General features: G+C 42.8%; 4 protein-coding genes and 3 non-coding genes across 7 annotated transcripts; 4 read left to right on the top strand and 3 right to left on the bottom strand.

Moving 5' to 3' along the window:
• The first annotated feature begins 71,674 nt into the window (after nucleotides 1–71,674).
• Nucleotides 71,675–71,758, top strand: Trnav-gac (transfer RNA valine (anticodon GAC)). Its single transcript is given in 2 exon segments — nucleotides 71,675–71,714; nucleotides 71,724–71,758. It is a non-coding gene; the product is annotated as a tRNA-Val (tRNA).
• Nucleotides 71,759–142,207: 70,449 nt separating this feature from the next.
• Nucleotides 142,208–341,476, bottom strand: LOC126190778 (tyrosine-protein kinase Src42A). The gene is made up of 8 exons (XM_049931319.1): nucleotides 340,620–341,476; nucleotides 161,767–161,888; nucleotides 158,440–158,603; nucleotides 153,422–153,590; nucleotides 153,058–153,216; nucleotides 151,764–151,942; nucleotides 145,883–146,039; nucleotides 142,208–143,808 (listed from the first exon to the last, which is right to left on the bottom strand). The coding sequence occupies exons 1-8, from the start codon at nucleotides 340,997–340,999 to the stop codon at nucleotides 143,600–143,602; spliced, it is 1,539 nt and encodes a 512-aa protein (XP_049787276.1). The 5' UTR covers nucleotides 341,000–341,476; the 3' UTR covers nucleotides 142,208–143,599.
• Nucleotides 341,477–354,346: 12,870 nt separating this feature from the next.
• On the bottom strand, nucleotides 354,347–479,510 carry LOC126088427 (ubiquitin carboxyl-terminal hydrolase 14). Its single transcript, XM_049906571.1, is given in 12 exon segments — nucleotides 354,347–354,959; nucleotides 364,415–364,597; nucleotides 366,651–366,756; nucleotides 368,930–368,992; nucleotides 368,994–369,155; nucleotides 393,595–393,660; nucleotides 400,159–400,315; nucleotides 414,672–414,936; nucleotides 448,540–448,654; nucleotides 472,584–472,691; nucleotides 472,885–473,063; nucleotides 479,323–479,510. Coding segments are annotated over 12 exon segments (1,542 nt in total). The 5' UTR covers nucleotides 479,339–479,510; the 3' UTR covers nucleotides 354,347–354,837.
• Nucleotides 479,511–479,627: 117 nt separating this feature from the next.
• On the top strand, nucleotides 479,628–996,196 carry LOC126190844 (ras-related protein Rab-23). The gene is made up of 7 exons (XM_049931429.1): nucleotides 479,628–479,866; nucleotides 551,917–551,987; nucleotides 716,415–716,536; nucleotides 978,045–978,207; nucleotides 988,048–988,127; nucleotides 988,267–988,448; nucleotides 995,338–996,196. Exons 2-7 carry the CDS (start codon nucleotides 551,955–551,957, stop codon nucleotides 995,463–995,465), a joined length of 708 nt encoding a protein of 235 aa, XP_049787386.1. The 5' UTR covers nucleotides 479,628–479,866; nucleotides 551,917–551,954; the 3' UTR covers nucleotides 995,466–996,196.
• On the top strand, nucleotides 574,016–574,089 carry Trnat-ugu (transfer RNA threonine (anticodon UGU)). Its single transcript has one exon. It is a non-coding gene; the product is annotated as a tRNA-Thr (tRNA).
• On the bottom strand, nucleotides 961,160–961,232 carry Trnaa-agc (transfer RNA alanine (anticodon AGC)). The gene has a single exon. It is a non-coding gene; the product is annotated as a tRNA-Ala (tRNA).
• A 105,779-nt stretch (nucleotides 996,197–1,101,975) lies between the features above and the next one.
• Nucleotides 1,101,976–1,110,561, top strand: LOC126191230 (BAG family molecular chaperone regulator 2). Its single transcript, XM_049932035.1, has 2 exons — nucleotides 1,101,976–1,102,455; nucleotides 1,108,306–1,110,561. The coding sequence occupies exons 1-2, from the start codon at nucleotides 1,102,158–1,102,160 to the stop codon at nucleotides 1,108,641–1,108,643; spliced, it is 636 nt and encodes a 211-aa protein (XP_049787992.1). The 5' UTR covers nucleotides 1,101,976–1,102,157; the 3' UTR covers nucleotides 1,108,644–1,110,561.
• Nucleotides 1,110,562–1,153,433: the final 42,872 nt, after the last annotated feature.

Below are 1,153,433 nucleotides of genomic sequence, written 5' to 3'. Positions count from 1 at the left end.
AGAGAAGAGAACCACTTGTATGAATATCAAGAGCTCAGATGGCAACCCAGTTTTAAGCAAAGAAGGGAAGGCAGAAAGGTGGAAGGAGTATATAGAGGGTTTGTACAAGGGCGATGTACTTGAGGACAATATTATGGAAATGGAAGAGGATGTAGATGAAGACGAAATGGGAGATAAGATACTGCGTGAAGAGTTTGACAGAGCTCTGAAAGACCTGAGTCGAAACAAGGCCCCGGGAGTAGACAACATTCCATTTGAACTACTGATGGCCTCGGGAGAGCCAGTCATGACAAAACTCTACCATCTGGTGAGCACGATGTATGAGACAGGCGAAATACCCTCTGACTTCAAGAAGAATATAATAATTCCAATCCCAAAGAAAGCAGGTGTTGACACATGTGAAAATTACCGAACTATCAGTTTAATAAGTCACAGCTGCAAAATACTAACGCGAATTCTTTACAGACGAATGGAAAAAATGGTAGAAGCTGACCTCGGGGAAGATCAGTTTGGATTCCGTAGAAATGTTGGAACACGTGAGGCAATACTGACCTTACGACTTATCTTAGAAGAAAGATTAAGAAAAGGCAAACCTACGTTTCTAGCATTTGTAGACTTAGAGAAAGCTTTTGACAATGTTAACTGGAATACTCTCTTTCAAATTCTGAAGGTGGCAGGGGTAAAATACAGGGAGCGAAAGGCTATTTACAATTTGTACAGAAACCAGATGGCAGTTATAAGAGTCGAGGGACATGAAAGGGAAGCAGTGGTTGGGAAAGGAGTAAGACAGGGTTGTAGCCTCTCCCCGATGTTATTCAATCTGTATATTGAGCAAGCAGTAAAGGAAACAAAAGAAAAATTCGGAGTAGGTATTAAAATTCATGGAGAAGTAGTAAAAACTTTGAGGTTCGCCGATGACATTGTAATTCTGTCAGAGACAGCAAAGGACTTGGAAGAGCAGTTGAACGGAATGGACAGTGTCTTGAAAGGAGGATATAAGATGAACATCAACAAAAGCAAAACGAGGATAATGGAATGTAGTCAAATTAAGTCGGGTGATGCTGAGGGAATTAGATTAGGAAATGAGACACGTAAAGTAGTAAAGGAGTTTTGCTATTTAGGGAGTAAAATAACCGATGATGGTCGAAGTAGAGAGGATATAAAATGTAGACTGGCAATGGCAAGGAAAGCGTTTCTCAAGAAGAGAAATTTGTTAACATCGAGTATAAATTTAAATGTCAGGAAGTCGTTTCTGAAAGTATTTGTATGGAGTGTAGCCATGTATGGAAGTGAAACATGGACGATAACTAGTTTGGACAAGAAGAGAATAGAAGCTTTCGAAATGTGGTGCTACAGAAGAATGCTGAAGATAAGGTGGGTAGATCACATAACTAATGAGGAGGTATTGAATAGGATTGGGGTGAAGAGAAGTTTGTGGCACAACTTGACTAGAAGAAGGGATCGGTTGGTAGGACATGTTTTGAGGCATCAAGGGATCACAAATTTAGCATTGGAGGGCAGTGTGGAGGGTAAAAATCGTAGAGGGAGACCAAGAGATGAATACACTAAGCAGATTCAGAAGGATGTAGGTTGCAGTAGATACTGGGAGATGAAGAAGCTTGCACAGGATAGAGTAGCGTGGAGAGCTGCATCAAACCAGTCTCAGGACTGAAGACCACAACAACAACAACATGACGGTAGTAAAGGAGTTTTGCTATTTGGGGAGCAAAATAACTGATGATGGTCGAAGTAGAGAGGATATAAAATGTAGACTGGCAATGGCAAGGAAAGCGTTTCTGAAGAAGAGAAATTTGTTAACATCGAGTATAGATTTAAGTGTCAGGAAGTCATTTCTGAAAGTATTTGTATGGAGTGTAGCCATGTATGGAAGTGAAACATGGACGGTAAATAGTTTGGACAAGAAGAGAATAGAAGCTTTCGAAATGTGGTGCTACAGAAGAATGCTGAAGATTAGATGGGTAGATCACATAACTAATGAGGAAGTATTGAATAGGATTGGGGAGAAGAGAAGTTTGTGGCACAACTTGACCAGAAGAAGGGATCGGTTGGTAGGACATGTTCTGAGGCATCAAAGGATCACCAATTTAGTATTGGAGGGCAGTGTGGAGGGTAAATATGGTAGGGGGAGACCAAGAGATGAATACACTAAGCAGATTCAGAAGGATGTAGGTTGCAGTAGGTACTGGGAGATGAAGAAGCTTGCACAGGATAGAGTAGCATGGAGAGCTGCATCAAACCAGTCTCAGGACTGATGACCACAACAACAACAACATGATGGTACTCCAGCCCACTTCGCCGTTAACGTCCGGACGCATCTCAATCGTGTCTTCCCTAGTCGATGAATCGGTCGAGAGGGTCCAATTTCATGGCCTGCTCGTTCACGGGATCTGAACCCGTGCGATTTCTGGTTCTGGGTCCATCTCAAAAGTATCGTGCGTGCAGAGCCCATTCCAGATGTTGAGACACTGGAGCAGCGTATTCATGCTGACTTTGACACTATTCGAATGCAGTCTGGCACATGTGAAGGTGTGAGACATGACATGCTATGGCGCGTACACGCATACGTTAAGGCACACTCAAGCCATTCCCAACACAACTGTAACTGTGGCTGCACGGGACAGCGGCGCGTATTAGACCACAGTCTCTGTAACGATGCATGACTGAATAAATGGTCTCCAGCGTGGAAAGCGTGCATTTCCGGACATGAGTTCATTAGACTTTTTTTTTCAGTATCCTCTCATCGATCAATCCCTAGAATTTGTATACGGTGGAAGAAGTCTCCCTGTATAGTATACTGGAGCACTTACAAATAAAAATTATGTATCCATAAAATCTGTATGTACACCATCGTGCCTTGTACAGAGATCTAAGTGTCTCAATAACTTCCTGACATCTTGTTGAGTATTTCAGGAGTTATGTTTCGAAAACCTTCCTCGACAGTTCTTGCGCAATTTTTCTTTCGTTTTGCACCGACTTTGAGCCAGATAAAACTCGAGTATCTATAAAAAGTTATCCAACGTGGCAGGATTTGGGCTCCTAGTGGTCATTTCATTGCTGCTGGAAATTTTGCTGAACTACACCCAATCGAGTGACCTCGAAACTGTCCACCAAGGAATTCACGTACACGATTAGCGAAGTGTGCTGGAGTTCCATCCCCCTGTAACGACACATGAATGGTGATTCCCTTGTCTTCTAAAGTATTAATCGTATGTTCGAACACCTACACAAAAATTTCCATTCACATACATTTGGTTCCAACGGTTATCGTCTTGACATCCTGTCCGCCGCTCGTGGTCTCGCGGTAGCGTTCTCGCTTCCCGAGCACGGGGTCCCGGGTTCGATACCCGGCGGGGTCAGGGATTTTCACCTGCCTCGAGATGACTGGGTGTTTGTGTTGTCCTCATCATTTCATCATCATCCAGGAAAGTGGCGAAATTGGACTGAGCAAAGATTGGGAAATTGTACGGGCGCTGATAACCACGCAGTTGAGCGCCCCACAAACCAAACATCATCACGTCTTGACATCCTACTCCATATCATAACATGAGGTGAGTCACTTCCCAACTCTTGCCTGTAGTCGGAATTTTCCTTAGACCAGAACTACGATAACTGTAAGCGAAAAAATTCACGGGTGGATAATTGGCTCTAAGAGTGTACGTGTATCTGTCTGCGATGAAGAGCTTTCGTGTGGGCCATCCGCTTCGGAAATCGACAAGAACGTCGAGACTGGTGAGCGAATGATTCGCGATGGTCGTCGTGCCAAAACCGACGATATTAAGCTAGAGCTGAACGTTAGCTACGGTTCATCATTTGCTATCGTCTGTGTATCTCTAAACTATCGCAAACCTTGCGCTCGTTGAGTACAATGTTATATGGCAAATACAAGCAGGGACGTCTGAAACTGATGAATTCACACTTGAAGCGTTTTAAAGAGGAGGGAGATGACTTTCTCAACCACATATAAACGGTTGATGAAACGTAAGAATATCACTACGAGTCACAGAGTAAGTGGCAGAACAGGATGTGGAACGTCCATCTTCACCTGAAACAAAAAGGAAAACCAGTAAGTTTCCTTTAATTTATGTCTATGGTCACAAACTCTTTGTTAACAGATTACCGGTTTCGATCTATAATGACCATCATCAGATCTGCAGCAAAAAAGGGAAAAAACATAAACACACTCGCAGATTGTCTGCAGCTTAAAAACAATAAATAGACCATTTTTAATATTATTCCGTGCACAATCAAAGGTGCTTATTACTTATGTCAATATCTGGAATATTGGCACTTGAGCATATGCCACCTATCTCTTAACTCTTCCTCTTTTTGACAATCTGTCCTTTGTCGTGTTCTATTTCATCGCTTTTGCCACTTATAAGCTCGTTACAGACTTCAACTACTGTATCCCCCTTTACTTTACGCTGTTCAATTAATCATTGAAAACTAGTGTACGCCTACATTAGCGACATCTGGTGAACTTACAAAACTAAGATCTTATGGCTACTGTACGGCAGCTTATTTTGAACAGTAGTGCTACTGGCAACATGACTCATGCATATGATGTTATTTATATATATTCGACGATGCTGGTGCTGATTTTGCATTTGCTATTTGACGATGCCACTATGGTTGCAGTACATTAGGACTTTGTTTTTATAAGACAGGTATGCCTCTTCATACTTAAAGTGCACAAACGCTTACATATGTCAGTAATACTTTTCATTATGGTCTATTTATTGTTCTTAAGCTGTAGACAATCTGCGACTGTATTTATCTTATTTCCCATTTTCTGATGCAGATCCAATGATGGTCATTATAGATCGAAATCGATAATCTGTTAACAAAAAGTGACTATAGTCGTAAATTAAAGGAAATTTATTCTATATACGGGTCACTGTTTTATTCGCGACAATGTCGCAGCTTGTGAAGGAAAACCAAGCTTCTGCAACAAAGTTGATGATGCAGTCTTTTGGAATATGAAGAGAAGGGGGAAGCTGTCAAAGGTGTGATTTCGCTTCAGAAAAATGCCCACCTTCATACAGCTGAGAAAATAATCCAATGCACTCAGAATCGTGATTTTGAGCTGCTGGAGTAGCCACCTTACAGTAATGGCCAAGCTCCAAGTAAATTTCACCTTTTTCGTCTGTTGAAGGAGAACCGCAAGAATCCAAGTTTTCGTCAGATGACGAGGTTTTCGAGGCAGTGCAAGAATAGTTGTGGATGGTGCCACAAAGCATCTTCCAATACGGAAGTAGGGAGCTTATCAAGGGATGGACCAAGAATATGGAGGTTGAAAGAGCCTATGTATAGAAATGACGTTACTTACAACGTTATTTTCCCACAAATAATTTCATTTTACATAACTGCCTTTACTTCTTGATTTGCCTTCCTATAGGTCTTAATTTTACATAGATATTTCGTAATTTTGATAATTCTTCACAGAATTTACATTCATTTAAAACCCGAGTGTGGTAACTGGCTAAAATAACAATAATAACAATAATAAAGGAGACTAGGGCAGTAGGTTTGTTCACGTCAAGTAAATTTCAGACTTCTAAAAAGTAATAACAGAAATATGAAAAGTAAAATTAATTTCAATTCTAAACAATATTAAATAATTAAAATCATGTAGGCGACTGTTAAAGCCCGGCAGTAACGAAATAATTTACGACAGTTGAGAAAACGAAGAAAGCGGTGCAATAATTTCATAATTCCGTAATATTAATGCTGTTTTGTCAAGAAAAAACATTGACTGCTAAGAAAAAAACAAAAAGCTTAATATCCTAAGATATAGTAAATAATAGAAAGTTCTTATAAACTAGCAATACCAATTTAAGTAACTTAAATAACAATATGTCACGCTGGTAATAAACTGATGGCTAGATTTTCGTAAATAAATAGATGGTGAAGGCTGTTGTTACTGTAGTCGATATGTGAGTCGGAGTCGGTTCAGAAGCACGAACAAAAAGTAATTTTGAAGTATAATGAGTTTGGAATTGAAAAGAAGAGGTATTTCAGGCGTCTGCAGGATCGAATGTTCGTGGGAACTAATTTTGTGAAGCAGAAGTGTGTAAAATGACGGATTTTGAGCAGTTTGAAGATCACAGAACGATGTTTGCATGGCAGCTATTAGTAGAGCAAGGCAAACTAATTCCTTACTAGCATGTCAAACTAATGCCACTGGTGGCGGCGCGGCTATGTAAGCACGGCAGCAGCATTCGCACGACGTTCAACTACTGGACACTGGTAGAGGAGATCTCTGCCGAAAGCTCGTGGGCAGTTAACCACTTGATTTGGCTTGAAACCTGAGAATATTTTATTAATGGATATCGCTTCTAGAGTATGCATTCTTACGTCTTAGGAGACTGTTATAGAAGTTTAATGTCGGAAAACGCCTTGAACAATTTTGGGTAAAGCAAATAATTAACTGAAATATTCGTGCCACTAAATAGCTGAAACTGCATTATGTGGCTAAGTAGAATGAGTGATGATGAATTGAGAGACACTGATGAGGGCTATAAACTTGCTACAAGTGAACAACAAAACTGTGGTTAATTTGAGTGACTTTTTATCATTTTAGAACAATCGTCAATTACAGTTGGCTATACACTTCACATGTAGTGCACAGATTGGTTTAGGCGCACAGTTCAGTTTGACAGCCACCTTCGTATCTGACGTAATGAATCCCTTCCAGTCGACTCAGTGCCATCAATTTGAATGCTTTAATTACTCAAATCAGAAGGTATCTTGGAGGGGGAGGGGGGTTACGCAGGGAGGCAGGAGTAATGGTGCTCAGGAGGTTGGGAGGGGTATTAGAAGATTGATCTATTTGTTACTGTTTCGTATTTATGTGTTATTTAACCCCCCTCCCAGTAGCAGATGGTACTGACAGCGACCATGTGGCTACACTCTGGCCCCTGAATTAACAGTTAAACGTTGGCACAACATTTGCTCGAGAAATTACTACACGTAGCTTGAAAGACCGACCCTATTATTATGGATTATGCACATTTTTGGAAATGTTTCAAGTGATAACAGTTGGTGTGTTTCGACATAAAACCATCATTTCCGAATGTTTCTACACCGGAAGTTCTAGACCTACTAGAAGAGAAGCTATCACCAGAATCAGCAGAGTTGGTGAGAAAACATCGTCTGCAGTCCAACTATTTCAAATGTCAAGGAGAATTTTTAGACAGACAGAGCAGCAGTGGGCGTCTCCTTTATCACCTTTAGCTGCAGATGTCTGCATGGACGTTTTCGGGGGAACGTCTATAAAACTACCACATTCGCCCCATTGCATGGATGAAACTTTCGTGGAGGGCCTGCATGACTTTCACAGGTATCCAAAACTCAAATTCACCGTGGAAAGACATTCTTCTGTTCCTCGATATCTTAGTCTACAGATAATCCAATGAAAAAATAGGACGCAAACTACACAGGAAACCTACAGTACCGCGAGATATTTTCATGCAGGTTTTCACCATCTACCCTGCACAAAAACAGGCAATTTTCAGCACATTGGCAGTATCAGTGACGAAGCTAAGAGTTAATCATCTAAGAAAAACATTCATATTCAGTCGTTACGATGCTAAGACGAGAGATCTCTGAAGCATAAAAGAGTACCAGAGGAAGATGATGAGTCGACCATACATAAGAAAAGTAACTGATCGCATTGTAAAGGCCCTGTGGAGTAAAGCTACAGTCCGACTGCAGTTCCTGAATATGAAACTGGCACAGAAAGACTTCTGTGAATTACTGAAATAAAATTGTTTGTTTTATCCTGGTGTCAAAAGCCAAGCATAAACCAACCGCACTGCTATTAAATAACAAGTATGTAGTATAAAACTATCTATTTTACTGTTTATAGGCATGTAATTGACATTTAACATCTTATTGTGCAATGATTTGTTAGAATCCAGCTGTGTAATATTAGTTAAAGAATCAGCGACATTCAATATTTATTCTCGAATACTGAATCCCATTGTTATGATGTTGAAAGCGTGTCATGATCTGTTCAAAGTGATAGTTTCCACATGTAATGGTACTTGAATTACGTAACCACTACGGCACCTCACCTCAACCTCTCGATACCAGCAATATTCTACTGTGTTTCTGTAAAATAGTTAACATATTTCTGTGACAACATTCAGATTTGATTTCATTAATGTAGAGGTACTTCGATACGTCGATTGATATATATTGCAATGATATTATTCTTTTGTGTGTTCTTTCTTTTGTCGCTATGATCTTTAAAATACTTGTAACTCTGAATTTTGGGCGCGTAAGGGGTTATTAGAGAGTCAAGCTTTGGTCGTCACGTTAAAAAGACGCAAATTGTAGTCAGTTTATGAAATGTGAACTTTAACAGTGAGGAAGATATTTTCAAGTATGTTTCATATTGTGAAGTGATGTTTTGGAACGAGTTACGTGATATTGCAACAAAATTAATAAAAAAGAAGTGTAACTTAAATTCGGAGTGCTGATTGCTTTTTTACGTCGCCGTTGTCCTAACTTGCAAAAGTTTAATCTTCAAGAATGGTTTATGAAACACATCACTAAAACTTTTGAATATCGCAGCATAACACCTAGGCCTCTTTGCATCTGAGCTTGGAATCATCACTATCTAGATTTTCGACGATTGAGCCATGAGTTCACAACGAGACCAGCATGGGAAACATGAAAAGATGAGTGCCTAGTTTATCCATTATTTCAAGAAAGCCGGCCGTTGTGGCTGAGCGGTTCTTGGCGCTTCAGTCTGGAACCGCGCTGCTGCTACGGTCGCAGGTTCGAATCCTGCCTCTGGCATGGATGTGTGTTATGTCCTTAGGTTAGTTAGGTTTAAGTAGTTCTAAGTCTAGGGGACTGATGTCCTCAGGTGTTAAGTCCCATAGTGCTCAGAGCCATTTGAACCATTGCAAGAAATGACTTTATTAACTTTGCTCTAATCATACCTGCCACATAATATAACTTTGTTGTTGCCCGAAAATGCAATATTTAGCAGCGTGAGCAACAGTACAATCATAATTAACTTTTGACCTTTGTTGTGGTAGGGTTCTTAGAGACAGCATCTCAATAATAGCGGCGAACACTGGCTAAGTGCACCACTCTCATCATGGTGTCGTCACTGTTACTTGTTGACGCGATATTCAAGGGAAATGACTATGTTAAATGAGAAGGCCACAATCGCATTCCTTTTTGTGTTGAGAGTTACTATTAATCACCCAGATCCTCAGCATCAGCTGTTGACGTACAGAGATAATATCGATTACACTATATTTGTCAGTCACATTAGACAAGCATTGTACTTTGTCTATTATTCACTTGTGATATTACATTCGCTAGTTTCTGTCAGTTCTATGCACACACTCCCGACAGTGACAGCACGCCCCTCACTGTTGGCCCTCTGGCGTCTCTCTCTTCTCCATCCCTCTGTGACACTCGCCACCCTCCGACTCCCCCACTGCTGCCCGGTTAGCACGGTGTCTCCTCCTGCCTGTCACGCTTTGAGCACGTGAACACCACGCAAGGCTTCACAGGAGCAACATGCATTTCTCACATGCTAATCTGACGACCACAATACTTTTCTGAACGATTCTTTTTTGTGGTACTTTTGTAAACAAGGAATTAACTCAAAGAGCACTTCGTACCAGGCCAAATTCATTAATTTACATGTTAAAAAATCGACAACATTTCAGTAATATGGCTGTGCCGATTCGAAGCCAAGCTCATGGTCACAATTTAACCTGACATATTGTCCATATCTGTAACGTAAATTGTGTGTAGTAAATTCAAGGCCACCCATCGTATGTCAAGGTCAAATAACGCGACAGTGTCAAGGCACCACTCAAGCCTCTAGGCCAATTGTATGACTTAAAAACGGTTGGAAAATCAAGGTTACCCAGCATGATACATGTCAAGTTTACATCTCCCCTCCCTTTCCCCCCCCCTCCCCCCCACATTTCTAGATAATTTTATGGCTTAAAAATCGCGGGAAATTCTTACTATTGTCTGAGGGGATGAGGACAGCCAGGTTTATCCTCCCTTCTCCCACATCTCTATGACAATTGTGTAACTTTACATGGATAAAATTCTTCCTATTGGCTGTGGAAATAAGGACAAGTAGATTTATTCTCACCCTCCCCTTCCCCTTTCTCTCCCTAGGTCAGTTGTGTGAGTCTCATCTCTCTGTTACTTTCACCACAGTGGAAGGTTCGGCACCAGGAAGTGTCATCGGAGTGTAGCCACCACCCCGAGATGGAATAAAAAGAACAAGAAGACTGTCATATTTGAATGAAAGTATTAAGCCACTCCTCCCACTCACTGTGTAATTTCACAAATACTATACAACTTTTCTGTTTCCAACAGGACATCAGCCCTGTGATGCAGCAATATCTGACATACTGAAACATGACCTTGACATATTTTGTGATGGGTGGCCTTCAATTTACTACACACAATTACTTTAAAGATATGGACAATGTGTTAGGTTAATTTATGACCAGGAGCTTGGCTTCGAATCGGCAAAGCCATACCACTGCTCATCGAGCCATAACAGAACACAAATGGGTTACCAGATTTATCGAATCAGCCACTCGACTTTCAGGTACCTGCAATACTGCAGCACCACCCCACAATAGACTAACTGGAATATTGGATCAGGAGACGCAACAGTTTGACTTTCCACTATCTCCTAAACCTGTCGAGATGCAGCTAAGTGGTCCAAGTGTACTACTGTTTGCTTTACTTATTATTTGACTGCCAGTGGATCCAAACCTGTAAATACAGGTACAGGAATTGCCAGGTAGTAATGGAAATCTAGAATGTTAGACAAGGTGTTCAAGTGAAATTTACAGACATGGAATGGGATGAGCTATGATATGTGATACCGTACATCAACGTTCATATGACAATGGAGTATTATCCACCTTGTTCTTCCCCAGATATTTCCTTCTTTGGTATGAAATGGTTCAAATGGCTCTGAGCGCTATGGGACTCAACTGCTCTGGTCATCAGTCCCCTAGAACTTAGAACTACTTAAACCTACCTAACCTAAGGACATCACACACATCCATGCCCGAGGCAGGATTCGAACCTGTGACCATAGCAGCAGCGCGGCTCTGGACTGGAGCGCCTAGAACTGCACGGCCACTGCGGCCGGCCTTCTTTGGTATGAAGCTGCCCACCATAGATATGTACAGGTATGCAGCACTCAAGGCAACATCTGGGGACTCCTGCATTCATCTACGTCATACAAGTGTTATGAACTTACGCGGTGAGAAAGTGCATTATGGACTTAGTGGCGGGCATATGTTAAAGCTGTTTTCAGCGGCTTTGTAAGCTATCTGTGGGAGTTTAGTGTGCATGTAAATGACTTAGAACAGTATATAAATTCATGTGTCCACACATTGCTCAAGTCAGCTACTATCACTCCCACAAGTAATAAATCCGTAAAATCTGAAGGTATGGTGGAATACCTAGGTAAATCATTGTCCCCATAGCTTTGAATTTTATGCAGACCAAATATAAGGCACACTAAAAACAGTTATTTGATAAATACTGCATAGCTGTTGATGTAGTAAAATAGAGTCCTCAGTATAGTGACACAAAAGTCATATTATCCCTAGATGATTTGATTCGCCTATGTGATACTTCAACGGAAATTGCTTCCGTGTTCCACGGAATTCTCGATCTCCATCAGTGATACCATGTGATCATATGATCTCCACTGGAACGAAAAATAATGCACTCATCTACAAGACCATAAATTTAAAAATCTAATGTATGTCAGTTACGTGAGCCAGCATGCCCTAGACAAGTGGCTAGGCTGGCGACCATATGTACACAGATTCTATAAGAAAGTGTAGACTATTCTTCATCCATCAGAACAAATTATCACTCACCCTTACAATTCATGTTGCGCATCAGTACATGAAAATCTGTAAGAACCAAATGTGCCACATATAGACTTATAATTACATTGTTATTTAAGTATATCCATATACAGTATGCAGCGATATGTAAGAGCTCATAAATAAACAAAAAGTGTAATAGCTATAGGTGTTTTTATTTCTCTATACATCCCCTATATGAAAAACTAAATACATGTTCATCACCATGACTGAGTGGATGAAACACCCCCATCATAAGGGTTTCATAGTAACTTATTGATCCTGCAATTCTACATTTCCAAAAAGATTATTTCAACGCAAATACCAGTTACTACAGGAGATATTGCATGCCACTGATAGTTTTATATAAACTACAGTCAATGAAAGTGGTTACATCCCACCACCTATAAGAGAAAAACCTAAGAGTGTACTCACATTCAGTGATGTAGCTGTAGAAAACCAAGATCAAATATAGAAATATTTCTGTTTCAGCTGTCACACAACATGTCCCAGGATTCTGAAGCAGTCGCTGAGGGAATATGCAAAACTGGTTACCACTTTCCAACAGGAAAATATGAATTTATGACATAACATTCAATGACTCTATAGCAGTACGTGGGGACTCCTAGAATCACACAGAGCACCGGTTTCTGGTTGTCGATAAAAAAAAATCGAATGGTGGGCAATATAGATGAAACTTCCTGGAGTTTCTATTTAAAAGATAGTTTACTAATATGTAACTGTGTCAGTATATTGTACACTATTGATGGGTTTGCACGCCTCTCATGCACTAATTCTGAGTGGGTGATGCACAGGTCAGACATCCGTTTATACACTGGTACAAATATTGAAGCAGTGAACGGAAGTGTTACAAACTGTACTCCAAGATTCAAAAATATCAACAAAAATTTTAAATGTCATACCACAGATATGCCAACACTGGGAAATGTTACGAAATCGGTAACTGTAAAGATCCATGAATTCAAAAAAGGTTAGAGGATACAGAGGATAGATTAAGGAAAGAAACGCTTGGGAAAATCCATGCTGTAGATGCGAAGGCTGATGAGACTGACAAAATTTTAGACATACGAAAACAAAACTCCTTTCAGTGACATGCATGAGTTTGTGAGATTATACTTGCTCGAAGTCAGTTTAGTACGCAACGGCAAGCCGACAAAACGCAAAGCCATCAAGGTGCAGAAGACTATTTGTTGGAAACAACAACTGCTAAAATTATGACTGTTAGAACGATAGCATTCTCTCTCAGAAACGTTTAAGCCAGTAACTGTAAGTCTTAAATGACTGTGCACATGACAGATGAAGGCAGAAGAGGAGGAGGAGAAGAAGAAGAAGAAGAAGAAGAAGAAGAAGAAGATGGGTATGCTATTACCGACTGCGTTAAACATCGCAGTGTTAGCGCAATGATCTGTAACAAGGGGTCAGCAGCGATTAACCATATACGCTGGATAAACATCCTACACGTTTCACCAAACATGCAATGCAGCTTGGGGATAGAGAATTTGAAAGAACACCCCGTTTGGTGGATCTAATATTCTTAAAAAGCTTTGAACCCTGAAAAGTATTTGCCATAAGAGATACACACGTTCCTGAAATATCATGTATGACCAACACACGCTGGTGAAACAACACCCCAGATGGAAAAATAAGAAGCCCAAACCGTTAGTGAAATAAGAATATTATTATACCTGCTTCAGCTTGTATACATAGTGCCAGCGAAGGTGTTGACATTTAGTATAAAAGAATGACCAATAGACAGTTCCAGTACCTGACTTTTTTTAAATAGAAAATTGTGCTTGCCAAGTAATGATACTAGCTCCTGTCGAAGTACTCCCCTTGGTTATCTATACACTGTTGCCATTGTTTCTGGAGGTCTTGGAAGCAAACTGGAAAATTTTCAAGCGTGATGCTTGTAAGCTCAGTTACCGCAGCCCGTTGGATGTCTGCGATATCCTAACAAAGTTTTCCTTTCAGTCACCTTTCCGCTCACGGAAACGAGAAAAAATCGCTAGGTGAGTGGTCGGGCGAATATGGAGGATGTTGGACGGCAATAACAGGATGTCTGACCAGGTACTCAGCAACATATAAGGCAGTATGGAGTCTTGTATTGTCATGACGTAAGAATAAGTCCTGAAAATGCCACAAATCAGGGTGACGATTTCGTATTGCTTGTCTCAAACGTTTCAAGACTTCGATGCAAAGAGTTTGGTTCACTATTTGACCCGGAAAAAAATACTAATGGTTAACTAATCCTTTACTATCCAAGAATGCTATCAACATTATCTTTTTTCTCGAATGTCGTCGTTTGACTTTTTTCGAGGCTGGTGATCCAGAAATCCGCCATGTAGCACGTCGCCGCTTCGTGTAAGGGTCATAATGGTAGCACCAACTTTCATCCCTAGCAAAAATCTTCGACAAAAATGTGGGATCACATCTAGCACTCTGCAGTAGTTCAGGAGAAATTCCCACGGAAATGCCTGGAAGTTTCCTTTGAAAGGGCATGGCCAATTTCCTTCCCCACTCTTCCCTAATCCGAGCTTGTGCTAAGTCTCTAATAACCTCGTTGTCGACGGGAGATTAAACACTAACCTCCTCCTCCTCCTCGTCAGGAGAAATTCTTCGTATGTCCTCATTTTGTTCGTCTCTTAGTGTGTGCTGGACTAGTTTGGCATTAAGTTTGCGCTTCCCCAAAACTTCACGTAAAATCTTGTGACACATTTCATGTTCCAAATTAAGTTCTTCTGATATCGCAAGTATAGTTACATGATGGTCTTCTTGCAATAAGTTCCTTACACTCCGGATTGGGGGGGGGGGGGGGGGGGGGGAGCGCCTGGTCCCCGGCATGAATCCACCTGGCGGACTTGTGTCGAGATCCGGTGAGCCGGCCAGTCTGTGGATGGGTTTTAGGCGGTTTTCCATCTGCCTCGGTGAATGTTGGCTGCTTCCCCTTATTCCGCCTCAGCTGCACTATGTTGGTGATTGCTGGGCAAACAAGTTCTCCAAGTTCGCAAACACCACCATTACTCTACCACGCAAACTTAGGGGTTACAATCGTCTGGTGTGAGATGTTCCCTGGGGAGGGGGGAGGGGGTGGGTTCACCGGGGGCCGAACCGCACAGTAATCGTGAAAGAGTGGTTCAGTGTGGGGCGACGGAGGGGTGAAGTGGACTGCGGTAGTCTTCGTGGAGTTGTGGACCACTGCGGCTGCGGCTGGAATGGAGCCTCTCCGTCGGTTCTAGGCCCCTAGTTAACATACAATACAACTGCCTTACTCGCTCGACACCGGCATCAGTATGTGCTGCAGACCGGTGATCAGCCCTGAGATCGTCTTCTACTGATCCTCTGCCTTCACAGTATCTCTTGTGCCACTCGAAAACACGACTTATTGAAAGTGCCTTGTCTGCCAATGCTTGTTTAATCATTGAACAAGTTTTAGTAGAAATTTTCCCGAGCTTAACGCGGAACCTAATGATCATTCTTTGCTCACAATCAGCATCCATTGTGTCACCATAAATAATGCACCAATAACGCAAAGGTTGTGTTGCTAGGCACAGCCCTGCCACCTACCGAGTTTGGCAGAAACATGGCCAAGGTCATTTAGACGGTGCACACATTCCAGGTAGCACAAAAACAACATTTGTTCCTTTTTAGTACTGCAAACTCAGAAACAAAAAAACCTGTCCAGGAACTTTTCTGACAAAGGGAGCATTATAATGACTCCAGTGATATATACACTGAAGAGCCAGAGAAACTGGTACACCTGTCTAACATCGTGTAGGTCTCCCGCAAACACGCAGAAGGGCCACAGCACGACGTGGCATGGACTCGACTAATGTCTGAAGTAGTGCTGAAGGGAACTGACACCATGAATCCTGCAGGGCTGTCCATAAATGCATAATATTACGAGGGCTGGAGGTCTCTTCTGAACAGCACGTCGCAAGGCGTCCAAGATACGCTCAATAACGTTTAAATCTGGGCTGTTTGGTAGCCAGCGGAAGTGTTTAAACTCAGAAGAGTGTTCCTGGAGCCACTCTGTAGCAATTCTGGACGTGTAGGGCGTCGCATTGTCCTGTTGGAATTGCCCAATGCACAGACGACATTAGTGGATGCAGGTGATCGGACAGAATGCTTACGTATATGTTATCTGTCAGAGTCGTCTCTAGCCATATCAGGGGTCCCATATCACATCAACTGCCCACGCTCCACACCATTACAGAGCCTCCAACAGCTTGAACAGTCTGTTGCTGACATGCAGGGTGCTTGGATTCATGAGGTTGCCTCCATACCCGTACACGTCCATCCGCTCGATACAATTCGGAATGAAACCCGTCCGACCAGCAACATGTTTCCAGTCATCGACAGTCTACTGTCGCGCTCAAGCGAGGTATAAAGCTTTGTGTCGTGCAGTCATCAAGGCTACACGAGTGAGCCGAAATCCCATATCGATGATTTTCGTTGAATGTTTCGCACGCTGACACTTGTTGATGGCCCAGCATTGAAATCTGCAGCAGTTTGCGGAAGGGTTGCACTTCTGCCACGTTGAACGATTCTCTTCAGTCTTCGTTGGTCCCGTTCTTGCAGGACTTTTTTTTCTGACCCCAGCGATGTCGGAGATTTGATGTTTTACCGGATTTCTGATATTCGCGGCACACTCGTGAAATGGTCTTACGGGAAAAGCCCCACTTCGTTGCTACCTTGGAGATGCTCCGCCCCATCGCTCGTGCACCGACTATAACACCACTTTCAAACTCACTTAAATCTTGATAACGTGCCATTGTAACAGCAGTAACCAATCTAACAACTGCGCCAGGCACTTTCTTTCTTATATAGGCGTTGCCGACCATCTTATATAGACGTTGCCGACCGCAGCGCCGTATTCTCTCTGTTCACATATCTCAGTATTCTAATATATATATATATATATATATATGGTTATTGATCAACATTCCAAATTTGTCTCAGCCCCTAGCTCTAACAGCAAAGTCTGGGAAGATCGTTGCACGTATGTTTAAACAATAGCTGCAGGTCGGGACAAACTGATGTCACGAAACCTTCAACCAACGACAGAGGCGAATTTTACAATAGGTATTTGATTAGTACAGAACACTCCACTACTCGACATTCTCCCACATAAAAGCGAGTATTGTGGAACATGGGAACACAACAATAAAAAAACATTTGTGAATGCCTTTTCATTCATACAAACTGCTAGATGTTCTCCCACAAATAAATGAACTATAGAACGTAATTAAACATTATACAATAAAAAGAGACTGACAGATGTAAATGATACAGAGCTTATACATACAGTATGCAGTTGTATTAAAATGGTGGCTTCACACAATAGAAAGTTAATGTAGATGTATTATGTTCTATTTCGGAGTACAAGACTGTTATTGAGGAATGCTACCTACCGAACTGGTCACTGCAGATATTTAGTTTCCAAAGTGCAGTGAAAAAATTCCAAAAACTTACATCTTAAAGGATGGTGAAGGTGAAATAATTGCTGAGAGTTCTTACACAGAAGAATTACAGTGAAGCTCTGAAGCAGACGCGTTTCTCATAGACGATTTCATAAGATGTCGACGGAACAAGGGCTTGGCTTCCTATCATCACACAACAGTTATGTGAACGCTCATGATCTGGTATATAAAAGGGCACAAAACCTGATGCACTGCAATAGTGTCACATGAATGGTAGAGAGCACATCAGAGATGTTGGTTTATTTATTTATTTACACGTTCTGTAGGACCAAATTGAAGAGCAAATCCCCAAGGTCATGACATAAACGAATGAAAATAAGCAAAGTAGACTAATTTTCGTGTCGAACGATCACTCACTTCACATACCGTTCAAATAGTAAAATGGCAGCATTAAGAATTTGAACAAGATCCTGAAAGTGGGCTTTCCACGACAATTTACTATCTATCTGAACACCTACAAATTTGAACTGCTCAGTTTCACTAATCATATGCCCATTCTGTGAAATTAAAACGTCAGTTTTTGTTGAATTGTGTGTTAGAAACTGCAAAAACTGAGTCTTAGTATATTTTCTACAAGCTGTGAACTTAGGTCATGAGCTGCACTATCTGAAACCGAGCCAATGTTGCACACAACATCCTTTACTACCAAGCTAGTGTCACCAGCAAACAGAAATATTTTAGAGTTACCCGTAATACAGGAGGGTATATCATTTATATAAATAAGGATCAGCAATGGCCCTAACACTGATCCATGGGACACCCCCCACTTGACCGTACCCCACTCAGTCCCCATATCACAGCCATTCTCAACTTTGTGAATAATGGCCTTTTGTTGTCTGTTGCTAAAGTAAGAGGTGAACCAATTGTGAGCTACTCCACGTATTCCGTAATGGTCCAACTTTTGGAGCAATATTTTGTGATCAACAGAATCAAACGGCTTAGTAAAATAAAAAAATATGCCTATTGTTTGATACCTTTTGCTTAACCCATTCAGTACCTCACAGAGAAAAGATAATATAACATTTTCAGTGTTAAACGATTTCTAAAGCCGAACTGTACATTTGATAGCACATCGTGTGATATAAAATGATCAATTATCCTTACATACACAGCGTTTTTCAATAACTTTAGCAGACACTGATGACATAGAAATAGGTCTAAAATTGTCTACATTATCCCTTTCTCCCTTTTTATAAAGCGGCTTTACTGCTAAGTACTTTAATCATTCAAAAACCTGACTATTCCTAAAGGAAAAATCACAGATATGGCTAAATAGAGGGCTAACATTTGCAGCACAGTACTTTAATATTCTGCTGGGCTCTCCATCATAACAATGAGAGTCCTTAGTCTTCAGCGATTTAATTATTGACTCAATCTCCCATTTGTCTGTATCACAGAGGAGTATTTCAGACATCAATCTCGGAAAGGCATTTGCCAAGAAAGTTATATGATTCCCTGTAGGAACCAAAATTTTATTTAATTCGCCAGCAATGCTCAGAAAATGATTATTAAATACTGTACATACATCTGATTTATCAGTAACAGAAATATTTTACTACGAACTAACTTTGGGTCGTCGACCTTGTGCTGCTGACCAGACACTTCCTTCACAACTGACCATATGGTTTTAATTTTATTCTGTGAATTAGCTATTCTATTTGCATAACAAATACTCTTTGCCTTCCTAATAACATTTTTAAGCACCTTACAGTAATGTTTGTAATGGGCTAAGTTGCACGAAATGCACATTAGTGCCACCACTTTGAGTACCTATCTTTACAAGGTCATCACCTACATCATATTCCGCGACCCTATCAAGACTGTTCCCTGCTCTACCCACTATCACTAACTGATCCTACTTCGTCAAATTACTAAATAACTCCCCTATGCTGTCAGTGACTTGAGTCAATCCTGCACCAGGATTCACAATGCTGGTGGCCTGGACTCTCTCCCCTCAACAGTTCCTGGAACTGTTGACCCACACCTCTACTGTGCGAACTACCTAGCAGCAGAACTTCCTTCTTTCTCTTTGATTTTGCAATTAACCTAGGCCTCCTAACTGGTGAGGACTACTGCATGTTCCCTACATGTACAGCTACAAGGGGATCCACTCCATTCAACTCTGACAATTGGTCAAATCTATTGCATATATGCAAAGTGTAACTGTCTGAATACCTCCTCCTCCTAGCTGCCTTCTTGCCAACTTCCAGTTCCCATTCGCCACCACCCTTCACTCTCCTCAACCTATCTAGTTCTCCTTTGCGCGTTGTAACTGCAGCTGAAGGGCACAGATCTTACGCTCCTGTCCCTCCATCGACTTATTTCTACTACAGATTGTGCATTCCCAGCAGAGGATCTCGCTAGAATACTCACTGGCTTTCCCACTGCATTCCCCCCAATGAAAATACTTTGAACAAATCCCACACTATAATCTACTACTCACAAACCTACGACAGAGCCCACACTTCTCACTCATGTTAAAATTTTACAGTTGCTGAAAAAACTATTGAAACACGTATATTGTGTGGCGGCGATGGTGAGGCATTGCACAATCTCTGACCAGAGAGCATAGAGTTCAGTACAGTTGCGAGAGAGTAATAGCGCGCGAGAGTTCAGTTTGTTGCGAGATGCAGTAATAGTGAGTAGCGAGCCGCGAGAGGAGGCAGTCGGTTGAGAGTTTGCAGTGCAGCTGCATGTAGGCAGTCTGTCGGTAATAGCAGCCCAGTGCAGTTGTGTGTGAGGAGTCGGCGGGCGTCGTCTGGCATTCTGGTCAAGATTCAGGACAAGGTATATTTTTAAATAACACAATAAGCAGCTTTGCGCTCAGCTAATAATGTATTGTAATGGATCTTAAATGTGTTTAATTTGTTCACAAAAATCGCCCCAATAATAATTTGATTTCAAACCAAGCATTTTTAACAAACAATCCTTTTTTGCAATAATATTTCCCTTGCATTTCCTTAAAGAAAAGTTTCCCTTAAATTCAAAAAAAAATAATACTTACGATGCATTTCCTCCAAGCCGTGGCCAACAGTAAGAGCAGAACTTTGACATGCAGTTTCGAATGAGGTAAGAAATTAATTATGATTTTTTTTTTACGCAGGGCCAAAGACCGATATTTCGGTTTAATTGAAATTTCATTATCACTGAGATTTTCTTATCACTGAATTGACTTTGATTTTTTTTGTTTGTGAGGAACTTATACTTGGGTCAGATTGCTAATTTTTGTCTAATGGTCATTGTCATTGAATTTATTTGCTGGGAGGTTACGTTAGGTTGTATTCTTGTTAACATTCAAATTATTGTTCGGTCAACATTTTTGTGGGAAGGTTACACTATACGTCTACGTTAACTAACTTCAGTTACACGAGTAGAACTGTTTATGGAACTAACAATAGCGGTCTCGAAATTCTCTGTCTACTAAGAAAGCAACTACTTGTATTAATATTACTACACGACAGCTAATACCAGTACCAACAAAACTTCACAAAATTATTAGCTAAAACCAAAAATTCAAGCGACTACTGGAGCACTCAATGAAATTAAAACACTGGATGAAAATTTTACTGAAATATTTCACTAGAAATAATAAGAAACGTCAGCTGAAAACTAATGCACAAAATTTACGAAACGACTTCAACGCACAGAAGACTCTAAAAGGCACAGCGAGTAATCATTTCAGAAGTTTATTAAATCGTTATTTCGCCACAAGCGGCACGAAACACCACTGGAAACTATTGAATTTGCGAACGTTTACAAAGTTTATTAAATCGTTATTTCGCCGCAAACTGCACGAATCCCCGCTGCAAACTACTAAATTTAATAGCTGTATAACAGTGCACAAATAACTTTGTCAGTACTTAGCTTTATAACCGCTGCAGCTGCAACTGGTGATGTTACCATAAGCCACCAGTGAATTGCACATCCCCAGATGCAACGACTGCTGACATCTAATGAATCTTCAGAAAAGCCTAGCACATGCTAATGACGGGATTAACCTGCTCTACAAGACGTGCAAGAAGCACAATTTAGCGTACCACGCATATAAAGGTTTGGCAGAACGCTATGCTGCTTATCGGGTTTTTGGCTACTAAAGTGATAGGAAAAGGGTGATATGACTATAGTACTCATCGCATCCAAAGTTCGACCATAAATTGATAAAGCCAGTACCATGACAGATAGCCAAGTAAATACTTAGAACAAGGGGCATAGGTACAGGGCAACAGATTGTAGCTTTCGCAGTTGATAGAGCAATGTGTGTCAAATTTAAATTGGATGCTAGGATAACTTTCTGACAATTTATGAACGCAGCTCCACATACACTAAGGAAGCAGAAGAAAAGACATTTCAAAAATTGCAACCAATCATCGTTTTTGGAAGCTAAAAGTGTATTTAAACGGAAAGTAATGAGAAGAAGATCATTAAAACACCTTTTGTTACCAACACCTGGGACACCCTGAATATTCTAGACATAGATTGGTCATTCTTTTTAGCTGAATGTTAATATCTTCCCCCAGAACTACGTATAAAAGCTAAAACAGGTACAACAATAATCTTACTTCACCTAAGGTTTGGGCTTTTTATTTTTCCATCTGCAGTGCTGTTACACCTGTGTGAGTTGGTCATACACAGTATTTTAGGACACGTTTATATCTCTTTTGGCAAATACTTATCAGGGTTCAAAGTTTTTAAGAATATTAGATCCACTAAACTGGGTGCTCTTTCAAGTTCTCCATCCCCAACCTGCACTGTACGCTCGGTAAAATGTGTAAGATACTTGCCCAACATGCACAGTTTATCGCTGCTGACCCCTTATTACAGATCATTGCACTAACACTGTGATATTTAATGTAATCGGTAACAGTATATCCATCTCATTCTTCTTCTTCTTCTTCTTCTTCTTCTTCCTCTTCTGCCTTCATCTTTCGTGTGTCACAGCCATTTAAGACAATTACTGGCTTAAACGTTCCTCAGAGAGAATTATCACACTCCATTTTCCAGCAAACAGTCTTCTGCACCTTGATGACTTTGCGTTTTGTCGACTTGTTATTGTGTACTAAACTGACTTCGAGATAATACACAGCTGGTATGATCACAAAACTTGTACATGTTAATGAATGAAGTTTTCCTTTTCATATGTCTAAAACACATTCAGTCTCATCAATCTTTGCGTCTACAGCACGGATTATCCTCAGAAGGGTTATAGCGTTTTCCTCCCAAGCGTTTTTTTTTTTTTTTTGCCTAATATGGCCTCTATATCCTCTAATATTTCTTTCAACTCATGAACCTTTACAGTTAGCGGTTTCATAGCGTTTCCCAATGTTTGCATTTTCATAGTGGGACATTTAAAAGTTTTGTTGATATTTTTAATTCTTTTAGTGCAGGTTTTTAGACTTCCGTTTACTACTTCGATTTTTGTACCAATATATAAATGAATATCTGACCTCTGCATCATCCTGTAAAAATTAGACTTATCCATAGTATGAAATATACTATATACTGACACAGTTACATATTAGCAAACTGTCTTTTAAACGGAAACTGCTGGAAGTTTCATTTATGTCGCCCGACATTCGATTTTCTTTTTTTATCAACAACTAGAAATCCGCGCTGTGGGTGATTCCAGCAATTTCCACATATGGTTATAGATTTATTGAATGTTGTGTCAGATCCTACATCCACATTATAAATGTCTTTTTAAATTCATATTGTCCTGTTTGAAAGCGATAGTAAGGTTTGCATTTTCCTTTACCAATTGCTCAGGAATCGAGGGAAATGTTTGGCTCGAATAAAAGATATCATCTATCATATGACAGCCGAAATAGTTCCACAGCTACTTCCTAAAATATGAATACACTGTTAGGCTTCCCTCTTTCACTGAATGTTGTCTTTGTTACATCATCAACACCATACGATATCTCCTGTAATGGCTGGTATTTGGGTTGAAGCAGTGTTTTTGAAAGTCTGAAGCGCCAAAGAAACTGGTATAGGCATGCGTATTCAAATACAGAGATATGAAGACACGCAGAATACGGAGCTGCGGTCGGCGACGTCTGTATAAGATCACACGTGTCTGGCGCAGTTGTTAGATTGGTTACCCTACAAGAACGGGACCAATGACGACTGAAGAGAATCGTTCAACGTGACAAAAATGCAATCCTTCCGCAAATTGCTGCAGATTTCGATGCTGGGCCATCAACAAGTGTCAGCGCGCGAACCATTTAACGATACATCATCGATATGGGCTTTCGGAGGTGAAGGCCCACTCGTGTACCCTTGATGACTGCACGACACAAAGCTTTACGTCTTGCCTGGGCCCGTCAACACCGACATTTGGACAATTCGAAATGAAACTCGTCCGACCAGCAACATTGTATCGAGCGGATGGACGTGTAGGGGTATTTGAGACAACAGTATGAAGCCGGCCGGAGTGGCCGTGCGGTTTCTCGGCGCTACAGTCTGGAACCGAGCGACCGCTACGATCGCAGGTTCGAATCCTGTCTCGGGCATGAATGTGTGTGATGTCCTTAGGTTAGTTAGGTTTAATTAGTTTCTGAGTTCTAGGTGACTGATGACCTCAGAAGTTAAGTCGCATAGTGCTCAGAGCTATTTGAACCATTTGAACCAACAGTATGAATCCATGAAACCTGCATGTCAGCATGGGGTTGTTCAAGCTCGTGGAGGCTCTGTAAGGGTGCGGAGCGTGTGCAGTTGGAGTGATATGGGACGCCTGATAACGTCTAGATACGACTCTGACAGGTGACACGTACATAAGCATCTTGTCTGATTACCGCAACCATTCACGTCCATTGTGCATTCCGACGGACTTGGGCAATTCCAGCAGGCCAGTGCGACACCCCACACGTCCATTTTACTACAGAGCGACTCCAGGAACACTCTTCCGAGCTTAAACACTCCCGGTGGCCACCAGACTCCCAAGACATGAACATTATTGAGCTTATCTGGAATGCCTTGCAACGTGGTGTTCAGAAGAGGTCTCCACCCCCTCGAATGATTTTATGGAGAGCACTGCAGGATTCATGGTTCCCTCCAGCACGTCGTGTTGGTGCAGGTGTATCAGTTTTCTTTGTCTCTTCAATGTCTATACGCATGCTCGAAGCAGTTCCCATCAAGATGTGTTAGCAAAGACATAACAACATTCTTCTTGCCAATATCTGATGGATCAATAATTGTAGTTAGTATATTATCAGGGGAGGCAACCCGTGGTCTAGGAGTAGCGTCTTTGATTCGTGATCAAAACGGCTTCAGTCCCGGGTTCGATCCCCGCCACTGCCTAAATTCTGATAAATAATCAGCATTGGCGGCCGAAGACTTCCGGCATAAGAAGTCACCCACATTCTGCCAACGGCCTTGTCAAAGAGGGCGGAGGAGTGGATAGAGGTTCAGGGCACTCTCTTGTCCTAGGGGTGGGAAATTGCCCCTAAAGGCGGAAGAATCAGCAATGATCAACGACATGAGGATGCAGAAGGCAATGGAAACCACTGCATTAAAGACACGCAACGTGTATCCACAGAACATGTGGCCTGTGATTGAAGAAGTGTCATGATGATCTCTCCATTGGCAAAAGATTCCGGAATAGTCCCCCATTCGGATATCCGGGAGGGGACTGCCAAGGGGGCGGTTACCATGAGAAAAAGATTGAATAATCTACGAAAGGATAACGTTCTACGAGTCGGGGCGTGGAATGTCAGAAGCTTGAACGTGGTAGGGAAGCTAGAAAATCCGAAAAGGGAAATGCAAAGGCTCAATCTAGATATACTAGGGGTCAGTGAAGTGAAGTGGAAGGAAGACAGGGATTTCTGGTCAGATGAGTATCGGGTAATATCAACAGCAGCAGAAAATGGTATTACATGATGTAGGATTCGTTATGAATAGGAAGGTAGGGCAGAGGGTGTATTACTGTGAACAATTCAGTGACCGGGTTGTTCTAATCACAATCGACAGCAGACCAACACCGGCAACGATAGTTCAGGTATACATGCCGACGTCGCAAGCTGAAGATGAACAGATACAGAAAGTGTATGAGGATATTGAAAGGGTAGTGCAGTATGTAAAGGGGGACTGGAATGCAGTTGTAGGGGAAGGAGTAGAAGAAAAGGTTACAGGAGAATATGGGCTTGGGACAAGGAATGAAAGAGGAGAAAGACTAATTGAGTTCTGTAACAAGTTTCAGCTAGTAATAGCGAATACCCTGTTCAAGAATCACAAGAGGAAGAGGTATACTTGGAAAAGGCCGGGAGATACGGGAAGATTTCAATTAGATTACATCATGGTCAGACAGAGATTCCGAAATCAGATACTGGATTGTAAGGCGTACCCAGGAGCAGATATAGACTCAGATCACAATATAGTAGTGATGAAGAGTAGGCTGAAGTTCAAGACATTAGCCAGGAAGAATCAACACGCAAAGAAGTGGGATATGGAAGTACTAATGAATGACGAGATACCTTTGAAGTTCTCTAACGCTATAGATACAGCAATAAGGAATAGCGCAGTAGGCAGTACAGTTGAAGAGGAATGGACATCTCTAAAAAGGGCCATCACAGAAGTTGGGAAGGAAAACATAGGTACAAAGAAGGTAGCTGCGAAGAAACCATGGGTAACAGAAGAAATACTTCAGTTGATTGATGAAAGGAGGAAGTACAAACATGTTCCGGGAAAATCAGGAATACAGAAATACAACTTCATTTAATTATTATTTTTTGTGGGGAGGTTACACTTGGCGACATCCGGCCAGGATCGTATTTCTTTGTGAATCTTCTGAGAAGTAGTCATATATCTGCTCTTATTTACTTAAATGTAGTTTGCATCTGGCGCAACGTATTTTACTAATTTGTCACTCTTTCTTTCACAGATCATCGGCAATTTGTTGCTCTTTGTTGTATTTGTGTTTGTTGCATTTTGCATTGTCTTTGTTTCATTTGTGAATAATTTTGATTTGTGAAAAACGTCGCGAAAAACTGTTAACAGTACATCGCGATGTGCAATGAGCGAAACAGCCGACTCTAATAATTTGACCGATAGTACTTGCAACACTCAGTGTAATAGTGACAGTCCTCCATTTACAGACAATCAGTGCGTACCGACCACTAATATTGACTTTGATCCTAATGATGAACAAATAAATTCAATTGTGTCCTCTGTTAATTTAACGACAATTGATGACGCGGGACGTTCTGTTACAATGAACGCTGCCCAGTTCGACACGCCCTATTTGCAAAATGTACGTAGCGAACAGATAATTGTTTCCAACGAAAATGAACAGTATACTCAAAGTAGGACAGATTTATTTGATTCCGAGGTAGTGACTAACAGTGCACATCCGATTAGCAAACATTTTCAAGAATCACAGAATATCCAAATGGATACACAAAACGTGACAATTGCAGATACACCATCACACAGCACAGAGAATAGATTTGCTAATTTTAGCTTGGATAAAATTATGGCATTGTTGCTACAAATGAATGAACATAATAAAAAACAAGACGAAAATTACAAACAACAGAATGAAAGACAAGACTACAATCACAACAACTTATTCATGAAATTAATGAAAAACTAGACGACAATTCCAAACAGATGAAGAAAGAACAAGACAACAATCATAAACAACTTAGTGAAAGTCTCAAACAACAACTTAATGAAAATAATGAAAATCTCAAACAACTCAATGAAAAATTAGACAACAATTCCAGACAGCTTAGTGAACAGATTACAGCCGTTGTCGCGCAATGTCATGATACTAAAGAACAATTACGTGAGGAAATTAAGGCTTGTGCTAGGAAAAGTAGTGAAGAAATTAGATCTGTTGCTCAAGAATTAAATAATAGACATGCAGCTATAACAGAATCACTTAGAACCGAAATTAGTGCAGTCGGTAAACAATGCTCTGAAAACGCAACACAGTTACGCGACGAGTTTAAATTAATGTCAGCAGAACTTTCGCGCACACTGGATGCAAAAGTAGACGCGAAATTCGACCAACAGTACAGTCAAACTGACGAACGTTTTAATCATCACCTGCAAAACAGTGAAACGCGTTTCCGTAAATTTATACAGGAACAGAATAAAGTAAAGCGACAAGTCATGGAAACTATTACCGCACAGAGACAGGAAGATAAACGTAAATTGTTTACGAAAGCAAAAACATACGTAGACAACAATATTGCTACAGTATCAGATGAAATTAATACTATCAAACAGTTGAACACCGAATTGCGTGATGAAATTTCCGATCTTAAAACAAAAACAGACACACACACAGTAGACTTTCAGACAGTGACCGACAGACTTGAACAATTAGAACTAATTCAGGATCCCGAAGTCATCAAAGCTGACGTTAAAAATTGAACGGAACCACACGTAAAATACAAAAACAAATTAATGCTTGTGACACTAAAAACGATGACCAGGTAAAAATACTGACTGAAAAATATGATGAATTGGCCAGTCGTATTGACGTTATTGAAAGTAATAATGACAGCAAATCAGACGATACTTCATCGATTTCGTTTAATGAAACACCTGAATTCCAAAATCTACAGCAGACAATCAGTGAGATAGATTCGTCTAATAATACATTACGTAGAAAATTGTCAACTTTACAGCAAGAGGTAACAGAGATGAAAAATGTTTCAGCGTTTAACACATCACAGCAGACGCCACTTTGCGAACATTTGTCAGACTCACACAGCGTGTATAATTTAGGTAATTTACAGAGAGTACGTGAGTTAGATTCCGAACAGTCACAGACAAATAGATTCTCATACAATCGTGAACCTGTTCAGACATACAGAGACGATAATTTTGATTACAAACATTTTCTATCAGTGAGAAAATTTAAAGTATTTAAAAATGACAGAACACAGATTCATCCCTTGGATTGGATACAACAATTTAGCTTTGCTTTTCCACCGACTTGGCCTGTAACGCACAAACTTGAATTTATTTGCACATTTTTGGAAGGCGAACCGGCAACTCGTATGAGACCGATCGCGAAACAATGCTACTCGGTAGAAGAATTTCAGAATGCTTTTCTGTCAGCGTATTGGTCGAAGACGACACAGCGCGAAATTAAGGATCAACTAATTAGTTTACCAAATTATGAGAACTCAAATTTTCCCAGTGTCACGTAATTTTTGAGCACATGGCCCAACAAAACCAGTACTTAAGTGAACCATACAGTGAATCTGCACTTATTCAATTATGTATTTCTAAATTACCACGATCATTAAGAGTGTCACTTTTAACGGGTCAGCAGAAAGAAAGTATTTCGGCATTCAGAGATCTGTTGCAGCTTTTGGAAGTGCAGCAATCGGATTATTCGTTTATAAACAAAAAATTTTCATATAGTAACCAAGGTCAACAAACATATAGCAATTACGATCAGCCACGCAATTTCAATAGCAAAGCTAATAGACGCTTCAGGAACGATAACCACCAGAACTTTAATAACAGACAAAATTTTGATTATCAGTATCGACAAAATTGTCAGCAACAGGAAACACATTTTGGTAACAATAGACGTTTTCCACCGCAACAGCATGAAAGCCAGCCGGTTAGCAAGGTCAACCAAGCTTTAATGTTTCGCCGCGTACGCGTATAGCGTCGGCCCCAACAAATAGTAACGCACAGCAACAAGGGAATCAGTACGTTCAGAAAACACACTATTTCAATTCCTATCGCAATGCACCGTATAGAAATGACTATCATGGCAGACGTAAAAATCATGAGCACAATTTTCAACGTACATTTAATAACAGTCGATCTTATCAGCAGCAAGAACATCAGCAACAACATATTATCATGAATGAACCAGACAGTAGATATCATGCCGAACGTAATACGTCAGGACGAAATAACAGATCAGTTCAAATAGTGGAAGTGCCACAGCATCCTTCCGAAAATAATAGCACGTCAGATAGAATTTGACTAAATACAGTACAGGTTGCATCTTCCAGTAATGCAAGTAATACTTTGGGCACAGAGAATCTTGTTCATGAAAATTTTATTACTTTTGACGACATCAGAGACACTCTTTTGCAGGAAAGACCAGTTATTCAAAAAACCATTTCACACCCTGTCATCTAAGTACAAATTGGATCATCGAAATTTTCAGTGGTAATCGATTCTGGATCTCCTATGTCAGTCATAAATGAGGAAACTTTTAACGAATGTAACAAAGAGAATACCTATCCTACGCTACCATTAGGCAAAACTAAAGTAAAAGGAGCAGTATCTAGTAAAGGAGTAGATGTCAAATTACAGACACATTTATCATTTTGTATTGCAGGTCATACATTTCACTCAAATTTTTGGATTGTTCCCTTATTGACAACAGACGTTATTTTAGGTACGAATTTTCTGGTACAACACGACGCAATTATTGACTTTCAAAATTCCTATTTAATGTTAAAGGATGAAAATGTACAACTGGCTTTAGAATTTCAGCACTCGTTATCTGCAGAAGAACAAACAATTAATCGTACAGAGGTCATTTCCGCATCACGTAACATAGACTGTAATTCCACATTGTTCACAGATACGTACGTACACAACTATAATACTCCAGACGAAGCCGACTATGACATTATACAGATGATTTCTGATAAAGTTAAACAAAGCAGTGCAAATACAGACGACGAACGTACGCAACTACACAAAATTCTTTTACAGCAAGCTCCAGTTTTTGACAACGTTCCTGGTACTATGTCCGGTTTTATGTATGAATTTCAAGTTAAACAGCACGACACATTTAAAGCCAAGCATTATCCCATTCCGTATATTCACAGAGAACAAGTTAAGAAAGAATTGCAAGCTATGCTTGACCAAGGAATTATTGAACCGGCAGTTAGTCCGTACATAAACCCGCTCCATATTGTTAAGAAAAAAGATGGTTCACTTCGCCTCGTACTTGATTCGCGTCACATCAATGACATTATTATTAATGAAACAGATCGCCCACAGACACTAGAAGAACTTCTACAGAAATTTCATGGTACTGCTATTTATTCCACATTAGATTTGAAATCGGGATTTTGGCAAATTCAGCTCCATCCGAACTGCAGAAAGTACACAGCATTTCTCTGTTTTGGTGACTGTTATCAATTTTGTAAATTACCGTTCGGTTTAACAATTTCTTCAGCAGCTTTTATTCGCGGTTTGAATACAATACTTCCGACAGAACTTAAAGACAGAATCACAACGTACGTAGACGACATTCTTATTGCAGAAGCTAACTGGTCTAAACACAATTTGATTTTTGAACAACTGTTGCAAACTTTTCGTGCACAAGGACTCACAGTTAATCTCAGTAAATCGCACTTTGGTAAAACTTCTATAAAATATCTTGGACAAGTAATTGCAGCAGAAGGCATTACGCCTGACCCGGAAAAACTTCAAGCTTTACGTGACATTACTGTTCCTACGACGAAGAAACAACTACGCAGTTTTTTGGGTTTAATTAACTTTTTTCGTAAATTTATTCATTACTCTGCTTTAGATACCCCTAGACTATGTCAATTGACAGGTAAAAACACTATTTGGTCCTGGGATAGGCAAGCACATTCTGAATTTGTGAACCTGAAAGAAGCTTTGTTGAATGCACCACTTTTATCGCACCCAGATCTTACCACAAATTTTTCCATTGCCACCGACAGTTCTAACACCGCTTTAGGCGTACACATTTTTCAGGAAATTGAAGATGGTTGTACAGTAATTAAAAACATCACTTTTGCAAGTCGCATTCTGTCACCTGCTGAACGAAATTATTCTGTTACAGAACTTGAAACATTATGTGTTGTATGGGCTTTTACCAGATTTAGGCATTTTCTTTATGGAAGACACACTACTGTTTACACAGATCATAGACCGATACAATTTTTACTTTCGGCTAAATTTACACACGACAGATTAAGTAGATGGAAACTTTATTTGCAGGAATTTAATTTTACAATTGTTCACATTTCCGGTACACAAAATATTGTAGCAGACGCACTATCCCGTTCTCTTAACAACAATCAGCAAGACATCGCAACCAACTTCTGCAAAGCAAATTTCAGCGTCATTTACATTCAACAAGCTGCATTTGAAAATCTCATTTCGTCGTCATTACAAGACATAGCACAAGAGCAGAGTAAAGACAACGTATGGAAAGAAATTAAACACCTTTGGCAAGATAGGAATAATGTTACCATTAGAAACCATTACACTGTACGCAATGACATTCTGTTTCGCCGCTCTCATCCTGACAGCAACAATTGGTTATTATGCATTCCTGACGAACTTGTTAACAAATTAATCTGGTATACTCATTTAAGTTACGTACATTACGGAGCCAGAAAATGTTTTCTTATACTGAGACAGAACTGTTATTTTACCAACATGGAGAAACGTATACGACGAGTTTTAGCGTCATGCAAAATCTGCCAGAAAGCTAAGTCAGATACGACTTCACATATTCCTCCATTACATCCCATTGTACCTGTTAAATTGAGACACATGGCCGCTGTAGACATTTTTGGTCCGCTTCCCAGAACTAATAGAGGTTTTTGCTACATCTTTGTCGCTGTTGAACTCACTTCAAAATTTGTTACCTTCACTCCGTTACGCAAAGCTACTGCTAAAACTGTTTCGAAAGCATTTGTAAAACATTTTCTATTTCATGTAGGGCATGTGTTGAAAGTAGTTTCCGACAATGGATCACAGTTTCGATCTGCTATATGGACACGTATGTTACGAGCTAGAAACATTTCTCCGATCTATATATCCAGGTACCATGCTTCTTCGAACCCTTGTGAACGATTAATGAAAGAAATTGGTAAACTGTGTAGAATATACTGCCATAAAAAACATATTGATTGGGACACACACATACTCTCATTCCAGGATGTAATTAATTCCATACCAAATGAATCTACTATGCTATCTCCGTCTGTTATACTGAAAAATGTTGAACCACCTAACAAAATTAAAGAATTAGTAACCTTTCCTACATCTCGTCCACTACGACACCATGAAATAATTGACATTGCGCTGAACAACATCAAACGTGCCGCAGAGCGCCGGAGAAGACAGCAAAAACAGGTTTGTACACGCCGTGCCTTTCACATTGGACAGAAGATATTAGTACGTACACACTATTTATCCAACAGAGGAAAGAGTAGATGCAGTAAATTTGAGCTTCTATACGCAGGTCCATATCGGATTCGCAGCATTCCTCACCCCAATGTAGTACACGTCGAAACTATGAGAACCAGAAAAACCAAAGGGAACCACCACGTCTGCAACATCAAACCTTTTATTGAATGAACATACTTTATGATTTATCACACTATAATGCCATTTCCTAATTTTTTATGACCACTTATGCAATTATATTCACATGAACACTTACTGATGATTGTCGTATTTTTTCTTGGCAAGTGCCCGGCAAGGTAAGGTTAGCAGGTCGCTCTTCTTGTCGTTACACATCAGACCGTGCATATTTTTCCAGATGAACTTACACATTTTATGACCACTTATGCAATTATATTTATGTGACTACTTACTGATGATTGTCGTATTTTTTCTTGGCAAGTGCCCGGCAAGGTAAGGTTAGCAGTTCGCTCTTCTTGTCGTTACACCAGACCGTGCATATTTTCCATTTTTCATGTATGTATGATTGTTTTCCTGTTTTGTTTGTATGCACTATGAAATATTTAAGATATAACAAACACCAGTTGACTTTAACATTTTGCCTTATGATATCTCAACATCGTGACTATTTTACATTTTTTTTTTTTTTTTTTTTTGCTGCTACATTGTGATACACTGTGTACATTTTTGCCTCTGAACACTGTCTATGTTTTTGACATATTACGTTTTCTGTCATGCTATGCTGTATGCTCAATTATGTTACTATCAACCAGTTTTTATTTAATGGGTATATGATTTAAATGCAAGACATTAATCTTTGTTCATCATTTTCAGAAAGAAATAACGGGTAAAAGAAATAAATTAAACAGAAATGGGAATTTCACCTTCGGAATGAACGAAAGAAGATACAATACCTCGTCACGAAGAGTAAATGGATCAGAATTAACAAGCATTAACAAGAATATACTATACACATCGTATGATAGCAGTCTTAACTAATTTTTTCTTTCAGAATACGAGGCGTTTGATGCAGGCTGTCTGACAGAACTACACATCTTAGTTTTAGTGATGAAATATGCTAGAAATAAGGAATAGTTGTATAATGAATAATGAAGTGACTTTTTTGCAGATGATAATGAATGGTGATGAATAATGATGAAGAATATGCTACTATGGATAATGAAGTTTTTCTTTATAGGTGATGATAATAATGGAGTTATGATGATATGGATAATGAAGTTTTTTCTTTGCAGATGAGGATAATGTTGAAGTTTATGTATTTATGCCATGTAGTTATTTAAGTATTTGTTGCAGTTAGTTTTGACAGTATTTCTTATATTGCGTGGTATGATGACTGAAGGTTTTGGAAAGGACAGCTAGAGAATATATATATTTTATACACATTTCACTACCTGTTAATTCGAAATTCACTACTTTTCAGCGTAATATGCGTTTCTTCTTTCAGTTTAATAATCCATTTTTGTATATTTTGCAGGAGAAATTATTCATGAAATTAATGTGCTATAAGCAGTTGTTCATTAAACCTATGTCATTTATGAAAGTGATCACATATACTCTACTGGTTTCATGACCTTGCTACAGCTGACTCATGATGAATGACGTTACACATCTTGATTTGCAGCAATAGCTCAAAAGCAAATATTGTTATGCCCCAGTAATTAATTATCGATCCCAACGCAATGCATTGCTAGCACAAAAAAAAAAGTATTACCAGTCCCAAATAATGCTGCCAGTTTAAGAGAGTTCTGAGTAATACTGATCAGCTCTGAATAGTATGTTTTGAATAATGACTTCTGAATAATAATGAATGATGTTTTGTAATTATGTATAAATGCTATGCCAATAATTAACTCTTGCTTTGAATGATCACTTCTGAATAATGCAAAAAATGCTTTGTAACTGGCCAATGAATGCCACTGATTACTGTAATGAGATGACCTATGATGCCAATGATTACTATAATTAGATGAATTATGTATAAATGCTATGCCAATAATTAACTCATTTTGAATGATGACTTCTGAATATTGCATAAAACAATGCTTTGTATCTGGCCAATGAGTGCCAATAATTACTATATTCAGATAATTTATGAACATTATTCTGTAATACTACATACATGGTACAGAAATGTTCAGTAACTGGGCGATGAGTGCCACCAATTACTTAAATCAGTTGTTAACCTAGTGTAATTCTCAATGAAGACTAGTATGTGACTTAATGTCCTTCACCTTCTGACCTAATTACCAGGAATTACTGCAATATCCGTTTTTCCTGTGTATCCTCATGATCATGGAGCACTATATTGATTTTTGCACTAATTCTACGTTGGTGTACCTTACAAGAACGTGGTGTTGACACGACATGCTGTCCACCACCTTGAGCGATGGAGATGTTATTATGGTCCCACTGTTTGGTGTACCTAATGTACTACCAAAATGATAACATGGAATATTACTACGACATTTCAGTGTCTTGGCTACACTGATTAATACTTCAAGGAAAAGAACTTCAGATTGTCTCACTTAGTGTTGTGCTTCTGTAGAAAGATATGGACTTTCAGTGCAGCTGCGTGCAACCTAAAGTGCTGCAACCATGATGCAATCCTTCCCTTTCCTATCCTAGTTCTTGTAAAATAGTAAAAAAAGTACTACAGTGTGTGTGCACTTTTGTCATTTTTTTAACATGATTTGTGCTCATTGCCTATACATTTTGTGATTTCTTGATATGTTCTGTACTACAGTGCGTGTGCACTTTATGTCATTTTTGTTAACATGATTTGTATTCATTGCATATACATTTTGTGATTTGGTGATTTGTTCTGAACTACAGTGCGTGTGCACTTTTTGTCATTTGCTAATATGATTTGTACTCATTGTCTATACATTTTGTGATTTCTTGATATGTTCTGTACTACAGTGCGTGTGCACTTTTGTCATTTTGTTAACATGATTTGTATTCATTGCGTATAATTTTTGTGATTTGCTGATACATTCAGTACTACAGTGCGTGTGCACTTTGTGTCATTTGTTAATATGATTTGTACTCATTGCCTATAAATTTGTGATTTCCTGATATGTTCTATACTCAGTGCATGTGCACTATATTTTATTTCATGTTCTGCACTTATATATATGTATATATTCTGTGATTGTAAACTTAGTTAATAAAGAAAAATTTGCTGCTCATGGCAAGTTCAATTGACTTACCATCGTTGCCAAATTTTAGCCCCCCAGTGGAGGGTTATGTAAGACATATACATTGCCGGCGATGGGCGAGGCATGACAGAATCTCTGACCAGAGAGTAGTATGTAGTTAGTTGTTGCTTGTCGCTTGTCTGCGCGGGTCGACAGTAGTCAGTCCGAAGTAGTAGTCGTCAGTCCGTGCTAGTAAGCTGTAGTCTGCTCGCGATTCTCGTCAGGACTCTGGAGGATGAGTATTGTTGTAGAAGGTAAAGAAGCAGCCTTGCACATATTTAATAATGTATGTTAATTGTAATTTAATCTGTTCCAAAAAATGCCCCAATAATAATTTTTATAATATAAAGTAACTCTTTTAAAGAAAAGCATTCATTTCAATTTAAAGAATATTTCCAATGCATGATCATTCCTTCCAAGAATAAAAAAAAAAAAAATACGCCAGCATTGCACAAAGCTGTGTCGAAAAACATCTAATTAAGAGCAAATATATTTGCAGTTTTTATTGAGGTAAGAATTTTTGCTTTTTTTTATTCAGAATACAGGGCCGAAGGGCAGCGCTGCTGTCCTCATAAAATTTATCAGGTTACTAAACTTTTTTATTATTTTGGTGTTTAGGAATTTTTCTGTTTCGAACTTGACATTAAATGAGAAAAGAATTTTGTGGTAACATTAAATGTGAATGCATTTCTGCATACAGGCAATAAATGGGAGCTAATTTTGTTCAGAGGTTACAATATTAGAAAAATTCATTTAATTATTATTTTTTGTGGGGAGGTTACAGACATCTGCAAAGAAGTGAGGGAATGACTTCCATGGTACTAGAGGGAGCTGTAGAGGGCAAAAACTGTAGAGGAAGACAGAGATTGGAATACGTTAAGCAAATAACAAATAATTGAGGACGTAGGTTGCAAGTGCTACTCTAAGATGAAGAGGTTAGCACAGGAAAGGAATTCGTGGCGGGCCGCATCAAACCAGTCAGTAGACTGATAAGAAAAAAAAAATATTATCAGGAAGGAGTGATCTAGCCTCTTCATAAAAGGTAGTTGCACTTATTGTGTAAGTAGGCTGTTTAGATTTTTATATGGGTAATGCCACGTAGCGCTCTGTATGAAAATCACTGGCTGTGCTGTGTGCAGTCTGTGGCTAGTTTGCATTGTTGCCTGCCATTGTTGTCATGAACTGCTATAGCTGGATGTGAACAGCGCGTAGCGTTGCGCAGTTGGAGGTGAGCCGCCAGCAGTGGTGGATGTGGGGAGAGAGATGGCGGAGTTTTGAAAAATGTCATGAACTGCTGTATATATTATGAATATTGAGGTAAATACAGTGTTTGTTCTCTATTAATATCTTTCATTTGCTAACTATCCCTATCAGTAGTTAGTGCCTTCAGTAGTTTGAATCTTTTATTTAGCTGGCAGTAGTGGCGCTCGCTGTATTGCAGTAGTTCCAATAACGAAGATTTTTGTGAGGTAAGTGATTTGTGAAAGGTATAGGTTAAAGTTAGTCAGGGCCATTGTTTTGTAGGGATTATTGAAAGTCAGATTGCGTTGCGCTAAAAACATTGTGTGTCAGGTTAAGCACAGTCGTGTATAAGTTGTTCTAAGGGGACGTTTCATATGTCGACCCTTAGCCTAGGATACCTCACTGGAATCTTCTGATTTTTTCTTGTAGTTTGTGTATTTAGTGTAGCTTTTGTTTATTGCTAGCGCGTAATTGTAGAGAGAATCTCCTTTGTAGTTGCAGTCTTTCACTGTTGTACTGTAAAACAGTTGTGGCATGCATGTAGATTTGCACCAAGTATTTCGCAGCTGCAATTAACTAGATATTATTTTCAGTGCTATATTAATGTGTTCTCTTATTTTTGCTATTCAAATTGTGCTTTTCTGTGTTATCGTGTGAAATATTGTGACAATAATGGCGTGTGAAAAACGTAACACTCGGCTCCAAAGTAAACTAAGAAATGACAGTGAAGACGAAAGCAGTGTGTTGGCCCCACCATGTAATGAGTTAACTAATGTTCAAAGTAGTAATTTGGTAACTGTGCATAGGGAAATGGAGCGGGCGTCAAACAATGGTGTAGACAGTCAAACAGGTAGTGAACAGGGAAGCATTATCGATCGATCGGTCGGCAACAGCTCGCCTCAGGAATTCGAAATGATAGGACACAATTTTGGAAATAATGTAGATTCAGGTTTTGCGTCCTCACCGTTTTCTCAAATAAGTCAAGACACATTCTCAGCTTGTCAAAATGTGAATGTTGCCGGTGCAAATGCACTGCCGAAAAGAGTAGATGGTGGTGGTTGTTGGGATGTTTAAGGGGGACTAAACAGCGAAGGTCATCAGTCCCCCAGAAAAGAGTAGAGGAACAGATTCCAGACACTAATGCATTGTTATTACAACTAATGCAACAAATGGAACAAAATCAGAGACAAACACAGCAACAGTTAGACACAATGGGACAAAATCTTCAAAAGTTAGACACAATGGAACAAAATCAGAGACAAACACAGCAAAAGCTTCAAAAGTTAGTAGTTCATTATCAGAGAAAGTAGCCGAACTTTCGGATCAGGTCACTAACTTATCTACAAAGGTAGATGATAATCTGAATGACACAAGACCCGTAGCCTTCACTGACACAGAAGAGTATGAACAAATAAGAAAATTCAAACAAAATCAGAATCAAATTAATACGCAATACAAAAGAGAAATGCGGGAAGTACAAGATCAGCTGACACAGGTAATACAAGAATTACGTATTTCAGAGGACACTCGCGCCCCAATAAGGGAAGAGGGACATAGAAATACGGAACAGCCACAAAATAATAACACAGGGCATTTCGGTAATTATGAAAGAAATTGGCAAGGTACACCGAATTTTGAGATGGAACCGCCGACACGACGTAACAATGACCGATATGCTACTCGCCGACACGATGATTTTGACTATAAGCTGTTCATTACTACACGTAAATTCAAAACGTTTAAGAATTCTGCCAACGACATTCATCCACAAGCGTGGCTCCATCAATTCTCTCATTGTTTCCCTCCCAACTGGTCATTGGAGCACAGGTTAGAATTTATGTGTGGCTACTTAGAGAATGAACCAGCTGTAAGAATGCGATCGGTCATTCACGATTGCCACAGTGAAGGAGAATTTTACCATGCCTTCCTCTCAGCATATTGGTCTCAAGCCACACAAGACCGCGTAAAACATAGCATCATAATGATGAAACACTTCGAACAATCTGAATTTTCCAGTCGTGTGAAATATTTTGAAGACATGTTGCACAAGAATCAATACCTGTCAAACCCATACAGCCCGTCAGAACTCATCTGCATTTGCTTAATCAAACTGCCCGAACATTTGAGACATATTATTTTAGCAGGACGTTGCAAAGACGACATTGAAGCTTTTCAGGGACTGTTACAAGAATTAGAAATTGACACAGACAGTCGCGGGATGCGAAAACAGGAAAACAATCACTACAGGTCACATCCGTCACAATTCCGTGACGACAGAAACGATAACCGGACGCGACAAGGCTATTCTCACCACATAAATCGTGACCAAAATAGACACCACCCGTATGACAACCATTGGCAGAGTAGTAATAATTACAGGGAAAGATCACCTCTCCGCAATAATGACTATCACAGAGACAATCATAGAAACAGACAACATGGGAACCAAAATAATTATTATGAAGGGAGACAGAATAACTTTAGACGCAATGGTCCAGCGCGCAGTTACGATTCAGGGAGAAATTCTCCACCACATGACCGACAAGAAAGAAACTATCGAATCTACCGACATGACGACAGACGATATGATCGTAACGACAGACCTGAATTGCATCAGAACTGGCGAAATTTAAACAGAGCAGAGCACTCTCGTCACGATGAATTTATAGAAGTTAGGTCTCCAAATCCCAATACCGACGTGCGCCAACAAAGAGAAAATAGGCAATGACTCACTCCACTGGCAGCCACAATACGTACTTATGAAACTGACGACGCAGCTGCCGTAGCTAGTAATTACGTAAAAATGGAAGACATTAGGGACATCTTACTCCAGGAACATGACGTAAAACATAACAACATTGCATATCCTGTGATTCACATTACTGTAAATGACGTAAAATTTACGGCAGTACTTGACTCTGGCAGTCCCATTTCAGTAATTAGTGAAACAGCTTTTAGCAAATGCAACAAATCGAATGATTGCCCCACACTTCCGTTACGTAAGATTAAATTACAAGGTGCAATCTTTGGAAAAAGTGTAGATGTACGCCAACAAACCAATTTAGAATTCTTTTGCCAAAGCCACAGCTTCTCTATGAACTTTCTTATTGTTCCATTATTGTCGACGGAAATTATACTGGGAGTAGACTTTTTGAATGAATACAACGCAATTTTAAGCTTTCACGATGCTGAAATAAGTTTAGAGAAAGAAGGTAGGTCAATAGCTTTGAAATTTGAAGACTGGCTCTCAAACCATGATGAGGAAATTAATCGGCTTTACCTTCTGTTAGATAACAGTTTGGAATTTTCTACGGAACTAGACACTAACAATCACTCGGTAAGTACTGACAGGGATGACATCGACGGCATATTTGAAATTAGTGAGTTAATTCAGAATAAAATTCAAACAATTGAGAATTGTAATGACACTGATAGGCAGGACCTTTTTGAGATTTTACAATCACATTCCACAGTTTTTACTCACAAAACAGGAACAATCAAGGGATTTCAATACCAATTTCGTGTTCGTGAGCGTACTAAATTTTGTGTTAGACCATACGTAATTCCGGCGCATTACAGGGACCGTGTTAGAACAGAAATACAATCTATGCTTGACGAGGGCATTATTGAGCCTGCAGTAAGCTCATACAACAATCCGTTACATGTTGTTGAGAAGAAAAATGGATCGATCAGACTTGTCTTAGATTCGAGACAAATCAATACTATCATCATTCCTGAAACAGACAGGCCGCAGACGATGGAAGAACTTCTTCAAAATTTTAATGGTGTAAAAGTGTTGTCTTCCATTGATCTCAGATCCAGCTTTTATCAGATCGAACTTCATCCAGAATGCAGAAAATACACATCTTTCCTTTGTTTCGGCGTTTGTTATCAGTTTCGGAAACTTCCTTTTGGTTTGAACATTTCTTCGGCAGCATTCATTCGCGGGTTAAATTCCATATTACCTGAGTTCTTAAAACGTCACATGACCTTATATGTGGACGATATCCTAATAGCAGAAGCTTCATGGGAACAACATAACCGCATCCTCGACAGTTTGTTACGTATTTTTGCAGAATCTGGAATTACAGTTAACTTGGAAAAGTCTGAATTCGGTAGGACAAAGGTGAAGTTTTTGGGACATATTATTTCTTCTGAAGGCATTCAGCCGGATCCTGAAAAGTTAGAAGCAATCAGAGCCATTCCAGTTCCATCCACAAAAAAACAAGTCCGCAGTTTTCTAGGTCTCGTAAATTTTTACCGTCGTTTTCTGAATATGCAAATTCTAGTTACACCAAAACTTTGTTCTCTCACTGGAAAAAATACTATTTGGAACTGGGACGAACAAGCGCAGTTGGAATTCAATTCTTTGAAAGAAGCGTTACTTCACGCGCCAATACTAGCTCATCCAGATCTGTCACAAGATTTCTGCCTTAGCACGGATTCTTCTAAAGTCGGTCTTGGTGCCCATTTATTTCAAGAAGCCATAGAAAATGACACTACCATTCAGAAAACCATTGCTTTTGCTAGCCGAGTGCTAACAAAATCTGAAAAAAATTATTCCGTTACTGAATTAGAAGCTTTAGCTATCGTTTGGGCATTTAACAAATTCCGTTTCTTTCTTTCTGGTAAGCACGTAAAAGTATACAGTGATCATCGTGCATTACAATTTCTTATGTCTTCAAAATTAAATCATGACAGGCTAAAACGTTGGGCATTGTTTCTGCAAGAATTCCGCTTCACAATAGTCTACATTCCCGGCAAGGAGAACATTGTTGCGGACGCGCTGTCACGCGCACCGGCTGGGCTTGAGAAAAGTAACACAGAAGGCAACCTCGAGAAAAATTTCAGTATTCTTTACATTCAGAAAGTCGCCTTTGAAAACTTCATCACCACATCTTTAAAGGACATTGCTCATGAACAAGATAAAGATCCGATTTGGAAAGACATCAAAAGTAAATGGCATGAAAAGACACACACTCAGATTCGGCATTATTACCTGGTTAGAAACAACATACTGTTCAAACGCTGCACTGTTGATGACAAGCTATGGGTACTTTGCATTCCAGACGATTTTGTTAATAAGCTCATTTGGTACATTCATTTCAGCTACGCACATTTTGGTCCACGAAAATGTTATCATATTCTTCGAACGACTTGTTATTTTAACAATATGGAAAAGAGAATTCGAAGAGTCTTGTCTATTTGTAAACTTTGTCAAAAGGCGAAACCATCTACTGTCTCCCATCGTGCTCCGCTGTTTCCTATCATTCCTTCTAAATTAAAAGAATTTGCTGCTGTTGATCTCTTGGGACCGCTTGTCAGAACATCTAATGGATTTGCGTATGTTCTAGTCGCTGTTGAACTTACTTCAAAATTTGTTTCTTTCACTCCGTTACGTAAAGCCACTGGACGGTCTGTATCCAACGCCTTTGTTAAAAATTTCTTACGTGAAGTTGGACACGTTAGTAAAGTCATTTCAGATAACGGACCGCAATTCAGATCTGCTGTTTGGTCACGCATGCTTCGGAATCATAAAATCAAACCTGTTTTTATTTCATTGTATTCACCACATTGTAACCCGTCTGAACGGATTATGAAAGAAATCAATAAGCTTTGCAGACTTTATTGTCACAGAAAGCATCAGCATTGGGACAGATATTTACACTTATTTCAAAATGTGCTGAATGAAATGCCTCATGATTCCACTGCTTTACCACCTACTCTTGTACTGAAGAATGTAGAACCTCCGAACAGAATCAGAGAGCTTGTACCTTTCCCGAATACACGTAAACTTCGACACAAAGACATAATTGATTTGGCTCTTAAAAATATAAAATCTGCAGCAGACAAAAGGAGAAAACTAAACGGTAAAGCAAATGCAAAGAAATTATGTATTGGTCAGAAAGTTCTCATTAAAGCTCATTCATTGTCACATTAGAAGAAACACTTGAGTCACAAATTATTTCTAGTTTACAATGGACCTTACAGAATCCGACGTATACCACATGATAACTGCGTTGAAGTTGAAACTCTGCGTACTAGGAAGAGTAAAGGTTTACACCACATTTCTCATGTAAAACCATTTATTGACAGATAATCTGCTTTTTAACTTAGTCTTTGCAATTTTCACTTCACACTACTTGTACAATTTGTCACACTGAGAAACTGTTAACATGCAACTATGTTTTAAAGCTAACTAACCATCCAGTCAAGAACATAGGTAACTTAGACAAGTAATTGCGAATGCATTGTTATTGCGAACAGACGACACAGTGTTGTTATTTATACATTCCTCCTTGTTAGTTGCACGATTACGTAACGAATATACGGCTTACATACTTAGAACATATACCAGCACTGCTAATGAAATTTTCATGCAACATTTTGGTTTGCTTGAGAGTGGATTCTGGATTTGAGGTGCTTTCTGTGAAATGCCAGATGACACAGTGGTTAGTTTATGTGACAGCTACACGATTTTATCACGACGCTGCTAATACGTGACAATTTACAATGTTGCTTTTGCGGTGTCTCTGTTTTATATCTGCACAGTTTTTTCTGAATTCTTCTATAAAGTGAGACATGTTTTAGTGGTGACTTTTGTGCTATTGCTACAAGGAGACAGCCTTTTCCGTAGGACAACAATACGTTACAGCACAGTAATTGCCTCATCACGGCAATAAGCGTAATAACTAAGTTATCTATGCGCAAAGCATTTCACTTTTGTGTATCATGAGGTAAGTACATTGACTTCTGCAGAACTTAGCTTTCGGAGGACAATAACTACGACACTTCCCAGAGATTATCTTACAGCAAGACGCACATTTAGCGCTACAGGACATGTATTTGAGTGATTAATTTTGTACTTAAAACATTTATTTTTAGATATTTTTGAATTACAAAGAAAGTTTTTCGTGATACATTTCATTCCATTGCTGTAAGCTATAATACCTGAGGATACAATTACAATAATCCTCAGGGGGGTACACATTTACTTTGTGTACCATGTGTCTGGCAAGCACAAGGAGCCCTAGCTAATATGGTATTTGCTTATACAATTTAACACATCGGTACCATATTTCTCTAACACATAAATTACACAGCTATCTGATCATTTAACAGAGAAACAAACATCTTTTTTACTACGTCAGTGACACATGTTTACGCAATTACAGAGTTGGATTACTTCACACTTAAGAAATTGTATTTTGTCTGTACTTTTTGCACTGTTCATATTTTTTTGGAACCATTGTGATACTATGAGAGCTTTGAATGATGTATTTGGTATGGGATCATGATTTTTAAAGAACGTTTGAGGTAGATGACACTTTTGACATGAGCAGAGAATTTTTTTGGATTCTGAAATTATTGCAGAAAGCTACGACGTTTTTGAGATTTGACTGAGGTGTTATGATGTTACTATTACGACGACGATGTGTATTATGCTTCTGAGGTATGTTTATGATCAATAAGCTAATGCTATATGAGTTATTTGATTATGCTACGTATGTTATGATGAAATATTGAAGAAGTGTTGACGAATAAGGTAAGGAATAATGAATAGAAGTTAGGGACTCTTGACTTGTGAAAAAGGATGTTGGAAACCGATAATCGTACTTTAAGAGTTATGAAATTTGTGTAAATGCGTGAATGTATCACAATGCCGGCGAAAATTTTTTGGACACTGCTATATTCATAAGATTTTGTTTCTACAGATTTGTAACGCAAATTCTTGACCTGTGAAGACTGTCACTGTAGCGGAAACTGCTGTCGTAAATATTTCCGTAAGAAAGTTAATTGACCACCTGCACGTGCGTCGTCGGGACACAGCTGTGTCAAACACCTGGAGAACAAGCCATTAGGGTGTGCCTTTCATCGCTAATGCGACACCCTCGTTACTTGAAAACATATGATTTTTGTAATGCGTTGTGGGCACACAGCTGTGTCAAACACCTGGAGAACAAGCCATTAGGGTGTGCCTTTCATCGCTAATGCGACACCCTCGTTACTTAAAAACATATGATTACTCGCACTTTGTGCTAATTATTGAAATGCTTATGAATTGATGGGAAATATTCATACATCTGTACACCTGATTATGACAAGTGTCTTTCTCCGAGAGTTGAGTGCTACTGACTTACGAAATGCCACATGACTATTGAATGATATTTTTATGCTTTGCTTTTCATAGTTGCTTATTTCATTTAATATCAGGTTTCCAGCTGTGTTGCAGCATTAGTTTTATAAAATAAACTTAGATGCATTTGCTAATGTGAACTCTTTCTGTCAACAGATCTATTAAATAATTATTTTATGATCCACATTCTTTAAAAAAGGAGCACTTGGAAAGGAAAGAACAATAAGAAGGAACTAGTAACAGTAACACATAATTTTCTTTTCAAGTACATGGTAATATTTTTTTTACAATAAGTTGTTATGGTGCACCACTTTAATTACATAGACATTAAGATGTGAATAGACATTTCCCTTGTCTGCATTGTTGTTTTTACTGTAATATTTTTTCTGCTTGAGCTATGTCATGTCTAGGTATAAGTTGCTGCTGTTTGCCAGGCATAGTGTTATTGAATTTGACTTTTGCTAATTTCTTAATGCTGCTTGCTTCGCAAATCTGCGTTTTTTTATTGCTGTTTATATTAACTGTGTTATGTGATGCTGCATTGCCTCGTCCCTTGGTATATATATCTGAGCTCAGTAGATTTAAGTTAGCTTAAGAGGGGGTAGACTATATAAAAAACTGACTATGGAGAATAGGTAAAGAATGCATTGCGAAGTTATATGAAAAAGATTTGGGCCCCAATGAGTATTGTACAATCAGAAATAATTAGTTTGAAAGAAATATGAATAAAATACAGGAAGGAGGTATAAATAGGACTTTTGGGAATAATGATGAACGAAGGGAGATCTCCATGCAAAATACTGCAGTAAAACAAACCCTGTCCTTTCCTTTTGTGTCATCCCTCTATATGTTTGTGTACCCTTGTGTATTTGTGTTTTCCTGTCTTTATGTGTTGATATGTTTATGTGCTGATGAGAGCTATGTTGTAGAATTTTTCTAATACTCTGTTATTTTCTTTGTAAAGATGCTTAGACATTATTTATTCTGTGTTGTTTTAATGCTCATGTGTGAAGTTGACGTTTCAAAAGTGATTCTGATCTTTTATTTTTGTACTCATGTCATCATTCCTGTAACACTGATGTATATGTTTATTTCTATTCTTTTGTAAAGCCTGTACTACAAATGTTATCTGTATTGTTATGTTTTTAATTATGTATTTTGTACCTTTGTCATTGTATTCTTATGTTATAAAATTGTAATTGACAGCAGTTGATCAAATTAAGTAACTTTTAAGTTCTATCTCACCGCACACATTTCTGTTGGTCATAGTATATGGACAATATGTGAGAAGTAGGGACTGATAGTGTTTGCACGTGTGTTAATAATTCAGCAAGGGTCTGGATAACAGCATTGCTGGTTCTAAGGACAATTCCAAAAACTTTGTGAGTGCACAAGTGGTGGTTATGGACTTGTTATATTAACTGCAAGACTCTTCACTGGTGATTGTGCACCCGCACAGTCGCAACAGATGGCTGCTGGCCGTCTCTACAAGGCCCACCAATACCACAATCTCTACCAGGACTACAGTGGGCCTGTCCACACTTTCTACAAGGACTGCAGTGGGTCTGCACCTCTGGTGGCCCACCAATACCACAATCTCTACCAGGACTACAGTAGGTCTACTCTGTGATGACCTATCTACCAATCTTCTTCAAAACGTCGAATGACTCTGCTGTGGGTTTGCTCTGTTGTGGCCCATTACCTGTCTGCATGTCAAGAGTCAGCACTGTCTTTCCGTTGGAAGGACCACACTACTTCTTCAAGACTGCATGGAAATCCACTACTTCTGTGTGCAATTTTTTTTACTAATGAGACAATCTGAAAAAAAACTGTAATTACTATTGTGATGAACGATCAGGACTGTCTTTATGGACTGTGAGAAAATTTTAGCTTTTGACCAACATTGAATCAATAAGTGTGTGCATTGGATATCTTTGTTAGTGTAATTATAAAAAAATTTTCTCAAATCATTATTGGCCACTGGCCAAAAAAATTTGTAAAATTTTTTGTGGGGAGCATGGGGGCTATGTAAGTAGGCTGTTTAGATTTTTATATGGGTAATGCCACGTAGCGCTCTGTATGAAAATCACTGGCTGTGCTGTGTGCAGTCTGTGGCTAGTTTGCATTGTTGCCTGCCATTGTTGTCATGAACTGCTATAGCTGGATGTGAACAGCGCGTAGCGTTGCGCAGTTGGAGGTGAGCCGCCAGCAGTGGTGGATGTGGGGAGAGAGATGGCGGAGTTTTGAAAAATGTCATGAACTGCTGTATATATTATGAATATTGAGGTAAATACAGTGTTTGTTCTCTATTAATATCTTTCATTTGCTAACTATCCCTATCAGTAGTTAGTGCCTTCAGTAGTTTGAATCTTTTATTTAGCTGGCAGTAGTGGCGCTCGCTGTATTGCAGTAGTTCCAGTAACGAAGATTTTTGTGAGGTAAGTGATTTGTGAAAGGTATAGGTTAAAGTTAGTCAGGGCCATTGTTTTGTAGGGATTATTGAAAGTCAGATTGCGTTGCGCTAAAAACATTGTGTGTCAGGTTAAGCACAGTCGTGTATAAGTTGTTCTAAGGGGACGTTTCAATTGATACACAATACGAATCATAAAGCTGAGCGATGATTTTTCCCAACACATTGTCTTCTTGTCACTTGTTATCATGGGTGACCTTGATTTTTTTGCCATTTTTTAGTCTTACAATTGGCTTATATTCGTAGGCAGTGATCATGAGATGTGTCATGATGGGTGACCTTGATACGTAACATGAAGGATGACCTCGAATTTACCTCATGCAATTGCTCTAGAGGTATGAGCGGGGTATCAGATTAAATTGTGACCCTGACCTTATCTTCGATTGGCACAGCCACACTACCTAGAGATATTACTAAAGTGCGACGTGCTAAAAGTCTAAACCAAATGTTTCCCATCAGCCATAAAATAGGAGCTATGATGAGATCGGCTAAAGATAAATCAGATGCCCTACATATGTCTCAGTGTACAAAATTAGGTACAACCATAATTAAGTATACATAAGAGAACCAGACAATGTAGTTAAAGAACAACTAAGAGAATGTGAATGATACGTGCTCCTTATGCAACACAACAAGTTAGCGATAGCTGATCACTGAAGAATGCGGTCAGGATATCGGCTATGCTAATATTTTCGTTTTAACAAAAGCACCAAATCAATGCAAACAAAAATTCAGAGGTGCATCAAGCTAGCTAAATTTCCGAACAATTCTTATCATGAGGATGGCTATAAACTTCCAGTTTCTTGGTCGCTTGCTGTAACTGCTACGAGGACGCCAGAGCCGTGTGCAGACATAAACATAAACACACAGAAAACGCCAATTACGCCCCGCCCCTCCAGCCAGTGTGCACCACCATGTGCAACCAGTTCCCTGACCAAGCCCTCAGCAAGAAGGCTGAAACTTCATATCCAGAGATTGAGGGAGAATGATACAGAACAAATCCCAATAACTTTTTAACTTCGCCAAAACCACCACGAAACCTTACGTTTCTCTGGTAATAAATAAAATTACGCTGATTATCTGGCGGAGCTATGGGCACTTGATAACATTTTCTACATCTACAACTACATCTCTACTCCATAAGCCACCGTTCGGTGTATGGTGGAGGTTACTTCTAATACCACTATCTGTCTCCCGCTTCCTGTTGCACTCATGAATGGCGTATGGTGAACATGTTTATGAGTAAACATTAGTTGCCCGCCGGTATGACCGAGCGATTCTAGGCGCTTACGTCTGGAACCGCGTGACCGCTACGGTCGCAAGTTCGAATCCTGCCTTGGGCATGGATATGTGTGCGTTGTCTTTATGTTAGTTAGGTTTAAGTAGTTCTAAGTTCTAGGGGACTGATGACATCAGATGTTAAGTCTCATAGTGCACAGAGCCATTTGAACCATTTGAAACATTAATTCTAGTTTCTCACATTTTCTCGTCGTGGCCATTTCGCGAGACGTATGTGCGAAGAAGTAACACGTTGCCCTCCTCTTCCCAAAAGTACCCTCCCGGAATTTCAAGAGTAATCCTCAACGTGATGCACAATTCCTCTCTTGTATCCTCTGCCGCTGGAGTTTGTTGAACTTCTCCATAAAACACTAGCGCCGTCTAAACGACACCTTGACGAAAATCATCGGTCTTCGTTGGATTTTCTCTTTCTCTCTCACACTCTCTGTATTCCATTAACACAATGTGATAAGTGTCTCAGAATGATGAGCGATACTCAAGAATAGTCCGAACAAGTGTTTTGTAAGCCACTTCCTTCACGGATGAATTCCATTTCTGTAAGATTCTTTAAGAATCTCACTCGGGAATCCGTTTTTCCTACGGCTTGTTTTATGTGGTCATTTTACAGATGGTTACTCCTAGGTATATTGCGAAGTCGCTGTTTCCATTAATGTGTCACCAATAGTGGATTTCTTCGCCTTTTTATGAGCACTTCGTCACATGTGTTTTATGTCAGGCTCAACTGGCAGTCCCTGCATCATGGATCTAAGCAGATTTTCCTACAAATCGCTACAGCTTTCTGGCGTTGCTATCTTCTTCCACACAACTGCATCATTTGCAAATAGCCTCATGGAGCTTCCGACGTTATCTGCTAAATCATGTATGTATACTGTAATTAGTGACGGTCCTACCACACTTTCTTTATGTACTCTTGAGATTACGTTTACATCTGTCGATTTTGTTCCTTTAATAGTGATGTGTTGAGTTTCATGTAGCAGTAGGGTAGTAGTAGTAGTTTTATCCATGCAGAGAACACTTTTACAAGGATATTGGACTTGTCATGATGTTACCTCTTAAGGACAACAAAAGTAACATACATCATACATACAGGCATTTACATTCTTACAGATATAGTTTGACAAGGATGGGACTGGTAGTCCACCGTAGCCTCATAGTAGGAAGCGTCCCAGCATATGCCTTAAGTAGCTTAGGGAAACCATGAAAAACCCGAATCACGATGACCAGATGAAGTCCGGAGCCTCCACCCTCCAGAATAAAAGGCAAGTCTGTTTGAAATAATAATACCTCATTCGGTTTGTCCCACAGTATGATACTGTTATGTGAAGAAATTACAGGGTTATTACAAATGATTGAAGCGATTTCACAGCTCTACAATAACTTTATTATTTGAGATATTTTCACAATGCTTTGCACACACATACAAAAACTCAAAAAGTTTTTTTAGGCATTCACAAATGTTCGATATGTGCCCCTTTAGTGATTCGACAGACATCAAGCCAATAATCAAGTTCCTCCCACACTCGGCGCAGCATGTCCCCATCAATGAGTTCGAAAGCATCGTTGATGCTTTAAACTGCGCATATCATCGCCAAATGGCTTTAGCAGTTGGCGGATCTTTGTTGAACTTCGTCCTGAAGTGTCGTTGCACTGCTATGACTGACTGATGTGAGTGCATTTCAAGCACGACATACGCTTTCTCGGCTCCTGTCGCCATTTTGTCTCACTACGCTCTCGAGCGCTCTGGCGGCAGAAACCTGAAGTGCGGCTTCAGCCTAACAAAACTTTATGAGTTTTTCTACGTATCTGTAGTGTGTCATGACCATATGTCAATGAATGGAGCTACAGTGAATTTATGAAATCGCTTCAATCATTTGTAATAGCCCTGTATTTAATGGTGTAAAAGGCCAGTGGTCCAACGTGCACTGATCTCTTACTTCCACTCACTGCACAGGCTATACACACATAGTTTCATGATGTAACGTTACACACAATACCAGTTGATATCAGGACCATAGCGACGATTTTTGGTTTCTATTCTGTGGGCCGCAACTTTCGATTTGCTTTCCTGAAAAACTGAGTCTTCATCCCTCTATAACGAGTGAAATGTTTAGCTTAGAAAGATGATAGGGTGTAGTATAGCTCTGGGAGTAAGTTTTCCCAAAACGAAAAAAGAAGGAAAAAAATGTGTAAGTGTAATATAAAATGATAAATGTTGTATTATTGTTATTAATATTTATTTATGTTACGCTTTTACCATATTCCCACTCTGTGTTATCTGAATAATCCTTCACTGTATATAACGTATAGGTTAACAAGGTCTTTTTAACTACCTTTTTAAATAAGTTCGTTTTAGTAATCTCTTTAATCTTCGGGCATGTATCGTACAGTTTTATTCCTTAGCAGAAAATGCTGTTCTCAATTTTATGTTCATTCTCTCCTGGTAAGGGTAAGTTCAGTTTAGATCTTGTTCCATCCTCACTGACAGAGCTGTTTGTGCAATAATAATGAATGTTATTTTTTGAGTGTGCAGCTGATTGGTAACGTGAAGTAAAACCGTGTGGCAGTATTTGCATTAACGCTCTTTTCTAATGAGACCTGTGCCAGTCTCCACATCGACAATACTGATATTCGTGTGTGGAGCAACGAGGACAACGCTTACAGCCTAACTGTATCGTAGATCATCGCCCTTGTAATGCAGTTCAGTCATGTTTTGGAATGGAACCAAGTATGGCCATAGGACACCCCTTGAGCCAATACACGGCAGGATGACTGGTGTGCCGGACGCTGTGGCCGAGCGGTTCTAGGCGTTTCAGTCCGGAACCACGCTGCTGCTACGGTCGCAGTTTTGAATCCTGTCTCGGGCATGGATGTGTGTGATGTCCTTATGTTAGTTAGGTTAAAGTAGTTCTAAGTCTAGTGGACTGATGAAGTCAGATGTTAAGTCCCATAGTGCTCAGAGCCATTTGAACCATTTTGATGAGTGGTGTGCAGTATCGGACGAAGTCGTTGCGCATATTGTGGTTCCATTTGGTGAATATATTGGATGATGATCTACGTCTACATCTACATACATACTCCGCAATCCACCATACGGTGCGTGGCGGAGGGTACCTCGTATCACAACTAGCATCTTCTCTCCCTGTTCCACTCCCAAACAGAACGAGGGAAAAATGACTGCCTATATGCCTCTGTACGAGCCCTAATCTCTCTTATCTTATCTTTGTGGTCTTTCCGCGAAATGTAAGTTGGCGGCTGTAAAATTGTACTGCAGTCAGCCTCAAATGCCGATTCTCTAAATTTCCTCAGTAGCGATTCACGAAAGAACGTCTCCTTTCCTCTAGAGACTTCCACCCGAGTTCCTGAAGCATTTTCGGAACACTCACGTGATGGTCAAACCTACCAGTAGCAAATCTAGCAAAAAAATGGTTCAAATGGCTCTGAGCACTATGGGACTTAGCTTCTAAGGTCATCAGTCCCCCATAACTTAGAACTAATTAAACCTAACTAACCTAAGGACATTACACACATCCATGCCCAAGGCAGGATTCGAACCTGCGACCGTAGCGGTCGCGCGGTTGCAGACTGTAGCTCCTAGAACCGCTCGGCCACCCTGGCCGGCGCAAATCTAGTAGCCCGCCTCTGAATTGCTTCTATGTCCTCCCTCAATCCGACCTGACAGGGGTCCCAAATGCTGGAGCAGTACTCAAGAATAGGTCGTATTAGTGTTTTATAAGCGGTCTCCTTTACAGATGAACCACATCTTCCCAAAATTCTACCAATGAACCGAAGACGACTATCCGCCTTCCCCACAACTGTCATTACATGCTTGTCTCACTTCATGTCACTCTGGAATGTTACGCCCAAATATTGAATCGATATGACTGTGTCAAGCGCTACACTACTAATGGAGTATTCAAACGTTACAGGATTCTTTTACCTATAAATCTGCATTAATTTACATTTATCTATATTTAGAGTTAGCTGCCTTTCTTTACACCAATCACAAATCCTGTCCAAGTCATGTTGTATCCTCCTACAGTCACTCAACGACGACACCTTCCCGTACACCACAGCATCATCAGCAAACAGCCGCACATTGCTATCCACTCTATGCAAGATCATTTATGTATATAGAAAACAATAGTGGACCTACCACACTTCCCTAGAGCACTGCAAATGATAACCTCACCTCTGATGAACACTCACCATCTAGGACAGAACGGTAATGATGTTTGGGTTGTGGGGTGCTCAACTGTGTAGTTATCAGCGCCCGTACAAATTCCCAACCTTCGCTCAGTTGAATCTCGTCACTTTCATAAATGATGAGGACAACACAAACACCCAGTCATCTCGAAACAGGTGAAAATCCCTGTCCCCGCCGAGAATCGAACCCGGGACCCCGTGCTCGGTAAACGAGAACGCGACCGCGAGACCACGAGCTGCGGACGAATACACTCCTGGAAATGGAAAAAAGAACACATTGACACCGGTGTGTCAGACCCACCATACTTGCTCCGGACACTGCGAGAGGGCTGTACAAGCAATGATCACACGCACGGCACAGCGGACACACCAGGAACCGCGGTGTTGGCCGTCGAATGGCGCTAGCTGCGCAGCATTTGTGCACCGCCGCCGTCAGTGTCAGCCAGTTTGCCGTGGCATACGGAGCTCCATCGCAGTCTTTAACACTGGTAGCATGCCGCGACAGCGTGGACGTGAACCGTATGTGCAGTTGACGGACTTTGAGCGAGGGCGTATAGTGGGCATGCGGGAGGCCGGGTGAACGTACCGCCGAATTGCTCAACACGTGGGGCGTGAGGTCTCCACAGTACATCGATGTTGTCGCCAGTGGTCGGCGGAAGGTGCACGTGCCCGTCGACCTGGGACCGGACCGCAGCGACGCACGGATGCAGGCCAAGACCGTAGGATCCTACGCAGTGCCGTAGGGGACCACACCGCCACTTCCCAGCAAATTAGGGACACTGTTGCTCCTGGGGTATCGGCGAGGACCATTCGCAACCGTCTCCATGAAGCTGGGCTACGGTCCCGCACACCGTTAGGCCGTCTTCCGCTCACGCCCCAACATCGTGCAGCCCGCCTCCAGTGGTGTCGCGACAGGCGTGAATGGAGGGACGAATGAAGACGTGTCGTCTTCAGCGATGAGAGTCGCTTCTGCCTTGGTGCCAATGATGGTCGTATGCGTGTTTGGCGCCGTGCAGGTGAGCGCCACAATCAGGACTGCATACGACCGAGGCACACAGGGCCAACACCCGGCATCATGGTGTGGGGAGCGATCTCCTACACTGGCCGTACACCACTGGTGATCGTCGAGGGGACACTGAATAGTGCACGGTACATCCAAACCGTCATCGAACCCATCGTTCTACCATTCCTAGACTGGCCAGGGAACTTGCTGTTCCAACAGGACAATGCACGTCCGCATGTATCCCGTGCCTCCCAACGTGCTCTAGAAGGTGTAAGTCAACTACCCTGGCCAGCAAGATCTCCGGATCTGTCCCCCATTGAGCATGTTTGGGACTGGATGAAGCGTCGTCTCACGCGGTCTGCACGTCCAGCACGAACGCTGGTCCAACTGAGGCGCCAGGTGGAAATGGCATGGCAAGCCGTTCCACAGGACTACATCCAGCATCTCTACGATCGTCTCCATGGGAGAATAGCAGCCTGCATTGCTGCGAAAGGTGGATATACACTGTACTAGTGCCGACATTGTGCATGCTCTGTTGCCTGTGTCTATGTGCCTGTGCTTCTGTCAGTGTGATCATGTGATGTATCTGACCCCAGGAATGTGTCAATAAAGTTTCCCCTTCCTGGGACAATGAATTCACGGTGTTCTTATTTCAATTTCCAGGAGTGTATATTGGAGCGGGATTCATGCTAATGGATGACAATACACGACCCCATCGTGAGAATCTTGTGAACATCTTCCTAGTGGAGCATTGACTCAGATGGAATGGCCTCCATATTCTCCAGATCTCAGCTGCATTAAGAATGCTAAAACGAGAAGTTTGCAATCGCCTCGACCTACCAGCGACCTTACAGGGCTTCGTGGAGGCCGGTGTGGAGGTAGGGGTGTTGGGGTTCGATCTTGTGGGGGCCCTAGGATGGCTATTCCAGGAGATGCGTGGGGGACGTGTTACTTCTAAACAATTGTACAGGAAAATGTGTGGCAGAATTGGGCTGACCTGGGACCGCGGGCCAGAATGGTGAGTGCCTGCCCGAGCCTGGAGCGGCAGCAGGCGAACACGGCGATCTTGGTGGTGTTGGAGAGCAGCACGGTGCAGTAGTAGGTGTGCAAGGCGAGCGCGCTGCCCCCGGCCTGCCCCTCCGCCCCCGCCAGCCGGGCCACGTGGTCCGCGCTGAGCAGCACGCCGGTCACCAGCAGGGGGCCCACGGCCGCCACCACGGCCTGGTACAGCCGGTACCACCTCCCGGCGCCCGCAGCTCGCCACAGCCCGCCCCACCGGAGCGCCGCCACCACCAGCCGCAGCAGCTCGTCACCCTGCCGCGACACTCACTGTCACGTATGCAGCCTCTACACTGATTGGACAAAAAAAATATGGAAGCACAACAAACGAAACACGTTACCCGTGCCTAATGCTGCGTAGGAAACCCGCTGGCACTCAAAACAGCTTCCAGTCATCTCGGAATGGATAAATACCAGGTGATCAAAAAGTCAATATAAATTTGAAAACTTAATAAACCACGCAATAGTGTACATAGAGAAGTAAAAATTGACACACATGCTTGGAATGACATGGGGTTCCATTTGAACCAAAAAAAAACACCCCATATTGCTAGACGCGTGAAAGATCTCTTGCGTGCGTCGTTTGGTGATGATCGTGTGCTCAGCCGCCACTTTCGTCATGCTTGGCCTCCCAGGCTCCCAGGTCCCCAGACCTCAGTCCGTGCGACTAATGGCTTTGGGGTTACCTGAAGTCGCAAGTGTATCGTGATCGATCAACATCTCTAGGGGTGCTGAAAGACAACATCCGACGCTAATGCCTCACCATAACTCCGGACGTGCTTTACAGTGCTCTTCACAACATTATTCCTCGACTACAGCTGTTGTTGAGGAATGATGGTGAACATGTTGAGCATTTCCTGTAAAGAACATCATCTTTACTTTGTCTTACTTTGTTATGCTAATTATTGCTATTCTGATCAGATGCAGCGCCATCTGTCTGACATTTTTTGAACGTTTGTATTTTTTTGGTTCTAATAAAACCACATGTCATTCCAAGCATGTGTGTCAATTTGTTCCTCTCTATCTACATTATCCCGTGATTTATTCAGTTTTAAAATGTATACTGACTTTTTGATCACCCAGTACAGGGCCTGCATGGTTTTCAAGGGTATGTTATAACACCCGCATCTGCATCTACATGATTACTCTGCAATTCACAATTAAGTCCCTGGCAGAGGGAACCATCGAACCACCTTTAACCTACTTCTCTACAGTTCCACTTTCGAACAGCACATGGGAATAACGTACACTTAAATCTATCCGTAAGAGCTCTGATGTCTCTTATTTTATGACGATGATCATTTTTTCTATATATATATATATATATATATATATATATATATATATATATATATATACTAAGATGGTATCTGTTCTTTCGGACACTTTTTTTTTCACTAGCTGCTTATATTTTATGACCCACCGTCTAATTTCTTATGGTGGGTCGTATGTTGCCACTTAGCCGTCCCCACTCACACCGTTGCCCGTGTCCCGCCACGTGGATGCGGGCTCTATTTGTTTACATCCATTTGATATCTTTTTTTTGTGCAGCATTAGAAAAACTTACAACTAATACAAAATCAAGTAAGATATTAATAAACAAAACGAAATTAAATATTTAGAAAGAAGGAAGGGAGAGAACTGAAAAGAGAAGGGATAGGTATAACAATGACCTGAACGGTGGTTTTCCCCGATCTACCATAGGTATCCGTCGGGTTGGGCTCAAAAGAGAGGAACCACAATTAAGATCCTTCCATCCACTACGTGCGCCGCCTCTTACCAGGGGCGTAGGTCCCTTGAAGAGGTGCCTAACTTTAAGCTTCATATCAGAAGTTATTAGTGTAGTGGAGGTTGAGGTATAGGCTGTGTAGGTTGGTTGTACAAACAGTTCACGCTGAGCCAATGAGACTTACAATGATACATGGTGTGGCAGTTAGCACCTTCCTGCCCCGCCAGCAACACAGCCTGAACGGTGGTTTTGCCCGATCTACCATAGGTATCCGTCGGGTTGGGCTCAAAAGAGAGGGACCACAATTAAAATCCTTCCATGCAGACTGTGCGCTGCCTCTTAACGGAAGGCGTAGGTCCCTTGAAGAGGTACCCAGCTTTAAGCTCTTATTAGACATGGAGGTGGTGTTAACTATTTACATATAAGGTGCAATCTGTTTTTAGGATTGTGTGTGACTTGTGCACCTCTTGTCGGTTGTTCCACTCTGTTCTTTGAATTTGACTTGGTTGACACTATGGATCATCCACGCTGGACGCTTCAATATCTGTGTTGGTGCCCTGGTCTGTACCTGTTTCTTCTTCATCACTCGTGGTGCTAATCATATCTGTGTCCCCCTGGGCATCGTGACGTCTGTTTGGACCGACTTGCCTTCGGTAGGGTCTGTTGCTCAAGTATTCTATTTGTTGGATCTTCGTGATTTCGTCCGTTAGTTTGTTGAGTTCAGTCCACCTTTCCGGGTCGCGTATTATGGCATATAGTTCGTTCTGTGTGTTCAGGCGATTTTCGTGTACTGTGTGTCTTCTGTTCGTGCGTTCTCCGCAGAAGAAGACAGTATGTTCAGGGGAACCTTCTTCCCCGCATGTGCATCTATTAGTCTGCTGCAGACTCACGCGGTACAGGTGCGTGGGATAAGGGCCATGTCCTGAGATGAAATGTACCATACCGCGGCTGGGATCAATATGTTTTAGTTTTAGTCTCTCGCGGATGTCAGGGAAGAAGTTGTATACACGACGGCCCTTATCGCTGTTGGCCCACTCGCTCTGCCAGGTATCCACTCGCCATGCTCTGAGTTGGTGTGTTGTCTCAATCGGTACACCAGTGATCTGCCGAACCTGGTCTGTTCTCCCCATCCTAAGCCAGTACATTGCTGCGCGGTACCTGATGGTGATATCTTTGGGGAAGATTCCCATGACGACACATAGTGCGTCATTTGATGTTGTGTTGAATGCCCCTGTTAGTCGAAGTAGAACACTTCTTAGGCCTCGACGTACAATGGTTCTGTTGGTTGAGAGATTTAATCTGTGGGCCCACGTACTGGCAGCAAAGCATAGTACTGACTCGAAGAGAGCGCAATGGTATGCTCGTGTCACTGACAGGGGTAGTCTGAATTGTTCCGAATTTAGCCTAGCCAGTTTGTGTAGTATCTTTTCTGCTTTGTTTGTGCATATTCGCATGTGTTCGTGGAAGTTCAATCGTTCATCAATGTATACTCCTAGATAGCGTGTGACTGCTAGTCTTTTTATGTTTGTGTCCCCGATTTTGACTATTGGGTTCCTGCGCAGGATACCCTTTAGCAATGTATAAGTTGTTTTGTTTCCTGCTATCTTTAATTTATTATCTGTGCACCATTGGGTTATTGTCCTAAGTGTTCCATTGGCTCTTTCTTCTAGCTGGGCACGGTTGTTTGCTGAAACTACGACGGGTAGATCATCAGCATAAGCAACAACTCCATCTGACAGGATGTGCTCCTCTAGTAACTGTAGAGCTGTAGAACTATGTCCCAGAAGATGGGGCCGCAGATCGACCCTTGTGGACAGCCTTTTGTGATTCGTTTAATCACTTTCTGGTTGTCCATTTGCCAAACGACTGTTCTGTCTCTGCAGTATTCCATGAAACTATTATACAGAGACTCCGGTACCTGCAGGTGTCTGAGCCTCTTGAGCAAGGCCGGCCACCAGAGGTTGTCGAAGGCACCTGAGATGTCTATCATAATTGCAAGTGTGTATTTGGAGGGTGTGTCGTGTACTATTTGGATTGCTCTGTTAATTGCGTCGTCTATAGATTTCCCTTCCCTGAAGCCGTATTGGTGTGGTGTCAGTCCCCGTAGTGTTCGGTGTGCTTGTAGTCTTTTGCAGAGTAGTTTTTCTTGTACTTTACCGAGTGTATTGATAAGGCAAATTGGTCTGTATGACTTGGGGTCTGATGGGTCTTTGTCTGGAGCCTTTTTGATGATAACCGCCTTCGAGGTCTTCCACACTGCAGGCACACGGCCCAGCCTTAATGCATCGTTTAACAACGTTGTGAGGAACGGGGTGATCTGCGGTGCAATTTTGTTTCAGTACCTCAGAGTGGATACCATCCGGTCCAGGCGCCTTTTTGTTTTTGAGTTCTGAGATCGCTGTCGCCACTTCTTCCTGCGCAAATGGACAGGTGACGGTTGGTGTGGTGTATACTGTGTCTACTTCGCGTCTCAGTGCTGCATGTTGTGGTGTGTCTGTGTCTGCGATGTCGTCGGGCAGGAGTTTGCTCAGCAGGAACTCCGCTGTGCGTCTCCAGCCCTTAGTCATCTCACCATCCTCATGTCGCAGCGTTCCCAGAACCAGTGGGCTCTTAATTTTCTCCGTCACGATTTTGTATGGTTCCCCCCAAATGTTTAGTTGTGTTTGTGCTGCTACATGGCTATTCCAATGGTCTTTCCTGGTCTTATTCAACTCAAGTTTATATTTGTCCTTGGCAAGCCGGTAGTCGTGTAGTCGTAATTGTCTTCCTCTATCTGAAATTGCTCGTTGGTAAGGCTTACGTTTACGTTTTGAGTCTTGTTTGAGTCGTGTTAGTTGCGTCGCCCAGGGAATGTTTTGGTGTTTTGTCATTCTTTGTGTGGGTATTCAGGTGTTCTGTGTGTGTGTGTGTGTGTGTGTGTGTGTGTGTGTGTGTGGTGATATCTGTCAGCATGTGTGCTCTGTAATCAACACTGCCGGTGTGTGCTCATGTATTTTTAGTCTGACCCTGTCCCAGTCTGTTTTGTCAAATAATAGTCTTTTTGGTAGTGTTTCTGTGTTGACATTTGGTGTACCACTTAAGGTTAGTGTGATGATGTTGTGGTCGCTAGCAGTTATCTGGTCATGCACGGTCCAGTCTCGTACGTGGTTGATGGCGGCATTATTAACGAGGCTGATGTCTATGTTTGATGAATGACCGTTGTGTCCGATGTGAGTCGGGTGATGACCTTCCTTGTTGAGTACGTGAAGTCTGTTTTCTTGGATGATGTCATTTATTATTCTACCTCTGTCGTCAGTTCTGTCTGAATGCCACAGGGTTGATCTGGCATTTATGTCTGCACAGATGAGAAGTTTTTTGTTGCCAGCGTATTGCGCAACATCTCTGATGAGGTCTGCGTATGGTTTGATGCAATGACAGAATTGGGCGTACAGCGACGCGATGATCCAAGTATCCCCCTTGTGTGTGACTTCAACTGCAACTAGGTGCTCGGAACAGAGTTCTGTAATTTTGACTGGATGTATTTCTTTGTTTAGGATTATGACAGATGCCATGCAGCCTGTCCCCTCCGCAACTGTCACCGCACTTGGAGGAAAGTTGGGGGATATGCCCTTGTCTAGTGTAGGGCTCCTGTATGCACAGAACGTCACTTTTTAGTTCACGTAGGACCCGTGGGAGCTCCGAATTTACAAGTATACTCCGCATAGCATTAAGCTGTGCTATTAGCAGTTTGGGTGTTTAACGGTGGCGTAGCACTTGCTGCCAGTTTGACTGTAATCGAAGTATGTTCTCCCATGAGCCCTTACGTGATCCTTGTAAAGCTTGTCCATATCGAATGGTTCCTCCCTGCGGGCGCACACCTGCATGAGCAGATCTAGTAGGCTGTCTGGATCTGTTGGAATATTCTCCGTTTTGAGAATCAGTCTACCGGTTTGCTCTGATGTACGGAAACAAACAGATTGGCCGTACGGGTGTAGGGTGCGGATGAGCATCCGCTGTGCCGTCTCTAAGATGTCTCTTTTTTCTAGCCTACTTAATTTTACATTTATGTCTAGCTTGTCGTAACTAAAACTATCGGTGTCGATGGCGTGTGTTGGCATCTCTGCAGCCGTGGCGTGTCGCGATGCAGTGCGCCTCTGCGGGGTGCGCTGGATTGGCGTCCTCGTTGATTGTTGTGGGGGTTTCCTTGGGCGTCGTCATTGAGGTTGTTGGTTGGGGGGCTGCGAAGGTGTTGGTATCATCAGGGGTATGCACTTTTGTATCACTAGGTTTTAAGGCAGCCTGCGATTGCCGCGATTGGTCGTCACACGCTTTCACTTTCTTGACTCTCTTAGGCTGTTTGGGTTTTCTATGCGGTTTTAGTTTCCTAAAGGCTGTGATGATTCGTTTGTTTTTTGTGTGTGTTTCGTTTGTGCAGTCTTGATGTGTATCAGATGTGTTGGTTGTTTGTGCCTCCATTCTACATTGATTTGACGTGATTAGGTTCCCACTTGACTGCTCGTCTACGCTATCTGTGTCAGACATAACAGCTTTTGTTATGTTATGCGCACTGTCGCCTCTATTGCCAGACCCTCCGCAGACTTATGTTGCGCTTTTTGCTGCGGCTTTTTGTGTGACATTCGTGGTGTCTGCCGGCGCTGTGGCCTGTTCAAGGTCGGTATTACGGTTTCGAATATCGTTGTTATGAACACTACAATATCTGGCGTAAGGGCAATAATAGACGTCGTCTTCTTCCTCTGTCAGTGAGTCAGAGAGAGTTATTTTGCGTTTGATTTGATTACAGTCAGAGGTGTTTGATTTGTCCATGTTTTCCGTTTCGGCTCCAATTGTGCTGGCTTGCGTTACGGTTGTGTTTAGCACCGTTGGGTTCAAGGCCTCACCTTGTATGAATTTGATTGGTTTGATGCATCCTTCGCATTTTGTAGTGTCGTATGTCCGTCGTTGTGCTGGAGTGGATGGGTGATCTTGAGTCGTTAGCAACGCTGTTTTGTGCAGTTGCTTTGGTTGGTCATGTGTGGTATGGTTTTCTGGTCTGTCGGTATCAGGATTTGGGGTTATCATGTCTATTCTCAGTAGTTCGTCTTCGAGTTCGTCTATCCTGTTCATAAGGGTCGTCTGGAATGTCATCCAGTACATTATTTGTCTTTTGATTAGTTTGGCGGCTTCTGGTGACATTTGTCCTGTGAGTGTTAGGTCGTCTATGTATTCAGTGATTGCATGATGGCTGTCCTCCAGGTTTGTATTGTGTATCAAGCCTGGAATGTGACCATTGTTGGGGTAGTTGTCAGGTAATAGTTTTTGCCTCTTACGCCAGAGTATTGCACGTAGATGGTTCCTGTACCTGGTGGATAGTGACTTGTATGATCTTGTTTTTTCAGGGGTTGATTTATGGAGCATGTTGGTTGACTCAGAGGAATGTTCAGTTGCCATAGTCTTTCGGTCATGTCAGAAAGAACAGATACCATCGGTGACCATGCAGCTCATTAGAATGAAATTACAGTGAAATGGACACCCTTAGTTGCTTACAGGCGTTGACATAAGTCAACGGGGACAGATGAAAATGTGTGCCCCGACCGGGACTCGAAGACGGGATCTCCTGCTTACATGGCAGACGCTCCATCCATCTCAGCCACCGAGGACACAGAGGATAGCGCGACTGCAGGGATTTATTTCTGGCACGCCTCCCGCGAAACCCACATTCTCAACGTATTGTCCCGCGTGACGGAGACAAATCCCTGCAGTCGCGCTATCCTCTGTGTGCTCGGTGGCTCAGACCTTTCAGACCAAGAACATCATAGAACAAAAATACGTCGGTCACTCTTGGCATGATATCTGGAGGAATATACACCACCCGCATTTACCAACAAAAGTGTGGTCATTGTGGTACTATTTTTTGAATAGGAAATTTCCAACGAACTCCAGACTACATTCCATTCATCTGGCTGATTCTGCAGAATGAGATTTTCACTCTGCAGCGGAGTGTGCGCTGATATGAAACTTCCTGGCAGATTAAAACTGTGCGTCCGACCGAGACTCGAACTCGGGACCTTTGCCTTTCGTGGGCAAGTGCTCTACCAACTGAGCTACCGAAGTACGACTGACGCGCGGTACTCACAGCTCTACTTCTGCCAGTACCTCGTCTCCTACCTTCCAAATTTTACAGAAGCTCTCCTGCGAAACTTGCAGAACTAGCACTCCTGAAAGAAAGGATATTGCGGAGACTCATTCTCGAAACATCCCCCAGGCTGTGGCTAAGCCATGTCTCCGCAATGTCCTTTCTTTCAGGAGTGCTAGTTCTGCAAGGTTCGCAGGAGAGCTTCTGTAAAATTTGGAAGGTAGGAGACGAGGTACTGGCAGAAGTAGAGCTGTGAGTGCCGCGCGTGAGTCGTGCTTCGGTAGCTCAGTTGGTAGAGCACTTGCCCGCGAAAGGCAAAGGTCCCGAGTTCGAGTCTCGGTCGAGCACACACTTTTAATCTGCCAGGAAGTTTCATGGCTGATTCTCCTTTGTGTACCACTTGCAACCTGATTGACACAGATGAACATCAATTTGTCTGTGGAAATGCAAATAATATATGGTTGTCAATCAGGAAAAAATTAGCAACTATGCAGAGAAAACCGCCGTATTTGATAACGCCATCGTGCCTTTTATACCCGGAAGAAGAACTATACCCCACCTGGAAGAAAAATGCCGTCAACTGGTTGAAGGGACACGCGGTATTTTACCTGCTGTCCAGTAAAGAAGGGAGCGAAGGAGATTTTTGGACGTACATCTCGGACCAGCATCACAAGCTACTACGCATGAATAATTATTATGATACATACGCCAACTTCCTCAGAAGAACAGTCATGTGAACTCCATTTTCGAGGATGCGATTCAGAACATGAAGAAACGAGAGACAATTTGATCTTTGAAAAACAAATACGATCAAGTGACGAACATCACTATCTGATTTAGAGTTGGATTTTTTCTAAAATGTCAAGGAACCTGTAATTAATTTTAGTTTGTTTTATTACTTTTAAATGTCAGTTGAAAATTATATACTACTGTGGAATGTTATGATCAATAAATTGGAGGAAAAAAAAAGATGGATAGAGCGTCTGCCATGTAAGCAGGAGATTCCGGGTTCGAGTCCCAGTCGAGACACACATTTTCATCTGTCGCCGTTGACGCATGTCAACGCCTGAAGCAGCTAAGGGTGTTCATTTCATTGTAATTTCATCATTTTTCTCCCTACAACGTGGGAACCAATAAAATATTTTCACACTTTGACGGGAAAGTTGGTGATCGAAATTTTATCAGAAGGTCCTGCCACAGTGAAAAACACCCATGTTTTAATGACTGCCACCCCAATTCATGTATCATATTCGTGACATTATCTCGCCTGTTCGCGATATTACAAAACGAGGTGCTCTTCTTTGAGCTTTTTCGATGTTCTCCGTCAGTCCTGTCCCACATCGCACAACAATACCCCAGAAGAGGGCGGACAAGTATAGCGAAAGCAGTTTCTTCAGTATGCCTGTTGCATTTTCTAAGTGTTCTGCCAATAAATCACCGTCTTTGATTTGCTTTCGTCACAATATTATCTATGTGATCGTTCCAATTTAAGTTATTCATAATAGAAATCCCTAAGTATTTAGCTGGGTTTACAGTCTTAAGATACGTGCAATTTATTTTGTAACTGAAATTTAGCGGATTCTTTTTAGAGCTCGTGTGGATGACTGCACACTTTTCATGATTTACAGTCAGCTGCCACTTTTTGCACCATACACATATCATGTCTAGATCATGCTACAATTCGGTTTAATCATCTGATGACTTTACACGACGGTAAATGACAGCATCATCTCCAAACAATCTAACAGGGCTGCCTAGATTGTCTCCTAAATCGTTTCTGTAGATTAGGAACAACAGAGAACCTACACTCCTGGAAATGGAAAAAAGAACACATTGACACCGGTGTGTCAGACCCACCATACTTGCTCCGGACACTGCGAGAGGGCTGTACAAGCAATGATCACACGCACGGCACAGCGGACACACCAGGAACCGCGGTGTTGGCCGTCGAATGGCGCTAGCTGCGCAGCATTTGTGCACCGCCGCCGTCAGTGTCAGCCAGTTTGCCGTGGCATACGGAGCTCCATCGCAGTCTTTAACACTGGTAGCATGCCGCGACAGCGTGGACGAGAACCGTATGTGCAGTTGACGGACTTTGAGCGAGGGCGTATAGTGGGCATGCGGGAGGCCGGGTGGACGTACCGCCGAATTGCTCAACACGTGGGGCGTGAGGTCTCCACAGTACATCGATGTTGTCGCCAGTGGTCGGCGGAAGGTGCACGTGCCCGTCGACCTGGGACCGGACCGCAGCGACGCACGGATGCACGCCAAGACCGTAGGATCCTACGCAGTGCCGTAGGGGACCGCACCGCCACTTCCCAGCAAATTAGGGACACTGTTGCTCCTGGGGTATCGGCGAGGACCATTCGCAACCGTCTCCATGAAGCTGGGCTACGGTCCCGCACACCGTTAGGCCGTCTTCCGCTCACGCCCCAACATCGTGCAGCCCGCCTCCAGTGGTGTCGCGACAGGCGTGAATGGAGGGACGAATGGAGACGTGTCGTCTTCAGCGATGAGAGTCGCTTCTGCCTTGGTGCCAATGATGGTCGTATGCGTGTTTGGCGCCGTGCAAGTGAGCGCCACAATCAGGACTGCATACGACCGGGGCACACAGGGCCAACACCCGGCATCATGGTGTGGGGAGCGATCTCCTACACTGGCCGTACACCACTGGTGATCGTCGAGGGGACACTGAATAGTGCACGGTACATCCAAACCGTCATCGAACCCATCGTTCTACGATTCCTAGACCGGCAAGGGAACTTGCTGTTCCAACAGGACAATGCACGTACGCATGTATCCCGTGCCACCCAACGTGCTCTAGAAGGTTTAAGTCAACTACTCTGGCCAGCAAGATCTCCGGATCTGTCCCACATTGAGCATGTTTGGGACTGGATGAAGCGTCGTCTCACGCGGTCTGCACGTCCAGCACGAACGCTGGTCCAACTGAGGCGCCAGGTGGAAATGGCATGGCAAGCCGTTCCACAGGACTACATCCAGCATCTCTACGATCGTCTCCATGGGAGAATAGCAGCCTGCATTGCTGCGAAAGGTGGATATACACTGTACTAGTGCCGACATTGTGCATGCTCTGTTGCCTGTGTCTATGTGCCTGTGGTTCTGTCAGTGTGATCATTTGATGCATCTGACCCCAGGAATGTGTCAATAAATTTTCCCCTTCCTGGGACAATGAATTCACGGTGTTCTTATTTCAATTTCCAGGAGTGTATAACAATTCCTTGGTAAACACCAGGATTGCTTCTTTTTTACTCCACGACTTTCGCTCAGCTATTACAGACTGTGATCTTTCGGACAGGAAATCACGAATCTAGTCTAACTGTGACGATACTCCAGACACATAATTAATTAGAAGTCGGTTGTGAGGAACGGTTTCAAAAGCCTTCAGGAAATCTAAAAATGTGGAAACAATTTGACGTCCCCTGTCGATAGCACTGATTACTTCGTGACAATAATGATCTAGTTGTGTTTCACAGCAATGATATTTTCTGAATCCGTGTTGGCTCTTTGTCAATAAATCGTTTTCTTCGAGATGATTCATAATGTTTGAGCACAGTATATGTTTCAGAAGCCTACTGCAAATTGACGCTAGTCATAAGGGTCTTTAATTCAGCGGATTACCCCTATTTCCTTACTCGAATATTGGTGTGACATGTACAACTTTCCAGTGTTTGAGTATGGATCTTTCTAAGAGCGACCGGTTGTGTACTACTGCTACGTAAAGAGCAGTTGTATCAGCGTACTGTGAAAAGAACTTGACTGATATACAATCTCGACATGACTGGGGTGGATAGCGATCACGCACGCTTCTCTCCAAAATAGACCGCAAAGGCTGAATAATATTGAGGTCTGGTCGCTGTGGTGACCAGGGCAGATAGTCCTAGTCATAGCCTATGGGATTAAAATCGGATGATTTAATCGGCCTATCGAAATGTGACAGTGTTCCTCAGTGTCCGTCGTACCAGGGAAGTGAGCGTGCAGCGCTGTGAAGACGGCTATCTTAGGTGTGAGTGAGCACAGGATACTGAAGAAAAGGCAACACTTGGTCACTGAGGACTTTGGAATAAACGTCCTGGTTCGTGTTGACTGTGGGACTTGAATGAATGGGTTCGCGTCGTTGTACGAAAAACAAAACTCAGAACACTTTCGGATTGCCTCATTGGGCTGTCGGTACACACGACGTCTGGAATCTTTTGGAAAGAGGTAAAATCGCGACCCGTCGGACCACTTCAGACGCCAGATACCGTCCAGTTTCTCTGTCGTTTGCTCCACTGATGGCGTTCAGCTTAATGTGCCGCTGTGAAGAATGGCCTTTTGTGAAACACCCAATTCCGAACGTCCATTACATGCAGTTCACTTCGCATCTTTCCTTCGGATACTGGATGAGGCATAATTTCATGACCTGATGGCATCAATTCTCACCAGATTTGAAACCAATTGTCACTGCCACGGTGCGACACTAGGCTCTGGTCCCCGTCGGTTAGGCCATTTGCATCACCACTTCTTTAGGGCGTGCGACGTGGTTGCGAGTGGTGCAACACTCCATGCAGAAACGTTAGACTGTCTTCACAGATACATCAACAAATCTGAAAACTTCAATCACCATATCCACAATGGCTCGCCGAAATACGATAGCTCATTTCTGCCATTCTTTCCCGTCTCCCCGTCGACCCAGCCTTCTGCGCAGATTCCTTTCAACTTAACTGGTACATGCGGTGGACGGTCCCATCACCCCCTGGTAGCAGTTCAACAACTTACTACCCTTCTAGGCGAACAGTGCGCCCGTTTTATACCGTGTCTGACATTTTATCCGCGGAATTATAAATCACTCATAATCACGAGCGTCACCAATATTAAATTATTTGGGGTGGGGTGCGGGCTCAAGAGATAGGATGTAGATCATAAGGGGCTCTAAACGGGAGACCCCCTGAAAAAAGCTGAACGAAATTAGGACCAAAAAACCCTTTTTGAAGCATTATGGATGACTAAGCTGTCACATTTCAAAGGCCCTTAAGACACCTAAGGCATGCCAATTTCAGCCAGGATTAAAAAGTATTTTGCTATTAGCGGGTATAAAAGAGTTGTATAATATTAATATTTAAATTTCCCGACAGTGTGTGTGTAATTATTATGCGTTGTGTCCTAAACAACTGAGGATACTATTTCAAACTGAAAGTTTTCAAACTAAATTCTGCTTGATTTTTATTGAAAATATAAATAAATAGTCTATCACATATAAAGTTTTATTCAGTTTCTTTTTCAAACATTAAAAATACATTTAAAAACACAAATGGAAAAATATAAAGACTATGAATAAAAACAAGCAGTTAAAAAGTCAGAAACGATAATTAAATACGGTATCAACAGCATACGGTAAAATAATCGTGTAAAGTTCATCCTAAAGTGATCCAAATACATTTCTCCTGTTGCCAAAATTGAATATAAACTTTTCACCAACATTTCTTAAGTCTATTTGATACAACAGCAACTTGTGCATACTGCAAACTGCTACGTGATTGAGCCTCTGTTCTGTCACTGTTGAACATTTTGCATCGTGACTTGGAGCTGGCGCAGAAGCATAAGTGATATCAGTGCTTCAACATTAGCAAATAAAATGTATAGAACATAATAAACTATATCCCACATTTTGATCAGTTTAGAAGATAATTTATCAATTCCTATAAACCAGGTCTTCTACTACATTGTATGGGTAAAACTGAATAAAATGGAAAACATTCTGTAATAAATATTTACTTAATGTTATGCTTTGCCTTCTAAAACTCTACAGCAGTGATGAATTGTCTTGAACTCTGTTCATAGCAGTTCCTCTTGACACATGCACTGATTATAACTTCATTATTAAAACAACACCGGATTGTATGTGACTGTAGAGAGGCGTTCGATAGCTGGTCATCTGCCTCATGGCTACTCCTCCTGTAAACCTGCAGCAAAACCAAGCAGATTCGCGCTTATCCATCCCGCTCCTTCATCACTCTTAGTCGCAACAACACAGTTCATTAAAACTTAGAAGGAATTTTGTCTTTTTTTTAATAATATAGTAGATTTGATCTACTGGCACGTTAGTAAACCCTGCGAAAAACATTAACGTTATTAGTTGGAGAAAGGCAATGAAAACAAATGAAGAATGGAAATGTAAAACATGCCTTCATTTTCTTCAAAACCATGTTTTCAGTGCTGCTGTGTTCTCGTCCCCATGCTTATTCTAAGTGTCAAATGATAGAGAAAATGTTTCAAATATTCATTCCTTTTTGCCAAGCAGTACTTCCCTCAGATATTCCAAGTGCCACGAGTCAGAGTCTTCATTCCGAAAGATTTAGGCCCGATTATTGAGTCAGTTAAAGCTATGCACCGATTCTATGGAATTCCAATGTATAGAACCGACGTCTTTGATTTCAGAAATGTTGCTGAACATTGTTGCCAATGCAAGTGCGTAAGATCTCCAGATACAGTATGATCAAAGTGTCTCATACTCATCTGTGTCAAACAGGTATTAAAAATTCTTACTCTGATACAGAACACTGAAAAAATGACAGTCTATTCGGAAGAACAAAGACCATTTGCAGATGAATACCATGTCATACTTCATCTGTAAGACCAGTAATGTTTATTAGTTACAAAACAGAAACACCTGTAGACGATGTTGCCATTTCTTCCTCAACAGTACAGGGAACTTTACAGTAATCTTTGTAACATCTAATCCCAAGAATGGAGTTGTATAAGAAACAAGAACAAATTCTGAGTGATTTTTTCATGAATTTAATTTTGTTATTCTCTTGTAACAATGTAAAAGAAACGAGACATGATTTTTGTTGACTATTGTTCTATTAGTTAAAATGTTATTGCTGTATTTCTGCCTTGTACTATCACCTCTATGTTAATGTCACTTGGAATAAAAACTCCTTATTCGCCTTAAAACAAATCACTTTCCTGATCTGACTTCGTAACATCAAAATATTTGAGGACTAAGAAGTAAAATGATCGAAGTAATTATCTGCATTGATGAATCAGAGTTATTAAATCCAACTGCCATAATATGTTTCTCTGAACATAATGTGAGTACTGGTATGGATATCTAAAGTGTTAAAGGATTTGGGTTAGCATCTCACTTTCGTAGAGCAGAAATGGAGAAAGGAGAAGTTCCACACTCATCAGGAATTGTCATAAATTTAAGAACATAGACATTCATAAATTTTGTCTAGACAGCACGTGGAAGCATGCGCAACAGAAGTAGAATTTCAAAATAGATATTCCACAATAGCAAGTGTATATCAAGCATCTGTAGCCTTTAATCCGTTTGTAAACCACCTTGAAGCTATAAAAGCCTATTTAACAATAAACAACAAAGAAATAGTTGTTGGTGGTGTTAATTTAGATTTTCCTAAAAATTTTCCCAATAAGAATTTATGAATAACACTAGCATTCAGCTTCATTCCTACTGTAAACTTCCCACCTATGGGTCTAATGTACAAAACTATATTACAGAAACAATTGCCTCTCAAACTATGGCATACAGTTCCTTTTGTTCAAAATTAGTACCGAACAGGATATACGATCTGCCAAATCTGAATTCAAGAGGGTTGTCAGTAAGACAAAATTTGATTATTTTAGGGCAATCCTCACAGGCACGAACTGGAGTGAGGTATACAGCGCTCATGACATGAATGAAAAATACAACACTTTCAATAATAAAGAACTTATCTCGTTTGCATACTGTTTTCCCCAAAAACTAACCCAGATTAGACGAAACTTTACAAAGAAACCATGGATTACTTGACAAATAAAGGTATCCTGTTAAACAAAAAGGAAACTGTATCTGTTAGTCATGCATAGCTCTGATGTTTTCATAATTGTTACTGAAAAGATGAAATTGTCACGTTCAGAAGATGTTGCCATGGAGTACCTCAAACCATATGCTTGTGACGGTACGTCACATAAATGGACATTTGGAGAAAGGAAAAAGAAGTTTTTGTTATGAGACATGTGAATTATAAATTATTTCAAGACTGTGTACGTGTCCGCGATGTATAACAAATAGTAAAGAACGTAAGTTATTATTATCAGAACACAAATATCGATGTAATTAACAAAACACATTTTTTGGTATAATCTCTGTGCAACATAGGCCATGAAGATCAGAGACAATGATTTGATTGAACTAGCTCTCCTGTTTTGTTTCGTCTAGCGGTAGGCCGCCATTGTAGCGCTGGATAATAATTAATGTAAGTTTTTCTGTACTTTTTGCAAAATATAATAGAAATTGTTATTAGAAAGTGTGTATTATTGACTTAGTTGTCACCTCTCATGGTGGCAACCATTAATTTTCATTAACCAAGGTTTTTACAGAACTTCGTAGTGCAGGGAATTCATCTCCCCTAGCAGAATTTAGTCGGCCATTACGCTGGCTGTATTATTTAATTAAAATTTCATATCATAATATTAAATGTAACGGCGATAGACTTCTCCATTTTGATCATTCATTAATTTCAAAGTTAAAGACAGCAGTGATAAATTTCATTTATTAAAATCCACATCACTGAATGAGTTCATTATGTTTCATTTTGGCCGCCTAACGGCAGATGAGATTCTCTCCGCCGGCCTGAGTGGCCGAGTGGTTAAAGGCGCTACAGTCTGACACCGCACGACCGCTGCGGTCGCAGGTTCGAATCCTGCCTCGGGCATGGATGTGTGTAATGTCCTTAGGTTAGTTAGGTTTAAGTAGTTCTAAGTTCTAGGGGACTTATGACCACAGCAGTTGAGTCCCATAGTGCTCAGAGCCATTTGAACCATTTTTTTGAGATTCTCTCCAGTTTTGCCTTGCAAATAATGAACAAGAAATATTGAAAATCATTACATTCCGCAATATCTCAGTTAATCTTTATGTAATTTGGTAGATAAATAACCAGTAGCCCCTGAGACCCATATTAATAATTACAGTTTGCGTAAGAATACACATATTTCCTTCTCTAAATAGCAGCGCTCACGCAAACTACTTATCAGAAGGCGGTGAGTCGCGCTCGGTGTTTAAAAAATATTATATCGTACGTACTTCGAGGCAGCCGATGTCCGTACGAGTGTTATCGCGGTATAAGTTAATTTAAAGTCTCATGCTAGCCCAAAGTATTTAAAGCCACCTCAACCAAAATCATAAAATATATAATTATAAAAACAAAAATATATAATTATTATATAATTATACCGTGATATGCTACACTAACTCCCCTGACATAAATATGACTCTCACTACAGCAGTAGAAATAATGTCCACCATAAAATCCGCTGGTGGTTATGATAAAATATCAAAAAGTTAATTAAATAGTGTGCTTCTAAGTTTACTAACATACTAAGCTACCTGCATAACCCGTCGTTTATCAGTGGGACATTTCCTGAATGGTTCAAATATGCAGTAGATATGCTTTTGTTTAAGAAAAGAGATAAATAGATACCATCCATTTTTCGTCCAGTTTCACTTTTTCCAGCATTCTCGATAAAGGTAATAAGCTATTGGTCTCTTAAACAACTGACAACTAATAGTATACTGTCAGTGTAACAGATTGGATTTCTAAAGGGTTCTGGTATTGAGAAGGCTCTCTACACGTGCAGTGAAAATTTATTTAATTCATTAGACAGTAAATTACAGGCTACTGCTATATTCTGTGATCTGCCAAAGGCATATGACTGGGTGGCACTAAAATTCCACAATGTACCGGGTCATTTTGCAAAATAGTTCAAATCCTGTACTTCTTGTAGGAAACGAAGGCTTTTATTAGGAAAGAGAGTTGTATTAAACTATCAGTCATCATCCAACTTGGGACTAATTAGTTGTGGTGTCCCACAAGATCAATCTTAGGGCGCTTACTTTTTCTTGTGTATATCAATGATCTTTCATCAGTAGCATTACTAGATACCAGGTCTGTTTTGTTTTCAGATGATACAAACATTGCAATAAATAACAAACCAAGTACAGCCTTAGAAAGCTCGGTTAATGAAATTTTCAGAGACATTAGTAAATGGCTCCTAGCCAATCCTTTCTCACTGAACTTTGAAAAGACACACTTCATGTAGTTCAAAACTTGTAAGATGTTTCCCCCACCGTATACGCCGAAAATACGATGACAGACAGAGAAAAGAAGTGGACGGTGTTAAATTCTTGGGATTATAGTTCGCTAATAAACTCACCTGGGAGAAGCACATCACACAACTGCTGAAGCCCCTAAACAAATGTCTATTTGCAATCCGAATGTTGTCAGACATAGAGATTATAAAAATGAAAACGCTGGCGTACCATGCTTATTTTAATTCCATAATGTCATTTGAGTATTTAGATGGGTAATTCACCAAGCCAAACTATTTTTCCATGTCCCAAAACGTTTAATAAGAATTATTTGGGGTGTGAACTGAAGAACATCCTTCAGAGGCCTGTTTAGGGATCTAGGAATATTAACTGCTGCTTCCCAATATACTAATTCCTTAACGAAATTTGTCATTAAAAATGTATCTCTTTCAGACCAACAACTCACTTCATGGAGTCGATGCTAGAAGTAAGAATAATTTCCACAAACATTTAAAGTCACTTATTTTCGTCCAAACAGGTGTCCATAACTCAGAAACACATATTTTCGTTAACTTACCAGCAGCCATAAAAAGTTTGCCTAGCAGTAAATTCCAGTTTAAGAGGAGCATAAAAGATTTATTGATGACCAGTTCCTACTCCGTTGATGCATTTCTTATTAGAAACAACTGATGTGCGTGTATTACTAATAATATCAAATAACGCTAGTACAAATTCAGTGGAGCAATGCGACCATTGTAAATAGGTGTTGTAAAATAATTATCCTACTCAATATTTATTACCTCATAAATGAACATATTTTTCCAAATTTTTATTACTCATTTCACATCCACGACGATCATTCCACTTGGAATCTGTGTAAACTACATTAGCATATCTGTTTTTCATTGTAAAAGCTTATTGTGTTTTCTTGTTTTTACGACATGTTATACATCCTGGAGAATCTCCTCATTATGGATCAGTTGGAACGAAAAGTATATCTAATCTAATTTAAACTAATCTGAAGGAATTATTCATTTTCTAATTTGTCTCTTTTTTTTGTAGTACTAGTAAGGCGGTTAGCATAGTTCTGTGGTATCAGAACACCTCAAGTTTTTGGATACAAATAAGTTACATACAAAAAGAGATACTTGAAGGAAGTCATTGTCCTGCTTTTTTTAGATAAAGACTATTTCATGCTTTTGCGCTATTAGCTAGTTCCTCCCCATTGGGCATAAACAAGCTATCTCTGTCACAGAGAAAAACTGGTCACCTACCTTCCTTGGTAAAGGTTATTTATGAACGTGGTGGTTACGGGCACAACTTTCACAGGTGTGAATTCCTTATGTAAAATGATGAAATGCAGCGGATATTTGTCGCTGTGACAGCGTGAACCACAGTAAAATCCGTTTTTAGATGTTGACGATGTCATGTTTTTTCTTTTCTTTTTTTTAATGTGAACTAAGGAATGTAACATATACAGTCCCGACACTCACTGCTGCAAAAATTGTTAGCCTCAGGCAGTTGGTGCGACACTAGCGCCTCAAACGGCGAGAAAGCACCCGTAAATTTAAATTTTGTTTTTAATTATTTTTTTAGTTGACTAGCGAAATAGTTATTACATTTTTTGCGTTCACAGCACTAGTAAATCATCAAGAGATATGAAGATCTTGCAATACATGCAAAAACAGCCGAATCTCCCTGATTCAGTGACATAAGCTAGAAATTAATGATGAAGAAATACCTTCGAAAATGTGAATACAAACACATATTTCATGGATGAGAAGAACATGTTTCTTTTGTTGTTTGTTCTTATTATGACAGGCACTTTCCTTGACACTTAACTACGCTGTAGGGAGCCTAATGTTTCGTACAGTCATACACTTCACTCAACTTTCTAATACAGGTACATAAATACTTTTGTAAATGTAGTTACTTTTGCATCAAACGCGAATGTGTTGAAGATTATTTCAGTTTGTGGTTCAGATGCGCAACAATTGTGGAATTGTGGCTATTGCTTTACTTCTTTTATAATCACGTCTGCGTGGTTTTCTCCTCAAAAACAGTTGTGGTAGCTTATCTGCAACGTTAAATAATGTAGCTATTGCATTCCATACACGTTTCCTATGTTCTACATTCACTGATTTGACTGGAAATGTTGTGAAGAAAACTACACGCTTTTTAGTACACATACGACGCCTTTCTGCAAAAGATCAAGTCTTCTGCTGTTTACTAGCAATTTTTTTGTTCTTATAGAACACGATATTCTCCAGTAAACATAGTAGGTTACAAGAAAATCGTAAGCATACTGTTCTGTAATGCAGCGGTTCACACTTGTTACTGTTGCTACTGTCAGAAAACCTGCATAAAGGGGAAAGTTGTAGTCTTCCTATTGTTGTTGCTGCAGTTTATTGCGCTACAGACGCTCCCGTTTGAAAAACATTTCTACAGATCAATAGAATCAATTTAGTTTCGCTTTCGCTTTTACAAGAACTTGGCGAACTTAACAGTGCAACTTCCTGACCGCTTGGCTCGCTGCAATCGCAGTGGGTAACAAAAGATAGACGTGTGTCGCGACTCTTATATTAGACTGTGGTATCCCGGTAAGAGTTCGGACATCGATTTTTACCCTAGTATTGGAATGCACAACCTGGCTGCTACCAAATCCGCTCAAATCGCGCGTCTTGGCCGCCTGTAGTGGGACGAAATTGAAGCGTCACCCATCCACCAGTGTCAGCCCAGTTTGCAGGTGAATATAAGTTTAATTTAGTTTTGTTTATGTATTTTTGTAATATTTTGTAATGGTTGTGAATTGTCTAAAGTTTTTGTATTTTTTTTATGTTTCATGTACGGAGAGGGCTGCGCAACGAACGGAGACAGCATCTTCGCTGCCGGAACCAGAGAGAAAATTGCTGGCCACTATACGTCGCGGGTCGTCAGTCAAAGAGCAACAGAAGATCCTGGAACCGAGTTGTTGCGTCGTGCTTCTAAAAAATAAAATAAATGAAAATTTATAATGTTTTGTACAACAATGATATCATAGGAAATTTAATCTTATTAGTTTTGTCTCGTCAAGGCTCAGGTTCAAGTCTGTATGTAGGAAGATAATAAACTAGTGGATGCTACTAAAGTTGAAATACGTGTCCTGAGGATTTATTTATGAAGAATTATGTGAATGAATTAATAATATATTTGACAAGATTATTGAATTTTGACAGAGTTCATCGCAACTTTGAATCTCAAAAGTTTATTCATTGTGTGGTTCTACAGTAATATCGATTAAATCAGATAACGTGTATCAATATAATTTCTGAGGAGAAACAAACGACATCTAAAATTGAAAAAGTTTACGCAAACCAATTGACCCGAGTGACCTAATTCTGCGCATACGACTCAAATGATGTTTTACAATTTCGTCCAAGAACCATTCTGAGACAATTTAAGAAGAATATAAATAATTTTGAAGTGGGTTGTAACTGACGTAGATGACGAAGTCTACACATGGTCATATGTCGAAAGAAAATCATTTATAAAGAACTTACGTCGTTACACTACACGCCCTGCACTTCAGCATCACCCCGACGTGTCAATACAGCGCTTGAAAGCATGCTAGCCGCTTGACACGCAGAATTACTCCATCCTTCGTAGCGACAGGACAATAGCTGTTTCTGATTCAGTAGGATAGCGGATGGGTTAAGACACTAACTCGCATTATGGATGACGTCGGCTCCAATCATCATCCGATATTCCCTATTTAGGTTTCTCGACCTTCCCCTGAAATATTCAAGGCAAATGCTGCATGATTTCTTTGAAAAGAACCAACTGATATTTCCCTCTCTATCCATCCCCATTCCGAGCCTGTGTTTAGTCTGTAGAAATGTCACTGTCGACGGCACTTTAAACACTTGTATTCCTTCCTTCTCTATTTTGGTAACTCCTGACAATATTCTTTCAAGCAAAACCCAGACGTGTGTCTTCGTATTCACATCAGGTCAGTAGGTTAGACAGGGACTGAGATTGGACAAGCTTTCGATTGATACCCTCACCTTCTGGACTCCCATGCACGAAGAGATATTACTCGCGAAAGACATCAGCACGAGGCAGATCTGATGCTCAAATGACAAAGTAATCGATTTTAGCTGTCAAAAGGGCTATGCGTCAAACCTTGAAGGTTAGTGTGGTAGAATCTTATCGGAAGACCTATCGCAAAACCGAAAGAAGTTCTGGTCATATGTAAAGGCTGTGAGTGACGGAAAAGTTTACGTCCAGACACTCGTGGATGACACAGGAGCTGGAACGCTAAACTCTGTTTTAAATGTTCCTTTAGAAAGGAAATTCCAGAAGTACTGCCCCAGTTTAAATGTCGAACCACTGCAAAGTGAATGATATACTTAACAACTTTGAGATGTCTTGACCACAATTTTATTACGCCAATACGCATTACGCGATTCGACATCACATGTATATCAAAGGCTATAAAATACAAAGACAAAGCTGGTATCGGTAGAAATACAAGAAATTTTGCATTTTCACCAATTAAAAGGAGCCATAGTATAGAAAGTACAAAAATGGTTTAAAGCTTACCAAGTGCTTAATGTCATCACTATGAGTCAGTAGAAACTTGTCTCCAAATGCTTGCATAGTATGTCGTGAACATTCTTTCGCAACAGGAAAATACAAACTGACTTCAAGGGTCAAGGTTGATACCTAGCATTTTATTCCACTTTGTATCAGCATTGATCCTGAAGTCAATTTGCACTTTCTTGTGAAGAAATGTATCCATTTAGACACGTTTCTACTGGCTCATAGCAATGACATTAAGCATTTGGTAAGCTTCAAGCCACGTTTGTACTTTTCACATTGCAGTTACACTTAACTGGTGAAAATGTAACACGTCTTGTATTTCGGCTGATACCAGTATTTTATAGTCTTTGATAATGACGCAATGTCGAAATGCGTAAGGCTTAGTGGAATAAGGCATCTCAAAGTGGTTAAGTGCATCCAATAGCCGCTTTGTTCACAGGGCTTTTATGCAAATGTTGTGAATGATATAGGTACTAGCGTCAATAGGAGGGAGGAAGAACTATGTCTGCTAAAATCAAACAGGGCTGCAGGGCCCAATGGAATCTTTGGGAGACTATATACAGAATTTGCGTCTGAGTTAAGCGTTTATTCAACGGGATGTGCCACAGATCGATCGAGCAAACTGGGTGTAGTAATTTGTAGAGACATGAAATGGAATGATCACAAAGGCTCAGACGTAGATAAAGCTGGTGCCGACTTCGGTTCATTGGTAGAGTACTGGGAACATGTAATCAATCTGCAAAGAAGTACAAAACACTCGTTGGACCCATCGAGCGATTTTACTCTAGTGTGTGAGACCTGTAGCAAAGCCGGCCGTTGTGGCTGAGCGATTCTAGGCGCTTCAGTCCGAAACCGCGCTGCTGCTACGGTCGCAGGTTCGAATCCTGCCTCGGGCATGGACGTGTGTGATGTCCATAGCTTAGTTAGGTTTACGTAGTTATAAGTCTAGGGGACTGATGACTTCAGTGCTTAGAGCCATTTGAGCCATTTGAACCTGTACCAAATGCGACTATCAGGGAATATTGGAGGTATACTCGAATGTAAATATTTTCAACATTTCGCGGCCCTGTCAGCAGCTGTATAAATATTAATTTTAATTTTACCAACAGCCTCAGTTGCAACTGAGGCTGTAGGTAAAATTAAAATTAATATACTCGAATGGTCACAGGCTTGTTTGACACACGCGAGAGCATCACAGAGATGCTGGGAGATTTGAGCTGGCAGATGTTTGAAGGTAGGCACCCACTACACCGTGAAAGAAGTATTAAGTGAGGAATCTAGAAATGCACTAACTACAGCTCCCTCCGTATCGCTCATATGAGGACCGCGTAGAGGTCTAAGTATCATTTCAATGATTTAAATGATCGTTTGTACATAAAAGCACATTGCTGTCCACAGCTATAGTGTACAGTTACCGCACAGGATTGTTTCGCATACATACCTGAAACTGAATCGCATATCATGATTAATTCAGTTCACACATAAGAAACATCCCCGATTTAGAGCAGGTAAAAAAACACACATCATTTGTGTTGAAAGAAACAGCCCAAATTCAACAATGAAAGAAGAGAGGCAGGGATGCAGTTTATCTCCCTCGCTTTTTGATCTCCACGTCGACGATGCTATTTGCGGACGCAGTTTTAAATCAAAAAAACAAATGGCTCTGAGCACTATGGGACTCAACTGCTGAGGTCATTAGTCCCCTACAACTTAGAACTAGTTAAACCTAACTAACCTAAGGACATCACACACATCCATGCCCGAGGCAGGATTCGAACCTGCGACCGTAGCGGTCTCGCGGTTCCAGACTGCAGCGCCAGAACCGCGCGGCCACTTCGGCTGGCTTTTAAATCAAACACTGGAGTGCAGCTGAATGGCGTGTCTGTATTAAAAGAACTTATTTATGATGACGGTTTTACACCGACGTCTAGAAAAGAAAATTACCTTCAGATGTTTGTTAGTGAACTGTGTAAAGATTTTTTTAAGAATACGTTCTGGATATTTCGATGCAAAAAACTAAAACTGTGGTTATTTAGGCAAACAGCAAACTCTCTCTAATATTATCAAATGGTTCAAATGGCTCTGAGCACTACGGGACTTAACATCTGAGGTCATCAGTCCCCTAGAACTTAGAAATACTTAAACCTAACTAAGGACATCACACACATCCATGCCCGAGGCAGGATTCGAACCTGCGACTGTAGCAGCAGCGCGGTTCCGGACTGAAGCGCCTAGAACAGCTAGGCCAAAATGGCCGGAACTAATATTATCGTTGATAATAAAATAACAGCACGTATCAAATTCCTGTGAAATATTGAACACGATATAACGTATGATTATGATAAAGATATACAAAATAACGTGAATACGTGTAGTCATATTTGCAAAAAAGTCACCAGATCTCTAGAAAATAAAACTATGAAACAAGTGAGATTAAAGTTTTTATAAGTCGAAAGCTCTATCAACATTATTATATGGAATTGAGTAGCGGGTTTTAAACAGAAAGCGAGAATGTGTGGATAAAGTTTCTAAGAAGTGTCAATGGATGTAAAAATAGCAGACAGAATCAGACATACCGATATCAGAAATGAACTAATCATCTGATACATAAAAGAAAAATTAGGAGAAAATAATGGGAAAGGAATGAACATCTGCGAAGAGTGGTGTCTGAAAGATTAGCAGTAAAAACAAAATAACAACAAAGGAAAATTGAAACGAGACCCCGTGAAGAACCAAGAAAAAATGGGAAACGTAGTATTTAATAAATGGCCTAAAAAAGAAAGTGAAGAAACAAAAAGAATATAAGAATCAGTACTTTTTATTGCATTTTTGCACACATTCCGAAGAGTTCGCACCCCTGTCTGCTGAAATAATGGCGTTTTGTATAAACAGCAGAAAACTAAGAAAACTTGCCGGTTGTTCCTCGACGACGTTCATCTCCGCGAAAGGAAACTGACTGAGTTAACATACGCTGTGCCGGGACTGGAAAATACATGTCCAGGTAGTTATATAGAACCGGACACTAAAGCGAACGTGTCCCATATTGAAAATAAGTGAAAACTGCATGATTTATCGCCCTTTTGAAGGCGTATTACAAGGTGAATTTCGGACTGCGCACTTATATCTGTCCATCTCCTGTGGTCAATAACGTTTAATTTAGTGACTATACATGTGATATACTGCTACATTCCTAAGTACTGCCACGACACAAGGATGCATTAGAGTCAGGAACCCTGGACTAAGAGTCATTAACGTTTCAAGTCACAGCCAATTACTTAGTTTTAAGGCCTCGACACTAAAATCACGAGAACTGCTGTCCTACATTCGTAATGAAACATTCGACAGCCTGAGTACACATTTGTTATTCCCTTTTGTTCTAGTTAAGACGGTGGTCGTTAGGCGCCAGTTTAGGTCGTTTGACACTTATCGACTGTGAATGCAGTACAACGGCGTCAGTTGTTACTGGCAACGCTGCAGCTGCGGCATAAAATACGTAACGGCCGATCAGTCGTCAAGAAAGTAAAGTAGCGAAAGGAAAGTTTGGAAATTAGGAAGGAGTCACTGACAGAATTCAAGTTTTAAGCAGATGAAGAGGGGGGGGGGGGGATAGGGGAAGGGAGAGCGTTGGCCTGGTCTCGATAGCAAAGCTGGTAAGAGCATTTCCCGCAACAGGGAAGTTTCTGAATTTAATCACGACCCGACACACAGTTGTAATCGGGCAGGAAGTTTCACAGTGACGTACATACTGCTGCGGAGTGGAAGAGTCACTCTTGATTGTCGTAATCTTCAGCACAACCATTGGTTTGGTGTAGCTAGTCTACCGCGCGCAAGCATCCTCATCTCTGCATAACTACCATATATGAATGCATCTGAACCATCTTACTGTACTCAAGTCTTGGTCTGCCTCCATAACTTTTAGCCTTTCCGCACATTAAAAGATGCCTGAGGATGTGTCACAACTCCTTTTTCCCCCCCTTCACTACAAACCTCATCATAAGTTGTTCGCCCTGTCCATCTCATCTTCAACATTCTTCTGTAGCGATACATTTCATAAGTTTCTGTTTTCTTGTCTATACTGCTTATCTTCCACGTTTCACTTTCGTATGAAGCTACACGTCAAACAAATACTTTCAGAAAAGACTTCTTGCCGGCCGGAGTGGCCGTGCGGTTCTAGGCGCTACTGTCTGAAGCCGAGCAAGCGCTCCGGTCGCAGGTTCGAATCCTGCCTCGGGCATGGATGTCTGTGATGTCCTTAGGTTAGTTAGGTTTAATTAGTTCTTCTAGGCGACTGATGACCCCAGAAGTTAAGTCGCATAGTGCTGAGAGCCATTTGAACCATTTGAACCAAAAGACTTCTTAACACTTAAATTTTTTATTCCATGTTAAAATATTTCTCTCCTTCAGAAACGTTTTTCCCCTGCCATTATCAGTTATCTCGCTGCCAAAATAGCAAAACTCGTCTACTACTGTAGCGTCTCATTTGCTAACCTAATTACTCTCCATAACTTTTTTTTTTACTTTTGTTGACGTTCATCTTACAACTGTCCATTCCGTCCTACTGATCGTCGAAGTCTTTCTCATTCTCTGAGAAAATTACAACATCATGGGCAAATCTTCGAGTTTTTATTTTTTATCCTTGAAACTTGATTGTCATTCCGATTTTTTTTTTTTGTTGAAATCTTATGGGACTTAACTGCTAAGGTCATCAGTCCGCCGGCCGGTGTGGTCGAGCGGTTTAGGCGCTTCAGTCTGGAACCGCGCGACCACTACGGTCGCAGGTTCGAATCCTGCCTCGGGCATGGTTGTGTGTGATGTCCTTAGGTTAGTTAGGTTTAAGTAGTTGTAAGTTCTAGGGGACTGATGACCTCAGATGTTAAGTCCCATAGTGCTCAGAGCCATTTGGACCATTTTGGTCATCAGTCCCTAAGCGTACACACTACTTAACCTAAATTATCCTAAGGACAAACACACACAACCATGCCCGCGGGAGGACTTGAACCTCCGCCGGGCGCTACAGTCCGGAACCGCGCTGCTGCTACGATCGCAGGTTCGAATCCTGCCTCGGGAATGGATGTGTGTGATGTCCTTAGGTTAGTTAGGTTTAAGTAGTTCTAAGTTCTAGGGGATTGATGACTTCAGAAGCTAAGTCCCATAGTGCTCAGAGCCATTTGAACCTCCGCTGGAACCAGCCGCACAGTCCATGACTGCAGCGCCTTTGACCGCTCGGCTAATCCCGCGCGGCAGGTCTCTTTTCGGTTCTCTTTACTTCTTGCTCAGTGTACAGATTTAATAACGTGGGCGATAGGCTACAACCTTGCCTCAGCTACTGCTTCCCTTGTACCTCCTTCGACAGTGATAACTGCAATCTTGTCTCTTATGTTATGGATTAAGATTCATTATATCGAAATAAAGCTTGGTGATAACTACGGTAAGAGGCAAGCTATCAGCTAAGTAAAAGTGCTTTATACTCCTTAAATGCAGCGATCTTCCCTCCATGCGTACAGACTCGATGTAGCGTTAACGCCAGGTGAAAAGGCATACCAGCAATGTAAAAGGTCTGACAGAAACCAAATGCGACTGATTGCATTACTAAGCAACTAATTGCTGTCAAGAATTAGCGCGCAGCTGTTTCTCAATCTCGAAATATCCCTTCAAAAATGGCTCTGAGCACTATGTGACTTAACTTCTGAGGCCATCAGTCCCCTAGAACTTAGAACTACTTAAAGCTAACTAACCTAAGGACATCACACACACACCCATGCCTGAGGCAGGATTCGAACCTGCGACTGTAGCGGTCGCGTGGTTCCAGACTGTAGCGCCTAGAACCGCTCGGCCAACCCGGCCGGCTATCCCCTTACAATTGTAACATTAGCTTTCATTTGGGATATTTAAATCATATCCCTCTAATGTTTCAAGTGGCAACACAGGTCTACAATTTGATATCTTGCAAATTTTTTAAATCATTTTAGGTGATACCAATAGTTCAGAAATAATAAGGGTCTTCCTCTATCACATAAGGGCTTTTTTTGGGGGGGGGGGAGATAATTATAAAGAACCATAAAATTATAGAAAACCGTACATTCCAAAAACTTTATTAAAAACGCGACAAAATCAATAAAATGAGGCACTCCTAACATTATAATACACACTGTAGAGCCAAAGAAACTGGTACACTTGGCTAATACAGTGTAGGGTCCCCGCGAGCGCGCAGAAATGCCGCAACACGGCGTGGCATGGACTCGACTAATGAATGAAGTAGTGCTAGAGGGAACTGACGCCATGAATTTTGCAGGGCTGTCCATAAATCCGTAAGAGTATGAGGGGGTAGATATCTCTTCTGAACAGCATGTTGAAAGCCATCCCAGATATGCTCAATAATGTTCATGTCTGGGGAGTTTGGTGACCAGAGGAAGTTTCCTGGAGCCACTCTGTAGCAATTCTGGTCGTTTGAGGTGTCGCATTGTCCTACTGGAATTGCCCAAGTCCGTCGGAATGCACAATGGGCATGAATGGATGCAGGTGATCAGAAAGGATGGTGACGTACGTGTCACCTGTCAGAGTCGTATCTGTCTTTGTACCCCTGTTCCATGTACTTAATGTTTTGATGGAATCTTTTCCCTGTTCCTCACGCACAGCGCGAGAGGGCCTGAAATGCAGCTTCAAGCCTACTGAGGCATTCAATACATTGATTTTATCCAGTACGTTTCTTACTAATTGTCGTAATCAAGGTTTCTGCAATTGCCAAGAAACGTGTTGATAATTTGTTTAAAGGATATCCAAGATGGTTTTCCATTTCATCCAGTTTGTCTTCAAATGTTTCATCTTTCATTAGTTTCCAAATGTCAGAGCTGATAAAAATCACGTTCTTTCATTTTAGCTTTTGGTAACCATCGTAGCTTTCTTGCCACATACTTGAAAGTGACACGTAATTTTGGCTGGACTTTCATAAATTGCTTCATAATACCAATTGTTATATGTAGTCGAGTCAGACGTTATTTGGGGGGGGGGGGGGGGGGGGTCCACCTTTGAATCGGATACTACATTACCCACCCAACTTTTGACGTTCTAATTGGCCATGTTTTTCTTTTTGTTTTTTTTAGTTTTATTGTTTGTCTTTTGCACGAATGTTCCGTTAGCGTAGGAAGTAGAGATGGGTCGTTCCCAAACTAACGGGTCCAAAGGAACGGTTCACCAAGATGAACGGAACGAGCGAGGAACGAATTCTAAGGAACGGTCTTTCATAACTCACTTCAGTCGCTGCCTTCCAATTATAGTTTCCGGGAATGGGAAACGGTCGGTCTCGTTCCAGCAGCCTCGGTCCCGTTCCCATCTGCCTCGGTCTCGGTCTCCCTCGGCCGGACTCGTCTCCTTCGCGTGGCCACTCGTCGCAGTTCCACTGCCGACTGCTCACAGTTCAGTATCAGGTTGTTGTTCGTTTCGTTCGCTTCGCACGCCCATTCTAGATCTGTTTCAAAACTTTTTGGAACTCTGAACTTCTGGTTCTTTTCGTATTGTATTCAGCGTCCACGACCGGTAATTAAAATGTATTTTACAACTACGAAAACCACATAAAAATTACGTGGTATGTAATTCATACATCTTTTCAGGTAACAAAACGGCGTATCAGCTTACTTTACTATTTCGATAAACAAAGACTTTTTGTTATTACATATGCAAAGGACGTCGGCACGGCACACACGAGTGACCATTTTCCGTCTTTTTTTGATCAAAGGTAAAACAGCATGTACATTGTTATGGAAGGCAGACCGACTTACAACCAAATGAAGCCCGCGCTTTGTAATCGAGTGTATGGTGCCACATTTTGTAAAGAGAATATGATAACTCCTACAATATTATTTCAGTGGTAAAGGGTGGCGCACGAAAAATCGGCCCCGAGTACTAGACTGTTCATTGTCGCTTACTAATCGTCATCTATCGTTTCGAAGTTGTTTGCATTAGCTTATTTGTTATTTCTTCACTGCCTAATTATTACATTTTTATCTATTCTGCTCGTAGCGATCAGCAAATGGTGCGCAATTGGCGAGCAGTCTGTACTCGGGACCGGTTTCTCATGCGCCACCTTATATTATTTCACTGCGATCAGCCACATAACGCTACAGTTGGCTAAACGAGATGTTTTGCAGAATCACGAAATTTACAAGTGTATGAGAATTCTGTTATGAATAAAAAGTCTGTACTCCAGGGGGAAGGCAAGTCCCCCTCTTGGGGCCTTCCATCTTCGATCACCTATGCTACTAATTTTCAATTTTTCATAAGAACCATATACCAAGCACACTGAACGGTGAACGAGTAAAAATGAACGAACGGTTCCCAAAAAAGAGCGATTACCAGTGAACTAGTTCCCAAGTATGAACGACTTTGCCCATCTCTAGTAGGAAGCAGGGGTCCTGTGTTACAACTTGAATATAGTCGATGTGGAAGAATGATTTGTCCTGATCCCCAGTCTTGCGCCAAAGTACGCAAAATATGCTCCTTTGTGTAAGACTGAGGCTGTCCCACCTCCTTTTTCACTGCTAGTTTGTCACAAATGTATCTGAAGTGGTTAGGATATTAAATAATCTCGTGAAGCCAAGAAATACGCAAAATCGGACACCAGTCGGTTTATCACTCGTTGTTGAAGTTTAAGTGAAAAACGATACCTAAAGCAAACATTTAGGTCTTAACTTTATAATATCACCGAAATATTATAGATTATAAAACAACATGTTTTTGTAGCAGGGCACATTCGCGGAACAATACAGGCGTTATTATAACGATTAAATACACTACTGGCCGTTAAAATTGCTACACCAAGAAGAAATGCAGATGATAAACGGGTATTAATTGGACAAACATATTATACTAGAACTAACATGTGATTATATTTTCACACAATATGGGTGCATAGATCCTGAGAAATCAGTACCCAGAACAACCACCTCTGGCCGTAATAACCGCCTTGATACGCCTGAGCATTGAGTCAAACAGAGCCAGTTGCTCGGCCACCATTGGCCAGACGTTTTCAATTGGTGAGAGATCTGGAGAATGTGCTGGACAGGGCAGCAGTCGAACATTTTCTGTATCCAGAAAGGCCCGTACAGGACCTGCAACATGCGGTCGTGCATTATCCTGCTGAAATGTAGGGTTTCGCAGGGATCGAATGAAGGGTAGAGCCACGGGCCTTAACACATCTGAAATGAAACGTCCACTGTTCAAAATGCCGTCATTGCGAACGAGAGGTGACCGAGACGTGTAACCAATGGACCCCATACCATCACGCCGGGTGATACGCCAGTATGGCACCGCGATGTCGCCTAACACGGATGCGACCATCATGATGCTGTAAACAGAACCTGGATCCATTAGAAAAAATGACGTTTTGCCATTCGTGCACCCAGGTTCGTCGTTGAGTACACAATCGCAGGCGCTCCTGTCTGTGATGCAGCGTCAAGGGTAACCGCAGCCACGGTCTCCGAGCTGATAGTTCACGCTGCTGCAAACGTCGTCGAACTGTTTGGGCAGATGGTTGTTGTCTTGAAAACGTCCCCATCTGTTGACTCAGGGATCGAGACGTGGCTGCAGGATCCGTTACTGCCATGCGGATAAGATTCCTGTCATCTCGACTGGCCGGTGGGATCCAGCACGGCGTTCCGTACTACCCTCCTGAACCCACCGCTTCCATATTCTGCTAACAGTCATTGGATCTCGACCAACGCGAGCAGCAATGTCGCGATACGATAAAAGGCAATCGCGATACGCTAACAATACGACCTCTATCAAAGTCGGAAACGTGATGGTACGCATTTCTCCTCCTTAGACGAGGTATCACAACAACGTTCCACCAGGCAACGCCGGTATACTGCTGTTTGTGTATGAGAAATCGGTTGGAAACTTCCCTCATATCAGCATGTTGTAGGTGTCGCCACCGGCGCCAACCTTGTGTGAATGCTCTGAAAAGCTAATCATTTGAATATCGCAGCATCTTCTTCTTGTCGGTTAAATTTCGCGTCTATAGCACGTCATCTTCATGGTGTAGCAATTTTAATGGCCAGTAGTGTATACTAAATCTTTGCGTGGTTCACATAGGTAAAAAAGAAATACGGGATATTGTCTGCATCTAAAATAAATCATCACACCGTTATTAAGTCGTAACTCTTTTAGTATAAGAATTTACGTAATATAAAAAAAATATCTATAGATCTTATACTTAATTCTTCCTTGAGATGTTAAAGTCTAATCATTATGTACAATAATGATGGAATCTGAAGAAATGGATTAAAATTTGTGCTGTAGCCAGGTCTCTTTGCTTACTAGACAGAAATGCTAACCATTGCACCACCACAGCACTATAGTTTACATTGCTGCATGGACTACCCATATCCAATGCCAGCCCCAACAAAAACGTCGTACCTTCAGCTTATTTTCCACTTCTAGCGTTCCTACCTAGTAAGCAAGGGGATCTGCGTTCAGGTCCTGGCTGTAGCACAAGTTATAATTCATTTCTTCAGATTCCATCGTTATTGTAGATAAAGATAAGACTTGAATATCTCAAGGAAAATTTAATTATAAGATCTACAAATCTATGGGGTGCTATTCCAATGCTGAGAACCTCGGCACTAGTAACAATCTAAGAAGGGGAAAATAAGCTGAAGATATGAAGTTTGTGTTGGAGGGGACAATGGACCTTGGGTAGTCCGTGTAGCAATGTTTACTATAGTGGTTACATTTCTACGTCGTAAGCAAGGAGATGCGGGTTCAGGTGTAGCATGTAGCACACATTTTAATTCATTTCTTCAGATTCCATCATAAAAAAGATATTTGAGTTTGAATTTGCCTCTAAGGTTTTTTACCAACGGCAAGCTTTGTAATGCATACGTGCATTCCCTTCACTTGTTTATGCTAATTATTACGCACATTTATGAACCTTTGCGAGTTCTAAACGCTCGGGGATGCTCTGTAGCAGCCAGGATACGTGTCCATCTGACAATTATTCGTCAGCAAGGAGCATTAACGATAACATCATAAGAGGCAATGTTGTGCAACCTTAGTAGGGACAAGATCCGACTATTCGGGAGTAGGATCTTACAATATGAGAAAGTGTTCCGAGACAAATTTCCGTCACACTGTCCACAAACGGGACGTCAGATCCGCCTGGCAACAGCGATCTGAACGCCCATTGGCTGAGAGTTTTGAAATCTATATGCGTAAGAGACGAGTGGAGTATCCCTATTGGCTGAGGGAGAAAGCTGGGGTCTCTCTTGTGCGTCGGGAAGACGGTGCGAACTTAGTAACAAGACGCCACTCAAAACGCACGGTCGAGTAATCGGAGGCGGCTCCAAAGGGACGGTCGCGATTAGGCAGTGGCAGTAGCAGATTGCACCACTGACCACAAAGATAGAAGTGATAAACAAGATATAAAGTTAAAGTGAACGATATTAATTATCACTGAACGCCACGTGTCGTGGGCAGTATCTATACTTCGCCACACGCGAGTGCACCGAACTCTGACACCTGCATATGTTAACGTTAAGGTTGGAACTAACAGCTAGAGCAGAACAAACTATTTACATAAAAATAACACCTAGCAAAACACACTATTACCTTGAGGACTTAGTCAAACTGAATGGTCTCAATAATGTTATTATTAATCTTCATTGCAGGATCGTAAATTGGGCATAAGTTCAATATTACTTTTCAAACATTTTCCTATCTGACAAAAAATTGTAAATGTATTTCACTGCAAAATTATGGACTGGTTACAGGTTAAGTCACTGTCAGCTAAATACTTTCTATTTAGAATGAAAGTTAAACGGAATTCACTAACAGGTTACTTCTCATTGTCTTTTCAATAAAGAAATTATGGTTTTCATAAATAGTGGTCTATCTATTAATCGTTATCTAGCATGAGCACAATAGACAAACTGTTGGTCCTGTTACGCCATTAATATGCACTTTTAATACACAAGAGGAGCCCAATATTGTACAGAAGTTGACTTGAATAGCAAGAGTAATTAAAACTTTTTATAATTAAGTAACTTTGTGCATTTGAACTACTTTCAATGGAGGGGGCCCTTAATCTTGACCACTGTAGCAGAGCAAACTAAACACACTTTCAGTACACTAGAGAAACAAGTACTTAGCAAGCATGAACATATAACTCTCAACAGTTGCAGGTTGAGAACTTTTACTGCAGTAGAGCACAACTTGATGTGGTTATAAGACAATAGCTCACCTTTGGTTGATTTTCAACAGACTGCGATGTGATCACTTACTAAGCAAAACTTTGTAAGCCTGAGTTTTGAGAACTTTCACTTTGGAAGTTGGCAACAAAATTTTAATAAGCAGTTTTAATAGAAAAAATATTTTCAGCAAGCATTATTCACTATACAACTCAGTTCTGCTAAAACACTGAGCTTTAATGTTCTTTCAATAAGGACACTCGGTAATCACTTAGCATGGGAAAGACCCTAAGTGGTTGTGTGACTAGGGATAAAAAAATCAAGGTAGGTATAAGTTTTCGAGTATAGGTTACCTTATATTTGTGCACACTGAAACATGCAATGAGCTGATCCTTCACCGTACATTACTACAGTGTTCCATTACAGTGATTGCGCAATGTGGTGGCGATTGCATGTTGGTAGGTAGATTTGCAGGTAGAATTGCTGGACTCTGTCATTTCTTGGTGGCGATGATAGATACCAATTCCAGAATAGTTCCAGCTCTTATTCCATCCATCCGAGGCATTGGAAAGTGTCAGGAAAAGCCTTTCTCGGAACCAGTACAATACACAACTTTTACTCGAGCAGTTGATAGTTTGGTAGCTCATCCCCGACTGACTCTTTGTTCCATCTTTTCTACCTAGGCCAACCACAATTTGCGCCCACTACACAGTTCCGTTCCCGAGGGGAACCACAACACCTTTTACATACAAAATAACTAAGAACCCTAAGTGTGGATCAGCATTTACATAACAACAACCAAACATATTAATTGAAACAGAACATTTGCACATATTGGTATTTCTACAAAAAAAAAATATTCACACAGAAGTTACAATTATATACAGTAAGTTTTGTCTCCCTCCAATTGAGACAAAGAATTTAAACGACAGATATACTACATTGCATAGAATCAAATCATGACATCAAAGTTTTCACAAAGAAAGGAGTATACAATTTTGTGTTATCGATTCAATCAAGCACATTTACAGAAGCTCAACGATGTAACATTAAATAAAACAAAAGGCAAAATAAATCAGTAGAGCATTAGAGCTATGGTGTTACAAGCTGTCATACTGGAAAGTCTGTGATGCGTGTTTTAAAGTCTTCTTCATTAAAACGATTATATTACAAAACGTTGTTAACCTATAACAACTGACAGCAAGACACCAGCTTAGTAATAAAGAAACCAGAGAAGGAAGGCAGAGTCGCTTCCTCCTCGCTACAGTACCACACATAAGAAGGAGGACATTGTAGCTCCTTGTCTGATGTTAATGGTGCCTGCCACACTACTTGTCTGTGTGTAGCGTGAGAGACTCAGAGATGCCCTTCAACAGCATTGCGCCGTACCTCATAATTCTTGTAAAAAATTCAGTGCCTGTCAATAGAAATGAAACGCGTAGAAGAGAAAGGGAAATCGAAATGTGATGTTATTTCAGTGATTACAATATCGAGTTATATTTATATACAACTTTGCAATATGGGCCCACTTATCAGTATGACGCTGGACATCCTCTGGCCTGGATGTACGCTCTAATTATGTTGGGAAGGATGTCAGAAAGCCGTTGTATCATATTCTGAAGCAAACTGGTTCTCAACTGTTGTACCTGGACATCGATATCCCGGGTACTGGCACCAGGAGGGAGTTCACTCTGAGCTGATCCGGGACAGATCTGGGGAGTACCTCAGCATTACACAGTCAGTTAACAGAGGCACGTACCACGTGTGGACGAGCACTGTCACGTTCAAAACTTCCTGCGAATCGTTGAAGAAGCAGACGCAGTCGTGACAAGAGGACGTAGCCAAGTTCGAAGTGGACACACGCGAATTTTAAGCACTTTAATCATAACAAAAATGCCTTAAATGATTTTCTAATCAGCTTGCATTTCATATCGACAGATAAACTATTGCAGATGTAATTGTTACACAAGTGACTAGCAGAGGGAAGAAAATCAGGCAGTGTATTACATTACAATACAGATGACTCCCACCATTCAGGGCTTCACCATATTGACATTAAATATTTTATAACAATTCCTGTAACACATTTCCTGTGATAACTTTTGAGTAATGTATATTTTACCAACAATGAAACAGTTCCTTGTTTATTCCCTGTAGTCGTCACAAAAATGTGAAGTATCTATTGCGTGACGTAGCCAAACATTTTCCTTACACCAGGGACACCCGATAAAAGAAAAATTAATGCGTTCTGGCACTTCACAGTAATTACTAGTTTTATTCATACAGAAGTGGAGTGGAGTATGAAATGGCCGTTGCCGTTGTTCTGCATATTGCGCTGCATGCCAGGCATACTTGATCGAATTCGTAAAATATGGTGATGCAAACTGACAATGCAGGAAGGAATGAAGTTTAACAGTACTGATCGCCTGATAAGGCAGAAATGAGAAGAGACGTATGGGAAATTATATTTTCGACAGTTTTATGGAGAATGCTGTATACTGATGGAAAATTTCTTATATACAGGCTGAATCACAATATTAGTTCCGGCTGTAATCCGAATTATATTAACAATATTTTCATCGTCGTCCTAAAGACAGAAATGTCTTTATGTCCATGCCAAAAGTACGACAAAGGCAATGAAATATTTCCTACAAATGGTAAGAAGACGTTTCAGATGCAACATTGAACATTATTCTCTCCCACTTTCTCAGATTTTGCTACGTCGACTATACGACTTTTGCAAGTAAACAGTCCTACTTTTTTATTTTTGTTCGTAATTTGCCTTGATGTTCCCGAAGACAGAAATAAAGCTGCAGAAACAGTAATCCACTGATATACGAAGGCTGTCCAGAAAGTAAGTTCCGATCCGTCGCGAAATGGGAACCACTGTAAAAATCCGATGAAGCTTTGCACAGATGTGTTGGGAAGTGTCTGTAGAGCGCCCGTCGATCTCGTCACATCGCTCTTTTCAGTTCTGAGCGTACAGTGAGCACGTAAATGTACGTAGAAAATAGTGTCTCCCGTCAAATACGAGGGCCTGGTAAAAAATTTCCCCTGAAGCTATGCAGCCCACGTAAGACAACTGTCACGCCGTTCCTTCTTTATGACAATTCTCAGCTGCACTCTGCAGGGGCAATGAACATCCTGCTACAGCGTTTTCAGTGGGAAGTGTTTGATCACCCACAATACAGACTGCAATTGACCCCATGAGTTTCATCTCTGCTCGCACGAACCGCTGACTATGAAGACAACATTTTGGCCCAGACAACGAGCTGCAGACCTCTGTAGAGAATCAGCGGAAAGCACTGGCGGCTGCCTTCTATGACAAGGGTATTGAAAATTGGTACAACGCCGTGACAAATGTCTAACTCGGAGCGGTGATTATTTAGATAATTAGCTGGGAGTTGTGTCTAACTGTTGCAAATAAAACATTTTTGATTTTTACAGTAGTGCTCATTTCACGGACGATCGGAACTTACTTTCTGGATAACCCTCGCATATCATTGTCATTGTTGAATACGGATGTGTCGTAGCGTTCATCGACGGCACAAGCAGCTCTGTTCTTTATCGTTCGAAATGATATAAAGTGCGGTTTGCACTAAATCTGACTGATGGGCTTTATATGCCGCTTTTAGAGGATAACAGATAGCTTCGTCTTCATGTCAGCTACGAATTTCCCTGTAGTACTATCTATGAATAATATCTCATCTACACGTTTCCTTTATGTAAACTTCGTAACTTTGCGACTTCCTTTACCGTACACTGTCCTGAATCTGTTTAAACAGATCGAAGAAGCCTGGAAATCAATAACGGTTATCTCACTTGCAATTCAGAGCACCCAGTCTCTTAAACCTCCCTCGTTAACAGTGCAGACTCCCATGAGCTGTTCTAAATCGTTCGAACGGTTTTTCTTTCATACTTTTGTGACTTTCATTTTGGTGCATATTTCATGCTTTGTTTACGTCTTTCTTCCGTTTATGCAATTCATCTTCAGATTTTACAAAACGAAGCACACTGCTTAAGTTTAAGCATTTTCTCCCTCCTTCCTTGAACCAAAAAATTTAAGGCCTTTTCTTTCCCACTGAAAGTTGTTATTACACACGTTTTCTTTGGGCTTGGAAGGTACTCTGTTTTTTGTTCCGAACTTTTTACCGCAACAATCATCGTTTGAACCGCAATTCACAAAATTGTCGGAATTATTCTTGTTTCTCTAAATGTATCCACATTACTAACGAAATATTTACGTCATTGGAATGAATATCCAAGAAATTAACTAATAAATAACACACATGTATGTGCTCAGGAGAAGAGGTGATTACGATTGCACACCACATCCTAAACGTTTCATCTTAGCAACGTTGAAATCATTAACTGTATTCCACTTACTGTGAAGCTCTGGAACCTGTATAAAGACAGATGCTATTAGCAAACATATACCAAGAAATCACAAAGGAAATTAGTTCACTTTTTTCCCTGTCGTGAACACTTAGCGTTACCACAAAAGCAACTGCTAATTATCATGAATATTAAATGAGTTGCAAACTCGAATGAATAGCTGTGTCACAGAAACTATCGATGGAAACTGAAATTCGCTTTACAAATTACGATCGCATTGTGCCGTTGTCTCTGTTTACCTCGTCCGCAGCTCGTGGTCTAGTGACAGCCGGCACGGTAGCTCAGCGTGTTCGGTCAGAGAGCCGGGTGGCCTCTGTAATTAAAAAAACTGAGTGGAACGATCAACAAACGAACTAGAACGGATGTCATTGTGACGTCCACAACGACCAAACACAACGATCTACAACGTACAAAATGAAAAAAAAGTGGCTAGCGTTGCTGCCTCTAGATCACGGGGTCGGGTTCCCGGGTTCGATACCCGGCCAGGTCACCGATTTTCTCCACCCGAGGACTGGGTGTTTGTGTTGTCCTCATCATTCCATCGTCATTTGTGACAGTGATTAGATTGGATTGTGAAAACAAATTGACTGTGTAAATATTGGGGCTTTGTACGGGCGCTGGTGACCGCGCAGTAGGCGGCCCCACGAAACAAACATCGTCAACATCATCTGTTCGCCTATGTGTCGCCGCCGGCCAGTGTGGCCGAGCGGTTCTAGGCGCTTCAATCTGGAACCGCGCAACCGCTACGGTCGCAGGTTCGAATCCTGCCTCGGACATGGATGTGTGTGATGTCATTAGGTTAGTTAGGTTTAAGTAGTTCTAAGTTCTAGGGGACTGATGACCTCAGATGTTAAGTCCCATAGTGCTCAGAGCCATTTGAACCATTTTGAACCTGTGTGTCGCCAATCAAGGACATGCGGCGGCCAGGTTGCGCATGCGCTGTCCGCTACAGTTACGACAAGGTTATGCATTTCTCCAGCTGCCGGGCGAGCTACGAATTTGGCAAATTTCAACAGTTTTAAAAAAATGCTTGCAGTGCGTTTTAGTAGCTAAAATTTTGACTGTGTGTTTCTTCTGGTACAGTCTTCCTGCATAAAACATTTCAGGGTAGGTTTCAACAGATCGGGTTGGACAGCTCCGTAGCAGTTTAGCTAGTAAAAACAAGGCATCAAAAAACAGTTTGGCTGGCAAAATTAAATTATGAACAATGGGAATGTGAGAAAAGAGATAGCGGACCTCAATACGTAAAAATTTGATCGCGGCACTAAGAAAGAAACTTACATTAGAGACAGAACACAAAGGAACCGAAACACGATTAGCTCCTGCAGAAAATAATGTTGTAGAACTAGAATAAGATCCGATAAATAACAATGAAAATACTTGCATTGTAGAAAACTGATTCTGATGTAGACAGGTTGGCAGTAGTGAATGAATGTTTGTGAACAAACATGCTGTTAGGCAACATGTCGTGAACAAAACTGCAAATTGTACCGATGCTGCACCCAAAAATTACACAAACAACAAAATCAGAAGTGAAAGCACTGAAATAAATTTAAAGTATCTAAAAACTAAAGCAAAAGGAAAATTTATGAGTCAACGCGAAGAAGTTGTATATAAAACAATTTTCGACGGAAGACATGGTGGAACTTGGTGGTAAGTTGCAATGAAAGTGATTACTTGCTTATGAGAGATATAGAGCTAGTAATGATACCAAAGAAATGCAAAAGTGTTGTAGGTTTACGTAACTCAAAAATGAATAGTAACCATGTAGTGTATAGTGGCAATTTCCAAGAATGTTTGCCTATCGGAGCCGCGGGCTCCAAACGAAAGATATCGAACGTGCGATTCTAAATCGATCACGCAACTATGGTGGCGCGAGTTATGATAAATTATTTATGAGATGCTAGGAAAACCCAAACGATTTATGACGGTAGTGGGTAGGATGTCTGGTATTGAAGACGCTTCTTCGGCCAATTCCCTCACGTGGAATAATTTAATTCCATGCTTATGCAATGTAGAACATTGTTTGAATTTTTGTCGGAAATGTGACACTCTACCCATATTTTTGCGTGACACTTGCAAAGTCTAACCAAATTACGGCAAAAAGGGAATTCTCCCCGTAGCATACACATCAAATGGACTTTCTCATGACGACAACGTCGACGACGAGTGAGGTATGTCGTTTCCTTCGTAATTACTACTATAGTAATACTATACGAGTGCAGATAGAATTGGAGCTGTACTACCTTTGATGGAGTGTATTTATTAAGCCGAGAGACAGTACTTGGAATATCATTCTCGCGATCCGTGAAAAGTAGGAACTTTATTTAACAGAATAAACACGCTCAACACACAATAGTTCCGAGCAACAAATAGGCTGAGAGACGTTGTACTTGGAAGCAGAGCTGTTTCTAAATGATAAGCATTAGCTCGTAACGGGGGAAAACTTCGTAACTACGCACATATTACAAATAATGAAATACGGAACGCAAAAGTCAAAGAATAAGCTGTCTCTGCTGCTGATTCATATAGCGTATCTGGCTGGTGCGTAACTAAATCTGACAGCCGCGACAACACACGGAGCTGATGACGGCTATCAGTTTATTTCAGCCGTCTCGCGGGAAGCGGAACGACGTTGAGAACACGTACGGAAAGTGCATACGACGTCCGGATTGAATGTGCGTACCGGGTAAGGTTCTGCGTCGGGCGATTGTTGCACCTGCGGTTGTTGTTGTGGTGCTGGTAGTGAGAGGTTAGGTTATCTTCATGGTGCTTCAGCTGGTAATGCATCCTGGAAGATGTATGAGGGCTTAACGCGATCGAGAGAAACGGTTGTGTTCTTGCCATTCAATGCAATGTCCAGTGTCCGCGCATCTCTTTTTAAAACTCCGCGCGGAACAGTATAAAGAGGTTGTACTGAAGATTTCACTATGTGTAGCAATGCGTGAGAGCAAATGTCCGAACTGTGATGAACGTAACCAGGTGGCGTGCCATGTCTGGAAGCTTTGCGAGGACGAATGCGAGCAATCTGGTCGCTTAGACGATGTATAAAGTGTGATTGGTCTTGAGTGGATGACTCCAGAGAATTGGCATCAAACGTTTAGGTCTCAACTTTATAATATCACCGAAATATTATAGATTATAAAACAACATGTTTTTGTAGCAGGGCACATTCGCGGAACAATACAGGCGTTATTATAACGATTAAATACACTACTGGCCATTAAAATTGCTACACCAAGAAGAAATGCAGATGATAAACGGGTATTAATTGGACAAACATATTATACTAGAACTAACATGTGATTACATTTTCACACAATATGGGTGCATAGATCCTGAGAAATCAGTACCCAGAACAACCACCTCTGGCCGTAATAACCGCCTTGATACGCCTGGGCATTGAGTGTACAGGTACAGCTGCCCATGCAGCTTCAACTCGATACCACAGTTCATCAAGAGTAGTGACTGGCGTATTGCGATGAGCCAGTTGCTCGGCCACCATTGGCCAGACGTTTTCAATTGGTGAGAGATCTGGAGAATGTGCTGGACAGGGCAGCAGTCGAACATTTTCTGTATCCAGAAAGGCCCGCACAGGACCTGTAACATGCGGTCGTGCATTATCCTGCTGAAATGTAGTGTTTCGCAGGGATCGAATGAAGGGTAGAGCCACGGGCCGTAACACGTCTGAAATGAAACGTCCAGTGTTCAAAATGCCGTCACTGCGAACGAGAGGTGACCGAGACGTGTAACCAATGGACCCCATACCATCACGCCGGGTGATACGCCAGTATGGCACCGCGATGTCGCCTAACACGGATGCGACCATCATGATGCTGTAAACAGAACCTGGATTCATCCGAAAAAATGGCGTTTTGCCATTCGTGCACCCAGGTTCGTCGTTGAGTACACAATCGCAGGCGCTCCTTTCTGTGATGCAGCGTCAAGGGTAACCGCAGCCATGGTCTCCGAGCTGATAGTCCATGCTGCTGCAAACGTCGTCGAACTGTTTGAGCAGATGGTTGTTGTCTTGCAAACGTCCCCATCTGTTGACTCAGGGATCGAGACGCGGCTGCAGGATCCGTTACTGCCATGCGGATAAGATTCCTGTCATCTCGACTGGCCGTTGGGATCCAGCACGGCGTTCCGTACTACCCTCCTGAACCCACCGATTCCATATTCTGCTAACAGTCATTGGATCTCGACCAACGCGAGCAGCAATGTCGCGATACGATAAAAGGCAATCGCGATACGCTAACAATCCGACCTCTATCAAAGTCGGAAACGTGATGGTACGCATTTCTCCTCCTTAGACGAGGTATCACAACAACGTTTCACCAGGCAACGCCGGTATACTGCTGTTTGTGTATGAGAAATCGGTTGGAAACTTCCCTCATATCAGCATGTTGTAGGTGTCGCCACCGGCACCAACCTTGTGTGAATGCTCTGAAAAGCTAATCATTTGAATATCGCAGCATCTTCTTCTTGTCGGTTAAATTTCGCGTCTATAGCACGTCATCTTCATGGTGTAGCAATTTTAATGGCCAGTAGTGTATACTAAATCTTTGCGTGGTTCACATAGGTAAAAAAGAAATACGGGATATTGTCTGCATCTAAAATAAATCATCACACTGTTATTTAGTCGTAACTCTTTTAAAATAAGAATTTACGTAATATAAAAAAAATATCTATAGATCTTATACTTAATTCTTCCTTGAGATGTTAAAGTCTAATCATTATCTACAATAATGATGGAATCTGAAGAAATGGATTAAAATTTGTGCTGTAGCCATGTCTCCTTGCTTACTAGACAGAAACGCTAACCATTGCACCACCACATCACTATAGTTTACATTGCTGCATGGACTACCCATATCCAATGCCAGCCCCAACAAAAACGTCGTACCTTCAGCTTATTTTCCCCTTCTAGCGTTCCTACCTAGTAAGCAAGGGGATCTGGGTTCAGGTCCTGGCTGTAGCACAAGTTATAATTCATTTCTTCAGAGTCCATCGTTATTGTAGATAAAGATTAGACTTGAATATCTCAAGGAAAATGTAATTATAAGATCTACAAATCTATGGGGTGCTATTCCAATGCTGAGAACCTTGGCACTAGTAACAATCTAAGAAGGGGAAAATAAGCTGAAGATATGAAGTTTGTGTTGGAGGGGACAATGCGTGAGAGCAAATGTCCGAACTGTGATGAACGCAACCAGGTGGCGTGCCATGTCTGGAAGCTTTGCGAGGACGAATGCGAGCAATCTGGTCGCTTAGACGATGTATAAAGTGTGATTGGTCTTGAGTGGATGACTCCAGAGAATTGGCATCAACAAATTCTCCTGGGAGAACTAGTGTTTCACCATAAACAAATTCCGCTCATGAGGACTCTATGTCTGCATTCTACGCATTCTGCCGGCCGTTGGTGACCGAGCGGTTCTAGGCGCTTCAGTCTGGAACCGCGCGACCGCTACGGTCGCAGGTTCGACTCCTGCCCCGGGCATGGATGTGTGTGATGTCCTTAGGTTAGTTAGGTTTAAGTAGTTCTAAGTTCTAGGGGACTGATGACCTCAGATGTTAAGTCCCGTAGTGCTCAGAGCCATTTGAACCATTAGTACGCATTCTGCAAACCAAGGAGAACTAATGGGATAGCGGTTGCCCAATTAGTGTCGTGACACGTAAGTGCAGCTTTGAGGCAAAGATTCAATCCTAAGGGCCCAGTTTCGATTCCCGGCTGGGTCGGAGATTTTCTCCGCTCAGGGACTGGGTGTTGTGTTGTTCTAATCATCATTTCATCCCCATCGACGCGCAAGTCGCCGAAGTGGCGTCAAATCGAAAGACTTGCACCCGGCGAACGGTCTACCCGACGGGAGGCCCTAGTTACACGACATTAAAATTTCTTTTTAAGGCAAAGATACCATCCCTCGATCATTCGATCATGCCATTAATAGCTAGATTACAGCTGGTGGTCTTACGGTGCACACATTCACAGAACTTTTCGAGCTGGGCTAATACGTCAGGCTCAAATTGCTGAGTCTAACCTACACTCTAGCTCATAAATTAAGGATAAGGCTGATACATGGTGAAACGACGCTCTGGTGGGTGTTTTGTGGGTTTAAATCACCTCGGTGTATGACCATGCGGTGCATTTGACCTGTGGTCGTCGCACGGTAGCGCTGGCAGCAGTCCACATACACAGAGCTGTGTTGGTGCATGTCAGAGTACGGTGCAGCGAGTAAGTGTGCAGACTTTTTCATACGTGCTTATGATGATTGTGTGTTGAATATGGCTCACAGAACACATATTGATGACGTTATGAGGGGTAGAATACTAGGGCAGATGGAGACTGGTCGAACACAGCAGGTCGTAGCACAGGCCCTCCGTGTGCCACAAAGCGTGATCTCAAGATTATGGCAACTATTCCAGTAGACAGAAAATGTGTCCAGGCCCTACAGTGCGGGACGTCCACAGTGTACAACAGTACAAGAAGACCGATATCTCACCGTGAGTGCCCGCAGACGGCCACGTAGTACTGCAGGTAGCCTTGCTCGGGACCTTACTGCAGTCACTGGAACAGTTGTCTCCAAACACACAGTCTACAGACGACTGAACAGACATGGTTTATTCGCCCGGAGACCTGCAAGGTGCATTCCACTGACCCCTGGTCACAGGAGAGCCGGTGAAGCCTGTTGTGAAGAACACAGTCATTGGAACAGTGGTCCCAGGTTATGTTCACGGACGAGTACAGGTCTAGCCTGAACAGTGATTCTCGCCGAGTTTTCATCTGGTGTGAACCAGGAAGCAGATACCAACCCCTTAATGTCGTTGAAAGGGACCTGTATGGAGGTCGTGGTTTGATTGTTTGGGGTGGGATTATGATTGGTTCACGTACACCCCTTTATGTTTCTGACAGAGGAATTGTAACAGGTCAGTGTATTGGGACGTTATTTTGCACCAGTATCTCCGCTTTTTGAGGGGTACAGTGGGTCCCACCTTCCTTCTGATGGGTGATAACGCACTGCCCCACCGAGCTGCCATCGTGGAGGAGTATTTTGAAACAGACGATATTAGGCGAATGGAGTAGCCTGCCTGCTCTCCAGGCCTAAACCCCATCGAGCACATCTGGGATGCTCTCGGTCGCTGCACGTCTTCAAACCCCTACGACACTTTAGGAGCTCCGACAGGCACTGGTGCAAGAATGGGAGGCCATACCCCAGCAGCTGCTCGACCACCTGATCCAGAGTATGCCAACCTGCTGTGCGGCCTGTGTAAGTGTGCATGGTAATCATATACCATATTGATGTCGGGGTACATGCGCAGGAATCAGTGGCGTTTTGTAGCACATGTGTTTCGGGACGGTTTTCTCAACTTATCACCAACACCGTGGACTTACAGATCTGTGTCGTGTGTGTTGCCCATGTGCCTATGCTATTAGCCCCAGTTTTGTGTAGTGCCACATTGTGTGGCACCACATTCTGCAATTATCCTTAATTTATGAGCATGAGTCTAGATAACCAAGCCGATACAAATCGGAGGCTAACGTTTCTGCGGAAATACCGGGTGGTTATAATTAAATTTTCCCTATTTAACACGTTATAACATGGAAACTAATCACCGTACGAGGACCAAATTAGGCAGCATTAATGTCAAGGACATGGCGAAGAGAAATGCAGAATCAATTCAGTTGTAACGCTTTTAATGTGCTGCTACAGTACATCATACCATTACATACCGGTACCATTACTGCTACAAAAGGGGCTCAATATGGCGCCTATCAATCTCCAGAAGGGTTTGAAAGCGCAGGATTGCATTCTGCACAGCAGAACGAAGCATGTCCATAGGTATGCTGGCTACATCTCTTGATATGCTGCGCTTCAGATCAGCACGTGTGTGAATTTTCCCCTGGTAAACCCTGTCATTCAGGTGAGCCACAGCCAAAAATCACAGGAAGTGAGATCAGGTGATCGCGCCGGCGAAGCATTTGGAAATGATCGGCTGATAATTCGATCGTTTCCAAATTTGTTTGGGAGAAGTAAGTGAACTTCAGGAGCGGTGTGCGGTGGGGGCTCATCTTGCCTGGAAACTTGAGTTCAATGCGTCTCTCTCCTGTAGGGCAGGTATGACATGCTGGCAAAGCATATCGCAATAACGCTGGCCAGTCATCGTGCACGTCTTTGGTGCTCGAGTTTCAAAATCTTCAAAAAAGAATGAGTTAATGATCAACGTAGCCATGAAGACACACCATGCGGTGACACGTTCACCATACAGAGGACCTGGAGGTGGAGATCCCCAGACTCGACAATTCTGTGTGTTCGCCACACCCGCCAGAGAAAAATGAGGTCTGTCCATAGGATGGTCCAGGACCAGCCCTCGTCAACTTCAGTCCCTGCGAGAAAGTGGAGAGCGAAGTCAACACGTCGTTGAGCTTCCTGTGGTGCAAGATGCTGTACGATGGATGTTGTTCGGATACCATTTGAGCACCATCCGTACAGTGGACCACGAGATGTTCAACTGTCGTGACACAGCACGCGCACTGCCTTACGATCGGGAATTGCGCGCAGCGTTGTCCGCCGTAGCAACAGCGATTTCATCAACCACCTCTGGTGCAACCGGTCGTTGACCTCTTCCCGGAGCGTCACCCAATTTTCCGGTTGATTCGAACTTCTTCATCATGCTCAGCTGGCGTTATTCTCGAAGTGCAGCTGCAGCATACTGTTCACCAATAATGCCCTGCTCCTTTTGTGCAAGCCCATGTTAACACGTCAACAAGTGCAGTGCGACAAGTCGGGTGTGTGAGACTCTGAATGACGATGTCTGATCACGGCACCTGGTGACCACAGTGAGATCTGGACGGTGGCGCTGTGACGCATGGGAATCGTGCACCCTGTACTACGGACATTAATACTACCAAGTTTGGTACTCGTACAGTAATTAGTTTCCGTGTTACAACGTGTTATAACCACCCAGTATTGTCTTCCCACTCTGCTTTCAGGTAGCGCGTAAACTGTTCAGTCATAGTGAGCAAAAACCGTTGGCCATTCGATGCAGGTAATGGTCCTATAACATCAACATGCACGTGCACAAAACCTAAGGGTCAACAGAAACATCCGATCTCACGCGTCGGCTTTGACCCGTGACGTAAGGGTGTTGTGGTGTGTAACGTCATTACGGCGCGGAGTTTGGCTTGTGAGTGTGGCGTGTTTGTAGATGTTGCCTCGTTGACGTTACCTTAGTAGGAGTTTTAGGGCCTGTAATATATAGTTTACCTTTTTACTGTACTTTTTGTTTTAACGTCGTCTATGAGGCTTTTATCAGTTTGCCATTAGATTGCTCAATCTTTATGGTCTATATGTTTTGTCGCTACTCGTTATGTCTAATGAATGAATATTGTTTTTTTCTTTTTTTTTATTTGTTTCTTTTTTTTATCTTTTGATTGACCTACACATTGATCTGTAGCGTAGCCCTGAATACGAGGTTAGGTTGGGAGTTTTTTTTTTTGGCAGGGGGGGTCAGGGGGGGGCGCAGCCCCCCCCCCCCTGCCTGGCCTTGAGTACCACTTGTTTATTATTATCTTTGTTTACTATCAATGTTAGCAGATTGTTCTTGTGAAACCTTTGTGTGTGTTGTTTTTCTATGAGTTTTCGTCTTTGCGATACGTATCCAACGTTTTTATATCAGCCATATTGGAATTGTCGTTTATGGTCGTTTCCGCCATATTTGTGACGTCATGGGTCAAAGCCGACGTGTTGGATCGGACGCTTCCGTATTTCCAAACCTAAAGTTGTATTTGGGAAATTACAGACTGGTGCATGCACGTGGCGACACACTTTGCTACGCTGACACTGCAAACATGTACGTGTCCACTCAAAGCAGTCTTTTTCCAACCCAGCACAGACAAATCGCTTCGATACCAGGTGAAATATTGCACAGACACCAGAGTGGCACAAGCTGTGTAAGCTATCGAGGCATTGACTAAGCTGGTAGGAAATGACGAGAGACACTGCAATACAGCTTGACATCTTCACCAGGGACGTTGATGAGCTGCATCGTTTAGGTAACTCTGGAGCTCCTGGTCACGTTCTTGTGCCTGCACGAATTCTGTAGAATCAATAGGACTTGACACACTGTTGGCACATGAGAGGCAATCAGAAACAATATTGTCTATTCCAGAAATGAGTTTTTATGTCAGTGCTAAGCTACACGGACCAGGTGAGCAGTTGCTGCCATTCTGCTTGAAGGCGTAAGTCAGTGGCTTATGATTCGTGTAGATGGTAAATTTCCTTGCGCCTATCTGTGACCGAAAGTATCTGACTGCTTTTCACATGCAAGTTCGCTATCATAGGCGCTCCACTTCAGCTGTGACAGTGACAGTTCGTGAGAACAGTAAGCAAGCAGTTGCCATGAGCATTCTGACTACTGTTGCAACACCGCACCGATAGCTGTCTAATTTGCGTCCATCACCAATGCTAAGGTTGTATCAAGCCTGGGATACGCAAGAAGTGCAGCGTTCGCCATACTCTGTTCTGTGGCGGCGATAGTGGAGCATGGCGCATTAGTCCACCGAACTGGAGTACTGCCTCTTACCTTTGGGCCAGCAAGTATTGCAGTCAGTGGTTCCTGTAGTTTTGCTGAATGCGGTAGATGGTGGTGATAGAAATTCAACATTCCTGGGAACTGGCTAATTCTTTAACAGTGTTCGGCTTCAGTATCTGCAGAATGGCTTCAACCTTTTCTGATAATAGTAGGGAGCCTGCAGAAGATATCTGATGGCCTTACTTACTTACTTACTTACTCACTGGTCATACCGGACTCGAGAGTCCATTACCGCAGCAACGTATTTCCGCCATCTGTCCCTGTCTTGAGCTATTTCCTTCCATTCACCTTCAATACCTAGGCTCCTCAAATCAGCCTTCACATTGTCCTCCCATCTACGCCTCGGTCTCCCCACAGGACGTTTTCCTTCTAGGTGCCCTACCAGTACTCTGCGCGCTGCCCTGCCCTCATCCATTCGAGCTACGTGACCCGCCCATCGCAGCCTACGTGATTTAATAATACTGATTATGTCAGGGCTTGAATAGAGTTCGTGAACCTCTTCGTTATGCAGTTTTCTCCATTCTCCGCTGATGTCATCCCTTTTTGCTCCGAAAGTTTTCCTCAAAATTTTGTTTTCAAATACTCGAAACGGCTTTTTATTTTGCACATTGAGAGACCAAGTCTCACACCCATACAGCATAACTGGTAGAATAATAGTTTTGTATATTCTAATCTTTCAATTCCTAGACAATATCCGTGACGAAGTAATCCATTCAGTGAGAAGTAGCACGCATTTCCCGCCCGTAATCTCTTCTTCAGTTCGAATTCAATCTCATTTCTCGAAGTGATGTCCACGCCTAGATACTTAAATGTGTTCACTTTTTCAAACTGCATGTCTCCAACTTAATGATGTTTAGATCATCTGCATACCCTAATATCTTAATATTTGCATTTAACTCCACACCCTCTGAATTATCTGCTGCCATTCGTACAATATATTCTAGGACTAAGTTAAAAAGTAGCGGAGACAGGGCATCTCCCTGCTTAAGTCCGTTCTTTATTACAAATTCTTCTGATTCCAATTTCCCCACACGTACTCTACCTTTTGTGTTTTTCAAACTCGCTTCTATAAGGCTAACATACTTCTTTGGTATTCCAAGTTCCAAAAGAATTCTGTACAATTTTGACTGCAATACTGAATCATGTGCTTCTGTAAAATCTATGTAAAGATTATGAACTGGTTTATTGTATTCCGATTTCTTTCCCAAAATTTGACGCAGGGTGAATATTTGGTCTGTAGTTGATCTGTTCCTCAGAAAGCCGGCTTGGTAATCCCCCACAATTTCACCTGCATATCGTGTAAGCCTGCTAGCAGAATATTCGAGAAAATTTTGGAACATACTGGTAATAGCGATATCCCTCTATAATTACTACAATCCATTTTGTCACCTTTCTTAAAAATTGGGATCAGAATCGACTCCTGCCACTCTTCAGGTATCATCTCTGAGTTCCATACTTTAGTTATAACTTTGTGAACTACTTCCACCAATTTCTGTCCCCCATTTTTAACTAATTCTGCAGTTATGCAATCTGATCCTGGTGCCTTATGGTTTTTCAATTTGTTGATTGCATCTCTTACTTCCTTTAATGTTGGCTCAGGTATCTGGGGTTCTGCTGTATGTATTTCGTACGCCTGCTCATTTCCTGCTTCCTGGTGTACATTTAATAGATGCTCAAAATACGCCCTCCATTTACTTAATATAGCACTGGGGTCTGTCAGTATTCCCCCAGCATTCCCTCGAAGTGCATTTGTCCTAGCCTTGAAGCCTCCTATACCCATTTATGTCTAGGTAAAGTTCCCTAACGTTTTTTGTTTTACTGTTTGTTTCCATTTTTGTAATTTGATTGTTCAAATAATCTGATGGCCAAGGAAAGTAATCTCAGATTGCCCGAATACACATTTATCCACGATCAAGACAACATCATACTGCTCTAAGCGCTTTAGCATTTCAGCTAATTGTTGTAGGTGTTGCTCCTCAGTGGTTGAAAAGATAAGAATATCATCGAGGTACACAAAAGAAATTGGCAGGCCTTGCAGAACTTAATCAATAAATTGCTGTCATGTTCGAGCAACATTTTGTAAGCCAAAAACCCAAATGGAGTGATAATCGCTGTTTTGTGAATGACCTCCTCTGCGAGAGGGATCTAGCACAACCAAGTGCACTGAATATAACCGCAGCATGCAAGGCATAATTATAGTCACACAATAATAGTACCATGTATCAGCCTAACACAATTCTGGCTTTAAGCACGCAATAATCTCCACATGAATGCCACACTCCACACTTCTTTGTTACTGGTTATAGGGGGGACACCCCTGGGCGGCTTGTCTGTCAGATAATGCCTTCTTTGAGTATGTTGTTGAACTCGGCTTTAGTGATAGCCAGGCAACTGGGTGCCAAACACCTTGGTCTGCATGGTACCAGTGGGCCATCAGTGATTTTTATATGGTGCATCATATTATGTAGCACCTGTTTAGGAGCGCCTGGAAGTCTAGTCAAAGCTGGGAATTGTTGTAACAGAAAGGTGTACTTACCATCACACACTTGTGTTAGCTTTGCGCTGTCCACTGCTGTGCTGCGACGAAATCCTGTAGTAGTCAGGCCGGTAACAATGTCAGCGAACTGGTCGTTCCCCATGTCTGACAGGAGAGGGTTACAAGCCAGAAGATCAGCACCTGCTATTGTTTCCAACACACCAATAATGATGAAGGGGCAATGCAGTCCTAAATCCAGTTCCCTTCGTTGGGCTCCATATGTCGATGTGGAGCAGTTGTTTGTTGCTGACAAACAGAATGCTCTATGAGATTTTGGGATTGCAGCTGGATCATGTTGACTTCTTGCCACAATATTTTGGCTGGCAACCGTCCAGGCATCTTCAGGTCGGTGTCCGCCACTGGAGACTGTTAGGTTTTTTTTCTTTATTGTTATTTCCTTCCCTGGCCCCATATGGGCAGGAGAGGGCTGTCAGCGGCACAGTCCACCGCTCTTCAGCTGCGTGACAGTACAAATAAAAATATGAAATGATAAACATAAAAGGTGATAAAAAGGTGGACATAAGAACAGAAATAAGGTTGGTTGGTTGGTTATTGGGGAAGGAGACCAGACAGCGAGGTCATCGGTCTCATCGGATTAGGGAAGGATGGGGAAGGAAGTCGGCCGTGCCCTTTGAAAGGAACCACCCGGCATTTGCCTGGAGCGATTTAGGGAAATCACGGAAAACCTAAATCAGGATGGCCGGACGCGGGATTGAACCGTCGTCCTCCCGAATGCGAGTCCAGTGGCAAACGACTGCGCCACCTCGCTCGGTGAACAGAAATAAGGGGAGACAATGGGGGTTAAAATATGCGCTTACTCGGAGATGTTCATTGTAGGACAGGTAAAACAAAAGGTCCACATAAAGATAAAAAACACAGTTGGTGGTGTGTGCAGAACATAGAAATACACTGAAGCCACATGCACAAGTTAAAAGTTGGCCACAGTTAAAACACACCAGAATGACGACACTTTAAAAACCACTGCATGAGACGGAGCACACACGATGAAGAGTAAAAACTGCCAGGAGTGACCTGCCAAGGCAGGGAAGGCCTGAGAGGAGAGAAAAGAGGGGAGAGGAGGGGGTAGCTGGTGAGAGGGGCTGAAGTGTGTGGTATGAAAAGGAAGGGGGGGCTGGGATAGACCAAGGGGCAAGAGATGGGTGGGGTGAGAGATAAAGGCAATTCAGGAAGGAGCGCAGAGATGCAGGAGGGGTGCACTGGAAGAGGAGGGGATGGAGGATGGAGGAAAAAACCACTCAGGGGAAGGGGAGTGGAGAGGGAGCCCCGAGGATGGGGGAGGGGGAAGGAGGGGTTAGAGTTGGTAGGATGGGTAGATATCAGGGTGAAGCTCATCATGCGGGAGGTGTAGCCATTGGAAATTGCTTTGTGAAAGGAGGTGGAGGGTGTGGAGATGGAGAGAGGGGAGTAGAAGATCTGTGTGTGGTATGGGAGGCAGACATGGAAGGCGAGGTGGAGTGCATGACATTCGAGAATTTGGAGAGCTTTATAGAATTTGGGGGCGGGGGGAATGATGATGATGTTTGGTTTGTGGGGCGCTCAACTGCGTGGTTATCAGCGCCCGTACAATTACCCAATCTTTGCTCAGTCCAATTTCGCCACTTTCCTGGATGATGATGAAATGATGAGGACAACACAAACACCCAGTCATCTCGAGGCAGGTGAAAATCCCTGACCCCGCCGGGATAGGGCGGGGGGGAGGGGCGGAAATCCAGGCAAAGCTGGCATAACAAGGATGGACGAATCAAGGATTTGTAGGTGTGAAGGATGGTGGATGAAGTCCCCATGTCTGGTCAGACAAGAGTTTCAGGAGGCGCGTGCCACTGTCATTACCTCCCTTTCCTGTTCCAGTTGCGTATGGTTCGCGGGAAGAACGACTGTCTGAAAGCCTCCGTGCGCGCTCTAATCTCTCTAATTTTACATTCGTGATCTGTTCGGGAGGTATAAGTAGGGGGAAGCAATATATTCGATACCTCATCCAGAAACGCACCCTCTCGAAACCTGGCGAGCAAGCTACACCGCGATGCAGAGCGCCTCTCTTGCAGAGTCTGCCACTTGAGTTTGTTAAACATCTCCGTGACGCTATCACGGTTACCAAATAGCCCTGTGACGAAACGCGCCGCTCTCCTTTGGATCTTCTCTATCTCCTCCGTCAACCCGATCTGGTACGGATCCCACACTGACGAACAATACTGAAGTATAGGTCGAACGAGTGTTTTGTAAGCCAACTCCTTTATTGATGGACTACATTTTCTAAGGACTCTCCCAATGAATCTCAACCTGGTACCCGCCTTACCAACAATTAATTTTATATGATCATTCCACTGCAAATCGTCCCGCACCCATACTCCCAGATATTTTACAGAAGTAACTGCTACCAGTGTTTGTTCCGCTATCATATAATCATACAATAAAGGATCCTTCTTTCTGTGTATTCGCAATACATTACATTTGTCTACGTTAAGGGTCAGTTGCCACTCCCTGCACCAAGTGCCTATCCGCTGCAGATCTTCCTGCATTTCGCTACAATTTTCTAATGCTGCAACTTCTCTGTATACTACAGCATCATCCGCGAAAAGCCGCATGGAACTTCCGACACTATCTACTAGGTCATTTATATATATCGTGAAAAGCAATGGTCCAATAACACTCCCCTGCGGCACGCCAGAGGTTACTTTAACGTCTGTAGACGTCTCTCCGTTGATAACAACATGCTGTGCTCTGTTTGCTAAAAACTCTTCAATCCAGCCACACAGCTGGTCTGATATTCCGTAGGCTCTTACTTTGTTTATCAGGCGACAGTGCGGAACTGTATCGAACGCCTTCCGGAAGTCAAGAAAAATAGCATCTACCTGGGAGCCTGTATCTAATATTTTCTGGGTCTCATGAACAAATAAGGCGAGTTGGGTCTCACACGATCGCTGTTTCCGGAATCCATGTTGATTCCTACATAGTAGACTCTGAGTTTCCCAAAAACGACACGATACTCGAGCAAAAAACATGTTCTAAAATTCTACGGTGTTCCCACACCGCAGCGAGTATGTCTTTGAGTTACAGCTTCCACAGCTCCTGTTATGCGATGTCTCAGTTCATTCATTGTTGTTGGTAATGGAGGCACATAAACAGAGTGTTTTATAAACCCCCACAAGAAATAACCACACACAGTCAGGCCCCGTGACCTTGGTGGCCTTTGATTTAAAAATTCCCACACTTCCAGATGCCAGTGTGGCGGCGCTCCACCAGTTGGTAAATGAAGTTGTTCGAATCAGTCTTCAACTGTGAGAAAAGAAAGTTCTCACGCATATCGAGATATGTGCGTCTTGTAAAGGGTTCTCGGCAAAGAAAAATGGTTGTACACATTTCCCTATGAAACTGCACGAAACACCTTAAATTTTGGAGGGTCCCTATCATGTGGTTGTTCCATATCCCATACTTTCACATTGTGACGGTTCACCTTTCCATTTAAATGGAATGTTGCCTCGTCACTAAAGACTAAGCGTAGAAGAAAAGTGTCATCCTCCATCTTGCCAACAACGAAATTACAAAACACCACGCGTTGTTGTTTGTCACCTTCACGAAGAGCTTGCAGTAGTTGAATTTTGTTTGATTTCATGAGTAAACGTCGACGCAACGCACGCCAGATGGACATCGGGGGCATGTGGATTTGTCGAGCTGCACGGCGAACGGATTTCTGCGGACTCCTTGTGAAACTATGGCGGATACGTTCGAAGTCTTTGTCAAGACACTCGGGAATGGCCCGGCGATTTGCGTTTACACAAACAACCTGTTTCTCAGATTTATTCATGCCATCGTCTAATCCTCTGTGTTGTAGACACCATACCTACTACGATAGTCACTCTGAACAGTTATTACTGACCCGCACTGCGGAAAAGATAGAATACAAAACGCTTTCTGTTGTCCCAACACCATTTTTTACTAGAACTGAAGTGGGCGTACGCTGCTGCTGCCTAGCGGAAACTATGTAAAACTCGAGAGTTTGCTCTTTCCAAGTGTAAGTTGTTCACGCACATGTCTCAAATAACATAATAGTTATGATCTTTTTAAATCGGATGATTCTTTTTGATACACCCTGTATTGTGTCAAGAAGTCAATATGATCAGGCTACAGTCTCGAAACCTCATACAATATTCAGTGCACCGGGAAAACTTTAAAAATCACAAAGAGATAGCTGTCAGTGGTCTGCAGCAATGAGCTGAAGTTCGTGGCAGTAGACTTAAATCAGGACCAGTGTCCACCAAATATTTTTGGCCCGATTTCCTATCGCTCATAAACAGGTGCTACGATGTTGACAGGTAGCTAGCTGCGCCTACAAACCGACTGACTGCCTCTGGCATTTGGGAAGGAACGCGGTGCAGTACACTTTCACGCTCGCTCACCGAACTTGTCATGACACCACTGTACGGATGCCCTGCATTAAAAGGCGCGGCGTTAGTCGATGAATGGCTCCTTGATCTTCTACGGTATCACCCTCTATCTTTGGCGGTAACGCTCTGAGACAACAGCTTGCTAACTTGTGCACTCAATAACCCAACCTTTGGCGCTAGGGAGTCGCAATCGGCGTGTACAACTGCTGCTGTCGTTGTTGTACTGCTGCACGGCTCTTTTACTGGGCTAACCTGAGCAGGAGCAATGACTTCTTGTATTCTGCCTGCAGCCTGCAAGATCTGTAGCGCCATCCAGTACCATCTCTTTGGAGCATTACAATCATCATGACGTATGATGATAGGCAGTTGCTCCTGATGGCGTGGAGCTAATTATCTGGAAGAATACCAGTATATGCCTTGCTCGTTAGGTGCCGAAGGTAAAGTGACGGTTTTCAGTCTCCGGTATCCTCCTGCATCAGCACTCGACGAATTCTGTCTTACAGTGAGACTGCGACTCTTCTAATTAACACTGTGTTGAGCTTATTGTAAGCATTTGCCTCCGTGGCACATCAGCAGCCAGAGACAGTGGTCATATCTGTGTGAGTTGTGCTTGTGGAATGTGTGTGTGTTTTCTACTTTTGAAGAAGGGCTTTTGGCCGAAACCTTAAATATATAGCAATATTTTTATTGTGCCTTTCTGTGACACCTTCTCCTCAGTGTGATGAGTGGCAATCATGTTTAAATTATTCTTTACTTAATTATTTTTGTTATATGCTTAGTGAGATTTCTCACTACCAATTAGCAATACAAATAGATACAGACATCAAAATTACTGTATAACACACTCCTGTTCTGGTGCATGCATACCACGTCAGATGATGGTGATGATGATGATGATGATGATGATGATATTTGGTTCATGGGGCGCTCAACTGAGTGGTTGTCAGCACCCATACAAATTCCCAATTTTTCATAGTCCAGTCTCGTCCCTTTCCCGTATGATGATGAAACGATAAGAACAACACAAACACCCAGTCACCGCCCGGAAAAAAATCCCCAACCCCGCTGGGAATCGAACCCGGGACCCCATGGCAGCAACGCTAACCACCAGATCACAAGCCGCGGTCACTAGGTCAGCGACTCGTCCGTAAATCTTATGTGCGATATTTTAGGGGAAGGGGTGTAAGGTAACAGAATGGGATGACACTTAACGAAGAAACAATACACATCATATCGTATGATCGTAGATACTGTTAGTATCGAGGGAACCCATTTTTATTAATTAAGTCAACTGATATCGTTACAAATGTGTGCCCATTAAGTAATGTAACTTCTTGCACCCATTGGGAGATACTAACAGTCTCCTCCTGTTAGGTCTTCCCTTGCTCTGCTTTCGGCAGGGCCCTGCCTGACGCCACGCACTCCTGGTCACCAACCTTAGCCGTTCTTGCTCACAGTTCCCTCTGGTGGTCTTGTGGATTTCCCTGTGCCTCCTGTACATTCCTCCTAGAAGTTCTACTGCAAGACTTGGCCGTACCTCGTTTTGCCACTTCCTGTGACCTGCATCCACTTCTTGTTGGCTTCTCTGTCAGTCTTTTGTTTTCCAGACCACATCCCAGATAACCTTCAGCTGCTCATTGCTGCATACCTTTAGTCCTGTGCCAAGCGCTTCCCAATGCCTGCTCCAGTGCTGCCAGCCCATTCGCTGCTGGCACTGGTGCAGCTCTTTCTGTCCGTCACTGTCCCATACACACTCTCTGCATCCGCCACTGGTCCAGCATGTACTACATACCAGCTGCTTGCCTGCCTGTGCCTTCACACATGCACAAAGCTCACTTACCACCCTCCTACCTGCCTGTTTCCCATGTTCTACCGACATCCTCGGCTCTCTGCTTCCACCCTCAGATATCTGCTTTCTCTCATGCACTGGGTTTTATTCCAGCATTCACGTTTGCGGGGCACCATACGCCCTCATCCCAATGCTGCTCTGCACCATTCTGCCCTGCTCATCACCCCGGCTGTCTCCCTCATCCTCCAGGGTCATAACTTTCTGCAAGAGTACCAGCTTCTTATCTTCCCTGGCTTTTTCCAACCAGCTGCACCCACTCCTCCATGGAGAAGGAGAATGCCACGTCCTTTGCTGTTGCCTCTGCCGCAACAACTGTTCATGCATTAAGATGACTTCACCATCTCCCTCCAGAGGGAAGAGGAGTGCAGCATATAGCTAGAGCCAGATGACCCAGCACACAGGCCACACAATTTTGGCCTGCCAGATTTCTGCAGCTGATGCATTTCCAATGCACCGCAACATCCACTACATTAACAAGGGTGCTACAATCACCAGACACACCTTGTAGTATCTCACATCTGCAGAGTCATGCTATGCTGGCCACTTCTTGGTATCCCTACTCTGAGAGGCCTTTATAGGAACTTGAGCTCTCTGACAGTCTGAATCTGAGTGTGACACTGAGTCCCAAGTAAAATGACTAGTTTACAGTACAGTACAACAGGACCAAGCCAATGCCAATACAACCACTGATTGTGACTGCAACCAATTCTGACCATGTCTACAGCAGTTTAACCTATGCTGATAGACTGTGTGCCTTCTCTCACACTTTCCTGGAACTCTACTGATAAACTGACAATTCTTCTCATAGATCAGGATGATCTCGTACATTCCTTTCATGGAAAATCTGTTTTCTGTTGTTCTTGATTCATTTTTTTTTTGTTTTCATATAGAAATAAATTTCTATTGTTCATTGCTACCTGGGCACCTCCTTGTTTGCTGCATGCACCATCCTACAATGGAATACTTTACCTATCTTTGAGTAAGGTCTGGATAAGAAGCAGCTGACATCCACATAGTCCCCATTCATGAAGTTGGTTAAGGGTGATGATGTGTTGGCAAATGTGCCAACACCTTGTAGATAGAGGAGGCCGAAATGCACGCTATAATCTAACGCAGACGGGCGTGAGGTCTGGAACAGGATACGTAATGAATGCTACAAAGAAAAGTACGTAGCTGCTGGAATACTTAACTTTTAATCCATCATTTGTATACAGCATTCTTGATGATACAAGTGAGACTCTCTCTAGATATGTTTAATGGCGCCTTGCTAGGTCGTAGCTATGGACTTAGCTGAAGGCTATTCTAACTATCTCTCGGCAAATGAGAGAAAGGCTTCGTCAGTGTAGTCGCTAGCAAAGTCGTTGTACAACTGGGACGAGTCCTAGTACGTCTCTCTAGACCTGCCGTGTGGTGGCGCTCGGTCTGCAATTATTGACAGTGGCGACACGCGGGTCCGACATGTACTAATGGACCGCGGCCGATTTAAAGCTACCACCTAGCAAGTGTGGTGTCGGGCGGTGACACCATAGGTGATGTACCATGAAGTGATGTTTTACACTTTTTTAAGGTAAAAACACACTGACCAAATGTTTATGGCTAAGAAGGCCTACTGTATCACTGTCTACAGTAGACTTAAGTTGTCAAGGGTGAAACAGTAGCAAATGGAAAGTTGTTTATTAACAACATAATCTATTTAGAAAATAAATACACTCCTGGAAATTGAAATAAGAACACCGTGAAATCATTGTCCCAGGAAGGGGAAACTTTATTGACACATTCCTCGGGTCAGATACATCACCTGATCACACTGACAGAACCACACGCACATAGACACAGGCAACAGAGCATGAACAATGTCGGCACTAGTACAGTGTATATCCACCTTTCGCAGCAATGCAGGCTGCTATTCTCCCATGGAGACGATCGTAGAGATGCTGGATGTAGTCCTGTGGAACGGCTTGCCATGCCATTTCCACCTGGCACCTCAGTTGGACCAGCGTTCGTGCTGGACGTGCAGACCGCGTGAGACGACGCTTCATCCAGTCCCAAACATGCTCAATGGGGGACAGATCCGGAGATCTTGCTGGCCAAGGTAGTTGACTTACACCTTCTAGAGCACGTTGGGTGGCACGGGATACATGCGGACGTGCATTGTCCTGTTGGAACAGCAAGTTCCCTTGCCGGTCTAGGAATGGTAGAACGATGGGTTCGATGACGGTTTGGATGTACCGTGCACTATTCAGTGTCCCCTCGACGATCACCAGTGGTGTACGGCCAGTGTAGGAGATCGCTCCCCACACCATGATGCCGGGTGTTGGCCCTGTGTGCCTCGGTCGTATGCAGTCCTGATTGTGGCGCTCACCTGCACGGCGCCAAACACGCATACGACCATCACTGGCACCAAGGCAGAAGCGACTCTCATCGCTGAAGACGACACGTCTCCATTCGTCCCTCCATTCACGCCTGTCGCAACACCACTGGAGGCGGGCTGCACGATGTTGGGGCGTGAGCGGAAGACGGCCTAACGGTGTGCGGGACCGTGGCCCAGCTTCATGGAGACGGTTGCGAATGGTCCTCGCCGCTACTCCAGGAGCAACAGCGTCCCTAATTTGCTGGGAAGTGGCGGTGCGGTCCCCTACGGCACTGCGTAGGATCCTACGGTCTTGGCGTGCATCCGTGCGTCGCTGCGGTCCGGTCCCAGGTCGACGGGCACGTGCACCTTCCGCCGACCACTGGCGACGACATCGATGTACTGTGGAGACCTCACGCCCCACGTGTTGAGCAATTCGGCGGTACGTCCACCCGGCCTCCCGCATGCCCACTATACGCCCTCGCTCAAAGTCCGTCAACTGCACATACGGTTCACGTCCACGCTGTCGCGGCATGCTACCAGTGTTAAAGACTGCGATGGAGCTCCGTATGCCACGGCAAACTGGCTGACACTGACGGCGGCGGTGCACAAATGCTGCGCAGCTAGCGCCATTCGACGGCCGACACCGCTGTTCCTGGTGTGTCCGCTGTGCCGTGCGTGTGATCATTGCTTGTAGAGCCCTCTCGCAGTGTCCGGAGCAAGTATGGTGGGTCTGACACACCGGTGTCAATGTGTTCTTTTTTCCATTTCCAGGAGTGTATATTCCCAGTTTGCTTATACATATTGATGTCAGGGAATAATAAGAGAATTGTATGAAGGTTTCACACAGATATCGTGCAATGCAATATGCAACACGGCACAATTAACACAAGAAAATTAAGATAAAAAAGAGTAAAAAAACACTGTAGCAATTTAGATATTAGGTCATGGATTAACATTTGTGATACAACATAATCACAAAGCTCTGGAAGAGAACATCTCATACATAACAACAGAGCATGACAAAGAAACCTTGTGCATCAGATATACAGGGAAATGAATGGAAAATGGCTGAAAATGATATTTCAGTAGCAAAATTTTAGAATTAAAAACTTAATAATAGAATGTAGCAGGCGATGTGCTATGGGAGTCATAGCATGTAGGGAACCATTGCCATATTCTCTTCAAGTCAGTGCGATGCATTTGGTTGAATTTACCACTCATTAATCCAGTCACAAATCTAGCATATGACACCTAGTATTATTGTCTCTATAGAGGCGTTAGTGCAATACTGAATCTGATTTCTTTTTAATTGATGAATACACAACCCACCCATGACCTTGATCTGTGAATAACAGCAGCTTCATGGTGAAGGGGAATGTAAGAAAGCGTAGCTGACATTAAAGGAAATTTGACTGAATAATCTGTCATTTTAAACCAGTTTTATGACTCTGCCTTCTTTTAGAAACCCCTCTTGAATGTATTAACCTTCCACAGTGGTTACCTCTACATCAGTTCAACAGCCACATGGGTTCCAGTTTCCCTTTTCCATAACTGATTGAATATTGGAGAAATGTTAATGTTTTCAAAACCCATGTGCAAAACAAGTTATGCAGCACCTGTTTCATTCCATCAATAGTCTTGGTATGGGATCTCTTAGCTAGTTTGACTGTTTATTGACAAGACTGTCATGGAAAAAGTCTCCAAATTTGTAGGTTGGAGTATTCACCCTTTAGAAAAATGAGTGGGTTTCAGAAAAGAAGACAGTAAATACGAACAATACTTGCTGTGAAAGAAAATTATCAGTATGCATGCAACAGCATGTACAACCAATGTTTTCCAAAATGCCACGTATGGAGTTTTTCAAGGGCTTATACCTCAGGTTCCATTGGTGATAGAATGTTAGCATCAAGTTTTTTGGATAGCCCTTGATCTGGCCCTATTAGTATACCCAGCAGAAGGATCGGAAAAAACTGGCTGGTTCTTATTTGCATTATATGTGGTCTACAGTGCACTTTATGGGGTGTTTCCTGAGACAAACTGAAAAAAGCATTTTTCACCACCAGCAGTGGGCATTTAAATAACTAACTGCAGGAAACAGCACAAATTGTAATGGTATATTCTCTAGGCATTTATCTAGAAGTGCCACTTTCCCATTTTCAGAAATCTTGATTGGTTATCGAGGAATATCCCCCAGAACATGGTTTATGTTTACCAAAACTGAGATGCAGAGTCCAAGACAGCTATGCAAAGCAAATGACTGAATTTTTTTCAGTATATTCCGAAGATCCCAATCTTAAATAACCTTGAAAATTTTCTTGATATTTCATCCATTCCCAAGATAAAAAGTTTGGACGTTACCCTGTTTGAACTTGTAAAATATGCACATAAAAACAAACGTGAGGCAAAAAAGTAGTTTATAGAGTGATGTATCATGGAGAAATATGCTGTGGAGTGTTATCATCAGCAGGATTCTAGGAACCTCATGCAAAATTCTTGTGCTTGTAAAATCCAGTAAGAAGTGTGGAATTAGTTTTGCGTTATTTCAATTTCACTTGTTGGTTTAGCGTGGTGAGTAGTGTCGTTGATCCCTAAAATGCAAACCTCGGGCGGTGGTTTCGAATTTTTTGATCTCTCAAAGGCTTTCGAATTTTTTGATCTCTCAAAGGCTTTTGATTGTGTAAATCATGAAATTCTGCTAGACAAGCTCAAGTATTGTGGCATGAGTGGGACAGTGCACAAATGGCTTAATTCGTACCTAACTGGAAGAGTGCAGAAAGTTGAAATAAGTAGTTCTCATAATATGCAAAGATCAGCACATTCCTCAAACTGGGGAACTATCAAGAATGGAGTTCCACAAGGGTCAGTCTTGGGTCCTTTGTTGTTCTTAAAATATATTAATGACTTGCCATTCTATATTCATGAAGAGGCAAAGTTAGTTCTCTTTGCTGATGATACAAGTATAGTAATCACACCTGACAAACAAGAATTAACTGATGAAATTGTCAATACTGTCTTTCAGAAAATTACTAAGTGGTTCCTTGTAAACGGACTCTCACTGAATTTTGATAAGACACAGTACATACAGTTCCGTACAGTGAATGGTATGACGCCATTAATAAATATAGACCTTAATCAGAAGCATATAGCTAAGGTAGAATATTCCAAATTTTTAGGTGTGTCCATTGACGAGAGATTAAATTGGAACAAACACATTGATGATCTGCTGAAACATTTGAGTTCAGCTACTTATGCAATAAGGGTCATTGCAAATTTTGGTGATAAACATCTTAGTAAATTAGCTTACTATGCCTATTTTCACTCGTTGCTTTCATATGGCATCATATTTTGGGTAATTCATCACTGAGGAATAAAGTATTTATTGCACAAAAGCGTGTAATCAGAATAATAGCTGGAGTCCACTCAAGATCATCCTGCAGACATTTATTTAAGGATCTAGGGATATTCACAGTAGCTTCTCAGTATATATACTCTCTTATGAAATTTGTTATTAACAACCAAACCCAATTCAAAAGTAATAGCAGTGTGCATAACTACAATACTAGGAGAAAGGATGATCTTCACTATTCAAGATTAAATCTAACTTTGGCACAGAAAGGGGTGAATTATACTGGCACTAAAGTCTTTGGTCACTTACCAAATAGTATCGAAAGTCTGACAGATAACCAACAAGTATTTAAGAAGAAATTAAAAGAATTTCTGAATGACAACTCCTTCTACTCCATAGAGGAATTTTTAGCTATAAATTAAAAAAATAAATAAAATAAAAAAATAAAAATAAAAAAACACAAAAACTGAAAAAGTTGTTATATTAACTTAAGTATGTTGTTAAATTAACTTAATTATGTCATGTATTGGAAAATTTGACTCGTTCCACATCATTACGAAATATCGTATACATGATCCATGGAACTAGTATTAATCTAATCTAGTCTCTAATCTAATCTACTTGAATAAAATTATCAAAACTTTACCAACCCATAAAGTTCTTTTCATATGAGTACTATGCCCTGCTGTATATAACGGATCTTTTACGTTGGGATTAATTTATTTTATCTTTTGTTAGATGTTTTCGTTAAATAGCTGAATAAATTGTAATTAGGAATAATTTAAAAAAGCAGAGTAGAAAAGATAAAGTCAAAGAGATGTTCATTGGGCAGACATTGTCGTAATGTAACGTCATTGCGTTGTTCGGTTGTTAAAACAAGTCGTTTGTGCTCCGTTCTGCTGTTCGGTCGTGCGCGTATCTGAAAGGAATTAATTCGGGGATTATAATAAACTTTCACATAATAGTTACGATTCGATGTTCCGACAAAAGGGGTTAACGTTAGTGTTAATTTGAATTGTGGGTGACAGGATTAGTTTTGACAGATATGTGAAAACGGACGTAACGAAAGTTGTTCGCATATCATCCTTGAACTTGATTTTCTTTTTAATTAATGATTGCGGCTCATTAAAAGCTATTATCTCATGATTAAGATCAATCCCTCTTTCCTCCTAGATAGTGATCATTCATTAACATTTACGTCATAAGAAAAAGGATTATTAATAAAAGTGATGTTAAATGACAATTATGTATTATTCCGTTAGTGTGGAACCGACGTAATATCTCCCAAATGACATTGATATATAATTTGTGTTAAATACTGAACTGAGATAGGAAGTAAATTGAAATTAGTGAACATTTGACACTGAGACTATAGAAGCAGAAGCGCTTAAGGTTTCTCTTCTCTAAAATGGCAAAATAGGTACGAACTTTAACTCAATAGTCGACATTATGTATTGGAAAGACATTAGCATTTCATACTTATTTTGACGATGCACTGTTAAACGACTAATAAAATTAAATCTAAAAACATAATTAATAACGGCGAACTCCGCTTTAACCAACTGTATTGTGTGTCGTCATCAGGCAATAACTGCTCAACCCTGGAGACTTCTGTGGTGAAATTAGAAGTCGGGCATATAAAACAAACTTAAAAATCCATTCAAACTACAGTGGAGTCGGCACAACACGACGTGGGCAGTTCTATGTAGCAGGGAAAGGAAGGGAACCAGTGGAAAAATGCTGCTATTGGACCACAAAACTGGCAAATATGTTCCTGTTTAAAATAAAAGACTTTGAGTGAAAAGTGGAGTACCAGTTGCTTGATTCTACATTTGTCGACACCTTTAAAAATTTTCTCTCAAATTTTGGCATGTGAACATATTTGTACTTTCTCATGCTGAGATAGGAGGAGACAGTGACAGTGGGAAAGAGGCAGAAAAATCATAAATAAGAGTGAAGGAGACAACTGCAGTGTGAGAGAAAGGCACAAAGAATGAAGGAGACAGTGCTAGTGGGAGAGAAATAAAGAGAAGGAGAGCCAGTGAGAATGAGAGACAGAGTCTATGGCAGCAGCAATGAGGGAGAGATAGTGAGTGGGAGAAGAGACAGTAGCAGTGGGAAGGCATGAATGAGATGGCAGCATTAACAGTGGACAAAAGAGAGAGAGTGACAGTGAGAGGAGACAGCAGTATTACAACACAGCGAAGGACTGTAGCCTTGAGTCAGGATACAGTGACAGATAGAGAGACACAAAGAGATAATTGCAATGAGGTGGGATGAATAAGCGAGTGAGAATGGGCAAGTGGGAGTGCAGGGGTATGAGCTACTTGCAGCATGTGTTGTGTGTGGGTCACTGTTAGGAGAGATCATGGGAATAAGGGGTGAGTTGCATGTTAAAAAGAGTGTGAATGTTTGTATGCTTAAAATTTTGGGAAAATTTTTAAAGGTGCTTTGGGAGGTAAACTGAGGCAGCTGACACCTCACTTTTCATTCTGAGTCTTTTAAACAGGAGCATATTCGTCTTTTTTTTTTTGTGCTCTGATAGTATTTTTCCATTGGTCAGAAAATACACTCAATATCTGAGAATTGTTTGTTTCAGTTTTCAATAACAGAGACTAAGAGAACACCAAACGCAACAACATGAAATTGAATCAACAGGTTGTACACTGCCAAAATCTTGTGTAATATCATCTCTTGTTGCTAACATTGTAATAATGAAAATTGTTTCATTGCATCTGTACTATATCGTGCCAATAGTTATTCCAGCAATAAAACATTTATTTCAGAGCTCTTTCAGTCCAAACTAATATGGAAGTAATCTTCATCTCATGATACTTGCACCAAACATACAAACAAAGTTTACTTACCTCAGCTCAGTACAGCCGATAGATACACACAAAACAAAACCGAAAATTTATGTTCCTAGCTTTCGGAACAAATGTTCCTTCATCAGGGAGGAGAGAGGGGAAAGAAAGGGAAGAAGGGAAAGGAGATTCAGTTACTCACAACCCAGGTTATGAAGCAACAGGGAAAGGAAAATAGGGAGGGTAGCAAGGATGGAGGCATGGTTGTCAGAGGGACAAAGATATTCTACTGTAAGTACTGTGCCAGCTTCAAGCCAAAGAGGATGCATACAGAAGTAAAGAGGTATATAGTATAAAGATAAACACAACTATGCAGGATGAAAAGATGCGTGAATGGCTAAGAGGAAAGGGAAAGAGGAAAGGGAAAGAGGAGAAGACTGAAGAGTAAATGGGAGTGAGGTTGTTTAACGTAGGTTCAGTCCAGGGGGATGGCGGGATGAAAGGATGTGTTGGAGTGCAAGTTCCCATCTCCGCAGTTCAGAGGGACTGGTGTTGGGTGGGAGAAGCCAAATGGCACATACGGTGTAGCAGGTTCCTAGGTCCCTAGAATTATGCTGCAGGGCATGCTCCGCTACTGGGTATTGGGCATCTCCTAGGCGGACAGTTCGTCTGTGTCCGTTCATGCGCTCAGCCAGTTTAGTTGTTGTCATGCCAATGTAAAAGGCTGTGCAGTGCAGGCATGTCAGTTGATAAATGACATGTGTAGTTTCACATGTGGCCCTGCCTTGAATTGTGTACGTTTTACCAGTAGCGGGGCTGGAGTAAGTGGTTGTGGGGGGATGCATGGGGCAGGTTTTGCAGCGGGGTCGGTTACAGGGGTAGGAACCGCTGGGTAGAGAAGGTAGTCTGGGAATATTGTAGGGTTTAACAAGGATGTTACGGAGGTTAGGGGGTCGACGAAAGGAAATTCTGGGTGGTGTGGGGAGAATTTTGTCAAGGGATGACCTCATTTCAGGGGTTGACTTGAGAAAATCATATCCCTGGCGGAGTAATTTGTTGATGTTTTCGAGGCCAGGATAATATTGGGTGACAAGGGGGATGCTTCTGTGTGGTCTGGGGGTAGGAACATTGTTGTTGGATGGGGAGGAATGTATTGCTCGAGAGATCTGTTTGTGGACAAGGTCTGCAGGATAGTTGCGGGAGAGGAAAGCACTGGTCAGGTTATTGGTGTAATTGTTGAGGGATTCGTCACTGGAGCAGATACGTTTGCCACGAATACCTAGGCTGTAGGGAAGGGAGCGTTTGATGTGGAATGGATGGCAGCTATCAAAGTGAAGGTACTGTTGTTTGTTTGTGGGTTTGATATGGACAGAGGTGTGGATGTGAGCTTCAACAAGATGAAGGTCAACATCCAGGAAGGTGGCTTGGGTTTTGGAGAAGGACCAGGTGAAATTCAGATTCGAAAAGGAGTTGAGGTTATGGAGGAAATTAAGAAGTGTTTCTTCACCATGAGTCCAGACCACAAAGATGTCATCTATAAACCTATACCAGGCCAGGGGAAGCAGCTGTTGGGTCTTCAGGAAAGCCTCCTCCATGCGGCCCATGAAGAGGTTGGCATAGGACGGAGCCATCCTGGTTCCCATGGCCGTTCCCCTGATTTGTTTGTAGGTCTGGCCTTCAAAAGTGAAGTAATTATGGGTGAGGATGAAGTTGGTAAGTGTGATGAGGAACGAGGTTTTTGGAAGATCTTCGGGTGGGCGTTGGGAGAGGTAGTGCTCAAGGGCAGAGAGACCATGGGTATGTGGGATGTTTGTGTAAAGGGATGTAGCATCTATGGTGACAAGAAAGGTTTCAGGTGGGAGAGGAGTGGGAATGGATTTGAGGCGTTCTAGGAAATGGTTTGTGTCTTTGATGTAGGATGGGAGTCTGCGGGTGATAGGTTGGAGGTGCTGGTCTACCAGAGCTGAGATACGTTCGGTTGGGGCTTTGAAGCCTGCTACAATGGGACGGCCAGGATGGTTCTCTTTGTGGATTTTGGGTAATAGGTAGAAGGTAGGGGTACGTGGCTCAGGTGGAGTGAGTAATTCTAGGGAAGCCGTTGTGAGGCCTTGTGAGGGACCTTGGATTCTTAGGATTTTTTGCAGCTCAGTCTGGATGGAGGGAATGGGATCCTGGGTAACAGCTTTGTAGGTTGAGGTGTCGGAGAGTTGACTTTTGAAGGCCAGACCTACAAACAAATCAGGGGAACGGCCATGGGAACCAGGATGGCTCCGTCCTATGCCAACCTCTTCATGGGCCGCATGGAGGAGGCTTTCCTGAAGACCCAACAGCTGCTTCCCCTGGCCTGGTATAGGTTTATAGATGACATCTTTGTGGTCTGGACTCATGGTGAAGAAACACTTCTTAATTTCCTCCATAACCTCAACTCCTTTTCGAATCTGAATTTCACCTGGTCCTTCTCCAAAACCCAAGCCACCTTCCTGGATGTTGACCTTCATCTTGTTGAAGCTCACATCCACACCTCTGTCCATATCAAACCCACAAACAAACAACAGTACCTTCACTTTGATAGCTGCCATCCATTCCACATCAAACGCTCCCTTCCCTACAGCCTAGGTATTCGTGGCAAACGTATCTGCTCCAGTGACGAATCCCTCAACAATTACACCAATAACCTGACCAGTGCTTTCCTCTCCCGCAACTATCCTGCAGACCTTGTCCACAAACAGATCTCTCGAGCAATACATTCCTCCCCATCCAACAACAATGTTCCTACCCCCAGACCACACAGAAGCATCCCCCTTGTCACCCAATATTATCCTGGCCTCGAAAACATCAACAAATTACTCCGCCAGGGATATGATTTTCTCAAGTCAACCCCTGAAATGAGGTCATCCCTTGACAAAATTCTCCCCACACCACCCAGAGTTTCCTTTCGTCGACCCCCTAACCTCCGTAACATCCTTGTTAAACCCTACAATATTCCCAGACTACCTTCTCTACCCAGCGGTTCCTACCCCTGTAACCGACCCCGCTGCAAAACCTGCCCCATGCATCCCCCCACAACCACTTACTCCAGCCCCGCTACTGGTAAAACGTACACAATTCAAGGCAGGGCCACATGTGAAACTACACATGTCATTTATCAACTGACATGCCTGCACTGCACAGCCTTTTACATTGGCATGACAACAACTAAACTGGCTGAGCGCATGAACGGACACAGACGAACTGTCCGCCTAGGAGATGCCCAATACCCAGTAGCGGAGCATGCCCTGCAGCATAATTCTAGGGACCTAGGAACCTGCTACACCGTATGTGCCATTTGGCTTCTCCCACCCAACACCAGTCCCTCTGAACTGCGGAGATGGGAACTTGCACTCCAACACATCCTTTCATCCCGCCATCCCCCTGGACTGAACCTACGTTAAACAACCTCACTCCCATTTACTCTTCAGTCTTCTCCTCTTTCCCTTTCCTCTTTCCCTTTCCTCTTAGCCATTCACGCATCTTTTCATCCTGCATAGTTGTGTTTATCTTTATACTATATACCTCTTTACTTCTGTATGCATCCTCTTTGGCTTGAAGCTGGCACAGTACTTACAGTAGAATATCTTTGGCTTCCCTCTGACAACCATGCCTCCATCCTTGCTACCCTCCCTATTTTCCTTTCCCTGTTGCTTCATAACCTGGGTTGTGAGTAACTGAATCTCCTTTCCCTTCTTCCCTTTCTTTCCCCTCTCTCCTCCCTGATGAAGGAACATTTGTTCCGAAAGCTAGGAACATAAATTTTCGGTTTTGTTTTGTGTGTATCTATCGGCTGTACTGAGCTGAGGTAAGTACTGGCCAGCCCCTCTATCTCTTTGTTAGTATTTGTTTCACATCTCTATATGAGATTTTCCATTAATCATTTAAACAAAGTTTACTACAACTCAACACAGAAGATTAGGTGGTTCCTGAGAAGTTTGCTAATAAGAACTTTTAGTGGTTTGCCAATATATTTGAGTTGGACATAAAACAATCCCCCACCTCTTTTGTGAGAAGTGATTTTTTTGCACTGTGTGATAAGATGCTGCAAAAAACCTCGTACTAATTCTTGATTTGTTACTTGTGAGTAGCAGTTACACAATGCCTAATACACAAAAAACATTTTATTATGATAATATAAATACGTCTCAACAGTACGAAAGAAAGAAACAAAGCCAAAGACCTGGGTAGACAGTGATGTGGTTGCTATTTTATCCATTGATCGACCAGGTCTTGGTTCTTCATTTATGAACATAAATCGTTTTCCCCTAATCACAAGCTTTGACCAAATTTAACCAGGTGTTTATAACAATGCACAGAACTAGAGATGTGACATTCAGGCAGTAAATTAGTTTTAAATAAACAAAACATGACAAGAGTAGACATTACTTCTCAAATCTGTTATATAGAAATGAGACAATGAATGAATAACCTGTGTGTAAGTAGAAGATACATCGAATCCAGAACTTAAAAATGTTCATGATGTCAAGTGAAGTGAGTGTAGAAAATAAAATTATGCCTGTCTTTTATTTTAGGCAGAATCACAGAAGGTGATCACTATCAGCTCTGGTCCCAGCCCTAAGCGGGATATTTCCAGAATTCTGAAGATGAGCACTGTATGGCTGCAACCGGTAGTAACTGTAATCATATTCTAAAATAAAAGAAGTATACAATAAGTCAATCACTTTTCTCCATAAGCAGAATGTTAATTTTTCCGGCAAGTAAAATTTGTGGAAGGAAACAAACATTTTACAGTGACACCAAAGACACCTGTAAAGATCATCACAAGCAAAAAATTTCAGCAAAGAGGGTATTCAATAACTGGTACCACATTACAAAAAATATTTAATAATAGAGGCAATGTTTCACACTGAAACATACATTCCAGATGACCTTTAAATTTCATATGAAATCTTAGAGTACAACATACTAGTACTGCTACACAGAGCATGTTGTAACGCAGGTAAATGAAAAATATTCTGAAAATTTATGTCATGCTATCTACACCACATTTCATTTTGTTAGCTTCAGAAAGTCATTGTTGCTTTGATGGAGTTGCTGTTATTCTCAATCTTCTTCATAGTTCCTTTTTATATTGTGCTCTGTACTATGACAGTTTGAAGAAAGTGGCTGAGAATGCAAGGAACATGATGTTTTTATTCATTAATTCAGTCATTGTGTTCAGTACATAAACTCAAAAAGGAGATCTTTCATTCAAGTCAAAACAGTCAAGACACACATTAACTAAAAAAAATGTTGTCTGTATACTATATTACACATAAACTATCACTATACTGCTTAATACTCTTTGAGAGTACATCAGCTAAGTTGTAACCTAATAAACTAAAAGTAAAACATATACATTTTATCAAAGTTAGCGCTTCCTCTGTTTTGTTAAGCAGATGGATCAAAGAATTTGCCCTAAATTTTGCTTGAAGAATGGAATACAGCACAAGAACGGAATGCAGCACAGCACCGCATTTGAAATATCAACTGGGGCTTTTGCGAATCTACTATGAGTAAGATAAGAGTTTACGAGTGGTATCAATGTTCCAAAGAGGGTGCAAAGATGTTGAACACAACTACTGTCCTGAATGACCTCACACATCACTTACTGGCAAAAATGTGGAAAAAGGAAAGAAAGTGAAAAACAGTTGAATCACCATCAGAAGAGATGCTGATAATGTCAGCATATCCTTAGCTCATGCCAAGCAATTTTTTTTTATATAAATATATGTTTTGGACATGAAACATATAGCAGCAAAAGATGTTCTGAAATTGTCGAATTTCAGACCAAAAACAACGTCACATAGACATTGATCAGCAATTGCTGAATAAAATTGACAATGATCTAGAACATCTGAAGAGGGTTATAACAAGCGACAAAACCTGGGTATATGGGTATCACATCAAAACCAAGGCCCAGTCGTCCCAATGGAAACTGCCTGATGATCCAGGACCAGAAAAAAATTGACAAGTTTGATCACATGTGAAGGTTCTTTTCACTGTTTTCTTCAGTTACAATGGTATAGTGCATCATGAGTTCCCACCTTATGGTCGTACAGACAACAAGGACTAGTACCTGGAAGTTATGGACCACTTGCATGGAGCAATCCGAAGAAAATGAGCAAAATTGTGGCAAAACCACTCGTAGAAATTGCATCACCATAATGTTCCTGCTTACACCTCAATGCTTGCTCAAGACTTTTTGGTATGTTTTCTACTGGTAGACTACACATATCAAGGTTAATATTATTTCTCTTGTTATAACTGAAACCATTTTAATCAAAAATTTTATGATATGACCATCAGCTACTGTGAAAAACCTTTATTATTGCCATTAGTTTCAGTTATCACAGATCATCATCAGGCACTGGTAGCTACAATAAAGATTTTGCATAGCAGCTAATGGTTGTACTACAGTTACGTTTTTGATAAATATCTGCAATCTAAAAGTATCTGCCACCCACCGAAAATACAAGGCATGTGCAGAAAGTAAGTGTATTAGGTTTTTATAATTTTTTATAAAACATTTATTTGAAAAAAATTGCAAGATATTGTTGTTACACTTGTTGACTGTTTTTCCACATAATTGGGAGATGGCAATTAATTCAGTGGACATGGTGAGCTGTGGCACAAGCTTCTTTAAACCTTCCTCAAACAACTCTCCCACCAGTTCCTTTCCCCACTTCAGAACCTCTTTCTGCATCTGCTCATCGCTTTAAAATTTCATTCCACTCATCTGTGCCTTAAGAGAGATGAAAAGATGATAATCTAAATGCGCCAAGTCAGGAAAATATGGGGGGCAGGGGTTTCAAAGCATCCAACCAGATGAACCCAAGAGTGCCTTAGTGGATAATGCTGTGTGAGGATGCATGTTACCACACAACAAGCACACTCCTCTCATCAGCATTCCCCACCTTTTGTTTTGAATGCTCATTTTCAGTTTTTTTTAAGACTCACAATATCATTGTGCATTGATGGTCTCCCCCAGAGGGAGAAATTTGAACAAAATGATTCCTTTTTGGTCCCAAAACACTGAAGCCATGTTTTTTTTATTTTTTTTTTATTTATTTATTTTTTTTTTTTTTTTTGCCTGATATTGTGATTCTGAAGGTTTTGGAAGATGGGAATTGGTATGATGCCACTGTGACAATTGTCTGTCTGTCTGAGGCATATAATGGGCCATCACATTTCATCTCCAGTTGCAACCGAGCACAGAAAATCCTCACTGTCCAATCCAAGTTGATCAAGAAACTTGTGGGCACTACTGACCAGATTTTTCTTGTGCTGCTTTATTAGCTGTTTTGGAATCCATCTTGCAGCCAGTCCTTGATACCCCAGTATTTCTGTGAATGCCTCATATAAGATAATTTTGGAAACAATGCAGAAATTTCATCCACTATCAGTCAGCAGTCTTCATGAACAGTTTCTTCAATATTTTACACCAACTCATTATTCAAAATGGAAGGTTCATCACGAACATTTGTTCTGACTACCCAAAACCCTCAGCATCACTTAAACACACTCATTCTGTTTGAAACACCTTCACCACAAACTTTTTTGATTCATATAAAAAATTTGGTACATGCTATTACTTCTGCGAGTAGGAAGCTCATGGCACATACTTGACAGGATTTCTTACTGACATCTTTCACCCAGCCGGACACTTAAGCACACGTTTAGGTACTACCATGTTCCTGTGATGCTCGCTCTGGTCAGGGGATCGCCCTCTATCTAACAGCCCTTAAAAAATATAAAACAACAGTCTGTTATGGCCACAGTACACTTCCATTCTCAACATGCCTCATACTTCAAGAATGCATTTCTTTAATGACTGTCTTATGTTTCTATTAAATTTGCTCACATTACCTTTTACATTTCTGCATACACAACATAACAACAGTGCAGAGACAGAAGCGTATTGGGTCCACATTTTCAACAAAGAAAATTTATGGAAAAGGAAAAAAGGCAGATCATACTCATTTCATTATATTTGTGCCCAATGAATAATATTACAAAACTACATACTTCAATAACACATAAAGACAGAAATATAAAGAAAGCCATCAGACCAGCCAGTGTTGCAGCTTGAATAGGTTTATCATCAGATTTCAGCAGATTGTCCACAGCATATGGCCTGCACACCTGTATTACACAAAAAAGGGGCTTTGAGTGTTGCAGTTCACCATGTTCACAGTTAGCCTCTTTAGTGATGCATCCCACTGCTCCAGGTTCTTCATGCACCACATGACTCCATGTTCCAGCTTCTTCTAAATTTTCACTACAAGACACATGATACACCCATGAGGTATTATATTATAATGACTGGAGTTAGTTATGGGAAGTTACTACAATTACACCTCATTCAGATTGGTGTCAGTCTGGTATGAGGAAAACTCCTCCAGATGGTTGCTGTAAATTCTGATACAGAGAAACACAAAGTAAGGTCCAAATTACCAAATTATGAAAGCTTCATATTCCATACAGTTATGAGAATCTGGATAAATTCCTTATTATTGTATCTCCTTAATTTCCATCCTTTTTTTTTCAGTTTCTTCGATTTTAGTACGCAGTTCGAACCAATAAATTAAAGTCCAAGTGATGTCAGCCTCTGGAAACATCTTACAGTATAAAATGTGGTTTTGAAATCTCTGTCTTGCCATTACACAATTTTAAGTTTCCAGTGTCCTCATTTCTCTTTCATGCAAGCAACTTTCTTTCATGATTCTTAAAATGGGTGGTGGTGGTGATTAAATTATGCTCTGTGCAAAATTCTACAAAGGAGGGTGGAGAGGTGGGGGCTGCCTGGCTCAAAAATTTCTCTGGGCACTATGGGACTTAACTTCTGAGGTCATCAGTCCCGTAGAACTTAGAACTACTTAAACCTAACTAACCTAAGGACATCACAGACATCCATGCCCGAGACAGGATTCGAACCTGCGACCATAGCGCTCGCGTGGTTCATGACTGTAGTGCCTAGAACCGCTCGCCCACTCCGGCCGGCGGGGGCTGCCTCTTCCATTCCTTTCCCTCAGTCCACGTTCTCCTACTATTTTTCCTTCTCTTCCTTTTCCTACTACTGAAATCCAGTTATCCATCACAATTAAATTTTCACCTCCTTTAACCATCTGAGTAACTTCCTGTATCTCATCATACGTTCATTCAATCTCTTCATCTGCTGAGCTAGTTGACATATATACTTGTGCTACTATGGTAGGTGTTGGCGTCATGTCTATGATGGCTGCAATAATGTGTTCACTATGCTGTTCAGCAACAGCTTACCCACAATCTTATTTTCTTACTCATTATCACACCTGCAACATGCCAGGATCTGAACAACTGAAAGAGAAAAGAAGAGTATCATTTTGTGTATTATGTGCACTGTTATGCACACCAGCTGCACTTTATTCTTGCCCAAGCTAGATGTCAAAATAAACATGTAAAATTGCTTTCCAGTACTATTGCACAGCTACCACTATTTTTCTCTCATTCACCTCGAAGAGTGGCTGTTCAAGATAAATAGTGAAACAGAGTGTCCCTCATAGATCAGCCAAAAGATGGAACTTTAAATTGAGAGCAATACTTACAGTTAACAAGAAAAAAAAGAGATCATTCAAGAATGTCTTCAATATACTAAAGGTACTAGCAAGCAGATAACAACTGTGAATCAAGCATATGGTCTAAGGTTGAAATAGCAACAGCCAAATCTTCCTTTTGGTTAGAGGTGTTTTATAAACATAATGCCCCACACAGATATCTCATACAGCCAATTACAAAAGTGCACCACTGAGCCCGTCTCAATAAAGCTTGCAACAGCATCATTCAAAAATGAAATTTTGAAAATTAGGGACAACACTGATAATATCATTATCGAGGAAGGCCCAAATACATGAAAAAGAAGATGCGAGGACATGTATAAAACAAGGAACACAGCAGCAATAGAAGTACGTGACATAATAATTTAGCAGAGCAAACAGGTTTGAATTCTCCAGCCACTTATTGGCCTCTGCTTTACTTGACCAGCACTTCCTACCTTCACTGAAAAATAAATCTTTCTGTTGTTGTGCAGTCCTATCCATTCTTAAATACAGCTAAGTAGAAACAGAACGACGAATCATTTATTTTCTAAATGATTTTCAAGAAATGGTAGGTGCAGTAGCCCTTCTGAAGCTTTTAATTGAAAATTACCTGCAAGAACTATTTGGTGATATCATAAAATTGTAGAAATTAGTAGCTACTATCCCAGTGATGACGTGTGAAGCAGAGAGGTGTTTCTCCACTTTGTTGTGGATCAAAATGTTTCTTAGAATGACCATGGATGAAGACAGACTGTCTGCTCTTGCCGCACTACCTACTGAAAAGGAAATGATACACAAGCTTCCAGATTTCAGCGAGTCACGGACAGATTCACAATAGAAATGAAAAGGAGGAAAAACTTCCTCTATAAACATACTTCTATAGGAGATTCAACCCCATGAATGTCATCAGCCTCTTTTAAAATAATTTTAGATCTGCAGAAATATTTTGAGTAATTAAGGAAATTAAATTCTTTGGCAGCATAAATTGTATGACACAATAAAAATAGCGAACCCTCATTCATTCTGGGCACAAGCCGTCACTTCTGATATATACATTTACCTGGGATAAGAAGGGGAAAATTTAAAACTTGATTTACAACAATCAAATTAAATTTCTTACAGAGATTCAGCACACAGTGATCAAAATTTATGTTGTTATGTATTTCAGCCTCCCAGTGAGTGCCGCTCCAGGAATGTTTAGTTAAACAGTTACTGTGTAACGTAGTCGTATCAACTAATGACAACTTGGTAGTAAGTCGAAACTAGTAATAATACTGCATGTGTGATCAAAGGCTGAAATATATAATAATAATAATAATAATAATAATAATAACAACAACAACTTACATTTCCTTATGTTTTGGTACATTACCCATAACTCGTATTATGTAAAACCTAGGCATAATTTCAAACGCAGCTGTAGTATGTAAACAAGGAATACTGTCAGTACACAGAAATCAAATGTGTTGAAAGTACATATTATTGTTTCTATGCTCCTAAACTTATATAATTCTGTAAAAAGTATTAGTTCTCAGCTATAATACTGTAACACATTTGACAGTACCATCATTTATCTCAGTTTGGAGTATTAAAGGAGGAAGGTACACTTCCTGACAAAAAAGTGATGCACCCAGAAGAGACATATAGATGTCAATGTAACCTCGTACATGTACAAATCATCAATGGGTACATATTAGAACTGCAATTCTCTGTGAATGGTAGAACAGCCATCAAAATGCAGTAGCATTATTCATGTTTAGTGTCGTCATTAGGCCTGTTAGAGCATACAAGGGGCATGCACAGCATCAGATCTTAAGTGATCACTGTGAAGGAGCTGCAGCCACCAGCTGAGCACCAGCAGCAACAGGGAAGTAACTGATTTTGTGCCATTTTACAAGCTTCTAACCAGGAGTGTATTATTTAGTGTCTGTGTGTGTGCTTTGGTAGTTTAGGTTTTGAATCTCTGTATGTTAACCTAATTTACTAGTCACAGCTTTTCAGTTTTCATAACTGTCTACAGTAGAGTTCCACAGCATGTGTCAATAGTCATTTGTTTGGCTGTGTAGTGTAGTTTTCTTTAGTATGGATAAGGACTGTAACTGCTGCGTGCAATGTGAGATGAGTTGGTGACAGTTCGCTCTCAGCTCCAGGCTGTGTTAGCTTTGGTTACATAGCTCGAGGCTGCAGTAGATATGCTTCGCTATTGTGAACTGGCGGTGGGGATCCAATGAATGTCCAGCACAACTCATTAGTCCACAGATCAGTCAATCGGATAGCCAGCCTGGTTGTTACCTGCATTGAGGTTGACCCCTCACCTGTGGTTGAGTGGGTGGTTGCCTCACGGTGTGGCGGGCTGTGAAAGACTTTCTATTCTGTATTATCGAGAAATAGGGGAAAGTGTGTCATGGACATGATACAGGATTTGGGGTGGAAATCATTAATACAAAGGCTTTTTCATTGCGCCTTGAACTTCTCATGAAATTTCAATCACCACCTTTCTCCTCCATATGAGAAAATATTTTGTTTATGCCAGCCTACATAGGAAGAAATGATCATAATAAAATAAGGGAAATCAGTGCTTGCACAGAAAGATATATTGTTTTTTCCATGCACTGTTCGAGAGTGGACTAATAGAGAAATAGCATGAAAGTGATTCGATGATGCAGAGCAGCCATGTAAATGTCCAGAAGTTGGACCATGACAGAATATGGGAAGTAGCTCACAATTGGTTCACCTGTTACTTTAACATCAGACAGCAAAAGGTCATTATTCACAGTGTTGAGAATGGCTGTGATGTGGGGCCTGAGTGAGGTATGGACAAATTGGAGGGAGGGGGAGGGGGGGGGCAGGGATCAGTGTTGGGGGCACTCCTATTCCTTATTTATATAAATGATATGTCCTCTAGTATGGCAGATAATTCTAGAATATTTCTGTTTGCTGATGACATTAGCTTGGTAGTACTTGGTGTTGTGTGCAACATTGGCTCTGTTTCAAATAGTGCAGTTCATGAAATTTCATGGCTTGTAGAAAATAAACTATCGCTAAATCACAGTAAGACTCAGTTTTTACAGTTTCTAACACACAATTCAACAAAACCAGACGTTTTAATTTCACAAAATGGGCATATGATTAGTGAAACTGTACAGTTCAAATTTCTAGGTGTTCAGATAGATAGTAAACTGTCGTAGAAAGTCCACATTCAGGATCTTATTCAAAGACTTAATGCTGCCATTTTTAGTATTCGAATGGTATCTGAGGTAAGTGTTCGTTTGACATGAAAATTAGTCTACTTTGCTCAGTTTCATTCTCTTATGTCATATGGTATTACATTTTGGTAACTCTTCCCATCCTAAAAGAATATTTTTGATGCAGAAACAGGCAGTTCGGGCAATAAGTGGTGTAGGTTTGCAAACCTCTTGTCAACCCCTGTTCACTAGTCACTTCTTGTTAACAATATCAGCTTATTTCCAAGAATAGGCAGCTTTCACTCAATTAATACCTGACAGAAATCCAGTCTGTATTTGGATCGCAATTCCTTAACTCTTGGCAGAAAGGTGTGCAGTATACTGCTGCATCCATTTTCAGCACACTATCACAAGAATTCAAAAATCTTAGCAGTAATCCACGTACTTTCAAATTGAAACTGAAGAGTTTCTTCATGGGTCACTCCTATTCTGTTGAGGAGTTTCTTGAAAAATTAAGCTGATTCTTACATTATATTGTTGACTACATTCACATAAACCTATAGCTTGACATTTTTAGACTTCATAATCATTTTAATTTATCTGTTGTTAATTTTATGTTGTAATTTCTTGTACTGACATGTTCCATGACCTTCGAGATATGCTCCTCAATTTGGTCCTACAGAACTAGACATGTAAATGAATATATAAAATACGGATGTAGATATTGATGTAGATGCAACGTACTCATACGAGACAGCATTATAAGCATCTGACAAAAACTGAAATGGTTATCACTGTGGATCTCGATTTGGCATATGGCAGAATCAGGCAATGTCCAGATTTGAGGGACATTCCGATGTGACAGCGACCCGTTAATGGACGGCATGGAAAGGTGTAGGCAGACATACCTGTCCATGTTCCGATCAACCACATCTGATCACCACAAGGGAGAATCCCCATATTGTGAACCAAGCACATCATAATCCTTTCACATTCGTAAATGCCAGTCGAGGAAAAGTAATGGAGTCCCTGAAACATTCTGCGGCATCTTGCATTACTGGTGGGAGACTAGCAGCAGATGGACTAGAGAACTACCATCCCATGAATAGGCTACCATTACCACAACAACACAAATGGCTCCATTTGGAGTGGTGCTGTGACCGGGAAGCATGGACTGCTGAAGAATGGCATCACGTAGTTTTTAGCGATGAACTGTGGTTCTACACCATCCCAAATGACTTTTGTTAGTGAGTATGGTTGCAAATTAGGTAGGTTCCATTCTTCCATTGTTTTGGAGAGGTACAGTGGTCTTACTCCCTGGGAGCCACAGGTATGACTTGATATCACAGCTGGTAGTGATTGAGAGAATGATAGCGCAACACTACATCACATACATCCAGCATCCTCATGTGTTACATCTCACACTACAGTATGCTTGTTCAACAATGCTCATTTACATATGGCACATCTCTACAAACTGTATGCATGATGATGAGTTAATGCCATGGCTAGCTAGAGCCACATATCTGTCCTTAACAGAAGATTTGGGGTGGTGGTGGTGGTGGTGGTGGGGGGGGGGGGGGGGGGGGTGAGTTCAGACTTCACGTCCATACCACTGGCAGTATGTTAGGGACCAGTTACAACAGTTGTGAGCTAGCTTGAATTTGATGAAGGTATGAATGCTGTGTGTTTCATTTGCTTTCCTCTTCCTCTTTGGATGCTTCAATTTTTTTCTCAGACAGTGCAAATGGTACTTGCTGTCCAGCACTTCCAGAAATAGGAAGTGAGAAGTTTAAAACTTCATTGTGCTTATTTCACAATTTCTTTATGTCAGTTGTTTAATTCCTCACCCATGCATACCACAGGGTGTATACGGGGACAAGGAAAAAAAATTCCCGGATTATTCCCGGATTTCTCCCGGATATCCCGGTTAAAAAATATGCTTTTTCCCGGGCGAATATACACTTTTTCCGTGTTAAGTGACAGTAGACTTTCCCTCGGAACTGCAAAACTTATCAATCCTTTGAATGGTTATATACAATCGCGTAGAACTTCCGGGAAAAAAAGAAATGACGGGGGAGAGAAGTATGGAGAGACTTTTAATTAAAAAAATGAGAGTAGTTTTGGAAGGACCTTTGATTTGCAGCAACATATACGCTGCATATTTTCGCATTACGAAAGTATAAATTCGAATTGCACCAAACACAGCGCGTTAGTTTCCAGAGCGTTGAAACCGAGGTTGCGGTGTCCTTTTGTAAGCGAGTCGTATCTCAAGCCACGAGGTCTCGCCAGCCGATGACAGCAGCTATTCAGAGCATAGGACACATGTTATAGTCAGCCAATAGCAAGATCACTGGTTACATAGCGCGGACACACAAGAGGAAAGGTTAACGGTTTACATTAATGTACACAGTACCGTATATCTACAAGAGAAGCTAAGCTTTGACATATTATATTGGTCTCTAAGATTAACACGCTACAACAGAAGTTAAGCTTTCACATGTAATATTGATCTCTTTTGCGTGTGTTATACTTTAAGATACATCACACAACTGTGCCAGTAAATTTAAAATTATGACATAAATGTCTCGGCTCGAAATTCTTGTAAGTGGCTGGTTCTCAAACTGTTCAGTTTCTAACGCTCTATGATTTAGATATCCATCCCACTTTCTCACACGTAACTTATTTCATCTTGCGTAAAAAGAAATTTACTTTGAAAGTAACGCTTTTCTAACCACCGTTCGCAGTAATATCCGGAGACTGTTAGAAATAGGTTCAATATACCCGTTGCCAGAGAGCGCCAGAAAACAGGCATTATTGTGCGTGTGCAACTGCAGTGGTGTAGGAAGCCCGCATGTTCGTGTGTATAGAGCACTAAGAGAGCTTACATTACACCATAAAAGAAACAGGGCATCAGAGGATACTCCAAAGAGCATTGGAATTTCGTGAACCATACTAAAATGCATAGTTCGGCTTGAAGTCCAAATTGGCTTTTTCCAGATTCACAATGAAGTAGGTCCCATCTGATATTAAGTTTTTCAGTGTGGTTTTTGGGATGTAAATTTTCTTGGAGTACCAGTACTCTACGATCTCATTTTTGGTTCTTTATTGTGGCATAATGCCATACATGGCAGAAGATGATAATGTGCACTTGAAACTGCACTTGAAATTCAGCGAACAGTTGGAACTAGCCAATACTGTAGAAAGAAAACTTCGTTTCAAATAAAATGATTTCTTCAGCGGAAAGATTAATAAAGCCAAATTTCTTTAATAAACTTGCAAAAATAACTTCATTGTTCTGCAAGGCGATTAATGCTTGACTGCTCCTAACTTGGAAATAAAATCAGAAAATTGAAATTAATAATATATTTTTGCCCTCCGTAATTATGTGAATGTATTTTAATTCAGTTGATAGCTCCCGGCCACAGAAATCCGTTTTGTTTTCATTTGACGTGAGAGCTGCACACGAAGATAAGCAGCGAAAACACTTAACGTAAACACGGGTCACGTGGAGACTAACCCCTTCACCACTACAACTCTGTGAAAGCGCGAATCTGGCAGCTATGGCACGCGAGAAAAATTTTTCTCGTTTGCATCTGGCTGCTTGCTGCTACTACCGATACAGGTAACAGCCAAACTTCAAGTAGCGGGAGACGGGAGAAGGTACTGCTTATACGCGATCAAATGCGCATGCGCAACAGATCGCTAGCAACTGGTCAAACGAACCTAATGTGAACAGTTGTGACGTCATGCTCATAGCAAGCAGTTTATTGTTACGAAGAATTACAGTCTGCGCTCTACGGCCTTTGACATATTTTTGCTATTTGCACACGCTTGTGCGTGCACGGTGTTTTGTTGTTGTAAATTGCACTTTTCCTTTGCCACTAAAGATTTATTTTTTTCCTTCTCGTTCATACTATATTGCTGCAGTATCGTTCTCCAGTAGCAGGAAACAACAACATTCTTTGCTAGAGAATCAATTCTGCAGTCAAAATTACAAAAATTTAACTGAAAACTAAAGCAATGAAAAATTCCCGGAATTCCGAAAAATTCCCGGGTTTTTCCCGGTTTTCTCCCGGATGAAAAAATTCCCGGGTTTCTCCCGGATTTCCCGGTTGTCCCGGGTCGTATACACCCTGATACCAGCTACAATTAATGTCCTCGGTAACCTACAGTCCCTTTGCATTCAGTTTTCATTTCCTTACATAAAATCGTATTTAAGAGTTCTGCTGATGCTTCTAGACAAAATGTTTCTTTGTTCTTGAATCTGCTGTGCAGTGTTATGGTCTCAATATATAATTTCAGAAACTTCTAATCTACTTCCAAGTAAATTTTTGATAGCATTTTCCTTAAGCAACTAAGGAAAGCTTCTCATTGTTGATAAAAAAAATTTTTTTGCCACTTTGCTTTCACTGTTTTGAATTGGTTTATGTTCTCAACAGCGAAACACTACAATCCCTTTATTTCTCCTTTTTTACTATTATGAGAACTAATTTGCAGATGACAATCCATTAGTTCTAAATGAAAGTCTTTAACACTCTGTATAGGTCTCTAATACAATAACCTGCTTCACTTAATTATCACAGAGTAAACTTTGCCTGCTGTTTGCTGTTGCTGGTCATTGGCATTGGCATTGCAGCATGGCAATTCCTGTATCGTATACACTACTGCCAAAAGCTACCTTCCTTTTGGGATTCCACTATCAGTGAATCAGTGGAAATTTAAAGGCCTGATTAATCAGGATGGCAGTTTTCAAACAGATATAAAATGGTATCTTGTCACTGTGAAACTCTGGGTACTTGAAGCCAGTACCTTTTTGAGTTTTTACCCAATAAAGATGATCAGTTTGATATTGGTAACATGAACTTTCAGTGTAGAGGGCCGCTATGTAATGCACTAACGCATCACACATGTGGCAGCAGAGTAATGAATTGATGAGCTCATTTGCTCGGTAAATACCTGCAGGAGGCCACATGGCTCTGCTCCTCAATGTCAAGGCAGCAAGTTTGTAACATTTGACAGCTGTCCCAGAATGTAAATACTGGTTCTGTGTTTACGCTATTTCTCACTGTTAATACTTCATTTATAAGGTGAAAGGCTGGTCTTTGTTCACCTCTTTTTATATTCTGCAAAGGTTTTCCCATAATTATATTAATTGAGCAAGAGGAAAGCAATATTTGAAATTCCAAATGTGAAGTTACGTGAGAAACTAGTGAATATATGTTAAGTCATTTGTTCCTTTGTTTGTGGGGTTAAACTGGCAACTGTGAGATAAAAGTTGTATTTCAGAGATATGTTTTGTGGATTTTACAATCATTACGACCCTTCAACATTTTTTTTCTGTTCAACTATCTTGTACATCCAAAGATAGATAACAAGAGAATGAAAAGTACAGGGTCAGCAAAAAGACCTCCTGTATTTCTAAAGGTAGTTAGAAACAAACAAAGATGAATACAGATAAAATACTTTTCTTTGTGAACAACAAATACAAAAATTATGTCCAGCAAATGGTATCCTCCACATTTACAGAGCTTTTCCTGGAAGCTGCCACAGTTTGTGTCATTTCTGGCGGTGTTGCAGCCACTTCCTGCATGATTGCTTCCTGTACTACTTGCAGGGTTGTGGGGCAATGTTACTACAATTGAGCCTTTAAGTGTCCCCAAAGCAAAAATATCAAAAAGCGATAAACTGGGTAACTTTTAGGGCCAGACAATGTATCCTCATACAGAGAGAAGACTTCCAGGAAACAACTTCCTCAAAATTTTTAGACAATGCTGTGAAGTGAGAGCTGTAGCTCCATATTGTTGGAACGAGACTTCTCCTTCTTCATAGTCCCCAACATACTGGTTTAACTTAGGACGGAAGAAGATCTCCATCAACTGACAGTAGCAATTCAAATTATCCATTACCATTACTCCATTGCCTATGAAAAAATACCGAACCCCACACATCAAGTTCAGAAATGGCATGCCGAACTGTTACATGATGGCTGTGAAGTGGTGTTTGGCAAAGTTCCTGAGAGTCTTCAGCTGCCCAGCATCAGAAATTTCATTTATTTATGTACCTAACAGGTGGGAATGAGGCTCAACAGAAGAAATCAAAACAGCATCAGGTGGAATGTTCTGAAGAATTTCCTCACACACAGCTCTACGAATTTCAAAACCTCTCTTAGTTAATTCTTGGAGAATAATTTTGTACGGGTGCCTATGAAGATCTCTGTGCAGGATCCCAATTACATAATTCCAGGACAACTGTGTGTTTAAGTCGTGAACATTTTGAAGTCTGCTGGATGGATGCTCTCTAACACAACAAATTTTTCAGAGTTGTTACAGTCTGAGGTCAGCCAGTAGATTTTCTTTTCAGTGTAGAACCTGATGATTTAAAATCTGATAGCCAAGCTCTAATAGATTTTCTATCAGGAACAGAATCATGCCGATCAAGTTCAAAGCAAATGCTGCACGGTCGCTGAGTAGTAACTACAGAACCACCATTACATATATACTCCTCCACAGCAAACACATGATGTTTACCTAGCCAAGCCATTGCTCCTACTGAAACTGGCATGTACACCACTATCGATCGCTACTCCATCAGCATCAGTATCCCCAACAAAACTCACACAGTGGACTCTCCAAATACAGGAAGTCTTTTTACGGGAGTCTGTATTGGGATTTACAGCCACTTGATCCAAGTTCAGTGCTATTAAATTGTATATCAATTTCAATTATTCTTTTCTGAGAAAAGATTTCTTACTAACAACATATAATTACTGGTGGTGAGTAATGAATAAGAAAAGAAACAACATTTGTAATAGATTTATGTTTCTTCATACAATTACACTGTCATACAGCTAATATATAACAAGCACTTTTGAATCGATAATTTTATTTTTAGGAAACATCCACATAAATTTTGTACAAAAAAGATACTTGAATTAAATGCAAGTAAAATAAATCAAATAGGCTAATCTGAGATTTTAAAAGTTGTAAAACACTGCATAAATTTTTGCAAGCTTATACAGGGTTACTTTATAAAATGGAAAACATTTCTACTAATACATCTTCACTGCCGAACACACACACACACACAATAATTTCACAACAGGGACCAAGTCAATCAATGTTCAATGAATAATCCAAAATGTAAACTTTCCAGAAAACTCTTTGTGCGAAAGTGTGCATTAAGTCTTTGTACCCACTGAGGCTAATGAACATGATACTGACACAAAACAAGCACAGAGGGTTAGCAGGGAGAGAGAGAGAGAGAGAGAGAGAGAGAGAGAGAGAGAGAGAGAGAGAGAGGTAAGGTACCTACCAATCATTACTTTGGTTTGTTCCAGAAAAATAGAATCTGCTCAACAGTCAGTGTCTGCTATTAAACAAATATTTCTCAACAGTGAACTTTGTTCTTTGTAACATGCATACTTATGCATGCATTGTAGAAAAGGAAACCAGAAGATTTGCTTGTTAAAATGAAACAAGAATCGAATTGTACAGCTAGCAAATCACACAAATATTTTACAACTGAATAAAAAACAAATCATAAAATTTGAATACAGTGACGTAATTCATCTCTGCTGTAAACTATATAATAAACGCAACTATTACTGTGATTAGGCTTCCACAAGTAAGTTCTGTGGCTTATAAAAAATTAAAGAAATAATGTCTCAGTTCTATAAGCCCTAAAGATGGGCAACTAGTTTATAAAAATAATATTTACATTGCATAATTACACATCCTTAACAATACAGGAGTATGAGCATTTCAAACATATGTACTATCTAAATATGACATGATATTTTTTTACATTTTATCGATTCACAATTCCAAGTAACATCTAAAATAATGAGTGAGGGAATGCTTGTTAATGGAACTGTTTTCATTTTTCACTTCAGCACTATTTAATCAAGCAACATTCCCACCGTAGAATCAAGTCACAATGTTTAAATCAAAACATGAGAACTTGGTAATTTTCCAAAGGAAGCGACACAAAACAAGGCTGTTGCAGACACGAGAAAAATACATAAAAGCTATATATTAGACAGTCTTTCATGAAGTGTGTGTGCTTAAGTAAATAAATACTCCACTATTCAATATGTTTGGCTGTGAACAAATAACTTTTTTTGCTCCTGAATACTCTGACACTTCAGCTGGTACTGCCTGACTGTACTGCACTCACTTTTGTAGGTTTAATACTGCAAGTCAGCTGAGGAGCCTACATTTACTTTTTGCAGCTGATAACTGTTTACACCGTAAAGTTCTATGCTCCACATTTCATGCCAATTGAAAGGTACTTTTAACGAAATATATTTCACATTTAGTGATGACCAAAATACTAAGTTTAAGAGATTTCAAAAGCCTCGATGAGCACGGATTTTATGGAGCTTTACTTTTGAAGTAACCAGCAATATATTCTCATTCCTAAACCAACAAATCAAGTCTCTCATTCTCTAATTTACAACTGACAGAGGTACAACCGACCTCTGGCAGAGCCCAACATTAGATGGAAGCATTTCTATTCTTTAACCACCAAACCCGAAACGTTTTCCACAGCATTCAGACAGGGGGAGACAAAAAGTGCATGTGCGGAACCCTCCGTGGCAGAGTGTGCAGTGGCCATTCCGGGAGGTGGGCGCATTCTCAGTATGCCGAAGCTTCCTTGTACTCTGAACCTTCCATTGTAAAGAAGTCTTCCAGTTTCCACTGCAACGTTTCAAACGTAGGGCGTTTCATTGGATCCTTATGCCAGCATTCCAACATTATCTCATACAGGCTATTTGGGCAACCAGGAGGACATGGCATTCGATACCCATGTTCTACTTGATGAAGAACTTCTGCATTTGTCATACCTGAAAACACACACAATATATAATTATACATTGTAATGTTCTTTTTTCAATAAAAATGGAAGTGAGACTCATTGCTAGACAAAACTAGATACATTAAGCGCAATTATTGAGGAGGCATTGACTCACAGACAGGCATAATGGAAAGATTGCCCAGCATTTAAGCTTGCGGACAGAAAGTCCTTCTTTGGAAATTAGAAAACACTTGTGTTCACACAAGCACAATTCACACACACACACACACACACACACACACACACACACACACACACACACACACGGCCACTGTCTCCCGCCACTGTGGCCCGACTGTGAGTCGGGATCAGGCCACAGCAACTTGTGTGTGTGTGTGTGTGTGTGTGTGTGTGTGTGTGTGTGTGTCTGTGTGTGTGTGCGGGCGCGCGCGCGTTTGCGCGCACGTTCACGCATGCTAAGTTTGTGTTTTATTTCCAAAGGAGGACATTTTGTCCAAAAGCTTAAATGTTTAGCAGTCTTTTCACTGGCCTGTCTGCAACTCAACAACGCCTCGTCTACATGGTGAGCAGTAATCTATTCACATTCAATCATGAATTTTCCATTCTAATACAGAAATACTTCACGACACCACTTAAGATGTTGGCAGCAATCATAAACAGAATACAATTGACACAAAATGTTCAAACTTGTGCCGATGTTATACAATAAGTATTGTGGGACAGTCTGACTTCTTTCCACGATTAAGTTATATACAACGAGTCAACACTCAACAACATGACACCAATACAAAGTATTATATGTCCACCAGTTTCTTCATTAATTTAACAAATTTCAAATTAGGCAATTCTTATTATACCATTGACTGCCAATACTAGATTATATCAAAAAGTCTTTAATGATCAAATTAAACTTGGGTATCAGACTAGAAGACAAATCTAGGGATGGGCATTTATAATTAAAAGTCCATTAATTAGCTTTTTCAAATGATTAAATGGATAAATTAATCAAACTGATTACCTGTGTCTTAGTAATTGATTATTCGATTAACTGTTATGTACTGTTTATTTTTATTTCCTCCTAAAATTATTTTTTAAGATGAACTGTTTGTTCTACAAAAATTAAAGTAACGATATTACAACAACAGGGCTTGATTATGGATGGAAGTCCAACTGGCCTACAGGCAGGCGGGGAGCAGAGAAAGACTGACATTACTGAAGAGATGAAAGGGAGAATGTTTACTTATTTCCCTCCAGCGGTGAAAACTCTTAGGTTTGTGTGCCTCACACCAATCAGCAACTATGACATAGGCAAACCAGTCAGCTACTATGTCATAAGTTACACAAGTTTCAAGGATTGGTGAAAGCACATCACAGAGACAGATGGTTTCACACACACTTGTTATGTTATTTATTTCTGAACTGACACACACAAAAGACTTCATCACACTACTTAAGATGTTGGCAGCAATCATAAACAGAGTGCAGTCGGCACAACATGTTCAAATTTGTGAGAAGATTACACGATTAGCAATATGGGACAGTCACACTTCTTTTCCTAGTCAAGTTATAGGCATTAAGTCAACACTCAATAAGCTTTAAAACAAAAAAGGCAAATATAAATAATTAATTGTAATGACAATCAATTATGTAAAATTAATTCATGTGAAAGAAATAGTGGTATATTATAATGACCACAAGAATAATTATGATTAATTGATTAATAGCAATTAATAATCCATCCCTTGTCAAAATCTAGTTCTAAGTTAGGGAAAAAACAGTCCTGTTAATTTGTGAACCACCATGTATAAATGTTGTACTGCTTCCATGCTCTTTACTGTTCCTTAAAATTAACACTGTTCCATTCATAAATTTCTGTAGTTCTTGCATTTCTTCTCATTAAACTTCACTGGCAAGCATTTTTAAATGCTTACACACTGAATGCAGTTAGCAACAATGTGTTCACACACAACCACGTGAAAGATGAAAACTGATCTTCATGTCGAACACCACAAAAAGTGAAAGGTGAATAAAAACTGAAGAAGATAAAATATAAAGTTAGTCTTACGATTCTGTGTACATGTGTAACTACTTTATGCACATACCTGGATATGGGATACGACCATAGGTGACTAACTCAGTGAGAAGTATACCAAATGACCAGACATCAGACTTTATAGAAAACTTGCTGTAATTGGCAGCTTCTGGAGCAGTCCACTTAATTGGAAACCTGGCACCAACACGAGCTTCATACTCATCCTCCTGAAACACGAAGAGGTTTTCAGAACATTAGCCATATAAGTAAAGGTATATCACTAAAAGCAAATATGTTGAACAGAAAAAATTAATTCATGTTTTGCATAAAAATATGTCTCTTAGTAAAGACACTGAATATTGCTACTTGTATTAGCACAATCAAGGGCAACTCAAAACACCTGCAGATTAACCTCAAGTTTTCAGAGACAAAGATCATTTCTTTGCAAATAATGCCACAAGATTAATGAGGAAAAGTAGTATGACAGATATTTTAACTGAGAGTCTAGTTACTCAGGATTTTAAGTCATAAGAAAACAGTGTCATAATAAAGAAGAATAAAATACACAAATGTACAATACATAATGTATTTAGTCCAATTTTCACACCTCTCTTATCACAATATTTTGAGCAACTTCTATTAGCCTCCTCTTACAATTACCTATCTCTCTTTCTGGATTCCTTGGAAACAAGTTCCCCAGCCCTGAATTCTCTCTCTCATGAGGACAATGCTTCATCCTAGTTTTTTCAAGCAGAAAATAAAGTGCTGTGAATACTTCTGATCTGTAAAAATGGTGTTCATAATCAGCCCAGCATGACAACTCCTGCAACACAAAACTCCCCACTTTGATTACCTTCCATCACCACACAAAATTTCTCGACTGCCGGTCTTTCAAGTTCTCCTGGACGGTATCTTTGAACAAGCTACTAAAAGAATACATAAAATTACCAAACATCATCTAACAAAATAGAATTTACTCCTTCCTTAAAGTTAGGTTATGTCATATCCCTGTTAAAACTTCTTCAATGCTCGATGATTCAATACCTCAGTTGGGTTCTTCTTCAGGATTCTTCTGGTGTTCCTGAAAAGCCAAATACAGTCGAAGAACACTTTTGTTCACTTATAAAGTGCTGTTTCCCAGCCGTTTTCCAAAGAAGTGGAGTAACCATGTAAAAATCTTCAGGCTGCTATTGTTGGGCCATCATCATTGGATTAAATGAATTCAAAATATTATTGCTATTGTGCCACTTCAGTTTTTTTCCCCTTCCTGGTAGCTGTTTCTATTGCTCACTCACTATTGCCAAGTGGTTTTCTGTGTTAGCGGGTAGATAAAAAGACAGAAGTCTGTAGCCATAATCTCTGTTGAAACTGTACTCTTGCTTCAATATTGCAACTGCTTTGTTGACTTTCCTTCTGTATATGTTATATTCTCTGGCTAGCATTTACGTTCTTAAAGTTCAAACTGGTTCACATTCTCCTCGGAGCTCCGCTATCACTGATTTTATATTTTGTCTGAAAAATGTGTGGTGTTCACGCTCTTTAATGTATTTTGTTACTGCACTTCCAGGTGTTCAGGTAAACTTGTTGTAGATCGATGAAGTCTTATCATGTGTTGACTGAAAAGTATAGCCCTTATGCAATTCCTTCAAAATATTCTGCATATGCTGCTCTTGTTTGCAATGTTGTTGTTACCACTTCATTTTACGGGCCTATTTATATAAAGGTCATGATATTCATTGGCCATCAACATTTCCCTAAGGAAATCTGGTGCCAGTCACAAGCTGTATCTGTCACTGATGCGGACTACACGTAAAGACAGTGTTCAGAATGGCTTGCTTCTGGGCTGGATGGTGTAGCTTTTCTATAAATCTGTGTCCTAGAATATTGTGTCTTATATTGATCAAAAAAATTAAGAAATGGAGGCTGACATCACTCTCTGACTCAATGATAAAGCTGATTTTTAGAAGAATGTTGTATAGAAACTCCTGGAATTTAAATAGCTTGTCACTGTTGTGTGGTCGTGCAGCAAATCTGTCATCTATATAGAGGAGCCAGCAAGATAGTTTTGGTTCTGCTTAGCTTAATGCCTTCTGTTTGAAATGCTCTGCAAAAATGATAATTGCTAGAGGCAACAAAGGTTATGGTTTGGAAGTGGGTGACGTATTCCCCACAACGACCCCGTTAAGTTTTATTTACACCCCCTCCGCAAACATGCCTTCACCCTAGCCAGTATACGCTCGCATATTTTATTTTCTCAGGCTTGTCTGACATTTGGCATTACCCCCAAAGGCCTCACACTTAAAGTTCCCATCTCTGGCTGCAACCCTTCTTTCCATCAGTCCCTATACCAGTTCCAAACTGAACAATCCATTGCCCTCACCCACCTAATCCTTCACCTACACATCAACTCAGCCAATGAACACACCCGTCAACTCCTATCCTTAATAAAAGTCCTCAATCTTTCCTCTCCCACATCCACACCAGCTGTTCAGAGCATCCTCCTACAGGCCAACCGCAAATTAGAACAGCATGGCACCCTTCCACCTCAAAAAGCTATCCAATCTCCTGGTTTCCCACCTCTGGAAAGGCAACTCACTCACCCTTCACAACCTTTCCAGCAAACCTCAACCTCCTCTCATTGCACACAAACCCAGTCTCTCCCATCTACTCAATCTCCCACTTCCAGCTCCACTCCCTCCAAAACCTCAAAATTCCAATCAACACAATCTGGTATCACAACACCGTAATTCAGTAGTTAACCTTTCCTCCAAATCTCTCTCCCAATCCGAAACCTCTGTCCTATCCAAAGGCCTCACCTTCAGCCCCACTCCCAGATTCAACCAAACAGCCCTCGTCAAAGATTTACTGTCCTACACTCGTACTCTCTGCTGGAAATATCACTTTGCCACAAAGAAAAATTATCCTAATCCTACCCCTAATGATCCAACTCCCCAAGACACTATCCAAATTGAACCCTGCCTGGAACAGTTCCGTCCTCCGTCACAGCGGGACCCACCTCCTCTTCCTCAAAATCACCCTCTCCAAACCTTCCAGGAATTTCTGACTTCCAGCCTTGCCTCTCAATCCCTCTTAAAAAAACCTTAATCCTACTCCCAATATCACCACTGCTGAAGCCCAGGCTATCCGTGATCTGAAGGCTGACCGGTCCATCGTCATTCTTCCGGCGGACAAGGGTTCCACGACCGTGGTACTTGATCGTCGGGAGTATGTGGCTGAGGGCCTGCGTCAGCTTTCAGACAACACCACATACAAAGTTTGCCAAGGTAATCCCATTCCTGATGTCCAGGCAGAGCTTCAAGGAATCCTCAGAACCTTAGGCCCCCTACAAAACCTTTCACCTGACTCCATCAACCTCCTGACCCCACCGACATCCCGCACCCCTACCTTCTACCTTCTTCCTAAAATTCACAAACCCAATCATCCCGGCCGCCCCATTGTAGCTGGTTACCAAGCCCCCACAGAACGTATCTCTGCCTACGTAGATCAGCACCTTCAACCCATTACATGCAGTCTCCCATCCTTCATCAAAGACACCAACCACTTTCTCGAACGCCTGGAATCCTTACCCAATCCGTTACCCCCGGAAACCATCCCTGTAACCATTGATGCCACTTCCTTATACACAAATATCCCGCACGTCCAGGGCCTCACTGCGATGGAGCACTTCCTTTCACGCCGATCACCTGCCACCCTACCTAAAACCTATTTCCTCATTACCTTAGCCAGCTTCATCCTGACCCACAACTTCTTCACTTTTGAAGACCAGACATACCAACAATTAAAGGGAACAGCCATGGGTACCAGGATGGCCCCCTCGTACACCAACCTATTCATGGGTCGCTTAGAGGAAGCCTTCTTTGTTACCCAGGCCTGCCAGCCCAAAGTTTGGTACAGATTTATTGATGACCTCTACATGATCTGGACTCACAGTGAAGAAGAACTTCAGAATTTCCTCTCCAACCTCAACTCCTTTGGTTGCATCAAATTCACCTGGTCCTACTCCAAATCCCATGCCACTTTCCTTGATGTTGACCTCCACCTGTCCAATGGCCAGCTTCACACGTCCGTCCACATCAAACCCACCAACAAGCAACAGTACCTCCATTATGACAGCTGCCACCCATTCCACATCAAACGGTCCCTTCCCTACAGCATAGGTCTTCATGGCAAACGAATCTGCTCCTGTCCGGAGTCCCTGAACCATTACACCAACAACCTGACAACAGCTTTCGCATCCCGCAACTACCCTCCCGACCTGGTACAGAAGCAAATAACTAGAGCCACTTCCTCATCCCCTCAAACCCAGAACCTCCCACAGAAGAACCACAAAAGTGCCCCACTTGTGACAGGATACTTTCCGGGACTGGATCAGACTCTGAATGTGGCTCTCCAGCAGGGATACGACTTCCTCAAATCCTGCCCTGAAATGAGATCCATCCTTCATGAAATCCTCCCCACTCCACCAAGAGTGTCTTTCCGCCGTCCACCTAACCTTCATAACCTCTTAGTTCATCCCTATGAAATCCCCAAACCATCTTCCCTACCCTCTGGCTCCTACCCTTGTAACCGCCCCCGGTGTAAAACCTGTCCCATGCACCCTCCTACCACCACCTACTCCAGTCCTGTAACCCGGAGGGTGTACACGATCAAAGGCAGAGCCACATGTGAAAGCACCCACGTGATCTATCAACTGACCTGCCTACACTGTGACGCATTCTATGTGGGAATGACCAGCAACAAACTGTCCATTCACATGAATGGACACAGGCAGACAGTGTTTGTTGGTAATGAGGATCACCCTGTGGCTGAACATGCCTTGGTGCACGGCCAACACATCTTGGCACAGTGTTACACCGTCCGGGTTATCTGGATACTTCCCACTAACACCAACCTATCCGAACTCCGGAGATGGGAACTTGCTCTTCAATATATCCTCTCTTCCTGTTATCCACCAGGCCTCAATCTCCACTAATTTCAAGTTGCCGCCACTCATACCTCACCTGTCATTCAACAACATCTTTGCCTCTGCACTTCCGCCTCGACTGACATCTCTGCCCAAACTCTTTGCCTCTGTATATGTCTGTTTGTGTCTGTATATGTGTGGATGGATATGTGTGTGTGGGCGAGTGTATACCCGTCCTTTTTTCCCCCTAAGGTAAGTCATTCCACTCCCGGGATTGGAATGACTCCTTACCCTCTCCCTTAAAACCCAAATCCTTTCGTCTTTCCCTCTCCTTCCCTCTTTCCTGACGAGGCAACCGTTGGTTGCGAAAGCTAGAATTTTGTGTGTATGTTTGTGTTTGTTTGTGTGTCTATCGACGTGCCAGCGCTTTCGTTTGGTAAGTCACATCATCTTTGTTTTTAGATATATTTTTCCAACGTGGAATGTTTCCCTCTATTATATTCATATCATTTATTTGTACATTTATTTAAGAGGAACATTGAAGCATATACGAGTCTGTTCTTTCTCACTGCACAGTCAACACATTCAACACCACTTGAAATAAACATCAGCTTTTCCTCTTGTGTTGAGCAATCAATACGGAAGGTTTCTACATGAGTGGAAAAATTTTACAACAATTTCAATGTGCAATTGTGTTGTTAAATCAGGGTACAGAACAGCCAAACACAATGTTACTGACGAAAATTTCTGAGAGAAACCCAGAGAAATCTACATTTCAGTCCTGTAAGTAGACTACATAAAACTCAACTCTAGAGCCAGTTGGAAACATTTTTTTCTGTGTAGCTGGGTGTTATGTGGTTAGGGTACACATTGACATTACACACAGACAAATCTTAATCCAATACATCTGCACAAGCACAAGTAATATTTTATGAGAGAGCATATAGCAATTCTGTTATCTGCATTTACTGTAAATTACAAACCAATTTAGAGGAAACCTTCCATTTAAAATGTAAAACATCATTACCTTTATAAGTCTCGCCAAACCAAAATCAGCTATTTTAACGATGTTTCCATCACCAACCAGAACATTTCGCGCCGCCAAATCCCTATGGATGTAGTTCTGCGATTCCAAGTATGCCATTCCTGCTGCTATTTGTGCAGCCATATCTATCAGCTGTGGCAACTTCAGAGAGCGTCCCTTCCCTGGAAGTAGGATACCGTCTTGCAATAACTTTTCTTTGTTGTCACTTCACAAGACATTATCTTTAAAAATTAGATGCAGTGAAAAACACTGTTGATGAAATGTTATCATTTCATAGTAAGGATGTTATGGCTACAGTATTTCACAGTTTCACCTGACTGTGCAACGAGGTTGGTGTGAAGGTAAGTGGATTTCTCACATGCAAACATGAATCTCTTCACAGAATACTTTTATCCTACTCTCCAGTAACCAATTACTTCCACTTTTTGTGCAGAGTACTGCAATGTCAAATACGTAACATAACATTACATTACAACTGTTACCATCCTTCACAGTGACTAGATGGTGATGAGAGTTCAAAACATGTGTTATATCAACTCTCATCTGACAGTAAGTTAACTGATTACCATTGTGATGTCAGGTTTCCTAACTTCATTGATAACTGGTGAAAAGATGATTGTTAACAAGTTACAATCCTGTTGAATGCAAATTTGTCCACAGGTTAATACTTGGAGCACTTAATGATACTCCTTCAAAAGTGGCAAGAAATGAAATGTGACAACTACACAGCTCACACACTAATCCTCCACATCCATCATATTCATATTCACAAAATTTCTCTCGTATCATTTCCAGAGGAAAACATTAAATGTTACAAAAAATTGTGATACTGAACTAATATTGCAAAGGAATATATAAACTTCAGTAACTGAAAATTAGGAGGTATCAGTGAAGATCCATGACGTAAGATTACAATTGTCTGAAGCATTGCATGCAACATCTCACGTGCAACAATTTGAATATATGATTAATTTGTTTGTACTTTTTGTTTGTATGATCTCATTAATTGTTACTCTGTACAAAAAATACAAATTTCTTAGACTTTAATATATCTGAGTACTTCTTGTACCACAAAATGACAATAAGGAAATAGAAAGTCCTTGGTATAATATAAATGTTTTTCAAACACAAATTCAGGTACTACCATTGTAGCCCACATGTTGACTTCTGTTTCAAAAAATATTTTAAATTTATCACATCCCATTCCTTTATAAAACAGTGCAGCCAGGTAAATGTACAGATTGCACTACAAAGTATTGATAGCACACATATTTACCTTGCAAATATTCTAGCAAACTTCCATTCTTCATAAGTTCAGTGACAATATATATGGGTTCCTCTAATGTGCACACTGCATAGAGCTGAATTAATTTATTGTGTCTTAGCTTCTTCATAATATGAGCTTCTGCCATAAAATCTTGCCCATCCATGGTTCCTGTAACACCATTACTGTAATCAGTTGTCACGATATGAATAGAGAAAAGTGTGACTTACGTGAGCTACATATAGAGCATTAGTGACCCTTCAGTTGAATCTTTTTTTTATTTTATTTAGTTCTTACACAGCAACTTAAGATAAAAATAGATAACTGAAAGTTACGTAATTTATCAAATGTACTCTTCAAAATTCATTCTGTGTACCTGGCTTAAGGGTTTTTATGGCTACAGGGGTAGTGTTGTTCCACAAGCCCTCCCAGACCTCACCAAACTGGCCGTGACCTAACTTGCGGACGAACTTGAGGGACGAGCGGTCTATCTCCCACTGGTCTCGCGTGCTGTGGGACAGACCACCAGTAACTGGCTTCTCCACCTGTTACAATAATACATCAGTGCAAAATTAGTCCAGAACACTTATGAGAGTCAAATATTAACAAATGGGCACTACCACATTTTTATCACTCAGAAGTCATTCAAGTTCTCTACACTTTCTAAAAACAGAACTTTATCAACAAGACACACTTGACTCCTTCATATGGCAATTCAAATCATGAAACTACAGCATTTAGAAAAAAGCTCACATTTTTGAAGTAGTTCACAGTATTTACTACAGCAATTAAGTAATCTTGCAGTCTTTTCTAATCCACGAAATGACAATTTATCTCAATTTTTACATTAACTGAAGGAAGTATAGTAATATGAGATGAATTACAAAATTATGGTTAAGTTACTAATGTATAAAAAACTCATCTTGCTAGAAACACAATATAATTTTTTGAAGTTAAACCACAATTTACTTTCTAATAATCATAATTATAAAAGCTGACACTTATTTGGTCCTTTTCAACTAGATACTTAAATGTGCACAGATCTCAAATTTCCCTCAAAAATTTTGCACTTGAATAACTTTTTTTAAACAATCTAACATGGCTATTGGTTGCAGTAGTCTTATCTAGTGATTTAAATCCACTGAAAGCTGTTTTTCAAGAAAAATGGGACAAACACATTTTGAAGTCGAGGTAACATGACATCAAGATGTTTAAGTTCAGTAGCACAAAAATTTGAGGCAGAAGCCAGTTGTCACCAATGTTGCATCAGATGATTATCGGCTTTACTAAAATGCGACCCCATGGACAAAGTTGTTTTGTGCCTCACTTGATAACAAAGATATTTCACGCCTGAAGGAAAGTGAAACCCAGAATTTTTTTTTTTTTCTATTATGACTAAAGTTTAAATTATATGTACATAAGTGTGGCAGTGAAAGTGTTCAAATGTTGTGACAGCAAAAACACAAAGGAACGAGTCCTTTCATTAAAATCAGCTTAAAAAATTGAAATTTTATCAACAAAAAAGAAAATTCCATAACACTGATCACAAAGCGCTGAAGAAAGTAGACCAATTTAAATATTTCAATTCTTCTATATTCTGTAAATAAAAATGGTTTAGATGTTTATGACTGAAAAGATAAATTTAATATGAACAAAATCAACCTAGTTACAATTCTACATTTTGACATTTAAGTGATTTAAACATACTGCCATATAAATAAATAAAAATATCTTTGTTCAACTAATTTTTTTTTAAAGTATGTTACGACATGATGTACAATTAGAAAGATCCCACTTTCGAGTCCAGTCGTCCAGCACACAGTTATAAGCTATCAGGAAGTTTCATGAGATGTAATTCACTGACACATTTCACATCACTGAATGCATATAGCACAACGAATCTGTTAGTGGATTAATCACATCTGATGATGGCAGTAAATCAACAAAACTGGTACCAGTAAAGTGAACATTGTAATTGTAAGGTGATCTTCACATACTAAATGATCATCATATAAACAACTGAATTATGACTGTGGTAATGCTAGTGAATACAAATAATCACCACAGATGAAATCAGATTATCATCGCCCATAAATGCTGGCTAAGAGTACGATGATGGAAGTTCAAAGTACAAAACATATTAACCGAAAAAATATAATGTATGTGACAAGTAACAGCAGTATTCTAGTGTTTCCAATTATGTCATCATATTTCACATAAAACTGATAACACTAGCATACAGATTTATGTTGTTCCAGCATATTAATTATTTGGCATTTTCCCAACTGAGTTACTGGAATGAGCGCAGTTCAGTTTACATTCAAGATGTTCTGAAATCTTATATGGTTCTATGAGATAGTTAATTCCAAACACAGAATCAAAAAACTAAATCTCTTTTACTTCCCTTTTTGTCTCTTTATTTTCTCAATGGTTTTCAGTTCCCTCTAACTCATGAAGTCTAAGAACTATGATCTGTCGATCTAGCAGCAAATTCTGTTTTAATTCGTGACAAAGCATCACAATAAGTCACAGGTCATGAAGTACTGAAATACAGTGTGTGAATGTGTTTTGTTGTGTGTGTGTGTGTGTGTGTGTGTGTGTGTGTGTGTGTGTGTGTGTTTCTTGTTGAACACCACAGAACAAGCAAATATTCAAATACATACGAAAGTGTGCCTTACACATTAAGTTAGATGTTAATCAAATTTAATTCTAAAGTGATGTTGAGTCAAAAATCAAAATACACTAGTCTAAATGTTTTACAGCACCAGCTGTCTAAAATAACTTCCTTGAAAAGCTGAACACACATCCAGATGTTGGTGAACTAATAGCTTTGGATTTATCACTCTGAATTTGATATTCATTAAGAAAAATGAATAACACAAATTAACTATTGTTATGAAATTTGATTTGTTGACTTGTTATATTGTAACAGTACAGCATACACACACACACACATTTTCAAGCAGAATTTAATAAGGCACAACAAAAATACTTGCTCTCACATTGAGATGAATTGAAAGAGGGTCTACATTAATCTTGAGAAACATTTTTACTTTGCACATAACTGAGCTTGGAAATTTATAACAAAAAGGAAATTGGGAAGATAACCATACTGACTGGAAAGGCAATTCAAACATAAACAACAACAAATACCAAGCAAGCAAAAGGTTTTTATAACTTGAATACTTTGGTCTCAGTTGAGTACTTTATAACAAAGATTCTTTGCAGTCTTCACCATAGCGAAAAAGATGTTGAGACTGCTGTAAGTATTGACACAGACATTAATGAAGATTATTTTAAATCCATAATTACAGACTGTATTTGTTTCTGTACATTGTTGATGCATTGAAGATATTTCTGACACAGTGATTAACCATCAACACACAAATTGAAAGTGCAAAGGAATGCAATCAGGCACAACATATGAAATAATGCAGTTAAGGTAACAAATACCTACATTAAACAGAACTAATATGGACTGAGAAGTAGTTTGCATAAGCCGCAAAACAACTTTTTATGAAAAAAGTAACTTTTTCAAGCAATGTGTGTCTGATGCCACACATTAATACACAACATTCAAAATGTAACCACTAAATTTCTGCAATGTCACTACAAGGAAGGTACTTTATATTATCTCCACTTCTATACAGAATGAAGCAGCAAAAAGCATATCATCAAGGAATTCAACTACAACAGCAATGTAACTGAGGGATAACAGTAACAAAAGAATCTGATGCAGCTGAGGAATGATTTACATTCATAGTATAATGGTTCTATGTGCATGTAAATAATCCAACAAATGTGGAACAAGTTCACTAAATTAACGAACACAAAGAATAGTGCAAAAAATAGTGGATAACCCCTATATGCTTAGGCACATAATTATTCTATAGTATGGAAATACACAAAAACAATGCTTTTCTAGAAAGTGCTAAAGCAGCAATGTGATATATACAGTGCTTATTTCTCTACGCAAGTGATTTATTGACACCCTAGGCATCCATACATTTCCATTCTGCATTCTGGTTCAAAATGGGCTATAAATATATGCAAGAAGAAGCACATGCAAGTAATTATACACGCAATAACTCCTAACATTCTGTTGAGTGTAACAATGCTACAATAAATAGCCATGATTTACCAAAATATCCAGCAGGGGAAGCAGTAAAGAAAACAAAAGAGTAAATTGGTCCATTGGCACCAAATTATCATATAACACAAAATATTAGATCAGTTTAACAACAGATCCTGTAACTCAACAACTACATAAAATGAAAAAAAAAGAAACAAATATTAAGACTGTTAGTGAAAACTAAGCTTTACACATGTGACAAATATTTTTACCACAGTCTTTCCATGATGCCTGCTCAGTTCCACTAATTTTCCAGCAGATTGAGCTAAGAGTGTCTAGAATTAAAATATAGACACTGAATAAATATGTGCACTCAAAATCTGTTAACAATTGATCTTTAACTATTTTTTTTACAAATAAATGTCTACAGAGCTTTATCACATCTTGTACAGAAGCCATGCTTTCTGTAAACAAAATTATTTGCATTTTTGTGACAAACAGAATGCAGAAATAAAGGTATGGATGAAGCACTGATGATTCGACAATATACTGTTTCATTATTTCCAAAATACATGTGACTAAGGTAGTTCTTACATTAATAAATATTGCAATATAGAAACAGTTTACATTTTAGAAAAACACATGCAATGCCAATGAACTGCTGCTCCTAGGTGACTTCATTCAACAACAGCAATAAAGATATCACAGAGGAGCAAATGGTATTTATGGCAAAACGAGGTAGAAAATGAAGCAGCTGAAGCAAATTATCTGAGAAATTATTGCAAAGTTTATTTCAGCTTTCATCCACAAAATCAAGTTATAAACGGTATTCCATTTGAATACAGTATTAATGAAGATATCTGAAGCAAAAGAATACACACGAAAACAAGACAATCTCAGTCCATACAAATACCTTACCAAAATATGCGAACATGCTTTAATAATTTTATTTCTCAGAAGTGCAATGTAAATTTTTCTACTTTTAGATACACATGCACTAGTAGCCCGCACACGTAGAACGAAAAATATTAAGTTCTTAGTCATTACTAACATAATCCTTAGTGCATTGAAAACTTAGTAATTCTGAAAATACTGGTCGATCCATTTGAAGCAACATTTTAAGATGAAAAGCAAGATAAACAAAAATGTCTGCAGAAAGAGCTTCCCTGTTATATTACTTTTTTCTGTTGCAATGATTGTTATAACAAAAAGGAAAACAACAGCCAGCAATCTTCTAAAGAATTATTACTGAAATTCACATAAATTTTTTATGCACCACACAATGCTAAGCAGCAGGAAAAGGTTTTGAAAACATTACTTACCTGAATGCATGGTTTCCTAAGGTTCACACACAGTCCATCTGCATCCTTGCTGTAGTGTTCTACAAGCTCTTGCAGAGTACGGAATGCTGTGCGACGAGCAATGAAGAAGCCTCCCTCATCAAGTTGCCTTATTCGATAGTGCTTAACAGTATCCCCATCCCTTACTGTGAATGGAGTAAAACAAACAAAATATATATCACATTATGTATTACAAATTCATGTAAGCAGAATTCACATTACAACACTTACAGTTACAGTACATGAGAAGCAACTTCTGACTGCCTAACCATACTTTGTTTCTAATATTATGGATTAATAACTATTTCTAAAGGTATTTACAACAACCAGTTACTATACACACTTTTTGGCACACTCCACAGTCGATAACCAAATTTGCATGTTTTTACAGACCGTAACATGAGAGTCACATTAATTACACAAAACAGAACATTTATATTTCATTATACGGAAATATTTCATAGTAGGACTCTTGTAATACACTACGAAGGGAGAATATGTTAACAGATTCAAAATAAGATGGAGAAAAGCATTCTATTAATATAGTATGATTTAGGACATCTTTCTAACAACTCTAAAAGCATCAGCCCTGAAAGTGGTGAGAGAGAGAGAGAGTGTGTGTGTGTGTGTGTGTGTGTGTGTGTGTGTGTGTGTGTGTGTGTGTGTGTGTGTGTGTGCGCGCGCGCGCGCGCGCGCGCGCGCGCGCAGACGAATGACTCACATCTGCGAGCAATGCAGTTCAAATTCCATTCCTATTTGACCATTTTTCTGTGGTTTCTTAAATTGCTTAGGGTGGAGGATGGGGGACGAGGGGACTTCAAAAACTAAGCTACACATGTCTTCACAACCTGAGGGCATTGTACAATATAAGTGGTGCATTGTAAGAGGAGAGTACATGTTTCTGAGTATCTTGCAGACACAGTTCTGGACAACAGGTGCATCATATTTTGCAAATGAAATGGTGCGACAACTAGAAACATACTCCAGAGTTGAAGTACATGGGCAGTACAATTCTTGTGGGCAAACAACCTAAATTATGCACAGATTCACCATAAAATTCTGGCTGCATATGGTTAAAATGCAATGTCATGTCCAACCATTGTGAAATTGGGCCAATGATATGCCCAAAGCCACGCATACTCGAATGAGTGGTGGTGATCGAGAAGGAAGACTGTCGACATCAACCACAGATGACACTGTTTGGTCAATTGAGGAACTGATTCTCAATAAGATTTCATTGTTGATGACGTTCACATAGCAATTCTCAAGTGGCTCCATGACCAATGAGACGATTTCTATCATCGAAGACCTTAATGACTGGTAGAATGTTCCTTCCATTGTTATCAGGTACTTGGTGACTATGCTGAAAAACAGTGTTATGTATTTGTGTGCAGCATTCAATAAAAGGTACTTGGTCTGCTGTAATAATGTGGATTTATTTTTTGAAGTCCCCTCACATAGAGCCTTCGAAGAATACATGGTATCTTCCTTCCCCTATCTATTCTTGTGCTCCATCTTTAATGACCTTGTCAACTGCTGCTGCTGTAGTCTTCAGTCCAAAGACATGTCTGATGCAGCTCTCCACAACAGTCCATCCCATGCAAGCCTCATCACTTCTGAGTAATTACTACAACCCACATCCATTTGAACTTGCTTGCTGCATTCATCTCTTTGTTTACCTTTACAGTTTTTACATCCCACACTTCCCATTGTTACCAAACTGACAATTCCTTGATGCCTCAGGATGAGCCCTATGACCGATTGCTACTTTTCATCTTCTTTTGCTATAATTTTCCTATTCCCCCAATTCAATTTAGAACAACCTCATTAATTATGCTGTCTACCCATCTAATCATCAGCATTCTTCTATAGCTCCACATTAGAGGAGCTTGTATTCTCTTCTTGTTTGAATAGTGTATCACTCATGTTTCAATTCCCTACAAGGCTACACTACAGACATGTACTTTCAGAACAGACTTCCTGACAATTAAATCTATATCCAATGGTAACAAATTCGTTATTTTCAGCAATGCTTTTCTTGCTTTTTCATTATGCATTTTATATCCTCTGTGCTTCAGTCATCACCAGTCATTTTACTGCCCACATAGTAAAACTCGTATGTTAATTTGTCTCTTTCCCTAATCTAATTTCTCAATATCACCTGATTTTAATTCAGCTACATTCCATCACCCATGTTTTACCATTATTCACATCTTACAACCTCTTATGGAGATATTATTCTGTCCATTCAACTGCTCTTTCAAGTCCTTTGCTGTCTCTGACAGAATTACAATGTCATCCTCACCATCTGTAATACCCTATCCTTTACATTCGTTCCCTTCTCACCCTCTCACTTCTATGCTAGAGTGTACATTGAACCATGTAAGTTATATATGAGAGAGATGTCACTGGGATATGGAAAGCAGTCATTTTAGTGAAATACTGTGCATTAGAAAATCAATATTTTACCTCAAAGGTGATATTCAGTGATGAAGCTGTCTTCCATTAACTAGAAAGGTTAACTGCTACAATGTGAGACTGTGGGGCACTGAAATTCTCACAAAAGTGTGTGCACAAAGGAGATTCACCGAAGGTTAATGTTTTCTGTGCGATGTCACAGACGTAGCTCTGTGGGCCATTTATCTTCTGTGTAAATTGATTGTTTCCACAGCTGACTGTCCATTTCCTGAATTTCATCTTCCAACAAGAAGGGGCACCCCTTCATTGGGGCATCAGTGTTCATCGCTGCCTAAAAGACAAATTTCCTCACACCGCCTAGATTGGGCTTCATGGTGTAGATGATGTGGTTTTATTCCCTTGGCCGCCCCAGATTGCCTGACCTAAAACCTTTCTATTTTTTCCTTTGGGGGTACATAAAGGATTATATTAATGTACCCCCCCCCCCCCCCCCAGCCAAAAACATTGGAAGAGCTCGAGTATGCTGAAGTGATAGAGACCAGAAGGACACTTGCAGAACATTTGTACAGCACAAAATGCGAACTTGATGAGCTTATTGTTCTATAATGCTTCAGTCATATTTCTGCAAGTAACACTTTGGAAAATACAGAGCTTTGAATACGAATGAATCACTTGTAGTAGCCTTGTATGTCTATATAACAAACATTTTGTTTTTGAAAACTGGTTAAAATCCAATTAAACCACTGATCTTTCATGATGTCAATCAGTGGTTAAAAACTTCAGTAATGTGTGAGATAAGGAAGTCACGTGCCAAATGCAATGATGAACGTTAAATGTACACAAGTACAGACACGCAAGCAAGTTAGAAAACTGAAGTAGATTTATACACACCAGACAAAGAATAATCATTGCGACGACTCTCAGAATCTCTTATCAGAAAAGCACCGTGGTCGTTCTCTGGTAGCAGTAATTTCTTCTCAGCTTCGATTCGTTTTATTTTTCCAAAATACCACCTGCAAAAAAATTCACAAAATTAACACCAGATCAAGATTAAATATTATTAAATCATATGTCACATACAAATAGTGTTGATCTCTATCCCTTCTACATATGATCACCCACTTAAGATTACAATGATAGTTATAGCTTTCTAGGAAAAAAAAAAAAAGTGAAACATGAAACTTTATGTACTGTATCTTTTAACTAGATGGAAAGTTTAACTTCTTATATTTCATAACAGAGGCATTATTAGAATTACACTCAATAATTGAACTTGCCAGAGTCACATACTACTGAAAGAAAGCTGCAGAAACTTATTTGACATACACCACACCAAGACTAGAATTCCTACTCTTTCAAATGTAATTTTCTGATATTCATCCGTCAACTATCCTATGGAAAAATACCTTCAAGACCTGCAACTATGTACAATTAATAAAACACCAGTAAATCCCAAATTATTTAAAGAATCAAACCTCCCTGTATTACAAATGAGTCCACGTGTTAAATGTTTGACATTAAGCATGTGAGCAAGTCAAAGTTTAGAAAAGGTTTAAAATTGTACTTAAAGTTTGCTGGACGTCACTAAGTGCTCTCATTATGAAACACTGGATAAATATAGTGTCTGGGTAACTTGCACTTCATTTCAAGCAAAAGCAAGTTTTCCACACATCTCAGGATGTGTATTCAATGAGACATGCAGATACAACTGGCAAAGTGTGTTCAGAACAGAATTAACAATAAAGAAGTAATACATCAAAACTCATGGCAGCTCACGCAAAATTTTACCAATGTGGTACAATGTGGTGGCATATGAAAAAACTGTTTGAACACATTTACATTTTATAACTAATGAGGAGGTATTGAATAGAATTGGGGAGAAGAGGAGTTTGTGGCACAACTTGACAAGAAGAAGGGACCAGTTGGTAGGACATGTTCTGAGGCATCAAGGGACCACAAATTTAGCATTGGAGGGCAGTGTGGAGGGTAAAATTCATAGAGGGTGACCAAGAGATGAATACATTAAGCAAATTCAGAAGGACGTAGGTTGCAGCAAGTACTGGGAGATGAAGAAGCTTGCACAGGATAGAGTAGCATGGAGAGCTGCATCAAACCAGTCTCAGGACTGAAGACCACAACAACAACAACAACAACTAATAGTTCAACACTGCAAGGAATGGAAGGAAAAAAGAAAGAAAGATGATGATGATGATGAAGACGAAATCATAGCAGCAGGAACTGAAACTGAGCCGATGAACTACCAGTCAGTGCACTTGACCATTCGAACAATATGCCTTTACATCAACTGCTTCTCAAAAATCTCCCGTACTCTTCACTTGCACATTATGTTACATGCACTCTAAAAGAAAGTAGTGAGCTAGTGCCACGAGCAACGTAGCACTCATGGTGGGAATGAGTGACATCATATCAGAGCACGTGCAGTCGAAAACAGACAGCTGCATCCCCTCTCCGAGTTGCTCGTAGCGTCACTGACTTTCATGTCAGCACTCGAGACCAGTTTCTAGTTATCGTAGAGAGTGTAATAAAACCTGTTTTCGTCCATTTTATTGGCATGTCATCACGCATTTGAAGAGAATTTTAGTGTGATATCTATAGTGTGCTGTAACACATCAGCAGCTGATGGCAGGCCGCCACTCGCCGTGTCTGATACTGAAGTTGTACTGCATGAAGAGTGAGAAAAAGTTTCTTTTAAAGTTTGTAATTACGTGTAAAGTTTGTTGGAACTCACTAAGGGCTCTCAATCTCAAATACTGGACGAATAAAGGTATTTGCTAGACATCAGTTCACTGCCTTAAGACAAACATACAGCCTCTAATTTTAATAGCTCATTTCCCATGGTAAACTTTTAACATATGATTATACCTCTTAATGGCTAGATTAGGATGGCATTTTAAATTTGTAATTCAGTCACTAAATTTTATTGCCCCTGAAAGCCATTAGATGGGCATCCTGCAACTGGTACCGAGTTCTGGGATAGTCGCTTCGTAATAAAGATATCGAGACAATTTTACCACAAAAGGAGTAAATCATTTGGTAAAAACAATTTTATTTTCAGTCACAATCGCAAATAATTTTTTTTCAATTATGACAGATTTTTATGTTTAAGTCACCTTCAGGTAGCCAGTTCTGTTGTGACTTGTGATACATTTGGAACACTGACTTCAGTAATTTTCTACTGCTAACATGGCTCTATTAAAAGTTGATAAGCAGGTCTTAATAAGAGAATGGATTACCATTCTGTCAGTATAGTTGATGCGAATAAAAGCAATTTAATTCTACTCCACATTTTCAAAACCTTCTCCAAATCTACAAATGCTGTAGGAAACCTCCTTATTTTCTTCAAAATCTGCCCTGCACTATTAGTCCCAGCGCTAAAATTTCTTCTTGAGTGCCCAGATTCTCCTGAAACCAAACTGGTCCTCTCCTAATTGACTATCAATTTTCAAGTCCATTTTAATTGATGTTGTCATGTTGGCATAATTGTTTTTATTCCATTCAGATCTGAAGATGGTCATCACAGACTGAAATCCACAATAAATTGCAATGAAGTGACATATTCATGGGACGCCTCCTAATATCGTGCTGGACCTCCTTTTGCATGGCACAGTGCAGAACGTGACGTGGCTTGGACTCAACAAATCACTGTAAGTTTCCTGCAGAAATATTGAGCCATGCTGCCTCTACAGCCATCCATTATTGCGGAAGTGTTGCCAATGCAAGATTTTTTGCACAAAATGAATTATCAATTATGTCCCATAAATGTTCAATGGGATTCAGGTAGGATGATATGGGTGGCCAAATCATTCACCTAAATTGTCCAGAATGTTCCTCAAACCAACTGCAAACAACTGTGGCCCAGTGACATAGCACGTAGTCAGCCATAAAAATTCCATCGTTGTTTGGGGACATGAAGTCCATGAATGGCTGCAGGTCTCCTAGTTGCCAAAGTAACCACTTCCAGTCAATGATCGGTTGGGTTGGACCACAGCCCACACCATTATGGAACCACCACCAGCTCACACGGTGATTTGTTGACAACTTGGGTCCATGGCATGTGAAATCTGCGCCACACTAACTCCACCATCAGCTCCACCAACTGAAATTGGGACTCATCTGACCAGGCCACGGTTTCCCAGTCATCTAGGGTCCAACCGATGTGGTCACGTCTCTAGAGAGGCGCTGCAGGCGATGTTTTGCTGTTAGCAGAGGCACTCGCTTCGGTTGTCTGCTGCCATAGCCCATTAATGCCAAATTTGACCGAACTGTCGTAACACACACGTTCGTGATATGTCCCACATTGATTTCTGTGGTTATTTCACGCAGCGTTGCTTGTTTGTTAGCACTGACGACACTAGGCAAATGACACTGTGCACTCTATCGTTCAGTGAAGGCAGTCGGTCACTGCGTTGTCCGTGGTGAGAGGTAATGCCTGAAATTTGGTATTCTCGGCACACTCCTGACACTCTGCCATCTCGGAACACTGAATACCTTAACGATTTCCGAAATGGAATGTCCCGTGCGTCTAGCTCTAATTACCATTCAGCGTTCAAAGCCTATTAATTCCCATCGTGCGGCCATGATCACGTAGGACAGCCATTCACGTGAATCATCTGAGTGCAAATGACAGCTGCGCCAATGCACTGCCGTTTTATACCTTGTGAACGCAATATTACCGGCATCTGTATTTGTGCGTATCGACTTTCGTCACCTCCGGTTATCTACCGTTTCGATCAAGCACTGTGATTAAATAGAATTATCAACATTGTTTAGATCGCTGTTTTGTTTCCCTGAGGCGCTGTCGTAACTTATGAACAATTTTCGCATCTATTGGCTGTTTCTGTTGAAGTGTATTAATTATTGCCTAATAGAAAGTCTGTTGGAACTTTCTCAGTTAAATAAATTTCGTTCACGAGTTTGTACAGCTCTAGTCCTGCCCTTTGGCTTGATGCTCGTAAAAATCTGATAGTATTTCATGAATACATGAAAATAAATCGCGTGAAACCTATCATCTACAGATCGTGTGGGACATCTAATGTGCATACAGAAGGAAAGCGGGAATAAACTTAGGTCTGTTCGCTTTTAGGAAAGTATTTGGGTATACGCATTCAATTTGCAATTTCACCACATGGCATGTGACCGAGGATACCTATCTTTCCGGTGTCAAATCCTGCCCTCTTCCACCTATGCCATTCACATACGATATCGGGGAAGAACGAATGTCCATATTGATACCATTAAACAAATTTCTTCAGTTCAAGATCGTGTCCACTACGGGAGATATATAGAAGGGGGCGTCTTAGCACATACGCTCTCATGGTTTACGTTGTCTTTCAAGTGGTGGCACCGAGGAACTTGAAATGGGAGACGTGAAAAGGAAGATAGCGATTACCTCATGAAATTATATTTACAGATTTCCACAAACAGGCTTTCTAAGGACTGTCATCGTTTGAACTCTTGTCATGCGTCCCACTTCAGTTAAAAAGATGGGTCGAAGGTCGTGAACAAAATGTGAGGGTAGTTTGATAACTCTGATAAATTTCCATGAAGCCACGGAACATTTCTTTTGCGCCTTCATGATTCAGTAGCTTGATTAGTCAAAGTGTGGCATAAAGATATTCAACAATGCACGGCGTACAGATCATTGTTGACAGCCGTCTGAGCTGATCAGTGTGACGAGAGCGATTGAAAATGGAGAAAACCGAGTTTGGTGGTTTTATTAAACATTTTGATTTGAAGGCTTGGACTTCTGCAACTTGATAAGTTCACGCGGACCGCTGAAAACCATTTACCTTTGTACTAACGAATTTAAGATGGTCGGACTAGCATAGAAGAAGACGCGCGCTACGGCCATGCAACAGAGTTCACCACAAAGGAAACCATTAACAAAACCCGTGATATGGTAACGCAAAACATCCGAATACAAATTCGGGAGATTTCTGGAACTATGGACATTTCAACCGAGCGAGAGCACAATATCCTGCACGGAGAATTGGCTATGAAGGAACTGTGAGCGAGGTGTGTGCCGACTGCTCACAGCTGACCAAAAGCACATACAGCACAACATTACAACACTGTCTGGTGATGTTTAATTGCAATCCGCAAGACTTTTTGCACAGATTTTGTGACTGCTGACGAAACCTGGATCCACCGCTACGCACCAGAGTCAAAACTATGGACAAAGACAGTTGAAAGTTCACCGAAAAAGGTAAAGACAATTTTGTGAACTGATTAGGCGATGGCCATCGTTTTTGGGGATTCTCAAGGAATAATCATTACGAATTACTTGGGAAAAGGCAGAAAGACGTGACTGGATCCTATAACGCTTCATTGTTGCATCGCTTGACACTTGCGTTACCAGAATAAAAAACTAGCGTCGGCATGCAAACAGTGCTCTTTCACCAAAACAACGCACCATATCACACATCAGCGATAATAATGGCGAAATTGCATGAACTGAGCTTTCAATTGGTTTCTCACTCACTATTTTCACTGGACTTCGCCCCCATGTGACTTCTTTCTGTTCCCTAATCTGAAATTTTGGCTTGTTGGCAAGAACTTTTCAGCAAATGCGGACGCGATGGCTGCAGTTAACGAGTATTTTGCAGAGTTTGACAAAACCTATTTTTCCGATGGTATGAAAAAGCTGGAGGATCGCTGGACTACATGTATCTCTCTCAAAGGAGGCTGTGTCGATAAGTAAGTTGTTTCCCAAACAACATTTTCTTCTTTCTTTTTTTACCATACTTATCAAACGACACTCGTATTCATATAAAAAAAAATTTCATCAAGTCAGTGTCACAGACAAATGTAGTATGAATATTCCACAAAAAGGTTTCTCTTTTGCACTGGGCGAAACTAATGTGAATTTTCATGGCGCATCTGTAGATGGCAGTTACTTGTCAAAAGTAGCAATGTTAGCATCTTCAAGTAATGGTCATGATTTTTTTAAATTTTTTTTACTATATGAGTTTTCAGTAAATTGGGTGCAGCTAGTTTCTTGAATGTTCCACATTCTGCGTTCACTGCATAATATTTGCGCAGCGAAAATAAATTTGATTAAAAGACAATTCAAAGAGGCGCAAATAAGCAATCATTCTTCCGCCTACGAATGCAGCTATTATCGTGGTTAGCTTTTATCACACTATAAAGTGTAGCTTGCCAATCACTCTGTGATTTGCTAAGTGTGTATCTAAGCGTCACAGCTGTAAAACGAGCTTCGTGCGGCAGAAACTTGGTATCTGAAACGGAGCGGCCGTTTTTCGGCTGGATATGCGGTGGCACCTCGCCTGCATGGCCGGTGGAATTCCGCTTCTAATGCACTCCTGCGCCACGGCTAACTTGAGTGAAACCAGTGAAAGTGAGTGCCCCTAGCTGGCAACGCCGCTGTTCACCTTGAGCCGCTAACACCTGACAAGCGCGGTTCCATTCCCGGTGGCGGCTCGTTTCACAAGCGACAGCGAATCAAAGAGATACAAGAATCAGCACACGGCTGTAAGCAACGTCACACGTTTGCTGCAGCTGCGGGGCGTAATGCAACGACAGTTTTGCTTCCAATACGTGGAATCCAAATACAGACTATCTCCATCAGGACTACGTCTAATTTCCTCTGTGTCATTTTCAAAAGTACCTTGGCAACAATGAGTGACCTTTTCTCCTATTTCTAAAGACACTGTAATCTTCGGAAGAAATGCTGCAATTTTAACAGTCGAGACCTCGGAGGTAGATCGTTGAAACTAAGTATTGTTAATCTGCGGAGTCTTTGGGCGCTGTGCAAATTTAAGTGCTATCGTTACGTCAATGGAATTTACATTTTAAATACGTAGCAATTTCTGAAAAGGCAGCCCTGCAAGTTTGAACTGGCTGTATTGATCTATCCAGAGGCTAGTGAAATAACTAATCCACTTACGTGCAGGGATCCCTACCCCTAACAATGACGGCTGTTATAAACTCTTAATAAAAACTGCATGTAATAAGCAAATGCCGCTATGATGACGAGTACAATAACTACTTCAACACAATTTCTTGCCAAAGCTGTATCATAGCAATTGCATGAAAATCCCTTTATGTGACTGTCACAGTTCTTAGTTGGAGGGAGGAGGGGAGGGGAATGTCTGAATTATGGCTGTACAACAACTTGAGCAACTACTTATTGCGTGAGGGGGAACACAAAATGCGCCCAGGAACATTGTCGAATGCTCGTTCTGATGGTCCAGGTGCTACAGTATTGTGAGTCTTGATACTGTCTGGGCGTACTTACCGCAAAATCTTCACAATTGGTACACTCACCCGTGAACGTTATTGTAACAGTATACTCCTTTCCTAGGTGCGTCTTTTCAGTTGTGCATTCGGCCCTGGCTTTATTTTTATGGATGACTGCGCGAACCACATCGAATCGTGCTGGTGGAGGAGCTATTAGAACGCGAGGATATTCGGCGAATGGAATGACCTGCCCGTTCCCACATCTAAATCCCACCGAGCACGTGTGGAATGCGTTGTGGAGACGCATTGCATCACGTCCACGTGTACCAACGATCATCTACCAGTTGTCAAGAGCGTTAGTGGAGGAATGGAACGTCCTACAAAAAGAAACCCTTACCAACCTTGAGCCATGTCCTGCCTTTTGTAATCATAAATCGCGGTGACTTCGATGTCACTACAGTCTTTGAACAAAAGTGTTACTTCTGTTCCCCTCATTGCGTATTTCTCTCCGTTACCTTCTGTACTATCTGTAGCTGTTCTTTCTATGTAAGGTGCAAGTTTCATCGCGCTCTGTTACCTGGCAGTGGTACATTATGCGAAAGTTACTTTCGTCCTTAAATTTTGCACACCAGTGAATACGTAACGCTTATGCGTGATCCAACGGAGATTAGGGCTGGTTCGGAAGCATACAAGCAATTGTTTTCCTTGGCTCTATTTGCGAATGAAACAGGTAAGGGGCGACTATAAAACTGAACAAAGAGCACCTACCGTCCGGACGCACTGTACAGTGGCTCTAGGAGAATGTAAGCAGGACAGAATCATACATCGTGGTATTTGCTGTACAGCTGCTTGAGATTAATTATGCTGTTTAATAGCGAAACTTCGGCTAATTTGTGCGTCTCTCACTGGCTCCAAGGTCGAAGATAAATTCTTAGTTACCGTAATTTCACGTTTTATTTTTCTGCATCATGTCTTTTTGCTTGTGTAAGTTTCCGTCGAATTGGGCTCGCAAAGTACATAGCTGCCTTTATATTTTATTCCTGCTCCCTGACTCACCGACATCAGTTAAGCAGTCGCAGTTACAGTAGACACAGCGTCGCGTGAGAAGAGAATCGCTGGTTATTCGCTGGGAAATCCAAACTTCGATCTTCGCCTACATTAGGTATTTTCCGTTGCGGAGTCGACAGCTCACAGCAACATCAAACCACAGCCCAAGTTAGCAAGTATTCCTCCACATCAAAGGGTACTGAAGAGTGTTATGAACTTGTTTGTCATTCACAAACTGTGATGTGTTTCAAGTTTTATTACCCTCACTTAACCGTCTAACAAGTCATTGGGATCTTTGTCTGAGCGGCGACGTGTTCCTTTACTTCATCACAGTTTCGCTTTTATTCTCAAAAATATTATTAGTGGCTTGAAAATACCCCGGAGCTCATATGGTAAAATGTGCAAGAAACATGATTATGCAAGTAAAAATCTATTTTAAAGCATGTTGCATAACAAAAAATGTAGCTTCTTCCGACTGAACACATTATGAGATTAGAATACAAAATAGTAGTGTCTAGGATCCAAATCCATGCGCGCCTTGATGACACTAAAATAATTTCTCGCCAACAACACTTTAGTTAGCGCCAACGATCATGTTCTTGTTTCATACGAATCGTGTGTGACGCATCACATTTTTTGAAATAGCTTATTTAAGAAGAACTGCGCAGTTCGCTTCTGTCTACCACGGATGAACAGACATGTTATTACAGTACTTCAATACACATCACAATACACAATGTCTGTCTTTCTTATTTTTGTCACAGGTTCTCTTTCAGTGCTGAAAACAATGGCAGATATCTTTTCAAAGATTCTCGTCGCGGAGTGGAACAATAAGCAAGAGTATAAAGCGGTTGCTATTGCGAATTATGAAGAAAGTACGCGTCGAAACATGTCTTCAACCTAGATCGTCACTATAAAGTTACCATTTCGATAGCGCCAACTGTAATGGCGGAATGTAGCAGAGATGTCAATACTTCTATTCAAAAATCAAGGAAGGAAAATATAGGTATCGCTGCATAAACTGCTATCTGTCAGATGAATTTGAAAAGGGAGTAAAGCTGGTCACAACCGAAGGTTGTGTGATCGGATTGAGGAGTTCCTAGATAACAGGACGCAGCATGTTATTCTCAATGGAGAGAAGTCTTCCGAAATAAGAGTAATTTCAGGTGTGCCGCAGGGGAGTGTCATAGGACCGTTGCTATTCACAATATACATAAATGACCTGGTGGATGACATCGGAAGTTCACTGAGGCTTTTTGCAGATGATGCTGTGGTGTATCGAGAGGTTGTAACAATGGAAAATTGTACTGAAATGCAGGAGGATCTGCAGCGAATTGACGCATGGTGCAGGGAATGGCAACTGAATCTCAATGTAGACAAGTGTAATGTGCTGCGAATACACAGAAAGATAGATCCTTTATCATTTAGCTACAAAATAGCAGGTCAGCAACTGGAAGCAGTTAATACCATAAATTATCTGGGAGTAGGCATTAGGAGTGATTTAAAATGGAATGATCATATAATGTTGATTGTCGGTAAAGCAGATGCCAGACTGAGATTCATTGGAAGAATCCTAAGGAAATGCAATCCGAAAACAAAGGAAGTAGGTTACAGTACGCTTGTTCGCCCACTGCTTGAATACTGCTCAGCAGTGTGGGATCCGTACCAGATAGGGTTGATACAAGACATAGAGAAGATCCAACGGAGAGCAGCGCGCTTCGTTACAGGATCATTTAGTAATCGCGAAAGCGTTACGGAGATGATAGATAAACTCCAGTGGAAGACTCTGCAGGAGAGACGCTCAGTAGCTCGGTACGGGCTTTTGTCAAAGTTTCGAGAACATACCTTCACCGAAGAGTCAAGCAGTATATTGCTCCCTCCTACGTATATCTCGCGAAGAGACCATGAGGATAAAATCAGAGAGATTAGAGCCCACACAGAGGCATACCGACAATCCTTCTTTCCACGAACAATACGAGACTGGAATAGAAGGGAGAACCGATAGAGGTACTGAAGGTACCCTCCACCACACACCGTCAGGTGGCTTGCGGAGTATAGATGTAGATGTTACTTCGAAAACGGCGTTGCTTTAATGTCAAGACATCCTGATAGTTAATCTGTAAACCAAAACGAATGGAAACACATTTTATCCATACAACACCTTTTCCGAAATAAACACTCGACAATGACTTAAGCAGCCGAAATTTCGTTGTGAAACGGAGAAAAAGTATAAATAAATGACTGTCCAAGATGAAAAAATGCCACATTCATTTAATTCAGTTCTGATCTTAGCAAGTTGATTACGTTATCACACATCACTGTTAGGTCCATTTACAATAATAACAGTCATTTATTTTTCGCCGCAAACAGTGAACTTCACATGTAAGAATACATCGTAATGTAATTTTAAATGTGAACAGCCATCTGTGAATGAAAAAGGCAGTTCGAAACTGGAAACCGCGCTATTTAATATTAACAACACTGGCTGGTTGCTGAGCTACTTAATTATAAGAATCTACCTGCATTTTCGAATAGCCACGGTCTCGCCTTTTCAGTTTTCAACAAAATAAGTCACACAAATTAACTCAAGTTCTTGATACTGCATTTACGAAAACCCTTACTCTGTACAAAAAAGAATGGCACTAGTAAAGATTTGCTCTTCGAGGTTCCGCGTGGAAAAGTTACCATACGCTTCCGTTCGTGTTTGGAATAGTCCACATATCACTACTACAAATAACTTGCATTCCTACAATCAGTTCTGCGTAGAGACTGATTAGTTAGCATCACACCGAGCTGTCGCAATGGGAAAGTATTGGGGCAAGCAGTTTTGTCCTTCAGTTTTCCCGTGGATTGGTCCGATCAGTTGCTTGGAGATGACGTTTCCAATGCTTGTACAAGAATGTGCACAACGTACAGACTTCTGAAAATTTCGTACGTATTACCTCAACAAAGACTGAATGGACGGGAAAATAAAAATGCTTCTGCTACGAGAGATCGATTATCAGCATGTACTGCCAGATTCGACTATACTTTTTCAATGCAGAAAGCAATCATAAACGACGAGTTGCTGAGTCAGCAATGGACAGTTGTTTGTTGGAAACTACTTGGACAAACAAATGGTTCAAATGGCTCTGAGCACTATGGGACTTAACATCTATGGTCATCAGTCCCCTAAAACTTTGAACTACTTAAACCTAACTAACCTAAGGACATCACACAACACCCAGTCATCACGAGGCAGAGAAAATCCCTGACCCCGCCGGGAATCGAACCCGGGAACCCGGGCGCGGGAAGCGAGAACGCTACCGCACGACCACGAGCTGCGGACTCTTGGAGAAACATAAAAACTAACGAATGGGGAGCAGAGTGGAGTAGAAGACGTAACTGTGACCGTAATGAAAATGTAGGTGGGAACAACAACTGTGTGTAAAACTGAAGATGATAATGTGTGCCAAAATTTTGTAGGGCCATGTATCCGTGTCGATGAAATGCCTACTTCAGCTTCGGGAATCATCTCAGTTCAGACGTCCCCCACCGGTCGTTGAATGGAATGCTGCTGCAGTACTGAAACCAGCGGACGCAAACTGGTGCGTACATTAAGGGGAGTTAGAACGGAGATTTTTCATATTTTCGGATTTTTGTCTCATTACAAAATTTGCAATTATATGACACTTATGAACTCACATGGGAAGTATTTTATTTTTTGAAATATAATCTACACCGGTTGAAAATGTAAAAATTTTTACGTGGATTTCTTCAAGATCTAATAAAATCGGTAATTTTTTTTTTAAATAGAAGGCTGTGGATTGCTGTGTTATAAAGGTTTAACAGTGTTGGTCATGCCCTTAAGAGGATGGGCACCAAGTTGAGGAGGTTGAAACAAAGTTTGAGAGACAAGAAACTTTCTGATGGTAAAACCGTAAGAGGCAGGGTGACAGACAAAATGATTGATGAACTACAGTAGTATTATGGGATGGTCATTAGAAATAATACTGAAGATTTGTTGAAAATGAAGCAGGCAGTGTGGGATACCTTCTTCCACAGACTGTCAACTGATGAAACAGCAGTGCACCACATTTACCCTGCTGCACCTGATTCATGGTGCAATTACCGCAATGCCCAGTACTCAAATAGTTCACACAGCCACAAACATTCCAACCCAGCAGCAGTCATGGATATCATAAAACTTATTTACAGAGACCTGGCAAATCCTGAATTACTGAAGAAGTGTCTGCATGGTCAGACTCAAAATCCCAATGAGTCGTTCAATAATCTTATATGGACTGTCTTTCAAAAAATGTTTTTGTTGGAATGAAGACACTAAAGTGGGAGGTCAGTGATGCTGTTATTGCTTTTAATGGTGGCAACATTGGTAGGGTGAAAGTGCTACAGCATATGGGAATTAATCCAGGAGCAAACTGCATCAGAGTGCTTGAACGGATCGACAAGGTTCGCACTGATAAAGCAGAGTACGCAGCACAGTTGGCCACTAAGGAGTCCAGAAAGAAGAAAAATGTTGGAAAAAGATCAAAAGGATAACATATAGTATTGTGCAGGGTGCTTTTGAGTGACTAAAAATAAAAAATTAAGCATATATTAAGCGAGTTACAGTCTTTTGAAACTTTAGAAGTCGTTCCACAAAATTTACATTTTCTGTTGCATTTTCCCCTAAATCTCAGAAACCACTTCGAGTAGAGTATTAAAATTTTCAAGGAGTAATAACATACATATCCTGAGTCTACTGAACTAAAAGAAGAACATAATGTTATGTATAATTAAAATTATTTAGGACAATGTACAAGAAAGTACACAATTTTAACCGTGTAATTAAAAAATTGTATCTCCGAAAACAGTGGCTGAAATACAATTCTAGTTCAGTAGACTCGGAACATACAGTATAATGTCCTGCAAAAGTTTCATGTCAATGGCTACAGTGGTTCCTGAAATACAGGGAAGCCAAGTAACTAAATTTAAAATTGTCAGGATAGGGCGTTCCAAATGAAAAATGATACTCAGGAATGCTTTGGTCTGTCTCGTCATGCAATGCACACCATCCTACAAGTACACAATAAAATGCGGTATCTATCTTTTTTTGTGAGTGTGACACCCATTGACAGAGTAACAAGTTTCACATTTCATCTCGTGCGTGAAGAACCGTCCGTAAAATTTAAAGGGCGCACCTTGGTAAACAATTACACGAAACAACAAAACCTTGCCTCATACTCCTCCGCAAATACGACCTACTGCCATTCTGCATGCCATTGTCTTCAAATGCGAGTGGCATAGCGGTTACAGCTTCATGTCCCAGTCGTTTTACGTCCTACAGCAGTTTGATGCTACGCCATGAAACACAAGGTTCAGATTTAGGGACTAAAAACGGCACCTGGGAAAGGTCAAACAGAAACCCGCCACTAGATGCAACTGCATTCTTACTTTCCTACGTGCCAAGTTCTTGGAATAGCGCACTAATAAAGTATAGTTGCAATAACGAGAGTTACCTGAGGCGTTTGTTAACAGTACCGGTACTTTATGCAGCTCTTACGACCGAGCACTACGTAAGATGTTGGACTTTTACTACCTGACGCTTTATTTATTCCTCTACGCTTGCGTCTACAGCGAACTGAGACGACATCCCCACTACAGTTATAATGGCATTCCACTGTAAGTAACTTGCGTCTGCACTATCAAAAGGAAATTAATTAAACACCACTCCGACGTAAGAAGAAATCGATGTACAGTTTTACCAAGACTAGCATAAAAAATTAACTCCCACGTGCGTTAGTATTCACACTAGTACGTATATCATCATCGTCATTAAAGCTTGCCTTTTGGCATCCGAAGCTGGATGAGTGTCTCCACTGGACTTTTCCATGAACTACAGTGTCCATCTATACGTATCAGCCGCGCGGTTTGAGGTGCCATGCCACGGTATGCGCGGCCGCTCCCGCCGGGGTTAGAGTCCTCTCTCGGGCATAGGTGTGTGTGTGTGTGTGTGTGTGTGTGTGTGTGTGTGTGTGTGTGTGTGTGTGTGTTTTGTCCTTAGCATTAGTTAGTCTAAGTAATGCGTAAGTCTAGGGACCGATGACAGCAGTTTGGCCCCCTGTGAATTCACACACATTTGAACATTTTATTTGCATCAGTGTTATTCCTGCATGTTTTCAAACCCACTAACCAATCTTCGATCACTTAAAAGCCACAGTCTCTTTGATTTCAGCAAGGAACTCCCTCGATCCTTCTACCATCCATCTGCCTTGCTGGATGCCGCTTCCTTTATTTCATCTTCACTGCGGTCATTATAAAGGTAACTGATGACCTGAAATATGCCATGCACAACCGCGAGGCAACAATATCGACATTATTAGTCTTCAGCAAAGTATTGGTACAGTCAAATTTTGACATACTGACCAGAAAAAAGAGACAGCTAAAATTTTCATATATTTGGTTGGGTGGCTCCTGTGACACTCTTCAGGGCCTATTGCTGTCTGTTTTGCGGTAAAATCCCAAGAGATCTTTGTTACCCGTCAGATACTATCAATTTCTGAATGTTGCGGGTAGTTGCTTCCTGTCCTTCTCGGAAGTATTCCAATACCTTAGCAGAGAACAGTGGTGAACCTGGGTGTAACTTTGGATTAGCATCACAAGTGGACACAAAATACTATCGCCACATACAGGGAAACTTCAGCTTGCCTCCATGCCCTCGAAAAGTTCCGGAAGATGTTTCCACAGAACGTGTAACGTAATCATGTGCAGTCATTCGTTCAACCATCTGAAACACCCGTCGATTTTACCAGTTCACTGCTTCATAAGTCCAGTTAGTACGTTGCGGCCAGACAAGTTGGGTGACTACCATACACTACGTCAACTTCAATAGGTTCCCCAGTAGTATGCAGGCGCACCAGTTCCTCACATCAGAGATTAAATACCCGTCAGCTTATCATTATCTAAACTCACGATCTCACTTATCTAATATCCTACCGGTGACAATCCATAAAAGAAAAATATTCTCAAACTCCTTCCCTGTTGCTGCAATCTAGCTCTGGAACAAGTAACTATGCATTATGCGCATAATTCAATTGCGTTTTGTATTTATGAAGAAACTGAAGCGCTTCCTTCAGTCGCACACACAACTTCTCCGTCCAAAAATTAAACTTACATTGTCAGTTTTCCCTCTGTCAAACCGTAAAGCGAATGCTCCAAGATTTCCCAAGTTACGCTTCCTTATGTTTACAGGTTTCAACCATCACGACACTTCTTTTCGACTATCTTCATTAACAGAATTTCGTCACGTTCCTCTTTCCCCCCCTCTTCCACCATTTCTGTTATGTCCATCGCTGCTACCGCTCATAGCAAACTTCAACCTTCGAACAGTTTGTCTTTGCGGCATTACTTTTAATTAAAGAATGGATACCGTTTTTTTTTCCTGCACTGTAGGTAATTCGAAATGTCGAATTTTATGTAAGACGTAACTTACACGGTTCAGTCACATTAACGTGACCACAGCGCACGTTCGACGTCAACGTGCAATAACCACTCTCAGTCGGCAGGTGGCAGCACTAGCAGTGGAGGGTGTACAAAAAAGTAGGGCGGGGGGGGGGGCTGTTTGACGCGGAAAACATGGCAGTCGTTGTCGTTAAGCGGAAACGGACTGATTTATCTGATGTCCGAAAGGCCATGATCACTTGCTTCCGAGCCAAGAGTGGAAGCATTTCCAAACCTGCTAAGTCTGTAAACAGTTCGCCGATCTCTGTGTAAACCGTGCATGGCAAAACACCACTACCAAAACCGGCGCCGGAGCAACCTCGGTGCACCACAGGCCATAGATGACAGGTGTGAACGACGGCTGCGTCGATGTGTACGGCGAATAGACTTGCAACTGTTGAGCAACGAACGCCCATATAAACTAAGGCTGGTATTACACTATCAAATTTCTTTGTACAATAGCTTTGTCAAAGAAATTTGATGGTGTAATAGGGAACTTTGTCAAATGTCGTCAAATATTTGATCAAATCTAGGGCCTCGCTGTAGATTTGATCAAAGAAGTCGCTTGTCTTCTGTTCACTGCAATGTGACATGTTACCACGTGGAGCGCTAGCATCGCTGCAGCGTTCTGTCATCTGTAGTGTTTTTATAAACATTGCCGGTAAATACAATTGGTGTGTACCGACAACTACAAAATAAGTAGAGATGTATGAAGCTGATCAGGCGCTTTACAACGTGAGGCACGCTGAATACAAAAATAGATTAAGAAGCTTGGAGACCTAAACTAACCTAACACTCTCCTGTAGCAAGGAAACGGAGTGTTACAGTGAGCCTGTGTTCTGCAGATATAGCAGTCCTTACGTGAGTATTATGCTTTGTGATATGAGGATACAGTTCACTGAGCACATATAGAAATGTATGCTCATCCATTCTTAAGTAATTGATGTACGATTTGACGTCCTCCACTATAAGCTCACGTAACAAGTTTTGTTGAATGCTTTTATCGTGTCGTCGTAAAACCCACGGCTTCACCCAGGTACGTTTCCTTTTTTCCCCCCGCTTCTCTTCCGCATGTGCACACGGTGCAATTGTGGTACATGCAACTGCTGCGGTTAATAACAAGCTGTTGTTGTCAGCCATCTTGAACTTTGACGAAAAATATGATGACGGTGTAATACCCCTTTTTAGCGCCACATCAAAGATCTTTGTCAAATATATTTGACGAATATTTGATGACATCTTTGATCAAATATTTGACAAAGAAATTTGATAGTGTAATACCGGCCTAAAGAGCAATAACAGTGTCTTTCCAGCGAACGTCGCTGCGTATGGGCTTCTCCTACAGGTACCTGGTTCATTCAAACTTGCTGATTGCTATTCATTCGCGACAAAGGCTGGAATTGGCAGGCCAATACCGGGATTGGACGTCCTCTGGGTGGCGACAGGAGCCTTTTCAGATGAATCAGGTTTTATGCTCCAGCGGACAGATGGCCGTTGGCGTGTACGGCATTGAACCTCTGAAAGCAAACACGCTGCAACCACGAGGGAGCGTTGTGGCCTGAGGAATGTTTTCGTGGTATTCCCAGGGTGACCTCGGCATTCTGGAAGGTACAGTGGATCAACCCAAGTGGGCATCTATCCTCGGGGGCTATGTTCAACTCTACATGCAGTCTGTCTTTGCTCGACGCGATGGCATCTACAAACACGACAACTCAACGTGCCACACAGCTTCCAGTGTACGTGCGTGTTTCGAAGAGGACCAGGGTGAGTTTACGTTTCTGGTCTGGCCACTAAATTTCCCGGATTTAAATACAGGCGAGAATCTTTGAGACCACCTCGACCGGGCTGCTGGTGCCATGAATCGTCAATGAGAAACCTAGTACAAACGGCCACGTAACTGGAGTCGGCAGGGCTCCACATCCCTTTCGGTACCTTCCACGCCTTAAGACACCTCCTGCAGATCTCGCAGCGGTCCACGATGCAAAAGTGGTTATCAGGCATTTAACAAGTGGTCTCAATGTGACTTGACAGTGTACAACTTGCTTATCGTAATGAAACTGCTGAGGTAATCTGTCCCTAGACGTACATACTACTTTAAACTAACTTGTGCCAAGAACAACACACACATGCCCGAGAGAGAACTCGAACCCCCGGTGGGAGCGACCGAGCATTCTGTGACATGGCGCGGCTGATGCGAACAGATGAACACTGTAGTTCATGGAAACGTCCAGGGGAGACACTCTTCCAGCAGTGGATACCAAAAGGCAAACTATAATGATGATGATATACGCACTTATGTGAATACCAACGCACCTACGAGTTCATTTTTTATGTTAGCCTTGGTAAAACTCTACATCGATTCCTTCTTACGTTGGAGTGGTGTTAAACTAATTTCCTTTTGATAGTGCAGACGCAAATTACTTACAGTGGAATGCCATTATAACGGTTGTGAACTGTAGTGGGGATATGCAGAATGCTTAGACGAAACTTCGGTTCCCGCTCTAGTCTGCTCCCCGATCCACTTGCTTTTCTTTCTGTCCCAGCAAATTTCCAACACATATCTCTCAATTCTCGTTGGGCAAACTTTAGTGATTAAACAGTTTTCGCAGTGTAAGTCCAAGTCTCAGTGTCAAAGACAAAACTGGTAACACACATTGTTTAACATCGCTTTCCAGACACATCAAAAGCTTAGAGAAACACGCACAGCGTGGTCAGAAACAGTCTGAAAAGCTTTTAATAGTGTTGCAGGGTAGGTAATGCTGAGAATTGTTGAGAAAAGAATTCGATACATTGCGCCGTTTCCAAGTTAACTGGGATTGAAGCTATCCAACCAGGCCGCTGCGCGTGCAAATTCAAGCAACCCGCCAGAAACGGTGTCGCCAAATGTGTTCTTCGTCTGGTTTCCAAAAACCGAAAAATAACGCGATACAGAAACTGGGCACGGGACGGTATTAAGGGTCTAACTTGAGCCAAAGCGTGAGCAGTCTCGTGCGCTATCATCTGCGCTATGAAAACTGATACTATTGTATCTGGCAGGGAGGTTGAATTTGCACCGCGCAATGGCCTGATGGGCTAACTCCAATGCTAATTAACGGAGCAAAGTGTCATTTTTTTCTGAACAGCTGTTTCTCAGCACAATCTACGCTGCAACAACCTTACAAGCTTTTCAGACTGCTACTGACCACTCTGTACATGTTGTGCTGTAAGTAGACGAGAAAAGTCATAATCATAAGCATGCCGGAACTTAAGTTTGAAACACGTTACATCCGCTTTCTGCGTCAAGACATAACGTAATACTTTCTTCAGTGGCAAACAGCGTGGAAGTAGTGCATGGTCCTACGTGTCGGTCTAATAAGACCCATAAATAGCAGAAATGTCGGTGCGAACGTCAACAGGTAAAGGAAGGTAAAACATTAGTATATCAATAACATTATTTCACATTCCTGCCAGTATGCTGCATCGATGAGGACAATAGCGCTGTGAAAATATACAGTTGCATTTATTAATAGTGATCAACTTTTTAAGCGATCTGACATATAAAGGAAGTTTGTTCGGCAGTATCACATAATGTAGGTGACAGATTGCGTAAGCGTTCCCTAAATTGGACACGGTTCGATTTTCATCACTGCAAATGATTTCGAAGACGATGGGTCGAAATCTTGAATTTCAGTTACTTTGTCGTAAGAAGTAGACTCGTTTAACTGTGCCAGTGTTCATTTACAGAATTATCATTACATACTTCAACAACGGAACTGTGAGGACCTTGAGTGTTGACAAACTGAGCGAAACGAGTTAGATAGGATTGTTGATCACCACATTCGATGATTAATGGCGTTGGTATTATGCATGAATTGTTATTTTTCCACCGCCGAACCCGTTACTTAAAAAAATCAAAATCGTTTGCTCAGCGCAGATACTACTGTAACATAACAACGACAGCTAAAAATTAAAAAAAAAAATGGGAAATCATATTAGCGAAAACATGGGCCAAAAATGGGGAAACCCACTGACATAAGGGACCTTCAGAAAGGACAGACTGAGATGGCCCGAAGAATGAGCATCTCACAACGGCGAAGCTGGTCAACTCTTCGCGTTTTCTGTCGCGATCATCTGTGGATAGCGGCTGAACGACCGTGAAATCAGGAGTACGCTGCAAAATGTAGGACCGTCCACTCCTCATCGCAGAACATGGGGAGGCCGGAGGCTTTGAGTAGGATGGGCCTCGATCAATGGCAGGTCTGACAACAGAGTGTAACGCTGCTGCAGGCACATGCGTTCAGCGCACATGCTAAGCAGGAGGGAGTGGGAAAGGGGAGGGGGAGTGGGAAAGGGGGCGGGAGGGGGGGGCAGAGGGCACAGATGCATTAGACTAGTCAGTCGTCTGCTACCTCCCCCCTCTCCCCGATGCACCTCCTCGCCACTACTCCTTCATTTTACTTACAATTTAAATACATTTTGTACATCAAGAAAAATCACAACTAGCGGTTAAGTTGGCAACACTACACACACAAAAGCCCAGAGGCACGTTCAGCCAGAAGTATGCAAACAAACGGTAGACGTGCTACAGTGTGTCGCGTTTCACATCAAGAAATAAGCAATGTGGGATTAGGAGGGAAAAAACGGCCGTGCCAAACGAGTATCTCAAAACAGTGCAAGCAGACGGCACTTCACGATGCGCAAGAGTACTAGACATAAATATCCCAAAGTGAAATCATCTTTTCTAACGAATCAGGTCTAGAAAGTAAGCCGAATTGTAATTACCTTCATTATAGATGTTTTCTACCAATGAAACGAATTGCGTTTGGCGACGAAAATACGCATTTTTTTGCAGTTGCACTGATCGATTTAAAATATCTTCAGTAATTATAATGCAGCTACAGAAAATGGCCAAGCGAAATAAGAATTTTAAATTTCACAATTCTCTCAAATGCCGTCTACTTTTGGTATCAACTATCCTGCCCGTAGTTCACACGAGCAGCGTGAACTCTCATAGCTATTTTATGCGTGATTCTATATGAAAGTGAGGATATCAAATCAACGTTCGAGCCACTTAGCACCAGCAAAGACGCGAGAAGCTGGTGAAATTAACGGGACACAACTAACAGCGGCGATACACAAACTGCTGTTGTAAACCAATGATAGTTCTGAAACTGGAAACTAGTTGGAAGCACAATGCAACGGCCCATCCTCGTGCAATCTACACTGTTGTTCTAAAGTATTGTACGCCTTTGATTGCAATGATGTTCTTTTGTTACGTTACATATTTCCACGCAGAAATGTACCTTTTTTAGGGGGCGGTGCCTTGCGACAATCCCTAGCAACAATGTGATCTCATATTGAGATCTTCACCTCAGAAAGGGCTCTGTATTAACAGACGCCTGCACTGAAAGGATTGCTGGAGTTTTTTTTAATTTTCTGCCTACTGTGCGTATGTGCATATACCGTCATGGTGAAAATTCTTGAATTGTCGCCCAGAAAGAAAAAGTGCATCGAGTTTCTACACAAAGAAGGCCTACAAAACACTCAAATTGTGAAGAGATTAAACTGTTCGAGGTCAGCTGCAGAAGCTAATGATCAAAGGAAACACGGAAACTTTACCACGAAGCTGGCGCCCACACATTTCTTCGCACTGACAAAAGCATGGCACGAAACGACAGGAGTGAGTTGACTCCAGATCATCAGTTGCTAGGAAAAGACTCTGTGCAATTGGAATAAAGGCTGCACCGAGGGAAAGAGAGGCTAGCCTGAGCCAAACTTCACGTAAACTGGACGAAAGAGCAGCGAAGAACTGTGGTATTTTCGGATGAAAGCCAATTGTCCATGACGAGTGACACACCACAGCTCGTCAGGTGTGAACCCAACGAAAGGATAGATCCTGACTGCCCTGTGCGAACGATGAAACATTCTCCATCGTTAATGGTGTGGAAAGCAATGACATACCAAGATGTTGGAAGGCTGTATTTTGTTCTGGTGACAATGAACGGTTATCAATACGAAGTTGTATTTCGGCTCCCTCTGATGTTCACTGTGATGCTTTCCCGGAGGCGCAGTGGATTTTGCAATAGGATTTGGTTCCATGCCACACGTCAACAACGGTGAGTGTCTTTTTTTTTTTTTTTTTTATTATTAAAATCTTCGCAATACAATTTCCAAGGTTACATATCGTCCAAATCTGTAATTTCAGATTCGTTCCTTCATGAATGATTCGGGTATCAGAGAGCTTTCCTGGTCGGCAAATTCACCCGACTTTAATGCAACTGCGAATTTGTGGCGACTGGTTGGGAAAGGAGTTCACAAGAAGCATCTTTCAACAAAAAAGGTGCTGTTGGAAGTGACGGCGAAAGAGTGGCACCATGAAACTGACATCAGTACCATTACAAAATTGATCGACACCATGTCCAACAGAGTGAAGGATGTCGTAGGGGTCATCAGTGAGGGAGGGGTATATATAATTTGAAATATGACTAGTGAATAGCTGATTATTGCGCTTGTGATACACAATACTTTTACACTGTTACCGAATTAAATGGAAATTTCATCAAAATATTTAACTTCGATATCATCAGAGACATGGCAAGTCACTGTACAGATAGGTAAGTTCTGTTGCCATACACTGATGAGCCAAAACATTACCACCATTTGTTTAACAGCGTGTTGCTCCACTTTTCACAGATTCTTCATGGCAAGTATTCTACAAGTCCTCGACAGGATTTCAGAACTATGTGGCACCACATGTCTTTGCACAGGTCAAGCAATTCCTGAAAATTACGAGATGGTGGTTTACGTGCACGCAGCTGGCGCCCGATGTGTGCGTTCCGATGTGTGCCAGATCAGGCACATTTGCTGGCCAAGACATCAATGTGAGTTCGATGTAATGCCTCTCAAACCACTTAGCACGATTCTGACCTTGTAACACGGACAGTGCTGGAAGATGTCACAGCCGTAGGGGGGAGACTTTAAGAATGAAGCGATGCAGGTGGTCCGCAATAAGGCAGTTCACTGCTGCCATCATGCCTTCGATGACCCCCGCAGGTCCCATGGAAGCCCAACTCAATGCACCTCGTAGCATAATTCTGCCGTCACCGGCATGCACCTGTTCATGTTCCGTGCGGCCATTCGCCTCGCTGACGACGTGTAAGGCTCCAACCATCGATCTGATGTAGCAAGAAATGCGATTCATTCGACAGGTGACATGTTTCTATTGATCCACGGTGAAAACTCAGTTTTTCTGTGCCCACTGCAATCGCAACTGACGATTTTGTTGGGTCACATATGAATACGTTGGGGTCATATGATGTGGAGCTTCGTGTTCAACAATGGCCTTTTAATAGTGTGATCCCAAACATTTGTACCTGCACCAGCATCGGTGCTCTGTCGCCAGATCTGTCACAGATAGCTGCCTATCCTCTACGTTTTGTGGTGAGACGCGGTCATCCAATACCATACGGCCTACTCGTTATTTCACCATCCTTCCACTACTTTTCACAGGAGCTCACGACAGTAATATGCTAACAGGCGACCAACTTCGGCGTTTCAGATATTCCCGTTTCCAGCGCAGAGCCACAACAATGTGCCCTTTTGTCAAAAAGTAAAAGCATATGGACTATCAGACCAATTGTGTGATTGGATTGAAGAGTTCCTAGACAACAGAACGCAGCATGTCATTCGCAGTGGAGAGAAGTCTTCCGAAGTAAGAGTGATTTCAGGTGTGCCGCAGGGGAGTGTCGTAGGACAGTTGCTATTCACAGTATACATAAATGACCTTGTGGATAACAGCGGGAGTTCACTGAGGCTTTTTACGGATGATGCTGTGGTATATCGAGAGGTTGTAACAATGAAAAATTGTACTGAAATGCAGGAGGATCTGCAACGAATTGACGCAGGGTGCAGGGAATGGTAATTGAATCTCAATGTAGACAAATGTAATGTGCTGCGAATACACAGAAAGAAAGATCCTTTATCATTTAGCTACAATATAGCAGGTCAGCAACTGGAAGCAGTTCACAATGGCTCTGAGCACTATGGGACTTAACATCTGAGGTCATCAGTCCCCTAGACCTTTGAACTACTTAAACCTATCTAACTTAAGGACATCACACACATCCATGCCCGAGGCAGGATTCGAACCTGCGACCGTAGCGGTCGCGCGGTTACAGACTGAAGAACCTAGAACCGCTCGGCCACTTCGGCCGGCTGGAAGCAGTTAATTCCATAAATTATCTGGGAGTAGGCATTAGGAGTGATTTAAAATGGAATGATCATATAACGTTGATCGTTGGTAAAGCAGATGTAAGACTGAGATTCATTGGAAGAATTCTAAGGAAATGTAATCCGAAAACAAAGGAAGTAGGTTGCAGTACACTTGTTCGCCCACTGCTGAATATTGCTCACCAGTGTGGGATCCGTACCAGACAGGGTTGATAGAAGAGATAGAGAAGATGCAACGGAGAGCAGCGCGCTTCGTTACAGGATCATTTAGTAATCGCGAAAGTGTTACGGAGATGATAGATAAACTCCAGTGGAAGACTTTGCACGAGAGACGCTCAGTAGCCTTGTACGGGCTTTTGTCGAAGTTTCTAGAACATACCTTCACCGAGGAGTCAAGCAGTATATTGCTCCCTCCTACGTATATCTCGCGAAGAGACCATGAGGATAAAATAAGAGAGATTTGATTCCACACAGAGGCATACCGACAATCCTCCTTTCCACGAACAATACGAGACTGGAATAGAAGGGAGAACCGATAGAGGTACTCAAAGTACCCTCCGTCACACACCGTAGATGGCTTGCGGAGTACGGATGTAGATGTATCAGTGGATTTCCGCATTTGCGGCACGTATCATCGCTATAATGACTGCACGTTCGTCCCTCTTCCGCTTACAATCTTCCGTTACTGCGTCACGTGCCCGCATCACCACCAGTGGTCGTAATGTTTTGGCTCGTCAGTGTATTTCCTTGAATTAAAATTTTAGAAACGATCTTGTCCTTCCTCGTAGACAATCTCTCTCTAATAAATATTTGAAATTTCAAAGACGAATGGCTTCTTAGCAGTTCTGTACCAAAATTCTATAGGGACTCGCAATACTTAGAACAGTAGTGTACATCGTTTCCAGCAGAAGGCGTTAAGCACAATAGCAGTTCAAAATTTTTACGCGTAGTGTGAGATAGACTCGTGCTCCCTCTGCGACGTGTATCAGGAAGTTGCACAGCAGGAGACTGTGGGTGGACTGCTGCCTCCGGCCGCGTCCTCTGTCCAGGGCCCCTGCAGGGCGCGGCGCTCTGCCGCCAGCCAGTCGCCCACGGCCCGTGCGAAGGGCGCCGCCCGCGCGTATCGCACGCCACGCCGCGCCACCTTCGTTTCTGCGTCCCCCCATTGTCCGCACCTCTGCGCATGCGCCGCGGGATTCCACCACAGCCGTGACCCGCCGCCTGCATTCTCACGCACAAGCACCCGCCGTGAATGGCGATGCGTCTGCACAGAGGGCGGTGGCGCCAACTTTCCGCCAAGGCATCATCGGCAAACTAGCTTCCCTTCTCATCACAGACTGAGGAGAAAAAAAAAAAAAGAAACGGAAAAGCCACACCAGCGCACTGATACAGGAAAAGTAGTGTAACATGATGAATGTTTATCATCCCTGAGGACGTCCTCACGATAGGTGGGGTGACAGGAACAGGCATTTCAAATATATCACCCCTACTTTCACTTTAAATAATTCATGGAGACACGAAAAACTGAAAATCTTTGTTCAAGTACAGGGTGGCGCACGAAATGTGTTACCATTTTGTTTTTGAATATTAACTTTATTGTCAGTACAATCTGAAAGGAACATATACTACAATGAAGAGCCGTCCATGGAGATTTGTTCTAACTCAGCACATGCTCAGTATGTCCACCATTTCGTTTCCTAACTTCCTTCAAACGAACATTGAAGTTAGTGATTACCCTACGACACATGTCTTCCGTAATTTCACTGCAAGCTTGAAGAATAAGTCTTCTGAGCTCCATTAAATCATGTGGACGTTTCGGGAAAATTTTTTCCTTTAGGTACCCCCAAAGAAAAAAGTCAAATGGACTGAGGTCTGGACTATTGGGGGGGCCAATTTTGTCCGTCATTGAAGCGACCTGGAAACCTGAGTGAAATGATCCGCATGTCGAAATGCTCGTGTAAAAACTCCAACACAATGTTTGCGTATGTGGCCTTCCTCCATCTTGCATGAACCACCGTGTGTTGAAGGGCAAGGCAGTAGCAAGAAGCTGTGGAATGAAGCTATTCCGAAGCATGCTCAAATAATGCTCGCTGTTAACAGTTTCTTCAAAGAAAAAGGGTCCAATAAGTCTGTAACTGGAAATTGCTGCCCACGCTGTAATCCTCGGAGCATAATTTTGTCGTCCATGAAGCACTTGTGGGTTTTCAGAGGCCCAAAAGCGTACATTTTGTTTGTTAATCACACCGTCTAAATGAAAATGCGCCTCGTCTGAAAACCAAACGTTGTTGAAAGTTTCTTCCCTATCCTCCGCCCACTGAGCAAACAGTAGTCTCTGCTGCTTGTGTTCTTCAGTGAGCTTCTGTGCACAGGTCATCTTGTATGGGTACATACGGAGGTCACTTTTAAGAACGCGTTGAACGGAGCGTCTGGATATTCCCAGTTGCACTGCTGCCTTTCTACACGATTTCCCGGGACTTCTCCGTACAGCAACTCGTACCGCTTCAATATTTTCCGGCGAACAAACAGGCTTAGGCCGAGGTCGCTTCGCTTCCAATACTGTTCCTTCCTATACAAATTTATCGTACAACCTGTTGATGGTCTCCTTGCAAGGGACCCATCGTGTGTTGAAGTGTTGTCGAAAACGCCTCTGAGTCACAACAAGGCTTTTGGTTTCATGAAAAAGTAACACAATTGCCGCTTACTAGTCTCCTAGCGGCAGCATCGTGAATTACACGTCATTTCCTAACTCATTTGTTTTTCCAAGCTATGCTGGTACTGCTGTAGAGATCCCAGCGGGATATCTAATGTGCGTTGTAAATTGTGAAAGAAACAATTGATAACACATTTCGTGCGCCACCTTTATATAGGGTGTTTGGCTATTACATGTACAAAGGAAAGAGGAAATCAAAGGACGATGAAAAAATCTAGTACATATAGCTACAGAACCAACGGTTCCCTCCATACGACGTATACACAACTGCACTCATACCAGTGCACTGTTAATGTCCAAGAGTTTGTTTATACCGATCAGTCAGTCAGAACATTATGACCACCAACCTAATAGCCGGTATGTCCACCTTTGGCACAGATAAGAGTTGCAACGTGTCGTGACGTGAAAGCAATGACGCCTTGGTAGATCGTTGGAGTGAGATGGCATCACATCTGCACAACCAAGTCACATAATCCCCGTAAATTCCGGGGAGGGCGGCGATGAACTCTGACGCCACGTTCAATCACATCCCAGACGTGTTCGATCGGGTTCAGATCTGGCGAGTTGGTGGGCCGGGACATCAACTGGAACTCACTGCTGGGTTTCTCGAATCACTATCACACTCCTGACTATGTGATACGGCGCATTATCTTGTTGGAAAATGCCACTGCCGTCGGGAAACATGATCGTCATGAAGGGATGTACGCGGTCTGCAAACAGTGTACGATACTCCTTGGCCGCCATGGTGCCTTGCACGAGCCCCACTGGACCCACGGATGCCCACGTAAATGTTGCACTGAGCATAATGGAGCCACCGCCAGCCTGTCACCGTCCTGCAGTACAGGTGTCAAGGAGCTGTTGCCGTGGAAGACGACGGATTCGCGCCCTCCCATCGGCATGATGAAGAAAGTATCGGGCTTCATCAGACCATGCAAAGCTCTGCCACTGTGCCAACGTCCAGTGCCGATGGTTACGTGCCCACTTCAGTAGTAGTTGCCGATTTCGTGATGCTAACATTAGCACTAGGATGGGTCGTCGGCTGTGGAGGCGCGTCGTTAGGAGTGCTCGGTGCACTGCATGTTGATACACACTTGTACTCCGCCCAGCATTACAGTCTGATGTTAGATCCGTCCCCATGCTACACACAGACGCCACTCTGACATACTACATGCACTGTGCGTGTGTCTGACTAGCAGTCATTCCTCGCCAGGTAACACTGCTATCGCCTGGACGGATCTGTATTCATAATGGGTTGGTAGCCATGATGTTCTGGCTGATTAGTTTATTTCGGAAAGTCGTAAATAAGGCTCACAATACAAATCGGAAAACTGCCCTCGTTTGATTTTATCAGCATTCTAGATGCCTAAGTACTGGTAACTAACATTTCGATAAGAAGTGTATCGGTCGAGGATCACGAATACAAGGCCTGCCAGGTCCCCCCCCCCCCCTCGGATTTTTCTATGGAGTGATATTTAATAGCTTTGCTGCATTCCAGTCCTGTTGATAGTGTCGAGGAACCCTGGGGAATTGTGGGTGGCTGTTAATGCATTCGTAACACTTTTTTTTTTAATGTGTACGGAAATCAACGAGGAGACTACGGTAAAGGCCGTCTTCACATCAACGGTCGCGACATGTAACCCTTGTTGTAATCTGTTTCTCATTAAGTGCATACTCAGTCGGAAACCACTGGTTTCCAGACCTACGTCTATTACGAGTATTTGCTTGTTTGATTGTCCTTTACTCACCCATTTTGTTTGTACCTACAATAATCGCCATTGTTGATGTCCAGAATCTCCTCCCAAAACCCCGGTATCGATCTCAACCAAATCTGCCACACAAACAGCACACTTCATGAGTATTAGCACTGTAGAGGTTACAACCTCCCCACAGCAGTGGGGATACGGCCGAAAACGTGTTTGTTCGGCCCCTGATATGTAGGCAGCTGTGCAAGACAGTATGGGAGCAGTATGGACAGTATTCAGGACAGGACACACACACACACACACACACACACACACACACACACACACACACAGAGAGAGAGAGAGAGAGAGAGAGAGAGAGAGAGAGAGAGAATGGACTAAGAGAGTGTGGACAGAGAGAAGATTCACATACGGTAGGAAAGAGGACGTGGGGGAGATGGGGGGAGGGCGAGGTGCACAAAGGGGGAGGAAATGGACCAATAGAGGGGAGAGGAAAAGAGGTGTGCGCATTTTTCCACATACACGAATTATTATTTGCACCCCCCTCCTCCCCATTCCTCAGACATTAGTTGCCATCCTTGAGCATTTACTAATTTTACTGTGATAAATATTCTTATATACTGACACGCTGTAGATGATATGGAATCATACGAAGATATGTGCACCAATCTGTGAGCGACACAACATTTATAATTTATTTAACTATACACGTTAAAATAGAACTTTTGTTGTTATTTATAGGGTAAATCACGATTAATAGCGAAAACTGACTCACGTGAAAGTGTACAGTAAGAGAAGCAAAAACGTTCCAGTAAACATGGTTCCACGAAGGAACTGCTTGAGAGAGAACTGCGAACGTGTGATTACCATTCGCCACTAACTTCACTGTCCTAGTTATTACGAATGGTTCAAATGTGTCTGAGCACTATGGGACTGGAAAGCTTAGAATGAAAATCTTCCTGTTTATTGCAAAGGTTCAAATGGCTCTAAGCACTAAGGGACTTAACATCTGAGGTCATCAGTCCCCTAGAACTTAGAACTACTTAAACCTAACTAACCTAAGGACATCACACACATCAATGACCGAGGCAGGATTCGAACCTGGGACCGTAGCGGTCGTGCGGTTCCAGACTGAAGCACTTAGAACCGCTCGGCCACACGGGCCGGCCCGCAGCTCCAGAGTGTAGCGCCTAGAACCGCTCGGTCACTCCGGTCGGCTATTACGAATGTATTTCAAACGTAAACTTTTCAATTACCCATCTAATTGTGCATAAATTTCAACCGCGCACTACATTACCTCGCGGGATGTCACCTGACCTCAGTCCTGTACATTTTTAGGTCTGGAGTCACCTCGATAGTGAAGTGTACATCACGTCTGCTAATATGGCAGTAGTGAACTGTACAGTTTTGGCAAGCTTGACGACGTGATCCGGGTGGATCTGGAAGAATTCGCTACTCACTGCTGGAACTAGCGCAGTACTGCATCGAGACCCAAAGCCAAGTGGAACACCCTCCTTAACATGTACGAGTCAATAGTAAACTGTGACATGGAACGTGCTGCAGCAGGTTTGTCTTGGGTGAAATTTAAACCGAATTAGATGCTGACTTGATAGGAAAGTTTACATTTCGAATACATTTATACTAACCAGGACAATACTTCATACAGGAGCCACTATCTGCTCTTAGACGTACATTCGCGATTACTTCTCAAACGGCTTGTTTGCTTCCACTCGTGTCAGTTTTCTCTCCTAATTATGATACAGCCTATATAAAAAAATTTCCCATCCTATGACTCGCGGGCCTATTTTGCTTCGCTAACCAGTCATCGGAATGAAGATCACAATGCCGTACCACGCAGTAGCTCTCTAGAAGGGGAACGGACAAGCCCGGTGTGATGTCGATATTCGGTGACTGGATAATCAAAGGACGTCTGATCACTGTCGTTCTGAGGTGAACTGTCGTTCCGTTGACGTCCAATGTGAGACAACGTCTTCAGCCGACCGACACGTGGCCGCCGCACAGCGGTGGCGCGCAGCAGCCGCAGGCGGCTACGTGGGCAGGCGGACGGCGGAGCCCGGTTCGCCTGGCCTCTGTTCTCCGCCGACCTTGGAATGCCGCTGGCTGCCACCTGCACCGTTCCCCCGCCTATCTGCCAGCCGCTGCAGCCGACACGCCAAACTGGCTGCTACACTAGCATAACCTCAGCAACCCGCATCCGACTTTTCCCACAAAATTTTACTCACAAGGGGAGGCCACGATGTTTGGAACGCGGATTTACTGCAAACTTCGTAGACTCGTAGCACCCCATTAGGACAACAAAATGTGTAAGCAATAGCGGGCACTTCTCAAGCGTTATTGAGAAAATCGCAAGATAATTTCGGTCGTCAAATATACACTACTAGGCATTAAAATTGCTACACCAAGAAGAAACGCAGATGATAAACGGGTATTCATTGGACAAATACACTCCTGGAAATTGAAATAAGAACACCGTGAATTCATTGTCCCAGGAAGGGGAAACTTTATTGACACATTCCTGGGGTCAGATACATCACATGATCACACTGACAGAACCACAGGCACATAGACACAGGCAACAGACCATGCACAATGTCGGCACTAGTACAGTGTATATCCACCTTTCGCAGCAATGCAGGCTGCTATTCTCCCATGGAGACGATCGTAGAGATGCTGGATGTAGTCCTGTGGAACGGCTTGCCATGCCATTTCCACCTGGCGCCTCAGTTGGACCAGCGTTCGTGCTGGACGTGCAGACCGCGTGAGACGACGCTTCATCCAGTCCCAAACATGCTCAATGGGGGACAGATCCGGAGATCTTGCTGGCCAGGGTAGTTGACTTACACCTTCTAGAGCACGTTGGGTGGCACGGGATACATGCGGACGTGCATTGTCCTGTTGGAACAGCAAGTTCCCTTGCCGGTCTAGGAATGGTAGAACGATGGGTTCGATGACGGTTTGGATGTACCGTGCACTATTCAGTGTCCCCTCGACGATCACCAGTGGTGTACGGCCAGTGTAGGAGATCGCTCCCCACACCATGATGCCGGGTGTTGGCCCTGTGTGCCTCGGTCGTATGCAGTCCTGATTGTGACGCTCACCTGCACGGCGCCAAACACGCATACGACCATCATTGGCACCAAGGCAGAAGCGACTCTCATCGCTGAAGACGACACGTCTCCATTCGTCCCCCCATTCACGCCTGTCGCGACACCACTGGAGGCAGGCTGCACGATGTTGGGGCGTGAGCGGAAGACGGCCTAACGGTGTGCGGGACCGTAGCCCAGCTTCATGGAGACGGTTGCGAATGGTCCTCGCCGATACCCCAGGAGCAACAGTGTCCCTAATTTGCTGGGAAGTGGCGGTGCGGTCCCCTACGGCACTGCGTAGGATCCTACGGTCTTGGCGTGCATCCGTGCGTCGCTGCGGTCCGGTCCCAGGTCGACGGGCACGTGCACCTTCCGCCGGCCACTGGCGACAACATCGATGTACTGTGGAGACCTCACGCCCCACGTGTTGAGCAATTCGGTGGTACGTCCACCCGGCCTCCCACATGCCCACTATACGCCCTCGCTCAAAGTCCGTCAACTGCACATACGGTTCACGTCCACGCTGTCGCGGCATGCTACCAGTGTTAAAGACTGCGATGGAGCTCCGTATGCCACGGCAAACTGGCTGACACTGACGGCGGCGGTGCACAAATGCTGCGCAGCTAGCGCCATTCGACGGCCAACACCGCGGTTCCTGGTGTGTCCGCTGTGCCGTGCGTGTGATCATTGCTTGTACAGCCCTCTCGCAGTGTCCGGAGCAAGTATGGTGGGTCTGACACACCGGTGTCAATGTGTTCTTTTTTCCATTTCCAGGAGTGTATATTATACTACAACTGACATGTGATCACATTTTCACGCAATTTGGGTGCATAGATCCTGAGAAATCAGTACCCAGAACAACCACCTCTGGCCGTAATAACGGCCTTGATACGCCTGGGCATTGAGTCAAACAGAGCTTGGATGGCGTGTACAGGTACAGCTGCCCACGCAGCTTCAACACGATACCACAGTTCATCAAGAGTAGTGACTGGCGTATTGTGACGAGCCAGTTGCTCGGCCATCATTGACCAGACGTTTTCAATTGGTGAGAGATCTGGAGAATGTGCTGGCCAGGGCAGCACTCGAACATTTTCTGTATACAGAAAGGCCCGTACAGGACCTGCAAATGCGTTCGTGCATATTCCTGCTGAAATGGAGGGTTTCGCAGGGATCGAATAAGGGTAGAGCCACGGGTCGTAACACATATGAAATGTAACGTCCACTGTTCAAAGTGCCGTCAATGCGAAGATGAGGTGACCGAGACGTGTAACCAATGGACCCCATACCATCTCGCCGGGTGATACGCCAGTATGGCGATGACGAATACACGCTTCCAATGTGCGTTCACCGCGATGTCCCCAAATACGGATTCGACCATCATGATGCTGTAAACAGAACCTGGATTCATCCGAAAAATGACGTTTTGCCATTCGTGCACCCAGGTTCGTCGCTGAGTACACCATCGAAGGCGCTCCTGTCTCTGATGCAGCGTCAAGGGTAACCGCAGCCGTGGTCTCCGAGCTGATAGTCCATGCTGATTCAAAAGTCGTCGAACTGTTGGTGTAGATGGTCGTTGTCTTGCAAACGTCCCCATCTGTTGACTCAGGGATCTAGACGTGGCCGCACGATCCGTTACAGCCATGCGGATAAGATGCCTACCATCTCGACTGCTAGTGATACGAGGCCGTTGGGATCCAGCACGGCGTTCCGTATTACCCTCTTGAACCCACCGATTCCATATTCTGCTAACAGTCATTGGATCTCGACCAACGCGAGCAGCAATGTCGCGATATGATAAACCGCAATCGCGATAGGCTACAATCCGACCTTTATCAAAGTCGGAAACGTGATGGTAGGCATTTCTCCTCCTTACACGAGGCATCGCAACGTTTCACCAGGCAACAGCGGTCAACTGCTGTTTGTGTATGAGAAATCGGTTGGAAACTTTCCTCATGTCAGCACGTTGTAGGTGTCGCTACATGCGCCAGCCTTGTGTGAATGGTCTGAAAAACTAATCATTTGCATATCATAGCATCTTCTTCCTGTCGGTTAAATTTCTCGTCTGTAGCACCTCATCTTCGTGGTGTAGCAATTTTAATGGCCAGTAGTGTATATACCTGTGCGTGGCCTTTTTTAGCATGAAGCTGCGGCAGCCTGGTGATTAGCGTTCACGCCCCGTAATCGTTGGGTCGCTAGATCGAGTCCTGTTCGTCAGTTTTATTTTTAATTTCTAACACACTCATTTTCTTTGCTATTTATATTACAATTGATGCAATGGGAAAAATACGTGTAATCGGATGAACTTTTATTAAATTTACAATGTTATTTGGCAGTCTACTAATTTTTATTATCACATATAATATTCGTAACTACCGACTATTAAACGGCCAAAGGCATAAAGTGATACTGAAAATGTATGCTTGGCCGTGATTTGAGAAATCCCTTATACCTGTTAGGATCCCGAAACGACTTGTTTCCTCCACGTTTTGATCGGCACAGACGGCTTTCGAAAGATGTACAATTAATCGTCGCTTTCGACGTTACGAGTACAAGTTGTGGAATGGTATTTTTCGTAAAAACATGAAAAATCAACGGCACCAGCTGCATTGAATAAATGCTATGCTTCCGCACACGCAAGGTCTTTTGAGCTTTTCCGTGGAAAAACAAACCTCGTTAACCTTTTCAGAAACCTCTCTTTCAGCCGATAATTTGGAAGCAAACCATGCACAACGCAGCATTTCCTTAAATATCGGCGCTGATCATTGATCATGCAGTATCGAGTGTAATTTAATAGCGTCTTCACGAGAAAGAATTTCTCGTTCTCTTTCGATTAAATACGAACAATTTTGAAGACACGGACAAGCTTTTTTTTGTAGACTGTGAAATAACATTGTAAATTTAATAAAAGTTCATCCGATTACACGTATTTTTCCGATTACATCAATTGTAATATAAATAGCACAGAAAATGACTGTGTTAGAAATAAAAAAAAAACTGACGAGCGGGACTCGATCCAGCGACCCAGCGATTACGGGGCTAACCACATTTTTTTTAAAAATTGTTTTATGACGCTGTCGTATTTTATTCACACTGTTAAAACGCTTGCACACTTCGGACATACATTTTGTCAACAGCTATATTTTCGGTAGTTTCCAATAGAGTTATTTAGAAACTAATCATAAGGCGAAAGAAGTGCATATACATAATAGGTGTATCAATTAAAAACGGAATCTTAAAGGATAAAAATATTCAGGACTCGAACCACTCGGCTGCCGACGCTTCGTGGTAAAAATGGCCACGCACAGGTGTATATTTGACGACCGAAATTATCTTGCGATTTTCTCAATAACGCTTAAGAAGTACGCGCTACTGCTTACACATTTTGTTGTCCTAATGGAGTACTACGAGTGTAGGAAGTTTACAGTAAATCCGCGTTCCAAACGTCGTGGCCTCCCCTTGTCAGTAACTGCACCAGGTGCTATTTCAAGTCTTGGAAACTAAATATTGTCGTAATTTCATCATCGTCGTCGTCGTCAACTTTTTATTAAATCCCGTCGTCGTTGACTTTTAATTACTGACGGATAAAGGCCTTCTCTACAACTTCCCAGGCATTATAGTCTTGAGCTAAGAGCATCCATGTTGCTTCAGTGTGTTTGCGAACGTTACCTAACGGCCTTCCAACAGATCGTAAACTTGGTGTTTACGTCATCTGTTGCAATCCAGCAAGGAATTCCCGTTGTACACCCGTCATCTACTCACCTGGCTACATCTCTCGCCAGCCTCCAGTCCATTTCCATTATGGTCATTATTAAGTCTTCCACTCCAGTCTGTTCCCTGGTCAGTTCATCTGTTTCCCTGTTTCTCTTGTCTGCTGAGCAACTTCAGCTTTTCAACGGTTTTTAGCATTGAAAGCCTGTGTCCAACAGCCATATACCCAAAACACTAAAGGATACTACTATTCTTTTGCTTTCTTCTAAAAAAATGGTTCAAATGGCTCTGAGCACTATGGGACTTAACATCTGAGGTCATCAGTCCCTAGAACTTAGAACTACTTAAACCTAACTAACCTAAGGACATCACACACATCCATGCCCGAGGCAGGATTCGAACCTGCGACCGTAGCGGTCGCGCGGTTCCAGACTGTAGCGCCTAGAACCGCTTGGCCACTCCGGCCGGCTGCTTCCTTCTCTCTAGGCCTATTCTGTCATTGTCTTCAATTGCTCTGCGGATAGAAGTACTTAGAATTGATTAAATAGTCTCATTAATAATTTGTACTGTTTTCTTTTTGATTTTCTGCTTACAGACTTTTTGTTATTATACTGGCGTACCACCTTCAACAGGACTATGCCTTGAAAGCAGTATGGTGTTAAAAACAATCTTAGGATTGATGACTGCTTTTACTTTTACTAACCTAATTTTTAGGCCTACTTTGAAATTTGCTCTATTAAGTTTTTCCATTCGTTGTTGAAGATTATCTGCAGAAGAGAAAAATGTAGTCGAACTAAGTCAAGCGATGTTCTGGGGAAACTGGATAAGGAGATGAGACGCTGATAGTAGTACGCAACTTCAAAATAAAATTCAGACGGGCAACAGCAAGGAAAGCTTTCAGGAAAGAATAAGTATGTTAACACTGAATGTTAATTTAAGTGTATGAATCGCTTTTTTTTAAAAAAATTTTGTAGTGTAATCTTATACGGTGGAGGTGAGACATGGACGACAAACAGACAAGGAGAGAATAAAAGATGTGTTACAGAAGAATGCTGAAAATTAAATGGGCAGATACAGGAACTACTTAAGAGGTATTGCATCAAATCGAGGAAAAAAGATCTTTGAGGCACACTATATGCAGGGATACGTTAATGGGACCCATCCTAAGTATCTGAAGCAATTAATTTAATAATGGATGAGTGTCGGGGGTGGGGGGGAGGGGGGGAGAGGCGGGGGGGAGACGGTAAAGATGAAAAAAGGTCTTTTCAACATTAGCACGCACAATTAAATGGATATAGATTGAAGTAGTTATGTACAGATCAAGGGACTTCTACGTGACATACCACCACATAAGTCGTAAACTTAGCCTTTACGTTGTCTTTTGCAATCCAGCAAGGAATTCCCGTTGTCCACCTAGCATCAATTCCCCAGGCCATTTCCAACTGAAGATTACGACAACAATGCCAAAGAGTACAATGCAACCGTCTCTAGTAAGGTCGTCCGAAATATTTAATTGACGCGCATGTATTCCTTCTACGTTTTTCTTGTTTAGGGTTTTGGAAAGTTCCTAAAAGGTCGCTAAAGGTAATTAAATCAAATCAGTTTTCAAGATTCCTCTTATTCGACTTATGCTGGAAAGAGACGGAGCTATTAGAGCGTTCACGGCAAAAGAAAATTGAAAGATAATGTACAACTTCTACACTATGTCTCATGTTCTTCCGGTAATCAATGGCGGAGATTAAGGAAAAAAAAAGACACTCTGAGCAAACCTTCAGCTCTACCGGTTGAAAACCGACCTGCATTCGTATAATCCATAAACGTTGCTTACAAAGGTTGCAGGCAGTGTTTGGATTCTGGTCAGTTCGATTGCAACGATTAGATATAAAGTTTGCGAAAAGCAGCTACAGAGCCGCATGTAGTGTAGGAAAAAATGTTCGGAACAGAAACCACGAGCACAAGAAGTGTTTACCGACAGTCCATAAGCTTTCTGGAAGAACAGGAACCGCTTATGTTACGCCATGTTTTGTTCGACTGCCGACGATAATATCGTCAGACATTACAGAAAACTGTGACTGTTGCTGCAACAAAAGCGGCCACTGTCTCAGATATGGTCGAATTTAGGATCAACATCAGTAATGCTGCAGCTGTATTTGACGAAAATTAGGGTTAGGAGAGTATATGCTCACTATTCGTGCTGCTCGAAGAGCTGTAACTTCGCCAGGCTTACACACGACAGACAGTCGTCGCGAACTGCTTCATCAAACAAGTACGCGAACTGAAGATGAACATGACAACAACGAAACAACAATAACACCAACAAAGAAATACAGCGTGAGAGATCACGCGCTTACTTAATTGGTGGCAACCTGTAACGCGAATGCTTCAAAGCGTTGCAATCATTTGTTTCGACGTTTCAGCAGGTACTTATAACTTTTGTTCCGCGCTGATGAGAACAACTCCAACAAATAACGCTCAAAAGGTGTTTCGTACGAAGCCCAGTGTCACCGCGAAACTTCCGTTTGTTTGAAGTAACAAATAAAATGTTATTTAGTAGAGTTGTTTTGGCCGACTCACGGTCCTATATGAGTCTAGTGCGATATTCTGTTTAACGATATGTCCACAGACACACGTGTAAACATGACGGCGCTTCGTCAGACTGGTATGCCGCCCCGCGCCGTTCTGTCTACCGCCACCATGCAGCCATCCCATTCGGTACTGGTTATCTTCGAGTTTTGTTCTCCTTGATAATACATATTCGTTAATTGGGCTATCGAACTAGACTAAATTGTGGCCCTTGTATTGAATGAACACAAAAAATTCCTTAAAAAAATTTATAATGTTGTTACGAGCTACTTTTTGTCCATAAGGGATTGGTATCGATACGAAGTATTCGGTAATTTCACAGCATCGTATGAAATATTAAACTACTGGTTTAGGAAGCTTGAAATGATGTTGGAAAAATGGTATCGTAATACTAATAACTTACACGCAGGTAACGTAAGTCCAGTAGTAAAAATGCGCATACCCTGTGTAGCATTTAAGAAACGTATCGCATTTCAGTAATAAACATCAGTAATGTTGATGAGCAATCATTACCTTGGGATGCTGCTGGAGCATTGATTTTATAGTCGAGTTGGCAAAAAACATAGCGTACGTTCCACAATTTGTCTTGTATTCAAAATGGGTATTTTTGTCTTAAAAATATCTTGAAATGATGAACCGTAATATCAGTATGTGGGTATGGCATAACATTTATGACCAGATCTGTATTTTGTTTGGGATTGGAGCGTTTGTCGTTTACATCTGACGTTCCCATTTCATCTTATGCTCAATCTGGTTCATGAAAACAGCAGCAAAATTTGAATTGTGTTCTAAACTAATATTTTCGTGATCAGGAGAAGCTTAAAGACCCGTAAGCAATCTATAGCTTCCACTACAGTCGATACTGTTTCTTTCGTTCTGATATTATCGAGTAATCGATACAATTTTAGATACTTATTGGAAGACAGAAACACAATGAAATTGTGAGGGTAGCGTAGCAGTCATAAAATGCAACTTGAGGCAGGTTATACACGAGCTATGTATAACACGACTTCAGTTAAAGGACACAGTCAAAGGACACGATAGTGAAGCAGTAGCTGAGAACGGAGTGAGACAGGGTTGCAGCCAGTACCCCCGGTTATTCACTGAGTAAGCAGTAAAGTTAACCAAGAAGAAATTTGGTAAGGCCACTAATGTTTAGGGAGAAGAAATAAAAGCTTTGCGGATTGCTGATGACGTTTGATTCTGTCAGAGACGTAAAGGATTTGGAAACATCAGTTGAACGGAGAGGATGGTGTCTTTAAAAAAATATTATTAGATGAATATCGACAAAAGTAACACAAAGGTAATGGAACGCAGTTGTTTTACATCAGGCGATGAAGGGGGAATTAGATCACAAAATGAAGCAGTAATAGTAGCTGGTAAGTTTCTGTACTTGGACATCAAAATAACTGACGACAGGGAAGTAGCGAGGACACACAATGCAGGCTAGCAAAAGCAAGAACAGCGTTTCTGACACAGAGAAATTTGTTAAAATCTAATATAAATTTTAACCGGTTTGAAGGATTTTCAGTAGATATTTGTATGGCATGTTGCAATATACGGAAGTGAAACGTGAGCGATAAACAGTTCAGACAAGAAGACATCAGAAGCTTTTGAAGTGAGATGCTGCAACATAGTGCTACATAAGAAGTAGAGAACAGGATGTCACGGCACACGCGATTAGAGGAGGAGGAGGAGGAGTACGGTTGATATGACACAACCAAAGGCATCGACGAATGATTAATCTGGTAATGAAGGGAAATGTGGAGTAGTAAAGTTGCAGAGGGTCACGAAAGCTCCATTACAGTAATTTGGTTCAAAAGGATGTGTGAGGCAGTAGTTTCGCAGAGATGAATATGCTGCATCAAATCAGTATGCGAATTGATGACGGCAACGGCAACAACAACAATATGGAATCTGATGTTGAAACGTCCTTGGCTGCAACGAACAATTCCGAGAACTGGCACTGAGGTGTAAGAGTTCCAACCGTCATGGAGCTGTTACGTAACGTCCACTGAGCAGACTTTGCGCCTGTCATAGGCTGGACGTGCCCTGCCTAGAAGTGAAACGCCGCGACAGCTATTTGTGACGCGATCATCACAACAATTAATTATCGCCTGTGGGCGAAATTGCCGTTGCCACCCGGGCTGACTTTAGGTGGCAGCGCCTACGACAGCGCGAGGCGTCTAGCTAGTAGCTTTCTCCGTGCAGGTTCGCGGCGGCCGAACAGTTAGCTACGCAAATGTCACCGGTCACGTTCCAGAAGCGCGCGCGCGCGCGTTCGCACACGGAATCCGGAGTTAACGCGGCAGCCGTGCAGCTTCTGAAGGTGGGTAAACACCTAACTACAAGCTTGACAGACGTTCGTGTTCAAGCGTTTTGTCCAAGACCAAGCATACTTTTACAATCACAAATTTTTACTTCAAATACCTGAACATTAGCCTCCGACGATTTCTTCGTTTTGGTCGCCTTGCAGAATGCAATCATGAGAAAAATTTCAACTTCCACAAAAGAAGAACAGCAATACTGCGATTTTTCGCGAGCTAAAGTCTATGAAGACCTCGAACGTGCACTACACACATATATTCAGTCACTGTTAACTAAGTACCTCATTTCCTCCTGCCCAAGAATACTTTTTTTTTCTTTCTTCTCCTTTTCCCGGTTGTATCTTTTTCATGATGACACGTTCTTCTGAAGAAATCCACTGGTTTGTATTTTGTTAAAAATGAGTATAATGTATGTAACATCCTTCGTTGCCCAGTTGTGACAGATTTTCAAATTCATACCACTGAAACAATGTTTGCTTTAATTTATTGACAAAGTTTCCCAGCAATTTGTGTTCGATTTGCTTCAACTCGTGTGGCGTAGTAGCAGTACGAAGTCTGCCTCGAAAAGTTTCTACAAGCCTGCACACTGTCGAGGTATACGGCGAATCACGTGTAAGCCAGTATCCGAGCAGACGCTTGCATGACTGAAAATCTATCAAACCTCAACCGTTGGAACAGTCCGAATGGTTGCGAAATCCCCAACAGACGGGCAAGCAAGCTTAAACAAAGTTCTGGACCACTCATATCTGTCAAGAGAGTGTAGTCTACCTTAAATCCCTATACCTGCAGCCAGCGAAACAACGTGTGTCCGATGCGCCAATTCAATTACCTGTTTCATCCACAGATCGTAGTACAATTTACGACAAGACTTTCGAAACAAACCGTCACTGTAGGAAGTAACTAACAACATGAAGGCAGATTATTTGTATTTCTTCCTCGTGTACGGTTGCATCTAAGGCAAAGCTACGACACAGACAATGGGTCCCTACATACGTAACACACACAATACAACTGAATGGAGCAGCGTGGGCAGTTGACATGTTGAAACATTTTGTGTATCCACACTGCAGCAGATCAATATCAAGAGCCACAGCGATCACATTACCTAGATCTCGCCAAAAGAGCTTAAATTTCGTTGTGTTTTGATCGGCTTAATAGAAACTCCACGTTTGCGCTTCGAGGAACCCAAATACCACACCAACTTCCATTTCGGTTAAAAAAAATGGCTAAGTACTACGTATGTTGGTCCGCAGCTCGTGGTTTTCAGGTGGCCTTCTTGCTTCCCGCGCACGGGGTCCCGGGTTCGATTCCCGGCGTGGTCAGGGATTTTCCCTACCTCGAGATGAGTGGGTGTTGTTGTGTCGTCTTCATCATCATCATTCATCCGAATTACGGTCCGAGGTAGGCAATGGCAAACCACCTCCGCTAGGACCTTGCCTAGGTGCGGGTCTCCCGCATCGTCCCCTACGCTCCTCGGAGTATGATACATCATCATCACTGCGTACGTTAAAACATTTCATTTCAAGCAAAAGTGTATCTTCTTTACCAAATGATACCTCGCTTCTGACACTCGTGCATCTGCTGGTCATCTACACTGTGGCAAACGTCACTGGATAGCAATATATGGACATATACAGAAGACGGTAGTATTGCGTACACAAGGTGTAAAAGAGCAGTGCATTTGTACTCAGTTGATTCACGTGAAAAGGTTTCCGACGTGATTATGGCCGTAAGGCGGAAATTAACACACTCTGAACACGGAATTGTACTTGGAGCTAGACGCATTCGGAAATTGTCAAAGAATTTAATATTCCGAGAAACAAGGATATGCCGAGAATATCACATTCCAGGCATTACCTCTCGCCACGCACAACTGAGTGGCCGACGGCTTTCACTTAACGATCGAGAGCAGTGGCATTGGCGTAGTGTTGTCAGTGCCACCAGACTAGCAACAGTGCGTAAGACGAACGTATCCGTTAAGACAGAGCGGCGAAATTTGGCGTTAATTGGGTATGGCAGCAGACGGCCGACGCAAAAGCCTTTGCTAACAGCACGACATCGCCTGCAGCGCACCTCCAGGGCTCGTGACCATATCGGTTGATTCCTAGACGACTAGCAAACCGTGGCCTGGTCAGATGAGTCCCGATTTCAGTTGGTAAGAGCTATGGGTAGCGTTCGAGTGCGGCGCTGATCCCACGAAGCAGCGGACCAAGCTGTCAACAAGGCGCTGTGCAAGCTGTTGGTGGTTCCATAATCGTGTAGGCTCTGATTACATGGAATGGGCTGAGTCCTCTGGTACGATCTATCATTGACTGGAAATGGTTATGCTCGGCTACTTGGGAGTCCATATGCAGCCATTAATGGACGCCATGTTCCCAAAAAGAGTTGGAATTTTTATGGATGACAATGCGCCATTTCAGGTAGCCACAATTTTTCGCGATTGGTTTGAGGAACATTCTGGATTTGAGCGAGTTATTTTGCCAGCCAGATCGCCCGACATGAATCCTAGCGAACATTTATGGGACATAATCGAGAGTTCAGTTCGCGAAGAAAATCCTGCACCGGCAACGCTTTGTCAAATATAGACCGCTATAGAGGCAGCGCGGCTCGATGTTTCTGCAGGGGTCTTCCAACGATTTGTCGAGTCCATGGCACGCCGAGTTGCTGCACTACGCCAGGAAAAAAAGAGATCGGACACGATATTACGTGGTGTCCCATGACCTTTGTCAACTCAGAGTAGATATCCAAATGGCTAACCCAGTACAGGGTCCCAGCTGCAGGTTGCTAATCTAACTGCTTCTACGGGGAACAAAAATTCCATTTTCAATATTTCGTATCATTACTGACCTATTTTTAAAATTTAAAATGCTGTCATAAATTGCTAATTATGAGCTATAATGTTACAGGTGTAACACAATAATACAAGTACTATACTTAGAAACGGTGTATATGTCATTGGGCGGCGAAACTCACGGCGCGAAGTTTAACCAGACTATGTTGTTGTTGTGGTCTTCAGTCCAGAGACTGGTTTGATGCAGCTCTCCATGCTACCCTATACTGTGCAGGTTTCTTCATCTCTAAGTACCTACTGCAACCTACATCCTTCTGAGTCTGCTTAGTGTATTCATCTCTTGGTCTCCCTCTGCGATTTTTACCCTCCACGCTACCCTCCTATATTGGTGCTTCCTTGATGCCTCAGAGCATGTCCTACTAATTGATACCTTCCTCTAGTCAAGTTGTGCCACAAATTCCTCTTCTCCCCAATTCTATTCAGTACCACCTCAATGGTTATGTGATCTATCCATCTCATCTTCACTATTCTTCTGCAGCACCACATTTCAAAATCCTCTATTCTCTTCCTGTCTAAACTATTTGTCGTCTATGTTTCACTTCCATACACGGCTACACTCCACCATAAAAATACTTCCAGAAACGACTTCCTGACACTTAAATCCATACTCGATGTTCACAAGTATCTCTTCTTCAGAAACGCTTTCCTTTCCATTCCCAGTCTACATTTTGCATCCTCTCTACTTCGACCATCATTAGTTATTCTGCTCCCCAAATAGCAAAACTCATCTACTACTTTAAGTGACTCATTTCCTAATCTAATACCCTCAGCATCATCTCATTTAATTCGACTACATTCCATTATCCTCGTTCTGCTTTTGTTGATTTTCATTTCATATCCCCCTTTCAAGACACTGTCCATTCCGTTCTACTGCTCTTTCAGATCCTTTGCTGTCTGTGAGAGAATAAAATGTCATCGGCAAACCGCAAAGTTTTAATTTCTTCTCCATGGATTTTAATTCCTACTCCAAATTTTTCTTTTGTTTCCTTTACTGCTTGCTCAATATACTGATTGAATAACATCGGGGACAGGTTACAACCCTGTCTCGCTCCCTTCCCAACCACTGCTTCCTTTCATGCCTCTCGACTCTTATAATTGCCATCTGGTTTCTGTAAAAATTGTAAATAGCGTTTTGTTCCCTGTATTTGATCCCTGCCACCTTCAGAATTTGAAAGAGAATATTCCAGTCAACATTGTCAAAAGCTTTCTCTAGGTCTACAAATGCTGGAAACGTAGGTTTGCCTTTCCTTAATCTACGTTCTAAGATAAGTCGTAGGGTCTGTTGTGCCTTACGTGTTCCAACATTACTACGGAATCGAACTGAACTTCCCCGAGGTCGGCTTCTATCAGCTTTTCCATTCATCTGTAAAGAATTCGTGTTAGTATTTTGCAGCCGTACTTAGTATTTTGCAGCCGTACTTATTAAACTAATAGTTCGATAATTTTCACACCTGCCAACACCTTTCTTTGGGATTGGAATTATATTCATCCAGTATTTGATAATGAAAGCTCTTAGTGCCTTCCAAAATAGTTAGCACATAATTGCAAACCTTTACGCAACAATTTTTCACCGGTAACCACCATAAAAATATGAAAGGAAAATGTTTATTGTGTACTACAGTTTCGCTGTTCAATCAGTAAAACATCAGCAACAGACATGAAGTTCAGCTTATTGCTTCCTTAGTGCTAACGCTATTTTCAATACATTTAGCAGACAGTATCCACATGTACCACTGAATGATGTTAACGTCAAATATTTAACACACTGACTCATTTGTAATGTAATCAACCGCTTGAAGCTGTGTTTTGTAGGTGGAAGTCTGATCTTTCCAAGAACAGGGGTAACTGTCTGTTACACGGTACTGCTTGTTACAGCGACCTGCGGTCTTACGATTCGTTAACCTTCAAACGTTGAATGTGCACAATTTCAGAGTTTTACAGGCAACTTGCCTTGTTGAGTGCTAAAACATATACAGTGCCGCATTTCAATATACAGTGTGCATCAAAAGGTGCGCTACAATTCCGGTGCGTTATAAGCACAATTTCAGAGTTTTACAGGCAACTTGCCTTGTTGAGTGCTAAAACATATACAGTGCCGCATTTCAATATACAGTGTGCATCAAAAGGTGACCTACAATTCCGGTGCGTTATAAGCACACCAACTAGTTACGATATTCACACCGTGTTTCGCTTATGTGATCGACAAACTCAAAAAGTTTTATTTGTGTGTGTGTGTGTGTGTGTGTGTGTGTGTGTGTTGCTGGTTGTCGTGAGTGAAGCATAATGACAACGGTTCGAGAAAAAGCTCAGAGTGTGGAATGCTTTATTCAGACCAATTCGGACACGCAGGTTCCAAGGAACTTCCGAACACGGTATAAGAAGCCGATGGTACAGGTATTTTAGGCAGACAATGGGCTCTAGACTCTGCGAGATGATATAGACCAGGTGTTTCAACATCGCTGGACTGGCAGAGGAGGTTAAATTCCTTGGCCTCCTAGGTCGCCTGACACTACACCAACACATTTCTTTCTGAACAGTTATGTCAAGGATAGAGTTTACAAGATGCCTGTCAACCACATAAATGATTTAAAGAACTGAATCGTTACCTCCATTGCCACAGTTGATGCGAATATGTTGTCCCGAGTGCAGATAGAACTTGAATGCACACTGGATGATGTACATGACACCAAAGGCTCACATGTTGAAACTCACTTAATGGCATAAGTAGTTTGTCACAGACTGTGTCACGTAAGCCAAATATAGCGTGAATATCTTAATTAGTTTGGATGCTGTAACACATTAAAGCTGTACAGTACCCTTTGAGACACCCTATAATTTTCACCCGGTTCTAGCCTTACGGGCTGGGGTATTTCGCTTGTGAGTAGGTAATGTCTATGATTTGATGATGATGATGTTTGGTTTGTGGGGCGCTCAACTGCGTGGTTATCAGCGCCCGTACAATTATCCAATCTTTGCTCAGTCCAATTTCGCCACTTTCCTGGATGATGATGAAATGATGAGGACAACACAAACACCCAGTCATCTCGAGGCAGGTGAAAATCCCTGACCCCGCCGGGAATCGAACCCGGGACCCCGTGCTCGGGAAGCGAGAACGCTACCGCGAGACCACGAGCGGCGGACAATGTCTATGATTTGCTGACCATGTTTAAAGTTGTTAATGACTACGCGTGACTGTGAGCTTTTGTTAAAAATTATCATCCCATATCACGGCCGACCAGTTTTGCCTTTAGCGGCCAATTTCAACCGAAGCCAAGGAGCTGGTCGAAATCTGGAGAATAGCACACAGCACGGTTCTCAAACAGGGACGGTCCACGAAGAGCTGTATCTGGAAGTTCCTTAGTTACCACTCGAGAATAGCCTCCAATGGTTTCAGCTAACAAGTTCACAGGGAGTGGGGCATGAAACAGAGTAAAGAAGTTGATCAGCAACATCACATCTCTGTCTGGTTTGCATATGCTCATTTTTTCTGAGTTTCTAGAAAATGAGATACTAGACATACCGTAAGTAAAAATTACTTATGTATTTTCCCAACAACGAATTATTTTCGAGATTTTTGTTTCAACTGAGTTTCTAAAACCACGCAACACCCAACAGACAGCAATCATGTCATTTAAGGCCCCATAACATAACATAAAAAAAATTAACTAGATAATTTTCTGGAACGCGTCATATGCAAAATTTGATAAAAATCCTAACTGGCAGATGCGTATTTACATCACATGATTTTCACAAACAAAAATAGAAAAATAATTTCAATAATTACATTTATAAATCGTATAGAGGTGTAAAGGGTGCCGTGTAAAAGAGGATCTGTTTATTACGCCATGCCCAGCGAAGAGTAGTTTGCAGGCTTCATGAATAAGAATTTAAAATAGTGTGCCCCCCATTCGTCTAGACTGAAGACTGATAGGAATGATTGTTAATCTGGTAACGATCGCATTAGTTAATTGGCTACACACGGGCAATTAGTCGAACCACAGTAAATTACTATCGCTCTTAAAACTATGAAAATGCATGTTCTTTTACCAAGGAAATGCACATGAGTTAGTTTTCAAACCATCATCTGTAATGTGCTTTACTGCAGATTTTTGAATTAATAAAATAAATGTTTTACTTGAAGTAGCTTACGACAATCTAATGCTTTTAGCGTGGTTGCATTTAACAGTATGACATACCAAAGCTTCGCAAACAAAGCTGTAAAACACTGAATTCTCATCTGAGGCATTGCTTCACTGTGGAGGTCAGGGAAGTTTCGAGTAACGACCAAGAACAAAAGAAAACCTGGGCCAAAAAAACTAATTGTACAACAGCTGAAAATCGTCAGTTCGTCCGAAAAAAGCTTCGCCTGTGGCATGCTAATGCTGCTGCCTGAGGTTTTACTAAGAAGCGTGCCGTGTTACCGCTCTGTAATCAGCGATAAATATGCCCTCCACTATCCGAGAATCAGTTTCGTCCCGAGAAGATGTAAGGAAGTAGTTATTAACAAAGCACATGACACATCAACCTGGAAGACACACTACACCGACAGTGAGATTCTCAGGAGATTATTCTTAGAGACCACCTCACCTGACGGTGTCTTGACTACTTTCCTTCTCTTCTGGACGGAGGTTACACTGAAAACTGTACGGCTCTTAACACATCTCAGTTCGCTCAGCGTTCTTCTATTTCACGACTACGATGACGCAGTTTCCACCATTAAATGTGAATATAAACGTAGTGACTGTTATATTCACCGTATGCAAATATCATTAATTCGAAATAAATGTAATATTTGTGTGCTCTAAAGAGCCATAGTGAGAATTGTCTTCTCGAAATTTCAAAGCTTCCGAGCCAGTACGTTTCTGACAACACATCTGTAATTATAAACGTTGTACGCCGACTAGGTAGTATGATAAACCGTAATGTTGCCTCACATTACTCACTCCCCAACTGTTACGAAAAAGGCTCTCACATACACATCCTGCGAGTTTGAGCTGATTCGGGCACTCTGAATGTTGCCATTTTCACAATAGTTAATATATACATATAACCACTGCTCATGGTCGTATCTATGTGTTACTTGCGTTCGTGTTAATCATTTCAGTGCTTTTGTCGAACGCGTTCGTGAATGTGTGAGTTCCTAAATAAGATCACACTTGGATATTTCCCATTTAGGTGTCAAACAGACATTGTTAATGCAAATATTCCGTATTTTCTGTTACAGCAGGAAAACGGATATCATACATTCCAAAGGCGACTAACAATAACTTTAAAAAAACCTTGAAATTCTGAAAGTAGCGTATAGTGCAGAATGTATGTTATGGTTCTCTACGGTCTCTGAGCAAGTCAAAATCTGTTGTTAATTAAGATTGGATTTATGTTTCTTCTTGAAATCGGCGAAATTTTCACTTGCGTAACAGTTTCCTACTCGCGACTTGGCACAATGCTTTGCGCAGGGGAAAGCGACAAAACAATGGGAGCCAACAATGCACAGACCACCACTGGTAGGACTATAAACGGTCTTGAGGATGGACATACACATGTAAAGTAGCTGCGAGCAACAACTTGTAAATTGCATACAAACCTTAACAGAAAAAAAGGCATTAATGGCCGGAGGATCCCTTATGGTGTAGTTAGGCCTCGAGACTTTTACACTTCAAAAATCTACTCAAAATGGTACGATAAAGCGGAAAGTCATGTAAAATGGAGATACTGAATGCATTAACTTTTCTCTGATTGATGACGTCACAACAGATGGGAGGGAGAGAAGTTTGCTGCTTTGTCTTCCTTAGCAACGGTTTAATACAGTTTCTAAAAATACCGGTGGCCTTCCAGCAATGCACGTCGCACAGTAGTTCTCTGTCCGAAGCAGTTTTCTTTTTCCTGTTAACAGTGCATTTCTACAGTTCGTTCCGTCGACTTTCGTATAACTCATGTCAATGAGGGTTTCTAATTCATATTTTCGTTGTTTCACTTATAAGGTAATAATTTGCTTTTTTCTCGCCTGTACTGTGAATGTAGTGAACATTTCATGCCCTAATATTAAGGCAAAATATCCGATATAAGCACAAGAAGGCCGCCATATAAGGACTAGTTGAACCGGCGTTATCTTGTGTTCATATTGTTATGTTTCATGAGACTTTAATAAGCACTGAGACATTATACATGAGAACATTGTGCTATACTAACCTCACGTTAAAATCATAGTGACAAGTGACTAAAAACGATCTACAACAGTGTTAAAAACTTACAGAACGACGGTAAATTCTCGATGGCGGCAGCAGCCAGCGGACGTACATGCAATATGTCATCAGCATAATAGTGCTGATGAATACTTAGCCAGCAGCATCACTCTTAGGCAAGTAATATTTCATTTTTTCCATTCGTATATACGATGTGGACCTAGCGAACGCGGTGCCAACTAAACAAACTAGCGACAGTCTAATTAACAATCTTAGTAACGGCACCAGTTTCAAGTGGCGTTGGGCTTAGTAACGTAAATATATTTGACATGTACGCCTTCATGATTGCTGATGATGCGAGACACACATTCATCGGGGTCCTACTTCCTTCGTATATACAAATGCATGATGAACATGAAATTTCAGAAAATAAGCTCTTCTGGACATATAAAATCCTCAGTTAGATAAACAAACTGGAAAATATTAAGCTGGATTTAGTCTTAACAGATCCTGTCCAGAGTGAATTCTAAACCTCAAGTGAGTAGCTAGGTACATGAAAGTATCAAATAAAAAGATAATGCAAATATTTGGCAATATTTAAAATGCTTCGATGAGGTTCTCTCCTCAAAATCTTGAAATTTGTAGTAGATAAATTTCTTCCCTTCCAAACTGTACGAAGGGTCAGACATGAAGACTGCCGCCACTATTATTCAACTGTGTGCTGTGAAGAGGAGAATGGAAAATAACGGAACAAAAACAAATTAGTTAAGTACATAAAGTTTACTAGGTCGAAGGAAGCAATTAACTTGTTTGATCTTTGCACACAATCTTGTAATAAATAATGGGCCCTCAGAGGATGCAAACATTCTGAAGTAGACAGCTGAAAAGGCAGATCTACAAATATCTTTAGATGAGACAGAATACACGACCACTGAAAGTAAATCACCAAGGATGTTGAAAAACAAGTATGGCAATAAAAAAAGGCAACATTCAACTATCTGGATGAAAATTACAAAAAGTGAAAAACAAGCAATTAAAATAAGAAGAAAATGCAAAGGGCGTACATGACAGCGAGAAATCTACACAATACAAAATCTTTATTTAAAGATGTTAAATTAAGGCATTATAATACATTCGTAAAACAAGTCCTCTGTGGGTCGGAAATACAACATTTATCTGGGTGCGAAACAGGGAATGAGTCCTTAGCTCCTCTCTCCCGTAGTGCAACGATCACATGTTGGCGATGCAGATTACAGTAACACGTGCCGTTCACGATGAATGTCCTAGGTCCCTGTGGTACGAGTTTCTCAAAGAAAAATGGACCAACCATTATCTGTGTCGTGAAGCCACACCACAGAGTGACGCGTTCACTATGCACGAGAACTTCATGAACGTTCGTTGACGACGTCAATCCACAAATGCGACAATTGTGTTCTCTGGTCCAGTGAGTGTGAAGTGTGCTTCATCTCTCCACAAAATGTTACAATGCAACATGTCGTCAGCTTCAAGACTTGCGAGAAATGTATTAGCATACTAGAATATCTGCGTCACGTGGCAGAAGTTGGTGAGTAATGTGAAGTTTGTACGGATAACTATTGGCAGCATTTTTCGAACGGCGGACAGTGAAATGTTCAGCTTTCGTGACACAGCTTGTGCACTGCTTGAAAGTCGCATATTGCATCCAGCATTCTCAGCAATCACAACAGTAAATTCTTCAACAATTAGTAGCGCAATTGGCTGTCGGCGTATCTAAACCAAATCATCGGCCGGTCGTTCCAAACTGCATAACCAACAAGATTACCAGATTTTGTGTGTTTCTTTCAACGGTTTATTCGTTATTTCTCTTCCGCATATCCTTACAAAGGTTTCCACAAAGTTTCATTGTCCTACGAGACACTCGGTTTTCTCATATAGAGAGAGTTTAATTAAAATCACCCTGTACTCATTCTGCCTCTTAAATAACAAAAATGGTTCAAATGGCTCTGAGCACTATGGGACATACCATCTGAGGTCATCAGTCCCCTAGAACTTAGAACTACTTAAACCTAACTAACCTAAGGACATCACACAGCTCCATGCCCGAGGCAGGATTCGAACCTGCGCCGTAGCGGTCGCGCAGTTCCAGACTGAAATGCCTAGAACCGCTCGACCACTCCGGCCGGCACTTAAACAATGGGATCGGAAAATACGTCATATGCTTTACGGATATCTAGGGGCAGGTCTTCCCAACTTTTCCTCTGACGGAACAATTTGCGAATTCTGGTACTTCGGTGGAACACATTGTTTATTTTGAACGTTGATAAAATTTTAAATAATGAAAAAAATCTTGTTTTATTACGTGATTACTCCGATTTTAAATCATACCTAATAACACAGAAATCAAAACACAATTAAAGAATTAGTATTTTGAAAATGACGGAAAATAAAAACACCATGTTACTTATAGTTCTTCGCGGAACTCTTATTCGCTTCCCGCGGAACAAAATTTGGGAAATCCTGATCTACAGAGAATGAACGAAGGCAGATTAACAAAGAAGATTCACACATTCTTCCAAAACAATGTATGTTGAACAGCAGGCCTTACTCAGAGAATATTGAGACTAGAAGTCAAGAAACTGAAAGGTTTTCAGACAGGAAAAAAGAACAAAGAAACTGGAGTCAAATGTTCGGGTGAGAAGGAAAGAGCTCATTCTGAGAAAATAGTTTTGGAGAGTGATGAAGGAAAAAGAGAAAGTTGTCTTGACGTGGTCCTTAGTTGGGCCTACTACCAAATAAGAAACAAGGATACTGCGAAAGCAAATACAGCGACCACATTGGCTACGACGTCTAGTTAGTATTTGGGAGCGCCCATCAATGTTCATTTATAGGACTGCGCTGCGTCTAGAGCTTCTAAAGTTAACGGCAAGACAGCGTACATCGTTAATGAGAATACTTCAATACGCCATACACCGGCGCACAAAAACTGAATTTGCTTACAAGCGTAATGCAAGACATTAAAGAGGATTGTTACCTCCAGTGAAATGGAAACTGCGAAAGTAAATACCGCGAACACATTGGCTACGACACCTAGTTAGCATCACATCTCTACCGGTTCACGATTTTCATCGTCCTCATCAAGTACGCTGTCGACGGGACGGCGAACAGCAAGTGAAGTCGAAATCGGGATCATTAGGGGACGGATCAAAATGCGGGAGCGACGCCTCTGAAAAACATGCCTCCGCTAGGTCTCATCAGCTGTCGTGCAGGACGCCCACTTCCTGCCGCTGTGTGCGCCACGGCGGCGGCGCGTAATCTGATAAAGCACAGTACGCGCGTCACACACGCCGTCATGCGCAGAGCGAGATGAGCGTATCGAGCGGCACCTGCTCTGCGTCGCGCCGACGGCCTAACCCGGCCAATTACGCGGTTCGTCACTGCGCCTTAAACGTTAATCACGACCCGAGGCGACACACGGCTGGAGCCCCGTGTGGCGCCACACAACCGCGGTGCCGTCTAGAGGGGGGCGTGGCGCGTGTCCCGTAACTGGGTCGCCAGCCTCGCTCGCCTCAATCTCGACTACCTGCGCCTCACACTTCCTGTTTTCGTTCCGCGTTATGGGGCTGACCGAAATTACATGACCGCATTGGTGCGGACTCTAACAGAGTTTGTGTTCCGAAGTGTCTGTAACAGACTGGCGTGTTTTCAAGTTTCTCTCCCGAATAGCATGTTCGTAACTCCTCTGAGTTAGCAACACGGTACGCATCTGACAGTTCTAGCGTTGAGTTGGCGTCCTGCCATGCTGAACCTTACAGACTTCCTACAAGGGGAAATTTTCTGTGGGCGCTTAGTTCCTACACTAGCGACAGCATTCCTGAATTTAACATCATGACAGCGTGCATTGTTAATGACAAAACTTCAATACGCCGTATACCGGCGCACAAAAACTGAATCTGCGTATAAACGTAATGCAAAACATTAAAGAGGATTGTTACCTCCAGTGAAACAGAAACTGCGAAAGCAAATACAGCGAACACATTGGCTACGACATCTAGTTAGTATTTGGGACGACCCACCAATGTTCGATTACAGGATTGACTATAAATCAGCCGGTCGGTGTGGCCGTGCGGTTCTGGCGCTTCAGTCTGGAACCGCACGACTGCTACAGTCGCAGGTTCGAATCCTGCCTCGGGCATGGATGTGTGTGATGTCCTTAGGTTAGTTAGGTTTAAGTACTTCTAAGTTCTAGGGGACTGATGACCACAGATGTTAAGTCCCATAGTGCTCAGAGCCATTTGAACCATTTTTTTGACTATAAATCATTGGCTACAGTAACAATCGTAATATGTCTAGGACTCTTCCTCCAGAGTGAAATGACGACATAAAACTAGCAGTAGGGAAACGAGACGCCTCGCTCAGATTCAATGAAATTGGAGTAGCTTGTGAAGCGCTTGCATGTTTCTTTTCTATGTTCGTCAGTCTGTGGTCCCTACAAAGTTGGATTAATAAGACGTAGATAAGATAAAAAGTCGTGCGGCGCGTCTCTTCATGAGACCGTGAGATGATGCAGTAAGCGCAACGGCGATGCGGAGATGTTCAGTAAACGCCAGAGAATCTTATTTGCATCACGGACATATTTATTGTTAAAAACCCTAGCGCGGGCTTTCCAAGAACGTCAGGCAGCCTGTTAATCCTCGCATATATATCTCGCTAAATGACCATCATGGAAATCACAAGAATTTGAGCTCATACGGAGACAGTCGATCTTTCCGCGTGCCACTCGTGAACTGATGAGGTTAGGGAGGAAATAGTAGATACACACAGCCTATGTCACACACTGGACAGTGGGTTGGAGGACAAAGCTGTAGATGATTATTAGTCCCAGTAAGAAGGGTCCTGCAAATCCAATTGTTACGTCACTGGGTTGGTACTGAGGAAATGTGCAGGCCCAATCACTGACCGTTCACTCAGATACAGTTATCTTCGCGGTTAAACGTTAAAACACGAGTAATGGAAACATCAATAATTAAAAAGTAGCTGATACATTATTACTGACCAGTTCCTGTATTAAACCACATTTCCTAGTGATACGTGTACGCTGAATAGGATGTGCGTTAATAGTATTCTGTCTGTGGGCAGTCTTTAAATTTCCCAAACATGTAATCATACAGTAAGGAACGAGTTGATGCACCGAGAAGCTGCCAAATGCTTCAGTTGTCTCACAGAGAGAAACAGGGCTAGGCAATAACTCGTTACACCGAGTGTGCCGCAATAATAGCTGAAGCCACGCGCTTCGTACACTTTCATGCTACACACATCAGCCGATATATGTCAGCTTCTTGGCTTCCTAGCAAGATCTTTGGAAGAGGTGGGTAACCAACGCTTAACCAGTTGTATAAAGACCAAGAACACCTCCGAGAGTGAAGGTCACTCTACTTTTACGTAATCTTTACGCATTGCTTACGCACACTTGCTGAGTTCCTAATACAAATCTTCAATAAAAACTAGGATGATCAAAGTACCCCAGTACACCGCCAAAGACTTTCCAAAACTACTTTTATGAAAGATATTTGACAAAGATCTTTTACAGTGTAATACAGGCCTTGTGAATGTATGAGGAGCGAATGTGTAAATTATTTTAAAACATCCATGTACACAATGTCGGCGAGAACAATGGCTAAATATATTCACTATATTATGCCACACAATCGCCAAATAAATTAGCACGTCGACGTATATCTGAAGATTTATCACTCATACCTGACATTTTATTAATAACTGATCGTCTTGTTCGCACTTTATTACATAATACACAATACTATCGGTTTCACCTCGTTCATATACACTGTCCTTTCGTATTAATGGGGCCAACTGTCAAAAGTTTGAATAGCCACCTACTGCTGGGCGAACCGCTGCGAGACGCGCAGGCAAAGTGATGTTCTGAGAGGTACCGAGTGGGATGTGGAACCACGCTGACTCCATTGCCGTGGCCAGCTGCGCTAGGTTTGTCAGTCGTTGAGGATCCATTGCGCATACAGCCCGATTCTCGACTGGATTTAAAATCCGGGGAGTTTGGTGGCTACAAGCGGGCGGTAAACTTACTTCGTCTCTTCGAACCATGCACGTAAACCGCAAGCTGTGTGACAGCTGGTAAGATGCTATCGTGCTGCAGAAAAGAAACTGCTTGTAGCGGTGGATACTGTCCCCAAGGATAGATGCATCTTGTGCTGCTCCATTACGCCTTCCAGAATGACGAGATCACCCAGGGAACGCCACGAAAACATTCCCCAGACCACAACGCTCCGTCCTCCGGCTTGGACCCTTACGACGATTGTGACAGGGTGTTTGCTTTCACGCTGGTCTACGCCAACGGCCATCAGTCCAATGAAGCATAAAACATTATGCATATGAAATGATCACCTGTCGCTACTCAATCAACGCCCAGTTTCGTTCGTCGCCGATTAGCAGCAGTCAACATGGGTGCAGAAAGCAGTCGCTTGCTGCGGAGGCCCATACGCAGCAACGTTTGCTGAACGGTCGTTTAGGAGAGACTGTTGGCAACCCTTTGGTTCATCCTGGCGCACAGTTGCTCAACAGTTACACGCCTATTCGCTCGTAAAACACACCTCCGCAGCCGTCGTTCACGGCTGTCATGTATGGCCGTGGTGCACCACAGTTACCTCAACGCCGGTTTTTGGAGGCGCTATTTTGTCCTGCACGGCGGCAAGCAAACGATTACAAACTTAAGCCGTCGGCACACAGACCGTGCTGTCGAACGTCAACGTTGAGCGTGCTAAGTTCAACGTGCTGCTGAACGCTCACAAGCGAACATCCCCATCGCACCCCCCTCAGATTTAGTTATAAGTTGGCACAGTGGATAGGCCTTGAAAAACTGAACACAGATCGATCGAGAAAACAGGAAGAAGTTGTGTGGAACTATGAAAAAATAAGCAAAATATACAAACTGGGGCGTCCATGCGTAAGATAGGCAATACGAAGGGCAATGTGAGGCGAGGAGCTCCGTGGTCCCGTGGTTAGCGTGAACAGCTGCGGAACGAGAGGTCCTTGGTTCAAATCTTCCCTCGACCGAAAGTTTTAACTTTTTATTTTCAGTTTATGTGAAAAACTCTTATGTTTTCATCACTTTTTTTGGAGTGATTATTACATCCACAAGAAAACCTAAATCGGGCAAGGTAGAAGAAACTTTTCACCCATTCGCCAAGTGTACTAGTTAGATGGGTCGACAACATATTCCTGTCATGTGACGCACATGCTCTCACCAGTGTCGTATACAAAATATCAGACGTGTTTTCCTGTGGAGGAATCGGTTGACCTATGACCTTGTGATCAAATGTTTTCGGTTCCCATTGGAGAGCCACGTCCTTTCGTCAACTAATCACACGGTTTTGCGGTGCGGTCGCAAAACACAGACACTAAACTTATTACAGTGAACAGAGACGTCAATGAACGAACGGACAGATCATAACTTTGCGAAAATAAAGAAAGCAAAATTTTCAGTGGAGGGCAGATTTGAACCAAGGACCTCTCGTTCCGCAGCTGTTCACGCTAACCACGGGACCACGGAGCTCCTCGCCTCACATTGCCCTTCATATTGCCTATCTTACGCATGGACGACCCAGTTTGTATATTTTGCTTATTTTTTCATAGTTCCACACAACTTCTTCCTGTTTTCTCGATCGATCTGTGTTCAGTTTTTCAAGGCCTATCCATTGTGCCAACTTATAACTAAATCTGAGGGGGGTGCGATGGGGATGTTCCCTTGTCAGAAATGATGCGACTTGTGCATACGGTACGTAGGGCCCAACGTGGTATACGCGATCACAACGCACTCCAAAGGCAGTTGCGGGATGTTTCTAGTTCGTAAATCACACTGTTTACTAAACGGGCGCGCGTAAAATTCCCACGTTAGCCCTATTAAAACGCACATTTCCTCCATTTCCTCTATCGTCCACGAAAAGGAAAGCACCATGTCCAATCAATAGGGACACAGGCTTATAAAAGTTCTATTACAAACAGTGAGATACAAATTTGCAATACTTCATCACATAAGACAAACATTATTTCATCATTCCCACATTTTAGTAAAACCCCAAGGTAAGTATTACTTGATCACTGTTCCTAACCAGTGGCAGAATCTTTGCAACATGTGAATTACGAAGCGTAAAAGAAAAAGGAGCAAAATATCTTTATAAAAGTAGCGCAAGCTGTCTATTTACTTAACATCCAAATATTGTAGTATATACTTATATTAAGAAAGTATCAGAACCATATAAAAACGCAAAAAGAAAGTATCAGAACCATATAAAAACGCAAATGTTAGGAAAAAAAAATCGAAAGTTCCGGGGCGCGAAACACCGCCCTAGGTTTCAACCTTTCTACAACTTGGTGACGCTACTCACTACGCTAAACCTACAATACTTTGTGTGTAGCCAATCTTACATTTTACCAATGGCCGAAAATCGTAGATATTTTGTTGATTGAAATTTAATTATAACAAATTGTACCAATGGGCTTTTGAGGGATCTTCAGTGTGTCGCTGCCTTTACCATACCCTCACAATACTCAAGTTACAGTAATTCTTTTGCCACGAGTACGATGTTTCTCATTATTTTAATTGGAACGAATCACACAGTTAACAACGGGTTTTCCAGTGATTCTCAATTTGCTGGTGCTCAGAAACGGGATATATACATATAGGCTTGAAATGAATGTCAATATGGCGCCTCACAACTCTGTGCTGAAGGGAAACGGCGTGCATGTGACGTAGGTGGCGTTGTGCCATCTCATTGGTCAACGCTCAGACGCACGCTCAGAATATCTGACACGTTAGATATTGCTCTGCACGTTCGGAAAGACTCTTGAACGTGCTATTCCACGCTATGACGTCAAAAACTCGGTACCTTCAACGCTCAACGTTCTGATGCACGGTCCGTGTGCCGACGGCTTTAGCCCTTTCGGAAACGCTTCCACCCTTTGCTCGAAACCCAAAGTTATGCCCTTTTTTACTCGAAGGCCAAAGGTATGCCCTTTTGGGTATCAGATAAATCTCTCCGTTTCCGCATTACGGCAGACTGCACTGTTGCGCACCCCTCCTCCCCCTACCCCCATACACGACATGGTTTATATACGCTCCACAGCTGCCGTCCTTGTGTGTAAAGCATCTGATGATGATACTCGTATAAGAATACTGCAAATGATGTTATAATTGCAAAAATCCGAAACTGGTAATATTGTGGACTACCGGTATGTAGAACAGTGTGATCAGTGCGGACTATTAATAATTCAAAAAAGTATAATTCTTGGCAACAAGTTAACAGCGCGAGAGGAACGAGGCAACAAAGGTTTTAACTCGTCTGGGCAGAGAGTCGAAGTGAGCTTCGTCATTCCGTGATTTTTTAAAAGTACTTCAAAGCAGCTACTTGTACACTTCTCCCATCTGCAAAGCGTCTGCACGTAAAGGTAGAATTACAGGGTCGTACACTAGAAACTGTCTTTTTACAACTGTGAAACACAGTGGAGGTTAAGCAATCCTCTGGGCTTTCAGGTGGTTCTATGGTCATACTGGAAAGAAAGGATCACATAAACATGTGACGCTTACCACATACAACGACGCAGGTAATGTTTCCTGAGGGATTCCATCTTCCAAACGAAAATATTCTCACTTGCACAGCTAAAAATTCTCGTGATACGTCTGACTGGCAAATGGATGTAACAAACATATCTTCCCCGACCGGAGTTGAAAACATTGTACTCATTATGATCTTTATTGGAAAAGAATTAGGAATTGTTATCCTAAAGCAGCAACTCTGAGCGGATTCGAACAAATGTGTATTTTTTATTCATCGATCGGCCGTTTCGGACCAAATGAGGTGCTGTTTCATATTGTTTACTTCAACCGATGTTTCTAACAAGACAAAACAGCGTGTGTATCTGGTAACGAAGCTATCTAGAGTATAGCTTCTATTTCTGTAAACTGTGATTCAACGTACAGTGGACATGAATCACAGCAACTGCCCCCCTCCCCCACCAATGGCTAAAAGTAATAAAAACAAATGTCTATTACTCAACTTCTAATGGTTGGGATTCACAGTCATATAATACTTCTTAAAAGACATCATAGTCGCCGTTGACTGTATAAAATATTTATTATTACGATTGCAATTTCGGCCTTCGGACCATTTTCACGTAACACTTCAAAAGTTAGATTCTGTCAGAATATAAGACTATCTGACATGAATACAAGTCAGATAATCTTATATTCTTACAGAATGTAACTTTTGCAGTGTTACTTGAAAATGGCCCTAAGACCGAAATTGCAATCGTAATAATAAATATTTTATACAGTCAACGGCGACTATGATGTATTTTAAGTCTATTACTCAGTTCAATTAAAACTTCACCGTCCCCTCCAATTCCTTGGACAACTTTGTACCGCTTTAAAACGTCATCATGACTTCACTCGCACATTATATAACGTTTCCTTGAACTGCCGGGCGACCTTCGTACAGGTAGTCTCGCTTTACTGTCGTTAATCACATTTCTTAAAGGCTTATAAAAAATAGTGACGACAAAGTTCGGATTCACCGCAGCGATGTATCCTGTTACAATGCTGGCCGTAAGCGCAGATCGTCGTCATCGTCTACATGTCGTCATGATCTTACCCTTTGGCTTTAACACCTCATCGACAGCGAGGTAATTCCAGACGGGTCACTCTACTAAATCAACAAAGGTGGGGAGAGTGGTCCGCGTGGTCTTATCAAAGAAATCGTCACAGCTTTCAACTGACTTTTTTTGGAGCAAGTATACAGAACCTAGAGCAAGATACCCAGCCAGCTATATCTACAACCATCATCACAGCCGGCCGCTGTGGCCGTGCGGTTCTAGGCGCTACAAACTGGAACCGCGCGACCGCTACGGTCGCAGGTTCGAATTATGCCTCGGACATGGATGTGTGTGATGTCCTTAGGTTAGTTAGGTTTAAGTAGTTCTCAGTTCTAGGCGACTGATGACCTCAGAAGTTAAGTCGCATAGTGCTCAGAGCCATTTTGAACCATCATCACATCAATATTATCACGGACCACAGTCTTGATGATGATGTTTGGTTTGTGGGGTGCTCAACAGCGCGGTTATCAGCGCCCGTACAATTTCCCAACCTTCGCTCAGTCCAATTTTCGCCACTTTCCTGGATGATGATGAAATGATGAGGACAACACAAACACCCAGTCATCTCGAGGCAGGTGAAAATCCCTGACCCCGCCGGGAATCGAACCCGGGACCCCGTGCTCGGGAAGCGAGAACGCTACCGCGAGACCACGAGCGGCGGACACCACAGTCTTACATGTGCTCTGAATGTGAGCTCCCAACTTCTGTCCATTTTGGAACGCATCTTCACATACGAAACGTTGTCCATTTTGGTGATCTTCCTTAGAAGTGTTACTTAATCCGGTAAATCGACTTCTTCGAGGGGCAATCTTTGGATTTATTAAACTCCAGTTTTTGTCAAATCACATTCTAGCCCTCCTCGTTAACTAAATTATTTTAATGTGATCGAACGACTGTGGTTTCAACACAGATCTCATACATTAATATGATCGAACGGCCATGGTTTCAACACTGATCTCACTGAATGACGGCAGTGCCGAACGACAGCTGGAGCACATGTGCGAGCAATCTTTATCACAAAGATAACAGGATACAAGGGAGACGTTTCCATCACCATTATTAGTTGATTATTAGATGTAAAATGGCTTCTAGCCAAACATGCGCTTAGCTACACACGGCTGGTGTTTGCAACACTTGAGGTGACTCGAATGCCAAGAACATTTTAAGGTCTGTAAAGTCGTCTTCAGTACGCTTAGGTGGCAGTGCCAGCCGAGCCACATTTAGCAAACTTCTCCATGTGTACATTTGGAGTATAGCCGCAAGGAAGTACCAACTACTGTAAATGTTTTGCTCGTTTGTTCACTACTTTCGTCCATCGTGTCGAAAGAGAAACTAAAAACGGTATGATCATCCAGCATTATCTCAACCATATTCAGGTCGCTTTCTTTGATAGTCACTTTTACTACTAATCTGCTGGTCCGCCCCCGGTAGCTGAGTGGTCAGCGTGACAGAATGTCAATCCTAAGGGCCCGGGTTCGATTCCCGGCTGGGTCGGAGATTTTCTCCGCTCAGGGACTGGGTGTTGGTTGTCCTAATCATCATCATTTCATCCCTATCGACGCGCAGGTCGCCGAAGTGGCGTCAACTCGAAAGACCTGCATCAGCGAATGGTCTACCCGACGGGAGGCCCTAGCCACACGACATTTCATTTCACTACTAATCTGCTAATTATGCAAGCCAAACCAGAGCTGTACACTGAAGATTCTACACCATTATTTACAAAATTTTAGGTTCTGCCCTGTTTTGCAATCTTCCAACTCGTGGTATGCACGGCATTTGTCAAGTATTTAGTTACTGTGCTGAAATTGGTGGTACGGTAACGGTTACAAGCTGTTGTACTTGAAATTTCCTCAACTCAGTATATTTTGCACATTTCAAATTTTTAACTGAAATAATTGTGCTAAGGGGATATATGTAAACTACACGTTGAGCTAGAGGTCCGAAATGGCAATCATTCTATAAGCAGCCACGAGCTGTTGTTAATTTTTCCAACACTGAACGCTATTTCCAGCACTGAAACTACAAAATAGGATTTTGTAGAGAGTAATACGGCTTCTTAAAGCCTAATAGTCTGAATAACTGCGTCTACCTTTCTTCAGATTTCAGTGTAATCCTCCTTAAGTTTACATGCTGTCCTAGCCCCTTTGTCTACGAATGATAAATACTAGCACTGGCTTCTACCCGCAACATGCAATAACTGATTGATCATGCAGTGCCAATAATACTGAAGAAATACGATTCAGTCACACTGCAATACGAGAAAATATTCAAAACTTAAAAATAGGATTTAGTCATAGGCCCGGACTGTATCACAGACACAAACTTTCTAGAACTAGTAACTTATTAATAATATCTACTTGCCAGTTCCTGACGAAGAATTACAAACGACATTCATACCCTTTCTGGAAATGACGTTTGCATTAGCACCACTCACCGGAAAGTTCCAAGGATTTAGATGAAAGTGAAAGTTTGAACGTCTTTTTGCATACGACAGGTTCACTTATTTTCAAGAAGAAATTTCACGAACTACAACTGCGCACACTCACGCAAGAGTTCGCTTATGCGGAACCGGATCTGCTGGCGTTTACGTCAGCTTTGGCGTTTCGCTGGACGCAGCAACAGTTTCCAGTAAAAGTCTTGTGAAACGACTAACGGAACTTTTTTTTTTTTACATAATAACGGTGTGTTTACGATTAAGGCATTACGTCCTACGCACGGGCTCAAAATTATTTTGATGGACACGTTAAGATACCATTTAATGATTTCACCTGGAATACATAGAGATGTTCCGCACCTAATGTTCCAGTATTTTTAACAAAAATTGCGCGAGCGACTTTTTCGGCATGCAATGGGTACTGTGCAAATGTTTAATGCTAGAACTGGATGGAGAACCTCAAAATGATACGACATCAACTAAAAGCTGGACACGAAGTCAATTTCAGAATTTGAAATGCAAAGGAAGGAAGAATGGAAGATTAGTGCTTAAAGTTCGACGCGACGTTGACGCCGACTTCATTACAGTACAACCTCTGAGATGTGTTACCTCTCTAAGTCATTGTGTTATTCACACACAACCATTATTCTTCACAATATCTGTTTCTTTCCTTAATCGTAGAAACATTTCCCCAAAACACACACACACACACACACACACACACACACACACACACACACACACAGACTTAGTTAATGTTAGATATAACTGCCTGTAGTAACAATGAATATATACAAACCTCTTTGTTTCCCAAATTTGTAAATATTATCCCAAAAACTCAAATTTATATATGTACAAATAATAAAGAGCATTTTTCCTTTTTATAGAAAAAAAGAAAAACCCATTGATGATTTTAAAACTTCGGCGAATCATGTCTGGGAAATAAAACAAAAGACCAAAAATTGTGTTTTGCTCAAGGCGGACTCTCTCCAAAAACAAATATGAAGATACGTCTGGAAGACCCTGTGTATGCATTTACACCATGTTCAATTCGCAACTTACGATAATTGCCTTAATTTTCAACAAACATCGTGCTAAAGGTAGTGACAAAGAGGTTAAAACACAGCAGAAGCTGGTTAAAATCTCCGTCCGACATCCTAATTTAAGCTTTCCTCGTTCCCACAAATTACTAGGATCGAATGTTTGGATAATAGCTTCAGCAATTTAATTCGTGTCCATCTGTGCTCAATCTCCGCCTCTAAAAAAATAGATGTCAAATACTCTTTTCCATTACTCGTATTCAACACACACTATTTTTTCGGGCCGTTGTCGCCCATTAAATACTTAGAGCGGCCAGTAATTAATTATCTTAGATTTTCGTAATTCGCGAGTGAATTATCTCTCAGTTCATCACGGCGATTCTGAAGTACCAACACGAATCTGGCAATTCTAAACTTTGGCCTAGATATCCACACTCCCTTTTACGGACGAGGACATAACGTTTTCGATGGAAGTGTGTCGAAGCCCGGTGTGACTCGTAGCATTTCACAGACCGGAAATATCAAAGTGCAGACAGCCCGCGCACGTCACGAAGCCTCGTTCTACAACATTCCCAGTTCCGCACATGCTGCAACACACAGCTACATTCTGCGTAGTTCTGGAGGGGGGAAACACGCAGTACTTAAGAATCAATTACTCGATTTCTGTAAATTAATTTCGCACTTTTCCTAATGTGACTGCGCCAGAATCACGATTGGATTATTTACTATAAATTACGCTTCCTCTGTATAGTTTCATCCGCAGTAACGTTGTCATATGAGAGCAATGCTACGGCGAGGGAACTACATTAGGAAATGTGACACTGAAAGTAGCAGGTGAGTTCTGCTATTTGGGCAGCAAAATAACTGACGGTGGCTGAAATAAAGATATCGGAAATAGCAAGAAATGCTCTTTTGAAGAGAATTTATTATCATCAAACGGAAATATAAGTACTAGGAACTCTTTTCTTGCGTTATTTGTTTGCGCGTAATCTTAAACGGAGGTGAAACGTGGGCGACACTGAGACAAGAGGAGAAAACACATTTTTGAAATGCGGTACAAGAGAACAGTGCTGAAGGTCATATGTATGAGTCGAATTAGTACTTAACTTCCTAAGGAACAGATGGATAGGGCACATCCTGAGGCATCAAAGAACTGTTAATTTGATATGGAGGAAGGATGTGGGGTAATAGTTGTAGAAGAAAAACAATGCTTGACTACAGCAACAGGTCCCTTCACCGTGGAAGAACACTGAAGTGGTATTAATCAGTAAAGGGCAAGATAAGAATCCAATGACACCCTAATCCCACAGACCAATTTGTCTTTTGAACGTACTCAGTAAGATAAACGAAAAATTTTTTGCAAAAGATTACAAGATCACAGACTGTTACACGAGATCAGACTTCACCACTGTGAGTTTAGAAGAGGTAAGTCACCTGAAGACCCAATTAATAAGACAATTTTGCTAGCGACAGATACTATTCTACGTACGCTCTAGCGATGATCGATACTGCTGGCGCTTTCCTTAACCTATGGTGGCCGTCATTCTTTAGTCGCCTTACGTATTTGATGTGTTCAGATGTGCCCTACAACTGCCTGAGAGATTATTACTACACGCGACATGCTTCTTTAACATGCCCAGGAAAGAAAATAATGAAGACAACAATAGAAGGCTCTCCGCAGGCATCAGTGTGTGATCCAGAGTATCCGATAAGTCCACGGAAGACTTCATGAGGGTTTCAACCGTAAGTCAGCATGCTGCCATTTAGCCTAGATGACTTACTCTGCAGATCGAAAGAAGGTAACTCTGGTCGGCGACCACCGAAATAGTTTTCCAAGAATCTACACTGCGTTGGTGCAAGTGATCATGGAAGTGTGGACTTTAACATGTAGGAGTGATGGGTGGAAATGCTTTCTGTAGTGGAAACGCTGTTGACGTACTGCCCGATGCCCATGGAATCCATCCGGCAATGGCTGTTGACCGATGTAGTAGGAGAACGGATTCAGTAACGGAAATGACCATCTACAAGTTAAATGCACCACAGCAAAGAACAAACAGAGCAGATTCTGTAGGATTTACAGCTGTATTAGTAGCTGGGCAACTGATTAACGCTTTTGTCCTGGTTTTGTATCAGTAAAATTAAAAAAAAATATGTCAGAAATAACAAGTTAACATATACATTAATTACCTTCCAAGGAAATGTGACTTGTGTAGCCTATTTTAGCTTTTCAGATAACAGGCTGCAGTTATGATGAGTGAATAAAATAAAGTATAATGACAGGTTCGGACGTATGCAGTATGTAGTAATTCTGCAGAGTCGAATGGGTTAACTAACAAAGAGTGTCCCATCGAGAGCTGCATCAAAAATCAATTTTCAGACTGAAAACAACAACAACAACAAGGGGTGCTGGATCCCTGTACAGCGAGCACTCACTCAGTGAGATATTATCTTACTCTGAGAGGCACGGTAACAAATTGATTTCACGAAGACAACGTAAGTTCATCGTACGCGAGAATACGAATCCTTGAACGCTAACAAATATACATTACAAGTCGTTCGAAGTAGTTACTGTAACAGTAATAACTTGCAGAGATGGTAAAGAATACTTCCAGAAGAAAAAAAAATGCGTAGCCGCACATGAGAGTATGAAATCCCAACGATATATGGTTAAGATACAAACGAAAGAGCCACTAGTGAAATTTTCGGTCTGTCGCACATCTGAAGGGTAGCAGAGCGATCTGTTAGCTCCAAGCTGCAGAATCACTGAAAAATCTCTTCCACTGCTTTCAGAAAGTGTAAATAAATTACCTTGAGTTCAGAATACATCACTTTACGATTATGCATAGGATTCGCTACTGAATTGCTGTAATTTATCAAAATGGGCCAGGTGAAATGCATCCATGTGTTATATGAGAATGCAGGCTTTCTCGGCGAATCTCGATGATGAAATCATCTGGGGTTGACAGCCGAGTCAATGCGTTGTTCTCTAGCAACGTTTCAGCAAGTTTCTTACTTGTCATCTTCAGGTGAAGATGGTAAGCACGATCTTTGCCTGAAGATGGAAAGTAAGAAACTTGCTGAAACGTTGCTGGAGAACAACGCATTAACTCGGCTGTCAACCCGAGATTTCTGCATCCATGTGGTCTCCAAAACGATGTGAGAAAGTTTCTGCTGGCCTAGCCAACATCACTACCATGGCAAGAATGAATAAAACAGAGCAGGGGTTTCCAAACTACGTCGCGGCTCCCGGCGACCTTGCGGTAAGGATGTCGCGATGCTTTCATAAAAATAATTTGGCTTACTTTCTTTTTTAGTAACGGAACGACATGCGTGCAAGTGGTAATAGTCGACAAGTGAGTGTTGTTACTATGGCAGCGTGGTAGATGGTAGTCGAATCGTATTACGTGACTGATCCGCTTTTTTTGCTTAGTTTTGTCGAATGCAGATCGTTTTTGATTGTTGTTTGTCTTCTGTGATTTTGACTCTTTGTTAGCAAGAACATATTTTTGAATTTAAGTAAAAAACGTGAGTTTTCAAATGTACAATACAGCTCTAAAGACACAAATAGACGAAAATAGAGGAAGTATGAAGATAGTTACTCGAACTCACGTTTTAGGTGTACTACTGTTGGAAATGAAGACGGTAATTTAGTAAACAAACCATGACAATACTTTCCCACAAGTTACAAGAAATGATAAAAAAAAGAATTTTCACTGAGAAAACTACGATTCCTACACAGGCTCTTCTTTCACCTTACAAAGTTGCCTGGAGCAAGAAACACCACTCCTTAGCCGGAGACAAAATTTCAGCCTACAGAAAGAAAGTGCTATCGTGAATAAGAAGTTGGGTGTTCTAGATGTGCTTTACGTGTTCCGTGCTCTTCACGTGGTTTTAAAAAAACAACGACTTACAACTGAACGAAGAACGGAAGTATATGATTGGGAATCATTTAACTGAACTCAGTGATTACTTTCTGAAGTACTTTCCAGATAAAGTTGATCAGCACAACGAGATGGAAGATAATGTCACGTATATAACTTCCATTAACAATTACCTCCGACGAACAAGAGCCATTTACTGATATTTCTTCATACTGTACATTGAAATCTAATTTCTCGTGCGCCTCCGAGTGTGTGTGTTATCCTTAGAGTTAGTTAGTTTAAGTTAGGTTAAGTAGTGTGTAGGCTTAGGGACCGATGACCTCAATAGTTTGGTCCCGTAAGACCCTACCAACAATTTCCAATTTTTCTAATTTCTTTTTCTCATCACTGTTTGAGTTTTGGAGCTCGACGAAGTAGGAGTATCCGGAAGTCTGTAACAAAGCACTACGAGATTTGATATCTTTTGCAACATGCCACTTACGTGAGGTTGGTGTCCCATTATTGGCAGACATCAACACGAAATATACATCGCGAATGAATCTCTGCCTGAGATTTGAATAACTGTTGCTGAAGACTCAATTTCCTCCTTCATTTCGGTGCAAGAATGTGATCTGACAACATTAAAAATTATTTACAATATCTTACGTCGACAGTTAATAAAGGAGAAACTACTGTTATACATTTTTTGAATCTAAAGTTTATTTACCCCACAGCTTTGAGACGTTTGAAAACCCCTGTAATAGAGGAAAGTCTCCAGGAATTTACGAATTATTGATTTTTCGTGACAATAACGTCTTTAACCTATCAGCCACCACCACTTTGCAAAGCTATAACCCACGCTGCAAACTTCTCTGGTTATCGTTCAAAACGCACGACAGTCAGTCAGTCCGTCCTCAGTCCCTGAGCTGCCTTCATTCCAGCTTAAGCAGCTCTGCGTGCTGTATTTGCTGTATTATTCACTCTGCCAAATCAGACAAGACAAGATTAATCACCATGCTCTTGACGAACAGAAACAATGTTATCTTAAGCTCACATACGATGGTCGTTCAACAAATAATGCGTCAATTTTGCTTTTATCCGTGAAAATAAAGCCGCTTACTGAAAATTACTTCGAGCAATTAGTTCATGAGCCCACGCGAATAGTAAACGGTTGTGAAAACAGATTTGACCTCTTAACAACAAATAACACAGAGTTAATAACGAGCATCAAAACGGGTACAGGGATTACAGAACAAAGGGTTGTCGTAGCGAGATCGAATACTGTTACCCACAAATCCTCCAAAAATAAACGAAAAATATAACTATTCAAAAAAAAGATAAAAATTAACTTTACGCCTTCCTGAGAGAGAATCTCCACTCCATCCAAAAGTGTAGACCAGATGTGGCTTGAATTCAGAGAAATAGTATTAGCAGCAATTGAGAGATTGATACCAAATAAATTAACAAATGACGGAGCTGATCCTCCTTGGTATACAAAACGGGATAGAACACACTTGCAGAAACAACGAAACAAACATGCCAAATTTAAACAGACGCAAAATCCCTAAGATTGGCGATCTGTTACAGAAGCTCGAAATTTAGCGCGGACTTCAATGCGAGATGTTTATAACAGTTTCCACAACAAAAGTTTGTCTCGAAACATGGCAGAAAATTCTAAGAGATTCTGGTCGTATGTGAAGTGTCAGCGGCAAGAATCAATGCCTTCGCTGCGCGATAGCGATGGAGATACTATCGAAGACAGTACTGTCAAAGCAGAGTTACTAAACACAGCCTTCCGAAATGCCTTCACAAACGAAGGTGAAGTAAATATTCCAAAATTCGAATCGAGAACAGCTGCCAACATGAGTAACGTAGCAGTAAATATCCTGGGAGCAGTGAAGCAACTTAAATCACTTAATAAAAGCGTCTTCTGGTCCAGACTGTATACCAATTAGGTTCCTTTCGGAGTATGCTGATGCATTAGCTCCATACTTAACAACCATATACAACAGTTCACTCGACGAAAGATTCGTACCCAAAGAGTGGAAAGTTGCACAGGTCACACCAATATTCAAGAAAGGTAGTAGGAGTAATCTACTAAATTACAGGCCCATATCGTTAACGTCCATATGCTGCAGGATTTTAGAACATATATTGTGTTCGAACATTTTGAATTACCTCTAACAAAACGGTATATTGACACACAGTCAACTTAAGTTTAGAAAATATCGTTCCTGTGAAATACAACTATCTCTTTATTCACATGAAGTGCTGAGTGCTATTGACAAGGGATTTCAGATCGATTCCGGATTTCCGGAAGGCCTTTGACACTGTACTACACAAGCGTCTCGTAGTGAAATTGTGTGCTTATGGTTCTAATGGCACTGAGCACTATGGGACTTAACTTCTGAGGTCATCAGTCCCCTAGAACTTAGAACTACTTAAACCTAAGTAACCTAAGGACATCACACACATCCATGCCCGAGGCAGGATTCGAACCTGCGACCGTAGCGGTCGTGCGGTTCCAGACTGCAGCGCCTAGAACCGCACGGCCACTTCGGCCGGCTACATAGGGAGAAAGTATCACCACGATAAAATAATGGAAATCAGAGCTCGTTCAGAAAGATATAGGTGTTCGTTCTTCCCGTGCGCTATACCACATTGGAATAACAGAGAATTGTGAAGGTGGTTCGATGAACCCTCTGCCAGGCACTTAAATGTGATTTGCAGAGTGAAGCACTCAGAAGATATGGTCGGTTGCCAATGTAGCTTCGTACATATGAATACGATCGGCAGGTATGTAAATGATTGGAGCTGTAATTCTCTAAGGAAGGTAGAACGGTCACCAGATTGCATTAGTGTTGTTTGTGTTTAGTGTTGTTAACGTATCTCGAAAGTTATGTAAAAGGCGTGAGCAGCGTCGCATTTTGAATGGTCAGTGTGGAGGAGGAGCTGGGTGGTCGTGTGAGTCAGCGCCGTCAGCACCTGACAGTTTGAAAAGTGCCTCACTGTGACACATTATTTAACCGGCTGGTAAAATTGTGCAATATCCAGATTTGTTGGCTATTCGGATGTGGCAGTGGCCAGATGTTGGACTGCACGGGAGTGTCGGAGCAGGCATACTCGTCGCCAAGGCTCCGGCCGACCAGATCACACCACAGTGATGATTGCTGTATTGTACGCCCAGCACACCGTAACCCCTTCCCTTCCGCGCCTGCCGTCCGAGAACAAGTAACGGACACTCTGCCGCATTCTGTGTCATTCCGCTCCACTGATCGCAGACTACCAGCAGCCAGGCTAGAGAATTACCGCCTCATGCCGTTAACACCACAAGACAAACGGATGCGTTTGGAGTAGTGTCGTCACTGGGAAGCGACGAAGCGCTGTCAATTATTGCGATATTTTGGGAGAAGCACGTCGATGTTAATCCTGGCATCATAGCGTGGGTAGCCATCGCATGTGACCTGTGGTCATGGCTTGTAGTGATTCAGGGGACTCTGAGAGCACAACGTCTTACATCTTCATTTGTTACTTCTCATGTGACATCATCGTTGTGCCACTTAACAGGAAAATGCTTGTCCACACATGTGACACGTATGTCTACGTGCCTGTCTGTGTGATGTTTAGGTACGCCCGTGGCCAATATGAGTCCCAGATCTGTCCCCGGTAGAACATGTGTAGGACCAGCTAGAACGTCAACTCCGTTACAGCGCCACTACCGATGACATCAATGGCCAGTTACAACGTTTATGGGCCGGCTTGCCTCGGGATGGGAGGGGTGGTGGAATACAACGGCTTTATGACACACTTCCCAACCGAATCAGTGCCTGCATCCAAGCCAAATGGGAGTTCTCTCATAGACGGGCTCTTGCTACAAAGCTCTACAGTAAATTGGACTCGATTTTGTTATCAAACAACATCACATACCCCCTCTCAACCAGGTAAGTTTCATGTTGTTTCCTCCTCCCTTTCTGGGTGCCTCACTTTTACTGTCAGGAAGTGAGTACAGAAAAAAGTACTTTTTACGTGTTTCAACTTCCATATTTCTTTCGGACGCGTGGAAAGTTTCCGACAATCCAACAGAGTGCACTGCCACAGTAAATCATCAAAATGGCGTCTACGCACGACACTCGTTACAAACAACGAGCTGTAATTGTACTCTTGGCCGAGGAAAAAGAAGCCGTCGCGGAAACCTATAATTGTCTGTGTGTAGTGTACGGTAATGACGCAGCTGAAAGGAGTACTGCTGGGCGATAAGTATAGAGAAGTGTCAGCAAGTGCAAAAAATGAGCTCCATAATTGTTAATGTCCGAGATACCATTATTTGTGGAGGCTGGCGCATCACAAATGGACAACTGGCTCAAAGTTATTGGTGAGGATAAGAAGCATGTGTGCGATGACAGACTTCTGGATATTCAAAGGGCGTGCTCAAGAGTGTTTCCACAAATCCTCACTACAGGCTACACGTTTCAAAGAAACCCCACTTCACATGAACCGTTAGAGCAGTCTGAAGCCAATGGAGAGGACTTTGTAATGGGACACCCTTTTCTAACACATCCTTTTTTTTTTTTATAGAAGTATAGGATTAATCTCGAATCTGGTATAGGTGAAAATCCCTGGCTGTTTCCCTGAAAGAATTTCATTAGATTTTGTATACGATGAATTATATTTCAGGGTAAAATGTATAAGACGAAATAAAGTTTTTACAATCGATACAGCTAAAATTATTCTTCTTGTAGAAATATTTGAAATTACGAAATATATGGCATACTTAAAATTCATGTTAATAATTGCACAATCTAACGCTAATTATTAAATTTATTTCTGGACTAATTTACAAAATAACGATATATTTTAGCGAAGATTCTTCTTTTGTCAGGGAAGTTCGTAAACTCTCGTGCTTCGTAAACTCTCGTGCTTCGTAAACTCTCGTGCTTCGTAAACTCTCGTGCTTCGTAAACTCTCGTGCTTCGTAAACTCTCGTGCTTCGTAAACTCTCGTGCTTCGTAAACTCTCGTGCTTCGTAAACTCTCGTGCTTCGTAAACTCTCGTGCTTCGTAAACTCTCGTGCTTCGTAAACTCTCGTACTTCGTAAACTCTCGTACTTCGTAAACTCTCGTACTTCGTAAACTCTCGTACTTCGTAAACTCTCGTGCTTCGTAAACTCTCGTGCTTCGTAAACTCTCGTGCTTCGTAAACTCTCGTGCTTCGTAAACTCTTTGGAATACTGTGAGTTCCAGAGAATGTTAGGAGTAGTGGGCATGCCTCTGGTGGAGACAGACGGATGATCGACACAAACAATGTAATAATGTAATTTGGAATTTTACGTGGAAATTGTAAAAGCAGTGTGATATTTAATAATGCGAAAAAGAATAACATTCAAGAAATATACACGCAAATCTTCATTAGTTCTTTAGTCATCAGGAACCCACAACGTTAAATCAAAATTTCAGCCGCATGAATGTACCACTAGACGCAATAACTGGAGCCAACAACAAAGAGATAATGAAGATAAGTAAAAAGTTTTCTTTTGTATATCTTACGCCTCTCGAAGCTTTCAAAACTTGTGCAGACACACAGAATTTTAATAGTGATGTGTCGGAGAGTAAGATTACAACTTTCTGTCACGAACTGCTACATGTGGCGACACCTGGGTGCATCAATTTGAGCCAAAAACGAAAAGGCAATCACTGAAGCAGCACCATCCGCAGTCACAAAAAAGAAGAAATTCAAGGCAGCTTCACCTGCTGGCAATGTCATCACGACAGTCTTTTGGGACAGTGATGATGTCATTCGCGTGGAGTGTTTCCTAAAGCATCAACCACTAATTCAGAGGCACATTTGAGGACTGAACAAACTTAGAACGGTTTCCGACGCTTTCGGTCCGACAAGAATCCAGAAGAAATACTGCTTCAGCACGACAATGCTCGACAGGCCCAGACCTGGTGCCCCCGTACTTCCATCACAGCGTGATGTAGACTACCTGTAACAGAAATGTTGACTAATATTCTCCTATTTCTAGCCCTTAAGAATAAATACACTAAGGTGACAGAAGTCACGGGACACCACCTAATGTCTTGTCGGGTTTGCCCGGCGCAGTGCAGCGCCTCGACGTGGCATGAACTCAACAAGTAGATGGAAGTCCCCTGCAGAAACACTGAGCAATGCTGTCTCTATAGCCGTCCATAACTGCGATAGTGTTGCCCGTACAGGCTTTAGTGCACGAATTGACCTTTAGACGGTCCCGTTAACGCTCGATGAGAGACATGCCGGGCGATCTGGGTTGCCAAACCATTCACTCGAACTGTCCAGCGTGTTCTTCAAACCAATCGCAAACAATTGTGGCCTGGTGACACGGCGTATTGACATCCAGAAATATTTCGTCGTCTTCTCAAGAACATGGCGTCCATGAATGACAGCAAGTGATGTCCAAGAAGTCGAACATCCAGAGAACCAGTCAATTCCATGTAAACTCAGCCCACACTATTATGGAGCTACCACCACCTTGTACAGTGCGGTATGACAACTTGGGTCCATAGCTTTCTGGGGTCTGCGCCACACTCCAACCCTACCGTCGGGTCTTACCAACTGAAATCGGGACTCGTATGACCAGGCCACGATTTTCCAGCCATCTAGGGTTCAACCGATAGGGTCAGGAGCCTAAAAGAGGTGCTGCAGGCGGTGTCGTGCAGTTAACATAGTCACTCGCCTCGGTCGTCTGCTGCCATGGCGCATCAACGTCACAAAAAAAAAAAAAGGTTCAAATGGCTCTGAGCACTATGGGACTTAACATCTGAGGTCATCAGTCCCCTAGAACTTAGAACTACTTAAACCTAACTAACCTAAGGACATCACTCACATCCATGCCCGAGACAGGATTCGAACCTGCGACCGTAGCGGTCGCGCGGTTCCAGACTGAAGCGCCTAGAACCGCCCGGCCACATCGGCCGGCTCAACGTCACATTTCGCCGCACTGGTTATTTCATGCGCTGTTGCTTGTCTGTTAGCACTTAGAGCTCTATGCAAACACCGCTGCTCTCGGCCGTTAAGTGGAGGCCGTGGGCCACTGAGTTGTCTGTGGTGAGAGGTAATGCCTGAAATGCTATGTTCTCGGCATACTCTTAACGCTGTGGACCGCGAAATACTGAATTCCGTAACGATTATCGAAATTCAGTGTCCCATGCTTCTAGCCCTACCACTGCGCGTTCGAATTCTGTTAACACCCGTCGTGCGGCCATAATCATGCTGGGCACATTTTCACATGAATCACTTGAGTACAAATGACAGCTCCGCCAATGCACTGTCCTTTTATAGCTTGTGTACGCGATACTACGGCCATATGTATATGTGCAACCGCTATCCCAGACTTTTGTCACCTCACTGTATGTTCCGAGAAAAAAAAATTATACCGTAATACACTTGCACATACTATCGCATGCCGCGCTAACTAGCCATTGTACAGTTTACTTCGTACCAAAATTGGACGTTTCTATCTTGTTCCTATCACATATTGCGTGAGGAAACACTCACTGCCTATATGCCCTTGTATACCCTCTCAAATCTTATTTTCCATGATCCCAACGAGAAATATACGATGATGACAGCAGAGCGGTATAGCAGTCTTCCTCGAATATAGGTTATCTCAATGCACACAGCTGGGAATCGCGAGAATTACGTCGTCTGTGTTCCAAGAATTCGCACTGAAATTCCCGAAGCATCTTGGTCACACATCTGCACGAGCTGTATTTAACATGTTGCACGCTAGCAGCGCCTCTGAGTTCTTTATATGACTGCTGTAATGCCTACATGTTAAGGCCTACTAACGACGGAACGATATCCTGGAATTGGTAGCTCTAGCATTTTCTATGCGATTTCGTTCACATATTCACTGCACTTCACCACAAACATAACCGACGAACCTAATTCTTCAATCTGTGTTCCCCACTAATAATTTTACGAGCCCGTCCTGTTTCATATCGTTTCTTAGTGTTACCGCTGAAGACTTACACGGTGTGGTGTGCTCAAGTTGTTTAACAATATTACAACCGGAAACTATCGCATTCTCTCTCCTCGTCAAGGGCCTCATCATTATTTAAAGAGAGCGGTCTTTCATTATCCTAAATGAAAATTTTATACAAATCTTTCTGCATTTTCTCACAATAACATCATATCGCATAGGAACCAGCATGTGGACTTGGCGAGCGTGCGTAATCGTTACACGAGAACAGTGCACAGCTGTATAGCGATACAGACAACGTAGCAAGGAAGGGACTTCACAAACTTCCTCCCAGTTATCTGGAGCAGCGATTAGCCACTTCCGCGGTTGGCGCAAACTGGAATGCCAGGAAGAGAAGACACAGGGTGCAGGACAGCTCCGCGACGGGTCTGTAACACCCTTTTCACATGAGCGACGTTTTGTCTTAATCGGCTGCTCGTCGCAAGATAGTCTACTGTAGGGCTTCCGACGTATTACTACTTTTACGAGTCTCACCTGTCACGACTGATAGTTTCTGTTGACACGTCTGCGACAAAACTGCTTGTGTAAGACCTGTCTGCTATGCAGTTAAGTACTCGAATGGCGATGATTATGTTACGAAGGGTAGTCCTTACACAAAGTCGTAGTAACAGAACTGGGAAAGTAGGAATGACAAAGCAAAATTCAAAGGGGATATTCTTTACGAAGGTAGAACGGCAAATTCCCCACACTACTGATAAAATGAAAGAATAGGGGAAGTGTCGCTCAAAAAAATATAGACATAAACATTAGTCCCCTAGAACTTAGAACTACTTAAACCTAACTAACCTAAGGACATCACAAACATCCATGCCCGAGGCAGGATTCGAGCCTGCGACCGTAGCGGTCTTGCGGTTCCAGGCTGCAGCGCCTTTAACCGCACGGCCACTTCGGCCGGCCGTATCTAACAATACTGGCCATTGGCAAGAATGAAGACAAGCAGTCGAAACTCTCGCCGTGTGCGGGCGGTAATTATCTTTAATGAGATTTTCACTCTGCAGCAGAGTGTGCGCTGATATGAAACTTCCTGGCAGAATAAAACTGTGTGCCGGACCGAGACTCGAACTCGGGACCTTTACCTTTCGCGGGCAAGTGCTCTACCAACTGAGCTATCCAAGCACGACTCACGCCCCGTCCTCACAGCTTTACTTCTGCCAGTATCTCGTCTCCTACCTTCCAAACTCTACAGAAGCTCTCCTGCTAGCAGGCGTGAGTCGTGCTTGGGTAGCTCAGTTGGTAGAGCACTTGCCCGCGAAAGGCAAAAGTCCTGAGTTCGAGTCTCGGTCCGGCACACAGTTTTAATCTGCCGGGAAGTTTCAGTTATTATCTTGCTGAAATGTAACCCTAGGATGGCTTGCGATGAGGGGTAACAAAACGGGGCATAGAATATCATCGACATACTACTACGCTGTCCGGATGCCTCAGATGACAATGAAGTCCTGCTATGAAATGAAAGGCCACCCTACCATCACTCCCGGTCGTCGGGCCGTAAAGCGGGCGACACTCACGTTGGTGTCCCACCGCTCTCCAAGCACCGCCAGACAAGTCTCCACTGGTCATCGGGACTCAATTCAAAGCGGAACCCGTGAATGAAGACAATTCTACTCCAGTCCCAATGTGTGCGGCACCACAGCAAACGGACTTTGTGTAAAGAGGTCAATGGCAGTCGGCGTAACGGGCACCGTGAACTCAGCCGCCTATTCATGGTCCTCGTGATCACTGAAGCAGCAGTTGCACGTCCGACTGACGATGATGATGATGAATCAGGGGCAGTGAGTATTCGGCCAGGGTTTATCTATTCCTGCCAACATTGTCGAATAGTGGCAACGCTCCTATTTAAATGTTGAGCGACTCGACGATTACTCCAACAGGCTACACGTCCACTTCAAATGCTAACATCTGCGTACACTGTTGACACGCCTGCCTGCGAGACACAGAGTACACCGAATGAAATTCGCAAAGACTTTATGCCCTGGTATCGACATGTACCCTGTTTACTGTCCCTGCCAGCTGCGATATTGAATTTCGCTGCAGAGTGACACATGCATCCATCGGTCGCCATAGTTTACAACTTTGCATTTTTCGTCGATATCAATATGAATATCAATTTGTTACCAATATGCTGAACTCCTTTAGGGTGCGGCGGTTTTTCTGTCTTAAGAGTGTATATAGGAATTTTTTAAAATTCTGTCTATTTCGCGAACAAGGAAAAAGGCAGAGGGACAACAGGGGGTGTATTCGGAACACATGGTCGCGTGTTGGGGAATGATGTTTAATGCCTACTTTTTGCTACAAGATGTGTGCGTGAGGCCTTTTAAGCTCAAACTCGGCGAACTAGACACAGAAACTGTCTCAAGCCTGGCGCGAAATCGAACATGCCAAGAAACTTAAACTGTTCTGTCGCTCATATGGGAGCAGTTTAGCTACGGCAGGTATTGTGTTGCCAATCTCGGAGGAGCCAGTGCGACATATTTTCTGAAGCCAACTGCGTGTTACATGGGCCCATTTGTAGACGGGCGGCGTCAGGGAGCAGACGTGTCGTGCGGTAGACTCCATGAAGAAAGAGCCTCCGCTTCTGACGCCTGCTCAATGGGGAAATGCTGGAAAACCCTGGCGCGATTGTTCCTCTTAATTGTCCCACGCTCATCGCATCTGTGTGCGTTTTTTAAATCGTTATAGCTCATGCAATGAAATGCATTAAGAGTAGGTGTAGCTTTTACCAGGGATCTTGTGTTTGTGAGTTCTTTGACACGACCAGCCAAAATAATAGAAAGTGTGTCGGTACCCGAATCCATCTTGCAGCTCTGGAATCAACCGGCGACCGATATATTGCTGTCCAGCCTGGTAAGTAGGATCCAATCGATGCCCTCTGATCGCGAGCATTTGTACACTACTGGCCATTAAAATTGCTACACCACGAAGATGACGTGCTACAGACGCGAAATTTAACCGACAGGAAGAAGATGCTGTGATATGCAAATGATTAGCTTTTCAGAGCATCCACACAAGGTTGGCGCCGGTGGCGACACCTACAACGTGCTGACATGAGGAAAGTTTCCAACCGATTTCTCATACACAAACAGCAGTTCACCGGCGTTGCCTGGTGAAACGTTGTTGTGATGCCTCGTGTAAGGAGGAGAAATGCCTACCATCACGTTTCCGACTTTATCAGATCGGATTGCAGCCTATCGCGATTGCGGTTTATCGTAACGCGACACTGCTGCTCGCGTTGGTCGAGATCCAATGACTGTTAGCAGAATATGGAATCGGTGGGTTCAGGAGGGTAATACGGAACGCTGTGATGGATCCCAACCGCCTCGTATCACTAGCAGTCGAGATGACGGGCATCTTATTCGCATGCCTGTAACGGATCGTGCAGCCACGTCTCGATCCCTGAGTCAACAGATGGGGACGTTTGCAAGACAACAACCATCTGCACGAACAGTTCGACGACGTTTGCAGCAGCATGGACTATCAGCTCGGAGACCACGGCTGCGGTTACCCTTGACGCTGTATCACACACAGGAGCGCCTGCGATGGTGTATTCGAACCTGGGTGCACGAATGGCAAAACGTCATTTTTTCGGATGAATCCAGGTTCTGTTTACAACATCATGATGGTCGCATCCGTGTTTGGTGACATCGCGATGAACGCACATTGGAAGCGTGTATTCGTCATCGCCATACTGGCGTATCACCCGGCGTGATGGTATGGGGTGCCATTGGTTACACGTCTCGGTCACCACTTTTTCTCATTGACGGCACTTTGAACAGTGGACGTTACATTTCATTCGATCCCTAAGAAACCCTACAGTTCAGCACGATAATGCACGACCGCATGTGGCAGGTCCTGTACGGGCCTTTCTGGATACAGAAAATGTTCGACTGCTGCCCTGGCCAGCACATTCTCCAGATCTCTCGCCAATTGAAAACATCTGGTCAATGGTGGCCGAGCAACTGGCTCGTCACAATACGCCAGTCACTACTCTTGATGAACTGTGGTATCGCGTTGAAGCTGCATGGGCAGCTGTACCTGTAGACGCCATCCAAGCTCTGTTTGACCCAGTGCCCACGCGTATCAAGGCCGTTATTACGGCCAGAGGTGGTTGTTCTGGGTACTGATTTCTCAGGATCTATGCACCCAACTTGCGTGAAAATGTATTCAAATGTCAGTTCTAGTATAATATATTTGTCCAATGAATATCTGTTTATCATCTGCATTTCTTCTTGGTGTAGCAACTTTAATGGCCAGTAGTGTATTTCGATTAATGTGGATGTTTGTTCTTTCAGAGAAAACGGAGAGTAGGGTTCATTTGTCGACCGTGCTTCCATCACTTCAGCCAGTAATACAGGCCCAGTCGGTGATGTAATCAGTAAGCAATGGACAATTAATCTTAGGAGGAGTACAACAGAGGGTTACAAGCGCAAGTTCTTTGTCGAGGTTATATACCAACTCCCTATGCAGGCTCTGCAATGCGTCACGAAAAGGTCAACAATAGAATAAAGATTAAGGCGGCACAAACAGCGCAATCCATTACTGTTACATGAATGGGCGTGGCGAGAATTCGTTAGTTTTCGATATCGGCAGACGCCACCGCACGCCCCTGTTCTTGCGTGAGCGCAGTGTTCAGCATATTCTAGATTTTACAGCTCCACTTCTCGGACCAGCGGACCAGATAATTGATCGTTGACGTCACTGCTCCAACTTGTGACGCGACTGGCTGCTAACTTACAAGTAAGCAGGTGACGCGCGTCCACCGCTAGTAGGGGGATTTCTTGATTTTGAGCAGAAAGTCGCTCGTGTAAAACGGTGGAAGGAGGGGTGCACGTTTGGCGGCAGAAGATCCCGGTCGAGAAAGAAAGCGTGCTCACAAAGGAAGAGAGAACAAAGAGGAAGACTGGGACGCTGCTGGTAACGTTTGCAGCAGCAGCAGCAGCAGTAACAAAAAGCGTCGGTCGGTCCCACGGGCCGCCGCGGATACTGCCATGCAGCCGCGCGCGGGGCTTCGCCCGCTGCGCGCAGCCCTAGCAGTTCACTTGCCCAGCAAACACGCGAGCCGGGCCAACCACTCGGCTGAGTGCTACTTTAGGACAGAAGCTAGTGGCTGCCCACGCGAGGTTTCTCCTCGCTCCGCGAGCCGTATCTGCCGTGGATGGTCTCAAGTGAGCAATCCGACGTCGGGTGGCTCCGCGCCGTCTCTAAAGCCGTCGGCACACGGTCCGTGCATCCGAACGTTGAACGTGCGGAGTTTCTGACGTAACAGCATGGAACAGCACGTTCGACAGCCTTTCCGAACGTGCAGAGGAATATCTGGCATGTCAGATGTTCTGAGCGTGCGTCTGAGCGTTGACCAATGAGATGGCACAACGCCGCCTACGCCACACGCACGCCGTCTCCCTTCCGTACAGAGTTGTGAGGCGCCCTATTGGCATTCATTTCAAGCCTGTACGTATATTTGCCGTTTCTGAGCACCAGCAAACAGAGAATTACTGGAAAACCCGTTGTTAACTGTGTGATTCGTTCCAATAAAATAATGAGAAACATCATATTCGTGGCAAAAGAGTTATTGTAACTTGCGTATTACGAGAATATGCTATTTCAAGGCAGCGACACACTGAAGATCCACCAAAGATCCGTTGTTCGTGGTACAATTTGTTATAATTAAATTTCAATCAGTAACATATCTACGATTTAAGTTTACAGCAAGTGGTGAGATGCTATGATTTGTTATCAGAAGCTTGTTGTTGGTTTAGCATAGTGAGTAGTGTCACTGATCCCCTAACCTCGGGCGGTGGTTCGCGTCCTGACTCTTTCGAATTTTTTTTCCCCCTCACATTTGCGTTTTTATTAGGTTCTGATACTTTCTTATTTGTTTAATACAAGTATATACTGTAATATTTGATGGTATGTAAATATAAGTTCACCTTTTTTCTCGAGGGGTGAGTTTGTTCGATTGACTTAACCTACAAGACAGCTCGTGCTACTTGTATAAAGGTATTTTGCTCCTTTTCCTTTTACGGTTCGTGATTCACATGTTGCAAAGATTCTGCCACTGGGTAGGAACAGTGATCAAGTAAGACTGATCTTGGGGTTTTACTAAAATGTGGGAATGATAAAATAATATTTATCTTACGTGGAGGAGTATTGTGAATTTGTATCGTACTGTTTGTAATGGAACTTTTATAAGCCTGTATCTTTATTGATTGGACATGGTACTTTCCTTTTAGTGGACGATAGAGGAAATGTGCCTTTTAATGGAGCTAACGTGGGAATTTTACGCGCGCCCGTTTAGTAAACAGTGAGATTTACGAACTAGAAACATCCCGCAACTGCCGCTAGAGAGCGGTGTGATCGCGTATACTACGCTGGGGCCACGTGCCGTGTGCACAAGTCGCATCATTTCTGAGCGTTTAGCAGCACGTTGAACTAAGCAAGCTCAGCACGTTGAACTAAGCAAGCTCAACGTTTACGTTCGACAGCACGGTCCGTGTGCCGACGGCTTTATACTACAAAAACGTGGAGAACAAATACGAAAAGCTGCCAGGACATAAACAACTGACGCAGCATTCCCAACGCACGTAAATTCAACGAATACTTGTCCGTCCTCTTAAATCTACAGTGACTCCAGAAAGTATTCGTCCGACCGTGACGCACAGGCTATAACACGCACAGTCATACAAATATAGCTGCGAAATGAATAATAACTATTTCCTTACATTGATTTCTACACTTGAAAATAAAACGCTCTTTATGGTTCATACTTCGCTTAATTTGTGATCAAATATACGCTATGTAAAATCACGCTGCAATGGACGCCAAACAACTATTCGTCTACTAAACAATATCTGTCGTATTGGGCCGCACCGACACACGTTCGTTATGCAGTTGCGTTCCATCCAGGGCAATGAAGAGTTGTTTCACGGTCTAAAAGCCGTTGGGAGATATTTATGTAATACGGTCGAAAACGTTGCGAAATTACAAAGGAAGCGAGTGAAATCTGCGCTAGGTTGTTTCGACAAGGAAAATGTTTTCAAGAAATCGGAGAAATTGTTTGTAGACCAACCAGTACAGAAGAGTATTATATACAGCTTTAATCAGAGCAAAAAGTACGAAAACAAATCACGAAACGGTGTCCTGCAGTTCTGTCCAAGACGAAGAAACGACAGCTACTTCGAAAAGTCATCAAAAATCAGAAACTGGGCGCTCCACTCTTTGCTACTGCTTTTCATATGCGTACAGGAAAGTCTGTTTCAGCACAGACTAAGAAATATGCTTCATGAAGCTAGGGTATGGAGGCCGAAAAGCCCACAGAAAACCGTACATCAGTAAAAGCAACGAAAGATGCGACTTGCATTTGCAAGCAAACATAAATCAGATGGGTCTGATTTCTGGAGGAAGGTTGTATTTACTGAGGATAGTCGATCTGAGCTGTTTAAGTCCAAAGGGCGCGTAACAGTGTACGAAAGACGGAATTGTGAACTTGAAGAGAGAAGTATAACAGCCTCAGATAAATATGGAGAAACTTCAGTACATATGTGGGCGTCCATGAATGCAAATAGTGTGGGGAGATTTGTGTTTTACTGATGGCATTATGGACCACAAGACCTACATAAATGTCCTAGAAACACATCTGTCCAGTACTGCGAATCATATGGGTCTTAATGGGGATTATATTTTCACACAAAATTATGATCCAAAACATACGGCTCTAGATACAAAGCTGTGGCTGTTGTATAACAATCCCCAAACATTAATCCTATGGAGAATTTGTGGCATTTACTCGACAAAAAACATCAGGAATTGTCAGATATTCATCAGAAATGATTTCCAGACCGCTCTACAAGAGGAATGGCGTAAAGTTACAGTGCAAAGAACAGAATCTCTGGTGAAACCCATGCCAGGAAGAATGCAAGCGATTATGAAGAGTTAAGGAGGCCCTACTAGGTACTAACAACAACATTCTATGTCCGAAGTGTGATTTTCAGTAGTGTGGACGAATACTTATTTTGTGTCTTACATTGCCTATCTGTAATTCTTAATGTTTAACCACGTTTATTTACATAGCAATCTGCGTTCCTTTATTCTATTCTCATTTTCACTATTCAATAAAGACGTCCTTGTCCCTGCTTCAGTTTAATCCTCCAGGTTTCAACCCTTTATACACCCTTACACATACAATCATGTATATTATTATTGTTATTATTATTCTACCAATTGTCTAGCTTTTTGCCAAATACTGTCATCTGTGACTCTTGTGAGCCTGATGGACATGCTTACCAACTACTCAGTCTCTTCAGGAAATTGTGTTTCCTTCGTTTCAGACTCTTAAATCTTCATAGATCGTTCACATAGAGAGTTGCAGACAATCTTGATGGGTGATAAAACAGATACCTCTTTGTACTTTGTAATCATTTTTATTCGGCTTTACCCATTCGCGCTGGAGTACCTCCCTTATTATAGGCTCATTCAAATTCGTCTTACCGGGAAAAGTTCAGACAAGCACAGTATGAACAGAAATATAACGTAACCTTGTCTTGCTACGGATGATGCAAAGTCTTGTTCGATTTCGTGGAGCCAGACGTACAAACAACATGGTGTGTAATGTCAGACACAATCAAAAAATTAGACATGTCAAAATTAGACCCAACGAGAAGAAAAGCTGAAATATAGAACTGTCGGGATTTACGAGAACGCTCGTTATACACTACGCCCTAAAGATTCAGATCATTGAGAACTTTTGTGCGTAATCCTTCCGCTGATTTCACCTATTCCTGGCCATCGCTCTGAAGTTACACCCACTGCTTATTACCTCTTCCAATCACCTCAAGTCATGGCTCACTAACCAATGTCAGAAAAAGACCGGGGCACCGAAAACATGATGAGTTCTGGATTGGCTAAGATCAAATTTTGTTATACGTAGATGATTGTTCCGTAGCCGTTCTTAGGAATTAATGATGGATATGTCGAAAAATGTGCGGAAAATGTATGTAGATCTAGCACCAAATTTTAATCGGTTCTCGTCAATGTGGAACTGTAAAACCATGCTGAAAGCTCATTTCATCTGCATCGTGAATAATACTTTAGTTTCACGGGTAAACAACTAAGGCAGTAGTAATACTGTCAAACCGCGTTCTTTTTTATGTTCAGAAGGCATGAGACAGTGGACAAGTGTCGTACAGAAGCAATACGCTAACATCATGGTGGTATTTTGCTTGTTATCTCGCTGCTGGACGGAGGAACTTCCTTTCGTGCGGTTTTAAACTATCACTCCTCAACCAGCAAACAGAAGCCGATACTTCCCCGCAGCGCACTCTTGTAGTCATTGAAGAGCGCAATATTGAAACGCTGGAGTCTAACTAAGCTAAGGTCAAGAGGAGTTTAGTTTCTATATTACATTTCTGGTGGAAGAGAGAATCCGATCGGCAACTCATCAATATTTCTACGAAAAGATGTAAATAAAGTAACAGCATCTAGGCTGCAAGTATGTGCACTGTCCCCTCTCCCTCACACCAGACCCACGCAACGACGAGGACACACTTCTGCACGTTTCTGAGAAAGCGTTTTACACGAAGTTCAGAATGCAGCAGTTTCCATGTCGTAAGTCCCACGACCACAAGAATGATGGAAAGTTCCCTCTTTATTTGATGCAAGGAGTACTTGGAAAGTTTCACAATGTAAGTCTACAGGTATAAAAACCGTGAATGTCATCAAAGACTTTTACGCCAGCTCGATACGTATCACAGCCAGCTACAACTTGAACTGCTCTTCCCACTTTTCCCGAGATTCTGATCATTTAGTGTAAAACTAAATAAATAAACACCCCAATGGAAGGAAGGAGTGTACTGAGCAATTATGCGGTATAATTTTTCACGATGGCTGATGGTGGTTCAGCGTTTTGAGGAAACTTCTTCAGTGTTTAAAATGACTCTTTCCACGTCGCTACAACACCTTCGCACGGGATTACCTGCTTTTACTCTTTACCCGCCTATACAATGCGACACCCATGTTATGGGAAGTCGGCGTGTTTGCCCCACATAGCACAAATGCTTATGCATAACTGAGCAAGTGATTTACATGGCTCAAAGACTCCTTACGACCGGAAGAGACAGATTTATCTCTAACTCGTGATGGAAAGACTTTGTGATATAATGTGGAACATTAAGTGCACAATGGTCTGACTAATTCGGACTGAGAATTGCGGAGAGTAGGATCGCAGTGGAACTGTAATTTGCGGCTTTGTTGTAAGCTACTATTTTGAATAAGGAATGAAATTTCATTAATTGTGATACCATTTCATCTCATACAAGAGGATGATGTATAATGCAATGTAGCTAGGAAAATCGTTTATGGGAAATTATAATTTAATGAATGGAAAAGATCAATACAATTCTTTCGTTATTTTAATTTCTCCCTTGTTTGTGACTCAGAACATTATTTGGTCTCTCTTAACTTTCGGGGAACTTAGTATAGAGGGAAATCAGTAGAGCCTGCACCATGGTCGTTTCTTCTCTATTTTAAGAGATTACATTCTGGACTTTATCGAAACTGACAACTTGGGCACTGATTCCCATGCTGCAGAGTGAGTACGTCATAGCACCCAAGACGCGTTCCCCACGGAGTACAACTGTGCCTCTGATTATTTTAAGAATTTTCAGACGTGACGATCGCCGAACTTCTGCAGAGTCGCGGAGATTTTATTCTAGGTGCCAACGCCGATGACGAGAGTCAGACGAAGTATGATTATGAAATATAATTTCTAATCATTTTGTTTTATAAACTCAAGCATTCAAAATAATAACAAAATTTCTAGCTAGAAATGTGGGAGATAGTTGTGTAAAAATAATTGGGAAGCGACTTCTTTCGCCCAAAAGTTACCATTCAAGTAACTACATATTATCCAGTCATAATAAGTTTGGATTCCGTAGAAATACTGGAACACGTGAGGCAATACTGACCTTACGACTTATCTTAGAAGAAAGATTAAGGAAAGGCAAACCTACGTTCCTAGCATTTGTAGACTTAGAGAAAGCTTTTGACAATGTTGACTGGAATACTCTCTTTCAAATTCTAAAGGTGGCAAGGGTAAAATACAGGGAGCGAAAGGCTATTTACAACTTGTACAGAAACCAGATGGCAGTTATAAGAGTCGAGGAGCATGAAAGGGAAGCAGTGGTTGGGAAGGGAGTAAGACAGGGTTGTAGCCTCTCCCCGATGTTACTCAATCTCTATATTGAGCAAGCAGTAAAGGAAACAAAAGAAAAATTTGGAGTAGGTATTAAAATCCATGGAGAAGAAATAAAAACTTTGAGGTTCGCCGATGACATTGTATTTCTGTCAGAGACAGCAAAGGACTTGGAAGAGCAGTTGAACGGAATGGACAGTGTCTTGAAAGGTGGATATAAGAGCAAAACGAGGATAATGGAATGTAATCGAAGTAAGTCGGGTGATGCTGAGGGAATTAGATGAGGAAATGAGACACTTAAAGTAGTAAAGGAGTTTTGCTATTTGGAGAGCAAAATAACTGATGATGGTCGAAGTAGAGAGGATATAAAATGTAGACTGGCAATGGCAAGGAAAGCGTTTCTGAAGAAGAGAAATTTGTTAACATAGAGTATAGATTTAAGTGTCAGGAAGTCGTTTCTGAAAGTATTTGTATGGAGTGTAGCCATGTATGGAAGTGAAACATGGACGATAAATAGTTTGGACAAGAAGAGAATAGAAGCTTTCGAAATGTGGCGCTACAGAAGAATGCTGAAGATTAGATGGGTAGATCACATAACTAATGAGGAGGCATTGAACAGAATTTGGGAGAAGAGGAGTTTGTGGCACAACTCGACAAGAAGAAGGGACCGGTTGGTAGGACATGTTCTGAGGCATCAAGGAATCACCAAGTTAGTATTGGAGGGCAGCGTGGAGGGTAAAAATCATAGGGGGAGACCAAGAGATGAATACACTAAGCAGATTCAGAAGGATGTAGGTTGCAGTAGGTACTGGGAGATGAAGAAGCTTGCACAGGATAGAGTAGCATGGAGAGCTGCATCAAACCAGTCTCAGGACTGAAGACCACAACAACAATAATTAACTTCAATTTCATGAGGAGAGAAGTTAAACCGACTGGGATTAGAAGCCGGATTCGAGCCTTCCGCTGCCAATCGTGCCATTCAGGTATGCCTATTGGACTAACTCAAAGCTCAAACCCGCCTCTAGGTTGTTTTTCTTCCTTCCAAATTTCATAAGGTTCAAAGGGTTTCAGCACAGTTAACTTCTGTGTTGACGTTACTAACTATTCTTAGGCCCTAAGAAGGCTTTAAAAAACGTCGTAGTTCACCGCCAGGAGCTGATGGTAAATACTCCTTTACTACAACAGATTTCAAGTCTCAGACTATAACGTGATACATGAAACAGCGCACGTGGCGATTTAAATCTATGGCGTTAAGTAAAATCCATTGTAAGTCACTGTTTCCAAGGACTGAAACCGATTGTAACAGATTTAATATATTTATTCCCAGCTCTTGGCGGTAATCTATTACCTTTTTTAAATATTTATTTTCTGTGGGACAATTCCTTCACAAGATGTTCTAAGAAAATTCTCGGCGATGTGGATGATGGGATACGCTGAGTCGATAGACTCGACTGAAACAACTTCCCTGCCTCGACCAACGTTAGATAGCAGACAACACTATGTTAAATGCGCCTAACATTATATAGTGATATCGCATCCAATTATTTATAACATACCTGCTACCGTAAACTGTGTGTTACTTCCGTTTTCGTAGAAGCAGCTGCACAAAACAAATTAGTTCTGCTAGTCAGCTGTGGCGGTGACAAGCAAAACCGATCGACGTCATTAGAATTCTTTCTACATCGTAAACCTTGTCAACATCACCATCGAGTATTTCTTTTCTCTCTCTGTTTTTTTTTTTACAGTATTTGAATCGACTTTCTTCGCAGAAAATGTTGGTCGTTACAGATACAAATATGTAGTTGCACATTTCAACAATTTACGGCTACTCTGAGGATCTACACTATCGTATTCAGGAGTGCCAATAGTTTCGGAGATTACGAACAGGCCAGCCAAAAATTAGTCACACCCCGCCAATGTAGTGTACCACATACGCCAACGCTTATATTCTACTAAGGTTCCACGATTGCAATTCGGTACTGAAGACAGTCCAGAATCTCCTTCAGGTGTGCCGTATCAATCTGAAGCACTCACTGACGATTACATCCCGTAGACCTGCACAACTGCGATGATGATTGTGACGTTTCACCGTCTGTTCCAAATAGTCTCAAACATTTTCTGTGGCAAGACGACGGGGTCGGCCAACAGAGGTGGGACAAGAGTGCCAGAGTTAGGAACGTACGAGGTATGATCAGACAGTAACGGAGATCTCTGTTTTTCTTCAAGAATCTTTATTTATTGATCAATATCAACTGAGTTCCCTACAAAGTAATCCTCCTCAGATATACGAGTAACACACTAGTGCTAGCGCTTTTACCAGTCTTGGAAACTCTTGGAAACACTTCTGGAACACACTTTTCGTTATGATGTTCAGCTCCTTCAGCGATCCTGTATTTTATCTCATCCTTTCATGGTTCTCTTCAGCCTAGGGAATAGAAAGAAGTAGCATCGGGGGGCACGTCCGGAGAATACCGTGGCTGAGGCAACATAACGATTTGGATTTTTGCCAAAAAATCACGAACAAGCATTGGTGTATGAGCGGGAGCATTATCGTATTGCAATTTCCACGAGTGGTTTTACCACAATTCTGGAAGTTTTCTTCGGATTGCTTCACGCAAACAGCACACAGCTTCCAGAAAGTTTTCTTATTGACCGTGCGACCATAAGGCAGGAACTAATGATGCACTGTCCCACTGTCCCACTGTAATCGAAGAAAGCAGTGAGAAGAACCTTCACTTGTGTTCGAAATTGCCGATTTTTTTTTTTTTTTCGGTCTTGGCTCTTCAGGCTGTTTCCATTCGGACGAATGGGGCTTGGTTTCGCCGTCACACACACAAATATACGCACGTTTCGTCACCTGTTATAACCTTCTTCAGAAGTTCTGGATCGTTGTCGATTTCACTCAGCAATCGCCGGCCGGAGTGGCCGAGCGGTTCTAGGCGCTGCAGTCTGGATCGCACAACCGCTACGGTCGCAGGTTCGAATCCTGCCTCGGGCATGGCTGCGTGTGATGTACTTAGGTTAGTTAGGTTTAAGTAGTGCTAAGTTCTAGGGGACTGATGACCAAAGAAGTTCAGTCCCATAGTGCTCAGAGCCATTTGAACCACACAGCAATTCCTTAGCGGAGTCCACGACGTCGTTTTTGGTAGAAATTTAACAATTTCGGTATAAACTTCGCTGCTACACATTTCATGCTAAAAAAATATCCGAGAAAATCACTTGGCATGAGCCAAAGGACATACCGACATTATCAGTAACCTCCCTAATGGTGATTCGACGATTTACCAGAACCATTTTCTTTACTTCTTCCACAACGTCGTCAGTAAATGATGTGCCAGGGCGTCTAGCGCTGCCATCGTCTTCAATGTCTCCTAAACCCTCTATGAAACGTTTAGACCTCTCGTAAGCTCTTGTCTTACTCGTAGTAAACTCGTCAAAAGCCACCATCAACAATTCGAATGAAGTGCTGCACTTTATTCCATATATCAAGCCAAATTTCATGAAAATTCTTTGATCCATCTTTTGCAAAAGCAAAAAGTCGTCTAGTACCCGAAAATACTTAGGACCATTACGACTGAGAACAATAAACTAAGTATTCAAAACAAATGAAAATGCAAACGTACATCACGAATGTTATGTGCCAACTAGCCAAATAATTGAAAATCGGATGCTTTACGTACGCGAAATTAAAAAAAATTTCGTTACTTTTTTACCATACCTCGTATGTGTGCAGCCCTGTGAATACCGCTGTTGCCTTGGAAGATGGGAGTGTCCACACACACACACACACACACACACACACACACACACACACACACACACACACACACACACACAAAGTGTTATCACTTGTCACCATCAGTGCCGAAATAAACGTTGTGGTTTACCGTCGCGTTAATCTGAATGAATGGGTCCAAACCATAGTACCTCCAAAACATAACAACCACCTTCGGCTTGAACTCTGACAACATCACAGGCCTCCACATAGCTACTGTCCTGTTTCTATTGTTCAGCCAACTGAAGACATGCAGCTCAATGTGCGCTGGGAGCAATGGGCTTTTACGAAGTACCCCACCCCAAATATCCACTGCATGCAATTTCCTTCGTACCTTACCACTCAGAAACTGGTCGAGTTGCACTTACATTCACTGACAGCAGCAATTCCCGTCAGATTTGAAACCCACGGTCACTGACAAGGCGGGACACTCGACCCCGGACCCTGCTGGTTAGGATCTTTCTACGACCATCGTTCTCGCACCGTGCTATATGACGATAGGTACGGCATTCCTTGTACTCATATTGGGCAGCCTGCGTTGATAAACCGACAAATCAACCGACTGGCACATAAGCACCACTTCACTGCCACATCTTACGTTAGCAGTGGAGCGTCCCATGGCCGCCTGGTACCGGTTCTGTACACCATGTGCAGCTCTCCAAGGCGACCAATGAGCTCTTTCGAAAAAAAGACGGGGAGGGGATGACTAATACTTCGGCCGGTCCGCTTAATTTGAGTAGCGTGCACCACACACACATTTTTTTTTTTAATTTGAGTCGTTTATGAATGGTTTTAGTGTTTCACCACCACCACCACCACCACCACCACCACCACCACCATCATCATCATAATCAACAACAACAAAAACATTTCCATTATATGCTCTTATCTCCAGTTTTATCCTTCAGTAGGTTGAACTTCGTAGCTCCAGTGCAAGCCAAGCAGCAAAATTGCTAGCAGACTCCGAGAATAGAGCTGAACTATGAATGCAGCTGCGACAAGATATGTAGGATTATATCCTTTGGCACGAACCCAATGGAGGCAGCAACTGTGGACCCACACACAGAGTAAAGTTTGAAAGCGCCAGAACGCTTCCGACCGCCAGGCTAAGAAGCTCTAAGACAGTGATCGTCCAACGTTTCTGCTCAGGAGCCAATAGTGACATCGCGGAGCGGCAGCTCGGGCCGCATATGTACCGACTTTTTATTGATTCGTAACTCACATAATTAGCATGTTACAAGTCCCCAATAGGCTAGTTATAGTAAGGACACGACAAGGTAGCCAATGGCTCCCTAGTACTGCTGATCGTTTAAACAGTCGGCACCATTCGCCACACCACGTGTTGACTGTTCTGTCAAATTGCTGCCACCCTCAGAGACCCCATGGTTATGACATTGTAATTGCCCGATAAAGTGTTGTTAGGCTGTCTGTGGGAGCGGATGATTAACTGAATAGCAACAGTAATTTATACTTAAATGCATAATGCAATACAAGAGACGATCGTAAAAGTTTACCCAATGTTCTGAGTATCGTCTTCCTTCTACTCACCGTGTAGTATTAAAACAGACTTAATTTGATTTCATATTCCTTATTACAAGCAGGTAGCGCATTTGAAGACGGCTGCCACTGTACTGTGCATTTAGAATCCATGTTACTTCCGCATCGAACTTTATACTGTAGCAGCTGACCGTTACGAGTTGTACAAGACTATTAGTTGTCAGTACTGGAAGACAAGCAAAACATTCCTCCTGTCACATCCTCTAACCATGCAGTGGCCCTCCGCCTCTGAGGTAAGAACCGAGCTTTACTTCCCTCACGGCCAAATTCACCAAAGACAACTAAAAATGGTTGTTGTTGTTGTTATTGTTGTTGCTGTTGTGGTCTTCAGTCCTGAGACTGGTTTGATTCAGCTCTCCATGCTACTCTATCCTGTGCAAGATTTTTCATCTCCCAGTACTTACTGCAACCTACATCCTTCTGAATCTGCTTAGTGTATTCATGTCTTGGTCTCCCTCTACGATTTTTACCCTCCACGCTGCCCTCCAATGCTAAATTTGTGATCCCTTGATGCCTCAGAACATGTCCTACCAACCGGCCACTCTTCTTGTCAAGTTGTGCCACAAACTCCTCTCTACCCAATTCTGTTCAATACCTCCTCATTAGTTATGTGATCTACCCATCTAATCTTCAGCATTCTTCTGTAGCACCACATTTCGAAAGCTTCTATTCTCTTCTTGTCCAAACTATTTATCGTCCATGTTTCACTTCCACACATGGCTACACTCCATACATATACTTTCAGAAACGACTTCCTGACACTTAAATCTATACTCGATGTTAACAAATTTCTCTTCTTCAGAAACGCTTTCCTTACCATTGGCAGTCTACATTTTATATCCTCTCTACTTCGACCATCGTCAGTTATTTTGCTCCCCAAATAGCAAAACTCCTTTACTACTTTAACTGTCTCATTTCCTAATATAATTCCCTCAGCATCACCCGACTTAATTCGACTACATTCCATTATCCTCATTTTGCTTTTGTTGATGTTCATCTTATATCTTCCTTTCAAGACACTGTCCATTCCGTTCAACTGCTCTTCCAAGTCCTTTTCTGTCTCTGACAGAATTACGTCATCGGCGAACCTTAAAGTTTTAATTTCTTCTCCCTGGATTTTAAGACCTACTCCGAATTTTACTTTTGTTTCCTTTACTGCTTGCTCAATATACAGATTGAATAACAACGGGGAGAGGCTACAACCCTGTCTTACTCCCTTCCCAACCACTGCTTCCCTTTCGTGCCCCTCGACTCTTATAACTGCCATCTAGTTTCTGTACAAATTGTAAATAGCCTTTCGCTCCCTGTTTTTTATCCCTGCCACCTTCAGAATTTGAAAGAGATTATTCCAGTTAACATTGTCAAAAGCTATCTCTAAGTCTACAAATGCTAGGAACGTAGGTTTGCCTTTCCTTAATCTTTCTTCTAAGATAAGTCGTAAGGTCATTATTCCCTCACGTGTTCCAACATTTCTAGTGAATCCAAACTGATCTTCCCCGAGGTCGGCCTCTACTAGTTTTTCCATTCGTCTGTAAAGAATTCGTGTTAGTATTTTACAGCTGTGACTTATTAAACTGATATTTCGGTAATTTTCACATCTGACAACACCTGCTTTCTTTGGGATTGGAATTATTATATTCTTCTTAAAGTCTGAGGGTATTTCGCCTGTCTCGTACATCTTGGTCACCAGATGGTAGAGTTTTGTCTGGACTGGCTCTCCCAAGGCCGTCAGTAGTTCTAATGGAATGTTGTCTACTCCGGGGGCCTTGTTTCGACTCAGGTCTTTCAATGCTCTGTCAAATTCTTCAAGCAGTATCGTATATCCAATTTCGTCTTCATCTACATTCTCTTCCATTTCCATAATATTGTCCTCAAGTACATCGCCCTTGTATAGACCACTATATACTCCTTCCACCTTTCTGCTTTCCCTTCTTTGCTTATAACTGGGTTTCCATCTGAGCTCTTGATATTCATACAAGTGATTCTCTTTTTCTAAAACTGGACAAATCATAAAATATTTCTGTCTCTGTAAGTGTTTTTGTTTCTTACTGAGCAGTACAACTACATTCGTAGGAAGCTATTAATGTTAGTTGTCGTTTTTGGGTTTGGCTGGTAGTTGATAGAAAAATACGAGGGTTGGAACTTAAATAGCGGCAACTATTTATTCACAACCGATACAAAGGAGTCACATGTTTGGTCCTGTTACTGACCATTAAAGCAGTCGCCCGCGTTGTGTAGAACCCGTTGCCAGCGATGTGGAAAGCGTTGTATACTGTTAGCAAGCCTGTTGTTGATGGTGCGAATGGAACGGTCTAACGTTATTGTGATTCTAGTGTACAACTGTGATGGTGTTATCCTAACGCATAACGTTCATCCATGGCAGACCGTCAATGGACAGGATTACTGGTTGTTTTTGGAGCATCACCTGCAACCAGCTTTGCGAAAGAAGCGGCGACACTTTCTGTGCAACCCACCCATCATTTTGCACGACAATGCGCGGGCGTATACAGCGCAAGCTGTGGCTGCTCTGTTCGGTCGATGGGACTAGGAAGTACTGTACCATCCACCGTACTCCCCGGACTTAAGTCCTTGTAACTTTGATTTGATTCTGAAGATGAACGAACCACTTCGTGGCATTCGCTTCAGAACTGCTCCAGACATTCGACAGGCAGTGGACCGTGGCATTCGCTTCAGAACTGTTCTAGAAATTCGACAGGCAGTAGACCGCTCCATTCGCACCATCAACAGGACTAGCTCTGCTAACGGTATACTAAGCCTTCCACATCGCTGGCAACGGGCTCTACACAACGCTGGTGACTACTTTGAAGGACTAGTAACAGGGGCAAACATGTAACTCTTTTGTATCAGTTGTGAATAAATACACTCCTGGAAATGGAAAAAAGAACGCATTGACACCGGTGTGTCAGACCCGCCATACTTGCTCCGGACACTGCGAGAGAGCTGTACAAGCAATGATCACACGCACGGCACAGCGGACACACTAGGAACCGCGGTGTTGGCCGTCGAATGGCGCTAGCTGCGCAGCATTTGTGCACCGCCGCCGTCAGTGTCAGCCAGTTTGCCGTGGCATACGGAGCTCCATCGCAGTCTTTAACACTGGTAGCATGCCGCGACAGCGTGGACGTGAACCGTATGTGCAGTTGACGGACTTTGAGCGAGGGCGTATAGTGGGCATGCGGGAGGCCGGGTGGACGTACCGCCGAATTGCTCAACACGTGGGGCGTGAGGTCTCCACAGTACATCGATGTTGTCGCCAGTGGTCGGCGGAAGGTGCACGTGCCCGTCGACCTGGGACCGGACCGCAGCGACGCACGGATGCACGCCAAGACCGTAGGATCCTACGCAGTGCCGTAGGGGACCGCACCGCCACTTCCCAGCAAATTAGGGACACTGTTGCTCCTGGGGTATCGGCGAGGACCATTCGCAACCGTCTCCATGAAGCTGGGCTACGGTCCCGCACACCGTTAGGCCGTCTTCCGCTCACGCCCCAACATCGTGCAGCCCGCCTCCAGTGGTGTCGCAACAGGCGTGAATGGAGGGACGAATGGAGACGTGTCGTCTTCAGCGATGAGAGTCGCTTCTGCCTTGGTGCCAATGATGGTCGTATGCGTGTTTGGCGCCGTGCAGGTGAGCGCCACAATCAGGACTGCATACGACCGAGGCACACAGGGCCAACACCCGGCATCATGGTGTGGGGAGCGATCTCCTACACTGGCCGTACACCACTGGTGATCGTCGAGGGGACACTGAATAGTGCACGGTACATCCAAACCGTCATCGAACCCATCGTTCTACCATTCCTAGACCGGCAAGGGAACTTGCTGTTCCAACAGGACAATGCACGTCCGCATGTATCCTGTGCCACCCAACGTGCTCTAGAAGGTGTAAGTCAACTACCCTGGCCAGCAAGATCTCCGGATCTGTCCCCCATTGAGCATGTTTGGGACTGGATGAAGCGTCGTCTCACGCGGTCTGCACGTCCAGCACGAACGCTGGTCCAACTGAGGCACCAGGTGGAAATGGCATGGCAGGCCGTTCCACAGGACTACATCCAGCATCTCTACGATCGTCTCCATGGGAGAATAGCAGCCTGCATTGCTGCGAAAGGTGGATATACACTGTACTAGTGCCGACATTGTGCATGCTCTGTTGCCTGTGCCTATGTGCCTGTGGGTCTGTCAGTGTGATCATGTGATGTATCTGACCCCAGGAATGTGTCAATAAAGTTTCCCCTTCCTGGGACAATGAATTCACGGTGTTCTTATTTCAATTTCCAGGAGTGTAGTTGCCACTATTTAAGTTCCAACCCTCGTACATCTGAGAACAGCGGCCGTACGAATAGTTGATTTGGGCTGCAGTTCGACGATCACTGTGCAAAGGGAACCCGCAACAGTGGAACGAGACGTCACCGAGATACAGTAGCTGCACGTCCCTCCTGCCTGAAAGAGGTCGGCCGGTAGAGCAGCAAACGTCGCATCTCACTGATAACTCTACCCGTAGATTGACTGAGCCAGTGACCTACAAACGTCTGTCTGAATATTACAAACACTCAAGACGAAAGGAAAGTCAATCCGGAGCATCTGCTCTAGTATCTTCAAACCGATCTCCAATGGAGTTGCACAAGCTGTGTTGGCAAAGGAGGGCGCGTATCACATGAGAACTTGTTTCTGCGACACAGTTTCGGCGACAGTATCAAGTTGAGTGCACCGGCGCGCAGCCTGCTTCGACGATATTACAGTGGCGGGATGACACAGGTATCAACGCTAAATTGGAAAAAAAAAGTGGGACACAACTGACCTCGACTGTGCACCTAATGGTGAATTTCGTGTGTTCGGCACAACTATGAATACGAAAGATAATGACATGCAATTCATTTCATGGTTCTGAAAGGCCAGATAGAAAACGGTGCGTCATATACATCTGGATGTTCCGTGTGTCTTCTTTATTACCGTTGTGGTTTTCAGTTCAAACATGACAACAAATATAGTCTTCACTCTCTTCTATCGTGTGCAGCCCTCTTCGTCTCTGCGCAGCTACTGCAACCTGCATCAGTCTGAACCTGCTTACTGCATTTAGGCCATAGCCCCTCTAGAAATTTTACCACCACTCCCCCCCCCCCCCCCACACACACACAAACGCTTTCCTCCATTACCGAACTGACAATTCCTCCATGCCCCACCCCAGCATATGTCTTATTAACCCATCCCTTATTTTAGTTTCTCTAATTCGTTTCAATACCTCTTCATTAGTTACCCGATCAATCCATTTAATCTTCAGAATTCTTTTCTAACAGCGCATTTCAAAAACTCGGTGCTCTTCTTGTCTAAATAGTTTATCGTTCAGGTTTCACTTCCATGCAAGGTTACACTCCAGACAATTACCTTCAGAAAAGATTTCCTAACACATTTAAGTTCATCGTTAAATTTCTCTTTTTCAGAAGCGCTTTTCTTGCTATTGCCAATCCACCATTTTACATCTCTCCCCTCGCTCCCGTTCGGTTGTAGTCAGTTATTTTCTGACTAAACAGCAAAACTCGTCTCCTAATTTTTGTGTATCATTTCCTAATATAATTCCTTCACCATCACCATAATTATTTCGACTACATTCCATTACCCTTTTTACTTTTGTTGTTGTTAATCTTGTAATCTCTCTTCAATACCACTATCGATTCTGTTCAACTGATATTCCAAGTCAGTTGTCGTCTCTGGCAAAATTACAATGTCACATTGTTTTTCATTCAGTTTCTCTCGTGGATGATGGTGGGGTCTGTAGATGAAGCGGCCTGTACCCAATAAGATTGATTTGGGAGGGATGCGGTATACGCTTCCGGAGAGCAGTGAATCTCCAGACTTCAGTCTCCTAGACTGCAATAGTATGTTTACGGGGGTGTTACAAAATTTTGATTATAAAACTTCACCGTTGACAGACGTAAAAAAAAATGTGGTGACTTTTTCTCGGCTAATTTCGTTGACGAAATCTTCTCTGGTTAAGTTCCAAGATTTCATTTTTTTGCAAAAATCTGGCAGGGGCCGTTTTTCCTGGAAATATAATTCGCTTCCCATTCTGTAGGTCTCTACCTACTGTAGTTTCGAAAACTTATAACGGATCAGGTGTAGACTTAAGGATACACAAATATTACATCTACATACACACTCTGCAAGCCAACTTATGGTGCATGTCGGAGGATTCCTTGTATTACCATTATTCACTGCCTTTACAATTTCATTCGCAAACGGAGAGAGGGAAAAACGTACTAGTCCTAATTTATCTTACCTTCGTGGTCCTTACGCCAAATGCGCGGTGGCAGCAGCAGAATCGTTCTGAAGTCAGCCGCAAATGACGGTTCTCTGAATTTTCTCAACAGTGTTCCTCTAAAAGAACGCTGTCTTCTCTCTATGGACTCCCATCTGTATTCCCATCTCCGTAAACTTGTGTGTTGCTCAGACCTACCGATAACTAATCTAGCAGCCACCTCTGAACTGCTTCGATACCTTCCTTTAATCCTATCTGGTGCGTATTCGCAACACTTGATCGGTAGTCAAGAATGGGTCGCATTAGTGTTCTATCATGATCTCTTTTACAGACGAATCACACTTTCTTCCTTAACAGCTCGTTCCATTTCATATCGTTTTGTAATGTTAGACTTAATAATCGTCTTTCGCTGAGCGAGATGGCGCAGTGATTTGCTCACAGGATGCATTCAGGACGAACAACGTCCTAATCCTCAAATGGGCTATGTCTTTCACTGTGCCCTTAAATCACTTCAGGCGAGTGCTGGCCTGTTTTCTTCATAAATGCCTCGACTGGTTTCTCCTCCGCTCGATGTGTAACGTGAGCTAGTGAAAGTCCCAAATGATTTCGATGGCAACTGCCATTAAACTCTAATGTTCTTTCTTTCTTTTTAATCTTCGTCGCCGAAAGCCACGGAAAAGAAACTACGATTAAGAGGACGTTGACGCTCTCAGTTTTCGCTCGCACACTCTGTTTAACCTGCAGCTAATATTTGAAGCGGGAGAACGTTCGCAATAGTTGATATACGTGATGTTTCAAAAAGATTCAGCCGATTTCAGAAGACCACATGAATTAAAGTAGAAACCAGGGGTAAATTTTAACTTATGCAACGAATCTGGAAGTTTCCTTGGAGCCAGTGGCAAGATGTCGGGTATGGGTATCCCTTCGTGCCGCTAGCCAGCTGACTAGCCAGTGTGCGCCGAGATGATCACAACACAGCAATAAAAGGCGTTTAGTGTTCTGAAAAGGTGCAATTCAATTACAAATGTGGTATTGATTTTCGTCGTTAAGACGGAACTGCATCTTCTCCGGCGTGTGACTTCCCTTCCAACAACTTTGGACAAACCGTAACGCCGCACAGCAACTGCAGTGAAAGCAAAAGCTCCAGACACTGAACATTTGTGAAAGGCAATTGAAAACTTTGCTCCTACACACAACTGTAACCCGTACCCCAATGCTGGATATATATGCATGTCAAAGATATACCCTTGTAAAATCAGTTTAGTTAGCCGGGTTTTCTGTCTTGATTCACGTAGAAGAAACCATCTTGTGAAATCGGAAAAAATTTTTGGAACACACTGTAGTTTTCTCATGGTCACTCTATTTGATAATGAATGGTGCAGACATACATCTATCCCACATCCTCGTATCAGAATATGGAGTCCTGTGCCTTGGAAAACAATAAATACAGCTGAGTGTGTAAAGAAAATTAAATACAAAATGTGGTACCTCACTTCCTCACTGAAAATACTTTCGGCCACGTCTCAACATGTGTAGGCGAGCCAAAGACAATGAATGACGTAGGCCATATGGAGAGGCTCGAGGACGGCGACTCGGCTGCAGCCGAATAGTCCATAGAATTATCTGACAGATATTCTTGAGAGCACTGTTCAGATGGAAGTGTTACCCTTGCTACGCGATCCGATCTCGAGGTGACAATTTGTTGCAGTTTCTGGGATTCGTGTCAACCAAAGTTCCACATACAAGATCCCAGTGACTGCGATCTGTGTCGTTCCAACATTCTCCTTGCGGTGAGGCAACGCTTTGCGACAGACAGATTTTCGGACTTCGACAAGGCAACGCTTACCTTCAAAGATTAGTCTCTTATTTCGCGATACTCTTGACTTTCGTGACATCAACAGAGATGATCCCAAAGCCAAGTGTGCCACGCTCTAAAATTTTATTTTACACAGAGAAACATTAAACATCCTGCTCAGTGAAAGACGAGAAAGGTTGACCAGGGCCTGGAGCTTACTGGAGAATAAATATGGCTCTCACAACCAACATAACATGATTGGACATTGAAGATCTACCACTAATTTTATCTCATGCGGTATCTTTTGCAGCTAACTGATCACCAGAACCACGGTGCAAGACACGGAACTCGAGACGTAGGCTACAACGAACAAATAAACTGGAAAAGCAGAGTGCTACGGGGTGATCCCTTGCAATCTCACGCCAATACAATTCCCTTGATGTCTTTTGAATCAAAAGACACCTTGAGAAGTTAGATGCCGATAGCCTGAAACTTTTTACAAATATGCTGTAATAAAGGTGGTACAAACATGGTAATAGGTCACGGAACGCAATTTGTATCATGCTGCTGAGTTACTAACTAAAATTTATGAAATTCAATAAATATAACCACTTTTAATGTGTAAGTCACATATATTTAGCAGTTCAGGGCTTTGGAAGGAATTAACCGGAAGCAATATCGACTGTACGAAATCAACGAAATAATGTTTCATTTTGTCATATTTAGATAGAGAGCAAAATGAAATAAAATACACCGTTAAAGGGGCACGAGGATTTAACTACACAACGAGGTGCTTTTTTGCCCGTACTCGCTTATCAGCGTTATCTGTTACGGCAGCACAGTGGTGTAAGACACACTCAGCTGTACGCCGATAGGTTTATCTGAAAATTATGCTTGCCCGTAGGGCAAGCAAGATCTTCCCAACATTTCCGTATTATTATCCCAAAATAACACAACGAATGCTATGCAGCCGTGGAAACACCTGTATATGTGCACATTTTTCTTATATTCACTCTAGGTCGTCCACTAGTGTTCGAAGAACTCAGTGAGTGGAACACTACCGTATTTTGTTGTTTCTTCTTGTTTAAAATCGGAACTGTTCAGTGTTACTGTGCCACCGTTAATGCGTATTCTGAAAATTATTTGTTTATATGAAATTTAAGCTTCGGTAGGAACGAGTATATTCATCTCTTCCTTATGTACGCTATTCTTATAAAACCATATCGTATCAATGTTATGGATGAAGCTCTGTTCTGCCTTTGCTTACATTGTGAAGTTAAAGAAGTGAACCTATTGGGAAAAAAATGTAACATAACTATACATTAAGACACATATACATTAACTGCATGCAATACGATAAAGTTCTAATAGACTTACTTCCCCCCCCCCCCCCCACTAACAGATCTCAGTAAGGAAAATAAACTTAACCACAGTTTCTGTAATCTATAATCTGCATCCATACTCAGGAACTACATCATCGACTGACGTAAGACGCTGCCGATTCGCCAACCACGGCAAACAACGCAGCAATACCAAAATTAGCTAGTATTGCAGTTAATATACGTTCCTCTTTCTCGTCTCTCAGCCGTTAGCACATAATAATTCATCTGAACCCATGTCTTAACCAGTATGCCGAGATACTGAAGTAACTATCGCTTCTTTTTTCCAATCCTTAATTATTTACTTCTTTTGCGGTGTTCGACAATTCGCGAAAAGAACAAAAGTACTCTGTAAGACAAAGTTTATACTATAATTTTATGTAGACGGTATCCCGCAGTTTCTAAACTCAGATGCTTCAATAAAAACTTTTATTAACCCTAGCATTAACAGGTCCCTGTATAACAATGGAAAATCATGACATCACTCTGAGTAAGTTTTTTATCAAAATAAGTTATGCGTGAAGCACATCTAGTCCGAAATATGAAAACATAAAAATAGATGCTTAAAACAAGTAAAACTTTGACGTAAATAACAACATGTAATCTGAGTGATTTTTTTAATCATATCCATTGCTGTAAAGCAAGAAACCCAAGGTGTAACACAATATGGTACAAACTTGTACAACATAAACAGTTCAAATTATTGTAAATATTCTCAAGATATGTATAAGCAGAAAAAAATCATCGAGGCGACAGGATATATGTATGGTCGACCACAGAAAGAATTAAAAATGAAACACAAGTAACCAACTATTAACATTAAGCTGCCTGATGTGTGTTGTATGATTATGGGCAAATTAAATTTTAAGTGATGTAATCATTATATACCTCACGACTCCTCGGAATTTAAGAGTAACAGCAATTAAATGTATTTTAACATTCACAAAAAAGCCATACAGCTGTAATAGCGAAAAGTCGTTGGTTACAAATGTCAAATGTTTAAATATGGGTGAATTCCTAAGGGACCAAACTGCTGAGGTCATCGGTCCCTAGACTTTCACACTACTTAAACTAACTTACGCTAAGAACAACACACACACCCATGCCCGAGGTGACTCGAACCTCCGGCAGGAGGAGCCGCGCAATTCGTGACATGGCGCCTCTAACGGCCCGGCCACACCGAGCGGCTTACAAATGTCACACGATGATGCTCGTAAAACATACCCCCTTACTTATCTGAATAAAAAAGAGCATACTTTAATATTACGCATTACAAGATTAGCAACAGCTTATCCTGTTGGTCACGCCATTTCGGAAATTATTTACAGTACTGCTTCCGGCAAATACAGCTGTCAGTTTTCCTACGTATACGGCCGTAGTTCGTCGGTATAGTACGTTATCTAACGTATACGCTGTAGCGAAAGTGAAATTTTGAAGTACCAGAAGAGTTACCGAAGAAAAAATTATTTCCCTTTCACAGTGAAAAACCTGAAACTGAAAACAAGCAAAAGTAAACAAACTTTCGCGTTTCACTGCCAGCTACAATGCATATTCCAATAAGAATTACAGTGGATACTTTATGGGTAAGATACTGAATGTGTCATCTAAATATATTTAAATACAATGCTGTTTGGTGACAATCAGATTATCATTCAACAAACTGAGGATAGTGTTCAGAGATCTGCGTATTACCTTCGACAGATCTGCTAAGGACATAACTCAAAATCTCTGCAGAAAAGTCCAAGACTGGGTTTTAGAGGCAGATATCCAGTCCGCAAAAAATAAACCCTAGATAACAGACCTACTGAATGAGTGTCTAATTTCGAATACCTTGCCTGTGACATAACATTGATTTTAACACCGATCACAAGTACCCAGCCATACGTGGAACAATTCGGTAACTCGGTAAAAGAGAAAATGGAAATGGAAATGTCGTGTGGCTAGGGCCTCCCGTCGGGTAGACCGTTCGCCTGGTGCAGGTCTTTCGATTTGACGCCACTTCGGCGACCTGCGCGTCGATGGGGATGAAATGATGATGATTAGGACAACACAACACCCAGTCCCTGAGCAGAGAAAATTTCCGACCCAGCCGGGAATCGAACCCGGGCCCTTAGGATTGACAGTGTCACGCTGACCACTCAGCTACCGGGGCGGACGGTAAAAGAGAAAAGAAACAAGAAGGAAATCTCTTAAAATGAGGTCTATGACTGTCCGGCTCTAAGACTAAGAAACGTTGCTGAGGAGCGCTGAACATCTTAATAAGATACAGAGATCAGAAGTGAGATTACTGATTTCCGTGGAAGGCTGCAGGAGACTACATGGATTTAAAACTTATGATTTACAGAGACAACTGAAAAATGTAAAAACAAAAGAAACTTCCTGGCACATTACAACTGTGTGCCGAGGCGGGATCCGAAGCCGGCGTCGTGCCTGGTTAGATCACTTTTCAGGGCATTTGCCTGTTAAAGGCAAATATTCTGGGTTCGAATCTAGGATCCGGCACTCAATTTTAACATGCCATCAAGATCTGAACCAGCGCAAACTCAGCAGCAGGGTGAAATTTCATTCTGCAAGATGGCTCTACACCTGAACAGAATGCAAGAGATGAACAGAATGCAAGAAAGAATAATACCACAAGAAGTTTTATTATATACAGGGTGTCCGAAAAGTCTTTCCCTGATTACGTAAATTGATAACGCAGGCTAGAAGTAAAATAAAAATATGAAACTTGTGTCGAATTGTTTACAACTATCAAAGTTTGTTTTCTGTTTTAGGTTCGCAGTACGTAAGTAGTGGATGAGGTGCAGTGCCGAAGAAGCCATGTTAACCAATCAGGAGAAGGCACAGTGTGTCCTGTGGTACCATGAGACACGATCACCAACCACAGTGCAGAGACACTTCCAGACAACATTTGGAAGAAATCCACCTGATGTCAAGAGCATTAAAGCCTGGTATGAGAGGTTCAAGAACACAGGATCGGTTGCTGACCTTCCGAGGTCTGGTCGACCAAGAACCTCAGCACACAGGGTGGAAGCTGTAAGGCAGTCTTTCCTGCGAAGTCCGAAGAAATTGGTGCGCAGGGCCTCGCGTGAATTACAGATGCCAAAAAGCCTTCTGCATGACATTTTACACAAACGTTTATTGTTTCGTGCATACAAAGTGCAAATCGTTCAGGCCTTATTTAATGACGGTACACATCGATATGACTTTGCGGTCGAAATGCTATCACGTATTGAGGACGATGGTGGTTATCTCAGACGAATTGCCCTTTCCAACGAAGCAACCTTTTTTGTCAGTGGAGTAATGTTTGGTGCGCGCTATTGCACGATCGAATTATCGGGCCATTCTTCTTCGCTGAGGCTACCATCACATCTGCAGTGTATCTGGACATGTTGCAACTGTATGCTGTTCCTCAGCTGCTTCAGTATCACCCCGATGTCTTGTTTCAGCAACACGGTGCACCGCCTCATTGGGGTTTAGACGTCCGTGCCTATCTCGATATGACCTTTCCCTGGGCGATGGATTGGTCGTAATGGGCCAACGGTTTGGCCTCCACGCTCTCCTGACATAACCCCATGAGACTTCTTTTTATGGGGTTATGTCAAGGACGAAGTCTACCGAACACGTGTACCAGATCTTGAAACCCTGCGGCAACGGATAACCACAGTTGTTGAATCGATCCCTCCAGTGATGTTGGCTAATGTGTGGACGGAAATTGAATATCGCCTAGATGTGCTACGTGTTACCAAGGGTGCTCATGTGGAAGTTTACTGATGTGTGAAAAAAACTTTGATAGTTTGTAAACAATTAGACACGAGTTTCATATTTGTATCTTACTTCTAGCCTGAGTTATCAATTTATGTAATCAGGGAAAGACTTTTCGGACACCCTGTATATCAAATCTCAGTGACCGAACAGGCGAATCGCCTAATCCTTGAAGGAGGAGGAGGAGGGGGAGGAGGAGGATAGTTTGTCGCCATACTGGGAAATTTCGTAGCAACAGTTGTACTGTGACATAAAAACGAAAATACCATTTCGTAAAGGCAAGGTAAATCTTGTGACGACGAATGGCGTCGACTTCTTCACAAACACGTTGAGGGGGGACAGTTCATCCGTGACGTCGCGGGGAACTGCCACGAATGCAGACAGACACCCGGCAGCCATTACTTTGGTGACTGGCAGCATGATACCGTGGCTCACTGCCCAACATCAAAGCTCGCCTGCTCCCCGGCGTACGACTGCGCTCAACGCCTGCAGCAAACCTAAATATTTTACGGAGCTCGCACGGCTGGGCGGCGGCTGCTGGTGCTGGCGCTTCCGGTGCAAGCAGCATTAACCCCTCCCTTCCCGTCACAACAGCTCGCTCACTCGGTAAATTCTCTGATTTGCTGGCACAGGAAGGGGGGACCGGAGCGATGAGTCGAGGGAGGGGGCAGGGGAGAGGGGGGATGAGGATTCGCTAACACAGTCTGCTTTTAGCGATGATGCGAAACGGTATTTTTAGAGTTATTACCTTTGGGACAATGGACGCACCTCTAATAGAATACACCTCGACGATACTTATAGAGCTGCGCTGTTTATGTATACGTATAGATGTGTTCCAGGAGGAAAGATCAATATCCAGGGATACAACAAGAACGATCATTCGAATCACAAACATCTAGTAAATATTAGCTCTAAAATGCATAACTTAAGAGCTATTAACACTACTACTTCTTCGCCACTGTGAAACACATATCTCCTACTGAACAAGTGCTCACAGCCGATGTTAACAGTTTCTTTTTTAATTTACTTTTCTGCTTCGAATGGTCGTTCGTATTATATCCGTAAATACTGACTATTCTTCCTGAGACACCTTGTGAATCATCTGAAACTTGGTCCCTTCTTATTCCGTGAACGATTCGTGATATATATATATATATATATATATATATATATATATATATAAAGATAAAATAAACGGCTCTGAGCACTATGGGACTCAACTTCTCAGGTCATTAGTCCCCTAGAACTTAGAACTACTTAAACCTAACTAACCTAAGGACATCACACACATCCATGCCCGAGGCAGGATTCGAACCTGCGACCGTAGCGGTCTCGCGGTTCCAGACTGCAGCGCCTAGAACCGCACGGCCACTTCGGCCGGCGATTCGTGATATTAAAACGATCACTTCGGCAAATGACTGTAGGGGGAGAGACACGTAATTTTGTTACATCAATTGAGAGTTTGAAACAATTATGTATTTTTTAATGTAACGGTGTACCGTTTCAACGGCATTGTAAAGCTCTTGAAAACATTAATACAGTGATACAACACTTATGTTGGCCTTGAAACTTTTCGCCACAATATCACAGAAATGTGGTAAAACTGAAAAGGTAAGGCGGCCGGAATGTAACGTTCGGTTACACACCGCCAAAGTTTCGCTCTCATGGCACACTCCGCCGTTGAGTAAAGTCTTTCGATGTTTACTGGTTTCACTGAAGCCGATTACGTGAACAAGAGTATGTACATATATTGGAAATAAGTTTTTTTAAACACTACTGACACGCTGGAATTTGGTATTTACAACAATCACAGCTGACCCTGCAACTACGCCGTTTGAAGTGGGTCCAAAAGAACACACGCTTTATCTTTGTAGCGTGTGTACCCCGCAGTAGCCCTGCCTTTCAATTTAAGCACATACCTCGGATATTTTCGCAAAAAAACACGAGTTAAAAGAATTGAACTTACCACAAAATTACGCATACGTGTGCCTACCATCATTTGTCGTAAGCTTCGTTTCGATATCTCTAAGCATTCACGAAATAATAAGCACATTGCAAATTTTCGCTTATTGACAACGTACATCCCGCAAGTCAGCGTACAACGGACGACAGCAGGCTACCATATTGCCCAGTGTTGTATGTATTCCACCTGCAGAAGGATCGGGGGAAAAATTAACCTGTATGCTTCTGACTGCGCCACAATATCCTATCTCCCCAAGCGATATGCAGTGTGTATCACAATTAACAGTGAAAACTGACAGGGACAAAAACATATGACAATACAAGAACACGCGTTAGAGTGAACGTAGGTCCGCAAACGAGATAACAGCGAAATGTGTTTTTCTAACAACCACTGACTTCAGAATCAAATATTACCGTAGTTAGCACAAATGTGTCTGAAATATGAACTTTCACCCTCGACACACCGTAACAAGAAATAGAACACTGCTCGGCACGTTACACGTTACAATGTACTGTACACACTTTAAAGGTGTTCCACGTGTCGTCCTCGCATTTCGATGCAATACGCTACGTGTCTCTGCACTGAGTTACGTATTATTTCAAACACCCACAGATATCTTGAAAAGACTGTACAATTCACCGTTCCAGTTCCTCAACCTTATCAACGTGAATGCTGTACACTTCACTTTTGAGATGACCCCAGACAGAAAATCCAGAGATTGAAATCCGGTAACCTTGGAGATCAAGGTAACCTTGGAGATCAAGACAGAGGCTTTGCTCGATCTATTCCTTTTGTACCATATTGGAACTTTAGATACTGTCTTACATTATCAGCAAAATGTGCTGTTGTCCCACCACGCCTCTGTCACAAACTCCAAACCATGGGTCATGGGTAAAGTTTGAGCCCTACTTAGAAGCGAAAAGTTTGTAAGTCAAAAACATTTGTACTAACTAAGACAAGATTTAACACTTGTGTCAAAGGCTATTCATTACCATAAATTCGCAATTGTCTAGTTAACAGTTCGTTTTCTTAACCCTGTTTTGATTCTACTGTCATACACCTTTACTTGGGTCACTTTTCTCTATTATGATACCCACTGTATATGGCGATGGCGGTAGAATTGTCTTTCTTGGATATCATCATCATCATCATCATCATCATCTAAGTTGACACAACAGGGGCTCTCAATAACAATCACTCTTTTTTTTAACGTTCTCATTTCAGTTCCCTGAGAATCTGTGACATCCAAGTCTGCTAAATCTCGTCGCTGTTGCCAAAAACAGGCCAAGCACTTTTCAACGTAACGTTTCCGTCCCAATGCTGAAGCATTACCATAACTTCTTCAATAATCTGAATAGCACGTCTGTTTATCTACGTTATATGTACTTTTATACAGGCTATGGCCACCTGTTAACGATCCTTGCACTGATTCTATTCGCACAAAACTGTTCTAATCTTTACAGAACATGTAAGTGCTGTCCGTACTTCATATCGCTTCGTGGCATACCGGTAAGTATCGAAACGAGGTGGTAGGCTGCAGGCGTTTCTCGCTACTGCTGGAATGTGATAGTACGATGCTTCCACGATGACGAATAACCACGTTATGACTTACTGGACATCTCGCTTACTTCAGCTTACATTCGCCGTTGGAATCGGAACACATTACCTTAGTCGAGTCACATCTTCTTTAACGCCCATGCTCTCGCACTTCCAAGACTGCAGTACCTCAGACACTAACGAAAGTTCTCAGCTCATTTCGCCTCAACAGATAACACACTATCACAAAACGTTATCAGCACCAATCCCACTCCTATCGCAAAACAATATCATAACATCTTCAGAAGTACATTTAATTTCTCTTGTGTGCGAAATACTGGAAATAAACATGCTGTAATAACAACAACAATCTTGATGTTGTTACTTAACCGAAAATAATACAACATTGCAGCGAATACTATAACGTGATACCACACTGTACCACCATATGAAATATAACTCACAAGTTGTATGTGAAGAAAATTTAAACCCACAGCTCACAGCTGATAAAAGTACTGTTAATGCACTTACCAGCAATTGTCTTTATCTCTTGTTAGAGTAATATACCTGGTGTGCATGCACATACAACTAAATGTACGTCATCGCTTTCTATGAAGTCGCTAATTAAGATATATTTCGCAGAAAATAAGGGTGCACCTGTCTCTTCCTGTCACAACCCAGTCCTTGATGTGAGTCATCACACCGCATCATCACTGTTCATGTGTGTTATTTTCTCAATTTATACATTGATTGTTCAAAAACAATAATGAATAATTCGATATAGATTTCCCAACAACATTTACGTTTTTAAATTCAATGAATACAAATTACTGTCACGTTAAGTAAATTTACATGACCGACTTGTGTCAGTGACATATGTAATAACTGAATACAGTAACAGCTGTGTGACAGTTCACATTATTTTACACTTAAACCGACCACCAAATATGATGCAGCAGACAATGAGAGACCTCTAGGATTGTTGCAGCGTAACCTGACGGGGACAAGAGTAACTATACTGGTAACATTTTTTCATAACGGACCACTCCCCTTAATACAGCGTCATAATTATGTGATACTTTTTCAGTTATTCATATTTTGTCTTAAATTTATAACAACTGTTCATTCACTAATAATATACTCCCAAATTATAAGAAACAAAGTTACACTGACAAACAACCATTGGCTATATGTAAACCACAAGCAGAGATCCACGATCCACGCTAAGCGTGACTGAAACACTTGTCTCAACGTAGCACTTGGCTTACAAGTTTCGCAACCTGATTCTGTGGCATAGGCAGCACTGAACTGGCAGCTTCGCTTTTAAAGTTCATTGATATCAACATTCGTTTTTCTGGTTATAATACGGAAAGAAACTTGTAAATGCGAAGTCCCCGAAAGTCAAGTAATAAAATACTGTGAGATTTCTGGCACGTTCTGTCAAAAATTCAAGCGTTCACATCCTTTGGAAACCAGCAAACAGAAACTGACTACTTGCGTTAATGACATACAAGTAATGCGGAGTATCAAATCAATAGCTGTAACTCCAGGTGGGCAGTGTTGTGACGTCAGGTCAACGCCAATCTGAAAAACACCAACAGACTTAGATAAACAGCAACCGACGATTTGCATTCTTCACCATCGCAGTAAATGGAAACTTTCAGTGGTAAAAAATTTCCTGGAACTCAAAATTATTTTTAACGTGTGTCTTGGAGCACTAGCGTGTGTCGTCCCAAAGTTACACAGCCTCGTAGCTTCGATAATGGCCTCTATTTGGCGAGGATGTTTCTTCACATATATCATACCCAACTGAAGCCATTGCTCCATTTCTTGATGACAAGACCCCTTAAAGGTTTTGTGAGGATGTTGGTTTTTACGTTTCACCTGGTGCTCCAAATAGTCCAAAGACTTTTCTACATGATTAAGATTTGAGTGATTAAGGTGGCTCAGTCTAGGTGCGACAGGCGTGTCTGGGTGTTCAACGAACAGGGAGCGCAGGTGTACAGCCCTGTGGACAAGACCGTTGTCATTTTGGAAGACGGGAGAGCCCACAGGATAATTCTGAAGATGTAGAGCAAGGGCAACGCTTGGGCTGAAATGAACATCCCGATTCGTGCTCTGTGTTCCGCCCACTGACGACGTACAGCTTTATGTGGCACCGACAGCACTGGGCTTTTACCGATGTAGCCGACTCTAAACGTCCATTGAATGCAATTCTCTCCGCAATTCGATTCGTGCGGAAACTGGTTGACAAAGACCTATATTCTACGACAGCAGCAAATTCTGCTGAGTTTGAAACAGAGTCACTGAGACGACGTGCTACTCTTCTCCGGCTCCCGTCCATTAGAGTCTTTTTACGACCTATGTTTTTACGCCTTGTTACTTGGAGCGAGTAGTACACCGTTCTTTCTAGACACTTTGGACAACAGGCCACATTTAAACACCAACGAATCGGGCAATCTCATTCACAGGGTTGCTACGGGCACGACTAGACCCAACAATTCGCTTCTGGCATTCTGTCAGTAGGTCTCCGCGTCGAGCCGTCTTACTGCGCTGATTACATACAACCGACTGACACATACACATCACTTCATTGCCACGACTTAGTCAGCAGTGGAGGGTCCAGGGTCCACATCTGTAGGTGGCCATGTGTGGAGTGTCATACAACCGCCTACTTCCACATCATCTACAGCGCTCAGCGCTCCAAAGCGAGTTGTGATATATATTGTGTGTGGTGTGTGTGCGAGAGAGAGAGAGAGAGAGAGAGAGAGAGAGAGAGAGAGAGAGAGAGAGAAGGTATGCGCTTTTCAACGCTCACTTGTTTACTTTCTCCTTCGATACTTAACGTGCAACTGGTGGTGCTGCCACTTCCTTTCCAGTAACGCACTCGCCTACTGTTAACTGCAATCACTACCGACCCAACGAGGTGGCGCAGTGGTTAGCACAATGGATTCACATTACAAAGACGGCAGTTCAATCCCAGTAAGGCCATCCACATTTCGAATTTCCGATTTTCCTAAATCGCTTAAGGCGAATGCCGAGATGGTTCCTACGAAAAGGGACAGTGTCTGTTTCAGCAACCTCACCCCAAGCCGAGCCTGAGCTCCGTCTGTCGATAGGATTCGATATCGACACCATCTTTCACAGATATCCACGGCTCTGACGTCACAAGAATGAGCTACTTTAGCTAGATATAAATAAAGCTAGAAGACTGGCGTACACCATAAAGGTAGTTCATCACTACCATTTGGCCAGAGAGGAAAAAAGAGTGATGGTTATGCACAATTCCGTATGACCTGGATGAAGTTCGGAACCATTCCGTATCTTCTATTTTACGCAAGGGTTCGAGTTCCACTCACGATACTTGTATTAATAATCATACTGGATGTAGTAGCTGTAAAACATGCAAGTTCACGAAATACGTTTTAGTTTTCGTAAAATAATTTTCTCTGAAGTAGACACGTTTTGGATCCAATATGGCGCCTTCTCTGGGTTTCATTTTTATTGTTAATAACTGTCACTTATGTCTTGTATGTGTAGACTGTCACTCTTCGATAAATAATGGATTCACAGCATGTCATGTTTCACTGTGCTAACATTTTTTTTTCTGTTTGTTGTGTATATACAGTATGCAGAGACTTGTGGTATATCTTCCTTACGCATCGAAACTAGAAATTTAATTTGACGCCAGTTGGAGGTTGCCGCTTTATGAGGCTGTCAGTGTGGACTTCCCGGAGTAGTTTGTTGATTCGCTCGCTTCTTTATTCTTTATTACCCCCTGTTTCCGAATCGAGATGGCAGTAACACAGCAGTGAAAGGCATTGTCCATTTCAAAAGCTGCAGTTCAGTTACTAGATTGCGGAGTGATTTTCGTAGACAGTACGGCACTGCAGGCCCTATACCACAACGGGCATACGTTTTTCGCATTGCACAATTGGCCTCCTTGGTCGCCTGATCTCATGGCGGGGGGAGGGAGGTATTATTATTATTAAGTTGTGGCAGACACTTCGTTACTCCCATGTAAGGTGAACTGCAACACCGCATACCAACAGAACTGATGCAGGAACTCCAGATACACTAGTGAAAGTATGGGACGAATTTAAACGTAGTACCGACTTACGCTGGAAAACAATTTAGTTCCATTTATGGCCACCAGGTGCAAATCTGGAGCTAGACACCGTCTGTATGACGGCATGACATCCACGCTGTCAACTGACAAGCCATAACGTGAGTGAACAGTATGGCTATCGAAGAGAGACCGTGCGCTGTTACTGAAACTGTTTTATATGAACGGCAGCAATTACAGTGCTGCATTGAGAGAGTATCGCCTGGAAGGTCTGAGGAGAGGTCCGTTGTCATTAAGTTTAAAGAAGATGATAATGAAATTCAAAAACACGGGTAAGTTTGGTGTGACACCTGGAAAAGGAATGCTAGTGGTGGCGCAGTGTCACGAGAACTGTCCATGTCAAGGGCCAACATTACGGAATGTTTTGTGGTGGGGTATTTTACACTGGAACTCGTACAAGATCCAGACAGTGCAATAACTGAAACAGCATGATCCGCAGTAACGTTCTGTATTTGCTCGAGGTTTCTAGCACGGATCGAAGTTGGTGACATACGGCGAGGCAAATTTTACACTATAGGGCCCAGTGAATACCTAGGACTGTCAAATTTGGGGCACTGATAAACAGCGTGTTCTGCACGAGGAGCCGCTGAACTACCGTATGTGACTGTGTGGTGTGGAACCACAATCATCTTTATTCTCGGTCCGTTCTCCTTTGAAGAGAATACACCCAGAGGGCCTGTAGGTGTACCGTGACGTCTGTGCCTTATCGAGACCACCTTGTACAGCATGCTATTCCTGCTTTGATGATGATAATTAGTTTGTGGGGCGCTCAACTGCGCGGTCATCAGCGCCCGTACAAAGTCGCAATTTTTTCACAGTCCAATTTTTACACGATCCAATCTAGCCACTGTCAAGAATGATGATGAAATGATAGGGCAACCCAGCCGGCAATCGAACCCGGGACCCCGAGGCAGCAACGCTAGCCACTAGACCACGAGCTGCGGACGTTCCTGCTTTGTACGAGCGCAACTGTGTGGGGAAAGCGCTGTTTTCACGCAAGACGGGCACCTCCTAACGTCGCTCGCCCAGTGAAAGATCTGGTCAATGCAACCTTCCACGAACGTGTAATCTACAGAGATTTTCCAGATGCATGGCCTGCAAGATCACGTGATCTGAATCCATATCAATGTGACTTTTGGTTCTGCGGATATCTAAAGGAATGCATTTATCAGGGAGATGTACGGTCTCCACCTGAAGACCAGTAAACAAGAGCATGTTGCTCGGATTCCACCGGAACTGCTGAGAGCAGCGGTTGAGCACGTCGTCTTACGGATGCAGCATCTCGTCGACGCCTCTGGTATTCATATTTAACATACTGTGTAAGCAGTGGGTAGTACTAAAAATCAGCATCACGCTCCTCTCGCTTGTTTCACCTTTTCTGTCAACATCCCGTTCCTAATTCATCACATATGGAAACATAAATCGGTTCCGCATTAGAATATCTACCAAGTTTCGCTGCCTTGCGGTAATTACGACCCACGCTGGGCCTTGTGGCGTAAGAAATAAAAAAAATTAATTTTATTGACTTTTTGAAAAGAGAAAAAAAGTATGGATATGGAACTTTAATTTTAGAATTTTTGAAAAGCTTTTTTACGGACTGTATTGACCAGCTTGAATGCGGACAAATTCAGTGCTGCGTGAAATTGGCCTGCAATATAATTTACAATTCCAATTAATGACATTTTTGAATTCTACGTCATTGCTGATTTAGTCAGAGTTATCTCCTTAGACGTAGAATTAGTCCTTCTGCCACAATATTAATTCATTCATGTTTTTCTCTTTGTTGTGTGTTTCTTCCTAAGTCGGCATCGGTTTACTTCACGAAGACGGTGGAAACAAAGGAATACCATGCTACGTCGCTTTAAATAATTCTCGTAAAACTTAGATACTTTTCATTATTTTTTATTCACAAGACATTAAGACTTGCTCTGCTCGTCGCACAAACCATTAATACTAACAAGATGGCTGTCTTTCAGCTTACACCAAAAATTACGTCCATCCCCTACAGGGTAACAATCGAAAGTGTATCTTAACTCATTCTTCATTCTTAGAGTATGAAACAAAATAGAATCAAATATGAACATTACAGAGATTATATTCTACATTCCTCTCAATTTAATCTTTGGCGCAGACTTTAAAGTATTGAATCTCTCTGCGTCGGAGTGTCGTTACAACCTCTGCTAGCTAATGACAAGTTGCAGTGTCACTTTATTACAAGCAAGCATGGTCTCCTAACCGTTCCTCAACTATAAGCAGTACGCAATACTGTAAAATCTGTTCATATTCTTCCGCATTTAATATTTTCTTAAGCGCTATAAGGGGACCACACCCTCATCAGGAAAACACCCCCACAACGTACATCACCAGCCGCGCACTTCACTGTTTGCACTACATCATGGCAGGTAACTTTCTCCAAGCATTCGCCAAACTCGAATTCTTCCATCAGATTGCCGTAGGTTATAACGCGATTTATCATTCCAAATCACTAGTTTCCAGTCATCCACTGTCCAATGGCGTCCCTCCTTACACCACCTTCAGTATCGCTTAGTACTTGCAACAGAAATGGGCAGTGCTGCTCGAGCACCTCAACTGCCTACGCAGTCGCTGTGATAGCTGTACTGCTGGGAGCACTTTGGAAATTACGAGTGATCCTTTCAGCTGATTTCATGCGAATTTTTATAACCACCATGTGCAGTTCTGGACAGTCCCTCTGTGAGTACCGGGTGACCAAAAAGTCAGTATAAACTTGAAAACTTAATAACCCACGGAATAATGTAGATAGAGAGGTAAAAATCGACACAGACGCTTGGAATGACATGGGGTTTTATTAGAACAAAAAAAAAAAAATTACAAAATGTCCGACAGATGGCGCTGGACAGCAAAACGTCAGTGACTGCGCATGACAATCGTGTATAAAATGAGCTGTAATGAGAGAGAGAGAATCAGATGCGCCAGCAGTCGCAGCATCATCCCCAGCCTGCTGGAACGCACGATGTTTATGCAGGATGGCGCTCCACCCGATATTGCTAGACGCATGGACGATCTCTTGCGCTCGTCATTTGGTGATGATCATGTTCTCAGCCGCCACTTTCGTCATGCTTGGCCTCCCAGGTCCCCAGACCTCAGTCCGTGCGATTAATGGCTTTGGGGTTACCTGAAGTCGCAAGCGTATCGTGATCGACCGACATCTCTAGGGATGCTGAAGACGACAACATCCGACGCCAATGCCTCACCATAACTCTGGACATGTTTTACAGTGCTGTTCACAACATTATTCCTCGACTACAGCTATTGTTGAGGAATGATGGTTGACATATTGAGCATTTCCTGTAAAGAACACCATCTTTGCTTTGTCTTACTTTGTTATGCTAATTATTGCTATTCTGATCAGATGAAGCGCCATCTGTCGGACATTTTTTGAACGCTTGCATTTTTGTTTTGTTTTAATAAAACCCCATGTCATTCCAAGCATGTGTGTCAATTTGTACCTCTCTATCTACATTATTCCGTGATTTATTCAGTTTTCAAATTTATACTGACTTTTTCATCACCCGGTACATACACTGTGCATGGTCTTGATTTTGCAGTGGTTGTTTCTTCGCGTTTCCACTTTTCAATCACATCACCAATAGTCGACTTGGGCAGCTTTAGGAGGATTGAAACGTCCGCGATGGATTTGTTACTCAGGTGACATCCGATGACTATTCCACATACGAAGTCACTGAGCTCTCCAGGTCGACCCATTGTCCCGTTACTGCTCTCTGTCGAGGACACAATACTTCCTGCCTCCTTTTACTCCTGTACTGAGAGGTCCGTCTCGTGAGAGATCTAGTGGTCTATTCCGCATTACGTTGGTGTATCCGGACACTTTTGATCAGGTAGTGTAAATAGTGCTCTACCGGGAAAGGGCACTTCCCGTATGGAAAGCGTCACTCGTTCGTAAGTTTACACACTACGGCGCTATCAAACTACTCAGAAGCGCTGGAGCATGCGCCGTAGATCCAATTTCAAACTCTCGGAGGCCGCTGCCGGAACAAAGCCTTCGTGTTTGTTACAGTACGCGGCTGTGACCGTGAGAGTGTTGCGCTTTAGACGGGGAGTACATAGGAAGTTGGCCGGAAGCGCGGTGGCGACCCCTGGCGAGCCGGAGCGCGGCGGAAACTGCGCAGGTCGTCGGCAGGTACCGCTACTGAGCCGGGCCGGGCCAGACGGTGGAAGGCCGCGGCCGGTCTGCATTCCTTGCCCATACGGGCTGCGCGGAGGCAGCGCCCGCTCGGTATGCGTAGCGCGCCGCCTGCCCAGTGTCCGCGCGGCCAATCAGGCTGAGGTTCCGCACGGACGCGCACGCCTTCCTTCCGGTGGCGCTGCGTTCCCGCCGCGAATCCCAGTCAAGGGCGGGCGCGCCGCTCTGCGCACGCCACCTGGTGCGGCACTACCATCTGGGGCTGCTGATAAAGCATCGATATATTTAAAAAAGTATCTAAATAAATCGGCGATATTTTTTCCCCAACATGTGGATATCCAAACGGCATTTTCGAGTGCCGATATTTTCATTTCATATTTTACTTTTTCGCAATTTTCGGTTAATATCTGAAATTATACTTCACCATAATTTTGTTTCACTGTATGAAGGAGTCTTACTAGTTTCTTAGCTTCCATCATACCCAATCTTTCTCTTTGTGTGAAGCAAATACAAGTGATCCAAAGAAGAAGTCAGATTGCAAAGGGAGGAAGGGGGAGAGGAAGGAGGTGACTGTCGGTGTGAGTGAAAATAAGAAGATACCTGCGGTGTGCGTACTGTAAGACCTTCGGTACACACACCATCAGATTATTTGGCTTGTCGCTCTAACGAAGTAGGCGAGTGTCAGCAATATGTCTCGTGGTCTTAACGTGGCGTGTTTATCTTTTGCCGTTAGGTCAGACGATAGAAATGCCACTTGCACGCTTAGAGTAGCAGATTGACGGTGACCAACTTTAAACAGAACTTGATTAATTTTCACACACATTTATTAAAATAATAAAAAGCATAGACACTACGTAACTTGATTCTGGATGCTGTTTACAATTGACAATCTGAAGTTCCTTTGGTCTTGGAACGTTAATCGTATTCTCACATATCTCTGATACTTGACAAAGTGTCTATAATATTTCTCTTCATGGCTATGTACAGGAATATGATGATCTTATTAGGCGCAGACTGAAACTTGACTATAGACTAATGCAGACTGACTAATCGGGTCCGCCGCTCGTGGTCTCGCGGTAGCGTTCTCGCTTCCCGAGCACGGAGTCCCGGGTTCGATTCCCGGCGGGGTCAGGGATTTTCACCTGCCTCGAGATGACTGGGTGTTTGTGTTGTCCTCATCATCATCCAGGAAAGTGCCGAAATTGGACTGAGCAAAGATTGGATAATTGTACGGGCGCTGATAACCACGCAGTTGAGTGCCCCACACACCAAACATCATCATCATCACACTAATCGGAGGTCTGTACACTCGTTATAATACCTCGCGCGTTCAGGTATCACTGCGCGAGTGTGATCCGCGAGGAGAAAAGGTTCTACGTTAGCAGCAATCTCATTGGCTGCGTTACATATTAATACGCGGATCGGCGGAAGCAGAATTTGGTCCGTCTCAAAGACAGCGCCATCTCGTAGTTCGGAGATAGGACGAGCGCTGCGTCTGCGCTGTTGTACTTAGCGGGGCGCGCTCTAGTGGGAAAGTTGTGTACGCGCTGACTACGCGGAACTATGTACACAACAATATCCGATATGAAGAAATAGCACACCAGTTGCGCTGTGCTATTTCTTCGCGTTAGCATTATTCAAAAACATTTTCTGAAACTGATGAACAAAAGAGCTAAATGACAAGCTTGTCTTTGCGGTGGGCGGAGGCACGTGAGGAGCAACGCTGACGTACTCGGCGCTACGAACAGAAAGTGCTACGTTTAACTTCACCACGCAATTTTGACAATACAATTGCTACGTCGCTGGCGTTTGCAGAACTGACAAAACAGGATAGTCGGTATGGAGTGGTTCAAATGGCTCTGAGCACTATGGGACTTAACATCTGAGGTCATCAGTCCCCTAGAACTTAGAACTACTTAAACCTAACTAACCTAAGGACATCCATGCCTCGTAGCGGTCGCGCGGCTCCAGACTGTAGCGCCTAGAACCGCTACGCCACTCCGGCCGGCCGACAAGGAGTGCTCAGGACAAATCCGATATGATGAAACCGAACGAGGGACCCATCGGCCACATTTTATGTTGCCACTTTCATGCAGTTAGCATTGTCAGCAAAGTGGTTATCGCGAAGCATAAACATGCATCGTGTCTCTTTCAATTCTTGCTCTACGGGAATAAGCAGGCTGCTAGCTTGTTGATGTACAGAATTTCTAATAATAAATCAATACTTAAATATACAGCTCTAAAACCGGCAGCGTATTTAAAATGCGCAGCTGATATTTTTATAGGCAGGTACGTCGATATATCGATACAATTTTTCAGTTTTTTCAGATGTCTGATGCCGATGATAATTTTTTAAACATTGTCTTGGAAAGAGCTTTCACCACCACCGACACCATCATGATCGCCTACGTTGTACAGTGATGAAACTGTCCCACGTGTGCAGAGCAGCACATTCTCTACTCTACACATTTACATCTAATGGACAGGTGCATAACTAGAAATAGGCTATAGAGAATAATTGGGGCTGCTCGAAAGGAGCGCGAAATTATACTACAGGGATGCTACGGTGGTTGCGGACACCACCGTGTTCGCAGGACTGCACCCATACGATCCTACGGAATCTAATTCAGATGGATATAACCTACCTGAACGAACTTAAGGACTCTCTTCCTTGCCAAACTCAAGCCATTATCAAGCCTCGTGTTGTGGTCCGGTGTGATTATCTAGGCGTTGATACTGGGAAACGTTTTCATCTTCTGTGATGCACTGTACTGTGGCTTCCAAAGTATACATGTAATCGTATTCTTGCCTGAAATAATCACTTATCTTACAAATGATGGCTGAGCGCTGTTATTCCGCGCCGACCGGAATGTCCGAGCGGTTCTAGGCACTACAGTCTGGAACCGTACGACCGCTACGGTCGCAGGTTCGAATCATGCCTCGGGCATGGATGTGTGTGATATCCTTAGGTTAGTTAGGTTTAAGTAGTTCTAAGTTCTAGGGAACTGATGACCTCAGAAGTTAAGTTGCATAGTGCTCAGAGGCATTTTTTTGTTCTTCCGCCTGGCCCTTGCGCTAAAAAGGCACTACAGATAGCAAGCTCATACTCTGGTGCCAGCTCATATTTCTTGTCTTTCTGCTGTATACGGCTAGGAAGTGTGATTTACTTTGTCGTGCCTCCAGCCCATAGGTGTCCGCAAGGGAGGGCAAGAGGGGGGCACCTGGACACAGACTTTTCATTCATCTGCTATCTGCAGAATTCTCTGACGTATAGCAACGAATGACTGCGACTTCAATAAACTGCAGATTTAACAATGCCAACTGAAACGACAAATACTGTAGATTTAACCATCACTATACACCGTGGGGTTTCTTGGTTGTGATCGCCCACAGGAAATCATGTCGATTCCTTGGTGCTGCTGTAATTCCGGCGCTGACCTGCAGTCAAGCACAGTGCCGGAATGGTCTCTTCAATCTTTGTTCTGTCGCTTCCTCGTTCGGTCCATACCCATCTGCAGATAGGAGCTGGTCCAGCACCTGGCACACGGATTTTGTCGCCAATTCGCGACACGTCATAAACATGGCCATGCCCCTCATTCTTCCCCAGTTCTCTACGGACGCCCAATCCTTACTCCACAAAAGAATCAAGACGGCAGTTTACAATTTGCCTGTGGTCAAGGAAAACCCTTAGGGCTTGCAGATTCTACGTTCAGTTTTACACGAAAGAGCTCCTAAATAGAGCCATGCTGTATATAGGATGATCCACATAAACCTGAACTACTTCAATGGGTAATAATTTCCCTTCGAAAGCTCGTAGAAATGGGAAAGTTGTTTTAATGATCTCAGCAATTCTGGGAGAATCAGAAGTACCCCCCGACGTTGCAAGTTCATTGTTGTTCCTGCGAATGAGGTCCTCTGCCCGGTGTAACGCCGCGCTTGTTCGGCTCGTGTTCATTCGTAGTCTCGTCAGTCGCGGTTTGTGAAGTCTTGAGTGTGTAGTTCGTGCCGTGTGACTATAACGAGCACATTAGTGATTCTTTCCCAGTCTAGCTGACAGAAACACGCAGTAGACACTTCGAGGGCGGATTTTTATTGCGAAAACATATTGGTAGACAGACTCTCTGGTTACACACAATGGGCACTCAAGATAATTCAATGCGCGCGATGTTCCAACAAAGGCACAGATTTTATCGATTGTGAGGAAGCTGGAGACAACTGGTGTTCTAAACCGTGACAGCAATAAACACTGACGACCACTAAACGGAACAGTTATTGATTCTGTTAGAAGACGTTTGGAGATGTCTCCAAGGACGTTGCGTCGATTGAGCCACGAGACACGTATTTCATATGGCACAAGTCGGACAGCTGCGAAGATATCAGAATTCCGACCGTACAGAGTGCAAATGGCACTGTAAGAGACAGACCATGAGAGAAGAATTCTTGCTGTCGACTGTTTCTCTGGTTTCTGATTCAACGTCCAGATATTCTGTCGTTAGCTTTCTATACAGATGATGCATGGTTCCACCTGTTAGGGTACATCAACACACGAAACAGCAGATAGTGGGCTGCTGTTAAACCCCCACATCATCCACGAAACACCACTGCATAATGAAAAGGTTGAAGTGTGTTGCGCAGTTTCAGTCTCCCTATTGGAGGTGTTTAATTTTTCATTATGGAAGTACGAATAAATTATTTTTTTCGATATTTGCTAGCTTTTTTTTTCCTAACTCGTTGGATACCCTGGATTAATTGTATGAGTATGCAATTTCAGCTCACTGATTCTAAAATTGGCACCCATATTCATATTTGGAAATGTGTACTTTCATGTACTACTGAAATATTCTTAAGTATTTAGGTAGCAAAATAATCTATCTTCAAAGTATTAATAATAGAAAAGTAACAATGTTTCAAGATACAACAGTTTTTCTGTACTGCTTGTCAAATTCACTTCTTGGGATAACTACAGCTGAATTTGAAGTCGGACGAACACAGGTTGGGGGCGGTTCACAATTACATAAGATATTGAGTGCGATGGCATGGAGCTTGCTTTTGTTTTCGAAGAAGTGTATCATTCCGAGCGTACTGAATTCCATATGGCAACAAACGACGCCTCTACCTCCGCAGTGCGTCCGTAAGTGGGTTCATCTGTGCCTTGGGCCGGTGTGCGGAACAGTAACTGTGCTATCTAGGCATGTATGAAATACGTCACTTAGGAGCCACTGGTCTGTAGCCTGTTCCAGAGGCGAACCACAGCTGCCACGTGTTCTGGTGGAAGCAACCAACGCGAGGGATCGCTCGCCTGTCCGCATCGGCACGAAACAGTTCGTCCGCGCCCCTCCCGGAACTCGCCTATTTAAGCGCTATCTGTTTGCCCAACACAAACACGGAATGCTGCTCTTCCACTTGAGATAGCTCGCCTTCCTGCCTGCTACAGGCCCCGGGCATCACGCCTGCTACCGCTGGGCTCGTCGTATCCAAGGTGTGCGCTCAGCTGCTTCCTCCGTCGGATTTGCTCGCTGACGGAAAGCCCTCACTGAACTTAAAAACCTTGTGAAACGGTGTAAAACAAGACGAGCTTTTGGAAACGAAGACATACAATTCAAAAAAGACGAAATCTTTTATCTCGAATATTATCAAATGCGAATACTGGAACATTATACGCCAACAAGTTCAAATAAATATGATATTGCAGTGCCTGTGTTGATCAAAAGTACGATTCAATGTTCCTTCGGACATGCATGACTGTCCGAAGGGACAGGTACTACGGCGACTACAATCGCTATGAAGTACCGGGTGATCAAAAAGTTAGTATAAATTTGTAAACTTAATAAACCACGGAATAATGTAGACAGAGAGGTAAAAATTGACACACATGCTTGGAATGACATGGGAGTTTTATTAGAAGAAAAAAAAAAAAAATTTGATAGACGCGTGAAAGATCTCTTGCGCGCGTCGTTTGGTGATGATCGTGTGCTCAGCCGCCACTTTCTTCATGCTTGGCCTCCCAGGTCCCCAGACCTCAGCCCGTGCGATTATTGGCTTTGGGATTACGCAAGTGTATCGTGATCGACCGACATCTCTAGGTATGCTGAAAGACAACATCCGACGCCAATGCCTGCTTTACAGTGCTGTTCACAACATTATTCCTCGACTACAGCTATTGTTGAGGAATGATGGTGGACAAATTTCCTGTAAAGAACATCTTTGCTTTGCCTTACTTTGTTATACTAATTATTGCTATTCTGATCAGATGAAGCGCCATCTGTCGGAAAGTTTTTGAAAGTTTGTATGTTTTTGGTTCTAATAAAACCCCATGTCATTCCAAGCATGTGTGTCAATTTCTACCTCTCTATCTACATTATTCCGTGATTTATTCAGTTTTCACATTTAAACTGACGTTTTGATCACCCGGTACATCAAATATATTCGCAGTTGCGAATAAAGACAAACATCGGCCGTATAAGGGAACGACGACAATGAAAATTTGGCCAGATCGGGACTCGAACCGGGATTTCCCGCTCATCGCGAGCGGTCGCCTTATCATTAAGCCTATCCCAGCAAGCGTCACGGCCAGACCGAAATTTCCAGATGTCGTCAGTCGTGTGTCTGACAGTGAGCGGTGCTCGGACAGCTTAATGGAAGAGCGACCGCAGGCGATAAATGGGAGATGAGGGTTCGAGTACTGGTTCGGCACATTATCATTGTCATTCCATTATAAAGCTGATGGTTCTCATATTCGCAACTGCGAATACATTTCACGTATTCCACAACGGGTTGTAGTCGCCGCAGTGCCTTTTGCGCCGCACAACTGAATAACACAGGCACTGCAACAACATATTTATCCAGCGATACCGGGCAAGCGACTTTGAACTAAAGTATCTCCCTTTACAGAAATATACATAATTAATGTATGAGTAGAAGTTGTAGACACATGGTTGACGACAAATGGAAATTTTGGTCTCGCCGTGAAGCGTGCTCGAATAGCATAATGGCAAGGCGTCCTCTCGCGATAAGTGCCAAATCTGGGTTCGAGTCCCAGTCAGACACAAATTTCCACTCTCGTCATTGCTTTATACAGCTGATAGTTGTCCATATTCGCAACTGCGAATGCCTTTCATGTATGTCAAATAGTTATGTTTTGAACGGATAATGCCTTCAGCCATACAAGCTGCTCCTCTTTTCACGTACACATGTTTCAGTGTTTCACTATCATGAGTGTATTTTCTCTTTTTTCCCCTAATACAACATACTCTCGCTCATATAGCTGCCTGTCAGCTGATATTTCGGCACTGCTTGTTATCTGCGATAACCGTGGTTTTCCACATTGTCAAATATTTACGGAACTGTACTCGGAGTTTAGTGCAGAGAGAGAGAGAGAGAGAGAGAGAGAGAGAGAGTTTCACAGAACCTTGGTAACGCAGATATCACAAAAACTGCAAATGACAGGCGGATACTCGACCAATAGTATGGAGCCCGGAACATCATTGGAACATGTGCGGCTGAAAAAATAGAAGTACACTGTCTCTGCTCAAACCTCCAGAGATATTTATTCGCTGAAGCGCACAGAAAAGTGACATTTCACCTCAAGGTGCATATTTAAAAGCTTAATTGCTCTCGCTATATTTTTGAACTATTTCCACAAACCTGTGTGTTCCTCTAGTCCAGACTGGGCGCGAAATGCAGATATTCCAAATTATGTGACCAACTTCAGATAAGCATTAGAAACCACAATAACGTCAACGCGCAATTTCCGGGATTCTGGGAGATGCGCGGACCCGGGCGAGTCCGTACGGTGGATAGACAACAAGGGCTGGAGTGCCGACCGTGTGTGTATGCGGTTTTTGGAAGACATTCACATGAAATAAAACTAGACGCAGAGAGGGCACACAACGACCGTCCCGTGGGGGAAAGAGTGGCGACAGGAAGGGTTCCGGCCACCCTATACTACTAACATTGCCAAATCCGAAAATTAAAATGCCGATCCTTGAAGATAGGGGTAGAGACCAGCGTAACGAAGAAAGATACGTGACTGGTTTCCCACACAAATGTTATAACGGAATATGTATTCCGATCGATCATGCAAATTGTACGATAACAAACATCAATTAAAAGCAGCCCGATGAATTCAGCAGTCTTACACATAATTAAAAACAATAACTTCAAATGCCTATCCCTTTCAGAAATATAACTCATATCCTGAAATTTAAGCAGAACGAAATACAATCACGATTCAAAATTCGATGGATATCGACGTCAGCAGTGACCTTACAAGAGATTAAAGAGTGGACAGGAATGGAGAAGTAAATCTGCATGAAGTTGTCCAGGCCTCCTCCTCAAGTATCCACCAAAAATACACTACTGGCCATTAAAACAGCTACACCAAGAAGAAATGCAGATGATAAACGGGTATTCATTGGACAAATATATTATACTGGAACTGACATGTCATTACATTTACACGCAATTTGGGTGCATACATCCTGAGAAATCAGTACCCAGAACAACCACCTTTGGCCATAATAGCGGTCTTGGCACGCTTGGGCATTGAGTCAAACACAGCTTGGATGGCGTGTACAGGTACAGCTGCCCATGCAGCTTCAACACGATACCACAGTTCATCAAGAGTAGTGACTGGCGTATTGTGACGAGCCAGTTGCTCGGCCACCATTGACCAGACGTTTTCAATTGGTGAGAGATCTGGGGAATGTGCTGGCCAGGGCAGCAGTCGAACATTTTCTGTATCCAGAAAGGCCCGTACAGGACCTGGAACATGCGGTGGTGCATTATCCTGCTGAAATGTAGGGTTTCTCAGGGTTCGAGTGAAGGGTAGAGCCACTGGTCGTAACACAGCTGAAATGTAACGTCCACTGTTCAAAGTGTATGGGAACAAGAGGTGACCGATACGTGTAACCAATGGCACCCCATACCATCTCGCCGGGTGATGCGCCAGTATGGAGATGACGAATACACGCTTCCAATGTGCGTTCACCGCGATGTCACTTAACACGGATACGACCATCATGATGCTGTAAACAGAACCTGGATTCATCCGAAAAAATGACGTTTTGCCATTCGTGCACCCAAGTTCGTCGTTGAGTACACCATCGCAGGCGCTCCTGTCTGTGATGCAGCGTCAAGGGTAACCGCAGCCATGGTCTCCGAGCTGACAGTCCATGCCGCTGCAAACGTCGTCGAACTGTTCGTGCAGACGGTTGTTGTCTTGCAAATGGCCCCATCTGTTGACTCAGGGATCGAGACGTGGCTGCACGAACCGTTACCGTCATGCGGATAAGATGCCTGTCATCCCGACTGCTAGTGATACGAGGCCGTTGTGATCCAGCACGGCGTTCCGTATTACCCTCCTGAACGCACCGATTCCATATTCTGCTAACAGTCATTGCATCTCGACCAACGCGAGCAGCAATGTCGCGATACGATAAACCGCAATCGCGATAGGCTACAATCCGACCTTTATCAAAGTCGGAAACGTGATGGTACGCATTTCTCCTCCTTACACGAGGCATCACAACAACGTTTCACCAGGCAACGCGGGTCAACTGCTATTTGGGTATGAGAAATCGGTTGGAAACTTTCCTCATGTCAGCACGTTGTAGGTGTCGCCACCGGCGCCAACCTTGTGTGAATGCTCTGAAAAGCTAATCATTTGCATATCACAGCATCTTCTTCCTGTCGGTTAAATTTCGCGTCTGCAGCACGTCATCTTCGTGGTGTAGCAATTTTAATGGACAGTAGTGTAATTTCGCGACGCCACGAAAAACCGAAGTACGAGGGGCGTTCAATAAGCACTGCAACACATTTTTTCTCCGCCAATTTCGCTTGGAAAAAAAGTGCAGAATTTGTTGTGGAACGTCGTGGAATAGTCCTTACAGTTCCATGATGTTCCGACAGTTGGCGGCGCTATACGTAGCTTTCAACGCGGCGTTTGTAACGGAGGTGCGTTCCAGAGAGCTGTCGCTGGGTTTCCTTTGGCGGTAAACAAGAACATCGCAGATATTCATAGGCGCTTGCAGAATGTCTACGGCCACGGGCAGTCGTCGGGTGAGGCGTCGGTCATCACCGGAACACGGTCCCACAAACCTGCACCATCTCCTGCGTGCCAGCCTGCCGCAGTCAGCTGTGAGGCCTGCAATGTTGGAACGTGCGCACACACTCACTCGACGTGATCGACGAATCACGAACACCTCGCTGCTCGACTGGACGTTCCTGCTCGTAGTGCTGACGCACTCGTCCTCCAGCTGGGGTGCTTCAAAGTGTATCCCCGTTGGGTTCCTCGCCGCCTGGCTGAAGACCATAAAGAGCAACGAAGGTCCATCTGTGCAAAAATGCTTCGCATTAAGAGGATGATGGTGACAATTTTATCTCGAGCATCGTCATAGGCGATGAAACATGGGTTCATCACTTTGAACCGTAAACAAAACGGCAATCCCTGGAGTGGCGCCAGACCATCTCTCCCCCGAAGTAAAAAGTTCAAAGCCCCATCCTAAGCCGGTAAAGTCATGGCGACGGTCTTACGGACTCTGAAGAGATTATTCTGGTTTGTGTCATTCCTCGAGGTGCAACGATCGACTCTGAAGTGTATTGTGCTACACCCAGGAAACTGAAGGAACGGTTTGAGCTTCCTCGTCACCACAAAAATGCGAACGAACTTCTCCATGACAAGGCGCGGCCTCACAGAAGTCTGGGTACGTAAGAGGAACTAAATGGACCTAAGAGGAGCTCACTGGACTGTTCTTCCTCTTCTACCCTACAGCCTGGATCTCGCACCTTTCGACTTCCATCTGTTTGCCCCAATGAAGGATGCACTCCGCGGGGAGCAGTACGTGGATAACTGATGCAGTAAGTCGCTGGCTCCGACGTCGACCAGTAAAGTGGTACCATGCGGGCGTACAGACCCTCCCAATAATGTGATATAAGGTCGTCGTATTGAACGGAGAATATGTTGAAATATATGGTTTTGTAGAAAAAGAGAGGGGAATAACATGGTGTACTGGAATCCTGAATAAAACCAACCTGCTCAAAGAAAATTGCCTTACTTACTGAGCACCCCTCGCAGAAAGCTGGACGTCAATTTTGAGGCCCGCTTCTCACGAAGGCTAGTTGACTACCTTCACAATTTCATCACCAGCTGAAGTCAAGATTAAGCAGAGGTCTCTGTAAAATAAGAGACAAAAGCGCAACGGTCTAGTGAAACAAGATCGAAATAGCAGAGACTACGTATTTTTGGGCGAAATATCCGGTTATTCCACTAATGAGCTTTCAGCAGCAGAAAGTATGGCGTTTACCCTAGTTGACGTTCGTCTCCACAGGAAGGAGTGGAAACTGTGAGCCTTGGAAACCATTCAGACGGCTACGCTGTAACAAAGTAGCCCATGTGTTCAGAACACTCTCAACACACACGATGCCATTAGAGTTTTAGGTTACCTAAATGTTAGCCATGTTTCCACCACCTACAATGGCATTAGTATAGGGCTGATCCGAATTCTACATTCACGGCAGCTTCCGCTCTAGAGAGGAATCTGAATTAAGGTTGGTTCGAATACTGCAGTGCCTTAATAGTCCCGGTCCTGTAGGAGGTGGATTGCCTTTGCCTTACTCTGATCTTTGAACTAGCTTGCCCTGCCACTTACGTGGGAACTCACAATTCAACGTCGACTCCGACTACAATGCAGCCTGCCACATTTCTCATTAACAAATCACTGCACACTAGCTGAAAGAAGTGATACTGACACAAGACGTATCAGGACCGAGGGTGATCGAACCCTAGAACCTCTGGATTGCTAGAGTCGTACTAACCATCGAACCTTGCCTACAAACAGCCATATTTCCCTACGTCAAACATTAAAGAAACTGCTCTCAATCTTTTCCTATTTACGAGTCTGTCTTTTTCCATTTCTCAATCAGTCAGGTCAAATGAGAGATTTGGAGTTATGAACCACGCTATACCGGTTGGCACCCTGATGGAAGGTTTCGAGTTTGGCGAATGCATGGAGAATGTTACCTGCCATCATGTGTAATGCCAGCAATGGAGTACAGAGGAGGTGGAGTTACGGTATAGGTATGTTCTTCATATTTAGGGTGTGGTCCCCTTATTGCGCTTAAGAAAATGCTAAACGCGAAAGGATTTGGACACCTTTTACACCTCTGTGTATTACGTACAACAGAGGAACGCTTCGAAGACTATAATTAATTTACTGGCACTCAGTCATAAAGTAGCATCTCTGAGGGAATGGATTGTGGACAGTAACATTCCTGGAATGAACTGGCCAGCCCAAAACCTCGACCTGGACCCAAGGAACATCTTTGGGAATAGTTACAGCGTCGACTTCGCTCTAGATCCCAACGTCCAACATCAATAATTTTTGTGGTTTCGGTTCTTCGGGAAGCGAGAATTGCCGTTCCTATTCACTCATTCAGACACACACAATCGAAAGTGTCCCCAGCAGAGTTCAAGCCGTCATAAAGGCGAAGGATGGACGCAGCACCCCCATATTAATGTCCACTAATAGGTTTCCGGATACTTTTGACCAGTTAGAGTGTACATAGAGTATTGTTAAAGTTGGCCTAGTGTATGGGATAGCGTTTAGCCCAGAACACTGGGCGCCACAATGTTGTCTTTTTGTAAAGTTTTTTTTCGGGTTTGTAGTGGAATACACGAAAATTTTATTTATAGAAGGTTGTGGACAAGAACCTAAAGAAGATTTTAATATACAACAACAGAACAGATAAAAACTGTGCGCGAGACCAGAACTTGAACCTGAAACCCTGTCTTTCGTGGACAATGCACTAATCCTGAGCTATCCAAGAACAACTCAATTCATGACCTGCCCACAAAGCTTCCATTCTGCCAGCGCACTCTCCTAGAAGAAAAGATATCTCGAAGAAATGTTTTAACTGTAGCCTACAGGTTGTATCCAGAAATACAGTTTCACTCTGTAGCGGAATGTGCGCTATTCTGAAACTTCTCGGCAGATAAAACTGTGTGCCGAATTGGGACTCCAACTTAGAAACTTGCCTTTCGAGGGCAATGTTCTTTAACAGCCTGGGCAGTACTGTTTCGGAATCTTGCCCGGATAGTTCACGTGGAAACCTCACTGCCTGTAAGAGAGTAGTCGAGCAGAGCGTTTAGTCTCTGATGGTGGATGGATAGATATGTTGGTATGGGTGCACGACTGCACGGTCTTCAGCGCCTACGCGAAAACAGATTGAGACGAGTGTCGCTAAAATATACTAAACAGGATGATAAAACAGTACGTAAAACACAGGTAACGAAAGTTGGAAAACGTGCGTAGCCACACAGGAGTAAGGAACAAAGTATTGCTTCAGTACTAAAACACGAACTACACAGGAAGAAACCGGCACAAGGAGCTAAAACAATATAGCAGATGGATGTGGCTGGCTGACCGCAAGAATACAATAGGAGGAGCTGCAACACATTAAAACCTCCAGCCTACAAGTTCAGGCCAGAGTCCAGACATATCACAAAACTTTAAAACCATAGTCACACTCATCTCATCATCAGCTAAAATAGAGGGCAGATCCCCACCAATATTGGCTTTATCCTTGCATCACGGCATAAAATGCACTCTGTTAAAATACGGCGGATAGAGATGTGCACGCCAGTTTAGTCTTCGAGTAAGCTTCAAAACGAGTCAAAACGGCTGTAAAGCGACAGATCTATGCTATGGAAAATATGATCTATCGATGGCCAGCGTCCTCCCTCAGGAAGCGAAGGTCGCGGGTTTCAGTCCCGCCCGTCGTTTGCTCAACAAAGTGTGACCCTACTGCTCGAAAACTGTCTTTAAATTTCAAGCGCGAAGGTAGTTCTGATGAAAGTGGGCCGCACTCTATAAACCTCACGGACAACCGTCGAATTACGAAATGTGCCGTAAAGGATGAAGACGTTTTGCGTAAAAGTAACCCACCTTTAGATAACTTCAAGTACTCGCTTTGAGCAATTCAAGGGAACTGCGAAGAGGTTAGAACTTGTACGGTCTGGTAAGGATTGTACCCTGCAATTATCTCAACGCGAATGAATAAGAGTCCTAGCAATTACTTTTGCACTGTGGATTAGGTGATACGGACGATGAAATTCAACAAGGCCAGTATATACGAATAGCTGTCATAAATATCGCAAAGCCGACAATTTAGGAAGGAATCGCCCCAACTGACAAGGGAAGCTCAACATAGATCGCTCTGTGACACTTATTTCGGCTTAGGTGCCGAGCCTCAATAGTTTCCGAGAAAAATGACGGTCAGTTTCGACAGCACTTCATCAGTCTGCATGCGCGGCACGTATGGATGAAACCCAATGTATCACATCTCCGATTAAGGGAACATTATCGTTTCGACGTGAGAAGGTTACGGAAATAGCTATCCGCCAACTGAATCACAAGACTCTTACCATTCCCAGTAAAGATTAACACTTGCCGAAAAACTGTTACCAAAATTTTTTGTTTGTCTGTAAGAAGTCCAACAAGACTGGAACGGGATCAGAATATGTAAGCAATAGCCACGAAATTTGGAAAGCTCACAAAAGAAACCTGCCAACAGTTTTTGGGCAAGTTGTGCTACCTTACGAACAGATGTAGCAGTTAGTGTGTATTATTGATTCGTAGTGTCGACGAAACGATCCCTTCTTATGTAATGGGCCTTTTGTCAATGAAATCGGAATACCGACGTATTCATTAAAAGTTAATTCCGCCGAAGTGTACGCCGTTGCGTCAAACCTGTGTCGTATTCTTTCTCCGACGAGTGAAGAACGACATTCGCCGGTTACAGAAGCGCCCTATTTTCATCACACAGCAAATGGAAGCTGTGCAATTACAAGACACGCCTTGATCCATCATCCACTGCAGGCTCCAACTTTCGAGAAAATGCTCCGCTGTGCGTGGTTTGGCGCAAAATTACCGCCATACAGCGAGGTATTTACCAACGTAAACGAGATTTCTTTTTCCTAATCATATTCACGATAAAAAATCGGCTGTAACATACGTGCTTTCGCGCGGTGTTCATGGTGTTTCTAAATTTTATACTTTCAATGTTTTTGTACCTCCTTGTGGATGCACTTGTTGGTTCTCTTTAAGTACAGAAGTAAAAATCAAACCACGATTTGAAATTTTAGAATTTGCGCGTTTCTCATCTTCAGTTACTATTAATGATATAAGATTATACAATATTTGTGACGATAGAACCTATTTTTTGTAACATTTGAAATACTTATTTCTTTTATGAATAATTCCATTGTATTTCACCATGTCATGAAAATATTTATGTCACATGGTTCAGCGACAGCAAAACATTAAAAAATATCAGACTTTATTTAAACGCGGGTTGCAAAAATTCGAAATCATACTCTTAGCCACCGCGCTGCCAATTCAACTGGGCTTTATACCTCGCGGTTGCACTGATGAAGAGACGTCGAAACTTTACTTATTTTCTCGGAAACAATAAATCGAGTGTCGCCACAAAACCAAAATTAAGTAGCCCTTTGTTTTCAGCCATCTTCAATACTGCGGCGTTTCCACTGTTAGAGCGCCACCTGTGGAACGTTCCTCTTGTGAGCAAATACTTTGTTTCTTCTCAATACAGCGCACACTACGAGGTCAGGGGACATATTTCAGTATTCTGCAAAATTTTATAAATTTAGAAATGGTGCTCGAAACATTTTGTGTAACCACCGCTGTCTGCAGCTACTTAAATTTAACGGTATTCTACTGCTACTCCGTCCGACACTGATCATAAGACGGATACCCTATACGAACGTATATTTCGGGAAAAGTACAATAATGACATGAAAAAACTGCAAAAGATTTATATACACATAAAGGGAGTCAATCAGGGAGGAGCTGTCCTCAAACGGAACGGTCGGTTTGAAGAAGACACTGCTTTACTAGCATGGTTCTACTGGAGGTGGCATGTGGATTGTGTCTTCCTCTGGCATTTGAACTGATTCACTTACTAAGAGAATAATGATAATCGTTGTAGATATAATGGTAAAAATAATGTTGAATATGAAGTACTGGAATATGTGCAAGATTTTAAATACCTAAGAATGAGAATAAAAAGTGATTAAGGTGCAGCACAATCAAGAAGAGAAACGGCAAAATTGGCACTATCTATTAAGATCTTCTGTAAGTAAAAAGTACAAAGTAAAAGTTTTTTTTCTTGGAATGCCTCTTAAGACGGCGCCCTATTCGAACAGTGGGAAGAGGCGACACAAGGTAGCTGGAGGCTTCTAAATGATGGATATTGGGGAGAAAGAGAAAAATATAAAGGGTAGGCACAGCGACAAACGAAGAGGTGCTGAGAATAGTCAGAGAAGGAAAGTATCAACTGATATATTCGAACGTAAAAAATGGATTGGGAATATACCGAATTAAATATAAATAAATTTTAGGAACAGTTTTATGATACGACTAGGGCAAGAGGAAATCATGAATGGAAAGATCAAGGACAATGTGCTAAATCGATGCAGATACAACAATATGAAGCGATCGACTGAAAAAAGTGGTGGCAACAATTACCTGCACACATTGCAGAAAAAGTGATTATTATCACCTACAAAGTGATTATCACCTACACAGTTATAAAGTGACACGAAGTTTAACGTGGAGTCCAAAACACGTGGCAACTTGGTACTTTTCGCATTAAGAAATCTTTTCCACTGGTGAAAGAAGCGATGACTGAAAGAATAAATCCCATGACCGAGGACTGAACTCTGGAGACCTTGGATTTGTAATCTAACAACGCGGAAATAAGAGTATGAAGACATGAGCTTTCGCACACTTTTCTCAAAGATCAACATTACATATTTCTTCAATGAGAAATCCTTCGTGCCGCTCAATGCGTCGGTGACCGGCGTGGACGACATTCATGATCTGGCTGAGCTGGCGACCTCGGCAAGCGATTAACAAGTGAAATTACGAGAAAAGCCAGGGCGACAGGACAGAGAGAGAGAGAGAGAGAGACAGAGAGAGAGAGAGAGAGAGAGAGACACTTAAGAAATTTACATAATTCAAGGCAGCACAGACGAAGCGAAACTGCGGAAACGCAACACCTTGTTTGCAACGAGGAAGTGAATCGACTTACGGCTGGGGACAAACAGGAACAGAGTGATTTAAAAAAACATTGCATAGCAAGGTACCCGCTTCCTACAATCGATCACCACAAAGTCACATGAACAAGAAAAGGATTTTAAAATTTTAGAAAGCATTACTTCAATGGAGAGTGAATGGCAATCGGTGTAAAACATTGAAAAGTAACTAACTTGATCACAGCAGATGTTTGTTTTGGTTAGCAACCGGTTTCGGTGAACAATTTTGACAATCTTCAAGCCGTAGGCACTGCCATACAATAGTAATACATATTCACAGGGATTTCTGTAACAAGCGGTGGTAACACGGCTAAAAACATCTTGAATGAAAGCTGCAATAATAGTAGAATAAAATGTTACGCCCATGGTGGCGGCTGGCGGTGGTGGATGGAGCAAGATCCGTCAGAACTGCTGAATTAGACAGTATTATTGGAGAACACATATTGTAAGCTCCGCCCTTCGCATACGGCATTACATAACTGACAACCAGTCGTGTAATTATTACGTGCAGTTAACTTCATTCTGAGAGGTGATAATTACGACTTCATGACTACAGCCAGTGGTAACCCCTTTCGGCCTGATTGCGATGCAGACACCGTGGCACGGACTTCACCATACAAAGAAGGCGGCTCAGAGGCAATTTTATCCATGATCGCTCAGTCTCAGTCCACAACTCACTGAGACCGGACAGTGTTTGTAAAATGTGCGCGCATTTCGCACGCTGAAGTCAGGCGACGTGGGCGCTCCGTAAGCACCTTCGTGTTCATGGACACAATTCTATAGCGATAGGGTGGTGCATTGCCTTCCTGAAAATTCACTCGTCTATTGGATGCTGCAGGTAAATAACAAGATCCACATAATCGACAATACGTTAATGTAGTGTTCATCTATGAGAGACGTATCTGGGCTCCATTTCACCCTTTATAATCATTCCCAAACGAGAATACGCCCACCACCTGCTCATAAGAATGCCTTTAAGCCCACGGAGAAACTGGATGGAGTGACGGCGGCGGAAACCAAAATGTAGAGCGAGTATTAATCCAGGCAAGCTTTTCCCATGTTTCGAGCGTCTAATGACGATAAGAGTATTCCTGTGCTCAGTAGCGGGTGTATCCGTAGGGGTGTACCGCAGCCGACCGAAGGCTCGGAGGAGGGGGGAAGGGAAGGCTGGCGAAGAATGAGCTCACGATCAATCACTAAGCTAATTAATAATTCGTACTCAAAGCTTACGTATTACAAATTTCATTTTACATATAAACATGGGCAAAAGATTGTTTTAATGGAAATGAGTTTCTGTCTTGACCAAACACAAAATAAACTGATATTATCTGTTAATAATTTATTGAAAGTAAATATCACAATCTCAGAACTGTTATGTATTGTCATGCGAAATTTCTTTATATGTTATTTGATAGAGATCAATGAACCGACTGACGGTGGTGGAACTTCAAAGACAGGTGTATGGGTGTTAAAAGAATTATTTCTGATGGCTCAATGCAGAACCACATTTAGGAAGCAAACACGGACAAAAGGAGAACTTCAACTGCAAGATGAATATCTTCTGATACAAACTTAAATGGGCTCTCCTGTAAGTTTAGATTCGCAAGTATTCTGCAAATATTAAAAATCGTAAAGTGGACTTTCCGTAAATGTTACTTTATTTTTAAGATTGATAAAAAAACAACACGTCTACGTGTTGCATGTGTGGTAATAAATGACGATTCTACAAAATGTCTTTCTGTGTAAATCATAAAACAAAATTAACATTCCAGTCATTTTAATTAGTTAGTCAACATAACATCAGCTGTTGGCGCCAAAGTAGTGATCGCACCCCGGCAACGGATAGGCTAGGGTTATAGCGTAGCCTCTCCCTGCGCCCATCCATATCTCCGTGGTTTATAACGTGAAATGATTAGAGCTGGCTTTACTACCCCTGTGAGACGGTGATCCTGGATGGAATGGTTCTACACCGGTTGTTTGTTTGTTGGTTGGTTGGTTGGTTGGTTGGAGGGGAGGGGGAAGGGGACCACCACTGGGTTTTGTCCTACATTTAACTGAGGAGAGATTTGTTGCACAACACTGGCTCTTCTATCTGTTTTTCAAACCATCGATGACTGCCTGCGACACCTGTCACCAACACGTTCTTGGCCAAGTTACTACTTTTGCCCGAATCGATGTCCTCACGGTATACCCTTGACACGATAGCACGTGAAAAATCCAGTGCCTGCAAAAAGTCAAACATGGAATGTACCAAGAACTGGCTGCGATCAAGTGCGCTGGTATCGCCCGTTTTCCCAATGCTACGCTCTATTGTCACGTGACACACACACTACTCTGCGTTGCACTGAGACTAGTCTTCATGAGAGTAAATAAATCAGTAAAGAGTAAGGCTTCAGAAGATGCGTCGCCAGAGTGAATATGCATGTCCCCTCGATACGCACAGTCGCAACTCATTGCGACTGTACACACTACGTGAATCAGTTGCGACTACTGAATGCTGATCGACGAAACGTTTTGCGGTAATGACTAAGAGAGGATTAGTAAAAAACAAAACTACCTAAACAGAATATTTCGCATCCTAAATGTACGTACTTAACGAATACCCCACAATCTAAACACGAGCTGGATCTGCAAGTTCCTATTTTTTTTATTTTCCGTGTAAATGGTTATGAGTACACAGACATACCGCTACGTGTTTCCCCCATACATCCTTCTCGAATCAGTGTGGGACGTGGCAGCGATCTCAGCGGTCCGACTAGTTGTTAGTGAGCATATTTGAACACTTCGTTTTCCGTGCGTTCGTGGTTTTGTGATGACTAACTAGAAAGAGCTACATGTCTGCATAAAGTTTTATTTTAAACTTGGGAAAACCGCTGCAGAAAGAACCAAATTTCAGAGCAAGCTTCTGGAGACAACACCAAGTCAGACACAGCAAAAACGACAACAGAAGAGCCGTAAGAACGAATGGGTACACCGCCTTCACAATGCAAGACCGCACACGGCTCTCATTATTTACGAAATTTTGGCCACAGACAAGATGACAGCTGACCCCCATCCGCCTTTCTTGCCAGACTCTGCCCTGAGTCAGTTTTCCTCTTCCCAAAGTTCAAGGGGCTAATATTCGATACAGTGTAGGAGATACAAACGCAAGTCTTGCAAGGGGTATTTCGAATGTGGCAAAACGTTGGGATCTGTGCATTAGCTCCCAATGGGACTACTTCGAAGGTGGTGGTGCTAAATATGATCTAGTTAACATGTACTATTTTAATTAATGTATTTCAGCAAATTTTGTATAGCACAACCAAACTTTCTACCACACTTAGAAAATTTTTTGCGTTGTGAGACCATTAAGGATCATCGTTACGGTCTCCTTCACTCATCAACTAGGTTCACCAGACTGACTCTTACGTAACACAGCAGTTCTCCGTCCTGGAAAACGCGGCCTACGATGGAATCCAGGTCACGGCCTACCTGTAAAGTCACTGTGGTTTTTACGCGGTTTTCCACATACCTCCTTCTGGGTGCTACACTGATTCGCAGTGTGCGTCTAAAATATACGCGGTAAACCTTGAAGCAATATAACATGAAAATTTATACCCACAGTATACTATTATCGAGTTTACGACGGAGATTAATTGACTTCTGAGACCAACAAGAGGTTTCAGCAATGCATTTTCTCCATTACTTCGCGCTACCCTATTCCTGAGTTTGCACATTCAGCAACTCCCTAGGTACCCAGTTTCACCTGAAACTCTAATATGGATGCTATTCAGTAACCTGATTTGTAGAGTTAACTATTCATAAACCACTGAATGCAAAAATATAAAAACGTCAGAATGTTCAATGCTTATAGAACATATGCTTATAGAACATACTGATGACGTCACAGTGGTTAACCTGATGAGTGTGGCGTAATGAACAACGAAGTTTAAATATGCGGCAGTCAGACTAATGCACGAGGAGTCTATACAGAAATGCGTGTTGTCTTAAAAAGCTAGACTTGCAATGGGCCTCACTCAAAATTCAAGAATAAAGGTCACGTCGTTGGCGAGGTCATTAGTGACCCACCTCAGCAACTGTCTGAACTGTTTTAGAAAACCGCAGAAAATATACATGTTCTTGCCTGGGTTTTACGCATGCTAATCCCAATGTGAATACAGTGTCTTCCTTACACTCGTGTTCAGACGACTCTCCTCAGCTATGCCACGCGAGATTTCCATTTCTACACGAGTTTCTGTATCACCACTGCCGCATTCCCAGATTTAAGATATTCCTGTATTTAAAAATGCATTTTCCTGCTTCATTTATACATCGTGTGACATAAGCTACGCTGCTAGATGATAGACGACACATTCTGAGGGCAAAGTCCATCAGTAAAATATTCTAAGAGAGCCTGCATTTCGAAACGTTGACCGAAGGACCTGCCGGTGCTGGGAGGAATGCCTCACCCTTTTCGGATACCTCTTCATTTACACGTCCTAATTTCTCCTTTTCGTTACTATGTGGGCGTGAAATAAACGTGTAGGTGGTAACGAGTTCTCCGAAGCATCACTTACGCTGTCCTCTCGGAACTGTGGCAGAAGTTTCTCGCAGGAGAAAGGGCGATGTCATTCCTCAAGAATCCCCATCGGGAACCCAGGGTATCTCAGTGACTTTCGCGTTGAACAAGGACGCCATTTACGGCCCACGCGGTATTTCTTTGAATCCTCCAGGTCGCCTCCGTCCAACATGCGACTTAATAAATGTCATATGGCGTATCATATGGAAAGTGGCTTTTACACTGGGCGAGGTGGTACAAAAACGCAAAGCTCGACTAGTAATCATTAAATACAAGTTTTATATTTGTTTGGTCCTCGCTGCTTCAGATGTCGATGTTTCCTATGATGCATCCAGTATTGTTCCATCGTGAAGGCCAGACACGAATCTTCCAGCGTTACTAGTCAAAAATCGAACAGGTGTTTTGCTATCTACACTTTGATTACAAATCAAGCCTCAGTCATCATCAGACACACGGATGAGGCACCCTGTAATTTGAGAGAAGCGGGATCAAATCTCCATTCGAATATTGCAAAACTGGTTTTCCGTCGTTTCCCTACATCACTTTGTGTGAATGTTGGGATATTGCTTTGATAATGCCACGGTCGTTTTCGTTCTGCAGTCTTCGGTGACAAAATTAGCACTCCTTATTGACACGGTTGTTGACTTCGACCATGAACCCAAATTTTCTACCTTTGTAAACTCTTATGGAGTTTGGGTTCCATCAACTGGGGAGACACATCAATGCCCTTTAATTTGATACACAGAGTACTGCACTTGTTGCCTCAAAACACACACACACACACACACACACACACACACACACCAGAGAGAGAGGGGGGAGAGAGAGAGAGAGAGAGAGAGAGAGAGAGAGAGAGAGAGAGAGAGTAGGCTAAAGTGAAATTTCATCAGACTACAGCCAGGAACTTCTGTACAGCGAAATTTCATCAAACTACAGCCAGGAACTTCTGTACAGATAAAAGTAATCATGTTGCATATCGCTCATATTTTCCATTTGTTCCAGAAGCGTACTAAAAGCAATAGCTGTAGAATAGTAGAAACCTTTCTGTATAATTATCCACCTATTGCTCAGTAAAAGTTTACGTCTTTAGTTGTATTATTACTATTCATGTACGAGAAATTTAGTTTTATTTGCGCTGATTTCACTATAATGTACTTTTTCTTCCAGGTTGGGCATGGTCAGATTCTTGAGGCGTAAAACGGTAAATGGCAATTAATATGGTAGCGTATCGTTAGAGTGAACCTGTTAAAAAGACATCATTACTGTCAGAGGTGAAATCGATTCGCCACTAGAAGAGAAAGTAGGGACCAGTAACGAGGATACGGAACGTTAGGAGAAACCTTCACGGTTCACATAACCCGAGCTATAGAAAACTTATTTTCCGAAAAGTAATTGGGTCTCGTCACCAGTCTTCTGTCCGGATTCTTGACTACTACTTGACATCATCCCCATCTCATTTACATCGACAGCTATTTTGACACCAGAATAAATGATGACCGAAGAAGAGAGGATATAAAATGCAGACAGACTACAGCACAAAAAGAAATTCTGAAAAAGATGAATTTGTTAATATATAGTAAAATCTAAGTGTCAGGAAGACTTTTCTGAAGGTATTTATCAGAGGTGTAGTGGCTCTGAGCACTATGGGACTTAACCTCCGAAGTCATCAGTCCCCTAGAACTTAGAACTACTTAAACCTAACTAACCTAATGACATAACACACATTCACGCCCGAGGCAAGATTCGAACCTGCGACCGTAGCGGTCGCGCGGTTCCAGACTGTAGCGCCTAGAACCGCTCGGCCACCACGGCCGACAGAGGTGTAGTCTTATACGAAAGTGAAACGTGGATGACATGCAGTGCCGATAAGAAGAGAACAGAAGCTTTTGAAAAGTGACACTACAGAAGAATGCTGAAGATTGGATGTGTAGATCGGGCAACTAATGAGGCACTAGACCGAACTGGGGAAAAAAGGAAATTAAGGGGCTGATTGATAGGAGACATCCTGTGGCACGAAAGAATTACTATTTGCTAATGGAAGGAAGTTTGTGGCACAACTTGACTAGAAGAAGGGATCGGTTGGTAGGACATGTTCTGAGGCATCAAGGGATCACCAATTTAGTATTGGAAGGCAGCGTGGAGGGTAAAAATCGTAGGGGGAGACCAAGAGATGAATACACTAAGCAGATTCAGAAGGATGTAGGTTGCGGTAGGTACTGGGAGATGAAGAGGCTTGCACAGGATAGAGTAGCATGGAGAGCTGCATCAAACCAGTCTCAGGACTGAAGACCACAACAACAACAGGAAGTGTGGGAGGTAAAAATCGTGGAGGGAGATCGGGGGATGAATTCAGTATGCGGGTTCAAATGAATGTAGATTGCTGTAGTTATTCGGGGACGAAGAAGAGTGCACAAGACAGATTAGCGTGGACAGCTTCACCTTCATCAAACCAGCCTTCGAACTGAAGACGAAGACGACGAAGACGACGACGATGACATTTGTGGAAATATGTCTGCATAGTCGTTAATTCGAACGTTGTGACCCATTTTCTCAGAGTGGTGTAACCGCAGAAGACTACGGAATGAAAAGTAAGGAGGGCGTGCAACATAGTAAAGACTCACGAAGTACTCCACTCAAAAAACACTAGGTTTAATGACTCCATTCGAAAAATGAATCTCCATCAATTGTGCTCATTCCCTATGTGACTACTCGGGGATTTAGAACTTAACCCGTGACAATGGCATAAAGTGGTTTGGTTTTTCACATCATCACCTCTCTTCCCTTGGCTGCCAAATGCTAGTGATAGTTACTGCATGCGCCGCTAATTCTCGAGTTGGCTACTTCAGAGTCGGAAGTCAGTGCACAAGCGAGGGTCACTAACGTCCACTACAAAGATGAAAGAGGAGAAACGTATGCAGAGATGTGTAGGAAACTGAAGTCGGAAGAAGTGAACACGTTGAAATTTTGGTCTTAGTCATTAATGTTCACTAACATAAAAAAAATCGGACGGGTGCCAGTAGGAATCGCGTTCTGAGGGATCCGTACAAACTTAATTACGTATATAGATATCTACATCTACATCCATACTCCGCAAGCCACCTGACGGTGTGTGGCGGAGGGTACCTTGAGTACCTCTATCGGTTCTCCCTTCTATTCCAGTCTCGTATTGTTCGTGGAAAGAAGGATTGTCGGTATGCCTCTGTGTGGGCTCTAATCTCTCTGATTTTATCCTCGTGGTCTCTTCGCGAGATATACGTAGGAGGGAGCAGTATACTGCTTGACTCTTCGGTGAAGGTATGTTCTCGAAACTTTGACAAAAGCCCGTACCGAGCTACTGAGCGTCTCTCCTGCAGAGTCTTCCACTGGAGTTTATCTATCATCTCCGTAACGCTTTCGCGATTACTAAATGATCCTGTAACGAAGCGCGCTGCTCTCCGTTGGATCTTCTCTGTATCTTCTATCAACCCTATCTGGTACGGATCCCACACTGCTGAGCAGTATTCAAGCAGTGGGCGAACAAGCGTACTGTAACCTACTTCCTTTGTTTTCGGATTGCATTTCCTTAGGATTCTTCCAATGAATCTCAGTCTGGCATTTGCTTTACCGACGATCAGCATTATATGATCATTCCATTTTAAATCACTCCTAATGCGTACTCCCAGATAATTTATGGTATTAACTGCTTCCAGTTGCTGACCTGCTATTTTGTAGCTAAATGATAAAGGATCTATCTTTCTGTGTATTCGCAGCACATTACACTTGTCTACATTGAGATTCAATTGCCATTCCCTGCACCATGCGTCAATTCGCTGCAGTTCGTCTACGGGTTTTGACGAGTGAGTTTGCGATTATCAAAATGCGTGACATAAATGGTCGTATCTTTTGAATGCACTGACTTAGAAGCTTAAATTTCGTACGCCGCCAAGGGACCGTGGAGCTTACTATTTGACATGAATTTCAATTTCATTACACTACCCGTTCCTGAGAAAAAGAGGTCTTAACAGACATGCGGGCAGATGGACGGACAACAAAGTGATCCGACTGAGGTACAGAGCTCTTAAATAAAAGACATGTGACACCTCCAGTCGTCACGATAGAATGCGTGAGAACCCATATTTACATTTCCTCCATTGAGCCTATAAATAAGCTCATTGCAGACCGGTTTCAGGACGCTAGATATGACCAGGGAGAGACTGAAATTTGCAGTTGCGAAAGATCAGTTTATTAATATACTGAAAGAAAGCTATGCTGACAGTATATCTTTGGATATATTAAGTGTTGGAGCCAGAAGTCCAAATAACACAAAAGACAGTCCGCAGCTCGTCTCTAGTGGCGGCATGTGATTGCAAGCCGCCACGGTAGCTCAGCGTGTTCGGTCAGAGGGCTGGTTGCCTTCTGCCCTGAAAAAAACTGGTGAAATACTTAAAATTAAACTGAAGGGGTGTCATGTGACGTCCGCACAGAACAAATGTCTAGAGAAATGGCGGACAATATGACGAAAAAAAAAAAGTGGTTAGCGTTGCTGCCTCTCGATCTTGGGGTCCCTGGTTTGATTCCCGGCCGAATAGGAGATTATACAGCTCAGGGGCTCGTTGTTGTATTACCACCGCCACCATCAAATCGACGCACAATTCGCACAAGTGGCGTCAAATAAAAAAAAAAAACTTGCACCAGGCGGCTGGACAACCACAGATGGGGTCTCCTGGGCAATAACACCATTCGATCATTTCGTTTCAAGTTGTAGTGTTACAGTACTGTAGTGCACTCCATTATCGGACGACTAAAAATTGAGCAAAATCGTTCTGTTAATTGAAAAGGATGTAATATATTTCTTGTGTATGTAGTAGTCATTTTAGCTTGGTTCAAAATATGCTTTTAGCAACTCGCACAGCTCTACCTACGAAGATGGAGCCCATTTCTTCAAAGATGAGTCAGGAATATGAGCACCAGAGTACAAAGAGCGTGCCAACAGCTGGCGACAAACGCCGACCGGATACAAAGATGAGACGCACTATCGTATTTTCAAGGAACAACAGCGTCTGGGGACGCGTCATGTGTGGACCTTACGGTTGGGGCGTGGGGAGACTGTCGATACAGAAGGAGAAACTCGTCAGTAATGAAATGAAAAGTTTGGCCTCGCGCCATGTTCGCCCATCGGGAATACAAATATCCCAGACGAGGACGTACAGAGACTATAACCAAACACGGAAACGAGTCGTGTACAAAAAGAGGGGAAGTACCTTCAATCGAAACTCTCGATAAGGGACGAGGAAAAGCATACGAAATTTAGCTCGTTGTCTCTGATCGGGACGTAATGGAAAGTTAAATGTAATGGCTTTGCATTTGGTCGCAGGAGGTCAAACGCTCAATAGAAGGGAAGCTTTTGGGACTGCAATTTTTCTGGGCACTTCATCGCAAATAGTCCTGCGTTTTGGCGACTGCTCTACTGATGAACATCAAGGTGACAGGCCAGTACAGCTATCTGTGTACGCCAATGTTCGTGAAAAATGCAACACACAGACTCGTCGATTAGGGGCTTAACTGAACCAGTCTGCGAGATAATGCGTCACCCTGCAGCTCTCCCGGCTAATCTATTCTATAGCGGTGCTAGTCTCTTCATCTCTGCATAACAATTGCCACCTACGCTCACTAGATCCCGCTTACTGTATTTAAGCTTCTGTTCCCCTCTTCGGCTTCCCTCCATTAGAAAAACTAACTATTCCTTAATTCCTCAGGATCTGTCTAATCAATATAGCCCTTTCTTTGTCAAATTGTGCCATAGAGCTCTTATCTTTGATTCGGTTCAGAAACTCTTCTTCACCGCTATCTTCACACTGTCAAAATTCTTCTGTAAGGCCATATTTCTTAAGTTTTTAATCTCTTCTTGTTAGTACTGATTGTTGTCCACGTTTCACTTGCATGTAAGGCCACACTCCAAATACTTCCAGAAAAAATTTTTCTAACAAACTTATGTCCACTGTTACCAAATATTTCATTATTTCAACGAGATCAATTACAGATTTTTTTAAATTATGATTTGGCGCAATAGCTATGTTTCACTTTATTAAAAGTACTAGTTTCGTTAAACAACAGATTATCCTCTGGCATACAAAAGACATTAATTACAGGACATGTGTTTAACCAAGCATCATCACATGTATCTAGATAAACTTTACAACAACGACATTAATGCATTTGACGGATAACGTTGATCTAGATACAAGTGAACACTTTGAGCATGTCATGCATTTAATGTCGTTTTTTATGCTTTAGAGCAGTCTATTGTTTGGCCAAAACTGGCAGCTTTAGTGATACAACTATAATCCCATAATTTTTCAGTAAGAAGTCTCCCCGATAAAAAAAAGGGGGGGGGGGGCTGCTAGCCAACGGGCACTTTGATGGCTCCACAATAACGTAAGCGAGGTGGTCGTCGAAACAGATGTCCATCCTGTTGCAAAAGAACAATAAAGATAAATGGTGCTGTTCAGTGACTGAAGCGAGGAGCGGGTGGTGAGGGGGGAGGGGCGAAGGGAGGGAGGGGGGGTGGGACGACTGTTAACCTGCAGAGTGAAGTACACCATTTGGTTGGGGTTGGGTTGTTTGGGGAAGGAGACCAGACAGCGAGGTCATCGGTCTCGTCGGATTAGGGAAAGATGGGGAAGGAAGTCGGCCGTGCCCTTTCAAAGGAGCCATCCCGGCATTTGCCTGGAGCGATTTAGGGAAATCACGGAAAACCTAAATCAGGATGGCCGGAAGCGGGATTGAACCGTCGTCCTCCCGAATGCGAGTCCAGTGTACTAGCCACTGCGCCACCTCGCTCGGTACACCATTTGGTCTGCACCAACCAAGTCACTGCAGAAATAACAGGGAACGTAAGGCTCGACAGAAAGGGGTATCTACAACAAGCTACCGGCCACGAACGATAATAGGAGACGGCGCAACAGCGTCTTACCTGTACGAGCGAGGAGTGGGAAGTACCGCACAATATTTTCTTTTTTTTTTTTTCTCCTGGTATTTCAGCTGGAATGCTGAAATTTCGTGGCGACAGTCTGAAGTTTGCGCTATAGCGAGTATTTTGTTTTCATAGGCAGCTCTAGCGAGAGAAGCCTGAACTACAAATCAAACATGGCGCACGTCACTGTCGTCAACTTGTAAAGGGCAGCGAAGGGCAGTTCTCTATTTGTGGGCCAAAGGGCATAAACCGAGTGGAATTCAAGGGACATGAGTGGCGTGTATGGGGACGACTGTACGAACTGTAGCAATGTCTCTAGGTGGTGTGCAATCTGCCAAGAGGATTGTGTGAACCTAAGTGATTAGCCGCGCTCCGGGCGGTCGGTAACAGCTGAACCCCGCAGAACGTCCGAGCGCAGCAGTTTTGAACGACCGGCGTGTGCAACAGTTCAACATTTCCTACGGTGCTGTGTACGATATTGCTCATGACACGCTGAAATTTCGTGCAGAAAGGAACCGTCACTAATGATGAGTCATGAGCGTACCACTACACGTTCGAAACAAAGCAGGCCTCTTTGGTGTGGAAACATTCTGGTTCACCAGTACGAAAAAAGAAGCGAAGTGAATCGGTCTGCTAGGAAAGTGTTTGATGGTAACTGGTGGACTTCGCTGCACACGGGACCACTGTGAAAGTTGCGTTGGTTAAGCTACATCGTGGCCTTCCTGACAAACGCCACAACATTAATGCTGACTGTGTGAAACTACATCGTGGCAATGCTCGCCCCATGTTGCTGTTCCTGTTCGTGAGAAAATAACCAAATTTGGGTGGGAGGTACTCCAGCATCCACCACACATTCCGGGACTTGGACCGTCAAACTTTCATCTGTTTGGTCCCTTGAAAAATTTCTCGCCGGCCAGCGCTTTGCAACAGACGCAGAAGTGATATCAGCAGTTCGGATGCGGCTATATTCCAACCAAATGGGCTTCTACGAACAGGTCATTTTGAAACTGGTACCACGATGGTAGAAATGTGTTGAGGACATTGGTCACTATGTAGAACAGGAGGTAAAAGATTTGTACGTTCATTTGTGATTTGTTTTGTTACCTGTTAAAACTTTTTGGCAATAAAATTATTGTGCGTCACTTTCCGATCTTCCCTCGCGTAATCAGCAATGACAGCGAAGGGTTGTCATACTGAAGTCGAAACAAGGAAGGGACCGGCAGCGTCTCTCTGCAACGCTAAATGACGAAATACCAGAGGCCTAGTGTGTTCAAAGAAGCGAAATGTTACTATGTCTCCCGAAACTACAAGATTATTCTGCAACTCACAATTAAGTGTCTGGCAGAGGGTTCAAGCTATTTCTATAGCGTTCCAATCTGTAACAGCGTACGGGAGAAACGAACACTTAAATCCTTACGTGTGAGCTCTGATTTATTTTATTACAATGATCATTTCACCCTATATAGGTGGAAGCCAACAAAATATTTTCACACTCTGAGCAGACAATTGGTGGTCGAAATTTCATGAGTATGTCCTGCCGTAACGATGAGAAATGATGCCTGTATGTGAACATAAACAAAAGGAAATAATGGCACAGCTCATCGAAAAAACCAACTCCCCGAGTGAGGGATGGTGCACGCAAGCACCTTCTCAATCTAGCGACATCAGTCGAGAACGATGATTATGAGTTGGGTTGAGGGGGCGCTCCACATCACGGTCATCAGCGCCCTGACGAAAAGTCAACATGAAATCTCATGGGTGGGGACGAAGGCTGTCCCAACACGCAGAGCAGTTTATAACGTACTCTAGTCTGCCGCCCTTCCCCATTAGTTTAGGGATGAGGTCTGATAGTTCACAAAATTTCACCACTCTGTTAACACTGGTATCAGTATCTGAGAGGGCGGTGGGCACATCTCCAGCGAGACCAACGGCTGCCCTAATATCAGTACACAGGACACACGTAGCCACAATATTCTGAACTGAAAGCGACACGCCTCAAACTTCACAGAAAGGAGGATCTCCTCCCCCTCCCCCCCTCCCCACCGGAGGAGGAAGCCATGAAGCTTCTGTGGTCCGTTTGAGCGACCGCAGTTTGTTGTTCGACACCTGCAACCATTCAGTCTTCCACTGACGCATGATGCATCTGTCAGAAAATGAGATAATGGCGTGCAACGGGATGGGACACTGATGGACAGCACCATCCCAACATGCTTCCATGGCATCTTTATCAGCCATGTCGTTACCCTGTATCATCAGTCGAGAAAATACCAGACTTATCCAGTACTACGGGGCTGGAACTATTTAAGCAGCGCCATGCGGAAGAATCGGGCTGTTACCATGTGAATAGCGATCTGATAAGACAACTTTTCCAAACGTTCCCACTTGAATAGCGATCTGATAAGACGATTTTTTTCTAAACGTAATACGAAGAACGGGTGCAAGTTAGTAATGACTGAAGTGTTTACTGCGGATATATAAGGCGTTAAGTGTATAGTGACGTGTACTTCGATGAGTAATGTGCTATTGTCGACTGTTTACCCTTAATAAACTTATCATTGCTTACGAATGTGCCTAAGAATGGAAAGAGAAAGTGTCACTTTTCGGACGATTACACAAAAGCGTGGTCTTTTGTCAAGAAAGGACGTACAGATCAGGAAGCGATGAGTGAGATTTGTAGGCAGGTGTAAGGCATCACATTTCAACGAAGAATCATACAAAAAGGTTCGCGGTAGCATCGATATCAAAGCCTATGTCTGCATTCTTGATGAACGAAGACACCCAGGAAGAATTGCTCGTTGCTGCTGCAGAATTAATAGCAGCTTATAAAGTTATCAAGCACCATCAGTCCTTCAGTTCTCTTGACTGTACCGTAAAACTGAATTCCCGCGATGTATCGTGACTCCAAAGTCGTCGCAAAGCAGTCTACAGTCAGGACCATAGCTAGAGCGATTGTTAAAAATATTATCACAACACACTCCGTATTCGAATGCATAAAACAATTCTTCTACTTCTTCGGCACTACAGCCCTTGGTGGGCCTTGGCCTCCTCAACAGCCGGCCGGTGTGGCCGTGCGGTTCTAAGCGCTTCAGTTTGGAACCGCGTGACCGCTACGGTCGCAGGTTCGAATCCTGCCTCGGGCATGGATGTGTGTGATGTCCTTAGGTTAGTTAGGTTTAAGTAGTTCTAAGTTCCAGGGGACTGATGACCACAGATGTCAAGTCCCATAGTGCTCAGAGCCATTTGAACCATTTTGAACCTCCTCAACAATCATCCTCCACATCAGCTCACAGTTTCTTTTTTTTTCCTCCACAGATCCCCATCTTGGCAAGGTCAGCCAGCACATTGTACACCCATCTAGCTCTTGATCTGCCCTTCCTTCTGGTGGAATACAGCCTGGCATTCAATATTCGTTTGAGCATCCTGTCTTCCGTCATACCCTAACTACGTCCTAACCAACGTATTCTTTGAGATTTGATAAATTTTACTATATCTTTCCCTAGTATAAGCTCCTGTATTTCATGGTTGTATCACACTCTCCAACCTTCTGTCTCTCTCACAGGCTCATAGATTTTTCATAAGATTTTCCTTTCAAATGCCATTAGACTGTTACTGTCTGCTTCTGTCACTGTCTACGTTTCTGATCCATATGTGGCAACAGTTCGGACAAGGGAATAATATACTCTCAATTTAGTCCTTGTAATTAGAGAGCATAAAACAATTGCAAGATGTATCATTTTGCGACACAGGCACTGACGCATCGAACCACACGGCTGAAAAGATGTTTCCTTTAGTTGTTCAATAGTTTGCTGAAACTGAATCCAAATGAAACTGTTCAAGTCTGATTCGCTGAATAACAAAATATCGGAGACAATTGCGAAGTTTTGTCTAGACACTTTAAAATCCATCACAAAAATCAATCGCTTTTTGTGGAGACAATGCCAATACCAACTTTGGAGGGCTTCATCGACGCGGCCAGCGGAATGTGTTCCACCATATTAAAGAAAAATTAAGAGAAATTGTAGAAAGAATTGGATGTACTGCCCATATTCTTCACAATACTGTATCTAGCGCTACTAGAGACTTACCTGATAACCTGTCAGGTTAGGCGAGGGCACTAATGCACTGTTTTCTGGACTCGGGTGTGCGCGCCAGCCCCGGTTCGAATCCGCCCGGCGGATTAACGACGAAAGCCGGTGTGCTGGCCAGCCTAGATATGGTTTTTCGGCGGTTTTCTACATCCCTCTAGGTGAATACCGGGCTGGTTCCCACGTCCCGCCTCAGTTACACGACTTGCAGATAGAACTGTTGGCCTCCTTCACTAGGGTTGGACGCGACAATAGATTTCGTCCATATATCGCCAGAATTTCACAGTGAAGCTGTATACAATTTACACGTTTTGCCGACAGAACCGTACTGCCCCACGTAGTTCAACTTTGGACTACGTTCCCAGTTACCATGCCTTTTTAATCGTGCTCTATGATAAACCATGCCAGAGAGAGAGAGAGAGAGAGAGAGAGAAAGAGAGAGAGAGAGAGAGAGAGAGAGAGAGAGGGGGGGAGGGGGGGGGGACAACCGGAACATGTACTCTGTTTCGACGATTTGCCACTCGTAGATATAGCGTATCGCGCGCGAGTGGAGACTATATCTGAAGCAGTCACAACTCTGTTAGACACAGGTGTCACAAAACATGGGATGGCAGTCGCAGCAAGATGTGACGATAACAACATATCAGATACTACACAAATACATTAGTCTGCAAAACTAAAGGACGAGCTACACAAAGTGAGGTTAACGTATTAACTACTTGACAAATACGAATGAAAGTGCGGGAGCAGGTTGCCAGTGGTTGATAGAAAGCTGGGCGTCACAAGTCGTGACGTCGGGTCCACGAGAAAGACAGGCCGCGGCGCGTACGTCACGGCACATGACACTGCAGCTCTTAAACGAGCGTCAGCAGCTGTCTCCGGCTGGGAGAGAGTAACTATTTCAGCGGAGGTTAATAATTCTTAACTGCGCTTTTAAACGCACGCAGGCTCTCGACAGCACACGATAATGTTAAGACTTTTATGGACACTTTTCATTGACATACTGATCGTCCGCGTTCGTGATGTATGGTGGGCAAGGTGACTAATGTGACGTCAGGCCCGCCCGGGTAGCCGCGAGGTCTAGCGCGCTGCTTCCCGAGCGACAATCCGCCCGGCGGATTAGTGTCAAGATCCGGTGTGCCGGCTAGCCTGTGGATGGTTTTTACGGCGATTTTCCATCTACCTCGGCGAACGAGGGCTGGTTCCCCTTATTCCGCCTCAGTTACACTATGCTGGCGATTGCTGCGCCAACGCTGTCTCCACGTACGAGTACACCATCATTCATTACTCTATCACGCAAACATTTGGGGTTACATTCGTCTGGTTTGAGACGTTCCCGGGAGGGAGGGAGAGGGGGGGGGGTCCACTGGGGGCCGAACTGCACAATAACCCTGGGTTCGGTGTGGAGCGGCGGTGGGGTGAGTGTGTGGACTGTTGCGGGGTTGTGAACCACTGAGGGCTACGGCGGGACGAAGCCTCTCCGTCGTTTCTAGCTCCCCGGCTTAATACACAATTCACACACAATGAGACGTCACAAATTCGTTGCAGGGACTCGTATTTGTCGTGGACTCCAGAATGAGATCAGAGTGACTGTAGCGCCAAATGGGGCTGGCCCCGTAACACGAGGCAGTTGAAGGAATGGGAAGAGGCTGCCAATCAGTGAGCGGTAACGCTGCACTGTGGTGGTGGTGGTGTTCATTACAACATGGCCCGGAGACAACATCTGGATGACTTCTCATGGGGAAGAATCACCGGGAAACTGAAAGGAGAACAAACAGATGCGAGTCCAGGAACTATGGTACTGCTCACGGTGTTGCATGTGCATGGGGAGTGTTTCGAACCACAGGCACAGCTGCCCGAAGGAGGCGGTCGACCACAGTCAACTACAGCAGCAAATGACCGCTAAATTGCCCAGCAGGCAAGAAGGCACTTATTTCAAACAGCAGGTGCAACTGCCACCACATTTAACAAATCTGAAAAGCACGCAATCTCATACTCCAAGATGGCACGGCAACTGCATGCGGGTGGCCTCTTTGTCCGACGTCCAGTACGTTGTATTCCGTTGACACGCGCACATCGGCGGCATTGTTTCCGATGTAATCATGAGCACAGAATCTGGACCACCCAGGAGTGGTATCGCATGCTCTTCTCAGATGAGAGAAGCTTCAATCTGTGTAGGATTCTCGACGCACCCTCATATGTCAATAGCTGGTGACACATAATGCACCCTAACATGATCGTCTCGGCCGTCCAGGTGCTACGGTGTGGGGAGGCTTAATATTACCAAGGGCGTACTGACCTCCACATCTGAACACGGTACACTAACCGGTCTACGTTATAATGACAATGTTCTAATGCTGCACATGCATTTTTTCAGGGGCGCATTTGGCCTTGACTTTATTCTTATAGATGACAACGTGCGACTGCATCGAAGTGCAGGTGGAGTAGTTCTTGGAACGAGGGGATATTAAGCGAATGGACTGGACTGGCGTGACCGACTCCCTTGCTTAAACCCCATACAGCACGGGTGGGATACGTTGAGAGACGCGTTGCAGCACATCTTCAGGCACCCACGACCAAGCAGCTATTGTCAACCGCGCTAGTGGATGAATGGAACGCCCTCCCACCAGCACTCCCAACCAACATTGTAGCCATCATGGAAGCACGTTCCAGGGCATGCACTGCTGTCCGCGGTTATCATACATTCTGTTAAGAACCATGCCCCGCCTTCTATAACGTCCAGGGGACCGACATAAATCGCGATGACTGGAGCGTAATTATTGTCTTTGAGTAAAAATTGGTTCAAATGGCTCTGAGCACTATGGGACTTAACATCTTAGGTCATCAGTCCCCTAGAACTTAGAACTACTTAAACTTAACTAACCTAAGGACATTACACACATCCATGCCCGAGGCAGGATTCGAACCTGCGACCGTAGCAGTCCCGCGGTTCCGGACTGAAGCGCCTAGAACCGCCGGCTGTCTTTGAGTAGAAGTGTCATTTCTGTTTCAGTCACCTTCTGTACTGTACTGTAGCAGTTCTTTCTATGTGTAGTCTTACTTTAATCGAGCTGTGGTACTTGGCAATGACACATCATGCGGAAGTTACTTTCCTCCTTTAGTTTTCCACATCAGTGTACTTGGATTTAAAGATCAAGTGTGCGTAGTGCGTATCTTCAATATTTCACAATGTTTCTACACGATAAACTGCCGCGCAGGACTGCCCTAAGTGTTTGATGAACATCCTCCCCCAAGGTAGATCCTCACGGGGCCCATTGGCGGTGTACAAAGAATCAGGTCTATGCCGACTTGTGCAGGGCTTGAGAAAACCGTTTCTACCATGACTGCACAGAGACAAATGCACCACTCGCAGAAGAGCGACTCGGTTTAACATCACATCCAGTTTCTTCCCATGACTTTTGGCCACGGAGTGCGTTTGCGTACAGACATGTGCTTAGTCCGCGGTTCATTTCAGTTACACGTATCCATGCTGGTTACCCAACTTCCAAAATTCGTACATTGCCCACCCCTAATACTTTAAAGAATCGAATTCCCATGTCTAAAAAAAAATGGCTCTGAGCAGTATGGGACTTAACATCTGAGGTCATCAGTCCCCTAGACTTAACTAACCTAAGGACACCACACACGTTCGTGCCCGAGGCAGGATTCGAACCTGCGACGGTAGCAGTCGTGCGGTTTCGGACTGAAGCGCCTAGAACCGCTCGGCCACCATGGCCGGCTCCCACGTCTAAAACAGCTTCAAATGTCTGATTATTTTACAAATGAGTTAACGTGTTCAGAATAAGCCAGAAAAAGTTTAGAAATGACTTGAAATTATATTTGAAGTTTGTTGAAAGTCGCTACGTGCCCTCATTATCAGGCACTGGATCAGTGTCGTCTGCGCAATTTGCGCTCCACTTTAAGCAAAACGCCCCCCCCCCTTTTTTCCCTCCAGTCGTCGAAATGTTTGTGACGTCATATCTTCTGAATTGGGGATTGTACAGTGATATAACTTTGCTGACACACTGAGCGACATGCGTAGACACTGTCTGCAAAGTGTGCCGCGGTTAGAGCTAATAGTAAACATGTAGCAAATTAAAACTCTGAGCCAGATGCGTAAGTTTTACTACATGAACGGCGAAAATGGAATAAGCCATTAACTTTTTTCCCTTCATAATTTTATGCGAGGTGGCGGGAGGGCGGGAGATGTTAACGAAGTAAGTTTCGTAAAGATTTGAAATTTTGCATGAAGTATATAGCCTACGTATATTTGTGCTCGAAAAACTCTAGAAATAGTCCGTCCATTGGGTTGAAATTTTGACACAAGGTTACATTCGAATACGCTCGTATTTATATACCTATTTTAATATATATAATACATAACTACCTATGCAATGTATAAAATGGAACGTTGGTACCAAAAATCTCAAAAGTTCTTGACTGTAACTTCAAATTTTAAACGATACTGTATCAAACATTCGGACGGACGCTGGCTATATATTTTCTCAAGTAATGGTCTACAAGTTTTCTGTTAAAACTGACTGGGGGAAGGAAAATGCTCTGCTGTAAAAATGTGCGGTTTTTTTTCCTTTGTCGCAGACAGTTTTAACTACGATAACTGAGCATTTAAACCACTAGACAAAATGTTGCCTTCATATACATATTCTCTCTCATTATACGCATTCTAACAAACTATATACATAACAATTTGGTGTTTCGTGTTTTCCTCACAGACGGTTTTAACAGAGAAGTCAAAAGTTGTACTTCTGGTTTATAGACTTACGATTGGAATATTACTATACAATCTGAATTCTCAATAACAATAAACAAGGCACAAGGTCAAAGAGTGAGGAAGAAAGGAGGCAGTGAACAGAGGGGTGGGAGAAAACGCTCAGGAAGGAGGAGATGGACAGAGAGGGGGGAGGCAAGAGGAGATGGAGACGAGCGGAGAAGGAGGTGGAAAGGGACTGAGGGGATAAGGAGATTAGGATGTACATCCAGTTCACACACACACACACACACACACACACACACACACACACACACACTGTACTTTTCCTTTTTTCTCTTTTCCATTTAATCAGACTGAAACACAGCAACGCGTGGCCGGGTACAACTAACACTGTACATATTTACTTGGGTAATTTTCACGTGAGTTACGTTACCTCAAGACTTATACACAGTTTAAACCTTTAAAATAAGATTATACACCTCTTAACAAATAGGTTATGACAGCATATTAATCTTTAAAATTCACTAAAAATACGAAAAATCAAAGTTGTGTTTGCCCTGGAAACCGTTAGTCAGCCGACTTGCAACTGGGCCCGTGTACCGTGAATCAGGATATCCGTTTAGGATGTCTGAAGAGGTATACTACAACTTCAAAGTGTTATACTGCCCGAACTAAGACATTTACACCATGTTTGGCTTACGTGACTGACAAACTTAGGACGTTTTGTTTGTGTGTGTCCCAACAAGATGGGGCACCGCCAGTCCTTGTCATCACACGACGGTGGTCATGGAACTCGGGTTATTGAAAAGGTTATCCGGAATGACTAAGCTGGATAGCAGTAAAAGTGCAATAAGAGTAATGCTGGTTATACGATAGTGACAGTGGAAGGAATTGTGTAACGCGAATCAAGTTGTGAAACTGGTTGGCGGGAAAGTTCGCTGGGAACGCTGGCGCATACATATCCGCTAGGCTGACAGCAGTCAAAACAGATAAGGCTGATGGGCTTGTCCCTTGTTTGCAGGCAGAAGTTACAGGACGGGAGAGGAACACCTAGAATCTCCTTACAGTGAGGTGATAATAGTCATGGGGTATCTCCTGAAATTGTATAGGACTTCTTTTAGCCCGGTGTAGTGCAGCAACACGACGAGGCATAGACTCAGTAAGTCCCCAGCTGAAATACTGAGTCGTGTTGTCTCTATTGCCGCCCATAATTGCAAAAGTGTTGCCGGTGCAGGATTTTGTGCACCTCTCGATTGTGTCCCATAAATTTTCGATTGTATTCCTATCGACCGATCTTGGTGGCTCATAATTAGCTCGAATTGTCCAGAATGTTGAAACCAAAAGAATAATAGTGGCCCGGTGACATGGCGCATTGCCATCCATAAAAGTACCGTCGTTGTTTGGGAACAGGAATCCACGAAAGTCTGCAAATGGTCTCCAAGTAGCCGAACATAACCATTTACAGCCAACGATCCGTTGACTTGGACCAGAGGACACAGTCTGTTCCAGGTAAACACAGATCACCCTTTTTGAAGCCGCCACCAGCTTGCACAGTGCCTTGTTGACAACGTGGGTCAATGGCTTCGTGGGTCTGCGCCACATTCGAACCCTACCTCTTACCAATTGAAATAGCGTCTCAATTGACCAGACACGCTTTTTCAGTCGTCTAGAGTCCAACCGATACGGTCAAGAGTCCAGGAGAGGCGCTGCAGGGGATTTCGTGCTGTTAGCAAAGACACTCGCGTGGGTCGTCTGCTGCCACAGCTCATTAACGCCAAATTACACCGCACTGTCCTAATGGATACGTTCGTCGCGTCCCACATTGATTTCTGCTGTTAAGTCACACAGTGTTGCTTGTCTGTTAGCACTAACAACTCTAGCAAACACCGCTGCTCTCGGTCGTTAAGTGAAGGCTATCGGCCAATGCGTTGTCTGTGGTGAGAGGTAATGACAAATTTGGTCTTCTCGGCACATTGCTGACACTGTAGATCTCGGGAAACTGAATTCCCGAACGATTTCCGAAATGGAATGTCCCATGCATCTACCTCCAACTACCACTCCGCGTTCGAAGTCTTAATTTTCGTGGTGCGGCCTTAGTCGCGTCGGAAACCTTTTCACATGAATCACCTGTATACAAATAACAGCTCCGCCAATGTATATGCCGTTTTATACCTTCTGTACGCGATACCACCGTCATGCGTGTATGTGCGTATACCATGACTGTTGTCACCTCAGTGTATCTTGTCTGGCCAACAGTCTTCTTTCCGAAAGTGTAATGGGACGCGAACTCTGCTTCCAGCACATCCAACATTATATTACTTACTGAAACAGTAATGAAGGTTGGCAACAACTGCTGCTCCTCTCTCTTAGGCCAGTATGAGGATACGCATCTATAGCACGACGTGGCGTTCTTATCACTTGTTTGCTACGTATACATTTTGCGTTAAGGACATGTTTACTCTCACCGTTTGCTGATAGGTATACAGTTAGTGGGTGGATCACCGATTTGCTTCAAGAGCCAACTGCACACTGCTACAACTTAATTCTCTCATCTTTAGACTTGTCAGGAAGATCATAATCTTCTACTTATCCTTACTTTCCGCAAATCTCTTCAGCCGGGAACGTATATTACATATTTTGAAGTTTTTGTTCTCTGCTTGTATAATGAAGACTTATCTTCCATGTACAGTTCTTTTCCTGTAATATTAAGGACGTGGAATATCTGAAGCCTCCAAAATCTCTATTCCTTGACAGACATGAACTGTTTTTTTTTTTTAAATTATTTGTCATTCTATCTGCCCATGAGATTATTAGGTCTTTCACCGCACAGTCTTTTTCTTCACGACTCTTCCACGGTTTGTGCCTGGGCGAAAACAAAAACAACTTTTAAACATGGATTTCCACGTACAGCCGAACGTTAGGAAACGGAGTACTAAAGAAGGTGACAACGTATTAATTATTAAATATATGTGGTTTCTCTGTCATCAAAGTTCGTAGCTCTTGCTGACACCCTGTTCATTTTTCAGTTCACTCGTACACAAATAAGAATTGTGCCAGTGAAATGGTAGATCACTATCGGTGTATCGCTTACAATCAATGAGTCTGGTGGTGTGAATCGTGTAACCAAGTGATAGCGACAGTCTAGAGGTTCGCTTCCTGAGGAACTACAGGAGTCGTAAGCAGACCCAAGGCGCAAACGGTAAGTGAAGAATTAATATCTTTAAAGACGAAGCAGAAACAACATACGAGGTGCGACAGTAAAGTAATGAGATTGACGTGAAAAAAAAAAAAATGTTGATTACCCTTTTAGTCAAGTTTAGTGTTGTCTCCTTCAAAGAAATTCCCTTCTGATTGCACACACTTTTTCCAGCGCTTCTGCCATTGATGGTAACATTTCTGGAACTCATCTTCTGTAATATCCTCCAAGACCCTCGTCAAAGCTTTTTAGACATCTTGTGTTGTTTGAAAATGGTGTCTCTTGACCACCGTTTTGACTCTTGGAAATAGAAAAATGTCGCACGGACCGATATCTGGTGTATCGTGATGCAGAATCCAATTATCAGCAATGTTGGCACAGACACGACGAACTCTTTTTCGAAGTCTTTCTAAAATTTCTTTGCAGTAATATTGGTAAACTGTTTGTACAGGAGGCATCCACTCTTTATGAACAATTCCCTTGGAATCAAAGAAGCACACAAGGATGCATTTCACTTTTGACTTTGACATGCGAGCTTTTTTTGGTCTGGGTGATCCCTCTGAGCACCATTGCGAACTTTGGCGTTCTGTCTCTGGATTGTACTGAAAAAACCAACTTTCATCACCAGTGATAACATGGCTCAACAATTCTGGATTGATTTCCGCTTGCTCTAACAGATCGGCTGTCACATTTTTCTGTGACGAGAGACACAAACACGTGTTAACTTATTACAGCACAACTCGTGACTGAGCAATTGCATGAATGTGCCACTTGGAGTAGATGCAGCTTATAGACCAAGGTCAAAGATAATATGCCTACGCAAGCCTGCAGGGTTGCCACATCTTGCAAAGAAAATTAGTCTCATTACTTTATTGTTGCACCTCGTATTTAGAGGGGCCACTGGCGGAGGTCAAGGAAAGGCATTGATCCGTACTCTGGATAGTCAGAATCATGTCCTAAGAACACTGGACCCATAACAGTTCTATTTGGCTTACTGAGGGAATCGTGCTTTGAACATTAGCAAACACTGTAGCATTGTAGGATGCTACCAACGAGCACACTTCCTCCAATCACCTGAGTTGCAACTAGATCGTACTGTGGCCACTTGGGAGGCTGCGACGTTCTTCCAGGTGATGCACAGTGTGTTGGCCCGGTGATTACCAAAGGTGACGCAGCTGGTCCATGGAGGGTGTCAATGCTCATTGCCATCGTTAGGGACGGCAGTGGCATACAGATTAACGCCTGGAATGGATGAAGTTCACAGTACGAATGAGGACCAACGCTGCTCCCACCTTGTCAGTATTGGGAAACATTACAAACCGTCGCTTGTGGCTGGATTTCGAGCGTGGGTGTCATCGGCTACGCTTCCTGATGATTATGATGTTTGTTTGTGGGGCGCAAAAAATCGCGGTCATCAGTACCCGTACAAGTTCCCAATCTTTTCGTTTCCAGCCTCGCTACCTCCCGAATGATGATGATGAGATGGTGAGGACAACACAAACACCCAGTCCCCGGGCGGAGAAAATCCATGACCCGGGCGGGAATCGAACCCAAGACCCCGTGATCCACACGCAGCAACGCTAGCCACATCTTTTTTGCTTCGTTTTTTAATCTCATTTCGTTCGTGATTGGTCGTTGTATTTGTTCGGGGCGGACGTGCCACGACGCTTGTTCAAGTTCATTGTTGATCCATTCATTCAGTTTTTTTCAATTTTTTTATTATTTTTATTACAGAGGAGAGTTATTCCTCTGACCAGAGGAGAGTTATTCCTCTGACCAGAGGAGAGTTATTCCTCTGACCGAACACGCTGAGATACCGTGCCGGTATCCACTAGACCACGAGCTGCGGACGCAAACGTTTATCATCGGACTGCGGAGGTGGAAATGCTGAAGTGTATCAGGTAGCGACGTAAGAGACCGACACTGGGCAGCATTACGTGCAGAGCCATACCAAACTCAACAACATACGAACACCCAGAACATCGAGCAGGCACATCAGACACCACTATAATCGTTTCTGTGATTGAGGGCAGAAATGCACTGCGGAGACTGGAAGCTATACGAGTTACTCAAATTTTGTATGCAGCCGTAACACACTGTGATTTTGATCAAACGCAGTGTACAACCTGTAGAAATGCGAATAAAACTTCATAACATGCGGCTTTTACCTCTGGGTGGTCGCTTTCAGTTTGCAGTAAGATATAAACAATTCCCACAATATGAAAACGACTGAGGGATGCTGCATGTAAGTACGCACACGTGTAATATCGAGACATAAAAAATTATTTTTACCATTTAAATGGCGCGCAGCCAATTACAAACAACATATATTAAACAACAGAAATAGTACGAGGGTCAATCGAAGTTTTTTTAATTACCACCTCGAACAAATAAAAGTGTTTTGTTTGTTCGCAGGTACATGTCTGCGGTCCCAATACACACTGAAATCCCCGCGCAACACTTGCCACACGACATTTCATTTCAGTACCACATCATTCTTCGACGTGAGGTTAAAACTTTATGACTACTTCTCGTTTATCCTACGTTACTTCTGTTTTGCCAATAATGTTGTATGTCCAGTACAAATGTCGTTCGTACCAATTCCTTCGTAATTTCTGTGTTTATTGTTATTGGACGATAGGCTACGCTACGTGCAATTTAACTTCCTTCGTACTTCCGCGGGAAATGCGGTATATGTAAAAGTGAGCGATTAGCGTTTGATAGCTGTTTTTACCATGAAGTGATAGCTCTGGTTGCAAGCTGTCATGATGATCTATGACATGGAAATAGTACAGAATTGGAGAGTTTGGGGAACCTCAAAAGCAATACACTCAAAGAGACGGCCATGAATCCTGTAAAACAAATTCTCAATACAAGACATAGTTAACGTGTAACATTTATTTGTTCTCCCTAGAAAATTCGAATAAAATATGTAAATACTCACATGCGGAATTTTAAAGCTGGAAATTAAGTGCATGCCAACTTCTCCTTGGAATAAAAGACACAGCTTATAAGAATCTGCAGAAGGGGTACAGTGAAGTGATAGCGAAAGCAAAGAATAGAACAGATACGCCGATATGTATGTGAAATGGAGGATAGACAGTGAAGGCTGCAGCAGTTACACATAAATGCAGCAATGACACAGAAATGCGGACTGCATCACAAGAACTGCAGAGTGGATAACCAAAACAACATTTTAAAATGTGGGTAACGTTACGATCGACTGGCGTAACGTTTCCAGACATTTTCGCACCCCATGTCGTACCAAAAACAACGCATTTTTGGGAGCCATTTAGTGAGCGAAACAGTGTATTTTCACAGAATGCGAGTTTAAGCACTTAATCCAACATAACTACTTCGTTTCTCCTAACAGTCAATCAAAGCACAGAAAATGGCACATCACGCGAAAAGTTTTTCTGGTAGTAAAACGAAACACCGTGCACTTTTATGCAATATTACTTTCACTAATTTGTTGTAATAAAGTTTGTTAAGTTTGTTGTTGAAGACTGATAAGTAGTGTAGATCGAGGTCTGGTTTAGGTTGCAGGTTTAGGATGAGTTGGTGAACCCAACGTGATTTCGCAAGAAGCTTTCACACTACTGGTGAATGTGAAGACTATGCCACTCAACCCGTAGCAGCGCTTACAGCATGACTGCAGGCGGAGTGCCACCTTTCGCTCGCCGCGGCGCTCTGGTAGGGGCAGGGAGATGAGCAGCCCATCGCCCTGGTCGACTTTTGCCCCCGGGGAAATATCCCCGAGACACAATTTGATAGCAGGTTCAGTGGACCGAGGGCCGTCCTTGAAGGGCTGGAACGAGGAAAAAAAAATCCCTGCTCCTACCCGCGAATGAACCCGAGACCTCCAGGGACGGAGTCTAGCGCTACACCCACTAGTCCACCATATCGTACTAATGGGACAACATTAATTACATCCTGAAATCCACCCTAAGTGACCACACAGCAACAACTGTGTGATACATATGTTCTGTGCTGTGACTGCTTGACAGAAGAAATTCGAAAGGCGTCGGCAATGGACAACACGTAGTATTTCCCAAATATGTGATTGACTCAAGGAATGTATGAGAAACTCGACGGCGAACGTGCCACAGAAATGAATGTAACACCGAGAGTGCCGCAAGATAGTATAAAAGGGCCTTGCTTAATGCGCCCAATCCACTGGGTGTGGACAAAAATATGAAAATATCACAAACACTTTACCAAGCGCAATACAACATAAGAAAACTGCTCACATTCAGCTTCCAGTCGTATCGGAATGGATAAATATAATAGGTCATCAGTGGTTTTCAAGGAAATCTTATACCATTCTCCTGCAAAGTTGGGGCACGTTCTGCTGACGATAATGGAGGTGAATGGCGAACATGCATCCTTCTCTCCTAGGTGGACCATAAAGGCTCAATAATACTGAGATCTGGTGACTGTGGTGTCCTGGGGAGATGGGACAATTCATCCTCGTGCTCACAAAACCAGTCCTGGACGATGCAGGCTCTATGAACGGGGGTCCGGTCGTCTTGGAACACAGCATCACCATTGGTGAACAAACTATGTACTATGGGATGGACCTGATAAACCAAAATGGTCACATGATCCTTGGCAGTAATGCTACCTTGGAGGGTGGAGACGACGGAATAGTGCGATATGGTCGCCCAAATCATCACCGTATCCCCGCAATGTTTCAGTCTTGGTAGGTAAAGTTGGCTAGAAGCTGGAAGCAATGTGAAACAAGGCCCATCTGACCAAATGAAATATTTCCATTGTTACATAGCCCAGATTTCACAACGTGGCACCAAGTTTTCCAGTCACTGACGTCTATCTGACTTACAAGTGGTTTTGAAAATCCAGTTCATCCTGTAATTCCCTTCTTTTGGAGCTCCTTTGTGTTGTTTTGGTTCTGACAAACACTTTGGCTACCTTGGTTACTGAAGCATCCACCATAACAGTATCAACAGCTTTCCCATGTTCGAATTCACTTAGCTCCGACACAATGCACACACAAGTACACAGAACATTGTCCTGACCTTGACTGACACTTGCAACGGTATTGAGAACATTACACAGGTGCCGTTCGTGACGAAATACAACACTGCAACCTGCAGACTTGAATAGCATCTGAATTTCTGTTCTAGGGGTGTTTCCATATTTCTGTCCAGCCCCAGTGTATAAATAACTTATCAGAAATGATCAGCAGCACGATAGGATTGTTCGTTGACGATGCTATGGTGTACAGGGGAGCACCGTCGTCGGACGATCGTATGGGACTGCAAAAAGACACGGGAAGAAACATATGAAATGGGCCTATCTAGGAGAATCAGCATTAACGAAGGCGAATGGAAGACTTGATTTGTTGGGACGGTTCTGGGAAACAGACGCCCCACACAAGACGATCGTGAATCCAATTCTACACTGTTGCCCAAGTCATAATTGACATTTTATAAGGAATAATTTCAGATAAAATGCGAAGAGTTTAATTAGTATTGTTTCTGCCTTACTACAACCTTATTTCGGCAATAGTGCCATTCTCAACTGAACCTGTATATGTTACAGTTGGTGAGTTCATTTCTGTTTATTGACGTTGAACCTATACAATGGGCAGTTTACATATATACTTACTTCTAGTTGGAATAGATGCCCATACTGCATCCTGTTGATTGTATGTTGCTTTAATGGTGCGAGTTACGTTAGTTCTATTTGTACAGATTATTTCGTGAAATATCGGTGTTTCAACAAGAAGGAACAGATTTCAAATGTGTATTACAGACAAACCACAAACGATAGAAACACATTGCGCGTATCATTGGACAGAGAAAGATTAAAGGTTTTGACAAAGCTGTGCTGTTGTTTGTTTCTAGTAAGCACGTTAGAATACAGTGAGACGCTCATATGCTGAAAAAGTGAATCCTGCCTCCACCACATTGATGAGTAAGAAGGAATGTTCGTATTGCAGTGCTGCTCTTCAAAGTCATTTGAAACAGGAATAAAATGTTCGGCTTATTTGCCACACCATGCTCGACGAGTGCGAACCGGCGTTAAAAAATTAAAATGTCAACTCTCTGATGATCAGTAGTCATACACGACAATATATTGCTTCGAAGCACATACACAGAACTGACTGTCAGTTCAACACATTACCACTAGAAGGGTTGGTTTAGCACAGGGCTTTAACGGACAAACTTCTACGACTCAGGAAGATGGTCAACAAGCTTCAACTGAAGTCTGTGCTCGGCAAAGATAAAGTGGTCTCCTTTTGTTCTAACCTCCTTGGTATGTAGCAACATGGCGACTACACCAAAAGAGATATTTTTTGTGTTGGAATTTGCACGAAGTCATTATATTGTTCAAGCGTAACGTGCATTCCGCCGTGGAGTCAGGAAAACGCCACCTCTGCACAAATAGATTTATAATTGGCATACAAAATTCTTAGAAGTTGGTTGCATCATCAAAGGGAAGAGCAATGGTCGGCCACACACGTCTGACGAAAATGTTGGATGTATCCGAGATGCCTTCACACGGAGCCCTCGGAAACCCCCAAGACGGGTAGGCCACTAACTTCAACTTCCAACAACGGCGTGGCGTGTTCTGAAAGGACGCCTGCATATGAAGTGTTACAAGTAGCAGTTACTGCAGTAACTGCGTCCCGGCGACTATAACAGAAGGTACGATTTTTGCATTTTAACTCTCCAGGATATGGCAGAGAACACCTTTTCCGAAAGACTTATCTTTTCGGACGAATCGCCATTTCGTCTATCGGGTAAAGTAAACAGCCGAGATGTAAGAATTTGGGGGTCACAATATCCTGGCGTAATTGTCGAACATGAAAGAGACTCAACGGAAAGAATTGTGTTTTGTGCCGTTCCTGCCCACAAAATTTACAGGCCTTTCTTTTTTCCGGAGAAAACTATGACAAGAACGTCATGGCAAAGTGGTTTCCACAACTTCCCGAAGATTCCAACGACTCCAGTTTCTTCGTACGACGGCGCCCCGCCTCACTTTCAACTTGAGGTGCGGCGTTAACACTGCCACTCCACAATGGTGGATAGGAGAAGGTGGACAACAAGATTTTGTTCATTGTTTTTGGCCTTCCAGGTCACCAGACCTCACACCTTGAGATTTTTTCTGTGGGAGTACATAAAAGACAAAGTTTTTTTCTCAGCTACTCTTCAAGAACTGAGAAATCGAATTGTTGAAGCTGTCGATTCAATAAACCTGGAACTGTTGATCCGTGTGTGGAATGAAATGGACTACCGTTTCGATAGTTCTCGAGCAACGCTTGGTGCTCATGCTGATTGTGTGGTGCAGCGTCCATGTGAACATAAAATCTTAACTTGCCTCTGTCCAGGACCATACGCACTGTATTTCCCTTTTTCATAATTTGTCTGTAATAAACAACTGAAATCTGTTCTTCCTTTTTGAATGATCCTGTACTTTTGACTTCGAAATTATATTTTTGTTATGATTTGCATCTATGGTTATCTTTTGCTTTCATTTACTGTGTATTTTTTTTATCCGTTCTCGTTTTCCAAAATGTCGGTAAAATTCATTAAGAATATCGTTCGGATATATTTTTATGGGCGTATATACCTCTAATTGTTCGTAATTGTCCGTACCAAGTCCTTGTGGCAATTTTTGTAGCACTTGTAATGCATTTTCGATGTTTGTTCTGCTTTTCGGTTTTGGTTTTTGAAGTATAGGTAGTAGCTTGATTGACTGCTGTCGCCATTTCTTATGTGTTCTTTGAATCCAACGCTAAAATTTCGTCCCGTGTGACCGATATAGAGCGAAGCGCAGTCGTCACACGAAATACAGGACGTGAGCTAGAGTGATTGTGCGTGTGGTGATAGTTGAAGTTGGGAGAGAGTGAGTGCAATTTTCTCTCAGATTACCTCTTAGTTCTACATGTATACCTACATGATTACCCTGTAATTCACAATTACGTGCCTGGCAGAGATTCGCCGAAGCGCCTTCAAGCTATTTCCCTCCCGATCCACTCTCGAAAGTCAGCGGGAAATCGAGCACTTAAATCATTCCGTGCGAGCTCTGATTTCTCTTATTCTATTCTAGTGATCATCCCTTCCTATTCAGGTGGTGTCAAGTAAATATTTTTACACACTGAGGATAAACTTGGTGATTGAAATTTCATGAGAATATCCTACCGCAACGAAAAGCGCCTTTGTTTTAATGACTGCCACCCCAATTCGTGTAGTATACCCATTGCACCCTCTGCCCTATTTCGCGACAGTACGAAACGAGCTGCCCTTCTTTGAGCTTTTTGTATTAAGTCCGTCGATCCTATCTGATGCGGCGACCGGTGTTCAAATTGTTCAAATGGCTCTGAGCACTATGCGACTAATTAAACCTAACTAACCTAAGGACATCACATACATCCATGCCCGAGGCAGGATTCGAACCAGAGACCGGAGCGGTCGCTCGGTTCCAGACTGTAGCGCCTAGAACCGCTCTGCCACTCCGACCGGCTTCGCACCATACAGATATTTTGTCTAAATCGTTTTGCAATTTGTCTTGATCATCTGATGACTTTATAAGATGGTAAATGCCAGCAAACAAATTTTTAACGCGTTTAAAAAGTTTAACGCCAATGGCGTTGCCGCAATGGTAACAACGATTCCCTTCAGGTCACCGAAGTTAAGCGGTTTCAATATTAATGAAATTCTCCAACACCCATATAACTAAGCTGTTATTTTATTTTGAAAGCTACCAGTTTCGTATTCCACTATGCCATCTTCAGGCCCCATATGCGTCTCTCCAAATAAATGATAATGTCGTACAGTGCCCTAAATCCTGGATGTCATAAATTCAATAGTTTCACAACTGCTTCATCGAAGACTTGATAGCAACCTATCAAGTTGCTGCCAAGTCTTTGAATGACGCACTAATGAAACGATTGAATTCACGACATCCAGGGATTTATGGCACTATGTGACATCGTTTATTCGGAGGCATATGTGAAGTTAAGCGATGTCGGGCTTGGCTAACACCTGGATGGGTACCGTCCGTGTCCGCCGAGAGCTGTGTGCACTGATCCCCTGTGAGGGCAATGGAGAAGCTACCTGAATGAGAAGTAGCGGCTCCAGTCAGGGAAGCTGACAACGGCTGAGAAAGCGGTGTGCTGACCACATGCCCCTTCTGAACTGCATCAGGTGACGTCTACAGGCAGGGGATAACATTGTGGTCTGTCAGTACCGTTGGCCCTCCCGAGGCCTGTTCGGACGGAGACAGTATCTACCGGGTGATCAAAAAGTCAGTATAAATTTGAAAAGTGAATAAATCACGGAATAATGTAGATAGAGAGGTACAAATTGACACAAATGCATGGAATGACACGGGGTTTTATTAGAACCAAAAAATAGAAAAGTTCAAAAAATGTCCCGACAGATGGCGCTTCATCTGATCAGAATAGCAATAATTAGCATAACAAAGTAAGAAAAAGAACGATGATGTTCTTTACAGGAAATGGTCAATATGTCCACCATCATTCCTCAACAATAGCTGTAGTCGAGGAATAATGTTGTGAACAGCACTGTAAAGCATGTCCGGATTTACGGTGAGACATTGGCGTCGGATGTTGTCTTTCAGCATCCCTAGAGATGTCGATTGATCACGATACACTTGCGACTTCAGATAACCCCAAAGCCAATAATCGCACGGACTGAGGTCTGGGGACCTGGGAGGCCAAGCATGACGAAAGTCGCGGCTGAGCACACGATCATCAAAAAAACGACGCGCGCAAGATATCTGTCGGACATTTTGTGAACTTTTTCTTTCTTTGTTCTAATAAAACCCCATGTCAATCGAAGCATGTGGGTCAATTTTTACCTCTCTATCTACATTATTCCGTGGTTTATTAAGTGTTCAAATTTATACTCTCTTTTTGATCACCCGGTACGTAACTACATTCGTTTCGGCTAATTTTCGTACGGGCGCCGATAGCCTAGTCATTGGGCGTCGCTAACCCCCCCCCCCCCCACACACACACACAATGACGATGAATGTAGCAGACGCAAGAGCAGGAGACTTACGGCGGATGCACAGGGGAGGCTCCGGGCCGTCGCTGGGGTCGGGCGACGCCCAGCAGCTTCCGCCGCCACGACGCCGGCCAGGACTCGCAGCGGCGCTCGGCGAACGCCTTCCTGCGCTCGCCCACCTCTGGAAGGGACTTCTGCTTGGACAGCCTGTTCTCCAGCCTCAGCACCTTGTCGGCGCCCCGGTCTTCCGCTCCCTCGCTACACGGAACCGGCGACAGCCGCTCCTGCAGTCCTTCCCGTAACGCCCCCGCACCACCACTCGCCGAGGGCCCGACGCGCTCCTCCGCAGTTCCTTTCGAACTCTCACTCTTTTCCACGGCACACTCTAGTGTCGGCGTTTCTGCCGCCGGTACATCCTTCACCAAATCCGGCCTCTGGCTCCAAAAGCGCCAGTCAGCGTCCGCACGGTCAGCATTCCCTGCCCTCAGCTTGGCACGGTGTTCTCTACCGGGCTCTGCAGGCACCGCAGCACTTTTCTCGCTTCGCGCGTCCTGGCGCGGGGGCAATTTTTCGTCACTCGGAAGAGGTTTATCTGCGCTCGGCTTCTCGTCATTCGGAGGAGATTTATCATCATTCGCTGCAACAGTTTGGGACACGAGCTCCTTCACGACTGCCCCTGCTGCTATCAACTGCAGAAGTCTGGTGGCAGACTCCCACTGCACTTGTTTTGGGTCGCCCAAGACATGGACGGCCTGCACTTGATGCGGCAGCCAACGATCGCCGTTCCAACACCAGAAGAGGCCGCCTCCTTCCATTGGATCAACCAACAATAAAACTTAAATCACTCAGAACAAAAGACACTGACTACGGACAGCTTCGCATTACGTTCCTCCACCAACAGTCGTCCCAATACGGTGTCCAAGTACCGCCGAAAAATGCTCCACGTTCAACGATGGAGCTCAAACCGCAACTGCACCTATTGCAACACGAAACGTCACTCTCCACTGAACAGAGAGAGCAGCGCGACACGCAGAAACTCATAAGTGCGCACACGACCGCGCAGTCTGCAGAACTGAACGCCAGCACGGCGTGTGGGAAGAGATTTTGCCTTCGTGCGTCCTCTCGCCGTCGCTTCTGAGAAGCCACTGCTGCCTCGGAATTACCTGTTCGCGCGTCCCTTGGGTAACCCCGCACGTGGTCACAGGCGACGAAAAGCGACCGCACCAAGGTCCGTGCCCGGTCGCCGGCTACGGTCATAACCTCGGCCGGGGCCTACGCACGCTTCAACGTGTGCCTCGCTTCACGGCCGGTGTGGTGCACCTAGGTACGAGAAGGATGCAGCCTGCACATTCCCTCCCGCCTGTAGCCAATCAGGCCATTGCCGCTGTCCAGAAGAAACGCAAATCGCGATAGCAGCTTCAGCACTGCACGAACTTCAGAGTGCCCGTCAAGGACTGTCGTGCAGTTACAGTGTCCTCAAGGCACCTACCACGCAGCGCGAAAGCTAATTCCGGGAGAAATGGCAATTAACTCGACAAAAAAACCAAACACTGATTTCCTATAGCGAAACTCGATTTCCGTGACGGAGAAGGTCGCCGCAACCTTATACAACCAATTTTCTTAATAAGGCGTTTACTTCCAATGGCAGATCGATACACCGTTAAAAGATGCGGGAATATACGTTGCTTGTGCTTCTCCTAGCGTATCGAATGTTCAAAAACCGTCGTCAACAACTGCCGTTATTTCGACAGATGAACACCCCCTCCCCCCGGCAGTTTCAATGCACAAATGAAACTTCAGTTGCCATGCACAACGATCTGTCGTTTCAATTGTGCCTTGAATATTATCGGGTGTTCATCTGTCGATATAAAAGCAACTGTCGAGGACGTTATTTGAACACTCGATACGCTGGAAGAAGCACAAGCTCGACAAAAAATCCGAACGCTGATTGCCTATGGCGAAATCTGATTTCCGTGACCGCAACCTTATACAACCAATTTTCTTAATAAGGCGTTTACTTCCAATGCCATATTCATAAACCGCCAAAAGACACGCGTATATTCGGAGCTTGTGCTTCTCCCAGCGTATCGAATGTTCAAATAACGCCCTCAACAACTGCCGTAATATCGACAGATGAACATCCCGTCATTTTCGAGGCTCAAACGAAATTTCGGTTCCCATGCAGATCCATGGGTCGGTTCACCTGTGCCTTGAAAATCAGAGGGTATTTGAACATTCGACACGCCGGGAGAAGCAGGAGTTCTACATGCTCCGTATATTCGGCTGTGTTTTGGCAATGTATCAGTCTACCAGTGGAAATAAACACTTTATTACGAAAATTCGTTGTATAAAGTTGTGACGACTTTTCCCGTCATAGAAATAAAATTCTTTGTTATGGAAATTTGGTTCTTTAAATATACTAACGTCAAAACTAAGTTACAACTAATTATGTACTAGCACACGTTTTCACGGAATGGGAAAGATGTAATTACATGGATTTATGTCGCCGTAATTTACGCAGCTGAAATCTACGATGTCAATTCGGGCCACACACGCATCATTTTTTTAAATCCCCAACTGCCTCGTCAGAGGTGATTTTCTGCCAATGATTATATCTGCACCACCATTACTACTAAACTGTCTGGTATCCACTAATAGGTGCATCTTCACACTGCGTTATGTATTATACTTCATTTACATTAGATCGCCATTCAGAGTTTTAATGCTTCAGTTGGTTTTGACAAAAGTTCTTGTACCTGTTTTGTCCTGTGTTCTGAGCTTGGTACATGGTTGGTTTCTTACGGTGTACGACGTAGCCGGCATCTGGCTTAGACTGTATGTAAAACACGAAGCCAGATTTCCTCCACTTTTACCATCATGGTCTCGCCGAACCTTGAAAACTGATTTTTATGATTACCTCACACGAATTTCGGTTTTTAATCGCGAAACTATCACCAGTGGCGAGCGCTATTGACAAACGGCCATCTTTTATCCATAAAAGATGAAATGTATTGTTACACTTTGTAAAACCTATGCGAAAATACAGCGGCCAGTTTATGCGTCAGAAGAACGAAGATCTGGCATAACTGAAAACGCAAGTGTCTGCAGATAATCGCCTTTGACGAAGATTTAGGAAAATAATAAACGAAAGGCTAATAGAAAACTAACATGGAGTAAACAAAGAGACCAAACATACATGAAAAAGAGCAGTTAAGATTATTGATAACACCTTAGAGACAAATCCGTGGAGATAAATATTCGACCCGCTCACTAGATTCTTTTACAGATTAATAACTCTATTGAAATTCTGGCAACGTATCTCTCAACCACTCACCGAACACGCACGTTCAACAAGCGCTTACTTCTAGTGTGCCGCGTACCCGTCACGAAGTGCGATTCGGGCATAATCCGACGGCTGGTTTAACTATGAAAAGCTCAACGACGTTCCGGAAAAAAGTTGGAGCTGGGAAACTGAAGACAAGTTTCAGTGATACGTCGATGGTGGTACGCAATAAAAGTGTAGTCTTGAGCGGCCACAAATTTCGCAAATTTTTTCCCATGTTTCGTTTAACATGGAACGTTGCAAACAAGATCGCACCTCATTTTCTTTCCAAATTTCCACAATTATATTCCGTTTCACGCCCAACGCCTTGTTGGTGGCAATGTCGCTACGACCCAGAACTTGATGCCGGTCTGACATGGGTAGTGAGAGAACCGCTCAGTCTGTTTAATGAATCGCCCGAACAGCAGGCGTTGTCTAGGAAAATGAAAGAGAGGGACTTTGACACTCCTATACAGTAGTTGCCCGCTTTTGTGCCATGCTACTTACGTGGCGCCCCCGCCCCTAAAACAAACACACAAACAAACACACACACACACACACACACACACACACACACAGGCCCGCGTATCTGCAAATACGTGATTTTTAGGTGTAAAAATCCTATTGGGTTGTAAACACAGCGTTTTTGTAGTATCTTTTACTTCCGTACCCTTCAAACTCTGAAGACAATAACCGAAAGAGGTATTCCCAATACACGTAAAAAATTGAATGAAACAACGAAGTGTTTACGTTAATGGAGAGAAAAAGTAAACCAAATCATATTACGTTGTTGCGTCTGATGAACATAAAACAACACGCCCAAAGAAAATGCGCCAAATGAGCTACAAAAAAAACTTGCTGACTCCTTTTAAACAGCGGAAAAATGAACCTACAGTAGCTTACAGACAGTGCTGCAAATAGTCATGTATTTTTTTTGTGGATTTTATAAACTGCAGTGCAGCACAGTATTTCATTTGAAATTACTCTATTGTTATTGTCTGGCCGCTGTTTCACTGAATTTCACCTTACAGCTGTATTTTGTAAGTTTTTAAATGTCCTCTTTCTACTTTTATCTTAAATTTAAATACTGCAAATATATCGCTCGCGGGAACTTTAGAGAAGCATATAATGCATTATATGCTTCTTTAAAGTTCCCGCGAGCAGTTTATCATTCCACAGCTCGCTTGCGATAACGCAGGTGTAAAGCATATACTTCGACAGGCGCTTTGTATCGACCTACCGTACCAGCTTATCGATGGGAACTGTAATTAAATTAAATCCAAGAGTGCCGTGTTATCATCTGCTGCCTGCAACTTTTACACATCCGGTATCAAATCTTTTGATCCGTGTAGTAACACGGTTTATTGAAATCATACTCGCATTCTGTGTGTAAGGCCACAACCTGTTTTGATTTTAACAGCCATCGTCATATAACCAAACAACATTCCTTGGCTGAAAGGACTGCGTCTCGCAGTGATAAACCCCGACCAAAGCTCTCAGGGCGCCTTGAATCATACAAAGCTCCCAACTGTAGTAAGCCAGCAGCTGCTTCGGAGAAAGTAGACGTCAATAATGACTTCGCGCAGCCACCATTTCGAAGAAGCAAGATTTCGAATTAAGGTGACGACGAAGATGATGACGTGATTAGAGACAAATCACAATATAGGTCTGGACAAGATCAAAGAACAAAATCTAAGCCAGCTACTTTCGAAAGTGACCATCGCTGCATTTGTCGTAAGTGATTTGGGGAAACGACGGGAAACTTACAACTGGACGGCAGGGGAGATTTGAACCCAGCTTCAGCCGGATGCGATCTTACTGTCTTATGTTGAGGAACCTCGGCGCGGCATTTTCGCCCAAGATATATTCTTTAACTATTTGATATTGACTGGTTAGGTCGAACAAACTATGGCCAGACATACAGGAGTGTAGTATGAATGGATGCAATAAACCACAGTGTGATAAAATGCAGCTCTCGCTGTCGGTCTGTGACAAGTATAGGAAATACAGTACCTGATCAGAAGTATCCAGACACACCTATGTAACGTGCAATTCATCACTGCGAGAGGTCACAACAGATGGACTCGCCAGTATTGTGAGGTCAGTAGAGAGGCAGTGAGAGCAGGGTAAGTCGACCAGGAGAGCTCAGTGACTTCGAATGTGGTCTAGTCACTGGATGTCACCCATTAACACATCACTCAGGGACATTTCAATTCTCCTAAAGCTACCCAAGTCGACAGTTGGTCATGTGATTCTGAACTGGAAACGCGAAGGAACAACAACAACAAAACTAACACCAGGCACACCTCATGTACTGAGAGATAAGAGCCTTCTAGCATTGTGAAGAATGGTTGTAAAAAAATTTCATCGAAGCAGCTTAAAGAATCACTTGTGAGTTCCACGGTGCTACCAGTAGTCCGCACAATGACTGTGCTAGGGAGTTACAAAGAATGGGGTACAATGGTCAGCACCACACACTTCTGTGGTCAGTGCTAAGCGACACTTGAGGGGGTGTCAAGAGCGACACCACTAAACAGTGGAAGATTGTGTCATTCTGATAGAAAGGTTTGGGTTTGTCGCTGGAGATCATTACTTGGCATCGTGTGAAGTACAAACAGTGAAGGAGGTGGAGCTACGGAATGGGGGTATTTTTCATGGTTAGGTTGTGGTCCCTTTATTGTGCTCAAGAAAAACGCTAAACGCAGAGGAATATGAACACATTTTACCACAATGTACTGCATACAGTAGAGGAACAGTCCAGAGACTATCAGCACAACAACACACCTTGTCATATAGCAGCATTATGAGGCAAAGTTTTGTGGACAATAACATTCTTGAAATGGACTAGTGTGCCCACAGTCACGACCTTAACCCAATGGAAAACCTTTGGATAGAGTCAGAATGTCGACTTCTCTACAGATCCCAGTAAGGATCATAACTACTGTCTCTGGTACTGGCTCCTGAGGAAGAGTGAACGGCCATTCCTCCACTGACATTCAAGAGGCCTCATTGAAAGTGTCCAAGCAGAGTTCAAATAGGTACAAAGGCAAAGAATGGACACACACCATATTTACATCCACTAATAGGTAGCCATGAACATGTAACGGGATAGTGTACGTAGATTAGATATAGAAACGACAGTCGCAACTTACAAAGCACTTTTTTACCATTAAACGCGTCTGGAGATCGTTGTTTTGACAAATTAGCACTTTTTGACAGTTACAAAGCCAATGATATTTTCTTCACACCGAACTTCACACAATCTGCCGCCGCAACTCAGCACTTTATGTGTCAAGAGTGTCATACGATGGATGTGGATCCTGCTAAGGATTTTTTAAGGAACCCGATGCATTCAGCCACGTGAGATGTACTGGAGAAGTGCAAGCAAAGCGTGCACTGTTTTGAAATTTCCTGATGGATTAAAAACTGTGCGCCAAGCCAGGACTCCAACCTTACCTGTTGTGTTCTGAGCAACTGACTTAAAGAAATCCCTAAAAACCTGCATCAGAATAATTGTACAAGTACTGGAAATGTGTTTTTGCTGATCGTGCCTGCAGTCTCCAAACTGTTAAAGACTGCCTCGCAACTAGTCTAGTCTTCAACACCTGTCAAACCGCTACCAATGGTTTTATTCACACCTGACAAGAATGAGCAAAAAGTTAACGGCCCTAATTGCTGCGTTCGTGGAAGCACTTCAGCTTACATAAAGAAATGCCACAAATTTATGTCCAGAAGCGTGGCCAGGACCAGACAGAATAGCTCTTGCTCGACTGTGTTATACTGCTAATCCTGCCGTGTACGTAACATCTATGAATATTACCTCACTTAAAAACATATGCTGAGATGTTCAATAAATTCTGACCATGAGGGACCTGGCAAACTATACATGAGCATACACATTATTTAAGAGCGACCTTGCGGCTCTTCTCACCGAGTTCTCAGGGCTTGCAGAGCGGTATATGCCTCGCAGTAGTGGTTGAGAAAGGACTAAGATAGGTTTGTGGCGTCTGCCCAATGTTATTCCATCAGTACACTGGGTAAGCAGTAACGAAAATCAATGAGAAATTTGGAAAGGGAATTAAAGCTCACAGAGGAGCAATGAAAAAAATGTGGTTGTAGTTCTGTCAGAGACGACTAAGGACTTATAAAAGCAGCTGAGCGGAATTGTCAGTGAGTTTAAAAGATGTTACAAGACGTATATCAACAAGAGTAAAACAAGATTAGAAGAATATAGACAAATTAAATCAGGTTATGCTCTTAGAATCAGATTTGGCAATAGACAGTAAAAGCAGTTGATCAGTTTTGCTATTTGGACACAGCAGCAAAATTACTAATGATGGCAGAAGTAGAGAGCATGCTGGCAATAGCAAGAAAACATTTCTTTAAAATAGAAATTTGTTCATATCGAACATGAATTTAAGAGCTAGGAAGTCTTGGTTTTGAAATGTGGTGCTACAGAATACTGTTGAAAACTGGATGGGTATTTCGAACTCAGGAGGATGTACTGAATTGTGTGTGTGTGTGTGTGTGTGTGTGTGTGTGTGTGTGTGTGTGTGTGTGTGTGTGTAGAGCTACATCATATCAAATTTCGGACTGCAGATCACAATCACAACTCTTCTATTAGTGGTAGATTTCAACTGGCACCTTCAATTGTGAAGGGAGAAAAGGAAGGCTTATGTGCACACCACTGTATGGTATGATGGAGGGTACTTTGCATCCATATTAGCTACTGCTTGTATTACAGCAGTCCCGTATGGAGCAAGGGGAGAAATGTTTCAGTGTAAGTGCTGCAAGTGTCCTGATCTCATCTCATTTTCCTAATCAATGCATGAGATAAATGCTGGATGCAGCTGAAACGTTATTTCCCCATATGCCCAAATAATAGCTCTCTAAATTTACCAAAGAAATTTTAACGAAAAAGACGTCTCCTTTCTTACGACGAGTCCGTTTTGAGTTCGGACAAGGGACAAACCAACGTTTGAGGAGGGTGTAAGGCGTGTCCGCAAAATACACGAATTCTGAGTTAGCGCCTCGATCCGGCATATATTTTCGCATTCTAAAATACGGTTAATCGCTCTTACATTCTCATACATGCTGCACGAATCTCTAACGAACCTAACTACACGAATCTGAGTTTCTTCTACTTCTTCGCCCATGTGACATGGGCTCCAAAACCATATAACACCACGCAGTACAAGATGGGACTATGAGTCTTACATGAAGTTTCCTTAACATACGCACTGCGCTTCCCCAGAAATTCTATCAGTAAACAGAAGTTTTCCAGGCGTCTTTTCTATCGCTGAACTCACGTATCCATACCATTTCAAATTGCTTCGAAGTACATCCGTCGGGCTTCAAACAATGTGTCAAATTCCAGACATTAACCAAGATTGCTTTTATATCGAAATCACTCGCGGTATGAGATTTACTTTACACTTAGCCGATTGATATAATTTTACACTGAACCTTTAACCACCTGTTTATAGTTAAACCAGCAAATATAATAAATGCCTGAACTATCGAGCACCAAACCATATGGAAATACTATCTGAAGTTATTCTGAAATTCCTTTCAATCATTGGGAGACGATAACTTCCAGCAGACTGTAACATCGTTCTATCTGATACTCCTGTTGATGCTATTTTGAGGCATATCCTTTATGATTGAAGCATCTGGCGAACTTTAGTGTGTCTCAAGTCTAAACGTATTAGAAACAATCGCAGTTTTGAGACTTACAACGTATGACCGTGCCTTTGTTATCAGTCAACAGTTTGGAACAGTGTCTAACATCTTCCGGGAATACAGGAAGACGGGATCCATCTGCTATTTTCAAGTCAATATTCTATGTGGTGTTTCTTGGACACGCGCTTATTAGCTGGCAGAAACTTTTTTACCTTGAGGGATGTAATTATATCCGAGCATATAATGTGCTGTGACAAAAAGAAGTAAGACTGGTTCGTAATTTTGCAGTTTCCCGGATGTTTCACTGCCATTTTCTCAGCTTATTTTTACCAACATTAAACGCGTCTGATACGTGGATTGTTCAGTGACAGCAATTGCTGTCATCGCGCCTACTTATCCGAGTGCTAAGTCTTTGTAGCGTTACTCTTCTCTCTTCCCAAATTTAACCAATTGGACATGCGTGGCCTTGCTCTTTTCCTTAAAAAGTATCATACGAAATCTTCAGGTTGTAGATGACGGCTACTGGAGCAATAGCATAGTAGGCCTACTTTGCGGCGCACATTGCGGTAACACCACGCAAAAATCCCTGACTACAAGGCCAGACATTGTGTAACAGATAAAAAGGCTAGGTGATGCAGTTAACGAAAGAATGCCGCCTAATGCTAGCTGATGTCATGAACGTCACCGCTAACCTCCGAAAGTTTTTTGAAGCGATTAAGATGGCATGTATCATAATGCCAATTTGACGTGTCGCGAATTATAATATGACTTAGCTTCTTTGGGCACCTCAGACAATAAAATGTCCCTCACACTTTATCGTTGGAAAATTCGTAGCCTACACATACCTTACAATATATTATCCTGAGTCGTCGTATTTTATGTAACTTCTCGTATTTTTTGTAACTTCACATTCTGCTTGTTGCGCCAGGCTAGTTTCAGACAAAATCCGTATGAAACAATATGCCGGTAATTCGTAGCAAAACAACATTTAGAAGAACCTAGTCTTACCCAAGACGATGTTGGCGTCTTGGGACAACGAAAACACAATCTGACGTTCATTACTTTCTTTCGTTTTAGAATGCCGTTGATGGCTTAAAAAAAAAAAAACAAAAAAAATCTTAAAAGTATGAGACAGAATTCGATAACAGCAGGAGCTTGTGGCTGTTATATCAATGACAGTCTGGAACAGAGCTCAGTGCAGATTAATGGAACATATTTTAAGCGTCGCCCTTATAACTGCATTAAAGTAACAATATGTGACAGAACTAGCCGCTACTTCCATCCTAGCTTTAGATTGATAATTCTGGCCAAGGACTACGAAAAGATGTATACAATGTTTCCGACCTGAAATCAAAACATTACAGGATCGCTGCAAATTCAGCATAACAAACGCCACTTTTGGCTTCCATCCTGCCATTAATAACGACGAACCCCGAAGAGCTAACAGAGATATGTGTACACTATCAGAAGATGATACACGGAATGAAATACATCCCGATGTACAATATTTTGACCAACAATTCCAACATGACACCCACTTTCAGAGTTATCTCTCAAAATTCAGTCCCAAAATCCCTGCGTAATTAAACATGAACTAAAGCAAAAACACACAGATGACTGACGTTTTGTTCACTAATGTACGTATCGTAGCTTATATCTCACAAATGGTGTGTCTCCAAATAACAAAATCTTTTATTTAGACAGACGTGTTGTGTTGACAGAGCGTTCACCTGTCAACACTCATGGGTTTGTCGAAGCCATGAATTACAGCCATGATTTACTCTTTCTTGGATGACAGGTAGGCATATACTGGTAGACATCTGAACTCTATCATTTAGTTGGTATCTGAGCGAACTAGTCACTACAAACCATGTGATAAATTTACTGCGTCTCTTGTCCCACGAGTACAAAATATTGCAATTTTCAAAGAAGGGCACGTGCTTAAATATAATGTCAATATGTTTACACGTGGTATAAGCTAACCACACAGGTGCCTTCTGACCTGACATTGTTTTTACAGTAGTAATATTTTTCTGCTGGCTTCACTTAGCAACAGAAACCTAAAGTTCTGTTCTTTATCATATTATGAGAACATAAATTTCATCGAATGTCAGAAACCAAACTATCCAACTTGACGACAGCAAATTTTCTCTCAAATCAGAAAATAATATAACTGATAGAATATTGTTCAACTGGTACTACTGCGAAGGATGTGAATTATTGTCGCTGAATTACAAATGCTGTTTGGTACTATATGAATCAGGGACAAGGCATATTAAGTGTTTCACTCAAGTTCACTAAAGCTCTATTAGTCACAATACTTCTAACTTTTTTTATTGTGCAAATGTATTAATGTTTATGTTGCCATGGGAGTATGGAAAAAAATGTAGAAGCAATCAATACAATTGAACTAGACCTATTTAATTAAATTATTACTTACGGTTCAGCTTCAATGGACTTCAGCTTGGCCACGTAATTAGACGGAATATATCCCTCTTGCTTCGTAGCCTTACTTCTTGCAAGCCACCAATCGCCCTGAGTATCGTTCAGTATTTCCAAATGTTCACCTTTTCTGAAACTAAGGTCCTCATCAGTTCGTGCATCGTAATCATATAAAGCAACAAAGATTTTTGCATTGGCATTCGTGGAGCCTTCATCAGGAATGGGAGGCATTGGTCCATTCCTAACTTCTCTATGTTGTTCATGTGATGGTATTGCCAAAGGTGCATTTGTCGGTACTACAGGAGTTGGGTCTGGAGCTGGAAGTCCAACGCCGTCCTTTTTCGTCGGGGTTCTGGGTCGACTGAAGCAGTTGCCCATTTTTGCACAGTAGACGTTCTAGACGTACATGTAAAAATGATTTTGTGCGCTTTGATACTGCATCGAAATTTCCATACACAACTGTCATTCGGTTTGATGTTGTTCTCCCATTACAGCACTCGGAAAAACATCACATATGATATAATTGTGCGTCTAGACTTTCGCGTCTTTCGCTCAGGTTTTAACAACACAGAACCCAGCCACACACTTAGAATAATATGTCTCCATGCACAGTGTCTAGTGACGAGTGAAGACTGTTTTTTTGTATCTTCCACAAGCTTTCACACGTATTACACTCAAGACATCCCAAACGCATTCCTTGGTCAGTTACGCTATTCACATAATGTTTTTTACTTTATAAACATCCAATAAAAAGAACAACACTCACGCACTAAAAATGGAAACTAATATCAGACTACATAACTTAATACATTACTTCCTGTAGCCCCTACATTCACTTCAACCAAAGATATTCAGAGACGGCAGATACTACATACGATGTCACTTAGCACAGTAGATGGCTGAGGTGCGTCCAAATTGTCCCATTCTGTTTTTGTCAGACAGTATTTCGGTCCTTCTCTTCAAAATTAAGTCGTACGTTTTATACTTGTTCACATGTAAATAATTAGCGGGAACACAATTTGATTTTTTCATACAGACAAAAACGCGGGGAACTCTGTGCGCAAAGTACGCATAATGGCGCTATATTCGAAAGATATGTCTTAGCAATTCAATACTAAACGCAGTTGAAAGCTGTATCCACAACTAGAATATGATTATCAACTGAGTAAATTGCGCTCTTTCGCTGTGTTTAGTTGTATGGCTGAAAACTTTGAAACAGTGTAGGGTCTATTGTGATAAATGTTGCACATAATCAGGGAAAATGCGATGCGGAAAGTTTAAGCCGTAAGTTTTCTGCTCGTATGTGCTCCACAAATCAATATCTTTGTACTAATTTATGAAAGTCATAATCCCTGTTTTAGTGTTCAGTTAAATGAATTTCAGCTATAAAAGACTTTACTCATCCCATTTCACAAATGGTATAGCCATACTTTCTGTTGTTAGTAGTTGTTTTAGTCATCTGCAGATCACTTTAACAAAGATATTGGTCATGTCATGGTATTATAATTTAATAATAACGAAAACAACATATATCTCTTTCAGTTTCGTTTACCCAGAGAATAATGTATATTAAAATTCTTTAACCCGTAAGTACATTTCTATGTTTTCATGACATTGCTACTCGCATGTGGTATTTTTTACCCCAGTTGGTAAAAATATTTTCAAGAAGCTATTCTGGGCATCAGAATATATATGTTTACATCACAAGTTAGAATATTTTAATGAAAAAATTACTGGAGTGTTTGTCTTTTATATCTAATCTGAATAATTGCCAATACATTCTTCCCAAACTGAAAATTAATGTTCCTTACATATTAACCCACAGCAAGTCTTGCACACAGTTTTTGTTTTCTGGTCTTACTGGTGACACACTTTACATCTCACAGAAGACGATCTAGCTTTCTTCTGTCTTGGCTCTTCCACTCAAGTGATGAACTTCTCATAGGTTTGATAAATGAGGGCAAGTGTTGCAGTGAAGAATTTTTTGAGAGGTGCCTTCCTTTCCTTCATAGCTTGCTTGAGATAGTGCAGCCACATCCTCTGAATTATCACTGTCTACCTCTTGGCCGGTATATTTATTGTGATCACTTTCTGAAATGAGACTCTTTTCCCTCTCAGACTCAATGTTTATCTTATATTTGTTTGCGCCATATTCTACATAGGATAACATGTCTTTATCATGTTAAAATACACATTCTATTCCCACAATTCAGTAGCTACATTATCACATACATGGTAACTTGGGTGACTTACACATTATTACAAGGAGGGACAGTCAGTTGAAAGGCTTATGGAGGATCAAATTTGTAGAATCTATCTAACAATGTTACTTACGTATCAAAGCAACAGTGGGGTATACTGCATGCAGCAGTATGGGAGGGTGGTGGTGGTTGGAGGAGGGAGGAGGGGGGGTGGAGGAGCAAGAGTGGGACCATAGAGAGAGCAGTGTGAATGTAGATTAATGAAGTGAAAGGAATAGGGGCAGGGATGGAAACATGTAATCGAACAAAGACTAGCGAAGAGTGAGGCCAGGAGGCTCATGGTGTCAAAGGATACATTGTAAGGCCTTCAGTTAAGGCACAACCCTGCAAACCTTGAACACAAACAAACCTCCTGTGCCATATCCACACATTCCCCAAATTCTCCAACCACATTCATGAAGTGGCTGCAAAACAGCATCTCCCAAATTAACCAATATTATCTCAGACTGTAACAATTTAGCCATGTAACTGCCTGTGTCTGTATTGACAATTTCAGTCCCATTTATGGGCCTGTAATCTATTCAGTGACACATTTTACATTGTGTTTATTCCATCGCAGACTTTGCAGTTGGTACTGAAATTTGTATTAATGATTCAACAATCTAAATACTAACGCAGAACATTCATGTTACAGCAAAACAGCTGCTCCGACCAGTAAAAAAAACCGCTTCTCTTGCATCATAGTGAGAAACAATAGTGCGTCCTCTGTGACGCACATTAAAGTAAATGTTCTATACATACCAAGACGGTATCAAAAAGCTTAGTACAGCTAACAAATTGAATTTCGGTGCAGTTCTGCATGGAAGCACAGAGATTTCTTAAAAAGTGTTGCCTAAAACGCTGCACATACACTGTCAGATCCGAGTCTCAGTGGTTGTATCGAGGTTGTGCATGCTTATCGTCCTGATTTGAATGGCAGCAGAACATAAATTCACATCTGAACTGTCACATCATTAGAAAAGCTGCTACCGATTACAGAAAAAGGAGGATCAACATACCACCCAGTGTGTCAGCAACGACCATCACGAGTTTATGCTGAAAACTGGATTACATGCAATGGTACTGATTGTCATATTTTTTACCATACCTTATCACCTTTCTGTCTGTCTCAGATGATGATGCAGACTAGAGGGATGAATGCCAAAGGTGAGACTTTGTGGCAATGTACATATGCCATCTGTTTAAGGTAACTTTAATTTTGTCTTGAAAAGAGAATATCAGAATACCAATTTTAACTTCTCCGAGGAGCTACATGTTTTAATCCACAGCATTGTTACAACTCGTGAAAGAAAATCACCAAAATATGATAGCATATTCCTATTCCTATGTTATTGCACAGGCAGGCTGAACAAGCTTTATGTGTATGAAGTCCTGCTACCCAACATATTGCAAATAGAATTCTAGCTCCTTGTATTTTTGGACCGTGCCAAAAATCACATCCATCTGACCCTTGCCTCAAAAACAGTAGAAGAAGAGGCTCCTGGAGTCTTAATTGTGACCTCTTAAAACAACTGATCAGATGTTATAGCTTTGGAAAAAACCTTTCAAATAATTTGAACAAATATGACAGTGCCATCAGCTGTCAGATTTTGTAAAATAAACGAAAAGAGTGACACCTAGTTATTTGTTCATAACAATATTTTCAGAGCTAGTACCATGTAGAAATTTATGGGGCCCTTCCATATATTTAATCAAGCACACAAAATATTAATAATGCAGAAGCACCCATCTAAAGAAAAAAAGGACATATTTACCATTTTCAAGGGGTAGTCAATCACATTCAGATTGGTTCTAATTGTATTTCACTGAAACTTTGGCACTTTTTAAAAACAAAACATCACTTTTTGCAGATTTAAACTTTTCTGAACAGGGCATGCTTTCATGGTTCACTGTCACCTGGAGTTCTGCCTTTATTAAATCTGTTGACCAACTGTTTCTTCCATAAAGTTTAGAGTCATTATGATGTACCTACAAAACTGTCCATTTTGACATACCTGCTTCACTATTAAAGCTAGCAATTGTTGAATGAATGAAAACACACTCTAAGAACCATGAAGTATCACAATTTTCAGCAATGTGAATTAGACAGCAGCAGCAATTGTGTTCCTACTGTTTCAAAATTTCTTTTGCCTTCATCTCAAAATATGCATTTTGTAGATACATTGTTATCAGCCTTAAACCCTCATTGTGTTACACCATTTATTCTTCATAAACAAAATGATTCACTCCAAAGGGGCATTAAAGCAAGTGTTACTGAACAAAAACCTTGCCACTTTGGAAATACTTGATACACCTTCCTCAGCTACTAAAGGAAATAATTAAGCCAATTTTCAAGATAATCACCATCTCTGTTCACACTGCTACTAAGGTAGTCTTCATAGGGGTCAACTATGCAAATATTTTCATTTAGGTGAAAGAGTTCTACGGCTTTTTCAAAATCTTTGAAATCAATGCCTTTTGTGGAGAAAATGTTGCAAGGAATGTGCAGAGGCTCTCATCTGTGACATCATACCTTTTTTTGTCTATACCAAAGCATACTGTTATAAAACCTCTTAAGGTCTTCAGTGTTTTTTTAATGGAATAGACAAGCCTTTAAGAAGGTTTTGCTTTGCTACCAAAAAAGCTGTCTTTCCTTCTCTGGTGGATTTTAGGACTGAGAAGTCTAATGTGTTTGTATGTCTCTAGTACACTTAAGTCAGATTTTGGCTACTATTTCCAGCCAACTCATAGCCAAATAAACTATAACAAAGTAATTTTTCAAGATTATATATATACCATAAAATGTAATTCTGAAAATAATCAATTACTGATAATGTAATTTTTAAATACAGAAACGAGAAGTTATTCATTCCCAGTAAAAAATTAACAGGGGAAGAAAATTTGGGAAAAAGAAGGAAGAATCCATTAAAAACAGAGTGTCTGATGCCCCCATACACGTGAGACCATAACTTCAGGGTGACCACTGTTCCAATTCCATTATTGTGTTAATGTAGTCTTCTGTTCCTTCTTGGCATGGTAATTTTTTCAGACTACAATGCCCTTTCTAGTGTTAGTGCACAAACTCACAAAAACAGCCATAAAGACACGCAAATGTACACACCTACCAATGCCACATTGACTGTTTGCAAACGGCTGATGGGAGTAGACAAATATTATAGGCATGGTGCAACTGGGAGCGGATAAAATGTAGAGTTTAGGGAAGGGTGGGCAGGTAATGGGACACATGACTGGAACTTTGAGAGAGGGAGCAGAGGAGGGGGGGGGGGGGTGTAGGAGGAAGTGTACGGTAGATTATACGAAGTGGTACTGCGTGAACAGATGACGTGCTGTAGTCCAGAGAAGTCATTCCTGGAGGGGTGGAGGTTAAGAGGGAAATTCAAATGGCACCAGCATATGAGATGCTATTAAAGTTACTAATGTTGGTTGCTACTGTCAATAAGCTACAAAGGCTCTGTCTGCTGCTTTTACAATGATTTACCAAGCAGTTCCATCCTTGCATTTAGTTTCTCCGATTTCTTATGTATAGGATTTTCCTATCTTCTTTGATAATGTCAGAGAAACATGGTCTAGATTGCTGCATGGGTCTTCATTCTTGGGGACATTCTGTACATATTTGGTGGATTCTCCTTTCTTGAGGAGCAGCGATCAATACAGTGAAGTCTTACAGCTTTAATTTAGAGTAAGATGTCTGGCTCTCAGTATATGTCATAGCCTATGGAATTTGTTTCGTCATTCTGCTATGATTGTAACTTTGATTTGACCAAATATCTTCCTTAAAAGTTATCTTCAAAACTTTTTAGTTTTGCCTTTTCTGATTATGGCCAGATAGCACAAGCAAACATAGCATAGTTATGAGTTATATGTATATGCATCACAGGATTTCTCGAATTAAGTTTGCTTTTTATATTGCAGGCCTAAAACAATATATAATATACCTATACCCTTTTTTGTTGACTGTAGCTAAATTATCCCAAGGTAAGTAAATGTACTATGGAACTTGTATAACACTATTGTGATTTAAGTAAAGTCTTGCCAACTCTCTCCCAAAATTAGTGCATCACCTGCCTATGCCATTAGGTTAAACCTGTGAGTCAGTTTTGTTTGAAGATGTGGTGATTATTTTCTTGGCAGTCTTTGTACAATTAGATTGAACAAAGTGCATTTTGTAGTATCTCCTTGTTTGACTACATACATAACAAAAAAACATTTCTGAGAGACTTTTCTGCACATTAACTCTTAAATTTGAGTAAACATTTTTAAAACCTGTATTAATTTTCTGGAATAGGAAATTTTTCTTTGTTATCAGTGTATAGTTCCTGATAAATACAAAGTCCCGAGAAGTTCCAGTAAACACATGAAATGAAAGGATTTAGACTGATGTTCATGGAGTAGCAATTTCAACCTGCCAAACTTTGTTGGCATAATTTCCAAATGCTGTGTCACACTCAAGAGATATTTTCTGACAAATGTGCAGGACAAGTATGGCTTTTTGGTCAAGGAGAATCTCTATTATAGGCAAGAACTGAAAAGGAACCTGACTTGTGTTATGATATGGGCCAGGATATCTATCATGATACCTATCCAGGCATCCCAACTTTGCAAACCACTGAAATGCATAGTGCATGGCAATGACTCCTGTACCTGTTATTATAGCTTTTTCCTGTTCATTCATGTATGGAACCAAGGAAGAATGATTGCTCAACACTTTGGAGACCAGCCATTTAGAAGAATATTGCGCCTAGCAGACTAGCCATTTATGCTGTTATTTAAGGTGTTACTGGCACATATGTAACTGATGTATATTTTAATAGTAATAAATACTAAAAAAGAACCAGGCTTCAAGATTTATTTTTCGTATTTACTTTAGTTCTTTGATAGGTTACAAATAATGATGACAGAAAGTATAATTATCCCCCAAGAAAAACGTGTGAGATGATTTATAGAGCAATTTCTTGTTCACTCAGCAAACATGACATATTTGTAGCAGAATTACAGCAAACTGCAAAGCCTAGTGCATAAACGAACAGAAGTAGACAATGTGATCATATTGGTTTAGCCATTCCCAGCAGTAGCTGTTATGTTCACTAATGTTTCTTTTGAAATAATTCTAGAAATTGACAACAAAAGGCAGCGGCAGCCAAGAAATAGGTAGCAAGACATCCATACATTGTTCTCATGTGAAACAAGTCCAGTTTTCAAGTACTAGATATGGCTCGCGCATCGAGAAAATTGTAGTTCAACCTTTGCTTGGGTGGGGTCTTTATAACACAAAGTAGTGGCTAGAGTTACACTCATGCTTGGTCTCCAAAGTGTTAAAGGCCTTTGTGCACATTGTAATTAGACTAATCTTATCTTCATGATCCCTATGGAAGCAATACTTAGGTGGCTGTAGAATATTCCGGGATTCATCACTTGAAGTTTGATTCTTGAAACTAAGTAGACTTTCATGGGATGTTCTGTATCTATATTCAAGCATTTGCCAATTGAGTTCTTTCAGCATTCTGTGACACCCTCCCATAGGTCAAATAAGCTTTCGTGTTGCCCTCCTTTGTATGCGTTCAATATTTCCTGTTAGTCCTATCTGGTATAGATCCCACATTCTTGAGTAATATTCTAGGTGGGTCACAAGAATGGTTTGTAAACAATCTCTTTAGTAGGTAGATTGAATTTCCCTTGTATTCTACTAATGAACCCAAGCCTGCCATCTGATTTACCTACGACTGACCGTATGTGACTTTTCCACTTTAAGTAGTTGTGTTCAGTCTGAAGGTTGGTATGATGTAGCTCTACAAGCCACTCTATCCTAGGCAAGCCTCTTCATCTACAAATAACTACTGTGACATACAAATTTCCACATCCAACAAATTGTTACACTCAGGTATTTGTAAGAGTTGACCGGTTCCAACTACAGCTCAACAATATTGAAGTCATAAGTCTTTTTTTTGTTTTTTTTTTCTTTTTTTCCATTTTGTCCAATGCAAAATTTTAAATTTCTCAATATTTAAGCCAAGTTGTCAGTCTCTGCACCACTTTGAAATATTATCAAGATCTGTCTGAAACTTTATGCAGCTTCTTTCAGACAGTACTTCACTATAGGTAACTTAACCACCTGCAAAAAGACTAAGAATACTATTAATATTATCCGCAAGGTCATTAATATATGAGATGAACAGCAAGGGTTCCAAGGGCACTCCAAAGTTACTTCCAAGTCTGTCAATAGCACTTCATCGAAGGTAACTTGTTGTGTTCTCTCCCCCACGAAATTCCCCAATTCAGTCCCAAACTTTGCTTGATACTCCATACTATCATATTCTCAATAAATGAGTCAAATGCTTGTTGGAAGTCAAGAAACACTGTATTTACATGTATGTGACGATTCCACAATTCACACTTTTAAAAGTACTCAGCAGAATCACTTTCAGACTATTTCTTGACTGTTCCACACTTACAGCATGTGGAAAAAAATGAACATCACAAAATTTTGGTGTGAACTCTGATGTCTCATTTTATCATGACAGTCATGTCTCATTATGTAGGCGGGAGTCAAAAAAATATTTTTGCATTCCGAGGAGAAAGCTGGTGATTGAAACTTTGTGAAAAGATCTCCTCATAACAGAAAACACTTTTGTTTTAATGACTCTTATGTGCACCGTATCCATGGCACACTGACCTCTTGTTCACATTAATACAAAACAACCTCCACTTTCTTGCAGAACCCCCGAGTAACTGTCAATTACTGCAAGCTGTGACTTTTCTGACAGCACATCACGAATCCAGTTGCACAACTGAGACATAGGCAAACGATTTGATTAAAAACCACTTGTGAAGAATAGTGTCAAAAGCCTTCTGATAAGCTAGAAATACGGAATCAACTCGAGATCCCCTACCAATAACATTCATTGTGTTGCATGGATAAAGAGCTATCATGACACAGAAGTATGAAATTGTCTAAATTGGTGCTGGTTCTGTGCCAATTCCCAATAATGACCAAACACAGTGCATGTTCAAAAATCCTACTACAAATCATTGTCAATGATATAAGTTTTATTTTAGTTTCTGAATGCTTTGTTTCAGTTCTTGCAGAGAAGGTACTTAAATCAATATTTAATGGTTCAAATGGCTCTGAGCACTATGGGACTTAACATCTATGGTCATCAGTCCCCTAGAACTTAGAACTACTTGAACCTAACTAACCTAAGGACAGCACACAACACCCAGCCACCACGAGGCAGAGAAAATCCCTGACCCCGCCGGGAATCGAACCCGGGCGTGGGAAGCGAGAACGCTACCGCACGACCACGAGATGCAGGCAATATTTAATGATTTTGAATTCTGTATTATTGTTGATTGTGTTGATGTCACTATTATTACTAAATAATCCTTTCTATTTCTATCTGAATTAAATCTAATCAACTGCCTTGATCCATGGCTTTTAAGATGTCATGAGGAAAGCATGAGCTGGGTTACACATGCTGTTTCACATGGAGGACGTTATTCTGTTTAAGGTACCTCATCACATTTGGAGTTCAATTCTACAACAAATGGATACCAAGGATACTGGACAATACTTTCGTGGATAATTTTTGCTAACCTTCTTTTAAAAGGGTATGATCTGTGCTTCCTTCCATCCACTGGGCACAGCTTTTTATTCAAGGTGTCTACAGTACATTATGGTTAACAAGAGGGGATAACTCAATTGCAAATGAGATACAGAATCTGATAGGGATGAATCAGGCCCTGGAGCTTTGTTTAGATTTTACCATGCCACGCAATTTGTGGGGAACGAAGATACCCCATTTGGTTCAACAAGGACACGAGACTAATGAGGAAGGCTTTTGACACAGAACTGCTAAGATGTGCCACAAGATGTCAGAGGATGTGAGGACACACAAATATCTGTAAAGGCATTATAGTGGGGGGGGGGGGGGGGGGGGGGAGGAGATGCTGGACCCACAGTTTTAATATTAAGTCCCCCAATATACAATATACTGTTTATATCTAGAGGTACAGGGACTTCCTGAAACACCATACTATCAAATGTTTTCCTGAAGTCTGTGAAAACTATGTAAACATCCCAAACATTTACAAATCTTTTTTCAAGCAACATGCATGAAATAATAATAATTTAAAAAATCGCTCTTTATTGATTTCTTCTAAAATCAGCCTCCACATTATCAAGAATTTCTTCCAGAGATGTAGACTTTTCTAATTAGAATTGCGCAACAAAACTCCTTTACACTTTGTACGGATAGCTGAATCTTGTCTTTTTTATGTACTGGGAACATTAAAATATCTCGACTGGGATTTGCTCCTTTCATCATTTTTACAGTTAAATTATGAAGCTATTCAGGTATAAGTAAATTCTTTGTTTTCCAAATGTCAGCTGATAACTGCAATCTGCTTTACATAATTTACGTTTCTGTATACTTCGTTTCACTTCTTACAGCAAAGTCCCATCAGTAAGCATTTTTATGATTTGAATTCTATATTATTGTTGATTGTGCTGATGTCACTTATTTAATACTCCTCCAAAATAGTATTTCTGCCTGCAATCAGTTTATTTTAGTTATTTTAATATATCCTCTTTTACATCCCATATGTTGTTGTAATAGTTATTTTTATTTCTTTTATGCAGGGTGTATATGCTCAAAACTAATCATCTGGTGTCTGTTCTGGTGCCATTTTCTGTTTTATAAATTATTTCTTTTTCTCTGTCTCTTTTTATCCCTTATTAAAGAGCAACAAGTCAAGATGGATTTGTCATCTGTATCAGTAGAAATTTCATTTTTGCTACCTTTGTATCAGCAACAGATTTAAGACATTCTTCATCAAACCATCTATTTTGTGACTGATCCTTAAACCTTAAAATATTATTTAAAGTAGCTTTTGAGCACTAACAGTCTTCCCACACAGAATGCATCAACGTATATTCAGCACAGCAGGCATATAATCTGGTTGGTTTCACATTTTTTAAATTTGCTCACGTGGTATTCCTGATGAGGCAGTTGCTCTAGCACTGTGTGTTTAAGAGCTTGCTGTCATAGAAGTATCTTACAAAAGTTTGGTAAATAATACACAACACACTGCAATAATTAGTTTTCAATTTCTTCTAGTTAGTTTATAATCAATATCACTGTTTGGTGATTAACTCTGTCAGAAGCAATAGTTTCAACATACAAACCAGATGGGCAACTTCCTTCACATACACAATGTAGCACAGTTTACTGGTGGCAACTTGGTTCACAGATTCATAATGAAGTCACTTTGCATTGTGACTGATATTGTCCAACTGATGTATCAAGTTACTTGCTTAACATAGGATGACTTTTGATACCTATTACATGATAATGAAATAAATGCTAACTATAGTAATGCTGAGATGTTTACAACTTAGTTATTGGGTGCCAACTGACTGTATACACTTTACCCCAAAAACATCCACATGGTGTTGACAAAATTACTGTTGTCGTCTGAGTGAATCATTGTTCTCCACATATACTTCCAGATGCACATAAGATTAAAAATCAAAATTTGTTATAATATCTGTAAGATTAACTAAATGACAAGAAAATTAGAGGATGAATAATTATAATAAACAAAAAAGCATGTTGGATTAACTATGATCTATACAATCAGAAAAAAGTCAAATTTTATCTACTATTTGATGAATCCGATTTCTGGCTCTGCAGGATTCCCCAAATGTGTCAAAATTTTCTCGATAAAATTTTTCCAAACCAAATAACTAACAACCTACCAAGTTATTGCAGTTAAAGTGGTTATTTCTGAAATCTGAAAAATCAGTGTTACACAACTATTGTCCTGGATTTAGGAAATAATGATTATTTAAGATTTGAACATTCAGCAACGCAAACATCTAGAATATGAATAACTTTTTTAAAGAGGAAGCTTTTGGAATGAGTTTATTTTATTTTATTTCTTGGAAGATGGCTTTTAAATGAGCTGACTTTACTTTAGAAACAAACAGCTATTTATTCACAGAAAATTTCACCCCCACATTTTTAAACAGATCTTAAATTATGGCTATTTCTTTACCAATATTTTTTATAAACTACCTATAATAATACTGTTCATGATTGAGCAGTTATACAGCAAATAACAAAACTCACTGGAATAAGAAATGAGCTCTTTTGTGTAACTAACTACAGGAAGCAGGAGTTAGCCAATATGTTGATAACCTATCCACAGCCTATAAATGCAATATCCTACCTGGCTTGTCTAGGAACAGATTTCCTATGCCAATCTTCCTTTGACACCCGGTATAACCCAGGTGTTGAAGAACTCTAGCACATCCTTTGCCAAGGCTAACAGTGCGCTGTATAGAGTTGTGACAGTAATCCATACAAAATTTCTGTGCTTTCTTCTGATACCCTGTTTTGATTGAGATACTAGCAAAGTAGTCACCATGATCACAATCATTCAGCTGACTGTGTAAGTCAATAGGAATTCCAATTCTTGACAAATTTATTACTATGCAACCAACCATGGCAAGACGTGTTAGAACAAAATTGGAAGAATTAAATTTGAATGCTTATTCCACCTTATGTTAAATTATGCTTAACTGAGCAAGACAACCAAGATACTGTGACTACAACTTCAGTTTCTTGCTTAAAATGATTTGCATATCACTAACTTTTACCTGACCATCTACTATCCATAACTGTTTACACAGAAAATTTAACACCCCGTTAAGCAGAAGTACTGTTCCTCACATGTTACCTTCTAATTAGTGTGTCAGGCCTTTTTCGATCCAGTTGTCTCCTTCAGGCAAATTTCATAGCTAGAATGTGGCTAGCCCATATGAGATCAATGATGTTCTGGAACATGATTTCTTAAGACTAACCTTTTTCTTTGTATTACCTATATTGCTGGCAACTGAAGCAGATGATATTGCCAGCAATTTAAACAGTATTTAGGATTAGGTACACAACACTCAAGTTCAAGAAGATAAATCACGGATTCACATACTTGGGAGCATTGGCCAGTTTAATGTCACATTCTTCGTAACTCCTCATTCGATTTTTGGCAGTATGCTTCCTCACATACCTTCTGTAGTTCTCAGTAAATATTGCACTCAAATTGTTCTCTCTCTCTCTCTCTCTCTCTCTCTCTCTCTCTCCCCCTCACACACACACACACACACACACACACACACACACACACACACACACAGTTCATAAGTAATGAGCAGACTTGTTCCTTTTTGTAGAGGTAGTACATCGTTTTAACAGCACATTAACTAGGGAGTGTCTTAGTTAAAAATAAATATTCTTACAAGAAGGAAAGGAACATGTCACAGGTATGACCAAGCTATATTGCATGATAATATAGCTCATATTTCTGAATCTGACTAAGGTACAATCCATCAACATATATATTAAACCATACACCAAACTTTAAATTTGAAGAGTTTTCAAAATAGCGAAAAAGAGAAAAGTCAGCCAGCTTTCAGTTTTCAGTTCACTGTATTGCATTACAATCACAGACATGACAACGAAACTGCTCTTACAAGACCAAATAATAATTTATACACACAGATGTATGTGCCTGGTTTTCCACAAAGTTTGATGCCCAACATACTGGATAGCCCCAATTGAACACTTAGGCCTCAGCAGGCACAGATGCTAGCAGTAACTCCTTCAACAAAGCAGTTTAGGAATTACTGAAATGAAGGGCAATCAAAAGATAAATGCAGGCAAGTCAATAAACAATTTAGAAAACATTAAGAATATGGAAAACTGACAATATATTTAAGAAATGGCACACTTAAAACTTTCTCAATGTTTAGTTTCTATGAAATTTCAATGGTACCACACTCACTTTCAAAACAAGCACATAAAAAAATGAAGTTCAGAGACGCGATTTCCACTGTTATGCAGTTTCTTTTCTTTGTTGATTATAAACATTTTTCATTAATGTTTGTGTTCAAGTTTCAAATTAAAGAAGAACAGATGGCGTGTTAACAGAAGATGAAGCAGAAGCAGAGGTTTCTGATTCTTCAGCAGGAACTTCTAATATACGGGGACCGTACAGCAAAACATATGCACAGTGCCAATCACCTGTAACAAAAAAACAAATTTTTAGAATCTTAGTCTTCATTCAAAAACATATGCATGAAATAGAACAAAATTAGGATCACAGATTAACATTTAATAACAGATTTTCCGCATAATGTCACACTTTTCTAATGGGGCCATCTCCACCACAGTTTTTTGCCCCATAGTAATAACATATGCTCCGATTTGTAATTACTTAATAATCCATAAAAAAAAATTGCTGTTATGTGCTTAATGCAGCATGACCTAGGCATCGCATCACAATTTAATCCTAATTCACTACCACTAAAGACAGACAACATTTTCTAGCCATAGGTAAAAAGTATTCCCCTTGAGCAACAAAAGGTAAACAAATAAATGTTGCAATGTCTTCCACCAGCCATGCACCAGGTATGTGCTCTTGTTGAGTCACTTGGCAGAAGTTCAAAAGAAATTTTTGTTCAGAAATACCGATATTCATCAGAGCAGTGGATAAGATTTGACAGTTGTGTACACTGTACAAGTAGCAGAGAACATTACTGACAACACCCTAACCCACAGAAAAAGGTACTACATTGGTATTTGCAACATAAAGCAGAACTACTATGAACACTTTTCCAGACAGTAAACAAAAAACACACACACACACACACACACACACACACACACACACACACAAAACTCTCACATGTATAGCTACCGTCTTGGTGCTCCGTGACTGCATCTCATGAGGGCAGCCACCTGTTGGGTTGAGTGGTATGAGTAAGGAGGCGGAAAGGGTGGGAATGGGGAGGAATATCAGGATGTAGGTGGGGGAAGATGCTGTGCCGTCTGTGGGACGCAGCATCTTCTCACCACCACTACCCAGCTATCCTTCCCCCCTCTCTGCCCCTTGCCACTTGCTTACCACCCTGTCACCCACCCCGAGATTGCTGCTCACCCATCACAATCACACAATAAGGATTTTTTCTGAAAGCTTAAATGCTTTAGCAGTCTTCTTCACTGTGCTTCTCAGCGACTCCAGTTCTCCTCTCACTAGTAAGTAGCAATCTGTTGTTGTTGTTGTTGTTGTTGTTGTTGCTGTTGTTGTTGTGGTCTTCAATCCTGAGACTGGTTTGATGCAGCTCTCCACACTACTCTATCCTGTGCAAGCTTCTTCATCTCACAGTACCTACTGCAACCTACATCCTTCTGAATCTGCTTAGTGTATTCATCTCTTGGTCTTCCTCTATGATTTTTACCCTCCACACTGCCCTCCAATACTAAATTTGTGATGCCTTGATGCCTCAGAACATGTCCTACCAACCAATCCCTTCTTCCAGTCAAGTTGTGCCACAAACTCCTCTTCTCCCTAATCCTATTCAGTACCTCCTCATTAGTTATGTGATCTATCCATCTAATCTTCAGCATTCTTCTGTAGCACCACATTTCGAAAGCTTCTATTCTCTTCTTGTCCAAACTATTTATCGTCCATGTTTCACTTCCACACATGGCTACACTACATACACATACTTTCAAAAACGACTTCCTGACACTTAAATCTATACCCGATGTTAACAAATTTCTCTTCTTCAGAAACGCTTCCTTGCTATTGCCAGTCTACATTTTATATCCTCTCTACTTCGACCATCATCAGTTATTTTGCTCCCCAAATAGCAAAACTCTTTTATTGCTTTAAGTGTCTCATTTCCTCATCTAATTCCCTCAGCATCACCCGACTTAATTCGACTAAATTCCATTATCCTAGTTTTGTTTTTGTTGATGTTCATCTTATATCCTCCTTTCAAGACACTGTCCATTCCATTCAACTGCTCTTCCAAGTCCTTTGCTGTCCCTGACAGAATTACAATGTCATCGGCAAACCTCAAAGTTTTTATTTCTTCTCCATGGATTTTAATACCTACTCCGAATTTTTCTTTTGTTTCCTTTACCGCTTGCTCAATATACAGATTGAATAACATCGGAGAGAGGCTACAACCCTGTCTCACTCCCTTCCCAACCACTGCTTCCCTTTCATGTCCCTCGACTCTTATAACTGCCATCTGGTTTCTGTACAAATTGTAAATAGCCTTTCGCTCCCTGTATTTTACCCCTGCCACCTTTAGAATTTGAAAGAGAGTATTCCAGTCAACATTGTCAAAAGCTTTCTCTAAGTCTACAAATGCTAGAAACGTAGGTTAGCCTTTTCTTACTCTAGCTTCTAAAATAAGTCGTAGGGTCAGTATCGCCTCACGTGTCCCCATATTTCTATGGAATCCAAACTGATCTTCCCCAAGGTCGGCTTCCATTCGTCTGTAAAGAATTCGCGTAGTATTTTGCAGCTGTGACTTATTAAACTGATAGTTCAGTAATTTTCACATCTGTCAACGCCTGCTTTCTTTGGGATTGGTATTATTATATTCTTCTTGAAGTCTGAGGGTATTTCGCCTGTCTCATACATTTTGCTCACCAGATGGTAGAATTTTGTCAGGACTGGCTCTCCCGAGGCTGTCAGTAGTTCTGATGGAATGTTGTCTACTCCCAGGGCCTTGTTTCGACTTAGGTCTTTCAGTGCTCTGTCAAACTCTTCACGCAGTATCATATCTCCCATTTCATCTTCATCTACATCCTCTTCCATTTCCATAATATTGTCCTCAAGTACATCGCCCTTGTATAGACCCTCTACATACTCCTTCCACCTTTCTGCTTTACTTTCTTTGCTTAGAACTGGGTTTCCATCTGAGCTCTTGATATTCATACAAGTCGTTCTCTTTTATCCAAAGGTCTCTTTAATTTTCCTGTAGGCAGTATGTATCTTACCCCTAGTGAGATAAGCCTCTATATCCTTACATTTGTCCTCTAGCCATGCCTGCTTAGCCATTTTGCACTTCCTGTCGATCTCATTTTTGAGATGTTTGTGTTCCTTTTTGCCTGCTTTATTTACTGCATTTTTATATTTTCTCCTTTCGTCAATTAAATTCTTCTTCTGTCACCCAAGGATTTCTATTAGCCCTCGTCTTTTAGCTACTTGATCCTCTGATGCCTTCACTACTTCATCCCTCAAAGCTACCCATTCTTCTTTTACTGTATTTCTTTCCCCCATTCTTGTCAATTGTTCCCTTATGCTCTCCCTGAAACTCTGTGCAACCTCTGGTTTAGTCAGTTTATCCAGTTCCCATCTCCTTAAATTCCCAGCTTTTCGCAGTTTCTTCAGTTTTAATCTACAGTTCATAACCAATAGATTGTGGTCAGAGCCCACATCTGCCATTGGAAATGTCTTACAATTTAAAACCTGGTTCCTAAATCTCTGTCTTACCATTATATAGTCTATCTGATACCTTTTAGTATCTCCAGGGTTCTTCCATGTATACAACCTTCTTTGATGATTCTTAAACCAAGTGTAAGCTATGATTTAGTTATGCTCTGCGCAAAATTCTACCAGACAGCTTCCTCTTTCATTTCTTAGCCCCAATCCATATTCACCTACTACATTTCCTTCTCTCCCTTTTCCTAATACCGAATTCCAGTCATTCATGACTATTAAATTTTCGTCTCCCTTCACTATCTGAATAATTTCTTTTATTTCATCATAAATTTCTTCAATTTCTTCGTTATTTGCAGAGCTAGTTAGCATATAGACTTGTACTACTGTCGTAGGCGTGAGCTTCGTGTCTATCTTGGCCACAACAATGCATTTGCTGTGCTGTTTGTAGTAGCTTACCCGCATTCCTATTGTTTTATTCATTATTAAACCTACTCGTGCATTACCCCTATTTGATTTTGTATTTATAACCCTGTATTCACCTGACCACAAGTCTTGTTCCTCCTGCCATCGAACTTCGCTAATTCCCACTATATCCAACTTTAGCCTATACATTTCCCTTTTTAAATGTTCTAACCTATCTGCCCGATTAAGTGATCTGACATCCACGCTCCGATCCATAGAACACCAGTTTTCTTTCTCCTGATAACGACGTCCTCCTGAGTAGTCTCCGGCCGAAGATCCGAATGGGGGACTATTTTACCTCCGGAACATTTTACCCAAGAGGACGCCATTATCATTTATCCACACAGTAAACCTGCAAGCCCTGGGGAAAAATTACGGCCGTATTTTCCCCTTGCCTTCAGCCGTTCGCAGTACCAGCACAGCAAGGCCGTTTTGGTTAGTGTTACAAGGCCAGATCAGTCAATCATCCAGACTGTTGCCCCTGCAACTACTGAAAAGGCTGCTGCCCCTCTTCAGGAACCACACGTTTGTCTGGCCTCTCAACAGATACCCCTCCGTTGTGATTGCACCTACGGTACGGCTATCTGTATCGCTGAGGCACGCAAGCCTCCCCACCAACGGCAAGGTCTGTGGTTCATGGGACGGGGAGGGGGGGGGGGGGGGGGAGTAGCAATCTATCCTTTCCATATTGTTGTTATTCTGTGTTTTCCAGCTTCACTTTCCAGATAAGATTGTCCAAGAAAACCAGTTTACATGAAACACTGGACTGTGTGCAACTGCACTACTGACAGCTGTACAAGCATGGCATGTGTTTGCACAACTTCTTGTTGAAACTAAACAGTTTTGATTTATTTCAACTTCGGTTACACTAGTTGCACATGTTCTGAGGTGAGGTGTCATGTCAATACATTGCAAAGTGCACACTAACTGAAACCATAAGTGGGGAATAGATACCTATGCTACACATAGATGTTTGTGGGATTTCAATTCTGTTGACCATAAAAACAAACAGTGATGTGTTGCTGCACTTGTGGCCTTCCTATGCAATCTGAACATAGATGGGTCGACAATTTATGATCTGCGCAGCCAAATTCATTCAGTGGGGACGACATACACAGATGAATTAAGAAAAATAGAGGCAAGCCAAACATCTTGCTTTGGAACAGCCAATGACTACTTGGCAGATTCTCTTCATGTATTCTGCAAGTCCCATATAGATGGTGTCACATACAATTTTAACAAAGACAGCAACTTTTGACTTTGGAACCTAATATATGTACTGCAGAGATGCATATGAACCCTCATTTGCGATCAAACGTGACTGGTAGTCTCAGTTGGGCAACAATGCTTATGCATTATAGTCTCTTTCTCATTGCATTATTGACTCTACTTCAAAGAAACATGAACAGCTCTGGTGAAATTCTCAGGCAATTGAAATAACTTCCTACGTCTCCCACAACTTCTTTCAACAAGGTTGCTGCGTAATTGAGCTGACATCTTTTCTTTAACCAATCACAAGGTCAAACACTTCTTATTTCTTTCCTTATGCAGTAATTTCATGCAGACAAGCATTAACTTCGTCACAGTTTTTACAGCTGTCAAAACCTTCCTTTCAGACAGGATTCACAAAACAATGAAACTGAAGTGTATACTGATTTCAATGTGTCTACAGTCTATCACAAAAACACTTGGTGAAACTTTTCATGAAACAATTTGCACAACCTGATATCATCATGTAAACTAGCCTTAAGTAAAATATTTATTAACTGGGGAATTTAAGAAAAGCACACAGAGTGGATGTAACACACTCCTGCTTTCCTTTGATCACCAATTGTATTCACTTAACTAGTTATAAAGAATCCTACTGTTTCACAAGGGCTCCAAGGCTATGTGCATTTTCTCATTTTTCAAATAAATGAAGCGTAGTCAAGAGTGAAAGTGACACAAAGGTACAGGAGCAAAAATAAATACAAAACATTAAGGCAACACTGGAATTAAGCTTAAAAACTTTGGATCTGATGTCTGACATACAAGGAACAAGTACACTTAGATATAAAAGGTCGTACATAACCAACTTAGACTAAATCATAATCCATCGCTGTAGCTTCTCTCATCCAAAGATTTTCTGGAAGTAATTCCGAATCTTAAAAGATGCATGCTCTACCTGTCTGCTGTTCACAGCAGTCACACTTAAATCAAAGAGCACAGAAATCTGAATTTATGTGTAGTAATGAACATTAGAAAGATAAAACATAGCCTGCTAGTTTTGAGATTTAAGGTAACTTAAATTCTTTGCAACCTTTAGAAGAGTCTAGTTACGTTGCAGCATCTTGAAAGTGACTTTTCAGAACAACTTTTCTCATTTTTTTTATCCATCATTCTCCAATTTTAACTGAAGTATTGATTTCTTACTCCTACTTTTGGACAAAAATACTGTGACTGAGAAGAAAAAATACATTCATGAGGAATTTCATTTGAAAATGTCAAAAGCTAGCACATAATCTACCGATCAACCACAGTTTCAATACCAAACTGTTGGATTTTTATAATTAATATGATATGTGTTTGTGGCCCACAGCTGACAGAAGCAATGTCATCACCTCTTTATCACCATCACTGGTGACAAATGACCATTAATATCTGCAATGTGAGGGCAAACATAACAGCTTCCACTGAAACTATTTTACGGATATATCTGTGACTGGTTTCCATCTCAAGGAAGGCCATTATTCAGCAGTGTGTGTTCCTGATTCATAAATAAGAATATGTATATACTGGGTAATGGCCTCATTTGAGGCAGAAACTGGCTCTGGCTTTATCAAGTTAACTGCAATGGAAAGTATTGTATTCATCTTTATTAGCTTAGAGTTACAGATCAAACTGTTGTTTCTTATCACGAAAGGATTTATTGCTCTAAAGCAGCCTCAACATGGTTAAGAAACCTGAAGAACATTCTTCGATATAACAGGTAGCTACATTAGAGTTTAATGTCTTGTCAGCAATGAGGTTATCAGAGAGGGAGTGAAAGCTCCAATTATGGAAAGATGGGGAAGGAAATTGGCAATGCCTTTTACAAAAGAACCATCTTTGAATTTGCCTGAAGCAATTTTGGGAAATCACAGAAAATCTAAATCTGGAATGCAGCATGGGGATTTTAAACATTGTCCTTACAAATGCCTTTGATATGTCACTGTGCAAAGGACACAATTCTTCCCACATATAAAATACATGTGTGTTGTGTGTTAAAAGATGACTCATCCTTTTAATTCTTCCTCAAAAAACAATTTACTGTCATTCTCTTGCAGAACTTCCTGGCAAATTCATTGTCTGTCATGATGTCTGAAAAATGCAGTTAGGCATTTTCAGTGAAAAGTAAACTACATGCTTAACGCAATGTATCAAAAATGGGTTGATTCTGTTTCTTGTTCTACCAGTGACTCCAACAAACTCAACACTATAGTTATGTCTGTAATATTATGCCTACATCAGGAATATTTTTCAGCTAATTGACTTAAAAAGTAATATATCTCCTAGCAAGCAAGATACTTGATTTTTCCCCACATTCTGAGAAATTCTTATTATCTTCTTATGTACTCTATATAAAAAGTGACATTTTAAACACGACTGTGATTAGCAAAACGTAGGAGGCATGAACTTCCGCTCTGCAATGGTGTATCAATAGCAGTTTAAGAAAAATGCCTACCTGACTAGGCAATCACACATTTCAGGACAGACCTACAGTTGGAGTAAGTTAAAAATATTTGCAGTAGCTCAAGACCTACACTCACCACCGACTGAAATAATGAAATGCATCTGCATGTGGGATCAAAAGCATCACAAAGCGAAGAAGTTAAACATCCAACAAATTTTCACTGAATACTGGAAAAATTTCTGTAGATGTCCAACAGTATTCAAACAATTTGGTTCAGATATACTATTTGGACATTCTGTTATGGTTATGGTTTCCACTGGTCAAACCTAAACTGCACACATTTAATTTGGTTTCAGAATGGTCCACAAAATAAAGTGGAACACGATTTGCACACTTTACTGGCATGAATATTGTAGCAGGTGGCAGATAAAAACACCAACAGCAAAAATTTTACACTTTGAAGCAGCAAGTCACACACCGAGGTGTGCCTCCTTGTGTGATTGCAAGTGTGCTTTCCATGCTTTTCTAAAGAAGGCTTTGACAGATAGCTAAGTGTGTAACAGTCTTTTCGTTGTGCCTGTCCACAACTCAAGTTGCAGTGAATAGCAATCTACTCTGTTCACAACTGTTGATATTCTGGCCTGGATCTTCTATTGTTCAATTGTGCCCGATAAATTTGCACCATGTTCCATGCAACTGTCATACCAACTGAGCTATCCAACCATGTTTGATGCTCCACTTCACAAATTCTGTCTTTCAGCATCTCACTCCAATCTTATCACCTCTTTACTTTTACAGTGTAGAACTGAATACCTTATTTCATTACTTTTACTACAAGTGTTAGTCAAAAACACACATTCATGCCAATTTCAAAATTTGGCTTTTCGTATCACATGGTACACATTTTAACGTACTAAGCCACCATCGAGGAATTGTTTTGGTAATGAAATGGAGAGGGGGGGGAGGTGGGGGGGGGGGAGAGAGAGGGAGAGAGAGAGAGAGAGAGAGAGAGAGAGAGAGAGAGAGAGAGAGAGAGAGAGAAGCAGGCTTGACTACAGTAAGCAGGTTCAACTGATGTAGGTTGCAGTAGCTATGCAGAGATGAAGAGGCTTGCACAGAGTAGTAGGAAGCTATACAAAACCAGTCTTCCGGCTGAAGGGACGATGACGATGAAGGCAACAGCAACCCCAACAGCACTAATTATTACTCAACAAGGTGTAGTGGTAGCCTCTCAATAGCAGGAACTAACTTGGTCACATGACTAAGTACAGTCATGTTCCAGTTCAAAGTATCATGCGTTATGTTACCTTGTAGCGTGAATGTGAAAAGTAATCAGGAAAAGCAACTGAGGAGAATAACTTTGTGTGTAGCCATGGAAACTTGCTGTTAACATCGCTAATTTTACTGACAATGAGAACAAGAATGGTGTGATAGTGCCCCAAAGAAGAACAAGTAAAATGCACACAATAAATTTTTCTTTGCTGATATAAATAGATGTATTATTAGACAATATTAGAGAAGGAAAGCTGCTACTCACCATAAAGTGGAGATGCTGAGTCGCAACAAGAAGATCCACACAATTATAGCTTTCGGCCAGGCCTTTGTCAGCAACACACACACACACACACACACACACACACACACACACACAAAATCACGCAAACACAACCTGCACACAAGTCTGCAGTCTTAGGCAACTGAAACCACACTACAGATGTGTGTGCAAGTTGCTCAATTTATAAGAGTACTGTAGTGTACACTAGTGGTACCTCCCTTCCCTGCTTCTCAGGTGTAAACATGATAGTGCTGCCACTATGGCCAGGCTGCCAGTTTGTGTTGCGTATAATAGGTGAGACAGAGAAGTATTGGACATGTTGCTATACAAATTTGATTTTACACGTAAGTAGTGAGGCAACACTCGGCACTCATTGTAATGGTACTAATGAATAATTGTTCACATTTTATGAAGAAAGCAATTTAACATTACACAGTTACATTTTCCTGTGTCAGGCTTATTAAATACAACAACAACAACAACAACAACAACATGACAAATAGAAAACAAAATATAAAAAACTGTTTAAATATTCAACAATTACTGAGTGTGTTTCAATGTATTACCTCCTCCAGACAGTTTCAGGACATCATCTGATGTAACTGGTGAGACTGTATCGTCATCACACTTGATCCATGTATCTTCCTTCTGTCTCACCCATGCGACATAGTGGCCACTAGAACTGGAACGGCCTCTATGAGTCAAAACTGCCTGCAGTGTGTAGTATCCAGAATTGTTGGAACCAAGATCTGTCAACAAAATATATTTAATTTTGCAATATATACTAGCTCACTTATTTCATACAGAATATTCATGATGAGTAGTAAACATTCTTGTGTAGCTTCTGTGGCTACAAGCACTTATTCCACACTTATGGAAGACATACAATGGTTACAATCAATGATAGTGACTGCACAAACAGAATGCGCCAAGATCAGCTTGGCTGTGCAACTTGTGCTTTATCACAGGTGAACTACACCCGACAGTGAGCTCTCCATGGTAATTTTGTAAACAACTGAGCCTGACTTGAAATCTAATAAAAAATTAGTATTACACATTTTCAAGAGAGAAGATGGTCTTTTTACATAGCCCTTTCACTTGGACAAAGAAAAATAGGGAAGACAAGAAGAGGAATGGGAAAGACAGGCAGAAGCTACAGGGAAGAAAAAATGCCTCAATAGGGGGGATATACTAGGTGTATAGAAGAATTGGGGAAATAAGAATCAATTAAGTTCTTTTGTACTATGTAAGTAACACAAATTAATGAGACAACACCCTCAATGGCTGTGTACAAACTACAATCCAAGGTACTGTGATGACCTACTTCAACTCTTATGCCCCTATAGTTTTGACACTTAGACGCACCCTAAAAGTCATCAAAGGGTAAATGAACCTGGATTAATACTTTCAGGCAATGGGAAAACCAGGATGGAATGAACCAGTATTATGGAAGGAAAGTAATAAATAAGTAATAAATTCTTGGATAAATAAGCTTTCAGCCAGTAAGGCCTACACACACACACACACACACACACACACACACACACACACACACACACACACACTCACCCATGACTGCAGTCTCTGGCAACTGAAGCCTGATTAACACTTTAACAGCTTTATGAATCAGTAGTATACTAATATGCTGAGCTGAACCACAATGTTACCAGGAGTTCACTTTTTTGGAACCCATTTAAAGTAAGGAAGGAAAGTTCATGGATTTTCAGTATGGTTATTAGAAGTCAGTTTTCATTTTAGATTCCACAACAAATGACAGAAACAGTACAGGAATAAAATAGATGAAGGTATGTGACAAGATATCTGTTTTGATTAGGCAAGATGAAAACAAGACTTCCAGAAGAAATTTCCATAAAAATCTCAAATGAGGAAACGCAAATACTCACATGCAGTTAAATTATAGATTGTGTATTAATGTACAGGGAGACCCAAACGTCCATCAGCATTTGAAAATTCAACAGTTCATGAAATAATGTAGGTAGAGAGGTAAAAACTCACACAAATGCTTGAAATGACATGAAGCTTTACTGAAAGCAATAGCCATCATTCATCGACAATACCTATAGACAAAGGACAATGTTGTGAACAACCCTGCACAATGCATCAGTAAGTAGGATGAGAAATTTGTCGAATGTTGTCTTTTGGCTTTCCTAATAAGGACAGACAATCACAGTAGACTTTGTGACTTTGGTAACCCATTATCAATAATTACACAAGCTGAGGTCTGCGATCTCAGGAGATCGATCATGATGGACATGGCAGCTCAGCGCATGAACCTCACCAAACTACATGCACAAGAGATCTTTCACACATGTAGCAATATGGGATGAGTGCCGTCCTACAAGAAAATCATACCTTCCAACAGGAGTTTCTCAGCCAGGCTAAGGATGATGTGAATTTCTTTCTCACTACTGATAATTTTATACAAGATTCTCATGTGGCATCGATAACTTGTTGCTCTCCAGTGCCATTTCTTTGGCAGTTTTTGCATTTTTTATTTCAATAGAACCTAGGGCATTTGTAAATGATAGCAGACTTTTGGTCAGGCTGTATTTCAGAGATTGCTAGATTCCCCCAGCACAGATGGCCAGATAGGGATTTGAGCCACTATCTTCCCAAATCCAAGTCAGAGAGAGAGAGAGAGAGAGAGAGAGAGAGAGAGAGAGAGAGAGAGAGAGAGAGAGAGAGAGAGAGAGATATATGGACAGTGGGGAAGAGGTAGGTGTCTGAAATCAGTCTAAGGCTACATATCCAATATGGAACTTAAACCAAAATTACACAAACCATTTTCGAACCAAAAAGGCACAGCCTTCATTTTCGCTTTCTCCCCATCGTCTCCTTTATCCGTCTTGTCAGCCTGTGATTCTTCCACTCGCTTATCTTCATATTCCTGTGATAGATAAATCAATATTACAAGTACATCAAACTGGAGTCATTTTACTCCACAGTATTAACACAAAGCACAGAAATACTTTTGTAATTTCTTTAGTAACACACAAACTATACGAACCTCTTACAAATGAAGTTAACAGCAGACAATATTAATAGAAATCTTGGACTGATTACACAATGATGTTACATTTAGTGATTCACTGTGTGTGTGTGTGTGTGTGTGTGTGTGTGTGTGTGTGTGTGTGTGTGGAGGGGGGGGGGGGGGGGGCTGTGCATGCACACATGCATCCGTGCATGTAATAACACTAACGTATTGACTCGGCTGGAAACCAAATGTGGTGGATGGAGTTCTGTTAACATAAGAAGACATTTGCATGGAGTATAATTTATACACTGTCCAGTCACATTACTGTAACCATCTGTCCAAAGCCTGAATAACCACCTTTTGCAGTGTGGACCACTGCGAGCCATGCTGGAAGAGAATCAGTGATGTTCTGGAAGGTACTGAGAAAGATGTGGAGCCACACCCACACATTGGTGTGGCCCCATACATTTTCGATTGGTTTTAAATCTGGAGAGTTTGGTGGCCAGAGGAGTGCGGTTAACTCATCCTGGTGCTCTTCAAACCACATATATACACTGCGAGCTGTGTGGCACATTGCATTGTTCTGCTGGCAGATGCCACTGTGCAGAGGAAAAACAAACTCTGTGTATGGGTGGATGTTGTCTCTAAGGATAGATGCAGACCTGTATTGATCCACTGCACCTTCCCGAATGACGAGATCACCCAGGAAATGCCATAAAAACATTCTTCAGACCATAACATTCCCGCCTCCAGCCTGGACCTTTCTGACAACTGTTGCAGGGTGTTTGCTTTCAGATGTTTCATGCTGTACACACCAACGGCCCTCTGTCGGATGGAGCATAAACCTGCTGGAGGAGGTCCATACACAGCAATGTTTGCTGAACGGTGATTGAAGAACGACTGTTGGTAGCCCTCTGGTTCATCTGGGCAGTCAGTTGCTCAACAATTGCACATATATATGGCCCATTGTGCACCACAGTTGCCATGACACCAGTTTTGGATAGTGCCATTTTGCCATGCACAATGCCCTTTACCACTTTGAGGATCAGCTACTTAGAACGATTTTGAGGCTGGAATAGCACTCATCTATCCATTATTTTAAGTGTTACTGGCACATATATCACTGAAATAGCTTTGAGAGTAATACATATGAAAAAAGACTAAGCTCCATATAAATATCCTCCTACAAAAAAGTGCGATGTGAATTACTGAGAAATTTCTTGTTCACTCAACAAATATGACATTTGTATCAGAATTACAGCAAACTGCAAAACATAACGAGTAAATGAACGAATTATGACAATGCTATTAAACTGGCACAGCCATTCGCGACAGCAGCTGTTGTTTGCTAATGTTTGTTTTGAAGTAATTCTACAAATTGACAACAGAAGGCAGCCATTGACAACAGAAGGCAGCCAAGCTCAAGTGGCAGGTAGCAAGACGTCCGTACACTGTTCTCATATGAAATGAGTCCAGTTTTCAAGCAACAGGTGGGTTTGTGCATCAAGAAAAATGGGGCCCGAGCTATACTTAGGAGCAGCCTTTTTTGAACACGGCAGTGTGGCCTGAGCTATGCTTGGGCTTGGTTGCTAAGTGTTAAGCACAGCGGCATTTGAAAAGTTTACAAACTTAGCCATTTCGGAAAATGCTTCCACCCTTGGCTGGAAAGCCAATGACAATCCGCTTTTGGACATCAACACACTTTATACTGCTAGTGCTGCCACCTGGTGTACGAAGGGTTAGTGCACGGTTATATCAAACATAGGTTATGGTCATGTTAATGTATATGGAACACTCCTGCAAACAATTTTAGAAAGGACATAGAAAGAAAAGAATGGCTGAAGATGGCCTTCACAAGCAGTACATTGGATAAATGAGAAAGTATAAAAGCTGGAACAATTAAAATGATATGAAGGGACTAGTTGAGGACAGGGAGACTGATGTTGCCCATAAGCTCCTGTAATTTCTGGTTCATACTCCAACTCCACAATATCAATGATCTGCCATTTTTCACAATTCTTTTAAGTCATCTTTTTCTCACAATAACAAGTTTCAAAGACAGAATCTTTGTATCTATAAAGCTAACATGTACTATAATAAATACTGTGCAATGTGTAGTACACTCACCCTTAAATTTGGAGCGCATTGGGTGTCAATTTTTGTTGAAGTTCAGGTGTGCACAGCTCAAACGCATCAAAATCCAAAGGAAACTTAACGTCTTTCAAAATTTTGGCATTTATTGCTTCTCTTTCTTTATAATAAAACCTCACAAACTGCACAGTTAGGTATGCTGGAAGCCTGCTGATTTTAGACTGCAACAACAAACAAGAAATTTATGGAGATAAACTGAATTACATTTAGACTGTGAGGCTCTGAATACAAAATATTTCATCAGTATTTCTGCCAGAAGTAAACTGAATTCCTATTAATATAACTAAAAAATAATAGTATTGACTATATTGTCCACTTTTAGTAGTACCATTTAATTTTTAGGACTCCACATATCACAAAAAATCTGCAATTCTGAAATAATAACTATATTGAATGAGAATGAGATGTACTGCAAAATCTAGTTTGAATTTGAAACTGATTTTCCTGTGATTTCAAAGTAACCAGTGGACACACTGGACAAATGATTGCAAGTTATCATGACCCGAGTAATGACAGCATTACCCCAAGTAGGAACCAATCCATCCGTAGACAGACGGAAACCACACACAATGATTCTGGTGGAGCCAGGTAATCACAAATACAGAGAAAATCAGAATTCTCAGGCAATCTTCCACCTAGAATTCACACTTACATTGGCACCATGAACGTCAACAAATTAATTCCACCTGGGAAATTACACACCCTACAGTCAGTGTTAGATACAAAGAATCCTGGTACTACCTATCCAAGGAACACGATTCACTGATGAACACGCAATACACTACAGTAACTATTGGATGTTCAAGTGTAAAACACAAAAATGAGTAGCTGATGGAACTCTGCTTCTGGGCATGATCTTTGTGAAATGCATAAATATAGACAACTCAATCACAGAAGTCTCTCCCATAAACACCTGCCAAATGACCATGTACATTCACCATAAACACCTGCCAAATGACCATGTACATTCAAAGTGCCAACAAGAAGCACACACTGATCAATTTCCATACACCCGATGACACAGAAAACAGAAAAGATCTATGAAATACTGAAAAATTCTGGGCCAAACTCAAAACAGTCATGGCAAAAATCCCTAAAGTCGATGAGAAGATTCGGCTTGGTGACTTTGATGTGCAAATCAGCAAAGAAAGAAAATACCTAAAAGCCATAGGCCATTATCCAGCTCACAGATTCGGAACACAAACAGCACAAGATTCATTGAACTGTGCCAACAAGACAACTTAATATCACATTAACATCACTAAGGAAAGTTCCATGGAAACAAAGATTTGGAGACAGAAAGGAGGCTATTCATGGATTACACAGCTTGTTGAAGATTGGCACTTGTATGCAGATCAGCACTTGGGTTCTGGTGAACTTGGTTCCTTCCTAGCGTGCTAGGAAATAAACTGACAGTTCCCATATAGCTGTTTGTTTAGGCTACTGCCTTCTCCTGGTGATGCTTCTACCCTGTGATTGCTCATGACCCACTGGATTGAAGTAGCAGGCAGTCAGGACACCAGAAGTCATACTCATTGGCACAAAATATGTGGCATAGGTATATGAATTTTTCTTTGATGTTATTAGTGTCACAACTTTGGCTATGATATATAAATGACGTACACTTTTCTGACCTCATGGGGGAGTGGAGTTGAGAAACTTCTTTCAACATCTAAACATCCTGCATAAGAATATACAGTTCATGCACGAAACCACAAACAACAACGTAATACCATTTTTGGATGTGGAGCTAACATATCAACCAGTACCTGCCCACTGAGAGCAACCACTATCCAGCTCAGAAGTATTCTGTCCAGCACATCCTTACTGCCCATGCCCAACAGATAAGTGACACTAATAACACACTAAAAGAAAGTCGAAGGGTATGACAACATTATAACAAAGGCAGCCAAAACCAAACAGATTAAAACAAAAAGAAAAGGGCTAGGAAGAGGAGCTTCTGCTAGTGCACTTACGCTACCCGTAGGGTATCAATGAATGGCTAAGCAATGTCCTCCGCCGCCAAGGTTTCACACTAATTTTCCGCAGTAGCCACAGGATTCATGACATAATATGATCCACCAAGGATGCAGGAGTATATGAGCTACATAGGGGTGACAGATGTGCCAGTCTGCACATGAACAGCTGAATGTGTGTGCTATCAGGAATTAGAACACCACAATAAATTGGTAATAGCAGAAAGCCACCTTGATAGTGGACACTATCACATTCCAGGAAACCGATGTACGGGCAAAATAGCCATGTATGTGCCACTACAGAATATGAGAGGTGACAAATTATTAAGCAGCCTGACAACATCAATAGAGAGGATGGTTACAAACTGCGTCCTAGCTACCAGCTAGCTCAGTCCAATGGGCAGTGGGCGGTTGTGAGGCAGAAGCCTCACCAGGAATAGTCATGATTGCCTAGATAAATAGCTTTATAGGAACTGTCAGTGTATTTCCATGCACAGCAGGAAAAAAACATGTGCACCAGAAGCCAGGCACTGATTTACAGACAAGTGCCAATCATCAAGTAGCAGGATATCCCTCAAATAGGCTCTCCCTCTCGGCATGACTAGACTCTCATATCGTCTAGCCAATAAAGTTCCAGATGACGCTGATAGTTAGCACTAAATAAGGACACATTTCCTCCAGTAAAATCAGTCTTGCCCTGAGGAAGGCCTCTTTAGTGCCCCCGAAATGTTGGTTTTATAGTTTCTATATTTTAAAGTATTTCATACAGCAGCAGCAGTAGAGAACACTGATAGAGGTTAAAGGAAACTAAAATCTTTCAGAGCTAGTGATTCCTTATTCTGGCAGAAGAGGAATGAAGAGGGACGATGAAAAAGGACTGGCGAGCTTTAGGAAAGGAAAAGAGTTCAGGAAAGTCACCCAGAACTCCCAATCAGGGGAGGCTTACTGGATGGGATGTAAAGGGAAGACTGATTGCTGAGGACTGCCTCAGATGAGATTTGAAAATGTGTTTAAAAGTGGAAGATAGGGCACAATAAGTAAGACAGAGCTTGTTGACAAAACATTGCGCAGGAGTTAATAAGAGCAGAAAGCAAAGTGCATTATATGGGGTAGAGAGAGAGGTGGGGAAAATATAAGGTATAAGCCCAAAGAAAGTGGAGAAATAACGTAAATTGAGGCCATGTGGGTGGCAAGAACCAAGGACATGTTGCAATGCCAGTTCCCACCTACAGAGTTCTGAGAAGCTAGTCTGTGGGGGAAGAATGGCATGTTTGGTGAAACAGACACACAGGGCCTCCTCTTCCTAAGATCCACGAATCCAATCACCCTGGCTGCCCCATCATTGCTAGCTTCAAAGCAATGCTCTGCAACAGAATACTGTGTGCTGCCAATATACACCCTTTGTCTATGCGTACTCATTGTAACTAACAACGTGCTGGCAGTCATATGAATGTAGAAGGCTGAACTGTGTTTACATAACAGCTGGTACATGATGTGTAGTTTCACATATGGCTTTCCCTTTAACAGTATTGTTTTGCCATTATGCATTTCTGTATGTACTTATGTATACATGTAGACCCATTTTTCAGGCTTTTTTTGTCTATCTTGTTCAAACTGCTGTATGTTTTTGACCTTACGTGCTAGTTCGCTTGTTTATCTGTCTATTCCACCTATATTAACTACCTCTTGCTCCCATCTCTTTTAATACTGATTTCTGCACACTTAGAGTGGATAATTAATATTTAAGAATTTGCATTTAACTCTCCGTTTACAGTTCAGTACACTTGAGGGCCTCTCCTGATCATTTTTTGACAATTTATTTGCAAATTTGACAGCAGTTTTATTTCCCACCCCCACTTACCTTGCTTATACATGGTTCATTTGCTATTCACCAAACTGCACTGATCGACTGTTACTACCATCCCCTGCACTGTTTTATTTCCCAAATGCTATAGATTCTGTTCAGTACACTGACTTAATCCATCTCTCGGTCCTGTTATTAAATTTTTGTCTATTTTAACATCTTTTCCGGGACCTTTCACAGTTGCAATTTATTATTATAATTCTTTTCTATCACAATTTTTCGTATTGTACAGCCCACTTTTCGAGTGAGAAATTCTCACTCACTCCTCGCCAGTTCTCGCTATTTTCACATGAATTTTTCTACATTTTTCCTGTCTTTTTACTCACTTGTCTTTCTTTCTGCTCCATTTTCCCCCTTTGCTTCTTTTTAGCTACTCCCACCACCTCGAATATTCCAAATGTTCCTCTCTTGCCATGGAGAAACCTGTCACTTATTATATTCGGTCCTTTTGCAAACATGCTTTTGCACTACCAAAACTAAGGTCCCACATTTTGTTTCTTGAAACCATCTTGTCCACAGCAGTTACCACCAATAGCCTAACATTGGACATTTTTGGATGTAACCCTAGTGTGCACCAATCCCTTTTACAGTTGAAAATGCAGCTATCTCTGCACTTACGCTTCTAATAAGCTATCTGCCTCATCTACCAATTTCCACTCCACCAGACAGCTCTCGTCCTGCTAAAACCTGCAGTTACATGACTGTCATGTGTCCTCTGATGGTATCATCTGACAAGCCAACTTCAAACTTTAACACAGACCAGACTTCACCAATAGAAAGCTATTTTACTTTCTCCCAAACTACCTCAATAGTTATTTTTCCCTTCCTGCCTCCTCCAGTTCCCGTATCAGCAATATCATCAACTAGCACTCCTTTCCTATAAATGAGTTTGACCAACCTTAACATCCCCCCAGCCATCACCACTGCCTCCTAAAGCAATTGTAATTAATGATCACAAGAACCAGCCGCAACAGTGCTGTGTTCTCAGCCTTTCATCTAAGGCTCTCCCCCTTCTGAATTATCTGTATATTCACTTTCAGCCCTAAGCCTGCATTTAATCATGCTGCTTTGGTGAAAAACCTACTTCCATTCACACGCAATGCCAACTGGAAAAATCACTTTGCAATCCAATCCCATAACCTACCCAACAGCAAACCTAACATTGAACCCTCCCTTGGACAGTTTCAACCATGATCCCCTCTGGATCCATCATCACTACTGCACAAATCACCCTTGTAAACCTTCCAAGAATTCCTAATGTTCAGCATTGCTTCACAACCCTTCTTAAGTCTCTACAACACGACCCTAACCTGTTCTCTCCAACTCCAGGCAATTCATTCCTTAGAAACTCCCAGCGGACAAAGGATCTACCACTGTGGTACCTGAAAGACAAAGACAAATATGTAAGCAACGGCCAAAGCCAGCTATCTGACACCTCTCGTGCAGCACCTGCTATTAAGACGCGTGATACAAACTGATGTAAAGTCCTTCGTTAAAACCTCAGGCCACTCATAAGGACTAACACCTCAATCTATAGAAATTCTTACCCTATCCAAATTAGGCACTCCCTCCTTTTACCTTCTTCCTAAGATCCACGAATCCAATCACCCTGGCTGCCCCATCATTGCTAGCTTCAGAGCACCCACTGAACATATATCTGCCTTAGTTGATCAACACCTGCAACCTATAGCACAAAGAATCCCCTCCTATATTTAAGACACCAATCACTTCCTAGATCCTCTGAAAACTTTGCCTGTACCACTCCCATCACACACCTCATGTCACCACAGATGCCACCACCTCCCATTGTAACAACAATCCACTTATGCATGGTCGGTCTGTTGATTAACATTACCTCAACCAGCATCCACCTGGTTCCAAACCTATGATATCTTTCCTGCTCACATTGATCAACTTTATACTTACCAACAACTACTTTATCATTGAGAGAAAGACATACAAACATATCAGGGGCACAGCCATGGGAACCCAGATATAGGTCACTTGAAGTGGGGCTTTCTGGAATCCATAAGACTTCAGTCCCTGGTCTGGTTTAGATATATTGATGAAACCTTTGCCATAAAAACTCATGGTGAGGCTGACCTGCTAAAATTTTTCGAATGTCTTAATACATTCTCCCAATTAAATTTCACTTGGTTTTCTTCTGAATATCAATGCCACGTTCCTTGATGATGACATCCTCATTGAGTGTCAGCTACAGACTTTCTTTCACATTAAACCTACTACCAAACAACAGTGCTTACATTATAGTTGCCATCCTTTCCATGTCAAACGATCCCTCACGTACAGCCTAGGCGTTTGAGACAAACTTATTTGTTCAGATGCAGCCTCATTACAGCAGTACACTACCATCCTCACCTCATGCTTCCCTGGTTGTAATTACCCCACCAGCCTAGTTGAAAATCAGATTTCCCAGACCATCACATCCAATCCTGATACTGCTTATCCTCTTATCCTGCCAAAAAACAATTTATGAATACACAACTTGTCACTCAGTATTATGCTGGTCTTCAATGTACTAATCAATTACTTTGACAAGGCTATGACTTTCCTAAAATCATGTCATGTCATGAAATGAGGTCATTCTGCCGATATTCCTCCCACCGCACCTAGAACAGCTTCAACACCCCCCACCCTCCCTCCTCCTCTAACTCCACAATATCCTGGTCAGACCCTATGCTCCTACTGCACTCGTTTCCCTATCCTATGACTTGTCCTACGCACCCTTGTGACACCCCTGTACCAGCCCTGTGACTGGCAGAACACACACTATCAGAGCGAGAGCCACCTATGAAATGGCATATGCCTTATACCAGCTGTTATGTAAACACTGTTCGGCCCTCTACATTGATTTAAGTACCATCAAGTAGTAGAGCATAGAAAAAGGAGTTTATATTAGCAACACACAATACCCTGTTGTAGAGCATGCTCTACAACATGACCGTCATGACTTCTGTGCCTGGTTTGCCACATGTACCATCAGGATTTTTCTGACAGACACTGGTTTCTAAGAACTTTGCACGTGGGAACTGGTGTAGCAACATGTCCTCGGTTCTCACCACTCAGGTGGCCTTAATTTACATTATTTTCTCTAATTTCTTTGGTCTCAACACTACTTCTCAGTAACTATTCATTTCTTCAGTCTCTTTTCTGACCTGTCTATTCTCCCCCCTCCCAATTGCCTCTGCTATACATAATGCACTTAGCTTTTTGCTATTATTAACTCTCGCACAATGTTTTTTCAGCAAGCTGTCTTACCTATTATTCCATCTCCCACATTCAAGCTCTTAGGTTCTCACACCTCACCTCGTCTTCCTAAGTCTTCCCTGATCTTGGATTCTTAGCAACTTTTCTGAGTCCTCCCAATTTCCTAGACTTCACCAGCCCTATTTCTTCCTCCGTCGTCCTTCACCGTCAACATTCTGCCAGGAGGAGGAGTCATGGGCTTGGAAAGCTTGCACATTTCTTTAACTTTATATGTCTTTTCTTCCCCTGCTGCTGCTTTGTGAGTATATTTTTTATGTATCCAATTATATTATATTTTAAAAAATTGATTTTTTTCAAGTATTTTAAATTTTATACAATGCCAAGTTTCAACGCCCAGAAAAATTTTAATTATTTTGACACTGGTCACAGAAGTCTATATGTTATCTTGAAGAATTCCACCCAAAAATGGTACAAAAGGTCAAAGAATTAATCCCACTGAAGCAGAACTCCAGAGACTCCTGGTGGGATTCAAAACATGAAAAAGTACTGGAAGAAGGCAGTGAGAATTTTTTCTAGTATAACAGAAAGAAAAGCTAGAAAATAAACAACACTTCTATGAAATTTTAGCAAGTGACGAAAACCATTAGCAAACCAAGAGGGAACACATGAAGGAGAACTGGACTTAGTCAAAGAAAATTTTTCCAAGTATAACATGCGAGATTTTTATAAGATTTACTAGGTTATAGCCCTCAAAACATACGTTTTAGAAAGTTAGAGGCGAGACTTGCCTTTAACAATCTCGAAAACTCTCAGGAACAGGCATTCTGAACTCAACTGCCCCAAACCATCCTCATGACCTATGAAAATCTCCACTTACACCAACACCAAATCCCTACCACCCTCACAAGGAAGGTTCACAGGCATATCCTCCAACTCAAAAATAACAAAGCTTCAAGTCCGTCAAAGAACTCATACAAATCATGAGAGATTTGGCAAACAGAAAAGCTTCCAAAGACTGGAAATGTGCCCTAATTTATACACCACACAAAAAGGCAACAAAACGGATTTAATTAACTTCTCAAAGTGACATACAAAATTCAATCAGCACGAGTTCAGCAGCAGCCTGATCACTAAAACTGGTGAACATCAAGCCGAATTCCACACTTGTCAAAACAGTAGAGGGCAAACTTTTATTTACAAACAAGTTTAAAATACAAAGTCCTCAGAAACAGCCAATTATATGCTCATTGCGGACTTCAACAGGACGTATGCTCCTGCAGCCAATCATATGCTCATTGTGGACTTCAACAAGACATATGCTCCTGCTGCTTGGCAATACCTTTTAGTTATCCTCGAACACCAGCTCAGCATGAAAGTCTCATATCACACACACACACACACACACACACACGCTCTAAAGGTCATGGGTGAGATGTCAGAACCATTTCTGACCGTAACTGGTGTTTGGCAGGGTGACAGCCTTTCTCCTATCCTCTTCAATTTGGTTTTGGATAAAATCATCAAAGAGTGGGAAAAATAACTTATAAACCAAAACTGCTGGAAAACATATAAGACTTGAAAGAGCTAAAAATGACATCCAAATTTATTGCCTATCTTTATCAGATGATATGGCAATACTAGCTGATGACAAGACGACAGCAATTAAACAGACAGACATTTTCATGGAATGCGCTGAAAGAGTTGGCCTCTAAATATCCTTCCTAAAAACCAAGTGTATCTCCTCCAAATATCCTACTCAAAAACTGATCACAAAATGTACAAATCTAGGGAGTTTCACACTTCAAGTACTTCAGCAAAATCCTTGAATCGACAGGGGGAGAGAAAATGACACAGAAAATTCAGGTACAATAACTTGAAGAGAGCTTATGATAAAATCTACAACACCTACAACAAAAAATGAAAGTCCATACACACAAAAATCAGCCACTATTATGCACTTGATAAGCCACAGAAAAGACGATCTGGCAGATATACTAAAACAAGAATGCAAAATTTAAGCAAAGATATTCAGCCCCAAAAGACCAGAAGGTGGACCCAAACTACAATCCTGAAAAATTATCAAATCTTGTGGCAGGCATAAGAAAAAGAAGATTGAAATTTTATGGATACTGTGTTATGTAGTACAATGCAAAACAATACCCTAGGTCCAGCCAGTCACAAAGGATTTAGAAAAGCATCATATAAACCCTTTGGACAGTTTCAATAGAAAGTTATACAGACAAAAAAATTATCAAATGGGAGGTACTGCTAGCAAATCTAGTTGCTGCCAGACTAGGGACAAAGTAGACTGAAGAAAGAGAAAGAATCCATGAAGTAAAAAATGAGAGCTGCTTGGAAACTCCGAAAATTTAAACATAATAGTGCTCCATGATGTGATAGGGTCCAATCGCACTTAATATGTATGTTGCTCAATTCAAGAACAACGAATGTCAATTTTTCATGAATTTGAGATACTTTTTCAAAAGAGTGAACAATCTCTGTTGCAATTGTATAATTATTGTATTAATTCCAATTACACATTTCAAGCAGTTAGCACATCATCAGACTGGAACAATAAGAAAATAATTACAGCTCAAATATGTGAACCAAGTGAGCAACAAGTTTAATAACACTGACAGGTGAGTGAATTTGAAAGGCTTTAAAATTTATGTGGTTCAATGCTGAAAACATTAAGTATTGGGCACGGTTGTCATGCAAAATGGTGGCAGAAAACATCCTTGTCATAAACTGCAATTTAATTTAGGGGGGCCATAAAAAAGCTACAAGGATAAATAGCAAAAGCATTGAGTATACTGCATTAGGGGAGGGGGCAAATAAAATATAGAAGTAATGAAAAGAAGGTGTCCTGCAATTAAAACTCATCATAGCAGAAGGGAGAGCCAGTACAGTGGTAGGTACATATTTTGTATTTACAGCTGCCAAACTAAATAAGGTGGAACTGCAGTGGGCTTGCCAACAGTAAACACAAAAGTGGTGCAATGAGTATACAGACAGGAAAAACTGCAAAAGTTGAAAATCAGCTCAGTGGCAGCACTGGAGCAGCAGGAATTTAAATCATGAGCAGGGGAATGGGAGAAGGGAGAATGGAAAAGTAGAGGAGTGTAGTGTTTTGAATAAGCACACCCAACATTTACATCAAGCACTCTTATCACCAGTGAAAGTAAATGCTTACAGAAAGACACACTGATGGAATTCTGTTCATCATATGTTTTGGGTGTCTTTCATTTTTGCACAGGCCAATGAAACATATCATTTTCAAAAGAATTAATAATGCTAAGGCAAAGAAATTTACTGCGTCAGTGTACCCATTTCTTAGTCATAGTAATTTTGATCATTATTTAAGCACTCACTCCTGTTTTATTCTTGCATAATGTCTATAAAGTATGTTACGTAGCACCATGTAATACTGAGGAGGAGTACGTCTTTTAAGGAAGTATGTCTCTCAGGAATGGTACTGTTATATAGATAATGTTTGAGAGGACCTACAGTTAGTTTTTACACAAGGACCTCTAAATGGGTTACAAAATGAAAGATAAATATTTATGCTGATATATTTAATCACTCATATCATTATACATTAATTTTTTCTTCTTTGTACACAGTAGACTGCAGGAAGTTGGGTATATGGGGCCCCTTATGTATTAATATGAAAGAGTAGGAAAAAGTGAAAGGGTGGAGGGGACAAAAAAGGAAATGGTGTGACATGAGGTTCATGTAAGATGTTGTAACAAAGGGCAGCTTGCCATGCTGTTGGAGCAAAATTAGAGTACCTGGTAGAGGGTTCATCGAACCACTTCCACAATAATTCTCTACATTCCAATCTCAAACCACGCGTGGAAAAAAATAAACACTTATATCTTTAAGCTCTATTTTCCCTTATTTCATGATGATGATCATTTCTCCCTATGTAGGTCGGCATCAACAAAGTATTTTCACATTTGGAGGAGGAAGTAGGTGATAGAATTTTTGTGAGAAGATTCTGCCGCAGTGAAAAACGTTTTTGTTTTAATGATGTCCAGTCCAAATAGTGTATCATATCAGTGACTCTCTCCCCAATTTCGCGATAATACAAAACGTGCTGCTTTTCTTTGAACTTTCTTGATGTATTCCGTTAATCCTATCTGATAAGGATTCCAGACCACACATCAGGTTTCCAAAAGAGGATGGACAAGCATAGTGGCACTCTATTTAGTAGATCTGTTACATTTTCCAAGTATTCCGCCAATAGAATGCAGTCTTTGGTATACCTTTCCCACAACATTTTCTGTGTTCTTTCCAAATTAAGTTGTTTGTAATTGTAATTCCTAGGTGTTCAGTTGAATTTACGGCCTTTGGGTTTGACTGATGTATCGTGTAACCGAAGTTTAACAGATTTCTTTTAGCATTCATATGGATGACCTCACACTTTTCGGTATTTAGGGTCAACTGTCAATTTCTGCACCATTCAGATATCTTTTCTAAATCATTTTGCAATCTGTTTTTATCTTCTGATGACTGATAAATGATAGCATCAACTACAAACAACCTAAGACAGCTGCTCAGATTGTCTCCTAAATCATATATATAGATGAGGAACAGCTGAAGGCCTATAACACTAGCTTCTGGAACACCAGAAATCACCACTGTTTTACTCTATGACTTTCCATCTGTTACTAGAGACTGCGACCTCTCTGCCAGGAAATGAGAAATCTAGTTGCAAAACTTGAGACAATATTCCATAAGCATACAATTTCACTACAAGTCAAGTGTGAGCTACAGTATCAAAAGCCGCTTGGAAAACTAGAAACATGGAATCAATTTGAAATCTCTTGTCAATAGCACTCAATACTTTGTGTGAGTAAAGAGCTGGTTGTGTTTTAAAAGAACAATATTTTCTAAATATTTGTTGACTGTGTGTCAATAGACCATTCTCTTCAAGGTAATTTGTCATGTTCAAACACTCGAACACAACATAAGTTCCAAAATCCTTCTTCAAATTGACGTTAATGATATGGTCCTGTAATTTAGTGGATTACTCCTACTACCTTCCTTGAATATTTGTGTGACCTGTGCAACTTCCCAGTCTTTAGGTATGTATCTTTCGTCGAGCAAATGGATGTAAATGATCATGAACTATGGAGTTATTGCTCCAATATACTCTGAAAGGAACACAACTGGTATACAGCCTGTACTGAAAAATTTGCTTTTCTTAAGTGATTTAAGTTGCTTCACTGCTCTGAGGACATCTATTTCTAAGATACTCATGTTTGCAGCTGTTCTCGATTCAAATTCTGGAGCATTTACTTTGTCTTCTTTGGTGAAGGAATTTCAAAAGTGTGTCTTTAGTAGCTCTGGTTTGGCAGCACTTTCCATTGCTATAGCGCCGAGAAGACATCGATTGTGCCTTGCCGCTAGCATACTTTACATACGATTTCTTAGGATTTTCTGCCAGGTTTCGAGACAATGTTTCACTGCAGAAACTATTAAATGCATCTCGTATTGAAGTCTGCACCAAGTTTCAAGCTTCTGTAAAAGATGGCCAATCTTGCAGATTTTGTGTTCGTTTAAATTTGGCATGCTTTTTCGTTGTTTTTGCAACAGTGGTCTGATCCATTTTGTATACCATGGGGGATCATCTCTGTCATTTGTTAAGTTATTTAGTATAAATCTCTCAATTTCTCTTGATAATATTTCTTTGAATTCAAGCCAAGAATGGAAATGAAGGTTTCATAAGTGCTGAAAGAAGAGGGGGAGGGGTAATTGTTTTTCATTAGGAAATAGGTTACGAGGGGGTGTGAGGTGAGGGGTGGGGGTCAGAAATATTTTATTCTGGAAAGAAGATGGATAACATAGTATTGTAAGAAGTTTGATTTCTTGTAATCAAATGCCCAGTAAGACTTTTCTGCAGACTGTCCCACAAACTTGGAAGTATATAATTCCTCCAAAAGTGAAATTTAGAGGATCTGCAATTTGTCCACAGGAAGCTGATTATGCTTGCTTCTCTTCAAAAAGGCTGAGCTGTTTTTGATGCACCCTTTCTAGTTAAAAATCAAACAATGGAAAAACCAGAATGAAATGTGACAATAATGTGAAAAGAAAAGTTGCTACTCTCTATGTAGCGGAGATGCTGACTCGCAGATAGGCACAACAAAAAGATTATCACACACATCGCTTTTGGCCAGTAAGGCCTTCATCGAAATTAGATAAAAAACACACACATACACACACTCACAAATGCAACTCACACACACCACTGCAGCCCCATGCAACTGAGGTGAACACTGCAAGCAGCAGTACCAGTGCATGATGGGAGTGGCGACTGGGTAGGGATAAGGAGGAGGCTGGGGTGGGGATGGGGAGGGATAGTAGGGTAGTGATGGTGGACAGTGACGTGCTGTTGGGGAGCGCACAGGGAAGAGGTGGAAAGAGGGTAGGATATCTATGTGCAGTCGAGAGGTAGACGGAGGGCAGCGGAGAGGTAGGGAGAGGAGGGGGGGGGGGAGATAGTGGAAAAGGAGAGAATTAAAAAGACTGGATGCAATGGAGGAATGAGGGCTGTGTAGTACTGAAATGGGAACAGAGAAGGAGCTGGATGGGAGAGGACAATAGCTAACGAAGGTTGAGACCAGGAGGGTTACGGGAACATAGGGTTTATTCTAGGGAAAGTTCCCACCTGCGCAATTGAGAAAAGTTGGTGTTGGTGGAAGGATCCATATGGCACAGGCTGTGAAGCAGTCATTGAAATGAAGGATGTCATGTTTGGTGGCATGCTCATCAACAGGGTAGTCCACTTGTTTCTTGGCCACAGTTTGTCAGTGACCATTCATGAGGACAGACAGCTTGTTGGTTGTAATGCCCACATAGAATGCAGCACAGTGGTTGCAGCTTAACTTGCAGATCACATGACTGGTTTCACAGGCAGCCCTGTATTTGATGGGATAGGCGATGCTTGTGACCGGACTGGAGTGGGTGGTGGCGGTGGGAGGATGTATGGAACAGGTCTTGCATCTAGGTCTATTACAGGGTTGTGAGCCATGAGGTAAGGGGTTGGGAGCAGGGGTTGTGCAGGGATGGACGAGTATATTGTGTAGATTAGGTGGATGGTGGAATACCACTGGGAGGGGTGGCAAGGATAGTGGGCAGGACAATACTCATTTCAGGGCAGGGCAGGGCAGGTGTTGTGTACATAGTTCTGCGTAGTCAGCGCGTACACAACTTTCCCACTAGAGCGCGCTCTGCTAAGCACAACAGTGCAGGCGCAGCGCTCGTCCGTCTCCGCACTAAGAGATGGCACTGCCTTAGAGACAGACCAAATTCTGCTTCCGCCGATCCGCGTATTAATACGTAACGCAGCCAATGAGATTGCTGCTAATGTAGAACCTTTTCTCCTCGTGGATCACACCCGCGCAGTAATACCTGAACGTGCGAGGTATTATAACGGGTGTGCAGACCTCCGATTAGTCAGTCTGCATTAGTCTGTACCACTCTGCATTTGTCTGTACCAGTCTATAGTCCAGTTTCAGTCTGCGCCAAATAAGATTATCATATTCCTGTACATAGCAATGAAGATAAATGTATAGACACTTTGTCAAGTATCAGAGATATGTGAGAATAAGATTAACGTAACAAGACCAAAGGAACTTCAGATTGTCAATTGTAAATAGCATCCAGAATCAAGTTAAGTAATTTTATGCTTGTTATCATTTTAATAAATGTATGTGAAAATTAATCAAGTTCTGTTTAAAATTGGTCACCGTCAATCTGCTACTCTTAGTGTGCAAGTGGCATTTCTATCGTCTGACCTAACGGCAGAAGATAAACACGCCACGATAAGACCACGAGACATATTGCCGACACTAGCCTTCTTCGTTAGAGTGACAAGTCAAATAATCTGATGGTGTGTGTACCTAAGGTCTTACAGTACGCACAGGGAAATGAGAAATGTCCTGCCCACCATCCTTCCCACCTCTCCCACAGTGGTATTCCACCATCCACTGAACCTACACAATATACTCGTCCAATCCCTACACAACCCCTGCTCCCAACACCTTACCCCATGGCTCATACCCCTGTAATAGACCTAGATGCAAGACCTGTCCTATACATCCTCCCACCACCACCCACTCTATCTAACCTCCCAACTGAACATAGCTGCCCTACCCCCTTTCCACCTGTGCACTCCCACAACAGCATGTCACTGTCCACCACCCCTACCCTACTATCCTTCCCCTTCCCTGTCCCAAGCTCCTCTTTACTCACACCCAGTTGCCACTCCTGTCATACACTAGTGCTGCTGCTTACAGTGGGGCCTCAGCTGCCTGAGGCTGCAGTCGTGTGTGTGAGTTAGTTGTGTGTGTGTGTGTGTGTGTGTGTGTGTGTGTGTGTGTGTGTGTTTGTCGTCTAATTTTGACGAATGCCTTACTGGCCGAAAGCTATATTTGTGACAGTATTTTTGTTGTGCCTATCTGCGACTCAGAATCTCTGCTATATGGTGAGTAGCAACTTTCCTTTTCACAATATTGTTACTTTCTAGTTCTTGAAATTTAGTATTGAGGACTTGTCAAGTTTGATCAATGTACAAAAAGGGGCATTGTAAGCACACATTTCTGTAGACCCCACAGCAAGAATATGGATCTCTCAATGATTGTTCATTGTGATAATTATGATGTTGGAGCTTATCGTGAATTGTGAAAGCTACCTTTATGTGATTACAAATAACAAGGTTGGTGAGCCTGTGAGAGAGGTCTCGTAGAAAAGGTAAGGAGACATAGATGGGCTTAGAAGTACTGGCTCTGGGGTTGAGGGAGGATCTGTTTCATACATTTTTTATTGTATATTTGGCCTACCATACCATCAATTGGTTCTAGCAGTAAGTCTCAAGTTTTAAATCTCTTTTTCCCACAGTTTCTGAATCTGAGGGGAGGTCACAAACTGTCGACCACAGAAGGAAAAAAGCTTCTTTTGTAACTGAAAGAGTGGCAAGATGTCAAGTGGATGCCGATGTCATTAGTTGTGGACTTTCTATCAATACAAAACTTGATATATTATTGAATAAAGATAATGTTAGGTCAAAATAGTTGACACAGCATTCACTGATGTGATGGTGAGTGGAAACCACTTTTGGATGAAGATAGCCAAATTTATATGAGATGAAGTGCATGTCATCCATGGATGCATTCATTATAGCAAAAATATTGTCCACATGTTTGCATTAAAATGGGAGTTTCTTACAAAGAGTGGAAGCATGCGTAAAATAGCGGTTTTCAAGGGTGTTGAAAATGTGTGTGCTTAATGACCTGTGAGCTAGTTGCCCATTACATGGTCACCTCTGTTTAGACAGGATGTTATTAAAAGAAAAATAAATACATGATGTAATGAGGTGGAGGAGACAGATACGCTCTTCAGCTTCATCTGTATTTAATTTGCTACATCTGGACAGACTGTCAAAATGATATCTATTGTTTCTTGATCGGGAACATTAGTGTATATATTTTTTATGTCAAGGTAAGCCAAACAAGGGAAGGAAAGGAAAAAATTTTCCTGTAGCGACTCAACTAATACTTTCCAGTCTGGGAACTCCCCTTAGATCCAGAAACTTCTGAAGAAGAGCTTGCAAACTTGAGATACACTGCTCGTACCAATGGGTACCATGCTAGTCTGACAGAATATGTAATTAAAAAATTCTCTAAAAGCAACATCTCCCTCAACCTCAGTGCTATTACTTCTGAGTCCATCTTGTCTCCCAAACAAAACTTGTTAAAAGCCATCATGTGAAGGTACCTTTCACAATTAACAATAAGATTTAACACAATTTTCATCACAATGAATGACCACTGAAAGACCTATATTCTTGCTCCGGCATCTACAAAACCATGTGCTTACGGTGACCCTCTTCACATATTGGTCAAACTGGATGAGCCCTGAAGATTTCAAGAACACCCTTTAACTAGGAAGGGTACCATGCAAAGTAACAACCTTCTCCTATCATCTTGGGAGAAACAAGCATAATCAGCCTCCTTTGGACAAATTAATAAATCCTCAGATATGCCCCCAAGGACAAAAAGCTTTCTCTTTTGGAAGAACTAAAAAATTTCCAATTTAATGAGACGGCCTGCAGAACACAGTCATAATGAGCAGTTAATTATGGAAAGACAATTTTTTACGGTAGTATGTAATCCATCTTCTTTCCAAAATCAAACGTTCCTGCCCTCCCCCTCCCTCCCTCCCACTTCCACTCACCCCTACCCTCCCTCTTAGCCTATTTCCTCATTAAAACCAATCCCTTTAGCTTTTTTTATAGTTCACCTACATTAACTTGCAGTTTATGACAAGGGTATCATTTTACATGACAACTGAGCCCAATACTTAAAATTTCAGTGTTCAAACAAGTAAGTTTTTAAGTCAGTGATATTAAACCCATTGTTTGCTGGGTTGCATATCTGAGCGGTAATTAGGTCCTTACTGTTCCAGTCTGATGATGCACCAACCACGTGAAAAGCATAATTGGGATTAATACAACAATTACATAATTGCAACAAAGATTGTTCATGCACCTGAATAATTTATCTACTGTCACTGCATCTGCTGGGAAATCAGATAAGAAAGTTTCAAGGTTTTATTTTTAAGAGTAATCACAGTTTTACTTTAATGGGAACTACTGACCTGGCTTCTAGGACACCAATGTTGTATCATAAACATGGAAGTACTTAATGCAACAATAACAAATTTGTACAATGGTAAAAGATCTAACATGTTTTTCACTTCTGGAGCAGTCTATGACTAAATTGGGAAATGTAACACTAGAATGAGCTTGATTATATGATAGACTTGCCATTGCTTTTTTTTTACTTCATCTTCTCACTGATGAACTTCTGCCGGACATAATAAAAACAGTGAATACTGTTTTTATTGAGAGGAAGGTATATTGCAGATGTGTGCAGAAATTCTTTAAGCAAGCAATGTGCAAAAATTTTCAGTTTTTTACAAGGAAATTACTTGAACACCTAACTGTACTAAAATGATCAAAATGATGTAAGAGTGTTTCACAAGAACGTAAGACATTTCAACTGACCTGAATTAAAGAATATAGCCACTATTTACATTGCTACAGTAATTATAATTTTTTTTTTGTTTGTTATGGTTTTAGGGCGCAAAACTTCTACGGTCATTAGCGCCCAGCCCGTGACTTAAGACAGTAAAAAACCGAAATTGAAAACCAGCAGCAATGGGAACAAACTCATAAAATTGGAGAAACTAAAAGTAGAAAGAATGCTTAAAAATCCACTACAGACAGGGGGTGAGTGTCCCCCCAAAAAAAACTTCAAATGACTGACGTCATTTCACTGTCACTAATAAACTGCAGAACGCGGTCGGCTGAGCGCGTGTCATCTGCTAAAATCGACGATAGATCAGGCGATAGCTGTAGACGGGAGCGTAACTGATTAAAATAGGGGCATTCAATTAAAAGGTGTCTGACCGTCCACGGCTGAGAGCAGTGGGGACAGAGTGGAGGAGGATCACCGCTTAAAAGATGTCTATGGCTAAAAAGACAGTGCCCTATCCGGAGTCTAGCTAAAATCACCTCCTCCCGACGACGCGTTCGGGAGGAAGAGGTCCAAGCGCAAGGAAGGGCTTTCACTTCCCGCAATTTATTACGGGGAAGTGTTGACCAATGCGCATGCCATAAATGAGCAACTTGGCGACATAAACCGCTCCGTAGATCGGTGAAGGGAAGCGACTGGATAGCTGGCCGAGGAAGAGAGACTGCAGCCTTGGCCGCTATATCGGCCGCCTCATTCCCACAGATACCAGCGTGTCCCGGGAGCCAGAGGAACGCCACCGAGACGCCCCCCAGGTGGAGCAAGCGCAGACAGTCCTGAATCCGGTGGACCAGAGGGTGCACAGGGTAAAGAGCTTGGAGACTGAGGAGAGAGCTGAGAGAATCGGAGCAGATAACGTACTGTATCCGCTGATGGCGGCGGATGTAGTGGACAGCCCGGAGAACAGCGTAAAGCTCCGCAGTATAGACCGAACACTGGTCGGGAAGCCGAAATTGATTTGAGGTGTCGCCAACAACATAGGCACTCCCTACACCTAACGATGTTTTCGAGCCATCGGTGTAAATAAATGTGGCTTCCGTCATTTGTGCACATAGAGCAGCAAATGCCCGATGATAAACAAGTGAAGGGGTACCATCCTTGGGAAATCGACATAGGTCACGGAGCAGGCAGATCCGGGGACGGAGCCAAGGCGGTGCTGTACCCCAAGTTGTCAAGAAGGTTTTAGGAAAGCGGAAGGAAAGAGAATGGAGCAGTTGACGGAAGCGGACTCCCGGTGGTAGTAGGGAGGAGGGGCGGCCTGCATACCCTACATCAAAGGAGGCGTCGAAAAATATGTCATGGGCTGGATTAGCAGGCATGGAAGACAGATGGCTGGCATAACGGCTCAGAAGGACTGCTCGCCGATTGGACAGCGGAGGTTCAGCAGTCTCAGCATAAAGGCTTTCCACAGGGCTGGTGTAAAAAGCTCCAGACACTAAACGTAATCCACGGTGGTGGATAGAGTCGAGACGCCGAAGAATAGACGGCCAAGCAGAGGAGTAGACTATGCTTCCATAGTCCAATTTCGAGCGCACTAAGGCGCGATAGAGGCGGAGAAGGACCACTCGGTCCGCTCCCCAGGAGGTACCATTCAGGACACGGAGGGTGTTGAGGGATCGCAGACAGCGAGCCGAAAGATACAAAATGTGGGAGGACCAGCATAGTTTTCTGTCAAACATAAGACCCAAGAATTTAGCGACGTCTGAAAACGGAAGGTTGACAGGTCCTAGATGTAAGGAGGGTGGAAGAAACTCCTTATGTCGCCAAAAATTAACACAAACGGTCTTACTGGGAAAAAAACCGAAGCCGGTTTCGATGCTCCAAGAGCGGAGGCGATCGAGACATCCTTGAAGACGTCGTTCAAGAAGGCTGGTCCGTTGAGAGCTGTAGTAGATCGCAAAATCGTCCACAAAGAGGGAGCCCGAGACATCAGGAAGGAGACAATCCATAATTGGATTGATGGCAATGGCAAACAGTACAACACTCAGCACGGAGCCCTGGGGTACCCCGTTTTCTTGGGAGAAAGTACGGGAGAGAGTAGTGTTCACCCGCACCCTAAAAGTGCGCTCTGCCATAAATTCGCGAAGAAAAAGGGGCAGCCGGCCTCGAAAGCCCCAAGAGAACAGTGTGCGGAGGATACCTGTCCTCCAACAGGTATCGTATGCTCTCTCCAGATCAAAAAATATTGCTACTGTTTGGCGTTTCCGGAGAAAATTATTCATGATATAAGTGGAGAGAGCAACAAGATGGTCAACTGCAGAGCGATGCTTTCGGAATCCGCATTGGGCAGGTGTTAAAAGACTGCGGGATTCAAGCCACCAAGCTAAACGGTAATTCACCATACGCTGCAAAACCTTACAGACACTACTCGTGAGAGAAATGGGGCGATCGCTAGAGGGGAGATGTTTGTCCTTTCCAGGTTTCGGAACAGGAACGACGACAGCTTCCCGCCATCGTCGGGGAAAAGTACTGTCGGTCCAAATTTGATTATAAAGGTGAAGGAGGTAACGCAGACTATGGGTTGATAAATGCAGCAACATTTGGACGTGGATACCATCCGGTCCTGGGGCGGAGGAGCGAGAAGAAGAGAGTGCATGTTGGAGTTCCCGCATGGAGAAAACAGTATTGTAGCTTTCGCGATTTGGAGAGGAGAAAGCAAGAGGTCGCGCTTCCGCTGCACGTTTCTTCGGGAGAAACGCTGGCGGGTAATTGGAAGAGCTCGAAATCTCAGCAAAGTGCTGACCCAATGAGTTAGAAATTGCGACGGGGTCCACTAATGTATCATGCGCAACAGTGAGCCCAGAGACTGGGGAGAAACTAGGCGCGCCTGAGAACCGTCGAAGCCGACTCCAAACTTCCGAGGAGGGAGTGAAGGTGTTAAATGAGCTAATAAAGAATTTCCAGCTTGCCTTCTTGCTATCGCGGATGACGCGACGGCATCGCAAACGGAGCTGCTTATAGCGGATACAGTTGGCTAAAGTAGGATGGTGACGGAAAATGCGAAGATCACGTCGCCGCTCACGTAGTGCGTCATGGCATGCCCCGTTCCACCAAGGAACTGGGGGGCGCCGGGGCAATTCGGAGGTGCGTGGTATTGAACGTTCCGCAGCTGTAAGGATAACGTCGGTAATGTGTGTGACCTCATCGTCGATGCTGGGAAAGCGACGGTCATCAAATGTCGCTAGAGACGAAAAAAGTGTCCAATCGGCTTGGGCAAACTTCCAGCGTCGCGGGCGCATATACGGCAGTTGAGGCTGCAGTCTGAGGACACATGGAAAGTGGTCACTCGAGTGTGTATCATCAAGGGCGAACCATTCGAAGCACCGAGCTAGCGGAACAGTACCGACCGCAAGGTCCAAATGAGATAAATTTGTCGTGGAAGCAAACAAAAATGTGGGGACCCCAGTGTTGAGGCAAACTAGATCCGCTTGGTGGAAGACGTCTAGCAATATGGAGCCACGTGGACAAGGATGTGGAGATCCCCAAAGCGGGTGGTGGGCATTGAAGTCCCCAACCAGCAAATAGGGGGGTGGAAGCTGATCAAGAAGATGAAGGAGATCAGCTCGTGCCATTGGTGTGGACGATGGAATGTATACAGTACAAAGAGAGAACGTGTATCCGGAAAGGGAAAGACGGACGGCGACAGCTTGGAAGGAAGTGTTTAAGGGGATTGGGTGATAATGGAGAGTATCATGGAGAAGAATCATGAGTCCTCCATGGGCTGGAGAGCCTTCAACAGAGGGGAGATCATATCGGACGGACTGAAAATGAGGGAGAACAAAGCGGTCATGGGGACGCAGCTTTGTTTCCTGAAGACAGAAGATGACCGGCGAGTAGGATCGTAAGAGGATCGACAATTCATCCCTATTGGCTCGAATGCCGCGGATATTCCAGTGGATAATGGACATGGGGTGAACAGAAAATGGAGGAATGTGACCAAAGTTGCTGTCAACTCAAAGACTGCTCGGAGCTAGCGACCGACAGCATGGAATGGCATTCAGCCGAAGGCAGAAGATCCTGATCCATAGGTTGGTCAGGAGCAGCTCCTGCCACCAGCGATCGGCCGGTTGACCGGCCACCAGCAGTGCGCCTCGGCGACACAGAAGACGGCCGAGGGCGATTTCCGCCAGGTGGTGCTGTAGATGGGACACGCCTTGGCGGAGAAGGAGAGGAACTGGGTTTCTTTGTAGCCTTCTTAGAAGTATGATGTTTAGATGAAGGAGGAACTGATGGTTGGGAAGTTGCGGTACGTAAAAACTCTTCACAAGTATGCTCTTTTTTGGAAGGCTTGGTGTCTGACTTTTGGGCTCGAGATTTAGCAGAACCCGATGAAGGGTGAGCCATAGAGTGGGCAGGCGAAAGTGGTGAGGTTCAACGAGCGATCTTTGCGCTGGCCGATCTGACGACCGTGGCACTAAAGGTGAGGTCGCAAGTCTGCGTGGCCGCCTCCTTTGTTGGCCGAGGAGAAGCAAGGACAGTGCTGTATTTTCCTGTCTGAGGCACGGTGGGCTGGCGACTGGCGAATAATTTTCGAGCAGCAAAGGTCGACACCTTTTCCTTCACTCTTATTTCCTGGATGAGCTTTTCGTCCTTAAAAACGGGGCAATATCGAGAGGAAGCAGCGTGGTCACCCATACAGTTGATGCAGCGAGGGGATGGAGGTGGACAAGCACCCTCATGGGCATCCTTGCCACACGTAACACATTTGGCCGGATTGGAACAGGACTGGCTGGTGTGATTGAACCGCTGACACCGATAGCAACGCGTAGGGTTTGGGACATAAGGGCGAACGGAAATTATCTCATAGTCTGCTTTGATTTTCGATGGGAGTTGAACTTTGTCAAATGTCAAGAAGACAGTGCGGGTTGGAATGATGTTCGTGTCAACCCTTTTCATAACTCTATGAACAGCCGTTACACCCTGGTCAGACAGGTAGTGCTGAATTTCTTCGTCAGACAATCCATCGAGGGAGCATGTATAAACGACTCCACGCGAGGAATTTAAGGTACGGTGCGGTTCCACCCGGACAGGGAAGGTGTGGAGCAGAGAAGTACGCAGCAATTTTTGTGCCTGGAGGGCACTGACTGTTTCTAACAACAGGGTGCCATTCCGTAATCTGGAACAAGACTTTACAGGACCTGCAATTGCGTCGACACCTTTTTGAATAATGAAATGGTTGACCGTGGAGAAGTCGTGACCTTCGTCAGACCGAGAAACAACAAGGAACTGTGGCAACGATGGAAGAACTGTCTGTGGCTGAGACTCAGTGAACTTACGTTTGTGAGCAGACATAGTGGAAGGTGAGGAAACCATTGCGGAAGAATCCCCCATGATTACCAGCGTCTCCGATGGCGCGCTCCTCCCTTGTGGAGGCCCTCACTGAGGGCACTCCCGCCTTAGGTGATTGTTCACACCTCAGGTCACACCTCCCGACAAACGGACGGAGGGACCAATCAGCACTTTCAGAAGGTATCAGCTCAGGTAATCACCCCTCCCTGGGCCTGGCCGTTACCAGGGGGTACGCATGGAAGTGCGTGGGTCGGCCTTCAGACACGCACAGGGAGGAAAAAAGAGAAAGGGAAAGGAAAGAAGAGGGGTCTCAAATGCTGCAGCAGAGAAAAGTGCAGAGAGAAGTGGGAAGGAAAAGAGAAGGACAGAGGAAGGACGAAGACTTGCAAGTATAGAAAGCAAGGAATTTGTAACAGTTTAGAGCGTCCGTCTCCGGACGTAGGCACAAACCATACTCCCAGAGGGGGAGAAAGGGAAGGAAAGAGCCAGAGGTGAGGGGGGGGGCGAAGATGGGGGAGGGGGAAGGATGAGGAAAGTGAAGGTATGCAGCCTGGAAAGGAAGGAGGGCCACATTAGCTCGGGGTCCCGTGCTCGCTACGCACGTGTCCACAAAAGAGTTGTGAACCCCCGGGGGGGGGAGGGTATTTATAATTAGCATCTTAAAAAATTATTTGAAAGTATGAATCAAACAATCAAAATTAATTTAGTGGGATGGAATATAAATGTAACTGCAATATTCAATGACCGCTACCTCGATGGAGCACACTCATTTTTTATTAGGTTGTTTTTGAAAACAAGCAACTAACTTCTACAATTGCAGGCTTTGGCAGAAAAATAAATGTTTCATTGTAAATACTTTAGGAGTAATGGACGCAACTCACCAAATAGGAGTGTGCATGTATTTGTACTGTAGCAGGACAAAGGACTTCTTCCGAAAGCTACCATGTTTTCTTTCTCATCTGTGTGTGCCTATTTGAGGAGTGGCCTCCTTTACACCTAAAGTATTTACATTTTGCCAGAACTTCCCTTATTATATGAATGTTTCATTGTGGTATACTTAAAATGCTACTGTGGTGCAATAGTAAGCAAGCCCATACTTCTATCAAATTACTCTCATGTACACAAATGTATAATTTTTACTTACTGTCTTAGTGTAGACTGCATCTCGTTGCAAAGAGGGAGAAAGTTTTGTAATCTGTTCTTGCATTTTCTGCAGAAATTGATAAATCAAAAGCATTAATACACAGTTTCAAATTTTTTAAAATACACAAAACAAATGTTACTGCATATTCAACTTACAACGTTTTTCTTACTGTAAACTATTATGCACAGATGATCAATCAGACAATAAAGATATGAAGCACTCTCTTTGCATCACCTCTTGTATTACAAATGTTCTAGTGGAAACAGTTCCATACTACAACATGCTCGCTACCAATTTTACAAATGAAATCAATTGTTATGTTACATTAAAATACTTTGAGGTTTTTACATGGTATATGACGAGTCATGCTGGTACTAGTAATGCCAAGTACTTGTAACCATTATAATAAACTGAAATCACTAAAAAGTCTGACCATTGAGCCACCAAAAGGCTGTAAGTTTTAAACGAATCCAGAACTTTAATGACCTACTTTGTAAGTATCAAATAATTGTGTAATAATTCTGTCACAAAGATGAGGCAGAACATTATGACACTCCTCTAGTGAACAGGTTGCAAGAACCAGCAGCTGGGAAAAATTACAGAGAAAATGAGTGACTTTTAGGATGTTCACATGTTACAATAATTAATATCTTCTTCTTTTGATAATGGACGAATGGCAGTAAATCCACTAATAGATGACAAGACATTAGACACCCACAAATTATATCAATACGTTTGCCTACTCTGTAGCTCAGAATGCAAGACAATCTGCTCTGCAAATTACAGTGACGTGTGATGTAAATAGCAGGAACTGTTTCTGAGAATACTGTTGATCACATCTTGTTTCAAATGTTGGTTTACAGCATCAGACGATAAGTTTGATTTGCTGAACCAATTTAATCATTTGTCACTTCTGATAGAGAATTTGCTAGTGCTGTTAAATAAATGAAGAAAAGCCTTTTTACAGCCCTCAACTTACACATTCATTTTTTTTCTTTTCTTGTCTTTCCTTTCTTTCTTTATCGAGTTGAGCCTCTATGGACTGCATGGTAACAACCAATTTCATTTTAGTGTCTGGATCTTGTTCTTGTTTCAGCTTTGAATTCTTGCCAGTATCTTCTGAGCCCATCAAGAAGTGTCTGTTTATGCTCTTCGGACAAAGGTCCTGTATGTCTTTTGAACAATGGTGCCATTTTAAAACCTTGGTAGTTGTTCACCAATCTTCTAAATTTGTTCCTGTCAGGAATTTCTCTCTCTGAGATACCAATCTGCCTAATATCTTTTTCACATTCTTTGAATCATCTCAGCCTTGTTTTCTTGGATTGGATGAAACTCCATATTCTTTTTGTTAGTTGATCACTGTCCATCCTCATGAGACGACCGTAAAATAATAATCGTCTCTTCTTAATGGATGCTGTGATAGGTTCTGTCTTGTTGTCCAAGTTCTCATTTGCTCTCATTCGCCACTGTCCATCAACCCATCTATTACCTAGGATTTCCCTTAATATCCTACATTCTCGCTTTTCCAGCCACTCAGTTTGACCTTGTCTATGCATGGTTGAAGTTTCAGTGCATATAAGCCCTCAGGTTTTACAGCTGTATTATAACGTTGGAACTTGGCCCCTATAGTCAAAGACTTTTTGTTACAGGTATTCTTTGTCATTTGGTATGCCTGGCCTAACTGCCTCATTAACTGCTTCTTCTTCTAACCCATTCTCCTAGATGACTTCACTGAGATACCTGAAATTCTTAACTCATCTGATTTTTGCCAGATTGGTGATCATCCATCCAGATCCATCACAGATGTTTGTCATATATTTTGTCTTTCGAATAGAGATCTGGAGTTCAAATTTTTCAGCACTTTCTGACTGCCTATTGATCTTGTTGACTGCTGACTCTATATGTTGTTAGCAAAAATGGCCACGTCATCCGCAAAAGCCAAGCAGTCAATGTACACCCCTTTGTTCTTAGGACCAAGTCTGAGCTGCTCTTCATTTGTATCTTCTTGTGCTAACAACTTTCTCCACTCTCGAATGACCTTTTCCAACATGCAGTTGAAAAGGAGCGGGGATAGTCCGTCTCCTTGTTTTACTCACGTTTTGATTGTAAAGGGTTTTGAAATCTCACCCATAAATTTTATTTTTGACACTGTGTTAGTGAGAGTGTTTGATCAGCTTTCTTGATGTATTGTCCATCCCAAACTCTGTCTCTCGGTTGATGGAGTCATACACCTTCTGAAAATCAACAAACACGACCACATGATTATTTCCTCCAGTTTTTTTTTTTTTCTTTTCTTTTTCTTTTTGTACCTGATGATGTTCTTCAGGTTAAAGATCTGTTCTGGTCATGAACAGCCCTTTCGGAAACCAGCTTGATTTTCCCCAGTCAGTTGGTCAAGATGACCTACTCTGTTCTGTAATGCTTTGGAGAGAATCTTATATGGAACAGATACCAATGAGATGCCCCTATAGTTACTGACATTCTTTTTATCACCTTTTCTGTGTAGATGATGGATTAAAGCTGACTGCCATTCAGTTGGTATCATCCCAGTCTCCATATTTCCTCAAAAAGTTGGACTAGTACATCTATAGTTTCATTGTTTGCCAGCTTCAGTAGTTCCACCACTATTGAATCCTCTCTAGCTGCCTTATTATTCTTAATGTTGTTGTTGATCTCTCTGATCTCCTCTTTACCAGTGGAGATGAGTTGGGTAATTTGTGGATTGGGGGACATACATGGAATCTTTCTTTCGGTTCAACACAATTAAATAGATTTTCAAAATAACGAGACATGATCGTGCAGTTTTCTTTGTTGGTCAGGCTGAGCTTCCCATTTTCGTCTCTAAAACTAAGACTAGGGGCTTGGTATGCTTTCAAATTCGACTTGAATGTCTGATAGAAGACTCTGGCATTGTTTCTGCGGAAATCCTGATCAATCTGTTCTAACTGCTGTTTCTCATACAATCGCTTAGCCCTTCATAAAGTTCTAGCGGCATATTTTCGAACTTCATGGAATAAATCAAAATCTTCAACTCTCCTGGTTGAGTTCCCCTTTTTCCATGCATTTGTTCTTTGGGCCACCACCTCACCACAAACCTCATTCCACCATCTATGTTTTCTCTTTTTAGATTCCATGATTGCAGTATTAGTGGCTTGTTGGATATTGGAGGTGATGTCCATCCATTTATGAGATTCAAATGTCAGTTGCTGGTTGTATTGATCTAATATGTCTAGATTAATTTTGAGCTTCGCATCATCATATTTATGAATTTTATTTCTGGTTTTCACGGCCTTATTGAGAGGGATGAAATTAATTTTGATCTTGGAGAGGTAATGATCCAAGTCAAACTGGGCACCTCTTTGTACTTTAACATTCATTATTACCTTAATTTCTCTCCTAGAGATTGCTACATGATCATTCTGTTTCTCTCCAGGCTTCATTTAATGTTATACTTATCCATTTCAGTTTTTGTATCCAGTATCAGTGGAAAACTAAACATCAACAAAAAACTTAAGTAGTTTACAGATGAAAAAAAAAAAATCCTCAGGATTCTACTTATGAACGTAAAAATCACACACATTACTTACAAAGTAGTAGCAATATTATGAAAAGAAAAGTTGCTACCCACCGTATAATGGAGATGCTGAATCGTAGAAAGGCACAACAAAAAGACTGTCACAAATAAAGCTTTCAGCCATTAAGGTTTTCATCAACAACAACAACACACACACACACACACACACACACACACACACACACACACACAGTCTCAGGCAGCTGAAACCACAGTGTGTCTGTCGTCTATTGTTGACGAAGGCCTTGATGGCCGAAAACTTGATTTGTGGCAGTCTTTTTGTTGTGTCTATCTGCAACTAAGCATTTCCACTATATGGTGAGTAACAACTTTCCTTTTCATAATATTGTTACATTCCACACTGGATTTTCCATTGTTTCATTACAAAGTAGTATATCAGATGGATCAAAAATGTATACTACTCATAAATGACGCAACAATGTAATGTCATAAATCAGACAGGTAGGTTATAGTCTAGTGCATAACAGGTTGTGCAAATATTTCTGACAGTTACCAAGTACGTAGGTTGGAACTTAAATAGTGGCAACACTACTGTGGTGACACTATGCAATGGAATCTACTATTGTCGCTGATAGCACACATTGTTGACATACCTACCTTACCTGCGAGCAAATGGACTTGCCCGTCCCACGTCACCGGTGTGTGCACAATCGAGAGAAACAGTCACTTGTGAGCAAGTGGTCTAACATAATGGTGTCACTACGTTTTCAAAGCAGGAACAACGGAGATGGATCAAGATTGAATGTGCCAGAGGGCATACAGAACGACAGTGTCATCAAGGTCTTTTTAAGAGGCATGCAGGAAAACGGCGATGCCATACAGAACAGTGGCAGACTGGGTAAAAGCCTTCAACGAAGGTCAGCACACTGTGGCAGACATGCATCGGGCAGGTCATCCTAGTGTCTCTGAAGAAGTAGTGCATGCTGTTGCCTCGTTAGTGGACAGTGATTGACGCCATACAATGCGTGAGCTTGCCCACGCAACTGGGTTAGCATATATGACTGCGCTTCGCATCCTGAAGGGACACCTGGGCATGCAAAAAATTGCATCACGATGGGTTCCGCATGACATGAGGGAAATACAGAAATGGATGGGTTACAACACTGCTCAGATGCACTTTGAGTGCTACGAGCGCAAAGGAGAGGCTTTCTTACGCCATATCGTAACACTGGATGAGACATGGGCCACACTGTACAAGCCAAAATTGAAACGCCAATCCAACAAATGGTGTCATTTGGGGTTGCCGCAAAAGTCGAAAGTGTGTCAGAGCCTCAGTATGGTGAAAGTTAGGGTGATTCTCGTGTACAACTATGATGGTGTTATCCTAGCGCATTACGTTCCTCCACGGCAGGCCGTCAATGTACAGTGTTACTGTTCATTTTTGGAGCATCACCTGTGACCAAATTTGCGAAAGAAGTTAATGCTCCTGGATAAGCTGTGTAAAGAGCACACTACAGGTTTGTGCATTGTTAATGCTTCTGGGAACCACAAAGTGAAACTACTAGTGATTGCAGGGGTAGGGTGTGTGTGTGTGTGTATGTGTATGTGTGTGGGAGGGGGGTGGGGGTGGGGGGGAGAATTCAAGGATATTGCAGCTAAGAGCCTCCTTGTATATTATTACAATAAAAAATAGCATGGATGGATAGTGAAATTTTTCAAAAACTGGTTTCACACTCATTTTCTGCCACAAGTTTGGTAATTTCTAGAAGAGAAAGGATTGCTAAAGAAGGCCGTTTTATTGCTTGATAACACGTCTTCACATCCCAATAAAAGGACTCTCGTATCTGATTATGGTCTCATCATAACTAAGTTTTCAGCTCCTAACATGACCACCATTATACAGCCAATGTAGCAAGGCTTAACTTCATCAATAAAACGGCACTACTGGGCTGTTCTACTGAGAAAGCTAGTTGATGAGGATGATTTAGTGGCATTCTGGAAGCAGCTGACAAATCTAGATAGCATACATTGTATTTCTGATGCTGGTAGCAAACCAAACCCCATACCCTAGTTCGATCATGGAGGAAAATTCTTCCAGATCTAAAAGATAGTGATTTGTAAGGTTTCAGTGATGAGCAAAAAACAACTGCACAAATGGTGAATATGGCAATGTATTTACTTACTTCTGAAGATGTCGATGATGAAAATTTGAATGAGTGGCTGAAGACTGACAAGTGTGAATCCAACTTCCAGTACAAGAGTGATGCCGAAATTGTGACAGCTGCTTCAGAATAAAACAAAGAGGACAGTGAATGTGAAAGTGGGGATGAAGACAGTGACCTTGTCAGACACTATCCCACATTGCAGTGTGCTGATACCCTTCTAGATTATATGAGCCAGAGGGCCTTTCAGTACAACTGCACTATTGCTGCAAGAAAAATTCAAACTGCCATGCAAAAAAATGTCGGTTCCTCTCAGAAGCAGACCATCATCACAGACTAATTTAAGAAATAACCATGCCTACAATGTCTATGAACAGAAATTTGATAAACTTTTGAACAAAGAACACATTTTCAAATCTCTCTACTATTCACGTTTTTCAATTTGTCAAACATCATCTGCCCCACATTATCCCAGATAATCGGGAGTGTGCTACACACAGTAGAAGAAAAATGTAATGTTTAAATAAGTTTAGCAATAACAACAAAAATTTACAAAGTGGTAACTGGGAGGTTGCTACAATTATGATATCTCAAACAGTGGAAAATCCAGGATGGAATGTAACAATATAGTCATATGATATATTTTGGATATCCTGTCTTATTTCCTGATACAGACACAAACAAGGACAGTCACAGTTTTGCCTTGGGTACTTCACTAAATTAACTACATTTTATGTCAATAACACACACATTCACAAAGATGACAATAGCCTGGGACTGAAATAACAATATGCACCACACTTAAGCACTTTTGGGTCAACCTGACTATATTCCGACATGAAGAGAAGACATTTACTATATACTCACAGATCTTAAGCCTGAATGCATGTATCGGACATCTTGCGATATGAAGCAACTCAGCTGCAGAAAGTTTTCTATGCTGTGACTTGGAGGTTCATCTTCGGACTCTGTACACTTCAATTCAACATTAAAGGTACCACCAAAGTACTGGTCTACCAGTGACCTGTAAATTGAACGATCAAATTAACAACTTAGCTTATTAACTTGACATCATTTGCAAACACACACACACACACACACACACACACACACACACACACACACACACACGTGCCAGGCTGAGCATGCATTACGAAAGATTGAGTGGACTGAGAAGGTAGTAGCTTCACATTGATTCAGTGAGGAAAGGAAGGAACAGGATAATGGGACGTGTATTAAAAGATTTGGGAATAATTTCAGGAGGAAGCAGTAGAGAGCAAAAATTGTAGGAATGGCAGATATCTGAACACATCCAACAAATAAATCAGGACATTTGGTTTAAGTGCTATCCTGAGAAGAAGAGATTAAGGCAGGAGGGTAAAACCATGTTGGCTGCATCATGCCACACTGAATGGTAACATAAAAATACAACTTGTGGAGACCAATTCTAAGAACAAAATATTTTAGTATTTCTGGTCAAGCCAGATTGCTGCGATACTGGTAGTTCCCATTAGGTAACAGCTTTTATTTTCCCCAGAGGATCAGGCAGGTTGCACTTCAGATATATTGTGAAATGTCAATGAAATGGTTGAATTGGAATACCAATAACATTTTATTAGAGTTATATAAAAATAAAATTCACTCACACAAAAGCAGGAGCATTGAGTTGTTCACAGGCATTTTGTGTGTGCCTGTTGACAACAACAGGGTTGCCACAAGTTTCCCCAAGTGAAACTTCCTGATATTTCCCTGATTTCCGGACAAGTGTTAGCATTTTTCCCAGACAAATTTTGAGAGCTCAAGGGTAAGCAAAGATGTAAGCTGACAAAAAAAAATTAAGGACTTCTGTATTTCTAAACATGTGAGCAGATATTTTAGGTACTAACATGTACATCTTTTGTAATGTGCTGTTATTAGACAGAGAAAGCAAGCCAAATGGTATATGTGCTTCATTAAGCCCATTGATGTTATTTTACTTCAGTAAAATGAAACATCTGTTGACAAAAACAGACAGTTCATTGGAGTCACAAGACAGATTTAAAATACCTTAACTGATTTCAGAAGTAGCCTCAGAAAAAAGTAGGCATCTTGAAAGAACTGTATAAGGCAGGAAACAGTTGTGTAAACCAACACTATAGGTGACCATCAATAAAATATTAGTTGTACTATGTTCGTTATTGTCGGTTATTACACACTGTGTTACATCTATTATTTCACAGGTGTAGTGTGATTTCTCTTTCGAGAAATATCTGAGTACATAGTGTACAAACTGCCAACGACTGACAACTGTCTTCTTCTTACTGTCCATATTTTCTAACATATAAACTACTTTTGAAGTGCCAAAATGTACTAGAACAAACAAAATGACACACTGTACAATGTTCTTGCGATAACACAGTCGCAATTCCTGAAATCCATCACCCGTGGCCTTTGGCCTGCTGAGGAGCAATGCAGTCTTAGGTCCAGGGATAAATCATGAAAATACGTTGCATTAGGTCACACACAAACAGACCTGGCCTGCGGGCAGATCGGTGAGACCAGATCTGATGGGCAGTGCCTGCACGCTAGTGGAACTGAATGGCTTCAGATCAGCAGGCCTGATCCATTACAGATACCCGCAGAAGCGGCTTGCAGTTTTGGCCCGTAGTGGAAGTCCACTCGCATGGCCAGCTATTCACAAGTGACAGAGAGCATGTTGATGAAACGAGAGCACAGTGATCAATCCATGCAACAGATACTTTGTTCAAATTTTCTGAGAATCAATAATAACTCACCATAAAGAAGATTGCTGAACCACAGATAGACCCGTAGAAAAGACAATCACATTCTCACAACTAAATTTTCAGCCATAGGTTTTGTCAGAAAACAAGAGCACATACACATTCACACAATCACTCAAACACAACTCGTGCACAGGATTGCCGTCTCCGGCCACTGCTTCTTCACTCTCTGAGAATCAAATCCAAATAAACCACTCCCCATGCCACCCTGCCTCTCGTCGGCAGCTGCTAGGCTAGCAGTAAGAAATGGTGACAACACTGACTGCAAGCTGAGGGGAGTGGTAGGATGGGGAAAAGCAAGAGTAATAAGGAGTACAGAAGTGACAAACATACTCAGCTGCATCCAGCCAGCGACAATGCCTGACACCTCAGTAAACAAACCATTTGATCTGCTGAGACAAAAAAAGAGTTTTTCCAGAGTCACCCCCCCCCCCCCCCCCAAGATTTCCCTGATGTGTCTGAAATCCCCTGGTTTCCAGAACCTGGGCGAACCTTGAACTGAACACTTCCATTTTTTTGTGAGTGGCCTCCTTTAATGCAAACTTATTTATATCCTGTCAGAAATTTCCTACAACAAAAATAAAATTCATATTTTTATATAAATGTAACATATAAAAGGTACAGTTCAGGTCCATTAACAAGATATACTAAACAAAAGAATAGCAACTTGAGTGGGAACATTTCATCATGTCATCAGAAAGTAATATTGCCCACCATTGAAAAACACCGTTTCTCTGTTTCTTCTGCCCTGTAGATAGTGCAGACGCAATCTTATAACTGCTGTGTGTGCTGCATAGAAAGAAGAGGATTCTGCAGATCTATGCACCCAAAACAAAAATCACAGATAACCAGCTGGGACTGTTAATACAATATTTGAACAGGTTTTTGATATAAATCAAGTTTATTTGATTAGAGACAAGAAACAACTGAACATTCAGTGGCATGAACACTGGAGAGTAATATAAATAATGTAAAAAAAGTAGTGTGTAAAAATTCAAACAAGCCCTACAATATATTTCATCACCCTCATGAAAAATTCTTCAGTGTTGGATCATGAAGCTTTGCCCTTTCTGCATTTTTTTTAAATTCTTCGGATAACAAAGCAGTTGTTCGCAAGGGAACAAGGACCCTAGCATGTACTTATTTTGCTGAATTTATGAATAGCCTGGAAAATTGTTTTACCCGTACATCTCAGAATCATTAATGTAAGTCCATGGTTCTATATTTCAAATTTAATAGAGAAGAAAATGTTACAAAAATTACCTCTAACGTAACTTTCTAAGGTAAAGAATACGGTGTACATGACAACTGAGTGCTAAATAATTTGCTACACAAGTCTTGAAACATTGCCTCAAAATGCTGGCAAAGTTATTACCTTACAAAGAGTGTGAAGATAAGACTATAAATCCAAATTTCTATATACATTTAATTTTTGTACTAATATTTGTGTATAATGTAACACATCACAGCTTGGGTTGGGTATCCTTAGTAACAGTCAGGAAACTGAATGGTTTTTATTTTGCTGTATTTATTGTTGTTTTATTATTATTTGATGCTGTTTTTTCTCCTAATAATGTGTATATGTTTAAATTGAAAATATTTAATATGATTTAACAATGGATAACGTTCTGTAAAAGCGAGAGTGCAGTAAATTTTGATGAACAATGAGTAGACAGCAGTTGGTTGGTTGTTGAGCAATATGCGAGCATAAATAGTGAGGTATAGCTGTAGATACATGGCCTGTTTAGCACTGTATTGTGGAATGAAGAAAAATTAGGGACAATATGTATTTAAATGTTATGCATATTGGATTAATTTTCCATGCAATGGTTTAAAGACTGTGATGACATGGGAACAGTACAGAGACACGTTTCTTACCAGGACAGTTTACAAAGCACAATGCAAACTGCCAAATTAAAACTGTATACAAAAACTACACATTTGAATGGTGGTTGCAAGTGCATTTACAAGCAGTGTTACAATTGTTTTGCATATTTGGCCACCAATGCTTCCACCAACAAGACCATAATATACACAACACTGATAAGCCAAAACATTATGACCACTACCTGCCGCGATGGATGCCACCTGGTGGCGTTGCAGGCACATGACGTGGTAACGAAAGTATACAGGTGGAACAGACACGGACATGCTATCACCCTAGTGAAGATGAGGGCATCAAGTGGGAAAATCCCTTGAGATAAGCAGCTTTGATAACGGACAGATTATTATTACACAGAGCCTGTGAATGAGTATCTTGGTGAAGTATGATTGGTGTCCCTGCCAAAAGAGCACAATGCCGGTGCATGCACAAGAGTTTTGGAGCACACCATCCATCGAACACTGATGAACATGGAGCTCCGTAGCTGACCACCCATGTGTGTTTACATGTCAACCCACTTATATTGTCAATTACGATTGCAGTTTGCACGAGACCATCACAGTAATTGAAGACATGATCACAGCTGCAAACGATCTGTACTCCCATGCTTGATGTCTTCCCCAAATGCAATGTCCTCTTTCAGCAGAATAACTGTTCATTTCTCGGAGTCATAAACTTACTACAGTGCTTTGAGGAGCATTATAGTGAACTCACACTGATGTCTCAGCAACCAAATTCACCTGGTGTAAATCCTATGGAACCAATTTGCATTTTTGTAGGGCGCCATTACTGCGTACACGAATAAGCAACACATTATGTATGTGAATTACATGACTTGTACGTAGACATCTAATGCCACATACCTCCACAAACCTACCAGCAAACTGCCAGAACCCTGCTTTGCAGAATCAGTGATTATTTCATTCCAAAGATGGACAAAAAAGATATTAAGTAGATGGTCATAATGTTTTGGTTCATCAGTGTACATCTTTTACTGCACCTTCACACTAACTACCTATTTCAAGAGGAAAGCTGCAGCAGCATTATTTAACAATGATTACAATCACTGAAATATGTCTGTGTGCTGCCAATACACGACTATTACTAAGCTAAGTTTCTTTCTCTGAATATTGTAATGGTTTAGCAACTCTCCTCTAACAATTATACCTATATTTTTAAATGATTTATTCAATGAAACTTAACTTTGCTTTGATGAGTTCATACATGGATTTCCTCATAGTTGTTATTCACCGAACATAACTTTCCGACACATTCCTTTAAATAACACTTCCAACAATTTCAAGCACTGAACTAAAACTGAATCCGCTGTGTAATGCTTTTCATAGTAAAATGTTACTGCAAATGTTTTTGTTGAAATCTATTAGCATTTGCATTACACATTCCAGATTTCTTACAATAATAAGAAATATTCTACTTTATTTTTTTTAAATTTTATGTTATGTCTCATTATATGTAAATTGGCATTAGCCATCTTTATACATGTCGCTCTTTCTTTGGCATGTTTAGTGAAATTTTGCAGTGGATTATGCAATATCTTATTCAAGGTGCTACTGAAGTATGCATATTGTAAAGTGGGCGACATTAAACCAGTTAGCTTTAACCAATCACAGCACATTAGCTAGACTTATTGGTAATGTTTAAACAGGGGGAAAACTTTAAACTGGTTAATTTTGTCCTGAATAAAGTTTGTTTACCTGTAAGAACATGTCATATTGCACTATTCCAGAGTCATCAAGGGAATGTGCCAGCTATATTGATGAACATTAATAATTATTCTGCTACAAGTGAAGCACTATTTGGTAAATTCTAAGCACTGTCATATTCTGAAAAGTTTTTGCATTTCTTCCAGCATAAACTACAACTGACTTTTTACTTGTTTCATTAGTAAGCAATTAGGTTTGTTCCACATTCTTTAACAATATTTCCTGTATTTTACTTTTATTTAAGAGATCAATTAAAATTTTGATGGATTTTTGCATGAACACGGTCACTACTGACAAGAAAATTAATAGGGGTTGTGATCCTGATTTACTGTAAGTGAACTGTAGGCCAGGAATGAGTAGGAACTAGTTTTGTCATCTGATAAGGTACAGTAGATATAGTTAACATTCCTGTTCAAAGTAGTGTGTGTTGATACCTCACAGTGAAAGCGTGGACAGTGATCATGGGAAACACTTTCACAGGCATGTCTGATAGGCTGCTGTTAATCAAATCAAATTTATTGATGACGAGGAGGATAAATCAGCAGCAGTACAGTTGGAAACAATCAGGGAATGCACAAACAAGACGTAGAAGATGATTAAGTCAATTGTATGCACATTACGGCAAAAGGGAATGGTGCAAAGTGATGTGGGATTCAAGCAGTTATACAGAAGAAGAAGAAGAAGAAAAAGAAGAAGAAAAGTTCACACATTAAATATTTCACTGATGATATAGACATATGCCTTGTTATGCAGCAAGTTCCGTGATATGAATAATACAAAGAAATACCAACTTTGCAAAAACACTGCAGCTGCTTTTAGTGCAGAGATCTGGACTTCTCTGACAGAAATTTTTCTTTCTATAAGATTTGGTTTTAAAAAGCACCAGAATAAATGAGTCATTGTGTGTGAATGAGACAAATTATCATCATCATCATCATCATCATCATCATCATCATCTAAGACTGATTATGCCTTTCAGCGTTCAGTATGGAGCATAGCCCCCCTTATACAATTCCTCCATGATCCCCTATTCAGTGCTAACATTGGTGCCTCTTCTGATGTTAAACCTATTACTTCAAAATCATTATTAACCGGATCCAGGTACCTTCTCCTCGGTCTGCCCCGACTCCTCCTACCCTCTACTGCTGAATCCATGAGTCTCTTGAGTAACCTTACTTCTCCCATGCGTGTAACATGACCCCACCATCTAAGCCTGTTCGCCCTGACTGCTGCATCTATAGAGTTGATTCCCAGATTTTCTTTGATTTCCTCATTGTGGACACCCTCCTGCCATTGTTCCCATCTACTAGTACCTGCAATCATCCTAGCTACTTTCGTACCCATAACCTCAACCTTGTTGATAAGGTAACCTGAATCCACCCAGCTTTCGCTCCCATACAACAAAGTTGGTCGAAAGATTGAACGGTGCACAGATAACTTAGTCTTGGTACTGACTTCCTTCTTGCAGAAGAGAGTAGATCGTAGCTGAGCGCTCACTGCATTAGCTTTGCTACAACTCGCTTCCAGTTCTTTCACTATGTTGCCATCCTGTGAGAATATGCATCCTAAGTACTTGAAACCGTCCACCTGTTCTAACTTTGTTCCTCCTATTTGGCACTCATTCTGTTTATATTTCTTTCCCACTGACATTACTTTCGTTTTGGAGATGCTAATCTTCATACCATAGTCCTTACATTTCTGATCTAGCTCTGAAATATTACTTTGCAAACTTTCAATCGAATCTGCCATCACAACTAAGTCATCCGCATATGCAAGACTGCTTATTTTGTGTTCACATATCTTAATCTCACCCAGCCAGTTTATTGTTTTCAACAAATGATCCATAAATAATATGAACAACAGTGGAGACAGGTTGCAGCCTTGTCTTACCCCTGAAACTACTCTGAACCATGAATTCAATTTACCGTCAACTCTAACTGCTGCCTGACTATCCATGTAAAGACCTTTAATTGCTTGCAAAAGTTTGCCTCCTATTCCATAATCTTGTAGAACAGACAGTAACTTCCTCCTAGGAAACCGGTCATATGCCTTTTCTAGATCTATAAAGCACAGATACAATTTCCTGTTCCACTCGTAACACTTCTCCATTATTTGCCGTAAGCTAAAGATCTGGTCCTGACAACCTCTAAGAGGCCTAAACCCACACTGATTTTCATCCAATTGGTCCTCAACTAATACTCGCACTTTCCTTTCAACAATACCTGAGAAGATTTTACCCACAATGCTGATTAAAGAGATACCTCTGTAGTTGTTAAAATCTTTTCTGTTTCCACGTTTAAAGATTGGTGTGATTACTGCTTTTGTCCAGTCTGATGGAACCTGTCCCAACTCCCAGGCCATTTCAATTATCCTGTGTAGCCATTTAAGACCTGACATTCCACTGTATTTGATGAGTTCCGACTTAATTTCATCCACCCCAGCCGCATTATTGCACTGCAATCTATTGACCATTTTCTCCACTTCCTCAAATGTGATCCTATTTCTATCATCATTCCTATCCCATTCTACAATGAAATCTGAAACATTACTGATCGCATTTTCACCTACATTGAGCAACTCTTCAAAATATTCCCTCCATCTGCCCAAGGCATCCACAGGATTCACCAGCAGTTTTCCTGACCTGTCCAAAATACTTGTCATTTCCTTCTTACCTCCCTTTCGAAGACGGCTAATTACACTCCAGAATGGTTTTCTGGCAGCTTGACCCATAGTTGCTCTGATTGTTGCCAGCATCATATTTAAAGTACCAGGGAAGCAGGTTGCTAGCCTTACTTGCCCCGAGTCCCATTGGGTTTTACCCCTAACGGCTGAGGGACTAACCGGTGGATTTGGTAGTCTTTGCCGTATGAGCACAAAGGTGACCACGACTCAGAATATGTTCGAGATGCCCAGCCTTATTCCAAAGTAACTGGTATCCCGACTGTCGGGACCACTTACTTGGCCACTCATATGTTGCCCGTGGTTCATGAACTAGGACATGACTACAGGAACCCACACCATGAGACAAATTAGTTTCAGAAAATGTGTACAACATTGGATTAATTAATAAATGAAGCATGAGAAAGTGAATACTGCTTTATTCTGATGAAACAAGGATTCACAGAAATTACACTGTAAATAAAAGTTGTCACAATGATAGTGTGCAAGAAGTACTTTCAACAACTAGTGTCAGTCAATGTTCAACTGTTGTGCTGCACCAAGCATTGGCGCATAGATGTTTAGTGTGCGACAGTGCTTCACTTGCAAAAATGCTGGGGTGTTTACTGACAACACCCCTTCTCTGTGTTTCTTGTGGATAAGCACAACTGTACGGCCATCGTAGCCAGGTCTTCACTTCACTTTACTGGGTGAAACTTGATGTCTTGTTTGTAAAGGAAGGAAGCCGTCTCTGGAGGTACTCACAGTAATGAAAGGTGATAAAAAAATGTTTGTTCCTGTACAAGCCAATTGTTCGGATGGACAAAGCTGGTACATTAAGGCATTAATTTCAACACAGACCTCAATGATAAGTAGCTTCTCTTCTTATAGTGATATCTGAGTCATGTAAATCTATGTAACATCAACAAAAAAAGCTAAATGCACTACCCATTTATCATAATCCAATGATGGATATCTCTTTCCCTTCATTTCCACAAATATTTTCCTCCTTCCATAATTGCAAAGAATATGCCTGGAACATTGTGTGTGCTTTGCCATATATACAGCACAATGGCAATGTATGTCACAATAGATGCTTCCAAGACTTGCTGAGTGTATTAACTGTTTGCCATCAACACTGCAATGCAATAAAAACTCTTGTAACACACCAGAATCTTGATGAAATGGCAAAATTACCATACAAGCGGCATTTCACAAGCATCTGCACATTAATTTGGTACACATTTCACCATGTATTTCTGCAGCTTCATCATGTGAACCATCATTGTTTAAACAAGGGAAGATTTAGTAGCAATAAACTTGGTTTAACTCTCATGCTGTGCTTCTGTTGTTACAAACTTCCCAGAACCAGTGCTTACTTTCAGCTCATCCAAATGAGTTTTCTTTCAAACCACCACATATCAATGAACTAAATGAGATGTATGGTATGAGATTTCAGAGGCACTATACATTACTGCAAGGAGGAGCTAAGAGGGCTGTCTCTCACATATGAGACATACAAGTTGAACTAAACCGACCACAAATACGGCTGGAGTTTGACAATTTGCAAAACTGGTATTACTTACAAATGAAGCCTCTGTCTACATGTTTAAGAAAAGCAAACAACATCTTAATTTTTTAATACTAGTAAATTTATATTTCAAAATAAATTTGCACATACTTGCAACATAGAACACATCAAAATAGGATTTTTAAATGTATTCACCATTCTGTCTGTTAAAAATAATGCAATAAACACTTCTGACATCAATGACAAGCTCCAATAATGTAACCATAAAAACGTATTTATAATATAAACAAAAACGACTGATCCCAAAATCATTCCATTGATGCAAATAGTGTTGTGGGATGAAAAAAATACAACAAACTCAAAAAATAGGTTTCAACATTTTCTTTGGAAACTAATAAAAGAAGACAGTAAGTGTATATTACAAAAGTAACTAAAGAAAGACATTTACTCTACGTCCTAAGCTGAGAAAAAGATCTGAGGTGTGGTGTATGACAAGGGAATTGAATGAAATTCAGTCATCAAAAATAAATTTAAAAAAAATATATGCACAAATACTTAAAGGCAAGGTTGACATCCATGACTGGAAACAATATGAAAATGAAAAGAACAAGAGGAGGAATGTCAGTAAAAAAGAAGTAGCAGGACAGAGGGGAAAGTAATGAGGAAGCAGACTGACACAAGATAGAGTATTAGGTAGTAATGGAACATGCTGTCAGAAAGAAATCAATTATGAAAGGCAGCGTAATACCGGAGGACTGAAGGTATCTATTTTTAAAAGTTCTGCAGGATACATCTACATATGTAGTAGGCTGTATGGACTACTTTACGCACGTTGGTTTAATGAGAACTTATAGTTGTTCCTAAAGTGAAATGTTTCACAAAGAAGAGATAGAATCTCAATAAGCCCAGATGTGAGTGGTATAAGCATTTATTGTGTCAAAGAGTTCCACGCATCATAGGAAATCCTAATGACTCAAGTCTCATATGGTTTAACACTGCTAAGGTGAAAAGCCTTTGACAATCCCTCACTTAAACTGGATTTTCCCACATATTTCTTGGGCTGTACTAGCAAACAACTTGTCTTAAACCACACAGATTTAAAAGTGTATGATGGAGTTTTCTGCTGAAATATATTTTAATGAGCTAGGTTTTACTGGTAGTTTACTGGAAGAAACATTACTTAGCGGAGAAGTAAGTCACATTTAGGTCAGTGAAAGTGTACAGCAATCTTTAAAAAACTTAATGTCCTTCCTGTCGTACGAAAGATTACTGTTTACTGACATTTTGTTTTTCCTCAGTGGTCAACTTGCTTGTCAGTGGACATATTAAGATAGGTACACTGAATGGCCATTTTATTTGCTGCACCTGGCACCTCTTTATCTTTACTTCGGCAAAATTATCACACAACTTCAACCAGGTACACTGGCATATCTCTGATTAAGAGTGTATGCCACATCAGAGTAAGTTACAGTGGACATTCTCCAGTGGATATACAAGAAATCAGTTTCAGTTGAGATGTCTGCCACATTAACAAAGGATATTCCTGGATGGAATGATACATAAAATATGGTAAAGGCAACTATTCACCTATAGTGGGGCCAATGTGTTGAGAACAGAAACACATTAACAGAAAACAGTATTCGCATCAGATTTAGAGCTCTTGCTCTTTTGCAAGTAGTTACATTCGCACGCCAACCACACAGACGCCTAAGCATACATTCACGAAGAGAAGTCCCCAACGATGGGATGGACTTTTTGAAATCAAAGATACGGTGATGTAGGTTAAGATGCCAAGTATCACATCATGCTGCCATTCGCCCTGGCGGCCCTCGTTTCCAAGTAACTGACGAAAAAAGTTTAGGAATTTTGCATAGTGCTCTATAGCATTTAAAAAGTTGTATTACATAGACTGATTATATGGTATAATGAATACAGTAAGGGCTTCACATGCAGGAGATGGAGGGTTTGAATCTCATCAGGTGCATTAATTTTTGTTTATTTTTAAATCTTTATCAAAATCACTCTGATCACTATTTTTATTCTATTAATTGGTTCAAATGTAATTTTTTTACTTCTCTTCCTTTGTAACATCAGTTTAATCACCATATGAACTTTTTCATTTATTTAATTTTCCTTTGTATTATTCTTTTTCCACTCAGAATTTTTGTTAGTGTGAATTTAATTATATTTATCTACTACAACATTCAATCTATCGATTAAAAAACAAAAGACAAAATAAACTATTTCTACCTCCTGTGCAATAGTATGAAAAATGTATTTTTCATTACAAAATGTGCAATTTTTTTGCATGGTAATCGGCACATAAACATAAATGATGTCACAAAGGAATGGAAATAAAAAAGCACATTTAAATCAATCAACTGAATAAAAATTACGATCAAAGTCATTTCTATAAAGATTTAAAAATAAAAAAATTAATGCATGTGATCAGATTCGAACTCATAATCTCCTGCATGTGAAGCCCTTACCCTACCTGTTACACCATGCAACCAGTCAATGTAATGTAACTTTTTTAACGCTACTTTGATTCAAACAAAGTTCTAACAAAATTCTGAATTTTTTTCGTTAATTAATCACAAATGACAGCCCACCATGGTGAATGGCTGCAGTGTGTGATACTTGGGATCTTAAATTACATGACCATACACATGGTTTCAGAAAGTCGATTCCACTGCTACGGACCTCTCCTTACATCTGTTTCTATGGGTTGCGTGTGTGTGTGAATTTATGTACCTTTACTACAAAAAGAGCAAGAGATGAAAAACTAGTGCGACTACTGTTTTCTGTTACACAAGTTCACGTTCCATACATCAGTCTGCTACAGATGAATGGTCGTATTTCCCTTATTTTACATACATTACCAAAGGCAAAGAAGGGAAAGCAGAAAGATGGAAGGAGTATATAGAGGGTCTATACAAGGGCGATGTACTTGAGGACAATATTATGGAAATGGGAGAGGAAGTAGATGAAGATGAAATGGGAAATATGATACTGCGTGAAGAGTTTGACAGAGCACTTAAAGACCTGAGTTGGAATAAGGCCCCTGGAGTAGACAACATTCCATTGGAACTACTGACGGCCTTGGGAGAGCCAGTCCTGTCAAAACTCTACCATCTGGTGAGCAAGATGTACGAGACAGGCGAAAAACCCTCAGACTTCAAGAAGAATATAATAATTCCAATCCCAAAGAAAGCAGGTGTTGACAGATGTGAAAATTACCGAACTATCAGTTTAATAAGTCACAGCTGCAAAATACTAACGCGAATTTTTTACAGACGAATGGAAAAACTGGTAGAAGCCGACCTCGGCGAAGATCAGTTTGGATTCCACAGAAATATTGGAACACGTGAGGCAATACTGACCCTACAACTTATCTTAGAAAATAGATTAAGGAAAAGCAAACCTACATTTCTAGCATTTGTAGACTTAGAGAAAGCTTTTGACAATGTTGACTGGAATACTCTCTTTCAAATTCTAAAGGTGGCAGGGGTAAAATACAGGGAGCGAAAGGCTATTTACAATTTGTACAGAAACCAGATAGCAGTTAAAAGAGTCGAGGGACATGAAAGGGAAGCAGTGGTTGGGAAGGGAGTGCGACAGGGTTGTAGCCTCTCCCCCATGTTATTCAATCTGTATATTAAGCAAGCGGTAAAGGAAACAAGAAAAATTCGGAGTAGGTATTAAAATCCATGGAGAAGAAATAAAAACTTTGAGGTTTGCCGATGACATTGTAATTCTGTCAGAGACAGCAAAGGACTTGGAAGAGCAGTTGAATGGAATGGACAATGTCTTGAAAGGAGGATATAAGATGAACATCAACAGAATCAAAACGAGGATAATGGAATGTAGTCGAATTAAGTCGGGTGATGCTGAGGGAATTAGATTAGGAAATGAGACAGTTAAAGTAGTAAAGAGTTCTGCTATTTGGGGAGAAAAATAACTGATGATGGTCGAAGTAGAGAGGATATAAAATGTAGACGGGCAATGGCAAGGAAAGCATTTCTGAAGAAGAGAAATTTGTTAACATCGTGTATAGATTTAAATGTCAGGAAGTCGTTTCTGAAAGTATTTGTATGGAGTGTAGCCATGTATGGAAGTGAAACATGGACGATAAATAGTTTGGACAAGAAGAGAATAGAAGCTTTCGAAATGTGGCGCTACAGAAGAATGCTGAAGATTAGATGGGTAGATCACATAACTAATGAGGAAGTATTGAATAGGATTGGGGAGAAGAGAAGTTTGTGGCACAACTTGAACAGAAGAAGGGATCGGTTGGTAGGACATGTTCTGAGGCATCAAGGGATCACCAATTTAGTATTGGAGGGCAGCGTGGAGGGTAAAAATCATAGGGGGAGACCAAGAGATGAATACACTAAGCAGATTCAGAAGGATGTAGGTTGCAGTAGTTACTGGGAGATGAAGAAGCTTGCACAGGATAGAGTAGCATGGAGAGCTGCATCAAACCAGCCTCAGGACTGAAGACCACAACAACAACCAAAGGAAATCACTGAACTTCTGGAAATTTTATGTTGTTGTTGTCGTCTTCAGTTTCTTTTATCTTTATATGTATGACATTATTGTACTGAAGAAGAAACATTATTGTGGAAATAAATATCTAGTTACAAAATTAACAGTACAAATGTTGTCTTTCTATCCAGAGTCATACATGAAATGGGTGACTCATGTATTAAGCACTGATTGTTCACTGATGAACAGTACACTGAAAGAACAATGGATGTAAGTATCTCTTTGGAATTACTGTCATCATTTTACAGTTAACTCACTTGAAAGTAGAAGTTTGGCCTTCAGCTGTCTTTGGTGGTAGCTTCTGCTGCAACATTCTCACCATTTCTGTCCAACACTCATTAGCATCTTGTTGAGTAAAGCCCCCATGTTCACTTTTCTCAGCAAACCGAGGAAAAGCCATGTGTAACACTTCCAACAATAGTATAGGAGGAATAGTGGCTCCCTTCTCCATTGACTCATACAAATCTCTAAGAGCTGCAGTAATTGACTGCGCAGGAATCATTTCCCCAGATAATGTCACACCTGTTGGAAATTAATAATATGATTCTGACAGAGCAATGACATACACTATTACACTGTTAACATCTCGCACATTTTCCTATGTAAAGGACCACATATAAACCTCTTAGAAATACATGGGTGCAGTACAATATCTCTCAACATCCCAAGGTTCCTTTACAGAGAGAAAATACAATTTTAGGCAAGCAACTACTCACTAACTCTGAATTTGACTTTGTAAGACATGTATAACTAACACTAAACATATGTTGCTTGGCACCTCAATAGATAGGCATCAGACAATAAATCAAAAAGTTTGAAGTTTAATCACCTATTATTAATCTTACAATGAACAAGTAGCTAGTTCTTGGATCAAAAGGCAATGAATGCATTAACTTTTCCAACAAAAATACACACAGCACTGTGGTGCTCAAATTAAACAATGTTCTAGACTGGTTTACTTTGTCAGGTTTGCAAAAATTCAAATTTCCATCCAACTTTGAAGCATACAGAACCAGAAATATGGTACATAATGTTATGATGGTGAGCACACCTAGATTTAAGTCTCAGATACGCTTAGAAAGAATATGCAAGATTAAGAAACTTTTGCTGAGTGAAAAGAGTTGTCATAGTTATTAATGTTAATGTACCTTGTACTTTTAGCATTTGTTTTTCTCAGTTCAGTTACCACTGATCTGAACAGAGCTATTAAGGATTTGAAGTCTCATGTAAATTCACCTTTAGGGTAAAGCAATAGTTTATTTGTTTAAGAAGAGTGACTTCGTAATCCTACAATTATAGTATGGTTTTTCATAAATAAAGTTGTAACTATCCCTGGGACTTGTTTGTAAGCACTGGAATTTTGTTATCTAAAATAAAATGATATAATGAACACATTTTGTTTCCATTCAAATTATTCTGCGTAAGAAACAGGAGAGAAAACAAACTATTTTACCATTTATTAAAAATATTCTCTCAACCTTTAAGTTTTGAATGAGTCATCAACAAAATTTGGAATAAGAAAGGGTGGCATTGTGAAGTGTACAATTACTTTTCACTTGGCAAGTTTTCAAAGGAGACACTATTCAGGCAAAATGAACTGGCATGTGTCCAGATGGGTCTCCTTATATCATGTTCCATTTGTAAAGATTAGTGATGCATGATAGGGAAATATGGACTGCACATAACAGTAAATTTCTAGAGCCTCCCATCTTCTTAGCTACACTGAAACACACCGTATGCTGCCACAACCTTGAATTTCTGTGGCCTGCTAGTACACTTTTCTATCTTCCATAAATTCAGCACAACATTTTCAAACAGAATCTACACTTCAAAAGGTTATTTAACAAACATATAAGTGTAAAGAGGTAACTTTGATTGGGCCACTGTTCAAGTATCTTTGAATTCTAATCCTGCCATTCCAGTACGTAAATGACTAATGGTATTTTTAGTTAATAACACGGACTCCTTCAACAGCACCTACTGCATGTACATCACACAGAAAAATGATTTTCACTTCCACAAAACTTAATCATCGCTATACAGAATGGAACAACCTATTCTGTAGGTTTCCTATTTCATAAGTTTCCTGCAAAACAGAAAAAAACTGAGTTATGAGTCCAAGATTTTTAAATCCAAGTTGAAAGGCTTCCTTGGGTCGCACACCATTTATCCTACACATAACTTCATTACAGTAGTTTTGATCCTTACACCACAAATGGAACTCTGTTTTTTATTTTCTTATCATGTTTTTGGTTATGAAACAGTGACATATTCAAAATCCAAGTAGCTTTGATACTCACAGCCTCTCACAATTTGATGAATTAAATAAAAAATTACGTTAAATTAGCTTTACAATGAAACAACCAGTCTTGTGTGGCTTGTGTTTTTACTCCACAACAGTTAAGAGACTGTAAGTCAAACACTGTACCTTATTACTACAGCTGAGATAGAAAGTCCTCATAATAGTTGCACATTATATTATAATGTGCAGATACATTAACAATGGAAAGGCATGGCAGAGAGAGAGAGAGAATTACTACTAAAATTCTAGTAAATTTTTGTGATACACTTACGACCAAATGGAGGAGACACTTTGTATGAAGACGTGCTGTTCAGGTCACAACATTCCACCATAAAATATTTACACCAGTACACTGATGATGTTTTCGTGAATACACATTTATAGATAAGAAAATTGTAAATGACAGGGAATTCACTACGACTTATGACAGGTCAACTACTCAATATGTATAGTGTGTCTTTCTAAGAGTTGTCAGGTGCATATTCTCTTATGTTTCAGCAGATATTTGCAATTTTGGTTTTGCACTGTGTATCAGGAGTCACCCCAAACAAATAGTACTCATCAAGTCTTTTATGCAACCCCCAGTGTCGATGGAAAACATTGGTTTGTTTCCTGTAATGAACAACATTATTTTTAAAGAGGAACTGTACTTGCCTATTCAATACAGTTGTCCCCAATTAGTCTAAAGCGACATTTCTTTTATCAATGTGTATTAAATGTGACAGTACATCATGAAGAGTAACCAGCATCCAGCAACAACTCAACAGTGCTGCATGCTTGGTGGTAGCAGTCAGTGCGTGCCAGAGCATTGCTATTGCTATTGGAGTACTAATTATTCTTCGTGTTTTATTGTCTCTGTTAATACATATTGATAAACAATTGTTGCACTAGATTAATATGGGACTGTTCTATTACATGAGTATGTAAAATTCCACTTTAAAAATCATTTTGTTCATAGTGGGAAATAAACTGAAGTTTTCCACTGACACTGGGCATTGCATAAAAGATTAGATGAACGCTATTTGTTTGGGCTGACTCCAGCTACACAATGCAAAAATGAAATCACAAATATCTGCTGAAACAAAAGAGAAAATGCACCTAATGACTCTTAGAGAGACCATTGTCCTGAGCCTCATGTTTGTAATTTCTTAAACTATTTATGATTATCTTTGTATTTTTAACTTTGACGATTTGACAAAAATACTAAAAGATACCTACCTATTAAGATACTAAAAAATACCTATTAAGATGGTATGGGCATGTTAAGAGGATGCATGGGCAGAGACACCCCAGAATTATCGAAGAACTAAAGATGGATGGAAAAAGACCTAGAGGGCGCCCAAGAACACGATGGAAAAGGGGAGTGAGAATATCTGTGGAAAGGAGAGGTGTGACCTGGCATCAAGTGGAGGAAGAAAAGCGGTGGGAGGACCAAACCAAATGGAGAGGGCTCGTCAGCACCCAGACCCGACAGTGGCTGGAGTGGGATCCAGATATAAATAGATAGACTAAAAGAAGAATGAAGCAGGAAAAATATGAGCATATCCAAGTTACCATCTACCATGTGATTCACTTATTAACTCAGTTTCAACAAAAACATTGATTACTACATTGTTAATTTAAATTATTCAATTGCAAAGATACAGTAAAAGCGTATGTATTGTTAGCACTTCTTGTAAGAATACTTTCAGTGCAGGTTCACTAGAATTCTCTCATGTCAGATGATGGGTTAGTTATCCCTGAGAATGTGTGCATGTTTAAATAGTGCTCCAACATGTAGTAACAGTAGTAGTAGTAGTAGTAGTAGTAGTAGTTGTTGTTGTTGTTGTTGTTGTTGCCGTAGTTGTCAACTACCACAGAACTACAATTTCAGCATACGATGGAAAGCTTAGCGAAGAAGATACTTCCAACATCATTAGACTGAAGTGTAATACTTACAACTAATCCTTACATTAGTTTAGTTGAGAGCAGAGATGTCATTGCACGCTGCCAACCCATGCTATTCCATCTCGTACAGGATGGCCTGCATAGCACAAGTATGCTCAATCTGGCCTGGGTTGCCGAGGCCTGCTGTATCTGGCTGGCATGCTGAGCTAGGCTTTAAAGGGCTGTTAACGGCTCATGTATCACAGCACAGGCTCGACTTGCTGATTGACTCATTAGGCAACAGAAACAATGCCACATGTCATCTCCAGATGGGGTGATCTCTCCTGTGTATGCTGGCCCGTAGTCAATTATCGATGATCAGTAATTTCATCCAAGTAAGTAAGGGTTTCCCTTTGATTTTCTTATAATAAAGTGTTATTACTCACTTTTTTCAGTACTTTAAGAGAAAGAATTTATGGTGATCCAATGAGTATTTCGTTTTGTTTGTACTCTCTAAATGAAATAATAGCATCTAACACTATGCTATTGTCTGGTTAATATAGCTGTTATGGGCATCCAAACTAACTGTTTGAAAAATAAACTAATAATTTCATAAACATGTTTTGCCTGGTGCAATAGACGGTGCAATTCTGGGTGGGAGAAAAGACAAAGAGAACGTCTTCAAACCTATTAGATGGAACTGCTACTCGGACCAGCATGGTAGCATAGCCCTGCAATGATCAGCCCAGGGCATTGGTGGAAACAGTATGCTCTGAACCACAGAGAAAACAGCGTATCCAGAAGGAGAATCTGGCTGATAACCAAATGGACAACTACCATGATAGTTGTGTATCTAGTATCAGTGAATGAAGGGAGCCACTGTTCATTGCATCCTTTTAATTGGAACTGTTTACGTTGGTCTGATTTTATGTGGGTGTAATCTAGCAAGAGCTACTATTGTTGTGTGGTAATGCACGAATGCTGTGAAAACACTTCTATCTCAAATAAAATAATGGAGAGCTAGTTAATGTGTTAACATATGAACTAGATAGATATTTTTGGATAAAATGTTCTTGGTTAACTTTTCACATCAGATCAGAGTTCAACCTCAAACTCTGACATTTTAATTCTTAGAACATCATTTAACAGTGATTTCTTGTGTGTACAGTTACCTTGTTCCTTTTTTAGATGTACAAAATTAAACTACACTGGAGAATAAAAGCCCATAATCCAAGAAGAGCAGATCTGGAGACTGGGCTTCTGAGAATGACAATCTTGAGAATGTCAGTATGTGATTTACATACAAGATGAGATAGTACAAAACTAGACAAGGGGGCTGCGAAGAATGAAAACTGTTGCTGAATTACAGGAAATTATGACTTAATTGCTTCCAAATCTTTGTAGACTGTCATGCAAGACTTCTAGCCTCTCCTGCTGTTTATTTTGCGAAATTGGTTCAAGAGCCCACACAAAGTGTGAACAATTGCAGCAACATGCTAGACCTCTTCATAACAAACAATCCTGAGTAACAGAAAGCATTCTGATGAATACAAGAACTAGTGAGCACAAAGTTGTAGCAACAATGAATACCATACCATCCAAAACCACCAAAAATAAATGCAAAAGATATCTATTTGGAAAAGCTGACAGTCTCTGTTACTTCCGAACTAACTACGTAACTGTCAACCAGAGACACAGACACAGTACAGACAGCAATTGAGAGTTTTATACCAAGTAAATTAAAAAGAGACGGGACAAATCCCCCAAGGCACACACAAAAAAAAAAAAAAAAAAAAAATCAAGAATTTACTGAAGATGCAATGAAAAGAGCACTCATATTTAAAAGAATGTAAAGTATCCCAGATGGCTGAAGTTTTCAGATACATGATACTTGGCATGGACTCCAATGCAAAATTATTTTAATAGTGTCCACAATGAAACTATCTCAAAACCTGTTAGGAAATCCAAAAGGATTAATCAGTACCTTCATTGTGTGGTGGTGGAGAGAGTGTTACCAACAACAATGCAACTAAATTGGAGTTCTTAAACACAGTTTCCCAAAATTCCCCCATCAAAGAAGATGGAGTAAATATTACAGAATTCAAACCAAAAACAGGTGTCAACATGACTAATTTGGAAGTAAATACCCTCAGTGTAGTGAAGCAACTTAAGTCACTTGATAAAGGCACGTCTTCCAATTCAAACTGTCTACCAAAAAGGTTCAGTTCAGCGTATGCTGATGAAATAGCTCCATTTTTAGCTATCATATACAACTGCTCACCCAACAAAAGATCCATACCTAAAGACTAAAAAGTTGCACAGGTCATACCAATATACAAGACAGGAAATAGGAATAATCTGCTGTGTTATAAACCCATACCATTGATATCAATTTGTAGCAGGATTATGGAACATGTACTGTGTTCCAACACTATGAGATACCTCAAAGAAAATGATCTAGTGACATCACCAACACAGATTTAAAAAATATTGTTCTTGAGAAATTCAACTGACTCTTTACTAACAAGATGCAGTGACTGTTATTGAGAGGAAATCTGAGGTTGATTCCATGTTTCTAGATTTCCAGAGAGCTTTTGACACTGTTCCTCACAAAGGCTACTAAGTATGTGTCTATGAAGTATAATCTCAGCAGTGTGACTGATTCGTCATCTCTTGTAACAAAGTTCACACTGCACAGTAAATGACAGATTGTAGATTCAACTAAGTACCACAGTATCACAATTACAAACAACTTAAATTCGAACTGTCATGTACAAAAAGGTTATGGGGAAGGTGAACCAAAGACTGCAGAACATTTAGAAGACATAACAACTGTACTACACTTGTCCATTCACTTCTGGAGAATTACTGCAAAGTATAGGACCCTTACCAGTTAAGACTGACTGAGGACATCAAGAAAGTTTAAAGGAGGAGAGTTTGTTTTGCATTACTGCGAAGTATGGGAGAGAGTGTCACAGATATGATAAGTGAGTTGGGGTGACAATCATTAAAACAAAGGTGTTTTGCATTGTGGTGACATGTTTCATTAAATTTCAGTCACCAACTTCATTCTTCAAATGTGTAAGTTTTTTAACTCCACTCTACCTATGGGGAAATCACCACTGTAATAAAATATGTGAAATCTAAGCTCAAACAGAAAGATATACATATTTAGGTGTTTCTCCCACAAATTATCTGAGAGCGGAACAATTGAGAAACAATCTGAAAACCATTCTTTTTTTTTTTTTTTTTTTTTTTTTTTTTTTTTTTTTTTGTGGTTTTAGGGCGCACAACTTCAATGGTCATTAGCGCCCAGACTACTCTAAAAATGCACCGCGAGCCACAAGTTGACAACAACAACTAAAAGGAAAAACACAATAAAAGACAGACTGACAGGCATAGGATTAAAAAACTTCATCAAATGTCCTTAGCAAGGTGTGTCAAATTGATAAAACAAAGAACACGAGCAGCTGCTCGTGGGTCATCCGCTAAAACGGCATCGAAAGTAATAGGCAGGTTAAGATCGAGGCGCAGTTGGTTAAGATCGGGACAGGACATTAAAATGTGTCTAATCGTCAGCAAGTGCCCACATGGGCAGAACGGCGCCGGCGCAGCCGTCAGCAGATGGCGATGGCTGAACCGGCAGTGTCCAATCCTTAACCTTGCTAAAACGACCTCCTCCCGCCGAGAAGGGCGTGAGGAGGACGTCCAAGCCACGGGAAGAGGTTTTAAGGCCCGAAGCTTGTTGTCGGTAAGTGCAGCCCAATCGGCATGCCACAGCGACACAACGCGCCGACAAATGACCCTGCTAAGATCGGACGAAGGGACACAACAAGAAGCTGTCCGAGGCTGGAGGACCGCAGCCTTGGCCGCGGCATCTGCAGCTTCGTTCCCAGGGATACCGACATGGCCGGGAACCCACATAAAGCTAACCGGCGGACCGACGTCCACCAGCCGCTGAAGGGAGCGTTGGATCCGGTGTACGAAAGGGTGAACCGGGTACGGATCACTGAGGCTCTGGATGGCGCTCAGGGAATCTGAGCAGATGACATAAGCAGAATGTCGGTGGCGGCAGATGTAAAGAACAGCCTGGTAGAGGGCAAAGAGCTCAGCTGTGAAGACCGAACAATGGTCATGGAGCCGGTATTGGAAACTTTGTGCCCCGACTATAAAGGAACACCCAACCCCGTCATTGGTCTTAGAGCCATCTGTATAAATGAAAGTCATGGTGATGAACTTCGAACGAAGTTCCAAAAAACGGGAGTGGTAGACCGAACTGGGGGTGACCTCTTTTGGGAGCGAGCTGAGGTCAAGGTGAACGCGGACCTGAGCCTGGAGCCAAGGTGGCGTGTGGCTCTCGCCCACTCGAAAGGTTGCAGGGAGTGAAAAATGAAGGTGTTGAAGGAGGCGACGAAAGCGAACTCCAGGGGGTAGCAGGGCAGAGACATACAACCCATATTGACGGTCGAGAGAGTCGTCAAAAAAGGAACGATAAGACGGATGGTCGGGCATTGACAGTAGCCGACAGGCATACCGACAAAGCAGTATATCGCGCCGGTAAGTGAGCGGCAATTCGCCAGCGTCAGCATGAAGACTCTCTACGGGACTGGTATAAAATGCTCCGATCGCAAGTCGTAAACCCCGATGTTGTATGGAGTTGAGGCGGCGTAAGATGGATGGCCGTGCAGAGGAGTATACAAAGCTCCCATAATCCAGCTTGGAGCGGACGATCGACCGATATAGACGAAGTAGGACGGTTCGATCCGCTCCCCACGACAGACCACTGAGAACACGGAGGACATTTAAAGAACGGGTACAACGGGCGGCCAAATATGACACATGTGGAGACCAGCTAAGTTTCCTGTCAAAGGTAAGGCCTAAAAATTTGGTTGTCTCCACGATTGGGAGAGCAACGGGACCAAGTCGTAAGGACGGTGGGAGAAACTCTTTGTAGCGCCAGAAGTTAATACAGACCGTCTTCTCGGCAGAAAAACGGAAGCCATTGGCGACACTCCAGGAGTAAAGACGGTCAAGAGAACGCTGAAGACAGCGCTCCAGGACACGTGTACGCTGCGCGCTGCAATAGATGGTAAAATCGTCCACAAAAAGGGAGCCTGATACATCAGCTGGGAGGCAATCCATTATTGGATTGATCGCGATGGCGAACAGAGCGACGCTCAAAACTGAGCCCTGTGGCACCCCATTCTCCTGGCGAAAGGTGTCGGACAGGACAGAACCCACACGTACCCTGAACTGTCGATCCATTAAAAAGGAACGAATAAAAAGAGGGAGGCGACCGCGAAGGCCCCATGTATGCATGGTGCGGAGAATGCCCGCCCTCCAACAGGTGTCGTAAGCCTTCTCCAAATCAAAGAACACAGCCGCGGTCGGGCGCTTCCGCAAGAAGTTATTCATAATGAAGGTCGACAAGGTAACCAGATGGTCCACAGCAGAGCGGCGCCTACGAAATCCACATTGTACATTTGTAAGTAGGCGTCGAGACTCAAGCAGCCAAACCAATTGAGAGTTAACCATTCGCTCCATCACTTTACAGACACAGCTGGTAAGTGAGATAGGTCGATAACTGGAAGGCAAGTGCTTGTCCTTCCCCGGCTTAGGAATCGGGACAACAATAGACTCGCGCCAGCATGCGGGAACATGTCCCTCAATCCAGATGCGATTGTATGTACGAAGAAGAAAACCTTTACCCGCAGGAGAAAGGTTCTTCAGCATCTGAATATGAATAGAATCAGGCCCTGGAGCGGAGGACCGTGATCGGCCAAGTGCGGTTTCGAGTTCCCGCATGGTGAATGGGGCATTATAACTTTCACAATTCGAGGAGCAAAAGTCAGGTGGCCTAGCCTCCTCTGCCTGTTTGCGGGGGAGGAAGGCAGGGTGGTAATGAGCGGAGCTCGAAACCTCGGCGAAAAAGCGGCCGAAGGCATTGGAGACAGCCTCAGGGGCCACAAGGACTTCATTCGCGACCTTCAAGCCAGAAACTGGGGAGTGGACCTTAGTGCCAGATAGCCGGCGCAGGCTACCCCAGACAACAGAAGAAGGAGTAAAACTGTTGAAGGTGCTTGTGAAAGCAGCCCAGCTGGCTTTCTTGCTTTCGTTAATAATACGACGACACTGAGCACGTAATCGTTTATAATTAATACAATTCGCCACTGTAGGGTGGCGTTTAAAGGTGCGTAAAGCACGTCGACGAGCACGTAAAGCGTCTCTACATGCTGCAGTCCACCAGGGGACCGGTACACGACGTGGAGAAGAAGTAGGGTGAGGGATGGAATATTCAGCAGCAGCGAGAATGACTTCCGTGAGGTGTGCGACCTGACGATCGCAGCTTGTGAAGGTTTGATCCTGAAAGGTCGCCCTGGAAGAAAAGAGCCCCCAGTCTGCCTTGGAGATGGTCCAACTAGAGGAGCACGGAGAGGGAGTATGCTGCAGGAGATGGATAACACACGGGAAGTGGTCGCTCGAATATGTATCAGCAAGTGCATACCACTCAAACCGGCGTGCAAGTTGGGGAGTACATATAGAGAGGTCTAAATGGGAATAGGTATGAGATGTGTCCGAAAGAAAAGTAGGGGCGCCAGTATTAAGGCAGACAAGATTGAGCTGGTTGAAAAGGTCTGCTAACAAGGAGCCCCTCGGGCAGGAGGCTGGAGAACCCCAAAGGGGATGGTGGGCATTGAAGTCTCCAGTTAACAAAAACGGTGCAGGTAGCTGAGCAATAAGTTGCATCATGTCTGCCCTGGTAACGGCAGATGACGGAGTGTAAACGGTACAAAAGGAAAACGTAAAAGTGGGGAGAGTAATGCGGATGGCAACTGCCTGCAGGCCGGTGTGCAACGTGATGGGATCGTAGTAAATATCATCCCGGACCAGCAACATAACCCCTCCATGAGCTGGGATACCTACCACAGGGGGAGGTCAAAACGCACAGAGGTGTAGTGTGCCAAGGCAATGTGATCGCATGGGCGTAGCTTCGTTTCCTGGAGGGCTACGACGAGCGGACGATGCAAGCGGAGCAGCAACTTCAAGTCCTCTCGGTTGGAGCGAATGCTGCGAATATTCCAGTGAATAAGTGCCATCGTAAGAAAAGGAAGATGAGAGAAGGGGTCACCTCGAAGGCCGCTTAGGGCCTGGCTTCGAGCGAGCACTGCCGCCGCTATCAGTAGGCGGACAGTCATCGTCCATGGGGTCTATAGGGTCATCGGCCATCTCGGGAGGATGGCCGGGAGGGGGAGCTTCCTCCGCCGGTGAACGGCCAGATGTACGGCTACCGGCGGTGCGGCCAGGCGAAACGGATGACGGCCTGGGGCGGCAACCGCTGGGTGGCGCAGGAGAAGAGATGCGCCGTGGCGGGGAAGGAGAACTGTGCTTCCTATGCGCCTTTTTGGAAGGACGTTTGGTGGAAGTACCGGTCGAAGGCTGGGAGGTCGAGGGACGGAGGAAGTCTGCACGGGATGGTTCCTTCTTGAAGGACCGTGCATCTGACTTCGGTGTCTTCGACTTAGCAGAAGCTGAGGAAGTGGCTGGTGTCTGTGGTGTGATGGGAGGAAGAGGAGACGTCGACCGCGCGATCTTAGCACTGGCCGAACGGACGACCGTGGTGCTGAAGGTCAGATCGCATGTCTGGGTTGCGACCTCCCGGGTAGTCCGAGGAGAGGCGAGGACAGTACTATATTTCCCCGCTGGGAGCAGCGTGGGCTTCCTACTAGCCAATAGCTTCCGAGCAGCCGAGGTTGACACTTTCTCTTTGACACGAATTTCTTGGATGCAACGTTCGTCCTTATAGACAGGACAGTCGCGGGAGGATGCGGCATGGTCACCCTGACAGTTCACACAATGAGGAGACGGAGGTGGACAGTCACCCTCATGGGCATCCCTGCCACAAGTGACACATTTAGCCGCATTGGAACAAGACTGTCGAGTGTGATTGAAACGCTGACACTGGTAGCAGCGCGTAGGTGTCGGGACATAGGGGCGAACAGAAATAACCTCGTAGCCCGCCTTGATGCGCGATGGCAGCTTAACACTATCGAAGGTCAAGAAAAGTGTCCGGGTCGGTACAAGGTCGTTGTTGACCTTTTTCATGACCCGATGGACAGCCGTCACGCCCTGCTCAGCGAGGAAAGATTGAAGCTCCTCGTCAGTCAATCCGTCGAGGGAGCTAGTATACACTACACCACGAGACGAATTCAAAGTTCGGTGGGCCTCCACCCGGACAGGGAACGTGTACAGGAGGGTGGCCCGAAGCAGTTTTTGTGCCTGAAAGGCATTCTCAGTTTCTAGTAATAAGGTGCCGTTACGCAACCTGGTACAAGATTTGACAGATCCGGCTATGGCATCAACGCCCTTCTGAATAACAAAAGGGTTGACAGAGGAAAAATCCTTTCCGTCCTCAGTGCGAGAAACTACGAGGAACTGTGGGGCAGGCGGTAGTACTTTTGTCACTGTTGGCTGGTCACGTTTCCGTTTTTGGGTCGAAGTCGAAAGCGATGGAGTAGAATCCATTGCGGAGGAATCCCCCATGATTGCCAGCGTCTCCGATGGCGCGCTCCTTCCTTGTGGGGACCCTCTCAGAGGGCACTCCCGCCTTAGGTGAATGTTTACACCTCAGGTCACACCTCCCGAGAAACAGACGGAGGGACCAATCGGCATGGTCAGAAGGTATCAGCTCAGGCAATCACCCCTCCCCGGGCCTGGCCTTTACCAGGGGGTACGCGCGTGCCTTACATGTCTACCCAGGGCGGGGACTTACGCGTTACCCCGTCACCGGCTACGCGTGCGAACGCGTGGGTCGGCCTTCAGACACGCACAGGGAGGAAGGAAGAAGAGGAAAAAGAAGAGAGAGAGGGAGAAAGAGGACAGACTGTCTCAAACGCCGAGGCGGAGACCAGAGAAGGCAAGGAGAAGAAGGCAATGAGAAGGCAAGGAGAAAAAGGCAATGAGAAGGCAAGGAGAAAAAGGCAATGAGAAGGCAAGGAGAAAAAGGCAATGAGAAGGCAAGGAGAAAAAGTCAATGAGAAGGCAAGGAGAAAAAGGCAATGAGAAGGCAAGGAGAAAAAGGCAATGAGAAGGCAAGGAGAAAAAGGCAATGAGAAGGCAAGGAGAAGTCAAGGGAAAGAGTAAGGAAGACAGTGAGGTGGAGAAGAGCAAAGAAAGGGACCAACAAAAGGAAGGAAGAAACGAGAAGTTTAAAACCAAAAAGACCACGATTATAGGTCGTGAAGATCGTCCGTCTCCGGACGCAGGCGCTAACTACCCCCGTGAGGGGGATGGACTCCTTTTAGTCGCCTCTTACGACAGGCAGGAATACCTCGGGCCTATTCTAATCCCCGGACCCGCAGGGGGGTGAAAACCATTCTATGAACCATCTGCCAAACTCTGAAGTGTGAATTGCAGAATAATTATGTAGGTGCAGATGTAGTCCTCAGCAGAAAGTGATTTCAGTTGTGCAGAAATTAAAAGTCTCAAAATGCGAATGTCTGCAATTTGACGTGTCTTCTTTACGGTAATTAGCAATCTATCTTTTACTATATTACTGACATTCTATTTATATACAATTACTTGGTAAGGTTCTCACCAAAATTATTTACTGTAAAACTGCATAGTTTTTGTTCAAGGGTATAAAGGGTAAACAAATACTTCCTCTTACGGTTTCTATTTTCTGTCTGAATCTGATGCACTGAGCTTACGAGAGACAAAAGCTTCCTACCTCTTGAGACTGTTGCCTAGTTTAGCTAGTTACGTTTGTAATGGATGTATTTTTGAATTATATTTCATTAAATCTAGTATGGAAATATGAAAGTACATATGACTGCTCATATTGTAGTACAATAGCTCTTGAAGCTTCGGTTTATCCTACACATGGTAGATGGCATGAAACTTTATGACCCTACAAGTAGGTGAGACGAGCACTGCATTGGAAAGACAGATGCACGGCACAGAGTGAGCATTGAGGCCTGGGTCTGACAGTGGCTCGTGACCCAAAGGCCAGTGGTCTGGGCTGGCCAACACAATGTCAAGTCAAGATTGAGGCTGACTGACAGGCAAAGGGCAGACAGCCTGAGGTGGGCTAGCAGCCTGCAAGGCATGGCTCTGGTTGAGAGTTAACGTACGACAGCACACTTCCCGTCAGATACCTCCACAAATGAGAGCATCTTACCGTGAATATTATGTTGTTAATACGTATACTGTGAAATACTCTTAAATCACTTCCTGGGCAACAAAACTTCTTTGTTCACAACAAGACTCCAATTTGATGATAAAAAGGACACAGATCACCAAAAAATAGAGCTAATTGATGGAACTTATTATTTTGTGACATTTTTAGAATGTTAAAATCTTGCCTCTACATTATGACAAATTTAATCAATACCTGTCAACTCCGTGGCAGAAGAAGATCAGTTTCCTGCGATCACACTTTTGCACACAACCAGAAGACAAAGAACAGCAGAGCTCCTATGACCTCGTAGATAACAACCCACAGAAATGTTTTACATGGTGTAAGAAATGAATGCACATGTGTGGAGTGAACTGGCCCTTTTTCCCAGTGTTCATCACTAACTGAACAAACAGGCAAGTTTAAAAATTTGCCATTTAAGTCTTCTTTGCTTTGTAGTACATCTCATTACACAACATTTCCTGAATCATACTACTTATCTACTGGCAATGAACTGGTCAGTTTTAACTGCACTTATCACAGCATAAGAAAATAGTTGCACTCTAATATGTTACAAATATAGTTTTTTAGTAATGCAACCAGCTACTTTTTCTTGTTAGTCTTTCTAGGCTGTGGAAACAGGAACAGTGTAAAGATGGAAAGACAGCAGTGGCACCACTCAGACATGTCTCTGAGGATGCCATGCCTCCAAGTAGTGCAGTGGGCATCTTTCAAACTAAACATTTGTCTCTTCCTGTAGCCTTCCTAATTATGCACTGTAGAACTGTAATCATAGTGAAACAAGTTACCATGCTTACAGTAAAGTCTTAGAATTTTCTTTGATAATTAGGTAGCATTTCAGCCTCACTGCCTGACATTTGAACCAGTACAAAGCCACCAGCCCACCCCTGATTGCAAAGTAGCACTTGCTACTCCACTAACGCAATGGCTACCAAAGGAACTGGCATGAGCTACAAGGCTGTGGTATAAATGCTTTGACTGTGTAATGGCTTGTGTTGGCAATATGATCTATGCATTCCTGAATTTTGTTGTGAAGTCCAAGTACAGTAAGCTGGCTTTATGTTATCCAGTTTGTCTTGACAAACTTGGCGCGCTGAGGCGCTGTGGCCTGCAGCGTTATCCATCTGCGCTGCATGCCTGTCTCTTGGAGCCGACACCAGGACCCAATCAGCCCGCACTGCTCAACCCGCCCTGTGCTGAATATTTCTCGGCTGAATACAACTCGCGCAGAGGCAGCGTGAATTTTTGGTGACTGAGTTGTAATATCTCGGGCAATAGTTTTTGTAAAGAAATAAAATTTGGCCATCTCGTACAACTTTACGCGTTCTCTTAAGAATAATAATGAAAAGAATTTTATGAGCCATATTAAGCTAGAAAATTGTAGTTGAATCAGCCAAAAAAAAGAATAGGTGCCCGAAAAAATTTCGAAGTTTGGCTTCTTGCATCTAATGCTATGACGAACATGAAACTTGGCATGTAGTGACCTAACAACACAAGGTTCTTAAATATAAAGTTTCATTTCCATAGCACTTTTAAGTACTGATTGAATTAAGCACAAAATTGAAGATTTTTGTAAAAACATCAAAAATGCGGTATTTTTGTTCCAATTTTGCTGAAAAACAATGCTCCATAAAACATACCAAGCTGTACAACTGGAATGAAAGTTGGACGTGAAAATCAGACCCGAAAAAATGTAAACTTCGGGTTAGCATATCTAGTAGTGTGAACGCATGATGCAAATGAAATTTAGAGTGCAATAGATTGACTGCATAACGAAAAGGAATAAAAATTTTTATTCCCTTACTATTTTCCAATAATCTACAAATTAGTCAAAAAGATGTTGATGTTCATGAAAAGATGAAAGCAGGGTGTATTCGACACTTTTTTTTTCAAATACTGTTTTCTATTAATGCTTCAAAGCTAGTCTCATTCAAACAACAAATTTTAAGCCCCCCCCCCCCCCCCCCCAGAACAATGAGTTTAATTTTTAATATTGGCTAACAACAGAGGCGAAGTAGCAAGAAAAATCGCACTGAGAACAGAGTTTTAACTTTGGCATGTTGTTTCTCATCGATCAAAGGCGTTTAAATCAGTTATGGAAAACATGTTTTGTACAAGTAGACCGAGTGTGATCTACATTTGTACTACTAAGGATAAAGGAATATAACTGTGCATGTTAATTGTTAATAATTTAAATGTATCATATGCAGATTAATTTATTAGTTTTGTTATACTGGCGCAATGTACTCAGCATAATTACATTTGCCACAGTGCAGGTATTGCGCCATCTCAATCACCAAGTCTGTTCATTTGCCAGTAAACTGCTACATACAAAGAAGTTGGGCTTCATTTGAATAATTTTACACCTGTTGCATCTATTTCCAGTCGTCATGGTGAAGTTAAAAATAGATTTTTATATATATAATAGAGGGAAACATTCAACGTGGGAAAAATATATCTAAAAACAAAGATGATGAGACTTACCAAACAAAAGCGCTGGCAGATTGATAGACACACAAACAAACACAAACATACACACAAAATACAAGCTTTCGCAACAAACGGTTGCTTCGTCAGGAAAGAGGGAAGGAGAGGGAAAGACGAAAGGATGTGGGTTTTAAGGGAGAGGGTAACGAGTCATTCCAAGGTGGTTGTGTTGCCGCCAAAACACGTTAAAGGGTGGAGAAATTCGGGAAAATTTCGAAAAAACTACGTGAAGATGTATTAAAAGGAGTGGTTTTTGGTGGTGGCAGATTATGGAAATGAGGCTAACAATTGTCTGATGAAGAAATAATGACGTTAAAACATGTGGGAAGCGGCTAAAAATGATCGGTGATGTGAGAAAAATGGAAATGGAAATAAAGCAAAAGTTATTAGAACTAGCCGAAAAGGTTGTTTAATAGGTGAAAGGAACTGTTTGTGAACTAGAAACAGTGGGTTTTATAGCAGCGGTAGTGTTGAAAGCGGAAATAAAAATTTTTTGGTTATGGTTTGGAAGTGGGTTACGTATTACGTATTATTGAGTATATATCGGCGGGATAAAATTGTATAGTAGATTACGGTAAAAAGGAGAAGGTGAATACAGTGTGAAACTACTGGCAAAAACAGAAGGAGGAAAAAAGACGACAGAAAAGACTTCAAAATGTAACAGTGACAATAACAAACGTAATTGTTGGGTTCAAATTAATGATATGAATATAATAGAGGGAAACATTCCACGTGGGAAAAATATATCTAAAAACAAAGATGATGAGACTTACCAAACAAAAGCGCTGGCAGGTCGATAGACACACAAACAAACACAAACACACACACAAAATTCAAGCTTTCGCAACAAACGGTTGCTTCGTCAGGAAAGAGGGAAGGAGAGGGAAAGACGAAAGGATTTGGGTTTTAAGGGAGAGGGTAAGGAGTCATGACTTCTTCAAGCTTTCGCAACGAATGGTTGCTTCGTCAGGAAAGAGGGAAGGAGAGGGAAAGACGAAAGGATTTGGGTTTTAAGGGAGAGGGTAAGGAGTCATGACTTCTTACCCTCTCCCTTAAAACCCACATCCTTTCGTCTTTCCCTCTCCTTCCCTCTTTCCTGCCAAAGCAACTATTCGTTGCGAAAGCTTGAATTTTGTGTGTGTGTTTGTGTGTCTATCGACCTGTCAGCGCTTTCGTTTGGTAAGTCACTGTCTATCGACCTGCCAGCGCTTTCGTTTGGTAAGTCACATCATCTTTGGTTTTAGATATATTTTTCCCACGTGGAATGTTTCCCTCTATTACATTCATATAGCTTTCACAACCGACGGTTGCTTCATCAGGAGAGAGGGAAAGACCAAAGGATGTAGGTTTTAAGGGAGAGGGTAAGGAGTCATTCCAATCCCGGGAGCAGAAAGACTTACCTTAGGGGGAAAAACCTGTCCTTTTTTTTCCCCCTAAGGTAAGTCTTTCCGCTCCCGGGATTGGAATGACTCTTCACCCTCTCCCTTAAAACCCACATCCTTTCGTCTTTCCCTCTCCTTCCCTCTTTCCTGATGAAGCGACCGTCGGTTGCGAAAGCTAGAATTTTGTGTATACCACTTCCCTTGTGTTATCCATCCCCTGCATCATATCCCGTCTCCATGCTCAACTAGTTGGAACATCTCCAAAGCAGACTGGGGGCTCTTCTCTTCCAGGGCAACATTTCAGGATCAAAACTTCGCAAGCTGCGATAGTCAGGTCGCGCACCTCACGGAAGTCATTCTCACTGCTGCTGAATATTCCATCCCTCATACTACCTCTTCTCCAAGTTGTGTACCGGTCCCCTGGTGGACCACAGCATGTAGAGAAGCTATACGTGCTTGTCGACGTGCTTTATGCACCTTCAAATGCCACCATATGATGGCAAATTGTATTAATTATAAACGATTACGTGCGCACTGTCGTCATGTTATTAAAGAAAGCAAGAAAGCCAGCTGGGCTGCTTTCACAAGCTCCTTCAACAGTTTTACTCCTTCTTCTGTTGTCTGTGGGTAGCCTGCGCCGGCTATCTGGTACTAAGGTCCACTCACCAGTTTCTGGCTTGACGGTCGCGAATGACGTCCTTGTGGCCCCTGAGGATGTCTCCAATGCTTTCAGCTGATTTTTCGCAGAGGTTTCAGGCTCCGCTCATTACCACCCTGCCTTCCTCCCCCAAAAACAGGCAGAGGAGGCAAGGCCACCTAACTTCCGCTCCTCGAATCATGAAAGTTATAATGCCTCATTCACCATGCGGGAACACGAAAGTGCACTTGCCCGGTCACGGTCCTCCGCTTTGATTGTATTCATAATCAGATGCTGAAGAACCTTACTCTTGCAGGCAAAGGTTTTCTTCTTCATACTTATAATCACATCTGGATTGAAGGTCATGTTCTTGCATGCTGGTGCGAATCTATTGTCCCGATTCCTAAGCCGGGGAAGGACAAGCACTTGCCTTCCAGTTATTGACCCATTTCCCTTACCAGCCGTGTCTGTAAGGTGATGGAACGAATGGTTAACTCTCGTTTGGTTTGGCTGCTCGAATCTCGACACCTACTTACCAATGTACGAGGGCAGTTCAATAAGTAATGCAACACATTTTTTTTCTCGGCCAATTTTGGTTGAAAAAACCGGAAATTTCTTGTGGAATATTTTCAAACATTCCCGCTTCGTCTCGTATAGTTTCATTGACTTCCGACAGGTGGCAGCGCTGTACGGAGCTGTTAAAATGGAGTCTGTAACGGATGTGCGTTGCAAACAACGGGCAGTGATCGAGTTTCTTTTGGCGGAAAACCAGGGCATCTCAGATATTCATAGGCGCTTGCAGAATGTCTACGGTGATCTGGCAGTGGACAAAAGCACGGTGAGTTGTTGGGCAAAGCGTGTGTCATCATCGCCGCAAGGTCAAGCAAGACTGTCTGATCTCCCGCGTGCGGGCCGGCCGTGCACAGCTGTGACTCCTGCAATGGCGGAGCGTGCGAACACACTCGTGCTACTCTTCAGAAATTGAAGAAACGACTTCAGCGTGTTCGTAGGCACAAAAATCTGAACGAACTTCTCCTTCTTCATGACAACGCAAGACCTCACACAAGCCTTCGCACTCGAGAGGAGCTCACAAAACTTCAGTGGACTGTTCTTCCTCATGCACCCTATATATATATATATATATATAGAAGGAAATATCCCACGTGGGAGAAATATCTCTAAAAACAAAGATGATTTGACTTACCAAACGAAAGCGCTGGCATGTCGATAGACACACAAACAAACACAAACATACATTCAAAATTCAAGCTTTCGCAACCGACGGTTGCCTCATCAGGAAAGAGGGAAGGAGAGGGAAAGCCAAAAGGATTTGGGTTTTAAGGGAGAGGGTAAGGAGTCATTTCAATCCCGGGAGCGGAAAGACTTACCTTAGGGGGAAAAAAGGACAGGTATACACTCGCGCGCACACACACACACACACACACATCCATCCGCATACACACAGACACAAGCAGACATTTGTAAAGGCTAGAAACGTCTGCCCGCATCCGCGCACATGCGGATGGACACACACGCGTGCGCGAGCGTACACCCGTCGTACACCCGTCCTTCCCTCCCCCCAAGGCAAGTCCCCCCGCTCCCGGGACCGGAACAACTCCCCACCCTCCCCCCCAAAACCCAAATCCCCTCGTCCCCCCCCCCTCCCCCCCGACGAGGCAACCGCCGGCCGCGAAAGCCTGAACTCCGTGTGCATACTTGTGCCTGACCGCGTGCCTATCGACCCGCCAGCGCTTTCGCTTAGCAAGTCTCATCATCTTTCTTTTTAGACATAAAAACAAAGATGATTTGACCCACCAAACGAAAGCGCTGGCACGCCGATAGACACACAAACAAACACAAACACACACACAAAATTCCAGCCCCCACAACCAACGGCCGCCCCGCCAGGAGAGAGGGAAGGAGAGGGAAAGACGAAAGGATCCGGGCTCCAAGTGAGAGGGCAAGGAGCCACCCCAATCCCGGGAGCGGGAACACCCACCTTAGGGGGAAAAAAAGGACGGGCACACACTCGCACACACACACATATCCATCCACACATATACAGACATAAGCAGACATATACAGAGGCAAAGAGTTTGGGCAGAGATGTCAGTCGAGGCGGAAGTGCAGAGGCAAAGATGTTGTTGAATAACAGGTGAGGTATGAGTGGCGGCAACTTGAAATTAGCGGAGATTGAGGCCTGGTGGATAACGGGAAGAGAGGATATATTGAAGAGCAAGTTCCCATCTCCGGAGTTCGGATAGGCTGGTGTTAGTGGGAAGTATCCAGATAACCCGGACGGCGTAACACTGTGCCAAGATGTGCTGGCCGTGCACCAAGGCATGTTTGCCACAGGGTGATCCTCATTACCAACAAACCCTGTCTGCCTGTGTCCATTCATGCGAATGGACAGTTTGTTGCTGGTCATTCCCACATAGAATGCATCACAGTGTAGGCAGGTCAGTTGGTAGATCACGTGGGTGCTTTCACACGTGGCTCTGCCTTTGATCGTGTACACCTTCCGGGTTACAGGACTGGAGTAGGTGGTGGTGGGAGGGTGCATGGGACAGGTTTTACACCGGGGGCGGTTAAAAGGGTAGGAGCCAGAGGGTAGGGAAGGTGGCTTGGGGATTTCATAGGGATGAACTAAGAGGTTACGAAGGTTAGGTGGACGGTGGAAAGACACTCTTGGTGGAGTGGGGAGGATTTCATGAAGGATGGATCTCATTTCAGGGCAGGATTTGAGGAAGTCGTACCCCTGCTGGAGAGCCACATTCAGAGTCTGATCCAGTCCCGGAAAGTATCCTGTCACCAGTGGGGCACTTTTGTGGTTCTTCTGTGGGAGGTTCTGGGTTTGAGAGGATGAGGAAGTGGCTCTGGTTATTTGCTTCTGTACCAGGTCGGGAGGGTAGTTGCGGGATGCGAAAGCTGTTGTCAGGTTGTTGGTGTAATGGTTCAGGGATTCCGGACTGGAGCAGATTCGTTTGCCACGAAGACATAGGCTGTAGGGAAGGGACCGTTTGATGTGGAATGGGTGGCAGCTGTCATAATGGAGGTACTGTTGCTTGTTGGTGGGTTTGATGTGGACGGACGTGTGAAGCTGGCCATTGGACAGGTGGAGGTCAACATCAAGGAAAGTGGCATGGGATTTGGAGTAGGACCAGGTGAATCTGATGGAACCAAAGGAGTTGATGTTGGAGAGAAAATTCTGGAGTTCTTCTTCACTGTGAGTCCAGATCATGAAGATGTCATCAATAAATCTGTACCAAACTTTGGGTTGGCAGGCCTGGGTAACCAAGAAGGCTTCCTCTAAGTGACTTTATGAATGTATAAGGGGGTCTCTAGTCCAAGTGAAACCATACTCCCTGTTCATGGTCAAAAACATATTGTCTGAAACTTCAAATACTACAATTCAACAGTTTTGAGTCATCAGTAGCTGTCTAATGCATTTCTTATGATGTGTGGGTACTAAAGCTCTCAGATGCTACACGCAGTGTGCTCCAAGTGGTTTTGGAGAGAAAATTGTAAGTGATTTCATGCACATGAGCAGATAGGAAATTAGAACGCACTTCAGGAAAAGCCACATGTACCTCGGCAAGCCCGATACAGCTTGAAACCAAGCATATTCAATCCAACCATTTAATATGCTATCTTGTTATTACAAATACATAATCATGACTGCACCACAAACATACACACATTTATCAACTTTTGCACTTGGTAAGGGATTTCATACACTTATTACAGACATATTGTCTCCCATCATGACCATTGTAGGATACTTGTTTTCAGATAAGATTCACATTAATTCATGATGCATCAGGATTTGAAGATATCATAATTTAATTAACATTCTTGATTAGAGGAAAGTGTTTTGTTTAGTTTTAATTTCCATAATTCAAAAGTTGTTAATTACTTAACAACAATTTCAAGATGCCAACTTTTTATACTTTGCAATATTTCGAAGTTCTGTTCTGATAACAAAGAAGCCCAAAATTTTCTGAATCTGGTGATGTCTTTAGATTTCCCATATTTTGATTTTTAAAAGAAACATTTGAAGTTTAAGCTTTGTTAATTAAATTATAAATGGCAGCTCTCTGAGAAACGGGGGAAGTTTTGTGGAACACGAAGGTATGGTATCATATGATATCAAAAAGTAGTGACCTGTTTTTCTATGAAACGCATGGTTACGGACTATTTGCTGCATGAAATAATAGGTTCTAAAAATCCAGCCTGGAAACCTTTGTATGTTCTGTCTTTTGTATTACTAATTAATGCAGCATTTTCTTGTAATTTATTAAAAACCATTAAGTGACCCATTGCTGCCACAGGGTGAGAATATAACCAGATGTACATGACCCAGGAGTGATGAGTTGAACATTGAATTAATGAGAGCACAGACCATGTTAATAGTAATGGTGAAAGTCTGTGCAAATACTGTGAAGTGTACTGTGCAGTGATACTATCAGAACTGTTGAAGACTAAATTAATGTAATGACAACAGCTGGCAAGCAAGCGTTTTTTTTGGTTTTAGGGTGCAAAACTACAGCGGTCATTAGCGCCCAGACTAAATTATGAATGCACTGCGAGGCAAAATGTTAAAACATCAACTAAAAAGGACAACACTATAAAATGCACATTAACAGGCAAGGGATTAAAAGAAAACAGCATAATCAAATGTCCTTAGACAGGTTTGTCAAGTGGATAAAACAAAGAACGCTAGCAGCTGCTCCTGGGTCATTCGCTAAAATTTCATCCAGAGTACATGGCAGGCCAAGATCAATGCACAGTGTATTAAAATTTGGACAGGATGTTAGAATGTGGCGTACTGTCAGCAATTGCCCACATGGGCAGAACGGCGCTGACGCAGCCGTCAGCAGATGGCGGTGGCTGAACTGGCAGTATCCAATCCGTAACCGGGCCAAAACGACCTCCTCCCGCTGAGAAGGGCATGAAGAGGTTGTCCAAGCTGTGGGGAGAGGTTTCAAGGCCCGAAGCTTGTTTTCAGTACGTGTAGACCAATCGGCATGCCACAGCGATAAAATGCGCCGACAAATGACCCTGCTAAAATCAGACGAAGGCACACAACAAGAAGCTGTCCGAGGCTGGAGGACCACAGCCTTGGCCACGGCATCTGCAGCTTCGTTCCTAGCGATGCCGATATGGCCAGGAACCCACATAAAGGTAACCAGAGAACCGTCATCTGCCAGCTGCTGAAGAGAGCGTTGGATCCTGTGCACGAAAGGGTGAACTGGATACGGATCACTGAGGCTCTGGATGGTGCTCAGGGAATCAGAGCAGATGACATAAGCAGAATGTCGGTGGCAATGGATGTAAAGAACAGCCTGATAGAGGGTAAACAGCTCAGCTGTGAAGACCGCACAATGGCCATGGAGCCGGTATTTGAAACTGTGTGCCCCGACAATAAAAGAACACCCGACACAGTCATTGGTCTTACAGCCGTCTGTATAAATGAAGATCGTAATAATGAACTTCAAACGAAGTTCGACAAACCGCGAGTGGTGTACTGAAGCTGGATAACCTCCTTTTGGAGCGAGCTGCGGTCAAGGTGAACGCGAACCTGAGCCTGGTGCCAAGGTGGCGTTGGGCTCTCGCCCACTCTAAAGGTTGCAGGGAGTGGAAAATCAAGTTGCTGAAGGAGGTGATGAAAGCAAACGCCAGGGGGTTGCAGGGCAGACACATACAGCCCGTACTGACGGTCAAGAGAGTCGTCAAAAAGGGAACGATGAGACGGCTGGTCAGGCATTGACAATAGCCGACAGACATACCGACAAAGCAGTATATCGCACCGGTAGGTTAGTGGCAATTCACTGGCTTCAGCATGAAGACTCTCGATGGGATTAGTATAGAACACTCTGATCACAAGACGTAACCCCCGATGTTGTAGAGAGTTGAGGCGGCGTAAGGTGGACGGCCGTGCAGACGAGTATACAAAGCTCCTATAATCCAGCTTTGAGAGGACGATCGACCGATATAGGTGAAGTAGGACGGTTCGATCTACTCCCCACAACGTACCGCTGAGAACACGGAGGACATTTAGGGAACAGGTACAACAGCCAGCCAAATATGATACATGTGGAGACCAGCTAAGTTTCTTGTCAAATGTAAGAACTAAAAATTTTGTTGTCTCCATGAATGGGAGAGCAAAGGGACCGAGATGTAAGGATGTAAGGACGACAGAAGTTAATACAGACCGTCTTCTCAGCAGAAAAACGGAAGCCATTGGCGAAACTCCAGGAGTAAAGACGGTTAAGACAATGCTAAAGACAGCGCTCCAGGAAACATGTATGCTGCGCGCTGCAGTAGATGGTAAAATCATCCACGAAAAGGGAGCCTGATACATCAGCTGGGAGGCAATCCATTATTGGATTGATCACTATGGCGAACAGAGCGACGCTCAAAACTGAGCCTTGTGGCACCCCATTCTCCTGGCGAAAGGCTTCAGACAGGACAGAACCCACACGTACCCTGAACTTTCGATCCATTAAATATGCACGAATAAAAAGAGGGAGGTGACCGCGAAGGCCCCATGTAGGCATGGTGAGGAGAATGCCCACCCTCCAACAGGTGTCTTAATCCTTCTCCAAATCAAAGAACACAGCCACTGTCTGGCGCTTCCACAAGAAGTTATTCATAATGAAGGTCGACAAGGTAACCAGATGGTCAACAGCAGAGCGGCGCCTACGAAATCCACATTGTACGAGGGCAGTTCAATAAGTAATGCAACACATTTTTTTTCTGAAACAGGGGTTGTTTTATTCAGCATTGAAATACACCAGGTTATTCCCCATTCTTTTAGCTACACAACACTATTTTTCAACGTAATCTCCATTCAATGCTACGGCCTTGCGCCACCTTGAAATGAGGGCCTCTATGCCAGCACGGTAGCATTCCACTGGTCGATGTCGGAGCCAACGTCGTACTGAATCAAAAACTTCATCATCCGCGTAGTGCCTCCCACGGATTGCGTCCTTCACTGGGCCAAACATATGGAAATCCGACGGTGCGAGATCGGGGCTGTAGGGTGCATGAGGAAGAACAGTCCACTGAAGTTTTGTGAGCTCCTCTCGGGTGCGAAGACTTGTGTGAGGTCTTGCGTTGTCATGAAGAAGGAGAAGTTTGTTCAGATTTTTGTGCCTACGAACACGCTGAAGTCGTTTCTTCAATTTCTGAAGAGTAGCACGAGTGTGTTCGCACGCTCCGCCATTGCAGGAGTCACAGCTGTGCACGGCCGGCCCGCACGCGGGAGATCAGACAGTCTTGCTTGACCTTGCGGCGATGATGACACACGCTTTGCCCAACGACTCACCGTGCTTTTGTCCACTGCCAGATCACCGTAGACATTCTGCAAGCGCCTATGAATATCTGAGATGCCCTGGTTTTCCGCCAAAAGAAACTCGATCACTGCCCGTTGTTTGCAACGCACATCCGTTACAGACTCCATTTTAACAGCTCCGTACAGCGCTGCAACCTGTCGGAAGTCAATGAAACTATACGAGACGAAGCGGGAATGTTTGAAAATATTCCACAAGAAATTTCCGGTTTTTTCAACCAAAATTGGCCGAGAAAAAAAAAGTGTTGCATTACTTATTGAACTGCCCTCGTACATTGGTAAGTAGGTGTCGAGATTCGAGCAGCCAAACCAAACGAGAGTTAACCATTCGTTCCATCACCTTACAGACACGGCTGGTAAGGGAAATGGGTCAATAACTGGAAGGCAAGTGCTTGTCCTTCCCCGGCTTAGGAATCGGGACAATAGATTCGCACCAGCATGCAAGAACATGACCTTCAATCCAGATGTGATTATAAGTATGAAGAAGAAAACCTTTGCCTGCAAGAGTAAGGTTCTTCAGCATCTGATTATGAATACAATCAAAGCGGAGGACCGTGACCGGGCAAGTGCACTTTCGTGTTCCCGCATGGTGAATGAGGCATTATAACTTTCATGATTCGAGGAGCGGAAGTTAGGTGGCCTTGCCTCCTCTGCCTGTTTTTGGGGGAGGAAGGCAGGGTGGTAATGAGCGGAGCCTGAAACCTCTGCGAAAAATCAGCTGAAAGCATTGGAGACATCCTCAGGGGCCACAAGGACGTCATTCGCGACCGTCAAGCCAGAAACTGGTGAGTGGACCTTAGTACCAGATAGCCGGCGCAGGCTACCCACAGACAACAGAAGAAGGAGTAAAACTGTTGAAGGAGCTTGTGAAAGCAGCCCAGCTGGCTTTCTTGCTTTCTTTAATAACATGACGACAGTGCGCACGTAATCGTTTATAATTAATACAATTTGCCATCATATGGTGGCATTTGAAGGTGCATAAAGCACGTCGACAAGCACGTATAGCTTCTCTACATGCTGTGGTCCACCAGGGGACCGGTACACAACTTGGAGAAGAGGTAGTATGAGGGATGGAATATTCAGCAGCAGTGAGAATGACTTCCTTGAGGTGCGCGACCTGACTATCGCAGCTTGCAAAGTTTTGATCCTGAAATGTTGCCCTGGAAGAGAAGAGCCCCCAGTCTGCTTTGGAGATGTTCCAACTAGTTGAGCATGGAGACGGGGTATGATGCAGGAGATGGATAACACAAGGGAAGTAGTCGCTCGAATACGTATCAGAAAGAGCGTACCACTCAAACAGACGTGCAAGTTGGGTAGTACATATACAGAGGTCTAAATGGGAATAGGTGTGAGTTGTGTCCAAAAGAAAAGTAGGGGTGCCAGTATTGAGGCAGACAAGATTGAGGTGGTTGAAAAGGTCTGCTAACAGGGAGCCTCTCGGGCAGGATGCTGGAGAGCCTCAAAGGTGATGGTGGGCATTGAAGTCTCCAGACAATAAAAATGGTGCAGGTAGCTGAGCAATAATTTGCATCATGTCTGCCCTAGTAACGGCAGACGACGATGGAGTGTAAACAGTACAAATGGAAAATGTGAAGTGGGGAGAGTAATTCAGACTTCAACTACCTACAGATCGGCGTGCAATGTGATGGGATCGTAGTAGATATCAGTCCGGACCAGCAACAAAGCCCTTCCATGAGCCGGAATACCTGCCATAGGGGGTAGGTCTAAACGCACAGAGGTATAGTGTGCCAAGTCAATACGATCACACGGGCGTAGCTTCGTTTCCTGGAGAGTTACTATGAGTGGACAGTGCAAGCGTAGCAGCAACTTTTAAGTCCTCTCGGTTGGAGCGAATGCCACGAATATTCCTATGAAGAAGTGCCATTGTGAGACGTAAAATAAAAAGGAGAAACAAGAAGCGGTCACCTCGAAGGCCGCTGAGGGCCTGGCTTCGAGCGAGCACTGCTGCCACTATCAATAGGCGGACAGGCATTGTCCATTTTTTCAATAGGTTCGTCGGCCACCATGTTAAGATGGTCGGGAGGGGGGGGCTTCCTCCACCGGTGAATGGCGAGATGTTTGGCTACCAGCAGCACGGCCGGTCGAAACGGATGACGGCCTGGGGCGGCAACCACTGGGTGGCGCAGGAGAAGAAACACGCCGAGGCGGAGAAGGAGAACTTTTCTTCCTATGAGCCTTCTTGGAAGGTCGTTTAGTCAAAGTACTGGTCGATGGCTGGGAGTTCAGGGTACGTAAGAAGTTTTCATGGGACGGTTCCTTCCTGAAGGCCCGTGCATCTGACTTCTGGGTCTTAGTCTTCGCAGCAGCTGATGAAGGTGCTTGTGTCTTAGGGGTGACGGGAGGAAGAGGAGACACTGACCGGGCGATCTTAGCACTGGCCGAACGAACGACCATAGCGCTAAAGGCCAGATCGCATGTCTGCGTTGATACCTCCCTGGTAGGCTGAGGAGAGGTGAGGACGATACTGTATTTCTCCGCTGGGAGCAGCGTAGGCTTCCTACTAGCAAAAAGCTTGTGAGCAGCCGAGGTGGACACTTTCTCTTTGATCCGAGTTTCCTGTATAATGCGTTCATCCTTGTAGATGGGACAGTCGCGACAGGATGCTGCATGGTCACCCTGACAGTTCATGCAACAAGGAGACGGAGGCGGACAGTCACCCTCATGGGTGTCCCTGCCACAAGTGATGCATTTAGCTGCATTAGAACAAGACTGGCGGGTGTGGTTAAAACGCTGACACTGGTAGGTGTCGGGACATAGGGGCGAACAAAAATAACCTCATAGCCCGCTTTGATGCGCGATGGCAGCTTAACACTATCAAAGGCCAAGAAAAGTGTCCGGGTCGATACAAGGTCATGGTCGACCTTTTTCATGACCCTATTGACAGCAGTCACACCCTGCTCAGCGAGGAAAGACTGAATCTCCTCGTCAGTCAATCCACGAGTGATCTAGTAGATACCACACCATGCGACGAATTCAAAGTGCGGTGAGCCTCCACCCGGACAGGGAATGTGTTCAGGAGTGTGGCCCTAAGGAGTTTTTGTTCCTGAAAGGCGCTCTCAGTTTGTAACAACAAGGTACCATTACGCATCCTGGTACAAGACTTGACAGGTCCAGCTATAGCATCTACGCCCTTCTGAATAACGAAAGGATTGACAGATGAAAAATCCTTTCCATCCTCGGATCTAGAAACTACGAGGAACTTTGGGGCAGGCGGTAGTACTTTTGTCACTGGTGGCTGGTCAAGTTTCCGTTTTTGGGCAGAAGTCGAGAGAGAAGAAGAGAAATCCATTGCGGATGAATCCCCCATGATTGCCAGCGTCTCCGATGGTGCGCTCTTTCCTTGTGGGGACCCTCTCAGAGGATGCTCCCGCCTTAGGTTGGGCAATCACCCCTCCCCGGACCTGGCCTTTACCAGGGGGTACGCACGGGCCCTACTTGTCTACCCAGGGCGGGGAATTAAACTTTACCCCATCACCGGCTACGCATGGGAATGCGTGGGTCGGCCTTCAGGCACGCACAGGGAGGAAAGAAGAATAGGAAATAAAAAAGGGAGAGAGGGAGAGAAACGACAGACTGTCTCAAACGCAGAGGCGGAGACCATAGGGTGGACAAGAAGGCAAGGAGAAGAAGGCAAGGTAAAAAGTAAGGAAGACAGTGAGAGAGAGAAAGGAAACAAACAAAGGAAGAAAGAAACCAGAAGAAGCGAAAAACCAAAATGACCACAAATGTAAGTCGTTGAACTGTCCGTCTTCCGACGCAGACGTAGACTACCCCCTTGAGGGGGAGGGTCTCCTTTTAGTCGCCTCTTACAACAGGCAGGAATACCTCGGGCCTATTCTTACCCTGGACCCGCAGGGGGCCGGCAAGCAATTTAAGAACTGAAACTTAAAATGTGCATTTATATGTAAGCAAGCAGCGAACAATTATTACGGTGTACGTGTCTCAAGACACTTAATGATCAGCACCTGGCATGATCAATATTATATATTTTGTGGATATAAACATCCCATAAATTACAATGTCATGCCTCCATGTTTCTAATTAATGTGCCTACAATTTCATATTCCAATGCACTTCCAATATTGAGAGTTTAGATTCACAATTCGCAGTAAGTGACAAATTGAAGACACAGAAGCTTAAAAAAGTAAGGAAAGCATACTAAAAATGTTTCAAGCTGGCACGCAGCAAATGCCTGAGAGGTTAGCCGCTACCCGCTATTTCATCTCAACGAACATGAACAACACTGCAATTCAAAACATGTTTTTTTTTTTTTTTTTTTTTTTTCCCCCCCCCTTGTGGCTAAAGGTTTGTACATATTTCAAATCAAGGCGGTTAAGATCCCTGGTGTCTGATTAACAAGGAACCACATTCCACTGGTCACTGAAACACGTACGGAGTAGACAGTTCTAAAAGGTTTGGTAACAATGACTGTATCAAGCTCGGGACCCTTTAGTTTGTCAAAAATGAACTCTGCAGTTGCTGACAGTGTTCCATGAGATAGCCATTTAGCACCATCGGGGGGTGGGGGGCCGAAATGTTTGTACACCCCACAAATGCGGTTAACACTATCCCCAAGATAGAATTGTCATTTACAGATGTCAGTACGTAAGATCTCAGGTATTCCCTTAACATGAATGACATGTGAAATTCATATTTGTTGCAGGTGACTGAAACAGGTCACTGTTCTTCCAGAAAGGGGAGAAATGCTGCAACCTGTGCAGTATACCAGCTTACATTTACATCTCCCGCCAGAATTCATAATTTAATAGTCACATAGTTCTTTAAGAATGCGGGGCATAAAAAATTTCATTTTGAGTCTTGAGAAATTTATGTCATTTATAAACAGGTGGATCCCTTGCAGTAAGCACTTTTCTCAGTGTGCACTTCGAGATGTTGTTATGTAACAAACCTCATTTCTGCTTTCTGTTGTGGCTTTTACTGACAAATGGTTCAAATGGCTCTGAACACTATGGGACTTAACTTCTGAGGTCATCAGTCCCCTAGAACTTAGAACTACTTAAACCTAACAAACCTAAGGACATCACACACACCCATGCTCGAGGCAGGATTCGAACCTGCGACCGTAGTGGTCACGCGGTTCCAGAATGTAGCGCCTAGAACCACTTGACAACCGCGGCCGGCTTTTACTGACAATCCTGCTACTGTATTCACTATACAATATTAAAAATTACATGACAATATAAACTACAACTAAAAACTATAGCATCAAAATTGAATAGTCTTCTATCCCACTACTCAACCAGTAAATGATGTAATTTCCACATGTTTAGTGATTATTATTATTATTTCTTTCCTTTCTCTGATGTTATATCTGGTTAAAAATGGAAAGTGACGCGGACCTTGATCAAGCGGGACTTCCTTTTAACTGTACGGTATATGTTACATTGCATTTAGGAACTTTCGGGTAATTGAACCTGTATCAATAATTACAGATTTCTGTAGTTGTATATATACATTTGGATGTAGCTGTATTGTGTTGATCTACTGGTGGGTATTGTGTGGTATGACTCCTGTAGTTGATAGTATAATTGGTATAATGTCAACTTTATCCTGATGCCACATGTCTTTGACTTCCTCAGCCAGTTGGATGTATTTTTCAATTTGTTCTCCTGTTTTCTTCTGTATATTTGTTGTACTGGGTATGGATATTTCGATCAGTTATGTTAATTTCTTCTTTTTATTGATGAGTATGATGTCAGGTTTGTTATGTGGTGTCGTTTTATCTGTTATAATGGTTCTGTCCCAGTTACATTTTGCGGTGCATACTTGTATGTGGGAACGTGTTGTTTTATTAGTTTATGTTGTATGGCAAGTTGTTGATGTATTATTTTTGCTACATTGTCATGTCTTCCGGAGTATTATGTATTTGCTAGTATTGTACATCCGCTTGTGATGTGATCTACTGTTTCTATTTGTTGTTTGCAAAGTCTGCATTTATCTGTTGTGGTATTGGGATCTTTAACAATATGCTTGTTGTAATATCTGGTGTTTATTGTTTGATCCTGTATTGCAATCATGAATCCTTCCATCTCACTGTATATATTGCCTTTTCTTAGCCATGTGTTGGACGCGTCTTGATCGATGTGTGGCTGTGTTAGATGATACGGGTGCTTGCCATGTAGTGTTTTCCTTTTCCAATTTACTTTCTTCGTATCTGTTGATGTTATGTGATCTAAAGGGTTGTAGAAGTGGTTATGAAATTGCAATGGTGTAGCTGATGTATTTATATGCGTGAGTGCTTTGTGTATTTTGCTAGTTTCTGCTCGTTCTATAAAGAATTTTCTTAAATTGTCTACCTGTCCATAATGTAGGTTTTTTATGTCAATAAATCCCCTTCCTCCTTCCTTTCTGCTTAATGTGAATCTTTCTGTTGCTGAATGTATGTGATGTATTCTATATTTGTGGCATTGTGATCGTGTAAGTGTATTGAGTGCTTCTAGGTCTGTGTTACTCCATTTCACTACTCCAAATGAGTAGGACAATATTGGTATAGCGTAAGTATTTATAGCTTTTGTCTTGTTTCTTGCTGTCAATTCTGTTTTCAGTATTTTTGTTAGTCTTTGTCTATATTTTTCTTTTAGTTCTTCTTTAATATTTGTATTATCTATTCCAATTTTTTGTCTGTATCCTAGATATTTATAGTCATCTGTTTTTTCCATCGCTTCTATGCAGTCGCTGTGGTTATCCAATATGTAATCTTCTTGTTTAGTGTGCTATTTTTCTTACATTTGTCTGTTCCAAAAGCCATATTTATATCATTGCTGAATACTTCTGTTATCTTTAGTAATTGGTTGAGTTGTTGATTTGTTACTGCCAGTAGTTTTAGATCATCCATGTATAGCAAATGTGTGATTTTGTGTGGGTAGGTTCCAGTAATATTGTATCCATAATTTGTATTATTTAGCATGTTTTTATTATTATTATTATTATTATTATTATTATTCCCCATTCTATAAAAGCTTTCTATCAATTTTCTATCAAGACAAGTGCTGATAAAGTGAATAAGAAGAATGAGAATGCAGCAAGCTCTATCATTGTGAGTTAAATCAGCACAACAGAGCACAAAAGGTCATTGTCTTCGATTATTCTAATTATAACCGAATTTAAATTACCTTGGTATTTTTCCAGATTGTGTATCAGTATAAAAATACAAACGCAATACATCAAAGTAAGCTTTTAATAAACTAGACAAAAACTGATTAGTACTTTCACATACTACTTCTTTAAATGATTGCAGGAGTTGATGTGGAGGGCAAAAGAAGTGAGCTCTGAGTGCCACACGGAGAAAAGAACTGCCTTCAAGCAAAGCAGTCATCTCATATTTTCTTACTGCACAAAAATTAGTACAAGTATTTTCAATTCTTTGCATCAAGTGTCAACAAAACTGCAAGTAACAAATGAGAGGGGGGAAAAAAAAACCATAAGCGGAATCTCCTTATATATATCACCTATCTATCAGTTGAAAAACACAAAAAAGAGCACAGTGAAATAAAACACTGCAGTCATCAATAGCTGCTACAATTTAGTACTGTTTCCCAGAGTTGTTACATGGTTAACTTTTTAGTGAAGGAAGATGAAAAACACTCCATTTCAGAATACGCTGTTGATGTGGCATGAAAAATGGGCACACAGTGTAATCTACTATACTAAGTTAATTTTATGATGCAATTTGAACGCTGCCATGCCAAAACTTTTACAAATCTGTAGACTCTATTCAATTATCAGGAAGAAGTTTTCATTCACAGTCTTGGCGTAAAAGTGTATGAGATATAAGCAGAAGCAATTCTGAATCAACACTTCTCTTTCATGCAAAACCAATCAACTGTTTTCAAAATTTAAACAGAGCCATTTAACACATACCTCCCTTGAAGTCCCTCAGTGCCTCTCGTAGCTCAGGGACAGTCTTGAGGCACTGCACTGTTGCATTCATATAACAAGTATTGCCAAGATTAGTCAGACCCGCAGGCAAGTCGAGCTGGAATGAAAGAGAATGTCAATCTGTGTCAATATAAATGTCTTTAAAACATGAAATTAAAAAGTATTAAACAATGGTTAATTCACTAATGGAGTTTTCAATCACCCATTGCATCACAACCACAAATATTTTTAACATAAATTATAAATTAATTCTTATGAATGAAAATGCAGACTGTGGCTGTTCTACAGTCGCCATAAGTACAGAACTGTTCTACCAAGTAATGCTAGATGAATTCTTCAATATAATAAATTTATTATGGCTATCAAAATTAAAACAATATTTACCTAACAGCAGTATTTAAAATAAGAAGCCCTGGACAAGGAACACCTACTTATTATGCACAGAACTAAGAACTACCACAACTGCATGCTGAACATAATTATATGACTAAAGGGTAGTTTCTTCTGTTTCATTTCCCTTCAGAGTACAGTGTAGAGATGAAACTGAACCAATTAGTTATGTATTCTTCCCGTCTGATAAAATACTAACCACAGACAGTGTTAGTTCCTTTGGGTATAAAGAAAAAGTTACACGTCTTTAACTGTGCACAGTTCTACTGTTATTAGGTAAGGCATGTCTTGCACCATTTTGCTGCTGGGTACATTTGCTGAATGGTCGGTAGAGCATTTATGGAATCAGAGTAAACAAGAAAATTATTCCATCGATTGCACCTCATCTGTTCCAGTGACTTCAGATTGCATAGAGTACTGCATCGTAGTCTGTAAATATGTTGAAGTCGGGACTTAACTTCTGAGGTCATCAGTCGCCTGACTAGGGTTGCCAACTATCTCTTATTTCACAGGAAATCCCGTATTTTGGCTACTTTTTTGTCAGATCCCGTGTCCTGTATAATTTTGAATTTATCTCTTATTTTTCTGTCTTTTGAAATAGTAGTTCAAATAATGTATTTCACCTGACATGCTCACAGTTGATAGCAATTGTGCACACTACAAGTTACCACAGCTTGCACCGAAGCAGTACTAAAACAAATAGTGACCTACATTGGAGGCATGACTTGCCGTGCAAACGCGCGTGACAGAAACGCTCACTTGGCCGTAGCTGAGGGGATTCATACTGTGCGAGAGAGGCACCCATGTGGCCAGCACTGGTGGTACCACACATGAAATAAATGCTCGTCTGGCCGTACACTTACGCGGAACTGTAACTTGGCACGTGGGCTCCTTAGTTTCTGATCGGTGGCTCTTGGTAGTTATCAGGGGATTTCCTGTTGTAGCGGTTCATGGATGTTCACTGCCAACTGTGCAGTGTACTATTAGTCAGTGTTTGACTGCATTCTTGTCTGCATTGTTGTCAACTTTTCCACTTATATCTACTTTTAATTTAATATTTATTTTGATAAGCGATACATACTTTTCAAAAGCTTTTTTCCTTTTTTAGCTTGTCAGTACTAATAGTGATATCAATTTCAATTCCACTTAGGCACCAAGTATTTAACTGGTTACTTCAGTTGCGCACATAGCCGCTTTCATGAAAGCTCAAAACACATTAGCAGAGGATGTGACGTTGTGGTCAGATTCGGAATTTGTGATTTCTTGATTTAAGATTAATAGTGATGAAGATAGGGTGAAATTACCCACAAGGAAGGGAACTAGAAACATGTGTTTACCGTTCATGTTGGTAAGAAACATAGGCCTGGATTCGTCCTGTGAAAGCTAATTATTTCAAAGCCTTCTGTTGGATCTGAAAATGGGAATTTAGTGTGGTACATGGAGGCAACACCGACTGTTCTCAGCATGCAAAAACTACAGGTAAGCTATAAGTCAATTTTATAGTACCATTGTATTACTTTGTTTGGTGCAATTTAAAATTATGTTACCATGAATTTAATATAGTAATCAATATCTTTTAATTTCATTAGGCCATACAAACAATGAAAAAGACAAAGGAGTCTTCCAAAATTTCCAGCTTCTTTTCTGCTAATTGTAGCTCCACCACAAGTGGATCACACAGAGCTGCTGCAGCAGAACTAACATTTGGGTATCATACAGCGAAACATAATCTCAGCTATAATAGCTTGGGCTGCAAAGTTAAAATCATGAAGGACGTATTCAGTGATTCTAGTTAAAAAAAAAAATGTTTTGTGGGTGCACTAAAGCTGAAGCAATAGTGAAAGAAGTTTTGGCTACAAAAAACGTTTCAGATTTTGTTACAATTTTAACCAATCCCCATAAGTCGAGTAAATTTTTCTCTATAGCAACTGATGCTTCAAACCATACAAACAGGAAGATGTTTCCTACTGTTTTGAGGTATTTTGATCGCAAAATTGGAATTCAAACTAGATTTCTGGATTTTATAGAAGAGAGCAGTGAAACAGCAACGTCTATTCATAATCTGTTAAAAAATTCATTGGAGACCCACAAACTTGATATAAACAACTGTAGTGTTTTTTATACTGATAATGTCAACATTAATTCTGGAAAGCATAATTCAGTACTTAAACAGTTAAATGGTGATGACAAACAAATATTCAATGCGAACTGTTTGAATCATATTTTGCACAATACAATGAAACATGCCTGTGGTACTCTACATGTTGATCTTGAAAATTTGGCCCTAAAATTTTATGGTCACTTCTCCATTTCTGCAAAGTGAAGAGAAAATCTAACATCTTTTTTTTTGAATTTGTAGATGTAGAAGGGAGTGAAATTCTCCTACATGTACCTATAGATGGCTTTCTCTAACACAAGCAGTACACAGAATCATTACAAATTGGGAATCTTAAAAGTTATATGACAAGTGCTGTTATTGTCCTAAAGCTCTAAAGACATTTTCAAAAGAATCTGATGACACTGAAAAAGAGTTAACTTTGGAGATTTATTTAACTTTTTTTCCCATGCTGGTGCAGTTGTCTTTAGATTGTTCTACGTTTTCAGAGCGCTCTGATGTTACTATAATGGTAACTTTTGAGGCAATCAATACTTTGATCAGTAAAATTGAGCAAGGAATGAGTGACAGATATTTTGGTAGTGGCACATAAAAAGTTCTAAATAAGTTAACTTCTTCCATAACCAGAAAACGCATTGAAGATAATCATATGGAATTTTATGTGTCACTGAAAGTATATTTGATCCAGAATTTCAAATTTGAAGGTCAACTGCCAATGTCAATTGAGTCTTGAATACCTCTTTGTCTAAGTTATGAGGTAAAATTTAAGCATCTTCAAGGAATAATGGAGTAAGTGTAGATAGATGATGTAAATGAAGATCTACATCTATGTGATTATTCTGCTATTCACAATAAAGTGCCTGGCAGAGGGTTCAATGAACCACTTACACTCTGTCTCTCTACCGTTCCATTCTCGAATGGCACACAGGAAAAACGAGCACTTAATTTTTTCTGTGCGAGCCCTGATTTCTCTTATTTTATCATTATGATCATTTTTCCCTATGTAGGTGGGTGCCAACAGAATGTTTTCGCAATCGGAGGAGAAAACTAGTGATTGAAATTTCATGGAAGATCCCATCGGAACGAAAAACGCCTTTGTTTTAATGATTGCTACTCCAATTCACCTATCATGTCTGTGACACTATCTCCCCTATTTCATGATAATACAAAACGAGCTGCTCTTCTTTGTACTTTTTCGGTGTCATCCGTCAGTCCCACCTGATGGGGATCCCACACCGCACAGCAATACTCCAGAATAGGGCGGACAAGCGTGTAAGCCGTCTCTTTGGTAGACCTGTTACACCTTCTAAGTGTTCTGCCAATGAATCGCAGTCTTTGGTTTGCTCTACCCACAATATTATCTATGTGATTGTTCCAATTTAGGTTATTTGTAATTGTAATCCCTAATTATTTAGTTGAATTTACAGCCCTCAGATTTGTGCGACTTATTGCATAATCAAAATTTAGCTGATTTCTTGTAGTGCTCATGTGAACAACTTCACACTTTTTTTTATTCAGGGCCAATTGCCACTTTTCACACCATACAGATATCTTATCTAAATCATTTTGCAAGTCGTTTTGATCATCCGACGACTTTACAAGACGGTAAATGACAGCATCATCTGCAAACAATCTAAGACGGCTACTCAGATCGTCTCCTACATCGTTAATGTAGATCAGGAACAATAAAGGGCCCATAACACTTCCTTGGGGAATGCCGGATATTACTTCTGTTTTACTCGATGACTTTCCATCTATTACTATGAACTGTGACCTTCTGACAGGAGATCACGAATCCAGTCACACGACTGAGGTGATGCTCCGTAGGCACGCAGCTTGGTTAGAAGACGCTTGTGAGGAACGGTGTCTAAGTCTTCTGGAAATCTAAAAATATGGAATCAATTTGACATCCCCAGTTGATAGCACTTATTACCTAGTTGTGTTTAACAAGAATGATATTTTCTGAATCTGTGCTGACTATATGTCAATAAATCGTTTTCTTCGAGTTCCTTGATAATGTTCGAATACAGTGTATGTTCTAAAACCCTACTGCAAATCAACGTTAGCGATATAGACCTGTAATTCAGCAGATTACTCCTACTTCCCTTTTTGGGTATTGGTGTGACTTGAGCAATTTTCGAGTCTTTAGGTACATTCTATGTTTCTCATCTTTATAGTTGTTCTTGATTGGAATTCAGGAATATTTACTTTGTCTTCTTTGGTGAAGGAGTTTCGGAAAACCGTGTTTAATAACTCTGCTTTAGTGGCACTGTTATCAGTGACTTCACCGTTGTTATCATGCAATGAAGGTATTGATTGCGTCTTGCCACTGGTGTGCTTTATGTATGACCAGAATCTATTTGGGTTTTCTGCCCGATTTTAAGACAGAATTTCATTGTGCAAATTATTAAAAGTATCTCGCATTGAAGTACGCACTATATTTCGAACTTCTGTAAAACTTTGCCAATCTTGGGAATTTTGCATTCTTTTGAATTTGGCATGCTTTTTTTCGTTGCTTCTGCAACAACGATCTCATCCGTTTTGTGTACCATGGGGGATCTGTACCATCACTTATTAATTTATGTGGTATATATCTCTCAATTGCTGTTGGTACTATCTTTTTGAAAACATTCCACAACTTTTTTACACTTACATGATCAGACCAGAAGGAGCAAAGACTGCCTCTTAAAAAGGCGTTAAGAGCATTTTTATCAGCTTTTTTAAGTAGATATACTTAGCTTTTTTTTTTGGTAGGTGTTACCATATTCAGCCTAGCAGCAACTGCTTTGTGGTCGCTAATCCCTGTATTTGTCACAACACTCACTATTTGTCCAGGATTATTTGTTGCTAATAGGTCAAGTATGCTTTCGCAACCATTTACGCTTTGAGTGGGCTCATGAACTAATTGCTCAAAATAATTTTCTGAGAAAGCATTCAGTACAATTTCGGATGATGTTTTATGCCTGCCACCGGCTTTAAATCTATAATTTTTCCAGTATATTGAAGGTAGATTGAAGTCACCACCGACTATAATCGTATGAGCGGGGTACTTATTTGAAATGAGGCTCAAGTTTTCTTTGAACTGTTCAGCAACTATGTCTTCTGAGTCAGGGATCGGTAAAACGATCCAATTAATAGTTTAGTCTGATTGTCAGGTACAACCTCTACTGATACTATTTCACATGAACTATCTACTTCAATTTCGCTACAAGGCAAACTACCTCTGACTGCAATAAATACTCCACCACCAACTGTATTCAATCTATTCTTTCTGAACACTGTTAGATCGTTTGAAAAAATTTCGGCTGAACTTATTTCCGGCTTTAGCTTCAGTGCTTTCTATTAGGGCATGGAGCTCTGGTTCTTTCCCAACACAGCTATGACAATTTACAACTACAATACCAATCGTTTCTACAACTACTTTACTGTGTTTTACCTGCCCACTTTTAGACGGACACCCCTTCTGTGGTTCCCCCAGACCCTCTAACCTAAAAAACTGCTCATTCCCATCCACACACCCCCACTACCTGTGTAGCCGCCTCCTGTGTGTAGTGGACTCCTGACCTATTAAGCGGAACCCGGAAACCCACCACCTGATGGCGGAAGTCAAGGAATCTGCAGCCTACATGGTCACAGAACCGCCAGAGCCTCTGATTCAGACCCTCCACTCAGCTCTGCACCAAAGGACCACAGTCGGTTCTATCGACGATGCTGCAGATGGCGAGCTCTGCCTTAATCTCGGAAGCACGACTGGCAGTATTTCCCATTTCCGCTATCCGCCCGAAACCAGACAGAATCTGCTCCAATCCAAAGTGACACACGCCATTGGTACTGATATGAGCCACCACTTGCAGTTGGCTGCACCCTATACTCTTCGTGGCATCCAGAAGCACCCTTTCCACATCCAGAATGACTCCCCCTGGAATGCACACTGGCTTCCTTCCCCTCCTTGGCAGCCATGTTCCTAAAGGGGCCCATTACGCGCCTAACGTTGGAGCTCCCAACTACCAGCAACCCCACCCTCTGTGAATGCCCAGACCTTGCGGGCTGAGAAGCTTCCTCTGGAACAGGGTGGACGACTGCATCCGGCTCAGAGGCATCGTCAGCCACAGATAATGCTCGAAACCTGTTCCTCAAACGAACCAGGGAGGCTCTACGATCGGCCCCTCGGAAAGTTTTTCGCTGCCTGCCAGACTGTGGAATGATCTCCCACTCAACCATGGGTGAGGGGGGTCAACCTCAGTGCATGTAGTACCCGGGGAGGTCACAGCAGTGGACCGATCAGAGGACACATGGGATGTGCTCAAAGTCCCTCGCATCCCCACGTCTGATGCCACACAGTGACGCCCCTGGGCAGCAGCCTCAAGCTGTGTGACAAAAGCCAATGCAGCCTGAAGCTATGAGCGAAGGGTCGCCAGCTCAGCTCGCATCTGTACACAACAATCACAGTTCCTATCCATTACTGCAGTCGCTCCTGTTTGTAGCTCGTAAAAATATCTAACAAGCGAATGGTATATTCACTTTATTAGTAGCAGGAACTAGCGGCGCTCTCTCGCTGATGATCTAACCAACTCTGAGATGTCCTAACCAAACAAACTAAAGCCTGCACAATATGAGAGTCGATACAGCGGTTGATAGCAACGGCAATACTGTACACTACACTGTTGCTGAAATGACATGCTGTGCCTATTAAGCACTCTAACATGCAAGAAATTACAAAAATAAACTAGTAACTAGACAGATGACTGAAAATAAGTCGCTCCTGTTTGAAGCTCGTAAAAATATGTAACAAGCGAATGATGTACTCGCCTTTTTAGTAGCAGGAACTAGCGGTGCGTCCTCGCTGATAGTCTAACTGTTTGTATGAGGAATTTTGTAATCTAAAGAATGTTTTGAAACAAAGCATATCTATGGAAGACAATGCAAACAGAATGTTGTTTAATGTTTGCTGTATCTTGAGAGCCAAAAATGTTCAGGTTCCCATCTTGCTGAAAGTAGTTGGGTTTGTATTAAGCATTTTTGGTTCAAATGCTGAGGCAGAAAGAATTTTTTCCCTAATGAACCATAAATGGACAGAGGTGCACAACAAATGTACCACCGAGCTTATAAAAGCAGAACTGCAAGTAGCTGTGAATTTTAATTTTAAGTGTAAAGGATTATTTACCTATGTAAAATCTAATGAATCTTTGCAAAAATAAGCAAAGTCTGTAAATAAATACAAGCAATAATATAAAATAAAACATGTATGCACATTTTAAATATATTTCTTTGTAGAAAACACTATTTGAATTGTTTATTTTGTGGTGTTCCTACTCAATCTCTTATTATCTCTGTAAAAAGTTGGCAACTCTAGTCCAGACAGCCACATTCACCACACTGAGCTCTGCAAGTTGCTCCTTCACTCTAATCTGAAACTTTTTTTGTGATTTACATAGAGATGTCCAGCTGGAAATAGAACAAGAATATTTAAGGCTGCAGATTATGAGAGAGAGAGTAGAGTTTATATGCATGCTGCACCATGAATAACTGTTGTCAGATGGTTAAAAGTGGTTTCCCAGCCTCTGCACAGAAGCTGTTTTTATTTGCAATTATCTGTGCGGTTACTGTCTATACTCTACAGAATATTTCTGCTCTCTTTACTGTCACAGAAACTGCGACTGCTGTGTTCAGATGCAAGTTGAGCTGGTGACGCTTCGCTCACAGCTCCAGGCGGTGGTGGCTTTGGTCACGAAGCTTGAACCTGTTGCCAGTGGACATATCTCTCTCTCTCTCTCTCTCTCTCTCTCTCTCTCTCTCTCTCTCTCTCTCTCTCTCTGTGTGTGGGGGGGAGGGGGGGGGGGGAGAGGGGAGTGGACGCATGCAATTCGGGGGGGGGGGGGGGGAGACAGACATGGGAATCTGAAGGACATACAGTATGTCCCATGTGTTCCCTGATTGGTTCACTACCATGGGCGCTCCGGGTACTGCACACACTGATGTTGACCATCTGTAATATTGTTGACTGAACTGAGTATAGTCCGTCGGTACAGGGCCCAGTGTAGGATCTGAGCCAGAGGCTCAGGCGGTTCTGCGACCATGTAGGCTGCCGACTCCTCGACTTGGATCGTAGGGAGGGGGTTTCCAGGTTCTGCTGAATAGTTTAGGGATTCACTACACACATGAAATGGCTACCCTTGTAGGGCGGGGGGGGGGGGGGGGGGGACGACTATGTCGAGAGGTTTGAGAAGTTATTTTAGGTTAGAGTATCTCAGGAAACTACAGGAAGGGCATCAGTGTAAAAAGGTGCAAGGCAGACACAGGAAGATAGACCTAGCAACAATCAGTTTAGTTGTAAATTGTCACAGCTGTATTGGAAAGAACCAGAATTCCAAGTTCTAATAGAAAGTACTGAAGCTCAAAATCATTATAGTCATGGAAAGCTGGCTAATGCTGGAAATAAGTTAAGCCGAAATTTTTACGAGGGAGCTAACTGTATCCAGAAAGAATTGGTAATGCAGTGTTTACTGCTGTCAGAAACAGTTTACCTCACAATGAAGTTTAAGTAGGTAGTTCCTGTGAGCCAGTATAGGTAAGGTTATATTTCACAAGTGAAATAAATAAATAATTAGTTCCTTTTGTCAAACCCCAGATTCATATGGTACAGTTGCTGAATAATTAAGAGAAAACTGGAGTACCATTTCAAATAGGTACCCACTCATGCAATTACAGTTCATTGCAACTTCAATCTACCCTCAATTTGTTGGCAATTATATGTATTCAAAGCCAGTGGTATGTATAAAAAATCGTCAGAAATTGCACTAAATGCCCCGAATTATTTCCAGAAATTAGTTAAGGAGCCCACTCAAAGTGTAAACTAGTCGGAAAACACAGTTGACCGATTAGCAAAACATAATCCTGAGCAAATAGTGAGCATCTCAAAAGAAACAGGGATTAGTGACCACAAGGTGGTTGTGCAAGACTGAATACCGTAACATCCAAAATCACCAAAAAATAAAAGCAGACTTTAAAAAGTTAACAAAAATTAACTTGACACCTTCCTAAGAAAGAGTCTCCACTCCTTCCAATTTGACTAAGTAAGTGTAAGCCAGATATAGTTTAAATTCAAAGAAACAGTATCCACAACAACAGAGATATACTACATTAATTAATAAGAAAAGGTATTGACCCCCATGGTACAAAAAACAGGTCAGAACACTAATGCAGAAGCAACAAAAAAAGCACGCCAAATTGAAAATAGCACAAAACCCCCAGGATTGGTGAAGTTTTACAGAAGCTCGAAATTTAGCATTAACTTCAATGTGAGATGCTTTTAATAGTTTCCACAACGAAACTCTCTTGAAACATGACAAAAAAAAAATTAAAACCAAAGAGATTCTTGTCATATGTGAGGTGCACCAGCAACGGCACTCAATCAATACCTTCATTGCTCAATAACAATGGTAATGTTACTGATGACAAAGCCACTAAAGATCTACTAAACATTGTTTTCTGAAAATCTTTCAACAAAGACGACAACATTAATATTCTAGAATTTGAACTAAAAACAATAGACAACATGAGTAACTTAGAAGAAGTAGCTATCCTCAGTGTAGCGAAGCAGCTTAAATCACTTAATAAAAGCAAGACCTCTGGTAAAAATTGTATACCAGTCATGTTCGTTTCAGAGTATAGTTTCATACTCAGCAATAATATAATGACTCACTCATCGAAAGTTCTGTACTAACAAACTGGAAAGTTGCACAGGTCACACCAATGCTCAAGAAAAGAAATAGAGTAATCTGCTGAATTACAGACCTATATCACTAACACTAATTTGCAATAGGATTTTGGAACATGTATAGTATATGAACATTCTGAATTATCTCTCAAGAAACCAGTTTATTGACGAACCACTAACAAGCATTCAGGAAATATCGTTCTTGAGATATACAACTAGATCTTTATTGTCACAAAGTAATGAGTGATATCAACAGCAGGTGTCAAACTGATTACATATTTGATTTCCAGAAGGCTTTTGACAACGTCCCTCGCAAGCAACTTCTAATCGAACTGTGTGCCTATGGAGTATCATCTCAGTTGTGCAACAGGATTCGTGACCTCCTGTCACAAAGGTCAAACTTCGTAGTAACCGATGGAAAGTCATAGAGTAAAACAGAAGTAATATCTGGCATACCCCAAGGAACTGTTATACGCATTCTGCCATTCCCACTCCACATGAACAATTCAGGAGACAATCTGAGCACACCTCAGATTGTTTGCAGATGATGCTATCATTTACTGCCTTGTAAGATCATCAGGTGATCAAAACCAATTGCGAAATGATTTTGAGAAAATATCTGTATGGTGCAAAGAGAAGCAACTGACTAAATAGTAAACAGCCTGAAGTAATCTTCATGAATAACAAAAGGAATCTGCTAAATTTTTGTTACACAATAAATCACACAAATTTAAAGGCTGTAAATTCAATTGATGCTTAGGGAATACAATTACCAGAAACTTAAATTTGAACACTCACATAGATAATGTTACGGAGGAAGAAAATCGAGAACTGATTTATTGGCAGAACACTCACAAAATGCAACAGGTCTACTGAAGAAACTGTCTACACTACACTTGTCAACCCTTTTCTGGAGTATTGCTATGTGGTGTGGGATCCACATCAGATAGGATTGATGGAGAACATCCAAAAAAGTTTGAATAAGAGCAGTTTTTTTTTATTGTCATGAATTAGGGGAGAGAGCGGGCCACAGATATGTTATGTGAATTGGGGTGGCAATCATAAAAACAAAGGCCTTTTCGCTGCAGAAAGATCTTCTCATGAAATTTCAATCACCAATTTTTTCCTCAAGAGTATGAAAATATTTTATTGTCATTCACCTACACAGGGACAAATTACCATCATAATAAAATAAAAGTAATCAGAACTCGCACACAAAGATTTTAGTGTTCATTTTTGCTGCACGCTTTTGGATAGTGAAGGTAGAGAAACAGTTTTAAGATGGTTCAATGAACCCTCTCTGCCAAGACTCTTAACCTTGAATTGCAGAATAAACATGTATATGTAGATACTGCACTCATCCTGACACCAATCTAGTACCCTCATGGCAAGCATAGTGTGAGCTCTTTTCATAGGAGAGTTGTGGAGAACCTTATACACTTCAGTCATAGTCAAGCTGTGAGAGAACAAAGGCTCTGTAAACAACAGAGAGGACACCCTGCCAGTAAGGCACAATGTTGGTTAACTGGATGGTTGGTAGGTGGTTAACTGGATGGTCGGTGGGTGGGTAGCGGGAGTTAAAGAAATAAACAGCAGACTCTTCATTCCATCGTCTCTCATATCTGACCTAACTGACCCAATGCAATTGTAAGATAGTAGCAGGAAAAATAATTCCTTATAGCTGGGCAGAGAGGAGATCTAAAACCCTAAGAGTGGAAAGGCTGAGAAATGTAATGAACATCAATATGACCAACAATAGTAAAATAAGGTGAGAGAAATAGTCAGGTCAGTAGCTGGGTGGTTCAAAATGGAGAAAGGGGTGTCCCTGACACAACCATCGCACCCTCCATCTGCTATAATCAATATGCTGAAGATGGGAATAGAACTGCTCCTCAGAGGAAGCAAAGAAACCTGTTCAACAGTACTTTATCACTTAGTATCCAGATAAGGAAACACTAAAGATCTCACCTTCAGAGTACTGTATGAAGAGGCAATGCTAAGAAAGTAAATGGTAGACTCCATGTAAACAATTAAAAACAGAATAAAAGAAGTACAACTAAGGCAGCCAGCAGAAGAGGCATGGGCGAGGGCCCAGTGTGTGGCAACAGACCCCCAACCACATCGCCCCTGCAATGAAAGCTGTTTAAACTGTTGGATATGAGAATAAAAATTATTTTCTGAAGAAAGTAAGCTGTCCATATAGGATGGTGAATTCCTTCAGTGAGGAATCAAAGCAAGAACACCATGCAGCTGTTGTCTCTTTAATAACAAGAACTTTATTAGAGGGGGCAGTAGCCCACAAGATATTGTTCGATCTCACAGTAAGTGTCTACATTTACACTTATACTCCGCAAGCCACCCAACGGTGTGTGGTGGAGGTCTTATCTGCATCCGCAGACCTGCACCCACCACTGTGAAAGCAAATGTTGCATGGGTAATCGTTTCTCTGATCGAACAGTTTGCCATTTCATTCCCCAGGATACCCACATGGTTGAGTTCAAGAGAAAGACACGAGAGTATGACTAAAGTCAGAGAGAAGATTGTAAACAGTAACTATCACAGAGTGACACTAATAACATTGATCACTAGCCTGGTCACGGTCAACTGAGTCACTACAAATTAAGGAAGTGTCTGTTTAATAAAACATATGGTTCTGCCAATGCCTACCAGCTCCACCTTAAAACACAATGTAATTTTAAAGTAGCCAGTGTAAGTGATGATAGCACCATGACAGTTCTGAAGAACTGAGAAAAACAGCCACCAAAAGCTCTTGGGGATGACTGATATTTTAGGTCCTTGAAAGGTCAGGGTACGTGCAAGCAGATTCTAGGGGAGGTATGTGTGGGTGTGGGGGGTGTTAGGTAGAGGTCCTGGCATAGTTTCAATGCCCATTCTAAATGAGAAACCCGAGGGTGAGAGTAAGGGGATAGGCACCCTCAGCATGAAAAATAAATTCACCCCTTGGCAGAATGGTGTTCAACCACGGCCACATGTTGGGATATACACTAAATGCAAAAACTGTCAACATGCAACGAAGGGGTAACTTAAAGGGGTAACTTTTAGTTTGACATAGGTCACCAGCCCGTTTATGAGTTCCCAGCGACTGGGATATCATCATCATCACCTCAGCACAGAGCCCTGAGGGACTCCATTTACTTGGACACTTGGAAAACCAAGTAACTTTCCAACTGCAGCCCACAATGATTGAAGGGATAAAAACTGTCAAGTAGAAATCACCAGGGAGGCTCAGAAGCCCCAGTCATGGAGGGTAACTAAAATGTGAGGGCACCAAGTTGTAATGTATGCCTTGTGTGAATCGAAAAGACTGCAATGAAATGTTGACATTTGGGGGGGGGGGGGGGGGGGGGATCTGCCAGATTGCTGGTTTCAACCAAGAACCAGAATATCTGTTGAGGGTTGTACCTCCTGGAAACCAACTGATAGGGAGACAAAAGGTTCCACAAAAGGTTAACTCAATGTCCCCTTTAAGATTATTTCTTGTTTAAAGAATGTGCAAGTGACCTTTCTGAAACCTGTTTTATTCACAGTAGCAATTTTCTTTTAAAACCAGAAAAAGTATAAAAAATGTCCCAAACTGTGAGATCTCATTTATTAAATGTTTTTACAACATCCATAATGCCACATATTTTGGCACATTCTGCCACCAGATTAGTGCTGTGTATGATGCAATTTATCACTCTTGTTTCCTGCTGCTTATCAACTTCTGTCACTTTTTTTTTATCAAAGCAAGTTATAAAACAGACACTGAGGCAGTTTGTGTTTCAATAAAAAAGTAATTTTTTTCACTATGGGTTGAAGCATAGGGATGGGGCCAATTTTTTGTTTTGAGGATCTTAACTCCTCCACAACCATTTTCGTCCCACTAATTTTGTCCTGCCACAATGCCAAAGAGACTTTGACACTAACAACACGATGTACACATGCCCAGCTTGGCATGTGCATCGGTAACAAATGAGCAACGTTAGAAGAGAGGTGCAGACGGAACTGCTGGTTGACAGTGCCTGTGGGCAAGCAGTATGAGTGTCTGCACCTATGTTACCTAATTTATCCACTCCAGCTTTGGAATGATAGGCGAATTGATTGTTAGGATGACAGTGGTAGTCTCCTGCACCATACCATTCAATGTTCTCGCCATATTTCCAAATTCTGTTATCTCTTCCATTTCCCATTCTTTTTGCTGTTCAAGAGTGTCCAACTCCATGATGTCTCTACAGCTAATTACGGTCTTTTTATAGTTGACTGTATTGGTTTCCCCTCTACTGCTGCCACATTCTAACTTCTTAGAGTGCAGATGTGTAGTTTTCTTGGCAAAGCCTAGCAGCCTCATCTAAGAATTTTTTTTTCTTTTTTTTTGGTTGGGTTTAAGGGCGCTCAACTGCTGAGGTCATTAGCGCCCAGTCACTGTTGTTAGAGCACATGGAATCTGGTAAAACTCAAGGGGATGGAGGGGACACCAGAAGGACCCGACAAAGATGCAGACAAAATAAGTAAAAAGATTAAATGTCTTTGGACAAGCCAGTTAAAAGTTATAAAACGCAGAATACGAGCAGCTGCTCGAGCGTCATCAGCTAAAACATCCGGTAAAGTAGATGGCAGGGACAGGACAACACGAAATTGACTAAAACGGGGACACGACAATAAAACATGGCGCACTGTTAATGCCTGACCACAAGGGCACTGCGGGGCTGGGTCACCGGAGAGCAGGTAGCGGTGGCTAAACCGGCAATGCCCAATCCGCAACCTGGTCAGAAGGACCTCCTCGCGCCGAGATGGTCGGGAGGATGTTGTCCAAGCAGTTGGTAGCGGTTTTACTGCCCGGAGCTTGTTTCCTTGGTGGGATGACCAAGCATCCCACCACAACGACACAAGCCTCTTACAGACATCCCCACGAACGTCGGATGACCGGACACAATGGGAGGCTGGCCGAGGCAGGAGGACTGCAGCCTTGGCTGCAGCATCCGCAGCCTCATTCCCAGGCACTCCCACATGTCCGGGAACCCACAGAAAGCTGACAGAACCACCGTTATCAGCGAAAGAATGGAGGGACTGCTGTATCCGTTGAATCAAGGGATGGACCGGATAGGGAGCTCCAAGGCTCTGAAGAGCACTGAGTGAGTCAGAGCAGAGTACATATGATGAATGGTGGTGGCGGCGGGCATACTGAACGGCCTGATGGAGAGCAAAAAGCTCGGCCGTAAAGCTGGAACATTGGTCGAGGAGCCGGTATTTAAATGTGGCGGCCCCGACGACAAAGGCACAGCCGACACCATCGTTAGTTTTGGAGCCATCGGTGTAAATAAAGGTGTGACCGGCAAGTCGAGCACGAAGTTCGGCAAACCGTGAGCAATACATTGCAGCCGGAGTACCATCCTTCGGGAGTGAGCTGAGGTCGAGATAAATATGAACCGGAGCCTGGAGCCAAGGTGGTGTCGGGCTCTCACCCTCTCTGAAGGTGGTAGGGAGGGCAAAATCCAATTGTCGAAGCAGGCGACGGAAGCGGACTCCGGGGGGCAGCAGGGCAGACACATACAACCCGTACTGACGGTCGAGAGAATCGGCGAAGAAGGACTTGTAAGAGGGGTGGTCGGGCATAGACGACAGCCGGCAGGCATACCGACACAGCAGTACGTCGCGCCGGTAGGTCAACGGTAACTCGGCAGCTTCAGCATAAAGACTCTCGACAGGACTAGTGTAGAAGGCTCCGGTCGCAAGACGTATCCCCTGATGGTGGATGAAGTTGAGCCGGCGTAAGAGGGACGGCCAAGCGGACGAGTAGACGAAGCTCCCATAATCCAGCTTCGATCGGACTATGGGCCGATACAAGCGAAGCAGGACAGTGCGATCCGCTCCCCAAGATGAACCGCTAAGAACTCTGAGGACAGTAAGGGAACTTGTACAACGGGCTGCCAAATAAGAGACATGTGGAGACCAACACAGTTTCCTGTCCAACGTGAGCCCTAGAAACTTAGTTGTGTCCACGAATGGGAGAACAACGGGACCGAGATGTAAGGATGGCGGAAGGAACGCTTTATATCGCCAAAAGTTGATACAAACCGTCTTTTCTTCAGAGAACCGGAAGCCATTTGCCACGCTCCATGAGTAGAGGCTGTCTAGACAACGCTGAAGGCAGCGCTCCAGGAGGCATGTTCTCTGGGCACTGCAGTAGATCGCGAAGTCATCGACAAAGAGAGAGCCTGAGACATTAGGTGGAATGCAATCCATAATTGGATTGATCGCGATGGCAAAAAGGGCTACGCTCAAGACGGAGCCCTGAGGCACTCCGTTCTCCTGGAGGAAGACGTCGGACAATACGGAGCCCACACGTACCCTAAACTTTCGATCCGTTAAAAAGGAATCAATAAAAAGGGGCAGACGACCGCGTAGGCCCCACCTGTGCATAGTGCGGAGGATACCTCCTCTCCAACAGGTGTCATAAGCCTTCTCCAAGTCGAAGAACACGGCTACCGTTTGGCGCCTTCGCAAAAAGTTGTTCATGATGAATGTCGACAAGGTCACGAGGTGGTCAACAGCGGAGCGGCGGCGACGAAAGCCGCATTGGACATTAGTAAGTAGCCGTCGAGATTCAAGAATCCAGACTAACCGAGCATTAACCATGCGCTCCATCACCTTACAGACACAGCTTGTAAGAGAAATGGGGCGGTAACTAGAAGGAAGGTGTCTATCCTTCCCGGGTTTGGGTATAGGAACAACAACGGCGTCACGCCAACGCATGGGGACTTGACCTTTGGTCCAGACGCGATTGTAGGTACGGAGAAGGAAGCTTTTGCCCGCCGGAGAAAGGTGTGCCAGCATCTGAACGTCAATGTCATCCGGCCCCGGAGCAGAGGACCGGGACAGTGCAAGCGCACGTTCGAGTTCCCGCATAGTAAAGGGGGCATTATAGGTTTCCAGATTCAGCGAGTGGAAGGAAGGTCGCCGAGCCTCTTCTGCCTCTTTCCTGGGAAGGAAGGCAGGATGGTAATGGGCGGAGCTTGAAACCTCCTCGAAAAAGCGGCCAAAGGCGTTGGAGACAGCCACCGGATAAACAAGGACCGCATTACCTGAGGTCAGGCCAGGTACCGAGGAGTGGGCCTTAATGCCCGACAGCCGGCGCAGGCTACCCCAAACGACGGAAGAGGGAGTAAAACTGTTAAAGGAGCCGGTGAAAGAGGCCCAACAAGCTTTTTTGCTGTCTTTGATGACTCTACGGCATTGCGCTCGGAGTCGTTTGTATTCAATACAATTCGCCAACGTAGGATGGCGGCGAAAGGTGCGTAAAGCACGTCGTCGAGCACGGATAGCGTCCCTACAAGCCTCGTTCCACCAGGGGACGGAAACGCGACGTGAAGAAGTAGTACGAGGAATGGAACGTTCGGCAGCATGGATGATAACAGCCGTGAGGTATTCGACCTGACTGTCACAACTGGGAAAATCGTGGTCCGGAAAGGTCGCCAGGGATGAGTAAAGTCCCCAGTCAGCTTTCAGTATGTTCCAGCTCGAAGGACGTGGGGATGGGGTGTGGTGCAGGAGACGAACGACACAGGGGAAGTGGTCGCTCGAACAGGTGTCAGAAAGGACATACCACTCGAACCGACGGGCAAGAGTGGTAGAACATATCGAGAGGTCCAAGTGGGAGTAGGTATGAGTGGAGTCCGAGAGGAAAGTCGGGGCGCCGGTATTGAGGCAGACAAGATTGAGATGGTTGAAGACATCTGCCAAGAGTGAGCCTCTTGGACAGGATGCAGGAGAGCCCCAAAGGGGATGATGGGCATTGAAGTCGCCAAACAATAAAAACGGCGGGGGAAGCTGAACGATCAGGTGCATCATGTCAGCCCGACTAACAGCAGACGACGGTGGAGTGTAGATGGTACAAACTGAAAAAGTAAAAGCAGAAAGAGTAATGCGGACAGCTATTGCTTGGAGTGGGGTGGTCAATGGGATGGGATGGTAATAGATGTCGTCCCGAATGAGCAACATGACCCCACCATGAGCTGGGACACCGTCCACAGGGGTGAGGTCATACCGCTCCGAGGTATAGTGGGTAAAGGCAATACGGTCAGTCGGGCGCAACTTGGTTTCCTGGAGTCCAAGGACGAGCGGACAGTGCAGGCGGAGGAGCAGTTGTAATTCCTCCCGATGAGATCGAATACCTCTTATGTTCCAATGAAACAACGCCATCGCTAGTCAAAAAGTTGGGGGAACGAGACGGGGGAAGAGCTGGTCACCTCGACGGCCGCGGAGGGCCAGGTTGCGAGGGAACAACGCTACAACCGACGGGAGGCGGATCCGGTTCCATCGACTGGTCGCCAGCTGCGGCCGCTGTCCCTGGTTGTGTAGGAGGGGCAGCATCATTTGCCGACGAAAGGCCAGCTGAGCGCCTGGCAGCAGAGCGTCCCGGCGAAACTGAGGACGGCCGGGAGCGGCGACTCACGGATGGAGCGTCAGTCAAAACGCGCCGGGGTGGAGAGGGGGATAGAGACTTCTTCTTGGAGGCCTTCTTGGAAGGCCGAGGAGGCACAGGGATGGTGGGCTGGACCCGAAGAAGGTCCTCACGCGCGGGGTCCGGTTTGGAACGCCGGACCTCGGAAGCCGGGGTCCGGAACGTTTCCCCGATGGACGCCTGAGAAGAGGATCGCTTCTCAGGTGGCGTGTGGGGAGAAGGAGGAGGAAGGGTGGCGCCTGGGGCAGAGGGGGTGGGGGCCACGGGGGAGGAGGATTTGGAAGGGAGGGATTTGGGAGGCGGAGGCAGAGCCCCCTGATGGGCGGAGGAGGCGGAGGGGGGACAGGAGAGGGGTGAGGATACCGCGGAAGGAGTGGACACAACTGAGGCAAACGAAGTGGTCAATGGCACGGGATGGAGGCGGTCGTACTTCTTCCTGGCCTCAGAATAAGACAGCCGATCCAAAGTTTTGATTTCTTGTATCTTCTTCTCCTTCTGATATGTGGGGCAGTCTGAGGATCTAGGCGAGTGGACGCCAGGACAATTAACGCACCGAGGTGGTGGGGTGCATGTATGTTCCTCACGAAAAGGACGTCCACAATCACCACAGAGGGGCTCAGCCTCACACCGTGACAACATGTGCCCAAAGCGCAAACACCTAAAACAGCGCATAGGAGGCGGAACGTAGGGTCGCACGTCACACCGGTAGCACATTACCTTTACCTTCTCCGGGAGAACGTCCCCCTCGAAGGCGAGGATAAAGGCCCCAGTGTCGACGCGACGGTCTTTGGGGCCGCGCTGGACTCGCCGGACGAAATGCACGCCTCGGCGCTCCAGGTTGGCCCTGAGCTCCTCATCAGATTGTAGCAGGAGGTCACGATGAAAAATAACCCCCTGCGTCCTATTGAGTGCCAGATGTGGGACAATGGAGACTGGGATGTCCCCTAGGCGGTCGCACGCCTGGAGCGCCGCCGACTGTGTGGCGGACGTGGTCTTGATAAGAACGGACCCTGAACGCATCTTGCTGAGAGCCTCGATTTCCCCGAAGATGTCCTCAATGTGCTGAACAAAGAACATGGGCTTGGAGGTGGCGAATGTCCCCCCATCGGTTCGAGACCAGACCAAATAGCGGGGGAAGTACTTCGCTCCAAGCCGGCGGGCCTGTCCCTCCTCCCATGGAGTGGCCAAGGGGGAAGGGGCAGGAGAACCAGAACTAGAAACGGTACCTTTTCTTTTGAAAGACTCGGCCGCAGAGCGACCCGATACGTGGTGACGTTTCATCTGCGAAACGTCCGCTCCGATACCACCCACTCCGACCAGGGGCTCTCCCCACGGGCGCCACCCAGCCGCAGCAAGGGCCACCTGGCAGGATGACCATTGCCGGGAGTCCTGATGCCCCAAGGAGACGGGCATCTACTCCTTGGCCGACGTGGGGAGGGTGCAGCTCAGGTATCGGCAGTACGATCCCTGTGTTGTCAGGGGACTACAACCTAGAGGGTACATGACGACCCCACCACAACGGGCTGGCTACCGTGCTGGATTTCTGGTGCCATGGAAAGTCCATCATGATCGCTGGTGCAGATGGAGACGCACTATGGGCGTAACTGGGACAACCCAAAAGGCGTTTAGGCCCAATTTGAGTAATAGTGGGTATGGTTACAACGCCGGTGCAATGCTGAGTGCCAAGGTCTGAGTGCACTTAGGACCAGTGGTACACCACGTAAGGTGTCCTTCCCCAAAAGGCTCGTACTTCTGTAGAAATTTAGAAAAATGGAGGTCAAACCCCAAGGGGGACCATCACATGGAAGGCCGAAACGGTTGAAACTCCTTTTAGTCGCCTCGTACGACAGGCAGGAATACCTCGGGCCTATTCTTACCCCGGACCCGCAGGGGGGCTCATCTAAGAAAGACCCCTCTTCACACTATCATGGCAAAGACATTCTGACAACACTGCGACATGTTTGATTTTGCTAATGCAATTCAAGGGAGATTACTCCATCATGTCTTCTTAGTTGTGTGGTGTGGTTGTTGGTGATCTTTGAAGGCTCATGGGACATTTGACGTTTCATTTGCAAGGATTAGATTAGATTAGTACTTGTTCCATAGATCATGAATACACTTCGTAATGATGTGGAACGTGTCAGGTTAATAAAAGGTGTCTATACAAGATATTACATTAGACAAAATATTACATGACACTCAAATTATTATTTATTTATTTTTTTTTTTTTTTGAAATTACCCCTCTAATGAGTAGGAGTTGCCATTAAGAAATTCTTTTAATTTCCTTTTAAATGCTATATGGCTATCTGTCAGACTTTTGATGCTATTAGGTGAGTGACCAAAGACTTTTGTGGCAGCATAATTTACACCCTTCTGAGTCAAAGTCAGATTTAACCTTGAGTAGTGAATATCATCTTTTCTCCTAGGATCCATCAAAGTTCTCAAGAATGGCTGGAGATCTATACAATCCACTCAGGCAGTGTCCCACTTGTCTGGATATGGTTTATACAACTGACATGTGGAAGAGTATCCCCCCCCCCCCCCGAAGTTGCCTGCTAATAAACATTTTACCTGAGGTGGCATCAATTCCATTGGCATATACAGCATTCTCTGACCCCCCCCCCCTCCTGTCCTCCCCCCCTTCACAAACGCGCGCGCACACACACACACACACACACACACACACACACACACACACACACACACACACACACACAAGTGCACGAGTGGTGTGTACCATGACTTGGGCAGTTAAGCTGAAACTCTAAACACACAACATCCCATTTTCACAGTTCACACTGGTCATTGAAGCATGACCTGACTTAATACTAATAGAGGAGCTAACCAGCCAAAAATCCCTAGGTTTGCCGTGCACATGTCTGCCCATCTTTGGCTGAGCTCAAGGGAGAGTGTATACAATAGTTAAAAGGTTACACCTGCAGCACAGAAAAGAAAACAGCACTGCAACAGTTCAGAGTCCCGTATTTGCTATTACATGCTCACAAAAGTTTTATGCCTTCTAGGGAGATTGGATAATTATCTGTTTATCAGCCAACATTAAAGACTCCAGTAAATAATCGTTAATTCCCTTGATCAGAATAGGTCTTATGTTTTGAATTGTGTCTTAATTCCTTGTGGCAACACAGAAACAAAATAATTTTCCCCATTTCTTTTCACCATAATTCCTGGAGCATTGTTTCTCTAAAACACCCTCACAGTGAATTTACTACAAGGATTCACACTTCATCAATACCTGTTTCACTGACTTTTTAACATTCCTCTCCAAGGTTCAAATAACAAACTCCTAAATTCAGTCAATAGAGGCAAAAAGAAAACAATTTATAATATGACTACTGCTTAATGAATCACAAAAGGGCAAAGGTATTCATATTCCTGTATTGGATTCTTAATGAACAGAACTGAAGTATACAACACATTAAAAAAAGCATTTTGGTTGTACTGTTCCAGTTGAGCAAATTCTCGCAAGACAACAAAGTAAAGATACAGATGCCAACTCTGTATTTCTGAACAAATGAAAAGGATTTCATGAAGTGAATAATATTCAATGAGTAGGTTTGACTGTTTGATTTTTTGTACAGCTGAGTGAAAGCTCCCACTCATAGTAACCAACATTTCCCTGATTCTTTAGCTTGTACATCTGTTTCCTAAATACACGGAAAATCCAAGATGGAATGCCCTGCCCTGAAATGAGAAATGTCTTGCTCACTATCCTTCCCACCCCTCCCACAGTGGTATTCCGCCATCCACCAAACTTACACAATATACTCGTCCATCCCTACACAACCCCTGTTCCCAACCCCATAACTCATGGCTCCTACTCCTGTAATAGACCTAGATGCAACACCTGTGCTATACATCCTCCCACCACCAACTACTCCAGACTGGTCACAAGCATCATCTATCACATCAAAGGCAGGGCTACCTGTGAAACCACTCAAGTGATCTACAAACTAAGCTGCAACCACTGCTGCATTCTATGTGGGCATGACAAGCGACAAGCTATCTGTCAGCATGAATGGCCAGTGAAAAACTGTGGCCAAGAAACAAGTGGACCACTCTGTTGCTGAGCATGCCTCCAAACATGACATCCTTCATTTCAATTACTGTTTCGCAGCCTGTGCCTTATGGATCATTCCCACCAACACCAGATTTTCTGAATTACGCAGGTGGGAACTTTCCCTGCAATACATCCTACATTCCTGTAACCCTCCTGGCCTCAACCCTTGTTAGTAACTGTCCTCACCCATCCAGCCCCTTCCATGTTCCCACTCGAACACTAGACAGCCGTCATTCCACCATCACACCTACTTCTCTCCTTTTCCACTAGTCCCTCCCCACTTCCCACCTCTCAACTGCCCTCCATCTAACCTGCAGCACTTCACAGTCCACCATACTACCCCTCCCCCTCTGTGCCCCACCCTACCCCCACCCAGTCGCCACTCCCATCATGCCCCGGTGCTGCTGCTTGCAGTGTGGTTTCAGTTGCCTAAGACTGCAGTCGTGTGTGTGTGTGTGTGTGTGTGTGTGTGTGTGTGTGTGTGTCTCACCTTAATGGCTGAAAACTTTATTTGCGAAAGTCTTTTTGTTGTGCCGATCTGCAACTCGGCATCTCCGCTATTGGTGAGTGAAAACTTTCCTTTTCATAATATTGTTTCCTCAATAAATTTTTCACTATCTTTCAGTGCCGCAATGGAATGTTTTGAATTTTTAAGTGCACATCTTTCTCTTTTCACGTTTTATAGAATCTAAATTTCATGTGTCTCAATTCATTTAAATTATTTTCCACAGGCAGTTCTTAACGCATAATTTTCAGTCTGCTACATTCTTATATCCTGTACTAAAAAACAATTTTTTTGTATAATATTCCCCTCATAATCCTGACATATTAGGAAACATTTTGAACACAAATGCAACAGTTAACTCCCACATACAATCCCTTTCATTCAGCAATGGCCCTTGACATCTATACACTTCACACAAAATTCCTGCCACACTGTATCATTATCAGATTGCTTCTTATCGTAAAGATGACATGTTAAGTTGCAGACAGGCCTTTTCTAACGAAGTCTTTTATGAAAGCTAATGTGTAGGTGTCTTTTCATTGTGCCTGTCTCCAACTTAAGGTGTCATCTTTACAGTAAGCAGAGTCAATCTTTTTTTTATATTGCTGATAGGCCAACCTGCAATTTTCACTGTTTGAAATCAGTAGTAGTTATTTTCAAAACAAATATTTTAGTCACAAATAATGCTGTGAAATCAAGGCTTCTATTAATCTGTAAAGAGTATCCATACAGATTACAACACTTATGACACACTTACTGCAGATGCTAGTTCACTTTCATTCATATCCTCTACAAACAATGGCTTTTCTGTAGGTTCTACTGGAACATCCTCTTCTTTGCTGCCCATCAACAATATAGTTGCACCCTGAAATATATGAATTACAATTACAATAGGAATATCTGTTAAATTCATAAAATACAGATTTGTATGGCATGTATAATGCAAAAACAAACACACACACACACACACACACACACACACACACACACACACACACACACACACACACACACACACACAGTCTCCGCAATTACTATCATGTAAAAGAAATACTTACATCTCTTAGTTTTGTATTTCCCCAATCACCATCTTTTAATGTCGTCCCTTTCACCATTACCTTTTGTCGCTCAGGCTGAACGCCTGTTAAGGCAAATATCTGTGCTTTGAACACCAGAGGATCTTCATCTGTGTTGACTTCAACATCAGTGTATGTCTCCTTACCCCACTTCACTTTCACTGTAAATCAGAGATATTAGTACAGAAGTGTTTGACGACCAACGGATTTGAATGAACACTTAAGATAAAAGACAAATTTACCATAATCCACAAATACTTCACAAAAAATGGCACTTATCACAACATCCCAAGTGAGTTTGTACCTATAACAATTTTCAACGAAATGCGTAACTCGTGACACCAGATTCTTGCTTAATTGGGTGGTGCACACAATACTTATCTTAGCCAAAATTTGTTTTGCGCAATCAAAGTAAGCAAATGAACATATCAAAGATGGCATTTCTTTCACCAAGCATTAATAAACTAAGCATACTATTTACTGCTATCTCATTCATTGAAGCATTACTAATGTATGAAACCTCATGGAATATGCCAACCGCAAAGATCACAGATCTATTAGTTCTGACAATATCCTGCTACACTGTGATAACATTGACCAAATGTGACACCACACAGTTTCAATTATTGCACAACTCTTACCATCACTCTGCTTGTGTTATCTTTATGATAAACAGTTTGCAGTGTCTTGATTCCCATATATGTCTTTCTTTTGATCTGAACAGTACCTCTTCCTAACTTTTCTTGGACTACTATTCCCAATATGTTCAGCTACTTCCTTAAATATATATTTTCTGCACTCCATTTAGCAGTCATGTATTACAATGTTCTTTACCATAGTTATGTGTTTTCTTCTTTTTAAATATGACATCCACCTCTAGTTATTAATCACATTTGGTATTCTTCTTCTCTTTATCCAAAATTTGATTCAACCCATTTACTTTTGGCAACCTGAAATATTTCTTTTCACACACCAAACCTTCTCTGATGTTACAACTAAATCCTCTAACCTGCACAAAATGTTAAACAACATACTCTGAAAACAATAATTCATGCATATGGAATCTGCATCCTGCTGCGTTAGTTAAGAATTCAAAACCCAAACATAGGTATGAAGTTTCATCTCTATGGAAATATGTAGATCACTACGCCTGCATTTAGCACAAAACTGAAAAGCAATTGAATAATATAGTTAGTTCTAGTGAATGGCTGATGCTGTTATTCAATTCACACCTTATCTCGGAACAGTTTACAAAGTTCTCAAAGAAATACAGTGTTGAAGGGATAGAACAACAGCTGCCAAAGCCAATATTGTCCTTCAAGCTCTCTCTAATTCACTCTGTTTACACTGAGTGACATTATGAGCATAACATATCCAGTCAGCAAAATCTTACAAGACCCTAGCTTGGACGTCGCAATGACAAAAGCAAAATTAGATTCGACGCTCAAGGTGTATGACGGCATGAAAACTAATGCTGATAGCCACTATGATCATATTGTTGAAGAGGCGAAGGCAGTTATCGAAGAGTTAGATGTGAAGATGAGTGTTCCTCGTCTTACAGACAGAAAAAGACACAGGGAAAACTGTGAGCATAATGATGATGCTATGACATATTAGAAAGAACTGTTTTTATTCCAACACTGGACTATGTTACGACTGACATGAGAGACCATTTTGCTGAAGAAAATATTTACCATTTAAAATTCAACATACCTTTGCCCTACAACTACTGAATCAGTGCTTAACTGAACTACTGTTCTCTGAACAAGAATCACTCTTTGTGATTAAAAACAGACTAATGGGAGAGATACTTCAATACAAGTTGACAAGTATAAATGCCCTTAATGTTTTTTTGGGTGAGGTTGGGAAGTTTGTTTTGTTGCTGGAGCTTTCAAGTGGTGAGGTGTTTTTTTTTTTTTTTTTTCTCTTCATGTTTTTATCTGGTTAGATGATTTGTGGACTATGCATCAGAGGGAGGGGGGGGGGGGGGGGGAGGCTGGTATTTGTGAGTTTGTTTTGTGTGTGGTGTTGTTGACCCTGTGAGGTTAAGGAAAGTGTTAGATTCCAGATTTGGTGTTTTCTTGCGGTTGTACTTTTGGGGTTTCTGAATTGGTATCGATACTTTCCGTTGACCTATATAGGTCAAGAGAACTGTTTGATTCCACTGGACATTGTTTCTAGCTGATTTTGCGAATGTTGTGGTCGGTTTATTTTACCGGTTTTGTCGTTTGGTTTACTGGCGTACGTTTAGTGTGAGTTTGTCCCCCCCCCCCCCCCCTCCTCCCAAAAAAAAAAAAACCCTAATTCCCCTGTTTTTCCCATTAGTTTCATTATAGTATAGGAGGGATATGTGTTTGATGGTTTTCGATCTATTTTCGTGTTTGTTGCCATGTTTACGCAATGACATCATAGTCGCAATATGGGAGTAGTTGTGAATGGTCGTTTCTGTCATATTGGTGACGTCACTGGTCAAAGCAGATGGATGGAATCGGACATTTACGTTAACCTCAACACTAGCTGTTTCTGCTTACATAGTCTAATTCCATTTTCTTTCACACTTTCTTTTTTTCCTAGCAATTACATACACACTGAACGGTTTCTTTAGACACGATCTTACCATCTGGCTTTGGACACCATGTTCTACTGTTAACTGTTTTGCTCTTCGTACCATGTAATTTGAAGTGGAAAGTCCTTTAAAGATTTTTCTTATGCTCCAGTTCTTTGGAAGTACTGCCAAAATTTGTATTTTTTTCACACATACAGTTTGTACTGTGAATTTTACCTTTCAGCTGGGCTATGATTTCTTTTTCTTTGTCCACCCCCTCCCCCCTCCCAAACACATACATACTTTTTTTCCAGTTATGCCATATAAGTATCTTCCAGCACTGAGCCAACTTTTTCAGTTTTTACGTTGCATAATTTTTCTCAAGCTGAAGCCTCTTTCTTCACAGAGGAGTCACCACATAAATGCTGAAGGCTACTATTTAAAGAATCCAGTGTCCACACAGCTAATGCACAGTCTGCAGGAGTTGATGGATTTTACAATGTTTGCTTTCTATGGGTACAAGCTACATTTATTTTTCAACATAGTCACTTTGGTGACAAACACTTTTCTCCTAATAAAAAACCAATTTGGTGATAGAATCACTGTAGAATGTTTGACTTGTTAGAGCCAAAACCTGATCCTTGCTTGCACCACTTGATCACTACCAAAGCGAAGTCCTCAAAGGTATTCAAGTTTTGGAAACTGATGAAAATCCAATGGGGCCAAGTTGGGACTGTATGGATGATGATTGATGACAGAAAACTCAAGGTGTTGAAGATGTTATGGCACTTGCATGTGATCTGGCACTTTTATGCTGAAGGAGAGGGTGGTCCATGTGCAGATGAACTCTTAAAATATGAAACTCGACTACATCACGCTGTTTGTCAAGTGCTGTTATGTTATACACTGCCATGTTAAACACTACAATTCAAGAGCTTTTAGCAGTGGCAGGCTGTAAATATTGACACTTGAATGAAAATATAGAATGATGATGACGTCCGTTTTATTTAATAAGCTTTAAGAGTTTTCACATAAAAAAATTCGGAGGCACTACTTTTCAGCGCGCCCTCACACATCTGCTGCAAATTTTTCAACCTAACAATAGATTAGACCACTTGTTTACCTTCCAATCCTTAACATTCCTCAAATTCTTCTGTACTCTTGCATGATCTCCTTTTTAAAATTGATTGCAGCAGTACAATTTTGGCCTGAAATCTGCTTTTTACAAACGACTACTAAATACTACCTCAATGAATGAATATATTGCCATTTGCATAAACAACCAGTAGGCATGAAACAAGCTCATAATGACTGATTGAAAAGAAGTCTCATTGACTGTTTCTTTACAGCAGTAAATGTCCACAAATTTTTCAGAATAATATTGACTGTTACTATATCCTGTTCTGGAGGGAAAAAAAAAAAATATTCTGCTCCCTGCATTTTGTTGATGTTATGTGGACAAAATAAATTTTTGGGCATGACTCCTCTGGTGTGCACTTGATATTTACCATGTTTATAGAAGCATATTAGAATACAACACTTGTTTTCCAAAAAAATTTAAGCTTGGGTGTTTTGAAATATCCAAGGTCAAATGTTGAGTTCACTGACCTCAAATGTGAACATTCTCAGAAACCCACCAGGTTGCATATCAATGAAAACTCTATTCATCAGCTTTTCATTGATACAAGTTTCATTGGTATATCTGGATTACAATCATACTTATAGTAATTTCAAATTTCATACAATTTCTGAACTTTGCAGACCTGTAATTTTATTTACATTTATATACCTACTGAAATTTGTAGTTTCCTATCTCTTATCTGAGCTACTGAAAGCACTAAATTAGAAAGAAATCTGAGTGGGTCAGGTTGAGTGTTGTGTTGAATTGACGTGAAATTACCTGGAATATGATTAGTGTTACATACATGTTATTATGCCTACATTAAGTGGAACATATTCCATCACCGTCACCCTTCTTACCACAGCACAGTGTGCGAGATGAAACTTGGTCTGTCTGATACCCATAACAACCACTGTAAAACTGGTCAAAAGTATGCAGACTGTGCACTGTGATTTGAAATAATGAAGAATGGTTATACCATGCCACAACTGCAACGTTACACGTAAATTATTACAGTGACACATGCATTACATAATGCTCTTTGCAATTCTTCATTCTTATTCTTTTGTCTCCTTAGATACGATGAAAGAGTCCAACATATGACTCTTAGTGTCTTATGATAAGAATCTAGTAGGTCTGAGATGTAAGTTAATGTGAAATGAGGGCCTTTTACCCTTCAAGTTGTTATAGAAAATTTTCTGTCCATACAATCCCTGGAATGGCACAACCTTTCAGAAATCTTGTCACATAGCTCAAAATGACAGTTACAGTGAAATGAGACGGTTTCCTTTTTTGTCATACTAGCAATGCTGTGTTCCTGTCTAAAATTACAACTTACTTAGCTCACTTTTTCATGCAACAAACCATTTACAAAATTCTCAAAAGTATGGTGTTTGCCTTCATACTTTAAGTGGCTGATCCAATAACTGTGCCAAGCACTCAGCAATCCCAAGGTTCACAGCAGTTTCCCATGCACTCTGAGTGATTTCATTCATAATTTCTTCAGTTATACATATATTACTGCTACAACTGTATGTGTACCCAATATTCATCCGGTTTCACTTTCTCTCACACACTATTACCACTATTATTTTATGTTCCATCAATATCTTGCTTAGCTGCCAATGAGGTGGTCGTTTTAGAGATGAAGCAGAAGCACAGACTGGGAAGGTAATAAGTTGCTTCTTTTATATTGGCATTTGCCTAAAGCTGTTCCATTTGAGTATTGTCACTTATGTCAATTGTGTGTTCTTGTTTAAGTGCCTCACAAAAATTTCACAACTTATAGTCAATGATTCTGTCACTGTAGGCCTATATTGTAAAATGTTCAGTACTGTCTTCCAGCCAAGTATTTTTTTTGTTAATGGAAAGGAAACAAAACAATCCCCATTCATTGATACTATACATCAAAGGAACAAGTTATTTTTTTTTACAATGCATGTCATTTACAATCATTTTAGGACACCGAAAAGCATCTAAACAAAGGTTTTATCATAGGCATTTTCTCAAAATTCTGCTTTAAGTGATGGACCAGTTCTTTGCTAGTTGTGTCAGAACTTAGAAACTGCCATCTATTCCAGCAACAAGCCACAGCTCAAAGTAAAAGGGGGAGAAATCAAAAACCGATAATTTTTTCTGGATGTCTAGTGTACATACATTTTGTTACTACGTTCAATACATAATTTTCTCAGTAGGTAAGTGAAAGATGTAACTGCTGCAATGACCTACACTGTAAACAATTCTAGTTTTATGAAAGTTAAAAAAATACTTGTAGACGATAACTAACATGATTTCTTGAAAAACAACCGTCGTCTTATAACTCTCATGCTCCTCTTCTTCTCCTTAAAACATACAGAGCTATTCGGACCATTCGTTGCGCACACCTGCATGAAAAACATCTATCTACTGAGCGCGTAGCTTAGAAAGTGTTACACAATGAATTCGCTTTTTCTACAAATAATAATGTTCACACCTGCGTCAGATACGGTATTTCCGCAGGTATCTTAAAGTAAAACACCCAGCCACTTCACAAAAATTCGAATTTGTGATGTACACATTTTTCTGCTCACAACGCTAACAACCTGAATTTTTGTGTCTTTAAAGCTCCCTTTCTGCGAATTCTTATGAATAAAATGACCTCTCTTCCACATGAAATCCAGAAAAATATTAACTTCACATGCAAAATAATAAGGTAATTACAATTTGAAGTTTGCGTTCCTAAAACGTGTAACCGAATATTTTAAAATATACGTACCTTTGTAAGTTGGCATTACAAAAATGAGTATAGCAAACAGTTACGATAATCGAATATTTTCACACCCCCGCTGCACAAACAAGAGACACTGAAGTTACAATGCTTACGGGGTCAGTATTTCATTTCTAAACACACACCACAACACAAAATTCATCAGTCACTTCCAGAGATGTAGCTTCGCTTGTTCCAAAGATATAGGTCCGCAGCATTGCAATGGTATTATAAGTGATCTCTGAACCCGACAAACATATGACAGACACTAAATACAGCAGTACAGTGCTGCGCTCTTGTCGACAAATTGCCAAGCATTCACAACCAACTGTAACGTAGGACGCTCGTATTCGGAGTGCGACTCCGTGGAGAATCGGTAGGACGTGGAGTTGTGTCGCGATTTGAGTGATTTATCGGCTGTTGGACGTGCTCCTGTCATAGTGCTTCGTGCAGTTTATCGTTCTCGTGAAAATATATATTTTTTATGTTATAAGTGATTGTAGATTGTGCTGTATGACAGTTCAGGGGAGCATAAGCGTTCGACGAAGTGTAGGTAAGTTGGAAAAGTGATATTTAAGGATTAAAAGCATGATGATATCTTAAACTGCAACAGAGTGTCAACTTAGTATTTGCCGCGCAGAACCTAATACAATTTTCCCCGTTACCATCGTTTCTAAGAGAAAAAAAAATCCACGACCTCCAGAATGCGTTGTAGAGAGAGTAGTTCTTTTTAATAAACTGATCAAATTCTTGCATAGTAACTGCATTCAGAGACAATTTTTGGTTCACGAACCCTCACAAAAGTAGTATGGCTATCGATAGCGTCATTCATGGTAAGTATCCTGTAGTTATATATGCAATTATCGTATGATAAATACACTTGTGCCTTGAGATAACACATCCTACATTATGTTACGCGGCCGACTGAGACAGCTGGTTTGGGAGACACCCAGTATTCATTTCATTTCACGTCTCCCAATCTCTTCTGCGTGGAGTATTCTGCTGGGCTTCTCCGCGCTTTGACATTGTAGCATAGCTTTTCGCTGCATTATTTTGTGACTTAGGCATTAAATCGCAAATAGTTTTGATTATTATAGTTAACTCTTTATTTTCTAGTAAAGTTCACGAGAGTGTATTTCGTACTGACGGGGAAAACACATAACTCGTAGTGGGTTTACTAGTAGTAAAGTTTCAGGAGTAAGCTACATTTCATATATATATATATATATATATATATATATATATATGATCATGCGTCTGTATGTCGAATCTTATGAGACGTGCTATTCACATGTAATAATGCGAGCGAGCACCTTCATCTTTCAGCGTTGCGTATCGTCATTAAACATCTTCCATCAGAATCTTATGAAATGTTCTGACTTTCTTTATACGTAAAGTACAGTTTATCGAAAGTTCGACTCAACGAATTGTCGTATTCTGTCAAGATAACATTGTTTGTTTTTTTTTTTTCATGTCTAAATAGCGGTACGGCTCTCGAGGTGTAATGTTCAAGTATCTGTTTAAGCGCAACGTGCAGCATTGAGGTACTGAATTACTAGGAATCTTCTTGGCCTTGGCGTACAGTACATTTGAGTACTAAAGTAATACTGCAGTTTGTATTTTTGCGTAGGAGGATGATTTCATTGAGAGACTTTTATTTCTCGCCTAGAGTTTGACAGCTCAGACATGCAGGAGAGAATCTTTGGATCAAGTACAAATGGATAGTCGACCAAGCTTTAGAAAAGTATGTACTTAATAGAACAATAAAAGTGATACAGAAAATACTTGTTTTGCAGAGTGTCAAGAACCTTCTCAGGAAGCAACGCCTGCTGCACAATAGATACAAAATACTACATAAATCAAGCGATTGTCTAATGTTCTACGGAACGCTTTCGCCTAGCAAGAAGACTTTCAGTAACCACCGAAACAAAATGTTATCACAAGACTTCTCTCCCAAACCCCCAAAAACTTTGGTTATTTGTTAAGGGTGTCCGTGGCACAAAAATCCATGTTCCGATGCGTAAGATAGCAGAAATCGAAACAGAAAGTAGCAAAACAAAAGCAGAAATGTTAAAAGTCCGGAGATCATCAACTCACTAATATTCAACAACCGTTTGCAGCAGAATGTGCCCCCTAGAACATATTCTGAGTTCAAAGACTGTAATCTACCTGGAACAAAATAACTGTCTCCACGGAAATCAACATGGTTTTCGAAGATATCAATCATGCGAAACTCAACTCGCGCACTTCACGCATGTCAAAGGAAATCAGATTGAGTGTTTCTAGAGTTTTCATTCGGTATTGTACCGACTCCTTCTGAACAAAATACGTTCCTATTAGATGTCTAACTAGCCTGACGAATGAATCGAAATTTTTCGTGGCAGGCAGGACGCAACACGCTGTCTTGGATGGGAAGTCATAGCACTATCTGGTGTGCCCCAGGGGAGTGTAATAGGACCATTGTTCATGTTATACATTAATGACTTAGTAGATGGTATTCGTTGAAATCCCAGGCTTTTCGCGGACGATGCAGTTACCTATAATTAAATTATATTCAGTTAAAACTGCAGTGGTATCTAATTATATCTCGACAAAATAATAGCATTGTACGAAGTTTGCAACTTGATCTTAAAATTGAGAAATGCAAAGACATGCGCTTTACGAAACGTAACAGCGTGCTATTCTTCGACTAAAAGATTGAGTCACAACTTGTCAGTCATGGCATACAAATATGTAAGAGTGATACGAAGTAAAACTTTCCCATAGGCTCAGTTGTAGATAGAGAATACGCCAGGCTAAGACTCATTGGTATTATAAGAGACTGGATGCCAAAAAAAAAAAAAAAAAAAAAATTGTCCTAAGATGAAATAGCGCTCAAATATGTGGGATCAACTTCGGGTGAGTCTAACAGAAGACCTCTATTATGTACTAATGAGGGCGGTGGGAATGGTCGCAGACTTGATTTACGAGAGAGGGTGTAACAGAAATTTCAAATTCTGCTTAAAAAATTTCAAGACTGGCATTCAGGCCAGAAACTACGAATAATCTGAGGTCCGCTACCTATCTTCCCCACAGAAAACGCGTCGATAAGTTTGGGCAAAAAATATCTAGCACAAGGGTACAATCAATCTCTTTGCACGTTCCGTCCGCGAAAGGAACAGAAAGAAACCCTATGTATTAATATTTCTTTGTCAAAGCGTAACATTATTAGAATTTCACGGAAAAACCACACCTATATCGGTACTATGTTTTTCTATTTCTTCAAATCATCAAATGTTTATGAAGCGAAGCTGATTTCTTAAAATATTCTCGAACGATTATTCTTTGTCTTTCCAATGATCAATTTCTATTTAAAACCTTTTGTTGCCCCTACAGCTGTGTAAGATTTTCATTCTTCAGTTAACGAGTTCTTCTACGTTGTCTACGATTGACTTATCAGCTAAAATCGCTTTTGCCGGCCCCCTCATGTAACTGTGTCTTTTGGGTCTGTATAGAATATATAGGCTCTGTAATAATTTCATGTTCGTAATGCTGTACGCATACTATAATCGCGAGTCTGTTCTTCTTATAGCTCCACATGCTTTTGTAATTCAGTTGGTTCTATCTGTTGGCATTCTGTGAATAGTTTCAGATGTATTGACTGGCCCAACACCCAACTTTTCACAGTATAATGTCTTAGTCTTAAGTTCTGTGAACTGAATGTTGCGTAACCAGTCTGCATTATCTTACAAGACGCCGGAAATTCCATCAGATAAACAAATATACCCGTACCTCATCTGTATCTATCAGCTATTTTCGCGGAGCAAATGTTGATAATGTGTAGATTCAGTATCTCATACAGTAGAAATATCTTAGACGTACAGAATGTCAAGATTATGTTACAGTTTACATAATGTAATTATAAGGAATATTTCTCATTGCTATAGAGTAGAGGGAAGTAAGCGACAACGCATTTTATGCAGATACTTTAAGTGCCGTTGCAAATGTGCAGTCGTCCTGGCACCACACATAAACTGTTAAGCAGCTAGTTTCTATGCCAGGTTCTCTTTATCACGATGTAGGTTTTAGATTATCACCTGAAATAATTTCATCCAAAAACTCAAATGGTTCATCTAACACAGTCACGTCTGGTTTCAGTTAAACATGCATTTCTGATCTCATCGTCGATACATCAGAACCGAAATAAAACAGGGAAAAATCGAAGAAAAACGATAGATATTACACTCACTTACGACTGTATATTCGCGGAATGTGTGCGATCCATCTTATGTTTGCACGGAAAAACTTTTTTGTAGCGAATATAAATTTAATTGAAACTTAATAAGTTACGTCTACATGGATTTCAGTAAATACAGAGCGCAGTTCTGAATTGGATAAGGACGAGGAAAAAATCGACGGTGCGTTATTTAAAGAATAATTCGACAATTAACCTGAAATGATATTGAGAAACCTTGGAAAGTTTAAATGAGGATAACCCATTCCTCCGAATACTGCTTTATGTACTGCTCTCTTCTCTCAGTTGTAAATATAAACATTCTTCAGTGTTAATGAACGTTACATTGCTACGTAAACAGTGATTTATCGTCTTTAATGATACTTGTTTCATAAATGCAGTGGCAAAATCATCTTGAATAACATTGACATAAGTTATCATCAACAATGAAGTAGGTTTGAACTCAACATTGCTTTAGTTGGCGTGGTCGTATTGGAAATGTGCCCTTGCCTTCCTGTTACAGGTAAACCGACTTCGTTTCACATGACTCCGAATCACGATAAAATCTTCGTGGAGGATTAAAATACCTAAAAGAAGCTATGGAATCGACCAGTGTTCCAACCCCAACCTCTTGGAATTGTCTTAAAACTTGCACACTGAGCCACAGAATTTTCAAAATCAGGGTTTATTTCTTCCGTGTTACACATTCTTTCATCATTGACATGTGTGAAACATTCGATAGATGACTGACAGAACGTAGAAATAAAATACACTAATAAAATTTTTAATGCTTTAGTCATTTTCAGAGTATGGAAATTTTGGACATTTAGATTAATTTACCGAAAATTTTCCTATTAGAAATTAGTTAGCAAATACCGGCTTTTGGCGTGTAAATTGATTTATTATTTTCTTTAAAAAAAGAAATATTTGAGTGAAGTTTCAGAGATTTTTCGGCGACGTCGTCATCCACAGAAGAAAGTGAAATTTATTGACCAATGTGCAGAAGATAACGCTGGAGACTTCAACGCGCGAGTAGAAAACGAACTTGAATGTCTCGGTAGCCTGTACGTTCAATACCACACTTCATAGGAACACGTCGTGTCGTCGATGAAGTCATTAACTAATGCTGAGTAAATTTCAAGCGTCAGGCAAGTGAGGGTTTCACATATTATTGCACACTGCAGTCCAAAGGTTAAGCATAATTCAGAAATGAGAAAAATGGACAAAAGAACGGTACGCATGACTGTAGATGACTTGAAAGATTAAGGCAGGAACTGAGCGTCCCCGATCTGTAGCGTCAAAGAAAAGTTCGAACAAGTTGTTCAATTGCTGTTCCATCAGCCTTTTCCAGGCTGTGTCCTTGCAAATATACATTTAACGGGTAAATTGAAATGTGCTTATTGATGAATCTCAGTCCGACACAATCTCCTCCGATTTTACTGTGCGAGCAACTCTTCGCCGATAACTGATCAGCTTTGTGACTTGAAGGATCTATTTTATCTTAACTTTCCATCCACAGTTATAATTTCTACGCAATTACAATAACGCCCATGAGAAATGTTTGTGTTCATTCGATCAGCTTTTCGGGTATTGCATTCCGCCGCAGCACATGTTAAATGCAGGAGCTGCTAATGATCCGCGGGACTGCTACGGTCGCAGGTTCGAATCCTGCCTCGGACATGGATGTGTGTGATGTCCTTAGGTTAGTTAGGTTTAAGTAGTTTTAAGTTCTAGGGGACTGATGACCTAAGATGTTAAGTCCCATAGTGCTCAGAGCCATTTGAACCATTTGCTAATGATCAATATTTGACGCGTTATGAACCACAAACAGTAATAAACTCTACCGTGAACGTTTCACATACGATTGTGATTTTTTTTAAATTTATTTTCAAATTAGCTTTACCAAATTCAATGCGGCAGGCACTTGTTAGTTGTGAAATGTGAGAAGTTAACACTTGAGTTCAGTTTCTCGAGGGTTTGTGGCACCAAATGTAAACGCATATATCGTATAATTTCCAGTTCCCGTAAATTACGGCTCGATGTTTGGTACGCCGGCCTAAGTGGCCGAGCGGTTCTAGGCGCTACAGTCTGGAGCCGCGCGACCGCTACGGTCGCAGGTTCGAATCCTGCCTCGGGCATGGCTGTGTGTGATGTCCTTAGGTTAGTTAGGTTTAAGTAGTTCTAAGTGCTAGTGGACTGATGATCTCAGATGTTAAGTCCCATAGTGCTCACAAGGGAACCTCCCCATCGCACCCCCCTCAGATTTAGTTATAAGTTGGCACAGTGGATAGGCCTTGAAAAACTGAACACAGATCAATCGAGAAAACAGGAAGAAGTTGTGTGGAACTAAAAATATACAAACTGAGTAGTCCGTGCGATGATAGGCAACATCAAGGACAATGGAAGTCAAGGAGCGCCGTGGTCTCATGGTTAGCGAGAGCAGCTACGGAACGAGAGGTCCTAGGTTCAAGTCTTCCTTCGAGTGAAAAGTTTAATTTTTTATTTTCAGTTTATGTGACACTCTTATGTTTTCATCACTTTTTTGGGAGTGATTATCACATCCACAAGAAAATCTAAATCGGGCAAGGTAGAAGAATCTTTTTACCCATTCGCTAAGTGTACAAGTTAGGTGGGTCGACAACATATTCCTGTCATGTGACACACATGCCGTCACCAGTGTCGTATAGAATATATTAGACGTGTTTTCCTGTGGAGGAATCGGTTGACCTACGACCTTGCGATCAAATGTTTTCGGTTCTCATTGGAGAGGCACGTCCTTTCGTCTACTAATGACACGGCTTTGCGGTGCGGTCGCAAAACACAGACACTAAACTTATTACAGTGAACAGAGACGTCAATGAACGAACGGACAGATCATAACTTTGCGAAAATAAAGAAAGTAAAATTTTCAGTCGAGCGAAGACTTGAACCTAGGACCTCTCGATCCGCAGCTACTCACGCTAACCACGGCACTCCTTAGTTCACATTTACCTTGATGTTGCGCATGGACTACTCAGTTTGTATATTTTACTAATTTTTTTCATAGTTCCACACAACTTCTTCCTGTTTTCTCGATTGATCTGTGTTCAGTTTTTCAAAGCCTATCCACTGTGTCAACTTATAACTGAGGGGGGTGCGATGGAGAGGTTCCCTTGTTAGTAAAACTTAAGTGTACGAATGGTTTTCTCGGTTTAAAAAGGAAGAAATGGTGGTTGAAGATCAGCCCCATTCCGGTCGACCTTGAACTGCTCGAAGCGAAGACAACATCGACAGAACCCGTGAACTCATCAGTGAAGATCGACGCAGGACAATCGACCAACTCGAGAACTTGTCCAGGTTGTCCTGGAGCTCAATTCAGTACATCTTGACCATCGATTTGGGTATGCGAAGAGTGGCAGCAAAATTCGTGCCGAAGCTTCTTACTGGAGATCAAAGGGATCGTCGCGTTCAAGTCTGTCTCGAAATGAAGGACGCGTTCAAAGATGATCCACATTTTTTCAACAAAATCATTACAGGTGATGAGTCATGGTGCTATGGTTACGATCCAGAAAGTAAATATCCAGTCATCACAATGGAAGTCACCTGACTCACCTCGACCAAAAAAAGCTCGACAAGTGAAATCGAATGTGAAAACGATGTTGATCTGTTTTTTTGACATCAAAGGGATCGTACACTCTGAATTTGTCCCTGAAAACCAGACAGGAAACCAACAATTCTATTTGGGGGTTATGAAACGGCTTCGCAGAAGTTTGTCGCGAAACCGTCCGGCTTTGTGGGATTCTGGCGTGTGGTTCCTGCATCATGACAACACTCCTGCGCACACGGCTCTCAGCGTTCGCCAGTTTTTGGCCTCAACGAAGACGACTACCTTGACCCACGCGCCCTATTCGCCGGATTTAGCACCCTCGGACTTCTTCCTATTCCCGAGAATGAAAAGAGACTTGAGAGGGAAGCGTTTTGCGGATGTGGAAGACGTAAAACGCAATGTCATGAAAGTGCTAGCAGTTATCAAAGAGGACGAATTGAAAAGGTGCTTCGAACACTGGAATGAACATTTGGACAAGTGTATTAATGCTAATGGAGAGTACTTCGAAGGAGATTAAGGTTGTATTTGAAAACAATAAAGTATATGCTTTCTAGAAAGAGATTCTGATTATTTTTGGGTCCCCCCTCGTACTGCTGCCGTATGGAAGACACGTGCATCAAGTGTGCGATTGAAACGGCGCGACACCTTCAAAGTTGAAGCACACGGAACAGTACGATTTTTGTAGGTAAAGCGACTAAATTGCTCAAAGATTCTCCGTGAAATTCCGGCAGTTTGTGGAGCAAATGTAATGTTGCGTCCGGCTGTCGAGTGTTCTCGGATCTTTTTACGATAATGTTGAACTCTGGCAAGAATAAGCTCTGTACATATCTGTACTCGGCTTTTCAAGAGCTTCCGGTGATGTTGAAATCTATATAGTTCCTTAAAAAAAAAAGCAGAATACGTGTTCAGTATACCGATTGCAAATAGAAACCGGATGTTGACCTAGGTTTCGGCGTGGATAACCAAGCCTTCTTCGGAACACACTAAAACTACAAACTACCTAAAGAGGCATACTAATTTGACCCTTTTCTGGTCAGTAGCGCTTAGAATTTAATATAGTACCTTTACACGCTTATCCAAGCGTACTCATCACCGACCCCAAGTAATTGAAAAATGAGTTACTCATTCCCCATATTTATAGCCTGCTTCTATCTGATGGTATTTTGTCTGTCCTGCGTGCATGCGTTTTGACCATCCGTGGAATTTGCCATCCCTCTTATATAGTTTCTGCCTATCCACGTTTTATAGTTCTATAAAATTGTCCTCGAGCTAGGACATTATACATACACACGCAATAACTTCCTGCGCCTTTGACCCGGCTATCGAATCGCTTTCGTAACACATTTTATGCCAATCACATGGAAGAAGACGATTTCTCAATTAGCGCGTGCGCGTTCCTTTCTGCCATTGTCACAGCCTAACTGCCGGCGCCACCTCAGTTTACCTGAGAGCCCGCTGCTCACCGAACGTTGGCTGGAGTGAGGAAGAACGCTTCTCACGTTTGAGATAAGTACAGCTATTGACATGGTACACACGTACCATTTATTTTGCATTTTATGCGTTCTGCATTAATGTTGGACCATGCCTCTTTAGGCAGTTTGTAGTTTTAGTGTGTTCCGAAATAGGCGTGGTTATCCGCGCCGAGACCGAGGTCAACATCCGGTTTCTATGTGCAATCGAGGCGGATTCTTTATAATCATTAGTTTAACACAGTAGTTAACAGTATTAAACACAGAACTGTTACGTACTCATGTGCATATCTTGAGGGGCGTTCAATAAATAATGCCAGTTTCGGTTGAAAAAAATGCGTAATTTGTTGTGGGATAACGTGCAACATTCCCGCTTCAGCCCCTGTAGTTTCATTAAGTCCAGACCGGTGGCGGCGCTATACGTAGTTCTCAAAATGGCGTCTGTAACGCAGGTGCGTTCCGAGCGGAGAGCTGTCATTGAGTTTCTTTTGGCGGAAAACCAGAGCTTCGCGGATACTCATAGACACTTGCAGAATGTCTACGGAGACCTGGTAATGAACAAAAGCACGGTGAGTCGTTGGGCGGAGCGTCTGTCATTATCGCAGCAAGGTCGTGCAGATCTGTCCGATCTCCCGCACGCCGGCCAGCCGCACACAACTGTGACTCCAACAATGCTGGAACGTGCGGACACACTCTTTCGAGGTGATCGACGGATCACAATGAAACGCCCCGCTGCACAACTGGACATCTCTGTTGACAGTGCTGGCACACTCAAAAGTGTGTGCCCACTGGCTTCGTCGCCGGTAACAGAAGACCATGGAAATGGAAATGAGCGTTTGGCGTCATTGGCTGGGAGGTCCGTTACGGGTTACGGGGCAGGTTCGGCCGCCTTGTTGCAGGTCTTACTACATTCGACGCCACATTGGGCAACCTGCGCGCCGGGTGGGGATGAAATGATGATGAAGACTACACAACACCCAGTCTGTGAGCGGAGAAAATCCCCGACCCAGCCGGAAATCGAACCCGGGCCCGTAGGACGGCAATCCGTCACGATGACCACTCAGCTATCGGGACGGACACAGAGGACCATAAAGGGCTACGACGGATCATCTGTGCAGAATTGCTTGCGCGTTACAAGGGTGATGGTGACAATTTTTTTCGATAATCGCAACAGGCGTCACGTCGTCACCGGAGACAAAATGGCAGTCCATGGAGTGGGGCATCACCACCTCTACCCCGAAGAAAAATTTCAAAGCTGCGCTATCAGCCGGTAAAGTCACGAAGACAGTCTTCAGGGACCGTGAAGGGGTTATTGTGCTACAGACGCGAAATTTAAACCAAAGGTAGAAGATGCCGTGATACGCAAATGATTAGCTTTTCAGACCATTCACACAAGGTTGGCACCGGTGGCGACACCTACAACGTGCTGACATGAGGAAAGTTTCCAACCGATTTCTCATACACAAACAGCAGTTGACCCGCGTTGCCTCGTGAAACGTTGTTGTGATGCCTCGTGTAAGGAGGAGAAATGCGTAGCATCACGTTTCCGACTTTGATAAAGGTAGGATTGTAGCCAATCGCGACTGCGGTTTATCGTATCGCGACATTGCTGCTCGCGTTAGTCGAGATCCAATGACTGTTAGCAGAATATGGAATCGGTGGGTTTAGGAGGGTAATACGGAACGCCGTGCTGGATCCCAACGGACTCGTATCACTAGCAGTCGAGATGACAGGCATCTTATCCGCATGGCTGTTACGGATCCTGCAGCCACGTCTCGATCCCTGAGTCAACAGATGGGGACGTTTGCAAGACAACAACCATCTGCACGAACAGTTCGACGACGTTTGCAGCAGCATGGACTATCAGCTCGGAGACCATGGCTGCGGTTACCCTTGACGCTGCATAACAGACAGGAGCGCCTGCGATGGTGTACTCAACGACGAACCTGGGTGCACGAATGGCAAAACGTCATTTTTTCGGATGAATCTAGGTTCTGTTTACAGCATCATGATGGTCGCATCCGTGTTTGGCGACATGGCGGTGAACGCACATTGGAAGCGTGTAATCGTCATCGTCACCCAGCGTGATGGTATGGGGTGCCATTGGTTACACGTCTCGGTCACCTCTTGTTCGCATTGACGGCACTTTGAACAGTGGACGTTACATTTCAGATGTGTTACGACCCGTGGCTCTACCCATCATTCGATCCCTGCGAAACCCTACATTTCAGCAGGATAATGCACGACCGCATGTTGCAGGTCCTGTACGGACCTTTCTGGATACAGAAAATGTTAGACTGCTGCCCTGGCCAGCACATTCTCCAGATCTCTCACCAATTCAAAACGTCTGGTCAATGGTTGCCGAGCAACTGGCTCGTCACAATACGTCAGTCACTACTCTTGATGAACTGTGGTATCGTGTTGAAGCTGCATGGGCAGCTGTACCTGTAAACGCCATCCGAGCTCTGTTTGACTCAATGCCCAGGCGTATCAAGGCCGTTATTACGGCCATAGGTGGTTGTTCTGGGTACTGATTTCTCAGGATCTATGCACTCAAATTGCGTGAAAATGTAATCACATGTCAGTTCTAGTTTAATATATTTGTCCAATGAATACCCGTTTATCATCTGCATTTCTTCTTGGTGTAGCAATTTTAATGGCCAGTAGTGTATGAAGTGTATTGTGCTACCCCAAGGAACCACTCTTCCCCCATGACAACACAAGGCTTCACACAGGTCTGCCCAATTGAAACTCACAAAACTTCACTGGACTGTTCTTTCTTATCCACCTTACAGCCCGGATCTCGCACCTTCCGACTTCCAGCCGTTTGGCTAAATGTTTGATGCACTCAGCACGAAGCAATATGTGGATGATAGGGAGGTTAATGGTGGAGCAAGACATCGGCTCCGACGTCGACCAGTGCAGTGGTAGCATGCGGATATACAGGCCCTCCCGATAAGGTGTCGTAATGCCGTCGCAGTGAACGGATATTATGCTGAAAAATAGGATTTTGTAGCCAAAAGAATGGAGAATAACACAGTGTGTCGGAATCGTGAATAAAACCACCTTTCTTTCAGGGAAAAAAGTGTTGTATTACTTATTGAACGCCTCTCACATCATTTACCAAACTGTCTTTTGCGACACACGATGTATGGTTCAAAATGGCTCAAATGGTTCTGAGCACTATGGGATTTAACTTCTGAGGTCATCAGTAGAGCATGTCAAAACGCTGCCCAGTCTCGCTCGCTTCTCGCCGAGTACGCGGCTCATTATCGCTGGCACAGGCTCGTGAGGTGGGGATGACTGACGTCACGCTACGAAACTGAGCTGAGACGAGGATTGTCGAATAGGACACGTGTCGGCCCGAGACTGCGAGAGCGCGAGCTGGCCGAGAGACTCGCATTATCGTAACGTAGCGGTAGGCAGTAAACTGTCACGGGACTAAACGCAGCATGAGTGGTTCCGGAACCGGGACCAATGCAATGACTACCATCACAAAAGATGTTGTGTTGAAGAAACTTGCTGATGGGACGTACATTGTGATAAATAAAGTGGGAGTAAGGAGTGGCATTTCCAGTTGGGAAAAATTTAAGGGAAGCCCTTCAATTATTACTAAATAATTACAGAATAGAGCTTCCGAATTCGATACGTGATAGAATTTGATTAATCGAATCGCTTCGTTTGTCTAGCATTTTTAATGAATTGATACGTTTGTTATGTCCGTAAACGAAAAGAAAAATTGTCTTCGTGAAACGTACATGAAGGTGTTTATTACGACTATTTCAGGTGGTTGTTGAAAGAGATACACATCTTCCAGTTGGTTACGTTCAGTGCCAAAATGGAAATTGTGGAGCATTGCTTGCTTAGAAAGTAAGCACAACTGGAATGAAAAGACATAAATGTATAGATAATCGACACTTGTCAAGCATTGCAGCTGCCAGTGCTGATAAAATATCTTTTAGGGACAAATGTGTTTTAATGTGTGCAACAGACCTCCGACCATTTAACATGGTAAGTGGTGAAGGATTCATAAGCTTAGCTCAAGAACTGATAAATACAGGAGCAAAATATGGACAAATCACCGCCCAAGACGTGCTACCTTCCCCAAGGACTGTAGCACATCATATTAAGGAATTGGCTGATGAAGTCAGGAGTGAACTTATTCCAGTAGTGAAAGACGCAATTGGTAAAAACCAGTGTTCAATGACGTGCGATCTGTGGACAGACAGTTATCGTAAGACCCATTACCTGACTGTCACATCCAGCTATATTGATGAGTCGACGGACAAATGGATACTAAAAAACATTGTACTCTTAACTACGAGGTTTCCTGATGTTGCCAAGACTGGTGAACATATCATTACGGGAATATATGAACAAATGGCAGAGTTGCTGATAACGTCCTCGGAACTAAGACAGATTACTTTCGTTACAGATCAAGGAGTTAACATCAAGAAAGCACTATAAGCACAAAAACGACTCCCATGTGTGATGCACTGTATTAATACAGCACTGAGGCACACATTCAATGAAGGTTTCTTAATGGATGAGATTCCTGCAGTGTATGACTCCATCCCGACTGTACGTAAACTAGTAGGCTTTATGAAGCGATCTGGCTTAGTCGCGAGATTAGATAAAACCTTACACCATTATGTAGAAACCAGGTGAAACAATGTGTACATAATGTTAGACTCCTTCCATTCACAGAGAGACCAAATAGAAACCGTTTTGCGTGATTCAAACAAACACGAGATGATGACGTCGTATCAGAATGCGACTGTGGAAAGCGTTATTCAATTTCTGAAGGTTTTCAAAGAGGCCACGGACGATTTGGAAGGAGACAATGAGCCAATACTACCATTTGTAGTGCCGTGGATTTTGAAACTGACAGGTCTCTTTGAAACTGGGACCGACGATGTGACAACGTGTAAGCTGAAGAAAAGGGCAGAACTGTTTGTAAAACAGAAAGTTCTAAATGAACTACATGACATTCATTACGTGGCAACGTTCTTGCTTCCCTGCTTTAAGGAACTATTAGTTTTCCCGAAGAAAGAAGAGAAAAAAATTCATCAAGATGTGCGAAAAATGTTAAATAACGTTGTTGATACGAACGTAACCAAAGATGTCATGCCTTCTCCCACAAAAAAATTTGAAAATTGGCGAACATTCACCTCAAAATCGAAAGATGAGATTGAGAAATATATGAACATGGAGAGACCAAACGATGAGTTCACAGACCTTCTTTCATGGTGGAAAACAAATTCGTGTATCCTGTCGAAACTCAGCAAAGAGGTTTTCTGTACATCTGCCAGTAGTGCCTCGAGTGAAAGAAATTTTAGTAAGGCAGGGTTGGTACTGACTCAGAAAAGAAGTTGCCTAGATTCCGATCGCGTTAATGATATTCTCATCATCCATAACAATAAGAGAACCAAATAACCTAAATTTGAATCACAGAAGCAAAGGCAACTGACAACTGGTCTTCTGAGATGTGTACGTAATCAAATATAATACTGAGAAGTGATAAGTAATGACTGCACAATTACGCAGTGGATATTACATACTTCATACTAAGTAATGTAAATTGTTGTATAACTATGGTACTAACAGGAGAACAGACTCAACTACAGTGCAATATCTTCAGAAATGGGACTGCTGAATTAAGGTTTCAGATTAATTTGCGAAACTATATTCTACATTATTCGCTTTGAATATGTACACTTTCTTTTAACAAAATGAATTTATTATTGTGCACTACGGTCGTTTACATCGCTTGAGTAGAAGAAAATTGGTTGTGTATAAGACGCTACTTCTTCGCTACATAACAGATTTATTCCAACGTACTGTTCAGCAGGTGGATCACATCCTCAGCTGCTGCTTTAAGTCTTTTTCTTTTGGGTGCTATTGTACGACTGCCTGTACAACAGTCTTTGGTTGGTCGGGTAGTTAAATTTTTGATAGATCATTTGAATGATTGTTTTATGGAAATGATGTGGAAAGAGCGTCTTTTTTTTTCTCTCTGGCTACCACCTTTTCAATAGACATTCTTCAATGGAACAGAAGGAGTTGTCCAGGAGAAGTGATTTTTAAGTTCGATTTAAAACTCACTTTGCTACCTGCCAGACATTTTAATTTTTAAGTTAGATTTGAACTTACTTTGCTACCTGCCAGACATTTTATGTTACTGGGCAAGTAATCAGAGAAATTTGTTATTGCATATTGAACTCCTTCCTGAGCCACTGACGGCTTTAACAGTGGGTAAGATCTTTTTTTCCCTCTAGTGTTCTCCCTATGGACAACACTGTTCTTCTCAAACTGTGATGGGCTGTTTATAACGAATGTCATTAGCAAATATATGTATTTTGACGGCGCAGTTAAAATGCCAACCTCCTTGAAGATTATTGTGCCTACATGATTTCCGTGAGTGAACATCGCATATTATTTTTACTGCTCTGTATTGTGCAATCAGTATTTTCTTTCTAAGTGATGAGTTACCTCAGAACATCATTCCGTAACGCATTTCTCTTTGTTGAGTTCAAGCATCGTAATCTTAAGGTTCTTTCAGCTTTAGCAACAGGTGGATCTGGCTTTTTGTAGTTTTTCTTATGTCTGTTGCTGTGGTTTGTATATTTTCAGTCAGCTTTGGCAGCTTTACTTTTATAATTACGTGGACTGGATTTGTTCGAATGTCTCAGTTTTGATTCTTTCGACCGAAATGTGTCTTAAATCTCCCAAAATGCCTTCATACATACCAACACAATTGTGACATGTCACACGTGTATGTTCCTTACTAGTGTACTTGTAACTCGGAAGTGTACGATCCTAGTTCGGAACGGCCCCATGCGACCGGCGGCGCTGCAGGTGGCCAGCCGAGAGTGTCGGGTCGCCTCGTTATCGAGACCGCGCTCTCGGAACACGATAATCTCGCAGGCAGCATTCTCGCTGCTCTGTCTCGCTTACGAGAACGAGCGGGAATACGGCGACAGTTGACGGCCTCTAGTCATCAGTCCTCTAGAACTTACAGCTAATTAAACCTAACCAACCTAAGGACATCACACACATCCATGACCGAGGCAGGATTCGAACCTGCGACCGGAGCTGTCGCTCGGCTCCAGACTGTAGCGCCTAGAACTGCACGGCCACTCCGGCCGGCCACACGTTGTATTCTATGTTTTAGATTAAGATAATTACGGAATTCAAAATCGCCAGACAAGCAAAACTATCGCGCTAAATTTGTCGGAACAATAAGCGTCAGAGAATTCTTAGTTAAAAAGTTGTTTCATCCACGTGCGAAAATATGTCTGAATAATGTATGAATGTAGAGTATCGCGGCGATAACATTGAATAGCATGTTCTCGGGTTTCCAACCGCGTCAATTGCTTAAAACTACACGAGCTTCGGCCAAGCACTCCTTGGCCATTGTCAAGTGATATAACTACCAGTGGGCCGTTGGTGCGCCCTTATATACGCTAGCTGCCGGCTGTGACGTCACTGGTGCCCGTGACATTGCCATAAATGGGCATGTTTTGAGTCGGCGTTCGATGTGCCCTCATCATCCAGCACAGAAGCGCACAGTATTAGAAACTTTGGTATATTGTGCAAGAGTAATATCAGACGATAATAACCTGCCCCATGAACTGAGCCACCTACGCAAGGTTTTCAGGAATAGCGGCTACAGTGCCCATCAAGTGAAAGAAGTGATTTCTGGGAAATATCAGAATAGGACCACCGACGAAGAGCAGGAAAAGAAACTTGCTTTGCTGTCATTCTGTAGCTCTGTGTCGGGCAAGATAAGCCGCCTGTTGAAAAGACACAAGATCAAATCAATCTTCAGGCCTCCAACGAAAATCCGTCAATTACTGAGACCAGTTAAAGACGCAGGAGGTCTCAGAACACCTGGAGTCTACGAAATATCTTGTGAGTGTGGCCAGAAGTACATCGGACAAACTGCGCACTGTGTAACAACGCAGGAAAGAACATGAGAGGTACTATGGCCTACGCTATCCAGAGAAATCTGCGTTAGCTGATCATGCGTTAGAAAACGGTCACCACATTAAATTTAACGATAACTCTGTCGTGGCTCGCAGTAACGGCTTCTGGGAAGCTATTGAAATAAAAATTACCGCTAACATCCTGAATAGAGACGGTGGCTTGCAGCTCCGCGCTGCGTGGGATGCAGCGATCGCGCGGTTGTAGAGGGCACATCGAACGCAGACTCAAAACATGCCCGTATATGGCAGTCACGGGCACCAGTGACGTCACAGCCGGCAGCTAGCGTATATAAAGGCGCACCAACAGCCCACTGGCTGTCATATCACCTGACAATGGCCAAGGAGTGCTTGGCCGAAAGCTCGTGTAGTTTTAAGCAATTGACGCCGTTGGAAACTCGAGAACATTTTATTCAATGCGTCTGAATAGTCTGATAAAGTTTTTTGTTCAACAATAGTGTAACGAGGTGCAGACGAATCAGGTTAACTACGTTTCAGTATGTGCACATCGTAGCTTGTTCTTGTAAAGTTACTCGCCTCAAAGATGGACAATGGATAATAAATAGCCACTACGTAATTTGAAATTGCTGCAGATAAATATCACCAAAATGTTCATGTGCTAAAATACACTTGAGTGTCACGATTTGGATTAATTGATGAACGTCATTTGCTAGCCTGTTCTTCTATGAATATAATTCCATTACTCTCCGAATCGTCAGTGTCAGAACGCGCCGTTGAAGAAAGTCGTTGGCCTCGCGAAGCTCGCCAATTCTTATTAAAAGCGGCCAACTACTTCCCTGTGGTAGCAGGCGTGGGAAAGGCAGCGGCAAGTAACGCGGAAGGCGTTGTGATAGTGTCCTAGGTCTACTGTCTGGGGCTGAGCGGGGCGGGGTAGTTCCACGTGGCAGGAAGTGGCAGGTGGCTGCGCACGTGCGGCAGTTGTTCAACTGCGACGGCGGCCGGGTAGGGGGAGGGTTTAATTTCCTGCCAGTCTGGGCCGGTGTCAGCCAGACGGAAAAACAGGTGCATTCGGTCTGAACAGACCAATGGGTATACGAGCCCTGTTGCAACAGGTGCGCGGGGACCGGAACTAACTGAGGCTCGTAATGGCGGAATTCCGCGCGCATCTGGTTGAAAGGTGGCTTGTCGGTAGAACTTTGTGGTACTAAAGTCACTTGTCTTAATCGACTGCTAGGAAACTACTCGATCATCTGCAAGTCCCCTGGTGTACCTACACTTGCAAGGGTGCCTTTAGGACTCACCCTCTTCGATTTTGTTCGTACTTACGAATCTGAAGTTCATTGCCCAGACACCAGTAGGAAGCCGTTGTAAAATATGGCGTTCGAAGATTGAGATTTGCGAGCGCTGTTAAGTTCAAAATATTTGTACGTTATTCATGTGGTCGTCAGCGGCTGAGTCAGAAAAACAAATGTGTGTAGTGGAAAAGTCTTGTAAATGTGGTGTCGTGGGTCCGAATCTCGCTAGAAGCAACATTTCAGTTTTATTTAAATTCCACATTTATCAAAGAATAGAAATATTTATTAAGAAACATAAGTATAAGTAATACCTTATTAATTTTTAATTTCGTCATGAAAATTTCCAGTATTCATAATAAATTAAAATTTGGTGCGAAAATAAGAAATATCAAGTTGAAAATAACTTCTTTAGTTTTAGAGTTTGGGCAGTAGAATTGATGTATGAACTTTTTTCGTTTAACAATAAGGCATTTCGCATACTTCTATCAAAATTTCATGCGACCGATAGTTAAAGACAGTTACAGTGGGAAGCGCGATGCCACAGCGTGCAAACCGTAGTGCGAGCGCAGTCAAGGCAGCTGCCCCTGCCATGCTGTACCTGATCGGTCGCCGTCTGCAGGAGCTTTCCCTGCCGGCAGCCCCATCGCTCGCTCCACATACGACAGACATGGCAAAGGCAAGAGGACCACCGACGTTGACGACCCACGCTGTGGACGTGGTTTACGAGAGGCGAGGACGATCGAACGGATACAAGCCATACTCCAGGGACAGGAGATTCACAGGTGCCGTACGAAACCGGAAGAATGTCAGACTTGCATCTGAAGACGTCAGCTTCTCTATCCACCAAGAGAAACTGACAGAAATCTGTGAGGAAACAACACATCATCCACTGAGAAATCTTCCGGGTTGCATGGCCGTGGTCCATGGAACTCTTCTATCCTTGACGTTTCGTCCAAGGATACGTTGGACATCTTCGGAGGTGCTCCTAGTTGTGCTGAGTCTCGCCGACTGACGAGTCGGACGTCGAAGAGCGGACTAAATACCGTGGAAAGTGGGCGTGGTCTGGATTTCACGTGATAGCAGAGATAAACCTTGTCAAAGATAAAATATAACTATCGATCATAGTACGTCAGAGATTAAAACTTCTCATCGATTCTGTAGCGCCACTGTCCATATATCGCTGAGTTTTATGCCTTCTTCTCTTCTGTTAAAATTATCCCCATTTTTATATGCCATCAGTCTGTCTCATGGCAGCTTGAAACATAAAGTCTTTCGGCAGGCTACACATACCGACAGATACTTGCATAAGGATTCCAATCATCATCCACAGCAGAAAAGAGGTGTAATTAAAAGTCTAGTGGACAGAGCTAAAAGGATTTGTACGCCGGAATACCTGAACGCCGAGTTAAAACATCTAAAGCAGGCTTTTGAGAAGAATGGGTACTCTAGTAAGGAAATAGAGTTTTGCGACTAAATAAGAGGAGGCCTAAGGACAACGATAGGACACAGCGATGGAAGGACACGGTTTCTCTACCCTTCATGAAAAAAGTAACGCATCAAATCGGCAAGATTTTAAGGAAACATAACTTTCGACCGATTTTCAGACCAACTAAGAAAATAGGCCAAGGACTTCGTTCCGTTAAGGATAAACGTCCCCCTCTGTGTGCAAGTGGTGTATACAAGATTCCGTGTACGTGTGGTAAGGTCTACATTGGAACTATAAAGATAAGTGTGAATGCACGATTGAAGGAACATAAAAGTCTTTGCCGACTAGGGAAAACAGACAAGTCAGCCGTGGCGGAACATGCTCTTCAGTCAGGTGATCACGTAGTGAAATTTTCGGAAACAAGTTTTATGTACAATGACGAACTATTGTCTACGACTACACAGAGAAGCCATCGAAATATATAAACATGGGGATAATTTTAACCGAAAAGAAGAAACCAAGAAACTCAGCGATATGTGGACAGTGGCGCTACAGAATCGATGAGAAGTTTTAATCTTTGACGCACTGTGATCGATAATTATATTTTATCTTTGACAAGGTTCGTCTCTGCTATCACGTGAAATCCAGACCACGCCCACTTTCCACGGTATTTACGCCGCTCTTCGACGTCAGTCGGCACAACTAGGAGCACCTCCGAAGATGTCCAACGTAGCCTTGGACGAAACGTCAGGGATAGAAGAGTTTCATGGACTACGGCCGTGCAACCCGGAAGGATTCTCAGCAGCTGAAACATCCGTTCGTGAAAGCTTTCATTGTATGAACACATCATCCAACAAGCAAGACAAGACACCAAGAGGCCGACAGCATCTTCCAACAACCCACCTCCAGGGGAGTCAGAAGAGGAACAACAACAACATCGACGACGAAGCCGGCATAGAGTAAGACCACTCAGAAGAAGGAAGTGAACTCTCGAATCACTATGAGGAAGGTTTCACAACAGAGCACTACAAACTAAGACAGAGCAACAACACCCATAGTGAACCGGAAAACCAAAGAGCGGATGGAAGGAACGCAGACGGCAAACTGCTATGCCCCAGTAGTGCCACAAGAGGAAACACCGTCTAGGACGAATAACAACAAAAACTGAACCAATAAGACGAACAGGAACGAGTCCGCAACATGATTGGAAAGGTACTATGGTCACCATTTACTAAAGCAAACATTACACAGAACTCAATAAACTACTCAAAGGACAACTAGATGCCTTCAAACCATCTACCAAAACGATCGTATTAAATACCATTTAAAGACCCTTGACGACCAGAAAAGGCAATAAGAATTTTTGTTCCAACCAGCAATTCCTTCTTCACGCATGTCACCTGAAGAGAGAGAGAGAGAGAGAGAGAGAGAGAGAGAGATATGAAAGTCGTAATCAAACGTTTACCTGCAGAAGTAACACAAGAAAAGTCCCTTGAAGTACTTCAAGATAAAGGGTTCAAGGCCCTACAAATTTATCAAATTAAAAATCGTGACGAAAACACAAAAGAGCTCGTATGACAACCAGTTTACCGCGTCATCCTGCCTTCAGGAAAGGACAGTGACAAAATCTATGTTGTCCGCTACCCTCTTGTATACAAGAGCGAGAATTGAACATACAATAGCAAAGTAGGTCCAGTCCAACGCCGAGATTGCTAGCAGTTAGAACGTACTGCGGACTGTTACATGCGTCCGTTGTGGAGGACATCACAGATCGGCAGAATGTATCCACCCCAGAACAGAAAAACCAAAACGTATAAACGGAGGAAAAACACATCCTGACGACGTTCAGAGGGTGTCAAAAAGTTCCAGGAATTATTTCGAAAATACAAGCAGAGGACGATAACCAAACCTCCCACACAACTTACGATTATCATAAAAAACTCGGCAATGCCAGAAGTGCAAGCCGCTCAGCGACGACCCGAACCGGCAGTAAAGAAGCCTCAGCGCCACAGGCAACACCATCCAGGACGATACCGTGACAACCCGGGCAACCAGGACAAGTGGAGTCATATGCCAACGCTGACTACCCTTGACAGCCAGCCCCATCCACCAATGGGATGCCAACAGCGTTGCCACAGTCTACCAAGCCAGCACTGGTGGTTATCGCAAACATTCTTAACACATAGCAGGAGAAATTGACAAGTATCCTCTCTCTGTTTGAGAGTGTAATGAAGAGTTTCGTCACACCATAAATGGACGGTCGCCAACTAACAAGAAACCTTAGATTTTGCATTTGGAATGCAAGTGGACTTCACATAAAGATGACTTAGTTCGCAGATTTTATACATCTCAACCAGATAGACGTCGCCCCCATTTTGGAAACACATCTCGGAGAAACAAACGAGTCGCGGATAAGAAACATGCATGTTTATAGGACAGATTGACAAGGACAATCAGGTGGACGGGTCGCTGCTCTAATGAAGAGAGACATATGTCAAATTCACGAACAGCTTCCACAGTTGTAAACATTTGAAACCACAGCAGTAACAATCCAAACGGCAATAGGTACCTCTACAAGCGCATTGCTGCCTATCTGAGCCCAAAGGACAGCCTCATTCCAGATGATATGCATGGTCTTCGGAGGGGATTGAAATACCAAAAATATGACATGCAAGTCGCCAAAAACCAATCGAAAGGGATGTATCCTATTTTGACCTTAAAGCGGACGTCAGCTTAACTGACCATGGACCCAGAGAACCAGTGAGGACGCTGTACTTCACGCTGCTGGACCCAGATGTGCGGGGCAATTAGGTAATTAAAAACATATATTCTAAACTGTAATTGATGACGGTCGACGATTTACCCTCACGTCATAAGCTAGTCCTGGAAGTCACAGAAGGGCGACTGTACAACAACCTTCACATAGCTCATGCCTCGTCGATTGGCTGCAATACAAGACCTACTTAAACAACAACATCCGTCAGACACAGGATACATCCAGCAAAGAGACCGACGGTTTCGCAATCCAAGCATTGACAAAAAAATTAAAAAGGCAAAATAAAGAGCAACCACGCAGAACTTCTTCCCAGACACTAACTTCAACGAATTTCTACCTCTACTCCAGAAACCGAAGGCAGAACGAAACAGAAATCGAAAACGATGGGTTTGCTTTCGTAAACTGGAACACAGGAGAGAGACCCACAGACTGACCTGTGAACTCAGAAATGGTTCAAGGAATGGAAACAACAGGATGACAGAATTTCTCCTACGATTGAAAAATGAATGGCAGATAGTAAACAATATCCAGCAGAAGTGTCCCCCCCATAAGGGCTATTCGAGGACCAGATGGGCTCGCTTACGACTAGCCCGCCCTAGCAGAGCTCTACGCTGAAACCTACGTAAAGCAGATGTCAACACTCCCAACCCTGGCCGACGACAAGTACCTATGCCGCACTGAAGCCGAAGTTAAGAATGAATGGGAAACACTCCAGCTCAAGACCGCCCTCTACCGACTACACTGGTGGAAATCAAACGAATTATCAAATCTATAAACGACTCATCCAGAAAAGACTGAATCAGCTACATGGACTCAAAGAAGTAGCCATGGAAACCGATAATGCTAATTCCAAGGATTATCAATAATTGTTTGGTGCTGGGATACTTTCCTGAGACGTGGAAAGCGGTCATGGTAGTGCCCATAGCCAAGCCAGAAAGAGACCTCTCCCAACTGTCAAACTACTGACCGACGTTGGGAAAGGTGCTAGGGATAGTCATCTTAAAGCGGATTCAAGGTGTCGTTATCACTAACAACGTTATATGACCCAGACAGTGTGTGAGTTTCAGGAAAAGTAGGCAGAATTGCAATTACTGTGAATGTATGGAATGGTACAGGACAATTTAAATAATAAAAACTCGATCATCTGCGTTTTTCTGGACTTGGAAAAAACCTGATAATCGTGTCACAACAAAACACGCTACTTCCAGACTGATGCGTCAAGGTAATCAACTACTTCCTCGCAGACAGGAGCTTATATGTCAGCATCGACCATCAAAACTCACCAACTTGACCTATCGCTGTCGAAATTCACCAAGGGTCAGTTATCTCGCCACTGCTTTTTAACAAACGTATTAATTACATCCCCAGTGTACTGCAGGTATCAGTCATCTTATTTGCAGACGACACGGCACTCCTAACCACTGGAAAGAAGTCTGACCTACCTCTAACACGAATCGAAATCCAATTAGCTGTCATGTAGCAATGGCCACCTGACAACAAAATACAAGTGAACCCAGACGAGACGAAGGCTGTTGAGTTTACGAAGAGGAGACCTATCATTAATGACAGACCGAGATACTCTTGTCAACCAATTTCACGGTCAAACAGTGTCAAATACCTGGCGCTCATCTAAAAAATAAGCGGCTGTACGCAACACACATTAGAGAGAAGACTGAGGATCATTGGTGCACTGATCTCATTCCTGAAGACCACAGATCTGAATCCGTGCACGAAGCATCTAGTCTACTACACCATCGTAGAACTAACTGTATTAGGCGGATCAGCATTGGCGGGGGGGGGGGGGGGGCAATGCGAAACAAACTACAAGAACCTTAAAGTCCTCCAAAATCGATGTTGAGTCACAGGAGCAACCAGGTGGGTGAGAAATCATCGCGAGCTCAGCAAGAAATACCTTAAAGTCAAAGTGAAAGACAAGGCCACAAAGGTCCTCCCAAGACACAAGTACAAATTTCCCAAGTCAATACTGTTAGACCCTTCCATACACCAAGACATTAAAACGTAGAGAGATTATCGATCCAACAAGGCCATCCATGCGAAGGAAACAAAATTAAACTTCATCAAATTTTCAAGGACGCAAGTGAGTGCCCAGACCCAGACTGATTGAAACAGTAAATAAAATTTGCAAACCTTTTACCTGTACCATATACTCCAGAAATCCATATCACCAGAAGTGATCAGACTTCAGGCAACACCACGCAAAAAACAAACAAAATTAAAAATAAAAATATTAGTTCATACTGAAAATTGTTTCGATATTTGTTAACTAATATTTCTATTTGTTAATAAATACGCATTTTAAATAAAAGTAAAAATAAAATTTACTACCAGTGGGATTCGAAACAGTAAGTTGGCAGTTGCAAGACATTTACGCTACATACTCAGCCACTTATAAATTCGTTACAAATATTCCGTAGTTAATAGCACACAAAAATCTTCTAATCTTAAAAGGAGATATTTACAGCACTAAGAAATCTTCTATCTTATAAGGCGATATTGAGAAATGTGTCGTACTGATTTACGAAATTGATGTCCAAGCACAACGCTTCAAATCGTACAAGTATTAAGAAGGTCGAAGAGGGCTAGTGTATAAGATTCTCACTGAGTCTTGCTTGTCGCGAGTGACTGTTTTTGTTTATACACCAGCGCCAAAATCGCATGTGTTGTGGTAGCTGTGGGCTGCGTAGTTTGACAGCTGAATGCTGAAAATGAGATTGAGACGCATCAGTGGACGGGCACTATGAATTCTGGTCATAAAATCCCTGACATTAGGATTAACAATGCTGGATTTGTTGACATTAGAATTAGCTTTCTCGTAATCACTCACACTAGCAGCCGGCCCTCCGCCATCAACATTATTCCATGAATTCCCGTCCCCTATCCTTCTCCCTATGGGCAATGGCGTTGGGCTCTGGCGGAGCACCAATTGTGTGCGTGCTTCCCCCCTTCTCCCAGCAACCCACCTTCGAACAATTTTAATTTTTATAGTTCTATTGTGCGCACGCTGTCACTTATTCATTGTCCCTATACTTGCCTAGGTCTCATGTGTTCTTATAGGTAAGTAACTATGGTTACTATACCTTCAGCTACCTAGTTTTGACTACTTTTTCAAGTCACCTCGCTACCCACTTCCCATACATGTACATAATCGTAAATAGGAGACTTTTTTTAGGATTCTTGGCATGATAGAAGTTACGAAAACAAATATTCGTGTACAAACCTTTATTAAATTCTACATATACATTTACAGTCACGGAAAACAACTGTCTATTTTTTATTGGTGTAGTTTCAATAGCAACCAGCGTAATTTTTATCTGTTCATGCGTTATTATGTGAATGCAGCACTGACGAATCACCGTGGTGTTTCATGAAGCAGACAGTCACAGTGTCAGCACACACAAACAGGCGTCTCGCGCTCCTAGCCTCAGTTAAGTGTTGCCAGAACTTGACCCACGGCATTCAGAAGGCAAATGAGGAGTATCTTACAAATCACACTACACTAGCAATAAACCAACTCGAGGTAACTGGACATAGCGCATGTCAGCGAGTTCTTGTCTCCCATATTCCAATGTGCAGAAGTAACAGTTTAACAAGCGAATGGATGCCTGTCAGGGGGGTATGCTACAATAGAATCTTGTAGATGGGAGCCGAACGGATTGTGTATTTGAACCTGTTCAAGACTGTTTGTGTATTAGACACCAACAAAGAGGCACCTTTATCCAGGGCAACAGGGTGCCTCAAGACTCCATCCTGAGCGTTGTTCTCTTTGCTGTAGCCACTAACCCTGTCTGCCGCTAGGCATCTCCGGCTCCCTTTTCGTCGACGGCTTTGCGATTTATTAGTTCTCCACTTACTTGTCTCCTTTAGCGGCGTCTTTAGCGATGTCCATCGTCTTTGCTCATGGGGCATCGACAATGGCTTTCGCTTTTCTACTGGCAAAACCATTTGTATGAATTTCTGGCGGCGAAAGGGTTTCTTCCACTGTCTTTACGTCTTGCACCTGTTGCTCTTCCGTTCGCTGAAACTACGGAATTCCTGGGGCTCATGCTTGATAGGAGACTTTGTTGGTCCTCCCACGTGTCTTACCCAGTCCCACACTGTAACTGGTCCCTGTATGTCATAAGTGGTACTTCCTGGGAAGTGGATCGGACTTCCATCCTCCATTTATGCCGATCTCTTGTCCGTTCGAAACTATACTGTGGGCGTTCCGTTTATTCACCTGCACGTCCGTCCATCCATCTTATACCGTCTTAATTAAGTCCACCTTCACGGAATATGTTTGCCCACTGGCACCTTCTACGCTAGTCATATTGAGTATATGCATAAGCTGCCGAACTGACACTGTCGCACCGCCGTGATGCCCACCTCAGTATATACGCATGCTGTTTGTCTCCCACGCTCGACCACCCATACTATGCCCCTTTTTCGATGACCCCCTTGACGGTCAGTTTGGGGCGCACTCCTCTTTGTTACCTTGCTTTCGGCTACTGCTCCACCAGCGCTACCTGCCACCTTCCCGATGGGTGTAAAGCATTCACAGCTTCGATTTCGTGCGGAGGCCTGTGTTGTATCCTGGCCTTCATTTTCTTCCCAAGGACACTACTGCAGATTCGATCTATCGCTGTAAGTTCTTGACCTCCGTACGCAACTTAAGAGACAGCACCTTCATGTACACTGATGGCTCTAAGATCGACCGTGGTGTCAGGTGTGCCTGCGTCATTGGCACTGACAATTTTAGGTATCGGATTCTTACAGCAGAGAAGATCTTTGTCCTATTTGAAGCCACCCAGTACATCCGGCGACACAGACTTTTTAATTGTGTCATATGCTCCGATTCTCTCACAGTCCGTCCCTTAGTGCAATAGGTCCAAGAAACCTTCTTCTTGCTCGCTGTCGAGAGAGCCGCAGTAATGTTCGTGTGGGTTTGTGGTCACGTCGGTCTGACGAGAAATGAGGCTACTGCCAAGGCTGCAGTCGTACCTCAGCGTACTCGCTCTTCTATTCGTTCGGATGATCGGTGTTGCCGTCCGTCGGCAGATGGTGTCGCTTTGGAGTCACCACTGGTCTTCTCTTCATGGGAACAAGCTCTACGGGATTAAACCGCTCCCAACGGCTTGGCCGACCTTCTCTAGGCCCTGTCATCGCCAGATCATCTTTTTAGCCAGGTTGTGTATTGGGCACTGCCCTTTTAGCAATCGCCATTTGTTATATGGTCATTCCCCACCACTTTATGCTCATTGTCATGAAACTTTGACGGTTCGCTGTTTCCTGACCCCATGCCCTTTTTTTAACCACTTACGTTCCACTGTATGTTTGCCTTCTGAGTTACCTGCCGTTTAGCAAATGACGTGCGGGCTCGCTCGCGTTTTTACGTTTTATCCGTCGTTACAATATGGCGAGGGACATTTAATCTTCGGTAATGGACCTCCGCTGTCTCTACGGAGTATTTTGTGGACCTTTCTCCAAGGGGAAGTCCTTGTTCTTAGCTCTCTTTCCTTCCATCGACTGGGCTTAACGTACAGTCACTTTTAACGTCTTTTGCTTTTCTAAGGTTTTGACATGGACTCTTATGAACTCAATTGTTTTTGCTCCCTAAAACAAAACAAAAAAAGCAAGAAACAGAATTTACAAAGTGCTCCGTTGTACTCTGTGCCAATCACTCCCATGTCCTATCGGTTAACTAAGAACGTACAGAACAACTTCATCGTGGTAGTAGCTCGCTAGAGTGCCGCCATCTTGGTTCTTTAGATCATAAAAGACGACTTGAGAGCTGCAATAGATCACACTCTGTGGTGATGGAAAATGTAAATATGGTTTCCTCCATAGTGCTTTACAGCCTCAACTATTATGTAGGAAGACGAGGCCAACTGACAATCGCTTTGGTCTATGGTTATTACTGGGGAATCTGGACAGTCTTGTTACTAACACTGCCAACATAAATTACACCGAAAATTGTGTGCTCCACAGCAGAAAGACATTAAATATGCTCACACCCTCTAAGAACTGTTTTGTGATAACACAATGGTAGTTAAACTCTGTGACAAAGTCGATTGTCAGGAGAAGGGACAGTCAGTATTGTTAGAGGAGGAGATTTGTATATCATTTGTTATATACATAGCAACTTCTCAAAGTTCATCGGTGCGAGACACTGTGTCAGAGCAAAGCTACTGTTTCTACTACGGGGGAATGGCGATGCAATAGCAAGAGAACAATCGAAAAAATCGATAGGAAAACACCGGAAATCATTTCGGAGGAGCGTAGAAATTCTTTGACTACGGCATGTAAAGTGGAATTAGCTGACGTTACAACGGACTTTCCACAGGAAGACTTGAGTGAAATTTTGGGACAGATCCATGTAGACAACTGCTACCTATGGGAGTCTGATATAACCGCATATTTTTACAGGATTTTTAATAAAATGGAGATGAATGACTGTCTACTGTCAAACTACAGCTTCTGCATGGAAGGAGACTGTCAGAAAAAGAGCAGCGTGATTCTGGACGACGATAAGACAGTTGGGACTGACTGTTCATGTGTCACATCACAAGCCCAGGCGTGAACAAAGTTATTGGTAAACACTTTATAGATTTTATAAATTGTTCACACAAGCAACGCTGAGAAACTTTTACGTCTTCGTATGCTAAAGTTATTAATATCAGCAGGTTGAGCGCTGCGTCACACAGCGACAGAATGTATTGTTAAGTGTGTTGAGAACCAACAAACACTATTTACAATGCGCCCCACTCTTCTCTGTGCCAATTGACTCCATGAGGCATCTGTTAACGAATAATTTACAAAAAAGCTGCTTTGTGGTGTTTAACAACGTTATGTAGTGTGGCTATTGGAGTAATAAGAATACACGAAAGTTGACTGGCGTACAGGTAAGTCTTCCAGACACTTACGACTGAGAAAAGCTGACTCCAAGCATCACAGTATAAATGTTACACATATTTGCTAGCTGAATGTAGGAAAACCATATTTCTCTCAGTCTAGGACATTGTTCTCCACAATATAATATAATATAGATATTGCCAAATTAGGACGGATTGCTACCAACAGTTTTATTCCATAAACATTAAGAGTGAGTAAATATATCAAAAAGACTGAAACCATTCCACATTAAAGGCATTTCACCTTTAAATGCACTTACTGTGTTATGTTTACGAAAAGGAAAGCTGTAAATGGAAGAGATCGAATTCGAGAAACGAAATCGGAGGATGGCTAAAACAACTGCGATAAGGAAAGATACAAAAAAAAAAGCTATTACAGGTGCTTAATCAAAGTTTACGTACGGCTGTAAACACAGTGTATGATGAAATCTGCCTCTGATTGAAAGTACAAGATATCAGCATTTACTGTAAACAGCAATGTGAAGTGGCCAAAAATGACGAACTGGAGCATGTTTCCTAATTTAAAGGACACATGAAAAATTAGTTTATAAAACTCCATTCCCATCTGGATCTACATAAAACGGATGGTTACATTATATCAAAACGTAGTGGACTGGATTTTGTGTACCTAGCAACAGAACAATCTTTTTCAGCCAACAGAATAACGACTGGTTTGCAAAATTTTTAAACTTAGAGCTCTGCATGGAAATCCACAAGAATGTGCAGCAGAGGAGTTGGTAGCGTGCCAGGAAGATGTGGAGGGTAATAAAATAGTTTTATACAGGAAATAAGAGGTAAAATTAAAGTCCCCGAATGCTCTCAGCTGGAAGGCTTGCAGGAACGAACGGAATTATTTATTAAAACCTAAAAACAGATATTAGGGGAGCATATTCATCGAACACATAGAGGACTGTCGGTAACTAGCAGTCAACTGTTAAATCTCTATTTATTTATTTATCAGCAATACAATGCAGTTTTGTGATTGGAATAAGGTGGACAGACTAACATTTAGATCCATGGAACTAAGTGCAGAAGAGTCTTCTAATAGGCAGAAGAAGTAGTTCGAGAATTTACAAAAGGGCAGACGGGAAACACCAGTTACAGATGATTCCTGTGTTGTTATTAATCTGTCGGGAAGGGAATTATCTAAGAAAAAATTTCTGTTCTCTCGTAAGGAGGAAATTTTGCAATTACTCCATCAAAGGTTTCTACAGAGGATATTACAGCTAATATAGAGGCGGGGATTCGGCAGTTATCACCACATTCTGCATATGAAATCAGGAAGGAAACAGCCCGGATACTACGTAAAGCTAAGCCAACTCGCAATTTGTCTCAAGGAGAAAGGAAGGGGTTACGTGAGATTAATGCGAACAGGAATATTATTGTACTTACTGCTGATAAGGATAATGCTGCCGTTGTGATGAAGAGTGAGGACTACCATAGGAAGATCAGTGACCTTTTGGATTCTAACACATAAAAAGCTTCAAAAGGATCTTACAACTAAAGTGTTAGGAGCTATTAACAGATTAATAAAAATGTCTTCCATTCCTACAGAGGATAAAAAATACCTATGTAAAACGGAAGCTTATCCTCCTAGATTATATGGGCTACCGAAGACACACAAGCCTAATGTCCCATTGAGACCGATAGTGAATGTTATTGGATCACCTACTCAAGAGTTAGCTAGAAATCTCACCTCCTTGCTACAACCATATATTGGTGTAACTGCCTACAACACTAAACATTCTGTGCACTTTATTGAAAAATTGAAGGAGATTACTGTCAGCCCAGGTGATATCCTTGTTAGTTTTGATGTGATATCCCTTTTTACTATGGTTCCTGCTCACGCAGCTTTTTGATACATAGCTGATTTGTTTCCCACTGATATAGTAGCTCTATTTCGACATTGCCTGTCCACGACTTATTTCCGGTATGATAATGAGTTTTACGAACAAACCGAAGGAGTGGTCATAGGCAGCTCTCTGAGTCAAGCTATTGCTAATCTATTAATGGAATTTTCTGAACAGCAGGGGCTGCAGTCTGCCAGAAAAAGCCATTTGAAATGGTATAAGTATGTGGACGACACTTTTGTGGTATGGAATCACGGTGAAGAGGAATTGTATGGTTTCGTGGTGCACCTAAATAGTATTAATTCAAAGATACAATTTACAGTGGAGATGGGAGTTCAGGGCATAAAGTATATAGAAAAGGTACACACACCGATCGTTACCTCCATAATGATTCGAACCATCATCCCAGGCAGAAGAGAAGTGTCATTAAAACATTGGTGGACAGAACTAATAAGATCTGTGAGCCAGTTTATTTGCAAAATAAACTAAATCATTTGTCAACGGCTCTTAAGAAAAATGGATACGCTGACAACGAGGTAGATCGAACACTTCATCGTAGAAGAAAAGTGTGTGACAACATTCAGCAACAACAACTGTCAACTTGAAAAGTTTTTCTTCCATTTATTCGCAATATTACCGACCGTACTGGGAAAGGGCTGGCCAACTTTCAAGCTGAAACAATCTTTAGACCTACCAAGAAAGTAAGTGAGTGTTTAAGGTCGGCGAAACACGCACAGCACCCATTAGGAGCTCCTGGGATGTATAAAATTCCGTGTAGCTGTGGGAAGGTTTATATTGGAACAACGAAAAGAAGTGTCAATACCCGCTTAACTGAACACAAAAGGAACTGTCGACTAGAACATTCCGACAAATCAGCTGTAGCGGAACATGTTTTTAAAGACGGTGATCATGAAATAAAATTTAATGAGACGAGCGTACTAGCCAGGTCATCGCATTATTATGCACATATGTATAGGGAAGTTACAGAGATTCAGAAACACCACAATAATTGTAATAGAAAAGAGGAAGGCTTGAAGTTAGACAAGATATGGCGGTCGACTTTGCACCAACGATGTAACAATCGATTACCTTCAATCGAGAATAATGATGTTAGGCAGAGATAGGCTTACAGTCGGCCCCACGTGACGTAAGGTGGTGCCCTCTATGCGCTCTATATAAACGGGACCTCCACGGCCTGGCAGCCATTCGTTGACTCACCTCGGAAGATTTTGCCCGCAGTTGGCAACGAAACGTCAGGAAGAAGAAGTTTTACAGATCGACCACGGCGTCTCAGCCCGGAAGTTTTAACTAATGAGCTCAGTAGGTAGTTCAATTGAAGTGGAATGGACATCTCTAAAAAGGTCAATCACAAAAGTTGGAGAAAAAACGTAGGTACAAGGAAGGTAACTGCGAATAAACCGTGGGTAGCAGAGGAAATACTTCAACTGATCGACGAATGAAGAGAGTACAAAAATATGCCGGGAAATTAAGGAAACAGAGGTACAAGTCATTTAAAATTGAAATAAATAGGAAGTGTAGGCCAGCTAAGACGAAATGGCTGCATGAAAAATGCGAAGAAATTGAAAAAGAAATGATTGTCTGAAGGACTGACTCAACATATAGAAAAGTCAAAACAGTCCAATGGGACTTTCACTGTTAAATGCAGAGGAGATAGCGGATGGATGAAAAGACTACTTTGAGGGGGTCTATGAGGGGAAGGACTTACCTCATGACGTGATAGAGGTCGAAACAGGAGTCGATAGGGAATCCAGTATTGGAATCAGAATTTGAAAGAGCTTTGGAGACTTCAAATCAAAACAAGGATTGATAACATTCTATCAGATTTTCCAAAATCATTGTACGAAGTGGCAACAAAACGATTATTCACGTTGATATGTAGAATGTATGAGACTGGCAATTTACCATCAGACTTTCTGGAAATCATTCACACAGTTCCCAAGACTACAGGAGCCGACAAGTGCAAGAATAACCGCACCATCAGTTTACTAGTTCATGCATCCAAGTTTCTGACAAGAATAATATTCAGAAGAATGGAAAAGAAAATTCAGGATCTGTAGAATGACGATCATTTGGCTTTAGGAAAGGGAAAGGCAGCAGAGAGTTCTGACGTTGCGGTTGGCAACGGAAGCAAGACTGAAGAAAAACCAAGACCCGTTCATAGGATTTGTCGATCTGGAAAAAGCGTTCAACAATGTAAAATGGTGCAAGACGTTCGAAATCCTGAGAAAATGAGGGATGAGCTATAATTAAAGACGGATGATATACAATATGTGTACAGGAACCAAGAGGAAACAGTAATTGTTGAAGACCAAGAACGAAGTGCACGGATTAAAAAGGGTGTAACACAGGAATGAAGTATTTCTCCCTTGCTGGTCACTCTATACGTTGAAGAAGCTATGACGGACATAAAAGAAAGGTTTAAGAGTGGGATTAAAATTCAAGGTGAAAGGATATCTATGGTAAGATTCACTTATGACATTGTTATCCTCAGTGAAAGTGAAGAAGAATTACAGGACCTGTTGAATAGTAGATCGACGAAAGTAATAAGAAGTAGCAGAAATGAGAACTGCGAGAAACTTACCATAACTAGTGATCACAAAGTACATGAAGTTAAGGAATTCTGCTACCTAATCAGCAAATAACCCATGACGGACGAAGCAAGGAGGAAATAAAAAGCAGGCTAGCACTGGAAAAAAGGGAAATCCTGGCCAAGAGAAGTCTACTAGTATCAATCATAGGCATTAATTTGAGGAAGAAATTTCTAAGAATGTACGTTTGGAACTCAGCATTGTATGTCAGTGAGACAAGGACTGTAGGAAAACCGAAACACAAGAGAATAGAAAGATTTGAGATGTGGTGCTACAGTGGAATGTTGAAAATTAGGTGGACTGATAAGGTAAGGAATGAGGTGGTTTTCCGCAGAATCAATGAGGAAAGAAATGTACGGAAAACACTGACAAGAAGTAGTGACAGGATGATGAGGCATTGTTAAGACATCAGGGAATAACTTCTATGGTACTAGAGGGGGCTTTAGGAGGCAAAAACTGTAGAAGACAGAGATACGGATACATAGAGTAAATAATTGAGGACGTAGGTTGCAAGTGCCACCCTGAGCTGAAAAGTTTACTACAGGAGAGCAATTCGTGGAGGGCTGCATCAAACCAATAAGGAAACTGATGACTGAAAACAAATCTTGATCTGTTGTTTTAATCATTTGCGAAATTTTATTTTTTGTCCGTATACGCTTCCGCCGGCCGTGGTGACCGAGCGGTTCTAGACACTTCAGTCTGGAACCGCGCGACCGCTACAGTCGCAGGTTCGAATCCTGCCTCGGGCATGGATGTGTGTGATGTCCTTAGGTTAGTTAGGTTTAAGTAGTTCTAAGTTCTAGGGGACTGATGACCTCAGATGTTAAGTCCCATAGTGCTCAGAACCATTTTGAACGCTTCTATTGCAACACAAATACCACACTCCAATCCGCAACCCCCTTTCCTCACCCGGTGTAGGCGGCGTGCGTCTGTTATAAATAGTTAATGAAATGAATATCTTAGAATGGTGTGCTGGAAAACCTTATTGCGTAGCGTGTCGAAATAAAACGCCCGCTGTTATTTCTGTCCGTTCGCGCTCACCGTTCCCCACTGTTTGGAGGCTAGGCCCGCTGTGCTGTGGTTAATAATTCAACAGCGCCGCAAGGCGTCAATACAATCCATAACCTATACCGCGCACCAGCATAGGTCGACGACACAACCGACCTTTATTCTCCGCCTGGCGCAGGAAGTTTCTTCGCGAATCGTCTAATTTAAAACGAAAGCATATGAAACAGAAAGTTAATACTGATCTCAGTTTTCAACACGTCATTTCCTTTCTCACTGCAGAAGAAACCTTTCTAGTACCGTTTCAAATATTGCTTTAATGCTAGTTACCAATGGACCATAATTCAGCTGGGTATCTCTTTAGACCCAATGAGCTCACAGGGGGGGAGGCCACGACGTTTGGATCATAGATTTACTTCAAACTTAGCACACCTTCAGTAGGCCATTAAAACAACGTAATGTGCCAGCAGTAGTGTGCACTACTCTGGCAATTCCGAGAAAACCACAGGAGACGTTTTACGCCTCTATTATGTAACTAATGTGTGTGTGCGTAGGTGCCGGACGTAGGTTCCGGACATTAGAGTTCGTGGTGGTCAAAAGCTTAGCGTTTGAACTCCGTCAGACGATCGTGCATCAGGCGAGGGTTCGGATCCCGCTCAAATTTAACTTTCAATCTATATTTTTTTTCATCACTGTTCATATTATTTAATTTATGACATTTGAGAGGTAATATACACTACTGGCCATTAAAATTGCTACACCAAGAAGAAATGCAGATGGTAAACGGGTATTCATTGGAAAAAAATATATTATACTAGAACTGACATGTGATTACATTTTCACGCAATTTGGGTGCTTAGATCGTGAGAAATCAGTATGCAGAACAACCACCTCTGGCCGTATTAACGGCCTTGATACGCCTGGACATTGAGTCAAACAGAGCTTGGATGGCGAGCACAGGTACAGCTGCCCATGCAGCTTCAACACGATACCACAGTTCATCAAGAGTAGTGGCTGGCGTATTGTGACGAGCCAGTTGATCGGCCACCATTGACCAGACGTTTTCAGTTGGTGAGAGATCTGGAGAATGTGCTGGGCAGGGCAGCAGTCGAACATTTTCTGTATCTAGAAAGACCCGTACAGGACCTGCAACATGCGGTCGTGCATTATCCTGCTGAAATGTAGGGTTTCGCAGGGATCGAATGAAGGGTAGAGCCACGGGTCGTAACAGATCTGAAATGTAACGTCCACTGTTCAAAGTGCCGTCAATGCGAACATGATGTGACCGAGACGTGTAACCAATGGCACCCCATACCATCACGCCGAGTGATACGCCAGTATGGCGATGACGAATACATGCTTCCAATGTGCATTCACCGCGATGTCGCCAAACACGGATGCGACCATCATGATGCTGTAAACAGAACTTGGATTCATCCGAAAAAAATAACGTTTTGGCATTCGTGCACCCAGGTTCGTCGTTGAGCACACCATCGCAGGCGCTCCTTTCTGTGATGCAGCGTCAAGAGTAACCGCAGCCATGGTCTCCGACCTGATAGTCCATGCTGTTGCAAACGTCGTCGAACTGTTCGTGCAGATGGTTGTCGTCTTGCAAACGTCCCCATCTGTTGACTCAGGGATCGAGACGTGGCTGCACGATCCGTCACAGCCATGCGGATAAGATGCCTGTCATCTCGACTGCTAGTGATACGAGGCCGTTGGGATCCAGTACGGCGTTCCGTATTACCGTCCTGAACCCACCGATTCCATATTCTGCTAACAGTCATTGGATCTCGACCAACGCGAACAGCAATGTCGCGATACGATAAACCGCAATCGCGATAGGCTACAATCCGACCTTTATCAAAGTTGGAAACGTGATGGTGCGCATTTCTCATCCTTACACGAGGCATCACAACAACGTTTCGCCGGCCGCGGTGGCCGTGCGGTTCTAGGCGCTCCAGTCCGGAGCCGCGCTGCTGCTACGGTCGCAGGTTCGAATCCTGCCTCGGGCATGGGTGTGTGTGATGTCCTTAGGTTAATTAGGTTTAAGTAGTTCTAAGTTCTAGGGGACTGATGACCACAGCAGTTGAGTCCCATAGTGCTCAGAGCCATTTGAACCATTTGAACAACGTTTCACGAGGCAACGCCGGTCAACTGCTGTTTGTGTATGAGAAATCGGTTGGAAACTTTTTCCTCATGTCAGCACGTTGTAGGTGTCGCCACCGGCGCCAACCTTGTGTGAATACTCTGGAGAGCTAATCATTTTCATATCACAGCATCTTCTACCTGTCGGTTAAATTTCGCGTCTGTAGCACGTCATCTTCGTGTTGTAGCAATTTTAATGGCTAGTAGTGTAATTTAAAGAAAACCATATGTATTTGCATGAAATGAGTGAATTTCATGTTATTTGACTACTTGGTATTTTTAATTAAATTTAATTAGTATAACAAACATAATTATAGCTATCTGCAAGTAAATGAAGAAACGTATAGGATTTTCCTGAAAATGTATGCCTATCGTGATTTGTGAAATCTGTTATACATGTAGTCTGGTAAGGTACCCGGAACTACTTCTGTACCTCGACGGTTCGAGCTGCAGACACAGAGGCAGGTCCCGTTTGGCAGTTAACCTGCGTAGCCGTGAGATGTTGCTAATGTAAAAAAAAAATGATTCAAATGGCTCTGAGCACTATGGGACTTAACATCTGAGGTCATCAGTCCCCTAGAACTTAGAACTACTTAAACCTGACTAACCTAAGGACATCACACACATGCATGCCTGAGGCAGGATTCGAACCTGCGACCGCAGCAGTCGCGCGGTTCAGGACTGAAGCCCCTAGAACCGCTCGCCACCATTACCGGCGTTGCTAATGTAGGAAGGACGAATAGTGTAGATGCAAATTTACATTTGTAGTACAAAAACGAACCGTCGCCTTATACCCGTTCATCTTACGAAGCTCGCACGCTAACCACTTTTTATTTTAGTAGAATTTTGTTCGGTATTGTTCGTTTCGTTTGGTCTTAGCGGACGTCACATGACATCGTTCAAGTTGATCGTTGATTCCTTTACTCAGTTTTATTTTATTTATGTATGTTTTTTTTTTTTTTTTTTAAATCACAGAGAAGAATCGGCCCGTTGACCGAACACAATGAGCTAAACTTCGGCACCTATGCAGACACATCAGTTACATAAAAGCCTCGTGAAACTTCTATTGCGATTTTCTCGGAATTGCCATTCTAGTGCACATTACTACTTGCGCATTGTGTTGATTTAATGGCTACTCTCTCTTTCCAAGCATTAATCCAGACTTGCGGGGTATGCTGGTTAATCGGATATGGCATGTTAATTTTAAGAGGTTGCTGGATGCCCTTTCTGGAGCCACCCCGTACCCCCCAAGGAAGGAATTAATGTACCCCAACCCTGTGCGTCTAGTGTGATGCATGGAATAGTGCGAATGTGTTCAGATGTCTGCGAGCCATGAAACTGAGGCGGAGCGTGGGGACCAGCCCAGTATTTACCTAGCGGGATGTGGAAAACCGCCTAAAAACCACATCCAGGGTGGCCGGCACACCGGCCGTCGTCAGCAATCCGCCGGGCGGATTCGATCCGGAGCCGGCGCGCCATGAAGTTCGCATTAGCGCTCTCCGCTAGCCTCGCAGGTATTTAATGGCTACTAAGGTGTACAAAGTTTGAAGTAAATCTGTAATCCAAACGTCGTGGCCTAGTACTGCACTAATCAGCAGCGACTACTAGACGAAGCAAATCCTTGATGTGTGGCGTGACAGCCGCCATGTGAAGTCGGGGCAAGCGGTCAGACTGTTCTCCTGTAGACAAGAAATAAAATTACCATTCATGTGATGCTACCTGGGTTTAGTTTGTAGTTCGTTGTTCATACAGCTTTGTATCCGTCCATCATTCTCTATATGATGAATATTGCTATTAACCTGCTCTGTTTCCAGTTATATTTAATTCCTTCAATATCAGACAACAAGGCGACAAAAAATGAGCGAAGCATTAACATGAGAATTTTTCGTAATGTGGCCGTCTCGCTAGATGGTAGCGTACGAGATGGAAAACACTTTTCTCTACAACTACGAAATAAGTTCTGCACAAGTCATTAAGGGGAGGTTTACTATCTTTGGCCCGAAAAAAGCATGTTCTTTGAGTATTTTTGTCGGGATGTGTTATAAATTTCATTGTCAAATTTGGTCAAAATGTTTATCGATATTTCCTCTACAACCTGAAATTTTTTCGACCGGAAATGTCGAAGAGCAAAGGCTGAAGTGCCGTCGGAACGAAACAAAATTGCAGATCTCCACGCGCGGTATCTCACAGGTCAGCCGGCTCGTCTGAAATCAAAATTGAGTCGACGTTAGCGAAGTATACGATTCTTTTGGTGTTGTACCTCGCTTAAGTTATGTGGACCATAGGAAACAAAATGGCGGCCAGTTGAAAAAATAGGGTTTATTCACCGATTTTTCAACTTCGTCGGCCAAGTAAAAATGTTTATAGTTGATGGATCGGAATAAAAGTGGTACAACTCCTAGACAATTTAGTTAGCTTCGTCGGAAACACCGAATCATGCCAATCGGTTCAGTAGATTTGAAGTTACCATACCGCGCGATAAAAAAAAAGTCATTTCGAGAAAAACGCGTTTGAAGTTTTGACTACATATAAATGCAATATTATGCATCTTACGTTCAGTCTGCTATTGCGGGTCCATAAACTAGAACTACCTCTTCCTCATAGAGGGCGTTCTGCTCGACCTGGACCATCCTGCGCTGCTCCAGAGCCGCTCGTACGGCCGTTAACAAGTGGTTTTCGGCCGCTTGAATCCGGTGGTCGTCCGAATGCTTGGCGAACTGCATCGAGTAGAGTCCCAGGGTGACATCCATCGTTGTCATGATCTTCGGAATTGCTGAGTACCCTTCGTTGAAGCTGCTCACTGCCAGGAAAGTCGCAGTCTCCACAGTCTTCGCACCAGACTGCAAATGCTTGGGGGCCAACTTCCAAACACACGCGCTAAAACTTTCATTTGAATTTTGTGTGTTTCCTCCCAAGCACCGGTACAATAACACGTCCTCCGAAAGAAAAAAAAAAAAACTGCTGCGTGATGCAGCTGCATTTTTCTGTCCACCCGCGAATAACAAACATTCGGAAAAATCATTTCAGGGGTGGATTCTAAACACTTTTATGGATCCAAAAATGCAATTTAGAAAAATAAATTTTTTGAACCAAAAGACAGTAAACCTCTCCTTAAGCAACATAACCCATAAATCAGGGGCGGGCAAACGTTGCACGCGGCTCATGAGCGCACAGCGCTGCACGTGTGCTGCTCGCGTGCAGGCGTCGACCGGGGCTGTGGCGACAGCCGGCAGGTTGAGGCAGTGTAGTGCCAGGCTAAGCTGCGGACGTTGATGCGAAGCGAGCACTATGTAGTGAACGTTGTATTTCAAGAAACGGAGAAGTGGAGATTTGCTATCTTTTAAAAAGTAATAGGAGAATCATTTTTTCTTTGTGCAAAAACGTGAAAATTCTAAATGTTTAATATGTGGCAGCATTCTCGCTGGTCAACGGAAGTTTAGTATTGAAGGCCATTATAATAAATTTCACAAGGACGAGTACAATTTATTGTCGGATTCTGAGCGGATGGGGAATTGACTGGGCTTAAGAAGAGCGATCTGACGATACCAGATGAATCTGTCGTAGTTGGCCGGCCGGAGTGGGCGAGTGGTTCTGTGCACTACAGTCTGGAACCGCGCGACCGCTATGGTCGCAGGTTCGAATCCTGCCTCGGGCATGGATGTGTGTGATGCCCTTAGGTTAGTTAGGTTTAAGTAGTTCTAAGTTCTAGGGGACTGATGACCACAGCAGTTTAGTCCCATAGTGCTCAGAGCCATTTGAATTTGTTGTAGTTGCTGTTGTCACGAGAGATCTGCGACTTTCTCTCGTCATGTCTCTCATCTAACTGATTTAAAATTTTATGGAGCACTGTTTTCAAGTTTTCAGGACGACAACAATAATAGCCCAGCGGAATGTGCAAGTTATAAGACTGCGCTTAATATAGCGAGAGCTGGAAAACCATTTGCTGAATTAATAAGTCTCGGTTAAGAGCAAACATCAGTGATGAAAATTTACATAACTGTTTGTGTTTGTCTGTATGTAGAAATTTTGTTCCAGATATTAAACGTATTGTAAACTCCACCTGTGATAATTAAATAAAACGTATCGTAGGTAATAGGTACTCTTTCAAACCATGATTTCCTTCAAGCACTCCTACTAACCTTATTCATTCACTCAATAAAGCAAGCTAGGAAACAAAACGCATTACAGAGGAAGGAGCGGACAGAAGGTATGGTGGGGATGGGAGATAAGCGGGTGGCCAGCTTACCCCTGTGTGCACGCGGAACACCTGTTAACTGCACGCGTGCAAGTGCACCGCACATGTGCAGGATTCCTGCCCGCCCCTGCCATAAACCGTTACTTTGTTCTTCATCCCCGATGTTGAAGCAGCTGTAAATAGAGTAAAAAGTTACATGAACAATTTGCAGGCAACGATTTTCGGAATGGAAGGAGGCCGTAAAATTAGTAACATGTAAACAGTACATTTCATATTTATTATTTTGTTTCATTCATTATAATTTACATGTCGTACGTTGGCAAAAGCAAATAGCTCGCCAGATCGTTGCCTCATTACCGACTTCAGTTTATTAACGGATCGTTGCGTTTCGCCCTGCAGAAGAAACCTTTCTAGTACCTTTTGAAATATTACTTTAATGCTAGCTACCTGTTGACTATAATTCGGACGGGAATCTCATTGGACCCAGTGCGCTCAGTACTATACTAAACTGGAGAGACTACTACACGAAGCAAAAGCTTGGTTTGTGGCATCACAGCCCACATGTTAAGTCGGGGCAAGCTATCAGACTGTTCTACTACACAGAAGAAATAAACTTACCATTCATGGATAGTACGCGATGCTATCTGGATTTAATTTAGTGGTTTGCTGTTAATGCTGCTTTGTATCCATCCAGCATCCCTGCATGATGAATATCGCTATTAACTTGTTCTGTTTCCATTTATATTTAATTTCTTGAGTATCACAGTACATGGCGACAAAAAAGGAAGCACTAATATAAGAATTTTTTAATGTGGTTGTTTCGCCAGATGGTTAGCGATCGCACAGCTAATATCTCATTTGATGGAAAACACTACAAAAGACTTCTATCTAGTCCTACGAAATAAGTTCTGCATACGTCATAGTCAACGAAACCCCTAAACCGTTGCTTTGTTTTTCATTCCTGATATTAAAGTGTCTACGAATAGAATAACAAGTTACATAAACATTTTTCAGGCAAGTTTTTTCGGAAAGAAAGGAGGCTGTCGGATTAGTAAAAACAGTACGTTTCACTGCGTATTTATTATTTTGTTTCATTCATTATAATTTACATGTTGTATTTCGGTAAATGTCATTAGCTTGCCAAATCTTTGCCTCATAACAGAACTGTGGCCTTGTGCAACAGCTATTGTTCTCTTTATATGTGCTTTCTTTCAATGTGATTTTAACCTAAGGTGAATATACATTGGCAGTATGTCGTATTTCTGAGGTTCGTCCTTGTCTTTACAATCAGCTGCAGAGACTAGCGTGTGTATAGTCTTCCGCCTTTTTCCCTTAAGGACCACAACATGTGAGAACCGAGCGAGGTGGAGCAGTGGTTACCACACTGGACTCGCATTCAGGAGGACGAGGGTTCAATCCCGCGTCCGGCCATCCTGATTTAGGTTATCGCGATTTCCCTAAATCTCTTTAGGCAAATGCCGGGATAGTTTCCCCTTTGAAAAGGGCTCGGCCGACTTCCTTCCCCCATTCTTTCCTAATCCAATGAGACCGATGACCTCGCTGTTTGGTGTCCTCCCCCAAAACAACCCAACCCCCCAATCTGTGAGATACTTTAGTCTGAACACTTAAATCGCATTTGGCTTGCTTGCATCACTTTCGCGCAAAGTGTTTATTATTTTGATTTCATTACCTCCTGAAACGAAATTAAAACAATCCATCAACGATAATTACGGGCTACCAGAAATACATAAAGATACATGCGCGTCATTGTCTGTCTTCGTTACTAGTTCAACAGATGACTTCAGCTCAGAAACGATGGGTGTAATCTGAGTGACAATATCAGCAAATATTTCACATGTCCTCGTAGCAGTATATACCTTTCTCGAATATAATTTTCTTTCCGTTATGTAAAAGCGTACGTAACTCGTGGTATTTAGCGCCACTTTCTGTCGTCCATCGGTTACTGCATCCGCAAGCAGCATAACTTTTAACTAGTTATGTTCAAAAGAATATGACACATAATCACTATGAAGTCGCAAGCGTAAAATCAACTATCTGTGAATGCCTCTGTATAATATGGCGGCTCCACTAAGAGCGTCACAATTTTCTAAGCGAAGACGCTTTTGAATAATGTCTCCAGTTTGGTATTGAGTTCACTAGTTAGAACCCATTCATATGGACAAAGACAAACAATGTATTCAAGGAAAATATCCAGTCCCAATCGCATGTAAAACAGTGCCTTACTATGCAAAGAAGAATGTGGAGGCAGTTACTGAGACACTGTTGCCAAAAGGAAAAAATCCTTCCCCTGGGCATCAATTTCTGCACTTACTCTCCGCGCGATATTGAGCAGAGCATGATGGAGTGTACTTCGTTCGAAAATTGGCAATTTTCTGTACTATTCCATTCGCATCTGGAACAAGGGAGAGCGAGTCTGTATGCCTCTGTACTCGTCCTATTATCTTAGTCACATGATCCATACGTAAGATTAGAGTAGTAAAACTACCATAGACTACGGTAATTTTCCAAGTAACTTTGGACAGTTAAGGTCGTACGCGCGTTACCTGTACATTAGGTGTGTCGCATAGCTATTGGGCGTTATCTCGTAACGATCGCTTTATTTACGTATGAGATCAGTGTCTTACTATTTTCCCCAAAAACCGGAAGCGGTGAATCGTCTAGAAACTGAGTGAGGATATATAAAGCGACGGGTAACCTACAGAACATTTTTGTTCTGCATACTTACCTTCCTGTCTGTTAGTTAAGAATAAACAGTATTTGTAGCAAAACTGAATTTTTCAATGTTTAATTCGAGTTCTATTCGAAAACTGCTGATCTGTAACCTGTGAAAGGGGGACGCTGTAGTAAAAATATAGAAAACAATACAAAATGGTTCAAATGGCTCTGAGCACAATGGGACTTAACTTCTGAGGTCATCAGTCCCCTAGAATTTAGAACTACTTAAATCTAACTAACCTAAAGACATCACACACACCCATGCTCGAGACAGGATTCGAACCTGTGATCGTAGCGGTCGCTCGGTTCCAGACTGTAGCGCCTAGAACCGCTCGGCCACCCCGGCCGGCGAAAACAATACAGATTTATTATATAGCGCTAAATAACGGAATTTCCTTAACAAAAAGGTAAAATAAAAAACCACAAAACAAAAATGTACCAAACATCGCTTCACTACTTCGTTCGAACCTATTTAGAACGTGTTCCTTATATTCTTAAACAACTTTCGCAGTGATCTGTAATAACAGGAAACTTGCCTTTGATCATGAAGAGGAACGTTCCGTTGAGTACAAAATAATAACAATAATTATATTTTTTATGTTATTGAATGTAAATTGCACTTGCATCAAAAGTAATTGGTTTGCTTGCATAAAAACGCAGAAGTCATGCGATCAACTAACTTTTATTACCTATAAAAAGCAATTTATATTCTGTAAGAATATAAGATACACAATGTACTAATACTGAATGATGTGTGATTCTAATTACGTGCAAAAGAAGCAAAAACAAACAAAATGACGAAGAGCAGTCGCCGGCTCCTATTTTCTCTCTTACACATTCATTTATGTTTTTTCCCTACCAACTCTACCAGTACTACTGGTAATCTTACCATACCCTACGTTATTTATGTAGTTTACCAAAACTACAGAATCGTAGATTTGGTAAAGCGCAACTCTACATAGATATAAAACGGTGGGCGCAGAATTACTGCACAGTTTATCTCAATAAAATTTCCTTAAATTTACCTAACAAGGCTTCAAGAGAACAGTGCCATTTTACACCAAAACTTTGTATTTAAACTCCACTAGCATCTCTGTTAACTTCAATATGACCTATAACGATGCTAGTATCATGTCTCCGAATTTGTTCGATGCCTACTCTCACACATACAGTGAGTCCAAAAAGTATTCGTCTAGTTGTAATTAAAAAAAAAAAAAACTAAGTGTATGTCACGTGAAAGGAAGGAAACATAAAATGTGAACATCCAATCGTATGCAATGAACCTTGGTAAGTCATTTTTATTGATATACGTTGTACAGCAGCCACAGCCTTGTATTTAGAGCCGTATGCTTTGGGTCGTTATCTTGTTGAAAGATTTAATTTCCTTGCAGACCTAATTTTTCGGCGCTAGGATTCAGATTGTCCTTTAAAATGTTGATATACGTATTGGTGATCCATTGTACCTTCTATAAAATGTAATTTTCCAACACCTGCAGCACTCATACAGCCCCATACCATCAGGGAGCGTCCGCAGCTCGTGGTCGTGTGGTAGCGTTCTCGCTTCCCGCGCCGGGGTTCCCGGGTTCGATTCCCGGTGGGGTCAGGGATTTTCTCTGCCTCGTGTTGACTGGGTGTTGTGTGCTGTCCTTAGGTTAGTTAGGTTTAAGTAGTTCTAACAAGGGAACATCCCCATCGCACCCCCCTCAGATTTAGTTATAAGTTGGCACAATGGATAGGCCTTGAAAAACTGAACACAGATCAATCGAGAAAACAGGAAGAAGTTGTGTGGAACTATGAAAAATTAAGCAAAATATACAAACTGGGTCGTCCATGCGTAACATAGGCAATATTAAGGGCAATGTGAGGCGAGAAGCGCCGTGGTCCCGTGGTTAGCGTGAACAGCTGCGGAATGAGAGGTCCTTGGTTCAAATCTGCCCTCCACTGAAAATTTTGCTTTCTTTATTTTCGCAAAGTTATGATCTGTCCGTTCGTTCATTGACGTCTCTGTTCACTGTAATAAGTTTAGTGTCTGTGTTTTGCGACCGCACCGCAAAACCGTGTGATTAGTTGACGAAAGGACGTGCCTCTCCAATGGGAACCGAAAACATTTGATCGCAAGGTCATAGGTCAACCGATTCCTCCACAGGAAAACACGTCTGATATTTTGTATACGACACTGGTGACAGCATGTGCGTCACATGACAGGAATATGTTGTCGACCCACCTAACTAGTACACTTGGCGAATGGGTGAAAAGTTTCTTCTACCTTGCCCCATTTAGGTTTTCTTGTGGATGTGATAATCACTCCAAAAAAAGTGATGAAAACATGAGAGTTTTTCACATAAACTGAAAATAAAAAGTTAAAATTTTCCGTTAAGGGAAGATTTGAACCTAGGACCTCTCGTTCCGCAGCTGTTTACGCTAACCACGGGACCACGGAGCTCCTCGCCTCCCATTGCCCTTAATATTGCCTATCTTACGCATGGACGACCCATTTTGTATATTTTGCTTATTTTTTCATAGTTCCACACAACTTCTTCTAGTTTTCTCGATCGATCTGTGTTCAGTTTTTCAAGGCCTATCCACTGTGCCAACTTATAACTAAATCTGAGGGGGGTGCGATGGGGATGTTCCCTTGTAAGTTCTAGGGGGCTGATGACCATAGATGTTAAGTCCCATGGTGCTCAGAGCCATTTTTGAACCATCAGGGAGCCACCACTGTGCTTAACCGTTGGCACAAGATTGCGTGGCAGTATTGCATTCTTCTTATGCCACACCATTCGCCTATCATCCGACCCGAATATGTTATATTTACTCTCATCAGAAAATATTACTCTATTCCATAAGTCTTTCTTTTTGAATCGATGTTCCATCGCTAAATGAAGACGTTCCTTTCGATTCTGTTCACTGACCCAAAATTTCTTGCGTGCTACCCAACCGTGATACCCATACGTTTTGAAGGTATTTCTGATTGTGTTGGCACATACCATCTAGATTCTAACTCCCCAGCCAACTTAGGAGCGCTGACTTTGTTTCCTCTTCATTTCCCTCATGATAAAGCTCACGTCTGCATCAGTCAAAGTGTGAGTGGGTCAGGTACGTGGTTGGTTTCTTAATGATTTTGTTGCGCAAAATCGATCTAGTATCGACTGAACTGTCGATCTAGGCCTACCGACTACTTTAGCAATCTTTTAAGATTTGCACTCATTATGTAAGCGCAGAATACGTTGACGGTGGACGAATACTTTATGAACCAGCTCTTGTATTACCTTTTCTATTTTGTGAACCTTGCTGTCGATTGGGATGTATTTCATTCCTTGCTTTTCAAGAAAAACGACTTACCGGGTACTTCTTACATGATTGGCTCTTTAGATTTTGTATACCTTTCTTTTCATGTTACACAGATTTTGATTTCTAAGAGATATGCAGCTAGACGAATACTTCTTGGATTCACTGTATATCTGAACACCCACGATAAGTTGTGTCACTGGTTTTTCTGTTATCGCTTAAATATGGGGGGTCGAAGAGGGCCTGCTTTTGGCCCTTATGGCTCTCAGCGCCTCATTTGTATTCTTGTCAAATGGCCGTGTTGGCAGATAGTACTACTTGAATTTAATCATTCCTCAAACGGCAGTTTGTGTTCGCAGTTGGTTGTCTACTATGCAGGAATCGGCTTTCCTGTGGAGTGGGTATAGGAACCTGTATTATGTGCTAACAGAAAAGAAAATTACCAGGAAAAGTTAATCGCAAAGAAACTAGGGCATTTCAGACCAGATTCATTGTCCGAGAAAGTAACTAAATCAGTTAAGAGTGACTACAAGTGAAGATATAACAAAGAAGTGTATAATACGCGTAAGTTGTTGTGTGGGTGCAACATAAGAATCCATGATTTTAAGCCCAGAAGTAAATTCTTTAACTTATACATGAATTAGGGATCTTGTACATTTGTCCGAAAGAATAAAAAAACACGAAAACATCCACTTACACAAAAATGCAAAACGGATAGCAGCGAAAACTTAAACATTCTTTCGTTCGTGCCATAAACTGTACTTAAGTGAACAAAGCAAAACACCACCAAACAATTATTCCTTTTTTCAGACAAGTTACGCATATTATTATTATTACTGACAGCAGCTGAAGGTGTATAAATATGTTGATAAGCATAACTGTTATACAGCAGATGCTATTAGTTCTGCACTCTCATATTTAACGGAATTTAAAAATTTATGAACACCCGGAATGTATACCTACGACCCCGCTACTGGTAGAATCTTACCTCTAATTCAGTTTGGAGTCAGTATTGATAAAAATTCCTGGGCTTACGAAAATAATAGACTCGTGATGCAGCGACATCCTGCTGCATTTGAATATGCTGACTCCATATGTTGTTTACTACGTAAAGTTGCAAATGTGCGCTACTTTGGATAACTGCAAGATTAAATTCAGTCTTCACTCGGTGGTTTGCTGATTGTTGGTGACTCATTGACCTCATTGGAATAATTCATCTCCATTGGTCGCGGCTTGTAATATAGCTGTTTTCAACCAAGTTAGGGTGAGTTTAAGCTTGACAACTCGTTGCTCGTCAGCTTGGTCCGGCGATGACGAACCAAGTCGACTGAGTCATACCGGAGCATTTAACCTCAGCCATAGCTGCTCGCTAAGGCCGGTATTACACTATCAAATTTCTTTGTCAAAGATTTGATCAAAGACATGATCAAATATTCGTCAAATTTATTTGACAAAGATCGTTGACGTGGCGCTAAAAAGCAGTATTACACTGTCATCATATTTTTCGTCAAAGTTCAAGATGGCTGACAACAACAATTTGTTATTAACGGCAGCAGTTACATGTACCACAATTGCACTGTGTGCATATGTCGAAGAGAAGCGGGAGGAAAAAAAGGAAACGTACCTGGATGAAGCCGTGTGTTTTACGACGGGACGATAAAAGCATTCAACAAAACTTGTTACGTGAGCTTGTAGTGGAGGACGTCAAGTCATACATTTACTTAAGAATGGATGAGCATACATTTCCGTATATGCTCATGAAGTGTATCCTTATATCACAAAGCACAATACTCACTTAAGAACTGCTATGTCTGCAGAAGACAGGCTCACTGCAACACTCAGATTCCTTGGTACAGGAGAGTTACTCAAGCTTACAGTACAGCACTCGAATACCACAGTGCACATTAACGGAAATGATACCCGAAACGTGTGCAACTATTTATAAAGTACTAAAGGACCATTGTCTGAAGGTAATTGTTCAATACACTTTATGTGTATTAAGAACTATTTTTATTTTATAAACAAATCAATTAAACTTTGTGTCCGAAAACCGTTTCTCACGGCTAATGACCTCCGCAATATTTCTATTGCTCTCCAATCTTCTTAATCAATTTTTGTATTCAGGGTGCCTCACGTTGTAAAGCGCCTCATCAGCTTCACACATCTCCATTAATTTTGTAGTTGACGGTACAAACCAATTGTATGTACCGGCCATGTTTATAAACACACTACAAATGACAGAACGCTGCAGCGATACTAGCGCTCCACGTGGTAACATGTCACATCGCAGTGAACATAAGACAAGCGATTTTTATGATCAAATCTACAGCGAGGCCCTAGTTTTGATGAAATTTATTTGACGACAGACGAGATTTGACAAAGTGCACTGTTACACCCTCAAACTTCTTTGATACAAATATTTGACATATCAACTTTGACAAAGAAATGTGATGGTGTAATACCGGCCTAAGACCCTCGCCGGGCGATGATATGCAGCTGGTTTGCGTTTCGCGCCGCCAGCACCTCCGCCAGTCCTGAAACATGAGCCATGGTTGCCTGCCTCAAGGCCACTCTAGCAGTGCGTTGTTTGTCCTCGTTGCACGGTTTCTCCCACAGCTTGCATCCATTTCTAAATCTCCATCTACATCCATACTTTACAAACTAAAAGGTGCTAATTTTGTACGGGAGTGGCCTGTTGAGACCACGTTGCTCTGCTGTGTCTGTGCAATGTGTGGGGGTCCTTAATATCTACTTCACTTTTAAAAACAACATTATAGCTTGTTCGTCCGATAACGAGTTACACGTTAGTATCAACGAGCTAGGCTGCTAATGACTTCATATAACAGATCCTCACTTGTACCGCAGGGCACTTTTTTTTTTCAGAGACAATGCAAGATCCCCTCGCTTCTAAACTGCTACAGTTATTACTCAGCTTAGCCGCGAGTTCGTAGAGGGTGGTATATATGACGTACAGTATAACTGGTCAACATTTCCACCCGGCATTTGCGAGTGTAAGTCGGACTTTCCTTGATACGCCTTGGTGGGTTGTGTCGCCGGATTTCCTCCTCCCTGTGCGCGGTGCAGCTCACATAAATGTCGTCCCGTGCAGATTCTTCATTGGCGCATTGGATGTCTCTGTCGGTGGAAGCTAATTATCTGAAATTGCTGTCGATCAACTTTGGGGTATCTGTTTACTCGAAATTAACATTCAGAATGCCGTAATATCACTTTTATTCCTATTAGATCAATAATGAAACACACATGTCCGAAATTACTCGTAACCGAGAGCACGGCTACCATGGAACAAGACAGGAAGAGCTCTTAACGCCGACTGCCGACTTTGGCGCGCAGTCCGTATCTCTTACTAGTTTCGTCACAGTTCGTGAATTTCAAATCAAGTTAGTACGTACTAAGATATGCATTTGTTAATGAACGGGTGTGAATTTTAACGAGGCAAAATTATAATAAATAGATTTAAACATCCAGAGACTCCTCCTAGTATTCATGTTATCATAAATGACTTTAATTGTTAAATATAAATAAAATCGGTGACTTTGGCGCCAAGATGGCGGTACTTCCCGTCATGTATATTTCCCAGGCTGACGCTTGTTGCTACGGTCCAGCCCCGAGCCCCACCCCACTACGCGCGACATATGGTCGCTTCGTCACCCAGCCAGCCAGCGTGGGAAATGCTCTCCGACTCACGGTCGGCTACGGATTTCCTAACTATCGTGAATACATCAATAAGAGACAATAATTTATTAAAACAGGTAAAAATGTCTTCCTCACGTAAGAGGCACCTTACAAAGGCCATCTCCGTTTACATTCGGCTCATTCAGTTTGATTCATTTGTTTATCTTTCGAAGGTTCTTTTTAATAAATAATGTTGCCAATATGACAAACCAGTATCAGCAATGATTCCAGTATGGTCAGCCAGTTTTTTAATAAGTTATATATTAATTAATAGAGAACTTGTCAATGCTTTGCAATTGCTGATTTCGAGATACGGCCTAATCTCCTTCTCCACCTTCTCTTTGTCCATCGCCTCCTCCCTCTCTCACTATCCGTCTCCTCCTCTTTCCCCCTCTCTGTCCACCACCTCCTCCTACTCTCTTTCTATTCATCTCCTGTCCTCCCTCTCCCTCCTTCCCTCTCCCTCTCCCTCCTTCCCTCTCTCCCTCTCCCTCTCAACTTCCTCCTTCCCTCTCCCTCTCAACTTCCTCCTTCCCTCTCCCTCTCCCTCTCAACTTCCTCCTTCCCTCTCCCTCTCCCTCTCAACTTCCTCCTTGCCTCTCCCTCTGCCTCTCAACTTCCTCCTTCCCTCTCTCTCTCCATCTCAACTTCCTCCTTCCTCTCCCTCTCAACTTCCTCCTTTCCTCTCCCTCTCCCTCTCAACTTCCTCCTTCCCTCTCCCTCTCAACTTCCTCCTTCCCTCTCCCTCTCTCTCTCAACTTCCTCCTTCCCTCTCCCTCTCCCTCTCAACTTCCTCCTTCCCTCTCCCTCTCCCTCTCCCTCTCCCTCTCAACTTCCTCCTTCCTCTCCCTCTCAACTTCCTCCTTCCCTCTCCCTCTCAACTTCCTCCTTCCCTCTCCCTCTCCCTCTCCCTCTCAACTTCCTCCTTCCCTCTCTTCTATCCATCTCCTTCTTCACCCTTTCTACATCCAAACGGAAGAGCATCTCCATGTCACTCACGCCATGACCAATCGCATTGGTCGTCTTTGGATCTTTTCAAAGTCCTCTGTTAATTTTACGTGGTTAGGGTCCCAAACTGCAGAGACCCAATAATCGGTCGAACGAGGGTCGTGTTAAGTTGCCATTTTCGTGGATGAGTTACATTTCCATAGGATTCTTCCCGTGAGTCCGTCTGAATATCTGCTTCACCTATTAGTTTTATGTCGTAGTTCACTTCACAAAGCTTTGGACGAACTGTTCTAAATTGCTGACGCTCTTAACTGTTTCCATTATTGATCGGCAATCGTGTAATGGAACAGCAATTGGTCTTCATGCCTACTCCTCTGCAGCACGTTAAACGTATTTATTTTGAAGATCAAGTACCAGTTCGCCCACGAACTGTCGATGCTCTGTGGGTCTTCCTGCATTTAACCACAGCTGCCTTACATTGCGATTTACCTGTATATATCATCGTCAACGAGTGCCCCTCGCGGAGTTCCCGATGTTATCCATCGAATCATTTATACAGGGTGCTAAAATATGTGTCGAATGGAGTGAGACGTGATAATACTCGTCACAACAAGAAAAACCCAATATAAACGAGTCCGAAAACGTAGTTTAAAGGTGGAAGGTAAAAATTTCGTTTTTCCTTTTGTTGATTTAAGTTTCAGCAATGCAAATATTAGAGGAGTCACTTTAACTTTGTCTCATTTTTTGCTAAATGTATGAATTTTATGTGCTGTGAAAAAGCTGTACAAAAAAATAATACTTTCCGATGTAAACATTATGTACCTTATCATACTACGTATCAAGTGAAATATTGTATGTCGCACGTCATTTCATCTTGGGTGTAATATTAAACTATCACCTGATGATGGTCCAAGAATCCGAAAGCCGGTTCGTGATAAAAAAAAATAGTATTTTGCAAAACATCACGAAAATGTTTCGTTTTCAATAGCATTGGCATGTTCTGCCAAGCACCGACGAAGAATTCAGTTAATACCATTCATTCGATTCATTCCATTACAGTGAATATGATTCAGTGGTGTATACGAGGGGACTTCAGAAAGTGAGTTACTCATGTCCCACACTAAGACCAGTGCACAAAGAGAGTGGCACGTTTCAGAAGAGAGAACATATTCCGAGTTTCCTGCAGAGGCAGTTCTGCTGCGGTTCGGGTAACAGATGCAACGCAGTGTGCGAGTGAAATGGCGCAGCATCCAGAAATGTACTCTTCGGTAACTGGAAACGTATTCCAAACTTGAAGTACGCGAGGCAGTACGATTCTTGTGGGCAAAATGTCTCAGTTCCAAACAGTTTCACCGTAACATTCTAGCGGTATGTGGACTGAATGCAATGTGGCGTACAACCGTAGCGAAGCGAGGCCAACAATTTCACCAAGGCCGCACAGACGTGGATGGTGCTGACAGGGAAATCCAATTCTTGATTTCTGTCGTCAAAGAAATAAACGATTGGTAGAACGTTTCGCCTTAGTGACTATGTTGAAAATACACTGAAGAGCCAAAGAAACCGGTGCACCTACCTGATATCGTGTAGGGCCCCCGCGAAAACGCAGAAGTACCGCAACACGACGTGGCATGGACTCGACTAATGTCTGAAGTAGTGCTGGAGGGAACTGACACCATGAACCCTGCATGTCTGTCCATAAATCCGTAAGAGTACGAGAGGGTGGAGATCTCTTCTGAACAGCACGTTGCAAGGCATCCCAGATATGCTCAATAATTTTCATGTCTAGGGAGCTTGGTGGCCAGCAATTTTGGACGTGTGGGATGTCGCATTGCGCTACTGGAACTGCCGAAGTCCGTCGGAATGCACAACGAACATGAATGGATGCAGGTGATCAGACAGGATGCTTACGTGCATGTCACCTGTCAGAGTCGTATCTAGACGTATCAGGGGTCCCATATCACTCCAGCTGCACACGCCCCACCCCATTACAGGGCCTCCATCAGCTTGAACAGCCCCTGCTGACATGCAGGGTCCATCGATTCATTAGGTTGTCTCCATACCCATACATTTCCATCCGCTCGATACAATTTGAAACAAGACTCGTCCGACCAGACAACATGTTTCGAGTCATCAACAGTCCAGCGTGGGTGTTCACCGCCTCAGGCGAGGGGTAAAGCTTTGTATCGTGCAGTCATCAAGGGTACACGAGTGGGTCTTCGGCTCCAAAAGCCCATATCAATGATGTTCCGTTGAATGGTTCGCACGCTGACACTTGTTGATGGTCCAGCATTGCAATCTGCAGCAATTTGCGAAAGGGTTGCACTTCTGTCCGTCGTTGGACAACTTCTTGCAGGATCTTTTTCCGGCCGTAGCGATATCGGAGATTTTATGTTTTACCAGATTCCTCATATTCACGATACACACGTGAATTGGTCATACGGGAAAATCCCCACTTCATCGCTGTCGCGGGGATGCTTGTTGTCCCATCGCTCGTGCGCCGACTATAACACCACGTTCAAACTCACTTAAATCTTGATAACCTGCCATTGTAGCAGCAGTAACCGATCTAACAACTGCGTCAGACAGTTGTTGCCTTACGTAGGCGTTGCCGACCGCAGCGCCGTATTCTGCCTGTTTACATGTCTCTGTATTTGAATACGCATGCCTACACCAGTTTCTTTGGCGCATCAGTGTAGTTTGTGGCTTATCACTTCGTAGTGCAGCATTCAATGAAAGTTCCGTGGCTCGCCACAATAATATGTAACTTAATTCCTGAAGTCTTCTCTTACCTCTTGTAACTAGATAACCACACTCCTCCACCAAATCGGTCCCTGTAGTGGTGCTGCTGCCGTACGCCCCGTTTTGCAACCCTCTTTATAGTTTGATAAAAATTACGTACTGTCCATAGAGATTAAGAGATTAGTCTTTCATTTTTATTTTATACAATCAATCACAGCAGCATTTTAACAATGCTGTAACTGATTTCGACCAGTCAGTTTCATTTTCGTACTGTTAATTCGACAAAAAGAGGAGACAAAGAATCATGAAAGAATCTATAAAATCCACTAACTTACGGTCTACGGGGCAATAACTTTTTCTTTTTTAGTCACTTAAGAGATTATATAGATTGTACAGTGGAAAGGAACAAAGGAGAAATTTGGAAGGGGCATTAAAGTTCAGAGAGAAGAAACAAAAACTTATAGGTCTGCTAATGAAGTTATAGTTCTCTCAGAGCGGCAAATGACATGAAAGAGCTATTAAACGACATGGACAGCATCTTAAAAAGAGTTTACGACATGAACATCAACAAAAGAGGAACGAAGGTAACAGAATTTAATCGAATCAAATCAGACGATGCTGTTCAGGAAGTGAAGAATCAGAAATTGTAGATAGGTTTTGTCTTTTGACCTCCAAAATAACTGACGGTTGCCGAAGCAGAAAGGATATAAAATGCAGACTGGGAAAAGTAAGAAAAGCATTTCTAAGAGTAAGCAATCCGTTCACATTGTTTTAGGTATTAAGAAGTCTCATTTTTGAAGATGTATATGGATCGTAGCCTTGTATCTGATGTGAAGGTGGGCAGTAAACTGTTCAGACACAAGAAAGTATAAGATTTTGTAATGTGGCACTAGAGGAAACTACTGAACATTATATAGTTCGATCGAATAAGTAATCAGGAGATACTGAATCAGATTGGGGAAAGAAAGAGATTTATGGGCAGCCTGACTAAAAGAAGGGATCGGCTGATAGGACACGTTCTGAGGCATCAAGGAATCGTCAGTTTTGTGTTGTGGAGGGAAGTAAGAGGAAAAGGGGGGTGGGGGTTAAGATTTGAAGGAGGACAAAGTTCAAATCGATGCAGGTTGCAGTAGCTATGCAAGGATGAAAAGGCTTGCACAGGTTAGACTAGCGCGGGAAGCGGCATCAGACGAGTCTTCGAACCGAAGACCACAACAGGATTATACCTTCAGTGAATGGATTCAGTGGAAAACTGTTACTTACTCAGCCTTGGCATGAATTTTGATTTGCCACGACTAATTCATTACGTTGCACTTTCATCCTTTCTGAACTATTTTGACTGACGTCAAAAAAAAAAAAAAAATGGTTCAAATGGCTCTGAGCACTATGGGACTCAACTGCTGTGGTCATAAGTCCCCTAGAACTTAGAACTAATTAAACCTAACTAACCTAAGGACATCACACACATCCATGCCCGAGGCAGGATTTGAACCTGCGACCGTAGCGGTCGTGCGGTGCCAGACTGTAGCGCCTTTAACCGCTCGGCCACTCCGGCCGGCTGACTGATGTCATTACATATCACTGAATCTCCATTAATTTCGTTTTAGTAAATTTAATTTGACTGGTATGCATCTGTTTTTTATGGGGTAACGATCCTCCACCAACTCCCACACACCTGCGTTAGAACTTGTGGTTATACTGTTGGAATTATGGGTGAGAGGATCAGTGACGATCAAAGTATGAGCTATGCTCAGAGCATCGCTCATCTAGCTTCGTGGTTAAGTTGATTATTCCTAAAAATTTCTGGTCCTATCCCCTATGTGGCATCAATTTTCTTTGCACGCAACGTTTCCGCTGATGGCTGTTGCACTACTGGCCATTAAAATTGCTATACCACGAAGATGACGTGCTACAGACACCTACAATGTGCTGACATGAGGAAAGTTTCCAACCGATTTCTCATACACAAACAGCAGTTGACCGGCGTTGCCTGGTGAAACGTTGTTGTGATGCCTCGTGTAAGGAGGAGAAATGCGTACCATCACGTTTCCGACTTTAATGAAGGTCGGATTGTAGCCTATCGCGATTGCGGTTTATCGTATCGCGACATTGCTGCTCGCGTTGGTCGAGATCCAATGACTGTTAGCAGAATATGGAATCGGTGGGTTCAGGACGGTAATGCGGAACGCCGTGCTGGATCCCAACGGCCTCGTATCACTAGCAGTCGAGATGGCAGGCATCTTATCCGCATGGCTGTAACGGATCGTGCAGCCACGTCTCGATCCTTGAGTCAACAGATGGGGACATTTGCAAGACAACAACCATCTGCACGAACAGTTCGACGACGTTTGCAACAGCATGGACTATCAGCACAGAGACCATGGCTGCGGTTACCCTTGACGCTGCATCACAGACAGTAGCGCCTGCGATGGTGTACTCAACAACGAACTTGGGTGCACGAGTGGCAAAACGTCATTTTTTCGGATGAATCCAGGTTCTGTTTACAGCATCATGATGGTCGCATCCGTGTTTGACGACATCGCGGCGAACGCACATTGGAAGCGTGTATTCGTCATCGCCATATTGGCGTATCACCTGGCGTGATGGTATGGGGTGCCATTGGTTACACGTCTCGGTCACCTCTTGTTCGCATTGACGGCACTTTGAACAGTGGACGTTACATTTCAGATGTGTTACGGCCCGTGGCTCTACCCTTCATTCGATCCCTGCGAAACCCTACATTTCAGCAGGATAATGCACGACCGCATGTTGCAGGTCCTGTACGGGCCTTTCTGGATACAGAAAATGTTCGACTGCTGCCCTGGCCAGCACATTCTCTAGATCTCTCACCAATTGAAAACGTCTGGACAATGGTGGCCGAGCAGCAGGCTCGTCACAACACGTCAGTCACTACTCTTGATGAACTGTGGTATCGTGTTGAAGGTGCATGAGCACACGCCATCCAAGCTGTGTTTGACCCAATGCCCAGGCGTATCAAGGCCGTTATTACGGCAAGAGATGGTTGTTCTGGGTACTGATTTCTCAGGATCTATGCACCCAAATTGCGTGAAAATGTAATCACATGTCAGTTCTAGTATAATATATTTGTCCAATGAATACCCGTTTATCGTATGCATTTCGTCTTCGTGTAGCAATTTTAATGGCCAGTAGTGTAGTTGAACGCATCGGCTAATCGCTCGAAGGCCTTGTGGAATGCGCGTCCACGGCGCTTGGTTCGTTGAACCGCGCAGACCGCCGGCCTGGGCAGGTTCTACGCGAGGCTGTTCTACGTGCGTCGCCCACGCACCCCATTTGCATCCCAGCAGCCCACACCCGAGTACCCGCTAGCTCCTGGCCGCCCACTCCGCTGCAGATGCCGGTCGTGCATTTCCTGACCAGCGGGCAGATGGCCCCGTATATCTTCCTTTGTGAAACAGCTCTGGCAGCGTCGGAACTGGCCCGAGAAGCCGAGCTCGGGACAGCCGACCCGTAGGCTGCCTACACACGGGATCGTGTTTCGTACTTGACAACTATAAGCTTTCTATAAAAATCTGTCTATAAATGGAAATACTGGATATTCTTTTTTCAAAAACTTTCTCGTTGTGTAACGTGTGCTTTAGATATCGTATTCAACTGCTGAACAGTACTGACTGTTGGTTGGCACTGTGTTGCGCATGTGAACAGTGTTGTGAAACAAAATCTTAAACTTGGTGAAATACGAATTTGAAACAACGAAAACTAATCTAATTACGAGGGCGGTTCAGAAAGTAACCTCCGATCGGTCACAGTGCGGGTTGTGGGGGGAGTAGCGACGCCATCTGTGCGTTCACGCACTCAACAGGTCAGTCGGCATCAAGCCGTGGTCGAGTGAACGTCGTACCTGCGGTAGTTTAGTTTTTGTGGCAGTTTGAAATGTGTGCTGCAATAGAAAACCCCGCCAAATGTGAAGTGCGTGCTGTCATAAGGTTTTTTACAGCCAAAGGATATTCTGCAGCAGCTATTCATCGTGAGCTTTGTGCCATGTACGGACCAAGACTTATGAGTGAAGGAGTTGTCCGTGAATGGGTACGTTTATTTAAAAGTGGACGACAAAACGTTCATGATGAAGAGAGGAGTGGTAGACCATCATTGGTGACTGACGAACTCGTTCAGACAGTTGATGCAAAAGTTCGTGAAAATCGACGTTTCTCAATGTCGGAGTTGTCTACTGGTTTTCCACAGATTTCTAAGACTCTCTTGTACGAGATAGTGATAGCAAGATTGGGTTACCGTAAGTTCTGTGCACGATGGGTGCCCAAAATTCTTACCGACCACCACAAAACTCAAAGAATGGCCTCTGCATTAGACTTTCTGTCACGTTATGAGGACGAAGGAGAACCATTGTTAAACAGAATCGTGACCGGTGACGAAACCTGGATTAAGTACGTGAACCCTGAGACAAAAGAACAATCAAAGATGTGGGCACATTCAAATTCGCCTACCAAACCAAGAAAAGCCTCGCAAGATTTTTCTGCCAGAAAACTGATGGCAACGGTGTTTTGGGATGCCAAAGGGGTGTTGTTGGTTGAATTCATGGAACGTGGTACGACCATTAATCAAGACGTGTACTGTGAAACAATAAAAAAGTTACGACGGGCTATACAGAACAAACGCCGTGGTATGCTGACTTCCGGTATCGTTTTTTTGCACGATAACGCCCGTCCTCACTCTGCTCGCAGAACAACGGCCCTTCTTGAGTCCTTCAAGTGGGACGTTATCAACCATCCACCTTACAGCCCAGACCTGGCGCCAAGTGATTATCACCTCTTCATGCATTTGAAGAAATGGCTCGGGTCACAGCGGTTTGATGACGACGAAGAGCTCAAAGATGCGGTCACAGGCTGGCTCCAGGCACAAGCGGGTGATTTTTATGCAGAAGGAATTTCAAAGCTTGTGAAGAGATACGATAAGTGCCTCAATCGCTATGGAGACTATGTAGAAAAATAGTGCAAAGATGTAGTTGTAAGATGTATATATTAAAATATTTTTATTTAACTTGGTGTATTTTTTTAAATCAACCGGAGGTTACTTTCTGAACGGCCCTCGTAAATATCAAAAGTTACTAATTATTTACTCAGTGAAAACTATTTATCTGCAGCTCAGTACTGAAGTACATTATGAAGTGCAATTTCTGACTTGAAATGCCCACAAAAATAAAATACTGCTCTACTGAGAACAACAATAACTGTTTGAGGTTACCTACACTGTTGACTAAATTAATCTGTTTTACCAGCTGCGACATAGTCGCGTATGTTAACCGTGATCCAATACTGTCAAATGTTTTTTATTCCGGTCTTTGATCACAATATCAATTCTTTTGGCGATGACAGGTTTCAGTCGTTAATGATCATCCTCAGATCTTTTCTACACAATGTCCTAAAGTGATAGGGCCGTAATGGCATCGTCAAAACATGTAAATAAACTCAGCACAGCATCGTCACATAGATCTAAAATAAGGTGTAGAATAGGCCACATCGTCCACACAGTCATTTTTGCCATTTTTTCATATTAGGTGCATCATGTTGGCACCTACTGCCAGTCATTGGACGATGTGACCTATTCTACACCTTATTTTAGATCTATGTGACGATCCTGTGCTGAGTGTATTTATATGTTATGACGATGCCATTACGGTGCTATCACTTTAGGACATGGTGTAGAAAAGATCTGAGGAAGGTCATTATCGACTGAAACTGGTCATCGTCAAAACAATTGATATTGTGATCAAAGACCAGAATACAAAACATTTTACATTAATCTGCTTGCGTAGCGCAACACCTGATAATCCCGACTACGAACTGTTTCCTCCTAAGAATTCAAAGTGAGATATGCCCTGAAAGAAAAGTACTTACCTTATACTCAATATGTTGTTTTGTGGCTGGTGTACAGACTTTCTGGGAAGTAAACAGAAATAGGTAGATGCAGCAGCTAAAGAAAAAAAACTCAATACAAAATTTGTATTTTTCTTGTCAGAAACAATGTCTGGCTTCATGTCGAATAAGATTCAATGCACACACGGCATAATATTCAGAACTTTACTGACAATGCCGGTGGACGGTTTTACTTTAAAGAAATTCGCTCTTGAAAAATTAAACTCTGATTATTGTCGAAAAAAGCTGTACAACATAAGAGGACCCGTAACAATTATAAAATTCTGTCAATACAAAAGTTTCGCCGCGTGGTTTGAGGCACCATGTCACGGACTGTGCGGCGGGAGGCCGGAGGTTCGAGTACTCCCTCGGACATGGGTGTTTGTGTTGTTCTTAGCATAAATTAGTTTCAGTGGTAAGTCTAGGGACCGATGACCTTTGCAGTTTGGTCCCGTGGGAATTCACAGACATTTGAACATTTTTTGAACAAAAGTTACAGACATTCCAACCAACTACGTTGTTGTTACATACTAAAAACAGAGAGAGGCAATTAATACTAATCATGAATTGTATTAGTTTTTTGAGGACAAAAATTTCCTTCAATTAACTGCACTGTCGAACAAACATTTTATTCTTGCGCATGCATTGGTTACAAAAATCTTCCAAAAAATCTTCACCATCGAGAGAACTAATAACGTATGTTTATAAACAAGTTTTCATCTCCATTACGAAGTATTCCAGATAGTTTCTCTCAGATTCAGTAATATCGAATCTCCTTCTCTTAAAAACTCAACTGTTCGGTACTATTCTTCAAATAAAAAAACCCCAGCACTGCGCAACTGACAGGCGAGCAAGCGAACCATAGACACATTTTGAACACAGAGTCAAGGATCTTATTCACTGCTCGTCCAGCGCGCTCATTCGTCTTTGTCCCTGTACAGTAAAGGTGAATTATTTGCAATGGCAGAAAACATGTGAAAACCTCACGCCACGTTCGCGTTAGTGTGACACCAAATACTGGCGATACATTCATACGTCTCTGTTCTAGAAATTGTTTACTTGAAAACAAACATGCTAAATGATACTGCTTGTGCAACGATGCGATTATTTGTTGTTCGTCCTACAGAAATAATGTCCACTCACCTTGCGGCTAATTTCTTGTTGTGCAGTCCAATTCGCACGGCCAACCTGTTACAAAATGCGCAATTTGTTCGTCGCCTAGAGACAGCTGAAGCGGAAAGTAGTCGTACTACACCCTTTCTACAGGTTGCATTAAATGTTTTCTAGTATCAGGTTAACTGAGCTATTAAACATTAGGTAATCTGTGAGTGAAAACTTCGGTATGTTGTTACTAGCTCGATACAAAAACACCGCCAAGCCAGTGCTACTGTTGAGTTACAGTTTCAGCGCTCACACGCCATCACTTTCACTCGTAACGGTCAGCTTGTGATATCCATTCGAACCAGTTACCAAAAAGATTACAAAACGGGTTGTTCGTGACAGAATACTCGCTCAAATATTACGCAAATTGACTACCACGAATTTTCAGCTCGCGGTCACGACTTATGTAACACGTCACACCGATTTTGGTTAATTCAAAAGTAACACTTTGCAGATAAAAACCATGAGTTTGTGCATTCATCTTTCTCATTCGTTAGCGCTCACTCTGCGGCACTCCACGTTCAATTTTAGCTCATAATTTCTGAGATTAATTTTACTTATTCATAGCTCGTAAAACACGCGTCCGAACGTAACAAAGGCTGACCTCCCAAAGCTTTAGAAAGCAAATTATCTTACTCTACAAAATACTCGTGAACGTGCTGTCCTCTGATTGGCTAATACACATCATAGCCAATACGATATTTGTGTTGATACGCGCAATCCCGGTCTTTTTTTTTACGTTTGACCAGTCACAACTTGATAGTCTTTTATGACCAATTTGTTAAATGAAGGAATTTATAAAGTCCACAATTATCAAAATAGCTCGCGATTTAAATAACTGAAATGTCGTAAAACGTTTCTTGCTTTCCCAGCCCCGTAAACTGGCTAGTTGCACTTCACAATTTTCCCGTGAGGGTGTAATTCACTCTCTATGTACAAGCACAGTTCTCACGCTTACGTATACTCAGTCATGCCGACCATTATTTAGAAAACTTAAAATATTAACCCTGCCATCCTTATACATATATGAGATTATTATATTTTTGTACACCAGACATGAATTATTTGAGGGAAACCATTTTGTCCATTCACATGATACCAGAAACAAAGAAAATTTTATGCTCTCCACCCACCGCCTCAGACTGTATGCCCAGGGACCTCAATACATGGGAATGAAAATTTGTAATAAATTAAAAGGGAACAAGTTGATGCAGATGAATTTAGGTTCACTTAAAAGAAAACTATATGAGGTACTGAAACTGAAGTGTTATTACTCAGTGGATGAATTTATGAGGGACAAACTGGAAATTTGAGCTGGGTACAATGTGTTATCCTTATAGTGCTTTTATTTATTATAGTGCTATTATTTATTCATGTAAAAATCATTGCAATTGTTTTATAAATTTTTGACATGTCTCCTGTACGCAGACCAAATGGATTGCAAACGTACGTCATGAGATGAATAACACACAATTCAATTCAACAATATTGTTTCCATGATATACTGCCTCGACTCCTAAGTATTATACAGTCCGTAAGATGCTAACACCTTTCGGCGACAGCCGTAACTACTTGAAACTATTGCTGGATTGGAGAGCACATTGTCAGGCGATAGCCGTAACTCATGTCTGCAGGAAACTTTTCATTCTCATTAACTGCTATGGGCGCGATGCAAAGGCGCTACGCCTCATATGTGCATAGACATTGTGCTAGCCGAACTTTTCATAGCGCTTTCGGACTCGCGAATGATTCCTTGAGCTGATTTCACACAATTTGTTACAACCACCGGCCGCAATGCACGAAGCTCCCTGACAGTCAATACATGAGGTCTGTCTGGTCGTGATTCATCGCCGGTTCCTCCTTCGTGTTTGCACTTCACATTCACATCACAGTTGACTAGGACAGCTTTCGATGGGCTCGCGTTAGAAGTCCCTGAGCTCTTGTGACTGACTCATTCTGCCGTTGCTGCTTCTCTACTGAGAACAGAATACTCCCCGCCTCCGTTCATATCGGCTGGTCCGCCTTTCGTGGCTTCTAGCGGTCAACTCCGCGTTACATAGGGGTGTCAGGATACTATTGATCACTTTATATTATGACTCATCAACGGACATAGTTGGCTTTCACGCAGTGAATCCTCAGCTATTCTCCTCCGTATCATGTTGCAAAGACATCCTAAGCATCCAGTGAGTCTAAAAAGTATTCGTCTAGTTGTAATAATTGTTTTTAAAAAACTTAGTATATGTCACGTGAAAGGAAGGGAACATAAAATGTGAACATCCAGTCATATGCACTGAACCTTGGTAAGTCATTTTTATTGATGGACAAGAAAATAAATACATCCATATCGATAACAAATTTGACAAAATGGAGAATTTATTCAAGGGCTGATTCAAAAAGTATTCGTCCACTCATTTTTTTTTTAATTTACAATCTGAAAATAAGATTTCAGTTACAAAAATTAATATTCAGTGGGATTTCCCTTTGCAGCTAGTACTGCTTGTAGTCGTCTGGCCATCGACTTGATCAAGTTTGCCGTCAGAGAGGCTGGAATTTTGTCCCATTCGTCTTGAAGTGCTTCTTTCAGGTTTCTCTTGTTAGAAATGTGTCTTCCCCTGATGCTATCTTCCAGTACTTTCCAAAGGTGTTCAGTAGGATTAATGTCTGGGCTCTGAGAAGGGTGTTACGTTGTACAGGAGCCACAGCCTTGTATTTAGAGCCGTATGCTTTTGGGTCGTTATCTTGCTGAAAAATTTAATTTCCTTGCAGACCTAATTTTTCGGCGCTGGGATTCAGATTGTCCTTTAGGATGTTGATATACATATGGTGATCCATTGTACCTTCTATGAAATGTAATTTTCCAACACCTGAAGCACTCATACAGCACCACGCCATCAGGGAGCCACAACTGTGATGCGAATACATAGAAAGTAAGATCCTTTATCATTTACAATATAGCAGGTCAGCAACTGGAAGCAGTTAATTCCATAAATTGTCTGTGAGTAGGCATTAGGAGTGATTTAAAATGGAATGATCATATAAAGTTGATCGTCGGTAAAACGGATGCCAGACTGAGATTCATTGGAAGAATCCTAAGGAAATGCAATCCGAAAACAAAGGAAGTAGGTTGCAGTACACTTGTTCGCCCACTGCTTGAATATTGCTCACTGGTGTGGGATCCGTACCAGATAGGGTTCAAATGCTCAAATGTGTGTGAAATCTTATGGGACTTAACTGCTAACGTCATCAGTCCCCATGCTTACACACTACTTAACCTAAATTATCCTGAGGACAAACACACACACACATGCTCGCGGGAGGACTCGAACCTCCGCCGAGACCAGCCGCACAGTCCATGACTGCAGCGCCTCAGACCGCTCGGCCCAGGTAGGGTTGATAGAAGAGGTAGAGAAGATCCAACGGAGAGCAGCAGGATTCGTTACAGGATCATTTAGTAATCGCGAAAGCTATACAGAGATGATAGATAAACTCCAGTGGAAGACTCTGAAAGAGAGACGCTCAGTAGCTCGGTTCGGACTTTCGTTGAAGTTTCGAGAACATACCTTCACCGCGGAGTCAAGCAGTATATTGCTCCCTCCTACGCATATGTCGCGAAGAGACCATGAGGATAAAATCAGAGAGCTTAGAGCCCACACAGAGGCATACCGACAATCTTTCTTTCCACGAACAATACGAGACTGGAATAGAAGGGAGAACCGATAGAGGCACTCAAAGTACCGTCCGCCACACATCGTCTGGTGGCTTGCGGACTATGGATGTAGATGTAACCATTGGCACAAGATTGCGTGGCAGCATCTCCGCATTTTCTTACGCCACACCATTCGCTTGCCATCCGACCCGAATACATTATACTTACTCTCATCAGAAAATATTACTCTATTCCAGAAGTAGGCCTTTTTGAATCTATGTTCCATCGCAAAACGAAGACGTTTTTTTCGATTCTGTTCACCGATCCAAAATTCCTTGCACGCTGCTACCCGGCCGTGATACCAATGTGTTTTGAAGGTATTTCTGATCGTGTTGGCACGTACCTTGTTTCCCCTAGACTGTCACTCCCTAGCTAACTTAGGAGCGCTGATTTTACGTTTCTTCTTTATTTCCCTCATGATAAATCTCACGTCTGCATCAGGCAAAGTGTGAGGGCGTCCGGTACGTGGTTGGTTTCTTAATGATTTTGTTGCGCAAAATTGATCTGTTCCACTGAACTGTCGGTCGATCTAGGTCTACCGACTACTTTAGCAATCTCGTAAGAAGATTTGCACACATTATGTAAGCGCAGAATAAGTTTCCTTCCGATCAGCGTCGCCTCACTACCCTTACGGCCCATGGCGCTAATTGCACTGTATGGGCGCCTTTCAGAACCGCAACAGGCGATAGTGTGTGTGCCGTGGGTCAGCGTTATAGTTTAATCACTGCACGCAGAATTTCGCCATGTTCAGATGGTGGACGAATACTTTATGAACTAGCTCTTGTATTACATTTTCTGTTTTGTTAACCTTGCTGTCGATTTGCATGTATTTCTTTCCTTGCTTTCCAACAAATATGACCTACCGAGGTCCTTCTTACATAACTGGCTCTTTAGATTTTTTTATACATTTCTTTTCATGTTACACAGACTTTGTTTTCTAAAAGATATGCAGCTAGAGGAATACTTTTTGGACTCACTGTAAGTCCACTCCCCCCTGCGGGTCCGGGGTACGAATAGGCCCGAGGTATTCCTGCCTGTCGTAAGAGGCGACTAAAAGGAGTTTCAACCATTTCGGCCTTCATTGTGATGGTCCCCATTAGGGTTTGACTTCCATTTTTCAAAATTCTACAGAAGTACGAGCCTTTTGGGGAAGGACACCTTACGTGGTGTATCACCAGTCCTCAGTGCTTTAAGACCTTGGCACTCGTCATCGTAACGGCGTCGTAACTGCACCCACTGTTCATCAATTTGGGCCTAAACACCTGATAGGTTGCACAAGTTACCCCCACAGTGCGTCCCATCTGCACCTACGATCATGATGGACTTTCCATGGCACCCGAAATCCAGCACGGTAGCCAGCCCGTTGTGGTGGGGTCGTCATGTACCCTCTAGGTTGTAGCCCCCTGACAACACAGGGATCGTACTACCGATACCTGAGCTGCATCCTCCCCACGTAAGCCAAGGAGTAGATGCCCGTCTACCTGGGGCATCAGGACTCCCGGCAACGGTCATCCTGCCAGGTGGCCCTTGCTGTGGCTGGGTGGCGCCTGTGGGGAGAGCCCCTGGTCGGAGTGGGTGGTATCGAGGCGGACGTTTCGCAGATGAAACGTCAACATGCATCAGGTCGCTCTGCGGCCGCGGCTTCTAAGAGGAAAGGTTCTGTCTCTGGTTCTGGTACTTCTACCTTTCCCCCCTTGGCCACTCCCTGGGAGGAAGGACAGGCCCGCCGGCTTGGGGCGAAGTACTTCCCCCGCTATTTAGTCTGTTCTCGGAGCGATGGGGGGACGTTCGCTACCTCAAAGCCCATGTTCTTTGTACAGCATATCGAGGATATCTTCGGAGAAATCGAGGCTCTTAGTAAAATGCGTTCGGTGTCCATTCTCATAAAGACCACCTCCGCCACACAGTCGGCGTCGCTACAGGCATGCGACCGACTAGGGGACATCCCAGTATCCATTGTCCCACATCTGGCGTTCAATAGGACGTAGGGGATTATTTTCCATCGGGACCTCCTGCTGCAATCTGATGAGGAGCTCAGGGCCAACCTGGAGCGCCGTGGCGTGCATTTCGTCCGGCGAGTCCAGCGCGGCCCCAAAGATCGTCGCGTCGACACTGGGGCCTTTATCCTCGCCTTCGAGGGGGATGTTCTCCCGGAGAAGGTAAAGGTGATGTGCTACCGGTGCGACGTGGAACCTTACGTCCCGCCTCCTATGCGGTGCTTTCAATGTCTGCGCTTCGGGCACATGTCGTCACGGTGTGAAGCTGAGCCCCTCTGTGGCGATTTTGGACGTCCTCTTCGTGAGGGACATACATGCACCCCACCATCTCGGTGCGTCAATTGTCCTGGCCTCCACTCGCCTAGATCTTTTGACTGCACCGCATATCAGAAGGAGAAGAAGATACAAGAATTGTAAACCTTGGACCGTCTGTCTTATTCTGAGGCCAGGAAGAAATATGACCGCCTCCATCCCGTGATGTTGACAACGTCGTTTGCTTTGGTCGCGTCCACTCCTTCCGCAGTATCCTCACCCCTATCCTGTCCCCCCTCCACCTCCTCACCCCATCCGGGGTCTATGCCTCCGCCTCCCAAATCCCTCCCTTCCAAATCCTCCTCCCTCGCGGCCCCTGACCCCTCGCCCCAGGGGCCACCCTTTCTCCTCCTCCTCCTCCGCCGCCGCCTGAGAAGCGATCCTTTTCTCAAGCGTCCATCGTGGAAACGTTACGGACCCTGGCTTCCGAGGTCCGGCGTTCCGAAAAGGACCCCGAGAGTGAGGACTTTCTTCGGGTCCAGCCCCCACAGCCCACCATCCCTGTGACTCATCGGTCTTCCAAGAAGGCCTCCCCGGCGCGTTTCGTCTGATGCTCCATCAGACAGTCGCTGCTCCCGGACGTCCCAGTTTCACCAGGACGCTCTGCTGCCAGGCGCTCAGCTGGTCTGTCGTCGGCGGACGATGCTGCCCTTCCTGTGCAACCCAGGAATGTGGCCACAGCTGGCGACGACTCGATGGAACAGGATCCGCATCCCGACGGTTGTAGCGATGTTCCCTCGAAACCTGGCCCTCTGCGGCCGTCGAGGTGACCAGCTTTTCACCCGTTTCATTCCCCCTTTCTCTGATTCGCGATGGCTCTGTTACATTGGAACATACGAGGTATTCGATCTAATCGGGAGGAATTACAACTGCTCCTCCGCCTGCACTGTCCGCTCGTCATTGGTCTCCAGGAAACGAAGTTACGGCCAAGTGACCGTATTGCTGTTACTCACTATACCTCCGATCGATCTGACCTAACCCCTGTGGACGGTGTTCCAGCTCATGGTGGGGCCATGCTGCTCGTTCGGGACGATGTCTATTACCATCCCATCCCATTGACCAGTCCACTCCAAGCAATAGCTGTCCGTATTACTCTTTCTGCCTTTACTTTTTCTGTTTGTGCTGTCTACACTCCATCGTCATCCGCAGTTAGTCGGGCTGACATGATGCACCTGATTGCCCAGCTTCGTCCGCCGTTTTTATTGTTTGGCGACTTCAATGCCCATCATCCCCTCTGGGGTTCTCCTACATCCTGTCAGAGAGGCTCCCTCTTGGTGGATGTTTTCAACCATGTCGATCTTGTCTGCCTCAATACTGGCGCCCCGACTTTCCTCTCGGACTCTGCTCATACCTACTCCCACTTGGACCTCTCGATCTGTTCTACCATTCTTGCCCATCGGTTCGAGTGGTATGTCCTTTCTGACACCTATTCGAGCGACCATTTTCACTGTGTCGTTCGTCCCCTGCACCACACCCCATCCCCATGTCCCTCGAGCGGGAACATACTGAAAGCTGACTGGGGACTTTACTCCTCCCTGGCGCCCTGGCGACCTTTCTGGATCAAGATTTTCTCAGCTGTGACAGTCAGGTCGAATACCTCACGGCTGTTATCATCAATGCTGCCAAACGTTCCATTCCTCGTACTACCTTTTCTTCACGTCGCGTTTCAGTCCCCTGGTGGAATGAGACTTGCAGAGACGCTATCCGTGCTCGACGACGTGCTTTACGCACCTTTCGCCGCCATCCTACGCTGGTGAATTGTATTAATTTCAAACGTCTCCGAGCGCAATGTTGTCGAGTCATCAAAGACAGCAAAAAAGCTTGTTGGGCCTCTTTCACAAGCTCCTTTAACAGTTTTACTCCCTCTTCTGTCGTCTGGGGTGGCCTGCGCCGGCTGTCGGGCATTAAGGCCCACTCCTCGATACCTGGCCTGACTTCAGGTGATGAGGTACTTGTTGATCCTGTGGATACCTCCAACGCCTTCGGCCGCTTTTTCGCGGATGTTTCCAGCTCCGCCCATTACCACCCTGCCTTCCTTCCCAGAAAAGAGGCAGAAGAAGCTCGGTGACCTTCCTTCCACTCGCTGAATCTGGAAGATTATAAAGCCCCCTTTACCATGCGGGAACTCGAACGTGCATTTGCACTGTCCCGGTCCTCTGCTCCGGGACCAGATTCCATTCACGTTTGGATGCTGACACACCTTTCTCCGGAAGGCAAATGCTTTCTTCTTCGTACCTATAACCGAGCCTGGTCTGAAGGTCAGGTCCCCACGCGTTGGCGTGAGGCCGTCGTTGTTTCCATACCCAAACCCGGGAAGGTAGACACCTTCCTTCTAGTTACCGCCCCATTTCTCTTACAAGCTGTGTCTGTAAGGTGATGGAGCGCATGGTTAACGCTCGGTTGGTTTGGATTCTTGAATCTCGACGGCTACTTACTAATGTTCAATGCGGCTTTCGTCGACGCCGCTCCACTGTTGACCACCTTGTGACCTTGTCGACGTTCATAATGAACAACTTTTTGCGAAAGCGCCAAACGGTAGCTGTGTTCTTCGATTTGGAGAAGGCTTACGATACCTGTTGGAGAGGAGGTATCCTCAGCACTATGCACAGGTGGGGTCTACGTGGTCGCCTGCCCCTTTTTATTGATTCATTTTTAACAGATCAAATGTTTAGGGTACGTGTGGGTTCCGTATTGTCCGACGTCTTCCTCCAGGAGAACGGAGTACCTCAGGGCTCCGTTTTGAGCATAGCCCTTTTTGCCATAGCGATCAATCCCATTATGGGTTGCATTCCCCCTAACGTCTTCGGCTCTCCTTTCGTCGATGACTTCGCGATCTACTGCAGTGCCCAGAGAACATGCCTCCTGGAGCGGTGCTTTCACCGTTGTCTTGACAGCCTGTACTCATAGAGTGTGGCTAATGGCTTCCGGTTCTCTCAAGAGAAGACGGTTTGCATCAACTTTTGGCGATATAAAGCATTCCTTCCACCATCCTTACATCTCGGTCCCGTTGTTCTCCCCTTCGTGGAGACAACGAAGTTTTTAGGGTTCACACTGGACGGGAAACTTTGTTGGTCTCCGCATGTCTCTTATTTGGCTGCCCATTGTACACTTTCTCTTAATGTCCTCCGTGTTCTTAGTGGTTTATCTTGGGGAGCGGATCGCACTGTCCTGCTTCGCTTATATCGGTCCATAGTCCGATCAACGCTGGATTATGGGAGCCTCGTCTACTCGTCCATCCCTGTTACGCTGTCTCAACTCCATCCATCATCGGGGGTTACGTCTTGCAACCAGAGCATTCTATACCAATCCCGTCGAGAGTCTTTATGCTGAAACTGCCGAATTACCATTGACCTACCGGCGCGACGTACTGCTTTGTCGGTATGCCTCCCGGCTGTTGTCAATGCCCGACCATCCCTCTTATCAGTCCTTCTTCGACGATTCTCTCTACCGTCAGTATGGGTTGTATGTGTCTGCCCTGCTGCCCCCTGGAGTCCGGTTTCGTCGCCTGCTTCGACAATTGGATTTTTCCCTCCCTACCACCTTCAGAGAGGATGAGAGCCCGACTCCACCTTGGCTCCAGGCTCCGGTTCACAGTCATCTTGACCTCCACTCGCTCCTGAAGGAGGCTACTCCGGATGCAGTGTATTGCTCACGGTTTGTCGAACTTCGTGCGCGACTCGCCAATAACACCTTTATTTACACTGATGGCTCCAAAACTGACGATGGTGTCGGCCGTGCCTTTGTCATCGGGGACGTCACCTTTAAATACCAGCTCCTCGACCAGTGTTCCAGCTTTATGGCCGAGCTTTTTGCTCTCTCTCAGACCGTTCAGTATGTCCGCCGCCACCGCCATTCTCCCTATGTTCTCTCCTCTGATTCACTCAGTGCTCTTCAGAGCCTTGGAGCTCCATATCCGGTCCATCCCTTGATGCAACGTATCCAGCAATCCCTCCATTCTTTTGCTGATGATGGCTCTCCTGTTAGCTTTATGTGGGTCTCAGGCCATGTAGGAGTGCCTGTGAATGAGGCTGCTGATGCTGCGGCCAAGGCTGCAGTCCTCCTGCCTCGGCCAGCCTCCCTTTGTGTCCCATCGTCTGACATTAGTGGGGTTGTTTGTAAGAGGTTTGTGTCATTATGGTGGGATACTTGGTCGTCACTTCCACAAAATAAGCTCCGGGCCATAAAACCGTTCCCAACAGCTTGGGCAACCTCCTCCCGACCCTCTCGGCGAGAGGTGGTCATTTTGGCCAGGTTGCGGATTGGGCATTGCCGATTTAGCCACCGCTACCTGCTATCCGGTGACCCCACCCTGCGGTGCCCTTGTGGTAATGCGTTGACAGTGCGCCATGTTTTATTGTCGTGTCCCCATTTTAATCAATCTCGTGTTGTCCTGTCTCTGCCCTCTACCCTACAGGAAATTGTAGCTGATGATGCTCGAGCAGCTGCTCGTGTTCTTCGTTTTATTACTTTGACGGACTTATCCAAAGACATCTAACTCTTTTATTTATTTTATCTGCGTCCTTGTAAGAACTTTCTGGTGCCCCCCCCCCCTTGAGTTTTCCCGGATTATCTGTGCACTTACATTTGTGACTGGGCGCTAATGACCTCAGTAGTTGAGCGCCCTAAAACCCCACAAAAAAGTGTATTACTGCGCGGTCGGACTGACTCCACCCGTGTTACTGTTCCAGGTGCGGCGATGAGCTGAGTGCACGGAAGCCAACCAGCCATGCGCGAAGAGGAGCTCGAGGTGGCCATCAAGGTAAGAAACCACAATGAGGCATTAATCCTCCTGTCTCCCAGCAGAGTAGCTTCGGTATACACATCAAAAGAAAGTAGTTCTGTAAAATGTCAAAGTATATTGTACTGTATGTGTCAGTCTTCTCCAATCAACTGTCACGATCCAAAAGTAACTAGAACTCCCTACCAGTCCGCAGAGGGCGATAGTGACGGGTTCTCCTGGTATGTGCGTCTTCGATGCCCTACTTTGAATCACGTGACCCCAAGTTCCTGTTTTGCTTAGGTTACACGTCCAGGAGCCCATCTTTCTAAATAGTGTTACACCTGTTTGGTCATTTTGTGTTGCAGACCCCACACAATAGTGTACTCACATAAAGCTTTTGCCAGAACCTATACTCGATTTACCCCTGACGGTTCTCTGGTCACTAGAACTTGCTCCCGTTTCCGTTGTTGATCTTATGTCTTTCCACATTTTTCAAGTGTGCCCTTACCAGTGCACGTGAATTCTTTCTCAGCTGAATGACAGACAACGACGTTAACTTCTAGGAGGTTGATTAAATGAAAGATAAAAGGAGCACGCATGGAGAACGTTTTCACTAAATGTCTTCAGTATGTACTGCCGTATCAGTACACAAACATCTTTAAATACTAAAATGGATGTTTCGGCTGTCCTGCTTCAGCTTTCTGCTGGGCGTGTATCATTACTTACCGGTAACCCAGAAAGATGTTAATGAGCTTGACACCGGCTGCAGAAACCTACGTGCATCGAGAAATTTTGTTAGCTAGGGTCGTTAAAAGAATATACTGTAGTGCGCCGTATGTTCTGATTATTTTCCTACATTACCAGCGGCTCAAAAAATTCGTGATCCGCCTGCATGTGAGGCTACATGCAATAAATAACCTGCAGTGATGACGTGTTGATCTCTATTTTCAGTCAGCTGTTAACGTTCATGCTCTCCCCCTTAACAGTTCTTGCAGGAAAAGAAATAAAAACACCAACTCAGTGTAATTATCGTCTCCTGTACCTTCGTTTCCCATCCTCTCGTGTCAAATTTTACTCAATAACTTTCTAGGCAACACAGCATAACATGTTCTCTCTCTTTCTTACCTGTTGCATTCATCCTGCGCCTTTTCTAACAGCCACTAACTCGTCTGTTGCCGCTTTAATTATTTTTGCCTCTGTTTCTGTTCCGCAGCGCCGCCCGAAATCTTGAAATGACCTTGAGTCTCCATTATTTAAACCTGTTACACTTCCTGGTGTTCCAGTTCGTTAGTGGTGTGGAAGGTACTCCCCCCTGGTATTAACAATATGTATATATATATGTTTAACCAAGAGACGAGGCGTGTCATTTAGATGATGTACAGGGTGATTCAAAAAGAATACCACAACTTTAAAAATGTGTATTTAATGAAAGAAACATAATATAACCTTCTGTTATACATCAATACAAAGAGTATTTAAAAAGGTTTTTTTTCACTCAAAAACAAGTTCAGAGATGTTCAATATGGCCCCCTCCAGACACTCGAGCAATATCAACCCGATACTCCAACTCGTTCCACACTCTCTGTAGCATATCAGGCGTAACAGTTTGGATAGCTGCTGTTATTTCTCGTTTCAAATCATCAATGGTGGCTGGGAGAGGTGGCCGAAACACCATATCCTTAACATACCCCCATAAGAAAAAATCGCAGGGGGTAGGATCAGGGCTTCTTGGAGGCCAGTGATGAAGTGCTCTGTCACAGGCTGCCTGGCGGCCGATCCATCGCCTCGGGTAGTTGACGTTCAGGTTCCATAACTAACCTTTTTCGTAGGACTCTCCATACAGTTGATTGTGGAATTTGCAGCTCTCTGCTAGCTCTTCGAGTCGATTTTCCTGGGCTGCGAACAAATCCTTGCTGGATGCGTGCTACATTTTCATCACTCGTTCTCGGCCGTCCAGAACTTTTCCCTTTGCACAAACACCCATTCTCTGTAAACTGTTTATACCAACGTTTAATACACCACCTATCAGGAGGTTTAACACCATACTTCGTTCGAAATGCACGCTGAACAACTGTCGTCGATTCACTTCTGCCGTACTCAATAACACAAAAAGCTTTCTGTTGAGCGGTCGCCATCTTAGCATCAACTGACGCTGACGCCTAGTCAACAGCGCCTCAAGCGAACAAATGTACAACTAAATGAAACTTTATAGCTCCCTTAATTCGCCGACAGATAGTGCTTAGCTCTGCCTTTTGTCGTTGCAGAGTTTTAAATTCCTAAAGTTGTGGTATTCTTTTTGAATCACCCTGTATAACTTGGTTGACGTTGTAACAGTGACGTCCCGAGCCTTTATGTCAGAAGAAGCTGCTTCTGCTCAAGGTGAAGTCTGTGCGGCACCCTGCGTCGAGGGGAAGTTCGGCTACGTGTGTTCTACATCTACATCTACATGGATACTCTGCAAATCACATTTAAGTGCCTGGCGGAGGGTTCATCGAACCACCTTCATAATTCTCTATTATTCCAATCTTGTATAGCGCGCGGAAAGAATGAACACCTGTATCTTTCCGTACGAGCCCTGATTTCCCTTATTTTATCGTGGTGATCGTTCCTCCCTATGTAGGTCGGTGTCGACAAAATAATTTCGCATTCGGAGGAGAAAGTTGTTGATTGGAATTTCGTGAGAAAATTCCGTCGCAACGAAAAACGCCTTTCTTTTAATGATTTGCAGCCCAAATCCTGTATCATTTCTGTGACACTCCCTCCCATACTTCGCGATAATACAAAACGTGCTGCCTTTCTTTAAACTTTTTCGAAGTACTCTGTCAGTTTTATCTGGTAAGGATACCACACCGCGCAGGAGTATTCTAAAAGAGGACGGACAAGCGTAGTGTAGGCAGTCTCCTCAGTAGGTCTGTTACATTTTTTAAGAGTCCTGCCAGTGAAACACAGTCTTTGGTTAGCTTTCCCCACAACATTTTCTATGTGTTCCTTCCAATTTAAGTTCTTCGTAATTGTAATACCTATGTATTTAGTTGAATTTACGGCTTTTAGATTAGACGGATTTATCGTGTAACCGAATTTTAACGAGTTCCTTTTAGCACTCACGTGAATCACCTCACACTTTTCGTTATTTAGGGTCAACTGCCACTTTTCGCACCATTCAGATATCTTTTCTAGATCGTTTTGCAGTTTGTTTTGGTCTTTTGATGACTTTATTAGTCGGTAAACGACAGCGTCATCTGCAAACAACCGAAGCCGGTTGCTCAGATTGTCTCCAAAATCCTTAATATAGGTGAGGAACAGCAAAGGGCCTGTAACACTACCTTGGGGAACTCCAGAAATCACTTCTGTTTTACTCGATGACTTTCCGTCAGTTACTACGAACTGTGACCTCTCTCACAGGAAATCACAAATCCAGTCACATAACTGAGACGATATTCCATAAACACGCAATTTCACTACCAGCTGCTTGTGTGCTACAGTGTCAAAAGAATTCCGGAAATCCAGAAATACGCATCAGTGTATTCGTGTGAATCAATTTTGTGATGGCAGCATTGATTCCAGCCATCTTAAATCATTATCCTTTGTCATAGACTGTTTTCTCTATTTCTGGGAGCGGAAAATAAAAAATTACGCTAGCTTTTTCTGTTATGCATTGCAAACGAAACATCAGAATATGCTCAAAAATGTCCTTAAGAGAAGCCGTGGGCTTGCACCTCTAAATACGACGACCACCTCAGAGGTATAAAAGGTAAGCATATTCAAGAAAGCTGTGAAATTTTAGAATTCCTTGGCGTCTCGTATACTTCCCAAATGAACCTTACGTTGATCTCAGGCGGTTACTTTGAATACAAGCAGGTGGCCGTAATATTGTGACTAAATAGTGTCTTTTTGGTGACTGTGTACATTTCCAGTTCCGCGTTAGGCTGAAAAAGCGCTTCGTTTTGAAGAACCAGTGTATTTTAATCAAACAAATATAAGAAAACCAGACTGACTTAAAACACACGTCGTACGCTGCGTTTTTCCTCGGGTAGATAAAAACTCCTGAGATAGGGCAGACAGCGGTAATAAAATCTATTAAACTCTTCAGCAGCTAGGTGCGATCGTAACTTGTTCAGTAGTAGCGTACGGTTGAACGTTCCCGTGGAAAACGCTTAGTCGGTTGTCAGATAAAGCGTGCTGTTTAATACGATGCGCGTTTCTGTTTTAGGTGTTTCCACCTACTAGTACACAACGTCACGGCGGGACATCTAACTGTGCTCTCAACTGATTTTGTGCTTGTTGAGAACCAGGCAGTCGTAACACTGCATTCCATGACTTGGGTAGAAATTAGACGCGTTCGGCCATAAATTCTACGTCAGACATAATTGTCAGTTTCCTAGCGTTGTGTTTGAGATAGCGCTGTCGAGATAGCGAATTCTGCGCCATGGCTCATGAGAAACCGACTGCGGTAAGGGTAACTTACTTGCAGAAAAGCTTTTAGTGAGTCAAGGAATGATGGCCTATGTTCATTAGCCACAACATTAAAACATTTCATTTCATATTCAACTACGTTTCGAAACAACTACCTCATAATCACGGAGCCATCCGTTTAAGCTAATTCGTGTGATGCGTGTTATTTGCTTTCCACGTTTTTTCAGCCATGCTGGTTATGCAATTTAATCACAAAAAAGCTTTACGTACTTCAATAACTGTGTGACATGTCACATGGTTACATAAAAGGTTTGTTGCGTAACTTAATGAATATCATCGCAAAATACTGATCGGAATTATTTACAGACGAATCGACGCCGACCTCGGGGAAATCAATTCAAATTCCGGAGAAATGTAGGAACACGAGAAGTGATACTGAACTTATATTAGAGACGTGCAGAACAACGGCAAAGTATGTACCTGCCCTCGTGTGAGTTGCGAATGTGTGTTTTGATAAACATGTATATGTTTTGAATCTTGGTCATTACATTCTGTAGCTTACACTGCCGCAAAAAAAATTAGTACACAGGGAAAGACAACATCGATTTTGATCCGATGGCGAGATATGCCTCCTGCCGAATAATAGACGTACTGATAATGGTTTCAACGTCACCCACCAACAGATAGCGTAGTGGCATAACTACCAGAGCGCCATCTGTGTCTGCCGTTTAATAGGGAATGTTCACAGCCAGAAGGCGACCGGGTTGGACAAAGAGATCGCGGGATTGTCAAAAACGCCATGTAACATCATCAGGAGGATCTACTGCCCCTGGAATCACTGGAAGCCACCTCGGTTACAATCTTCACGGCAATAGGAAACATAACTCTGGTGGTGGCGTATCTTAGCCTCAAAAAACAGTTGGTAGCCAGAGATTTTAATGCTGTCTTCGACCGACTCAATAAGGTCTTGCTGGAAGGAGACCTTAACTCCAAACATGGGGCTTGGCATTCAATAAAGGCCAACCGAAAGGGACAGCTACTCTACGATCTACAGAAAGATCTTCAAGTCGCCATCTTTGGACCACGGGAGCCATCCCGCATCCCTGAGTTCGCGGTCCAGGAGGCTGAAGTTCTCGATATAGCGATTGTTAAAAATATCGTTGCAAATATGCAGCTCAAGACCATCCAGGACCTGTCATCTGATCATCTATAAGTTCTTGGACTTCTCGAGGGTGGCGGCCTCCCAATACCACCTCCAAGCTCCAGAGCTGGGGCGGCCGCGGTGGCCGAGCGGTTCTACGTGCTTCGGTCCGGAACCGTGTGACTGCTATGGTCGCAGGTTCGAATCCTGCCTCGGGCATGGATGTGTGTGATGTCCTTAGGTTAGTTAGGTTTAAGTAGTTCTAAGTCCTAGCGGACTGATGAACTCAGAAGTTAAAGTCCCATAGTGCTCAGAGCCATTTGAACAATTTTTTTTTTGTCAACTGGGACATACCTTTACAATAACACTCGACCGACCCAAGCCGTCTCTACAATTCCGGTAATTGATATCGCTGAGGCAACTTTGAGAGCTAAAAATCAGCAAGCAACAATACGTGCAGCAACTGATGTCTTTCGTCAGCAGCATCAATTTGAAACATTCCCTCCTCAGCTCAATGAAGTCAAGCATCGCCGGAATACTCACAGAAAACGATGGCAACGATACAGACATCCGGAAGATAGACGGATGATGTTTCCTTTGTCCCGGGAGCTACGCTGCCGAGCTGAAGAATGGCGGAAAGACCTCTGGGAAACAAAGATTAACGAAAGGTTCCTCCAGACTACGTTCAAATCAAATGGCTCTGAGCACGATGGAACTTAACATGTGAGGTCATCAGTCCCCTAGACTTAGAACTACTTAAACCGAACTAAGGACAGCACACACATTCATGCCCGAGGCAGGATTCGAACCTGCGACCGTAGCAGCAGCGCTGGACCGGACTGAAGCGTCTAAAACAGCTCGGCCACAACGGGCCTCATATACGACTCGCTTGGTCAAGTAGGATTATATGTCGACGTATATGAACACCACATGACAACTCCGCCCCCACAGGATGCAGAGGACGCAAGGGAAGAGGACCGTTTCCGGCAGCGAATCGCCGACTTCCGCCAATTCTCCTAACAACAGAGGCCTGTTCTTAGCACTCCGGCTGAAATTAGAAAACTCAACAGGAAGACGAACAACTCGGTGCCTGGCAAGGATTCTGTGACCAACGCCGACTTAAGCATCTTCCGAGAAAGGCCATCGTTCTCTTAACTCGAATCATCAATAGCTGCTTACTCAAGGGCTGCTTTCCTGTAAATTGGGAGACGGTGAAGACGACCGCTATTCCCAAAAGAGGAAAAAACCCAACGTTGCCAGAGAGCTACCGCCCAATTAGTCTGTTGCCCACACTCGACAAAATACTGGAACGGGTGCTGCTACAGCATCTCAAAGAGCCTCTGGAAGAAAATATCATCATCTGCCACGAACAGTTTGGCTTACAACCACGGTTATCGGCGGAGCTTCAGCTGCTTCGCATAACGGAGTCCATACAAGTCAACCTGAATAGACGAAACTCCACAGTTGGAGTTTTTCTAGATATAGAAAAGGCATATGATAGGGTGTGGCGTGACAAGCTTATAGTCAAACTAGTCGATCAAACCCATCTTCCCGATTGTTACATCAAGCTGACTGATAGTTTTCTACAGGGCGGGCGTCTGTTTGTACAAATAGATGGGAAGAAGTTACCACTGAAAACTGTCTCAGCTGGCATCCCTCTTTGAGCGGTGATATCACCATGCCTGTTTAATTTGTATATTAACGACATTCCCACTATTCAACATGTCACCGCCAGTCTGTACGCCGATGACACGGTCTTCCTAACCTCTGGAAGGAACATCGAACAACAAGAGCAATAAAGTCACCCTAAACCCAACGAAAACTGCAGCAATAACGTTTACGAAGAAACGGCCGGAACTGAGGACACGACTTGCCATCAATGGACAGCCAGTAGCCTGGACTTCGACGACGTAATACCTGGGAGTGATACTGGATAAAGAGATGACTTTTACCCCACACATACAAGACATAAAATTGATGATCCGGCCACTCACATCGTTTTTCACTCGCAGGAATCTAAACTCATCAACGGAATTAAAACTTTATAGGGCAACGGTACAACCATCCATGCTGTGTCGCTCGACGACTTTGGGAACAACATGTGGCTCTAATATATGCAGTTTTCAACCGCTACAAAACAGGTATTTGAAGTGAATATGAAGATAGTAACTGTTCTCGAAAGAACAGATACCATTGATGACCGTGTAGCTTCTCTAGAATAAATGATAATTAATTGAAACCCTCAGCTGCTGACAGGCGTTGATATACCTCGATGGGGACAGCTGAAAATGTAAGCAGGAGATCCCGGGTTCGAGTCCCGGTCGGGGCATACATTTTCAGCTGTCCCCATCGAGGTACATCAACAACACCTGTCGGCATCTGAGGGTTTCAATCAATCATTTATTCTAGAGAAGCTGCATGGTCATCAATGGTATCTGTTCTTTCGAGAACAGTTACTATCTTCACATTTATAGTTAAAAGGCTAGCCAACCATTGAACTCCGTCTGTGCGAATGCGCACAAGTTGCCCGAACTCTTAGGGGAATCGTCACCTTAGTGCGCGCGAGTAATGACTGGACACATTTTCAGCTGTCCCCATCGAGGTATATCAACAACACCTGTCGGCAGCTGAGGGACTCAATTAATTATCATTTGAAGCGGAGCCTAGACGCCCCAAGGTGGGCCAGGACGAGAGAAATACACGAGCTGACTGGAGAAACATACGTCGCCGAGTAGACCAGGCAACTCGTCTTTTTCACAAATCAGACGAGTATCGGGGAAATGTCAGCCAACTTGCGAATGTAGGCGAAGCCCTACCACGGCATTGACACAAATACAAGGTGTCTCGACCCATTATTGCACCCCCCCCCCCAAAGGACCATCAGAGATGATGCAGTGTTCAGTTATTCGGTATCTTACATGCAAATACGAGAGTTGACTGAGAAGTTATGCCTCCACCTTCGTAAGTCTTAAACAGTTGGCGGTATTGGTGTGCGGCAAGTACTGGCTTGTTCCGTAGCCTCTTCTCTACAGCTGCAGTTGGCGGGAAGCCTTGGCATTGAACGATTGTGTTGTTACAGTGTAGTCATTGAATTCTTGACAGCAGAAGGTGTCACCCCAAAGGAGATTCATCAGAGAATGAAAGCAGTTTACGGTTATTGTGTTGGGCGAGTAAGTTTAAAGATGTTGAGACGGGAACATCTGACTTTCGTGACAGACAAAGAGTTGGACGTCCTGTGACAGCAACCACCTAGTTTCACAATCAATATGTTGCCAGATTGATTCAGGACGATGGTCGTATCACTCAGAGAGAAATTGCAAGCACAATCGGCATTTCATAAGAGCGTGTGGGTCACGTTATTGCATTGCTTGGCTGTCTGAAGATCTGTGCATGATGCGTAGCCCGGATGCTGACTCATGAAATGAAAGCGCACAGGCTTGAAACTTGCCATGAACTCCTCTCGCGTTAAGAGAATGAAGGTGACGTCTTTTTCCAGTCAATTGTGACAGGAGACGAAACGTGGGTGCACCGTTACGACCCGGAGACGAAACGTCAGTCTATGGGATATCGACACAAAGACTCGTCCCAGAAAAAGAAATTAAAGTCACATCCCTCAGCTGGAAAAATCATGGCCACGTAGTTCTGGGACGCAGATGGTGTTATCCATGTTGATTTCCTTCATCGTGGAACAACAATAAATTCAGAGCGTTACATCACAACGCTGCGAATGTGAAACGATGGCTAACAAGGGTCCGAAAGGAAAATGGAAATGTTTTCCTGCAGCACGACAATTCCAAACCACACACTTCACGTGCCACCACAGCAGAACGTCAGAGACTGAATCTCACCGCCGTACGGCATTCTCCATACAGTCCATATTTAGCACCGTCTGACTTCCATCTGTTCCCGATAATGAAAGACGATCTGAGGGGACATCATTATGCTTCTAATGAAGACGTTGAGAGAACTGTGAGACTGTGGTTGCGGAAACAGAGTGTCGACTTCTTCCGTGACGGCTTCAGAAAACTTGTTCATCGTTGGCAGAAATGTATCCAGTTGGCTGGTGATTATGTGGACAAGTGAATATTGGTAATTAAAGATCACATTCTAAGGATTATTTCTGCGTTTGATCTATTAAAATATTCGCATCCAAACCTAATTAACGAAGGTGCAGGCATTAATTTTCATTCAACCCTCGTAGCTACTGTCAATCACTCCTATTAAAATGTTCAAATGTGTGTGAAATCTTATGGGACTTAACTGCTAAGGTCATCAGTCCCTAAGCCTACACACTACTTAACCTAAATTATCCTAAGGACAAACACACACACCCATGCCCGAGGGAGGACTCGAACCTCTTCCGGGACCAGCCGCACAGTCCATGACTGCAGCGTCCTAGACTGCTCGGCTAATCCCGCGCAGCACACTCGTATGACTACGTAGCCAACACCCTCAAAGGACTCAAGGACCCACAGAGAGCCCAAGTCCCTTGCAAGCGAATACACAAGAAAGTGAAACCATTTCTCACACCTTGCCATCCCAGAAGAAGAAATCGCCAAAAGCGATCACTCTTTGGACACAACATGCAAAAAAAAAAAAGGCCAGAAGGCTCAGCGTGGTGCAAATGCGAGACAGCCATGTCACAGAGACGCACTCGTACTTCCTACAGCCAACTGAGCAAGTCTGAACGGCGTCAGATTGTGGTCTTCCCAGTAGCGGGATGGTCCTTTCGGAGAAATGCCACACAAGTCGAACATACGGCGTCAGTTGTGAAACGGTGCGGTGTCAGTGATCACGCGAACATTCTCACGCCCGTAGACAAGGTTCTGGACGTCCATGCAGCACAGACGCCGCCAGGATCGTCGTATTGTAAAGGCAGCAGTCGCAGATCGTCCAGCTACCACAGCACAGATAAAGAGGACTTGTGAGCCCATACTTGTCAATACGAACTGTTGCGAACCGGTTGTTAGCAGTGGGAATACGGGCACGCACACCTCTAGCCCGTCTCGCACTGACGCCACAGCATCGATGAGCACGGCTCGACTCGTGCCGTCAGAGGATCACTTGGAACATGGAATGGCGCGCCGTGGTCTTCAGCGATGAAAGCACGTTTGCACGTACGACGTAAAACCTGTAAGCGCTGTCTAGTAGAGTACGTTCGTCCAAGACACACCAGCCCACCCAAGCCTTATGGTCTAGGGTGCGATAAGCTACAACTCTCGTTCACCTTTGGTTTTTCTAGAGGGGGCGCTAACCAGCGGTCGATTGGTGTAGAATGTTGTTAGACCAGTTCTTTTGCAGTTCTTGTAGCAGGAAGGTGACGTGCTGTTCCAACAGTACTCGCCCACACACTACCCGTGGAACTCAACGTGCTCTACAAGACGTCCGCCAACTTCCCTGCCCAGCACAACCTCCAGACTTATCTCCAATTGAGCACGTGTAGGATACGATGAGACGAGAAGTGACTCGTGCGACTCATCAGCCAACAACTCTTACAGAACTACGTCAACAGGTCGAGCAGGCGTAGCATAACATATCCCAGGACACTATTCACTTGCTGTGCGATGCCAGAGTCAGCTGTGAAGCCTACAGCAATGGTTACTACACAGTACTGTTGTTCTAGAGGAGCGTGGTTCGAATCCCCGTCTAATAAGGGTTTTTCAGCATGAGTCTGTACCTGGTAGCTCAGAACCGTTTGTGCTAAAATGGTTCAAATGGCTCTAAGCACTAAGGGACTTATCATCTGAGGTCATCAGTCCCCTAGACTTAGAACTACTTAAACCTAACTAACCTAAGAACAACACACACTTCCATGCCCGAGGCAGGATTCGAACCTGCGACCGTAGCAGCAGCGCCGTTCCGGACTGAAGCGCCTGGAACCGCTCGGCCACAGCGGCCGGATGTTTGTGTTGTTGTTATTGTTGTTGTGGTCTTCAGTCCTGAGACTGGTTTGATGCAGCTCTCCATGCTACTCTATCCTGTGCAAGCTTCTTCATTTCCCAGTACCTACTGCAGCCTACATCCTTCTGAATCTGCTTCGTGTATTCATCTCTTGGTCTCCCTCTACGATTTTTACACTCCACGCTGCCCTCCAATACTAAATTGGTGATCCCTCGATGTCTCAGAACATGTCCTACCAACCGATCCCTTCTTCTAGTCAAGTTGTGACACAAACTCCTCTTCTCCCCAATTCTATTCAATACCTCCTCATTAGTTATGTGATCAACCCATCTAATCCACAGCATTCTTCTGTAGCACCACATTTCGAAAGCTTCTATTCTCTTCTTGTCTAAACTATTTATCGTCCACGTTTCACTTCCATACATGGCTACAATCCATACAAATACTTTCAGAAACGACTTCCTGACATTTAAATCTATACTCGATGTTAACAAATTTTTCTTCTTCAGAAACGCTTTCCTTCCAATTGCCAATCTACATTTTATATCCTCTCTACTTCGACCATCATCAGTTATTTTGCTCCCCAAATAGCAAAACTCCTTTACTACTTTAAGTGTCTCATTTCCTAATCTAATACCCTCAGCATCACCCGACTTAATTCGACTACATTCCATTATCCTTGTTTTGCTTTTGTTGATGTTCATCTTATACCCTCCTTTCAAGATACTGTCCATTCCGTTCAACTGCTCTTCCAAGTCCTTTGCTGTCTCTGACAGAATTACAAATTCATCGGCGAACCTCAAAGTTTTTATTTCTTCTCCATGGATTTTAATACCTACTCCGAACTTTTCTTTTATTTCCTTTATTTGTTGCTCAATATACAGATTGAATAACATCGGGGATAGGCTACAACCCTGTCTCACTCCCTTCCCAACCACTGCTTCCCTTTCATGCCCCTCGACTTTTATAACTGCCATCTGCTTTCTGTACAAATTGTAAATAACCTTTCGCTCCCTGTATTTTACCCCTGCCACCTTCAGAATTTGAAAGAGAGTATTTCAATCAACATTGTCAAAAGCTTTCCCTAAGTCTACAAATGCTAGAAACGTAGGTTTGCCTTTCCTTAATCTTTATTCTAAGATAAGTCGTAGGGTCAGTATTGCCTCACGTGTTCCAACATTTCTACGGAAACCAAACTGATCTTCCCCGAGGTCGGCTTCTACCAGTTTTTCCATTCGTCTGTAAAGAATTCGCGTTAGTATTTTGCAGCTGTGACTTATTAAACTGATAGTTCAGTAATTTTCACATCTGTCAACACCTGCTTTCTTTGGGATTGGAATTATTATATTCTTCTTGAAGTCTGATGTTTGTGCTATTGATCTGTAAATCTAATCGTTTCATGTACTCCATATGCACTGTTGTAACAATAAATCGTGAGTGAATTGGAAACATCTAAAAGGATGTATTGTATTTTTGGCAGTATATTAATGTTGATTCGGCCTTGAATTTGTTCTAAATTCAACAATTTGAGAACAATCTTGCTGACATGCTCTTAATACCTAAAACACGGGAAGAAATTGCGTGGCGTGCACCAAGTGATATATCACCATCATTAATTATTGTTCCATTTCCTTCTGTACGCAATGGAACTGTGACACGATAGTTGCAGTAGTAGACAAGTGTTATATCGCAAAGTCGGCTAATAGCGTAGGCGGCGTGGCACGTTTTCTTCTTCGATGCCACTGATCGATAATGACGGGTAAAATTACACTCGCTTCTTGAATGTGTGAGGTGGACGTGACGCAAGGCAACAGGTTGAATGAACTTGGCTCGCTGAATAATTCGCGTAGTGTCACAGCCTGTCTGTTTTCGAAAGCTTAAGCTGCTCTCTCGGAAAATAAATGACCGAGCGTTCGTAGAACTGTTCTTTCTGTTGGAACTAAATCTGCTTGCGACATGTGCTTTGTTACTACAAATCGGACGAAAATGCTATTTGCGTTTCACCATTCTCCCCCTTTCACCGTTGTATCGTGACTTTAAATGCTACTTTGAGATAGTATAGACAGAATGCCGTTATTATGGCTCTCCAAGTCACACACAGCCGAGTCTGTACGTCCGTTTGGACTACTGTGGTTGAATATGTACACACGACGCCCCTTTCCTCGTGAAAACCGTGGATGTGTGGGAACAAAAGCACATGCGAAAAAATCAGTGGCAATGAAATGCCTTAGACTTGCACTTGCACTTGAACTTACACTTGCACTCTCGTATCATCACGTTTCCTCATTGTTCAAGCAGTCTGCTATGCGTCCGCTTCTTTGCTTGGCAATTTGTGCTGCCTTTATTGTGACGAACACCACACCACTCGCGGATTACGCCTGAAGGCAGCGACACTTACCGTTCGGCTGCGGAAGCGGCTCTATTGTGATGATGATAATCATTATTATTATTGTTGTTGTTGTTATGGAACGAGACAGAAAAGCAAAACACGAAAGCGATTATGGGCAAAGCAGTATCTAAATAACGAAGGTACTATGTGCGAGAAACACATAGTAACGGCGATGTTTTGTTCACAAATTTCAGAAGAATGTCACGTCAAGATTTTGTGTGTTTTTCCATGGAAAACCGAGAACTTGCCTATCCATACAAGATAACTTTTGTCCTTAATGGAGTTGCTGTAGCTGTAAGGCTGACAATAGTATTTCTTTCGCTTTTTTGGTGTTCATTATGTCATTTGTATAATATTTTATAAAAGATTGTTTATACAACATCAATCAGAAAAGATTATCGGCTGGTATCCTCGGACTCGACAAAGTCGCAGATGTCACAGACACCAGAATCCACTACAACGGAGGTAGGGTTTTCCATATGTATATTTTTTGTATCCTCCATTTATTTCACTTCAGTTTCTGGTAGTAGTCTGTTGAGGAGCACCAACTGTGTCTTCTTTTTCAGCTGTTCAGATGTTGTCAGGCCCCACAGTTGTTGTGCAGGTCGCCAAAGCATGAATAATCATTCAATTCTTCTTCTTCGTTTCACCCAACTTTGGGGTACGTTGAATCAATCACTTCTGTGTGTTCTGTGCCTTTGTTTTCGCCCAGTACTGTTTCATTCTTTCTGATCTTGCTTTTCTTTCCTCATCAGAGATGACAATCGTTCTTTTCTTTCTATTTTGGAGCTGGAATCCCTCTTTTCTGTCTTTGCTTATCATTTTTGCGGTCCTGTCTGTGAGCATTTTTTCTGTGATGTGTAGTTCTCTTAAGTCTTTCTCTGTTTGGATAAACCAATTTGGTTTGGATTTTTTATTCCTGAAGTAGTCAAACATTCTTTTTGTAAGTCTATTTGGGTTCATTCTGAGAATGTGCCCATAAAACTCAATTCTTCTTTTCCTCATTGTATCCGAAAGTTTTTCCGTGGTTTTGTAGAGTGTTTCATTTTTGGTATGAATTAGTTTGTCGTTATGAAATTTGGGGCCTAAAATTTTTCTCAATATTTTTCTTTCTTTGATCTCTAGCCTTTCAATTGGGCCATGGTTAGTGATAGATAATGTCTCAGCTGCATATAGTGCTTCTGGTTTAATGACAGTGTTGTAATGTTTTATTTTTGAATTCCATGAGAGGGACTTTTTATTATAAGTATTTTTAGTAAGCTGAAAGGCTAGTTCAACTTTGTTTCTTCTTAATTCTATTGCTTTTTTCTCAAGGGCGTTCCAGCTAATCCATTCACCAAGATATTTGAATTCTTTAACAATTTCGATCTTTTGGTCTCTTACTTTAAGATATTTCATTGGCTTTTTTATATTTGTGATTATTTTGGTTTTTTCAAAAGAAATTTTAAGGCCTATTTTCTCTGCTTGTTTCTGTAATTCGAGGATCTGTTCTTTGGCTTCTTCCCATGTTTCAGCTAGTAGGGCCATATCATCTGCAAATGCTAGGCAATTAACCTTGATGCCTTTGTTTTTTGTTCCTAGTCGGATTCCACTATTGATTTTCTTGTTCCATTCTCTTACTATTTTTTCTAGGGCACAGTTAAATAACAATGGAGAGAGTCCATCACCTTGTCGTACTCCAGTTTTTATCTCAAATAGGTCTGAGAGTTCTCCCATAAATTTAATTTTGGAGTATGTATTGGTGATGGTTTCTCTAATTAGGTTTGTAGTTTTATTGTCTAGGTTCAATTCTTTTAATATGGAGATTAGAGATTCCCTGTCTATGGAGTCGTACGCCTTTTGAAAGTCAATGAATGTGATGACATACGCTTTTGCTCTCGATTTTTGGTAGGCCATAAGATTTTTGAGGTTTAGAATTTGTTCTGGGCAGGATCTTCCCTTTCTGAAGCCTGCCTGGTATTCTCCAAGTTGACAGTCTAGCTGGGGTTCTGCTCTGTTCAAAAGGACTTTAGACAGTATTTTGTATGTTACGTCAAGGAGCGAAATCCCTCTGTAATTGTTGGGGTCTGTTCTGGATCCCCTCTTATGAATCGGGTGAATGAGGGCCATCTGCCATTCATCCGGAATTCTTTCTGTTTTCCATATTTCTTCAAATATGTTTTGGAGAGATTCTATGGCATTTCTATTGACATTTTTCCACAGTTCAGCTGTAATCATTCAATTATTACATGCACTTTTCATAAATTTGTAGGCTGCTGATTCTCTACTTAACTAATTCGAGACTTATTCATTATAGCAATATAACCGGCAACTTTTTATCTTATTTCTTTATTTCACTCCAAATCAAGCCCATACTCGGCGATCAGGACATCGCATGTCAGATTTTTGTTGAAGGAATTTTTCGGAAGTGGCGTTCCATATGACCTCTTTGTCTGCAGTCTGTACACATTTCTTAAAAGACATCATAGTCGCCGTTGATTGTATGAAATATTTATTATTACGATCCCAATTTCGGCCTTAGGGCCATTTTTAAGTAACACTGCAAAAGTTATCTAAACACAAAAATGAAGCACGGGTGTATATACATAATTAAACAAACATTTCGTTAAGATAGTAGCGTAATTATAAAATTGGTGAGAAATATACATAACTTAAATTCTGTCAGAATGTAAGACTATCTGACATTAGGACATGTCGTCGTCGAAATATAGCCTTTTGACTGCGAGAGTCCCACAAGATTTTACATCGTAAAATGTTGTTAAATATGTGCTGTATTGTCAGTGTTACCATCGTTTTAATAATCTATCACAAATAAAAGCACACGTGCACTGACAACATGTGGAGCTAAGTCTGTTGGCGCGAAAATACATTTCCCGCGGCGTTTTTCTGTCTGGAACTACTTTAGGGATTGTAGTACGGTTTTCGCTAATAGAGATACTGATTCATGAGTAAGGTTTGCATGTATAATCTGTTGTCGGTACGCCAGAGGAGTCGTCAGGCCAGTAAATACCAGGTTGTTACAGTTAAAGTGCAGCTACTCAAGGAGATGCAGTGTGGACTGTAATTATCATATGGGAGCAAATTGGTAAATGCGCTAATGACTTAGCCGGCCGCTGTGGCCGAGCTATTCTAGGTGCTTCAGTCTGGAACCGCGCTGCTGCTACGGTCGCAGGTTCGAATCCTGCCTCGGGCATGGACGTGTGTGATGTGTTCAGGTTAGTTAGGTTTAAGTAGTTCTAAGTCTAGGGGACTGATGACCTCAGATGTTAAGTTCCATCGTGCTCAGAGCCATTTGAGCCAATGCGCTATGACGCCCCCAATTTGAACAAATTATGCATGCATGCTTGCTCTGTTAGAAATGCAAGACAGTGTGCCACGTTGAACAGAAATAAGCCCTACTTGCTTTTCGGAGACGGTAGCTGTTCAATATTGATACGCTAGCATACATTGTAACCCCTTATAAGAGAGGTGATGATTTCCCGTATATCACAATTTCACTTCGTGATGGGACTTCGTCGAAAAGTTTACATTTAGGTTGGTTTGCGGGGAGGGGACCAAACAATGAGGTCATCGATCCCATCGGTGTAGAGAAAGATGGGCAAGGAAATCGGCTGAGTCCTTTCAAAGGAACCATCCCGGCATTTGCCTGTAGCGATTTAGGGAAGTCACGGAAAACCTAAATCAGGATGGCCGGTCGTGGGTTTGGACTGTCGTCCTCCCGAATGCGAGTCCAGTGTGCTAACCACCGTGCAACCCCAGTACTTCACATTTAAAATACGTTTGCACTAATTAGGATAGTATTACCTACTGAAGTAACCACACGTTCGCAAGTATCTCGCAGACGGGTCACGCGTGAACCCTTGTTTACTGGAACGTTTTGCTACTAATTTCGTAATATACTTTCACGTGTGTTTGTTTTCGCAATTAATACGATGCATCCTGTATACCATCTCCTGTGACATCCGAAAGAGCCTTGGAAGAGGACTTCGACCAGCTTGTTAGACTCTCCTTTGCGTTTTATTCGTGAATGAGAAAGTAATTCGTTCTGATCGAATAGTTTTTCGTGACCGTTGTCTCAAGTTCTTTGTTCGGAGCACGAGCGTGTCGACATCTGTAAAAGTTACATGAGAAACGTGGGAAGCGTCACTTCGTAGTCACTTAATCGAGACCGATTCTATGAATGACGCTGTATTTCGAGCAAGTTATAATTTAGTGGTAAATATAATGTACTGAAACTTTTACTACGACCTTTTTCTGCGTAGAATGACTGCCAATAGGGTACTGTAACTGATTATTACGTAGGCGTCATTTCAGACCTGGACAACTGCATCCTTTCAGTGGCAGTAAAATTTTGATCCATTATTTGAATTGTATACTTGCGCACGCAAAGCGAAGTTCGCTACCATGCTTTCGTGTTCGATCCGGGAGTAGGTGGTTCGAATCCCCTTCATGGACGTATGCTTCAGTACCATCGATGTCCACGTTAGTAGTATTCGAAAGGAGAATGTCACGTTTCGCCACCGTGTTCCAACATCTCCCTTTCTCATGAACACATTCATTTTCGTCTGGTCTATACAAAGAAACAAGAACACGCGCACATTACATATGAAAGAAAACTTACATCACAGTTGTGCAGCTGGGCAACCCTTTAAGGCCTGTTGATGTCCTTTACTGTTGGTGTGACCTGTGTACATCACACCATACGTTTTTCTACGACTGCCGTCTAGTAATATACAACTGAATAACGTCACGTGAAAAAAACATTGACATCTGTTGTGTACCACTGCGCACACAGTGGTAAGGAGAGGTGGCTACAGAGTGGTGCGGCAGCTGTCAGCGTAGGAGAGCTGGACAGGAGCAGAAATGATTAGCCATTAAGTAAATATACACTCGTGCTCATAAATTAAGGATAATGCTGATACATTATGAAACAACGCTCTGGTGGGCGGTTTGCGGGTTTAAATCACCTTGGGGTATGACCATGCGGTGCATTTGACCTGCGGTGGCGCTGGCAGCAGTCCACATACGCAGAGGTGTGTTGGTGTGTGGCCGAGTACGGTGCAGCGAATAAGTGTGCAGACGTTTTCAGACGTGCTAATGGTGACTGTCTGTTGAAATGGCTCAAAGAACACCTGTTCATGACGTTATGAGGGGTAGAATACTAGGGCGACTGGAGGCTGGTCAAACACAGCAGGTCGTAACACGGGCCCTCCGTGTGCCACAAAGTGTGATCTCAAGATTATGGCAACGATTCCAGCAGACAGGAAACGTGTCCGGGCGCTACAGTATAGGGCGTCCACAGTGTACAACACCACAAGAAGACCGGTATCTCACCATCAGTGCCCGGAGACGGCCACGGAGTACTGCAGGCAGCCTTGCTCGGGACCTTACCGCAGCCACTGGAACAGTTGTCTCCAAACACACAGTCTAAAGACGACTGAACAGACACGGTTTATTCGCCCGAAGACCTGCAAGGTGCATTCCACTGACCCCTGGTCACAGGAAAGCCCGTAAAGCCTGGTGTCAAGAACACAGCACATGGTCATTGGAACAGTGGTTCCAGGTTATCATCACGGACGAGTCTAGGTATAGTCTGAACAGTGATTCTCGGCAGGTTTTCATCTGGCGTGAACCGGGAGCAAGATACCAACCCCTTAGTGACCTTGAAAGGGACCTGTATGGAGATCGTGGTTTGATGGTGTGGGGTGGGATTATGATTGGTGCACGTACACCCCTGCATGTCTTTGACAGAGGAACTGTAACAGGTTTGGTGTATTGGGACGTCATTTTGCACCAGTATGTCCGCCTTTTCAGAGGTGCAGTGGGTCCCACCTTCCTCCTGATGGATGATAATGCACGGCCCTACCGAGCTGCAATCGTGGAGGAGTACCTTGAAACTGAAGATATCAGGCGAATGGAGTGGCCTGCATCTTCTCCAAACCTCAGCCCCATCGAGCTCGTCTGGGATGCTCTCGGTCGACGTATCGCTGCACGTCTTCAAACCCCTACGACACTTCAGGAGCTCCGATAGGCACTGGTGCAAGAATGGGAGGCTATACCCCAGCAGCTGCTCGGCCACGTGATCAAGAGTATGCCAACCCGTTGTGCGGCCTGTGTACGTGTGCATGGTGATCATATCCCATATTGATGTCGGGGTACATGAGCAGGGAACACTGGCGTTTTGTAGCACATGTGTTTCGGGACGGTATTCTCAACTTATCACCAATACCGTGGACTTAAAGATATGTGTCGTGTGTGTTCCCTATGTGCCTATGCTATTACCGCCAGTTTTATATAGTGCCACGTTGTGGGGCACCACGTTCTGCAATTATCCTTAATTTATGAGCACGAGTGTAGTAAACAGAAGCTCTACGTAACTTGTAACTTGCCCCAAGCATACCAAGACTCTTTGCAAGTGAACATGCCGCAATAAAGCCCAGCTAGTACAATAGCCACTAGAGCACCTTAGGGAAAGGCTCTGTCAAGTAATGGATGAGAGATAGTCGGGGCTACGACTGGGCTGTGTCTCGATGGCGCCTCCGTTGCGAATAGGGCGTGTGGCTGCTGCGGCGGCAGAGGGCGCTGGGGGTAGGGTGCTGCTGGAGTTGTGGCTCAGAAGGAGGCGTGCACCGTATACAGCCAACACCATCTAGACTACAGGCCTGCGCACACACATGTGACGTCACATACTGATGGCCGGGTCTGTATCTGAAGGCTCCTGTTAAGCACTCTGAATCTATACGAACTTTACGAGTTTTAGAGCTGAGACCACATAGGGAGTCTCGTGCTTTCCTCTTCTACGTGTCCTTCTAATGAAAGTACGGAAATTTATATCATTGCGTAAAGTAACTGAACAAACTGCCCTATGTTATTTCAAGATGTAAAATTATTTTCACGATTTGCCTTAAATACGCGTTTCTAGGCTTGAATACAAACCGCAATTTTAAATTCTTTTACCTCAGGAGCTACGCTTTCTTGCAGTAAAAAATCGGCAATATGCAACAACAAGCAGACGTTTTCGGTTTTAAATAAAGCAGCTGGAGCTCTTACAGAATTTAAGAATTTGTTTCCCTGATTATTTTCTTAAATTTTCCTCTCCACTTCAAAATTTGCTGACCTCACACGAAACTCAAATCATTCGACGAAATCGAGCCCGTCCTGACATAATGTTTAATAAATCAAAAAACCCGAAAAAATATTTTATTTCCGTGTTTCTCCAGAACTTTAGAACCTTAAACATGTAAAGATTGTTTCTCCTATATCCTTGATTGAAATTCGTGTCACAGAGTGCTGTTACTTTAATCATAATGCACTTACCTCGAAATTGTGCTTTCTATACTGCTTAATCTGTCGAATACTGAATTCATTAAAGCAATTTTCTAAGGTAGTTTACTCAAATTGAAATTTTTTCCGAATAGCTGTATATGTAAAACTGAACAAAATCATTCTGTAGCTCTTCTAAATAAAAGTACTGGAAGCTCAATAACATGGTAGAAATGATAAGGAATACTAAACATTTTCGAGTCACACTAATTAATATAACTATTCTGTGTGACAATAGTTGCAAATATGAGAGACATTTCACAGCCATCTTCGTATTAACCTCGCAGCAATGGTCCAGAATTAAGAAACAAATGGTACTGGTACATGATACATAGCTGCTTTTAAAAACAATTGGCAAATGTGGTGCAATAGAAACAAATAACACGCTACAAATTTTTTGTTATTTACTTACCCTTGAATGATGCGTAGACACAAATTCCTGTCTGGGAATAGCTGCAATCCAGCGATTTCTCAACTCCCCACATTTGGGAAATCGAAACATGTGCACTTTCATGCCTTTTCGGGATTTATAATTTCCCTGGCAAAAGGGAACGCAGCACTTGTATCCCAAACTTCGAAGAACTGTAGGCGAATACTGTATGAAATATATATATTCCAGGGAAAAGCTGCACGGTCATCAACAGTATTCTGTTCTTTCGAGAACAGTTACTGTCTTCATATATATAGTTAAAGGCTACCCAGCCATTGACCTTCGTCTGTGCGAATGCGCACAGGTTGCCCGAACTCTTACGGGAATCGCCAAAGCGTGCGCGAGTAATGAGTGGATGGGCAAATGTCTATAAGGTACAGTGTATATGTAGAATTGTGGACAGTTGGGAATGTGAGTCTCACGGGAGGCGTGCAAGGGACATGTCCTTGCAGTCGCGCTATTCATCTGTGTCCTCGGTGGCTCAGATGGATAGAGCGTCTGCCATGTAAGCAGGAGATCCCGGGTTCGAGTCCCGGTCGGGGCACACTTTTTCAGCTGTCCACATCAAGGTATGTCAACAACACCTGTCGGCAGCTGAGGTTTTCAGTTAGTCACCATGTATCACTTTGACGTGTCACACTGTTGTGTACATAGTTCCGCGTAGTCAGCGCGTACACAACTTTCCCACTAGAGCGCGCCCCGCTAAGCACAACAGCGCAGGCGCAGCGCTCGTCCATCTCCGCACTACGAGATGGCGCTGTCTTAGAAACGGACCAAATTCTGCTTCCGTCGATCCGCGTATTAATATGTAATGCAGCCAGTGAGATTGCTGCTAATGTAGAACCTTTTCTCCTCGCGGATCACACTCGCGCAGTGATACCTTAACGCGCGAGGTATTATAACGAGTGTACAGACCTCCGATTAGTCAATCTGCATTAGTCTATAGTCAAGTTTCAGTCTGCGCCTAATAAGATTATCATATTCCTGTACATAGCCATGAAGATAAATGTATAGACACTTTGTCAAGTATCAGAGATATGTGAGAATAAGATTAACGTACCAAAACCAAAGGAACGTCAGATTGTCAACTGTAAATAGCACCCAGAATCAAGTTAAGTAAGGTTTATGATTGTTATTATTTTAATAAATGTGTGTGAAAATTAATCAAGTTCTGTTTAAAGTTGGTCACCGTCAATCTGCTACTCTAAGCGTGCAAGTGGCATTTATATCGTCTGCCCTAACGGCAGAAGATAAACACGCCACAATAAGGCCACGTGACATATTGCTGACACTCGGTTACTTCGTTAGAGCTACAAGTCAAATAATCTGATGGTGTGTGTACCGAAGGTCTTAATGTGCGCACACCACACACACACACTTTAAACACAACATACACGCCAACAGGACTGCCGACTGAAGGTAAGATGGCCAACAGTTTGTGACGTCACGTGCCAATATGGCTGCTGTGTGTAGGCCTTGTATCTAGAAGGCTTTGATACAGCTCGACCGCTGTCGGCGTCTGATGGAAACTTGCGGTGCCGGTTCCAACTGTGGGATGTCACTGGAGTGGTATCGATCTGTGTGGTACCACAACATAACCAATACACATGCAACTGATTTCAAGATTGACAACTAGTAATGTTTTATTTTCTTCTGGGCCTGCAGCGTTACACATGTCTTATAAGGACATTATGTGTACATTAAGCCAGAACGCTGCTTTGTGTAGCAGTTGTTATTATTGTGACTTTATTTTCATTGGCTACAGGCCTATTTCGGCTCAAAGGCCATTTTCAAGCACTCTGCAACATATAGTACGGTACATATGAAGATAGTAACTGTTCTCTAAAGAACATATATCATTGATGACCATGCAGCTCCTCTAGAATAAATGATAATTAATTGAAACCCTCAGCTGCCGACAGGTGTTGTTGATATACCTCGATAGGGACAGCTGAAAATGTGTGCCCCGACCGGGACTCGAACCCGGGATCTCCTGCTTACATGGCAGACTACTTCCGTGTGCATTCTCTTTTACTGCTCAGACTTTGAGGAAAAAAAAAACACTGCAGTTTTACTGTGATGAATGATCAGGACTGTCTTTATGGACTGTGAGAAAATTTTAGCTTTTGACCAACATTGTATCAATAAGTGTGTGCATTTGATTTCTTTGTTATTGTAATTGTGAAAAATTTTTAACAAATATGTATTGACCAGTGCCCAAAACAATTTGTAAAATTTTTTGTGGGGAGCATGGGGGCTATGTGAGTAGGCTGTTTAGGTTTTTTTATTGGTAACGCCACGTAGCGCTCTGTATGAAAATCACTGGCTGTGTGTGCTGTGTGCAGTCTTTGACTAGTTTGCATTGTTGTTCGCTATTGTAGTGTTGGGCAGTTGGCTGTTAACAGCGCGTAGCGTTGCGCAGTTGGAGGTGAGCCACCAGCAGTGATGGATGTGGGGAGAGAAATGGCGGAGTTTTGAAATTTGTAACACTGGATGTCATGAACTGCTATATATATTATGACTTTTGAACACTAGTAAGGTAAATACATTGTTTGTTCTCTATCAAAATCTTTCATTTGCTAACTATGCCTATCAGTAGTTAGTGCCTTCAGTAGTTTGAATCTTTTATTTAGCTAGCAGTAGTGGCGCTCGCTGTATTGCAGTAGTTCGAGTAACGAAGATTTTTGTGAGGTAAGTGATTTGTGAAAGGTATAGGTTAATGTTAGTCAGGGCCATTCTTTTGTAGGGATTATTGAAAGTCAGATTGCGTTGCGCTAAAAATATTGTGTGTCACTTTAGTGTTGATCAGAATAGGTAAAGAGCGAAATGCGAAATGTCTGAGTACGGTCAGTTCTGCTCAGCTGTTTGAAAATGAAATAACGTAGGGGCTTACCAGCACAGTAATTCACTAAATTTTCTAAGGGAATGTTACAGACTTACTTCCATATTACGTCGTTGACGCTCTTGCCGCCAGATATTTTGTTTGGTGCGTTTTTACGCAAAGCACAGGCGAAATTATAAATTACTCGCTAAGTAATGTTTCAGCAGTGGAATTTTTCTTTGTTGGCCAGTATCGTTAATATCTTGTTAAAATTTTATAAGTTTGACAGCTTCGAGTTATGTTATCGATGTTACATGGGTACAGATTTGTTTTTATAACTCTATGGAGTTGTGTGATAGTAAAGTCGTGAATCTCAGAATACTTAATTCCCTAACGAATTCCGAAATGGAATGGCCGATGCAGCTACCTCCAACTACGATCCCACGTTCAAAAGTATGTTAATTGCTTTCGTGTGGCCTTAATCATGCTGGAAACATTGTCATATGAATCACCTGAGTACAAATGAGAGCTCCGCCAATGCACTGCCCTTTTATACCTTGTTTATGTGATACTACCCGTCACCAGTATATGTGCATATCGCTCAGAATAAAAAAAAAAAAAAAAACCGCAAGTGTTTGAAATCTTATGGGATTTACCTGCTAAGGTCATCAGTCCCTAAGCGTACACACTACTTGACCTAAATTATCCCAAGGACAAACACACACACACACACACACCCATGCCCGAGGGAGGTCTCGAACCTTCGCCGGGATGAGCCGCGCAGTCCATGACTGCAGCGCCTGAGACCGCTCGGCTAATTCCGCGCGGCTGCATATCACTACTCCACGAGTTTTGTTACCGCAGTGTATAATCTTGTTTGAAGGTAGGCAGTATTGCCTAGCGAGGCCGCTTTCCGGTTGTAGGAGGCTCGGTAGGCTTTCTATTCATTTACTCTGCTACGTAGCGTGTCGTTTTAATATAAGGGTGTTATTTACTCCTGCCAATTCTCTGTACTGTCTCACCAGTCTGTCATAAATTTCGGTGACTCTCCCGACTGTCGGGGAATTTGTGTGTGTGCGCGCGCGCGGGTTCGAATCCTGGCGTGGCACGAGTTAAGGATTTCTGATATCCAGAATTGACCGTTGACTGTGCCCCTGAAGAATTCCTTCAGGTAGGAACTGAGTGGAACGCCTGCTATGAGCACGAGCCATCAAGTGGTGTCATCAACGGACCAGCTGGCTAATTGGCACCTGCGCAGTACTCACGCCGCTGCAAGTTTTTGCCGCAGCAGTGGCGGGGTTCTTCACTTTCTTCGCTGCAGGCGACAGAAGATGCGGCCAACACCGCGGCAGTCCCGCTCAAGTTCAACATCTCTCAGCTTTCCCCAAGACGTTAGTGGTCCACTGTCCCAATGCCTCCTTTGGGAGACACATATTCTACATTGGTATTTGTGTGTCTGTCTTCTGCAAGCAGTGAATAGTAACATACAGGATGGCGCACGAAATGTGTTACAAATTGTTTCTTTCACAATTTACGACGCTCGTTAGATATCCCGCTGGGATCTCTACAGCAGTACCAGCAGAGCTTGGAAAAACAAATGAGTTACGAAATGACGTGTAATTCACGATACTGCCGCTAGGAGACTAGTAAGCAGCAATGGCTGACAATGGAAGACTGACGACACAGCAACGATCGGCAATTGTGTTACTTTTTCATGAAACGAAAAGCCTTGTTGTGACTCAGAGGCGTTTTCGACAACAGTTTAACACACGATGGGTCCCTTGCAAGAAGACCATCTACAAGTTGTACGATAAATTTGTACAGGAAGGAACAGTATTGGAAGCGAAGCGACCTCGGCCTAAACCTGTTTGTTCGCCAGATAATATTGAAGCGGTACGAGTTGCTGTACACAGAAGTCCCGGGAAATCGTGTAGAAAGGCAGCAGTGCAACTGGGAATATCCAGACGCTCCGTTCAACGCGTTCTTAAAAGTGACCTCCGTATGTACCCATACAAGATGACCTGTGCACAGAAGCTCACTGAAGAACACAAGCAGCAGAGACTACTGTTTACTCAGTGGGTGGAGGATAGGGAAGAAACTCTCAACAACGTTTGGTTTTCAGACGAGGCGCATTTTCATTTAGACGGTGTGGTTAACAAACAAAATGTACGCTTTTGGACCACTGAAAACCCACAAGTGCTTCATGAATGACAACATTATGCTCCGAGGATTACAGCCTGGGTAGCAATTTCCAGTCACGGACTTATTGGACCCTTTTTCTTTGAAGAAACTGTGAACAGTGAGCGTTATTTGAGCATGCTTCGCAATAGCTTCATTCCACAGCTTATTGCTACTGCCTTGCCCTTCAACACGCAGTGGTTCATGCAAGATGGAGCAAGGCCACATACTGCAAACACTGTGTTGGAGTTTTTACACGAGCATTTCGACATATGGATCATTTCACTCAGGTTTCCAGGTCGTTTCAATGATGGACAAAATTGCCCCCCGCCCCCATCCACCACCCCCAATAGTCCAGACCTCAATCCATGTGACTTTTTTTCTTTGGGGGTACGTAAAGGAAAAAATTTTCCCGGAACGTCCATGTGATTTAATGGAGCTCAGAAGACTTATTGTTCAAGCTCGCAGTGAAATTACGGAAGACATGTGCCATAGGGTAATGACTAACTTCAGTGTTCGTTTGAAGGAAGTTAGGAAACGTAATGGTGGACATATTCAGCATGTGCTGAGTTAGAACAAATCTCCATGGACAGGTCTTCATTGTAATATATGTTCCTTTCAGATTGTATTGACAATAATGTTTATGTTCAAAAACAAAACGGTAACACATTACGTGCACCACCCTGTATTTCATTCTTGTCTTTCCTCCCCATCCTCTCCGCTTCCCCCCTCCCTCCCACCTCCCCCACCTCCGCTTGTTCAGAGTTTCTTCTTGACGTCTGGGGCACATAACATGCAGCCAGAATCTTATAACGTAAGGAATATGGCCATATGCATAGGAACTGGAGTTCAGGAAACGCCCATTGTGATTTGCATTCCTTACAAGTAGGTCCACGGACAGATTTTGTTGTATGTGTTGCTTTGCTGCTATCCAAGAAAATTCACCGAAGTTCTGTACCGCTTTATAACAGACAAGGCCATATAAGACAGTATAAGTTAAATTTAGTTCAAGGAATTCCGTCCATTGCTGTATAGCAAACCAACACTAATTCCACTTCACTAGTTAATTCGCGATAATTCGGACAGGTTTCATTACGAGGAAGTGAAACGCCCCCTTTCTCTAACGGACATCATTAACGACATGCTCAATATCTGTAAAATGTTGAATACGTCACAAGATTTCAGATTCACTTCACCGGTGCCCGATAATGAGTAACGGATGTATAATTGTCGGCCACAATCACGCAACAAAAATTAAAGTCTGCTCGCAAGGGGTAGGACAACCGATTCGGCTCATGTTTGTAAGATCCCATGTGTCCTACATGAAATGGATCCTGCCTCGGTTTTCAGAAGCCACCCCTGAAGTTCATGGCACATAATCGACTGAAAACTGACAGCGTCAATAAATAACTGAAAGCTGAGCATCTTCCATCTTCATATATGGAGTCATAACACCCTATCACACAGAGCACTTTACAAGTCGCGTGAAATATTTTACAAAATGTTTGTGCGTGGTCGTGTTACTAATGGTTAATGTAAGCAGTCGGATTCAAAATAAATTTTTCTTCAAAAAGTACCGTAATTACTTTAAAAAACCATGCGATTACTTGTTGTAGCAAGAAAAAATCGCAATCGTCAGTCTCATTCGGACATACTTTTTATAGAATAAAGAAATTGCAATAATTAAACCCAAAATTTCAATTACCTATTAACTGTCACCATTAACTACTTAATGAGTAAGCTTTTGAACCTACTTCTACGTGTTACATTGTTTACGTATTTTACTGTGAGATATTTAGCAAATCACTCCCGCACATTAATGGTTACGGTTCCGAACAAAGTAACAACTAAGGTAAGCAAAAGAAATTAAACTGCGGGCCTATTTTCTTTAGATACGTTTTTGAAAATTGATTGATTTCTGATGAAAATATGTTCTGTTAAAACATTATGAAACATGCAAAATTTGTGAACCTTTTAACCAGGCTGAATTTTTAAATAGGTTTTAAAGGTAACGCACATTTCTGACAAACTTAAAGAAAATAAGACCGTTTTATCCTTACAGTTATCAGTCCAAGGTAAATTTCAGGGCCAGGAACCTATTAGAAGCAGCATGACATGCATCAATAAACATGACATGCATCAATAAACATCTGTTTGCACTCTTGTATTACAGCATGATGATGAAGGAACACACAGTAAATACTGGTCCAGTACTAAAGCGTAGTCTACATTACCTGCAGGTGTCGATAAGAGGCCCTACGACCACGTCGTTGAATATTATGTAATTTCACCCTCTGCATTTATGAGACACACTTTCGTTTTCCTTTAATCAACAATTGCTATGGAGCACTTTTCAAACTTCCACGACTTTACTATGGGAACCAAAGACGACATGAGACAATATTTCCACTAACTTGTAAGATTTTAGCCTTGTATTCGATTCGAGATGAGTTCAGTATGATGGCTGACGCTCAGTATCTCGGTACGGGCTTTTGTTGAAGTTTTGAGAACATACCTTCACCGAGGAGTCAAGCAGTATATTGCTCCCTCCTACGTATATCCCGCGAAGAGACCATGAGGATAAAATCAGAGAGATTAGAGCCCACGCGGAGGCATACCGACAATCTTTCTTTCTACGCACAATACGAGACGGGAATAGAAGAGAGAACCGATAGAGGTACCCAAGGTACCTTCCGCCACACACCGTGAGGTTGCTTGCTCAGTATGAATGTAGATGTATCTTTTACTATTCGTTATAGATTTATTTGCATTACTAACCTTCCTATTCTAACAAATGTCGACGCGGAGAAAAATACGTATTGAAAAAAAAGATAAAACCTCGGGAGGGAGGGGGCAGCGCTAGGGCACGCAGTACGTGTGGAGTGAAATGGGGCTACACTCCATTCGTGTTCGCGTGTACAGCAGCTGGGAGCCACCGCTGCCCGTGGCGTGTCTAATGAGGGAAGACCAAGGCCGCTGTCATGCTGCCGTGCTTGACTTTTCTTTGTCTCGAGGCAGCCCGTCTTCTACCAGTAGCCCGACCTTCCCAGAGGGGCTCCTTCCGTGAGATGCCTGCAGCCAGCTACATCACAGCTCTTCTGCCTTTAATTAGCGCGTCATAGGCCCTGGGAGCATAAATGGCCGCGCAAAGCGCCTCTAACGGTCGGCAGCTGCAGGTAGCTTCAGCCAGCCGGGAGCAGATTGTTCTCAATGGCTGAAGGTGGCGCCGGCGCAGTCGACCTTTGCTTAGCCTCTCACAACTGCAGTTCCCTAGCTTCTCCAACTAGCTACCGCGATGTAACGTTTAGTCCGTGACATGCTTAATCCGTGGCTATAATTACGGGCTAACGCATATACGATTCGCTAATCATACAGTTATTCATGAGATGTTCATGGATAAATCGGCAGAACAACTTTTTTTAGATAGTGAGGGAAAACAACAGCCATCGATACCAAAATCCGTCGTTTTATTACAGCAGATCTAGATTTCAACTATTACATACGCTGAATTTCCTTTACTTCAGGTCTATGGTCACAAATTTTTTGTCATCAGACTACAGGTTTCGGTCTATAATGACCATCTTCAGGTCTGCAGCAAAATATGGGAAGAAACACAAATACACTAGCATATTGTCTGGAGCTTAAAACAATAAAATAGACCATAATGAAAAGTATTACTGACATACATGTGCAGTGTGCGCTTTAAATATGAAGAGGTGTGTGTGTTTTATAAAAGCATGCCTTAATATACTGGAGCCATAGTGGCATCGTCAGATGCTAAACATAAAATTAGCGCTAGCATCGTCAAATATATATAAATAATAGTACGTACAACAGTCATCTTGCCAGCAACACTTCTGTTCGTAACTAACTGCTGTACGTAGCCACAAAATGTTTTGTTGCAAGGTCACCAGATGTCACTACTGTAGGCGTACAAGAGTGGCCGTGCGGTTCTAGGCGCTACAGTCTGGAACCGCGAGACCGCTACGGTCGCAGGTTCGAATCCTGCCTCGGGCATGGATGTGTGTGATGTCCTTAGGTTAGTTTAGTTTAAGTATTTCTAAGTTCTAGGGGACTGATGACCTTAGAAGTTAAGTCCCATAATGCTCAGAGCCATTTTTTGTAGGCGTACACACGTTCTTAAAAGATTGATTGTACGATATAAAAAGTAAATTAACATCAAATTAATAGCTAAGAATTACATCTGTACCCTTTGTGTGGCATCTGTGATAGTCCATTAATTTCCTGAATGAAATTCAGATGTTGCACCGAGCGAGTTCCATCTTTTCGATTAGCTGAAAGAATATCTTGGAGAAACAGATTTTCAAGGACGAGGATGTTGAAAGAGCGGTTCTCGAAGGGGTCTGTGACCAACGAGATTCCTGTTGTCTAGGAACTGAACGACTGGTAGAACGGCCTCACAGTTGTTTGCAGAGACTTTGTGACTATATTGAAAAATAACGTCATGTATCTGTGTCACTTTGAAGTACAGTGTAGCAGTCAACAAAAAAAGGTAAGACGGCATGCCTTAATAACGTGTAACTTATTTTTGAAGCCCTCTCGTAAGTACAAAACATTTCCGGCAATTTGACAGGTACACGGGAGCTCAGAATGTAGTACGTATATTAGTCTTGGCTTCGTAACCCACTGGAACCAGTCTCGTTAGCAGCAGCATCTGATTTTAAATTTGTTTCAACTGTACATTTACTATCAGATTTAGATAAAGTATGAAGAACAGGAAATCTGAAGTAAAAGAAAGGAAAAAAATTCGAAAAATATGTACATCATAAAGGAAACAGGAACACAGTCAAAGAATAAAGAGATTATGGAAAAGAAAGAGAAATAAAAAAGAAAAAAATTGAATAATTATGTAAAATTAATGTTTAAACATCGTCTTCAGAGCAAAAATGTTTAAATAATGATAATTATAATAATTATTATTATATTTGACACAGAAATGCCTGATTGTTAAATATACACTATATGACCAAAAGTATCCGGAAATCCCTCAAAAACATACGTTTTTCACATTAGGTGCGTTGTGCTGCCACCTACTGCCAGGTACTCCATATCAACGACCTCAGTAGTCATTAGACATCGTGGGAGAGCAGAATGGGGCGCACTCCGGAACTCACGCACTTCGAACGTGGTCAGTTGATTGGGTGTCACTTGTCATACGTCTGTACGCGAGATTTCCACACGACTAAACATCCCTAGGTCCACTGTTTCCGATGTGATGGTGAAGTGGAAGCGTGAAGGGACACGTACAGCACAAAAGCGTACAGGCCGACCTCGTCTGTTGACCGACAGAGGCCGCCGACAGTTGAAGAGGGTCGTAATGTGTAATAGGCAGACATCTATCGAGACCGTCACACAGGAATTCCAAACTGCATCAGAATCCACTGCAAGTACTATGACAGTTAGTTGGGAGGTGAGAAAACATGGATTTCGTTGAAGAGCGGCTGCTCATAAGCCACACGTCACATCTACATCTACATCTACATTTATACTCCGCAAGCCACCCAACGGTGTGTGGCGGAGGGCACTTTACGTGCCACTGTCATTATCTCCCTTTCCTGTTCCAGTCGCGTATGGTTCGCGGGAAGAACGACTGTCTGAAAGCCTCTGTGCGCGCTCTAATCTCTCTAATTTTACATTCGTGATCTCCTCGGGAGGTATAAGTAGGGGGAAGCAATATATTCGATACCTCATCCAGAAACGCACCCTCTCGAAACCTGGCGAGCAAGCTACACCGCGATGCAGAGCGCCTCTCTTGCAGAGTCTGCCACTTGAGTTTGTTAAACATCTCCGTAACGCTATCACGGTTACCAAATAACCCTGTGACGAAACGCGCCGCTCTTCTTTGGATCTTCTCTATCTCCTCCGTCAACCCGATCTGGTACGGATCCCACACTGATGAGCAATACTCAAGTATAGGTCGAACGAGTGTTTTGTAAGCCACCTCCTTTGTTGATGGACTACATTTTCTAAGGACTCTCCCAATGAATCTCAACCTGGTACCCGCCTTACCAACAATTAATTTTATATGATCATTCCACTTCAAATCGTTCCGCACGCATACTCCCAGATATTTTACAGAAGTAACTGCTACCAGTGTTTGTTCCGCTATCATATAATCATACAATAAAGGATCCTTCTTTCTATGTATTCGCAATACATTACATTTGTCTATGTTAAGGGTCAGTTGCCACTCCCTGCACCAAGTGCCTATCCGCTGCAGATCTTCCTGCATTTCGCTACAATTTTCTAATGCTGCAACTTCTCTGTATACTACAGCATCATCCGCGAAAAGCCGCATGGAACTTCCGACACTATCTACTAGGTCATTTATATATATTGTGAAAAGCAATGGTCCCATAACACTCCCCTGTGGCACGCCAGAGGTTACTTTAATGTCTGTAGATGTCTCTCCATTGAGAACAACATGCTGTGTTCTGTTTGCTAAAAACTCTTCAATCCAGCCACACAGCTGGTCTGATATTCCGTAGGCTCTTACTTTGTTTATCAGGCGACAGTGCGGAACTGTATCGAACGCCTTCCGGAAGTCAAGGAAAATGGCATCTACCTGGGAGCCTGTATCTAATATTTTCTGGGTCTCATGAACAAATAAAGCGAGTTGGGTTTCACACGATCGCTGTTTCCGGAATCCATGTTGATTCCTACATAGTAGATTCTGAGTTTCCAAAAACGACATGATACTCGAGCAAAAGACATGTTCTAAAATTCTACAACAGATCGACGTCAGAGAGATAGGTCTATAGTTTTGCGCATCTGCTCGACGACCCTTCTTGAAGACTGGGACTACCTGTGCTCTTTTCCAATCATTTGGAACCTTCCGTTCCTCTAGAGACTTGCGGTACACGGCTGTTAGAAGGGGGGCAAGTTCTTTCGCGTACTCTGTGTAGAATCGAATTGGTATCCCGTCAGGTCCAGTGGACTTTCCTCTGTTGAGTGATTCCAGTTGCTTTTCTATTCCTTGGACACTTATTTCAATGTCAGCCATTTTTTCGTTGGTGCGAGGATTTAGAGAAGGAACTGCAGTGCGGTCTTCCTCTGTGAAACAGCTTTGGAAAAAGGTGTTTAGTATTTCAGCTTTACGCTTGTCATCCTCTGTTTCAATGCCATCATCATCCCGGAGTGTCTGGACATGATGTTTCGAGCCACTTACTGATTTAACGTAAGACCAGAACTTCGTAGGATTTTCTGTCAAGTCGGTACCTAGTATTTTACTTTCGAATTCACTGAAGGCTTCACGCATAGCCCTCCTTACGCTAACTTTGACATCGTTTAGCTTCTGTTTGTCTGAGAGGTTTTGGCTGCGTTTAAACTTGGAGTGAAGCTCTCTTTGCTTTCGCAGTAGTTTCCTAACTTTGTTGTTGTACCACGGTGGGTTTTTCCCGTCCCTCACAGTTTTGCTCGGCACGTACCTGTCTGAAACGCATTTTACGATTGCCTTGAACTTTTTCCATAAACACTCAACATTGTCAGTGTCTGAACAGAAATTTTCGTTTTGATCTGTTAGGTAGTCTGAAATCTGCCTTCTATTACTCTTGCTAAACAGATAAACCTTCCTCCCTTTTTTTATATTCCTATTAACTTCCATATTCAGGGATGCTGCAACGGCCTTATGATCACTGATTCCCTGTTCTGCTCTTACAGAGTCGAAAAGTTCGGGTCTGTTTGTTATCAGTAGGTCCAAGATGTTATCTCCACGAGTCGGTTCTCTGTTTAATTGCTCGAGGTAATTTTCGGATACTGCACTCAGTATAATGTCACTCGATGCTCTGTCCCTACCACCCGTCCTAAACATCTGAGTGTCCCAGTCTATATCTGGTAAATTGAAATCTCCACCTAAGACCATAACATGCTGAGAAAATTTATGTGAAATGTATTCCAAATTTTCTCTCAGTTGTTCTGCCACTAATGCTGCTGAGTCGGGGGGTCGGTAAAAGGAGCCAATTATTAACCTAGCTCGGTTGTTGAGTGTAACCTCCACCCATAATAATTCACAGGAACTATCCACTTCTACTTCACTACAGGATAAACTACTACTAACAGCGACGAACACTCCACCACCGGTTGCATGCAATCTATCCTTTCTAAACACCGTCTGTGCCTTTGTAAAAATTTCGGCAGAATTTATCTCTGGCTTCAGCCAGCTTTCTGTACCTATAACGATTTCAGCTTCGGTGCTTTCTATCAGCGCTTGAAGTTCCGGTACTTTACCAACGCAGCTTCGACAGTTTACAATTACAATACCGATTGCTGCTTGGTCCCCGCATGTCCTGACTTTGCCCCGCACCCGTTGAGGCTGTTGCCCTTTCTGCACTTGCCCGAGGCCATCTAACCTAAAAAACCGCCCAGCCCACGCCACACAACCCCTGCTACCCGTGTAGCCGCTTGTTGCGTGTAGTGGACTCCTGACCTATCCAGCGGAACCCGAAACCCCACCACCCTATGGCGCAAGTCGAGGAATCTGCAGCCCACATTGTCGCAGAACCGTCTCAGCCTCTGATTCAGACCCTCCACTCGGCTCTGTACCAAAGGTCCGCAGTCAGTCCTGTCGACGATGCTGCAGATGGTGAGCTCTGCTTTCATCCCACTAGCGAGACTGGCAGTCTTCACCAAATCAGATAGCCGCCGGAAGCCAGAGAGGATTTCCTCCGATCCATAGCGACACACATCATTGGTGCCGACATGAGCGACCACCCGCAGATGGGTGCACCCTGTACCCTTCATGGCATCCGGAAGGACCCTTTCCACATCTGGAATGACTCCCCCCGGTATGCACACGGAGTGCACTTTGGTTTTCTTCCCCTCCCTTGCTGCCATATCCCTAAGGGGCCCCATTACGCGCCTCACGTTGGAGCTCCCAACTACCAGTAAGCCCACCCTCTGCGACTGCCCGGATCTTGCAGACTGAGGGGCAACCTCTGGAACAGGACAAGCAGCCATGTCAGGCTGAAGATCAGTATCAGCCTGAGACAGAGCCTGAAACCGGTTCGTCAGACAAACTGGAGAGGCCTTCCGTTCAGCCCTCCGGAATGTCTTTCGCCCCCTGCCACACCTTGAGACGACCTCCCACTCTACCACAGGTGAGGGATCAGCCTCAATGCGGGCAGTATCCCGGGCAACCACAGTCGTAGTCCGATCGGGGGATGCGTGGGACGAGCTGGCCGTCCCCGACAAACCCCCATCCGGATCCCCACAGTGATGCCCATTGGCAACAGCCTCAAGCTGTGTGACCGAAGCCAACACTGCCTGAAGCTGGGAGCGAAGGGATGCCAACTCAGCCTGCATCCGAACACAGCAGTTGCAGTCCCTATCCATGCTAAAAACTTGTGCAAAGAACGTCTGAACTAATCTACAGAGAGCTCAAACAAAACGACAAAATTGAAGCGGTTATTAAAATACAAGATTGCCTAGTAAATGCAGTAATGCTGCCACTTGTGCACTGCTGACACACTGCTCGGCGGCGGAAGGAGACTACGCGATGTAACACTATTCGAGTACTAAAACGTGATGCTACAACTCTCAAATACTATAATACGCCCGAAATTTATGTGGTAGAGCTAGGAGTATACGACTTGCTGCTGCAGCTGCTTATCCAACGGCGGCAGGGAGCACACTGACTGTGACCAACCGACACTGGCCGTTCAAAACGAAAACAGATGACAGACGACTACGCGAATTTACACTATTCAGGTACTAAAACGCGATGCTACAACTCTCAGATACTATAATACGCCCGAAATTTATGAATTAAACAATGCAAGTACCAAAAAACACGCAAAGAAATTAAGAATTAAACTATGTAACAAATGAGTGAGCTAGGAGTATACGACTTGCTGCTGCAGCTGCTTATCCAACGGCGGCAGGGAGCACACTGACTGTGACCAACCGACACTGGCCGTTCAAAACGAAAACAGATGACAGACGACTACGCGAATTTACACTATTCAGGTACTAAAACGCGATGCTACAACTCTCAGATACTATAATACGCCCGAAATTTATGAATTAAACAATGCAAGTACCAAAAACACGCAAAGAAATTAAGAATTAAACTATGTAACAAATGAGTGAGCTAGGAGTATACGACTTGCTGCTGCAGCTGCTTATCCAACGGCGGCAGGGAGCACACTCACGCCGGTAAATGCCACACGACGCCTCGCGTGGTGTAAGGAGCGTACACATTGGACTATTGAACAGTGGGAAAGCGTTTTATGGAGTGACGAATGACGGTACACAATGTGGCGATCCGATGGCAGGGTGTGGGTATGAGGAATGCCAGATAGACGTCATCTGCCAGCGTGTGTAGTGCCAACAGTAAAATTCGAAGACGGTGTTATGGTGTGGTCGTGTTGTTTTATGGAGGGGGCTTGCAGACGTTGTTTTGCATGGCACTATCGCAGCACAGGCCTACATTGATGTGTTAAACACCTTCTTGCTTCCCACTGTTGAAGAGCAATTCGGGGATGGCGATTGCTTCTTTCAACACGATCAAGCACCTGTTCATAATGCACGGCCTGTGGCGGAGTGGTTACACGACAATAACATCCCTGTAATGGACTGGCCTGCACAGCGTCCTGACCTGAATCCTATAGAACATCTTTGGGATGTTTTGGAACGCCGACTTCGTGCCAGGCCTCACCGACCGACATCGACACCTCTCCTCAGTGCAACACTCCATGTAGAATCGGCTGCCAATCCGCAAGAAACCTTCCAGCACCTGATTGAACGTATGCCTGCGAGGGTGGAAGCTGTTATCATTGCTAAGGTTGGGCCAACACCACACTGAATTCCAGCATTAACTTGTAAGTCATTTTCAGCCAGCTGTCCGGATGCTTTTGACCACATAGTGTATATATATTGTTTGGGATGACTCCAGCTATAGTCTCTTCTTAGAGTCGCCAGGAACGTTTCGCTGGTGTTTCGGTAGGTATCTGCAATTTGTTGGAAAGTGCAGCTGGAGTCATCCCAAACAAATACTGCTCATAACGTATTTTATGCGACGCCCAGAGCCGATGAAAAAGGTCGGTTTTGTTTCCGATACAAACAAAATTATTTTTAAAGTGTAATTTTACGTGCCCATTGTATAGAGCGGTCCGAAATTAGTGCAATGCGATATCCCTTATGTCGATGTGTATTAACAGAGCGAGTAAAACACGACGAATAACCAGTACTTCAGCAGCGCTCAGCTCCGCAATGACCGCTGCCGCCATGCAGAAGCTTCGCTCAATCGCTGCTGCAGTACTCGTTTTACTGTTCCTATTAACACATTTCGACAGAAAGAACATCACAATAGACTAACCTGGTAGCGCATATCGAATTGGCACTCAAAATTCCGATTTAAAAATCGTTTTGTGTGATACGGGAAAAAGACCGACGCTTTCCATGGACGATAGGCGTAGGTGAAAGACGTGATATGACCAGTAGCTGTTTGGGTTGACTCCAGCTACACGTTGCGGGAACTAAACTCCAAATATCTGCAGAAAAACCAGAAAAAATACGCCTGAGTAAGTGAAAATCTGAGAGGACCAGCCCGTAAGCTCACCTTCTGAGTCTCGCATCTGTCTTTCCAAAGATTATATTTACGCGGTCATTCCAGCTTATCACTTAATACACTCCTATTATTTCACACAACATTTGTTTCCATCGTTGTGTTACTCGTTGTAGGCAGAGAAAAAAGATCACGCAGGCTATCGGTGTTATTGGTTGTGATTTACTTAGCACAATAACGATTTTCCGTTTTCCCTAAACCAAATGGGCGCAGATACATTAGGTGATATTACCTCCCGTCTAACGATACGTTGAATTAAGGAATTCGGGAATGGTATTAAAATAATAGTAATGAGACGGGTAGGACAACAGACAGGCTGTTGGGCATGCCTGGGAACGTAGATGATCACACCCTTACCCTCCCTAGCGAACGCGTTATTAGCCGTCGTTGCTTAATTAAGCTGTAGACGCTGCTATAGTTTCAGACAAGAAGCTCCAGAGGCAGCACGACGTTGGGAAACTCGTCTTTAAGAGAAAATGTGTCGAGAAGGCATTGCCCCTTCACTGCAATGCAAAAAACTAAAGCGTACGAAACATAGATAGCTCTTCTAAGCTACATCATGAGAGAAGCCTCAAATTCTGCATTTTTATCCGCATAAATAGTCAGCAGGCCCCTTCGTTCTCCACAGTGGAACTTACTGAACTCGTTTATTACTCTATTTCTTTTCCTGCTTGACTTGCTTATGACGCACCGAGCGAGGTGGTGCAGTGGCTACCACACTGGACTCGCATTCGGGAGGACGACGGTTCAATCCCGCGTCCAGCCATCCTGATTTCCCTAAATCGCTCCAGGCAAATGTCGGGATGGTTCCTTCGAAAGGGCACGACAGACTTCCTTCCCCGTCCTTCCCTAACCCGATGAGACCGATGACCACCTCGCTATTTGCTCTCCTCCCCCAAACAACCCAACCCAATTTGCTTATGTCGCTTGGTAAATTATTGTCCGTACCTACACGAACTCGCCATAACACATCTTTTTTATACGGGGACATACACGAAGTACGTAGCAGAATCGTTTAATAGGCTGATTCAGAATGTTACTGACAAGGGAACCTCCCCATCGCACCCCCCTCAGATTTAGTTATAACTTGGCACAGTGGATAGGCCTTGATAAACTGAACACAGATCAATTGAGAAAACAGGAAGAAGTTGCATGGAACTGTGAAAAAATAAGCAAAATATACAAAGTGAGTAGTCCATGGGCCATATAGGCAACATCAAGGAGAACATGAGCTCAGGAGCGCCGTGGTCCCGTGGTAGCGTGAGCAACTGCTGAAGGAGAGGTCCTTGGTTCAAGTCTTCCGACGAGTGAAAATTTTGCTTTCTTTATTTTTGCATAGTTATTATCTGTCCGTTCGTTCATTGACGTCTCTGTTCACTGTAATAAGTTTAGTGTGTGTGTTTTGCGACTGCATCGCAAAACCGTGCGATTAGTAGACGAACGGACGTGCCTCTCCAATCGGAACCGAAAACATTTGGTCGCAAGGTCATAGGTCAACCGATTCCTCCACAGGAAAACACGTCTGATATATTCTATACGACACTGGTGACGACATGTGCGTCACATGACAGGAATATATTGTCGACCCACCTAACTTGTACACTTGGCGAATGGGTAAAAAGATTCTTCTACCTTGCCCGATTTAGGTTTTCTTGTGGATGTGATAATCACTCCCAAAAAAGTGATGAAAACATAAGAGTTTGTCACATAAACTGAAAATAAAAAATTAAAATTTTCACTCGATGGAGGATTAGAACCAAAGACCTTTCGTTCCGCAGCTGCTCACGTTACCACGAGACCACGGCGCTCCTATGGTCACATAGTCCTTGATATGAACTACTCAGTTTGCATATTTTGCTTATTTTTTCACAGTTCCACATAACTTCTTCCTGTTTTCTCAATTGATCTGTGTTCAGTTTTTCAAGGCCTATCCACTGTGCCAACTTATAACTAAATCTGAGGGGGGTGCGATGGGGAGGTTCCCTTGTGAGTAAAATGACCATTTCGATGAAGGTTTTCTGTTTTTCCCTAAATATCTTGAGGCGAATGGGTGACTGGTTCTCAAACATGTTAACGACGTACTTTCTTGTATTCTTTGTATAACCGATCTATGACTACCTTAAAGTCGACCGTATATTCAGCTCTTACTTTCTTTGTTTACTTAGATCCCTCCCTTTAATTCGACATGTTCAAACGTTCCAGTGACTCGGCATAGTTGATAAAATTAATGGCAGGGAAAATGACGTGTATGTGCCAATTGGTTGTATAGAACCAGCGCACTGAACTGGGTGACGTTTGGAAGTACCCATGACCACACTGTGAATCAAATTGTATGATTTGTTGGTGTATCAACAAATATGCCTCCAATTTTCTGTCTGCTGTTGCGGGTAACGCATTAATTCATCCCCAATACAGCATTCATCAGTTCCTGTGAGCTAAACCGTAAAAATTTTGTAAATTTGTGGTAAGACCTTATGGGACCAACCTGCTTAGGTCATCGGTCCCTAAGCTTACACACTACTTAATGTAACTGACTTACGCTATGGACAACACTCACACACACACACACACACACACACACACACACACACACACACACGCCCGAGGGAGGACTCGAACCTCCGATGGGGAGAGCCGCGAGGACCGTGACAAGGCGCCCAGACCGCGCGGCTGTCCCGCGCGGCTAAAACGTAAAAGAATTTCTCCACAGAATTCACTAAAGGTCAGAGGAAATTGATTACGTGAATGATTCTGGAACTGGAATACTGTTCGCGTGTTTGGGCAGATAGTGTTTCATTTCAGTCTTTCGTTCTTCAGTTGGAAAAAAAAAAAAATGTGGGTGCAATCTTGTAGAACATTTATCAGTCTTCTAAGGAGGCTCCAATGACTAAATATACGTCAGTTCGAACACACAGGATGATATAATAAAGTAAGTTTGTTCGTTTGTTCGTAGGTACACGTCTGCCACCAGTGGCGGTCAGTTATCATGTACTGATGTGCTGCAGCACTTTTTAAAACATCGCAATAAAATTGCACGATTTCGCTTCGAATGCGAGTGAAAATAGCATTAAAATTATGCCATTTCTCTTCGAATGGGGGCTGGAAATTGCACTGTAATTACGCCATTTCTCTTCTAATGCGAGGCGGAAATTGCACTAAAATCATGCAATTTCTCTTCAAATCCATACTGGTACGCAAATTAAACGGACAAACATGTTTTGAAGCGCTGTCTACGTGGTAACTAGGAACCAGTGTTGACTTCTGAAATGATGGCCAGCCGCGCTACGGTCAACTCAGAAAAGCAACGCAGCTGTCTATTTTCTGCTGGCCATGCTTTGATGTGAAGTCATCACTTCCGGCACTACGAATGCTCTGTTGTTCACAGCACCAAGTGAACGTATTTCTTCAGAACTGCGTGTAGCATATTGTGCAGGTGTGAGTACGAGGGTGTATTTAAAGCACGGTTGTCATGACGGCACAGTGGGTGAGCGGTCGAAAGTGCAAACTGGTAATTTGCGGATCTGGATTCGATTCCTCCTGGTGTTAACATTTCTTTTTTTTTTTTCATTTTATTTTACTCCTTGGAAGTATTTAATAATTAATCATAAAATTAAAAAATAACACTTAAATTTTTGTACTGAGGCAAAACAACCGAGTATATGAGGAAATTTAGATGAAAGTGTTGTCTGTAGATGATCTGCTAAAGAGCCCCTTTTCCAGTAGATCTTTGGAGGAGAAAGTGAAATTTAAAAAGGTGATTAGCTTCTTAATTGTCCAGAACCAGTACATAAGCTCAGATACAAACTTCTGAAAATATAAGTCAAAAGCCGGCCGCGGTGGTCTGGCGGTTCTACGCGCTCAGTCCGGAACCGCCAGACTGCTACGGTCGCAGGTTCGAATCCTGCCTCGGGCATGGATGTGTGTGATGTCCTTAGGTTAGTTAGGTTTAAGTAGTTCTAAGTTCTAGGGGACTGATGACCACAGATGTTAAGTCCCATAGTGCTCAGAGCCATTTGCACCATTTTTATAAATCAAAATTTACCCCTCACTAGCTAAGACACTGAACTTAGGAAGTTCTTAAAACCTTATAAAGCTAACGGAGAAGACTCTTACTATAGCAGAACTTTTGAAATAGTCTCTACCAAAAACAAAAATGAAAGAGCTACCGTTAATCTTTGCGTAAATTTGGAAAACCAGAAAAACTCCCAGCTAGTCTCATTGCGTTGGTTCCTTACAACGTGCGTACACATCACCTTCACTACCATTAATTACGTCAGCTATGGCGGGTGACTGGAACGTTTGAACATGTCGAATTACGGAAAGAGATCGACGTAAACAACGAAGATAAGAGCTAAATGGGAATGTGACCTTTATACATCCACTACATAAGAAAGGTAATAAGTAAGATGTTGACCACAACAGAGGAATTTCTTTGCAAACAGTTGCATATGAGAGTAATAAAGGTGAATATCAAAGTGGTTTTAGGTAGGGGAGACCATGTTCTGAAAACAATATTTATTCTGAACTTCGTAATATGTCACAGATTATTGATTTGAAAAGGTCAGTATTTTTCTCTGAAATTGCATGTAGCATATCATGCAAGTGTAGAGGATGAGGCATTTTTATAACTGTGCTGTCAAATTTCCACTATGGGCGAGTGGTCTAAAACTTAAATGGTAATTTGCGAACGTAGGTCCAATTTCTGCAGGTACCAAAATATTTCATCATATGCAGAACGTCTTAAAATCGAGAAACACACTCATCCTCCTCCATTCTTGCTTCTTGGGGTGCCCTGAACGGAGCTTGTTACAACATTGCATAAAACCATTCAGCAAAGAATGACATCTGGGTCCTACTTACATCAAAAGAAATAATATTTTATCACTCACAACAATGAATTTGATAATTGAACGCTCAAATATATAGCTTGTCCAATTCATTTTGATGCCTGAGGTGACGTGAGTACGGTGCGCCGAGGGAGGAGGAAGTTGGCCACCTCTGAGTGGGAAGATTTCCTGCAGGGCTGGCAACACACTCGGTTCGCGCTTCATACCGATGACTTGTTGCCGTGGAAATGACGGGCAAAAGTAACAAGATTTCGTGAAAACTTTTTGAAGAGGCGTAAAACGCAGCTCACTAATAATCAGTAAGCTGTTCACTGCTTAATGGCAAGTGCAGTGCCACAGGGTAGAGTGCCTAGGTTGGTAGCAGTTGAAAATGACACGAAGTCTTGCGAATCCTATCGACGAGTTCCGAGCAGGACTCGCAAGGGTGTGAAGAAAATGGCGGGGGGAGTGGGGTGCTAGCTATATAGTCTGTAACAGTTTTAGTGAGTTCATCTCGTATAGATCTGGGAGAAAGGGAGAGGAGCAGGGTAATGTAGTTAAGGCCATTTTGTAGAGTTCTTACAGAATATGCTTCGTGCCGATGATAGAAAATTCACACGTGATAAAGTGCGTTCTTGAAAGCACATTATAAAGGCGCTCATGGTAAAATGTGATAGGTACTTCTTTGTAGTAATGAATATAAAATTAGATTTAGTATTTCGAACAGTTACAATTACTATTTGATTGGAAAGGTCAGCAGCAGCGAAAAGTAGCACAATGTCTGTCGAATATAGGCACCTGCGGAGCGGAACTGGTGCGGTTGAACCTACGAAAACTTTTACAGACCTAACAGACAATTTAGTAAACGATGATTTTGTACTTACTTGGTGCGTTTTAGAATTTTTTTCCAGTTGGAGATTGATGGTCAAATGAATCCTTTATCTTTGCATCGGAAGACCAGCATACTTACCAGTCCGCTATCGAGGCTGACAAATTAATAAGCAACGATTATTGAACAATTTTCAGCATATTCAACTTCTCTTAAGCATGAAACTCTTAGTACTGCTCGTAACTCTATAGAATTCGGGACTTTTCGTAACGTCAGCCACTGCTGCCAATCAATACGATGTAACACTGCGGAACCCCTCGGCCAAAACTGCTTATTGTTTGACATTGAGCTGTGACCTTGTTTCCATTTCATATTAATTGCCACAAATAAGTGTAATATGTGAACACTAACGTCACTATTACGCACATTCACCGAACCTTGCTGACCTTTATTTCCCTTCTCTTTTTTTCTTTCCTCTTCGCTGCCCCGGACTTGTGTTTAGAGGCCATAATGTTAATATCACTTATAACAAGCTTGCACATCAAACTCGCAACTGTCAAAAGTTTGTAAAACAAATGACTTTCAGTCGTGCAAATACACTCCTGGAAATGGAAAAAAGAACACATTGACACCGGTGTGTCAGACCCACCATACTTGCTCCGGACACTGCGAGAGGGCTGTACAAGCAATGATCACACGCACGGCACAGCGGACACACCAGAAACCGCGGTGTTGGCCGTCGAATGGCGCTAGCTGCGCAGCATTTGTGCACCGCCGCCGTCAGTGTCAGCCAGTTTGCCGTGGCATACGGAGCTCCATCGCAGTCTTTAACACTGGTAGCATGCCGCGACAGCGTGGACGTGAACCGTATGTGCAGTTGACGGACTTTGAGCGAGGGCGTATAGTGGGCATGCGGGAGGCCGGGTGGACGTACCGCCGAATTGCTCAACACGTGGGGCGTGAGGTCTCCACAGTACATCGATGTTGTCGCCAGTGGTCGGCGGAAGGTGCACGTGCCCGTCGACCTGGGACCGGACCGCAGCGACGCACGGATGCACGCCAAGACCGTAGGATCCTACGCAGTGCCGTAGGGGACCGCACCGCCACTTCCCAGCAAATTAGGGACACTGTTGCTCCTGGGGTATCGGCGAGGACCATTCGCAACCGTCTCCATGAAGCTGGGCTACGGTCCCGCACACCGTTAGGCCGTCTTCCGCTCACGCCCCAACATCGTGCAGCCCGCCTCCAGTGGTGTCGCGACAGGCGTGAATGGAGGGACGAATGGAGACGTGTCGTCTTCAGCGATGAGAGTCGCTTCTGCCTTGGTGCCAATGATGGTCGTATGCGTGTTTGGCGCCGTGCAGGTGAGCGCCACAATCAGGACTGCATACGACCGAGGCACACAGGGCCAACACCCGGCATCATGGTGTGGGGAGCGATCTCCTACACTGGCCGTACACCACTGGTGATCGTCGAGGGGACACTGAATAGTGCACGGTACATCCAAACCGTCATCGAACCCATCGTTCTACCATTCCTAGACCGGCAAAGGAACTTGCTGTTCCAACAGGACAATGCACGTCCGCATGTATCCCGTGCCACCCAACGTGCTCTAGAAGGTGTAAGTCAACTACCCTGGCCAGCAAGATCTCCGGATCTGTCCCCCATTGAGCATGTTTGGGACTGGATGAAGCGTCGTCTCACGCGGTCTGCACGTCCAGCACGAACGCTGGTCCAACTGAGGCGCCAGGTGGAAATAGCATGGCAAGCCGTTCCACAGGACTACATCCAGCATCTCTACGATCGTCTCCATGGGAGAATAGCAGCCTGCATTGCTGCGAAAGGTGGATATACACTGTACTAGTGCCGACATTGTGCATGCTCTGTTGCCTGTGTCTATGTGCCTGTGGTTCTGTCAGTGTGATCATGTGATGTATCTGACCCCAGGAATGTGTCAATAAAGTTTCCCCTTCCTGGGACAATGAATTCACGGTGTTCTTATTTCAATTTCCAGGAGTGTACAAAAGTCTCGAGACGATGTGGAGGCGCTCGTCAGCTGTTGGTATCACTTTGTACGAAACCATTGGAGTTAAGATTACACTCTCCGCAGTTGTGGGTGCAGCTGACAGCTATCAGGTTTGCGAGAGGACAATGGTCTTTGGAGTAGCAAAGGGACTTCCGTTGACGGCGTAGTTACCGTAGTTCATTATTTCGGCATCCGCGGAAGCATGTGCCGATGACGCGAAGGCCACTGAGGAAAAGGGATGGGAAAACCTACCGGTTTTTTAGTCTTATTAACCGGTCCTTACGATTGTTTATTAGCCTTAGTTATAACCTCTTCGTAAAGAAAACTGATATTAACGGGGGGGGGGGGGGGGGGGGAGGAATCAAACTGGCAAAAATTCAGCTTCCCAGATCAGTCGTGCTAAAATTTGCAGTTTCTAAATATAACATTTTTATTGGTAAAATTTCCGTTGGTTTCAAATGCTGAGTTATTGAAAACGAAGTAAAGCAACCAGCTCTTGTTTAGTGGCCATCCAGAGCAACAGTCACTCGACATTAGAAGAGCTGCAGCGTTATTGACCTAATAATGTAGCTTCGTCATGCGGCGTTCACGTACTTGGGCTCGATGCACACGAGCGAGTGACAGCTGCGTGTGCTCGCAACGAGAATAGGCCGTCAGAAATCATTCCAGGGCACACACAGCAATATTTGCCCAGCAGTACATTTTGGAAACATACCAGGATTCACGTAGGTAGATGGAAGCAGGCAGTGTTAGCGTATTTAGTTAACGAATATATAAAGAAAAGCAACAGAAGGTTTTGGACTCACCGAATGGTTAGTTCACGGGTGCTGTAACGAGCGTTCTTGCCTGTGTTTATAGATTTAACAGAAGATTCAAGTATTCTTTATTTTCGAATGAAGGTGCAGTCGTTTGAAGAATTGACAGTAAAATTACAGCTGGAGCATCAAGTGCTTATCTTTTTCAACTGTTCATCTCTTCCGGATATCTGGTTATTGTCTGCAATCTAAGTGATCTTCAGTAGCAATACAGAATTGGCCACACAACATTGCAAAATGACAAGGAAAATTTGTGAAGCTGCTTGACAAGTCTTGCCTGAAGAGTGCGTACCGAAATTCACAGAAGAACGGTGGCCGAAAAATGCCAAGGGATTTAAAATCTGGGCAATGGAATACCGTCAATCCAAGGAATAAGTTCAATTATCAGTAAAAGAAACGTTTTCACTGATTATTTTATATACAATGCTGGGAAGTGGAACGCCAAGATAAATGTATTTAAATCAGGTCGATACTAATCGTAGTGAAAACTGTATAAATTTATTTCCGAACATGGAAGACTATTCCATTTATATGAACATTCAGATGTGTGCAGTTAAGCATTTTGCCCGCATCTCGTGGTCGTGCGGTAGCGTTCTCGCTTCCCACGCTCGGGTTCCTGGGTTCGATTCCCGGCGGGGTCAGGGATTTTCTCTGCCTCGTGATGGCTGGGTGTTGTGTGCTGTCCTTAGGTTAGTTAGGTTAAGTAGTTCTAAGTTCTAGGGGACTGATGACCATAGCTGTTAAGTCCCATAGTGCTCAGAGCCATTTTTTTAAGCATTTTGTTTCTGCAGTACAATAAAGCACTGATTACACTGAACAGGCCGAGGTAACAGAATTTATTTTGAACTGTTACTGGTAAATAAAAATTTGTTCAGCCATGTGAAATGGCTCGCGCTAAGGAGCAAAGCATTTGCCGCTTAGCGCTATTCCAAGTTTAAAATGGCCGTATTCGAGGAAAAACGCCACCTGTAGTATACAAACACAAAGTGGTTAAACAGCAATCTTTACCGATATAATTTCTCTCCTGATTGGGTTTCACAGTGAAACACTGAAGAAACTTAGCACAGGCATGAAGTGTGGCTCTCTTCTCAATCCTGTCATGATACTCCTTGCGTCCAGTATGTCAGGATATTCTTCACCCTTTCAATGAAAAATTTCACGCCCAAAGGGGCTGGCTGCATCCCTAGCGGCCGAAGGCAACTGTTTTCGGGGTCACGAACGTGTGTACACTGCCCCATTCACTTATACAGGGTGTTACAAAAAGGTACGGTCAAACTTTCAGGAAACATTCCTCACACACAAATATAGAAAAGATGTTATGTGGACACGTGTCCGGAAACGCTTAATTTCTATGTTAGAGCGCATTTTAGTTTCGTCCACCTACGCTCAATGGAGCACGTTATCATGATTTCATACGGGATACTCTACCTGTGCTGCTAGAAAATGTGCCTTTACAAGTACGACACAACATGTGGTTCATGCACGATGGAGCTCCTGCACATTTCAGTCGAAGTGTTCGTACGCTTCTCAACAACAGATTCGGTGACCGATGGATTGGTAGAGGCGGACCAATTCCATGGCCTCCACGCTCTCCTGACCTCAACCCTCTTGACTTTCATTTATGGGAGCATTTGAAAGCTCTTGTCTACGCAACCCCGGTACCAAATGTAGAGACTCTTCGTGCTCGTATTGTGGACGGCTGTGATACAATACGCCATTCTCCAGGGCTGCATCAGAGCATCAGGGATTCCATACGACGGAGGGTGGATGCATGTATCCTCGCCAACGGAGGACATTTTCAACATTTCCTGTAACAAAGTGTTTGAAGTCACGCTGGTACGTTCTGTTGCTGTGTGTTTCCATTCCATGATTAATGTGATTTGAAGAGAAGTAATAAAATGAGCTCTAACATGGAAAGTAAGCGTTTCCGGACACATGTCCACATAACATATTTTCTTTCTTTGTGTGTGAGGAATGTTTCCTGAAAGTTTGGCCGTACCTTTTTGTAACACCCTGTATAACGACTGCTGCTTCGCGGCTATGGGCGAGATCGCTGTGATACAACAGTGGCTGGCGATTTGACTGCGCGCACGGTTCTCGCATACTTTTGTTCGTTCGTAGAGCAGCCAGTGTAGAAGTGCGCCGCCAAATGGAACCCTGTGTTGGTGGAATAGTAACTGCTGACTTGACAACACTGACCTCTATTATGCAACCATGACTGATATATGTTGGCATGTTTGGGCATGTTCTAAAACCCAATGTGATACAAGTCATGGCATAGCGATACACACATATGAAGATGGCGATAGCGTCGTGCATTGGCGGACCTGCCATTTGTACTCAGGCGATTCTTGTGAAAAGGTTTCTTACGTGATTATAGCACCACGACGGCAATTAACAGACTGAACGCGGAATGTTGGTTGGCGCTTGACGCATGGAACATTCCATATCGGGCATCATTAAGGAATTCAATATTCCGACAGTCATAGTGTCAAGATTGTCCCGAGAATACCAAATTTCAGGTAAACTCTCACCACAGTCAACGTAGTTGCCGACAGCCTTCACTTAACGACCGAGAACAGCGGTGTCTGCGTAGAGTCGTCAGTGCTAACAGGCAGCAACATTGCTTGAAATAAGCGCAGAAAGCAATATGGGATCTACGTATCCATTAGCACAGTGCGGCGAATTTTGGCACCAGAGAGCTATGGCAGCAGACGACAGACGTGAGTGCTCCTGCTAACAGCACGACATGCCCGCAGCGCCTCTGCTGGGCTCGTGACCATGTCGGCTGGATCTTAGACGACTGGACGACACATTCCTGGTCAGATCCGTCGCGATTTCATTGGTAAGAGCTGATGGTAGGGTTCGAGTGTGGCGCAGACTTCACGAAGACATGGATCCAAGTTGTCAACAAGGCACTGTTTAAGCTGTTGGTGGCTCCGTAATGGTGTAGGCTGTGTTCGCATGGAATGGACTGGGTCCTCTAGTCCAACTGAACCTCTGTTAGACTGGAAATGGGTACGTTTGAGTATTTGTAGACTATTTGCAGCGTTTCATAGACTTAATGTTACCAGACAACGATGGAATTTTTATGAGTGATATAGCGCCATGTCACCGGGAGACAGTTATTGTCAGTTCGAGCGAATGGTTTGGCTACCCAGGTTTCCCGACATGAATCCTGTCGAATATTTGTGGTACATGAATAAAACTTTCTCGGTTTTCAAGTCGCGTCAGTTCGAATAAAATCCTCGAGCTTTCGATGACCATCTCCGCCGTCGTCGTCAGGAGTTCACTGACTGCCGGAGCTGCTACGGTTTCTCACTTACTTAGGGATGATGACATCATGAGTAGCCAATCAGATAGACTCGTAACTTGCTGCTAGTTGCTCCACAGTATGGCAGGAATGCAGTCCGTTTGGCCTCTTCTACTGATTCACCAGGTGTCTTTCGTCGGCGGACCTTGAAAGCGTTTGCGATGTCTCTCTTGCTGTTATCATTTTCCCCGAAAACACGTTTTAAGATATGCAATTCTGACTGTAGGTGATCTTTCATAGAGCCAAGATTATCTCTGACGACGACCAGCAAGTTGGGACGTCTGCTGCAGAAACATGGGCTAAGACCAGCGTGCCGGCCGACCGCTGCGGCCGAGCGGTTCTAGGCGCTCCAGTCTGGAACCGCGTGACTGCTACGGTCGCAGGTTCGAATCATGCCTGGGGCATGGATGTGTGTGATGTCCTTAGGTTAGTTAGGTTTAAGTAGTTCTGAGTTCTAGGGGACTGATGACCACAGATGTTAAGTCCCATAGTGCTCAGAGCCATTTGAACCAATGTGCCGGCCCGCCCCGAAAATACGAGATATGTTGCGCCCTGTTGACATTGCTTTTTTAGTGCCCGGCGTGTACGGTGCACCCTGTGAATGTGGCAGCATGTATATCGGACAAACAATTCGCACGGCGGAGGAGCTGCTGATGATGTCATCATGCCTATATAAGCCCCGGCAGTCAGTGAACTCCTGACGGCGATGGCGGAGATGGTCATCGAAAGCTCGAGCATTTTATTCTAATTGACGCGGCTTGAAAACCGAGAAAGTTTTATTAATGTATGCCGTCGCGAAAGACTCTGAGGACACTTAAGGTACATAATCGAGAGGTCAGTTCGTGCACGAAATCCAGCACCGGCAACACTTTCGCAGTTATGGACGGATGCAGTGGCAGCATGGGACTTCCAACGATTTGGTTGAGTTCGTGCCGCATTATGTTGCTGCGAGACGCCGGGCAAAAGGCGGTCCGAAACAATATTAAGAGGTATCCCATTTTGTCACCACCGGGTACTACCGATATCTCGTGACAAGTTTACGGAAGACTTTCAAGACGAAGAGTTAGAGGAAACTACTGAAGGGGGGTTCCCGCAGGACGGCAACGGTCAGCTCATTCTTCATAGCACAAAATCACGCATGTTCCTTATTTGGGGCGATGGAACTTTGCCCCTCCCCCCCCCTCCAAATACAGTTATGACAATGCAGCCAGTGTCCTTTTTCTCTTCCCTCTGATGAATAGAATAAAGAGGACGTCGTTTTCGAGTTGAAGTTTCCTGGCCACTCAAACTGCAGACTTTGTAAGGTGCCTCTTACGTGAAAAAGACATTTTTTACCAGTTCTAATAAATTATTGTCTCTTATTGATGTATTCACGATAGTTAGGAAGTGCTGTAGTCCGTAGCCGGCCATGAGCCGGAGAGCATTTCCCACGCTGGCTGGCTAGGTCACGAAGCGACCATATGTCGCGCGTAGTGGGGGTGGGGCTCGGCGCTGGACCGTAGCAACAAGCGTCAGCCTCGGAAATATACATGACGGGAAGTACCGCCATCTTGGCGCCAAAGTCACTGATTTTGTTTATTTATATTTAATAATTAAAGTCATTTATTACAACATGAATACTAGGAGAACTCTCTGGATGTTTAAAACTATTTATCATAATTTTGCCTCGTTAAAATTCACACCCGTTCATTAACAAATGCATATCTTAGTAAGTACGAACTTGATCGGAAATCCACGAACTGTGACGAAACTAGTAAGAGATACGGACTTGTAGTGTCTCCTTTCCTCGGGGTTCTGCCGTGAAAATACAAAATAGAAAATCTGGTTGGGTTTTGAATTTTGATGGAATAAGTTACGGATAAGGCGGACTTCGTATTACTCATTGAGATAGTGCTGTAATTTGACCGTGAATGGCAGACCGGGTCAGCAACACTACAAAAAGCGACTGTAAGGAAATAGCATCAGAAATAAGTTGAAATTTACCTTATAATTCTGTCAGAAACGTAGTATCTATTATAATATAGTCTTCGTGGCTGCGTCTGGAATACTTCTTAATTTTATTGTAGGATGTCCTTTATTCATCGTTCGCTGGTTCTCTTGTTCTCCGTCTGACGAAAATTTCTTGAAGTTGTCACTGTCAGGATTAATTTATAAATTTGGTGATAACCATTGCGAATCACTATAGAAATAACTTGACGCCGTGTGTTCGTTTCGTAATATAGTTTTAATTTCCACTTAAAATCATTCTATAACATCAGCGCCGAAAAATAAACGTCTTAAACGTATGAAGACAAGATAACAACAAGAGAGTAATTAACTAGTTGTTAAAACAAGCACCTACGCAAAAGTAAAAAAAAAGATCAAAATTACTTATGAAAATCTGTCGCTGGCGCAGCGCTCTTCTGCATGCGCGATCGTAAATCACATCTTTGCTCTGGCGGAGGCGTGGTAGTCAAAGTACCGTTCCAGACTGCGCGCCAAAATCGGCAGTCGGCGTTAAGAGCTCTTCCTGTCTTGTTCGATGGAAGCCGTGCTCTCGGTTACGAGTAGTTTGTGACATGAGTGTTTCATTATTGATCTAATGGGAATAAAAGTGATATTACGGCATTATGAATGTTAATTTCGAGTAAATAGATACCCCAACGTTGATCGTCAGCAATTTCAGATAATTAGCTTCCACCGATAGAGACATCCAATGCGCCAATGAAGAATCAGCACGGGATGACATTTACGAGAGCTGCACCGCGCACAGGTAGGAGGAAATCCGACGACACGACCCACCAAGGCGGATCAAGGAAGGTCCGACTTACACTCGCAAATTCCGGGTGGAAATGCTGACCAGTTATACTGTACGTCACATATACCACCCTCTACGGACTCGCGGCTAACAGTAAGCTGAGTAATAATAGCATCAGTTTAGAAGCGAGGGCATCTTGCAACTTCTAGGACAAAATCCTCCTCCAAATCATTCATTATTGGTATATGAATATGCAGAGAACACCTTTACCAAGATTGATGGTTGGTTGGTTGGTTGGTTTGTGGGGGTTAAAGGGACCAGACTGCGACGGTCATCGGTCCCTGATTGATGGTCGCAACTTGATTTTTTAGATGTGATAATTTAAGTTTATGTCTACGTCTCGTGATGAACGGCATTTAAATAAAATCTAGGTCGCCACTTCGCCGGCGCCAGTGATTTTCCAGATTTTCCCCGTGAGTGATGCGAGCCGCATTTCCAGCGAGCGATTCTCCCTAAATGGGTGTCGGAGAGACCGGTGCGGTGTGTAGAAAGCGCCGGAGGAACCTGTTGCTGTGCCGCGAGTGCTGTGGCGTGCCCGCCGCCTGCAGCCTGGGCGTCTCGCCTGCTAATTGGGGAGTGCGGTGTGAGGCTCGGAGGCCGGCTTCCCACAGCCGCGGGCCCGCACGCACCGGAACTGGGACGGCCCGCGAGCGTGCGACGACACGCTTCTGCCATTGGCCTACACGTTACGTAAACCTTCCACGAAGTAGCCCTCTCGTGCGTTACCTGAGAGGTGTGCTCATTCGAGGACTGATTGTCACTGATGAGCGTCTTACGTACTGTGGTGTGCGTACTGTAAGACCTTCAGTACACACAACATCAGATTATTTCCAGAATGAGATTTTCACTCTGCAGCGGAGTGTGCGTGGATATGAAACTTCCTGGCAGATTAAAACTGTGTGCTGGACCGAGATTCGAACTCGGGACCTTTGCCTGTAAAGTTTGGAAGGTAGGAGACGAGCCACTGGCAGAAGTGAAGCTGTGAGGACGGGGCGTGAGTCGTACTTGGGTGGCTCAGATGGTAGAGCACTAGCTCGCGAAAGGCAAAGGTCCCAAGTTCGAGTCTCGGTCCGGCACACAGTTTTAATCTGCCAGGAAGTTTCATCAGATTATTTGACTTGTCGCTCTAACGATGTAGGCGAGTGTCAGCAATATGTCTCGTGGTCTTATCGTGGCGTGTTTATCTTCTGCCGTTCGGTCAGACGATAGAAATGCCACTTGCACGCTTAGAGTAGCAGATTGACGGTGACCAACTTTAAACAGAACTTGATTAATTTTAACACACATTTATTTAAATAATAACAAGCATAAAAATTACTTAACTTGGTTCTGGATGCTATTTACAATTGAAAATCTGAAGTTCCTTTGGTATTGGAACGTTAATCTTATTCTCACATATATCTCTGACACTTGACAAAACTGTCAATACATTTATCTTCATGGCTATGTACAGGAATATGGTAATCTTATTAGGCGCAGACTGAAACTGGACTATAGACTGGTACAGACAAATGTAGAACTCGTACAGACTGGTACAGAGACATTCAGACTGACTAATCGGAGGTTTGTTCACTCATTATAATACCTCGCGCGTTCATGTATCACTGCGCGAGTGTGATCAGCGCTGCACCTGCGCTGTTGTGCTTAGCGCGGCGCGCTCTTGTGGGAAAGTTGTGTACGCGCTGATTACGCGCAACTATGTACACAACACGTACTATAACGTTCTTTTCGTCCGTCCTACGGAGCTTTCGTGGCTGAGACGCCCTGCTTAACCTGTAGGACAGAACAATACAGATAGTTAGATTGGGGGGCGGGGCCAAAACAAGGGGCGGTCAGTTACACTTCAACATAGAACTTTACATAATAATGGCGTGTGACGAGGGCCTCCCGTCGGGTAGACTGCTCGCCTGGTGTAAGTCTTTCGATCTGACGCCACTTCGGCGTCGATGGGGATGAAATGATGATGATTAAGACTACACAACACCCAGTCCCTGAGCGGAGAAAATCTCCGACCCAGCCGGGAATCGAACCCGGCATTCCTTATTAAACACACACACACAGGAATAAGAGACACTTCAGCATCCACAAAAAAAAAAAGACGATGACACCCCGGAACATCAAAACGAAGTACACGAAACGTAAGTGGATCTACACAATATGAGAACGAAAATACGTTTAGTGTCTGTAAAGTGCGATGCACTGAAAAGGAACCTCAATGTGAAGAGCAATATTATGAATGAAGCAAGAAAAAAGACGTAAGTAATAATTGTAATGTAATACTATTTAATAATTGTACTATTTAATAATTGGTTGATCGATTTGGGGGAGGGGACCAAACAGCGAGGTCATCGGTCCCATCGGATTGGGGAAGGATGGGCAAGGAAGTGGGCCACGCCCTTTCAAAGGAAGCATTCCGATATTTGCCTGAAGCGACGTAGGGAAATCACGGAAAACCTAAATCAGGGTGGGCGGAAGCGGGTTTGAACCGTCACCTCTCGAATGCGAGTCCAGTGTGGTAACCTCTCCGCCACCTCGCTCGGTCTATTTAATAGTAGTAAATTGAAACATGAGAACTGTTCACGATCTTGGCAAACACATTTCTAAGAAAAATCGCATTGTTACACTGGTCATTGGAGATTCTTCGGCCGGCCGGGGGCGCTACAGTCTGAAACCGCGCGACCGCTACGGTCGCGGGTTCGAATCCTGCCTCGGGCATGGATGTGTGTTATGTCCTTAGGTTAGCTAGGTTTAAGTAGTTCTAGGGGACTGATGACCTCAGAAGTTAAGTCCCATAGTGCTCAGAGCCATTTGAACCATTTGAAGATTCTTCGAAATACAGCAAAACACGTAGGGTCTAAATAAGACTTTTGTTACAATCTGAAAACACTACATGACTTGTACAACTGCGACTGCGGAAACTAGACCTGAAAACAGTGTGGAATGTAGTTATCGTGTGGCAGCGAAACGTGATTGTTATGCTAATGCGTCAGTGCGGAAGCAATTTACGCAGGAAAAAAATTAGTTCAAATCTTGGCCACCAGGTGGAAATCTGGCGTTGTGAATGCAAGAAAGATGTTTAGAAATGTTTCCATGTACACATGGAAACCGAAGAGCAAATTCAGAACGTTGCTGCGGGACATGAGGTTTCAGTTGCTGCACCGTCAGCATCTTGTATGGCTACCAGTGTAATATAGACAGCAAGAATTTGCATACTGTTGATCGTGGGATGGAAAATTCCCGTGACACTGTACGGGCGATAGTACCATCCAGGGCACGTGCTGCATGGTCAGTCATGGCAACAAGCAACATTTTCAATAACTCTCACAGTCGGAATTACTCTCTCAGTGTACTACTGTAATTGCTGCCATCCATATAAAACAGTTTCACCAACAGCGCACGGTCTTTCTTCTCGATAGCCATACTGTTCATTCACGTTATGGTTTGTCAAATGACTGCGTGGATGTCAAACCGTCATACAAACGTGTAAAGCGCCGGGTTTGTACCTGATGGCCCAAAAAAAAAAAAAAAATCAAATTGCTGTGAGCACTTAACATCTCAGGTCATCAGTCCCCTAGAACTTAGAACTACCTAAACCTAACTAACCTAAGGACATCACACACATCCATGCCCGACGCAGGATTCGAACCTGCGACCGTAGCGGTCTCGCGGTTCCAGACTGAAGCGCCTAGAACCGCTCGGCCACCTGATAGCCAAAAGTGGAACTAATTTTCTTCCAGCGTAAACAGGTTCCGCGTTAACGCACTAGCATATCTGCAAGTTTCGCTGCCAAACGATAATTGCAGTCCACACTGGAGCTCTGTAAGTAACTGCACTTTAATTATAGCCAGCCGGTACACATAATTTATTGGGTTCTATTAATCCTCGCTAAGTCCGTCTCTATCAATAAAATACCACTTTCCAGCACAGCCTGCTGTAAGACGTATCGCACTCTCACTTAAATGCAGCACTTGTATAGAAAACCCAGAAAAGGACTAAACAAAATACCACGCTCTCACACGGGAACGCACTTTCGATTTTTGCCGTTATTCCGTCTTTCAAAAGTAGTGCAGTTGATCGCGAAGGATCTCTAACTCCCAACTTGAAACACTTAAAACACCATCTCCGCTCTCTACTGCCCATGACATGACACTGGATAACGGTGGTCAAAATAAATGTTGCACACTACTGGCCATTAAAATTGCTACACCACGAAGATGACGTGCTACAGACGCCAAATTTAACCGACAGGAAGAAGATCTTGTGATATGCAAATGATTAGCTTTTCAGTGCATTCACACAAGGTTGGTGCCGGCGGCGACACCTACAACGTGCTGACATGAGGAAAGTTTCCAACCGATTTCTCATACACAAACAGCAGTTGACAGGCGTTGCCTGGTGAAACGTTGTTGTGATACCTTGTGTAAGGAAGAGAAATGCGTACCATCACGTTTCCGACTTTGATAAAGGTCGGATTGTAGCCTATCGCGATTGCGGTTTATCGTATCGCGACACTGCTGCTCGCGTTGGTCGAGATCCAATGACTGTTAGCAGAATATGGAATTGGTGGGTTCAGAAAGGTAATACGGAACGCCGTGCTGGATCCCAACGGCCTCGTATCACTAGCAGTCGAGATGACAGACATCTTATCCGCATGGCTGTAACGGATCGTGCAGCCACGTCTCGATCCCTGAGTCAAGACATGGGGACGTTTGCAAGACAACAACCATCTGCACGAACAGTTCGATGACGTTTGCAGCAGCATGGACTATCAGCTCGAAGACCATGGCTGCGGTTACCTTTGACGCTGCATCACAGACAGGAGCGCCTGCGATGGTGTACTCAACGACGAACCAGGGTGCACGAACGGCAAAATGTCATTTTTTCGGATGAATCCAGGTTCTGTTTACAGCATCATGTGGTCGCATCCGTGTTTGGCGACATCGCGGTGAACGTACATTGGAAGCATGTATTCGTCATCGTCATACTGGCGTATCACCCGGCGTGATGGTATGGCGTGCCATTGGTTACACGTTGACGGCACTTCGAGCAGTGGACGTTACATTTCAGATGTGTTACGACCCGTGACTCTACCCTTCATTCGATCTCTGTGAAACTCTACATTTCAGTAGGGTAATGCACCACGACCGCATGTTGCATGTCCTGTACGGGCCTTTCGGGATACAGAAAATGCTCGACTGCTGCCCTGGGCAGCACATTCTCCTGATCTCTCACCAATTGGAAACGTCTGGTCAATGGTGGCCGAGCAACTGGCTCGTCACAATATGCTAGTCACTACTCTTGATGAACTGTGGTATCGTGTTGAAGCTGCATGGGCAGCTGTACCTGTACACGCCATCCAAGTTCTGACTCAGTGCCCAGGCGTATCAAGGCCGTTATTACGGCCAGAGGTGTTTGTTCTGGGTACTGATTTCTCAGATCTGTGCACCCAAATTGCGTAAAAATGTAATCACATGTCAGTTCTAGTATAATATATTTGTCCAATGAATACCCGTTTATCATCTGCATTTCTTCTTGGTGTAGCAATTTTAATGGCCAGTAGTGTATATTTCCGAAACTTTAATACTGAACGTTGTGATCCAGAAATACATTATGATATCAATACATTGTTTGCTTATAATGTGGTCCAGCGGAAATAGTCCTTGTTTCTACCACGAGGGGGCAGTATATGCAGTCAGTGGCAACTCTATCACCTTTAGACATTGGAGTACTTGCGTGTGTGTCATTATATGAGTTGCGTAGCTTGAGGGTGGTTCGGACAACAGTAACGTACGATTAAAGGCTCTTTATAGTCATTCCAGTGGAGCAAAAAATGGGACAGGCGGATGTCGCACAGCGGGTGTCGCTGTGAGTCAGAGTGAAGTCTCCTGGAATATGGAACGAGTTTCCAGCGACAGGATCAATTGACGATTGTTATAGAAGTGACGAAGAAAAACAGCAGGTGTGGAGGACCCATATCAGCGTATAAACAGCAAGCAGAAACCCTGAACACGATGCTACATGTCTACGGCGGCAGCTCCAAAGAGCTACACCACTGCAGGTGTTAACACAAACGATATGAAATAGGCTCCATGGGAAGGGATTGCTTGACAGAGGATCTCTTAAGGCTCCTCCTCTAAATCGGGTTTGGAGAGGGTCTCCTGTCACATGGACACAAAACCACTCTTTGTGGACTAGGCAGCAATGTGACACAATACTCTTTCCCGATGAGACCCATGTCAGTCTGCACCCTGATGATATTCGTGTGTGGAGGTAACGAAGACAACGTGTACACTCCAAATGTATCGTAGAGCGCCATCATTATGAAAGCGGTTCAGTCATGTTTTGGGGTGGAATCATGTATGACCGCAGGACACACCTGGCTCCAACACACAGGAGGATGACTGTTGTGAAATATCGGGACGACAACCTTGGATGCATCGTGGCTCCATTTGGTGAAGATTTTGGAGCGGTATTCACGCTTACGGCAATGCACGGCGCCGTCGTCACGATCTTGTAAACACCTTCCCAGTGGATCATAGAAGCTGTTGCGTGGAATAAATAGCCTTCACAGTCTCCAGATCTCAATTGCATTGAGAATGAATGGGCTATGCTACCGCTGGAGACCTTACAGAGCCTCCTAGAGGCTGCTGTGGAGGAATGGGCCAATATCCCACAGGCTTATGTGTACAAATTGGTAAGGAGTATGCCTATCCACATACAAAAGTTTTTGCAGTTCCGAGGTGGGCCTCTTGGTTCATAAAAAATGTGTTATGTAAGACAACAGTGAGAAGAAACTGTAGTTCAGAATGAGATTTTCACTCTGCAGCAGAGAGTGCGCTGATATGAAACTTCCAGGCAGTTTAAAACTGTGTGCCGGACCGAGACTGGAACTCGGGACCTTTCCCTTTCGCGGGCAAGTGCTCTACCATGTGAGCTACCAAAGCACGACTCACGACTCGTCCTCACAGCTTCAATTCTGCCAATTTTAATCTTCCAGGAAGTTTCAGAAAGTGTTGTGTTTGCAGTGGAATTTTTCGTAAGGCGCTTTTGTGTTCATGAGGTGGAAATATGCATATCTTATTTATTTTTGTTTCCTTATGGTTGTACCTGACATAACAAAATCAGTTTTATTTCCGGTTATGTCCGTTATTGTGAATAAAACAATAAATTAGTGTTTATTTTGACCATTGTATTATTTACCTTCTCGAACGTTTTTTAAAATTATTTTCTAAACTGTTCAAATTAACGCCTTTGTTTTTTCTGATATGACAGATACTCGTCATGGTTTTAGCCGAAACCTGTTAATCTGTATAATTTATAAAATAGTTAAGTGATCAAAATGGAAAATTATATTCATTAATGCTATGATGACCGCGGACTCGCTTTTTATGATTATGTATCGGGGAGAAGAAGTAAAAACTTTGAGGTGGTTTACCTGTCATATTGTGATTATGTCATAGACAGCAAATTACTTGGAAGTGCAGTTGAGCGAAATGAAACTCTCTTAAAAAGATAAGACGAGTATCAACGAAAGCAGAACAAGAGTACTGGCAGCTAGTCGAATTGAATCAGGCGATCCTGAAGGAATTACATTAGGAAATGACACTAAAAAGTAGTCGACTGGTTTTGGTATTTGGGAAGCAAAACAATTGGCGGTGGCCGAAGTTAGAAAGATATACCGTGTGGTTATAATTAAACTTCCCTATTTGACACGTTATAAAACGGAACCTAATTACCATACGAGTTCCAAACTTGGTAGCATTAATGTCCAGAGTATTTGGTCCATGATATTCGTACGTCACAGCGCCGATGTCCAGTTTCAACTATGGTTATCAAGTGCCGTGATCAGTCATCGTGACTCATATAGTCTCACACACCTGACCAGTCGCAGTGCATTTGGCTGGCTCTGAGCACTATGGGACTTAACATCTATGGTCATCAGTCCCCTAGAACTTAGAACTACTTAAACCTAACTAACCTAAGGACATCACACAACACCCAGTCATCACGAGGCAGAGAAAATCCCTGACCCCGCCGGTAATCGAACCCGGGAACCCGAGCGCGGGAAGCGAGAACGCTACCGCACGACCACGAGCTGCGGACGCAGTGCATTTATTGACGTGTCAACATGAGCTTGGACAAAAGGAGCAGAGTACTATCGGTGAAGCTCTATTATCATAACAACAGTAATGCTGCAGCTACACTTCGAAAATATCGCCAGCTGAAAGGATTACGAAGGTCTTCTTTCTCCACCTACTGTGCGGGGCATGGTGATGAAGTTCGAATCAACTGGAGAACTGGACGCCACTCCGGGAAGAGGCCGACGATCGGTTGCACCTCGGCCTGTTGATGAAATCGCTTCTGCTATGGCAGACAACGCTGTGCGCAATTCACGATCGTCAGGCAGTCCGCCTGCTGTGTCACGACAGTTGTACATCCCGTGATTCACTGTACGGAAGCCGGCCGGAGTGGCCGTGCGGTTCTGGGCGATACAGTCTGGAGCCGAGCGACCGCTACGGTCGCAGGTTCGAATCCTGCCTCGGGCATGGATGTGTGTGATGTCCTTAGGTTAGTTAGATTTAATTAGTTCTAAGCTCTAGGCGACTGATGACCTCCGAAGTTAAGTCGCATAGTGCTCAGATACAATTTGAACCATTTTTTTTCACTGTACGGAAGATACTTCGAACCATTTCAAATGGTATCCGTACGATCCACACCGTACAGCAGATTGCACCACAGGATACACAACGACATATTGACTTCGTTCTCCACTTTCTCGCAAGGATTGAAGTTGACGAGGGCTGGTCCTGGACCATCCTATGGACAGACGAAGCTCATTTTTCTCTGAGGAGTGAGGAGAACACACAGAATTGCCGACTGTTGAGATCTTCACCCCCAGTCACTGTGCGTGAAGTTCCTCTGTGTGGTGAACGACTCACCATATCGTGGGCTTCACGACTACGTTCATCATTGGCCCTTTTTTTTTTTTTTTAAGAGGTTGGCGCTCAAGGACCAAAGACGTACAGTGTGACTGACCAGCGTTACTGCGATATGTTTTGCCAGCATATCATACCCGCCCTACAGGAGAGAGACGCATTGAACTCAACAGTTTTCATGCAAGATGGGGCCCCACCGCACATCGCTCGTGAAGTTCACCAGCTTCTCCTAAACACATTTGGAAACAATCGCATTATCAGGCGATCGTTTCCAAATGCATGGCCGGCACTATCACTTGATCTCACTCCCTGTGATTTCTGGTTATGGGGCTACCTGAAGGACAGTTTACCAGGGGAACATTCACACAAGTGCTGATCTGAAGCGCAGCATATCAAGAGATGTAGCCAGCACGCCTACGGACGTCTTTCGTTCTGCTGTGCAGAATGCAATCCTGCGCTTTCAGACTCTTCTGGACATTGATGGGCGCCATATTGAGCCCCTTTTGTAGCAGCAAAGGTACCGGTATGTAATGGTATGATGTACCGTAGCAGCACATTAAAAGTGATTCAGTTGAATTGATTATGCATTATTTCTCTTTCCCATGTCCTTGACATTAATGACACCAAGTTTGGTACTCGTATGGTAATTAGTTTCCGCGTTATAACGTGGTTAATACGGAAAATTTAATTATAACCACCAGGTAAATTACCGACTCGAAATAGCAAGAAAAGGTTTGTGAACAAAATAAATTTGTTAACGTTGAATAAAATTTAATTCAAATGTTAAGTCTTGCAAATACACTTCTCGGATTTGCCGGTGGATCGTTTTGTGTAAATTGCACAATATTTCATCGACCCAACTGCTTGATAACTTCAGGTGGTGGTAGTTGCTGCTGTCACTGCTGATGATGATCGCGCGGCGGCGTCGAAATTTCAGGCCGGAATCAGGCAATACGCGTGTGCGGAAGCCGCTCACCGTTGGAGGAAGGCGGTGGGCTGGCCGTGGTGGCCGAGCGGTTCTAGGCGCTACAGTCTGGAACCGCGCTACCGCTACGGTCGCAGGTTCGAATCCTGCCTCGGTCATGGATGTGTGTGATGTCCTTAGGTTAGTTAGGTTTAAGTGGTTCTAAGTTCTAGGGAACTGATGACCTCAGAAGTTAGGTCCCAAAGCGCTCAGAGTCATTTGAACCATTTTTGAAGGTGACGGTCCTAGTGCTTCCTGGTGGGAGCCGCAGAAAGCCTTCCGCGCGTGCTCTGTGGGCAATGACTGTGCTGCCTGACGCTCGTGTCCTTAAAAAAGATGAAGTAAATATCAGCAGTCAGTTGCGTCGAGTCATGAATCGGTAGTTCTTCTTTTCCCCGATTTGGTTTAATGGCAACCAGTGCTGGATTCCAGGCGGCGCTTAATTGAAAACCCGCATTCCTGTTGATAAGATTAGCTATACGGATATGTAGGGTCCCCTTAACAAAAGAGTCACCCTAAAAGTCCCTCCAGGTCCTAGAGCGCCATGCACTCCGCCTCCCGTCCCCCACGCGGGTCCTCTTCGATCTGATTCCTTCCCCCCCCCCCCCCCCCCCATCTGCTCCTATTCCTCGAACATACCCGTATACTCTCCACCTCCTGCCGCCTTGATCCCCCTCATCTCCTGGTTGCTCTTCTCCTCTCCTCTCCAACCCCCGCCCTTTGCCGCACCTTCACTGTTGTGTCCCCCTACCCTCCATCTCTACACCCTTCATCTCCTTTCCCAAGGTGGCTTCCGTCAACTCCGCCTCCCAGATGATGTCCTCTCTCCCTCCATTTATCCCTCCTGTCAACTCTTATCCTCACCTCCCCTCCTTTCCTCTGTCCTTTTCCCGCCCCCCCTTCCTTCCTGTTTTTTCCCCACCTACCCACTCTCTGCCTCCCTTCTCTCCCCCGAGTCCTCTTGCGTTTCCTTCCTCCCGCCTTTCCCCACTTTCCCCATTCCCTCTCGCGTCTGCCCTGCTCCCCCCTTCTGAGTCCTCTCCCTCCATCGTCCCCCCCCTCTTTCGTTATTCCTCTCCTCCCCCCTTCTTTTCCTCATCTGTTCTGGTCCCCCCCATCTGCCCTCGGCCGTGGTGTGTCATATTTGTGCCAACTTTTTAGTGCAGTTTTCAAGTGTTGCGAACAGAAATAATGCTGTCGCTCGTTGTGATTTTTATATCTCTTGCGAACAGAAACCAGACTGTCGCCGTGTATTTTAATTGTCTGTCTATTATTTTACCTGTCTGCCTCCTAGGTATTTTATTAGCATCGCCAGCCCTTTGTTTTATGTTTTAAGTTCTACAATTTTCCGGCATTTTACCATTTAAGTCAACGATTTTATCGCCTGCTTTTATTATTTATTATCTTCATTTTTTTAAATAAATTCTGTAGACTGAAGAGCGGCATACTAAGCTGCTGCCAGCCCGCCCTCTTCGGGGAGAATCGAATCTCAATAAACGAAAAAAAAGTCACAGGAAGATGAAAAAAATGGTTCAAATGGCTCTGAGCACTATGGGACTTAACTTCTGAGGTCATCAGTCCCCTAGAACTTAGAACTACTTAAACCTAACTAACCTAAGGACATCACACACAGCCATGCCCGAGGCAGGATTTGAACCTGCGATCGTAGCGGTCACGCGGTTCCAGACTGTATCGCCTAGAACCGCTCGGCCACACCGGCCGGCTCCACAACCTGGAACCAGTTGATTATCCACCCAGAGCACAGTTTCCGCAGTGGTACCTGGAACAGTGTGGAATGGTGGCCGCCTACAGCGGAATGCATGGTGTATCTGTCTATCGGAATAGCCATTCTGTCGGAATACCGTCCCTAGGTGTTGTGCTCACCATATGTCTGGAATGTAGCCGTATGCGGAAGTGAAACGTGGGCGATAAACGGCTCAGGCAAGAAGAGAATAAATGATTTTGAAATGTGGTGCTACAGGAGAATTCTGAAGATCGGAAGGATAGATCGGATAACTAATGAAGACATACTGAATGGAACTAAAGAGGGAAGAAATTTATGGCACAGATTAATTAAGGAAATGATTGCTTGAGACCTGTCTTCGAATTGTAGTCAAAATTTTTTGACAAAATTACTTTGGAACGAAAGTTTGAAACCGGTCGCCATTAAAATAAAAACAAACTTGTGCGCGACTTTCACGGTTTTCTAATTTCGTTGAAGTAAAGTAAGTTGCTGCCTATTGCCATCGAGCATGCTGGAAGTAAGTAAATACGTTGGAACGTGTTACACAATAAAGCGACTTAGGTGTGGAGTTTCTCTGTAGAATAGCTACTTTATACAACAGCCAACTTGTGTTTCGCTTAAACGACAATGAGGAAAACCTTTTTGTGGTTGGTAAAGGACCAATGGGTCTGCGTCCAAAATTAGCGCAGGCTTACAATGAGACGAAAAATTGCTGACGGAAACACCTGGAAAGTGCGGAGTGTGGTAGTGGTCTATTGGCAATTGGAAGGTGTATTAACAAATATCTGGCACCATAATTACAGCTGATTAACGACGACAGCAGGTTTGACATGGTCAATCAACTACGAGGAAGCTTTCGATTACGTGAGTGCCGCTTTTACTGAATGCCGGGGGAAATTAAAAGAGGGAATATTTCGATATTTTGGAAAAAGTTTCAACTGACACTGTGCGTCGTTAACTTAATTTGTATGACACTGGGCGCCGTAAACAAAGCACAATCAAGGTATTGGGTGGCATACGGCCTACACCCAAAAGGGCAACGTCGATTTCACCTGCTGGAAAGGTTATTTCCCTCCTTGCTTTTCTCCTCTCAGCAGTATTTACCGGTGTCAAATGTACGTGTCATAGATTTTACAGCCAATTACTGACTGTGAAATCGACTGCTTGTAAATTTACGCCAATAAATACAACTGAGTGGAGGAAGGAAAGGAGAGAAACGGAAAAAAATAATTTTTTTCCTTTTGGGAAGTCTTTGGTTGGTGACCTCTCCACCGTTATCTCACGTTCAGAAGGATTCTTGTTATTGACTACCTACCACGTGAATGAAACAATAACTGGCGAATAATACAAAAATTAACAAACACAAGAGGAAAGATACGACTTCCAGAAGAAAATAAAAATTGTCTTTCCCATAGCAATATGACTATGCATTAAGATGTTTTTACCGGTGTTAGACTGTGGGCACCGAAATACGAATCGTTGCATCTTTTGTAATATTAATCGGATTTGATACAATCTGATCTCCACCGCCCCCCCCCCCCACACACACACACACGCACACTATATTAACGTGTCAATTTTCTATTAGAAACGAAAACAAAAAAATGAACTGTGTTTGAAGTATAATGAGGAAAAACTTCCATTTCCATGTATTGGTGAAGACACCTTTGGAATTATGAAACAGTCGTACAATAAAACGTGCATAATGTACAAATTTGTAAGTACAGTATCTCGGACAGCTTCTGTACGCTGCGCGCAGCTGCTTCGGATATCTACAACGCGATTTTGTAAGCGTCTGTATGCCAACGCCTCCTCATAGCTCCATAGACGACTATTGCTTTCGCCTACAGCCGACTGCGCTTTGCAGCTGAAATCTGACGAAAGCACTGCCAGGTGTCAGGGATTTCCTTGAGTTGACTCATCTGTAGGAGTGTCTTAGTACTGAAAAATACATGTATTAAAACTTAATGCGTGACACGGCAGTGTTTCACGCATCTCAGTGTTTAACGTCATATCTCTTGAACTACGAGTCGTACAGTGGTATGTTTTTGTGTAGGTGCGTTGAGCGCCATATGTGAATACTGTCTGCGGAATATGTTGCTAATAGAGCTTGTAGCAAAGGAGTAATAAATTGAAACATCGTGCATAGTGCGGCATTTTTCACGCATCTCACTGTTTATGACGGCATCACTTCTGATCTTTGATAAGTAGGTGGTTCTTAACCCGATAGCGATTGTTGCCTGACAGTAAGGACAGTAAGCACAGTACGCACTAATACGGTAATGGGCAGGATATGTCATGAAAAGAACGGGTGCTACATCGAGTAAACTTAGTTCAGATTGCGTCTTGCTAGAGGGAAGAGGGCAAAAAGGAAGAAGAAATATTGTTTATTTGGGTTTGAATTGTATCCACCAGTTTACCAGCTACATAAGTAGGTGGTTCTTAACCCGATAGCGATTGTTGCCTGACAGTAAGGACAGTAAGCACAGTACGCACTAATACGGTAATGGGCAGGATATGTCATGAAAATAACGGATGCTACATCGAGTAAACTTAGTTCAGATTGCGTCTTGCTAGAGGGAAGAGGGCAAAAAGGAAGAAGAAATATTGTTTATTTGGGTTTGAATTGTATCCACCAGTTTACCAGCTACATTTTGTTTATACGGCTACATATCTCTGCAATTTCAAAATTTGCAAGCTACATAAACATACATACATGGGTACTTACACAGATATAAATATTCAAAACAACATGCAGTTAAATATTGATGTCTGAGTTTTTGAGGTACTTTCCTCTGATGTGAGAGGTCCTTATACCAAGAAGAAATACACTCCTGGAAATTGAAATAAGAACACCGTGAATTCATTGTCCCAGGAAGGGGAAACTTTATTGACACATTCCTGGGGTCAGATACATCACATGATCACACTGACAGAACCACAGGCACATAGACACAGGCAACAGAGCATGCACAATGTCGGCACTAGTACAGTGTATATCCACCTTTCGCAGCAATGCAGGCTGCTATTCTCTCATGGGGACGATCGTAGAGATGCTGGATGTAGTCCTGTGGAACAGCTTGCCATGCCATTTCCACCTGGCGCCTCAGTAGGACCAGCGTTCGTGCTGGACGTGCAGACCGCGTGAGACGACGCTTCATCCAGTCCCAAACATGCTCAATGGGGGACAGATCCGGAGATCTTGCTGGCCAGGGTAGTTGACTTACACCTTCTAGAGCACGTTGGGTGGCACGGGATACATGCGGACGTGCATTGTCCTGTTGGAACAGCAAGTTCCCTTGCCGGTCTAGGAATGGTAGAACGATGGGTTCGATGACGGTTTGGATGTACCGTGCACTATTCAGTGTCCCCTCGACGATCACAAGTGGTGTACGGCCAGTGTAGGAGATCGCTCCCCACACCATGATGCAGGGTGTTGGCCCTGTGTGCCTCGGTCGTATGCAGTCCTGATTGTGGCGCTCACCTGCACGGCGCCAAACACGCATACGACCATCATTGGCACCAAGGCAGAAGCGACTCTCATCGCTGAAGACGACACGTCTCCATTCGTCCCTCCATTCACGCCTGTCGCGACACCACTGGAGGTGGGCTGCACGATGTTGGGGCGTGAGCGGAAGACGGCCTAACGGTGTGCGGGACCGTAGCCCAGCTTCATGGAGACGGTTGCGAATGGTCCTCGCCGATACCCCAGGAGCAACAGTGTCCCTAATTTGCTGGGAAGTGGCGGTGCGGTCCCCTACGGCACTGCGTAGGATCCTGCGGTCTTGGCGTGCATCCGTGCGTCGCTGCGGTCCGGTCCCAGGTCGACGGGCACGTGCACCTTCCGCCGACCACTGGCGACAACATCGATGTACTGTGGAGACCTCACGCCCCACGTGTTGAGCAATTCGGCGGTACGTCCACCCGGCCTCTCGCATGCCCACTATACGCCCTCGCTCAAAGTCCGTCAACTGCACATACGGTTCACGTCCACGCTGTCGCGGCATGCTACCAGTGTTAAAGACTGCGATGGAGCTCAGTATGCCACGGCAAACTGGCTGACACTGACGGCGGCGGTGCACAAATGCTGCGCAGCTAGCGCCATTCGACGGCCAACGCCGCGGTCCCTGTTGTGTCCGCTGTGCCGTGCGTGTGATCATTGCTTGTACAGCCCTCTCGCAGTGTCCGGAGCAAGTATGGTGGGTCTGACACACCGGTGTCATTTTGTTCTTTTTTCCATTTCCAGGAGTGTAGATGGAGAGATAATTTTATGCACGCAATGAAGCTGCCTGTGGAGACTTTCAAACTTCCTTTTTCATGATAATATTTGTAATCTACAGAGCAATGAAACACAGCAGTTATTTCCAAAAGATCGTGAAGTTTGATTGCGTGTGCTCCGCTGTTCTCCAGGGTCGTTTCCAGAGAGTCGGATGGAAATCTGGCGCTGAGCTTTTCACAGGTTTCTTCCTTCCACTTCTCCTTGTTTGCTGTCTGGAGCCCAGTAAACGTTGGTCCGACAAATTGCAAGGTCATTTTGTGTTCAAATAAAAATTAACATTAATTCAGTTATGCACTCTGATCATACAGCTTACGATCTAAAATTTTATCGTGATCTGTCATTCTCTCCTTGCTTGTCAAGAAACTGTCAAAGTGACGTATTAGTGGAAGTTCGAAAGCTGGCGACTGACTCTCAACTTAATATCAGTCAGCTGACTTATTCTGTGAAGACGAATTGTCGCAAGAGTTAAACAAGGCAAGAACTACATTTCAAAAGAATAGTATCAACTGTGAAATGTGTAACAGTTTTGGTGAAAAAATATGATAGCACAAAACGAAATAGGAATGGGGGTCAAAAATAAACTGCACAGAATAAGAGAACTCGTGAATTTATACTCGGACATATTCTGTAATTACGATTAATTCTCGTGATGTATGTCAAAATACTCACTTGATCCTTTTGTTGCATATAGTGACTGCCTTCTGTTCGTTTCCCCTGACAAGAGATTACCCGATCACAACGTCGTCATACGAACAGTGACCCCTGTCATTTGCAATGACGTGACGTCCAGCCGCCACTATTGTCTTTTCGTATCTACTATCCAACACGGCTGCTCCATTAAGTTCTCAAATGGCATTAAGTGCCGATATCATCTCTGCCGATACGCTGCACTTTCGCCCGAGTTCGACTGCGCTATATAATGTCAAGGTGAAAATGTCGATTCCAAACACTGAAGATAGTTTCGTAGGTCAGAAATGCACACATTTTTCTACTTCGTCTCCTATTTGAAGAACACAGTGGTCGGCAAATTTCTACGTCTACATACACTAAGGTGATAAAAGTCATGAGATAGCCATGTGCATGATGTATAGATGGCATTAGTATCGCTTACACGAAGCATAAAAGGGCAGTGCATAGGCGGTACTCAGGTGGTTCTTGTGAAAAAGTTGCCGACGTGATTATGGCGTGGGAACCAACAGGCTTTAAACGCGGAATGGTAATTCGTGGAAGACGCATGGGATATTCAGTTTCGGATATCGTTAGGAAATTCAGTGTTCCGAAACCACAATGTCTAGTGTGTTCCGAGAACACCAAATTTCAGGAATTACTTCTCACCACGGAGAACACAGTGGCTGATGACATTCGTTTAACGACCGAGAGCAGCGACATTTTCGTAGAGTTGTCAGTGCTAACAGACAAGCAACGCTGCGTGAAATAGCCGCAACAATCAATGGGACATACGACGAACTCATTCGCTAGGACTGTGCAGCGAAATTCGGCTGCAGACTATGGAACCGAGTGTCTTTGCTAACAGCACGATGTCACGACATCGCCTGCAGCGCCTCTCCTGGGCTCGTGACCATGTCGGTTGGACCCTAGACGAGTGGAAAATCGTGGGCTGGTCAAATGAGTCCAGATTTCAGTTGGTAAGAGCGGATGGTGGTGTTAGAGTGTGGCGCAGACCCCGCGAAGCCATAGACCCAAGTTGTCACCAAGGTACTGTGCAAGCTGGTGGTGGCTCCATACTGGTATTGTCTGTGTTTACATGGGATGCACTGGGTCCTCTGGTTATGTTCGACTGCTTGGGGACCATTTCCAGCCTTTCATGGCCATTATGTCCGAAAGAACAGATACCATCTTGGCTCACCGGCCATTTGACCATCTTCTTCTTCTGTGCGGATGCACAAACAGTGCCCGAATTCTTACGGGAATCGGCAACGCGCCGCGAGTACTGAGTATAATGGGCGGGGGCACTACGAAGTAGTGCTGGACAATACGTTGAGAATGTGGGTCTCGCGGGAGGCTTGCCAGAGATAAATCCCTGCAGTCGCACTATCCTATGTATCCTCGGTGGCTCAGATGGATAGAGCGTCTGCCATGTAAGCAGGAGATCCCGGGTTCGAGTCCCGGTCAGGGCACCCATTTTAGCCGGCACGGTAGCTCAGCGTGTTCGGTCAGAGAGCCGGTTGGCCTCTGTAATAAAAAAAAAACTGAGTGGAAGGATCAACCACCGAACATGAACAGGATGTCTTGCGACATCCGCAACGACCAAACACAACGATCGATAACGAACAAAAGCCGTCACGGTAGCTCAGCATGTTCGGTCAGAGGGTTAGCTGCCCTCTGTAATAAAAAAAACTGCGTTAATGGATCAACGACGAACTGAAACGGGTGTCTTGCGACGTCCGCCCCGAGCAGATACAACGAACGAAGAAAAACGAACAAAAATGAGATTAAAAACAAAAAAAGATGGATAGAGCGTCTGCCATGTAAGCAGGAGATCCCGGGTTTGAGTCCCGGTCGGAGCACACATTTTCATCTGTCTGTAAGCAGCTAAGTGTTTTCATTTCTTTGTACTGTCAACTATGTTCCACTGCCACTGTGCCCCTCTCTTTCTCCTACACTGCCATTGGCTCCTTTTTTTTTTTTTTTTGTGCTCTTTCTGTAACACAGCAGCTGTCTACTACCTTCCCGTGTTTATCACTTCTCCGTCTCTTTGCCACTCCCACTGTTTTCTTCTCTCTTAGCGTAAAAAGTCGCGAATATATTTGCATACCAAAATTTTCGAGAAAGTTCTTAAATATTCTGAGGAAGGTAGAATTATGCAGCTTGTACCCTGCTTTTCAGTCAGTCTTTGCAATAAACAGGAGCACATCCGCATTCCAATAGGAGCATTTTTACGCTAGTACCCTTCTTTCCCCTGCTGCAGCAGAGCATGTCTCTCACGTGGAAAGAAATGTCTTGGTCAGTGAAATTTAGATAGTTTACTTACGTGAGACTGAAATAACGCAAAAATATGGGGTTACCATCTGATAATTTACCATATGATACTTTACGTGCTACGTCACTTCATAAATTGCGTTTTGCCTCACAACAGATTTTACGTGTGCAAGTAGGGTAACTTTGAATCTCTGTATCTCGGAAACGGATAAAGAAATGAAGAAAATTTTCAAAATTATTCGAAATCATAAAAATTTTACAGCCATTTGCTGTGCATACCCGCCTGGGTTTTGGTACCCAAAAAACAAATTTTTAGGGTGTTTCTCGATAACGGATAAATATTTGTGGAAACAGGGAGATGGCTCTTCCAGGTAAATGACTAGAGAATATACCGTAATAATCTGAGCAATTTGCTGTGTTTATTATTTCCATTTCGCCTCATACCGGATTCTACCTGTAGAGGTAGGGTAACTTTAAACCTTTATAACTTGGAAACGGATAAAGATATCGAGAAATTGTTGGAAGGTTGTTAGAGATCGGAATCTTAGGAATATATCATAAAAATTTCAACTTTTTGTGCGTATGGCCGTCGTGGTTTTCTCTGCCCGGGGACTGGGTGTGTTTGCGTTACTCTCATCATTTCATAGTCATCATTCGTGACAGTGGATGGATTCGACTGTGTACATAAATTGGGACTTTGTGCGGGAGCTGATGACCGCGCAGTTGAGCGCCCCATAAAGTAAACATCATGGCCGTTGTGGCATCCTCGGCTGGATCCTATTTCGCTGTTGGCGGCGAAAATGTAGTACAAAATCCTTTTTTACGGCGTTTTCCGAGGAACTGCCTGTAAACTGATGGTGCCTCCATAAGTCTCATCAATCTCACCGTCGACCACATCGAATGCAAAAAAGAATCAACCGATTCGCTCCAGTTGCCTCAGCAAGAGGCACGTGTCTAATATTGTGAGTCTTCAATTTCTCCAGGCGTGTTTTATGACGAAATAAATCTCGGGTGAACAGCCTGGTATTGATGTGCATAGGGCACAATATTTCGGCAATCGACCACATTGCCATCATCACCACATCTGATAATGGCAACGTGGTCGATTGCCGAAATATTGTACCCTATGCACACTCATACCAGGCTATTCACCCGAGATTTATATCGTCGTGACTAATATTAGTAATTGGACCCTGTGACACAAAGATGACCCTTCCATTTGGTATGCAAATGGTCCCTAGCCCAGAGACTATACAAAACAACTGACAACATTTTTATCACCAATAGAACTCAACGTATGAGGACCGGAGAATCCCATTTTTATGCACGGAGTTTTGGAACAAATTAGGTACGCATGCTGTCGCATGCATTCCGATATGTATAAGGCTGGCTTGACTTCAAGAATAATAAAATGACATTTCCAAAGAAGGTAACTGCTGACGTGTGAGAGTATTACCGAACCATCAGTCTAACAAGATAGTCTTGCAAAATGATAACACGAATTATTTACAGAAGAATTGAAAACTGATAGAAGTCGACGTTGGGGAATACCAGGTAGTTACTTAGCTGTTCCATAGATCACGTTTACGATAAATGTTATGATGTGGAACGATAATTCTTGTAGTGAAATATATTTATATGGCTACATGCTGATCATTTACAGGTTTTTATCTGTAATTAATTATTTATATCCAATAATACCTCTATGGTATAGAAAGTGTTAACAAGAAGCATAATCAGTCTCCACCTGAAAATACTTCTGACGTGTAAGACTTTTATTTACATGGGTAGATTGCCAAAGAGCTTTATAATTGCATTTACGCCCCTTTTTGTGCAAAAGTTAGATTCATTAAAGAATAACGCAGATCATTTTTCCTTTTAGTGTTGTGCTCATGACTAGGGCCTGGATTGTAATGATAACTCGTTATTTTCCTGAAAATCAGGATGAATTTTACTATGCTGGAATCCAGGCAATGCAGCGTAGAAATATGTATTTTTATTGTGCATATAAAATCATAATTACATCTTTTTCAATAATAGGTCATACTTACATTTCGGCCAACTTTTGCCGTATAGGTTGTATTTCGGCCAACTATTGCCATAATAGGTTATATTTCGGCCAGTTATGTCGGATCGATTATAATGATGAAGTCGGGAATGTGAGCGCGTCTCTAACGACTGCTCGGTCCTCAAGCGTTGTCGTCTCTCTAGGTCGACCTCTTCCTTCTTGACGCAGTGTTCGGCCATGGTTCGCCCATTCCTGCCAAAATCGTCGAATACTGTCATCTCTCCTATGCAAATGTCGAGCGGTTTCCCGATTACTCCAACGGGTTTCTTTTAGCCCAACATGACGTTATTTCTCAAATACTCACATCTGCATATTCTTTCTCCCTCCACCTCCCTCCTCCGCTCAGAACAGACCCTTGGTCCGTCCCTCTTGCAACAGGCTTGTCACCAACCACTTTTGGAATCCGCGTCCGCGTGAGAAACTTTCACTTAGTGTCTCCCCTCGTGCGTGTGTGCTAAGTTTTTACGTAAATTTTTCTGCACTGGTGTCCAAAATTAAAGCAACGAACGGAAATTTTGCAAGGTTGCGCTTATTTTCCCACAAAACAGTATAAACAGGTGATAGTAAATTAGAAACAATGTGAAGAATACAGAAAGTAAAGAACTGCAGCTTGCATAACGGTAAATAAAAATTTCTTCGTTTTTTCCAGGTTAACGAATTTGCACACACATTCCGACAACTGGTTAATGTGAAACTTCCTGGCAGATTAAAACTGTGTGCCCGACCGAGACTCGAACTCGGGACCTTTGCCTTTCGCGGGCAAGTGCTCTACCATCAGAGCTACCGAAGCACGACTCCCGCCCGGTACTCACAGCCTTACTTCTGCCAGTATCTGTGCTGTGAGTACCGGGCGGGAGTCGTGCTTCGGTAGCTCAGATGGTAGAGCACTTGCCCGCGAAAGGCAAAGGTCCCGAGTTCGAGTCTCGGTCGGGCACACAGTTTTAATCTGCCAGGAAGTTTCATATCAGCGCACACTCCGCTGCAGAGTGAAAATCTCATTCTGGGAACTGGTTAATGTATTCAGCATGGGGTGTTTCCACCTCTGGCAGCAATACAGGCTTGACGACGACGGGGCATGCCTTGGACAATGTCATCAGTCTCATGTTGAGGCAATGACGCCCATTCTTCCTGCAGAGCTGCCCGCAGTCTTGGAGAGTGGTTGGTGATGCAACCTGTCTGCGTAGTGCATCCCAGACATGCTCTCTGGGATTCAAATCGCGAGAGTGAGCAGGCCACGCCATACGTACAGTGTCTTCCGTTTCCAAGAAAACATCAGCCACCCATGCTCTACGAGGTCGAGCATTATCGTCCATCAACACGAAGTCTGAGCCCACAGCATCTCGCAATAGCCGCATATCAGGTCCCACGATCTCGTCACGATGTTTGACAGCAGTTAAATCTTGCCGTTTCACCCGTACACTGCCATGGAGAGGGGTTCGCGTGGTAAACGCCCACACCACTAGGGATCCTCCTCGATATCGGTCTCTTTCCACAAAGTTTGGGTCACGTAATCGTGTTCCACGTTCCCTCCAGATGCGAATCCATAGAGAATCACTCACCAGGCCAAATCAGGACTCATCTGTGAAAACAGCATTGGCCCACTGTTCGACCATCCACGTGACGTGTTGATGACTACACTCTACACGTTCCCTTTTGTGAAGCCGCGTGAGAGGTAAGCATATAGCAGATCTCCGACAGTAAAGGCTTCTCTGCCGAAGCCTTCTACACACCATTTGCCTCGATACAACACGTCCAGTGGATGCTGCGAGCTCACATGCCAATTACGGTGCGATAATGTGGTGGTACCGACGTGCTCTCACAGCCAAATAAGGGTCCTCTCTTTCTGATGGCACGCGTGATCGGCCCTGCCCTGGTCTTCGGGATACACTGTCGATCTCTGTAAACTGTCGCCGCATCCGAGAAACAACAGAACGATTCACACTAAGCCATCGGGCCACATCAGTTTGCAACTGTCCAGCTGTCTTTCTTTCTTTCTCTGGCCCTCCACCCAGAGAGTCTGGTAGGCATCGTCTCTGTGCCATACTGCACTATTTGTGACTGTGTACACAGCGATTGTGGGTGTGGAGGTAACAGGCAAGAAACCTCGTTTCGTAGGTGCTATGACGTCATCATTTGCATGGTTGTCGGTTGACCGGAATGCGATCATACGTGCAGGTTGTGAGCTCTGCAAGATCCATGTACTAATTTATATTTTCGTGACAAACCCTAATTCTAGGGCTATATTTCAATTTTGACAAATGGATCTATGCCGACATTTGTAAAAACGGCGATGGTACATTAGTCCTTACTATTGTAAAATTGCCACCTTCTGAAGAAGACAAATTTATACACTCCTGGAAATTGAAATAAGAACACCGTGAATTCATTGTCCCAGGAAGGGGAAACTTTATTGACACATTCCTGGGGTCAGATACATCACATGATCACACTGACAGAACCACAGGCACATAGACACAGGCAACAGAGCATGCACAATGTCGGCACTAGTACAGTGTATATCCACCTTTCGCAGCAATGCAGGCTGCTATTCTCCCATGGAGACGATCGTAGAGATGCTGGATGTAGTCCTGTGGAACGGCTTGCCATGCCATTTCCACCTGGCGCCTCAGTTGGACCAGCGTTCGTGCTGGACGTGCAGACCGCGTGAGACGACGCTTCATCCAGTCCCAAACATGCTCAATGGGGGACAGATCCGGAGATCTTGCTGGCCAGGGTAGTTGACTTACACCTTCTAGAGCACGTTGGGTGGCACGGGATACATGCGGACGTGCATTGTCCTGTTGGAACAGCAAGTTCCCTTGCCGGTCTAGGAATGGTAGAACGATGGGTTCGATGACGGTTTGGATGTACCGTGCACTATTCAGTGTCCCCTCGACGATCACCAGTGGTGTACGGCCAGTGTAGGAGATCGCTCCCCACACCATGATGCCGGGTGTTGGCCCTGTGTGCCTCGGTCGTATGCAGTCCTGATTGTGGCGCTCACCTGCACGGCGCCAAACACGCATACGACCATCATTGGCACCAAGGCAGAAGCGACTCTCATCGCTGAAGACGACACGTCTCCATTCGTCCCTCCATTCACGCCTGTCGCGACACCCCTGGAGGCGGGCTGCACGATGTTGGGGCGTGAGCGGAAGACGGCCTAACGGTGTGCGGGACCGTAGCCCAGCTTCATGGAGACGGTTGCGAATGGTCCTCGCCGATACCCCAGGAGCAACAGTGTCCCTAATTTGCTGGGAAGTGGCGGTGCGGTCCCCTACGGCACTGCGTAGGATCCTACGGTCTTGGCGTGCATCCGTGCGTCGCTGCGGTCCGGTCCCAGGTCGACGGGCACGTGCACCTTCCGCCGGCCACTGGCGACAACATCGATGTACTGTGGAGACCTCACGCCCCACGTGTTGAGCAATTCGGCGGTACGTCCACCCGGCCTCCCGCATGCCCACTATACGCCCTCGCTCAAAGTCCGTCAACTGCACATACGGTTCACGTCCACTCTGTCGCGGCATGCTACCAGTGTTAAAGACTGCGATGGAGCTCCGTATGCCACGGCAAACTGGCTGACACTGACGGCGGCGGTGCACAAATGCTGCGCAGCTAGCGCCATTCGACGGCCAACACCGCGGTTCCTGGTGTGTCCGCTGTGCCGTGCGTGTGATCATTGCTTGTACAGCCCTCTCACAGTGTCCGGAGCAAGTATGGTGGGTCTGACACACCGGTGTCAGTGTGTTCTTTTTTCCATTTCCAGGAGTGTATTTGTTGAAACCTAGGTAAAGAATTCTTTATCCATTGCATCTGGTCGGCTGTTTATAATTTTATTACAATGGTTACCGTTACATATTCCTGGCACGTATAAGTTCTTAGAAATTTTAATATTCTTTAATATTAATGTTAATTTCATTAATATTGGTCATAATTTAATTTACTATATGTAATAATCAATTAGACTCATAAATCACAAATTACTATCGACCAAAGGAACGTTTACACAAATATCTGGAGAGGAGTAATTCGCGTCTATGACATCTCGTTCCCGGAGTGCTGGTAAACCATACCGTACGTGATGCTGGGAGCGATACTGAAACGAAGCCGTGCGTTGTCGAGACGGCGAGTCTGGTGGTCGTTGGAATCCGGAGCGCGCACGCGGGCGGCCGTGGTTAGCCAGCAGCCAGTAGCCAGCAGCCAGCCAGCTAACGGCGCTTAATGGCTGGCCGCCGCGGCGACGGCTCCATTACGTCGACGCTGCCTGCGCAAGGTCGGCGCTCGCTCGCTCCGTTACGGAAAATATTACGTTAGCGGTACGGGCCACACCTGCGTCGCGTGTACATCCTGAAAATACACACGCGTCCCTACTTGAAGCAGTCTTCGAGGTACACGAAACATGAGATGTGGCATTAATGTATGTACTGAAAGGTGGCATAGCAACATTGTGCCAGGTACAGCGCAGGGGTACAGTTCAAACAACCGGTTTCCGGTTACACAGTATTTCGTCTCCAGTTCAGCCTGACTGTTACACCTGCTCAAAATGACCGGTTACTAAACTAACCGAATTCCGGTATTTTTATTGCTGTTATTTCCAGCAATAAACATAGACTTCGAACAAAAATAGAGAAATTGTAATGAAGGTAAAGGAGTAGGACACCTCGATCGATATGATGTTGAGCCTGTAGCAGAAATTGGTCTCAGTGTGTCCACTAAACATGTAGGAGAAAGAGGGCGGTGACGGCGAGAGCGAAAGGTCAAAAGTTCTTGACTTTCTTCTACATCCACTTCGATACTCCGCAATCCACCGTACCACTACAAGCCGTTTCCTTTCCTTTTTCACTCACAAATACACTCATGCTCATTAATTAAGGATAATGATGAAACAACGCTCTGGTGGGCGGTTTGCGGGTTTAAATCACCTCGGGGTATCACCATGCGGTGCATTTGACCTGCGGTCGTCGCACGGTGGCGCTAGCAGCAGTCCACATACGCAGAGGTGTGTTGGTGCATGTCAGAGTACGGTGCAGCGAGTAAGTGTGCAGACGTTTTCAGACGTGCTAATGGTGACTGTGTGTTGAAAATGGCTCAGAGAACACATATTGATGACGTTATGAGGGGTAGAATACTAGGTCCACTGGAGGCTGGTCAACCACAGCAGGTCGTAGCACGGGCCCTCCGTGTGCCACAAAGTATGATCTCACGATTATGGCAACGATTCCAGCAGACAGGAAACGTGTCCAGGCGCTACAGTACGGGACGTTCACAGTGTAGAACACCACAAGAAGACCGATATCTCACCATCAGTGTCCGCAGACGGCCACGGAGTACTGCAGGTAGCCTTGCTCGGTACCTCACCGCAGCCACTGGAACAGTATTCTCCAGACACACAGTCTACAGACGTCTGAACAGACATGGTTTATTCGCCCGGAGACCTGCAAGGTTCATTCCACTGATCCCTGGTCACAGGACAGCCCGTAAAGCCTGGTGTCAAGATCACAGTACATGATCATTAGAATAGTGGTCTCACGTTATGTTCACGGACGAGTCCTGTTACAGTCTGAACAGTGACTCTCGCCGGGTTTTCATCTGGCGTGAACCAGGAACCAGATACCGACCTCATAATGGAGGTCGTGGTTTGATGGTGTGGGGTGGGATCATGACTGGTGCACGTACACCCTTGCAAGTCTTTGACAGAGGAAATGTAACAGGTCAGGTGTATCGGGACGTCATTTTGTACCAGTATGTTCGCCTTTTCAGGGGTTCAGTGGGTCGCACCTTCCTCCTGATGCATGATAATGCACGGCCCCACCTAGCTGCCATCGTGGAGGAGTACCTTGAAACAGAAGATATCAGGCAAATGGAGTGGCCTGCCTGCTCTCCAGATCTAAACCCCATCGGGTACGTGTGCGATGCTCTCGGTCGACGTATCGCTGCACGTCTTCAAACCGCTACGACACTTCAGGAGCTTCGAAAGGCACTGGTGCAAGAATGGGAGGCTACACCTCAGCAGCTGCTCGACCACCTGATCCAGAGTATGCCAACCCGTTGTGCGGCCTGTGTACTTGTGCACGGTGATCATATCCCATACTGATGTCGGGGTACATGCGCAGGAAACAGTGCCGTTTTGTGGCACGTGTGTTTCGGGACGGTTTTCTCAACTAATTACCAATACCGTGGACTTAGAGATCTGTGTCGTGATTGTTCCCTATGTGCCTATTTGTTCCCTATGTGCCTATGCTATTAGCGCCAGTTTTGTGTAGTGCCACGTTGTGTCGCACCACATTCTGCAATTATCCTTACTTTATGAGCTTGAGTTTGGAACAGGGGAATAACGACTGTTTATATGCTTCCGTATGAGTCCTAATTTCTTGTATCTTAGCTTCGTGGTCCTTTCGTGCAATGATTGTTGTAGGCAGCGAATCGTTCTGCAGTCACCTTGGAATGCCGGTTCTCTACATTTTCTTAATAGTGTTCCTCGGAAAGAACGTCGCCTTCCTTCTAGGGATTCCCATTTAAGTTCTCGAAGCAGCTCCGTAACTCTTGCGTGTTGCTCTTACCTACCGGTAACAAACTGTGAATTGCTTTGATGTATTCCTTTATTCCGACCTGGTATCGATCCCAAACACTCGAGCAGTACTCAAAAATAGGCCGCACTTGCATCCAATATCGATCTCCTATACACAGGAACCACATTTTCCCAATAAACCGAAGTCCACCATCCATTCGCCTTTCCTACCACAATCCTCACATGCTGGTTCCATTTCATATCGCATTGCGGTTTTACGCCCAGATATTTTGACGATGTGACTGTGTCAAGCTGGACACTACTACTGCTGTAGCAGAACATTATGGGTTTGTTGCATCGTCACTTTTAGATGTTGGCAATTTTTCATCCTGAAGCATCCAACAAATCAAGGGTTCAGTTACTCAAAAAATGTTCAAATGTGTGTGGAATATTATGGGACTTAACTGCTAAGGTCATCAGTCCCTAGGCTTACACACTACTTAACCTAAATTATCCTAAGGACAAACACACACACACACACACACACGGATGCCCGAGGGAGGGCTCGAACCTCCGCCGGAATCAGCCGCACAGTCCATGACTGCAGCGCCTTAGACCTCTTGGCTAATCCCTCGCAGCGTTCAGTTACTAATCCCAAGTTTATAGTACGCCAATATAATGGTAGACATATCAGTCGAGTTTACTTTCTCTTCCAAGAGATCTCGCTTCCCGAGCACGGGGTCCCGGGTTCGATTCCCGGCGGGGTCAGGGATTTTCACCTGCCTCGAGATGACTGGGTGTTTGTGTTGTCCTCATCATTTCATCATCATCCAGGAAAGTGGCGAAATTGGACTGAGCAAAAGATTGGGTAATTGTACGGGCGCTGATGACCACGCAGTTGAGCGCCCCACAAACCAAACATCATCATCATCATCATCTTCCAAGAGATGTTGTGGAAGTTTTCTGCGATGTCACAAGTTTGTTGTCTCTCCTCCCGCTTTAATCTTTTAAAGCAAATAGCTGTGTCCGAGGACGACAGCGAGAAACAACCATATGGACCAGGTTGATGTGAATCTCGCGCACTGCACGTACACACGCACCGTCTGTTAGGGCACACTACACGGAATAGGTACATTATTATCTCAGCAACGCTGAACTGGTTCTTATGTTTCTGTCGCTAGTTTATAACTTTCGTCATTATTAAAATAGCATTGATCGCTTTTCGCATGTTTATACTCCCCCAATATTTCAAAACAATGGAAGTTACATGAATAAACATCATTCACTTAAAAAGAAAGTTTTATTTAAGAACCCAAAGTTTTAGCACTGCTGCTATGGCAAATTGATATGCTTTTTTTTTCTAATCCAGACGTGGGTCCAGCGCTCGGTTCAGGGATGCTCACGGCTCTTTACTATGTATCTCCTTTTGCCGTCTCAAATATGACTGGCCGCCGCCCACACGTTCGACATGTCACAGATATATACGGTTTCATAATAATAATAATAATAAAAATATTTCTACAGGAGGTCGTATTAGTCAAAACTAGAAGAAAGTTCCCATAGTGATATGTCCGGAAACGAATAATTGTTGAGATAGGGGCCATTGCAGATGAGCCAAGATTCACAAGGAATGGCATACTATATAATCACAATACGCAATTGTGGCTGGATGCAAATCCTCGAGCAATACTGGAGCTGAGGCATCAGGACCACTTTATTATCAGTGTCTGCGCTGCAACAGTGGCGACAACACTCATAGGGCCATATACTTTAGCAAACAGATTAACAGCTGCTGCCTATCACTGATTTCTGCACGATTGACTACCAGCGCTATTGGAATACGGTACCCTTGCAGACCAGACCAATGCATGTGACTACGGAACCCGAAAGGAGCTACGTGTATTTGAAAGGGTGCACGCTTCACTACAGAAGAAGGGCTGAAGGATGTTCAGGATGCGTGGTAACCGCATGCAGCACTGCGCATAGTCTCTGCTCTTACGTAGCGGGCTGATAGGAGTGGGGTGACAGATTGGTTCATGTCTCAACAGGTACCGGTTTCCGGACATATCATTCATTCATTCATTTCATTGTTGCCCTTATGGACAGTGTTTGAACTCGAAAATCACATGATGACACAATTTTCACTTCTTTCCTTTCTTCCTCTTCTCTTCCCAAAATCTCTTCATCCTTTGGCTGTGCTCCTGTTTCCTTTGCTCTGTCCATAATGTTCCTGTCTTCTTTCTCTCCTTTACAATAAATTTTGCACTCCTAACTTTGTTTCTGAAGTATTTCCTGTCTCCTATCATTTGCCTGTTGATCCCTATCTGCCTTAAGTCTTCGTCTATTTCATGATACCAATTTGTTTTCTTGCTTGAGCTGTTTACTACATCAAAAATTTTCTTTGTAAGTCGGTTGTTGTCCATTCTCTGTATGTGCCCATAGAAAGTTAATCTGCGTTTTCTGATCGCGTCTGTTAGTCTGTCAGTGTGCTGGTACAGCTCTTTGGTAGGTCGCTTCATCCATATGCCATCTCTGTGAATTGGTCCAAATATTTTTCTGAGAATTTTGCGTTCTATTTTTTCTGTGTCTATGATGCCTGATGCTCCAATTGTGGTTGTTTCTGACGCGTACAATGCTTCTGGTAATACAACTGTTTTGTAGTGCCTAAGTTTGGCCTGCCTCGATATGCTTTTCTTATTATAATGTGACCATGTGAGTTTGTATGCCTTCTGGAGTTTCTTCGTTCGTTCCATGTTAGCCGCCTTGTTTGATCCTCCCATTTGTATGTACTCCCCTAAATACTTAAATTTTTCGACTCTTTCTACGGATCCATATACAGTATGCATGGCGTGTATATTGTTGGTCTGTCGTTCCATATATTGTGTCTTCTCGTAAGATACCTGCAGACCTGTTTTGGCATATCATTATAAGAACTTTTCTTCTACTTTCGACCAATACCATCTCATGTAGGACCATGTGTCAGTTTAAAACACCCTGTATATTAATAATGAATTGCTTCATTACCATAACATGTACAAAAGTTTCAGTATATTATTATTATTAGTTTACGTCAGTGAATAGCACAATGCTTTAACTCAAGTCCAATAAATTATAATTAAGAAAAGCATAATTTTTGGTAAAGCACATTTTCGAAAATTAGAGAATACATATTTTACACAACAAATGTAATATCTAGAATACCAACAAAGCCTCACAACTTTGATAACATTATATTTTTCGCCAAAGGCCTATAAAATTGATGTGTGTACTCAGAGTTAACTGTATTTCACTAAGCACTAAGAGTAGGAACAGTGATCTGTAAATGGAGTTTGTACAGCAGTGCTTCGACCTTCGGATTCATGAAGCGTGTTAGACTTGTCGACCGCAAGAGGTAGGTCAGCCTGGGAATGCGTGCAGTTGCTTGGCTGAGTGTTGCCTGTCAGGCCGCAGGCCCGTGCACGTGAAAAAGTCCTCACGCAAGTAACTGAAAAGCAGACTGTGCTGAATGTAACTTGTAAATTGTAGAAGTCCTTACTATTTGGGAGCCTTAGTTTTACTCCTACTACCTTCTTCGACAGTTAGCTGTGAAATTTGGGAACTGAAGGATGTTAAAAATATCAACACTTCTACAAAAAATTCATTTTTTGTGCTTTTTTTAGCATTTTGTCTCGCAATCTATAAAAACGGAACGTGTATAGGATCACTTTCTCCGTCTGTCTGTCTGTCTGTCCGTCCGACTGTTGAGAACCCTTTTTCTCACGAACGGGTGGACGTATCAAGTTCAAATATATGTGACATGATAAAATCTATGGTTCCTTGGCGCTCGAAAAAAATAAAGCTTCTAAGGAAATGCAATCAAAAGATTAGGTTATTTATGTCACATGTTTTGATACTCGCAAACTCATTCAAAAAAATTGTTCAAATGGCTCTGACCACTATGGGACTCAACTTCTGAGGTCATCAGTCCCCTAGAACTTAGAACTACTTAAACCTAACTAACCTTAGGACAGCGCACACATCCATGCCCGAGGCAGGATTCGAAGCTGCGACCGTAGCGGTCGCGCGCTTCCAGACTGTCGCGCCTAGAACCGCTCGCCCACCCCGGCCGGCCGCAAACTCATTCATCGAAACCTATAGGGTACCTTTCGATGGCATGCAATCACGAAATTCGGCAAGAAGTTGTTTCACAGCGCAGGTAAAATGAAAAATCCGACCCTTGTTAAATTGTAAAAATATCACACACACACAAAAAAAAAAAAAAAAAAAAAAAAAAAAATCCGTGGGCATTTCAACATCCGTCAAAGCGTAGTAGACGAACATAATTGGATGCAAACATAAAATGTAATTTATAGTCATATTTAAGTAAGTAAATAATTTTTTTATTAAAGCTTGTGTTTCTACGTATTTAGACTGAAGTTCCCAACTCGCTTCTTTTTGCATATCCTGGCTAATATGAGGAACTACTATAGAGATTTTGATAAGGTCTTGCAATTACCGGTACTAATGTACAGCCAGTGTCGATATCGGTAACTGGCAAAAGTAGTTGTGATTGTCGATTCCCAGGATGGATGAACTGTCTGTATGCACTAGCCGGCCAGTGTGGCCGAGCGGTTCTAGGCGCGACAGTCTGGAACCGCGCGACCGCTACGGTCTCAGGTTCGAATCCTGCCTCGGGCATGGATGTGTGTGATGTCCTTAGGTTAGTTAGGTTTAAGTAGTTCTAAGTTCTAGGGGACTGATGACCTCAGAAGTTAAGTCCCATAGTGCTCAGAGCCATTTGAACCATTTGTATACACTATGTGATCAAATGTACGCGGACACAAACATACGTCTTTCATATTAGGTGCATCGTGCTGCCGCCTACTGCCAGGTACTCCATATCAGCGACCTCAGTAGTCATTAGACAACGTGAGAGAGCAGAATGGGGCTCTCCGCGGAACTCACGGACTTCGAACGTGGTCAGTTGACTGGGTGTCACTTGTCTCATACCTGTACGCGAGATTTCCACACTTCTAAACATCCCTAGGTGAAGTGTTTCCGATGTGATAGTAAAGTGGAAACGGTAAGGGTCACGTACAGGCCGACCTCGTCTGTTGACTGACAGACCGCAGACAGTTGAAGACGGTCGTAATGTGTAATACGCAGACATCTATCCAGACCATCACACAGGAACTCCAAACTGCATCAGGATCCACTGCAAATACTATGAGAGTTAGGCGGAAGGTGAGAAAACTAGGATTTTATGGTCGAGCGGCTGCTCATAAGCCACACATCACGCCGGTAAATGCCAAACAACGCCTCGCTTGGTGTAAAGAGCGTAAACATTGGACGACTCAACAGTGGAAAAATGTTGTGTGGAGTGACGAATCACGGTACACAATGTGGCGATCCGATGGCAGGGCGTGGGTATCCCCGATGAATGTCATCTGCCAGCGTGTGTGTTGCCAACAGTAAAATTTCGGAAGCGATGGTGTTATGGTGTGGTCGTGATTTCATGGAGGGGGCTTGCACCCCTTGTTGTTTTGCGTGGCACTATCACGGCACAAGCCTACATTGATGTTTTAAGCACCTTCTTGCCTCCCACTGTTGAAGAGCAAGTCGGGGTTGGCGATTGGAACTTTCAACACGATCGAGCACTTGTTCATAATTCACGGCCTGTGGCGGAGTGGCTACACGACAATAGCGTTCCTGTAATGGACTGGCTTCCACAGAGTTCTGACCTGAATCCTATACAACACCTATGGGATGTTTTGGAACACCGACTTCGTGCCAGGTCTCACCGACTGACATCGATAGCTCTCCTCAGTGCAGTACTCTCTGAAGAATGGGCTGCCATTCCTCAAGAAACCTTCCAGCACATGAATGAACGTATGCCTGTGACAGTGGAAGCTGTCATCAAGGCTAAGGGTGGGCCAACACCATATTGAACTCCAGCATGACCGATGGAGGGCGCCACAAGCTTGTAAGTCATATTCAGCCAGGTGTCCGGATACTTTTGATCACATAGTGTATACAATTAAGTTTCTAGGAAACACTCAGTGCGCGAATTCTACTTGCGCTTTGCCTTTTTTCCACTCTTCTACGCATTCAATGTATACAGATAGCTGGTCTTAGCTCTTAGCGGGTGTGATGTCTCCCACCCAGTTTGGCCGTTGTTGTTCTCGTCTTCACTCAGAAGACGGGTTTGATGCAGCTATCCACGCTAGGGTATCCTGTCCAAGTCGTATCATGCGCATAATTACTCTAGGCCTGTATCCATTTGAAGCAACTTACTGTAGTCTAATCTTGGTTTTGCCTTAGGATTCCAACATTCTGTCCCCCCCCCCCTCTTTTGCCCCCTCCACCCCCGACACACACGCACATCCGTCTATTATTCTTTGATGCCTGATAATGTAGTACAAAGCTTTTTTTCTCCCAGTTCGATTCAGTGCCTCCTCATTATTTGCCTGATCTATACCTTAGTATTCTTCCACAACGAGGTAGCTAGCCGCTGTGGCCGAGCGGTTCTAGGCACTTCAGTCCGGAACTGCGCTGCTGCTATGGTAGCAGGTTCGAATCGTGCCTCGGACATGGATGTGTGTGATGTCCTTAGGTTAGTTAGGTTTAAGTGGTTCTAAGTCTAGGGGACTGATGACCTCAGATGTTAAGTCCCATAGTGCTTAGAGCCATTTGAACCATTTGAACAACGTGCTATATTAGAAGCTGCCTTGCTATTCCTGTCTGTACCGCTTATCACACATGTTTAATTACCACATAAGGCTGCATGCCAAATAAGTACTTCCATAAATGACTGCCTAGCATCTTAATTTATATTCAGTGATAGTAATGGTCTTCTTCTCAGAAACGCTTTGCTTGCTATTCCCAGACTGCATTTTTATCTCATTTACTTCTGCTGCAGTCGTTTATTTTGATGGTCAAATAGCGACATCCATTAATTTTATTGTCTCATTTCTCAATCTAACCCCCACAGCATCACATCGCTTACTACTTCTACTCTCCATTACCGTTGCTTTCCTTTTATTTATCTTTAACTTATAATCTCTTTTCAAGGTACTATCCATCCCGACAACTAATCTTCCAAGTCATTCACTGTGTCTGACAGAACTAAATTTTTTTTACTGCTCTCTGAACTTGAATTCCTTTCCCAAATTTTTCTTTACTTACACTTGTTCACTTAAGAGCTCATGAAAGTGAATCGGATATATTTTGAAGAGAAGATTCTTTAAACAAAAGTAGCACCAAGCGTCATGTACCACTAGCGTCCGAGAAGAACATCATGAAAAGTGTATAAAATTTGTGCGAAGGTCCGAGATGTTTAAGTTATGGGTTCTCCTGCGAGCTGCCACTACTACGCCAGATTTGAGTTAATTTATCACTCGTCATCGGATGGGTAGCATTAGTTAGGGCAGAGTCCTTTTTTTTTATTAAGGTTGTGTTCCGTATTGGAACATTTTTCCTTTCGCTTACACATCCTGTTTCTGACCATTTCCACTGCACGCAACACTGAAAAGTACTCGTAACAGGGAGCCAAATGCAGTGAGTGGGATGGATACGATACCGTTAGCATTTTATATTTGGCCAATCCTTAGAGAAAGATTTCCTGTAGTATCGTTACAAGTCTGTTTAGCTGTTGTCAAGTATTGGTTGTTAATTTTGCTGCTTCGAGGGATAAATTGATGTTGTAGTATCCCTTCCTTGGAAAAAAAGGAATAGTTGGCTTTCATGCGTTAAATTGTTTCGTCATTTACTGAACTTAAAGTTTGCACGTTAAACTGTATTCCCCAAAATTGCAAATCAGCCGGACGCGTCATACAGCGGTTTTTATTAAAAGTAATTTTAAAATATTACTATGATTCATATTTATATCTGCCGGATATCTGCGAATACTCCGCTGCATTGAATAATCTGCACATTCTAATTTTAAGGGAGGAAAAAAAGAAGTATTGGTTTTAATTTGTTTTATTTATGAAAACATTTTCTACTGTAATGATTCTATTATCTGACCACGATATTATTGCACTTTGCCTCCCGCGGCCGGTATCGGAAACATGCAGTGACATTAGAGTAATCCCGGGATCGATTCCCGGCGGGGTCGGGGATTTTCTCTGCCTCGTGATGGCTGGGTGTTGTGTGCTGTCCTTAAGTTAGTTAGGTTTAAGTAGTTCTAAGTTCTAGGGGACTGATGACCATAGATGTTAAGTCCCATAGTGCTCAGAGCCATTTTTTTGAAATTAGAGTAAACAAGTACAATGGTGACTTAAGAATGAAAGGATGAAAAATATTGTTGATACTGTTCAGATTATGATGTCTGATGTTTTTAAAATAATTACAATTGATAGGATTGCATTGTGAATTACGTGAAGCCAGTTTCGCATATACTATCAAGTGGTTCAGCGTGTCCTCGTGAAATAACACGGTTAAAACTCGCTATAAGCCGACCTAAGCACCCTCACTTCCAGGTGTAACAATATTGTGGTCGACTAATATTCATCATCGCATTCATCGTCATCACTATCAGAAAAATAGTTGATGCCGTCGTCACCATTCCATCCTCAGTTCCGTCCAGTGAATTTGTGATACCGCATTTTTTAAAGAATTTTTCCACCAATAGTAGCTGATCGGAATCCGATGCACATTACACCCACACACAAATTTCGGGCAAATCCGACTGCTTGATTTTTGCACTCGGCGTGAACTTATGGTTTTCATCGGCTATCCACTGCGTACCAGTATATCGCCGTTTAATGCTGCTTTGAATGGCGAATTTACACACACATCTAGTGGTTGCAGGACAGATGTTAGGCCTCCAAGGATAATAATCAAGTCAGTTTTCCCTTTCCGTAACGTGTTGAGCACTTCCTCAGTTCTACGTCCGCGGAAGCTGTCGAAGACCAACATGTTGCGTAAATTCAGTATCGCACCAGCGTGACATGCGTCACCTAGTCAACCACAAGGTCATTGCCCATTCGCCTTTTTGGATTCTCTCTCACCAATATGATTTTCAGTGATGTTTTCGGATTAATTTTCCTTTTAAATGTCACATAAAGGTGGTAGCCTCCGTCTATCTCCAGTTACACACATCATCACTGTGCAGCTTTTACTTCTAATTTCCGCCAGATGCTATCATGAAGCTGGATTTCCCCTTCCTATTCGCAGTGGTTTCAGGCGGCATCTCAAAACAGACTGGCATTTGATCTCCGTTACTAATTTCCGATAATACACACATCAAAAAAAGTTTTGCATCACACCGTTCCCCAGATCTCCTGAAGATAGACGTTGACTGTGGATACTGTATCACAGACACAGTCCCGTTCACTGTTCAGAGATGTCACTAAACCCTTCCAAAGATGTAAACAACCATGCATGAGCAGCGCCTGTTAGACGGAGGGGGTCAGACAGGCGATCAGTTTCATTCATTCCAGCAGGAAGCAGGTACACGGCTCGTGTTGTCTGTAGTTCAACCATGCCTAGACGGCCAATACCGCGATTCGATCGCGTCTGCATTGTTACTTCGTGCCAGGAAGGGCTCTCAACAAGGGAAGTGTCCAGACCTCTCGGAGTGAACCAAAGCGATGTTGTTCGGACATGCAGGAGACGCAGACTGACAGGAACTGTCGATGACATGCCTCGCTAGGCCACCCAAGGGCTACTACTGCAGTGGATGACACGACCTACGGACTATGGCTCGGAGGCACCCTGACAGCAACGCCACCACGTTGAATAATGCTTTTCGTGCAGCCACAGGACGTCGTGTAACGACTCAAACTGTGCGCAATATGCTGCATGATGCGCAACTTCACTCACGACGTGCATGGCGAGGTCCATCTTCGCAATGAGAACACCATGCAGCGCGGTACAGATGGGCCCAGCAACATGCCGAATGGACCGCTCAGGATTGGCACCACGTTCTCTTCACCGCTCAGTGTCGCATATGCCTTCAACCAGACAATCGTCGGAGACGTGTTTGGAGGCAACCCGGTCAGGCTGAACGCCTTAGACACAATGTCCACCGAGTGCAGCAAGGTGGAGGTTCCCTGCTGTTTTGGGGTGGCATTATATGGGGCCGACGAACTCCGCTGGTGGTCATGGAGGGCTGTACGATACGTGAATGCCATCCTCCTACCGATAGTGGAACCATATCGGCAGCATATTGGCGAGGCATTAATCTTCATGGACTACAACTCGCGCCCCATCGTGCACATCTTGTGAATGACTTCCTTCAGGATAACGACATCACTCAACTAGAGTGGCCATCATGTTCTCCAGACATGAACCCTATCGAACATGTCTGGGATAGATTGAAAAGAGCTGGTTATGGACGACGTGACGCACCAACCACTCTGAGGGATCTACGCCGAATCGCCTTTGAGGAGTGAGACAGTCTGGACCAACAGTGCCTGATGTACTTGTGGATTGTATGCCACGACGAATACAGGCATGCATCAATGCAAGAGAACGTGCTACTGGGTATTAGAGGTACCGGTGTGTACAGCAATTTGGGCCACCACCTCTGAAGGTCTCGCGGTATGGTGGTACAACATGCAATGTGTGGTTTTCGTGAGCAATAAAAAGGTCGGAAACGATGTTTATGTTGATCTCTATTCCAATTTTCTGTACAGGTTCCGTAACTCTCGGAACCGAGGTGATGCAAAACTTTTTTGATGTATTTATATAGGAACGTTCGCGGAACAAATTTATCATGTAGAGATAATTCTCTTTTCCCTCGTACTCGCTTGGAAGCCGGTGAATGATGGTAATTTTCCTCCGCAGACGTAGTCATTTTGATTGAAAAATCTTGGTAGGCAGCCTCGGGTAGCTTTGAAACCGGTGCTGTCTAGTTCTTTGGTCAGAGTCAATGTTTTGACTTGGCCCATTTCACTAGTCACCGCGCATCCATATTGCCGCTACTCCTCCACATAATCGCAGAGCCTTTTTTGGAGGGCCGGATGCTTCGCTTTTTGGCTACGTAATGCCTGGCTATTACCGTTCGTTTCTTGAGGTCGCGTTTTGTTTTTTCGCTTGTCGTGAATACGGCCCTCGCTCACATTGTGCTTCCTTCCCGCTGCACGGTTTCTAATATTCTCTGCTTCTCCAATAATGTTAAATCTTTCTTCAGCTGTGTACGAGCAATAACGATAATTTGTACCCGTAATTAACAAATTAACACGTGGTTAATACTTCGCTTTTAAAGTGCTACTGACGCGTCACAGACTAAGGCCGCAACAACGCTACAGTACTGTATAACGGGATGCGTTGGTAGACGCGGAGCAGTACCACCCTTATTACAATTAATCCATTCATGCAGCTTTTTATCCTTAAGTTTGGGAAAAAGTATGCGCGGATTATTCGCAGATATACGAAATTTTAAAATAACAGGCAGGTGGATGCTACGTCGTTCCTTAAATACACTGACGAGCCAAAACATTATGAGCACCAAATTAATAGTTTGTTTGCCAGTCTTTGGAACGAATGTCAGGGGTCCCACAGTTTGTTGACAGGTTTATGGAGGTATGTGGCGTTAGATGTCAACGCACAGGTCACGTAGTTCGCGTAAATAACGGTCCGCTGATCTATGTGCATGGTGATGGCGACGGACAGCGACCCAGATGGATTCCCTAGGATTTACATCGGGCGAATTTGGTTACCGAGACATCAACGTGAGTTCACTGTAATGCTTCTCAAACCGCAGTAGGAGGGTTCCGGCTCCGAGGCACGGACAATTATCCTGCTGAAAAACGACATCGTCGTCGGGAAAGACACCCAGCATGAAGGGATGCAGGTGGTTTGCAGCTGTCAGCGTGTCTTCGATTACTACAATAGGTACCATGCAAGCGCAAGAGAATGTCTCCAATACTGGTCTCACCAACCTGCGTTCGTGGCGCGCTGCACGTTTCGAGCGGCCGTTCACCTCGATGACGGCGTTTGTGGAGACGACCATCGACCTAGTGTTGCAAAAATGTGATTCACCCGAAGAGCCGACACGTTTCCACTGATCGACGGTCGAATCCCGATGGTCCCGTGCCCACTGCAATCGTAATTGAAGATGTCGTTGGGTCAACAAGTGAATACGTAGGTGTGGTCTCCTGGTCAGCTCCATCTTCAACAGTGTACGGTGAACGGTGTGCTCCGAGACACTGGTGCTCTTTCGCCAGGGATGCCACAGATTTCCATCTATCCCACTTGACAGGGTGGACAAGTCTACGAGTGAAGAGTCGTGGACGTCCAGCCATTTAGCACCTATGGTATTTACGCTGTTCTGTCTCTTTCCGTAGATGCTCACGACAGTAGCACGTGAACATTAGACATCTTCGCCGTCTTCGAGACACTCGTTCACACGCTCTGCGTAATAATAATCTGCCCATTTTCGAGGTCGCTTATCTCAATGGATTTCCCCATTTGCAGCCCATATCTTCGCTAGGGAGGTCCCCCTTCCGTGTCTGCTCCGCTTACGTACTTTTGTTAACGCGTCACGTGCTCACAACACCACCAGGCGCCATTAAAGGCTAATTGCAAATTGAGACGCGTATAGCACGTGTGACGAGACACGTTGCGCACGTGTCGCGCGGGTCCAACGCATAGTGAGACGCGTACACATGCTTTGCAAGCGCCGGTTGGCGACGCCCTGCTCTGACAGAAACGAAGCACACTCACACTGTAATCTTTCTCAAACGATTTTACAGTGAAAATATTTCATTTTTACCCTGCTTGTAGCCTTGTATGTCAGCTTCGTGGCGAAGTGCCCATGATCTCGCTAATGTTTATACTTTTCTGTGGTATACACATTTTAGTAAGACGCTACGCAAAATTCGAAAAGTTTGCAATGGAAATATAGGGGTCGCTATCATTTTGCGTTTGCTGCGTATTACACCATATGTTGCTGCGTATGAAATTTAGCTAATATGTTGAATTTTTCTTTAGACTTGGGAGAAAGTCTCTATCTGCCTCCAATTTCGAGAAAATGGATCCTATGAGACGTGCTCACTCCCGATCTGACGCCCGCCATAATGAAATATTCACAAGATCCCTCATATCTCCTAACCCGCTCGATACATCGAAACGAGATTTTGGCGAATGATAGAACACAACGAGGAGAGTATTTTGCCAATTTGTAAACACACGGAACTTTCTTATCTAAGGCGATATAACTGCAGTTATACTTACCGTTTTATTTTTTTCACTCCAGTCACTGTAATTTTTTAAGAGTTATCGACATCTAATAAAACAAGAGTTTCCTAGTATGAAAATAAACTTGAAATTTCTTCTCTAATGTTACTGCAAACAGTGAAAATAAACTTGAAATTTCTTCTCTTATGTTACTGCAAACAGACAGTATGAGCTTTTTCGTAAGCTATTGAGGTCTTTGATTGCCAATTACTCGTTTAATGAGGCACTCTGTTTCAGAATTCTGTCGCAATAGCTGCTGTGAGATGAGTTTGTGCAAATTACACTGGTTTTTGGCAAAGGAAGTACAATTAAACCTGTCAACAAGAGAAACGTGGCCGTTTCTCATAAATGGTGATGCTTCCTCGAATGAGAAAAGGTTAACAATTCAAACAAAAATAAATTGCCAATTCTGTTGGAATTTTGGTTTAATCCCCGTAACCCATCGTATTTTTAACACTGAATGACTGGAATGGAAATTACCAGAGGATTTTATTCCTTCTCTTGATCTAAGCAGTATTAAAATAATGACGACCGTTCTCTTCAGGTGGAATGATAGGCACATGCCAGATGCTGGTTACTCACCTACGGCTTGCCAAACTGACAATGTGTGATTCGCGAACCTTGTGAGCGGTAGTTCGAAAAACATTGTCACGAAAGTATATCTGCCTTTGTCAACAATACGTTTCAACAAATTAAATGTATCTAATCACCACACTCTTTCGGGATACTCCTAATTTCGTAATAATACCATTTTTTCAGTTGTGTAGCCTGTTGTATAATTAGTTTATTAATGCTGATAATGTGTATACAACAATGAAGTTGCTTTTGCTCAACACGGCGAGCCAATTAAAACATTATTGTTTGTGACTGCTTTTCAACTGTTTCTAGCTTGCAGTGAAAATGTGATGTCCACATGTAGAGAGTATAATGTCTCTTATTACATCCATATCCATGTAACGATAGTGAAACTTATGTACTTCATTTTACCAGATGCACAAGAGGGTCATATCTGTGGAAATTACGCCTTTTCTACTTTTTGCAACAGATCGTAGAGATACGTCAACATAACAGGTAGCAGGTAGATAACCTAGTTTTACTTTCCTGCCTTGCTTCTAAATCACGTGATTTTATAATTTCTTATCAATAATATTATCTTGGAACTCTTCCATTTGGTCCGTGTTTGCTGACATACAAAGTTTACCTTTTAGTGTTTGTTTACTAACAGCCGCACACATGGTTGCAGATGACATGATGTTCGCTAAGTAAAAAGACGGCAACAGAAAAAAAGGGCACAGAAAATATGTCACAAACAGTGCCAATAATTGCTTAAAACATGCTGTAACATACAATAAATAAGGTAGTATGAAAGTATCAGTATAAAACTATATTTCAAAAGACGATTTGTAAAAATGTAATAATGTTTTACTGTGTTTGTACAATCATGCCATTTTCTGCATGTTTTAGATTTAAAAAAAAACCACTGATGATGGTGATATTTGTCGTCGAAACTAGTTTGGGATAGTAAAGAAATAAAAGAATAACAATGTGTTTTGCATCAGTGCGGACTCAATTTCCGATATTACTGTTATAATTACTTCCTTATTCACTAACTCCACGCCGGCCGGAGTGGCCGAGCGGTTCTAAGCGCTACAGCCTGGAACCGCGCGACCGCTACGGTCGCAGGTTCGAATCCTGCCTCGGGCATGGATGTGTGTGATGTCCTTAGGTTAGTTAGGTTTAAGTAGTTCTAAGTTCTAGGGGACTGATGACCTACATCTACATCTACATTTATACTCCGCAAGCCACCCAACGGTGTGTGGCGGAGGGCACTTTACTTGCCACTGTCATTACCTCCCTTTTCTGTTCCAGTCGCATATGGTTCGCGGGAAGAACGACTGTCTGAAAGCCTCCGTGCGCGCTCGAATCTCTCTAATTTTACATTCGTGATCTCCTCGGGAGGGATAAGTAGGGGGAAGCAATATATTCGATACCTCATCCAGAAACGCACCCTCTCGAACCCGGCGAGCAAGCTACACCGCGATGCAGAGCGCCTCTCTTGCAGAGTCTGCCACTTGAGTTTGACAAACATCTCCGTAACGCTATCACGGTTACCAAATAACCCTGTGACGAAACGCCCCGCTCTTCTTTGGATCTTCTCTATCTCCTCCGTCAACCCGATCTGGTACGGATCCCACACTGATGAGCAATACTCAAGTGTAGGTCGAACGAGTGTTTTGTAAGCCACCTCCTTTGTTGATGGACTACATTTTCTAAGGACTCTCCCAATGAATCTCAACCTGGTACCCGCCTTACCAATAATTAATTTTAAATGATCATTCCACTTCAAATCGTTCCGCACGCATACTCCCAGATATTTTACAGAAGTAACTGCTACCAGTGTTTGTTCCGCTATCATGTAATCATACAATAAAGGATCCTTCTTTCCATGTATTCGCAATACATTACATTTGTCTATGTTAAGGGTCAGTTGACACTCCCTGCACCAGGTGCCTATCCGCTGCAGATCTTCCTGCATTTTGCTGCAATTTTCTAATGCTGCAACTTCTCTGTATACTACAGCATCATCCGCGAAAAGCCGCATGGAACTTCCGACACTATCTACTAGGTCATTTATATATATTGTGAAAAGCAATGGTCCCATAATACTCCCCTGTGGCACGCCAGAGGTTACCTTAACGTCTGTAGACGTCTCTCCATTGATAACAACATGCTGTGTTCTGTTTGCTAAAAACTCTTCAATCCAGCCACACAGCTGGTCTGATATTCCGTAGGCTCTTACTTTATCAGGTGACAGTGCGGAACTGTATCGAACGCCTTCTGGAAGTCAAGGAAAATAGCATCTACCTGGGAGCCTCTATCTAATATTTTCTGGGCCTCATGAACAAATAAAGCGAGTTGGGTCTCACACGATCGCTGTTTCCGGAATCCATGTTGATTCCTACAGAATAGATTCTGGGTTTCCAAAAACGACATGATACGCGAGCAAAAAACATGTTCTGATATTCTACAACAGATCGGCGTCAGAGATATAGGTGTATAGTTTTGCGCATCTGCTCGACGACCCTTCTTGAAGACTGGGACTACCTGTGCTCTTTTCCAATCATTTGGAACCTTCTGTTCCTCTAGAGACTTGCGGTACACGGCTGTTAGAAGGGGGGCAAGTTCTTTCGCGTACTCTGTGTAGAATCGAATTGGTATCCCGTCAGGTCCAGTGGACTTTCCTCTGTTGAGTGATTCCAGTTGCTTTTCTATTCCTTGGACACTTATTTCGATGTCAGCCATTTTTTCGTTGGTGCGAGGATTTAGAGAAGGAATTGCAGTGCGGTCTTCCTCTGTGAAACAGCTTTGGAAAAAGGTGTTTAGTATTTCGGCTTTACACGTGTCATCCTCTGTTTCAATGTCATCATCATCCCGGAGTGTCTGGACATGATGTTTCGAGCCACTTACTGATTTAACGTAAGACCAGAACTTCCTAGGATTTTCTGTCAAGTCGGTACCTAGTATTTTACTTTCGAATTCACTGAACGCTTCACGCATAGCCCTCCTTACGCTAACTTTGACATCGTTTAGCTTCTGTTTGTCTGAGAGGTTTTGGCTGCGTTTAAACTTGGAGTGAAGCTCTCTTTGCTTTCGCAGTAGTTTCCTAACTTTGTTGTTGTACCACGGTGGGTTTTCCCCGTCCCTCACAGTTTTATTCGGCACGTACCTGTCTACAACGCATTTTACGATTGCCTTGAACTTTTTTCATTAACACTCAACGTGACGGAACAGAAATTTTCGTTTTGATCTGTTAGGTAGTCTGAAATCTGCCTTCTATTACTCTTGCTAAACAGATAAACCTTCCTCCCTTTTTTTATATTCCTATTAACTTCCATATTCAGGGATGCTGCAACGGCCTTATGATCACTGATTCCCTGTTCTGCACATACAGAGTCGAGAAGTTCGGGTCTATTTGTTATCAGTAGGTCCAAGATGATCTCCGCGAGTCGGTTCTCTGTTTAATTGCTCGAGGTAATTTTCGGATAGTGCACTCAGTATAATGTCACTCGATGCTCTGTCCCTACCACACGTCCTAAACATCTGAGTGTCCCAGTCTATATCTGGTAAATTGAAATCTCCAACTATACCTCAGATATTAAGTCCCATAGTGCTCAGAGCCATTTGAACCATTTGAATCTTATTATCTGAAAAGATTGTGGAGGCAGAAGATATAACCCCAGTGGCAAATGGCTCACCAATTATTGAACTATGTATTGTTTTTGACAAAAGAATAAACAAAAGAACTGAAAACTATTATATATAACGAAAAGAGATGGGGCACTTAAACGGCGAAAAACGAAACACTACTCAGTAACGATAAAAGTCAGTACGTATACAGTAAGGCCGTATTTTTCGGAAAGGCAATACTTCCTTTGCCCATATGCGCTATGCCGAGGTGAACATACGGCAGGACTGCCTTCCCTCTCCCCGCCTCAACCCCTCCCGCAGTAATCACGCGGCGCGAGAAACTGTGCCCCAACCACAACGCCGCGCGACCTGGCGCAGGGGCGTGTCGCGTCCAAGTCGCGTCGCGTCGCAATTTGCGCGGTCCCATTTGAACCTGTGAAGTTACAGAACTGCGCGCTGCACTGCGTAGCCCCACACGCGCTATTCGCGTCTCAATTTGCGCCTAGCCTAGGCGCAAATTGAGACGCGTGTGGAGCGGCGCAGCGCAGCGCGTGTTTTTGTAACTTCACAGGTTCAAATGGGACCGCGCAAATTGCGACGCGACGCGACTGGGACGCGACACGCGCCTGCGCCTGTGGTTGTGGCACAGTTTCTCGCGGCGCGCGTCGCGCGTGCCTCGCTAGCAGCGTGGGAAATTTGAGGCGGGTAGCGGAAAAGTAGTCCGGCCATATGCTCACATCGGCACGACGCATATGAGCAGTGATAGGTTTGCCCATACGATAAATATTGCCTTAGGCTAGGCGCAAATTGAGAAGCGTACAGCACGTGTGACGTGACACGACACTACAGCGCGACACACGCGTGCCGCACGGGTCGCGCGGGTGCAGCGCATATTGCGTACGCGCCGACTGGCGACGCTCTGCGCTGACTGAACCGAAGCGCGCGCAACCACTTATCTTTCTCAAACGATTTTACAGAAACTATTCCCTGAAAATATATGATTTTTGCCTTCCTTGCAGCGTTATGTGTCAGCTTCGTGACGAAGTGCCCATTACCTCGCTAATGACCATTCTTATTGTGATGTACACATTTTAGTAAGACACTACACAAAACTCAAAAAGTTTGCAACGAAAATTACGGGTCGCTATGATTTTCCGTTTGGTGCGTATTACATCATATGTTGCTGCGTATGAAATTTAGCTAACATGCTAAATTTTTGTTTAGACTTGGGAGGAGATCTCTATCTGCCTCCGATCTCGAGAAAATGGACCCCATGTAGCGCGCTCACTTCCGATCTCACGCCCGCGAGAATGAAATACTTGCAACATCTCTCATATCTCCTAAACCGCTCGAGACATCGAAACGAAAGTTTGGCGAATGATAGCACACAAGGAGGAGAGTGTTTTGACAATTCTTAAAGACACGGAACTTTCTTATCTATGGCGATATATCACTACTTATACTTCTTTTTTTATTTATTTCACTTCAGTGACTGTAATTTTTTAAGAGTTATCGACAGCTGGCGAAACAAGAGCTTCCTAGTATGAAAATAAACATGAAATTTCTTCTTTTATGTTACTGCAAACCGATGCCATGAGGTTTTTCGTAAACTATTGAGCTCTGTGATTGCCAATTACTAGTGTAATGAGGCACTTCGTTTCGGAATTCTGTCTCAATAGCTGCTGTGAGATGAGTTTGGCAAATTACATTGTGACAAAGGAAGTACAATTAAACCAGTCACCAAGAGAAATGTGGCCTTTACTCATAAATGGTGATGCTTCTTCGAATGAGAAAAGGTTAACTAACAACTCACATAAAAACAGATTGCCAATTCTGTTGGAATTTTGGTGGAATCCCCGTAACCTATCGTATTTTTAACACTGAGCGACTGGAATGGAAACACCAAAGGATTTTATTCCTTCTCTTGATCTGAGCAGTATTAAAATAATGACGAGCGTTCCTTCAGGCGAAATGATAGGCACATGCCAGATACTGGTTACTCACCTAGGGCTTGCCAAACTGACAATGCGTTATCGCGAATAAAATAGTTGTTATTGAGAAAAATAAACAATTGATCTGTCGCACAACACAATGATCAGTGTATTGTCAGCAGCGAAGGATAATGCGCGCGACAGGAATGCACAAGCTAGCCATGTGTGCCTTATGAGATGGAGTTCAAAAAACATTGTCGTGAAAGTAGATATGCCTTTGTCAGCAGCACATTTCAACAAATTAAATACACTCCTGGAAATTGAAATAAGAACACCGTGAATTCATTGTCCCAGGAAGGGGAAACTTTATCGACACATTCCTGGGGTCAGATACATCACATGATCACACTGACAGAACCACAGGCACATAGACACAGGCAACAGAGCATGCACAATGTCGGCACTAGTACAGTGTATATCCACCTTTCGCAGCAATGCAGGCTGCTATTCTCCCATGGAGACGATCGTAGAGATGCTGGACGTAGTCCTGTGGAACGGCTTGCCATGCCATTTCCACCTGGCGCCTCAGTTGGACCAGTGTTCGTGCTGGACGTGCAGACCGCGTGAGACGACGCTTCATCCAGTCCCAAACATGCTCAATGGGGGACAGATCCGGAGATCTTGCTGGCCAGGGTAGTTGACTTACACCTTCTAGAGCACGTTGGGTGGCACGGGATACATGCGGACGTGCATTGTCCTGTTGGAACAGCAAGTTCCCTTGCCGGTCTAGGAATGGTAGAACGATGGGTTCGATGACGGTTTGGATGTACCGTGCACTATTCAGTGTCCCCTCGACGATCACCAGTGGTGTACGGCCAGTGTAGGAGATCGCTCCCCACACCATGATGCCGGGTGTTGGCCCTGTGTGCCTCGGTCGTATGCAGTCCTGATTGTGGCGCTCACCTGCACGGCGCCAAACACGCATACGACCATCATTGGCACCAAGGCAGAAGCGACTCTCATCGCTGAAGACGACACGTCTCCATTCGTCCCTCCATTCACGCCTGTCGCGACACCACTGGAGGCGGGCTGCACGATGTTGGGGCGTGAGCGGAAGACGGCCTAACGGTGTGCGGGACCGTAGCCCAGCTTCATGGAGACGGTTGCGAATGGTCCTCGCCGATACCCCAGGAGCAACAGTGTCCCTAATTTGCTGGGAAGTGGCGGTGCGGTCCCTTACGGCACTGCGTAGGATCCTACGGTCTTGGCGTGCATCCGTGCGTCGCTGCGGTCCGGTCCCAGGTCGACGGGCACGTGCACCTTCCGCCGACCACTGGCGACAACATCGATGTACTGTGGAGACCTCACGCCCCACGTGTTGAGCAATTCGGCGGTACGTCCACCCGGCCTCCCGCATGCCCACTATACGCCCTCGCTCAAAGTCCGTCAACTGCACATACGGTTCACGTCCACGCTGTCGCGGCATGCTACCAGTGTTAAAGACTGCGATGGAGCTCCGTATGCCACGGCAAACTGGCTGACACGGACGGCGGCGGTGCACAAATGCTGCGCAGCTAGCGCCATTCGACGGCCAACACCGCGGTTCCTGGTGTGTCCGCTGTGCCGTGCGTGTGATCATTGCTTGTACAGCCCTCTCGCAGTGTCCGGAGCAAGTATGGTGGGTCTGACACACCGGTGTCAATGTTTTCTTTTTTCCATTTCCAGGAGTGTATATCTAATCATAACACTCTTTTAGGATATTCCTGCTTTCGTAATAATACCGACCATTTTCTTCATTTGTGTAGCCTGTTGTTGTATAATTAGTTTATTAATGCTGATAATGTCCATGCAACAATTGAAATGCTTTTTCTCATCACAGCGAACCAATTAAAACATTATTATTTGTGACTGCTTTTCGACTGTTTCTAGCTTGCAGTGAAAATATGTTGTTCACATGCATGTAGTACAGTGTGTCGTATTACATTATTACATCCATATCAGTGTAATCACAGTGAGACTTCTAATACTTCAGATCTTGGGCGCTTTTTACCACAAGCACAAAGGAATCACACCTGTGGAGATTATCGCTTTCTAAATTTTTGTAACAGATCGTACTGATACGCTAGCTTACTAGGCAGCGAGAAGATAACCTTGTTTTACTTTGCTGCCTTGATTCATAATAACATGATTTTTTAATATTCCTTGCTTCCTTATTCACTACCCTCTGCCCCTTCTTGGGATCTGAAAACACTGCGGAGGCATATGGTGCAATTCCAGCGGCCAATGGCTCATCGGTTACTGAAGTATACATTTTTCTTGACAGAAGAAAAACAAAACAAAGCTATGCATATATAAATAACAGGAAAGTATAACGTGCTAGAGAAGAAAGCTGGCGCGTTTAAATGGCGAAAAACGAAACACTACCCAAAGGCAATAAATTCAGTACACAGTAAGGCAAAATTTATCGTATGGGCAATATTACCACTGCTCATATGCGCCGTTCCGACGTGAGCATATGGCCGGGCTACTTTTCCGCTCCCCGCCTCAAATTTTCCACGATGCTAGCGAGACAAGCGCGACGCGCGGCGTGAAACTGTGCCTCAACCACAACGCCGCGCGACCTGGCGCAGGCGCGTGTCGCGTCCCAGTAGCGTCGCGTCGCAGTTTGCGCGGTCCCACTTGAACCTGTGATGTTACAAAACGCGCGCTGCGCTGCGTCGCGCCACACGCGCTATACGCGTCTCAATTTGCGCCTAGCCTACTGTATACTAAATTTTATTACCTTTGGGTAGTGTTTCGATTTTCGCCAATTAAACGCTCCGGCTTTCTTCGTTAATACACTATACTTTTCTGTTATTTATATCTGTAGACTATTGTTTTGTTTTTCTTCTGTCAAGTAAAATGCATACTTCAGTAACTGGTGAGCCATTGGCCGCTGGGATTGTATCATGTGCCTCTGCGATGATTTCAGATCGCAAGAAGGGACAGAGGATCGTGAATAAGGAAGCAAGGAATATAAAATCATGTGATTAAGAGGCAAGGCAGGAAAGTAAAACAAGGTTATCTTCTAGCTGCCTAGTATGTTGGCGTATCTGTATGATCTGTTACAAGAATTTGGAAAGGGGTGATCTCCTGGTAAAAAGCGACCAAGATCTGAAGTATAGAAGTCTCACTGTGATTACTTGGATATGGATGTAATAATGTAATATGACACACTGTACTACACGCATGTGAATATCGCATTTTCACTACAAGCTAGAAACAGTCGAAAAGCAGTCACAAATAATAATGTTTTAACTGGTTCGCCATGATGAGAAAAAGCATTTCAATTGTTGCATGCACATTTTCAGCATTAATGAACTAATTATACAACAACAGGCTACACAAATGAAGAAAATGTTCGGTATTATTACGAAAGTAGGAATATCCTAAAAGAGTGTTATGATTAGATATATTTAATTTGTAGAAATGTACTGCTGACAAAGGTAGATCTACTTTCATGACAATGTTTTCCGAAGACCAGCTCAAAAGGCACACATAGCTTCTGCATTCTTGTTGCGCACATTATTCTCCGCTGCTGACAATATACTGACCATTGTGTTGTGCGACAGATCAATTGTTTATTTTTCTCAATAACAACTATTTTATTCGCGATCACGCATTGTCAGTTTGGCAAGCCCTAGGTGAGTAAACAGTATCTGGCATGTGCCTATCATTCCGCCTGAAGGAACGCTCGTCATTATTTTAATACTGCTCAGATCAGGAGAAAGAATAAAAACCTTTGGTAAGTTTCCAATCCAATCGCTCAGTGTTAAAAATACGATGGGTTATGGGGATTCCACCAAAATTACAACAGAATTGGCGATCTATTTTTGTGTTAGTGGTTAAGCTTTTCTCATTCGAAGATGCATCACCATTTATGAGTAACGGCCACATTTCTCTTGGTGTCAGGTTTAATCGTACTTCCTTTGTCACAGTGTAATTTGCCAAACTCATCTCCAGCAGCTATTGCGACAGAATTCTGAAACGGAGTGCCTCATTAAACAAGTAATTGGCAATCACAGAGCTCAACAGCTTACGAGAAACGTCATAGTGTCGGTTTGCAGTAACATAAGAGAAGAAATTTCATGTTTATTTTCATTCAAGAAAACTCTTGCTTCGCTAGCTGTCGATAACTCTTCAAAAATTACAGTCACTGGAATGAAATAAATACAAAGTAAGTATAAGTACTGATACATCGCCATAGATAAGAAAGTTCCGTGCGTTTAAGAATTGGCAAAATACTCTCCTCCTTGTGTGCTATCATTCGCCAAACTTTCGTTTCGATTTCTCGAGCGGTTTAGGAGATACGAGAGATGTTGCGAGTGTTTCTCTCTCGCGGGCGTGAGATCGGAAGTGAGTGCGCTACATAGGATCCATTTTCTCGAGATAGGAGGCAGATAGAGACCTCCTCCCAAGTCTAAAGAAAAATTCAACATGTTAGCTAAATTTCATACGCAGCAACACATGGTGTAATACGCACAAAATGCAAAATCATAGCGATCCCTAATTTTCGTTGCAAACTTTTTGAGTTTTGCGTAGCGTCTTACTAAAATGTGTACATCACAATGGCCATTAGCGAGATGATTGGCACTTCGCCACGAAGCTGACATATAACACTACAAGTAAGGCAAAAATATAATATTTTCAGTGAATAGTTTCTGTAAAATCGTTTGAGAAAGATAAGTGGTTGCGCGCGCTTCGGTTCTGTCAGCGCAGAGCGTCGCCAGTGGGCGCGTGGGAAGTATGGTGTACGCGTCGCAATATGCGCTGCACCCGTGCGACTTGAGCGGCACGTGCGTATCGAGCTGTAATGTCGTGCCACGTCACACGTGCTATACGCGTCTCTTAACGTCTCGGTGGGCAGTGGTCGTACAGTTTTAGCTGATCAGTGTACATCGTGGCTTTCGTGCCAACCTGTGTGTTCAGTTAATTATTTTCCGGGGCGTACTGAGTTCCTGCATATTAACCGCCACGTTGCTGGCCGTATTTGTGTAATTTTCATACTTCGGTTCTTCGTTTGTGAGAGAGTGCGTGACGTGAGCAGTGAGAAGCACTGGCTGGACTGAGGCCTTGTGGCCGCCGAGTGTCCTGGATTCGTGCCGCCTCGTTGCGTGTTAGGCCCGTTCTTTTCTGGCCGAAATCTGGAGCATAAGTCACGGGGTCTGCCGACAGCGAAGTGTTTCCCGCGCTCGTCCCTACAAGTTGCCTTTGTCAGTCGAAGCACGAAGTTAATGAGCCTTCCACAGCATCGTAATGGACTGAGCAGAAATCACTGAAAGATAAACCCTTTGGACCTGTGTCATCATGAAGCGTACTCCACCTGCACAAATTAAAACTTTTTTCCTTCGACACAAGTACATTGCCGATATTTCTCGTGAAGACTGAGTGTTGTATCTCAAGTGCATCTCATACTCCGAACAGATGACTGTGGACAGGCGTGGACAAAAATATGCATACAGCGTGAGTAATGCATGTCTGAACATAAATGCGCCTGCAGGTTGCGTTGTTCTATTTGACTAAAGACGGCACCTGTGCAGTGTCCTGAATGCGTTGTCACTTGTGTTCAGAACAGTGTTCTGTATAGAGTGCATTACATCAGAGCTCCGTGCATTTGAACGTGGTCAAATTGTTGCTACTGGAGTGGTGGGTGCTTCAGTAACAGAAGGAAACAAAGTGATTGGTGTTTCAAGGAGTACTTATCGAAGATTTATACCGCGTACAGTAGGGCCGGCCATGATTTCGGCTCTGCCTCGCTGCACATTTCCCCCACTCCACACTGTGAGCACGTGGGACAGGAAGAGGGGAAAACTGCGAACGCGCCGCATTTAAATGGCAATGCAGTCGCACTGCATACGACTTGCTTTTATACTTCACGTTTCTCAACAACACAGATTAACAGCTGAGGTCATCAGTCCCCTAGAACTTAGAACTACTTAAACCTAACTAACCCAAGGAAATCACACACATCCATGCCCGAGGCAGGATTCGAACCTGCGGCCGTAGCGGTCGTGTGGTTCCAGACTGTAGCGCTTAGAACCCCTCGGCCATTGCGACCGGCAACACAGCTTATAAACGACACAAATTTTCTGTATTATTTAATTAGTTTAGGCGTGCTCAAGAAATAATACATTGAAGCGCCAAAGAAACTGCTACAGGCATGCGTATTCAAATATAGAGGCATTTAAATGTGCAGAATACGGCGCTGCAGTCGGCAATGCCTGTGTAAGACAAGTGTCTGGCGCAGCTGTTGGATCAGTTACTGCTGCTACAATGGCAGGTTATCAGGCCTTAAGTGAGTTTGAACGTGGTGTTATAGTCGGCGCACGAGCGATGGGACGCGGCATCTCCGAGATGCCGATGAAGTGGGGACTTGCCCGTACGACCATTTGACGAGTATATGTTGAATATCAGGAATCCGGTAAAACATCAGGTCTCCGACATCGCTGCTACCGGAAAAAGAGCCTGCAAGAACGGGACCAACGACGACTGAAGAGAAATGCTCAACGTGACAGAAGTGCAACTCTTCCGCAAATTGATGCAGATTTCAATGCTGGGCCATCAAGTGTCAGCGTGCAAACAATTCAACAAAACATCATCGATATGGGCTTTCGGAACCGAAGGCAAACTCGTGTACCCTTGATGACCGCACGACACAAACCTTTACGCCTCGCCTGGGCTGTTGCCTGGTCGGACGAGTCTCGTTTCAAATTGTATAGAGCGGATGGAGGTGTACGGGTATGGAGACAACCTCATGAATCCATATACCCTGCATGTCATCAGGAGACTGTTCAAGCTAGTGGAGGCTATGTTATGGTGTGGGGCGTGTGCCGTTGGAGTGACGCGGGACCCTGATACGTCTAGATACATATTTGACACGTGATACTTACGTAAACATCCTGTCTGATCACCTGCAATTGTGCATTCCGACGGACTTGTGCAATTCCACCAGGACAATGCGACACCCCACACGTCCAGAATTGCTACAAAATGGCTCCAGGTTTCAGAACAAATTTGCAGTACCCGTCGTTTGTGCGACTACTTCATAGATATCGGGAATTCTCATTCCTTTCTTCTGTCATTCCCATTCATGTTTAAAGGCTTGTAACGATAGATCGTTAGATTGCCTCAAGTTCTGCAAACGTCCATCATACTACGAACAGATAGCGAGGGGTAACATCGCTGACACCACAGTTCTGCCGAACTGGAAGAGTTGTGCCGACCGAAAAATGTCACACCGCAGTTCTAAATGAAATGTCGCTCTGTACCAGGTACGCCGCCCGGAGTGGCCGCGCGGTTTGAGGCGCCATGTCACGGGCTTCGCGGCCCCTCCCGCCGGAGGTTCGAGTCCTTCCTCGGGCATGGGTGTGTGTGTGTGTGTGTGTGTGTGTTGTTCTTAGCATAAGTTAGTTTAAGTAGTGTGTAAGTCTAGGGACCGATGGCCTCAGCAGTTTGGTCTCTTAGGAATTCACACACATTTGAACATTGTCGCGTGGTTTGCAGCCACGTACACAAAACAACGACAGTGGTTGCAGGATCAGGCCGAGCAAGTTGTCAACCAGTCATATCTTGGGCATATTAGATAGGGGACGTGTCAGGCGAACTTGCAGACCGAGGTACCCGATGTTCTTCCATGAAGGTATGCACATTCCTTATCACACGTGGGCGGGTAGTGTTCTACTGAAATAAAGACTCGTGGATCTGCCTGCAGGAGGGACAGTGACTCGGGCTGTAAAGCCTGCTTGACGTATCAGCTGCAGTTCACATTGCCCACAAAACGTAGGAAGCGAGGCAATTCGTTCTAACCAATAGCGTCTCAAAGAATCGCGATTAGCGCTTCTCCGCTATGCTGCTCAACACTGCAGTATCCGACGGAGTTCATTACGATATGTGATCAAAAGTATCCGGACACCCACAAAATGTAACCGCGCGACTGCTACGGTCGCAGATTTGAATCCTGCCTCGGGCATGGATGTGTGCGATGTCCTTAGGTTAAGTCCCATAGTACTCAGAGCCATTTGAACACCCCCAAAAACATACTTCATAGTAGGTGCATTGTGCTGCCACCTACTACCAGGTACTCCATATTAGCGACCTCGGTAGCCAATAGACATCGTGAGAGAGCAGAGGTGGAGCGCACCGCGGAACTCAAGGGCTTCGAACGTGGTCATGGGATTGGGTGTCACTTGTGTAATACGTCTGTACGCGAGATTTCCACACTCCTAAACATCCCTAGATCCACTGTTTACGATGTGATAGTGAAGTAGAAACGCGAAGGGACACGTACAACACAAAAGTGTACAGGCCGACCTCGGCTGTTGACTGACAGAGAGCACCTACTGTTGAAGAGGGTCGTAATGTGTAATAGGCAGACATCTATCCAGACCATCACACAGGAATTCCAAACTGCATCAGGATCCACTGCAAGCACTATGACAGTTAGGCGGGAGGTGAGAAAACTTGGATTTCATGGTCGAGCGGCTGCTCATAAGCCACACATCACGCCGATAAATGCCAAACGACGCCTCGCTTGGTGTAAGGAGCGTGAACATTGGACGATTGAACAGTGGAAAAACGTTGTGTAGAGTGACTAATCACGGTACATAATGTGGCGACCCGATGGCAGTATGTGGGTATGACGAATGTCCAATGAACGTCATCTGCCAGCGTGTGTAGTGCCAGCAGTAAAATTCGGAGGCGGTGGTGTTATGGTCGTGATTTTCATGGAGGGGGCTTGCACTCCTTGTTGTTTTGCGTGGCACTATCACGGCACAGGCCTGCATTGACGTTTGAAGCACCTTCTTGCTTCCTACTGTTGAAGGACAATTCGGGGATGGCGATTGCATCTTTCAACACGATCGAACACCTGTTCATAATGCACGGCCTGTGGCGGAGTGGTTACACGACAATAACATTCCTGTAATGGTCTGATCTGCACAGAGTCCTGACCTGAGTCCTATAGGACATCCTTGGGATGTTTTGGAACGCCGACTCGTGCCAGGCCTCATCGACCGACGTCGATACCTCTCCTCAGTGCAACACTCCGTGAAGAATGCGCTACCATTACGCAAGAAACCTTCCAGCACATGATTGAACCGAGAGTGGAAGCTGTCATCAAGGTTAAGGGTGGGCCAACACCATATTGAATTCCAGCAATACTGATGGAGGGCGCCATGAACTTGTAAGCCGTTTTCAGTCAGTTATCCGGATACTTTTGATCACATAGTGTACGTTAGCGTCTAACACGCATGCGGCCGTCACAGTACGACTAATTGACGCTGTATTCTTCGAAAAACGGATGTTCCTACGCTGCACACCAATGGCGGTGGTCACGCGCCCACTGCAGTCTGAGGCGCTGGTGTTTTCCGGTCAATGGAACCTGACGTAATTACATGCTTGCCACCAGTCCAGCGCTCAGCCGACGGCGTTGGACCGTCGACCTAGTCATGGCCACACACGTTGCAGTGCTACGTCGTCGAGCCAACACTGTGCCAGCACTTTCTGTTACAGCCGTGAGGTCAAGGTGGAGGTAATCTTGCGTTGTGGTAGCATTTGTGTGTGTTCCAGTACCCAATCGTCGCTGTGTACGACTCCACTGGTTCCACACATGCATCACAATCGTAACAGCGTACCATGCACGAGCCGCAGTGTCATGGTACAACGAAGTCGTCTACTGGAAATCAATCATTCTTCCCTCTAATTCATTCACCCTTGCTGTTATTGCACTCGATGACGACAACAAGGCCTACCATCGTTTGCTTGCATGTTTCTACTTCTTTCGTAAATTGTCCTGCCCGGTCACAGATAAGAGGGTGCTGCTGGGACGAAATGCACACCAGCTCTATGCTATCTTCATGAATGATTATGATCGCACTGTTCTAAATATCCTCCGATTTTGAAGTGATTCAGACCATTTCTTCTTGACATTGCATAAAATGTACTTACACCGCTTGTGAAAAATCGCAACTGGAGCTGTCGTTTAATAAAACTGACGACGTTAGCAGAAATCCCGTGTTCGAGAAGCATTTTGGAGGAAACAATGTAAAAATTTCCACAGTAGAAACTACTTTGTTTATAACGCGAAACTAACCACCGTCTTCTGTCGGCGTTGGGCGTCGCATGAAACGCAATGAGCGGTACTATCCTCGCGCAGGAGAAATCTCTGCAGCTTGCAGGCATGACAGTTGGCTCTTAAACTATCAAAATTTGGCTACTTATTACGCTGGCTATGAGACGTATATAGTTTGCGCAAGGATTTGGCCACTCGTGTTGCGCATGCGCACACTGGGCCCCATTTCCATCTATAGCGCATTTCTCGTGGCGCTATCACGGTATTTGTTTAGGTTCAATGTAGCTTCTATTGCGTAGCGTCGGGACTCTAAGAACGCCTCAATTTGGTAATAACATTGCCTTCGGTAGCAAGTGATTTCCATAAACAGAAACCGATTGACTAGGCAAGATTGAAAAGAATTAAGTCAGAACTTTACACACATACGCTTCTGTACTTGTGGTTGTTCTTCGTCACGTCATTTGCCTCTTTGCCTGAGCGGCGAGTCGTGCAAACGGCTCGATAGGCCAGACCAGAAGTGAATGGCAGAGCATGACTGGGCCGCATCGATCACTGCCCATTCAGCTGGCGCGCTCGTATACCTTCCAGATGCGCTCTTAGATAAATGTAAGAAATTTATGGCTGGCTGTCGGTAAGGGCTGGGGCGTTGTATGTGGAGCGTGGTAGCTACTCTCTTCAGCACTTAGTTTTCAAACCACTGCGGACGTTCTAGCTTAAAAGCTTGTCTCAAGTTTTAACTATATCCACATTTTTATCAGATTGACAGGAAGTGCAAAATGACTAATCAGGAATGGCTACAAGAAAAATATAGGGATTTGGAAGCATATTTCACTAAGGGAAAAACATACTGCCTACAGGAAAATAAAAAAAAAGCCTTCGGACAAAAGAGAAGCATCTGTATGAATATCAAGAGCTCAGATGGAAAACCACTACTAACCGAAGAAGGAAAACCTGAAAGGTGGAAAGAGTATATAGAGGGTCTATACAGAGGAGATGAACTTGGAGACAGTATTGAAGAAATGGAAGAGGACTTTGATGAAGATGAGATGGGAGATATGACACTGCGAAAAGTAGTTTACAGAGCACTGAAAGACCTAACTCGAAACGAGGCCCCGGGAACAGACGACGTACCGTCAGAACTACTGATAGCCTCGGGAGAGGCAACCGTGACAAAACTGTTCCACCTGCTGTGCAAGATGTATAAAGCAGGCGAAATACCCTCAGACTTCAAGAAATTTATAATTCCAGTACCAAGCAAAGCATTTGCTACAGATGTAAAAATTACGGAATTATCAGTTTAATAAGTCATGATTGCAAAATACTAACACGAATTCTTTAAAGAAGAATAAAAAACTGGTAGAAACCGACATCAGCGAAGATCAGTTTAGATTTCGAAGAGACGTAGGAACACGCGAGGCAGTACCGACCCTACGACTTGTCTTAGAAGATAGGTCAAGGAAACGCAAACCTACCTTTATAACAATTGTAGACTTTTGACAATGTTGATTGGAATACTCTTTCTGAAATGGAGAAGAGTGAGACAGGGCTGTATGTAGCCTATCCCCGATGTTATTCGATCTGCACACTGTGCAAGTGGTAAAGGAAACCAAAGAAAAATTTGGAGTAGGAATTAAAGTCCAGAGAGTAGAACTAAAAGCGTTGAGGTTTGCAGATGACATTGCAATTCTGTCAGAGACAGCAAAAGACTTGGAAGAGCAATTGAACAGAAAGAAAGACAAGCAAATGGAAAGTAGTCGAGTTAAATCAGGTGATACCAAGGGAATTATGTTAGGAAACGAGACACTTACAGTAGGAGACGAGTTTGTTATTCAAGCAGCAAAGTAACTGATAACGGCCGAAGCAGAAAAGATATTAAATGTAGACTAGCAACGGCAAGAAAAGCGTTTGTAAAGAAAAGTAATTTGTTAATATCGAATATAGGCTTAAGTGTTCGAAAATCATTCCTGGAGGCATTTGTCTGGGATGTAGACGTGCGTGGAAGCTAAATATGAACGATAAATAGTTTAGACAAGACGAGAATCGAAGCTTTTGAAATTTGGTGTTACAGAAGAATGGTGAAGATTAGATGGGTAGATCACGTAAGTAATGAGGAGGTACTGAATAGAACTGGGGATAAATTTGTGGCACATCTTGACTAAAAGAAGGGATCTTTGATAGGACACGTTCTGAGACATCAAAGAATCACCAATTTAGTATCTGAGGGAACTGTGAGGGGTAAAAATCGTAGAGGGAGACAGAGATATGAATACAGAAAGCAGATGCAGAAACATGTCCGTTGCACTAGTTACTCGGAGATGAAGATGCCTGCACAGGATAGAGTACCATTGAGAGCTGTGTCAAACTAGTCTTTGGACTGAAGACCACAACAACAATAACAGCAACAACATTTTCATCTATACTTTAAAAGGTCTCTGTTGGATTCCTTTCATGTTAATTTTTAAATATGTTGTCATTTACGGCATACATTCCACTTCTAAATTTACTGTGGTGTTTCTGACTATCTGGGAGGAGACTGAGCAGTGGAACGTGTCACTTTTACACATAATCAAGAACGATCTGTCACACTGCTACACTTTAAAACACAGTTTATATGTAATTCATGTCACACAGTCTCATACGGAACCTACATCGGCTTTCTTTTCTATACTGTATATGATAAGATACTGTCATCCCCCTTCCCTTCTGTGTGAAAGAATGAATGAGAAAACGTATTTCTAGTTGCATGCTTGAGGGTAGCAGACAAGCCTGTCTGCTAGAGGAGAGTAGCACCAACGTCGGAAGAGGTAGCTAAGCTTTCTAAAAACAAAGAGGTTTCTATTCTTAGTATGGTCCTGTTCGTCCCTTGTCATGTTGGTATAGGAAGCTGTCTCTCTGATCACTTCCGTTTGTATCTGTGAAGCACCCTCCGTAGGGGCCCAGGCCAGTCTGTCCGCGGCGGGCGTCTGAAGTGGTAAGATCTCTGGCTAAGCGCGTCTCTGCTAAGTCCGTAGGACAATGGATTTCTTAAGTTCAGCCTAACTGAAAATTTAATCACCTTTATTTCAGGTTTAGATCTAAAATATCTTATGTTATCTTAAATTGCAATGCAGTGTAATTCGAGTGTGAAGTTCAGAATATCTTCCAGTATTTGCTTTGTCACTACTTTGTGAGTAAAGTGGAACCACGTGTGAATGATCCGTAACTCTAACTAAGATCATCAATGTTAAATGCGAATGTGCGTGAGATTATAACGTCTCGTCTTGACAATATTTTTCAATATAGCAACTTTTCTTTATGTTCAACCTACGTGGGGTGTACTTTGTGAGACCAGTACCACGTGCTGATACAATTGTTTGGCCCATCAGGCTAATAGTAAGACGATAGTAACCAGTTCGAGGTTTTTCTCTTGTAATTTGTGTTTCGATGTAATTTATTGTAATTATCAAAATTATTGTGGAGTTACACTCTTTGTGTAAACAAAGTTGACCACGTGAAGCATGTAGTGTAATCATCAAAGTAGCCCTCAGCTAGTCTTTTGGGGAAGATTTCACAGAGAGTTAGTATGAATTTAGTATACCAGTGTGTGGTAATTTCATGACGGACAGGATTGCGCTACGAACGTAACTTCTTTGGGTGAAAATTGAATCGGTTGGTTGTGGTTAATTTCCTCTTGCATATGTTTCAACGTTCTTCGTGTGTTATTTTATGAATGCAGTGTTGTATGCAATCTCCCAGTCTTGGCTCCATATTTGATGTGTTCCGTAAGATTACAAACTCACATTTTCACAATCCTAAATAAGGCACCAGTTTAGTTATGAATCAAGTTTAATATGCTGAAATTTTAACGGAACAATGATCAATCTTAAAATAAATGTCCAAATATAAACCGATTCATTTCTTTTTATTTAAATTGTCTTTTTATGTTTATATCACCAGTTATCGTAAGATGAGTACCAAAAGATTATAATTAATGTTAGTGTGGTTGGGAATTTGGTAAGCTAGACTGGATACCTGGTGAAACAGTTGCTCAGTAATTCAAGGTTAACATACCCAGATAGCTCACAGCTTTTAACCCGCTTTTATTGTCTTGAATATCAGCACCGCTTTCAGAACAAATTAATGCATCAACATTACAGCTTTGCTAATCATTACAACGTCCATATCACGGGGTACTTTCTTGTGTATCGTATCATGTATTACTGTTTCGGCTGGTTCCATCAAGAACAAATCGATACACTAATGGCAACTTCGTGCCTCTGAGGTAGCTGTTAATAGCCTCATTTTATTTTCACTGATGCTACGGGAGCGATACGTAATGGGCGGAATCATGTTAAAAGATTCCGTACTAAAATAGGCTTCCTTGAAGTTTATGAATAGGTTTTTGAGAAACACGAGATGTTATCCTCAGGTCCCCGAAATTTGAATTTTGTGTGTAAATTGTTACGATAAAATTGAAATACCGCCAGATGTTCCCCTACATATCCTCCTTGAATCATGAGACAGGGGGCTGCGAGCTGAGTGCTGGTGAGCGTATTTCCACTGTCAGGTTTCCTTGAGTTTGCTGTTTCGCGATGGCTGACCTGAAAGACCAGCGTGAGTGCATTAGCAATTTCACGCACCTTTATACGCTGATCTTCCAAAATTGTATCATGCACTTTCGGTTTTTTCCGGTGTGCCTGCACTTCTTGGACGCTTTCGCGCCAGCGCTTAAACTCGGCCGCCCACATCTTCACGCTGGAAATTGAAGGTGAAGAACAGCCATACACATTTGTAAACCGCAAATGATTTTCAGTCGGTGTTAAATCTTCTTCTATGAAGAATTTAATCACTGCATGATAATCGATTTCTTTTTCGTTTTCACTGTCGCGCACACCACGACTGACTAAAGTCAACTGCTGCCTAAAATGACCTGCAGTCTGCTGTTTTTCGTGGCGTCTAGTCAGTGTCAGTGTCGTCGTAACTGCCGTCTGCTTCACGTCTGCTGTGCAGCGAGCTACCTTAATTTAAGTATTAACTGTATTTTTCTTACTTGACACTTCTTCTTCCGTGTGTATTTGCTTTTAGGAAGCTTTATTTTTCGAGTGCTCTTAATAGTGTTCCATAGATTTCGTGTTTGTTTTGAATACAGTCAGAGAGAGTCCCTGTAGTCAATCATAGTGCCAGTAGTGCTAGAGTTTGTTTTCAATACAGTCCAGAGACAGGTAGTGCTATTTTCATTGTTTTCTACAAGAAGTGGCTAGCAACCACAGTTTAGTGAATAAGCAGCCGCCTTTAGTGAATTAGCAGTCTAGTTAAAGGTTAACTCTCTTCAGTAAATTGTTTCCTTAGGATGGATAGGATGTGTGACTGCTGTGTACGGACGCAGGAGGAGCTGGCCACTGTTCGCGAACAGCTGAGCGTGTTGATGGCCGCGGTCAGCCGTCTTCAGGCTGCTGCCTCGGAGTGTAGCGGCAGTGGGAAGTCTGGTGCGTCGCAAGGTACACCCCAGGTGTTACATGCTTCACCCACTGTCCCTGCTGTCGAGACATCTTCGCGGGTACCGGGCGCGGTTGGGCCACCCTCTCCCCAAGGGGAGTGGCGGGTTCAGCGGCGTTCGCGGCGCACGAGGCGGAAGGTCAATGTGGAGGCTGGCCGTGTGGCATCGCCCGCTCTGCCTGTGAGGGGACATGTGGCTGCTCCTTCAGCAAGGTCCGAGCAGGCACACGGGGGGGAGGGGTTTATTAGTTATTGGGAGCTCCAACGTTAGGCGGGTGATGGAGCCCCTTAGGGAAATAGCGAGAAGGTCGGGGAAGAAGGCCAGTGTTCACTCTGTCTGTTTGCCGGGGGGGGGGGGGGGGGGGGGCGTCTCATCCGAGATGTGGAGGAGGCCATGCCGGCGGCGATAGAAAGCACTGGGTGCACCCGACTGCAAATTGTTGCTCATGTCGGCACCAATGACTCCTGCCGTCTGGGTTCAGAGGTCATCCTCAGTTGTACGGCGGTTGGCGGAATTGGTGAAGGCGGAAAGCCTCGCTCGCGGGGTGGAATCAGAGCTGACTATTTGTAGTATCGTTCCCAGAACCGATCGCGGTCCTCTGGTTTGGAGCCGAGTGGAAAGCTTAAACCAGAGGCTCAGACGATTCTGCGGAGATCTGGGGTGCAAATTTCTCGACCTCCGCTATCGGGTGGAGAAATGTAGGGTCCCCCTGAATAGGTCAGGCGTGCACTACACGCCGGAAGCGGCTACAAGGGTAGCGGAGTACGTGTGGAGTGCACATGGGGGTTTTTTAGGTTAGAGAATCCCCTCCCTAGGCCCGACAAGACGCCTCCTGAGACGCGGCAAGATAGGAGTAGGCAAAATGCAACAGGGAATAACAATATTAATGTGCTAATAGTAAACTGCAGGAGCGTCTATAGAAAGGTCCCAGAACTGCTCTCAGTAATAAACGATCACAACGCCCATATAGTACTAGGGACAGAAAGTTGGCTGAAAACAGACGTAAACAGTAACGAAATCCTAAACTCAGATTGGAATGTATACCGCAGAGACAGGCTGAACAGTGAAGGGGGAGGCGTGTTTATAGCGGTAAGAAATGCAATAGTATCGAAGGAAATTGACGGAGGTCCGAAATGTGAAATGATTTGGGTGAAGGTCGCGGTTAAAGCAGGCTCAGACATGGTAATTGGATGTCTCTATAGGCCCCCTGGCTCAGCAGCTGTTGTGGCTGAGAACCTGAAGGATAATTTGGAAAATATTTCGAGTAGATTTCCCCACCATGTTATAGTTCTGGGTGGAGATTTTAATTTGCCGGATATAGTCTAGGAGACTCAGACGTTCATAACGGGTGGCAGGGACAAAGAATCCAGTGAAATTTTTTTAAGTGCTTTATCTGAAAACTACCTTGAGCAGTTAAACAGAGAACCGACTCGTGGCGATAACATATTAGACCTTCTGGTGACAAACAGACCCGAACTATTTGAAAAAGTTAACGCAGAACAGGGAATCAGCGATCATAAAGCGGTTACGGCATCGATGATTTCAGCCGTAAACAGGAATATTAAAAAGGGTAGGAAGATTTTTCTGTTTAGAAAAAGTGACAAAAAGCAGATTTCAGAGTACCTGTTGGCTCAACACAAAAGTTTTGTCTCAAGTACTGATAGTGTTGAGGATCAGTGGACAAAGTTCAAAACCATCGTACAATATGCGTTAGATGAGTATGTGCCAAGCAAGATCGTAGAGATGGAAAAGAGCCACCGTGGTTCAACAACCGAGTTAGAAAACTGCTGCGGAAGCAAAGTGAACTTCACAGCAAACATAAACATAGCCAAAGCCTTGCAGACAAACAAAAATTACGTGAAGCGAAATGTAGTGTGAAGAGAGCTATGCGAGAGGCGTTCAATGAATTCGAAAGTAAAGTTCTATGTACTGACTTGGCAGAAAATCCTAAGAAATTTTGGTCTTATGTCAAAGCGGTAGGTGGATCAAAACAAAATGTCCAGACACTCTGTGACCAAAATGGTACTGAAACAGAGGATGACAGACTAAAGGCCGAAATACTAAATGTCTTTTTCCAAAGTTGTTTCACTGAGGAAGATTGCACTGTAGTTCCTTCTCTAGATTGTCGCACAGATGACAAAATGGTAGATATCGAAATAGACGACAGAGGGATAGAGAAACAATTAAAATCGCTCAAAAGAGGAAAGGCCTCTGGACCTGATGGGATACCAGTTCAGTTTTACACAGAGTACGCGAAGGAACTTGCCCCCCTTCTTGCAGCGGTGTACCGTAGGTCTCTAGAAGAGCGTAGCGTTCCAAAGGATTGGAAAAGGGCACAGGTCATCCCCGTTTTCAAGAAGGGACGTCGAACAGATGTGCAGAACTATAGACCTATATCTCTAACGTCGATCAGTTGTAGAATTTTGGAACACGTATTGTGTTCGAGTATAATGACTTTTCTGGAGACTAGAAATCTACTCTGTAGGAATCAGCATGGGTTTCGAAAAAGACGGTCATGTGAAACCCAGCTCGCGCTATTCGTCCACGAGACTCAGAGGGCCATAGACACGGGTTCACAGGTAGATGCCGTGTTTCTTGACTTCCGCAAGGCGTTCGATACAGTTCCCCACAGTCGTTTATTGAACAAAGTAAGAGCATATGGACTATCAGACCAATTGTGTGATTGGATTGAGGAGTTCCTAGATAACAGGACGCAGCATGTTATTCTCAATGGAGAGAAGTCTTCCGAAGTAAGAGTAATTTCAGGTGTGCCGCAGGGGAGTGTCATAGGACCGTTGCTATTCACAATATACATAAATGACCTGGTGGATGACATTGGAAGTTCACTGAGGCTTTTTGCAGATGATGCTGTGGTGTATCGAGAGGTTGTAACAATGGAAAATTGTACTGAAATGCAGGAGGATCTGCAGCGAATTGACGCATGGTGCAGGGAATGGCAACTGAATCTCAATGTAGACAAGTGTAATGTGCTGCGAATACACAGAAAGATAGATCCTTTATCATTTAGCTACAAAATAGCAGGTCAGCAACTGGAAGCAGTTAATACCATAAATTATCTGGGAGTACGCATTAGGAGTGATTTAAAATGGAATGATCATATAATGTTGATTGTCGGTAAAGCAGATGCCAGACTGAGATTCATTGGAAGAATCTTAAGGAAATGCAATCCGAAAACAAAGGAAGTAGGTTACAGTACGCTTGTTCGCCCACTGCTTGAATACTGCTCAGCAGTGTGGGATCCGTACCAGATAGGGTTGATACAAGACATAGAGAAGATCCAACGGAGAGCAGCGCGCTTCGTTACAGGATCATTTAGTAATCGCGAAAGCGTTACGGAGATGATAGATAAACTCCAGTGGAAGACTCTGCAGGAGAGACGCTCAGTAGCTCGGTACGGGCTTTTGTCAAAGTTTCGAGAACATACCTTCACCGAAGAGTCAAGCAGTATATTGCTCCCTCCTACGTATATCTCGCGAAGAGACCATGAGGATAAAATCAGAGAGATTAGAGCCCACACAGAGGCATACCGACAATCCTTCTTTCCACGAACAATACGAGACTGGAATAGAAGGGAGAACCGATAGAGGTACTGAAGGTACCCTCCGCCACACACCGTCAGGTGGCTTGCGGAGTATGGATGTAGATGTAGATGTAGAACATGTGTACCAACGTAAGGGGAAAAGGTCAAGCGAGTAGTGCTGCGATCTCTGAGCGAGGCCGAGAACTTTCAGACAGCCTTCGTACGTGAAATGACAGCTGTATAATAAGTTTGTCCCGAATATTTTAATTTAAATGTCCACTTAATTTTATGGTATTCCGTTTAGAAGTTAGCCGGCCGCGGTGGTCTAGCGGTTCTAGGCGCTCAGTCCGGAGCCGCCGGTCGCAGGTTCGAATCCTGCCTCGGGCACGGATGTGTGTGATGTCCTTAGGTTAGTTAGGTTTAAGTAGTTCTAAGTTCTAGGGGACTGATGACCATAGATGTTAAGTCCCATAGTGCTCAGAGCCAATGAGTTTAGAAATTAAAAACTTTAATAATGCGTGTAATTGTTTCATAAGCATCCCAAAACCATCAGATGGTACCCAGTGTCTCGTGACTGTTCCTATGAATTTCCAATCAATTCTACTTCTACAGCACAATCTTCAAAAATGCTAATGACTGCTAAATCGGAGGTTGTATTTTGTATTCTTGTCCATATAAATGGAAACTTCACGGCTTAGAGTGATTAATGGTCCTTGAATAATTATAAATTCTAACGTAAAGTTCTTTTGCAACGCGGCTAAATCTAAATGAAACAAAAGTACACAACCACACTGAGCAGCTATACGAACGAATCGCAGCCATATTCCCACACATAGCTGATAACCGACCAGGCAGCCATAGTGCATGCACGGACGCGTGTGCGTCGCAGTTCATATACTGTAAAGTCGCTGTCGACGGAGGCACATGGACGGAATCTTTGAGAACCTCTCACAAAAGAAAATCACATACCGTAGGAGCTGACCATCGTGCCCTGCAATACTGTGGATACGCTTGCTGGTTCTAAAGAAAATAATGCAATGTAGCATTCGAAAAATTTTCATGGTATTAGCTAAGTTTTTGTAGGGTTGTATTAATTTGTATTGGAAAGTTTTTACACGGTTTTTAAGTGTTTTACAAGTAGAAATCGCGGTGACCATACAACGCATAATAGCACGTAAAGCCACCCCCCACCTTTCTAGTAACAGATAGCATCAGCTCGATTCGGACCTCGCGCTAACGCCACCTCGCACACGTGACTCGTAATACCGACCGATCACTACAGTTTATGCTGGCTCCGTGCACACACCTACGCTGTCTGCGGCATGGTAACACATTCAACGGTCTGTTGAACTTACGTGTCCGAGTTAAGACACGTTAACGTGGAGTTTTTAGTTAGATGCCATCATTATACGGGAGTCATGAATTAAACAGGTTTATCCGACTTCCCATTACTTGCAGATGCTGCGCGATCCCAGTCAGTTAAACCACAGACAACCGCTTTTAGCTTGCTATCGGTTGTATCTAGACGATGAACTATCGGACTCGGCCGTAAGCAACCACTTTCCCGCACCACGATTTTTTAAAAAAGTGTGACTACTCAGCTCCAATTGATACATGGCGCTTAATGGTAGTACACGTCTCTTTTAAAAACCATTGTAATTCTGTAACGTTTTAATTTCTTTTAAAGATCGCCTGAAGATCCATCTGTACTGATGCGAAGCCGTAGTGACTTTTTAATAAAAGTCTGCGGTTGACCGACCTCTAAAATAAAATGCTCAAACATACCGTTGTTTGACCGTCGTACAGACTCCCATATGGAGGACCTACTGATAGGCAGCAGGCATCCCTGGCGTAGAGAACCAGCTAAAAGAGTTAAAAAGAAAGCCGCCAGATCAGACAGAACCCCAGTTATGTTTTAGAGGGAGTAAGTACTCTGTGGCATTTGCCAGTTATTTAGCTTGTATTTATCGCGACTCTTTCATCCAGAGCGAACTCTCAAGCGAAAAAAAGCGCAGGTGACTGCTGTGTACAAGAAAGGTAAAAGAAGGCACCCATAAAATTACAGACCAGTCTCCATAAAAATGGGCTTTCCGCAGAACTCTTGAATGTATTCTCTGTTCGAATATAATAAATTTCCGTTAAAACGGAAAAGCTTCTGTGGAGAGTCAACACTGTTTCAGAAACGTTAGCTCGAAGAACTCAGCTTACCCTTATCTCACGCGATGTCCTGCGAACTATGTACAGGGTGAGCGCGGTAAATAGCGTTTTTAGAATTCACGTTGTGGCGGCACTGTTGGTCGAATAGGCCCGTTTCACACTGGGACACTGGTGACGGTCACCAGTGACTGTCACCGGTAGTTATGATGGACACTCCGGGATCACCGGTGTCCGGCACCGCAGGTATTGCCAACTGGTTAGTTAGTGAAATGGACTCGAGCGAGAAGAAACTTTTTTAGTACTTCTAAACAAGAGGAGGAGGAGAATGAAGACAAAACGTTCATTACACTTACATCCACTGCTACGAGGTCGGCTGGAGAAAATATTGTTTTATACTCTTTATGTCGATCGGAGACAAGATAAGTTTTTTCAGTGTATTCGAATGTCGAAAACTTCATTTGATGAATTGCTAGGAGAAGTGAAAGAAGAAATAACAGGAATGGACAATAATATTTTAGCTGTATTTTTTCGGAAAATAAGGCGGAGCGCCTTAAAACGACGATAAGACAAACACTTAATTTCGTTATGAAAATTTCGAAATAAGTGTGTTTTTTTAGATTTCTTGTTCATTCGCCGTGTAGGGGTGAGTTCATGGTTTCCACGCTCATCCATTTTGTCCCTTCTTATCGCATTAAGACATTTACACAAAGATACACTTAATACTGGTAAATGCGAAAGAAAAGGGGGCGAGGGATGCAAATGTGCTTGAAACTTACTATCCTCCTACCCTTTACAGGGATAGCAACTAAATTTCGCTACTTTTTTATTGTCCGAAAAATAATGTATCAAATTTGAAAAACAACATACAATTCACCAATTTTGTTTTTTCATCCATGCTCTTCTCATTGAAATCAGGCACAAACTTCGTTATAATTTCTTGCCAAGCATTCGTTTTCACCACGTTGTTGCTATAGTCATCGCGTTTGACATCCGAAATGGCAGGACGACTTTCTGTTTCACTTATAAAGTCTTCCGTGTTAGTCAGATCTAAACTCATGGCTACAATGTTTACAGTATAATGGACAATGAATGTTTCGCGTCACTGTCTCAAAAATGACTGCCATCTTTTGGCAAATCTGCAGCGCTGTGCTCTGTGTCCCAGTGCGAACAGTCCAATTCAAACTAATGCATGTCCGGCGGTGGCTGCCGTGAACACAATGCCTTGTCCGTCACATATGGCGAGGGTGAGGCACTTGCTGGGTAACAGTGGCTCGGTGAGGCAGTATAGTGTCCCGGTGTGAACGCTCCAGTTCAAACGAATGTATCTCTATCGATGACAGTCGCTGGTGACCGTCACCAGTGTTCCAGTGTGAAACGGGCCTTATAGTGACCAACGGGAGGTTGGTATTCAATTGTTGTTCAGTTGCAATGATGCAGTGGATAAGTGAGGAGCGCTCATTTTCTGTTGAAGTGTATTCCTCGAATTCCCACACGATAATTGCTGTGCAGCGTGCTTTTTGTTTGCGATTTGCAGTACCACCATGCGGACGTGTTCCTGGACGGCAATCAATTTTAAGTTGGGTAAACGCATTCAGAACAACAGGGGACGTGTCATTTGTACGAAGAGGACTCGAGAGAAGCGTTACAACACTAGATAATGTCGAACGAGTTAGAGCAGCAGTACTGCAATCTCCGAAACGCTCACTTCGGAAACACGCACTTGCGCTTCGCATTTCAAGACGTTCTCTCCACCGGATTCTTCATAATGAACTGAATTTTCACCCGTATAAAATATGCGTGGTCCACCATCTGTCAGTACGGGATTGTGTAGCACGAAGAACATCTTGTGAAGACTTGCTTGCAACCATACCGCGTGACGCTAATGTGTTCTTTCTTGATGCGGCACACTTTCACCGCAGCGGGTGTGTAAACAAACAGAATATGCAGTACTGGAGTGACACGAACCCCAGGAAAATTCACCAGAGACCCCCCACTCAGATCGCGTCGCTGTCTGGTGCGCCATATCACGAATAGGCAACATTGGCCTTTACTTTTGCCAGGAAAATCGTCGTGCTGTAACTGTGAATTTGCATCGTTGCTCAACTATGCAGCAAGAGTTTTTCCAGCCGGCTTTAGATGCAACGCAATTACAGGATGTTGTGACTTGGCAAGACAGCCAAGCCACTATGAGGAAGCCGAAAGACACGCGTTTAAGCTCACGCAGGCTGGCGTGAGGTCTGGAACAGGTAAAGTAATTATACTAGCAAAAAAAGGTACGTAGCTTCTGGAATACGTAACTTTAATCCATAATTGGTGAACATCGGTCTGACGGTACATGCATCACAAGATAAATAGCAAATGATAATGGCGCCTTGCTAGGTCGTAGCAAATGACGTAGCTGAAGGCTATGCTAACTATCGTCTCGGCAAATGAGAGCGTAATTTGTCAGTGAACCATCGCTAGCAAAGTCAGCTGTACAACTGGGGCGAGTGCTAGGAAGTGTCTAGACCTGCCGTGTGGCGGCGCTCGGTTTGCAATCACTGATAGTGGCGACACGCGGGTCCGACGTATACTAACGGACCGCGGCCGATTTAAAGGCTACCACCTAGCAAGTGTGGTGTCTGGCGGTGACAACACACAGGATATCTGGTTTCAGCAAGACGATACCACTGCACACAAAGCGGGTATTACCATGAATTTTTTGAGCCAAACGTTTTCTGAAAGGCTTATCTCTCGGACGAAGGATCTCAACTGGCCCGCACTATCACCGGACTTAGCCACATGCGATTTTTTTCTTTGGGGTTACCTGAGTCAAAGGTCTATTGCAAGACCTATTGGAAGACCTATAGAACAATATTGAGGCTGAAATGGCAAGAATACCAGAAGACATGCTTCAAAGAGTGCTTGAAAATTTCAGAAAACGACTGCGGCAGTGTGTGGATTTTGAAGGTAGACCTTTGCCAGATGCACTGTTTAAACCATGTAATTAGAAACTTACATTTTTATTTTTCTCATATTGGACAATAATGGAAATTTCTAAGTGTTCATTTTTTTTTTAATTTCATTCCCAAATCAGCAGTTTACCGCGCTCCACCTGTTATGAAGGATAACAGACAGATTCCATACTGCTAGATTTCCGAAAGCATTTGGCACCGTGCTCCATGGCAGACTTAACGAATGTACGAGCATACGGAATAGGTTCCCAGCTCGAAGACTTCTTAAGTTAGAGAACGCAGTACGTTTCCTAAACGGCGACTGTTCATCAGAGTCAAGGTTACCGTCAGGAGGACCCCAGGGAAGTGTGATAGGACCGATGTTATTTTCTATAAACATAAATGATCTTGCGGACAGGTTGAATAGCAACCTGCGGCTATTTGCTGATGATCCTGTGATGTACGGGAAGATGTCGAAGATGAGTGACTGCGGGATAATACAAGATGACGTAGACAAAATTTCTAGCTGGTGTGGTGAATGGCCACTAGCTCTAAATGTAGAAAAATGTAAGTTAATGCTGATGAGTAGGAAAAACAAACCCGTTATGTGCGGATACAGCATTAGTAGTGTCCTGATTAACACAGTCACGTCGTTTAATCTTGGAGTAACGTTGCAAAACGATATGGAACGAGCACGAGAGGATTGTTCTCGGGAAGACGAATGGTGGGCTTCGGTTTATTGGAAGAGTTTTAGGAAATTGTGTTTCGTCTGTAAAGGAGCCCGCTTGTACTTGAGTACTGTTAGAGTTTTTGGGATCGGCAACAGGTCGGATTAAAGGAAACATCGAAGCAGTTCAGAGGCGGGCTGCTAGATTTGTTACCGATAGGCTCGAGCAAGTCTCAAGTGTTACGGAGATGCTTCGGGAACTCAAATGGGAATCACTGGAGGCAAGGAGGGTTCTTTTCGAGGAGCACTACTGAGAAAATTTAGAGCACCGGCTCCGAGTGGAAGAGGAAAGGAAATTACCAATAGTGGTACAGATAGTTCAAATGGCTCTGAGCACTATAGGACTTAACATCGGAGGTCATCAGTCCCCTAGAACTTAGAACTACTGAAACCTAACTAACCTAAGGACATCACACACATCCATGCCCGCGGCAGGATTCGAACCTGCAACCGTTGCGGTCGCGCGGTTCCAGACAGAAGCGCCTGGAACCGCTCGGCCACTCCGGCCGGCAGTGGTACAGAGTATCCTCTGCCACACCCGTGCGATTTCAATCTTTTCGACAAGCTGAAAGAACGCCTGGAGGGAAAGAGATTACTGTATGATGAGGGCGTTCAACAGTGGTTCTCGAGTGGCCACCTAACGAAAGAGTGGATTTCTATCGACGAGGAAATGAACGATTGGTAGAACTTCCCGACTTTTGTTCACAGAGTCTTGGTGACTACGCTGAACAATAGGGTTGTGTATATTTGTCACTTTAAACTGCAGTGCAGTGTGGCTTGTCAAAAAAATTTGTGACTCAATTTTCTGAATTCCGCTCGTACTTTCGTTACTGCGTCACGTGCCCGTAGTGCTACTAAGCTACATTCACTCTCCGGTGGGCAGTGTTCATAACGTTTTGGTTCATCGGTGTGCTACAGAAAGCAGTTCATGCCCAGAAGTGGGTGACGTCAATACTATCTAGTACTGTGGTATGTCCTCTAGGCTGCACTGGGTAGCCAGTCACCGTAGGGATACATGTGTCGGGTTTCGTGGACCCGTTAAGCAGGTTAACTGATACTGTGTATTTAATTTTAGGTGGTTTAGTTAGGGTGTTCTTCTTCCTGCCTATAATCTGTTATGGATTTCCAGATTTCCCTGTTCTGGAGATGGCCAGGCGCTAGTTATTGTGTTGGTTCATCCAATGATAGTCTTACGATGTTGACTACATTTCCGCTTTAGCCTGAGTTCTGTGTTCGCAGTCGTCTTTCGCTCTGAGGAAGCTATTTGTTGACTTTAGGCCTTAGATAGCCGGCTGGGTGCTGTATTTTTCGTTGTGGAGGACTTCACTCTTTCTGGCCATTTGCGTCCCGTCGAATTGTCGATGGAGTGATTACAGCTAGGTAGAAGATTATATCTGTGGGAACAGGTTTCAGACAGCTGGTAATTCGTCTCATACTTTGTTACGTACTGTTTATTTCTCTATTACGGCCCTTTCATTTCTATTGACGTATCTAAAACGAATCAGTGCGGAATTATATTCTGATATTCCAAATTCTCCAGTTTCACTATGAAAGTGAAGTCTTCATCTGATACTGTTTAGATACGAGGAGTAAAATCCAAGTCCTATAAGAAAATTGATCGTACTCTTCGAAGGAAGGTACTTTTGTTGAACCCTTCCTTACCGCTGGCTAAGCGTGTATTCAGGGAGAGTAGTGGCTGGCCTTCAGATGGTCCTTCTTAGTAAGCGCAAGTGGTATAGCTTCGCTGATGTGTGAAACTCTCACTGCTCTCTTGCAAGTCGGAGAGGATGTCTGTGACCTGCTAATGGAGGCAGTTTTGCTGCGTCATACAAGTAAATTTATGCGCTGACGCGTGTGTATCTACTTGTGCACAGAACTCTGCTGCTCTGTCGGTCGGTGGGGTGAAACACCTCGGAAAAGTGAACAAGTAGTTTGTCCAACTTGAAATGTGCATTAATGGCAAACAGTGGCAGCCTTGAATCCGAGAAAAGGCATGGTACACTTTCCGTCTGGACATGCCACTGCTCCATCTTATTTCCAGTGCACATACCGAACAAACATTTCATTTTGCAAATGTCAACAAATCGTAACACCAGACCACTACAGCTGGGAATGCAGTCAGAGCTGCTAGTGGACGAAGAGAGAAACATCCGAGGGAAGCACTCTGGGGAAAAGTAAATGAAACATCGGATAATTACTCATCAAAATGGTTCAACTTAACTGCTGCCTATTAAGACTGCAACACCTGGAAGGTTAGCGCATAACAAAATTTCACATATTGTGCGTATACAGTGTAGTAGGAAGAATACATCTACATCTACATGATTACCCTGCAATTCACATTTAAGTGCTTGGTAGAGGGTTCATCGAACCACAATCATACTATCTCTCTACCATTCCACTCCCGAACAGCGCGCGGGAAAAACGAACACCTAAACCTTTCTGTTCGAGCTCTGATTTCTCTTATTTTATTTTGATGATCATTCCTACCTATGTAGGTTGGGCTCAAAAAAATATTTTCGCATTCGGAAGAGAAAGTTGGTGACTGAAATTCCGTAAATAGATCTCGCCGCGACGAAAAACGTCTTTGCTTTAATGACTTCCATCCCAACTCGCGTATCATATCTGCCACACTCTCTCCCCTATTACGTGATAATACAAAACGAGCTGCCCTTTTTTTGCACCCTTTCGATGTCCTCCGTCAATCCCACCGGCTAAGGATCCCACACCGCGCAGCAATATTCTAACAGAGGACGAACGAGTGTAGTGTAAGCTGTCTTTTTAGTGGACTTGTTGCATCTTCTAAGTGCCCTGCCAATGAAACGCAACCTTTGGCTCGCCTTCCCAACAATATTACCTATGTGGTCTTTCCAACTGAAGTTGTTCGTAATTTTAACACCCAGGTACTTAGTTGAATTGACAGCCTTGAGAATTGTACTATTTATCGAGTAATCGAATTCCAATGGATTTCTTTTGGAACTCGTGTGGATCACCTCACACTTTTCGTTATTTAGCGTCAACTGCCACCTGCCACACCATACAGAAATCTTTTCTAAATCGCTTTGCAACTGATACTGGTCTTCGGATGACCTTAATAGACGGTAAATTACAGCATCATCTGCGAACAACCTAAGAGAACTGCTCAGATTGTCACCCAGGTCATTTATATAGATCAGGAACAGCAGAGGTCCCAGGACGCTTCCCTGGGGAACACCTGATATCACTTCAGTTTTACTCAATGATTTGCCGTCTATTACTACGAACTGCGACCTTCCTGACAGGAAATCACGAATCCAGTCGCACAACCGAGACGATACCCCATAGGCCTGCAGCTTGATTAGAAGACGCTTGTGAGGAACGGTGTCAAAAGCTTTCCGGAAATCTAGAAATACGGAATCAACTTGAGATCCCCTGTCGATAGCGGCCATTACTTCGTGCGAATAAAGAGCTAGCTGCGTTGCACAAGAACGATGTTTTCTAAAACCATGCTAATTACGTATCAATAGATCGTTCCCTTCGAGGTGATTCATAATGTTTGAATATAGTATATGCTCCAAAACCCTACTGCAAACCGACGTCAATGATATAGGTCTGTAGTTCGATGGATTACTCCTAATACCCTTCTTAAACACTGGTGCGACCTGCGCAATTTTCCAATCTGTAGGTACAGATCGGTGAGCGATCGGTTGTATATGATTACTAAGTAGGGAGCTATTGTATGAGCGTAATCTGAAAGGAACCTAATCGGTATACAATCTGGAACTGAAGACTTGCCCGTATCAAGCGATTTGAGTTGCTTCGCAACCCTTAAGATATCTACTTCTAACAAGGGAACCTCCCCATCGCACCCCCCCCCCCCCCCCCCCTCAGATTTAGTTGTAAGTTGGCACAGTGGATAGGCCTTGAAAAACTGAACACAGATCAATCGAGAAAACAGGAAGAAGTTGTGTGGAACTATGAAAAAAATAAGCAAAATATATAAAGTGAGTAGTCCATGCGAAGATATGCAACATCAAGGATAATCTGAGCTCAGGAGCGCCGTGGTCCCGTGGTTAGCGTGAGTAACTGCCGAACGAGAGATTCTTGGTTCAAGTCTTCCTTCGAGCGTACAATTTTATTTTTTATTTTCAGACAATTATCAAAGTTCAGGCACTCACACATAATCAACTGCGCTCTCCAAAATTCCAGGACATGTTCAGATTTGCTTGGACATATGCAGGATTTGACGGTCTACACTCGGAAAAATTTGAAAACGTTAAAAACATATGTTTTGACAGAGCACAGGGAAAAGTGTGCGACTGTGAAACTGTTGGATTCATTTGTTGCAGTTTATGTGACAAACTCTTATGTTTTCATCACTTTTTTGGGAGTAATTCTCACATCCACAAGAAAACCTAAATCGGGCAATGTAGAAGAATCTTTTTACCCATTCGCCAAGTGTACAAGTTAGGTGGGTCGACAACATATTCCTGTCATGTGACGCACATGTCCTCACCAGTGTCGTATAGAATATATCAGACGTGTTTTCCTGTGGAGGAATCGGTTGACCTAGGACCTTGCGATCAAATGTTTTCGGTTCCCATTGGAGAGGCACGTCCTTTCGTCTACTAATCGCACGGTTTTGCGGTGCGGTCGCAAAACACAGACACTAAACTTATTACAGTGAACAGAGACGTCAATGAACGAATGGACAGATCATAACTTTGCGAAAATAAAGAAAATTTTTTCACTTGAGGGGAGACTTGAACGAAGGACCTATCGTTTTACAGTTGCTCACGCTAACCACGAGACCACGGCGCTCCTGCGTTCAGATCTGCCTTGATGTTGCCTATCTTCGCATGGACTACTCACTTTGTATATTTTGCTTATTTTTTCATAGTTCCAGACAACGTCTTCCTGTTTTCAAGATTGTTCTGTGTTCAGTTTTTCAAGGCCTATCCACTATGCCAACTTACAACTAAATCTGAGGGGGGTGCGATGGGGAGGTTCCCTCGTAAGAAACTCATGCTAGCAGCTGTTCGTGTTTCAAATTCTGGAATATTCCATTCGTCTTCCCTGGTGAAGGAATTTCGGAAAACTGCGTTCAATAATTCCGCTTTAGCGGCACAGTCGTCGGTAACAGTACCATCGGCACTGCGCAGCGAAGGTATTGACTGCGTCTTGCCGCATTATGAACACGGAAATACATTATGAAATTGGTAGGTGATCTGGAAGTGAACAATGTGCGAAATTTAATACACAGATCTACCAGCTCTGGTGGCGCTGACAATAACAAAACAACAACAACAACAACATCTGTCCCAGCTGGGCATACAGTCAAACAGAGCTTGGACGACGGATATGGGCACGTCAGTCCATGCCATTTCAGCTCTGTGTCAAGGTTTGTCAATCGTTGTGGGTGGCGAGTGATAGAAATGCCAGTCTTTCCGCAACACTTGACTAAACGTCTTATGTGGATGAAAGATGTGGAGAGCCTGCTGCAGAGGGCGACAATCGAACATCTGTGTTGAAGTACCGTGCGTCCGCAGTCTCCGCAACGCCGAGCTTCGCGTGTCTCGCCTTGCAGGTTGCGTGAGGTTGGCAGCACATTCAAATCTCGCCTGCGCGTGTTCCAGTCCGTAGACCCACAGCGCAGGGTGCGGGTAGTAGTGTTGCCTGTGCTTTCCAGCTGTTAGTTGTATTATTGTTAGTACCTGTGTAAGCTGAGTGTAGTGAGGATACTTACTATTGCAGAGATAGCATTTTTAGTGGAACAAGTTTTCCGTTCGGGGGGAACATGTGAGGCGTTGCGTTTTCCTGCCACAAGCTATCCACATGATTTAATTCGCAAATTCCAGACAACAGGTTCACATGATGCACCACGAACTGGTAGGCCCACAATTTTAACACACTGGAAGCTTGATGAAATTTCGAACTCGTTGCGGAATCTAACAAAATCAGTTAGGAGGTTATCACAAGAGGCTAAAATCTACCGTACGACAGCAGTTAAAGGCCGTAATCAGAGAACTGGGGATGTATCCGTATAAAATTACAACTATGCAACAGTTATATTATATGGACCATGCGAAACGAATAGCGTATTTTGAACGGTTTCAGCGATTTGTTAACCGACATGGGGTCGATGTTTTAGGTCGAACCTTTTTCATTGATGAGGCTTGGTTTCACCTATCTGGCCCAAAATTCGCGAATCTGGTCATCAGAAAATCCACATGCCTTAAGAGGAACGCCATTGCATATGCAGAAAATCGGAGTGTGGATTGCCGTAACTCGAGCGCGAATTATAGGGCGGATTTTTTCGATACTATTATCACTTCCGATGTGTACTGTTCCCACATAATTTACTCATTTATTGCCCTGCTGAATGAAAATGAAATCAATCATTCATTTTTCCTGCAAGGCAACGCTACTGCTCATACGGCATATCAGTCCCTACGACTTCTAGACGAAATCTTTGGAGACAGAGCAGTTATGAAAAATGTCTGGCCCTCGCGCTCATCGGATCTGTCCCCGCGCGACTATTTCCTTTCGGTTGCGGCTAAAACAGCTGTGCGTCAAAATAACCTAAAGACAACAGACGAACTGAAGACAACGATAATTGATTATCTGCGTTCGATTACATGTGAAACAATCGTAGTGTTCCTAAATAAATGTAAACGTGTTGAACTATATCTTCAAGAAAGAGGAAAACATTTCCAGCACCTACTGTGATCTTTGTAAGTACGGTGTTAATTGTAGGTAATATAATTAATTTCATTGTTTTAATTGTAATACTGTTGAGACACATCTCACAGTATAACTGCAGCCACTAGCAGTGAATCCCGGCCCCTAATTTAGAAAGCGACATAAAATGTGCTTACAATCTTACGCGCCCCTCAAGGCGAGAGACACGGAGCTCGTCGCTGCGGAGAGATTTAGCGGACGCACTGTAGATCTGGACAGCGCGCGCAGTCATGCGTTATCTTGTTGAAGGGTAGCGTCACAGAGACCTCGAACTGAGGGCACAGCTACCGGACTTAACAAGTGAGGATTGTAAAACGTCCTGTCCAAATTACCGTATACGCTGAGGTGATTGCGCCATTTTGCCTCATACCATGCCACCAGATGATAGTATGTGTGACAGTGACGTAGGTTGAGAGCCCTCACAAACAGATACGGCCGTAGTGATGCTTTATACAGAGCCAAGACTCGTCTGAAAAGTCGACGTAGTGCCACTCCTGTGTCCTACATTGTCTCCGGGTGCACCACTGTGGGTTTGCCTCTCTGTCCTGGCGCGTCACAGGAAATCACAACAGTAGTCACTGCACAGACTGTGGTGTTCCTGAACTCTACAAGCATTCCCATTTGCTGACTCAAGGTATGCGAAGTTACTTCACTATCTTGCACGGTCGAGGGAACAATATACAGGGTATACATAAAGTCCGGGAAGACGTTCCATTATTTATTGCACAAGAACCAAACATTGTACATAAATATACGTCATTTTGAAGAGAAACCATGAAAGATTTTTTTTCTTTTTTTCATGTGTACGTCCACAGCGTGGTTTGTTAATTTGCCGACAGTCAGCGCTAGTCGCGAACATGGCGAATTCAGATGCGGAGCAAGCTTTCTTTCATGAAATAGCCTCCCCGATCACCAAGTCTCACTCCGTGTGACTTTCTTCTGTGATGATGATGATGATGAAGTCTCATCCTCCTTGACAGAGCCTAGGGGACGATGCGGGAGACCCGTCCATGAAGACGAATGCCTCGCCAATATGCTGCCGATATGGTTGCACTATCGATCGGAGGATGGCATTCACGTATTGTACAGCCGTGGCGGCGCCTTCCATGACCACCAGCGGCATTCGTCGGCCCCACATAATGCCATCCCAAAAAAGGCAGGGAACCTCCGCCTTGCTGCACTCGCTGAACAGTGGTGTGTCTAAGGCGTTCAGAAGGTATAAGCGACACTCATCGGTGACGAGAACGTGATGCCAATCCTGACCGCTCCATTCGGCATGTTGCTCGCCTCTGTACCGCGCTGCATGGTGTCGTGGTTGCAAAGATGGATCTCGCCCTGGACGTCGGGAGTCAAGTTGCGCATCATGCAGCCTATTGCGCACAGTTCGAGTCGTAACACGACGATCTGTGGCTGCACGAAAAGCATTATTCAACATGGTGGCGCTTCTGTCGGGGTTCGTCCGAGCCATAATCCGTAGGTAGCCCTTGGGCGGCAAGCCATCGACAGTTCCTGTCTCTCTGTATTTCCTCCATGTCCGAACAACAACGCTCTGGTTCACTCCGAGACGCCTGGACATTTCCTTGTTGAGAGGCGTTCTTGGCACGAAGTAACAATGCGGACGCGCTCGAGCCGCGGTATTGACCGTCTGGGCATGGTTGAAATACAGACATGAGCCGTGTACCACCTTCCTGGTGGAATGACTGGAACTGATCGGCTGTCGGACACCCTCCGTCTAATAGGCGCTGCTCATGCATGATTGTTTACATCTTTGGGCGGGTTTAGTGACATTTCTGAACAGCCAAAGGGACTGTATCCGTGATACAATATCCACAGTCAACGTCTATGTTCAGGAGTTCTGGGAACCGAGGTGATGCAAAACTCCTATAGAAAATAATAGCGGTCCTATGACACTTCTCTGGGGCACTCCTGGCGATACCTTTGTCTCTGATGAACACTTGCCGTCGAGGACAACATGCTTAAGATGTCTTCGAACCACTGACATATCTGGCTCGTATCTTCGTTAACAGTCAGCAGTGGAGAACCGTGTCAAATGCTTTTAGGAAATCTAGAAATATGGAATCTACCAGTTGCTCTTCATCCATAGTTCTCAGTATATCATGTGAGCAAAGTTGAGTTTCACACGAGCGATGCTTTCTAAAATCATTCTGATTTGTGGACATGAGCTGCTTAGCCTCAAGAAAGTTTATTATATTCGACCAGTGAATGTGTTCAAGGATTCTGCAGCAAACAGAAGTTAGAGATATTGGTCTATAAATTTGCGGTCCCGTTCTTTTACCTTTCATATATTCTGGAGTCACCTGAGCGTTTTTCCACTCGCTTGGGACTGTGCGCTTGGCGAGAGATTCGCGATAAATGCGAGCTAACTAAGTGAGGGGCCAGTGACGTGGGTACTCCTTTGCATGACGGTCGTGAGATCCCTGCCAGCGTCGTTAAATCGTAGTCTCGATAGGAGAAGATTGTGAGTCTGGTCCATTGAAACTCGATCTGACTGACGTTTGTCCTCCTTACACGAAGCATTGTGGCGTAAAAGGATTTTACTTTAAGGAAGACTTTGTATATCTTTCCAGATATCTACCTCCGCTATGTTACCACAGATCATATCGCACTGTTCCCATTTGTACTGTGAATGCAGCATATGCGAGGTGCCTAGCTGCTTTCATTGCAATGAGTGGAAATACCTGGGGTTGCTGATGAAGTTGACCAAACTGCAGTCTTTTCTACATGTCCACAGAGCAGAAAAGAGCACGTAGGAAGAGATCCGTTGTCTTGAGGCTCTGTCAGCGAGGAACTGATAGTACTTTCATCAGTGATCTTGTCACTTTTTTGGGACGCCATTCGGTTTTATTCTAGCAGGATACGAGAAACTGCGAATTACAATCTTTATCCACTGCTTATTTAAAAATTTACACGTCTTTAATAATTCACAAGTTTTCTCTCTAAACACCGGTGATTGAAAGCAGTTTTACTAACTCTCTTGACTGATTTAGACTTAACCAATCTTTTATAGAAATGTGACACAACTTACCTCATCAGACAACGCGCCTGTGCCTCGTGGGTGCTCATTCCAGAGTGAATAGGCAACGGAAACCACTTCGCTCGGAAGCGCAGATTAGGACGGACGCGAAGATTTCCGAAGTGCTTCGTCTGCCTTTTCGTTCAACTTTTGTTCTTAGTTTTGCTTATTGTTACGAGTTTAGAAATAAGCGGGCGGCAGCCTGCTATTTAGAGGTGCCTGTATTTGAATGGCAAGAAAATTTAATGCATAGTTTTTATAACATTATTTATAGAAAATTAGCGTTTTGCCCCCTCCGAATACAGCAGCGCATCGTAGTGATGTACTACAATTCGGGCGGCCTTTTCGCGAAAGGGTTACCGGTTACAGCGTCTGCTACTTACTGCACCTGCTTAATACTGCAATCTTACCTGCCCCGAGGACGGAATCTTGGAGCTAGATATAATGGCTGCTAAAGCCAGAAATATTACAACATAACATTATCTTCACACAAGAAACCAACCTTCACTGCGATTTCCGAATGAGAAACCACTGCGCAGACTTACATTATACGCAGAATGTAGATGTGTCATTCGTACCTACTTTTTGGTATTGCCATGAAATTCTAATCATTTGCATATGCATGTGTGTACTACACTTTGGGCCGGCCGTTGTGGCCGAGCGGTTCTAGTGGCTTCAGTTCGGAACCGCGCGACTGCTATGGTCGCAGGTTCGAATCCTGCCTCGGGCGTGCATGTGTGTGATGTCTTTAGGTTAGTTGGGTTTAAGTAGTTGTCCGTTTTAGGGGACTGATGACCTCAGATGTTAGATCCCATACTGCTCAGAGCCATTTGAACCATACTACATTTTATGCCAGTTTGATGTTTGCTACATAGGGGTTTATAGTTTAATGGCCAGCTCTATATTACAGGCAACGTCATAGACGGACAAACTTGTGTGATAAGGATATGCTTGTTAAAGAGTGGAGAACTGGACAACAGCCATCATCAAAATAAGACAGACGTCAGGCGGAGCTGAAGAACAAATCGAGCCTGATGGTACAGTGGTAGCCTGCAGACCGAGAGATCTCGATCGGACCACGGAAGTTTTGATGTGGCTTTGAACCTAGCCTTCACCTCTCAGCGATGTGGGGAGTCACCAAGAACAACACGTAGTTGAGGTTCGACATTAAACAGTAGGTCCCCATTTTACCGGTTTGATAATTGGGATATATTAGGGATACGCAAGTCGCTGAAGTGGAGTCCAGTTGAGACTTTGCACCCGACCATTGCGCCACACGCACTTATTATGACTGCAGAATGTACTGCCGGGGCAGTAGACATTTGTCAAGACGAGAGCGGCACGAGAGGATTACAGTGTTGCGGTACAGACAGAAGAAGACACAGAAACATTAGACTGCACACTTCCCTGAGAGATACCTTCCTTTAGCGTTCAGTCTCTCTCTGGATAATGTTCGAATGCTCATGAGAAAGGTCGCTGCTGTGATGGAAACACACACACACACACACACACACACACACACACACACACACACACACAGAGAGAGAGAGAGAGAGAGAGAGAGAGAGAGAGAGAGAGCGTTCCTGCCGCCACGGCGAATAGAAAATGTCGGGGTGTCATGCAACGGGGACATCGTCTGAGATTTGCCAGCTGTCGGCGTCGCAAGTTGCGCAAGGCACGTACTGTCAGTACATTTCACCGCTACCAGACGGTGGCTTCCCGTCACATGGGCATTATCTGTGAGAAGGTTCAGTCGCTGGTTGATTTCCAAGGAACCGTCCCAGGGACCCTATCGTTCATACCGATCGGTGCAGTAGATTAGCATCAGTAGTGACGTCATTTTCGGTTCTTTATCCAAAGTTACTATTCTGTAAGCTTCTGAGACCTGTTACCGATCGGTCCTCCTGCCGACTTGTCGACAGCTGTACCGAGATGTTTTGGATTTCGGTATGGTCCTCTCGTTCAGTTCAGTGTCATTTATTTGTACCTAGAATTTGTCATTTTAAACATATTGAGCGGTTTTAGCTTTGGATTTAGTGATCGCGTTACTAAAGATTCACCAAGGCGTGTCTGGGTGAAAAGTGAGTTCATAATAATTTTTGTTAGAAATATGATTTTTATTGTTGTTACTGTGAATGATTCTAACATAAAAAAAACAGTTTCGGTCGATATTCTCACAAAATACCTGTTATTTTTACGTAAGTAAGAGTTTAAAAAATCATTAAATTTCAAAAGGTTGGCTCTGCTTACGTATATCACATGAATGTTAGCTGAAATTACTAGTGACTTCGCGTATTTTTTCCGCAAATTGTTTACTTATTAATTATCGGAACGCGTTTAAAACTTTTAAGTAACAATGCAAAGGAATTTTGTTAAACCTGATAGAGGAAACCCAAAATTTCATTACGCTCGCATCATTCGGCAACGAAGTCAGCCTTCGTCTCTTTTGACTGGATTTATGTAAAACAAAGCACTTACTGCAAGCAAGATGTAGCAACGCAGTGGATAAAGAAACGAACTGCTGTGTGAAAGGTCGTAGGATCGCATACTGCTGTGTTCCAAAATATTTTTTTTGCTCTTCGTGTTTGTAATACATTCAGAGACTGCGTTAATCTTGCAAGTTAAGCATTTTTCTGATCTATTTGTTATTTTAACGTTCAAATGCTTCAGAGCACTATGGGACTTAATATCTGAGGTCATTAGTCCTCTAGGCTTAGATCTACTTAAACCTATACTACCCTAAGGACATAAAACACATCCATGCCCGAGGCAGGATTCGAACCTGCAACCGTAGTAGCAGCGCGGTTCCCGTCTGAAGTGCCTAGAACCGCTCGGCCATAACGGCCGGCTATTTAAGCGTAAGAGCGCGCTTTCCCAGTAATGAGTATCTTCCATTTCGTGAGTTCCATATGTTTAAGATATGAAATTGCTGTGCATAAAACAACTGACATTGACATTTATACTTTTTCTTGTCACAAACAATTCACAATTTTTTTCTGAATTCAAAGCGATTTCCGAGTGTGCGGTCAGACAGGAATCTAAGAGCACAACTTAAATAACTGCGAATGAAACTAGCAGCAATCATCTTTATAGTTAAGCTTGTCACATGTATTTGGCTGTGATCAAATCCTTGACAACAGTAGACAGAGATGAGATTCCCACCATAATGTTTTTAGACTACACCACCATATATGAAACATTTTGATTCATGATGATGATGATTATTAGTGTTTCAGGGCGCACAACAGTTTTTTTTTTTTTTTTGATTCATCAGATACATGTTATAAACTGCAACTAACTTCTATAGCTGCACTCGCCACGCGCTCTCGGAAAGTCGTATTTTTTTAAAATTTGTTTTTATGAACACTTCGTTGATGTATTATAGGGAAGTAGGCTACTTCATCATTTGGATTTCTAGGAGCGAGTGACAACCACAATCTATGCATGTTCCTATTCTCTGACACTCTCTTAAAAAATTTTTCAGGTTCGTGGAGATGTTTTCCGTCTATGCAACCAATTAAAGGCAGTTTGTCTGTTGCCATATGCGTTTCACTTCTTTTATTTATGAAGCATCTTCACGAATAAAACAAGCGAAACGCGTATGGCAATAAACAAACTGCCTTCAATTAGCTGCGTAGGCGGAACGTACTTCCATGAATTTTGAAGCAACTAATGAACGAGGGAAAACCGAAAAAAATGACGAATTTTTCGGATGTTTATATACATGTATTTGTACAATGTGGTACTACACTCATCTCTAATTCATATTCCCAAACATAACATCCAAAACGAGACGTCGATGTGAATGAGATTCAAATCAAATGGCTCTGAGTACTATCGGACTTAACATCTGAGGCCATCAGTCCCCTAGAACTTAAAACTTCTTAAACCTAACCAACCTAAGGACATCACACACATCCATGCCCGAGGCAGGATTCGAACCCGCGACTGTAGAGGTCGCGCGGTTCCAGACTAAAGCGATATGAATGAGAATAAAATGACATAATGTGACATTTATGATAATTCCCAGAGCACAGTCAATATTCTATTGTTATCATGCATTTATGGAAACATGTGGTAAGTGAAATGTGAACAGTATTATGTACTCTAACCACACTTTATGGTATTGTGAAGAATAGCGTGCTTGTGTCGGCTGCTAGCCGCTTCGAGTTCGTGCCACTGTGGCACTGCAGTGCGCATGCGCGGATCTGAGGCAGATTGCTTTTGATTGGTTGGCGCGAGGAGAACTGACAACAGCGTTTCGGTTCGCTAGTGCCATTCGACATCGCTTCCGAAATGTTCGCAGAATAATGTTGGGGCTCTCCTTCGAAAACAAGACCGTTCGCCGCGCGGGATTAGCCGAGCGGTCTGGGCGCTGCAGTCATGGACTGTGCGGCTGATCCCGGCGGAGGTTAGAGTCCTCCCTCGGGCATGGATGTGTGTGTTTGTCCTTAGGATAATTTAGGTTAAGTAGTGTGTAAGCTTAGGGACTGATGACCTTAGCAGTTAAGATTTCACACACACACACACACACACACACACACACACAAGACCGTTCGGTGCCCTCGCGTAACGAACCTATCGACAAAATGCCAGAAAGATACAGAATAGGGCCCCAGGCGGGTACCGCTTGGGTTTACGAACAGAAGCGGTAAGTAACACCCATTTCACACTTGTCCGGCAGCCGTGTATATGCTACCGTTTACTCGGCCGTTGTATGGAAAGCCAGAGGGCGGGGTTTCACATGTACGTGGCTTGGTCTGGTGGCGCCTAAGCGGCTGCCGGTCACTCCCACGTTTGTGGACGGATGCCGTGCCGTCACCACGGTCACATGTCGTGTAGTGGGGCATAAGTAAACATTGGCGCCGTTAACATCTTCCCGACACGGCACCGCGCAGTAGCCTTTTAGAGGCAACAGTTCATTCGTTCTGTTAATCGCCTCTTTTTGTCGTAAATTCTTCTCGTAGGGCTATTCATGGCTCGGGAAATACGAGAGGGGGTCGAAAAATTTCTAGCCTAACAAATAAAGAGTGACAGAAATTTCATAACAAAATTTATTTTTCAGTATAATCCCTGTGTACTTTCTAGACCAACCAAGCTTTCACAGCATCACTCAACTGCATCATCATTATCAACTCATCATCCGTTCTTGTCTTTTCTTAGGTTTGGGAAAAGAAAAAAGTCTGATGAAGCTCAATCTGGAGAATATGGTGGATGACTTCACTACTGGAACTCGCAGTCACGCAGAGTTTCCGGAGTTGAGAGGGCTTTGTGTGCCGGTGCGTTGTCCTGATGCAAAAGAACTCCTCGCGCCAATTTTCCGCGCCTTTTTTCCTTTATCTCTTCTCTCAAACGGCACAGGAGGATGCAGTAGTATGGCGCAGTGATAGTTACGCCTTTTTGCAAGTAATCCACCATAATTACCCCTTGCCGGCCGCTGTGGCAGAGCGGCTCTAGGCGCTACAGTATGGAACCGCGCGACCGCTACGGTCGCAGGCTCGAATCCTGCCTCGGGCATGGATGTGTGTGATGTCCTTAGGTTAGTTAAGTTTAAGTAGTTCTAAGTTCTAGGGGACTGATGACCTTAGAAGTTAAGTCCCATAGTTCTCAGAGCCATTTGAACCATTTTGAACCAGTTACCCCTTATGCATCCCAGAACGCCGATGCGATCAGCTTACCGGCTGATTTTTGCAGCCGGATTTTTTTTTTTTTGTGAATGAAGGATGTTTCCATTGTTGTGACCATTCGTTTCATTCCGTTCATTGCCACATACCTTGCCAGAAAGCTGTCTTCATCCGCATCGAACTGGCGGACATTTTCTTCACAACACTGCACACGCTCCCGTCTCTGATCTGCATTCAAGTCTTTCGGGACTCACCGAGATGAAAGTTCCCGCATTCGCAAAATACGCATAACAATGCCATGAGCACGCCCATTTCAGATTCCAAATGTGATTTCAATGTGCTGCAACGTTGTTCGACGATCCTGCAAAACCGTGTCTTGAACTGCAGTCACTGTTTCATCAGTGGCAACGGTGACCGGCCTTCCGCTCCTTGGCACATCTGTCACACTCGTTCTTCTACGTTTGAAGTCGGTCACCCAGTTTTTCACCGTTGCATAAGACGGAGCACTGTCCTTAACTGTATTCCGCATGTCCTTCGCAATTTCCTTGGGCATCATTCCTTTCAAATGAAGATATTCAATCATAGCACGGTTCTTGATTCTCTCAATGTTCGCCATTTTACTTACACTACGGTATACAACGCATCCTAGCGGCAAAACTAACGAACCTGGAGCCGGGAATTTGACTTGCATACCCTCAAAGGGAGTTATTTGTGCGAGACATTACGGTAGCTATCTTCGGCTAGAAACTTTTGGACCGCCGCCCGTAGACATTGAGTGATTAATGGTTCAAATGGCTCTGAGCACTATGGGACTTAACATCTGTGGTCATCAGTCCCCTAGAACTTATAACTACTTAAATCTAACTAAACTAAGGACATCACACACATCCATGGCCGAGGCAGGATTCGAACCTGCGACCGTAGCGGTCACGCGGTTCCAAACTGAAGCGCCTAGAGCCGCACGGCCACACCCGCCGGCGAGTGATTAATGGTTTTAGTTGGAGGAACGATCAATTTTGTGTGACAAAACTCGAGAACTTACAAGGACAGGATTCATAGAAAATGTGCGTCGATAAAAGCGTTGGAGGAATCGTGCGGATCATTTCAAAACATGAACGACACCGAGAAAAAGGAATACGTTGAGTATGAGTCACTTAAAGATCGTTTATTGTACCATTCTCAAAAACGTGTTGACATTAAATGGTTTCATAAGGCAATAGATGACAGGGGTGAACGATGGCTGCGGAGACGTGTACGGGCGAATAGACATGCAGCTGTTGAGCAACAGACTGTACTGATGGACCAAGGGGCTACCAGCAGTGTCTCTCCTCAACAGCCGGCCGAGGTGGCCGAGCGGTTCTAGGCGCTACAGTCTGGAACCGCGTGACCGCTACGGCCGCAGGTTCGAATCCTGCCTCGGACATGGGTGTGTGTGATGTCCTTAGGTTAGTTAGGTTTAAGTAGGTCTAAGTTCTGGGGGACTGATGACCTCAGAAGTTAAGTCCCATAGTGCCCAGAGCCATTTCAACCATTTCTTCTCAACAACCTACAGCGGACGTTGCTGGGTATGGGCCACCGCAGCAGGCGCTCGGCTCGTACACTCATGCTGACTGCCGTTCCTCAGGTGGCCTTTTCGGATGAATTACGTTTTATGCTCCATCGGACAGATGGCCGTTGTCGTGTACGGAATGAACGTTTGAAAGGATACAGCCTGCAACCGGGAGGGAGTATTATGGTTTGGGCTATCTTTTCGTCGTATTCTGTGGGCGCTCTCGTCGTTCTGGAAGGCATAATGGATCAACACAAATATGTCTCTATCTGTGGGAACCTTATCCGCCACTATATACCGTTTGTTTTTCATCGGCACGATGGTATCTATCACCAAGGCAATGCAACGGGTCATACAGCTAGCAGTATACGGGCGTGGTTCGAAGAGCACCAGTATGAATTTACCATACTCCGCTGGCCACCAAACTATCCGAATTTAAACCTAATCGAAAATATGTGTTAGCGGCAAGGCTCCTCAACCGAGAAACCTGGCATACATGCCCACGGCATAGCATGGCTCGACATTCCTGTAGGTACCTTCCAGAACCTCATTAACTCTGTCCACGTCTCGCAGCGGCCCGCGCTTATTATTCAGGGTTTTATTAAGTGTCACATTAATGTGACTGGACAATGTATTTATTCTTAAAATTGTCACCCTGCCGAGGAAGACAGGAGACCAGTTTGTTCATACAGTTGATGTAGAATGTTTTTATTTATGGAGCCACACCTCACCTCTGCTTCCACCGCTTCATCACTATCAAAGTGAAGTCCTCAATCTCGACGGCATTCTTTGTTTCCGTAACAGACGAAAATCGGATGGGGCCAAGTCGGTACCGGATGGAGTCTGATCGGTGACAATGAAGCCAAGGCTTTGGATTGTTGCAGATGTCGGAGGGCTCGTGTGTGGTCTGAAGGAGAGTGCACCACATGTGGACGAATTCCTCGAATTCCAAACTCGGTTACAACACTATTTCTCGCGCACTGACATAGTTATGTTACCCACCGCGATGTTACACACTACTTTTCTGAGCCCTCTAGCGACAGAAGGCTGAAGATATGTAGATACGAAGACTAAAGACGTAGAAACAACCGTGTCCGAGGAGCATCTGCAGCTGACCATTATACCAGATGTTGAAAATACCGCTACAATTGTAAGGTTCTTTAACACACGACCAGTTTCGGGCTCTTATACGCCCACCTTCAGGTATCGTTCTGAAAATAGCAAGAGACGGGAGATAATTTTTATCGCAGCAATACACATAAAAATAAAAATCCATGAAAACATTTAAAAACCGCCAGTCGGGCTAGGTACTGTGAAACCTAAGTCAATGAGAAAGTGACGCCAGACGGTATTACAGACGACTGCCTGGGTAAAGAAATGTGCAAAGAATACCAGGACAGGTAGCACACCGCGTAGTACACAGTGGCGCTCAGGGTCACAGCACCAAGTGCAAGTGTCCTGGAATTTGCGGCTGAGTTATCCCCTCTTTTAATTGTAATCTAACACAGATCCGTCGAAGCCCAGGAGTTGAAAGAAACGAGAGGCACACCCATCTACAAGAGGGATAACAGAAATAATCCACAAAACTGCGCTCAGCATCCTTGACATTCGTTTGTTGAAGAATGTTAGAACATATTCTGATCTCAGATCGAATGAGGTATCTCGAACAGAATGACCTGCATGCCAGCGAGCATGAATTTCGAAAACGTAGCTAATGTCTTTCTGATTTAGTTTAACGTTGTGACAATCGACAGTTTAGTACGAAGAGGTACTGTTGAAGGCACGTCTTGTAGAAAAAATGAATAAATAAATTAATTAATTAATGTAATCACGTCCTGCAACAAATTACAAGGCCCTCGGGTGATGGTAGCTGCTATTTTAACCCTGTCTTTAAATTTTGCCTGAATTATCAGCCATTGGGATCTCTGATGACCATGGACACGCCATGGCTGCAATCAGTCTTATTTGGTTGTAAAGGGGGAGAATAAGTGCTCATAGTTTCGCTGACATCGTGGCCATTAAAGTCGGACTACTTGCTGAGTTGAAAGAAATCTATCGCAGCCTCGTTGAAGAGAACGAGTGAAATTAAAAAACAAGTAAGAGTGATTTCAGGTGTTCCGCAGGGGAGTGTCGTAGGACCGTTGCTATTCACAATATACATAAATGACCTTCTCGATAACATCAAAAGTTCACTGTGGTTTTTTTCGGATGAAGCTGTAGTATATCGAGAGGCTGCAATAATGGAAAATTGTACTGAAATGCAGGAGGATCTGCAGCGAATTGACGCATGGTGCAGGGAATGGCAATTGAATCTCAATGTAGACAAGTGTAATGCGATGCGAATACGTAGAAAGAAAGATCCCTTATAATTTAGCTACAATATAGCAGGTCAGCAACTAGAAGCAGTTAATTCCATAAATTATCTGGGAGTAGGCATTAGGAGTGATTTAAAATGGAATGATCATATAACGTTGATCGCCGGTAAAGCAGATGCCAGACTGAGATTTATTGGAAGAATCCTAAGGAAATGCAATCCGAAAACAAAGCAAATAGGTTACAGTACACTTGTTCGCCCACTGCTTGAATATTGCTCACCAGTGTGGGATCCGTACCAGATAGGGTTGATAAAAGAGATAGCGAAGATCCAACAGAGCAGTGCGCTTCGTTACAGGATCATTTAGTAATCGCCAAAGCGTTACGGAGATGATAGATAAACTCCAGTGGAAGACTTTGCAGGAGAGATGCTCAGTAGCTCGGTACGGGCTTTTGTTGAAGTTTCGAGAACATACCTTCACCGAGGAGTCCCTCCTACGTATATCTCGCGAAGAGACCACGAGGATAAAATCAGAGAGATTAGAGCGCACACAGAGGCATACCGACAATCTTTCTTTCCACGAACAATACGAGACTGGAATAGAAGGGAGAACCGATTGAGGTACTCAAAGTACCCTCCGCCACACACCGTCAGGTGGCTTGCGAGGTATGGATGTAGAAGTGATCTGAAAATAACAAAGGAATAATGTAATTCAGTTTTTCCCTTTAGTTACGAGTGAGGATGCAGAATTCGCATTTTTAATACTTGTGAAATTAGTGTTCTTGAACATTTTACGGGAGCACGATCAGAGCTCCCCCGTAAATTTTCCCGACATCAAAGTTAACTCCACTGGAGACTCGGTAACGACACGAGACCGCAATCAATAGCTTGCGGGGTGCGTAATTTGTAGGCAGCCGTTCAGGTCGTTGGAAGGCGGTAATAATTCTTGGGAGCTGTGACGCTTACTGAGAGAGTGCTGATGGAAATATCGCGTGCCTCTGCGGACCATCCACCGTGGCACACACGGTTTAGCCTCCTCCCCCCGCAACGCCACCCCAAGGCGACGTCTTCAGATGACGACGTAGATAAAGGAGACTTCCAAAGTACCGGTAATTATAGCTCCCCTGTGTTAAATATTGCAGCGCGAAAATAGTGTGCTCGAAAGTCAGAAGACCGCTTCCAAATCACGCCGTGTGGCGTCACTAGCTCCCGAGATTGTGCTGAGGTCATAGGCGTCCGCAAGAGAGGGGGAGGGGAGGTCGGGAGGGGGGAGAAGGGCTAGAGGTTGCATTTGTCTCTCCACCCTCCCCTCCACTCCCCCTCCTTCCCCCCATGACCAAGGGGTACACAGTTTTTATTCATGACAGCATGTTCATACACTCCTAAAAGTGAGTGCATAATCATGGATTCTCTGGGATATAATTCTTTTGTGTGAGCTATAAAATTTAGTTCTTGTGGTATCCCCCGGACGGCGATAACAAGGGTGTCTCAAATTTGAATATTCTGCTACGTAATAGACAAAAATGTAGTGTAAATGTGTAATACGAATTAGTAGACTAAACAATTGTTGTACATGAATCAAGCATACAGTATACTGCCTGACCAAAAAGGCAATTTTATTTCGTACGGGTACATGCCATCGATGGGTTTGAAAAGTACTTGAGCTGTAATTATCTGTGATACTTCGACCGCCGCCTCCCGCCCAGACTGCATTCGTGTTGTTCGTGTTTAGTGTTAGGTTGTTATCAGGCCTGGTAGAGTATATAAGGGACGTGAATTTATATTATATACGACGGTATGGTATATACGACGGTATGGTGACTGATCACTGTGAAGGACACGCAGATGCCGCTTGTCGTGTGAGACAGCGTTATCAGCAACTGACAGATTTTGAAATTGTGGGTCGCCGTTTGGTCGGCTGGTCGAATCATGCTATGTCCAGATTAGTGGGGCCTGCATCAGTTGGTCAACGTTGGACTGCATAGGAACGTGAAGGCAAGAATATTCACCATCAAGGTTACGGTCGCTCACATCCGACCACCAAAAACGAGGATCGCCGTGTTGTGCACCAAACACGTCGTAACCACTTCGCAACTGCACCTACCACCGAGAACAAGTAATGTACTCCGTCCAACGTTCTGTGTTGCCCCGCACCATTGGTCGGAGACTAGCAGCAGGACGACTATGGGATTACCGCCCCATGCATAGGCTGCCGTGTGGAATGGGTTCGTCACCTGGAATGTTGGACTGCTGATCAGTGCCGGCGTGTCAGAGTCAAGTCCATTGGAATTTGATCTGTTCTGCTGTAATTACTGATACAACACAACACATTCTCTCAACCCAGGAAGTTCCATTTCTTTTCCTCTTAATCTTCAGGACGCTGCACCAGGACGCTGCACTTTGTCAGTCAATGTCTTTTCCAAAGCGACACACACACACACACACACACACACACACACACACACGAGGCCTTTGGAGAAACTAGAAGCTGCTGCGCGGATATCAAGAGCTCAGATGGAAAACCAGTGTAAGCTAAGAAAGGAAAGCTGAAAGTTGGAAGGAGTGTATAGAGGGTCTACACGATGAAGATGAACCTGAAGGAAATATTGCTGAAATGGAAGAGGACGTTAATGAAGATCAGACTGGAAAATATGATACTGCAAGAAAAATTTGACAGTGCACTGACGGACACAAGTCAAAACAAGACCCAGGGATTAAATGACATTCCGTCAGCACTAGTGATAGCCTTGGGAGAGCCAGCCATGACAGAACTCTTCCATATCGAGTGCAAAATGTATGAGATACGCGAAATACCCTCAGACTTCAAGAATAATAAAATAATTCCAAAAATGGTTCAAATGGCTCTGAGCACTATGGGACTTAACATTTGAGGTCATCAGTCCCCTAGACTTAGAACTACTTAAGCCTAACTAACCTAAGGACATCACACACATCCATGCCCGAGGCAGGATTCGAATCTGCGACCGTAGCAGCAGCGCGGTTCCGGACTTAAGCGCCTAGAACCGCTCGGCCACAAAGGCCAATAATTCCAGTTCCAAAGAAAGCAAGTACTGACAAGTGTATTACCGAACTATGAGTGAAGTCAGTCATGGCCACAAAATTCTGTCACCAATTCCTTACAGAAGAATGGAAGATCTGGTAGAAGCCTACCTCGGGGAAGATTAATTTGGATTGCGGAGAAATGTAGGAACGCACGAGACAATACTGACATTACGACTTGACATAGAAGAACGGTTAAGGAAAGGCATTTGTAGACTTAGAGAAAGCTTTTGGCAATGTTGATTGGAATACTGTCTTTGAAATTTGGAAGGTAGCAGAGGTAAAGTAAAGGAACCGAAAGCCTATTTACAACTTGTACAGAAACCAGATGGCAGTTGCAAGAGTGAAAGGGAAGCAGTGGTTGAGAAAGCAATGAGACAGGGTTGTCTCACTACCGGAGCATACTGCTGCTTACAGTACACTACGTCAATCACGCATCCTGCCACACAAAGGGAACACACGGCACGTAGTCAGAGTAACTTTCACACGTTAGCGCCATTTCCCGTGGCAACGATGCATTTCCGGACACATGTTCATAGGAACGTTTTTCTCCACTGCCAGTTAGAAATCCGTTACTGCAGTTCGTCGTATTCATTAATTTTCACCCTGTAAATTATCATCTTATTATAGGATTACATATTTCCAATTTCACTCGCACGCAGGCGCAAGTCTCCGTGTATCGTTAAAGATACAGCTGTAATTATGTTCCGGTGACAGTGTTTCTGTTGAGGTTGTACATAAACAGTGTAGTTTTGCCAAGGTTCTTAGCGAAGGACTGATCAAGACGAAACGATTTCAGCTACAGCCAAAAAGTGGTTGTTGATATCCAGTTGTTCTTTGCGCGTACACAAGGAAGAAGTAGGGAGGGCAGTGAGATGGAGATGTAGTGAAGCTCTCCGTGATACACAAGGCGTTTCTTGTTGCATCTGACAGTTCTATGAACGTCTCCGTGACACACTTCCTTACTAATACAACCTTTGGCAAAACGCGCTATTGTTTTTTCAATGATCTCTCTCTCTCTCTCTCTCTCTCTCTCTCTCACACACACACACACACACACACACACACACACACACACACAAACACACACACACACACACACGCACACAGTAATCCTGCCTGTTAAGGGTACTCCCGAGAAGTACTCAAGAACCCGTGGAACGAGTGTTTCGTAAGCTATCTTTTTTGTGGACGTGTTGGACTTGCGTAACATTATACCAGCGAATGTGTCAGACATAATCCATTTCACATCACTCTGGCTGCATCGCTGTAGATACGTATGGCTTTGATCATTTCCGATGATCGATTCTGTAATCGGACAATAATAGTCCTTGCCACCTGTTTATGTGCAAAACGTTACACTTATGTTTCAGCTGCCAGTCCCTCCGTCAGGAATCGTTTCTCCAAACATCTTTCTGCATTTCAATATAGCTACGAGTACTTCAACCTCTTCCCGTGAGTGGCGCCGTCACAGCATGTCTTCAAGATGGCTGCTACATTTGACGTTCATCAGAAGCAACGTGCTGTCATAGAACTCCTGTGCTGTGAAAACGAGGCAGTGGGAAACATCCACAAGAGGTTGAAAAAGGTGTATGGAGATGCTGCTGTTGATCGCAGTACAATTAGTCGGTGGGCAAGCTGGTTACGTGATGAAAGCGGGCACGGCAATATTGAGGATTGTCCTCCACATGCGTTGTCTTGCAGGGAGCGGGACGACTTCCAGCAATTCTGGCAATGCGGTGGCGAGAAAATTGTAATAGTGCCTGCCATTTAATGGCCTAGGTAGCAGATACGGCCCAATTAAACAGTCCCCAACAATGACTCACACATTAACGAAAAACCGCACTTGATGAGCGCTAGTATCTGTGGCTTGTGGGTTATCCTCACTCCAACATGTTGAAGACTCTATCAAGCCCGAACGTTGCTTCATCGGTAAACAACACAGAGGATGGAAATGTAGGATGCATTTCACAGTGTTCCAGGTACCACTGCGAAAACTGTGCTCTGGGTGGATAGTCAACTGTTTCCAAGTTGTGGACACGCTGCAAGTGAAATAGACGTAACAGTTGCTCTCGAAGGACTGTTCTTACATTCGTCTGATTCGTCCCCATGTTACGTGCAGTTGCACGAGTGTTGATTGAAGGATCCCGCTCCACATGCTGCAAGACAGCTTCCTCAAATTGCAGCGTTCTTACCGTGCGACGGCATCCCTGTCCAGTTAATCTGCTAAATGATCCGGCCTCACGCAGACGTTGGTACACAGCAGCAAAGGTCGTATGATGCGGGATACGGCGATTAGGATATTTTTGTTGATAAACCCGCTGTGCAGCTCGTCCGTTGTGGTGCGCTACGTAGTACGCACCAACCGTATCAGTGTACTCACTCCAGGTGTAACGCTACATTAGTAAACAGAGACAATGTACTACTGCACTGGTGGACAGCAGTTACCTACAACTGAAGAGCGTAATACGGCCTCCACCGGTTTAAATAATCCTCATAGGAAAAAATTACGCTAGGGAAAAATAATTGTTTTGATGTCCCCTACAACTTCCCAGATTTTGTCGGTTTAAATACTTTTCACCCTGTATAAACCACTTACATCTTAAAGCATCAACTTAAGATCATAGTAGTGCGATCCAGTAATATCCTGGTCATGGAATAAGATCTCCCCTTCCAATCCTATGTCGAGATACCCATGCACATGCACAGTAATACAGACGCGAAATGGTGCATTACGGTTTTGTAAGCACATCCTTTTCTTATGATCTGTCAGCTGGCACTAATTGCTGGATGCTCACGTGCTCACTCAGCGAAATGATACCAGCGTCCCATTACATTCTCCCAGCGAGATTCATCTTCGAACGATTCTTATTAACTTCCCTAAGCGTCTCTCTTACACTTTCATATGGATTTTTATACATCTGTTGCGTTCCCAGCTTCAGGTTTCGGAGTTCCTTCCACAGCTTGCGTCGGGCTGAGTTGATGAAGACCCAAACACTGGAGAAGTACTCTACAATTGGTACTTCATACAAATACATCGTCACTCGCTTCCCTACTATGCAAGTATAGTTTTTGTTACATTTCTTGTTGTTTAGTAGTATTAACCCTAGGTCAGGGTCTCTCAATCTGTGTTCCACGGGAGACGAGTAAGTGCTCCGCGAAAAATTATTAATAATGTATCGTTTTTTCCGGCATTTTGACGATACTACTTATTTTTTTTAAAATTGTATTATGATTTCCATATTATTGGTTAAGATTGGATCTTGAAACAGTAACTGGATAAAACGAATTTTTCTCATTTTTAAAAACGTTATTTATCTTCAAAATAAACAAGGCGTTCCATGAAAGTACCAGGATTCTCAAAGTGTTCCGTCAGAGGAAAAGTTTTGGACCCCGCGTCCTAGGTATTTAAACGATGTGACGTTCTCCAGTAGATTACTGCTAATTCTGTAATAAATCGGATACTCTCACGTTCATGTGCATTTACCCGCTCTTAAGAGGTATTACTGAGTCTAACAAGAGTACATACTGTCTACCTAACTCTCCATCTCCTGACACTCATCCTGCACGCTAGTTTAATCAGAGCAAAAAACATAATCCGCGAACGATTTGATTGTGCTGATGTGCGTTGCTATTACGCTTCCTTGTGAGACAGAAAACTTTTCTTTTGTCCTTGTGAACATTCGCCGCTGGCTATAACGTACATGATTGTATCGGCAAACATTATGTGAGCCAGTTGCATATCTGGCAAGGTAACCTATCTAATCGGCTATTGATTATTATTAGTCGACAGTTCATTACAGTGTCAAATGCCTTTCAGCCAATTTATAGCTATTAAAACTTCTTGTGCCACTAGTATTAGAACCAGTGTCTCCGTAGCAGTGTGTCGCAGCGTGAACACAAGTTTCTAGATCAAACGTTGTAGCTACGGCCTAGGGCTGTTAATAATTTTTGCTTGAAAATGAAGAATTGCAATAAATAACAAATTTTGACAATTGTAAGCGGTAACTAACACACTAATTACTTGAAGTTAGTGAATCCATCCCACTTCAAGCTACTGGATCCATTGAGGACAGTGGCCGTGGCTCGGGGGTTTACCGAAGAGGGCAAGGTGCTTAAATTGCTCCTTTGATGCAAAGCAGTAAAACACGGATGTTGCGTTAGCCTGAAATAGCTAGAGGAATGTGGCACGAGAAACAGTTACACGTCCAGAGTTGTGTGCGCTTGACGATGTGTGTGTGTGTGTGTGTGTGTGTGTGTGTGTGTGTCATAAACTCTGCCGACAGAGACTGTTTTGCGACGTCTACAGCTCTCTCTCTCTCTCTCTCTCTCTCTCTCTCTCTCCCCACCCCCACCCCGCTCCCCCAGTCTTTCCCCCTCCCTCCCCTGCAACAAGTCCTCCGGCCTTTCATTCTCCTGGCAAATGACATCGCTGTCACTTTCGGTTGTTCCGCAATAATAATTGTTTTCTTTATGCTGGTGCTGACGAACACAGATGCAGCAAAACTGCCGTCATCCGACGTCCATAAACCCGAAAATCGAAGCTCAGTTTTGCCATAATGGGCGCACGAGACAGACGGAATAGTGATAATGAGGCTATTGATTGAGGCTTCACATTTATTCATCGCGCCTTGTCTCTGTGCACCTCCCCATTAGCAATATCTCTTCCTCTCTCTTCCCCCTCCTCTTTTTCTCTTTCTCTGTTCTATTCCATGAGAGGCCAACAGATACCACAGGCACCAGAAGACGATGGGATCGGTTTCGCTAGCGTGGTCGACCTACAGCCTGAGAAAATCGCTACATACGTAACAGACACCTGCAAGACGGGAAGATCCGATTTCCGAACAGAGAGCCGCTGCGTCTTACATTATTACTTTCCACTGAAACTGTACCCTGAGAGCGAACTATCGTAGCTCAGAGGCTTTACGTAAGGGTCCAACAGTGCGCCACTTGATACATCAATGAAGACGCAACCAGTAAAAAGTAAATACGTTCTCGTAGGTATACGCTGGAAGACAAACAAGTGAAATACAACCGTGTTTTATCGATGCTATTAGGTGGATCTCTGTCGTAAGACGCGGCAGTTTCGCTGTTTCATAGGTCGTTAAGGAAAATTCTGGTATCACGATAATGAAAGTCACAATATAGCGCCATAATACAGGAAAACGATTAGCTTCTTTTCTTGTGCAAGAGTGTGCCATTTGGTCCTACACACGTGATAGATTTTTGTGTAAATTCTACAACTGCTCTGTGACATTTTCTGTGGCTCGTCCTGCAGAAATCTAGTTTTCACTTGTATCATTTCATGTCATTGTATGCTCTTTGCTTTCAACCCCTACAATCCATTCATTTGTTTTCAGTGAATCTAATTCAACTGGCGTACACCCCATGTGCCAGAGTAAGACACGGTGTTCAACCACGATGAGACTTCAAAAACTAAGTTACATATTATCATCGAAGGCCAAGTAACTGTTATTGAATGCTGCACTACACTTCAGAGTGACACAGATGAATGATGCTGTGTTTCTTCATAGTCACCAAGGCTGTGTGAACAGATGACGGAACGTTCTACCAATCGTTTAGTTCTTCGACGGTACAAATACGCTCTCCGTTCACGGAACCATTCGAGAACCGCTATGTGAACGTCTTCATCGTTTCAAAATCTCTTCTCTCTTCCCCTCCCCCCACCCCACTATTCTCCCAGAAGTTCTTTCAGGTTGCCGAAAAGATGAAAGTCGTATTGTGTAACATCTGGAGCTCCCGATCAGCATGACACGTGTCTTCGCGACCTGGGTCAAATTTTTGCTACAGTTTCACTGTGGCTGGACGTGCCATGCATTTGGTCCATGAACCGCCAGAATGTCACGGTGAATCTTTGAGCAATTTAGACGCTTTGCCCATGAGAATCGTACTGCCCTGCGTACTTCATCTTCGGAGTACGTTACCACTTACGGCGCCATTTCTCTCCCACACTTTGATCCATCGATTATCCGTATCGCAGAAGGATTGCATCTGCAGGAAACCCGGAAATACGTACTCTCTTCTGAGCATGCGCCACTCTTGTTGTGCACTGGCCTTACCGTGCTACGCCCTGTGTAACTTAGTTCCTGAAGTCTCTACGTTCCCTAATACATCTACATACATCCACATCTATACATATACCCCGTTAGCCACCACGCGGTGTGTGGCGGAGGGCACAATTCGCGCCAAAGTCATATTTCCCCCCCTCTGTTCCACTCGCGGATAGCGCGAGGGAAAAACGACTGTCTCAACGCCTCAGTACGAGCTCTAATTTCCCTTATCTTTGAATGATCACTGCGCGATTTGAAAGTTGGTGGTAATAATATATTCTCTACATCCTCGGCGATGATCGGATTTCGGAATTTAGTGAGCAGCCCCTTCCGTGTACCGCCTCGTCTATCTGCAAGTGTACCCCACTTCAAACTTTCTATGAGATTTGTAACGCTCTCGTGATGGCTAAATGTACCAGTCACGAATCTTGCCGCTCATCTTTGGACCTTTTCAATCTCTTGAATGAGACCCAACTGGTAAGGGGGACCCATACAGACGAACAATACTCTAAGACTGGACGAACTAACGTATTGTAAACAATTTCCTTTGTCGAAGGACTGCATCGCTTCACGATTCTACCATTAGCGTAGATTGCTTTAGAGTTCGCCTTGCCCGTTACTTGTGTAATTTGATCATTCCATGTGAGGTCATTTCGGATAGTCACACCCAGATACTTGACGGATGTTACCGCTTCCAGAGACCGGGCATTTATTTTGTACTGGTACATTAATGGGGGTTTTCGCCTTGTTTTACGCAGTAGGTTACACTTTCTAATATTGAGAGATAACTGCCAGTCATTACACCACGCATTTATTTTCTGCAAATCCTCATTGATTTTTTCACAACTTTCATGTGATACTACTTCCCTGTAGACTACAATGTCATCGGTAAACAGTCTAATGCCGCTGTCAATACCATCATCCAGATCGTTTATGTAAATCGTAAAAAGTAGCTGACCTATTACGCTGCCGTGGGGCACACCTGAAGTTACGCTTGTTTCTGTTTAAGTCACCCCGTTCAGGACGACATACTGCTCCCTGTCTGTTAGAAAACCTTCTATCCAGCCGCATATGTCATCGGATAGACCGTAAGCGCGCACCTTTTGGAGCGAGCGACAGTGCGGAACTGAGTCGAACGCATTTTGAAAGTCAAGGAATATGACATCAACCTGGGAGCTGGTATCTAGAGCCTGTTGTATGTCATGCACAAAGAGGGCCAGCTGTGTCTCGCATGACAGCTGTTTCCTAAAACCGTCCTGGTTTCTGCAGACGAGCTTCTCAGAGCACAGAAAGGTCATTATGTCTGATCAAAAAATATGTTCCATGATTCTACAACAAATCAATGTCTTTGAAATTGACCGGTAATTATGTGTATCCGATTTTCTACCGTTTTTATAGATTGCTATGACCTGGGTCTTCTTCCATTCCCGTGGAACTTTCCGCTGTTCCAATAATCTCTGATAGATGATGGATAAGAAAGGTGCTATATTTGTAGCATAGTCAACATATAATCTTACGAGGATACCGTCTGGGTCAGATGCCTTCCTGGCGTCTAAGGATCTTAACTGTTTTACAATCCCAGGTACACTAAACACTATGTCAGCCATCCTTGCGTTTGTTCGATAATTGAAAGGGGGTTGGTGTTGCAGACATCTACCGTAAACGATTTTTTGGTTAGAACGACTGCTCGAGTTTTTGAAAGCATCAGTCCTATCCTTCCTAAACATTGTCCAATCCAAGTTCAAAATTTCACTGCTCTTTATGTTTGGTTTCAGTCAGCTTTCGGCACCTAATACAATATTGGCATTGCTACTGCTTATTTCCGAGAGTAACTCAGGGATCTTGCTACACACACTTCGACAATTTACTAACATGAGGTTTAGCATACCCTGGTGGTACTATTCGCACACACTACGTGTACCTCTCGTTGTAGCGTTGGGATGTCGTAGGTGGAAACATCATTGCCAATGAGATTTTCAGTCAGGCCTGGTGGCGAGGTCGGATATTATAATGGTTAGAACGACTGCTCGCGATAAGGACGATCGGGTTCGCGCCCTGATCTGTCACATTCCCATTTGTCATGATATATTCATAATTCTAGAATTTCTGTGTTGACGTTTTATTCTGTTTATGATCACCAACCGAACACAACTGTCAGAAATGGCGAAAGGCTGCTTCAGTGATGGACAGGAAAGTCTGTTTTGAGAACTACTCTCGTTCCTAAAAGTCAGCGTTCCATGTGCGTGTAAAGTTGATACACCCTCTTCGAAATCTTTTTGAATAAACTAAGCCTGGATAGTTTGTTTTGTAATAAGCGAGTTGAGGCTGGAGTGAAAAACTATATGCCCCATTAGGAGCGAAGTTAGTCTTATTTCGACTATACTGCTCTACATTTTCTGTCATTTTGGTAATCCACCACAGGCGATTATTGGGACGTTTCCTCTAAAGTTCAAATGGTTCAACTGGCTCTAAGCATTATGGGACTTAACATCTGAGGTCATCAGTCCCCTAGACTTAGAACTACTTAAACCTAACTAACCTAAGGACATCACACACTTTCATGCCCGAAGGACATCACACACTTTCATGCCCGAGGGAGCATTCGAACCTGCGACCGTAGCAGCAGCCCGGTTCCGGACTGAAGCGCCTAGAACCGCTCGGCCACAGCGGCCGGTCTTCTAAAGTTCTTCGCCTCCGTTGAGGAGATGGTGGTCGACTTATCCGACAATCAAGCAGACGGACGGTGCTCAATTCCGAGTACTGGCAAGAATTTTTACTTGTTGGTCGGAATGGAACTGGGTGCACCCCGTCTCTTACGGCTAATCGAGGAGCTACCTGAATGAGAAGAAATTAGTTTCAGGCCTGAAATCTAATAACTTCTCGCAAAAGAAGTGCTGATATGCCCCAGATACGGCATCCAAATGACGGCATTAGCAGAAATTGACACGACGGTTGTCAGCAGACTTCTACAATCCTTTACTACACGATAACTTTTTATATGAATGCGCGGTGTCTGTTCCATACCACTTACAAAGGAAAAAAATAATATGTGCAGGTGTCTATAGTTATTTAATCACCTACTAAATTAGCAGCGTCCGAACAACCCACATCACCACTTGCAGCATTGTCTTCATATCGTGCCGATCCATCGCATTATTAGAATGGAGTGAATCTAGAAACTTAGGTCCATGTTGATTGCGAGATGGTTCATGGCACAGCTGCGTTGGCAAGCGATCAGGCAGTCCATACGACGGTATTGACGACGAACCGGGCTATAGTGGCGTTCTTAGGCGCGACAAATACATCCTAGACGAATCAGGCTAGGGCGACGAACGCATCTTCATATCATCAGATCGTAGAGTAGTTGTTACAGGCGCATCTCTGAGTCTGCATACCTCAATCAGTTCTGGAACAATAAGAAGAAATTAATGTTCAGACTTCAACTACAACGAGCCCATACAAACTTTTAAAAAAATCATTTTAAATACATACTTGCAGGATCACCGGAGTCAAATCGGTGTCCCTTATTAGCCCCTGATGATCCATTATTTGCATTATTGCGTTTCACTTCTGCTGATTCTATCGGCGCTGTTCATGTTGCCGCTAAACAAGTCTCAAACTGGAATGACTTCTCGCGCCATTCCGACTCGTACTTACATGGTTCAAATGGCTCTGAGCACTATGCGACTTAACTTCTGAGGTCATCAGTCCCCCTAGAACTTAGAACTACTTAAACCTAACTAACCTAAGGACATCCCACACATCCATGCCCGAGACTGTAGCGCCTAGAACCGCACGGCCACTCCGGCCGGCGACTCGTACTTATAGACTTATAGATGAAAACCAAATTTCCTTGTTTATTTCAAGCAGTGAGAGACTAGTATTCATATTGCAAGTACTGGGTCGATCGAGACTCGTTGCGATGCTCTTGCCTTTCTCGGCAGTGTTCTGTCTAAGCTACTCGGCTCTCACTGCACGACTAGGCGAACAACCTTCACAGCTTTCTTCTAAGATTACTAGTGCATCAAGGTACGTAAGAGAGCTCCTGTTTAGTTGGCGAAACAAGACAAATGTCTAGGTAGAATTGTCGTTGTAAAGGCGGGTCGTGAGTCTTCGGTAGTTAGCTAAGTCGCTAAGAGCGTTGTCCACGTACTCCTATGTCGGGGTTCGAATTCCGGTGCGCCACACAGGTTTAATAAGTCAGTGAGTTCTACCACAGTACACATTCCGCTGCGGAATGCAAGTTCACTCCGGGAAACTTCCATGTGTTTACCACCACCGCCAACCATCAACGTCAGTCAGCGTTCGTTGTCATTATCACAATCATGGCGTCGTGCTTTGTGGGCTAATAGAAAAGTGCTCGCCTAGAGACCAGAAGGTCCCAGTCGTACCACGGAATTTTCCAGTCTGCCTTTAGTCCAGCCTTCACCTCCCATGCGAAAAGCTCGTCAGAAACGACATGGGGTTCGTAGTCCACTTTAAACTATAGGTTCTCTTTCCCAAGAGCTCAAATAGGAACCGAGAGCCCCCCCCCCCCCCCCCGCCATCTTCCCAAACCACGATTCTACGCGTGATCTTTTCAGATAAATTCGTTACAGCGCTTCCACATTGTAACGGTAAAATAAATGGGCTTTTCCCATTATAATTAAATATTTACAGAATCGTGAAATAAAGACTTCAGATCTCGACAACACACTACGTGCAAGGAAATTAGTCAGGAACGAGGCGTGCTGATAGCTACTGTAATCGTAGATTACGGTTACACAAAAGACACCTTTTTTTACATTTAAACGTTCCTGTTATATATTTTTTCTACAATTTCAGTTGCTGGCGTACTACGTACTCGTAAAACGCACCGTTAACACGGGGGTATTTAAGACATTAACGGCTGTCCGTGTGCCAGGCGCCAGTTTTGGAAGGCCACAGGGGCTGGTCAGCTACTTGCTACACACCTGTAACTTCACAGCAACAGCGATTAACGGTGCGCCCGCATTCCATTATAAAGTCCATCCCCTTTGTCGCTTCCGCTAGAGAAAGAGAAGGTGGTCTGTGCAGCTGTTACAGGCAGTTGGTAATCGTGTCGCGCCTATGATTCTCTAGCTGTTCCAAACACACTATAGTTTTCAGATATAATTCGCGGCACATATTTTAGTGTATCATAATGTTCCAGTACATATTACTTATTCGTTTAGTTCTAGTGAAGAGGTTCATTTTTTAAACATTTCAAATTAGTTTCTGTGTGGATGTGAAGTTGGGGCTTCTCAAAAGACATAAACATATCAGATCATAAACATGTGCTGGAAAGTCTGTGGAAATATCCATTTGATGGAGGACTTGGTCTCGGGGGGACATGTGACGTGATCAAACAGGGATGGCCTGCACCAAATCTTCCACGTTTGCAGTACAGTAACTAAAAATTACACCTCTTACAAATGGTACATGATTGTAAGGGGAGACAAGAATTGTACTGTTTGGCCGCATTTTTTTTCTTCCTATGTTTTCTGGACAAAAAGATAACATGAACAATTTCAACCGCACGAAATTTCCGAGGACCATATTACATCTGTATGGGCACTCATTAAATTTAGCCGAACAAGGGTAATTTTTTGTTGCCTTGCTATTAAAGGTTCAGAAGCATAGCAAAAAAATTAAAAAAAATACACACATTGTGCAACTCATGTTGCATGTTTCCTAGCCGCACAGTAACTTCCTTTCAGAGTCCATTATGAAACAGAGGACAGAGATAATCGTGTTGAACTGCTACGATTAATGGCTGAAAATGATGAATGTTTGTCACGTCACTTTCAGACCTTAAACTGTTTTTCAAGGTATCTCAAGTGACATACAAATTACCTCATCGATTGCATAGCTAAAGTCATTCGTGCAAAAATTTCGAAAGAACTGAAACAAACGGCATTTTTTGCCTTTATTATGGATGAATAATAATAATAATTACAACGACCGTACCATTACTTGGATGATGGTAAACAATAATAATACACTACTGGCCATTACAATTGCTACACCACGAAGATGACGTGCTACTGACGCGAAATTTAACCGACAGGAAGAAGATGCTGTGATATGCAAATGATTAGCTTTTCAGAGCATTCACAAAAGGTTGGCGGTGGTGGCGACACCTACAACGTGCTGACATGAGGAAAGTTTCCAAATGATTTCTCATACACAAACAGCAGTTGAACGGCGTTGCCTGGTGAAACGTTGTTGTGATGCCTCGTGTAAGAAGGAGCAATGCGCACCATCACGTTTCCGACTTTGATAAAGGTCGGATTGTAGCCTATCGCGATTGCGGTTTATGGAATCGCGACATTGCTACTCGCGTTGGTCGAGATCCAATGACTGTTAGCAGAATATGGTATCGGTGGGCTCTGGAGGGTAATACGGAACGCCGTGCTGGATCGCAACGGCCTCTTATCACTAGCAGTCGAGATGACACGCATCTTATCCGCATGGCTGTAACGGATCGTGCAGCGACGTCTCGATCCCTGAGTCAACAGATGAGGACGTTTGCAAGACAACAACCATCTGCACGAACAGTTCGACGACGTTTGCAGCAGCATGGACTATCAGCTCGGAGACCATGGCTGCAGTGACCCTTGACGCTACATCACAGGCAGGAGCGCCTACGATGGTTTACTCAACGACGAACTTGGGTGCACGAATGGCAAAACGTCACTTTTTCGGATGAATCCAGGTTCTGTTTACAGCATTATTATGGTCGCATCCGAGTTTGGCGACATCGCAGTGAACGCACATTGGAAACGTGTATTCGTCATCGCCATACGGGCGTATCACCCGGCGTGATGATATGGGTTGCCAGTGGTTACACGTCTCGGTCACCTCTTGCTCGCATTGACGGCACTTTCAACAATGGACGTTACATTTCAGATCTGTTACGACCCGTGGCCCTACTCTTCATTCGATCCCTGCGAAACCCTACATTTCAGCAGGATAATGCACGACCGCATTTGCAGGTCCTGTACGGGCCTTTCTGGATACAGAAAATGTTCTGATGCTGCCGTGGCCAGCACATTCTCCATATCTCTCACAAATTGAAAACGTCTTTTCAATGGTGGCCGAGCAACTGGCTTGTCAGAATACGCTAGTCACTACTCTTGATGAACTGTGGTATCGTGTTGAAGCTGCACGGGCAGCTGTACCTCTACACGCCATCCAAGCTCTGTTTGACTCAATGCCCAGGCGTATCAAGGCCGTTATTACGGCCAGAGATGATTTCTCAGGATCTATGCGCCCAATTGCGTGAAAATGTAATCACATGTCAGTTCTAGTATATTATATATGTCCAATGAATACCCGTTTATCATCTGCATTTCTTCTTGATGTAGCAATTTTAATGGGCAGTAGTGTATAATAATAATTATAATGAAAATAATAATAATAAGAAGAAGAAATCTGTAATTATTGATACATGTTCAATTACCCGAAAGTTCCTAAATGCTATGTAACATCTACCACACAGTTAAAAGGAAGTCACGCTTGATCAAGGTCCGCGTCACTTGTCATTTTTGACCAGACATAAGAAAAGAAAGAAATAATAATAATAATAATAATAATAATAATAATAATAATAATTATTATTATTATTATTATTATTATTATTATTATTTCTCTTTCCTGTCTCAGACGTTATGTCTGATTAAAAATGGAAAATGACGCGGACCTTGATCAAGCGTGACTTCCTTTCACTGTACGGTATATGTTACATTGCATTTAGGAACTTTCGGGTAATTGAACGTGTATCAATAATTACAGATTTCTGTAGTTGTATATATACGTTTGGATGTAGCTGTATTGCGTTGATGTACTGGTGGATATTGTGTGGTATGACTCCTGTAGTTGATAGTATAATTCGTAAGATGTCAACTTTATCCTGATGCCACATGTCCTTGACTTCCTCAGCCAGTTGGATGTATTTTTCAATTTTTTCTCCTGTTTTCTTCTGTATATTTGTTGTATTGGGTATGGATATTTCGATTAGTTGCGTTAATTTCTTCTTTTTATTGGTGAGTATGATGTCAGGTTTGTTATGTGGTGTTGTTTTATCTGTTATAATGGTTCTGTTCCAGTATAATTTGTATTCATCATTCTCCAGTACATTTTGTGGTGCATACTTGTACGTGGGAACGTGTTGTTTTATTGTTTTATGTTGTATGGCAAGTTGTTGATGTATTATTTTTGCTACATTGTCATGTCTTCTGGGGTATTCTGTATTTGCTAGTATTGTACATCCGCTTGTGATGTGATCTACTGCTTCTATTTGTCTGTCTGCATTTATCTGTTGTGGTATTGGGATCTTTAATAATATGCTTGCTGTAATATTTGGTGTTTATTGTTTGATCCTGTATTGCAATCATGAATCCTTCCGTCTCACTGTATATATTGCCTTTTCTTAGCCATGTGTTGGCTGCGTCTTGATCGATGTGTGGCTGTGTTAGATGATACGGGTGCTTGCCATGCAGTGTTTTCTTTTTCCAATTTACTTTCTTCGTATCTTTTGATGTTATGTGATCTAAAGGGTTGCAGAAGTAGTTATGAAATTGCAATGGTGTAGCCGATGTATTTATATGAGTGATTGCTTTGTGTATTTTGCAAGTTTCTGCTCTTTCTAGAAAAAATTTTCTTAAAGTGTCTACCTGTCCATAATGTAAGTTTTTTATGTCGATAAATCCCCTTCCTCCTTCCTTTCTGCTTAATGTGAATCTTTCGGTCGCTGTGGTTATCCAATATGTAATCTTCTTGTTTAGTGTGTTTTCCCTTGACTATGCTATTTTTCTTACATGTGTCTGTTCCAAAAGCCATATTTATATCATTGCTGAATATTTCTGTTATCTTTAGTAATTGGGTGAGTTGTTGATTTGTTGCTGCCAGTATTTTAGATCATCCATGTATAGCAATTGTGTGATTTTGTGTTGGTATCTTCCAGTAATATTGTATCCATAACTTGTATTATTTAGCATGTTGGATAGTGGGTTCAGAGCAAGGCAGAACCAGAAAGGACTTAATGAGTCTCCTTGGTATATTCCACGCTTAATCTGTATTGGCTGTGATGTGATACTATTTGAATTTGTTTGGATATTAAGTGTGGTTTTCCAATTTTTCATTACTATGTTTAGGAACTGTATCAATTTAGGATCTACTTTGTATATTTCCAATATTTGTAGTAACCATGAGTGGGGTACACTATCAAAAGCTTTTCGGTAATCAATGTCTGCGTAGTGTAGCGACCTTTGTTTAGTTTTAGCTTGATATGAAACCTCTGCATCTATTATCAGTTGCTCTTTACATTCTCGTGCTCCTTTGCAACAGCCTTTTTGTTCTTCATTTATAATTTTGTTCTGTGTTGTATGTGTCATTAATTTCTGTGTAATGACTGCAGTTAATATTTTGTATATTGTTGGTAGGCATTTTATGGGGCGATATTTTTCTGGGTTTGCTGTGTCTGCTTGATCTTTAGGTTTCAGATAAGTTATTCCATGTGTAAGTGTATCAGGGAATGTGTATGGGTCTGCAATGTAACTGTTAAATAATTTAGTTAGATGTGAATGTGTTGAGGTGAACTTCTTTAGCCAGAAATTTGCTATTTTATCTTTTCCAGGGGCTTTCCAATTGTGCGTAGAATTAATTGCTCGGGTGACGTCATGTTGCAAAATTGTCACTTCGGGCATTTGTGGTATCATCTTGTATGTGTCTGTTTCTGCTTGTATCCACCATGCGTGCCTGTTATGTTGTACCGGGTTTGACCATATGTTGCTCCAGAAGTGTTCCGTGTCTGTTATGTTTGGCGGGTTGTCTATCTTAATGTGTGTGTTATCTACTGTCTGATAAAATTTCTTTTGGTTGGTGTTGAATGTTTGGTTTTGTTTCCTTCTATTTTCACTTTTTTTGTATCTTCTAAGTCGTTTGGCCAATGCTTGTAATTTCTGCTTCTTTTCATCTAATTGCTCTATCGCTTCTTGCTGTGGGATTTTACCTAACCTTTTTCGTTTTTTGTCTGATATTTCATTTCTTATAAATTGTGTTAGCTGTCCGATGTCTTTTCTCAGTTTTTCTATTCTGATCTGTAGCCTGTGTTGCCATGCTGGTTTTGTGGGTTTCTTCTGTGTGTTGGTTTGTGCTGGTTTTGTGGGTTTCTTCTGTGTGTTGGTTTGTTCTGATCTCTGTCTAGTGTGTATATTTAGTGGAGTGAGTGCTCCTATATAAACCAGTAGTTGTAACTCTTCCATAGTTGTATTTTCATTTATTTTGTTGTGTATGATTGTGTTGATAGTTGTTATTGTTGTTTCGACTTGTGGGTTATTTGGTGGTCTATGCAAGAATGGTCTAATGTCTGTATTTGTGTCTTTGTATTCTATATATGTCAGAGAAATTTTTCTTCTATATCTAACATGTGTGTCACTTCGTGTTCTATTTGTGCTTGTTCGGGCGGCTGTCTTAAGATTTCGTTTTCCTCTGATTGTTTAATAGATGCATGTTGTTCTTTGTTTGTTTGCTCTGGGATGTTTGAGTCCATTGCTGTATTTTCTTCTTCTCCTGATTGCACATTATTTTGTTCCAGTATTTGTTGTACTTGTTGTTTGATGTTTGCTAATTCTGACCGGGGTATCCTGTTATTTTTGATTATTACACGGATCTGATCAGCTAGTCGTTGTTCTGTTAAAAATTTTAATTCTGGGTATCTGGTAATAAATGTTGTATATACTTTTGATTCCAGTTGTGTTGGTTCCTAAGTTTGTTGCATGGTAATAACATAACATGAGGTGTCGGTTAACTTCATCTGACCATCTCATCCTCTGTCTGTTTTCCTGCCGGCCGGGGTGGCCGTGCGGTTCTAGGCGCTACAGTCTGGAGCCGAGCGACCGCTACGGTCGCAGGTTCGAATCCTGCCTCGGGCATGGATGTGTGTGATGCCCTTATGTCAGTTAGGTTTAATTAGTTCTAAGCTCTGGGCGACTGATGGCCTCAGAAGTTACGTCGCATAGTGCTCAGAGCCATTTGAACCACTTTTGTTTTCCTTCTAGGGTGGTTGCAGGAAGCATATTTGGATTTAAATCATTTTCCGTGTGGCTGGCAGTGTCGTTACCATTGTGGACGGGCATAGGGTTCAAGCGTCGTCCCCGACCATGACAGCGCTTGTCCGAGGCTTCATTAGTTCTGTCCTGAACCAAGTAATGACACTAAAAGGGGGGTTAGCCCTATTAGTGGTTTGTTCTTTTGTCGCCTTTTACGACTGGCAGAACATACCGAAGGCCTATTCTTTTCCCGGGCCTCCACGGGGTTTATTATTATTATTATTATTATTACAACAATAATATTACTTTAAACAATTTTTTAAAGCGATTGCAATTATGAATACGTCGTGCATCGTCATTGAATTAACACTACTCCGTTATAACCCGTCGAGCATGAAAGTGGAGAAACTCGCCGTAGAGCGTGTAGAAACTGGTGTTGGGTTGAGAAGCTATCGGTGCGAGCAGCGGCGCCCGGAGCGGACTGGACGAGTTCCGAGAAAGCCTCGTGCCGCCTGCCTTGCCGTGTGGCTCCCGGCCGCCGGCTGCCAGCTGACGAGTTAAGCTAAGCTAACCACTCGCTCGCTCTTTTGCAGGTGGTCATCGTGGGCAACGGCGCCGTCGGCAAGTCCAGCATGATCCAGCGCTACTGCAAGGGCACCTTCACCAAAGACTACAAGAAGACCATCGGCGTCGACTTTCTCGAGCGGCAAATCGAGTGAGTAGCACGCCATCTTTTAGGCCGGTATTACACTATCAAATTTCTTTGTCAAAGATTTGATCAAAGACGTGATCAAATATTCGTCAAGTATATTTGACAAAGATCTTTGACGTGGTGCTAAAAAGGGGTATTACACTCTTATCATATTTTTCGTCAAAGTTCAAGATGGCTGACAACAACATCTTGTTATTGACCGCAGCAGTTGCATGTACCACAATTGCACTGTGTGCACATGCGGAAGAGAAGCGGAGGGAAAAAAAAAGAAACGTACCTGGGTGAAGCCGTGGGTTTTACGACGACACGATAAAAGTTAAAAAATGTCGTGTGACTGGGGCCTCCCGTCGAGTAGACCGTTCGCCGGGTGCAAGTCTTTCGATTTGACTCCACTTCGGCGACTGGCGTGTCGATGGGGATGAAATGATGATCATAAGGACAACACAACACCCAGTCTCCGAGCGGAGAAAATCTCCGAGCCAGCCGGGAATCGAACCCGGGCCCTTACGATTGACATTCCGTCGCGCTGACCGCTCAGCTACCGGGGGCAGACTACGATGACACGATAAAAGCATTCGACAAAACTTGTTACGTAAGCTTATAGTGGAGGACGTCAAGTCGTACATCAATTACTTAAGAATGGATGAGCACACATTTCTGTATGTGCTCAGTGAAGTGTATCCCCATATCACAAAGCACAATACTTACTAAGAACTGCTATATCTGCAGAAGACAGGCTCACTGTAACACTCCTATTCCTTGCTACAGGAAAGAGGTTAGGTTAGGTTAGGTTAGATTAGATTAGATTAGGTCTCCAATCTTCTTAATCTGTTTTTGTATTCAGGATGCCTCACGTTGTAAAACACCTCATCAGCTTCATACATCTCTATTTATTTTGTAGTTGTCGGTACACACCAATTGTATTTACCGGCAATGTTTATAAAAACACTACAGATGACAGAACGCTGCAGCGATGCTAGCGCTCCACGTGGTAACATGTCACATTGCAGTGAACAGAAGACAAGCGACTTCTTTGATCAAATCTACAGCGAGGCCCTAGATTTGATCAAATATTTGACGACATTTTACAAAGTTCCCTATTACACCATCAAATTTCTTTGACAAAGATATTTGACAAAGAAATTTGATAGTGTAATACCGGCCTTATTCCGAGCCGGACTCACGTCGATCCCCTTGTTGCGAAAGTCTGATTAAAATTACTTCATAGCTGACGTCTGTCACTTACCGCTACAGTGTTGCCCCATCGGCTACCGGCTAGCGCCCGGTTATAGGCGAACACACAAACACGGCGCTGCTGTTAATGTGTAACGCGCAGCAATTACATGAATGCGTGATATCTCTTCTTTCGGACGTGTCCGAATGTAAAGACACCACACCGAACCCGCAGCTGTGATAACATTCTATGTGAGCTGAAGGGGGAGAGAGGGAGAAAGGAAAGAAATGGGAGTGAGTTACTGCTGTCAGCTGCATCGGGAACTACGCGAAATCAGCGGCGACGAGTGAAAATGTGTACCTTACCTGGATTCGAACGCGGGATCTCCTGCTTATTAGGCAGGTGCGGTAACCACTGCGCCATTCGGGACACAAGTGTTATTGCAACTGCGCTGACTATCTCGGCACGTCTAACGCCCGATCGACACCCCCACCAAGCACCACCTATGTGCAATCCCTCTCAATTTCCTCCATGCTCGGACATGTCCGAAAGAACAGACGTCACACTTAACTGATAGTCCTAGCTCGGCAATGGATCCACTTTCTCCAGTGCGGATACGCAACAAATACCTCCGATCTCCTGTGGGAATCTCGGAGTAGCGAACATGGAGGAAATGGACAGGAACTGTCGATAGGTGGCTCACGATGGGAGTGTGGATCGGCCGAGATAGTCAACGCAGTTGCGAAACACTGTGTCCCGGATGGCGCAGTCGCTAACGCACCTGCCTGGTAAGCAGGAGATCTTGGGTTCGAATCCCGATCCGGTACACGTTTTCTCTCGTCGCCGCTGATTCCGCGTAATGTCACGATGCAGCTGACAGCAATGGTCCCCTCCCTCCCCCCTTTCTTCCCCTCTCCCCCTTCAATTTACATACAAGACGGGGCTAATGCCACGAGATATGACGGAAATTGGAGAGGCTCTGTCCTCAGCTATTTTGATTGACCAATGGCTGAACTGCTCCAGACGATGGGTATTACAGCCTTGAATGTACACGCGTGTCTGAACCTAACCGCAGCCTCGTGATGTGCAATGTATCGGGGAAAAAGGCGATCAACAATCTGCGACAGAACTAAAATCACAAGAGCTGTGTTCACGGCTTTTAAGGCAAACTCAAGATAGGGAAACTTCGTATATGTTTGTTTGCATAACCATCTTCTGCATCAAAATTTCAGTTTCAGCGGTGAAAGCAAACTGTAATTTCTCTCTGTCTTTTGTTATCTTAAGCTATCCTCACACTGGCTGCACTGGATGCCACGTTACCAACCGATGAGCAGTCCTCGTTGGCACTTGGTTACAGATTATAGGCGACACGTGCAGATTCCAGACGAACAAAGAATTATAGGAAGGAAAATAACAGTATATAAAGAAGTCGTTACCACGATGAAAATGACCCGGTGAACTATTAGAAACAAAAAAAATTACATTTAAACCAATTAATTGAATAAAAAAGATAGTCTTTTCATTAGATTTAGAAAAACAAAAATTACGCTGTACGTGATGATATTCGAATCCACGACCTTTCTTCACACGTCAGGATTACACGCTAACCACTACGGTATGCCGTTACAACGCAGGAGGGTGTTGTATTTATGAGCAGTAACCCAGTCGCAGTGGTTAATTGTAGCCTTCAAAAATTCAGCTTCAATGTCGTTCGAAACTTATCTAATTTAAGCCGATCTCTGTGATTATAACAACAGTATATGTGACACTAAATCGCCTCTTGTGCGGAAGTACCCAGTAGTATTCAATTAGCGTTGTGTATGAAACATGTTCATTTCGTTAGCATCGTTTTGTGTGTGTGTGTGTGTGTGTGTGTGTGTGTGTGTGTGTGTCTGTGTATGTCTGTCTGTCTGTGTAACCGCGTGACCGCTACAGTCGCAGGTTCGAATCCTGCTTCGGGCATGGATGTGTGTGCTGTCCTTAGGTTAGTTAGGTTTAAGTACTTCTAAGTTCTAGGGGACTGATGACCTTACAAGTTAAGTCCCATAGTGCTCAGAGCCATTTGAACTGTCTGTCTGTGTGTGTGTGTGTGTGTGTGTGTGTGTGTGTGTGTGTGTGTGTGTGTGTTTTCGGTGTGGATATCATGTGTGACGAAATATAAGGGCCAGGCCCAGAATTCGGGATCCAAACACATAAGAAACAGCTGGCCAGTGTGGCCGAGCGATTCAAGGCGCTTCAGTCTGGAACCGCGCGACCGCTACGGTCGCAGGTTCGAATCCTGCTTCGGGCATGGATGTGTGTGCTGTCCTTAGGTTAGTTAAGTTTAAGTAGTTCTAAGTTCTAGGGGACTGATGACCTCAGCAGATAAGTCCCATAGTGAAAATGAAATGGCTCTATGGCACTATGGGACTCAACTGCTGTGCTCATAAGTCCCCTAGAACTTAGAACTACTTAAACCTAACTAACCTAAGGACATCACACACATCCATGCCCGAGGCAGGATTCGAACCTGCGACCGTAGCGGTCGTGCGGTTCCAGACTGTAGCGCCTTTAACCGCGCGGCCACTCCGGCCGGCTAAGTCCCATAGTGCTCAGAGCCATTTGAACATAAGAAACATAGCCGGACAAGGAATTGGAAGTAAACTGACCAAATATTGTGTAGTTTGGCAACAGCGAAAGGGTTCGAACGTGTCGTTGAGCGCTGTTATGGGAAGAAACCAGCTACAACACGTGAAGTGTCATGTATCCAGTAATTTTAATCGGGCTATTGTGTGCATTGTCTCCGCGACAACTACAAAGAGTAGTAGCTCGCGAAACAATAATTCATGTAATTGCTGTAAAGATGCTGCACTAGTTGAAGAACAACTCTGTCAGTAGTGGGCCCAAAAAACGACCACACCACAGAATTACCTCCAGAATCAGCTCTTGTTATTAGATTGCTCATATCTTAATTTGACATTCTACAAATACTGTACAATTGTCTAAATTCAGCCACTAGGACTTATATAATTCTCTATGAAGACTTGCTTCTCCATGCAATTTTCAGTCGTGTGTAAACTAGATCACTAAAACCAAATTTTTAAAATCTTGTCCGCATTTCTTACTCAGTTGTATTTTGTCGATGTAGCATTACGTTGCTATCGCCGTGGGTAAATTTTATTTCTAGAGCTTTTAAATAAGCAGATGGAGGAGGGTTACTGGTTACTTGTCAGATGTGAGTGTGACAGTAAGTTTTATATGGGTGAGGGGTGGGGGGGGGGGTGGGGGGCGAGAGACAGAGAGTGAGAGTGAATTCCCTCCAGAACAGAACCGTGGATCCGCCCCTATTTTTATGTAGTTGCTTAGACGAACCAGGTTTCTTAAATGTTAATAAATAATAATAACAATAAAATTTAAATCTGGTAAAGAAGTTACGTGCTGAAGAACAGAGGACTTGATGAAACTACACAAGAACTCATAAAAGAAATTCTGACAGACACAAAAGCAAGCATGAGATTCAGAGGAACACTGTCAGAAGAGTTTGAGATCAAGACTGGTGTTAAACAGGAAGATGGATTGTCACCATTGTTGTTCAGTATAGCACTGGACGAAGTGATCAGGCAGTGGAGAGCAATAAACGAGGAAATGGGAATACCAAAGACCCATGTGGGGGATAAAAAGGAAAACAGGGCTCAAGTGGACTGCTTAGCCTTTGCAGATGACATAGCAATAGTGAGACGGAAGAAGACGCAAACTCGACAACTTAAGTTAGGTAGCCAGAAAGGTAGGACTGAGGATCGCCTATAACAAGACAAAGACATTAAATACCACTGCAGACTGCGAAGCACCGGAAGGCACTATGCAAATGGTGGACAAATTTAAATACCTAGGTGAATTTATAAATACTGAGAAAAATACTAGGTTCAAAATGGTTCAAATGGCTCTGAGCACTATGGGACTTAACTTCTGAGGTCATCAGTCCCCTAGAACTTAGAACTACTTAAACCTAACTAACCTAAGGACATCACACACATCCATGGCCGAGGCAGGATTCGACCTTGCGACCATAGCGGTCGCGCGGTTCCAGACTGTAGCGCCTAAAAATACTAGGTCCCAAAAGAGATGGAGAGAGGTGGATGCGAAGACCTAGGGAAGAATTATACTGGAACATGAGAACGATATCCGGGGAAATCAGATTCAAAAGGGCAAGGTTTGCTTGACATGTAGTTAGGATGAGTATGGACAGAATGACGAAGAGAGTGTAGGAAACAACAGGGAGGACAAGGGGAAAGACAGACACCAAGTGGGTTGCTGAGCTTCGGAAGGACTGGTTGGAATTGGGGATCAGGGTCGAAGGAGAGGAAAATTGGAGTAACAAATATACACCGATCAATATGCCGGACATAAATGACAGAGAAGAATACAGGAAAAGATTAGAGTGTCACCAGTGGAGCCGACAGGAGAAACGGAAACCGAAGATCTCGGAAGAAGAGCGGGAGAGAAGAAGAGAAAGATCGAAGAGGTTCTGGGAGAAGAGGAGGAAAATGCAGTCCACGAAGGCGCTACCCGTGGTCCTACAGAGGCCGTAACGCAAGAAGAAGAAGCTACGTGCTTATGTAAGGATTACTTCGATAGAAAATTCATTATTGACGGAGGAGAGTAGTCTGCAATGGCGGCGGTCGAAATGCGGCGGTCTGTGTGCGGCGTAGAGCCATAACGAGCGACTGAGTGACTACTGTGAAACGTTAACGAGCCGCTGCGCGGCCGCGACTGACCGGAATGCTGCAGGTTGTCTGTCGCGCGACAGAGCCGGTCTGACCGCAGCCGACAAGAAACGGGGACAGCGGGACACCGCGCTCTGGCTGGCTGGGTTGCCGCTGTACCGTGCTGTTATTCCCGCCGAGACACCTGCCTCCTCCACTACCCTGTGTATTCAGACAGCTGACGCGCCAACTGGCGCTCAACGGCCGCACTGCGGTCGCAACATGGCCGCTAGCGTTTGCCAAATACGGCTTTCTCGCACTCTCCCTGATCGCTGGTGAGCGTTCAGAAATTTCGAAATTTTAATTTGAGACGATTCCATTAAATGTCTATTTTGATTTAAAATTTCTGGACTTTCGGTACTGAATAAGAAATGAGTTGTGGACGCAGCGATATACGCTGTGACGTCAGAACATGTACAGCGAGGCCCACGAGAGAGACAGCCCGCGGTGCGTGTGTCACGAAGGTAGGCCACAGCTGGCTCGCTTAACTCAGCGGCAAAATGCGTTTCTAAACCTGTTTTTTCGCAGCTGAGTGTGTACGTACTAAGGTGTGTTGCATCTTCTACTAGAACCTGCTATTATAAAGTCTTATTGATTACTAGTCGTTCAGTAAAATTTAAAATCGATTCTCTACATAAATTGTATAACTGCTTGTTTTATAGCGTTTAGTCTCTGCTGCATAACAATCGTCATTCTACATCTACGTGATTACTCTGCTATTCACAATAAAGTTCACAATTTCAATAAAATTCACAATAAAGTTCAATGAACCACCTTCATGCTGTCTCTCTACCGTTCCACTCTCGAACAGCAAGCGGGAGAAACAAGCACTTAAATTTTTCCGTGTGAGCCCTAATTTCTCTTATTATATCGTGATGATCGTTTCTCCCTATGCAGGTGGGTGCCAACAGAATGTTTTCGCAATCGGAAGAGAAAACAGGTGACTGAAATGTCATGAGAAATCCTGTCGCAACGAAAAACGCCTTTCTTTTAATGATTGCCACTCCATGTCACGTATCATGTCTGTGACACTATCTCCGCTATTTCGCGATAGTACGAAACGAGCTGCCCTTCTTTGTACTTTTTCGATCTCATCCGTCAGTCCCACCTGATGCGGATCCCACACCGCACAGCAATACTCCAGAATAGGGCGGACAAGCGTGGTGCAAGCAGTCTCTTTAGTAGACCGGTTGCACCTTCTAAGTGCTCTGCCAATCAATCGCAGTCTTTGGTTTGCCCTTTGTAATTGTAAGCGCTAAGTATGTAGTTGAATTTACAACCTCAATTGCCACTTTTCGCACCATACAGATATCTAAATCGATTTGCAAGTCTTTTTGATCATCTGAGACCTTACAAGACGGTAAATGACAGCATCATCTGCAAACAATCTAAGACGGTTACGCAGATTTCCTCCTACGTCGTTAATATAGATCAGCAACAATAGAGGGCCCATAACACTTCCTTGGGGGTCGCCGGATATTACTTCTCTTTTACTCTATGACTTTCCGTCTATTACTACGAACTGTCAACTTTCTGACAGGAAATCACGAATCCAGTCGCGCAACTGAGGCGATGCTCCGTAGGCACGCAGTTTGGTTAGAAGACGCTTGTGAGGAACGGTGTCGAAAGGCTTCTGGAAATCTAGAAATATGGAATCAATTTGACATCCCCTGTCGCTAGCATTTATTACTTCATGACTATAAAGAGTTAGTTGTGTTTCACAAGAACGATATTTTCTGAAACCGTGCTGACTATGTGTCAATAAATCGTTTTCTTCCATGGAAGATGTGGTGCCTTGTGCAACTGATAATCATTTCGGCATGATTTTAATTGTATTGTACCCCAGTACAGCCGTAACAAATTATTAGTAGGCCAATAGACTTCCTATCATTGTAGGACTAATAACAATGAGATTCCATAATAGTGGATTCCAGTAGAAGATGCAGTTCCCGTTTGTACGTACACTCCTAGTTACGCGTTAACAGATGTAGAAACGCAGTTTGGCTGCTGAGTTGAGCGAGCTCGGCCTACCTTCGTGACGTAACGCGCCGCGGCCTGTCTTTCTTGCAGGCCTCGAAGTACAGCAGGGAGACCCCAACGCCGTACGTCTTTCCGCGTAAAACTTCAAGCAGAGACCTTTCTTGGAAAAATGTAAACAATGATATACAAGAAAGGGAATGTTTTTTGGCTAGCAGAGAAAGTTTGTCGTATGAAAACCTTTCAATTCAAAAGGTCTATGTAACTAAATACGTAAATAAACCAGTCTGTTATATGAAGGTCCTGGGTTGCTCATTGTAGCAAACTTGAATAACTTTAGTAAGTCTATATTTGGAAGAATAAGTGTAGCACTGTCGTGCAGGACTAAAAGACACATAATTTTATCCTTCTGGGACCTTGAAAGCCCCATATTTTACATACCACAGATGCCGGCCGGAGTGGCCGTGCGGTTCTAGGCGCTACAGCAGGGCTTAACAAATGGCCGGTTTTGAGCGCGCGTACTCGCGTCTGCTCAGGCACGTGCTCGCGAGCAGGTGCAAGGTCGCGGAGTAGGGAGGGAGGGGAGGGAGGGGAAATGCGCGCGCACGTTTGGATAGGGCCACAGCGTGTCTATTGAATTCGCGCCGACTGTGTAACGTTTAAAGTACTACGATCAGCTCTAACAGTCACTTCGCTGGTTAAGAATCATGTCAAGTCGCCGTTGTGTAACCCCAACCATGCTTTCGCAGTTCAACCCCCACTGGGAGGAATTGTATCTGTTTACAGAAAAAGATGGTGTTGCAAAATGTTTAGTATGTCACAAAACGCTGAATTCTTTTAGGAAATTTAATTTGCAGCGACATTATATGTCGTACCACGCGAAAGACTACGGAAGTGGAAAATGTAATGGACCAGATCGTGCACAGGAAGTTATTAAACTTAAAAGGAAGCTATCCGAAGAAGATCTGGACGACGAAGAAAAATCAACTGAGGCAGCTCTCAGAGTGAGTTACAAAATTGCTTTGCTTTTAGCAAAATCCCTGCTCCCCACCACTGATGGCGATTTAATAAAAGAATGTTTGGTAGTTGCCGCGGAACATTTGTGTCCATCTCAAGTTGAGCAGTTTCGGATTGTGCCATTATCTAACATGACCATTATACGTCGCATACAGGACATGGCAGACGACGTCCAGAGCCAGCTTGCAAATATCCTTAAAGATTTTATAAGCGTATTCTCTCTCTCTGGACGAAAGTGTTGATATCACAGGAACAGCGGAGCTTACCATATTTATTAGAGGTGTTAATAGAGATCTTCAGGTGAGGGGGAGCTCCTCGATGTAGTAGCCATGAAGAACACTACAACCGGAGGTGATATTTTAAGCAGTGTTGAAGAGAGTATTGAAAATATAGGATTGTCGTGGAATTCTTTAGTTTCAGTGTCTACAGACGGTGCACCAGCGATGACAGGGAAAAAATTAGGTTTCGTCGCGCTGTTGAAGGAGAAAATGCAAAAACTGACCGTGCCGAATGAAACAAGGGGCGTTCACTGGCTGATCCACCAGGAACACTTATGTGCAAAGAGTATCACTCTAAAAAATGTGATGAGTGTTGTTTTTCGTACAACCAATTATATAAGGAAGCATGGGCTACAATACAGGCAATTTAAAAGCCTTCTTGAGTATGTAGAAAGCCAGTATGGTAGCCTGCCTTATTACAGCGAGGTCCGCTGGCTTAGTCGTGGCGAATTATTAAATCGATTTTTTTGTCTATTAGATGAGATAAATATGTTCATGGAAATAAATAATATGCGTGTTCCCGAATTGAAAGAGCCTTCATGGAAATGTGATCTCGCGTTCTTAGCAGATTTAATTAGCCATCTGAATGCTTTGAACATTTCACTACAAGGTAAATATCTGCTAATTACTCATTTCATAGATCGAATACGAGCTTTTAAAATGAAATTGACACTTTCGGTGAGTCAGCTGGAAACAGGAAATCTAGCTCATTTTCCTACATTATCATCCATGCAAGATGTTCACAAAGACTGTGAACATTATTCACATGCCCTTAAGGAAGAATTTGATCAACACTTTCAAGATCTGACAGCATTAGACAGTGATTTTGATCTGTTCTACTCTCCATATTCAGCGAATATTGAAGAGATTCGTCCTGAGCTGCAACTAGAAATTATTGACCTGCAGTGTGACAGAGAATACAGAGACAAATTTCAGAACAAGAAGAACATTTTGGAATTCTGCAGAGGCTTCCCTCAGGATAGATTTCCTCGTTTGCACAAACTGGCGGCTACAATAATATCAATGATCGGTTCCACGTATGTTTGTGAACAACTGTTCTCTGCAATGAAATGTAACAAGACGCGCCTGAGAAACGCATAGTCTGATCGAAATTTAAACGGCACGCTGCGCCTACAATGCACAAGAACAATTACTCCGAACATAGACGCAATTGTAAAGGGCAAAAAGTACAAGATAACCGAGAACCCCACACATCAGTGACACCTTTTATTATGTAACAGTTTACAAATTAATACGAATGTAGAGGCATACACTAAGTTAATAAAATTATGTGGCACGTGTACATTCTGCTTTATTTGTTTCATTTGTCGCAGTAATAATTCGTGAGTGATATCCCTGCAGGTGGCCGCGGATTTACATTGGCTGGCGGCAGCTGTTGTGTGCCCCACGTGACTCTCCCCACTCTCCGCTCCGGTCCGGTAGTGGGGGTAGCGTGCTCGCGCTGCTCCGTGCTCGCGCCTTGCTGCTCACAGCTTGCTCCCCGAGCACGTATGTTGCGAAGCCCTTCGTTACAGTCTGGAACCGAGCGACCGCTACGGTCGCAGGTTCGAATCCTGCCTCGGGCATGGATGTGTGTGATGTCCTTAGGTTAGTTAGGTTTAATTAGTTCTAAGTTCTAGGCGACTAATGACCTCAGCAGTTAAGTCCCATAGTGCTCAGAGCCATTTGAACCATTTGAACATATCACAGATGCCTAGGATTTTAGTAATAATACCTACAAAAGCAAGGGGAACTGCAGCCGTAATTTTTCCCGAGGGCATGCCGCTTTACTGTATGGTTAAATGATGATGGCGTCCTCTTGGGTAAAATATTTCGGAGGTAAAATAGTCCCCCATTCGGATCTCTGGGCAGGGACTAAAGTGGACGTTGTTACCAGGAGAAAGAAAAGTGGCGTTCTACGGATCGGAGCGTGGAATGTCAGATCCCTTAATCGAGCAGGTAGGTTAGAAAATTTAAAAAGGGAAATGGATAGGTTAAAGTTTGATATAGTGGGAATTAGTGAAGTTCGGTGGCAGGAGGAACAAGACTTCTGGTCAGGTGAATACAGGGTTATAAATACAAAATCAAATAGAGGTAATGCAGGAGTAGGTTTAATAATGAATAAAAAAATAGGAGTACGGGTAAGCTACTACAAACAGCATAGTGAACCTACAAAAATATGGGAAATGCTGTAGTATAGTATTAATCCCTTTTTCTACGTCAGTGTAGTGCTTTTGCCTTTTTTGGGAATGTGGGGTGGGGAGGGGTCATGATTCCCGCACCCACCCCGCCTTCCCCTCTTGGTAGTCATGTAGAAGTCGGTAGGCTTTAAGGTGCTACTGTTTCGTGTCTGGCCACTGCCAATCTAGACCTCTGATTAGTCAGACCATTATGCCCACCTTTGGAACACAATACAGTAGCGGTCTTTTTACTCCCGTCTCAACCAGTTTAGCTCCTCGTGCAACCTGTGGCTTCTCAAGATCAAACCTTTCAAGATCCAAACAATAATTATACGAGGAATCATTCGCAGTTATTGCCCACATGATTTCTACCCCACAAATCACAAACACGCTGAAATACCTCCGACTACTATCCATTTCATAATGACTGACTCCTTACTCTGATCTCATATTCTGGTTGCATCACAAGACGAACATCAGTGTGTTGTATCTTGACGGAATCGTGGAAACGTCTACTCCTTTTGGGTCTATGAGTATTTTAGTTGAAACGGGGGTGACATACGTGGTAATATTTAAGAGAAAACTTACGTGAAAGTGGTAGCATAACACCTGTACAACGTAATAGAAGGAAACAAGCGACGAAAGAAGAGAAAGAAATTAATTTTCTTACTGCTGTTGCAGTTGATCCCGCACGTTAGCTCCCGCGCAATCGCACGAGGAACTGGCATGACTCAGGGAAGTGTCGTGCGCATTCTCCATCGAGATGGGTTTCATCCATATCACGTCTCTCTCCCTCAACAACTTCGTGGAAACGATTATGAGAATAGTGTTACCTTCTGTACATGGGCAAGACATCTTATTGAGTAATGAAGCAATAGTTACCAATCATGGCCAGGTAAACCGCCGAAACATGCACTATTCATCTGTTGGCCATCCGCCCTGGCTTCATTAGGTAGAAAGTCAGCGTCCATGTAGTGCAAACTTGTGGTGCGGTCTAATGAACCATCAGTTCATAGACCCGTTTTTGACAGACGTAACACCGAACGCGCACATGTATCGCAGCCTGCAAACAGACCGTCTTAAACTGATGGTAGAATTCATACCTCTACAGACTAGGTGGAACCTGCTGAATCTGCATGACGGCTGTCCAGCCCATAGTGCACTAATGCACAATTTTTTCTAAGTCTTTGGATTGGACGCAGGGACCTGTACCTCGGCCGGCCCGTTCCCCGTATTTGACACCTGTAGACTTTTTTTTCTGTGGGGAAAGCGGAACGACGCTGTCTACAAGGACGTACCAACCACATCCGATGACATGCAACGACGTATTACTGCAGCCTGCTCGGTCATCTCTGCTGAAATGCTAACACGTGTCCAGCAGTTGTTACATACGAGACTGGAAGCGTGTATTGCCTCTGCCAGTGGTAATTTTGAACACAGTCTGTGATGGTCAATTGTAGTGTCATAGGTCAGAATCCAAGTAACTAGTGCTTCTGCCAGGTTCAAATGGCTCCAAATGGCTCTGAGCACTACGGGACTTAACATCTGAGGTCATCAGTCCCCTAGAACTTAGAACTACTTAAAGTATCCATGCCCGAGGCAGGATTCGAACCTGCGACCGTAGCGGTCGCCCGGTTCCAGACTGAAGCGTCTAGAACCGCTCGGTCATAACGGCCGGCCTTCTGCCAGTCTGATTTGCAGAGTACCCATGTAGGTGTAGATGCACTTATGTTCTTATTTAGTGTATCCCACCACAGGTATAGTACAAGTGTCGGTGTGGGAACTTTTCAAAATACGATATCTCATAAACGACCCGTACCAGAATCCTGCAACAACACCACTGACATTCCAGTTTACCGTACTTCTAGTTTTTTAGTGTCAATAGGCACTGTTACATTTAAAAAGTGTATGTTTGCACAAAAATTATGCTTTATAAGTATTATTACAATCTGTTGATTGGCTAACAGTGCGAGGCCCTGACTACCAATCCATTCTGTGAAAACCGCTCATCAATAACTCTTTTCTTTCCCGTAATATTTTCGGTGTTAGTTTTAGATTATTCACCCTGTATATCTTACTACTAGTCTCATTTTAAGTTTATTTGCTTCCATTTTTCCCCACATGGTGGTAAATCAGATATAAGGGATAATGTTAAAAACAAAAAGCACAAGAAAAGTAAATAAGCACAACGAACATCGCGAAGAATCGTTGAGTTCTTCCCTCAAATCAGCAGTGAAAGTGATCTGGAGATAGAGTAGCGGCGGCAGCGTATGCATCTCATACCGTAGAACACCATCAGAGTTTTAAGCTCGACGGATTCTACCAATAAATTGGTTGGAGAGGCTTTCAGTGACTCAAAAATTGTTGGAAATTTTATTGCGCTAGAACGAAACGTGAAGCAATAGTCAGAATGTCTTATCCCCAGAATGCCTCGATCAATTAAAAATTGAATTAGAAGGCATTGATCTTCTTAGCGTTGCTGCTGATGCAAGCAATCATGGAAACATTACACTTTTGCCTACAGTTAACTCAGTTCTTTTCTCTAGCCATGGGGGAGGGGGGGGGGGGGACATGCAGACTAAACCAGATCAACATTTTTAACGAAAACTGTATCTGATGTATGGCGTATTTTCACGAACAATCGTTCTGGAGATGAATATTCAGAACTTTTGAAAATTGTGCAATACTTTTTTTCAATCACTGCTCACAATGCAGCTGTGGAAATAATATTTTCCGTATTAAATTTACATTGGACTAATGAAAGAGAGAGATTTCCTCTACAGTGTGTAAATAAGTTGTTGATAGTTATAACTGTAAAGATCTGACTTGTGCTCAATACTACGATAACATCAGATTCAAGAAAGAGTTACTTAAGAAGTTTCGAGGAAGCGAGAAGTACAGTGCCTTTCATAAGTTTTGGGACAAACAGAATAGTTTTGTATTTACTTTGAGAAATAACAGATAAACAGTTAAACGTGTTATGTTTGCCATTCCTAAAGACAGAATGACATTCTCAGAGCAATAAATTGAACATTTTACTTCGTTTAATGACTCACAAAATACAAATAACTTTACATTTATGTGAAATAACATAGATTCGCAAAAGTTTGGGGCAAAGTGCAAAAATAAACCGAAAACTAGGAAACAATGAGGAATTGGTACTTTGTACTTCTACCGCTACGTTGTAACACTTGTCAGCCGTTTTGGCATATTTTGAACAAGCTTCTGTATTACGAAATACACTCCTGGAAATTGAAATAAGAACACCGTGAATTCATTGTCCCAGGAAGGGGAAACTTTATTGACACATTCCTGGGGTCAGATACATCACATGATCACACTGACAGAACCACAGGCACATAGACACAGGCAACAGAGCATGCACAATGTCGGCACTAGTACAGTGTATATCCACCTTTCGCAGCAATGCAGGCTGCTATTCTCCCATGGAGACGATCGTAGAGATGCTGGATGTAGTCCTGTGGAACGGCTTGCCATGCCATTTCCACCTGGCGCCTCAGTTGGACCAGCGTTCGTGCTGGACGTGCAGACCGCGTGAGACGACGCTTCATCCAGTCCCAAACATGCTCAATGGGGGACAGATCCGGAGATCTTGCTGGCCAGGGTAGTTGACTTACACCTTCTAGAGCACGTTGGGTGGCACGGGATACATTCGGACTTGCATTGTCCTGTTGGAACAGCAAGTTCCCTTGCCGGTCTAGGAATGGTAGAACGATGGGTTCGATGACGGTTTGGATGTACCGTGCACTATTCAGTGTCCCCTCGACGATCACCAGTGGTGTACGGCCAGTGTAGGAGATCGCTCCCCACACCATGATGCCGGGTGTTGGCCCTGTGTGCCTCGGTCGTATGCAGTCCTGATTGTGGCGCTCACCTGCACGGCGCCAAACACGCATACGACTATCATTGGCACCTAGGCAGAAGCGACTCTCATCGCTGAAGACGACACGTCTCCATTCGTCCCTCCATTCACGCCTGTCGCGACACCACTGGAGGCGGGCTGCACGATGTTGGGGCGTGAGCGGAAGACGGCCTAACGGTGTGCGGGACCGTAGCCCAGCTTCATGGAGACGGTTGCGAATGGTCCTCGCCGATACCCCAGGAGCAACAGTGTCCCTAATTTGCTGGGAAGTGGCGGTGCGGTCCCCTACGGCACTGCGTAGGATCCTACGGTCTTGGCGTGCATCCGTGCGTCGCTGCGGTCCGGTCCCAGGTCGACGGGCACGTGCACCTTCCGCCGACCACTGGCGACAACATCGATGTACTGTGGAGACCTCACGCCCCACGTGTTGAGCAATTCGGCGGTACGTCCACCCGGCCTCCCGCATGCCCACTATACGCCCTCGCTCAAAGTCCGTCAACTGCACATACGGTTCACGTCCACGCTGTCGCGGCATGCTACCAGTGTTAAAGACTGCGATGGAGCTCCGTATGCCACGGCAAACTGGCTGACACTGACGGCGGCGGTGCACAAATGCTGCGCAGCTAGCGCCATTCGACGGCCAACACCGCGGTTCCTGGTGTGTCCGCTGTGCCGTGCGTGTGATCATTGCTTGTACAGCCCTCTCGCAGTGTCCGGAGCAAGTATGGTGGGTCTGACACACCGGTGTCAATGTGTTCTTTTTTCCATTTCCAGGAGTGTACTTTGATTTTTCCATTCTTCGTGCAGTCGTCTCAGGACGCCATGTTTGGACTGTATGGGGTCCTCTCGAATATTTCTTTCTAACGCATCCCATAAATTTTCTATGTGTTTCACGTTCGGACTTCCTGGAAGGAAATGACAACTTTTGGACAGTTGTACAGAAGCCACAACCGTACAGGCGGTATGTTTGGGTACGTTGGCCTGATAAAATTTGAAACAGTCTCCAGTCCCCATTTTTCTGCGCTCTTCTTCAAATTGTTACTTAGAATCTGCAGGTATACATTTTTTATCCATTGTTTCGTTAATGAAGACCAGCTCACCCACTCCCTGGGGCTGACATACAACCCCAAACCAAAAGTGGCCCTTGCCATGTTTGACTGTAGCTTGCACATTTTTTTCTTCCAGCTCTTTGTTGGGCTGCCACTAGACCGTTTTTCGTCCATCCGGTCCTGATACGCTCAATTCTGATTCCTCCGAAAAAAATTACTTGATTTCACCGCCCCGTGTTCTTGTTTGTGTTCCCTTGCAGACAGCAGCCACGTCTTCCTATTGGCAGGACTGTTAAGGCTTCCTTCTTGTATTTCGCCCATGGTAATTTTCTCTGTGCAGTACTCGTCTGATTGTAGGACTGACCTCCTTCCCAAACTCTTCTTCAGCCTCAATGGCAATTTGTGTAGCTGTGGTTCGTGGGTCTTTCTTGGCCTTTTGTACTATTGGCCTCTCTTCTCTCCTCACAAATATCCTCGGACGGCCTGTCTGTGACAGATTTTTCTATCCTGTCTTAATATTTATATCGACGGGAGGTGTTCCCTACAATACTTCTCTTCATATTCAGTAACGTTGCCATTTCTCGGCATGTTCTTCTCTTTTCGTGGTGGAATATTACTAACTGCCTCTGTTCAAAAGTGCTGTTTTTACTTCTACTTACAATTGTATACAAACATACTTGTGTTTCCTTTGAACTCGCGACAGGTAATGACTGACATCGCAGGAAGTAACGAATAACAGATATATTCACACTGACACTGTTGCCAACATATCCTAAAACTTTTGAAGTGCAGAATTTCATATCTCACAGTAAGACATGGGTCTTGGTCTGTTGTAGACAAGAAACATACGTTACTGCACTTTCGATCGCCCATAATTACATGTACAACTTGCAGACGTACTGGGTGTTAAAAAAGTCAGTATAAATTTGAAAACTTAATAAACCACGGAATAATGTAGCTAGAGAGGTAAAACGTGACACACGTGCTTGAAATGACTTGGGGTTTTATTAGAACAAACAAAAAAAAATTGCTAGACGCGTGAAAGATCTCTTGCGCGCGTCGTTTGGTGATGATCGTGTGCTCAGCCGCCACTTTCGTCATGCTTGGCCTCCCAGGTCCCCAGACCTCAGTCCGTGCGATTATTGGTTTTGGGGTTACCTGAAGTCACAAGTGTATCGTGATCAACCGACATATCCAGGGATGCTGAAAGACAACATCCGACGCCAATGCGTCACCATAACTCCGGACATGCTTTGCAGTGCCGTTCACAACATTATTCCTCGACTACAGCTATTGTTGAGGAATGATAGTAGACACAGCTGAGCATTTCCTGTAAAGAACATCATCTTTGCTTTGTCTTAATTTGTTATGCTAATTATTGCTATTCTGATAAGATGAAGCGCCATCTGTCGGACATTTTGTGAACTTTTGTATTTTTTTGATTGTAATAAAACCTCAAGTCATTCCAAGCATGTGTGTCAGTTTGTACCTCTCTATCTACATTATTCCGTGATTTATTCAGTTTTCAAATTTATACTGAGTTTTTGGTCACCCGGTACATCTTTATTTCCGTATTAACCATCATATATTCTCTCATATCCAGACATACAGTCCACAGTGTTCGTCCGAAAACTTATGAGAGGCACTGTATGAGTCCGTAAAAAAGTGAGCCATTGTGGTTCACATAAAGATTGTTTGTAATATTCCCCCTCGGTTTTTATATTTGGAAATAAGGTAATCCTAATTTCGATTGGCTTCCGGCCGTGAGTAGGCGGCGCGCGTAGCTGGTATCGGGCCGAGTGCAGACTGGGTTGGCAGCCCTGCTCCGCCCCGCCGGCTGCCAGCCTTGGGAATCCCTCACGTCCAGTAGGTTACGTGACAGTAGGACGCGGCGCCGCGCCGTGCCCCATTGATCGGTACGTGGGCGCTGTGTTTGCTGCTGACCATCACCTCGTGAGCACAAGCACGCCATGTCGCGCCGTCCTTTTGCGCCCGGGTGGCTTCGGAGCCGCACGCAATTTCTGCGTAATTCACCCGTGTAGTCAGAGCAGCAGCACCAGTACGCAGAAGTGACAAATGTTGTCGGATAGCGATATGCACGTATACTGGTGGCGGTATCACGTACACGAGATATGAGCCGCACGGTGTCAATTGTTTACCGAGAATACCACATTTCAGGCATTACCTCTCAACACGGCAGCGCAATGGCCGACGGTCTTCACTTAACGTCCGAGAGCAGCGGCGTTTGCTAGAGTTGTCACTGCTAACAGACAAGCAACACTGCGTGAAATAACGGAACAAATCTGTGTGGGGCGTACGACAAACATATCCGTTAGGACAGTGCAGCGAAATCTGGCGTTAATGGGCAATGGCAAGATGGTTCAAATGGCTCTAAGCATTATTGAACGTAACATCTGAGGTCAACAGTCCCCTAGACTTAGAACTACTGAAACCTAACTAACCTAAGTACATCACACACATCCATGCAATGGCAAGAGACGACCGACGCGAGTGCCTGTGCTAACAGCAAGGCATCGCCTCTAGCATCTCTCCAAATTGGTGTAAACATCGACTGGACCCTAGATGACTGAAAAGTTGTGGCCTGGTCAGATGATTCCCGATTTCAGTTAGTAAGAACTGATGGTAGGGTTAAAGTGTGGGGGACCACACGATCGCCTGTAGCATCTCTCCAAACTGGTGTGAACGGCGACTGGACCCTAGATGACTGGAAAACTGTGGCCTGGTCAGATGATTCCCGATTTCAGTTGGTAAGAGCTGATGGTAGGGTTCGAGTGTGGGGCACCACACGAAGCCATGGACCCAGGTTGTCAACTAGGCACTGTGAAAGCTGGTGGTAGCTCCATAATGGTGTAGGCTGTGTTTACATGGAATGGACTGGGTCCTCTGAACCAACTGAACCGATCGTTGACTGGAGATGGTTACGGTCGGCTGCTTGGAAACCATATGCAGACGCTCATGGACTTCGTGTTCCTAAACAACGATGACATATCAGCGGGCCACAATTGTTTGCAAGCGGTTTGAGAAACATTCTAGACAATTCGAGCGAGTGATTTGGCCATCCAGACCTCCCGACATGAATCCCATTCATGAGAAGTAATCAAAAGTTCAGTTCGAGCCACAAACTCCTGCACCGGTAAGACTTTTTCAATTATGGACTGCTATAAAGGCAGCATTTCTCTATATTACTGCAGGGGACTTTGTAACGATTCATGCGAATGTTACTCAAGTTTCTTCTGCCTGGTCCATTGATGAATGAATGCGGAATTTTCATGCTTCACAAAATTTATTCACATTAATTAACATCCGAACTGCACACTCGTCATGTAAACAAAACACGGACAGACTTCACTGATCTCTTTGACTTCCAAAAGTAACTTCAAAAACTGACTCGTCGCAGCATCGCTTTATATAGAATTTTAACAATAGCTTCCAAAATAAATAGTTCAAATGGGTCTGAGCTCTATGGGACTTTACATCTGAGGTCATCAGTGTCCTAGAACTTAGAACTACTTAAACCTAACCCACCTAAGGACATCACAATAATCCATGTCCGAGGCAGGATTCGAACCTGCGACCGTAAAGGTCGCGCGGTTCCAGACTGAAGCGGCTAGAACCGCTAGGCTACAGCGGACGGCTTCCAAAATAAAACATTATTAATTTTGTACAATTTTGATGTTACAGTAAAAATTTACAGAACGTAAAGAAATGGATGTTACAGCCGAATAAGGTATAAAATACAATATTGAATGACAGTCTTTCAGAATAATATCTTTAGTTTTCCATAAGAAAATCATTCTGAACTACAATTACAATAATGTCTCTTGCTTTATTTTAGTTACGTAATTAATTACAGTTTGGATTTGTTTACTAATATTCAGTGGTAGTACAGAGCTAGTGCTTATCCGATTACATACATAAAATGCAGAAATGAGGCCTCAAATTCTGGAAACTGGAAAGCTGTGCTATGTAAACAATTGGAGAGGTAATTAGAAATGTAATTACAAAGAATATTAATTACAGAGGAAGACATAAAAATAAATAATAAATGAAAATACATCGCTTGGTAATAACTTTTAAGCTGTTTCGTAAGACAGTGAGGTCTTCTGTTACTGGATTTTTAGATTACTATTTTGTTAGTTAGAAGCATTGATTTTTCATCCTAACGTTTCTGCAGTCTCCAATTATTTATTGCTAAGGACTTATTACTTTAGTTTCTTGATTAGTTACTTAATTTAGTATATGTACATAATTTTATCAATGACAACAATCCACCGATAATTATGACAACGCACGTCCTTCCAGAACGTTCCATATGCTTTCGCAATGAATATAAAGTTTTTTTTATCAAATAGTACAGAATGATATATATATAAAGACACACATATAAGACCTTAGGAATCACTGAATTGTCCGATAAGAATCCGGATGCATATAAAAAAGGTGGTATCGGATATTTCATATCAGTCCTGCGGGCCAATGACTTGTTGAGTCCATGTGACATGGAGTTGCTGCAATACTCCGGGCAAAGGGAGGTCCGACACGATATTAGAAGATATCCCATGACTGTTGTCGCCTCAGTGTACAGAACGTCCCAAGTGAGAGTCTCAAAGTTTTAATTATGACTTCGGAGAACTCAGTGACCGGGAAACAGGGTGATGGTGTGATTCCTTCCGTGCTTATTCACCCTCCAAAGCTACACGTTTTCCGCAGCGATAGATGAAATGACGGAGAAGTATGCATTTTTGCTTTTTGGCAAACCTTCCACGTCGAAAATAACACCGTCAGCATTTTATTTTAGAAATGGACGTCAGGCGATGTTTTCTTCACCTGATGAAAAAGGAAGATGTAAATGGGTGTCGTGTCGCGAGCATGGGGAGGGAGAGGCTAAGTTTGATAGCCCGAAAACATCATGTATGACTGTGTCCAATACGGAATGGGCTGTCGCATTTGAGGCATAAACACCCAGAGTTCGAGTCTCGGTCCGGTACACAGTTTTAATCTGCCAGGAAGTTTCATATCAGCGCACACTCCGCTACAGAGTGAAAATCTCATTCTGGAAACATCACCTAGGCTGTGGCTAAGCCATGTCTCCGCCATATCCTTTCTTCCAGGAGTGCTAGTTCTGCTAGGTTCGCAGAAGAGCTTCTGTGAAGTTTGGAAGGTAGGAGACGAGGTACTGGCAGAATTGAAGCTGTGAGGACGGGGCGTGAGTCGTGCTTGGGTAGCTCAGATGGTAGAGCACTTGCCCGCGAAAGGCGAAGGTCCCGAGTTCGAGTCTCGGTCCGGCACACTGTTTTAATCCGCGTCGCTAAATCTTGCTAGCCTCACGGGACCTTGTAAGGAGATTTCGGTGGGACAGTCCTGTAAAGTTTTGCCCCTTAAGAGCAGACTCTATTAGCACCACACCATGGCAGTCCTCTGCATTCCCTTACGAACTGAAGGTTGAGTCTTCCCCTTTTTCGCCGTGTGTGAATCCACGTTTCCCTTTTTTGTTTTTCTCCTTCGTCTTGCGGTCATAGTGGTATACCCAAAACATGCACGTGATGATTAGGCGGCTAAGGAAGTTACGTAGACCGGCCTTACACAACTTCGACATTTCCACTGTGTAAGATGCCTACTCGCTTATTCGTATCTATCACTGCTAAGTTTATCTCCAAAAGCAGTTGTGTTGGTGTAACAACGGCGATCGGACCGATGTTTATGCTGCACAGCTTACAAAAGGCATCTTACTCCCATGGAAGACGCACCTGAAGACTAAACTTGGGACCGTGTTCCTACTGGTGCATACACTTACAATCAAAAATCTTCAGTCTCAGTTAGTTCTAATAGATATGAAAAGGATTTGAAAGGAGACACCTACTTCATAAAACTGAAAGGTTCATTGTGTCTAGTACAAGGCACAGTACGCTTTCCTAACGTCTCTGCAGACACGTACTGACGTCCACTCTTATTTCGATTTATTACTTTTCTGAGGTAAGCATTGCTTCTACCGATCTTTGTTAACGACTCGCTTCTGATGTTGATGAGTTCTCAATACTGTCCACGAACACTGCAACATTCAACGGATTTATCGAACTTCTCACGACATATGGCCGTGTATCGTCCAGTAACGTCTGAAATTCAGCCACGACTCTCCTTATTCCTTGGCTTCCTCGTCACCCGTAAAAGGTTGGCGCCAAACCGAGCTTCGCGATCACTGGGGTTCCGCTGGCGGTAGTGCTGCTGCGCTAGTCCGCTACGTGTAAGGTACAGGTATACCTGTGACCTTACAACTGTCGCCTCGATTCGGCAGATTTTTTTAAGAAGGTGTGAGCAGTCCCGGAACCCAGTGGGCCGCCGCTTTTGTCATGTTCAAACTGTCGTGCAAGATATTAAACTGATACGTGACTGATTTCCACTTTCTCCTCTGTCGCCTAAACTGTGATAAGCCGGTTTTTCAGCGTCAGGGCCGCCTCATGCAATTCCCAGTTCTTCACAGAGAGTTGGTCTGCCACTCTGTTCTTCGTCATTCAGATTTGTTTGTCCGCACTGGAGGCATCTGCGCCACTGTACCACGTGATGGTGCACTGTTGACGTATGCTTCAGCCAAGTCAGCATGGACTGTTGTAATGTTGTTCTCCTCCAAATTCAAAGAACTAGTTACCACGCGATATTAAACTTTATCAGTGGGATGCGCTATTTTGACTCCCCTGCCGGTGTGCTACGGTATTATGGTGTCGGGATTTCAATTCGTACCAGGACTGCAGATGTGCTCCTGCAAACAACCACAAAATAATTGCATAACTTTATCTTTCGAGGTGTTAGCGAAAACTTTGACTGCTCTTCGTACATAAATACTCCTCAAGCTACAGTTAATTAAGTGGGGAGAGAGGGAGAGGGACGTTGATGTATTCGCTGGTATAAAAAAAGAGGTTCGTATCTTTAGTCATCCTGATAGGTTTCCCATGCTTTTGTAAATTACTCCAGGTTAACAACGCTCATGGTTGCTTAACTACGGCCGCGCGGCGTATTTCGTGCCCCTTCCGTCTTGCAATAGGTGTTGCATTGTTAATTCTGGAACAGAGATCCGCAGCACCTATGTCTTCTGTTGTAATCAACAACTTCTTCAGTATTTTTGCTTTCGTGTAAGCCCATATCTAATGATCGTAGATTGTGTTTTTTTCATCGCAGCTATCTAATTCTTATTAATTTTCTTTTGCTGGAATATTCTTGAAGCACTAACTATGCCTATTTTCGTTTCTTTCACCAGATTACTAAATTATTATTTCCTTACTCTTAGAATTCTAGTTTTATAAATTGGGTTTTGAAAATACAAATACGAATATTGTATACTGCTGTTTTACCTCTAGCTTCGTCTGTCCCCGGTAGCTGAGTGTCCGCAGCTCGTGGTCGTGCGGTAGCGTTCTCGCTTCCCACGCCCGAGTTCCCGGGTTCGATTCCCGGCGGGGTCAGGGATTTTCTCTGCCTCGTGATGACTGGGTGTTGTGTGATGTAGTTAGGTTTAAGTAGTTCTAGGGGACTGATGACCATAGATGTTAAGTCCCATAGTGCTCAGAGCCATTAGGGAGAACTGAGTATTTTAAGATCTTAAGATCAGTGAGACAGGGTTGCCCCTCGTCGATCCTCCTTTATGCGATCGCCTTAGAACCGTGCCTCGCAGGCCTTCGCCGCCGTCTTACCGGGATCTCCCTACGGCAATTATCATTCAAATGCAGAGCATACGCGGATGATATAGTGTTCCTCGTACGGAATGAGACGGAGACTCAAACAGCACTGGATTGGCTACAGACGTATGGGATGGCAGCTGGAAGTGTGGTCAACTACCGAAAATCACAATTCATGCATGTGGGGCGTGGACTAGAACCAGGAACGGAAGGACCCTTACCTGCGGTGGAAACCCTCCGCTGTTTGGGTATCACCTTTCATAAAGAGACAGCGAGAACGGCTGCGGACAACTACCGAAGGCTGTTACTCAGAGTCCGCACGGCAGTACGACTAAACGCCCTACGGTCGATGGATATGCTGCAGCGAGTGTTACTCGTCAACCTTTCTCTCGCGCCCATGATGTGCCACCTGACACACCTTCTTCCCTTGACGCGCACGATGGCTATGAAGATTCAGGCGGCTTTTGGGTACTATGTGTGCCTGGGACAACTCTTTAAGGTACAGTACAACACGCTTACCCTCCCAGCGCGAGAGGGGGGCGTTGGTTTAGTGAACGTGCACGAAAAGGCGCGTGCCATGTATATTAATACTATGCTCAAACGGTGGCGCAACAGGAATCACTCGCTTACGGGGACGATCATCGAAGAACTCGTACCCACATCGCATCTTCCTCCAGTCAGTGTCGGCCATATATCACCCCCTTTAACGTATGTGCGCACGTTCCTCGTGGAACACAGTTACGTTCGAGAGCGTTTACCGACGACCCGACAGTCGACATCGAAGGACGTGTACCATCTGCTTCTTCGACAGATCGCCCGGAATAGGGTGGAACGCAAACGTCCAGCTGTTAATTGGCACGTGGTGTGGCGCACGGTCCACCACCCCCACCTACCTACATCAGTCAGGTCAACATGGTACATTGTCGTCAACCGAAAATACCCTACAAATGAGAAAAAGTACGCAATACATTTGGCGGATTCGCCCTTGTGTCAACGATGCGGCGTGCGGGATACGGACGACCATCGGCTGGTCTGCGGCGAGGCATTGGCTGTCTGGACTCTCGCAAGAAAAATAATAGCGTTCATGCGGCGCACTATCTATACAGCAGTCTGTTCTGACATAGTATTTTTTCCAGAAGAAACGTATTTCCCGCGTCATAAGACGAACGCAGTGGCGTGGTTCACAGGTATGACGGTCCATTACATCTATAGAGACACACGTACGAACTTACTGAACGTCCTGGATTACTGGCAATACTTGCAAGATGGACACACAAAACTATTACGGCTACAAAAGTACAAGGATTGGTATGCCAATTTCCTGGTAACGGTTTTTGCGGACCCGCCATATCCTTGGGGTGTGCCGGGTGCGCAAAGATGAGCGGCGGTGCTTTCGTTGTGAAACCGACCACGTAATGTGATCGACTAAGAACACTATGCGAGTATGCGACCTACGAAAAACTCACGCTTGAACAGTTAGCAAATGGATGTACTTCAAATTTTGTTTTCATATCCATAAATACTTTTCTTTAGGGTGCCGGAGGTGGCCCCATTTTGATTTTGTTGTTATTTCATGCTGCATGGTAGGACGGCAGCGAGGTTCCTTCCAGAACAGTTATCATGTGTCAGGACGTACTATGTTTATTTTGTGAATAATAAAGGTTTCTGTTTCTCCTACCTTCCTTCATATATTAAAAAAAAAAAAAGATGGTAGAGCACTTACCAAAAGTTTGTAGGGCACTTGCCCGCAAAAAAAAAAAAAAAAAAAATGTGGTCAGCGCGACAGAATGTCAATCCTAAGGACCCGGATTCGATTCCCGGCTGGGTCAGAAATTTTCTCCGCTCAGGGACTGGGTGTTGTGTTGTCCTAATCATCATCCCCATCGACGCGTAAGTCACCGAAGTGGCGTCAAATCGAAAGACTTGCACCCGGCGAACGGTCTATCCGACGGGAGGCCCCAGTCACATGACGTTTACGTTACCTCTAGCTTCTACTGTGGGAAACGCATTTCATTGCTTTCAAGTGATGCTGAGCGAAATACTGTTTTTTTTTCATCTGACACCACTATCATGAAGTCTTTCTTTGGAGGGCATGATTTAGAAACTAAATATGCAATTATCGAGGCACTGGAAAACGCCATCCTGTGTATTATCGCAATGTTTTTAATGGTTCTTGGTGTGTTTTAGTGGACGATTTGGTTATATCTGTTTTGTATTAAAAAGTTTCAGATTTCGGTTGCTCGTAATACTCTTAATGGTATTTGATTTGACTGTCACCTACAGCTGTAAACTGTATAACTGGAAAAAAAAATGTTCGGATGCTACGGTGGGATGATGATGATGTTTGGTTTGTGGGGCGCTCAACTGCGTGGTTATCAGCGCTCGTACAATTATCCAATCTTTGCTCAGTCCAATTTCGGCACTTTCCTGGATGATGATGAAATGATGAGGACAACACAAACACCCAGTCATCTCGAGGCAGGTGAAAATCCCTGACCCCGCCGGGAATCGAACCCGGGACCCCGTGCTCGGGAAGCGAGAACGCTACCGCGAGACCACGAGCGGCGGACAAAACTCCGGTGGGCTATGGGTTACACGTATCTCTGTGGTTAGCTGGTTGTCTGACAGGAAGAAGGAAGGAAGATTGGGTTCAACATGTTTGTGCTTCGTCTCTAATGACCGCGTTGTCGACGGTTCATTAAACATTAATCTCGTCATCGTCCTCCTCCTCCTCCTCCTCCTGAAGGTCCTTCGGCAAATCGTTACTGTCCTCTGGCGTTGCTCCTTTCTTATAGACAACCGCATTGTCTGCGAATTAAAGACCTTCCGACGCTTTTTGCTTGGTCATGTATATACATTTTAAATAGCAACGGCCCTGCCACACTTCCTGTAGATACTCCAGAAATTATCTTTATTACATCTGCCGATTTTCTTCCGTTAATACCGATGTTCAAATGGTTCTAAGTACTATGGGACTTAACATCTGAGGTCACCAGTCCCCTAGACGTAGAACTACTTAAATCTAACTAACCTAAGAACATCACACACATCCACGCCCGAGGCAGGACTCGAACCTGCGACCGTAGCAGCAGCGCGGTTCCGGACTGAAGCAACTAGAACCGCTCGACCACAGCGGCCGGCGATACCGATGTGCTGAGTTGTATTTGCAAGGAAGGCTTGAATCCAGTCGCGGATTTGGTCGGATACTCGGTAAGCTTCTGGTTTTGTCACCAAACGGCAGGACGGGAAGTTTCGACCATCGACCCCGGCAGCCACCGGGAACCCGTCACAAGGAACTCAGAGACACGGGCGCTTTCTCCCCACAGGGTGCGTCGGGTGCGTAGCGTTCGTTGGTTCGATAACTTCCCCTCGACGCTGCAGCGGCGGTCGATATGGCGTGTCGGTCAATCATGTTTACGCCGGACGCATGATCGCTGGGTGTGTGCACAGCGGAAACATGACACGTCATGCGGCCGAATGCCGTTCAGTTCTCCTGCTACCGGTACAATGTTCCTGAAGCATTTGGGACGCTTGGATCGAGTTGCTGTTTCTCAGTTCCAGAAGCAGTGGTATCTGTCAACAGCGAAGGGTCATGAATATTAAAAGGGAAATACGAGGCTGCCACAAATTTAATCGAAGAAATGTTTCCCTGAAGGGTCTTATGACAACTACGGGTTGCATAAGCTATTGCATTATTTTTGATGTTTGTTGTACCTGTCTTCCTTGCCACGTGAAATATCCAGTTCTTCAGCGGTTATGTGGATAGTGGGAGATTCCTGTTTCTTTTTCTTGTGGCACAGCTACTTCGCCGAATACGCCCGTAGTTCTATAACAAACGGTTTATAACTAAGAAATGGACTTAGTTAATAAGAGATTATTCTCACAACAGTGGAGTGGTAATTGCTGAAGTTTTGACACAGTGACCTCCTTCCGCAGTATCTTATCATACAGTTTTTGATAATAAGTAACAAAGATGTGTGATAAACAATCGACGGGTGCAATACAATCTGTTGACATCGGTAATATGTAAATCGAGTGAGGGTGACTCATTTCGGTTAAAACCGATACTGGTTAAAACAACGTAGTTCAGATAGTATCTGAATAGTATACACGTATTGTCATCTGCAGGGGGGCTGTAAACCGCCTGAGGCGGTCTGTCTTCCAAATAAACAGGATGATTTTTTCCGCCGTGTACAAACTTTGGAGTTTGATCGATGAGAGTATACGTAACAAAAAAGGTGTGATGAACTTAGGTCCGGAAATGCATGGTTTCCATGCTAGAGACCTTTTATTCAATCATACTTTATTACAGAGACTGCGGTCTAATACCCACTGTGCCACACAGGCACAGTTAGAGTACGCATGGTTTCCTCCTACAGGGTGGTACTGTTCCTCATAGGTCATACCCTAGCGCCCTCTTTTGCCATAATTGGTAATGTTGTGTCGGAGTCACTTCAAATGGTTCAAATATTCAAATGTGTGTGAAATCTTATGGGACTTAACTGCTAAGGTCATCAGTCCCTAAGCTTACACACTACTTAACCTAAATAATCCCCAGGACAAACACACACACCCATGCCCGAGGGAGGACTCGAACCTCCGCCGGGACCAGCCGCACAGTAATTCAAATGGTTCAAGTGGCTTTGAGCACTATGGGACTTAACATCAGAGGTCATCAGTCCCCTATAACTTAGAACATCAGAGGTCATGTCTCCTAGACTTAAAACTACTTAAACCTAACTAACATAAGGACATCACACACAATCATGCCCGAGGCAGGATTCGAACCTGTGACCGTAGCGGTCGAGCGGTTCCAGACTGAAGCGCCTAGAACCGCTCGGCCAAAAGGACCGGCCGAGTTACTTCTCTTGCTCACTCTACTTGTAGTGGATGTGATACCGAGTTGTACGCAATGGTTCTGCATTCGAATCGAGAGTTTGCCGTCTGGTGTTCACTTACAGAAAGGCAAATGGCAATGGTCGGCGGGCAGCAAGGTTGTATCAGGAGACCTATCCCCGCCGACAAGAGTTACAGCATTCAATGTTTGTAACAGTGTTCCGCCGTTTGTCTGAGACAGGGTCGTTTCAGGGAGCAGGGGATCATGAAGGACGTACCCGAAATATTCGGACACCAGACTTGGAGGGAAATACTGTGGAAGGTGACCGCCGTGTCAGTACCAGGCAGTTGGCCCGCCAGTACAGGGTAAGCGAGGCGACCGTGTGGAACATTCTCCGTGACAATGGGTATTTTCCTTATCACTTACCGCGTGCGCAGGGCTTACTAGCGATAGATTTTCCACATAGTGAGCAGTTTTGTCTCTGGTTTCTTCGCCAGGTAACTACGGTTTCGGGATTTGTGTCATCCATCATTCTCACAGATGAGGCCACCATTATGCGGAGTGATATCTTCGACTTTCATAACAGTAATCTGTGGGATAGTATACCGAACCCCCACGGTATGGTGACAGCGAATTATCACATCGGCGCAACCGAAAAGTATGGGCCGGAACAATTGGCGGCCCTATTTTCGGTCCAGTCTTCGTTTCACGTCACTTAACAGGCCGGAGTAACTCTGCCTCCGTTGCTGGAACAAGTGCCATTGACGATTTGAAGGGTTATGTGGCCTCTACGTGAGGGTGCTCCAGCCCACTTGGCCGTTAACGTCGGAGCACATCTCAGTCGTGTCTGCCCTGGTCGACCGCTCGGACGATGCGGTCCAGTAACACGGGTTGCTCGTTCACCGGGTTTCAACCGTGCGATTTATGGTTATGGGGCCATCTCAAAAGTATCGTGTATGCAGAGCCCATTACAGAAGTGAAGACACTGGAGCAGCGCATTCAGCTGCCGTTGATACTGTTCGGATGCAGCCTGGCCGATGTGAATGTGTGAGACAGAACACGCTACGGCGCGAACACACGTGCGTTGAGGCACATGGAAAACATTTTCAACGCGTACTGTAACTGTGGCTGCACGGCTCAGCGCGCAATAGACCGCAGTTTCTGTAACAAAGTACGACTGAATAAATGGTCTCTAGCATGGAAACCGTGCATTCCTGGACAAAAGTCCATTAGGCCTTTTTTGTTCTGTACCCTCTGGTCGATCACTCCTTAGAATTTTTACACGGTGGAAAAAATATCACACTGTACAGAAGAGAGTATCACTAACAGATTAGGCCTTGGGCCTGTTCCCCCTGTGAGACTGCTACCTGCCGGGCAGTGCGAGGAGCTTTCTATGATCGTGGGACACGTGAGTAGCACGCCCCCCATCCCTCCAGTTGTTACTGCCAGCAGATGGAACCTGATGATGCCCCTGGTTCTTAGCTCCTCGTCTCATATCACGACGCTGAGAGGATCCCCTTCCAAGCTTTCATATACACTACTGGCCATTAAAATTGCTACACCAAGAAGAAATGCAGATGATAAACAGGTATTCATTGGACCTATATATTATACTAGAACTGACATCTGATTACATTTTCACGCAATTTGGGTGCATAGATCCTGAGAAATCAGTACCCAGAACAAACACCTCTGGCCGTGATAATGACCTTGATACGGCTGGGCATTGAGTCAAACAGACCTTGGATGGCGTGTACAGGTACAGCTGCCCATGCAGCTTCAACACGATACCACTGTTCATCAAGATTAGTGACTGGCGCATTGTGACGAGACAGTTGCTCGGCCACCATTGATCAGACGTTTTCAGTTGGTGAGAGATCTGGAGAATGTGCTGGCCAGGGCAGCATCAGAACATTTTCTGTATCCAGAAAGGCCCGTACAGGACCTGCAACATGCAGTCGAGCATTATCCTGCTGAAATGTAGGGTTTCGCGCCGGCCGCGGTGGTCTAGCGGTTCTGGCGCTGCAGTCCGGAACCGCGGGACTGCTACGGTCGCAGGTTCGAATCCTGCCTTGGGCATGGGTGTGTGTGATGTCCTTAGGTTAGTTAGGTTTAAGTAGTTCTAAGTTCTAGGGGACTTATGACCTAACATGTAGAGTCCCATAGTGCTCAGAGCCATTTGAACCATTTTTTGTAGGGTTTCGCAGGGATCGAATGAAGGGCAGAGCCACGGGTCGTAACACATCTGAAATGTAACGTCCCCTGTTCAAAGTGCTGTCAATGCGAACAAGAGGTGACCGAGACGTGTAACCAATGGCACCCCATACCATCACGGCGGGTGATACGCCCGTATGGCAATGACGAATACACACTTCCAATGTGCGTTCACTGCGATGTCGCCAAACTCGGATGCGACCATCATGATACTGTAAACAGAACCTGGATTCATCCGAAAAAATGAACTTTTGCCGTTCGTGCACCCTGGTTCGTCGTTGAGAACACTATCGCAGGCGCTCCTGTCTGTGATGCAGCGTCAAGTGTAACCGCAGGCATGGTCTCCGAGCTGATAGTCCATGCTGCTGCAAACGTCGTCGAACTGTTCGTGCAGATGGTGGTTGTCTTGTAAACGTCATCATCTGCTGACTCAGGGATCGAGACTTGGCTGCACGATCCGTTACAGCCATGCGGATGAGATGCCTGTCATCTCGACTGTTAGTGATACGAGGCCGTTGGGATCCAGCACGGCGTTCCATATTACCCTCCTGAACCCACCGACTCCATATTCTACTAACAGTCATTGGATCTCGACCAACGCGAGCAGCAATGTCGTGATACGATAAACCGCTATCGCGATAGGCTACAATCCGGCCTTAAACAAAGTCTGAAACGTGATGGTACGCATTTCTCCTCCTTACACGAGGCATCACAACAACGTTCCAACAGGCAACACCGGTCAACTGCTGTTTGTGTATGAGAAATCGGTTGGAAACTTTCATCATGCCAGCACGTTGTAGGTGTCACCACCGCCTCCAACCTTGTGTGAATGCTCTGAAAAGCTAATCATTTTGCATATCACAGCATCTTCTTCCTGTCGGTTAGATTTCGTGTCTGTAGCACGTCATCTTCGTGGTGTAGTAATTTTAATGGCCAGTAGTGTATCAGAAAATCCTGATGAGGTACCAGGAATCCAGTCCCAGTCCTTGTGCAGCAAATGTAGCGGCTGCGGAGACGGTCCTTCTAGTTAGATATAGAAAAAATAAGGATAAGCTTAGCATTTGACACACAGGAACCACCTTAATTTATTCTGTGTCAGGATTTTCAACTGCAATAATCTTTATACTGGGTTGGTGCATTATTTCGTAGCATTTTTCCTTAAGTTTAATAAACAAAACACATACACATAAAAGATAATTTAGTCATCAGTAATCAGTGACTACATTCCTGCCAAGTCTTTCCGTAATATAGCAGTAGGAACATCCAGCTTCACGTAGCCCTGTTACACGACCTCGTTCAAACTCGGTTGTTAATGGTGTCTCTGTCGCCTTTAGGCATTCTTTAGTAACACGAACTCACCACGTCCAGTCTCAAAGCTAACTAATGCTCACGACCGTCACAGCGCGGATTTAAAACAAACTTACACGTATCCTCACATTGGCGCTACTAGCTCCACTCTTATGACACTGCCCCAAAATTTGAATAGACGTCATCTTTTAGATGGTCCTCTCAAATATCTGAATAATTGTGAGGAAATGCGCTGTACTCCAGGGAGCTTGTTTCAGCTTGAATCTATCAACCCGCTGTCGAATTCTTTTTGCAGTATGATACTCTCATATCATCTTCAGAAACTTTTGATTATGTCGTACAACTCCTTCTTCGTGTTACGGTTTCTTTTCCGTCAATGGTTTTTTTAATATATACATCTTATGCAAAGTGGAGACATTGTTACCAAAAATCCCAGAAAGTACTTGACCGATTTACTTCACATTTTTACGCGTTACTGTAATAAACGTTTGGACGAATACAAAAGCCTGTGTATATATTTACATACATAATTTATATAAAATATATAATAGTGAACAAACTTTCGAAAAGCTCTTGATCAATTTACTTCAAATTTTTACACGATACTCTAATACACCGATGGACAAACAAAGGCTACATATTTTTAATGTATATGGCATGTAATTATATAGATAACACTGTTCGACATGGGTTCTATTTCTGATATTAAAGTATGTGCTTCTAGACCATATTACCGTGGGAAATTCAAATACGTAAACAAAATATCGTCGTCAGGGATACTTTTTATGTAATATGTATATATATATATGTATGTTCACAATTCATGGCAAACACAGAGACGTTATAGAGAAATACAGGTATGTTGCCGCATCCAGTAGTGATAGGACGTGATAATTTCTTGTGCAGCAGTAGGTGGGAAGAATCAGACATCATTAGGTTATCCCCCGCCACACCTATGTCATTAAGACCACCTGAAACATCTCATTAACTCGAACGGCGACAGCCGGTCGCTGCCTCGGCAGTAAAGCTTCACGCCTCCTAGGGGCAGGTGCATCGAGTTTACAACAGTGGTGTTAGCCGCAATTTGTGTCAGTCTTAACGAGTGGGTGTTTTGGCTGAAAAGTAACTGTCTGTCATATTTCCGAGCACGGTTGAATTTCTTAGTTCCTGTGTGTAAACTGATTGAGCCTGGTGCTAGAGGTGAAACGACTGTTTGTTTTTACACATCAGCGTCCCTCTAGTTCCCTACTATTAATTTAATACAGGTGTATTACCAAAGTGGTATTTTTAAATTTGTAGAAATGCCACATCGTCGTGGGTGTCGATATAAGCCGGACAACTTCTGCTACATCTGTGGGAAGTTCACTTTTGCCAGAAATAGGAAGAAAATTTCTTGAGTCATAAAGAAAGCATACAAACATTACTGTGGAGTAGAGGTAGGAGACCAAGATAAAGAATGGGCACCACATTCCTGTTGTGCTACATGTTACTGCAAACTAATTCAGTGGTGGAAAGGTAAAGAGAATGTGGCGTTGTTTGCTGTTCCCATGGTGTGGAGGGAGCCTAGGGACCATGTTACTGATCGTTATTTCTGTCTGACAAAAATTCAGGGTTTTACAAACAAAACGTCGGAGAGGCACATTGTTTACCCAGATGTGCCTTCAGCGAGAATGCCAGTGCAGCATTCCGACAACCTTCCAGTACCTTCAAGAGCTCGAGGTCAAATTCCGAGTGACAGTAAAATAAGTAGTACTGAAGAAATCACAGATGATGATTCTTTATATCACTGCACAAGTGAGTCATCGCCACATTTATTAACACAGGCAGATTTAAATGATTTAGTACGTGATCTAGGACTAAGTAAACAAAAGGCGCAGCTGCTTGGTTCAAGATTACAAGAGTATAATCTACTGCACCAAAGTACTAAAATCAGTGTGTTCAGGCACAGAGAACATGCCTTTATTTCTTGTTTTTCAACTGACGAAGCACTGACATTTTGCAATGACGTTGCTGGCCTGATGAAAGTGCTGAACTTCACTTATATTTCACAGAAGTGGAGACTTTTCATAGATGGATCGAAAACAAGTCTGAAGGGTGTTTTGCTCCATAACGGAAATAAAATACCCTCTGTTCCAGTAGCTTACGCTAGTTTGACAAAAGAGAATTACGAATTCGTACAAAGGATGCTAAATTCATTAAAATACAATGAACACAAATGGAAAATATGTGCAGATTTCAAGTTAATTGCTATGGCACTTGGAATGCAACAAGGCTACACAAAGTATGCCTGTTTTCTTTGCGAGTGGGATAGTCGAGACCGAAATTCTCACTACATGAAAAAGAAATGGCCTAGACGAAGACGGAAAGTTGGCGAAAAGAATGTACAACGTGAAAGTCTGGTAGTTCCTGAATATATACTACTTCCACCGCTTCACATCAAACTTGGCCTGAGGAAACAATTCGTGAAGGCCATGGATCCAACAGGCTGTGGGTTTGCATATCTAGCTGCAAAAATAAAGGAAGGTGTATTTGTGGGCCCACAAATCAGGGAGCTGCAGAAAGGTGCAAATTTTGAAGCATGTTTAACTGATATAGAAAAAACCGCATGGGACTGTTTCAAGATGGTGTCGGAAAACTTCCTCGGAAGAAGAAGAGCTACTAACTACAAAGCAATGGTGAAGGATATTATCAAAGCATATCAGGATTTGGGGTGCAATATGTCTTTGAAGGTACATATGATAAACTCTCATCTGGACTACTTCACAGAGAGTTGTAGTGACGTATCAGATGAACATGGGGAAAGATTCCATAAAGAAATTTCTACCATAGAAAGGCGCTATGAAGGGAAGTGGGTACCTTCTATGTTAGCAGAGTATTGCTGGAATATCATTCGAGAGAAGAAAGATTCACAATACAAGAGAAAAAAGTGATGTGTATTACAAGGCAGTGGCTCATTGTTTGTCAATTTTCTGTAATTTCTCATGTCAAATAAATGCTTCAAAGTGTGTACACAAAGGTTACTGTGTTATATGTTAGATCCCACCCTCCATTAATGTGATGAACTTATAACATCATAAAGATGTGCATTTGTTTGTCGAATTTCACCTCACGTTTGCTGCACTACATCAGAAACTGAAAAGAGAAATAAAATTGCGATTACTCATAAACTATCCCTGACAGAAAAAACCAAAAACAGTTTTCAATTCAGCATTCAAAATACAACTAGGATCCCAATATTTTTATCAGAAATAGAAAAAAAAGGTTTTTTTGTAGAACAGTTTAATCTGCAGTGGGGCAACGTTATTAGCAAAAACCATCGGCCATCTTGGTCGATGTACTCCCAAACTTTAAACATTGCTATTATAAACGTTTGGCCAGACATGGGGTACATGTTTTCTGCTTATACAGAGAAAACAATGGTAGCGAAAATCTCCAAAATTTCTTGATTTGGTTACTTCCAATTTGTACACGATAATCCAATAAACAACTGGACAGACATAGGCTGTAATATACACTCCTGGAAATGGAAAAAAGAACACATTGACACCGGTGTGTCAGACCCACCATACTTGCTCCGGACACTGCGAGAGGGCTGTACAAGCAATGATCACACGCAGGGCACAGCGGACACACCAGGAACCGCGGTGTTGGCCGTCGAATGGCGCTAGCTGCGCAGCATTTGTGCACCGCCGCCGTCAGTGTCAGCCAGTTTGCCGTGGCATACGGAGCTCCATCGCAGTCTTTAACACTGGTAGCATGCCGCGACAGCGTGGACGTGAACCGTATGTGCAGTTGACGGACTTAGAGCGAGGGCGTATAGTGGGCATGCGGGAGGCCGGGTGGACGTACCGCCGAATTGCTCAACACGTGGGGCGTGAGGTCTCCACAGTACATCGATGTTGTCGCCAGTGGTCGGCGGAAGGTGCACGTGCCCGTCGACCTGGGACCGGACCGCAGCGACGCACGGATGCACGCCAAGACCGTAGGATCCTACGCAGTGCCGTAGGGGACCGCACCGCCACTTCCCAGCAAATTAGGGACACTGTTGCTCCTGGGGTATCGGCGAGGACCATTCGCAACCGTCTCCATGAAGCTGGGCTACGGTCCCGCACACAGTTAGGCCGTCTTCCGCTCACGCCCCAACATCGTGCAGCCCGCCTCCAGTGGTGTCGCGACAAGCGTGAATGGAGGGACGAATGGTGACGTGTCGTCTTCAGCGATGAGAGTCGCTTCTGCCTTGGTGCCAATGATGGTCGTATGCGTGTTTGGCGCCGTGCAGGTGAGCGCCACAATCAGGACTGCATACGACCGAGGCACACAGGGCCAACACCCGGCATCATGGTGTGGGGAGCGATCTCCTACACTGGCCGTACACCACTGGTGATCGTCGAGGGGACACTGAATAGTGCACGGTACATCCAAACCGTCATCGAACCCATCGTTCTACCATTCCTAGACCGGCAAGGGAACTTGCTGTTCCAACAGGACAATGCACGTCCGCATGTATCCCGTGCCACCCAACGTGCTCTAGAAGGTGTAAGTCAACTACCCTGGCCAGCAAGATCTCCTGTCCCCCATTGAGCATGTTTGGGACTGGATGAAGCGTCGTCTCACGCGGTCTGCACGTCCAGCACGAACGCTGGTCCAACTGAGGCGCCAGGTGGAAATGGCATGGCAAGCCGTTCCACAGGACTACATCCAGCATCTCTACGATCGTCTCCATGGGAGAATAGCAGCCTGCATTGCTGCGAAAGGTGGGTATACACTGTACTAGTGCCGACATTGTGCATGCTCTGTTGCCTGTGTCTATGTGCCTGTGGTTCTGTCAGTGTGATCATGTGATGTATCTGACCCCAGGAATGTGTCAATAAAGTTTCCCCTTCCTGGGACAATGAATTCACGGTGTTCTTATTTCAATTTCCAGGAGTGTATATATTTTCTGCTGAAACTGACTGCAAGGATGAAAATGCTGTGTTATTTGGTGTTGTGAAAGTGTGCTGTTTCGATTTGTTTTCTTTTTCTTTCCAGTTTCAACTGTAGTAGTATAGAATTCAAATCATTAGACAAATTCTTTGTCTTATACATATTCCTTCTCATTACATATAATTTTAAACAATTGTATACACATCTCTGTGCTGTTTTGTTTTCTTCCTCAGTGTCGGTTTTTAACAGGGAAGTTGTATTTGTGGCTGTGGGATTATGATTGAAGTACTATTACAGAATCTGAATCGTATGAAACTTTTTAATCCTATCCGTGTGCAGGTCAAAACAATGCAAAATACTGTCTTTGAAGCTAGTATCCTCACAGATCCAGCAGCTAGAGAAGTCTCTCATACCTCATATACCAATGATCTCAACTGATTTATCCATTTATTTTAAGCGACTTCAGTCCATAATCAAGGTTTCTTTGACTATAACAGTAGACAAGGCTCCAGGTAAGCGAGAGGGAGAAAGAGGAAGCGGACGAAGAGGGAGGGTTGGTAAATTGATGCAGAGGGGGTCTACGAGGAAATACGCAGGGAGAGGAGTGAAGAGGAGGTGGAGACAGATGTGGAGAGGAGGAGATGGGCAGAGAGTGGGGGTGGGGGGGGAAAGAGTCGGTAGTGAACGAGAGAGGGAAGGAGGAGGTAAAAAAAAGGAAAGTAGAGAAGGAAACGGACATATAGAGGGGGGGGGGGGAGGAGATCAGGGCGTATATCCAATTCCGAAACATATTTAGCAACTGCGAAGCATTGCCAGGTTCAGAAGTACATGTTATATTCTCTAAGCATCTTACGGTGGTTCTACAATGAAGCTATTTCGGAAGCACGCTAACTGGCCGAAGGATCAGCCGAGGACTGCTGCGAAGGCAGCCTGCTTTGGCATGCTGAGCCTCATATCGCGTCTCCGTCGCGTGCCTGGTGACTTACGGGCCGGGTGGAAGCCAAACACACGTGCCGTCGCTTCCCACGAACTCCGCTGTCCGGTGGAGTTCGGTGAAGTACTGTGTATACGTATCACGGAGGTGAAAACGGGAAATGTGCAGGTTATTAACAAACATCTCGTGCTAGCTACACACAAAATCTTGCCATTGAATTTCCAGGTACATAAAACATGAAATGAGCGATGCATTGACACGTCAGCATTAAAATTAGTATGTACTTCACAGTTCACCAAAACACCATTCCCGTAACATAACACGTCATGCCTACTAGGGCGCCGCAAGACTATCAGTAGCCAACGCATGAGACGAACTGACGACAAGCGCAACAGGTGTCGCTGTAGTACATACATACTATCAGTAAAAGTCAAATACGTAATTTAAAAACAATCATGATTCCAGATATACATATATAAAAATTGTGAAATGTTTATAAAATACTTTTCATAATTTCTTAATGACAGAATATTGCCATGTATTGTGTTCCAGAGAAAAATGGTCTTCACAAACGAACAAACGGATAAAAAAAGAAAGACCAACAATATTTTTTTGTGCTGTATAATTGGAAATTAAAAATTTTCCAATTTTTTCCGTTACTTGTACTGTGAAATCTTGCTCCTTGCCAAATTTCATGATTCTAGGTCCACGGGAAGGATCCTATGGGTTTTGATGAGTTTCCAAGTATCAAAATATGTGACATACATAGTCGTGTCTTTTGATCGCATAAACTTAGAAGCTTAAATTTTTTACACTAGCAAGAAACCAAAGACCTTAATATGTGACAGAAATCTCAACTTGATTCGTCTATCTGTTCCTGAGAAAATGAGTTCTTCACAGACATATAGAAAAGCGGACGGACGGACGAACGCACAAGAAAGCGATCCTGTAGCGATTTTCACACACTGAGGCATCATATTTGCGGTTTATCGTATCGCGACATTGCTGCTCGCGTTGGTCGAGATCCAATGACTGTTAGCAGAATATGGAATCGATGGTTTCAGGAGGGTAATACGGAACGCCGTGCTGGATCCCAACGGCCTCATATCACTAGCAGTCGAGAAGACAGGCATCTTATCCGCATGGCTGTAACGAATCGTGCAGCCAAGTCTCGATCCCTGAGTCAACAGATGGGGACGTTTGCAAGACAACAACCATCTGCACGAACAGTTCGACGACATTTGCAGCAGCGTGGACTATCAGTTCGGAGACCATGGCTGCGGTTACCCTTCTCGCTGCGTCACAGACAGGAGTGCCTGCGATGGTGTACTCAACGACGAGCCTGGGTGCACGAATGGCAAAACGTCATTTTTTCGGATGAATCCAGGTTCTGTTTACAGCATCGTGATGGTCGCATCCGTGTTTGGCGACATCGCGGTGAATGCACACTGGAAGCGTCTATTCCTCATCGCCATACTAGCGTATCACCCGGCGTGATGGTATGGGGTGCCATTCGTTGTACACCTCGGTCGCCTCTTGGTCGCATTGACGGCACTTTGAACAGTGGACGTTACATTTCAGATGTGTTACGACCCGTGGCTCTACCCTTCATTCGATCTCTGCGAAATCCTACATTTCAGCAGGATAATGCACGACCGCATGTTGCAGGTCCTGTACGGGCCTTTCTGGATACAGAAAATGTTCGACTGCTGCCCTGGCCAGCACATTCTCCAGATCTATCACCTACTGAAAACGCCTGGTCAATGGTGGACGTGCGACTGGCTCGTCACAATACGCCAGTCACTACTTTTGATGAACTGGTATCGTGTTGAAGCTGCATGGACAGTTGTAGCTGTACACGGCATCCAAGCTCTGTTTGACTCAATGCCCAGGCGTATCAAGGCCGTTATTACGGCCAGAGGTGGTTGTTGTGGGTACTGATTTCTCAGGATCTATGCACCCAAATTGCGTGAAAATGTAATCAGATGTCAGTTCTAGTATAATATATTTGTCCAATGAATACCCGTTTATCATCTGCATTTCTTCTTGGTGTAGCAATTTTAATGGCCAGTAGTGTATAATAAAAATTTTATAGCGATCTCGGTTGAGTTGTTTTCTTCTCCTACGTAATCACTACTGATCACCGCTTCGAGTTTAACATGAGTGAAGTTATGTGCTGTGTTTATTATCTTGTGTTTCGTATCAAAATAAGCTTCGATAAAGGATCGTTCTGCAATAAATGCACTGCATTTCCTTATAGAGTATTAGGGTTGTAAGTGAAGAGGTTGGACAGAAATATAGAAACACCGCGAGAAATGTACGCTTGAATATAAATTCAGGTGCTAGCCAAACCTGCAAGTTGTGTCGATGTGTTCGACAACGATCGGCATGTGTGCAATATCCTCGCTACCTTGGAAGTGCCCGTTGTCGTCGGAATAGTGTTCTGTTTAATTGAAAGTTAATTGCGTCAGAGCTAAGTGAATTCGAATGCGGGCAAGTTGATGGTGCTCGTATGGTGTGTGCTACCGTAACCAAGGTAGTGTTTGGTATTTCAAGAGGCACCGTACCGAAGATTTATACTGCATACAGGGAACGGTCACAGCGCGGAAGAGCTGCTGTTAAGTTCTTATGGGACTGAACTGCTGAGGTCATTGGTCCCTAGGCTTACACACTACTTAGTCTAACTTAAACTTAGGCTAAGGATAAGAGAGACATCCACGCCCGAGGGAGGACTCGAATCTCCGACGAGGGGAGCCGCGCTAACCGTAACAAGGCGCCTAGGACCACGCGGCTACACGGTCGGAACTGTATGTTTGAGTGATTGTGACGGTCGGCCATTGACGACGATTGTGGCCAAAAATAAGAGGACGACAGCTGCAAAAGTCGCTGCAGTACTGAATGTCGCATTTGCGTAACCTGTCAGCAGCAGAAGAACAAAATCGAGCCCCGTAAACAGGGGACTACAGGGCGCGCTGGTATTCCAAAGCCACACATCAGTGATGCAAAATCCCGTAGCAGGAGAACGCGGTGCTGGAAAGTCATTTGTCGGATGAGTTGTGTCACACTGTTTTCAGCTTCTGCCCGAGTCTGCGTCCCATGAGTGAAATATAGGGAGGTTTGGTGGTGATTTGGGCAGCTGTGTCGTGGTATTCGCTGGGCCCCATGGCTACTCCGGCAACGGCCTTGCCGCAGTGGATACACTGTAGCGAAATGCAGGAAGATCTGCAGCGGATAGGCACTTGGTGCAGGGAGTGGCAACTGACCCTTAACATAGACAAATGTAATGTATTGCGAATACGTAGAAAGAAGGATCCTTTATTGTATGATTATATGATAGCGGAACAAACACTGGTAGCAGTTACTTCTGTAAAATATCTGGGAGTATGCGTGCGGAACGATTTGAAGTGGAATGATCATATAAAATTAATTGTTGGTAAGGCGGGTACCAGGTTGAGATTCATTGGCAGAGTCCTTAGAAAATGTAGTCCATCAACAAAGGAGGTGGCTTACAAAACACTCGTTCGACCTATACTTGAGTATTGCTCATCAGTGTGGGATCCGTACCAGATCGGGTTGACGGAGGAGATAGAGAAGATCCAAAGAAGAGCGGCGCGTTTCGTCACAGGGTTATTTGGTAACCCTGATAGCGTTACGGAGATGTTTAACAAACTCAAGTGGCAGACTCTGCAAGAGAGGCGCTCTGCATCGCGGTGTAGCTTGCTCGCCAGGTTTCGAGAGGGAACGTTTCTGGATGAGGTATCGAATATATTGCTTCCCCCTACTTATACCTCCCGAGGAGATCACGAATGTAAAATTAGAGAGATTAGAGCGCGCACAGAGGCTTTCAGACAGTCGTTCTTCCCGCGAACCATACGCGACTGCAACAGGAAAGGGAGATAATGACAGTGGCACGTAAAGTGCCCTCCGCCACACACCGTTGGGTGGCTTGCGGAGTATAAATGTAGATGTAGATGTGGTTCCCGTGAGATCACCGAACTTAAAGCGCTGTCGGGCGTGGCCGACACTTGGATGGGTGACCATACAGCCGCCATGCGCTGTTGCCATTTTTCGGGGTGCACTCAGCCTCGTGATGCCAGTTGAGGAGCTACTCGACCGAACAGTATCGGCTCCGGTCAAAGAAAACCATCATAACGACCGGGAGAGCGATGTGCTGACCACACGCCACTCCTATTCGTATCCTCAACTGAGGATGACACGGCGGTAGGATGGTCCCGATGGTGCCGCTTGTGGCCTGAAGACTGAGTGCTCCTCCTCCATGGCTACTCCGTATGGTCGCATTACTGCAAAGAATTATATGACCATTTTGGAGGATCAGATCCATCCCATGTTACGATGTTTATTGCCCAGTGGTGAGGCTGTGTTCGAAGAGCAGGGCCCCTTGTCACACTGCTCGCATCGTCTAGGATGGATTTGTGAGCAGGAGGATAAACTGTCGCACCTGCCCTGGTCGCTATAGTCACCAGATCTCAATATCATTCAGTCTTTGTGGTCTACTTTGGAGATAAGAGTGTGTGATCGCTACCCACCTCTAACCTGAAACTGCGACTATTTTGAAGGAAGACTGACATAAGATTCCCTTGAAACTCGATCTGTATTTATCCATTCCGAGAGGATTGGAAGTTATTTTGAGTGTTAACGATTTTCCTACGTCGCGTTAGGCATGGTAATGTGTTCTTTTTCGTGTGTCCATATGTTTGTCCATCACCCCATACCTTATCCTAGACGGTAAATTTTAAACATAAATTAACATCGGATAAGCCCCAAGTTAATATAGTAGGACCGCTAATGTTCTCATTGTAAACAAACGTTTAAAAAATAGGGTAATCGGCATTGTCAGATTGTTCACTGGCGAGGTTGTTGTCCGTGGGAAAGTATCGTCGCTAAATGAACACAAGAATTAGACAGAACGACATTTACGTTTGATATAGTGAATAGAGCCTCAAAGTTGTGAACAAATCAATGAGGATTTGCAGAAAATAAATGCGTGGTGTAATGACTGGCAGTTATCTCTCAATGTTAGTAAGTGTATCCTATTGCTTATAATAAGGCGAAAATCCCCATTAATGTAAGAGTACAAAATAAATGCCCAGTCTTTGGAAGTGGTAACATCCGTCAGATAGTGTTACTATTCGAAATGATCTCAAATGGAGTGATCAGATTACACAAGTAACGGGAAAGGCGAACTCTAGATTGCGGTTTATTGGTAGAATCCTGAAGCGATGCAGTTCTCCAACAAAGGAAATAGCTTACACTACGTTAGTTCGTCCAGTCTTAGAGTATTGTACGTCTGTATGGGACCCTTACCAGTTGGGTCTGATTCAAGAGATTGAGAAGGTCCAAAGAAGAGCGGCAAGATTCGTGACTAGTACGTTTAGCCGTCGCAAGAGCGTTACAAATCTCATAGAAACTTTGAAGTGGGACACACTTTTAGATAGACGGCGCGCTAAACGGAAGGGGCTGCTCACTTAATTCCGAAATCCGATCTTCAGCGAGAATGTAGACTGTAGAGCATATATTATTACCACTAACTTTCAAATCGCGCAATGATCACCATCAAAAGATAAGGGAAATAAGAGTTCGTACTAAAGCGTTCAGACAGTTGTTCAGACAGTGGTTTTTCCCTCGCGCGATCCGCGAGTGGAACAGAGGGGGGGGGGGGGGGGCGACACTATGACTTTGGCGCGAATTGTGCCCTCTGCCAAGCACCGCTTGGTGGCTAGCGGCCTATATATGTAGGTGAAGAAAGAAAGTGGATGCAAAGAAGAAATTCCCATAAATAGTAACTTTTATATGTCACCGCGTTTCCGTCGTGCCTTTCCAGTGGAAATTTATTGTACTAATGAGTATGATGATTCCATCTTTACCGGTGCCGAAAGAACGAACGACAACAGTCGTAAACAAGCAACACCATTGGACTAACTCGCAACTGCTTGTGTTGGCATATACGGTTAAGTGTCGACGCGATAACCGACTCCTGCTGGACACGCGAGGGCTTTGTTTAGTGGCCATTGCGGCTGGACTCACTGGCTGACCTCAGCACCACTCGAAATAAAACTCTATTCTCGTGTGCTCGCCAAGTTTTGGCGATCGAAGTTCGCAGGGTGGCAGTTACAGCGGCCCGCTTCTGGGTACATGTCCGAGCTCGGTGACGCAGGAGGCCGAAGGTCTCCGTAGCGCGGTCGAAATGCTGTGCTACGCGAAATCGAGATAAGAAATTTATCTGACGGACGTGAACAGCCAATTGGGTAAAACACGGAATACATGTAAGAAGCGGCTTACCGTTCATCTTAAGGGGAGCCGGAGGTGCCTATGCTGCCCATGTTAAAATCACTAAGTTTGAGGAACATTTATGAATAAACTACCAAATAGAAAAATTTGAATTTTTTTTTACATATAGAGTGGTTTAGTATTGCAGTTACGACAGAGGGATTTTAGAGTATCTTTTCTAGTTTCCTTCCAATTATTATTTTTATTAATGACCCAAATTTTTTTTACAAATAATTGCTTTATAATTAAACTGAAATGAAACTACTGAACATATTGCCAAATGGCTGTGTTACAATGTAAGTTTGACCACTAGGAGTGCTGTATAAAAATTTCATCTCTCTAGCTTGAGTGGATTTTGAGAAAATATTCCTTATATTCGAAAAATTCTAATTTACGGGAAATGGCTATCAAAGTTTCTCAATACATTCCTGCACTATAGGATGGATTATCAGAGTCTTCCTCTTCATCCTCCAAAAGCTTCCTCTTCTGTCTTCTTTTCTGGCCTGTTGTTCCATCATACTTCATATGCCTTTCTCTTCTTTCTGCTCCTCTTATCCTTTCTCTGTCAATATTTCTTAGTGCTCGTACAATGTTCGCCCCAGCTGTAAATCCTAATGCCTTCAGAACTTCACACTTCACACTGTTCCCTTGGTTGTAGGTTGCTATTGCATCATAAATGCCAAAGTGCAGTGTTTTTATGCTTAAAACACCCTTTTAGGAATCACTTTCCAAATCAAATTGTTTACGCTCTCATTAGGATTCTGCGTCTTTCCATGTAGACATTTGTGTAACAATTCTGGCTGTGCTAAGTCATGAAAAATTGGTTTTATTGCATTTATCACAGCTGCTGGCAAACCATGTTTGTGATCATAGTCCTTTTTTGCATTATATTTGCACCAGGAATCTTTTGGGCACAGGCTGTGTTGAGGGTATTCATTGGAAGAGGCAGTATGAAGGAACAATGCCCACACTGCTTTTCGCATGTCACTAACATTACTAGTATTTTGCCTTATAGCATACCCATAGTATCTCTGTAGACGTTCAATCACCTCATCAGTAAGCCTGCCTCTCCCTCCTATTGTCTTTCCATCACTGAGCTTATTTGAACCCAAAGTTTGTTTGAGCCTTCGAAGCCGTGCACCCATACGCTTTTGCACATGCCCAGTGCATTCCAACTTTTCAACTACAAATTCATTTCCATATGGTTTCAGTTCCTCTATAGTCTTGAAACCTTTGGAGTCACCATCCCCAAGGTAGTATTTGCTAGAAGATGTCACAGGGCTATGGCCGTCCATGTGTTGCTTAGCAGAAGAACGCACTGTTTCAGTAATTGTAGTATCGCAACTTGGTATTAGTGTTAATTTTCTTTTCCATACGTTCTTCCTCTTCTTATATACACGGTTACTAAAACGTGGCATCGTAACCAGAACAACGCTTTACACAAGAAGTATAATACTACCAACAACAGGCGCAACACTGAACTAATTCGAAACGGTAAACAGCAAAGAGACGATGTTCCGCGCTCTTAGCGCTTCATTTGTCACAGAAAACAATGTAGTCAACCCTTGCACACTCGCTGTATGCGTAACAGAAGGCGCTGTATGCGTAACAGGCCGAGAAAATCCCAAGCAGTTCGCCAGGAAGTCACGAGAGGGTGTTAGATGCATTCAGCGGCCGCCCATTTCCTCTGCAGGCGTGGGGGAAAATGGTAATAACTCCACTTCTAGGGCGAGTAGAACAATAATTCAAAGTTTACATTAAAAAAGAGGAATGTTCCAATTAATTTTCGGTATAAAAAGTAAAATCGTAATTTTCTGGCTTTGACGAACCACAAAGAAAAAATAATTCAAAATGTATCCGAGGAAGCATACATTAGTGCCGTAGTGCCAGCTATTACGTCATACTTGATTAGAGTTGGATTGTAATTAACTTGGGATCTGTATGTACTTACATACCCACTGTTTAGTGTACAGCAGTGGATATTTCGTAACATTGCTTCTACAAGAAACTACCTGCTAACTAATGGAAATGGGAAATTTGTGGTAAGAACTATGGGACCAAACTGCTGAGGTCATCGGTCCCTAGGCTTACACACAATCTAACTTACGCTAAGGACAACACATATACCCATGCCCGAGGGAGGACTCGAACCTCCGACAAGGGGATGGTAAATAATCTTTAGGGTTCCGTGCCTCAATCTGTAGAAACGGATCCCTTAAAGGGTCGGGTTGTTGTCCGTGTCTGTCTCTCTCTCTCTCTCTCTCTCTCTGTGTGTGTGTGTGTGTGTGTGTGTGTGTGTGTGTGTGTCCGTCTCTCTGACGGTTAAGAACTCATTTTCTCAGGAACGTAAGGTCTTTGGTTTCTTGGTGGCGTAAAAATTCTAAGTTTCTAAGTCAGTGCAGTCAGAAGATACAGCCATGCATGTCACACACTTTTGGTTTCTTGGTGGCGTAAAAATTCTAAGCTTCTAAGTCAATGCAGTCAGAAGATACAGCAATGCATGTCACATATTTTGATACTTGCAAACTCACTCATCAAAACCTGTAGCACACTTCCTGTTGGCCTAGAATCATGAAATTTGACAAGAAGCAAGCTTTCGCAGTACAGGTAAAGGAAAAAATCAGAAGATTGTTGATTTGCAATTACGTAATGCAAATAATATTTTTGGATATTTTTTTATCCGTCTGTCCATTTGTCTGTTGGTGCGTTAAGACCATTTTTCGCCGGCACAGGTTAGCGTGTCAAGTTCAAATTTATATCACATACGGATGTCTGGTCCCTTGGCACAGTTAAAATTTTAAGCTTTTAATTCAACGCAATAAAAAAAAACTGTCATTTGTGACATATTTTGGCACTCGAAAACTTGGTCATCAAAACCCGTATGGTAGTTACCGTTGACCTATAATCATGAATTGAAGTAAGATCTCACACTACAAGTAAAGGAAGAAATCCGAAAATAAACAGAAACAAGCGTAACATCAAGTGTGCCCCAGTACAGCGTAATAGGTCCGCTGCTTTTTACGATTTACAGAAACGATCTGGTTGATGGTATTGTCAGCGGTATTAGACTGTTTCCCTAGGGTGACCATATTTTCTTCGGACAAAAGTGGGACTTTCATACATTTTCTTGGCCAAAAAGTGGGACAATTTTCATTTCTCGTTAAATATTACTTTTAATGCTAACATTTCTTCTTCCTCTGCAAATATAGCCTTCACTGATATTTTTGTGTGTGTGTGTGTGTGTGTGTGTGTGTGTGTGTGTGTGTGTGTGTACAAAACCAAACAAAGAATGGAAAGACTTGAAAGAAGTACATTCCAAGTTTTCAGAAATTTACTTATTAAGAAATGTAACATTTATAACACAGAATGTAGAAAGACATACAGTAACAATCACTACAAAAAAAGTTCTCAGTGAACACAAGGAATTTATGGTTTTGTGGATTCCACACTGCAATCATATTTCTTCGAAGATGAAATTTCATTCAGCAACTCAGGTTTGCCTCGTAGGTATGAATAGAAGTCAGTGCAACTGTATTTACTGAAGTGTAAACAGGTCAGTGAAATACACTTAACGCCCCTCACCGTAAATCTATTCCTCTCATCTGTCCACTGTGACGATAGTAAGCTGAAAACTCTTTCAACATTTGAATTGTGGGCAGGGAGTGAAAAGAAATACTGCGCTATATTAAGCGATTCTCTGAACTGTTCATTACACTGGCAAGATCTGAAAAACATGTGCCATCAACTGATTCCATTGTTCACTGTCTGTTTCCACTTGTTGTTTTACAAATGACTGTATATGAACTAATTCATCAAATAAGAGGCTGTCATTTACTAGAATGCCCTTTTCATTTAGCCACATTAAAGTATTTTCAACTAATGACCATTATGGTGGTTCTGTGAGCATCATCCATGAGAATATATAAAACTCAGCTATTCCCTGTAACCATGAGAATAAATAGTCTGCTGAAGTATCATAAAACGTTGGTACTGCTATGTCAAATTTCTTAACAGACAGGTCATCACAATCATTCAGCAGTTTTTTTACACTTACTAGTACAAAATGTTCATGTTTCCTTGAATATAGACTTGTCAAAGCTTTATTTAAGACTGCTAATACTTCACATATGGAATTATTCTGTTTCTCATTGCTCAGAATGGATTGTTGGAAAACACTCATTTGTGAATGTACAAAAAGTAAATAACATTCATTTATAGGAGCACTGAAAGAACTCTTTAAGATTGCAGGGCATTTTGAGTTAAGACTGTGACAAAAAGTAAGATTTCAAAGGTTCATACATTTTCAAGATCCTTTCTATGGCTGGCAACAATGAAAACCACCTTGTTTTGGAAAAGGAAAGTAATTTTTTGTAAGTGACACCAACAAATTCACAGAATTCAGTGAGTTCTGCAACACGAATAGAAAAAATATGAAAATGGTTGTAGAACTTCATGACAATGCAGTCAATGTCAACAGGTAAAACATCACAAGCACTTTGAAGTGTGTTATGAACAACATGTGCTGGACAACCTATGCCAACAATGTTAAGAGTTTTTAAATTTTTCTTTCAGATGTGTGAAAACATTATTACCCTCTTTCTTCATTAACCCTCCCCCCCCCCAAAAAAAAATTACAGTTAGTATTGTCTACTCCAAATGCAACACACTTTGAGATGATACTGAATGACTGTATAACATGAGAAAGATAATTGGAAATTGTTTCGGACTTTTCGTTCTGCAATTCATCAAGGCCAAGCAATTTCGTCTGCAGTCCACCCTCACTTACAGAAAAATATTGAACTATCACAGGAAAAATTTTCTGATGCCCATGGTTGCTAGCATCAGTAGATATTGAAAAGTATTTTGCACTGTTTACAGCGGCTATTACCTGTTTCTGGGAATGCGGAGCTATAACATTGTTGATAATTGCTTCATACTTTGTTCTTCCACACGAAACATTTTCTGCAATCTTAGAATCAGGAAATTTTTTTTTTGTTATTTGAACACTGCAGTCATTAGAACGATAGCTTTGGTGGTGTTTAACAACATGATATGACAGGGTTCATTCTGCTGCAGCTACGTTTTTCTGTTCCTGTGTATTTGAAGTTACAAAATATCTCGTCATTTTTTGCGAGGAACCTGCCGATCGAAGATTCTTCCTGTGTTTCTCTGATTCCATATGATGCTTGAGATCTGCAGCACCACCGTGAGACACGGATACAGCACAGTCACATACGTTACATTTTGCTGAACAGTCATTGTCTGTAGCACTGAAGCAAGGAAATTTCCTCTGAAGCTCTTCCGAAAACTTTGATTCTCGTTTCGGCATCGCCACGACGTGCTAGCACTTCACGAAACTGACAGCAATGGCAAGCAAAAGCAAAGAAAATAAGAGTACGCAACAATTATAGTGCTTAAGCTGTACATTATCAGGGGGTACCAACGTACGGAATGTCAGTTTCAATTGATAGTTTATAAAATCGACATTCACAAAGTATTTTAACCACTTTGTCTGAAAATGTCTGAAAATAATTCTTAAAAATCGGGACAAATTGCTTGTTTAAAAAAAAAAGTCGGGACCAATTTTTGAGCCTCGAAAAACGGGACAATCCCGATTAATCGGAACGTATGGTCACCCTATGTTTGCCGATGATGCTGTAATCTACAGTAGAGTAGTATCACACGAAAGTTGCGAACAGATCAGTGAGGATTTGCAGAAAATAAATGCGTGGTGCAGTGTCTGGCCGTTATCTCTCAATATTAGTGAGTGTAACCTACGGCGTATAACAAGGCGAAAATCCTCATAAATGAAGGAGCACAAAATAAATGCCCAGTCTCTGGAAGCGGTAAAATCCGACAAGTATCTGGGTGTGACTATTCGAAATGATCTCAAATGGAATGATCAGATTACACAAGTAACGGGCAAGGCGAAATATAGATTGCGGTTTATGGTAGAATCGTGAAACAATGCAGTCATTCAACAAAGGAAATTGCTTACAATACTTTAGGTTGTCTAGTCTTAGAGTATTGTTGGTCTATATGGGACCCTTACCAATCGGATCTGATTCAAGAGATTGAGAAGGCCAAAGAAGAGCGGCAAGATTCGTGATTTGTACATTTAGCCATCCCGAGAGCGTTACAAATCTCATAGAAAGTTTGAAGTGGGACACACTTGCAGATAGACGGCGCGCGAAACTAAATTCCGAAATCCGTTCTTCGCCGAGTATGTAGAGCATACATTATTACCATCAACTATAAAATCGTGCAGTGATCACCATTGAAACATAAGGGAAATTAGAGATCGTACTGAGGCGTTCAGACAGTCGTTTTCCCTCGCGTGACCCGCCAGTGGCACAGAGGAAAGAGGGGGGGGGGGGGGGGTGTATGACCATGGCGCGAATAGTGCCCTCCGCCACACACCGCTTGGTAACTAGGGGAGTATATATGTAGATGTAATGGGGTGACCTGTCTTAGCTGCGGAGCCCTGCATTGTGTGCACGTGGTATATATATATATACGTATATATGTGTGTGTGTGTGTATGTGTGTGTGTGTGTGTGTGAGAGAGAGAGAGAGAGAGAGAGAGAGAGAGAGAGAGAGATGAAATGGGAACACAGCTAGAAATGTGTTGCGTACGAAGTCGCCATGTCCCGTAAACCACGAAATGAATGGACCAGAAATCCCAGAAATGTTAGTAAGTATTTATAAGACTTAATGTGATGATAAAAGAAAGCGCCGCCTTCACATTTTTGTCTCCGGCCAGCAAAGAGATGCCTCGCTGTTTCGCATCGTCTTTGTCCCTTTATTTTTCGCCGTTTAAGCATCTCTCTTGTTAGCTCTTAAGAACCATGAATACATTTACGTATATTTAAATTAATACCTTTCAGATTTACTAACTTAACAACCCAGACGTCTTAATTTGTTGTATCAGTTTCTCGTTAAAGAAACGCTGACGTGGAGCCGGTCTGCCCATTGGCGTGGACCAACTACTGATTAGAAAATTACCAGATCTTTCACCGGTGAACCTTCAGTATCCCAGCAAGAAGTCCGACACTCAATTAACTAGACGACATAACGTCATTGACCCACTGTGTTATGCACTCAACTTCTGGAAATTACGTTAGACCACCTCTGTAACTTTGCGCTTCTCGCCAACCCCAGTCTGGAGCCTGTTTACTGAGTTGACTTGCTACTGGGAAGTGATAGGTGATTACAACTGTATTCCTTACGTTCTCCATCTTGTTTCCACCTTTTCAAGCAGGCAAGGTAGCCGGTTACAACTCAGACCGCGTATGCAGAGTGTCAAGCAGGCCAGACAGTACGCTGTTGGACGCGCGTGCGGCTCGCCCCCTTGCACGGTGCAGTGACGGCAGATGGCTGTACAGGGAGGTGCTGGTGACCCAGAAAGGACCCCGCGCGCGGCTAGCGACCGACCAGACGCACACGTATTCCCAGAAGGCCGTGCGCTGCTCTCCAGCGTCGCGTCGCGTCCCGTTGCGCTCGCCCGGACTCGGAGCCAGCCTCCGGCAGGGAATGCGGAACACGGCCGCCCAGCTGCCGCGGGCCCCACTGCGGCAGCCTCGCCCTCTGGAGCCCACGCGACGGCCCAACCGAACCTACCGATACCAGGTGACGACTTGCAACGTAGTGATGCGGCGTATGGCATACGTCTGCAAATGGGAAGGGGAACTAAAACATTGACAATAACTTCTTTTTTATGTAAGTTGTGGCGGCTGATGCTGTAGCGTAGTCAGAAAATTTTCACCAGTTCGTGCTCTCCATTCTTTACAACTTGGGGCAAACAACAGCCTTATCCATATGATGAGGCATCACAAGACATGCAAAAATCTAAATTAAAATCAGAGTGTTCCAAAATGTTTGCATTGACTAATGCATGCTTAATACTATCGAAATCTTTCTGACACTGGTCAGACCATATCCATATCTGGTTCTTTTTTAGAAGGTTGCATAGATGTTTGCTGTTTAAAAGTTGGTGTGGTACAAATCGTCGGAAGAAAGAACAGATTCCAAGAAAAGATTTAAATTGTTTTCTAGTCCGTGGACTAGGAAAATTCTTGATTGCGTCTAATTTGCTTGGATCAGGTCGTATACCTTGAGCATTAATAATGTGTCCAAGATACTTGATTTCTCTGCAAGCAAGTTTCGACTTTTTTAGATTAGCTGTCACTCCAGCTTGTACAAATTTGTGCAGAATCCTTTGTAAGGTGTCGATGTGTTAGGACCATGTTTTGCTGGCTATGAGCAAGTCGTCTACGTATTGAGTGACTGACTCAACTAATTCATCACCAAGTACTGTGTCTAAAGCGGTGATAAACACACCTGAACTGACGTTCAGACCGAAGGGAAGAACACAAAATTGATAAGTTCGCCCTCCAAATATGAAAGCAGTATATTTTCTACAATCTGGGGTGAGCGGGACTTGCCAGAATGAATTTGTCAAGTCTACGCTAGAAAAACACCTAGAATCTAAAAATTTTTGTAGTTGCTCTTCTAAATTTTCTGGTTTCGTGCAGACTGGTAAAATAATTTCATTAATTCCACGAGCGTCCAGAACAACTCTGATACTTCCATTGGGTTTCTTTACGACAAGTAAAGAACTGCAATAAGATGACGTGGAAGGTTCAATAATTTGCCGGCCGGTGTGGCCGTGCGGTTAAAGGCGCTTCAGTCTGGAACCGCGTGACCGCTACGGTCGCAGGTTCGAATCCTGCCTCGGGCATGGATGTGTGTGATGTCCTTAGGTTAGTTAGGTTTAATTAGTTCTAAGTTCTAGGCGACTGACGACCTTAGAAGTTAAGTCGCATAGTGCTCAGAGCCATTTGAACCATTTTTTCAATAATTTTCCACTCTAGCATTTGCTTCAACTATGATCTATGACCTCTCTGACAGAAAATCACAAATCCAGTCACATGAGACGATATTCCATAAGCACGCAATTTCACTACAAGCCGCTTGTGTGGTACAGTATCAAAATCCATAAATACGGAATCGATCTGAAATCCCTTGTCAATAGCACTCAACACTTCATGTGAATGAAGAGCTCGTTGTGTTTCACAAGAACGATGTTTTTTAAACCCATGTTTACTGTGTGTCAATAGACAGTTTTCTTCGAGGTAATTCATAATGTTCGAACAGAATATATGTTCCAGAATCTTGCTGCATATCGACGTTAACGATATGGGCCTGTAATTTAGTGGATTACTCCTACTACCTTTCTTGAATATTGATGTGACCTGTGCAACTTTCCAGTCTTTGGGTACGGATCTTTCGTCGAGCGAACGGTTGTATATGATTGTCAAGTATAAAGTTAATGCATCAGCATACTCTGAAAGGAACCTCATTGGTATACAGTCGGGACCAGAAGACTTGCTTTTATTAAGTGATTTAAGTTGCTTCACTACTCCGAGGGTACTTACTTCTGCGTTACAGGAGGAGCACTCACATGCTTGTCCCACACACCCTGTCAGCGAATTTGTACGTCAGTCTGGTGATTCGACTTGTTATGCTGCCATTCATGAATAGCATTCCAGCGGGTGTTTTCCAACAGGATAACGCTCGTCCATCTTACTCTACAGAGTGACGACATGTTGCCTTGGCCTGCTCGATCACCAGTGTTTGTTTTCAATACAGTCCAGAGACAGGTAGTGCTATTTTCATTGTTTTCTACAAGAAGTGTCTAGTAAGCACAGTTTAGTGAATTAGCAGTCTAGTTAAAATTTGATTAACTCTCTACAGTAAATTGATTTCTTAGGATGGACATGATGTGTGACTGCTGTGTACGGACGCAGGAGGAGCTGGCCTCTGTTCGCGAACAGCTGAGCGTGTTGATGGCCACAGTCAGCCGTCTTCAGGCTGCTGCCTCGTAGTGTAGCGGCAGTGGGGAGTCTGGTGCGTCGCATGGTACACCCCAGGTGTTACATGCTTCACCCACTCTCCCTGCTGTCGAGACATCTTCGCGGGTACCGGGCGCGGTTGGGCTACCCTCTCCCCAAGGGGAGTGGCGGGTTCAGCGGCGTTCGCGGCGCACGAGGTGGAGGGTCAATGTGGAGACTGGCAGTGTGGCATCGCCCGCTCTGCCTGTGAGTGGACATGTGGCCGCTCCTTCAGCAAGGTCCGAGCAGGCACACGGGGGGAGGGGTTTATTAGTTATTGGGAGCTCCAACGTTAGGCGGATGATGGAGCCCCTTAGGGAAATAGCGGAAAGGTCGGGGAAGAAGGCCAGTGTTCACTCTGTCTGTTTAACCGGGGGGTCTCATCCGAGATGTGGAGGAGGCCCTGCCGGCGGCGATAGAAAGCACTGGGTGCACCCGACTGCAAATTGTTGCTCATGTCGGCACCAATGACTCCTGCCGTCTCGGTTCAGAGGTCATCCTCAGTTCGTACAGGCGGTTGGCGGAGTTGGTAAAGGCGGAAAGCCTCGCTCGCGGGGTGGAATCTGAGCTAACTATTTATAGTATCGTTCCCAGAACCGATCGTGGTCCTCTGGTTTGGAGCCGAGTAGAAGGCTTAAACCAGAGGCTCAAACGATTCTGCGGAGATCCGGGGTGCAAATTTCTCGACCTCCGCTATCGGGTGGAGAAATGTAGGGTCCCCCTGAATAGGTCAGGCGTGCACTACACGCAGGAAGCGGCTACAAGGGTAGCGGAGTACGTGTGGAGTGCACATGTGGGTTTTTTAGGTTATAGAATTCCCTCCATAGGCCCGACAAGACGCCTCCTGAGACGCGGCAAGGTAGGAGTAGGCAAAATGCAACAGGGAATAACAATATTAACGTGCTAATAGTAAACTGCAGGAGCGTCTATAGAAAGGTCCCAGAACTGCTCTCATTAATAAACGGTTACAATGCCCACATAGTACTAGGGACAGAAAGTTGGCTGAAAACAGATGTAAACAGTAATGAAATCCTAAACTCAGACTGGAATGTATACGGCAGAGACAGGCTGGACAGTGAAGGGGGGGGGGGGGTTTATAGCGATAAGAAGTGCAGTAGTATCGAAGGAAATTGACGGAGATCCGAAATGTGAAATAATGTGGGTGAAGGTCACGGTTAAAGCAGGCTCAGACATGGTAACTGGATGTCTCTATAGGCCCCCTGGCTCAGCAGCTGTTGTGGCTGAGAACCTGAAGGATAATTTGGAAAATATTTCGAGTAGATTTCCCCAACATGTTATAGTTCTGGGTGGAGATTTTAATTTTCCGGATATAGACTGGGAGACTCAAACGTTCATAACGGCTGGCAGGGACAAAGAATCCAGTGAAATTTTTTCAAGTGCTTTATCTGAAAACTACCTAGAGTAGTTAAACAGAGAACCGACTCGTGGCGATAACATACTAGACCTTCTGGTGACAAACAGACCCGAACTATTTGAAACAGTTTACGCAGAACAGGGAATCAGCGATCATAAAGCGGTTACTGCATCGACGATTTCAGCCGTAAATAGAAATTAATATTAAGGAAGATTTGTCTGTTTAGCAAAAGTGTCAAAAAGCTGATTTCAGAGTACCTGACGGCTCAAAACAAAAATTTTGTCTCAAGTACAGATAGTGCTGAGGATCAGTGGACAAAGTTCAAAACCATCGTACAATATGCGTTAGATGGTTATGTGCCAAGCAAGATCGTAAGAGATGGAAAAGAGCCACCGTGGTACAACAATCGGGTTAGAAAACTGCTGCGGAAGCAAAGGGAACTTCACAGCAAACATAAACATAGCCAACGCCTTGCAGACAAACAAAAATTACACGAAACGAAATGTAATGTGAGCAGGGCCATGCTAGAGGCGTTCAATGAATTCGAAAGTAAAGTTCTATGTACTGACTTGGCAGAAAATCCTAAGAAATTTTGGTCTTACGTCAAAGCGGTAGGTGAATCAAAACAAAATGTCCAGACACTCTGTGACAAAATAGTGCTGAAACAGAGGATGACAAACTAAAGGCCGAAATACTAAATGTCTTTTTCCAGAGCTGTTTCACAGAGGAAGACTGCACTGTAGTTCCTTCTCTAGATTGTCACACAGATGACAAAATGGTAGATATCGAAATAGACGACAGAGGGATAGAGAAACAATTAAAATCGCTCAAAAGAGGAAAGGCCGCTGGACCTGATGGGATACCAGTTCGATTTTACACAGCTTGCGCGAAGGAACTTGTCCCCTTCTTGCAGCGATGTACCGTAGGTCTCTAGAAGAGCGTAGCGTTCCAAAGGATTGGAAAAGGGCACAGGTCATCCCCGTTTTCAAGAAGGGACATCGAACAGATGTGCAGAACTATAGACCTATATCTCTAACGTCGATCAGTTGTAGGATTTTGGAACACGTATTATGTTTGAGTATAATGACTTTTCTGGAAACCAGAAATCTACTCTGTAGGAATCAGTATGGGTTTCGAAAAAGTCGATCGTGTGAAACCCAGCTCGCGCTATTCGTCCACGAGACTCAGAGGGCCATAGACACGGGTTCCCAGGTAGATGCCGTGTTTCTTGACTTCCGCAAGGCGTTCGATACAGTTCCCCACAGTCGTTTAATGAACAAAGTAAGAGCATATGGACTATCAGACCAATTGTGTGATTGGATTGAAGAGTTCCTAGATAACAGAACGCAGCATGTCATTCTCAATGGAGAGTGATTTCAGGTGTGCCGCAGGGGAGTGTCGTAGGACCGTTGCTATTCACAATATACATAAATGACCTTGTGGATAACATCGGAAGTTCACTGAGGCTTTTTGCGGATGATGCTGTGGTATATCGAGAGGTTGTAACAGTGGAAAATTGTACTGAAATACAGAAGGATCTGCAGCGAATTGACGCATGGTGCAGGGAATGGCAATTGAATCTCAATGCAGACAAGTGTAATATGTTGCAAATACATAGAAAGAAAGATCCCATATCATTTAGCTACAATATAGCAGGTCAGCAACTGGAAGCAGTTAATTCCATAAATTATCTGGGAGTTGGCATTAGGAGTGATTTAAAATGGAATGATCATATAAAGTTGATCGTCGGTAAAGCAGATGCCAGACTGAGATTCATTGGAAGAATCCTAAGGAAATGCAAACCGAAAACAAAGGAAGTAGGTTACAGTACGCTTGTTCGCCCACTGCTTGAATACTGCTCAGCAGTGTGGGATCCGTACCAAATAGTGTTGATAGAAGAGATAGAGAAGATCCAACGGAGAGCAGCGCGCTTCGTTACAGGATCATTTAGTAATCGCGAAAGCGTTACGGAGATGATAGATAAAATCCAGGAGAGACTCTGCAGGAGAGACGCTCAGTAGCTCGGTACAGGCTTTTGTTGAAGTTTCGAGAACATACCTTCACCGAGGAGTCAAGCAGTATATTGCTCCCTCCTACGTATATCTTGCGAAGAGACCATGAGGATAAAATCAGAGAGATCAGAGCCCACACAGAGGCATACGGACGATCTTTCTTTCCACGAACAATACGAGACTGGAACAGAAGGGAGAACCGATAGAGGTACTCAGGGTACCCTCCGCCACACACCGTTAGGTGGTTTGCGGAGTTTGGATGTGGATGTAGATGTTGATCTGTCTCCAGTCGAGCACATGTGGGACATCATCGTGTGGCAACTCAGCCACAAACAGCATTACCCGTGCCTGTAATGACCGACGAAGTGCAACAGGCGTGGAACTCCATTCCACAAACTGACAACCAGCACCTATACAACAAAATGCATGCACCTTTGCATGCTTGCATTGAACATTCTGGTTACTCCGGTTACTAATGTACCAGTATTTCACATTTTGAATTTCTTATTTTGGGGAGTCCATGTGTACGTGGAGCCCGATTGTGCAATATATTTAATAAAAAAATGACATGAAATGCTTATCACATGTAGAAGAGATGTATCTTCGACACCACTGAACCAAAGATGTTGCCTGAGTGGCAAAATCGATTGTAAGTAGGGACGTACAGAGAGCAGTAGCAGATTCCGTTGTACTCTGCTAAAGGGAAGGATGTAAGAGTTTAAGCTGGCTAGCTGTGAGAATTTAGCTGTTGGCCTATGAACGCAGCATAATACAGTTTTGTAAGGTAATGAAATTTTGTATGTTTAGTTTTAAGTATGCAGCAACGCAATGTGGATTTTGCTAATTCTAACAGTACCGTCCCTTGAATGTAGGAACAAAGTATCTTCCATCAGATTTAATGTATAGATTAATTAGATATGCCCGATTTGTGATTTTGTGTATTTTGTAAACCTGATATAAGGAAGTTAAATTTTGGAATCTATTGTAATACGGTGTCAAACCTTTTGTCATGTAACAATCCAAGTATTGTGAACTACGTCAGTAAGTGAGAATTGTAGAACAGTTGAGAAGTTCACTGATTTTGAAGTTAATGTAAAATGTTTGACATTAGGTTTTGTGAAGGAGAAACTATATTTTGAATACAATTTTCGAACTGAAGACTTGGGTCTTAGCATATGCTGTTATCGGTACCTCATCCTCTACCATGTTGTGTGACATTCTTTGTATGAAACTATTTTACGGCCGGCATTGCACTTCGCTCAGCCAAGATTGAATATTTTGTGTGCCTACTGGGGAGAGATTACATGCGTTGAGACGCAAGAGCTAAGGAAAATGTATTTCATTGTTTATTAGCAAAGGGAATTTTATCAATTTATTGCACAGGGTCATAGAACTCGGTGTTCACGAGACTGAGTAAATTTCAGAGAGATTGATTTCATTATAGGCATTACATACTGGTTTTCGAGATTAAGTTGCTTAATGTTTCTTTGGACTACAGTAAAACTGATTAAGCACACCATTTGCTCAACAACACATCGCACATTAAATTTGGATAAGACAAAGTTATTTTTAAAGAACGATACATTATCTCGCGAATACATTAATCTATGGTCTTGCAATGTTAATCATTTAAATATGTTACCTAGACAAATTTATTCGCGAAATTTTTTTACTCTAAATCAGTTTTTTTGTGTTGCGATTTTTTCCCGTCAGTGTATTTGAACTTCATGATTTTTCTCATTTCTATTTTGTTTTTTTTAGATTAAGTATTTTCTCTATACAAGAGCTTCCCTTCGTCAGATCTGCTTGATATTCTCCTAGTTGTTGGTCAAGTATTCCCTCAGCTCTCTTCTGATTCGCCATGGCCAAGATCGTATATGTTACTGCCAGAGTGTGATTCCCCTATAATTGTTAGGATCTGTTTTCTTTCATTTTTATGTAGTTTTGTGTAAATGCTAATGTCCATTGTGATGGTAAGGAATTTTTTGTCCAAATTTCATTAACGATTTCTGTTAGACCTAGAATAATATTCTCACTCTAGTGTTTCCATAATTCGCCAACTATTCTGTGTTATTTTTAAATTGTTCTATAATTTCTCTTATTTTCTCTGTTGGCGGCTTTGAGTCTGGTTGTGTTTGGTTTATGTCATCAACATTAAATTCCTCTCTCAGTGGATCGCAGTTGTGTAGTTCTTTGACGTAGTCTGCAAGTATTCTTCAGTTCTCTGTGTTGTCATACACAGTCTTCTGTACTTTTGGATCTATAAGTTGTAAGCGTGGTGATGCGTACTTCTTAAAACTATTTTTGAATTTTTTTTTAAATACCTTCGGTTATTCTGCTTCAAATAACACTCAATTGACGTTAGTTGGTCTTCTGTATATTGTACTCTGAACTTTTTGATACCTTTTGATACGAGTTTCTATAAAATTTTCCCTGTTCTTATCATCTTTATTTGCGGTGCAGATTTTCGAAGCTCGTTGTTCTTTATAATTATCTGATCGCAACCATCATTCCATCATGCATGTTTCCATTTCTTTTTAAGAGGAATAGTTTCTTCCGCAGTCTGAATAATGCGTTCTTGAAGCTGTTCCCAACATTTAGTTATTATTTTTTTCAAAAGTATTTTGAAATCATTTTCTCTAGATAACGTATGTGTGTCAAACGTTTTGGGATGGTATTGGTTCTTTTTCTAAATATTGCTCTAATCTTGAATGTAATTATAGGTAATATTCTTAGCAACTTTTACGTTCATTGCAGGGTGTCAACTTATAGAAACGTGATCAAGTTTTTCACCACAAATCGGATTTGGAGATACCAGTGCAGTTTGTTTTCCAGGAAGTTTTTCAAAGAATATAAATTTAACAGAATGAGATTTTCACTCTGCAGCGGAGTGTGCGCTGATATGAAACTTCCTGTGAGATTAAAACTGTGTGCCCGACCGAGATAGCGAATTTATTTATGGAAAATGTCGAAGAACAGGCATTAGGAACTGCCAACAGAAAGCTGAATATATGGTTCTGTTGCGTAGATGATACGTTCGTGTCGCGGACACGTGGCACAAAGAAGTTAAGCCGAAGATTCAGTTCGCTGTGAAGGAGGTGGTAGACGGCAAATTACATTTCGTAGATGTACTTGTCTTCAAGAAAGACAGTGATAACTTGGGCCGCACGGTACACCCACATGGACAGTTACCCACGCCTGATTCAAATCAGCACCTACGACAAAAGCGGGGTGGTGTTAAAAACGCTAGAGTGAATAACATCTGTCAACAGGAGCTATCTGGAAGATTTGATATTCGTCCGCTGAGATAAGCGGAGCGTTAAGACGGCCACAGAAAGATTATGGAGAAGCATAGGAGTCAGCAGAATTCAAGGTTTTCCTGCCACTCATTAAAGACGTTAATAGCCGCATAGAAAAGAAATTGACGAAACGGAATATCGCAGTAATCTACAAAGCCACCCGGAATGTACAGGAACACCAAGGATCGGCCAATGATGCTGGCAGATCTCTGGGAAAACCGGAAAAGAGCAGGAGTTTAGTGTGGCCGAGCGGTTCTAGGCGCTACAATCTGGAACCGCGCGACCGCTACGGTCGCAGGTTCGAATCCTGCCTAGGGCGTGGATGTGTGTGATGTCCTTAGGTCAGTTAGGTTTAAGTATGAAACGTCCCCTTAGAAAAATTATACATGTCTGTGCTTAAACTGACACACAATATTTTTAGCGCAACGCAATCTGACTTTCAATAATCCCTACAAAAGAATGGCCCTGACTAACATTAAACTATGCCTTTCACAAATCACTTACCTCACAAAAAATCTTCGTTACTCGAACTACTGCAATACAGCGAGCGCCACTACTGCCAGCTAAATAACAGATTCAAACTACGGAAGGCACTAACTACTAGTAGGCATAGTTAGCAAATGAAAGATTTTAATAGAGAACAAACAATGTATTTACCTTAATAGTCATCAAAAGTCATAATATATACAGCAGTTGATGACATCCAGTCTTACAAATTTCAAAATTCCACCATTTCTCTCCCCACATCCACCACTGCTGGCGGCTCACCTCCAACTGCGCCACGCTACGCGCTGTTAACATCCAGCTGCCCAAGCCTACAGTGGCAGACAGCATTGCAGACTAGCCACAGACTGCACACAGCACAGCCAGTGATTTTCATACAGAGCGCTACGTGGCGTTACCAATAAGAAAACCTAAACAGCATACTTACAAGTAGTTCTAAATGCTAGGGTACTGATGATCTCAGAATTTAATTCCCATAGTGCTCAGAGGCATTTGAACCATTTGAAGCAGGAGTTTACAGGATACAGTGTGCTTGTGGAGGCGCGTAGGTGGGTACTACTAAAAGAACGGAGTCCGGCACAAAGACCTGCCGTACATGGAGAAGTCGTCGTCTGAGTGGTGGTGGGCATACTGATGTGGAGGGGGTATCGATCGGTAATGGTGTACCTGTAACTTTTAGAGGGACCAGTGGCTTGGCTAGGTGAGCATCGTGCCTTTGTTGTGAAGGAATACATTCTGAGTGATGATTCTGTAATTACTACTCAGCGAGAATTTTGCATTCAGTTCGAATTTAGCCGATATGATTCTGTTTGTGATACAAAAACTATAGAATTTTGGTACGAAACATAAGAACATTGGGTTCTGCGCTGAAAAGAAAAGCTGGTGTCGACCTCGGACTGTAACAACGCCGGAGAAAGTGGCCCATGTGGAAGTGTCTGTCTTGCGATCTCCAAAGCGTTCGGCACGTACACAAGTGGCTGCCCTGGAATTGTCCGATAGGTGTTTAAGAATAATCCTATTCAGAGATGACCACATGCATCCATACAAAATGATGGTTACCCATTCCCCATGGTGCTGTTTTGAATTCTTCTGATGAGGCCCGCTTCCACCTGTCAGGTACTGTAAATAAAATTTCCGCTACGGGGCAGCAAAAACCCCCCAGAAACTTCACAGCCGTCGTGCGACAGTGTGGTGCGTCGTTGCTGAATTTGGTGTTTTCCAAGAAGTTGGCGTAACGGTAATTGTTAATTCAGATCGCTACTGTCACATGACAGAGACCTTCATCCGACCAAAGTTAAACGAGTATCTTGGGACCACGAAGAAGGAGAAATCTGATTCTAACAAGACGGAGTCACAGCTCTCACTTCTCGGCATAAATTTTGAGAGAGTTACTTCCTAGATTTCTTCTCTCTTTACGAGAAGACATCGCCTGGCCCACAAAGTCATCCGATTTATCACCTCGTGATTTTTTTTTTTTTTGGGGACAGTTAAAGAGTCAAGTGTATAAACATCGCCCCTAACGCTGCAAGCACTTAAAGAGGCAATTACCCAAGATGTGCCTGCCATTCCACTGGATATGGAACGAAGAACTATGGACAACTTCCGGGAAAGACTTTGTCAGTGTGTCAACAGTGGAGAACGCCATTTACCGGACATAATTTTTAAAATTATGATAATGACATAAAATTTTGTTCACAGATGAAAGTATTTTGTCTGTATCTTTGTATTTAACTACTTGTTGAAATTCGGGAGGCCATTTTGCGAAACTCTGTAGAACAGTACAGGGGCAAATGTAAAAATGAGGGGGAGGGGAGGGGAGACAGATCAGCTGTTGCACTATATGCTTCGCAGCCAGGAGACAACCGGATTCTGTCTGGTAAGAAACAAGCGAATAGTATGAAAGACTACACACAGTGGCCATAGAGATTACTAAACGCCGCAGTAATTTTCATCGGAAAGAGAACGGTCTGAGACTGAATGTTATCTGGATTTCGGTGCTTAAGAAAATATGTACTATTCTTCCACTATCGAGTGAGAACAACAGCGGACGAGAGCAACCGACAATGGCAAATTGCCCTCGAGTTTTCAAAACACGTGACGTCACGCCTCTGCTCGGAAGGACGCGGAAATAAAACTAAAGTCAGTAACAACCCAAGGTGTGAAACGGACCTTCTAAAAAGGAACAACGCATCTTGAAGATGTCCTCCGCTTAAGGGTCCTCTGGAAAAGTTCTGCAACGTTGATGTATATATGCCTATATACCGCGCTGGTTGTTTCCAGCGCTCCAGGAGCTGCACCGGCGTGCTGGGCAAGTGACTTTCGATGTAACCTTCGATTTCCGGCGGTAAGCTATCAAAAGAGGACGAAGGTCGTAACTGATCAATACTTCGGATGATAAATGATTTCTCCAGGAGCAGCGGTCGTATGGAGGACCTAGCGGCAACCTTACATAATGCGTAAAAGCTATGGTCGTTCGTAGATGAGGTGAAACTTGGATCTGGGTACAACGTTACTTTTGCGTTTTGTAAAGATTGTGTTGTCTCCTGAAACATTGTATCCTGAAACAACAAGGTTACTCGTATCTCTCTCCTTGCATTATCGGCGTTTTCGCAACTTATTATAGATCTTTACGCGTAGTACGTTACATTCTTCTGCGCACATGTGCATCTTGTGGCCTTTATATAGATAGATAGAGAAGTTAAGAGAGTCTGCAGGATTTGTTCTGGTGTGAGAGCATGTGTTGCCGAGTCATTTTTTGTGACAGCCTGAACAGCACTCCATCTAACGCAACAAGATTTCAGAGAATCTGTACATTGTAATCAGACTGAAATGATCAAAACCTATTCTTCTAGGTAATATCCACTGGAGTATTTACTCAGATATGTGATTTGATCGATCATTTTGGTCTAATAGAAATCCGTGTGCTAAAATCGACCGCAAACGGTCAACATAATCGAATACAACATCGTATGAGTGTAAAGGAAGCGTTGCGTTATAGTCGTTCTCAGTACATTCATTTTTTAACATGATCAGGTAAAGGAATTCGGCGCCGGTCTTACATCGGACCATAATTTCTCACATTCAGTATTTTTACATCACAGTTCCTTAAGAAATGATGATAATTTTATTATGATAAATAGTAATGAAATGAAACTTCCTGGAAGATTAAAACTGTGTACCTTACCGAGACTCGAACTCAGGACCTTTCTCTTTCGCGGGCAAATGCTCTACCAAATGAGCTACCCAAGCACGACTCACGCCCCGTCCTCACAGCTTTACTTCTGCCAGTACCTCGTCTCCTACCTTCCAGACTTTACAGAAGCTCTTCAGCGAACCTTTGAGGACTAGCCCTCCTGAAAGAAAGGATATTGAGGAGACATGGCTTAGCCACAGCCTGGGTGATGTCTGGAAACATGCAACGTAGTCTAAGTAAATCAGGCGATACTAAGAGAGTTAGATGGCGAAATTAGACTGTAAAAATAGTAGATGGCTTTTGCTATTTGAGCACCAAAATAACTGACGAAGTCCAAAACATAAAGGATAAAATTCAGACTGGCAACAGCAACAAAAGCATTTCTCAAAGTAATAAATCTGTTCATATTGAATAGAAATGTAAGTGTTAGGACGTCGCTTTTCCGAAGGTGAGTAAGGAGTGTAGCCTTGCACAGATGTGAAAGATGGACGATGAACAATTCGGATAAGAAGCAAACGTAAGATGTTGAAATGTAGATCTACGGGAAAATGCCGAAAATTAGTTTGGTTGACCGACAAACTGATGAATTTGTGTTAGTAGTAGGCTAGAATGGTCACGCAGTCCCAGTTGCAGGTGGCTTCCAAGGGCAACAAAATGGTTCAAATGGCTCTGAGCACTATGGGACTTAACAAAAAAAATGGTTCAAATGGCTCTGAGCACTATGGGACTCAACATCTGAGGTCATCAGTCCCCTAGAACTTAGAACTACTTAAACCTCACTAACCTAAGGACATCACACACATCCATGCCCGAGGCAGGATTCGAACCTGCGACCGTAGCGGCCGCACGGTTCCAGACTGAAGCGCCTAGAACCGCTTGGCCACACTGGCCGGCCAAGGGCAACAAAAATTCGATATTCAGTATTTCATATAATTATTGACCAAATTTACAAATTTAAAATACTGTTTTAAATCTTCTCGTTAAGAGAGATAACCTTATGTTAAAGGTTTAGCACAATAAGTCTAATGTTAAAATTAGAAACTGTGTCTATGCCTTGAAGGCATTGTATCTCACGGCGCGCCTGAATACCCCAAACTACACTGAGCTGACAAGTCATGGGATAGCGATGGCCGCGCGGGGTTAGCTGAGCGGTCTCGGTCGCTGCAGTCATGGACTGTGCGGATGGTCCCGGCTGAGGTCCGAGTCCTCCCTCGGGCGTGGGTGTGTGTGTTTGTACTTCGGTTAATTTAGGTTAAGTAGTGTGTAAGCTTAGGGACTGATGGCCTTAGCAGTTAAGTCCCATAAGATTTCACACACATTTGAACATATTTTTTGGATAGCGATGTGTACATACTCAAATGGCCGTTGTATCGCGTACACAAGGTATAAAAGGACAGTTCATTGGCGGAGCTTCATTTGTGCTCAGGCGATTCATGTGGAAAGGTTTCCTACATGGTTATTGCCTCGTACCGAATGTTAACAGACTGAACACGGCGGAATGATAGTTGGAGCTAGACACATGTGACATGTAATTTCGGAAATCGTTAGGGAATTCAATATTCAGAGATCCACATTGCCATGACTGTACGGACAGTGCCAAATTTCAGGCATTATCTCTCATCACGGACAATACACTGGCTGACGACCTTCGCTTAACGACCGAGAGCAGCGGCGTTTGCGTAGAGTTGTCAGCGCTAACAGACAAGCAACACTGCGTGAAATAACTGCAGAAATCAGTGTGGTGTGTACGACGTACTTATCCGTTAGAACACTGGGGCGAAATTTGGCATTAATGGGCTATGGCGGTAGACGACCGACGCGAGTGCCTCTGGTAACAGCATGGCATAGATTGCATCCTGGGCTCTTGACCATATCAGTTGGACCCTAGACAATTGGAAAACCGTGACGTGGTCAGATGAGCTTCGATTTCGTTTAATTCTAGCCGATCGTAGGGTTCGAGTGTGGCGCAGACCCCATGATGCCACGGACACAAGTAGTCAAAAAGGCACTATTCATGTTCCCAAACAACGATGGAATTTTTATGGATGACATAGCGCCATGTCACCGGCCACAATTGTTCGCGATTGGTATGAAGAACATTTTGGACAGTTAGAGCGAATGATATGGCCACCCAGATCGCCCTGCATAAATCCAGTCGAACATTTATGGTACATAATCGAGGGGTCAGTTCGCGCACTAAATCCTGCACCTGCAGCACTTCCGCAGTTGCGGACCGCTATAGAGGCAGCATGGAGCAACACACATCAAAAAAGTTTTGCATCACCTTGGTTTCGAGAGTTTCTGAACCTGTACGGAAAAGAGATCTACATAAACATCATTTACGCTCTTTTTATTGCTCATTAAAAGCACACATTGTATGTTGTAACACCATACAGCAAGACTTTCAGAGGTTGTGGTCCAGTTTACTGTACACACCGGTACCTCTAATACTCAGTAGCACGTCCTCTTGCATTGATGCATGCCTGTATTCGTCGTGGCATACTATCAAGTTCATTAAGGCACTGTTGGTCCAGATTGTCCCACTCCTCAACGGCGGTTTGGCGTAGATCCCTCAGAATGGTTGGTGGGTCACGTCGTCCACAAACAGTCCTTTTCAATCTATCCCAGGCATGTTCGATACTGTTCATATCTGGAGAAGATGCTGGCCACTCTAGTCGAGCGATGTCGTTTTCGCCGGCCGTTGTGGCTGAGCGGTTCTAGGCGCATCAATCCGGAACCACCCTGCTGCTATGGTCGCAGGTTCGAATCCTGCCTCGGGCATGGATGTGTGTGATGTCCTTAGGTTAGTTAGGTTTAAGCAGTTTCTAGGGGACTGATGACCTCAGATGTTAAGTCCCATAGTGCTTAGAGCCATTTGTTGTTACCCTAAAGGAAGTCATTCACAAGACGCGCACGATGGAGACACGAATTGTCGTCCATGAAGACGAATGCCTCGCCAATATGCTGCCGATATGGTTGCATTATCGGTCGGAGGATTGCATTTACGTATTGTACAGCCGTTAAGGCACCTTTCATGACAACCAGCGGCGTACGTCGGCCCCACATAATGCCACCCCAAAACAGCAGCGAACCTCCACCTTGCTGCACTCGCTGGACAGTGTGTCTAAGGCGTTCAGCCTGACCAGGTTGCCTCCAAACATGTCTCCGACCATTGTCTGGTTGAAGGCATATTCGACACTTATCGGTGAAGAGGATGTGATGCCAATCCTGAGCGGTCCTTTCGGCATGTTGTTGGGCCCATCTGTACCGCACTGCATGGTGTCGTGGTTGCAAAGATGGACCTCGCCATGGACGTCGGGTGTGAAGTTGCGCATCATGCTGCCTATTGCGCACAGTTTGAGTCGTAACACGACGTCCTGTGGCTGCACGAAAAGCATTAATCAACGTGGTGGCGTTGTTGTCAGGCTTTCTCGGAGCCATAAACCGTAGGTAGCAGTCATCCACTGCAGTAGTAGCCCTTGAGCGGGCTGAGCGAGGCATGTCATCGACAGTTCCTGATTCTCGATATCTCCTCCATGTCCGAACAACATAGCTTTGGTTCACTCTGAGTCGCCTGGACACTTCCCTTGTTGAGAGCCCTTCCTGACTCAAAGTAACAATGCGGACGCGATCGAACCGCGGTATTGACCGTCTAGGCATGGTTGAACTACAGACAACACGAGCCATGTACCTCCTTCCTGGTGGAATGTCTGGAACTGATCGGCTGTCGGACACCCTCCATCTAATAGGCGCTGGTCATGTATGATTGTTTACATCTTTGGGCGGGTTTAGTGACACCTCTGAACAGTGAAAGGGACTGTGTCTGTGATCCAATATCCACAGTCAATGTCTATCTTCAGGATTTCTGGGAACGGGGGTGATGCGAAACTTTTTTTGATGTGTGTACATTTCGGCAGGGGACTTGCAGCGACTTATTGAGTCCATGCCACGTCGAGCTGCTGTACTACGCCACGCAAAAGGAGGTTCGACAAGTTATTAGGAGGTATCCCATGACTTCTGTGACCTCCGTGTATGTTCATCTAACGTTTTAGAATGAGAGGATTTAGCAGCTTCCAACAAACTTTACGCATAATTTCAAATCATTAAGAAACTTTCTCTCTAACACTACCCCACAAAATAAAGAAAGGAAAAAAGTTTATCATTTTTCTACATTACGCTATTGTCAGTAAAACTTCAGCATCAGGCTTGACAATTTAATTTAGTACTTCTTTGCTACTACCTCTATTCGCAACGCATTTTGCAGACAGTGTCCACATGGACCACTGAATGTACCCCGAGTACTATATCTTTGTACGACTCATAGTTCGCAAGATATGACTTTTATACATGGGAGTTCGATTCTATAGAGAATCGGAGGGATGAGAGGTTGCTGGTAGGTACGAAATCTGAACGAAGGGAAAAAGAAATTTATGCCACAACTTGAGTAAAGGAAGGAATCTGCTGATAGGACACATTCTGAGCCTGAGTTATGAAGGAATGGTAAGTCTGGTAATGGAGAGGGGGGGGGGGGGGAGAGAGAGAGAGAGAGAGAGAGAGAGAGAGAGAGAGAGAAAGAGAGAGAGTGCGTGCGCGTGCTTGCATGGGAGGTGGATTGTAAAGTTAGAGAGGAAACCAAGGCTTTACTACCGCGAGCAAGTTCATATTGATGTAGTTTACAGTAGTTAGGCGGAGTTGAAGAGACTTGCACAAGATAGACTAGCGTGGAGAGGTGCTTCAAACCCGTCTTCGTAGTGAAGACGACGAGAAGTGCAGACTCATTAAAAGTGATAGTCAGCCTCCCTGATCCATGCAATCCACATTTACCAACACAATTTAAGAAGCTAGAGAAATATTTGGCACCATATAAAATGACACTTTTGGGGAGAACGTTTCTCTCTCCGCCCCGCCTTAAGCTTCTCAATGAAGTGAAATGAAATGAACGTAATGATCATATGGCATTATTGGCCAGGTGACCCCTTTTGGGGTTGCTTTGCCTCTTGGTGCAAATCTTTCTGATTGACTCACCTTTGGCGACCTGCGCTTTTATGACTATGAGACCAAACGAAATGATTAGGATAACACAAAAAGCCAATCCCTGAGTGAAGAAAACTGCCGGCCAGGAATCGAACCCGAGACCCCCCATGTGTAGGCGGGAATCTTAACCTCTATACCACGAGCTACGGGCGATGTCTCAATTAGTTTTGGTTAATCCTTCAAATATTATATTTTTATACGTATTGCTTCTAGCAGGTGAGGAACCTTTCAGTTTTGCCCTTGAGACATCACTATGCTGTTCAGAAAGGCTTCACAAACAACCTCACAGCAGTGCCCTAAATCCAGCCTCACCCATACGCATAAGTGAACAGTTTAGCTGTTCCACTTTCCAAATTGACACCTTCACCCAGTTCGCCAGTCAGGCGCGAAATTGTCGGCTACGCGCAATTTCCTAATGTTTGACGAAGCGCTTGACGTCGGTGTAGGGCGACGGTTAGGTGGCAGTGATAAGGAGGCAAATGGGGCGGGATTGTCGGAAGGAAGCAGGCGCAGGATCGATATGGAGGCGGCGATGACCCGCCGTGACCGCCGGCCAGTTCTGACCCCTCCTCCCTCGCGATAAGTCAGGGCGGATCCCCCACCCCAGGCGGTGCCGATGGCCGATAGCCGCAAGACCCCACCTAGTCTCCGGCCGCTGTCCGAATAATAAGAGTGCCTAGGAGGCGCCAGCATGCGAGACTGGTGCCGGCTAGCGCATACATCAAGATCGCTATCGCTGCGCCGTCTGGCCGAACACTTCACCCGGAGTGGCCGTCGCACGCTATCCCTTCTGGGCCACTCACAGCGTCACCCAGGCGTACATGGTTTGGCGATTAAGAAAAAATCTGAGCTGTGGCTGCTATTCCAATGCTTAATAATTCAGTGCAGCAGAACCTCACCAATCCGATCTCGGATGGTCCGACTCCCGCTTAGTCCGATCATCCCATTCCCAGCATTTGTTGTGACTTCAAATGGTTCAAATGGCTCTGAGCACTATGGGACTTAACATATATGGTCGTGAGTCCCCTAGAACTTAGAATTACTTAAACATAACTAACCTAAAGACATCACACAACACCCAGTCATCACGAGGCAGAGAAAATCCCTGACCCCGCCGGGAATCGAACCCGGGCGCGGGAAGCGAGAACGCTACCGCGCGACCACGAGCTGCGGACTGTTGTCCGCAGCTCGATGACTCATCATCTGCGATATGGATCAGTAGGCAGTTCACTATTAATAGATGCGGTAGTTCGATCAATTTTGGTATGAAACGACTTGTTTCTAACTTGATCATCTTATTGTGAACGCATTTGTTTTATAAATTAGTAATAATGTTCTTCTCACATATTTAAGTATGTAAAACTAAACTGTATCAAGAACTAAACATAAGTATTTGACGATGTCTTTAGCGGATAAACTGAAAGTACTTGTAAGGTTGGATTAGGCTGGGGTTGCTATAATCCAAGGACGAAAATCGAGGACAAAATTCGGTGATTATAAAGATCTGGTTGAAACACGGACCGATATGTTCTGGAAGTGACCATTGGTTTGCATTTCAGCTGAATCTTCATCATTACTTTACAGTGGTAGTTATGAAGATGTGGTTGAAACCTGGAATCACACAATGTCCTTTCACCTTTCTACACGTCAGCCAAATCTTCATAATTACCATAATTCAAACAGTAATTCTGTCAGCAAAGAAGTTGTAATTAACAAGGAAAATTAATCCAAGCATTAATGGTGTCTATAAAGCAGTGGTCAATGATGAAGAAAATTAATTGCAATTGACATTAAATAAAATTTTAATTAAAGCACTGAACACAAATTATTAATATGTATACAATCATGTATACAATCATGCTGTTACAACTGATATATATCTTTCACGTTATGCTTTAAACCAGTCATATTTCTCTGAGCCCTGGACAGAAGAAAGAAACTCGCTCTGATTCTGAATCAGTCTATGAAAATCTGTGCAATTTGTGTTTTGTGTTGTAAACCAACAGCGGAAAACTGAAACAATCGCAAAGAATCGATTATTGCACTGCTTCCACTGTCTGTTCTGAAAATAGCCGAGCGATTCTGGAGTGACACGGAATATCAGCACAGGTTTCAACGGTTATCGTCAAGTTTGCAGGAGTTATGAAACACTTGATCGGTGGCCAGTGGCAAAACTTGCTTAAAATTTTTTTTACTTACCAGCCACTTTTTTCGTGGGCATTTTCCTCTTCGTCCAGGACACCCGTCTTCGAGCATAAAATCTGCGATGTATGGCAACCCTAGGTGAGGCGAGTCTCTTCAAAACATTGCAAGTGAGATAAGGGTTGGCGTAACAACTGTTAAACACTGCAGCAAAAGTCATACAGTGACGACCGATGAAGTGAAACAACTGAAAATGAGAAGCTTATTTCCAAAAGGTATCAAATCCATAATAGAATCTAATTTAATAGGCGAGGCAAACAATTTTACAGCCACTGTAGCATCAGAATGTGTTTTGTAGCTTCAGACATACGTTGAGACACTTTCCGTCAAGTATCTCTGTTAAACGTTTCTTTAATTGCTATTGCATAAATAAGAATGTACTTGGTACTTTTTGGCAGAAAATTGTATTAAGTTTGGTAATTATTGTTCTGGAGTTTCTGTCTATGATGCACAGCATTCATCTGATTTGTCAGACACCATATTTAATAAAAAAACTCACAATGAATATAAAAAACGGCACAGACATCCTTAAAACATACAGTGCCATGCGAACAAATGTCGGCCATGTTGTGTGTGACGTCATTAGCAAGAAAAGCAACGATTAGCTGCCGGGATTTGGTACTTCTTGGAAACGAAATAAGACTGGATTTGGTATTCTTCGTCATGTACAGCAAGTTTTAAGGGTAAATTTATAACGGATGTGGTACGTTGTGGCATACATACATTCTTATTACATAGTCAATGGTTCGAAGTAGAACTGCCACCTGTTACCTCATTTTTCAATTTTTTCACAGTTGGTACCTTTTCAAAATGAGCTTCTCAAATACGCAAAACTTTAAAGAAAGCAAAAAGTTAAATTCTAGACATTGCTTTGCGGGTGTGGTTCGAGCAGGAGAGGAGAAAATGAACTCCGTTGTCTGGACCAATCATAAAACAAAAAGGCAGTGATTTTGTATGAAAAATAACATGAAAATGAGAAGTTTACAGCTAGTGAAGACTGGTTACATTGATAGAAAAAAGACGTGGCATTCAAAGTGTAATTATTTCGGACGAGAAGCTGTCTGCTGGCGAAACAGCTGCCAGTGAATTTGTTCCGAAATTTGAAAACTGAGTTAAAGAACTTAACGTGGCCCCTGATCAGGGGTATAACGTTGACGAGTCTGACTTGAACTACGCAAAATCAGTTTGTAACAGGTACAAAGTGGCCAAAGACAGAATTACTATTGCTTACTGTAGTATCGCTAATGGTAGTCACACGATGTCATTCTTTGTGACTGGAAAAGCAAAAGAACCAAAGTCGATCTAAAACATTAATATCGCATGACTACTTGTGTGTTATCGTAACCAGAAGTCAACATGGATGAAATCCAGCCGTATTAACGAATGGTTTTATGACCAAATAGTCCCTGCCGTTATGAAATAACTAAAAGGAAAAAAAAAACATCCCTAAACGTGCCGTATTGATCCTCCACAAAATGACGTCCCACCCATCTGAATATGAACTTTAAAAGGTAAAATAAAAGCTTTATTTCGTCCTGCCATCGAACATGTCTAAACCAACTCGTGGCCCAGGGGATTAGTGAATGGCTGAAAATACTTTTGATCAATTTTGGAGAGGACACAAGAAGAGAGCAATTTGTTTCAAGCGACGAAATCAGTAAATATGATCTATACAATTGCCAAAGTTTGGGAAGAAATGTCGGAATCGGCGCTTTATAAATCCTGGCGCAAACGTCCAAATCATTGACGCTGTAAGTCGAGGAACCGATGAGAACGAGAAAGATGACGACAGGGCAACGAAGAGAATGAACCTACGGCTCGAGTATCACATACAGATGGTAAAAATGCATTTTGTATAGTATTCCATTGCATCGAACAGAGGTCTACGTCTATCCCAAAAGACATTTTGTGGATAGGAAAGGGTAGAACATCACGGCAAAATCAAGGCTGTTGGTTGCAAAGCAAAAGCTCATTACGGATTTCTTTCGTTCTGCTTAAGAACGGAATATTTTTTACCGTGTGATCTTATCTTTGAAACAGTTAGTTGCAAATCAATTGCGTGGCCTTGCAGTGCTGTAATAAAGTATGTACAACTGTTAAACGTTCACTCACAGCAATAACATATTCCTGTACGATGCAGACGTATTTTGCAGTACACTACACATTCAAGTAACATTGTTTTACTGTGTAAACGAGTTCTTTTGGTTTTGTTAGTGTTTTAACATGGAACAATATTTTAGATTGTACATCCAGTAGAAAATTAAAGTTTTGCTGCACTGTATTGTGATGTTACGGCTCAATAAAAGTGTTCCTCTGATAATCTGTCCTTTCTTGCGTTCCGAACATACTGTAGGTCCCATAGGGGAGGTTCTACTGAAATAAAATAACACCGGTTGCTATTTTCTGCGACGTATCTCAGGCATTTGACTGTGTGAATCACAGTATCCTCCTAGATAAATTGACGATGTACGGGATTGATGGTGCAGCCAACCAATGGATCATGTCACATCGAACCAAAAGAATGCAGACAGTTGTATTCAGTAATTCAAGCAATATAGTACAGGGACTAATTCTGACTGGGGATAAATCACGTATGGTGGTTCGCAAGATTCAATTTTAGGTTCACTGCTGTTCCTCATCTATGTAAACGATCTTCCATCTAATAATCAACAAGCAGAAATAGTATTTTTTGCAGATGACACTAGTATTGTAATCAGTCTAAGCATACGTACAGAAACAGAAGAAATGGTAAGCAAAATTCTTAAAGTATCGTTGACTGGTTTCTGCGAATGGTCTCGCCCTCAATTTTAAAAAGACACAACATACTCAGTTCTAGAAATCCAGCGGTACTGCACTAATGATAAGTGTCACACATGGTGAGGAAATAATAAATAGGGTGAAAACAAAATTCTTAGGTGTCGATACTGATGAGAATTTTAACTGCATAAAGCACATCTTGGAATTCCTACAACAGCTTAGTTCAGCCACATTTGCACTTAGAATCACTGCAAATCGTGGGGAGAGAGAAATCAGCAAGTTGGCATATTTTGCGTATTTTCATTCATTAATGTCACATGGGATAATATTCTGGGGTTACTTATTTCAGAAAGAAAGTGTTCATTGCTCAGAAACGTGCTGCAAGAGTAATATGTGATGTACATACGATCAGCTTGTAAATCTGTTTAAAGAGTTTAGCATTATGATTACTACTTCACAGCGTATTTATGGCCTTATGAAATTTGTTGTAAATATTCCATTGCATTTCAAAAGGAACAATGGTGTACATAATTGTATGACATTCATTACTCCACATTAAGGTTGTCTTCAGCAAAAAAGGGGTGCACAAAGCTGCAACACAAATTTTTGATGACTTACCAAGGATATAAAATGTTTGAATTTTGAAAACAAACTAAAAAAGTTTCTCCTTGACAACTCCTCCTGTTACGTAGAAGAATTTCTGTTTCAGTAATGTGTAAAAGATGGTGGGTAGGGAGTACTAACTAATGTCTATAGATTTAAAAAAATAAAAATATATATGAAGCATGCAGCAATATTTAAAAATTAGGTTGTGATGCGTATGTAAAAGGAGTCGTTCCGCATCATTACGATATATCTTGCAAATGAACCACTGTGATGAGGACACTTTCAATGAGTTCTCTGTATGTCCATCTTTTCACAGATGGTTGTGGAACATCGGCTGTTAAGTGCAGAATGTCAAATCAAGCACCTTTCAGTCTTTCAAGTTACCAAATTGTTATTTTATTGGGCTACCAGTTTCGGCGATATATTACGCCATCTTCAGGCCCCCTGACCGACGAGTAGGAAGATTCCCACCTCCGGTCATGCCAAAATAGGACCCTGCGGTCAATGACTGATATCCGTAAATTTTTGAGACAGCGATCACTTCAAACGTCACCTGCCGACCAGGACTTCACTCTGGATTCGGTCTCAGTTTCAGTGAAATGTCGATGAAACACTGGTCTCAAGTGTGACGGAGCCCTGTATGACTGCGGGGCACTCCATATTAATGGCCTCGTTATCCCCAAAACGGCGTGCTCGGAAAAGTTTTAAGAGTCTAAATGCTTCTGTTAACTGACCACCAATCGTGTATTATATATTGTGGTGCAATGCGGGTACTCAATATCTGATTAAACTAATGTGTGTTCATAACCATCTTTCCGTGTCTGCTGTTAAAGTTATTGGATATAGGTTCCACCTTTTATGCAAAACTCTTGTGTTTTGTTGTTACCCAAATAGTATCAGTCACAACAAAATAGTGCAGGACACCACACAGGTGGTCCTGAAAAACCATATACTGTAAAATTAAGTTGTCCAATAGACAAAACCAACTGATGATGGCACAGATGTGCTGAAATATGTTTGGATAACAAAAAAAAATGTTTTGCATAAAAGGCGGGACCTATATCCAATATTACGTGCTCGTATAGTCTCAGGGCTCTGGATTATGGGATGCCTGCGTGTGTAAAATATGAATCGAGGTTTCGGTGCACCAACGTTGACTTATAACGGCCGAGCGGGAGACACGTCACCTGTGCGTCGATATCTTACGGTGTCTGCTGGCAATCACACTTGATGGCAGGAAGCCATTTGTAACTAGGATGCTGACAGTTATCGAACCAGCGTCCAGCGAGCACAAAAGCGCTTCGCCGGACACCGCTGTCGGGCTGCCATTAATGTTCGTGCAAATTGCTTTTGGCGCGCATTGATCGTCCCGCATTAGCTATGTATTGCAATCCTCGTGATTTAGAAGAGACCCGCTCTGGCTTCCAGGTGGGGACAGTTTATTACCTGGTAGCGCATCAAAAGTCAGTGTAAGCGACATCGACGATTTTTCGATCGGAAAATTTATGTGGGCGTTTTAAATGCCTGTGTTCGGTTAGTAATATGATTGCACTAGTAGTAAATGCTGCTGAATAATTGTGCAATTGGAGACCGTTATGGTTCTTACACTGATCAACGCAGCAGCGCGTGACGTGACTGAAATGAAAGAACGATAAAAGACGTCTTGAGAAACGTGTGACATTAAATGTAAATACACCGACCTGTTTGAAATCAATCACATTAAACTAAGTAATGAAAGGCGCATGTTCCTATTACAGTAAATTTATAGCCCGCGTAGAATATAATGTGATACTACTTCGTGAAGGTTTCTTATTACAAACAGCAATCTTCGGCTCTATATTATGGTGGTGACGTATGTAATGTGACATCTTCGATCTACATATGAAGTGCTGATATGTTTTTTCACAAGACACATTTTCAGTGGTGTTGTGTTCTCGGTACGCTGTTCCATGTCCCTAGACTTGTTCCAAATGGAAAAAATGTTTCAAAATTCATTATAAAGTGCCCTACGTCTAGGCCTCCTCCAGTTAAATTTTTAATTACGTTTCTGGTAAGCTCGGGACGATTCGAAGAGATAACACTCAAGTTTTTGGTAAGTGAACACAGCTTTTTGAAGGGTAGCATTCATCTCACGCTAGGTGAGGAGAACCCTACGTCATAGTGACGTAACGCTACCTCATCGTGACGTAAATAAAACTAAATCGACTTCAAGACTACGTATATCGATCTTTGCAGTCGTACCACAGAGGTTGCACCATAACGTGAAAGCTAAATGTAAATACATGTGTAGAAACGATGTTACAGCAGTTGTGAGGTATGCTCATCCCACTTGAATTACTTATTAAGCTGTAATCTCAATAATTTTGGATGTTATTGTGTGTTTATTAATGTAATGAATGTCTGAATGAAGGAACCATAACCACAACAAAAGTAAAAAAAAAAGCGAGTAGTCATTTAAAAAAAAAAAACGATTAAATGTGCATAAATCGTGTGGATAGAAACGTGAAATAGAGAGAAATTGAAGTGTTTCGTATTTTTATAAAAGCCGTTGGATTGTACATAATTCTTCTGGGCAGAAACGTTAAACTGAGAAATTAATGTGGTTCCAGAGATAATTCCGAATGTTGCCGGAATTTTAATTTTGCCTTCATGCTGTAGATCAGGACAGAAACTTTTGCTCTTCAGAAATAAATTATTGCTGATGATTATAATGTACTGACCTGTTATAATACGTCATTATTTTTCTTTATACGTTGTATACTGTGAAAAAACAATAACACGCAAGTCACATTTACTAGCATTTTAAGCAACTGAAAGCAGTGAGTGCTGTCGCCATTTTCAGCTACTTTTTGTATGACTCTTAGGCAATATGGAAATAGCTATAGTAATCATGCCTAACACCCCCAAAATTTATACCATGTCTATTGAGAAATAAACAAACACAGTATTCCACCGTCGCATATGAACATCACTTAGTGCTGCTAAAAACTGTGGGCTGTTGAGGTTATTTTGTCAATTAGCTCACTCACTGTGACAGTCAGTGTTCAGCATCATTTGGCAACTACAAGGAAACTTACTTATTTATAGTTGATACTGCTTAAGTATTATAATGTAACAATTATAAACGAAATATCATTGTTTTTTCACAGTATACAGCGCATAAAGAAAAATAATTACATGTGTTCTAAACAGGTTACATTATAATTTTCAGCAACAATTTATTTCTGAAGAGCAAAATATTCTGAGTTGATCTACAACGACAAGGCAAAATTAAAATTCCTGAACATTCGGAATTATCTTTGGAACCACATCAATTTCTCGGTTTAACGTTTGTGTCCAGAAGAATTGTGTGAAATCCATTGGCTTTTATAAAAATATGAAACACTTTAATTTCTCTCTATTTCACGTTTCTACCCACATGATTTATGCACAGTGAATAGGATTTTTTTTTAAAAAAAATGACTACTCACTTCGTTGTGGTTATCGTTCCTTCATTCAGACATTCATTATGTTCATGAAACACACAATAACATTCCACATTCTTGGGATTAGAGCTTAGTAATTAATTATTTCACGTTTCTGTCGACACAGTCATGCACGATTCATGGGATTTTTTTACAAATGACTACAAGCTTTTTTTGACTTTCGTTGTGTTCATGAAATACCCAATAACATCCCAGATTCTTTGGATTACAGCGTAATAATTAATTATTTCATGTTTCTGTACACATAATTTATGGACGATTCATCAGATTTAAAAAAAGTCTGCAAGCGTTTCTTTTTTTTTACATTCGTTATGATTCCTTCTTTCAGACATTCATTATGATCAAGAAACACATAATAACATCCAAAATTGTTAGGTTCCCGGCTTAATGACTAATTCAACTGGGCTGAACATACACAACTGCTGTAACTTCGTTTCTACACATGTATTTACTTTTAGCTTTCACGTTATCGGTGCAACCTCTGTGCCACAACTGCAAAGATCGATATACGTGGTCATGAAGTCGATTTAGGTTTATTTACGTCACGATGACGTAGCGTTACGTCACTAAGACGTAGGGTTCTCCTCACCTGGCGTGAGATGAATGCTACCGCTTTTCGAACTGCGTCAGAGATTTTGCAGTTGTAGAGAACCAAAGAAAATTAAGCAAGACGTTTGTCCTAGGGATGGGTGGCGCTTATCGCTGAAACAAACTGTTTTTTTTATTTTTTTTCTCCTGTTTAACCTGACTGTTAAAAGCGCTCTAAATAAAAGGTTTCTAAAAATAACTGATTTTCGGTTTTTTATTCCTATTATTTCCTTTAATAAACTTAGAAATCGAACAAAGACTGAAAATTTTTGACTCTCTCTTTCGAGATACATTGAATCGAAATATTTAATTAAGTAGATAAATCAAAATTTAGTGCGTCCACCGATCACTGCTGTTCTCGAAAGGTGGTAAGTGATTGAATACTACAAAATATCACCAGTATTCTACTACAGACTCTAATTTTTTTAAACTCCGATCAAAAATCATATTGTAATTGGGGATCATGCCATTTGGGCTTCAAACATCGAAAAATACCATTTATTCAGAACTCGGTATCGATTTTGACCAGCTGGTTTTTCCCGTCCCTACTTTGTACCGCATGTTAGCTAAAGCTATAAACCCGTTCTAAACACATACCATGTAATTCCAATGTATAAAAACTGACTGTTTCCATTTTAAATTTGCTACAGGCGTGTAAGATCTCTAAATGCAGTATGACTAAAGTTAGCCGTGCGATCTAACGCCCTGCTTTCCGAGCGGGAAGGCGTGCCGGTCTGCCCCGCGGATTAGTGCCGAGGTCCTCGGTGTGCCGGCTAGTCTGTGGATGGTTTTTAACCCTTTCACTGCTCCAGACGTAAATATACACTAATCGTTTCAGTGCTCCAGACGTATATATACTATTTGCTATAAAAAATACTTACAGCAGTTCCCTGCTACAGTCGTGTAGTTACGTATAACGCCGACAATCGGGCCAGGGAGTCGGAGGTAATTGTTGCGCAAGTATGCAGTTTAATTGTTGCAATACTAGGAAATACCTGAACGACTATTGAATGCTGAATTCTCTTTCTGCTGAGTTCATTCGTATCGCTATATTACCTAATTTGTGTGCGGCCGTTTCCGCGTTACCGAATAAAATGACGCGACGTTACCGTCCTTTTACAGGCGATGAGCTGCTGAGTATTCTAAACCAAAGTGACGACGTGGACATCATCATGCCCAATCCAGCTGATTATGGGTGGACAGATAATGACGTTGACTAACTGGCAGATAAATCTGTCACCACAAGTATAAAAAATATTTGTGAACCAACAAACGTTGAACCAGTAAATGCAGATCCAGATTTTGATGTTATCGTCGATTCTTTCTCCGATTCCGAAGAAGAGCCTGAGCGTATGCCTGAAAAATCTCCTAAGAGACACAAAACAGTTGATTTTAGATGGAAAGACTCTGATTTGGACCATAAAATGTATAATTTCGATAACAGTGGTTCCGGTTGCAAAATCGTCAATTTAGATGATTTATGTTGTGTATACGATTGCTTCCAAGTTTTTTTAGCCAAGAAATTGTGAGATACATAACTGAGCAATGTAATTTATATTATGAACACCTTTGTGATGGTGCCAGTGAAAAATCAAGACTACAACGTTGGAAAAACACAAACAGTGACGAAGTTTACTGTTTCCTTGCTGTAAATTTTCTGATGGCTCAAGTGAGAAAAGGTGAAATAAACAGTAATTGGACCAATGATCAGTTACTGTCTACTCCAATGTTTGCGCAAATCATGCCGAGAAATGGATATCTTCTGTTACTTAGAATGTTACATTTTGCTGATAACAGTAAGGACCCTGGAGATGACAAAATCTGCAAATTACGTCGAATTGTGAATCACTTACGAAAAGTATTTCCAGGTGCTTTGTATCCTTTTAAAAATTTGTGCATTGATGAAAGTTTAGTTCTCTTCAAAGGTCGTGTCTTCTTCAAGCGGTACATTCCTTCCAAACGCCACAGATTTGCTGTAAAAATTTTTGTTATGTGATTGTGAAACTGGTTATACTCTTGACTTTATTATTTATGTGGGTGCAGCAACAGACGAAAAAAAAGGAACTGACTTTGGTGTAAATGTTGGAATACCTGGAAGCATTGTTCTCACTTTACTTGAACATTACCTTGGTAAAGGTCACACATTATATGTTGACAATTGGTACACTAGCCCAACGTTATTTTCTTATTTGCATGACAGAGTGACTAATGTCTGTGGAACTGTGAGAACAAAACGCAAAGGCATGCCTGCTTTATCAAAAAAACTTAGAAAAGGCGAGATAGAGTTCATGTCAACAGACAAACTTCTTACTCTGAAGTGGCAGGACAAGCGGGAAGTGAGGACGCTTGCGACTCTTCATACAAGCGAAATTACCACGACTGACAAAGCTGACAGAACGACGAATGAACCAAAAACAAAACCAGCTTGCATCGTAAGCTACACTGAAAATATGGGGGCCGTCGACAGGAGCGACATGATGCTAAGTTCAGTAGAACGTAAACGAAAAACTGTAAAATGGTATAAAAAGTATTTTTTTCATTTTGGTGGATCTGTCTCTGCTGAATGCGCATGCATTGTATAAAACTCAAACGGGACGAAATATTTCAGTATCTGATTTGCAAGCATCCTCACTTCCCGCTTGTCCTGCCACTTCAGAGCAAGAAGTTTATCTGTTGACATAAACTCGATCTCGCCTTTTCTAAGTTGTTTTGATAAAGCAGGCATGCCTTTGCGGTTTGTTCTCACAGTTCCACAGGCATTAGTCACTCTGTCATATATGTGCAAAACATAATAAACAAAGTGACACAAGATACATTTGTGTAAAATGTAATGTGCCTTTATGTTTGAATGAAGATGATAACGGTAGACTGCTACAGTCGTATACATACGCACCGGGTGAAAAGAACGCGCACAGGGCGGGAGCCGCTGAGAGTAAATGCGCAGTGAAAGGGTTGAGACGGTTTTCCATCTACCTCGGCGAATACGGGCTGGTTCCCCTTATTCCGCCTCAGTTACCCTATGTCGGCGATTGCTGCGCAAATACTTTCTCCACATACGCGTACACCATAATTACTCTACCACGCAAACAATGGGGTTACACTCGTCTGGTGTGAGATGTTCCCGGTCCGCTTGGGGCTGAACCGCACAATAAAATAACCCTGGGTTCGGTGTGGGGCGGCGGTGGGGTGAGTGGACTGCTGTAGCCTGTTGTGGGGCTGTGTATAACTGCGGACTACGGCGGGGACGAAGCCTCTCCGTCGTTTCTAAGGCCCCAGGTCAATACAATACAACATAATACATCCATCCTAAATAGCTATTAAAAGTGTTTACTATGGAACAGAAGAATGGAAAGGTGTTAATGAATTCAAAATAGGAAAGACAATGGCTGCTATATGCTATCCCGAACCGTATCTGAAAAAACAGCCATGTTTGAGTTGGAGAACAGAAAAACCTGTTGGGATGTTGCCATTTCTTCCTCCACAGTACACGGAGTTCTATAGGAACTTTCCAACATCTGATCCCAACAATGGAGTTGTGTAGAGAAAGTAATATTTTTTTACATTTTCTTTATTCTTTTTTTAAAAAAATTAAAAGATTGGAGAAATTGTTCTGTTCACTACAGTTTTACTACTGAAGACATAACAGCTATATTTCTGTACTTCTGTTTCCTGGTATGGCACCTAAAGTTCTTAATAAATTAGTCACTTTCGAACAAAATTCATTTTAAATGTTTAAACGGCTCTGAGCACTATAGGACTTAACATCTGAGGTCATCAGTCCCCTAGAGATTAGAACTACTTAAACCTAACTAACCTAAGGACATCGCACACATCCATGCCCGAGGCAGGATTCTAACCTGCGACCTTAGCGGATACAGGGTATGATGGGAATAAGTGCAGTTATTTCTTTTAGTGACTGAGAATGGTGTGCTGAGCAACATTATGTTAGTATTTACTTGATTTATAGACTAAGAATTATAGCTATTACAAATAGTACCTCCAAATACATGTGGCAAGAGCGAGCCATTACTATTTATTTTCCCCTGCACAGCAGGTCGATATTGAAGTGTATACGCGTGGATGCAAAACTGTTAGTCTATATTGAGAGGTGTAGCCCACTTAGTGGTGCAGTTACGTCCATGCAGAAAGCATTACGTAGTAAATTATGTGACGTGTTAGTGGCGAGATTGTTCAACGCAGAGAAAAAACAAACACCACACTTATGTGTGTACATATTAAGGTCCCACATATAAAAATATCTGTGCTTGTACCCGTTACACCCTATATGTATGCAGTGATGACGCGAACAGTATACTTCTGCGGTATCAGAATACCTTCTCAGTTTTTTGGATACAAATAAATTATGTTCAAATGATGGTTTGATTTTTTATGTATTTAATATTTATTTATTTATTTATTTTTGATGCTCGTGGTAAATGTGAATTTTGCATTTGGAACGTTGATATTTCCCTTCTGAAGAGATAAACCGTTTTTTTATAGTAATTATTGTTTGGGGCAGAAAGAAAGGTGATAGAGAAATAATGGTTGGGGTAGTATTTGAGCATATATTTAAGTATATTACAAAAAAATTTTGTCAGAAAATATTACAAAATGGCGACACTACAACAGTGATTTTGAGGCATATTAAATTTGAGGAAAATCTTCCACATTTTAACTGGCGCAGATTTGAATCTGAAAAAAAGTAAAAAATCTGTGTAAGACACATGAGAGTAGCAAGTGAACCACGCAAGGGATTTCAGAAATATTGATTTCTGCGTAACTGGCGAGTGTTTGAATAAAGTCTGTGTTCACCAAACAAGACAATAATTTATTAATAAATGTTTTTGAAGTTAATTAATCGAAAATTCCCTATGTGGTTTGTTTTTGAAATGTTATTTTTAAGTTGTGGTTAAATTTTGAAATGAAATAGTTGAAATTTGTTGGAGTTACGCTGTGCTCCACTTTGTAATATCATATTCCAAGAAAAACGAGTTCGAAGTTTTGAAATGTGTTATAGTCACGAACAAACTAAAAAAAAATCTGCTTTTGGAAAACTCTTATTACTCTGCTATCCCAGGATTGGCCTGTCGTTCTGATGCCGTTGCGATGGAAGTCATATCCACTAGCTTATAATAGAAGGATTGAAATACGGATCGTGGCAATTCCATTAGCATTCCGTTTAACACTACTCGAAGCAGGCGCTTCGCTAGGACGATTCGACGGTTGATTTTAGGCGCATTCCGTATAAACTTATTACTTAGTGTAAAAACTTCTAAGCAGTTTGGGGAAACAGTAATCGTTGTGAAGCCTAAACCTCGAGGACTTCGTTCTAGCAAAGTGGTGTATGCATTGCAGGTTTTACATTTCACGTGTTGAGGAATAACAATGACAACGGCAAGAAAATTTATAACACTATAGCTCTATCTGTAATTCATATCAAAATCCTGGTCACTGTCTCTCAATTTCTTAGCAGAAACGTTGATTCCTTCCGAACTACTCTCAGCCTCGTATCTATTCGGTGGACGCTTAAACGACATATTACTTAAGCGCGCGTTGGATCCTATGTGTTTGAACCTTTTCTGTCAAGTACACTTTCTTACCACTCATTCTTACTTGAAAGACAAAACTGTATACTATGAGATCACGAAAACTATCAAAATTCAATACTTCAAACTGACGCTTGCTATCGAATTCCAGGCGTCTGCCAATTCAGGATTTTCAGAATTCTTGTGATGCTCTCTCAGCAATCACACAACCATGAGATTATTCCTATCACCCGTCTTTGTATTCGTGAAGTAACACCTGTTAGTCCTATTTTTGTATGGGTTTCACACATTAGAGACGGATTCCAGGACGGGGCGTACAAGTGTTCTATAAACAGTCTCCGGCCGGCCTTGTGTGGCCGAGCGGTTCTAGGCGCTTCAGTCTGGAACCGCGCGACCGCTACGGTTGCAGGTTCGAATCCTGCCTCGGGCATGGATGTGTGTGATGTCCTTCGGCTAGTTAGGTTTAAGTAGTTCTAAGTTCTAGGGGACTGATGACCTCAGATGTTAAGTCCCATAGTGCTCAGAGCCATTTGAACCATTTTTGAAACAGTCTCCTTTGTAGACCGACTCTGTTATTCCAGTATCGTCCCACTGAAGCAAAGTCTGCTACAGAGTATACCTACGACTGAGCATGTTTTCATTGGGCAAATCTCAGATGGCTTCATTATTTGGATTTCCAGTGTGAAATTTTGTTACATGTTTTGTGAAGAAGACGTCGAAAGAACGGTAAAAGGTTCGATAAAACCACCTTTCGTTGCAGCTCTTTTACTCATTTGGATTCATTTACTGGTACTAAATTTCTTCGTTTTGAGAAGTGCACAATTTTACGTTTCTGCATGTTTAAAGCGTGCTGTCAGTCTTTGCACTACTTCCAAATTTTATCAAGATCTGAGTGAATATTTGTGCATCCTTTTTTCAGACATTGCTTTACTATTAATACTGTCTGTGGGGTCATTAATGTACTAACCCAGGGCCGGCCGCGGTGGCCGAGCGGTTCTGGGCGCTTCAGTCCGGAACCGCGCGACTGCTACGGTCGCAGGTTCGAATCCTGCCTCGGGCATGGACGTGTGTGATGTCCATAAGTTAGTTAGGTGTAAGTAGTTCTAAGTTCTAGGGGACTGATGACTTCAGATGTTAAGTCCCATAGTATTCAGTGCCATTTGAACCATTTGAACACTCCCCAGGAGAACACCTGAAGTTCCTCTTACATCAGTCGATGACTGTCCATCCAAGGTAGGGTGCTGCATTCTTCCTACGAAGAAATCTTCGGACCAGTCATAAAATTTGTTTAATATCCTCGTTTGATCGTAATTTTGTTAATGTATATTGGTGTCGTACCAAGACCTTTCGAAAGTCACGAAATTCTGCATTAACCTGATTGCCTTAAACCATGGCATTCAGGATTCATGTGAGAAAAGCGCAAATGGACGTAGGACAGAAAAATCACTGAAATTGGTTTGGAGTACCCTCCACCACGTACTATACAGTGGCATGGGGGTCGTACGTGTGTAAATTGAGGTTGAGATGTAAAGTGACACTCTCTTAGCCGCCTGGTTTCAGCCAGTGTTAAACGCCAAGTTTCATTTCACACTGCTGTGTCCTGGCTCATCTTGAGAGGCCAACTGACGGTGACAAAGCAGTTCCTCGTACATTGTGCTCGTTGCCAATGACTCCACAGAAAAAGGTCCACGGTGAGGATACGTACTACAACAATGAGTCGAATAAAATACACCGCGTTACAAGGAAAAAAAAATGAAGCACGTAGAAGACGCGGTCGGGTGTCAGTATAACTTTGTACAAGTACACGCCATAGCGGGTGTGAAAATGATTTGGAGTTGGAGTTCTCTGTGAGAGGTAGGACGGCCACAAAGTGCATTACTGTTGTTCGTGTTACGTGCTGTTACCAACCCTGGTAGGTTATACATGGGGCGTTGAACAGCGTCATATGTTGAGTGATCACCGTGAAGCACACATGGTGCGTACTCGTGTGACGCAGGACTTACCAGAACCTGACAACGTTTGAAAGAGAGCCTTATTGTGGATCTCATTTCGGCCAGTGGAATAGTTCAGCATCCAGATTTGTGGAGCATTCGGATGTGACTGTGGCCCGATGTTGGACTGCATGGAAACGTGATGGCAGGCATAGTCGTCGTCTATGTTTGTTGGTTGGTTACGATCGACCACGTCTGACCACCATAAGAGAGGGATAGGGGTATTGCGCACCAAGTACATCGTAAACGGTACACAAAACGGATCAGAACACTGTTGCAGAAACAACGAAACAAACATACCAAATTTAAATAGAAGCAAAATCTCCAAGATTGGCGATCTTTTACAAAAGCTCGAAATTTAGCGCGGAGTTCAATGCGAGAGATGCTTATAACAGTTTCCACAACGAAACTTTGTCTCGAAACCTGGAAGAAAAACCAAAGAGATTCTCGTCGTATGTGAAGCATGTTAGCGGCAAGAAACAATGCCTTCTCTGCGCGATAGCAATGGAGATACTATCGAAGACAGTGTTGCCAAAGCAGACTTGCTAAACACAGCCTTCCGAAATGCCTTCACAAAAGAAGACGAAGTAAATATTCCAGATTTCGAATCAAGAACATCTGCCAACATGAGTAACGTAGAAGTAAATATCCTTGGAGTAGTGAAACAACTTAAATCACTTAATAAAAGCAAGTCTTCTGGTCCAGACTGTACACCAATTAGGTTCCTTACGGAGTATGCTGATGCATTAGCTCCATACTTATCATGTACAACCGTTCGCTCGACGAAAGATCCGTACCCGAAGACTGGAAAGTAGCACAGGTCACAACAATATTCAAGAAAGGTAGTAGGAGTAATCCACTTAATTACAGGCCCATATCTTTAACGTCGATATGCAGCAGGATTTTGGAACATATATTGTGTACGAACATTATGAATTACCTCGAAGAAAACGGTCTATTAACAGAATGTCAACATGGGTTTAGAAAACATCGTTCTTGTGAAAAACAAGCTCTTTACTCGCATCAAGTGTCGAGTGCTATTTCTGGTTGCCGGAAGTTTTTTGACACTGTACCACACAAGCAGCTCGTAGTAAAATTGCGCGCTTATGGAGTAGCGTCTCAGTTATGTGACTGGATTTGTGATTTCCTGTCAGAGAGGTCACAGTTCGTGCTTTATATTGGCAGGATACTTAGAAAATGTGACAGATCTACTAAGGAGACTGCCTGCACTACGCTTGTCCGTCCTCTTTTAGAATACTGCTGCACGGTGTGGGATCCTTACCAGATAGGACTGACGGAGTACATCTAAAAAGTTCAATGAAGGGCAGCACGTTTCGTATTATCGCGAAATGTGGGAGAGAGTGTGACTGAAATGATACAGGATTTGGGCTGGACATCATTAAATTAAGTCGGGTGATGCTGAGGGAATTAGATTAGGAAATGAGACACTTAAAGTAGTAAAGGAGTTTTGCTATTTGGGGAGCAAAATAACTGATGATGGTCGAAGTAGAGAGGATATAAAATGTAGACTGGCAATGGCAAGGAAAGCGTTTCTGAAGAAGAGAAAATTGTTAACATCGAGTATAGATTTAAGTGTCAGGAAGTTATTTCTGAAAGTATTTGTATGGAGTGTAGCCATGTATGGAAGTGAAACATGGACGGTAAATAGTTTGGACAAGAAGAGAATAGAAGCTTTCGAAATGTGGTGCTACAGAAGAATGCTGAAGATTAGATGGGTAGATCACATAACTAATGAGGAAGTATTGAATAGGATTGGGGAGAAGAGAAGTTTGTGGCATAACTTGACCAGAAGAAGGGATCGGTTGGTAGGACATGTTCTGAGGCATCAAGGGATCACCAATTTAATATTGGAGGGCAGCGTGGAGGGTAAAAATCGTAGAGGGAGGCCAAGAAATGAATACACTAAGCAGATTCAGAAGGATGTAGGTTGCAGTAGGTACTGGGAGATGAAGAAGCTTGCACAGGATAGAGTAGCATGGAGAGCTGCATCAAACCAGTCTCAGGACTGAAGACCACAACAACAACAACATCATTAAAACAAAGGCGTTCTTCGTTACAACGGAACCTTCTCGTGGAATTCCAATCACCAACGTTCTCCTCCGAATGCGAAAATATTTTGTTGGCACCGACCTACATAGAGAGGAACGATCACCACGATAAAGTAAGGGAAATCAAAGCTCTTACGGAAAGATATAGGTGCTCATTCTTTCCGCGCGCTATACGAGATTTTTTAACAGAGAATTGTGAAGGTCGTTCATCATCCCAAGACAGGTAATGCAGTTCCCGCAACATACTGTGTCATCCCACAACACTAGTCAGAGACCAGCAGTAGATGGGGTAGGAAATTACCGTAGCATACTTTGGCTGCCGGTAACGTCTCAGCACAAGTGGTGCAGTGATGGAGAAGTTTTGACCGTTGATCACTGGCGTCGCACTGTTCTCAGCGATGAATCGCGGTTCGTCAGCACTCCGGATTATCATGAGACGTTTGTTAGATTTCATCCGTCAAATAAGAAAGACAACTGAAATACAGCTACAAAATCACTTGCCTTCGAAAACGGTATACATAATATTTATCCGGAAAGAAGGAGAAAAAGCTTTTTTTCGTAAGAAGTTTGGAAATAAAGAAAGGATAAAAGAGAATTGCAATGAAATCAATATAGTCATTTCATTCATATTATTGTAAGTAATGTTAAATCTATGGACCACTGCTCGAATAAGAATGACACTGATCCTAGAAACATGGAAAACAATAATTATTGCGACATATAGCACCTGTGATGAACACCAAATTCTTGTGCGTGCATGATTTTTAAAAGTGTGCAAAACAAACCTGATTTACATTCATAAAGGGTTATCAGTCATCAGCCAATTTAGCGGCGTACCACATGTATCGAAGCGTATCACCGTATATTAGTAAAGGCGACTGATGGTGTACGATTGACAGAATTTTTATGCTGTGTTGTCTAGATGCTACCGCTCTGTTCTGTTCGATGATGAATGAAAGAAAGACTACCGTCAACCAGATTCGATCCAGAGACCTCGCGCTTGTGAAACTAACTGCCTACTTGCCCAGCTGCGGACTCCTTGAATACTAGCGACCGTACAAAGTATATAAGCGGGCCTCGCACTAATGTTGCAGAAGCAGAGAATGTCCTCTACCAAGACCGTGTACTCTTGGATGAATACTTTAAGAAATGGCGTTTGAAACCGAAAACTCGCAAAAGTAAGGTATCTACCTGGACCTGGACAATAGGCTCTCAAATTACCAACCAAAAGTCAATTTTAGAGGGGAAGTATTACGGTTCAATGGCACGCCTACATATCTGGGTATGACTTTGGAAAGGACATAACATGCAAAGCCCAATTACGTAAGTCTGCTGCAAAACTGAAGAGCCGTAATAACGTTCTTCGGCGTCTAGCTGGTACATCATACGGAGCTGACGCCAACACATTAAGAACATCTGCTCTAGCACTCGTCTATTCCTCAGCAGAGTACTGCTCTGCAGTATGGCTTAATAGGTGCCATACTCACCTCGTGGACACTCAACTTCGTCACACTATGCGTATCGTATCTGGAACATTTCTTGCTACTCCACTCCAATGGCTGCCGGTGTTGTGTAACATACCACCTCCTCACATCAGAAGACAAAAACATCTTGGTCATCTGTGGTCAAGAATACTGAATAACTAGACTCCCAATTCACGAAGATGTGAGACAGCTAGAATCATCCAGGTTGAAGTCCCGTGAACCGGCATGTAAAACGGCCATGGAATTGTTAAGCAATCATTTCGACCCCAAAGACAGCTGGCGGAATGAATGGACATCTTCTACTCAACAGGGCAACTTGAAAGATACACATGGAGCAGGCTTAACCGTTTCAGGTGTGGTGTGGGAAGAAGTGCTTCGATTCTTCATAAATGGGTTTGGGTGGACACCCCATACTGTGACTCTGCTGACGTTTCACAAACCATGAAGCATATAGCAGTGGACTGCCCCCTCCATGCTTTCTATAGAAATCTAGTGGATTCGAGCCTGGCTACTTCCGAAGTGGTGGATTGGATCAATGGCTTAGATATAAAGATGTAAACTGTATTTTAATGTGTCTGTGGTACTGTATTTTATGTGTTATTGTGATTATGTATCATACGCTAAATAAAATAAATAAAGCGGGCCTGACGTTTTCAAACTCGATTTTTCTGAAAAACGATTGAGAGTTGCATCTTCCTGTTTAAATAAGTTGTAGTCGTGCTCTACACAGCCTGTCAGTATGAATGAGATCGGTGATGGGAGGTTGGTCCGATCCCCTCGTAAGTGACACCACTGGCAGAAGGTGAGTAGGGACCTGTCAGCGTCGCTTGGTCGTCACGTCCACAATACTTTTCGTTTATCTTTTTATCATCATCATCATCATATCATCATCATCATCATCATTTAAGACTGATTATGCCTTTCAGCGTTCAGTCTGGAGCACAGCCACCCTTATACAGTTCCTCCATGATCCCCTATTCAGTGCTAACATTGGTGCCTCTTCTGATGTTAAACCTATTACTTCAAAATCATTCTTAACCGAATCCAGGTACCTTCTCCTCGGTCTGCCCCGACTCCGCCTACCCTCTACTGCTGAATCCATGAGTCTCTTGGGTAACCTTGCTTCTCCCATGCGTGTAACATGACCCCACCATCTAAGCCTGTTCACCCTGACTGCTACATCTATAGAGTTCATTCCCAGTTTTTCTTTGATTTCCTCATTGTGGACACCCTCCTGCCATTGTTCCCATCTACTAGTACCTGCAATCATCCTAGCTACTTTCATATCCGTAACCTCAACCTTGTTGATAAGGTAACCTGAATCCACCCAGCTTTCGCTCCCATACAATAAAGTTGGTCGAAAGATTGAACGGTGCACAGATAACTTAGTCTTGGTACTGACTTCCTTCATGCAGAAGAGAGTAGATCGTAGCTGAGCGCTCACTGCATTAGCTTTGCTACACCTCGCTTCCAGTTCTTTCACTATGTTGCCATCCTGTGAGAACATGCATCCTAAGTACTTGAAACCGTCCACCTGTTCTAACTTTGTTCCCCCTATTTGGCACGCAATCCGTTTATATTTCTTTCCCACTGACATTACTTTCGTTTTGGAGATGCTAATCTTCATACCATAGTCCTTACATTTCTGATCTAGCTCTGAAATATTACTTTGCAAACTTTCAATCGAATCTGCCATCACAACTAAGTCATCCGCATATGCAAGACTGCTTATTTTGTGTTCACATATCTTAATCTCACCCAGCCAGTCTATTGTTTTCAACATATGATCCATAAATAATATGAACAACAGTGGAGACAGGTTGCAGCCTTGTCTTACCCCTGAAACTACTCTGAACCATGAACTCAATTTACCGTCAACTCTAACTGCTGCCTGACTATCCATGTAAAGAACTTTAATTGCTTGCAAAAGTTTGCCTCCTATTCCATAATCTTGTAGAACAGACAATAACTTCCTCCTAGGAACCCGGTCATATGCCTTTTCTAGATCTATGAAGCATAGATACAACTCCCTGTTCCACTCATAACACTTCTCCATTATTTGCCGTAAGGTAAAGATCTGGTCCTGACAACCTCTAAGAGGCCTAAACCCACACTGATTTTCATCCAATTGGTCCTCAACTAATACTCGCACTTTCCTTTCAACAATACCTGAGAAGTTTTTACCCACAACGCTGATTAAAGAGATACCTCTGTAGTTGTTACAATCTTTTCTGTTTCCATGTTTAAAGATTGGTGTGATTACTGCTTTTGTCCAGTCTGATGGAACCTGTCCCGACTCCCAGGCCATTTCAATTATCCTGTGTAGCCATTTAAGACCTGACATTCCACTGTATTTGATGAGTTCCGACTTAATTTCATCAACCCCAGCCGCTTTATTGCACTGCAATCTATTGACCATTTTTTTCACTTCCTCAAATGTGATCCTATTTCCATCATCATTCCTATCCCATTCTACCTCGAAGTCTGAAACATTACTGATCGCATTTTCACCTACATTGAGCAACTCTTCAAAATATTCTCTCCATCTGCCCAAGGCATCCACAGGATTCACCAGCAGTTTTCCTGACCTGTCCAAAATACTTGTCATTTCCTTCTTACCTCCCTTTCGAAGCCTGCTAATTACACTCCAGAATGGTTTTCCAGCAGCTTGACCCATAGTCTCCAACCTGTTTCCAAAGTCTTCCGACGATTTCTTCTTGGATGCTGCAATTATCTGTTTGGCTTTGTTTCTTTCTTCAACATAACTTTCTCTGTCTACCTGGGTTCTGGTATGTAGCCATTTTTGGTACGCCTTCTTTTTCCTTTTACAGGCTGCCTTGACTGTATCATTCCACCAAGCTGTTTGCTTCATCCTACTTTTACACACTACTGTTCCAAGACATTCTTTAGCCACTTCTAGTACTGTGTCCCTGTACCTTGTCCATTCCTTTTCCAATGACTGTAACTGACTACATTCAACTAACTGGTACCTTTCTGAGATCGCTGTTATGTACTTGTGCCTGATTTCCTTATCCTGAAGTTTCTCCACTCTTATCCTCCTACATATGGACCTGACCTCCTGCACTTTCGGCCTCACAATCCCAATTTCACTGCAGATTAAATAATGATCAGTGTCATCAAAGAATCCCCTGAATACACGTGTGTCCCTCACAGCCTTCCTGAATTCCTGATCTGTTATTATATAGTCAATGACAGATCTGGTTCCCCTGCCTTCCCAAGTATACCGGTGAATGTTCTTATGTTTAAAAAAGGAGTTTGTGATTACTAAGCCCATACTGGCACAGAAATCCAAGAGTTGTTTCCCGTTCCTGTTGGCCTCCATATCCTCTCCAAATTTACCCATAACCTTTCCATACCCTTCTGTTCGATTTCCAATCCTGGCATTAAAATCACCCATGAGCAGAACACTGTCCTTGTCCTTTACTCTAACAACTACATCACTGAGTGCGTCATAAAAACTGTCCATCTCATCTTGATCTGTCCCTTCACAATGCGAATATACTGACACAATCCTAATTTTCTTGCTAGACACTGTCAAATCTATCCACATCAGTCGTTCGTTTACATACCTTATTGCAACTACGCTGGGTTCCATTTCTTTCCTGATGTAAAGCCCTACACCCCATTGTGCTATTCCTGCTTTGACTCCTGACAGGTAGACCTTGTATTCTCCCACTTCCTCTTCTTTCTCACCCCTTACCCGAATGTCACTAACAGCTAAAACGTCCAGCCCCATCTTACTTGCAGCCTCTGTCAGCTCTACCTTCTTCCCAGAGTAGCCCCCATTGATATTAATAGCTCCCCATCTCATTACCATTTGTTTGCCAAGTCGTATCTTAGGAGTCCCTGGTTTGTCAGTTAGAGGTGGGACTCCGTCACCTCCAAAGGTCCGAGGCATTTTGCTCTGATTGTTGCCAGCATCATATTTAAAGTACCAGGGAAGCAGGTTGCTAGCCTTACTTGCCCCGAGTCCCATTGGGTTTTACCCCTAACGGCTGAGGGACTAACCAGTGGATTTGGTAGTCTTTGCCGTATGAGCACAAAGGTGACCACGACTCAGAATGTGTCCGAGATGCCCAGCCTTATTCCAAAGTAACTGGTATCCCGACAGTCGGGACCACTTACTTGGCCACTCATACGTTGCCCGTGGTTCATGAACTAGGACATGACTACAGGAACCCACACCAATCTTTTTATTTATTTATTTTTTGCCGTTTTTTCTACGGGGTCGACATTGTTATATACCGGCTTTGCCAGAGTCAATGGTATTTAGTGGCCGGAAGAGCTTCCCAAAACCACCACTCCTCCCTCCGTCTCCGTCTCCCCCCCCCCCCTCCTCCCTCCCCGGGAATGATCCTCCGTCTAATGTAGATCTCATGTTCAAGTGTGATAGGTTTTCTCCGAAGTGTTTGCGTAGAGTGTATTTTAGAGAGGTGTAGGTGGCAGCCCTGTGTGTACTTAGCCGCGTTGAGGAAAACCACATTCAGACTGACTGGCTGACTAGCCTTCGTTGTTAATCCGCAAGGTGGATTCTATCTCAGGCTGCCTCCACTCCCCGAATCCCGGAGGCGTGCGCTTTAGCGCTCTTGGCTATCCAGGCGGGTATGGCCGCAACACTGGCTTTGAAAACTAAAACAGCAATCCATTTAAATTCTGATAATTTTTCGGTTTACCCCTAGTCACGCCAGAAGAGATTTTTTTCTAACCCACGCAAGACTGTAATAAAAATATCAGATAACGTTGTTCCTATTTATAAATCTCTCACGCGATGCTGTCAGCACTAGGATACTTGGACTATGTTGCTCTGCGTCTCCCTCTAGGACTGGGAGGAAGCCTAGGATATAGCCTGCTTGTTACGGGAGTGGAAGCCGGCCACTTGAGAGCGAAAGGGATTGCGGACGGGTGAAACCCGTTCCCGCTGGACTCGCTAGCTTTTGAATACGGGAGTTGTCGGCCGCCGGTCGTGACCAAACGGGCGTTATCTGGCGTATCTACACGCGATACGCTGGCCGATCGCTGCTGCAACCGGACTGCCTTCCCAGAAATCGTTGGCACGTGGCAGCGCGTGCATTGCCGTAAAAACTTACCACAAAACGAACATGGCGCCGGCTGCGCTACCTCCGCCTATTGTACTCGAGTTCAGACCGCAACATTGTCTGCGACTGTTAACTACGTCAGACGGTACCCCGTTCTACTCAGCGTTCGTGCTGTGTGGAGCAAAGTCGTACCTGCTCCCCTGACAAAGTGCCAAAGGTTTGCCCCCCCCCCCTCCTCCCCCTCCCCCCCCCCAGGTAATCAACCTTTCTGCAATTTTTTCTATGCTGATGCAGCCTACTTTATTATTTTTTCTCTAGGTTTAAAGTGCAGTAGTGTGGTAGCTAAAGTAGAAATCGTTGTACATTACCGAGCGAGGTGGCGCAGTGGTTAGCGCACTGGACTTGCATCGGGGAGGACGACGGTTCAATCCCGCTTCTGGCCATCCTGATTTAGATTTTCCTTGATTTCCTTAAATCGCTTCAGGCAAATGCTGGGATGGTTCCTATGAAATGACACAGCCGACTTTCTTCCCCCTGGAATGGTTCCTATCCGACCGCCGTGTCATCCTAAGTGGAGGATGCGGATAGGAGGGGCGTGTGGTCGGCACACCGCTCTCCCGGTCGTTATGATGGTATTCTTGACCGAAGCCGCTACTATTCGGTCGAGTAGCTCCTCAATTGGCATCACGAGGCTGAGTGCACCCCGAAAAATGGCAACAGCGCATGGCGGCCTGGATGGTCACCCATCCAAGTGCCGACCACGCCCGACAGCGCTTTGCCAAAAATCCATTGAATTGTCATATGTTAATAGAGTTAAGTTTAGCAGTTGTGTCATATTCTGCCGACAATGTAGTTAAATTTGACTTTAAATAGTTTTTACTATCTTTAATTTCTGGAAACTTCGTTCATAAGATGCTGCAGTCTCTGGCATTGTCGTAAATATTCTCAGAGCTATTTCTATGTTTGGACTAGAATCTTTCATGCCATGAGTTGAAAAAAATCCTTCAAAATATGTAATTTCGAAGGCGTATCCATACTCTCAATCAGCTCTTTCGCTTGGAGCTTGAATGCAGCTATTTCGTTTAACAAGATCTGCTGTATCTGTGTCCGTACTTTATTTGGCAGCAAAATGTGCTGCACAATTCCCAAAATACAGAGCTTCCATTTAAGGCATACACTGGCAGGTGATATACGTGAGATAGACGTTTGGGCAACTGAGCGCCGATGGCCAGCGACAAAGCATGCATTTGTTTACACGCTGGAGATGACAGTTGTCTATAGGATGTCCCAGGAGGAATGGTCAGTATTCAGGGATAAGACACGAATGATCATCCGAAGCAAAAAGGTTTCTTAAACACTAGCTTTAAAAATCGTACCTTAAGAGTTATGAGCTCTTCTCTGTCTTGGATACTGTGAAAAATATTTATTCTACTTCAAGCTCTTTGCTCTCCATATTTTGAGAGGTGGTAGTGTGGATAGAACCAAGAAAAAAGTCGAGTAAAAGTAGGCTCTAAAAGTGCCATGTCTTCTGCTGCACAGGTGCCCATTTCTGTTAAGATGCGCGTTTTAGTGGTCATGTTTACTACACAATTTTTTCTTGTTTTGGCCAATACTACGTCCTCCCAAAATATGGAAGGCGAAGAGGCTGCAGTAGAAAAGATTTCTCTCACACTACCTAAGAGAAAGAAGTGCCCGTAGCTTTTAAGATATTCGTTGTGAAGACCATGGGCGGTGTGGCCGAGCGGTTCTAGGCGCTACAACCGGGAACCGTGCGACCGCTACGGTCGCAGGTTCGAATTCTGCCTCGGGAATGGATGTGTGTGATGTCCTTAGGTTAGTTTGGTTTAAGTAGCCCTAAGTTCTAGGGGACTGATGACCTCAGACGTTAAGTCCCATAGTGCTCAGAGTCGTTTGAACCATTTTTTTGAAGCCCATGTTTACTTGGCTTCTTTGCTTCGAATGATCTTTTCCGTTATATCCCTGAATATTCGCCATTGTGTCCTGGGACACAAACACCAATTCCTTTAATATTGTTGGTCAGTCACAGAAGGTTTATTACTGAATTATTTTTTATTTACACAGTACAACATACAACTGAAACTTGGGAGCAGCAAAGTACTGGCTGAAATGGCAAGTAAATTACGAATGACCTCCATCTTTTTTCGTTGCTTCCTCTCCGCCTTCGCGTCTCGGTCCTGTCCTAGTAGTGTCATAAAGAAACGACTACTACCTCGGTCGTCTACTGCTAACATGCCTTAGGGGGTAACAGTCCGTTTGGTTCACACAGCTGCCGCCTATGCAGTTCGCCCATGTTAGTCAATAGAGCTCCTGCTGATACATCGCTACGGTACTGTAGGACCTCTGAAGTAGACGAGCAGACGCAGAATCGAATATGGAATTTGCCGAAAACTACCAGTTTTAGCCGATAACCCCCCCCCCCTCTCCCTCTCTCTCCGAAAAGGAGACAGATGGGAAAAGAAGTACAATCAGTATTGTTGTAATGTTGATGCATTAATTTGTTCTGAAAGCGGTGCCTCATATTCAAGACAATAAAAGCGGGTTCAAAGCTGTGAGCTATCTGGGGAAGTTAACCTTGCATTACTGAGCAACTGTTTCACCAGGTATCCTTGCCGGCCGCGGTGGTCTAGCGGTTCTGGCGCTGCAGTCCGGAACCGCGGGACTGCTACGGTCGCAGGTTCGAATCCTGCCTCGGGCATGGGTGTGTGTGATGTCCTTAGGTTAGTTAGGTTTAAGTAGTTCTAAGTTCTAGGGGACTTATGACCTAAGATGTTGAGTCCCATAGTGCTCACAGCCATTTGAACCAGGTATCCAGTCTAGCTTACCAAATTCCCAACCAGACTAACATTAATTATAATCTTTTAATAGTCATCTTACGACAACCGGTGAGATATATATATATATATATATATATATATATATATATATATATATATATATATGAGAATTAAAATAAAAAGAAATAAATCTGTTTATATTTGGACATTTATTTTAACATTGATCATTGTTCCGTTAAACTTTCAGCATATTAAACTTGATTCATAACTAAACTGATGCCATTTTTAGGACTGTGAAAATGTGAGTTTGTCATCTTACGGAACACATCAAATATGGAGCCAAGATTGGGAGACGGCATACAACACTGCATTCATAAAATAACACACGAAGAACGTTGAAACATATGAAAGAGGAAATTAACCACAACCAACCGATTCAATTTTCACCCAGAGAAGTTACGTTCGTAGCGCAATCCTGTCCGTCATGAAATTGCCACACACTGGTATACTAAATTCATACTAAATCTCTGTGAAATCTTCCCGAAAAGAATAGCTGAGTGCTACTTTGATGATTACACTACATGCTTCACCTGGTCAACTTGGTTTACACAAAGAGTGTAACTCCACAATAATTTTGATAATTAAAATAAATTACATCGAAACACAAACTACAAGAGAAAAACCTCGAACTGGTTACTATCGTCTTACTATTAACCTGATGGATCAAACAATTGTATCAGCACGTGGTACTGGTCTCACAAAGTACACCCCACGTAGGTTGAACATAAAGAAAAGTTGCTATATTGAAAAATATTGTCAAGGCGAGACGTTGTAATCTCACGCACATTCGCATTTAAGATTGATGATCTTAGAATTACGGATCATCCACACGTGGTTCCACTTTACTCACAAAGTAGTGACAAAGCAACTACTGGAAAATATTCTGAACTTCACACTCGAATTACACTGCACTGCAATTTAAGACAACATTAGATATTTTAGATCTAAACCTGAAATAAAGGTGATTAAATTTTCAGTTAGGCTGAACTTAAGAAACCCATTGTCCTACGGACTTAGCAGAGACGCGCTTAGCCGGAGATCTTACCACTTCAGACGCTCGCCGCGGACAGACTGACCTGGTCCCTTCCTGAGGGTGCTTCCAGATACAAAACGAAAGTGACCAGAGAGGCAGCTTCCTATACCAACGTGACAAGAGACGGACAGGACCATACTAAGAATAGAAACCTCTTTGCTTCCAGAAAGCGTAGCAACCTGTTCCAACGTTGGTCTTACTGTTCTCTAGCAGACAGGCTTGTCTGCTACCATCAAGCATGCAACTAGAAATACATTTCCTCATTCATCCTTTCACACAGAAGGGAAGGGGGATGACAGTATCTTATCATATACAGTATGTAAAAGAAAGCGGATGTAGGTTCCGTATGAGACTGAGTGAAATGAATTACATATAAACTGTGTTTTAAAGTGTAGTAGTGTGACAGATCGTATGTGTAAAAGTAACACGTTCCACTGCTCAGTGTCCTCCCAGATAGTCAGAAACACCACTAGCCACTGTGAGGCAAGACGGTCATATCTTGATGGAAAAATGTTTGCAGTTGCCTAAAACGTTCAAATGTGGGTGAAATCGTATGGGACTTAACTGCTAAGGTCATCAGTCCCTAAGCTTACACACTACATAACCTAAATTATCCAAAGGACAAACACACACACCCATGCCCGAGGGAGGACTCGAACCTCCGCCGGGACCAGCCGCACAGTCCATGACTGCAGCAGTTGCCTAAGGAACCATGATTTTACGCAGGCGAGCACCTCTTCTTCCTAAGCAAATCTACAGCCTCGGATGTCTTTTTTCAGGGCTCCAAAAATATGTAAATCGCATGGGGAGAGATCTGGACTGCATGGAGGATGTGTAGCAGGTTCCTAGCGAAACTTCTACAGCGTATCCTAAACAACCCGTACACATCCTCCAGTCCCGATCTCTCTCCATACAGTTTTCACATTCTTGGATCCCTGAAGAAAGATAATGGTGGCCTTTGGTTTGCTTCGGACAAAAAAGTGCACGCCTGGGTACAATCATTGTTCTGTAGGCATCCGCAAACACTTTTCCGTAAAGATACTGGCCGTCTTGTATCAGACTGGTATAAATGTATCAACAGTTATGGCCATTACTTTTGAAACAGTAAATAGTTTGAAACTTCCTGGCAGATTAAACTGTGTGCCGGACCGAGACTCGAACTCGGTACCTTTGCCTTTCGCGGGCAAGTTCTCTGCCATCTCAGGAGGAGAGCTTCTGTAAAGTTTGGAAGGTAGGAGACGAGATACTGGCAGAAGTAAAGCTGTGAGGACGGGGCGTGAGTCGTGTTTTGGTAGCTCAGTTGGTAGAGCACTTGCCCGCGAAAGGCAAAGGTTCCGAGTTCGAGTCTCAGTCCGGCACACAGTTTTAATCTGCGAGCAAGTTTCATATCAGCGCACACTCCGCTGCAGAGTGAAAATCTCATTCCAGTAAATAGTTTACTTACCTATTTCCGCCTGTTTCCTTTTCATTTGACCGCCGCTTATAGTAAACTGCACTAATATCTCGAAGCAGTTCACATAAATCAGCAAGAAAATAATGACAGACACAAAATTAAGAAGTGGGAAAGGCACCAACAGAGCACAATACTTCTAAATAGAGAAGTTACTGGACAGCAGAAGAGGGTGAAAAAGATGAACAGATTAAGTAATGTCGGAGAAATCAGACTAAGCTATTTAAACGTATTCCTTAAGTGGCGTGTAACAAAAGATAGTGGCCGTCATCATTACGGATCTTTATTCTTATTTTTTTCCATTGTGGACTTAGGCCTTGACGGGTCTGTAAGGCAAGGAGGAGTTGTTCCTACTACTGTTTTTTTTCTATTTTTCTCATTGATTGACCTGAAAGACGATGGAAATACAACTACAGAGAAAATAGGTACACAAAAATGTAGAAAAATGGTGGATAACTCTTCCGTGATATAATCATACTGTCTGTGGACCGTTTCCGCTCCTCTAGTTGTTAACTCGCGATAATGCCTGTATTTTCCACTTCCCCGTACGCGCACTGCAGCGTGCGGGTGTTGCTCGAACTAATTTGCAATTTTTGTCGCTGCATCTCGTCTTAGCACGCATGAGTCATGGCTCGTCGGTGTGAGAGGCAATACCCTGAAGTAAGAATTTATTTCACACTGAGGAATGTAGATAGCAATCGTGCATAAAGCAACGGTACGATCCAAGTTAATGTGCGCATAAAGTGCTGCAGCGGCACGGAGGCATTGCCTGCCGCGAAACGGGCTGTTAGGCGGTTCCGAGTACGTGCTACTGCGAAACAAAAACAGTGGTTAGAAAGCATTCTCCTTCTCAGTGGCGGATAGACCTGAAACAGTAAAAGCTCGTGGTCATTTAGTGATTCAGCACTCTCCCTGTATCGTTTCTCCAGAATATAGAGCCGCCAATAACTTTTATGGCGATTTTCAATGACAGTGACGCGGCTTTTACTTGACGTTATGGTCCATTCCATTACGTGCCATAACAAATATTCATGTCACAGTGTGTGTCAGATATACTCTTCTTTTCAGCTCCCGTCTCAGAAGTTGTAATTGTTCTTAAAGTGAACAAGGATTTTCTGGCTGTGTAGGGAGCCGTATACAAGGTGAGGCAGCTGAGACAGGCTGCCCCAAATACGCTGAAGCGACAAAGAAACTGGTATAGGCATGCGCATTCAGAGATACGTAAACAGGCAGAATACGGCGCTGAGGTCGGCAACGCCTATGTAAGACACAAGTGTCTGGCGCAGTTGATAGATCGGTTACTGCTGCTACAACGGCAGGTTATCAAGAATCAAGTGAATTTGAACGTGGTGTTATAGTCTGCGCACGAGTGAAGGGACACAGCATACCCGAGGTAGCGATGAAGTGGGGATTTTCCCGTACGATCATTTCACGTGTGTATGGTGAATATCAGGAATCCGGTAAAACATCTAATGTCCAACATCGCTGTAGCCGGAAAAAGACCGTGCAAAACCTGGACCAACGACGACTGTAGAGAATCGTTCGAGGTGACAGAAGTGCAACCCTCCCGGAAATTTCTGCAGATTTCAGTGGTGGGCTATCAACGAGTGTCAGCGTGCGAACTGTTCAATGAAACGTCATCGATATGGGCTTTCGGAGCCGAATGCTCACCATTGTACCCTTGCTGTCCGCATGACACAAAGCTTTACGCCTCGCCTGGGCCCGTCAACACTGAAATTGGACTGTTGATGACTGGAAACATGTTGCCTGGTCGGACGAGTCTCGTTTCAGATTGTATCGAGCGGATTGACGTATACGGGTATAAAGACAACCTCATGAATCCATGGACGCAGTATCATCAGGGGACAGATAATGCTGGTGGAGGCTCTGTAATGTTGTGGGGCGTGTGCAGTTGGAGTGATATGGGACTTCTGATAGGTCTAGATGCGACTCTGACAAGTGACAAGTACGTAATCATCCTGTCTGATCACGTGCATCCATTAATGTCCACTGTCCCTTGGGCAATCCCAGCAGGACAGTGCGACACCCCACACATCCTGACTTGCTCCAGAGTGGCTCCAAGAACAGTCTTCTGAATTTAAAAAGTTTCGCTTAAGCGTATCTGGGATGCCTTGCAACGTGCCGTTCAGAAGACGTCTCCACGCACTCGCACTCTTACTGATTTATGGACAGCCCTGCAGGATTCATGGTGTCAGTTCTCTCCAGCACTACTTCAGACATTAGTCGAGTCCATGCCAAGTCGTGTTGCGGCAGTTCTGCGTTCTCTCGGGGGGCCCTACACGACATTAGGTAGGTGTACCTGTTTCTTTGGCTCTTCCGTGTATATCATCAGAAGTGTCCGAACACCTAATAGTTGACATTAATGTGGGGTGTGACACCATTCGAAGTTATGATGGCTTCAGCTCTGCCGGCGAGACTTCCAGTGAGGTGTCTCGGTGCCTATGGAGGAATGGCAGCACGTTCTTCCTCACGAGCCGAGACTAGAGAAGGTCGTGACTTTGGACGCCGGTGCCTGCAGTGAAATCAATGTTTTAAATCATACGAGAGGTATTCTATTTGGTTCAGGTCAGAACTCTGGGCAGGCCAGCCTATTTCGGAAATACTGAAAACCATAAAGCAGTGCCTCACAGATACTGCTTTATGACACGGTGCATCGTCATACTGATACAGTCATCATCCCCGAAATGTTCCTCTACTGTACGCGGTACACATTTCTGTAAAATGTATTCATGTCCTTCCGCATATATGGTTCCTCGTCAAGCGCAGTAAGGGACTACAAGTGACGTATGATAACAAACCCTCATACCGTAACACCAGTTTTTTCTTTCCCCACTGTTGACGCTAAACATGATGATAGGTAACGATCTCCAGGCATGCTCGAAACCTAAACACTTCCATCGGATTGCCGCAGGGTATAAGGCCATTTATCACTCCAAAACGAGGGGCTGACAGATTCACAGTCAACTTGGGCAGCTTTAGGAGTACTGAAATTTCGCTGAGGGATTTGTTATGTGACATCCAATGACTAATCCACTTTAGAAGACACTGAGCTCTCTTGATGATGTTTTGTGGTATTTCAGCTTCTCTGCTGACAACACTCATCGCTCCCGTTAAACTGACGGGTCCGCCTCTCATGGTATCTAATGGCCAGTTCCGCTTTATGTGTTGTCCGGATACTATTGATGTAATTTATTCAGAACGACTAAACTTACTGATGTGTGCTTTTGGGGAAGTTATAGCGGTAAATGTGGCGAATTTTGTACTTTACACAGATAATTTTGTTAATTTACTGCTTCTGCATTATGACACGGATGCTGTGACTTTCATAAAGTTTAACTGCAAATGATGTTGTTGTTGTGGTCTTCAGTCGAGAGACTGGTTTGATGCCACTCTCCATGCTACTGTATCCTGTGCAAGCTGCCTCTTCTCCCAGGAACAACTGCACCCTACATCCTTCTGAATCTACTTAGTGTATTCATCCCTTGGTCTTCTGCGATTTTTACCCTCCACGCTTCCGTCCAATACTAAATTAGTGATCCCTTGATGCCTTAGAACGTGTCCTACAAACCGATGCCTTCTTCTAGTCAAGTTGTGCCACAAATTCCTCTTCTCACCAAGTCTATTCAGTACCTCCTCATTGGTTACGTGGTGTACCCATCTAATCTTCAGCATTCTTCTGCAGCACCACATTTCAAAAGCTTCTATTCTCTTCTTTTCTAAACTATTTATCGTTCATGTTTCACTTCCATACATGCGCCATACAAATACTCTCAGAAAAGATTTCCTGACACTTAAATCTAAACTACAAATAACACTTACAAATTCGGAATTCACGATAATTTCGACTGCTTCTTATTGAAACGCCACCTTACTGTACCGTACAATATTCGCATCAAGCAGATGTACTGTAAGATACTGAACGTGTGCCATCCTCCCCCATTCGCTTCACCCGACGCCGATAACGAATAATGTATTCGTAAGTGTCATTGTTGGTCACAAGCATGCAAAGGAGTCAAATCGGGTTCGTTAGCTTGCTGAAGCCCCCAGGCCGGATTGTGTTAAATTTCAACGTTGTGATCGCTCAAAAGTCTATTAAAATATTATACAGTAACCAAGATGAGGGCTAAGAGTAATTTTAAATAGTTGGGTTTAGACGATAAAAAACCCGCCAGGGTAGCCGAGAGCGGTAACGTGCTGCTTCCTGGACTAGGGTAGGCGCGCCGGCGCCGGATCGAATCCGCACGGCGGATTAACGACGAGGGCCGGTGTGCCGGCCAGCGTGGATGTGGTTTTTAGGCGGTTTTCCACAGCCCGCTAGGTGAATACTGGGCTGGTCCCCACGTTCCGCCTCAGTTACACGCGTCGTAGGCATTTGAAACACGTCCGCACTATTTCACGATTTACACTGGATGCAGACAGCTGGGGTACACTGATACTCTCCCTGGGGGTACGGGTTTGGCGGCAGGAAGGGCATCCGGCCACCCTCAAACTCACCTTGCCAAATCCGTTGTAACCACGCCGACCCCGCGATCGCTGCGAAAGAAATTTTCGACGATAAAAGGAGAGTGATTGATAAAACCTATCCAGTGCTTCTATCCAGAGTGCTATAATAGAACTTTGCGTTGTTAAGTCGACTTATTAAGGCATTAACAAAAATAGCAATAAAACTTTGGACTAGTGAGAAAACAGTAACATGCAACTGGAGTGCCACCGTTGATGGAGCTGTGTGCACCTGGTTCAAAAAACGTTTAGTTTTTATTTAACCACCACAAACACTGTATCCGACAGTTTAAATTCGAGGGATTGCGAGGCCATGGTATTGGCGAACCATACCGTTACACTTATTGTTGAAACGCTATTTACCAGTGTTCAAGTAGCCAGAATGTTAAAATTAAACGTGGAAAGTTAATTATTTTGTAATTTACTTCTCACTTGCGATTTTTCTAAATAAAAGTACTGTTAGGTTTAAACAGTGTTGTAACATTTGAATGACTGCACTCGTTCGCATGATGTATCTGGGAAAATATTGGTTTCCACACCAATGTTTATTAGCATTGCCTGCTTGTTTCATTGTCCTCTACTCTCCTGTTTCGTTTCTACCTTTAACTGTCAAACACTCTGTATACCTCATTCAGTGGCATTGGAAAGAATCTTTGAAGTGCTTCTGTCTTCATTCGTGCAGAAGAAAGTCTTGTGGAGTCGAAGGAATCTTTTTGAAAAATCCTGTACAGTAATGGCTCTAAGCACTATAGGACTTATCATCTGAGGTCATCAGTCCCCTAGAACTACGTAAACCTAACTAACCTAAGGACATCACACATATCCATGCCTGAGGCAGGATTCGAACGTGCGACCGTAGCAGCAGCGCGGTTCCGGACTGAAGCGCCTAGAACCGCTCGGCCACAGCGGACGGCTCCTGTACAATATCCCAATGACTAGTGTGTACGGGTGTTGTAAGATTGCGTCGCCCGGCAACCCATAACTGTTTCAAATGTTAACAGATCGTTCGGATACGGGAAGACAAAAGGTCACGCCCAAAATTAAAAGCTGTCAGTGTGACAGCGGAAGCACGCAGACATATTCCATGTGTCTGATGGCACTGCACGCCGGCTCGGCTCTCCAGATTGCACCAGAGATAGCAGGAACCGAATAGTGTCGAGGACAAAGAAAATTAGCGCTGCAGATATAGTTTGTATGCAAGTAAGTAATGGAATTTCACGGCTTTGAGCCTGCAGTATCAGCGCGAATATCAAAAAGGTCAGCCTGGTAGGAAAACGATCGGCGTGCGCTATTGCAAATGAGTGGACTGCGGTTCGTAAGCACGCCACCTCTCCCCTCTCCCCCCTCCCCCTATGCAGTATGTCCAGGGCTCAGGGCTTGCTGGTCGACAACCCGAGCCACTGACCGCCGGGGGTGGGGGGTGGGGGAGTGTCGGCAGGGGAGGAGGAGGCATAACCCACTGCAACCCAGAATTTACTGCCGACGAACTTACACCACCAAGATATGCCGATGTTATAGCTCCCTAACTGAAAATGCAGATCTTTAAGGGGACAACACCGTGGTTCAGGTCGAAAAAAATCGATTTTCTGTTTTCTTCATATTTGGATAGGTTAAGGTTTTATTTAAGTACTCTGAAAAGGATTTTGCTGAAAAAAAATTTTTCGAGCATTTAAAGACCATTTTCCTACCACGTGTGTTTATGTGCCACGCCCACTTTTCTGTCACCCATTTTTCTGCATATATTTTAGATCTTTATATCCCCTACATTGCACATTAGCGGTTTTTTTTTTTTTTTTTTTTTTTACTCCCGAGTGTGTTGGCTATCCTTGGAATGCAACGGTCGGTATTCTTTTGTTTCTGCAGTTTGTAAATAACACGCTTTCAAACACGCGGTTAGTTTTGTTCAAATGTGATTGTGAGTAGTTGTTATATTTACGTTTGCTGTGCTTGTTTACGAGTGTTTTGTTGTGTTCATTGAAGATGACGAAACGGAAAGGCGTTTTCAAGAAACGACAATTTAGAGGAAACAAGTTTAGATTGCTTTCTGTATAAGTGGTTATGTCGTCTGGCAACGATGTTTCTAATTGTAATTCTTCAACAAGTGCATCATCAAAGAGCGCTCACCATTTCAAGAGTGTTACAACGAATTTACTGTAAGTGACAAGGGGTGCAGTAACATTATTATAAATTTGAGAATATTATCAGATGTAATTTCTAAATTTGTACAATGTAGACGGTGTGATGAGTCACTGAGTGTGAAAATTTGTGAGAGTGCCAGTGGGAGAAAACGCCTAGGAATTACTTTGGATTTAATTTGCACTAAATGCTCAGCTGTGATTTCATTTATGAGTTCTTCAAAACCAGATGAAGTGACTCTTATGAAATCAGTACTAGATTAATTTATGCCTTACGATCCATTGGCAAGGGCATGGGTGCAGGGAGAACATTTTGTTCAGTGATGAACTTACATCAACCACCACATAAATTTGAAAAATTGACTGCAATATTAGAGAAAGCTGTATGTGAGGTAAGCATGAAACTGGCTGCTAGGGAAGCAGTGGAAGAAAATGATGGATGTTCTGATATTGCAGTTGCACTTTATGGAAGTTGACAGAAAAGAGGACATACATCTCTGAATGTAGTAGTGACTGCCACGAGTGTAGACACCGGTAAAGTGTTAGATGAGGAGATAATGTCTAAATATTGCAAATGTTGTAAAGTCAATGAACAAAAAGAACACAATGTGTGGCTAATTTTAGAGGAACAAGTGGTGGAATGGAAGTTGATGGAGTACAACAAATATTTCATCGCTCCGTAGAAACAAGAGGCGTACAGTACACCAGATATTTGGGAGATGGTGACAGTAAGGCATACAACAATGTGGTGAACTCTAAACCATATGGAGATGTCATTATTAGCAAAATAGAATGTGTAGGCCATGTTGAAAAACGTTTGGGAACAAGACTGAGAAAACTAACTGTTAATATTAGAAGAGAAAAATTAGAAGATGGAAAATTGTTGACCGGACAGGGTCGGTTAACGAAAACTGAAGTAGAAAACTTGCAGGTATACTATGGGCAGGCAATTAGGAGAAATAAAGAAAATTTGGAGGCAATGAAGAGAGATGTTTGGGCCATATTCTTCCGCAAGTCCTCTACTGATGATAAACCATGTTTGTGCCCGTCAGGAGAAAATTCGGGGTGCAAATACAATAGGACTCAGTCAAGTGAGAATCTTATTCTCACCAGAATTCTCTACCTGCTGCTGTTATTACAGCAATTAAACCTATTTTCAGAGACTTGGCTCATCCTGACCTTCTAAGGAAATGGGCAGACACAGAACCCAAATGAATGTTTCAACAGCATGATTTGGAGCCTCCATCCTAAAACTGTATTTGTGGGCATGCGTACAATGAAACTAGGATTTTATGATGCTGTTATTACATTCAGTTGTGGTAACATTGGAAAGTGTTGGGTACTGAAAGAACTGGGAAATAATCCTGTTGAAAATATGATCACTGGACTGCAACATTGCGATAAAATGAGGATAGCCGAAACAGACAGGTCTGCATCTAATATGACCAAGAAAGCAAGACAAACATCCAGGAAGGTGAAAAAGAAGCTGGAAGACCTGCTAGAGGCCAAAGAAGAGCCATCATATGAAGCAGGACATTTTCAATTAACTGTAAGTAACAAATTTCAAACGTTTTTTCTTTAAAGTCAATTTCCCGCAAACTAAAATTTTCAGTACATGTGGCCCATTATATCAGAAACTATCATAAATAAATGAATGAAATTTTCAGAGACTCTGCATAACATAAAGCCACCTCTGGTACTACATTCATTAATAATTCCCCATTAGGAAGCTCACAAAAATAATATTTTCTGCAGAAAAACTTAATATTTTTTGTTAATAAATTTAGAAATGTGTTTCTTAAAAACTATAAAATTGATTGATGATGATGAGCGTTTGGCGTCATTGGCCGGGAGGCCCCTCGCGGGGCAGGTCCGGCCGCCTTGGCGCAGGTCTTATTACATTCGGCGCCACATTGGGCGACCTGCACGCCGGATGGGGATGAAATGATGATGAACACAACACAACACCCAGTCCCTGAGCGGAGAAAATCTCCGACCCAGCCGGGAATCGAACCCGGGCCCGGAGGACGGCAATCCGTCACGCTGACCACTCAGCTACTGGGGCGGACATAAAATTGATTAAGTAGATTTTAGTACAGTTGACTCTGTTAGCATCATGTAACATACAGTAAAACTATTAAGGTCCTGTATCAAATAGTTTTTTCAGAAATGGGTCAGATACTTGCCTAAATTGACATAGGTTAGATAGGTAGGGTGTGGTCCCCTTAAGCCGTCCTCATACGGGATGTGTTTCTCATAGCGTAGCACGCCAGACGTGGTGCCTGTGATGGTTGCTACACAGCTGCATCTCACTGTACGTGCTCTTCAGCGTGATTTGCGACTGCAGCGCTCTCCAGCGGCACTTCTCGCCTGCATCTGGCGCGCAGATCACAGTTTCTTTACGAAAATGGACTCGTCGAGGGCCTGAACAGCGAATTGTTAGTAGAGGAACACTACATAACGATGTACAGGGATCTGAAATACGTACTAGTAGAAGTTATTCGTTAACTCAGTTGAATCTCCATGTCATTGTCGGTTTCCAATTGAATATAGTTAACATGTAGCGTCTATTGTTAGTTTGTACACTACTGGCCATTAAATTAGCTACACCACGAAGATGACGTGCTACAGACCCGAAATTTAACCGACGGGAAGAAGATGCTATGATGTGCAAATGATAGCGTTTCAGAGCATTCACACAAGGTTGGCGCCGGTGGCAACACCTACAACGTGCTGACATGAGGAAAGCTTCCAACCGATTTCTCATACACAAACAGCAGTTGACCGGCGTTGCCTGGTGAAACGTTGTTGTGATGCCTTGTGTAAGGAGGAGAAATGCGTACCATCACGTTTCCGACTTTGATAAAGGTCGGATTGTAGCCTATCGCGATTGCGGTTTATCGTGTCGCGACATTGCTGCTCGCATTGGTCGAGATCCAATGACTGTCAGCAGAATATGGAATCGATGGGTTCAGGAGGGTAATACGGTTATGTTTACAGCATCATGATGGTCGCATCCGTGTTTGGCGACATCGCTGTGAACGAGCATTGGAAGCGTGTATTCGTCATCGCCATACTGGCGTATCACCCGGCGTGATGGTATGGGGTGCCACTGGTTACACGTCTCGGTCACATCTTGTTCGCACTGACGGCACTTTGAACAGTCGACGTTACATTTCAGATGTGTAACGACCCGTAGCTCTACCCTTCATTCGATTCCTGCGAAACCCTACATTTCAGGAGGATAATGCACGACCGCAAGTTGCAGGTTCTGTATGGGCCTTTCTGTATCCAGAAAATGTTCGACTGCGGCCCTAGCCAGCACATTCTCCAGATCTCTCATCAACTGAAAACGTCTGGTCAATGGTGGCCGAGCAACTGGCTTGTCACAATACGCCAGTCACTACTCTTGATGAACTTTGGTATCGTGTTGAAGGTGCATGAGCAGCTGTACCTCTACACGTCATCCAAGCTCTGTTTGACTCAATGCCCAGGCGTATCAAGGCCGTTATTACGGCCAGAGGTGGTTGTTGTGGGTACTGATTTGTCAGGATCTATGCGCCCAAATTGCGTGAAAATGTAATCACATGTCAGTTCTAGTATAATGTATTAGTCCAATGAATACCCGTTTATCATGTGCATTTCTTCTTGGTGTTGCAATTTTAATGGCCAGTAGTGTACATGCGTTATATCCATATTGTCGATGTTGTATACAGTATACTGCCATCGCTCCGCAGTGACGCAATTCGTCTAGGATTTATGATCGGGATTCGTTTCGTAGTTTCATTCGAATGGAAGAGACTTTTCGAAGCTGCTCATCATCATTGGAAAGATGTTTGTAGCGTAATATCCCGGACCGCTTCTGTTCGCTGCGTGCAGGTGCTTCGTGTCTCCACAATGTGATTTTGGAAACGTGTCTATGGTTATGCCTCTTCATAGCTCTGTAGACGGTGAGTTTTTTCGCCTACATCCGTTTGAGCTTCACAGTTGAAAGCTGTCTAGAGCGCTGCCAGGTGTCATGGATTTCCTTAAGCTGACTCAACTCTAGGAGTGTCTAAGCAGTAAAGAATAAATGTATTAAAACTTCTTGCATAACGCAAAACTTTTTGACGCTCACAGTCTTAATGACGTCATAGCTCTGGAAGTGCGTGTCGTACAATGATATGTTTGTGTAGTTACACTCAGCGACGTATGTGGACAGTGTCTGAGAAACAAGTTGCGGGTAGGGTTAGTAGCAAATGAGTAATAAATTTAAACGTTATGCATACTGCGGCGTGTTTATGACATACCTCCTGAACTGTAATGGATAGGTGGTTCTTAGTCCACAACGATTATTAATTACCCTATAGTAAGGGACATGCGTACCAAGTTTCGTTGAAGTCGGTCCATTGCCTTAGGAGGAGATGCGGTACACACACACACACACACACACACACAGACACACACACACACAACTATATAGTCAGTTGTCAGTTAGAGGTGGGACTCCGTCACCTCCAAAGGTCCGAGGCATTTTGCTCTGATTGTTGCCAGCATCATATTTAAAGTACCAGGGAAGCAGGTTGCTAACCTTACTTGCCCCGAGTCCCATTGGGTTTTACCCCTAACGGCTGAGGGACTAACCGGTGGATTTGGTAGTCTTTGCCGTATGAGCACAAAGGTGACCACGACTCAGAATATGTCCGAGATGCCCAGTCTTATTCCAAAGTAACTGGTATCCCGACTGTCGGGACCACTTACTTGGCCACTCATACGTTGCCCGTGGTTCATGAACTAGGACATGACTACAGGAACCCACACCATGAACCACACAAAACCACACCACGCAAAACTATATATTAAGGATGAAATCAACGACAACTTTTGCAGATAACACTTCTACACTGAAGGACCCAAGAAACAGGTACACCTGTCTAATATCGTGTAGCGCCCCCGCAAGCACGCAGAAGTGCCTCAACACGACATGGCATGGACTCAACTAATGTCTGAAGTAGTGTTCGAGGGAACTGACACCATGAATCCTGCAGGGCTGTCCATAAATCCGCAAGAGCACCATGGGGTGGAGATCTTTTTGAAGAGCACGTTGCAAGGCATCCCAGATATGCTCAATAATGTTCATGTCTGGGGAGTCTGGTGACCAGCGTAAGTGTTTAAACTCAGAAGAGCGTTGCTGGAGCCGCTCTGTACCAATGCTGGACGTAAAGGTTGTCGTATTGTCCTGCTGGAATTGCCCATGTCCGTCGGAATGCACAGTAAACATTAATGGATGCAAGTAATCAGACAGCATGCTTACGTACGTGTCACTTATCAGAGTCGTATCTAGACGTATCAGGGGTCCCGTATCACTCCAACTGTACACGCCCCACACCATTACAGGGCCTCCACCAGCTTGAACTGTCCCATGCTGACATGCAGGGCCCATGGATTCATGAGGTTGCCTCCATACTCGTACACGTCCATCCGTTCGATACAATTTCAAATGAGACTTGTCCGACCAGGCAACATGTTTCCCGACATCAAGAGTCCAATGTCGATGATGAGGGGCTCGGGCGAGGTGTAAAGCGTTTGTCGTGCAGTCATCAAGGGCACACGAGTGGGCCTTCGGCTCTGAAATCCAATATCGATGATGTTTCGTTGAATGGTTCGCACGCTGGTTCGTTGTTGATGGTCCAGCATTGAAATCTGCAGCAATTTGCGGGCGGGTTTCACTCCTGTCACCTCGAACGATTCTCTTCAGTAGTCGTTGGTCCCATTCTTGCAGGATCTTTTTCCGGCCGCAGGATGTCGGAAATTGGATGTTTTACCGGACTCCTTATATTCTCAGTACACTCGTGAAGTGGTCATACGGTAAAATCCCCACTTCATAGCTACCTCGGAGATGCTGTGTCCCATCGTTCAAACTCAAATCTTGATAACCTGCCATTGTAGCAGCAGTAGCCGATCTAAAACCTGTGCCAGACACTCGTTGTCTTATATAGGCGTTGCCGACAGCGGCGCCATATTCTGCCTGTTTACATATCTCTGTATTTGAATAATTAAGCATGTCTACGCCGTTTTCTTGGGCGCTTCAAGATATTACATGAATACGAAAGATGCAGAATCTTTTAGAAAACAAAAGGTGAAAAAAATTTGGAAGGAGGTGGACACAAACCTGCTACCTTTGTCTTATCAGCTCATGACGCTATCAATTACACTAGTGCTTCGAGATGGCAGCCAGGCCTCCGTGAATGCTATACAGTGCGTAAACAGTGTCCCTTCAAATGTCATTGATATTTAACTGTTACAAATTGTTGCAGGACGTCACACTTTTGATAAATAATCATTATGCCGCAGTGCTGAAACTGTATGTTTCCATAACCTCTGGAACCGCGCGACCGCTACGGTCGCAGGTTCGAATCCTGCCTCGGACATGGATGTGTGTGATGCCCTTAGGTTAGTTAGGATTAAGTAGTTCTAAGTGCTAGGGGACTGATGACCTCAGAAGTCCCACAATGCTCAGAGCCATTTGAACCATTTTTTTCCATAACCCGTAAGTTATAACACAGATAGCATCAAATATAGGAAGCCTTTAACTACTGATGCGTAATTTTGAAGTAACAAATCGTGTCTAAAACGCCACATTTTCGGAAGACCCTCAATTTGCCGATACTTTGAAACAGTTTGTATTCATACCACATACATTGTAGTAAATAAACACACCAAATACGGAGTTTATTCCATGCAGTACCGTCTCCTATGTTCTCCTAGTGACGTAAACCGGACACTGCATGTCACTGGCCACGTTCCTCTCCACGAGGAAAAAATCTGACGTCCCATATTTTCCGTTTCACGCTTCGCTGTCGAGTCGAGTGTTGAATTTAACGTATGTTTGCACTCCCGCGAGAGGATGGCTTAAGGCATGTTAATTCGCTTTGTGAAAACCATGTACTTTTTCACGTCCCGTAAGAGGACGGCTTAAGGTACGTGAGTTCACTATGCGCACACTATTAGTCTTACAGAAAAAAAGAACAGGAACTTTTTGTAGAAAATTTAATGTACTTGTATTTTGTATTTGGATACATTTTCGCTAGAGGCTGTATTTTTGAATTACTCCAGAAAAACGTACAAAAGTGATCCACAAACCGGTTTTTCTTTAATAAGCCTGTAACTGCAACCTCCAACAAAAACGTATCTTAGTACAAAATTTAACTGCATTAAATTTACTACAAAAAGGTCCTGTTCATTTTTTCTGTAAGACTAACAGTTTGCGTGTAGCGAGCGAGAGACTGAAAATCTTGCACACGGTATTTGAAAGTGCTGCAGGTTCCATAAAACCCATAGATAGGGGCAGCTGAATCATCGTGTATATATTTCTGAAAGAATGCGATGACTTCTTGACGTTTGATTGAGTGCGGATGCACTAATATCGTCCGAACTTCTGTGTTCAAATGTGTGTAAAATATTATGGGACTTAACTGCTAAGGTCATCAGTCCCTAAGCTTACACACTACTTTACCTAAATTATCCTAAGGTCAAACACACACACCCATGCCCGAGGGAGGACTGGAACCTCCGCCGGGACCAGCCGCACAGTCCATGACTGCAGCACCTGAGACCGCTCGGCTAATCCCGCGCGACGAACTTCTGTGGGAATTAGTAATTTGCCAATAGTGATTAATGGACGAGGGACGAATTTAACTCGATCGGGGACCGTGTCTGGATGGCCAAAGCGGTTAAGGCAACCGCTCATAAGAAGCGGCAATTCTGGGTTCGAGTCGCGGTCTGGAACAGATTTTCAACTTTTTCGCCATTGCATCACCACAGTGCCCTGTGCGCCTGGAAATCACGAATTCCCACCCATCCCTTCCGCTTCTTTTCCCATTCTCTGTTTTATATAATTTAAACCTTTATGAAACTTTCACTCCCAGACACCCACCGACAACCCACCACAAAATGATGAAACGAAAAATATTTCGTCATTTAACACATTTACGCTGTTTCATGTAGCAGAACTTTTATGACGTTTTATTATTTACTTCTAACTTCGTTTCCAATACTTTCTTCAGACAGATTTCACATATTCCACTGAATGTACATGCAAAATCGTATCACTGTATGACACACAGTTTGGGAGATACGACGTTTTATACATGGGAATTCTCTAACGAATTGTGGTGAAGGTTTATTGGTATAATCTGGAAATAAGTAAGTTCAAAACAAAAGTGATAGCTTGTGATGTAGATCAGAAAGGCAAAGTCCAAATTTACATATACAACCAGGTACACCGACAAGTTGACTCGTTTACTTGTTTAGGAAGCAAGAGCGATAGGGGTGGACAGAGCAAAGCGGAAGTTGCTAGTAGGATTGCTCAAGCAGAAACTATCTTCGACAATATGTCCTTGAAAAAGCATCAGCCTTGAAATCAAACATTTCTCACACCCTATATCTGGAGCGTGAAACCCTGACTCCTGCAGCTGAGGAACAGAAGAAACTAAACTCTTTTGAGATGTGATGTTGTAAGACGCAAGCTCAAAATAAAGTAGGCTGACATGGTTGGAATCGAAGAGATCCTTAAAAGAGTGGTTGAGAAGAAAAGCGTGTTGAAATCAGTTGTCAAAAGAAAAGATCAACTTATTGGCCATTTGATAAAACTTGAGCTCCTCAACACAATAATAGAACAGTATGTTAATGAAAATTACATAAAGGAAGCCGACATGGGTCAAATAATGGGAAGGCAGGATGTAAGACCTATGGAGAAATGGAGAGGAAGTCGGAAAGACGTGATTAATGGAGACCTGCTACCAGCCAGTCCTTGGACTGATCAATGCAGGAAAAGAGGAAAAGGAAACTATGTAAATTTGATGACATTAATTTCTACATTTACATCCTTAAACTGCAAATCACTATGGAGTGTATGGCAGAGGGTGCTTCCTGTTATTCCACGAATTAGGGTTTCTCCTCGTTCCATTCACACATGGAACGCAGCATGGCCGTCCGTAGAAATCTATCCAAGAGGGGCAAAATTCCATAACGTGGTGCCATTATTGGTATGGCTGATTTGGTGAGTTTGAGAACGTGTTGTACCTCAGAAATAAATTTGATAGGAAGCGTACAAAAAATATCGTGGGTCAAATTGAAAATATTTTGAAGGCAGATTACTTTGATACCTAAAAGTAAGCATATTTTATTTGCAAAGTACATCTTCTTGTCTTATCAGCACGAATATTCATGTTGCTTCTTTCATTCAACCATTCTCTTATGATTGAACCCACGACAACATTAGGTTGAAATCAGAAATAAAAAAATAAGATATAGAAATAAAATAAGAGAACTTCACAAAATCGTATAACAGCTGAAGAAACTTAACCGACAAAAACGCCACATTAATTTCCTCCTCAAAGTGGAGAAATACGAAATAAACTTTAAAAATGTTATCTAGTTTCGATGCAACCAACCGCAAAATTTTTTGTTACACATCTGATAATGCTAATGGTTATATTGCGTTATTTTCATACCCGTCCATTTTTCTTGATGTCGTCGCTTTTAAAATCCCCTCTTACCAAGTTTTCTTCAGCGTTCTCTGTTTTTAACTCGGATTTCTCCATCCGTTGGACATGACCATACATTCGTAATTGAACACATTTTGTCACTCCTGGATATTTGCAGTGACACTCTGAACACATCCTTTTCCACGGCCTCCAACTCCCTCTTCTTGTTCTCTGCAACTCTGTCTCGGCCACATGCAACAAGTTATTTTTAAGTAGAGTTTCGTTGATAATGTACGGAGGAAGGAGCTTTAAGAGTGGCAATTATTTATTTACAGCTCGTACAAAATAGATACGTCTTTCAAAGTTTCACTGTCCTTCAAAGTAGTCACCACTATTGTGTATAACCCGTTGCCAACGATGTGGAAGTCGTAGGATACTCTTAGCAGTGCCAGTCGTGTTGACAGTTCGAGCGGCGCGGTCTATTGCCCGATGAATTTGTAGCAGTTCTGAAGCGAATGCATAGTGTTTCCTTCAGTTTAGAAATCCAGTTGAACTCACGAGGGCTTAAGTCAGCGGAGTGCAGCAGGTGGTATATCAATTAGCAGCCCCATAGGTCAAACAAATCAGTAACAGCTTGCACTGTACGCGCTTGAGCATTGTCCTGCAAAATGATGGTCAGGTCCTGCAGGAAGTGTCATCACTTCTGTCTCTATGCTGTTCATTTTTGGAACACAACCTACGACCAGTTTAGAGACAGAAGTGATGACACTTTCTGCAACACCTGACCATCATTTTGCAGGACAATGCTCAAGCACGTACAGTGCAAGCTGTTACTCATTTGCTTGAGTGATAGGGCTGCTGAGTGCTATACCACCTACTGCACTCCCCTGAGTTAAGCCCTCGTAAGTTCAACTCGATTTCTAAACTGAAGAAAACACTTAACGGCATTCGCTTCAGAACTGCTACAAATTCGTCGGGCAATAAACCGCGCCTCTCCAACTGTCAACACAAGTGGCACTGCTAAGAATATCCTACGACTTCCACATCTCTGGCAACGGGTTATACACAGTGCTAGTGGCTACTTTGAAGGTCAGTAAAACTTCGAAACACGTATCTATTTTGTACGAGCTGTAAATGAATAATTGCCACTATTAAAGTACCAACCCTTGTATTTCTGTTTCTTACCTATTTCGCAACCCCAAAAGATCCCGTTTCGACATGTGGCCAACCTCTATCCTGATTTGTTCCTTTTGTAATTTCGTGATGATCATCTTTACCTGTGGTACAGAATTCTAATACTAGATTCATGTAAATGCTGCAAGTTAACAATTTGCTCTGTATCGAGTTGTATGCTGGATAGATCTGCTGCCGGTTCTAGGCGCTACAGTCGGGAACCGCGCGACCGCTACGGTCGCAGGTTCGAATCCTGCCTCGGGCATGGATGTGTGTGATGTCCCTAGGTTAGTTAGGTTTAAGTAGTTCTAAATTATAGGGCACTGATGACCTCAGCAGTTTAAGTCCCATAGTGCTCAGAGCCATTTGAACCGTTTTGATAGATCTGCTCCTATTGGAAGATACTTTGTGTTCCGGGTATTAAGTTGTAAGTCCCTAAACACCTAACTACTAAATATACAACTCATTAAGCCAGTTGTAAATGGATGAAAATCCGCAGCGCGTCTTGTCATAGATAAAGCTATATAAAACGTGACTGATTCTGTATTTACACAAGTAATGGCGTGTGTAGTTTCAGAAACTGAAGAGAAGGAAAGAGGACGGTGAATACTTTTTTAAATAACTGCAGTTTTCGCGAAGCTGTGGTACCCACTATAGTCTTCGCCGAAAATATATGTGCTCATGCCTTCTTCAAAGCCGCCGCCCAGCTTTATTTTCTGCCTTATTAATGCTGACTTCGCAAGATAGCAAACGATTTGCACTCACGGACGACCGGCAGCACCGCAGGGAAAGGCAAGAGCTAAGGCAGGTAATTGGTATGGACGTAAACTATTCAGACGCTTAGATTTCATTGGAACTGCACGGCCAACGGGGGCTATCGCACTATCTACCTCCACACACATTCACCACGAGACTCCTTATACGTACCGCACTGGATCGTAACACTGCTTGGCGACGCGGCAGAAACGTTGCAACTACCGGCACGTGTCCCTGTTTGTCGTTACGCATACTGCAGCAGCGCGTACCACAGGGAGGTCGTCTGAAGAGCGCCTCTACTTTCTTACATGGAGCGTTGTAACAACAGCCGAACTTCATCAGTTTCCGCTTCCCTGGTTTACAATTTACATTTAAGTGCTTGGCTGATGATTCATCGAACCACTTTGAGATTACTTCTCTACCGATCCACTATCGAACAGAACATCGGCAAAACTAATACCCAAATCTCTCTGTGAGAGCATTGATTTCTCTTATTTTATTGCGATGATCTTTCCTCACTCTGTAGGTAGGAGTCAGCAAAATGCTTTCACACGCAGAGGAGAAAGTTGTTCAATGAAATTTTGATAAAAAATATCGCCACAGCGAAAAACGCTCTTGTTTTAGCGATTGCCGCCCCAGCTCACTTATAATATCTATGAAACTCCAGTATTTCGTGTCAGTAAAAAACTTGCTCTCCCTCTTTTTAAGTTTTCGATGCCCTCGTCCAGTCCTATCTGCTAAAGATCCCATACCGCGCACCAATAATCCAGAAGAGGGCGGACTAACGCAGTGTAGACATTTCTTTAACAGACACGTTGTATCTTCTAAATGTTCTATCAGTAAACGTAGTCCCACGTTCCCCAGAATATTTTCTGTGTGATGATTCCAGTTTGTTCGGAATTGTAATCGCTAGGCCTTCTTGTTCAGTTGACAGCCTTTAGATATGTGTTGCTTATCGAGTAACCGAGATTTAACAAAACTTTTTCAGTACTTAAGTGGAGGACCTCACAGTTTCTATTTTGTTTAGGGTCAAGCGCCACTTTTCGTGACACGGAGATATATTTACCAAATCATTTTGCAAATGCGTTTCGGTCTTCTTATGACTTTACTAGACGTAAACCAACAACCTAAGAGGGCTCCTCCTAAATCGTTTTATTAGGAGTACGAACAGCAGGGTGCCTATAACACTTCTTCCCAGAATCCTAGATATCATTTCGGTTTCACTATGTGACTCCTCCTCATTTACTAGGAATGATGACCTTCATGAGAGGAAATCACGAATCCACTCGTACAACTGAGAAGATACTCGGTAGGCAAGCAATCCGATCAGAAGCCGCTTTTGTGGAACGGCGTCAAAAACCTTCTGGAAATGTAGAAATGTCGTATCAACTTAAGATCCCTCTTGATAGCACTCAATTCGTGTGAATAAAGCCCAGTTCTGTTTTACAAGATCCGTATTTTTCGAATCCGTGCTTTTTGTGTGTCATATCTTCAGTACCAGGTATTCCATGATATTGGAGCTTGTTCGAAAAAGATCGATGGTAGCGATATGGGCCTATAATTCAGTGAATTACTTCTGTTTTCTTTCATGTGTACTATACAACACGAATACAACAATTAGCAGTCCAGTACTGCTATACGGAGCAGAAGCATGGATCATGACCAAAAAAGAAGAGCACCAACTCTCAGTCTTCAAAAATAAAGTTTACAGGAAAAGCTTTGGGCCAATATGTGACCAAAGCAACACAAAAATTGGTCTGGAGTTCCAACGGAGAAATTAGTTAAGCTAGCCGACCAACCGTTGGTGTGAACATCGCCAAAGCGTGACATTTGCAACTGACAGGCCTTGTCAGAATGGACCATGGCAGAGCAGTCCGTCAGTTTTATGACAAGCAGGTGGAAGGCTCGAGACCGTCTGGAAGACGAAGAAGCAGATTGCAAGACGAGACGACATCACTCTGCAGAGTGCTGGGTGTCGCTGAATGGGAGGAAGCGGCGCAACTCAGGAAGAAATGAAGCGACATAGGAATGCGGCGCGGGATGTCAAGTCCCAAAGAAGCCAACGGAGTGAGTTAGTGAGTGAGTCTATTTCTTTCTTGTGTGTTGTGTAACATTGGCAACTTGACGGTCGTTAGGTACGGATCTTTCATCTAAAGAGTGGCTGTATAGAACTGCTAAAAATCGACCCCTTTAATCAACTAAATACGGTGGATAAAACTTAGAGGAACATTGGAACAATTCGGGTTAATGTTTGAAGTCTGTTTAAAACAGTGTGTGCCGTCTTTTCATAAACTTGTGGACATAGTGTGTTGCCGCCCAAGTGATTGCTAAATTTTACAAATAATGGGGCATTGGCAAGTAAGGCGAGTGGTAAGCCCTTGAGCCCTCTGGGCAGGGCGTCCCGAAACACAGGCAGCCTCCATTTTGTTATTTTTTCTCGGCTTGTTCCCTCGCTCATCTGAATTTCAGATAGCGCTCTGCATTTGCATATACACCTGTATTCCACGAATTACAACAAGAACCGTCCGACACACGGCACTGGCCGCCGCTTTCGCTCGTGTAACCACCGCCACGCGAGGAAAAGAAGGTAAGATTACGTGAATCAGCAGACCGTCGCCATTCACTCTACTTTCTAATCCTCACACAGAGTCAGGCGTGTGTTGGTATCAACACCTTCTAATTCTGCTATTACGTCATACAGCGTTTTATAGCGTATTTCGCTGACAAGTTGGTCGACTGCGATTTCGGTTTTACTCAAGTGCTCGACCGTCCCTCCAATTTTTACCACAGTTCCAGAAAGGATACTAAATGTTTAAATATTTATCGTTGTCTCGGTTGTTGTCCATGTTTCTGTTGTGTTTAGTCCGAAGACTGATTTGGTGCATCTCTCACTCGAGTCTACCGTCAACGAGTCTTTTCATATCTGAACAACTACTGCAGCCTACGTCCATTTGAACCTCCTTGCTGCATTCATACCTCAGTGTGTGCCAAATGCGAGGGTTGGAACTTTAATGGTGGCAACTCTTTACAGCTTACGCAAAACTAGCTTTGCGCCCGCTGTTTCGCTCGCGTAGACTGTAGGGTTTGCGCAGATGTTTTTGGTTTTCTTTAATCGATTTTTTTAATGTTGTTCTCAAATTGAAACACCTTCTGAACTTTTCACGCTAATTAAGGCCATAGAAGCACTTTCCTTTCCTAATGTCCTTCTGACCAAAAAGCGATTCTGGTAGTTGCAATCCGAGGTTTTTGTTATCATGCTTTTTGAGTTCCGTGGTGATATTTCCATAGAAACTTCCACCCCGTAACACATATTTCGTTATATGTAACTGAGAATTGCAATACCAATTTTCATAGATTCAGCTTAAAAATGTTTTAATGTAACGAAATATTTCCCTAAAAATTTTCATTCCCTCTTCCAGCTCTTTAGGGATAAATCTGCAAAACAGTGAAACACGTACTTTTTTAATTCTGAAAAGGAAGCCAAATTAAATTTTCATAAATTTAGCTTCAAAAATGCTGGCGTAGCAAAATTCTGCCAGCTACAGATACTATTTCTATTTCTGAGAATTCAGATACCAGTTTTCACATATTTAGATTAAAAATTGTTTTAATATAATGAAATATTTTCATAACGCTTTTATCCCTTACTTACGTCCATAGGCGTTCAGTTTTACATGCATTTTCTTTTAATTTGTATCCGAGAAGCCAAGTACCAGTTTGACAGATATAGCTTTGAAAATACTTCAGCAGTTCTTTAATAATGATTTGTCTAAAAAGTACTTTGCTCACCATTTATCTCCTATAGGGGCTAAATTTCGAAAAAATGGCGAAATACGTATTTCACTATTTATGACCGGGAAATCAATACCAGTTTTCGTAGGTCTTGCTTCAAAATTGCCTTAATAGCGACATAGTTTCAAAATGCTTTTATCACCTGTTTCAATCCCTTAGGGGTGGAATTTGGAAAAATCTCTTCTTAAACGATGTCTAGAGTATAAGATCGACGCCCTCTCCGAATTTAAAGTTTCTATCCTTAGCGATTTGAGGTGGACGACGATCAGTCAGTCAGGGCATTGTCTTAAGGTTCAAAGTTTTACTGTCATCCAAAGTAGTCTTTCAAAGTAGTCACCAGCATTGCGTATAACCCGTTGAGAACGCTGTGGAAGTCGTGGAATACACTTAACAGCGCCATTTGTGTGGTCTGCTGGCCGACGAATCTCTGTAGCAGTTCTGAAGCGAATACCATGAAGTGCGTCCTTCAATTTAGCAATCAGGTTGACATCGCAAGCACTTAAGTGGGGGATTGAGGTAAGTAGTAAAGCACTTTCCAGTCCCATCGACTGAATAAATCAGTCACAACTTGCGCCACATACGCCCGAGCATTATCCTGTAAAATGATAGGCGGACCCTGCAGAAAGTGTCATCGCTTCTGTCTCTAAGCTAGTTGCAGGCTGTAAAAAATTGAACAACTTATAGAAAGAAGCGGTGACACTTTCTACAGGTCCCGACTATCATTTTGCAGGACAACGCTTGAATGCGTGTGGCGCAAGTTGTGATTGATTCGACTTGGGCTGGGAAGTGCTGTACCACCCACCACATTCCCTCCTTACCGACTTCTTCAGAATTGTTCCAGAGATTCGTCGGGCAGTAGACCACTCCACTCGAACTATCAACAAAACTAACATTGCTAAGGGTATCCCACAACTTGCACATCGATGGCAACGGATTATAAGCAATGCCGGTCATTACTTCGAAGACAATAATACTTTGAAACAAGCATCTATTGTGTACAAGTTGTCTGTTTTCCCGAATCTGGTTCAGTACATTCTCATTAGTTATCCGATCTCTTCATCTGATCATCGGCATTCTTCTGCAGCACCACGTTCCAAAAACTTCTATTCTTTTCTTCTCCGAACTACTAGTCGTTCACGTTTCGGTTCTGTACAAGGCAATACTTCTGGCAAATACGTTCAGAAAAGAGATTCCAAACATCTAAATTCGATTTTAACAGATTTCTCGTCTTCAGAAAAATTTTCCTCGCAATTGCCAGTCCCAATTTTATACCTCCTCTACCTCGGCCATCGTGTTATTTTCTTGCCCAGATTGCAAAACTCAACTACCACTTCTAGTATATTGATGCTGTTTTCTGTGTCACCCTATCTTGAGCTGATATTACCATCTCTGCGTAATTACCGCAACAAAAATTGTGGTTTGTATTACTTGAATTTCGTCGCTCTTCGCAAGAGTTATCGAGAAATATTGCTTCGCTTTCTTGGGTGCGTTTTTAGTACTTCCTCTATTTCGTATTTCTATGTCCACTTCATTTTAACCTCCTTTTGTAGCAGCATACCGAAAACAAATCATGTACAGCATGAATGAAAGATTCCGGGCTGAGAGGTGTTCTCGCCGTTGACGTTACACTGTAATTTATCTTCCAAAGGTTCAGTATCTTCATCAGAAAACGAAACAAGCCTATATTAACAGGTCTTCGGTTTTAGGTTGTTAATGAAGGTTCCCTTTTATCGCTATTTTTGATGATGTCAGAAAACTGAAGTTTGTAACGATCAATTACAACTCGTTTTGCCTGTCAGCGGATTAATAAAAATTTCATCTGCCGATGCATTCGTTGTATGTTCTCTGCCAGTGTGTTCCCAGGAAGACATGTAGAGGTTTGACATTTATGTATATTTGACGTTAGTCTGCTTGAAACTTGCGGGTGAAAGGATAGCGGTGATAAGATTCCCTGATGACATTCCTATCCTCGGCGAAAGTGAACGAGAATCAGAGGAGCTCTTAGCTCTTGAATGTATTGAATATTGTAATGAGCACAGAGTATGGATTAAGAGTAAACCGAAGAAAGACGAATCTGATGAGCAGTAGCAAAAATGAGATCAGCGATAACATAAAAATTGGGGACCACGAATTAGACGAAATGAGGGATTAGAATTAAAAATCCAGGTATCAAAACGACACCCGTCGCCGTAGTGTGTAGTTAATTTCATAGTACAATACAGAGGGTACTTCGCGGACATCTCGTGTAATGGTACATCTTCAACATGGACAGGGTCTTCGGTCTGCCGTTCGCACACTGGAGTACTTCTGTCGATGGCCTTTTAGAATGCCCTCCGTTGTATATTCAATCTTGTTTGCAGACAGGTAATACTGACGAGAGATGGAATGGCAGAGTTCCACAACTAACATCTGTAGGTGGAAGTAAATCCTCACCCCACAATCGAGGCTGGGCTAGACACCAGCAGAAGTTCAATCTTAATGTGCGGGTTAGAACTGTTAAGTGGGACCATCCGATCTGCCTCTCTTGAAGGGAACCTCCGCATCGCACCCCCCTCAGATTTAGTTATAAGTTGGCACAGTGGGTAGGCCTTGAAAAACTGAACACACATCAATCGAGAAAACAGGAAGAAGTTGTGTGGAACTATGGAAAAAATTAGTAAAATATACAAACTGAGTAGTCCATGCGCAAGATAGGCAACATCAAGGAGAATGTGAACTCAGGAGCGCCGTGGTCCCGTGGTTAGCGTGAGCAACTGCGGAACGAGAGGTCCTGGGTTCAAGTCTTCCCTCGAGCGAAAAGTATACTTACTTTATTTTCGCAAAGTTATGATCTGTCAGTTCGTTCATTGACGTCTCTGTTCACTGTAATAAGTTTAGTGTCTGTGTTTTGCGACCGCACCGCAAAACCGTGCGATTAGTAGACGAAAGGACTTGCCTCTCCAATGGGAACCGAAAACATTTGATCGCAAGGTCATATGTCAACAGATTCCTCCACAGAAAAACACATCTGATATATTCTATACGACACTGGTGACGGCATGTGCGTCACATGACAGGAATATGTTGTCGACCCACCTAACTTGTACACTTAGCGAACGGGTAAAAAGATTCTTCTACCTTGCCCGATTTAGGTTTTCTTGTGGATGTGATAATCACTCCCAAAAAAGTGATGAAAACATAAGAGTGTCACATAAACTGAAAATAAAAAATTAAACTTTTCACTCGAGGGAAGACTTGAACTTAGGACCTTTCGTTCCGTAGCTGCTATCGCTAACCACGGGACCACGGCGCTCCTTGACTCCCAGTGTCCTTGATGTTGCCTATCATCGCATTGACTACTCAGTTTGTATATTTTACTAATTTTTTTCATAGTTCCACACAACTTCTTCCTGTTTTCTCGATTGCTCTGTGTTCAGTTTTTCAAGGCCTATCCACTGTGCCAACTTATAACTAAATCTGAGGGGGGTGCGATGGGGAGGTTCCCTTGTTAGGAGGACACCATTCTGCTGAAGCAATACGACTTAATTCTCAATAAAACCAGTAAAAATCGACTTCGAAGTTGTGAAGACTTCTGAGCTATTTTAAGTACAAAATACAGGGTGACGCAGAAAAACGGGAACATTTCCACAATCCAATGAAACTAGAAGTGATGAAGGAAAGAAATTGCATTCATTGTAATTGAAACCTTACAACTTTGCCATTTACAAAACATATATTGTTTTTTAAAAATTACGTCCTTTAGATGGCATCCTCCTGTACCAATACATTCGTGAAATCTGCTTTTGAGATTCCTCATTCACCGCTGCAACATCTCAGCTGGGATACTGTGAACTGCATCCCGAATTCTCTGTTTTAATTCATCCAGGGTTCTTGGTCGAGTCGTGTAGACTTTGCTCTTGAGGTAGCCCCACAAGAAAAAATCACAAACGGATAAATCTGGCGATCTAGGGGGCGAGGGAATGTTAACGAATCGTGAGATCACAAGGATGCCAAACAATCCTCGCACATATGCCGTTGATTGCCGTGCAGTGTGTGCTGTCGCTCCGTCCTGTTGAAACCAGGTTTCTTGAACTTGGGAAAGTTGTTCAATGCAGGTATAACGAAAATTAGCAACATCTCCACGTAACGATCACCATTGACAATTATTGTGTTTCCCTGTTCATTTGCGAAAAGCCGAGCGGTTCTAGGCGCTACAGTCCGGAACCGCGCGATCGCTACGGTCGCAGGTTCAAATCCTGCCTCGGGCATGGATGTGTGTGATGTCCTTAGGACAGTTAGATTTAGGTAGTTCTAAGTTCTAGGGTACTGATGACCTCAGATGTTAAGTCCCATAGTGCTCCGAGCCAGAGCCATTTGCGAAAAAATACGGTCCGATAATCCCACGTGATGAAACACCACACCGTACTGTCACTTTACTAGCGTGTAAAGGGCGCTCATGAACGTCCTTAGAATCTGTGTTAGCCCAGTGACGGTAAGTTCTGTTTATTCACATAACCTATGAGATGAAAATGTGCCTCATCTGACATCCACAGCTTGTTTAGAAATTCATCGTCATTGTTTATTTTTTGTTATCATCGGTTGACACAAACCTAATTGTAGCCGGTAATCGTTGTTCTTCAATTATTGCACCATCTGTAGTTTGTACGGATGAAATTTTAAATCAAGATGAAGAATTCTGCGAATACTCTCCTGGGGACATTCCAACCACTGCTGCCTGCGTACGAATTGAACACCGTGGGCTCCGTAAGACAGACTCGCGTGCAACAACAATGTTCGCTGGAAAACGCACGCTTCTTGGCCGTCCTGTTGGTTTCTTCTCGAGGGCAGATCTAGTCTCTTCAAAGTTATTAATCCAACATTTTATCGCGTGTTTCGACGGAAAGGCATCCTAAATTATAGGCATCCTAAATTATAAAAACGTCGAAACTCCCTCTGCGCCGTTACCAAACTATCATTGTCTTTATAAAACAGTTTTATGGCTGTTGTCCGTTCCAGTGATCCATGAGTACCAAAATGACGGACTGTTTACTCGCTAACTGTCACGAACCCGCAGTGCTGCTACCTGCCCATGGCTACCACTACTCATTTAAAATATTACCGTTATTTTGTGTCACCCTGTCTTTATCCCCGCTCCCGTTCTCTCTCACTCTCTCTGCCCCCCTCTCACTCTCTCTGCCCCCCTCCCCCACACTCGGTCGGTCTGTCAGTCAGTTTGTCTACCTGTCAAGGGCCCTTTTTGCAACGAACATTTAGAAATATCAAGTTATCAAGTTGAAATTTGTGGAAATGCAAAGTTTTACGGTCCCTTGGCGGAGTGAATAATTTAAGCTTCAAAATCAGAGCAATCAAAAGATACGGCACATATTTTGATTTGGCAAACTCACTCATCAGAACTTATAGAGGCACTTGCTACATCGTACATAGCGGGCCTGGTGGTTCCGCAGTGAAGCGCACGTCTGCTAACCGGAAGGTCGTGGTATCGAATCTCTGTTGGGCTACGGATTTTTCAGTCTTGGTTTTAACCTAGCCTCAGCGACATGGTGACTCAGCAGAAACAACACGTTAAACTGTAGGTCCCCTTTCGCCATTTGCATAACTGGGGTAGGTTAGGGACACGGGGGGCGCCAACGTTGCGACCTGTAGAAAGACTTACACTCGAAATTATTATTATTATTATTATTATTATCTGTATATATAATTAAGTTTGTAGGGAATCCTCAGAGAGCGAGTCCTTCATGCATTTATTCTGTTTTTTTTCTGCATCTGAAGACCATCAGTATTTTAGGATTTTTTGGAATTTTCTAGGATTTTACAGGCTGACATTACATTTAATTAAAAATTGTGATTAATTTCATAATTAATTTGCTTTGATGGAGACCTGGTATATTAATTGGTAATGCTTGATGATATATGATCGCCGAATGACTGTTGAACAGATCGCCTCCAGAGTTGGCATTTCTGTGGGTTCTGTGCACACAATCCTGCATGACGACCTGAAAATGCGAAAAGTGTCATCCAGGTGGGTGCCACGAATGCTGACGGACGACCACACGGCTGCCCGTGTGGCATGTTGCCAAGCAATGTTGACGCGCAACGACAGCATGAATGGGACTTTCTTTTCGTCGGTTGTGACAATGGATGAGACGTGGATGCCATTTTTCAATCCGGAAACAAAGCGCCAGTCAGCCCAATGGAAGCACACAGATTCACCGCCACCAAAAAAATTTTGGGTAACCACCAGTGCTGAAAAAATGATGGTGTCCATGTTCTGGGACAGCGAGGGCGTAATCCTTACCCATTGCGTTCCAAAGGGCACTACGGTAACAGGAGCATCCTACGAAAATGTTTTGAATAACAAATTCCTTCCTGCACTGCAACAAAAACGTCCGGGAAGGGCTGCGCGTGTGCTGTTTCACCAAGACAACGCATCGAGCTAGCGTTACGCAACAGTTTCTTCGTGATAACAACTTTGAAGTGATTCCTTATGCTCCCTACTCACCTGACCTGGCTCCTAGTGACTTTTGGCTTTTTCCAACAATGAAAGACACTCTCCGTGGCCGCACATTCACCGACCGTGCTGCTATCGCCTCAGCGATTTTCCAGTGTTCAAAACAGACTCCTAAAGAAGCCTTCGCCGCTGCCACGGAATCATGGCGTCAGCGTTGTGAAAAATGTGTACGTCTGCAGGCGATTACGTCGAGAAGTAACGCCAGTTTCATCGATTTCGGGTGAGTAGTTAATTAGAGAAAAAATCGGAGGCCTTAGAACTTGAATGCACCTCGTAAAACAGGGACACGCGGCGAACTCTGGCGGAAATAAAATCAGACTTTAATGCTGGGCGGAGTACAAGTGTGTCTGAACACGCAATTCACCGAACACTCCTAACGATGGGCCTCCGCAGCCGACGACCCATGCATGTGCCAATGTTAATACCAGGACATCAGAAATTACGACTGAACAGGGCCCGTGACCATTGGCGCTGGTCGTTAGCGCTGTGGCAGAGCGTTGCATGGTCTGATGAGTGCCGATACCTTCTCCATCGTGCCGATGGGAGGGCGCGAGACGGTCGCCTTCCAGGCGAACAGTTCCTTGACGCCTGTCCTGCGTGACGGAGACAAGCTGGCGGCGGCTACGTTATGCTCTGGGTAACATTTCAGGTGAGCATCCATGGGCCCAGTGGAGGCACCGTGACGGCCAAGGAGTGTCGTACAGTGGTTAGAGACCACGCACACGCCTTCATGACGATCATGTTTCCTGGCGGCCGTGTCATTTTCAACAAGATAATGCGCTATGTGATAAGTTCAGAAGTGTGATGGAGTGGTTCGAGGAACGCAGTGGCGAGTTCCAGTTGACGTGCTGGCCCCCCCCCACTCGTCAGATCTGAACCCGATCGAACACATCTGGGATGTCATCGAACGTGGCGTCAGAGCTCAACGCTCTCCTCGCCGGAAGGTACTGGAATTAGGTGCCTTTTGTATGCTGATGTGGTACCAAATCCCTCCAATGACCTACCAAGGTCTCATTGCTTCCATGCTACGATGCATCGTCACTGTTATCCTTGCCAAACGTGGACATATCGGCTATTAGGTAGGTGGTCATAGTGTTCTGATTGATCAGTGTAAAATTGCAATCAGAACGAATGTCAACTACGTTAAGTGCAATGTAACGGCCTCAGATAAAACTCAGTTTCAAACACAAGCTGCCAGGTGTGATATAGCGCGATTCTGATTGATATTTTTGGGCTCAAATGGCTCTGAGCACTATGGGACTTAACTTCAGAGGTCATCAGTCCCCTAGAACGTAGAACTACTTAAACCTAACGACATCACACACATCCATGCCCGAAGCAGGATTCGAACCTGTGACCGTAGCGGTCGCGCGATTCCAGAATGTAGCGCCTCGAACCGCTCTGCCACTCCGGCCAGCGATTGATATATTTGAGCCGTTACCAAGTGTAATAATAGATTTAAAAAATAAAGTTCGTTTACTCTAGAGAATGTGAAGACAGCACGATTATAGAAAGTTTTTATGGGCGCAGCCCCTCTCCCCCCCCTCCCCCTTTCCCCCTCCACACACACACTCCCCGTCCCGTACCAAAATCCTGGACTCTACAATGAAATGGTGAGATGGTTCCATAGTTCCTTTGAAAGAGCACTGTCGATTTCCTTCCCCATTGGAAGTTTGTGCTCCAATTACCTCGTGGCGGACGGGGCGTGCCGGCCGGAGTGGCCGAGCGGTTCTAGGCGCTATAGTCTGAATCCGCGCGACCGCTACGGTCGCAGGTTCGAATCCTGCCTCGGGCATGGATTTGTGTGATGTCCTTTGCTTAGTTAGGTCTAAGTAGTTCTAAGTAATGACCTCAAATCTTAAGTCCGATAGCGCTCAGAGGCATTTGAACCATTTTTTTGGACGGGGCGTAATCTCTCTCTCTCTCTCTCTCTCTCTTTCGTGTACTTACTGCGCCGCTCTTGGAATCGGATAATATCAGTGAACTCGTATCGGGAGGCGCTTGTATGCTGCAGTAATCTCAGGAGACAGTAAACGCGGCGCGTTGCCTGCCGACATAAAGTAATTAGGTAGTATTAGAGATGGCGCCGTGTGCAAAACACGCCGCTTTATTGCCACGTATAAAGGCAAATCGGGTCCTTCGGCTACGGCTGGGGTCCTTCGGCTACGGCTGGTACCGAAGGTTGTAAACTCGAGAGCGCGTACAGCCGTCGAACGAGACGGGGGGTGTCGACAGCTGCGTCTGCGGCGAAAGTTCTGTAGGAGGCTATGCGGTTGTGAGCACGTTGTGCGCTGCCGTGCTGGGAGAAAGTGAGCAGCCTTCCAGGGCGTGCCGGCAGGGCGTTCACCCCGCTGTTACCGCCGGCACTCTCCGGCAAGGCCGCGGTTCTAGCAGAGGCACGCTCTGCGCTCCACGTCGTGACGCAGCGCACCTGTTTGCCGTGTCACGCTCTAGCTAACCCTGCTTGGAGATGACATCACGTCTACCTTGTATTGCGGATATATACAAAAAGTCGTCCCAGACTTGTCTCTCATATAAAGATGGGATGGCAACGTTCCGTAACAGCCACAGATAAGAAATGAAAAGATGGTCAACCTCTGCCACTTTATCGTATTCACAACTAGCTTTCTGCTGGCTGCTTTGCCCGTGTACTCACAGCCGACAGACACTGATGAGCCAAAGCATTACTGCCACCTGCTCAGTAGCGCACTGGTCTACCTTTGAAAGACAGTACAGCACCGATTTTGTCTGGTATCGACAAGACCTTGGTAAGTATCCGGTGGTATGCGTCAGAAGATGTCTAACACAGATTACGCAATTTTCGTAAATTACAAGCCGGTGGTTTGTGGTTGCGGAGCTGCCGCACGATAGCGTCCCACTTGTGTTCGATCGGGTACAAATGGCTCTAAGCACTATGGGACTTAACATTTCAGGTCATCAGTCCCCTAGAACTTAGAACTACTTAAACCTAACTAAGCTAAGGACATTACACACAACCATACCCGAGGCAGGATTCGAACCTGCGACCGTAGCGGTCACGCGGTTCCAGACTGTAGCGCCTAGAACCGCTCGGCCACTGCTGCTGGCAGGGGTGCAGGTTTTTCGCAGTAATGTTCAGTTGTTATAGTGTCTTAGGCCCGTTTCACACTGGGACATGTGATGAATGGGTGTTGTGTGATGTCCTTAGGTTACTTAGGTTTAAGTAGTTCTAAGTTCTAGGGGACTGATGACCATAGATGTTAAGTCCTATAGTGCTCAGAGCCATTTGAACCACACTGGGACACCAGCCACGGTGGCCGAGCGGTTCTAGGCGCTTCAGTCCGGAACCGCGCGACTGCTACGGTCGCAGGTTCGAATCCTGCTTCGGGCATGGATTAGTGTGATGTCCTTAGGTTAGTTAGGTTTAAGTAGTTCTAATTTCTAGGGGGCTGATGACCTCAGATGTTAAGTCCCATAGAGCTCAGAGCCATTTCACACTGGGACACTGGTCACGGTCACCAGCGACGGTCACCGACAGAGGTACATTCGTTTGAACTGGAGCATCACACCGGGACACTACACTGCCTCACCGAGCCACTATGACGCAGCAGTAACTATCCCTCGCCACATTTCCTCGCCACATGTGACGGACAAGGTCACTGTGTTCACAGCAGTCAGCGCCGGACGTGCATTAGTTTGAATTGAAGTGTTCGCATTTGGACACAGATCACAGACACAGCTCTGGGGATTTGCCAACAGATGGCAGTCATTTTTGGTACAGCGACGCGAAACATTCATTCTACATTATACTGTACACATTGTAGACATGAGTTAGATTTCACTTTATAAGTGAAGTAGAAATTCGTCCTGCTATTTGGGATGTTAAAAGCGATGCCTATAGCAACAAAGTGGTCAAAACGATTGCATGGCAAGAAATTATAACGAAGTTAGTGCCTAATTTCAATGAGAAGAGCATGGATGAAAAAAACAAAATTGGTAAGTTGTATGTTCTTTTTTCAAATTTAATACCTTATTTTTTGGACCATAAAAGAGTAGAGAAATTCAGTTGCTACGCCTGCAAAGGCTAGGAGGTTAGTAACCTTCAAGTACATTTGCAAAAATGGTTCATATGGCTCTGAGCACTATGGGACTTAACATCTGTGGTCATCAGTCCCCTAGAACTTAGAACTACGTAAACTTAACTAACCTAAGGACATCAGACGTCTATGCCCGAGGCAGGATTCGAACATGCGACCGTAGCGGTCACGCGGGTACATTTGCATCCCTGACCCCTTTTTTTATTGCATTTGCCAGTATCAAGTGTATCTTTACGAAGTCTTAATGCGATAAGAAGGGACAAAATGAATGAACGTGGAAACCATGAACTCACCCCTACAGGGCGAATGAAGAAGAAATCTAAAAAAATACTTATATTTCAAAATTTTCATAACAAAATTAAGTGTGCGTCGTATCGTCGTCCGAAAAATACAGTTGAAATATTGTTGTCCATCCCTTTGATTTCTTCTTTCACTTCTCTTAGCAGTTCATCAAATGAAGTTTTCGACATTCGAAAATACTGAAGAAACTCCTTCTCATCTTGTCTCAGATCGACATAAAGAGTATAAAACAATATTTTCTCCACCCGTTCTCGTAGCAGTGAATGTAAGTGTAATGAACGTTTTGTCTTCGTTATTCTTCTTCTTATTCTCCTCCTTTTGCTTAGAAGTACGAACAAAAGTTCCTCCTCGCTCGAGTCCATTTCACTAACAAATCAGTTGGCAATAACTGCGGTGTCGGACACCGATGATCCAGGAGTGTTCATCACAATTACCGGTGACCGTCACTGGCGACCGTCACCAGTGTCCCAGTGTGAAACGGGCCTTAGATTACTACCATCGGGACCTGTTCAAGCATAGGTGAATGACCCCTGTATCATAATACTGTCCCCACAGGCCTGCGTCCGTTCTGTGGCGCGGCGCATATTTCGAGCAGCCGGATGACGGCTCGTGAGGACACGACCATTTACCTGGTTTAACAAGAAACGTTATTCATTCGATCTGGAGGCACGTTTTCATTAATCCACGATCCAGTCACCAATCGTAATTGGTTATGTCGCTGGGTCAACGCGTTGGGGTCGTTTTCTGCAGAACCATAAGGTCAATGACGTGCGATAAACAACGTTCTCTGAAACACCTGTGCCTGAAACAGCACTGTACTCTGTCATCGCATCTACCACGCATCGCCCCTGGTTTACTTTAACTCATGGTTTCAACTTCCTTCAGTCACTTTTCACAGATGCTCACGACAGTAGTACGTGAACAGCTGACCACTTTCGCCGTTTCTGATATGCTCGCTTGGAGGCACCGGACCGTAACTATGTGCCCCTCAAAGTCGCTTATGTCAGTGGACTCTCCATTGGGGGCCGTATTGTCACTAGAATTGGTTTCTGCTCCGTTTATACACTGAGGTGACAAAAGGTGTGGGATACCTCCAAACGTTGTGTCGGACGTCGTTTTGTCCAGTGTAGTGCACCAACTAGACGTGGTATGGACTCACAAGTCGTTGAAGTCCCCTGCAGAAATATTGAGCTTTTCTGCCTCTATAGGCGTCCAAAACTGCGAAAGTGTTGCCCGTCCAGGATGTTGTGCACGAACTGACCTCTCGATTATGTCCTATAAATGTCATGTCGGGTGATAAGGTTGGCCAAATCATTCTCTCCAATTGTCCTGAATTTTCTGCGAACCATTCGCGAACACTTGTGGCCCGGTGACATGGCCCATTGTCATCTACAGGTTGGAGCAGAGGAAACACATGTTTTTTGAACCGCTTGAGCATAGAGCATCGTGTGTTCGTTGTCGAGCAGTACTTTAGAAACAATGATTCCGTAGCCACAGTGCAACGTCTTTTCCGTCAAAATTTTAGAGTTGGACGTCGAGGTGCAGTGCCTGATCGAAATACTGTACACCGATGGGTTGCAGCGTTTAGAAGTAGTGGATCTGTGAATAAGAAAACACCTGGTCTTCCCCTTTCAGTTCGTACTCCCGAAAATGTAGACCGAGTGAGAACGGCAGTTCTTGCTAGTCCGAAACGGTCGGCTAGACGACAGGCTGTAGCCTGGGTATGTCACGTCGTTCGCTTCACCGAATCTTACATGATGATCTTAAGTCTCACCCGTACAAGATAATGATCGTCCACCATCTTAGTGAAGGGGATTTTCTGCAGCGCACAGAGTTTTGTCACGTAATGGACGAAATTTTTACGGAAGATGGAGATACTGCAATCTTCGTGAGTGATGAAGCACATTTTCATGTAGACGGTTACGTCAGTGTTCAAAATGGTCGGTATTGGGCGCCGGAGAACCCACATGAATTATACCAAAGACCTCGCCACAGTTTAAAAGTAACAGTGTGGTGCTGCATTTCAAAGACGGGGATTGTTGGTTCAAATGATTCAAATGGCTCTGAGCATTATGGGACTTAAGTGCTGAGGTCATCAGTCCCCTAGAACTTAGAACTACTTAAACCTAACTAACCTAAGGACATCACACACATCCATGCCCCAGGCAGGATTCGAATCTGCGACCGTAGTGGTCGCGCACTTCCAGACTGTAGCGCCTAGAACCGCTCGGCCACTCTGGCCGGCGGGATTGTTGGACCCAAGTTTTTTGAAGAGGAAGGAACTGCAGTTACTGTTAAATCAGCGTGCTACGTTAAAACGTTAAACAACTTTCTTCATCCAGAACTTGAAAGGCGTCAAGTGAACATGAGGGAAATATGGTTTCAGCAGGGAGGTGACACAGCTCACATGGCGAGAGCATCCATGGCAGTGGGTCGACAAATGTTCCCAGGACATGTTATTTCGAGATATGGCGATGTTTATTGTCCCCTCGCTCACCCGATTTGTCGATATGCGACTTCTTTTTGTGGGAATATTTAAAATAAAAAGTCTACATGAACAAGCCTCGCACAATCGATGACCTGAAGAATTCCATTCGTCAGGAAATTGAAGCCGTGCCGAATGAAATGTTGGAGAGAGCCGTGCGTAACTTTCGGAAGAGGATCCAGATTTGTATCCAGCAAGGAGAACGTCATCTCCAAGACATTATTTTTCGAACATAATTAAAGTATGTATGTTTCAAAACTGCATTAAAAAATCTATCACTTAATGCTTGTTTTTATTTTTTATTTTTATCAAACCGTGTCCCAGTCATTCAGTAGTGAAAAACATGCGTTTCGTCTGCTCCACGCTGTATAAAAATTCCATCGTTGTTTGGAATCAGTAAGTCCATGAATGACTGCAGATGGTCGCCAAGTAGACGAACGTAACCATTTCCAGTTAGTGATCGGTTCAACTGCACCAAATGACCCAATCCGTTCCATGTAAACACAGCCGATACTATAATGGACCCACCACCAGCTAGCCCAGTGCCTTGTTGACAGCTAGGGTCCATGGCTTCGTGGGGTCTGCGCCATATTCGAACGTTCCCATCATCTCGTACCAACTAAAATCGGGACTCATCTGACCAGCCCACGGTTTTCCAGTCGTCTAGCGTCCAATTGATATGGTCACGAGCCCAAGAGAGGCGCTGTAGGCGAAGTCGTGCTGTTAGCAAAGGGACTGGGGTCAGTCGTCTGCTGCTATAGCTCATTTACGCCATATTTCGCCGCACTGCCCTTACGGATACATTCGTCGTACGTCCCACATTGATTTCTGCCTTTTTGCTTGTCTGTTTGCACTAACAGCTCTAGCAAACTCAGTTGCTGTCGGTTGTTATGTGAAGGGCGTCGGCCACAGCTTTGTCTGTGGTGAGAGGCAATGTCTGAAACTTCTCGGCATACCCTTGAGACTGTGAATCTCGGATTACTAAATTCCGTAAAGATTTCCAGAATGGAATGTCCCATGCCTCAAGCTCCAATTACCATTCCGCGTTCAAAGTCAGGTAACACACGTCGTGCGGCCATCACAGATTGGAAACCTTTTTACTTGAGTCACCTGAGAACAACTTACAGCTCCACTAATGCACTGCCCTTTTATACCCTGTGTACGCGATACTACCGTCATCTACATACGTGCATTTCGCTATCCCATGAATTGTTTAACCTCAGTGTATACTGTACTTACCTACCGGATCATGTGTCAGCAGTAGCACCAGCGGACATTCATTCTCGCGGTGGACGCTTGTCATGGTGTTTTTTGTCGTTAGTGTATATTACACAGATATACTGTAGCGAAATTACGCCTTTAGTTTCATCTGAATCCTGAGAAAACGGTCTGATTCTCCGCTGTTTTGCACCGTGTGGTTCTAGAGAGGAAGTTAAATCTGCATGTGGCTTCATCTTTGGCATCGAATGTAGCAGACAAAATCATTGGCTCGCTGCAGTACTGTTGTTTCTGTCGATTAGTTGTCGCATTGAGGAATACAAAAAGAAGGAAGACCCCACTTTATTCTTTTAAAGTTTTCGAAGTCAACGAAATACAAGAGAGTCGTTTTTGGACTCTGTATTTCCATGTCGTCCCTTCTGATGCCCTCCCCCTGGTCGTAGGTTGTGTTCCGAAAATGAACAGCATAGAGACAAAAGTGATGACACTTTTTGCAGGACCTGACCATCATTTTGCAGGACAATGCTCAAGCACGTACACTGCAAGCTGTTACTGATTTGTTTGACTGGTGGGGCTGCTAAGTGCTGTACCACCTACTGCACTCCCCTGACATAAGACCCTCGTGAGTTCAACTCGATTTCTAAACTGAAGGAAACACTTCACGGCAGTCGCTTCAGAACTGCTACAAAATTCGTCGGGCTCCAGACCGCGCCGCTCCAACTGTCAACACAACTGACACTGCTAAGAGTATCACACAACTTCCACATCGCTGGTAACGGGTTATAAACAATGCTGGTGACTACTCTGAAGGTCAGTAAAACTTTGAAACACGTATCTATTTTGTACGCGCTGTAAATAAATAGTTGCTACTATTAAAGTTCCAACCCTCGTATTTTACTGTTGGCAGCGGTGAGTGAGGATACTATTTATTTAACTCTACAGTAAGAACGAATGATATCAGACATTCGAAACAGATAGTAAACGAAGAATAATTTTATCAGCTGCTCCTGTTGGTTTAGAAATAATACTAACCAGCTGTGTGGCGCCACCTGCACAAGCTGCAATTGGCAGTTCAGTTAACAAGAAATGCTATCTTGCATGTCGTGATTCAGTGCTGCGAAAATATTAACGTTCCAGGTTTATTTTGCTTAAACTTCAGCTGGAGCTTAACAGCGCAGAAATTATATGTAACCGCTTATCTTTGCATAGGAGTCGCGTGATTTGTAATCGAAGTTCTCTCTGAGAGTATTATCGCCTTCTCACAGGTCATCGTTGTAAACCAAATTACAATGTACGTAATTTGTCTAAATATCAAGTTTTAAATGCAACGAAATACTTATAGCTACAAAAGTTTTCGGAGTGTATACTGATTGAAATTGTTTGATATTGTACTTTCTCGATCGCCTGTTAGGTAACAAGAATTTTTTAAAAAAAGTGTTCGATAAGAGCAATGCAGGACATAGGAAATTGTTTCATTTTTCTTCTAGGGGTAACCCAGTTTATTTTTACCTTGCCCATTATTTTTTCTTAGTTTCTGTGGGACCATGTAGACCGAAGATGATCAGTATAAAAACAATCACAACATAATTCAAATAAAAATGACAAAAAATTTATATACTCCATATATTTTGGTACAAATAAATAAGACGTTACAGCTGAATCAGTCTGTTGCGAGTAACAACTTTACAGAATAAAATGAGTCGCTACAAGGAAACCTTTTAGAATAGACTTCAGAATGTGGGGTTGTTACTGAATGTTGATGGGTAAAGAAACAGTAAAACACACTCCCGAAAAAAAAAAAATTAGTACACGTGGAAACGACGTCGGTTTCGATTCGATGATGGCATGTGTCACCAGGGGGATTGTAGATGTACTGATAATGGTTTCATCGTTACCCGCCAGTAGATGGCGTAGTGCCATAGCTACCAGACGACCATCTGATGTGTGAAGCAAGCCACGGATACGCGCTCTTGATTACTACAGCCAAGCGAGCGAGTTAGAAAGGGGTCAAATTGTGGCCTTCCGAATGGCGGGATGGTCCTTTCGGAGAACTGCCGCACAAATTGGACGTGCTGCTTCAGTTGTTAAAAGATGATGGTATCAGTGGTCAAGTCAACATTCTCACACCCGTAGACGAGGTTCTGGAAGTCCACACAGCACACACGCACGCCACGATCGTCGTATTGTCAGAGAAGCAGTGGCAGACTGTACAGCAGAGATAGGAGTGCTTTTGGACCCAGATATGTCCACACAAACTGTTGCGAACCGGTTACTAGTAGTGGGGCTACGGCTAACACCTCTGCCCCGTCTTCCACTCACGCCACACCATCGACGTGCACGGCTCGAAAGGTGACGTCAGAGGATCGCTTGGAAGATGGACTGGCGCACCGTGGTTTTCAGTGATGAAAGAAGATTCCGCCAGCTCGCAGGTGATAGTCGTTTGCGAGTACGTCGTAGACCTAGTGAGTGCTGTCTTGAGTGACACATGAACCCCATCCCAGGCCTTCTGGTATAGAGTGCGATAAGCTACAAATCCCGTATACTTTGGCGTCTCTAGAGGGGACGTTAACCAGTGGTCGGTACGTGCAGACTGTTGTTAGACCCTTCCTTGTCGACTTCTTTGCCGTTCTTGCAACGGGAAGGTAATGTGTTGATCCAACAGCTCGCCCACACACTGCCCTTGAAACACACCGCGATCTGCAATACATGCAGCAACGTCCCTGGCTAGCATGATTTCCGGAGTTGTCTCCAATGGAGCACGCTTGGTATATGATGGGACGAAAAGTGACTAGTGCAGCTCGCCAACAAACAACTCTTGCAGAGCTACTTGAACAGTTCGAACAGGCTGCCATAACATACCACAGAACAGTATTCGCCATCTGTACGATCGACTGGATGCCAGAGTCAGAGCGTGTATTTCCGCCCGTGGAGGTTACGCCACATACTACTATGAGTGTTTCAGCAAATTCACTACTGGCCATTAAAATTGCTACACTAGGAAGATGACGTGCTACAGACCCGAAATTTAACCGACAGGAAGAAGATGCTATGACATGCAAATGATTAGCTTTTTAGAGCATTCACACAAGGTTGGCGCCGGTGGCTACACCTACAATGTGCTGACATGAGGAAAGTTACCAACCGATGTCTCATACACAAACAACAGTTGACCGGCGTTGCCTGGTGAAACGTGGTTGTGATGCCTCGTGCAAGGAGGAGAAATGCGTACCATCACGTTTCCGACTTTGATAGAGGTCGGATTGTAGCCTATCGCGACATTGCTGCTCGCGTTGGTCGAGATCAAATGACTGTTAGCAGAATATGGAATCGGTGGGTTCAGGAGGGCAATACGGAACGCCGTGCTGGATCCCAACGGCCTCTTATCACTAGCAGTCGAGATGACAGCCATCTTATCCGCATGGCTGTAACGAATCGTGCAGCCTCGTCTCGATCCCTGAGTCAACAGATGGGGACGTTTGCAAGACAACAACCATCTGCACGAACAGTTCGACGACGTTTGCAGCAGCATGGACTATCAGCTCGGAGACCGTGGCTGCGGTTACCCTTGACGCTGCATCACAGACAGGAGCGCCTGCGATGGTGTACTCGACGACGAACCTGGGTGCACGAATAGCAAAACGTCATTTTTTCGCATGAATCCAGGTTCTGTTTACACCATCATGATGGTCGCATCCGTGTTTGGCGACATCGCGGTGAAAGCACATTGGGAGCTTGTATTCGTCATCGCCGTTCTGGCGTATCACCCGGCGTGATGGTATGATGTGCCATTGCTTACACGTCTCGGTCGCTTCTTGACGGCACTTTGAACAGTGGACGTTACGTTTCAGATGTGTTACTACCCGTGGCTCTACCCTTCATTCGATCCCTGCGAAACCCTACATTTCAGCAGGATAATGCACGACCGCATGTTGCAGGTCCTGTACGGGCCTTTCTTGATACAGAAAATGTTCGACTGCTGCCGTGGCCAGCATATTCTCCAGATCTCTCACCAATTGAAAATGTCTGGTCAATGGTGACCGAGCAACTGGCTCGTCAAAATACGCCAGTCACTACTCTTGATGAACTGTGGTATCGTGTTGAAGCTGCATGGGCAGCTGTACGTGTACACGCCATCCAAGCTCTGTTTGACTCAATGCCCAGGCGTATCAAGGCCGTTATTACAGCCAGAGGTGGTTGTTCTGGGTACTGATATCTCAGGATCTATGCACCCAAATTGCGTGAAAATGTAATCAGATGTCAGTTCTAGTATAATATATTTGTCCAATGAATACCCGTTTATCATTTGCAATTGTCCTTGGTGTAGCAATTTTAATGGCCGGTAGTATATCTGGTACCTCGGAACCGCTTGTGCTATTGATCTGTAAATGTAATCATTTCGCGTAGTCCATGTGCACTGTTGCAACAATGAATCTTGAGCGAATTGGAAACCAGCAAAAGGGAGTACTAATTTTTTCCGGCAGTGTATTATACACGTTACTTCGAAGTGGTCGAAGAAGTGCTCCCCCTCCCCCGCCCCCATCCGCCCCTCTTGACAAATGCAAATCTTTTCTCTGTGTAATCCTACAGATACTTTTCAACGAATCCATGTTATTAGGTGCAGATCCTATGAAGATGTATGTAAGACGGCAGATTTCGAATCCCAAAACTAAAGTTCAGTGTAATAGTGATCTTCTTTAACTTTGTGTGTGACCGTGGGTTCTTGGACTTTGAACCACTTCTCTGATCATAATTGCTTTAAATCTCAAAATTGCAGCACCTCATTTCTACTAAATACTTCACGAGAATGTTTTCAACAGCTTTTTACATTCTCTTCACCAATGCATACGTTTAACAGATTGCATAAACACTTCTTGGATCAATATTCAGCGTATGAATGGAAAACATCTTCAATGGAGCACGGTTATCCATGGGATATTTCCAGAATGAGATTTTCACTCTGCAGCGGAGTGTGCGCTGATGTGAAGCTTCCTGGCAGATTAAAACTGTGTGTCGGACCGAGACTCGAAATCGGGACCTTTGCCTTTTGCGGGCAAGTGCTCTACCATCTCAAGGTAGGAGACGAAGTTATGGCAGAATTAAAGCTGTGGGGATGCCGCGTGAGTCGTGCTGGGGTAGCTCTGATGGTAGAGCACGTGCTCGCGAAAGGCAAAGGCCCCGAGTTCGAGTCTCGGTCCGACACACGGTTTAAATCTGCCAGGAAGTTTCATGGGATATTTGTTTCCTCGGTGCAGGTACGAAGAGCGTTCGCTAAGTAATGTAACATTTTTTTCTGCAAGTAGTTTGGCTTTATTCGGGATTCCTGTACACCATGTTATTCCCGACTCTTTTGGCTACAAAACAATGTTTATCAACATAATCTCCGTTTAGTGGGACAGCTTTACGCCAGTGTGCTGGGAGGGCATGTAAGCCCGCATGGTTCCAGTCTACAGAGCGATGCCGGAGCCGACGTTTCGCTGCCTCAACAATCTCCCCATCATCCACGTACTGCTTCCTGCAGAGTGCATCCTGTATTGGACCAAACATATGGAGACCGAAATATGCAAGATGCAGGCTGTAGGGTGGATGAGGAACAACTCTCCAATGAAGTTTTGTGAGCTCCTCTCGGGCGCGCAGACTTGTGAGACGCTTTGGGTTGTTTTGGAGAAGGAGAAGTTCGTTTGTACGTATTTTTGTGGCGTCTGAAATGCTGAAATCGTTTCTTGAATCTCTTGAGGGTAGCACAGTACACTCCAGAGTTGATCGTTGCACTATGAGGGAGGGCATCAAACACCGTAACCCCTTCTGAGTCCCAGGAGACCTTCACCATGACGTTGTATGTTGTATGGTAACCGGGGACCTACAAACGACGGAGAGGCTCCGTCCCCGCCGCAGCCGCAGTGGTCCACAACCCCACGACGACTACCGCAGTCCACTTCACCCCTGCGCCGTCCCACACCCAACCCAGGGTTATCGTGCGGTTCGGCCCCCGGTGGACCCCTCCCTCCCCCCCCCCCCCCCCCCGGGAACGTCTCACACCAGACGAGTGTAACCCCTATGTTGTCTGCGTGGTAGAGAAATGGTGGTGTACGCGTACGTGGAGATCTTGTTTGCGCGGCAATCGCCGACATAGTGTAGCTGAGGCGGAATAAGGGGAACCAGCCCGCATTCGCCGAGGCAGATGGAAAACCGCCTAAAAACCATCCACAGACTGGCCGGCTCACCGATCCTCGACACAAGTCCGCCGGGCGGATTCGTACAGGGGACCAGGCGCTCCTTCCCGCTCCGAAAAGCCGTGCGTTAGACCGTTCGGCCAACCGGAAGGGGGGGGGGGGGGGCTGACCATGACGTTACTGGCTGAGGTTGCGGCTTTGAACTATTTCTTTGCATGATAGGTGATGTGGCGCCACTCGCTGCATTGCCGTTCTGTTTCGCGTTCTAAGTGATGAACCCACAGATTTGTTTTTGAGAGTGTCCGGCTTGAGCAAAACACAGTTCATCCTTTTCTTATTATCCCCCAGACATGTTTGCTGAAGTTTCAGCATCATCAATGTGTTTCTTATTATCCACTATAAAATGGGAAAAAATGCTTTTTATTACTTGCACATGCATAAATTTGAGTTTTTAAGACGGTGTCTACATATCTGAAAACCAGACAAAATTTTGTATATACACCTTGTTACTTCGTATTGTAGGTTTCCTGGAACTTATGTTATTTAATGCAGTTGTTTTGTTTCACAATTTGTCATCTGCACCCATACAGAAATTAATGTAGAACAGTTATTTACCTCGAAAATTTACGTTATCTTCACTGCGAAGGCCTGCACTAAGTAACGTTTCATGCACTGTTTACAAATCCGGATGCTGTACTTCAGCATGTCCTAATACAACAGCATATGAACAGTTTTATTCAAAACATACTTGCAACCTCAGTTACAGAGCGCTTTGTGTACAAAATCAAATGCAAGCGTTGTGTAAAGGTACTTGTTTGCCATTACCGCAGCCCTGCGGCAACTAGACTATTACAACAAGATCCTGAAGCTGGGCTGTGAGGTGTCATCGTAACCAAAAGCTCGTAAATCGTGACGTACTTGAAAAAAAAATGATTAGATTGAGTGATTCTCATTGGCCACCGTCTACTAGCATCCGACTTGTTACGATCGACGACAGCCAATTACCAACAGCAGCACGCAACGGATGAGCTGTGGACGCGGTAAGCACCCTTTAGGCAACTAATCAAACGGTGTCTTGCATAAAGCGGAATTTCTCTTAAAGTTTTCTTAGCTAGCATGGGAACTAAAAAGTAAAGCACAAGCTTAAGAATATTCATACCTGATTCACATGTATATTCTATCCACCAAAGATTACAACAGCGAAGGTCTCACCGTCAAATTGATTATAGTTTCACAGATTTTTAATTTTCATGAACTAGTTTTGCTATCGCCTTCTTCATATAAAATTGTTATTAACATAACTGATTAATGACCTCATTTAGATTACCTTTTTTAGCATTTTCACGATTAACTAAATGAGAAGTTATCGAATCATTGTGGCCAGCTGATGGCATTCTGAACGTTGAAACGCGTGCACGTATAATATAATAAATGTGTGGCTGATGCTATACAACTGTTTTCTTTCAACCTTAATGTTTTTCGTCAGTATTAACTCTACGTCTACACCCCGCAAGCCATCTCACGGTGTGTGAATGAGCATACTTTGTGTACAAGTGTAACTGCCCTCTTTTCTTTACTGCTCGCCAATGGTTCGTTGATCAGACTCCGTGAAGGATGGTCTCTTCGCGAGATATACCCTGAAGCGCCAAAGAAACTGGTATAGGCATGCGTATTCAAATTCAGAGATACGTTAACAGGCAGAATACGGCTCTGCGATCAGCACCGCCCATAAAAGACAAGAAGTGTCTAGCGCACTTGTTAGATCGGTTTCTGCTGTTACAGCGGTAGGTTATCAAGATTTAAGTGAGTTTGAACGTGGTGTTCTAGTCAGTGCACGAGCGATGGGGCGCAGCATCTCCGAGGTAGCGATAAAGTGCGGAATTTCCCGTGCGACCGTATCACGAGTGTACCGTGAATATCAGGAACCCGGTAAAACATCAAGTCTCCGACATCGCTGCGGCCAGAAAACGATCCTGCAAGAACGGGACCAACGACGACTGAAGAGAAACGTTCAGCGTGACAGAAGTGCAGCCCTTCCGCAAACTGCTGCAGATTTCGGTGCTGGCCGTCAGCAAGTCTCAGCGCGCAAGCCATTCAACGTAATATTATCGATATGGGCTTTCGGAGCCGAAGACACACTCGTGTGCCCTTGATGATGACTGCACGGCACAAAGCTTCACGCCTCGTCTGGGCCCATCAACACCGACAGTGGATTGTTGATGACTGGAAACATTTTGCCTAGTCGGACGAATCTCGTTCAAATTGTATCGAGCGGATGAACGTATACGGGTATGGAGACGACCTCATGAATCCCTGGATCCTGCATGTCAGCAGGGAACTGTTGAAGCTCCGTAATGGTGATGGTCGTGTGCAGTTGGAGTGATATGGGACCACTGATACGTCTAGATAAGACTCTGACAGGTGACACGTAAGTAAGCTTCGTGTCTCATTACCTGCATCGATTCATTCCACTGTGCATTCCGGCAGACTTGGGCAATTCCAACAGGATAATGCGACACACCACACGTCCAGAATTGCTACAGAGTGGCTCCTGGAACACGCTTCTGAGTTTAAACACTTCCACTGGCCACCAGAATCCCCAGATATGAGCATTATTGAACATATCTGGTATGCCTTGCAACGTGCTGTTCAGAAGAGATCTCTGACCCTTCGTACTGTTACGGATTTATGGGCAGCCCTGCAGTATTCATGGTGCCAGTTCCCTCCAGCACTACTTCAGACACTAGTCGAGTCCATGCCACGTCGTGTTGCGGCACTTCTGCGTGCTCGCGGTGGCCGTACACGATATTAGGCAGGTGTACCTGTTTCTTTGGCTCATCAAAGTAGTAGATAGGAGGAAGCAATTATTAGTTTCCTCTTCCACGAAGCACGCTCTCGGAACCTTAACAACCACACCTTGGTCCAGAACCCCTCCCTTATTTACAGTTCTCAGAATTAGTAATTAATCCCATTACTTACCCCAGAAGGAAAAAAAACTAAATACCAGAAGTTACTACGTTAAACATGTTCAAAAACCTGTTGCACTAGCAAAACGTATTGCTTTTTCACGACGAGTATGGTACGTAAACAACTACGCGCAATCTTCAGCAGTTTACTCCGTTAATCGTTTCTCCAAAAATAGCGGTGTGACGAGAAACAGGAAAACCTTGGACGTGAAATTACTCACTGGAGACAGGTCGATTAAGCTTTAAACGGCGAAATAAATACTCAGCAAAAATTCCTACTGAGGTTATCGTCTCTACACGACGTAGCAGGCGGAACAGGTTTAGAAGCTGAAGACTTAAAGCTATTGCTAAAAGGTACTGCGCCGGCACGCAGCGCGTTTATCAGAGTACCGTTCTACGGACAACACGCGTCATCTCTCCTCTTAATGTGAGACGGAGGGCCTCACTACTTCGGGTGAATGACCAGGTGGTTCCTTTGATACGGCCACGGGTGATTTTCGTCTTCCCCCCCCCCCCCCCTCTGCCCCATCCCTCGCCGTCCCCCTCCCCCCACCCTGCAAAAATAGTTCGCCAAATGATATGAGGGCCGTCGTGAATGACGTATAGAAACAGGACGATCGTCAGTGCTGCATTTGAGTTGTGCGCCTGGCTTTGAAATCGACCAGAATGTTTCATATATTAAGCTGGCAGACGAATGTTCGGCAGAAACCAAAACAACATCAGCTTGCGAGAACCATGTGGTCTAGACGTTAGCAAGAATCCTCGCGCTTGGAATCTGTCAGTTTATTCGGCGTCTATCCACGGTTTATGATACTGTACTGGTGAATTGTTACTGGGGAACGAAGCTACCAAATAACGTAGGCGAACGCAGGGTGTACAACTTAAAACAATAGTTTATTTTGCACTTCAGTCCTAAACTGTTAGCGATCGGAACATCGGCCTACGTAATGAATACTCATGCAAAGTTGTAAAATAGTCAGTGCATAAGCCCGTGTGTGTTCGTTGAAGTGACACCTTCCGCTGAATCTGGTTAATAACTTTGCGAACATTCGCCGCTCATCGGGCATACGCGGCAACTCTGGACTTACAACGCCCCACAAGACACGTGCGTAGGGTTTGGAACGCTTGTATGCAGTAATTCTTCTGCAGAAAGACATTTCTACGGAGTCAGGGCCTCTTGCTGGGTTAAGCGGCTTTTTGCTGGTAGCATATAGGCACACTAAAAATTTGGTTCCTGTGTAACTGTGTTGCAGAGCGAGCTGTATTCTGAGATACGTGTTGTTGGGTAGTTTTTATATACGTTGAAAGGCTGAAAAACTGCGGCAAGTCACCTTTTATGATAATTTATTTTCTATATATCAGTTGCAGTCTTGTTTGTCCATCTTCAGACGGGGTCTAACGTAGATTGGAATGTGAGATGGCGAAGCCAACGAATGTGAAAGCAAAAGGCATGGGCTTCACAGAAATGTCAACACGTTCCAGCTCCGCAAAAGGATCACTCCGTACAAAGATCACCAACTCGCATGCATGCTCCCGAGCAACCCTGTCCCCTCTCCCCGTTGCGGAAGGGCTGACCGTTACAATCACCTAAGAAATACCGCACATTTACCACAGGCGAGTCTCAGAATTTGTCATGGCCTATCATGTTATCATGTGCACCCCAAAAAAAAGGGTATTAGGACGACTAATGTTCTCTACATAAATAAATGGTCTATGGGATACTCAGCAGCACTATCACATTGTGCGCTAGTGATGCTGCTATAGCTCTTTAAAGGATCGTAATGAATTTTAGAACGACTTGGACATTATTTGCATTTGGTCTGAGGAATGGCAGCTGTCTTTAAATATGCACACATGCTTGGTGACGCCCATAACGAAGAGAAATAGCCCGACAGTGTATGATTACAAGACTAATGCTAAATTTCCGCATCACGTTACATCGTATACAAAATGTATTCAAAAAGTGACACCAATTTTGTAATTTCACTTGTTGTTCGAGGGCGCGTTGCAAAGCATTGTCTCCGAATTTTTTATGTGAAAACTCTTGCTTTTTAAATAAAACAAACATGATTAACGTTCCACATCTGTATTCTTCACGTCTACATAAACTGTGTGATCAGAAAGTAACGGGAATGTTTTATTAAAGAATCTCTATTTATTCATCAATATCAACCTTATCCCCTTCAAGGTAATACGCATGTGTCCAGCGCTTTTTCCAGTCTTGGAGTCACTTTTGGAGCTCATTTTTCCTTATGGTGTTCGGCTCCATCAGCGATTCTGCTTTTGTCTCGACAATGGTGGCAAAATGGCGTCCTTTCGTGTTTCTCTTCAACCTCGGGAGTAGAAGGCAGCCGCAGGGGACCATGTTCGGAGAATTTGATGGCTGAAGCAACATAACGGTGTGAGCAGGAGCATTATCGTGATGCAGTTTCCACGAATCGTTTTGTAAATTTCTCTTCGTTTTCATCGGATTGCTTCACGAAAACGGCGCATAACTTCCAGGTAGCATTCCTTATTGACCGTGCGACCATAAGGCAGGAACTCATTTTGCACCATCCCATTGTAGTCAAAGAAAACAGTGAGAAGAACTTTCAATTGTGATCGAACTTCTCGAATTTTTTCGGCCTTGGCTCTTTGGGCAGTTTCCATTGGGACGACTGGGCCTTGGTGTCGACGTCGTATCCCTACACCCATGTTTTGTCACCTATTATAACCTTTTTTAGAAGTTCTGCATCGTTGTCGACTTCATTCAGCAAGTCCCGAGCGACGTTACCGGACCTCGAGTTTGATCGAAATTCAAGAATTTCGGAACAAACTTTGCTGCTACGTGTTTCATGCTCAAAACATCCGAAAACATTACTTAGCATGAGCCAAAGGGTATGCCGACATCATCAGCAACCACTCTGATTCGGTGATTTTCCAGAACCATTTTCTTTACTACTTCACATTGTCATGCGTAATTTGTGTACTAGGCCGTCCAAGGGCTCTTCTTCTCAATCCTCTTTGAGACGTGTATACCACTCATAAACTCTTGTTTTATTCACAGTAGATTCACCAAAAAGCTTCAGTAAACATTTCGAATGCAATGCTGCACTTCATTCCTTTTTTCAAGCGAAATTTGTTTATTTTAAACTTATAAATTGTTTTGTTATTCTGAAATATTTTACAGTAATCAACGACTGTGACAAAATATGTGTTGCCAACCTCCCCCACCTCCTCAATATTGGAGGGTGTGTGTGTGAAGTAAATAACTTTTAAATTAAAAAAATGAATTTATAATGGTAGAAACTACGTTCTAGTAGTGCTAGAACCTACGTTCCAGCATGTCATACCTTAACTTTGGACAGTGGAGCTCACCTTCCACGTAGGTATTATTTGCGTTATGAGTTTTAACGTTCTATTACTTTATTTTAAATGCCAGCGTATTTAAGAAAGGTTGAAAATGGCATAAAATTGAAATTACAATCGCATTGAGTACACTGCCTGAAAAAACAAGTGAAGCATCCAGAGGGCGAGGAGGAAACGAAATGAAATTTTGCGGGTTGAGAGGGTATGCGATGTTATTTCAGTGATTACAATAATGAGTCAAATTTACAAAGATCATGGTACAATGAGCCCCTCTGGCCTGAATGCAGGCACTGATTGGATTAGGAAGGGTGTCATAAAGCCATTGCATCCGCTCCTGAGGCAAGCTTGCCGAAACAGTGGTAGCTGATCTGTAATGAACCTGGATTTTGGCGCAGGGACGGGAGTGATGTCAGAGTTGATTCCACAATTTCTGTCGGTCACTTATCTCGAAACGTTGATGACAGTGGGAGTACTTCATCATCACGAGTATCTTAGCATCACACAGACAGTTCGTAGAACACGTGCCTCGTGTGGACGAACATTATCCTGTTGAACAATGGCAATACGATATTGTCCCATGAGAAGTGATACATGAAGAAGGTGGATGTACGTGACGTACCATTGCGCCATCAGAGTATTCTTCATCGCTACAAGCCATGACCTGAAGTCATACCCGATGGTTCCTTACAACACAACGGCCAGAGCAACACTGCCGTGCCTCCCCTAAACATTCGCAGAATGGGGGCTCTGCCCTGGACACCGCCGTATTCGACGGCATCCGGGATAGCATAGAACAAAATTCATAGCTGAGCACAATCCAACGTCATTCATCAGCAGCCCATGCTTCACAGTCACAGCACTACTCCAAACACAGTCCCACACGTGGGACAGTACTTCCATAGTCCAACTGCTGTGTTTCCCATCAAAGGTGCGGGGTGACGCAGGACGTTGCAGCGAGTGTATTAACGGTACCAGGATGGCAGTTGCAGACATGAAGGGGCTATGATGTGCTTCGTGCACAGGACGATGATCTTCCCTGTGGTTAGATGTGGTCGAATGTACCCTTCAGGAGGAGTATGCTTGCCCTCACGTTCCAATGGAGTTCAGCATTGGGCGCTGTCACATCCGAATGACCCAGAAATCAGGGTATTGGGCAGTTAGATCAGTCGCCCAAATTAACACCCATGATGAGACTCCATTCAAACTATGTCAGGAGCTAGTAGAGCTGCCTCACGTGAGTACGTGGCATCTCCACGTCCTTCACATGAACCCTCATCATCTGACCCTTTTCGCATCCCTTAAACTGAGGTGACAAAGGTCACGGGATACCTCCTAACATCGTGTCGGACCTCCTTTTGTCCAGTGTAGTGCAGCAACTCGACGTGGCAGTACTCAAAAAGTCGTTGGGAGTCTCCTGCAGAAATATTGAGCCATGCTGCCTCTATAGCCGTCCATAATTGCGAAAGTGTTGCCGCTGCAGGGCTATGTGCACGAACAGACATATCGAGTATGTCCCATAAATGTTCGATAGGATTCGTGTCGGATGATCTGGGTGACCAAAACATTCGTTCGAGTTGTCCAGAATGTTCTTCAAACCAATCGCGAACAACTGTGGCCTGTTACAGGGCGCATTGACATTTGCAAAAATTCCATCGCTGTTTGAGGATATGAAGTCCGTGGGTCACTGCAAATGGTCTCCGAGTAGGCGAACATAACCACTTCCAACCAATTATGGTTTAGTTGGGCCAGGGGACCCAGTCCATTCCATACAAACATAGCCCACGCCATTATGGAGCCACCACCAGTTTGCACTGTGCCTTGACATATTGGATCCATGGCTTCGTGGGTTCTGTGCCACATCCGCACCCTACCATCAGATCTTACCAACGGAAATCTGGACTCATCTGACCAGGCCACAGTTTTCCAGTAATTTTGCGTTCAACCGAAGTGACTACGATTCCATGAGAGGCGTTGCAGGCGCTGTGCTGTTAACAAAGTCACTCACATCGGTCATCTGATGGTGATGATGTTTGGTTTGTGGGGCACTCAAGTGCGCAGTTATCAGCGCCCGTACAAATTCCCAACCTTTGCTCAGTCCAATCTCGCCACTTTAATGAATGATGGTGAAATGATGACAACCCAAACATCCAGTCATGTCGAGGCAGATGAAAATCCCTGACCCGTCTGTCATATGCTGCCTCCTGCGGTTATTTCACGCAGTGTTGCTTGTCTGCTAGCACTGTTAATTCTACGCAAACGCCGCTGCTGTCGGTCGTTAAGTAAAGGCCGTCGGCCATTGCGTCTTCCGTGGTGAGAGAGAGAGCCTGAAACGTGATATTCTTCGCACGCTCTTGACACTGTGGATCTCGGAATACTGAATCCCCTGACGATTTCCGAAATGAACTGTCCCATGCGTCTAGCTTCTCCTACCGTTCCGTGTTCAAAGTCTGTTAATTCCCGTCACGCAGCCGTAATCGAGTCGGAAATCTTTTCACGTGAATCACCTGAGTACAAATGACAGCTCCGCTGACTCTGACGCTTAACAAACGGGCCTTGGCCTTGGCCCGAGGTGTAGGAGTTTAGACTTATTACAGTCGTTCCTCCTGTTCCTGGCGATGCGATGTTGATGTGGCCTCACTGTATGGTTTGTCCTCTGGTTGTCCGATGTCTGTCCTGTCCTGGCTACTAGCATGCAGGCATACTAGTGGACTTTGATGTTTTAGGTCTTCTTTGTCTCGCGAGAGACGTTCTGCAGGGATGTCTGTAGACAGCTTCCTCGTGCCGTCGCGAACCTCGTTCTTCAGCCGCACGACTGCGTCCTGTAGGATGTATTCCCAGTCGCGCGGCGTGAAGACCGGGTTCGCGTTGATGGTGTTGAGATCTTTCTTGGTGACGAACTCGAGCAGAATTGCCCGACGCCCGCCACGTATCTCAAACGGCCTGTGTGGGAGCGACGGCTTCCGTACCCCTTCCGCCTGGGCGAAGAGGTACGGGTTCTTTTGGGCGTTTAAGCGCCCATCCCGTACCACGGTGGCAATCTTCTTCAGCACGTTTGGCATGTTCGTGCTGTCCGGGAAGGGTATGATGTCCGTGCGAAGATTGCCATCCTCTTCTTGCTTCCCCTTCTGTGTTGCCTTCCCGCCTGGAGTTGGGGAAGGAGAGGACGGTGCCACGTCCATGGGCGTCTCCCCGGTCTCCTGTATTGCTACAGGTTCCGGGGCGACGTCCGTTTGAGTGGCCACGTCCTTCTGCGACGGTAGGTCCGTCTGCGTGACGGCGTCCACCCCCAACAGGCGCACCGCAGGGGGGCGGGCGCAGGGGCGGGAACCATCTTGTTGTTCAGAACCCGCAGCTCCTCGCGCAGCTGCTGGAGCTGCCGTTGGACTTCGACAAGTTCTTCCTTGAGCGCGGCGCGTTCTGCCGCAAAGGCGGCTCGGAGGCCGGCCATGGCGTCGTCGGTGGCGGCTTCCGCTTCGTGTCGGCGCGGCTCGCACCCCTCGCCGGAGCGGGGGGGGGGGGGGGTGCAGGGCGGCCGTCGTGGCGCTTCACACCGCTGCAGCGCGTGGTACGGCGGGCTGACGACGTGACTCCCTGAGGTAGCCGCAGCTACGCGAGTTGGCGGCGTGTGGACCGCCGCAGTTCGCGCAGCTGCTGGCCGCCCCACGAGGCTTCGTGCAACTGCGCGTGTCCTGAGCCGCCGCGCACTTCAAGCACGCGACGACGTTCTTGCAGTCACGCGCAGCTGCTGGCACTTGTAGCACTGCTGAATCTTGCTCTTCTGCTGAGTGCGCTTGCGCTTTGGCTGCCGTTGGCGGCCGCTGTTGTTCCCCATCGCATGGATGAGAATTTCCAGTGCGGCTGCAATCTGCTTCCCTTTCCGTCCAGCTATGGCGTTGCGCTAGTGGCGTTGGCGTGCGCGGGCAGCGAGTCGAGTGCGTCTCGTGTGCGTGCGTCACGTGTGCGTGCGTCAAATGACAGCCCCGTCAAGGCACTGCCCTTATATACCTCGGTACACGATGCTACCGCCATCTGTATAAGTGCATATTGCTGTCCCATGACTTTCACCTCAATGTGTATCTTGTCAGCCCTGGTAACAACGTTGAAAACGAACAACGCTAATGCGTTCTTCCTGTGGGAGAGAATTGTAACTCACCAGTGATGTGTACATGTACGAAATTACTTCGACATCTGCCCATATCTGATAGGTGCTACACTTTTTTTGTCAGGCGGAGTATTTTCGACAGCCATAAGCGGAGTGACTGTATTCGATATTTACATTACGTATGAGGATCCAGTTCTCTTCAGAGTTATTACAGATGGTTCACGACTACCTCTGTAGCTGGGGGACGCAGTCGAGGCTCCGTAAGATGAGCGCCACGGCCAGCCCGTACGATGGCCTGCGGGTACAAGGAAGGGGAGGAGGCGTGCGTGCCGCGGCGGTGTCCGTGGCCGAGGTCAGCGGTTGAACGGCCTGTGTGTGGGCGAGCAAGGCGCAAGGTGTTTGCCTTGCCGCGGGGACCGCCATCTGGGGAGCCGGGCCGGGCCTGGCCCATTCAGCGGAGGCGGCCGCACGCACTGGGGACTGGAACACCTGGCGGTCAAGGGCGCGCTCCACCGCCGACCGGGCCTATAGCGCCGTGCGCCAAACAGGGGGAACACGGGAGCGAGAGGTCCAGGTCGTTGAAGACGCAGCGTCCGCCACCAGAGACCTTCTTTGAGTATTTATCTTTCTTTTTATCTTCCTGGTTTTAAAGAAAGCATACGACACTACACTGAGGTGATGAAAGTCTTGGGATACCGATATCTACATATACAGATGGGAGTAGTATCCCTTACACGGGGTATAAAAGGGCAGTGCATTGAAGGAGTTGTCATTTGTACTCAGGTGATTCATGTGGAAAGGTTTCCGACGTGATTATGGCCTCACGACGGAAATCGACAGACTTTGAACGGGGAAGTATAATTGGAGGTTGCAAGATCCCCTCGCTTCTAAACTGATACTGTTATTACTCAGCTTAGCCGCGAGTCCGTAGAGGGTGGTACATGTGACGTTCAGTATAAACGGTCAGCATTTCCACCCGGAATCTGCGAGTGTAACTCGGACTTTCCTTGATCCGCTTTGGTGGGTCGTGTCGTCGGATTTCCTCCTACCTGTGCGCGGTACAGCTCTCGTAGATGTCGTCCCGTGCAGATTCTTCATTGGCGCATTGGATGTCTCTGTCGGTGGAAGCTAATTATGTGACATTGCTGTCGATCAACTTTGGGGTAAATAGAATTCACTCGAAATTAACATTCAGAATGCGGTAATATCACTTTTATTCCTATTAGATCAATAATGAAACACTCGTGTCACAAACTACTCGTAACCGAGAGTATGGCTACCATCGAACAAGACAGGAAGAGCTCTTAACGCCGACTGCCGACTTTGGCGCGCAGTCCGTCACAGTTCGTGGATTTCCGATCAAGTTCGTACTTACTAAGATATGCATTTGTTAATGAACGGATGTGAATTTTAACGAGGCAAAATTATGATAAGTAGTTTTAAACATCCAGAGGTTCCTCCTAGTATTCATGTTGTCATAAATGACTTTAATTATTAAATATAAATTTAAAAAAATCGGTGACTTTGGCGCCAAGATAGCGGTACTTAGCCGCCATATACAGGGTGTTACAAAAAGGTACGGCCAAACTTTCAGGAAACATTCCTCACACACAAATAAAGAAAAGATGTTATGTGGACATGTGTCCGGTAACGCTTGATTTCCATGTTAGAGCTCATTTTAGTTTCGTCAGTATGCACTGTACTTCCTCGATTCACCGCCAGTTGGCCCAATTGAAGGAAGGTAATGTTGACTTCGGTGCTTGTGTCGACATGCGACTCATTGCTCTACAGTACTAGCATCAACAGGTTAGTGTTCATCACGAACGTGGTTTTGCAGTCAAGTGCAATGTTTACAAATGCGGAGTTGGCAGATGCCCATTTGATGTATGGGTTAGCACGTGGCAATAGCCGTGGCGCGGTACGTTTGTATCGAGACAGATTTCCAGAACGAAGGTGTCCCGACAGGAAGACGTTCGAAGCAATTTATCGGCGTCTTAGGGAACACGGAACATTCCAGTCTGTGACTCGCGACTGGGGAACACCTAGAACGACGAGGACACCTGCAATGGACGAGGCAATTCTTCGTGCAGTTGACAATAACCCTAATGTCAGCGTCAGAGAAGTTGCTGCTGTACAAGGTAACGTTGACCACGTCACTGTATAGAGAGTGCTACGGGAGAACCAGTTGTTTCCGTACCATGTACAGCGTGTGCAGGCACTATCAGCAGCTGATTGGCTTCCACGGGTACACTTCTGCGAATGGTTCATCCAACAATGTGTCAATCCTCATTTCAGTGCAAATGTTCTCTTTACGGATGAGGCTTCATTCCAACGTGATCAAATTGTAAATTTTCACGATCAACATGTGTGGGTTGACGAGAATCCGCACGCAATTGTGCAATCACGTCATCAACACAGATTTTCTGTGAACGTTTGGGCAGGCATTGTTGGTGATGTCTTAATTGGGCCCCAAGTTCTTCCACCTACGCTCAATGGAGCACGTTATCATGATTTCATACGGGATACTCTACCTGTGCTGCTAGAACATGTGCCTTTACAAGTACGACACAACATGTGGTTCATGCACGATGGAGCTCCTGCACATTTCAGTCGAAGTGTTCGTACGCTTCTCAACAACAGATTCGGTGACCGATGGATTGGTAGAGGCAGACCAATTCCATGGCCTCCACGCTCTCCTGACCTCAACCCTCATGACTTTCATTTATGGGGGCATTTGAAAGCTCTTGTCTACGCAACCCCGGTACCAAATGTAGAGACTCTTCGTGGACGGCTGTGATACAATACGCCATTCTCCAGGGCTGCATCAGCGCATCAGGGAGTCCATGCGACGGAGGGTGGATGCATGTATCCTCGCTAACGGAGGACAATTTGAACATTTCCTGTAACAAAGTGTTTGAAGTCACGCTGGTACGTTCTGTTGCTGTGTGTTTCCATTCCATGATTAATGTGGTTTGAAGAGAAGTAATAAAATGACCTCTAAGATGGAAAGTAAGCGTTTCCGGACACATGTCCACGTAACATTTTTTTCTTTCTTTGTGTGTAAGGAATGTTTCCTGAAAGTTTGGCCGTACCTTTTTGTAACACCCTGTATATTTCCCAGGCTGACGCTTGTTGCTACGGTCCAGCGCCGAACCCCACCCCACTACGCGCGACGTATGGTCGCTTCGTCACCTAGCCAGCCAGCGTGGGAAATGCTCTCCGACTCATGGCCGTCTAGGAACTACAGCACTTCCGAACTATCGTGAATACATCAATAAGAGACAATAATTTATTAAAACTGGTAAAAATGTCTTCCTCACGTAAGAGGCACCTTACAGGCTAGACGCATTGGGCATTCCATTTCGGAAATTGTTAGGGAATTCAATATCCTGAGGTCCACAGTGGCGTTACCTCTCACTAGCTACAACACAGTGGCCGATGAGCTTCATTTAACGCCCGAGGGCAGCGGCGCCTGCGTAGAGTTACCAGTGCTACAGACACTTTTCATTTGACCAGTCGCTTTCTGCTCAATCCCTGCTCTGTAGACCCAGAAATGCTAGTTCGTGTTTGATCACTTGCGTACCTGATCATCCGATAACTTGTTTCCTACTCATCTTGAAGTTTCCAGTACTTTGAGTTCCTCAATGTGCTGTGGCCCGGAATACCTGGGTCAGTTCCATAAGTACAGTTTTCCAGCTGCTCCTGTCTCATATGCTCGGCGAGGTCATCTGCGTAAACTCCTGATCGATCATTCCATTTTTCGTTTAAACGCGAACGTCCCCAAGTGCACGTCACTACTTCGCCACTCGTTGCTGGAGTCCGAGAAATGGCGCGCTGCAGTCCGAGAAATGGCGCACATTTCACACTTAATTTCAGCCGTGTTATGCCGTCTTACTGGAGAAATCAATCACTGATTGTCGTTCACACGAGGCGGGACTGATTACTTTTAACACTATCGCAGAAGGAACCACCTCCGTCACCTACTACTACTACTAAAAATCAGTATAAGTTTCATTCATTCATTCACAGATACACTCCTGGAAATGGAAAAAAGAACACATTGACACCGGTGTGTCAGACCCACCATACTTGCTCCGGACACTGCGAGAGGGCTGTACAAGCAATGATCACACGCACGGCACAGCGGACACACCAGGAACCGCGGTGTTGGCCGTCGAATGGCGCTAGCTGCGCAGCATTTGTGCACCGCCGCCGTCAGTGTCAGCCAGTTTGCCGTGGCATACGGAGCTCCATCGCAGTCTTTAACACTGGTAGCATGCCGCGACAGCGTGGACGTGAACCGTATGTGCAGTTGACGGACTTTGAGCGAGGGCGTATAGTGGGCATGCGGGAGGCCGGGTGGACGTACCGCCGAATTGCTCAACACGTGGGGCGTGAGGTCTCCACAGTACATCGATGTTGTCGCCAGTGGTCGGCGGAAGGTGCACGTGCCCGTCGACCTGGGACCGGACCGCAGCGACGCACGGATGCACGCCAAGACCGTAGGATCCTACGCAGTGCCGTAGGGGACCGCACCGCCACTTCCCAGCAAATTAGGGACACTGTTGCTCCTGGGGTATCGGCGAGGACCATTCGCAACCGTCTCCATGAAGCTGGGCTACGGTCCCGCACACCGTTAGGCCGTCTTCCGCTCACGCCCCAACATCGTGCAGCCCGCTTCCAGTGGTGTCGCGACAGGCGTGAATGGAGGGACGAATGGAGACGTGTCGTCTTCAGCGATGAGAGTCGCTTCTGCCTTGGTGCCAATGATGGTCGTATGCGTGTTTGGCGCCGTGCAGGTGAGCGCCACAATCAGGACTGCATACGACCGAGGCACACAGGGCCAACACCCGGCATCATGGTGTGGGGAGCGATCTCCTACACTGGCCGTACACCACTGGTGATCGTCGAGGGGACACTGAATAGTGCATGGTACATCCAAACCGTCATCGAAACCATCGTTCTACCATTCCTAGACCGGCAAGGGAACTTGCTGTTCCAACAGGACAATGCACGTCCGCATGTATCCCGTGCCACCCAACGTGCTCTAGAAGGTGTAAGTCAACTACCCTGGCCAGCAAGATCTCCGGATCTGTCCCCCATTGAGCATGTTTGGGACTGGATGAAGCGTCGTCTCACGCGGTCTGCACGTCCAGCACGAACGCTGGTCCAACTGAGGCGCCAGGTGTAAATGGCATGGCAAGCCGTTCCACAGGACTACATCCAGCATCTCTACGATCGTCTCCATGGGAGAATAGCAGCCTGCATTGCTGCGAAAGGTGGATATACACTGTACTAGTGCCGACATTGTGCATGCTCTGTTGCCTGTGTCTATGTGCCTGTGGTTCTGTCAGTGTGATCATGTGATGTATCTGACCCCAGGAATGTGTCAATAAAGTTTCCCCTTCCTGGGACAATGAATTCACGGTGTTCTTATTTCAATTTCCAGGAGTGTAGTATTGCCGAGCGAGGTGGCGCAGTGGTTAGACACTGGACTCGCATTCGGAAGGACAACGGCTCAATCCCGCGTCCGGCCATCCTGATTTCGGTTTTCCGTGATTTCCCTAAATCGCCCCAGGCAAATGCCAAGATGGTTTCTTTGAAAGGGCACGGCCGATTTCCTTCCCCGTTCTTCCGTTATCCGATGAGACCGATAACCTCGCTGTCTGGTCTCCTCCCCGAAACAACCCAACCCAATAGATGCTATTCCTCCGCCAAAACTTCGACTTTACCGACATGGTTCTCGTCTTGAAATGTGACCAGTTTATCATCGTGCTAAAGATGATAAGCGTTCCTCAGGCGCAATGCGTGCTCCCACGTTATAGCCTTGTCTATTGGATTGCACTACAGAAGATACTAAATATAATTCGAAGAATCTAAGAAATTGGCATTCATAATGAAATCATCATAGATGATCTGCAGTCCTAATTCACTAGCAGGAGTTCGATGAGAAGCCTATCGACATAGATGGAAAAAGAAACACAATGAACGAATGAAGAGATACTGGGAGGAAAAGAAGTAGTAAGGCTCTGAGCACTATGGGACTTAACTTCTGAGGTCATCAGTCTCCTAGAACTTAGAACTACTTAAACCTAACTAACCTAAGGACATCATCACACACATCCATGCCCGAGGCAGGATTCGAACCTGCGACCGTAGCGGTCGCGCGGTTCCAGACTGTAGCGCCTAGAACCGCTCGGCCACTCCGGCCGGTGAAGAATTAAGATGCTAATTAAGTTCATATGCGGTTCGTAGATCAGAACGATGAATAACAACAATTCGAAGAAGCACCGCAGTTATCAAACTTCGACGTCCGACAGTGCAGAAATTATGTACTTCTGGATGACCTCTTGAAAAAAATGAGTTTACCGTCCAACGGCACGTACAAAGGGTCTCGGCTTTAAAAAAAATTAATACACGGTGTTTCATGACAAAAGGTAAATATTTTAGAATATGGTAGTATAGACCGATTCGAATAAAACATTTCAAATAACATACAGGATGGTTATAATTAAATTTTCGCTACTTGAGAGGTCCTCCATGAAACACGAGCGATCGTAGGTCGATGAAACTTGGTTGAAACACTTGTTAAGACATATGGAAGAAAAGTAACGAATAGACCACTAAAAGAAAGATGTTTGATTTACCACATGAGCGGATAACGTTTGTTAATTGCGTACCACGTTTACGTTCCAGGTTACACACTTTCCTCAATGTGACGACCGTCTGTATCCCTGACAGCTTGCAACGGTACTAGAGATACCATTCCACAGTTGTTTGCAGCATTTTTCGAACGGTGAATCATGGAACGTTCAGCTGCCGTGACACATCTCGTTCACTGCTTGAAGATCGCAAATTTCATCCTGCATTCTCAGCCATGCCAACAATAATTTCTTCAACAATTTGTGGCACAACTGGCCATCGGCATCTCCCAGAACGAATTCCCAAATCGCCTGTTAATTCGAGCTACCGAATCATGTTCTTCAACCCCGATGCAGAAAGAGGACCTCTCCGTATTCCTTAAAAGCGTCGATACTCGCCAAGAGCAGCAACACTACTGCTGCTATTATGACAAAACAACTTTTCTAGTAAAACTCTGACTCGCTTTGTCCAGTTCCAAGCTGTCTGTCTGCATGTGTAATGCGCACTGATGCTTATCTTTCAACCCTATGTTGCCGTACCAGTGCCGGCGCCATACGGCAAGTCATGATACCGATACTACTAACAACGCAAATCCTGCAGCACACAGTGAACATAATTCCTACAATGTTGTGTGACCATACGATAAATAATTTTCCGCCTGTGCTGGCTCAAGTAAGGAAAGTTTAACCACCCAGTATGTTCATTTTTTATTGGTTGCAAATTTACAGCTGCTTACGTAGATAAGTTTTCAAAAATGGTTCAAATGGCTCTGAGCACTATGGGACTTAACATATGAGGTCATCAGTCCCCTAGAACTTGGAACTACTTAAACCTAACTAACCTAAGGACATCACACACATCCATGCCCGAGGCATGATTCGAACCTGCGACCGTAACGGTCGCGCGGTTCCGAACGGTAGCGCCTAGAACCGCTCGGCCACACCGGCCGGCCGACAAGTTTTCATTTCGCCTATTAGTACCCTAGTTATTGGTTTATTTATCGACTGTAATTTTGTGAAGTAGTGTCTGTGTGTACATAAGTGAATTTTTCGATTTTATTGTAGCTGTAATTTGTTGTCCAGTTCTGCTGTACCATTTAACCACGTCGCACAAATTTACATATGCTGAGTATACCGGTATGGCGTTTGTGTACAGGTTTCATAATGGAAACGCTGTTGCTGCTTATAGAGAACAATAAACAGTTCCTAACGGCAGAGTAGCGGATTAAGAGTGTTTACTCGGTCTGGACTAAACTACGTTAGGCTGTTGCAGTGCCCAGCAGTCTGATTTCATCTGAGGGTTAAAGTGAGCAATGTGTGGATAAAGTAGACGACATTATTCGTGTATAAAATGTAGCCCCTCAACAAGCATATGCAGAATTTCTACACGGACCATTGTTCTGTGTACAAGCATACGGCGGACACTGTGTGGACAGGGCCTTTGTTCTTATCATTTATAGCGGATGTATAACTCATGCCGGTGGTTCGGCGAAACCCACTTGCCTTTCTGGAGACACATTTCCAATAACGCATCTCTGTAAATGTGTGTCGCAGTATGAAAGACAATCAGTTGAACCTAACATTCTCTGGAAGATGGTCACAAAGAAAAAGTAAATTTAAACGAAAAGAAAAAAATAATTAGTAGGTACTTACAGACCGTTCCGACTATGAACAGTGCTCCGCTTATAAATGAACGCCAAGAAGTACTCAGAACAGCTGCAAAAGATGATGTCAAGAGATTTCGAAACTGCACCGAAGTCAGAAATAGAGATCATGAAAATAAACTTCGAATTTAATTACTTGAATTTTTGCGTAACAACTTAAGCGAGTATTTATTTGGTTTTCAATCTAACCACCGCATCTCTGCAACCAATAAAAATTGGACCCTTCTTGTATGGAATGTTCTATACGAGCATTTCCTAAAATACACTGTGGGGAAAAAAATTAGTACACCTGGAAAGACGACGCTGATTTTGATCCGATGGCGGGACATGCCACCTGAAGAATAACACGTCTACATACGCACAGTATATGTTGGAGGCAACAGAATCTTTCTGCAGTGAGCTTCAGATGCTCGTTCTCTAAGAGGCCAATACCGTAGAGTACTCTTTGAAAAACGGAAATGGGACTCCATCCGGACCTCGTGACTTATTTCTTTTTAACTCCCTCCGTTTTTTCTCTATGCGAGGGATGATTATTACTATGTCTTTCATACGAGAGTCTGTTCGATGGTCAAACGACGGTACGTTTTTAAGATTCTCCTGCGTGAACGATATTTTGAACGAGAAATTTAGAACTTCGGCTTTAGGCTTGTTATCTTCAACTGTCACACCAGACTGGTGAACAAGAGGTTGAATGAAAGCCTTAGACCCAGATATTGATTTTACGTAGGACCAGAATTTTTTCGGGTTCTCTGCCAGGTCTCTTGCTAAGGTATGAAGGTGATAGTGGCTTCGCGCATAGATCTTTTCACTGTCGCATGAATTCCTACTAACCTTTGCTTGCCTCATTTGCGCGTCTGTTTTGAACCGAGGGTGCAACAGCCTCTGTTTCCTCGGCATTTTCCGAATCTCGTTATTAAACCATGGTGGGTGCCTTCTGTCCTTAATCCTCTTACTACACACAAAATCTGCGTAAACTTTGCCTATGATTTCTCTACGTCCATTTTACTCGAACTAAGCGACGTCAGTTCACTGTCTAAGTGTGCTGCTAACAACTGCTTATCTGCTCTTTCTAGCAGAAACACTCTCCTAGCCTTCTTAATTGATTTATTGAGTTCCGTAACCATAGTTGTTACAATATCACGATCGCTAACCCCTGTTTTTATACTGACGTTGTCAATAAGGTCCAGCCTATTTGTAACTACAGATATTTCCGTTGTGTGTGGCTGCCGAATTAGCTGCTCAATAAAGTTTTCAGAAAACGTTTTCAAAAGTCCTTCGCATAACCAACTGTCTGTACCACCCGCAATGAATCCATAGACATCCCAGTCTATACTCGGCAGGTTAAAGTCGCCTCCAACTGGTAACGCATGTTCAGGAAATTTATGCACTACTGACTATAGACATTCTTCGAATAGCTCTAGAACTGTAACAGCAGAACCGGGTGACCGGTAAAACTATCCAGCAATTACCTTGGTTTCGTCTAGATAACTTCAGTGTCACACTGAAGTTCTACCTCATTAGGGGCAATATATTTGTCAGTTGCAATGAGCACTCATCCTCCTATGGCCTCTAATCTGTCTTTCCGATATACGTTGTATGACTCGCTAAATATCTCAGAGCTTTCCATTTCGGGCTGCAGCTCTCCCACCTGAAAATAATTTAAGCGCGAGAACTTTCCAGGAGTGCACTAAGTTCGGGAACTTTCTTACGAATATTTCGACAATCTACTGATAAAAGTTTGACAGCCGAAGCGTCATTAGTCTGAACGTGGTCTGACTTCCATGACAGCGCTTCGACTGGCGAGATTTCATCAAAGTACCTCAAACTACCGCCTAGCCTAAAACATTTTCATGTGCACTCCACAAGCACTTTGCAACCCAAGTAGCTGCTTCCTCTGTGTAGTGCATACCTGACCTATCAAGGGAAGTCCTACAAATCCCCAATCGATAACGCAGATCTATAAATCTGCAGCCAAGACCATCGCAGAGTCGACGAATCCTTTGGCTGAGACCTTCCACTCGGCCCCAAACCGAAGGACCCCGATCAACTCGGGGAACAATACTGCAAATTTCGAGCTCCGCTTGAACCCTGCGCGTGAGGCCAACAGTCTAAACCACCTCTGCCAGCCACCCGTAAGAACTGAGTATGGCCTCAGAGCCCATGCGACAGGAGGCGTCTTTGGTGTCGGCGTGAGGCACAACGTGCAGACGATTGCGCCCTGCACGCTTGATAACGGTGGGCAAGGTCGCTTCTACATCTTCGCTGAGACTCTCCGGCAGACATACCGAGTGCACATTGGCTTTCTTTCCAACCCTGAACACTTGCCCGCCGAAGGCAAAGGTCCCGAGTTTGAGTCTCTGTCCGACACACAGTTACAATCAGCCAGGAGGTTTCATATCAGCGCACACTCCGCTGTAGAGTGAAAATCTCATCTCCCAGGCTGTGGCTGTGCCATGTCTCCGCATTATCCTTTTTTCCAGGAGTGCTAGTTCTGCAAGGTTCGCAGAAGAGCTTCTGTGAAGTTTGGAAGGTAGGAGACGAGGTCTGGCAGAATTAAAGCTGTGAGGACGGGTCGTGAGTCGTGCTTGGGTAGAGCACTTGCCCGCGAAAGGCAAAGGTCCCGAGTTCGAGTCTCGGTCCGGCACACAGTTTTAATCTGCCAGGAAGTTTCATATCGGCGCACACTCCGCTGCAGAGTGAAAATCTCATTCTGAACCCTGAACGCTATCTGCCTAAGGGGCTCCATAACGCGACTAACATTGGAGCTCCCGAGAACTAATAAACCCGTCGCCCTGTGTGCCTGCACGGACCTTGTTGAAGGAGCAGCCACCTGTCCACTCAGGCCAGAAGACCAGTCTGCCCATTGGCCCTTCACCTCGAGCGACACGAACACGCATCACTTGCCACTCACTCTGCCTGTGAGGACGGATCCACTGCGTCGCGTACACTGGGAGATGCCTCGGTAGCAGAGCCTGTGGTCAAAACAAGCGACAACTAAGGTGTTCCACGCGACGCGTCGCATTTCAGCCACGGCTACACCCCCAGACAACAGCCTGAAGGTGACTGTGCAGGCTGTTAGCGAACTGGAGCCAGCTCGTCCTGCGTCCACACACAGCATGCACACACTCTACTCATCATATCAAGACTAACTGAAGAAGAAAGGTATATCTGTAAAAAGAGACAGAAACGTACATATGCAACTTGATAGCCTCCTGACGTGTCATCAGTGAGCTATGCAGCTGGGTGTTCAGAAGAAATGAAAACTGTGCTACAGACTGCCCGAATTTACACTTACAAAATACGAGCTTGCATCTCTTAAACGGAAACTCGCACGAAATATAATAAATATGCGACGAGAAACAGACAGGCTTAACTTGCCACTCTGTAGATCTTTATTAGCCGAGAGCTGGAGCCTCACTGACTGACTTACTGATAATGGTTTTACTGTCGTTAGCACAGTGCCATAGCTACCGGAACGCCATCTGTGTGTTCCCTACAACAGGCAAATGCTCTCAGTCAGAAGGCTCAGTGTGCTGCCACCGTGTGAAGCAAGCAGGAACTATGCCATGGAGACGCACTCGTGCTTCCTACAGCCAACTGGGCGAGTCTGAAAGGGGGCAGATTGTGGCATTCTGAGTGGCAGGATGTTCCGTTCGGAGAATTGCCACACAAGTTGGTGGTCTGTACCACTTGTGCAACGATGCTGATATCAGTGGTCACGTGAACATTCCCATACCCATAGACGAGGTTCTGGACGTCCACGCAGCACAGACGCCCGCTAGGATAGTCTTATTGTAAGAGCGGCAGTGGCAGATAGTTCAGCTACCACAGGAGACAAGATGACTTGTGAGCCCAGACGTGTCAACACGAACTGTTGCGAAACGTTTATTAACAGTGAGACTACAGGCACCCACACCTGTAGCCCGTCTTCCACTCGTGCCACAACATCGATGTGCTCGGCTGGTGCTGTCAGAGAATCACTTAGAAGCTAGCATTACGGGCCATGGCTTCAGCGCTGAAAGCGGATTCTGCTGCACCTAGTGATGGTCGTGCGCGCATGCGTCGTAGTTGGTTGGTTGGTTGGTTGGTTGTTTGGGGGAAGAGGTCATCAGTCTCATTGGATTAGGGAAGGACGGGGAAGGAAGTCGGCCGCGCCATTTCAGAGGAACCATCCCGGCATTTGCCTGGAGCGATTTAGGGAAATCACGGAAAATCTAAATCAGGATGGCCGGACGCGGGATTGAACCGTCGTCCTGCCGAATGCGAGTCCAGCGTGCTAAGTCGTAGTTAGTGCTGTCTCGTAAGAGTGCATTCGTCGAAGACGCACTGGTCTGAGCCCAGGCTTTCTGGTCAGGGGTGGGATAGGCTACAACTCTCGTTCGCCTTTGGTGTTACTGGAGGTGACACTAACCAGCGCTCGGTATGTGCAGAATATTTTTAGACCCGTTCTTTTGCCGTTCTTGCAACAGGAATGCAGTGTGTTGTTCCAACAGGATAATGCTCACTCATGCAGTGTCCATGAAAATCACCATGCTCTGCAATACGTGCGTCAACATACCTGGCCAGCATGATCTCCAGACTGTCTGCAATCGATGGGACGAGAAAAGACTCGCACGACTCGTCAACCAAAACTATTACAGAACTACGTGAACAGGTCGAGCAGGCGTGGAATAACGTATCCCAGGACAATAGGAGCCACTCAGAGTCAGCATCTGTATTGTCGCCCTTGGAGACTGCACCATGTATTAATATGTGTGCTTCAGCATGGGTCGATACTTGTTAGAACCGCTTGTGCTACTGATCTTTATATATAATCATTTCTTGTGGTCCGTATCTACTGTTGCAACAATAAATCCTGAGTAAATTGGAAACCTCTAGAAGGGTGTACTATTTTATTGTGACAATGTACTAGACGATTCTTCCTGAAACTCAATATTGTAGAGCAAGTGCTAGACACAACGGTGCAGAGATCGTGGCATCAGTTGCTTAGCTCTGATGACAGATTTGCGGTGGCAGTGGAGATGGGTCGTTCGCGAACTAACGAGTCCAAATGAACGATTCACCAAGATGAACGGAAGGAGCGAGGAACGAATTCTAAGGAACGGTCTTTCATAGTTCACTTCGGTCGCGGCTCTCTACTTGTAGTTCCCGGGAACGGGAAACGGTCGGTCTCGTTCCCGCAACGGCACGTCGGCCGGTCTCGTTCCAGCCTCGGTCCCGTTCCCGTCTGTCTCTGTCTCGGTCTCCCTCGGCGGGACTCGTCCTTCTTCGCGGGACTCGTTCTTCTTCGTGTGGCCACTCGCCGCAGTTCCACTGCCGACTGCTCATAGTTAGATCAGTATCGAGTTCTTCGTTTCTTTCGGTGCGTACGCCCTTTCTAGAACTGTTTCAAACATTTTTTTTACTCCGAACTTCTGGTTCTTTTCATATTCCATTCAGCGTCCACGACCGGTAATTAAAATGTATTCTACAATTACGTAAACTACATAAAATTACGTAGTATGTAATGTATACATTTCATCAGGTAGCAGAACGGCTTATCAGCTTACTTCACTATTTCGATAAACAGCAGAAGAAAAACTTGTAAAAAGGCAAGATATTTTTGTTATTATACAAGCAAAGGAAGTCGGCACACGGCACACACGAGTGGCCATTTTCTGTCTTTTTTTTTTTATCCAAGGTAAAAGGGCATGTTCAGTGTTATGGAAGGCAGACCGACTTACAACCGAATGAAGCCCGCGCTCCATAATCGAGTGTCTGGTGTCACATTCCGTAAAGAGAATATGAGAACTTCTACAATATTATTTCAGTGGTACAGTGTGGCGCACGAAAAATTGGCCCCTAGTTCTAGACGGCTCATTGTCGCCCACCACTCGTCATCTATTGTTTCGAAGTTGTTGTTTGCATTAGCTTATTTGTTATTTCTTCACTGCCTAATTATCACATATTTATCTGTTCTGCTCGTAGCGGTCAACAAATCTCGTACGTAATTGGCGAACAATTTGTACTCGGGGCCGGTTTTTCTTGCGCCACCTTATACTATTTCACTGCGATCAGCCACATAACGCTATAGTTGGCTAAACATGAGGTTTTGCAGAATTACGAAAATTACAAGTGTGTGAGAATTCTGTTATGAATAAAAACTCTGTACTCCAGGGAAGAGGTAAGTGCCCCCTGTTGGCGCCTTCCATCTTCAGTCACCTATGCTACTAATTTTCAATTTTTCATAATAACCATATATATATATATATACCACAAATGAACGGTGAACGAGTAAAAATGAACGGTTCCCAAAAAAGAGCGATCACCTGTGAACTAGCTGCCAAGGACGAACGAGTTTGCCCATCTCTAGGTGGCAGTCTCTGAAAGCTCGTGATCGACCACCGAGTTGACACAGTTCAGACTTAGAGAAGCTTTTTCCTCAAGAAGTCCACAACGAAAAGCTCCGAAGTGAAACAGCGTGACCAACTGTTGCTGCTCGCACACAGGTGATCAGTGCATACCGATCCATAGCTGCAGACAGCCCAGTTTTCTAGACTTTGAATTACGTCTTGTGTGTAGCGAGTACTGCATCGAGTTCTGGCGGCAGCTACGAGAGGAGACAGTTGCGTTCTGCGAGCAGAGTCGTCTGTTGAGAATGCTGGCGCGTTTGCTCGCACGTTTCCTGTTGTTCATGCAAATTACATTCTGGCGGCTAGTTGCGTGTACTCTGAGAGTCTGCACTAGCATGCGCAGAGATCTCCGTCACGATGTACGTATTTTATGTCTTGTCGGCTAATTTCTCGGGGAAACATGCAACTATGGAATAATAGCACTTATGCTAAAATGGTGGAATAGCAATGTGTGTCGTGTTAACTGCGAGTAATAGCATGCAGTAACCTCTACTCACTAGATCGCCCGTAATGTGCACGGTTTGAAAATTGCATAGTGGCGGAGGTATAAAGTCAGCGATAACGATTTTTAGCCTTTTATAAGTTGGAACAGATATTTGTTTGTATATTAAAAAAATACGAAGAGAGTTACGTAGGGCGCTGACATATGTCGTGGTCTTCAGTATGAATACTGGTTCGATGCAAGTCTATACTATGCATCACCCTGTAGTTCTCCATGCAATCCTGTCGCTTCGTACCCTCCTCGTTTTCTCGTAATTTTTTCTATCCTTATATTATCTATCTGGTATCTTCTGCGCCATCTTGATCTTCTGCGATTCGCTGTTCCTTCTGTAGCATCCACAGTTAACAATTTCCTCTTTCCGATTACCTTTACAGTTTCTCTCTCTTCTCCCACTCTTCTCAACACCACCTCATTTCTCACTTTGTCTTCCCCTTTTATCCCTTCCATCCTCCTCCAAATCCACATCTCAAATGGTATTCTTCTTTCTTCCTCTTTCTCCAGTGTCCATGTTTCAGCTTCGTATAATGCCACATTCCATATAAAGCACTTCGTCAGTTTCTTCCTCAAATCCCTGTCCATGCACCCTCATAGAAGCCTCATCATCTTATTAAATGCATCATTGGCAATTGCTATACGTGTTTTCATCTCCTTGTTACAAATGGTTCAAATTGCTCTGTGCACTATGGGACTTAACATCTGAGGTCATTATTCCCCTAGCACTAGAACTACTTAAACCTAACTAACCTAAGGAAATCACACACATCCATGCCCGAGCCAGGATTCGAATCTGCGACCGTAGCGGTCGCGCGGTTCCAGACTGAAGCGCCTAGAACCGCCCGGCCACACCGGCCGGCTCCTTATTGCATCTCAAGTCGTCCATAATAATGCTTCCCAGATATCTGAAACCACTAACTTGTTCTATATCTCCCTGTCCCATCTTTATAGTAGTTCTTTCACTTCTTGCACTTATCGCCACACGTTTTGTCTTGTCCTTATTAATTCTCCTTCTAAACTCCTCGCTGATTTTGTTTAATCCGTTTAACATTCCAGTCACAGTTTTTTCGCTCTCTGCCAAGAACACGATATCATCCGCAAATTGAACACACACTGCCGGCCGGTGTGGCCGAGCGGTTCTAGGCGCTTCAGTCTGGAACCGCACGGCTGCTACGGTCGCAGGTTCGAATCCTGCATCGGGCATGGATGTGTGTGATGTCCTTAGGTCAGTTAGGTTTAAGTAGGTCTAAGTTCTAGGGGACTGATGACCTCAGATGTTAAGTCCCATAGTGCTCAGAGCCATTTGGACCATCTGAACCTAATCTCATTCCCTAAGCATCGTCTGATTTAATTCGAATACGTTGCATCACTGTTGGTTTACCTTTGTTGACACTCATTTCATATAAATTTTTGAAGATAGTATCCATTCCGCTGAACTGATTTTGCAATTTCCTTGCTATCTCTGACTGAATCAGTGTCATCAGAAAACCCCAAAGCTTTTATTTCTTCTCCCTGAACGTAAATGCCCTTTCCAAATTTCTGCTTGGTTTTCTTTACTATTTGTTCAGTATACTGATGTAATAACGTTGGGGAAAGGCTACAATCCTGTCTCTCTCCCTTCTCAACTACTGCATGCCGTTCATGTCCTTTGATTTTTACAACTGCTGTCTGGTTTCTGTACAACTGTAAAGAACCTTTCGTTGCTTGTATTTTATCCCTGCTACTTTCAAAATTTCACAAGCGTAGTCCAGTCAACGTTATCAAAAGCTTTCTCTAAATCTGCAAATGTTATAAATGTAGTTGCCTTTCTTCAGCCTATCTCCTAAGATAAGGCGAAAGGTCAGTATTGTGTCGAAAGCTAAATTTCTTTTGAACTCAAACTTATCTTCATCCAGATTGCCTTCTGCAAGTTTTTGGACTCTCCTGTAAATATACTCACGAAAGTAATTGCAACACCAACAAATAATTAATGTAGAGTAATGAAATTTTGGGAATACATTTGTCTAGGTAACATATTCAAGTGATCAACAGTGTAGTATCACAGGCTAATATGAGTGCGAGATAATCCACTGCAAATCTAAAATGCTGGTACATTAATAATCGGTACAACCGCTAGAAAGGTGAATGCAAGCATGCAGACGTCCTTGTATTGTGCTGTATAAGTCCCGGATGTCAGTTTGTGGGCTGAAGTTGTAACCTCCCCCTCACTTATCGACCTTAATGACAGTGAAAAATGAAACCGCGTGTACCTAATGGGAATTTTGGAAAAGCAATCGTCACCGAAGTTAATCTGTCGGTAAAGAGAGAGGAAAGGGTTACATCTCAATGAAAGGAAAAATGCAAATGAAACTGGTGGAAATTAATTTTGAAAAGACGTAAAGTTAATAAAGAAAGTAAATGTGCGGCCGTTACGTTAACAATTAACTAGCGGTAATTAGATATTTGAGATTTGGGGGAAATTACGGTCGCCAGTCCTAAGGACAATTACTATAGTAACTGAAAAAGAAAGGTTATTACACATATAATTAGCACTAGAAGCGTGGCAACTGAAGGTTGACACGTGTAGTGTGAAAACTGAAAGTTTGTCAGAAGTAATAAATTTCGCTACACTCTGACTTAATTTAGCAAAAGAATTAATAAAACCGAAAACTCGAAAGTTAATTTAGTGACTGAAGTTAATAGTGAGCTTTCTTTCTGAAGCACATCGAAATTCAGTAAAATACGGTTAGTCTTGGACTACCTCAACAATCATTTCAAAACTACTTGAATCTACGCAATTTAGAAATAAGAGATTTAACTTTGAACTTGAATTAAATGATTCTGAACAATTAACAATAGTAAAATTTAGTACGTACCAAGCTGAGCTGCAGTCACAGGTAAGCTAAAATATGGTAACAAAACTCGCACTCTTAATTTGTGCTTGTGTAATCTAAATATTGTAGCCAGCTATGAATACCTTAACTGAACTTTGAAATTAAAGCAGTGAAATGCTATATTATTACTTTAATTTATATTATTTATTAATATTATTACTTTAATTTCAACGACACTCGGGTTCATTTCGGAAAAGGGAGGGACCCTGCTTGGCAATGCAATTGGGACAATGAGCAACAAAAGTTCATGCTAGGTTGCTGTAATTATAGTTACGAAAATGGTACAGTTTGAAAAGCTGAGGTCTGCCATACAGTTCTAAAACTTTACGTGCTTCCAGTCTTCCTTGTTGGTTGATTGAAGGTTTGAAGCCGTCGATCGAGGAGGTGGCGACAGTCATTCATTGTCGGCCGTCGCTGTTGCAGAAGCTGGATGTTGGCGCGCCTTCTTCTTGACACGGTCACCACACGAAACGGGCTCTTGATGTGCGCCAGCTAATGCTTCCCGTCCGCGACACGATGTCAGAAACTATCATCGGAAGTCGAGCGCAATTACATGCTGCCAAACCCCGAAAGCGCGGCAACTCGCGGGAGCTTCACACAACACACCTGCTCCACTCGCTACTCCAGCCAGACTCCCTCTCTCTGCTCAGCCCGCGCTCCACGCGACAGAGTTAACACTACCAAAGATCCTAAACACTTTGATTCTTCACACGACCTATCGATGTAATCGTTCGATAGCAGTTTTCCCTAGGCAAGACCCAGCGTAAAAATACAAATAATATTTACGAAACAAACCAATTATACATCGACATAAATGCATAAATATATATATACAAATAGTAAAACAATTACAATATACGAAGACACAGAAATGTTATATATTCAGGTAACAAAAATAAGGAAAAAAAATTATAGTACACTAGATGGAAATAGGAGGATATGCATTTCCGGCGTTACAAAGTTCCATGCCTGTTGCACTTGGTCGGTTAATACAAGGACGATTAATGCTGTTTATGGGTGACCCAAAAGTTGTCGTCCGACGATGACACCGACTGGAGACAGGTGTGGTGATCGAGCAGGCCAAGGTATTAAGTCCATACTCTATAGAGCATGTTGGGATACAACAGTGGTATGTGGACGAGCGTTATCCTGTTGGAAAACACCCCTGAAATGCTGTTCATGAATGGCAGCATAACAGGTCCACCCTCCATATTGCACAAATTTGCATTCAGGGAGCGTGGGATAACCACGATAATGGAACTGTCATACGAAATCGGATCCTAGACCAAAACTCCAGGCGTAGGTCCAATGTATGCAATACGCAGATTAGTTGGTTGTAGGCTCTCAACCGGCCTCCTCCTAACCAACAAACTGCCATCACCGGCACCGAGGCAGAACCAGCTTTCGTCAAGAAACACAACAGACCTCTACCCCGCCCTCCAATGAGCTCTCGCTTGACACCACTGGCGTCGCAAATGGCGGCAGTTTTGGGTCAGTGGGGTGCGCGCTACAGAGCGTCTGGCTCGGAGCTGTCCTGGAAGTGATCGAATTGTGACAGTTCGTTCTCACACTGGCGGCACTTGCTGCTCGGACCGTTACTGCAGATGCAGTGCGATGCGCCAGAACCGTACGCCGAAGACGATGGTCTTCCATGTCGGTAGTGTCACGTGGCCGTTCAGAGTCCGGTCTTCTTGCGACCATACATTCTTGTGACCACCGCTGCCAGCCGTCATGTACAACGGCTACATTCCTGGCAAGCCTTTTTGCAGCATCGCAGAAGGAACATCCAGCTTCGCATTGCCTTCTTACACGACCTCGTTCAAATCCAGTGAGCTGTTGATATTGGCGTCCTTGTTGCGTTAAAGGCATTCTTGACTAACATTAACTCACCACGTCCAATCTCAAACGTAACTAAAGCTCATGAGCGTTTCAGCGTGTATTGAAAGCAAACCTGATTTGCGTCATCATAGTAACGCTGCTAGCACCATTCTACATCTTTCCGATGTAGAAACACCCCCACCAACTACACTCCTGGAAATGGAAAAAAGAACACATTGACACCGGTGTGTCAGACCCACCATACTTGTTCCGGACACTGCGAGAGGGCTGTACAAGCAATGATCACACGCACGGCACAGCGGACACACCAGGAACCGCGGTGTTGGCCGTCGAATGGCGCTAGCTGCGCAGCATTTGTGCACCGCCGCCGTCAGTGTCAGCCAGTTTGCCGTGGCATACGGAGCTCCATCGCAGTCTTTAACACTGGTAGCATGCCGCGACAGCGTGGACGTGAACCGTATGTGCAGTTGACGGACTTTGAGCGAGGGCGTATAGTGGGCATGCGGGAGGCCGGGTGGACGTACCGCAGAATTGCTCAACACGTGGGGCGTGAGGTCTCCACAGTACAGCGATGTTGTCGCCAGTGGTCGGCGGAAGGTGCACGTGCCCGTCGACCTGGGACCGGACCGCAGCGACGCACGGATGCACGCCAAGACCGTAGGATCCTACGCAGTGCCGTAGGGGACCGCACCGCCACTTCCCAGCAAATTAGGGACACTGTTGCTCCTGGGGTATCGGCGAGGACCATTCGCAACCATCTCCATGAAGCTGGGCTACGGTCCCGCACACCGTTAGGCCGTCTTCCGCTCACGCCCCAACATCGTGCAGCCCGCCTCCAGTGGTGTCGCGACAGGCGTGAATGGAGGGACGAATGGAGACGTGTCGTCTTCAGCGATGAGAGTCGCTTCTGCCTTGGTGCCAATGATGGTCGTATGCGTGCTTGGCGCCGTGCAGGTGAGCGCCACAATCAGGACTGCATACGACCGAGGCACACAGGGCCAACACCCGGCATCATGGTGTGGGGAGCGATCTCCTACACTGGCCGTACACCACTGGTGATCGTCGAGGGGACACTGAATAGTGCACGGTACATCCAAACCGTCATCGAACCCATCGTTCTACCATTCCTAGACCGGCAAGGGAACTTGCTGTTCCAACAGGACAATGCACGTCCGCATGTATCCCGTGCCACCCAACGTGCTCTAGAAGGTGTAAGTCAACTACCCTGGCCAGCAAGATCTCCGGATCTGTCCCCCATTGAGCATGTTTGGGACTGGATGAAGCGTCGTCTCACGCGGTCTGCACGTCCAGCACGAACGCTGGTCCAACTGAGGCGCCAGGTGGAAATGGCATGGCAAGCCGTTCCACAGGACTACATCCAGCATCTCTACGGTCGTCTCCATGGGAGAATAGCAGCCTGCATTGCTGCGAAAGGTGGATATACACTGTACTAGTGCCGACATTGTGCATGCCCTGTTGCCTGTGTCTATGTGCCTGTGGTTCTGTCAGTGTGATCATGTGATGTATCTGACCCCAGGAATGTGTCAATAAAGTTTCCCCTTCCTGGGACAATGAATTCATGGTGTTCTTATTTCAATTTCCAGGAGTGTATCTTGTCGCTGCAATTTTTTTTCCACCAGTGTAATTCATGTCAACATTCTGCAACATTGCCTTCTTAAACTGTTGGTTCTGTACTATTGATACCTGTCACTGATTGCTTTTGTTTCATTGGCATTATTAGACTACTGGCCATTAAAATTGCTACACCAAGGAGAAATTCAGATGATAAACGGGTATTCATTGGACAAATAAATTATACTAGAACTGAAATGTGATTACATTTTCACGCAATTTGAATGCATAGATCCTGAGAAATCAGTACCCAAAACAAGCACCTCCTGCACCCACCGATTCCATATTCTGCTAACAGTCATTGGATCTCGACCTTGCCCGCATCTCGTGGTCGTGCGGTAGCGTTCTCGCTTCCCACGCCCGGGTTCCCGGGTTCGATTCCCGGCGGGGTCAGGGATTTTCTCTGCCTCGTGATGGCTGGGTGTTGTGTGCTGTCCTTAGGTTAGTTAGGTTTAAGTAGTTCTAAGTTCTAGGGGACTTATGACCACAACAGTTGAGTCCCATAGTGCTCAGAGCCATTTGAACCAGGATCTCGACCAACGCGAGCAGCAATGTCGCGATACGATAAACCGCAATCGCGATAGGCTACAATCCGACCTATATCAAAGTCGGAAACGTGATGGTACGCATTTCTCCTCCTTACACGAGGCATCACAACAACGTTTCACCAGGCAACGCCGGTCAACTGTTGTTTGTGTATGAGAAATCGGTTGGAACCTTTCCTCTTGCCAGCACGTTGTAGGTTTCTCCACCGGCCAACCTTGCGTGAATGGTCTGACAAGCTAATCATTTGCATATCACAGCATTGTCTTCCTGTCGGTTAAATTTCGCATCTGTAGCACATTATCTTCGTGATGTAACAATTTTAATGGCAAGTAGTCTACATTCTTCGTGAGGTCTGGATGTATTTCGCCTCTCTGATATATCTTGCACACCAGATGGAATAATTCTGTCATCGCTGACTCTACCAATGATTCAGTAACTCTGTATGAATGTCATTTACTCCTGGGACGTTATTTCGAATTAGGTCTCTCAGTGCTCTGTCAAATCATTTTCGAAGTATCATATCTCCCAGTTCATCTGCATCTACTTCACCTTTCCTTTCTGGGATATAACCTTAAAATCCATATGATGTACTGACTTATTGGCATGGCGTAACCAGAATGAAGGCCTCAGGTTCGGAAGCGGGGTCATCAATGAACTGCAACACTTAGCGCGGGCGGGAAGTACGTTCATTACGGATACCAACGTACAACCAGAACAGAACTGAACTGCTGGACGATTATTGCTCCTATCTATACAGACATCGAATATTCTCTGATATACGAACTTTAAATTTGTAAGAAATTTGGAGAAGCGCCCAGATGATGATGGCATTGAAACAGAGGATGACACGCGTAAAGCTGAAATACTAAACACCTTTTTCCAAAGCTGTTTCGCAGAGGAAGACCGCACTGCAGTTCCTTCTCTAAATCCTGGCACAAACGAAAAAATGGCTGACATCGAAATAAGTGTCCAAGGAATAGAAAAGCAACTGGAATCACTCAACAGAGGAAAGTCCACTGGACCTGACGGGATACCGATTCGATTCTACACAGAGTACGCGAAAGAACTTGCCCCCCTTCTAACAGCCGTGTACCGCAAGTCTCTAGAGGAACGGAAGGTTCCAAATGATTGGAAAAGAGCACAGGTAGTCCCAGTCTTCAAGAAGGGTCGTCGAGCAGATGCGCTAAACTATAGACCTATATCTCTGACGTCGATCTGCTGTAGAATTTTAGAACATGTTTTTTGCTCGAGTATCATGTCGTTTTGGGAAACCCAGAATCTACTATGTAGGAATCAACATGGATTCCGGAAACAGCGATCGTGTGAGACCCAACTCGCTTTATTTGTTCATGAGACCCAGAAAATATTAGATACAGGCTCCCAGGTAGATGCTATTTTCCTTGACTTCCGGAAGGCGTTCGATACAGTTCCGCACTGTCGCCTGATAAAGTAAGAGCCTACGGAATATCAGACCAGCTGTGTGGCTGGATTGAAGAGTTTTTAGCAAACAGAACACAGCATGTTGTTATCAATGGAGAGACGTCTACAGACGTTAAAGCAACCTCTGGCGTGCCACAGGGGAGTGTTATGGGACCATTGCTTTTCACAATATATATAAATGACCTAGTAGATAGTGTCGGAATTTCCATGCGGCTTTTCGCGGATGATGCTGTAGTATACAGATAAGTTGCAGCATTAGAAAATTGTAGCGAAATGCAGGAAGATCTGCAGCGGATAGGCACTTGGTGCAGGGAGTGGCAACTGACCCTTAACATTGACAAATGTAATGTATTGCGAATACATAGAAAGAAGGATCCTTTATTGTATGATTATATAATAGCGGAACAAACACTGGTAGCAGTTACTTCTGTAAAATATCTGGGAGTATGCGTGCGGAACGATTTGAAGTGGAATGAGCATATAAAATTAATTGTTGGTAAGGCGGGTACCAGGTTGAGATTCATTGGGAGAGTCCTTAGAAAATGTAGTCCATCAACAAAGGAGGTGGCTTCCAAAACACTCGTTCGACCTATGCTTGAGTATTGCTCATCAGTGTGGGATCCGTACCAGATCGGGTTGACGGAGAAGATAGAGAAGATCCAAAGAAGAGCGGCGCGTTTCGTCACAGGGTTATTTGGTAACTGTGATAGCGTTACGGAGATGTTTAACAAACTCAAGTGGCAGACTCTGCAAGAGAGGCGCTCTGCATCGCGGTGTAGCTTGCTCGCCAGGTTTCGAGAGGGTGCGTTTCTGGATGAGGTATCGAATATATTGCTTCCCCCTACTTATACCTCCCGAGGAGATCACGAATGTAAAATTAGAGAGATTAGAGCGCGCACGGAGGCTTTCAGACAGTCGTTCTTCCCGCGAACCATACGCGACTGGAACAGGAAAGGGAGGTAATGACAGTGGCACGTAAAGTGCCCTCCGCCACACACCGTTGGGTGGCTTGCGGAGTATAAATGTAGATGTAGATGTAGAAATGATACATATTAAATGACAAATAATTGCTGGTGGTAGGGTTTGAACTGGCGACGCACAGTATGCCAGCCAGCGACGCTAAAAGCTAAGCCACACTGTTTGCTGCACAGCTCTCGAAAATATGGAGGAATAAGTTACAAGTATCAAAACATCATGGAATTAGGAGTTAGCTATTTAGTTAGTTTTCCTCTGATTTTGATATTAGGCAGCAGAAGGCTGGTTTACACTCGCCCGTGCCAGGAAATAAGCCTACATGTGGCTGTCGTACTGCAACGTTGAGTGAGTCTCAGGGTTTCATACTAGGGAACACTTATTTCTTGATATACATTAATGGTTTGTCTTCAGCTGTTGCAAATCATCGTAAATTTAGTTCCAGATGACACATGAGTAATTGTTACATATTTGGCTAGGGGTTAAAAAATGCAGAGAATAACATTTTGGAGAGAAGTAACTCTTGGTTGCCAATAGGTTGACTTAATTGTAATGAAACACAATAAATCCATATTACACACAGTTGTGTTCTCATTGTCTTTAAAGTGTCTTGTTCTGATGTTACTATTTATGAAAGAGGAGTAAATCATTTGCACATGTGAATATAGTGGCTAGCTGTCCTCGAAGGCATATATTCATTACCTTCAATGCAGCCACCTTAATGATTATAATATGTTCCACGGCACCAGTAATGCAGTCAAACTTTCTTACTCCACATTTTTTGATTCCTTCGTTCCTTGATTTTATTGAACTCAATACCACTTTGAGCAACTCAGGTCAACGATTTTTAGCACATAAGCTACGGTAACTGGCATTAATGTCGATCTTTGTTCAGTACCACGACGGGCACAAAACCTGGATCTGAAACTAAACTATAAGAAGTCACAAGTTATCCTCGTATCACAGCGAAAGTTGATCAGCGGACATTTCCGTGAAAGAGTTCCTCAAATACTTTTTGATGGTACCCAACTGGCATGATCTTGGATGAGCATGTAAATTGGGAGAGCAAACCGTTGCAGTATGCAGGGAAGTTTTCTTTTGTCTACATGCGATCTCAAGCTTTAAAAACATATTTCTATCTCCAATTAAATTCATTAGATGCAATACCATATTGCATACATCCCGCGTCTTGCTGCAACTTCGCACACCATTACTGTAAATCAACCTCCATTTTCTTCACTGCTTTAGTCATTCACTTCGAACAAATTACCCTGTAACCTGCGTCTTATTCCAAATCCACTTGTACATTCAAGAAGAGATCGAAGGTTTATCTGCTATCATCGGCGTAGATTCCCTTCTATTTCTGTTTTTTGTTCCTTGCATCTCATCTCCTAATGTCAGCCTGTTATTTCTCGCTCTCCCACTGACCAGTCAGCTGCATCTCCACTGATTCCTTCTGTTGGACGTGGCGACTCGCATTCGAAAAAAACGTAATGAGGAAATCGTTTAATGTTATTAAGACTGACATTTTTTAAATTCCACACTTAAAAAATTGCAAAGCTGACTCACAGAGGAAGTGTGGTTAGATGTAAGACAGAGCCTAAAGACCCTAATCTTATCCGATGCAATAAATGGATCTGGAGACATTAATAATTTTGGAAGGCCGAAATAGCCTGGAGTGTGGTGCTCGTTCCTGACTGGCTGACACCAACAATCGTACTGCGAGCCTGTCTGGAGAAGGTACCGCTCGAAAAGCGACATTTGTTTCCAAGTTCTCGTAGCGGCGGATGCGCAAGACTTTGCCATCGACACCCGCGACCTGGTTGACTATAATGGAAAGTAACACTGGTGAGATGTTCTATAGCATGTCGTAGCCTAGCTGCTTTGCCGGTCGTGGTGGCCGAGCGGTTCTAGGCGCTACAGTCTGGAATCGCGAGACCTCTGCGGTCGCAGGTTCGAATCCTGCCTCGGGCATGGATGTGTGTGCTTTCCTTAGGTTAGTTAGGTTTAAGTAGTTCTAAGTTCTAGGGGACTGATGACTTTAGAAGTTAAGTCCCATAGTGCTCAGAGCCATTTGAACCAAGCTGCTTTAGTAAATAATTACCGTAAGAATTGTATTAGTGCCGTCCTAAAAGCAAATATCAAGTAAGTGGTGTAAATGGGGCGTGATAATTGTAATAAATTAGTTTTTTGTTTATTCCGGATTGGGACCATCGCGTTTCAATAGTTGCTGCTGATGATGTTCCACATGCTGTATGGAGAGCGTTGGGTGTGTCCACATTGTGCGGTAGGACACAGAGATGAAAATATAAGTTGGTCACATTTGCGCTTGTACATTACAAAGCAGATTTGGGTCCGCTGGATCCTGCAGTTTACGGAATATGCACGCACTAGCACACCACAGATCCCGCCCACCTATGCCGGTTGAAAATAATCGTTTCTGGACACTGATCAGGGCACAGCGGCTGTGGCACGTCTGAACCACATTTGCTCGCGAACTATTTCCAAGACGCCTGTATATTGCTTTGAGGTACAGGTAGTGTGGATCTTGTCCTCGCATGGAACCAGTCCGATTCGAAAACTGGGACGTCTGTTTCTGTTTTTACTTTGCATTAAGAACTTTGTAACAGAAACCGTTGTCCAGCTGTCGATGATAAGTTGCAGTGGATGCCATTCTTGATAAATTACCTATTGGCCTCTGTCTCGGGTTCTTCGGCCGACGTTTGTTTGCTGATGATTTTTCTGACGTTTCGCGAGCATAAGTGTCTAGCTTTGTCAAAGCTTCACCCTCCATTGATGGTGGTGGACTGGAATCGAGCTCGCGGCTGCAGATTGCCTGTACCTGGCGCGCCATTGTCCAAGGGCTTTTCAATTACCATTACCGCTGCGTTCTCCCTTGCTGTCTGCAACGGTCGTTCGTCATGAGGCTTTCTTCTTTCTTGTTGTAGCTATTGACATGTTTGTGTATTTCTGTAACTTCCCTGAACAAGTTGGTGTGATGACGCTTCTCTACAGCAACAGCTTTCGTGTCGGCGAAGTTTACTATGTGGACGGTCTAACAAAGCGCTTGTTCCATCCCTAACCCCGGACGTCACTGATGCAGTGAGACCTTAACATCCGGCCGCGTCACACCTTTGAACTCAAATGCGCCAGTAAAGCTTTTGTCCCGTATCATCACTCATCGATGTACGCGTAACGCACAGCATAAAACGTACAGTATCCCTCTTATCTTACCTGACTGTACTCGAGGCAGTCTGGCTTCCGCTCTACCTGAAACGGAATCCAATGACATTCCAGAAAATGCGGAAGAATGCATGGTGTAATGGTTGCATCAGGTTTATTCTAAAAATGAACACAGTGTAGTTAAGGGCCTGCGACTTGACGTTATGTACATGTTCCGCGTAGTGCTAGCATACCAGCATCTGATCTTGCCGTTCCGTTCAGCGACGGTCCGTTGGCGCCCAGCGTGCATCGTCCGCTACATGGAGTTCAAAGGTGTGACGCGGCCGGATGTTGAGGTCTCACTGCATCAGTGACCGCCCGGGGCTAGGGATGGAAGCATTCTGCTAAGTGCCGTTTCGCTGGCTGTCGTGTGGTGGGGACCGGTTGCCGCGGGGTCAGACGTACTGTTAGGTCAGCGCGGGGGCAGCGGCAACTGGGACGAGGCGAGGTCAAGTGGGACGCGTCAGGTGTTCTCCACAGCTTGTGGCTCGAGAGGCCTCCTTTATAAACTCCATGATGCTGGAGCTGCCGACGCCACACATAAGGATCATCGAGCCCTCTTGTCTGCAGCTTGTGGTCTAGTGGCTAGCGTTGCTGCCTCTGGATCACAAAATGGCTCTGAGCACTATGGGACTTAACATCTGAGGTCATCAGTCCCCTAGAACTTAGAACTACTTAAACCTAACTAACCTGAGGGCATCACACACATCCATGCCCGAGGCAGGATTCGAACCTGCGACCGTAGCAGTCGCACGGTTCCGGACTACAGCGCCTAGAACCGCACGGCCACCGCGGCCGGCTCTGGATCACAGGGTCCCGGGTTCGATTCCCGGCCGGGTTAGGGATTTTTCTCTGCCCGGGGACAGAGTGTTTGTGTTAACCTCATCATTTCATCATCACCATATGTGACAGTGGCTGGAGTGGACTGTGAAACAATTGGGACTTTGTACGGGCGCTGATGACCGCGCAGTTGAACGCCCCACAGAACAATCACCATCATCATCATCATCATCATCATCATCATCCTCGAGCCCTCCCTGAGAAACAGAACTTTCAAAGTCCACACCTGGGTGGCGTATCTACATGAAGACATATCCTAGCGGGAGTACCGTAAGGGTTTGTACTTGGACCATTGCTGTGCTGCCTGCACATCTCTACCTAAAAGCTGAGCGAGTACAGTTATTTTCGCAAAATATCAGTATTCATTGTCGAATTTGTTGTTGTTATGAAAACATGGGTCAGCAGAACTTTCAAACAAAACCCCTGCATTCTGAGTTAGCGCATGATGTTTTACTGATTGCCTGTGTGTGATATAAATTTTGGATACAGAAATACCATTCAATTTTCCGACTTTTCCAGTGGAATTTTCAAAAATTTTCTTTCATGCAGACCTTCTCCTGAAAATTACGAAAATACACACACACACACACACACACACACACACACACACACACACACACACAAAAGAATCAGCCAAATCGGTCGAGCCTTTCTCGAGTGGCGATTTTCGATTCGTAGAAGCGAGAACACTCCATGGACTGACGTGCTGCAGGAGTAAGTAGCTTTCGTAGCAAAATAATGGCAATTAATTTTTACTTACATAGATATCTGGCACTGATGTGACTATGCTAGTATACGTGGCCGTGGTGTGGCTGGGCAGTTCTACGCCAAGTCGTAGCAGTCACCCAATAGGCTAATATCGAACCTGAGACACCAGATTGGTAGATGCGAGACCACTTCGTGGCCCAATGTGCTACGGTAGTAAGTAGCTCTCGTAGAAAAATAGGGGTAAAACTGTAGACAAATTACAGCTCGAACAATAGAGACGATCTACAGGGCCGGCCGGTGTGGCCGAGCGGTTCTAGGCGCTTCAGTCTGGAACTGCGCCACCGCTGCGGACGCAGGTTCGAATCCTGCCTCGGGCATGGATATGTGTGATGTCCTTAGGTTAGTTAGGTTTAAGTAGTTCTAAGTTCTAGGGGACTGATGACCTCAGATGTTAAGTCCCATAGTGCTCAGAGCCTTTTGAGCGATCTACAGGGACTGGACAAAACATATGGAAACACAAAAAATACGAGTACAACACATTACCATGCCTAACACGGTGTACAAAACCGATGGAATTCAAAACAGCCGCACGGAGTGGCCGCGTGGTTTCAGGCTTCATGTCACGGATTGCGAGGCCCCTCCCGCCGGAGGTTCGAGTCATCCCTCGGCCATATATATATATATATATATATATATGTTGTTCTTAGCATAAGTTAGTTTAAGTAGTGTGTAATTCTAGGGACCGATGACTAAAGCAGTTTGGTCGTTTAGGAATTCACACACATTTGAATTCAAATCAGCTTTTAGACGTCTCAGAATGGATAAATATGGGCCCTGTATGATTTTTAAGGGAATATTATAGCATTCTTCCCGGAAAAATAGTTGCAACTTCAGATAACGATGATGGAGGTGATCATCCACCCTGATCTCCAAGGTAGACCACGCAGGCTCAATAATACTGAGATCGGTTGACTGTGATTGGCAGGGGAGATGCGACAATTCAAGCTCGTGGTAACGAAACCAGTCCTGAATGATGCGGCTGCGTGAACACGGGCCATGTTTTTTGGAACTCAGCGTCGCCATTGGGAAACAAACATTGTATCATAGGATGGACCTGATCAGCCAGAATGTTACATAATCCTTTGCAGTAATGAGAACTTGCAGAGTAACCGCGGGGCCCATTTAACACCACGGTATGGCTGCCCGAATCATCTGTGAACCATCACAATGTTTCACTATAGGGACGTTAACTGGGCTAGAAACGGAAACAGCACGAAACAAGACTCATCCGACCGAAACACTTACTTTCATTGCTCCATCTCCAGGTTTTATAGGCTCAGCATCACGTTTTCCTGTGAAGGGCATTTACGTCGCTGAGGAATTGCAGCTCGCCCTGCAATTTCCTAGGGAACGGCCTTGCCGCAGTGGAGACACCGGTTCCCGTGAGATCACCGAAGTTAAGCACAGTCGGACGTGGCCGGCTCTTGGATGGTTGACAATCCAGCCGCCATGCGCTGTTGCCATTTTTCGGGGTGCACTCAGCCTCGTGATGTCAATTGGGGAGCTACTCGACTGAATAGTAACGGCTCCGGTCAAAGAAAACCATCATAGCGACCGGGAGAGCGGTGTGCTGACCACACGCCCCTCCTATCCACATCCTCCACTGAGGATGACACGGCGGTCGGATGGTCCCGATGGGCCACTTGTAGCCTGAAGGCGGAGTGCTGCAATTCCCTACTTACGAAGCTCCCTTGTTATTTTGGTGCTGACAGGGTTGGCGAGTTCATTCACTTGTGCAGCGACCTACTCAGCTGTTGTCCTCTTATTTTCCGTCGCAATCCTCTTCAATGCCTGTCTGTCGACACAGGCTTTCGCCTGTGACTTAGCGAATGCTGTTTTTCCACTTTCCCTGTATGTGATGTAAATTTTCGATACGGTGCCTCCTGAAACACGAAACACTTCGGCTTTCTTGGTTACGGAAGCACCCACCGTTCGAGCACCAGTAGTTTGCCCACGTTCGAATTCGCTTAGCTCCTACATAATCCACTCACAACTACACAGAACACTCTTCCGACCCGACCGACACTTGCAAAGTATTGAGAACATTGAACTTGTGCCGTTTGCGATCAAATACAACAGCGCAACCTGCAGGCTTGGGCAGAATTTACATTCGTGTTCAGGCTTACATTTCTCGCGATGTTTTCATAATTTTCTCGAGAAGCTGTGCAAAAATTTTTAGGCATATTAAAACTACCACGTATTAGGAAACGTAGGAACAGCGCAGTGCGCTTAGGCTGCAGAAACCAAACAAAATGGGTTGTCCCACCAGGTAAAATGCGAGTGGGAGCTACGGAAACTGGGACAAGGCAACGCCATACGGGACGCGTCACGTGTTCGCTATGAACCGTTGTACATGCTCGACCCAGTCTCTTCTGAATTGGCTTTTCTGTTGGCGCTTTCAACAGTGCGTCGCCTCGGGCTGCAAGTTATTACTTAGCGGCAGCTTTGTCACCTCCGAGTCGCGTCCTCCATACACTGACGCGTGCAGCAAGTGTTACACCTTGAAGCACCAGTCCAATATTGATCATCAGTATTCATCACGTAACACTGTTTTGACAGAGGCTGAAGGGGTGAGTGTAGGCTTCATGATGGGAAGCTATGGGGTTCAGGAGGAAGTTGCGACTAGATTGAAGATTTCTTGTTAGGGAGGATGTAGCAGGTTATGTAAAATGAAGGCGGAGGGGGAGAAAGGACGGGGAAGAGAAGGAAACATTGGTGTTAGCTGTATCGGGACATTTTTGCGGAATCATTGTTGACCAATGAAAATATGTGGCGGGCCGGAACTTGAACGCAGGATCTCCTGCTTACTATGCAGTCGCGTTAACCATTGCGCCATCCGGACACAGTGTTTATCACAAATGCGGAGACTATCTCGGCACGCTTTCTGGTCGACCCACATTCCCATCTAGCGACATCTATCCGCAGTCCCGGTCCATATCCTTTATTCTCGCTAATTTTTAGATTCCCGCCGAAGGTCGAGCGAAATTGCACATCCGCACTGAAGGTCGTGAATTCACTGCCCATCGTAGCGAATCAGTTACATAAATGCCATGCATTCATAGAGTAGCAGGTTATATCTTAGATGGAGAGTCATTGTCGGATGTTAAAAAAGCCGGCCGGAGTGGGCGAGCTGTTCTAGGCGCTACAGTCTGGGACCGCGCGACCGCTACGGTCGCAGGTTCGAATCCTGGCTCTGAGCACTATGGGACTTAATATCTATGGTCATCAGTCCCCTAGAACTTAGAACTACTTAAACCTAACTAACCTAAGGACATCACACAACACCCAGCCATCACGAGGCAGAGAAAATCCATGACCCCGCCGGGAATCGAACCCGGAAACCCGGGCCTGGGAAGCGAGAACACTACCGCACGACCACGAGCTGCGGACTTCGAATCCTGCCTTGGGCATGGATGTGTGTGATGTCCTTAGGTTAGTTAGGTTTAAATAGTTCTAAGTTCTAGGGGACTGATGACCTCAGATGTTAAGTCCCATAGTGCTCAGAGCCATTTGAACCTTTATTTTTTTTTTTGTTAAAGTAACTTCAGGTGTGCCCCAGGCAGATATGTTGGAGCCCTTCCTGTTCAACCTCATACTTTTCGCAGATGATACTGCTCTTTGAATTGATATATTCCCTGAGAAAAAATGCAGAGGTATTCCGTCAGCTGCAGATAAGATTTAAAAAAAAAAAATGGCTTTGAGCACTGTGACTTAACTGCAGTTAAGTGGTGGAGAAGCCGGCAACTTCCTTTAAATGTCCGTTGTGCAGTTCACTTAACGGAAAAAAAGCGTAGTATCTTATGGCTGCCATATCAGCGAGTCTTTGAACTCGTGGAAATAATTGGATATCCGGATTGTACACCAGTCAGGTTGCTTTCAGAGTATGCTGATACAATAGCTCCATATTTAGGTATTATATACAGCTACTCGCTCGCAGAAAAATCCGTACCTAAAGACCGGAAAATTGCTCAAGTCACACCAGTACCCAAAAAGGGAAGTAGGAGTAATCCTCAGAATTACAGGCCCATGTCACTAACGTCGATTTGAAGTAGGGTTTTGGAACATATACTGCATTCGAACATTATGAATTACCTCGAAGAAAACGATTTATTGACACACAGTCAGCACGGATCCAGGAAACATCGTTCTTGTGAAACACAACTAGCTCTTTATACTCAAGAAGTAATGAGTGCTATCGACAGGGGATGTCAAATTGATTCCATATTTTTAGATTTCCAGAAGGCTTTCGACACCGTTCCTCACAAGCGTCTTCTAACCAAACTGCGTGCCTATGGGATATCGCCTCAGTTGTGCGACTGGATTAGTGATTTCCCGTCAGAAAGGTCACAGTTCGTAGTAATAGACGGAAAGTCATTGAGTAAAACAGAAGTAATATCCGGCGTTCCCCAAGGAAGTCTTGCAGGCCCTCAGTTCCTGATCTCTCTTACCGACATAGGAGACAATCTGAGTAGCCGTCTTAGATTGTTTGCCGTTTTGTAAAGTCATTGTCTGCAGCTCGTGGTCGTGTGGTAGCGTTCTCGCTTCCCACGCCCGGGTTCCCGGCTTCGATTCCCGGCGGGGTCAAGGATTTTCTCTGCCTCGTGATGACTGGGTGTTGTGTGCTGTCCTTAGGTTAGTTAGGTTTAAGTAGTTCTAAGTTCTAGGGGACTGATGACTATAGATGTTAAGTCCCATAGTGCTCAGAGCCATTTGAACCATTTTTTTGTAAAGTCATCAGATGACCAAACAGAATTGCAGAATGATTTAGATAAGATATCTGTATGGTGCGAAAAGTTGCAATTGACCCTGACTAAAGAAAAATGTGAAGTTATTCACATGAGTAAAAAGGAATTTCAATTACGCGATATGTCTCACAAATGTCAAGGCTGTAAATTCAACTAGGGATTACAATTACAAATGACCTAAATTGGAACGATCACATAGATGATGTTGTAGGTAGATCAAACCAAAGACTGCGTTTCATTGCCAGAACACTTAGAAAGTGCAACAGGTCTACTAAAGAGACTGCTTACACCACGCTTGTCCGCCATGTTCTAGAGTAGTGCTGTGCCGTGTGGGATCTGCATCGGGTGAGACTGACGGATGACATCGAAAAAGCTCAAAGAAGGGCAGCTCGTTTTGTATTATCGCAAAATAGGGAAGATAGTGCTACAGATATGATACGTGAATTGGAGTAGCCATCATTAAAGCAAAGGGGTTTTCCGTTTGGACGGGATATTCTCATGAAATTTCAATCACCAGTTTTCTCCTCCGATTGCGAAAGTATTTTGTTGGCGCCCACCTACATAGGGGGAAATGATCATCACGATAAAATAAGAAAACTCAGAGCTCACACAGAAAAATGTAAGTGCTCATTTTTCCCGCGTACCGTTAGAGAGTGGAACGGTAGAGACACTGCTTTAAGATCATTCATTGAACCCTCTGCCAGGCACTTTATTGTGAATATCCGAATAATCACGTACATGTAGATGTAGAAGATGTAATAATTCGTAATGATAATGTTGGGTATGAATGGACAAAGTTAAACAGCATTGTGAAATACGCTTTAGACAGATATGTGCCTACCACATTAGTGTGCGATGAGAAACAGCCCGTGTGGTTTGACAGCCTTGTTAGAAAGCTTGCTAGAAACCAGACAGAGGTCCACCGCAAATTTACGCGCAGTCAGAGCCTCAGAGACAAACAAAAACTAAACGAAACCAAAATTAGCGTAATGAGAGCCATGCATGAGGCGTTCAACGGATTCGGAAGTAAAATTCTGTCTGCCGACTTAACAGAAAATCGTAAAAAGTTTTGCTCTAACGTTAAATCAGTAAACGGATAAGTCATCCCGCGAAGACACTGTGACCATAACGGCCTTTAAATTGGATATGCCACAGGAAAGGCCGAAATATTGAACAGTCTTTTCCCAAAGCTGTTTCACACTGGAAGATCGCACAGTAGTGCCTCCATTAAATCGTCGTACGAACGACAAAATGGGTGATATCGAAATAAGTGAACATGGGATAGGAACGCTTCTGAGATAGGTCAACAGTGAGAAGGCCAATGGACATGACAGGATACCAATTCGATTCAACATAAAGAATGCGAAAGAACTTGCCCTCTTCTAGCAGCGGTGTACCGTATAGTTCTCCGCCTCCGGTAGCAGAGTGGTCAGCGCCACAGACTGTCAATCCTAAGGGTCCGGCTTCGATTCCCGGCTGGGTCGGAGATTTTCTCAGCTCAGGGACTGGGTGTTGTGTTGTCCTAATTATCATTATTTCATCCCCATCGACGCGCAAGTCGCCGAAGTGGCGTCAAATCGAAAGACTTAAACACCCGGCGAACGGGCTACCTGACGGGAGGCCTTAGTCACACGACATTTTTACCGTATAGTTTTCTGGAGGGACGGAGAGTTCTTAATTATTGAAAAAAAGGACATTTCATTCCCGTTTTCAAGAAACATCGTCGAACAGCCGCACAAAACTACAGGCCTCTTTCCCTGACGTCAGTCTGTTGCAAAATTTTGGAACATTTTTTTATGATCGCGTATCATGACATTCCCCGAGACGGGTTCCAGAAACAGCGATGGTGTGAAAGCCAGCGCGCTTGATCATCCACGAGACCCAGAAAGCAGATGCTGGCCTCCCAAGTAAATACGATGTTCCATGACATCCGTAAGGCGTTCGCTGCTGTCCCGCATTGCCGCTTAAGGAACAGAATACGAGTGTACCGATTATCAGACCAACTGCGTGATTTGACTGAGCAGTTTCTAACAAACAGAACACTTCGTGACACAATGGGGAGAAGTCTTCAGAACCGCGCCCGAAGGGAGTGTTGTAGAGTCATTACTTAACGCAATACACACACCGAGGGGGAGAAAAAAGACACACCACGAAAGAATTACCGAATGAGTCGGAAATCGGTAGACGCGATGCACAAGTACAGACAAACAAATGGTTACAGTTTCAGAAAAAACTGATATCACTTATTCAGGAGAAAGAGCTTCACAACTTGAGTACGGCAATAAGGCGCTGGCTCACCTCTGGCCCTTGAGCAAGCAGTTATTGGGCTTGGCACTGGGTTGCTGGATGTCCTCCTGTGGGATAGCGTGCCAAATTCTGTTCAGTTGGCGCGTTAGATCCTCAAAATACCGATATGTTTGGAGGGCCCTGTCCATAATGCTCCAAACGTTCTCAGTTGGGGAAAGATTCAATCTTGCTGGCCAAGGTAGGGTTCGGCAAAAGCAGTAGAAACTCTCGCTTTGTGCGGGCGGGCATTATCTTGCTGAAATGTAAGCCCAGGATGACATGCCTTAAAGGTCAACAAAACGAGGCGTAGAATATCGTATACGTACCTCTGCGCTGTAAGGGTGCCGTCAAAGGCTTATGCTGTGGGGATGTGGGGAGGCGTGATGTTACATGGGAATACTGATCTCCAAATCTTTGTATACTCAGCGGTCAACGTACAGGGCTGTTACAAATGATTGAAGCGATTTCATAAATTCACTGTAGCTCCATTCATTGACATATGGTCACGACACACTACAGATACGTAGAAAAACTCATAAAGTTTTGTTCGGCTGAAGCCGCACTTCAGGGCTCTGCTGCCAGAGCGCTCTAGAGCGCAGTGATGCAAAATGGCGACAGGAGCCGAGAAAGCGTATGTCGTGCTTGAAATGCACTCACATCAGTCAGTCATAACAGTGCAACGACACTTCAGGACGAAGTTCAACAAAGATCCACCATCTGCTAACTCCATTCGGCGATGGTATGCGCAGTTTAAAGCTTCTGGATGCCTCTGTAAGGGGAAATCAACGGGTCGGCCTGCAGTGAGCGAAGAAACGGTTAACGCGTGCGGGCAAGTTTCACGCGTAGCCCGCGGAAGTCTACGAATAAAGCAAGCAGGGAGCTAAACGTACCACAGCCGACGGTTTGGAAAATCTTACGGAAAAGGCTAAAGCAGAAGCCTTACCGTTTACAATTGCTACAAGCCCTGACACCCAATGACAAAGTCAAACGCTTTGAATTTTCGGCGCGGTTGCAACAGCTCATGGAAGAGGATGCGTTCAGTGCGAAACTTGTTTTCAGTGATGAAGCAACGTTTTTTCCTAATGGTAAAGTGAACAGACACAATGTAAGAAACTGGGCGGTAGAGAATCCTCATGCATTCGTGCAGCAAATTCGCAATTCCCCAAAAGTTAACGTGTTTTGTGCAATCTCACGGTTTAAAGTTTACGGCTCCTTTTTCTTCTGCGAAAAAAACGTTACAGGACGCGTGTATCTGAACATGCTGGAAAACTGGCTCATGCCACAACTGGAGACCGACAGCGCCGACTTCATCTTTCAACAGGATGGTGCTCCACCGCACTTCCATCATGATGTTCGGCATTTCCTAAACAGGAGATTGGAAAACCGATGGATCGATCGTGGTGGAGATCATGATCAGCAATTCATGTCATGGCCTCCACGCTCTCCCGATTTAACCCCATGCGATTTCTTTCTGTGGGGTTATGTGAAAGATTCAGTGTTTAAACCTCCTCTACCAAGGAACGTGCCAGAACTGCGAGCTCGCATCAACGATGCTTTCGAACTCATTGATGGGGACATGCTGCGCCGAGTGTGGGAGGAACTTGATTATCGGCTTGATGTCTGCCGAACATTTGTGAATGCCTAAAAAAACTTTGAGTTTTTGTATGTGTGTGCAAAGCATTGTGAAAATATCTCAAATAATAAAGTTATTGTAGAGGTGTGAAATCCCTTCAATCATTTGTAATAACCCTGTATTTGTGACACTGAACGCCTACCCCAAGGGGGCGTCTTTCCGCGGTTGCATTCGGCCCCGACTTCATTTTTATGGATGACGATGCGCGGTCTCCTCGAACAGCGCAGGTGGAGCAGTTCTTGGAACGAGATGATATTCGGCTTAAACCTCACCGACCATGTGGGATGTGATGGGAAGATGTGTTGCAGCACGTCCATACGCATCATCAGTCATCCAGAAGTCAACAGCGCGGGGGTAATAATGGAACGCTCTGCCACAAGAACACCTTACCAATTCTTGGCCAGAACGGGAGCGCACACCGTATTAAGAACCATGTCCGGGCGCTTGTAATGTCCAGGGGACCGTCAAAAATCGCGGCGACGTCAGTGTAATAATTGTCTTTCAATAAAAGTGTCATTTCTGTTAGTTTCATTGTGTGTTTCTTTCAGTTACCTTCGTGTTTTAATGTTGCAGCTCCTTCTATGTATATATGGAGGTAGTACCTGTTCCCGAAAGAACAGGTACCATTGATGACCGTGCAGCTTCTCTAGAATGAAATGATAATTAAATCGACACCCTACATGCAAACTGGCGTTGATATACATCATTGGGGAAATGTCGACAACGTGTGCCCCGACCGGGACTCGAACCTGGGATCTCCTGCTTACATGTCAGACGTTCTATCCATCTGAGCCACCGGCGGCACAGAGGATAGTGCACCTCCAGTGACTTATCCCTTGCACGCTCCCCGTGAGACCCACATTTCCTAAATGTCCACACTACTGTGGGTCTCACGGGGAGCGTGCAAGGGATGAGTCACTGCAGGCGCACTATCCTCTTTGCCCTCGGTGGCTTAGATGGATAAAGCTGAGTGAACGGATCAACGAAAAACCTGAACGGGTATCATCGGACGTCCACCCCGAACAAATTCAACGAACAATATAGAGCAAAATGAGATTTTTTTTAAAAAATGCATAGAGCGTATGCCACGTACGCAGGAGATTCCGGGTTCGAGTTCCGGTCGGGGCACACATTTTCAACATGTTCCCAATGATATATATCAACGCCTGTTTCGAGCTAGGGTGTCGATTTAATTATTTCCTTCTATGTATGGTCCAAGTTTCAACGGGATGTGTTATTTGGCAGTGACACATCATGCGAAAGGTACTTTCGTCCATAAGTTTTGAACATCAGCATACTTACACAGTTAATAACATTTAAGATGTGGTTAACTGTAACTGACGTTGGCCGCTTGGCACAAGGATAAGTATTGCGGCCACTGTCCTGTTAAAGAATGTGAGAAGGGGGATGTTTTGTTATTCGTCTTCCAGTACTGACAATGATAGGCGATCGCGACTCCAATCGTTCAACTGCTATGGTATAAATTTTGACACAGAAGTAACATGGATCCGTGAGTGTGGATTACAGTGACTTCCATCTTCAAATGCACAAATGTAAGGTAATTCGGTAGAATTTTCAATGAAACGTATTGTTTGATTAGATTAAAAAAAACATTGCAACTAATTTTATTAAGCAGCTACATATACTTTGGAGCCGCATTTATGAACGTATTACACTCTTCTTATTGGCACTGTTCATAACTGTACAGAACCTTGAAGCATAGACAGGGATGTAATTCTGCAATAGGTAAGGCTATTTCGCAGTAGTGCAAAGGTAGCTTCGCAACACAAAGTTCCATTCTCTGTAGCGCATCAGTCCTCATCTTCAGAATTCGAATGTTCACAACAATTGTCACACATATACACAGCTTTCTTAGGCGGTTGTTGGCAGCTGTCATGGTAGGATATGAAGCAAAAACAGCATTGTGTCCATTAAGCGCCTTCTTTTTTCTTCACATTAATTTTGTGTGTGAAATACTTGCCTCAAATAATAAATGCTAGCCGGCCACGTTGGCCGAGCGGTTCTAGGCGCTTCATTCCGGAACCGCGTGACTGCTACAGTCGCAGGTTCGAATCCTGCCTCGGGTATGGATGTGTGTGATGTCCTTAGGTTAGTTAGGTTTAAGTAGTTCTAAACTCTAGGGGACTGATGACCTCAGATGTTAAGTCCCATAGTGCTCAGAGCAATTTGAACCAATATTTGCAGCAAACATCTTGCAGAAAGGTGAAGAACTGATGTAAGAACAACGTTCACAGTCGTCCAGGTGAATAACCCAGGATGGGAGTCTGATTGTCGTAACGCAAAGCGTTGACTTTCAAAGGTCCCTGTCGTCACATATTTCACAAAATAAACAACCCAAATTATTTACATATCATTGTACGCCTCATAGCATCTATTGTGTATGAATAAAATGTGCAATGCTTGCTTATTACAGAGCTAAAATGGATTCTTAACTATGAGGGAAACAACCTCTCCGCTTCCATCGTAAAATGCGCCACATAACAGTAGCTTGTTTAATCAGCGCTTACTTTCGACCGCGGGAGAGCACAACTCTAGTACTACTCGAGGATACATTGCCATGCCACCTGTTGGCAAAACCAGGAAACACTACATTGAACTGCATCATTGCAACTAGATTATAACAAAATACTGCAAGCCCGCGTCTCGTGGTCGTGCGGTAGCGTTCTCGCTTCCCACGCCCGGGTTCCCGGGTTCGATTCCCGGCGGGGTCAGGGATTTTCTCTGCCTCGTGATGACTGGGTGTTGTGTGCTGTCCTTAGGTTAGTTAGGTTTAAGTAGTTTTAAGTTCTAGGGGACTGATGACCATACATGTTAAGTCCCATAGTGCTCAGAGCCTTTTGAACCAAAATACTGCAAAATTACATACACTGCGAAATTACCTTCCGTTATTCTACTTATTTGTTGCAAGGAATAAGAAATTAAATTAAGACTGTTGTAATAAGACGCAATTAATAGAAGAAAATGCATAAACGTTTGTGATCGTTTGTCATACTGCATAATCCATTGAAACATAAATACCGTTACTGTTATTAATTAGTCAGTCCCGCCCCATGTGTCTCCTGCCTCTTCGTGAACCCACGGTTGCCCCTCCTCTCTTCACCCCGCTGCTTCCCCAGCTGCCCCATGCTCTCCCCTCCTTTTCCATCCTCTCTGACCTTTCCCTCGGCAGGTCCCACCTGGTAGTTTTATTCTTCGTCGTTTGTGCTCCAAGTGGGTTTTAAGTGTGTTGTTTCGGAGTGTTTTTAATGCTGTGGCCAACTTTTAACCTGTGCATGCGCATCCACTGTCTTCTCTGTGTTTTAAGAATCGCCAACTATGTTTTTTAACTTTCTGGTGACTTTAACTGTCCCCCATGAACGTCTACATGTCAGTGTATTTTTACCTCCATTTTCTCCCCTTACTCTGTTTTATGTTCCCCTTTTTTATCTCCTTATGTATGTATCATTTTATTCTTGTTTTAGTTGTCGTGTCACTCGGCTGAAGAGCGGCGGATTGTGCTGCTGACAGCCCTCCCCTGCCCATATGGGGCAGGGGAATGAAATCACAATAAAGAAAAAAAATTAATTAGTCAGTTAATCACTTTATCATCTTCTCACGAAGAGAACAGAGCAACACCTAGTCAGGTAATTACAGGTCATATCATTGGGTCGCTGAGGGTGGCAGAAATCTGTAACGGAGGTCGACACGAAATGGTCCAAATGATGCCGATCAGTACTTGGCGCCGGGGGCCAACTTATTGCGCCGTTACTGTAGCTCAGTGGTTCCCAACAGGTGGTCCGCGGACCCCCAGGGGTCCGCCAGCTATGCCAGAGGCGTCCGCAAGACGCTATTAGAAAAAAAAATATATTAAATACATTTCGTATCATAACAGATATTTTGTTTTGGCCGCTTCCTGCATGAGCAGAGCTTTAGCGAACGCTATCTTCTGCGTCTAGCGTCTTCCTAGAGCCAGCTGACACTAGCACACTCTAGCGCAAAACTAGAAATAGATAGAGGCAAATAGTTCTGCTGTATGCCTTAGACAGCGCGCACTCTCTCTTTGCAGCTGTCAACTGACGTCACTTTACACAGAAACTCACATTTCAGGCGACAATCGGCCATTATTTTTTTAAGGAGTTTGTTTTACTAAACACCCAGATTAGAAGACAAAGATTTTGAGTAATTATCAAAAATTTAACAATAAAAATGATGGCTAAAAGTTTTAAGCCCAATATTTTTTCAATAATGAATATGTCAATGTTTTTTCTGAGAACCAAAAATAGAAAACGTATAAAAAGACTCTTTAATTTGGCTTTTTTAGGTACTTGATACTGTGATATGACAAGGTACCAATCATGCTCGATGAGGGGGCCCTCGAGAAAATTTTTTGGGAACCCCTGCAGTAACTAGCCTATTGTGGGCTCATAAAATGTTAATTTATGTAGGTTACCAATTAATAATCATATCGGTACATGTGAAGCCCCAAGGTACCTCCTCACAATATCGGTATCGGCCTTTGAGCCAGAACGTTTGACGAACACTGCTCTAATGTAGACATGTATTAATAGGTAGAGGATTTCACTCAGCCTAGAAAACATCTCCTTCAACATATCCTTTTTTCCCTTCAGTATTATTGAGAACGCAACGGGAACATCAGGCAGACTTTCCCTTTAGGTATGGCTTTGTTCTTTTTTGTCATTTCGCAGACAGTTACTTGGAAGATTCTATAGAGTATATCATGATTCTTTGTCTCCTTTTTTATCTATTAACGCTCTGAATATAACTATTGACTCGTTTACACAGGTTACAGCGTTGAGAAATGCTCATGTGACTGTGTCGTAAAAAAAATGTAACACTCAAAGAAACACATCTAACATAAGCTTGCGTCACTTTATGGACACCGTGAAATCTGCCGACATTGCTGACGGTTGTTAATGCGTGCCGAAGACGGTCTTCAAGACAGCCCGCGGCCAACGCTCCCTGCACGCACGGACGCCTGCGACTTGCGCAAGCCGTCGCTCGCTTGTTCACGCGCGCGGGGAAACGGCAAGATGGCGGACCACGTGTCGGAATGCGGCGGATGGGTCTGCCGGAGGCGGCGAAATGTCAAGAGGCTGCAGACCGCCGGATCCGCGTGCAGCTTGCAGCCGCCACTGTGCTCTCGTGTGTGTGTTCTGGAAGAGAGAGAGACAACGCACACACAGACACACACACACACACACACACACACACACACAGTGCACTCTTCGTGAAAGCTGCGTCAAGTGGCTTCGCCTCTTCTACGCGAAGCAGCTGTGTGGCGTGACTCAAGCGTGTAGATACACAAGGCGCATTAGTACTCAGTGCGTAAAAACAAGCACCGAGACGTTGCAGGAGTTTATTTTTTCTGCAGCCGTCTCTGCGCTAGTACCGTGGAGGGTGGCTCGTTGTAGCTGTCCGAGAGTGTTTCCCCATAACAAGAAGTTATATGAAGTACAGTCGCCGTTTCTCAGTAACATGGTGGCTGGAGGTAGCAGTTCTGCAAATGGTTCAAATGGCTCTCAGCATTATGGGTTCAAATGGCACTGAGCACTATGGGACTTAATTGCTGAGGTCATCAGTCCCCTAGAACTGAGACCTACTTAAACCCAACTAACCTAAGGACATCACACACATCTATGCCCGAAGCAGGCTTCGAACCTGCAACTGTAGCACTATAGGACAACATCTGAGGTCATCAGTCCCCTATAACTTAGAACTACTTAAACCTAACTAACCTAAGGACATCACACACATCCATGCCCGAGGCAGGATTCGAACCTGCGAATGTAGCGTTGGCGCGGTTCCAGACTGAAGCGCCTAGAACCGCTCGGCCACAAGGGGCCGGCGCAATTCTGCAGTTGATTTTGGAGCAGTCACCTCTGCCCCGGCAAAATTCAACTTGGGCTCGTCACACTTTCGCGATTTTTACGAAATTCATTCACTATAGTACCTGTGTCTACCAAAGAAATTACGTTCGTAAGAGATACTTATATCTGTGTGGGTAATTTTCTATGTGCACCTCCAGGTGTAACTACGCCATTAGTATTGTTGTTTATGTACACACATCTAAAGTTTTGCATCAGCACGGTTCCCAGAAATCCTGAAGATAGACATTGACTGTGGATATTTTATCACAGATACAGTCCCTTTGACTGTTCAGACATGTCACTAAACCCGCTCAAAGATGTAAACAACCATGCATGAGCAGCGCCTATTAGACGGAGGATGTACGACAGCCGATCAGTTCCAGTCATTCCACCAGGAAGGAGGTACACGGCTTGTGGTGTCTGTAGTTCAACCCTGCCTAGACGATTCGATCGCGTCCGCACTGTTACTTTGTGCGAGCAAGGGCTCTCAATAAGGTAAGTGTCCAGGCGTCTCAGAGTGAACCAAAGCGATGTTGTTCATGAGGATATACAGAGAGAGACAGGAACTGTCGATGACGTACCTCGCTCAGACCGCCCAATGGCTACTACTGCAGTGGATGACCGCTACCTACGGTTTATGGCTCGGAGAAACCCTGACAGCAAAGCCACCATGTTGAACAATGCTTTTTGTGCAGCCACAGGACGTCGTGTTACCACTCAAACTGTGCGCAGTAGGCTGCATGATGCGCAACTCCACTCCCGAGGTCCATGGCGAGGTCCATCTTTGCAATGGCGACACCATGCAGCGCGGTACAGATGGCCCCAACAACATGCCGAATGGACCGCTCAAGGTTGGCACCACGTTCACATCAACGATGAGTGTCGTATATGCCTTCAACCAGACAATCGTCGGAGACGTGTTTGGAGGTAACCTGGTCAGGCTGAACGCCTTAGACACACTGTCCAGTGAGTGCAGGCAGGTGTAGGTTTCCTGCTGTTTTGGGGTGGCATTATGTGGGGCCGACGTACGCCGCTGGTGGTCACGGAAGGCGCCGTCACGGCTGTAGGATACGTGAATGCACTCCTCCGACCGATACTGCAACCATATCGGCAGCATATTGGCGAGGCATTCGTTTTCACGGACGAAAATTCACGCCTCCTACGTGCACATCTTGTGAATGAGTTCCTTCATGATAACGACATCCCTCGACTAGAGTGGCCAGCATGTTCTCTAGACATGAATTCTATCGAACATGCCTGGGATGGACGGAAAAGGATTGTTTATGGACGACGACCCACCAACCACTCTGAGGGACCTACGCCGAGTCGCCGTTGAGGAGTGGGACAATCTGGACCAACAGTGCCTTGATGAACTTATGGATAGCATGCCACGACGAATACAGGCATGCATCAATGCAAGAGGACGTGCTACTGGGTATTATAGGTACCGGTGTGTACAGCAATCTATGCTACCACCTCTGAAGATGTTGGAGGTACAACATGCAATGTGTGTGGTTTTCATGAGCAATAAAAAGGGCGAAAATGATGTTTGTGTTGATCTCTATTCCAATTTTCTGTACAGGTTCCGGAACTCTCGGAACCGAGGTGATGCAAAACTTTTTTTGATGTGTGTATTAAAGACAGAGATTTTTTAGCCGAATACTTGTAACGTTAGATCTTTGAACGTGATAATTTCAAGTACGGTATCGTTGCAGTGCCAGAATACGTTACGTGAAATATATTATTTGATTATGGTTTGGACAAGCGGCCTGTCACCATTTAAATACATTTGTAGTACTAACAGCGAATTTCCCGATAATAGCCCATCACATACCGACTCTCCCACCCTTTCACTCCTACTTAAGATGACAGACCTGCATAACAACTAAATCGATAATAACATTAGCTTATAAATTAGTAGAAATTATGCTACCTTATAAAATGTATCTGGATATCCCTGTGTAATGCTGAATTGACTACTAGATGCCACTGGGGGAGGGGGGGGGGGAGGCGCGGCGGACCTGACAGTATAAATAACAGGAGAATGGGCCGGAGAGCTCATTTGACATGGAAAGTGGACTATTCTTTGGATGCCATCTGTGTGCATTGAACTGGGGACCTAGAAACGACGGAGAGGCTTCGTTCCGCCGTAGCCCTCAGTGATTCACAAGCCCAACAGGCCACATCAGTCCACGCACCTTACCGCCGTCCCACACCGAACTCAGGGTTATTGTGCCCTCGCCCCCCTCAGTGGACCCCCCCCCCTCCCACCCTCCCGGGAACGTCCCATACCAGACGACTGTAGTCCCAAATGTTTGATGTTTGCGTGGTAGAGTAACATGGTGTACGTGGACGTCGAGACAATGTTCGCTCAGCAATCGCCGACATAGTGTAACTAAGGCGGAATAAGGGGAACCAGCCCGCATTCGCCGAGGCAGATAGAAAACCGCCTAAAAACCATCCACAGGCTGGCCGGCACACCGGATCTCGACACTAATTTGCCGGGCGGATTAGTCCCGGGGACCGACATGCCTTCTCGTTTGGAAAGCAGCGCGTTAGACCGCGCGGAAGTCAGCTGAGTAACAAATCCATCAGGGACACTTCAGCCATTCTAAAGCTGTTCAAGCGACTGTTGGTGATGTGATTATAAAATAAACTTGAAGACACAACCACATCTACACCAGGGACCTCATGTACTTGAAGTGGGACCGTCGAACATCGCGGAAGGTGGCTGTAAAGAACCATATGAAATCAGTGGAAGGAATCACTCTTGATTTTGCAAGTGTTATCAGCGGTCCAGCTAGCGTCATGAGAGTGAGTGTGTATAATGGCCAAGCAGCTCCTCATAAGCCTCATGTTTCTGTAATCAGTGCTAGGGATGCGTGAGGTGATGGAAAGAGCGACGTTACTAGAGGTTTGGAGAACGTCTGAGAACGTTTCTCGCCATCACGTGTACTGCCAACAGTAAAGTATGGAGAAGGTTACGTTACAGTATGGGACTGTTTTGGTGGTTAGGGTGTGGACCCTTAAGAAAACCCTAATACCGAAGGATATGAACACATTTTACAGCATTGCATAGTGCGTGTGGTAGAGGAGCAGTTTGGAGACGATGACTGATTGTTGGAGGATGACATTGCACCCTGTCATAAAGCATATGAGAGGCAATGGTCTGTGGACAATAATATTCCCGAAATTGACTAGCCTACCCACAGTCCGGACCCGAACCCAATGGGACATCCTTAACATGAGTTAGAAAGTCGACTTCATTCCAGATCCCACCGTCCAACAACATCACTAACTTCTCTGAATGTCTGTGGAGGAATAGTTGTCCATTCTTGCTCAAGAGTCGAAGCACCTCATTGAAAGTGTCCCCAGCAGAGTTCAGGCCGTCATAAAGGTGAAGGATGTAGACACCCTTATTGTCTATGCCCAGTAACAGGTGTCCGGATACTTTTGATCATGTACAGTGTCGCATTCGGGAGGACGACGGTACAATCCCGCGTCCGGCCATCATGATTTAGGTTTTCCGTGAGTTCCCTAAATCACTCCAGGCAAATGCCGGCATGGTTCCTTTGAAAGTCCACGGCCGACTTCCTTCCCCGTCCTTCCCTAATCCAATGAGACCGATGACCTCGCTGTTTGGTCTCTTCCCCCCAAACAATCCAATCCAATATGACGACTGATAGTCGTTAGACGCTGGGGACGTATTCCTTTCGGCAAATGCAGCCAAACAAAATGGTTCAGATCTTCCTCTTCACGAACGAGGTGGCGCAGTGGTTAGCACTCTGAACTTGTATTCGGGAGGACGACGGTTCCAACTCACGTCCGACCATCCTGATTTGGATTTTCAGTGATTTCCCTAAATCGCTTCAGGCAAATACCGGGATTACCCGGATGGTTCCTTTGAAAGGGCACGGCCGACTTCCTTCCTCATCCTTCCCTGAGACGATGACTTCTCTGTTTGGGTGGCTGGTTGATTTGGGGGAGGGGACCAATCTTCCTCTTCACCACAATAGCACAGAGAAGACTGCTTGATGTTGAAGCGATCGATGTGTTCTTTGAATCGATCGTGATTAAGATCTCCTTCCGTAGTTGAGCCCTAGTCATCTAGTCGGTATCGTTTGTGTTATCAAATGGTTCAAATGGCTCTAACCAACCAGCCGGCCGGAGTGGCCGTGCGGTTCTAGGCGCTACAGTCCGGAACCGCGTGACTGCTCCGGTCGCAGGTTCGAATCCTGCCTCGGGCATGGATGTGTGTGATGTCCTTAGGTTAGTTAGGTTTAATAGGTTCTAAGTTCTAGGCGACTGATGACCTCAGAAGTTAAGTCGCATAGTGCTCAGAGCCATTTGAACCAACCTAACCAACCTAAGGACATCACACACATTCATACCCGAAGCAGGATTCGAATCTGCGACCGTAGCAGCAGCGCGGTTTCGAACTGAAGCGCCTAGAACCGCTCGGCCACAACGGCCGTCGTTTTTGTTATTATGGCGTCGAATCTTATCCTCGTTCATTAAAGGCTCTCAACTCTGTCCCATTGTCTCTTGACGAGGTGCTGTATCTTCTGGATGAAGTCTCCCGACAGTATTAGCTTGGGTTCTTTTTTGCCATCACAGGTGGCTTTCGCTGGAAGATCGTCAACCGTTTCTTTTGCCTAGTATTTTGGTATATGCTTTTATCGAACAAACTGCGATGTGGCGTCCCTTTCTAATCAGCCAGCACATATTGGTAACTATCAAATAGGCTTTTGTAAGGTTTGAGAGGCCCTTCCTCAGATTTTTCAGCATCGGTGATTACACGTTAGTACGCTTGCGTGTTAATATGTGAGCATACTTTGTAGTTTCTAAAATAGCAGCGAGCTCTGAAGTTATGGTACTGGCGTCATTATTTAATTTTTTCATTTATGCTCATATTGTCGCATTGGGTGCCCTAAGGCACATCCAGCGCTATCCACATTCTCTCTCCCTTCCGTTTACAATGTGTAAAGAAACTATACCGATAAACTTCGAATGGTTGTAGAGGACTTCTTGAAAAAGACATTGAGGACAGGAACTCTCGTCCGTGAACGTGACATAACGACAGTATAAGCGTCTAAGTTACAGGGCAAACGCCTGCTGCTTAGGCCACCACATACGCAACGAACGTGAGTTGTAAATTTGACGCATTATGACAGGAGTTGTCTTAGACGTCCTGGCTACTGTCAAGGCCACTACGAATAGTTTTTTTTTTTTTTTGTGGTCTGTCGACATGACAACTTATATCTGTTAGCGTAGGAGCTGGTTGAAGGTAGAAATTTGCCCCCATACGTGTGACACTTTGAAGCGTCATCTGGCGTCGCTATACTCTCTGTCTGTCTCTCTCTCTCTCTCTCTCTCTCTCTCAAATCTCACACAGTTTATCGTTCTATCTACGTTACAACTCTGTACATCGTTCCATTCGCCTCTACCCAGTCTCTAGATGCCAATTCAGGAGCTCCTTGACCGAAGAGTAGCGGCTTCAGATAGGAGCACTGACAACGGCAGGGAAAGCAGTATGCTCACCCCACGCCCTCCACACCGCAACCAATCACGCCATTGGCAGAGGATGACACGGCGGTCGGTCGTTACCGATGGGTGCGCCAGCGCCTGTGGACAGAGTTTACTGTACATTGTTCTTGCTCGTGGATGTTCTGTTAGTAGTTCAACGAGCTCAGCTGTTTCCAGAATGAGATTTTCACTCTGCAGCGGAGTGTGCGCTGATATGAAACTTCCTGGCAGATTAAAACTGTGTGCCCGACCGAGACTCGAACTCGGGACCTTTGCCTTTCGCGGGCAAGTGCTCTACCATCTGAGCTACCGAAGCACGACTCACGCCCGGTACTCACAGCTTTACTTCTGCCAGTACCAGGTAGGAGACGAGGTACCGGCAGAAGTAAAGCTGTGAGTACCGGGCGTGAGTCGTGCTTCGGTAGCTCAGATGGTAGAGCACTTGCCCGCGAAAGGCAAAGGTCCCGAGTTCGAGTCTCGGTCGGGCACACAGTTTTAATCTGCCAGGAAGTTTCGAGCTCAGCTGTATTTTTCTTTTGTAGTAATAGATGGGCCCACTATTACGACTGGATCAAAGATGCTATCGTAAAATTTTGGCTCTGGCAATAACGTTCGCCGGGGTGACTTGATGCGCATAGATCGTAGATGCAAATAGTCCGCCCACGTGCCTCCAAATGGTTCAAATGGCTCTGAGCACTATGGGACTTAACAGCTATGGTCATCAGTCCCCTAGAACTTAGAACTACTTAAACCTAACTAACCTAAGGACATCACACAACATCCAGTCACCACGAGGCAGACACGTGCCTCCCTCTGCCGTAGTAATAATTGTAACAAACATCTGAGTCACATGAGGGAGACCAAAAGGTCAAGTGTCCGTCAGTACTCACTAGGCGAAGAGAAGCTGACAGTATTGTTCTTCTCATTTATAGCTAGAATCAAGCATTGATTTTAACGGTTGAACGACTTGTTGTATTACTCATATGGTAGTACAGTTCACTTACTTGCTCCGAAACTTCTAATACTGACGCGATGATTATCGTTCTAACACTTGACTAGGTGAGAGGGTCAGATGGCTCTAAGCACTATGGGACTTAACATCTGAAGTCATCAGCCCCTATTTAAACCTAACTAACCTAAGGACATCACACACATCCATACCCGAGGCAGAATTCTAACCTGCGACCATGGCAGCAGCGCGGTTCCAGACTGAAGCGCCGAGAACCGCTCGGTCACAACGGACGGCGACTAGGTGAGAGAGTAACAAACAGTTTGAAAATATGAGGGCGAGTCAATAAATACATAAGTTACAAACCCCAGAATATCGCATATCGTTTTAAATTTCGCGCCTATACGTATCTGGAAGATGACGGCCTTTTACTTGGAGGGTAGCCAATACAGTTTTCCGCGGTCACTGCTTAATGGTCTGAAGTCTGAACAAGATGGCAGACGTGCTATACGAGTTTATATGCAATTACAACAACGCGATTTTTATGAACCATGGGACTGTCCACATAGGACTTTCATTGTGAAACTCGTCTCGTGTATGGTTAGAACTGTATCTCATGCAAAGCGGTGTTCCAGTGGATACAGGAATTCAGCAAAGAACAAGAAAAAGTCACAAACAAGAAGCGTCCTCGCCGCCCTGGTTATCCAGTGATGGGACATTGTTTCACAGTCTGAGGTCATTTGGCGTATCCGTTGCTCACATTGAACAAATGGTGTAAGCGGCGGTTAATAATAAAATTAACATTGTCTTTCTCACTTGTTTGACCTTTTCGGCCCACTTCCCGTTCTAAACCATCACGTACGCCCACAATAGACCTTTGTGAGTAGCTGCACTTTCATTATAACTACCCGGTAGTTAGTCCTAGCCGTACGAAGTCGATGTGGCTTGTTAGTTTCAGAAAAAACAAGATGACAGTCATTTTACTGTGATCTTCACTATGAATGATGGTTATCTGGTTTCTTCGATCTATAAGAACTCTGTTTTTTTCCCTGTGCGAACGTCTTTATTTTAGAGTTGAAACCAGTTTTCTCCTAATAATGCACATTGCACTCACACCGTGTAGTTTACAGTTTTTGTTACAGATGGGCTTGTTACTCGTGGAATACCTCGTAATTTATCTACAGCTTAGGCTGTCAAACAGATAATCTAAAAACAGACAACAAATTGGCAGGATTGCATTGTTTGCCATAGCTCGGAACATTTCCGACAAGGTTGGGTTGTGGCGTTCCTCCAGGGTGTGTTAAATCAGGCTCGCATTCTTTCACGGCCAGCGATGCCCTCAGAGCGATAATTGCTGCAGTGCAGGGCGTTGCCTGGCAGAGGCGCGGGCGCAGATTTGAATACAATGCGTTTCGCCGTGCTGTGCGTAATCACAAGCGGACGGTACACACGAGGACAGAGAGGCGTAGCCTTTACAATCAGTACCTGGTACTCGAATTAATCTTCCTATCCAGTATATAACGAGAACTCATCTGCAGAAGTACTTACCAGGAACCGCCAGTACCATGTTGCTGGCATATTTACTGCTGTTCCTGGTGTGATTTATCGCAACAGATCAGTGCGCCACCAGTACCGACAGACAATTTGGTTGAGTAAACGTTAGAGAGAACTTGATTTTATAAATATACACGCCTGGAAATTGATATAAGAACACCGTGAATTCATTGTCCCAGGAAGGGGAAACTTTATTGACACATTCCTGGGGTCAGATACATCACATGATCACACTGACAGAACCACAGGCACATAGACACAGGCAACAGAGCATGCACAATGTCGGCACTAGTACAGTGTATATCCACCTTTCGCAGCAATGCAGGCTGCTATTCTCCCATGGAGACGATCGTAGAGATGCTGGATGTAGTCCTGTGGAACGGCTTGCCATGCCATTTCCACCTGGCGCCTCAGTTGGACCAGCGTTCGTGCTGGACGTGCAGACCGCGTGAGACGACGCTTCATCCAATCCCAAACATGCTCAATGGGGGACAGATCCGGAGATCTTGCTGGCCAGGGTAGTTGACTTACACCTTCTAGAGCACGTTGGGTGGCACGGGATACATGCGGACGTGCATTGTCCTGTTGGGACAGCAAGTTCCCTTGCCGGTCTAGGAATGGTAGAACGATGGGTTCGATGACGGTTTGAATGTACCGTGCACTATTCAGTGTCCCCTCGACGATCACCAGTGGTGTACGGCCAGTGTAGGAGATCGCTCCCCACACCATGATGCCGGGTGTTGGCCCTGTGTGCCTCGGTCGTATGCAGTCCTGATTGTGGCGCTCACCTGCACGGCGCCAAACACGCATACGACCATCATTGGCACCAAGGCAGAAGCGACTCTCATCGCTGAAGACGACACGTCTCCATTCGTCCCTCCATTCACGCCTGTCGCGACACCACTGGAGGCGGGCTGCACGATGTTGAGGCGTGAGCGGAAGACGGCCTAACGGTGTGCGGGACCGTAGCCCAGCTTCATGGAGACGGTTGCGAATGGTCCTCGCCGATACCCCAGGAGCAACAGTGTCCCTAATTTGCTGGGAAGTGGCGGTGCGGTCCCCTACGGCACTGCGTAGGATCTTACGGTCTTGGCGTGCATCCGTGCGTCGCTGCGGTCCGGTCCCAGGTCGACGGGCACGTGCACCTTCCGCCGACCACTGGCGACAACATCGATGTACTGTGGAGACCTCACGCCCCACGTGTTGAGCAATTCGGCGGTACGTCCACCCGGCCTCCCGCATGCCCACTATACGCCCTCGCTCAAAGTCCGTCAACTGCACATACGGTTCACGTCCACGCTGTCGCGGCATGCTACCAGTGTTAAAGACTGCGATGGAGCTCCGTATGCCACGGCAAACAGGCTGACACTGACGGCGGCGGTGCACAAATGCTGCGCAGCTAGCGCCATTCGACGGCCAACACCGCGGTTCCTGGTGTGTCCGCTGTGCCGTGCGTGTGATCATTGCTTGTACAGCCCTCTCGCAGTGTCCGGAGCAAGTATGGTGGGTCTGACACACCGGTGTCAATGTGTTCTTTTTTCCATTTCCAGGAGTGTATTACCTCCCGGGGAAACGTGGGTCACGCGAGGCAGTACTGACCCTACGACGTACCTTGAAAGATAGGTTAAGAAAAGGCAAATCTTCATTTATAGCATTTGTAGACGTAGAGAAAGCTTTTGACAATGTTGAATGGTCTACTGTCTTTGAAATTGGGGGGTATCACGGGTAAAATACAGGGAGCGAAAGGCTATTTATAACCTGAACAGAAACCAGACGGCAGTTACAAGAGTCGAGAGGCATGAAAGGGAACATCTGCGATGTTATTCAGTCTGTACATGGATCAAGCAGTAAAAGGAAGTAGAGAAAAATTTGGAATAGAACTTAAAGTTCAGGCGGAAGAAATAAAAACTTTTAAGATTTGTCGATGACATTGCAATTCTGTCAGACAGCAAAGGAATTGGAAGAGCAGTAGAACGAGATGTCTTGAAAGGAGACATAAGATAAACATCAACAAAATCAAAAGTAGTTAAATTAAATCAGCTGATAAGGGAATCAAATTAGGAAACGAGACGCTTAAGTATTACAAGAGTTGTGCCATTTGAGGAGCAAATAACTGATGATGGCGGAAGTAGAGAGGAAGTGAGATGCAGACTGGCAATGGCAAGGAAAGTATTTTCGAAAAAGAGAAATTTGCTAACATAAAATATAGATTTGAGTTTTAGCAAATCTTTTCTGAAGGTATTTGCCGTGATTGTAGCCATGTATGGAAGTGAAACATGGATGATAAACAGTTAGGCAAAAAGAGAATAGAAGCTTTGGAAATGTGGTGCTACAGAAGAATGTTGAAGATTAGTGACTATATCATGTAACTAATGAGGAGGTACTGAATAGAATTGGGGAGACAAGACATCTGTGGCACAACTTGACCAAAAGGAGGGATGGGTTGATAGACGACATTCTAAGACATAAAGGGAGCATCAATTTAGTATTTGAGGGAAGTTGGGGGGGGGGGGTGATTGTAGAGGGAGACCAAGAAATGAATACAGTAAGCAGATTCGGAAGGTTGTTGGTTGCAGTAGTTACTCGGAGATGAAGCAGATTGCACAGGATAAAGCAACATGAAGTGCTGCATCAAACCAGTCTTCGGACTGAAGACAACAACACCATCTAATCTTAAATGGAACTAAATCTGCGGGGAAATACAGCTTACTGAAAAGGGAAATAACTGTTTGTGTCTGGTGACACGTATACATGGTGCCTCACAGTTCCTGTTACAGGCTTCTAGGGATTTGAGAGCGCAGGGCACTTTGTATTTTATTTTTTTGTCATTTCATTCTCCACTCTATGGAATGGAGCGCGCTGTTCAAAATGCGGCCCATTAGAGGGTCGCGGTTCTATTAAGCCAAATATCAGGCGAGCTGCTAGTGGGATAGATGGGGGATCCCAATTGGGAATAAATGGGACGGGACTACCACATGTGGCATACGCCGTATAACGACGTGAATCCTCCAGAAGACCTTGGTCGGAACCGGAAGATTGGAACCTTTATTTCTGGAACATCGTCCTTCGTGGGGGACATTATCCAAGCCAGAAATTAAAATGTGTGTGTGTGTGTGTGTGTGTGTGTGGTGTCAAACGGACGCGCCGCACTCTTGACTTCATCCTTCGTGACGTACAAGAGAACGTGATGACGAATATTCGAAACAATGATTATGCTATCGGTTCTCGTAGAGCACACAGGATAGAACTCATTGTCTCCGATCTTGAAACTTACTTCGCATGCTAATAGTACATGGCTTCCTTATCAAAACTTAATCTACTAAGCATGCTCGATAACCCCTAGACGTCCGTAACAGGAATTCTGAAACACCCTGCATAGTGTTAGCCAAACAAATGCAGCGGAATACCAATGAAACAATTTTAAAACAGGGGCAACCACACCACACCTAAAATAGTTATATGTGACTGACAATTAATATAGTAAACAGTTTAATGCAGATGTTAAGATAATTTAATGTAACAGTGAATGAAAAGTCAAACAGTCAACTGTACCTTTATTTATTCAAATAAATTATAGACCTACACAATCGGTTTCGCAAGTTTTAAGTTGCATCTTCTGGTGTATACAGAGTGAAGAAAAATTCGTTCACCCTGACTTCGCAGCGCGATTCCTCACATTTTGGCAATACAGAAATGTCTCTCACAAAATTTCATCCTACGCATATTTTGGACAGTAAATGGACGTTAAAGACTAAAAATCTGGTTACACTGTAATAACATGTATGGTCACTACATCTGTCAGTAAACGGAGTATTTCTGTGCAATTGGTGCAGTGGATAGCGTTTTGGGTTAGCATGCAGGAGGTCGAGGGTTCGATTCTGGGTCTGGGCTATTTGCTTTTATTTTCTAATAGTAGTCTGCGTGGTACGGTATCTGGCGTGTTAATCGTTATACAGCGATTACAGTGGTTCCAGTAGAAACACAGAAATCGAAGGAGAATCGTTTTCATTGGTCAGCTTTTAAGGAACCCTTTCACACGTCGTGGACGCGAATTGTTTCGCGCCCCTGCATCTACTAGATTCCAAACCTGTTTTCTGTATATCCTTCCCAAATGGTCCCATCGAAATTATTTGCAAAGCACGTTTCTAACCCTACTGGTGACGTAAGGACCTAGCGAAATGAACGTGGCAAGAATAATTGTTGATAGTACTCGAGCTGGTATTAATCCCCAGAAAATTTCTTAGGCCCTCTACTGTTCCTAATTTATATAAACGATTTAGGAGCCAATCTGAGCAGGCCTGTTAGGTTGTTTCGCAGGTGATACTGTCGTTTACTGTCTAGCATGTAACAGGAAGGTGGATGCAAAGGAGCGGAGCGACTGAATGAGCGTGGGTTGGGATACAATTTTGGAATACATTTATTAAGATATACTGAGTTGTGAGAATCTTCAGCATACAGCAGTAAAACACCACATTTTGTAAATGCCGAATAGGCTAACAGATAAATGCCTAAGAATGAATACGCGAGCCGATATAAAAACATCGAAAGTAATAGCAATGCATATAGTAGGTCCAAACGATCCGTCAACTTGTCAAACAGAAACTTTCCCAGTAACGCATCAATAATTGAAAAAACACACATGTAGCAGAAAATTAATCATTAACTTACATTAGCAAGAAACTAGCTGGCAGGCCACAAAATTACTCTCTCCTCGTATCAGCATTAATCTCATAAGCACGAGAAATGGATTTAGCGAAACATTTGAAATGAGGAGCGCCAGAACAAAACCCGATATATCCATTTTTGCTGTATTCGCGTGGTTGAGCTGTAGGGGGGAGATACAGGAGTAATAATACATGCTGCCACAAAATAATTTTCAGCACAACGTACATCAAGTGTTTTATGGTGTGTTTTATAGCTTGTGGAGCCATTTAGAGATCACTATTTGTTACTTTCTGTATTAACAGCAAATGCGGATTTATCGGTTTTTGTTCCGGCGCTCCTCAAATGTAGCAGTTCTCAAAATGGAAAACTAGTAATTAACATAATTCCCTTAGAAAAACTGTTAGGAAAATGAGTCTTAGCCAGATAATTGTACATTACGACCAAAACTTTGAATGAAATGCACCGCCTTCAAGAATCCATGACAGAGAAATAATATGGGTGCATTAAAATGATTCCGTCAAATAGATCGTCACCTCTAGTAGTTCGTGAATTATAACTTTGCCGAACAGGCATACACTGAAACAGTATCCTAAGTTTTAAAAGGCAAAAATCACCTTCCCTTATTCTCTGCGTAGCGGCAAAGAGGCCAAGTTCCTCTCACATTCACATGTCCGCACCAATCGTGTCTAACGGAAGTTAAACAACTTTCGACATGTTTTACTTTTCCACTACGACGTCCGTCCACCACTTACAAGTTTGAAGGGCGATGGAGTGTCCCACCATACAAATTATATCAATTCAACTAGCGCCATTAAACGCCTCTGACTACAACCGTCACACACAGTTCTCGGTGGTGTTCCGCCAAACCACCCTCTAGCGCAGGCCGGCACCCTGCTACCTCGGCGCGCCTACGGGCGGCGCAGGCACGAACTCATCCTTACAGAAGGAGGAAAATAGAAAATAGGCGGCACCAGTGCCGGCTCGGCACAAGTAAAATCATCAGAAGATCAAAACCAACTGTAAAACGATTTAGACAAGATATCCATATAAGTATATACACTCCTGGAAATTGAAATAAGAACACCATGAATTCATTGTCCCAGGAAGGGGAAACTTTATTGACACATTCCTGGGGTCAGATACATCACATGATCACACTGACAGAACCACAGGCACATAGACACAGGCAACAGAGCATGCACAATGTCGGCACTAGTACAGTGTATATCCACCTTTCGCAGCAATGCAGGCTGCTATTCTCCCATGGAGACGATCATAGAGATGCTGGATGTAGTCCTGTGGAACGGCTTGCCATGCCATTTCCACCTGGCGCCTCAGTTGGGCCAGCGTTCGTGCTGGACGTGCAGACCGCGTGAGACGACGCTTCATCCAGTCCCAAACATGCTCAATGGGGGACAGATCCGGAGATCTTGCTGGCCAGGGTAGTTGACTTACACCTTCTAGAGCACGTTGGGTGGCACGGGATACATGCGGACGTGCATTGTCCTGTTGGAACAGCAAGTTCCCTTGCCGGTCTAGGAATGTTAGAACGATGGGTTCGATGACGGTTTGGATGTACCGTGCACTATTCAGTGTCCCCTCGACGATCACCAGTGGTGTACGGCCAGTGTAGGAGATCGCTCCCCACACCATGATGCCGGGTGTTGGCCCTGTGTGCCTCGGTCGTATGCAGTCCTGATTGTGGCGCTCACCTGCACGGCGCCAAACACGCATACGACCATCATTGGCACCAAGGCAGAAGCGACTCTCATCGCTGAAGACGACACGTCTCCATTCGTCCCTCCATTCACGCCTGTCGCGACACCACTGGAGGCGGGCTGCACGATGTTGGGGCGTGAGCGGAAGACGGCCTAACGGTGTGCGGGACCGTAGCCCAGCTTCATGGAGACGGTTGCGAATGGTTCTCGCCGATACCCCAGGAGCAACAGTGTCCCTAATTTGCTGGGAATTGGCGGTGCGGTCCCCTACGGCACTGCGTAGGATCCTACGGTCTTGGCGTGCATCCGTGCGTCGCTGCGGTCCGGTCCCAGGTCGACGGGCACGTGCACCTTCCGCCGACCACTGGCGACAACATCGATGTGCTGTGGAGACCTCACGCCCCACGTGTTGAGCAATTCGGCGGTACGTCCACCCGGCCTCCCGCATGCCCACTATACGCCCTCGCTCAAAGTCCGTCAACTGCACATACGGTTCACGTCCACGCTGTCGCGGCATGCTACCAGTGTTAAAGACTGCGATGGAGCTCCGTATATCACGGCAAACTGGCTGACACTGACGGTGGCGGTGCACAAATGCTGCGCAGCTAGCGCCATTCGACGGCCAACACCGCGGTTCCTGGTGTGTCCGCTGTACCGTGCGTGTGATCATTGCTTGTACAGCCCTCTCGCAGTGTCCGGAGCAAGTATGGTGGGTCTGACACACCGGTGTCAATGTGTTCTTTTTTCCATTTCCAGGAGTGTAGTTCTGGCAACACCGGCCATGACTTTCTTCTTCTGTGCGGATGCACACACATTCCCCGAACTCTTACGGAACTTGGTAAGAATTCCTTCCATGAGTAATGAGTGTGTTGGGGTGGGACACTACGAATGTAGTGTGTGGACATACCAGGTGAGAATGTGGGCCTCGCGGGGAGGCGTGCGCGAGATAGTCCCTGCAGTCGCGCTAGCCTCTGTGCCCTCGATGGCTCAGATGGATAGAGAGTCTGCCATGTAAGTGGGAGATCCCGGGTTCGAGTCCCGGTCGGGGACACATTTTCACCTGTCCCAGTTTATATATGTCAACGTCCGTTAGCAGTTGAAGGTATTAATATAATTCTAAATTAGATATCTATATGGTGTGAAAAGTGTCAATTGAACGTAAACAATAGAACCCTTCGGCCACCCACACGAGTACTAAATAAATTCGGTTAACGATAAATAATACAAATGTAAAGGTTGTCGATCGAACTAAATATCCGAGCATTACAACTACAAACAATATAAAATGGTGTATGGAAGCCGAACTGAAGACTGAACTTTATTAGCAGAACGCTTGGAAGATGCAACAGGGCTACTAAAGAGACTCCCTACACCACGCTTGTCCATCCTCTTCTGGAATAGTGCTGTGCGGTGTGGGATCCGTACCGCATAGCATGGATGGTGACATTGAAAATATTTAAAGTAGGGCAGCTCATTTTGCATTAGCGAGAAATACGGAAGAGAGTGTCACGGATAAATTGGTGCGGCAATCATTTTTAAAAAGGCGTTTTTTGGTGTCGTCAATTTTTTTTTCATCAAATTTCAACCACTAGTTTTCTTCTGTGAATGAAAAAATATTTTGTTGACTCCCTCCTACATAAGCCGAAATGTCTCTTGCTCGTAAATCAGAGCTCGCAAGGAAAGATGCGGATTTTCAGCCGGCCGGTGTGGCCGTGCAGTTCTAGGCGCTTCAATCTGGAACCGCGCGACCGCTACGCTCGCAGGTTCGAATCCTGCCTCGGACATGGATGTATGTGATGTCCTTAGGTTAGTTAGGTTTAAGTAGTTCGAAGTTCTAGGGGATTGATGACCTCAGATGTTGAGTCCCATAGTGCTCAGAGACATTTGAGCCATTCAGATTTTCATTTTTCTCGTATGCTATTGGAGAGTGGAACGGTCGGGAATGGTTGTACAGTGGTTCTGTTAAACCTCCGCCAAGCACTTAAGCATTAATTGCAGAATAATCATGTAGATGTAGACGTAGTAGCGGAGTTGGTGAGGTTTATTAATGTGGGAATAAACCAGTTTTCTTGTGAAATGTGGATTGTATGGTTGGTACCTTCTACCTTGTATGGCGTACTTTGCTAAGATTGCCGAGGACGTGACAAGTGAGAGCAATCAAATCGATACAGGGCGGTGATAAGTAGTGTCACCGATGTAACTTTCAGCCATGTGTCGCGATTTAAAGCGAGGCTGACGACCCTTATAAGAAACCTACTTCACTGCTACAGTGGAAGAGTGAAAAAATCCGGATTCGCCTATAGAGTGTGCTGCAGTTTCGCCTCGTAGCGGGCTCGCGTGCCTCAAAAAGACACGGAGCGTGGCACAGATGTGTTTTCACGATTTTACGCAGCGGAGAAACGGAGAGAAGCTTGTTAGAGAGAGCAGATAAAACGCGTGGTAATTTTTTCGTGGTCTCACGCGACTCCACAAACGGAACCGCAGATACTCTCACCCCTGTTGTCCCTTTCTCCTGATACAAACACAAGGAAAAACCCACTTGTCCTTTGCTTCTGAGCAACGTAGTGCAGCCATAAGAATGGTATATCACTTGAAGTGTGAGCAGGCACGGATCCAGAGTTAGTTTCTGACTTCCTCGTCCACTCCCTCGCCCCCCTCTACCAATTTCGCTCTGATGCAATTTACCACTCCCACTTTGACGTACCACACTTGTCTAGAATTTAATAATAATAACAATAATACATTGACGGAATAGGAAATGGAAACATCTATCTTTGTTTTGCTTTTGTCGCTGTCCATCTTATATCCTCCTTTCAAGACACTGGCTGTTCCGTTCAACTGCACTTTGAAGTCCTTTATCGCATCTGACAAAATTACAGTATCACCGTCAAACCTCGAAGTTTTTTATTCCTTCTTCCTGAACTTCAATTCCTATTCCAAATTTTTCTTTGGTTTCCTTTACTGCTTCCTTAGTCTACGTACTGAATAATATCAGGGAGAGGCTACAACCCTGCTTCACTCCCTTCTCAACCACTGCTTGCCTTTCATGCCCTTCGATTCTTTATAACAGCCGTCTGGTTTCTGTATGAGTTGTAAAAAGCCTTTCGCTCCCGGTCTTTATCCCTGGTGTGTTCAGAATCTCAAAGAGGCTATTCCAGTCAACAGTTTTGAAAGTTTTCTCTAAGTCTACAAATGCTATAAACGTGGGTATACCTTTTCTTAACCTATCTGCTACGATAAGTTGTAGGGTCGGTACTTCCTCGCGTGTTCCAACATTTCTCCGGAATCCAAACTGATCTTCCCTCAGTTTTTCCATTCTTCTGTAAAGAATTCATGTTAACATTTTGCAACCGTGACTTATTAATCTGATAGTTTGGTAATATTTACTCCTGTCAAACCTGATTTCTTTGGGATTAGAATTATTACATTTTTCTTAAAGCCTGAGGATATTTTGCCTGTCGTATACATCTTGTTCCACCAGGTGGAAGAGTTTTGCATGACCGGTCCTCCCAAGGCTATCAACAGTTCTAGCGGAATTTTGTGTACTCACGCGACCTTGTTTCGACTTAGGCGTTTCAGTGCTCTGTCATATTCTTCACGCAGTATCATATCACCCATGTCGTCATCATTTGTGTCCTTTCACTTTGCACTACGATTGTGAACACAGATCTGCAGATTATACCTATGCGAGCGTGAAACTGTCTACTGCCAGGAAATTCAGTGTTTTTATTAGTTTTTCTTTTTTTGTCTTGCCTGCACGACTTACTGCGACTCGCCGATTCTAGCTGCGGGCTATCGTTGTTGACAGCTTGCGTGGACAGGATGTGAATGACTGTCTTTTTCTGGCTGGAATGTTCTCAACAACCATCAGGCCGCAGTCCCATCTGTGTGGGCTAGTTCTCAAGCAAGCACTAAGAAGTGTAATTTTAAACATAGTTTGCATTTTCCTAGAATTCCTTGCCATGTTAACCTGTTTTCAAAAAAAATTTAAGAAACTTGGAAATCTATATACATGCGAATATTAACACATTTTTATAAAATGTTGTTAGGGAGGCGACGGGGGGGGGGGGGGGGGCATGACACCTTGCTAGCTGTATGGGTTCAAATATCACCTGTCTACTTCTCTAATTTCATCGTACAGAATATGTTCAAATATGAGTGAATTCCTAAGGGACCAAATTGCTTAGGTCATCGGTCCCGAGACTTACACACTACTTAAACTAACTTATGCTAAGAACAACACACACAGCCGTGCCCGAGGGAAGACTCGAACCCCTGGCGGGAGGGGCCGCGCAGTCCGTAACAGGACGCCTCAAACCGCGCGGCCAATCCGCGCGGCGTGTACAGAATATCATTAAACGGTATCTGTCCTGCAAAATTATTCAAAAATAGTCACTTTCGCCCTAGTAATTTCATTAATAAATCAGTAATTACAGCAAACTTAATAAAATGAGTATTCGTCTTGTACAGAATAGGTTATAGAATATTCTTACTTGCTATCGCTTGCTGTGCTACAACAGAATTCCGCAAGGTATTTGTCGTATAAATAAGCAACCGAACCACACATTCGCAGCGCACGACGCACCTTTAATGCAAGCTGCTGCCTTGCAGGCACACGGATTTTCCAGAAACGGTACCGCCAAACACAGTGCGATTAAATACAAAAAGACCGTTCCTCTTTGGATCAAATTCAGTGCGAATCACACGTATTTGGTCATTCCAGTGAAAGCGGGTGCACTTAATTGACACAGAATTTTTTAAAAAAGTTCTTTTATGGAATGTTGCCTCGAAGCGTTTCTGTATTCGTCTTTAGCAAATCTGGCGCATTTTGAATTTTTTTCGTCAAAATTTTAACCTGGGTGTAAAACTGAACATCACAGGGTTGGGGAAGAGGAGTACATTTGCATGGGATAATTTTTATGGCACAAGTGCATGCTTTTCATTCATCTGCAAAGATGTGATCAGTCTGCTCTCCCGACGAATCAATAATGTAAAGATATTTTTCGTGTCCCACATACGGAAGAACGACAGGTTTTTTAAAACTCCTCGTGCAGCACTTTCGTGAACTTCTCCGAGTTCTTGCGGATCACAGATACATTTTTTAATTCATGAGTCAACCACTCAACTCTTTTTTCAATAATCCGAACAAATTTCGTCTCTGGTTCCTGCGTATACGAGATAACTGAAGGAATATCTTTCCTGACGCAGTTGTTGTATACTGTACTGTGAAGGAATGACTATTCAGATATCTTTCCTGCGCATGGACGGTTTTCGCCCCTTGTTCCACAAGGGCTCTGCTGTACGTCGATTTGTACTGGCAGCCACTTTGGTTGCAATTCATTACATAATCGAGGTAGAAATAGGGGATAAGTACTTTTCGTCTGCATCTGGAACCTTCCGCAGCTACTAATATTTCGTCTATCGCAGCAAACTCTCTTGAGCTGTCCAAATACTTGGAATTTTATTTAAGAATGACAACAAATTACTCGTTTGAAGAAAGTGTGCAGCAATGATTGTTTTATTAATGAAATTAATTCGTCGAAATTTACTGTTTTCGAGTAATTTACCACGACATATACCGGCTAATGATATTATGTACGATGAAATTGAAAGAAAAGTATACGGATAGGGTTTCAACTCTACCACCAGCATCGTAGCCGTAAATGTTAGCCGCTGCGCTAGGCTCGCTTGCTCTAAATGGGTGTATGGGAGGTACACATAATACTTCAACGTCGATTTTATCGGACACTAGCAGGCCGTCGCATGAAAATGCGTCAGCCAAGTATTCGGGACAGGACCCTCTACAAAATAGCCAAGACTCGCCAAAATGTACCGCAGGCCTATCTTCTTGCCACATATAACGACGGAGTCAGGCATGAGACTCCAAAATGGCGGAGTGTAGACTGGAATAGCAGATTCCGTCCACCTTATATTTTAGTTTTAATACATCTCTCGGATATCTTTGCTCTAATTTCAGTGCCAAGATTAAGCGATATATCACCGTATTCGTCTGCTGAAAAACTTTTGAATATATTTAGAAAAATTGATCGTTCCATTAAAAATGCTTGGTTAAATACCTCGTTCGATACTAGAGTCAGGGCTATTACCTACTTAACATAACTAGGTGTCAACAATAACTTGCCGAAAACCTCTTGTCTGTATTTTGAGCCGTTCACGAAATAAGAAGGGTGGGCGTGTCGGCTTATTTGCCTTGTAGTTACCTCTCGTCTAAGAGCCTTTCCGAGTCTAGATGGAATCAGCCTAAACAAATACTGCCCATCCCTCATTTCAAACGCGCCCTGTCTCAAGGGCAAATGTACGTCGTTTCTCATTGTACTCAGTGATCCTTGATGTGGAATTTTATCTGCCTATATGACAGAGCCCTCCGAAATTAGTCTAGTACGCTATTCTTCTGGAATACAGCTAAACCAGTTGAACTGGTGACAGTCCTATCGTAGAAAGCGGTAACCCCTCACGTTGTTTGCGATACTGCCCGCATGGCACGAACGCTGTGCAGCGCAGCCGCTCAAGTCACGGACCACGCTTTCCGGATCAGCGCCTCATCTCTCCCAGGATGGCAGACGCCGTCGTCCAAGTCTCTTGGCAAGGAGACCTACTATTAGAGGTCGCAAAGCACCAAGAAAGAAGTGAGAAATTCCATCGTCAGCATGATTTTAGACAACTTGGTTTACAGGTCATCCGGACGTAACAGATTACATGAAAAAGTCAATAATACACAAGCGCGCACACACACACACACACACACACACACACACACACACACAAAACATAAGAAAACATAATCAGAGTGGAATGGGTAAATGAAATGTGCTCGCAGACGTCGAAAAACGGACATTCCGGTGTGCGCAGGACAGGACGACGAGGTACAATTCCAGGGCGACATATATGCAATAATAAGATTTCAAAGATCGCAAATAGAACCAAACAATAATGTAACGTTACGAAACCTGCGCTCCAAAAAGTTGCTTCTTACTTTACAATAGGAGAGTAACGGCGAACAATATTATAGCAACATACGTGAAACCATTACCTAACACATCTCTTCTGTTCCGTATTTTACGGACTATAAGACGGTACGGACTATAAGACGCACCTTAATATTTGCGTAATTTTTTAAAAAATAAAATTTTTACCATTTTGATTATTAGATTACAAAGACAGACTAAAAGATTCATAGTGTATAAAACAGAACTGACCTTTAAAATCCCTGAAAATCGTCATCTGAACTTCCTTCTTCTTCTTTTTCTTCTTTCTTTCCGTCGTCCTCGTTGTCCTCTTCATATATAAGATAGTCTTCTTCCCGTCGAGAGCGTTACTTACGACTCACTTCTTGAAAGATTTAACAATAATGTCTTCTCTCACTCTAGACCACGACTGTTTTATCTGCTGACACACCTGTATGATTGTAGGTCGTTTTCAAACTCCCTTCGGTGTGAATTCTTTCTCATATACACTTTAAACGGATTGTACATCGAAACGTCAAGAGGTTGCAATTGTTAAGTAAGTCCTCCCGGAATAACAGTAAGCTTCGTATTTCCCTGTCTCAAATTCTCTTTGACAGAACTTTTCAGTTTGGAATGATCTAGCACAAGAAGAGAAACTTCTTCAATAAAACATCTTTCCTTTTCTCCGACACTGTTAATCCATAATTTCATACCAGCGTTGTCCGTCCAACACTTGTCATGTAAGTGAATAACAGCACCGCCGCGCGGTCTAAAGCGCCTTGTCACTGTCCGTGCGGCTCCCCAAGTCGGAGCTTCGAGTGCTCCCTCGGGCGTGTGTGTGTCTGTTTTGTCCATTGCGTAAGTTAAGGTTAGGTTAAGTAGTGTGTAGGCTTAGTGAGCGATGACCTCAGCGGTTTGGTCCCATAAGATTTTTTTTTAATTAAAAAAGAAACCTAGCGGTAATTCGGAAGGTTTTGGCATTGTTTTGCGCTTGAAAAGATATCATTGGATTACTTTTAGCACTATCAGCACAGCATGAAAGGGCAACAGTGTATCGCATATTTTATGCCCACTTGTTTTTATAGTTACAGCCTTAACACCTTTCATGGCAACAGTTCTGTTACTCGGCACAGCAAATACCATAGGAGTTTCGTCCATATTCATTATTTGGCTTAGTTCCACACTGGTTTTCTTCCAATGTTGGATAACAAAGTGATGTAAAGATAATATTTTCTCTTCATACTCTTGTGGCATTTTATGATATATTTTGGTTTTGGTTCGCATGCTGAGTTCATGACGCTTCATAAACCTGTAGCAACAACCAACTCCACCCTTAAAGTCTTATGTTCCACTGTAGCCCTAGCTTATGAGCGTGTATTTCAATAATTTTTGTATTAATTCCAATGCCATTTTGACCGTGCCCTTGAATTCATTTCAATATGTCATTTTCCAATTTTGTCCATTTTGCATTCTGTCATTTGTTTGCACATTTAATCTTCCTCAATTTTTCAGTTCTTCTTTACTATCCCGCCAATTGGGAATGGCTTTTTCTGTTGTTGGGGAGGGGGGGGGGTCGACATGCGGCTCTGTTTCCTTGTTCTTCTGCATATGATATTACTTTCAATTTGTAGCCGCATCATATGAATACCTTTTTTTTTCCTTTACGAAAGTAGCTACTAGCAAAAATGTTGTACTGTTACCGATAACACAAATCACTTTCACTTCAAGTTCACTGGTACCGCAGACTGACGTGGCGCATCGTACGGTAGACAGTGTTCTATATTTGTGAATTTGTGATAGCGGGGTGGGAGGGAGCAAATTTATGAATCTTCACAACTTATGTCGTCTCATCGGTGTACTGCTGCTGCCAGTTGTGTTTAGTGATGCCAGATAGAGATACGTTTCTTGCGACATCGAATAGATGGCCATTTTTATGACTGACGGGAATTTTAGATCAACCACTGGACGTTTTTATATTAATTTCGAATATAAGACGCACCTAAACATTGGAGGCAATTTTTCGAAGGAAAAAGTGCGTCTTATAGTCCGTAAAATAGAGTACGTACAATTACCATGTATTGCAGCCCACTGAGGATGCCTCGTGGGGTCGGTAGAAGAAAGCGAAACGCGCATGGCATGAACATAAATAGTTTATAAAGTTGCATAGACGGGCTTCATTACCAAGGCGACAATTTCTATTGTGACTACTTTTACACACTATATACGACCAGAATTAAAAACGATTCGACGCGCGCGGTAGCTGCGTGGTCTTGGTCGCCTTGTCTCGGTTCGTGCGGTCCCCCCCCCCCCCCCAACCCCGCCGTCGGAGGTTCGAGTCCTCCCTCGGGCATGGGTGTGTATGTTGTCCTTAGAGTAAGTTAGTTTAAGTTCGATTAAGCAGTGTGTAAGCCTAGGGACCGATGATCTCAGCAGTTTGGTCCCCTAGGAACTTACCACAGATTTCAAAACGGCACCATTTTTGGTAGCGAACAGCTGTCTGCCACATAATGAACCTCACTGGCACAGCTCGATAACTCGTCATGGTCGTCGTTAAGACTGTGGACGCTAACAGGTACCAATGCACACCTAAGGCATACAGTCCCACTGGTAAAGCAGGGATGTGGGCCAGTCATATGTTGGGTCAGTACCATTAACGGAGGTCGGAAGCTTCTAGTCGCTTTGGAGGATACTTCGAGGTGTACGCAGTGTCTGGACAGGATCTTCTGACACTGCAGTCAGCCCTTTGGTGACGTGGTCGTCTTTCGAGGTGGCGATTCGCGCGGACACTGCAGCCATCCTGTAGAACATTTCCTCCAGGAGGTAGGAGTCAACGGGATAGAAAGATCTACCATATCAGCTGACAGGAACTTGTATGAACGTAATTTGCTGTACGTTTTCGTAGAAACTCCTTCTAGATGACCTGATGAGCCTCTATCAAAGAGTGGGACCGCGGGACTGTTTTGGTTAGTAGTAATAATAAGCACTGACATCAGGAGGAAAGAGTGCAGTAATATTCAAAATCAGGATTCACATGTGTTCAAGTATAATTTTAAAAACTGAGCTTTCCAAATTATGTCAAGGAAGGAACTATAGAGCTGAGACGAGATCAGTGGCGGCTTCTGCAGAATTTCACGAATTTGCTATAATGTGGTGTCCTGTAGTCTTTGACTTACAAACGTATTAATCGTAAATAAACAGAATAGGGGCCAATTGGAAACAACTCTAAAAATGCATTATGATGGCTTTACCTGTCATTGTATCGCCGTGCTCAGAACTGCCATGGCAGCTATGCTCGTAATTGTAGACGAATGGCAACAGTGTCACAGAATAGTGGAAATATTAGCGTACTGTAACCAGACTACCTTATATTTTTCTATATAAGCATGGACCGTGATAAAATACAACGTAATCATCATAAAAAGAAAGAGGAACTTAAAAGCAGAGATACCAAACGAAAATTCTTTTCATGTTTTATATTAATCAAGTCACTGAAGGAAAAATTATACAGGAAGTTACGAAGTCTTCACGTTAGTTGGCTAGGGACGATATGTCACATCATACGGAACAACTTTTGTTAGAGACTAAATGTTGGCTGACGCTTCCCGGTGTCGCTAGGCGTCCTTCTGTATTGGTTATGCCCTTGAGAGGCGACAGGGCGTAGGCACCCGGCGACGTCCGTATGCCTTGCGTGTTACCTATAATCCAGGAAATCTGCTCCCCGTGAAAGAGGGTAGGCCGACCGCAGTTCCTGATTCGCTTCTACACCACTGGCCATTAAAATTCCTGCGCCAAGAAGAAATGCAGATGATGAACGGGTATTCATTAAACAAATATATTATACTAGAACTGATATGTGATCACATTCTCACGCAGTTTGGGTGCATAGATCCAGAGAAATCAGTACTCAGAACAACCACCTCTAGCCGTTATAACGGCCTTGATACACTTGGGAATTGAGTCAAACAGAGCTTGGATGGCGTGTACAGGTACAGTTGCACACGCAACTTCAACACGATACCACAGTTCGTCAAGAATAGTGACTGGCGTATTGTGACGAGCCAGTTGCTCGGCCACCATTGAACAGACGTTTTCAGTTGGTGAGAGATCTGGAGAATGTGCTGGCCAGGGCAGCAGTCGAACATTTTCTGTATCCAGAAAGGCCCGTACAGGACCTGCAACATGCGGTCGTGCATTATCCTGCTGAAATGTAGGGTTCCGCAGGGATCGAATGAAGGGTAGAGCCACGGGTCGTAACACGTCCGAAATGTAACGTCCACTGTTCAGAGTGCCGTCAATGCGAACAAGAGGTGACCGAGACGTGTAACCAATGGCCCCTCATACCACCACGCCGGGTGATACGCCAGTATGGCGATGACGAATACACGCTTCCAATGTGCGTTCACCGCGATGTTGCCAAATACGGATGCGACCATCGTGATGCTGTAAACAGAATCTGGATTCCTCCGAAAAAACGTTTTGCCATTCGTGCACCCAGGTTCGTCGATGAGTACACCATCGCAGGCGCTCCTGTCTGCGATGGAGCGTCAAGGGTAACCGCAGCCATGGTCTCCGAGCTGATAGTCCATGCTGCTGCAAACGTCGTCGAACTGTTCGTGCAGATGTTTGTTGTCTTGCAAACGCCCCCATCTGTTGACTCAGGGATCGAGACGTGGCTGCATGATCAGTTACAGCCATGCGGATAAGATGCCTGTCATCTCGACTGCTAGTGATAAGAGGCCATTGGGCAACAATGCCGCGATACGATAAACCGCAATCGCGATAGGCTACAATCCGACCTTTATCAAAGTCGGAAACGTGATGGTAGGCATTTCTCCTCCTTACACGAGGCATCACAACAACGTTTCACCAGGCAATACCGGTCAACAGCTGTTTTTGTATGAGAAATCGTTTGGAAACTCTCCTCATGTCAGTACGTTGTAGGTGTCGCCACCGGTGGCAACCTTGTGTGAATGCTCTGAAAAGCTAATCATTTGCGTATCACAGCATATTTTTCCTGTCGGTTAAATATCGCGTCTGTAGCACATCTTCGTGGTGTAGCAATTCTAATGGCCAGTAGTGTATAATAACTCTACGACAAAAAAAAAAAAAAGACGCACCACGAAGGAGTTATGCAAAGTGGTCACAAACTGATATTCATATATGTGTCGACGGAAAATGGAAAAAATTGTAAACTTCGGCGGCCGATGGATGAATGTGTGATGCTACAGCGCAATTTCGCCACGCAGCTGGCAAGGATAGTAAACAAGGGACAGTTCGATGCCTGGGCATTAAGTCTTTGCGACTCTCGAATCGTGTACTCAGTTGGACAGCAACTATACCTCGCACTCTGGAGCGTGAATAACAGGTGAATAGCAGGTGTCAGCATTTGAGAGAGAACGTGTAGTTGGGCTTAAAGAAGCAAGTAATCGGCGAATCGCTTGACATTTGAACAAGAGCGATGCCACTATTCGACGATGTTGGCAGGAATGGCCGAGCCGTGGTCCAACACAGCATCAAAAAGGAAGCGGTGACCCTAGAGAGACGATTTTTGGGCGGCTTTTGACACTGTACCACACAAGCAGCTCGTAGTGAAATTGCGTGCTTATGGAATATCGTCTCAGTTATGTGACTTGTTCTGTGATTTCCTGTCAGAGAGGTCACAGTTCGTTGTAATTGACGGAAAGTCATTGAGTAAAACATAAGTGATTTCTGGGGTTCCCCAAGGTAGTGTTATAGGCCCTTTGCTGTTCCTTATCTATATAAACGATTTTGGAGACAATCTGAGCAGCCGTCTTCGGTTGTTTGCAGATGACGCTGTCGTTTATCAACTAATAAAGTCATCAAAAGATCACAACAAATTGCAAAACGATTTAGAAAAGATATCTGAAGGGTGTGAAAACTGGCAGTAGACCCTAAATAATGAAAAGTGTGAGGTCATCCACATGATTGCTAAAAGGAATCCGTTAAACTACGGTTACACGAAAATCAGTCAAATCTAAAGGCCGTAAATTCAACTAAATACCTAGGAATTATTATTACGAACAACTTAAATTGGAAGAAAAACATAGAAAATGTTGTGGGGAAGGCTAACCAAAGACTGCGTTTTATTGATGGGACACTTAGAAAATGTAACAGACCTACTAAGGAGACTGCCTACACTACGCTTGTCCGTCCTCTTTTAGAATACTGTTGCGCGGTGTTGGATCCTTACCAGATAAGACTGATGAGTACATCGAAAAAGTTCAAAGAAAGGCAGCACGTTTTGTATTATCGCGAAATATGGGAGAGAGTGTCACAGAAATGATACAGGATTTGGGATGGACATCGTTAAAACAAAGGCGTTTTTCGTTGCGACTGAATATTCTCACGAAATTCCAATCACCAACTTTCTCCTCAGAATGCGAAAATATTTTGTTGACACCGACCTACGTAGGGAGAAACGATCACCACGATAAAATAAGGGAAATCAAAGCTCGTACGGAAAGATATAGGTGTTCGTTCCTTCCGCGCGCTATACGAGATTGGAATAACACATAATTGTGAAGGTGGTTCGATGAACCCTCTGCCAGGCACTTAAATGTGATTTGCAGAGTATCCATGTAGATGTAGATGTCAGACAGGTATTGTGGCCCGATGTCGCATCTGGAGACGCCCTGGACAGTGGTGAGATACGAACCGGACTATCGCCCGCCATACGTCCCAACAAACAGAAGTGATGGTTTGTGATGCCATTCCATTTCATTTGTCATCCGCTGCAACCTTACAGCACATCAGAGAGAGTTTCTACTACCTGTCTTTGTGCCTGCTAAACCATACCTTGGCCAGAAAGGTCGCCGGATGGTCACCAAGATTGGGAGCGTTGTGGGCAAGGCGCTCCAACCAACTTGGGGTTTTGGCGATTTGCCGTGCCAGTTGGACAGAATTTGCCACTGTATCCCTCAGGAGAACATGTAGCAACCCTGTCAGTCAGTGCCAAGCCGAATAACTGCTTGCATGAGGGCCAGAGGTGGACCAACGCGTTATTCGCTTGCTCAGTTTGCGACGCTCTTTCTCTCGAATAAATTATTCAGTTTTTTCTGAAATTGTAATCATTGCTTTGTCTGTACATGTACATCACATCTACCAATTTTCGTCTCATTTGAAAGTGTTGTGTTGACAAATATGACATGAAAATATTAGCTGCTAATGACTCGCCACGTGCATCAGGAGGGCGACAGAAAAAGTGTGTCTGGGACGTGCAGAGATCAACTGTCCGTGGGATGTATATATTACACCTGCAAAATGGGCATCGTCGACATTCAAGGAAGATTTAAAACAAAAAATGAATTTCTACCGTCAACACCGAATGAAAAATGAGCGTCACAGTGATCATAAAGGGCAAGATCGAAAGCGAACTCCTTGGGAGTTACAAACCGTGCTGGATGTTCAGCTCTTAATGAATGCATATGGAATCATATTGGTTAACGAGATGAGAACTGATGGAATGCCGGCCGGTGTGGCCGAGCGGTTGTAGGCGCTTCAGTCTGGAATCGCGCGACCGCTACGGTCGCAGGTTCGAATCCTGCCTCGGGCATGGATGTGTGTGATGTCCTTAGGTTAGTTAGGTTTAAGTAGTTCTAAGTTCTAGGGGACTGATGACCTTAGATGTTAAGTCCAATAGTGCTCAGAGCCATTTGAACCATTTGAACTGATGGAATGTGTTGGCATGCAACCGAACACGAAACAGTGTGTCGTGGAGCTTATCGTGAAACTGGCTATCCGTCAAGGCGTAGCTGCATATAGTGCAATAACATGAGACTTTAACTTTTCCTTCTTTCCTTCTAAGATTAAGGCCCTGTTGGCGACCGTAAAAGATGGTCTTGGTTTGCGTAAGGCTGGGGTCTATCGTATTCCTTGCAGTTGTGGCATGTCATATATTGGTCAGACAATCAGGGCTGTGGAAGACCGTTGTATTGAACATAAGCGTCACACACACTTACAACAGCCGAGCAAATCTGCTATTGCAGAACACTGCCTTGACACCGGTCATCCTATGGAATACGACACGGAGATTCTGGCTTGCACGTCCAGCTATTGGGATAGTGTTATTAAGGAAGCTGTTGAAATCAAACTATCAAGCAACCTTATTAACAGAGATGGTGGATTTTGTTTAAATGCTGCTTGGAATCCGGCTCTGTCTCTCATCAAAAAACAGAGGGACAGAATTAGTGCTACCTCACCTGTTGATTAATAGTCACTATCGTTATTTCTGATGTTGATTATCTTTGTTTGTGTTGACACTTGTTCTGTGTGTCGTATCTTCCTCGTTTCTCCTCTGTGAACCGAGGTATTAGATTCCCTTGCACTTTGCTTCCTCCTTGCATTTGTGCCTTGAGATTGGCAGGGTGTGCTCCTGTCGAAATATCGGCGGTGGTCGACGACCTCTCCAGGAAGCAAACCCGTAAGTTATTTGAACAGTGCTATAATATGTTTATAGGCACGTAAAAAACAAACGTCCAGAGGCTGAATTTATCCAGTGGTTTCAGGTGGTATGAACTGCAATGTCAATCACTTTTCAAGACTGAGAGATTGCTGTAATGGAGTTTGATGTATGTACGCAGAGCAGAAATAAAACAAAAGAAAGTTATTTTGACCAGCCATTGGCCAAAATCAGTGCTCGTACCAGAGTTGGTAGTTCTGTTACGCTCATTTTTCCACTCTTGCTTGCTGTGACGTAAATATTCCCTTGGATATCCCTGCAAGATAATGCAAAAAGGGGGCAGATCACCTCCAACTTCTCACAGCACAGTAAATAACTTTCCAGCCAATTTACCATCCATATTAACAGTCGGCGTAATTGTATACGGATGCGTTAAGCCACTGATGTTCGTTGATCTTGATACAACTCTCTTGCAAGGTTCCTTTCATATACATTCACTCTTCAAATTCCGATTGGCCGAGTTTGAAAATAAATTCGTTGATGAACGATGGGATAAGTTTGTTTGATGTCAACTTCACAAATTTTAGGGGCGATTCCGCAATTTGCTGTACATCAAGTTTTCGCTTTGTTTGAAATTAAATTATCTTACGTCTTCCAATTCTGTAGCACTGTCTGAAGTTACGAAACCATCCACTGCTTCCCTTGAAATCACTGTGATGTATGTCGCGCGCAATTAAATATGCATAACTTGGTAGGTCAGTATCATGCAATTTCTGTGAACTGTGTCGAGCATCCTTAAAACTCGTAGATACCAGTTTTTGTAACGAGTGCTCCTTGTCTTCTCTTGAATATCTGCAGTTTTTCTTATGCTGCGGACTTACTTACTACGCTGCGGATGATCATCCATGTACGTAATTATGCTTAGTACTGGCTCCTTGGACAACAATTGCCCTTTACTACGTTTCACTGGTTATGGTATTTGTGGATCCCTGTCAGACAAATATGATGAACTACATGTTCCGATACCTGTTTCAGCATCATTTTCACTTGTCAAGCACGTATCGCCGTCATTTTACTCATTTACATGTCCGCACAGTCGAGCATATACGACACCACACATTCCAATGACTTATCTTGCAGAAACGCTAATATTTCATCTGCCACATCTTTCTCACTCTGTTAAATTCCTTGGGTTCCTTTCCGTGTCAACTTCGGCAACTGTTGATGTAGATATATTGCAGTGTTTTCAATGTTTATTGTTGCCATTGCTCTGCTCTGTATCAACACCCTAGCATTGTAGAGAAACCATCGAAATTTATAAGCATCAGGATAATTTTAATAGAAAAGAGGAGGCAATGAAACTTAGGGAGATATGGGCAGTAGATCTGCAGAATCGCTAGGCAATTTTATCTTTGACAAGACGAGAATCGATAGTTAAGTTTTATCTCTGACAAGGATTATCTCTGCTCATCACGTGCTACTTTGACCACGCCCCCTTTCCTGCAATATATATGTCGCCCTCGGACATCCGACCAGTCCCTCTCCTGTGCTCCCCTTGAGTGTCCCTGCACTCCCTCCTGCCTTGTCTTCCCTCTTCATCTCCCTCCCACCTGTCTCCTGCCTCTTGCTGCACCCACTGACGCCCCTACTCTTTTCATCCCGCCCTCTCCCCTGCTGCACCTTGCTCTTCCCTCCTTTTCCTTCCTCTCAGGCCTCTCTCTCGGCAGGTCCCTCCTGGCAGTTTTTCATCGTGTGTACTTCATCTCTCCAAGTGGGTTTAAAGTGTGTTGTTCTGGAGTGTTTTTAATATTGTGGCCAAGTTTTAACCTTTGTGTGTGACTCCAGTGTCTTTTTTGTGCTCTACGAATCGCCAGGTGTGGTTTTTTTTTCACTTTATGTCGACTTTTTTAATTGTCCCCCCATGAACGTCTCCATGTCAGTGTATTTTTACCTCCATTATCTCCCCTTACTGTGTTTTTATGTCCCCCATTTTTATCGCCTTTCTATGTACATTTTCTTCTTGTATTAGCTGTCATGTCACTCGGCTGAAGAGCAGCGTGTTGTGCCGCTGACAGCCCTCCCCTGCCCATATGGGGCGGGGGAATGAAATCACAATAAAGAAAAAAAAGAGTCCGACCAGTCAGTTAGCAAGGCTCAGCGGAGGAGCGCCTCTGAAGATGTCCAGCACAGTCCTAGACGAAACATTAGGAACGGAAGAGTGTCTTGGACCACGGCCGGCCGGAGTGGCCAAGTGGTTCTAGGCGCTACAGTCTGGAACCGTGCGACCGCTATGGTCGGGCATGGATGTGTGTGATGTCCTTAGGCTAGTTAGGTTTAAGTAGTTCTAAGTTCTATGGGACTGATGACCTCAGAAGTTAAGTCCCTTAGTGCTCAGAGCCATTTGAACCATTTTTTTGGACCACGACCCCACATCCCGAAAAGTTTACCAGCAGCTATATCATCTGGTTGTGAAAGCCTTCATTCTATCTTCCTCCGCTTAGACACACTCATTCCTAAGGTTTTCTTGTTGAAAATCAGTTTACTGAGGCAGCACACATGGTTAGTAGACCCTGCTAGTTCGCTGAAGTCACGTCGTCCGAGGGCCGGCGTATACTAATGGACGCCTAACGTTGCCGGGAAACTTCATCGAACCTTTTGTCTCTAACGAATGCTGTTCCCCATGACGATTAATACAAAGACATTGCAATTTTACACAATTAAGTAATAAACCGAAGAATGTAGGCATTGGACACTGCAGATCTGTCATCAATTCTAACAATATGGTTCAAATGGCTCTAAGCACTATGGGACTTAACATCTGAGGTCATCAGTCCCCTAGACTTAGAACTACTTAAACCTAACTAACCTAAGGACATCACACACATCCATGTCCGAGGCAGGATTCGAACCTGCTACCATAGCAGCAGCGCAGTTCCGGACTGAAGTGCCTAGAACCGCTGGGCCACAGCGGCCGGCAGTTCTAACAAGAGCTCTAACACTATCCAGAGCAGACGGTTACGAATGTCACAACTAATTTTACAGTTATTTCTAATATTAGTGAACGAGAACAGTTATAAATACGAAGATTCCTTTCAGCGTTACTAATATAATTTCAATGGAAGAGCGATTCAGAGGCCTACTCATCTGAGGTAACATTTCGTCAGTTTTTGTGCACATGAGCTTCACGTACTACATCTCCCACTGGTAGTTTTTCGTCGTGATATTTACAGGAAAAAGGAGAACGATAAATTACGAGAAACGTGAAGGTCTTACATACAAAAGTTATTAAACCTAATATGATTCATATCGAAACGATTGTGATGCTTTGTAGGCGCCTGGTCCCATTCAGTTTTGCGTCCAAAAACCGGCTGAAATACATCTACATCCATACTCCGCAAGCCACCTGACGGTGTGTGGCGGAGGGTACCTTGAATTCCTCTATCGGTTCTCCCTTCTATTCCAGTCTCGTATTGTTCGTGGAAAGAAAGATTGTCGGTAAGCCTCTGTGTGGGTTCTAATCTCCCTGATTTTATCCTCATGGTCTCTTCACGAGATATACGTAGGAGAGAGCAATATACTGCTTCACTCCTCGGTGAAGGTATGTTCTCGAAACTTCGACAAAAGCCCGTACCGAGCTACAGAGCGTCTCTTTTGCAGAGTCTTCCACTAGAGTTTATTGATCATCTCCGTAACGTTTTCGCGATTACTAAATGATCCTGTAACGAAGCGCGCTGCTCTCCGTTGGATCTTCTCTATCTCTTCTATCAACCCTATCTGGTACGGATCCCAATACGTTGCTGTTTAAAATCGTGACTTGTAGTTTTGCTCTTGAAACTATATCGTGAGCTCACTGCAGATATTACTGTCTGCGTGTGGTGGTTTCATTCGTAGGGTACTGGGAAAAATCAATCAGTCTGCAAAAGATATAGCTTACAAACCCATTATAGAATATTGCGTGAGTCTGTGGGATCCATACCGAATATGACTATCAGTCAGGGGATGTTGGACATACTGTGTACACAAAGAAGGCCATCAGTTGGTGACATGTTTGTTTGGCCCACGGGAGGCGTCACGGGAATAAAGAAAATGCCGAGCTGACAGGTGTTTGAAGATATGCACAAACTATCCGGCGAAAGCTTACTTAGAATGTTTAAAGTCCGGTAAGAAACGAGGAATCAAGAAATATACTACAGCCTCCTACGTATCGCTCTTGGCAGTGGCGGCAAAGACAAGATTGAACAATTACAGCTTGCACAGGCGCATTTAAACAGTCGTTTCTCCCGCGAAGCATACGAGACTGGGACAGGAAGAAACTTTTGTGTGTGGTACAATGTGGAGTACACATGGCATGTAGTTCATCGTGGTTTGCAGGGTACGTATGTGGATGTGCGATGTTCAAGAAACCGCTTAAGCGAGGAGCAGTTCTCTAAATAGTGCCGCTGCTAGGGTGACCTTGAAGCAACCAATCACAGCGCAATTTTCAGGACGCAACTCGAAACACAAACCAGCTTGGTATCGTCACCTGGCGAGGATCTTATCAGCGATGGTGAAGGTTAAATGCAACGGTGTTACACGGCACACGTAACGCTTACAAGTCAATTGCAGACGCCCTTGGAGCAGAACGGGTGAAGCTGCGATTTCAGCAGATGGGTTATCCGCTGGGGAGAAATAGGAACTATTCTAATCTGCCGTTGATCCGCGCATGCGCAGTGCGAGCGGAATTTCCGCTTGTTATTGTTCCACTAAGTGGTCAGCAGAACGAGCCGATGAGAAATACATGAGCTCTTGAAACTCTTCGGCTATTGCATAAAATACTCTGCATATGTTCAGTCAGAATTTTTTTTTTATAAATAAGTAATAAAACACAAGAAAATTCTCTTCTTCGTATTGTCGTTGAGAGTAGCTGTATATCTGAAACTTCCTTACAGATTAAAACTATGTGCCGGACAGAGACTCGAACTCGGGACTTTTGCCTTTCGCGGGCAAGTCCTCTACCAACTTTTTTTTTTTTTTTTTTTAAATCTCATTTTGTTCGCTTTCGTTCGTTGCATCTGCTCGGGGCGGACGTCATAAGACACCCATTAACGTTCGTCATTGATCGGTTAACTCAGTTTTATTATTATTATTATTATTATTATTATTACAGAGGGCAGCTAACCCTCTGACCGAACACGCTGAGCTACCGTGCCGGCACCAACTGAGCTACTCAAGCACGACTCACGACCCGTCCTCACAGCTTCAATTCTGCCAGTACCCCGTCTCCTACCTTCCAGATTTCACAGAAGATCTTCTGCGAACCTGAAGCTGTGAGGACGGGTCGTGAGTCATTTTTTGGGTAGCTCAGTTGGTAGAGAACTCGCCCTCGAAAGGCAAAGGTCCCGAGTTTCAGTCTCGGTCCGGCAAACAGTTTTAATCTGTCGGGAACTTTCATATCAGCCCACACTCCGCTGCAGAGTGAAAATCTTACTCTGGGAGCTGTATATCTAATGGTAGCTTCTTATTGTAGAAATGGATTGAAACAAAGAAAGTATAATCGTGCTTATTGGGGCATACAGCAAGTAAAGTTATCTGTATGATCCCCTAGATACGCTGTACTGTAGTAAGGTACGTCTACAAACGCTCAGTTCTGAGATTGTGTGTTTTACGTAAATCTGCATACGGTTTTACTTTCGATGTGTGAACGTTTTACTTTCAATGATGAAAGCACATGTTTGATTCCAATGGCAGCTTTTGTATTATTTCAGCATGCCAGTAACTGAGCGACGTGGCGCAGTGGTTAGCACACTGGACTCGCATTCGGAAGGAAGATGGTTCAAACCCGCGTCCGCCCATCCTGATTTAGGTTTTCCGTGGTGTTATATCCTAGCCAGTAATGCCAACCGAGCCCGCTGCCAAAAGGTTGGCAGCATCAAAGTCCGGACGCCGTCCGCATAAGCAGCGCCAGCGATACAGGAAATCGCCGCAAGTCTGCGCGCGCCACCGCTGGCTTCTGGCTTCTTAAGCGCTGGAGTCGCGAGCGCTAGGACAGTTCTGTATTCGCCGCTCAGTGGCAGTCAAGGGTTGAGCTTGCTGCTCTTACTCGCGCACTGTCAGTCATAGGCCCCCGCTTGTACGGGAGACACACTAGGGGTATCTACGGCTTTGCTTTTATTAAAGCATCGGCGGGAACCCAGTCAAGGTCTGTAGCAAGGACTTACGGCGGGCAGGATATTTTTGGCGACGCCCGACAGCGGAATTGTCGTGTTTTCCTCTTCCAGTTGCGGAATGTCAAGCTCCAGTGGTGCTTTGGGGTCGAAGCGGTCAAACGCTGTCGACAAAAAGTGCGTCTTGTTGTTGCCGCGGGCCGCGTCGTCGGCCGTCTCGGGCGCCCCGGCTGCCGCAGAGTCAGGCTCTGCCCTCCCCCCCCCCCCCCCAAGGTTAGGGAAAACGTGGGCCAGGACCTGGCAGCCGGCCGCGGAACCACAGAGAAGGTTTCCGCCGCCGCCGATCAGACCTCCGCGTCCACTAGGAAAGTAGGGCCAGCAATGCAGCCGGGCCACCTAACGGTGTCAACGATGGCTGTAACTGGCACCCCCTTGGCAGCAGCCCCACTTCCCGCTCCGGACATGGCGAGAAACACAGCAAACAATGCAGTCATACACAACACACCGACATCGAAATATATAGTCAGTACTTGCAATCCTGCCCCTCCTAACCTCGTCCTATCTCCGCTCCTGCTTGCCCACGCCACCGGCACACTTCCCGAATATCTTACGTCCATGAAGAATGGCAAGCAGATGCCCCGTCTGCCGACCAAAATCCTCCCCAAACCCACCCCCTCGTCTCAGTCCTCCACCCGTTCCAAATACCTTAAATCCCCCCCACACAAGTCCACCACGTCAAAGCAGCGGCGTGTGAAGAAGGATAGGAAGGAGAAACACTCCAAGGGGAAGAAGCAATCCACCACCCCCACCCTAACCAACTCCGCACCCTCCGAGGAGCCTGCGCCCCCGACAGCACCTGTCGTCGCTCTGGGAAGGGACCAGGAAACACCGGCACTGGAAGGGAACCGCGTAACCGGGCAGGACTCGGATGGTTTCGTGCTGGCGATGAAAACGTTTCGCCAGCCGAGGCTTCCGCCGGCCCGGGGAGTGGAACCCACCCCAAACAGATTCCAGGCGGTTGCTGATGAGCCAGAGGCAAACACAACACAAACACAGAACCAAGTCGCCCACCACCTCCCCCCGATTGTCGCAGAGTTTCCTCGTAACTACGAGGAGCTCTTCGAGTTGCTAAAGACAGAAATCGGGGGAGGCAGTTTCCAGGCAAAACCCGCCGGTGGAGACAAAATAAAAGTCACAGTACACACACTCGAACACTACAACACAATAAAAACACTATTCAACACAAGAAACATACCCCACTACACATTCCCAACAACAAAGACACGGAACAGGAACATAGTTATCAGAGACCTACCAAGACGAGTGTCCCCCCAGGCAATCAAAACAGACTTGACTGCCCGGGGGTACTTCGTCAAGGTGGTACAGCAAATGGGCAGCATAGACAGTAAGTGGCCGCTGTACCAGGTAACACTCCCTGACATACCCAAAACAAGAGGGAGATTAAGATGGTCCTGGCAGTGCCTGTCACCACGGAGCCGCTGCGCCGTAAAAACAAGACGGTGCAGTGCTTCAGGTGCCAGGGCCTGAACCACATAGCTGCGCACTGCACCATGCCAGTGAGATGCAGGAAGTGCGCCGAGGCCCACGACACCAGGACATGCACACTCAAGCACACGGACCCACAAATAAGGTGCGCGCTGTGCGGCAAAAACCACACAGCGGGTTACCAAGGTTGTGAGGTCCACAAAAGACACTCACAGCAGGCAAAGGGCGCAAAGGCCGCCCCCCACACACGTAAACAAAACACGACAAACCCAACCAACCACACAAGAAAACAAAATGCAACAACACACGCAGACAAGGCTTGGTTAAAACCAAGACCGGACACACCCAGGGCAACATATGCAGAAGTGGTTTCTCCCCCGAGAAACCATGAAAGCGTGGCCCCGTCACCACAACACCAGTCACAGTCACAAGAACAACACCGGGAAACACACAACAACAGCGACCAGGTCCACCAAGTCAGAGGAAGCTCTAGGGAACCCCACACACAGTCCCCCCCCCCATGGACCAGTTGTTAGGCGTTATGGTGCAGACCATGAACCTCGTCATGGAAATGATGAAGGAATTCAGGGAAGCCCAAAAGCAGAACACACAGATCCTCGCTGCCCTTCAGGCAACAGTCCAGCAGTCGCTCCCCTCTGCGACTTCCTCAGTAGTTTCGAAACCCCACCATGGATAGACGACCAAACATCCAAGGCCTGACAATGTGCGTCTTTAACGCAGACGGCATTGTTAATCAAGAGGTCGAGTTCAGAGAACTCATGAAGGAGTTCTCCATCGACATATGCATGATGGGGGAAACCCACCTAAAACCGGGAACAAAAGCGACAGTCCCCAACTATGTTAGCTATCGCAAAGACAGGCCAACCCATGGCGGAGGAGTGGCCATATACATAAAAAGAGGGATCCCCCACCACCAGGTATTCTTACCAGCTACCAATAAAATCGAAGCAGTGGCAGTGGAAGTAGCCACTGCCACTGGACCCCTAACAATCGTTGCAATCTACCGACCCCCACAAGACCAGATAGATGAGGGAGACATAGCTACTCTAGGGCAAATTGAAGGCAAACTCATAATAGGGGGCGACTTTAATGCCAAACATCCTGATTGGAATTCTAGAGTAACCTCCAGAGCAGGCGCCAGATTGCAACAACTAGCGCGCAACCACCATTTCGAAACATGGGGTCCAGTCGAGCCCACACATTTCCCAAAAAATGGAGGCAGGCCCGACGTGTTAGACATAGCTCTCACTAGGAGGATTACGGGTTTTGTGACCGCGAGGACGATCAACAGAATGTCCTCCGACCACAACCCAGTGATCCTAGAGGTAGACGTGGGAGAATGGGTAGCACTCCCACGGTACCAGACGTCTTACAAACGTACAAACTGGGAGCGATACCGAGAAACTGTCGCCTCTGATATCGCTCGCGCTCCGCCACCTACTGCTGAAACAGTAGAACAAGCGCTACAAGACCTAACAGGTACCATCCTGCAGGCAGCAGAAGAGGCCACCCCTCCACAAAGGGATGGCCCGCCGCCGCAAATACAGCTCCCGGAACACTTGCTAGCTCAAATTCGACATAAGAACAGAGTGGCAAAAGAGTGGAAGATAACCAGAAACCAGGCCACAAGGAGGCTGCTCAATCGTCTACACACAGAACTGAAGGTAGCGCTCAATGAGCACAGAAACCAGCAATGGCAAAACCGCCTCAGAGCTCTCAAAGTAGACGATCATACACTATGGCAAGCGACCAAACAGTTTACAAAAAGACGCGCTAGGATGCCGCCACTGCACGGCGAACAGGGTATGGCCTACAGCCATGCTGCAAAGGCAAACGCCCTCGCCGACACTTTCGAGAAGCAGTTCCAAGCGGCTGAACCCCAGGATGATGAGCATGAGAGAGTGGTCCGTCGTCAACTGGCCGTCTTCCTCAATGCTGAGGAGGACCCAGAAGACGAACCCACAGTTTTTGCCCCTGAAGACGTGGCAAAAGTAATTAGGTCCCTCCCCTCCAAAAAGGCGCCAGGACATGACAATGTCACCAACCAGTTGGTCAAAAACCTCCCACCCACGGCGATCGAACACCTCGCGAACGTCTTCAACGAGATTACTCGTACCCGCGAGTTCCCAGCTTGCTGGAAACACGCGGAAGTGGTCGCGATACACAAACCAGGGAAAGACCCTCTATTCCCGCAGCACTACAGGCCGATTAGCCTCTTGCCAACTCTCAGCAAGATCTATGAGCGCCTCCTGCTAAGACCCATACAAGAACATATCACCAGAGAGCAAATTCTGCCGGATTTCCAATTCGGATTCCGGCAGAACCACTCTGCCCCACAACAGATCATGAGAGTGGTTGAAGCAGCCACAGAGGGCTTCAACCACAGAGGCTACTGCGGGACAGTGCTACTAGACGTAGCCAAAGCCTTTGACTCGGTATGGCATAGAGGGCTACTCTACAAGTTGTACACTCAAGGGTTCCCCGGGAGAATAGTTAAGCAGATCAAAAGCTATCTCTCGAACAGAACTTTCTCTGTCAAAGTAGAAACAGCCACCTCCACCAAGAGGCGTATTCGTGCTGGAGTGCCACAGGGATCGGTCCTGGGGCCCGTTTTGTACAGTCTGTACACTGCGGACACTCCAACGGCGCCCCTGGTGCACACCGCTCAGTACGCTGACGATACAGCCTTCTACACAAGAAACGCGAACAAGGACCTGGTCATCCGTAGGTTACAAAGGGTTTTAGATGACACAGAAACTTGGGCCCGTCGCTGGCGAATCACCATCAATTCTGAAAAGACGCAGGCGATGCTGATTACCCGTAGGTTCGGAAGGCGCGAACCTCCTCAACGCCCCCCCCCCCCCCCCCTTCACCTTCACCTAAACGGAACCCAACTCCCCTGGCGCAGAACCGCCAAGTATCTTGGCGTAACCTTGGACTCTCGTCTTACGTGGAAACCCCACATAGACGAAGTCCATAGGAAGGTCTGTGCCAGAATGTCCATCCTGTACCCAGTCCTCAACTCAAACAGCTCCCTTTCCTTCTCAGTAGGAGTGAACGTATACCAGGCCCTGATCCGGCCAGTCATGGAATACGCGTGTCCTGTCTGGGGATACGCGGCGAAGCAGCACCTGGACACCCTCCAGAGGCTGCAGAACCGCGCCCTCAGGAGGGCACTGCGTTTACCCCTTGGATTCCCCATTGACGATTTACATGCCGCTGCGGAAATCCCACTCCTGAGAGAGCGTTTCCAAGACCTGGCAAGGGCCTTCTATGAAGGTACCTCCAGGTCGCGAAACGCCCTCATCCACTCCCTAGGTCGGTATGACATGTCCCGCGATAAACACAATCGCCCCATGATGATCTTCGACGACTAAGTCGAAGAGAAAAATCCCAATACCCATCCCCAAATCCTACTCCTACCCAAAATACTACAATTATCTCGCCAAACCTCAGGCAAGTACCAGACACACACAGAACAAACATCACATCTCACAGACATCAAAAAAGTACAGAAATAATCACACACACAAGTACACAGGGGAGTAAAAGCCGACAGGCTACAAACTCCCCCTCACACTTCCCCAAAGAGGGGAAAGTATTAGATGTGAGCAGCAGCAGTAAGCGCTGGAGTCGCGAGCGCTAGGACAGTTCTGTATTCGCCGCTCAGTGGTGTACTCGCCACCGATTTGTGTACTTGCTAGTCAGTTGTGTGTTCATCGCAGCAGAGTTGTTGTTTGTCGTCAGCCGACGCTGATCTAGCCGCTCCGACTCGAACTAGACAGATTTCTGTAGACACGGAGTTCACTACTGTGTTTCTGTATCTTCGTTAAGCGAAGTGTTTGCCGCTACGAACGCCGCCACAAAACGTGGTATCCCTAAATCGCTTCAGGCAAATGCCGGGATGGTTCCTTTGAAAGGACACGGCCAGTTGCCTTCTCTAATCTACATCTACACATTACAAACCACCGTGAGGTGCATGTCAGAGGGCACGTCCCATTGTACCAGTTACAAGGGTTTCTTCCTGTTCCACTCTCGTATGGAGCGTGGGAAGAATAGTTGAACGCCTCTGTGCGTCACGTAGTTATTCTAATCTTATCCTCACAATCCCTTTATGAGCGATACGTAGGGGGTTGTAGTATATCCCTAGAGTATTCACTTAAGGCCGTTCTTTTTAACTTTGTCAGTAAACTTTCTCGGGATAGATTACGTCTATCTTCAAGAATCTGCCAGTTCAGTTCCTTCAGTATCTCTGTCACACTCTCCTACGGATTAAACAAACCTGTGACCGTTCGTGCTGCCCTTCTCTGCATACAATAAATATGCCTCGTTAGTCCTATCTGGTACGAGTCCCACACATTTGAGCAGTATTCTGGGAAGGATCGCAAGCCGGCCAGGGTGGCCGAGCGGTTCTAGGCGCTACAGTCTGGAACCGCGCGACCGCTACGGTCGGAGGTTCGAATCCTGCCTCGGACATGGATGTGTGTGATGTCCTTAGGTTAGTTAGGTTTAAGTAGTTCTAAGGTATAGGGGACTGATGACCTCAGAAGTTAAGTCCCATAGTGCTCAGAGCCATTTGAACTATTTGATGGATGGCAGGAGTTACTTGTAAACAATCTCTTTTGTAGACTGATTGCACTTCCCCAGCATTCTACCAATAAACTGAAGCCTACCACTTGCTTTGCCCACGACTAAAGTGTTACGCCCAGGTATTTGTGTGAGTTGGCCGTTTCCAACAGTGACTGCTATTATAGTCATAGAATACTAGGTCTTTTGCGTTTTGTGAAGTGCAAAATTTTCATTTCTGAACGTTTAGAGCAAGTTGCCAATCTCTGCACGTTGAAAACTTATCAAGATCTGAATCTTATCAAAATGTGACCGAATATTTATGCCGCTTCTCTCAGATAGAACTTAATTGTAGATAACTCCATCATCTGAAAAAAGTATAATTTTACTATTAATATTGTCTGCGAAGTCATTAATATACAACATGGACACAAGAGTCCCAACACACTTCCCTGGGGCACACCCGAAGTTACTTCTACATCTGAAGATGAATCTCCATCCACGATAACCCGCTGTGTCCCCCCTACCAAAAAGTCCTCAATCCAGTCACAAATTTCACTTGATACTCTATATGATCGTACTTTTGACAATAAGCGTAGGTGCGCTACTGAGTCAAATGCTTTCCGGAAATCGAAAAACACCGCATCTGCCTTGATCGAAACCTTTCATTATGTCTTGTGAGAAAATGCGAGTTAGATATCAGGTAATCGATGTTTTCGAAATCCATATTTGTTGGTACTGAGGAGGTCATTGTTTTCAAGATACCTCATTATGATTGAGCTCAGAATATGTTTTAAGATTCTATAACAAATCGATGTCAAGGATATTGGACGGCAGTTTTGTAGATCACTTCTACGGTCCTTCTTGCAGACGGGCTGAACTGTGCGTTCTTCCAAGAATTGGCCCGGTTTTATTTAGAAGAGGGTTTAACTCAGCCGCAGTTCAGAATAGAATCTGATAGGGATTCCATCGGGGACTGGAGCTTTGTTCAGTTCGAACGATTTCAGCTGTTTTTCAACAACATTAATACTTCCTTCCTTCCTTCATCTTTTCAGTGGTAGGAGGATTAAGTTGGGGCAGTTCTCCTGGGTTTTCCTTTGTAAAGGAATATTTGAAAACGGAGTTCAGCGTTTCAGCTTTTGGTTTGTTGCATTCAATTTCATTTCCTCAATTGCAGTGGCACTGACTTTGGTGCTAATAACAGCCTTTACGTAAGACGAGAATTTCTTTGGATTTTGTGAAATGTCATTTGAAAATGTTCTGCTACGGTAATTATTAAAGGCATCATGCATTCCTCTCTTGACAACCAAACGCTAATCCGAGCTTGTGTTCGTCTCTAATGGCCTCATTGTAGACGGGACGTTTAACTCTAACCTCCCCTCCTCCAGCATGACATTAAAGATAATTTTGAGGAAATATCGACAAGAGTCAGAGCAGTTGTACCTGATGCGACCAGTGAGGACTGTAAAAGTCGTTTCGCATTTTTGCGGTCGCACCATATTGAAATAGCTTCCCTCAGTACTGTGTTATTTCCGCGAATTCCGTCATGTACGATCGATAGCAACTTGTCAAAACAAGGAAGTTTTTGAATTCCTATGGACCTTTGGACCACAACTCCTTCGTTAACAGGGAGTATATGTCCCTGCCTAGCCCTCCTCCCCAGCCAGAGTCGAACCCAACTCCTATTCTTGGCATTACGTCGTCGTTCTGCCCTCTTCCTAACGACTAAGGCGGACACTGCCACGGCAAATGATTCATAGACAATTCCTACCCCCATGTCCAAAATGCTGCGGAACGTAAACATAGTTAATTATTCGCTTGTACGAGCATGACATAAAACGAACACCTTAATCCATAATTCTGTATAATTACACTACTGAAGATGACAAACGGGTATTCATTGGACAAATATATTTTACTAGAAGTGACATGTGATTACATTTTCACGCAATTTGGGTGCATAGATCCTGAGAAATCAGTACCCAGAACAACCACCTCTGGCCATATTAACGGCCTTGATACGCCTGGGCATTGAGTCAAACAGAGCTTGGATGGCGTGTACAGGTACAACTGTCCATGCAGCTTCAACACGATACCAGTTCATCAAGAGTAGTGACTGGCGTATTGTGACGAGCCAGTCGCTCGTCCACCATTGACCAGGCGTTTTCAGTAGGTGAGAGATCTGGAGAATGTGCTGGCCAGGGCAGCAGTCGAACATTTTCTGTATCCAGAAAGGCCCGTACAGGACCTGCAACATGCGGTCGTGCATTATCCTGCTGAAATGTAGGATTTCGCAGAGATCGAATGAAGGGTAGAGCCACGGGTCGTAACACATCTGAAATGTAACGTCCACTGTTCAAAATGCCGTCAATGCGACCAAGAGGCGACCGAGGCGTACAACGAATGGCACCCCAAACCATCACGCCGGGTGATACGCCAGTATGGCGATGAGGAATAGACGCTTCCAGTGTACATTCACCGCGATCTCGCCAAACACGGATGCGACCATCACGATGCTGTAAACAGAACCTGGATTCATCCGAAAAAATGACGTTTTGCCATTCGTGCACCCAGGTTCGTCGTTGAGTACACCATCGCAGGCGCTCCTGTCTGTAATGCAGTGTCAAGGGTAACCGCAGCCACAGTCTCCGAGCTGATAGTCCATGCTGCTGCAAACGTCGTCGAACTGTTCGTGCAGATGGTTGTTGTCTTGCAAACGTGCCCATCTGTTGACTCAGGGATCGAGACGTAGCTGCACGATTTGTTACAGCCATGCGGATAAGATGGCTGTCATCTCGACTGCTAGTGATAAGAGGCCGTGGGATCCAGCACGGCGTTCCGTATTACCCTCCTGAACCCACCGATTCCATATTCTGCTAACAGTTATTGGACCTCGACCAACGCTAGCAGCAACGTCGCGATACGATAAACCGCAATCGCGATAGGCTACAATCCGACCTTTATCAAAGTCGGAAACGTGATGGTACGCATTTCTCCTCCTTACACGAGGCATCACAACAACGTTCCCCAGGCAACGCCGGTGACCTGCTGTTTGTGTATAAGAAATCGGTTGGAAACTTTCCTGATGTCAGCACGTTGTAGGTGTCACCACCGGCGCCAACTTTGTGTGAATGCTCTGAGAAGCTAATCATTTGCATATCACAGCATCTTCTTCCTGTCGGTTAAATTTCGCATCTGTAGCACGTCATCTTTGTGGTGTATCAATTTTAATGGCCAGTAGTGTATAACGTAATGCCATTTTAGCTGCGCAGGATAACAATAGCTGCTTCATAAACACGAATCTAGACCTCTCACAAGTTTCAGTATAAGTAAATAGAATCTTCACAAAAAATCAGCTTTAACACTCAACGACGTAAATGACACTTCCCAGTTCCGAATGTGTAGCTTTGCGGCGCTGGTGCAGATATGCATATCGTGGAAGAGGGCTAACGAAAATGTTGGCAGTTCCAGACTTATACGCACGGATCGCTGGTGCTGTCTTCTATACGGCAGGTGTCACGTGTAAATACCGTCTCAAGACCTGCAGTGGACTCGTTCGATTATCGCCGGCGAGCTGCGAGCAGCGCGGTAGCAGGAGGAACGCACCGTAAAGAAACGAGTGCATTGCTGGGGTGGAGACGGTGAGTGCCCTCGGAGCAGGCCGAGCGGCGGGCTATCGTATCGCGCGGTAAATCACAGCAATTAGCCGGCATCCGGCCGGGAGAACGCCGTAGGCGAGGCGAGCTGCACGCCGACCGCCAACCCGAGTCCCCCATCCGGGCCCGCCGGCTCGCTAACTGGCTGCTCCTCTCGAGGGTCGCTGCACCCGCAGACGAAGCGGTTCTCTGTCAAAATCGCTCATTTGCTAACTATGCCTATCAGTAGTCAGTAAGTAGTTAGACTCTCTTATTTAGCTGGCAGTATTGGCGGTCGCTGTATTGCAGTAGTTTGAGTAACGAAGATTTTTGTGAGGGAAGTGATTCATGAATGGTATAGATTATTGTTAGTCACGGCCATTCTTTTGTGGGGATTATTGAAAGTCAGACTGCGTTGTGTGTCAGTTTAGTGTTGATCAGAATAAGTAAAGAGAGAAATGTCTGAGTACGTTCAGTTTTGCTCAGCTGTTTGAAAATCAAATAACGTAAGAGGTTTTATCAGCACAGTCATTATTTTCCAAAGGGGACGTTTCATGTGTTTTGAACTATTATCATTAATAATGTTCAGTAAGTACCGCAACACTTTTTTTTCTCGGCCAGTTTCGATGGAAAAAATGCGAAATTTGTTGTGGGACATTGTGGAACATTCTCACTTCAGCCCCTATAGTTAAATGAATTCCGATATGTGGCAGAACTACCCAGTGCCTTCATAAAGGCTTCTGTAACGGAGGTGCCTTCAAGAGAAGCAATGAAGATTGGGTTTAACGTCCTGTCGATATCGAGGTCATTAGAGACAGAGCACAAGCTCGGATCGTGTCAAGGATGGGGAAGGATATCGGCCGTGCCCTTTGAAACATCCCGGATTTGCCCGAAGCGATTTAGGGAATCACGGCAAAGCTAGATCTGGATAGCCGGAAGCGGGTTTGAACCGTCGTCGTTCCGAATGCGAATCCAATGTGCTAACCACTGCGCCACCTCACTCGGTGTGTGTTCCAAGTTCTTTCTTTTGGCGGAAAATTAGAGCATCGCAGATATTCGTAGACCCCTGCAGAATGTCTACAGAGAGCTAGAAGTGAACAAAAGCGTGGTAATGATCGAAGCAGACCAAATGAATTAAAATTTGTGCTGCGGCCGGGACTCGAACCCGGGTCTTCTTGCTTGCTAGGCAAAAATGCTAACCATTACACCACCGCAGTACGATGGTGAATATTGCTTCACGAACCACCTAAGCTGAGTGCCCTCCTCAAAACAAACTCCAATTCATTTTTCCTTTACATATTGTCACTACTGCCAGGGCTCTCCGATATTGGCAAGCACCCTAGCATTGAACGTAATGGGACGCCCTTGTACCATTGGTGATCTTATAGATCTTATGATTAAATGTTCCCTGAAACATTTTAGTCTCTTTTTATTATCTACGATAATGATCGAAGCAGACGAAATGAATTAAAATTTTTGCTGCGGTCGGGTCTTCTTGCTTGACTGTCGTACTCCGGTGGTGTAATGGTTAGCATTTCTGCCTAGCAAGCAAGAAGGTTCGAGTCCCGGCCGCCACATAAATTTTAAATCGTTTCTTCTGCTTCGATCATTATCGTAGATAATAAAGAGCCTTAAATGTTCAAAAATGGTTCAAATGGCTCTGAGCACTATGGGACTCAACTGCTGTGGTCATAAGTACCCTAGAACTTAGAACTACTTAAACCTAACTAACCTAACGACAGCACACAACACCCAGCCATCACGAGGCAGAGAAAATCCCTGACCCCCTTAAATGTCTCAGGGAAACATTTAATTATAAAAAGCGCGGTAAGTCGTTAGGCGAGGCGTCTTGTCATCACCCCAATAAGGTCGCGCAACCCGTCCGATGTCCCGCGTGCCGGCCGCACCATCTGTGTTACCCTCAGGAAACTGAAGAAACGAGTTCATCGTGGTCGACGCCACGCCTTCTTCGTGACAACACAAGGCGGCACAAATCTGCGCACCCTTCAGGATCGCACAAAGCATCAGTGCACCGTTCTTCCCCGTCCACCCTACAGCCGGGACCTCGCACCATCCGCCTTCCATCTGTTTGGCGCAATAAAGGATGCACTCCGCGGGAAGCAGTAAGTGGAAGAATGGGCAGGACGCAGCAACACGGCTCCCTCGTCGACCAGTATGTAAAGCCGTCGGCACACGGACCGTGCTGTCGAACGTTAACGTTGAGCGTGCCAAGTTCAACTTGCTGCTGAACGCTCAGGAACGATGCGACTTGTGCATACGGTACGTGGGCCCCAACATGGTATACGCGATCGCAACGCGCTCCAGCGGCAGTTGAGGGATGTTTCTAGTTCGTAAATCACACTGTTTACTCAATGGACGCGCGTAAAATTCTCACGTTAGCTCTATTAAAGCGCACATTTCCTCCATCGCCCACGAAAAGGAAATTACCATGTCCAATCAATAAGGACACAGACTTATAAAAGTTCCATTACAAACAGTGCGTTACAAATTTGGAATACTTTTGCGCATAAGATAAACATTATTTCATCATTCCCACATTTTAGTAAAACCCTAAGGTCAGCCTTACTTGATCACTACCCAGCAGCAGAATCTATGCGACATGTGAATTACGAAGCTTAAAAGAAAAAGGAACAAAGCTGTCCTGTAGATTAAGCCAATCGAACAAAATCACCCCTCAAAAAAGGTGAATTTATATTTACATAACATCAAATTATAGCATTTACTTATATTAAACTAATAATAGAGTATCAGAACCTAATAAAAACACGAATGTTACGAAAAAAAATTTGGAAGTGTTATGACGCGAACCACTGCCCCAATTAAAACTCATTACTGTTCAAAGACGCTACACATTACACTAATCCAACCACACACTCCTAGTATGTAATCATATTGTATTACCCGTGCTATAAACGTTAATCGTACCTTATTATGTTACTAATTGAAATTTAATTATAACAAATTGTACGAAGGATAATACGTTTTGGGTGGATCTTCAGTGTGTCGCTGTCTTCAAATAGCCTTTTCTCATAATACGCAAGTTACAATAATTCTTTTGTAACGAATATGATGTTTCTCATTATTTTATTGGAACAAATCACACAAAAAACAACGGATTTTCCAGTGATTCTCAATTTGCTGGTGCTCAGAAACGGCAAATATACATACAGGCTTGAAATGAATGCCAATATGGCGCCTCACAACTCTGTACTGAAGGGTGACGGCGTGCGTGTAACGTAGATGGCGTTGTGCCATCTCATTGGTTAACGCTCAGACGCACGCTCATAATATCTGACATGCCAGATATTGCTCTGCACGTTCGGAAAGACTCCCGAACGTGCTGTTCCACGCTATGACGTCACAAACTCGGCACGCTCAACGTTCAACGTTCGGATGCACGGTCCGTGTGCCGACGGCTTAAGCGTCATGGAGGTAAGAATAAGGGGAGATGGCGCTACGTATCCCAGCCGTACTACGTTTTGAAGCCATGGGGGCGTGGCTCGCTGCCATGACACTCTGACCAAAACATTGCCAGTGTGCTATAGCGCTGCGTGTATTACAGTCGCTACTTGCACCATATACGCATGTAACGTCATCCGATTGGTTGTTTCAAAGTTTTTGTTTAAAATAAAATCTCATAAAGGCGAAATTCCGCGTTTCTTCTGATTAAAAATAGTTTTTAATGTAATATTACGAATAGCTAGCCTTCAATGTAAATGATACAATTTTGTTAATTCAGTAATAAACGTGCATCACAAACTAAATAATAGAAACTGAAAACTAAGTTAGCTATACCCTCCCTCCAAAGCCCCATAAATACATCTTGTTTGTAATACGTACTGGGACATTTCAGTTACGTTACATTACTGGGAAACACTGTTCATTACCACCAATATTTACTGAAATACGGTACATAGAATGGCAAATCTACACAGTTTCCTGTTTAGGCCTATACTTTACGCCAGTTAATGTAGTGTTAGCTTTTAATTTGGTACATGATGAAGACAAAGTTAGTTACTCAACACTTCGATTATCGACGATACGTACGTATTATACTGAAACGTGAACTTGAAAACTAAGAATTTAATTCTTTGAATTAACATACCTTTTGCAAATGTTTTGGGTGTGTAGGGAAAACTGATGGTACAGCATTTTCTCGGAGCCTTACTGTTGAAAGGGAAGTTCGGTCTATGTCCTCTTCTCGGAAATGCTGAGAACATATAGTGCTCCATTTAGACGCACGCCAATTCTTCCTCCTCACGGCATTCTCCCACAGAGCTTTCTGACTTTTTTTTTTTAGGAAATCTAAAATCATACAGGAGAAAAACACGCTATAGTACAAGCACCGATGTTGCACACGTTCATTCACAATGAAGTTGTAAAATCACACTTAACGAGACAACTTACACATGAAATGTTATTCCCTTCGATTTCGCATCACAATCAGAACGATTCGTACATCCGAACACCACAGAAGTCACCGTAATAGCGCAAAATCCTTCCAAAAGCTAGCGACAAGCCTATGCACACAAGCTTACAGCAGCAATGTTTTGGTCTGATTGAGATGGCTACCCTCGGCTTCACATAGCTTCACAGCTGTGACGTCACGGCGTCTCCCTCTATTCTTACCTCCATGGTAAGCGTACTGTCATATCGCTGGCTGAGTTGCGGACTATCTTTGCGGGCAGCGCGCTAGCAGAGTCGAACACCTGACACGGAACTGTTACGTTGTGTTGTGTTGCGGGTAGCTCTACACGTGAGAGGCATTGTTATTATGGAAGTTCAAGTGTTGCTACAAGTGCTATTACAGTAAAGTGATGAAACATGGAAGTGATTCAGAGGGAAGTACGTAATGATGTAATTAAAAATGAGCAGTGCCCGCCGATAATGTATTTGTGTATCCTCTCGTTGCGTGTCGCACCGTACATCAATCATCAGCGCCGTGTTCGGCCTCTCAGAGTGGGCTAATGTCGATCAGCAATATAGTTTACCACCAAAGAGAGCATTCAAGTACCAGTGTCTTGTATTGAGCGTGAGAACGTGCGTTCTGTCATCGCTTTTCTGCACCATCAACAATCTACATCTACATCTACATCTACATCCATACTCCGCAAGCCACCTGACGGTGTGTGGCGGAGGGTACCTTGAGTACCTCTATCGGTTCTCCCTTCTATTCCAGTCTCGTATTGTTCGTGGAAAGAAGGATTGTCGGTATGCCTCTGTGTGGGCTCTAATCTCTCTGATTTTATCCTCATGGTCTCTTCGCGAGATATACGTAGGAGGGAGCAATATACTGCATGACTCTTCGGTGAAGGTATGTTCTCGAAACTTTGACAAAAGCCCGTACCGAGCTACTGAGCGTCTCTCCTGCAGAGTCTTCCACTGGAGTTTATCTATCGTAACGCTTTCGCGATTACTAAATGATCCTGTAACGAAGCGCGCTGCTCTCCGTTGGATCTTCTCTACATCTTCTATCAACCCTATCTGGTACGGATCCCACACTGCTGAGCAGTATTCAAGCAGTGGGCGAACAAGCGTACTGTAACCTACTTCCTTTGTTTTCGGATTGCATTTCCTTAGGATTCTTCCAATGAATCTCAGTCTGGCATCTGCTTTACCGACGATCAACATTATATGATCATTCCATTTTAAATCACTCCTAATGCGTACTCCAAGATAATTTATGGTATTAACTGCTTCCAGTTGCTGACCTGCTATTTTGTAGCTAAATGATAAAGGATCTATCTTTCTGTGTATTCGCAGCACATTACACTTGTCTACATTGAGATTCAATTAACAACAGCCGCGCCCCAATGGTTACGCGCACGCTCGTACAAGTGAGAGCTGAGAACTGAAAACTTAACTTTATGAACAATGTTAGATTATTACTAGTGTCAAGGAAGACTGGTGCCAGAAATCTATGTATGCGTGACGAACATAAGAACGTGCGATCATTCGGCTTCCGCATCATCAGCAATCACCCGCGTTGCGTCGGTTACGCGTACGCTCGTCCAAGTGATATTGTGGACAGATAATCATCAATAAGTTAATTGGCATAAACACTTATGACTTATAGAGTGTAAACAGTGCAACGTGTGATTTTCATATCGTCTCAGAACATAGATGTTCATACCAGACGTAGGACAGTGTTGTGCTTAACGTTGAGTGGCTCCCATAAACCCGCTTGCATATTTAAATACATAATTTCAGGCAAACCAGCAGCACTGTGGATGCAGGGTAAATTTAAGGAGCCCGCTGAAAAAATCTTTTAGAAACGAACGAGCTATAGAATATGCTGTCGCCACGTACCCCGTCTGCTCTCCCCAGACCCCTCCCCACCGTTTTGTATTTTCGTAATTGAGTGCCACCAGGGTGGCAAGATTGGGGGATATTTTGCTATTTGGGCTACTTATGATAGAATTTTGAGCAATTAAAAAAAAAGAATGCAACCATCGCCGCCTGGGCGATATTTTTGTTGATCATTGATACAGGCAAATCCAAGTGCATTTTTGTCCACTGATTTTAATGTAATGTTATTTGTAGTTACGTTTACTGCTCCGCTGCGTTGTGGAATACTGAAATATTGTAATCCCAAAATTGTACCAGTCTCCAAATAACGACTCCAGTGCCAAAAATTAAACTGTTATAGATATGTGATTAGGCTGTAATAGTAGGGTTTAAATATTTTTGACTTACTATAGCTCTAGTGGACAAATCAAAATTTATTTTCCTGTTCTTTCTCACATGTTACATGTTGTAAGAAACTATCACAGCAGCACACAGAACAAAAGCAATAAACGGCAATACTTAACATTAAATTCAACTGCAAGTAAGAACAGAACTGCTCAAGTAAAGCCAACAATGTGCAGTTGTCGGTCTCGGCTGGGTACGGATGGATGATAGCCGGTGGTGTTATTGATATACCGATAATTTAAATCTATCTTGGCTATCGACAGTGCGTATCCCTTTTTCGTGGTGTGGTTTAAACTAAAAATATTTACCAGTTTCACTACACGCCAACTAGATCATTTGTAATTTCATTTAGGTGATAGGTGGGATCCGGACTTCCTCCCCCCCCCCCCCTCCTTGCTCCTTTGGCTACATTCTTGTTGCAGAAAATGGATAATCTGAGCCCAGGACAAATTTGCGAATGAGACAAGCGTGCGGAATGTCTCAGATTCTGTTTTAATACGTAAACTCACGATTATCCGCAGTAACTGAGGACTTGAAAACCACGGATAATCCATATTGAAGGTACACAATAATGTATTAGCGTTGTTCAAAAACAAAAGTTTTACGTCATACACTCCTGGAAATGTAAAAAAGAACACATTGACACCGGTGTGTCAGACCCACCATACTTGCTCCGGACACTGCGAGAGGGCTGTACAAGCAATGATCACACGCACGGCACGGAGCTCCATCGCAGTCTTTAACACTGGTAGCATGCCGCGACAGCGTGGACGTGAACCGTATGTGCAGTTGACGGACTTTGAGCGAGGGCGTATAGTGGGCATGCGGGAGGCCGGGTGCACGTACCGCCGAATTGCTCAACACGTGGGGCGTGAGGTCTCCACAGTACATCGATGTTGTCGCCAGTGGTCGGCGGAAGGTGCACGTGCCCGTCGTCTTGGGACCGGACCGCAGCGACGCACGGATGCACGCCAAGACCGTAGGATCCTACGCAGTGCCGTAGGGGACCGCACCGCCACTTCCCAGCAAATTAGGGACACTGTTGCTCCTGGGGTATCGGCGAGGACCATTCGCAACCGTCTCCATGAAGCTGGGCTACGGTCCCGCACACCGTTAGGCCGTCTTCCGCTCACGCCCCAACATCGTGCAGCCCGCCTCCAGTGGTGTCGCGACAGGCGTGAATGGAGGGACGAATGGAGACGTGTCGTCTTCAGCGATGAGAGTCGCTTCTGCCTTGGTGCCAATGATGGTCGTATGCGTGTTTGGCGCCGTGCAGGTGAGCGCCACAGTCAGGACTGCATACGACCGAGGCACACAGGGCCAACACCCGGCATCATGGTGTGGGGAGCGATCTCCTACACTGGCCGTACACCACTGGTGATCGTCGAGGGGACACTGAATAGTGCACGGTACATCCAAACCGTCATCGAACCCATCGTTCTACCATTCCTAGACCGGCAAGGGAACTTGCTGTTCCAACAGGACAATGCACGTCCGCATGTATCCCGTGCCACCCAACGTGCTCTAGAAGGTGTAAGTCAACTACCCTGGCCAGCAAGATCTCCGGATCTGTCCCCCATTGAGCATGTTTGGGACTGGATGAAGCGTCGTCTCACGCGGTCTGCACGTCCAGCACGAACGCTGGTCCAACTGAGGCGCCAGGTGGAAATGGCATGGCAAGCCGTTCCACAGGACTACATCCAGCATCTCTACGATCGTCTCCATGGGAGAATAGCAGCCTGCATTGCTGCGAAAGGTGGATATACACTGTACTAGTGCCGACATTGTGCATGCTCTGTTGCCTGTGTCTATGTGCCTGTGGTTCTGTCAGTGTGATCATGTGATGTATCTGACCCCAGGAATGTGTCAATAAAGTTTCCCCTTCCTGGGACAATGAATTCACGGTGTTCTTATTTCAATTTCCAGGAGTGTAGTTAATATCAGCTATAAATTTCCTTGCATAATAAACTCCTGCAAATAATTGCATAATTCAGAAGCAGCCTCATTATTCTCACCTAACTTTTCTTCTTGGACGGCAATCTCCCGGACACCATGACGCTGTTGAAATCATGTTAAGCATCCGGAAGGTGCATTAAAATCTCCTTCAAACCCAGATTCTGAAAAAAAGAAACTGGGCGTGTTTGGCGCATTTTGGGCCGGGTATTCGTGTGCCCTCTGCTCTTTTCTGTTGAAACCGTTCCAACATATACTGAGGAATCAAAGAATCTGCCTAATATCGTGTAGGGCCTCCGCGAGCACGCTCAAGTGCCGCAACAGGACGTGGCATGGACTCGACTAATGTCTGAAGTAGTGCTGGAGGGAATTGACACTATGAATCTTGCAGGGCTGTCCATAAATCCGTAAGAGTACGAGGGAGTGGAGACCTTTTCTGAAGAGCACGTTTGCAAGGCATTCCAGATATACTCAATAATGTTCATGTCTGGGGAGTTTGGTTGCCAGAGGAAGTGTTTAAACTCAGAAGAGTGTTCCTGGAGCCACTCTGTAGCAATTCTTGACGTGTGGGGTGTCGCATTGTCCTGCTGGAATTGCCAAGTCCGTCGGAATGTCAGAGTCGTATCTAGACGTATTCGGGTTCCCATACAACTCCAGCTGCAGCGGTCCACACTATTACGCAGCCTCCACCAGCTTGACCAGGCCCCTGCTGACATGCAGCGTTCATGGACTCGTGCGATTGTCTCCATACCTCTACACGTCCATCCGCTCGATACAATTTGAAACGAGACTCGTCCGACCAGGCAACTTTGCGGAAGGGTTGCCCTCCCGTCAGGTTGAACGATTCTCTTCAGTTGTCGTTGGTCCCGTTCTTGCAGAATCTTTCTCCGGCCACAGCGATGTCGGAGATTTGATGTTTCACCGGATTCCTGATATTCACCGCACACTCGTGAAATTGTCATACGGTAAAATCTCCACTTCATCGCTACCTCGGAGATGCTATGTCCCATCGCTCGTGCGTCGGCTATAACACCACGTTCAAATTCGCTTAAGGGGCTCCGGAAAGGCTCAAAATCATGAAAAGTTCAATTTTTACTTTTTTGCGTTTTCTGAATCTGCAGACTATTACCTTTTAATAGATATATAATTTATTCAATTCCGAAGACTACAACTATTTTTAAATTTTTTTTTTGAAATGTGTTCTACATGGGCGTGACCCACTGTGGCGCTGTTAAACTGCTGTCAAATGGTGTTATTATTAACGTCCGTGTTCATAAGGTACATTTTAGTGATGTGAGATAAAGTATGTGTTGTGGCTAACCTGTGATGGTTCAATATATATCGCTGGTGTGATTGTCGATTGTTTCATGTTTATTTACTCTGTCGTTATCTCAAAAATATTCGTAATTAATTCTGTTCTTGAGTCTCTGTTTTGTTGAAGTATAATAATGAGTAAAAGTAAAGGCTATTAGGCAAAATACACAAAGTGTCGACGAAATGAAGAAGGCTGTTTGGGCTTTTTTTTTCATACTTCTTCAACCGATGAAAATCCCCAACATAGCTTGTGTCCCAAAGAAGAAGACAGTTGGTGTAAATATAACAAAGGATTGCTAACTGGCGAAGTGTACACTCATAAGCATAGTCTGCCTCATGCAATAACGGAGGTGATAAAACCTATTTTCAGAGACTTAGCAGCACCTGAACTGTTGAAAAAGTGTATTCACGGAAAAACTCAAAACCCCAATGAAAGTGTAAATAGTGTTATATGATGGAGAATCCCCAAGACTGTATTTGTTGGAATAGAAACACTTCACTTTGGTGTGTATGATGCTTTTGCGACTTTCAATTATGGCAACATTGTAAGGTGCAAGGTATTTAGAAATATGGAAATGAAGATAGGTTCTAACATGGTACGAGCGATGCTTGCTTTAGACAAGGAACGCCTTCGGGCTGCAGACAGGGCTGTTAAAGAGTCTAGAAATACAAGCAAGAGTAAACAGGAGGAGGAACAAGAGGAAGCTGGAGGAGGAGTTTGCAGAGGATGAAGGTAATCCATCCTATGGACCTGGAATGCACTAAAAAGTTAATCCAATCTTTGTCGCTCGATTCCCAAAACTTTTATTTTCTCATACTAATTACATGTTTTCTAAGGATCTTCCAAACATATTTGTTTCAAACTTTCAGTAAATGTTACACAGTACCTTCTGCATAATTTAACACAGCCTTTTTCCAAAAAACTGTATATTTTTGAATATATAAATAAAAAATTGCAAAAAAATGTTGTGAATTTTCATTACAATTGAAAAAAAATCATCTTTAATAACTGAACTAAAATTTTGTAAAATCCCTGTGTTAAGTTGTAGCCCATATTCCAATGAATAATCTGTAAAAAGTTCAACTTCCTACCTCAAATACTTTGTGAGGAAAGATGTAATTTATAAGCGTTATTTTAACATTGCAAGTATAGGGCGTTCCGGAGCCCCTTAAGGCTTGATAACTTGCCATTGTAGCAACAGTAACGGATCTAACAACTGCGCTTGACACTTGTATTATGCAGGCACTGCCGACCGCAACGCCGTGTTCTGCACATTTACATATATCTGTATTTGAATACACATGTCTATACTAGTTTCTTTGCCGCTTCAGTGTAGCTTTATACAGTGATCCGAGTATGTCCTCAACCATCTGTCTACAACCTGCAATCGTACATCCATCATTTAAATTCCCGTTCTGGGGAGGGATTTTAATTGAAAGTCGCTTGTCCGATGTCGACGGATAAATACGATATTGCAGTGCCTGTTTCGTTCAGAAATCGGCTCATGCATGTCCGAAGGAACATTGCATCGTAATTCTGAATAATCCTGGTAGTATCGTATGTAACCTTTAGATGAATTCAGAACTGCTAGCAAACTGAATTACTTTGTTTCCGTTTTTCCGATAGGATAGGAGTTTCATACCCATTGTAAATCAATGGCATATTTCGCGCATCAGTACTATGTATTGCGGATTATTTGCATTTTCTGCTGTAGCAGCTTTCAAACATGGTCCTGCACTAATAGAACCAATGATTATCTTCCGCTACAATTACGGTACAGTGCTTGCTGTGTCCGAGCAGCTAACTGCACATTGTTCAGTACATTCGTGTTGCAACGTCGGATTATCGTTCACCTGCGACCACTCTTGAGTTAAAAAAAAAAATTCAGCAGCAAAAGTAGTGAGAGAAATAGGCCGCGAATAATCCGCAAAGTAGATAATCCGCCTGCGGATAATCGAGATTTTACTGTATTTATATTGACGATACGCTGAGGCAATGGATAAGTAACTGAAATTTTTATACATGTAACTTCAACGAAAGGAATTATTCTACGACTCTTTGCTGATGATGAAGCTGTGATTGCTGCTAGCGAGAACACAAATCTTCCTTGGTAGTAAAACAGTCAGCTAAGTCGACCAGTTTAAATTCTTAGGACTGAAGGTAGATGGAAGGCTTCCTTGGAAAAGATTTTGTGCAGAAACGGAACATTGCTATTTTCCACTATAACAATGATCTCCACTTTCTCTGCGTTGGAGCACAAAGGCGTGTTTGCTTTGCTTACTTTCAATCCTATGTCTTGTGTTATATTTTCGGGCAACTCTATGCACTCACCAAGAATATTCTTAGCCCAGAAAAGGCCAGCATCAGTACATGAACTTCGTGTATGCTGTTGGGCTTCTAACTCTGCCATCTCAGCACATATATCCATCATGGTATTTTATGTCGACAATATTAACTCATTCGTAACAAACTGAAACATTCATTAACAGTAACACTAGGAAACAATGCTGTTCACCCCTATTTTAATAAACTCAACCAAATATGTTACTTTGACCAGGACCTCTTCCTGCTGTTACCCCACAACAATGCAGAACTGCCGCATAAGAACAACACAGGATTAGAGTAAACTGCTGTGCTCTCAGCTTTGTGAAAATTACGATTGTGAATTTGCCAATAGTACCACAGTGTACTCATCCTCTCCTGCACGAAGGAAGAGTCTGTCTTCGAAATTGTGAACTGTAAATATAATTCCACATCCAAGTCATGTTGGACTTAATTTCTGGCCTCATAAACAACCCACTGCCAAATCCCATCTCAGAGCATCACCTACTTCTCGAGCAATTAGCACTGTAGCTGTGAATTCATGGCTTGGTTTTCACCAATTGGTTGAACCCCCCCTCAGCATTCTGCAGCTGATAATACCACAACTATGACAAACAAATTTTGCAAACCGACATACAGAAAATCTCCTATGGCATAATGGGGAAACAGTTTGAAATCTTCATTAGGTTGCCGACAAAGGGAGTGTTCCACCTTCCATCTTATCAGAGAGCCTCCCAGAAATGCCGCTAAGGCTCAGGACCTCTCAAGGACTACAGCAGTCTGCTAGAGCACAAGTTAACCCTTGCATGATGTCTCGGGTCATTTTAGACCACAAGGCTCGTTTAACTACAAATAAACAGTTTTAATGTGGGTGTAGATTACTCATCCTACAGATAGCTATTCACGGACTTTTTATTATAACTGGGTAAAATATTTATGATTATATCACAGTTTGTAGTACAACAATTTGAAATTTTTGCAGTGGGGTCAGAAAATACTCCAGGTATTCGTTATGTGGTTTTCAGTGTTATATATGTTTTGTTACGAAAATAAATCTTGCCAACAATGCACCTTATAAACCGACATTCATTTGTACATTGTTGTAAACAATAAATCTAAAATACGTTCACGTGCATTGTTACGACAAATTCACAGTTTGGACGTGAGTTTTGTGGAAGGAAGACAGGGTGTTATAGTTTATTCGTCAATTTGCAAGGGGCTACAGTCTCGAGCAGGCTTTGGCAGATTTACGGGAGAGTGATATTGATAATGAATCAATTTTTGGAAACGGGTATGACAGTGATGCTGATGGAAATATGATAGGGGAAGATATACAGGTCGGAGATGAAGCGGATATGAGTGACTGTGAAGATGATGATAATGGTATTCAGGTTATGAGTGCATCTTCTTTTGGGTGTAGAAGTGGATAGATGACATATAACACAGTACCACCTGATGTGCGCAAGCAGGTTTCAAGGAATGTAATATGTGAAACTGCATATTCCATGTCACCTTAGACCAAAATTCCAGACAAAGCCAGATTGTTTCAGACTTTTTATCAGCAATCACACGCGGAGTGCAATAGTAATGCATAAAAAAAATTATTTTGTGTAAAGTGACACGTTCCTCATCATTACGAAATGTTGTATTCATGATCTATGGAACAAGGATTTATGTATGTATGTACCAATAATCATCCAAAAGATAACAAAATTCTGTACCCAACTATTGAATGATGGATTGAAGTTGATGCTACAGAGCTGCAGGCATTCTTTGGTCTACTAATAATAGCTGTCTTGTATGAGGCATGTGGGAAGCCTTTGAGTCAGTTTTGGTCAGAAGAGTATGGCTTACCTATTTTTTGAGTGACAATGAGCTTTTCAAGATTTCGTGATATTTTGATGTCTCTCCAGTTCAATGATAAACTTCCAAGGGAAGAAAAAAAAGCACCTTATGGAACTGTGTTAGAAATGTTCGTTGATGCGTGCATTTCGTTTTATGTCCCTGGACCTTATATTACAGTTGATGAGCATCTGTGTACTGTCAGGGATTGGTGTCCATCCTAGAGGTACATTCCTTTGAAACCTCAAAAGTATGGGATAAACGTGTTGGCTGCTGTAAATTGTGAGACCAATTGTGTCATAAATGCACTAGTGTATACGGGGAAATCTGCTGAAGGAAGGGAAACAAATCAAGGGAAACGAATGGTACGTGATTTAGTGGTAGGGACATTACGGCTGATAACTTTTTTACAAGTTTTGATTTTGGACAAGAACTTCTTACTAACAAATTGACTATTGTGGGAACTCTTCGGGCCAACCGAAAAGAGATACCAAAAGAAATGTTGCCATCAAAACAGAAGCGTCCATTACCAGCCACTTTTGGGTATGCATAGAATACTGTTTTAGCTTCGTATGTTTCTGTACAAAATAAATCAGTCATTTTGTTGTCCATTCTACACCAAAAATTTGATATAAGTGAGCATGAGCACAATAAACATGAAATAATAAAGTTCTATAACTCAACAGAGTCAGGAGTTGATATGGTTGATAAGATGGGTGGACATTATTCAGTGAAACATAGAACAAGAAGGTGGCCACTTGCTGTATTCTTTGATATACTAAATTTAGCTTCTCTCGGTGCTTACGTTCTGTATTGTAAATTTTTACATGATATGAGAAGTAAAAATGCAAGAAGAGAATTCCTCTCAGAAATAGGGAAAGAACTAGTCAAACCTCACACTGAACGACAGATCCTGTCACCCCAGTGCAGAACACAATACAATCGTTGAGCAATAATATCTTCGGGCCTCAAGGATCTCCTTAAAAAAAAAAAAAAAACCAAGATAACCAGGAAGCTGATGTTCCAAATCTGAAAAGAAAGTGGTGTGTTTTCTGCCCAAGGTTAAAGGGCAAGAAAGTGGATCATCGGTGTGATATGTTAAAAGTTTGTCTGTAAATAACATACTAGGATAAGTGTGTTGTGTAATGATTGTTCGTCATATGACTTGGAAAGCAAGTAGGAGTGTATTTCTAATAAAATTCTATTAAGTGATATTCCACATAACATTACTAAATTGCAGTACTGTTACATAGTGTGTGGGTTGTGAATATTTTGTGTTAAAATAATTTTTATAACTAAACAAACTAAACAATATGTTTTCATAGTGCAAACAAATGTAGTAAATAATTACAACTTATATGTAATTTAATTATACTAAGAAACCATGCAGTTGTAATATCAACATCATGCTTATGTTTCTCAATAAATGATAATTATTGTTGTGGACACATTTCAAATTTTATCACCATAAAGTTGCTTGAATCACTTGGGGTCAAAAAAGACCCCAGGCATACAGTGTGTTTTTCCAGAGCTGATACCATGTGAGGGTTAAGCACATACATTCCTCTCTGGATGAGTGAAGTCCTCTTGTAATAAGACATCCCTATCTGCTTGGAAAAGATTTGTGATATCTCAGTTTCCATGGCTATATATTTGTGATTATTTGTCTATATAACATTGCTGTTGCATCTGATATTTTAAGGACTTCTACCTTCCATTCTTTCCTTTGCAGCACAAATCTTGCATTTATGAGAATACTACAGTTCACCTCCTTCCCCACTACTGTATCCTTCAACAGTCTTTCAAAAATAAAAGGGGTAAAAGAAAACAATTGAAATTACAGAGGACTTTACTCTGTTCCTTTGCATTTGTAAAGCACATTATTCCAGCTTACAAGTATACACACTGCTCCACAAATATTAATCAATTCATTATGTAAAGTTAGGGACAGGGATTGGACCCATAGCACACTTTTATCAGGCGTATCAACTCCGTAGACAGTATCATGGAGATACAAGTATGTAATTAGCACTGTATCACTTAAGATCAATAATATGTAGGATATAGTGCAACTGACAGTACAGTTTTTACCAGTCTGGAAAGCAGTGAATTGTTCTTTACCTTAAAAGATATCTATTATGAAATAAAACATTCACAGAAGTCTGTATCACTTCAGTGTCATTTGATGGTTGGAAATAAGGCAGAAGAGGTGCATGAATTCCATATTAGTAGGGCACATTACCTTTAGGCACACAGGTGGTACAGCATTGAGATCTGAGGATTACATCTGCAGCTGAAGACCTGTCACACTTTCACAGAAACACATAATTATCAGTATGTGTGCTCTCAAATGGCAGATGATTTATTCCTTTACTTCTAGTGGCAAAGGTCATGAAACTACTGGTGTATGGCTCATTTTAGCAAGACAGTACATAAAAATTCTATGGTTCAAAAAGTACTGCAACATCGGCACCAACACTAACCATCTTTGAAACAGAGTAAGACAGTGACATCCACACTACTGGTAACTGAAACTTTACCAACAAACATTATCCTCAGGGAAATGGTTATACTAGCACACAATTACAGCTGACCAACTAAATACATTTAAGCTGAGGTCTCTTAGTTTGCTGGTACATTACTGATTAATGGTACTCATTATTATGATCAACTGAGTTCTTGTTGCCACCTTTCTTCACAATATTTTGATGGCTGGCTTAGTCATAACCACCAGGTGCTGCTAAAAGAGATATTGTGCATAGTTGCTGACTGGTCTCCGGTCAGTCAGATGTAGCTCCTATGTTGCATAATTAGTTTGCTTTAGGTCGTAGTTTCATTTTATTAAATAAATCTGTCCTCAACATGAAGGCTGAATTGAACACTGCGGTGTTCACTGATCATGATCCTTTTGGATGGGATGTGCCTGTGCCTTCCCCTGACCTGCAAACTGAATTACTCCAACAGTTACAGGGAGTCTTACAGTTGAACACAGAAAAATCATTGCCAAAGGTGGAAGAGTAGATAACTAACATAAAAAGTTATTGCTCTGATGGGGGGTTGGACCCTTGATCTTTGAGCTTGAAGTCTGGCACTTACTCTATGATTCACAGAGCAGAGCTGCAGTGTAGGAGCCCACACCACAAAAAATTTAAATAAAAATGTGTCTGTCCTAATACTGTCATACAAGTTCTCTTACAATAGTAATTCCAATTGGCAGCCAGTTGAAAGCCTTCAGTTTGAGTTGGCAGTGTATGGGCAAACCAATCAGCCAATAAGATTATTTGAAACTTTCAGCTGAAAGCAGATTGTTTGGTACAGTTTGTACTTGAACTAAAAGTAATTAAATTTTGCATGGTTGTTACAGTCCTTTTATTAGTTGCTCAGTAAACACATTTGCTTTTAGTTACAGTTGATATTTCTAAAGTTTAAACACTGATTTTTTCATGGATTTGACTCTTTTTTTTTAAATTGTCATAGCTGTGTTAATAAATTGAGTTGAATAACTTATTGATTTCAGTTCATTCCACTTTTACATCTTATCAGTTCATTACCCGAGAAATTTTGTTGTAAAATTCATATATTTAACAAAAAAACATAAATGCTATGGTATAGGTTTAAATTTGAAAATTGCTCCAAAATGTTATTTTTGTGGGTTAATTATCACAAAATCTCCCCATAGGGCCTACACCACTGATTCATACTAGGAGTCTGTGGATCCTATGTATTGCTGTGGCACACAGTGTGTTTGTTATTATTTGAAAAAAAAAGAGATAATAATATGATTTGGTTCTTTATTGTCTGTAGGTGTGTGCTGTAAAACTAAGACATAAGATGTATTCTTAGCACATAGCTAATATCAAACTGTTGTGTTTGCATGTTGCAGGCTGGATGGTGAGGAGGTGCGGCTGATGCTGTGGGATACAGCAGGCCAGGAGGAGTTCGACGCCATCACCAAGGCCTACTATCGGGGTGCCCAGGCGTGCGTGCTTGCCTTCTCTACCACTGACCGTGACTCCTTCGAGGCTGCGCACTCCTGGAAGATGAAGGTATGTGGTAGTAGAAGGGGTGCTTACTGTTCTGCCTTCTCAACGTTAGCCAGAGCAACCACCTCCGCCCCCCCCCCCCCCCCCCCACACACACACACACAAAAAAAAAAGAGAGAGAATTTTAGACTCTCACCAGTGCTGTACATCAATGTTTCACATTTAAATACTGCTGTGTTCTTGAGACCTGACATAGAGTATCTGAAAGCTACATGACAGAACACCCCTGTTTCACTCTTATGGATCATTTGTGGCCACAGCACTCTAGAGCAGAACAAGAACAGATGTTGGTTATTTTTCTAAAAAAACTAGCTTTTTGTTTGTTTCCATCTACCTGTTTCCATCTACCTCCTAGTATGGCAATTTGGGCATTGACTTTCATTTGTTACATAAATAAAAGAGTTGCAATGAAAGATATATTTCAAAAACAATATCATTTCCCGTAACATAATCCCATAGACTGTTTCTGAGAATTTTCCCATAAACTGCCTATGGAAAAACAGAGAAGGATAAAATATTTTGAAGACAAGTTCTTATGTAAATGGTGAAATTGTTTATTTTTCAATTTAACACTGGAGTTCAGTTCTCAAAATTTATTTAACTTCTGCTGCAAAAAAAATGTGTGCCTGTTTTCTCAGCAAATAAATATGAATAAAATTATAAATTTGAAATTAATACTAACTGTAAATGAACATTAATTAAATGGAGTCATCCATAAATTATGATGCAGTTTAATCAGATGGGGGCATTAATACCCCAAACTTAAAATAGTAATAGTTCTTAAAAAATGTAGGAAAAGATAGGTTGCTACTTACTGTAAGAGACACATCAAGTTGCAGATGTGCACGATTAAAAGACACTCACTTATACCTTTCAGCCACAGCCTTCGTCAGTAAAGAGAACACACACACACACACACACACACACACACACACACACACACACAGAGAGAGAGAGAGAGAGAGAGAGAGAGAGAGACAAAAGCAAGCACACCTCACATCCACACAACTGCCAACTCCAGCATCTTGGGCCGAAATACAACATCACATGGGATGCAAGCAGCAATCCGGAGGGTGTAGGGGACAGGGGTAGACTGCCGACAAGCACAGCTTCAGGAAGTTGTGGGATATGGAGGCGGGGGGGAAAAGGAACAAAAAAGGAGAGGAGTGAGGAAAGACAGCTGGATGTGTTGGCAGACGGCTGCAGATAAACCGGGTGGGAGATGAGAATGGTGTGGAGATGATAGGACGGAAACTGTTGGGTCGAGGGTGTGGAGGCAGTATGTTACTGTAGGATCAGGCCGGGATAGTTACGGGAGCAGAGAATGTGTTGTAAGGAGAACTCCCATCCACACAGTTCAGAAAAGGGTGGTGGAGGGAAGGATCCAGATGGCTTGGGTAGTGAAGCAGCCATTGAAATCAAGTGTGTTGTGTTCAGCTGCATGTTGTGCCACAGAGTGGTCTACTTTGTTTTTGGCCACAGTTTGGCGGAGTCTGTTCATCCTGGCAGACAGCTGGTTGGTAGTCATACCAATATAAAAAGCTGTGCAATGATTGCAGCAGAGCTGGTAAATGACATGGCTGCTTTCACAGGTGGCCCAGCCCCTGATGGGGTAGGATAAATCTACGACAGGACCAGAATAGGAAGTGTTGGATGGGTGGATTGGACAGGTTTTGCACCTGGGTCTTTCCCAGGTATATGATCCTTTGGTAAGGGGTTGGGATTGGAAGTGGCGTAGTGATGGACTAAGATGCTGTGGAAGTAGGGTGGGTGGTGGAACACCACTTTAGGAGGGGTGGGAAGTGTCTTGGATAGGATGTCCCTCATTTGAGGGCACAATGATTGGTAATCAAAGCTGTAGTGAAGGATGTGGTTCAATTGTTCCAGTCCGGGTTGGTACTGGTTGATGAAGGGGACGCTCCTTTGGGGCTGGTTTTTTTTTTGGGGGGGGGGGGGGGCATGTGGGAGGATTGGAGTTGTTAGGGGAAATGGCACGGAAGATCTGTTTGCGGACTAAGTGTGGAGGATAATACCTATTTGTAAAGGCATTTGGTGAGACGTCTCACTCCCCACTCATACTCCACTATCCCTTTTCCACCACCTCCAGGTTGCTGCTTGTGTCTCACATGATGATGCATTCCAGCACTAGATGCTGGAGTTGGTGGTTACTGATGGAGGTTGTAGCCAAAAGCTATAAGTGAGTGTCTTTTAATCGTGCCTGCCTGCAACTTGACGTGTCCTCTTTATGGTAAGTACCAATCTATCTTTTTCTACATTGTTGATATTTCCTGGAGTTTCCATTCTTTAATAATTCTTCAAATTACCTGTGGTGGTTTCTTAATATCAGAGCATCATCATAACTTGACCAGCAATAAAAAGATATGCATTTCATATTAACTGTTAATGTGACGTTGTGATAATCAAAATAATCACTTTTTTTAAATGCTGAATAATTTCCATAAACTGCATGAGAAAGACGCCATAGACAGAAAATACACTAATCCAAAACCAGTTCTTTTTATTTTTACATAAAAGGTACAATGTTACCAATAACCTGACATCAGAAATGTAAGCTTGTTTCATGCGCATTAACTATTTGCTTTAGATGCTCAGCTGAAGATCTGAAGTTGCATGGTAAAAACCCAGGCACACCAAACACATATCCAAAAACAGAGAACTTCACTTGTAAAACAAACTGTGTGGCTGATGCATTCAGTGCCCTTAGCAGCTAATCTGAATTCATAAACGTTTTCAGTTTCTGGATGTGTATTCAATTCTTTTTGTGTATTCAATTCCTTTTGTGTATTCAATTCGTTTCCTTGTGTATTCAATTCCTTTTTGAAGTTCTCAGTTCCATCCATCACTAGTGTATACTTTGGCTAATGGGTCATCCCAGATACCAGTTACACGCCATATTGTGTAGAATCTGTTAGTTTATCCACTTATGTTGCAGCCACCAAATACTTCCTGTTCATTTTACTAATCCACTAACGGTGATTGTACCCCTTTCCCTTTCTTCTTAATACTTCGACTTAACAACGTCCATAATGCTATCACAGCTTACCAGTTTACTGCATGTTATTTCAATCAACAAGCAATCAGTTGCTAATGCAAATCAGTAAAGACTCACCCCACTGCAGTTACACTAGCTGTGCTACTGTTATGCTACTGATGTTCCAGCTGTAGTTTTCATTTCTAACATATCTGTTGTGTAGATCTTCAGTTGGGAAATGGTCAGTAGCTGTTCATTGAAAGAATAGGCTCTTCTTATTTTGCATCACAAATCATCTCTTGCAGTCAGCTATATTATATTGGTACTTATTAAATGATTCAATCAAATAAAAGGTTTAAAAATTATTAACAATTTCACACACAGCATTTATGCAGCACCGTTAACTTATAGGTGAAGTTTGAAATTCTTTAAAAATCTTTGTTAGGATCTGTATATGTATTAGCTATTCTTTGCCAATAATGATGATAGTGAAGTTGCCAGAGAACAGTTTAGTTTTAGCAAATCTTGCAACAGAGCGTTTCATGGTTCATTAACATTTATGCAACCAAAGAAGATATGGGTGGTGTCCTTTTCACCACATGCTCACAGCAGGGATGCAGTGCAGGTGTTTCTTGAAGGAGCTATATCTAAATCCCAGGGGCATGACCTTGGTTCTGAAGCTCCGTGAACATTTGTGATTGTCATATCAGCTACACACTGATAGCAAAGTATATATTTGTACACAGGCTTCTGCCCTACCACTCTAGAGCTCTCTCAGTTCTTTATTCCATAATTCCCTTCCTGAAACTGTAACTCTTTCTAGGACATGGATAGTGAGTTTGTACAGTGACAAATTTGTACTGGGTTGTGCAGGAGTGTTCCAGTAGTTTGAACAATGAATGATTCTACACAAGCTTCCACCTTGTGGCACATAAAATACAAATGGTGATACATAACATGTAAATCTTTGTATTGCAGCAATCCCTTGTACTTATAAATCTCTCCAGGCATCAGTTACAACAGTTAGGCTGACTGACAAAATAACAACAATAATTTTTAGTGAACATTGCACAATCCAGTAACATCTGTTGTCCACAGTCTCCACAGTACTGATTAAAAACCTTCTCTCCTGAAAGAAACAGAGATTTTCTTGTTTCACAGTAAATGTCTGCTGCACAACTGTTGAATCCTGTAAACTGTGTGGACATTGATAGCACAAGCCTGTATCAAATATTTCTGGTCCTTAGTCATTTTGTTCATAAGTTCCAATTGCACACACATTTATTTGTAGGCAGATGAAGGGATGAATAAGTTCCTCATCCTGGCAAAAAGTATCACAAGGAAGGAAGGAAGATTAATTAGTGTTCAACATTCCAGTGACATAGAGGTCATTACAAACTGAGCACATGCTCAGATTGTTTCAAGGATGGGGAACGAAATCTGCCATGCCCTTTCAAAGGAACCCTCCCAGCATTTTCCTGTAGCAACTGAGGGAAATCACAAAAACCTAAATCAGGAAATCAGGATTGTCGGACGTGGATTTGAACCAACATCCTCCTGAATGCAAGTCCAGTGTGCTAACCTGTGCACCACCTCCAGTAGGAAATAGCACAATGTCTCATCACTAAAGACATTTACATGGTTTTATAATGCTCTCCTCCAAAAATTGCATGCCAGGCAGACCTGTAAATGTCTGCAGCAATGCTTCCAATCTCCACAAAGCTTCAGTGTCTTCTCCAGAGTATACATCTTGTGCTAGTATGTTTGTAGCTCATATTATGCTTCCAATTATTATTTTAGTGGCAAACTAAAGCTAGGCACCCATAAGATGTAGATATCAGATGACGACTACTTACTAACCGAAAATAGTCCATGAGAAAGCATTGTGCAACTTGAGCTGCTGTTTAATTACTGTAGTATAGAGTGCTCACACAATTTTACCATCTAATTTTCAACATTTGCTTATTAGATTTGTAGCAGAATATTTTCGTAAAGGCCATAAGAACCACAGGGTGCATAAAAACATATGCCAGACACTTAATATCAGAACATTATAAAAAGTGTGGTGTGATATCAGAACATTATAAAAAGTTCGTATGAACAAGAGTCCAAAAATTCAACAGTAGGGAAGCATGAAAGGATTTATTATTCATGGCACTTAAACAATACGTCTTCAAAACACATTTACATTTACAAAAATTGCGTCAGTGCATCTTCTGATGATGCATTGGATACTTTGCGGAGAACTGCTGGTGTGTTACATATTTGGTCAAATGTATTTTGAATAGGCTCCCTCAGAACATCAACAAGGGGCTCAAGGTATGCCAAGGAATTTAAATGTCCCAAAGGAATACCCCTTGTGATCAGTCAGGCCATGCAGTAGATCCTCCTTGACCAATCCACATGTTCACAAACTATCCAAAATGATCCATGTAAAGTGAGGTGGAGTACCATCATGCATAAACTACATATATTGGATGATGTCTAGATTTAAGTACATCATTAAGTAAATGAAGCAGCTCATTTCTGTGTGACTATAGACACATTTGTCCAATAAGACCATGCAGAAAGAAGTAGCAATGAGATGATCATGAATGTTCCCAACGCACATGTTGAGGCTGAACCTCTGTTGATGTCTGCCTCATCATACTTCATAAGGGTTTTCAAATGCCCAGACGCAACTGTTATGGTGACTGTGAGATCTCTTTACATGAGAAGCCAATCTCTTAAGTGAGTAAGACATATGTTAAGAATTGCAGAAATGCAGCACACTGCTCTAACACACATTAACAAAGTTATTCTTGGCTGAAAGGCTGCCTCATTTAATCCTTGAACCTATTGAAGGTGATAATGATAGACATGATTTTAATGCAGAATGTTCCAGATCATCATGTGATCAACACCTTCCCTTACAACGGTTCTCCTTGATGGAAAATGAATAACCTGTTCTTCCTGCTTGGGTGTTCATACATTATATTGTCTCCCATCCTCTGCAGCTCTCTTCTAAAAGTAGCATGTCTTTTATAAACATTGTTGCAGTCTTAAAAACATTGGAAATTTGATGTAAGATGGGACCAAACTGCTGAGGTCATCGGTCTGTAAGCTTACACACTACTTAATCTAACTTAAACTAACTTATGCTAAGTACAACACACACAACCCTGCCCGAGGGAGGACTCAAACTTCTGCTGCGCGCACCATGACAAGACCCTTTAGACTGTGCAGCTACCCTGCACAGCTATACAAACATTCTTGCTGCACAATTTAACTGTCTCCCAGTGTAACATTTAGCATAAAGTTGATGTGCTGCATCTGCGTTCCCACCTGCTAGAGTGTACTAGTAATGCATATCCGTCATTTCAGATACTGAATACATCATTGTCATGGAGGTTACTCTAAAACAGACAGATAACAACCAGTCAAAAAAAAATCTTGATTAACTGCAAAGAAGGAAATGAGTTAAAATGCATGTTTAGGGTAAATCACACAGCCAAGAGTCACCACAGGGAATTCCTTTCATATCTCCCTAACAAATGAATTTTGGACTCGTGTTCATATCAACTTTCTGTTATGTTTTAATGTCAAGAATAAATCTGTAAAGTTTCCAACACCCTGTATACCAGGCAAGTCACTTTAGCTATTAATCAGAAATACTACCAAAATGGTTCAAAATACTGAAAAAATGTTTTTGCCTAGTGATAATAAAGCAAACAGAGAGGATCTTATTATTTGATCAATTATGGTAATAACTTTTACGCAAGGAGATATCAAAGCAAGTGTGGTTACGAATAACTTCTGCTGCTTGGGGCCCACAATGAAAATGAATTTATTGAAGGTGATGATCTTTCTGCCATTGACTGTAATGTTTTATTTTTTCAATACATGATTGCAATTACGGCACCTATAATACTGTCAAGTTCTTAAAACAGTGTCTTATCATAAGTCAAAAGTATGTGGCTATTATTGAGATTTTTGAGACTGTTGTCAAGAAAGCCTGAGTGTCATAATAATTTGACCTAAAAATTCTATCAGACAGGTGCCTTTATGTGTCATCACAACCATGTCAGACTATAAAATACATTATTTGGCAGGAACAGTTGTCAATTATCATTCTTTCTAAGACACTGTTTTAAACACTTGACAATGGCCTAAGTGCCAAAATTATAATCATGTACTGAAAAATAAAACATTATGATGGCTGCTCTCCTTTTCTAAATGGAAGATTTTTTTTTTTTCATTTAACGGGATCTAAGACTGCTCAACAAGAGCAGTGTTGTTGTAAGATGTCTATTCTACTTCACAATAATTTTTGCAGGAATAGGAGGGTGAGGGAGAGAACCTGCTAAATATAAAGGTTCAGATTGCCACCACAGTACAGTTTACTACTTCTATAAGTTAATATAAAAAAGAATATGTTGGCAGCATCATTTTCACATTTAGTACTGTCTTGCTGCTTTCCACCAAAAGTTACACTGCCAAAAATAACAAGCATCATAGTGTATCATTGTACTTTTATTTTCAGAAATTCTTGAATGCCATCAAACAAATACAGTACTGAGTGCTGTTTAACAAATGCATTGTCTGACCAAAACTTTTTTCAGAGTCTCTGCAGATAAGGTTATGACCATTGACTACAACTGTAAACTCTTACTGCGAAAAACCTTATAAAACCTTATAAATATAGCTTGTACAATGCTGATAATATTACCAAGGAAGTTGCCTTAGAGGTAAGACCATGGATTCGCATTAGAATGGACAGCAAATAATATCACAGCCCAGCTATCCAGACTTAGGTTTTCTCTAGGTTCCATACATTGCTTAAGACAAATGCTGAGATGGTACCTTTAATAATCCCACCCCTGATTTCATTCTCCATCATTTCCAATTTGAACTTGTGATCTATCTCCAATGATCTGTACACTGACAGACCATTAAACCCTAATCTTGCTTTTGCTCTCTGTACTTCTTCTAGTGATATTCATTATTGCCAGCTTGGGCTAAACTCAGTGCAATCTTAAGCGAATAGTGATACATGTTATTCATAGGACCAACAGCAGAAGAAAAGCCCATATATAAATTAGAGCTAAGATGCTTCTATCAATATCTAAGGACCTTTGATACACACAGGGTTTGGGACAAAAATGTGGAAACTCCATGAGAAATGAATGCTTAAACATAAATGCAGATGCTAGCAATGCCTTCAGATTGCACCATTGTATTTGGCCACAAATGGCACTTACACATTGTCCTCATGCATTACAAGTGTTAGCGATGCTCAGAATAGTGTTCTGTGTAATTATGAGTGCATTATATCAGAGCTAAGTGAATTTCAGTATGACTAAATTGTTGTTACTCATATGGTGGGTACTTCTATAACCAAGGTAACCGAAGTGTTTGGTGTTTTAACAGGCAATATATCAAAAATTTATGCCACATGCAAGGAATAAGAAAAACATCATCTACTATGTCACAACACAGGCATAAATGTGTGTCTAATGATCATGACAGATGGTCATTGAAGTCTACCATCACAAAAAGAAAAGGTGACAGCTGCAAAAGTCACTGCATAACTGAATGTAGCAGTTGTGAACTCTGTCAGCACCAAAACAAGACAAAGGCAGCTGCAGAAGCAGGGAATTACAGCCTGAGCTGCAGCTCCAAAACCACTCATCGGTGATGCAAATGCCCATAAGAAGGAAATGTGGTGTTGAAGCCATAAGCCTGGACTGTGGAAAAATGAAAAGCAGTGATTTGGTCAGATGAGTCATGTGTCACACTGTTTTCAATTTCTGCCAAAGTTTATGTCTCAAGAGTGAAATATGGTGTGGGTTCGGTGATGATTTGGGCAGCCATACCATGATATTTCATGGGCCTGATGGTTACTCTGTAAGGTCACATTCCTGCCAGGGATTATGTGACCATGTTGGCTGATGAGATCCATCCCATGGTACAATGTTTGTTCCCCAGTGGTGAGCTGTGTTCCAAGACAATAGGGCCCCTGTTCACACAGCTTGCATCATCCAGGGCCGGCTTTGTGAGCATGAGGTTGAAGTGTGGCATATCCCCTGGCCACCACAGTCACCATATCTCAATATTATGGAACCCTTGTGTCGTGCTTTGGAGAGAAAAGTGCATGATTGCTATATATCTCCATTATTGTTACCTGAGCTGGCCACTGTTTTGCAGGAAGAATGATACAAGGTTTGCCTGAAAACCATACATGACCTGGATTTATCCATTAGGAGATGCCTGGAAGCTGTTTTGAATGCCAGCAATTTTCCTACGTTGTGTTAGGCATGGTAATGCGATTTTGGTGTTTCGATATTTTTGTCCACCTCTGTGTTTGAAACTTACTGTTTTCATCTCTCTTTCACACTCACTAAGTTACAAATATACACCTTCACCACCACATTTGAAGCCAGGCAACACAAATAAGATCATTAGGTTACCTTATTTTGCCACCAACGCTGTGTACTTGCTGATTCTTTCTGCACCATACTGGCACAAGGCAATTGCACAACTGCCCACGTTGACATCAGTCAGGAACACCCACCCCCCCCTCCACCCCCACAAAAAAAAAAAAAACTGCTTGCTTTTTGGGCTGGCACTTAAGAATACAGTGCTTGAGAAGATACACATCACCCCTCTCTGCAAATTATGTCACTTGCATAAAGAGTTATCATCTCAGAACTTTTGACCACACCTTTATGTAGGCTTCTCAGCTGTTCTTAGGTCCAGGAATTTATGTAGGCTTCTCAGCTGTTCTTAGGTCCAGGAAAGCTTTCTAGTAATTTTTTAAATAAGTTACACTCCAGGTGTTCACTAATGCATATTTTCTTTGCATTTTGCAGGTAGAAGATGAATGTGGAGAAATTCCGACAGTGCTTGTACAAAATAAAATCGACCTCCTTGATCAGAGCGTTGTTGATCCGTAAGTACTGACAGTGTTGTATGGTATTTAAATTTCTCATAGTCATAATATGTATTTCAATAAGAGATAGTAGATAAAAATATGTTTTCTGGCTTTGAACAGTTTATGTAATACAGCTAAACCACATATTATTTGTCAGGGAGGAAGCAGAACTCCTTGCGAGAGCCCTGGGCTGCCGTCTCTTGCGGACCTCAGTGAAGGAAGACGTGAATGTGGCGGCTGTCTTCCGACATCTGGCAGCAGCCTGCCTGGCAGAGATGCAGCGGCAGGACGACATGGACTACTGCCCTGTTGGAGGGCCGCTGCCTCCACTCACCATCAGTGAGTCTTGTCATTTTTAGCAAAGATACTCTGTCACATAACCTCACTACTACATTTAAACAATCGACTTCAGATTAAAAACAGCCATCATCATTCATTGGTGGGCTCCTCAATGTTTTTACTGAAATTGTTGTGACTACAAAATTAGTAACAATACCGATCAGTTTCAGCTGCTAAGCAATCATCTTTAGAACTATTGAAGTTGTCATAGTAATGACCACATAATTGTTATTCTCTCTCTCTCTCTCTCTCTCTCTCTCTCTCTCTCTCTCTCTCTCTCTCTCTCTGCCTGCCTGCCTGCCTGAATGGCTGTCTTTTTCTCTATTTATAGATTTTCTTTTTATTTATTTTACTTGCTGGTCTGCAGTATTGTTCCAAGTATTTAACTTTGGTATTATTCTGACAGAGGGGTGTAAATTAGTTCAGGCTTTGAACCAATTAAGCTAAACAAACTAAAAAAAAATGCAGTACAGATGAATTTGTAACATGTGCTCTCACATCAGAAAGACTGAAATTAGCAGCCTACCATTATCATTATATGAATGTTTGTGACCAATGGCAGGAAGAATACTGGAGATTCACATCCCCTTGACAATTAGGGCATCGAGGATAGAGCTCACCCTCAGACTGGGTATGGAAATCAGCGCATCCTTTTCATAATAACTATCCCAGTATTTGCCTTTACCCATTTAGGGAAAATGGAGAACTTAAATTTGGGCGCCTGGATGGGGAATGTCAGTCCAGTGTCTTACCATTGTGGTTACCAGTGGCCTCATCATCAGTGTTTGTGAAACCAAAGTACAAGAGCAACATGAACCAGGGATAATACTCTCAAATTACATCATATTTGATACAGCATTGGATAAGATAAACTACTTTATGTACCTTGTAAAGATATACAGTAGTACACCTGTAATCCACAAACCACTGTGAACAACATGATAGAGGGCACACCTCATTGTACTAATTATCAGGGTATTTTCCCATTTAATTCACGTAAGGTACAGGTAAAATTAACTGTTTAAATGCCACAGTGCATGCTGTGATTAATGTGGTCTTGTCTTAATGATCCATATGGGAGTAATATGTGAGGGTTGTAGAATATTTTTAGTCATCATTCAAAATTGGTTCCTGCAACTTCATTAGTAGACTTTCTCGGGATAGTTTGTGTCTGTCTGTTAGAGTTTGCCAGTTCATTTCCTTCAACACCTCTGTGACACTCTCCTTCAGGTAAAGAAATCTGTGACCATTCGTGCTGCTCTTCTCTGTATATGTTCAATAACCCCAGTTAGTCTATCTGGTAAAAGTCCGAAACACTTGAGCAGTATTCTAGAAAGAGTTACATGACTGATTTTTAAGCAATCTCCTTTGTAGACCAATTGCATTTACCTAATATTCTACCAATAAACTGAAGTCTGCTACCTGCTTTACTCGCATCTAAGCCTATGTAGTTCAATTTCATATCCCTGTTAAGTCTTATCCCCAAAGGTATTTGTATGAGTTTACAGATTCCAGTTGTGACTCACTGGTATTACAGTCACAGCCCACTACATTTTTTAATTTTGTAAAGTGCACAACTTTGTGTTTCTGAACATCTAAAGAAAGTTGCCAGTCTTTGCACCACTTAAAAATCTTATCAAGATCTGACTGTATATTTGTGCAACTTCTTTTTGGTCATACTTCATCATAGATAATTGTGAATGAGAATACAGTATCAAAATTCCAGAAAAATGCCCATCAATAGTTCTGAAGTTGCCATTATAGTAACTTCTTCAATGATGTGAAGCACATTTGGCCTTTTGTCTCTCCCACAGGTTTAATTTCCAAATCACCAGTTAATTCAAACTTCTGAATTATGTCCATCAACTCTGGCCCAGAAAGAAGACCTCTCCATATTCTTTTAAAGCATCAGTACCCACTAAGATCAGCAGCACTATTGCTGCAGTTTTGATAAAGCAGCTTTAAGAATAAAGACCTGCTCACCTTTTCCAGATGTGTGTTGACAGACTGCAACTGTAGCACACACTGATGCTTGTGTTTCAGCCTTTGTCACTGAACCAGTACTGACATCTAATGCAAGTTACAAATTGTTGAAGGAATTACTATTGCCATGGCTGAAAATGGTGGAAGCAATGTGCGACCTTCAACCACCCTGCACGAACTGTGTCATGACAGTCGAACATTCTATGGTCCACCATTGTTTCAGGCAGTAGTAGAGCAATCTCTAGCATTGTTCCAAACTGTGTTGGATGCAAAGCAACTTCTTTAACCCAAAATATAAATGTGGTGCATAGTAACAAATGGTACGCACTCATGTGGAAATTAGAATGTGTTTCTTTCAATGGTGTACTCGTTATTTCTCTTTCACATGTTCACACAATTTTTTTCACAAGGTTCCAGTGTCCCACAGTCAGTTTTTTGTCATTTGGTCCCTCTCAGGGAGTGAGAGTTTAATTATAACCATTCTGTATATAATTTTAAACAAAAACTGTATACACAACTATTTGCTGTTTTGTTTTCTTCCTCACAGTTGGTTTTCACAGAAAAATGAAAGTTGTATTTATTGCTGAATCATCGAAAGTTTGTAATTTTATCCATTTGTGGATTAAAACTATGCCAAAAACTGTCATTGGAGCTGCTATCCTTAAAGATCTAGCAGCAAGAGAGGTTTTTCACACCCCATATACCAGTGATTCCTCCTGATTTACCCCTTCATTTTAAGTGACTTCAATCCACAATCAAGGAGAGGGAGGAGAAAGGGGGAGGAAATAGATGTAGAGGGGCACAGAGGGGGGGGGGGATATATGGCAGATGGATAGACAGAGAGGTGCTGGAGGATGACGTGTAGAGACAGGGGGAAGGAGGAGATGTAAAGAGAGAGGGGGCAGGAGTTGACAGACAGAGAGAGGACAAGCAAGAAGAGATGAGAAAGAGGAGGCAGGTGGAAGGGGGAAGCAGATTGACAAAGAGAAGGGGTGAGAAAGAGATTAGGATGTATATCGAATTCCCACACATATTTAGCAATTTTGAAGCATTGTTGTGTTCACTAGTAATGTATTAGAACATGTTTAATATAGAAAGAGGAAACATTAACATAATGTGAAAGTATTTGATAGATGACAGATTTTCTTCAGTTTTTCACAGGATACTCAAACATCCATATGGACAAAGACTATACATTTTTTTCAAACAGCAAAGTACAGGTTTTCTGTTAAAACTGTTTGTGCAAAAGAAAATGCTGTGTTTTGCTCTGCTGTGGATAAGTGCAGTTTTGCTGCTTTCTCACAATCAGTTTTAACTATGATAGTAGAGCATTTAAACTATTAGAAAAATTGTTCTACTTTCTTATTATATACACAACAAAGTGCTGTCTTGCTTTTTTTTTTTTTTTTTTTTTTCGCAATCTGTTTGCAGAGAACACAGAAAAGTTTCATTTTATGGCTTATCAGCTTATGATTAGAATACTACTATGAAATCTTATTTTGCAATACCAATACACAAGTCAGAAGGTCAGAGAGAGGGGGAGGAGAAGATGAACAGAGAAGGATGGCGGTGGGGGGAGGAGGAAATGGACACAGAGAGTGGGAAGGAGGAGATGGAGAGAATGAGAGTGAGAGAGGGAGGGGGGGGGGGGGGACTGAGAAAGTGAGTAGGAGGAGGGGATGGACACAGGGAAGAGCAAGATGAGATTATTACATACATCCAGTTTCCATACACATTTAGCAATTGCCAAGTACTGCTGAGCTCCCCAGTAAACTGATATTTATGAAAAATATTACCACAGAGTGTTATCAAAAATCCAAGAAAAAATGTGTTGCCTACCATAAGTTCATCTATTGTTTGTTTTCTGAATGTTTAGTAGTGACACATACATTTCTTTAAAGATTCTCATAGACTGTAGTTTCTGTTCCATGGCTGCATAACCTTACATTGCACAATAGTTGCCTGTTAAAAGATTTTAAATACACTCCTGGAAATTGAAATAAGAACACCGTGAATTCATTGTCCCAGGAAGGGGAAACTTTATTGACACATTCCTGGGGTCAGATACATCACATGATCACACTGACAGAACCACAGGCACATAGACACAGGCAACAGAGCATGCACAATGTCGGCACTAGTACAGTGTATATCCACCTTTCGCAGCAATGCAGGCTGCTATTCTCCCATGGAGACGATCGTAGAGATGCTGGATGTAGTCCTGTGGAACGGCTTGCCATGCCATTTCCACCTGGCGCCTCAGTTGGACCAGTGTTCGTGCTGGACGTGCAGACCGCATGAGACGACGCTTCATCCAGTCCCAAACATGCTCAATGGGGGACAGATCCGGAGATCTTGCTGGCCAGGGTAGTTGACTTACACCTTCTAGAGCACGTTGGGTGGCACGGGATACATGCGGACGTGCATTGTCCTGTTGGAACAGCAAGTTCCCTTGCCGGTCTAGGAATGGTAGAATGATGGGTTCGATGACGGTTTGGATGTACCGTGCACTATTCAGTGTCCCCTCGACGATCACCAGTGGTGTACGGCCAGTGTAGGAGATCGCTCCCCACACCATGATGCCGGGTGTTGGCCCTGTGTGCCTCGGTCGTATGCAGTCCTGATTGTGGCGCTCACCTGCACGGCGCCAAACACGCATACGACCATCATTGGCACCAAGGCAGAAGCGACTCTCATCGCTGAAGACGACATGTCTCCATTCGTCCCTCCATTCACGCCTGTCGCGACACCACTGGAGGCGGGCTGCACGATGTTGGGGCGTGAGCGGAAGACGGCCTAACGGTGTGCGGGACCGTAGCCCAGCTTCATGGAGACGGTTGCGAATGGTCCTCGCCGATACCCCAGGAGCAACAGTGTCCCTAATTTGCTGGGAAGTGGCGTTGCGGTGCCCTATGGCACTGCGTAGGATCCTATGGTCTTGGCGTGCATCCGTGCGTCGCTGCGGTCCGGTCCCAGGTCGACGGGAACGTGCACCTTCCGCCGACCACTGGCGACAACATCGATGTACTGTGGAGACCTCACGCCCCACGTGTTGAGCAATTCGGCGGTACGTCCACCCGGCCTCCCGCATGCCCACTATACGCCCTCGCTCAAAGTCCGTCAACTGCACATACGGTTCACCTCCACGCTGTCGCGGCATGCTACCAGTGTTAAAAACTGCGATGGAGCTCCGTATGCCACGGCAAACTGGCTGACACTGACGGCGGCGGTGCACAAATGCTGCGCAGCTAGCGCCATTTGACGGCCAACACCGCGGTTCCTGGTGTGTCCGCTGTGCCGTGCGTGTGATCATTGCTTGTACAGCCCTCTCGCAGTGTCCGGAGCAAGTATGGTGGGTCTGACACACCGGTGTCAATGTGTTCTTTTTTCCATTTCCAGGAGTGTATTTATATTACCTTTATTAAACCAAAAAACAGCAATCATGTCTGGCTACTTCAATTGTTTTTGTGTCTTGTAGTATATATTCAAACAACATAAAAATTTGAACAGCATCAGTCTCTGATCTCCTAGTTTTCTTTCATTTTACCTGTTTAAATTGCACTTTTGTTCATAATTAATTTCCCTTTCCCACTTTTGCACCCTTCCCACTACAAAATATAGCATGAGCTCTTTTCCATCCCCTAAGATGAAAATGAGCTCTACACTGCTGCCTGGTCAAATAAAAACCTTGATTGATCATGTGAATCAAGAATAATTAAGATTAACTATAGCACTTCATGGAAGTACATTCACGTATTTATTAATTCATATTTTGAAAATTTTTCTGTTGTTGCAGATACCTTTAAACTACCTTTGCATGAGATTAACTGTAGTGCCCACTTTAAACAGACATGTGAATTGCTTCAAACAGAACTCTCACAGTTCATAAGCAACATACCTTGCATGACTAGCCAATTTCAACATTGCAGGCCATTTTCAAATGCAGTCTGCATAGAAAGAGATCAAGGAGACAACGCATTGACCTGACTCTCTGTAGACTGCACTTGAAACTGGCCTGTAAGACTGAAATGGTCTAATCATGCAAGATACAATAAATCGAATGTTTTTGTAAAGCAGACGAGGTGGAAAACTTCAAAACGCCCTTTAACAAATATATGAATGTTGTGCTCCACATGAAGAAAATGATCTCATGTTTCAGTTCATTTGATCTAATAAATCTGAAAAACTTTTCTGCAGTGCCTCCTGTTTCCTTTCTGACAACATGTACAGACAATTTGTGCTCCAATTTCTTGACTTTCACTATAGAAAAGCTTATTGTTTTAATTGCTTGTCCAAGATACTTGGAAAATTCTCATACACCACAAGTTAATACTTTGATTGGCATTGATAAAAGACTGTTACAGAACACTTTGACAACAAAGCATCATTTCCACACACACGGGATTCTTAAGCTCATCCAACAGATACCTGATCTATACATACGTGATTCTTGAAGTACTCTGATCTAGTCATCCTTCCATATTCTGATCGACCTTTTCACAACTCATGTATATCTCATCTTTCCATCATTTTTCTCATTTAACACTTCTCTTTTTTGTACAGTAGGCAGCAGTTCAGAGTTTCTATTCTAGTAATTTCATTTCAGAACAGTGAAACAACAACATATACTACCTCTGTCAGGAATGGAGATGTAATTGGTGTGATGTCTGGCTAATTATCTTAAATGTTGTCACAAGTGATTACAGAAGTACTACAAAAGAAAGAATTGACATAACTGAACATCAACAAAATAATGCATCAGGAACTCTATTTTTAATCAATTTCATAACTTGCTTTAATTCTATCCACATCTAACAACAAAAACTTACTTTTACTATGAGTTATTACCTTGTTAGCAACCTGTGGCAGTTATTTGATTTGCAATCATACTTATGATTTATTCCAGGTGCCTTCAGTCCAAATTCTCAAAATGGGAAGTCCAGTCACAGTAATGGGACCATTGTTCTTCGGCCAGGAAAACAGAAGAATCATAAAAAGAAGAATGTACTGAGAAATGCATGCAGGATACTGTGATAATTGAATACATTTCAGGAACCTCACAATAATTTTTGCTGGTTTAACCAAAATACAGAATGATAAACTTTCAGTGATGTTACAATTCTTCACTGGAACATTACCAGAAGCCTGTTGATAACAGTTTCAGATATGTAAATAATTAGTCAGTCATAAAGTGCAATATACCCAACTCATAAGAGTTTCACATTGTCATTTTTGATATAATTTTATACAAAACAATAGTCAAATGTTTTACTTTTTATAAATTACTGCACTGTAGGTTTCAGATAGTGCCTGTTTCTGGGGAGATATAAATAAATTTATATATATAGTAATCAATTTGGCAACTGGCCACCCAGCTCTCAGGAGAAATAATACAACAATTTTTTCATGTGGTCTTATCCTTCCAATGCTCTGTAACATTGTGCCTTACACACTGTAGAATATTTTATAATCACGAATGTGGGAACAAATGGTCACTCCTTATCTTGTTAAATAGTAGCCTAAAGTCAGAAAAATTATTATTTTAAAAATACTAGAAATTCCAGTTGTTCTTTGCAGCCACATTGATGCTCAAGACTTCATCAACATGATTAGGGGTGTCCTGTTCCTTAGAGGACTGTAACTATTCCATCCAGGTTTTCCACTGTAATGTTTTATAATCCTTAATTTCTTTTTTATAGTGTCCATGAGAGAAATGTGTAACATGTTTACTGGTGTGTAAATAAATATTTATAATATTAATATAATCCTTTGTTTTACATGTTACGAAGTGCACAAAGAGATAAACCACATTTAGAAGTAATGTGCACCCAATTAATAAAAATTTTCATTGTGGGCCTGTGGTTTTAGCCCTTATTGACCTTTTTGTACAATTCAAATGGGATTACATGAAATATTTACAACATATTATAACAGGGGCCATATACAAATGTTCATAGAAACATATCATTACTAGATTTTTTCCTTAAAATAAGTACAAAACCAAATACCTAAATTGTACTCATATGGGGAAAGGAGCCACTAGCAGTACTGTACAAGTCTCAAGTAATACTTCAGTCTATTGAGAGTGAGAGGAGAAACTAGTGATGTTTCAGAAACAAATCACAGGTCTGCTGGAGTTCTGACTCAACATAGCAAAATTTTTGTATGCATTTTCAGCTTTTCACAATGTAATGAACAATGCATTAAATTTGAGGCATGCAGCCTCACATTCCAAGGCTGGCTGGTAGATACATGCCCAAAATATTGGTGGAAGAGATGGAATTCGCACAGCTGCATGTCTGAAACTGAATGGATTAAGCATCACTTCCGGTCAAAATATATTGTTTTTTTATGAGATGTTTCTCCTCATACATCACATGAAATCTTTACAGAAAAAACCCCTCCTTGATAATTAAAAAGATGCTACAATTAGCTGGACTGTTTCAGTTGTTTGATTGGTTCAGTGACACACATTATGTTCAATAATTAACATGAATGAGGGCCTTCAGGGATATGGAATGAGTAGAGTTACTTGTTAGCAGGCAATAGCAGCTATTGCCAGCAGCTTCACTGAAGTATACCAACAACAAAATCGGGTAAGTGCTTCGATGAAGACGGTAATAGTTTTGCCGTCAACAATGGGTTTCTGTCCCTAACGTGTCACAACATTGTTAAATTATTGTTTCCTCAAACAGCACAAATGCATTAATGGTGTGCCTGGAGATGGTCCAAGTTGTTGATTCTATTACATACACAATATGTTGATGACCAACCCAGTCATCTTATATGTATTCTTTTAAAAATAATAATGAGAAAAACTTGAATCAATGTAATGTTACATAATCATGTACCATTTGGAATGCTATTTGGGACAAGGAATACTATAAATATTATATTAATGCTTTAATCCTCAGTGGCTATGGTTCTGGGAACATTTAAGAAATGTCCTCATTAGTAACATACAGAAGACACAAAACTGATGTTTAAACTGCCTTTGGCATATTTTTGTCCTTTAAGCATAGTAATGTTTAGAGTATGCACTCTATTACTGTTCTTTAGACACCTTATTAATAAATAAAGCAAATTACATTTATATTAGCTATGATACATATAATGGCAAATATCAGATATAAATGGAGTAGGTTACAAAAGGCATCTTCCTGCCCTCACTGATGAACCGTAAGTAACTTCTCTAGCATAGTCTCCATCTTCAAAAAGAGGGAGGCAAAATAATGTATAGAAAATATTCCAAATATTTTCCCTGATATATCATAAGTGGTAAAATCTATTTCATATTTATTTATATATCAGTAAGACTTTTGCGACAATTGAGTCAGAAGACAAAAACAGAGAGCCTCTAGTCTTCTTCAGGTGTTATGAGCTGTGTTGTTATGTGTACTTTCTGCCAGGACTCCAACCAGAGAACATAATTTGCACCACCTGATTATGATGACTGAAATATTGTGCACTAAATGAAAACAACTAGTCAGCTGAACAATCTAAAGCACATTGTTAATCAATCACACTAAGAAAACTTATAAGCATAGCTTAAACACAGATAGTCCATTGTAATTGTGTGATAGCATATTGTTGGCCTGGGAATGATGTCTGCTGGTCAAGATTCAGTTCCTATGAATTCCAGTGCCTGACTCTGTTTCACAGATGCTCAGTGTTGGTGCTAGTGTCACAATATTATAATGAACCCTGCAATTCTGATATGCAATCTTGCTTGGCTTAGCCTTGCATCAATAGTTTCATAGCGATCTTGCTCTCATGAAGTAAGGACTAAATTGTCTGCCATTTGAGATTGTGTATATTAACAATTACATGTCTCTGTGAAAGTGTGACAAGTCTTCAGCTGCAGATGTCATCTTCAGATTTCAGGTAACTTCATCTGTGATCCCTAAATGTAATATAACCTATTAATATGGAATTAATGCAACTTGTGGTGACAGGCACTCATGAAGCTGCAATCCAGTGATCAGCTGACCACTTATGACATGTCAACTTAGTTCACATGCTGGCCACTATGAGTGCTGACATGTGGTTACTCCTTGCTGCAGCACACAGATGTTCTAGGTTTTCGACTATTACACTTAACATTATTCTGTTGTTGTCTATTTTCTGAGACTCTTGATCATAGCTTGGTCAATGAATTGTCTCCTCCAGTTACATTAATTCTATTTTCAAGTTCCTTGTGATTGCTGTAATCACAAGACTCATGCTCAGCAAAACTTGTGACAGTGGTGACCCCAACATGATTTGTGGTCAAGAATATGATTTACAAGGCTCAAGAACATTGAATTCAATAACAGAAGCATGCCAGAGGAAGATGCACCTACAGTCTCAAGACTGGCAGTATGGCAAACACTTTTCTGGCCCCACAACACCATGTTATGGGTTGCACAGCTTGAGGCAAGCTTCCTGTGTGCCAGTGTTGTACTGATTCGAGATTTTCTGTGTAGATTCTAGACCCACTCAGCCTTCTACCATCTCAAACACATGATATTCTAGATAAGAGTGTGGGATGGTAAAATCCTACCTACTGTGCATCACATGTTTATGTGTGCAGGTTTAAAACCAGTCGCGGGAAGAAAGTAGATGCGGCGGTCAAACGGCATCGACAAGTACCTGTCAAGTAATCAGTAAATTTGTTAGTGAATGTGTATGGAAGAACCATGGAATCTATATGCAGCTTTGTGCTTATTGTGTCACTGACTATTTTTCTGTGAAACAAGAACAGTTGAAAACGTACTCATATAGACTCTTGACTCAGCCTTGTTAGAGGCAAGACGTTTTTTTCAATCTCCTTTTCTGCAAGTCGTGGTGTCTAAGCCGACTTTCTTTAAGAATTAAATCAATTTGTGTCTAACATATGACTTTACGACAGACTTACTTAAGTTACATATTATGTTGAAAGTGAGAATTTTTATTGTGCTTGAAAGTCAAATACACTGTTGACTGATGAAACGTTAAGTTTGTATGGCTACTTATTTCACTAGTAGAAAGAGGCTTGAAAGTTCCTGTACCTAGTGTTATTTGACGGAGAAGAAATCAAGAGTGTTTCCAGCAGCCAGCTATCCAGTAAAGAAGAGTGGCTGCAAACCCCATGTAAGTCATCTTGTAAAGAAGTGGAATGTGGTTTGGGGAAATAAATCAATATAACCCAGACCCACACTCACATTTCAAGTTGTCAAAAGGTTAAGAGTGTGGCATCTGCTTCTGTCAAGTTTGCTTTAGTAGTTATTGAGTTGGATCATCGATATGCTGCTGAAATACAAGACATTATAACTTAACCATCCAACTTCGAAACGCACTTGAAATGCAAGACGGCATTAGTACAATGAGTACTGACATCACAAGAAGAGAGAATGCGACAACTACTAATGCAAGAGGATATTGAGGAAAAGAAACTGTCACAATACCTCCATCACTTGAGGAGTAAAGTTGATGCATGCATAGCTCCAGACACACTACTTAATACTTTGTGGAGCAGTAAATTGCCAGGTGAAAGCTAATGTAGCATCACAAACAGATAGGCTTTTTGATGCTGCAGCTTAATCTGGCTGATCATATTCAAAATGTAACTGTGTCTACCTTCTATTATGACCAGGAAATGGCATGTAGCAGCACTTCAGTGGTGACTAGACCTGAAACAACAGTCTACTGAATGAAGTCGAGGCACTGAACAAACATCTGAATAACAACCTCTTGAGGAAGGTCAACACCAACAGTCAACAGATGAGTGAGCTTCTTGCCAGTCAGAACATTGGAAGATAGTCCCAACGAAGGTCACAGAGTCACTCGGCAACTCGCAGTCAGTGAGAATATGTTGGTATCAACAGTGATTTGGAGACCAGGCACACAAATGTAACCTGCCACGCACGTACATCAGCTATAAATGTCAGGCAGAGGGAGAGGCACCAGGTTATCCTTCTGCGTGCCTATTCATAATGGATCTCAAGTTGGACAAAATTTTTAGATAGATACAGGATCTGATCTAAGCTTTCTGCCACTACACAAGTACCGTCCAGCTACCACATTTCAATTGTCGGTCACTAACAGCTCTGCTATAGCATGTACTGCATGCAGCTCTTGGAACTGGACCAGGGACTGATGTGCTGTTTAACTTCGTAATTGCAGATGTGATGGAGCCTTTCATTACCACCTGACTGGCCGCGCGGGGTTGCTGTGCAGTCTAGGGCACCTTGCCACAGTTTGCGCAGCTCCCACCAACAGAGGGGCGAGTCCTCCCTCAGGCATGAGTGTGTGTGTTGTCTTTAGCATAAGGACATAAGGACTGATGACCTCAACAGTTTGGTCCCATAGGAACTTACCTCCACACTAACACCTGATTTCCAATGTCGCCAACACTCTGCCACTAGACACCATCACTGTGTTCTGGCATCAAGCTGCTTCATTTGATGCCAAGGTGACTGTGGCAACAGGAAATGGGGTATGCCTTGTTTAACCAGTTTTGGCACATCCTCTGATTTCATGCATGCTCAGAGAATTAGCTCCTGATTTGTATGCAGTCACTTAGTCAGAGTTTGACACTATTCTAAATGAGGTTATTATCCAAGGCTGTGGTCCCCATCTTTGCATTTACTCCCAAAAAGAATGGTGCTTGATGGCCATGCAGCAACTAGCGTGCTTTAAATGCGTGAATGATCTCAGACTGTTATCCAGTGCCTCTTCTATGGGACTATACTTGTGCATTGTGAGGGAAAGAGGTATTTAGGATGTTAGATAGTGCCAAAGCATACACGCAAATCCCGGTTGCTGAAAAAGACATTCCAAAGACAGGTGTTATGACGTCTTTTGATCTTATGCAATTTTGTCATAGATAGACATGGTTGGAGACCATGGCTGTTATGTAAAATAAACTGTTGATAGCGAATAGCAACCAACCACCACTATGCAGGTTTTTTGGAGTGCTCAGTTTCTACTGCTGCCATCTGCCACAGGTGGCAGAACTTCAAAAACCACTTACATCAGATCTGGCCGGTCCAGAAACAAAAGGCAGGATGCCTGTGCAGTGGTTGCAGTCAATGACATATGCCTTTGAGGCTGCCAATAAGAGCATAACTGAGGCTGTGCTTCTCACTCATCCTGTTTTGGATGCACCTCTTGCTCTAGTAGTCGATGCTAGCTGGGTGGCCATTGGCACAGCATTACGACAGTATGTTAAAGAGGCTTGGCAGCCCTTTGCTTTTTTCTCTCGGAAATTGTTTGCAGCTCAGAAACAATGGAGTGCATATGATTGAGAGCTGTTGGCATTCTTCACATCTGTGAAATATTTCCATCTGCACTTGGAGGCAAGAGTATTCACAATCTACACAGACTACAAACATCTGACTTTCACCTTCTGCCAGAACAACAACAAATGTTCTCTGAATCAGTTTAATCAGCTGAAATTTATTGCCCAATTTTCCACTGACAGTAAACATATTTCAGTATTGAAAAATGCAGTGGCAGACTGTTTATCGTGTGTCAACGCCATCACAGAGACAATAGATCTCGCACACCTGTGTCAAGCACACCAGTCTGACCAAGAACTCCAAAATTGCTTAAACGATATTACCGTAAGCCTGCAGCTCATCCTTACTGACATACCAGAGGTGAACATTAAGGTGCATTGTGACATCTTTAATGGAAAAAACTCGTCCTTTTGTTCCCAAGGAACTGTGCACACAAGTATTTACATCATTCCAGAGTAACGGCGATGACGAAGCTCATATGTAATCATTACGTGTGGAATGGGATACAAATGAATAAGCTGTCAGTTGTCTCACACAAGCATAAATGTCAATGCAGCAAAGTTTCATGTCATGTTCATGTGCCAGTAGGTAAATTCCCAGATATGACCAAGTGTTTCGTTCACATACATAGTGACATGGGACTGTTACCACCATCAGAAGGTCAACGATATTTGCTAACCATTGTTGATAGCTTCACATGCTGGCCAAAAGCCTTTCCTGTAGATTATATCTCCACCAAGACACTAGCTGCTGCATTTATGTTCAACTGGGTTGTTTACTTCAGATGTCCACTGCATATATCAAAAACTGACAGATGATGCCAGTTAGAGTCTGACTCACTTTGTCTATGATTCCTAAAGGTAACGTGGTCTGGTAATATGGAATTAATGCAATTCTTCTGCCCCATTTCCAAATAAGCAATGTCATTTGAGTGATATTGACTTCATTGAATGTTTTATTTCAAAGTGAATATCTTCTAGTGTAAGCAGCACTTCAATAGTTAGTAAAAACTAGTGCACCATATCCTAAATGTCATTAACCTTTCCTGAACAGTGCTGATTACACACTTATTGCCTAATGGCACTGTCTGTGGAGTTGAAATGCCTGTTAAAAGTGTGCAATGAGAGCCAGTCCTGAGGCTTAAGGTTTGTAAAGCAGTGTACATACTTGTATGATGGTCTGTCATTCAGTAAAAATGTTTAAATAATTCAGTTGGGATAAAAAATAAGAAATGTTGGCAATAATAACTATTCTTAGGCAGTAATGTAGATTTGAATTCACAGGAAAATGTAAAGCTCCAATGTTTTCAAGTTAACATCTTTCTGATCATGAATTCTTGTCATATCCATGTTGCATCCAATACTAGCTACCTAACATATAGCATTCTTCTAATACATGCACCTATTTTCATATGCAAAGGCTTTAACATGTCTACAACCTATTGTGTCAGTCAAGGGGATATCATTATGCAACACTATTATAGTCCATCCCTGCATAACTGAGATACTCCCTTGGTATGTACCACAATGTTTCTGGTCACCATGTTCTCCCTTCACTTTAACTATGGACAGTTCTGACTGTATCTGTATTGGCTACATCAGACTGGCTCACCCTTACATGATTGTGGCACAGAGGAGGACAACAGCTACATTGCCTTTGACTGTCCACTGGGACACCATACGACAACCAATTTCCTGCAGTGTTTAGTGCTTCATTGATGCCAACTCCCTATGAGAATGAGAAAGCTATTCATAGTCTATGGTGTGCCACTGTATAGAGATACATACAGGATGTGGAAAAACAACTTGCCCAAAAGCGTAGGGCAGAAAGGCAGCATCAAATAAAGAAATTTGAGAATAGGAACAAGGGGGTGCAGTTTCATATTTATGTCACTACATGCATCAACGTAAACTCTAGCTGTGTGGGAGTCTTTGGGTCTGAAACTTGTGTTTATCAGGTATAAACAAACTGCACACTACTCACTATCACTAAGGGGAACTGATTTGCAACGCAGAACATTGGTTCGCAGTACCCTTTCGTCATATTCAGTAGATATGGTGATCCGACTAGGGTAGGTACCAATGTGAGTGAGTGACTGAGCGTTGTGGAGCAGCAACATGGAATATAGTTTTTGTGAAATAAGCTAAGTGACATGCAGTTGGCCTGTGGCACTGCTCATGGCAGTGCAAGGGTGGCTCGTAGGATTTACCATGAATGTTGTACACATTGCATGCTGTCTCAGAAAAATACATTTGTGTCAATTGACAGAAATATCAGAGAGACAGATAAGACTAGTAATCTTGATACAGGCAGGAGGCTCACTGTTTACATAGTTGAGTTTGACAAAGATGTGTTACATCACATAGAGCAAGATCCAGTGACATGTACCAGATGAATCGCCGATGAACTTGGTGTGGACCAGTGTCATGTCATGCATGAGACTGGTCTACATCCTTTTCAGTGACAAAAGGCAGCCATGGGTCTGGACAACTTCCCTAGGTGTCTGGAATTTTTTGACTGGTTCCTACAATGAGTAACACAACAGCTGCATTTCTCTGAATGTGTGTTGATTAAGGGTAACACTTACTTTACCCGTAAAGGCATTTTTATTCACACAACAGCTGTATTTGGACTCTACAGAATCCTCGTGCAACATATACCTGTGGTCATAAAGAGCAATTCACTGTAAACATGTGGGCAGGAATTTTGAATGACTTACTCATTGGCACCTACAAGTTATCTCATAGGTTGAATGCTCAAACATACACTGTGTTTTTGCAAAAAGTATTGTCTGCACTTCTGGAAGAGATACCACTCAGGGTTAAGCAGAACCTCTGGTTCCAACATTATGGCACCACTTCACATTTTGTACATACCATTGGAGATCACCCAGACAGGACATTCGCTGACTGGTGGATTGCACGTGCTGGACAAATGCGGTGCCCTCTGCGCTCACCAGACTTGACACTACTGGATATTATCCTGTGGGTACCATGAAAGACAGCATCTATGCAGTATCAGCTGAAGGTGAACGGGACTTGGTGGCTTGTATTATGGAAGCAGCAGGAGTGTTTCAGACTACTCTTGATGTATTTCGGCGAACACACCAATTGCTGCATGTTCTATGCCAGAAGGAAAACGGTGGTCAGTATGAGCATTTAGTTTGATGTATTCAAGTTAATTAAGTTCTGGCATGTCTATTTACAAGAGCATACTCATTTTTCATTTACTTTGCCTTTTTCAGCACATGTTGTAACATGAAACATGAATATGTAACTGGTTTCATTTCTTAAGGAATACTATACAGAATGTCAGCTAAGTACAGTACAGGTACATGTGATGCTTTAAGTTTTTCTTGTAGTCTTCAGGATGATTAGTAAGTCCAAAATTTTGTTTATGTGTAAATTTTCTGTGAATTACTTTTCATTTTGAGTACAGATGTCCATATGTCAGATTTCAATTAAGTTCACACAGTGTTGAAAATATGCAACTGCAAGCCCTAGTTCCTATAATCAGATTTCTTTGTTTGATGCTGCTTTTCTGCGATACACTTTAGGTCAAATTGTTTCTCTACACCCCTTATAACTTTTTAACAGCTGGTTATATCAGTATATAATTATTATGTTTTACAACACATCAATATTCTGTGTGATTCATGGGTGTTTATATGTGTGTGATTCTGTACGCCACTTAATTGGTTGCATGTCATATGTCAAAGGCTGGCTGAATGGATCAGGCCTGGAGGGAGGGGAGTAGGTTAAACTGAAAAAATTGCAAATGGAAATATATGTGAGCTGAGGAGGCCAGTCACTGTCACAAAAATTAGAGCTCATTTGTCCATGGAGCACTTTGCATAGGTTGTGACACACTATATCTACACTTACATCTGTACTCTCCCACCCATTAGAAATATATACCAGAGGGTAATTATCATTGTATTAAGACATACTGTAAGTAGTCTAATTTTGTCTTTGCAGTTGTAGTTCATTTGTAGTTCCCTCATTTAATGAGGGTTCTTGAAAAACCTGTAATCATTTGTGCTACCTGTCTTTGTATACAGCCAAATATGCCCTGTTAGTCCTATATGGAACAGGCGTCACAATGTTGAGCAATATTCTAGTGAGAGTCACATAAGCATTTTGTAAGCTGTTTTCATTGTACACTGATTGTACCTTCAAGTATATCATCAATTAATCAAGTTCTGCCATCTTCTATTCCTATGATGGAGACTATGTATCCCTACAAGTAGTTACACCAAGGTATTTGAGGTGATTGTACCCAATTGTGACTCATAGATATTGTAATTGGAAAATATTATGCTTCTGCATTTTGTGTAGTGCACAGTTTTATGTTTCTCAATATTTAAAGCAAATTGCCAATCTTTGCACCACTTGGCAATGTTGTCAGGATTTAAATGAAAAATTATGCTGCTTTCTTCAAATGGTAGACTATTACAGAAACTGTGTGGATTGGAAGGAAGGGGGCACATGCATCCTCCCCCCCCCCTGCCACCCCACTCCTCCACTCCAGACAGTCAGAGAGAGAGAGAGAGAGAGAGAGAGAGAGAATTTGGCTTAATCACAACTTTTTATTATGGACAGCATGTAACTGAGAGTTTAAAAAATGCACAAAGTCTTTAATTAACCTAATATAATAGGAATTTTCTATTATGTCTTAATTTCATTACTTATTATTTATTTTTTGCCATAATTTGCAATAAAATGACAAAAAAATCTGATGATGTTTATCGTTTCATAATTGCATAGCAGATAAATGAGCTATTGTGTAGTTTTTACTCACTATGCAAGTAAAGTTAAATCTTTTACTTTGTGAAAAATTTCACATCAGGTGTTTTCAGTAATATCGGACCTCTCTGGATTCTTTTCTTGGGTAGTAAAAAATAATACTGCCACCAGCTTTGTTTGAAGCTACACATTTCAGTTTTCCATCATTGTCAGGCTTCTTATAGTCAGTACCTTTGTTGTTCTATGCACCATGACATTTTACCCAAGTCTTCTTTTTAGCAAATGGTACTCTGCGTCCTGTTTGGTATTCCTGTTTGGTATTTTTATCACGAACTAGCATAAACACACAGTGAGTAATCCACAAGGTGACAATATTATAAATGTGAAAGTAACTATATCTGTCTGTCACCTTTCCATGGCTGAACCACCAAATAGAATTTGATGAAGTTTGATGTGGAGATAGGATAAACATAGGCTGCTTAAAAAATTAAATCAGTAGCCAGAGATCATAATAGTCGATAATAGTGAATCAGTGCAGCAAAACATCTGTCAGCTATGCAGTCTCTTGTAATAAGTTGTGCATGCAGTAAGAGATATGTTAGATTGGAAAGTAATAAATTGTAGATCTGAAAAAGATCTACACAAAGTCCAGCAGAGCATATGCTTATCTCCTGCAGTGCACTTATAATCACCATTTTTGTTTTTTGATTGTGCCTGGCACAGTGAATCTGAAGGCAAAAATGGTGACTGTGGGTGAGCTATAAGATATGCTTAAGTTCTGGTGGACTTCTTTGTAGATATTTTTGAGAACTATATTTTAGTATGACATCAAATTATGTACCACATATTGATTAGGCATCATGTTGCTGCTGGCAAACTCTTTATTTTATACAACATATTACCTTTAAACAGTGGAACAAATTTTCATCATACATATGAGGTGTGACTGGAAGGTTTTAAGAATGGATCTGTTACTGCTTACTGGTTTGGCAGGAAGGTACACGGAGGGTGGGAAGTGAGTCATTGCCTTGTTCTTGAACGCTTTCTGACAGCAAACTGTGTTTCCTTTGTTCAGTTTATTGTGATTGCTGGTTGAGTGCAGGTCTGTTAGGGCTTGTTGCCGTCTGCGTGAAAATGGATGGAAAAACGGAGCAACGCGTTTGTGTGAAATTTTGTTTTAAAACCGGGAAATCAGCTTCTGAGACATATGAAGTATTAAAAACAGCTTTTGGAGATAATTTTATGAGCCAGTCAAATGCTTTTGTCTGGTTCAACAGATTTAAAAGTGGTCGCAAATCATTTGAAGATGAACCACAGTCTGGCCGTCCTTTCACCTCAAAAACAAATGAAAATGTTGTGAAAGTTCAAGACTAAGTGCACTCTGATTGTAGACTTACAATTAGGGAGACGGATGATGAACTTAATTTAAGTTTCTATACAGTTCAGTCAATTTTAACTGTGGATGTGACATCCGTTGAGTGTCTGCAGAATTCATTTCAAAAGTGTTGTCAAGTGACCAGAGACAATACCGACTTGAAGTGTGCCAACATCTGATAAATTGGACTAAAAATGACCCAGATTTGTTAAATAGGATAATTACAGGTGATGAATCATGGGTATATGGATATGATCCTGAAACCAAAGTGCAGTCTTCACAGTGGAAGACTCCAGGTTCACCACAACTGAAAAAAAGCATGGCAAAGTCTGTTGAAGGTGAAGACAATGTTGGTGATTTGATTCTGCCGGTATTGTGCATTATGAATTTACCCTTGGAGGACAGACAATTATGAAAAGTGCAGAAGGAAAGGCCTGCATTGTGGAAAGACAGGAGTTGGATGCTGCACCATGATAATTCTCTGGCTCATCGTGCCTTCTCCATTGTTGAATTTTTGACCAAATTCAAAATTCCTGTGCTTCTACAACCGCCACATTCCCCTGATTTGGCCCTTGTGGACTTCTACCTGTTTCCTAAACTGAAATTTTCACTAAAAGGGAAGCAATTTGACTCAACTGAAGACATCCAGGCAAATACGGAGAGCATCCTTAACACACTTCAGGGAAAAAAATTTCCAGGAATTTTTCCAAAAGTGAAAACACCACTGGAGTCAGTGTGTTCAGTTGTTCAGTTGAAAGAGATGCATCACAGTAGCATGTAATTGCCACCATTGTACAATTACAAGCCCATTCTTAAAAGTTTCTAATCACATCACGTATAAAATCAATGCATTTGTGTCAGAGCTGTGATTACATTGAAATACATTAAATGTGTAACATCTGACTTTGTGTGATGGAGCAGAGAGGATGGCACATATTGCAACCTGAGCTTTGTTATTAATTAATTATGATTAAGTATATAATTATCATATTAATTATGTTGTTATATTATTAATTAATTATAATTATTCATCATAACAATGTTACTAAATACATAGACACTATTAATAATTGATGCTTACAGGTGGCATTCTGTTTATGTAGCAATGTAAAGCTATGTGTTGAATTGGAAAACAGGCTCAATTTTCTGACTCAGTCTGTAGAAGACAGTTACCATCCATCACACCTTTTCTCGATCATTTATTAAATGAAATGTCATTTAGATTCCCTCGCCTCACCTACAAAGAATTGGAGATCTACAGAAATTGCTGTCACAGAACTTTAGTAATGAAGATATAGCACATGTTTCGCAAAGTGCTGAAGCATACAAAGACAATCTTCCTTGTTTTGTAGATCTGAAGGGAGAGCTACAGATTTGGCAACACATGGAGGAAAACACGCGAAAGTCTCCAGTAGATGCCAATAAATGAGCAACAACACTGCTAAATATTACAGAGTCTTGCGTCAGTTATGCACATTTCCTGTAACAACCAGCGCTGTGGAGAGATCTTTTTCAACCTTAAGAGGCCCTCACGTGTTCAATAATATGTTTAATCGCCAATATAGTGACCATCTGAGGGAGTGTATTGATGTATTGTCAACACTAGAAACAATGATGAGTAGTATTGATGGCCTTCAAAATACCCTCAGTATTATCAGTTCACACTGAATGTGTGAGGTCAAGTATTGACAGATTGACAATATTCTCCATTCAGATGTTGACAGTGCTTCATGTATTCACCACAAGGCTTTTGTGTGCACTGTTTGTTTTCAATTCAACTTCGAGTATTCAAATGACTTGCATGTCGCCAGAAATCTCTCATTGACTGTGGTTGCCTCTCTCATTAATATATCTTGCTTTTCTGTTTTATCTCATTTCAACATTAATAACTTGTCATACTGGTATGGTGCAAGGATCACTGGGGGGCGGGGGGGGGGGGGCGAAATCTTTCAAGTGCATGGGCTTTTTCAACCATTCCTGAACCCATTTCCTCTCTTTCTCTGTCTTCTGTTGCTTGCAAGCTATAGATAATATAATTCCTGCACATACTTTCTTTTGGGTGTTCGACATGTTAGCTTTGTAAAACTGCATTATCAGCTGACAATTTTTGCCCTCATTGTTGATGCTGTGAGATAGCTTCAGTATATTGAAAGTTTGACAAATTAGTATTATCAATAAATATTGAACATGTGTGGGCCCCTTTATGGCATCCGAAGACACATCTTTGCAGCAGGATGACAATAATATCATTTGAATGGACTGACACCGATGTACATCCATCAAATATTACCTCAATGATGAATGCTAAGGGAGTATTGGATAGCTTGTGTAGGAAACATGAGAGAAAATTTGCATTGCATCACACATAATAACGACTGCTATAAAATTATGAGTGTATTAAAATTATTTTTCTAATATGTGTATCATATGTCATAATTGTAAAATGTAAACTTTCATGACCAGAATTGTCACACTTAATAAAATATTCCGGGCCATTATGCCATGGTTGAAGGGGTTTTCACTTTAAAACCCAATGTTTTGTCCCCATCTACAGAGGATATTTTTAAGGGGGATCATACATTTGTTGAAAGTCCAATTCACACCTTGGCTCACTACGGACTACAGCAAAATTCTGCTTCTGCACAGTGATGTGACATCACATGTTTTGAGTATGCAGGCACAATTGGTTGTTGTCAATTGTTGTCATCTGCTGTTACTATCTTCCTATGATGGAAGACTGGCACACATAGTCTTCAGCACCAGAATCCAAATTTCATTTGCTTTCACACTCTTCTCCTTCCTGTTGAAATTCCTGGGATGTTTCACAGTCTCTATGGTCTCTTGTATAGCTTTACATGGTATCCATTTATGGCTGGCTGTACTTGAGTCTCACCAAAATGAATGTGTTGGTTTCTCTGCTGTAAAGCATGTTCCACAACAGCTGATCTGTCACTCTCTCTCTTCTGCATTTTCTCTTGTGTGCTTCGAGTCATTTTTTGAGAGTTCTTTTTGTAATACCCACAACTACATGGACTCCTATAAATTCCAGCTTTTTCCAGTGGTTGGAGAGCATCCTTGGCTGAATTGAGATGAGCTTGTATTTTCCATGTGGGTGTGTAAATTATCGCAATGTTCTGCTTTTTCAAGATTTTTCCTGTGCGGTTAGTTGCATTCTTAATGAATGGCAGGAAAACTTTTGATTTCACCAGTGCTTGAGCATCACTGTGATTTCTATGCGGTGGTCATAATACTCTTTTCACCTGAGTGAATGAATAACAATTCTTGAGCAATGCATTGGTGAGATGTTTTAGTTCTGTGTCCAGCAGCTTTGGTTCGAAGACTTTCCTGGCTCTGTCTGCCAAGATTTTTATGATGCTTCACTTTTGTTGTGGGTGGTGGTTTGAATCTTGGTGTAGGTAATGTTCTGTTTGCATGGGTTTTCTGTAAACTGTCTGGCCCAAGCTATCATCTTCTTTCTTGAAAACTAGCACATCAAGAAAATTTAATCTTCCGTTTGCCTCCTCCTCCTTGGTAGACTGAATCTTTGGACTGATCCCATTCAGATGTTTGTGAAAATGATCCAGTTCCTCCCTACCACACCACCACAAAACAAACATATTATCCACATAACAGAACCAGATATTCAGTTTCGTGTTCAGTTTCAATGCTTGCTCCTCCAATTTTTCCATGAAGTTTGGTATAACCTTGCTTCAGAGGCTCTCCATAGCAACACCATCTATCTGTTCATGGAACTCTTCATTCTATTTGAAACACGTGGTTTTGAGGCAATATTTAAACAGATCTGCAACACTGGGAGGAAAAATCCAATTCAGCTGTTGCAACACTTCATTGAATGGAACTATAGTGAATAGCGACACCACATCAAAACTAACATGCCCAAAATATTTCCAAATACATTTTGGCCAGAAGGCTTTCTTCTGAAATAAAAACACACACACACACACACACAAGCACACACACACACACACACACACACACACACATACACACACACACATCACTGTCAGCCAGAGACAGTGGTCATGTGTGTATAAACTGCGTTTGAGTGTGTGTGTGTGTGTGTGTGTGTGTGTGTGTGTGTGTGTGTTTGTGTGTGTAGTGTCTATTTCAGAAGAAGCCCTTCTAGCCAAATGCTAACATGTTTAGTAGTCCTTTTGTAGTGCCTATCTGTGACTCAACATCTCCATTATATGGTGAGTAGCAATCTATCCTTTTCATAATATTGTCATTATTCCACCATGTATTTTCCGTTGTTTGATTTTAGCTATGGGAAGTGTAACTTAATTTCTGCCTGGATTTTTGTGTACCAATTTAAAACAAGACTACTTTTCCATTTATTGTTCTGTTATATTGTTCCATTTGCACTACCGTTTAAGAACATTTTTACATAAAACATTGCATATTGATGAATGTTTTAATCTGGTAGTGCACTGTTACCACAACAAACTTTGACTTGAGACTAATAATTGGTGGGCACTCCTGCTGCAGAAAAAATATCATTCAATAATTACAATATTTCAAAGTACTATTAGAGTTTGTACATAATGAAACTAATAATTAAAAATTATCTATATTTATAAGTCTAATTACAGAATATGGTTTTAAAAATTGTAGTAGCAGATTTTACCTAATCACAGATTTGGTAAAAAAAAAGTTCAGTACAACATTTGCTCTTGTGCGCTTCGAGTCATTTTTGAGAGTTCTTTTTGTACGAGGTGCATTCAAGTTCTAAGGCCTCCGATTTTTTTTCTCCGGACTGGAAAGAGATAGAAACATGCGTATTGTTTTAAAATGAGGCCGCGTTCATTGTCAATACGTCCCACAGATGGCAGCACCATATGGCAGATGGAATTTTACCACCAGTGGCAAGAATCAGAACTGTTTTAAATACTTAAAATGGCGACGTTTTCCTTACTTGAACAGCATGCAATTCATTCGTTTTATGAATTTGCGTGGTGTGAAACCAATTGAAATTCATCAACAGTTGAAGGAGACATGTGGTGATGGAGTTATGGATGTGTCAAAAGTGCGTTTGTGGGTGCGACAGTTTAATGAAGGCAGAACATCGTGTGACAACAAACCAAAACAACCTCGGGCTCGCACAAGCTGGTCTGACGACATGATCGAGAAAGTGGAGAGAATTGTTTTGGGGGATCACCAAATGACTGTTGAACAGATTGCCTCCAGAGTTGGCATTTCTGTGGGTTCTGTGCACACAATCCTGCATGACGACCTGAAAATGCGAAAAGTGTCATCCAGGTGGGTGCCACGAATGCTGACGGATGACCACATGGCTGCCCTTGTGGCATGTTGCCAAGCAATGTTGACGCACAATGACAGCATGAATGGGACTTTCTTTTTGTCGGTTGTGACAATGGATGAGACGTGGATGCCATTTTTCAATCCAGAAACAAAGCGCCAGTCAGCTCAATGGAAGCACACAGATTCACTGCCACCAAAAAAATTTTGGGTAACCGCCAGTGCTGAAAAAATGATGGTGTCCATGTTCTGGGACAGCGAGGGCGTAATCGTTACCCATTGCGTTCCAAAGGGCACTACGGTAACAGGTGCATCCTACGAAAATGTTTTGAAGATCAAATTCCTTCCTGCACTGCAACAAAAACCTCCGGGAAGGGCTGCGTGTGTGCTGTTTCACCAAGACAACGCACCCGCACATCGAGATAACGTTACGCAACAGTTTCTTCATGATAACAACTTTGAAGTGATTCCTCATGCTCCCTACTCACCTGACCTGGCTCCTAGTGACTTTTGGCTTTTTCCAACAATGAAAGACACTCTTCGTGGCCGCACATTCACCAGCCATGCTGCTATTGCCTCAGCGATTTTCCAGTGGTCAAAACAGACTCCTAAAGAAGCCTTTGCCGCTGCTATGGAATCATGGCGTCAGCATTGTGAAAAATGTGTACGTCTGCAGGGCGATTACGTCGAGAAGTAATGCCAGTTTCATCGATTTCAGGTGAGTAGTTAATTAGAAAAAAAATCGGAGGCCTTAGAACTTGAATGCACCTCGTAATACCCACAACTACAATAACAATCTCAGAACATACTATTTTACGTTTTAATTACAAAGCTGATTCTGAAACTATCATATTCACTGAATCTTCATCAAATGCTGTACAAGTAACAGCAGATAAATGTTTCGTGAATACATTGCAGAAATTTCTACTCTGGTTACAAATTGTCGTATTTTCTGGAATGTGCCAAAAAGTAGTTTCATTTGAAATAATAATATGGTATCCAATAGTTCATTATTAAGCACAATTTATGTTTGAAAACTATTAAAATACAAAAAATATGAATAACAAAAAAGTTAATAGTAATTACTGTTATCATCATTCCTGCAGTCTATGTACTGGGTCCTGCCCCCATGAACCATGGACCTTGCCGTTGGTGGGGAGGCTTGCGTACCTCAGTGATACAGATGGCCGTACCGTAGCTGCAACCACAACGGAGGGGTATCTGTTGAGAGGCCAGACAAACATGTGGTTCCTGAAGAGGGGCAGCAGCCTTTTCAGTAGTTGCAGCGGCAACAGTCTGGATGATTGACTGATCTGGCCTTGCAACACTAACCAAAATGTCCTTGCTGTGCTGGTACTGTGAATGGCTGAAAGCAAGGGGAAACTACAGCCGTAATTTTTCCCAAGGGCATGCAGCTTTACTGTATGGTTAAATGATGATGGCGTCCTCTTGGGTAAAATATTCCGGAGGTAAAATAGTCCCCCATTCGGATCTCCGGGTGGGGACTACTCAAGAGGACGTCGTTATCAGGAGAAAGAAAACTGGCGTTCTACGGATCGGAGCGTGGAATGTCAGATCCCTTAATCGGGCAGGTAGGTTAGAAAATTTAAAAAGGGAAATGGATAGGTTGTAGTTAGATATAGTGGGAATTAGTGAAGTTCGGTGGCAGGAGGAACAAGACTTTTGGTCAGATGAATACAGGGTTATAAATACAAAATCAAATAGGGGTAATGCAGAAGTAGGTTTCATAATGAATAAAAAAAATAGGAGTGCGGGTAAGCTACTACCAACAGCATAGTGAACGCATTATTGTGGCCAAGATAGACATGAAGCCCATGCCTACTACAGTGGTACAAGTTTATATGCCAGATGATGAAGAAATTGATGAAATGTATGATGAGATAAAAGAAATTATTCAGGTAGTGAAGGGAGTCGAAAATTTAATAGTCATGGGTGACTGGAATTTGAGAGTAGGAAAATGGAGAGAAGGAAACATAGTGGGTGAATATGGATTGGGGGAGAGAAATGAAAGAGGAAGCCGCCTTGTAGAATTTTACACAGAGCATAACTTAATCATAGCCAACACTTGGTTCAAGAATCATAAAACAAGGTTGTATACATGGAAGAATCCTGGAGATACTGATAGGTTTCAGATAGATTACATAGTGGTAAGACAGAGATTCAGGAACCAGGTTTTAAATTGTAAGACATTTCCAGATGCAGATGTGGACTCTGATCACAATCTATTGGTTATGAACTGTAGATTAAAATGGAAGAAACTGCAAAAAGGTGGGAATTTAAGGAGATGAACCTGGATAAACTGAAAGAACCAGAGGTTGTACAGAGTTTCAGGGAGAGCATAAGGGAACAATTGACAGGAATGTGGGGAAATAAATACGGTAGAAGAGGAATGGGTAGCTCTGAGGGCTGAAGTAGTGAAGGCAGCAGAGTACCTAGTAGGTAAAAAGACGAGGGCTAGTAGAAATCCTTGGGTAACAGAAGAAATACTGAATTTAATTGATGAAAGGAGAAAATATAAAAATGCAGTAAATGAAGCAGGCAAAAAGGAATACAAACGTCTCAAAAACAAGATCGACAGGAGGTGCAAAATGGCTAAGCAGGGATGGCTAGAGGACAAATGTAAGGATGTAGAGGGTTATCTCACTAGGGGTAAGATAGATACTGCCTACAGGAAAATTAAAGAGATCTTTGGAGAAAAGAGAACCACTTGTATGAATATCAAGAGCTCAGATGGAAACCCAGTTCTAAGCAAAGAAGGGAAAGCAGAAAGTAGGAGGGAGTATATAGAGGGCCTATACAAGGGCAATGTACTTGAGGGCAATATTATGGAAATGGAAGAGGATGTAGATGAAGATGAAGTGGGACATACGATACTGCGTGAAGAGTTTGACAGAGCACTGTAAGACCTAAGTCGAAACAAGGCCCCAGGAGTAGACAACATTCCATTAGAACTACTGACGGCCTTGGGAGAGCCAGTCCTGACAAAACTCTACCATCTGGTGAGCAAGATGTATGAGACAGGCGAAATACCCTCAGACTTCAAGAAGAATATAATAATTCCAATCCCAAAGAAAGCAGGTGCTGACAGATGTGAAAATTACCGAACAATCAGTTTAATAAGTCACGGATGCAAAATACTAACGCGTATTCTCTACAGACGAATGGAAAAACTGGTAGAAGCTGACCTCGGGGAAGATCAGTTTGGATTCCGTAGAAATGTTGGAACACGTGAGGCAATACTGACCCTACGACTTATCTTAGAAGCTAGATTAAGGAAAGGCAAACCTACGTTTCTAGCATTTGTAGACTTAGAGAAAGCTTTTGACAATGTTGACTGGAATACTCTCTTTCAAGTCCTAAAGGTGGCAGGGGTAAAATACGGGGAGCGAAATGCTATTTACAATTTGTACAGAAACCAGATGGCAGTTATAAGAGTCGAGGGACATGAAAGGGAAGCAGTGGTTGGGAAGGGAGTGAGACAGGGTTGTAGCCTATCCCCGATGTTATTCAATCTGTATATTGAGCAAGCAGTGAAGGAAACAAAAGAAAAATCCGGAGTAGGTATTAAAATCCATGGAGAAGAAATAAAAACTTTGAGGTTCGCCGATGACATTGTAATTCTGTCAGAGACAGCAAAGGACTTGGAAGAGCAGTTGAACGGAATGGAGAGTGTCATGAAAGGAGGGTATAAGATGAACATCAACAAAAGCAAAACGAGGATAATGGAATGTAGTCAAATTAAGTCGGGTGATGCTGAGGGAATTAGATTAGGAAATGAGACACTTTAAGCAGTAAAGGAGTTTTGCCATTTGGGGAGCAAAATGATGGTTGAAGTAGAGAGGATATAAAATGTAGACTGGCAATTTCAAGGAAAGCGTTTCTGAAGAAGAGAAATTTGTTAACATCGAGATTGATTTAAGTGTCAGGAAGACGTTTCTGAAAGTACTTGAATGGAGCGTAGCCATGTATGGAAGTGAAACATGGACGATAACTAGTTTGGACAAGAAGAGAATAGAAGCTTTCGAAATGTGGTGCTACAGAAGAATGCTGAAGATTAGATGGGTAGATCATATAACTAATGAGGAGGTATTGAATAGGATTGGGGCATTTGTGGCACAATTTAACTAGAAGAAAGGATCGGTTGGTAGGACATGTTCTGAGGCAACAAGGGATCACCAATTTAGTATTGGAGGGCAGCAAGGAGGGTAAAAATCGTAGAGGGAGACCAAGAGATGAATAAATTAAACAGATTCAGAAGGATGTAGGTTGCAGTAGGTACTGGGAGATGAAGAAGCTTGCACAGGATAGAGTAGCATGGAGAGCTGCATCAAGCCAGTCTCAGGACTGAAGACCACAACAACAACAACAACATAATAATTCCAATCCCAAAGAAAGCAGGTGTTGACAGATGTGAAAATTACCGAACTATTAGTTTAATAAGTTACAGCTGCAAAATACTAACACCAATTCTTTACAGACGAATGGAAAAACTGGTAGAAGCCGACTTCAGTGAAGATCAGTTTGGATTCCACAGAAATATTGGAACACGTGAGGCAATACTGACCCTACAACTTATCTTAGAAAATAGATTAAGGAAAGGCAAACCTACATTTCTAGCATTTGTAGACTTAGAGAAATCTTTTGACAATGTTGACTGGAATACTCTCTTTCAAGTCCTAAAGGTGGCAGGGGTAAAATACGGGGAGCGAAATGCTATTTACAATTTGTACAGAAACCGGATGGCAGTTATAAGAGTCGAGGGGCATGAAAGGGAAGCAGTGGTTGGGAAGGGAGTGAGACAGGGTTGTAGCCTCTCCCCTATGTTATTCAATCTGTATATTGAGCAAGCAGTAAAGGAAACAAAAGAAAAATTCGGAGTAGGTATTAAAGTCCATGGAGAAGAAATAAAAATGTTGAGGTTCGCCAATGACATTGTAATTCTGTCAGAGACAGCAAACGACTTGGAAGAGCAGTTGAACAGAATGGACAGTGTCTTGAAAGGAGGATATAAGATGAACATCAACAAAAGTAAAACGAGGATAATGGAATGTAATCGAATTAAGTCGGGTGATGCTGAGGGAATTAGGTTAGGAAATGAGACACTTAAAGTAGTAAAGGAGTTTTGCTATTTGGGGAGCAAGATAACTGATGATGGTCAAAGTAGAGAGGATATAAAATGCAGACTGGCAATGGCAAGGAAAGTGTTTCTGGAGAAGAGAAATTTGTTAACATCGAGTATAGATTTAAGTGTCAGGAAGTCGTTTCTGAAAGTGTTTGTATGGAGTGTAGCCATGGATGGAAGTGAAACATGGACGATAACTAGTTTGGACAAGAAGAGAATAGAAGCTTTCGAAATGTGGTGCTACAGAAGAATGCTGAAGATTAGACGGGTAGATCACATAACTAATGAGGAGGTATTGAACAGAACTGGGGAGAAGGGGAGTTTGTGGCACAACTTGACAAGAAGAAGGGACCAGTTGGTAGTACATGTTCTGAGGCATCAAGGGATCACAAATTTAGCATTGGAGGGCAGCGTGGAGGGTAAAAATCATAGAGGGAGACCAAGAGATGAATACACTAAGCAGATTCAGAAGGATGTAGGTTGCAGTAAGTACTGGGAGATGAAGAAGCTTGCACAGGATAGAGTAGCATGGAGAGCTGCATCAAACCAGTCTCAGGACTGAAAACTACAACAAAAACAATGTAATGGGTTCTACCTTAATCCAAGGGCTCAAACAGTAAATTTGTCTGACATATTATCCCCCACCCCACAGAGTAGCCATACATAAAACTTATGTGCGAGATTCTGCTGTAGCCTGATTATGACAGTAACAAGAAAAAGGAAAATGGTACTATACTGATGAATATTCATAACGAGGGCAAAAGACTATAAAGTGTTTCACTGCATATCGTCGCTAGGCAATGAAAACCTCGTAACTCCATCTGACAATGAAATCCACGTAACTCCATTACCAAATGTAGAAAATTATGCCACATAGGCTGTTGAAACCTTCCATCTTCGAGTTGAACGGTGTTGCCATCTAGCGGCAATAATGAAAACCTCACATCTCCAGCGATATGTAGTTTGTGCTGTAAACCTCGCATCTCCGATAATCGCCATTGTTAGTGTGCAGGGCGAACACATACTCCGAGATTTAAACGTTTTTTGACGTGATAGTAACTTTTTTGACTGACAGACACAACACTGCTTTATTGCTACAGGTACGTGTTAGTATTTCTAGGTATTTATTCTGTATATTAATACAGAATTAATACAGAATTAATAATGACCTCGTTAAATACAATGTTGACTTACGAGTTTTTCATCGAGCGTAAAGCAGACTGCGCTCGGTACATAGGAGGTTCTAATTTTAGAACTGAACAGAATCCTATACCTTCTACAGTAACTACTTTGTTTTCAGCTATGGGTAAAAAGAGTAAATTCACTCTTCACCTTGTGAAACAAGCCGACAACGGATCATATCGTATAAAATCACCGGAAGAAGATTCTAGTCAGGTTCCTCCTTGTCACGCACCAAAAGAAAGGGTAGACCTACAAAATGAAGGTAAACCGTAGTTTATATTGTTGTAACTGGAAGTAAGATCCTTGTTTGGAAATTGAGGTGATTAAATTATTTGAATGTTATTGATGACGTTATGGTTTACACTACAGATAATGCGGAAAAAGAAGCCAATACAGAGGCGAATTCCACTTCTGAGTTTGAAAGTCTTTTCGAACACAGCAGCGAGGATGATATCTGCAGTGGCAGTAGTGACGCGTACGATCCAGATAAAAACAAAAATGACCATAGCAGTAACAAGAGCAAGGAAGACGACGATGACGAAGTTGATGTGGGAGTGAAGAGCACTAAGCAGCGCCGTAAAAGGAAAAGCAATCAATCACTTCAAAGTTTGCAGAAAGAAACGTATGAGGGGACAGGATTATTTAGGAATGCAAAAAGATGAGTGTGGCAAAAAGAGACCAACAATGAGCAGGAGCAGGAGGGAAATGAAACCACGATGTACTTGTAAATATTCTTCCTTAAATCGGAACAGGAATTGCAAGGATATTACAGAAGAGCAGAGACAGCGAATATTTAATCATTTCTGGCAGGATATGTCTTGGGGTGAAAGAAAAATTTTTTTTTAGAAGCCATGTCTACTACGTTCCAGTTAAAAGACGCAGAAATAATTCAGAATCTAATAAATCTCACCGTTCTAACACACTATATTACAATTTTGTAGTAGAAGGACAGAGAAAAACTGTCTGCAAGACTATGTTTCTGAATACTTTGTGCTTAGGCGAATGGAGTGTCAGAACATGGGCATCTAGTGCATCAGGAAGAACGCTTGCAGAAGGGCCTCAAATGCAGGAGAGACCAGCGAAAGTTTCAGGTGGACAACAATCAGCATCAGATTTTTTTGCAGAGTTGCCGAAACTGGAATCGCATTACTGCCGTCGTTCTTCCACAAAACTCTACTTGGAACCTAACTGGCAGAGTAGATCAGATCTACATAGGGAATATACACAATTTTGCAAGAAAAGAGGACAAATCCCAGCTGCTTACAAACAGTTCTGCGAGGTATTCGATGAAAACAATCTTAGCTTATTTTCGCCTAAAAAGGAGCAGTGCGATCTTTGTTGTTCTCACCAGACAGGCAATCTCTCAGGCAATGAATACTCTTTGCATATGGCCCGAAAAACTGAGGCAAGGGAAGCGAAAAATAGTGATAAATTAGGATCAGCTAGAGTGTTTACAATGGACCTTCAAGCACTTCTCCTTTCTCCCAGACTAAAAGCATCTGCACTGTACTATAAAAGCAAACTGAAGGTCCACAACTTTACCATCTATGATTTAAAAAGTAACGATGGTTATTGTTACCTTTGGCACGAGTGAAGGTGGACTAACAGCTTCGGAATTTGCCAGTATACTCGTGCATTTTATAGAAACGTACGTCCAAAATGATTCAGAAGCTATTTTCTATAGCGACGGATGCACGTACCAGAATCGAAACTCAGTCATGAGTAATGCACTGGCTTATCTCGCCAATCAGAAAGGCATTACAATAGTGCAAAAATTTCTGGAGAAAGGTCACACTCAAATGGAGTGTGATTCTATGCACTCCACCATACAATGGAAGTTAAAAAACAGACACATTTATACTCCTGCTGGCTATGTAGAAGTTTGTGCTACCGCAAGACAAAGTCCTAGACCTTATGTTGTCCATTATTTGGACCACACATTTTTCAAGTGCTATGATAAACTCTCGTTGTATTCGTCTATTCGGCCAGGTTCCAAAATTGGGGATCCAACAGTGACTGATATCCGGTGTCTCAAGTATGATCCCTCCGGAAAAATGGAATATAAATTGAAATTCAGCGATACATGGGAACCACTTCCAAGAAGGATGTCAAACATACCCAGCTCACTTACAGTGCCCCCTCTCTACAGTTCACCACTAAAGATCAGCGCAGAAAAGTTTACGCATTTGCAACAACTAAAGCTGGTCCTTCCTAAGTATGTGCATTCATTTTATGACACATTGCCTCACATTTGTAATGAGAGAACATATCCGTGCATAAAAAAAAGCAGCCGAAATTAAACTTGTTTACAGCCACCTATGACTGTCAGTGTAGCAGCAATAGTAACAATAATAAATGTTAATAAACTGCACAAATGTTTACAGTAAGAAAAGGTTAATTAAAGCTAACCACATTGTTTTTATGTTTTTTAAACACTGCAATTTATTAACATCCAGATTCCAATATTTTGATCAAAGCGAAATTATTCATTTCACTTTATATCTGTAACAATGTATCGTTACACACGTTTCATAATACACAAATAATGTAAAATTTAAGTAAGTTTTTTTAAAATAAATTCATTTCAATTCTTTACCGTGCACTCGTTACATGCCTCTTATCTCCATCACTACCAAAAAAATAACTGTGGAAACCTCGTAACTCCAAAAACCAGCAGACAATTTGAAGTGCATAATAAAGTCTTATGTACCAATGACCGGATCCATATGGTGTAGCAGAAACCACTACATTTAACTAATCAGGTCCCCATGTGATTTCTATAATTAGTTTTTTGTTTCTCCTGTAAAATTTGACCAATTTGAGTTATGAGGTTTTCATTGCCTAGCGACGATATGTTGTCCTACTGATAACAACTGAGTACAATTGTGTACCAGGTAATACAGCTTATCAATTAATTACAAAAATATACTGTCTTGATTACCATTACACAAAATGTGTTAATTAGGTAATTACTTCCCTCATATTCAATAATAATGCCCCCCTGCCCCCTCCCCACAATATTCTTTGTAGTCTAATCATTGCTACACTCACTTATTCACAAGATCCAGTGATCACAACTATTACAGTTCAGTTTCCTCATTTGCTGTATTATTTTATTCATTATGTATGCTTTACTATTATTTCATTCTACATGACTACAGGAGAATGATATACTACATTTCATAATTCAGAGTCTCTAACCATAGCTTCATCATCCTACATCATATTTGTCCCTAAATACGTCATTATCATCATCATTTACAATAGCCCATATAATAATTATTGTCCTTGAACAGCACTATCATCACGATAATAATTCATAAAGAATCACTAAAACATCATAATATTCATGCCACTTCACAATAAATCCACATAGCCCCATCAGTAACCTCATTATACAACACAGTTATATCTCGAATAATTACAGTATCATTAAAGTAGCAGAAAAACATTCACATGATAATCATTACAATATAAGACAACATCCTGAAGCATATTAACACCAACAGTGCTTCATTAAAATCAGGATGACAATAAACATTACTTCACTAAATTCTCTATTGCAATGTTTTCTTTAAATTGTATAATTTGACATTTCAAAAAACAATTCTTCTCCAATAATTAACAATATTTTACAGTATAAGTAGGATAATTAATAACAGTTTGTATACATGACAAATGCTCCCATACAAAACTCTGTTTCCAACTTAAAACTTCATAACACTTTTTTTTATTAAATTAATCATAAATCATATACTTCTTTGCTACGCCATGACAACACCATGACAGTGGAAACTGACTCCCAGTATATAAAAAGAAAAATTGTGGGTGAACATAACTTTGCTAGTCGCTACATATTAATTGATGTATTGGAAATGGAACCGAAATACATTGACAAAAGTAACTGGCGATCGATAACATAAAGCTTCATTCAGTGTAAAAAATTACTTTATTCTGTAAATGAAATAAACTCAAAAACATCATTCTGGCTTCCACTTACAGCCAAGTTCTTGCTGCATCATTATAAATCCCATAAAAATTTGAAACCAATTACTAATATGTTGTTGTTGTTGTGGTCTTCAGTCCTGAGACTGGTTTGATGCAGCTCTCCATGCTACTCTATCCTGTGCAAGCTTCTTCATCTCCCAGTATCTACTGCAACCTACATCCTTCAGAATCTGCTTAGTGTATTCATCTCTTGGTCTCCCTCTACGATTTTAACCCTCCACACTGCCCTCCAATGCTAAATTTGTGATCCCTTGATGCCTCAAAACATGTCCTACCAACCGATCCCTTCTTCTAGTCAAGTTGTGCCACAAACTTCTCTTCTCCCCAATCCTATTCAATATCTCCTCATTAGTTACGTGATCTACCCACCTTATCTTCAGCATTCTTCTGTAGCACCACATTTCGAAAGCTTCTATTCTCTTCTTGTCCAAACTAGTTATCGTCCATGTTTCACTTCCATACATGGCTACACTCCATACAAATACTTTCAGAAACGACTTCCTGACACTTAAATCTATACTCGATGTTAACAAATTCCTCTTCTTGAGAAACGCTTTCCTTGCCATTGCCAGTCAACATTTTATATCCTCTCTACTTCGACCATCATCGGTTATTTTACTCCCTAAATAGCAAAACTCCTTTACTACTTTAAGTGTCTCATTTCCTAATCTAATTCCCTCAGCATCACCCGACTTAATTTGACTACATTCCATTATCCTCGTTTTGCTTTTGTTGATGTTCATCTTATATCCTCCTTTCAAGACACTGTTCATTCCGTTCAACTGCTCTTCCAAGTCGTTTGCTGTCTCTGACAGAATTACAATGTCATCGGCGAACCTCAAAGTTTTTACTTCTTCTCCATGAATTTTAATACCTACTCCGAATTTTTATTTTGTTTCCTTCACTGCTTGCTCAATATACAGATTGAATAACATCGGGGAGAGGCTACAACCCTGTCTTACTCCTTTCCCAACCACTGCTTCCCTTTCATGCCCCTCGACTCTTATAACTGCCATCTGGTTTCTGTACAAACTGTAAATAGCCTTTCGCTCCCTGTATTTTACCCCTGCCACCTTCAGAAGTTGAAAGAGAGTATTCCAGTTAACATTGTCAAATGCTTTCTCTAAGTCTACAAATGCTAGAAACGTAGGTTTTCCTTTTCTTAATCTTTCTTCTAAGATAAGTCGTAAGGTCAGTATTGCCTCACGTGTTCCAACAATTCTACGGAATCCAAACTGATCTTCCCCGAGGTCGGCTTCTACCAGTTTTTCCATTCGTCTGTAAAGAATTCGCGTTAGTATTTTGCAGCTGTGACTTATTAAACTGATGGTTCAGTAATTTTCACATCTGTCAACACCTGCTTTCTTTGGGATTGGAATTATTATATTCTTCTTGAAGTCTGAGGGTATTTCGCCTGTCTCATACATCGTGCTCACCAGATGGTAGAGTTTTGTCAGGATTGGCTCTCCCGAGGCCGTCAGTAGTTCAAATGGAATGTTGTCTACTCCGGGGGCCTTGTTTCGACTCAGGTCTTTCAGTGCTCTGTCAAACTCTTCACGCAGAATCTTATCTCCCATTTCGTCTTTATCTACATCCTCTTCCATTTCCATAATATTGTCCTCAAGTACATTGCCCTTGTATAAACCCTCTATATACTCCTTCCACCTTTCTGCCTTCCCTTCTTTGCTTAGAACTGGGTTGCCATCTGAGCTCTTGATATTCATACAAGTGGTTCTCTTCTCTCCAAAGGTCTCTTTAATTTTCCTGTAGGCAGTATCTATCTTACCCCTAGTGAGACAAGCCTCTACATCCTTACATTTGTCCTCTAGCCATCCCTGCTTACCCATTTTGCACTTCCTGTCGATATCATTTTTGAGACGTTTGCATTCCTTTTTGCCTGCTTCATTCACTGCATTTTTATATTTTCTCCTTTCATCAATTAAATTCAATATTTCTTCTGTTACCCAAGGATTTCTATTAGCCCTCGTCTTTTTACCTACTTGATCCTCTGCTGCCTTCACTACTTCATCCCTCAGAGTTACCCATTCTTCTTCTACTGTATTTCTTTCCCCCATTCCTGTCAATTGTTCCCTTATGCTCTCCCTGAAACTCTGTACAACCTCTGGTTCTTTCAGTTTATCCAGGTCCCATCTCCTTAAATTCCCACCTTTTTGCAGTTTCTTCAGTTTCAATCTGCAGTTCATAACCAATAGATTGTGGTCAGAATCCACATCTGCCCCAGGAAATGTCTTACAATTTAAAACCTGGTTCCTAAATCTCTGTCTTACCATTATATAATCTATCTGATACCTTTTAGTATCTCCAGGATTCTTCCAGGTACACAACCTTGTTTTATGATTCTTGAACCAAGTGTTGGCTATGATTAAGTTATGCTCTGTGCTAAATTCTACAAGGTGGCTTCCTCTTTCATTCCTTCCCCCCAATCCATATGCACCTACTATGTTTCCTTCTCTCCCTTTTACTACTGACGAATTCCAGTCACCCATGACTATTAAATTTTCGTCTCCCTTCACTACCTGAATAATTTCTTTTATCTCGTCATACATTTCATCTATTTCTTCATCATCTGCAGAGGTAGTTGGCATATAAACTTGTACTACCGTAGTAGTCATGGGCTTAGTGTCTATCTTGGCCACAATAATGCGTTCACTATGCTGTTTGTAGTAGCTAACCCGCACTCCTATTTTTTTATTCATTATTAAACCTACTCCTGCATTACCCCTATTTGATTTTGTATTTATAACCCTGTATTCACCTGACCAAAAGTCTTGTTCCTCCTGCCACCGAACTTCACTAATTCCCACTATATCTAACTTTAACCTATCCATTTCCCTTTTTAAATTTTCTAACCTACCTGCACGATTAAGGGATCTGACATTCCACGCTCTGATCCGTAGAACGCCAGTTTTCTTTCTCCTGATAACGACGTCCTCTTGAGTAGTCCCCGCCCGGAGATCCGAATGGGGGACTATTTTACCTCTGGAATATTTTACCCAAGAGGACGCCATCATCATTTAATCATACAGTAGAGCTGCATGTCCTCGGGAAAAATTACGGCTGTAGTTTCGCCTTGCTTTCAGCCGTTCGCAGTACCAGCACAGCAAGGCCGTTTTGGTTAATGCTACAAGGCCAGATCAGTCAATCATCCAGACTGTTGCCCCTGCAACTACTGAAAAGGCTGCTGCCCCTCTTCAGGAACCACATGTTTGTCTGGCCTCTCAACAGATACCCCTCCGTTGTGGTTGCACCTACGGTACGGCCATCTGTATCGCTGAGGCACGCAAGCATCCCCACCAACGGCAAGGTCCATGGTTCATGGGGGGAGGATTACTGATATAGGAATTGTAATAGTACACGACATTCATATGAAACTACCCAATATTTAATCAAGTAATTACAAAGCATTAAAAATTGAACAATTCCAGAATGTACAAAACCCTCTAGCTCATACCTAGCAATGTTAATGTCAATCAGCGCCTTCCTCTTTCCAGTAGAGCTGCATGTCCTCGGGAAAAATTACGGCTGTAGTTTCGCCTTGCTTTCAGCCGTTCGCAGTACCAGCACAGCAAGGCCGTTTTGGTTAATGCTACAAGGCCAGATCAGTCAATCATCCAGACTGTTGCCCCTGATTAATGTGACATGTAAATAATAATATCATAAAACTTCCTGGTAGTTTATACAGAGTCAACATGGTGTAACCACGTTTTTTGTATTAATTACTATAGATGCTTCACAGTATCTGAAACACCATAACAGTGCAAATTTCTTAGTAAAAGAAACATAATAGACATACAGGTAAAAGTGCACTTATGCTTCACTGCTGCTTTTCCATTCTGTGTCGCTGTTGGTTCAATGAATGATGATACATAATCTGATGAATGGAGAAACAGTTTTGGGAAGCCAAACACAATACTCATTCATAATTCCCTATGGTTCAAAAATAACATTAGCTAGTATTTTCATATGTTAGGTTAGAATTTAATTTTATTGTCAGAATTTTAGACAAAATTGGAAATAAAATACACAAATAGGTTATTGCAATGGTGAATATATACCTCAGGATACATTACACATCCATCTATGATAGCAATTGTATTTTTGTGTTGTCATTCATTGGCGTTACCATCCCACCACACAATTGTCAAACTCTGGCCTAATCTAGCCTTGGTCTTTGCCACTGGTTAGTCTGTTAGCACATCTAGTTTTCCTCACACTTTATATTGAAAACAAATCAATTCAGGCATTCTGCCAAAAGAAATCATACATTCAGTGATTTTCATTGACTATCATATAATATTATCCAATTGGCTACGACTGCTGGAAACAAATTGCCAACAGCAACACACAGCAGAAGAGACTGGTACACTTAAGTACACTTTAGCTGACAAAATTTTCAAGTTAATTGCAGAGTTCATTATGTACTTACAATATAGGATTAGTTCATTATACAGTTATTAGAAACATCATTAACTATCATGATACAGTACAAGTTTGCATGAGCCACATCATAGTTAACATATCAAAAGTCTGACTTATATTAGCATACTGAAATCTTCTCCTGCAAGTTTTCACAAACACACTTCTAATTGTAATACAACTGAATTTTTTAATTAGAAAAGTATTCAGCCAATGATTTAAAACTGGCATAAAATGAATAATCATGACTGCTTTGTGTTTACTGACCACATGAAAATAATTACTCTGCAGTAGTACTTGAATTCACCACTTCACAATTTTTGCCTCAACATTCTTTCATAGGATAGTTGTTACTTCAACATAACGGATTTTGAAAATGATAATTGCGGTTAAATAATCCCGTATATAATAAAAAAGTTAAATACATTATCGTTCTGTTTTGTAACATTCTTACAGACATGTTTCCATAAAAGTGCTAATAAGCCATAAATAACAATATGGAAAGGATAGACTGCTACTCTCCACATAAAGGAGGTGTGTCATTGACAAGTGTGAAAGATATATCTTCACCATCACAAGTTCTTTTACTCTGTTAACCTAGTGGCCCATGCCATCTTACTTGTTCAGTTGGCTCTATGACTTGTTGTAATGTGGATATCTGTAAATAAATATACCAAGTCATAAAGAAATGAGCGTGTTTCCTTGGGCTACAACCCAACCAAAAACCAACAGTAGTGACCCCAAGTAAGAATTTGCATGCTGTTTCCTCGTAGTGCAAGTATTTCTGCATCCACCAAGCTATGTGGATATCGAAGCTCCTGCACCTACAAAGGGACATTTTGTCACTTCACCACCACCTGGATTCTATAACACGTTTCCTGCAGTTTCATCATGTCAACACTTTCACCACTCGACAGTGCAACATGTGATGGCAGACTCAGGCTTTGCCGCTCCAGTGAGTGTGCATCAACATGTGCATTTCGAAAATGACAATGAGTAGAGCAAAGTTCCTGCATTTCATCATGCTAACGTGGATTCTGTATTTCATGTACAAACTATGTATCAGACACTGGTCACCCAGGAAACCATTACAACAGTGCCATGTGCAATCTCACTTTGTTAGGACAGACCACATGTATCGAATGTGCTCCCATGATGCCCGAGTGCTTTACCACTTCATCAGTTTACAAAGTGGATAAGCGCAGTGTATATCATGAACATTCCCAGGCCAGTTTCCGCCCCCAGTAGTGACCGTGCACTTTACAGCCCCCCCCCCCCCCCCCACCTGATATGAAGAATGTGTCGCGTAGTGATACTTACTGTAGTTTCTGCCTCTCCGAACATGCCCTGACGTGTCATGTCACCAGCCTGGTGGGAACATTTTACTGTGCTGCTCCGCGCATGTCTGCTCTTCCCCCCACCACCCCCAACCCCCCCACCCACCCTCCAGGGGGTTTCCGCTGCAGCCATTCACTCACTCACTTTTCACATGCCGGCCGCGGTGGCCGTGCGGTTCTGGCGCTGCAGTCCGGAACCGCGGGACTGCTACGGTCGCAGCTTCGAATCCTGCCTCGGGCATCGGTGTGTGTGATGTCCTTAGGTTAGTTAGGTTTAAGTAGTTCTTAGTTCTAGGGGACTTATGACCTAAGATGTTGAGTCCCATAGTGCTCAGAGCCATTTGAACCATTTGAACTTTTCACATGGCACTGGCCATGCCTTCCGCATTGGACTTCCGCGCCGCCAATGTTGCATTGGACAGTTCTACAGCATAATTTCCTAGTGATTCAGCGCCATTCTCATCTGTATCAACAGACTGCTCACTCGCACCCTACACAGTGCCATCTCCATCGACCGCGCCAGTCCAGCATCCACATTGTAACGAGTGATACGAGGGACTCAGATACAAAACAAGCTTACTTCATTGACACCACCAGGCACCACCACTAACTTCGAAGTATGATTTCACAAAACAGACTATCATCGAGAGCCTCTTTCGTTCCCCACAAGATGTTGTTTTGCGAATACTGTATGAGGAACATCTCGGCGACTGCACCCTGTCCCAGCTTTGGTGACGGCTATGTCTCCTGGTCAGCGAGCAGATATGCTGGATTAAACCCTGTGGATGATGTGGTTATTATAACAAGTTACAGATCTCCAGATTCATCTCCTCCCCCACGCCCTGGAATCCATCAGTTCGCATCTGTGGATGGCTGACCAGATTTATTTGTTCACACACCAGTGCCACCAACAGGAGGTCACGCAAACAGGTTGGCACTCCTGCACCTGTAGCTCATCTAGCTGCAGGCAGGGGCAGGCTGCACTCTGCCCCCTAGACTGCTGCACCACCAGGCACCCAGCACATCGGCCACCTCCTCTCCCAATGTACACTCAGTTTTGGTACCACACTGCATTTGGTGATAATGCAAAAAAGTGCCGCTCCCTGTGCAAGCATCCGTAAAACCAATCATCAGATAACACCATCCCATGCTACATTCCGTCCACCCGTCCGCCCCATCAAACGGCTGGCTTTATGTCAAAGACTACTCTTTTAGTTGCAACTTCCTCATGGACACTGGCGCTGACATCACAATTGTACGTAAATCAATGGTCACACACCCCCTCACATGCACAAGCTCTCTCCTGTGAGCTGTGAACTTATCTACACTCCAGATGTGTGGCTCTGTCAAGCTTCAAATCCGCTTCTCTAACGGCCTCTCCCTCCCCTGGATCTTCCACGTGGCGGACATCGCAAAACCAGTCCTGGGAATCGACGTCTTATCACACCACCACCACCTATCTCCAAACGTCGTCCGAAGTTCTCTCTTTCACCACTTCTCTAACTGTCATGTCGTGTGTGACCGTGCTCCACCACCTGCTCTGAGTGTAAATGCCGTTAACTGTTTAGTTCATCAGTGTGTGTCTGTTGTAAGCAGGACTTGTGCAAACCGTGAATCACGTCCTGGCAGAAAGTGCTAAGATATGTACCCTCCACTGTGAGAACGCCATTTTGAAATAACACATCGCACACACTGAGAGTGAGTTTGCCGTGATCACCACCCACATCAATTCACATTACTCAGCATCGCCGACACCTTAATCTTCATCCGCCACACCTGACAGCTCCGCTGACAACAGCACACAGATTAGCAACACCTGTCTTGTGCGACTCCAGTCTCAACCACACAGTGGTACCCCCACTTCCCCCTGCCCCATCAAGTGTGTTTCGCCCAAAGACTCTCTCATCTGATTGCAAACTGACACTCATGCACCTCATGACAATCCAGCCGTCCAGGCTCCGACCATGCGCCCCCCCCCCCCACCCCGCCGCCATGCGCGAAATCGCTCAGTGAGTTGATAAACATTCCCCCCCTCTCACGCCTCCTTGCACAGCTCGCTCCATAGCTCCATGCATACCAGCAGCGCCGCCACTGCCGGTTGCGCCTCTCTCATGCACTATGGACAATAGACAGCCTCTACGCGCACTGCTCGCACCTGCCTCACGCTCAGCACTCACAAACTGCCATCCACACTGTCGTAAACATAACAAAAATGTAACTTTTTCGCTGCCATTCCCCTCTCGAACAGACAACTACGCTGCTTCCAAGCCATTCGCCCCTAATAAATCAACCAACACCACGCCCTGCCCATGCGCAGTCATCGAACATTTGGTTTCCACCGTCATGAACGTATGTTGTGCATCGTATCGTCATGTCCGAGGGCTCACCTGTTTTCCACAAGGCTCGTCTTCTTAACACACTCAAGTTACACTCAGCTCACCGGCAAATACAGGAATTTCTTGATGTGGGAATTTTACAGCCCTTCGATAGTAACTGGTTGTCACACTTACATCTCACCCCTAAACAGGACGGCTCCTGTCGTATGTGTGGCGATTACAGATGTGATGCACAATTATCCTATACCAAACATTTCTGACTTTACTCACCTTCTCGCGGGTGCTACAATTTTCAACACACTGGATTCCAAACGTGCTTATCACCAAATCCCAGTGGCACATTCCGAAAACGGCGATTATCGCCCCCATCGGATTGTAAAAGCACCATTTCATGCCATTCGGGTTAGAAAATGCCGCCCAGACGTGGCAACGCTTTATTAACTCTCTCTTGCTCCAGTTCAAGTTCTGTTTCATATACCTCGACGATATCCTGACCTTCAGAAAATCCATAGAAGATCACGGACGCCACATCACGATAGTAAAGGACACTCTCTCATCAAACAGAGTCGAGACCAACACTGACAAGCTGCAACTGCGCCAACAATCTGTCCAATTCTTGGGGTACACAGTCTCAGCCAATGGTATACACCCCCGTGAATTGAAGGTGCAATCAATCTTATCCATGCCACTCTCTACCACATACAAAGAGTTCCATCAGTTCCTAGGAACAATAAACTATTACCATTGTTATTTGCCTATTTGCCTGCTGCAGTCAACACCCAGGCTGCCCTCACTAATGCTCTACTGGCAAGCAAACTTCAGGGACACGCCCTGTTCCGTGGATGGAACCAATGCTTGCAGTCTTCCAGGTCCTGAAAGACTGTCTCGCATGAGCCGTCACCCTCGCTCATCCAATCTCAGATCCTGAACTTACCATCACCACGGATTCCAGTTACGGTACTGTAGGCATGGTTCTACAACAACGCCACAACGACATGGTCACATCACCTCAGTTCTTTTCGAAGAAACTTTCACACGCCCAACAAAAATACTTAGACTTCGACTGCGAACTTTTAGCAGTTTATGTGGTGGTGAAACACTTACCCCAACATCGAGGGCCGAACTTTCCACATCCTGACCGACCATAAACTAGTAGCAAATGCCACACTTTCGGCATTTCGATACAATCTCTCAGTTCTCTACTGACATCCGCCATATCAAAGGCGCCGACAGCATCATTGCAGATTTCCTTTCCCGCACTAGCACCATCACAACGGTCGTCGCCCTTTCTGACCTCGTGTCCCTACAGAACCAGGACGAGGATACACAGCAACTTCTCAACAGCACCTCCATTTCGCTGTCTTTCACCAAAGCAAAATTGGCCAGCGTCCGAGAGGAAGTCTGGTGTGACTCATCCGCTGGCACCCTCCAACTCCTCATCCGCACCCCTATCTGCCGTTCAGTGTTTGCACACATTCTCTAGCACACTCCAGAATTAAGTTATCGACACACCTTGTGTCCGAATGCTTCGTGTGGTGAGACATGAAGCACGATTGTCAGACCTGGGCCCAGAACTGCATCACCTGCCAGCACAGCAGTCACCGAACACACTGTTCCACCTCTCCGCAATTCGACATTCCATCTGGCTGCTTTCGCTACTTACACCTGGATGTCATCATCCCCCTTCCCCCCTCAGAGGTCTTCCGTTATGTTCTTTCCTGCATCGATCGTTTATCTTGGTGGGTAGAGGCGGTACTTCTCACCAAAATAACCGCTGAAACAGTGGCTAAGGCTTTTGTGTCTTCTTGGTTTTCCCTCTTTGGCTGCCCCGGTACCGTCACCACCAACCAGGGCCGGCAGTTTGAATCAGCACTCTTCACCCAACTCTGCTAGCTGTGTGGTATCAACAAACATTGCATGACTGCCTGCCACCTCCATGCAAACATACTGGATCGAGACCCTCCAATGGGTACTCCTCAGCCTACGGTCATCATACAAACCAGATATCGAGAGCACAACGAGTGAGTTCGTCTATGGTGAAAGCCCTGTCCTCCCTGGGGAGCTATTACAACCTACCTCTCCTGATAATCCCACCCTCCTTCCCAGCTTTGTAAGCCAGATCTGAACGCATTTTGCAAACATTTCCCTGACCCCCACGTCTAGCCATACTCCACCCACCCGTGCCTACATGCCATCCGATCTCCTTTCATGCAAGTTCATTTTTCTCCACTACGACACTAACCAGGCTCCACTTGCCCCACCATATTCAGGCCCATACGAGGTATAAACTGCACCGCTAACATGGTGGCCACCCAGGTTTTGGAGGAGTATTCATCAGAGGAGTATTTTGGAGGAGTATTCATCAGAATACAGATAAGAAAATGAGACATTGACACAGTAATTTCGAAATATATATCGACTCAGAATTCATAACTAGATAATGCCTGTTGAAGGAAGGTGAACTCAGGCTTTTCGATCTTGCAAATGAGAGACTGGATAATATGGTTCTGAGTGAATCTGTACTGGCGTCTCAGCATAATTCTATTGCTTACTACACTACTGGCCATTAAAATTGCTACACCAAGAGGAAATGCAGATGATAAACGGGTATTCATTGGACAAATATATTATACTAGAACTGACATGTGATTACATTTTCACGCAATTTGGATGCATAGATCCTGAGAAATCAGTACCCACAACAACCACCTCTGGCCGTAATAACGGCCTTGATACGCCTGGGCATTGAGTCAAACAGAGCTTGGATGGCGTGTACAGGTACAACTGCCCATGCAGCTTCAGCACGATACCACAGTTCATCAAAAGTATTGACTGGCATATTGTGACGAGCCACTTGCTCGGCCACCATTGACCAGACGTTTTCAGTTGGTGAGAGATCTGGAGAATGTGCTGACCAGGGCTGCAGTCAAACATTTTCTGTATCCAGAAAGGCCCGTACAGGACCTGCAGCATGCAGTCGTGCATTATCCTGCTGAAATATAGGGTTTCGCAGGGATCGAATGAAGGGTAGAGCCACGGGTCGTAACACATCTGAAATGTGACGTCCACTATTCAAAATGCCGTCAATGCGAACAAGAGGTGACCGAGACGTGTAACCAATGGCACCCCATACGTCAGTTTGGCGATGCCGAATACATGCATCCAATGTGCGTTCAGCACGATGTCGCCAAACACGGATGCCACCATCATTATGCTGTTAACAGAACCTGGATTCATCCGAAAAAATGACGTTTGTGCCACTCGTTGGTTCGTCGTTGAGTACACCATTGCAGGCGCTCCTGTCTGTGATGCAGCGTCAAGGGTAACCGCAGCCATGGTCTCCGAGCTGATAGTCCATGCTGCTGCAAACGTCGTCGAACTGTTCGTGCAGATGGTTGTTGTATTGCAAAATTTCCAATCTGTTGACTCAGGGATCGAGACGTGGCTGCACGATCCGGTACAGCCATGTGGATAAGATGCCCTTCATCTCGACTGCTAGTGATACGAGGCCGTTGGGATGCAGCACGGCGTTCCGTATTATCCTCCTGAACCCACCGATTCCATATTCTGCTAACAGTCATTGGATCTCGACCAATGCGAGCAGTAATGTCGTGATACGGTAAACCGCAATCGCGATAGGCTACAATCCGACCTTTCTCAAAGTTGGAAACGTGATGGTACTCATTTCTCCTCCTTACACGAGGCATCACAACAACGTTTCACGAGGCAACGCCGGTCAACTGCTGTTTGTGTATGAGAAATCGGTTGGAAACTTTCCTCATGTCAGCACGTTGTAGGTGTCGCCACCGGCGCCAACCTTGTGTGAATGATCTGAAAAGCTAATCATTTGCATATCACAGCATCTTCTTGCTGTCGGTTAAATTTCACGTCTGTAGCACGTCATCTTCATGGTGTAGCAATTTCAATCTGAAAAGCTAATCATCTGCATATCACAGCATCTTCTTGCTGTCGGTTAAATTTCGCGTCTGTAGCACGTCATCTTAGTGGTGCAGCAATTTTAATGGCCAGTAGTGTATATATGTAATACATGGTGTTAACTGGGCACATGTTTTTCCTTTGAGAACGAAGGGAACATTATAAATAAACTGGTGAAAGAAACACATTTCGGTGTTCTTGCGTTACCACTGCTATAGTATTTCCCCAATTCGTCTTTTTACGCAGAAAAAAAAGGGTCTGGTAAATCTTCCTTTCTCGAGGCTTATAAAAGGGTATTTGACTGTTTTCTGGAAATGGTCGTAAATAGTTAATTACGACATTCTATGCCCATAACATGCTTTTCTCTCTCTAGAATTTCAGTATTCCTTTATAAAAATGGAAATGAAATTCAAATAACTTGAAATCCCGCTAAAACGCTCCATTCGAGTCATACGATGCGTGTGACGTCACTGGCTAGTTATCTGCTCCTACTATCATAAACTAATTCACAGTGATGCCTTGATTTGGAATTTATGTTTTGGAAAAACTGTTGAAAAATTGTTTTTGAGTGTGTGTAGGTGCGTAAAAAGTGGTTGCATTGTACTGGCAAAATGTCACCGCATCGTTGCCCAAGTTCCCTTATTTGATTAAAAACGGCTAACACTCTGAGGTTAACATTCACCTCCGAGATACGCTTTAGCACTGTTACAAACGTGGATAGCTCATTGAACGACATTAAATTCTCTTCAGAGCTTATCATCATTGCCATTTCATTACACTTCATTTGAGCCGGCCGTTGTGACCGAGCGGTTCAGGCGCTTCAGTTCGGAATCGCGCTGCTGCTACGGTCGCAAGTTCGAATCCTGCATCGGGCATGGATGTGTGTGATCTCCTTAGGTTAGTCAGGTTTACGTAGTTCTAAGTCTAGGAGACTGATGACCTCAGATGGTAAGTCCCACAGTGCTCAGAGCCATTTGAACCATTTGAACACTTCATTTGTCAGCGCTGGCTTAGCCGCCGCCATGTGCGGAGCTCGCAGCGAGAGGTCACGTCGAGAGCCGGCTGTCGCTGTAGCTTGTGAGTGCAACTGAGCCATGCAGTTATGGAAACTCAGATTAGGAAATCTACGTTGAAATTTTCGTTCCCGTTCGGATATGACAGGCCGATAGTTTATGAAATCGACGATTGGTTGTTCGAAAAGATATGTTTACAATATGATGACGTTCACTGTTTGGCATATGATTTCCTTGGTAATGCAGCGTATGTTAAAGTGTAAGACATTGAAACATGTAACCGTATTATGACAAAAACAGGCGTTTTGGCGAACTTTCTTCATTCCGATGGTGAATCTAGTTCAATTGCGATCAGCTACGCTGGTTTAGGGTTGCGCTCTGTGCGCATATTCAAACTCCCATTTGAACTGAAGTTCGACCTCATGAAAAAAAGCGTTAACGCCTTATGGAACGGTTTTGCAGGTTACTGGTGAGAGACGGGCAACAAACATTTCAATGTCGACAGTGGTGTGCGAAATGTTAGAATTGATCTTCATAAGCATATCCCGTCGTATATTATGGTTCAATGCTTCAAAGCCTTAGTTGGTTTACGATGTCCAATCAAGGGCCTGTGTAGTATCTGGCTCCACGGATCATGTTAAGGTAACGTGTCACCGTGCCAAATCTTTACGGAGGTAGTCACTCTGCGGGAAATGTTTGACATCAACAAAAACTGTCATATGCGGATACCTTGTCAGCCCCATTTCAGGAAACCGGGCACATCATCTCAGGGAGAAAGTGAAGGAAATCACGATTCAGTGGCATCTAGCGTATTCACAAATGAACAAAGTTCAACGGTTACCGTACCAAAATGTTCGAATCTCCAGGGGAGAGTAATCCCCAGACCTCAGACGGTAGCAAGACACCTGGAAAAGAAATTACTACGCCTGATAAACATCCCGAGGTACCACTAGGTTGCAGTCCTGATGATGTTCAAGTGACATGCTAGTTGACGAGAACAAAAATCCGAACAACCCAACATACAGCGACCCGTCTGATCACCCAGTATCATATCAGGACAATTCAAAAAAAGTCGTCTAAACGAACGAAGCGGCCGCCTAGAACACAAAGTCAGGAAGAGACACAGGAATTAGAAAGGAAAGAAACACGAACAAGAGAAATCCTTAAGAAATCTCAGATGGGGGAAATGTCGGTGGCTGATGCAATGACGGTAATGGCTCCCATTCGGAATGAGGACGTTCAGATGGAGTTAGACAATCACGTGAATACGATCGTGTTAACATATTTCGGGCCTCTTCCGGTTCCGGGCACGCTTTGATCGGGAGATACTGAGCAGTAGTAAACAGTTATATCCAGTCTTACAAGCTGGCTACAGTTAATGCCCCTTGAATAAGTTCGGCGGTAAAGTTACAATGTTTCAAAGATTATCTTTATGCCGCTGAAATAGATGTTGCTATGTTACAAGAGGTTGTAACAACTAAAGTAGCGGACATAACAGGTTATGGAGCCATCATTAAGATAGGAAATGAAGGAGGAGCAGCGGTTTTATTCGAAGAGGGTATCGCCTGTCGAGCTCAAACTATTTTAGAGACTGGTCCGGCTATAACTGTCCAACTTCATGACCTCAACTTAATTAACGTATATGCACCATTTGGGACTAATGAAAGACGGCACAGATGTAACTTTTATCGGAATGGGATACTTTAACTGTTAAAGAACGTTGGGGCCTCCGCAATGCTTGCCGGAGATTTTAACTGTGTGTTGCGCCGTGATGACCAGAGGCCCAATTTTAACACTTGTCAAGAGCTACAAACATTGGTGACTGAATTAGCACTGCAAGACATCTGGTTTACTTGAATCCCCACCATACCGGATGTACTTAGGTCAGTAAGCAAGTTAGATAGAATCTATTTTACCTACTAAAGAATTCATGCACAATTTTGATGATTGTGAGATATGGCCCATAAACTTCTCCGACCATTGTGCGTACCATATTTCATTCAGGTATATCCGACAAAAAACTTTTCGTGGACGTGGGGTACGGCAAATTAACGTCTCATTATTGCAGGGCGCTGAACATGGGCAACAGATTAGATAGACATGGCACAAATGCTTACGCTCCTAAACGAGATATCGGGAGAGGATCATTTGGTGGACCGAATACGCAATACCCGTACTTCGTAAATGCATTATACAATATGCAAAAGCCCAAACATATTGGTGCAAACAAACGGCGGAATATTACTTCTCCTGTTTTCGAGACCTTTATCAACAACCAGATGGCCTTTCGGGTAAATTATCAAACTGAAACGCCTTAAGTCGAAAATAACCGCCCTAGCCCGGCAGCGTCTGTACGGGGTGCGTACGCGAGCTCGAGGCAAGGACGATCTTATACAGGAACGTACGTCGTTATACCATGTAATAACGGAGACACGTAGAGGGAAACAGAGAATACTAACCGCGCTGGTGAACGATGACGGAGGAGAGTACACTAATCAGACCGCCATAAAATAATATGTGGCGGAGTATTATAGAAATCTCTACGCTGAAACGGAAATAGATAGACTGGACGGTGAAGAACTTTTAGCAAACGTTACGACGGGAATACTTGACGAGGATAATGCCAGCCTAATCGAACATGTAACTCAGGGCGAAATAAAAACCATAATTAACGACGCTCCGAGGAACAAGTCAGCTGGTCCCGATGGGCCCCCGGTCGAATTAAATGTACGAATGTGGGACATAATAGGGAATGAGCTCACAGATATGTACAGGGTTATTACAAATGATTGAAGCGATTTCACAGCTCTACAATAACTTTATTATTTGAGATATTTTCAAAATGCTTTGCACACACATATAAAAACTCAAAAAGTTTTTTTAGGCTTTCACAAATGTTCGATATGTGCCCCTTTAGTGATTCGGCAGACATCTAGCCGATAATCAAGTTCCTCCCACACTCGGCGCAGCATGTCCCCATCAGTGAGTTCAAGCATCATTGATGCGAGCTCGCTGTTCTGGCACGTTTCTTGGTAGAGGAGGTTTAAACACTGAATCTTTCACATAACCCCACAGAAAGAAATCGCATGGGGTTAAGTCGGGAGAGCGTGGAGGCCATGACATGAATTGCTGATCATGATCTCCACCACGACCGATCCATCGGTTTTCCAATCTCCTGTTTAAGAAATGCCGAACATCATGATGGAAGTGCGGTGGAGCACCATCCTGTTGAAAGATGAAGTCGGCGCTGTCGGTCTCCAGTTGTGGCATGAGCCAATTTTCCGCGGGCTACGCGTGAAACTTGTCCGCACGCCTTCAACCGTTTCTTCACTCACTGCAGGCCGACCCGTTGATTTCCCCTTACAGAGGCACCCAGAAGCTTTAAACTGCGCATACCATCGCCGAATGGAGTTAGCAGTTGGTGGATCTTTGTTGAACTTCGTCCTGAAGTGTCGTTGCACTGTTATGGCTGACTGATGTGAGTGCATTTCAAGCACGACATACGCTTTCTCGGTTCCTGTCGCCATTTTGTCTCGCTGCGCTCTCGAGCGCTCTGACGGCAGAAACCCGAAGTGCGGCTTCAGCCGAACAAAACTTTATGAGTTTTTCTACGTATCTGTAGTGTGTCGTGACCATATGTCAATGAATGGAGCTACAGTGAATTTATGAAATCGCTTCAATCATTTGTAATAGCCCTGTACAATTAGTTATTAACTAACATGGCCTTCCCTCCTATATTTACAGAGGGAATGATTGTACTCATTCCTGAAAAACCAAGCAGCAAGGGGATTCATGATTTAATGTCATTCATCTTACTCAACGCTGACTTTAAAATTCTCGTTCGCAACCTGAATAGAAGGATGAAGCCTGCAAAATGTCTTAGGTCCTTATCAAACGAGTGCAATAAAGGGAAGATCAGTGCCAGATACCTCATGTGAGGATAGGGACGTCATAAACCTCACTTGGCTAAGTAACAATAGTCTTTCCTTATTGTTTTTAGATTTTGATAAAGCCTTTCATAGGATCAATCATGGCTTCTTATGCAGCACCATGAAGGAAATGGGTTTCAACGACCACTTTATACAGGGTGTCCAGAAAAGGGCTCCCTGATTTCAAAATTAAATATCTCGAAAACAAAGATCGATAGAGGAATGCAGTAAACGGTATGTTTATTATGAAAGCAGTAAGAAGTTTTTACAGCAGTTTGGAATAATAGTTACAAAAGCTGCTAACAGATGGCGCTGTACGCTGTACAGCTCATATCAGCATACATAAGTGAAATAATCGTATGAAACCAATCTTTGCAAACAATCACATCGCAATGTTTTCAAAATGTTCACCATTGGCACTACAGAGGTGGCGCAAACGAAGAATGAAATTCGCCATCACATTTCGTAGTGTCTCAACCGAAATGGATTCACATGCCACAGAGATCGCCGATTCAAGCTCGTCCAGCGTGGCGGGATGCTTCGGGTAGACTATGTCTTTCACTGTGCCCCACAAAAAAAAGTCACAGGGAGTCAAATCCGGCGAATATGGAGGCCAATCCACGCCTGCACCAGTAAATTTGGGATATTCCAAAGCAATGACTCGATTCCCGAAGTATTCCGCAAGAAAGCGAAACACTTGTTCGGTCCGATGTGGTCGGGTTCCATCTTGCATAAACCATTCAGTACCTGGTCGATCCTCTAACGCTTGCTGTGTGGCGAGAAAGTGTTCCAAAATTGCAACGTAACGTGCACCAGTGACCGTTTCTCGAATGAAAAAAGGGCCAATAATGCCTCTGCTGTATACTGCAGCCCACACAGTAACTTTAGGAGAATATAGGGGTTTCGCTTCACACCAATATGGCTTTTCGGAACCCCAAAATCGCCAGTTCTGCTTATTCACGTATCCATTCAGGTGGAAGTGTGCTTCATCTGTAAGCCAGATGCAGCCAACATCAAATCCTTCACTATCAATCATTGTGAGCATCTGATTAGCAAAGGCAACCCTTTGTTGCACAGCTCGTACGGGTATGCCTGGTGCGTTTGAATTTGGAATGGAAACATGTGTAGGCTCTTTCTCAGTATTTTCTGCGTGCTGGAACGCTTCAAACCAGTCTCAGATGCAATTTTACGGACGGATGACATTGGATTTCGCTGAATAATTCCAGAAACTGTGACGATCTTTTCAGGCGTAACTGCGGTTTGCTTGCGGTCAACATGCGCCACTAGATCATCAGTTACGCTGCCTGTTCGTTGAAATTTTGCGAAGAGCGTACGAATGGTTTTCGCATCGGGTCCTTTTGGAACATTAAATCGTGCTTGAAAACTTCGCCTTGTTACCGTAGGACTCTCTTCTAACCTGTGGTACTCCAGCACCAGAAAAACGCGTTGTTCAATGGAGTACATGGTTTTAAACTCTTTCTTCGGTACGCTAACCTCCTTTCATGTTTCAATAGTGGAACTGATCGCTCTGGGCTTCGGATCACTATTTATACTAGGCATTACGTATGGCGATTACAGCGCCATCTGTTAGCAGCTTTTGTAACTATTATTTCAAACTGCTGTATAAAATTCTTACAGCTTTCACAATAAACATACCGTTTACTGCATTCCTCTATCGATCTTTGTTTTCGAGATATTTAATTTTGAAATCAGGGAGTCCTTTTCTGGACACCCTGTAGCTGTCTTACGTAAATGTGTCAGTGGTGTTTTTTCAAGGATTAAAAGCAACCGACAATTGACTGAAACATTTCCAGTTCAACAGTCAGTACGTCAAGGATGCCCACTGTCTGTGACTTTATATGCGGTCACGGTGGGACCTTTGCTTTCGAAAATGCACCAGAAATTGAGAGGACTACAGATCTTCAATATTAAGACAGTTTCTGACGATAATGCTGACGATGCTGACGACATAAGCGTTGTTATAAATTCGAAGAGTGAGGTCGATGAAGTGCGATGTTTTGTACACCAGTACTCACGATCCTCTGACGCAAACTGAATCCCCAAAAAATCCAAAATAAAACATCTCGGTTCTTGCAATAGTGCAATAGGTGCGCACTGGTTGGATATAACTGAAGAGGGCCTTCAGCTTGGATTGTGGTTAAGGCGAATCCCAAGCTCATGGCTACAAACAACTGAGAGCCGAAACTTAATGTCATCAGAGCCATGTTGAAGGACCATAGCATGCGATCGTTAGACCGACTGCAGGAAGTTAGTTTATATACATACTTAGCAAAATATATCGTGTCGCAGCAGTGTTACCGATACTGCACGTCACAGAACAAAAAGTACTAGCTGCAGCGTGTTGGTATGTGTGGAAACAACATTTCTTCAAGGTATCCTCCCACACGGCGACTTTGCAGAGGCACAATGGGGGACTTGGAATTAAAGACGTTAAATCCAGATGTGACGCACTGTTTCTGACTCGTGCTATCAAACTAATACATGCCACTAAAACAGGCATTACGAAACTCGTATTCCTCTCGTTAGATCCTGGGGACAGGAACGCTCCTGTTAATGTAGTACATATAGATGCCAGCCTAGACTACATTCGAGTACTATGTCGGTTGGAGCTACCAGCACAAATCAACACTTGAACCGTCTGTGATTATATTACCAGACATCATCTTCACAACCCAACTCGGATAAAATATTTTGCTAAAAACTGAATGAAGATTTAGAAAAATAATCGACAATAAAATTCTACCAACAAGAGTCAGTGATGTACGGTATGACGTCGTAAACGAAACCATATCCACAGCAGAACGATTGTGGAAAGTCAAACTGAGACAATCTCCGTACTGCGACATACTGTATGTCAGCTTGTAGAAACTGTAGTGCATATGTTCTTAAGTGAAAATAAAATAAGAATTTGGAACTGGACTAGGAAGAAATTGGCACTTATCAACAGAACCACAGAAAGTCATATACCGATAACTGAAGCTTTACAACCCGACTGGAAATGTTACCCTTCCCCAAAGAATAACAGTTGTTCGTGCCTTCTGGGACAGTTTCTGTTTTACATGTTAACAAACTAACTTTCGAACTTAGAAGTGTACATATTTTATGTTATAGAAGAACATTTTAAGTTGAAGAAGAATAACAAATAGAAGGAATGGCTTCAATATTTTTTATCTATTGCTTGATGTGGGCTTCAAAGAGGAGGTCAGTTTTATTGATTACAGCAGAATACTTATTCTTTCTTGTCTATTATTCCTAGTATCTTTTATATGTTGGTTCTAAAATGAGAACTGTTCTAATTTGCCAAAACCCCTCTACCTCCGAAATTTGTTTCATTTGTTGAAAAATATATGGCATTTCCGTCACGTTTTTGCCTGTTGTGAGTTATGTCCTCCAAGGAAATCACGCCTTGGAAGTAGCAATCTGTTATTTATTTTACCTTAATTACTACTTCAGGTTTTGTTCTACAATAAAAAAAGGGTAAAAACATTTAGTAGCTCGGTTGGCGGAGTTATGGACGGATTTTTTCACAAAGTTTGTAACGTTTCTTTGGTGTTTTTTAATCACAAATTCACCGCAAATATAACAAAAACTTTCAGTAGAATTTTTACAACCACGATTAGACACTGTACTGAGCACATGTACAGGAAATGGGAAAGTGAGGTTAGATTGAGAGTAAACAAAACACCATCTGTTAACACAAAAATGGAATCGACTTTTTTTGTCAGCAAATATTTTTCAACAGTGCTACCAACCTCACCTACATTCATTAATCTCCTTTTTCAATTATTTTAACTATATAAAAGCTGTTAAATTCTTTAAAAATCTCTTGATTTAATAAATTTAACTGTAAAATGTGAAGAAACTGTGGGTGATACAGATTTTTAAGTATCATATTTGATTTCCACCTTAAAAAACATAATAATAAGATATTTTCAGCAAAAAAGTTTTTCCATTGTTGGTCTGTGTTATTTTAATTCGTGTCTGTGAGCTGCTGCATACAGTCTTACTAACAAAAAAAGCATTATTCATTAGCAAAAACAGTCATTGTACTCGTTACAGTAATATCAGCAAGTGCTGGACCTTAAGTTTCGACTACGACTCCATCTCTCACATAGCAGTGGAGTTCCGATAGCATTGCGTCTGCAACGTGACATCGATGACCTATCGCAAGTCAGGTAATATGGGAGCCTAATACTTCTGGGAGGAACTGTAGCAGTGTGTGCCTACACAGCGATTTTTTTATGAAGTCGACTGTACTAGATGACAAATGTTGTGAGAGATATAAGCAATAACTTGTGTCATGTTTACCGTAGTGATGGATCCATTAAAAGATATGTTCTGATAACGTATGTAGTGGTGAATTGTGATCAATGCATCACAAGACAGACTCACAGACTTCTTCCTACGAACAAGAAAAAAGAAATATGGTCAACCCATGTGTTTTGTAAGGTTGCTGGCCACATTTGGTAACATAGAATATTTTTACGCTGGAACAGTCTCCTTGCCAAGCAGAAGACCTCCCCAAAAAATCAGTAGCATAATGCTGGACTTGGTAACAGTAGCTTCAGTTACCTGGCTCGAAAACATTATTGTGAACTGACATATATATCCAGCAAAAGATAAGAGAAATGAGAACTTTTACAGATAGGCACTTTCCTCTCTCTAGCTCCGGTTTTGTTGAATGGTACATAGTGTCATAAAGAATATGTGTGTGTGTGTGTGTTTTCTAAAAAAAAAAAATTAAGAAGATACATCATGATTCCATGTTCCTCTTATAAGTGACCAATTAAAAAAGCACGATCGCATCGCATCTGGACAGAACATGGTTCTGCCATCCATAACTGCGAGGACATAATAAAGTATGTTTACCAGTCTTTGGATCTATAGGAGATAATGAAGCAGATGAAATGATTTTCAGACTTCTGGCGGAGTAACTTTGAATTCCACCATTAGTTCGGCTGCCAGTATAGCTGTTTTGTGTAATCGACTTCCACATCAAAACTATAGGCTTACAGACCATTGTTTTACACTGAAGAGCCCAAGAAACGGGTACACCTGCGTTTAGGGCCCCTGCGAGCACGTAGAAGTGCCGCAACACAGCGTGGCATGGATTCGACTAATGTCTGAAGTAGAGCTGGAGGGAATTGACACCATGAATCCTGCAGAGCTGCCCATAAATCCGTACGAGTATGAGGGTATGGAGATCTCTTCTGAACAGCACGTTGCAAGGCCTCCAGATATGCTCAATAATGTTCACGTCTGGGGAGTTTGGTGGCCAGCGGAAGTGTTTAAACTCAGAAGAGTGTTCCTGGAGTCACTCTGTGGCAACTCTGGACGTGTGGGCTGTCGCATTGTCCTGCTGGAATTGCCCAAGACTGTCGTAATTCACAATGGACATGAATGTATGCAGGTGACCAGACAGGATGCTTACGCACGTGTCACCTGTCAGAGCCATATCTAGACGTATCAGGGGTCCCATATCACTCCAACTGCACATGCCCCACACCATTACAGATCCTTCACCAGCCTGAACAGTCCCCCGCTGACATGCAGGGTCCATGGATTCATGAGGTTGTCTCCATACCTGCACACGTCCATCCTCTTGATATAATCTGAAACGAGACTCGTCCAACCAGGCGACATGTTTCCAGTCATCAACAGTGCAATAGAGGTGTCGACAGGCCGAGGCAAGGCGTAGAGCTTTGTGTCGTGCAGTCATCAAGGTATTACCTACTACCTTTACTGAATAATCCATTATAACTACAGTCAGTTCACACCATGTATACATCCAGCTAAAAATGTAGCAGTTATGTATTTGAATTTTTGGAGTCGTAACCAGAAAAGACATGACGACCAATACCATCTAATCTACCATTACTCACCCCCAGAAGACAATTTCCTGAATGACCTTAGAAATACATATTCGGTAACTTTAATAGACTTGCTCGACAAACAATGTCGAGGCACAATGTATTGTATATCACAACCGACCAGAGCATCTAAATATTTGTAATTGTTCTTTGCATTCTCAGATTTACTCTCAGAAGAATTTTCCATAATGATTTGTTTACGACAAATAGTCATCTGAATGAGCAGCATGGAATACCACCAAGATATAGACCATATTACTACTGTCAGTACCATGTTTGGTGTTTTGTGCAACCCTTTATCAGTCTATGAACCGACATCAGCTATATAATGGAATGACGACAAAAATGTATGCTGGACTGGGACTCGAACTCAGATCTTCTGCTGATCACGTGCAGTTGCTTTACCAGTAGGTTGTCTGAGCATCACTCACGGTCAGACGCAAACTTCCATGTATAGTCTACGTTGTGTCTACAGCCTACACTCGTACATTCATTATGTGTATTCCAGTACAGGGGAGACATTTTAAAGGAAAGTCGCTTCCCCAATATTGGCGGATAAATGCGAATACGTTTCATGTATTTCATACAGGCTGTAGTTACTGCAGTCCTGGTCTCCAGACATGTATATTTGTCTGAAGGAAGATTGCATCGTACTTCCGAAACGAGGCAAGCACTGCAATACCCTCTTTATCAGTCCACTTTAGTGGGAGTGAATGTACTTCCACCCCAAAATATCTACAGTAATTCTCCGGATGGCGGTCGTTTGATCTCAGATCAATCTATGTTAGTAATTTTGTATATCTGTCACTTCACTATTATTGTATAAGTCAAACCTTGGAATGCATATTTCCACATTAAATAATGTAAGCTTTAGGGATACAGTTCTATAATCCATTAATCGACTCGATTGTCAGTAGTACGTTTGACCCTTCACCTGACATCTAGACTTGCTGTAACTCCCCGGAATGTTGTGGTTTAGATCTCACGTTGGCCAGTTTTAGCATTTGCCACTTCTCTCTCCCATGTGTCATCTTTTGTGAGCATTTGGTAAACAAAGGATGACGATTATTCGTGCCAATAACAGAAACAACAACTAGGTAAAGATGGAAGCACTTCCAGTTATATGGGGCCACTATGTTTTCAGCCACCTAATATGGGTCTGCTCGACACATTACTTCATTTAGACGCCTATATTACCACCTGTTAGGCCTCTACTTTGCGTTATCAGAATTTTTTCCTATATTCTTGACCGAAGCAGCTACTATTCGGTCTAGTAGCTCCTCAATTGGTATCATGAGGCTGAGTGCACCCCGAAAAATGGCAACAGCGCACGGCGGCCTGGTTGGTCACCCATCCAAGTGCCGACCACGCCCGACAGCGCTTATCTTCGGTGATGTCACGGCAACTGGTGTATCCACTGCGGCAAGGCCGTTGCCCTCTTACAGATACTATGATTTTGTTAATTTCCCTTGCATCCAATATAAGTTGTATGCCTCCATCATGTTTGCTAGTGTTAGGATGGGGCTACAAGATGGCAAGTGAGATGGTTCACTAACATCTCAGTTAATCACATATCTCCTGTCTTAATGCTTATTTCTTTGTCCAAGGAACTGAATATGATTATGATAGAAAGTTTCATGGGGGTATACTTCCCTATGACAGACATATTCTTTAATTACTCCTGGTTTGTTTTAAAAAACGTACAAATAGTGTGACAACAATGTACTTAGTTCTTGTTTCTGTGTGGATGATTAACTACCTGATCCTTCTACCTTACTCTGAATAGTGCGTGAAACTGTCGTTACCTCTGTGAGCTGTTTATTGCATTGCTCAGTCATGCATAAGACTGCTGGATACATCAGATAGTTCTTCACTATATCAGTTAACTGGATACTCACACAGGACTTTGTTTTCATTAACTCAACTGAAATTACGTTATTACCTCAGTAACGTTAATATCTGCCATTGCCTAAGTAAATTTTCCCTTCATATTGCCTGAAAAAAATCCATTCCTAGGAGACAGCTGACTATTAGTTTGTCTTTCAGTAGGAATGTACAAGTAATTGTGATTCCAACGAAGTTTGTTGTAATAGAAGTGTCAACTTGATCCTTTTTTACTTAATTCCCATAGCATTAAAATATGGCAGTTCTGCACAGATAAAGTAGGTAGCTTTAGTTTCCCTTTTGTTTCATTGAACAAGCTGTACAAAACAAGATCTGTAGCCACAGTTGTGTGTAGTACCATGTGTACATCTATTGTTCCTATTTTGGCATTACCCATCACCTGTACTTCATCGTTTATTGCTCTTATTTGATTGTGTTATCTGCATATATGACATCTCACACATCGACTTCTGTTTCTACCTTAAGAAACAATTATTTATTAGCGTCATGCCCCCACTCGTGTTTTATTATGCAGGTTGGGGTCTTGGTCGATCAATCGCTGTTTACTATCTGGGAAGGTGGGTTGCTCTCTCTCCCGTCAGTCACTTCTACAACGTTTATAACGTGATCAGTTTTTTACCACGTTATATGCTATGATTATTGGGTTTGGCGGTTCGCCGATTATGGTTTATGCCACTCCCATAGCCATTGTTTACATAATTGTTATTTATGTGTGGTTGTTTGTTCCCATTCCTGTACCCTTGTCTATTATCATGAGGACCGTACCAATTATTCCAACCGTTACAGTTATTTCTTGATGATGAGCCATGGTATCCTGAATTTTAATTTCTATTATTTCTCCCTCGGAGACCATTACTCGGCGATTTCAGAATCCTCTATTACCGTTATATCCTTTCAGCGGATCGTATGATTGCCAGCTGTGTTGCGCACTGCCGTACTGATTTCTGCTATTATTGCCACTGTTGTTGTTGTTATTACCGTTATCACAATTATAAAATCCTTCATTTGTCGGTGGACCCGGTTGGTTTCTGTTACACTCATTTGACTTTGACTTCTCTCATAAATGAGATCAATCAAATACTATAGATCATAAGTTAGCAGTCTGTCATGATAATCTTTAATATTCTTAAAAATATCGACATGTGATATCAGATTGCTCCAGTATCTCTAACCTAACCTAACCTAACCTAACCTAACCTAAGTCTTGTTCAAGTATCTTTCGAAATACTATCGCAGTCCGTCCTGTTTTGCGTTAATATAGCTGTGGCTTAAAAACTTCCGTTTGTAATCTGCTGTGGCTTAAAATCTTCCGTTCGTTATCTTTCCTATATTCCCATTGTTTCTGTAGGAAGGCCTGTTCAAACTCTTCATACGTTCGACAGTGGTCTGCCTCTTCAGCTGCGTAGTCGTCTGTCTTCTGTTTTTGTTTTGAACGGCCAGTGTCGGTGGTCACAGCCAGTGCGCTCCCTGCGGCCATTGAATAAGCAGCCGCCAGCAGCAAGTCGTATACTCTTAGCTCACTTATTTGTTACATAGTTTAATTCTTAATTTCTTTACGTGTTTTTGGGTACTTGCATTGTTTAATTCATAAATTTCGGGCTTATTGTAGTATTTGAAAGTTGTAGCATCGCGTTTTAGTACCTGAATAGTGTAAAATCGCGGAGTCTCCTTCCGCCGCCGAGCAGTGTGTGAGCAGTGCGCAAGTAGCAGCATTACTGCATTTACTAGGGAATCTTGTATTTTAATAACTGTTTAAATTTTGTGTCGAATTGTTTGTGCTCTCTGTAAATTAGTTCAGACGTTCTTTGCACAACAGTATTTAGCATGGATAGGGACTGCGACTGCTGTGTTCGGATGTAGGCTGAGTTTTCATCCCTTCGCTCCCAGCTTCAGGCAGTGTTGGCTTTGGTCACACAGCTTGAGGCTGTGGCTGTTGTCAATGGGCATCACTGTGGGGGTCCGGACGGGGTTTGTCGGGGACGGCCAGCTCGTCCCACACATCCCCCGATCGGACTACGGCTGTGGCTGCCCGGGATACTGCCCACATTGAGGCTGACCCCTCACCCGCGGTAGAGTGGGAGGTCGTCTCGAGGTGTGGCAGGGGGCGAAAGACATTCCGGAGGGCATAACGGAAGGCCTCTCAGGTTTGTCTGACGAACCGGTTTCAGGCTCTGTCTCTGATCTTTGGCCGGATATGGCTGCTTGTCCTGTTCCAGAGGTTGCTCCTCAGTCTGCAAGATCTGGGCGGTTGCAGAGGGTGCGCTTACTGGTAGTTGGGAGCTCCAACATCAGGTGCGTAATGGGGCCCTTAGGGATATGGCTGCAAGGCAGGGGAAGGAAACCAATGTGCACTCCGTGTGCATACCGGGGGGAGTCATTCCAGATGTGGAAAGGGTCCTTCTGGATGCCATGAAGGGTACAGGGTGAACCCATCTGCAGGTGGTCGCTCATGTCAGCACCAATGATGTGTGTCGCTATGGATCGGAGGAAATCCTCTCTGGCTTCTGGCGGCTATCTGATTTGGTGAAGACTGCCAGTCTCGCTAGCGGGATGAAAGCAGAGCTCATCATTAGCAGGACTGACAGCGGACCTTTGGTACAGAGTCGAGTGGAGGGTCTGAATGAGAGGCTGAGACGGTTGTGCGACCATGTGGGCTGCAGATTCCTCGACTTGCGCCATAGGTTGTTGGGGTTTTCTGGTTCCGCTGGATTGGTCAGGAGTCCACTACACCCAGCAGTCGGTTACACGGGTAGCAGGGGTTGTGTGGCGTGGACTGGGCGGTTTTTTAGGTTAGATGGCCTCGGGCAAGTACAGAAAGGGCAACAGCCTCAAAGTCAGGACATGCGGGAACCAAGCAGCAAACGGTATTGTAATTGTAAACTGTCGAAGCTTCGTTGGTAAAGTACCGGACTTCAAGCGCTGATAGAAAGCAACGAAGCTGAAATCGTTATTGGCACGGAAAGCTGGCTGAAGCCAGAGATAAATTCTGCCGAAATTTTTACAAAGGCACAGGCGGTGTTTAGAAAGGATAGATTGCGTGCAAACGGTGGTGGCGTGTTTGTCGCTGTTAGTAGTAGTTTATCCTGTAGTGAAGTAGAAGTGGATAGCTCCTGTGAATTATTATGGGTGGAGGTTATACTCAACAACCGAGCTAGGTTAATAATTGGCTCCTTTTACCGACCTTCCGACTCAGCAGCATTAGTGGCAGAACAACTGAGAGAAAATCTGGAATACATTTCACATAAATTTCCTCAGCATGTTATAGTCTTAGGTGGAGATTTCAATTTACCAGATATAGACTGGGACACTCAGATGTTTAGGACGGGTGGTAGGGACAGAGCATCCAGTGACATTATACTGAGTGCAGTATCCGAAAATTACCTCGAGCAATTAAACAGAGAGCTGACTCGTGGAGATAACATCTTGGACCTACTGATAACAAACAGACCCGAACTTTTCGACTCTGTAAGTTCAGAACAGGGAATCAGTGATCATAAGGCCGTTGCAGCATCCCTGAATATGGAAGTAAATAGGAATATAAAAAAGGGAGGAAGATTTATCTGTTTAGCAAGAGTAATAGGAGGTAGATTTCAGACTACCAAACAGATCAAAACGAAAATTTCTGTTCCGACACTAACAATGTTGAGTGTTTATGGAAAACGTTCAAGGCAATCGTAAAATGAATTTTAGACAGGTACGTGCCGAGTAAAACTGTGAGGGACGGGAAAAACCCACCGTTGTTCAAAAACAAAGTTAGGAAACTACTGCGAAAGCAAAGAGAGCTTCACTCCAAGTTTAAACGCAGCCAAAACCTCTCAGACAAACAGAAGCTAAACGATGTCAAAGTTAGCGTAAGGAGGGCTATGCGTGAAGCGTTCAGTGAGATCGAGAGTAAAATTTTATGTACCGACTTGACAGAAAATCCTAGGAAGTTCTGGTCTTACGTTAAATCAGTAAGTGGCTCGAAGCATATTCAGACACTCCGGGATGATGATGGCATTGAAACAGAGGATGACACGCGTAAAGCTGAAATACTAAACACCTTTTTACAAAGCTGTTTCACAGAGGAAGACCGCACTGCAATTCCTTCTCTAAATCCTTGCACGAACTAAAAAATGGCTGACATCGAAATAAGTGTCCAAGGAATAGAAAAGCAACTGAAATCACTCAACAGAGGAAAGTCCACTGGCCCTGACGGGATACCAATTCAATACTACACAGAGTACGCGAAAGAACTTGCCCTCCTTCTAACAGCCGTGTACCGCAAGTCTCTAGAGGAACGGAAGGTTCCAAATGATTGGAAAAGAGCACAGTCAGTCCTAGTTTTCAAGAAGGGTCGTCGAGCAATGCGCAAAACTATAGGCCTATATCTCTGGCATCGATCTGTTGAAGAATTTTAGAACATGTTTTTTGCTCACGTATCATGTCATTTCTGGAAACCCAGAATCAACATGGATTCCGGAAACAGCGATCGTGTGAGACCCAACTCGCTTTATTTGTTCATGAGATCCAGAAAATATTAGATACAGGTTTCCAGGTAGATGCCATTTTCCTTGACTTCCGGAAGGCGTTCGATACAGTTTCGCACTGTTGCCTGATAAACAAAGTAAGAGCCTATGGAATATCAGACCAGCTGTGTGGCTGGATTGAAGAGTTTTTAGCAAACAGAACACTGCATGTTGTTCTCAATGGAGAGACGTCTACAGACGTTAAAGTAACGTCTGGCGTACCATTCGGGAGTGTTATGGGACCATCGCTTTTCACACTATATATAAATGACCTAGTAGATAGTGTCGGAAGTTCCATGCGGCTATTCGCGGATGATGCTGTAGTATACAGAGAAGTTGCAGCATTAGAAAATTGCAGCAAAATGCAGGAAGATCTGCAGCGGATAGGCACTTGGTGCAGGGAGTGTCAACTGACCCTTAACAGAGACAAATGTCATGTATTGCGAATACATAGAAAGAAGGATCCTTTATTGTTTGATTATATGATAGCGGAACAAACACTGGTAGCAGTTACTTCTGTAAAATATCTGGGAGTATGCGTACGGAACGATTTGAAGTGGAATGATCATATAAAATTAATTGTTGGTAAGGCGGGTGCCAGGTTGATATTCATTGGTAGAGTCCTTAGAAAATGTAGTCCATCAACAAAGGAGGTGGCTTACAAAACGGTCGTTCGGCCTATACTCGAGTATTGTTCATCAGTGTGGGATCCGTACCAGGTCGGGTTGACGGAGGAGATAGAGAAGATCCAAAGAAGAGCGGCGCGTTTCGTCACAGGATTATTTGGTAAGCGTGATAGCGTTACGCAGATGTTTAGCAAACTCAATTGGCAGACTCTTCAAGAGAGGCGCTCTGCATCGCGGTGTGGCTTGCTGTACAGGTTTCGAGACGGTACGTTTCTGGATGAGGTATCGAATATATTGCTTCCCCCTACTTATACCTCCCGAGGAGATCACGAATGTAAAGTTAGAGAGATTCGAGCGCGCACGGAGGCTTTCCGGCAGTTGTTCTTCCCGCGAATCATACGCGAGTGGAACAGGAAAGGGAGGTAATGACAGTGGCCCGTAAAGTGCCCTCCGCCACACACCGTTGGGTGGCTTGCGGAGTATAAATGTAGATGTAGATGTAGAAACGCGCTTTAACTTGTATGAAAATGAAACCAACAACGAACTGAATGTTTTGCATTTCGGACCAATACCGAAATAAAACATTTCTAAAAGTGCTCACAGAGACAAAGTGGTGCGTTTTCTTGAATTCTTGTTGGAAGACTGGGAACTGTCTGTTTTATTAGACCCTCGTCTGACTGACGATAGGCCATGCATTACGACATCAGAATGTGAGGCTGTCCTACCCCTTCTTGGAGGCAGCAATGTTGTATATGATGACACTGGCACATACGTTTGATTATTTGCAAATTGTGCTAATTCGCTTTTGTTATAGTCTGACTTTGGCGAAATACACATGACTACTGTCTATTAATGCTTTTCTGTTTTGATTAGATGCTGGAGGCGATTCATAATAAATAATGTTCACATGACTACTGTCTAGTACTGCTTTTCTGTTTTGATTAGATGCTGAAGGCGATTCATTCGAACCATCTTTTTCACAGTTAAGTTTGGAACGTATCTTACTTTCAATTAGTTTCATGTCACTATCGATTTTAGCTAGAATTTTATGTTCTCTTTCGGTTATGATCTCTTCAACCGTGTCAAAATTAGTGTTTTGTTCCCAGATGTACTTTTTGGCTAGGGTACGATCGCTGTTTAAGGTGCTGGCCACAGCTTTGCATTTAATCTTTTTACATCCTTATTTATGCGTTTGTACTCGGCCAGAAATGTTACATCTTGTGTGAGTTTCTGCTATCACCCAGTAAATTTTCGCATATGGACTTCATTTCAAGATAAGTGTGTTTGAATTGTTGTTACCACTTGAGCTAAGGTTTCATGAGCTCTTCATAAACTATCATGCACTACTGCAAGTTCCTCAACTTGACGTGCACTTTGACTTTGATCTACACTCAAATTAGAAACTATTTTGTCTAGCTGATTGTACATATTAGCAAGTTTTGTATGCAATTTATTGGTTGCTTCTGTCAGCTGTGTGTCCAAGGTAGTATGCAAATTTTCGAAATCGTTCTAAAGTACTCCAACTTTGATCTAAATTGCTGAGATGAGTGGACATATTTGTGATTTTTGTACTCAAGTCTGTACATAACTCAGTAATCATTTGTACTAATTTCTGTAAGTATTGTTCTATGGTTGATACCTGCGAATGGTAATTGTCTAACATACGTATAGCCTGAGTATGTGTGTGTTCATTCGATTCACTCAGTATTGAGATTGGAAAATTCACGACGCCTGTTGCGTTGTTTCTGTCCAAATTATTTTGAAAAGAGACATTGTCTATTGAGGACTGTGAATTAACTTCATCGACTGTTAATTATGTGACATCTCATGGTCTAACATTCTCTTCATTCACTGCAGTGAGTTCAGCTGTATACTGTTTTCGGCTGTGACATTGCTATCCTGTTGCGATGCGTTGTCATTTGCCTTATCTAATAACTACATTCTGATTCAGAATTTTCATGATCACTACCATTAGTATAAATTTTCTCAGTGCCACTTCATTTCATTTTTATTGACAGTAAGAGATAGACACTGTAACTGAATTACCGAAATATAACAGAAACTCAGTAGTTGTGGAACATTTTACTCATGATAAGTTTGTGACAAGATGGCTTCTCATTACTGTCAGTGTTACGTGTATGAAAATCGTTTAGGACTGCAATGGAAAATCAACTCTACCATAAATATTGTTTCTTGCAAAAAGGTTTAAGCAGGTTAAGGTTCAGGATATTGTGCAGAAATTGCTTTTATGTGCTATGATCAATGGAATATTCTTGATCTTACTTTTGGTTGACGTACTTCTATTCACGTTCTCCAGAGTTCATTTACTTGTCTCTAGACAAGCATCTCTTCTGTTTCCATAACTTTATTCCGTTTTTATGGTAACATTCTCCTTTTCATATTGTATCCTCATCGACGAATATGTGGAACTAAGACAGAATACAATCATCACTTCAGTAATCTCTGTTACAACTACATTATTTTCTACTTATGACCTGAAGATAGCAGGATCTACACTCTGTTCAGTCGCTAGTGTATTATACAGGGTTATTCTATATGATGGACCCAATTTCATAACTTCGTATGTATTCAAGTACAAATCCAAAATGAACAAGCTTTATACCAATGAAAAGACGAAGTTTCAAAGTTTTTTTCATAATGTTTGATATCAATTTAATAAATTTAATATTTTGTAATTAATTAGGTTTTAATAATTATAAATGTGAAAATGTTATAAATGTTCAATGTGGCCACCACTGGCTGCACAGCAATCATTGACGTAGTAGCCATACTCGTTCCACACACGCAAAAGCATATCTGCTGTTTCTGACTGCACAGCAGCAGTGATCTGGTTCTGCAGATCGTTCAGAGTGGTTGGCAGAGGCGGGACGTAAACAGCTTCCTTCACTTAACCCCATGACAAATAGTCGCAGGGTGTGAGGTCAGTAGATCTCGGTGGACAGAAGTGCAGAACCTGGTCCTCAATTCCCCTGCGATCAGTCCAGCACTGAGGGAGTCGTTCAAAAAGCCTCATACATCATTGTGCCAATGGGGTGGATCTCCATTCTGTTGGAAAAGGAGGTCCTGTGAATCTTCCGCAACTTGAGGGAAAAGCCATTGTTCCAACATGTCCAGGTATGTGATTCCCATTACAGTAATTTCCGCGAAGAAAAATGGTCCATAAACCATTGTACATGACACGGCACAGAACATGTTGATCTGCAGCAAGTCTCTTTCGTGTTGCAGTGGTGAATGTGGATTTTCCAAATCCCTTGTGCGAACATTGTGTCTGTTGGCTTTTCCAATAAAGTGGAGCATTGCTTCATTGCCAAAAATTACACACTGTAGAAATGCGTCATACTCCATCTTTGCCAGCACATAACCACAAAATGCGGGACCCTTCTCTTTGTCATTGGGGTTGAGAGTCTGCACAAGTTGTTATCGGTAGGACCTGTACAGCAAACGCCGTCTCAGAACTTTCCTTGCAGTTGGTTGGGGTATTCCAAGTTCTCGACTGGCTCTATTGGTAGACTTACTGGGACTATGCACGAAACTTTCTTGAACCTGTCGGACATCATCCTCTGACACACGCGGTCGGTCTGTGGTTTTTCCTTTGCACACACTCCCAGTCTGTTTAAACTGCTTAAAGCAACGGCTAAGGTTTTTACGAGTTGGTGGTTGAGTACCAAATTTGGTACGAAATGCTCTCTGCACTGCAATTTGCGAATCGCTTTTCGCGAACTCAAGAACGCAGAAAACCTTGTGCTCCACAGTCACCATCTCACTCACAACCGACAGTGTGACGGAATGACGGCCCCATTGCCCAGTGAACCCCATCGGCCGCTTCTGGAACCATCATCGGCCGCTCGCCGCTGCCTGCCAAAACTTAGAAACTTCCTCTTTTCATTGGTATAAAGCTTGTTCATTTTGGAGTCGTACTTGAATACATACGAATTTTTGAAAATGGGTCCATCATTTAGAGTGACCCTATATTCTAATTTTACTACTGTCTGGATAATGAATTAGAATTTGGAAATTTTCTATGATTTTTAACTATGAATTCATAAATGGAAGTTAATGAATTGCTTTTACTGCTAGCTGCCGAACAGACACCGTCAAACATACCTGAAATAAACTATCTAGGAAATTTAGTAGCAAATGTTCTTAGTTGTATTACCTTATTGGTGGGAAATTTTGCCTCTTCATCAAGACATACCACAGACTGCACTCGTTTTGCTGACTTAAAAAAAAAGTGATACTTACATCTCTCTCATCCAACAGCATCTCTGCTGCAGTGCATCACTTCCTTTTTTATCTTACATATACCTCTCTGGAAACATCTGGCACGTGACATTACAAGACCTATTAAAATTACCGAATATGTATCCCTAAGATCATTCTGAAACTTTTCAGTGGGGGGTGAGTGATGCTAGAGTAATTTCTGGTTACAACTCCTAAGATTCAAACATGTTAGTGCTACATCTTTAGCCAGATGTATACAAGATGTGGACTGACTGTAGTTATTATGGATTGTTCAATAATGGTAGGATGTAATACAATGATACTCTACTTTAAAAAGACAATCAGGACCTATAGTGGTATGTGCTCTGTATGCCTATAATTTTAACGTGGAAATCGATTACACAAAACAGCCATACTGGCAGACGAACTAATGGTGGAACTCAAAGTTATTCTGCCAGACGTCTGAAAATCATTTCATCTGCTTCATTACATCCTGTAGACCCCAGAATGAGAAACATGCTTTATTATACCGTCACGCTTACGGATGGCAGAACCATGTTCTCTCCAGACGTGTTGCGACCGTTCTTTTTTAATGGATTGTAATCAAGATGTAGCCACTGGCCTTGCCATGGTGGTAACACCGGTTCCTGTCAGATCACCGAAGTTAAGCGCTGTCGAGCTGGGCTAGCACTTGGATGGGTGACCAGCCGGTCTGCCGAGCGCTGTTGGCAAACGGGGTGCACTCAGCCCTTATGAGGCAACCTGAGGAGCTACTTGATTGAGGAGTAGCGGCTCTGGTCTCAGAAGCTGGCATACAGCTGGGAGAGCAGTGTGCTGACCACATGCACCCATATCCGCATCCAGTGACGCCTATGGGCTGAGAATGACACGGCAGCCAGTCGGTCCCATTGGGCCTTCATAGCCTATTCGGGAGGAGTTTAGTTTTTAGTATTTTTTAACCAAGATGTAGGACACACACACACTTGCATATACAGGGTGTTTCAAAAATGACCGGTATATTTGAAACGGCAATAAAAGCTAAACGAGCAGCGATAGAAATACACCGTTTGTTGCAATATGCTTGGGACAACAGCACATTTTCAGGCAGACAAACTTTCGAAATTACAGTAGTTACAATTTTCAACAACAGATGGCGCTGCGGTCTGGGAAACTCTATAGTACGATATTTTCCACATATCCACCATGCGTAGCAATAATATGGCGTAGTCTCTGAATGAAATTACCCGAAACCTTTGACAACGTGTCTGGCGGAATGGCTTCACATGCAGATGAGATGTACTGCTTCAGCTGTTCAATTGTTTCTGGATTCTGGTGGTACACCTGGTCTTTCAAGTGTCCCCACAGAAAGAAGTCACAGGGGTTCATGTCTGGCGAATAAGGAGGCCAATCCACGCCGCCTCCTGTATGTTTCGGATAGCCCAAAGCAATCACACGATCATCGAAATATTCATTCAGGAAATTAAAGACGTCGACCGTGCGATGTGGCCGGGCACCATCTTGCATAAACCACGAGGTGTTCGCAGTGTCGTCTAAGGCAGTTTGTGCTGCCACAAATTCACGAAGAATGTCCAGATAGCGTGATGCAGTAATCGTTTCGGATCTGAAAAATGGGCCAATGATTCCTTTGGGAGAAATGGCAGCCCAGACCAGTACTTTTTGAGGATGCAGGGACGATGGGACTGCAACATGGGGCTTTTCGGTTCCCCATATGCGCCAGTTCTGTTTATTGACGAAGCCGTCCCAGGTAAAAATAAGCTTCGTCAGTAAACCAAATGCTGCCCACATGCATATCGCCGTCATCAATCCTGTGCACTATATCGTTAGCGAATGTCTCTCGTGCAGCAATGGTAGTGGCGCTGAGGGGTTGCCGCGTTTGAATTTTGTATGGATAGAGGTGTAAACTCTGGCGCATGAGACGATACGTGGACGTTGGCGTCATTTGGACCGCAGCTGCAACACAGCGAACGGAAACCCGAGGCCGCTGTTGGATCACCTGCTGCACTAGCTGCGCGTTGCCCTCTGTGGTTGCCGTACGCGGTCGCCCTACCTTTCCAGCACGTTCATCCGTCACGTTCCCAGTCCGTTGAAATTTTTCAAACAGATCCTTTATTGTATCGCTTTTCGGTCCTTTGGTTACATTAAACCTCCGTTGAAAACTTCGTCTTGTTGCAACAACACTGTGTTCTAGGCGATGGAATTCCAACACCAGAAAAATCCTCTGTTCTAAGGAATAAACCATGTTGTCCACAGCACACTTGCACGTTGTGAACAGCACACGCTTACAGCAGAAAGACGACGTACAGAATGGCGCACCCACAGACTGCGTTGTCTTCTATATCTTTCACATAACTTGCAGCGCCATCTGTTGTTAAAAATTGTAACTACTGTAATTTCGAAAGTTTGTCCGCCTGAAAATGTACTGTTGTCCCAAGCATATTGCAACAAACGGTGTATTTCTATCGCTGATCGTTTAGTTTTTATTGCCGTTTCAAATATACTGGTCATTTTTGAAACACCCTGTACATGTTCCTTATGGTACTATGTGGCATTCGACGAAACCAGAGCTAGAGAGAGGAAAGCGTCTATCTGTAGAAGCTCTAATTTCTCTGACCTTTCGCTGGCTACAAATATCACTTCAAAACAATGTTATTGAGCATGGTGACTGAAGCTGCTGATACCAAGCTCAGCGTTATGTTACTGGTTTCTTGGAGAAGTCTTCGATGAGGTAAGGAGTGTGTTATAGCGACAAAACATTCTCTGCTACCAAGTTTGACCAGCGACCTTACGAAGCAAATGGGTGGGTCATAGCTCTTTTTTCTTCTTCGTACAAAACAGTGTGTGAGTCTGTCTTGTGGTACACCGATCATAATTCACAACTACACATGTAGAACACATCACTTAACGGATCCAGATTGATGGCAAATATGACACTAATTATTGCATATTTGTCTCACAACGTTTTTCTCCTAGTAAAATCGGCTTAATAAAAATCTGCTCTGCAGGTACACTCTGCTACATTTCCTCCCAGAAGTCATAGGCTCCGATATTACGTCCAACACCTGCTGATATTATTGTAACCAATACAAGTCTGGTTTGTTTTTGCTGCTAAATAATGCTTGTTTTTGGTTAATAAGACTGTTTGTGGCAGCTCACAGACGTAATAAAAATAATGTTAGATCGTTTTTATTTTGGCAGTGTTCGCAGTCTGCTTCACCATGGAAAGACGACACACTGATGGCTTCATCAGTCGCCAGCCACTGGAGATTACTGGCAGCGCATAGGCTATCCTCAGATCCTGTTTCTCAACTGCCATGGTGCAACCGAGGATGTGCGATTTATCAGACTGAAGCCGCTGGAAAAGAATTCTGGATCGTTACTCCTAGCGAGACACATTGGTCACTGATTCCTCTAATTCAGGGCTTCACAACATACGTGCTCGTGGAGCAAGCTGTGAGCAGCAAGGCGCGAGCACGGAGCAGCGCGAGCACGCTACCCCCACTACCGGAGCAGAGTGGAGAGTGGGGAAAGTCACGTGGGGCACACAACAGCTGCCGCCAGTCAATGTAAACCCGCGGCCACCTGTAGGGATATCACTCACGAATTATTACTGCGGCAAATGAAACAAATAAAGGAGAATGTGCACATGCCACATAATTTTATTAGCTTAGTGTATGCCTCTACATTCGCATTAATTTGTGAACTGTTACACAATAAAAGGTGTCACTGAAGTGTGGGATTCTCGGTTATCTTGTAGTTTTTGCCCTTTACAATTGCGTCTATGTTCGGAGTAATTGTTCTTGTGCATTTTAGGAGCAGCTTGCAGTTTAAATTCCGATCAGACAATGCGTTTCTCAGGCATGTCTTGTTACATTTCATTGCAGAGAACAGTTGTTCACAAACATACGTGGAACTGAACACTGATGTTATTGTAGTCGCCAGTTTGTGCAAACGAGGAAATCTATCCTGAGGGAAGTGTCTGTAGAATCCAAAATGTTTTTCTTGTTCTGAAATTTGTCTCTGTGTTCTCTATCACACTGCAGGTCAATAATTTCTTGCTGCAGCTCAGGACGAATCTCTTAAATATTCGCTGAATATGGAGAGAACAGATCAAAATCACTGTCTATGTGAATAACGTTCACAGTATTTGTGAACATCTTGCATGGATGATAATTTAGGAAAATGAGCTAGGTTTCCTGTTTCCAGCTGACTCACCCAAAGTGTCAATTTCATTTTAAAAGCTCGTATTCGATCTATGAAATGAGTAATTAGCAGATCTTTACCCTGTAGTAAAATGTTCAAAGCATTCAGATGGCTAGTTAAATCTGCTAAGAACGCGAGATCACATTCAAACGTGCGCGCGCATTTCCCCTCCCGCCCCTCCCTCACTACTCCGCGACCTTGCACCTGCTCGCGAGCACGTTCCTGAGCAGACGCGAGTAGTTGCGCTCAAAACCGGCCATTGTTAAGCCCTGCTCTAATTTATCAGCTTTGCGTAGGCCGCATCCCACGATTTAGCAACAAATAATCCTGAGTTAATAACGAGCATCAAAACGGATACAGGGATTAGTGAACGCAGGATTGTCGTAGCGAGACTGAATATTGTAACACCCAAATCCTCCAAAAATACACGAAAAATATACCTATTCCAAAAAGCAGATAAAAATTCCTGAGAGACAATCTCCACTCCTTCCAAATTAATAATATAAGTGTAGACCAGATGTGGCTTGAATTCAAAGAAATAGTATCGGTAGCAATTGAGAGATTTATACAAAATAAATTAACAAACGACGGAGCTGATCCTCCTTGTTACACAAAACAAGTCAGAACACTGTTGCAGAAACAACAAAACGAACATGCCAAATTTAAACAGACGCAAAATCCCCAAGATTGGCGACCTTTTACAGAAGACCGAAATTTAGCGCAGACTTCAATGCGAGATGCTTATAATAGTTTCCACAACGAAACTTTTTCTCGAAATCTGGCAGAAAATCCAAAGAGATTCTGGTCGTATGTGAAGTACGAAAGCAGCAAGACAAAAATCAACGCCTTCTCTGCGCGATAGCAACAGAGATGCTATCGAAGACAGTGCTGACAAAGCAGAGTTACTAAACACAGCCTTTCGAACACGTTCTCAAAAGAAGACGAAGTATATATTCCAGAATTCGAATCGAGAACAGCTGCCAACATGAGAAATGTAGAAGTAAATATCCTCCGAGTAGTGAAGCGACTTAAATCACTTAATAAAAGCAAGTCTTCTAGTCCAGACTGTATACCAATTAGGTTCCTTTCAGAGTGTGCTGATGCAATAGTTCCATCCTTAACAATCATATACAACCGTTCGCACGATGAAAGATCCGTACCCAAAGACTGGAAAGTTGCACAGGTCACACCAATATTCAATGCCGGCCAGAGTGGCCGAGCGCTTCAGTCTGGAACCGCGCGACCACTACGGCCGCAGGTCCGAATCCTGCCTCGGTCATGGATGTGTGTGTTGTCCTTAGGTTAGTTAGGTTTAAGTAGTTCTACGTTCCAGGGGACTGATGACCTCAGATGTTAAGTCCCATAGTGCTCAGAGTCATATGAACCAATATTCAAGAACGGCAGTAGAGTAATCTACCAAATTACAGGTCCATGTCATTAACGTCGATATGCAGCAGGATTTTGGAACATATGTTGTCTTCGAACATTATGAATTACCTCGAAGAAAACGGTCTATTGACACACAGTCAACATAGATTTAGAAAACATCGTTCTTGTGAAACACAATTAACTCTTTACTCGCATGAAGTGTTGAGTGCTACTGACAAGGGATTTCAGATTCATTCTGTATTTCTGGATTTCCAGAAGGCTTTTGACACTGTACCACATAAACGGCTTGTGGTGAAATTGTATTCTTGTGGACTATCGTCTCGTTCATGTGACTGTATACGTGGTTTTCTGTCAGAGACGTCACAGTTCGTAGAAAATGGACGGAAAGTGATCGTGTAAAATAGAAGTGATTTCCGGCAGTCCCCAAGGTAGTGTTATAGGCCCTTTGCTGTTCCTTATCTATATAAACAATTCGGTAGACAATCTGAGGAGCCATCTTAGGTTGTTTGCAGATGACGCTGTCGTTTATCGACTAATAAAGTCATCGGAAGATCAAAACAAATTGCAAAACGATTTAGAAAAGATTTCTGTAAGGTGCGAAAATTGGCAGTTGATCCTAAATATCGAAAAGTGCGAGGTCATCCACATGAGTGCTAAAACGAACCCGTTAAACTTTGGTTACGCGATAAACCAGTCGAATCTAAAGGCCATAAATTCAACTAAATATCTGTGAATTACAATTACGAGTAACTAAAATTTGGAGGAACACATAGAAAATGTCGTGAGGAAGGCTAACCAAAGACTGCGTTTTATTGGCAGGATACCTAGGAGATGTAGCACATCTACAAGGAGACTGCCTACACTATGCTTGCCGTCCTCTTTCAGAATACTGCTGCGCAGAGTGGAATCATTACCAGATAGGATTGACGGAGTTCAAAGAAGGGTACACCTTTCTGTATTACAGCGAAATAGAGGAGAGAGTGTCACTGAAATGATACAGGATTTGCGGTGGACGTCATAAAACAAAAGCCTTTTTCCTTGCGGCGGAATCTTCTCATGAAATTCCGATCACCAACTTTCACCTCCGAATGCGAAAATATTTTGTTGACACCGACCTCAATAGGGAGAACAATCACAGTGATAAAGTAAGGGAAATCAGAACTCGTACAGAAAGACATAGGTGTTCGTTCTTTCCGCGCCCTATACGAGGTTGCAATAATAGCGAACTGTGAAGGTCGTTTGATGAACCCTCTGCAAGGCACTTAAATGTATCCATGTAGATGTAGCTGTAGATGTAGATTTACGTCAGCGAATGTCCACAGCACTTTGAGCTATTCTAACCGCTGAAAATCTGATGCAAGAAGGTTAATCAAAAATACATGAAAATTCCAACTTGCTGTTTTGACCAACGATCGTTTTCCGTTTTCAGTGTACAACAGTATTTTCTGTCCATTGTCTTTTATATTGTCTCTCCACGTGGAAGACCATGAAACACAAGAAACAGACAGAAATTGTTTATACCCATTACATTAACGTGGTTTTGAGTGCAAGCCAGTCATAATCGAAAATCGTTAAATATTGACTTGCAAAGGAACTAATATCACATTCGCTCACCCTGTATTGTGGCACCAGGCTAATTAGGAATGTAATTCTCCTGAATGTTGTCACACCGAGTTAAATCTTTGGCAAAAAAAGAACAAGACAGCCAGTTAGTTGTCTGCCATAATTAATATGAACATTTAATTCCCATTTCATATAGCTGCCATCCTAGGCGATGTCCTATTAGATTATAAAACATTATTTCTGTAATTATTCTTAATGACTGTGAATTTCTTTTTATAGTTTATATTGTCTGAAGTGAAGGCAATGTAATAAGACGATGTACAAGGATTCCCATTTCGTGTGAATGATTACTTTGTATCGTTACGTAATCCCTGCTCAACACCGGATGCATTGGAAATATTTTATAAGATATATGTTGCACAGCTCTACTCAAGTGACGGCAAAAGGAAGTACAAATTAGCTGCTAAGTTCACCAAAAAAAGCTAACTACCAACGTTTTCAAAACCGATTGTGAGCACTGCTGTCCGTGTGTTACATTAGACAGTGGCAGATGGCATGAGACACTTGCTGTATGTGGCACCATACCATCATCTGCTACTGTTCCTGCAGTCTTTTGCGAAAAAGTGAACGATTTTTGACATTTTAATGTACACATTATTTAAGTGTCTGTAATTTTAAGGAACTGTGTTATAAGTGCTCCAACATATCTGGAAACATTAAAGACACTGAAGCCATGGACACAATCATGGAAATTGGTAGATTTTGGTGGAAATAACTATTCCTCTAGGATTAAGTGTCTAAAAGGACTTCTTGGAAATATAAATGTTTTGTACATGTTTTTGATGAAGTTTGAGTGGAACCAAACTGTATTTATTGTCCTGGAAAATTACCAAAGGTCTACTGGAATACTTTTTCGCAGCAATGGAGTCACCAGTGTGGTTCATGCAGCAATCCATCACCAAGACAGTTCTGTGCTGCATTCTACAGTTGTGCATTAAGCAAATAAATGAGTACATACATGTAGCTCCAACTGATTGAGATCAGGCAATTGTGGATATATAGTCTGCACCCAAATTACATGTTTCTCCATTGTTGACCATTTATGAAACAAGTTCAGTGATGAGCCTACCAAACGTGGCAGTCCTAGCCGACCTTGGAGAGACAGACAGCATGAGATATATCTTTGGCTAAGTATTAAAGAAATTATTTCTTAAATGTAGGACAATACTGGCAGATGGCAGTTAACATCTAGATACATATGACAAAGTTTACTGTCATTTTAAAAGTTATGGAGGCAACTCTGGAAGCCTATTTAATTCTACCAGAAATTTCAGAGCATTTTTAACTGATTGTGAAAGTCTGATGACTGCTGCTTTTTGTTAACACTCTCACAAAAGCAGTTGTGGTGCATTCTCTGTAGACTTATTGAATATTCCCAATTTCCCACCTGGGTGCTGTACTGAAACCAAGCTGCTATTAAAGAAATTATTTGATAAAGGGAGGCTCTTTATACAATTAAACTGGTGAAGAAATCCGCCGTTGCATGGATATTTCATTATAGCTGTGTTTCCAAACCCATACCATGCAGTGTCTGGCCTTGCAGTTGATGTTTCATGACGCCATATCTCCTGAACTAAGTGCCGCACAAAGATATAATTTTACAGGTACATTCAGCAGCATATGTAGACACTCTATGCAAAACATGTTTTGAATAGAGTTAGTAGGAACAAAGTAGTAAATACAAACGTCATACACTTTTTTTCCGGCCATGGTGGCTGAGCGGTTCCAGGCGCATCAGTCTGGAACCGCGCGACTGCTACAGTCGCAGGTTCGAATCCTGCCTCGGGCATGGATGTGTGTGATGCCTTAGGTTAGTTAGGTTTAAGTAGTTCTAAGTTCTAGGGGACTGATGACCTCAGATGTTAAGTCCCATAGTGCTCAGAGCCATTTGAACCATACACGTTTTTCACTCATCTCATAGTTCATAATGTCATATCTCCCGAACTACATGTCACAAAATGTTATGATATTGTAGATACATTCAGAGACATGTGTGGATACTGTCTGCGAAATTTATTGCAAATAGGGTTAATAGCAAAGTAGTAATAAATTTAGACGCCGTGCATGATGCGTTAGTTTTTCACGCATCTCATTGTATATGATGTTATATCTCCTAAACTATGTGTTGTACAATGATATAATTTTTCTCTTACATTCAGTGGTATATGTGCATACCGTCTGTAAAATGCGTCACAAATACAGTTAATTAATAATAAGTTATAACGTCACGCCACATGCGGTACTTTTACTGCATGAGCAGCGAAAGGTAGTAAGCGATAAACATTTTTCCTTTCATGATTTTGTAGAGTTTGTCACTCATAAAAAATTCATAAAGGTTTGAAATTATGAATCAAGTTTCTTGCAAGCCCATAAGTACTTTCATGATCAAATTCTATATTAATGAAATCTGGGAATTCCTGTGTCAGGGGCTATGCTTCTTTTTCACCCTCATTTCCAGCCCATTCATAGGCCATACTCTCACAGCGACTGTCATCTGACCATAAAGTATGTGTGTATCGAGCTTGGTTGAAATCAGTTTAGTGGTTTATGAGGAGACGTGAAACACAAACAAACACACACACACACACACACACACACACGTTTTTGTAATATATATTGATTCAGAATTCAAGGCTTACTCTGTGTTAGCAGAAGGCAAAATAAGAAAGTTATGTTGCATACTCATTTGGGCTGTTAATGTATTAGATCTGAATTTTAATCACACTTCTGTCTATAATTAAAACAACCTGAGATTACACAGAATAAGATAGAAGTTGTATTTTTGGAAGCAGGAGCCCTACAAAACAGAGTGAATGAAAAGTGTTGTGTCGCTCATTTTCTAGAAATGGAAGAGCATATGTACACTTATTATGTGTAATATATTGTACGTATTCTCTTACTTTCAGTAGAGTAAATTTCAGTTATATATAACGTGTAAATTATTTCTTTGCGAAGTTGTTACAGCTTGTATCAGTTCATTCATGAGTTTGTGCTCTATTTACTTTTATTTCACGATCATTCAGGTCTCTTGCTGTTCTACTAATGCTTGTGATGCAAAAACTATTTTGTAAATTACATAGAGAACGAATTAAAAACAAACAATACTCTTCACCACAGTGCATCTGACGTGAAAGAACGAGTAGTTTTCTTCCCGCTAGAGATGCTTGTGTACATAAATGAAACGGGAAAAAGCCCTAATAACTGGTACTGTAAAATGTGCCCTCTGCCATGCACTACACAATTGCTCGCAGAGTGCAGATGTTGATGACTGTCTCAGGTCAGACAGTCACAACTGCCACAGGAATGAGTGTAGCAGTTGAATAAATTAGATCGTGTTTATATTGTACCATTGGATGTGAGATGCCTTAACTTTACATACGTCATGAGAGGTATTGTGGATATGCGCCTTTCAAAGTTATGTCACAGTCTAACATATACAGTTGTGTCACTCTCTGGCATGAAAATTGTTACTGTCCAACAACTGGTGCGACACTACCGCCCCAAGCGGCGAGAAAGTACATGTAAAATTAAAGTCAGTTTTTAATTATTTTTCTAGTTAATTAGCGAAATAGTTACTAAATTTTTGCATTATTAAATTATCAAGAGATACGAATTATGATAAAATACAGGTGGAAACGTCTGAATCTTCTTAATTCAGTGATATTAGCTACAAGTAAATGATGATGAAATACTTTCCAATGTATGTATAGTTGGTGCATACTCCACTGAAAACAAGAAAATATGTACTCATATTTCGTGTGTGAGTTGAATGTGTCTTCTGTTGTCTTATTATGACAGGCCTTTCCTTGACACATAACTTTGTAGGGATCCTAATGTTTCACTCAGCCTTACATTTCACTCGACTTTCTAATACATGAATATTTTTGTAAACATAATTGAAGCAGGGCTGGCTAGAGGACAAATGTAAGGATGTAGAGGCTTGTCTCACTAGGGGTAAGATAGATACTGCCTACAGGAAAATTAAAGAGACCTTTGGACAGAAGAGAACCACTTGTATGAATATCAAGAGCTCAGATGGCAACCCAGTTCTAAGCAAAGAAGGGAAGGCAGAAAGGTGGAAGGAGTATATAGAGGGTTTATACAAGGGATATGTACTTGAGGACAATATTATGGAAATGGAAGAGGATGTAGATGAAGACGAAATGGGAGATAAGATACTGCGTGAAGAGTTTGACAGAGCACTGAAAAACCTGAGTCGAAACAAGGCCCCGGGAGTAGACAACATTCCATTTGAACTACTGATGGCCTCGGGAGAGCCAGTCATGACAAAACTCTACCATCTGGTGAGCACGATGTATGAGACAGGCGAAATACCCTCAGACTTCAAGAAGAATATAATAATTCCAATCCCAAAGAAAGCAGGTGTTGACAGATGTGAAAATTACCGAACTATCAGTTTAATAAGTCACAGCTGCAAAATACTAACGCGAATTATTTACAGACGAATGGAAAAACTGGTAGAAGCCGACCTCGGGGAAGATCAGTTTGGATTCCGTAGAAATGTTGGAACACGTGAGGCAATACTGACCTTACAACTTATCTTAGAAGAAAGATTAAGAAAAGGCAAACCAACGTATCTAGCATTTGTAGACTTAGAGAAAGCTTTTGACAATGTTAACTGGAATACTCTCTTTCAAATTCTGAAGGTGGCAGGGGTAAAATACAGGGAGCGAAAGGCTATTTACAATTTGTACAGAAAGCAGATGGCAGTTATAAGAGTCGAGGGGCATGAGGGGGAAGCAGCGGTTGGGAAGGGAGTGAGACAGGGTTGTAGCCTCTCCCCAATGTTATTCAATCTGTATATTGAGCAAGCAGTAAAGGAAACACAAGAAAAATTCGGAGTAGGTATTAAAATTCATGGAGAAGAAGTAAAAACTTTGAGGTTCGCCGATGACATTGTAATTCTGTCAGAGACAGCAAAGGACTTGGAAGAGCAGTTGAACGGAATGGACAGTGTCTTGAAAGGAGGATATAAGATGAACATCAACAAAAGCAAAACGAGGATAATGGAATGTAGTCAAATTAAGTCGGGTGATGCTGAGGGAATTAGATTAGGAAATGAGACACTTAAAGTAGTAAAGGAGTTTTGCTATTTAGGGAGTAAAATAACCGATGATGGTCGAAGTAGAGAGGATATAAAATGTAGACTGGCAATGGCAAGGAAAGCGTTTCTCAAAAAGAGAAATTTGTTAACATCGAATATAGATTTAGGTGTCAGGAAGTCGTTTCTGAAAGTATTTGTATGGAGTGTAGCCATGTATGGAAGTGAAACATGGACGATAACTAGTTTGGACAAGAAGAGAATAGAAGCTTTCGAAATGTGGTGCTACAGAAGAATGCTGAAGATAAGGTGGGTAGATCACGTAACTAATGAGGAGGTATTGAATAGGATTGGGGAGAAGAGAAGTTTGTGGCACAACTTGACTAGAAGAAGGGATCGGTTGGTAGGACATGTTTTGAGGCATCAAGAGATCACAAATTTAGCATTGGAGGGCAGTGTGGAGGGTAAAAATCGTAGAGGGAGACCAAGAGATGAATACACTAAGCAGATTCAGAAGGATGTAGGTTGCAGTAGATACTGGGAGATGAAGAAGCTTGCACAGGATAGAGTAGCATGGAGAGCTGCATCAAACCAGTCTCAGGACTGAAGACCACAACAACAACAACAACAGAATTGAAACATGGGACTTAGGGAAAGCAGGAAAAGGTGTGGACAGGGCCTAGTCAGTTACTGTTGGTTGCACAGTTAACAAATACACTTTATTTAAGGAAATAATTTTTAAAAAATAATCATTAAAAAATGTCTAATACAAGCTACGCTGATGGCTGAAGACCTTATTACAAAAGAGTTCAAATTATTTCTTGGCTGAAGTCCACGAGCAATACTTCACAACAATTAATGGCTGCAGGCCTGAATTACAAATGAGGAAGACAATCACACACTGAAAATACCAAAATCATTTTTTTAGAACAATCTTTTTAAAAAAGTTGACTGTAACACAAGCTAGACTGATGGTTGAAGTCCTTATTAAGAAAAATTCAAATTATTTGTCGGCTGAAGGCCACAAGCAGTAGGAATAATTTTGAAAAAATATTTTTTAAACAATTGACACAAGCAGACCAAAAAAAAAAGAAGGGGGTGATCCACAGACAGTGCTCCAATAATCGACCGGAGAAAGTCCCTCAAACGTAACTGAGAAGTAACAGTTACTGCGATAACCGTTCCTCTGATACAGGCAGTTATTTCAATAACTGGCTAATGTCAACAGTGCCTCGCGCCATCTGTTGACCGAAGATCATACTACGCTTTCCCGTCAACTCATCGGAGATCTGGCTAGGAACAAAAGAGAGGCTAGACCAATTGGAAGGCGTTCTATAGGCCATGGGAATAACTGTGAGACTGCGCGCCATCTGTTGATAAGAACTAGTTAAAGAGAGGTACCATAAGGAATTCGAGTGACTATGGAAATAACTGTCAGAGATCGGTATTTTCCTCTGGCAGTTATCGTTATTGGCTCACAGTTCTCGCTCTCTGGTAGTTATCAGGCTACCATTACAGGTAACCTGGAAGTTGGTAACGGAACAACTGTGTGTCTGTGTTCCTGACACAGTGACTCCAGTCTTACACCCCGGTGATATTTCAGAGACGATAGTTACTGGAGCGAACAAATATTTACGTACGTCTACGGAAATAGTCGCTGGCCATCGCGAATGACAAATAATATGTCAGAAAGTATAACATAATACAGTTGAATATAATAATTATTATCCTCATCATTTGTCAGGAGATTGTCAAAATATTTGAATATATTACAGTAACTGCTAATATTTACAGAATAAAACACAGTTGCACACTTTTAATAAATGTATTATACACAGAATACCCGATCTTGACTGTTGCAACCAAGTGCTATCAAATATGAAATATAGTCTCTGCTACGATATTCATCTACAGAGAAGAAAGAGAGGTCAATGGAAGCGTCCGATTCCACCCGTCTGCTTCAACGTAAAGGTGTTGTGGTGTGTGAATGTCATTACGGCACGGTGTTTATGAGTTGGTTTTTGTGTGTGTGTGTGTGGGGGGGGGGGGGGGGCTGGCTGATCTAGTTTGCAGTGCCAGAATTTCCTGGTGGTAATTAATTATTTTTCTAGCTGTGATGTTTTGTGTATTTATGGAGTATTGAATGTGATTTAATTTATGTAGGGATGATTGATTTGTGGACTTCTGGGATTGTGGTTTTATTTTTCGCAGTTGTAAGTGTTGGTTTTTTGGCATCAGTAGCTGTGGTGGACCTATATAGGTCACCGGAAATGACCGATTCCCATTTTCATAGTTGTACGTGTTGATGTTTTGGTATCGTCATCTGAGGTGACCTTTGTAGGTCAAGGGAAATGTCCGATTCCAATTTTCGTACTTTTAGTTGTGGGTATTGGTGTTTTGGTATGGTCACCTATGGTTGACCTATATTGTTCAAGGGAAGTGTCTGATTCCTGCAGATTTTTGTTGGTGTAGCAGAATGCTGTATTTTTTTCTTTTTGTTCTTCATTTTGTGTTTTGGGATCATGGTGTGTTTTTTTCTACTAGCGTGTCCTCACCCTAAAACCCCCAACTTCCCGCAGTTATCCCGTTGGTTTGATTGTATTTTTGGTGGGAGATGTTATTTTTATTATTTATATGTATCTCCGTGTTTGTTGTCATGTGTATGTAGTGACGTCATAGACACACTTAAAATAGCCATTTGCGGCATATTGATGACGGGTGGAATCAGACACTTCTGTATCAAAAAGTCTTTCAAACACACTGTAAAACGTTCATTACCTGAAACCAAGTTCTTAATGGTTGCTGACGTGCTGGCAGTTTATTGAAAATGCATGTTCCTAAATATTGGACCCCTTTTGGACCAAGGCAAATGATTTTAGGTCTTTATGTGGATTGCTGTTCCTATTTCTAGTACTGATATTATGTATTAAGCTATTGGTTGGAAATACTTATAACAAATTTCATTAAGGAATAAATATACTAGGAAACAGTGGTTAGAATACAAAGTTCCTTCAACAGGTTCCTACATGATGTTCTTGAATTTATACCACAAACGATTTTTATTACACGCTTTTACATGAAAAAAATTTTTGTTACGTTTGATGAGTTACCACAGAATATGCTCCATTATGAAATAATATAGTGAATAAATGTGGTATGCCCTTCCCAACTGAATTTATTATCGAGTTGTAGTGCCAGAAATGTAACACTCTCAACCTTTTCGAACTGCATGTCTTCATATGTTATAAACATGCTGTAGCTAGAGAAATCCAGCAGTTTCCAAATCTCACATAACACTTGGATTAGCTTACTCACACTTTCCCCAATAGGACTATCTTTTACAGCACAGGAATAAACGAATCTGTCACATTACGTATATTTTTTGTTGTATTACAAGGCTGTACATTTTATTCTATTACGTGAGCACCAAAAGAAATTAAGCTTCGAATTTAACCTACAGTATTCAGTTTACATATTACTTCATACTTAAAAACGCACGTTGTTAACATTTTGCTTAAACAGTGCTGTGGCGATGTTTCGCATACTTTCTGTTGCAGCTGCGAAGATAATATTTCTAAAGCGACCGACAACCTACAAACATATAATATGAAACATTAATAATCGTTCTAACATCAACTAAAATGTACCCGGAATTAATAAGCTAAGGTTATAACACGATTCATACGACATTCCTGCCATTTCACACTACTCGCAGTTATACTGATAACTAAACTGATGGATTCCAACTATGTCGTTATTTAACTGTAGCCCCTCGGCCGAAAAATAACAGTTATTAAAGAATAACTGGAACTGTGATAACGGTTACTTCAGAATAACGGTTTGGACCACCTCTACTGAACACCGACACCCAAGGTTGCTACATAGAAGGTTGGGCCAATGTGTTCGGCAGCGATCGGGCGCTTCCGTGTGACGTCACTGTCGAGAAGCGTCAGCAGCGCGAGACGTTCGCATACGGCACTATTGCGCTTAAACTAACATTAATTTGCGAAAAATGAAGGGCAATATAATGAATTATGGATTCGATCGAAGCTTACCAATACAGGGACTGAATGTTAATACCTGCTACGACTGTGAAATTCTTCTATTGTCTCTCTGGTAATGACAAAAGTAAAACTACAGATTTGTGGCTCCCCCTCAATTTATATTCTATTACTCAATATTTTTTGTTAGATGACAACGATCTGGTATGCTTTAGTCCCTTTTTATATATTTTACAATTTTTAATAGTACTGGAAACGCAACAATTACAACAAGAGCTTTCAGTTTACTAAACACATTTTGTGCATCACAGTTGGCAATAGTTTGTACCATCTTTTTCATGCAGGTATTAAGCAGCAGCCGTACGTCTAGTGAGATGGGACGTTACTACACATAATGATACAGAAGCCTGGTTTAATGAACTCACATTCAAAAATTTTAAGAAGAATTTAAATACCTTAATCAGATCTGGAGGAGACTGCAGAAGCTCTCCACCTGTGTGCTGCTTTCTGCTGCTGCTGTTTGGCCCTCTGTGCCTTTGCCGATGTGTTGAAGTGCCTTAACCGGATGAAGGTTCTGGTTTTAGCGTACACTGTGATGACCTCTTGAGGAATAGTTGGAAACTTCCCAATTAAAAGTCTCGTCAGGCTTCTGATCACATTGCCGTCTTTACACAGACTGCTGCCATGAAAATTTAAAAAAAGCACCTCTAACTGCTTAACAACATCAAACCACTCATCTGAAGGGATGATTAAGCCACCACGAGACAGTTTCTCAATCCACCCAGAACTTGCATGGTCTTTCGACACTTCGAGTGTCTTACCACTAGGATGACCAAGTGATTTGTCAATGGAGACACACCTGAAGTCAATATATCCAGCGATGTAGCGGAGACCTTCTAGAGAACACTCTGAATCTTCTACCAAAGGTGGAACAATTAAGTCATGTAGTGTAATGTCCCTCATTTGTTGGTCACCTTCTATCATTGACAACGCTTCTTCAATGCCTGGCAAAAGTCCTGCAAACAGGTTGGAAGTCAAATAATTTGTATCAGTTTCCACTGAGACTGGACAAGAACTGCGTAACTGAATGTCAGCGATACTTTTGTTCATAACTAAAATAAGCAAACGGCTTTTAAATTCCACTGGTAAGGGATGATCATAGGCTCTGTCAATTGCTCTTATCTGGGAAAATAAGTTTTCAAGGCAGTCTTGGTTGAACCTTGAGGTCAATACATACTTCAAACCGTAGCCATGTTTTAAATCCGAAAAACAACCCAGCAGTGACCGAATCGAGGTGAGTAATCCCTTTTGGAAAGAAAGTAAAGTTTTACGATTTCCCACTCTCATTTTTTCACTGACAGAGTAGAATCTGCGAAGAACTTCCTCCTGCGTCTCCTTACACAATCCAAAAGCAATTGAAATTGGTCGTTTGCCGAAAGGTACCCTCGAATTCATAACATCAAAAGTGTCATTCACCAATTTGAAGAATTCTGCCGTGTCTTTTTCTTCAGGCATTACAAAAGAAATTGCTTCTGATACAGTGTTAGAAAAGAGTTGGCAAGCAAGATGAAAGCGCTGTCGATCTCTTCCACAAACAGTCAGATGATGAGCAGTAAGCTTAGGGCACAGTTTCAGTTCTCCATTATCTTTCGACAATAGCTGCTCGATTACGCCCTTTGTTATCGTTCTACCGTCACTTAATGAGAAACCATCATCTAAAAAGTGGTTTCTGAAGTTTCACCATATGTGGTAAATCAGCAAATACCCAAACACGTTTCGTTTCATCATCTGGGCTGGTGAAGCACGTGTTTGTGTAGTCGATGTGGAATTCCTTCCACACTTTCCCATTTTTACCCCCCAAATCAGACACTATACCAACTACGACAAATCCCACTTTCTGCGTCTCTCTGACGATACTGATCAGTAAATCCCGATTCATCGTAGTGTCAAAGTTATAATATACGGGCTGCTTCCAGGTTCCACACAAACCACGTGCCATAACAACCTGTACCTGGCTATGTGGTCCGTATATGGTGTCAGTTTCTTGGTCGTAGCATATGCGACTGTCCACATTCATTTCGTCAAAGCTTAACACACACAGCTTCTCTGCTTGACTTAAGTTTGTTGCTTGCTTATTCATTAACTACAATACATCAGTCAAAATTCCGGGAACACAACTAAAAGAATTGGATATCCATCGTTTTAACGTAGAAAGTCCAGGTAATGGTATTCCCATTATATTTCTTAAATAAATATAAGTTTTTCTGGACAGAGAGCGCAGAAGCAAGGCTTTGCTTATATCTTCCTGGGTCCAATGGGTGCTCTTCTTTGATTTAAGAAGACATTCAATTTGTGCGTTCGTAAACACTTTTTTTAAAACTTGGTGTACTTTAGTTGTCACTTTAGTACTTCGTTGATACTGAAGGCTTTGGCACAGCTTTCTCTGTCTGCTTAATTCATGAGCCAGTAATTTGTTTCTCGTTCTCAGCGTGTTGTTTTCAGCTATCAAACGCTTATTTTCTTCTGTCTGTAGCGATAATTCCTTATGAAGCCTCTTCATTTCATCCTCGATGTGGCCTTTTTCAGTTTCTGTGCTTTGATCCACTTTTTTTTTTCTTCGGTGACAGTGAAGCTAGTCTGTTTAGTGCACGTTTACGTGTTTCACGATCTTTCCTTCTGTCATTTCTTTCTTGGACAGAAGACGAAGCAGCTGCAGATGTGGCTTTAATGAGGTGCAAAGGAGGAACTGCAGTCGGCTTTAAGATCTTCTTTGGCGGAAGTTTCATTAATTCAGCTTGGAGATCCCGTAAACAATCGTCTTCTTTAAAATGTACGCAACAGATAGTAGAATTTTTAATGTTAATACTATCACTTCTTCTACAGAGTTGAACCCACCGAGCACAGGTTTCAGGATCTTTCGGAAACTTATGATAGGAAATACTACTCCCTTTAGTCTTCTGATTATAGTTTTCACACATAGCCACGGCACAATTCGTCATTGTTAAAGTGTTGCAGAAAGAATAAACACGATTCAACACGATAACAAACAGCAACAACACAAAACTTACTTGCTTCAACACGTAAGAAAGCGCGCGAACTGAGCGGAGTTTCTCGACGCTGACGTCATGCGCAGTACGACGAAAAATCTCTGTTCTGCGCACGCATTATGCCCCCCCCCCCCCCCGACCGACACCGACGACCTGGAAATACTTGAGGCCACTTCAAAGATAGTACCACAGTACTAGGTAGCGGTAAACGACACTGCTGTCACTCGCAGACAGACAAGCGAGCAAAAGTAGTGGCGCCAGTGAACAGACTAAGAAAACGAGAGGTGACAATACCAATACACAACGCCAACATTTCAATAGCACCAAGGCGAGCTGCAGCACGGCCCGGTAATTACTTTTGTTTTAAAAGCGAATGTGTTGAAGATTCTTACTGTTTGTGGGTCAGATGCAGCAACAACTGTGGAATTGGTTTCTTCTGTGTTTGGAAACAATTTTATTGTTTTATTATTTTATTATCAAATCTGTCTGCTACATTAAATGATGTAGGTATTGCATTCCATACACGTTACCTATGTTCCACATTTACTGATTTGACTGGAAATGTTGCGAAGAAAGCTTCACTTGTTTGAGTAGATATACGACCCCTTTCTGCAAAACATCGGGTCTTCCACTGTTTGCTAGCTATATTTTTGTTCTTAAAGGACATGACATTCTTCAGCAGATATCTGTAGGTTACAAGGAACTCGTGTATAAACTATTCTGAAATGTAGCGTTCCGCACTTCCTAGGGTCGTTAGAAAACCTAAAATAAGACAAATATGGTCCTCTTGTTGTTGTTGCAATTTATTGCACCACAGACGCTCTCGTTTGTAAAAACCATTCTACAGACCAATATAAACAATTACGATACAATTTCGCTTTCACAAGATCTTGCCAAACACAGTATAACTTTCTGGCAGCTTGGCGCTCCGCAAACGCAGTGGGTAACAAAAAAGAGGCGGAGTGTCGCAACTGTTACATCAAAAACACCTCCGCCATCTTAATTAGCCCAAAACATTAGGCTTATCGCATTCATACACCCTGTGATGGCGACGACACTTGCATATGACGTCACTTTGACTGCGTCGTATTACTAGAGGAGGAGGAGGATATTAGTGTTTAACGTCCCGTCGACAACGAGGTCATTAGAGACGGAGCGCAAGCTCGGGTGATGGAAGGATAGGGAAGGAAATCGGCCGTGCCCTTTCAAAGGAACCATCCCGGCATTTGCCTCAAGCGATTTAGGGAAATCACGGAAAACCTAAATCAGGATGGCCGGAGACGGGATTGAACCGTCGTCCTCCCGAATGCGAGTCCAGTGTGCTAACCACTGCGCCACCTCGCTCGGTCGTATTACTAGAGCAAATACGCATTCAGGAACATAAAAACGTTCGAAATTGCCTTTCCAACACTATGTTATTCATTTAAGTTCTATAATTTTTACTATTTAAAACAGTTGTTGGTCTTACACGACAGAAATAATGAATAAGAGCCACTCGTAAACAGTAGTCTGCTAATGTTTTAGGCTACTTAAAATGGCGGCAAGCACCGTCCATCCTAGCTTCGAACAATGTACAGCATAAATTTGTAGTGCCACCTCCCTTCTTTCTTTACCTCCATGGTTATGTTAATTAGACTGTGGATATACTTTAGCTTTCTTGAAGACATTGATAGATGTCTCTGTTGTCAAGATATGGTCATGACTGCGGCAGCCACTCTAGCAGACAAATTAAAGCAGAAACTATTTATGTATTCGGCTGGTTCATTAATTGCAGCTTTGGAAAGTATTGCTGTCTTTTATTTCTTTGAAAGTGACAACCTGCCCACGTTACACTCGTTATTTATGGTACATAGCGGTATGCAGTACAAAGAGGGATGCACTGGTTGTGTGAAGTTTGCTCTAATTTATGCGAAAAATTGTAAGTATTTTTGGATTTTGTTTCTTTGAAAGTGAGAACCTGTCAACTACATACTGGTTATTTACATAATGGTATGTATCGTAAAAAGTACATAAGGAGTAGCTCCCCCTGATAAATAAAGTGCTGCTTGTGTTAAGTATGTTCTAATTTGTATGACAAATTAAAGTTCACTGCCAAGTAACTAAACCTCTTACTCTACTCTACGCAACTGAAACATCAGCAGAAATATGTATACGCAAATACCAGAATATATTTTCTCTGCATATGTGCTTCATTTGAAGACATTCTTATCTGGAAAAGAAGTCTCTTGAAATAATCAACTTGTAGACTTTCTGCCATACTTCATAGATGGCTGACACTGAGACTAAGTCACGTTTTAATCCCTTTTCACATGAGTGAGTCTTTTTTATGTTTTTCTCTTCTGATGATGAGTGGTGGCTTGTTTTAGCAGATAATCAATTTGTTTTGAATATTCGCTTGCATTTCCACGATTCATTCTTAATTTGTAAGTTGCTGACAATGAAAAGTCGCAGAAGCTCTCAAAACTGTGAATTTTTGCAGATGGCAGTATCGAACCAAAACAACCAAATTTGAAATTCAACTGACTTACCGACTATTAAGGACGTTACCTATTACACCAAAGTGATGAACCGCCATTCTGCCCTTTGCCCTGTTTGATATGGCTTCTGAAATCATTAAACGCCAATGCCTCTTTATCTGACATCTAATATGAATAAGTTGTATCTTTCAAGGGAGTCTCTACATACTAATGTTTCGGGACAGCGTTCATTTGTAGGACATACGTTACAATGTGGTTCATGCATAGTGACTAGTGGATGCACCAGGGTTTGAGGACCAACATACATAATCTTGTGGGCTGCTGCACCCATAAATTTTTTAGTTTGATAAAATCAATATAAAATAAATATTTCTCACTTGCCTTCATCAAGAAACAGTGAACTATTAAAACACTGAGATGAAGTTAAAATTTCTGATCTCTAAAACATATACATTTGTTTCAGATGTCTTCATGCAAAGGCAACCAATCAACACACTCGCCAATTCCTTGAGTTTCTCTCGCCAAGTCAAAGGAACTCCCCAGAAGTACACTTGCTTTATAGTGTGAATGACTGGAATCCCATCGTTTTGGCTTCCTTTCATGTTTCCTTACAAGTGACACACTATACTATGCCTATTCTATTTATCAACAATTGTTTTAAAATATCTGCCTGCCAATATTGAGCAATAATAACGAATAATCCTAAATACAATGACACTGGTTGTTACAGATTACCTCAGTAGTTATTTCTTTTAAACATAACAGAGGTGTGGTTTAAGATTTTAGTGAAATTTTTTATATATATTCTGGATTGATATCGTTTTGTTTGTTTAGACAATGGTTGTGAAGGACATGGTAGCCTATATTGTTGACTGTATGGGTGTTACCACATCAATACCTAGTACAAAGCAGAGAGTCTACTGACGGGATGTGTGGAGTAAAAGCTCTTTGCTGGGCAAAAGTTTTTGCAGTTTTCAAAACTTGTGCAATTACTGGATGCATGTGGAAAGCTGAAACACAATATTGGTTATTGCTTCCACGCAAACTTTGGAATGCGAACAGTTTCCTAATCGCTATGGATAAATTCGTCATATGTTGGCTGTAATCATCACAGGTAGATATTACTAACACCAACAGTAGGAAAAGCATATTCAGCCCAAAAATACAGAATGAGAGAATGTGTTTCTACCTATTCCTGCATTAGAAAGTCCACTGTCACTAGAGGTGAAGATGGGTAGAGTGAGATTTTATAAGTATAAATCAATCGGACAACAGATAGAGGTATAGGCTTATGCTTATTGATATTGATTGTCTACCACTATAATGTGTTTAATATTTAATAACATTTATCAGTATTAATAATTTTTGTTTAATACTTGTAGTACAATAAACGAATGCTCTCTTTGTTTATATAATATGGAATTTTACAACACACTCCATCAAATTTCTGTTTCTATCTGCATTAACGAAAGTTACGTTAGTTAATGATAGGTTACATAGGTTATGTCAGGGGGTCAGGTGTTTTATTTTTGCAGGTGGAAACGTATTGCACATGTTACACCTCTGGGTCTGTGGGTTATTCCAAGTACATTTGAATCAGAGTCTGATCTCATTTCTCTTGCTGTAAAGTTAGTTGTGTTAGTGGTTGAACTAGGGCAGTCCCAATGTGTGGCAGCATGGATCTTTATGACACAGGCAGTGTTTATAAAAGATTATAAACAGTGGCAGCTTGTGAGTATACATTCTGGGTGTTCACAAATTTTAGGTTCAGATCAGTTTGAGATAGTGAAATTAATAGCGTCTGCTGTATAACACTTATGTTTTTAACAAGTTTATACAACTACAGCCTCTGCCCATAATAATAATAATAATAATAATAATAATAATAATAAGGCCCGGGAAAAGAATAGGCCTCCGGTATGTTCTGCCAGTCGTAAAAGGCGACGAAAAGAACAAACCACTAATAGGGCTAACCCCCTTTTAGTGTGACTACTTGGTTCAGGACAGAACTAAAGAAGCCTCGGACAATCACCGTCATGGTCGGGGACGACGCTTGAACCCTATGCCCGCCCACAATGGTAACGACACTGCTAGCCAACTGGAAAATGATTTAAATCCAAATAAAGGTGTTTTGCAGGATATGCTTCCTGCAACCACCCTAGAAGGAAAACAAAGACAGAGGATGAGATGGTCAGATGAAGTTAATCAACACCTCATGTTCTGTTATTACCAAGCAACAAACCTAGGAACCAACACAACTGGATACAGATCACAAGTAAACACAACATTTATTACCAGATACCCGGAATTAAAATTTTTAACAGAACAACGTCTAGCTGATCAGATCCGTGTAATAATAAAAAATAACAGGATACCCCAGTCAGAATTAGAAAACATCAAACAACAAGTACAACAAATACTGGAACAAAATAATGTGCAATTAGAAGAAGAAGAAAATACAGTAATGGACTCAAACATCCCAGAGAAAACAAACAAAGAACAAAACGCGTCAATTAAACAATCAGAGGAAAACGAAATCTTAAGACAGCCTCCAGAACAAGCACAAATAGAACACGAAGTGACACACATGTTAGATATAGAAGAAAAATTTCAGCTGACATATATAGAATACAAAGACACAAATACAGACATTAGACCATTCTTGCATAGACCACCAAATAACCCACAAGTCGAAACAACAATAACAACTATCAACACAATCATACACAACAAAATAAATGAAAATACAACTATGGAAGAGTTACAACTACTGGTTTATGTAGGAGCACTCACTACACTAAATATACACACTAGGCAGAGATCAGAACCAACCAACAGACAGAAGAAACCCTCAAAACCAGCATGGCAACACAGGCTACAGATCAGAATAGAAAAACTGAGAAAAGACATCGGACAGCTAACACAGTTTATAAGAAATGAAATATCAGACAAAAAACGAAAAAGGTTAGGTAAAATCTCACAACAAGAAGCAATAGAGCAATTAGATGAAAAGAAGCAGAAATTACGAGCATTGGCCAAACGACTTAGAAGATACAAAAAAAGTGAAAATAGACGGAAACAAAACCAAACATTCAACACAAACCAAAAGAGATTTTACCAAACAATAGATAACACATACATTAAAATAGACAATCCACCAAACATAACAGACATGGAACACTTCTGTAGTAACATATGGTCAAACCTGGTACAACATAACAGGCATGCACGGTGGATACAAGCAGAAACAGACTCATACAAGATGATACCACAAATGCCTGAAGTGATAATTTTGCAACATGAAGTCACCCGAGCAATTAATTCTACGCACAATTGGAAAGCCCCTGGAAATGATAAAATAGCAAATTTCTGGCTAAAGAAGTTCACCTCAACACATTCACATCTAACTAAATTATTTAACAGTTACATTGCAGACCCATACACATTCCCTGATACACTTACACATGGAATAACCTATCTGAAACCTAAAGATCAAGCAGACACAGCAAACCCATCTAAATATCGCCCCATAACATGCCTACCAACAATATACAAAATATTAACTTCAGTCATTACACAGACATTAATGACACATACAACACAGACCAAAATTATAAATGAAGAACAAAAAGGCTGTTGCAAAGGAGCACGGTGATGTAAAGAGCAACTGATAATAGATGCAGAGGTGACATACCAAGCTAAACCTAAACAAAGGTCGCTACACTACGCATTCATTGATTATCAAAAAGCTTTTGATAGTGTTCCACACTCATAGTTACTACAAATATTGGAAATATACAAAGTAGATCCCAAATTGATACAGTTCCTAAACATAGTAATGAAAAATTGGAAAACCACACTTAATATCCAAACAAATTCAAATACTATCACATCACAGCCAATACAGATTAAGCGTGGAATATACCAAGGAGACTCATTAAGTCCTTTCTGGTTCTGCCTTACTCTGAACCCACTATCCAACATGCTAAATAATACAAATTATGGATACAATATTACTGGAACATACCCACACAAAATCACACATTTCCTATACATGGATGATCTAAAACTACTGGCAGCAACAAAACATCAACTCAACCAATTACTAAAGATAACAGAAGTATTCAGCAATGATGTAAATATGGCTTTTGGAACAGACAAATGTAAGAAAAATAGCATAGTCAAGGGAAAACACACTAAACAAGAAGATTACATATTGGATAACCACAGCGACTGCATAGAAGCGATGGAATTTTGATGCCTATAAATATCTAGGATACAGACAAAAATAGGAATAGACAGTACAAATATTAAAGAAGAACTAAAAGAAAAATTTAGACAAAGACTAACAAAAATACTGAAAACAGAATTGACAGCAAGAAACAAGACAAAAGCTATATATACTTATGCTATACCAATACTGACCTACTCATTTGGAGTAGTGAAATGGGGTAACACAGACCTAGAAGCACTCAATACACTTACACGATCACAATGCCACAAATATAGAATACGTCACATACATTCAGCAACAGAAAGATTCACATTAAGCAGAAAGGAAGGAGGGAGGGGATTCATCGACATAAAAAACCTACATTATGGACAGGTAGACAATTTAAGAAAATTCTTTATAGAACGAGCAGAAACTCGCAAAATACACAATTTCATAACCACCTCTACAACCCTTTGGATCACATAACATCAACAGATACGAAGAAAGTAAATTGGAAAAAGAAAACACTACATGGCAAGCACCCGTATCATCTAACACAGCCACACATAGATCAAAACACATCCAACACATGGCTAAGAAAAGGCAATATATACAGTGAGACGGAAGGATTCATGGTTGCAATACAGGATCAAACAATAAGCACCAAATGTTACAGCAAGCATATTATTAAAGATCCCAATACCACAACAGATAAATGCAGACTTTGCAAACAACAAGTAGAAACAGTAGATCACATCACAAGCGGATGTACAATACTAGCAAATACAGAATACTCCAGAAGACATGACAATGTAGCAAAAATAATACATCAACAACTTGCCATACAACATAAACTAATAAAACAACACGTTCCCACATACAAGTATGCACCACAAAATGTACTGGAGAATTATGAATACAAATTATACTGGAACAGAACCATTATAACAGATAAAACAACACCACATAACAAACCTGACATCATACTCACCAATAAAAAGAAGAAATTAACAAAACTAATCGAAATATCCATACCCAATACAACAAATATACAGAAGAAAACAGGAGAAAAAATTGAAAAATACACCCAACTGGCTGAGAACGTCAAGGACATGTGGCATCAGGATAAAGTTGACATTATACCAATTATACTATCAACTACAGGAGTCATACCACACAATATCCACCAGTACATCAACGCAATACAGCTACATCCAAACATATATATACAATTACAGAAATCTGTAATTATTGATACATGTTCAATTACCCGAAAGTTCCTAAATGCAATGTAACATATACCGTACTGTTAAAAGGAAGTCACACTTGATGAAGGTCTGCGTCACTTTCCATTTTTAACCAGACCTAAGGTCTGAGAAAGGAAAGAAGATAATAATAATAATAACAATAATAATAGTAATAATAATAAGTAGAAGAGGATGCACAATTTATCTGACAAAAGAAATAATTGTTTTTGCGGAGTTTGTAGTTTTGTACATAATTCAGTACAGTTCAGGGCAATAACTAAATGATATGTAAACTTTCTCAACTCTCCATCGCACATTTTTGTGTAAGTGGGAGTTTCCCTACTTTTACATTTTTTTGGAAAAATTTACATGATTCATAACAGATGAATTAGAACACGAATTTACTTCCAGACTGGAAACCAGATATTCTTACACTGCACCCATACAACAACTTGTGCTAACTGTAAATTTCCTTGTTAAATATCCACTTAAATGTTCGCTTATTTGACTTTGTCACTCTCTCATTCAAAGGATCGGTTGTTGGAGGACCTAGTTGCTTTGCAGCTAACTTTTCCTGGTAATTTACTTTTCTGTTCCCAGAACGAAGTTTTCACTCTGCAACGAAATGTGCACTGATATGAAAGCTGTTTGCCGCACCGATACTCGAACTCAGGACCTTTGCCTTTCTCAGGCATTCGCTCTACCGACTGAGCTTCCCCTGCACAACTCATGATCTGTCCTCACAGCTTTCCTTTTCTGTTAGCATTCAAAATAGATTCAACATAGTTCATGGTTACACTGCACCCTAAAGCTGATCCCGGTACAGTAATCAACGAATTCCAAACACAAAGTGCCATTTGTGGAAATGATTTAACTCAAGTAGTAATGTCTACAAACATGGTCACATGACTAGAATATAAATGATATGCTAAGATCCATAGTGGCCTAAAGCACACCGCTGTGTCCCACATTTAAGTGAATGTTAGAGAAACCAGTGATACAACTTTTTGCGAATATTCATATATACAATGTGGGCCTACAGCACGGATAAACCTGACTCACCATAAGTTCAACAGATTTCAAAAGCTTGAATAAATACTACAATCTCACAATGGGTGGTGACGTGCTTTGGGCCCTTATGATTCACAGCGCCTCAAATGGATTACTTTATAATAAAATTTGTAACTTAATATACTATAGGTCATTCAGCAACCCACAAAATAGCATTAACATATACTGACGTCCAGTCTAATTTTACTACAATATATAGTGAGTGAGTTAACATATCTGAGTAGTGTGCTATCGTATAGCAGGATTCATACCGAGCAAATGGGGATAAAAGTCTACCACCTGGTGCCACTGATGTAAACTTCTAGTTGAGCAGCAAGGACTAACTGTGCACATTGTGAACCGTGGGTGTTGTTTATCAACTGCATATGTATTTCTACTGTAAGGCAATTACGTCACGTGACTTGTGCATGCACAAAACCTCCTTACAACTTCCACAACTGAAGATGTGTTGGCGACCCTGATGCCAAGTTTCATGGAGTCTAGAGGAGCAGTAGTGCAGTAGACTTAAGTGTCTAAAGATTGCAGCATCTATGTTACGCTTAACAGCATTCAAAGAAAACGAACCAATAAATTCGAAAGGCTCTTGTGTTCTTACACAGCAGCTGCCACATATTATAAGTGAAAGGTAATCATTTAAAAAAAAAAATATCGTGACTGCCCAGAAAACATGTACTAGTGTCCGCCATTGATATGCACCCACAGAAATTTTGGAAAGCCGGTGTCCTTAATGTGGTTACAATGTAAAACACATCAAATACTATCTTGACGAAACCCAAAATGGCTTTATGCAGGTGCTTCAGCCAATGTACATGTTTGAAAGCTGCGCACATCAGTACATATCGTAACATTTATGCAAATAAAGGCACGTTTGGACGAATCGTTAAAATTAGTACGGTACGACTGGCGTTGAGATGAAATCCGTGGAATTGGCTATGATGACAGAGTGATCTGTAGCGCAGACTTAATTTTTACTTTTTCACCATATTTAATCAGTCAAAGCCAATTTACAACTAAACTACCACCTAAGCCTCGGACTACGCTACAGGTACACCTGTCACAACCAAATCGACCGATTTTAGCCGAGCTCCAGTTGTTCTGTACTCATTTTAATGATTCAGAAGTTATCCACAGGTTTACCTCGGGTAGCATTCATCTCACGCTAGGTGTGGAGAGCCCTACGTCATAGTGACGAAGGCACGCGTCATCATGAGTTTCACGAGTTGTCCTATCGATTGTTGTGTGCATTCTGTATATAACGACTGTTGTGTGCGTCTTGAGTCTGCATTGTTATTTGTTTATGTGCTTTCATTGTACTACTGTTCGGTGTTGCTAGCGTGTACATCGTTCTGAACTTGGGCTCTAACGGAGATGAGAGAACTTTCGAGCAGATCCATGAAGGTAGTCTGAAAGATTTCACTATCGTTCTTAGTTGATTTACAACATGAAGGCAAAATTAAATGGAACTAGATGGTTTAATGTTTCTAGCAACATTCGGAATTATCTTCAGAACCACTTCAATTTCTCAGTTTAACCTTTCTGCCCACATGAATTATGTACAATTAATTGGATTTTATAAAAATATGAAACACTTTAATTTATTCCTGTTTGACGTTTTTATCCACATGATTTATTCAATATTAATCGGATTGAAAACATTACTAGACTTTTTTTTAACTTTCTTTACGGTTATGATTCCTTCATTCAGATATTCGGTACGTTCACGAAACACACAATAACATCCCACATATTTTGGATTGCAGCTTAATAATTAATTACATCACTTTTCTGTCCACACGATTTATGCACGATTCATCGGATTTAAAAAGAATGACAAGCATTTTTTTATTTCGTTATGGGTCCTTCGCTCAGACGTTAATTATGTTCATGAAATACTCAATAACATCGCAAATTGCTGGGATTACATTTAACAATTCATTCAGCTGGGATGAGCATATCACACAACTCCTGCCACTTCGTTTGTACACATGTATTTACATTTAGCTTTGACGTTATCGGTACAACTGCAAAAATCGATATATGTACTCATTTAGTCGATTTCGGTTATTTACGCCACGATGACGTAGCGTTACGTCACTATGACGTAGGGTTCTCCTCACCTATAGTTCAATTCTTTTAACTTGGCGGCTCGCGCATGCCCGCCCAGACGCGGGAGATTGCAGCGTTGCCAGTTGCACACGACGCACGCGCTAATAGAAGCAGCGCCATAGTATAGCATAGTTCACAATCTTACGTTTAGGAGGGAGCGCGCAGTTCATGAAGTAAAGCCACCACGGCCGCATTAACCCTTTCGCTGCTACAAAGACGTGCTCCCTGCATTCCGCGCTGTGCGCGATTTTGTCACTGCACTGCTCGCCTGCACTCTTCAAAATTTCTTGCAATGGTTTACTACATTTAATGCTGCATAATAACTGCGTTGAACATCGAAACAAAATTAAGTCATTTATGGGGGGAAGGTATCAGTCAAGAAGACGAGTAAAAATCAAATTTTTGGGCCAAATAGTTTTTGTCAAAGCAGTGGGAACACCATGTGTCTGCACAGGCGAGCAGTGCAGTGATGACAAAATCGCGCACAGCGCGGAATGGGGCGAGCACGTGTCTGCAGCAGCGAAAGGGTTAATGAAGAGACAAAGCACTAGAAATTTCAAAAAATTGCATTCAAACGAATATAATTCGTGAAGTAAGGCACTTCGATATTGTTTTTAAATAATGAAAATATTAAGCACCACACAAAGCTTGAACTTATAACCTTTTGCGTAGCAGCCCAACACCTTAACCGTTACGCTAACGCACCTCGTACGAGTGCATAATGCAATGAGGTTTATACCACCTCACGCAAAATACTGACAAACACTGTTGGTATGACTATGAATTATTCACGCTTCGTTGAAGCACAATAGGAAATAAACAATTACCGCTGTTCTTTATTGCGAAAAAGCGGTTCGTGAGAGTGATACAAACACCTTTCCTTGCTATCGCCTGAATTAGGAGTCTTATTGCTTGTTTGGTTTAATTAATTAGTAGAATATGAAGCAATTGGTGTAAAGAATGCTTTTTCCAAACTTTCTATAAAAGAATGTATGCTGTCAAGACATTGCTTTTGTTCTATTACTTTATTTATCACTGAACGTTTCTAAAACTGAAGACACTCGTCCATGCTCTGCACTGCAGTCGAGATGTGGTAACATCGTTCTCTGTTTATTGGCTGACTGTGTTTTGTGACGTCAGATGCGCAGAACGAACCTAAGCTCGGCCGCCAACATAAATGACGCGTACTTTAGCGTGAGATGAATGCTACCAGAAGCGTCTCGCGGGCCCCGAGGAATCATGACGTCACATCATGACATGACGTCGTCTCTCACGCTAGCCAATATCGCTGGTAGTTTTCGAAACGCGGATATTCTTTGAACATGACATGCTAATGCATTGTGGGTGTGTGTGTATAATGGCGGGTTTTGTGAGAAGCGTCTCGCGGGCCCTGAGGAATCATGACGTCACATCATGACATGACGTCGTCTCTCACGCTAGCCAATATCGCTGGTAGTTTTCGAAACGCGGATATTCTTTGAACATGACATGTTAATGCATTGTGGGACAGGCGTCTAAAGCGGCAATACAGACGACAGTAATCAGCTGGTAGAGCCATCTATCGGTAGGTCCGGTAGTTGAGCATCCCTCATTTCGCTAGCTTTAGACGCCTGTCATTGTGGGTGTGGGTGTGTATGTATAATGGCGGGTTTTGTTATTCGCGTGCGTTAAAGCTTTTCAATCACGAAAAAAAAAAAGATAATACTTGCTGCAAAAGCAGATGTTTGCAGAGGAGAAAGGATAGTTTATATTCCAGATAATGGACGGTAAATAACTTCCGTTAGTAATCTTATAATGCTCAAGAAAAGTAAAGTGTATGGTAAATCTACAGAAATTTCATTCTTTATGCCTATAGTATTCTGATGCATTATGTTATCCAGTAAAGTTTCTTTCAATGCATCTATGTTGATTATTTGTGGTAATGGCGTATTCTCATAACAAATGGCTTCGGTATTTAAGTTGCAATTATCGTAACTTTTTCCTGATAAAAAATTGTGTAGTAACTGTATTCTAACGTCAGTAACCTGCACATTTGAAAACTTTTGAACGTTCAAAATCACATCATTCATCATAGTCAGTATTTTTTTACAGTAAAATATGTATAAATTGCAGTGACTGAATCCAGATTTGTGAGTAATGTAATCTGTTTTTGTAATGGATGTTTCAGTTTCTGAAGTGAAAATCCAAAGAAGAGAAGACAGCGAGAAGTAGCTTTTTGTCTGTTTCATGGTTTATAGGCCTACTGGGGAAACTCGCCATGTAAAAAAAACGAGTAACGCATCAAGCTTGGTACCTCTATGGTGATGTGGAAATCTGAGCGTTGTTAATAAAGAAATTAATTCAGTGTGTGTGTGTTTCTTTTGATTCCCTTATCATGTTGCTTATAGTAGACCAAATTTAATTAAAATACCCAGGTGATAATTTCAACATAAATTGGACTATGTGCATAGCTATTTCTAATGGCTTTGCTGCTTCTCAGAGGCAAAGTATGAATATTTACCATCCTCTGGCATGTGCGTTCACTAGTCATTTATGGCAAAAGAAATCACTGACTGAAAGCATAATTTGCTTGGTATATGCATCTGTATATAAATATATTAACTAGGAATAGTCAAAATAAATTATGGAATTAATTACATATACAAAACTAAGCACAAAATTAGACCTGGTTCTATATTCCTTAAGACTGAGGTCCACCCATTCTCTAGGCAAGAAGAAAAATGAAATGAATTTAAGGAGGCAGATGGCAAAACAAGAGAGGAATTCGAGATCCAAGCTTGCTTTGTCACTAACTCTAAATATGAAGTGTTCCTCCTGGAATGACACTCAGCCTACTTGTAGAAAGTATTTTTGTGATGATGATACCATAATTTGTGGGGGGTGCTGTAGAAAGAGAAGTGCATCCTGTTGTCTAAGAATTACTGTGCCATGTGTTTTCATAGCCAAGCATAAAAGGGTAATTCTACTAGTGGAATATGAATACCTACAAATTGTTTTATGTACAGCATATTAAATTCAATTATTGCAGTGCAAACACACTTTATCAATATGTAGGCATACATCATGGGGGATGGAGTTGAGAATCTCTGATAAGTATTGTAAATATTGTGGTAGATGTAATGACATTGTCACTCCTGATGTAAAAATCTGTAAAATTGCAATCTTTGTTTAGTAGTTGATCTGTAAAGAATATCAGCCCAGACAGATAATATGTTACAAGGGTTGGAACTTAGTGGCAACTATTTACAACCGATACAAAAGAATTTCATGTTTGCACCTGGTACTGTCCTTCAAAGTAGTCACCAGCATTGTGTAGAACCAGTTGCCAGTGATGTGGAAGTATAGAGTTACCATTAGCAGAGCCTTTTCTGTTGATGGTGCGAATGGAGCGGTCTAAAGTTATGGTGATTCTCATGTACAACTGTGATGGTGTTATCTTAATGCATTACATTCCTCCACAGCAGACCATCAGTGCAGAGTATTACTGTTAGTTTTTGGAGCATCACCCATGAACCATGGACCTTGCCGTTGGTGGGGAGGCTTGCGTGCCTCAGCGATACAGATGGCCGTACCGTAGGTGCAACCACAACGGAGGGGTATCTGTTGAGAGGCCAGACAAACGTGTGGTTCCTGAAGAGGGGCAGCAGCCTTTTCAGTAGTTGCAAGGGCAACAGTCTGGATGATTGACTGATCTGGCCTTGTAACATTAACCAAAACGGCCTTGCTGTGCTGGTACTGCGAACGGCTGAAAGCAAGGGGAAACTACGGCCGTAATTTTTCCCGAGGACATGCAGCTCTACTGTATGATTAAATGATGATGGCGTCCTCTTGGGTAAAATATTCCGGAGGTAAAATAGTCCCCCATTCGGATCTCCGGGCGGGGACTACTCATGAGGACGTCGTTATCAGGAGAAAGAAAACTGGCGTTCTACGGATCGGAGTGTGGAATGTCAGATCCCTTAATCGGGCAGGTAGGTTAGAAAATTTAAAAAGGGAAATGGATAGGTTAAAGTTAGATATAGTGGGAATTAGTGAAGTTCGGTGGCAGGAGGAACAAGACTTTTGGTCAGGTGATTACAGGGTTATAAATACAAAATCAAATAGGGGTAATGCAGGAGTAGGTTTAATAATGAATAAAAAAATAGGAGTGCGGGTTAGCTACTACAAACAGCATAGTGAACGCATTATTGTGGCCAAGATAGACACAAAGCCCATGCCTACTACAGTAGTACAAGTTTATATGCCAACTAGCTCTGCAGATGATGAAGAAATAGATGAAATGTATGATGAAATAAAAGAAATTATTCAGATAGTGAAGGGAGACGAAAATTTAATAGTCATGGGTGACTGGAATTCGAGTGTAGGAAAAGGGAGAGAAGGAAACGTAGTAGGCGAATATGGATTGGGGGTAAGAAAAGAAAGAGGAAGCCGCCTGGTAGAATTTTGCACAGAGCACAATTTAATCATAGCCAACACTTGGTTCAAGAATCATAAAAGAAGGTTGTATACCTGGAAGAATCCTGGAGATACTAAAAGGTATCAGATAGATTATATAATGGTAAGACAGAGATTTAGGAACCAGGTTTTAAATTGTAAGACATTTCCAGGGGCAGATGTGGATTCTGACCACAATCTATTGGTTATGAACTGCAGATTGAAACTGAAGAAACTGCAAAAAGGTGGGAATTTAAGGAGATGGGACCTGGATAAACTGAAAGAACCAGAGGTTGTAGAGAGTTTCAGGGAGAGCATAAGGGAACGATTGACAGGAATGGGGGAAAGAAATACAGTAGAAGAAGAATGGGTAGCTCTGAGGGATGAAGTAGTGAAGGCAGCAGAGGATCAAGTAGGTAAAAAGACGAGGGCTAATAGAAATCCTTGGCTAACAGAAGAAATATTGAATTTAATTGATGAAAGGAGAAAATATAAAAATGCAGTAAATGAAGCAGGCAAAAAGGAATACAAACGTCTCAAACATGATACCGACAGGAAGTGCAAAATGGCTAAGCAGGGATGGCTAGAGGACAAATGTTAGGATGTAGAGGCGTGTCTCACTAGGGGTAAGATAGATACTGCCTACAGGAAAATTAAAGAGACCTTTGGAGAGAAGAGAACCACTTGTATGAATATCAAGAGCTCAGATGGCAACCCAGTTCTAAGCAAAGAAGGGAAGGCAGAAAGGTGGAAGGAGTATATAGAGAGTTTATACAAGGGCAATGTACTTGAGGACAATATTATGGAAATGGAAGAGGATGTAGATGAAGACGAAATGGGAGATAAGATACTGCGTGAAGAGTTTGACAGAGCACTGAAAGACTTGAGTCGAAACAAGGCCCCGGGAGTAGACAACATTCCATTTGAACTACTGACAGCCTCGGGAGAGCCAGTCATGACAAAACTCTACCATCTGGTGAGCACGATGTATGAGACAGGCGAAATACCCTCAGACTTCAAGAAGAATATAATAATTCCAATCCCAAAGAAAGCAGGTGTTGACAGATGTGAAAATTACCGAACTATCAGTTTAATAAGTCACAGCTGCAATATACTAACGCGAATTCTTTACAGACGAATGGAAAAACTGGTAGAAGCCGACCTCGGGGAAGATCAGTTTGGATTCCGTAGAAATGTTGGAACACGTGAGGCAATACTGACCTTACGACTTATCTTAGAAGAAAGATTAAGAAAAGGCAAACCTACGTTTCTAGCATTTGTAGACTTAGAGAAAGCTTTTGACAATGTTAACTGGAATACTCTCTTTCAAATTCTGAAGGTGGCAGGGGTAAAATACAGGGAGCGAAAGGCTATTTACAGTTTGTACAGAAACCAGATGGCAGTTATAAGAGTCGAGGGGCATGAAAGGGAAGCAGTGGTTGGGAAAGGAGTAAGACAGGGTTGTAGCCTCTCCCCGATGTTATTTAATCTGTATATTGAGCAAGCAGTAAAGGAAACAAAAGAAAAATTCGGAGTGGGTATTAAAATTCATGGAGAAGAAGTAAAAACTTTGAGGTTCGCCGATGACATTGTAATTCTGTCAGAGACAGCAAAGGACTTGGAAGAGCAGTTGAAAGGAATGGACAGTGTCTTGAAAGGAGGATATAAGATGAACATCAACAAAAGCAAAACGAGGATAATGGAATGTAGTCAAATTAAGTCGGGTGATGCTGAGGGAATTAGATTAGGAAATGAGACACTTAAAGTAGTAAAGGAGTTTTGCTATTTAGGGAGTAAAATAACCGATGATGGTCGAAGTAGAGAGGATATAAAATGTAGACTGGCAATGGCAAGGAAAGCGTTTCTCAAGAAGAGGAATTTGTGAACATCGAGTATAGATTTAAGTGTCAGGAAGTCGTTTCTGAAAGTATTTGTATGGAGTGTAGCCATGTATGGAAGTGAAACATGGACGATAACTAGTTTGGACAAGAAGAGAATAGAAGCTTTCGAAATGTGGTGCTACAGAAGAATGCTGAAGATAAGGTGGGTAGATCATGTAACTAATGAGGAGGTACTGAATAGGATTGGGGAGAAGAGAAGTTTGTGGCACAACTTGACTAGAAGAAGGGATCGGTTGGTAGGACATGTTTTGAGGCATCAAGGGATCACAAATTTAGCATTGGAGGGCAGTGTGGAGGGTAAAAATCGTAGAGGGAGACCAAGAGATGAATACACTAAGCAGATTCAGAAGGATGTATGTTGCAGTAGATACTGGGAGATGAAGAAGCTTGCACAGGATAGAGTAGCATGGAGAGCTGCATCAAACCAGTCTCAGGACTGAAGACCACAACAACAACAACAACAACAACAACAATGCATCTGTACAGTCGTGGCGAAAAAGAACAGCTAGAATGCTAATTACTGTTTCAGGAATTATCCTTTACACAGTTAAATATTATCTAAAAATGAATTCATGAATAACTTTGTAGTCATTTAACCGTTTGGTTTTGTAAGACATTTAAATAAAAAATACTTCAGACCCAAAAATAGTCTGGATATGGCGAGGAATATCAAATATAAGTAAATATTTTTCCTCAGTAAGATAAAAGTGTAAAATTGCTGATACCTGTTGTTACTATATCATTGCTGGCCCCAGCAGAGCAGTCTGTTGTGACCAACGGCACATTCGTGCCAGCCAACGGGTTACTACACAAAACAGGGCAGTGCAAGACTTGGTTCGTAATTCTCATTGGTTGAAGAAACTAAAATCAAATTTCTGAGGTGTGCTGGAACTGTGTTATTGGTTTATTCCCCAGCATGATTTAAAATTTTTGCATTGCAATGGCACTGACAGTGCGTAATATATTTTGCAACTGAGAATAGATACTAAAAAATTTATGTGAGAATATATTTCAAGAAACCCTTTCATACCAAACCTGACAATTATATTGACATACAAGTTAACCCACCTGAATGGCACACTGGGTTATACAAGCATTAGCTGTAGGTGTAGAGTAGGTAATTTACACAGAAAACTTTTCATACAAATTTTATTGTAAAGCACACTAAAGTTAAGGGAAAGGTGCAATGCCTAGCTGAGATAAACTTGGACACGCAAGAACTGGTTTTGCTCAGATATATGGAAAATTAACTGCATACAACACATATGAGGTGCAAATTTGTGGAGAGGAGAGATTGCATTGAACCTGTTGTGTATGGTGCACATTTTGTTACAGTGCTGGGATGATGTCATCCAGATTTCAAAATTAGTGGTCTAGTAATGAAACTCTCATCAGTTTTAATATTTAAAAATAAACATGCCTGAAAAAGGAAGCTGAATTAGGACTTTCAATTAAATTGCAAAAATGTTCTTGTTTTGCACATTCACTGCAGATGACACTTAAAAGCACAGTGTTAGTAGCTCTTATTGACCTTTGTGTCAGTCACAGTGAACATGTTGAAGGTTTTAAAGTAACAATGTAGTTGTTGACATTGAGGTATTAATGGATGACAGCAGGAAACAGCAATGAAATAATGTGAATTACTTAAACCAGGAATTAAACAAGTCTACATAGCTTTGAACACAGTCAAAAAATGGTTGGTTCAAATGGCTCTGAGCACTATGGGATTTAACTTCTGAGGTTATCAGTCCCCTAGATCTTAGAACTACGTAAACCGAACTAACCTAAGGACATCACACACATCCGTGCCCAAGGCGGGATTCGAACCTGCGACCGTAGTGGTCTACATCTACATCTACATTTATACTCCGCAAGCCACCCAACGGTGTGTGGCGGAGGGCACTTTACGTGCCACTGTCATTATCTCCCTTTCCTGTTCCAGTCGCGTATGGTTCGCGGGAAGAACGACTGTCTGAAAGCCTCTGTGCGCGCTCTAATCTCTCTAATTTTACATTCGTGATCTCCTCGGGAGGTATAAGTAGGGGGAAGCAATATATTCGATACCTCATCCAGAAACGCACCCTCTCGAAACCTGGCGAGCAAGATACACCGCGATGCAGAGCGCCTCTCTTGCAGAGTCTGCCACTTGAGTTTGTTAAACATCTCCGTAACGCTATCACGGTTACCAAATAACCCTGTGACGAAACGCGCCGCTCTTCTTTGGATCTTCTCTATCTCCTCCGTCAACCCGATCTGGTACGGATCCCACACTGATGAGCAATACTCAAGTATAGGTCGAACGAGTGTTTTGTAAGCCACCTCCTTTGTTGATGGACTACATTTTCTAAGGACTCTCCCAATGAATCTCAACCTGGTACCCGCCTTACCAACAATTAATTTTATATGATCATTCCACTTCAAATCGTTCCGCACGCATACTCCCAGATATTTTACAGAAGTAACTGCTACCAGTGTTTGTTCCGCTATCATATAATCATACAATAAAGGATCCTTCTTTCTATGTATTCGCAATACATTACATTTGTCTATGTTAAGGGTCAGTTGCCACTCCCTGCACCAAGTGCCTATCCGCTGCAGATCTTCCTGCATTTCGCTACAATTTTCTAATGCTGCAACTTCTCTGTATACTACAGCATCATCCGCGAAAAGCCGCATGGAACTTCCGACACTATCTACTAGGTCATTTATATATATTGTGAAAAGCAATGGTCCCATAACACTCCCCTGTGGCACGCCAGAGGTTACTTTAACGTCTGTAGATGTCTCTCCATTGAGAACAACATGCTGTGTTCTGTTTGCTAAAAACTCTTCAATCCAGCCACACAGCTGGTCTGATATTCCGTAGGCTCTTACTTTGTTTATCAGGCGACAGTGCGGAACTGTATCGAACGCCTTCCGGAAGTCAAGGAAAATGGCATCTACCTGGGAGCCTGTATCTAATATTTTCTGGGTCTCATGAACAAATAAAGCGAGTTGGGTTTCACACGATCGCTGTTTCCGGAATCCATGTTGATTCCTACATAGTAGATTCTGAGTTTCCAAAAACGACATGATACTCGAGCAAAAGACATGTTCTAAAATTCTACAACAGATCGACGTCAGAGAGATAGGTCTATAGTTTTGCGCATCTGCTCGACGACCCTTCTTGAAGACTGGGACTACCTGTGCTCTTTTCCAATCATTTGGAACCTTCCGTTCCTCTAGAGACTTGCGGTACACGGCTGTTAGAAGGGGGGCAAGTTCTTTCGCGTACTCTGTGTAGAATCGAATTGGTATCCCGTCAGGTCCAGTGGACTTTCCTCTGTTGAGTGATTCCAGTTGCTTTTCTATTCCTTGGACACTTATTTCAATGTCAGCCATTTTTTCGTTGGTGCGAGGATTTAGAGAAGGAACTGCAGTGCGGTCTTCGCGTGGTTCCAGACTGCAGCGCCTAGAACCGCTCGGCCACCCCGGTCGGCGAACACAGTCATTTCAAACTTTTTATTCACTGCATATTTGTATGCTATAACTAATACAGCAACCTTTTATTTTCTCATCTTTGATCTGGGACACGTGTCACATCTTACTTGTTTTCCTAGAGCAACTCTAGGTTTACAAGATCCACATTTCAGAATTCTGGTAATTGCTAGTCCTACCTCATGCTGAAAGTGTGGGTTGATAGCTGTCTCTTCAGATATGATCTCATCAACTGCCATTTCAGAAACTTGAAGCAAAAATGTGATTATTCAATTTTCTGTCAGTGATGAATATATCACTAATGATAGGTATATTCATGATGGTATAGAACAGTGCAGGGACATCTTCTGGAACACCTGCTGGGTAGACTAAACTGTGCACTTCACATCCAGTGCATCAATTTCTTCATAGGTAGTACCATAGTACACTACTATCTCAGACTTGATTGTATCGATGCTCAACAGCATTATGCCTTGAAGACACTAAACTAACAGCCTTCTTAAGTTTTTGAATGAAGGATATAAGAAGTAATATAACCAAAAACAATTAAGTTTTACATTTTGCTGTCAGGAACTCTTTTGGAATCTTCCCTTTTATTATTATTTTGTACATGTGTGGCCTTTTTGTTTCCTCTTCCCAGCTTGACAAGCACATCTGATTTGCTTAATGGAGATATTTATAGTAACAAAAAAAAAAAAAAATAAATAAATAAATAAAAATATATGTGGATACAATGCAACCTGCAAACCAAGATCATCCTCCAAAACTTTATGAGCCTAGGAAATAAGCACAATGATTTGGACGTAATAGCATGTTTTAATAAACCAGATGTTTCAGTTATTACTCAGCACTGGTATACCAAAAAAGAATCTTATTATGCACCCATTAACAAAGAATTTCTGCTCATCTTTCAGTAGGGATATCAAACCTTACGGTGATGTTGCAAAAAGTGCAATAATTGGTGCTCAAAGATGTAATTCCTTACGTGTTGAAGGTGTTACTGAACTTTCTGCGATAAGCTATAGATGGGAAAGGAAACATAATTTTAGATATAGAAAGACCTCCATCTGAAAGTACAGATATTTTTTTAGCTAATCTCTATCAATTGCTTGTAGAGAGAGATAGGAAATACTCTGGGAAAACAGCTGGGTAATTATGCTGATAATTGTTCACAGTTTAATAAAACCTTATCTAACACAAATCAGTTTTCACTCTTAAGGATGGTGAGTGACACACAGATCTAATATTGCTGATATGTAATACAGGGTACCCAGGACTTTGTACTGGGATACTTTCTTTTGTTGATTTATGTAAATGACAAAATACTGCTCCCCAAATTCAAGGATAGTTCTTATGCCGATGCTACATCCATTGCACGCAAGTGTAAAGACCATGAGCAACTACAAAAACTATGAAACTGTATTACAAATGAAATAATTCGGTATTTCTATGAAAATCATCTCATTGTCAGCACAAGATAGCAGCAGTAATGGATTTTCACCCCACAAGACAGATTTTGAAATTCAGTTGTGCACTGGAACTGATATTGTCATCAAAGAAAACTACTGCTTGGTTACAGTTAAATTTTCTATATTTAACATGTTATAATGTGGAAACTAATTACCGTACAAGAACATAACTTGGTAGCATTAATGTCAAGGACATGGGGAAGAGAAATAATGCAGAATCAATTCAATTGAAACACTTGATGTGCTGCTACAGTACACCATACCATTACATACCAGTACCATTACTGGTGATGGTGATGGAGGCTGTTATGAAAAGCTTGCAATTTTATTCAAATCTGATGTGGCAAGTCAATAGAACTTTTTATCCATGTGAGTAAAACTATTGTGTAAAATCGATAGCGCAGCTTCTTACAGAAGTCTCTTCAGGGCCCTTCGGAGTCTTTCACTTACATGTCAACATATTTACTCCATAATAGTATTCGTTGTTCATAATAGGGGTAATTTTACTCTGTTCAGTTAAATGAACTTGCAAAATACTGGAAGTAAAAACAATGTCCATGTAGACTATACATCCATGCCTACGATTCAGAATGGAATTTCACATTCGGATCGAAAGTCTTCAATAGGTTGCTGCTAACCATCAGGCAGAAAACTGAAAATCCTAAGATATTAAAAAAAATACAAAATAAAAGAATTATTTTATTAGCCTCTCCTATAATTATAATTAAACATAATGTTTCGACTCAAGGATGCATATGCCAGTTAACACTACGGTTCAAATTAACAGGATTTTAATTTTATCATTTTATGCAGAGCTGACAGTACTCATTGCTTTGTACGAAGTATGAGAGAAAAATAGAACTTGAATAAAAAAAAAAAAAAAAAACATTTCTAGCTGTCACGGTCATTACTTCCTTCCTCTGTGAAGATGAATATCTTTTGTGACTGGAAATGAGGGGAAGATCACTTACACCACCCATATAGAACATTTATGTGACACATTCATGAGTATTGCTCCAATGTTTGAGATCCAGGTCAGATTTAAGCAACACACTGAAGCAACTCAAAGGTTGGACGCTAGATAGGTTACCAGTAGTTTCAAACTATGTGTGAGTATTATGAAGATGCTTGGCAGACTCATGTGAGAATCCCTGGAGGGGAAACAGTGTTCTTTTTGTTAACACTATTGAGAAAATTTAGAGGGCATGAGAAAACAGAGCTCGGATAGTAGATAGCCTTTCTTCCCTCTCTCTATTTGCGAGTGGAACAGGAAAGAGTATGATTTGTAGTGGTACAAGGTACCCTCCACCAAGTACCATTTGGTTGCTTGTGTAGTATGTATATACATCAAAATACGGAAGAAAATTGTGACTGCTTACTACATTAAGAAGTAATAGTTGAACTAACCTAAACCTTCGTGATTTACTTCAAATGTTTTCTCCCACTGATACACTCTGACAGACAGTGACTTGCATCTATAGCAGTCTTACAATTTGGAGATGTCAGTATTGCTTAGGTCTATTAATATTCCCTCAGTGAGCTCTTTTTATCTTAAGATCACATAAACTGGATTTTTGAGAAACTACACACAGGAAGATGGCATATAGCTGTTTACAGAAAAACAACAATTAAAATGTAAGCATATCAGTAACACACACTGGGCAAGAGCACATATCTGGGCTAGAACACTATACTGGATTTCGCCCCCAGCCCCCCATTTTCCCTAGAAACCTTGGCTATTTCGCCCCCTCCCCATTTTCCCTAGAAACCTTGGCTGGAGTTATAAATTTATTTGTAGCATAGTCTGAGGTATAGATTAGGGTGAAAAGCGATAATTTCGTTGACAGTTGTGGAACACAGCGAATGAGAAATAAAGGTTGTGGTAACAGACAGACGTGTGGCTTTGCCTAATATTTGTTTGCGGCATATTTAAATGTATTTTCCCACATTTAACGCATTTCTCATAATTAAAAAAATAATATAACTACTAGGTCATGCACAAAAACATATATTAGAAAATGAACAAGCATCCGACGTGTTTTGATGCATATTACGTACAGATATCGTACACAAACTGGAAAAATGCAATGGGCGTTCCACTACGTATCCTTTACAATATTTGATTCGTTTTTCCGCATTTGCTACTGCTGGTATGGGTTCAAAGACAAATCCGTGCTGCAAACGTCTCAGTGGTAGTTAGTCTACATAAATAAGCTGCAGTTAATGTGTTAAAAACATTTAGACACATTGTCCTCAATGCGTAATATGTGTTATGCTATAAATCACTCTGCCTTTCGACCAATAATTTGTAGTCAGTTGGCTTCAACAATCAATCACGTAAGACTAATATGTAACTGACTACGCTGCGGATTATTATGTCACCATAATCCAGATTATTCGCATTCAAACCTTCTTTCTACATTTAATTCTGTTAACGGAAGATTCATTCAAACAATCTGGATTGATTTGACGTTCCAAAACAACAGCTGAAGGCAGGTCTGTATAAACGCTGTTTTGACGTCACTTACGTCAACAGAGTTGTTAACAGGTCTAGTCACCAGGCAGCGCTGTCACGCTTTCAGCCTTTCTGATGACGTCATGAAGCAATTCCTCGGGGCCCGCGAGACGCACGTTCGTAATGCTACCCGTTTACCTCAGTCAGAGATCTTAGTCTTCGTGCTCATGAATATAGCAACTTTGGATATAGAGCACTCTAGAAGGTCCGGGTTGTTTCCAAATGGAAATCTTTGAGTACAAGAGTTGTTATGGTGGTAACGGTGTGGTGAGAGGGTTTGTTGTGTTGTGTACGTGAAAAATTTGTCGTGTTGACGTTAATGTCGTCCGACCGTAGCATTCCACTGCCTGCTACTGCAAGTTGGAATATAATGGAAGTTGATAGTGGATCAAAAGTAATAGAAGAAAGTGCAGAGGTAGTAACCCATATAGTAGACTCCAATCCAGGAAGTCCGCAGAAGTCGCCGAAAGACCGAATAGTAGATATTTTGGATCAGGTTGAACTGCATGTAGAACGACTAAGAAGAGAAGCTTTAAAATTGGAAGAAGAAAGGGACACGCTTCTTACAACGTTAGATACACTGAAGAATTCCGAGATGATGATTGAATTGTCTGAAAGTGAGTACCTTTGTAATTATTGTAAGTAACTGCCGACATTTTCGTTTTTTTCAGTACCGATCATATGGTAGCTGCTATTACAAATGTCCGTGGATGCGTATTCAAAATTCTATAGTGCGCAACACGCTATTCTACCTGCTACTCGGATGCAGTAGTTCATTTGTAAAATGCATGTGTTCGTGTGCTGTTTGCGATTGGTCTGTCGCCGTGTAATGTAAAACATTAATTGAAATATGGATATTTTTCTAATTCAAAATGACTGGTCAACAGAAATACTTGTTTGAAGTAAAGGAATTGGCTTCTGTAGGAACGGAGGTAATGGTTTTATCACTGCCGTTGCGCAAAGCCTTAATTCCTGGAACAGCAGAATTTGATGATTAATCGACTTATTAGATATTCTTTTTGTGAGGCTGTGAGAATATTTTTGTGTAGCTTTGTCATCAGTCTGTGTAATTACTGTGACCAGTGAGCAATACCCAAAGGAAAGTAGGCTAATGATAGAATGAGCAAATACATGATTTAAGAAATTGTTTTAAACTGCCATTCTGTGGAGTCGTTTTAAAGAACTCGGTGTTAGTATATAATTGTATGACGGTAAGGTAAGAGCACCTGTAGTCGACACGTTATCAATTTTTTTCTGCCTTATAATATTACTGGTATACTATTAAATAATCCCGGGTTTTAAAATTATTTTCTGAAAATTCAACTTCCAGCGTCACCTAAAATACCATGGATTGTTAAACTGATGGTGTACACTATTGTCTAAAGGTGGGAACAGAATCTTTGAATTGCTCATAAAATAGACACCCTAAAATGGACATGCTCCTCCAGGTGACATCCTTACCACATAAGGTTTACATATTTCCCATATCCCCATGATTATAAAAGGATGGAAGAAAATTGCAGAGCTAGTCACAACAATTATTTTTTTATGTAAGTTTAGCTGCAAATATTTACAGTATATGTAGATCACCTGAAGTACATTCAGAATTACAGCCCTTAAAAATAACATTCCTTAACAACTTGGTGATCATCTTCAAATAGGACAGTAAAAACAACTGAAAATGGGAAAGGAGTTTACTACTGAAACTTAATGGTTACAAAACAACAACAGAAGCAAATGTTTTAGACTTACATTTCTGTTACATTAAGAAACTTTTTGAAAACACGTTTGATTCTTTCCCCTTTCACTGACAGTTCAGGCGTCTCTACAATATCAGTTATTTGATAGTGTGAAATAAAAGAAATATCAGTTTCATTAGCTAAGAACTGTTTTATAAATATTTTTAATCCTATTATTTTTATCATATCTTTTGATAACTCTTGTTTCCCCATTTCTAGTTTCTTTTTCATTTCCTCCTTTTTCTGTGAGTAATATATCATTTGAGAAGATGTGACAACAGCTGGGATTTTTTCTATGTTCTTCTTTACTATGGTTGAATAGTATGGCTAGGCTAAAAAGCAGCTCTTTTAAAGGGTGATGGTGCAAAATCAGCACTAGTGGATCGTTTTTGCTCATTTGCTGTCGTTATGACTTTTTATGGCGTGCTAGGTTCTAGATGTGTCACTGACTGTGATGTGTTTCCCACTTCTTGGAATTGAGAAAGTTGTTCTGGTGATGAAACCTGTGGCAAGGCATCCTGTGGTGCAGGCAATGGTGCTTGAGAGATTGGTTGCTGAGGTGTATCATGTATAACTTTCTGCCAAAGGTTCTAAAGGGACAACGCTTGTTCACAACCTGTCCAGTCTCCCTTATTTTCAACAAAAGTTCTTAGTCACTAAACTCTGCTTTGATCTTCCAGCCAAAACTAAATCCTTTTGCGACTGGGTCTCTGGGATTGCTGTTGTTTTTGTTTCAGAGTATAGAATACAGCAACATTCACATGTTCCAAAATATGTACTGTATTTGGATATAAAGTCATCATTTCAGTGTGCAGAACTTGCTTGGGAAGGGTGGTGGGGGGGGGGGGGGGGGCAGTGACACACATGTATCAGAATACAGTAGCAGAGCACCTGGAAACTGAAATATTCTTTTCACCAATCATTGGTGGTAAATGTTGACAATGTAGGTCTATTAGTAGCAGTTTTCACAGTTCATCCACACACGGTCTGAATGCCCTGCGGTCCATTCCTTTGGGACTGCTGTGGCAGTGGTAACTGGTATTCTGGTTTACCTGGAGGAACATGTGCAGAATATAAACTAATCTTGCTAGAGACTACAGAGACAAAACACGGTAAACAACTGAAACTACTCTATTTACCTAAATACAATAGTTGGTGGATGAGTTCCCCAACAGCCTTTCCCATAATTAGTGTTGTGATGGTCTCCTATTCATCATTTCCAGCCCCTTGGTATACTGTTTTGCTTCCTTGTTCAGCCCGAACCATTCCACGCTTTGGATTGAGAAAGAGGGGTGTTTCATCTTCGTTAAAAATTCTACTTGTGTACACAAACACCGAAATTGTTCGTCTCTCCTCAAAATAACTGTGAACCTCATTAACCAATATTAAATATTATCTTGAGTGACTTTTCTTGGAAATATGGAAGCGTCCTATTCCACCCGTCTGCTTTGACCCATGATGTCACAAATATGGCCAAAACGACCATCCACTACTACTCCAATATGGCGCCTATGACGTCATTACGTAAACATGACAACAAACACGAAAATACATTAAAAAAACCAGTACATATACCTTCCACAAAAAGCCTAATCAAACTAGCGGGACAAGCATGGGGAACTGAGTGGTTTTCAGTGGGGACAAACTAAATATAAACAAATGATATGAATATAATCGGGGGAAACATTCCACGTGGGAAAAATATATCTAAAAACAAAGATGATGAGACTCCCGCCTCCCTCTTTCCTGACGAAGCAACCGTTTGTTGCGAAAGCTTGAATTTTGTGTGTATGTTTGTTTTTGTTTGTGTGTCTATCGAGCCAGCGCTTTTGTTTGGTAAGTCTCATCATCTTTGTTTTTAGATATAAATATAAACAAATTTAGACACACACCACAAAACGAAAAAAAAACTGACAACACAAAACTCCCCAAATTCCACTAAAGACCATATCCTCTGGAATCGGACACTCCCCTTGACCTATACAGCTCAACAGCAGCTCCCGATACCAGATCACCCAAAGCCACAACCACACCTTTGATTCGAACAGTTACCTTCACCCACATAGGTCAACAGCGACTCCCAATACCAAAACACCTACGGATATGACCACACATTGGAATCAAAAAACTTCCCTTTAACTACATACCTACAAAGCAGCGCATGATACCAAATCACCAATACAACAAACCACACAACTCAGAACCACCCCACCAGCCACAACACACACACTAAAAAAAGAAAAAGAAAAACTTACCACAGCAAAGTTCTGGTGCCACAACCTAGGTCAGCCACCACACACACACACACACACACACACACACACACACACAAACAAAAAAATACACAGCCAAAAGAAAGACCCAACCCACCCACACCCCACCCCCACCCAACCCTCCCCCCCCTCACCCCAAAATAAAATACCCATAAACAGAAAACAAAAGAACACAGCCTGTACATCTTACTAATAGCCCTTAAACAATAGCCTTCAGGGGCGTCCTTCCACCAACAGTACTCATCTAAATGAGCACCTCTTCCCCCTCCCAAGAACTGATTTAACAGCCCCCCACATCCCCTCTATGGTATTCGTACAAGCCCCCATCTCATAGTTTTTAAACTTCACTACTAAATGATTATACCCTCTCTCACCCAATCCCTATAAGAGAAAAAGCATCGGAAATTATGGTAGAACCCAATCCTACAAACTCCTCAATTAACCCCACTAATTCCCTCTTAGTCCCGCCCCTCCACAACCCTAAAAACACATCTCGAACCCCCCCCCCCCCCCCCCCCCCCCCACCGATACAACAGCCCCCCACACCCAGACACCAACCACAGACTTACCCCCTCCCGTACTTCCTTTTCCCAAACTGTGACTCGTCCACCTCCACCACAACCCAGACCCACCCAACTTACCCCTGTACTTAATAACACAGTTCACGACAAAATGAAAACCAGTCGAGCACACTCCTCTCACTCACACCAGTTTCATGCACACGAAAACTGTGAGAGGATTTATAACAAAAGTAGTGCAACAAACAACACAATCTCGCACATGCCCAACCCAGACTTCTCGAACCACGAAACTGCGTCGTATGGAGTGCCATAGGTTATCCCTACGGCACTGCCACATATAACTGTCCCTGGTCCGAGGTGCCGAACTTTTGCAAATTTCATGTCATGACCGCAAACAGCATACTTCACAACCTCTGCCAACAAGCCAAACAGCTGCAGAAATTTAATAAACTCCATCAGACTCACCCCCATCTCAACATGCTAATGCACACTTGTTAATTTTATCAGTCACATCCACACCTAACAAGAGCAGCGACAAATTAATTTACTCAAATTAACACACGACCTACAGTGAATAGCACTACAATAACTTACGCACAAGAAACACTAAATTGTTAACTTACTGAAAACAATTCCTCTCCACACACAGCCAAAACAAGAACCACTCAGAACAAGCAGTGACAGCAAACAGAACCCAATACACCACACAACACGAAACCCCTAAACACACCACCAGAGGGCACCACGAGCAGCAATACGCCGACAATTACAAACATGTCACACTCACAAACCAAACTCCGCGCCGTCACGATGTCATACACAACAGCCTTGTCTTGCGGGTCAAAGCCAATGGGTGAGAATTGGACGCTTCGGTTGACCCTTTTTCTTCAGTTTGTAGTTAAATTTTGTCAACTCCTTGTACTTAAATTGAGCTGTCTTCACATAAATACCTTGTGCCATTCCTTACTGGAAAGATCATTTTACTTCAAGCTTTGTCATCCATCTTCTAACTGAATACAATATTGTCTGTTTCAAAATTGTGAACCACGTTTTCATCATTATTACCATTTTCTTTTCTAATAGGACGTGCCTTTATGTTCTGTATCATAGACTCTTTGTGTACATTGTTGATATTTCTCAGGACCCATGTGTCCAGGGGGAAAAGTAACAATAACTTAGATACTGATACTAGAAAATAAGATTTAAAATAATAACTCCCGTAAATTCAGCACCAAGCTGAGCAACATCTTTAGCTCTCACCCCTATGTTGATTATAGGTTCTATGTGACATAGTTTCATAAAACTGATATCATTATGAACAGCATTGAAATTACTTCCAGATACAGTCTAAAACTCAAGTTACAGTATGAAATCTGATGTTGACACCCTTGTCTTATTTAAGAGTCTGATAATTTAAAAGAACCAATAATTGGAATACATGTGTGTGCTTAAAGTACTATTTTATCGTACACTCAATAAAACAAAGGCAACAAAGTCTTTTTAATAACACAGAATAATTAGTATCCTTCAAAAAAAATATGGAAAAAATTGAAACTTATCTACTTGCGATTTCCTTAAGGTTTGTTTCTTGCTTCTGTTGTAGTGCAGATCATAACAAATATGACTTTTCCCTTAAAAAAAAAATAAAAAACAGGATGCTTTCTCTGTGACTGTAGATACCAGTGTTAAACAATTTATAATAACAATGTACCTTAGAAGCACAGCCTACTATATTACTTCATTTCCTTATTTCAAACATTTTAAAATTCTTGTCAACTTTAGTAACCTGCCAGTCATAGGTGTTCTTAACTGAACTCTGTTAAGGATTATGTAGCTCTCACAGGTTCATACATCTTAAAACAAATTATAGCTTATTTATAGGACCTTTTGTATACATGCAAGTCGTCTAAGAAAATGCCGTCCTGTGTTTGCAGGTGATAGGGAACATGTGTTGCACTATGCAGATCATATAGCTAACCACTGTTTAACTGTGGAAGTCCTTGTGAAGACTACACGTGATGGAACCCAGGAGGAAGCTCTGCATCAAGTGAATGGTTTTATTGATTCACTTGTAATCGGATTACGTGAAGATCCTTTTGGAACAAAATCCAAGTGTATCGCATTCATGAATTCGTGTTCATCACATACATCCATTGGAAACATTGACAAGAATTTTGAAAGTGCAATCTTGGGCTGTACACTGGATGATCAGAAGAGGATAAAGAAGCGCTTGCAAGGTTTATTAGATTACATAGACACTTTGTCTGGGTAGAAGTTATGTTGTGCCTTCCGAGAGTGACGGGATTGCACAGTTTTAACACTGGAAGTGCTTTACAAAATTCCATTCCCGATATTTTCAGTATAAACATCGTAATTGAGACACAACAATTGACAAAAACTAACTTAGAATTAAGTTTCAGAAATATTACAATTTTTGTGTTTCAGATTTTGTGGTTAATTTGTGAAAGCATATTTGATGTGTTGTAAAGGAATTTCATTTGTATTGTTATTTTATAGCTGTTCATAGTTAATATAAAAAAACGTACAGCTGCTTTGGAAATATGGATGACATTTATTGCTTCATATAAAGACAGTTTATGACACTATGAGGTTACTAGTAAAGACATAACTACCACTGATAGCAATTATGTTTAGAGTATAATATATAAAAGACAACACATTGAGGAATATAGGTGATATAACTTCGTATTAGTTAAATGTCATTCTTTGATTCAGATATGTGATTTTTTGCGAAATAAAACAGTTGGTTACATGTTTCAAAAACATGTTTACTGCCATATTGATGTGAACATTTTTCATTTGTGAAAATTGTGGTTGTTCAGTATTTTCTTATCAATTGTTTTATTGGAAATTGAGCAATATTAACAGTTTGCTGGAAATGGTAGGTGCTATCATTTCTGCTGTCCTAGATTTTGTTGCTGAAATATAAATTTTCTAAAGCTTGAATTATATTTGACCAGGAAAAGCCTTTTTTACTTATTAGGTGCTGGAGAATAACTTCTTGTGACGTAAGATTTGCACTATGTCAATTAGAATCAATTGATAGTTTATTTAACTGCATTTAAATGCAGTAGAACAACAGTGATCTTGTACTTAAAACTCCTCCGCTGATTTATTTTGGCAAAAGTAAAGCATTTGCAAAATATTCAGGTAGCTCTTGGATAAAGCACTATGGTGTAGGCAGTTTCAAATTAACTGTTACTGGAAACATTGCTCGTGTGTAAAAGTATGGGAACTGGAAAATTAGTTGAAGATTGATAGAGGCATCATAACTAATTAAATTTGCTGAATGTCCATCAGTTTCAGCTGAAAATGTTCCTTCCAGTTCACTGCCCTTTTTATGATACTTATGAATTTTAGATGGTGTAGTAATTTGTCTTAAAAGTGATAACTTTTAATTCCTTGAAAGTATCAATATTAAGCATAAGCTTTCCTCGTTTCCACTGTTAATTTCTTCTTAAATACATTGAATGATCATATTCAACATTATTTTTAAACAAAAATTTTGGTGCAAATGTATATGCAGCTTTGTTGCAGTAAGTCTATTTTTATACAGTTATAATATTATACAAGTGGCTTTGGGTGTGAATGCAAATGTCACCATTGTTGAAGTATGTGATACTTTATGCAGACAAAACCCATATGTTGAAACCTATTACATATATTTTGTAGTGTGTACAGGAATAATCCTGAGTAAATTGACATAAATTATTGCTTCTATGCTTCATATTCAAATTATCAGGAGTTTAATAACTTGAAAATTTCAAGCTTGGAAATAATATGAGAGTACCTTAATTAAACAGACCTAACTTTTCGCAAGTTTATGACATAGAAGTGCTTGTAACTTGAGCTTGTTATCTTGGTGTGTGCTGCGTAGCTTAAAGTTTCCGACATTTGAACGTCAGAAGGATGTGACGTTTCTTACCTTCAGTACTTTAACTATTTATGCATTTTATATTCTGTATTGTCACACATTACGCAAGTTCCTGATGCCTTACATTAAAAAAAAAAGGTTTTTGTAATTGCTGTATGGCTTGCACACATCTTCCTTACTTGGGGCACATGTTTAATTCACTAATTATTTTGCAGTGTACTATGAATGACAACAACTGTTCCATTATTGTATTGCAAAATAAGAATGATTAAAATACTTAATTGTGCCATTCTAATTTATTTAGAAAGTTATTCACCTATCCATTAAGCTTTTTGTTTGGATAAAGGAAATTTTGTTGTGGAATGGGCTGTGCCAAAATGAACCTTTACAGAGCAAAATTGTATGTCCTACCAGGACTCAGACTAGGATCTGATACACGTTTTTTGTATGTGAAGTATGTTGTCTTTATTTACTGAAAGTGTGTGTGTGTGTGTTTTTAAGTAATTGTGGCACAGTTAATTGGGTCTATGTTAGTAATTGAAAAAGACCCAGACAAAGGGTAAAGTCTGTATTTAGATGAAGGTCATCACTACATTAATGTGAAGACAGCTGAAATATTTAATCTCATGTTAGGGTTGACTTGATTTTGAATACAAGGTTTGTGCACTATGTCATTTGATTGGTATGCTCTTTGTGTTCAGCTACTTTACGTTACCAACATGACATTCACATTATTTCCAAGTTAGCTAGAAGAATGTGGAACAGGTTTAATAGATTGACTGCCAAGAGGCAGCCAGCAGACACAGTAAAGGTGCCCACTGGCTGCCACAAGATCCTCTTTCTTCAGTAGGCTACAATATATATTGCAGTAGTGTGCATTTACATTTTTTTGAGTAAACAACAGCGTATAGGAAATTGGGTACAATGTCTTGCTCAATGTTTTGAACTTAATTTTTTATAACTTTCCACACCATCCAAGGTATACTGTACTAAACAGAGTGGATCGTGTGGCTGCCAGCAGGTGCACGGCATCAAGTGTGAAACTCTATTGTGTCTACCAGGGGCCTCGTGGCAGTGAGCGTGTTAATTCACTTTCACCTCTCATTGGCTACAACAATATTTGCCTTGGTAACGGAGATCCTTAGTCTTAAGCCAAAAACAATATTCTTCACTATGCACCGAGTCTCAGCATAGACTAGAGATACTGCAATGACATAATGTTTTAGCAGTATTCTTTCATACTGCAATGACAATATTTTAGCAGTGTTCTTTTATTGTGTCTGTGACTCACCTTCTTTTATGAATGGTAAGTAGCAATCAATTCTTTTAATATTGTTATTCCATTCTGGATTTTCCATTGTCAAAATTAAAAGTCAATTAAGAGAGTTAAGAAGTTTTTATAAGCCAAGTGAAGAAGGCAATGTTACAATATATTTTAAACAATTTGTGGGAAATGGAGCTGTTGTCCTTATGTAATGATCTTGCAGCTGAGAGCCAATAAGATGTAAAGGGGGGTGGGGTTGGGGGGTGGGCACTGAAATAAGACTTGAAATTTGTAAACTGTACTGTTATTTGAGTTGAAATATAGTAAATTGTGCTGTTACTTGAGAGGTGTAGAACACAAAGCAAGCATGTGTTCTAAAACTATGTTTCAGAAACTAGAGATGAAAGTAAAGTGGAATTTGAAAGCCACCTATAGAAATCAGCAGTTATTGTTTACTCTTCGGCATTTATTAAAATTTACATAGGTTATACCAAAACGATTATTTTTTCTTTGGGATCTAATACTTGTACCCCTTTGCTGAATGCATTTTGCAGATTTCAATAAAAGAAGGAAATCAGCAAGCAAAATATTTAATACACGAATACAAAAAAGACAGTCCATGCAACCTTACTGCAAAAGAAGTAGCTCTTTGAACTCAGTGGTATTTGAGAAGAATGATTTAATAGTGTCTGATTCTCAAATATAGCCAGGTCAGTGGAAGCCTGTATAACCTTAACCTGGGGTTCTAAAGGTATTTGCTTCTGGTTAAGACTTCTTTCAGTCCTAAACATTGGTACTGGAGAGAATTGTAAAATTTGAGGTGCAAGGATGGGACAAATTTTAAGTTTGTTCACTGCGCCCTGAATGATTTCTTAAGGGATGTGGGGATCGGAGACAGCCAATTCTGTCTGCCGACTTCCTTTGCATCTAAGGAACAGAGACATTGAAAACTTATCTTATGAAACACTATATTTATGAAGTCGTATTGGCCTATATTTAAAACCTTCAAATTCCTACTAGCTATGGTTACAATGGTTTTTGAAGTGCTGTATCACAGTCATCACACTACCATTAGCCTGTTTACCTTTCTCAACCACATGGAAAGTTTGGTCATAATAAGTGCATGTATGTCAAGAAGTGGGAATTTTGGTCTACATTCTGAATATTCATATTTCTAAGAGCAAAAGTCTGACAGCGAAACAGAGAGAGAGAGAGAGAGAGAGAGAGAGAGAGAGAGAGAGAGAGAGAGTTAGTTTTCAAATGTGAGTAGACAATGCAGGTACAGTGAAGCACTCCTTTCACTTTTGTGACAAAAACTGATACAGAAATTGGGTGCCTGTAACTGGCGAGCTGTAAGATGTTAAAGAATGTACTTGATAGCCCCATTTTGTTCTTATCATCTGTCCTCAGCCACACTGCACCAGGAAACATATGTAGAAACAGACTGTAGGTCTATACTAATACTGCTCAGTTACTTAGATGCACTTCACTATTAATGACGGTGATGCAGGATGACTTTTTTATAGTTTTATTTTTATTACTGATGACACAGAGTGAGGTCATATTGGCTGGTAGAATAATTTTGTTTCACCCCAGTTGGAGCCATAGGCTGCTTGATCAACTTGCTGAATGTTTGTTGCTGAATTTTATGACCTCTGATATCTTTTTGATATCTGCCACTCCTTGACTACTTTTTCTCATCATCATCATCATTTAAGACTGATTATGCCTTTCAGCGTTCAGTCTGGAGCATAGCCCCCCTTATACAGTTCCTCCATGATCCCCTATTCAGTGCTAACATTGGTGCCTCTTCTGATGTTAAACCTATTACTTCAAAATCATTCTTAACCGAATCCAGGTACCTTCTCCTTGGTCTGCCCCGACTCCTCCTACCCTCTACTGCTGAATCCATGAGTCTCTTGGGTAACCTTACTTCTCCCATGCGTGTAACATGACCCCACCATTTAAGCCTGTTCGTCCTGACTGCTACATCTATACTGTTCATTCCCAGTTTTTCTTTGATTTCCTCATTGTGGACACCCTCCTGCCATTGTTCCCATCTACTAGTACCTGCAATCATCCTAGCTACTTTCATATCCGTAACCTCAACCTTGTTGATAAGGTAACCTGAATCCACCCAGCTTTCGCTCCCATACAACAAAGTTGGTCAAAAGATTGAACGGTGCACAGATAACTTAGTCTTGGTACTGACTTCCTTCTTGCAGAAGAGAGTAGATCGTAGCTGAGCGCTCACTGCATTAGCTTTGCTACACCTCGCTTCCAGTTCTTTCACTATGTTGCCATCCTGTGAGAATATGCATCCTAAGTACTTGAAACCGTCCACCTGTTCTAACTTTGTTCCTCCTATTTGGCACTCAATCCGTTTATATTTCTTTCCCACTGACATTACTTTCGTTTTGGAGATACTAATCTTCATACCATAGTCGTTACATTTCTGATCTAGCTCTGAAATATTACTTTGCAAACTTTCAATCGAATCTGCCATCACAACTAAGTCATCCGCATATGCAAGACTGCTTATTTTGTGTTCACATATCTTAATCTCACCTAGCCAGTCTATTGTTTTCAACATATGATCCATAAATAATATGAACAACAGTGGAGACAGGTTGCAGCCTTGTCTTACCCCTGAAACTACTCTGAACCATGAACTCAATTTACTGTCAACTCTAACTGCTGCCTGACTATCCATGTAAAGACCTTTAATTGCTTGCAAAAGTTTGCCTCCTATTCCATAATCTTGTAGAACAGACAATAACTTCCTCCTAGGAAGGGGGGGGGGGGGAAGAAATAAGCAAATATAAAAGGAAGCAAAGACAAGGAATGGTTACTGTAAAGAAATTCTGAGACAACAGAAATTCACTACGTTTGGACAGATGTTCAGCAACAATCAAGCACATGTAAAATCGATTCTCAACTGTGAAGTTCTGGGAAACGTGTCAGGAGGGAGAATTCAGATAGCATGTGTGGTCAAACAGGCATCGGGGTCACAAATGTTGTGTTGCAGAATTTGCTCTGCAATAGAATGTTGTAAGTTGCCAGTATACACAGTCCATCTCTGCCCATTAAGCCTTGCTGATAAGTTGGCAGTAGTCATACCAATGTACACTGAAGCACCAAAGAAGCTGGTACACCTGCGTAATATTGTGTAGGTCCCCCATGAGCACGTAGAAGTGCTGCAGCATGACATGGCATGGACTTGACAAATGTTTGAAGTAGTGCTGGAGGGAATTGACACTCTGAATCTTGCAGAGCTGTCCATAAATCTGTAAGAGTATGAAGAGTCAGAGAGCTCTTCTGAACAGCATGTTTCAAGGCATGCCACATATGCTCAAAATGTTCATTTCTGGAGAGTTTGATGTCCAGCGGAAGTGTTTAAACTCACAAGAGTGTTCCCAGAGCCACTCTGCAGCAATTCTGGATGTGTGGGTTGTCACACTGTCCTGGAAGTGCCAAAGTCTCTTGGAATGCGCAATGGACAGGAATGGATGCAGGTAACAGACAGGATGCGTACGTATGTGTCACCTGTCAGAGTTGCATCTAGACATATCAGGGGTCCCTTATCACTCCAACTGCACATGCCCCACACCATTACAGAGCCTCTACCAGCTTGAATTGTCTGCTGCTGACATGCAGGGTCCATAGATTCATGAGGTTGTCTTCATACATGTACATGTCCATCTGCTCAATATAATTTCAAATGAGACTCATCTGACCAGACAACATGTTTCCAGTCATCAATAGTCCAATGGCAGTGTTGACAGGCCCAGGTGATACTTAAAGCTTTGTGTTGTGCAGTCATCAAGCCCATATTGATGATGTTTCATCGAGTGGTTTGCACACCGACAGTTGTTGGTGGCCCAGCATTGAAATCTGCAGCAATTTGCAGAAGGGTTGCACTTCAGTCACGTTGAACAATTCTCTTCAGTTGTCGTTGGTCACGTTATTGCATGATCTTCCGCTCGCAGCATTGTCGGTGATTTGATTTTTTATTGGCTTCCTGATATCCATGATGCACTCTTGAAATTGTTGTAGTGGAAAAAACCCACTTGATCTGTATCTTGGAGATGCTATGTCCCATCACTCGTGCACTGACTATAGCACCACATTCATAGTTGCTTAAATTTTGATAACCTGTCATAGTAGCAGCAGTAACAGATCTAACAACTGTGCTAGACACTTGTCTTATATAGGCATTTCTGACTGCAGCGCCTTATTCTCCCTGTTTACATATGTCTGTATTTGAGTACACATGCTTATACCAGTTTCTTTGGCACTTCAGTGTAGAAGGCAGAACATTGCTTACATAACAGCTGGTACACAACATATGTTGTTTCACAGATGGCGCTTCCTTTGATAGTGTATATTTTGCCAGCTACTGGGCTGGTGCAGGTGATGGCAGGAGGGTGCATTGGGCATGCCTTAACAATGGTGTGGTCACAGGATTCGGGTAGGAAAATGGGTGCAGAAAGAATGTAGGGTCTGACTAGAATATCGTGTAGACTTTTTTGTGCCAGAGCTGAATAGTACTGAGTAACAAGAGGTGCACTTAGTTTTTTTTTCCCCTCAGATGCATCGGCAGTACCAGGCTCAGGTGTTACGGACCGGGAAATCTGCTTTTAAGCTAGACTGATGGGATAATTATGTACAGTAAAGCGGGTGGTAAGAGTGGTGGTGTAATGCTGTAAAGATTCTGCATCTGAACAAATGGTTTGCCTCAAATGCCAAGGCATTACAAGAGGGAATGTTTGACGTAGGTGGCAACTGTCAAAATGAAAACACTACTGTTTCTTTGTAGGTTTACTTTGAACAGAAGTGTGTAACTAACACTGTGAGAGTGAGGTCAACATCAAGAAAGTGGCATAAGACTTATAATACGACCATGTGAAAGTTAATTGGGGGAATATATTAAGAGATTCCAAAAATTTCAATCAACCCTGCCATGAGTCCAATGGCAAAAATATACTCAATGTATGTAAACCCAACAGGATGCTGAAGGCTTATAGATCTAATTATCCCATGAGCCTAGTTCAAAAGCAGATTTCCTGGATCACCATATACCATCCTGGTAATGGTGATCCCTCCAAAAAATAAACTGTTGTTAATTAGTACTATTCTTGTCTTGAGTTTGTTAATCAGCTACTTCAGCAGGCCTATGAGTTCCTGAAATCATGTTCTGAAATGAGATGATGTCTGTCCAACATTTTGCCCAGTACACGTGGAATAGTTTTTCTTCATAAACCCATCCTCGCAATCTTCGCAATATCATGTTCATATTCTGTTCTCCTTCTGCACCCATTTTCGTGCCCTATGGCTTCTGTCCTGCTGACTATTCCTGCTGTAAGACATGTTGATCTTATCACCACCTTCACCAGCCTTACAACCAACAAAGTGTATATTATCAAAGGGAGAGACTCTGTGAAACAACATGACATTCTACCAGCTGTTACGTGAACACTGTTTGGCCTTTACATTGATATAACTACCACCAAGTTATCAGTAAGAATGAATGGGTGTAGACAGAGTGTGCATATTGGCAACACACAATATTCTGTGGGTGAGCACATTCTCCAGCATGCTACCTGGATCCTCATTCCTGACACAAGTTTCTCAGAACTTCGCTCATGGGAACTGGCTTTACAACATATGCTTGACTCTTCTCACCTGTCTGCCCTAAATTTACATTAACTTCTATGGGTTCAACATTTATTTTCAGTAACTCTTCCTTTTCTTTGCTTCCTTTTATCTTTTACTTTTTATTGTTTGTTTTCTGACCTGTCTCCTTTTTTCCGCCTTCTCATCTTGTCTCGTACTTAGCTTTCTGCCCTTACGACTTCTTTCTGATGTCTTTTCAGTAATCTTTGTCTTGTTTATTCCCTTACCTGTTACATTTAAGTCCTATGGTTTTCAAATCTCACGCAATGCAGGTACTAACAGTCATTCTTTCTTCCTCGTACTTTACCGTAAGTCTCCCTTGACTTGGGGTCCTGGGTGACTTTTCAATAACTCTTCACACTTCCTAAACCTCACAAGTTCTTTTCCTGTATCCATCTGCCTTTCTTTTCAGTGATTCTGCTGAAAGAAAGAGCCACTGGCTCTGAAAGCTCCTGTTTTCCGACATCTTTTATATGTTATCTCCTGCTGCCAGTTGGTGAGTAGTTTTTATCCACCCATATTATAAATTTCAATAAAAGATATAAATGAATTCTCAGGTAATTCACAGGCACTAAATTTCATTCATTTCTTTTTTCACATTTGGGGGATGGGGACAACTTGCTTGCCCTCTACATTGATTTTTATTGTAAATTCTTATCTTTTGCTCTGAAACCTCCCAGAAAGAGATGTTGGCTGCAAAGGAGGTGGCACATCAGATGAATTCCCATTTAAAAGGGACAAACTTTTAATTTTTCAGTGTTTTGCAGCTGATATCCCAAACATTCTGTTGTTGAGTGCCTGTCAAGAATCTGCACTCTCTTGTTGAGTTGCTATCAAGAATCTGCAGCATATGTTTTAAATCTGAGTTTCTGTGGGATATCTGTAATACACAGGATGTGCTTCATTACGTTCCCAGTTCCAAAACACTATATTTTCTTTTGATCCAGGTGTGTAAATAATGCCCAGTTTTGGCTTAAATACGATGTCAGCTATCATTCACATTTATATTTGCAATTTCATTTGAATGGTCATGACAGTTTTATGGGACTGTAAACGCACTATAATATGTGCAAATTGAGAAAGTCTGTTACTGAAGGATGATCATTGAAACTCAAGAGACCTTACAATTAATGCTCCAGTGAATCCTGATTGAATTCTGCTGGCGATGGCGGATGTCCTTTCAGTTTCTACTCTTGTGAACAGAAAAATTCTTTTGAAAGCATAGGTGTTACTTTTATTGAGAATATTTTTCCATTTCATTAACATTTTGTGCACCTCTGAGTTTTTGTAGAAAGTGACATTGGGGGGAGGAAGAGTGCAGTATATCCACTAGGTTGTTCATATTCCTTGTGAATGATTCTATGATGCTACTTGCAAATCTGACTGCCTTTTTTCCCTGGAAGAATTTTATGTTATTGGCTACTGAGTTACTGAACACCTACGGAGCTATCCGAGGTTCATTTGTTGAAATAGTGTCAGGTCTGTGTGAGCAGGTATTGACTGATGGTAAACTTTTAATCCCACAAATTCTGTGGAAGTGTCTTGTTTACAAACTGAATGATAAAAATTGTAATTGATTATCTTATGATTAAAAAAACATACTTTTATTTCTTTGTGTGCAGTTAATTGCACGAATTGCATCTGAAAATGCCCATCATCTCATGGCTTCATCAGTTGACATTGGGACTGTGTGTAACCTGTAAGTTGGCTAATAGCCAGAGGGGCAAATGGGGGGTGTTGGAAGCAATCCCAGTCCACCACATACACTACCTCAGAGAGAGGAGCTGTGGGAGGGACCAAGCCACACAAGCCTCCTGCAGTACAGGCTTCTGTGTAAATCACTTAAATATTGTTTGTTGTCATAACTCAGTGTCATATGTATTGACATGTTTAGTAAAGATCTTAAGCCAACAATTATGTACACTCCGCACAACGAAAGAAAACAGCAGGAAACGTTATGAAGTGCAACAAAGTAACTCTTCTCACAGCAATGGCTATCTCGCACAGTAATGTCAGCTAATGTTGGCTGCAACCAAAGACAAATGACTGATGTTCAGGACAAAAAAGTTTTGTGTAGAGAAACATATAGAAGCATGTGCCTGTGAGCTTAAATTAAATAAAGGCACATTTATAATTGTAACTGTATATAGGTCCCCATCAGGAAATTTTCATCTATTTCTGAAAAATTTGGACTCCTTGTTGTGCTTTCTGTCAGACAGGGGGAAGCAAATTATTATTTGTGGGGACTGAAATGTAGATTCTCTGAAAGAGGGTAATAAGAAAAATGACCTTGAAGTATTACTCGGTTCTTTCAATTTGACACCCGTTATTGATTTTCCTACTCGGGTGGTAAAGGATAGCAGCTCACAGATAGATAACTTCTTTATAGACCAAGATAAGTTTAACCAGATAAATGCTCAGCCTGTTGAGAATGGTCTTTATGATCATGGTGCACAGCTAGTTACAATATATGACATAGCTCCATTCAACAATACTAAACAGTCCTCCAAAGTAGTATGTTCAGTCAACGATTTAACAATTGCAAATTCCAGGGAAAGCCTACAGCAGTTAGAATGGGATGAGGTGTACCGTGAACCTGATGCCAATTTAAAATATAATTAATTTCATGACATTTTTGTAAATGCATTTGAAAACTGCTTCCCCAAGAAAATAGTTAAATATACTCGTAAGAAACCTTGTAACAAACCATGGCTTACTAAGGGTATAAAAATATCTTGTAACCGGAAAAGGGAAATGTATCTGACAGCAAGAAAGAGTAGTGACCCAGAAACTATCAAACATTATAAAAACTACTGTGTTATATTAAGAAAAGTTATTAAAAAATCCAGAAGTATGTGTATCATGTCTGAAATCAGCAACTCTGATAATAAAATTAAAACAATTTGGAATATTATTAAAAGAGAAACAGGTCAACCAAGAGCACAGGAAGACAGTATTACCATCAAATTGAATGAAAACTTTACGAACAAAAAGTCAGAAGTTGAAAATATTTTTAATAATCATTTTCTAAATGTTGTGGATATAGTAGGATCCAGGTGTTCATTAGAAGATGCTAGGCTGTTAATGGAAGAGGCCATACCTATGCAATTTGATACAATTGAAATCTCACCCACTTCTCCCTCTGAAATTAGGAAAATAATAAACTTGCTTAAAAGCAAAAACTCACATGGAATTGATGGCATTTCCAGCAAAATACTAAGAGCTTGTTCTCAACAGATAAGTAAGATTCTCAGCCACCTGTGTAATAGCTCTCTGGAACGGGGCATTTTCCCTGATAGACTGAAATATGCTATTGTTATACCTTTGCATAAAAAGGGGGATAGATCTGATGTCAACAATTACCGTCCAATCTCCCTTCTAACAGCTTTATCCAAATTTTTTGAGAAAGTAATGTATTCAAGAGTAGCTTCACATATCTGTAACAATGAAGTACTAACAAAATGTCAGTTTGGTTTCCAGAAAGGTTTTTCAACAGAAAATGCCATATATGCTTTCACTAATCAAATTTTGAATGATCTGAATAACCGAACACCACCCATTGGGTTTTTTTGTGATCTCTCAAAGGCTTTTGATTGTGTAAATCATGAAATTCTGCTAGACAAGCTCAAGTATTGTGGCACGAGTGGGACAGTGCACAAATGGTTTAATTCGTACCTAACTGGAAGAGTGCAGAAAGTTGAAATAAGTAGTTCTCATAATATGCAAAGATCAGCACATTCCTCAAACTGGGGAACTACCAAGAATGGGGTTCCACAAGGGTCAGTCTTGGGTTCTTTGTTGTTCTTAATATATATTAATGACTTTCCATTCTATAGTCATGAAGAGGCAAAGTTAGTTCTCTTTGCTGATGATACAAGTATAGTAATCACACCTGACAAACAAGAATTAACTCATGAAATTGTCAATACCGTCTTTCAGAAAATTACTAAGTGGTTCCTTGTAAACGGACTCACGAAATTTTGATAAGACACAGTACATACAGTTCCGTACAGTGAATGGTATGATGCCATTAATAAATATAGACCTTAATCAGAAGCATATAGCTAAGGTAGAATATTCCAAATTTTTAGGTGTGTCCATTGATGAGAGATTAAATTGGAAGAAACACATTGATGATCTGCTGAAACGTTTGAGTTCAGCTACTTATGCAATAAGGGTCATTGCAAATTTTGGTGATAAACATCTTAGTAAATTAGCTTACTACGCCTATTTTCACTCGTTGCTTTCATATGGCATCATATTTTGGGGTAATTCATCACTGAGGAATAAAGTATTTATTGCACAAAAGTGTGTAATCAGAATAATAGCTGGAGTCCACCCAAGATCATCCTGCAGACATTTATTTAAGGATCTAGGGATATTCACAGTAGCTTCTCAGTATATATACTCTCTTATGAAATTTGTTATTAACAACCAAACCCAATTCAAAAGTAATAGCAGTGTGCATAACTACAATACTAGGAGAAAGGATGATCTTCACTATTCAAGATTAAATCTAACTTTGGCACAGAAAGGGGTGAATTATACTGGCACTAAAGTCTTTGGTCACTTACCAAATAGTATCAAAAGTCTGACAGATAACCAACAAGTATTTAAGAAGAAATTAAAAGAATTTCTGAATGACAACTCCTTCTACTCCATAGAGGAATTTTTAGATATTAATTAAAAAAAAGCACAAAAAATGAAAAAGTTGTTATATTAACTTAAGTATGTTGTTAAATTAACTTAATTATGTCATGTATTGGAAAATTTGACTCGTTCCACATCATTACGAAATATCGTATTCATGATCCATGGAACTAGTATTAATCTAATCTAATCTAAGGAGCTGTTTGGTCTACTTACAGTTGATATAGTATTCAGAGCATGTGACTCTGTATTTTGTACCACATAATTCTTTGACATATTCTGATATTTTTATGAGATTGAGTGCTGGTTGAAGATAATGGAATGATACTTGTTCCAGCATGCTTTGGCTGGATAATTACATGATCTATTATCTATGAGATGACATCACAAGGAGTTGTTACAACTTGCATGCACAGCAGCAGGCTGGATCCAGTTGTGCAGCAGCAGAATAATGAAGATAAACATTAGAGCACATTATCTGTGCAGTACTTGAGAGATTAGTAACTAATGACCTGCATATGAATAGTATGGGAAAGCAAAGATTAGCTTAAGATCTTGCAGAAAGTGTAAGTGCAGCCAATAGCACAAAAAGCAAAATCTCTGATTACTGAAGTCAGGGGTGGCATTTTCTCAGGAAATCCATTAAAAAGCAAGTAAGCCTTGGATAACAGGTAAAAGCAAAGGGTAATTTTCATGTAAGGTACAGGAGATTGTTCCTTAGATTGAAAAATTTTTTCTGTGAGTCCAACAAGGTTCAGTTTTGGGGCCCAATCCTGTACTTTACATCAATGATTTATATATGTACACCATGAGACAGTAAAATTCTGATTCTGAGAATTAAAATCTCATGTGAAAGGAAGAGCAAAACTTATATAGTGGTCAGAATATGTCAAGATCCAACATTACTTGCATGCTACAAAAAATACTGCAATAATTTAAAGAAATTTGTTAAAATGTCTAGAAGTATGCACATTCTGACAAATTAATAATGCAGATAATAATATCAAAACTGTGGGGTGTTGTGAAATGGGAGGCAGGAAAGTAGTCAGTGTACAAGATACCATAACAGTTAAATTAAATGGCAATGTTGAGACTGATAATTCACAAGCTACAAGTAATTTTAGTGATCACTTTCTGAATGTAGCAGGAAAATGGGATTAAATGGTTCAGTTGGAGCAAGAGACTATATAAAAAATGACATTCCACAAAACTTTAAACAATGAGAAGTAACACCAACATCCTTTACTGACAATAATAGTATTATAAAAATTCTGGAAAATGATAGCTTGTATGGTGTTGGAATCTCAGACAGAATTCTGCAAAAACTTAATTTAATAAGTAATGTCCTTAGTGACACATTAATCACCATTGGCATGGGGAATTTTTCCAGACATTAAGATTGCATTTATTAGACCACTTTATAAGAAAGGTGACAAGAAAGGCTTAAGTAATTATTGTCGAGTAATGTTCTCAATTTAAGTAGAAACAATTTACTTAGCATGTCAAGGAATTAGACATTTGAACTGCACCATCACAGTACATATATTCACTAATGAAATTATCACAATCTGAGAAGAATAATGTTGTCTATATCTTGAAAATTAGAGGTAAAAAATGACCTTTATTACCCATTATTAAAGCTGTCATTGGCTCGGAAGGGAGTTCAATATGCAGCAACAAAAAATGTTAATCATTTGCCCAATAATATAAAATATCTGAAAGGTACCAAAGCAAGTTTTAAATCTGTCCTAAAATCATTTCTCCTGGACAACTACTGCTACTCCATGGATGAATGGCTATTTGAAAACTGGTAGCCTGAGGGAAAGAAAGAAACTAATGTAGTTTTTAAGTTTAGTTGCATGAGTAGTACTAAAAACTACATCTATTAATGTTAGCAGTAATGTGGGATCAACAGTCACCTCAGGACATAATTTTTATGAAATTAAACAGAGATTAATAGCATCCATCCAACCCTGTTTTGCACTGAAAACTGTCTTCCTCAAAGCTCTTAATTCATACCACCAAATTAAGGACTTATAAAACATAAGACCAGTGTTTACATGTGTCTCAGAAACTTGCTCATTAATTTCAAAAGATATTGGACTGTTATATGCTAAAGAGAGAAAAGAAATTTGAAGGATTATTGGCCCAACGTGTGAAAGAGGGAATATGGAAGCAAAGAAGATTAGGGTCTGACATCTTGCTGACATCAAGATCAGTAAGAGATGGAGCTAAGATCATTTTAAGGAGGGGGAAGGAAATCAGCCATGCCCTTTCAAAGACATTATCCAAGCATTTGCGTGGTGTGATGTAGAGAAATGACAGAAAACCTATTTCTGGATGGCTGGACATGGATTTGAACCATCATCCTCCTGAATGCGAGTCCAGTGTGCTAACCACTGCACTACCTCACTCGGTGGGAAAATAGAGGAGGTGGTACAATCATGAGCTGTATATTATGTTTGAAGATCCATCTATTAGGATAGTGAAATCAGCCCAATGTGCCACGGTTGTAACTGAAAGTATACTAGACGGAAATCCTGGGGGGGGGGGGGGGGGGGGGGGGAGGAGGATTGGGTCGACTGGGACCCATATGAAGAGATGGTGTCATGGGGGTCCTGCAGAAAAACGGGTTGGAGGGAATGAATAGCTCAAGTGTTGAATTGCGATAGCTGGCAGAGAATTGCAAAGAGGCCCAGGATCAAAATGAACTGTAGAGCCACAGAAGAAAAATTAATATAAAGTTAAAAATCTTTTCCAGGAACAAATATCAAAATCAGATTTTACACAAATAACAAAAAAACAAAATAAAGGACAAAGCCACCCATAATATTAAAAATAACGCAAGATTCAAAGATATATATTGGTCAAATAGAAAGAAACTTCAATATATGCTTCCATAAAAACATGGATGCTGTACGTTTAAGTAATATACACAAATCCACATTTGCCTTACATAGAGCTGAAGATGAACATCTACGTAGATACTTCACAAGCCACTGTACAGTGCATGGAGGAGGGTACCCTGTACCACTATTTCTCATTTCCTTCCCTGTCCCACTTGCAAATAGAGCAAGGGAAAAATGACTGTCTGTCTCTGTATGAGCCCTAATTTCTCATTTTTTATCTTCATGGTCCTTACATGCAATGTTTCTTGGCTTCAGTAGAATCGTTTGGCAATCAGCTCAAGTGCCGGGTCTCTAAATTTTCTCAATAGTGTCTCTCGAAAAGAACTTCGCCTTCCCTCCAATGATTCCCATTTCAGTTCCCGAGGCATCTCCGTAACACTTAAGCGTTGTTCGAAACTACCAGTAACAAATCTAGCAGCCCGCCTCTGAATTGCTTCGGTGTCTTCCTTCAATTCGACTTGGTATGGATCCCAAACACTCAAACAGTACTCAAGACTAGGTCACCCCAGCATCCTATATGTGGTCTCTTTTACAGGTGAACCACTCTTTTCTAAAATTCTCCCAATAAACCAGAGTCAACCATTCGCCTTCCCTACCACAGTTCTCACTTGCTCTTTCCACCTCATATTGCTTTGTAACACTAAGACCTGATATTTAAACGAGCTGACTGTGGCAAGCGGGACACTAGTAATACTGTATCTGAACATTACAGGTTTGGTCTTCCTACTCATCTGCATTGACTTACATTTTTCTACATTTAGGACTAGCTGCCAGTCATGACACCACCTGGAAATTCTGTTGAAGTCGTCTTTCATCTTCCTACAGTCAGTCAACTTTGATACCTTATCATACATCATGGCATTATCAGGTAATGGACGTGAACTGCTCTTGGTGGAAGATTCTTCAGAAAATGTGAATATGATCTTCTGTTGAAGTCTTTCAGCTTCAACAACCTTCAAATAGTCTGTCTTGAATCTTGGGTCTAGAAAGGCTACAGTCAAATAATTTGGATCTTCATTTGAGGAGCTGAAATGACATTCTAATTCAGCTTTTCATGAATCCTGTTTTAGGTTTTGGGAACAATTTCTTGTGAAATGTACATGTGTGTTGGCATTTTATAGCAGGGTAAAACATGTTATAAGCGTCTTGTAAATTTGGTCCTTTCTATGGCAGATAATAGCTCATTGACTAGTGCAGTACTCTCTGCTATTAAAGATATTTTTGTATCATTTACATTGCAAAACAATTTCCTTTCAAGTCTGACACTTGCTTGCTTTCTGTCGATGTTGAAGACAAGCACATACTGGGGATGACTAAAAATGATGTAGATATGGCAGCACCTGTACCTTTATTAATTGCTTGGATTTTGTCTGGATGTTTCATCTAGAGAATAGGAACTTTTTTTGGGCAATGCTATTCAATACCGCTTCAATCGCATGAGAGCTATGTGCCGGACATCCATCATGTTGGAAGTACATCGCCATTCTGTCATGGAGTGAAACATCTTGTAACATTGGTAGAACATTACGTAGGAAATCAGCATACATTGCACCATTTAGATTGCCATCGATAAAATGGGGGCCAATTATCCTCCCTTCCATAATGCCGCACCATACAGTAACCTGCCGAGGTCGCTGATGTTCCACTTGTCGCAGCCATCATGGATTTTCTGTTGCCCAATAGTGCATATTATGCCGGTTTATGTTACCGCTGTTGGTGAATGATGCTTCGTCGCTAAATAGAACCTGTGCAAAAAATCTATCATTGTCCCGTAATTTCTCTTGTGCCCAGTGGCAGAACTGTACACAATGTTCAAAGTCGTCGCCATGCAATTCCTGGTGCATAGAAATATGGTATGGGTGCAATCGATGTTGATGTAGCATTCTCAGCACAGACGTTTTTGAGATTCCCAATTCTCGCATAATTTGTCTGCTACAGATGTGCGGATTTGCCACGACAGCAGCTAAAGCACCTACTTGGGCATCATCATTTGTTGCAGGTCGTGGTTGACGTTTCACATGTGGCTGAACACTTCCTGTTTCCTTAAATAATGTAACTATCCGGCGAACGGTCCGGACACTTGGATGATGTCATCCAGGATACCGAGCAGCATACATAGCACACGCTCATTGGGCATTTTGATCACAATAGCCATACATCAACATGATATCAACCTTTTCCGCAATTGGTAAAAGGTCAATTTTAACATGGGTAATGTATCATGAAGCAAATACCGTCTGTACTGGCAGAATGTTACATGATACCACGTACTTATACGTTTGTGACTATTACAGCGCCATCTATCACAAAGCGAAAAAAGTGGTCCAACTAAAACATTCATATTTCTTTACGTATACACGAATATGTAATAAAAAATGGGGGTTCCTATTTTAAAAAAACACAGTTGATATCCGTTCGACCTATGGCAAAGCCATCTAGCGGGCCAAGCATAGTGCCTTCTGGTTTCCCCCTTCAAGCTAGATGAGTTTTGTTCTTTGCAGTTTTTTCGTTTGATGCTTATTTCGTGAGATATTTGGCCCGGTCACTATCAATGGACCACCCTGTATAAGACCAAGGACAGAATCTTGTAAATCCGCATAACATACTGCTCCCCAGTTGGACTCTAGCCCTCCTACCTGCATGTTATTACCACCTAACACTATTTTCTATTGATTTAAGCCAGTTGCCCATTTTTCCTTGGATTCCATAGTGGCATGCTTTCCGTGTAAGTATTCTATGACTGACTTACGGTAGTTGAAGGCCTTATACAGATCGCAAAACATGCCAACAGGCAATGTCTTCTTATCAAGGCTTTCCAAAACATTATTGGTAAATGAAAATATAGCTTCAGTTTTAGAGATACCTTCTCTGAATCTGACCTGTTTTTTACTAATTATTGCAAAGTTTTTCAGGTGACTGACTATTGAGGCGTGTATTTATTTTTTGAGGGCTTTAGAAAATGTTACCAGAAGAGAGAGAGAATGATAGTTTGTAACATCTGAGGCATTGCCTTTTTTGAAGAATGGTTTTACAATAGCATACTTCATCCTGTCAGTCAAGATATCTTTTTTGAGAAAGGCATTGAATATATGAGTTTGACTTTACTGAACTGTTTCCAGCAGTCTTTTAGCAGTTTGCCGAAAATATTGTTGACACCAGTCGAATTTTTACCTCTTAAAGAAGTTATGGTTGTTCTTAGTTCTTGTACTGCTATAGGACTTATCCCGAACTTCTCCAAAGGATGTGGGAAATTATTACTGAAGTATTTTTTAGCCTTTTCTGAGGAGCCACTGTTTCCTGTTTTCTCAGCAACACTTAAAAAGTGTCCATTAAAAAATTTTGCACAATCTCTTGATTTTGTACTTGTCCACTCTCATTATTGAGAACAATGTTTTGGGTCATACTGGGACAATTTGCACCAGTCTCACACATTATCACTTCCCTTACAGCTATGATTTTGTTATTAGATTTATTAATTTTGGAGCATAAACTTTTTGACTTCTGAATAACTTTAGTTACAATAGTATTTTACAGTATTTTTTATAGTGATTTAATTAGCTGCAGTTGTCTGAATTTTTTGAGGTGATGTACAGCTCTCATTTCCTTTTGCATGAAATCTTAATACCAAAGGTTATCCAGGGCTTTTTGATGAGTTTCTTGGTTTGGGTCTTATATATCCTTTTTGGGAAAGTATGTTCAAATATTGACACCACCTCATAACTGAAAAGATTGTACTTGGAATTGGCATTATCTAAATTATATACAAGTCCGGACTGTATGTCTTCAAGATTCAGTTTAAAACTCTAGATAGTTTCATCATTAATTATCCTAGCCGTTTTTCAGTCGGGGTCATTTTCTTTCTCATAGATACTTGCACTGGTACTAGTGGTTCTTTGTCTATGATGGTTGGAGAGACCATTCAGACTTGCTCGTTAGTGGTATCACCTACAATCATCTTGTGGTGTTGCAGTTCTTATGTTCACGCTTGCTATGAAAACAGGACAAGGAATTCTGCCTTGTGCAAGACACTTTTTCAGTTTCATTTTACCCAGACATGTTACGCGCGTTTTGTGCTATCTTCAGTGGGTTATTTTATTTTCTTACTGTAAAATTGTTGTTACATATTAACACTTAGAGAAACTTATGATACAAAATATTTACAGTTGTGAATGAATAATTGTTGTAAAATATTATACATCATTTGTTTACAGTTCACAGTTGAGATATGTATTAACAATCTGATGCACTGTATGTATATTACATTATGTCTAAAGTTCTAGTTATAGCTTAATTGACGAAAGCATGGATGTATGCATTAGTTTACATACCTTACATGAAGCTATTGAGTATTTAAGTTGGTAGCTAGTCTGCTACACAATCTACAACTTGTCATCTGCAAACAGGAATACGTAATTTTATTTTTCTGTTTATTGTGCTTTATGAACGGAAATGTGTATATATATATCAAGTTTTTGTGTGTGTAACTTGCAGCTTTGGTGTTGTAGTGTTTTATCATATGTTTTGGCGAGATGAATACACCAATTTCTGTGACTTATAGTTGTTTGACAATGCACTTTCTATGAATTTTCAAACGCGGGCCTCGTTTTCGCTGCCATTACGTTGTTGTTGCTGTGTACTATTCATTTGTTTCGTGGCGTGTTAGTGTGGGTGAAGTGTGAAGTATGTTGAAGCGTATTTGGCATTTGTGGTGTGTGTGTGTGTGTGTGTGTGTGTGTGTGTGTGTGTGTGTGTGAGAGAGAGAGAGAGAGAATACATATCTCAACTGTGAACTGTAAACAAATGATGTATAATATTTTACAACAATTATCCATTCACAATTGTAAATATTTTGTACCAAAAGTCTCTCTAAATGTTAACATGTAACAATAATTTTACAGTAAGGAAATAAAATAACCCACTGAAGATAGCACAAAAAGTGCTGAAACATATCTGGGTAATATGAAACTGAAAAGGTGTCTTGCATAAGTCGGAATTCCTTGTCCTATGTATCACTTATTTTGGTCTGATCTGCAAATATATTATCAATTAGTCTGCTTGTACATGAAGTTATTCTAATAGGGAAACTAACTACAGAAGCAAGATTATGTGTTGACACCAAATTTCCAAGGTCTGATCTGTCCATGGAATTTGTTAGAAAGTTTACATTGAAGTTCCCAGGCACTATCACATCTCTTCTGTGTTTGAATGTATATATTAGGAGAGCATCAAACTGCTTCAAAAAGAGACTAAAGTTCCCTGAAGGTGCTCTGTATACTGTTATTACTGAGATATGAGAATTATTTAAAGACAGTTCTATGGCACACAGTTCCAAATTTTGTTCTAAACAATAATTATGCACATCAATTAGTCTACATGTGACACTGTATTTAACATAGAGGTCAACACCACCCTTTTCTTTATATTTCATACTGTGTATGATGCAGCCAAGTAATAATTATTTATCATAATTTTTGTATTCATTGTGGACCTGCAGCATTGTATATGTCTTATAAGGACATTATATATTGAAAAACTAGTTACACTGCTATACTGTTTTTATTTAACTATTCTGCTTGCTGTGAGCTGATTTCAAACCCCACGGTCATTTTCAAGCTATATCCTTAATTCAATGTTATTGCTGGTGCTGTCAAAATGTTAATATAGAAGGGGACTGCACTCAGTTTTTGAGATTGTAGATTATTTTTGTATTTGACAGCTTTTAACGGTGTACTAGAGAGATGTAACCATAGTACATTGTTAAAAGCTATCAAAAGAAGCTGCAGAATACAAAAATAATTGACCATCACAAAAATAATATGCAGTACCTGCATAAACTGAAGGTTAATACATCTTCACCTATATTAACATTTCAACAGCACCAGCAATAACAATATGCTAAAGATATAGCTTGAAAATGATCAAGGGGTTTAAGATGAGCTCATAGCAATCAAAACAGCTCAATAAAACATTATAGCAGTGTAATTGGTTTTGCAATATATATTTATCGTAAGTTTTTTTATACCAGATTTAATATGGTGCTCACTAAAGCACAGAGCATGGGCTCATGGACATTGATTATAAGTTCATTGATCTTACTACAGAGGTCTCTAATATTCTGACGATAAATTTCCAGTTTTTGTTTTGCAGAAACAGTTGCACAGTTTGCTCTAAATAAGAAGTTTCAGTTAAGGATCCAGGCAAGGTATTTGTCATCACCCATTTCCCCAAGTTGGTCTGTTTCCACACGCTGAAAGACTGGGAAGAAGCAGTTTTGTCTTTTCTTTTTCTCCATTGGCCAACTGTGCAATGTAATCTGTCTACATCCATTCCTACAATTTTGTTGTGTTGTAGTGCACTCTGTGTTCAAATGTGATTGTCCTGTGTTCCCATTGTTCCTGGCATTTGCAATGTTGTCACAAATTAAATTTGCTAGATGATTTTTCCCACACTAGTTGAGGTGAAGGCCAATTTGTGTTTTTTGATTCTATGAATATTTGCAAAACAGTTAAAGATTTCTGTGTAATGTCTGTCTCTAGCTATTACTGCCATGTTTACATGCAAGGAGTGTGTTAAATTATGCCGGTGTGGAGTATCAAGTACAGTGCTTCAGGTGGTTTAGAGCTGTTCTTAATACATTAGCAGCATGCAAACCTTCATTGTGAGTAACATCATTTGAACCACTACAGATCCCAATATAATCTTCCATTGTTACCTTTTGAGAAATATCAGTTACTGTTGTAGTATTTGTCAGTGCAAGCACCTGGTTTGATATAACCTAAGGCACTTACCGCATTGTTAGTGTCTTTCATTTCATGAGCAACACCTCTAAGGTGACTATCACCTCGCAAAACTATAGTGCTTCTTCCAGTGGCATTTGTTGTGTTAGTTACATTTTCTTGTGCATTGGAATAATATTGTTTTTATTTTCGAGTGATGATTTTGGCTGGTGTGGACGCACAGTTTGTACAATATTTGCATCCTTTTCCTCCTGGCATATAATTTGATCATTTGTTGATAAAATTCTTTGATTCTGCACACGAGTAGCAAGCTTTGGAGTTCTGGTATTAGTACGTTATCTTTGACCACTGTACACACTTCTCTTTCATTATATCTGCTTTTGGTCTGCTTGGCAGTCTTTAGTTTATTACGTTCATTTTCTCATATATGTGATGTCTGTTCTTCTATACATATCTGAAAGAACTGATACCATTTTGGTCCTGAGGCCACTATGAATCAAGATGCAAAGGAATTAAAGACATTAGCTGCCAGTGGACATTGATTTATATCAGTGGAGCAAGTCAAAAATTTATACCAAATTGGGGTTTGAACCCAGGTCTCCTGCTTACTAGGCAAATGAGCTGAACATTATGCCACCTGGACACATTGGTAAACACAGCCACATGGACTACCCTAGCACACCTCCCGTCAGATGCAAATTCTCAACTTAAACCACACAATGCTAATGTAAGGCCTCTGCTCATTAGTCTCATTGCTCATTGCATCGCTCCAATTCCCATAAGAGTTGGTGCTTGGTGTACATCTGCACTGATGGGATCACTGGCCGTCATTAATTAGATATTTGGTGTCTGTTCTTTTGATCCTGCAGCCACTATGTATTAAAACACAAAGAAATTTAAGACATTAGCTACCAGAGGGCACTGATTTACATCAGTGGGGCAAACTGAAAATTTGTGCCAGACTAGGATTTGAACCCGGTCTCCTGCTTACTAGGTGAATGCGCTGAACACTACGCCATCTAGACACAGTGCTCACCACAATCGTACAGACTAGCCTAGATGGAGGGATAGAGAAACAATTAAAATCGCTCAAAAGAGGAAAGGCCTCTGGACCTGATGGGATACCAGTTCAATTTTACACAGAGTACGCGAAGGAACTTGCCCCCCTTCTTGCAGCGGTGTACCGTAGGTCTCTAGAAGAGCGTAGCGTTCCAAAGGATTGGAAAAGGGCACAGGTCATCCCCGTTTTCAAGAAGGGACGTCGAACAGATGTGCAGAACTATAGACCTATATCTCTAACGTCGATCAGTTGTAGAATTTTGGAACACGTATTGTGTTCGAGTATAATGACTTTTCTGGAGACTAGGAATCTACTCTGTAGGAATCAGCATGGGTTTCGAAAAAGACGGTCATGTGAAACCCAGCTCGCGCTATTCGTCCACGAGACTCGGAGGGCCATAGACACGGGTTCACAGGTAGATGCCGTGTTTCTTGACTTCCGCAAGACGTTCGATACAGTTCCCCACAGTTGTTTAATGAACAAAGTAAGAGCATATGGACTATCAGACCAGTTGTGTGATTGGATTGAGGAGTTCCTAGATAACAGGACGCAGCATGTCATTCTCAATGGAGAGAAGTCTTCCGAAGTAAGAGTGATTTCAGGTGTGCCGCAGGGGAGTGTCATAGGACCGTTGCTATTCACAATATACATAAATGACCTGGTGGATGACATCGGAAGTTCACTGAGGCTTTTTGCAGATGATGCTGTGGTGTATCGAGAGGTTGTAACAATGGAAAATTGTACTGAAATGCAGGAGGATCTGCAGCGAATTGACGCATGGTGCAGGGAATGGCAATTGAATCTCAATGTAGACAAGTGTAATGTGCTGCGAATACCCATAAGATAGATCCTTTATCATTTAGCTACAAAATAGCAGGTCAGCAACTGGAAGCAGTTAATACCATAAATTATCTGGGAGTACGCATTAGGAGTGATTTAAAATGGAATGATCATATAATGTTGATCGTCGGTAAAGCAGATGCCAGACTGAGATTCATTAGAAGAATCCTAAGGAAATGCAATCCGAAAACAAAGGAAGTAGGTTACAGTTTGCTTGTTCACCCACTGCTTGAATACTGCTCAGCAGTGTGGGATCCGTACCAGATAGGGTTGATAGAAGATTTAGAGAAGATCCAACGGAGGCCAGCGCGCTTCGTTACAGGGGCATTTAGTAATCGCGAAAGCGTTACGGAGATGATAGATAAACTCCAGTGGAAGACTCTGCAGGAGAGACGCTCAGTAGCTCAGTACGGGCTTTTGTCAAAGTTTCGAGAACATACCTTCACCGAAGAGTCAAGCAGTATATTGCTCCCTCCTACGTATATCTCGCGAAGAGACCATGAGGATAAAATCAGAGAGATTAGAGCCCACATAGAGGCACACCGACAATCCTTCTTTCCACGAACAATACAAGACTGGAATAGAAGGGAGAACCAATAGAGGTACTCAAGGTACCCTCCGCCACACACTGTCGGGTGGCTTGCGGAGTATGGATGTAGATGTAGATGTAGAGCACACTTCCTGTCAGACTCATAGTCTCAGCTTATACTACACACTACTGATGTAGTGCCCCTGCTCGTAGCATCATTACTTACATAATTTTGCTAATTCCCATAAGAGTTCAAGCTTTGTGTTCATCTGCACTGTCTGACACAAATGTTCAACTTGCCCCATTCATATAAATCAACACGATGACACCCAATAATCTCTTCAGTGTAGATGCACACCAAGCTTGAATTCTTATGGGAATTGGCAAGATGCCACAAGAAATGAGGCTAATGAGGAGGGACGCTACATCTGTAGTGTTTGGTATATGTTGAGAATTTAGGTCTGACTGGCAGGGGCTAGGGTAGTTCGTGTGCTTGTGGTGACCACTGTGCCCAGATGGCATAGTGTCAGTCCAAGCAGGATATGTGGATTCAAATTCCAGTCTAGCACCAATTTTCAACTTGCCCCATTGATTTAAGTCAGTGCCCACTGGCAGCTAACGTCTTTAATTCCTTTGTGTCTACATGTAAGGTAACAGGGGATAATATGGAACTCTTTCAAGTAATTTAAAATTTGAAGCACAGCAGCAGAGATAATATGCTGGGCAAAATAGACCCGAAAATACTTGTTTTGTGTTATGATAGACGTTGTAGTTCCGTTGCATAGTATTTTGGTTTTCTTTTAATTGCAACGAATTATATAAGTGTGGTGATAATTTGTAAAATTATATAATGTATTTAGATTTAAGTATTTAAATATTATAAAATGTTGTAAACGAATTGTGGCCATGTTTAGCGATTATTTTGACTACTGTGGTGTCATGTGACCTGATTCAGGACTGTGGATATGAGCGGGAAAATCGAGGTCTTTAGTCGTTGGCCGTTGTGTTGGCGAGTTGGGAGCGGCAAAGTGCGGTGAGTGCAAGCATGGACACCAGGGTATGCGAAGGAACAAAGTGAAAGTGTGTGGGTGTGAGACAGTGTACAAATTGCACCGATTATTATTTGTGAACTTAAAAATGCATGGCCACAACGTTAAAGTGTTTCTTTTGAATAAATAAGTTTCAGTCTGAACGTATATAGTTAAATTCATTGCTGTTCAAAAGCCAGCCAATATCTAACTAAATAATAGGGGCGCAAATGCAACCGTTTACTACCAACCCCCTTTGCAGATGAGCCATGTGAAAAATAGGTAATAAACGAGCCCGAGTTCAGTTGCAATTGGGGGCTCGTCCGGGATAGGACTTTCTTCCATATTCCATAGTATTTCGGAATCGGATGTCTGTCTCATGTTAGGCTTTTGAACAGTCAGTGTGGGGGCTCTGAGCTAAATCGGTGCATTAGCAGTACCGGAGTGTTTGTGCTGGACAAGATACGCACTGCCCCGTGGTTACGCCAATATAAGGCCACCACGATTGTGAGGCAGTCATTTACACAGTCTGACCACGTGTTGCCGCGGGTAAAACAGTCGTCCGTGCCGTGACCACGTGTGCTGCGAGAAAAAACCGTCGTCCGTGCCACGTCCAGGTGTTGCTACTGGTAAAGCAGTCGAAGCTGTATCCACGTGCTGCCGACGATCAACGCCATCGTCTGTGCCACCGACCAACATGACTACATGCGGCCAGGGGCTTACGCAACGTGTTCTCGCTCCTGATCGAGTTTGCTGCGTGTCCACGCCGCCGATTACAATTCATTGCATAGCTGTGCTGCGGAGCTCACCGCAGACGTCATGTTACACGAGGATATAAAAGATAAGTACAGCCAGCAGTTACATTGCAAAATTGTGCCCATTCATTAGCCATGGCCGATGAGACGCGTGAATCTCAAAGTGAAGGCGAATCAATGGATGTTAGGAGTAACTGTAGTAGCCCTAGTATGCCAAAAGTAATAGGCTGGATAGCAGGAAGTGACCTGAGTAAATTTTTTGTAAAACTTACCAGTAAATTAGGAGAAATAGCCTCGAAAATAGGGAATATAAAAACTGCAATAGTTGGAGAAATGGATTCGAAAATAGGGGATATGGAATTAAGGCTTAGTGATAAAATAAAGACAGTGAGTGAAAAATTTGATCAGTTAGATCTCAAATTCACTCAAATTACAGATAAAGTGGAAAACACAGTTAAAATTGTTGAGGGAATTATTGAGAGAGATGATGAGGTTGAAAGAGGCCTAGTAGCCAAGGTGGACACTGTGCAATGTAATCTTGTGGGGCAGATTCAGGTACAGGAACAGAAATGCACATTATTTCAAAGACAAACAGAGGCAGACATTGAATCCATTAAGATAGGAGTGCTGGATTGCCATAAGGGAATTCCTGACAATGAGAAGGAATTAGAAGGGGAAATAAATGTCTTGAGGGAAACAGTTAATACTGTGGCAGCAGGGAATGGAAATTTATTGTTGGGATATCTTCTGGGGCATGGATTTCAGTCAAAATCTTTTAGTGGGGAGAATAAATACCATGCAGTTGACTTTCTAGCCTCGTGTAAGGATAACTTTGTGACAGGGATGAGTGAGCAGGCAAAAAATTAAATATGTTACGAGGCAGTTGGAAGGGGGAGCTCAAACCTGGGCGAACCAAAATGATGATAAATTTTGTGATTTTAAAACCTTGGAAAACCTGTTCTTGAACAAATACTGGGGCCAGGCAAAACAATTAAGATTGCAAAACGATTTTTTGAATGGACCCAGTTACAAGAGTGGAAAGGAAAGTATGAGAGAGTTCTGTGGGGTCGACAGAAGCGTCCGATCCCACGCGTCGGCTTTGACCCTTGACGTAAGGGTGTTGTCGTGTGTGACGTCATGACGGCGCGGAGTTTGGTTTGAGTGTGGCTGTCTCTAGTTCTGTTTTATCTTATTTTATTTACTTTTCTGATCTGTTCGTTCTATCTCGTGAGATTTTTTTTTAAAATTTAAAAACGCTTATTACTTATTTTAATTATATGTTTCCTCCAATTTCTGTTTTAGTTTATTATATTTATCTTACTGATCTGTTCGTTCTACTCGTGAGATTTTTTTTTTTAAAAGACAAAAAACACTAATCAGCTACTGAAGCATCTTTATCTTCTGTGGGTTGCAGGGGTTATGACCCCTGGGGAGGTGGGTGGGTATTCATGCATGGCTGTCGTCACTTACACGTTGTAGCTACGCAAGGCGTCTAAATTTGTTTATATTTAGTTTGCCCCCCCCCCCCCCCCCCCACCCAAAACACCCCATTTCCCGCGCTTGTCCCGTTAGTGTCATTAGGCTTCTTGTGGAAAGAGTGTGTGTGTGTTTTTGTTTCCGCCATATTTGTGACGTCATGGGTCAAAGCAGACGGGCGGGATCGGACGCTTCCGTATTTCCGTTCTGTGTTAGAGAACTGAATACATTAAATCATCTGGATAGGCCACTGGGTGTATTAACAGAAATATCTACACTAAAGAGAAGATTACCAGAGCATTTGCAATGGGATTTGATTCACAGCGCAACAGATTCAGTGGAAGAATTTCTTAATTTTGTGGATAATATGGACAGGGCATTGTGTTACAGACCTAAATACATGGAACATAGAGAGAGTGGAAGGTATCATGAAAGGGGAAACAGTATTAATAATTAATACAGTAATAACCATAACAGATGGAGAGAAGATAGAAGTGATCAGAATAATCAGGATATTGATTGGAGAAGCAGGCCACAAAGGTATAACAGAAATTTTGGGGGGAGAAGAGACAATTTTGATCAGATGAGGAGTGATAGAGAAGGAATGAGAATAGGAATGCCAGATGCAAATGGACAGGATAGGCAATCAAAAAACTAATTGATGCCTCACTTAAGGTCCGCAGGGGGGCTGGTAATTATGTGAACAGGGCCAGACAAGGACATGAGATGAGTAATAAAGTCAGCAAGGAAAATAGGGAAATTGGGATATGTCATATGGATGCTGTCTTAGGAAATGAAAATCTATTGGGGGGGGGGGGTTAACAATTATAGAAATACAGATAAATCAGCAATGAACAGTGTGAGTTTTACATTGATGACATGTTTAAAAGGGAAGAGAAATTACAAGCAAAGGAGGACAATATTGGTTTGTGTGCAGCAAAATTCATTGAAAAATCAGACACAGAGGTAGTTTCATCAAAAGGGGGAACAGAAGTGGATATGGAATTAAGGGGCAATGTTCACAGTAATAATGGGTGTGATGAATGGGTAGAGATGTCTATTGGAAATAGTATGGAGAATTGTGGAAAAAGTGAGGAGAGGGTTATTCAGTGTGATGTAAAGGCTACTATGAGTGGTGTATTTGACAATGTGGAAAATGCTGGTAAATTACCTACTGATAAGGTTACTGTGCTTGTAGGTGCAGGTGTTAACTGTGGTAGTGATAATGACTTCAGTGTGGATATGGAAATGTGTAATGATTTGGAGAACGTTGCTGTAGGTTGCCCAGAAGATAAAATTGAAACATATGTTTTCTTAACTGATGATGCAAGCCTGAAAGATGTTAATTGTGGATGGTTAGGAAAGGAGGAGGCTGATTATGATTTGAGTGATTGGGTGTCCTATGCAAAATTACATAAAGCTTTGATGCCTGAAGAATGGGTTAAATTAAATTTAAAATTGCCAGAAAATTGGAAGAATTAAGTGAAGAAGAGAATGTTGAGTTTGCTATTAAGGATCTGTTTGAAGGGGATACTGATGTATGTTTTGGAGAAAGACCTAAAGATATTTGCATTATGCAAGAGGAAAGCAGGAGCGAAGTAGAAAGAGATTTATTACAGGAATCAGGGCTGAACAGAGTAGAAATAGAGGTGATACAGCCAATAATTGATATCGATGTGGGAGGAGCTACAGATATAGCATTATTAGACTCTGGCTCAAGTTTATCTGCAATCTCTGAATCTTTCTGGCAGCAAATTAAAGGTTTAGGATTAATAGAGTTACCAGTTACAGGAGTCAAAATTAAGACAGCAACTGGGACATGTAGCAAGCCTATCAGCAGGGAAGTGTTACTGGAATTTAATAGTAATGAGTATTGTTTTGATATTAGTTGCTTTGTGGTGAAGGGTTTGGCATTGAATGTAATTTTGGGTATGGACTTCTTGTACAAGTATGACTGTAGCATTTTTGTAAAGGACAGATAGATAGAATTTGATGCTGGTGGAAATAGACGAAGAATAAAATTTAAAGGGGAATTAAAAGGAGGTGAGACAATTACTAATTTACAAAGGATAGAAGAGGTAGGTGATGAGATGTGCACTGAACAGCAGATACATGACAAAGTAAATGAAAAGGGACATTTAAATGGGGAAGTAAAAGGTGCAGCTTACAGATTTATTGTGTAAGCATAAGCATGTGTTCTCTGACAGACCTGGAAAAGTCGTAGATTTCAGTTATGTTTTGAGGGTATTGCCACATGAAGTGATAAGGGCCAAACCTTATCCTACAGCAATAGCTAATAGAGAAGCTATAAGGGCAAGGATTCAGATGATGTTGAAGTGGGGCATACTGGAAATGGGGAGGAGTGAGTATTGTAATCCAATAGTAGTGGTGAAAAAGAGGGATGGTTCTATAAGAATAGTATTGGATGCAAGAAAGCTAAATAAAATAATAGTCAAAGAGAATGGTCAGCCAGAGAACATGGATGAGCTGTTGCAAAAATTTTATAATGTTAAAATTCTGTCAAGTGTTGATTTGACTTCAGGGTTCTGGCAGGTGCAATTGGCTGAAGAGAGCAGAAAGTACACAGCTTTCTTATTTGAGGGCAGGACTTATATGTTTGCAGTTGTGCCATTTGGTTTATCAATATCTGTAGCAGTTTTTGTAAGGGCTTTAAGTCATGTGTTGGGTGATGAACTAATGAGAAAATTGACAGTGTATGTAGATGACATTTTGATTATGAGTAGCAATTGGCAAGAACACTGTCAGCTGTTGGAGGGTGTATTCAAGGCTATATCTAAAGGGGGGATGACCCTTAAGTTAAGTAAGTGTGAATTTTTTTAAGCAACATTACTATTTCTCGGTCATCAGTTAACTCCTGATGGCATTCTGCCCAATAAAGAGAAAATCAAGGCTATTGTTGACTGCAAGGTGCTAACAAACAGGAAACAATTGAAATCATTTATAGGACTATGTTCATTCTACAGGAAGTACATAGGTGATTATAGCCTGAATTCACCTACCTTATGTAGACTATTAAAGAAAAGTGTAACCTGGTGCTGGACATCTGAGTGTGACAGGGAATTTAAAGCCATCAAGAATAGCTTAAAAAATAGCAAAATTTTGTTCTATCCAGATTTGTCTTTGCCTTTCTGTATTGGGGCAGACAGCTCAGATTATGGGATAGGGGCACTGCTATTTCAGGAGAGGGTAGTAGATGGGAAGACCGAGCACAGGGCAATCGCTTTTGCAAGCAGAATGCTGTCCAAACATGAATTAATGTATGGTATCTCAGAGAAGGAACTTTTAGCCATAGTTTTTGGATTTCAGAAGTTCAGGATATATGTGGAAGGTAGGAAAGTTATTGTTTACACAGACCATAAGGCTCTGAGCTATTTGCAAGAATGTAAGCTGTTAAATAATAGACTCATGAGATGGGCCATGTTTCTGTAGCAGTTTAACTATGAGATAAGATACATTAAGGGCACAGACAACAATGTGGCTGATGCCTTATCAAGGTTACCTTTCATTGGAGAAGAACATGAAGGGAATGGAGACGAGAAAGAACTACAGATATTGTATATGAAAGGAGTGGGTGGAGAGAGAAGGAAATCAGATCCATCTGTAAGGACATGAGGAGACTTCAGAATGGGGACCAAACCTTGAAGTTTATCAAAACAAACTTTGGAAGTAAAGAACATGAAAAAAATAGCTAAATATTATAGAATTTATAAGGGTGTTTTATTTAGACTTGGACAAAGAGGAGTGGGAGGTATGTTTTCCAGATGAGCATGTGGAAAAATTAATCAATTACATCCACCTTAGGCATGGGCATTATGGGGCTCAGAAATGTTTGGAAATACTGCAGGACTATGTTAGTTTTAACAACATGGCCAGGAGAGTAAAGAGACAGCTGGCTTCTTGTGACAAATGTCAAAAGGTGAAGTATAATACTATTGCAGTACAAGGAGAGATGCAGAATATTGTTCCTAAAAGAAATGGTGAACTGTTGGCTATTGATTTATTTGGGAGGCTGCCAACAGGTCGAGGGGGTGTAAAGTATGTTCTTTTAGCTGTTGATGTATTCTCGAGGTTTGTAAGGCTGTATCCACTGAAAAAGGCCACTAGCCAGAATATAATTAACAAGCTAGAGAAAGATTACTTTGTGAATGTTATAAAACCAGAGAATGTTCTGTCTGATAATGGAGCACAATTTGTATCTAGTGTGCGGGGGAAGTTTATGCAAAGATCTGGGATAAAGCATATTATATAAGGATTTCAGTGTATCACCCTGCAGGAAACCCGGCTGAGAGATATATGAGGGAGCTGGGTAGGCTATGTAGGACATATTGCAGAATATATAACTGTTTGAGGATATTATGAACACAGTGAAGAGTTGTGCGACAGGATTCTCACCCTATGAGCTCGTGAAAGATATCAAGCCAGACAATCTAATAGCAGAACACATAGATTTTCCTCCATCTCAAGACTTGACAAGTCAAGAGAAGATGCAGATGGCCAGACAGCAAATGTTAAAGAAAGGACATGAGAGACAGAGGAGGCATGGAGAAAGGTATAAGACAACAAAGTTCAAGGAGGGAGATAAGGTGCTGGTGAGGAACAAGAAAAAATCCAGTGACATTGATGGTGAAATCAAAAAGTTATTTAAATTATACCATGGACCCTTTGAGATAATGGGTTGTCCACACCCTAATGCATATAGGTTGGTACATCCAGTGTCCAAAAAGCCATTTGGACTGAGAAATCTAACGGAGTTGAAAAAATATGTGGTAAAAGAATAAAAGTTAAGGAATTGAGATTCCCATGTACACTATTGTCGAGTTAAAAAAAAAAATATTGGGGGCTATGTATACGTGTATTTATAATTGGAGTATTATTTGTGTTACTGTGTATGTTGCGATGCCATTGTTGGTGGTCAACAAACTTCATTATACTGTATGTATTTGCAATAAGGGAATCTGTTGTCCATGGATTTGCACAACTGGTGTGGGTGGGATAGAAGCCTTGTTGAGTCATACGGGAACTGAAACCTACTGTACATATAGTCTACTTCTGTATAAATGTGTGGAGAATATAGGAGGGAGGAAATCTGCAAATAGTTTGTTAAAAAAAAAAGTTGAGATTTTATTAAAATTTCTAATGTATCTGTGGCACCTGGAGTTGATACTGGTGCGTGGGGTAGGATTGTTGCTGGGACAGTCATGTAGGGCAGTCACTAAATATGCAAATTGTAGAGGCATATGGGAAATAATTAACTTGCTTATTATAAGATGTTCATGAGGAAAGTGAGGGAAAGAATACTAATGGCTAACTGGATGCTTGTAAAAGTTTATGACCTTGGTGAGTTTGTTTGCCATTCATGATTGAATCTAGGTAGCCATGGAAATGTCGTAAAAGAATGGGTTTCAAGATATTGCCAAATATTATGTGAAAATTTATATAGGAATTCATGGAAAAAAAATTGAGCGTATTTATGTACAGTGATATAGCTGTATGGATGCTTAAAAAATATAAGAATCTGCATCTGGGAATAAATTCTCTTGGTGCGGGGGGTAGAAGCGTCAGAGCTCCTGATCTGGGAACATTTGAAGGGTGAAATAGAATATATTTAACTATGCCGTGTTTGTGTTTGATTTGTGTGCATGTTTGTCATTTGTACAAACCTCAATAAGAACTGATCAGTGAACGCAGGATGTTCCAGCGAGGGTTTGGATAGCCTGACTTCTGGGAAATGTGGGTCTGTATGTCTAGGTAAGATTCATGAGGATTTGATTAAATTTTAATAGGATGGCTTGGCTAACGAGAGGAAGCACAGTACTGCTGGCTGACAAGTTTGGAAAGCCCATTCCAATGCATAAACCTGTGAACACAAGGATCTGGTTACAACCACCTCGTGCAACTTACAGAAACAACTGTGTAAAAAGTGAGTGTTAATGTGCAGCGAGTGTGCAACCTACTTATAGACTAACATGGGCATTTATATAAGTTTCTTTGCATTTTGCCTGCCCAGACTCAATAGGAGACTATCTGATTGTATATTTGAGTTGGATACATTGTTGGATAATGTTTGTATGTTTTCTGATGACAGTACTTACACTGATTAACTCACCACTATAACACTGTTCTACATGTTTTGGTGCCATTATATTTACAATTAAAATGTTTAATATATAAAGTAATATGGGTTGACTCTATTTGGCGCTACTTCATGTTGCCATTACTAAGGTAATGTCTCCATGAAGTGGGCGTATGTAAGGTAACAGGGGATAATATGGAACTCTTTCAAGTAATTTAAAATTTAAAGCACAGCAGCAGAGATAATATGCTGGGCAAAATAGACCTGAAAATACTTGTTTTGTGTTTTGATAGGCGTTGTAGTTCCATTGCATAGTATTTTGGTTTTCTTTTAATTGCAACGAATTATATAAGTGTGGTGATAATTTGTAAAATTATATAATGTATTTAGATTTAAGTATTTAAATATTATAAAATGTTGTAAACGAATTGTGGCCATGTTTAGCGATTATTTTGACTACTGTGGTGTCATGTGACCTGACTCAGGACTGTGGATATGAGCGGGAAAATCGAGGTCTTTTGTCGTTTGCCGTTGTGTTGGCGAGTTGGGAGCGGCAAAGTGCGGTGAGTGCAAGCATGGACGCCAGGGTATGCGAAGGAACAAAGTGAAAGTGTGTGGGTGTGAGGCAGTGTACAAATTGCACCGATTATTATTTGTGAACTTAAAAATGCATGGCCACAACGTTAAAGTGTTGCTTTTCAATAAATAAGTTTCAGTCTGAACGTATATAGTTAAATTCGTTGCTGTTCAAAAGCCAGCCAATATCTGACTAAATAATAGGGGCGCAAATGCAACCATTTACTACCAACCCCAGATGAGCCATGTGAAAAGTAGGTAATAAACGAGCCCGAGTTCAGTTGCATACATTCACTTTTGGTTTATGTAGTTTTGTAAGAGCTATTGGTTGACGAGTTGCACAAGTCACTTCACGTCCCATCATATCCCACACATACTCAACTGGAGGCAATTCTGTAGCTTGTGCTGGCCATGGAAGTTTCAGCATGTTTTTCAGAGCAAGTTGAGTTTCATGGGCAGCATGTGGGCAGACATTTCCTCTTGGAACAACACATCACCTTCCTGTTGCAAGAATGCCAAAAGAATGGGCCTAACAATATTCTGCACACACGGAGTGTGGTTAGCAACCGCTCCAGAAACACTAAAGGTTCACCTGCTGTCATCACTGAAGACTACAGCATGCCATTCCATCTGCCAAGTGATCCTCTGATGGTGCCAGTCGAGCCATGCATATCAGTGGTATGGCACGAGTGGAAGATGGGCTCAAGGTGTGCATGCCTGTAGTCCAACTGCTAATAACTGGTTCACAACAGTTTGTGTTAATGTTCTGGGCTCACAAGCCCTCTTATCTGTGCTGTGGTAACTGCACAGTCTGCCACTGTTGCCCTTGCGATACAATGATCCTGGTGGGTGTCTGTGCTGTGTGGACATCCAGAACCTTGTCTACGGGTGTGAGAATGTTCATGTGACCACTAATACCAGCACATCAAACTTGTGTGGCAATTCTCTAAAATTACCATCCACCTCTCAGAAGGCCACAATTTGACCACTTTCAAGTTCTCTCAGTTGGCTTTAGGAAGCGTGAACGCTTCTCTGTGGCATGGTCACCTGCTTGCTTCACACGTTTGCACCACACCGAGTCTTCTGGCTGTGAGCATTCCCTATTAAAGGGTAGACACAGAGGGCACTCTGGCAGCTATGCCACTACGCTATCTGCTGGTGGAGAACATTGAAACTGTTCAGTCCCCAGGTGGCATACACCATCATCAGACCAAAATTGATGTCATCTTTCCATTTGTACTAATTTTTTTCCAACTGCTGATAACTTAAGTGAATTAATAAAAATGGTAGGTACAACTTAACTTGTCTCCTAACTCGCAGCCAACTTGAACACATATATTATGACCTCCATCAAATATTAGAACAGTTTCTGGGTCCTCATGCTAAAGGTTGAGCTAGTATTGCAAACATTAGTATAGTAAAAGTACTTACAGAGTGCAGGAATCATTTTCATAGCTTTTGTGTTCTTTAAAAATTAACTGGCTGCAACAGTTCAGGTTAATACGGATTGAGGGACCTCATTTTTCATATATGCCCTACTTAATTCAAACAAACAAATGCTACCAAAGAAACCAGACAGTAATGAGATCAGTTAAAAAACAATTTAAAGATAAAGTAAAAGCTCCACATGCCCTAATTAGTTGTGTTCCTCCTTCACGTAGTGGCACTGTGCGATGCACATTAGCTTTCTTCCATTGAATATGGTTCTGCAAGTAACCTTATGTTAGTGAGAAATAGTTTGTTGCCAGAATATTTTAAGATTACACCTGCATTGCTTATAGCAAACTCCTGTTCCAATTCTTTCTAGATTGTGCTATTGTTCCTTACACTATTTGTAAAACAAATTTTAGCTCAAAGTTTAAAGGTATTTATAGTAGTTAATTTTCTTAGTGAACAGTGAGGCACTTGCTACAATTGCTGTGAAGATGATGATGATGATGATGATGATGAGGAGGAGGAGGAGGAGGAGGAGGAGGAGGAGGAGTAGTAGTAGTAGTAGTAATAGTAGTAGTTCAACTCAACTGTGCAGTTGTCGGTGCGTGTACAAATTCCCAACGTTTGCTCAGTCCAATCTAGCCACTTTCATGATCGATGATGAAATGATGAGGACAACACAAACACCCAGTCATCTCGAGGCAGGTGAAAATCCCTGACCTCGCCGAAAATGGAACCCGGGACCCTGTGCTCGGGAAGCGAGAATGTGACCACGAGACCGCAAGCTGCAGACTGTAGTGTTGGGAGGGAAGTGTTATATTTGCCTACACGTGTAACAGGTGTAGTAATAACTGACAGTATTATACTTGGCACTCATGGCAGGACATTCATTTTGTTTTTGTGTAGTAAGCTGCAGCTTGCAGCATTAGTACTAATTGCAAAACACATATTATGAGCATTTCAGGTCCAGTGGCATGAGCTTGTAGGCAAGTGGGTAGGAAAAATAACAAATATTAATGGATTTTATAAGGTAAACTGTAACCCACATTCATTATTATACTGGCTACAAGAACTGCGTTAGATCACTGTGAGAAGAATACAGGGTGGGCAGACGAACTGGAACCCGATAGCATTCACAGATGGCTCCACAGTATGCAACCAGGTATATGTGGAATACCATGCATTCGTAAATGATCAGATTCAGATGACATGCCCCTGACAAATAAAACAAGAGTCTGTGAATGGAACAAATAAGGAAGTGTACGCGGAAAATAATGATTATGTAACTGAAATGGATGATATGTTCAGTAATTCACAAACAGAAAAAGAACTTATATAAATAGATGAGATAGAATTGGATCATGAGGGAACAGGACAGTGAAATACCATTAATTATAAATGACCTATATTATAAACATTTGACCACTCAAATGAAAGCTCAGAACACAGCACAAAGTAATCCGTTGGTTGGTATTGCTGGTGATCTTGATAACCAACTGAAAACACAGGGTGTTAAAATGGAAAATCAAATGAAAACACAAGCTGGTGTCAACTAAGACCCAGGGCATTAAGATCAGTCAACAAATTGATGGAGTAGACAAGAAAGTAGGCATTTTGAGTAACAAAACTGAGGACATGAAAACTGAAATAGACAACATAAATATTAATGTTACTGTTGGTACTATGCAGGGACAGATTAGTGATATCAATGAAACCTTTGATTCAGAAATCATAAAGATCAAAGAAAGTGTGGTCCTCTTGTGATAATGAAAGTTTTCAATCTGATAACCAAAATTGTTGATGATTGTAGGAATGAAATCTCACAGTTGAGAAAAACAGTATCAGATTTTGAACATGAATTAGGTAAACAGCTAACTAACTGTGAAAAGAAGTGTGATTTTAATGCTTAAAGATGGATGGTAAATAAATTAATTAAAACACTTCACAAATTCAAGACAAAATTTGCGACCTTGAAAAGAAAATTCGTAACAAACCAAGTTATATGACTGACAGAGTTGTTTATGACAAACTATTAGATGACAAAGACCACTATGATCCTGCCAAAAGACTGGACTTCCTGAAAAATTGTGAAAGGATTTTTCCTGAAAATGTGACAGATCAGGAAAAGATAAATGTGGTAATTAGTGCATTAGCAGATGATACTAAGAGATGAGGTCTAAATCTGAACACAGATCATACGACTTTTAGAGATTTCAAATAAAAGTTTACTGAAGAATGCTTATTGGAGCAGAAACAAGAGTGTTTATGTTATGAATCATTATGACCAGAATGTATGACAGTAAAGGCATGAATGCCATGAAAGATTTCTGCAAATCCTGGTACTAGAAGTTGACTCATTTGAGAAGTAGATGATCCAAATCCAAGATAATTTTGGAGCTATCTAAAAAGCTGCCAGAGAGTTTGAAGAGATACATTGGAAACAATCATATGAGCTTTTTAGCATTTCTGGAACTAGTTGAGGATGAAGGTGATTGGTGAGGAAATTGTTATTATTGTCAAAACAATAAGAATGGTAGAGGTAATCACAGTGACGATTAACAGAATGACAGTGATAAATATCATGTTAATATGGTGTAAAGAGGAAGGGGCAGAGGTCGAGATACTTACACTACTCGTGGTAAAGGATTTGCACCGCAGCACTACCATGACTGCAACACCTTGAAAAACTAAGGACCGCATATGTTGCAGTCCAAACCACCACGAACAGATTCTCACAGCCCAAACATAAGAAGCCACACAGAAATAAACATTATGAATCCTGTACATGAGAAAGGGACTGTGAAGGACTGCAGCCCACTACAAGTGTAGCAACAAGTGTGATCAGTGATGGTCATGGCTGGCAGATAATGAAATGAACACCAGCTTGCAGACAGAGCTCCCATCAGTTACAGTAAAATCCTACAGATGCTCCAGTTATGGCTACATAACAGATAATGACATCACAACAGAAAGATAAGACCTCACTTCGGTAGCTAACAACACCATAGCAAAAGAAAATATGAGCATGCTCATAGGCAAGGAAGAAAACACCAATAACAGTGTAAATAATAAAATTTACCAAAATGAGTTATCAGTGCAAGTGAGAGGATTTCAGATTATGCGAACAGGAGGTTAAATAATAATGAAGGGGGAGAAGGGGCGTCAACAGTAGGATGTTACCTGACAGTAGGAGAATGTTGATGTAAACAGCACCATAAGAAGTACACAAGTGGCATATATTAAAGAGGTGGTAGACAGTGAGGAAAAGGATGCCATGCTGAGTATGGAAGATGCCAATAATATTGAAAATAGGGAAATAGGTACAGTTGCAAAGAGGAGGAAAATGGAGGAAGATGAAATCATCAGCATTGCTGATGAAGCTTTCATGATTAACAAAATGCCACTAGAACAAACTGTTGTCAGTAGGCAAGAAGAGGTAGATTTGGATGAATGCTTATGAATTATTCATGTCCTATATTCTTGTTAAAAAGAGATCTACGGATGAATAAAGCTGCTGCTACTACTACTACTACTACTACTACTACTACTACTACTGCTGCTACTACATAAAGTGAAGGTATACGTCATTAGAGCAGATGATGATGACAGCTCAGGCAAAGAGTCTGCTGTGATAGAAAAAGAATTAAATTTTTGAAGAAAACTGTGACGCTGAGAATTTAAGATATGATAAAAGACCAGAGAAAGAAATTAACATCTGTCTTAGAAAAGCATGTATGTCAGAACTAAACAATGACCCAGAGTTGTCAGATTCAGAGGATAGTTCAGATGAAGAATATACTGAGGCTTGTACCCAACATGTATATCTGTCCACAGCCATAAACATATGACAGTATCACTCTGATGGTGGTAGTGGGCCAACAAGGTCTGTGTGGTGGTGTTCTCTCACTGGCTGGTGCACTTGTCTGGCAACTTTAATTTTTAATAGGCCAAACATGCCCTCGATGACATGTGGCAGACTTTCTTCATACTGAGGCATACAAATTTCTCTGTCGTCAATTTGATGCTGGTGTTCATGCTGGGATGCATGAAGTTGTGGACGCTGTCAAAAACTGGTTTTCATTGTAACTGAGTCACAAATGGCCTAGGCAGCATCTTGGACACATCACACAAAATAAGGTCTTTCCTACACAGTAACCACACTTGCTGAGCTTAATGTGTGTTAGGTTGCTTTACAATAACTGTTGTAGCTGCTTGCCTGTGGCTTTCTCCATTTTCAATTGATTGTAATTTTTGGTGGCAAGAATTGCTCCGATTCTTGAGAAAAAATCAGGCACTATGTTCTCTGCACTTTAATGTATCTCCTATTGGTAGTAAATTGTCTGTTAAATATCAACTAGCAGAAATGCTGAGAAGAACAGCTTTCTTTCATTCCTTGAAAAGTGAATGTGACCAGTTAATAATCAGTGTAGAATGTAAGTGGCCGAATTTCAACATAAGGACAGAAGTGTCATATGACTTATAAATCTCCTGTAATTCCTGATCGTAAACCCTCTTTTTCTGGGCTTCAAATAGTTTTTTGGAGAAAAACTGATTTTGATGGAGTGCTGCAACAATAGCCAATTGGCTAGTGTCTATGACAACTACCAACAGTGCATTATGAACTGAGTGGGACAACTGTGCTGCTCATTGTAAATGAGTTTTTATCATTTTGAAGGCTTGCTGTATGGTGGGTGTCCATGGTAGGGCCTGTTTGCCCATAGTTTTGCTACCTGCTAGAGTGTCTGTCAGTGGTACCTGCATCTCCTTGTCCCTCGTAAATGGCATCTATAAAAGTTGATGGTGATAATTGCTGACAGTCAGCCAGCCAAGGAGTGTTTCATAAGGCTTCTACTATCTCCTTGAGTGGACAAGTACCAGCTGCTGATACCATGTAACTGAGAAATTTCAATTGGTTTTGAAGGAGCACACACTTTGTTTCATTTACTAGAAACCTAAATTTATTTATCCTGTTAAATATTGCTTTGAGGCGATCTTTATGTAACTCAGCTGTTCATGAAAATATTAAAATGCCATCCAAAATTACAAAGAAGAAATCCAGCGGAAGTCTGGGCTGCATTTTTCAATCCAAATAGCATTTGGATGTATTCAAAGAGTTTGAAAACATCTTCTTCAGTGACAGGAATTTGGTTGTATGACTTCTTGCAGTCCACCACACTAAAGACTGTAGTCCCAGCTAAAATATTTGTAAATTCTCACAAGTTAGGTATGGGATAACAGTCAGGTACTGTTTGTGCATTCAGAGCCTAATAGACCCCACATGCCCGTCACATCCCATCGTTCTTCCAAGTAAGGAACAATGGTGCTACCTATGGACTATTCTGATCCTAGTACAATGTCAAATTCCACTTGTGCTTCTGCAAACTGGTCAGATGCTGGTTAGTCTGTGATAGTCTCAATGTGGTGCACCATGGTATGCAATATCTTCTGCCATTTATTTTTAATCTCTTGCCTCATTTCAGGTTTAACTGAATCATCAGGTGAAGTGACTACATTGCTTAAACTTCTGCCTATCATGCCTCTTATCATCTCACCCCTCCATCTAACTTGCGTTGTTTTCAGCTATAATCCCAGTCCATGGTGGTGGGTGAAATCTGCACCTAGAATCGGCTCTGGCACATCAGCCAGTACAAATGCCCTTTTCGAAACCTTTTTGAAGCCTATGTCCACTGTCACTTCCTGTTCATCATAAGTCATGATGGATGAGTTGTTTGTGGCAGTAAGGTGGAGTGTTGCCCTCGCTGCCTCTTTCTCATTTTGATTAAATGCAAGTAGTCTAATGTCCGAGCCTGAGTCAACCAGGAAACACTTATTTGCCTTTTTGTCTATCACATACAAGTGGTGTGACAACTTGAGCGGGTAAGCTTGTTTAGATGTCAGCGAGGGCATGGAAGGATTGTCTTGAACAGCTGGGCTGATCTTGAATCCTGCTCCACCATCACTGTCTGTGGATGTAGTGGCTGTCCTTTTGTACATACTCTGGCATTCTTGTGATGCCAGGTGGCGTTCTATGCCAATTGCAGGCTGCTGGGGCTATTTGGAAATGTGCAGGGACATTTGCATCTCATGGCCTGCACACTGAACCTTTTGTGGTACCAGACACATTCAACCATCTAGCCCATCAGTTTTTGCTTTGTTGGCTGGACAAATGCCCCTCTACTTTACCTCTCTGCACATTGTCTAGTGTGTTTGACTCCATCACCAATAATTGTTTTTTCATTGTGTTCAACTGTAACTTTAGACCACAGGGCTCCTCACTGATGGACTTCCGTGACTCCTGTCATTTAGCTGCGGCTTCCACTGTGTTGCAGTTGTCAGCTACCTCTGTTACTGTTGAGGCACTCACCTGTCCACTATTGTGTGCACCTTGTCAGTGATTGACAGTACGGAACTAATGTTGTCCATCCCGCAAGTGATTACTACCGTTTTCACTGGTAGTGGTAGCTGCATGAGCAACACATGCTGAAGCATCTCATCCAACGTTCCTATGCCCTCCACTATACTGTGGAAGTGCTGTCAGATTGTGGAAGGTATCCTCTCACCAAATTGTTCTAACTGTAGGACCTGTTGTTCTAAAGATTTGCCCAAGTGTTGGACTACCATATCCTACAAGTGTCAATATCTGTCATGTGGAGGAGGCTTCACAATGATGTCTGACAGCATCTCCACTGCTTGAAGATCCAGGCTATTAACTGCCACTGCAAACTTTGTACAGTCTTTTGTGACACTGATTTGTGTAAATATTAACCATAGTTTGGGTTTCTCCAGTTGGAACTTTAGCACTTGTGTTTTCATTGTCATATTGGTGGCCACATTAGACATGGCAGTTTCTTTTTTCTTTTTCTTTTTTTTTCCAGCTGATCCTATCCAGCTTTGTAATGTGAAGTCACCATCTCAGTCTGCACTGTGCTTGAATTTTCTGTTTTCTTTTGTACTTTCAGAGTCATTTTATAGTTATTGCTCATGGTGTAGTCTACAGATAAAGAAACTCCCCAGAATACTGAGAAATGACTATTTATTTTGTTTATTACATGAAAATTGCCACTTAACAAAGGATAAACAGAGAACTGTCAAAACTATTAAAGCAAAGAATAAATGGGGAAAAACAACTCAGCTGGTTGCCCAAAAATAACTAAGTCTTTTCACTCGCAGACCATAGTTGGTGCAGTTTATATGGTTTCTTATAATTACTTTTCACAAAACATCAACACATTTAAAATCATTTTATTAAGCCAAGTATTTGATAAATATCTGCCTACTTAAAGATTGTAATCATTATATCTATAGACAAACACCGTATTGATCAGTATAACAGAACAATCCAAAACAAAAGAATAGAAGACAAGTTAAGGCTCTGGCATGCACCTGTGTTATTTTCCTTCTCCCCATGAGAAATTTGAACTTACCACAACAAACAAATGACAAACTTATTACTGTCTTTGTTTGTATCAACATATTCCCAGACAGGGAAACTTTTTGCAATTTATCTTGTGTTTAACAAATTATTTTCAGTAGTAGTCTCAAATAACAAATGAAAGTAATTGCAACTCTGCCAGAGAAATTTGAACTTGCCCCAACAAACAAATAAAAAATTATTATTGTCAATTTTTATATCCAAATATTGCCAAATGACATTTTTCATAACTGCAATTAACAAATTATTTTCATTAGCAATTCAAATAACAAGAAGTAAAAGTGACTGCAATTCTTAACAAATCAATTAATCAAGTCAATCAATCAGTATGACATTCACTCATTTCACTCATGAACAATGATGCCCGAATCTGTCCGATCATCTGTGCATGGCCTGTACGAAGTCGCTCAGACCTACATGTTAAGACATGCTCTGTGGCAATGTTTGACTAGATATCTTGCTTACAAGATGGCCTGACAAGCTGTATCTGACCAAACAGTTGTCCATTTCATCTCTAGAAGATGTCATAATATGTGGTACAGTAGAAAGTACTCTGACACATTTTTCACAGTGATTGCAGACTGTAGATGTAGCTGCAGGAGACTAATGTTGGGCTTACAGTTACATGATAGAATAGATTATTCAAAGGGTATAACAGAGCATGTGAGCTGGTTAGAGGATGTGTTTAGTAGATTATGTTCAGCATG

The sequence above is a fragment of the Schistocerca cancellata genome, chromosome 6, assembly GCF_023864275.1.
Source record: "Schistocerca cancellata isolate TAMUIC-IGC-003103 chromosome 6, iqSchCanc2.1, whole genome shotgun sequence".
Lineage (NCBI taxonomy): Eukaryota > Metazoa > Arthropoda > Insecta > Orthoptera > Acrididae > Schistocerca > Schistocerca cancellata.
The sequence above is the reverse complement of the archived record's forward strand: the minus strand, read 5'-3'. Positions and strand labels throughout refer to the sequence as shown.

Coding starts and splice junctions, on each gene's coding strand:
- LOC126190778 (XM_049931319.1), bottom strand. CDS start 340,999: ATGGGCAACTGCTTCAGTCGACCCAGAACCCCGACGAAAAAGGACGGC. Junction 158,604..161,766: donor CAATGATTATTCTTTGTCTG/GTGTGTATAAAT, acceptor CTCCATTCACAG/TAAGGGATGGGGATACTGTT. Junction 143,809..145,882: donor TGGTCGTATCCCATATCCAG/GTATGTGCATAA, acceptor GTGTGTTTTCAG/GTATGACAAATGCAGAAGTT.
- LOC126190844 (XM_049931429.1), top strand. CDS start 551,955: ATGCGCGAAGAGGAGCTCGAGGTGGCCATCAAG. Junction 978,208..988,047: donor CGCACTCCTGGAAGATGAAG/GTATGTGGTAGT, acceptor TGCATTTTGCAG/GTAGAAGATGAATGTGGAGA. Junction 988,128..988,266: donor GATCAGAGCGTTGTTGATCC/GTAAGTACTGAC, acceptor ATTATTTGTCAG/GGAGGAAGCAGAACTCCTTG.
- LOC126191230 (XM_049932035.1), top strand. CDS start 1,102,158: ATGTCGTCCGACCGTAGCATTCCACTGCCTGCTACTGCAAGTTGGAAT. Junction 1,102,456..1,108,305: donor GATGATTGAATTGTCTGAAA/GTGAGTACCTTT, acceptor CTGTGTTTGCAG/GTGATAGGGAACATGTGTTG.